Raw genomic sequence first — 1,153,433 nt, forward strand, 5'->3', positions numbered from 1 at the left:
TATAAAGCAGAAACTAACACACCATTGTAAAGCAATTATACGCCAATAAAGATGTTAAAAAATAAAAATTAAAAAAAGAAACTTCAAGTATTCATAAAAGCAGAATTTTAAAAAATGTAAACTTAAAAGTGTTTTGGGAAATACTCTCTGCTGCTTATAAACAACTGGTCTGTTATGAGGGCGGGAAGCAGCCATGGAAATTTTGCTTTTACTTTTAAAAAGAAGCTTTGGAACGTCTATGGATTTAGATACGTTGAAAGCACTGCAAGATTATGCAAACAGACTGAAGGAAAACAGAGATCAAAATTAGTCTTTCAAATACATCTCCTCATCATTCCTAATGTAAACTTTTCTTCTAATGATTCTTTACTTCTAATAAGGCATAAACTATGCATACATGACAATGTTTGCTAGTAAATGAATCTTAGAAAAGATTTTCAGGAAATAAAATATTCTTTACAATGTACCATTTGTTAAAACAAGGTAATGAACAATAAGATATATAAGTATAAACTGGCTATATATTTATTTAATTTTAAAGATATCAGAATTAAACCACTCATACTTAAAAGTAAGGCATAGTTATTTGCCACAATTATTTTGATATACTTCTAAGATTATTTTAAACTCAGGAAAGCAAGATTTGGAATGGGAAGAGTTAAAAAACACGAAGCAACAGTAACCTCATTTAGATAAGGGAATAGAGGGGTGGAGCAAGGGAACAATACACTAAAGTGCTTTTCTTTCACAGATCTTGGTTCAAATTAAGGTTAAATTCCACAGGAGGATGTGTTTTCCCCATATGGAGTCTTAAAGGACATGCCTTTGTTTCCAACTTCCCAGAGAAGATATATGTTAACACAAACAAAGCATTTCATAATAAATTTAACTTTTATAGAGTGACTAATGCCCTGTGGAGATAAGGTAGACTCTCAGTCACCTGTGTTTAATCCAGGCTGAAGAAATTATGCCAAGAGCACACTGACAAAACTTTATTCCTTTCGAGAGAATGGCAGTAACTTGGTAGGGAGCAGAAAGGGTCCTGGTTTTAAAAGTCTCATTAGAATGACTCTCTCTTCCTCACAGTGAACGCAGTTTAGCATTTATGTACTTTGGAAGGACAAAGAGGTGAGGTAAGCCTGCCAAAATTTGGACCTCGGTTTCTGGGAACCTGTTAGTAGGTCAACTGTTACAAATGTAAGAGAAGCTGCAAAGGAGCATTAAATACTAGAAATTTGGAAGTTGGACTACAACTTTATTAAAGCCTGCATACTTTTTCTTCTTCTAGATCTCAAGTGAGGTGACATAATGTTAAAAATGCCACAGAGGACCACTATTATTCAATCAAACCAGCCTTTGGTGAAGAATAGGCGAGGAGGTGGAACAGCATAGAGACAACTCTTTCTGTTAGAAATATTTACAGTTAACAGATAGAAAAATAAGTCTTTAAAGATTACTTGGGGTCTTATTAACAATAATTTATTAATCTATTTCTTCCTTCTAAGAAAGACAAATTACTTTTGTAAATAGTGCTTTTCTTTCCTCTTCCCCTTTCTTTTATCTGCACATTATTCTTTATTAACTAGATGCCTACTTCTTATGTCCTTATTCTTGCAAAATGCCTCCAAATTTGTGCCTAGGTAATTCACTCATTGACTATATCATCCTTTTTCCATGTGACTTCAATATTGACTTCAGTTGAAGATTGAAGATGTAAAAATTAGTCCTGCAGCATGTGAAAAAAATTCCTTTTTTCAGAGAGAGACAAAAACCTATTTGTGTCAAACGTACCAAAATACCTGATCATATAGTATACATTTAATTTATTTTGTATATTTATGAATTCATCCTTGATGAGAGGTTTAGGAAATCTATTTAAAATTTAAATAAAATAGAGTAACATTTTCCTCTCCCACTCACTAAAAAAGGAGACATTGACATAGAAAAAATTTGATTTTAAATTGCTTTATGAGAATCTTGGAAACATCTCTTTAGTTTATTAATCTGCAGGTCACTAATATCGATTCTAGACAAAATTATTATCATTTATTCCAAGCTACTAGTTTCTTTATAGTGCTCAATTTCCTTCTTGTGCTCTAAATTAAATTAAAAATATAAACTTTCATCTTTTTATGTTAGCCTTTGACTAACAGAAGAAAAATTTTCTGGTCTTAGACTGCTACACAAGAGTAAAGAGGTTTATTTTCTCAGGTTATGTAATACCAAATCCAAATTTCAGAAATCAATAAACTATTCAGAGAGGAATACCACAAGGGGGCAGGTGAATCCAGGCTAGGTCCTAGGTGAGAGGGTCTCAGTATTGGGAATTCTGGCCAAAGGAGGGGGAAAGGTGAAATGAAAATCAGAAACAACTCTAAAGAGAATATTTCTCCATGAACTTTCTCCAAGCATTATGTCTGGATTGTCCAAGTGAAATTTTATTTAAAATATATCCAAAGACATTTTTTACAATATACCAAGAAAATGAATAAAAGAAACCAAACCAATGTAGTCACACATTGAAAGTGCCTGCTATATTTACGAAGGTCAATAGTATAGTTTTATCAAGAAGAGAAGGCTGTACACAAACTGAGAAGAAATCCAAAATTTACTGCAGAGCAATTAGGGTATACTTTGAAAATAAATTACAAACAGATGAAAAAGTATCAAATAATTAAAAAGATATATCAAAAGATACCTTTGCTTCAAAGTGGTCTTAATAAGCAACAATTTCATAATAGAAGCATAAACTTTTCTTTTTTATAAACTTTGAATAATAGAGCTATACCAGTTTTTTTTTTCCCCACAGAAAAACTGAGAAATTAATTTCAGACATTTTAGGAAAGATGAAAGGTGCTGCTTAAAAGAATCTGCTTTGATTTTCATTAGAAATTAAACTTAGCCTAAAATTGATAAAAAATTACTTCTCCTAAACAAATACTTAAAATTGACACTAGACATCACCCATGAGAATGTCAATATCATCAGTCATATATATATATATATATATATATATATATATATGCCTTCTGTGCAAAGTAACAAGGATTAATTCTATTTGGTAAAACTGCAAACTATTGACAGCCTCCTTTTTATACTTCACTAAGGAAACACATTTAATTATTTGATGTGGGTAGATAGTGTATTATTTTATCTTTTACAGATTAGTAAAATGAAATGCATAGACCATTGTAGCATAAAATACAGTATAATATATAGTATAAAAGAGTATAGTATAATATATAATGTAGTATAATAAAGTACAAGTTTTGTCTCTTACTGGTGGATTTATTTAGTTTCTAATAAAAATTAGAATCTTTAAAATGCGCTTTTAAGTAGCTTCTCTTATTTATGATAAAATTAACTTATTTAGGCTTCTATCATAATTTTTTATAGTAACAGTGTAGAAGTCACTTCTTCTATTATAAATCTGTTGATTGATGAAGACATCTCTTAACAGACTTTAGGGAAAGCTAGGTTTTAGAATCTGGGGGACAAGTTGAGTAATCTGTTATACTATATTTGGTTTTTTAGTACCACAGAACTTAACACTGGCCAAAATATCATTAAGCCTATTTTTAAAAAAATTATTTATTTTTTTATACAGCAGGTTCTTATTAGTTATCTATTTTATACATATTACTGTATATATGTCAATCCCAATCTCCTAATTCATCCCACCCCATCCCCCTCCCTTGATATCCATACGTTTCTTCTCTACATCTGTATCTCTATTTCTGCCTTGCAAACCGGTTCATCTGTACCATTTTTCTAGATACTACATATATGCATTAATATACGATATTTGTTTTTCTCTTTCTGACTTACTTCACTCTGTATGACAGTCTCCAGGTCCATCCACGTCTCTACAAATGACCCAATTTCGTTCCTTTTTAAGACATTAAGCCATTTTTAAAGCAAAGCTCTGGACTCAAATATAAATGTCAATTCTTATGTCACCTTAACAAAGACTATGTTTTTCAAATTCACTCATTCTTCTCTTTGTGTGTATATGTGTATATAAATATACACACATATATAATATATGCTCATACACATACGCTCACACACACACACACACACACACACACACACACGATGCAATCTGCTGGTGATATTTTAGGTTATTCTTTCTTCTCTTTTCAGTCGTGAATTAGCGTTCTCTTCCTTGTCTTTATTTATCCTAAGTAATTGCAGGGTCCTCAGAGGCTTTGTCACCTAAAGGACATGGAAGCAGCTTCTGCAATACTTGAAAATAATGCTTTGATTTGTCAATGTGAAAAGTTGGATGGCTTTTTAAAAGCTGACCAGTCCAGGGCTATTTGCACATAGTAGACATTCAATAAATATTTGTTGATTTGATTTATTCTAGGGTAAAGACTGGGTTACAACTCTTTTTTTTTCTTCACTGATGTGCTATGATTTAGCCTGTGTACAAATGCATTTATGAGTAACTATCAATGGTCATGGTCATTAAAGATGTTTTAGAGAGAAAAAATATCTAGATCTGCAGTTTGTTAGGAATAGCAATGATTGGGAGTTAAAGTTTAATAAAATACTCTAAGTAGTTATAGATGACAGACACCATAAGACAGGGTCTAACTGAAGTGCATTCTGATAAATTATTTGGAAACAAAGTAGCTACTTCATAGTTTTTGAATCAATCACATGTTGAGGGCTTAAATTTTTGACTCCATATAATAAGGCAAAGGACATCTTCATTTTAAAAAATTAGGGATTATATTTTGGTGATGAAATTTAGTGAGCATATTAAAGCCACATGATTTCCTTTGGTATATTCTCCCTTGTGAGAGTCACAAAAGTGTTTATGTATGTTTTATTGACAATTGAGAGGTCGTGGACATAAAAAATGAGAATTTCTCTCAAATTTCAAGTCATGTGTAACTTTTAAAGAGTTAAACTCTCTACTCCTATCATTCAAAAGAGCATAATTGATTTATTTCCGTTTCTCGTGACTAACAGCAAAAACTGTTTCTGAGCTTACAACATGTTAAATTTTGGCTCAAGGCAAATTTACAACAGCAAGGTTTATGATAAAATCTGTCAAAACATTAACCATGGTGGCACAAGTTTCAGCTCTTAACAGAAACGGGGAAGCAGGAGCTTAGGAATGGACGCACATTTGTACTTCTAGCTCTGAAAATGCCTGTTTATGTCGTATATGAAAGTTACTCAATTCCTTTTTTTCTCATTTTACCCTAATGTGAAAGTTCTATAAGGTGATTATCTGTTTTAATTAACTGGTTTCAAAGAGATGGGAGATCCTAGGATTAAAGATATAAATCTAAGTAAAAAATTACTAGCTAAGAGAACTTCAGATGTTCAAGACGAAAGCTAAGAATCTATAGCATTTTCACTTATTGTCTGATGAATTCAAAGAAAATCAAGTCTTAACATAGGTAGTGTCTTATACTTTTTGCTACTTTAAGACAAAGATTATTCATTTGGCCATGTGCCAGCATTTGAGCACTATTCATTAAGATGATTTTAATCTTTCAACATGGGAAACAATGTTGGTTGTTTGGGTTTACTATTTCCTGATGAGGAAAGAAGATGTATGTCCTAGAAAATTACTAACAGAAATACTGTTATCAAAAGTGAGTCTTTCTGCTGGCAGCCAATTATAACCAAGATAGTTAACTTTGTGTGTGAGGCACATACTAGAAATAATTTCAGAAAAGGACATACTATCTTGAAAAACATAATTTGATTAGACACAGCTAGGAAAGATGTATAAGAAGAAAGTCTTCTTTAGGGAACTTAAAGGTTTTCAGTGTGTTAATGTCATGGTCACACAAGTAAAGTACAGTGAATATTCTATGCTTAAGTGTTTCAAAAAGCCTTTGATATTACTGACCTATTTATTGAAGAATGGTAGTCATTTTAAGCTTTAGAATCTTCCTTCAACAAGGTGCATGATGAAAATTGGTGGAGACTAAAATAGATAAAAATAAAATTAGTAACTAAATATTAATTTTTGAAGCTGTAGCTTGGTGGGTAATGTTCATGCACAATTTATTTTTGCTCTCAAATATCTTAGAATAGGGCTTAGGTATTGAAAGAATAATAAAGAACCAGAATATAAAATCTCAAGAAAGCTTATCAAAATAATCGGAATTCAGAAGACTTTAGTTACTTTTAGGAAATAAGGAATTACTGAATTTGAAATCATGATTTAAAGTGGATTGTAGCATTATCAGAAAGCATCCAAACATGCCCACTGGTTTATATATTGCTTGCCTTCTCCCTTTCTTTGAATTTTGACATACTTGGTTCCAGAAAGCAATTTAGTTATTACTGTTGTTCAATAAAGATTTAAATGACATCTCTTGTGGTCTGGAAATTTTGTGTAAACTTTCCAAGACAACAAAACCACATCTTCACTTCATCATGGAGTGAAATTTCAAACTATGGACTGTATGGGACAAAAATTTAACAGAAACACAAGAAATTCTGATTAAAATAACAAACCTAATCAAATCAAACATGTTACCCCCTCCCCCAATCCCAAAACTCTTCACTTTAACTTGATTACAATTAAAAGTTAAAGTCTTCAGGTAAACTCAATGTTTCACCTGGTAATGTGCCAGGTGCTAGATAATTTGCCATAATAGTATATTTTAATACCACTATTTTAAAAAAGATACTCAAATCTTAATCTTTCAGTGTCATATATTTTTTAGAAAGACAGATTACACAGATGTTTATAAAACAAAAATATAGTTTGAAAATTTAGGTTTCATCATTAACAAGAATGATTATTCATTAAGTATTTACCTGTGCAAAGAAATATGAACAAGACTGAATTTCTGAACTCCAGAAGCTGCATGCTAATGGGAGATAGTACAGGAATAATGAAACAACAGGGAACTTAATAACTGCCCTAATAGAGATGAAGGAAGGGCTATAAATCATACAGAGCAGAGATTAACTTCTACTTGGTGGTGGGGTGGAGGTGGGGAATTAGGGAAAGCTTCATGTTAGGAGGTGGTATAAAAGTGTTCTTGAAGGATGAATTGGATTTAAACTCATGAAGGTGAATATGACAGAGTAGAGGATTAAAAATGGTAAATGAATTAAATAATAGAAGTATAGAGTAGGAACTGAAATGGGGAGTAGCATAGGGTCTGAGGTATTAGTACGAATGAATCACTTTTATTAATATTCTTGCCATCCACAGAAAAACAAACTAACATATCAGAACCTCGATGTATGATTTGGGCAATTGGTTCTTTTAGAAAATTCCAAAATGGGCCCAGAAAACTTGGACACAGGCACTCTTCATTCTTTGATTCTAGAAATGATAAAGCCACTGTCTGTCTTATTGCAACTTAAAGACAATAATATCTGCAATATTTAAACTTACAGTCCACAAGGTAGCTATAATTCTTGAAAAAGTTGTTGCAATTTTTATAAAAGAAGAAATAAAGTGATTATATGACATGATTGAGGTCTTCATTGAAAGGAAACTGATTTCAAGGTTTTCTTATTTGACAAACGAGATTACATATTCACTTGCTCTATGTCACCTAAATAAAAGTATACAATTACTGTTAGTATGACCATAATTTAAGAAAATAAGATGCAAAAAGCAAATCTAATTTTGCAAAGTGGTAAGGCTATGATGTAAGACATTAGTAATCAGTGTACACATTCAAGTAAAGAGTAATTCTTCAAAGCAATAACACTGAGACATTTTATGTCAAATTATTATATCACTGTTCAAACTATGTTTGAATTTTCTCCTCCAGAATTATCTTCAGGACTTGTTTATAAGTTGGGGAAAAAAATTCAGTCTCCTCTCTTTTAGTCACCTGGTTTTTGTTTCAAAACAGTTATGTTCAGAAGCAAAATGAAGCTAAGAGATTTAAAATCAAATTTGTCTTTAAAAAGCCAATGTGTACATAATCTATATGGGTTTGAGAAACATTCTTTGTGACATTATCAGGAGGATCTCCCTAAGCAACAAAAACTGTTGGCATGGAAGAAAAGTCCACATGAGACAAAGTATATTTGACTGGTGCATTTGGCAGCTCTTACCTTTTCAAATATTACGTAATTTTGGTTTCTCTATTTTATGCAAAGCTCCTAAGTTTTAAAACAAGTATACATTTTGAAGTTTCTGTTACAGTAGGTGTGATTTTTTGAAATAAAAGCCACTTCTTAATTTAAGCTTTCTTAGGTGCTACCTTGGTTTATTTCTTTATTTTTCATACATGTTATGAACGCTACTATTGAGGGGATCAGTTGGAATAGACAGGCAGGAGCATCTTACTTTCCGAAAGACAAAATGGTTTTATTCATAAAGCCAGAAACGTTGATTGCTGCTGTTTTCTAAGTCTTACCTTACATGGAACCAGTGTTAAAAGTTCGTTAGTTAGAGCTTAACAACACAATGGCTGAAGGAATGGAGTTACCACACAAGTGTTTAAATTCCATGCTGGATCCCTAGCTACAACAGAGAAGAAAGTTCAAACAACAAAAACAGAGTTGCAAGGTCTGAACTTGTGTGTCACGGATACCTCTTACTCATCACCAGGCAGCTCTTATTCAGGGCAACCAGTCCCTCCCAAGCAACATGGTTAATTGAATAAGGATTCTGAACCTTTTGGCTGCAGATAAACCAAAGTGGCACATGGCTCATAACTCAAATATTTCATTTTAGGCAGCTGTTAGTTTTCTTGCCCAGACTAATTTGGATTATTCAATCATTTTCTTTTCTCTAATGAAAAACTGCTTGTAGTTCCTGGTGGGGACAAAGAACTGCAATTATGGATCCTGGAAGGTAAATTTATTACCTACTCATTTTAATCATGTATACAAGTGATACTAAATTCAGAACATTTTATTAGTAGTATAATTATACCTCTGCGTGTGTGTGTAAATTTAATAATATTCAGCCCTGACTAGAGTTTCCTACTATGATGGACCTGGAACCTCCCACAGTGAGCAACTAAAAATGTTGGACAGAAAATTACAAACATCTCGTCAAATGCATCATTATGTTGGCAAGTTGCTAAGGAATACTGAGAGGCCAAAACCTAAGTTAAACTGGGAACCCTTAACGGTATGTGAAGCATGAAGGGCAGTTTTTACCTTGAGAGCATTTGACTTATGATAGAGGTGAAGTTGAGCTTTGGTTTTCATGGCCTCCTAATGGAGTAGGGGATAGGGGACACAGTCCAGGGCCCACCCACAAAGAGAAATCTTAGACTATGAATGGAGGATAGAAAAAAATATTCCCCTTATGAATTTTATAAACACAAGCTAGCCCTCATGTGGATTTTCATCCCAGATTATTATTTAAGTGGCCCAATAAAATTCAAATTAGGATTTTAAAGTGTGCTAAGGCCTGTACATGTTCCCAGGCAGAAGCAAATGCAAAGCCTCTATGAAGGAACCCACCTTCAACTCAGGACTGAAAAGACCCCCAGAGACTAATCCTAAGACATACAAGCTCACATTCACGAACCAGTAAACATCTAAAGAAACAAGGCAAGATAAATGTAGCTAGCAGAAATAATCTCAAAACTGGAGCAGTAAATACTTGAGATTTTAAAATAATCAGAAGTATAGAATAAGCACATTTAAAATGTATACGAAAATTAAACAGGGGTTGAAAATATGAGATAGAAACGAGACAACAAAAATGATCAAATGGATTTGGGAATGAACAAAATATAACTTCCTGAAATGAAAAATATAATAACAGAAATTAAAAACTCACTGGAATTCTGCTCCCAGACAGAACAGAGTCGTTCATGGCAGACCAACGCTCCTGCCAAGGAACAACTAGTAAAGCTGGACAAAATACATACCATATTTGTTTAAAAGTATCAGAGAGGGGCTGAAACAAAGAAAACTAGAGGAACTAAGATTCCAGAGAAGAGAGAACTGAGAGGTAAACTGATGGTCTGCAGCCGCTCTTCCCCTGAAGGCATTTGCGGGCTCTGGGTTCGTCCCGGCAGAAGACTGCTGCTAGGGACAGGGAAACGAGCAGAGCTGTTGGCAATCTTTCAGGGCTGGAGCGACAGACCAGGAGAACCAAAGGGACCTGAAACACATGCCTAGTTTCCCCTTCGAAGTATTTCGCAAATTCTGGGCTGTCCTAAGTGGGAGGTTAAAAAAGCTCAGATGAGAATATCTAAAAGGACTGAAGATATTACCTTCACTGTTGAAAGCCTAGTGAGCTACCCCATAGGAAAAGAGGCAAACCAGAGAAAACAGTCTCACTCAAACTGCAACCCAGCTTCAACTCAGCATACCTGACTGGATTAAGGTGATTAGCTCCCACTCAATCTTTCCAATAGAGGAAAGGCTAAGCCCTCTCTGGTGGAAAACAAAATCACCTGGAGGATCAGGATGTCTTACAGTAAATCAACAATTGATAGGCCTGCCAAGAGACAGGACCATGCATCTAGACACCTAGAAACAAAACAGACAATAGAGAAAGACCCATGGGTGATTCAGATATTGGAGTTGGCAGACATGGATTTTTAAGTACTATTTTATAGTAACTAAGTTACTATAGTTTCTTATAGTTCTAAGCAAAGGGGAGACAATATATTTAGAAAGATGAGTATTTCACCAGAGAATTGAAATGTACCAAAAACATCAAGAGGAGACTGTAGAATTAAAAAATACAGAATCTGAAATTAAGAATTGAATAGCTGGCTTTAACAGCAGAAGACAGGATTAGTGAAATAAAAGACAGGTAATTTTGAAAATTCAAAACTAATGCACATAGAGAAAAAAAAGGAAAATACAGAAGAGATGCGGGAACACAGTGAAAAACAATATAAAATATATATAATTGGAGTCACAGAAGGAGGGGGAAAAAGATACTTAGCAAAGATTTTCTAAAACTGACAAATGATATGAAGTCAGAGATTTAACAGGTCTATGAACTCAAGCAAAGAATATCACACCTAGGCACAAAATAAAACTGCCAAACAAAACGAAACGAAACAAAACAACCCCCAAAACCCAACAACGAAAAAGATCTAAAAAGCAATCAGAGAAAACAGAGATTTTACTTTCAGGAGAAGAACATTAAGACTGACAGCTGATTTCTCAACAGGGGAGAGGGAAGCTAGACATTAAGAAGATGACATTTTAAAAGAGTTATAGGAGAAGTTATACTTTTGGCCATGATGGAATAACAGGGACCACATTTACCCTCCCCACCTTAAAAAAACAACCAACAAACCAACCAACCAACCAAACAAACAAAAAACAAAACCAAAACCCTAAAACAAAACAAAAGACCCACCAAAACCAAAGCAACAACAACAACAAAAACAACAGTGGGAATACATGAATCAATGTTTTTGTACTTTGGACAACAGGCAGCACAGGATAGTGTTCCCAGAGAGAAGGGAAAGAAATGGAGTCCTAAGATTACCCCAGTTTATCATATGGCAAGTTTACAGAGCAGAGTATAGAAGGGGGAACAAAACAGAGCCTGGCAGCTTCCCTGAGTCGAGAACATAAGAGTTGAGAATTTGGGGAGGCCAAGATGGTTAGAATTTGCAGTCAGAGTACTGGAGAGGGGAATTCTGGAACAAAAATTGCTGCACAGAAAGAGAGTGAAAGAGTGAGTGGGCTCTGGAGAGCTACAGAGCATTCCTTGAGTCTTCCTCTGAGTATGGACAAGCATACGTGTGTAAGTAAACTACCAAGGCTAAGGTAAGAACCGCCAGAAAGGTGCAGGCAGAACCATGACCAAAACTCACACGTGGTTAGGACCAGTCACAGCAGAGAAAACTCCTACTGCACAGGGCATCAGGTATTCAGAGGGCGATTTCCTGAGCTGGGGGGGGGAATCAGCCCTAGACTAAAGGCGCTCTGGTCCCACCTACTGAACCTCTCTCTCTCTGTGTCTTTCTGTGTGTGTGTGTGTGTGTGTGTGTGTGTGTCTCTCTCCCTCTCTCTGTGTCTCTCTGTCTCTCTCTCTCTGTGTCTCAAAACTGTTTCCAAATAATGTAACTGTGTCCCTGAAGAAAGTTTGAAAGCTTTCAACCAGAAACAAAAATATCTAACACCCAAAAAGTTAAAATTCACAATGACTGGCATCCAAAAAAAGTTACCAGGCATACAAAGCAGAAAAATACAAGTCATGATTGCACAGCACAGGGAAACAGTCATTATTTTGTAATAACCTTAAATGGAGTATGGTCTATAAAATATTGAACCACTATTATATACACCTGAAACTAATATAATATTATAACTCAACTATACTTCAACTAAAAAAATATAATTCATGATAAAGAAATCAATAGAAACAGACTTGGAAATAGAACAGATAATAGAATTAACGGACAAGGACATTAAAACAGTTCTTATGACTATATTTTTTATATTCCAGAAGATAAGGTAAAACATGAAAAAATTAAGGAGAGAGATGAAAGACATTAAAAAGCCCCAATTTTCACTTTTAGAGACGAAAAATGTGTCTGTGAAGAAAAAGGCTCTGGATGGGATTAAGAAGAGCACATTAGACACTGCAAAAGAAAAGTTTGGTAAATTTAAAGACAAAACAATAGAAACTATCCAAAATAAAACACCCAGAGGAAAAAGACACCCTCCCCAAAATGAACAAAGAATGAATGAGCTGTAGGACAATCTCAAGTGGCCTAATATGTATTAAATAGCAGTTCCAGAAGAGAGGAGAGAGGAAGTTTGAGGACAAAAAATATTGAAAAAAGTAATAGCCAAAATTTAAAAAAACTGATAAAGATTATAAACCCACAGTACAGGAAGTTCAACAAATCATAAGCACAGAAGCATGCAGAAATTTATAACCCATCACAATCAAATTGGCTAAAAAAAGTGATGAAGGGAAAACCCTTAAAGCAGCCAGAGGGTATATGTATAGAGAACAAAAATAAAAATGACAGCAGGAACAAAGCAAGCCAGAAACAGTAGAGCAACATCTGAAAATATTTTTCAAAAAGTTAACCTAGAATTCTATAGCCAGCAAAAAACTTCTTTTTCACAAAATGAAGGCACCAAAAAAAAAAAAAAAAAAAAAAAAAAAGAGAGAGATAGAGAGAGATTTTCAAACATACAAAAGCTGAAAGAATTCATTACTTACAGCCCTGCATTGTATAAAAGATAAATACTTCAGGAAGAAAGAAAATGGCAACAGGTGGAAACTTGGATCTACATAAAGAAGAGCACCAGAAATGGTAAATACGTGGGTCAATATAAAATAAGGTTGCTCTTACTTTTTAAATCACCTTAAAAAATAGTTGATTGTTTAAAGCAAAAACAATAACAAAATTATTATTGTATACCTATGTAGAAGTAAAATGTATGACAATATCCCAAAGGCCATACATGGTGAGACAATTCTTTTACACAGTAATATGACAGTTTAGATATTACCAGTTTATAGAAACTTTACCCCAACAATTCCTACTGCCCACCCCACCCTGGTCCTCTTTTAGCCATGTACCTTAAGCTTTAAATTCTAAGTTCACTACAGATGAGAGTGTTACATAGTCTGTTTATATTTACCTTATCTTGATTGAATAATCACAACAGAAGCAATGTTTTTAGATTTCAGCTATTGGTTACTGCAATATTCCACATACAAATTCCAAAAATTAGTAGAGGTGCTTTGTAGTAGATTTGAATCAGTCTACTATTTTTTTAATTAAGAGAATTTGATTTCCCTTCGTAGGTTCTTTTTAACCATGTTTACCAAAAATACTATTTCTCTTTAATATTTTACTACTGCAAGTAGTAAGGTACCTAATAAATTTGTTCATAATGAATTTTATCTTCATTAAACTTGTCAAGAAAGTCAGACACAGTTTGACAGTGAACTTAATCTGTTTCCTTACTGCAGTATATTTTATAGGCATATTTAGTACCGTGTCTTCAGGACTGAACACTTATAAGTTTGATTAAATGTATAATAATTGCATTGAAATGTGTAGGATTTGCAGTAGAGAGTTTATATGACTAAAAAGTAAATATATATTTCAGATATCTGAGTTTGTGCATTAAAATGAACCTTTGTTAATAATCTGATAGTCAAGAAACTGGTGGCTTCCAAAGTACAAGCATTCTCCAAAACTATATTCAGAAAACAATATACATTTGAAAACAATACACAATAAACATTAAAAATAAGTATATTAAGTATATTAAGATTTCTGCAAAGAAATATCAATAGGACACAATATTTTACTGATTCTTAAAAATATACATTTACCATTGTCCAATTCTATTTATGAAATCCTACATTAAAAATAACTTCATAGGGAGGGTGGGAGGGAGGGAGACACAAGAGGGAAGAGATATGGGAACATATGTATATATATAACTGATTCATTTTGTTGTAAAGCAGAAACTAACACACCATTGTAAAGCAATTATGCTCCAATAAAGATGTTAAAAAAAAAAATAAAAAAAAAAATAAAGAGAAATCCAAGAGAGAAAAAAAAAGCATACCCCAATAAGCATTCCAACTGTCTATGGAATAAAAATACATATATATGTAAATATTCATCCAATTAAAAAAATGACATTGAGCTTTCTATATGGAATACCAATATGAAAAGATGTCAGTGATGTATTATTAGGCACAAACAGAAAAATACATTTTAAATATATGTAATCTGATTTTTTCTATTAAAAATAATATGTATGTATGTGTAAATAAACTTATATATCAAAAAAAATAACTTCAACCTTTATAAATTTAACTTAAAGTACATAATAAAAAAGAAAAGAAAACCTTTCCAAAAAAAGTTATTCTAGTAAAAGGATTACAAAAAATTTGGTAACTTGAGATGCTATTCTGGAACGTATGCTACTAGTTCAAATGTGCAAGCTCCAACTTAACAAATGTTTAAAATATTTGAGTTTTTAAAACAGTGCCAAAATAAACCACATCTTTTCTAGAGATGACATATTTAGCTAAGCACGAGCAATATAAATCTTTCAACCATTTCATGTATTTATTTAAAAGCCTCAGAAACCACATGCATTTGTAATAAAAGATGAACAAAATGCTGAAATCACTGAAGCCTAACAATTGACTTATAAATCAATTTTTTAGAAAGACAAATGTATTTGTGTGTGTATGTGTCTGTGTATTTATATATTTATATATATCTCAATATGGATAGACAGGTTACCTGAAAATAGTAGTTATCAACAACACAATAATGTCTTGTTAAAAATTTGGGTTCTATACAAACCTTATGCCAGAAGACAAATGTATAGGCCATGGCTATTTTATCATTATAATGCCTCACTAGTCATGAGTATTTAAAGACAGACACTTCAATAATTATCTTTAAAAATACACTATCTATAAAATGGCTTTTTATGCAACTTTATTCAATATTAAAACTATAAATTTTTAATATTCTAACTTTTTTTGTGCAATAAACTAATTCTATTGGTAAGTGACCAGATAAGAAGATTCATCAGTTTATCTGCATACTGAAATATACAAAGGATCAACTTTCTCACTGAAAAAAGAAAAATATTTTAAATAATTTTAACATAATGGCTTATTTATAAAAGTAGAATGAAAATTTCTCACATAATAATTAACTAATAACTTTGCTATAACTGCTTAGGCTTTGCTTATAAGCAACTCAGGCTATTTTTTATCAACAACAAATTGTCACAATATTCCTAATTAGTGAAGGCTAAGGCTAATGCTGCCACTATAACACTATAGAGAGGTAGTAATAATGTGATGCTATTTGCATATGCAGCTCATATTATAGTACTTCATTGAAAGAAATGTGTAGAAAATTCACAAATGTATGTATAAAAGAAACGGTACAATAATAAAATAAATTGCAGGAGTTAAAATCTTTGATTTTTACTTTTTTTTAATGAAAGGTCTGGAGACCTATGGTTGCATGGAGTTTAGTCTTAAGACCTCAGCTGTAAGGCCTAGCCAGTCCTTGGCAAATTCCTAGCCCTGCTGAGAGTGTTTCCTTGCTTGCAAAATGTACTACTACTACTACTACTAAAATTACTATCATCATTATCATTATTACGTGGTTGATATATATAACATATTGTTATTATTATATGATTGTTGATAGGATCAAATAAAAATACAGATGGGAAAGGACTTTGTAAATCATCGAGTGCTACACATTTATATGATCTTTTCTGCTTTTCCTCTGAACTACTTATTTTTTACAAGGGAAAGTAAATTCTCACGTTACTATAGGAATCAGATTTGATGTTTAAAGTAAACTCAAAGCAACCTCTCTGGGCAGTGGTGGAATACTTCAGATGTTGCATTATAATTGAATATGTAAAGAACTGATCTTCAGTGGGTAAGCTTATTCCTTCATACAACCCTCCCCGCCCCCCCAAAAAAAGACTACTTGAAGCATTTGTAATTTTGTAGACAACTCATTTTCAAGGGGATGTGGTAATTGGGGGAGACTACCTACACTGAGCAACAGTAGATGTTAGAATTGTTTTGTAAATTTAACGTTATAATATCAAATTCTATAACAGTTCTGGATATTGATTATAGGAACTAGTTGTGCTAATCTGATTGTATAGTTATAGGAAGAGATGTTTGGAAATTATAAAATGTCTTTATTCTACACTTTGTGTTTTGTAAAACCTCAAGCAAAATAACTCAATAAAGGTTTGTCTGTTCTTCAGGAATAATCTGAAAATTCAAGTTTACTTGTGATTTATTTGAAGAGGATTCAGGAATGGACTATTTTGTGACAAGAACTGTTTCTTTTTACTTACCTGCATGACTTGAAAGGTGCTCTTCCTTCACATAGGGAGCTGTTACATGTTTCAGTTAGAGCTCAGAGAGAAGACTACATGCATGACTAAATTATTCCAAATTTGTATAGTTATATAGTCACTGGTTTGTGAGAGGCTATAATTCTCTTTAGGACTGTAGAGTAAATCCAGTTAGCTTATTTTTAACCCCTATCGTTCCTTATTTTCTAATTCTCATAGTTAAAAAAAAAATTTAAAGTAGGCAACATGAGTAAATTCTAAATTTGAACTCAGTGGGATGATTCTATCAGTTAATTCAATGGATTTAATATGAAAGAAATAGAGCTTGTTTGCATCATGATTCTTTTGTTACCCTATGATAAAGCACCTTTATCATAGAGTAGAAAAAGTTCAAAGGCATTCAAAGGCATAATCTCCAATGGTGTATGTAATAAAGTATTCTGTACTTGTCCTGAAAACAGGCAATGGTAGATTTAGTTCAATCTTAAAGATAAATTAAAAAATTGTATGGACTTCGAAAATTTTTCACTTGCCTACAAAATTTTCACTAATTCCACCTCTACTTGTCAATTTCATCCTGCTCCGCTCATATTTATTTTCTATCAGCTTCTCATCTATTCAATCTAAAAAAAAATTTTTTTTCCTCTGGTCAAATACATTCCTAAGCCAAAAAATCTTAGTTTTATTCATAATTTCATATGATTAGAAGTGACTGCCATGATGTAATTATTTTAAATTATCCCTTAAATTAAAAAAAAGTAGGTATCCTGAACCAAATCACAGGTTTACTTTTTTCCCCAAGGCTTTATATTTTTAATTATAATTCTTTTGTATATTATATATTAGATTCCCCTCCTCCATTACAAAAATTCAAATGATAATCTAAATAAAGATAATAGAAAAGAATACTTAATATGTTTGATGGGCTCTTGCCTTTTAGCATCATGCTGGCACATGCTAATTTTCAAGCCAAAAGTATCCCAGCCTATTAGACAGACTTGGCAATTTCTTTCTTTCTTTTTTTTTTTTTTTTTGTGGTACGCGGGCCTCTCACTGTTGTGGCCTCTCCTGTTGCGGAGCACAGGCTCCGGACGCGCAGGTTCAGTGGCCATGGCTCATGGGCCCAGCCGCTCCGCGGCATGTAGAATCTTCCCGGACCGGGGCACGAACCCGTGTCCCCTGCATCGGCAGGCGGACTCTCAACCACTTGCGCCACCAGGGAAGCCCAGACTTGGCAATTTCTACAGCTTAAATAGAGTTTAGATCATTATTCAGACCCAACATTTAAAAAATATTGACACCATGAATTTATAAGTACACATTAACAATACCCTCTTTTTATTGAAAACAGTGTGCATTATTTGTAGTGAAAGAAAAATCATGCCTTGATTAATGTAATTTTAATAAACCAAACTCTTATTAAGGCAAATTATACATTTGATTCTTGGTATCTATACTTAATATTCTTTAAAACTAACAAAGATTACATGCATGCATTGAAGGAAGACTATACACTCTTATGTATGTGCTTCTCTCATTGGTTAAGAAATAAACTCTACATTGAAAAATGTATGTATTTGAAGTTTTGACCTAACACAGTGGATTAAGGTTTAGGCAATATTTACTCTGCTGTATTTTGATTCAGAAAGGGCCATATGTGAAGATATGATCCTGACCAACTTTACTATGTTTCTATAATGGTCTTTCAGCAAAAATGTTTATATTAAATACAGTGAGATATAAAATAGTTACAAAATAAGCTGCAACTTTATAGCTACCCATTGGTAAAAGTCTGTAGTTAATACATTTGGATAAATAACTCAGGTCAGCAGCAAAGTGGTTAAACATTTGTGATTTGATTTTATCTCAACTTGGAATGTGGTTGGAGTGTCCCACTTCTAACAACTGTTTGCTAAGTTAAGGCTTTAGTGTTTACACAGTGTTGAATGAAGCAGCCTGGTCACCAGATGTGATTGCTTCCCCAGACTGTCGTTTTTTTCTCAGTCAGATCACTGTCCTCATGGTCCCTGTTCCAACCTTCTTCCTCAGGACGTCCACCAGCCTTTCCAACCTAAGTTGGGGGCAGGGGGGCAGGAGGGAAAAAAATGATTATAAAACATGCAATTATTGTCAGGAATATTTTGGCTGAAAAAGGACAGTATTTGCCTGTGACCAAGCATTCTTGGTAGTCATGTTAAGAAACAAAGCATTACTGTAAGTGAGAGACATGGGTGCAGAGTGCCAAGTATTTGAGGTTAAAAAAACAGCAAAAACACAAACTTTAATCCAGATCTTCAGATTATGTCAGCATTAGATGCTACATGAAAAATCTAAGATACTAATTTTAATACATTTACCTACTTGCATTACGGTTATAAATGAAATCATTACTATGCAATGACAAGATGGCATATTAAACATAGAGCAGTTTCAAACTGATTTTCACCAAGAGTACATATTTCAATACATAAATACTATCAGCCTTAGATCTGTTACCTAGCTAAATAAGTAACATATTGGTATACTGTACAACTGTTATGCATTAAATTTCTTCTGTTTAAAGCCAGGTATTAGGTAGCTAAGTTGGAAAAACTTGATATCTCAATGGTATGAATATAACTTAAATGTATAAAAATGATTTGATGCTAATAAAACCAGACTTTCTGTACTACATTTTAAAAGTTTCTATTCCTGAGTAATATAAATAGGCTAGCAATGACTATATATGCTTCTGAGTCAAAGATAAGTGATTTTTCAGTTGATTAAAAACTCACCAATTATACTGAAAATAGAGTCAAAAATTCAGAAGTCATTCTGTAGGTTCTTAGACTACTCTATGGGAGGGAAATCACATTCATTGAATGAGTGACAGTTTTGCTTGACAAAAGTTGATTTTTTTCCCTTATTATTTTCTTTCCCGCAAGCATAAAACCTCAACAAAAAATCTTGCTTGGTGTTAACACACACAGAAATCTTCTTTATAAGTGAAAATCACACCCAGCAGTTTTCATATACACAAAGCTTCCTCCTCAAAGACTGGTGAGTGACACAGTCTAGTCTGTTCCAGCTTACCTCATTTATATGGACCCATGCATGAGGGTCCTTTGCAAATAAACACAGCACAGAGCTAGACACTAAAGGAATGAGGGTATTCTTAGCGTCATACAGACTGGTTTAGATGGACTAATTGGATGCATGCAACACTGAAAACAGCTCAAGTTTATTGGATGATTCTGCATATATCAAGACTTCTGTTAATAGAAAACAGGAATATGAAACAAACAATTCAGTGCATAAAAGTATCTTTGCTTTGAGAAATATAGTAATGATCTTAGAGTAAAAATGCAAATCTTGCTTAAATTTATTACTACAAATTTCTCAAACGTAAATTTTACACAAGTAATATACAACCATTAAACCACGTTTAAGCTAGTGATGCAAATACCTGAACTAGAAGATTTACTGGACAATTCACTGTATTCACAGATAAGTCTGTATTAGTTGGACTTGCCCTAGTGATAAAAACTAGTGCTATTTTATACACTCTGAATATTATGATTCATAGGATTACATAGATCCTTTAAGACAAAGTTTCACTACGTTGAATTGTGGAGGAGGGGGAAGAAAAATGTCACTATGAAATTTTAACTGTACTGTAAAATATGATAATAACTTGAATTAACTGTTAACAAATGACTCCCAGGAGAAACCTTGATATGCCACTAATAGAATTTCTCAGGATGTACTGTAAAAAGTTAGAAAATATTACTTTCAAGATGGTTAAATATATCCCTCCCCCACAATATGATTTGCATTACTATTAAAAAAACTTCCTCGTAATGTAAAAGTAAGCTCTACTCTGCACAGTTATTATCACTATGAATTCTGAATCAACAGAATGCCAAATTACTGAGATGAACCTGTTTTGTGCTTCTTTTGCCTTCTCCTTTACAGATGGACTCATTTTACTTTAGTTTCTTTTTCACACAGTAGGATATCTTTCCATTTAGAACTCTTAATACATCTTGCTAAGGTAAGAGGTTAGGAGGAAATACTTAAATATCACATTTTGCAATGTATTTACTATATTTCAACAATTACTAGAACAACCACATTCTCAGTTTATTCAGGTTGAATGATTTATGAAAATTTGATCTCAGAAATGAGAAAAATGTCAATTACTTAGTTTTGTAAAAGCTTACTGACTTTGGAAACACAATGAAGCACCTATTCTTTCCTGTAAGGAATGGACTACACCTGCCAAACATGGACTGTGCTGACAGGAAGGTAGGTGTGTCTGTCTGTTGAACCATCTTGCAGGATCTGCCTGCAGGCTATTCTTTACTGTCCAAATCAATAATATTCTTTAAAAAATTACATACTTTAATAAAATAGGGCCCAATTGCTTTACATGTTGCTCAGCAATAGCTTCCCAAAAACTTCATGAATAGGAAAAGGGTTAGATCTAAGATTAGAATTTCTCTATTTTAAATGACGAACTGAAGCACAGACAAGGAAACCCTCATACAACGTCCTAAGATAAGACAGTAAGAAATATGGCCTGGTTTCCCTGTTCTTACTGCAAAGCTACTTCCACTAGAGTTTTGGCTACTAGAAAGCTACAGATTTCAGATTATAGGTTAATGTATTATTTGTCTTAATAGCTTCATTAAACTGTTTGCTCAAGTTACTACTTAAGTCAAATTGGGTATTTTTTTAACACCTCTATTACAGTATAATTGCTTTAAAATAGTGTGTTACTTTCTGCTTTAGAACAAAGTGAATGAGCTATACATAAACATATATCCCCATATCTCCTCCCTGTTACATCTCCCTCCCACCCTCCCTTTCCCATCCCTCTAGGTGGTCACAAAGCACCGAACTGATCTCCCTGTGCTATGTGGCTGCTACCCACTAGCTATCTATTTTACATTTGGTAGTGTATATTTGTCCATGCCACTCTCTCACTTTGTCCCAGCTTACCCTTCCCCCTCCCCGTGTCCTCAAGTCCACTCTCTACATCTGTCTTTATTCCTGTCCTGCCCCTATGTTCTTCAGAACCATTTTTTTCCTTTAGATTCCATATATATGTGTTAGCATACGGTATTTGTTTTTCTCTTTCTAACTTACTTCACTCTGTATGACAGACTCTAGGTCCATCCACCTCACTACAAATAACTCAATTTCATTTCTTTTTATGGCTGAGTAATATTCCATTGTATATATGCGCCACATCTTCTTTATCCATTCATCTGTCGATGGACACTTAGGTTGCTTCCATGTCTTGGCTACTGTAAATAGAGCTGCAATGAACATTGTGGTACATGACTCTTTTTGCATTATGGTTTTCTCAGGGTATATGCCCAGTAATGGGATTGCTGGGTCATATGGTAGTTCTTTTAAAATTTTTTAAGGAACCTCCACACTGTTCTCCATAGTGGCTGTATCAATTTACATTCCCACCAACAGTGCAAGAGGGTTCCCTTTTCTCGACATCCTCTCCAGCATTTATTGTTTGTAGATTTTTTTGATGATGGCCATTCTGACCTGTGTGAGGTGATACCTCATTGTAGTTTTGATTTGCATTTCTTTAATGATTAGTGATGTTGCGCATCCTTTCATGTGTTTGTTGGCAAACTGTATTTCTTCTTTGGAGAAATGTCTGTTTAGGTCTTCTGTCCATTTTTGGATTGGGTTGTTTGTTTTTTGGATATTGAGCTGCATGAGCTGATTGTAAATTTTGGAGATTAATTCTTTGTCAGTTGCTTCATTTGCAAATATTTTCTCCCATTCTGAGGGTTGTCTTTTCGTCTTGTTTATGTTTCCCTTTGCTGTGCAAAAGCTTTTAAGTTTCATTAGGTCCCATTTGTTTATTTTTGTTTTTATTTCCATTTCTCTAGGAGGTGGGTCAAAAAGGATCTTACGGTGATTTATGTCATAGAGTGTTCTGCCTATGTTTTCCTCTACGAGTTTTATAGTGTCTGGCCTTGCATTTAGGTCTTTAATCCATTTTGAGTTTATTTTTGTGTATGGTGTTAGGGAGTGTTCTAATTTTATTATTTTACATGTAGATGTCCACTTTTCCCAGCACACTTATTGAAGAGGCTGTCTTTTCTCCTCTGTATATTCTTGCCTCTTTTATCAAAGATAAGGTGTCCTTATGTGTGTGGGTTTATCTCTGGGCTTTCTATCCTGTTCCATTGATCTATATTTCTGTTTTTGTGCCAGTGCCATACTGTCTTGATTACTGTAGCTTTGTAGTATAGTCTGAAGTCTGGGAGCCTGATTGCTCCAGCTCCATTTTTCTTTCTCAAGATTGCTTTGGCTCTTCGGGGTCTTTTGTGTTTCCATAGAAATTGTGAAATTTTTTTGTTCTAGTTCTGTGAAAAATGCCACTGGTAGTTTGATAGGGATTGCATTGAATCTGTAGATTGCTTTGGGTACTATAGTCATTTTCACAATGTTGATTCTTGCAATCTAAGAACATGGTATATCTCTCCATCTGTTTGTGTCATCTTTAATTCCTTTTATCAGGTTATAGTTTTCTGCATACAGGTCTTTTATCTCCTTAGGTAAGTTTATTCCTAGGTATTTTATTCTTTTTGTTGCAGTGGTAAATGGGAGTGTTTCCTTCATTTCTCTTTCAGATTTTTCATCATTAGTGTATAGGAATGCAAGAGACTTTTGTGTGTTAATTTTGTATCCTCCTACTTTACCAAATTCATCAATTAGCTCTAGTAGTTTTCTGGTAGCATCTTTAGGATTCTCCATGAAGAGTATCGTGTCATCTGCAAAGTGACAGTTTTACTTCTTCTTTTCTGATTTGGATTCCTTTTACTTGTTTTTCTTCTCTGATTGCTGTGGTTAAAACTTCCAAAACTATGTTGAATAATAGCGGTGAGAGTGGACCACCCTGTCTTGTTCCTGATCTTAGAGGAAATGGTTTCAGTTTTTCAACATTGAGAATGATGTTGGCTGTGGGTTTGTCATATATGGCCTTTATTATGTTGAGGTAAGTTCCCTGTATGCTTACTTTCTGAAGGGTTTTTGTCATAAATGGGTGTGGAATTTTGTTGAAAGGTTTTTCTGCATCTATAGAGAAGATCATATGGTTTTTCTCCTTCAATTTGTTAAGATGGTTTATCACACTGACTGATTTGCATATACTGAAGAATCCTTGCGTTACTGGGATAAACCCCACTTGATCATGGTGTATGATCCTTTTAATGTGCTGCTGGATTCTGTTTGGTAGTATTTTGTTGAGGATTTTTGCATCTAGGTTCATCATTGATATTGGCCTGAAGTTTTCTTTCTTTGTGACATCTTTGTCTGGTTTTGGTATCAGGATGATGGTGGCCTCGTAGAATGAATTTGGGAGTGTTCCACCATCTGCTATATTTTGGAAGAGTTTGAGAAGGATAGGTGTTAGCTCTTCTCTAAAAGTTTGATAGAATTCGCCTGTGAAGCCATCTAGTCCTGGGCTTTTGTGTGTTGCAATATTTTTAATCACAGTCTCAATTTCAGTTCTTGTGATTGGTCTGTTTAAATTTTCTATTTCTTCCTGGTTCAGCCTTGGAAGGTTGTGTTTTTCTAAGAATTTGTCCATTTCTTCCAGGTTGTCCATTTTATTGGCATATAGCTGCTTGCGGTAATCTCTCATGATCCTCTGTATTTCTGCAGTGTCAGTTGTTACTTCTCCTTTTTCATTTCTAATTCTATGGATTTGAGTTTTCTCCCTTTTTGTTCTTGTTGAGTCTGCCTAATGGTTTATCAATTTTGTTTATCTTCTCAAAGAACCAGTTTTAGTTTTATTGATCTTTGCTATTGTTTCCTTCATTTCTTTTCATTTATTTCTGATCTGATTTTTATGATTTCCTTCCTTCTGCTAACTTTGGGTTTTTTTGTTCTTCTTTCTCTAATTGCTTTAGGTGTAAAGTTAGGTTGTTTATTTGAGATGTTTCTTGTTTCTTGAGGTAGGATTGTATTGCTATAAACTTTCCTTTTAGAACTGCTTTTGCTGCATCCCATAGGTTTTGGGTTGTCGTGTTGTCATTGTCATTGTTTCTAGGTATTTTTTTTTTTTTTTTTTTTTTTTGCGGTATGCGGGCCTCTCTCTGTTGTGGCCTCTCCCGTTGCGGAGCGCAGGCTCAGCGGCCATGGCTCACGGGCCCAGCTGCTCCGCGGCATGCGGGATCTTCCCGGACCGGGGCACGAACTCGTGTCCCCTGCATCGGCAGGCGGACTCTCAACCACTGCGCCACCAGGGAAGCCCTCTAGGTATTTTTTTTTTTTTATTTCTTCTTGGATTTCTTCAGTGATCTCCTGGTTACTTAGTAGTGTATTGTTTAGCCTCCATGTGTTTGTAGTTTTTACAGATTTTTTCCTGTAATTGAGATCTAGTCTCATAGTGTTGTGGTTGGAAAAGATACTTGATACAATTTAAATTTTCTTAAATTTACCAACGCTTGATTTGTGACCCAAGATATGATCTATCCTGGAGAATGTTTCATGAGCACTTGACAAGTGTATTCTGCTGTTCTTGGATAGAATGTCCTATAAATATCAATTAAGTCCATCTTGTTTAATGTATCATTTAAAGTTTGCATTTCTTATTTATTTTCATTTTGGATGATCTGTCCATTGGTGAAAGTGGGGTGTTAAAGTCCCCTACTATGATTGTGCTACTGTCGATTTTTCTTTTATGGCTGTTACCATTTGCCTTACATATTGAGGTGCTCCTATGTTGGGTGCATAAATATTTACAATTGTTATATCTTCTTCTTGGATTGATCCCTTGATCAATATGTGGTGTCCTTCTCTGTCTCTTGTAATAGTCTTTATTTTAAAGTCTATTTTTTCTGATATAAGAATTGCTACTCCAGGTTTCTTTTGATTTCCATTTGCATGGAATATCATTTTCCTTCCCCTCACTTTCAGTCTGTATGTGTCCCTATGTCTGAAGTGGGTCTCTTGTAGACAGCATATATATGGGTCTTGTTTTTGTATCCATTCAGCCAGTCTATGTCTTTTGTTTGGAGCATTTAATCCATTTACATTTAAGGTAGTTATTGATATGTATGTTCCTATTCCCATTTTCATAATTTTTTTCAGTGTATTATTGTAGGTCTTTTCCTTCTCTTGTGTTTCCTGCCTACAGAAGTTCCTTTAGCATTTGTTGTAAAGCTGGTTTGGTGGTGCTGAATTCTCTTAGCTTTTGCTTGTCTGTGAAGGTTTTGATTTCTCTGTCCAATCTGAATGAGATCCTTGCTGGGTAGAAAAATCTTGGTTGTAGGTTTTTCCCTTTCTTCACTTTAAATATGTCCTGCCACTCCCTTCTGGCTTGCAGAGTTTCTTCTGAAAGATCAACTGTTAAGCTTATGGGGATTCCCTTGTATGTTATTTGTTGATCTTCTCTTGTTGCTTTTAATATTTTTTCTTTGCATTTAATTTTTGATAGCTTGATTAATATGTGTCTTGGCATGTTTCTGCTTGGATTTATCCTGTATGGGACTGTCTGCACTTCCTGGACTTAACTATTTCCTTTCCCATATTAGGGAAGTTTTCAACTATAATCTCTTCAAATATTTTCTCAGTCCTTTTCTTTTTCTCTTCTTCTTCTGGGACCCCTATAATTCAAATGTTGGTGCATTTAATGTTGTCTCAGAGGTTTCTCAGACTGTCCTCAATTCTTTTCATTCTTTTTTTCTGTATTCTGCTCTGCAGTAGTTATATCCAATATTTTATCTTCCAGGTCACTTATCTGTTCCTCTGCCTCAGTTATGCTGCTACTGATTCCTTCTAGAGAATATTTAATTTCATTTATTGTGTTGTTCATCATTGTTTATTTGCTCTTTAGTTCTTCTAGGTCCTTGTTAAACATTTCTTGTATTTTCTCCATTCTATTTCCAAGATTTTGGATCATCTTTACTACCATTACTCTGAATTCTTTTTCAGGTAGACTGCCTATTTCCTCTTCATTTGTTTGGTCTGGTGGGTTTTTACCTTGCTCCTTCATCTGCTGTGTGTTTCTCTGTCTTCTGATTTTGCTTAGCTTACTGTGTTTGGGGTCTCCTTTTCGCAGGCTGCAGGTTTGTAGTTCCCTGTGTTTTTGGTGTCTGCCCCCAGTGGCTAAGGTTGGTTCAGTGGGTTGTGTAGGATTCCTGGTGAAGGGGACTGGTGCCCGTGTTCTGGTGGATGAGGCTGGATCTTGTATTTCTGGTGGGCAGGACCATGTCTGGTGGTGTGTTTTGGGGTGTCTGTGATCTTATTATGATTTTAGGCAGCCTCTCTGCTAATGGGTGGGGTTGTGTTCCTGTCTTGCTAGTTGTTTGGTCTAGGTTGTCCAGCACTGTAGCTTGCTGGTAGTTGAGTGGAGGTGGGTCTTAGTGTTGAGATGGAGATCTCTGGGACAGCTTTTGCCGTTTGATATTATGTGGAGCCGGGAGGTCTCTGGTGGACCAATGTCCTCAACTTGGCTCTCCCATATCAGAGGCACAGGCCTGACACCCGGCCGGAGCACCAAGACCCTGTCAGCCACACAGCTTAGAAGAAAGGGGAGAAAAAAAGAAAGAAGGAAAGAAACAAATAAAATAAAAGTTATTAAAATAAAAAAATTATTAAAAATTTAAAAAAGTGAAAAGCAATAAAAAAAAGAAAGAGGAGAGCAACTAAACCAAGAAACAAATCCACCAATAATAACAAGTGCCAAAAAACTATACCAAAAAAACCCCACAAAAAATCCGAAAACCTACAGACAGAACCCTAGGACAAACGGTAAAAGCAAAATATATAGACAAAATCACACAAAGTCCACCACGTCAATTTTGGGATGATTCGTTGTCTATTCAGGTACTCCAGAGATGCAGGGTACATCAACTTGACTGTGGAGATTTAATCTGCTGCTCCTGAGGCTGCTGGGAGAAATTTCCCCTTTTCTGTTCACACAGCTCCTGGAGTTTGGCTTTGGATTTGGCCCCGTCTCTGCGTGTAGGTCACCTGAGGGCATCTGTTCTTAGCTCAGACAGGACGGGGTTAGAGGAACAGCTGATTCGGGGGCTCTGGCTCACTGAGGCCGGGGGGAAGGAGGGGTGCAGAATGCGGGGTGAGCCTGTGGCGGCAGAGGCCTGAGTGACGTTGCACCAGCCTGAGGTGCACTGTGCGTTCTCCCAGGGAAGTTGTCCCTGGATCACGGGACCCTGGCAGTGGCGGGCTGCAGCCTCCCGGGAGGGGAGGTGTGGATAGAGACCTGTGCTTGCACAGAGGCTTCTTGTTGGCTGCAGCAGCTGCCTTAGTGTCTCATGCCCGTCTCTGGGGTCCACGCTGATAGCTGCGGCTCCTGCCTCTCAAGCTTGTTTAGGCAGTGCTCTGAATCCACTCTCCTCACGCACCCTGAAACAATTGTCTCTTGCCTCTTAGGCAGTTCCAGACTTTTTCCCGGACTCCCTTCCGGCTAGCTGTGGCATAGTAGCCCCCTTCAGGCCGCGTTCACGATGCCAACCCAAATTGGGTAAGTATTTACTGGTGTATTTCATCTGCTAGTTTAGTAACACATTATAAGAAAGTAAATTGATGACACTGTACATAAGTAGGAAATAATAGTTACAGTCTATTATTTTCTATAACATAAATTTTTTTGTAAACTTAAAAAATACATTTGCAGCTACACTTTAGAGAGAAATCCTAATTTTTTCCGTTAACATCACTTTTATACTTTCTTTGTGACTATGTAAGATGTATGTACTACAATGAAATACATAGTTTTCCATCAAGTAGATGAACCATAAGTTATTTACCAATTTTCTGAATTGGTTTACTTTCATTTTTCAATCTTAATGAATATTGTGATACATTTTAAAAGGCAAGTAATATGTAACGAATACTGACTATGTGCCAGGAACTATAAGAAGTAATTTATGCACATATTTAATTTTCATTACAACTCCATGGAGTAGATGTCATCATCAGATGACAAACCAAAGCATATAGAAGGTAATTTGATCAGAACCATACTGCTATTAAGTTTTGGAGTTGGAATACATCACAAGGTGTAATTACCACAACCCTGATCTCTCTGATGTGCTACATTGCTTCCAAAAGTACTGTGACTTTTGAGGTTTATTTTTGATTTTTTTATGGGGTTGGACTACTCTTATTGACTAGATAATATTTTTTGCAAAGTGAGAGAAAGAAGTGAAGACAGTGAAAAAGTGAAAAAGTGAAAAATTCCTTATCCTCAATTGAAAAATCTCTCTAGAGATTCCATTTTTGAGAGCAATTTTTTTATCTGTCAATGGAGAGGAGAATTCTTGTTGGCTGGACAATTTCCTCCATAGAAAAAACATTCCATTTCTACTATTTAGGCAACGAGATTGCCTGATCAAACATATTTGGCTTCTGAATTTCGTTTTTCTAGGAGAAAGAACCAGGGAAATCCAAGAGACATGGATAAAAATCATCCTTCCAGTAGAGGAGACAGAAAAGCCACGAGAAATGCTGTCCTTTGGATTGGCCATTAGTATCAAAGATCTTGCCCTCTTTTAATCATGGCAGCAGGGCATGAAAAAGATTTACATATAGTTTATTCTTTTACTATTATGGCTGTTCTTCCTCTGCTGGTCTCTTAGATGTTGTTTTACCTCCTTTTCATAACACTTTTCATACTTTCCTCAAAAGTTGTTATTTGTTCCCTTGATTCCACTTAAATGCTTATGGCTCCCAAATACAGACCATTAACCTAAAACTCTCCTCTGAGTTTCAGACTCAAATATCCAACTGCCTTCAAGATATTTCTTGTTATTCCACAGGATATGATAATGAGCATATCTAAAACAAAGCTTATTTTGCCTTCCATGCATATTTCAGTATTTCTTATTTTGATTAATGTTGCCATTCATTAACTACCCAACCTTTAAGTTGAAAAAATTTAGAAAACCTTGGTCCATTGATTTTTTTTTCTCTCACTGCAGCTTGGATCTGTGAAAACTTTGTGGTGAAACCACTAATGTAGACAGTGGGAAGCAATAAAAGGGTTTTAACTCATCTAGTAACATCATTTGCCTTTTAGAAGGATCACACTGGCAAGAATGTAGAGATGGGATGCATGCAAATTGGCCTATAGGTATGGAACCCAGATAGCTTCTAGTGAGCACAAAAATGTGAATGTACTTAAGGTCACAACACTGCATACTTTAAAAAGTTTATGATATAGATTTAAGTTCAATCAATAAAGATTTGTTCAGTAATTCTTATAAATGAGGTACTGTTCTAGGCATTGATTATTCAAAGACTAGAACATGATTCTTGGTCATAAGGAGCAGTACGGTGGGGAAGCAGATCTTTATATGGTAACTGCAATAAGTTACTGGTAAATGCTGTACTAAAAGGATAAGCATGGGTACTATACAGAACCTAGCTTGGGCAGGGAAAAAGAACAAGGGCCTGTAAAGGCTTTCTGATGATACCTGAGTTAAGTTTTGAAGGATAAGAAGGAAGCAGTCACCTCAAGAAGGGTGGGAACACAGACGGTGCAGGATGGGCATTTCAGATAAAGGAAATAATATATATACAGGCACTGAGGTATGAAAAGCATGATGTGTGTCAAGTCCTACCAGTTGTATGGTTTCTCAGGATCATGAAGTAGGGGGTGGAGGATGATGGGAAATGAAGCTGGAGAGGTTGGTCATGACTAGGTCTTGCTCTAGGTTGTAACTGAAGGCATGGGAGTAGATGGAAATGCCTAGAGAGGGACATAGGAAAGGAGAAGGGAGGTGAGAAGAGGATAGAACCAAGATGAAAACAAATAAAGAGACTGACAAAAGAATCTGAGAAAACAGGGAAGCAAAAGGTAAATCAAGAGTAGGTGCTGTTGGGCTTCCATGGTGGTTGGGAGTCCGCCTGCCGATGCAGGGGACACGGGTTCGTGCCCCGGTCCGGGAAGATCCCACATGCCGTGGAGCGGCTGGGCCCGTGAGCCATGGCCGCTGAGCCTGCGCGTCCGGAGCCTGTGTTCCGCAACGGGAGAGGCCACAACAGTGAGAGGCCCGTGTACCACAAAAAAAAAAAAAAAAAAAGTAGGTACTGTCACAGAATTCAGAGTAGAGAATTTCAAGAAAGGAGTGATCAACAGGGTTAAATACTTAAAACAAGATCAAGGTGAAAAATGACCATAAGATTTGGCAATTAGGAAATGACAACCTTTTCCGTGCAGCTTTAATGGCACAACAGAAGTGGGATGAAGCCTGAATGGAATGTGAAAAAGTGAAGACTAAGTATCAGCTTGGTTAGAAAGTATAAAAGCTTGGATATAAAGTAAAGAGGATTATAGTTACAGGGGAATATATGGCTGAGGAAGTTTTTAAAGAAATGGATGGCATGTGAATATGTTTATGGACTATGGAAGAGAAGATTGTAGGAAGAAGCTAAAGTAAAAGGGAAGAAGATGATACCGTTTTTTTTTTTTTTGCGGTATATGCGGGCCCGTCACCGCCGCGGCCCCTCCCGTTGCGGAGCACAGGCTCCGGACGCGCAGGCTCAGTGGCCATCGCTCACGGGCCCAGCCGCTCCGCGGCACGTGGGATCCTCCTGGACCGGAGCACGAACCCGCGCCCCCCGCATCGGCAGGCAGACCCCCAATCACCACGCCACCAGGAAACCCCAGATAATACCTTTTAAAGCAGGGTCTCAGAGGATGGAATCATACGCAGAACTTGCAGCAATATCATGCAAAATATGACTGGACAACTTTTCCTTGGAGATTAAAGGGAAAGAGGTGGGAGGAATACAGCTGTGGATAACTTTGTAGGTGTGGAGGAATTTAACTGACAGAACTCACCATTGGTAGATTCAATTTTCCCCAAGGAGTTAAGAGGCAGAGTTCTCCGCTGAAAGCACAGGGTAAAGAAAAAGGCTTGGAGGAGAATGGTAAAGGTTTAATGCGACAAGAAAGGGAGGTGATCTGGGACATGTAAAAGGAATGTTAGTGGGATTGATGGGCCATTGACATTGAAGTTTCTTAGCATGAACACAGAAGTTGGGGTAGAGAGGAAGACACTGAATCAGGTGCCTGAAACTCACATTAAAGGAATGGCACTGATCAGGAAGGAGATCAGTAGATATCACTGAAGAGGAGACAGAGAGAGAGAGTGATAGTAAAGCAGGGTGGTACAAACCTCAAAGAAGGGAGGATTTTTACGTGGATGCAGAAGGTATGAAAGTAGCAAAGGGGAACCAGAGAACTCTCCTTCCTAGTATATAGGGTATGGGGAAAAGACCAGGGTCCAGTGGGCTGCTAGGAAAGAAATGCCCTTGGTAAATTCAAGTTTCAGGTAGAATGTATGTGTGAAATATTCAGTGCAGAAGGTGTGGAAAGATGCAAGGTAGTAACAATGGAAAGAAGGTTCCAGAGGCAAAATGGAAAGAGTCGAGATCAGAGGATTATAGAGAAGGAAGAAAAGATGGGGAAGGGAACTTCCCTTGTGGTCCAGTGGTAAAGAATCCGCCTTATAATGCAGGGGACATGGGTTCGATCCCCAGTCAGGGAACTAAGATCCCACATGCGACGGGGCAACTAAGCCCGCATGCCACCACTACTGAGCTGTGCGCCTCAAATAGAGTCAGCGTGCCACAAACTACAGAGCCCATGCACTCTGGAACCTGTGCACCACAACTACAGAGCCCACGCACCATGGAGCCTGCACACCACAACTAGAGAGGAGCCCGTACGCCGCAATGAAAGATCCTGCATTCCTCAACGAAGATCCCACGTGCCGCAACTAAGACCCAACGCAGCCAAAAAAAAAAAAAAAAAAAAATCTCAAAAAAGAAAGAAAGAAAAGATGGGGAAGGAGGAAGCACATAGCTGCAAGAAAGAGGATAAATAATCGATATAGTGTACCCACTCTTCCATGCATAAACTATAACCAATGAAATAAAAAGTTCCTTTTCAGTTTTAGGCACACTATGTAACTGAAAGATACAGACTAAGATACACACAGATGCATAAAAAATGTACATATATACACGTATTTATAAATATGTAAAGACACGACCACATAAATATGAACATATATGTGCACAAAAGTACGGGTAAGAAGTAAGGGAATATCAATAGAAGACAGAATAAAATGGAGAAGAAAAAGAAGAAAGATTATTCACATTTGAAAGAGAATAGAGAAAATATTTGTAAGTGAAAAGGTGAATGTAGAAGCAGATGGGAGAGTGGGTTGAAAAGTCATGGTGAAGAAAGTGGAAACAATAATTGGTAGAAACTGGTTAGAATGGTGAACTGAATAATAACGTGGTCAACATTTTTCTTATATTAACAGGAAATCGGCCTCCTTGGATCTTCTACTTACTGCCTAGACCTAGCCTTTAAATCATTACCTTATTTGATTCCCTGTATGAGGTGCTGTCAAAATGTTAAGAGAATTGTCATGTCCTTACGGTGTTATTTTTTTCAAGGTTAATACTTCCAGCTGTCAATGGTTTTTCACATTAAAGTTAACAGACTGCTCACCATATTGATTATTCTTTGTGCAAGTTCTCCAGCATGTCTAGTGTTTTAAAAAATATTAAGCCTGATCTAATAATAATCCAGTCTAATCATTAGAAAGGAAAGTGGGACTGATATCTCTCTTGATCTGGACTTTTACTTCTATTTTGATGCTGCCATGTTTCACTACTGGCTTACACTGAGCTTTGGTGCAAATGAATCTACCCACTGGCCTGCTTTGCCTACCAAGCCAAGCCAAGTCTCTCCTAGTTTGGACATATACAATTAATATTTCTGTATCAGTTATTTATTGCCGTGTAATAAACCACCCAAACCTTGGTGGCTTAAAACAACAGCTATTTTATTTAATCATGTTAATTTGGGCTTGGTGCAGCTGCGCAGTTCTGCTGGCCTTGCCTTGAAGCACTCATGCAGCTGCAGGCAACTGGAGCTGGGTGTTCATATGCCTGACAGTTGGTGTTGACTTCTGGCTAGGACTCTCTCTTCTTATGGATCTCATTCCCAAGTAGACTAGCCCAGACTTATTTACATGGTGAGCATGAGTTAGCAAGAGGGGAACACAAGCAATACTCTTGAGGCCTTGTTCAGAAGTTGTACAACATCACTTGGTTTATTTTATTGGTCAAAGGGAGTCACAGGCCACCCCAGATTCAAAGGGTGGGGGAATAGATTCTACCATTTGACAGGAACAGCCACAAAAAAATTGTGGCTATATTGATCCTAAATGTTATGTAACTGAAAAAAAAAATAGGCTACCAAGTATACCTACATTTTACTATAAAACAAAGCTTTAACCCAAATCTGTGAATCTCTGATGGAGGAATTTCAGGTATCAATTGATGAGTGTAAAAAAAGGTACATTTTGGAATTTGCATTATCTCTTAAACAACAACTAGGATGTGACTATCATCTCTGTCAGTATGTAAGACTGTCCCTATTTGTTGTCAACTAGGTGCTTTTTGCTGGATCTACATTTATTTTGAAAAAAGAAAGAAAAACAAAAAATTTGGTACATGCAATCAATATTTAGTTTTAAAGCATTGTTACTATTTATGAATTAGTTTGTTGATTTCTACCATAATTTTCAATTTAATCAAACCTAATTCAATCCTTTCCCCAAAATCTTTTTGCTATATAAAACATATTTTGTTATTAGAATAAAAAATACAAGGAAATCATATAACAGCATATCATTCAGATATGTTGTTATATCAAGTACTATCATTCATTCATTCAGAAATATTTCTTGAGTATTTATTTTGTGAATGGCACCTTTTAAACAGTTGTGTTCTAAAATGTTTTTAATGTGTCTACTGTAGATGTATATGAAGTCTTTTTATAAATACAAAATCCTCTGTAAAGATGTGCCATGAAAGGAATTTTCAGCTATAGCAAGTTATGATATAGTGAGCTCAGGTTATACCTTTTGCAAATAGTCCTAAGGTTTTATATATTGTGGACAAGAGGGTGTATTCACAGGAAGATAATGAGAAAGTGGGAATAAGTTGTCCTCACACATCACAATTTTGGGTCATTTAATTTACTATACTTTGTTTAGCTTCACTTTTAGATTTATATTAACACTAAGAAATTGCTTCCCACCTTGAAATTAAGCAATAAACTTGGATTTATCTTTGAGATTAAATAGAATATAGAAAAAACTTAATACATGTATATTCAACTGTGCTTAGATTAGATATATGTCATTCCTTATTCAATGTCACTAATATCTAAGGCAGACAAGGCAATGAAAAGTTACCTATATTTTAAACATAGACTAACATTTGCTATCTTCTAAGTAACCTTGAAAAATTAGTCTCACCAATCAATCATAGTATCAATTAGTATCAATTTAGATGACTAGTAAACATAAAAGTTAGAAATAGAACAATCAAAACATGTGAAACTTGGCATTCTTTACTTTTATTTCGCCCTGCTTAAAAATTAGAACATGGAGAAGAATTAAAGCTGTATTTCCTTCTTTATAGGATCTCTAAAGTAATTCCACTTCAAGTTTTGGATTTTAATTTAATAACTTTGGTATAATTTTATCCAGGGCTTAATTAAGACTTTGTTAGTAAACTAGATGTCCAGATAGTCCACTGGATTCCAATTGTCTATGGCAGTACTAGTGCAGTGGGTGATACTATTAGGAAAGTACTTACAGAAGATAATGGAGTTATTTTGCTTAAACCCCTAACTTAACATAATAAAGTGACTGAGATAATATGATGAATTAAGATCAAGTGACAATTTTATTGGGCTCTTTGTCTATCAGAGGGTATTTAAGCCATTTGTAAGATTCCCCAGAAAACTCAACACCAGTAACAAGCTCATGAAGCTCCGTGAGGGCAGGGACAATATATATTTTGTTCATAACTGTATTCTTGTAACTAGCAGAATAGGCTCTCAAAAATCAATAGGATATTGTTCATTTGTTTGTGAATAAATATTACACACACATGCACATGTCAAGGGTCTCTGCAGAAGGCACATTAAATGATAAAACAGTTATTTGAAAAGAATAGGTTTCTCCCACTTTAAATGCAGGGAGTTTGGGGGCTTGGTGGGAAAGATGTTAAATGAAATTTCATTCTTAGTGAGAATTAAGTTAAGGTTATCCTTTTTGTATCAGGAGGAATTTTGTCAATGTGATAACAATAAATTACTAATTCTGAAAACCAGCATCTTCAGCCCTTCTTGTTGCTTTTGTATCTTATCAGGAGAAAAAAATGAAGCATACAAAGGAATAAAATTGCCACGGATGTACCTTCTATGCATCTTATGCATCTTCTATGTGAGAAGCCTCAGAGTCAAAAACAAGCAGGCACATAGCAATGTAGGAAAAACAAATTGAAAATAAGGTAAACCACTTTTAACTATTCCATTAAAAACTCTTGATTTCTAAGAATTGAAACAGTGGTATGTTAGTGGTATTTTTTAAAAAGGACACAGATTTGGGAAAGTTCCATTTTCCTTTTTTTTAAAAAAATATTTATTTATTTGGCTGCACAGGGTCTTAGCTGCAGCTCACAGGATCCTTGTTGTGGCATGTGGGATCTAGTTGTGGCATGCACATCTTTAGTTGTGGCTTGTGGGATCTAGTTCTCTCACTAGGGATCGAACTCGGGCCCCCTGCATTGGGAGTGTGGAGTCTTAGCCACTGGACCACCAGGGAAGTCCCAAGTTCTCTTTTTCTTATTCTGGTTTTTGTGTTTTGCCCCTGCTCTGCAGCTCCTAGGATAGTCGTATGAAGTACAATTTGCATAAATTACATCTTAAGGCACATAGAAGACCTTTATTTCTTTTAGACTGAAAGACTATTGATTATATCACTCTTCTATTTAAAATATCACAGTTTCACTATTTTTAGAGTGTATTTTGTTAACAATTAAGGGTGATAAATCATTTTCTTCTTAAATATTGTTTCAAGAACTGTTCAATTACATTCTCCTAAAAGTTCCTTTTTCCGATGAAGAAACTGATCCATGGTTTCAAGATAAGGATAGAGTAAACAAAAGTTGGAAGTTTAATCTCATTCATGATATCATTAGATGGCTAGGCAGTCACTGCTTCTTTCTGTCAGTTTAAAATTGTATGTTATTGATCTTAGATACTTTATATATCGTCAAATTTTTAATATGAACAAGAGAAATTAATCATTCTAAAATATCAAAATTTAGCTAAGTAATATAACTATGAAAAGGCAGATTTCTCTGAAAAGTTTATGATGCATACTGGTCATAAAACATACATTATTTAATTAGAATTGCCATCAGAACATATTAAAGGAAAATGTTTATAAAGATCTATACTATATATGTAAAAGAATGAAAGAGGTTTATATTTTCCTCTATCTCAAAAGAGCATCTATTCCAAACATACACACATTCTTTGGGTAACTTATTGATACAGAATTCTGGATGCCTTCAAAGAGAGCATTTCTGACTGTTTCATTTCCTCCTGATTTCTTATTTTTATATGCCCTTGTAAATGTAATTTCCATTCTTTAATATCAATTCACTTCACAGTTAATACTTTTCAAGCACCACAGAAGACTTGAAATTAAGTCAATGTATCTTTCTTTAAGTGTTAGTATTAAGGATGAAATGGGCTTTATTCTCGGTATCTAGATTATTCACTGGTAGTAAGTGAGTGATGTAGGGACATTAACTTTTTTGAGCTGACAGGACAGTAGTAAATTGCAACAGGGACTGAGCTACAAAGATCTGAAATGTGAATTGTACTTATGTTCAAATTTACTTACAGTGAGTAACTTATTCACTGACATGGATTTTTTACATGATTTCCTTTAGACTTACAGTATTTGTAGTGTTAACAATACATATAGGTTTTTATATTCTAGAAACTACCTTAAATTTGCCACAAGTAATAATACATAAGGCCTCATATATTTATAATGATTATGATTTACAGAGTATTAGAGGGAAATTTGTAAGGCCAATAAAACCTATTCTCTTATCTTAATTGGTAGAGCTATTTCCATCTGGATGTGAAGAGCTGAGCCTCAAACCTGCCTTCTGATAAAACTGATAAAATCCTAAAGGTTTTTCTCATATTCTATAAGGCATCATACATGAAAATTATAATTTGTTATTTTTCCTTAGACTAGGTTTGGGTAATACGGTAGTGTTTACATCTTCTGGTATGTGTTTCGTTACCTAAATTTGGTAGAACTCCTTCTTTTGAGTAAATAATCTAGGTGGTATTAATGAATAATTGCTATAAATCTTTGCTAGTAGGCTGTCATCATCATGTGTCTTTTTAAACAAAATAATTATAAAAATTTTATAATTTAAAAATTTTAAAAATTTAATTTTATAATTATTAAAATAATTATAAAAATATATGCAGCAGAAAGCAGCATACATCTGGACTTTTAAATATTCACCCACCAGCCTCGTTCAGACAATTCTTCCCAATGCTATCGCCGCAGGAACTGATCTGCTGCTTGCCCACTAGAGGAGTTACATATTGCCTTTTGAAGAATGACACCTCAAACCACAGCCTTGACATTTGGCCTATCTTTGAATGGCTTCAGATACAGCTCTTAAGAACAATCTTTATCATCCAGAATAACTTTGGACATTCTTTTAGCACTGAACTCCACAGAAAGAGTTTAATTATGTGGAAAAAAGGGTTATATAATCTAAACTGCTATCATTCTAAAGACATTCTCATGGGTATTTCTATTATTTCCAGAGAAGAATCCTTAGAAGCCCTTCCCTTCTCTTGCTCTTCAGTTTCTGGAAGCCAATTTTGATGAGTTTTATATCTGCCATCTGAGAGTACTGTTCTCAAACTCAACTTAATATTTTTTCTCATAAGTTTATAAGTTAGAGTTACACAAAAAGAAAATGAAATTAGTTCTTAGCACTGAACTAAAGACATTCTATTAATGGCACTGTGTTGTTCCTATCTCTTAGGCAGAAAATCTTAAAATACCGACTACTTCTTTACCCTTCACATCTCTTTAGTCACCAAATTATATTGTTTTTCTCTATAGTGTTTCTGCTATGAATTCCTTCCTCCCATTCTCACTGCTACCAGCCTATACCAGCATACCAGTTCTCTATATTATTAGACTATATTACTGATTTCTTCTTAGCTGGTATTCTTATTTTTAACACCAACCTGCTTCAATTAATTTTCCACAATACTAAGTGGGACTGATGTTCCTAAAATGCTATTTCCATCATGTAACCTTTGCTACTTTCAAAACTCTACAATGGCTTCTTATTTCCTATCACATGAAATCTAAATGCCTTTGCATACTTTTGAAGGCTCTCAGTAATTCAGCCAGCCTCGCCTACCTTATGTCATCCCACAGGAACCTCTGCTCCTGCCAGGCTGACCTCTGTACAGTCTCCTCTCATATATTATACTCACACCTGTACCTCTGCTTCATTTATGCTCTTTCTCTCCTCTCTTATCCTTTCTTCTTTCCTCTGTGCTTATTTGTATCCCACCCACTCTACAGGGCCGAGGTCAGTTTCCTTGAGGCCTTCCTTTTCTCTGTATTACCTGCACTGAACAATTAACAAGCTATTCAGTACCATTCTGTTACATAATTAAAAAGGGCAATACATATATAAATATGTTACCAGCACTACATACAGATGCAAGATGGCAGACACTCTAACAATCCCACTTCTAGGAATCTGTGCCCTCTCTAAACATTTAGCTACAAGTATGTTCACTGTAGCAGTATTTGGAAACAACTAAATACCAATTATCTAAATGTCTTGTGAGCAAGAGCTGTATAGCATACTTTTCACTTATTCCACCAATTTGAGTGCTACATACGTAAAACAATTTTTTGGTGAGGTTTCTTTCTCTGTACCTTGTAATCACAGTAACATAGATGAAAATAAAATCCAAATTCATTGATTCCTCCCCATTACTGGTCCATATTTCTCACTAAAATCCCATATCTTTCCAAGAGATAAAATATTTTAAATTCCATATAGTAGTCAGACTAACAAGAAACACAAGAAACTTTTTGCATTAATGCCTACAATGAAATGGCTAGGAGAAAAGGTACTGCCAGCTGTAAAGCAACAAGTTGCAAGAATTAATCATACTCATAATCGTTACCTTTTTGCCAAAAAGTTTCCACAGGCAGCGTGCTTCTACACTCAACAACTTAAATCATTCATATGAACCTGTCAAAAGTGCTGGTCCACTATTTTGACATGCTTACTGAGAACAAAGGATAACTTACAGTCGTCAAAGCAAGCTATTAACTCCTGTCTAAACTTTCTCTCTCAATCTGAACTACTGTACGATGGCTCTTTGATGGGAATCACACTCCGCCTTTTTCAGCTTCACATCATTCTGCTCGTAATATTACATGCCAGTGTCTTTGAAGGCTGCAAAAGAGCCATATTAACAAAGCATAGACATTTTGAATAAAAAGATTCTCAGTCCTTGTACCATAAGAAGTACATCTAAAATTCTAGCTATCACTATATATCCTTATATAGTGATATAACTTTTTAACAATTTAGGTCATCAGTTTAATAGAAAGTATTTATGATAATGTGTTCTATAATTACAGGGCAAGTTGAAGTATTATCTATCTACTATTAAAAAACCCAGCACCATATGTCTCCTTTCCATATGGCTGAAGAGACTTAAATCTGCTGTTCATCATGGCATCTCTACAAATGGCCTAACCGTACTCCTAATTAACAGAAACCTTTTCTAACAATTCTAAATACTTTTTAACTCAACAATTCCACTTCTAGGAATTTGTGTCCCCTGCAGTAATTGCAGATATGTGCAAATATTTAGATGCAAGAATGTTCATTGCAACAGTACTTTAAAACAACTAGTAACAATAAATGAATTAGTTAAATAATGGTATATCATACAATAGATTTAAAGCCATTTATTTAGTAAAACATTATGTATAATGATATAGAAAGTTATTCATAACATATCAAGTGAATCACGTTATAAAACTGTATGTACTATATGAAAACATTTTTCTAAATGTCAAGTTGCTTAGCAATATTTTAAAAATTTTCTAAAGTTAGTGTATATTGCTTTAGTAATTTGCATATATATATATATAGTGGTTAAAAAGCATTTAAAAATGTTTTGCTTATCAAAACAATATTATTTAATATTTCTCTTGATAAAGATGAACACATGTACTTAACTACTAAAGTGAACAAGAGGTCATTTAAAAGAAAAAAAATGCAACCTCTTTCTATTCCCATTCTCACTTATTTTTTGTTGAACTCTCCACAGGTTTGGGGATCCAATAAGGCTGACAGAGAGCATGAGGCTTAAAAGTTACCTGTGGCTATAAAGTGTTTTTATTCAGTGTGTATATTTTGCAGGTTTAAAAATTTTACTTCTTCCTAGCTAGAAATTTCCCAGAAAAATAAATGAAGGGGTCATAAGGTACACAAAGATGGAAGGACTATTTATTTCACTGGTTTTTTAACATCATAAATCAAGGCCGTACGATTTTCCAGTTAAGTTTTTACCATATTTAAAAACATTATTTGAACTGAAAGAGACTTCTTGTATAGTGAAGGCTACCTCAGGTACTTTCCTTTAATCTCCCACACCCAAATGAGGCCAATCCAGCTACTAAGAGCTCAAACCTCTCATTGTGTTTTGATCCTGTTTGTTTTATCCTTGCAGGATATTTGCTTTGGAAGAGGAGATTTATAGCTGAAGAACTATGACTAAATAGCTTATTTGCTAAGATAAACCAACCTGCATTAGTATTAAGGTAAAAAAACTATTACCTACTGGACTACTGATAAAAACAACCCTTTCTTTAAAAGAAAAAAGGTACACAAAAATCAAGTTTATAAATAGTTCTAATGCTTTTTCTAGACAGATAATCATGAGTAACAATAAAAAAAAAACCCTCAACTAAGCAACTTAACAAATAAACCTGACACTGTAACAGAAAAAGTCTCTGTTGAAAAAAAAAGTTTTAAACAAAAAAAATGTCCACTGTACATATAATAAAAAGCTAATTTATTTACTATCCAAAGAGTTCTTTCAAATCAACAAAAATTGATTAACAGTCCAATACAAAAATGGGAAAAGGTCATGAACAGGCAGTTCACATAAAAAGAAAAATATACTGCAATAAATATTAAAAATAGCTTAACTTTATTCATAATTAAGGGAATATATATTAAAATGAGATATAATTTTTCATCTTTCAGATTGGAACGTTAAAAACTTTGATAATACTAAATAGTGGTGAAGCTTAGGGAATAAGCATTCTCGCAGATTATTGTTGGTTGATACAACTTTTTTTTTTTGATACAACTTTTTAACAGAACAATTTGGCAATACTTAGAATTAAAGACACATACTTTTTTTAACCTTAAATTTTTCATTTCTAGAAATTTATCCTATAGATCTAGTGAAAGGACTACACAAAAATATGCTTAAGGAAGGCTGTTCACTTGTAGCATAGTTTGTAATAGCAAATTTAAAAAACCCAAATAAACAAACCCAAATTCTTTTCTCACAGAACTTGCACTCTAGTCTACAAAAGATATATGTATACAGTAATATGTTTTAAGATTCAAAGTATTATTTCACAATGTTTTGTATTGGCTGGGAATTAGCAATTAATGCTTATATTTTTGAAAATCTGTAAGGAAGCTGATAATATTTTAGAGACTGAAATTTCAAAGTTAATTTTTTTAGCACTATTAAGATACACACATTCGCCTTTATCTTTCTTGGACACATCAGTATACATTCTTATTCATGGGTAGGCAAAATGCTTTGCTTAAAACAGGGATCATATTCACAGAACTGTGAGGAGAGGTTTTTAGGGAGAAGGTCAAAACAACTTAAATATGGGCTCTAATGAGAACTTGATGCTCTAAAGTAATCTGAATTGTTTCTAGTTTCTCCTCTCTTTTAGTGGCCCATCCCTCAAAAGCTAGCTGGAGCCTGTAATAAAAGGACATCTTTTCCAGAGAAAACCACAGATCCCTGTTTCAAAAAAAATCCTTTAGGTGTGGCACTTGACTTTTTCTTTTTACTTAACGCAACTAATAGGTGGTTATGCATCTCAGTAAACATAAAACTTAATTGACTTGTAAGATTCCAGAAAAAAAAAATTAACAACAATGGAATAAAGTTTTGGGAAAATGTTGAAATAAAAAAAGTTTCCACTGTGACAAATCCCTCTCAATAAATTCAGCCTAGTCCATTAAGTTACTACATTATCTAATACTATAAAGCAGAATATATACAACTACCTTGACCAGAGACCTGACATAAATATTAGCCTGGAGAAGCTAACATTTAATAAAGTTATTAAAATTTCTATTTAAAAATATTTATCACACTTTTGTGGTTCTTATATCCCTAAAACTTAAACAACTTTTGCTATTCCATAATCTCTTAGAAATCCTAGTGGTAAAGAAGCCATTAGGAATATTCTCTACTTTTTCCCACTGATTCTCCTAAACATTGAGAGATAGTCAATATACCATCATAGAGGAATGAGTGAGATCTTTCCTTTAAATTTCAATGATTGATATTATAGGCACAAAAATAATGCAAAGTCTTCATTGGATATCCTTTTGTTAATTTATCAGGTTCCAATTACCTTTTTATGGAAAACGAGGCTCTATTCATAATCCTTTCAAAACTGAAAAAGCTCTGAAAAAGCAAAAGTATTTTTATAAGTTTGTTGCAAACTCATGTAACAGCAAAACCTGATCTAGGGTGGTAATTCATATATGTCACTGTGCTTCTCCACAACAAATGAAGATGTTAACTAATAAAGAGAATATACATCATATTACCTTTACAAAATTTGAAAAATTCTAAATTCTGAAACACTTATAGTCCTTAGGGCTTTAAATGAAGGATGCAGATCTGATTAGATTCTGTGTTGTTATTTCTTTAGTAGGTGAATATTGTACATATGCTATAGCATATGCAATATTTTAAAAATCAAAATTTGGGAGGGCTTGAATCTTAGACCTTTTTTCTATGGCATGCTGTAACAGGTAACCAAGACTACTAGCAACATAACCCACAGAATTAATGAAACATATATGCTTTTCACAACTATGAAACCTCCCCTGACTGATCCAAGTCTGATACAGGTATCCTCTTTAAGTGTTCCCATAGTAACACACACTTCCTCTTTATAATTGCTGTTTACTTGTCAGTATCCTTTGCTAGACTGTAAGCTCAGTGATGGCAAATGCTGCTGTCTTTAATTTTATCTACCAGTGATCTCCCGTGTCTACTTCAATGCTTGGTGAATAATACATACTTGGTTAAGATAATAATTGAATTGAAGAGCAGAAGAAATAAGTTTCAAAGAATTTTCTAAGTACCTTCACATAGTTCAAGGTATTTGGATATGGGCAGGCACTACTCTCATTCAACTTTTATCTTATCATTATTTAAAGCTCTTTTTCATCTTATTTTACAAAAATATTTTAATAGCTGTCCATTCACTAACATTGCTATTGTAACAATAATCATGTTTATTATTATTTCAACTTATTTTTTGGTAATCTTTCATGTTAATGATTATAATTATTTGTCCTTTTAAAATAAGCTTCAGTGTTTAAATACTTATATTTGGTAACAAATTTTTGCTGAACATCCATTGCTACTGATTTTTAAAAAACTGCGTATAATCATTAACAGCATCAATATCAACAATGAACAGATCTGAAATACCAATAACCCTGCTACACTTCAGCATATATTCAAATAATACTGACTGGTTTCCTACATTCACCACAGATGAGCACTCCCCCACCCCCGTTATTTTATTTTTCTCATTTTTACTAGTAGGACTGGCCTAAATCTTGACTCAGATTCTCTGCATTCATTTTTATTTGAAAGAGGCAAAATTCTAACCCCTTCCTCCTTGTTTCTTACACTAGCTAGTGGCACTTTGAATTTTTTTTTTTTTTTTAAATTTTTTTTTGCGGTATGCGGGCCTCTCACTGCTGTGGCCTCTCCCATTGTGGAGCACAGGCTCCGGACGCGCAGGCTCAGAGGCCATGGCTCACGGGCCTAGCCGCTCCGCGGCATGTGGGATCCTCCCGGACCGGGGCACGAACCCGTGTCCCCTGCATCGGCAGGCGGACTCTCAACCACTGCACCACCAGGGAAGCCCCGGCACTTTGAATTTTAAAATTGAAATTTATAAGTAGGAACTGACAGCACCAGAGACAGATTCTGCTAGCTACCCTGTTCGTGATCTATTAGTTTCTGAATATGCATGATTCCTGGTATTGGATTGGCCAAAAAGTTCCTTCGGTTTTGAAGTAAAAATAAAAGACACATTTTTCATGTTCACCAAGAATATTCACCCTTTTGTTCCACTACCTTCTGTCATTTTTCAGGCAACTTCATAATTCCATCTTCCCAAAACTTTATCTTTTTGAGAAAAGAACTGTTGCAGGTGCATTTCACAGTCTTCCAGGGAATTGAAATTTTTTCCATTAAGAGAATTTTGTAAGGACAGAAATTAATGGAAATCCGAAGGTGTAATGTCTGGTGAATACGGCGGATGAATCAGAACTTCCCAGCCAAGCTGTAACAGTTTTTGCCTGGTCATCAAAAAAACATGCAGTCTTGGGGTAATGTGACGGAAGATTATGCGTTTTCTGTTGACTACTTCCGGACGCTTTTCGTCGAGGGCTGCTTTCAGTTGGTCTAATTGGGAGCAGTACTTGCTGGAATTAACCGTTTGGTTTTCTGGAAGGAGCTCATAATAGAGGACTCCCTTCCAATCCCACCACAGACACAACATCACCTTCTTTGGATGAACACCGGCTTTTGGTGTGGTTGGTGGTGGTTCATTTCGCTTGCCCCACGATCTCTTCCGTTCCACATTATTGTACAGTATCCACTTTTCATCACCCGTCACAATTTTTTTTTATTTTTTCTATTTTAAAAATTTTTTATTGGAGTATAATTGCTTTACAATGTGTTAGTTTCTGCTGTAGAACAAAGTGAATCAGCTCTATATATACATATATCCCCTCCCTCTTGAGCCTCCCCCCATCCCATCCCTCTAGGTCATCACAGAGCACCGAGCTGAGCTCCCTATGCTATATAGCAGCTTCCCACTAGCTAGCTATTTTACAGATGATAGTGTATATATGTCAATGCTACTCTCTCAATTCGTCCCCCCCTCCCCGTCCCCCCCCCCACTGTGTCCACAAGTCCGTTCTCTACGTCTGCGTCTCTTTTCCTGCCCTGCAAATAGGTTCATCAGTATCAGTTTTCTAGATTCCATATATATGCATTAATATACGGTATTTTTTTCTCTTTCTGACAGAACATTTTTGTTACATTTAAATAGAGAATCGCATGCGGAAATATGATCAATGTTTTTTTCACTTAACTTATGTGGAACCCAAACATCAAAGTGATTAACATAACCAAGCCAGTGCAAATGATTTTCAATGCTTGATTTGGATATTTTGAGTATGTTGGCTGTCTCCTGAGTGATATATTGATTGTTCTCAATGTCTCGATTTGATCGCTATCAACTTCAACTGGTCTACCCAACTGTGGAGCATCATCCAGCGAGAAATCTCCAGCACAAAACTTCGCAAACCACTTTTGACACATCCTATCAGTCACAACGCCTTCTCCACATACTGCACAAATCTTTTACTGCATTTCATTTGTGTTTTTACCTTTCTGGAAATAATAAAGCATAATATGCTGAAAATGTTGCTGTTTTTCTTCAGTCTTCAATATTAAAATGGTTACACAAAAATTCACCAATTTTGATAATTTTTTTAAAAAATGCACGCTGATATGACAGCTGTCACAATACAATCTAACAAAACTGTTTCGAAATACATTGAAGAAAACTAAGCCATCTTACGGGAAAAACCGAACGAATATTTTGGCTAACCCAATACTTAATTTTGGCTCAGGCGTTGGTTTCTGTAGAAGTTTTGACCTTGCCATGACCTTTGGTTTCTAGATAGGATCTTGTAGATTTTCAGAGGATTGTGATGGCTTCTTCAGGTCAGATTGCGGTTGTGCATTTTACAACTATCACTGCTCCTGAAGCAATATGATCAACTGAATGTCTTACAGACCATCAATTTTTAGCTACCCAAGGCCCAATAAAAGTAACTTAACCTTCTGAAAACTTTGTGGGAGGCAGCTTCTTATATAGCTCTCAATGATGCCTGCCTTCTGGTATTCACACCATTGTGTAATCCCCTCCCCATCGGTGTGGACTGGACCCAAGGGCTTGTTTCTAATGAACAGAACATGGCATAAATGATGGAATGTCACTTCTGTGATTAGGCAACAAAAGGCTGTGACTTCCATTCTGCTAGCTTTCTCTCTCTCTCTCCTTGCTTGCATTCCAGTGAAGCCACCTGCCATGTTGTGAGATGCTACATGGAGAGACCCACATAGCATGGAACCAAAGAAGGCCTGAGGCCTTGAGTGTGAGAAGAACTGAGAAGCTTTGCTCTAACAGCCTGTGAGAACTGAATCCTGACAACAACCATGTGAGACATCTAGAAAATAGATCCTTCCTAGTCAGGTCTTGAGATTACTGCAGGCTTGTGAGACATGTGGAGCCAGAGGACCCAGCTAAGCTGAGATCCCTTATCCAAAGAAACTGAAATAGTAAGAGTTCTAAGCTGTGAAGTTTTGGAGTAATTTGTTATAGAGCAGAAGATAACTAGGCTACTATAAACCTCAAAAGTATATTTTTTGTCCTGAAACAAAATATAACTAAATTATGGTTTCAAATTATATACTTAGTTGGTTGATATGTATTCATTATATCTTTTGTATGATATGTATTCATTGTATCTTTTAATATGATACAAATTCATTATTAGTAGGAAATATATATAGCAAGGATGAATTCTGTCACAAAATATTGACACATATGTACGAATGACATAGTTTTAAAACCTAAACTGATTCTTGGCAAGATGGTTCTATGAAAACTTTTGTATAAAAATGTTCTGTTCTATTGGATGGAAAGATATACTAACTAAATAGTGTTCATAGGTTACTCCTGGCATTGTAGACATCAATTATATCACAGTATGTTATATGGCCTCCTCATATAGCCTAATGGTAAGGTTATCATGCAAGAGAATTGCAGGATATCTTCTTTTCATTAGAATTTTAAGCTCTAAATATAAGTGATCACTTTAAATATAAGTGACATAAATCTCAAGTATTTTCTTAAAGGACCTGTTAATAATTCTGAAGGTTTATTTGTTATAAATGTAAGCCCCTTCTTTGAGAAGCTAAGACACCAAGAAGGATAGCTATTTGGATGTCTTGCGTACTACTCAAATTAAACTCGTTAAAAATGTTCTTCCATTTCACATCTGTTCTTCCTCTAGTTTTCTCAGTCTCAATAAATGGTATTTCCATCTATCAGGTTGCTCAAGACAAAAATTTGGGAACTCCCCTTAACACCCCGCATCCTATCCGGGCAGTTTACTGCTTGGATGCCATCCATGTACATCTCAAGTCCCACTCCTCTCTATCTCCAATGATACTCCCCTGGTCCAAGTCATCACGATTTCTCACGACTACTATTCCTTCCTAGTGAGTCTCTCTACTTCTATTCTTATCTCATTCCAATCTATCCTCCACAGAGCATTCAGGGCTAATCTTTTAAAAATGCAAATCAGAACATGTACCCTCATTAAAATCTATCAACAACTTCCACTGCTTAAGCTAAAAAAAGGAAACTAACAGACAGAAACCTTGACAAGGGTTACAATGTTCTTCAAGATCTGACTCTGCATACTACTCCATCCTCCTTTTTTGTTCCAAGCTGCCTTCTGGCCAAAAAGATCTTCCTTCAGTTTCTCCCATTTGCCAAGCTCTTTGCTGTGGTTTCCACATGAAAGGTGTTTTTCCCCTGGCTAATTCCTATTTATACTTCTGGCCACAGCTTAGTAAAAACCTTATCCCTTTAACACAAATCTGAATTAGATCTGTTATATTCTCTTACAGTTTGTGGAGAATTTTCCCTCATCACGTTAATCACAAATTGTAGTTACATACTTATTTGTATGAATATTTAATACTTATCTCTCCTGAACGAAGGTTTGCTTCATGAAATCAAGGTAGAGTTTGATTTTGTTCACCTGTGCCTGACACTGTACATGTTTTAAAAATATTTGTTGGATAAAGTCATGAATACAATTGTTCAAGATCCTGCTTATTACAATTGGTAAAATATTTAAATTATAGACTTTCATCCATTAAGAAACTTTCTCTTTCATCTTTTTTATTTAGAATGAAATACATTCATTTTTGAGATCTGAAAAAATTCTAATATTTATATTGGCATGGCTATTTACTTCCTCAATCAACCCATCTGTAATGATTTATACTTACTTTTTCACTTTACAATAACTAATTAGGACATCTACAACAACCAATTATAAATACAAACAGCCACTTTCTAGTTGTCAAAACAGCTATTTCCAAAAGTGACAAAATCTATCAGGAAAAGAGTATCAAAGCTATGTTTTATCATGAAAGTATAGTTTCATTAAAGAATTAGGGGACCAGATAGGTTAGCTATTTAAGACTTGGCAAAATTTTAACAAGAAATGAAACATTACATTAAGCAGGAATTATTCTTAAATGAGCAAAACATAATTGTAAAGGAACTTCTTTGATGCATTCATTTTATTATCTTCTAAACACATTTACTTAATCAATGTAGAGTTTATTGTGTTAAATTGTTACTTAAATGTATTTGAAAGTTTTTAATGCATTTTTGCTGCTATTATAGTATGATATAGAAAATGTATGAAACCAATATAAAATTCAATGACTAAAGATAAAAATTTTATTAGCACGTTCCAGTTTCACTCCCTAAGCAAGAAATATGATTTATTAATTTGCTCAAAGATACCACTAACATGTAGCTCTTCAGAATAATTACTTAAAATGTATTCCCATGATATAAACATTTTTATTGTTTTAGTATTCACTGGATCTACTATTCAAAAGTTATGAACAGTACTACAACCAATTTATACCACACAATAAATGATGTATACTGTTAAAGTCAAATGTTCTCAGAGTCAATATAATCAAAACATACCTTTTTTGGACTCATGCATTCACTTATAGTTTGCTTATTATTGCTTCATAGAGATAGGAGTTTGTACATTACAGGATTTTATTGATTTATTAGTTATAGAATATACTAAGCATACTCAGTAGACTGAAAAAATTAGCTCTGGGGTTGGTATCATATAATAGCAAGTTGCAGAATACTTTAGAGCAAAATCAGAGTGTTGGCATAAATGATAAATACATAAAACTGGACTAGTAAAGACTAATATTTAGTAAGTCCCCTAATAAAGAAAATTAGGTCTTAGAGTTGTACACTTTGCTCATAATGAAAAGAATATTTATTAAGCATCTTAAAGCCTATAGTCAATTATTCTATAATAAACTATTAAATTTTTCTTTTCTTTTTTTTTTTTTTTCAGTACGCGGGCCTCTCTCTGTTGTGGCCTCTCCCGTTGCGGAGCACAGGCTCCTGACGCGCAGGCTCAGTGGCCATGGCTCACGGGCCCAGCCGCTCCGCGGCATGCGGGATCTTCCCGGACCGGGGCACGAACCCGTGTCCCCTGCATCGGCAGGCGAACTTCCAACCACTGCGCCACCAGGGAAGCCCTTAAATTTCCTTTTTTAAAAAATGTTTTTTTATTTGAAGATATGTAAAGAAACCATTAACATTTATTTATTTGTTTATTTATTTAACATCTTTATTGGAGTATAATTGCTTTACAATGTTGTGTTAGTTTCTGCTGTATAACGAAGTGAATCAGCTATATGCATACGTATATACCCATATACCCTCCGTCTTGCGTCTCCCTCCCACCCTCCTTATCCTACCCCTCTAGGTGGTCACAAAGTACCCAGCTGATGTCCCCGTGCGATGCAGCTGCTTCCCACTAGCTATCTATTTTACATTTGGTTGTGTGTATATGCCAATGCTACTCTCTCACTTCGTCCCAGTTTACCCTTCCCCCTCCCTGTGTCTTCATGTCCATTCTCTACGTCTGCGTCTTTATTCCTGTCCTGCCCCTAGGTTCATGAGAAACATTTTTTTTTTGATTCCATATATATGTGTTAGCATACGGTATTTGTCTTTCTCTTTCTGACTTACTTCACTCTGTATGACAGACTCTAGGTTCATCCATCTCACTACAAATAACTCAATTTCGTTTCCTTTTATGGCTGAGTAATATTCCATTGTGTATATGTGCCACATCTTCTTTATCCATTCATCTGTCGATGGACACTTAGGTTGCTTCTAAAAACCATTAACATTTATCTAATATGCTGTAATACATACGTTTTCCAGCAAATGATTCCTTTCAATAACTTACATCCTAATTTAACTAATTCATATAATTTATCAACTTTAATATGTACTTGTTGGGGGGGTTGTTTAATAAATGATGAAAGTATTTTAAAATATGCTTTTGAGGAAATAAATTTTTTTAAACAATATAAAAATGTGTTTAAATTGATGAAAGAGTAAAGTGGGTGTGTAAAACTTGTAATGAAATTCTCTAAAGGATCATTTTTAAAAATTTTGCACTTTAAAAATTCACAGATCATGTAGCTGAAGGTGATAATGTTGCTAATGAGTAGTGTTCTGAGTTCTATTTTTGAAGCCAAAGCAAAAATTATTATTAAATATTTTTGCCTTTAATTAAATTAATTTATATAGCCTTTTAAAATGGACTACTTTGAGGTCTTCTGAGTGCACATGAATGAGCAAAATGAAGGTTCAGCAAAGATTAGCACAGCATGTTCATGACTCAATCCCTCAGCTGATTTATCATATAGCTGAACATAGCTGGTCAACACGTGGTTGTGAGCATCTTTTTTTTCTTTTTAGCTGTAAATTGTTTAATTTCTACCTCTAACGGACCACTGAAATACTCAGAGGAAGCAGAAAGTAGACTGAATTTCAATTACAAATGAGGAGCATCAAAATAAATCCGTAAATTCACCTCAAGATTCTCTTCACCAGATCTCTATGTTGTGTTCATTTTATCAGACTACTCGTATTACTTGTTTAGTAGCTGTTACTTAAAAAACAAAGTTAGAGAGAGAAAACACTGGAATAGTAATAATATTAAATTTAGTTTTACATACATTGGAGTAAGCACCAAAAACACTCATAATGTGCTATTCATGGAAATATTCTAGCAAATGCAGGCTAAAAAACCACCATTATTTCATTTTAAAAGTAAAATGTTAAGAATTCCAAATATCATCTCACAAGCAGTTATTTAATGCCATAATACATTACTAAATTTTAATCTATTAATACTTCCTTATATATATTTCAAACAGCATATGATGTTACATATGAATACAAAAGACTGTACTTAAAATAAAACTTATAAAACAATCAATGCAAATTAACTTATCTTACACCAATGCAAGAAGGATACTTAAAACTCTGCCTAGAGAATATGTATTACTATTAAAGGGAATTAAGAGTCAAGAAAGGTTAGGAAACGTTGCTATAACATTGCTGAGGTTTTTGATCATTTTAAACCCAGAAAAGTTTCAATTAATGATGGAGGAAGTAAGTCACTGATTTTTATACTGCCAAGTGAAATGCAGCAAGCTAGAATAACTGGTTAGTTTTATTAAGGTATCTTATTAAGATGGCTTATTAAGCTACTCACTATTGTTTTCATAGGGCTTTAGGCTGATACTAAACTTTAAAATGTAGGATTCTTTTCTTCCTAACTTTCATAAAAGTCATATATAATTAGCACTGAATGAAATTTTCTAATGTCAACATTTCAAATTTTGATTAACAGGGAATACAAATCAACCTTATTCAAGTTTAATTCAAAAGACTGGCAACATCCTTTGGGAGACTAGTAGAGATAATATATCAAGGAACCTTCAAACTTTAGACTAAGCCAGGGGCCTACAAAGTAAAAGTAATATTCAACTTATTAAGCTGGAATCATCACAGTAATTTTCTCTATCTGATTTATCTTTGATTCATAAATACCATATATTCTCAAATTGAAATCAACACTTAGGGTCTAGAAGACAATTATGATCCTACTGTAGATAGATACAATAACCCAGCTACTCAGATGATTGAAATAAGGACAAAGCAACAATTGACAAAACTGGTGCAGGTAATGACTGTAAAGTAAGAAACAGAAATTCAGACAGTGGTAGATTTTCTGGACAGTATATAATTAAAAACCTGGTCAATTTCCATAGGGTGGGAAGAACCACAGTTGTTCAGCTCCATTATATGACTAATATTTCTGAACATGAAACACCATTCAGTATAAATCATACACACTAGGATAACTCAGTAAGTTGTTCTTACTTTTTTTTTTTTTTTTTGCGGTACGCGGGCCTCTCACTGTTGTGGCCTCTCCCGTTGCAGAGCACAGGCTCCGGATGCGCAGGCTCAGCGGCCATGGCTCACGGGCCCAGCCGCTCCGCCGCATGTGGGATCCTCCTGGACCGGGGCACAAACCCGTGTCCCCTGCATCGGCAGGCGGACTCTCAACCACTGCGCCACCAGGGAAGCCCTGTTCTTACTTTTGAATGAGGGTAAACTAGAAGTGCCCTCTTTTTCATATTCTATAGAGTATTCAGCACTACATCTAGGGTAGGTGAATGGGGCACTCAATTCAGATGAACAATTTAAAGAGGTGTAAAAAGTCTCATTATCAGGATAAATATTTAAATGCAATATTCAAAAAAAAATCAAAATTAACACAAAAACACCATGATAAACAAAATATCAAAATTTAAATAAAGGATCAGTACCCTAGTCTAATATTGATAAAATCTCTAAGGCAAAACTTCTTTACATTATAGTGAGTTTCTTTAAAAGATGAATTCTGATAAAAGGTTGAATGATTTAGGTCTATCTTCTATCATTTACATAAGCACAGAATATTTGAGTAAGAAAAATTTCTAAAGTAAATTTTAATAATAAATCCCTAAATATTGTTTGAAGGCACCTGACATCTTAAATCCCCATGTCTAAGCCCTCTCTGATTTTTAAGCTCTGAACTCTCTGGTATATGCTAAGCAAGTTTCCCCAAACTAGACTGACTGACTTTAGTGCCAAAGTAGCTTCTTTTAACTCATTACATGGCTGATGAATGGTCTTTGCTTGAATTAATTACAGTGGGGGTTACAAGGTGGTGATTTTCTAATTCTATTATTCTATCTGTACTTGTTAACTGCTGTTCTCCTTTACAAAAGAGATTCCTCCTTTCCATCTTCCATCTTTTTTTTTAAAAGTATCTTTATAAACCCTAGATGTAACAATTAAGGATTCTATAGTCAAATACAGTTCTTCTTTTGAAGCATACATTATCCCAAATTTGGTCTATGGGAACTTTGTCAAGTTGCTCCTGTGCCCTTTCTACATGACTCTATTAGTCTCTGAGTACTTTCTTCCTTTCTGGCACAAAATGATAATCCAGACTCACTGTAGTTTCCATGCTCCAAACCTAGGAGCTTTGGTACCCTTTAATAGGAAATGTATTCAGAAACTAAAATCTGGGTGTTAGGTGTATCCCTTCCTTCTAAGCCTTTTTCAATGAATAGAGCTAAGGAAAAATATACATTTTTAAAAGCATGAATTCATATTGATAGTTTCAATTCAAATTGAATATTACAGTTGCTTTTTTCTAATGTCATCTATTTTACAGTAAAAATCTTGGCTCCTAATAATATTTATTTACATATTTCCTCAATCCAACAATATATAGAAAATAGTTTCAAAATTTTAATAATCAGTAGTACAACTAAGTATGAATATACTGAGCAAAGTTTAAGATTACTTTGCATTTCTTTTTGTCCTTAGAATATATGCCACTAATGATGTATATTCAGTCTGATAGTCAAAAGATATTTGAGTTAATTATTTTCTCTCTATAAGAATCTAACCAATCTGATATAGTTAGGTACATTGATTTCTATTTGTATTCACTTTCAGGGTTTGCTTTTTTTATCTTTTTCATTTGATTTTTTTTTTTTCGGTACGCGGGCCTCTCACTGTTGTGGCCTCTCCCGTTGCGGAGCACAGGCTCCGGACGCGCAGGCTCAGCGGCCATGGCTCACAGGCCCAGCCACTTCGCGGCATGTGGGATCCTCCCAGACCGGGGCACGAACCCGCGTCCCCTGCATCGGCAGGCGGACTCTCAACCACTGAGCCACCAGGGAAGCCCCTTTCATTTGATTTTAATTTCTGAATATTTAAAATATATACATGGTTCAAAAGTCAAAACTATACAAAAAGGCAGAGTTAGAAAAGTTGCATTTCCATCCTATGCCTGGATCTATTTCCCATCTATCTCCAAAGGTAACTATTTTCATTAGTTTCTGGTTTATCCTTCCTGTTCCTTTTATTCTTATTTCTCACATAAAAGATAGCATATTATAAATAGTTGATTATTTTCAGTTAGCGATATGTCAATCAATATTAGTTTACAGACATCTTCCTTACTTTTTTCTTTTTTTTTAAAAGTTGCATCATATCACGCTATGTGAATATTTGCCATAGTTTATTCAGCTACTCTGCTATTTGGGTTGTTTCCATTTGCTATTAAAGTAATACTGTAATTCTTACATTGTTTCATATTCAGGAGGTATATATTCAGGAGGGATTCCTAAAAGTGATTTTCTTTAGTCAAAGGATAAATGTAATTTTGTTAGATACCATCAAATTCTCCTCCATAGGGATTTTTACCGTTTTGCATTCTCACTTGTAATGTGTGAGAATGCACAGAATCTTCTTTACTTCCAGTTTCCACGATCTATGTGCAGAATCACTTTTTCCAAAGTTACATGACATTTACATTATGTCTCTGAGGCTAAAATATTATTTTTCTAACTTACTATTTCTGGTTCCAAAGAGGTAATTATAACTTTTTATCTAAAATGTATATTACAAGTAGAAGATATTCTTCAGTCAATGGCTTGCATTTATAGAGTGTATTATGTTTTTCAAGGCACTTTTATGCACTTGCACCTTGTTTGATCTGCACAGCCATGCTTTGAAGTAGATAGGGCAAGTCTATCAGCTCCATCTTCTAGATGAGGAAACGGAGAAGGAACACAGTTTAATAACTTGTACACACCCAGTTAATGACAGGCAAGGGTCTGTTAGTTTACTGGTATTTCTATTAGATACTAAGTTGTCTCCTTTCTAACTATCAATTCTAGTATTTTATTACATGTTTGTGTCACTTATTAAAGTATTAGGAATACAGACTTATTCATTATACTTCACATATAGTAGAAATATGAAAGCTATTAATAAGTCATGTTCATATTTTAAGCTTATTTTGGAAAATAAAGCTTAATTTATTTGGGTTTAGCTCAAGAATTTTATAAAGTGCTATCCAAGTCTAATAATAAAATTTACTCTGGAAAAATACCCCATATTTTAATTTAAAGTAAGATTCAGTTATGTAAGCATAAGTAACAAGTTGAATATAATGAATTACTTTTGAATATATATACAATTAGTATGAATTTATAAAATCTCAGAAAATCAAATGCAAAGTACCAAAAATGTAATTTCAAGACTGCATTGAAGCTCAAAGGCTTCCTTTGTACTAAACAATGAGTCTTTGCATTTTCCAAAAAAGGCAAGAAAAAAATTCTATTCCAATTATAAAATATTTTGGCCTAAATTTTTAATTAGATTGATTCATCTTTGAGAATGGCAACATATATTTGTCCTATCAAGTGAGCTTCATGAAAACATTAACAGATGTTATAAACTGAGAGTCCTCAAACAAAACCTGTGAAATCAATTGAGTGTAAATATAAACTCTGATTTTGGTCTTTTTTTCATAATGTAAACTGTTTTCCATAAAACACAATCTGTACGTTTGTCATTTATTTTTGAAGTTGAAAAATAACAAAAAGACTTTAGACCCACATATAAAAGGTACTCTTTTTATCCTTTTCTGAGACACTGACCTGTATACTCATTTAAAAATGAACACCACATCTTTACGTTATTAAATCTTTGTTTTGATCTATTAGTATTCACCAAAGTGCCATTTTATAAAACCTCACACTGAATAGACAAGGCTGGAGGTGACCATCTGCAGCTTTAGAGTCTGTGTTTGAATTGATGAAAAGAGCTTTGTGTTTTCATTGCCAAGTTTGATTCTTTCAGTCATTAGGCATTCCCCTCAGATCGCATCAATGAAGCCGTACTCTCTTACACCCATGTGTTAAATTCTCTTCTCCTCATGGTTTCCTTTGCCAGCTCTACTCAAGAATGACTATTGGGCCTTAGCCACATTCTTCTCACAGCTGTGTTAAAAAGAGCATCAGAAAGTCTTCTTAAAACCCATATGTGTATCTGGTCAGTTCTCTGTCTTAGGGTCACCTCACATTGTGGTGTGATTATACAGAGATTCATTCTTGTTCTTGAACTGTGCTACTCCCATCATTCTGGGAAAGATTAGGCCCTATAGTCAGTAGAAGAGAACTTCTTGGAAGACTGATGTGAAATACACATAGTTCAGAAGGCAGATTATTTTAAATTAAGGAAGAAGATGTTTCAAGATTTTAAATATGTTTATATGTTATTTTTACCATTATTTAGCTTGTCAAATGGTAACATAAAGAGAAAGAACATATGCTTTCATTATGCTTTTAGGATACTGTTGTATTTGTGAAGGAAAAAGTCAAATGATGATGATGTTCCAAGAACTACTAGTTTGTATGCTATAAATGCCAGAGCAATTTTAAAAATTAAAATTACTTAAGTTTAGAAAGTTCCAAAATACTATTTACTATTTTTAATTTTCACTTTTAATTAGTTTTTCTATAGAAACACCTGATGAAGTAATAATCTGTAGTAGCAAAACTATTCTTTTCTTTATACTTAGGTTAAGAACTGAAGGAAAAAAACTGTTTCTGTTGAGTTGTTCAGGAATATATAACAATATAAGAAAGAAATAAGATGGATATAAGCTATATATGAATGGATTTAATCATTCATATTGCTATAGAATGATTTTTTTCTCTTTAAATGTAAATGATCAAGAATGAAGTTTATGTGTGGATATTGTTTATGATTTCACTAGCAGACAGAGTTACCCTGAAATAAACAAGATTCTTTCATTCTATATTTAGAGGGCCAAATGTGCATTTGGGAAAAATCCCTTAGTGGGGGGATACAGTCAAACATGGAATAATGGGGAGAAATAATCAAACATGGAGTCTTAGAATCCAAGTAAAATTTATATTTCTACTTGCTCTTGGGTTCAATTTAGATTTTTCAATTATATTTTGGGAATGAAACCTATATCTAGTAAGGAAGTGTACATCAGATTTTAGATGAGAATACTGACAATTCATTAAAAAAAACTCAGACCCTTATTTATATAAATATGCAGACATTTTCTATATCAACAGATAGATACATTATATCCATTCATCTGTGTGTTTAAGAATAGAGAAAGCAAAAGAGGATGTTCCCAGTGAGTTATCAATGAGGTTGAGCAAGATCCAGGCAGGAATGATGAAAACTTCTAAAAATCTAATTTCTACAATAGCTTCCTTTTTTCCTTTACTACAACAGCAGTATTCTAAAGTACACTAGTGGTTAGTGTTATTGTTACCTTTCCTAGGAAGTTCAAATCACTTTATATATCTCATTTTTATCAGTTCTAAAAGTATTCTCATGTAAGATAGTTCTCCTATCTTCACAGAAGTACCCTGGAAGCAAGGTTTAAACGGTTAAGAAGGCTTTTAACTGGAGCTAAGAACAGAATCAAGGAAAAGGGTACTGGTTAGAGCATATGACCACTCTAAGGAACTTACATTTCATACACATGCGTGAAAATCACATTAGAATATCTCTGCGGTATAAGAACTCCTGTTGTATTTTTTTCAGCCTGTCAAGTTTCAGTTAAAGTGTACTTGATCATCGTATAATTTCCCTAAAATAATAGGAATTCTTATCTCTGACTTTCAACTACTGTAACACTGGGACTAATGAAAAACAACAAAAATTCCTGCATTTTATTTAGTCTTAAACCAAAACTGTATGACTCTCTCCCTTATTTAACCCTTTTGCTCTTTTTCTCTCATTCTTCTCCATAGTGATCATCTGAAACATGTTTTATCTATCTTAGTAGGCTGAAATGTGTACTAGCCCAACTCTAGATCACCTATTGGAAGAAAGATTCTGAAATGAAGAAGCAAATCAAATGTAAGAAGCCATGTTGTAATTTAACTTTTTAGTCCCCACTTTCATGCTTTTTATGATTCACTCCATAAAGTTAACTATAAAAGGGAACTAATCAGGGACAGTGCAGATACTTAGGTTTAGAGAATCCCTTTTCTTCTTTAGCCTGGATCCTTCACTTTCCACTTCATTGGAATTTCTCAATTTTAATAATCCCACATTAATTCTTCCCTGGTAGAAAGAAATGAGCTAGACAATTAAAACTATGTTTTTTTTTTCATGTCAAAGTGAGACATTCCTTGAAGATCAAGGTATAAGCCTCAATTCTTTAGTTTTTATAAAGAAATGAATATGATTATATCACCTATCAAACATGGTAGGTATCTCTGTATATAATAAAAGCAGCTCTAAGAAAACCTACTTTATGTACTCAATGGATAAGAAAGGTGATCCACTATACAAATATATAATGGAATTAAATTTTTAATAAAATACATACTTGTTTGATAGAGTACAAGACTTGTATTTCATAAGTTAAATATGTATTTAATTTAAAAACATGTGTTATGATTAAAAACCCAGAACATTAAATTCTTAAAAAACATATCATGTTCAAGAATAAAAATTAAGCATGCTAGATGCTTTACATTTTACGACAATTGTTTAGGAGGAATCTGAGTCCATCTTCCATATATAAATGACAATAAAGCTGTATCTAATTAGATCTAGATTTAGAAGGTGCCTTCCAAAGCTGACTGGAGTGTTCAACTGTACATAAACTAGCACAAATAAATTAACTATTTGATTTATTATTTGCTGAGGTATGTATCATATTTCACAGAGCTTTTTGAATCTCAAACATAAAAAAGATTGAAGAAATTTCCAGAAAAATTTAAAATCCCCTCATTTACTACTAATACTAATAAATCCAAGTCAACTTTCAACATTATATTAAATATTGATTTAAACCTTGTGCTGAGAATTTATGAAATGCATTCCTTGATTCAATCAACAAGTATTTACAAAGTGTTCCGATACATCTAGTACTGCTTTGCAACTTGTAGTCCAACCAAGAATTTAGAGGAAAAATATCAAGATAAAGTTGGCAAGAAGCAGAACAATTTTAATGAAAACATAATGTAATTATATAAAAAATTCACTGATGCTTTTCATATTAAACTATGTAAGACTATTTTAGCACAATTATTTTACTAATTATTAACCATTATGGTTAATATCAGATTCTGGAAATAGCAACAAAACTACAAAGTTTAGTAAAGTCTTTTGATGAAAAATGTAGGCTTTAAAAAAAAAAAAGAATAGCAGGCTTTTTTTTTTTTTTTTAAGTCAAGAAACTGTGGAAATGCTCTGTTCCCCTTCCCAGCACCCAGAGTCGTCTACCCTGTTTTATAATTCAACCTGCAAACAGATTAAGCAGCTGAGTTTGTGGAAAGTATGTTTGCTCTACACTAAGGACCCTTGTGTGACACTATGGCGACTCCCCTGATACCTCGAAGAGAACTACAGACAGTTTTCACTCATCAGCAGGGAAACCAGGCTGAGAATTCACGATTTCTTTGTAACCTCAACTTCTTCATAGAAATCAGTATTTGGCCAACAGGCAGGAAAGACTTTTTATTAGCTTTACATGTTCTTTTCTTTTCTTTTCTTTCTGTCAATACCACTCAAAAGACACAGGATGCCGTATATTTCAAAAGGCAGTGTTTTATGCTGATTTTTGAAATTTTAATTATGCAATTAAAAATTAGAATGCGTGCAAATGTTAAGTAACTGATTTTTTTTAAAGCATAGAAAGAAAATTCTAAATAGTTGATGAATTTGTTTCTTGAAAATTTGTTAAAAGTTTACAATTTTTTCTTACATCTTTTAGTCCAATCTATTTATTATATAGTTATATTTTATGACGAAACTTGAACAGTATCAGTGTAAATCTGGCCCACGGTTAAGATGATATGTGATAAAAGTTATTTCATTGTAAAACCTAGATCTTTGAGAGGTCTTCTAACCATGTACGTCTGGTTGTAAATACTTTTATTTTAAGTAACTATGTGTAGCTTAAACATGTTAAATTTAGTAAAATACATTAAAAAATTCCTTTGGGAAACTTGCTCTAGGCCAGAAGCATATCTGTAGATGGAAAGACACATGGAAAATTATAGCACAAAGAATCAGATTTCATAACCTCTTATGATAAAAAACATCATTTAGTGGATTGGTGTGTCAGTTTTCTCTTTAATAAATGAGGATTATGGATGGTCTGGGCAAAACTATTAAAAAGTTTTTCTCACAAAGTTCTCGTGCTCTTAACCTGCTCTTTAGCCTCCACATAACTCTCTGAAACCAAGTGCATCCAGAATCGGCAAAAGAGTAATCTGAAAAGCTAAATCACTATGTGCTCTTCTTCCACAAACATACACATTTTTTAAAGAGATGTACCTAAGGAGAGTAATGCTTAACGTGACGGAATGGATTTCCATTGGTGAAATTTTAGGCTTTATGATACCTGGGCCAAGAAGCTATTTTGGGGCAGTGAGGTCTGGCATTTACCACATTTTACTTTATAAGTGACTATCTGCTATAAACATTGGCTTGTTTATGGATGGTAATTCTGTACAACTTTCCAAGTATACTCCTATAGGTTAAAAAATTCAAGAAAAATGTTAGACTCTCAAAGAAATAAAATATAAATTTAAAATTCTACAATTATTAGAAATAGTATATGATCTCTCTGTCCTATTACTGAAGATTTCAGGTCTTTTAAATGTAATTAAACTTGATGGAAGTTGGTGGTTAGAACAAGGGTTAAAAGCTGATCACTAACAAGTAAGAGATCCCAACTCTGAGGAGAGTGGAAGGAGTGGTGATGCCAGTGCCGTACTCTTCTATGAAACTTGTGAGCTCTAGGTACTTGGCTGGGATAAAAAACTTTATCTAGGGCTTTAAGCATATCAGAGCACACCTGGAGTTTTACTGTGTATTCCTGACCTGATCTGCTTTTATTTTATTCTGTCATTCTATTAAACTATTAAATTGTTCTAGTTCATATGTTCATAAGCATTCATGGAGCACCCACTTTACAGCAGGCATCTGTGCAAGTATTTGGAGGCAACGGGGATACAAAGAGGAGTAGAACACTGTCTATGGCTTGGAAAAGTTCGATGCGTAATTTTACAGGGATTAGAGTAGATATACAAAGCAATTATAACATCTAGATGATTGAGACCTCTAAGAAAGGTATGGACTAAGTATTATGAAAGAATTAAAGAATGAAAAAATAAAGAAGCATCACAGGGGTAACATTTAGACTGGAATTTAAGGAATAACAAAAATCTGGCCAGGTACTAAAAGGGAGGAATATGTTCTAAGAAGAAGAAAGAGCATGTGCAGAGATATTGTGGTAGGGGGCATGTGAGGAGATGCCACTAGAACAATGGCAGAAGGCCAGTGATAGGCCTCCTATATCATGCTAAGTTGTTTAAACTTTAACTTGTAGGGGTTGAAGGGCTCCTGAAAGATTTCAAATGGGGAAATAATATAACCTGATTTCTGTTTTAGAAAAATTAACTCTGGTGGTGGTGAGGAAGATAAACTTGAGAGAGCTAGAGGCAGGTAAACTAATTTTATGATTATTTCAATAGTCTAGAGGAATGATTATTTCAGTAGTCATGAAGAATGATTAAGGCCTGAATTAATGCAATTAACAAGGGAAGAGGCGGAGGGAATCAGGAGATACTTAGGCAGCAAACAACGGGGACTGATGGCAAAGTGAACGTGAATGATAAGAAACAGTGAGGGAACAAGGACAGTTCTGAAACTGCTGAGGACTAGGAAAGTCACATCAACTCTCCCTGTGAAGCCAATATAACTGTCCAAATTTTTTTTTTTTTTTTTTTGTGGTATGCGGGCCTCTCACTGCTGTGGCCTCTCCCATTGCGGAGCACAGGCTCTGGACGCGCAGGCTCAGCGGCCATGGCTCACAGGCCCAGCCGCTCCGCGGCACATGGGATCTTCCCAGAGAGGGACACGAACCCCTGTCCCCTGCATCGGCAGGCAGACTCTCAACCACTGTGCCACCAGGGGAGTCCTGTCCAAATTTTTTAACTGAAAAACTTTTGCTTCCAGGAGTTAAGCAATTTGCCCTAAATCTCACAGGTAATAGGTAGGAAACCAGGGACTCAACCACAGGTCTGTCTGACTTGACCACAAAGCTTGTCTCTATCTTTTATGCTGCACTGAATCTCATAGGATGAATATGTTTCTCATGAGGGAAAAGGGCAAAAGGCTCCAAGGAGAGAGGCCAACGTATATAAATGCATTAGTCCTGAAAAGGTAGTGCCCTTCTGAAGAATGAGATAGTGCAGTATGAGTGAAATGACAAGAGAAGGAGGGACTATGCAACACACATTGTTCTAAGAGCATCACACGTATTATCTCATCTAATTCTTACAACATTATGAAGTAGGTGTATTACTGTACACATACTATTGCCCACATCAAGGCAGTGTTTTAAAATGTCCTAGTTCACATAGCTATGCATTCTGAATCCAGAGCCTGAGCTTTTAAATTACCATGTTGAAGATATATGAGCATCTTTACTTATTTTACCATGCTCATATATAAATTACCATGCTCATATATAAATTTTATGATAAAGTATAATTAGGAATGGGCCATTGAATTCAATAATTAGGAAATTACTGGTAATCTTAAGAAGAACAATTTAGTATAAGAGCTAGCCATAGTGTATTGAGTAGTAGAAGAGCAAATGGGAATTGAAAAACTAGAGGTAGTGAATACAGATCAGTTATTTAAGGAATTTGGTTGTGAAGGGTAAAGGGGAAATGTGGACCTTTTAAATTTAAATTTTAATTATTGCCTGGAATACTGACATATTTTCAAAGGACCTTCAAAAATAATTGCTAGTAATAGTGATTTCAGATTATATGGAGAATACTAATACCTAACAGAATACCAATACCTGTTAATATCTAACAAAGTCTTATCAGTTGGCTTCCTGGAAGGTTATCATCTTATATCCAACAAAATAGGCTGATGCCCACATTAACTGTAATGAAGATACACTGCACACTTGAGGGCAATTAAAGATGAAATATAGTGGATTAAATATGAAGTGGAAAGCCTGATAATATTTCATCTAGGTCTGATTGCTAGAAATCAGAATAAAAGATTTAACATTTAAATTAAAATTTAACATTTAACTCTTGTAAATGACATAATTGTTGCACTTAAACTCTGTCGATGGATTGGTGCCATTTCCATTAAAAAGTCTTGATTTGTCTGTTGTTAAACGTGAAGAATAAGGACAATATAGTTAGTTTTTCAAAAGGTTAAACTTATTAAATTTAAAGCGTTATCTGAGAAATGTTATTTCTACTTCTTGGGGTACAAAGTTATTTCTTTTAAAAATAATAACAATAGCTGATGAGATCTAAAAAATAAAAGTTGACAACATTTCCAAATTTTTTTAGAAATCTAATTGCTCTCTGGGAAACACTGTTTTAGGGAATTTTAGTTATGTATAGAAATTAAAGGATTACAGGTAAAGAAAACTTTGAAATTTTTAAGTATTTGTATCCTTTAAGCAAATAGAGCTAAATCCGATCTTGACTGTCAAAAGTTAGTGATTTGTAATTTACAATGAAATGAGATCTACCTAAATATCTATCTTGGGGTTCTTAGAACGTTAATATACTTTGTGAATAATCGGATACGGTTTCTGACTGAATATAAACTTAATCTTTAAACCTATAAAATATAACACCATAAATCGTAAGTTTCAAGGTACATATACCTTAAAGATTAATTCCTAATCTGTTTTAAAACAGTTTTGACTACGAATTTACCTGATCTTGGGCTAGTAATCAAGATATAATTTCAGGGATGTTGAGGAAATGTTTCTGAAGACTTATTTTCAAACAAAAAGTATTGAGAAGTAAGAAACCTTGAAGTTAGCTCTACTTTTCCATACTGTAAAACTGAAAAAAAAAAATTGTTAAGGAAGAAGGTATGTCTTAGAAATTGAATTCAATTAGGTGTGTGAATGATGTAATGCTGTTAACAATACATAAAAAAGGGCTCAGTTAGAATGACAAGTTCTATTACATTAAAGCTGCTTTAGACTATTCTGCTACAGTGTTCAAGTCCCATAAATTAACAAGTGACTTCCTTGTCTGATAAGTTATTTGTTAATATTTTGCTATCTATCATTAAGGACTGACTGATTATGCAGCTTTATTTAAATTTTAATAAAAATGCAAAGATTATTGAAAATAAATGTGATCATGTACTGTGAAAAGCTGTATTGAATACTTCAGAAGAACAACACAAGAAAATTAATTTCACTGTACTGGATTCTATGTGCCTAGAGGTCTCAGATTGCAAGGTCATAGATGATTTCAGCTCAAGTAAGATTATTGTGAAGCTAAATGAGTAGGGTTGGTAACTTGACTGTCTCTTCCCCTTGCTAATTACCTATTACCTATGAACTGATTTTAATTGTATGGCCTCCATGAACCCCTGAAGATCAATTATTCAATAAAAATGGTTTGCCCTAAATAGTAACCATGATTCGCAAGTAAATGACTTTTTGACCCCAAATGTAGATATGACAGGCCGTCTAAAAAAGTTCATTTGGCTCAATCCACTTTTGTCTTAAACTATTAAGAGCATAAATAATAAATAATATATTATTTAGTTGCCAAAAGAATGTGCTTTTGTTTTGTTTTGTTTCATGCTTTTGAAATAATGCAAGGTCATTTTACTTACTTCTGAACTTTGTCATTGGCTGCTCGGGAGGCCTCGATGGTGTGCTGAAGCTCTAATTCCATGTTTGCTCGATCTGTCAGAGCTTGCTGCAGTTGGGTAGCTAATTCATCATTTTGTTGTTGAGTGATGGAAACAATGTTCTCTCTACTTTTTAAAGCTTCTTCATAGGTATTAAGGGTATGGTTAAACTGATCCTTCAGATTTTCTTCTTGGGATAAAGATTTGTGTAAACTGAGAAAATATAAAAATAAATAATTTAAACATAAATATGTAGGCTGACGGACCAATAATCTATTTAACGAAAATCTCCAGTTAGAAATACCCATTTCTAAAAATCAATAAAGATAACTTAAACGGGTAAATACAAATAATTTTTATATCACAATATTATACTTGATAATTATCCATTTCTCTGCTTCTAAGCTGAAAGCTACCCAGACAAATGATTATCTTTGCTACCAAAGCATACAAAAAGATGCTGCAGGATGTTAATTTAATTGTATCAGTGTAAATATTACATTCAATTTTCTTTAAAAGGAATAGCAAAGAATTGGAGAATAAAGTATCTCTAGGTAAGTAAAAGAATATAATAAGCTGACTGCAAAGAACTGAGAAGTAAGAGAATGGGCATCAGTTTAGGAGATCCAGGGTCTATTCGGCTGAACACGTAATGAGAATGAATGAGATTTGTACAAATACCGATCAGCCTTATACACAGCATTTTCTACTTGTCACAATTGAGATATAAATGAAGTTAAAATCACAAGTCAACCTGCACAGAAATAATATGTATTCAGATATATTTTCTTTTTGTTAATGAATCTTATGCCAAACACATCCACTCATTAAGTCATACAGAGAAACAGCATATAAATTAAGACTAAATTAATGCAGAAGAAAATGCAGACAAATAGAATCTTAAAATGCTAAAGGTCAGATCTTTGATATGTCATTACACCTACCACCTGAGGTTATTTTGAAATGGCACCAAGCACCTCACTCAATTAAATAAAGACATTTTGAAAATATAAATATTTAATAATGGGAAATTTAAAATCCACACAGGAGATGTTCTTTTTTTATTAAATAAGATCATTTCAGTATATGCATACAAAAGAAATGTCGATGGGAGACTTGAAGTAAAACACCCTAACTATATAATACAGATTGATAATGTTGAAAGAAAGTAATATAATTCTTAAAGCTGTAGAAAGCTGGTCAGGGAACTTTAACTCTGGCTGAATATCTAGTCTGGTACTTTATCTAAAACTTTTCAAACTGAAGTAATTATAAATTTCTTCTTTTTGCTTAAATAGCCTATACGCCTCTCCAGGGTGCTCACTTTGGACAAGGTGTCACACAGAAATAAGATGGACTTGAGACAGGGATAGTTAGCATACCAAAAGAAATCATGTCAGAATTCAGTTTAGTCCCTAAGAAGAGAGATGCTGCTAAACTGTGGTCAAGTGATTACTATATATGAAATAAGAATGGTGTATACTGCCAGATTTGCAGAGTGCAAAGAAAGTATCTTCCTTCATGGTTTTCATCTTGTTATGTATCTAACCCTTACTTCATTCTTCTTGGTTCTTTCTACCAATCCATATGCTTAAAGACTCCTGTCTCCTGCTCATTTTCCTAATTCTTTCTCTGTTCTCTCATACTGTCTGCATTGTTCCAACTTCCATTTTCTTTCAATCTACTCTCTTTGTTTACTTGAAACACCCAAGAAAGAAAGAAACTAAAAACAAACAAAACAAAAAAACCTTTAAAAAGTCTATGCTCTTTACCTTTAAATATCAATTTCATTTTTTTTTCTTTAATGTTTTGGCTGTGTCACACAGCATGTGGGAACTTAGTTCCCCGACCAGGGATCGAACCTGCGTCCCCCCGCACCGGAAGACCGGAGTCTTAACCACTGGACCGCCAGGGAAGTCCCTAATTACATTTTAAATTACGTAATTTGCACAAATCCAAAGTATTCAGCTTGACAAAATGTAAAGAATAAAATACAGAACAAATGCAGAACACTCCAGTCCTCCCAGTTGAACCCCTTTCCAAAGGTAATCACTAGTCCAACCTCTATCAAGATTAATATTGCCTGTTTTTGAACTTTTTGTCTGACTTAATATTTTGCTTAACATAAAGTTTCTGAGATTCATCCTGTTGTTGTATTTTATTCTATGAAGTATTCCATTACATAAATACATAGCAATTTATTTAACCATTCCACTGTTGCTGCTATGAATAATTCCTGTATGTGTCTTTTGATGGACCTAAGTACCCATTTCTTTTTGGCTTGTTTTTGTTCCCCAGCTTTATTGAGATATAACTGACATAAGTACTCATTTCTGGAGCAGAATTCCTCCATAGGGTGTATATATGTTCAGATTTAGTAGATACTGCAAAGTTTCCCAAAGTGGTCATACCAATTTATTCTCACATCAGCAAGAGTTCCAGTTGCTCTATATGCACCCGTAGAGTGGGATTCCGAGTCCTCTTAACTTCAGCCATTTTAATGGGGGTGCAGTGACATTTCATTCTCTTAATGTTGTCTTTTGATGAATGTAAGTTCTTAACTTTAATGAAATCTAATTTATTATTATTCCATTAATGGCAGTGCTTTTTTGTGTCGAGTTAAAAGAATCATAGCCTGCCCTGTTCTTTATATTTTTAATCTTAAATATATGCTCCTCATTTATTATTTATTTATTTAAAAAGGGATTTTTATTTATTTTTGGCTGCACTGGGTCTTCGTTGCTGCATGTGGGCTTTCTCTAGCTGCAGCGAGGAGGGGCTACTCTTCATTGCAGTGTGTGGGCTTCAGTAGTTGTGGCACGTGGGCTCAGCAGTTGTGGTTCGTGGGCTCCAGAGCGCAGGCTCAGCGGTTGTGGTGCATGGGCTTAGTTGCTCTGTGGCAGGTGGGATCTCTGGACCAGAGCTTGAACCTGTGTCCCCTGCACTGGCAGGCGGATTCTTAACCACTGTGCCACCAGGGAAGTCCTATGCTCTTCATTTAAAACTTGAAGTAGATCAGCATAGTTTGGGAATTCTGCATTTGTTTGTGATACCTACAACACTGTCTAGTATATTATAACCAATTAAATATTAAGAATCAATGACTCAATTTTTAAAATCACACCATTATTAAAATCAATATTATCCCCATTTAATCACCTAATCATTCATCATTTACTAGTTTTCTACCATTTAATTTAGTCTTTTCCTTCTTTTGGCAAATTTATACTACCTGACTTTAATTTTTCTCTCAGATGGACCTGTAACTGGGACCCTTTATTCTCAAGCTCAAAAAGCTACTATTCATTCAAAATACCTTGGAAACCTTTAAATCCCCATCAAGTCTTTCTCAAACTGAAGCAGTAGCTGGAGTGATCTCTTAAAAAGATAAATTAGATAACGTCACTCAAAATCCTGCAATAGCACCTCATCAAACTCAGAATAAATCTCTGAAGATAACAAATTACATATTTTAACTCACTAAACCTCACAACAACTTAGGAAGGGAGTCCTATTAATATTACTTTTTTACTAATGAAAAAACTGAAACAAAGAGGTAAGTAATTTAATTAATCTCATACCCCTACCCTAGCAGAGCCAGAACCTGGACACACATCATAGCCCCCTTCCTGGGCTGGAATCCTCCCCTATTTGCCATGGGCTACAAAGCCCTCTATCATCCGGTCTCTCTACCTACCACCTTTTAGCAGACATTCCATTTCTCAGGTACAGCAAGCTTTTCCTGCTTGAAGCATTTCTTTGAAATGCCTTTCCCTCCACGCTTCTATGTGACCGACTCCTACTCATTCACTAGGTCTCAGCATAAATACTACTTTCTCAGATAAACCTTTTATGTCTCTTCAGTCTAAATTTTGATGTTCCCTCCTTGTTATTCTGTCTCATAGAACCTCTTTTCCTTCTTAGAACTTACAATACTTCATAGTTTTTTTCAGTTTCATCATGTGATTTATTTCCCAATTCCAACATATTAAATTACATAGGGCAATTTTATTTATGGTAAGAATGCATTCATAAGTTTAATAAATTAAAATGTTCATAATTTAGGGAAATTTTCTTATAGGAATAAAAGTGAAGTAGAGAGGATATATTCCCAGCATGTATAAATCTATAACCACTGAAGTGCATTTTTGTTTTAGTGATGCTTTTTCCCTCAGAAAGCTCTTCCCTAAATTGACAAGAGGGCCACATTGTTTAGCTTTCTTCAGAGTCATATCACATTTAACCTCTGTTCAAAGTTGATTGAGATGCATTGATTTTCAGATGCATTTTTTTGTATAGCAGTGGCATTACAATTTAATGGCACTTAAATGACATTGTATGGGAAAATATTTTAAGTTATAGTAAGAATAAATTATAAAACAACAGAAAAGCTGTTAAATCACTCTCAGAAACAGTGTGGCTCACACAATACTAACATAGGATGGTAACCATCCCTATTTATCATGAAGATAATGAAGTAATATAAAAAATTCAATTAACTCTTCCAGTTTTGAAATTATATAATTCTTAATGAATTAATTTTTCTAATTTAGTATAGAAAGTGAGACTTTAAAAGTATTTTTACTTAGTAGTCTTTCATATAATCATAATTCGAATCCACACCAACTGTGACTATACATTATCTCCTAGGCTGCTCACCACATGAGTCCAACAGCAGGCCAAGGTAGGAGATGCCATTCAATGGGTATTAGACCATTAAGTAGCATGTAATAGATTCCTTTCTGTAGTGGTTTCTGTCTTCATTTCAGTGTCTCCTGGTCTGTTCCCTCACGACTGTGATCCTGACTATTTTCCTGATCCCTAACTCTCTGTACTGCCTCAGCCGAAAATATCTCGGAATTTTCAGGTTTATGACCCACTTTTACATTTTGCTTGTAGATATTTATGTTCCCCTCAACTTGTGTTTACCTGCTTGTTGAACTCTCAACTGTAATGTCAAACATGGATTCATCTTATTCTTGCAAACTAGTACTTTTCCATCTATACCAAGTTTTGATGCTACTTTTCTTGGCTTCTTGTTTCCGTGATCAACTATTTCTTAAGTCCTTTCATGAGATCACTTTATTCACCATCCCACTATATGCACTTACACTTCTATTTATGCTTCATTTATTTACAGTAATTGCTCAAGCATTCATGTGATCTATATATACTGTTTATTTTAATTGAATAAATATTCTTGGATTAAAAATTTAGAGATGAGGTGTCACAGTATAGGCCAATAGTTCTTTTTTTTTAAAAATTAATTAGTTAATTTTTGGCTGCATTGGGTTTTCTTTTCTGTGTGTGGGCTTTCTTTAGTTGTGGTGAGAGGGGGCTACTTTTCGGTGCCGTGCGCAGGCTTCTCATTGTGGTGGCTTCTCTTGTTGCAGAGCACGGCCTTTAGGCATGCGGGCTTCAGTAGCTGTGTCGCGCGGGCTCAGCAGTTGTGGCTCGCGGGCTCTAAAGTACAGGATTAGTAGTTGTGGCACACGAGATTAGCTGCTCTGAGGCATGTGGGATCTTCCCGGACCAGGGCTTGAACCCATGTCCCCTGCATTGGCAGGCGGATTCTTAACCACTGTGTCACCAGGGAAGTCCCAGGCCAATAGTTCTTAACGAGGAGTAATTTTGTCCCTCAGGGACATCTTGTAACATCTGGAGACATTTTTCACTGTTACAACTGGAGGGGGGGATGCTGCTAGCATTTAGTGAATAGAGGCCAGAGATGTTGCTCAACATCCTACATTGCAGAGGACAGACCCTCACAACAAAGAATTATCTAGTCTAATACGTCAAGAGTGCTAAATCTGGTAAATGAAAAGATGTCAGATTTGGACTTTAAAGAAGTAGATTTAAATTTCAGTCTTGCTGTTCACTCTGTCTGACCTTGGGAAAAATACTTTATAACTTTAAGTATTAATTTCCTCAACTCTAAAACAATGAGAAAAATCTCACTGAGTTCACATGAGAACAAAATAAGGTGATCTACTTATGTGAAAATATCTGGCACAATACCTGGCAAAAAACAAGCATTCATACATTGTATAATTTTTTAAGAAATAATTTATTTCTAATTAATTCTGTATAAGGTCTCATACAATATTTAGATATTTTATAAGTAGTTTGATGAAAAACAACTGTTGCTACAGGTTTTTCATGAATTGGGAGAACTAAACTAGTTTTCCTAACCTTTATCACTTACTGATAATATTATTAAATCATTCCGAAAAAAAAAAAAAGAGGCAGGTTTGGCTTGTTTCACTGAATAAAAATAAATAAAGACAAAGCGAGTATGGAAACCAGAAGTATGTGCTATGTTGTCCTCAGTATACATTTCCTGAAAGGACAGTGTCTGTTTTTACTTCCTGGTTTATTGCATGAATTAATTTGATCTGAGTTTCCGCCTTACTGTGATTGCCTTTTCTCAAAAGAACTTCTTTTAACATTTCTTTCAAGGCAGGTGTACTGGTGACAAATTCCCTCAGTCTTTGTCTAAGAAAGTCTTTATTTCTCCTTCACTTTTGGAGGACAATTTCACTGGATATAGAATTCTAGGTTTATGTCCCAAGTTTTAGTCTGACATTCAAGGTGCTCCAGAATTCTGTTCTAGTTTTCTTTCCAGACCTTTTCCTAACTATTCTATCAAAAACTTTTATTCTAGCCAAATGGAAATATAAACTGTTCTTTAAAACTGCCCTCACACTTTTCACTCTGGGATTATTGCTCACACTGTTGCCTCCACTTGGAATTCTATTTCCCTATCCCTCTAAGCGCCCGATCACTACACTTCAAGATCCAGATGAACTGCCACAACCGTCATGAAGTCACACTCCCATATCCTGCCCAAGGAGACACTACTTCCTCTAAGCTCCATACCCTTTCCATACCCCTTGTATTATATTCATCGCTTTCTACTATCCTTTATAGCTACTTTATACTCACTTTATCTTCCCTACTTTAGTCTAATGCTATTGAAGGAAGGGGCCATTTTTTACTCTTCTTTATTTCCTTAGAGGGCCTAGCACAGTGGCTTCTCTATAAGAGGCAGACAAAAAGTATTTATTGAACATTGTTGCTTAAATGCTCCATTCGAATAAGTGGGCTCTAGTATTATAGAAGAGTCACATCAGTTTTATTTCCCTTTCTTTTCTCCTTATCTTTATGTGCAGCCTCATATTCTCCATTGCTTCCCTCATCCACACTCCATTCCATTCCATTTTTGAGGAATATTTAAAGATTAACATTTTTGTTTTGAGATCATTACAAATTCACATGCAGTTGTAAGAAATAATACAGAAAGATCCCTCATGTCATTTACCACTTTCCCCCAAAAGTAACATTTTGTAAAATTATAGTAAATTTATGTAAAATTATAGTAAATTTTGTAAAATTATAGCAACATTTTGTAAAATTATTAGTATAAATTATTATTATTAGTATAAATTATTATTATTAGTATAAATAATTAGTATAATAGCACCACCAAGATATTGACATTGATACAGTCAAGATACAAAACAGTTATATCACCACGAAGTATATTTCCCTACTTCCTTACCACTCCATCCCCTCCTTAAATCCTAAGAACCACTAATCTGTTTCCTATTTCTGTAATGTCATTTCAAGAGTGTTATACAAATGGAAAGGTTTGGGGATTTTCTGTTGTCTCTCAGCATAGTTCTCTGGGGATTCATTCAGGTTATTGCATGTATCAGTAATGGAATAAGAGTTTTTTTAGGAAATGGTCTGTTACTTCTAAATTGCCATTTTTATGCATGTAGAGCTGTCCATAGTAATCTCTTATTGTTTTTATCTCTGCGAAGTCTAGAGTGATATCCTATCATTCCTGATATTCATAATGTGTTTTCTCTCTGCTCTTATGTGCTTCTTTCTGTTTTTTTTTTTTTTTTTTTTTTTTTGCGGTACGCGGGCCTCTCACTGTTGTGACCTCTCCCGTTGCGGAGCACAGGCTCCGGACGCGCAGGCTCAGCAGCCATGGTCCACGGGCCCAGCCGCTCTGTGGCATGTGGGATCTTCCCGGACCGGGGCATGAAACCGTGTCTCCTGCATCGGCAGGCAGACTCTCAACCACTGGGCCACCAGGGAAGCCCTTTTCTGTTCTTATTTTTAATATTTTCTTCCTTCTGCTTGCTTTGCATTTATTTTTTTGTTCTCTTTCCAGATTCTTGAGGTAGGACCTTAGATTGTTGATTTGATACACTTCCAATTTTCCTAATGTATGTATTTAGTGCTAAAAATTTCACTCTCAGCACTGCCTTAGCTATGTCCCAGAAATTTTGCTATGCAGTACTTTTATTTTCATTCACTTCCATATATATTTTTTAATTTCCCTTGAGAATTCTTATTTGACTCATGGATTATTTAGAAATGTGTTGTTAAATGTTCCCAAGTGTTTGGAGATTTGTTACATCTCCTTACCACATAAGGTAACAAAGGTTCCAGTTATATAATGCGGACATCTTTTGGGGGGGGCATTTTTGGCCTATTACAATTAATAAAATCAATAAACCTATAGCCAGGCTAACCAAGAAAAAAGAAAGAAGATAAAAATTACTAATATCAGAAATGAAAGAGAGGTCATCACTACTGATCCCAGGGACATTAACAGGATAATAAAGTAATGTTATTAACAACTCTATGTCCACAAATTTAATAACTTATATAAAATGGAACAAATTCCTTGCAAGATACAAATTACCAAAACTCACGCAAGGAGAAATAGACAATCTGAATAAGCCTTTACCTATTAAAGAAATTAAATCAATAGTCAATGCATTCCAAAAAAGAAAACCCGAGGCCCAGAGGAGTTAATCAAACATTTAAGGAAGAAATGATACCAATTTTTTTATACCAATTCTTTAAAATCTCTTCCAGAAAGTAGAAACAGAGGAAATATTTTCTAATTCAATCTATGAGTCCAGCATTACCCTAACACCAAAACCAGATAAAGACATTATTAGAAAAGAAAACCTACAGAATATTATCTCTCATGTATATAGACGCAAAAATCCTCAACAAAATATTAGCAAATCGAACCCAACAAAGTACATAAAGAATTATGCACTCCTATCCAGTAGGATTTATTCTCGGTATAAAACATTAGAAAATCAATTAATATAGTCCATTACAAAACAATCTAAAGAAGACAAATCATTTGATCATACCAATAAATGCAGAAGAAGCGCTGGAAAATCTAATATCCATTCATGATAAAAACTCTCAGCTAACTAGGAAGAGAGAAGAAATTTCTAAACTTGATATAGAGCATCTACAAAAAAACCCCTATAGCTAACATCATACTTATTGGTGAGAAATGAGATGCTTTCTCCCCCAAATCAGGGCCAAGACAAGGATATCTCCTCTCACCACTTCTGTTCAACACAGTACTGGATGTCCTAGCTAATGTAAAAGACAATAAAATAAAATAAAATGTATACAGATTAAGAAGGAAAAAATAAGACTGTCTTCGTTCACAGATAACATGATTGTCTATGTAGAAAATCTAAAAGACTCAACGAAAATAAAACAACAAAACTCCTGGAACTAATTAGTCACTTTAACAAGGCTGCAGGATGTAAGGTTAATATAAAGTCAATTGCTTTCTTATGTTGCAGCAGTGAACAATTCCAATTTAAAATTAAAACATAATACCACTTACATTACCACTCCCCCAAATGAAATATTTAGATATAAATCTAACAAAATATGTATAGGATCTATATGAGGAAAACTCAGATGAAAGATATCAAAGGCCTAAATAAATGGAGAGATATTCCATGAGCATGAATAAAAAGACTCAATATTGTTAAGATGTCAATTCTTCCTAACATGTTCTATAGATTCAATGCAATGCCAATCAAAAGCCCAGAAAATTATTTTGTACACATTGACAAACTGATTCTAAAGTTCATATGGTGAGGCAAAAGATCTAGGACAGCCAACTCAATATTGAGGGAGGACAAAGTCAGAAGACTGACACCATCCAACTTCAGGACTTAAAGCTATAGCAATCACGACAGCATTACACTGGCAAAAGAAGAGACAAACAGATCAGTTGAAGAGAACAGAGAGCCTTGAAATAGATCCATACAACAATGGTCAACTGATCTTGACAAAATAGCATAGGCAATTCAATGGACAAGGAATAGCCTTTTCTTTAACAAATTGTGCTGGAACAAATGGACATCCATACAAGAAAAAAAATAATCTATACCAAGAACTTACACCTTTCACAAAAAGTAACTAAAAATGTGTTACAGGCCTAAGGAGTAAAATGAAAAACTATACAACATCTAGAAGATAACATAAGAGAAAACTGAGGTGATCTTGGGTTTAATAATGAGTTTTTACATACAACACCAACACCATGGATTTTTCATAATCCATGAAAAAAACAGATGTTAGACCTTATTAAAATTAAAAACTTATATGCTGCAAGACATACTGTTAAAAGAATGAAAAGACAATCCACAGACGGAAGAAAATCTTTGAAAAATACATACCTGATAAAGGACTAGTATGCAAAATATACAAAGAACTCTTAAAATGCAACAATAAGAAAATAAGCCTCAATTAAAAAATAGACAAAAGAAGCAGATATATCACCAAAGAAGAAATACAGATGGCATATCAACATACAAAAAGAGGCTCAACATCATAGGCTACCAGGGAACTGCAAATTAAAACAGTGAGATACCACTATACCTATTGGAAGAGCTAAATCCAGAAAAGGAGTAACACGAAATTCTGGTGAGGATGTGGGGCAACAGGAACTCCGGCTTATTGGTAGTGGTAATGCAAAATAGTACAGGTACTCTGAAAGACAGTTTGGCAGTTTCTTACAAAGCTACATATAATCTTACCATATGATACACTGATCGTGCTCCTAAGTGTTTACCCAATAGTAATGAAAACCTATGTCTACGCAACAACCTGAACGTGAGCGTTTATAGCAGCTTTATTCGTAATTTCCCCAAACTGGAAGCAACCAAGATATCTTTCAATAGGCAAATATATAAACAAACTGTGGTACATCCATACAATGGGATATCATTTAATGATAAAAAGTGAGATATCAAGCCGTGAAAACACATGGAGGAAACTTAAATGCATGTTACTTAGTGAAAGAAGCCAGTCTGGAAGGCTATATACTGCATGATTCCAACTATATGACACTGTGGAAAAGGTGAAACTACAGACACAGTAAACAGGTCAGTAGTTGCCAAAGGTTCAGGGGGAGGCAGAGGCGGATAAAAAGGCAAAAGCACACGTTTTTTTTTTAAGTGCTGTGACACTATTCTGTATGAAACTGTAACAGTGAGTACATGATATTTTGCATTTTTCAAAACCCATAGAATGGTACAACACAAGGAGTGAACCTTAATGTAAACTGTGGACTTTAAGTAATGATAAGGTATCAATATGGTTTCACTAACTGTAACAAATGTGCCACACCAACACAAGATATTAATAATGGGGAAACTACCTGTGGGAGGAGGTATATGAGAACTCTGTATTATCTCAATTTTACTGTAAATGTAAACTGTTCTAATAAATAAAGTCTATTAAATCCCACCCTCCCAAGACACACACACACACACACACACACACACACACACACACACAGTATTAATGAAGGTTGACTAACCATAAGTCCAGTAGGAATCAAAAGTGACATCAGATAGAAAAGAGGGTAAGCATAGCCAGCCATGGCATAATAGCCAAATCAGACCTAATCACACCTGAATTTAGCTATGTCTGTTATAAGTTATAAACTGAAGCATCTCCACAGGAGGGCTTATCAGGTAGGGTAAACCCTACCTGTGATGAGGTGTCATATTTATGTAGACACTAGATAACAAGCTGTTAGAAATAGTGTAGAAGAAATCCCTGCACAGTCCAGAAGACTGGACTCAGTCATCTCTAGGTGTAAGTGAGCTCACAATGCTGAGGCCTAGTTAAATGCCAGATATCATAATTTGTCATCCTAATTCTACTGAAGTGGGTACTCCATCTAAGAACAGTCACACAAAGGAAGAGTGTCACCCGCATAAGGGTCAGTTCTAGACAAAAAGATTTTTGAGGAGCTTGGCACAAGCTCATTAGCCAATTTCTTAGCAGATGGCTGAGAAGTTTGCTCAACTACTGAAAACTATGTCCCATACCATCTGCATGAATAAATGATTTTACTAAAAACGTAAAAACCTCAAATAATCAACTGTTCGTTTTTTTAAAATTTATTTTTTAATTTTTGGCTGCACTGGGTCTTTGTTGCTGTGCGTGGGCTTTCTCTAGTTGCAGCGAGCAGGGGCTACTCTTCATTGCGGTGCGCAGGCTTCTTTTGTTGCAGAGCACGGGCTCTAGGCCTGCAGGCTCAGTAGTTGTGCCGCACAGGCTTAGTTGCTCCGTGACACGTGGGATCTTCCTGGACCAGGGCTCAAACCCGTGTCCCCTGAATTGGCAGGTGGATTCTTAACCACTGTGCCGCCGGAGAAGCCCTAACCAACTGTTCTTACATAGGGTAAATATTTTTCTATTTTATTAGTGATCCTAAGTGACTCCCTTAGGAAAAGTAAATAAAGTCCTATTAGATATATAGTTTTATTTCACATTATATAAAGCTTAGGATAAGCACTGATGCTGATCTCAGCTACAAGGTTTAAATAAATTCATTTTATGAGACCATTACAAACACACAGTGCTTGATACACAGCTGTTGCTGTACAGTTATTTGGTTAATTGAATTGCTGAATAGGGTTCAGTCAGTATGCATACTGGAAGCATGTGCTTTGTTTTACTTGGAATTGGGTGGCAGCATGGTGACACGTCAGGCCCTGCTTCCCTTCCTCATGTAAATGAATGACTACTGTGTTCTGGGCACTTTGCTAGAGCTAGAGCTAGAGTAGTGACTAAACACACATTTCAAATTATTTTAAGTGCTATAAAGGAAGGGATGTGACATTTGAGTTGAAATTTAAAGGTAAGAGTAGGTATTAACTAGAAGAGAGGTGAAGGAAGCATTTCAGGCACAGGGAAGAACATGTGCCAAGGCCTTATAATAAGAGAAAGGATGGCTGATGAGCTCAGTGAAGCCCAGTTACAACCAGTGCTCGTATCAGTGAACAAGTGGTTGGGTCTAGATCATAGAGGGCCTTTTGGAACATGAGGACCAAACAGGAATTTGGTCTTTTTCTTAAGGCAAATGAGAAGCTGCTGAAGGATTTTGAAGAGAGGGGAACAAGATTTGCCGTTTAAAACAATTGCTCTGCTCTGGCCAGGGGGTGTTTTGTGTCTCTTCATCACCTTACATGACAAACAGCCTCTAACCTTGCTCCGTTTCTGAGTGGAATTTCAAGAGAGCATGGAACTATATACTGAGGCTTAAATCTAGGAAATAAAATTCTAGAACTCACCTTTTATTTATTTTCTTGGGTCAGATATTCCACTTATGAAGATTTTTTGTTTTGTTTTGTTTTCTGCCAGGGATTCTGACTAAGTTCAAAGCTATGCTAGTCTGGTCTAAAAGATGGGATTTCTCTTGGATCTAGTTTGGGATCATCTCATTTAGAATCAAATTGTCTGTGCTTGCTGTCTTCACCTCAAATTCTATTCAAGGCTCTACCATCTGCTCTGTCCACAACTGCTCCAGAAAAGATCTTGTTGCTCAGTATAAAAGACATTTTCAATCTTTATGTTATAGGACCTATCAGAAGCCAATTCTTTCTGGAAATGCCTTCTTTCCTTGCTTTCTATGAAAATACACTTCTGGTTTTCTGCTTCATCAAAAGTATTTCTTGATGCTTCTTAATCTCCTTTGGAGGCATCCTTAACTGTTGGTTAACTGTTGGTCATTCTAGCCACTCTCCCTTGATTTCAACCCAGTCCCATGGCTTCACTCAATCATTTATTTCACTTGGAAGTCTTTCTCTCCCGATCAGATTTCTATCCTGAGCACCAGATCTACACAATTACCTAGGAGACATCTTCACTTGACCATCCTGCAAATATCTACAACTCAGTATGTCTAAAACTAAACTCATGATCTCATTTTATATCCTTCTACTAATCAGCCCTTTCTTTCCCTCCCTTCTCCCTGGGCATCACTTTCTACTCAGTGTTCACGCTCAAAACCTATGCATCATCCTTGACATCCATTTCTCACCTAAAAATCTAATCAATCCTTTTGATTGATCAATCTAATCAATCCCTTGCATCTTTCTAGTATTCTTTTCAGCTCCATTACCATTATCATAATTTAGAGTGCCTGCTACTATTTTCTTAAGTGGGTTACTTCAATAGTCTTCACTTGCTCTTTGCCTTGAGTGAGTTTTCTAAAGCACAAATATGAATGTATGACAACCTGGATTAAAACTCTTCAATGACTCCTCTCTGCTCTGAGGATAAAGTCCAAATTCCTTTAAGCATCCTTTACAAAGCTCTTCATGCCTCTCTATCCAGCTCACTTCTCTTTATTCACCTATTTACCTCTATACTCAAGCCAGGATGAACAAATTTCATATCCCCTAGAACACTGACCTTACCTTTTTTACTTAACTAGCCCCTACTCATCCTTTAGATCTCAGCATGGATATGAGTTTCTCTAAGAAATCTGACCTGTTGTTCAGATTAGGTGATCCTCTCATGTGTTCCTATAGTACTCTGACCTTCCAACTGGACAGATGTTAAGCGATTTTTTTTTTCACCATTTGATCTCTAGTGCCCAGAAAAGGATTTAATAAATATTTGTGGAATTGATTAATTAATTACTGGTTCCATAGGCTCGCTTCATGTGGTTCTTAATTTTTTTAATGTTTTAATGGTTGACTAGAATCTCTGTGATTGGTATGTGCCCTGCAGAATATAAACTATGGATATGTAGTACTGGTCTGTAGTTAACTGATGTGGCTTCCAGGTTTGATTGCTTTGTGAACACTAAGAGTAATAAAAAGCCTAAGATTTAAAAAGAAAATGAAAGAAAGAAAAGTAAGCAAAAATAACTCTGATGAGTTATTCTCTTCTGGAAGGAGATTTTACATTGACTCTCATTACTATGGCACCATTGTGGACTTCAGTTTTCCTGGAATACTAGAAACAAGTGCTACTGGACTCCCCCCTGGTGGATGAATGAACATTTGCTTGTAGTGAAATAATCCTTGAAAGGAGTCATTCATTCAATAAATATTTACTGAGCAACTAGACATATATAGTACCAAGTACAAATTAAATGCTTGAGGATACATCAGTAACCAAAGCAGATAAAAATGTTTGATCTTATAGAGGTTTTGCTCACTACGCTATCTTTAGTGCCTGGAAGAACTGCTTTATATTTGTAAATTGATTAATTAATGTTACTTAAGGCCTGCTTCTAATCTGAATCTTTCTTTACTTCCTTACATCTTGATAGTCTTCCATTCTAGATATGGGATTGCATGGCAGATGCATAGAGAAGGAAGAAGGAGAGCTGTAACACAATCCTCCTGGGGGTAACCTCTACATCTCTCCTATTTTCCTTTATATCTCTGATTTAAAATCATTTTTAGGGACTTCCCTGATGGTCCAGTGGCTAAGACTCCATGCTCCCAATGCAGGGGGCCCGGGTTTGATCCCTGGTCAGGGAACTAGATCCCACATGCCACAAGTGAAAGATCCTGTATGCTGCAACTAAAGATCCCGCAAGCCACAAGAAGATCCTGCATGCGGCAATGAAGATCCAGCATGCTGCAACTAAGACCCGACACAGCCAAATAAATAAATAATTAAAAAAAAAACCAAACATTTTTACCATAATTTAGTGTAATCAACAAACGCTAGCTTGTGAAATTTAAAGCAGTTCTCTTTATAGTGAATAGAGTTATAAGAAATTATCTTTTATCAGAATTTTGTTCATGATTTTGTCTATGGTAATTGTAGAGAAATGTTATTCACACACACCAGAATGATTCCTTATGTTTTAGGAAATTACACATGTGCTGTATACATCTTATTTAAAAGGAAATCAATCTGTTAATCATTTTGTTATATTTTTTAGCAGTTGCTCTTTATAATATGTGAAAATTGAAGACATGAATAAAATCAGTCCAAACTTCTATCAGAATACTTTATCTACATGTTTTAGGGATTATGAAGATAAAAGTAAGGTTATTGTTTCTTTGAGAGCTAAAGAACTCAGTAAAGCATTCATTCAGGTTTCTTCAGAAGGGAATACTTGGTTTATCAGCAGTCTGATAACACTAAAACATGCCTTATAGTACATTTATAGGCATCAGAATTCTTTCAAAAAAATGTAGCTAATAATCAGGATGAATGTCATTTACTTTTGTTTTGGTCTCCAGGAAATATTGTTTACTTTGCTTTAAAATTTATGTGAGTCATTTTGGTTATATGGCTTTTTTAATTAGGTTGAAGGAAGCAATCACTGGGGAGAAAGCGGAAATCAATTCTGATCTGATATTGATAGCTACTGTGCTGTAAACTGTGTGTCCTTTCTAATTAAATGTAAACATGTTCAGTTCTAAAGTCCAGCAGCAATGACAACAGTCACTAGGAAAGATTGCCTAAGTACTTACTGCTCAACTGATCTGCCTGGCCTTTATTTCTTTCATAGTTGTGCTTGTGCAATCATTGCTGGGGTGAATGCTGGTTGTAACTGACTTTTTTTAGGTCATCTTCAGAGAAAATATTTGACAAGAATGTAGAGTGCTCTGTAATACCTAAAGTTATTTATTAACTATGTCCTTCTGATAGCTAATCAATGGCATTGCACAGAGTCAAATTTGTTACGCCAAACTGCCCCCCTGCCCAAAGCCGAGTCTTGGTAAATATTTAATGGCAGTAGAGGTGTTTTGCTGGTTATCAAACTGATATGTTAAAGGACTCTTAAAAGCAACTTTATCTTGCCTTCCCTTCCATAAATGATTTGCTCAGCAATATAGTGTGTAGGTGTAAAAGCATCTGGCTTTCATTTTACTGAGTATCTTGCTCAGAAAAAGACCAAGTAAGAATAAACATGAAAAAATGCTCATTTTAATCAGTACTCTGTCACTTAAACATAAGAGGGGAAAACAAACCACCAACAAACTTCTCTCCTTGGTAAAATGCCAACTTAAAGCATAAAACAACCCAGCTCCTTTCACTGTACTAAACACTACACCAGACTTATTCAAAATCCATTGTGCAGCCGCTGTCATCAGGAAATGTTATAAAGTTTCTGTTGCTACAGAGTTGCTACGTGCTCTGTAAAGATCAGAAGACGTCTGGATTTTTGGTTTTTATTCAACACAGTAAAGGTTGGGTTTTACAACTTTACCTTTTAAATTACTGAATTTTAGGCCCTCTTGCTTCACTTATTCTAACTCCTGGCTGGGCAGGAAAAACTGGCAGTTTTTTTTTTTTTTTAATGTGGAAGAAATCTCTTCAGACTTAAGTTTTATTAGAATACTTGATAACTGTTTAGAATCTTTCTAGAAATTAGGCTGATTTAAAATTTTTTTCACTTATTTAATTCTTATAGATTTTCAAGGAAGTTAACACATTTTTTATTCTGGCCTTCCCCTCAGTCTAAAAAATTAACACTAAATTGACTACTCAATACTGTCTTATGAAGTATGAATTTTAATAGCCTAAATCTAGAAGGTCACAAAATTATTCTCCTAAATATCAAATAAGAATGGGTGACTCAAAGCACTGTACTGAATTAATGGCCCTTTACGATGCATCCTACATCAAAAGGGTTTTCTTTATCGAAAATAAAGAAAAAAGTGTGAAAGTAAAAAGTTTAAGTTCTCAGAATGGAAAAATATTACAAATGTGCTAGATCTGAGGTGGAAACACTGGATTTCACAATCCTTGGATGATCTGTTTATTTACTTTGTGGTGGTCTGAAAGGAACGTTTATACATTTTTTTGCCTGACATGGCTAGTGTATAGAAAAGAAATAGCCGCGCACTATCAGTGACATGAATTTTTAAGATATTACTGATGGGCCAATTGGTATGAAGGCAAGGTTTCTCAATTTTTCCTAAAATTCTTTCTAAGAGTTATTTAATAATATGGTGCTTTGAGAGAGCAAGGTACGATACTCCAACTTTAAAAGGAGTTTCATTTTGTACATTGCTGACCTCTGTATATTAAAGTTTGGAAAGATGGCATAGAATATGTATGTTTTTAAATAAGTATTTCTGGTTTATGTCTCTTGAAGACATGTCTATATTCATTTTGATATCTGATATTTTATGCGATATAATGGCATTTCCTTACTTCTCAAAATTTGGCCAGGGACCCAGGTCAGACCAGAACTAGGGGCAGGCTAGCAGGTACATGTCTGGGGCTTCAATTTTAAATGGTCACAAAAACCTCACCAGAATAAATTTAAAATATGGGGGTCAATAACTCATGTTGCACAGGTAACCAATTACTCATGTAAATGAAAAAACGTAAATTGGGTTACTGCTGCTAAATAGATGGGTACCTCAACTGGAAATTTAAAACAATTTTTTTTGCTGTCTCTGATACACAATTACATATTATAATGTATGACAAATCACATCAATTACACTTTACCAGCCAGCTAACTTCTGAAACCATATAATGTGGGGTGTGATGCCATAGGTGATTTAGTTCTAATATGCTTCTTCAGAAACTGTCTGGTTTGGGAAGTTGCAAAAGACATATAGAAGAAGCTATGGCAGTACATAGTAGGGGCACCTAGCCCAGACTGACTGAGGGGTAGAGAGGAGCTTCTTAGAAGACATGTCTAATCTGAGTTTTGAAAAAGGAATAGGAGTTGCTCAATCAAACAAAGGTATATAAAGGATGTTGTAGCTAAAGAAGGTCATGTGTATCAGCATGGTGGTATGAGAAAAGCTTTGATGAAAATATTTAACTCACTATAGACTTGCAAATATGTCCAGTCCTAAAGAGAAACCTTCAGATCTTTGTAAAGTAGGGGAGGGAGAGGGGATTATTTTCAGAGGGAAAGAGAGTGTTCTCTTACTTCCAAGTATTTTCTGAAACTAAGAGAGAGGATAACTGATGCTCTGAGTGCTGTAAGGTCAATGTGTGGCAACTCTTTGGTCTGGTTGAGGACATGCTCATTTTTACTGTCATCACTCATTCATTCAACAAATATTTATAGAACATCTACTTTGTGCTAGACGTAGTTCTAGGCATTATGGATAGAGTAATGAATGAAACAGATCAAGATCCCCACTCTTCTAAAATTTTTGAGAATGAAGTTTACTTGGCTTTATTTAGCAAAGACCCACCTGGCAGGTGAGGTCCCTTCCTGGAGACCTAACATACAGTCCTAGTCTGAGAGGCTCTCATCTGTTTTCCACTCTATCCTCTACATCAAGACTCCCAGATACCAATTCTTTGGTTTTTAAAACTAATGCTTTATTTCAAATCTTGTATATATTTTCATGGTGAGTCCTCTTTTTATATTATATGTATCTCTGGAATAGATTTTCTGTCAACAAAGTATATCTTGCTATAATATGTCCTTTTTAATAGTAAAGGTATATTTGAATATTATGCAAACACCAAAAAGAATATTAATTACAATTTTAAAGAACAATTCAATTGTAAAAACAATTCCCTGAAGGTAGCCTGTAAAGTGAGTTTTTATATATCCATGCTTATTTTCCAAAAGATTTGATATTTTTATAAGAAAAAACATTAGGATGAACTGAAATATTTTGATAATAAGAAAAGGTCTGAAATCATTAATACTAGATTTTGTAGTATCCAACATCCATCTATATTCTGGTAATCACTGCCCATAAGAGATTTACTTTGAGGAGAGACAAACATAACTTCTAGGTCTCTTAGAAGTAAATCATCAAAACAAACAAACCAACCAATCCAACAAACTGACAGTTAAATGATATAGCAGGGAAATCTTTACTGTCCTTACAGTCCAATATTTAGCTAGCTTTGGATTGAAATAGTGGATTAAGACAAGATGTACTGCTGCTGAGCTTATTGTAGCAAAGAATGTTAGGCTCCTTTCAATAAGCAAGGTTGTATTTCCTTTATCTGAAAAATTCATAGCTGCAACATGCTTGTTTTTCATTTAATAAGTTCCTATTGTGGGTATGTATAGAACTTATCTGTAATACAAATATAAACATGGGCCCAACTATAATTTGTTCTTCACTTGGGGAATATGTATCTGACCTTGTTCACTACTCAAGAAAATATCTGCTAATTGAAAGGTATTTTCAACTAGGAAAAAATATAAAAAAGACTGATTTGGATGGGTAAAGGACTGAAAGCTGGACTTCAGTTTATTTTATTCAGTTTGTTCCTGCTATGGGTGTAGTAAATTCATAAATAAAGAGCTACCAATATTAATATAATATAGAAGAAACCTATATTTTCATCTACATGAGACAGGGCTTCTGCAATAATATTGTCAGCATATATTACTTTTTTTGGTAACTTACTGAAACATATTGCAAAACAGAATATAATAAATGATTATTTTAACGAGAAAATTACATATATATGGATTAAATCTGATTTGGTAAACATGAATTTACCAAATTTGAGCTATTAAAGGGATCACTCACAACACAATGAAATAAATTTTAAAACTTAAAAACATGTAGTTTTCAAGAATAAGACATTTCTAAAAGTGTACCCGTTTCAAAAATGTCTGAGTGTCTATGATATACCAAATATACTACTAGCCCAAGTGTTACAAACTGAATAAGAGTATGTCTGCCCTTAAGAAATTAAGAGTGCAGTTGAGAAGACAGATAATTATACTACAAACAGAGCAGAAGCAGGCCTAATTTGGCTGGTGAATGGGAGGTGAGGATGGTAGTAGGTTATTTAGAAGAGAACAATTCCTAAAAAAAAAAAAAAAAAAAAATGTAAGCAAAAGCCTACTGGTGAATCAACTATACTCCAATAAAAACTTAAAAAAGAACAAAGCATACTGGTGAGAAAAAGAACAGCATGTGGGCAACTGTAAGCAGTTTGTTGTGGATGGGGTCTCAACTAGATGGCAGGAAGAGGGCAAAGATGACACTGAAGAGGCAGTCATGGGGGAGGTCATGAGGAGCCCTGAAAACTATGACATTATCCTGTGGGGATGGAGGACCATTACTGAAAGGCTTTAAGGAGGGAAATGGCAGCCAGGAGTGGGGAATGGACCCGAAGATAGCAAAACTGGCTGCAGAGAAATTATGTAGGGGGCTATGTCAGTAGTTCCAGTGAGATATAATGAGGGTCTGAATAGGGTATTGGTAACCATGATAGAAGAGAGACAACAGATTCAAGAAGTATTTAAGAAGGGAAATAGATGAATTTGTTGACTCAGGCATTTAGAAGGAAGAGCAGTTTTTTAAATAAAGTTGCTGCCTTCAGTTTCAGACATTCTGAGTTGGGGTGCCCATGAAGTATCATCTGGAAATGTCCAGCAGATAGTTTTCATACATAGACTGAAGCTAAAGAGAAAAGTCTGGGCTGTGTATCTGCATTTGGGAATCATTAGCATACAGGTGGGGGCTAAAAATCAGAAGAATAAGTAGAGGCAGTCCAGGGAAAAGATTTCTAAAATAATTATCACAAACAATGAAAAAAATTGCTGATAGACAGTTATAATAAAAATCATAGACATTTTTCCCCAGGAGAGACAGTGTCTTTTTTCTGATATTCTAAGTGAAATAATAATAAAAAATATTTATCAGCTACCTCCTATGTGCTCAGTATTGAGAGAAATAAGAGAAATGTAAGACTTATTCCCTAGTTAACACTGCCAATACTTTATTTCTCACATAGATTCATATATAGATGCTTCTTCCGCTAGCTTCCATATCACAACAGAGTACTTTACATTTTCATTCTGTTATTATCTTGGGACACTTTTGTTACCCTTTGCCAGCAACAGGATCAAAAGCAGTGATTAAGAGGTGAAAAGAGCATGGGGTTTGTGGTCAAAGGCCCTGGGCGCTTCCATTTACAATCGGTATGCTTTTGGGCAAATTACTTAACTGAATTTTAGATTCCTTAATTTTAAGACAGACAATTTGCTTACTTCACGCAGTTATTATGAGGATCAACTTAGATTATGATTATGAAAGAACTCTGTCAAAAGTAAAGCTCTATATAAGTATTAGCTAAAACCATCACTACACCTCTGCGGTAGACTACCTAGACAGCATGGGAAGTGAGGAGTGGAAGATCCACATCAAAGTTGGCAAAGAAAACTGGCCCTGTAGAAGGCCAAACCTGGGAAGCACCCTGAAGCCTCTAATCCAGGAGTGAGACCTGGAGCTATGAGCATTGTTCTGGTCAGAGAGCATGGAGTCATGAAGAGCCAGCAGACAAAACACAAGGTGCCTTGGACCAGCAGGTAGTTATACTGGGGCAACTGTAGGACCTAGTGTGGAAATATCTTATGTTACTTATCCTAGGTCATAGCTAACTAGAAACATTTTCCAGATTCTGACAACTGGCTGTTGAAACAACTCTCTTGATTATAACAGTGTTTGAAAGCATCTCTTTAAAAATAACAGAATTCTTCAAATCACACATACATGAAAAAAAAATATCTGGGATTCTGGCCTAAATGACAGACATTCAAACCTTGAATTTTGGGGAAAGGAAAAGAAAGTGATGATACTATTGAGTAACATCAGTATTCACCAGTGGAATAATTCTGACTAAAGACCCTAGACAATTTCAATAATTAAGAGGTAACACTGCATATGCAAAGAACACTGGATTTGGTTAGAATACCTTGGTTCTAAACTATCCTTGTCACTAACAAGCCATGATACCTTGGCTAATCCTGTTTAACTTTTCTAGGACTGATTCCAAATCTGTAAATAAATATGAAAATGATGCCTATTGTTTTACTGAGTGCTTTCAACATTTTAGGCACTCATTTGGGCATTTTACATACATTATACCTAATTTGTACAATAATGCTGAAAGCTAGTTATTATTTCCATTCAAAATGAGAAACTGGACGCTAAAGAGGCTAAGTAATTTACCCAAGCTAGTAAATGGCTGAGTCAGGGTTCCAATCACAATATATATTCTTCCAAAAATTATGTCATTTTTGTTTTTTAAAATATGATTTTCTCAGGACTCTTTCAGCCTTAATATTTTATAAGACCAATGTTTAATCAAGTAAAATGAGTGCAAGTACACATTCTAAGTTCTTTTATGTAGGATATCAAAGATTAGTTATGGGATCCAAAGAAAACTACCGAGCCTCTCCTTGTTTCACTTTTTAAACCATTTTTATAAAGATAGTAATTCATGAGCTTCCCTGGTGGCACAGTGGTTGAAAGTCCGCCTGCTGATGCAGGAAACATGGCTTTGTGCCGCGGTCCAGGAGGATCCCACATGCCGCGGAGCGGCTGGGCCCGTGAGCCATGGCCGCTGAGCCTGCGCGTCCGGAGTCTGTGCTCCGCAACGGGAGAGGCCACAACAGTGAGAGGCCCGTGTACCGCAAAAAAAAAAAGATAGTAATTCATGAAATTAATTATCTCACAAGAGGTAGGAAATAAAAAGTGCTTATGACCTTGATGTGGAAGACACAAAGAATAATAATATATAATTGCCTATCATACATCTAAGAAATCTTCTGAAGTTTTTTTAAATTAAAAAAATCAGTTTTAATGCTCTATGTATGACCTAATAATAAAGATTATCAGATGGGAATTGAAGGAAATTTCTTCCATTGGTAAGCAAAATGTACATGCTAACATCTTTCATTTTCCAATCCATTACTGCAGCTTTTTAATACTGCTGCCTGGTTTCTGAAATGCAATTCCTTAGAAGGCCATTTCACCAAAAATACCTAAGGAATAAAGCTTAAGGAAGAAAGAATGAACATCCTGCTACTTGACATTAATCCCATTAACTCAGAGATCCTAACAGACAGACATGGCATTACTCCTAACTGGAAGGTATTGAAATAAAAGCACAGGGCTTTAAAATTAATGGGAGTTGCACAACTGAAACACTGTATGTCAACTTGATAATATGCCCCTAAATTATTGTTCACGGAGAGTGCCATTCCTCTGTTTAATCAAGAGTTAAAGCATGTGCAGTAATTCCCTATTTTCATAATATTCTTTCTGACAATAAAGATAACAACTACAAGAGCAGTTTTTAGCTGGCTAAACCTGATGTACTGGTTTTGTTAATAAAAAATTCATGACAATTAATGAAATGGATCTATTAGGACAGTCCCCCAAAGTAGTACAGCTGCCCCACCTACAAATGAACTTCTCATGACCTATATTATTCAGAAAGAACTGTAGTAACTTGCTCTAAAAATTGTTACATACAAAAGGTTCACACCAAATCAAAGCATTATTCAGAATCTGGCAAGACAATTCAAGAGAAGAATGTTTGATATGGCCACCTTTAATCAAGTTTTAATTTGCCGTTCATATTCACGAGACTATTTCTCTAATTAATGCTTTTCTACTATATTAAATTATAATGAATGCAAATCTACATTTTAAACATCATTTTAAGATATTAACAACTAACACTTGGCTGAATTCCAGATTTCATACTTTGTTATTTCAACTGCACTGAAAAGATAGACTACTGAGTAGCCATATCACTTTCTTTTCATCTCAAGTCCTTAGTGGTCAAGTGCTAGGCAAAGAGAACAGACAAAAGAACTTTAAGATTAAAATGATTTGTTTGATATGCTTTGACAAATAAAACTCAGCAGAACATTTATTTCATACAGTTTCCCCCTTAAAAATAATCCTTTGCCTGAACTAAGTCATGCTTTGTGTTTAAAATCTATTGGATGTTAATGCTTTTTCTAACATATATATATATATATTTTTCTTTCATTAAACAATTTATGACTATCAGGGAGACAATTAACTCCATTTCCATATACAAAAGTCAGAGTCTACACAACAAAGTTCATTGTACAAGAACGACACTTGTACAAAAAGGCAGGTGATGTGTTGTGTTGCCCACGATGAAGATACGGAAAACTTATGATATACAATGTTTTCTAAACCAAAGAAGCCTTGCCATATTTAATTTATCTTTAATTTAGGAATTAAAATTATTTAAAATAATCTCTACTTACACAATAGCTAATGAAGTCCACATCAGATACTAAGCCTTTTTTTTACCTATGAAAAGACATATGATGAGAGCCACTGGATGAAGAAGAATAAAACAAGGTAAATAAACAGAAAGCCTGATCCCTCAAAAAACAGTTTAGATGACAAAAATAGGAAAAAAATTAATATAGACAGGAGAGATATGAGAAGACAATATGTTGAGTATAAAAGATCAGGATGCTATGAAAAAGGAATAAAACATAAGGCATTTTTAGAGAATAAAAATTTCATTGACTAAATTAAAAGCAAGTAGAAAGGGCTTCCCTGCTGGCGCAGTGGTTGAGAGTCCGCCTGCCGATGCAGGGGACACGGGTTTGTGCTCCGGTCCGGGAGGATCCCACATGCCGCGGAGCAGCTGGGCCCGTGAGCCATGGCCGCTGAGCCTGCGCTTCCGGAGCCTGTGCTCCGCAACGGGGGAGGCCGCAGCAGTGAGAGGCCCGCGTAGCGCAGGGAAAAAAAAAAGCAAGTAGAAGGACGTGACTGCACAATATGAATGCATAATGCCAATGAACTGCACAGTTAAAAATGATTAAAATGGTATACTTTGTTATATATATTTTACCACACTTAAAAAAAATGAATGTGTGAACTTCTATGCAATTTGCTAAATGGGAGAATATTTCCCAGAAAAATTCCTTTTAACCAATAGCTGTGGTGGAAATTTTGTATCTACAAACAACTTATTTTTATTCTTGGAAATGGAAACCTATTTAAAAGCAACAATGAGGAAGGAGACTGCATTATTTATACAAATAAATGTTTTCAACCCATTGACAAAAAAAAAAAAACTTGAAAAAAAGTTGAGGAAATTTCTAAAACCATGTATCAGAAAAAAAAAAAAGAAAAATATTAATCAGTCCAGAAAGTACAACATCTGGTAATTAGGAAACCAGAAAGAGACATAAGAAAGAAAGAAACAAAAAGAGGAGAGGAAACTCTCAAATAATCTTAAGGAGCATTTCTCAGGGATGAAAGACAAGACTCTTCCAATTGAAAACATCTGTAAGTACGGAGTACAATAAATGAAAGAAGATCCACTCTCAGACCCTCCCTATGAGATTTCATAACATCAAGGTGAAAAAAAAATCAATATCTTTCATGAAAAAAAGTCTACAAAGGAAGACTGATTTGAATCATTATGGAATCAGTTACTGGAAATAGAAAAAGAGAAGAGTAATACCTTGAAAGTTTTGAAGGGATGTAATTTTCAAATTTAACTTCTATATTCAGAGAACTTAACCATCTACCCTGTTTGGAAGTTACTTGAACAGGAAATAAAGCAAGAAAGCAGACATGGAATCCTAGAAACAGAGAAACCAACCCATTAGAGAAGTGAAGAGAATTCCTAGGATGACAGCTGTGAAGCAGCCTAGAGAGCAACCAACAGGTCCAATTACAGCAGGAGGATGGAGGGCTCTGCTGAAAAAGGGAACTACAGAAAACAGAAAGTAAGAGTGACAAGATGGAAAAAAGCTGAAATAATAAAGCACAAGATGCAAGAAAAAGAAAGGTAATTAGAAGTTTCAGACAAGATGAAACAACTGTAAAGAGAAAGTCATGGCTCAAGTAAGAAAAAGACACAAAATACGGTATGATTTTAAGTACTTGATGGAGTTTAAAAAATCCTTTTGTCTTGATCCAAAGAACATTCTTCTTTGGCACAGGGACTGACAAATTCAACCCAAAGGAAAGGAACTATAATTCTTGAACACCACATGGCCAACATAGTTAATAACATTGCTTTCTGTTTTTCAAATAGGAAAAATTTTAAAATCTTAACATCATCTGTATATAAAGCAATAAAGAATTTCATTACTAATTCCACTGAAGGACAGGTGGAGAAAATAAAATAAAATTCAAATTCTTCACCTTCATTCAACTTGTTGAACACTTTTTTAGGACAACTGGGACAATAAGAGTTCTTTACAGATCTATTTCAATGTTTTCTAGAAGTCTACATTTTGTCAGTGATTATACTGATAAACATAATTATTTAAAATACAATCTGAGTGAATGTTTGCCTTATTTTAATATTTTAACAATTGTTTGTGGATTATCTCTGACAAAGATTTCTTCCATTTTAAAAACTGATAATATCAGTGACAGAACCCATTAACAGGGAGATTAAAAGAAAGTGAAATAGAGCTATTGATTCTTAGAAATGACTTTGACATGGCAAAAATTTCATCCTGTCTGATCAAGTACCAATATATGAAATGAGAAAAATACTCCTCAGGTGACAAAAAAAAGAATGTGATCTCACTGCTATTCCCTTCTTTGCTGGCATAAACCAGATTTATTTTAAGGTAGTCTTTGAGAATGTCTGTGGAGCCATATATGAGTTAGAAAATAAATATGTAAAAATAAATACCTTGAGGACTACCTAAAGGAACATGTCTGTCATGGAATGTGAACATAGTATATATTAATTAATAAATATTGACAAATGCAAAAACTACAAGTGATCTTCATACACATGAAAGAGCCAGCAGCATACTGATTTTGATATCTGAGATCTTTTGGTTCTTTTAGTATAGTTAACAGTGTAAAAGAAGACTTTCAGTTCTCTAAGATCCCTTTAAGAAGTTTTCCACTCCTTGCACTCCTGATTAACCCCACCCCACTGATTTTAAAAGGCAACAGCATAGCAAACAAAATTAATTTCCTTGTAAAGATCTTAAGACTATTTAATATGTAAGGAATAAAATGAACTAATAAGACTGAAAACTGCTAATGATTTTTCTGGTTGTTATTATTTATTGGCAAATCAAACAATCTTTTTTTTTTTTTTTTTTTGCGGTACGCAGGCCTCTCACTGCTGTGGCTTCTCCCATTGTGGAGCACAGGCTCCGGACGCGCAGGCTCAGAGGCCATGGCTCATGGGCCCAGCCGCTCCACGGCATGTGGGATCCTCCCGGACCGGGGCACAAACCCGTGTCCCCTGCATCGGCAGGCGGACTCTCAACCACTGCACCACCAGGGAAGCCCTCAAACAATCTTTTAAGAAAAAATGGTCAATACAGTTTAATCAAAAAGAATTTTGCTATGTATTAGAACTTATTTATAATAATATCAACATCAATAATATCAAACAAAAATAACTTCCTGCTAGCAACACTGTGGGCAGTTTATAAATAAACTACTTCAACAGTAGAACTTAGACTAGTTTCAAACAAAGCAGCATATATAGGACACCTTGCTTCACATTCTTTTTTTTTTTTTTTTTTAACATCTTTATTGGGGTATAATTGCTTTACAATGGTGTGTTAGTTTCTGCTTTATAACAAAGTGAATCAATCATACATAAACATATGTTCCCATATATCTTCCCTGTTGCGTCTCCCTCCCTCCCACCCTCCCTATCCCACCCCTCCAGGCTGTCACAAAGCACCGAGACAATATCCCTGTGCCATGCGGCTGCTTCCCACTAGCTATCTACCTTACTACGTTTGTTAGTGTGTATATGTCCATGACTCTCTCTCGCCCTGTCACAGCTCACCCTTCCCCCTCCCCATAACCTCAAGTCCGTTCTCTAGGAGGTCTGCGTCTTTATTCCTGCTTTACCCCTAGGTTCTTCATGACATTTTTTTTCTTAAATTCCATATATATGTGTTAGCAGCCACTATGGAGAACAGTATGGAGGTTCCTTAAAAAACTACAAATAGAACTACCATATGACCCAGCAATCCCACTACTGGGCATATACCCTGAGAAAACCAAAATTCAAAAAGAGTCATGTACCAAAATGTTCATTGCAGCTCTATTTACAATAGCCCGGAGATGGAAACAACCTAAGTGCCCGTCATCGGATGAATGGATAAAGAAGATGTGGCACATATATACAATGGAATATTACTCAGCCATAAAAAGAAACGAAATTGAGCTATTTGTAATGAGGTGGGTAGACCTAGAGTCTGTCATACAGAGTGAAGTAAGCTTCACATTCTTGTTTCAGAATATGAGCTGCCTTCTGCAATGATACTTCTGTCCTACATCAGCCCACACTGGTTATTGCTGCTCTTGCTATAGTACAGAGAGGCTGTCCCCTTTAAAAGGAAGATTTGCCAGTCTTGAAGAGTTATAAAGGACTATTAGAAGCTAACTGGGGTTTTCTCTCTAGTGAGGGATTGAACTAGTATCCTGAAACACAGTTTTGAAGTATTTAATTTTCTGTGGCTCAGACTATTTTTTTGTTTTCTTTTTAATTTAAGAGCATACCCAGTTTGCAGCCAAGTGATGAGGGAGGTATTCTTTAATACAGCCTACTCCTTTAAGGATTGTTTTATAAAATCAGCCATCAGGAGTCCTGAACTTTACCTGCAATCTTGCTCTTCCGTGCCAATGGTCAAGTCATCTTACCTCTCTGGTTCATCTATCAACATTAATCGCTGACTATCTACCCATACATCGAAAAGACAGGTACCAATATCCTTTAACTTTTTTGAGCAAAATAATGTCACATTGTATCTCTCTCTATATATTTTTAAAAGGGAGCTCACTGGGATGAAATATTAGGGTAAATGAATATGTCATGTTGACTCTAGCTGCCAGTGGGAGTAAAATGCAAATCAGCGGCATCAACAAACAGTATTGAATTATCCACAGGCACATATCATTGTTCTGCTTCTTGTTACTCTATCTAAGTTTAACATGTTCTTATGCTTGCCACTTCTAATAAAATACAAATGCAATGACACAAAGAAATATCTGTAAAACTATTAAGCAATTCAGAGCCAGGTAAGTGTATCTGGAAGCTATGATTGTAAAGTTACCCAGATTGACTCAGTGAAATGAGGGAACTAGAATCTGTCTAATTAGGTTATATCTTATTGAAGCTAAAATATAAAGTTTGTGTAGCTTTCTAAAAGTGTGATAATCATCTCTCACTGAGAGTAGAGCTAGAAACCAAGAGAACTAGTCTAATCATTTGTTTATTACACAAATAATTATTTAGCACCTACTATCAGACAGACAGTATATTAGATGCTGGAATAAAAATGCAAACAAGACAAAGTCCCTGTCAAGGTAATTTTTGTGAACGATGTGAGGGTTAATGTTAATTTTTTACATATAGCTATCCAGTTGCACTATCACTATTTGTTGAATAGACTTTCCTTTTCCTGTAAACTGTCTTGTCTTCACCACTGAAAATAAATAGGCCATATATGTGTGGGACTCTATTCCAATGATCTACATGGTACTTCTATCCTTTCACCAGCACCAGTGTCTTCATATCTGTGACTTTATAGAATATATCTTTCAATCAGGTAGTATAATTCCTCCAATGGTTTGTTACATAAAATTGCTTTGGCAATCCTAAATCAATTGCATTTTCATATATATTTTGGAATTAGCTTGTCAATACCTATAATAGTGGTATAATTTTTATTAGGATAGTGTTAAATCTGCAGATTAATTTGGAGAGAATGAATATCTTAGCAATACTGAAGACTTAGAAAAGTCTTCCCATTTATGAACACTGTGTATTTCTCCATTTATTGTACTTAGGTCTTCCATAATTACTTTCTGCACTCTGCAGTTTTCAGGGCACAGTGTTAGATTCATCCTTAAATTTTTCATAATTTTGAATGTGATCATAAAAGAAACTAAAAACTTAACTTCATTTTCTAACAGTCCATTGCTAATAGATAAAAATACAATTGATTCTTATTTATACTGACCTGAATTCACTTATTCCAGTAGCTTTTTTGAAGATTCCTTAGGATTTCCTATGTATACAATCATATTGTCTATGAATAAAGGCAGCTTTATTTCTTTTCAATTTCCAATGATTATGGGCTTCCCTGGTGGCACAGTGGTTAAGAATCCACCTGCCAATGCAGGGGACACGGGCTCAAGCCCTGGTGCAGGAAGATCCCACATGCCATGGAGCAACTAAGCCCGTGAGCCACAACTACTGAGCTTGTACTCTAGAGTCCGTGAGCCACAACTACCGAGCCTGCGTGGTGCAACTACTGAAGCCCGCATGCCTAGAGCCCATGCTCCGCAACAAGAAGCCACCACAATGAGAAGCCTGTGCACCACAACGAAGAGTAGCCCCAGCTCACCACAACTAGAGAAAGCCTGTGCGCAGCAACAAAGACCCAACGCAGCCAAAAATAAATAAAAATTAAAAAGTTTCCAATGATTATGACTTTCTATGGGAAGTTATATTGAAGTGGTGAGTGAACTTCCCTGTCTTGTTCCTGATGTTACATAGAAAGCACTGAGTCTTATATCATTAAATATGTTAGCTGTAAGTTTTCCCCTAGATGTTCTTTATCAGTCTTTATGCTTTTATGAGCAACTGCATGGGTTTTAAATTTTATCACATGCTTTTCCTATATCCACTGAGATAACTGTTTTTTCTTTATGTCGTTAACATGGTGAATTACATTGCTTTTTAAATGTTAAACCAAACTTGCATTGCCACCTGGTCACAATGTAATGTCCTTTTTATATACTGTTGGATTTGAGTTCCTAATTTTTGTTGAGGATTTGGCCTGTGGTTTTGGTTTTTTGTAATGCCTTCACCTGGTTTTTACACTAATGTAAAATTTGCATAATCAACGAAGTTGGGATGTATTCCTATCTCTCCTATTTTCTGAGACTTTATGTTAAGATTGCTTATTGTTTTCTTTAAATGGTTGACAAAATTCACCACTAAAACACTTGGCCCTAGCATTCTTTTGTAAAATGTTTTAAACTATGAATGCAATGTCTTTAATAGACATAGGGCTGTTCAGTTTTCATTTCTTCCTATGTCAAGTATGGGTTTACTTCTAGACTCTCAACTCTATTGAATATATCTAGATATCTATCCTTATGCTAGTACCACACTGTTTTAATTACCATTGCTTTGCAGTAAGTTTTAAAAACAGGAAGTGTGAGTCTGCTTATTTTTTTATTTTTCAAGACCGTTTTTGCTATCCTGGGTCCCTTGCCATCCCATAAGCAATCTCTACAAATAAGACAGGATTCTGACAGGAATTACGTTGAATCTCTAAATCAATTTGGGGAGTGTTGCCATCTTAACAATATAGTCTTCTTATCCATGCACATGGGATGTTTTCCATTTATTTTCTTTAATTTCTTTTAACAATGTTTTATAGTTTTCAAGGTCTATGAAATGTATTCCTAAGTATTTTACTCTTTTTGATGTTATTATAAATGTTGTTTACTTGATTTCATTTTTGGATTGCTCATTGCAAATGTATAGAAATACAACTCATTTCTGCATATTGATTTTGTATTCTGCAACCTTACAAAACTTAGTTTTTAATGAATTTCATAGGATTTCCAAAAATATGATCATGTAGTCTGTGAACAGAGATAGTTTTACTTCTTCTTTTCCAATCTGGAAGCCTTTTATTACATTTTCTTGCCTAATTGCCCTTGCTACAACATACAGCACAATGTTAAGAAGTGGTGAGGGTGGACATCTTTGTCTCATTTGTGATCTTAGGGAGAAAACACCCACCCTTTCATCATCAAGGGTGTTACCTGTGGGCTTTTCAGAGATGCCCTTTTTCAGATTGAGAATATTCCTTTCTATTCCTATTTTGTTGGGTTTTTTGTTTTTAATCATGAAAGGTTGTTGGATATTGTCAAATGCTTTTTCTGCATCTCCTGAGGTGATCGTATGGGTTTGTTCTTTATTTTATACCGTTTATGTTTACTTTTATATTAATGCATATGCGATATGTATATGGATATGATGGTTAACTTTATATGTCAACTTGGCTGGGCCACAGTGCTCAAATAGTTGATTGGACATCCTAGATGTTTCTGTAAGGGTGGTTTTTGAATGAGATTAACATTTAAATTGATGAATTTTGAGGAAAGCAGACTGCCCTCAATAATGTGGGTGGGCCTCACACAATCAGTTGAAGGTCTTACTAGAACAAAGACTGACCTCCCATAAGCAATAAGGAATTCTAGCAGTAGATTACCCTTGGAACCAAACTGCTACCATGGCCCTTCCCTTGTTCTTCAGCCTGATGGCCTTTGTACTTGAACTGCAATATCAGCTCTTCCCTGGGTCTCCAGACTTCCAGGCTATCCTTAAGATTTTGGATTTGTCAGCCTCCATAATCACATAATCACACAGGCTGATTCCTTAAACTAAATCTCTCTATATATGTACACATCCTATTGGTTCTTTTTCTCTGGAGAACTCTAACTAATATAGATTTTGGTACCAGGAGTGGAGTTATATATATAACAAATATCTAAAAATGTGGACATGGCTTTGGAACTGGATAAAAGGTGGAGGTTGAACGAGTTTTGAGACGCATATTAGAAAAAGCCTATATTGCCTTGAGGAGGCCGTTGGAGAAAATATGGATGTTAAAGGTGATTCTGGTGAGGTCTCAGATGGATTCGAAGAACGTGTCTTTAGAAATTGGAAGAAAGTTGATCCTTGTTTTAAAGTGGCAAACAACTTGGCCGAATTGTGTTCTAGTGTTGTGGAAAGTAGAAATTGTAAGTGATGAACCTGGATATTTAATTGAAGAGATTTCTAATACTGAAGGTGTGACCTGGTTTCTCCTCACTGCTTAGGATAAAATGTAAGAGGAGAAAGATCAGTTGAAGGAATTGTTAAGTAGAAAGGAACCAGAACTTGAAGATTTGGAAAACTCTCAGCCTATCCATACTGCTAAAACTGAGAAAGTGTGTCCTGGAGAGAACACTAAAACAGGACATAAAGTGATTGCAGGTGTGACTCATGGATCTAATCAGCCATCTCAGCAGAAGCTAGGAATAGACATGGGATTATATCAGAAGAAACACTGCCAGTCTGAACTAAGGGGGACAGAGACAGGACAAAATGAAGGAAGGCTGTTGGACTTCTGAGATTCTTAAGACGAGACAATAGAGATATCCATCTTGCTGCACAACATGTGTCATCCTTCAAGAAAGAGAAGAACAACCCTAGAGGTGGTTCAGATATCAAGAGGGCTGCCACTATAAAAACAGAATTACCATATGACCCAGCAATCCCACTCCTGGGCATATACCCAGAGAAAACCATAATTCAAAAAGACACATGCACCCCAGTGTTCACTGCAGCACTATTTACAATAGCCAGGTCATGAAAGCAACCTAAATGCCCATTGACAGACGAATGGATAAAGAAGATGTGGTACATATATACAATGGAATATTACTCAGCCATAAAAAGGAATGAACTTGCGTCATTTGTAGAGACGTGGATGGACCTAGAGACTGTCATACAGAGTGAAGTAAGTCAGAAAGAGAAACAAATATTGTATATTAACGCATATGTGTGGAATCTAGAAAAATGGTACAGATGAACTGGTTTGCAGGGCAGAAATAGAGACACAGATGTAGAGAACAAACGTATGGACACCAAGGGGGGAAAAGTGGTGGGGTGGAGGGTGTGGTGTGATGAATTGGGAGATTGGGATTGACATATATACACTAATATGTATAAAACAGATAGCTAATAAGAATCTGTTGTATTAAATAAATAAATTAAATTAAATTAAAAAAAAATAGGGCTGGCACTCCCACTACAGGTCCAGGGGGAGAGGCTGTCTCCTCCTTAGTTTTAGGGGGCCAGGCTCCCACCAAGGGTGAAGTGGTAACACTGCCAACCTAGAGGGCCTGGAAGTGGGGCTGCTTCCTCACTGGGCCTGGAGAATAGAGCACTGAGCCAAAGAGGATGATTCTAGAGCCTTAAAGTCTAATGGATTCTGCCCCGATAGGTTTTGGACTTGACTGGGAACTGTGACCCCCTTTCTTCTTTCTGATTTCTCCCTTTGGAATGGAAATGTCTAACCCTATGTTTGTCCCACCACTGGATTTTGGAAGCAGATAACTTGTCTGGTTTCACAGCTGGAGAGGAATTTTGCCTCAGGATGAATCATACCTTAAGTTTTGCCCACAACTGATTTAGATGAGATTTGGGACTTAGAGTGATGTTGTAATGGGTTAAGACTTTTGTGCTATTGGAATGGGGATGAATGTGTTTTGAACGTGATAAGGATGTATATTTTGGAGTGTTATGACTGAACTGTATCCCCTCCAGATTCATATGCTTAAGCCCTAACTCCCACGTAACTCCCAGTGCCTCCGCATGTGCCTGTCTGGGGATACAGGGCTTTTAATGAGGTAGTTAAGATGAGGGCGTTCGGGTGGGCTCTAATACAACCTGACTGGCGACCTTATAAAAAGGGATCAGGTCATACAGAGATAGACATCAGGGATGTGTGCACACAGAGGAAGGGTCATGTGAGAGCGCAGCGAGGTGGCCACCTTCAAGTCAAGGAGAGAGACTGCAGGAGGAATCAGACTTCTGACACCTTGACCTTAAACTTCTAGTCTCCAAAACTGTGTGAAAACAAATTTTCATTGTTTAAGCTACCTAGCCTAAGGTATTTTGTTATGGCAGCCTTATTAGCAAAATAATAAAGTGTATTCCACTTATTGATTTTCAGGTGTTAAACCAACTTTGCTTGGTCCATGGTAAATAATTCTTTTTATACGTTGCTGGGTTCAGTCTGGGTTTTTCTTAGAATAAACATAACATGAAATATACTATTAGTGACATTTAGTATATTCACAATGTTGTACAATCACTATCACTATTTAGTTCCAGAACACCTTCATCATCCCCAAAGGAAATCCTGTATTCGTTAAGCAGTTACTTTCCATTCCTCACTATCTCCAGGCCCTAGAAACCACTAATCTGCTTTCTGTCTCCATGAATTTGCTGATTCTGGATAATCCATGTCTAAAAAATCATGCAATATGTACCTTTGTATGTGGCTTTTTTCACTTAGCATGTTCATTAACATTGTAGCATGTATCTGCATGCCATTCGTTTTCATGGCTGAAAAATATTCCATTGTATGTATATACCACACACTGTTTATCTATTCATTAGTTGATGGACATTTCAGTTTTTTCCACCTTTTGGCTATTGTGAACAAATCTGTTATGAACGTTCATGTACGAGTTTTTGTTTGAGTATCTGTTTTCAGTTCTTTTGGGTATATACCCAGGAATGCTGGGCAGTATGCTAATTCTATGTTTAACTTCTTAAGCAACCACCAAACTGTTTTCTACAGTGGCTGCACCATTTTACATTCCTACCAGCAAAGTGTGAGAGTTCTGGTTTTTCTGCATCCTTGCCAATATTTGTTATTTTCCATTAAAAAAATTATAGCCATTCTGGTGGCTATAAATGTTAACTTTAATGATAATTAGAACTTTGCTGGGGGACTTCCCTGGTGGTCCAGTGCTCAAGAATCCGCCTTCCAATGCAGGAGACGTGGGTTGGATGCCTGGTTGGGGAACTAAGATCCCACATGCCTCGGGGCAACCAAGTCCGTGTGCCACAACTACTGAGCTCGCGCGCCTCAAGGAGAGAGCCCGTGTGCCACAAACTACAGAGCCCACACGCCCTGGAGCCCGCAGGCCACAACGAGAGAGAGAAAACCCGCACGCCACAACTAGAGAGAAGCCCACGTGCTGCAACTGGAGAGAACCCGAGCAGACCGCGCACCGTAATGAAAAGATCCCGCATGCCTCAACAAAGATCCCGTGAGCTGCAACTAAGACCCGATGCAGCCAAAAAAAATAAGGAAAATAAATAAATAAAATAAATAAATATAAAAAGAAAACTCTACTGTATTTTGAGTTAGTTTATTATGAGACATAGCTCTGTGACTGTGTAAACCTGGAGGATCTTCTTTCTATCAGTATACTCCCATACTTGAAATGAATTCACTGTATTTCTATTTAAGGTTCATCTCAGAGACTATTTTATGACAGTTCCATGATTCCATATTATACAAAAATTCATGATAGTCTTCTGAATGGGTGCCAATACACCTCTTTTATGTGATTCCAAACTCTAGTTTCAGTTCATAGTGGGTCAAATTTTAAACAGGCATAGTATATTTATTTTAGTTTTTACCTTTTACCAGCTGTGAGGAATATGAAAGAAGCTAAGAATTAGTGTTAATATACAGATCAAGAACAATGAGAGAAGTAGTAGATAATGCAGGAATTAATAGTATAATATATAGTATAAGAAGCTGGCATAGAATTATTAAGTAAAATACTTTTGAAAAAAAAAGTACTGTATAGCTGGTCACAGGAAAAAAGTTTAGAATTATACATTCCAAAATATCATGAAAGTGGTAGCGGAACTAAAGCTCACTTCTATTTTTGTAATTTTGCATTTTCTACTATAAATGTTATAAATAAATTTTTCTCTTTCTTTGCACAAAATAGATAGCATGCACTTATTGCTTTTTTCTTTCATAGGTTGACTTAACAATCTGTTTCTAATTTCACAAAATTACTGATGAATATCATATAATAACCTGTAAAAAGGAACATGTGAAGACTGAAGTGAATGATGTATGTTCTAAAAAATTAGACATTCTCTCTCTCTATATACACACACACATACATACACGCATATTAGAAGTATAAAAAATGGTAACTTGAAAAGTTCATTCAATGCTAACTACCTCATGAGATGAAGATGCAATCAGCAAAATTCTCACTGTGGAAACTCTACAGAACTAAGAAACCAGTTTTTCAACAAATAAATTGTAACAAAAAAATATAAAGGTGTAGTGGAAACATACAGATTAAAAAATATGTATCAGGGCTTCCCTGGTGGCGCAATGGTTGAGAGTCCGCCTGCCGATGCAGGGGACACGGGTGTGCCCCGTCCTGGAGGTTCCCACATGCCGCAGAGCGGCTGGGCCCGTGGGCCATGGCTGCTGAGCCTGCGCGTCCGGAGCCTGTGCTCCGCAACGGGAGAGGCCACAACAGTGAGAGGCCCGCGTACCGCAAAAAAAAAAAAAAAAAAAAAAAGTATCAACCAACTGCAATGTGTGGACCTTATTTAAATCCTCATTAAAACAAATTAATTAATAAGACATTACAACATAATGAGACAACTGAAAGTTTGAACTCTGGATATTTGAGGATATTAAGAAATTACTGTTAAATTGTTTCTAAGTGTGTTGATGGATTATAGTTATTTTTTAGAGATATATACTGTAATATTTATAGATGAAATTAAATGGTATATGAGATTTACTTTAAAATAATGCCAGAGAGTGTGTGTATGTGCATGAAGGTGTGGATGGAACCAGGCTGACCAGGAGTTGATAGTTCTGGGGGCAAGTGATGGGAACGTGTGAAATTCATTCTTTCTTCTTTATATATATTCAAAATGGAAAAATTCATTTAAGCTTTCAAAATGCTTTAAACTTTATGTAAATTAGAAAGTATATTTCTTTTGAGTATAAATTTTATTTTTAATGTTTTTAAGAAAAAGTTCCAGAGTCCCAAGGCTCTGTTTCCCTAGGGAATACAGAATCAAAACTGAATGCAAGCAAGTTGCAGGGAAAAGTATGTAGCAAAATTCCATGTATGTGAAACACCAAATTTATGTATTTTATGTGTATACACATGCCTAGGAACAGGTAGAAGAATAAATTTTAAAATGCTAAAAAAAAAACCCAACAACTGGATGCACGTTAGCATTCAAATTTCTGAAACTTTCTCTCAATTCCATAGTGTAACACAGTATGTTCATTACAACTTCTTCATTTTTGCTTTTACTGTTCTAGGCTAGAATGCCCTTCTTCCTCCTCCTCTCTTTCTTTCAGAATCCTGTTTGTTCGTACCTCAATTCCCAAGCATTCCATAAAACTTTGTTTATTTCAGTCTGCAATAATTTCTCCCTTCTGTAACTTTCTATGGCAATGCCAAATTATTTTATTTAACAGCATATAATCTTATATGCTCATTTTGAGTATACTTTTTCTTTCTTTCTACTTAATTATAATTTATTTGAGGGTAATGATTGCACCTAACCCTTTGTTACTCTATTTTCTATAAAAGACTACACAATTCTTTGCATAGAGTAGGCTCTTAATAAATTCATATAGTACTGAAAATGGCTATTTGGTTAATGATTAGTTCTAAATATAGTTAATGTTATGTTAGTGATTGTGCTAGGGCACTGATAAAATAACAATACCACAACATATAAATAAAAATAAATGATTGTGGGGATAAGATTACTTTCAAGCATAGTATTCACCTTTGTTGTCTGATATATGATATAATGCTAGAGCTTAAAGGTTCTTAAAAAAAAATTCAGAGGTAGTCTGTAAATTCAGACACTGACTGCGGTTGTAATTCATATAGTTTGGCTGAACACAGACAAAGACTGTTGAACTCCAAAGCAGGTCAGGTTCTTTTACCATTTTAATATGTCTTTAATGTGGTCTCAGAGGTGTGTTTTATGTGATAAACATATCAAGCATATCCAAATCAGGAAAATAATGCTGAAGTACCAGTTTTGCCTTAGCATTATTTATGAGAGAGGCAGGGGTCGGGGAAGCTGTCTAGCAGATAGAGTAAAAGGCCCAAGTATAAGACGGGTTAAGCAGTATTTAGACTTCTGTTACTGGCCCTGATGTGACCTAGAGCACGTTAGTTCACAGCTCTGTGTTTCAGCTTCCTCATCTGTGAAAAGGGATAATACCTCGCAAGGATGTTGAAAAAGATAATGTTTGTACTGAACTACAAGATACAAGACAGAAAGAATAAGGAACATAGCTTTAAAATTACATCCTTATTATTTTCTGGGGTAGACTTTAAAACAGAAAACATGGTATATTTTGAATGTGTACTCCATGAAAAATATATTTTTCATAGAGTAGAAAAAATTGAAGAATTATTAAATTTCTAATTCTCAATAGATTTCTGAACATTGGAATTTTCCTGTGTGAAAAACAACACCTGAAAATAAACTGGTAATCAAAAAGGGCCAAATCTAAGTTGAAGCACATCACTTTCACTAAATATTTTTCTAAGTGTCCCGTAACAAGAAAAAAATTAACCCTCTAAGGGCTTCCCTGGTGGCGCAGTGGTTGAGAGTCCGCCTGCCGATGCAGGGGACACGGGTTCGTGCCCCGGTCCGGGAAGATCCCACATGCCGTGGAGGGGCTGGGCCTGTCAGCCATGGCCACTGAGACTGCGCGTCCAGAGCCTGTGCTCCGCAACGGGAGAGGCCACAACAGTGAGAGGCTCGCGTACCGCAAAAAAAAAAAAAAAAAAAAAAAAATTAACCCTCTAATTCCAGTAAGAACTTGTTCCCAAAGAAAAATCAAATGATTCTGTATTGCAGTCATGATATTGTATTTTGAGCCAAAAACACTAAAAATATTTGAAATGCATTAATAGAATCTCAAAGAAAAGCGAATGATAGATCAGTATAAACTCAGCATAGGCATTATAACAACAATGGTTCACACTTATTAAATACCTAAGTCTGTACTCTGGTATGGTACAAATCATTTGACACACATTATTTCATTTGATTTTCTCAAAAATAATATGATGCAGATATTAGTACAATTCCAATTTTACAGGTCAGGAAATTGAGGCTTAGAGAGGTAATTACCTATGAAAAGTCACCTCAGCTAGGAAGTCAGAATCTACACCATCTGTCTTACTACAGTGTTAGCTAGGAATTAAAACACTATGTTGTACCAAAAGAATGACTGCAAAACAAAAATTTTACTAATAAAAAGATAAAGACCCAATTAAGTCAGATTTAGAAATAAGTGAAGTTTTCTTTATATAAATTATAACTTAAGTCTGTTTATGTCACCTTTTAATCATGTTACTAATTATAAACCAAAACCAAATAATTATTAAAAATCAAGTCAGAGAATAACACTTGACTTCTTGGTTTCACTTAGTTTTCAGGTGACAGAGTACAATAAGTGGATGAGTGGTTATTTCAATTTTGAATCATATACAACAAAACAAAACAAATAAACAAAGAACAAATGAAACCAAACTAGTTAGAAAACGTATACATCTCAATTATGAGCCAACAGTGTGTCCAACTTTCCAGATCAAAATCTCAATTCTCACATCTTTTCGTATAATTGATGTTTTAGAAAATTTTTATGTTTTACAGTTCATATCAGTTAACCAAGCTTGACAAGACAGCTAAACTTTCTACGGATTAAAGCAAATTAAAATATTTATCAGCTCAGTAATGTCTAATAAAACTAAACTAAAAAAATACCTAGGCTTTTAAATTTCTTCATTGTTTCATGAAATAACAGAATATTGTTATTTCTGATCTAATCTGAACCAGTTATTTGGGGGAAAAAACTGGAACTATAATAGTAGAGTACTGACAATCACAAAACCCTTAAAAAACCCAACAGGAACAAGATATACTGCATAACAACATTTAAAACTTAACTAAAGAAAATAGTAAATTAAATCCTAATAAATTCTGAAGTTTCATAAATACCTGAGGTCTGAAATAGCAAGGGGAAAAAATATTTTAATATTGACCTGAGTTCATAAAACACATTTTTGTTTGTAAATACAAGAAAAACATTCAATTAAGTCTTTTTTGACCTTTGCAAACTTTTGGAACATCACCTTAAACTTCAAAGAACAACTACTTCATGATTTAAAGAGTGAAGACTCTAACTACTTCACTGATAATTGAGACTGGAATATTTACACATTTAAATGCTCAACTGCAGGTAAACATTTGTCCTTTTGGGAGAGGCCCAGGTGGAAGGGCCCCATGGCAAAAAGACAATGTTAAGTCCCGGATATCTGACCGTACTGCCAGTGCCCAGTCTTAAAAATACTGCTGGATCATCATTATCATCCTCAGTCAATATTTACTAAGATCTTTATGACAGCAGTTGCATTAGAAAGTTTATAAAAATCAAGAGTAGCTCAAAGATCTCAGTTTATTGTATCTTGGTCTGTAAGTTAACTTTGATATTTATTTTTTTTTGCAATTAATGAATCAATGTTTCTGAACAAAGGTCTTTATTATTAGCTATTATTTCCATTTATTTTAAATATTTTAAACTAGTTTAGATTCAATAAAACTTTAATACATTTAATAATGTATATATGCAGAAAGAGAAAACATTTATAATGCAAACATGCTAAATAAATCTAATTGTACTGATTGAAGTCTCTTGAAATATGAAGGAATTTTCTCCTTTCATTGTCATTTCTGGCCATAACTAATGTTCATAGGATTGAAGTTTTGGTTCTTTTTTCATACTATGTCATAATATTGACATTCAGTCCAGCAGTAGGGATTAAAGTTTTTAAAAAGGCACCCTTTTCCTCACTAACCTGTCATGGGCCCCCACTTCTACCAAGTGGCAGAAGAATGTTATGATTAACACTTCTTTTAAAGTTTCTAATATTTTTCTTAACATTTTATTTTTTAAAGTGCTTGAATTTCTGAAATGTAAAGTACTTTAAAAAGTAGTTTAAAATATTTGGCAAACTTAAAACATAAAATGAGGTTATCATTTATAGGCATCTATTTCATAAGGTAAGTGAATCTACTTTGGATTATCATTGCCTTATACATCTGATTGTGTTGTAAAGCACAACACTAATAAAATATATTAAAGAGATGAACTTCACTGATATAAATATATTATACACGCACATATGTAGACATTACAGACCTATTTTTCATAGAAGCTTATTTTCTTCTAGGCGTGAAATTTAATTTGTGCAGGTTATTATGAATAAAGGCATTAAAACTTGCAAACTCATTTTTATATAAAAGTAATATATACATATAAAAAATTCAAACACTTGATTAGGTTATGAACGCAAGTTAAAATTTCCTCTCCTCTCATTCACCACACATATAATAAACCTAACTTCTAGACATAGTTCCACTTCTCAGAACACCTGCTGTTGAGTTTCTGATGTATCAGAAAAAATTTTATTGACCATTAAGGATGCATCAAGCACGGATTCAGGTATAAGATGCAACGGTAAATAAACAAAATCCTGGTCCTTGCAGAATTTAATTTCTCGAGGACAATCCACAAATATAGTATAGTGTCATGTAGGCTTATTTCCATTATTAATGAATTATTAATTTCCATTATTAAGAAAAATAAAGGAGAGTAACAAATTGATGCAGTGAGGAGGTAGGTTATTTTAGACAGTGTGGTCAGGGACATTTAAGCAGAAAGTGGAGCAAAGTGAGAAGCTGACTTGTGACACCGGGGTGGGGGTGGGAGGTAGATCACTCCAAGCAGAGAAAAAAATGTCAAAGTCCTGTGATGGGAGCATTCTTAGAATGTTTGAGATAATAAGGGAGCTGGTGTGGCTGGAGTGAAGCAAGAGTAGACACATACATGTTAAGAAATGAGGTTAGAGAGGTAGCCAGGGGCCAGTGCATAGTTATATGTATACAAAGACTTCTTTTATAATTAAATAAGAACATAAGAACACAACACACATCAGGGGGTCACAAATGTAAATGCCTATATGATTAAGGCAGTTGATGTTAAATGCGTGAAGTAGGCAGGATGGAAAATGTGGTAAAATGGTAAATGCATGCCCCTTTTAGAGAAGGTAGCTTCTACGAAGCCTCAGCTAATTGCTGAAATACACAGGTGTGATGGTTAATTTCATTTTATGTGTCAACATGGCTAGGCTGTGGTGTCTGCATGTTTGTTCAAACACCAGTCTAGATGTGGCTGCAAATGTATTTTTTAGATGTGATTAATATTTAGATCAGTACGCTTTGAGGAAAGCAGATTACTGTCCATAATATGGATGGGACTCATCCAATCAGCTGAAGGCTTTAAGAGAAAGACTGAGATTTCCCGAGGAAGAAGGAATTCTGCATCTTGGAACTCACAACTTCAACATCAGCTCTTTCCTGGTTCTCCAGCCTGCTGGCTTGTCGTGCAGATTTTAGACTGACCAGCCCTCACAAATGCATGAGCCAATTCCTTAAACTAAATCTCTCTCCCTGTATATACACAGTGTATTGGTTCTGTTTCTCTGGAGAACCCTAACACACATGCCATGCTAAGGGTCCCCACAGTGGGCAGATCTTCCAGTGTTGTTTTTTTCACTATAAGAAACAATATTGCAAATGAACATGGGATAATGATACTGTTTCCTAAGCTTTTTTTTAATCCTAAATTTCAAGAAAGGTAAAATCCAAACAAATGTTTCTGATAATGATTTTCAAATCTGAACATTGTTGGCCTGAAAAGAAAAAAAGAAACTTTGTTGGCAGATGATACTTTCTTTATCATATGGAGACCTCATCTTGCCCCACACCCCTGCAACTGACTAACTGAAATGGTGAAGTACGTCCATGTTATCTCCAATCATTTACTCATCATTGTTCTTATTACGTGTATTACACAGACTACCATTCTGCAGAAGAAACTTTTAATCTGAAGAAACTTTCAATCTAGTGTTAAATTTGATTATTTATTTATAATCAAATAAATTTGATTATTTATTTGATTAATATTTGTTTGGCAAATATTTAATGAAGGCCTATTATATATAAAGAACAGAAGCCCTAGCAGGGAAATTAAGAGAAATATTCATACAACTATTACATAGGTAAGCATGAGGTATGTATTGTGAGAGAGCACTGTGAATAATTATGGTAGTTAATTTTAGGTAGAATGAGATCACTTCTGTTTGAGAAGATCAAAAAAAGATTACCATAATAGTACTTAAATTGTGTTCTAAAGGCTCAATAAGAATCTGATAGGTTAGAGATGGAGTATTCCAGGGGGAATAAGGTGACTAAAAGAAAGCACTGAAGTGGGAAATTTGGTGGGGGGGTGTGTGTCTAGGAAAGAGCGAACAGTTCATTTTGAGAGTGCAAGTAATAGTTGATTTAGTATAACGAATATTTGTTGAGTGCCTACTATGTGTAAGGCAGTGTACTAGCATCATTGACACAAATATGAATGAAACCAGAAGGTAAAAAGATGATTAGTGGAATACTAAATCAGAAAAAGAGGTGGCAAAACAACAACAAAAAAGAGTTGGTGGCAATATCTAGGGTTCATGAGTGTTAGGTTAAAGAGTTTGGAATTTACTGTATAGGTAAAGTGGTATTACTAAATACTGTTGATGGCTGATTGAGAGGTTGAAAATAACGTTTCAGGCATCTTAAGAGGAGTAAAGAATGGAGACAAGTAGATGAAGTAGCTAGAAAAGCCTGGGCATGAAAATATACAAGTCTGGTCTAAGGCAGGAACTTTGCAAAGGAGACATTGCAAGGAAAAATCTAGCAAAATTTGGTTACTAATTAAATTTGTAAAAAGGGACAAGTCAAAGATTACCTATGTAGAAGGCAACAGGCATCTGTGGAACTATAATAATAGTGCCAAGAACAAGGGAAACACTTTACTTTTTTGTTTAACAAATATAAAACTAAATTTTTCTCAAGCTGATAAAAATAATGTTAATAGATGGCAAACTCCAGGATCTATAATTGGCAAGCCCATTCTAACTTTGGACCTTTTGCTAACCACAATGATTAAATGGCAAAATATATTGTTCAATGTTTTTTTTTTTTAAATATTTGTGAAGGTATTAAACACATAACCTGAGACACTTTATTAATTAATTAATTTATTTTTGCTGTGTTGGGTCTTCGTTTCTGTGCGAGGGCTTTCTCTAGTTGTGGCAAGCGGGAGCCACTCTTCATCGCGGTGCGCGGACCTCTCAATATCGCAGCCTCTCTTGTTGCGGAGCACAGGCTCCAGATGCGCAGGCTCAGTGCTTGTGGCTCACGGGCCTAGCCGCTCCACGGCATGCGGGATCCTCCCAGACCAGGGCTAGAACCCGTGTCCCCTGCATTAGCAGGCAGGCTCTCAACCACTAGCGCCACCAGGGAAGCCCCCTGTTAAATGTTTTTAAAAGAGAAAGCTGGGCCATTTTATAGAATAAAAAAGAGCACCTGAGAGCTATACACGTTGAATTTTAGTCTTATTCTTATAACTTATTGTTAAAATAAGGCACAGAAAATAGTGAAACTCAGTAATGCAAAAAAAAATGTCCGTCTGGATACAAAGTCATAAAGACATAAAATATTTTGTTAGAAATAGCCTCTGTAGTAATTTAATTGTTGTCTTATATGTCAATAAAGCAAAAACTTTTAGAGTATTTTGATCAATGATACTATTAATATATTTCCTTTGCATAGTACTTTACAGTTTTCAAAAAGCATTCAACTAAATCACCTCCCTGATTTTCATAATAAGCAGCTCAGACATTATTTGTTCATAGGTGAAGTAACTAACATACAGGTGCAACTCATTGGTATAAGAAGATAGTTCTTGATCCTAAACATCACTAAACAAAAAATTAATCTGCCTCATATAAAAGGGCTATAAATTTCACAGAATGTTAGAAGCAGAGAAAGCCTCAAGTCCAAGTTAAAGAAATTGAAACCTAGAAAGCTCGCAGCTTGCCTACATTAAAAAAAATTTGATCAATGGGAAAGATGAAAGAATTCAGGTACTCTTTTGTTCTTTTTATTACTGCTTTGGCAGTATGGTACCTTGACACAGCTCCATGATAGTTAGTCCTTATAGAAAATATATATATGACAAAATGTTTATGTCTTTGGGCAGTCCAGTTAGCACAACTGATTAGAACATAGAACTAAGAGGTCAGGATCGAGTGTTCAACCCCTCTTGATGAGGGATTTGCATTGAGAAAAATGTTGCTTCATGGCTAGAGTTTGCATGCTATCATCACTGCTGATTGTCTAATTGATGTGTAGTTCTGACTAAAAGAACACATAGTTGAATGAAAAACTATCACCATCACACACACAAAAACAAACCCAACCAGTTCCTAGTGGCAGTCAGTAATATTTCTGATTGCTAAGGATAACATACATACAGACCAAAAAATGGACAAAAGAAGTAAAAAACACCCACACTAAATAAAATTTATAAGAAGAATGTAGAAAATAAGCACTTCACCCTCTTTTTGAGTATATTTTACATGGCTTCTATCTTTATGGCTTCTGTGACTTTGAAATGTAGTATACCATGAACCCAGTAAGTAGGATTTATTTTTAGTCCTGTATTCACTATGTCAAACACTTAACTATTCTATTTAATTATTTTAAAAAATACCATTACAATTATAGGAAACATATCACCTTAAAATATGAAGCACACTATTCAATATTTTTGGTCTAGAATGCAAAATTTACCACGTTCTGAAAGGCATCACAACTTCTCACTTGGAATTACACAAAACATAAAAAAAATTTAAAACATAATCTGCTACTATTACAAGTATATTAAATCCTAGTCTACTGGCACTAAACAACAGGATAATTCTTATCTACACAGTTGAATTTATACTTTCTTTAAGCAAAAGGAAATATAAGGAAGCACTATAAAATCAGCAAACATTGAAACTTAGGCTTTCTCTTGATTAGAAAAGAGTTTGTTATTATTATGCCTCCTGAGCTTAGGAATGCAGCACTACAGGTTTAAAGAACAGGAAAAGATCATTACTAAATACAAATCTAACTCTTAAAAGTTTAAGATTCTTCCCTCATGAAACTGTTTAGACTAATGAAGCTGTTGCAAATGAACTGAGCATTCGGCACAAAGGAGGTACTAAGACTGTACTAATAGCACTTTAGTAATATGTAAAATTTATTTTAAAGCTTCACATTGTTATTCCTCTCCTGCTATCCTTTCTGCTTTAATGTGAAACAGCCATCAGTTATAATGGTAAGTTTGGTATCCCTACCCATTCACCTCACTTGCCTCTGTCTCTAAGTGTGCCAAAGGACACAAAAGGCCAACATTTCCTTTTCTTAGTATTCAAAGTCTTCTAAAACTCAAAGGAAACAAACAGAATAGAGAAACCTCGTAATATCAACACATACTTCCATATTCCTTATTTCCATTCAGGGAAATGGAATGCTTATAATAACAGTAGCTCTTAGCATAACCCAGCAAAAGAAAATGATTTTTGGAAAAAAATTTAAAAAGAATAAGGTCAGTATCACCAATTGGTAGAAGTAAAGGCAAGGTAGAAAAAATGTCATCAGCATATTTTAATCTGCTCCTAACACTAATAACTGATCACACATCCTCTTCTGCTTTGGCTGCTGGAAAGTCTGAGAGCCAGACTTATTCTCGAGGCTTATTCTTTCCCTGTTTCATGGTATACATGCAAGCTGACTTACTCCTGGCTCTAGCTTACTGTCCTATTCCTAGATTTTTCTCAGTGTATTTTTTCTTAATCATTGATGAATAACTTTCTTTGACATGACAAAATACATGTATGTATGTATGTATATATATTTGCATGTAAAACTGATTTGCATAACTGAAAGTGTATTTTTTCTTAAACTTTATTTAAAAAATCCATTATCTATGATGACATACATACAAACATGCAAACACACATGAAAATTACGGAATTAGTCTTGGTTTTCTTCACAATAAATATGGAACTTTTCCCTTGTCCTCTATAACAGAGGAAACTTTGAAGAAAAAATGGTAATATCTCTATGAATTTGTTGTGTTTCACGTATGGATTTGTAATCACCATCTATTCAGGTGTGTAAGAAATATTGTTTACTTTCACTTAAAGCAGAATCTGAGATTCCAGGAAATTTAAACTTTGTTGTTTTGGGTAATTGCCTCTTCCTTCCTAGGATTCTACATCCCAGGGATCTTACTCCTGTTCCATTTAAAATAAATTTCTGTATATCCTCACAGTATGTTCTCTATACCTTAAAAAAAGGGAACTATTAATTGTGAGCTTAAATTTATTAACATTCACAGCTATTCTTATCTCCTTCGCTCCTGTCTATAAGCACAAGGTGATCATCTTCCTGTTCAAGGCAAACCCTTCTGCAGATTCTCAATTCCATCTCTTTCTAAATTTGGGGGAATTCTGTTCTCTCTGTTGGCTCCTTCCTATGTGCCATGAACATGCTCAAGTGTCTGCCATTTTTCAAAATCAAAAATCAAAATCCTTAACCCACATTCCTTTCTTCTCAACTATCATTAACATCTTTCTTATTCAAGTTTATTCAAGGATCACTTTATAGTCCAAATTTCTATGCTTCTTTCCCTCAAATCACTCTTGAACTTACAAAAAACTGGCTTCTACACTTAATACTCTATTAAAACTACTCTTGTAGAGGTCACTAATGACCACCTAATTTCAAACAAAATGGATACTTTTTGCCCTCATCTTACTTAACCATTCAGAAACATCTGACTTTTTAAAAAAAAATCTCCATCCTTGGCTTCAGTGATATCACAGTTTTTGATTCTACTCTTACCTCACTGACTTCTTGTCGTAAAAATAAGTTTATCTTAACATTAGTTGAGCACTAACAACAAGCCAAATACTGTGTTAAGAGCTGTACATACTTAAAATAACTCTGTAAGATACGTACTATAATTCTCATTTTACAAAAAAAAATGGTCTTGGAGAGGTTCATTTATATAAGGTCATGCAAGGGAGGGCTGTCAACTGCAAATCCCTGTAGCTTAACGACATCATTAGCAGATTTTTTTAAAAAAAAGTAGCAGTGAGAGGGGTCCTTGTGAAGCTTATCTTTGAGCCAATAATTGTTAACTCTTTATTTAGAAGCGGTTATTTAGCTCTGTTAGATTCATGTAGATTAAAAAAAGTCTTTGAAAGATAACTGTTTAAGCTTCATAATTTTCAAAAATCTTTCAATAATCTTCTGCAATTCAGCAAAGAGAAGGAGCATCAAGAACCGGTATCAAGGTTTGTTTTTCAGTAAGTAATGTCAATTTTTGCAAGGTTATCACATTGCTCTCAGCATTCTCAGACGCTGTCACTTTAACAACAGAGCACCTGCTGTCCTATCTCACAAGGATGGCAGGAGAGTTTTCCATAAAAACTCTTCCTATCAATGGGGTGAAACTACTACATACCATATTGCAATATCCAAGGTCTGGGCACAAATCACACATTATTCATAAGTCTTAATAAAGGGTTTAATAAATGCTTCTATTATTCTACCAAGAAGCAACCCTAATTTAATGCAGCTAACTGAAGTGTGAGTGTAAAATGGCAGCCTTCAAACTTGGCTGCACATGGGAATTTCTAAGGAGCTTGAAACACACTGATAGCTGTCTTATCCCAAGAGATTCTGAAGTAATTGGCCTGGGATGGGATGGGGATCAGGATTTTTAGAGGCTCCTCAAGTGATTCTAATGCAGTTACAGTTGAGAATTCACTGGTGTAAAATACAGATGAAAGACTGTTACATTTACCCTCTTAAAAAAAAAAAAAAAAAGGATGGGACGTCTTCAACCGCTATCAGGGTTCTGCTTGCCTACGTGCCTACTGATTCTAACTGCAAGCAAATGATTCCCCACAGGCAGTCATCCAACAAACATCCTTGGTATTTGATAACCGTATTAGTTTCCTAGGGCTGCTGTGACAAAGTACCCAAACTAGGGGGCTTAAAACAACAGAAATTGGGCTTCCCTGGTGGCGCAGTGGTTGAGAGTCCACCTGCCGATGCAGGGGACACAGGTTCGTGCCCCGGTCCGGGAAGATCCCACATGCCACGGAGCGGCTGGGCCCGTGAGCCATGGCTGCTGAGCCTGTGCGTCCGGAGCCTGTGCTCCACAACGGGAGAGGCCACAACAGTGAGAGGCCCGCGTACCGCAAAAAAAAAAAAAAAAAGAAAACAAAAACAACTGAAATTTATTGTCTCACAGTTCTGGAGGCTACAAGTCCAAAATAAAGGTTTCTGCTAGGTTGTGTCCTCTTTGACAGCTGTAAGGGAGAATCCTTCCATGCCTCTTCTAGCTTTTGGTGTTTGCTGACAATCCTTGGTATTCATGTGCTTGTAGATGCATCATTCCAGCCACAAGGCTGTCTTTGCCCTGGGTCTTCATATAGTCTTCCCTCTATGCTTGTGGCTCTGTGCCCAAATATCTACTTTCTATAAAAACTTCAGTCATGCTGGGTTAAAGCCCATGCTAATGACCTCATTTTAACTTGATTAGCTCTGTAAAGACCCTATTTCCAAATAAGATCACATTCTGAGGTACTAGGGGTTAAGATTTCAATATATTTTTTTGAAGGACACAATTCAACCCGTAACAATAACCAATTACTGTATATGCCAATAACATTGCTCCAAAACATGGGTTCTTCACATGAGGGTGGGAAAAAATTTTCATCTTTATTTTTCACTCTCATGTAAATACAGTATTTCCTACAATTATGAACACAGGCAACAAACTATACTAGTATTATTAGTGGCTCTTGAGAGTTTACGCCATAGAAACCACTGGTATTTTCATGTCACATTTCAGTGTTTGCAGTTATCCTCAAAATACCATTTACAGTCATTACTACTTTGAAATTACAGTTTTTTAATAGGCTTGCTGTTAGATCTAGTTATTTAATTATTAATATATTAATAATGGCACATGTATTTTATTTCAGTAAAACTGATTTTGATTTAATTACATTTTATGCACTTATATTTTAAGATGGGGACTAAATTTTAAAAAAATCTTTCAATAACCTACAGCCCCAGTTAGTGAATTCTTACATTTCAGATGAGGTTTTTAAAATCTTTGTGAGTATTAAAGAATATGCAGGGCATCGTACATCACTTTTCAAACCTTTTTTTTTTTTAAACTATGATCCACTGTGAGAATATATATTTTAAATATAGCCCAAGACACAATCTTATTTCTCTCTCACACAACACAAAACTGAAACAAAAATATCACAAAACAATATTTACCCTTTCTGCACTCTGACATTTTCTATTCTATTTCTTTTCATTTAAAAATGCCAGTGTGACCTACTGAATTAATTTCACAACTATTCTTGGAGCATAAATTAAATAAGTCTTAAAAATCCTTTAGTGGCCTTCCTTTAGAAACTTCTCATACTATGATAGGTGAAAGGCTATTATTAAGTGCTTTTCATGTACTATTTAAAAAATGTATGCCATCACTTTAGAGGTGCCATTTAGATGAGCAAATTGCTCAAGAGCTAAGCAGCTTCCATTTAGACAACTAGCTAAGAGTTATGTAAATTTTATAATTCCCATTTTATAATGGGAGTCTAAACTTATACTTTACCAAATACAGGAAGGAAAAAAGGTACAAGAATTAATATTTTAGGCCTGAATCATTCTGAAACTACAAAAATGTCTTAAGTGAATAATGTTTAATTTCATTGAGGTATTTCCTCATTCACCACTATAAAATTAGGTAGAAACATTTCCCAAACTAACATTTATTTATGCCTAGGATAAAAAGAATTTTACCTGTAGTAAACTCGAAGTGTCTGGATTTCTTCTTCCAGTTTTTTGTATTGTTGAACTGCAGTTTCTCTGGCTTGTTGCATAGCTAACAACTTTGCCTGCAATTAATATTTTAAGAAACTTAATATTAGTTTGATACATTAAAATACAGTGCTATAGTATGAATAGAAGTCTTTAATTTCTGGGAGTTTAAAACCTATCATATTTTTAGTACTGGTTCATAATTTCCCACAAAATAATCCAATTATATTAATAACAGAAATACTAAAGACATGAACATATTAAATTTATCAACTTTGCTCATTACTAAACTTCAACCTTATTCATCTGTATCATCAGATATATGCCTTTCTGCAATGTTTAACTTTATACACGGAATTCAGAAAGTGGAACGTGGGTTCAGAGCATTATCTAGAGATAAGCGCAGTGGGTGTTTCACATATAAATTTTATGTGGCTCCACTGCCTGATTGCTAGATTTTCTTTTAACTTTATTAATAGAAACTCAGAAAATTCTAAATATGTTAAGCCATCTTTGATATTTAACATGAAAAAAAATACACAAGACTACAACCTGATTCTTACAGATATGATTTAACCTCTTCAATTCCTTTTCTGCAGAAAAAAAAAAAATCTCTAAAGGGAGAATGGCAGCAATCTTGAATGTTAGAAATATTTTATTCAAGGGATGTTATTGTTCATCTCTGCCTATAATATTCCAATTTTAAAGAGTCTTAATCAGTTTTTCAATAGGGTTCAAACTAGTAATTTTAAAAGAATTGCTACCTTCCAACCATCATTCCCACTGAATTTCAGGCATAGCCAAAAAGAGTTATCAACCCAACTTTTAAAGTATGGTACTGGTAAGTCAGATTTCAGTTTTGTTTATTCAAAGTTTAATTTCCATGAAAAGGCTATCTTTCACTTTAAATGGTGTTTGATAGATAACACAAAGCAAATTGGTATCACATACCTCACAAACTACACTAATTGTAATAATTAAAAAGTAATCAAAAGTTGGGGGCAGAAATTCACTAATTTTGCTGAAATCATATGACTTCACTGAAATTATTTTCTTGCATAAGAATGAAGTCACAAGACAAATTGTGAAATCTGCACATAGGAAAATTAATGAGTGTAATATAAATGAACATTAGACAATGCCACTTTTCTATTTTAATAATGCAGAATTATAAAAGCATGCAGCAGTTTAGATCTTTGTATATAAAATTAGGCACTAAATTAATTAATTAGTTCTCTATCTGGGCTAGCAAATTTTAACAAAAAGTTACTTTTTAATTAAATTTAAGATGCTTGTATGCTTGCTTCAACATGTCACATTCTAGAATTATAGATGAAACAGTCTCAAAAATTATTAAAAAAGCATGTAAAGCTGGTTCTTGATGCCAATAATTAACAGCTTTGCCAGTTTTCAGTATACTATAATATGTGATTGAAATGGTAACTTGGAAGACCAGATACCCAATGTGACTAATAACAAATCAAAAAGAACTGCCCAAAAAAGGATATATCACATTCAACTTACAAAACATCAGACATCCTGTTGCATGTAATTTAAGAAATATCAAATATTTGACAGGTAATTGAGAATTTGCTAAATAAATATGTGACAATGTTAAATACCTTAGATGATTATTTTGAAGATTTTGTACCTGGTACTTCTGCAAAAAGCAAACCTAAAATCCCCCAAAAACCCAAACCAAGAAACAAAACCAACACTGTTCTAGCTGGAAAAAGTCATAACGAAGATTCTGCCTAAGAAATTTCTACAATGAAAATGAGATCATGAGAACTGTAAATTCCCGTGCTTTGGTAATAATGAATATTTCACTTCTCTTCCTATATTTAGTTGGCTACGAAGATTTGGTGTTGCTTCATAGAAATCCACTTAATTTATTACTTCCAAATGCCTAATCTTGTATCTAGGCCCTGGTGACTATGTTCAAAGTTATTATAAACTTTCTGGCATTACAAGCTCCTTCCGCTACTTTATCAGATATACGCTTACCTGGTCAACTTTGCTACAGTGATCCTGCTCAGTCTTGGTGGCTAAGATGAACTTCCTTCCCCACTACCTCAGGTATATCTGATCTAGATCGTTCAAACAGAGTAGTACATCCCGCTAGGCCCAGAAGAAAACTGAATCTTGATGAGGTCATTTGTATCCTGGATCCCAGTATACCAGACAGATCTAGATCCATTTCTTGGACTTCCTGGGTACATAAATCTTTTTTTTTTTTTTTTTTGGCCTAGGCTAGTTTGAGTTGGATTTACGGTATATATGCAATGTAAGAAAATTTAACTAACTTAAATGTTCCACTTACGTCTACTGCATTTCCTACTTCCATTATTAATATCATATAATTCCATCACATTACAAGTCAAAAATATATTTCATCTCAAAAACAAAAAATTAGCAAACAACATACTTTTCCTGTTTCTCTGTCATCATATTTCCCATATTTCTGGTAATTATTTGTAAATCTCCCACCCCCAATCTTCAGTACTACAAATCTCCTTCTGAAATTTCCAGTTACCTGTTTGTTATATATCCTTCCAGAAATAGCCTATACACATACAAGCATATATGTATATTTGCAACTAAATACATCTACTTACAATATTGATGGTACTCTTTACACACTGTTAAAAACCTTGTTTTAAATTTAAAGGAATTTTTGTTATTTTGCTTCCTATTAAAAAAGAAATCCTCCATCCCAACCCATGTGTTGCACTCACTAGCTACATTCCCTTCCTTCCCTCCAACCCCCAAAGTGAAACACTTCCATGATTTTGGGTTCCTCATTTTCAAGAATATTTTATACGTTTACTATGTAGTTATGTACTTACAGATAATATATCTGATTGTTTACACGTTTCTAAACTGTATATAAATGATACTCTACACATTCGCAGACAATTGCTTTTTTGGACAGTATTATGCTTTTGACTCTTATTTGTATTAATACGTGTATCTATTCTGATTATAGTTACCTTCACACGTTGTGAACATGTGCAGTACATTGGGATTACAGATATATTTGGACTTATTTTTACATGTTTTTCATATTTGGCATCCTTTTCCTTTGTTCCTTTTTCCCTCTACTTATACTGGACTAAAATATCTATATTCCCCTTTTTATTTACTATTTGGAATCTTTATATTTATATTCTACCTTGAAATTTTGGATAAACATACTTAAAAACATATTTTTGAGCAAAGCCTACAGTGAGTCAGAATTTCTACATACCATTAGCCCTCTGTATCTGTGGGTTCCACATCCACAGTTACTTGATGGCTGACTAAGGGACCTAAACATCCGCAGATTTTGGTATCTGTGGGGGTCCTAGAACCAATGCCCTCCAGATAACGAGGGACGACTGTATGGACAACTGTACGATAAACATTTTACAGAAGTATAGCACTTTTTAAACTTGAATTTTTAGGCAAAAATTTTATTGAAGCAAAACATGCATCACATATGGAAGTATACACATGGATGAATTTTTTTAGGCAGGCTTATTGAGTTACAATTTAGACAAAGTAAAAATTCACCCATTTTTGATGTACAGTTGTGTACATTTTGAAAAATGTATAGAGTCATATAATAACAATCACAGTCAAGATACAGAATATTTTCACTACCCCAAAGTGTTCCTTCATGCAACACTGAAGTCAATGTCCTTCCTTTACACGCAGCCCCTGGCAACCACTGATGTGATTTTCACCCCTATAGGTTTCTGTTTTCTAGAACGCCATATAAATATCATATAGTAGGCAGCCTTTTGAATTTGGCTTCTTTTACTTAATGCTTTTAACATTCATTCATATTATTACATGTATCCGTAGTTCATTCCTTTACATCACTGAGCAATATTCCATTGCATGGATGTACAATGTGTTTATTCATTCACCAGTTGATGAATATTTGGATTGTTTCCACCTTTTGGCAGTTTTAATAAAGCTGCTATAAACATCTGCATATTGATCATTTTGTGGAAATATGCTTTCATTTCTCTTGCTTACATAAACACCAAGGACTGGAATTGCTGGGTCACATGATAAGTGTGTGTGTTTATATACTTTAAAAGTTATATACTCTATTAAGTTATACACATTATAAAGAAACTGCCAAATGTGCTGGCTAAATTGATAAAACTTAAAAACATCTGTGCTTCAGCAAGGGGAACCATAAACAAAATGAAAAGACAACCTATGGAATGGGAGAAAAGATTTGCAAATGATGCAACCGACAAGGGATTAATTTCCAAAATATACAAACAGTTCATACAACTCAGGAACAGAAAAGAACAAACAATCCAGTCGAAAAATGGGCAGAAAAACTAAATAAGCATTTCTCCAAAGAAGACATACAGATGGCCAACAGGCACATGAAAAGATGCTCAACATCGCTAATTATTAGAGAAATGCAAATCAAAACTACAATGAGATACCACCTCACAACAGTCAGAATGGCCATCATTAAAAAGTCTACAAATAACAAATGCTGGAGAGGGTGTGGAAAAAAAGGAATCCTCCTAGACTGTTGGTGGGAATGTACGTTGGTGAAGCCACGATGGACGACAATACAAAGTTCCTCTGAAAACTAAAAACAGAGTTGCCATATGATCCAGTAATTACACTCCTGGGCATATACCCAGAAAAAACTATAATTCAAAAAGATACACGCACTCCTATGTTCATAGTAGCACTATTCACAATAGCCAAGACATGGAAACAACCTAAATGTCCACTGACAGATGAATGGGTAAAGAAGATACATATATACAATGGAATACTACTCAGTCATAAAAAAGAATGAAATAATGCCATTTTAGCATCATGGATGGAACTAGAGCTTATCATACTAAGTGAAGTAACTCAGGAAGAGAAAGACAAATACCATATGACATCATTTACATGTGGAATCTAAAATATGACACAAATGAACTTATCTGTGAAACAGAAACAGACTCACAGATATAAGAGAACAGACTTGTGGTTGCCAAGGGGGAGGTGGGTGGCGGAGGGATGGAGTGGGAGTTTGGGGTGAGCAGATGCAAACTATTATATATACAATGGATAAATAACAAGGTCTTACTGTATAGCACAGGGAACTATTTTCAAAGTCCTGTGATAAATCATAATCGAAAAGAATATAAAAAAGAATGTATATATACATATGTATAACTGAATCATTTTGCTGTACAGCAGAAATTAACACAACATTATAAATCAACTATACTTCAATAAAAAACAGAACAAGGGCTTCCGTGGTGGCGCAGTGGTTAAGAATCCGCCTGCCAATGCAGGGGACGTGGGTTCAAGCCCTGGTCCGGGAAGATCCCACATGCCGTGGAGCAACTAAGCCCATGCACCACAACTACTGAGCCTGCGCTCTAGAGCCCATGGGCCACAACTACTGAGCCTGCTGTGTGCCACAACTACTGAAGCCCGTGTGCCTAAAGCCTGTGCTCCACAATAAGAGAAGCCACTGCAATGAGAAGCCCCCGCTTGCCACAACTAGAGAAAGCCCGCGTGCAGCAACGAAGACCCAACGCAGCCAAAAATAAATAAATAAATTTATAAAAAACAAAACAAAACAAAAACCATTTGTGGTTAACTATCAATACAATAGCAATGCCATTTGTTGAATGCCTTCTATGGGTTGGACATTGTACCAAGTACTTGAAATCCATTACTATAGTCTATCCTGACAATCAATCTATGAGATAGCTCCTAGTATCCCTATTTTGCCGGTGATAAAACTGAGGTTCATGAACATTAAGCAACTTGTAAATATAACAGAGCTAGTGACTGACAGAACTCAAATACATATTCAAGCTTATTTGGTCCAAAATACATATTTCTCCCTTATACTTCAATATACAGCATTCTGGGATGTGTGTGTGTATGTGTGTGTGTTGTACCTTTTCTCTTTTTATATTTCCAGTTTTATTAAGATAAAATTGACATACAACATTGTATTAATTTTAGGTGTACAACGTAATGATTTGGTGTATATACATACTGCAAAAGAAATACTACAATAATTTTAGATAGCATCCGTCACCTCACATGATGACAAATTTTTTTTCTTGTGATGAAAAGTTTTAAGATTTACTCTCATAGTAACTTTCAAATATATGATTCAGTATTGTTACTATGCTGTATATTATCACTTCTCCAGAAATTATTTACCTTACATGACTGAAAAAAAACGTTGGTTAACTAATGTTAGGTTAACCTTATAATTAAGTATCTCATTATTCCTAAACTATATCTTTAGCAATGCCATCTAAATAGGACAACCATTCGTACTACTACTGGATTAGAAATGAACTACATCGTTTCCTTAGAATTTTACCTAGTAATGTGGAATGACAAAGAAAAGACTACACTATTCACATCACTGAACACTATTTGTTATGGATATTGTGGAGAAACCACTTTTATCTTACTTTAACATCTTGTTATGTTTGTTTTTGAATGTGTTTTTAATAGTAATAGTCTGATACAGTTAAGCCTTCCTTTGGAACCTGCAAGACCATTAACAGAAATCTGTTTTTATCAGAGAACAGAGGCATTTGATCTTTTTTTTTTTTTAACATCTTTATCGGAGTATAATTGCTTTACAATGGTGTGTTAGTTTCTGCTTTATAACAAAATGAATCAGTTATACATATACATATATCCCCGTATCTCCTCCCTCTTGCGTCTCCCTCCCACCCCTCCCTATCCCACCCCTCTAAGTGGTCACAAAGCACCCAGCTGATCTCCCGGTGCTACGCAACTGCTTCCCACTAGCTATGTATTTTACATTTGGTAGTATATATAAGTCCATAGGCATCTGATCTTATGTGTGATATCTGCTAAATAAAGAAACATACAGTACAAATTAAATCACGGAATCAAATAATGTTAGACCTGAAAAGGATCTCAGAAGTAATACATTCCCTTACTTTTTTTAGGTTAGGAAATTGTTGCTAATACAACACGTTTAGGGAAACATTTGGAAATTGTTCAAGGTTTCATAGCTGGTTAGAAGGAAAGTTGGAACTAGAATACAACTATCTGGAAAATATTGCTTATTATTAACATGCAATTAACATGTGTGTTAATTGTTTTGATAGAAGTGTTCTACAGAGTAACCACAAGTATATAGACTGTGCTACATTATTAAACACATCTGTAAGATACCTTATTAGATGTTTTCAAACAATATGTCTAATTATACAATTGCTCAAACAATATGACTATAGCCATTCTAGTATTTGACTTTTGAACCTCAGAAGCATGTTAAGAACCTAGTAAAGAAACACTGCAAAAGGATATCTAAAGAAATTAGAAGCTACTATATCAGAAAGATACAAATTACTGATTTCAATTACATTTCCCCTTCACAGGAAGACTGGGATTGTCCACCACAGTATATTACTACAGTGTATTGCTCTTCAAAGGTTATTCCTCAGAGGTTGTTAGGTTTTGTCCTCATGTCATGTCTCTCAGACCAAGGATGATCAGGTTCTAGACTTAAAAGCAGTCATATATGCACTGTCTAGTGATCTATCATCTGACGTGAGAGAGCAAAGAAATGCAAGCAGAAATAAAAACATTCATAGGCAGACAATGGCCTATGAGCAGTTAGCAGAAACCATGAAACAGAGAAAAGGAGAGTAGAGAGAAGTATGCAAGAAAGAGAGAACAGCACAGTGATTAAGAACAAACTTGGATTTGACTTCCAGCAATTAGTTCTTTGAATTATTCTATAAATAACTGAACAGGTTAGAGCCACTGAACCTCAATTTTCTCTTTGATAAAATGGGGGTGATAATCATCATGTCTCAGGATGATTATACAATGATAAAATGAGATAACTTACCATACTGTATAGCCATATCAAAGTGAACAAATATATAAGCTGTACAATAGATACGATTAAAACTTTGATGTGAAATTATTGTGGAAATAACTTTATGTCAGTAAGGAATAGCATTGTATCAAGTAACAGGTCAATAAGGTGAGAAGGAATTGGGCTTAAAGTGTAAGTTCAAGCCATGTGGTCATCTAAAGCATGGTTGTTAAGGACTAAGATCATAATAAATACTTTAGACTTGTGAGCCATAAAGATTCTGTTGTAACTACTCAACTATTGTTGTAAAGTGAAAGCAGCCATAGACAATATGTAAATGAACAAGCATGGCTGTATTCCAAAAAAACTTTATTTATAAAAACAGGCAGCCGGTCCAGAGGCCATAGTCTGCCGACTATGTATCTAGAGTGCCAGAGACTACAGGTTTACATAGAGCCTACTGAATATCTGTTGGTCTTTATAAGCTTTTGGTTAATGATACATGGGGAAATGAAGAAAGGAAATGTTTGATTTGTCTAGATGAACATGTTTCTGGGGGCGATGAAACAAAATACCTGAAATTCACACTGTTCTAGAACAGGTTTGCCAGGGCACATAATGATAGGAAGGAAAAAAAGGAGTTAATAGTGGTTGTATGGCAACCATGTGCTTGCATGGTAACACTGCATTGTGACAGGAAACCATCTTGTCAGTGAGCCATGATTTTACCTATTGTATATAAAGCAAAATAAATGAATTTAAAAACCTTGCAGCTTTAAATTCTATTTTCCCTGATATTAATAGAGTTTCAACAGCATTCTTTTTATTTGTGTTTGCATGGCGTATCTTTTTTATATCCTGTTAACGTCAATGTTCTTTACATGCCTAGGTTTAGACGTGACTACTGTAAACAGCGTAAAGGCAGACCTGAGATATTGCGAGTTCGGTTCCAGACCACCACAATAAAGTGAATATTGCAATAAACAAAGTGACATGAATTTTCTGGCTTCCCAGTGCATATGAATGTTATGTTTATACTATACTGTAGTCTATTAAGTGTGCAATAGCATTATGTCTAAAAAAATGTGCATACCTTAATTAAAAAATACTTTATTGCTAAAAAATGCTAACCATCATCTGAGCCTTCAGTGAGTTGTAATCCTTTTGCAATAGTAACATCAGAGATCCCTGATCACAGATAACCATAACAAATATAATGAAAAAGTCTGAAATAGTGAGAATTATTAAAATGTGACACACAGTGAACAAATGCTATTGGAAAAATGGTGCTGATAGACTTGCTTGACAAAGTGTTACCACAAACTTCCAATTTGTAAAAAACTCAGTATCTGTGAAGCGCAATAAAGCAAGGTGCAATAAAATGAGGTTTGCCTGTATTTTTTTCCAGTCTAAAAATCTTTGTCTTTTAACTGGGACATTTGATCATTTTATATTTAATGTAATTACCTCTAGATTTGGGCTTAAGTATACATTCTTATTTTGTGCTTTCTATTTGTCCTGCTAGTTGTTACATTTTTGTTTTAAAATTACCTTTTCTTGTTATATTTTGGGTTCTTTTATTATCACATTTCCTCTTCTTTATTTGAACATAATACTTCCTTCACATTCTTTTAACAGTTATCCCAGAAATTACAAGACTCAAGTTGACTTATCATAAATCTAATATTAATACCCCTGGACAATGGGAGGACCTAAAATCCTTTAACTCTATTTACTTTCCTCCCAATTTATTTGTTACTGTTCTTTAAATGTATTATAATTCATCTTATTTAGGTTTGAACCCAAAGGACATTATTAATATTATTTTCTTGAGTCAATGTGCATCTATACTTGTCACTTTTTTTGTGTTTCATTCCTTCCTGGCTGGAAGGTTCCTTATGGCAGCCATCCTCAACCTTTTTGGCACCAGGGACTGGTTTCGTGGAAGACAATTTTTCCAAGGACTGGGGGGTGGGGGGAATAGTTCAAGCGGTAATGCGAGTGATGGGGAGCGGCAGATGAAGCTTCGCTTGCTCACCCACTGCTCACCTCCTGCTGTGCGGCCTGGTTCCTAACAGGCTGTAGACTGGTACCAGTCCATGGCCCATGGGTTGGGGACCCCTGCCTTATGGAATCATGTTCCTTCTATTTAAAGAAAGTTTCTTTAATACAAAGCTGAAAATGACTAACTCAATTTTTAGTTGTCTGAAAATGTGTTATTTTCATGTTTTTTCCTTTTTTTGAAAATTGTATGTGATTCTTTTTCAGATTTGCCTGGTGTTTCCTAGAAAACACTGTGGTTTATTCACATAGTTGAGATTCATAATCTATTTATTTAAATACTCATTGAAGCATTTCGTACATAGCTATTCTATATTCTACAGATGACTTTATTGTGTTTGTGTGTTCTCTTTTTGGGTTTGTTTTGTCTGTTGACTACCATTTATAATGGTTTTCTTTCTCATGTGCTTGATTGACCTTTGCTGTGAATTCACATTTTCCAGATAATAATTTATGGGAATTGTGCTGGACTAAATTGGCGATGCCTTTCTCTCAGGAGAACTTGTGTCTATTTCATCAGGGAGCCAGTGGGGACAATTCCTAGATAAAGTTCAAGAAGTCTGGATTAATGCTGCAGTTTCTGGCTCAGACTGGGATCCCAAGTGAAGATCAAAGTACTTCTATAGATGTTTGCCCCTGGTGTAGCTGGGGTACACTGGTTTGCTTACCAGTGGGGGATGTTTCTGGTTCAACTCCCAATTTTTTGGTGAAGTAAAATCTTTGGAAGCTTTCCTCTATTTTTTGTGAGTCTAGCAATGCATGAATTAGATTTTGTCCAGGACCTGGCAGGTCAGCAGCACAACAGTCGCCACAGTATGTTCTTGCCACACTTCAGGAAGGAAAAGCCCATATTGAAATTTAACACATATTATGCAATCAAAAGTAGACCAAACTGTTTTTATAATTTAATGTTTGGAATTCTCACATTTGGTACATTAACTGGATTTAATTATTTTAATAATTTTCCTGAATTGCTTTTAAATAGAAAAGATACAAGAGAAGGTTTCAGATTGCCACTTGCAAGCCCTTCTCTGAGAACAACCCACTGTGTGGCTATCCAGTCTAAAATCCAAATATATGAAACGTAAAGCAAAATTTTGAACACAGTCACCCTAACGATATTTTCAATATCATAACTTTTAAGCTCTGTATTAACTAGTGTGACATGATTAGTATTTCTTTTGCTTCCTGTCTTTAAACAATAGCCTCTTTGTTCTACAATAAACACAATATAATATAATAATGAAAACTATTTAGAACAGTTTAATGGTCAGAATCACTACAGCAGCTAGCATGGTTCAGCTGAGTGATAAACTGTATCATAAGCTTGTTAGATGTCTGATTTCCAATAACTGCCACATAATCTAATTTAACAAATACTTAGAAGTTATCATAGTCTTGCTTATTTTAAAGGGGAAAAGTATATATAAGTAATTATTTAATTGATAAAATGTTGAAAAATAGAAATTGAAACATTCCCCATTAACTACCTTTAACACCGTGAATCCTTCAGGAAAAAAAATTCCTTGTGGTGGCAGAACCACTTCTTAGGAAATTATTTACTTAAACGTCTCAGGTTTTAAGGTTATAAATAAAAGTTAGTGTCAGAACCAGAATTTGAGTATAGAACTCTTAACTATCCATTAAATAAACAATCATGAGTCTGTACATTAACTACTTTGCCAACCTCTTCTCCAACTTTTAACAAGCTGTTATATCCTATTGTGATGACTCTAAAGGTAACATAGTTGACTCCAATTTGTAGCTCCTTTTCTGCTCACTGTCATTTATTTTAAAGTCTTATTTTTGTATTTTTATTTTTAGTGTATGATATCATTCGATTTTTAAGCCATAAGTAATTTAACATATTTACTTTGAACCATTTCTTTGTCCATTAATTCAGACTGTGGAGGCTCTATCTTTTCCACTGAATGAACTCTATCTCAGAAGATACTACCTTGATCTTAAATTTGTTGCTAGTTAGATCCCATTAGATGTCTGGCTCCCAGGACTTCTTGACTACACCCCTGAAAATCATTTATACCGATATGTACAAAACCACTGACCATCTCACTGGCTTCACTAATAATCTACCCATCATTTAATGAGATTTGCTTCTTTTAATGTCTAGAAAACGGGTTAATCATGCAGTATTCATAGTCTTCAGAGAATATCCATTAAATTATTGATTTTCTGTCTATCACACCACTTGTTCTTGAGGTTATTTCCTCTGGAAAAAAAAATTATATGCAAGAAAACACTTAAAGCATCAGCTGGAATGTGAGTTCCCCCCAAAAGTCCATTCTCCTTTCTCATGGCATGATACATTCCTTTCACCAAGCTTGCTCTCTCTGGTACTACCTAAGAACATGAGCACACAGAGAAAATTAAATTCTTATTTAAACTCAAGATGCAAACATTTCCCAAAATGACAATATTCCCCTCCTTTACAGGAGTTGTAAACGTTTCTCTACAGTCCGGTGCTCTTCTGTTTAGTTAGAATTTTAGTCAGTAGTATTTTGTTTATTTGTTCAGGATCTTGTATGTTTTTTCACTACATCTATAATATACTTCACCACCTGAACACCTGCTGAACTAAACTTAAACTTATCCTGCCAGCAAAAAATTTTGAAATTATGCAATCTGCAATTCAGTCCATGGCAAGCACTTGGGTAGAATTTCTTCTATACCTTTCAACATACCTAACAACAATTAAAGAACTGCCTGCGTAGAAATACTGCCAACTGAAAAGTTAGTGAAGCGAGTTTATTCAAGAGAACTTGAGTAACATTTTTGCTAAGGAATTTTCTAATACTCATATTAAATGAGTACCATAATCACCATCTATCAGATTAACCTTAACATTAATCTAAAATTTTATGAATGTATTAAAAGGAAAATCAGTATGATCATGTAATCTCTAATTAATAAAAATAAAAATTTCATTCATTGAAAAGTTTTTATATATATAGGCTATAAAGAAAATGTAAGACTATGGAAAAGGTTACTGAAAAATCAGCCATGATAACTGGAAAAATATATTCTTATACAAAGAAAAACAACATCTTAATAAGTTACATTCTACATGGAAATTTTTAAATAGTTCAACATTAATATGTAACTAGCAAAAATTACAATTATATAAAACATAAATATAAAGCTTTATAACCAAGGTTATATGAAAGATATTTTTACTGAAATAGTTCATAATTAAATAAGAGTACTAAGAAATTTCAAAGAAAAGAAATGTTAATTTATAAGTCTCTCATTTGTGAAACCATTTTACTCTGGTTTCTAACACTAAGCCAGTAAATTTCCTAGCCATCTTAAAAATCAACAAGAAATAACTGAAGTTATCTGAATTAAAGTCAAAGTTTTAAAAAAGACCAAAACACATTTTAAAGAAAAACAGAGGAAGCCAAGATTTCACATACAAATTAAAAATTTTCTTGAATACTTTAAGTTGACATAGAGGCATTAAACAAAGCAACTGAAGTATTTAAGAGATGACAAAACAAAGGAAGAGAAACTGCTAAACCTGACTTCATTTGTGTTAATCAATATAAACATTAATTTAAACGAAAATTCTGTACATGAACGTGGAATTATTTGGGAGTTGTGTTTAAGCATGTGAAAAGCATGAAAAAAAGAGAATTCCCTGTTTCCTTTTGGATGCTGCAGACAACAGCAACACAGCCTAGGGCACACTGCTGCGGATTTTAACTGTTGTATGGAACTACTCAAAATGCTTTTGATCCATTTTATCTTGCAAGTTAGCAAAGAAATGTTGCAATAAGAAACACCAACAAAGATCTGAAAAAGTTAAGCTCTGGATTACCATATTGTGTTCTCTTGCCATTCAATGCTTCATACAAAGGCAGTGGTGTTCAAAGTAAGGAAAAAAAAAGTGGAGGGAGAGAGAAAAAAGAGAAACTGGTTTCAGAGAGTGCAAAGCACAAAGTAAATAATATTCTTCTACATCCCTTCTTTTTCACAGATTGGATGTTAAAAGAGTTGCAGCAATTAGGCTTTTGTTAATTACCAGCTGTTGAAACAGATGTGTTGACTATCCTTATTAGCCAACAGTTGGGTGAGAAGAACAATTGATGCCCACTAAAACCAACAGCCAGCTGCTCTGCAGTAATTATCTCCAATTAATAATACAGGTGATAAAGGCAAAAAGCTCCTATCCGACTGTTTCAATAACTTTGGTAGTTTCAATAACTATGGCTTTATCATTACACAGTTATAGAGAATATATTTATTACAACAAGTAGGGTTGTGTATTTGACTCTCATTAACCCTATGGTAGTTTCCATTATGCAATTTCTGGAGAAGGAAATCAGACAAGTGCTAAGAGTAGAAGCAGACATTCGGTAGGCTTTTATTTATCATATTTCAAATGTCACTGCCAACTTACTTCTCTAGTACTAACAATAGCTAAGCATTAAGTTCTTTGAAAAAGAGAAGCATAACTAAAATCTGTTCTTTTTGATTTCCAGGTGTTTTCACTGATCATGTTTTATATTCAGTTCACTGAAGCAATATATTTCCTCTTGGTAGGACTAAATATCAGTGTCTTGTTCCCTAGTTTACATTTCCTCAGTGACTGGTAGAAGCAATTTTACCAAACCCAAAAAGAATTTACTTCATAGAAGTAAACATTATTTTATGTACACAAGGAGATCAGCAAAGCAAACGAGCAAGCAGGAAAACAAAACATAAAACCTTATTTTTATTTTGTAGACATCCTCTTATACAATATTCAAGTTTCCGATTATGATGATGTCAAAAAAGAAACATCACAATGGAGCATACTAATAAAATAGGAATAATTATATGTATAAAAATTACTTTTCCTATTTTCTATTGTCAAATGTTCATATTAAAATTTCCCTTAAAAGAAATGTAAAACAAAGATTTTAAACAAGCCAGGCATCCACCTCTATCCTACAAAAGAGGTATCTACAAGAATTTACAACCATATCTATTCACTAATTAGAGAACACTTAAAGACACTGTCTTTCTGAAAATAAGGATTAGAGCTGGATGAATACACCCCTTTCACAAACCTTCCTCATGTCTCTGTTGGGTCATCATAAGCAGCTTGTTCTTCCAGAGTTAAATACAAAAGCTACTGATTATCAGTTCTGAACGCCCTCAGTTAGGCATCAGGACAATTAAGAGGGACAGAAATATTAAAAAACATGTAAATAAGTCATTTCACCAAAAGAGGCTGTAATAAAAAAAAAATGAACAAAGGCAAACTTTCTATAGAAATATTATTTAGGTTGCCACTTGGGCACTCTGGCTTTCCAATATGAAAAATCTGAAGCTTGCCACATTCCATGTAATTACAGGACTTTCCATATTTATATAATTATATAATTACAAACAAGAGAGATAAGCACATTACAAAAAAAGAGAAAGATGGTCCATTTCTATGAAACCAATTTCCCATGAAAATTTGTAATATTTAAAACGATATAATTCATAAGGAAGCTCCTGATATATGGAAGCTAGCAAAATGTGCAAATAGAGGAGCAAACTGTTGGTTTTAATGTCTGGACATCTTTATTAGGCTGTAGAATTTATTCTGTGATTTCTCAGTTCTAAGACAAGACCTAATTTCTCACATAGTTCTGTTAAGAGCAAACATCTACCCTGACACTGGAGCAGTCCTCCTTTCCCTCTGCACTATGCAGGAATACTGGAAAAGTACACACGTGACACAGCAGCTGATCATGCTTTCTCTTCTCTGTGGAAAGGTACGTACAGGTTGTGGTTACCATCCAAGGCAGCCATAGCTACTACTGAAGCAAGAGGGCTGTCCTCTCATTATATCCTATGTGACCTAAATACAGGGAAGGCAGAAGTGAAACCGACTCCTAAACTCACTGCTGTTTAACAATAAGCCAGGAAATATATATCCGCTCTCTTCCACAAAAAGAAGAATGGCAATATGTAGTGAATATCTGATTGCTGTACACAATTCCTCTAAATGCTGCTTTTTTTGAAATTTGAAAATACCTAGGGATAACTCAGAACACTACTCCAGTATTCACAGCTAATTTCAACAGGGGGTGCTTCAGATATCTTATTTTCGCACCAATTTCAATGCATTTCAATTTAAGAATTTTACTGTATGATTTAATAACCTGGGATACACATCTGCATTTTCTCATCCACATTTCCACTGTTCAGCATGCCTTTCCCACCTTGCTCACTGGCACACTCATTAACTTGCTCTGCATTCTTTCAAATCTCCCCACAAAAACTATTCTTTGTCCTATGCTTCACTTCACCTTGTGTATATATCTATTATAGCATTCATCTAATTACATTTGCATTTTTTGTACATTTATCTACCCAATAGATGGCAAATTTCTTTTCCTTTTAGTATTTCCAGCATGTAGTATATACGATCTTATTATATTTTCAGTGAATATAAATATTGAAAAATAACAAAGATATCTTTGTCTACTTATTGTTCAAAAAGTAAATCATATCATAAAAAGATATGGTTTATTTAATTTAGGTTGACCCACCATGTATATCCCCATGAATAGAAAACTTTATCCTCTTAACTGAAATAATCAATTTGGCTTTACTGAATTTCATATTCCACATACTAATTCCAGTTTTACATCACCTCATAATTGATACACCTCATAAATAAGGTAAAACTTTAAAAGTAAAAATAAGGTTTTTTAAAACCTCTTCTATCCTAACTTACCACTCCTACAGTTTACTTGAAATAGTTTAAAACTGTAGTCCAGGGCTTCCCTGGTGGCGCAGTGGTTGAAAGTCCACCTGCCGATGCAGGGGACACGGGTTCGTGCCCTGGTCCGGGAAGATCCCACATGCCGCGGAGCGGCTAGGCCCGTGAGCCATGGCCGCTAAGCCTGCACGTCCGGAGCCTGTGCTCCGCAACGGGAGAGGCCACAACAGTGAGAGGGCCGCGTATCGCAAAAAACAAACAAACAAACTGTAGTCCATGCCATATTTTGGATTTTTCCTGTTGTATGTAACATATTTTGAGAATCCTTTCTCAACGCATATCACACTTAAAATCATCTTATCACTGCTTAAATTTATCTATAAATTTTAAGGCATATTGGCTACCACTGGTTCTTATACATTACCTTTCCTTCTTTTGAGATCTGTTTTACTTTTCTGTAGGCTATAATACTTCTTCAAGTAAGGATAAATAGGAACTTTCTTAGACTTACTTGTTATAAAACAAAAGCCTTTGCTTTGCCCACTTGTATAAATGATATTTTGGATATAGGATTCTTAGATTGCAGTACTTCCTGTAAGATTTATTAATATAGTTGCACTGTACTACTATCAGTTTTGCAGGTGGGAAATTTAATACAAGTATGATGCTCTTTCCTTTGCAAACCATTATTCCTATGCTGGAAAGGAAACATTTTCTTTTTACCAACAGAGTACAGATATCCTAGCCAGATATATCTATACATTTAACATATGTATATAAATTTACATATGAATAAAAAATTTATTCTACCCAGTCCTTGCGATGTACTTTCATTTTGATAACTTGAGTTTTTCTTTGGTTCAAGTGAATTTTCATCTATTATTTCTTTGAATATGGTTTCCCTTACATCTACTCCTTTCACTTCTAGAGTTACTCCTGTTTTCCACACACCAGGTTTTCTTTGTCTAGCATTTCACTCCAATTCTTTGTTTTCTCCCTTTGTTCCTCCAGATCACTAGATTTTTGTCCCTGATCATTCTGTTGTTCAAATCTCCTATGATATCTTTTTTTTAATGCTGGTCTATTTTGATCACTCCCTCAAAATATCTGACCCTCCATAAGAAGTTTTATTTTAATTTTTAAGTTTTCTTCTTGTACTAAAACAGCTTCAATTGGAGCCAACTGTGTGGTAGAATATGGTCTTTCTCCATGCAGCAATCAAATTCTCTGAATTACATGTGGACTCACAAGCCTATTCATATCAGCCCATATGGGTTCCCTCAGCACATTTGAAAACCACAGCAGTGTATTTGGAAGAGTGGTGATGAGCAAGATTTAGTAAGTAGTTTCTTCATTAGGCAGATTGGCAAGTTTCTCTTAGGGCATGATCATTAACTGGACAGAGATAGCTTCTTTCCAAGACAAGAGGGCCTACTGGAGCTCTGGTATTCAGGGCAAAAACAACTTTTATTCCACCATTTCTTTTCCTATCATTCATTCAAACTTTTAAAAGTTGTATTTGTTTTCCTTTTGTACAAATGGCAAATAGTCCTCCTTTTGGATCATAATATTGACTCCATAGGGAGTCAGTATTGATCCTGCAGGGTTCACTGAACTTTGTCCTATCCTTATCAATGACCTCCAGTCCCAGTAATTTGAACTTATGCACTTCATTCATGAAATACTCCAACAGCCTCCAAGCCAGTCTTTCCTACCTTCCTATACCTGCCCTAGTTAACTCTATTAAAACCTGTGAGATTACTTTCCTCCAACTCTGGTATTATCAAGTCATACATTTTGTCATTCCTCAGGGAAAAATCATCAAAACTGCCTTATTTCTATCATACCAAGTACAACCTCCTTTGCTTCACTTTCAAGAGTCCACTCTCTGACATCAGAGTTGTCCACAGGCTGACCAACCATTTTGGGAAACCCCTCCACGGGATGTAAAAAGTTCTGATCTTTGGCAATGGGTGTCAAAGTTTGGCAGGGGGGTAGTACAAACTCATATGGTAGTCCAAAAAATAGGGCTGAAAGCAATACTGGTTTTAGTATCTGACGGACACAGCAAAATTATCTGCCTTCTCCTCTGCAGTTGCTGTTTTTTTCTCTGGCCACTAATTTAGCAACCATGATTTGTGGTTCACAATCATGGATCATTCATCATTGCATCACTCCTAGTGATGCAACTTAAGTTCAACAAAAGTACATTGTCAATGTTAACAGTTCATCTCTGACTTCCTCTGTGCAGTAATTGTTGTGCTTTGTATCAAGATAGTGCTAGTTTAATGTTTAACACAGTGAATATTATGAACATGCTTTCTAAGAGTTCAGATAATGAAAATGAGAATGACAATCCCAATGCTGGCATGACCCAGACATCACCAAAAATGAAGGCTAAACGAGAGGACACATGCACAGGTAGATTAGGCAGATAAACAATCAAAACAGAACATACTGTAAGATATGCAGAGAGAATTTGGGGTTGGACATGCTGGAGAGGGAGATGTGAAAGAACATACGGAAACTGAATCTCCCAAGTCTGGGGTGAGACAGGCAAGTGTTTCTAAATCAATCAAAAGGGTTTTTTGTGTTTTTCTTCCTCCCCAAATCACACCAATAATAATAAATTACATCAGGCTGCATTAGCCTGGGCATACTACACAAAACAGACACAAACTATTGTTTTGTTTCCTTGACTGTTCTATGAAACTGAGTAAAATTACCTATTTTGGCTCAGAGGCGGCAACAACGGATAAACAAAAAAGGATTTTGATGAGTTGTGCTGGCCCCTTACAGTGTAGTGCTGACTTTGTCAGCACTTAATGGCAATCACGCTTTCTATACCATGTCAAGTGATGTGCCAAGTCAGAGAAACAAAAATCATCCCCCCTACTTACTAGGTACTTTCATTTGACAAAGGGAGTTTCAAATTGTCTTCTTGATTTCTATGAGGGTTTTAAACCGTGGAAAACATAAAACAAAAGATTGTTGATATCTTGTCCAAATATAAACTAGACTTTTCTCATTTATCTGGATATTAGGCAGACAGTGTAAATGCAAATTTCGGCAGTTTCTTTTCAGTCTATAAACTTCTTCCCAAAGAAAATGAAAAGATCTTACCTGCCAAATGTCCCGCACACCTTGTATGCAATACTTCTAAGACAGGGGTATGATCTGTTTACCCGTGATACTGAGGCTTTTATAACGAAAGTTTTTGTTCACTTTTGATTCTCCCAAAACATGCAATATTATTTAATGAGATTTTTTACTTTATAGAAATGGAGGTAGACAGCCTCCTTAGATATGTGCCTATGATGGCTATCACTGTTGCTGGCCATAGAAAAGATATTAAAAGGCTGGCCTGTAATAAAATCATATTTTCAAAGTACAGGACAAAAAGAATGCCCTTCTATGATTTGGAAACACAATGAGGATATTTATATGCTTTTCTCTAAAACTGTTTCATGACCACTGAAAAAGCTATAAGGAGCCTAAAGAAGGAAGAGTGGACCACCTGAGTTGATTGATGTTATGTGTAGGTTGTGAAAAATACTTATATGACCAAAAAACAAACAAACAAGACCATTTTTTGGAATAAAACCGTTTTAGAACTCAAAGTCACCAGGAAGCAGCATTATATTAGTTTCCTAGGACTACTGGAACCAATTACCAGAGATTAGGTGGGTTAAAACCACAAGAATTATTCTCTCACAGTTCTGAGGCCAGAAGTTCAAAATCAAGGTGTCAGTAGGATTGCTTTCTTCCAGACACTATGAGAGAGAATCTGTTTTCTGCCTTTTTCCTGGCTTCTGGTGGTGGCCAGCAATCCTTAGCATCCCTTGGCTTGTGTACACATCACTCCAATCTCTGCTTCTGTCATCACATGGTTTTCTTTCCAGTGTCTTCTGAGTCTGTGTCCAAATTTTCCTCTTATAAGGACACCAGTCATTAGATTAGGGTCCACCTTCATGCAGTATAACCCCATTTTTTTTTTTTTTTTTTTTTTTTTTTGCGGTATGCGGGCCTCTCACTGTTGTGGCCTCTCCCGTTGTGGAGCACAGGCTCCGGACGTGCAGGCTCAGCGGCCATGGCTCACGGGCCTAGCCGCTCTGCGGCATGTGGGATCTTCCCGGACTGGGGCATGAACCCGTGTCCCGTGCATTAGCAGGCGGACTCTCAACCACTGCACGACCAGGGAAGCCCTATAATCTCATTTTAACTTGATTACATTTGCAAAGATTTGATTTCCAAATAAGGTCACATTAATAGGTACCAGGGATTAGAATTTAAGGATTTTTTAGGAGGACACAATTCTACCCACTATAGGCAGACAAGTTAAACAGGACTTTCTCAATTTCTGTAGCAAACTGTAACTTATTTGGAATCCAATTTTGAATTCATGAGTTCAAACTACTTCTGTGTTCAACTGATGCTGAGAAAGCCTTTGAGAAAATTCAACATCCATTCATGATAAAAACTCTACAGAACGTCTTTGTTGTGATAAAGAGTATCTACAGAAAATTACAGCTAACAACATACTTAAAGATGAAAGACTGAATGCTTTTCCCCAAGATTGGGAACAAGGCAATGAAGTTCACTCTCACCACTCTTATTCAACACACTGCTGGGAGTTCCAGTCAGTGCAATAAAGAAAAAAGAGGAAAGAAGAGACATACACATGTGAAAGGAAGAAATTAAAAAGTCCCTATCTATAGATAAATGATTGCCTGTGTTGAAAATACCAAGGAATCTTAAAAAACACCCCAAAACCCCAAAAACCTAGAACTAATAAGTGGGTTCATCAAAGCTGCAGGAAACAAGATAAACAAACCAAAATCAATTTTATTTCTGTAGACTGGCAATATACAACTGGAAACACAAAATTAAAAACAATATTATTTACAATATTGATAATAAATATTTAAGTGTAAATCTAACAAAACTTGTACAAGATCTGTATGCTCAAAATGACAACTGCTATTAAAGAAATCAAAGAAGACATAAATGGAGACACATATCGTGTTCATGGACTGTAATATTCAAAATAGTAAAGATGTCAATTCTACTTGAATCGATCTATAGGTCAATTCCTAGCAAAATCTCAGCAGGATTTCTTGTAGATGTAGACAAGCTGACTTAAAAACTTACACAAGGTAAGGAAAGTAGAATAGCTAAAATAATTTTGAAAAGAAGAATAAAGTTGGAGTAATCACACTATTTAATTTTAAGACTTCCTATAAAGCCACAGAAATCAAAACAGCCTGGTATTGGTGAAGGGATAGACAGACAGATCAACAGAACAGATTGGCTAGTCCGGAAGTGAAGCCACACAAATACGGTTAATTGTTTTTTTGATAAAGGTGCAAAGCAATTCAACAGAGAGAGTCGAGTCCTTTAACAAATGGTGTTGGAACAATTAAACATCCATATGCAAAAAACAAGAAAAAAAAAAGACTTCAACCTGTCACATGTTACATGTCACAGAAAAGTTAACTCACATGTTACAGAAAAGTTAACTCAAAATGGATAAGTCTAAATGTAAAATGTAAAACTATGTAACTTCTAGAAGAAAATGTAGGAGAATATCTTTATGACCTAGGATTAGGCAAAGAGTTCTTAGGATGATGCCAAAAACACAGTCCATAGACAAAATAACTGATTAACTGGAATTCTTAAAAATCAAAAACATTTGTCCCACCAAAAGTACTAAAAAAATAGCTAATAGATCAAAATTCCATCCATCAGTGGTCCCCACAACCGGTTACATATGAGAATCACCTGGAGAACTTTTTAAAAACAGATTTTCAGGGCCTATCACAGACCTACTGAATCAGATCCTCTGAGGGAGGGCTTCAGAATCTGTATTTTTTAAAAACTCTACAGGTAATTTTGATACACAGCTGATCCACAGACTATCATTTAGAAACAGCTGTTATAACAAGAGAATACAGGATTGAGAGCACAGCAGATGGAATAGCTCTGAGTAGAAGGAGGGATGTCACCTCCTCTGAGACATTAGGAAAGCAAATAAGGATGAGGTTGAGAGATCATTCTTACTAGACCCATTTTCTCTGTGTAGTAAGATGCAAGTTTATCTTCTCAGACAAGAAAGAGGAAGAACACTGGAATTAAGACCTCTAAAAGAATAGTGGAAGTTAGAAACGGTTGTTGTAGAGATCATGCTAAAAGAATCGCTAAGGGGCACTGAGGACAAAATTAAGCTTGAAGATAAAGCCACAATCACAGCAATTGGCTCAACTGGGTAATTATTTTTTATAGCAGTTTAGGATTAAGAATGAAGAAATTGTACTGTATATACTTTGATTTCACCGCAATAACATAATGGTGACAAATTTGTGATGGATCTATAATTCAGACCACATTTGAACCTCGCTTATGCCACAATTTCCCAAACTGAGTGACAGGAAACTTGCAACCGATGTTAACTTGTGCTAAGGGAACAAAGGATCCCTTGGTCATATAAGTGCCCCTGCTGTACTTTAAATCTCTTTTAGAAATGAACAAAGAACATTAGAAAATTAAAGACTTTGAGAAATCCCACAAAGAAATTTGTTTAATCTTGTTTAATAAGTATGCAAACTTATTTTCTGGGGAAGACTGCTTTTCAACACACTTATTAACATTCCCTCACTACGTTACATGCAATTTTGGAAACTGGGAACAAAATATCGATTTATCACATTGTATTTGATCTATTTGATGCAAGATATTCAGGTAAAAAATTCCAAGATTCCAAGTTTCCAAACATTCACAAAATTCTATAATTAACTAAACATATTTTTATGTAGATTTTATTATATTTTTTAAAGATGTTTTTGATGTGGACCTTTTTTTTTTTTTTTTTTTTTTTTGCGGTACACGGGCCTCTCACTGCTGTGGCCTCTCCTGTTGTGGAGCACAGGCTGCGAACGCGCAGGCCCAGCGGCCACGGCTCACGGGTCCAGCCGCTCCGCAGCATGTGGGATCCTCCCGGACGGGAGCACGAACCCACGTCCCCTGCATTGGCAGGCGGACTCTCAACCACTGCGCCACCAGGGAAGCCCTGATGTGGACCATTTTTAAAGTCTTTATTGAATTTGTTACAGTACAGCTTCTGTTTTATTTTTTAAGTCTTTATTGACTTTGTTACAATATTGCTTCTGTTTTATATTTTGGGTTTTTTGGCCCCAGGCATGAGGGATATTAGCTCCCCGACCAGGGATCAAACCTGCACCGCCTGCATTGGAAACTGAAGTCTTAACCACTGGACCTCCAGGGAAGTCCCCTTCATGTAGATTTTAAATGTATTTCTAACGATAATGTTGGACAAAGCACTAGGACATCCTGGATACCTAAAAAGTCCTTTCTTAAATCACAAATTAATGGAACAAAACTAACATCAAACTCCTTAATTTATCACAAAGAATTACAGTCAAGGTCCAACCATTACTGCAGATTTTGGCATGAGGCAGGAGCATCTTAATCCACTTCCAATGATTTTTACTATTAAGTTGTTATAGATAATAAACAGTTAAAGAAAGGAAAAAGGTGAAGAAATTGAGATTGTACATTTTTCTTTTGGCAATGCATCTCTGGGGGAAATAAAGGTGAATGAGGTTAGTAATCCACAGCTCTATTTTACTCGAGAAATGAGGGTGAGACCTTAGTCCTCTGAGGCCTAAAGAGTTGGAAAGAAGTTTTGATAGGTTGTTAGGTTCTGACATAAGCTTACTGTGGGCAGAGCTAAGGATATGTACCTTATGTTTTAAAGTGAGAGGATGAAAAATAGCCCATGATATTATCTCTACTTTCTCACCTTTCATTCATTCATTCATTCAACCTCACAAACTGAGGTTTGCTTCCAACAAAATATGAAAAGTTAAGGTGAAAACAACATTCAAACTGGTTACGTGTATGAATACATATCCTTCCTACACTATTTTTTTTCTATATTTCAGATGTATCCTCCTTTGACAAAGGTCTCCCTTTAACTACCACTCCATCTGTTCAGTTATACAGCAAACTGATACTTGTTTACATTATCTTTACTTTCTCATTACACATTTTTTCTTCAGCTTACTCCCCCAGAGCATTTATACCCATTGCCCCACTGAAAATGCTCCTACTGAGGTCACCATATAAATCTCCGCACAGTCAAATCCAGCGAAAAGTATTTTTCTTCATTTCACTAGATGGACTATACAGCAATTGAAAGAGTTGACCATATCCCTCTCTGACTTGAAAATTTCCTTGATTTCCTAGCTGCTCCACTCTCCTGTGTTTCTTCCTACTCTCCTTTGCTCTTCCTTTTCTCTCCTCTCCTTCACCTCAAATATGTTAGAATGACACGGGGCTTCATCTTGTTCCTCTTCTCTATCTGTATTCTTCCCTTAATACTCTAATCTAGACCCATGGTCTATTAACCATGTATATAGATGATTCTAAAAATTTACATCCCCCACCCTGGCTTCCTCTCTGAGAACCCCAAATGTCTGTACCTAACTGCTACCGTGGTATATTCAAAGTGACTAAAGTGAAAACTAACATAGCCCAACGAAAACTTTGAGTTCTACCCTATCTCTTCTCATCTTTCCTACCTCAACTGCAATACTACTATTTGCCCAGCCTAAAATCAGAACACTGATCCTTGAATCTTCTCTTTCCTTTAAGTTACTCCCCCAAGCACCCCCCACCAATGAACACAATCACCGTCACTATGATATCCAAACACAGAATGCAAACATAAAAGTACTTTCAGCCGTTGTCTTGAACCCATCTACTCTTTCTACTTCTTAACACCCTAATTAAGCCACTATCATCTCTCATCTAAGCTAATATAATAGTATCCTAATGGTTCTCCCTGCTTCTATTCATACCCTTTACAAACGCTATTACACATAGTAGTAGCCAGCATGATCTTCTTAAACCTTAAATTATGTCTCTCATTTGCTATTAAACACCACGGATACACACTTATCATAAAATCCAAAGTCTTATCAATGTAGAAGTCACTTTAAAAACATAATAAAGTTCCAGCTTACCTTTTATTCCCCCAAGTTACCAAATGTGGTAAAATACACATAACAAAATTTATTGTCTTAACTATTTTAAGTGTACAGTTCAGTGGTATTAAACATATTCATAATGTTCTGCAATCATCACCACCATCCATATCCATAATTTTTTACATTATGTAAAACGGAAACTCTATGCCCATTAAATAATAACTCTCTATTTCCCTCCGCCCCCAAGCCCCTGGCAACCATTCTACTCCGTTATGATTTTGACTACTCTAAGTATCTCATCTAAGTGGAATCATAAAGTATTTGTCTTTTTGTGACTGGCTTATTTCATTTACCATAATGTCCTCAAGGTTCATTCATGTTGCAGCATGTGTCAGAATTTCCTTCCTTTTTAGGGGTGAATAATATTCAATTGCATGTATTCACCACATTTTGCTTATCCATGGACACTTGGGCTGCTTCCACATTTTACCTATTTTGAATAATGCTTCTATGAACATGGGTATAAAAATATCTCTTGAGACCCTGCTTTCAATTATTCTGGCTACATACCCTGAAGTGGAATTGCTTGATCATATGGTAGTTTTATTTGATTTTTTGAGGAATACCATACTGTTTTCCACAGCGACTGAACAATTTCACATTCCCACTAACAGTGCACAAGTGTTCCAATTTCTCCACATCCTCACCAACACTTATTATTTTGTCTTTTTTTTTTTTGATAGTAGCCATCCTAATGAGTGTGAGGGAGTGTATCATTGTCGTTTTGACTTGCATTTACCTAATGATTAGTGATGCTGAGTATCTTTTCATGTGCTTATTGGTTATTTGTATACCTTCTTTGGAGAAATGGTTATTCAAGTCCTTGCCCTTTTTTTAATTGGGTTGTTTTGGTTTTTTGCTGTTGAGTTTTAGAAGTTCTCTCTATATTCTGGATATTAATTCCTTATTAATCATCAATATATGATTTGCAAATATTTTCTCCCATTCTATGCACTGTCTTTTTACACTGTTGGTATTGTCTTTTGATGAACAATTAAATAAAATTTTAATGAAATCCAACTTATCAATTTTTTCTTTGGTACCTATGTTTTTTAGATTCATATCCAAGAAATTATCGCCAAATTCAATGACATGAAGCTTTTGCCCTATGTTTTCTTCTAAAAATTTTATGATTTTAGCTGTTATATTTAGGTCTTTGGTCCATTTTGACTTAATTTTTATAAGTGGTGTTAGGTAAGGGTCCAACTTCATTCTTTTGGGTGTGGATATTCAGTTTTCCCATAATCATTTATTGAAAATACTGTCCTTTCCCCACTGAATGGTCTTGGCACCGGTGTCCAAATTCATTTGATTATATATATATATGTGGTTTATTTCTGGGCTCTTTTATTCTACTCTATTGGTCTATATGTCTGTCTTTGTGCCAGTAACACAGTGTTTTGATTACTACAGCTCTGTAGTAAGTTTTGAAATCAGGAATTTTGAGTACTTTCTTTTTCAAGATTGTTTTGACTATAAGGGTCCCTTGAGATTCCATACGAATTTTAGGATGAGTTTTTCTATTCCTGCAACAAGTGTTATTGGGATTTTGATAGGGATTTTTCATTGACTCTGTAGGTTGTTCTGGGTAGTATTCTTTTTTTTTTTTTTTAACATCTTTATTGGGGTATAATTGCTTTACAATGGTGTGTTAGTTTCTGCTTTATAACAAAGTGAATCAGTTATACATATACATATGTTCCCATATCTCTTCCCTCTTGCGTCTCCCTCCCTCCCACCCTCCCTATCCCACCCCTCCAGGCGGTCACAAAGCACCGAGCCGATATCCCTGTGCCATGCGGCTGCTTCCCACTAGCTATCTACCCTACAGGGTAGTATTCTTTAACAATATTAAGTTTTCTAATCCATGAATATGGGATGTGTTTCCATTTATATATGTCTTCTTTAATGTCTTTCATCAGTTTTCTTTTGTAGCTTTCATTGTACAAGTCTTTCCTCTCCTTGGTTAAGTTAAATACTCAGTATTTTATTCTTTTTGATGCTATTATAAATGGAATTGTTTTCATAATTTCCTTTTGAGATTGCTCATCGTTAGAATTTTGTTACTCTGTTGACTTATTAGCTCTAATGGTGTTTTGGTGGACTCTTTAGGGTTTTCTATGTATAAGATCATGATCATCTGCAAAAAAGAGATCCAGCTTAAGTTTCAGATCTAATTTCATATATCTATTCCCCCCTCACTCACTGTGTTCCAGCCATTTTGAATTTCTTCCTATTTACTCACTATATCATGTATATTCCTGCCTCAGAATGTTTATTTTATCAACTCCCCTACCCCCAAATGCTCTTCCCATAAGTTCTTGACTGCCAGGTTCATTGCCATTCAGCTGTTCTTATTCTAGCTTCCTGAGGTAGAATCTTAGAATATTCACTTTCAGCCTTTTTGCTTTTCTAATAAATACATTTTAAGTATATCGCTTTCCCTCTATGGTCTGTTTGAGTTGCAAAGTTCTCTCTCTCTCTAACTCCCCCCTGCCCCCACTGTGTGTGTGTGTGTGTGTGTGTGTGTGTGTGTGTGTGTGTGTGTATCAGGTGGTTAACTATATTGTTGAAATCTTCTATATCCTTTCTGATTTTATTTATTCTATCAATTACTGAGAAAGATGTGTTAAAATCTACCACATGATTGTAAATCTGTCTATTTCTCCTTTCAGTTCCATCAATTTTCACCTTATATATTCTGAAACTACTACTGGGTTTATAGATTTAGAATTATTATATCTTCTTTATATTTATCAATGTTAGATATCCTTTATTTCTAATATAACGCTTCTTAAAGTCCACTTTGTTTGCTATGAATATAAATACCTCAGCTTTATTTTAACACCTGCATAATGTTTCTTTTGTCACTCTTGACTTTCAGCTTTTTGTACCATTATAATTTAAGGTGTATTTCTTATAAGCAGTACACAGCTGGGTTTTGTTTTATTACATAGTCTGACAATCTGTTTTTTTCTTTTAATTAATTAATTAATTAATTTATGGCTGTGTTGGGTCTTCATTTCTGTGTGAGGGCTTTCTCTAGTTGTGGCAAGTGGGGGCCACTCTTCATTGTGGTGCATGGGCCTCTCACTATCGCGGCCTCTCTTGTTGCGGAGCACAGGCTCCAGACGCGCAGGCTCAGTAATTGTGGCTCACGGGCCCAGTTCCTCCGCGGCATGTGGGATCTTCCCAGACCAGGGCTCGAACCCGTGTCCCCTGCATTGGCAGGCAGATTCTCAACCACTGCGCCACCAGGGAAGCCCCAATCTCTGTTTTTTAATTAGAATATTTGTCCTTTTCATTTAGCACATTACCCTTATTACAATTATGTTTACAATTTTAATCTTGGTTTCCATCTGATCCATTTTTTGCATTCTTTTTCTCTCCTTTATCATCTTTTGGATCATTCAATATATTCTATCATACCACCAACCTCCTTTAGTAGTTCCTAAGTATACCATGTTTCCTCTCTGATCATTATTATTTCCTTCCTTCAGCTGACTTTAGGTTTTGTTTGTTCTTCTTTTTCTAATTCTTTTAAGTGGTAGCTTAGGTTGTTCATTTGAGATTTTTCTTGTTTTTTAAGGAAGGTCTGTATTGCCATGAACTTTCCTCTAAGAACTGCTTTTGTTGCATCGCATAGATTTTGTATGGTTGTGTTTTCATTGTCATTTGTCTCAAGGTATTTTTAAATTTCTGCTTTGATTTCATTGTTGTTCCTAAGCATGCATTGTTTAACATCCTTTTTCATGGTTATCTTAGAGATTCTAACTTTTCTAACTTGTTTTCCTGAATTTTAACTAATATGAACAGTTACTTTTATCAGTGATGCTTAGACATTTTGAGTACATTACATGCCTCCTCGCATTAGGGTTATTTTTGCCATGCATTTTAGTTATAAATACATTTTAAACCTCAGAAGACATTATTGTTGTTGTTGTTGAATAGGCTACATTAAGTCAATATTTTAATGTTTCTCAGTACACTTATCCTTTTGGTTGCTCTTCATTCCTTCCTACATTTCTGTTTTTATGTTTGGTATTGTTTTCCATTTACCTGAAGAACTCCATTTACTATTTCTTTCAATGCAGACATGCAAGTGACGAATTCTCTAAGTTTTTGTCCTTTCACTTTGAAAGATATTAAACTGGGCATAGAATTCTACATTGGCAACTTTTTCCAGAGCTTTAATTATGTCATTCTACTCTCTTCTGGCTTCCATTATTTATATTGAGAAGGCAGCAGTCAGTCTTATTGTTGTTCTTTGAACAAACCATTTTCCTTAGTCTGCTTTTAAGATTTTTCTCCTTCTCTCTGAAGTTCATAACTTTTACTATGTTGTGTCTATGTGTGGTTTTCATTTATTTATCCTGCTGGAAATTCTTAGAACTTCATGAATTTGTGGTTTGAAAGTATTCCATCAGTTTTGGAAAAATCTTGGTTGTTATCTCTTCAACTATTGCTTCTGTGCCACTGTTTTCCTCATCTCCTTCATTGACTCCAATTACACATATACTGGGCTATTTAAATTTCACCTGTCTTCTCAGATACATTTTTTTCTCACCCAAATTTCTTTGTATCTCTGTGCTTCAATTAAAAAATTTATTGTCAATCTGTTATTTAGTTTACTAATCTTGTCTTCTGCACCTAAACCAATCTAATAAGCTTGCAATTTCAGATATTGTATTCTTCAGCTCTAGAATTTCCAATTGATCCTTTTACAGAGGTTCCAATTTTCTGGAGAAATACTTAATCTATCTGCTTTCTCTTTCATTTTCTCTATCTTTTGAATATTTTAATCATAGCTATTATATCTTTTTCCAATTTATCCCTCCCCCCCTTATCCCCTGGCAACCATAAGTTTGTTTTCTACACCTGTAACTCTATTTCTGTTTTGTAGATAAGTTCATTTATACCTTTTTTAGATTCCACATATAAGCAATATCATATGACATTTGCCTTTCTCTGTCTGACTTAACTTCACTCAGTATGACAATCTCTAGGTCCATCCATGTTGCTGCACATGCCATTATTTCATTCTTTTTTATGGCTGAGTAATATTCCATTGTATATATGTGCCACATCTTTATCCATTCTTCTGTTGATGGACATTTAGGATGCTCCCATGTCCTGGCTATTGTAACTAGTGCTGCAATGAACATTGGGGTGCATGTATCTTTTCAAATTATGGTTTTCTCCAGATACATGCCCAGGAGTAGGATTGCTGGATCATATGGTAGCTCTATTTTTAGTTTTTTAAGGAAACTCCATACTGTTCTCCATAGTGGCTGCACCAATTTACATTCCCTCCAATAGTGCAGAAGGGTTCCTTTTCTTCACACCCTCTCCAGCAGTTATTGTTTGTAGGTTTTTTTGATGATGACCATTCTGACTGGTGTGAAGTGATACCTAATTGTAGTTTTCATTTGCATTTCTCTAATAATTAGTGATGTTGAGCATCTTTTCATGTGCTTTTTTAGCCATCTGTACGTCTTCTTTGGAGAACTGTCTATTTAGATCTTCTGCCCATTTTTTGGATTGGATTGTTTTTTGATACTGAGCTGCATGAGCTGTTTGTACATTTTGGAGATTAATCCCTTGTCAGATGCTTCATCTGCAAATATTTTCTCCCATTCTGAGGGTTTTCTTTTCATTTTGTTTATGGCTTCTTTTGCTGTGCAAAAGGTTTTAAGTTTACTTAGGTTCCATTTGTTTATTTTTGTTTTTATTTCCTTTACTCTGGGAGGCGGACTGAAAAAGATTTTGCTGTGATTTATGTCAAAGAGTGTTCTATGTTTTCCTCTAAGAGTTTTATAGTATCCGGCCTTACACTTAGGTCTTTAATCCATTTTGAGTTTATTTTTGTGTATGGTGTTAGCGAATGTTCTAATTTCATTCTTTTACATGTAGCTGTCCAGTTTTCCCAGCACCAGGTGTTGAAGAGACTGTCTTTTCTCCATTGTGTGTGTGTGTATATATATATATATTTTTTTGTTTTTTTAATAAGAGAAAAACTTTTTTTCAAACAGCGTCAGTGGTATGTATGCTATAGCAAAGGCTGGTTATAACAGCAGTTTCATTTCAAACATGAATTGATGCACAAATGTAACACTGTTAATGATCAATTACTGCTAAAATGTGGATTAAATCCATCAATCTGCCAATTCTGACATTTATTATAGACCCTATTATTTACTTTAGTAGTAGAGGGTAATTTTCATCAGAAGAAAATGAAAACAACCTTACATTTCTACTAATGTAATGAACTGTATCCCCAGTATTGCTCTGAAATTATACCTCTAGGTTGTTAAGAGAAATTTTAACTTCATCCAAATGTATTATTTAACTGATAATCTTCAGTCATCATCTACTGTTGGCTTGATGTTACTTCTCTTCTTATCTGACCCCAACAATTAAATGCCAGTGTTTCTCAGCTCTTCAGCTAAGGGCTATTTTTTCTCCTACTTCTGTGCACACAGCATTAGTGAGAACTATTTTACCCAAATCAGCCTTGATTGCACTAATTCTTCCTCTTGTTGAAAGGGACCCTATGTTCAACATAAGCACTTCATTCTTAGACAGCTTTTGCACCTTTGCTGCTTTTTTGTCTCCTTCTGTGCATACACCAAGAAGTCATCTAAGTAGGAAATAGGAAATTTCCAATTCTGTGAAGATCTCAGGTAAAGCTCCAACTGCACCAAGCACCTGCTCCACCATTCTGTCAGCCTGGCACAAAGTGGGGTCAATTTTTGTTCCAGCTCCAATAAGATCCCCTGGAGCAGCATACTGAAGATCACTGTGTTCCATAAAAAGTGATACAATTTTGGAAAAGATTGGTTTACACATGAGTTTTCCTTTGCTATCTTTGGAAACAATACCAGGTCTGACTGCTATCTCCTGGCCCACCTGAAAAGTGTAAGTGAGTAATCAAAATATGTGGGACAACACAAAAAAATATGGAACGTTTCATGAATTTGTGTGTCATCCTTGCGCAGGGTCCATGCTAATCTTCTCTGTATCGTTCCAATTTTAGTATATGTGCTGCCAAAGCGAGCACTCTCCATTGTGTATTTTTGCCTTCTTTGTCATAGATTAGGTGACCATAGGGACATGGGTTTATCACCAGACTTTCTATCTGTTCTATTGATCTATATTTCTGTTTTTGTGCCAGTACCATACTGTTTTGATGACTGTAGCTTTGTAGTATAGTCTGAGGTCAGGGAGTCAGATTCCTCCAGTTCCATTTTTCTTTCTCAAGATTGCTTTGGCTATTTGTGGGCTTTAGTGTTTCCATACATATTGTAAAATGTTTTGTTCTAATTCTGTGAAAAATGCCATTGGTAATTTGATAGGGATTGCATTGCTATTATTAAGTCCTTGTCCATCTAACTCCATCTAATATCTGGATCAACTTTGAGGTGTTTTATATAATGTGCATTTCTCTTGGTTTTGGTCACGTAGTCTTATCTTTTTTTGTGCCTAGTAATTTTCAACTGAATGCCTGTAATTACTTGTAAAATAATGGTAGAGATTTCAGACATTATTTATTCTGGAGGTTCAGCCTTACTTATGCCAGGCAGATGGAGTAGGAGGTGATCACATTAATTCAAACAAGAATGGTACAGTTGTAAATGCCAGTCTGTAGCCTTTGGTTCTCGTAAAACAGCAGTGAAGTCCATCCTGATTCTCAGAGACCTTCTGTTTATGTTTTTAATCTCCTAACCTGTACAGCCTCAGATGTCCTGAAGGCACTACTAAATGTAGTGAAGGCACTTGAATTCCCCTTCCCTCAACATCACCACCAAAAAACTGCTGGTTTTTCTGTGTCCTAGCAGTGACCCTCCATGAGTATAAGGCTGGAATTTTCAGATTTCTATGTACAGATAATCAGTGAATGCCTACAGGGTAAAAGTGACTAAAGAAATCAGTTCTCCTTTCAGATTTTTTGCTACCACTGTCTGGAGCAATTTTGTTCTCATTGCCCCCAACAGCTCTCTGATCCCTTTAAATAAATTATTTTTCTCAGTTGTTCTTGAAAGGAGTGCTGGAATGTTGTAAACCACTTGATCCCACCCAGAAGCAGAAGCTAAAGCCTTTTATTTCAAAACACACTGAATTTTTGTGAATAAATGATTCTCAAGAATAAAAAATCAAGGGCCAGAAGACACAACATGGAATATATACCATAAAAATTGATGAAAAACAGAATAAAGACCTAGATTTCCAGACTGTCAAGGAATTCAACTTAAAAAACACGGATCTATTCCATGTAGACCATGTGATTAGTCACAATATGTATGTAAGAGTATGCATAAATATATGAATGTATATACACATATGCATATATGTGTATGCATATGCATATATGTTAAATTTGTGCTTATCTTCTTTTCTTTAAGAGTTGAAAAGGTAAGGAATAGAAACTGAATGCAGTTTTACTACATGCCTGCATAAATTTTTAGTCATGTTATTAAAGTAGAAATCTGTCTTTGGTTTGTTTTATTATGCTTCATTCTTTCTTAGTTCTTCTGGCAAAATAATATTTCAAATTTCTTTTGGAAACCCATCTGTATTAGTCAGGATTCTCCAGAAAAACTGAACCAATAGGGTTCTAAGAAGTCCCATGATCTGCCATCTGCAAATTGGACATCCAGGAAAACTTATGGTGTAGTTCAGTCTGAGTCTGAAGGCCTGAGGAACAGGGGAGTCAATGTTGTAAGTCCCAGCCTGAGTCTGAAGGCCTAAGAACTATGGTAGCTGATAATGCAAATCCTACTCCAAGTGTAGGAGAAGACTGATGTCCCAGCTCAAATAGGCAGAGAAGGAACAAATTCTCCTTTCTTCTGCCATTTGTTCTATTCAGGCCCTCAATGGATTGGATCATGCTCGCCCACATTGGGGAGGGCAATCTGCTTTACTGAGTTCAACAATTCATATGTTAATCTTATCTGGAGACATATCCAGAAATAATGCTTAGCTAAATACCTGGGCAAACTGACACATAAAATTAACCATCACACTCTCCTTCCCCACCCACAATCTAGCTTTAGGGATAGACCTGGATTGTCCTAAGGCAGTCAGTATATTTCATTCCTTTGGCCACAACAATCATTTCAGAGATAAGTAAATAAGCACATGATCCCTATTAGTCCAAGCCAAGTTAGCTAGCCCCAATTCCAGGATTTCTATTTTTGATAATTTGCTTTTCCCTTTTAGACTTCAACTGAGAAGCATAAAGGCTGAAGTTTCTAGCTCCATATAACCTGAAAATTAAGTTAGTATACAGAGGAAAACAAACAAAATCCAGAGATGGAATAAAACTTCAGAGAGCAAGACTTTCCTGAAGTTGAAAAAAGGAATGAACTACTGATACATGCAACATGGATGAATTTCAAAATCATCATGCTGAAAGAAGCCAGATACAAAAGAGTACATATTATACGATTCTATTAATATAACCTTCTAGAAAATGCAAATGAATTTATAGTGACAAAAAGCAGATCAGGGATTACTGGGGCCAGGGGTGGAGGGATGGATAGATTGGAAAGCAGAACCATCTTTTCGTTGGGATGACTGAAATGCTCTGTATCTTTATTATGATGGACACATATCTGTCAAAATTCACTTAACTGGGGGCTTCCCTGGTGGCTCAGTGGTTGAGAATCTGCCTGCCAATGCAGGGGACACGGGTTCGAGCCCTGGTCTGGGAAGATCCCGCATGCCGTGGAGCAACTGGGCCCATGAGCCACAATTACTGAGCCTGCGCGTCTGGAGCCTGTGCTCTGCAACAAGAGAGGCCGCGACAGTGAGAGGCGTGCGTACCGCGATGAACAGTGGCCCCCGCTCGCCGTAACTAGAGAAAGCCCTCGCACAGAAACGAAGACCCAACACAGCCAAAAAAAAATAAATTAATTTAAAAAAAGAAATGGCCATATTAAAAAAAAAATTCACTGAACTGTATACCCCTATGATGGATGCAATTTATTGTATTTAAATGATACCTCAATAAAGTTGACTAAAATTACAGTTAACAACTGAACAAAAAGTAATCTCTGGAAGTTAGCCATATCCTTGATCTTTCAGTTATTTGAAAAATAAGTTGTTTTTTTTTTTTTTTTAAATTTTGGGCATGATTTTCTGATCCTTGAAACAAGCAAGCCATATCTGATACAATTATATTAGGTTTACTATGGTAAGCAAATATATTAATATATTTTTGAAAGATAGTCAGTATTGGTTGAATTAAAGGACTTAAGGTGCTTAATGACTCAGCTTTCTTTTAAATAAAAAACATGGTTCTCCAATAATGCTGATTAACGCGTTTTATTTTTAATCCTGAGAGTCCAACAAAGTTTCTTAAGGTGTTACATTGTTTCAGAGTTGTTACTTAAAGATTTTCCTGATCACTGATTTAGTATTTTTTCTGTTCACACTTACTCAAAATTGGACATGAAATAATATGTAATTCTCCAAGTTACATTATCATACATTTGCACAGTTACAAGCCATATCTTTGGCTTTCTCTCTTGTTTCAATTATCTTATCTTGTCTCATTTAATTTTTAGAATATTTTTTGGATCTTAACGTTTTCCCATTTCCCCTTAAAGTTATATGGGAAAATATTAGTTTTAGAGAAATATGAATTTTAAAACACCCAATGCTTTATAATAAATACATTCCAAACATAGGACTGATAGCTCAAGACTCAGGAAAATGCTGCGTATGTATAGAGAATTATGGTCTTACAACTAAGGAAGTTGAAAGTGTGCTTGAGACAGATACACACATAAAATTTTTATTAAAGAATTATAAATCTTATAGAACACAAAAAGCGACTACACATGAATTACACTGAAACTTACGTCAGAGATATATACTACTATCTAACAAGAGCTGCCACCAGGACAAAATTGATACACCCAATGGAAATTCTGTATCAAGTTTCAAGAGTTAAGTTAAGCAATCTGACAGTTTCTGGGAACAAATGTACTCACCGCACTAAGAGAATCTTTTCTCCCTTTTACTTCCTCATTAGTAGTCACAGAAAAGAAAAAAATGGAAGATTTTAAATAAAATTATTCTTTATCTCAGCAGTTTCATTTGATCAAAATAGTTTTTCTGATTCAAGTTAAATCATATACAATAAAGTATTATTATAAATCCTTATTAAAATATTTTAGTTGTTATATAACTTATGCCACTTAATTCTGCTGCTTTTCCTCTGTTTCAAACATTTAAAATTGTCTTCTTCTGAATTCTTTCATATTTTAACAACTTAATTATCAGTTATTTTCCTCAAGTTTTCATTATCTTCCAGGTGATACACATTATTATTACACATAATTCCTTTAGGATACTGTCTGTAGCTGAGCATTATCCACCTAGATGGATGCCTACACCAAAATGATTCCATTTTTGAAGTAGAATATCATCTTTTTTGCAGCTTTTATGTAATAATATTAATTGCCTTTATCTTTCAATAATATAATAGGTATATTGTCAATTGCTTCTGTCTAGAAAAATGAGGTAATTATAATTTTTATTTCAAATTCCCTGAGGTGCTGAGATTAGCACACTGACAATGTGTAGCCATCATAGGATTTGAAGTATATTGTTAAAATACTATTTATATTTAAAGCTGGTAAAATCAATGTCTGCTTTATGTTTTTCAATTCCTAACATGGTGATTTGTACTAAGCACTTAATACTTTATTTGACTTGGTGATTCTCCGATATACTAGGTTAACAACTGTCTATACAACTATCTAAAGAATTAACAACTATCTAAAGAAAATAAGACCTAGAATAGGGTCTTACCCTGGGGCACATGGATGGGGTTGGGAGGGTAATAAACTCCTTGAAACTATAAACAAATTTCTGTGCATGTGTGTTTTTTAAGGGAAAAGCTTCAAAACCGGCATTTGCTTCTCAAAAGGGTTTAAATACATAAAATGTTAAAAACTAGTTATATGGAGAAATAAAGAGCACCTATCTCTTACCAAAAGATAGAATTATTTCTTTTATACACCAAGGAGGCTTGACATTAACTGTACTATCATGGAAATGTCTTGTTATATAATCAAGAATTTGAATATTACAGGAATGCATCACTGAGTATATGACATCTGGCTTCAGTCTATAAGAGGTCTGAAAACAAAAAAATACTGAAACAAATAAATCAATAAAAACTAAACTTTGTTAAACTGAACTGTCATAGGTAAGAATACCTCAATTTTGAGAATAATAAAGTTTATATAATATGTAAGTATCATTTGAATATTATAAAATAATAAAAAATGTACAAAATAATTATTTAAAAAGCACATGTCCCTAAATTGCAAACAATGACAAGCGAAGCAATGACAGGCAAGTTGAAACATCAACCTATATCCAAACCACTAAAGATAATAAATTAACAAAATAATGTAATACATGTTAGACCACATTCATTTCTCTCTGAAAAGGTATTGAATTTTCATTTTTTTCAGTAACTTCTTTATATTGTGAATGAAAATACATCTGTACAATATACTGAAGTTTCTCACCAGCCTTTTTCCAATCAGTGAACAAAAAGCAAAACATATCTATAAAAGTAATTATATATTATAATCTATAGATTATGTAAATAATGCATTATCTTATGTACACATGTAAGTATATGAAGAGATAAAATGTATAAACTAATTAAATGATTGCAACAGAAAACTGAAGTATAAAGTTTAGTTCTTTCTCTGTATTATAAAAAACCCCAGCCATCATGAAGGCCTGTGCCATTCTTAGGCCACTTTCAGGCAGACTCTGAAAAGCTGGAAAGTAAACACAGGTGTTTTAAAACTAGAGCTGCTGTCACGGACAACCACAAACACCCTTAACTCTGATGTGGCAACGCCTCTTTCCCGCCCTCTGTTTTTTAAAGCAATGCCCGAAAAGAAAATGTCAAATGTTTCACCTTTCAACACCTCAAAACAAGTAAGAGCTTAAAGTATTGTTTTGCAAACCTCTAGCAAATAGATCAGTTTTTCACTACTTTTAAATCTAGCCAATTAAACAGTACTTGCATAAAACAAAAGCAGAATTTCGTAAAGAATTACTACCACCCCCAACTTTACACCCCCCTCTACCACCATATTTTATAGTACTTTAGTTTCTGAGAGCAAAATCTTTTGTTTGACCACACTTAGATAGCTTGTTCTGTTGTATAATTTTTACAGAAAGTATCTGATCTTCTATAAGGTTTAACATACAAATCAGAAATAAATAAGAATCCTTTTTAGAAAAAGCAGTCAAGTACCTTTGGTTACAATGCAAGGAAAGATTTAGATTAAGAAAAATTCAAAGCTTGAAAATATGTAATTCTCCTTTAGAAAACTGTGCTAATGAATACCTAAATAGGGGTAGAAATTGTTTACAGAGAAAAATAGAAAGCAAAATAATTTCCAAACTGCTACAGAGATGGAACTCATATTCATAAAACAAACCAATTTCCTAATAGTGAAGTATCATTAGTATAAAAAGTCCCCAAATAATACTATAAAAGAGCCCCCCAAAGCAAAGATAACACTCATTAACAGTTGATGAGTTATTACATAACTACTGAATATAAAAACCAAGTGAATGAATTATGTACATTTTACTGTAATCATCAAGAAACAGGTGCTGTTAAAAGAATGGCCAACTTTCTATCAGTCCAAGTAAATCTTGGGGGATATTCTGAGAGGTTTAGCCGTACCCTCAGAATTCCACATATAATTCCTTTCTGCAATTCATATTATAACTGCTCTGTGAAATCATACTTGTGTATTTGAGTATTCATAATAAAACACTAGTAGTTTCTCATTGCCCGAAGTTATTTTGTAAAGAGAGATACTTGCCTTTCAAGACGACAAGAAAATGATAAAATAAAAAGTAATCAACAGGAATAAAAATTAAGAGTGAATAACGTTTTTAATTAGTACATACATTTTTCAAAAATTTCCTCAGATATGTTATAATTTTTTCTTGTATTACCTTTTTTCAAAATTTAAAGAACTACATCAGAGCTGCACGATATTGGCTAATCAGAGGCAATCAACTGTAAATGAGAGAAAAGCAAATAAACTTTTCCATCTTGTTCCAATTCACGCATGTATTGCTTCATCTCACATGTGAAGGACATTATACAGCATTAAGGGACAAAATAATAATATGAAGTTGTGACATAAACCAACAAAGTAAAGAAATTTAGAATTATGTTTGACAGTTCTGAACTAAGTCCGCTGTACTTTGGTATCACAACACATACATGATACCTACAAGCACAAAGGAGCAAGGAAAGGGCAGTGTGTCAGCCTTAGAAGTTAATTTCCTGCTTTTGTTGGTTTATATTATCATCTAATATTACGTAAACAATCTGTTTCTAGGCAATTTATTTTTTCCATGATGAGCTGAGCTCATTTGGATGCTACCTTTCAGCATATAAAAACCCAGTTTAACAGCAACAGCACAAAAGCCCACAATGGAATACTATTTAAAAATCAATTTACAAAAATGTAAGATATACAATATCCACTTAACTGGAAAGAACATTATTACTTATATTTTACAACCTCTCAAAAGGTAAAGGTAATTGACAACAGAATTTATTAAAAAAACACATGATTTACCTTAGAATACTTAGAGTTTATTAGTAATTATTTCTTGGTCTTTCTAAAGTAAAGTGATTACTTGAAAACTTATGGATCTAGATAAAAGTCAAAGTAAGTGACTACTAACACAAGTTAGATTCCAGAAACTTTTCAGAAGAATAAGTGAATTTTTTAAGAGGCAACTCAGAGTTAAAACCTGATCACCATATAATGCAACAAAAATACAGGGGACATATGTACTTTTTGATCAGTGATCATGACTTAATTTCATCATCCTCTTATTCTAGTAAAAACGAATAGTCATTCTACTATTTAAAATGAATAATTATGTATAAAAATTTAATTTTAAAAACTGGCCCTTTTAGAAAGGACAGAAAAGTTCATATATCTTCAAAGTAAAATGCACAAAAATGATTCTGGACTTAATATAGCAAGTATCAAAAGGAAGTGAAGATTTAATGAAATAGTCATAAACTGCAAATAATACAGTACTGGAAATAGAATATTGGAATATACTGGGAAGACTTCTATGGGGTATATAAAATCACACTGTATGATTTTGTGAAATTATTAAGGAAGCAGAAATACAAGAAAATATAAATGTCATTCAGATACAATTATGGTTGTGCAAGATTCAAAGTTAACGTTTTCTAAAGAAAGGGTTACAAGTTATCAGAACTCCTGAGGCTGCTATTTATCTAAAAATACTCGAGTTTTTTCAAGACTATGAAATATATTTTAAAACACATATTTAATATGAATATAAGATAATAAAAATGTTGGTGGTATATTTTGTATTGTATTGAACTTTAAATACTAAGCAATAAATTATAGGATCTTTTAAAATGTGTCTACGAGTCACTAGGCAAGAGTGATTTTTCAAGATGCCTTTTTTGTTTCAGTTAAAATTAAAATCCATGCTGTCTAATCCTTGGAGTCAATTTGTAATTAAGGGGATTTGATGAGAGACCAGGCACTGAATTAATGATAAAATTTAATATCTGCTTTAATGCATCAACATAACAGAAAAACTAACCAACACTGAACAACAGAATGAAGTCATTTTGATACAGAAGACATACTATAGCTATGACAATTTATGTCAAATGTTAGTTTTCTAAATAAATTAATTATGCCAAAGTTCTGTAGATGAATTACTAAAAACTATGTGTCTAAAAACCACTCAAGTCAAAAATGCTACTACAATAAGGATTTGCTTGGTACAGAAAACTACACTGTTAAATATAGTTACTTTTATTGAGAATTTTATGTAATCTCTAATGAAGGACTTGACTGCTTTCTATCATCATGTCTGAAATCAGAAATATTTTTACTTAGTAGTCAAAGTAAATTAATTGTATTTGATAATCTAAAGTTTTAAAAATATATATATTTTACTTTAGAAAGAACATGCAATATTAAAAAATCCATCAAATTAAATTTCATAGTATTTTAAATAACCATCTGGATTTTGCACTACACTTTTCACAGTATTACTACACTGGAGTTCACAAGAGATTTTAATATGTCATTTATTCCAAATCACTATGAGGTACAACCTTGTATAGAATTTGGTTGCTGGAAATGCTAAAAATGAAAGAGAAAATTTTCATTTGGCCAGCAATCTCTGTGTAGCCTCATCCAGCTTATCCCTAAAATACCAACAAAGAACTTTATAAAAGACATAAAACTGATGATACCACAAAAATACTGATATCAGCCCAATCCAGAAATCAATTAGAAAATTAAACAGAACTAAAATTAAAAAGCACAACTGGTAGAAAACAAATGTTATTATTTTCAGAAACAAAAATTCCATAGGCCTAAAGAAGGTTGGGGAAATATTTTGCCCCTATTTTATGTCTAAACACCAAGTCTACACCAGTAAGGTTCCAAATTCAGTGCAATATATTCCAATTCACTATGCTTTGGGTCAGGCCCAGATTTATTATTTTGTAAACATTCTTTTCATGATTCTGATACATGCCTCTGTTAAGAACCATTAACCTATACTCACTACCTAACAACCAATAGAGTGGACCTTTATTGTCTTTAAAGGTTCCCAGGGTACTATTTCCAACAATGTATCATGGACTCTGCTCTTTTATACCTTCTTGGCCACCATAATACCAAAGACCAATAGGTCAGGAAAAAAAGAGAGGAGATAATGAGGTGAGAGCATAAGACAAGGGGAAGGTAGGACTGCTGATGTGGGCAGACCTAGGAAAGACTTAGGAAGAAGTCCTGGGAGCACTGAGAGTTTCTCACATATTACATTTCTTTTCACATCAGTACTTATTTTGTTATTAAAACAATTTCATTCTAACACAAATCTCTCTCCAGTTTGGCCAGAGACAAGAGAGGACTCTGGCCAAACTGAAGGCAGGATGAGTAGATATTATCTGGACAAAGGAAGTAAGGCAACAGATGATGCAGAGCATTTCAGTCAGAGGAAATACTAGGTCCAAAGACCAGATGATACAAAGACTGGAGAAAAATTCCAGGATCTATCTAAAGTCAGCTCACATAATGGTGAATCTGCCTGGTGTGCCTAAAACTGTCTCCTATTGAAGGTGTATGTCTTCATTCAAGTAGTCATTTTGATTAATTTTTCATTTCTTTATTTTTATTTTTTTTTTGCAGTATGCGGGCCTCTCACCGCTGTGGCCTCTCCCGTTGCAGAGCACAGGCTCCGGACACGCAGGCTCAGCGGCCATGGCTCACGGGCCCAGCCACTCCGCGGCATGTGGGATCTTCCCGTTGATTAATTTTTTAGCATTATTACAAAATGTATAAAACAGGAGGAAAGCATGAAATGTAATTTTATATTTCTATCATTATTTATCAAAATAATATCTAAATTCCTAAAATAGTACTATGAAAGTCAAAATTAAAAAAATATTAGTAACCAATGTTAGGAGCAATTAAATGCAAGTATTCACAAGTATTACGTTTGGGGTTTGCCACTGATAATCTCCATAGAAGTTTCCCACGTGTAATTCAGTATTCCTTTTATGTAAGGGGTAATAGTTCACAGTTGTTTCATCTGAACCTCATCAGTTTTATTGTATCTTGGTGTACCTGATGAACTTACACAGGCTTCAATGATTTGGCTATACCTGGTGCAGTAATCCACAGAGCCACCCTTTAATGTAATTGTTCATTTCAGAGAGCCTATAATGAATGCTGTCACAGCAATTCCCCATTTGGTATGCAAAGACTGTAAACCTGGTCTAGCTGAGAGTCTTGCTTTTTATAAAGAAAGAAAAACTTTATCATGTGGAAAACAAAGCCTGGCACGGGAACAGAATGCTATTAGGAACCAGGATAGAATTTCTCTCCATCTCCCTTGTTCAGAATTTTGTGTTTTTTAATATATTGGCCCCAACTTTTCCAATTGGCTGATTCATAACTTCAGAGTACTCATGGCCTACAGCAGTCTACCTGGCCCTAAGCCTACCTTGGGATCGTTTGGTTCAGCATTCAAAGCTCACTGTCCTGTTCTCTCTCAGTTTCCCAATTCCAAATTATTAAATTATCATCAGACGTATCAATCTTTTTGACAGGCTAAACAGGTCATAACTAGATACCTTTGGACTAGAGAGGCACGCATCAGATTTCTTATAAAAGAAGAATGGTTAAGCATATGTTAGCTATTATTCTCTCCATCTTAAAATCTTCCTCCAGGTCACATTCACATTACACTGTAACCCTTACACTTTTTTTTTTTTTTTTTTTGCGGTGCACGGGCCTCTCACTGTTGTGGCCTCTCCCGTTGCGGAGCACAGGCTCCGGATGCGCAGGCTCAGCGGCCATGGCTCATGGGTCCAGACGTTCCGCGGCATGTGGGATCTTCCCAGACCAGGGCACGAACCCGCGTCCCCTGCATTGGCAGGCGGACTCTCAACCACTGCGCCACCAGGGGAGCCCCTAACCCTTACACTTTTACTTCACAGAAAAGCTCCTAAAAAATAATCTACCTCTCTCCCACTTTTAAACTTTTCATTACCTATACAATTTACTAGATTCAAGGTTACCACCGGAACCACTGAACTGAAACTGCAACTACAAAGCTACCACTGCCTTCCTAACTGTCAGATCAAATGGACACTTGTGATTTTATTTGACCTCTCTGTAGCATTTGACACTGTGAACTACCCCTGTCACAGAACTTTATTCTATTCTGAATCTACGATAACACAATCTCTTTGTAATCCTTTTATCGTTCTGACTATTCCTTCTTAGTCTCCTTTGTGAACCACTTATTTTTGTGCACGAACAGAGAAATGTTGGAATTTACTATTGTTTCATTTATTTCTTTTCTTGTAAGTCTGACCTCTGAAAACTCTCATACACTTCAGTGATGTGAACTGCAACCTGCACAAGATCTGGTATCATCCTCTCCCTTCTCAAGTAATTTCCTGCCACTATACTTCCCACTGTATGGTCACTTATGCTCTAAGACAAAGATGTACATGCAAGACTACTTTTCAAAGTTTTGCTTATGATATTGAACAGTTGGAATCAAAATATTCTAAATAGAAGACAGAAAATTACATGCTATGTATCAAGCACAGGGATCTACAGAGCCAACAAATGGATGATGCAGATTTGTATTTATATATAGAGAAAGATCTTTATGACATATTTGGTATTTGTTTACATTAAATCCATAACAATATAGAGAAAACAGGCCTGGAATCATTGGCTTCAAGTGGTACAGGTGCCTGTTTCTGGAGCCACTGCTGTGGCCAAGGGAATCTGACATTCTGATTTGTCAGACCTGAGGCCACAGAGGTATATCACCTCCAACAAAACCACATCTGAGAATGAGGGAAAGGCTGTTTCTTACAGGAGAACAAGGGTTATAAAAATCGGGTGAAGGATGAATAAACTCTGAGTAGCAAAATTACTGCTGAACAGCACCATTATACTAGGTAAGTGTAAAAACAAAACAAAACAGAGAAAAAAAAAGAAAGAAAAAGCAGTTGCTATCGTCTGAATTTTTTCATCACTCCAAAATTTCTATGTTGAAATCCTAACCCTCAAAGATGATGGTATTAGGAAGTACGAGCTTTGGTTTGGGAGGTGCTTAGGTCATGAGCATGGAGGCTTCATGGTACTGATGTTCTTTTAAAAGACACTCCACAGTGATCCCTTGCCCCTTCTACCGCATGAGGACACAGCGAGAAGGTGCCGGCTATTAAAAAGGGAGAGGGCCCTAACCAGATCATTATCATACTGCTGCCTTGATGTTGGACTTCCCAGCCTCCAAAATTGTAAGAAATAAATTTCTGCTACTTATAAGGTACTTAGTCTGTGATATTTTGTTATAGCAGTCTGAATGAACCAAGAGAGTAGTGCTAATACATGTATCAGAAATAGAAGACTTAAAGGTATGAAGCTGTAAGCAGTCTGAAGAGGAATATTATAAAATGACGGAATGTACATGTATAGCCTAAGAAGATACAGTAGTCATAAACACTATATAACAAAGAATAGAGCAGACAAATGTATAAAGCAAGAAATTCCTAGCAATATGAGAAAATTATAAAAATGCAACTATAGTGGAAGCTTAAATTGAGTTCAACTGAATATATATTGAATCTCATGCTCTGTGAACAGAGACTATTTTATTTATTTAGTTGATGATACCTTTCAAAGTGGACTATTTACTTGGTGAGAAATAAAACATTAATATGTTTTAAAATATAGGAATTTAAATTATATTCTCTAAATTACCCTGGATCAACCAAAAAAATCAAAACAGAACTAGTGAAAAAAAGTGAACATTTGATCCCTCCCAAAACTATAAGGCACAGTTGGAATAGTCAAGAGTAAAATATGTAGCCTTATAATTTTACTTAAAAAAAAAGACTGAGGTAAGCTAATTAACTTGTAAAAATTAGAACAAAAAAGAGAATAAAAAGATTGAAACGGTAAACAGAAATGGAAAATTTATCAAGTTGAAAGGATAAATAAAACCAACAACTAATTAAAAGAAAATAAAATGCATAAAGCCCAGGAAAGACTTTATAAGAAAAAAAGAGAGAGAAGAAGAGAAAGAGAAAGCAAATATATGCCACAATACAGACGAGACAGTGAATACAGAGAAATAGAAGAGATTCAAAAATTAAGAAAATTATCTATAGTTCTATCATACCAAATCTGGTAAGTTAAAGGGAATAGGGTGTTTCCTAGCAAAACATACAGACCAACAAAACTGACTTAAGAAACAGAAAAACTAGATAAACATATTGAAACAATTGAAAAGGCAATTAAATATTCTCTGTTATAAAAAGGCACCAAGAATACGTGGTTTTAAAAATGGATTCTATTTAATACTTAAGGCAAGATCATTCTAATGCAATTTTTTTAAACTTTTTTTTTTGGCCACTCCCCTCGGCATGTGGGATCTTAGTTCCCCAACGAGGGACTGAACCCGCACCCTCTGCATTGGAAGCGCAGAGTCTTAACCACTGGACGGCCAGAGAGTCCCCATTCTAACGCAATTTTAAACTTGTCAAGACCACAGCTGAAGGCAGAAATTTTGGTCATTCACTAAGCTAGTAACATTAACATCAAAATGGATACAGCCAAAACAAGCCAGAACAAAGCTGGAGGACTCAGGTCATGATGACATGCCTACTACAAAGCTACAGTGATCAATAGTGTGGTACCAGCATACAGATAGATATATTAGATCAATGGAACAGAACTGACAGTCCAGAGCTAAACCCTCATATTTATGACCAACTGACTTTTGAGATGGTATCAAGACAATTCTGTGGGGGAAAAATAGTCTTTCAACAAATGGTGCAGAGAAAACTGGATATCCACATGTAAAGAAAGTATTTGGACTCCTACCTTACACAGTATCTAAAAACTCACTAAAAATTTGTCAAACATCTACATGTTCAACCTAAACGTCCATCAGCTAATGAACTGATAAACAGAATACAGTATATCTATACAATGAATATTATGTATCAACCAAAAAGGAATGAGGTGCTGATATATGCTATAACATGAATAAACCTTGAAAATATTATGCTCAGTGAAAAAAGCCTGTCACAAAGGATCACATGTTCTATGATTTCATTTACACAAAATATCCAGAAAGGCAAATCTACAGAGACAGAAAGTAGTTCAGCGGTTGCTTGGGACTAGGGGAAGGATGTTAGCAGGAATGGGGAATGACAGCTAATGTGTACAGGATGTTTTAGGTGAGTGTTGAAAATGTTCTAAAATTAGACTGCGGTGATGGCTGAACAAATATGAGAATATACCAAAAAACACTGAATTGTAAACAGTAGATAAGTGAATTTTATGGTACATGAAACATTTATCAATAAAGCTGTAAAATGCAAAAAACAAAACCACTGATGGACAAAAGACCAAGAGAAAGCAAACAAAAACCAACAGAAAAAATGGGGAAAAAACATGAACAAATACATCTATTTATTTATATTCACAGACACAATCCCTTGAACATATGAAAAAAATTCAAACTTACTAATAATTAGAGAAATACTTTGGTAAAACAAAACAAAACCTGATACAGTAAAAAAAAAAAAAAACGCTCTAGGTAATTTTCATTTATATTTGAGATTGTGAACTTTGGAGATCAGTTGCCTTGGTTCAGATCTGAGGTCCACCAGTTACTATTACTCATAACATTGGTCACGTTAGTAAACACATGTTGCTCAGTTTCTTACCCTATAAAATTATAAACAGTTGTACCAACTATCTCAAAGAGTCACTTTGAGGTCTAAATACTACTTAAACACTATATGTAAAGCGTTAGTAACAGTTCCTGGTACTCAGTAAGTACTGTATGAGGGCAGACTATTATAAGTTTTAAAATTCTCAGGAAAACAATGACAAAACAAATCCAAAATTTATTCAAGGAATTGTTCAACATCAAGAACTCAATAAAATGTGTTACATCTACTAATAAAAACTTTTTAAAAATTCTAGAAAGAAACTACTTAAATATGACGAAACAGTATCAAAATCCAACAGTAGATGTAATGTTTATGCCTAGGTCTCAGAAAGCTGGAACAAGTTGTCATTCCACATTGACAATAGGAAAAGCTGAATAAGGCACAAAGTCATAACTTTTCTTGAGCTCATTAGACAGCTAAGCTCAGGAAGACAACCAGTCCTAATTTCAAGGAGGGACAAGCATCAAGGCAAATGGGGTACACAGACTAGCTCACCTAGAACAGAACATGAGAAGAAGGGTCAGCCACCACACAGAACCTTCAGAAATTCCTGACAAAAGGGGGTTTGCACCTACTGGTAGATTCTTCCCCACAGATCTCCACCAGGTGCTCATGAGAAATATCAAAGATAGGGTAGAAAACCAGAGATACCGTCCTACAGTGATAGACACTTGCAGGGGATATGGGGGAGGGAACTGGCTGCTGCTATAGAAAGGAGCAAACCACACCCCCCACCCCCATTCCAGTCCCAGTTCCTTCTGCGAACAGAACAAAAGCCATCTACAGCTAACAGAGGGGCATTAACCCTCAGGGCACAGAAAAAAAAAAAAAATCCTGCTTGGGAATGGTAGAAGAAAGAACTCTTTCTATCCCTGGGTGAGTGGCAGGAAATAGACCTGGGCACAGGATCCTATACCAATACCATTAGATAGCTTCTACACTGAGAGAGGGGAATGAAAGTCTCTCATACAATACCTGCCTCAGATAGAGGTCAGAGTTTGTCTGCCATGGAAAGGAATCCTGAGGAAGCCTGACCCCAAAGTCCAAGCACAAAGGGACTGCATAAGATTGAAGCAGAAAACCCTCAGTCCTCCAACACTAGATGATAAAAATCAGCATTCTAATGCTGGGAGAAGGGCAAGAGTGTACAGTGAGATACCCTCCAGGTGTAAGTATATAGTATCAACTGAAAACAAAACGGTGGAGTATGAACATTGAAAAAAGTCCTCCAGTACCTGAGCTTCCATCCTGAGCATAAGGCAACAGCAACCCATTCCAAGAGCAACTTGAAACTTAGGATGCACTAACAGTTACCATAGCAATAACAAAACCCAAATCCATATCAACTCCTGAGTGAATCAACTCAATACTCACACTACTGGCCTGATGGAAGAAGTATTGTTCTATTCACAAGGTCCAGCATTCAAAAAAAAAATTATGAGACACGTGAAAAGCAAAAGCAAAACAAACACACAACAAATATGTCCAAAGACAACGCAATCACAAAACCAGACTCAGAGATGATCCATATACTGGAACTATCCAACTGAGACTCTAAATTATGAAGGAAAATATAAAATCCCATGGTAAGTGTCAAAACTAATTGGTGTAATTTAGAATCCATTCTCACTAAAATTAGGTAAAAGTCAGGTAAAATAGAGTAACTGTTATAATTCCTAGTCAAGATTAATTTGGCAGGTCTAGAAACTATGAGAGGGGAGAGGGAATATTATTAAAATTTCCTTTATATATCTTAGCACTGTTTTCACTGGCTATGATGAATACGTAAATTTTTAAACAATGTATTATTTTGAAATAATTCAAGACCCACAAAAACTTGCAGAGTAAGAAGAGTTCCTGTGTAGACGTCATCTAACTTCTCCCAATGATACATATGTACCATAGTATATTATCAAAGCCAGGAAATTGACATTGGAACAATTCTATTAACTCGGATATAAACCTTATATGGATTTCACCTGTTTTTAAATCCTCCCTCCATTACTTTCTGGTATAATTCAATGACGCTTTAATATTATAAAATTATAACTGTTATCACTACAAAGAAACTCCCTGTTACCCTTTAAGAATCATAGCCTGCTCCACAACCCAACTCCCAGAAACCACTGATCTGTTCTCTATCACAATGATTTTGTTACTTTGAGACTGTTATATAAGTAGAGTCAAATGAACAGAACCGTTAGAGATTGGCTTTTCTCATTTAGCATAATACCCTTGAGACCCAACCAAGTTGTTATATGTATCAATAAACTGTTCCTTTTTATTGCTGAGTAATATAAGCATATCACAGAGATAATGTGGGTTCGGTTCCAGACCACTGCAATAAAATGAATATTGCAATAAAGTGAGTCACATGAATTTTTTGGTTTCCCAGTGCATATAAAAGTTATGCTTATACTATTAAGTGTGCAATAGCATTATGGCTAAAAAATGTACATATTTTAATTTAAAAATACTTTATTGCTAAAAAATGCTACCATCATCTGACAACACAGGGTTTCCACAATCTTCAATTTGTAAAAACATGTAATATCTGCAAAGCGCAATTAAGCAAAGCACAATAAACCAACATACGCTGGTACTTCACTATATAGTCATCTATGAATATTATAATAATACTGTAAATACTAAACACTGATCTAACAAAAAGATGAGAAAGGTAAATCCTTATCTTCATAGTAGAAAGTCAATTAATAATAACTAAAAAGGAAATATCAAGAAATAGTATAAGCTTTTCATATAGAAATATAGTATAGATACAGAATAAATTGCTAAGAGTTGAAAGTGATTTCTTTTCTGGAGCAGAAACCAGGAGAGGTAAGATGAGGATGCTGATTACAATGTTTTTATTAAAACCCTTATGTAATCATTCATTTTCAAAAATATGTGCTTTATCAAAAATAAAAATTTGAAAAATAATAAAATTTGTTTGCTAAATGGGATTGAATATTTACACGAAAATAGTTTTTCACAGCAGTGTTTATAAGAGTGCAAAATTGCGAGCAACCTAAATATTTAACATTAAGGGAAGATTTAAGAAAATCATGATACATTTGTGGATTGCAATTATGTAATATATTAAGGTGATATTTATAGAATAAGTGTACTGGATAATACTTATGAAGTGCTAAGCAGGGAAAGCAGGATACTAAATTGTACCTGTGGTATTAATTCACTCAACAGATATTTATTCAATGGCTGCTATAGGTATTTTCAGGAGATACATCCATAGCTAGTTTCAGCTGGTACACAAAGGTATAGCTATACAAATCGTTAACATTTGGCATCTGTTATGATTGGTCATATTTGTGACTTATTGACTGTCAAGTATTTATAATACCATCAGTAGATACAGAGGTATATGAAGTAAACAAAAATCCCTGACCTCATGGAGCATTTATTCCCATCAGGAAAAGAGACAACAAATATAAGATGCAAGATGGCTTCAGGCAATCACTTATTTCCCATGTTTTTATTTTTTTTTCTATTTCCACTTTATTTTAGTGGCCTTTTCAGATTCCTTATCTTCTCAATAATGTTGTAAAATATTCTTAAAATGATAGCCTCCTTTTTTATTGTTCTTATCAGGAAAGTCACGATATCTGTTTTCTTCCACTGCTGAAAATGTTAGACTTAGTAAAGGTTTTGGGGTAGAAAAGTGTCACCTGTGTTTTAGAATGACAGCTAATGGAAGTGTGACAACTGATTACAAAGGTGAGAAATTGAGGACAAAAATGTTAGTTGGGAGGGTACTATTATCATCTAGATCATGAACTTGACATAGGGTAGAGGTATGATAATACAAAGGAGACAAATCACTGTCGCAGAATTGACAGGACTGGATGCTCTATCACTTTGTAGTAGGTGAAAGTTTGAAAGGATATGAAGATTATGTCAATGATATTAGCCTACATGTCTAGGAGTATGGTAGTGCCATTAATTAATAGATGTTAACTGATCAATTTGGAAGTAAATAGAAAACTGCTAAGAATAATTTAAATTACAGGGCATTATGTCACCAGAAAAATGTCGGGGTATAGTTGCTTGAAGTTCTCAAAGTGGCTCACTGGCTAAAGGGCTCAATGATGTTAAAGGCCAGCTTCTGCTTCTCTTGGTGTTTGCTTCATAGCTATAAAATTGCTGCTGCTGTTCCAGGCAGCAAGTAAGTGTTCAAAGTAATAAGAAGGGAAGAAACAGTGCCTGCTGCACCTGTCATGTCAGGAAAACAAAAACCTATCCAGAGACACTCTTCCTTCTTCTCCCACCCCTGCTGCAGAATTCCTCTTATGTCTCATTAGCAAAAAAAAAAAGGCTCAGAAAGTGTTTAACTTTTCCAGCTTCTATAAAGCTGTAAAGGCAAACAAAGGAGACTATAACTAAGAATAAATGTTAAGTTATACAGTCAATAGTGTTTGGCTCAGGTCCTGACTTCCTCCTAGGTTGAAGAGAGGGCTTAGGAAGTCGAATTAGGGATTTGTTTTTAAGTTTATTGAGGTTAAGGAGTCACTAAGATATCCAAGTGGAAGGGCAGACAAAGCATCTGTTAGGATACAAATGATAGATGATATCACAGAACGGATGAAATTAGAAGAGACAACCCTGCAATAAACAAAATACCAAATGCTGGCAAGAATACGGAGTAACAGAAACTTGTCATTCATTACTGGTGGGAATGCAAAATGGCATAGCCATTTTGGAAGACAGTTTGGTGGTTCCTTACCAAACTCAACATACTCTTACCATACGATTCAGCAATCATAGTTCTTGGTATTTACCCCAGTGAGTTGAAAAACTTATGTCCACAGAAAAACCTGCATGTGGATGGTTACAGCAGCTTTACTCATAATTGCCAAAATTTGGAAGCAACCAAGAGGTCCTTCATTAGGGGGGTGAATAAATAAACTGTGGTACATTCAGACAATACTAAAAAGAGTGAAGTATAAAGCCATCAGAAGATATGGATGAACTTTAAATGCATATTACTAAGTGAAAGAAACCAATCTGAAAAGAACTACTACATGACATTCTGGAAAAGACAAAACTATGGACACAGTAAAAAGATCAATGGCTGGTATATGTTGGGGGGAAGGAGGGATATAAATAGGTGGAACACAAAGGATTTTTAGAGTGAAACTCTTCTGTATGATACTATAATGGTACATACTTGTCATTTATATTTCTCAAAACCCACAGAATATACAACACTAAGAGTGAACCCTAATGTAAACTATGGACTTTGGGTTACACTGATGTAGGTTCATGTATTGTAACAAATGTACAACTCTTGCACCGGATGCTAAAGGCATGTGGATGTATGGGGCATGGAATATGAGGGAGCTCTGTAGTTTGCTCGATTTTGCCGTGAAGCTAAAACTGCTCTAAAATAATAAAGTTTGGGGTTTTTTTCAGAAAGAAAAATTAAGGGAATAATCACATAACCCAGGGGAACATTTATACCTTAGGAATTGGTAGAAAACGAGGCACCAGCTAAAGAATAACGATCAAAGAAAAGAAAAATGATGAGGATAGAAATAAAGAACTACAAGAAAGAATTTCATGAAGGCAGGGACCAACAAGATTGAAATGTGTTCCTCTTAGGCTGACTGGGTTATTGAGAAGGATATGAAATGATAAGTTTTACAGGTTTAACCACCAGAGGTCACCTATAATTTAAGAAAGCATGTCTTTCAATGGAATTACAGTGTTGAAGGCCAATTGTAGGAGGTTAAAAATGTGTGATAAGGAAGGTAAATAAATAAAATAAAAGAGGAAAGAAAGGCACTTTATATGACATTTCTTATTAAATCTAATGCCTTCATATTTATGGTTAATCTAAATTTACTTTAAAATCATTAAATGTTCAAAATTGTGTTCACCAAGAAACAAATTTCTTAATATAAGTGGATAAAATTTATTTTAAAAGAGAAAATAATCTATCTTCTAATTTAAGTAACTCTCAGGGTATAGATTAGTATCAGTATAAATTCAGCCCCTCAACCTATATGTACCACTGTGTTCTACTTATTATTAGAGAAAATTGCAAATATTATAAAAGTACGGAAAGTGTCATGCTAGCAGATTTATCTAGTATATATTCCATGCTACTTCAAAAATAATGCATATAAGTGATCACCAAAAGTCTAATTTTATGCTCTTTCATAAAAATTAATTTAGAAAGAATTTCCTGGTTATTAGAATAAACAAAGACATTATTATTCAAATAGCACTAGATTACTAAAAAGTATATCCACGTATGATAATCATGTATCTGCAATAGTCATCACTTTGGAAAGTTCTGTGCAATGTATGACCATTAGCTTAGATTTTTTTTTTTTTTTTTTCGGTACGTGGGTCTCTCACCGCTATGGCCTCTCCTGCTGCGGAGCACAGGCTCTGGACGCGCAGGCCCAGCGGCCACGGCTCACGGGCCGGGCCGCTCCGCGGCATGTGGGATGCTCCCGTACTGGGGCACGAACCCGTGTCCCCTGCATCGGCAGGCGGACTCCCAACCACTGCGCCACCAGAGAAGCCCAAATTTTTTTCCATACCTATATCTAGGACTGTTTCCTTTAGGAATTATAGCATAATACAATGAAATAAAACGTAAAATTTTCAGCTCTCATCCTATTCAAATTTATTTATTTATTTATATTACTTTTATTACTGATACTAATAATAGTACTACTTATGTTAACTTCCAGGTTTCTTTTGGTCTACAGTTTGCCTTCTAATTTTAATAACCTCTTAGAAATATGCATCTTTTTCTCTTCATAAATAGCAGCTGCCACTTAATTCAAGTTAACGTAAATACACAACCAAAAATGCCAGAATAAAGACTATGCAATTATTACGTAACTTAACCTAGAATTTTTATTTTAGGTTCTATTTTAAATAGTAATAGCCATAACATATAGAGCACATAATATCTGTCCCCTAATGCTGGTAATAAATTAGCACTCATAATGTAAGCTGTCTTTAAAAGATTATGTTACCTTTGATTTGCAAATATACATCTAAATAATTATATACTTAATTTTACTCATACAATAGTAAATTCCTCAGGGTAACTGAAAAATAATTACAGCAATTCTTTTCTTTCCCATTTATTGTTCTGGTCTATATATAAATTCAGGAGAAATAAAGAGAAAGTGCATTAAAGAGTAATAGCAAAGTTATTACACACCCACCACTGAGAATTTCAAAATGAAGCTACATACATTTTGTAGAAAAATCTGACTTCAACCGTATCTCATACTTTATAAACAGGTTAAAATTATTTCCACATCAAAATGTCACCATTTTTCTCAACATTGGTAGATAATTCTGGCTTAATGACTTACCCTGCTAATGACATATTTTTTTCATAATCTGCAGCAAGAAATGAATTTAAGACAACAAAGTACAATACAATCCTCTTGATAGCACACCTTTTTTTAACTGTACAATAACAACAATGATGAATCGTTTATGTTTCCTGTGGATATGTTATGTTTTATTTTTAACCCATTAATGAGAGCATAAGCACCTTGAGGGCAGGGACCCCTACTATGTCATAGGCACTATGCTAGGAACTGGGGCAAAGACAAAAAAAGAGAATGAAAAGTATCTTAAGAAGAAAAGATAATTAGTAGAATTGAAATAATGTCCTTTTTCATAATTACAGGATCTATATTAAAATGAAACAGAACTTTTGTCATGATATGTACTCTTTACTTGTTACAAGTTCTAGTAGAATATATTTTCTTCCTCTTTTTTTGATGTAAGTAACATTTTAAGTACTCTTTCAATTCCCAAACATATTCACATACCTTTCAAGGAGCATCAGTTCTGTGCGTTACTAATATTACAAGTCATTTAGAAAATTATTGTAATAAATATTGATGCAAAGAAAAAGCCCATTATTTAATTTTTTTTTCTTTCAGGGTGGCCACTTTTTATTAACTACAGAAGGTAACAACATATTTTGAAATCAGAAACAGAATGAACATAAACCTAAAGTTATTATTATACCACCACTTGAAATTCAGAAAATATGTTGTTTTCATGTACACATACACGAGATAAAATAATACCATAACAGAAGGGTGCTGTATCTGTGTTTAAAGAACGGGTTGTTGGCAAACACCACAGCTCACTTCTGCTGAAATGTACACAACTGATATATGCAGCACAGAAAGCTGGCACCAGGGCTTACAACCTTAATTTGCCTGCAAGAAGGAATGGAGATTTACCTTCAGAGCACGTTCTTGATTGTTTTCAGCAGTCAGATGTCTCATGTTGTTTGCTGAAGTCTGGTTCTGCTCTTTCAGATGATGAAGCTCCTGCTCTAGCCGTTTGCACTGCCACAGGGGAAGAATCCCATTAAGTAAAGGAGTTATAGCATTTTTTTCACCAACCCACATGAATTAATGTAAATAATACCATTGTATTCTCTAAAAGACAGAGTATCCTTTGCAATAAGAATAGTAAGTTAAAAGTAATGTTGAATATGAACAAAATAATATTGTTTATAATACTCTGGCAAATTCAATTGCAATTTTCAGTTTGACTTTTATTAATCTAAATACTACCATATAAATTAGAAAAATACTTATTTCTTATACAATTAAGATCAAACTATATTTAAAATTATTTTCTTCATTAGCCAAATGGCTTTCACTATGTATCTGCTGGCTGAATAAAAGTATACTTCTAAAAATCACAATAGGTTCTAAATAAAGTACAATATGATATTTGTGATGACTTCTTATTAATTTTTTAAAATAAAAAAATATATGAGATTTTTCAGATTTTTAGAAATATCTAAATAAACAGTTGAGTAGAGAAAAAATAACAGCCAGAGTGCTACATGACTAGGAAACAACTAAGGAAACAAGTGTTTTTAATTCCTATTTTGACTAAACCTTACTTTTAAGTAAAACAAGGGATAACAAAGACATGAAATGACATTTTGACGTACTGGTAATATATAAAAATGTAAGTAAAAAAGAAATTATAAACAAAAGCCTAAATGGGCTAATAGTAGCATCTATGTTCAAAAAATCATTGAAATGTCATGCCACTTGAAAACAAAATCTTAATATAAATGTATCAAACATTTTACACAATAGTTGTACAGAATATAAACTGATATGCTGCATATCAGGACCATATGAAAATACAAGGGTTATTGGCAAAGGAATAAAGTACTAAATCTATCGTTCAGTAAAATATTAAAAAAACACTCCTTAATTTATCTATTTTTGAATTAGGATATTTAACAACCAATAAGTAAGTACACATACTGATTCAAGTCTAGACAAAGTTACTTCTACATTACCTGACAAATGGTTAACTGTCATAATGAATTAAAAATCATTATTATGATACAAAATCAAGATGCAGTCATAATCCAAACTGGCATTTTTTAGTGCTCTAATGATGATTTCTGCCTCTGACCTCAATATTACTCTGCAATCTGTATCAGTATTTCCCAACCTTAAGTAATATACAAATTCTTTTAAAAGAAAACGTCTTATCAAACTCCCGATATTCACTTAAATTATATACGTAATGATGTTTACATACTAATGACATTTTTAAAAATTATGTGCCTAAAACCTTTGTGAGATGACATCATTTGGACTTTATTTGGAGGGGACACATGATTTACATATTTGTATTTGTCCCTTTTTAGTTTGTAACAATTAAAATACCTGGTCACAAATGCAATCAAAATACAAATGTGTTTAGTGAAGACACAAATCATGAGGCATGAAAACGAATAAGACATAGAAGCATTACAATCTACTAGACATGTTCTCGATTAGAATAATCATCTACATTTTCAATTAATTTTAATACAAACGATTACATACTAAGTATTTAGAATGATTTAATATGACCTATAAGGTTACAAAGGTGGGGTAGATAATTTTGGCCGTGGGAGTAAAAAAATGTTTCATGGAGCAGATGACATCTGAGTTGGGCTTATTCTGGATACATAATTTTATAAGCTGAAAGAGGAGAAAGAGGAAGAATATAGGAGAGAAAAACTGAAGATAGAAATATCAGGGGTCAAGTGAGAAAGCAAGGTCACGAGTTTTCTGACCACCTATTTCTTAGTGTTTCCAAGTAAATCAGAAATGATCCAAAGATAGAAACTTCTTTCTTTCTACATGATACACACAGAAAAATTCACTCACTCTTGCTCAAGAAATAAATGTTGAGTTTATTTTCATTTCTTCATAAAGTCTAAATTTAACACTGACCTGGGAATCAAGCTGTGGCAAGCCAACAATAACTTTGAACTGAATAAAACCATACACAAATGCTCTTGTCAAATACACGTTTGTGACCTATACATATTCCCGAAATTGCATATTCTGTGTAATTTTTCCTAGTTTGTTTTTTTAACCAAACTCTTTAACTTTGAAATTTATTTTGAATATTTATTTATTTGGCTGTGCTGTGTCTTAGTTGCAGCACGTGGGATCTTTAGTTGCAGCATGCAGGCTCTTAGTTGCAGCATGCATGTGGGATCTAGTTCCCTGACCAGGGATCAAAACCAGGCACCCTGCATTGGGAGCATGGAGTCTTAACTGCTGGACAACCAGGGAAGTCCCTGAAATTTATTCTGAAGCAAAGAGATAAAACTATTTTTTCATTACCAAGTGCTACACTCTATTAACTATTGTCACATTATGATTTTACATAATATTTGTAAAGTAGATAAAGATCCTACCCTTTAATTTACATCTCAAATTTTCTTGACATTGTCACCAATTTAGTCTCTATACATCTTTATATTTAAAAATTTAATTGTCATTTAAATATAAAGAAAAGACAGGGAATAATACAACAGAAACTGTTGTCTGATCACTAGTATTTACTAAATGAAAAATAAATTTGCTATAATTCTTTCAGATTTTTAAAATATAAAACATTATAACTTTATCACAAATTTTTCCTCACCCAATCTCATTGCCATCGTTTTCTCCAAGGAACCCCTATTTTGAAGTGCATTTTCATTCAACCAATATTTGTTAATAAGCACTTACTCTGTGCTAGGCATAATTATATAAGTGGTGGTGGATACAGCATTTAACAAAATAGATAAAAATCTCTGTCCCCATGGAACTCATATTCTAGATGGGAAAAGAGACAATAAAATAAATAAGTGAAATACATAATATGATAGAAGGTGAAAATGTTATGGAGCAAAACAGATTAGAAACATATGGAGTACAAAGAGTAGGTACAGAAATTTTTGTAACTTTAAATACGAGAAATTTTAAGTTGAGAAAACAATATTTGAATAAAGACACTAAGAAGACAAAGCAGTAAGTCTTCAGCTCTTTGGAAGCAGTGGTTCAAGCAAAAGGAACAATACGGGAAAGGCTCTGAAGTGGAAGCTTGTCTGGTATGCTTGAGTATTAACAGGGGGAAGAATAGCAGGAATGAAGTAAGCAAGGGAAGAATACTGGGAGATGAGGTGAGAAGAGCCATGAGATCTTACAGATAACGGCTTTTACTCTGAGTGGGAAAGCTGCTGGAGGGTTTGGAATAAAGGTTACTGAGTAGTCCAGGAGAGAGATGAGATGGCTCAGACTAGGATGGTAGTGAGCAGCAGTCCGACTTTGGATGTATTTTAGAAGATGCAACTCCCCAAATTCCCTTTACGTGGTGGTCATTCTTCTCTTCTTGTTTCTGACTTTAAAAGGAATGCTTCTATCATATAATCATTTAGATGAATTTTGTTGGATGTCACTGGTTACATCCGTTTGAACATGTGTATATGTGTAGGAAAAACAGATACCTTAATTTGGTTTACAAATATTTTATATATCAGATTGCTGGTATGTTCCTAAGTGAGACAGACCTGTATTTTTCCTTTTTTGTGCTATCCTTTCCAGTTTTGTTATCAAGGTTGGATTAGCCTCATAAAAAGTATTTTATTTTTGGAAACAGTTTATATACAATTATCTATTCTTATAAGAATTGGTAGAAGTCCCCTATCAAACCATCTTAGCTTTCCTTCTGGGTTCAAGTTCCTCTTTTCAGAGCACAGCTTTTAAAAGATCTCTCAGTGAGACATTCTGCCTAAAAATGTGATTATCTTGTTCTTGAGACACTCTTTACTGGATATAACAGTTATGACAAAAGTTGTATCTTCAGCACTTTGAAGATACTGTTCCATTGCAGTCTGGCATCTATTGTTGCTAATGTGAAGTCACTATTAGTCTGATAACCATTCTTTTATAGGTTTGTCTTTTCTCAATGGTTGCTTTAAAATCTTCTGTAGTTTAACTTTGGAGTTCTTCAATTCTACAATATGTCAACAGGTGGATTTATTTTAATCTTCTGGATACTTTCTAGGCTTCCCAAACCTGGAAAACTCACAGCTATTATATTTTGAAATGTTACCTAGTTCCCATTTTGAAACCCTTATAGGTCATATATTAGATTTACTCATATTCCTTTCATATCTTTATTTTTTAATTTTTTTTTTATATTTATTTTTGGCTGTGTTGGGTCTTCATTGCTGCGCACGGGCTTTCTCTAGTTGCGGTGAGCGGGGGCTACTCTTCGTTGTAGTACGCAGCCTTCTCATTGCGGTGGCTTCTCTTGTTGCAGAACACAGGCTCTAGTTGTGTGGACTTCAGTAGTTGTGGCTCGGGCTCTAGAGTGCAGGCTCAGTAGTCGTGGCACATGGGCTTAGCTGCTCTGTGGCATGTGGGATCTTCCCGGATCAGGGCTCAAACCCGTGTCCCCTGCATTGGCAGGCGGATTCTTAACCACTGCGCCACCAGGGAAGTCCCTCCTTTCATATCTTTTAATCTCTATTTCATATTTTAAATCTCTCAGTATGTGTGTGAATTCTGAGCATCTATCATTAGTGAACTGAGATTCCTGATTCTATCTTCAGCTGTGTCTATCCCTTCCTCTGTTTACTTATCTTTTAATTTCAATGACTATAGTTTTCACTTCTAGATATTTCCTTGTATTTTTTCAATTCTGTCCATCTTTTTTTCACAGTGCTCTTTTTTACATGTATTACTTAATGATTTCTCTGTTTAAATACACATATTTTATACTCCTTCATATTTTCCTATTATCTCAAATTGTTAATGGTCTCTTTTAATTGTGTCTCACAGTGGACTGTTTTCTTATGTGGAGAATCCTGTTTTGGTAGAAGTTTTATATTAACCTGTGTGTGGAAGAATTGCCCAGACTGGTTTTGCATTTGCTTCTTGTGGGGGTGACCCAAAGTTTTTATTCATCTAGGACAGGTTTTTGCTTTTTTAAAAATAATTTATTTATTTTTGGCTGCATTTGGTCTTCGTTGCTGTGAGCGGGCACACACCCTAGTTGCAGCGAGTGGGGGCTACTCTTCGTTGCAGTGCGCAGGCTTCTCACTGCGGTGGCTTCTCTTATTGTGGAGCACGGGCTCTAGGTGAGCGGGCTTCAGCAGTTGTGGCTCACAGGCTCAGTAGTTGTGGCTCGTGGGCTCTAGAGCGCAGGCTCAGTAGTTGTGGAGCATAGGCTTAGTTGCTTTGCAGCATGTGGGATCTTCCTGGACTGGGCTCGAACCCATGTCTCCTGCATTGGCAGGTGGGTTCTTAACCACCAAGGAAGTCCCTGGACAGGTTTTTATGTTAATGTCTTAGTTTGTGAATCCTCACCATGATGGTTATTATATTTAGTGTCCAGCCCTTTGATTTCTCAGTATAATTGTCCCCCTTTGCTCAGTCATGACCAAAGACAAATTTCCTTGTCCCTTTCCTAAACCAGTAAGTTGTCTATTTTTCCTAGATTCCCTTATACTAAAGAGTTGTTCTTTATATGGTTCTGGATATACACGCAAGGGTCTCCATTCAGTTCCCACCTCAAGTCCCATCATCATTCCTTTTAAGGGCAATAAAATCCAAGTTCCTAGCCCTTGGGATCTATATCTGGTCTTATATTCCTAGTTAACTGATATGTTTGTAACTCTTTAGGTTTCCTTTTTTGTTTTTGGCTTCCTCTTCATTTTTAATCTTCACAGATTTTCTCTTTCATTCCTTCTGAAAAGATCGGGGGGAGGGTACTCGCAGGCCAATTTTTATACGAAATACGGTAACCAAAGAGATAAATATAGCTTAATAAATCTATTTTTGTGATGAGGACATTTATCTACATTGCATAGTTGGGCTCAGTTTCCATGGCCATGCAGTACAAGAGGGACAGAAGATAAGGCCCAGGGACCACTCAATGTGGCAAACTGTCCCAAAGTGCCACACTTTCAGGTGTTAAATGATTTTCCATAATTTAATGAATGAAAAGAAACAAGACAAATGCTATGGAAGAAGAATGTCCTTTAATAAAAATTTGCCATTAAATTTTGATATATTTTATGTGTTAGCTCACTCATATTGTAGAATTAATTTTGTTTGTTTGCAAGTAATACTTCCCTGAATAGAAAAGTAAGCCAAAACTAACTTATCATTTGTCCATTCAACCTACCCCTCTCTGATCTCTCTTGCCCAGTATCCTAATTCTCTGGCTGTGTATTCTAACTGGCTGTGTATAATGGCACATTGTTCTGGGAGTAAAAAAAGGGAAGAGTAGGCTGATAAATCCAAGGGAGTAATCTAAACATGTTGCCCAAAAAATGAAGAAGGGAGAAAAATAAAAGCCACCGAGTTCCTTGATTTCAGTAGTATCTGCTGTGCTGGAATGAGGCATCCCTCGCACCATACCTACAACTTCTCAGGATGTCAATCTGCTGGGGTAGCCTTCAGGTCTAATAAAAAGAAAATGGCAATCTAACACTGAGGCTATTATATCTCACATCTAATGTATGCATTGTTTATTATGTCAATAATTACTAATTATATGGATTCATAATTACTTAATACATTAAAGTTGAATTAGAAATGTGTTTATATAAAATTTAAGAAAAGTTGCTTTGTACTTTCCAGCTGTTTTAGGATGATCACCTAAAATCTTAAATAGATTTGAGATTACAATTCTAGTCATTAAACTAAAAGTTACAGGGACTTCCCTGGTGGCACAGTGGTTAAGAATCCACCTGTCAATGCAGGGGACACGGGTTCGAGCCCTGGTCCAGGAAGATCCCATATGCCATGGAGCAACTAAGCCCCTGCGCCACAACTACTGAGCCTGCGTTCTGGAGCCCGTGAGCCACAACTACAGAGCTCACCAGCCACAACTACTGAAGCCCGTGTGCCTAGAGCCCGTGCTCCGCAACAAGAGAAGCCACCATAATGAGAAGCCTGCTCACCGCAACAATGAGTAACCCCTGCTCACCGCAACTAGAGAAAGCCCACACCCAGCAACGAAGACCCAATGCAGCCAATAAATTAATTAACTTAAAAAGTTACAATTCAAAGTTAATAACACTTCCTCTTCAATTTCAATAATAAAAACTCTAGAACTGCTTTGAATTTTTGTTTTGTTATGAATTATATCAGAAAAGTACTGCATTTCTAGTTTAATAGGAATAACCAGAAATAATGAATAGTGTAACAATACTTTATAACTGAAATAATTAAAATAAAGATAACTATAAAATTACTACATAAAAGAGATCTAATCTAGCTTATGCAATTTCTATAATCTCTTCAGTGCTGCAAAGTCATTTATTTCTAACATGATGACTTTACTTCTCTGGCTAATGCCATGACTAGGATATGGTACTGTGATCCTTTTTGTACAGTTATAACCTTGTAATGCTGAACCTTGTAGTTAGCTAATGGTCAGGAAAACAAAATTCAGTAAATAATACCATTGTAATGAATTGGTTCTTAAGTAAACTTCAATGGATTTTCTCCAAATCCACAAACAAACAACAGTATAACCTAAATGTTAAGTTGGCAGTTATTGCACAAAATAATAGAGATGCTTCTTACACTATTGTAAAACACAAGGCAGAGTTCAGGAAATAGTATTAGTACACACCGGATGATAGCCTCAGTTTAATAGTTTATTAAGCTCTTTTTTCAGTTTTTGGATTCCTGGAATCACAGATGCCTCCTTCTCTTGGTTTGAAAACTTTGTCTGTTTGCTATTATAAATGTTGTAATCTCAATAGAACTGTCAATTACTTAAGTGCTCATTCTTAATTTTCTTCTTGTATAATGTGTGTTGTCCAAACGTTGTTAAATCCTAACAGAAGCCACTCCAACTTCTAAGATTACAACAGGATAAAAACTAAAAAATTGTGTGATAAAGCAAAGTATCAACAAGTTGAAAATTATATAAAAGTCATTCTCTTTGAGAGATAAGACTAATTATCTTTGAATATGTGAATATAACTAGTGTTCTCCATAGGAAACCAGTAAATACTTGTGGACTGGTTTAGTGACTACTGTAAGAAATGCTTTGGAGGGCTTCCCTGGTGGCGCAGCGGTTGAGAGTCCGCCTGCCGATGCAGGGGACACGGGTTCGTGCCCCGGTCTGGGAAGATCCCACATGCCGCGGAGCGGCTGGGCCCGTGAGCCATGGCCGCTGAGCCTGCGCGTCCGGAGCCTGTGTTCCGCAACGGGAGAGGCCACAATAGTGAGAGGCCCGCGTACCAGAAAAAAAAAAAAAAAAAAAAAAAAAAGAAATGCTTTGGAAACTTGGGACAATTCTCAGGACACTTCCTAGTTTTTCAATGGAGTCAATCATTTCACCTATTTTTATTTATTTATTTGGCCATACCAGGTGGCTTGCAGGATATTAGTTCCCCAACTAGGGATTAAACCCATGCCCCGTGCAGTGGAAGCACAGGGTCCTAAACATTGGATCACCAGGGAATTCCCCATTTCACCGATTTTAAAAAAAAATGTTTAAATGTTCTTGAAACTGTTTTATTAATATGCATATGCAAAGCCAGGAACATCATCCAAACTATTTAGCAGTGATTAACTTAAGAGCAATCTCAGTGAAAAATAAGTCTACATTATATTCAGCTCCCTAAAGTCAACTAAAACTTGAATTCTCTTCTGGCTTAGCTCTTTCTCTTACCTACCCTCCTTGTACTTTTGGCATTATGCAGCTTGGAAATACTTTTTTATTGCCAAGATACTTCCATACATTCTTAAGCTTAATCCCTTTATTTCCTCAGCTCAATATAAAACCACCTCACTTCCAGTGACACTTTTGTCTGCACCCTCTCTAGTACAGCGTACTCTTCTTTCATATACTGTTAGTTCAGAGGCAGAAAGAAAGTACATGTATTTTTCCTGGTTCCCAACTGTCATTTCCAGTCCACTAATCCTTCTTTAAACAACCTTTTCAATTTTGAAATTTCTGTTATCCATTCATAATGCGTGGTCCACAAGCTAGTAGTGGTCCGAAACTGATACTGCCATGAAGCTAGTACTAAAATTCAGAAGAAGAAATTAAACATTTTATAGGAATTTCACAGAGCAAACTTTATGGCTTTGAACCCATTAAAAGAATGCTTGCTTGAATCCTGCATGTCTATATATTTCTTCGTTTCATTTTTTGATGTCATTTTTATTACGTTATAAAGTAGTGGTCCATAACACATTGGAAAAACGTTTTTTTAAACTGGTTTTCACCACAGACAGTTTGAGAAGCACTGATTTGGATGACTTGCTTCTCATCTGTACCACTGTGATTTCACAACAAAGGTTACTTTCCCACATTAAAACTTTTTTTTTCTTGTCAATATTCTAGACAAAAAAGCAAGAATCACCAATACAACACTGTAGCCTCACAATTTCTTGACTCATCTATTCCAATAAAATTTACCTTCAAACAATAACCCCAGCCATATCCTCTCTTTAGTCCTCTTTAATCCTTAACTCTGAAACTCTGCTCTTGGATCACAAACTTTCATTCTCCTACCTTCTTACCAAAACTGCTCTTTACTGTTCTTACTGGAATAAACACTTTGTCCAGATATGGATTTGCTTCCCTGAATGCAATGCTTATTCAAAAACAGCCATCCATGGACTTACAGAATGCCGTACATATCACCATGAGACTCCACACAGCATTGTTCTGATCAAGGAACTCACTTCATAGCACGTGAAGTGTCGCAATGGGCTCATGCTCATGAACACTGATCTTACCAAGTTATGCATCATCCTGATGCAGCTAGCTTGATAAAACAGTGGAATGGATTTTTGAAGACTTGATTATAGTGCCAGATATGTGGCAATACCTGGTGGGGCTAGGACAAGGTTCTCCATGACAGTGTGTATGCTCTAAACTAGAATCCAATATATAGTACTTTTTCATCCACAGCCAATATTCACAGGTCCAGGAATCAAGGGGTTGAAATGGGAGTGGCTTCATTCATTATTACCCATAGTGGTCCAATAGCAATATTTTTGCTTCCCATCTCTGCAAACTGAGATTCTGTTAATCCAGGGGTCTTAGTTCCAAAGGGAGAAAAACTTCCACCTAGTGACATAACAAAAATTCCATTAAACTGCAAGTTGAAACTGTTACCTTGTCACTTAGGGCTCCTCATGCCTCTGAATCAATATGTAAGGAAGAAGGTTAATGTACTGGCTGAGGTAACTAATCCTGACTACCCACAGGAAACAGAGTTGCTACTATACAATGGAGGTAAGGAGGAATATATCTAGAATACAGGACACCGCTTGGGGCATCTCATAGCCATCTTATGTATTATATCCATCTATATCTAGTGACTATGTCCTTAAAAAATGAGGGTTAAATAAAGATACATTCAGATAAATGAGAACTGAACTAAACAAGAGCACATGTGTATTAGGGAAGAGAAAGAGAGAGAGAAAGAAAGGAAAAAGGAAGGAAGGAAGAAAGGAAGGAAGGAAGAAAGGAAGGAAGGAAAGAAGGAAGGAGGGAGGGAGGGAGGGAGGGGGAAAGAAGGGCTAAAAGATGTTATTCAAGTTAGGGAAAATAACAAAAAAACAAAATTCATTCCAACATGAAGAAACAGAGAGTATCTAAAATCAATGATGGATAAACATAGAAGAGTATATTTTTAATTCTCATAATTTCTTTAAAAGACAATTTATTATTTGAATCAAAATAAATATAAAAATATATGTCAATATATCAAAAGGATGAAGGCAAGTGAAATTTTACTGTTTTAAGATTCTTAAATTTAAACCATGTGGTGCATTATTAATATCAAGAAGATTGTGAGAAATACCATGGATTTAAAAAAAAAACTAAAAACTGTTAAGATGTCAATCCCCCTCCACTCCAATGATCTACTGATTCAACACAATCTAATCATAATCCCACCAGGCATTTTATAGAAATTGAAAATCTGATTTTAATATTTATAGGAAAATACAAAGAATCTATAATAATAAAAACAACCTTAAACAAGCACAAAGTTGGAGGACTTTCAATGCCTAACATCAAAATTTATAGCAATCAATGCAGTGTGGCATTGGCATAAGCATAGAAAAATAGATTATTAAAACAGAATAGTATGTCCATAAATAGATATATATGGCCAATTAATTTTCAAAAAATGACACCAAAGCCATTCAATGGGGTAAAAATCCACCTTTCAACAAGTAGTGCTGGAACAACTGAATATTAACTTGTTCAGAAAATGATCCTGAATCTTACACTATACACAACAGTTAACTCAAAGTAAGTCACTGATTAAAAACTAAAACAATAAAGCTTGTAGAGGAAAACACAGGACAATATCTTTGTGGTCTTGGGGTGAGGAAACATTTCTTAGACAAGATACATTAAAATACTGATATATCAGACTTCATCAAAATTGAAAACTTCTGTCCATTAGAATATAAAATTAAAATGAATAAGCAAGAAAAGACTAGGAGAAAATATTTTTACTACATATATCTGACAACTGACTTTATCTAGAATATACAAAGAACACCTACAAATCAATAAAAAGTCAAATCACCCTATTAAAAAATAGGCAAAAGACTTGAACGGATGTTCAAAAAGGAAAACATAAATGATTGATAAGCACATAAAAAGTGTTCAACATTATTAGTCATTGGGAGATGTGAATTAGAACCACAATGATATATATATTACTAGACACCGAATAAAATAATTATAATTAAAAATACTGACAACAATTTTTGGTGAGTATATGGATCAATCAGAACTTCCATAAATTGCTGCTGAGACTGTAAAATGATACAGCAACTTCAGTGAACAATTTGCGACCCAGCAATTCCACTTTTAGGTTTTTAACCAAGAGAATGAAAACTTACGTCCACGAAAAGACTTGTACAAGAATTCTCATAGTAGCCTTAGTCATAAGGGACAAAAATTGGACAAATTCAAGTTTCCTGTTCTATCAACAGGAAAATGAATAAGAAATGTAAGTTTATACACAATGGAATACTACTTATCAACAAAAAGGAAAGAACTACTGATACAAAGAAAAATGCGGGGCTTCCCTGGTGGCACAGTGGTTGAGAGTCTGCCTGCCGATGCAGGGGACGCAGGTTCGTGCCCTGGTCTGGGAGGGTCCCACATGCCGCGGAGCGGCTGGGCCCGTGAGCCACGGCCGCTGAGCCTGTGCGTCTGGAGCCTGTGCTCCGCAATGGGAGAGACCACAACAGTGAGAGGCCCAGGTACCGCAAAAAAATAAAAAAATAAAAAAAAATAAAAGAGCAACATGGATGAATATCATAAATATTTTGCTGTCATTGTATAATCCACTTGTATGAAGTTCTAGAATAAGCAAAATAAATCTGTGGTTAAAAACAGAAAAGTTGCTTGGGTGCGGCAGGCATGATTGGTAGGGAAGGGAAATAAATGAGGGGACATTCTTGGGATACGGAAATGTTCTATATCTTTATAGGGATGTGGTCGTGTGGATGTATTTGTCAAAACTTGTCAAATTGGTGATTTAATATTTATGTATTTCATTTGTGTGTAAATTTTATCTGAAATAAAAACTGTAAATAAAAAGTAAACATATTAATAGAGAAAAACTCTCAATTTCTAATGATCACTAAAGCAAAATAACACTCATGAAGATCTAGTAATACATTTATGATTTATAGATATATTTATTGAAAAAGTTTCCAGATAAATTATAATTTAAAAGTATATTTTATTATATATTTTCACCTACTAATAACATTATTATAATTTTTTACCACAAAGGTTAAATAATATTAACAATGAGTTAATATATAAATTTGGAATTGTTTTCAAGGGTTTCTAATACTGAAACAGGCTATTAGTAACAATGAAAACCATTACCCCCTGAATCATTGCAAAGTATCGACATTAGATATTTAAGTTAATTCTAGGAGGTGGTTTGGGAATCTGATCTTTTGTGATCCCAGAGCTTAGTACTATGATAGATGAGTCAAGTAGCAATTAATCAAACAAACCTTTAGGCAAATGTACAAGCACAGACACAGAGTCATTTTCAAAAGAGTGTAGGCCTTGATGTTGAGAATACAAGTTTTATTTTAAAGTGTCCTGATACTTTGGACTAAAGACATATATTTTGTGGTGAATGATATATTCAGATACCTTTATGTTCCTCCTGCAATACTTGTGTAAGCAAGTCAAATAATTTTACTAGATATTTGGTTGCATGTAATTGTGTTTTTGAAGATAAAATTTAGCAGAAATATAATCCACCAAGATGTTAACTGAAATCTTTCCTTATGAAATCAGAGAAGTACTAAAGAAACAAAACCACAGCAATTTGAATTTTTGTGCCCAAATGGCGGTTTATGAAACTATCAAGTAGTTTTCCAAGAATACTACTACAAAATTTGAGAATTTAAAAATGATAAATTTATAACTTACACAAAAAACTTCACAGTCTTTAGAATAAAGATGGCTTTCACGCCAAAAAGGTTACAATACAGGCTCCTCAATACTTAGAGACTCCTACTAATTATCAAACCTGTTCATGGTATAAATTCACACTCCTTGCAATCTTGCCCAACACTGCTTCTTCTGGAAAATAAGGATGGGTTTACTACTACACCGAGTAACAATATATCAAAGGAAATGGTATTGTGTACTTAATACAGTCTATTATACTTTTTAAAGTATTAGTTACAATGCTGGTGAAGACTAATTTTTAGGGAAATAATTTCAGATTTTGATATCTTAAGATGGCGAAACTATACGTAGATCTTTAGGATTGATATGCTGAAATGCATAGTCATCATTCTAACAGAATGACCCACAGGAATTAGCACAGAAAAAGAATAATAGAAATCCTACATCTACTTCAAAAAGATGAAGAAAATCTTAAGAAAAAAAAAAAATCGGTCCTTAACAGCAAGATGCAAGATTAGAAAAATATATATTTCTTACCTTCACAAGAATATAAGACACAAATAAATGTGATCATCTTAGGTATATTGAGATCTCGAGCATATAAACTTTCTAGAAAAAGTAAAACTAATTAATGATGTAAAAATATCAGATTAGTGATTGCTATTGGGGAATGGTAGGAACATGGATTAACTGGAAAGAGCATGAGGGAAAATTCTGGGGTGATAACTAATGATATGCTATGCTGAAGAATTCAGAGGCCAAAGTACTGATGCCTGCATTTAACTGAAATGCATTAAGTGAGTGAGATAAACTGACGGATAGAGGAAAGGATGGATAACACAGAGATAATGTAATAAATCAGGCTTAGCAAAATATTAACAATAGATTCCAGGTGGTAAGTAAATAGATATTCACTGTAAAATTCTTACAACTCTGCCGTATGTCAAAAATATTTCATAAGAAAATGTTGGGGGAAAAAGGTTGAAAGTAAGGATGGAAAAGGATATGACATTCATATACTTAAGTAGACTTTAAGGCAAGAAGTATTATAAAAAAGATAAAAATGGACATTTCATAATGATAAATCAGTCTAGTGAATAGGAAGATACAGTAATCCTAAAAATTTAAGAACCTAACAACATGGCTTCAAAATAAATAAGACAAAAGTTAACAGAATTAAAGGGAGAAAAATTCATCATAATTATTTGATACTTTAAACACCTCTCTCAGAAAGAGATACAACAAGCAAGAATAAATCTGTGAATACAGAACTGAAAAAAAAGATTAATCTACTTGGCGTAAATGACATATAGAGAAGAACACGATATTCAGCAACTGCAGAATACACAATATTTTAGAGTACACAGCTCATCTAACAAATAAAGCCTGCCTTGGGGTCACAGGAAAGTATCAACAAATTTCTAAGGACTGAAATCATATAGTTTGTTTTCTCGCCACCATGGAATTAAATTCTAACTCAATGACAGAAAGGTAACATCAAATCTCCTAATGCTTAAGTATTAAGCAACACACTTCTAAATGCTTCATGGATTAAAGAAGAAATCACATGCAGAAAATAACAAATATTTTAAGGTATATAATAATGAAATACAACATATCAAAAACTTGTGGCATGCAGCTAAAGCAGTATACAAAGAAAAATTAATAGTTTTCATGAAAATATCAATGGTTTGGACTCAGTATTGCTAAAAGGCCAATCTTCCTCTAATTGATCTTTAGAGTGCATGCAATTCCCATAAAAATACTAGCAGATTTTTTTTTTTAGTGGAAAATGACAAGCTGAACAAAGGACCAAGAATCCAGAAACAGATCCATACATATACAGCCACTTGATATACTATAATTCATTGGAGGCAGGAGGAAAGGAGATGATCTTTTTAATACATGATAGTGGGTCCAGTCAACTGGATATCCATAGGAAGAAAATGATGTACCTTGACCATATAAAAATTAATTTGGAACTGATGAAGACCTAAATGTGAAAGCTAAAATAATCAAGCTTCTAGAAGATAGCACAGCAGAATGTGTTCATCACTCTGGGAAAGCAAGGGTTTCTTAAATAGAACACAAAATGCATTAACTATAAGGAGAAAAAAAATTATAAAATTTACCTCATTAAAATTAAGAACTTTTGATGACAAAATTAGTCTTCACCAGCACTGTAACTAAGAGAATAAAAATGCAAGTTCCAAGCTATATAAGCATTTGTATCCAAATTATATAAATCAATAAGAAAAAAACAAATCTAATATTAGGCAAAAGCCTAATAGACATTTCACAAGGGATATCAAAATGGTCAATAAATATATGAAGAGGTGCTCAACATCATTAGTGATTAAGGAAATGCAAATTAAAGCCTAATGAAATACAACTATATCTCCATCAAAATGATGGAAATTAAAATAAATAATGATACCAAGTGTTAACTCTCACAACTAGAGACGCTCTTACACTGCTGGTGTAAACTGGTATAATAACTTCAGGAAAATGTCTGGCATTACCTACTAAAGCTAATAAATCTGTGACAGCTATTCTCCTGTGTGTATACCCGTATATATACCAAAAGTAGTGAATGCTTATGCCCACCAAAGGACATGAAAAGAACACCCATAGTACTCCATTCATAATAAATCAAAAATAGAAACAACCTACATTTCTAACACCTGGTTATTTTCATACAACAGAACATAACACCACAATGAAAAAGCTAAACCACTGATAACTGTAACAGTACACATCAACATACTGGCATAAATAACACTGGATGAATGAAATCAGACACAAAAGGGTACATAGCACGATTCCTTTTATATGAAGTTTAGAAACATGCAAAATGACCTATTATGGTAAGTAAGTAAGAGTAGTGACTACTCTTGGAAAGGAATCCTGACTAGGAAGAGACATGAAGGAGTTCCTCTGGAGTGCTGCTTCTGGGTTCTGCTTACAAGACTATATACATTGGTCAAAGTTCATCAAATTTTTCACTTAAGATATGCATTCCTTACTGTAAATTATACATCCATTAAATTGGTTTTTTTAAGAAAAAGTTTAGCTATTCATATCTATTCCTCTATCATTTTTCTTGTTTAGACCCGCATTTTCTCTTGCCTGCATTATTACAATAGGATCTCAACTATTTCTTTAGCCTTGGACGTGTATTACTCAATTCACTTTATGCAGTGCTGCCCAGAAATCTTCTTCAAGAATATACTTTCTATATTACCAGAAAACTAAAACATCTTAGGGGACCCCATTGCCTATAAAATAAAGTCTAAATTCCTTAGCAGTTTATTCCTCTAAAGTCCCCTTGAATGAAATCTCAAATAACATTTCTATGTACAATTTTTCTAGGAAGCAATTTGAAAATATATACTTATTTAAAATGTTTATATTCTTTGATCTAGTATTTCCACTTCTAGGAATTCCCCCTAAGGAAATAAACATGGATGTACATAAAAATTTAGCTACAAAAACGTTCCCACTACCAAAAGAAAAGAAAAAAACATAAACACCCTCCCAAATAGCACGAGTTCAATACATCTCAATATATCCATTTATAAAAATATAAGAATATCTGACAAAATATAAAATCAAAGTGAAAAATCAGGTTATCAAGTAGTATATATGATATAATATGCATTGAAAAAAAGACAAAGGATCTGTATATGATTGTTTTCCCTTCTTGCTTATCTGTACTTTTCCAAAGTTATAGTTTCAAAAAGTTGTAAAAATTTTATAAGAAAGGAAAGTTACCAGAATAGATCAAATAACAACAATATATTTCAGCAAGATGGACTGGAAAAAAACGCACAGGCAAATAACTGTATGATAGACACGAAAGACAGGGGAAAAAATTAATAAAAATTTATAGTCACTATAATAAAGAATGTTGAACACGTTTCCTACTTTTCTTGAAAAATGAAACTCTAAATGTTATGATTTATTTTCTTTTCAAGTATGAGTTTTTTGTCAAACTTCTAATAACTTAACAAATCATTATTTTGCATCTATTAGGTGCTAGCTACTATGTGAACTATAAAGGATACAAAGTGAAGGCAACACTAACAATGGAGAGATTTAGAAACTTGGTTTTGTTTTCCTCTGCTAAGGTTACCTTTGATCGTTACATCACTGCCCAACTCTACGGGTTTACTTGGAGAGATTTGTTATTTTTATGTTCATTTACGCACAAACCAAGACAACTACAGGCATCCTGGGGGTATTCACGGAGGATTGGTTCTAGGAGTTCCTGAGTATACCAAACCCCACAAATGCTCAAGTCCCTTATATAAAATAACGTAGTACAATGAATACAGTCGACCCTTGAAAAACACCAGTTTGAACTACACACGTCCATGTGGATTTTTTTTTCAATTAGTATACAGTTGGCCCTCCATATTCGGGATTTCCACATCTATGGATTCAAAACCTACAGATACAGAGGGCTGACTATATTTAAAACTATTGCCTCTTTATAAATCTCCACCACCATCCACTGACCTATCACACTGAGAAACTAAATAAACCTAACATTTTCATTAAGAAAAGGATGGCCACCCCACTTCCTAAATTGATCAACTTGCCAACATATGTATCCATCCAAGTTCTTGGTATTCCTCTGTTAACAACGAACATAGTTTCACTGTCCCTAGTAAAAGACAACTCTTCCACTTATGTTCTAGATCCTATCCCCTCTCAATTTACTTATCTACTCCAGGACTTTGCTACTGCAATACTCTCTTCTCTCCCTTAAAACCACCTTTCTTTTTTTTCTGGTTCACTTCCATCAACACAACATCATGCCTTAGAATCTCCCATTAAAAAAGAAAGAAAACTCACCAACGACTCACCCTAACCCTAACCATAAGCCCCCTCTCCATCTATTGCCAATTTCTCTATCTCCATTACAGGGGGATAAAAGTTGTATACATTCACTCGGTTCAGTTCCTCACCTTCCATTCTGTCCTCTACTCCAATGTGGCCTCTGTCCTGGACAAAACCCTTGTCAAGGCTCTCAACATCTCCCATGTGATCAAATCTGAAAACGATTCCATCTTCACCTTGCTTGACCTCTCAACACCATTCAAGGGAACTAATTATTCTCATCTTTTGCAAACACTTCCTTTTCTTGCCTTTTCTGACACCACAGTCTCTTCAGTTTCCTTCTACCTCATTTGCTATCATTCCTAGTCTCCCCTGTGCGCTCCTTCTACTTTGGCCAACTGCTAAATTATTGACAGACCACAGGGCTTGATCCTAAGCCCTTTCTTTCTCAATTATCTTTCCCTGGTTTGATCTAGACCCACAGCTTTAACTATCTATATGCTGATGACTGCAATAGCCAAGTGCCTGCTCAACACTTCCATATGGATTTTTAAGAATCATCTCAAATATACCACATCCAGAGAAAATGTAAATTCCCTTCCGAAATACATTCATATTCCCCCCAAAACTTGCCCATCACAAAAATGGAAGTGAATATCTTTACACTGTTCAAGCCCAAAATAGACTCAGCCTAATTCTTCCAGCTCCCTTATGCCCCAAACCAATCTGTCTTCAAGGTCTACTCACTATACTATTGAAATATTTCCCAAATCTGTCTACTTCTCTAAATCTACAATTGCCCCACTGAGCTACCATCAGTTTCATCTTTGACTTGGACTATTGCAACAGCCTTTCTCCCTCAATATCTCCTGCATTTATACACAATTTTTAGCCCTTACCATGGCATACAAGACCTTACAAATTTGTCTGCTGCCTATCTCTTCTACCTCGTCACTTGCTGCTATCTTCCTTGCTCACTGCACTTCAACCATATTTAAGCTTGGAGTATTTACATCAGAGCCTTAAACACACTAAGCTTGTTCCCTCTCACAGGGCATTGTTGATGTATTCTTTTCTGATGGAATGCTCTCTTCACAGATTTTGCATGGCTGGATCCTTCTCCTCTTTCAAGTCTCAATTCAACTATTCACCAAAATTCAACAATTAAGCAAAAGGACTGCCTTGATCACCCTATTTAAAGTGACAATCCTCCTACCAATTGCAGTCACTCTCCATTACCTTTTTATTTTTATTACATCCCTAACTGAAAACACTTTATTCATTTATTTGTTCACTATCTATATTTCCATACTAAAATGTAAGTTCCATAAGAGTAACAGCCTTCTATATTTGGATCATTGCTGAATTCCCCAACAGAGACATATAACAGGTCCTTAATAAAATGTGGATGAATGAATAATATTTCACTAACTTCTTCTAGTTCAATGTATCTTGAAATAGATCTAAAACAGCTAAGCTCATCAGTTCATTAATTCAACAAGCCTATATTTTGTGCCTACACTGTCCTAAGGACTAATAGACACAGATAAAGAACAGTTCTTACCTTCACGCTAGGTGGGAAGACAGGCATAAAGTCAATTAACTGTACTGCAGTGTGACAAGTACTGTAATAGGATGTAAAGTAAAATGTGGGCAAAAAGAAGATATCTATCAATATTGCTTCATGTGAGAGAACTTTATTGAAGAGGTGATATTTAAATTAGCTTTAAAGTAGTAGGTAGACAAGCAAGTAACAAGTGGATAGAAGCATGTGTCAGTGAGAGGGGAAAACATGCTTAAAGGTAGAAAGAGTTATAAAGCAACAGACCAACTGTACTTTTTGTACATTGTTCAGCTGTCTTCCTAGAATTTTCTTCATTGTATTATTGGACTGGATTCATGTCTTCCTCTTATTTGGTTTATCTTTCATTTTATTGCGCTTAGTGCATGGTATAGCTTGCGGCTATAGAGAAGGAGAAAATTGACTAGTGAAATGTTTAGCTGAATTTCTTTAATTAACCTGATGATTACCCCTTGGTCCTCCCTGCTTTTTGTATTTGTCAACTCTGGACTTGAAAGATCTCAGGATCTATAGTTTTCATTATAGCATTTGACAAAAATGAATTAACTATCAAAAAAAGATGTACTAATTATATTCTGGTTAAAAGAGGCACATAAATGTTTTAAAAATATTTTCAATGACAAACACAATTAAGAAAAGTGTACAAATTAAAAGGGTTAAGATGGAATTTGGAGTGACTTATTTCCAGAAAATAGTGGTGAGTTAAGATTCTTTGCATGGTGTTCAGGTAATAGAAATTTATGATCAATCATTCAGCCTTGATAGACCAAGAAGGGAAAATTAACAACTAAAAGACAACAAAAAAAAGGAAACTCAGGGAAGGGGTTGAAGTATGCTGAGATGCTTAGCCTAGGGAAAGAGAAAATAGTGCTAATTAAGGTGAAATTTCTGTGGTATTCTTTCCAAAAACCCAAAATCTCACTCAAATCATAAGAAAATGGTATAGTTCCGGCTTGAGTCCGAAGGCCTGAGAACCAGGAGAGCCAATGATGTAAGATTCAGATGTTAATCTCATACAGAAACACCCTCACAGACATACCCCGAAATAACATTTTACCAAATATCTGGACACCCTGTGGTCCAGTCAAGTTTTCACATAATTATCATACTATTCCTTGGGGTTCTGGCTAAATTAGGCTAGTTCTAGGCTAGTTTCGATTTCCAAGGACATTCATAGATGGTCAGAGCCTGGCAACAGGAGGCTTTGGGCCTCGCTGCTACTTGTAGTCGGTAGGATAATGTTATAGAGATTTTCAGTTATGGGACCTCAGCTGGTACCTGATGCAGTAGGTGAAGGGCCTAGCCTTTGAGCACTGAATAAGTTAGGCATGGGAATGGAGGTTGGGATGTGGACTTTTGCCAAAAGGGCCAGGGGGGATGGTATATAAAATATATACAAAACACGAAAGCAAAGGCCTTGTAATAAAGACTTGGAATATAGCAGGGATAAAGGAAGAAAGTGGTAAGTTCTCTATGTACATGGGTGTTTTAGTTAACAAAATAGATGATTTCTAAAAAAATCAAATGTTTGAGTTTATAATTGTTTCAAGCACAGAAAAATAGTTTTGGCTATCTCTTCAACAATATATTGAATGATCCAAGATTGAATACACTTGGGAGGGCACAAAATGCTAAAAACAGCTGCCCACTTTAAAAGTTTAAATTGAACTTTTCCCAATTTTAATCTGAAGATAAATGTCAGATTTCCACATTGAGATAGGATAGAATCATTTGTGGCACAACAATTCTCCAGCCAAGTACAAGAAAAACCAGATTAAATTTTTAAAAAATATCTGTTTAAGACATCAGAAGGTTGCTGCTCCAACAATAACTTGAGCAGCTGGGATTCTGAAGAGGGGTTAACTGGAGACAGGTGATTTGAAGATCTGAAGTCATTGTTTTCCCCCTGAGTTTTAAAGGTTCGGAGAATGGGCAAGAGGCTGAGAAATCCGGCTTTGACTATACAGAGGGCTCCTGCTGGAGGACAGAGAAATCATCTAAGCTTCTGGCAGTTATGCAGGGCTGAAGTGACAAAATTGGAGATTTGAGACTTGGTTCCATCTCAAATCATTTGCTAACTCTGAAAACTGTATAGGGCTTCAAGTTAAAAAGCTAAGCCTTAGGGCTTCCCTGGTGGCGCAGTGGTTGACAGTCCGCCTGTCGATGCAGGGGACGCGGGTTCGTGCCCCGGTCCGGGAGGATCCCACATGCCGCGGAGCGGCTGGGCCCGAGAGCCATGGCTGCTGAGCCTGCGCGTCCGGAGCCTGTGCTCCGCGGTGGGAGAGGCCGCAGCAGTGAGAGACCCGAGTACCGCAAAAAAAAAAAAAAAAAAAAAAAAAAAAAAAAGCTAAGCCTTAAGCCCTGTGAAAAGAATAATGGAGTTTCCCATTGTCTTACAATGCAAAAGAGACAAATACTAGAATAGAGGATTCTCCAGGAGTAGAGCCCTAGTGAATACTCTGCTCTCAGTGAACCACAAGCTGACCAAGACTTACTAAAACTTTCACCCAGCCTCCATGGGATATAGTAAAGAATCTCACACAGTGATAGAAATGAACTAATAAGGAAACATTTTATGAAGTAGGAGAGAAAAGGGACAATTGGTTAAGTGATAACCTTAAGCAGGCAAGGAAAGATGTAAACTAGTGTGAAACAGAGAAGTTGTCCTTAAACAGAAGCATGTAAAAAAGAAAGTAGAAAAGGCAGAGTATATGGGTGCAAATGCAGGTAGGCTGGTGAATGAAATGGTGGGGACAAGCAGAAATTCTTTTTTCTATTGGGAGGCAGACGTTGGATGCTTGAGGAGAAAGGAGAAAGATAAAATAGTCCTCCAGAGGGGGAGAGTGAGTGGAAGGTTGCCAGGCAACACCAAGGGTCTACTTGAAGACGGTGGTCATGAACACAAGGTAAGTTCAGTCAGCAAATTTGTGTGATAGTCTCCTGCCATATAAAGCTGTGAAGGTGTAGAACAGGCAGAAAGTTAAATTTATAAAACTTAGGTTTTGCTAGGTGAGCAGGATAAAGGAAGAGAGGGCCAAAACAACTGAGGTTATATTACATGCAGGTTATATTACATTACATGATAATTATGGTGAGCCATGGAATCCAAACTAGATGAAGAGGGAAGTGAGGACATGAGGGGATTAAGGGATAGGAAAAGAGGTGGTAAGATCAATATAATCAGGTGCCAGGAGAGTTGACAATTTGCAAGAGTTAGAGTTCTAGAGGGAGCTGGAAAGATAACAAATGGTGGTCATCAAGCGGGATGCTTGAAATTGAGACTGATAATGACCAAGAACAGGGTATGACCATAGGGTGGATGGCAGAAAGAGTATAGCGTACGTGGATTATTGGAGGAGAGAGATTCAAAGAGATGAGAGGGATATTGAAAGTATCACCTACATAGATATTTAAATCACCAAGAACTGTGACAGGAGTAGGCTGAAGAAAGAGACAGTGAAATAGATCCTAAAATCTTTAAGAAATGAGGGAAGCGACACGGGAATGTGTACATGACTGCAACAGGAGTGTGTAATGGGTGATACAATCTGATACATGGGCCTCAAAGCTGGAGGTGTTTAGAGAGAATAAAGGAACAATGATCTAAAAACACTAATGAGGAACAAGCCTCCAAGCCCAGTGGTCCAACTGCTGGGCGAGGGAATATATTCACATTTGAGAGGACTGCAGTGGAAGCGGTATCCTCAGGGCGGTAATCAGGTTTCAGTTAGAGCAGGAAGGTATAAGTAATGTTCAGAAAGGAATACCCTAATAATTTGATTCCTTTATCAATGTTTACTGAAAGGCACTGAATTAGGCACTAGGAATAAAACAGTAATAAAGACAATGTCAGCCCTCACAAAACTGTGACTCAAGTAAGAAGTCTCATATAAAAGTGATTACTTTAAAGAATATAACTAAAATTTTATAACAAGCTAACAGTTTTATTAGAATGCATATACTTGAAGAATGATATAACAAAATATGTGATTATTTTAATATAGCTAATCATTGTGGTATTAATTATAATCTAAAAACTAATTCGAATTAAGAATATGTGGGGAAAAGTCATTTTTTAATGTAAAGAAAGAGGGGAAAATGTTAAGTGTATGCTTTTTACAGATATTGTACATGCAGTTACCTGAGACAAAGCAGCATCCCGTTCTTCAATCACTGCATTCATTTCTTCTGCAGTTATTCTCTTTTTACATTCCTTGGTCTTGTAGATTCTATCCACAATTATAGCTCCATTCTTCTGAATAGCTATCCCTGTGTCTGCATTGTTTATTCTGTTCAGTAATTCCTGTAATGTCTACCAACACCATTATATGTTAGTCAGACATGAAGTTTTAATATATTTTATTTAATATAGGGTTTTAATTAATAGGCACATGTGAATTGTAAATTGACTGAGTAAAGTTATTGAATTTTCATATTGCAGCAAAGATGTACATTATTAGTGTGTCAATTCTTCTTTTTCCCACATCTTAGTTCTTGAAACCCACTCAATTGAACTTAAGCCTCTAAGATATAAGACTGACATCAAGAAATCTCCTCAGAGAATGGCTTACCATGTCATTTTCTTCAGGGTTAATATTTTCTAGCCTAGAAAAAAGGGACACAGAAAGCCTGATCAGTAGCATTTCCTTAGTGCAGCAAAATGAGTTCGCTTTTTAAATCTTTAGAACCTCAAGTAATTTCATTCGACTAGTCTTTAGAGTCAACCATGACATTGAACATATTAAAGTGCCACCTGCTCGACTCCATCTTTCAATAATGCTCCATATCTTCTGCACTGACTTCAGACTGTTAAGTTATTAATGTTTACTGCTATATATGACTACAAGGATCAATTGTTCATATGTGCTTAGATGAAGAAAGTTCCCCAGTGATAGAAGTACTCATTCTCATCATTATATTTATTTCTAGACTTTCAATTCTTACCAGAAACTGTATTTCCTATCCTTCTTGGACATTATCACAAATAAAACAAAGCAAGTATTTTTATTACAAAGTTTAACTATGTTCCCTCAAAAGCAATGACAAATAACTACCACTAAATTTGACCTGAAAATCTCCTGGTGCTACCTATTTGTTGAAACAAATACGCTATATAGAAAGGCTGACCAAAATTGGTCACATTTTTAAATGACTAATGTTATTTTCTTTTTTGCATAACATAGAATTATTCAATTTAAAGGCAAAAAAAGTAAACTTGTTCTCTTCATAAATGGACTTTTTGTCTTTTAAGAGTCATAGTGTTTATGTTTGTTGATGTTGGTAAATTGAAATGCAGTTAAAGTAAAGAAAGAAGTTCTAAATGACATATTTAGAAAATGTATATAATATAATTTAGGCAGTCATTAAATTGGGTAGATTAAATGAAAACCTGTAATGGGTACCAGTGAAATGATGGAGATTTTAGAAATGATTTCAATTATTTAAAAATTGTACTTAAAAGCTTAGATATCCAAATTCGTGTTTCAACTTTTCCCCCTCCATTCTGTGCTCCTGTGATTTAACATTTACCACAAAAAAAGGATACTAGGAAAAGATTACAGAAGACACTTAACAAATTTGTTACAAAATTGTTCCAAACTCCACAGTTCAATCAAACTGCTATAATCATGGAGAGAAAGTATAGATTTTAGAACATTACATTTGCACAGGAAAATATATGAACATATATCAAAAAAACTATTTCTACCCATATTTAAATGGTGTAAGTCAATAGGTAGGTGTAGTAATTTTGAATTATATCTATTTAATGTTTATCTCAAACTACTAATGTCCCCTTGGATTCACATTCCAATAAGGGCAAATATGTACTCTTATCTTTTTCTCCCAAAATAAATCAAGTTTTCAAATATCCTGCTTCATAAAAGCTTAGTCTACAAAAACTATGAGGATAATCACTTCCTTTTTTTTTTTTTTTTTTTGCAGTACGTGGGCCTCTCACTGTTGTGGCCTCTCCCATTGCGGAGCACAGGCTCCAGATGCGCAGGCTCAGCGGCCATGGCTCATGGGCCCAGCCGCTCCGCGGCATGTGGGATCTTCCCAGACTGGGGCACGAACCCATGTCCCCTGCATCGGCAGGCGGACTCTCAACCACTGCACCACCAAGGAAGCCCATCACTTCCTTTTTATTCAATTAAGAAACACAGTGGAAAAGTATAAGATAAAATTCTTCCACTTATTTATGATCATGTAAAAGTATTTGAAGAACATGAGTGGCATTTAACCATCAGTTATTGGTTGGCTAAATATGATTTTTAGGGAAGCCATATGTGGTAAGGAATATTTACCTTAATGTTGTTCTTTTTAGATGAAATCAAACTAAGGTCAACTAATGGCAGTTTCCAAAGAAGTTTCAATATTTATAAACTTCACAATTTATGAAACTTGATCATTTAAAATGTAAAAAGCTACATGGAAATTAAGCATTTAGATTCACAGATTACTGGGAACTTAAAAAAAAATTAGTTCTCAATATTATGCAACTCCCTTTTTTTGTTTCAAAGAGTTACATATGATCAAAAAGAAAATAACAGTGTAGGTAGGTTAAGTAATTCATATATTCCAAATAATCAACATAACAAAAAGTGCATGAAATTCCTATGTAATATTTATATGTTTTTTTCAGGCAATGCAAAATGAAGAACTATTACTTTAAGGAAAAGCAAATGAAGAGTTTAAATGTTTTAAATTCACAGCTTTCAATAGGAAATGGTTAAGATAACTGTATTTAGTCTAATATTAAATTCCCTGCTAACAACCAAAATTAAAAAAAAATTAAAATCAAATTTTCTTATCAGATGTTATATACTAGATCCTAGGCACATAAATTTAGCATTCTGACCATAAATAACTTATGTGGGGGCTTCCCTGGTGGCACAGTGGTTGAGAGTCCGCCTGCCGATGCAGGGGACATGGGTTCGTGCCCCAGTCTGGGAAGATCTCACATGCCGTGGAGCGGCTAGGCCCGTGAGCCATGGCCGTTGAGCCTGCGCGTCCGGAGCCTGTGCTCCGCAACGGGAGAGGCCACAACAGTGAGAGGCCCGCGTACCACAAAAAAATAAAAAACTTATGTGATTGCCCTTAAAAGTACATGATATATAGTGATTTATCATTTTGTGATAAATGAATGTGAATCATGTTTTGGTGAGTGAGTGTGTCAGGTATGACATGCAGGGCCTGAGTGAGCCACATCAACCACTTGGCATGTGAATCTCTATTTTGCTTTATTATTAGCCTTTATAATTGATATAAATATAGTGATAAATGGTCACTGAGAGGAAAATAAAACTTAAAACCTTTTATTATACAGCAGGTTCTTATCTGCTGTACACCTGCAACTAACACAGCATTGTAAATCAACTATACTCCAATAAAAATTTAAAAAATAATAAAAATGCCTATTTAAAAAAAATAAGAGGGACTTCCCTGGTGGCACAGTGGTTAAGAATCCATGCAAGGGACACGGGTTCGAGCCCTGGTCTGTGAAGATCCCACATCCCGTGGAGCAACTAAGCCCGTGTGCCACAACTACTGAGCCTGTGCTCTAGAGCCCGTGAGCCACAACTACTGAAGCGCATGTGCCTAGAGCCTGTGCTTGGCAACAAGAGAAGCCACCACAATGAGAAGCCCATGCACCGCAACAAGAGTAGCCCCTGCTTGCTCGCCACAACTAGAGAAAGCCTGCGTGCAGCAACGAGGACCCAACGCAACCAAAAATAAAATAAATAATTAAAAAGGAAAACTCTTGTACCTACTAAAGTCTGCCTTTGTAGTGCAAACTCATTCACAGACAATATGTAAATGAACAGGTATGGTTGTGTTTAAATTTGCATTTCTTTAAAAGTTTCAGGAAGTATTTGTCACAGATATCAAAGATCAACTACATAGTAATTTAGTCTCAATTAGATTATATAGAGTAGGGATGAGCAAACTTTTTTTGTAAAGGGTCAGATAATATTTTAGGCTTTACCATACGTTCTCTGTTGCAGCTACTAAATCCTGCCTTTGAAGAAGAAAATCTATTCATAGACAATATGTAAATGAACAGGTGTGGTTGTATTCACATAAAACTTTATTTACAAAACAAGTGGAAGGCTGGATTTGCACCATAGGTCCTTACTTTGCTGATCCCTGATACAGAGTATTGAAAAATGAGATCAGATCTTTGATGTTAATACACTGTAAGTGCCAATTCAGTATATTTGACACATTTTTCTGAGGTGGGTCATTTAATATCTAGTTAAAGATAAAAAATCAACAATAGTGGCTTCCAGAAAATTAAATTCAGTCCTACAATAAGGACATTACTTACTATATCACTTAAGAAAACAAAAATTAGACAACTTACCTTTAAGAAAAAGGAAGCAATTTGAAACAGTTATATAAGACACATAATTTTCTATGTAAAATGACTTTTTAGGTTTAAGGTTTACTAGCAGCATGTACAACACATAGTTTTACTAGCTTAATAAAGACAAAGTAATAGTTGGTATTATATGACATACAGCCAACAAACTATACATTATATATCATTAATATGAAGTTTACAATTAAACAAAAGAATTTCAACCTTTCATAATCTTTAAATTATGCCTACAACAGTCTAACTAGACAGTCATGATAATCAGTAAGAATATTGCTGAAGTAAATGTCCATAGGTTCAAGTTTCAATTGATTTCCTATACCATGCAAATTCTGACTGACAACCTTGCACTCTAAGTGAAAAGACTCATGCATGAAATGTCACATATCTTGATTTATTCCTAAATCAGTCAATATCACATCTTTCCTTTCTGAACCTAGAGTCCTTTACCTTGTTCAATGGGAAGAAGCAAAACTTTGACCCCCAAATGATAAAAAGAACAAGTGATCAGCTTATCAAAAAATTCTAAATTGTTTTTTTCTCTAAGTCTCCTTTCTTACACAGTGCCACCTTTAATATAAAAAATACACCAACAATAACAGATTGAAAAATAGATACCATGTTCTCAAAAGTTGGAATGTACCTATGCAAACATGTCTATATTGGCATGCATATGTAAGTCATTTTAACCTGAATCCTTTTTACTTTTTCCTAGTTTTGGATAAAAGCAAAAGAGACAAAGAAAAAAGCATTAACAATTCAAGAGGTAAGGGAAAGCAGAGAAGCGGCAGAATAATAAGACAAGACAAACATTATACAGAAAGATGAAAAGTAGATCGGAAGTGGAAAAGATGATGAGAGAAAAAAGAAGGAAGGAATTTCCAGATTATAGGAAGCAAGAAGTAAGGAATTAAAACAAAAAGATGTGAAATAATTTATACAATTTCATCTTATACTCAATGCCTCTAAATATGCCTTTCAGTCAAGCAAAGCTCAGTTATAAATTGGTTCTATCTTAACAAAGATTTAGTCTAAAATGCACTATTGAAGTTCAGAGCCTATAGACTTCAACTGAGTAGAAAAGAGCCTCCACAGTGCCATTTAGAACTGTACTGACATGCTATTTGTTGCTGTTGTTGTTCTTGCTTCTTCTGTATGATTTTTCCTGATCCCCTCACCTGAACCCCTAGACTGTAATACAGCTGTCTATAAACTTTTCTTAGGAACCAATAATTCTTCATATCACTTGATACTATTTTGAGTATTTATGTAATTATTCATATTTACTTAATGCTGATCTTAACTAAATTGAAACCATAATGCTGTGTTCCTGCAACTAGCACTGTACTTGACAGATAATAAATATTCAAAAAATATTTATTGAATGGACTAATTAACTAAAAGATAAGTCTTGGGACTGTTTTCCTTTTCTCCATTCCCCATTCCTCCCTCAATAGGAATGCTACCAAGAACAAAATGAAAAAGTCTCGCCTCAAGGAACCCTAATTTTCATGTATTGTAATAAAAACTATAACAAAACATAGGTACAGATTAAAGTAAATAGACAATGGAAGATTTAAAAGTTTAGGGAAGAAGGATAGGCTCAATTTAGATCCATCACTTAAAGAGACAGAATGAACAAAACTAAGAGACCAATTTAATAGGAGTTCTGAGGAAGAAGTTTTTGTTTGGATATGTGGGCAGGTGGTTGTGCTGCCGATAGTTACAGGGAATTAAGGACGATCAGGTTTTAAAAATAAATTAATAATTCCATTTTGGATATGCTAAGGTTGAGATGCCTGTATAGCTCTGAGGTAGATAAGTCCTGCAATGTATAAGTGACTGACTATGACTCTTTGGGCAGGTAGTCAACCACTCTAAGTTTCTTCACCTATAAAGCCTGAATATCACTCAATGAGTTGTGACATTGTATAAAAAACTGATTTGTTATCTTTTGGGGGTGAATTTTATTTCTAAAAACAGTAAAAACTGGGCTTCCCTGGTGGTGCAGTGGTTGACAGTCCGCCTGCCGATGCACGGAACACGGGTTCATGCCCCGGTCTGGGAAGATCCCACATGCTGCGGAGCGGCTGGGCCCGTGAGCCATGGCTGCTGAGCCTGTGCGTCCAGAGCCTGTGCTCTGCAACGGGAGAGGCCACAACAGTGAGAAGCCCACATACCGCAAAAACAAAAAAACAAAACAAAACAAAAAACAGTAAAAATATTTAGAAGCAAATTTTATGAATAAAATTGGTGATCAACCTACATAAAAGATTTATGGTCATAAATTACATGCTAAGTATAGTACTGTGCAGCAGTTGACAAATTGAAGGTAATAGTACTTGCAAATCTCTAAAGAAAAGTTCTAAAGTTTTTAATAGCTGCATTACTGAAAAAAAGAAAAAAAGGTATCTATTTTGAAGAGTATGTTTAAACACATTGGGTCCCAGCAACTGTTTTGTAGATAAAAACAAACTGATTCTTAAAGGTATATGGAAAGGCAAACGTACCAGAATAGTCAAAATAATTCTACAATAAAAGAGCAAAGTTTAGAGGGATGACATTATCCGATTTCAAGACGTAACATAAAGATTTAGTAATCAAGAATGTGTGGTACTGGCAAAAGGATAGAAACACAGATCAATGGACAGACAAGTAAGTCCTGAAATTAATACACATGAATAGTCAAATAACTTTTGGCAAAGGTGCAAAGGAAATTAGTGGAGAAATGAAACCATTTTCAACAAATGGTACTAGAATAAATAAATGTCTACATGCAAAAAAAAAAAGACCATTTACATTGTACCATGTATCACTTTACACAAAAATCAACTCAAAACAGATTGTAGGCCTAAATGTAAAACATGAAATTTATAACTCATAGAAGAAAACATAGGAGAAACTTGGTGCGACCTTACATATGACAATGAGTTTTAGATTCAATTCTAAAAGTACAAAACATGAAAGAAAAAACAATCAATAAACTGGATTTTATCAAAATTTAAAACTTATATCCTGCTAAGCACACTGTTAAGAGAAGAAAAATACAAAACATGAACTGGAAGAAAATATTTGAAAACCACATACCTGAAAAACGACTTACATCCAGAATATATAACAAACACTTAAAATTAACAAAAAGGAAACAAACAACCCAACTTAAAAAACTGGTCAAATATCTGAACAGACATTTTACCAAAGAAGATATACAGATGGTAAATAAACAGGAGCTCAATATCATCTGTCATTAGAGAATGGATAATGTTCAAAATAAGAAAAAAAGCAAAACAAGAATGACAATTCCAAATACTGGCAAAGATGGTGAGCAACAAGAACTCTGATTCATTGCTGGTGGGGTGGGCATATCCCCATAAAACATGACCCTGGAGCAGGCTGCAGTGCCAGAAAGTAAGAAATGGTTAAAAAAATCAAAAGGATGGGAACATGTCAAAGGCATGTAGGAGCCACCTAAAAGAGTTTCCAGTGGTCAAAGTTGAAATACTACACAATAGCGAAGATCAATAAAACTAAAAGCTGGTACTTTGAGAAGATAAACAAAACTGATAAACCATTAGCCAGACTCATCAAGAAAAAAAGGGAGAAGACTCAAATCAAGAGACTTAGAAATGCAAAAGGAGAAGTAACAACTGACACTGCAGAAATACAAAGGATCATGAGAAGTTACTACAAGCAACTATATGCCAATAAAATGGACAATGTGGAAGAAATGGACATATTCTTAGAACAGCACAACCTTCTGAGACTGAACCAGGAAGAAAGAGAAAACATAAACAGACCAATCACAAGCACTGAAATTGAGACTGTGATTAAAATCTTCCAACAAACAAAAGCCCAGGACCAGACGACTTCACAGGCGAATTCTATCAAACATTTAGAGAAGAGTCAACACCTAGCCTTCTCAAACTCTTCCAAAATATAGCAGAGAGAGGAATGCTCCCAAACATATTCTATGAGGCCAGCATCACCATGACACCAAAATCAGACAAAGATGTCACAAAGAAAGAAAACTACAGGCCAATATCACTGATGAACATAGATGCAAAAATCCTCAACAAAATACTAGCAAACAGAATCCAACAGCACAGTAAAAGGATCATACACCATGATCAAGTGGGATTTATCCCAGGGATGCAAGGATTCTTCAATATATGCAAATCAATCAATGTGATACACCATATTAACAAACTGAAGGAGAAAAACCAAATGATCATCTCAACAGATGCAGAAAAAGCTTTTGACAAAATTCAACACCCATTTACGATAAAAACCCTCCAGAAAGTAGGCATAGAGGGAACTTTCCTCAAGATAATAAAGGCCATATATGACAAAGCCACAGCCAACATCATTCCCAATGGTGAAAAACTGAAACCATTTCCACTAAGATCAGGAACAAGACAAGGTTGCCCACTCTCACCACTATTATTCAACATAGTTTTGGAAGTTTTAGCCACAGCAATCAGAGAAGAAAAAGAAATAAATGGAATCGAAATCAGAAAAGAAGAAGTAAAGCTGTCACTGTTTGCAGATGACATGATACTATACATAGAGAATCCTAAAGATGCTACCAGAAAACTACTAGAGCTAATCAATGAATGTGGTAAAGTAGCAGGACACAAAATTAATGCACAGAAATCTCTGGCATTCCTATACACTAATGATGAAAAATCTGAAAGAGAAATTAAGGAAACACTCCCATTTACCACTGCAACAAAAAGAATAAAATACCTAGGAATAAACCTACCTAAGGAGACAAAAGACCTATATGCAGAAAACTATAAGACACTGATGAAAGGAATTAAAGATGATACAAACAGATGGAGAGATATACCATGTTCTTGGATTGGAAGAATCAACAATATGAAAATGACTATACTACCCAAAGCAATCTACAGATTCAGTGCAGTCCCTATCAAACTATCAATGGCATTTTTCACAGAACTAGTACAAAAAATTTCACAATTTGTATGGAAACACAAAAGACCCTGAATAGCCAAAGCAATCTTGAGAATGGAAAACGGAGCTGGAGGAATCAGGCTCCCTGACTTCAGACTATACTACAAAGCTACAGTAATCAAGACAGTAAGGTACTGGCACAAAAACAGAAATATAGATCAATGGAACAGGATAGAAAGCCCAGAGATAAACCCACGCACATATGGTCACCTTATCTTTGATAAAGAGGCAAGAATATACAGTGGAGAAAACACAGCCTCTTCAATAAGTGGTGCTCGGAAAACCGGACAGCTACATGTAAAAGAATGAAATTAGAACACTCCCTAACACCATATGCAAAAATAAACTCAAAATGGATTAAAGACCTAAATGTAAGGCCAGAGACCATCAAACTCTTAGAGGAAAACATAGGCAGAACACTCTACGACATAAATCACAGCAAGATCTTTTTTGACCCACCTCCTAGAGAAATGGAAATAAAAACAAAAATAAACAAATGGGACCTAAAGAAACTTAAAACCTTTTGCACAGCAAAGGAAACCATAAACAAGATGAAAAGACAACCCTCAGAATGGGAGAAAATATTTGCAAATGAAGCAACTGACAAAGGATTAATCTCCAAAATTTACAAGCAGCTCATGCAGCTCAATATCAAAAAAACAAACAACCCAATCCAAAAATGGGCAAAAGACCTAAATAGACATTTCTCCAAAGTAGATATACAGATTGCCAACAAACACGTGAAAGGATGCTCAACATCACTAATTAGAGAAATGCAAATCAAAACTACAATGAGGTATCACCTCACATCTGTCAGAATGGCCATCATCAAAAAATCTACAAACAATAAATGCTGGAGAGGGTGTGGAGAAAAGGGAACCCATGAGAATGTAATGGGAATGTAAATTGATACAGCCACTATGGAGAACAGTATGGAGGGTCCTTAAAAAACTAAAAGTAGAACTACCATACGACTCAGCAATCCCACTACTGAGCATATACCCTGAGAAAACCATAATTCAAAAAGACTCATGTACCACAATGTTCATTGCAGCTCTATCTACAATAGCCAGGACATGGAAGCAACCTAAGTGTCCATCAACAGATGAATGGATAAAGAAAATGTGGCACATGCATACAATGGAATATTACTCAGCCATAAAAAGAAATGAAATTGAGTTATTTGTGGTGATTGGATTGACCTAGAGACTGTCATACAGAGTGAAGTAAGTCAGAAAGAGAAAAACAAATACCATATGCTAACACATATATGGAATCTTAAAAAAAATAAAAAGGTTCTGAAGAACCTAGGGGCAGAGCAGGAATAAAGACTCAGACGTAGACAATGTACTTGAGGACATGGGGAGGGGGAAGAGTAAGCTGGGACGAAATGAGAGAGTGGCGTGGACATATATACACTACCAAATGTAAAATAGATAGCTAGTGGGAAGCAGCCACAGCACAGGGAGATCAGCTCAGTGCTTTGTGACCATCTAGAGGGGTGGGATAGGGAGGGTAGGAGAGAGATGCAAGAGGGATGAGATATGGGGATATATGTATATATACAGCTGATTTACTTTGTTATAAAGGAGAAACACATCATTGTAAAGCAATTATACTCCAATAAAGGCATTAAAAAAAAAAGCTGGAATACTCCAATCAACAAAATAACATAGTATTAGATTATAATTCGAAGTATTAAATGAATATCAATGAGTCCATACAGATATAACTAAATAAAAAAATGAGGGATACAAATGTCCTGTACTGAAGAATTACAAATAATTTATGTAGATATTCTCTGCTGAGGAAGCTAGAACTCAATTAACCTCCTAGCCCACACTCCGCAGCCCATCATTGAGTACAGGCTGCACTTTAGTGATTTGCTTCAAAGAGCAGAGTATGAAAGAGGAATGTGGGTAACTTTACAGAAGAGAAACATGGCAAGTACTACCTTGGCCAGGTGACCAAGATTAACATCACTGGCTGTAAGTCATATTGATAGAAGATAACCTTGAAATGATGTGATGAAAATGGCATTTCACCCCTGTACTCTCTGTCCCATAAAACCAATACCTCAGTCTAATCATGAGAAAAACTTCAGAAAAACTGAAATTGAGAAACATTCTATAAAATACCTGACCAATATTCCAGAACTGTCATCAAAAACGGGGAAAGTCTGAGAAAATGTCACACAGCAGAGTAGGCAACGGAGACACAGTAACTAAATGTCTATGGAATCCTGGATAGGATCTTGGAAAATAAAAAGGACATCACGGAGAAGTAGTGAAATCTGAATAAAGTGTGGCCTTTAGTAAATAGTTGTATAACAATATTGATTTCTCCCCCGTGACATACGTACCATAGTAATATAAGATGTTAGCAATAAGGGAAACTGGGTGAGGGTTATAGGAACTCTGTACTATCTATCTTCACAACTTTTCTGTAAATCTGAAAGTATTCTAAAATAAAAAGTTTATTGAAAAAAAAAAGGCCAAGTAAAGATGGTGGAGTGAAATCTGAACACAGAAATTTATGTATCCCATCACATACCACTTGAATGGATGATAAAAATTAATCAAACAGCAAAGGAAGCAGGACATCATGTAGTAATTTTTAAAAGTAGGGATAAGGTGGAGAGTGGAAAAATGATTTTGAACAGGTTCAACCAACTTCTCTTTTTACACATGAAAATAGGTATTGAGAAAAGACAGTGACCTCACCAAATCCTGGAAAATTTTCACTAATACCACACAGCTTGGAAATAACCTGAGAGACCAATGAGTTGAGTAGACAGACCAGAGAAAAGTAAAGAAAATCTTCCTGCATTACTGAAGAATCTTTACAGAGGAAGCAAGAATCATCAGGGCTGGCCTTTTTTTTTTTTTTTTTTTTTACTACACTGGTGGAACAAATAAAAGCCCAAAAGAAATACTCCATGGAATCAGGATATCCACAAGACGAGACAGAGTGAGCCGTCAGAACAGTGCAAGACACCAAACAAAGTCCTACAAGCAGAGGACAGAACTTCAAACAGAATCAGTATCTAGCCCCAAGGAGGTCTTCCCAACTACCACTCCTACCCTACTGCCTTACAGCAATGAAGAAAAGTGGCCCAGAAGCAATACCTAGCCAAGAATCAGAAAAGGCAAATAGGTTTCAAATAATATGAAATGTTTATCAAGGAAAATTCACTTGCACTGTATCAAAACAAAGAAAAGTTCTTGACAATTTAAGCATGAGCAAGATGAAGAGAAATGAGATGCCAACTATGAATTCACCACAAACACATGACAAAATATCATGCAAATGAGGTAAAGATCATAATATAAAAGATAACATAAAGCAAGAGAAAGAAGAAAATTGTCCTATCGTGGTTGGCATTCTAGAAAAACATAAGACGAACATGAATTCAATAAAAGAAGTTCAAAGAGAAGATGCCAAAACAAAAGAGTAGATGAATAGGAAAATTGAAAACTTAAGGATAGACCTGAAACTTATATAATTAAAAAAAGAAAGAAAACTTAAGGGAACATTGAGAATAAATAAACAAAATATTTAATAAATGAACCAGAAAGAACAGGGAATGGGACAGTAACAATTGGAATTACTAACTAAAGGAAAGGCTTAAGAGTATCACAGTGAATGCAGAGAAAAAGACAGGAATTAAAATAATTATTGAAGAGATAATAGATAAGGATAAAAGTTCCCTATAAAAATAACTGAAGTCTCTAAAATAGAAAACCTAAAAAACAAATGTAAAATTTCCCTGAAATAAAGGAAGAATCATACAGTCTTTAGAAAGGCATGCTGTGGTTCTAAAAATATTACAGATCAACCCGAACATACTGATTAAGTTGTTCTATTTCAAGAATAAAGAATCATTCAAGTACCCAGGCAGAAAAAATTAAACCACCTATAAGTGAGGGAAAAAGCAATATGATTGACCTCAGACTTCTTTTCAGGCAAACTCAATGTCAGAAAAGTCAGTAACATTTTTACAGTGTTTAGAATGAAAAAATACTTGAGCCAAGAATTTTATTCATAACCAATTTGAATATAAGGATAACAAACAGCCAGTCTAGAGTACGTTAAAGTAGAGAATAAAGTATTTATAAACCCTTCCTTAAAAGGTTTCCCTGGTGGCGCAGTGGTTGAGAGTCCGCCTGCCGACGCAGGGGACACAGGTTCGTGCCCCGGTCCAGGAAGATCCCACATGCTGCGGAGCAGCTGGGCCCGTGAGCCATGGCCGCTGAGCCTGCGCGTCCGGAGCCTGTGCTCCGCAACGAGAGAGGCCACAGCAGTGAGAGGCCCGCGTACCGCAAAAAAAAAACAAAAAAAAACCTATTTGAAAACGAAATTTGGTTACCCAGGAACTCCCCACAATAAGGAACTCAGGTGTAAAAATGCCATGTATGATAAAAGTTCGAGTAATGATTACTCAACCCTTTTAAATATAAAATAAAGGTTAAACAAGGGGGGCACTTTGGCTATAGAATCCAATACAGCTTTTATAAATTTTTTAAAAGTAGAATTCATAAAGAAAAAGAAAAAAAGGAGTTTAAAACTGTTATTTATTTCATAGCTGAGAGTCAAATAATATTGCTTAACTAAAACACTGCACAAAAAAATATTGATGAGATTCCAACACCTTAATGTTTTTCCATCTCTTAAATTTAGATTGTTCTTTTGGGAATTAATATATCTTATTGAGAGAAAACACTGCCTGAAGTTCAAAAATTTCTTCAGTTTCACTTCAATTGATTACTACTCTTCAATTCAAGTAACATTTATATAGCATTTGCTACAAGTCAAGTATTTTTCAATACTTATTAAATCATTTAGTCCTCATAACAACCAATATAAAACAGCCACTATTTTCCTGTTTTGTAGAGAAAAAACAGAGTCCCAGAAACTCTGAATCTGTCCATGACTGTACAGCTAGGAAGCAAAAGAGTGAAGATTCAAAGACAGGTACCTGTGTCTGGAATCTGTGCTCTTCACCTCTACAATATAATGCCTCTCAAATAAAACAGAATGTAGAAAATGAATTAATTTTTATCAAATTAATTCTATGTATGCATCTATTCAACCACCAACCATCTATCCTTCCAGACAGTAGTGTTTATATAAACAAAGAGAAATGTTTGGAATATTTTTCCCTATTGATAGTTATTTGGGAGTAGGCAGTGTGGAATTTAGCTAAATTTTTAAATTTAATTTTAGTTGTCAACAAGTTAATGTTTTACAATGAGTCTCTCCATCTACTTTTTGAATGAGCCTTCAAAAAAAAAATGAAACCATTAATATAAACAAAAACCAAATCACGTTACCTAGTCACAACATGAATGCTACAGTATTAATTATTTAATGATTCTGTCTAATGAACCACCATGGGTATTTTTTGTCTTTTTTTTTTGTTTTTTGGCCACGCCCTGCGGCTTGTGGGATCTTAGTTCTCCAACCAGGGATCGAACCCGTGCCCCCTGCATAGGAAGCGCGGAGTCCACTGGACCGCCAGGGAGTTTCCCACCAAGTTTTTTTAAAAAATAAATTTATTTATTTATTTTTGGCTGTGTTGGGTCTTCGTTTCTGTGCGAGGGCTTTCTCTAGTTGTGGCAAGCGGGGGCCACTCTTCGTCGCGGTGCATGGGCCTCTCACTATCGCGGCCTCTCTTGTTGCGGAGCACAGGCTCCAGACGTGCAGGCTCAGTAGTTGTGGCTCACGGGCCCAGTTGCTCCGTGGCACGTGGGATCTTCCCAGACCAGGGCTCGAACCTATGACCCCTGCATTAGCCGGCAGATTCTCAACCACTGCGCCACCAGGGAAGCCCCCCACTACGTTTTAATTAGTATTTTATTGTGATCCCTCAGAGGCTAGCACAATATTGGGCACAGCAAACATTTGATAAATATATTGAGGGATCAACATAAAAATATTAGATTACTACATTCTATCTTGCAGGTAACATTTCTAGATGCTCTCGGGCCTTTCTACCCAACGTGGACACCTTAGATTAGCATCATTTGCATGACCTGGGAACTTGAAAAAAGGCAGAATCTCAGGCTCCACTCCAGACGTTATCTAACAAGAATCTGCATTTTAACAATATTCCCCAAGTGACTGGAGTGCACATTAAAACTGGAGAAGTAATTCTTTCCAGAGCATTGTTTCTCTAAGTGCAGTATGTTATTTACCTATACCAGAATCACCTGGTTCACTTGCTAAAAATGTAGATTCTCAGGCTCTACCCTATTTCAGGTGTCAGGTTTCAGTTTAGAACCCACAGCTAAAAGACTTAAAAAGTAGTGGAGAATAGGAATGAGCACAGTAAGCAGAGAGCAGTAAAAGAACCCAGAGCTGAAATAAATCAAGGAGGTGACAATAAGGAGAGGGAAGAAAAGAGGAGTCACAAAGGAAGGTAGAGTAAGGATATCAACAACAGAACTATGAAGAAATAAAGTAACTGTACTAAGAGTGTTGTGCATTTCTTTTTTTCTTTTCTTTTTTCTTTCTTTCTTTCTTTTTTTTTTAGTGACTGAAAACTACTAGCATGCCAAAAGTTTTAGAAAAAGACTGTGGGGATATGGAATTTACCACTGTAACATATAAGCATCAGTAACACTTTTAAACATGTAACCACCACATAATTCATGTACTTTGTAAATGCTCCTAACATCATATGTAGTTTTAAATGTGTACATACAGTTTTAGAGACATTTCCATATGCTTGGATCGTGCAATTGCTTCATCTCTCTCCTCATTGGCTAACTGCAGTCGAGACATAATAGCTTCATCACGTTCTCTCTGTGCAAAATACACCTCTTCAACCAGAGCTACCAAAATATATAATTCATAATTAGTGAAAATAAAAGAAAAATGCATACTTTTAGCAAAAATAAAAAGCAAAAAAAATATTTTATTCAGCTGAGTTAGCATCAATTCATTTGTTTACTTGAGAAAACATTATCTTTTTAAGCTACTGCAAAATTGAGATACTATTTCATACCCATAAAAGCAAAAATTACAAGGTCAAATAGTAAAAAAAATTGAGCACGTGAAATAAAGGAAACATTCAAATATACTGCAGATAGGTGTATATGTTTCGACAACCTCTGATGAGCAATTTGGCAATGCTGAAGTTGTGCCTAGTCCATAACCTGGCAAATCTCCTCTTTGGTATGAAGCCTAGAGAAATTCTTGCACATGTGCACAAGGAAACATGTATAAAAATGCTTAGGAACAATGTATAAAAATGTTTATTTCAGCATTATATAATAGCAAAAACTTACAAATAATCCAATTGTCCAATAACTGGAGCAGGAATAAAGAAATTATTGTACATTAAAAATGGAATACTATGCAGCATTTAAATGAATTAACTATGGACAAATGGACAAATCTCAAAAATGAAAATCTGACAAAAATAGCAAGTTGCAAAATAAAGCAAATCTATTATTCGTGGATAGACACAATTAGTAAAAAATATTAAAATAAACATGGAAATGATAAACACCAAATTCAGGACAGTAGTTACCTCAGTAAGATGATGGAAGGAGAGGAAAAAGGAGAGTCAATGGGGGCAGAGTTGTGTTGGTTTAGCACTGAACGTCTCCAGGGGCACCATTTATATCGATTATAATACAAATGACATCATGTAAATTTCTGCAGCACTATATAGGGAGCTTTTATGTTACCTGAAATTGTCACTTCTCAAACTTAATTTCTACTTGAAATCTTATATAATGCTTAAAATATCACTGCAATTTTAGACAGAAAGGGGCTCAAATACTTGGATCACTGAACCAAATTTATTTATACTGTCAAACCACAATATAAACTTAGGAAAGATATTTGAAATGTTCTTTTAGGTCATAAAACACTGGGTTTCTGCTAAGATTTGTCATAGATTAATATACTGTTAATCAAGATAGTTACTTTTATATTACTTAAATTATAAGTAGTGGAAAAGAAAAAAAACCCTGAGAAAAAAGCAACTGTATCTTTTCCATAATACAGTATAAAATGGAACATGCAATGGCAAAGCAAAAGTCAAAACTACTTCTAAGAAGCTAAGCCTGAGGGAAGATGAATAAATTAATTAATTCATCAAATATTTATCAAGCTCCTGTGGCAGTCATCAATCCAGTTTTAAGGAATATGAATATAGCAGGCTAAGAAGTCCTTGTCATCCTAGAGTATACATTCTACTACAGGGAAACAGACAGTAGAGAGAAAAACAGGCCAAAAATTAGGTAGGTAGGTAGGTAGGTATGTAGATAGATTGCTTTGAAGGAAAATACAGCTGTATCAGAGAAAAGAGTGATTTGGTAGATAGGGAATAGGGCAGACTATTTTAGAAAGGGTGGTCAGAAAAGACCTTTTTAAATAAGTGACATTTCAGCACGTTCAAATAAAGGAAGAGTAACCATATTCATATTTGAAAGTAGACTAAGCTGAAGAAAAACCAGGACAAAAGCCCTAGAAGTATTAGCGATATAACAGCAATACGGCTGGAGCACAGAGAGGGTGAGAGTTTTGGGAGATCACACTGTAAATCACAGCAAGGAATTAAGATCTCATCTAAATATGATGGTAGTCAATGGTGGTTTCTGAGCAAGGAAATGGCAACATCACATTTACGTTTAAAAAGGAAGTCTGGCTTCCAGGTGAGAAGTAGTTCATAGGTGGGACAAACATGGAAGCAAATTCCAGAAGGGAGACTATAGGAGTGGTTCAAGCAAGAGTTCACATCAATAACCCACAATAACCCTTTCCCTGAAACTTTAAGCTACCTAGAAATAAATATCAACTTCTAGAATAGGAACAATTTGAACAGATCTGTGTTTCAGAAGGAAACTCCCAGAGATTAGCATTCAGTGTGTGGAAGATGCAGGGATCACCTGTATCAACTTCCAAAAGTTGCAGGTTGGATTGTACATGCCCCTTAACCCAATATTAGATTATTATAAAAGTTCACATAAGAAACAATGAAACCCTGAATTAAGACAAGGGCAGCACAAGAGAAATAAAATAGATTCAATTCATAACAAAAAGTTAAGTATGTACCAAATTTCAGAGGAGAGAAAAATAGGACAGGTGACTTCACTAGGGCATCCCTCAACCTATCAAAAGGTAATCTCCATGAAACTCTGGGGTAAACAGGCTACTCTTCTTACTGCTGCCACATAGATTCCAAGGCAAAAAAAAACAAAACAAAACAGTCTTAGCCCAACATTCAAGGAAAACTGGAGTCTAGTTCTAGCCTACCTTCCAGCATCATCTACCACCATATTCCCTTTAGGACAGTATTTCACAAAATATAGGATGTGAAACACATTGTTTAATAGTTATGTCACTTTAATGTATATTAGAAAACCATAACTAGCACATCAGACCTATAATTTCTGAGTGGCATTTAACTTAATGTCCAATTAAAATGCAAATTTTATTAAATTACCCATATTGTTGAGGTAGATGCCAAAAAAGGGTAATTTTCCATTTTTTCATTTATTTAAAGTTCAAGAACAAAAAAGAATGGCCTGGCTATTAAACTTAGGATAATGGTTACTAACTTTTGGAGGTAGTACTAGAAGGGAGGATGAGGAACTTTTCGTGATATCTGGTGATATTCTATTGGTAATATTTGGTTTTTTTCTACATCTGGGTGCTGGTTATACAAGTGTGTTCATTTTCTGAGATTCATAAAACTGTACAGTTATTTGTGCACTTTTTGGGTACAGATGTTAAAACTAAAAAAAATTCCATTAAAATATATATATATATAGTTAAAAAGATGAGATTTTTAAAGAAAAGCATTAAGTGAATAACAGGAAAAAAGCATATATGATAAAATCTTTGAGAGTATATGTTAGGATTAAATTTTAAGCAACACAGCCTTGTCCTCCTGGTCAAGACAGGGTAACAGGATCCAAATTTGTATTCCCACTTAAAACAATTTTTTTTAATGGACAAAACATGCATGGGATGAGTTTTCAAGTTGATAAGGAAATAAAGAGAGTGACCTGAGAGAGGAAAACAAAAGAGTTGAGCCCTATGACTGGCCCAGCTTAATACACTGAAAGTTTTCTGGACACGGCACAGGAAAGGAAGAATCCAGGAGGAGGCCAGCAGACTCCACAATTTGAAGAGAGGAGTCTAAGGAAACCAAAGCAGCTAGAATTCACAAGACAATCAGAGGAAAAAACAGCTGCAAAGAGAGAAAGCTTTGGAGACATGCAGAGGGTATTCCTCAAGAAATCAGCTGAGGACTGAGCACACACATGTGAGTAAACTACCCATGCAGGGGAAAGAGCCATCTGAAAGTTTTAGAGGCATCAGTGCCCTGAGCTCCACAAAACCAAAAATAGTACGTGTTCCCACTAGCCAGATTGGAAAAACTCATGATTCATGAACTACTACACAGAATACACAGAAGGGTCTTGCTTCAGTAGTGGGAATTAATTAACCCTAGACTAAACACTGCTCTGGTAATAACCTACCTATCTTTAAAGCATGACCCAGAAGTAGTGACCTGTTTCCAAGAAACATAACTATATCTCAGAACAAAGCTCAAAAATATTTTATAAAAATACAAAAATACCAGCTCCCAAAATGGTAAAGTTCATCATGTCTGGTATCCATTATGAGGCATGCAATCAAGCAGCAAAATTAGGACCCATAAAGAAAATTTAATCAGCTAAAACTGATCAACATTTTGTCAACTAATACATAACCTTGTTTCATGTATGTTTCTTTTTAAAAACACCTTAGTTAATATATATTGTTGATTTATTAGCACTGAACTCATGGCCAACAGGACAATAACTCATGCCTGAACAAAGTTTATCCATAACACACACACAGCCTTCCATGCTTCGGGAACATTAGATTGCATTTCAGCACGCAGCTGTCTTAAACAGTGAAATCACCAATAGAAGGTACAAAAATGCAATAAATGTAGCACTAAATAAGCTGCAAAAAGGACACTTACTTACAATATACGAGCTGAAACATAAAAGCAGAGTGTGGCCTTAAGATGATCAGATTGTTTTTCTTTTCTTGGTGTGTTATTTTGGTAATATTGATAGATTTTTAAATGGTAAACCAACCTTGCATTCCACAAAATAAATCACAGTCCCAAATGCAAAACCTAAAATTATAAAAGTTCTGGAGGAAAACCTCTTTGACTTTAGGTAGGCAAAGCTTCTTAACTATAACAATAGCAAAGCATAAACCAATTTTTAAAAATTGGTAAGTAGGACTTCAATTTAATTCAATTACAAATTTCCACTCTTCAAAAGATGCTAAGAAAATGAAAAGACAGGCCACAGACTGGAAGAAAATAATTGCAAAGCATATATCTGACAAAAAGACTTGTATCTAGAACATAATTTTAAAAACTCTCAAAGCTCAATAACAAGGAAACAAAAAACCCAATTAAAAATTGGGCAAAAAACTTGAACACTTTTTTCAAAGTAGATATATTGATGGCAATAAGCACACAAAAAAGGTTCTCAACAGCTTTAGTCATTACAGAAATGCAAATTAAAACTATGAGATAGCCACCACACACAGCTGACCCTTGAACAACACCGGGGTTAAAGGTGGACACCCCCCCACACCTCCTGCAGTCAAAAATCCGTGTATAACTATACAGTTGGTTCTCTGTATCCACAGATGCAGAACCGTTGATCATGTAGTACAGTAGTATGTATTTATTGAAAAAAATGTGCATATAAGTGGACTTGGAGAGTTTAAATCGGTTTTGTTCAAGGGTTAACTATACACACCTATTACAATGACTTATATGAAAGGCTCATTAAAGATGTTGGCAAGGATGTAAAACAACCTGGAACTTTCATACACTACTGGTGGAATGTAAGATAGTATAATCACATTATGTCAGTTTCTTAAAAAAGTAAACATACACCCACAAGATTCAGCTATTCCACTCGTAAGTATTTCTCCAAGAGAAATTAAAGCATAGAAATTCAAGCATATGTCTAAATACAAAGACTTCAATACAAATATTCATAGCATCTTTATTTATAATAGCCAAAACCCAGAAACACCCCACATTTTTAGTAACAGATGAATGGTTAAACAAACTATATAACAAATTGTGCTAGAACAACTGGATTTCTCACGTATAAAACCAAATGCTTTTAATCAACAGTTTAGATAAAGTTAAGGAATTCTTGCTATGAACGCAGCTTTTGGAAGATCCAGTAGTTTCCAGTACAATTTTCATATATTTTTTAAGGCAGTATCATTACTCCTATGTGGTTGTCTGTGTCACATTATTCTGCTTCTATGTATCAATTTATCATGCTGTTTTGAAAGAAATTTCTGCCCATAATGTAGTACAGAGTAATGAGTTTTATTTTCCCCTTCTAGTTGCATACAATCTCCTAGGAAGGATATTCATAACAGCTTAGAGAAAACAACATGATGTATTATGAAGAATATGGGCTTTAATTCAGATCCAAGGTGTTGTCACAGTAAAGTTAGGCAACTTGTTTTTTTTTATACTTTTCTTAAATTATGTTAGTCACCATTCAGGTGTATAAAATGCACAGACTACCATCAGTTATGGTTATAAGGGGAAATTAAATGAGATGATATATAAAAGCTCTTAGTCAAATAAAGTAGATTCTCAACAAACGTTAGTTCCATGCCACCAATACCATCATCACCCTCAATCCACAGACTCACAATTTGGCTTCATTTCCACACACATTAAAAATGTGATTTTGATTAATTTGGACCATTTATATCTATAGCCATTTCAACATTTCTTGCTTTTTTCATTTTTACCTTTTTCATTGGCATGCAAAAACTACAAATGGGAACTGAAGGAGATATTATTCAGAACACATTCAGAACACTACAGTATAATGACACAGGTCTGTACAAAATATGATATTCTAAGATATTTTTACATTATAAAATACTTCTAATTTGTGGGTCAGATAGGATGCACAAAATGATGCTAAACAGTCACCTAGGTACAGATTAACATGTATGTTATATTGCCCTGTAATATTCTGGCATATTGAAAGGTTAAAACACTATTTACTAAACTTTAAATGCCGACAGGCTTCCTATCACTTCTGTATAGTGTGATGAGATCTTTATAAAGTGACATTTAATGTAAGCTGTGTTCTACTTTATATACAATAACACTTGATTGAAAAGGTAAGGCTGTTAATATCAAGGGCTTTAATAAGTCTTGTTAACTCTATGCCTAAAGACAAATGCTTTACATCAAGGGTATATTTGGTCCCGTGTGATGAAGAGAAAACAATTTTTCCTCTATAATGCTGTATCAACTCTAAATATATAAACAACGTGTGTATTTAAAGGAGCATTCTAAGGTTAAATTTTAAAATGCCATAAAACACACACACACAAAAATCTGATTATATATTTTATAAATGCTAAGAAAAGTTTTCCAAAAGTAAGGTATTACAAAATGATAATTTTTAACACCTATTAGGTTATATGTGAAATTTGTTGATTACGAAAAACCCGATTCCTTTTCTAGAATTCAGTACTTCTAAAGAATCAATGTGCAACTCTCAAATATTTTCAGTAAAGAAAGCTTAATTGTAAACACTGAGCTTTTCCAAGGTAGATGACTATTACAAAGTTCACTAGAAAATCAATATAGCATTTTAGTTGGAATTTGCTCATTAAACACCCACAGCTCTAATGCAAATTATGATGGAATGAATAAAGCAAATACATATGCTTCTTTCTTTTTATTAAATGTAAAATCTACTGTTAATTGCATCTCGTATGTCATACAAACTTTTCTCCTTAACTATTAAATAGCAGCTTTAACAAAAGTCATTAGAGATTCTCTTTCTTTGACTTGAATAAATTTCAATATTTGTTCAGTAAAGGTTCACAGCAGTTAAATTACATTAACAAATATTATTAGCTACTATGTAAGCCAACCCAGTAAAATACTTGTATTGTAGGTAGAACAAATCATTGGGTGTTTACAATAATATTTGGATATCTCCATTTTTAAACACGGTTATCAAATATCCTATAATTCTTAGTCAAATGAGAAAGATTCAGAGAGGATCACCCCCACTCCCCACCCACAAATACTCAAATTTGTTTAGTAAGCTAATTGTTTTCTAACATAGGCAAAAGTAAATATGAAGAAGCTGAACCATACTAAGTATGAGTTTATTGAATCAAGACAGAGTACATATTTCCTTAGTAGAACCCAAGTCTATTGACAAGCCCATATTCTACACTTCTCAAACTACTTTTAAAATACAGTAGCAGTGAGACAGTATATTGGAAAACATTCTAGTTTAAACACTGAACCATGATTCTCTAAATAACATAATTTGGAGGACAGACATTTCCCAGGTAAAAGAATCCATTTAACATCTTCAAGGTAGTTATGTAAACAGAAAAGGCTGAATTAAGGAGAGGGAAGAAGAAATCATTAGGATTTGAATTTGAAACATGTAAAATAATCACTGATTACAATTCAGCTTCCAAAATTCTAACCAACAAATATAATATAGATAATAGTTTGGTAAAAGACTTTATTATATATATAAGAATTTCAGATTGTCTGAGCATTTACTATTATTGCTTTACATGATGTGAAATGAATTCCTTGTAAACATAACATTTAGTGTTTTACAAAACCACCTCATATATATTCCAGAATCACAAACATTATGCTATGTCTTAATTTCCTTAAAATTTACAATTTCTCTTTCTTGGCATAAATTGTTTATTATAAATTTAAACACAGATGGTAAATGCCACACACCAGTAGAGAATTAACCAACCTATTCCAAGTAGTGTGATGGTTCTACTCTTGGCATTACATTGCTGGATTCAACTTATTTCTTCAGAACTTCTTTTACAAGCCAGAATATTGTATTTCTAAAACTGGATTTGAATGTTCACCATTTTACATGATTATTCTGTAAATAACCTTTTCTGATTAAAAATACAAGCTCATAAAAATGTGGCGACAGAAATGTGTTGCATAGTTTTGTAACATTCTGTGCATAATTAAAATAAACAGGATATGTTCTCATATTCTTCAGTATTCAAAATTATAAAATAGAATAGAATAGAATTCAATCATTTGGACATGACATATTTGATTGAACTAAGATGCTCCTAAAATCAGATAAACACTGTTTCCAATTATTCACTATATAAACAACACTGTAATGAACATCTTTGTACACAAATCTTTCTGTATATACACAGTTAATTACTAAGGAAAATTCCTAGAAGTATGATTATTACATTAAAAAAGTTTTTTAAGCTCTTTACATGTTTTAAAATTTTCCTCTGTAAAGCTGCTATAAATTTATACTTACCAACAGTATAGAAACCGCTAAAGCTTGATTAGAAAATTATAGAAAATTGTGACTTTAAGTAGCAAAAATATAAACCAGTAACTCTTTTTAGCAAAACTCGCAATCATTATATACATGTATTGAGTACAGATAACTCAAAGACTATATAAGAACACTTTCTAAAAATGTGCTTTTTACATTCATACCTCTAATATATCTGATATTAGAGCTATAATATTTTTTACAATTATTGGAGTATAACTGCTTTACAATGTTGTGTTACTTTCCGCTGTAAAACAGTGAATCAGCCCTATGTACTCATATATCCCCATACCCCCACCCTCTTGTGTCTCCCTTCCACCCTCCCTATCCCACCCCTCTAGGTGGTCACAAAGCACCGAGCTGATCTCCCTGTGCTATGTGGCTACTTCCCACTAGCTATCTATTTTACATTTGGTAGTGTATATATGCCAATGCTACTCTCTCACTTCATCCCAGCTTATCCTTCCCCCTCCCTGTGTCCTCAGGTCCATTCTCTACATCTGCGTCTTTATTCCTGTTCTGCCCCTAGGTTCTTCAGAACCATTTTTTTTTTTTTTAGATTCCATATATATGTATTCGCATACGGTATTTGTTTTTCTCTTTCTGACTGACTTCACTCCGTATGACAGACTCTAGGTCCATCCACCTCACTACAAATAACTCAATTTCCTTTCCTTTTATGGCTGAGTAATATTCTACCGTATATATGTGCCACATCTTCTTTATTCATTCATCTGTCGATGGACACTTAGGTTGCTTCCATGTCCTGGCTACTGTAAATAGTGCTGCAATGAACACTGTAGTACATGACTCTTTGAATCCTGGTTTTCTCAGGGTATATGCCCAGTAGTGGGATTGCTGGGTCGTATGGTAGCTCTATTTTTAGCTTTTTAAGGAACCTCCATACTGTTCTCCATAGTGGCTGTATCAATTTACATTCCCATTACATTCCCATGGGTTGCCTTTTCTCCACACCCTCTCCAGCATTTATTGCTTATAGATTTTTTATGATGGTCATTCTGACCGGTGTGAGGTGATACCTCATTGTAGTTTTGATTTGCATTTCTCTAATGATTAGTGATGTTGAGCATCCTTTCATGTGTTTGGTGGCAATCTGTATATCTTCTTTGGAGAAATGTCTATTTAGATCTTCTGCCCATTTTTGGATTGGGTTGTTTGTTTTTTTGATATTGAGTTGCATGAGCTGCTTGTAAATTTTGGAGATTAATCCTTTGTCAGTTGCTTCATTTGCAAATATTTTTTTCCCATTCTGAGGGTTGTCTTTCTTTTCGTCTTGTTTATGTTTTCCTTTGCTGTGCAAAAGCTTTTAAGTTTCATTAGGTCCCATTTGTTTATTTTTGTTTTTATTTCCATTACTCTAGGAGGTGGGTCAAAAAGGATCTTGCTTTTATTTATGTCATAGAGTGTTCTGCCTATGTTTTCCTCTAAGAGTTTGATAGTGTCTGGCCTTACATTTAGGTCTTTAATCCATTTTGGGTTTAGTTTTGTGTATGGTATTAGGGAGTGTTCTAATTTCATTCTTTTACAAGTAACTGTCCGGTTTTCCGAGCACCACTTATTGAAGAGGCTGTGTTTTCTCCACTGTATATTCTTGCCTCCTTTATCAAAGATAAGGTGACCATATGTGTGTGGGTTTATCTCTTGGCTTTCTATACTGTTCTATTGATCTATATTTCTGTTTTTGTGCCAGTACCATGCGGTCTTGATTACTGTAGCTTTGTAGTATAGTCTGAATTCTGGAAGCCTGATTCCTCCAGCTTCATTTTTCTTTCTCAAGATTGCTTTGGTTATTCGGGGTCTTTTGTGTTTCCATACAAATTGTGAAATTTTTTTGTTCTAGTTCTGTGAAAAATGCCATTGGTAGTTTGATAGGGACTGCATTGAATCTGTAGATTGCTTTGGGTAGTAGAGTCATTTTCACAATGTTGATTCTTCCCATCCAAGAACATGGTATATCTCTCCACCAGTTTGTATCATTTAATTCCTTTCATCAGTGTCTTAGTTTTCTGCATACAGGTCTTTTGTCTCCTTAGGTAGGTTTATTCCTAGGTATTTTATTCTTTTTGTTTCAGTGGTAAATGGGAGTGTTTCCTTAATTTCTCTTTCAGATTTTTCATCATTAGTGTATAGGAATGCCAGAGTTTTCTGTGCATTAATTTTGTATCCTGCTACTTTACCAAATTCATTTAGAGCTATAAATTTTAGTATAAAAGAGATAAGCTTATCCCTGAAGTGTTAAAATCAGTATCAATAATGTTATGCACTTTTGAAATATACTATGAAGGGGTATTTAACTTTTTTTCTGCACAGAGTTTCTACTTTAAATTTTAACAGATACCAATATGAAAATTCAGTGAAATATAACTGCTACCTAAACTTTTTCCAAGATCATTTCCTCTTTAGAATTGGTTATTGTTATTTATAATGGTTTCTCTCTTTTGCTCTGTGAGACAGACCGAAGCAATGGGAAGACTATAAGCCTTGGAATCAGATGCACTAAGGTTCAAGTCACAGTCTTGACACTTAGTACTGACCATGTGCCTTTGGGCAGGTTATTTATAAGTCTCTCCAGGTGTACTTCCTCCCATGTAAGATGTAAATATTAACTAATATACCAGATTATTTTAAGGATTAGAGACAATGTACAGAAGCACCTAGGATATAACTGGTACTCAGTGAATTGTAGCTAATATTAATATTTGATTATTTTTTATCTTTATGAAATTCTTAAATCTTTGATGTCAGAAGTCATGAAAAGATTTTTTTTTTTTTTTTTGCAGTACGTGGGCTTCTCACTGTTGTGGTCTCTCCCATTGAGAAGCACAGGCTCCGGACGTGCAGGCTCAGCGGCCATGGCTCACGGGCCCAACCGCTCTGCAGCATGTGGGATCTTCCCGGACTGGGGCACGAACCCGTGTCCCCTGCATCAGCAGGCGGACTCTCAACCACTGTGCCACCAGGGAAGCCCTTGAAAAGATTTTTGTTCTGTTTAGCTTTTAATTTAAATTCATAGTTCACTGTTAATAGATTTTAAAAGGGAAATAAACAGAAAAGTGAAACAAAAATGTTTGAAACGAAGGATTGGATGATGAGAAAAATTACCATTGAGAGAGATATATATACATTTATTAGCATTTATTACATTTTACTTAAACGTGAATCTGAAATAAAAGAAATGGGATGCACAGAATTTGGGTTTTAATCTAATATATACCTATGATAAACCATGTAGACCGTTACAACAGCATTTCCTTTGCTTCCCTGTTAGTTTTTACATAATGTGAATACTATCATTATAATGTGATCTCATGTTACAAAACTGGCCATACTCTACCTGTAAGCATTATTTGACCTGGCACTCATTATAATTTTCATACTCATAGGATTCTACAGCCAAAGATAATAATATAATCAGCATTCTACCTATCAATATTTGTAACTGCTGTATTTCACAGAGATGGGACTTTTTGTTTTTATCTGAAATGACTAGCTATATTCTTGAAATCCTTTTTCCTTCGAAATTAAAAAAATATATAGATAGATAGATACATGTAATGCTCCATTATATTAATACTGTTATGCCATTTAAGTGTTAAAGACTAACATATTTTATTAATGCCCATTTATATACAGAAAAATGGTATTCCATTGTGCATTATTTCTTAAAAGCAAGTATTACGTTATTTTCTGTTTTTCTGATGTATAGAACTGACTCTTGTTCTTCTTAATCATTATATGGTCAGCATCATTTGAGATATGATATATGGTAACAGATTTTTTTTTTTATAAGAGAACAATGTAAACATTTTCTATTACATAATAATTTTTATTTTTCCATGTTAATTAGTTGGGATGTCTTAATATATTTGCTATAAGAGTAGATTACATACCTATGCTTTTAACATTTACATGTTAACCTGAATAGAAAAACTTAAGTTATACGTTTCAGGGATTCTATGTTCTGATGCTTTGGACAATAACATTAAACTCATCTCGTCTCTACCAAAAATAAAAGAACATTCTCTGTAATAAGAAGGGCCTAACAATATTTTTTTTATTTACAAGTCAGTCTAAATATGGGTGCCCAGGGAAGAATCTATGTTTAAAGAGAAAAAGCAGATTAAACGCTTGCAGAATCAGTACAGTATGCTAACTAAGCAAATTATGTAACCACTGAATTATATGTAAAATGTAACTAAGATAAATAGATAGATAGATAGATTGATTGATTTATATAAATATAAGACTTAAAGAACTAAGGAGTTCTTTTGACTAAAACCCAATATTGGCCTTATTTCAGTTTAATTGGAAGAGGATCTCAAATTCATCTTCTCCATGAGATATCAGGAACGTGGATTTCTCTTTGTACCAAAGGTTAATAAGAAATGTGTCTGCAAAAGTCAAACAGCATTAAATACCAAAATCTGATTATTATTCTACAGGAGTTGTTCTGTCATTCATAATCTCTCCATGCTCCAAGCTTCCACAGCTAATCTTTAATGGATGACATGCAAGAAAGAAAAATAACTAACATATAGAGCAGAGACTCTAAAGTGAGCATTTAAGAAATAGAAATATAAAGCTTTTAAAGAAATATAAATATCACAAGATAACAAACTATTTAAATAAATACTCTTGTGTAAAAATTTACACATCTGTATACTGTAAATGCAATAGATTAATAAAAATTAAGAGACATTAAACACTAGACAATGCCCACTGAGACTGTTTCAGAAAAAAGAAAGGCTTAATTAAACAAATTATTTTTAAAAGTTATAACCACGTCACTCACCTAAGAGTGATTAAATTAAATGGATTCAGATCAGGTCATACAATACTATCTCTCACTGTCAAACTTAATTTAAATAAAAGAATTTTTGAAGTATTTATGGTTTAATCATTTTATTTAGATGAGAAAAGACATTTACCTAAAGAACAGAGACAATGTTTCAGTTGTGCTTCTCTAAAACATGCCCTAGTATCTGAAAGTCATACATGTCAATAATTTACAAATCATATTATCCACATATATAATTTAATGAGTTAAAACATAAGATCTACTTATCAAATTCCTTTATTTTCTTTTTTGTAGAGATGTATAATTTTTTTTCATATTTTCAAACTTTCTAAATAAGGTTAATTCTGAAAGTCAAGGAAAACTAAAACCTGTGTGGATAAGATGAAGTAAATAAAATATATTTTTAACAAGGAATACATATCAATTCTTTGTGAAACAAAACCATATATAAGTAGCTATGAGATAGTTATTTATGTTAGTTACACTTTGATATGCCCCCTATTAGATCAAGAAGTCTTGAGAAAACACGATGGTGACATCATCACCTTATCATCATAATTACCATTTACTGAGTGCTTTCTAATGGGTTAAGTACTTCACAAACATTATCTCACTTAAACGTCACCAAACCATAAGGTAGGTTTTAACCAAATCTTAGTGAGGCTGTCATTTACACATGATAAACAGTAGAAAGATTAGAACAAAGGTTTGAATCCAAAGTCTAAGAATTTAACCACTATCTACTACAATGCGTATTATGAATGAGAAGTGACTGCAAACAAAAAGACATGTTTGAAATACCAAATCTGTTTTATTTGCTGATGCATATTCAGTGCCTAGCACAGTGCCTAGTACATAAAAACCCCTCAATAAATATTTCTTTAATTTTTAAAGAAGTTAGCATAGTCCCTATTAAGCACCTAATAAAAACAGTATCGATGGTGGTGATGATGATGATGGTGATGTCAAAAAAGTAGGGGAAGGTAAAAAGGTCAACCATTTGAGATTTTATCATGATGTAGGACACAATGGAGTTTCCAACTCTCATGAGATCACACTATAATGATAGTATTCACATTACGTAAAACTAACAGAGAAACAAAGGAAATGCTGTTGTAATAGTCTACATGAAGGTTTATCATAGGTATATATTAGATTAAAACCCAAATTCTGTGCATCTCATTTCTTTTATTTCAGATTCATGTTTAAGGAAAATGTAATAAATGCTAATAAATATATATATCTCAATGGTAATTTTTCTCATCATCCAATCCTTTGTTTCAAACTTTTTTGTTTCACTTTTCTGTTTATTTCCCTTTTAAAATTAACAGTGAACTATGAACTTAAATTAAAAGTTAAACAGAACAAAAATTTTTTCATGACTTCTGAAATATATTAGCATAAATCTGAAAGATTTAAGAATTTCATAAAGATAAAAATAATCAAATATTAATATTAGCTATAATTCACTGAGTACCAGTTATATCCTAGGTGCCTCTATACCTTGTCTCTAATCCTTAAAATAATCTGGTAAATTAGTTAATATTTACATCTTACATGGGAGGAAGTAAACCTGGAGAGGCTAAGTAACTTGCCCAAAGGCACATGGTCGGTATTAAGTGTCAAGACTGACTTGAACCTTAGTCCATCTGATTCCAAGGCTTATAGTCTTCCCATTGTTTCAACCTGTCTCACAAAGTACTGGGAACATTTTGTTTTATGCGGTTTTGATTATACAAGATTCTTATTCTTATAAATTATACAATCAGCTGGGGAGACAAGTTGGACTAACATATACATAAGTTACATAATAAAGACATAAAAGTAAAAAAGGGAGAAATCTGAAGGACAAGAAAAGTGTCACAGGTAAAATGGCAAGATCTGATCAAAGCCATCACATGGATTTCATAAGATGTTGGTTTATGTAATCTTTATGTGTCGAACCTATCACAGGAATTATTTTAAGATTAGTGAGCAAGTAACTTAAAACAAAATCACATCTTTTAAAAGTAACATTACTTTTTCTAATACTAAATCACTGCAGAAAACCTGAAAAGGCAGAAAAAATCCTGTTAATTGAAGCATTTATACACCCATTAACACTATTAAAGTTTGACTCTCATTTTATATTATATACATGTGTATATAGTTTTTTAACAAAAATTATAAATACAGCTTCCCCCTACTTCTTTCACTTAACTTTAATTCATAAAGTTTTTTCATATCATTAAATATTCTTTAAAAACGTTTTTAAATTACTGAACAATGTCTCATACCATAAAGATACCTGAATTTATTTAACCATTGCCTTATTATTCGATTGATTCTAATTCTATTGCTATCATAACTTATACTGATATGAATATTCTTATATATATATATAAATCTTTACATTTAATATACTCAAAGAAAATGGCTATTTCCTTAGAATACCTCATATTTTAATTAACAGTTTATTTGAAAAACCTATAGACATACATTTTTGTATCCTATTTGCAATTTCCAATGTTCAGATGTTTTAGCATGTATTTCTTTTAATGTGGAATATTTTGACTTTTAAAACATTTTATATTCTGCTTAAGTATACTATAATACTTGTATGTGTATGCACATTTGTAATATACCTTAGCAAATACATGCTTATTTTGAATATAAAAATGAGCAGTGATAGAAACAAATATCCATGCTTGTGTGGATTCTTTGTTCTTTCATATGACTAAATAAAACATTTATCACATGTACTCGTAGTACCATAATGTTCCTCTTTCTATGAGGGTAGTAACATACTTTTTTTTGTTATTGTGTTTAGCTTTTTGATTGCACTTACTACTGATCAGGTAGGAGATAAGCTTTTTCAAGATTAGCTTTTCTAAGATAAACTTTAAAAAAATTCATGTATAATGAGAAAATATGAAAAAGTTCAAGCGTTACCAAGAGTCAGTTTATAAATTTCCTGTAGTTTCAAACCAATGGATTTCTTAAACAATCCAGCTTTTTTCTTTTGACGTATTATAATAATAATTCTAAGGTTAAAAGTAAAATATCTTCAAGTTTTTTAATAAGATAGAACTAAAACATTAAAAAGTAAAGATACATTTTGAAAATTTATACTTTAAAAAACTTAGGGGATTTAAATTTTGAGTCATTTTTTTCTTTTTTTTAAATTTATTTATTTTTGGCTGCATTGAGTCTTCGTTGCTGCACACAGGCTTTCTCTAGCTGCGGCGAGTGGGGGTTACTCTTCGTCGCGGTGCGCGGGCTTCTCATTGTGGTGGCTTCTCTTGTTGTGAAGCACAGGCTCTAGGCATGCGGGCTTCAGTAGCTGTGGCACATGGGCTCAGTAGTTGTGGCTCACGGGCTCTAGAGTGCAGGCTCAGTAGTTGTGGCACATGGGCCTCGTTGCTCCGCGGCATGTGGAATCTTCCCAGACTAGGGCTCAAACCCGTGTCCCCTGAATTGGCAGGTGGATTCTTAACCACTGCATCACCAGGGAAGTCCTTGAGCCATTTTTGTAACTAAATGGTTGGACATGTTTCTTTAGGATTGCTTAGCTCCAGAGAAACTATATAGCACTACTATTTTCATCAATTTAGGAAGCTATAAAAATATCCTAAACATCTTTCAAACATTCAACATTTATTGAAATAGTATTTTGTCATTAATGAGAAGAATTCGATGTTAACAAGAATCATAAAGCAATCAAATTCTTTCCATTTTATCCATGTGTGATTCATACTGTTTAGTAATAGGGAAACCCTTAAATATATACCAATAAGTTAATAGGTAAAGTATATGATTAGCTATATTACACAAAAGCTTAAAGAGTAAATATTAATGCTTAATGTTCTTTCCCCTCCAAGAGATAAATGAGCTACGCAGATATATGAATTCATGATTTACAATAAATCACAATGGCCTAAATCTTATTAAAATACATCTGTTAAGACACATACAAAGTTAAATTATAATGCAAACACCTTAAAACAAATGTACTTCTTGTAATACCATTTCAGCGATTAGTATACATATTTGATTATAAAAAGCCAAGAAACTTCTAAATTGTTCTAAATTTATATTTGAATTATTCATTTTTAACATACTGTTAATTTTCCTTAAAATATATTACTCTCATATTTCCCCACTAAAAAAGAAACAAAAAATTCATAGTAGTTTAACATAATAGAAAAACAACCATCTGGTATTTGGCTGGAGTTATTTATTTATGATCATCTTATTTATATAGTTATATTTTCATGGTGATGTTCTACTTTGTACAGTAATATTTTGAAGACAGACAGTATCTGTTAATCATTTCTCTGACCTAAAACACCAGAATTCTTTCATATGCAACCACGTTAAGTGGTTTATTATTTTTTTTAATTTTTTATGTATGTATGTATGGCCGCGTTGGGTCTTCCTTGCAGCAAGTGGGCTTTCTCTGGTTGAGGCGAGTGGGGGCTACTTTTCATTGGTGTGTGTGGGCTTCTCATTGCAGTGGCTTCTCTTGTTGAGGAGCACAGACTTCAGTGGTTGTGGCACACAGGCTTCAGTAGTTGTGGCTCGCGGGCTCAGTAGTTGTGGCTCGTGGGCTCTAGAGCACAGGCTCAGTAGTTGTGGCACACAGGCTTAGTTGCTCCCAGGCATGTGGGATCGTCCTGGACCAGGGCTTGAACCAGTGTCCTCTGCGTTGGCAGATGGATTTTTAACCATTGTGCCACCAGCAAAGTCCCAGGTTAAGTGATTTATAGAGTATGATTATAACTTCAAACTAATCACAAAATGCAATTACTTTTTAAAAGCATTCCAATTGATATAAAAATGTTAAAATAAGGGATCTATAAAATGCCTCTGAATGCTAATTTCTACTATTCTATGAAATATCTCTTTTCTTAACACACTAAAACAGTGTGAGGAAGAGAGTCACAGGGATAATATATAAACTGTAGAGAGGGAGAGACAGAGTCCATCAGAGACAACTGAGAATCACCTGATCATATCTGTAACACATCACAGATACATTTTACAAATTTTCTCCTTGCCATGACCTGTGAATGAAGACAGACTCCAAAACATTTCAGGCATTCATTTATAATCTTAAACTCTGGCAACCTTTTACCAGAAAACATTATCTTCAGGGAAAGATCTTTTCAGGGCAAACATTATCTTCATCATCATCCACGTCATCAGATGAAAATTAATGAACTGCACAAAACAGATTTTGGAATCAAATGTAGGTTTTCACTGGCAATGAATATATGACTATCTTCATACAAAGGAGAAGTATTTCCTCTCAACAAGCTAAAACAATAAGTGGTATGTGAACTGCTGGTTGAAAGGTAGAGGCACTGGTAATCATTATTTCCCCTTGTTTGTTCAGGCCCTTCCAACAAAACAAACAACCTTTTTGTGATTGGATTGACATGGTGTTAACAATGAATTTAATGCCCAAATCAGTATGAATACAGGTAAAGCTCTCACTAATACCAGTACCAGGATGTTAAAGCCACCTATTTTCTAAGCAGGCAAAAAAAAAAAGAAAGAAAGAAGACAGAGCTTTCCCTCCTTTGACAAATAAGCGAGTTTGCTACTATTCACCAAGCCACATCAGATAATAACCTTGTATATGATTTTGAATGCCGTATGTTAATACTGATCTACTATACCTGCTGTTTTTTCAGCAATTTGAGCTTCTGTTGCTTTTTCTTGGAGTTCCAGTTTAAGCTTTAGTTTTCTCTGTTCTTCATCTTCTTTAGTCAGTTTTTCTTGAAGCTAAAACACATTGAAATAAACATAGATTCTTACTAATAAATTTCTTGCACAAATATAATTAATCCCAAAGATAATTTTTGCTTTTCTCTAGACCCTTATAGAATAACTGTATTAACTTACTGAATACATAACTCCAGGGGAAAAAAAATTTAAGGTTTTAAGATATTTTATAAAATAATAATTACCTGAAATGACATAGAAATTATAAAAACATTTTAATATATACTTAATTTTATGTGTGTGTATAGGCAAATGAAATTAAAGAAGGAAGAACATTATTATTAAAAATAACTACTGCAGCAAAAAGCAATCTGATCCATTCTTTTGTCTTAAAGCAAAAGACTTGGAAGGGACTATCATAATAAAATAATGGGTAGCACAAATTATAGCTTCTCTTAGTAATTCTAATATTTTGAAACAAAATTAATTAAGATAATAATCTTAATATTTGATACAAATCTCCCTTTGAGAATGCTATGCCATCATATTCCATTTAAATTGGCATTGGCACCTGGCTCATAATTGGCATGTAATAAACAGCTGGTAAATGAAAATACAGAAAATATCTCAGACTTTCATACAGGATCCCTCCAAATGTTTTCTTTTTAATTTCTCCCTCCGTTTATGTCATTTATGCTGTTTTCCGTCAGACATGATCAACATTCTTAACATCATGCTTCAGTTTGATTAGGTCAAACAACTAGAATATTAGAATCAGAAAAGTATGTAGAGGTTAAAAAAAAAGAAGGCAGGCATAGAAAACGAACATTATTTAAAGCTCAAAGGAATGTAACTAGAAAAAGAGTCAGAAAAGATAAAACATGACATGACAAATTGGATTGGACAAAATGTAGCAGTATAAGATAACACAAGGTAAATGACAATATTTCCAAGCCTTGCTACTTTAAAGTTTACATATATTATTGAGATGAAATACAGGGCACAGATCCTACTAAAAAAAAAGAAAAAAAAGTTAAGAAAGTAACATGAAACCAATGAAGTAAAATTTGAATTTTTTAGGTACCACAGATCTATGAAAAAGGAAGTGATATTGCAAGCCACCAAGGCAGGAAACCAAAGAAATTGCTTTTCACAGCTCATGTCTCAACTCAATCATACCGTGAATGGCATGGTATGGCAACAGCATAAAGCTACTGTTAAAGGATTAAAGTACACAATAAAACTGAATTATGATGAGTGACAAAGCAAACTTAGAAGGTCAATAGCTAAAAGTATACTGTACAATCATCAGACTTCCTATATTGTACCTTTTTATTGCTTGCTTTGAGAATGTCCAATTCTTTGAGAAGCAATCCTATTGTCTCCTCTTTATTTAAGTCTGAAGTAACTTGACAAGGAATCATACATTTGTAATGCAAATCATTATTTCTATGTTCCATAATGCTGTAATAAAGAAAACTATTAAAACAATATACATATAATTTCAACTATATAGGATCTATACATTTTACACTTCAAATGGGGGAAACATTTAATTTTAACAGTAAGTATGTAAAGTTACTTAATTTAAATTTTTCCTTGTTATGCACTGTTAAGAAAATACTATGGATGAAAAAGACTAAACATTGCAATTTCACAGAGGTGCTAATATACAATACATCACAGAGGTGCTAATATATCAATTTCACAGGGAGAGCTGAATCTGTGAAAAGTATTTAGTAATGTCTAGAGATTCATGGTTCAGTATACTTAAAGAACGCAGTTTTTAAGGGCTTGTGAATATTAATTCAATTTGTACTTCTTGTCAGGACTCTAGATACATTTCTTACTTTTCTGAAAATAGGAACAATAAATATTTTTTCATTATAATTGACGGAATATCATATTTTCATTATTAAATTCGCAACATTAAAAATGAAAACCTATTCCTGTAACCTTTAAGCAAAAAAAATTTTTTTACAATGTGTATGCTATTTGAGAACAATGTTAACTTGTTAGCAAGTACTATAAAGGAAGGGAAGGGAAAAGAGATGACTTTAGCCTAATCTCTATTATTTACTTTTCCCACGTGGTTATAAAGTTTATCACCTCTTCATTCACCCCTACTCCCCAAAAATGTACTCCAAACTACACTTTGATAAGAATATAACTGATTGCCAAGAAAGTGGAACATATTAATATATCCACTTCATTATATATTAATATTCACTAATATAGTTATTTCATAATTTTTAAGTAAATAGAAATAGCTATTCCTATGTAAAACTCTGTTAAAAAGTATTCCATAAAATATGATTTTTGTCTGGACTGAAAACATAATATTTATATTTCAATATAGTTATAAATTATATTAGTCATTGAGAATCTTTAAATTTAGCAGTATTTTCATAGTACATGACTAATTACCAAAGTGCTTTTCTCCCATAGGTAAAAGTCACAGGTGTCAAAATTCAAATCCCTTCATGAAATAGGTAGCTACATAAAGTGAATGGGTAGAAACTACAGAATGTAAAATAATAAGGAAGGTAAATGGGAGAGTAGATAACCCTTCTAAAAGCATTCAAATTCATTTAAATGAAGAACAGTGCTGACCAAAATCAAATCATATCTTTGGGCTTATTTTGTCTTGGAGCTGCCAGGTTATAGCTCTGATGAATAATATCCCATCTAATATCAACTTAGTAGCTATTTCCAGATCCTTAATGAAAGGTCACTTAAAATAATATTCAACAAAACAATATAAAACCTCATGACCTTCATTCAAACTCACCTTGTGCTTTTTCACTCAGTGATTTAGACACATTATATTAATGTAATGAAAATAGTAGAAAACTCTAGTATTAGATTCCTCAAATTCTAATAAGTTAATGATATGTCAAATTTAGGCCACATAAAAAAGAAGAAAGGGAGGGACAGAGAGAGGGAGGAAGGAAGGAAGAGTTCTCCCAATTCTTACTTTCTAAATCTAAGGCTGCTAGCACTCACTTGGACTTTTCTGTAGTGCAGTAAGCTGTCTCATCACCTAGACGAGGACTGATGACTTGAAAATTCCTTGATCTCTGCTCTGGCGATTCTATGCCCTCACATGTAGCTTCATTAACTAATTCATTGGATTTCTGATGCATGCTTCCCTTAGAATTCACAGGCAGTTGCTCATCTGGCTGTGTACTTTTGTTTCTCCCCATGGTCTCTTGTTCAAGATAACCATGGGTTACGTCTGCATTTAAAACAAAACAAAAACATGAGATATGAAACACCATCGTTACATATTAAATCAATCAAATGAATATTTTTGTGGAAATAAGAGCTCTCACAGCTTTAAATATGCACTTACTAACCTTACTCCTATTGTTATCAGACAAACACGTACAGGGTGATTTTGCCACAAATATTTCCATTTCCACAGTCAGTGGGCATTTAGGACAGTGGTTTACAACCTTAAGTGCACAGCAGCTGAGGAGTTTTTAAAAATCCTCAAGCTCAGGCCACATCTTCTACTAATTAAACCAAAATCTCTGGGAGTGATCACATGATTCCAGTATACAATCAAGGGTGGGAACCACTGACTTAGAGATTATTATTTTCTACATTAACTTTTCTTTGCTAGATTTTGAAAAATAGGATGCAATAAGTTAACTGATTACAGTGAAATGATAATGTGCATGGAATTTGGGTATTGGACTGAGTTAAAATTCTGGTTTTGCCAAGCACATAACTTTGGGGAAATTACTTTACCCTTCCATACCTCAGATTCTGGTTTGCAAAATGGACACATAACAGTACTTACTTGAGTTGTTGTAAGGATTAACTGAATTAAGAATTAATGAATGCAAAGTGCCTGGCCTAGTGTTTGGCACATCAATTAAGTGTTAGCTATTATTTTTGTAATCATCATCATATAAAAATGGAAATAATATAAGGAGAATTATTTTTAACTTCCATTTTATCAGATATGTATTATACACTACAGTATATTTTGTAATGCCTGGCTATCTCATAAATATTAGTTATTTTAAGCAGTAACTAGTAAATAATAGCTATTTCAAAGGAAGAGTATATATCTGATGTTACAGTGAAATTCTGGGGAGAAAATGACACACAAGCAAGTACACAAAACAAACTCCTTTAACCAGTAAATCAGATCAACAGGCACAAGTACTGATTATAACTAGGACTTTTATTATTTCCAACAGAAATAATTCTTCAACTTTTAAAAGCAGGTGAATCTCATGAATCTCACCTACTTGTTGATGATGCCTTCTTTAACTTGACAAACTTAAAATCCCTTTGAGGCAGAAGAAGAGTAGTTTTAGAGTAAAAACAAATGGGAAACATAAATAAGGTACTCATTCTTTAAGAAGAAATTCTTTGCTTACATATATGCTGAAATTAGGTAGAGCCAGTCATAAACTCCAAGTCCTGGACATTATCTTATTGGTGGCTGAATGCTAGATCAGAAACCATTCATTTTTGGTCAATTACTCTCTATTTCCCCGTGTTTGTGGGAATAAACTGGGAGAAAGTGCTATCATAATTACATACTGTGATGTATCTATGAAATTTCATTATATTTTGTTTTAAACTTTAACAAATATAGGTATCTGAATATTATTTGTTGATTCTTGACATTTCAAAACACTTAATTTGGGCTTCCCTGGTGGTGCAGTGGTTGAGAGTCCGCCTGCCGATGCAGGGGACACGGGTTCGTGCCCCGGTCCGGGAAGATCCCACATGCCGCGGAGTGGCTGGGCCCCTGAGCCATGGCCGCTGAGCCTGCGCGTCCCGTGCTCCGCAACGGGAGAGGCCACAACAGTGAGAGGCCCGCGTACCGCAAAAAACAAAACAAAACAAAACAAACACTTAATTTGCTTTAGATATTCATCATGCTACTTTTCTAGAATAGGCTGGTATTAGTGCCCCCCAAATCTGAATGAGGTATTATAAAATTTTATAAATGGACACTAAGGAATACCACTATCATTAACAGGCCATGCTTTTTTAACACTAACATATAACTTTATAGGCAATTCAAAGAAAGAAAATTATAAATAGTTATGGAAAACAGTATCAAAATAACAAAAGTTGTCTCCAGGGGCATATCAGAAGATAACTATTAGGCTCTATGCTATTCTCCAGTTTATGAGGTACAAAGATTCTCCAAAAGGTAAAAGGATAAGCCAAGGAGCATTGCCAGCTAGAAAAAGCCCCCAGTTCCCCATGACAACACCTTATCAATTGCTTCAGAATCTTAAGTCTTGACTCTGTGACCTGTTTTTGAGACCAAACTTACCATTATCTGCAACTTGTCCCATGTTTTCAACTCTCTATTTCTGGGTCTAGTGCAGCATCTCTCTTCTTTCAGTTTTTTATTTCTAACCTGTGAGTGCTTACTTTACCCCATCCCTGATAACTATATTGTTATTTGGTTACTAGATTTACAGCTCTCTTTCTCACTTCAGCTTACCTAATGTCAAATTTCATGATCCCTGAACTCTTGGTAAATCACTGTCTTTTATCCTGTGACTGCAGTATATTCTCCAAACTGAGAGCAGACATGGAACCTTCCCAATAAGAGGGCTCTTTACTGATCCCTCCGGTATCCTACTAATTATAACCCCCTGAAGTATTATCAAAATAAACTCATCAAGTTCTAACACACTTCTGGATTTTAATGTTAAATGTTTAATATTTTTGAAGAATTCATACTGTATGATTTGGCTCCATTTCTGGATGTTTCTATCCTTGCTCTGTAGCAAAAGCTTTTAGATTCCTAACTGAAACTGTTCACCAGATATTTGGAACCTGCTCTACAACTATCCATACTCTTCCACTGAGAATTTAATTTTACTTTAGAGTAAACAAAGCTGATTTATAAAATTTTCCTTCCGGTCTGTTTTTTGGACGCTCTACTGGAAGACTACGGAAGATTTCACAAAGGCATTTGTTCCAAAACAGGACAAGCAGAAATATGCAAAGTAATGAACTGTCAAAGAGTTTGAGCTTGGTGAAGTAAAGAGAAAGTTGACAGACTATAAGAATAAGACAACAGGAAGAATGAGCACAGAAGAGAAGAAATAGCTTTAGGAAAAACACAAAGACATTTGTTGTTCTGGAAGGACAAGATGCTATAGTTGAGGAGTGAAAACTTGTAAAATGAGTAACACTGTAAAGACGAATTCCAAGATGTGGTAGACCTGGGAATGTGTTGATTAAATAGATTGATGATGAAGGTACTTGGAGAGGAGGAAATCAAGGTATCAGGGTACAGGGAGTGCCATCTTTCAAGAAACTGAAGTCATTCAGAAAAATGGCAAGAAATGGAGAGGAGAAATGAAAGACAAATGCAAAAGACTTCACTGACTGCATAAACATGCTAAAGAAGACAGAGCCAGATGAGAAAGCTGACTGATGTTAGTTAACAGTCATTTCTTTCTATCTTTTTACTTTGAAATAATTCCAGTCTTATAAAAAAGTTGCAAAAATAGTACAAAGAATTACTATACACCCTTCATCCAGATTCCTCAATGTTAACATTTTACCACGCTTGCTTTATTATTTATTCTATGTCTGTCTACCTACACATACATAATTTTTTCTGAAACATTTGAGTAAGTTGCTGGCATGAAACACTTCGACTTTTCAAGTCAAATTTTAAGATACTGCTGTATCACACTTCATTTTACCAAATTTTCTTTATCTTATTCACAGCTCAACTTAAATTCAATTTCTGAGTTAGTACCTCCTCCAACTAAGAGAATACAATAGTATTTAGTTACTCTAACTCAGTCTTCAATTATTTTTCCTAAACTCCAGTCCCAGAAGAAGGACTTTTGTCAAGTGATAACAGGATGATGCCACTAAAAGCTTTAGTTGAGATGTTGTATTACCCCATCACTTGAAAGAAAATTGCATTAGAAATATACCAATAAAATGCAACAAAAAGTGAAGTTATAGGTCTGTTTCATACACTATTCGAATAGAAAGATAAGATAAATGTTTTAAAGAACAATTCACTTCTGATTCAAATTCATCTCTAAGCAGATGAAAGTTTAAACTAAAACTATTCTATTGATTGTTCTCTATCTCTCTCATATGGTTTGAAATGGAAACTCTGTAACTTTCTTTAGTAATTTGCTTCAGTGTTGAATCAATGTCATTGTTAATTGTTCCATCATTATGACTAACAGAATTAATACTATTTAAATTCATTTCTCCATAGGAACTTATAGAATAAGTTATTAATCTCTTCTTCATAATTCAATGAAATCTAACTTTCTTTTCTCAAATAACAGGAAATTTTTTATGACAACTATCAATCCCTTTATTTATTTGCTCTTCTGCAGGCACACTGCATTATTTGGACATAAGAATTTTAACCACTTCAAACCAAATATATTCCCCAATTTTTGCTATTATTATTTAATGCTATCACTGCCATGTAAACCTATCCTGTGACCATTTGAAAATGATGTTATGGAAGATTATTACTCACTATTCCTCAAATGCCACCTACTGCTACTGTTAGAGACAGTTTATTCATCTGGGCAAAGTGGGTAAATTTAGTAAAGACTTTTTAGAATCCTAATACTTAATACATGTGCCTAGGCCAGCTGTATTATATGCTTTGAAGACCCTGTATCTCCCTAGTGACTTTCATACTGTTTCCAATGGATCATTTTCAAGATCTAACAAATTCTCCCTTTACTCCTGGAGGTATTACTATTGTCAACTATCCCAACGTTAGCGTTGCTACTAAATTCTCAGTTCCTTAGTCTAGAAAATTAACAGCATTATACTATTTCCTAACCTAGTAAAGAAAGCTTTAGGATCCCTTTTGAGTTCAATTCTCCAGATAATTATACATTAATGTCAGTTAAACTGACTGAATTGAATTAATTGAATATACTCAGTTAAATTGATGCTACCCAAGAAATCATAACTCATGGCCAAAAATAACTGTTATTTCACAACTACTATATAGAAGTGAGGAGGTGGCTAGAATCAAATAGGGATTCTTAGAGGCTGGGGAATTTTGTTCTGTCTGGCTTTGTAAATAGTTTGTGACAACTGGTATCTGTGTAAATGGATTTGATGGTCCCCTGTGGGGTCAATACTGTTTACAGAGCTGTTTCTTCAGAGTGGTTGAGCTAGAATTGTCTCTAGGGATCCTACAGGGGTTACTCAGAATAGCAACATCTCAGGTACCTGAGAGCTCAGTGGCAGAAAGAGAAAGAGGAATGGAGGTGCTATAGGCAGGTACATTTGAATAAATGGATCTCTCTCCTTCAGATGCAGGTGCTACTCAGGGGCACTTGTATCTAAAATGAACCATAAAGGAAGCAATTTGTTAATGTGCTGACACTTGCTAACATAATTGGTCACCACTTCTTTACACTCTATCTTTTCTTTTTTTGGAAAGGTTATTACTTATATCATAGCATCTGATTTTATAAATATAAAAAGAACAAAAACCTCATATTTATTGCTTCTTTTGTATATTGTCTATCACTACATTATGTAAAAACATCGAAATGATATGACACTTTTTGCTATTAAATAAGTGTAAATTTGATTTCATGATGGAAGTACTATAGTAGTCCCACATTTTAAACAAATGTCTTTTTTTCAATGGTGAAGAATTTTTCTAAACAAACATTAGTTTCAACACAGCATCAGCTAGTGGCTCCTAACCAATTCCTTAACTGAGTTACACATAGATTATCTATCTGTATGTGTGTATAAATATTCTTTTTTCCCTTTACTAAATATTTCCGACTATTTGCTTCCTTTATGTGTGTGGGACAGTTAGTTTTCCACACAGATGCATATATGGGCTTTTCTCTCCCCAAACATAAAAGGAGGACATCAGAAACTTCTGCCATATCATAGTGGTTCCACTTAATATGAGTCAGTACAAGAGCAAAGTTTAGACCTTCCAAGTAGAATACTGGTGTATTTAGAGTTTCCAAGCAGAACCACAGTGCATGGGCTCTGAAGACTGACTGCAGAGTTTCAATTCTGGCTCTACCACACAGCTGTATGACCTTTACCAAATTACTAAACCTCTCATCAATTTCCCTATCAGTAAAAAGCACATAATAAAAGCACCTACCTCAAAAGGTTATTATGAGTATTAAATTATTTAAATTATATAATCTCTTGGAAAAGTGTCAGTACACAATACCACTCAATAAATGTTAGCTATTATTATTTGCAAGAATCTACTTAGCTAAAAGTAAGATTTTCTTATTAAAATGTAATAAGAATAAATAAAATATAGTAAGAAAAAATTTTCTTATTAAAAGAACAGAAGACATGAACATGGAAAATAAATAAAATGCTACTTTGTTCAATGAAAAACATACAAAAAAGAGAAAATACTTAAGGTTAAAACTTGTAGTTAATACATAATGGTTTAATAAAGTTTGTATAAGATTATAAAACTAATAAGTTACAAAAGTAACAGAACTTCAAAATTCAGAAATCCTGACATTAGAGAAAGATCCTGAAAGAAAATTCAACCTCATAGAAAGAAAACTAAGAGTATATTTCTGTAAATTCAATCCCATGGCAGGAAAATAAGAAATTTAAATAACATGTTTCTGTAACATAATTTGAACACTACCATATTGGTACATGATATTAGATATGATCAGGATCATAGCTAGTAGATCACAGGTACTTATCCTACAGAGATTCTAATTTAGGAGTCACAAGAAATCAGGTAACTTTTGGATCCTTGGCTTAAAATATGCAAACTTGTTACCTGGATACTGTATACTCTCTCTCAGGGGGTTTTCAATTTATTTTTCGGCTTGACCAGCCATAAGAAGAAGAAAAAAAGTACTATAACTTTCATTTTCATTGTTCTGTATTCTCATTGCTCACATTTCAAGCATCCAAAACTACATGTAGCCGTTGGCTGTTACGTTGAAAAGCAAAGATACAGAGTTTTATGTGATTCTGATAAGGTGTATTATATATATTGAGGGGAAGTCAAAAACATGTGATGGGGGAGAGCCTGGATATAGCTATAAGATTTTGAAATAAGGCTTGATAAAGCTTTGTTAACCTGGAAAATCATGAAACCTGTGAATGTCAATAATTTATTCATTTGGACATGAATTCAAAATAAACTATATCCTTTACATTCCCATACATGGTTGTATCCCTAAACAAACATGTCAAAAAGAACTGGTGAGGTTATTTCATCTGTGATTAAGACAATTCAAAGGCTTAGTGTACCATGTTACAAATTATCCACTGACTAGTCATAGAAATCACTTTACTGGAATTTTGTTATTTGTTTTATTATTAAAAAAAACTAAAGTGGTAGTACTACACCAAATTTTTATAAGTTTTTGTTTCAAGTCTGAAATAGTCATGAACATATCAATATTCATTCAACACACTTCTGTGCAAGAACTGTTCTGCTGTAATGTTTCAGCTTCTAAATTTTAACGTCTTTCATCAAATGAAGGCCATGAACACAGTATAATAGTGTAATTGCCTAAACCTTACACTGCCTAACTTATGAACATATTGCATAAATTAATGTTTTGTAAAAATTATATCACCCTATTTAAACCATTGCAAATATCATTTAAGCTAAAATGATTGTGAAAACTATCTTAAAATTAGATTAACTAACACAACGGTACTCTTTATTCTCTTTTTTCCCCAGTGATATGAACTATTTGGCTACTTACTATATATTTCTAACCTTTTCAATTTTCCTGTTATAAGAATAATTTATATAAAGTAATTAAAAATATGAATCAACTAGGTAAGTCTTAAATTTCTACCACTGCAAGTAAAACAGGTTTCATAATTATATATTCTTTTGATTACTAAGTATGAACACATACTAATTATCTATGAATTCAACAATTCCATAAACCATTTATGGAAGGTAACTTTTCCAATAACAATTGTAAAGAGAGGAAAAAAACCTATTTCTTTATATGTGCCTTTCATTTTACTTAAGAACATTTTTAGATTTGGAAAACAAAACAGAAGAATCACCAGTCAGATACCAAGTGGAAATCACTGAAACACAATGTTAGTTCTAATGGATGGATGATTGTATTTGGTCTTTTGAAACTTTGAAGTATAGGTAAGTCTTGATCACACAAATTAATAAATCCTAAAGCTGGAGTTAACAATAACCATTACACCCAAATTCTGCGGCTTAGCCCAGCCAATTTTTCAAAAGGTCAGGTTGTGAACTGGAGAAGATCAGGGAGGTCCACCGCATAGCTTTGTTGCCAGGCATCTCTCGTCTGGATTGTTGCAGGCATTTATTAGTATTCGTCAGCAGACTCAACAGAGCAAACAAGAAATTCAAGCACGAATAATAAAATGAAATGCTGCTATATAACCCTTTGTCATTCAGCAAATATGGGACTTTTTAGCTACATTGTTCCTAAACCTGGGTTACTACTTTAATTTTTCTCCCCAGTGCTGACTGAATGAGTATGCATGTGTGTTAAATGCAGAGCTCCCCTAACAACTGCAGGACTGCCATTTAATCTGTTGGTAGATGGACCATTTCCTGTGGGAACCCTAGCTATGATTTCCAGATCCACCAAATAAATCTCAGATTAAGATTCCAAATGAAACCTGCCTTTGGCAGATAAAAAATGTCAAGATGGATATAAACAGTAAAATTATAAATTATCTAGGTGTTGCATGACAAACCAATGTTCAATTTTTTTTGTTGACATGTGCCTAGATATCAAAACTATATGAGACATTCATCAAATGTCACACTTTCATAATATTGGAGGCATCATTAAAACTGTTTGACTAAGGACCTCAAAGTGTTTAAGCAGTAGCTCAAAAGTATATTTGTGCAAAGTAGAAGAATAAATTTACATATCAGCAGCAGCTCATAAGGGATGGGTAAATATTCTGTTTATCTCTCATTGTAATTCAGGTTACTTTAAATACAAGGTTTTAGGAAATCATTATACTCTATATGGCATCATTACATAACTTTCTATGCAAATGATGTATGTTTTATTCAAATTCACCATTTGTTTTGGGGGGAGGGAACAAAAGGAAAAGGAAGGGACTCTCATTTTATTAATCAGCTGTGACTACTATACTAGTGTGCCTTGTTAGTTGCACCATAGCATCATCAGCTCCTTGTTAGTAGCATTTTTTAACTTTTAAAAACAGCATTGAAAACCTGAGACAAAAAAAGCCTAAGTAAAAAAAGAGAAAAAATTATAATGTTTTTGTTTCAAGTGACTCTGGGGAGAGGCAGAGATTTTTAAAAAAGAAAAAGGTAATGAAAGACCAATATAGAACCTAATAGAGACCAATGGCCTATTAAAAATGCAGAGGAAGCCTCTGATGCTAGTCTCTACTGCATTCTCAGGAGATCAAGGACTTCCTTTTTAATGAAAATTTTTGTTTTGTCTTTGCTCTTCTTACCTGGACTAATGCAGCACTATCCTGGTGTTAAAATATACGGGTTGATTATAAAATATAGGCAATGAACATTTCTGAAAGGAAAAAATCAGATTTGCTGAACTGAAATCATTATTTTTTTTTAACTTTGAACTCTTAAAAGCAATTGAATAAAAGGTTTCAGTGACTCCAAATTCTGCAACATTTGGTTTCTTGATGAAGATTCAGAAATCATCTAATCTACTTAAAATGGGAATTTTTTCAAATTGTAAATTCTCTACACTTATTTTAATCTGTGGAAGGGATACAGAATATTATACATTCCACATTCCAAATGTTAGAATTTATATACAACCCTGAATCCTTCAGGACGATGTATTTGTCCTGCTTTTCCTATCATATTTCCTCCAATGTGTGTTGCTGGTTCAAGGAAACTAAGGCTAAATAAACCCTACCCATCCTAATCTGTTAGGGATCAACATTAACCTGAAAATTCTGAACAGAAGGGGTAAAACTTTAAAAAACAGGATATTAATTAAGGAAGGAAATAAGGTATTTTGTGTTTAACTTTGATTATATTTCTATATTAGAAATGCTCAAAATCAAAGAATGTTACTATGTTTTACAGTACATCAAATTACCTTAAGTACAACCAGTGAAACTATTAAAAAGGACATGATTTTTAATTTAAAAAATATTTAATTAGCAAAAACTAACATATTCAGTAACTATACAAGTATAATTTTATCATTGTGAATTGATCACTTTTAACTTTTCATCCACTAGCACCCTGATTTTAAAGTACCAAAAAGTTTCAATATGTGAAGACAAAAATCACTCAAAAAATAAAGTCCAAATAGAATTTTCTAAAATAATTACTTTTACCTTACATCTTATCAGCACAATTATTCCATTTGACAAAAATTATCACTTTTACCCAAAAGCTATAGATTAGAATATTTTTAATTCAATCATTCATTCAGACTATGAAATAATCTATGTAACCAATTTCAAAATTTTATAGCCTGATTTGTTCTAAATTTGTTTTTCATTCCCCAAGAGAAAACAGAAAAGGCAAAACACAAAGAAAATTTGTATCCGAAACTTCTTCCCAAAAGATAATAATGTCTTATACGATAGGTTGTTTTGATTAAAACACACTTACATACATGTACTAAACCCCAAATTTTTAACTACCAGATTTATTTATAACCAAAAATAGTGAGTAAATGTAGTCACATCAGTCCTATTCTACAAACAGCCAGTCAGCCTGAATCAACTGTGTAAATGGTCATAAATTCAGTCTATACACCACTGTAAATTGATTCAGATCTACAAAATCAACAAAATGCCAATGCACACTCAGGACTTTACAGTAATCACGCTAAAGGTGACAAATGCAGCCACTATGGAGACCATAATAATCATCTTAAATATGATACACTGAAATTCAAATTTCTAGAAAATTTAAGATTCAATAATATTATTTTGAGATTTGTGTTGTAACTATGTGTTCCAGGAAGTGCTCTGGCATGAAAGGGCCATAACCAGAAATGGATGAGGACTTTTATCAGAGAGCTCAGAAACTTAAGAATGGAGAACTTAAAGCAAAAAACTTTTGAAAAATTCAAGCAACTTTTCTATTTCAAAAAAATATATTTATATTTTCATGGCCACAAACAAATTTAAAAGAGCTTATTAAAAGTAGAATTGAGTTTCCTTAAACCAAAGAAGTAGTCACAAGTTGTATAAAGAGAGGATCATAGCATAGAAATGGAGAAGTACTCCTATTAAAAAAAGAAATTTACCATTTTTCATGCTTATTCTTCTTAGTAATTGTCATTTTTATAAAATGAAGGACCAAAGGTGTAGTAAGAATTCCATGTAAGAGTGTAGCCTGAACTGACCTACCTAAAATACTCTAAATTTAGTAAAAACAAACAAAAAAAGAAATAAAGAAAGACTCCTATTACCTCCCAAACTTTTCCCTTATTAAGAATATATGGGCAGGTTCATCGACTGTAGCAAAGGTACCACTCCAGTGAGGGATGCTGACAGTGGGAGAAGCTGTGCTTGTGTGGGGTTAGGAAGTAGGGGTATAATGGGAACTCTGTACTTCATGTTCAATTTTGCCGTGAGCCTAAAACTGCTCTACAAAATAAAGTATTTTTTAAAAACTGTCAAAAAATAAAAGTAAAAAATATTTATGGCATAAATTCATAAATGTGAATTACTCATATCAGAAATGATGAGTCTCAAAACACAGTTTTTAAAAAACTTCATAACCAGCTAGAAAACTAAGTTGCCCTTATAAAAATTTTTTGGTTTTCCATTACATTTTCTTAATGAGGCCAAGAGTCAGGACAGAATCATTCACATGAAGCTTAAAAAACAGACACCCAGAATCTCATTTATTTTGTAAACTTATTTTAAAAAAGAGAAATTAATTTTTTCTAAAACAGTATAACCTCCATCATGCTTTTAAGGATAGCCTTAGCATTTCCTCTGGAAATGAATCAATCCTTGTTGGCTCACTTCCAGTAGTCCTAAAACTACTCTCTCAAATATTCTGGATGGTCATGTGTAAGAAACTACCAGTACTCTATTAAGTTAGGTCCTATGGAGATAAATAGTAAATTTAAGCAGACCTCTATATGCTCTTTTTTTAACCCTTCTATGGCAAAATGGAGATTAAAAATGTATTCTTAAATTCACACTTGCCAAAAGGGAAAGGAACATTGTGTGATATCACTAGTCTGAAGATTTTTATTGCAATTGGGATTTCAATACAGACAAAATTAGATTTTACACTAAAAGAATATTAATTGATTTTACATTCTATTCTACAAAACATAAATATAGTAAATACAAACTATACTACTTAAATCAAGTTTTTGATATTGAGAACATTATATCTGAAGAGAATAAGCTTCCTATAAAACTAATAATAACCGTTTCAAATACTAGTAATTATGTTTCTTAATAATTTTGAAACTTTTTTGTAGACCTACCTTTCACAGCTGGATGGAAGAACAACGACAACAACCACCACTTATCTAGGCCGTGTAAAAAACTTCAACAATCTATTTTTTTTATAAACATCTATAAAAACCATTATCACCACCACACTACTGAAAATAATTACTCTGGTATGTGAAACCCATATTAAATAAACTCATTTCCTGTTTCAGGTATTGTAGTAGGGCTTTTACATACACAATCTCTTATCTTCAAAATGTTCCTAAAGGAAGCATCTCCCTATTCCACACACAAGAAAACCACGGCTTAAAAATAATTACGAAACTTCTGCCCAGGTCCGGGTAGGTAGTAAATAGAAGATTGAAAACTTAAAACCCAGGTCTGTCTAGTTCCAAAACTATATTCTTTCTACTATAACATTTCACTGAAATTATTAAATGCATTAGTTCTCCAGTGCAATTTTCCTTTAAATTTAAACAAATAAAAATAAAATTAACAAACAAAAACAAATTGTGTTACTCATTCAGGGAAAATATACCATTACTTACTAGAAAGCCAATTATTAAATATAATTCAAATCTTATAATTCAATACAGAATGACTAATTATGTAGATATTTTCAAAATCTTGAATTTCAAGGAGGGTCTAATCATAATGTCTAGGGAATCATTTTTTTTCTACCAGCTATCTTACTGATAGAAATGGAGGCCCATTCTATGCAAGTTGCCATTTCCTTTCTGTCTGCTTTAAAATAAAATAGCTTATGAAGATGATATGAGATTCCATTATTTTTGTCATAATGACCAAAGACATTTAAAAGCATCCTACTTGTTTTCCCAGGGTGTTTCTATATATGTCTACTCTTACAAAATGCTTGCAAATCATGCAATAGTTTTAGATGTAATTCAATTATAGAACAATATATGGGTAAAAAGAACACATACTTTTTGAAAAGAGAGAAAGATAAATGAACCAATAATAAAAGAGGTTGATGGTGGCACACAGGTTCCAAATGCCAAGCAAAAATAAATAGTATTCTGACTCAAGAAGAAACTAACAAATCACTTGTAAGTTACCTTTTGCTACGTTTTAGTTCTAGTTATTCATTTTGTTTGACAGAAAAAACATAAAAATCATGGAAACAAAATCATATCATCTTTAGAAATAAAGAAGACAGTTGCTTTTTACTTAAATCAGCAAGATAAGATTTTTAAAAATATTTGCTAGCCTCCAATAAACTGCAACATGTAAGAAATCTATTGACATAAGCAGTTCTAGAAGGTTTTTCATCTCTCAAGTTTCAAATGAGTATGATGATTTAGAATCATGCTCACTTTTTAAGCTTAAAAGAAAATAGTTTAAAAATATATGATTCATATCTAAATTGAGATAATACATAAGTGAAAATACCTACTGTGTATAAAACACATTAAATATAATTTCCTAAAATAATAAACCTAAAAATAATATTAAAGAAACTCATAAAATTGAAAGGTTTTTGTCTAAAGCTTCTTCAAGCTGTATGATTCCTACCATTTCTTACCCTCAATTGGTAAGAAATATATAAAACATAGCAAACAATGTTTAATTTGGGTAGGCACAGGAACCTTCTTTAACCTTTCTTAGGGAACACTGACCCCTAAAGGTTCTAGATTTAAATAAGTTTCACAATATTCTAAATTTAACTGGCATCCAGACCTCATTTTTACCTATATTACTGTAGGTATGTATACTTATGGCAGACATGTTTATTCATAAATAATACTTAAACTATTTCCAATGGACTGTTGTGTACTATAAAACAATTAAACCATGTTTCTGCTAATTTAATAAAAATCACCCAAATTTAAGAGCTATCTAGAAATTTATCATACTATTCCAAATAATTATTCATAAGAGATTCCTGACCCCCGTGAGTTTTTTCTTACATAGTTAAGTAAATAAGTAAATGCTAAAAAAAGCTAAACAATCATATAATAACTGACTCTTTCTGAGGGTTAACTTTGCATATGTCCTTTGTGCCATTTCATTTTTTTTCTTAAAAAGCAGGGGAAAAAAAAGAATGCTGAAAAACAGAAAGCTTTCATGAAAGGACAAAACATCATTTACTTCTTAAAAGTCAGAAGATGTTACCAATGCTTGCTTGACAACACGTGTTCATTCACTCACCTATTGCTTCCATCAACCTAAAATTTCATTCATTCAGGATTTTTTTTTAACTACCTAAAGAAACCTAAACAGTTTGTAGATGTCTTCACTCATCCTACCTACCAACCTCAGCTTTACATTTTCTAAACTGAGAATAATGACAAAAACTGAGAAAAATGTAATCGCTTTACCTGTTAACATTATTTACCTCATACTCTTTGACATCAAATATTTCAGCAATGTTTCTAAAATAAAGCTAGGAAAAGAATAACCACTTCAGCACTCCTTATAATGAAACTTCTAAGATGATGCAAAGTGTAATAAAAGTTTTTAAGTACCTCCATTTCCTTAAAAAAATAAGATAACTTTAAATAAAAATAACTATTTACAAGAACAGCCTATGAATATTTGTAAGATAGAGCTTTGAAGTAATCTGTGCTTTATGAAAAATCCCATATCAAAGAAATAACCATGTGAGATTTTACTGTTTAAACATATCAGTTATCACAAAACTAAAAGATACTACATTTACCTGTTTAACTTTATTCGTTAATAATGTTTCATTAATAGGCCCTTTATATAAAGGAATGTCTTATTCCTATTTCCAATGTTCAAAAAAATGTCTGTAAAAATGCAAATTTTCTTAATGATGTTTCAGTCACGTCTGTACCTCCTGCAAACTATTTATGCATCTGTCTTTAGCCCTAAAACCTTCCTTTCCAAAACTGTCCTAGAGCTTCAGCAGCTCCGTTCCTTAACATCTTTCCTGGTTATTTTACATTTATGAGAAGTATTTCCTCTATAGCCCCTATTCTTTAGATATATTAAAAATAATTCCTTTGGCTCCTTAAAGATCCTTTTGTCTATAATGTGAACGACATGGCTTTCATAGCAATGTGGTCTCTGAATAGGGAACATAAGCTACAGGGGCATCATTATTTACTTCCTCTTTTCTTATTTTGTACATATATTGAGTAAGAACTGCTCTGAGCTCCTCAAAAGAAGAGTGTTTGCTTGCTTATTTGCATAAATGAGTAAAAACAACTACAACAAATCAGTTTTCGGCTTCACACCAATACATCCTTATCACAAACTTGAATATAAAGAGAGTAGACTAAAATTAAGTGCCACAAAATCCATTCACTAAAGCTATTAACTTTGCATTAAAAACCTTTAACTACGTTACTCAGGTATCACTTGCTATTCCTTTATACACAATGCAATCAGTTACCTGGATTCTAAACTCATAACAAGTAGCCTAGAATCACAAATAAGAGGAGAAATGCTGCTAATGGTAAGCATAAACGACAAGAAAATTTATAACAGCGTAGAAATCAAAAACAAATGCAGAAATCAAAAAAGGTATACTCAGTATAGCATCTTTCTATTCCTCAAAAGAATGTGTAGCTATTAACTGATTTAGTTTAATGATGATACAACAGTTCCCCAAAATGGCCTTTAATCTTCTGAAAAAGGTAACAGTGTGGTTGATAAATGGTAAAGAAAGAGCCCTGTTGAAGGAGGGGGAATCAAAAGAGAGAGATGTGTGCAATGTTTTGGTAATAATTCTTTTTTTTTAAAATTTAGAGGAAATAAAAACGATGAACATAAAGGCCAAAGTCTTCAATTATATGTAATACTATATTCAGAATGATTTGTTTTCCAAGTATTTCAGATTTGCAACTGTATCCAGATTTAGTGTAAAAGACTTCAATTAAAAACCTAACATTTTTTAAACCTCTGTCTTTATGGCCCTCTCTCTACCTTGCTCTATACGTAGATAGATGTGCTCTACTTACCTACCTACCTACCCATATATCCATCCATCCCTCCTTCCACCCAGCCACCATTTCTCCCTTTTTCAGGCCATCTCTCAGTCTGCCTGTCTTTCAAACTGTATTTCTGTCTGACTGTTCTCTCCCTCTGCCTGTGCATATCTGTGTGCATCCTTTTCTCTGTTTCTCTCCTTGTCTCTGACTCTGTTTTCATGTCTCTGTCTCTGTTTCGAAGTACCTTTTTCTGCCTCCCTCTGCACATCTCTGCAAGTCTCTGTGGCCCTGACTCTCCAGGGAGAGTCCCCCTCTGACTCCGTTTCTTTGTGGGTGTCTCCGGGTGTGTCTTTTGGTGTGCATGTGTCTCTACATGTGTCTCTGTGCCTGTATGTGTCTTGGTCTGTTTCTCTGTGTATGTGTCTCCCTCTCCATATGTTTGTCTCTCTCTGTATATGTGCGTACCTTCCATGTCTCTTTAACTTTGTGTCTCTTGTCTCTGTGTGTCTCTTTCTGAGTGTGTCTGCATGTACACCTGTGCCCCTCTCTCTCAGTGTGTCTCTTCCCCCTCTCCCTCTCCCTCCCTCTCTCTCTCTCTCACTCACTGTATGTCTCTGTCTCCTTCTCACCATGTTTCTCTCACTCTGGTATCTCTCCTTCTCTGTGAGTCTCAATATGTGTGTCTCTTTCTGTTTGTATCTATGCATGTGTGTCTTTCTGCTTTCCTTTTTTCTCTCAATATCTCTTGCTCTGTGCGTGTCCCTTTCTCTGTGTGTGCATGTCTCTTTCTCCATGTGTCTTTGTGTCCCTTTTGCAGAATGTGGGTCTCTTTGTGTGTGCCTCCTTCCTTGCATGTGTGCAGGCGTGTGCACTTGTGCTTGTCTGCCTCTAATATATTGGTTAGAACAAACACACTTCATTCAGTGCCTTAAACAAGCACAACACCTGGGGTTTGGTAATAATACCTTAAAAGTCCTTACCTTTTGACCAGTCGTCCATTTGTACTCCCGTTCCTGTTTGCTCTGGCAATGTCTCTGGTTTCTGCGCCAAGATTTGAAGCTAAAATAAAGCCAACTTTAGATAAATAAACTTAAAACAATATATCAGAACACACCTAAACCTTACCTTTGTTTAACAGAGAATTTACAGGATAAATGGTTTTCTAAAACATTTATAATAGGACAATTAACTGTGTATTTCAACACGTGAAATTAAATCTTTTTTCTCAGAAAAAAGTTCTTTCATTCACACCTATATTTTAGTAAATACAGTTCAGGTTAAGCTTCTAGACATTCTTGCTGCTTTGGTTAGGGAACCATTTAATTTATTTAACTTAAGTCTTTCCAACTACAATTTCAACAATTAAAAAAAATTAAAAATTTACTCTATTTGTCAAATTTCAGATTTATTGATTTGAATGCATATTTTCATATAAAACATTTCATACTTGTAAAAGTAATTTTAAATGCTATTCTAATTTTTTAAAAGATTATCATTAACTTGTGGAGTTACTGATTTTTCTCTCTTGCATTTGTTTTCATAATAAATATCATAAAAACTATGCAAGTTTTTTTTTTTTGCATGCTTTTAAGGAGAATAAAATTAGATTTACCTCACAGCTAGAACTCTGTGTTCTTTAAAAAGTCCTCAAATAAAGCTGTAGTAAGCTTCTCCTTTCCAATTTTCTCTAAATATGTTGATCTGGAGTTGGCAATCTTTTTCTAAGTTCCTCATTTACTTTTGGATTAGCTGAAAATATAGGAAGTTATTAATATCAAAGAAATATGTTCCAGTCAATGAAGCCACTTCCCTCCATATTGCCCAAAAAGGTTAATAATAATTGCGGTCTTTTAATAAGAGATTCATATAGCAAGACATGTAGAAAATACAGCCTTTAATAACCTCTGGAGTATTTTAAAACATGTCTTACAGGTCTTAATGTGCTTAGTAATATACTATTTAAAACCATAATTTTATCCCTCTTCAATATACAGTCACTCTTCCTCATCGTTTACCCAGCTAATGAATGCCAGCAATTAGTAAAATGTAATCCCATTGCACAATCATTTTAATGCTTTTAGCACTCAGAAAAGTAAACACCAAATTAATACTGCTCAAGCCATATCAGATCCTAGTTGGAAGCAAGCAATTATAGTTCATCTCCTCAGGTGTAATTAAATGATTGGAATGATTTAGTTCCATAAATGCAAGTTAATTCATAAGCAAGCAACAAATATACTGGGAGTAATTACAAGAAACATTGACAGTCTAAGCAGGGCTAATTCTTTTATGAGACTGATATAGTAAAATGCTGCCCTCTCCTGGGCATATAAGTGAATATTTCAGAGCCAAAACCAAAACATGTCCCCCTAACCCAAAACCTAACTTTTAAAAAGACACTAAAAAACAAACAAAAAAACCAATAAATCAATTTATCAATTTGATTTCATTCCTTATACAAAAAATTTTAATTTATGGCTTACTATGATAATTTCTACACACCCTAGTAATTAATGCTTTTTCCATTCAAGTTCTGAATATGAGTCCCAAAACATACCTGGCAATTATTATAAATCTAATGAAACTAAATCATTCATATATAGCACTGACTGCAAGTGAAACTTCTAGTACCCTCTTATACTGCAAGACCAATACCTATATTCTTTCACTGGTAAACCCTAACTGGCATGTTAGAGATAATAACTAAGCTATGCTTTTTGTAAGTACTAAAATTTGTAAGAAAAATAATCTCTGACGAATGTAAAACAAAATACTTGGTATTACTGTAATTATACAAAATGGTCTAAAACTAATTGTTTTTAAGGAACTCCAATAACAAAAATAAAAACTAGAGCACAGGTATAATATCATTACAAGCACGTTTTAAAACATAAAGGGGAGCAGGTAGTACACAAAATAAAACACACCCCAGTTTTAGTTAAGCCATTCCCCACTTTTTACTTTCTTAGGCTAACATTCAAAACAAATTTACTTGAACACTACTCGATGCTTATTAACTAAATTTATACAAACTTTCAGAAACATATTTATTATACATTTGAGTTATGCTATAATCAGTAAGTCTGTATTAACACATATGTATTTGTAGCACTAAACCTATTTAGAATCATCCCTTTAACTTTCTGCAAAATTGAACATATTCTCAAATATTACCAATAGCACAACAAATGTTTAATTCTCCAATAAATACAAAAGAGACTTGCAGAGGATAATGTTTAACATACCAATATTTTTTGGTGGGGGAGGGAACATTATTCTAAGTCATGGCCTATGCAAGCTATAAAAATAAAATAAAACAAAATATTAAACAGTCTTGCCACTAAGTTTAAAATGTACAGCACATTTGCTTTGCCCTTGATGTCACAGTCATATATTTCAATTCGTATCTTGTACACTGTAAGTTAATTGCTTTTGGAAAGTACTTATTATTCATGTAAAAATTAATGTGCCAATGTGTTTAAATCCTCTTAAATGACCATTCATGCATCTTTCTTCTTTAAGTACCAATGAAATCTGTCAAAAGACATCAATGCCATTTCTTAAAGAAAGTTCTAATAGAGATTTTTTTCTGCTAACACAAGATTTTCATATTCACCAACTTTACTTAAATTCCATTAATTATTTAAGCTACTTTTAATAAATTCACCAAGTAAAATTTTTAGGCCCCAAAGTCTGTCATTTGTGTTCCAGCTGACGTTATGAATATTAATAACAGTGTTATCCTGATTAAATAGGCTTCATATGAAATCCCTGTGAATCCTATAGCTCAGACATCTCATTTTTCCAACTCTTTATGAATTTGGATTCAGACATTAAACTGGAAAAATCTTTAAAAACAGATTTAATGGCACATTTGCATACTGTCAAGCAAAAATTAGATGTTCTAATGATTCAATTAATTACAACTTACATATCTATATATTGTAATAGGACTAGAAGATTTTTGTAAACATCAACATATTTTACACATCTACACATTATAGGACAAAGGATTAAGACTATTAAAATACTGATTCCTTTCTTTACACTCACCTTAAATATTTGATATCAAGAACTTTTCAATCAAAAATTATCTATTCACATTAAAACCAGTGGGATGATTTTTATAGTAGACATCAGATAAACTAGGCTTCTTAAAGTGCTAAATCATTGTATCACAGACAAAATATGTTAATTGCTTTATCATTATTAATGTCACCAGGTTCAAGCAGCAAAATAAAATCTAACTAAACTTCGTTTTTGTGTTAGAAAAAATAACCCATGTTAAAAAAGAAAAATAAAATCTTTACTATAACAGACAGAATATACCATATCACCATCTGTTAAACTAAAATCTTCTCCATCACAGATTCCTGACCTCATTCCTCCAAGTTGTTTTTAGTTCTCAGAAGAAGTGAAAAAAGGAGAAATTAATAGCCAGGGAAACCACATACCCACTTCTCTCTGTAAATATACTGGAATCTGAATATATCTACCTAAATTTCCTACTTTCACCCTATCGAAAAACAGAGATTGAAAAAAATTAAACAAACATCTCTATGCTCTCAAACGGGACTTGACTCTCCTTGTTTACTCAGCAGTAAAATACTTGATGGAACAAAATTTGTTCTTTGACTAGTCTACAATTTCTAATCTGCCTAAAAAGTTATAAGTAATTCTGACATTTATCCTTCAAAATTAAACAATCCTTCTTTGACAGAAAGGCACTTAAAGAAGGAATTTCATTCCCCAAAGTAACAACACCCAGGATTTTTTAAAACTTATTTTAAATAGGAGATACCCTTCTACCTTACTCCACAAAAGCCACACATGGGCAAGGTGATCGGCTGACTTTGTTTAATGGTGTTTTTTTCATAATGCCTCCTTAGTTAATCTCAAATTTGTGTGATGTGAATCCAAAGCGTCAAACTAGGAATCATTTATAATACTGCCTCATATCCAACTATATGTAACTCCAATTATATCTAACTATAACCATGCCAAATTTTGGATTTTCTAGATTGAGAAATGTTGATAATTTCTGCAATGGAATGGTTTCATTAAATGGCCAAAGGAGAGCACTGTATTTCTGAGAGCCAGATATTTTAACATATAACTCAACATATACATATTTTCTACTGCTGGATTTTCATCTTATGAGACAAAAGTCTTTCAAATAGCCACAGTTCTTGGCACATTCTCTCACAAAAAGAATTCCTTTCACATCACAGCCCACTCCCTACCAAGCTCCAGACAACCCAAGTTCCCCACAGCCTGGAAAAGCAAGAAAAGGTTTAGGGAGAAAGGATAAAAGTTGCCCCATGCAATAGCTATCAAAATTTTAAATACATATACTATTTGACCCCTCCACTACTAAAAGTCTTTTTAAAATATGTAGAACATAGTTGTATGTACAAAGATACACACTGAAGCAGTATTTATTTGTATGAGAAAATACTCATGCTTTAGTCATACTGAACTTCTTTCTGTTCTTGAACTCACCAAGCTTATTCTTGCCTCAGAACCTTTATACTTACTATTCCCTCTGCCTAGAATTCTTTTCTCTAGATCTCTAAACCATTTTTTCTTATCATTTAGGCCTTGCTCAAATTCACCTCTTCAAAAAGGTATTGCCTGGCCATCCTATCTAAAGTAGAAACTCCTCTCTCACTCTCATCACATTACCTGTGCTACCTTCATGAAACCCATTCGTTTAGGTTTTATTTCATTGTTTTTGGTATGTATCAGCCAACTATGCATAAGGAAATTACATTCAGACACAGCCCTTGCTTTTCTCTTTCATCTGTGTCCTTAGAAGGGTGTTTGGCATACAGTAAGTACTCAGTATGTATTTGATGGGCATACAGGTGGATAGACAGATGTGGAAGATTCTCTCAACAAGTACTTGTTAAGCACCTATATATTATGTGTCAGTCAACTGTTCTAGGAGTTAAATATAAAATAAATAGGTAAGACAAATAAATTTCCTACCCAAAATAAATCTTTAGCTAAAACAATACACGCACAGAACATGGATAAATTAAAGACAGAAAAAAATGTAAAATTACACTTACATATGTAAATATACATGCTTGAATAGGATATACATAGGAAACTATTACCAGTGGTTACTCTGAATAAAGGGCCTAAAAGAGCTGAGGCAGGGAAACTGAGAGACTGAGGGAAAGAAATATTTCTGTTTCATTTTGTATCTATCTATCTGTATAATTTTATTTTTTTACGAAGTACATGTATTATTTTTAACTTAATGATCAAACATTTATTAATAACCTTGGAATTTAACAAGAAACTTTGAAGGAAGCCACATTACATCTAAGAGATTCAAAATGAATAGAAAGAAAGTAATCTTTATGACTCCCTTGAAACTTTGAAAAAATAATTATTGCCTAATTAACTTTTATAATTATACTTTGTTATGGCTGTTTGCTTGCTTGCTTGGTTTCTGAAGAGTGAAAAGTTCTAATTTAATTAATATATGGCAGAAATTTTTTAGGACAGAAAAGTTTAAAATGAATGAGTTTCCTGAGAATTAAGCATACATTTCTTAAAACAATCACACTGCTTTGTTCAATTAGGGACTATTATAATAGTCTTAGTGTTCGGGATTCTGACATTTAAAAGTTTATAATAGAAATTACTATCAAAAAAGATGAACTACTTCCCATCATTTAAAATTATGGAAGGGCATCAGATTAAGAGGAAATAAATATTTAGTGTTTAAGATATATGGCTTTCAGATTTTCAAAACCTGGAACACTGCATATACCAGATGGAACACTGCAATAGCTTTCAGCGCCAGTTACAAATGACACTTTGAGAATGAATCTGGTATTGCATGGCCTACTGATAAAATTTTAGAAAGCAAAACTTTAAAACTAGCGTTATTTTCAGAGGGTTAATGGGATACAGGATTTTCTAAACTATCCTGAAACGTTTTGCCCTAGGCCAAACTAAACTAAATCACTTAATCTAGCACAGAACAGAATATAAAAACAAAGTCATCTTATAGAATAGTTTCTCTAGGGAACAAACAGCCTGTTTTCTTAAGATTCATGTGATTGCCAAGTTCTGATGCAAGGACACACTCCTTCACACAAAGGCTTACATTTCCACACAACCAACTGAAGTTCTTGGCAAATCAACGGTAAAAAAGTATTAAGAGTAACTTAAATCGATCTGTAATGACAACTGGTATGAGAAGCCACTTGAAATCAAATAAAAGAACAGTTGTCAGAAAACGTCTTTCTAAAATAATCATATAAGTTCTTAAATAATTCATCATATTTCATAATGCTTACTAACAGACTTTATCAAAAAAATGTTTAATAATTCTCTATAGTTTATATAGTTAAATAATAAGTAGTAACAGGGACATTAACAAATAACATCAACATACTCCAATAACAAGTTATACTTTTGCATTTTGAATACTTTTTTTAGTATTAATTCTTTTCTTTTTTTATTGAAGTATAGTTGATTTACAATGTTGTGTTAGTTTGCATTTTGAATACTTAATAGCAGTTCATACATTGTATAATAAATATAATGTTTATCTATGCAATTGGCTAAAATTACAGTACCTAATCATTCCCAATGGACAGTGTGCTGTATGCAAACTATGTGTTTCACTTTTTAAATTGTACTGTTAAAGGCAACTTCTAGGTTGCAAAATACAATTACTAGAAACAAAATCTTTAAAGAAAGTACAACAAATGTTATGCTTGCAGCTCTAATTTCTTGTTCAATATCAAGAAAGTCACAGCCATCAGCTTCATTTATCTGACGACCTACTAAAGCTCATGTAACTTCTTAAGTCATTCTTTTTTTTTTTTTTTTTTTTCACTGTTGTGGCCTCTCCCGTTGCGGAGCACAGGCTCCGAAGGCACAGGCTCAGCGGCCATGGCTCACAGGCCCAGCCGCTCCGCGGCATGTGGGATCTTCCCGGACTGGGGCACGAACCCGCGTCCCCTGCATCATCAGGCGGGCTCTCAACCACTGCGCCACCAGGGAAGCCCAGGAAAGTTATTTTTAAAAAGTCTCAAGATGGCAAATCAACTGAGTTAAAAATATTACTTACAAAATTAATAGTAATACAACTGTACAGTGTTCCAAAGTACTAAATTAAGCAATGTGTGCTGTTAATTTTTAAAGACGTTTTCCAAAAGACAATGCTCTTTCATTTTAAAAAATAAGAATTTTATTTAAGAAATTCCATCTCTACGATGTGTTGATTTATACTATATTCATGATTATTGCAAAATGGCTGTATGAATAACCTGACATTTTACACTACTAACTGTATAAGAAAACCTTTTATAAACTGTGTAGAAACTAAAGAGAAACCAAAAACTGAAACTTATCTAGTCATAAATATTAAAACTATTATAAAAGAGCAGTCAAACATTATAAGGCTTCTGGTGGAAGTAACACTAACTAATAATAACTAATAAAACATATTATCCTGGGGTAGGAGTTGTGGGTAGAGATTGGGGGAGGGAGGAGAGCAGGATTCACAGGTCAGGCAGAATATGGCGTGTAAATGAAACAAGATTAACTATCATGAACTATGAAGGATAACTGTTGAAGCTGGGTTATGAGTATGTAGGGGTTCATTATTCTGTTTCTCCACTCTTCTATGTTTGCAATTTTCCATAATAAATAGTTTAAAATACATATTATAAAAGAGTACATACACTATCATTTACTTTCACAGAACTAGCAATGAGTATTCCATTTTATAATAGAATGTTATCAAAATCTCATCAGTCTCATGTCTGATACATATATACGCACAACATATCACGCAACAAATATTGCACATCTTCCACGAATATATACACACACACCTCACACGGATTCTATATTGCATGTCATTTAGAGAAAAGCCTAAAAATTTCATCTTACTATGTAGGAACCGAAAAGAGAATATTATCCGCTGAGGGATATGTACTTTATTTATTAAAATGCTTTGGAATTACTCCCTGACCTTAAATTTAACAATTTCCTGAAAGTAAGACCTTATGTTACCAATGACCTAGTGCATATGGGAAACTGAATAGGTATACTCTATCACCTTTAGCAAACATTCTCTTCACCAAGCCACTTAGAGGCCATCTGCTGAACCCTGAAGCAACATCCTAGTTAGTTACTGCTAGATTTGCAATATAAGTAACCAAACTTATCATTTGTTGGAGCCATAACTATATGAATCTGAAATATTCCCTAATTTCATCTTAAAAGATATGTATTTCCATTGCTAGAGATGTTTTTCGTCTGTAGAACAGTCATAGTTCTTTGTATATGCACAATAATTACCTCTTAGTTAACAAAGATGGTGATTTAGAAGAATCATAAGCAGAAATAGTGACAATGACTATACTACCATGTCTCAAAATTTCAACACCTTTCACCATTTAATAGGTAAGTCTATACTTGCTTGGACCAACAAATTTAGGTAAATTTTATACTTCTTCACAACGTTTAAAAATTATTTTAATAAGTAACTCTTCATATCAGTGAAAGAAATAAGTATGTCTGTAATCTTTCACTAAGGTGAAATGATAGTTTGTCATAGGTCAGGTCCCACATTCATTTTCATTTTTATCTCTTCATTTTGAGGAACTGCAAATTCAAATCCCATTCCAGTTGAAATAATTAAGCATTTGCTGAAATGCCTCCTGAGAACTACCACTGCAAACTTTGAAATACTGACTAAAATATTTTAAAATATATTTTTAAAAACATAGATAAGCTCAAAAGGAAGAACAAGAAATATCCACATGTCAAAATCAAACCATAACAGAGAGTAGGACTTGAAGCCAAGTAGTCCACGAGAAGACTGAGACCAAATAGGCTTAAAGGTTAGGGTTCAACTACGCAGACTTTCCCCTTTTTCCAACCACCTGCTCAATATCTGAGCCAGACACAAGGCACCCACCAAATTAGGTGGAAAAGTTAACTACCTAAGATCAAAAACAAAAGCCTTTGCCATGGTGGGGCAAGGAATCCAAACTTGTACTTAAGCCAATCAATTAATGTAAAACTGGTTAGCAACCTGAGATCATATAGTACAGCCAGAAATTTAAAAGGGGGAGGGAGAAAAAAAAAAGAAAGGGAGAAGTAGGTCATGAGCTAGATTCGTTTATAAGATAATTTCTTTTGAAAATAAACTCATAGCCACAAAAAACTATAACATATATGAAAGAATTTAACATAAGGAAAAGTAGTACAGGCATACAAAAGAGAGAGGTGGAGACTCATACTTGAACAACTAGAGAAAACTAGGCAACCTGAAATCAATCTTCAAAATAGGTATAATTTTTAAATTGCCAGATTGATAAATCAACACAACCCATAAATAAGAGCAGGCAGTTTTTACAGAAGCATAGATTGATATAAAAATGAACCAAGTAGAAATTGTTTAGAAATAAGAAATGTTAATTGAGGTTGAAACTCTATAGATGAAGTAAAATCTAGAAAACAGTAGAGCACAGAATTAATGATTTGGAGGCAGAAGGGAAGAAATTCCTCAGAATGCTGCACAGAATAATAGAGTTTAAAAATATGAAAAAGTAGGGGCTTCCCTGGTGGCGCAGTGGTTGAGAGTCCGCCTGCCGATGCAGGGGACGCGGGTTCATGCCCTGGTCCAGGAGGATCCCACATGCCTTGGAGTGGCTAGGCCCGTGAGCCATGGCCGCTGAATCTGCGCGTCCGGAGCCTGTGCTCCGCAACGGGAGAAGCCACAACAGTGAGAGGCCCGTGTACCGCAAAAAAAAAAAGAAAAAAAGAAAAAAGTAGTTAAGCAACATGGAAGATAAAATAAGATGCTCCAACATATGCCTAATAAGGGTTAGAGAAGGGGAGAACCATAAAAATAAAGGAAAAGCAAAATAATTATATGTACCATAATTAGGACAGAAAATGTATCCCTGGAAAAGAGCAACTGAATCAGAGTAATACAGTATTAACATCACATAATTCCCATGGAGATGCAGTCCCAGCAACACATTCTGGCAATGATCTTTCATTTTCTTCAAATTTCCTGAAACTACTGCACATCTACATTGTTTTGTTAGCTACAAACCACAGTGATGCATATAATACCCTTCATAATACCAAGAGATGTTTGAAAATGCTAAACCTGTTGATCTTTATCCTCTGTTTCCTCAACCTTTCCATCAAGGCACAAGCAGTCACCAATATAACTGCATGTTAATATCCAGTGTGATACTATTTCTTCATTTTTTATAGTCCAGCACTATCACTTGCACATCTCTTGTCACCAAGTTGGTCAAAACCGTTTGCCAAAGATCAAAATAAATGGCAGAATGCAAAGCCATACTTAAAGGCTGAGAGCATATAGTACAGTCTGCAGTCTTAGTTCTCACAAGCTAAGATCATATTACAGCTCTTGGAGCATAGGAAAAATATGTATCAGCAATGTTCTACAAAGTTTTTCTTTATATACACAGAAATTAAAATAGGACTCAAAAAAAAAAAATCACCTGGACCCATATCTACATTCTTTCTCAGGAAGCTAGTAGAGAATGTGCTCCACCAAAACGTGGGAGTAAAGTATGAAAGAGGTGAAAAGAACACCCAAGGTCATGGTGAGAAAAATCACAGGATAATAGCTATACACCAGATATACAGAAAAACCATTCAAAGTTGACAGCATTAAGAAAACTCTAGGAGCAATTTGTTCAAGAAATAGGAGTTTGAAAAAAAAAAAAAAGAAATAGGAGTTTGAGAAGAGTTTCAAATAAATGATAAGAGAGTCTGGGGTTGAATCAATAATAAATACTCAGAAAACCAAGCAACAAGTAAATAAAATAGCAAAAAACTATGCAGGGGAGGGGGAAGGGAAAATAATCAAAATATACTACATGTATTAGTTGTGAATAGCATCTAAATGACCATAATAATGTAAATGCTATATATTTTTTCTATACAAAATTATAATATAACTGTATTATAACAGAAAGTGAACATGTGTACTGGGGCAGAGGTATCGAAGAGACCTATATCCTTGTCTTAGTTACCAGGATCAGCTCTCCCAACTTTCACTCTTCCTTTCTATTTGGAAGAGGTTAACAGCTAAAAATTATACTTCCCAGTCTCTTTGTAGCTCATGGTCTGAACATAAAAAAAAAAAGTTCTACCAAGCAGATGTTCTCTAGCAAGATATGGAAGCAGAAAGTAAAGCAAAGGTCATCTGTCTGCTTTCAGCATGTAAGGTCAGGCAGCTGTGATTGTTTCTGGTGGCAGAGACTCTGCAGTCTAATGTGGAGCATGAGCTTCCTAGATAAGACAGCCACCTGTGGTGTCAGCGACAGCAACAGCTTTCTGGCTTCTAGATTGCAACAATATCACAACCCTGAACGATGGTCTAGAGATAGTCCCTGACTTCTGTTCCAGCACTTGGAATAATTTTGTAAGCTGTTAATTCCCTACATAAAGGACCTTTTGCTCGAAATACCTAGAGTTGTTGTTTTGGGTTTTTTTTTTTTTGCTTTTTTTTTGTTTTTTGTTTCTTCTGTCCTATAATGCAGCGGTCCCCAACCTTTTTGGCACCAGGGACTGGTTTCGTGAAAGATGAGTTTTCCATGGACTGGGGGAGGTGTATGGTTCAGGCAGTAATGCGAGCGATGGGGAGTGACAGATGAAGCTTCGCTCACTCGCTTGCCTGCCGCTCACCTCCTGCTGTGGGGCCCAGTTCCTAACAGGCCAAGGACTGGTACCAGTCTGGGGCCTGGGGGTTGGGGACCCCTGCTATAATGTGACTGATATCCTCCCCATCTTCGAAAGCAGTAAGTCCATTAATTACTAGGATAATTAACCCAATAAAACTATAGGGTAAGGAAGATCAAGAAGCTGGCATATAAGCATGCTATACAGAAATATTTCAGGAGATCTGATTCAAGATGGTGACATAGGAAAATCCTGAACTCACTTCCTCCCATGGCCACAACAAAGCTACAAATACATGCGGAATAACTCTCCCTGAAAGGCAACTAAGAACTGGATGAACAGAGTCTCCATGACAAAGGGTAAAAGGACAATCTCGAGACAGGTAGGAGAGGCAGAGAGGGTCTCTCCAAGCAAAAAAACACACCCCAGCTTCAGCAATCCACAGACAGAGAAGACTACAAAGGTATGGTTATTTCCCCTGGGAGGGGAGGATTCGAGCTCCACATCAGGCACCCCAACCCCTAGATCCTGCACAAGAGAGAGAAGCCCCCAACAGGCCGGCTTTGAAATCCAATGCAGAATATGCCCAGGAAAACTACAGAACTGCAGGAAATGGAAAACCTGCTCTAAAGGGCTTGAGCACAGACTCATACCACCCAAAAACCAACATGAAAACACCTGGTCGAAAAGCACATGGAATGAAGATAAAGGTATTCCACGCACTAATCTTGTAACGTCTGCTGGTGAGGCAGGAACAGTTGGGACACTCCCTGGCGTCTGAGATACTGGTGAGAATCACTTTTGTGATCTCAGGGGCTGGGGCTGGGCCTGGGGGGTGCCATTTTGAAATTCTCCCTCTAGCTTGTTGGCACCAGAGAGCACACCCTTTTGAGAGCCTTGCCCACCCCTGTCTCTGCTGGGTCTCACAGCCAGAAGGGTGACAACTGCACCCATCAGCTCACTGCAGCAGCCACCATGAGGCCCTGAAGCCAGCTCCAACCACCAACACTCCATACCAGCAGTCACAGCCCCAACATAAAAGAATGCAGAAATACAAAGAATCATAAGAGACTACTGTGAATAATTATACACCAATAAATTGGACAACTTAGAAGAAATGGATAAATTCTTAGAAACATATAATCTTCCAAGACTGAATCATGAAGAATCAGAAAATCTGAATAGACCAATTACTAGTAAGGAGATTGAAACCATAATCAAAAATCTCCCAAAAAACAAAAGCCCAAAACCAGATGGCTTCACTGGCAAATTCTACAAAACATTCAAAGAAGATTTAATACTTAACCTTTTCAAGCTCTTCCATCTGAAGAGGGAAATCTTCCAAACACATTTTATGAAACCAGCATTACCCTGATACCAAAACCAGACAAGTACACCACAAAAAGAAAAAAATAAGAGGCTAACATCCTTGATGATCATCAGTGCAAAAATTCTCAACAAAATACTACCAAACTGAATCCAACGATACATTAAAATGATCATCCACTACAATCAAGTGGGATTTATTCCAGGGAATCAAGGATGATTCAACATCTGCAAATCAATCTACATGATACATCACATTTTAAAAAATGAAAAATAAAAATCATGATTATCTCAATGGATGCAGAAAATGTATTTGACAAAATTCAACATCCATTTATGATAAAAATTCCCAACAAAGCGTGTATAGAGGGAACATACCTCAACATAATGAAGGCTATATATGACAAACCCACAGCTGAATGGTTAAAAACTGAAAGCTTTTCTTCTAAGACCAGGCACAAGATAAGGATGCTCACTCTCACCACTTTCATTCAACGGAGTATTGAACATACCTATCCACAGCAAACAGGCAAGAAAAAGAAATAAAACGCATCCAAATCAGAAAGAAAGAAGTAAAACTGTCACTATTTGCAGATGACACGATACTATATAGAGAAATTCATAAAGATTCCACCAAAAAAAAAAAACCCAAAATGGTTAGAACTACTAAATGAATACAGTAAAGTTGCAGGATACAAAATCAATATACAGAAATCTGTGGAATTTCTATACACTAATAATAAACTATCAGAGAAGGCAAATTAAAAAAAATCTCATTTGCAACTGCATCAAAAAGCCTAAAATACCTAGAAATAAATTTAACCAAGGAGATGAAAACCTGTACACTAAAAACTATAAGATATTGATGAAAGAAATTGAAGAAGACACCAAAAAATGGAAAGATATTCTGTACTGATGGACTGGAAGAATTAATATTGTTTAAATGTCCATACTTCCCAAAGCAATCTACAGATTCAATGCAATCCCTATCAAAATTCCAATGACATATTTAACAGAACTTGAACATATAATTCTAAAATTTGTATGGAACCACAAAAGATCCTGAATAGCCAAAACAATCTTGAGGAAGAAGAACAAAACCGTAGGTATCACACTCTCTGACTTCAAACTACAGTTAATCCTTGAACAACTCAGGGGTTAGGAGTACTGATCCCCCATGAAGCTAAAACTAACATATAACCTACAGTCGGTCCTCCATATCTAAGGGTCTGCATCTTCAGATTCAACCAACTGTGGATACTGTAGTACTGTAGTATATTTTTATTGAAAAAACTCTGTGTATAATGGACACACTCAGTTCAAACCCGTGTTGTCCAAGGATCATCTGTATACTACAAAGTAATCAACAGTATGGTTTGGGTGAAAAAACAGTACACAGATGAATGGAAAGCAACAGAGAGCCCAGAAATAAAGCCATACATACATGGAAAATTAATCTACAACAAAGGAGCAAAGAACATACAGTGGAGAAAGGACAGTCTCCTAAATCAGTAGTTTGGGGAAACTGGACAGCCACATGTAAGAGTGAGACTAGAGCACTACCTTACACCATATACAAATATTAACTCAAAAGGAATTAGACTTGAATGTAATACCTGAAATCATAAAATTCCTAATAGAAAACATAGGCAGTAATCTTACTGACATTGGCCTGAGGCAATGTTTTTGTGGATCTAACCCCAAAGGCAAAGGGAAACAAAAGCAAAAATAAATAAATGGGACTACATCAAACTAAAAAGCTTCTACACAGCAAAGAAAACCATAATCAAAATGAGAAGGCAACCTACTGAATGGAAGAAGATATTTGTAAATTATATATCCAGTAAAGGGTTAGTATCCAAAATATATAAAAACAACAACAACAAAACAAACAACCTGATTTAAAAAGTGGGCAGTGGATCTGAGTAGACATTTTCCAGAGAAGGCATACAGATGGGAAAATAAACAGAAAAGATGTTAGAAATCAATATTTATGAGGGAAATGCAAATCAAAAGCAAAACGAGATATTATCTCACACCTGTTAGAATGGTTATTATTGAAAAGACAAGAAATAACAAAATGTTGGAGAAGATGTGGAGAAAAGGGAATCCTCATAATACTGCTGGTGGGACTGTAAATTGGTGCAGCCACTATGGAAAATAGTATGGAGATTCCTCAAAAAATTACAAATAGAACTACCGTATGACCCAGCTATTCTATTTTAGATAATTTAGATAGTAATCATGACTCTTTCAACTATCACTTTCTTTTCAGCTGCTTGGATAAAATCATACATAAAATCCACCTAACTTGACCAAACCCATACAGTTTCACATTTTGTATTTACACTACAGTCCTGTTCATAATATATAGTTGAAAATTTTGAGTTGCAGTAAGCACATTAGTATTTTCACCACTACACTTTGGATTCAACTAAAACTTTATTTTCTTTACTTTAAAAATCAACTTCGAGATAAAATTTACATCATGTAAAAATGCATCCATTTCAAGTGTATACTTGGTAAGTTTTGACAATTGTCTAAAATGGTTTAATAAAAAAAAAAACACCATTAAAAAGTTGCTCATTGGGCTTCCGTGGTGACGCAGGGGTTAAGAATCCGCCTGCCAATGCACGGGACGTGGGTTTGAGCCCTGGTCCGGGAAGATCCCACATGCCACGGAGCAACTAAGGCCAAGCATCACAACAACTGAGCCTGTGTTCTAGAGCCCGCGAGCCACAACGACTGAAGCCCGCGCAACTAGAGCCCATGCTCTGCACGCAACAGAGAAGCCACCGCAATGAGAAGCCTGCGCACTGCAACGAAGAGTAGCCCCTGCCCACCGCAACTAGAGAAAGCCCACGCACAGCAACGAAGACCCAATGCAGCCAAAAATAAATAAATAAATAAAAGTTGCTTATGCCCCTTTGCAATGAATCTAACCCACTTCCCAATCCTAGGCAACCATTAATATGTGTTCCTTTACTATATAAATTTGATGCTACTTCTAGAGTTCTGTATAAATGGGCTCAAACAATGAACACTTGAGTAGTCCAGCTACCTACTGTATGTGATTTTTCAAACTCAACCATAAGCAATTACAAAAGCTTAACCTGGCAGGTGTTACAGGAAGAAGCTGCCCTCCCCACATCAGACTTTGCACAACCTATGTATCTGCAGTCTCTGAAGTGAGTTGCAGTCAAAGACTCAGGCCCCCCACCCCCCCTGGCCAACTCTTACATATATCTGCATTCCTAGCCATTCCGAGGTCTCTTTATCTAGAGCTTCCTTCAGAAGCAGACCTCCTTAAGGCGGGGGGTGGGGGGGGTGGGGGGCTGGGGGGGTGGGTGGGGGGGGGTGGGGGAAGGACACTTTTCTAAACTTTGAGTCAGTAAACAGCACTTGCCCATTCCTAGTCCTTTTCTCTCTCCCTCCTCCCTGCACTTCCCCCAACCTAGGTCCAAAATAATGCAGCAACTTTTTGTTAAGAGTTCCCCAAGTAGTGAGATAACCCCCATGTTTGTGCTGATTCACCTGACCCTCAGGTTTCCCTGGTGGTCCAGTGGTTAAGACTCCAAGCTTCCACCGCAGGGGGTAAGGGTTTGATCTCTAGTCAGGAATTAAGATCCCACATGCTGCACGGCTCGGCCAAAAAAGAAGTACTAACACCTGACCCTCAACTAGGTGCATCCACACATCCATGGGGGAAAAATGGAACAGCAGGGAGGTAGTGCTTTCTCTGGTTTAGCCTCTTGCTTATGCTATCATAGTAAGTGATTAAAGTCTTGACTATTAATTTCATTTTGGCTTATTGTTTTAATCTTCAACTCTGACACCTGGCTGATCAGCTCTCTCCAGCTCAGCTGAGCCCTGACAATACTCTCCTGTATCTGAATTTTTTCATTGAGAATAAAGTTTATGAGATTCATGTATGTTGTTGTATAAAACAGTAGACTGTTCCTTTCTATTGCTCAGTAACATTCATTGTATTGTTTAAAGATACTGCAGTTTGTTTATCCATTCACCTGTTAATGAATATTTGTTTGTTCCCAGTTGTTATTCTGAATAAAACAGTAATGAATGTGTTGATACAAGCCTTTTTGCAGACATATGTTTTCGATTCTCTTGGATAAATATCCAGAGTGGAATTGCTGGGTCATATTAACTTTATAAGAAACTGCCAAATTGTTTCCTCAAGTAGCTGCACCATTTTACACATCTACCAGCCACGTGTGAGTTCCAGATGCTCCACAAAATAGATAGATAGATACATATGCACACATATGTATACATATATATTTTTATTATTTATTGTAGTTTTTATTAATCACTGTAGCTAATATTACAATATTACAGATTGTAATATTACAACCTAAAACAGACAAAACACAATATATTTTGCCTTATCAGGTTTTTTATATTGATATAATTGACATATGACATTAGTTTCAGGTGTACAATATGATTCAGTATTTGTATGTATTGCAACATCATCACCATAATAAGTCTAGTTAACATCCGTCACCATACATAGTTAACAAAAAATTTTTTTCTTGTGATGGTAACTTCTAAGATCTATTCTCTTAAGCAACTTTCAACTATGCAACACAGTATCACTAACTCGTTACCATGCTGTACATTACATCTCCATGATTTATTTCATTCTTTTTAATTTTAGTCATTTTCTTGTATATGCAGTTGTATCTCATGATTTTAATTTGCATAACCTGCTTAATGATAATATGCATTTTCAAATGCTTATTGGCCATTCACAGATTTTCTTGTGTGAAGTATCTGCTCAACTCTTTTGCCTTTTTTTTTTTTTTGAGTTGCTTGTCCTATTAGTAAGTGGTTGGAGTTCTTTATATATTCTGGAAACAAGTCCTCTGTCAGATATATGTACTGTAAATATTTTCTCTCAGTCTGTGGTCTGCCTGTTCAATTACTCAATGCTGTTATTTGAGGAAATATTTTTATTTTAATGAAGTACAATTTACCAATATTTTTTTCTTTTGAGCTTAATATTTTTTGTGTTCTAAGAGATATTTACCGATCCCAAGATCACAGCAATTTTCTTTTATGTTTTTTTCCCACAAGTTTTACAGTTTTAGGCTTCACATTTAGATCAATGTTTCATTTCAAATTTTGTATATGGTTATGAGGCAAGGGTCAATGTTTATTTTTTTCCCCCATACAGATATACAGTTATTCCAGCACCATTTGGTGAAAAGATTACCTTTTCTCCATTGAGTTACCTTGGCACCCATACTGAAGATGAGTTGACTATATATGTGTGGGTCTCATGTTTGGGCTCTTATTGTGTTCCATGTCTACCCTTTCAATAATACCAATCCGTCTTCATTACATGAGCTTTGCAGTAAGTCTTGAAATTAGGTAGTATAAGTCCTACAACTTTATTATTCTTTTAAAATATTACATTCTAGGCCCTGAGCATTTCCACATAAATACTGGCATGGGCTTGTATCAGTAAATTTCTTTTTAAAAAGCATGCTGGAATTTTGATGGAGATAGATGAATTAAGAAAGAATTAAAAGCTTAACCATCCAATCCATGAACATGGTACACCTCTTATTTTGTCTTCTTTAATTTCTCTCAATGTTTCATAGTTTTCAGTGTAAAGGTCTTGCACATACTTTATACAGGTTACTCCAAGTATTTAATGTTTTATAATCCTATTGTAAATGTAATTGTTTTGTTTTTCAACGTTCTTAGCTAAACACAGAAATACAGTTGATTCTTTTAATATGAACTTTGAATCTTAAAACCTCACTAAATTCACTTATAAGTTCTGCTCATTTTATTTTAGAGGCTTTAGGATTTTCTACATATAGAATCATGTCTTTTGCTAAGAAAGACATTTTTACTTCTTTGTTCACAGTCCATATGCCTTTATTTCTACGAAGCCAAGTAATTAAGACAGTGTGGTACTGGTGCAAGGATATAGAAATAGACTAATGGAATAAAGAGTTCACAAACAGACCCTCACACACACATGCATACACACCTGATTTATGCGAATGATCCACTGCAGTGAGGAAAAGTTGGTCTTTTCAATAAATGATGCAGCATCAACTGGATATCCATATAAAAAAAATTACTCTCCATTCCTACTTCGTACCATACTGAAAACTTAATCTGAGCTAGATGATAGATCTAAAAGTAGAACCTAAAGCCATCGAGCTTCTAGAAGAAAACTAAGGAAGAATATCTTATTGACCTTGGGATGGACAAAGATTTCTTTAAAGGGATACATTAAACACTAACTATAAAAGATTGACAAATTGGACTTTATAAAAATTAGGATTTTATGTTCATTAAAAAAATGCCATTATGAGAATGAAAAGGCAAGCAAGAGACTGGAAGAAGATATCTGCAACATGTTTAACTGATAAAAGACTCATATTCAAAAAATATTTTAAAAAGCTCCTACAAATCTATACAAGAAAGACAACACAACTTTTTTTAAATGGGAAAATAAACTTCCATTTGACAAAAGAGTTAAAAAAAAAAAGGCTAATAAACATGTAAGAGGATCCCCAGAATCATTGGTCATCAGAGAAGTATAATTAAAGACACATTACACATATACCAGTGTGGTTACAACTAAAAGTTCTGACAAGGCAAACTGGTGGAAAAGATGTGAAACAACAGAAATTCTTGCATTCTATCTTATTCATATGATATAAATTCTGGCTGAAAAAACCTAACTAAAACTCAAGCTCTGGTCCAATCTAGGAAACTCTGGAGAATGATGTGTGCCAGAAACATCTTAGTCTTTGAAAAATAATTTAGTATCCCTTATAACCTCTCCCTAGACAGACAACCCAGACTAGTGGGACTATTTGAGTTTTGGCAAAGCCACATCTTCCACCTAAGGATGCTGCTAGGCCTATTAATAAAGTCAAGACAAAGAAATCTGAATTTGAATAGGGCTAAAATAACCAAAAATAACCAATAAAAGCGAAAATAACCAATAAAAGATTTACAAAGGATTGTCTCCCAGGCAGTGCCTCTATGTCCTTTAGTCTAGGACATTATGACCTCAATGCTCAAATTATTTTAGAATATTCAATGCTGACACAAGAAGGAAGGCAAGAGTCTTGGGCAGAAATCGATTATTACACCTCAGTAGATTTCAGGAGATGAGTAGAGTTTGGAAAGCTTCCTCATGTGTTCAACACAGCCCTTTAGACTACAGCTAACTTGTAATTGGGTATTAGTAGAGACGGCACCTATCACTGAAGGTCATCAAAATAATCCTGAGGTAAGAAACACCCATCATGTGCTGGATGATGACAAAGAATCACTCAAATAAGAAGGCTGCTCGGGAGAGCTCACTGATAACACAGAAATGTCACATGCAAGAGGTGTTCTGCAGGGGTAAGTTCAGGAGGAGTTCATTGCATACACACACAGGTCCATTCACCACCTTTGAAGCCACTAATAGAAATACCCTCTCAGGACCTCCCAGTGTGAATTGCTGTATGTTGTGAACCCTATGATTCTCAGCCAAAGCAAAACATTTCATTTGTTTTAGCAATGGGAGTTCCCTAATTGTAATGGAGTGCTAAAGCCAGCCTGCCAAGGGGCATTTGTATCTTTTGCCAACTTCAAGATCAGTGGTGCCATGTTTTGAGCTTGAAATCGGCCACAGTGTATGTACACCACAAAAAACAACAAATGTGACAAATAAGAGCTTTTTTTTCCCTTTTTTTTTTTTTTTTTTGCCAGAGAGCCTATACTTTATCATTTACCGGCATACCACTGCCTATTTAAGAGTTGTGATGTTTTTGAAGATCAGTCATATATGGCTTACAGGCAGTAAAACCATGGTGGAAGGCAGGAAAGGAAAATCTGCACAATGGACCTTTGGGGAAAGATCTAGATATTCACAAAATCTTGGGTCACTCCTGTACTGTCTGGCAAAAAGGCCTTGGATGATTGGGCAATAAAAAAACAATCCCTTAAGAAGTGTCCAGCTATAGAAGTCCCTGTGAACATTTATTAAAAAAAACTAAAGTGCTGGTTCTGGGGGGTGGGGTTGGAATGCTGAGGCAAATGCCCTCGTTAGACTCTAGAACTAGACTCCCAAGGTCATGAAATGAGCAAGCACTGGGTCACACAAGCAATACAAAGATAGAACAAATGACGCGGTATTTCCTCTGCATTGAATAAAACTGTATTATAAGTCAATAGGAGGGGACTTCCCTGGCGGTCCAGAGGTTGGGACTCCAAGCTCCCAACACAGAGGGTGCAGGTTCAATCCCTGGTCAGGGAACTAGGATCCTGCAGGCCGTACCACGTGGCCAAAAAAAAAAAAAAAGTCAGTAAGAGGAATGTCAGAAAAATGGCAGGCTAGAAAGCGTCAAGCTCTCATTACTGCAGAGCAATTAAAAAAAAAACAAAAAACAAAAAAAGCAGCAGAAACAGCCGAAGCCAATTTTGTTGGAGCTCTGGAAAACAGTCAAAGTTAATAGCAGCCAAGCAAACATCAAATCAAGAAAAAGCCACCTTTAAAGTGGTAGGAGAGTTTTGCGGTGTTTCCCCTCACTGTTCCCCCACCCAATGCAATGATGCAATGCAATACAATGATGGTCTTGTTCCTGAAGCAACAGCAGCCCAGTTCCCAGTTTCCTCCTTCTACCAGAGGGAATCGAGAAGACTTGATATGGAAATTATTGAGCAAGTCTTTTCTAACCTGTCTGGGGGGTATCTGAAGGACTGCCACCTAATTTGGAAATCAGGTGGGTAAAAAGGCAGTCAGTGCTTGGAAAAGCTGCAAGAAAACTACACACCCACAGATACCCAGGGCAAGAAAAATGGAGACAGACACTAGACCATCTAAGGCCTGGAAGAGAAGCTAGGGGGAGAATCTGGGAAATTAACACACATAAAAGTAGCTAAGCATATGGAGAATTAAGAGTCAACTGCATGCTCAGAAAAGACCTGAGAAGACCTAAGCTTTTACCTCAGGCTGATCCCTAGGCTCAGAGCAAGCCTAGTTAAGGGTTGAAGGAGTGCTTTACCACAGGGGTAACCTGCAAAGACTGGAAGAGTTGGCATTCAAGGAAGTCTCTGTAAATATATTAGGTGAGCATGAACTAAAGGAACAGAGACTTCAGTGATCACACACAATGAGGAAGAGTCTGCAAAAATAATTTGGAAAAGTCTCAAAACAAACTACTACAGCCTTCAATAGTTAAAAAAAATAGGACAAAGAATTCGAACAGGTATTTCTTCAAAGCAGCTAAACAAATGGCCAAAAAATACATGAAAAGATGCTCGACACCACTAGCCATTAGGAAAATTCAAATCAAAACCACTTCGCACCCAATAGGATGGCTGGTATCAAAAAACTGAAAATACCAAAGTTGGCAAGGATGTGGGGGAAATGGAACCCTTGTGCACTGTTGGTAGAAATGTAAAAATGATGCAGCTGCTATAGATAACAGTTTGGCAGCTCCTCAAAAAGTTAAACATAGAATTACCCATGGTTCAGCAACCCCACTGCTAGGTATATACTCCAAAGAATTGACATCAGGGACTCAAACAAATACTTGTAAGTGAATGTTCATAGCGGCATTATTTACAATAGCCAAAAGATGGAAACAACCCAAGTGCCTATTGACAGATGAATGAATAAACGAAATGCGGCATATACATACAAAGGAGTAATTTTCAACCTTAAAAAGAAGAAAATTCTGACACATGCTACAATATGGATGAATCTGGAAGACATTATGCTACATAAAAGAAGCCAAACACCAAAGGACAAATACTTTATGATTCCACTTATATAAGGTACCTGAAATAGGCAAATTCAGAGACAAAAAGTAGAATAGAGGTTATCAGGGGTTGGAGAAGGAGAGAGTGGGGAGTTATTGTTTAATGGGTACAGAGTTTCTTTCTATTTGGGATGATGAAAGTTCTGGAAATGGGTAATGGCAATGGTTACACAACACTGTGAATATACTTAGTGTCACTGAAACATCTACTCAAAAATGGTTAAAATGTTAAATTTTATGTTATGTATATTTTAACATATACACATACAAAGTAGAATGGATGCTATCTATAATTAATAAACAGTCCTCTAAATATAATATGCACATACACAAAGTCAATGTTAATGGGTTAAAAATGGTCTAAGACCTATTATTCCCAAACTGTGCCAAGGTATCCCAAAACACTGCAGCAAACATAGTGGGGTTCCATGTATATTTTAAATTTTCAAAGGAAAGAGCAACATCTTTTGAACACCACATGAACTACTAGTTCAGGGAGGTTCATTGTTAGAACATTAAATCTCACTACATTCTTTCAATTATTTCATATCTTTGCATTGCTGGGATAAAGCGCAAGTATTGTGCACAAATCAATGTGGAGCAAGAGGAGGGCAGCTTAAAAGCACCATGAAAATATCACTAAGACACTAAGGGCATCATAAAAAAATGTTGAGGAACTTCTGCTTTAAGAATGCAGTAAGTGGACCATACTAGAGCTCTACCAGTACTGCAGAGACCTATAAATGAGTAGTGACTGGAATTGACACCTGTTTTATTCTAGAATTTGCTTACACTTTAATAAAAGTATTAAACCACCAAGATTCAATTAAAGGTCTGGAACAGAAAACTGCTTGTTAATTTGAACCACCTGAATATGTTTCCTCTGATTGTTACCTATGTACAAAAATAGGCAAAGAAATGAAACAGTACACGGACATACATTCCTTACCACTCTCAAAGTAATGATCTCAAAACTGGAATGGGCAATTAAAACATTTGTTACTTAAAATGATAGGAGATAGGGCATCGAGGGCTGGCTAACTCAACTGGGCCACTGAGTTAAAAAATTAAATATGAGAAGAAGTAAGAGGGGACCCCACCAGAAAGGTTTCTGGCAACTAAAGTGGCAGTTAAGGGGATGGTGGTAATGCAATTCACAATTTTCTATCTTTCCCACCTCACAGATTTTTCTTTCATCTTGTAAGACCCAGCTGCGCCAAGACCAGGATAGCAATGCCAGCAGAGGAAGATACTGCTGCACAGGACACATTATCCATAACACACAATCTGGTCATACATAGTCCTAAAGGAACTTTTGACTTCACTCCATGTAGCTAAATTAAGATTAACTGTAAGTGCTGCTTCATTACTAAGCAGGAGACAGTCATTTAATTCTTTACTTGTCAAATTGTACAAAATTTTCTTAGGAAGAAACAAAAGCAGAGGTTCTGGCAAGGCTGCTGTAACTGCCTACCATGTGGACAGGCAGTGTGGCCAAATCAGAGCGTTGCACCAGAGGAGGAAAAGTAGAGGTTAAAATGAATAATAAATGGAAACCAAAATAAATAGTGGCTAATAGTAAGGGAGCAGAGAAATGGGCTATGACACAAGAAAGAATGCTATTATTCTTTTTCCACAAGAACTTTTCAGAGCAAGAAAATAAGAATGACTGAGGCTGGGAAAAAGCAGTTAACCCATTATCTCTAGAAGAACTGAACTAATGCTGGCTTATGACAACTACCTCAACTGATTTGGAGAAAGGATACCAAAGAAAATCCCCTTAATGACTCACTTAAATGGGAATAAATTAGAATCATCATTTAAGTCATTTTTGTTGGTTATATTTATCACATTGGTTCCTTTGCAGTGCTTAATAAAAATTCTACCTTTCAATCAGGTGGGATGAATCATAATAGGTAGCAGACAATTGGTGTATTGTATTGCCACCAATCAAGATCACTCCCTCCTGAGAAAATTACTGGGGTATATGAGGGCAAAAGTATTGCTGCAGCTTAGTCACTGTGTGAAAAGCCTGTTGCTTTGTCCCTTTGGTTATAAAAGGCATGAATACAAATGAAATACCATTCACAGGATTAAAGTGGTCTCTAGAAGAGTGAATCTGATACAACATGATGGCTACTTATCACTCATAGATTTACCCCTGCAATTCAGTAAAGGGTTACTGTATTAAACCTTGTGGTTTACAAAGACTAAACTTTACCTGAAAGTGAAATACCCCTAACTGACTATTTCTTGGGGCACAAAATATATTTGGGTGTGTATATTATATTTAAATCACACTCAGGGCACAAGTACTCAATGCCAACAGGTTTTATGGTGGCTCTATCAACACTGGCCCCAACAATCAAGAGGCCACTGGGGAGCCTTAGGGATAAACTCGGATTATTGAACCAAGCCCAAAAAGGTGTTCCGAGAAGCACTTCATCAGGATAAAATATACTTGTTACCTCAAATAGGGACACTAGAGGGTGCTTTATTCCAGAAGACTGGTCAAGACTAGCAGTCAGTTTAGAAAGATGAAGCTATACATGAGTGAATCCGACGCCTCACTAAGCCAGTAAAACAGTATACAACTCAGCTATACTACAGAAGGCTTATACGCTTACCTAGGAAAGACTATTGAATATTTTAATCACCATGGAATCTGGCAGTTTTAAATCGGGCATCAGATTTTAATCTTTCTGCCATGGCAGTATAATGCAACAATGAGATTATAGGTTCATTAACAGAATTAAATGAAAATCAAACTTATTTGATCTCCAGGATAAAAAAAGAATTGAGGAGACTGATTTAAGGTCCTCATTTGATATGATACTTATGGAAAATGGACTAAAAAAAAAAAAAGGAATTTGACTTTAGAAAAATTACACATGCAAGTAAATGCCTCCATCAACAAATATAAAAAGGTACAAGTATCTGTTGATGGAGGAGGAAAAAGAATAGTCAAAATGGCAAGAGTATATTTAAGACTTGTGAAGGGATACAGCTGCGATTAATACATCTTGCAGAAGAAATTCTCATTTCCCATTGGATGGCTCTCCTGGCAATATCAGGATATTAGTATGTTTCCCCTTTTATATAAAAGATTGCATATTTTCAAAGCAAATTTTGAAAAGATGACTGAGAAATATGTGGCAAGGAGATACTGATAAGGGACAGGTAGTAGACGGAATGAAGGAGTTAAGCTGATACATGACTTGGTTCCTCCCTCCTAAGAAATGCCTGAGGTGGTTATGACCTTAACCAAACTTCTTAAAAACCATGATGGATGCAATTTATTAGCTGAAACATAAATCTCTAATCAGTAAGTAACTTTTTCTTTTAACTGCTTGACTTATTTTCTAAGTATTAACTGCATTCATGATGTATTACAAAAGCTACACGTTAGGTACATTGTACAAGGAAAGTGTAATTATACACCAATTATTACATATCCACTAATGAGTTCATCACGAATTATATAATTAGGTATAAGTATTTTAAATGTCATACCATAATAACATCTATATATGATTATATAGATGTGGAAGAGTGTTTCAGTGACACTTTAGATAATTTCTGGTTAGGGTCTGGGGATGGGCTCATAACACTTTATTACTTTTTCCATTTAACACAATGGAACACAGGTCCTCCCAGTATCAGAAAATTCACTATTTAATACATTTTCACGATGGGATTATATTTGCACAATAAATACTGCTATATTTATTAAACCCTAGGGAAAAAAAATCTATGTATCTCCTCTATTTTCTGGTCCATTTGCACATTTATTTTATACCTATTCTATGTCTATATTATATAGAGATAGATTGATAGACTGATTGATCTATATTTATCTATATTTATTCCAAATGCCTTTTAAAAACTTTATGTTACAAAGTTTCTCAAAACCTCAGAGCTGGAAAGGGCCTCAAAAATCATTTAGTGATATTCCATCTCACAGAGGAAGAAACTTAGGGTTTAGGAAGATAAAGCAATTTCCTCCACAGTCAAAGAAACAAAGTCAAAGGTACATTAGAACTCCTAAATTCAGTATTCTGAGTACTGTATCAGCTATTGGCCAACGTGGCCAACGTCTAATACTGATCTAAAGCAGTGGTCAGCAAACTTTTTCTGTAAAGAGTGAGAGAGATTGGGATTGACATATATACACTAATATGTATAAAATGGATAACTAATAAGAACCTGCTGTATAAAAAAATAAATAGGGCTTCCCTGGTGGCGCAGTGGTTGAGAGTCCGCCTGCCGATGCAGGGGACACGGGTTCGTGCCCCGGTCTGGGAAGATCCCACATGCCGCGGAGCAACAAGGCCCATGCGCCACAACTACTGGCCTACGCTCTGGAGCCCATGACCCAACTACTGAGCCCATGTGCCACAACTACTGAAGCCTGCACGCCTACAGCCCGTGCTCCGCAACAAGTGAAGCCACTGCAATGAGAAGCCCACGCACCACAACAAAGAGTAGCCCCTGCTCGCCAAAACTAGAGAAAGCCCGTACACAGCAATGAAGACCCAACGCAGCCAAAATGAAAGAAAAGAAAGAAAGGAAGGAAGGAAGGAAGGAAGTCAGAAAGAAAGAAAATTCCCCAATCTTCACAACTACCTCAACAGAACAATGATCACAGCTGGCTTAAGATGGCAGAGGACAGAGATCAGGACTAGAAGACCAACTGGAAATCTAAGGGTAAGACTGGCTACAAGAGAATCAGACAGTAAAAACCAAAATCTGAGTATAAACTCTGCTCAAATCTCTGATGGACCACAAAACTGGGCATGCTCAGGAAAAAACGCAGCATGTCCACCAAAAAAACAAAAAAAACATGACAGAAGAGGTCTACCCTTGAAAGACTCTGCTGTTTTATTCCTTAAATTTTGCTGAGTGTATTCCCCAAACAACAGGCAGCAAGGGCAACAGAGGTATTAGGGAACAAAGCCCAAGATAAGGAAAACAGTGGAAAATTAAGGGAACGATCCTCAGAAACAAGGAAAATACAAAAATTGTAAGCCTCCAAATCTGATAAGTGCTACTAAATCCTTGGTGGACCACCAAACTATACTGGCACACCAGAGAATGAGGCTAAGAGAAAAAAAGTAGCATGTGAAAGATTGAGAACTAAACAGATAGCAGTTAATGCAATGTTGAAATTCAGAGTTTGTAATTCGTGTTTAAACAACATAACTGCCTCCAAGGGAAAACCAACAAGAATACCAACCTTTAAAAGAATAAAACAGAATTTTTTGACATGCAAAGAAACAGTACCCAAAGTATATGAAAACTATAAACCCACAGATCCAGGAAGTTCAAGAAACTCCAAGCAGCAAAAACCAGAAGAAAACTACATGATAGCACATGATAATTAATTAAACTGTTCAAAACCAGTGTGAGGGACAAAACATTAAAAAGCAGTCAGAGAAAAAAGGACATGTTACATAGTGAGAACAAAGACAAAGATGACATCAGATTTCTTGCCAAAAACAATGCAAAGCAGAAGACAGTGGGGCACCGTCTTTAAAATACTGAAGGAAAAAACTGTGGATCTAGAATTCTACAGTTGGAAAAACATGTTTCAAAAACAAAAGCGAAATAAAGACTTTTCAAGTTAGTCCAATATTGAAAAATCAATCAATGTAATCCACCACAGTAAGAGTCTAAACAATAAAAACCACGGTCATATGAAAAGATGCAGAAAAAGTACATCCTAAAATATAGGAAAACTCTCAGCAAACTATGAATAAAAGAAACTTTCTCCACTTAACAAATGGCATCTACAAAAATCCTAAAGCTAACATCATACTTAATGGTGAGAGACTGGAACTTTTCCCCAAGCTCAGAAACAAAGCAAGGATGTCCACTCTCACCTCTCTTATTCATCAGAGTACTAGAAGTCTTAACCAGAGTTGTAGACAACATGATTATCCATGAAGAAAATCCCAGGAAGTCTACACACACACACACACACACACACACACACACACACACACACACTCTTAGAATACATGAGTTTTACCAGATTGCAAGATACAAGGTCAACACACAAAAATCAATCATATTTTTGTACACAAGCAAGGAACAATTTGAAAAGGAAATTAAAGAAATAATACCATATATAATAGCTAAAAGAAATTTAGGTAATACAGGATCTATGTGCTGAAAACAAACACTGATGAAAGAAATCAAGGTCTAAATAAATGGTGAGGCATATCACAATCGTGAAAGAAGATTCAACATAGTAAAGATACCAATTCTCCCCCAAAGTAATCAATACATGTTATGCAATACCAATCAAAATCACAGTAGGATATTTTACAGATACCAAGTGATTCCAAAAATTAAATGAAAACTCAAAGGAATGAGAATTGCTAAAACAATTTTTAAGAGAAAGAACAAAGCTCGAAAAAGCACACTACCCAACTTCAAGATTTACTATAAAGCTAAAGTAATGGTGATAGCATGGTATCAGCAAAGAGAAAGGTACCTAAATCGAAGGAACAAACTAGGGAGTCCAGAGATAAACCCAAATAAACATGACCACTTGATCTCTACCTACCAAAGGTGCAGAAACAATTCAAGAAAGGCTAATTTTCAATAAGCACTGTTGAAATGCCCAGATGTTTAAAAGAAAAGAAAATCATAAACTAAACTTTACATTATTTGCAGAGATTAATTAAAATGGGTCATAGATCTAAATGAAAGCAGTAGGGACTTCCCTGGTGATCCAGTGGTTAAGACTCTGTACTCCCAACGCAGGGGGAGCGGGCTCTATCCCTGGTCAGGGAGCTAAGATCTCACATGCCTCATGGCGTGGTCAAAAAAAAAAAAAAAAAAAAAAAAAGGCAGTAAATCTATAAAATTTTTAGAAGAAACATAAGACCAAATACACCAGAAATGAACAACTGTATTTGAAATTAGGCATAAATCTAACAAAGTATGGATAAGATCTATATGAGGAAAACTACAAAACTATGGTTAAAAAAAAATCAAAGATCTAAATAAATGGATAGATATTACATGCACGTGGAAAAGACTCAATATTGTCAAAATATCAGTTCTTCCCAACTTGATCTATAGATTCAATGTGATTCCAATCAAAACCTGAGCAAGTTTTGTTGTTGATACTAATAAACTAATTCTAAAATTTAGAGACAAAAGATCCAGAAGAGCCAACACAATACTGAAGGAGAAGAACGAAGTCAGAATATTGACACTACACAATTTCAAGACTCAATATAAAGCTATTGTAATCAAGACAGTGTGGTATTAATAAAAGCAGAGACAAACAAGTCAATGAAAATGGGCCCAGAAATAGACCCACGTAAACAGAGTCAACTGATCTCTGACAAAGGACTAAAGACAATTCAATGGAGAAAGAACAGTCTTTTCAACAAGTGGTACTGCAACAACTGGACATCCACATGCAAAAACTGAGTCTAGACTATATCTTTCACAAAAATTAACTCAAAACAGATCACAGACTTAAATGTAAAACACAATATGATCAAAACTGCTAGACTATAACATTGATACACGAGAATATTATTCAGTCTTAAAAAGGAATGAAATCCTGATACAGGCTACAACATGGTTGAATCTTGAAAATATTATGCTAAGTGAAATAAGCCAGACACAAAAGGACAAATACTGTATGGTTCCACTTATACAAGATACCTAGAATATTCAAATTCATAGAGAAAGAAAGTAGAACAGTGATTACCAGGGGCTGGGGGACGGAAAAATAACGAATTACTGTTCAGTGAGTATAAAGGTTCTGTTTGGAACAAGGAAAAAGTTATAGAGATGGATAGTGGTAAAGGGGAACACTGTGAATGCAGTCCATGCCACTATATTGTCCACTTAAAAATGGTTAAAATGATAAAATCTTATGTTATGCACACTTTTTTTTTTGGTCGCATGTCTTGTGGGATCTTAGTTCCCTGACCGGGGATTGAACCCGGGGCCTCGGCAGTGAAACCATCGAATCCTAACCACTGGACCGCCAGGGAATCCCTACACTTCACCACAATAAAAAAAATTCATAGGAACAGACACCAAATGAAAAAGAAGTCATTACATAATAATTTAAAATGTAAAGTTAAATAGAAATTGTCAGACTTGATTTTTTATAATCTATCTTTATGTTTACAACAGACTCACCCAAAATGAAAGGGATCAGAAAAGTTGAACAACAACAAAATGATGTAAAAAGATATACCATATAAAATTAAGCAAAAGACCTTAAGCTGCTATAATATGAGGCAAAATTGATTTTAAGGCAGAAAGGGGGTCCCTTCATAATAAGTTTCAATTTGCAAGGAAATAAAAATTCTAAATGTATACAAGCCTAACAACATAGCCTCTACATATGTAACACAGAAACTAACAGAACTTTCAGGAGAAAGTGGATAAATCCACAATGATGGAACAAGACCAAAAACTCAGCAAGAATATGGAAGATTTACAAATGTCACTAACAAACTTGACCTAACAAATCTGAACATAAATTAATACTCTACCTAACATCCAGAATACACACTCTTGTTAAGTACATATAATACTGACGATATTCCGGGAGCAAGTAGAATCAAATTTCAGAGAATTAAAGCTTGATAGAGGGACTTCCCTGCTGGTCCAGTGGGTAAGACTCCATGCTCCCAATGCAAGGGGCCCGGGTTCTAACCCTGGTCGGGGAACTAGATCCCACATGCATGCCACAACTAAGAGTTCACAAGCCACAACTAAGAAGTCCGCATGCCACAACTAAGACCTGGTGCAGCCTAAATAAATAAATAAATATTTTTAAAAAATAGTACAAGAAAAAAACTTGATACAGCATCTTCTTTAATCACAATATAAGGTTAGATACAGATAACAAAAAGAAAATCCTATGTTTAGAAATTTAAATTCTCACATATTCAGAAATCAATAAAGTTCCCATATGTTCAGAAATTAATAAATAAGTCAACGAAAAAATCATGATTACATTTATAAAATATTTTGAACCCTACAATAACAAATTCCACAAAGCAAAACTTGTGAGATACAACTTAAGTACTACTTGGAGGCAACTTTATATCTTAAAATACACATATTAGGAAAGGAGACTGAAAATTAATGAGTTTGACCTAAGAATCTATCAATAGGAATTAGCACTAAAGCACAATATGCTCAAAGACATTAGAAGGAAAGAATTAAGAGCAGAAATTAAATAGGAAATAAACATATCACTGAGAGAATTAACAAAGCCAAAAGTTGGTTCTTTGAAGAGAGTAAAAAACTTGACAACTCCTGTAAAACTGATCAAGAAGAAAGGAGAAAATACAAAAACAATCAATATCAGGATTAATAATATATATGTATAACACAACATTGTAAATCAGCTATGCTTCAAAAAAAAGAAGAATATTATTAACATCTTTATGGCAACATATTTGAAAATTTAGATGCAGCAAATACCCAGAAAAAAATAATTTCCAAAACCGACTCAGTAGATATAAAATACCTGACTAATTCTATAATTTTCAAAGAAATTAATCAAGAGTGGAAAATATTCCTGGGAAGTAACGTATTTCAGAAATTATTATGATTCCAATCTTATGTGGAATTATTTCAATCTTACTTTAAAATTATCAGCAAGTAAAAGACAGCAAAATCTTACAAGGACAGCAGAAATCTTGATACCAAACCCATCCAAGAATAGTATAAGAAAGAGGCAAACCTCGTTAGTGAACACAGATGTAAAAATTATAAACAAAATATTAGTAAGCAGAAACCAACAATATAGGAAAAGCAATCATGTACTGTGACTAAGTTGTGTTTATCTCATTATAGATTTATTCAATATTTGAAAAGAAATTAATGCATTCATTACTAACATCAAAGGATAGATAAACATCTATAGATGAAGCATCTGGTAAAATTCAACACGAATTTTTTAAAAAAAAACTCTTTGCATTCTAAAAATATAATAATCTGATAACAGGTGTCTTAAACAACAAGCAAGAAAAAAATCCTCTAAGAATGGTGAAACATTAAAAATTGTTCCCTTTATACTGGAACAAATCAAGAATCTTGGCTATTCACACTTCTTTCAACGTCTACTTAAGGTCCCTGCCATTACAACAATGCAAAACCCCGAGGGAGAAAATAATACAACGTTATTGAGAGATATAAAGGAAATCTAAGTAAATGGAGATATTTACTATGGTCATGGACTGGAAAACTTAAAATTATGAAGTGCCAATTCTATTCAAACTGAATGCAGGCAAGCCAGCTAGGATTGAAGGGCAGAGTGAATGGCTATGAAGGCCACTAAAACCTCATTGGAATGAATGAGAAGTATGTTGTCAGTTAATTAAGGTTTCTGTATGTCACTCTTCTCTGGAAATTTTATAACATTCCTTGACAAGACCTACTATATATGCAGTTGTACTGAGTTAAAATTCAAATGGCACTTTTCTGGTGACCTACCTTATCCAATTTTGAAACTCATAAATATGCTTCCCAAGAAACTGTTGGTTCAGAAGTGAAAAGAAGAGCTACAGAACACTGAAAAATATTTTGCAAAATCTTTTTCAGAAATGTTTTCTTCAACTAGTAAAAGTTAATGTTTTACTGTTCTGTATAATAATTTCAAGATAATAAAATCAGTTTTCCCTACCCCCACTAAGTAAATGTCCAAACAATATCTACAGGTTTAAAGGGGCTATCCACTTGCCTCTGTCCAGTTCTATCTATACATAACTTCATCAAAGCACTTGTCAAAGTGCATATCATTTACTTATGTGTTCCTCTCAATTAAGCAATCTGATTGAAAGGAGGCTTACATTTCTCATTGTTGTGCCTCACTCATAACACTGAAGAAGTGTGTGTTGAATTAATAAAATCACGTTTTATAGATAAGGTTCTAAGAGAAGTTAATTGACCAGGTTAGAGTCTCACAACTAATATGGAGCAAAGCTACTCATTCATTTCTGTACTGAGCAAATATTTATTGTTCTAGGGCCGAAATTCTAGGACTAAAACCTTCTGACTCCTAGTCAGACCTTCTGACTCCTAGTCAAAAAATCTTCTACCTTTCCTTAGTAATGAAATTGCTCTCAGAGGATTACAGTGGGGAAGAGAAACTCCTATTAGAGAGGAACTAACTCACTACTGAACAAAAATTGCCCGTCTTGTATATGTGGAGGAAGACAATCCCTTGCTAGTTAAACATGAAGAGGCCAGAGAACCTAGGGACCAAAATTCAAACTTTTGGCTAAAAAAAAAATTCAGCAACAAATCATAAAATCTGGAATCATAAAAAGATAAAAATCATTTCATTTACTCAACAACAAGACTGAAAAAGGCTATGTTATTTGCTAAACTATCTTTCTGGAGCCTTTGATAAAGTATTAATTTTCTTCTATCTAAATACATTTTGTTTTCTACTAATAATTGTTATTTAGATTTCCTCTAAGTATAATCAGTTAAAACAAGCATATGAACTATAGCAAGAAAGTAATATTAAGAGAGAAACAAACTTCAAATTACTAAGCACTTAAGTAAATGCTTTAACTTTAAATAACTTTCATCCAGGACATTCAGCATCTTCAACAAAAATTTTGTGGAGTTATCTCTCAGTTATAAGCATCAAAATGTGAAACTTGTACATGTGTAATCGCTCTGTTAAATAAAAGCACCTTTTGTACAGAATTTACAGAATTCCAAGCATTTTTCTGCCTCATAAACAAGTGCATAATCTAGGTTTTCTCCACAGCTTTCTCACACCTACTTTGATAGCAAATTTTTTTAGCCATTCACCTGACTGTTGCTAAACATCACCTTAGCTTTCACAGGAAGAACACTTTTTATAAAGATATTTCCATTAGCTCATCTAGATTGATTTAAATTATATGACACAGATACAACTGGTATAAACAGGTTTGGGGACAAACACAAGTCATTCTTGGTATGTAAATAAATCTACTGAACTAGTAGGAGCAGAAACATCTACAAGAGATCAATACTAGCCTGAACATTAAGCATACCACAGGCATCAGTCGGTATGTTTATATCAAAGGAAATGCAGAACTTCAGTTATTCTGGAAAATCATTAAGTGGAAGCCATTTAAGATAATTTCTGCATTCTGAATTTTTAAAATATTTTTGGCCATTAAGAGACCATCAGAATTAGCAATCCTACCAAAAAAATCAAAATTACACATTCTCCACAGATGACTGGCAAATAACATTTTTATATATAAGGAATAAAGTTATATTTTACCTTTAGTTATTTACTATTTATTTCTATTAATATACGGGTTACTGAAGTTTAACCTTAGTATTACCTCATCAGATAAATGGCCTTGTTTGCTAGAGAAATAACAAGTATACGTCGCCACCTAGTGGAAAAATAGACAAACATTTCCAGCACCTCTGTTTCAGTCCTTTGAACTACTTTCACAGCAAACCTAACAAAACTGACTTTTAAAAAGCCCACCTTTCACTCATAACAAGTAATTACAAGTTTTTTCCTAATCAATATTCTAGCCAACATTTTGCATTTGATCAGTGATATTTATGAATATTCGGGATTTCCTCAATATCTTCTAATGAACTTTTCTGTAGGAAAAAAGAACAGTAACAATTGATTTTGCAAAGGAAAAACTTAGAACTCACTGTTCCTTTAAAGAAGAGAATAAGATACACAAAAGTGTATTGTGACAAAAGTCACTACACAAACATACAAGTATGGAGTAATATTCTGTAGGCAAATACTAATGTAAAATGCTCTTCAAAGTTCCTAAGGTCAAAACACAAGCAAGGTTTCTAAACACTTTTTTGACCTTTCCCCACTATTAAATAACATAATAAAAAATTTTTATATTTTTAAAATTTTGATGCAAAACTTACATGTTACAGCAGCCTTTAAAGACTATGAAAAATTCCCCCTTTAATAACTACTTTAAATACACATATTTTAAAAGTATAAAAACATTCTAATCATTAATGTGACTAAACTCAAATCAAACTCAATTATTTCTGAATCATGATGCAATGTATATAAATTTAACTTAATATAAAGCTGATTAAAAACAGCCACCAGGCATGAAGAGGTATACAACCAGTAGTAATTACAAATCTAATACTCATTTCCACATCTCTGTATAAACTCATTATAGAATTTAAGTGTATTTCTCTTTATGTTGTCAATTTAATTAAAATTGTTGCTTAGTCCACTACTCTGTGATGTTAATTCATATGAATAATAGGGTTGGCAAACCTTAATCTTTTAATAATGTCTAAGGATTTAATACTACACTAATTCATATCTCTGGTGCCTATTGAGCACAGCACCTAGCAGAAGAGTACATATATTTTAAATGAACAATCCAACATAAAGACTTTTTTATGAGACTGTTGGCTTATTTGGGGGAATTTTAACAACATTTTCAATCTTATAACTTTTCTTTATTGGTCAGGGTGCTTATTTTATCAAATCAAATTGCTTTAAATTTTTCTACCTTTTGGATATCATAAGAGACTAAAAATTTGAAGCAATGAACTTGCTTTGATAAACAGGCTTTTAAATTATTATTTCAGATCTTCAACCTGACCTGAGTGGGTGGGCAAGGATAGTATCAACAGTTGGAAGAAAGAGAATCCACTTGCTAAAACAAGAATCATATCCACAAATAACCCAACACAAAGTTTTCTGCTATCCTTGGTCACTATCATCTGATAAGCTTTTCCACAGGAAAAGTTACTGGTTTATCAAAATTACCCTCTTGCCTAGATGCAAGGAATAAATTGTTTACTCTATTTATAAGGACAAGAAATGAAACTGTTTCCTTCTCAGTTAAGACAAGGTTGGAGCTTTTTCCTAAGGATGATTTTTTATAAATTTATTTATTTTTGGCTGCGTTGCTGTGCGTGGGCTTTCTCTAGTTGCGGCGAGCGGGGGCTACTCTTCGTTGTGGTGCGCAGGCTTCTCATTGCGATGTCTTCTCTTGTTGTGGAACACAGGCTCTAGGCGCACAGGCTTCAGTAGTTGTGGCTCGTGGGCTCTAGAGTGCAGGCTCAGTAGTTGTGATGCATGGGCTCAGTAGTTGTGGCGCGCAGGCTCAGTAGTTGTGGCCCATGGGCTTAGTTGCTCCGTGGTATGTGGGATCTTCCTGGACCAGGGCTCAAACCCGTGTCCCCTGCATTGGCAGGTGGATTCTTAACCACTGTGCCACGAGGGAAGTCCCTCCTAAGGATGTTTTATTCAGAAATTAGGAAGGCTTCCAGTTATTCAGAAACTAGAAAGGGTCAAGACAGCAAACTATAAAGATTGCTGGCTCTCTCCCCCAAAATCAACCTTGAAAAACTTGAAAAGTGAGAGGGAATCATGGATCTGAGGAACCAACCAAAAACGTCAAGAAATCCAGGTGTCAGCTGCTTTGAAAGAGGACTGGGGAAGAGGAGGACTATAGCCTTGGGTGAACAGCAGACACTGATGATGCAGAAAGGAGAGGTGAGAGAAAAATGTGCCTGGCTCTAACCTCCCCCATGTTGCATTAGAACAATTCTTGTCTGTCCCACCAACACAGAAATCAGGAGCAATAACCCAAGCTGCAAGTCCCATGGGGTATAAGGCAGGACAAAAATCCTACTGGGTCAGGAAAAGAGATGAGATCTGTCTTAGTCCATTTGGGCTGCTCTAACAAAAATACCACAGACTGGATGGCTCACAAACAACAGAAATTTACTTCTCACAGTTCTAGAGGCTGGAAGTCTGGGATAACAGTGCCAGCATGGTCGAGTTCTGGTGAGAGTCCTCTTTTGGGTTGCAGACTACCAACTTCTCATTGTACTCTCACATGGCAGAGAACAGAGCTGGGAAGCAAACTCTCTAGTGACTTTTTTTTTTTTAACGTCAGCTCATTTGGAGGATTTAAGCTGAAACTTTTTAAAAAATTAATTACTCATTTGGCTGTGTTGCATCTTAGTTGCGGTACGCGTGTGGGGTCTTCATTGCGGCGTGTGGGCTCCAGAGCATGCAGACTCAGCAGTTGTGGCGCGGGCTCAGTAGCTGTGGCACACGGGCTCTCTAGCTGTGGCATGGGGGCTCTAGAGCGTGTGGGCTCAGTAGTTGTGGCAGGTGGGCTTGGCTGCCCTGCAGAATGTGGGATCTTAGTCCCGTGACCAGGGATTGAACCCATGTCGCCTGTTCTGGAAGACAAATTCCTAACCACTGGACCACCAGGGAAGTCTCTCTAGTGACTCCTGTAAGGGAACTAATCCCATTCATGGGGGTTCTGCCCTCATGACCTATTGAATCCTAATTACCTCCTAAGTCCCCACCTGGCACACCAAAGGTTTCAACATATGAATTTGAAGGAGACATAAACATTCAGTTCATAACAAGATCTAACCATCATTTAATTTTTTATCTTCTCCCCTTGCAAACCCCAGACTGGTTGGATTATAAACCATAGCAATTCCTGTTCCTGAATGTACAGGAAAACTGCATTTCTTAGCCGCCTTTTTTTTTTAAATTTATTTATTTTATTTATTTATTCTTCGCTCCGTTGGGTATTCATTGCCACGCGTAGGCTTCCTCTAATCGCAGCGAGTGGGGGCTACTCTTGGTTGTGGTGCACGGACTTCTCATTGCGGTGGCTTCTCTTGTGGTGGAGCATGGGCTCCAGGACGTGTGGGCTCAGTAGTTGCAGTGCACAGACTTAGTTCCTCCACAGCATGTGGGATGTTCCTGGACCAGGGATTGAACCCGTGTCCCCTGCAATGGCAGGCAGATTCTTTACCACTGTACCACCAGAAAAGTCCCTTCCTAGTCTTCTTTACATTTGAGTCATGTAACTGAGTTGTAGCCAAAGCAGTGTAGGCAGAAGAGATACAAGCCAATTTCACAACTCATCCTTAAAGATATTCTATGAGATCCCCTAGCCTTCTCTTCCCCTCCTGCAACAACCTTGAAAACCACATTTGAGATGGTGGCCTCACAATATAGAAGGAACCTCAATCTCTAAGCCAAACTCTGTATGGGTGAGAAATAAACTTGTATTAGGTACCAACAAATGTCAACAGTGATTCTATGGTAACTGAAACACTTTAACTGCAAGCTCACCCCATCCCCTCTTCTGAAAATACACTCACTCTCCCTCTCACACACATTTCATTTTTTTAGACCTTGGATATACCTGTTCAGCTCCATTTCCAAACCCCAGATATGGGGAGACATAGTAGACAGTGACTGTGTGCTGGTTAAATGAAATAAACTGTACTAAATAAGTTCAAAGAACCAAAAACATGAACAGACTATAAAATGTTAACTGATCACCTCCTTGGGGAAATGTACCATAAAGTTGAAAAGCAGACTGCCTCTAAAGCAGGAAAAGACAAGAAAAGAGAACCTCCCTTAGAGAGTCTACAAAGGAACACAGTCCTACTAACATCACTTTAGCACAGTGGGAATCATTTCAGATTTCTAATCTCCAGAACTGTAAGATAATAAATTTGTGTTGTTTGAAGCCACTAGATTTGTGGTGATTTGTTACAGCTGTTGCAGCAGCAATAGGAAACTAATACATGTGTCTTGTGAGTTTTCCAGCTCTCATACCACCTATGTTCAGAGACATTTTTAGCCTCTCTTAGAGAACAAATTTAAAATAAAAGAGGGATCACAGTCATGAATCAACTGGATATTGTGTTCCTGATGATCAGGAGTCTGCCAAAAGGCATACCTCCACTCTCCCTAGAAGAGTTATTTCTCATACTATTCAGAAGAGTATCCTAACTCAGCATAGCCACATATTAGCTGAAGGATAAAACACTTTCTAAACAGAGTTCACTTTCACTCAGTCACTTCCTATAACTAGTTTAAGGCTGATTATTGCAGAGTCATAAAATGAATATTTAGACACTGATGCTGTCACTTATTAATGCTGTAGCCTTTGGCAAGTCACTTATTTTTTCTGTTCTAGGGAACTAAGGAAATAAGTAGTCACTAAAAATTCTACATTTCACAAACTAGTAAAATTTCCAAAACAAAAATTGTTGCTAGGCTATTATTTTATAAAATAAAGAACATTTTAGCAGAATATATCTTCAAAAAAGACAACCGTTTAGGGGCTTCCCTGGTGGCGCAGTCGTTGGGAGCCCGCCTGCCGATGCAGGGCACACGGGTTCGTGCCCCGATCCGGGAGGATCCCACGTGCCGCGGAGCGGCTGGGGCCGTGAGCCATGGCCGCTGAGCCCGCGCGTCTGGAGCCTGTGCTCCACAACTGGAGAGGCCACAACAGTGAGAGGCCCGCGTACCGAAAAAAAAAAAAAAAAAAAAAAAGACAACCGTTTAAACTGAATAAATTTAACTGTGCAAAAGCCAAGAACATTCTGGGAAGACCATGGTAGAAGCTGCATAATTTTCGAATGTTCCCAAATATCTCCACAAAAACAGAGAGACCAGGATAGCAAAAACAAACCCATAAACAAAATATCAAACACAAAACTAGGTAAACACAAAAATACAACAGCAACAACTATAAGACCTGCATGATATCCAACATCTGTGCAGGAAAGAGGAGAGGGGAACAACAGGGAGGAAAGAGGAGAGGGGAACAACAGGGAGCAAAGAGGTATCTAAGAGCTACAAGAATCTCTATAAGCAGCAGGTATGTTCACAGCAAGCAAAGGTCCTCAACAAGGCCTAAAGTGAAGGGGCTGGAGAAGTCAAAGCCTTATGAACTCTCAAAACATTTGGACAAAGTTTCTTGTACATTGAGGAGAAACTGAAAACAGTCGAAAGTAGGGAAGACACAATATGGACAAAATAAAAACAAAGTCCCGGATATTCCCTGGCGGTCCAGTGGTTAGGACTCTGCACTCTCACTTCCAGGGCCCAGGTTCCATCCCTGTTGGGGAACTAAAAGCCCACAAGACATGCCGCATGGCCAAAAATATTTTTTTTTAATTAAAAAAATAAAGTAAAATAAACTAAAGAGAATATGGACAACACACAAAAATCAGCTAAAAAAATAAAGTCCAGACAAATGCTAGAGAAGGGAATAAATAATTACTTCTAATTACTAAATAATTACTTCTAAATAATTACTTACTTTTAAAAATAATTAAATAATTACTTTTCTAAAATAATTACTTTTAAAATTTTTCACAACTCATTTAGAAAATTTCAAAGGGCTTAAAAATCTTTATATTCTTAAAACAAATACACTCGTTACAATCAACTATAATCAGTAGAACTCAGAGCAAATCCAATAGTAATGTCAAATGATGATGGATTCTTGATTTGGTAGAAATCACTGATAGAAAAAAAAATTAGAGATAGAAATTCTAGGCAGTGCCCAAATGACCATATCCCATAGAAAATAATCCAGAATACACTAAAACAAAAGTAGGAAGAAAGAAAAAAAGATCATCGCTTACATTCACCACCAAAATATGAAATACTCTTAAAATCTTAGTGTGTTTTCTTTACCACTTTTGTTTTACATATTTATATATGTGCAACCAATGTCTACACATACTTGACCTTTTTCACAATATTATATCATAAGCATTTTTCTTCAGACCACTTCAATGGTTGTTTAATATTCCATTGGATGGCAATATCATTGTTTCCTGTTATGAATATCACTAGAAGGAAAATCATTTTGGCAGCTTTTAAAAATCTCATTAATATTAAATGTGGCAATGTTAAAGAGTAGTCTAAATTTTTATCCGCTGACAGGCAAATATACAGTCTTTTGTTTTTCATAAAGTAATTCCTAAAATTAAGAGCATGTTTTAGAAGAAAAATGATTCCAAAAAACTTCAGTGAAGAAAATAATTAATTTCTCTAATTTTTAAGGTATATTTACATGTAGACCAAAAGCTTCCAGAACCAGCTATTAATCATATGACAAAATATTTTAAATGAGATTTTACTTCTAAAATGGCTAACAAACAAAAATATAGGCATTTTAAAGATGGGTATGAAGTTTTAATTTAAACTAAAATGAAAATTAATCACCTGCAAGAAATAAAGGCAATAGAAACTAAGCCACTGAAATCCTAAACTGAGTTTCTTAACCAGTAAAGAATCACAAGGAAACTCAGACAGTGAGTTTTTGTATATGAACTTCCTAAGTTACAGTTCACCTACCCAAATGAATTAGAATAATCTTGCCCACTGTGCCAGCTCATGCCACTGAATAAAATGTTCTACTTTGGGAGATCTTAAGCTATATCCCACAATATCTGCAGCTTCCATGCTGGTAACAAGCTGTTTGACATGAATTAAGGAAATAGCTTCAATTTACATTAAATTTAAAAGATAATAAGAGTATTAGTTTCAAGACATGCTGCTTAAAGAAGAGGTCTGCCATACTTCAGAAAATGCCATTTTAAAAAATGAATTTAAATGTTTTTAAAAACTTTAGGTTTTATGTATATGATTGAGACAATGCAAAACAGCATTTCAACACCCAAATACAAATAGTATCTGTAAGAAATTACCATTCAAATTCCTTCCAAGAAGTAGAGCAATAATGCAATTTTTTTCTAATTATGTTATGAACACTTATATCCTTGTATCTTAACATAAAATTACATGCTCTTAGGTCATACTTGGTAAGACATTACTTCCTAAAATCAAAACATTATTTAAAATAAATACATAAATAACAAAATGCACACTGTAGAGGTGAAAAACTTTTCCTTGATCCTCTTGGGATCCCTGGCTGGGCCTGAATAGTAAACTGACAAAGACAGATTAACAAGAGAAAAGCAGACAAGTTTATTTAATATAAGTTTTACATGACATGGGAGCCTTCAAAAGGAGATGAAGATGTGAAGAAAACAAGCCCAAGCATTTTTACACTAGGTTTATGATGAAGAGTGGAAAGTCATGGAAAAACGTTATAGGACAAAAGGGTATGAGCCAAGGGTAGTAAACTGGTGAAAACTCAGCAAGGCCTGTTCGTTCAGATTCCTTTTGGTATCCTCCATCTTTGAAGATAAGAATGCTCCTTTCCTCCAGATAGAGGGAGGGCACCTCTCACATGAGGGTCTTATGACCTGCTTCAGTGAGGAAAGGGGAGGTCTGAGAGTCCTTCCTGCACCTGCCATTTCTCAAAATCCTTCAGCTTTAAAATATTCAATATGACAAGGTATCATATTTTGGGGTAGTGTGTTCTGAACCCTGTCAACACAAAATGAAAATATCCTACAAATTACCCTTTCCTAACTATATATTATTTAGGATCATAGAGCACAGTGAAAAAAACAAGCAAATACTAATCAAAAGAAAGCCAAGTGGCTATATTAATATTAGACAAAGTGAAACAAGAAACATTACCAGGACTAAGGACATTGAAGGGTTTAAATCACTTACAAGACATAAATAATCCTAAATATGTAAGCACTTCACAACAAAATGTCAAAATACAAGAGGCGAAAATTGATGAAAGGAACAACAGGCAAATCTGTGATTACAGCTGGAAACTTCACCATACCTCTCTTAGTAATTCAGAGAATAAGTACTCAGAAAATCAGCAAAGATAGAGAGGACTCAGCATTATCAACCAACTTGACCTATTTGATATTTATAGACAGCTCCACCCAGCATAGGAGAATACACAATCTTTTCAAGTACACATGGCACATTTACCAAAAAAAGACCCTATTCTGGTCCATAAAAAAAGACCTCAACACATGGATAAGAACTGAAATCATACAAATGATGTTATCTTACCACAAAATAAACTAGAAATCATTAACAAAAAGGTATCTCAAGAATCCCCAAACACTTCTAAATAACACATGGTTCAAAAGGAAGAGTAAAGGGAAATTTTTAAATATTTCAAACTGTATAAAAATGGAAACACAACATAACGAAAATCTGTGGGATACGGCTAGATCAGTGCTTAGAAGGAATTTATAATATTAAACACATGTATTAAAAAAGAGAGGAGGGTTCCCTTCTCTCCACATCCTCTTCAGCATTTATTGTTTATAGATTTTTTGATGATGGCCATTCTGACCAGTGTGACGTGATCCCTCACTGTAGTTTTCACTTGCATTTCTCTAATACTTAGTGATGTTGAGCATCTTTTCATGTGCTTTTTGGTCATATATATGTCTTTTGCGGAGAAATGTCTACTTAGATCTTCCGCCCATTTTCTGACTGGGTTATTTGTTTTTTTGATATTGAGCTGCATGAGTTGTTTGTATATTTTGGAGATTAATCCCTTGTCAGTTGCTTCATTTGCAAATGTTGGTGGGAATGTAAATTGGTGCAGTCACTATGCAGAAGAGTATGTAGGTTCCTAAAAAACTAAAAATAGAACTATCATATGACCCAGCAATCCCACTTCTTGGCGTATACAGGGAGAAAACCATAATTCGAAAAGATGCATGTACCCCACTGTTCACTGCAGCACTATTTACAACAGCCAGGACATGGAAGCAACCTAAATATCCATTAACAGAGGAATGGATACAGAAGATGTGGCACGTATATACAATGGAATATTACTCAGCCATAAAAAAAAGAACAAAATAATGTCATTTGCAGCAACATGGACGGACCTAGAGATTATCATACTGAGTGAAGTAAGTCAGACACAGAAAGACAAGTATCATATGATATCGCTTACACGTGGAATCTAAAAAAGAAGGGTACAGGGACTTCCCTGGTGGTCCAGTGGCTAAGACTCCACACTTCCAATGCAGGCGGCCCAGGTTCGATCCCTGGGCAGGGAACTAGATCCCACGTGCCACAACTGAGAGTTCCCATGCCACAACTAAAAAGATCCCACATGCCATGCAACTAAAGACCCCACATGTCACAACTGAAGAACCTGCATGCAGTGACGAAGATCCCACGTGCTGCAAGTAAGACCTGGTGCAGCCAAATAAATAAATATATTTTTTAAAAAGTACAAATGAACTTATTTACAAAACAGAAGCAGAGTCATGGATGTAGAAAACAAACTTATGGTTACGGGGGGATAAGTGGGGGTAGGGATAAACCGGGAGATTGGAACTGACATATACACACTACTATATATAAAATAGATAACTAATAAGAACCTGCTGTATAGCACAGGGAACTCTATTCAATACTCTGTAACGGCCTATATGGAAAAAGAATCTAAAAAAAAAAAGAGTGGATATATGTATATGGATAATTGATTTACTTTGCTGTACGCCTAAAACTAATACAACATTGTAAGTCAACTGTATTCTCATAAAAATTTTTTTAAAACGGGGGGGGAGGAGAGCCTCTCATTAGTACTTAAGCTTCTGCCTTTAAAAAAAATGAAAAATTAAGAGAAAATTAAACTCGGAGTAAACAGAAGGATAGAAATGGTAAAGAGCAAAAATCAATGGAACTGAAAATGTGAAATCAACATAGAAAAATCAATGAAACCAAAAGCTGGTTCTTTGAAAAGAGCAATGAAATTGATACCCTCTTGGCCAGACTGATCAAGATAAAAATAAAGATGACATATATTGCCAATATCAGGAAGAAGAGGAGGATATTAAAACAATCCCATAGACATTAAAAAGATAAAAAGGGAATATTACAAATAACTTCACACCTATAAATTTGACAAACTCCTTGAAAGATACAATCTACCAAAGCTAACTCAGTAAGAATAGATAACCAGAATAGCCCTACATCTATTAAAGAAATTGAATTCATAGATTTAAAAACCTTCCACAGAGAAAACTCCAGCCCCAGAGGATATAAGATCTCTTAATCCTCTCTTTCCTGGAAACCTCCTTCCTGAGGAGGCTTCTCTCAAATCTGGACCATCTGCTCTCTAGGCCTGCTATATAGCTGTCCTTCCTAGGACATCATTTCACTGTTTTCCTGGGTTGAATTTACTATTTCCTACACTCCAGGTCTTTCTTTCACTTCTTTATTTTGCTAGAGCACAACTTCTGAGGCTTTTCAGGTGTGAAAACATCTTTGTTATAACTCCCATACTTCACTGATTGTTAACTAGCCATACTGCTGGTCAAGAAGACTGACGCTGATACAGTCAATTCTTTTTTCTTTTTAGGTTTTCTCTCTGGAAATCTTCCGATTTCTTTCTTTTTTTATTTTTATTCTTGGTGCTGTGAAATTTCACAAACATGTGCCTATGGCTAGGCTTTTTTATTTTTTTTAATTGAGTATTCTTAGGAAAAGAAACATAGAATGCTGTACACCTGGTTTTTAATGAAGGCTATTTTTGTTGGGGTGATAGAATTTGGGGCAATGTTTTGCTGTTAACTTTTTATTTATTTATGTTGCTTGAAAGAGTGTATAATGGTTATGCATTTATTATTTTCTTAATAAGTGAAAAGAGGTAGTTGTAAAATAATACAGTATGACCACTGTTATATTAAGAAAATAAAAAAGGAAGCAAACCAAAACCGTGTGTTTGGATACATATATACACATGAGGAAATGCATAAAGAAAGGTCTGAAAGCATTCATTCCAGGATTCTACAGTTTCTACAATAGCCACTAAAAGAATTACAAAGCATGTATAATTTCTGAAATAAAAGAGGGTAAAAAATGGAATAATACAAAATATGAATGGATGAAATGATCCAACTACCAAATGCTCCAATTTTAAGATAAAGATGTCCCACTGGATTTTTTAAAATCCAATTCTATGTACACATTAATCAAAAGAAGGCTGATACAGCTAAACCAAAATCAGAAATAGTTCACAGATTGGAGAAGACTCAGGAAACATGACAACTAAATACAATGTGGGATCTGGATTGAGTCCTAGAACAGAAAAAGAACACTACTGTAACGGGAAAACTATTGATAAAATGTATAGCGACTAGTATTGTAACAGTATTAATTTCTTGGTTTTGATAATTGTACTACGATTATACATTGTGTTAACATTAGAAGCAGGGTGAAAGGTTTACAGGAACTATCTGTACTATTTTTGCAACTTTTCAGGAAGTCTAAAATTATTTCAAAATAGTTTTTAAAAAATCAGGTTAGACATTAAAACAAACAGCATTACTAGAGATTAAAAAGGAACACTTCTTCATGGAACAAAGGTTCAATTCACAGGAAGATAGACTAATTAGAAAGTTGACTATGCTTCTAATAACATGACTTCAAAATAAATAAGTCGAAAATTGACAGAAAACTCCTAGGGAGAAATAGAATCCAAAATTACACAGCGAGATTTAACACATAGTAAATTGTCAGTAACTGACAATTAAGCACAGGTGTGCGCACGTACACACACACACACACACACACACACACACACACACACACACACGAATCAGTAAGGAAAGAGAAGATTTTAACAACAGCATTAACAAACTTCACCTACTAGTCACATATAAAGCACTGTACCCATCAATTGCAGAAGTTACATCACACATACACACACACAGAGTCATACTCATACAACATTTTTTAAAAAGCCAGATACAAAAGCCAGATACAATCATTTCAATGATTACTCAATTGAAAATATCTGATGGTAGTTACATGGGTATTAACTTTTTATTTATTCATTGAACTGTCCACGTATATTTATATACTTCTTTTTTACATGTATTGAATTTCACAATAAAGATATTTAAAAGTTAACTGATCTATATTATTTATTTATATACTCACTTATTTATTTTTTCAGTTTTTCAAAACTTGTTCCACAGTAGCAAAAACCTCAAGATAAAACTATGAAGATGAGAAGCTGGTAAGCTCCAACGAAAAATAAAACAAGATTCAGGATCAAGGGTTCCAGTAAAATCATCCCTGTTGTACTCTAGTAGCTTCCAAAACTTATAAATCAAGGGATACTAAAGGCAATTCTCAAAATAATATGTATACATACTCAAATCACCCTAATGCAAAACTGCAGATAAATAAGAGCAGACTACCTGGCTATCTACATCCCAAGCAGTATAAAATCTAAATTAAAAAGACCTTCAATACAGACAATATCTGAATCAGAGGTGCTCGTACCAATTGCCAAAAGCAGTTCTGTGGTAAGTTTGTCCCATGATTACCCAATTTAATGAAACGCCAAACCAAACCAACCTTCAAAGTAATCATCTCTTTATGTTGCCATTTTTGAGAAAAACAAATGCCTAGAAATTAAGTTAAAACAAACAGAATAGATAATGGTTAATATTTCTCTTTGCACAAAGGTAAAAATAATATCCTCAAATATGTTTAAGATGATAAAAACATATTGAAGCTATGTTTATAAAAAACTTCAAGGAGAATTATTCCTTCTACTAAAAATTTTCTGAAATTAGTAAGAGCACTTTATTGGTTAGCTATTGCTACCTAATAAACCACCCCAAAACTTAGCAGCTTAAAACAATGCACATCTCACAGTTTCTGAGGAATTGGGTGCTGCTCAGTTAGGTTCTCAGTTCAGAGTCTCTCACAAGGTTGCGGCCACAGTGTCAGCGAGGGCGACAGTCATCTCAAAGCTTAACTCGGACACTATCTCCCAACTTCTGTCAGTGGTCGTTGGCAGGATTCAGTTCCTAGGGGGTTGTTGGTCTGCACAGGCTACTGGCCAAAGGCTCCCCTCAATTCCTTGATGGGTGAGGCTATCTATAGGTCAACTCATGATATGGCAGCTGGCTTCATCAAAGTGAGCAACAAGAGTGCGCCAGAAAAAAGGAAATTATAGTCTTTTATAATCTAATCTCATAAGTGATATCCCACCACTTTCGCCATATTCTAATACAAGGTCTAGTCTGCAGTCAAGGGAACGGGATTACACAAGACTATGACTACACAGATACAGGGTTATCTTAGAAGGCCGCCTATCATAAGCAGCATAATGGAAAAAGCAACTGGAATAAAAAGTTATAACTAGATTCTAGTAACTATGGGACTATACACAATCTCTCAAGGCCTTAATATTTTCGCTGGAAAAAACTGAGAGGGCAGCCTAAACGACCTCAAGCGTTGCTTAAATTCTAAATCCTGTATTTCTCTACTGTGTCTTTTGGAAAGGATTACCAAGGATTAGAAATACTTGGTCAAAATGCCTCATTTTACAAAAGAGAGCTGACTTGCAGGAAGGGTTAACACAGACAGGTAGTAAACCACCCACATTCTTTTATGCTCAGTGCTCTTTGCACTGTAACGTATACCTTTTGCAATTAATGCCCTAAAACAACACTATCCTTTCTTTATAACAGTCTCAAAATCCAATAAATCCAATAAATTCAAAAGGAAGAGAGAATAATAGTACTAACAAGAGCAGCCAGAATTGGATAATGTTGTGCAAGATATCTTTTTCTCTCATCAAACCCTAAAGCTATCTCTGTAGGTGGCATGTGAGATGAAACTGAACTATACTCTGCCCATCCCCAGTCCCAGGTATCTGGACATATTAGTAATAAGGGTATTTGCTGGAAAAAAAGTATGAAAGCAACAGATAATAGATCATAGCAGAGAAATATAGTCTCACCTTAAACAAAGTAAACAAGATTAAGTATAACTTAAATGAAGTATCTAAAAATAGAAACTGCAACCAGAAAGGGCAAGGTTTGTCCCCACTGGAATCCTGGAATATGGACAGTCCCAGAGGTCAACAATGGCAATGCACGCAATGAAGGCAACGTCCATGGGAGCAGGTACTCGAGGAAGCTAATGACAACAACTGAACTGACAGATATATCCTGATGAACACAGAAGCATCAATCAGGATCTAGTATCATTACACATTTCTACTACATAAATACCCTACTTGCTCCTATATCAGGTAGGGGTGGGAGGCGGTTTTCACTTGTCGGAGAATCCCCTCCACCAGTATAAACCCTTTACTAGCCATAATAATTTGTAATGACTCAAACTCTGGTGCAAATAGTGCAGTGAAAACATTGCATATAAGTACAACTGTTGTGTGTGGCAATTATAAAGCAGAAAGGCATTTGTATTAGTCAAAATACGTGTGTGTATATATGCACACATAAATCAATGCACAACTGGATCCAAAATTTCTATATAAGAAAGGTTGAAGGACCCTAGTGGGCTGGTGGTGGAAACTGGGGCCCAGTGGTTATCTTAAATCTGTGTCTGCATAACAATCAAGCAAGATCATCCATCTTAAAGAAAACATCACATTGATGGAGACTGCCCCAAGCCTCTCATTAGTATTAGCATATATCTAAGTATATACCTAAATTCATTTCTATAAGCCATCTAAAAAAAAGAAAGTGTTAGCTAAAAATGTTAACATATTTTCAAATTTTTTTTTGGTACTTTTGGTGCTGAGTGAAAGGCGGGGAACAAAAGTAAGAGAAGATGAACTGGACAGCCCAATGGGGCATTTAAGGAAGAGAGTATCTCCAACTTGGGCAGGGGTGCCACAGTTGAGTTTCCTGGCCCAAGCCACTGACTCTTACTTCCTATATTATGAGCATACTCAATAGGGTAGATATAAATTTCAACCAAGCCATCTCATGATGGAACCGCTCAAAAGACAATATCCAACTCAAAGTATTGCAAAAAGTAGGTATGCTTTTTTATACTTTTACTCAGTGTCGACAACTGCCTGCATATTCATCTCTTTCTTAGCCTTTTATGCAAATCAACAAAGGGTTGTATTTCCTTTCTTTTCTTGCTTCTTAACCTCTTTTTTGTTTGTCAGCTTTAAAGGGATGGGAGATAGTAGGAGCGCTAGAACAATTTAGAGAAGTCTCAAATAGGTCTCTAATTATTCTCAAGGTAAAACTGATAAAAAGCAAAGGAAGTATGTTTAGAGATTTGAAGTTTAACACCAAGACACTACAGCACACATTACTTAGTACTATTATGTATTTATACTTTTCCAATATAGCCCCATCTAATGAGGTCACCAACAATGAGCAGAAGATCAAATGGTCATTTATGAACAGTTATTTTTCAACATAGTAGTGGTTAGCAAAGGATGAAATGAAGGAAGGAAGGAAGGAAGGAAGTTAAAGAAAACAGAAAGGGAGGGAGGATGGGAGGGAGGGAGGGAGGGAGGGAGGGAGGAAAGGAGGGAAGGTAGGCAGGGAAGCAAGCAAACAGGAAGGCAAAAAAAAGGAAAGAAGGAAGAAAGAAAATACAACAGAGACTGTATATGGCCTGCAAAGCCTAAAATACAGGCAGTCCTAGCTAGGACTGCTTTAACTGAAACTCTTCAAAGCAAGACTGCCTATATTAACTATCCAGCCCTTTACAGAAAATTTGATAACCCCTGCCAATGGAGATATCCAAATGGCCAATACGTAGACATATGAAGAGGTGTTAAATATCATTAGTCATTATGGGAATTAGGGAAAAACCCCAATGTGATATCACTACCCATCAGAATGGGTAAAATGAAAAGGACAATGCTAAATGTTTCAACCATGTGCAGGAGCCAAAATTCTCAAACACTGATAACAGGAGTGTTAACTGACAACTAACTTGAACAACTTTTTGGTAGTGTATACCAGAAATACATATTTGCGTATCCTATAATATAGACATTTCACCAGTAGGTATACATCCAACAGAAATGTATACGTATGTTCACCAAAGTACTTACAAAAAATGTTCATAGCAGCCCTACTGGTAATACCCCAAAAATGGATGGAATACTGCTACGTAACTTGTATAAATCTCATGAATATAATATTGAGCAAAAGTGAGACACAAAGGACTATAAACTGTATGATTCTATTTATATAAAGTCAATAATAAGTAAATTCATTGATGTTGTCAGAAATTGAGATAATGGTTACCTTTGGAAAGGGGACACAAAGTGAGGCTTCTAGGATGCAAGTAATGTTTTTTCTTGGATATGCACACTTTGTGAAAATTCAATGAGCTGTACACTTATGATTCATGCACTTTTCTGTGTGTCTATTATGCTTTAATAATTAACACACTAGAAACATATCTACAAACTCTATGCGTTTGAAGGAAAATTGTGTACATCTCTCGTTCACTTTTCGGATTTGCCATCATTACCTCTCCCCAATGAGATATCTTAATTCCTGTTACCTTATATAGAAAGGAGCTTTGTTTTAATTAATTCTCTTGGTATACTATTGCACAGGATACCCACGTTTATGTAACTGTCATTTTAGGTTAGTTCCACACTAGATCCCAAGGAGAAACTTTGAAAAGCCAGTAACTTGTTATCGTGAAAGTTACCTGGGGAAGGAAAAAAAAAAAGAAAAACCTCCTTAAAATGTTGTTTCGTTTGGCCCTTTGTTTTGGCTCACCTTTGTCTACTACCACTGTGATTTAATCTGCATAAAATGTTCAAAGGAGCTTTTCAAAAAGTCTGTTCTTGTGGAAAGTTTTTTCTTTCTACGACATCCTGTCTAATAATGCTGTTATCTTGTGCTTATCCAGTTCCTTTCATCCATGGAGCTTAAAGTACTTCACAAATGACTGTCGGGTGGTGTCACCTTCCAGTCAGCGAAATGTGGGCCCAGAGACATTGTGAACCCCCCAAAATTCTAACAGTACCTTTGTACAGCATGGCTCAGCGTGCCTAAAGAAGCACACATTCTTTGCCAAAACTTACAAGTGTGAGACCTGAAATACAAAGCGAATGAGTGACTCTCAAGGGCAGAGTCAATCATAGCTTGAGCCAGGACCTGAACCCTCCAATTCACTGCCTCTTAAGGGAAAAGCAAACAAACAAAAACCTACACCCTTTAATATATGCTCAGCTGCAGAACTCTTGTAACAGGAAACCGGGAAAGATGCCGAAATCACGCTCAAAAAGAAGACCGGAGGACCCCACGATGCTGACCTTCGAGGGAGCCCCATCACTCCCGGCCGCACGGGGCCAACCTTCACCGGGTGCAGTTTCTGCGCGGCCCCTTCTCCAAGGAGGCTACGGCCGGAAATTCCAGGTCTGGCCTCAACCCACTCCTTTTCTCCGGTCGCCCAAACCTCCCACCCTGCCCGTTTACCTGAGATACGCCCCGCACCGCCACAGGAGCCGACTCTGCGCGCTCGCCCAGACTTTCTCAGGCCCGACGCGCAGGCACCACGTCAACCAATCGACGCTCACTCGGATCCTCCCAGCCGGGGCTCTTCCGTGCGGGAAGGTGCGCTCGCCTGCGAACGTCCCCACGGGCCGCGACCGGGGAGGGAGCCAGCCGCCAGCCGCGCGAGGGGGCCCAACGGGAGCAGAAGCCGGAGCAGGCGCCGGGCGGGGGCAGGCGACGCGCACCGGGCATGCGCGTGCCGCACCACTAGGGACGTGGGGCGGGGCGGGGCCTCTGGCCAACTGAGCGAGCTTGGGAAGTCTTCGCTGGAGTTTCAGGAAGTAAGAAGGCGGTGTTAGTAGTCTCCCCTCGGCTGCTCCGCAGGGCGCTACGGTTGTCAGGTCTGAGACGACGGACGCATTCTGTGAGAGTAAAATATTCTCTAGACAAAACCTAATGTGGTTAGAGGAGGGAAACGGCGTGCTTAAAAACGTGTCATGTGGCCTTAACTTGAGCGTTGTCGAGTCTCCACAGGAGCAGGCGGAATTGTGGTTTCCGGTGTTGTTTATGTGTGTTTTGGGGTGAGAGGGACAGTGGGGATGGGACCCCAGGGAGAGAAGAGGGCCGTGCTGGGAAGGGATGGTTGAATGAAAAAGGCCGCAGTTGGACTCCAGTTGGATGAGCAAAAAGCAATACCTAGCTCCTAGACAAAGAATGCTTCAGACTAAAACTTGGAGATGGTTAACTTTTGATTTAAGTACTTAAGAAAGAGATATGGATACTTAACGTTCAATATATGGATTCTTTAAGACAAAATGTTGAGCCTTCCAGAATTAAAAAATTAAGTCCTCAATTCATGTACCTCCCTGTTGAAACAAGAAAGGACTATAGCTGATAGTAATTCAAATGTGGTTTTCTTGCACTACAGATCAGTATTTCTTTTACGAATGTCACGTTAACTCCTTAAGACACCACATAGTTATTGAGCACATACTATGTGCCAGGGACTCTCTGGGTTTGCATAATAAGCAATAATGATGATTTCTTACACATCCCCGAAGAACAGGCATAATATGAAGTGTTGACAGTTTCCCAAGTTACTGGTTAAAGTTAATGAAAGGAACTTACACTTTAGTAAAAAAAAGTAGTGAAAAAAAAAAGAAAACATGAAAGAACTGGATGTAAATTAGTTGGAAGAAAATAGGTTATAATATTCACAAACTCTTGGTTATTATATTGTAATGAATGAACAGTGCTCTGAAGAGGTTTTTTGTTTTTAGATTCATGCATTTTTCTTTACTTCAGTAGAGAAATGCATTTTTCTTTACTTCAGTCAAAGTCTGAATCAGATATTTATGGACAATGCATTTTTCTTTACTTTGAAATGAATTTTTCTTTACTTCAGTCAAGGTCTGAAATTTGAAATGCATTTTTCTTTACTTCAGTCAAGGTCTGAATCAGATATTTATGGACAAAAAGTACCATAAAAATATATGAGGCAGAAGAGGAGTGATATAGATTGTCAGAATAGATGGCAAGGGTACCCTAATAAGAAAAAATGATTTGTGAAAAGGTTTAAGGCCAACTCAAATTTATGTAAAAGAAAGGAGGGAAAGTTGCTTTTTCTAGCTAAGGAATAACAAGAAATAAGGGGGGATAGTGACCACAATACTGAGAAAAGTCAAATAATGAATTTATAGGTTAAATTTAGAGAACATGCATATACTATTTTTTGGGGGGGGGGGTAAAGGTTCATTAACCCTAGTTTATTAAAACTCATTATCTGGATGCCAGAAGTCTCCAGGGTAAGGAGAAAATCCATGTTTTCTTTCCTTTTAGTAACATGTTTTTTCTTCCATTGTTTTTATTCAGTGAGTGCAAACATTATGCCTTTTCTCCTTAGTCCTTCCTCCAACTTACCTGAGGTTACTCCTTAATATTCTTTTCCTGAACTTTTCATACCAAAAGAGCTAATTTTTTCTCAACCGCCTTCCACCACCACCATCACTCACATGTACATTTTTCATTCTCTATATGCTAACAGTTGCCAGTCTACAAGGAATGAAAGGCACCAATTAGAGCTTCTCTTCTCAAGCTAATTATCAAAGATGTTGTCTATGTCCTTATCCCTCCTATAAGTTGGATAAGTATGAGAGGGTAAAGAAAATGAAACTCTTTTTCATTACAGAGAGCAAAAGAATGTCAGATTATGAATACCGTCAAGTTCACAAATATCATCAGCCTCCCACAATGTGCCAGCCACCACCAATCAGTTGTGGAAATGAAATAATGAATAAAAACTATGCACAGAAGTAGCTGAGAATGTCATGTGTATTAGTCAGGGTTCTCTAGGGAAACAGAAACTATAAGATTAGTTAGATAGATAGATAGATAGATTTTTATTGTAAAGGGTATCTTGTTTTAATTTGCAGTTCTGAGCTTAATCCTCTCCTGATCTCAGTATCTATTTATCTTCCACCATTCCCTTTCTTATGTACCTAATAACAGAACTTCAAAATACATAAAGCAAAATATGCTAGCACCACAGAGAGAAATTCACAATTAATATAAAATTATAGTCAGAGATTTCACACTCATCTCTCAAAAACTGATAGAACAAGCAGACAGAAAATCAGTAAGTATATATAAGACTTGAACAACACTATCAACCACAACTCTATTAACCAACTTATCTAACTGACATTTATAGAACACCTATTAACAGCAGGATACACTTTCTTTTCAGGTCTGCATAAAATATTCCAAGACAGACCATAATCTATATCATAAATACAAATTCATTTAAAGGGATTCAAATCAAGAGTGACATTAAGAAGATGGCAGAATATGCAACTCCATACCCTCCTTCTCCCATGGAAACACAAACTTAACAATAATACATGGGCCAATTGTCTTTGTGAGAAATCCAGAAACCAGTAAAGTGGGTCCTGCACCCAAGGTTAGTGTGAAACCAACTGCATCAATGCCTAGTGGGAAATCTTGTGGCACTCACTTGCAAGTGTTCCACCCCCAATATAACATGATTGGGAGGAAATGCTCAACTCCCATCTTCTCACTGAGGAGAGAAAGGAGTAGAACACATGTCCAGTGATCTGAATTTTCTAGAAAGTGCCTGAGTGACTGGTTTCTATCTTGCCTGAATCTAAGTATTGACAGGAATGGGTGGTCAGTTTGGGGCTGCTGAGAACAAAAGCAATCAATGTGCCCCGGAGTCCACCATACTACAGACAGAAGCTAGGTGGAAGTCCAGTACTACAGCTTACTACTGCACCACAGAGGCCACAGTATTGGACAGATGCGAGAGGGAGATCCTGAGTAGAAACTGGCAAAGCTCTTCAATTATTAGATTACATGCATAAGCCCAAAGTGGTCACATCTCCAGATAAGGCTTTAAGAGGTCTCCAGGATCTCTAGCTGGATTGATTGTAGAAAGTCCTCCCTGTATGAAACCAGACCACAAAAACTGGAGAGGTGGCTGATTTTTCAAATGCTAAAGTCCCAACAGAGGATGACAAGCCATATAAAGAAACAGGGAAACATGACCCATTGAAAGAAATAAATTAAGTTTGATACCTACCCTAAAGAAATGGAGATATATGAGTTACCAAAGAATTCAGAATAACCAGCATATGGATGCTCAGTGAATTAAAAGAGAGCACAGATCAATAACTGATGAAGTCAGGAAAGCAATACATTAACGAATGAGAACATTAACAAAGAGGTAGAAACTATGGAGAGGACACAAACAAATTCTGAAACTGAATTCTTCACCAGAGAGAGAAAGAATCAGTGAAATCGAATACAGGACTTTCAAAATCACTTAGGCAGAGGAACAAGAAGAAAAAAGAATGAAGAGAAATAAAGAGAGGCTAAGGGACTTGTGGGACACCATCATGTAGAATAACATAAGCATAATGAGAGTCCCAGAAGGAGAATAAAAAGAGAGGACAGAGAGCCTATTTGAAGAAATAATGACTGCAGACTCACCAAATCTGAGAGAAATGCACATACAAATTCAGGAGGCTCAAAAACTCCAACTAGATAAATGTAAAGACCTTCACTGAGATACATTATAATCAAACTATCAAAAATCAGAGACAAAGAGTGAATCTTGAAAATGGCAAGAGAAAAACAACTTGTCCTGTACAAAGGAGCTTCTATTAGATTATAAGCAGATTTCTAAGCTGAAACTTTTCAGGCTAGAAGGGAGTGGAATGATGAATTCAAAGTGCTGAAGGAAAAAAAAAACCCTGCCAATTAAGAATACTATATTCTGCAAAAAGGTCTTTGAATAACAGAGGAGAAAAAGACTTTCCCAGATAAATAAAATCTGAAGGAGTCCATCACCACTAGTCCTGCCCTACAAGAAATGCTGACGGAAACCATTCAAGTTGAAGTGAAAGAATGATAACACAAAACCGTATGAAAATATAAAACTCCCTGGTAAAGGTAAATTTATAGACAAATATAGAATCCTACAGTATTGTAATGTAGATGCATCAATCACTTTTAAATGTGGTATAGAATTTAAAACATGAAAGCATGAGAAGTAATTACAGATCTGTGTTAATGGATATGCAACATAAAAAGAAGTCATCTTCTTCTGTGTGTGTCAACATAAAGGGTGGGACAGAGATGTAAAGGAATAGAGTTTTATATGCAATTGAAATTAATTTTTTATCAGGTTAAAGTAGATTGTTACAACTTTAAGATGTTATAGGTAATTGCAATGGTAACCACAAGGAAAATACATAGAATATGCATGATGGGGAAGGAGAAGGGAATCAAAACATGTCACTATAAAAAAAAATCAATGAGACATTTAAAAATGACAAGAATAAACAAAGGGATAGGAAAAAACCCACAAGACATACAAAAAGCAATTAAAATGGTGGGACTTCCCTGGTGGCACAGTGGATAAGAATCCACTTGCCAATGCAGGGGACATGGGTCCAGAAAGATCCCCCATGCTGTGGAGCAACTAAGCCCATGCGTCACAACTACGGAGCCTGCTCTCTAGAGCCCATGAGCCACAACTACTGAGCCTATATGCTGCAACTACTGAAGCCCACGTGCCTAGAGCCTGTGCTCTGCAACAAGAGAAGCCACTGCAATGAGAAGCCCGCGCACCACAAGGAAGAGTAGCCCCCACTCACCACAACTAGAGAAAGCCCGCATGAAGCAACAAAGACCCAATGCAGCCAAAAAAATAAAAATTAAATTAAATCTTTAAAAAAAAAAAGGAAACGACAATAGGAAGTCCTTCCCTATTAGTAATTACTTTAAATGTAAATGTATTAAACGCCCCAATTCAAATATGTACATTGGCTAAATGGATGAGGAAACAAGATCAACTATGTGTTGCCTACAAGAGACTCCCTTTAGATCTAAGGAAACACAGGTTAAAAGTGAAAGGAAGAAAAAAGATATTCCATACAATCAGAACTTGCAGAGAGCAGGAATGGCCATACTTGAATCAGATAAAATAGACTTTTTATTTATTTTTATTTTTAAAATTTTTGGCTGTGTTGGGTCTTCGTGCTGCACGTGGGCTTTCTCTAGTTGTGGCAAGCGGGGGCTACTCTTTATTGCGGTGTGCGGGCTTCTCATTGTGGTGGCTTCTCTTGTTGTGAAGCACGGGCTCTAGGCACACGGGCTTCAGTAGTTGTGGCTCATGGGCTCTAGAGTGCAGGCTCAGTAGTTGTTGCACATGGGCTTAGTTGCTCCATGGCATGTGGGACCTTCCGGGACCAGGGCTCGAACCCATGTGCCCTGCATTGGCAGGCAGATTCTTAACCACTGTGCCACCAGGGAAGTCCCAGGTAAAATAGACTTTAAGATAGAAACTGTCACAAGAGACAAAGATGGACATTATATAATGATAAAAGTGTCAATTCACCAGCAAGATGTTACAATTTATAAATATACATGCACCTAACATTAGAATTTCTAAATATATGAAGCAAACATTGACAGAAGTGAAGGGAGAAATAGATTACAATATAATAATAGGAGACTTTAAGACCCAACTTTCAATTAGAGGTAGAACAGCAAAACAGAAGATCAAATAAGGAAACAGAAAACTTGAACAACACTATAGACCAGTTCAACCTAACAGACATATAAACAACACTACACCCAACAATAGCAGAATACATATTCTTAAGCACACATGGAACATTACCAACATATGTTAGGCCAGAAAACAAGTCTTAACAAATTTAAGAAGTTTGAAATAATATAAAGTACCTTCTCCAATCACAGTGAAATGAAACTAGAAATCAACAACAAGGAAAACAGAAAAGTCCACAAATATATGGAAATTAAATAACTCACTATTAAATAACCAATAGGTCAAAGAAGAAATCACAAGAGAATTTAGCAACTATCTGGAGACAAATGAAAATAAAACTACAACATACCAAAACTAGGGGATGAAGCAAAAGGAATACTAATTGGGAGGTTTACAGTAGTAAATGCTTACATTAAAAAAAAAAGATCTCAAGTCAACAACCTAACTTTAGACCTCAAGGAACTAGGAAAAGGAGACCAAAGGAAACCCAAAATTGAAAGAAGGGCAGAAATAATAAAGATTAGAGCAGAGATAAATAAAATAGAATACAAAAACAATTTAAAAAATCAACGAAGCCAAAGTTGATTTTTTTAAAGATCAACAAAATTGATAAGCCCTTACGTAGGCTAAGAAAAAAAAAAGACTCACAATTAAATTAGAAATGAAATAGGAGACATTATCATTGATGTCACAGAATTTAAAAGGACCACAAGAGACAACCAGAAACGATTATATGCCAACAAAATGTATAACCTAGAAGAAGTTGACAAATTCCTAGAAACACACAACCTACCCAGACTGAATTATGAAGAAATAAAAAAATCTGAACAGACCTATAACTAGTAAGAAGATTGAAGCAGTAATCAAAAACCTCCCAACAAAGAAAAGTTCTAGACCAGATGGCTTCACTGGAGAATTCTACTAAACATTTAAGAATTAACACCAATCCTCCTCAGACTTCCAAAGAATTGAAGAGGAAAGCACACTTTCAAACTCATCCTATGAGGCCAGCATACTTTGATACCAAAACCAGACAAAGACACAAAAAGAGAAAACTACAGACCAACATCCCTGATGAACAATGATGAAAAAATCCTCAACAGAATACTCCCAAATTGAATCCAACAGCACATTAAAATGATTATCTACCATCACCAAGTGGTATTTTTACCTGGAATGCAAGGATTCTTCAACATACAGAAATCAATCAATATAATATACTACATTAACAAAACAAAGGACAAAAACCACATAACCATCTCAATTGAAACAGAAAGAATTTGACAAAACTCAACACTCTTTCATGAAACAGGGACTTTCCTCATGTTCCAGAGGGTAAAACTCCATGCTCCCAATGCAGGGGGCCCAGGTTTGATCCCTGGTCAGCGAACTAGATCCCACATGCATGCCACAACTAAGAGTCCGCATGCCACAACTAAGAATTCCACATGCTGCAACTAAGAAGCCCACATGCCCCAACTAAGAAGCCCACATGCCCCAAAAAAGAAGCCTGCATGCTGCCACTAAGAAGTCCGCATGCCACAACTAAAGATCCCACATGCTGTAACGAAGATCCCGCATGCCACAACTAAGACCCAGCACAGCCAAAATTAATTAATTAGTATTTTTTTTAAAAAAAGACTCAACAAAACTAAGAATAGAAGGAAACTATCTCAACATAATAAAAAGCCTATAGCAAACATCATGCTCAGTGGTGAAAGTCTGAAAGCTTTTCCCCTAATATCAGGAACAAGGCAAGGATGCCCACTCTCACCATTACTATTCAACATAAAACAGGATTCCTAGTCAGATCAATCAGGCAAGAAAAACTAATAAAAGGCATCCAAATTGGAAATAAAGAAGTAAAATTAGCGCTCTTTGCAGATGATATTATTTTATACTTTGAAAATCCTAAAGGTTCCACAATGAAGCTACTACAGCTAATAAACAATTTCAGCAAGGTTTTAGGATATAAAAAGCAATGCACAGAAATCAGTTATGTTTCTATACACTAACAATGACCAACCTGAAAAGGAAATTAAGAAAATGATTGCACTTACTATAGCATGAAAAAGGATAAAATAATTAGCAATAAACTTAGGTAAGGAAGTGAAAGACTTGTACACTGAAAACTATAAAACATTTTTAAAAGAAATCAAAGAAGGTACAAATAAATGGAAAGACATTTATGCTTGTAAATTGGAAGACAATATTTTTAAAATGTCCATACTACCCAAAGTGATCTACAGATTCAGTGCAATCCCTATCAGAATCTCAATGGCATTTTGTACAGAAGTAGAAAAAAAATCCTAAAATTCATATGGAGCCACAAAACCCTCTGAATAGCTGAAGCAGTATTGAGAAAGAAGAACAAAGTGGAGGCCTCACACTTCCTGAATTCAAAACATACTACAGACAGCTGTAATTAAGTGGCATTTTCCATGTCTCTTCACATAGTCTTCCCTCTGTGCATGTCCGCCTGTGTCTAAATTTCCCCTTTTTATAAGGATACATCATATTGGACTAGGGTCACCCTAATGACCTCATTTTAATTTGATTACTCTGTAAATACCCTATTTCCAAATAGGTCATATTCTGAGGTACTGGGGATTAGAACTTCAACTCATCTTTTTTAGAGGACACAATTCAACCCATATCAATAACTTGAGAAACATGAAAATGAAAACACAACATACCAAGGTTATGGGATGCAACAAAAGCAGTGCTCAGAGAGAAATTCATAGCTGTAGATGACTATGTTAAAAAAGAAGACATCTCAAATCAATAGCTTAACTTTTACACTTTAAGGAATTACAAAATGGAGAAAACAACCAGCAGAAGGAAAGAAATAAGATTACAGCTGAGATGAATGAAATAGAGAATAGGGGAAAAAATAAAATTAGCTAAACCAAAAGTTGGTTCTTCAAAAATGTTTTAAAATTTTCAAAACTTTAGCTATATTGACTAAGAAAAAAGAGAGAAGATGTTAATAAAATGAGAACTGAAAGTGGGGACATTACTACTGGCCTTACAGGAGTTGAAAGAATTATAAGAGAATATTATGTACAGTTGTGTGCCAACAAATTAAATAATTTAGATGAAATGGAGACATTCCTCAAAATACACACTACCCAAACTTACTCTAGAATAGAAAATCTCAACAGACCTACAAGTAAAGAGATTGAATCAGTAATTAAAACCATTCCAATAAAAACAAGTTCAAGACCAGATGGCTTCACAGATGAATTCTACCAAACATTTAAAGAATTAACATTGATTCTCCTCAAACTTTTTCAAAAAATAGGAGGAAATACTTCCTAATACATTCTATGAGACCAGCATTTCCCTGCTACCAAAGCTAGAAAAAGATATCACAAGAAAACTACAGACCAATATCCCTTACAATGCAAATATACTAGCAAACCAAATTCAAAAGCACATTAAAAGGATTACACTCCATGAACAAGTGAGATTTATCTCACTTTTGAGGAATAAAAAGGTGTTTGACATAATAGAATCAATCCATGTAGTACATCATATTAATGTAACAAAGGAAAAATACCTACATGATTATCTCAATAGATGTAGAAAAAGCATTTGACAAAATTCAACCTCCTTTCATGTTAAAACACTGAGCAAAATAGGAATAGAAGGAAACTTCCTTAATATGATAAAAAGCATTTATGAAATATCCACAGGTAACATCATGTTTAATGTCAGGAACAAGACAAGAACACCTAATTTCATCACTGCTATTCAGCATTGTACTGGAAGTCCTAGAGAGAGCAATTATTCAAGAAAGAAATAAAAGGCCTCCAAACTGGAAGAGAAGTAAAACTATCCCTATTTGCAAAGGAAATGATTCTATGTAGAAAAAAATCACAAAGAATCCACAAAAAAATTAATACATAAATTCAGCAGAGTTACAGGTTACAAGATCAATATACAAAAATCAGTTGTGTTTCCATATACCAGCAATGAATTATCCAAAAGGAAATTTTTAAAAATTCACTTACTACAGCATCCAAAGTAATAAAATACCTAGTAATAAATTTAACCAAGGAAGTGAAAGGTTTGTGTACTAAAAACTACAAAGCAAGTTGAAAGAAATTAAAGATAATAAAATGGAAAGGCAGTCCATATTCATAGATTAGAAGACTTAATATTGTTAATATTGTTAAGATGGTACTACTGTGCAAAGTGACCTGCAGCTTCAGTCCAATCCCTATCAAAATTCCAGTGGCCTTTCTTGCATAAATCAACAAGCTGATCCTCAAGTTCATATGGAATTGCAAGGGCCCCCAAATAGTCAAGACAATATTGAAAAAGAAAAGCTGGAAAACTTACATGTTCTGATTTCAAAGTTTTCAAAGCTATATTAAACAAAATAGTGAGGTACAGGCTTAAGGATAGACATATTGATCAATGAGAGAGCCCAGAAAGAAACTCAAGTATCTATGGCCAATTGATCTTCGACAAGAGTCCCAGGGCCATTCAGTGGGAAAAGAATAGACTATTCAGCTTTTGGATTTCATGAAAATTAAAAACTTGTGCATCAAAGGACATTATCAAGAAAATAAAGAATGGAAGAAACATTTGCAAATCATATATCTGATAGAGTTTAATATCCAGAATGTACAAAGAACTCTTACAGCTCAATAGCAAAAAGACAAACAACCCAGTTAAAAAATGAGCAATGAATGGGCTTTAATAGGCATTTTTCCAAAGAAGATATACAAATGGCCAAAAAGCACGTGAAAAAGATGGCTAACTTCATTGGTCATTGAGGAAATGCAAATCAAAGCCACGATGTGATACCACTTCACATCCTCAAACCAACAGTGATGGCTATAATTTTCTTTTAAATGGAAAATAACAAGTTTGAGGAGGAATGCAGAGGCACAGGAAGCTTTGTAAATTGCTGTGGAAGTGTAAAATGGTAAAGCCACTGTGGAAAACAGTTGGTAGTTCCAGTAATTCCACTTCTAAGTATATACCTAAGAGAAATGAGACTTGTACACAAATGTTTATAGCAGCATTATTCATAATAGCCTAAAGGTGGAAACAATCCAAATGTCTATCAACAAATAAATGGATAAACAAAATAAGCAACATACAATGGAATATTATTCAGTCATAAAAAGGAATAGAGTACTGATACATCCTACAACTTGGATGCATTTCTAAAATATGGTGCTAAGTGAAAGAAGTCAGACATGAATGTTTACATATTGTATGATTTTTATATGAAACTTTTATATGAAACATTCAGAATAGGCCAATCCATAGAGACAGAAAGTATATCAGTGGTTGCCAGAAGCTGGGAAAGGGGTAAATGAGGAGTGATTACTTAAAGGGTGTGAGGTGTTCTTCTGGCATGACTATGATTCATACAATGAATTAATATTTATTACATGCCTACTATGTGCCAGGCAGTATTACAGTCACTTTTTCATGGACTTTACATTCAGAAGGAGGAAAAGACTAAGAATAAACAAAAAATACAGAATATATCTAGGTGCTGAAAATTGTAATGAAGAAAAATAAATCAGGCTAGATAAAGTGTGAAAAGATTAAGGAGAAGTACAATTTTACACAGGTAAAGCCTGCCTGTCAAAGTAATATTTGTGTTGATGGCCTGAAAGAAGTGAAGAAGCAAGTCATGGGAATGTCTAGGAAAAGAACCTTCCTGGCATAAGGAAAAGCAAAATGCAAAGAGGGGGAGCATGCTTGGGAATGTTCAAAGGAATGCCCCCCAAAATCAGTGTGACAAGAGCAGGGTGAAAGAGAAAAGGATTAGGAAAAGAGTCTGAGGACGTAGCCCTAAGCCAAATTACATAGGATCTTTTGGGCTATGGCTAAGACATTGGATTCTATTCTAAGGATGACAGGAAACCACTGGATGGTTTAGAACAGGTGACTAATATCTGAAATATGCTTTAAAAGGATCACTCTGGCTACTGTAACCACAATATTCAATTCAATTTATGGGAAATATCCCAGACATCAATGCCTAGATTATCAGTTCTGAAGTCAGGAAATGTCAGGCTTTCCCACCCAACTCTTCCCCTAAATAGTTTGGTATTAGCCAAGGCCCTCAATCTCTTCACATCTCAATCTCCTGAAATGTCAAATAAGAAATCGATTAAAGTCTCTTCCAGATCTGTCATTCCATGATTGTCAAAAGTTAAAATAGGCTTCACTATTATATTAGTTCTTTTACTTAAACCAGTGATTCTCAACTAAGGGCATTTTTGCCCTGCAGGGGACATCTGGCTATGTCTGGAGACATTTTTGGTTGTCACAAATGGGGAAGGAGTTGCTACTGGCAGCTAGTGGGTAGAGACTAGGGATGCTGCTAAATATCCTGCATTAAACAGGACACCCTCCTATAACAGAATTATCTGGCCCACAATGTCAATGGTGCTGTTGTCTAGAAACCCTGACTTGATAAATAGAAAATTCACACTATTTACACATAATAAAATTTATGGCACTGAAGTTAGTATTTTTCTAACTTCAGGTGTATAAAGTTCCTGATACATATTATCAAGTCATTGTTTATGAAAGTCCTTTGACTTTACCACAAGCTATTTACTCTGAATAATTGTACATCTTTTCTGTATGGGTAGAAAAGCTGAAATAAAGATTAGACCATAAAAACAATATAGCTAGTGATTCAGAAATAGGCCTCCTAAATTATATATACTTAGGTTCAAATAATATCTCAAATATTCAGTGTGACTTCAGGCAAAAGTTACTTAACCTCTGTGCCAGAATTTCCTCATTTGTAAGATGAGAATAAGAATATCTCTATGATATTATGAATGAGATAATGGGTAATGAAATTCTTAGCCCAGTGCCTTGCATAAGTAAGCATTACATGAATATTGTAGTTATTACAATTTGCAAGGCAGGCTGAATGTGGCCTGAATGTTGCAGATTGCTCTTCACTTTTCTATAATCTCTGATTTCCCTCTGCCCTATTCTCTTTTTAAAATATTTATTTATTTTATTTATTTGGTTGCACCGGGTCTTGGTTGTGGCAGGCGTGCTTCTTAGTTGTGGCAAGTGTGCTCCTTAGTTGCGGCAGATGGGCTCCTTAGTTGCGGCTCACTGGCTCCTTAGTTGTGGCATGCATGTGGGATCTAACTCCCTGACTGGGGATCGAACCTGGGCCCCTGCATTGGGAGCGCGGAGTCTTAACCACTTTGCCACCAGGAAGGTCCCTGCCCTATTCTCTTAGTTTGGTTTTTCTAATCTGCTGTGAACCAAGATATTAGATATCCACCCTATCAACCTTTTTAGAATTGGGTCTAAAATTAGTTCCAAGTGAACCTGGGAAGCTCCTAGGAGGAAAGTGCATGGATTTCTGCATGTTGACAGCTCAGAGGTCTTAACTCCTAGATTCACAGTTACATCTCAAATAACAGAACTCTGTAATATAAATGGCCTCTAAGTGTTGTTCTTATATCACAATAATATATTGAAAAAAGCTTCCCAAGTAATTATTTTGTCCATACTGCCCAGTTAAAGTCCCTTGAAACTTAGAAGTGCTCTGTTAGGTGATAGGATAATCTAATGCATCAGAACCTAAGACCTGTCCTAAATGATATGATGCCTTGGTATCTGTAAGTTATAAATCACTGAGAGCTTAGAGCAGTGATACTCAGACCCACAGATTTTAAAGCACATAAGAGTCTTTCATTTGCAAACAGCATTTCTTTAATACCTCTAATACTTCTGCATAAGAATATTCTAGAATAATAGGTCTTTTGAATAGTTCAAGAGTTATAATCTCTTCTATTGGTCAAGATTTCTTAATCTGGTATCCACAGGCAACTCTTCCCAACTTCCCACCATATTCCATGGATGGGCTCCATGTATGCTAAATTCTGCATTTGTGTGTCTGTGTGTATACAGATAGTGTTTTTTTAAAAATGTTTTAGTGAATAATCTTTTTTTAAAAAAATTATTTATTTATTTTTGGCTGTGTTGTGTCTTCGTTGCTGCATGCGGGCTTTCTCTAGTTGTGGCGAGTGGGGGCCCCTCTTCGATGTGGTGCGCGGGCTTCTCATTGTGGTGGCTTCTCTTGTTGTGAAGCATGGACTCTAGGCACGTGGGCTTCAGTAGTTGTGGCACGTGGGCTCAGTAGTTGTGGCTCGCAGGCTCTAGAGCACAGGCTTAGTAGTTGTGGTGCACGGGCTTAGTTGCTCTGCGGCATGGGGGATCTTCCTGGTCCAGGGCTCAAACCCATGTCCGCTGCATTGGCAGGCAGATTCTTAACCACTGCACCACCAGGGAAGCCCTAGAGAGTGCGTTTTGACTTCTAAAGAAGAGAGTCTCTAGCCTACAATGGCTATGTATCTTTCAGGGAATGGTATTTTAAAATGTGACTCCCAGTTATAGTACATTGAGTACCATGGGATTATATAGCATTTTCCAGTTAGAAACTGATGAAGATAAACTTTAGACTTGAGGAAAACAAAATCTTTGAAAATGAGCAAATACTATAATTTAAAGGTACAGCTCTTTGTTCCTAAACCTTTTCCCAAACCGTGGTTGACACTGCTAGTTGTTTCCCAATATGTTTTTCCCTTTTTCCATAATGGTATATATATTTTTTATGGACACATTGTCACCCGGCAAAATACTACCTTTCCCACCTCCCTTGTACCTAGGTTTAGCCCTAGTGGCCAAGTTCTAACCAATGAGATTTATGTAATTTCCAGGGCTTTCTTTACCCTTCTTACCTTCCTTCCTCTCTGCTGGCCCGAGCTTTATTTGTGGCTTACAATTGTGTCATTACATGAGGGGGAAATAAAGTTCTATCTTGTTTAAGTCACTATTATTTTGGTCTTGAACAGTAGCTGATCCAGTGGCCCAATACAAAAACTTTATTCCAAAAAGACATTAAAGAAATTGTCAGATACTTAAGTTCAGTAAGTATTTTAAGGTTCCCAAAGGTTTAGTTTCTAGTCACTTTGCAAACTGATAAATCAATAATTTAATTATGTAGTTCTCAACCAAGATCAGCTAAATACAGTAAATCAATAATTAAAAAATATCAGCTTGATACTTTAGCAGTTTTGCTCTAATATCAGGACATTATAGCATTATGTAAAATAATAATAGAAAGAGTAATGTGATGGATTGTGTCTAAGGAATCTGAACTAGTAGCTCAAGTAAATTTTACTTCTCCCAGTGCTAAACCTCCCAGCACTCCAATACTGGCCATGGGCAAATTTGGCTGCAGGTAAGAGCTATGCCCCATAATCAGAGCTCTTAGCACAGTGTGTACTTGTTGACTGTGGATTGACAATGGCTGACTCCCAAGCTCCAGAATGTTCTTATACCTAGGCCCTATCTCCTCAGCTAATCTGGAGATTGAGGACTAGACTATCTGTAATATCAGGCCTTGCTTTTTTTAACTCAAAGAAATCTGTTCTAGTGCAGAGAGGTTAAAAAGAGGTAGCAATTTTCTAACAGCGTATTTGGAAAGATGTCTGGGAGAGACTTCTGACTGAATCTGTAGGGATCCTGAGAGATTGAGGTCTTAGTGAGACCACAAACTTGCACCCACCTCCTCAGGTTAAGATATTCAGAGATTGGGGGCTTCCCTGGTGGCTCAGTGGTTGAGAGTCCGCCTGCCGATGCAGGGGACACAGGTTCGTGCCCCGGTCCGGGAGGATCCCACATGCCGCGGAGCGGCTGGGCCCGTGAGCCATGGCCACTGAGCCTGCGCGTCTGGAGGCTGTGCTCTGCAACAGGAGAGGCCACAACAGTGAGAGGCCCGCATACCAGAAAAAAAAAAAAAATTCAGAGATTAAGATATTTATGAAAAAAAAAGATATTCATGGAAATAATGGATGATGTCAAAAGGCTGTCTTTAAATCTTGACCTGGAAGTATTATTGTATTTCCTGAAATAATCTAGGGAAGGCAAAAATTTACGGACATTGCAACATGGTATGATCTCTTCCATTAGATTATATGCTCCAAGGGGGGATTTTAACTGTTACATTGCCAGCTGTTAATGCTGACACTCAGTAAACTCTCAATGAATGAATGTAGAATTTGGTTCAGTGTGTGCCTTGGGGTTTAATAGTATTTAATAATCCAACAAATTTCTTTAACTTTAAAAAATTCTCTACTTACATATGAGTAAATGAAGTTAATTTTGGTAGCATTTAATTATTTTAGGTTTCAGTGTGACTGAATGTAATTTGGCCTGTGGTTAATATTTAAATCTATAATCCCACGGCTATTAGAAGAGGGAATCCTGGCTATACCATTAACTTATGGTGTGATCTTTGGAAACTTAGTTTCTTCGGTGGAAAATTAGGGAAACATTTTCTATGAGCTCTGAAATTCTGATTTTAGTGCTTAGTATATAATAGGTTCTAGTATTTTTTGAATGAATAAGTGATTTTATATTGTACTCAAGACCTCATATTTAATTAGTAAAAGACTGAAACATAGCTCAAAAGCTTTTACTATATCTAAATAGCAAAAATTTCTTGAAACTATTTCTTGGTAAACATTTCAAACTTAGTAATTTTAATCAAATATGAGAAAATTTGTTTTTGTGTACCTGATCACATAAGTAGCAAGTCTCTCCAATTCCTCACTTTAAATAATTTTGCCAGTCACATTATCATTACCAGCTTTTAATAGCTCAGCCTAAGAAATTAAAACAAAGTATAAAACCAATTATTGTATTTTGTACATTTAATTGGAAATCATATATATTAAGTTGAACCTTATTACATATTGCTGATATAATTGCCTTCAAAAATGGCAATTTTATATGGTTCACACTGAATATGTTTAGTATTAAATACTGTGTTTAAGAAATATGACAATAAGGGTTCCAAAGCGTCTCATTCTCCCTTTTACTCCTATCATTTCCTGCCTGTTAGGGGTGTGGCAGGTATTTTTCTAAAATTTGAGAACCTTGTGTCCCTCCTACAGAGTTTTTGCAACTTGTGGTTTAAAAATAGTATAAACTAGTATTTTTGTTTTGCTAACTATCCTAAAGGGCTAGTATGAATAAGTAAACGTTTTACAGAGAATATATTAGTAGTTACTTAATGTTCCTTGATTATTTGGGTCAGTGGTTCGCAAACTTTAACATTCATAACAACCACTGGAGAACTTATTAAAACACAGGTTTCTGAGCCCTATATCCAGAGATTATGATTCAGTAGGTCAGGGCTGGAACATGAATTTACTTTTCTTACAAACGCACACATTACGCTGATGCCCACGGACGTGGGGAATAGATAGAAGAGACTTATTTGTAATAAGGCCTTCCTTTTTTTGGTCTTTCAGTAAATAAAACTCAAGTTGATGAGGTATGAGATATATTGCCTTAAGCCAAAACCATTTCTTAGAAAAGTACTATATACAGTAGCTCAATTGTAAGATACCTGTAAATTGGATTTATTTTGACTTAGTTGCTATAGCCCACAATTTCGGGACAGCTAACTCCAAGGAATTTATTCACCTGTCCCTTCTTTAGAACTGCACTGTGCTCTGGCTTTCCAGAGGGCAAGGGTCGCCTGGACCCTGACGCTGGAGTTCTAGACCAGGATCACTTTTTTACTTGCGTTATCAGAGGCAGAGCAGCCAGCTGGACAAACTCTGCAGAAGGCTCCTGATAGGGAAACCCGTGGGCGCCAATCTAGGAGACCAAACCGACCTGCGGCGGTCGACCAACCCAATTCCATCCGCGGGTCTTTTCTCCTTCAGGGTCCCTCCCGGAGCCCAGGGAGCAAAGCGGGGTCGAGAAGGAGCACCTGAAGCAGCGCAACAAGCAGGTCCCGACCCGCCGGAGATCACGCGTTGAGTCTGTGGCCCAAACCGCCCGCCGCCTCCGAGCAGTCGCCGGATTGCCGCCCCACAGGGAGCCACTTGGCCCAAGGACTAACCCAGCCCCGGCACTCTCGCTCAGGAGAGGCTCTGCAGGCCGGCATTCAGGCTGGCGAGCTCGCCCACGCATCTCAGCCCAAGCAGTGGTCGTCTGGCTTGCGAAGATGTCGGCCAAGCCCGCTGTCGGCTTCGTGAACGAGGCTTCTCAGCAGATCCTGGCCGGTGGTTCCGCTGGTAAGGCCGCCCCGCCGGGGGCTAGTCGTTTTTCCCTTCGCGTGTTCCGAAAACGTTTCTCAGACAAGTCTCCCCACCGACGTTTTGCCTTTTTCCTCTGCCTTCCGCGCTCCCGGGGCAGAGCCTGCTGAGCCCGAGCCCGCGGAGCGCGCGAGCAAAGGAGGCCGGGAGCGGGCAGCGGGCGGCGGGCGGCGGGTGTCGGGTGTCCCGTGTCCCAGGTCAAGTCGCCGCGGCGCCCGCGCTGGCCGCTCTCGGGTTCCCCACCTTCTGTGTTCCTAGCCTGTAAGGCAAGGCAGGCAGCCCCAAGACCTGCGACTTGGAGGAGGCCTTTTTGCCTGGCTGGCTATTTTATTTGAAATGATCCAGTTGGCGTCAGACTTAGTTGACTTAGTTGTGCTATCAGTTGTAGCCTCTTCTTTCCCCGGCTAACTCAGATCTTATGTAATTCCTACCTCCCTCGTTAAAGTATGTTACCTCAGGACTCCACAGGTTTTCTTATTGCATGCAGTGCTAGCTTGCTTGCAGCTATTCGTGCCTTAGTAAGCATATTAAAATTAAATGAATATATTAACACATGTAAACACCTTTGATATGATAGGTTCACATTAATTTATGGAGAGTTATGCTGTGGGGGAAAAAACCTTTAGGAAGAAATCTGTTATAACTAATCATGGAAATAATGACCAAGTGGCTAGAGAAAGTTACCCACGGGATTATGTTATGTGAACGTATTTTAAAGATATTTTAAAATATAAATTATGAGTTGATTGAAAATTTAATCTTACATACTGTGATGCATTTTTTATTATGAATATATAAAATAATTACTATAATTCACTCATCACCATAAAACATTTTTATAAATGTAACTATTCTCTTAATAAATTATTATGGTAACACTAGTAAATCATATTAAGATGACTAGATGTCTAATGTTTAACTTTGACTAGTAAATTTTATTCTCAAACAAATTTGGACAAATTATGACTAGTTATCATCATGTCACAAACTCCTTGCTTCTAGGAGTACCACAAGCAGCCAGATATATCACTTAACAATCTCTACACTTTCCTAAAGATGACATCTCATTAATACGGCAATCAAGGCATTCATTTCTTATATGTAATTGTGCTATGTCTATTTGTTGTTATGATGTCAGTGACGCCACTTTCTACTTTTTTAGTTGTTTCCCAGTAGTGATGATGAATTTGCACCAATTTATACACCATTTTGGTCAAATTTCCACAATGTCCAAGACTCTGCCAGCTGTCCCTGACTTGGCTTGATTCAGAGTCCATGACCCTGATCAAATAAAACTCAGCTGGCCCAGTAGGGAAATGAAGCTAATTGATGAACATCCTAACCTATGACTAGTGATTCATAAGTATCTGTATATTGGCTTGGATGATCATTCTGGGTATTAGACACAGCTAAACTCAAGGGATGTTAAAAGTAGATCAAACTCTAATCCTACTTACACTGTTTTGTTGGATGATACATATTTGGCATAAATATAATGTGTTTTTCCATCATGTTCTTACAATTGTAACTAATATGAATGAAAATCAGTACATTTATAAGATAAATTAAACATAGCATAGTTGACTTACATATTTAGTACTATGAAGTTACAATTGATAAATGATGAGAGTAATTTATACTTTCATCATAGTGAAAAAGAGTCATTTTTTTCCCCACTTGGCCAATAACATTTCATAAAACTTTATATTTATTGGGCTTTTATAAGACAGGCTAATCATGTTACATATACTACGTCAAGGGCCAAAAATAAATTAATATACGAGAGGCAGAATTTTAATAAAAACAAAATACACTTGAATTGCTAACACTGAAGTTCTGATTACTGATATTGTCATCAAATGCAGCACCAGTGTGTGTATGTATTATATGACCTTTCAATGGTAAAGGTTAGAAATACTTTCTATGACTGTACAGCAGAAGCTAACACAACATTGTAAAGCAACTATACTCCAATAAAAAGTAGTAAAAAATACATTCTAGCTTTCTTAAGGGTAAAAAAAAAAAAAGAAGCTGGAGAGGTTTACTGGAGAAATACTAGGGTATCTCATGGAATTCAAAGTCTGAAATGCATTCCTGAGAACTGACTATAATCAGGAGCCGGAGCACTGAGGGGATCTCAGGAAGTGAACTCTTGCCATTTCTTACTTCTTCCCTTGGCCAAATGGTTAAGCATTTCCAAGGCAGCAAGGTGGTGGCTAATAACTGGGTCCCAAGTAATACTTCTGTAGCCATTAGGATGGCTTGTCATACTTCTATAGATTTGCCCAGTGAGGAGTAAACATGACCAAATGGATTCAGACAGTTAATTACTTACACAGACAGCAAAAGCAAGTCATTGTGGTGTCGGTTCCCTGTGCCCCTTGTTCTGTAGACAACACAGAACTGAAGAAGCCAGATGACAGATGGTAAGAGTGATGGGTCATTCTGTTGTTGAGGAGTTTTATAGACTTACGATGAAGTCTGCAGCTTTACCCTAAGTGGGAATGAGGTGGAAAGTCTTGTGCTGAACTGAAACTAGGGAGATGGATGAGAAATGGCCTTGTGTCAGTCTTCCACAGGATAACGGGAGAAACAGCCTCCCAACAGCTCCTCACTAGGCTGTTTATCTTCCCTTATGTTAGAAGAAATCACAGGGCATTCTGCTAAGACTAAGGTCAGACTGTGGTCAAGCCTTGCCTACATGGTCTCTGTGGAGATGAGCAAGGATGTCAGGGTGCCAAGCTTTGGAGACATTTCCCTGTTCCTTCCTGGTATCTTCATCAGTTTTCTTTCTCACAGATGACTGCTGTTTTCTGCTCTTCAGTTCATGTGTCAGAATATTGTCCCTAATAGCTCCTGAGCTTACATGCTCTTGACTTCTGTAAAGAAAACAAGAGACTAACTTGCTTTTTTTTCAGTCCCAGTGTAAAATGCTGAGGAAGGACTCAAAATAACCCAGTATTGGTCAGGAGCCCACCTCTGCACCAATCAGTTGTAACCAGTGCCCACAGGGAGGGGTGAGGGTCTCGGGGGAGATTATTTTCCAAAGAAGATGGGCAGTTGGTGTCTTTTATAGTGATATACATGTGTCTTTTTTTAAAAGGTGGTTTGTAATATTTGCATTTAAGAGACCAAATGATTCACTGATAGTTGCTTGGACAATATACATCTAAAGACTGACCTTGAGTTTGTAGCTATAGCTATTATATATAGATATTGTTATCAATGGCAGCTTTGTTTTATATGATGAAAGCTGTGCTCAAGAGAAGACAATATGTACTGGAGTTTTATAGAGCAGCCTCCTAGTCTGCATTCTTAGCTTCAAGTAATAGCATAAAATTCAGGTGAGTAAGTAGAAGCCAATGATGAGAGCATCAGGAAGATCAACAAGGCCTAATACTGCAGAGGGGGTAAGGATGAGATGGAGAAGAGGCCATTGGATTAGTACTCAAAGTTGGTCCATGGATGAGCAGCAGGGAGGGGCATGGTAGCGCCTGGAAGCTTGTTAAGAATATAGGATCTCAGGCTAAGCTTACTCCAGACCTTCCATATCAGAACCTGCATTTTAGGAAGGTCCCCAAGTCACTGGTTTGTACTTTCAAGTTTTAGAAGCACTGAATTAGAAGACCTTTGAGAAAAGAGATTCCATAGAGTGGGAGCCAGATTGCAGAAGGTTGCAAGTTAAATCTTTCTTGGCTTTCATTGCTGACCAGAGAGAGAAGAATGAATTCTGTACTCCTTAATTGCATGCCCTCAATTTAGCTTTCAGACTTATTTTCCTGTCCTCTGCCATACATTCCATTCGGTTGCTGCTCAATAGATCTGCTCACTACACTCGAATGTTGCCTGTGCCTTTCCACCTTTATTCCCAATGCCTAGACTGTCTTCCCCTAATTTTCTCTACCTTTTGAAACCATGCCCATTTTCAAGGCCTGACTTGAAAACCATTTTCTGCATAAATGCTCCCAGATCGCCTCTACAGACACACCAGCTTTAACATTCTCATTAACACTGAATGATACAAGTAATAAAAATAACTAACATTTATGGAGTAAGTACTAAGTTCCATACCCAGTTCTAAGCTTTACATGTATCAACATTTTAAATCCTCATCACACCTCCAGGATGAAGAAACTGATACCCAGAGGGTCTAATGAACTTGCCTGTGGTTGCACAAGCATGCAATCATTTCTATAGGAACAGGCTACAGGAGGGACTAGGAAAATATTATTCCCATTGGCAGATATTTTTAGAAGTTGGAGAGATCAAGTCTACTATCCTTTACCATCTCTCTATCTTTTATTAGTTTACATCCCTTAAAACAACTTTTATCTACAAATACAATCCTTACGGTCTTTTTGCATAATAGTATCTTGCTGTCTCCAAATAATTCCATGTGTGGGCACAAGGTTTGCATTTAGTGAAAAGGAAATTCTCAATCCATTTAGCACCTCTATGTACATTTGGGCAGATTGTGGACTGAAAAAGGGCTCTGGCCACTTGAGCAAGTGGGAGCTGAAATCTAGTCCATGCACTGATTCATAATCTATGTATCCTAGAGCAGAGATGAGTCCACCTTGGGGAGAAGGGAAACCTTTTTCTACTTCTTGAAAAGACACTAAATGGATTGGCAGCAAACCTAACAGCAACACTGACAGAATTCCCCCAAGCTTGCTAGAGCTCCCAAGGTCCCTGGGCCTTAGCATCCCCCAGGTCCCACATCATTCTGTTATCTGCTCTCAGTGGGGCTCTGGCTCTGGCTCTCAGAAGTTTCTCTTTTATGCACATCTCTTCCTTTAGCCAGGAGCATGGCTCCACCTCAGACCCTCCCATTCTCCCTAATGACCAATTTGGGCTCTTCCATGTGTTTCCAAAGCTCATGGGGTTCTTATTTCCCATGTCGTGTAGGAGCCTCTTAGGCCTGCACAAATGGGTATTCTCCCCAAGTTCTCATAGGGTTCTGGCACTCAACTTCAGAAATCTCCCTGGGTCTCTGACGAAGTCCCCTTGACCCCCTGAGAGACCCTGCTTTTGCCCAGGCCTGTCAGGCTCCCTCCCAAGGGCACACCTAGGCCCTGTCCACGCTAAATTTTCTCCACAGTGGCATCACTAGGACCCTCCTCCTCCTGCCTCCCAAAATCTTGCACTCATATTCCTTGACGTCTGCAAGTTCCACTCAGAATTCTTCTTAGGGAATTTCTTTTCCATCTGTCTTATACATGATCACCATGCTGGCAGAACACTGATTTATTTCCCAAAATTTCCAGGCCGTTGTTTCTTCCTCTCCAGCCCCATCCTAATCCCCCGTATCTTGTAGGCAAACACCCTACCACATCTTCAATCACTGTTTTTATTTTGTCCATCTGGCTGGAGATGTCTTAGTCAAATTGTTTAGTCAAAGTATCCTGAAAACAAGTTTTCCAGTTTTGCACTAAACGCAGTTCAATTACTTTGTATAGTTTATCTCATTAATCATCTTCAAGGGATCAAATGAGAAAGTGAAGTAACTTTCTGGAGGAGGAAAACCTGGGATTAATGGATAGGCTGCTGGGAGATTAACTATTGAGAGTACATGTAAAATGTATATTATATTGATGGGAGAGAGTCCAAGGCTTTCAACCTAAGAAGGTCACTAAAAAGGTATAGGATAATTTTTTTTTTTTTTTTTTTTTTGCGGTACGCGGGCCTCTCACTGTTGTGGCCTCTCCCGCTGCGGAGCACAGGCTCCGGACGCGCAGGCCCAGCGGCCATGGCTCACGGGCCCAGCCGCTCCGCGGCATGTGGGATCTTCCCAGACGGGGGCACGAAGCCGTGTCCCCTGCATCGGCAGGGGGACTCTCAACCACTGCGCCACCAGGGAGGCCCAAGGAAAATTCTTTTTCAGAATGCGTGCAAAGGGGACACGCACGTGATTTAGATAAATGGCACCTTTGGAAATTCAGGATTTGGCAAACTGCATTTGTTTGATAATAAATAGCAGGTTGTAGTGAAACAGGTGAGCCTTTATGACACATCAGAGGGAGGCTGGAACCCATCATCTGGGTAATTAGGGAGGAAAAATTCCCCTTATTTCAACCCCATTGGAGGAAGCAACTCTATTGATCAAATTAATTATGAAATACCTTTAAAGGATGTGTTTTAATTGAAATATAGTCTTATCTCTCTCAAAGAAAATCTAGTTCTCAAAAATATGAATTTAAGAACAAATAAACTATGAATTAAATAAGTACATGTCAAAGGATTTATTTTACTGTCCTTCACTGAAACATGTTTTAAAAGTGTAAGTATAGTATGTGGGCACATGATTCAACTGATATAAGAACATAAAACAACTTTTACACATTTTAGGAACACCTTGTTAAATCAGCCCTTCCTCACTTCCCTACTCTCTGGCCCTGTGCCCCACCACTGTCTTGACTACAACATCTCAGACCATTGAGAATCTGGTGTTTTAGGTATAGTACAACAAGTGCTCAGAAATGTTTGTTGACTGTACTAATGAATAAATATCAGAAGCCCAACCCACAGAATATTATTCTTAGGGTCCTAGGGGTTCTAGTCATCAGACAACGGATACTTGCAACAATATTTTCCTTCAACAGTGTTTTATTTTATTGTAATCATTTAAGAAATGACATGAAAACATTCAAGTCTGTAATCTCTGCCACCTTCTGAGTGAGAGGCCCATGATCACTTTTAAGATTTATGTATCATCTTTCGTTCCAGGACCCCAAACTGAAAAGAGATGCACCAATCATTTTCAAACATCTTTATGATTTACATATGTGGTATCTTAAAATGACAATGAATGAAACCAGGTTAAGGGACTTCTACAGGATTCTTTATAATTGTTCCAGACTTTTAACTATTTTTCTTACCAGTTTTCTTTTCCTTTTGCTTTTAAATTATTATGTTTGTGTCAATTATTTCCATACTTTGACGTGATCATGGTTTATACACCTTGTAAATATTATTTTTTTAAAAAAATTTTATTCGAGTATAGTTCCTTTACAATGTTGTGTTAATTTCTACTGTACAGCAAAGTGAATCAGCTATACGTATACATATATCTCCTCTTTTTTGGATTTCCTTCCCAGTTAGTCACCACAGAGCATTGAGTAGAGTTCCCTGTGCTATACAGTAAGTTCTCATTAGTTATCTATTTTATATATAGTATCAATAGTGTATATATGTCAATCCCAGTCTCCCAATTCATCCCACCCCCACCTTTCCCCCTTGGTATCCATATGTTTGTTCTCTATGTCTGTGTCTCTATTTCTGCTTTGCCTATAAGGTCATCTATACTATTTTTCTAGATTCCACATATATGCATTAATATACGATAATTTGTTTTTCTCTTTCTGACTTACTTCACTCTGTAGTACAGTCTCTAGATCCATCCATGTCTCTACAAATGACCCAGTTTTGTTCCTTTTTATGGCTGAGTAATATTCCATTGCATATATGTATCACATCTTCTTTATCCATTCCTCTGTTGATGGACATTTAGATTGCTTCCATGTCCTGGCTGTTTTAAATAGTGCTACAATGAACATTGCAGTGCGTGTGTCTTTTTGAATGCTGGATTTCTCTGGGTATATGCCCAGGAGTGGAATTGCTGGGTCATATGGTAGTTCTGTCACCTTGTAAATATTCTAATAGGTCTGTATCTTTTGAATGTTATTGACAGTCCCTGTTTATTAGTTTGTTAGGGCTGTCTGAACAATGTACCACAAACTGGGTGGCATAAAACAACAGGAATTCATTGTCTCACAGTTCTGGAAGTTAGAAGTCTGAAATCAAAGTGTGGGCAGGGCTGGTTCCTTCCAAATCTGTTGTATGCTTCTCACCTAGCTCTGGCAGTTGCCCACAATCCTTGTGTTCTTTGGCTGTTATCACATGGCTTTCTCTACCTATTTGCCTCTGTGTCTGTATCCAAATTTCCCTCTTCTTATAAGAACACTGCTCATTGGATTAGGGCCCACTCCAGTCTGGTATGACCTCATCTTAAATTGATTATGTTTGCAAAGACCCTATTTCCAAATAAGGTCACATTCTCAGGTACCAGGGGTTAGGACTTGTACATATATTTTGTGGGGGATACAATTCAACCCACAACAGGCACTTCATTTTATTTTTCTCTTCATATTGTGTTTCTCAAATTCACAGTCCCTATCTCAAGCTATGGTCCTGTGTTTCTCTTCCTTTCATTGTCAACCTTTGTGAAAAGTTCCTCACTCAGTTTTCAACCTACTCTAATTGGCATATCTGCCTTTACCTTTTTGCTGAAACTGTTAACTACTGGTTTTCATTCCTAATTTTACCTAATCTTGGTGGAATTTCACATCTGTAACCAATTTTTCTATTTAAAGTTGTCTCTGCTGTTGATTTTCACCCCCTTCTCCATGTATGATCACTCTTTTACTATCTTCTTTGCTGGTTCTTCTTCTTTCCCTTTCCTTAAAAATTGATGTTCTGCAGGGTTCCAAGTTCTCTACCCATCCCCACTCTGCTATCTCTGTGCTCTCTGGCTTCAGTATTATCCACGTGCAGGTAACTCCCTGATCTATATTTCCAACTTTTCTGTGCCCTGAAGACTTGAATTTCTAAATTATACAGTAAAAATTATGTGGAAATCAAGAGTCATGTGGACTCTAATGATTTTAAAAAATATTTCGGAGGTAAATTTTGAAACTGATGTTAGATCCTCAGATACCAGTTTCTCTTTGTTACATAGCTGTGCTCATCCCTATTTTGAGTTCAGTTTTTCTCATTCATTCTTTTTGTTATCTTAAGAAGTTGCAAATGAACTTCTCTGGGTGTTTGTTTGGGTTGGGTGGATCCTACCTAATTATTTAGTCAATAATTACAATAAGACAACAGGAAATGATAAGATAAATTCTTAAGTGCTAACACTTATTGAATGACTACTATGTGTAAAGCACCTTACTTTGCTTATATCATCAATATTAATTTGTAATTTCTTGAGGATGAAGAAAGGGAAGCTTAGAGAAATTAAGTAACTTGCTTGAGGCCAGTGACAGAGCATGGGCTCAAACTCTGTTCTCTTTGCTTTCAAAGCTTTACTCTTACCCACTACCCCACCTTGCCTTGTATGCAGAATGATGTATCAGGTTAGCAGCCCTCATACAGAGTACCGCCCTTGTAAGACCTCTTTTTTTTCTGGTTGAGTTAAATATTGTAGCTGCTCTGGGAACTTGAGTACTGATGAACAAACAGGGTCTACCCTTGATGCAACTGGCCATTTCTTGTTTTTGCCAGATCTTTAAGTGCCAGCCACAGCACTGGTATGAAATTCTCCATATTACCCAGCAGGGCGCTCTGTCAGCATCTACAGGGCTACATCTTTTCTGCCAGCCCCTACAGGCAATTAATTATGAACAAGCTGAGCCTCAGTCCTCAGGTGATTGTTCATCGAACCCTTATACAATTAGGTAAGGCACTGGAATGACTCAGCCGACTGGACAAGCTAATCTGTGACAAAGGAGGACATTTAAGTTGCATAAAAAATTGATTTGTCTTGAGCCTTTTAATTTGTATGAGTCTGGTAGCTTTAGGTTAGACGCAAGGGTGAATTTAGTTGAATGTCTGTAAAAACTAAAATGGACTATTGTAGGGAGAAGATATAACTTTGGAGAAAGAATAATGAAATATATGTTTCAATAGGATTGAATGACACCTAAAATAGAATTGTGACCAAAAAGTTTTACATTGTGTGTGTATGTGAGAGAGAGAGAAGACATGCCAATGTCCTAATATTTCTTGAAAAGTGACCTATATTTATGAATCATCAAGTCTACCCAAATCAGAATAATGCAATTATGTGAAACTTTGGTTTTAGTTCTTGTTCCTGTGGCTGTTGTTGTTATTATTACAATCATTATTTTGGAGAATGGTTGTAGAGATAGAGTAAAATGCTTTGGAGAGATTTCAGAATGAACAGGGTTATTCTGGAACTTTCTTCTAGGGTAGTACATTTGGTTAGCTACTGTATCACAGTGGGCAGTAACATCTAAGAACTTCATTCTGTACTTGGGCAGACCTATAGATGGTGCTGTCTTCCTATAATTTTGGTGATTTGCTCAAAAAAAAAAAAAAAAGGAAAAGCTTTCTGATGACAGAGTTAGATGTAAAAGTGTCTAGACTTTTAATTAGATTCCACCATTGTAAAACATTTCGAACAGGTGCCTTACATAGATTATAGAGGATTACACACTTGAAAAATGTAGAGGACTGTACTTTCAGAGTTAATTTTTCCATTTAATTATAGTTCTTAGCTGTATATGGAAAAGTAGGTTGCTATATATAAGAGGGGTGGAAGAAAGTAGTGCTTCCATCTATTGCCATAATGTGGTGCTTTTGAATTTAGGGTCCTCGATCAAATAACAGTTGTTGATAAGCTTAACGTAAATGTCATATTAGTTGCTTGTAGGTCTTGGAGATTACCTTGTGAAAACAGAACTCCTAGATTCCATAATTTTGTTTCTTTAAATTCTCAGGGTTAGAGTGTGTGTTACACTAAAAGTAAATGATAAGCTTCTGTGAACAGGATCTAGAGTGCCAAATGCATAGTTCTTTTTATTTATCTATCTGAGGCTGCCACTCAAAACGCCGTTTCTTGTTTTAATCTAGTGGCATTTAACATGAGAAAGTGAGAGAGATGTATGAAGAATATAGTTTTTTTTTTTTAATTTAAAACTTTTATTTATTTATTTTTGGCTGCACTGGTTCTTCATTGCTGTGTGCGGACTTTCTCTAGCTGTGGTGAGCGGGGGCTACTCTTTGTTGCGGTGCACGGGCTTCTCATTGCGGTGGCTTCTCTTGTTGCGAAGCACAGGCTCTAGGCACACAGGCTCAGTACTTGTGGCTCGCAGACTCTAGAGCACAGGCTCAGTAGTTATGACACGTGGGTTTAGCTGCTCCGCGGCATGTGGGATCTTTCCAGACCAGGGCTTTAACCCGTGTCCCCTGCATTGGCAGGCGGATTCTTAACTACTGCGCCACCAGGGAAGCCCCTATATTTTTCTTAAACATAACTTCCAAACAGGAAATTATCTTTCTTTAGATTAATTTTGTACAGTGTGTTGTGGAGTTAATGGGAAATACCAGTAAGTCCTTTTTGCTGTAAATGAACCTTTAACCACGAGATGGCAGTATAACTTTCCCATATCTTTTAAGCTATTTCTAAAATGATTACTAAATTAAACAAATTATTTTTTAATGAGAAATGTATACAGTTATGAAATTTTAGGAAAAAAATAAAGAAGATGAATATTAGAAGTACCAAAGATTCTAGCGATTTTTTTTGATTGAGCAGTTTTCATTGCACTAAACATGTTTATACTGGATCTATCTCTTGTTTTTTATTTTTTAATTTAATTTAATTTTATTTTATTTTTGCGGTACGCGGGCCTCTCACTGTTGTGGCCTCTCCCGTTGCGGAGCACAGGCTCCGGACGCGCAGGCTCAGCGGCCATGGCTCAATCACCTGAGAATCTGCTCCTTGGCATGTGGGATCTTCCCGGACCGGGGCATGTGGGATCTTCCCGGACCGGGGCATGTGGGATCTTCCTGGACCGGGGCACGAACCTGCGTCCCCTGCATCAGCAGGCGGACTCTCAACCACTGCGCCACCAGGGAAGACCCTATTTCTTGTTTTTTAAATCTTGCGAAGAGTGAGCCCCTTTTAGGTGGAGAACAAGTCTTATTTATTTTGTATCTCTAGGCCCAGCACAGTGCTTAGAATGTAGTAGCCACTCAGTAAGTCTATTTTTGTTTAAATTGCATTTACCACAAAGCAATATAGTTCTGCTGAGACCTATTTTGCTTTTGTGCCCCTGCCTAACCAGCCCTCAGTGTGGCAGAGGTAAAGAAAAGACCTTTTAGTTTAGAAGCCAAGTACTTTGAATTTTTTCGTAGCACCTTGTTTTGCCAGTGGTGAGGGAAGGTTCCTTGTAGGAGTGATAGTTTCTCAGAACAGCACTGAAAATAAGACTTTTATTTTTTGATCAAAGATGTCTAAATGAAAATGGTCCTATGCTAAACAGTATGATTTGCTTTCTATAATGGGATATTTGACATCTAATCAATGTAAGATGCACAGTTGCTGCTTATGTGCAGCTATACACAGAAATATTTTATATTGTAAACTCAAAAGGGAAGTCTGTTACTTTCCATTATTTACATAAGTTATAAATGGATGACAAGTTTTTTTTGTGGGCAAGTTAAAATTTTAATAAAAGACAGTTACCATGTATAGAAGAACATATAAGACAGATATATAAGAAAAAAAGAGGAATGCAGTTATCATGTTTGAGAAAATATAGAGTTTCATGTAATACCTTAAATGTGTAGCTCCTGTTCCAAAAATTTGTAGTTTTAGGTTAAGTTTTTGCAATCAGGGTGCATTTCCTTCTAGAACAATGTTATGAAATTTGTAGGTGAGCCGCAAAAATCGTTTTCTTAACCTGTATTAAGTGTGAAATATCACTAATAGGAGCCCTGAACTTCCAGGACATTTAGGACTCTTAAGACCAAGTATAGGATCCTGTGCCCTTCTGAGGTTAGCTTCCCTGGAGGGTTCAAGGGCTGTAAGCAATGGTGAGACATTTATATGTGGAGATAGCCTGGTGGCATCTCCTTAGCAATGAGACGGAAATGTGCCAGCAGCCAAGAGGGAAAGGGTGCCAGCAGGATAAGGAGGGCCCTTTGAATGCGGCTTCGCATTCACAGATGACCTTGTAAATTTAAACTTGTGGCACTTCTTTCAAATAAAGCTAGACATAAAGTCATAGCTTTTGTCATTGCAACTGTGTGTTTTAAAAGCATTACTATGTGAAATTTAGGCATTTAAAATAAGCTACATGTTAATAACTCTGTTAGTTGGCATTTCTTTACTTTTTAATAGAGGAAATTGAGAGTCTCAAAAAAAACAGAAGATCCCAGGTCTCTTTGAACCTCTGAGAAACTCTGGTCTTAAGGGACAAGGGCAAATGGGTTCTAGAGGTTCTCACTCCAGTTGTTTCTGGACATATTTGTGCAATGAATAAATGGATGGATGGATGGATTTTGAATAGTCAGACAGCAGAGGAGGACCAAAGGGGAAGTACAAACCAAAGAACTGTAATATAGGAAGCATCAAGATTGGAGAAAATGAGGGTTGTGGTGGTCATTAGTATGTATAGGTTGTTAGGAAATTAATTATTTCTGCATTGGAAAATGTCTGCATTTTTGTTATGATTTGTACAGTCTATATGAACTTATGTATTCTTGCATTTGAATGAACATGAGGGAAGTCATACTTTTAATATATACTTTATTAACATTGTATAGCTGGAAAAATAGCCATATATTAAATTAAAAGAAAAATCCTAGTTTTTATATTTTATTGATCTGTAACATTGACGTGTTTATTTAAATGTAAGAATTCATAATACTAATCGTTAAATAAGCTTGATGTAGAACAATGACAGATACTAAAACATGTTCTTATTTCTCTCAGTAGACAAAAAGTTCCCTGAGGATAAGAATCTTGGACTGTTTGGTATCCTGCTATATCCCTAGGGCCTAAAACAAAATTTGGTACAGGATAGGTACTCAATAAACATTTGTTGAATGAATAGATGACTGAATGAATGAATGTCACATTTATTTTGATTTTCAATTTTGAATGTTAATTAATTTGAAATATTCTAAACCTTTCATGGAGACACTAGAGCATATATTGCCTCCTAAATGATGTGAAGGAGTTGGTCCAGTTCCTGCCAGGCCCAGTACATGTCATTGATGCTGAGGAGAATCATTGCTGCTCTCCTGCCACCAAAGTGAGACATTACCCCAGGAACCACGTACTGCTTAAGTTGCACTATTCCATTTTATTCCTAACAGCTGCAAAGGAAGAAAAAGAAAATCTAAAGAAGCTTATTTTTCCTGCCCTGATTGTTCTAAGTAGCAGTCAATCTTGGAGGGATTTTAATCCTAAATACTGTAAGTCCGATTGATTCTGCGAATGGATGTGTGTCTGGATCTTGACTGTGTGTGGGTGTAGACCTGTTTCTTCCCAATACCTGGTTTCTCAGGAATGATTATAACAAGGGTAGACTGATTGTTGAGTTGTTTACTATTTGCATGTTGGTTTATTTTCTCAAACTCAAAGCCCTGTGTGTTAGTTGTGTTTTCTTCCAGTCAGTCTTTCTGCTTGTCCCATGTTCCCTCAAGAACTGCCAAGTCACCCCCACCATCATTGCAGACACAGAGAGACGCATGTAGTTACATGACAGGGGACTTCTTTAGTGGGGTCAGAGCAACCTAATCTTTATTTTCTCTTCTGGTCTATTAAGTTTCTACTCTGGTATCCCAGAGTTATTTAACACATTCATGTGTGTGTGTGTGTGTGTATGTGTGTGTGTGTGTGTGTGTGTCTGTATATGAAATATATTTATATATATGAAAACATTGATCTACCTCACTTTTGTTATTGGATCTTTGTTTTGGAATTACATTGTTTTCCAAAGATAGTTACACAGATGGCAAACTTTTGAGTACACCTTGGGAGCTAAGCAATGAAACAGGTACAACTGAGATCAACAAAGAAGAAAATAGGACATCCTGTCAAGAGGCATCCATGTTTTAATAGTGAACTTTACCTTACAAAGAGAGTAGAGGTAGTACCAGGAGGTGGTGTCCTGTGAGGATTCTGATGCTTTACCACCTGGCATTAGATCCCAACTCGGATACTCGCTAGATGTGTTACCATGGGCAGGCAGTTTAACATGTCTGTGCTTCCTCCATAAAATATGGAGACATTGCAATCTGCTTCATAGGGCTGTTGGAAAGGTCAGATGGGTTGATATGTATAAAGTGCTTGCAAATGTGCCTAGTAAGTGTAGTTGTTATTGATGGAGAGGGAACACATAGAAGTATTTGGGCATATTGCAGGCATTTTAGAAAATCTTCATAGATGAGTGACACATTATATGAATATAAGGTAACTGTAATTCTGTTCTACAATTTATAATGTAAACTCTATTTTTCTGTTTACCTTTTTGAAACCTAATCTTATTTTTGCTTAACTTGACTGATTTGGGGTGGTAGAGTCTTGTTTTGTTCTCAAACCTGGATATCATTAATATAATCCTATTTTTCATCAGATGAAGTGGTCTTTTTATTCCCCAAATGGAGTCATTAGGTTGCTTCTGGAAATCTTCTTTCCAGTATTCCACAGTGAGCCTAGAGGAGTGATTCTCAATTCACAGCCCAGTGGTCACCCTGTCAAATAACTTGGGGTATGCCCTTATCCCAAGGCTTACTTTTTTACAGGAGAAGGGCATTTATATTTTTGTAGTTATTCTATTATATTTATCATTCGTAATAACTTTTAGTATCTTAAAATTGTATAGTAACATTTGGAGTAAATTTTATCAAGCATCATTAATCAAGACAAGTAATAAAGACCTTGTCTTTAATGTAGTTATTTCTATATCCCACCCAGAGATAAAGAGACCACCTGGTCAACAGCTACTGATTTATAGGTTAACTAGGTTCTGTTAGTCTTTTCCCCAGGCAAAATTATTACCCAAGTTTGTGATTGTTTGTCCTCTTCTCATTAGTTTCTGTATCTTTTTCCAGTCACTCAACTCCAAGGTTCAGTGCTCTCATTCAGGGCCTGTCCAGGGCTTCCCACCAAAGGCCTCCCATGTTTTTTGACTCTCATCAATAGTGGCTTAATCTGACTTTTTAAAACCCTGATTTTATTCTAGGAAAATTTTATTCTAGTAGCTAAATTGATAAATTTAATTAATTGTACTTTGTTCCATGGGATAGTCTCCAAACTGCGCCTTTTACCCCGAAAACATTTAACTTACAGTAGGCTAAGCAGGAAAAAGGTTTTGAACCACCTATAAAATAAACCCACCCCATCTGCATTGTCACCCCAAATGTTGGAGAAAACATAGAAGGTGCCTTTCATGGAACCCCAAGTATCTGATCCTTGATACTAATGGTTATGAAATTATCAGTCAAATGCCTTCTCTTTTCAACTTGGTTTCTTCCAAAAAGCAACACACACACACACACACACACACACGCAAATGAACATGCACATCAAAATACTTTTTAGCTGGGCTTTAAGCAGTTGTTCTATTATTTACATACTGACATTATCATTATTTACTGTGTATACAGTCTGCTTTTCAAAAATATTTTTTGAATTAGTTCTCCCCAATGTTCATGAATTCATTCAGAAAATATTTCTTATATATACCAGGCCCTGTGATAACAGGTACATGTGGCTGATCTGATTTTAACTATGAGGAATGTGCAGCATAGAAAGGGTGGTAACAGTTAACTGAGTCCATTTGCCAAAAGGCTGGTGCTTAGTTCACCAAGCTTCACTAAAATTTGATATTTTGCTTTCGCAAGCTGGTTAGAAGAATTGCATAAAAATACTGCCAAATTTTGTCCCTTTTTATCCAAACTTTTTCAACTTGAAAAAGGAATTTCAGTGTGTAAAACTTTCCATTATAAGGCCACCTGTAAACTTAAAATAGTCAAACTGTTTTTTCAGCTGCCTTCAGCTCTGTTTCTCAACTGACTGATACTGACAGATAAAGATGGCTTTCCCCTGAGAAGGATTGTTTTGTTTGTGGTTATTCTGTCACTACCAGGAGGGACAGCTCCCCTGATCTGTAGGGAATGCAGAGATGCAGTTTACAGACGGAATCATATGCTGACTAGCAACTGAAAAATAATGGTCAAATAATGATTTCATTGTTCCTTCCTGTGTCCATGACAACTGAGAGATGTGCAGCTAGATCAGGACACTGCCTGGGAGTGTTTTTGTTTGTTTGTTTTTGCCTCAAATACTACAATTTTGAGAAAGTTTGCAATTTATTCTGACAATCAGGCTAAGGAGAAAAATGGGTATTTTCAATATCTTGTTAAGTTTAGTGTTTTTATATCCCTGCAGGTAATTCTTCAGTTATTTCTATTCACTAGCACTCTCACTTGCCCCTTTAAAAGATCTGGTTTATGGTGTGGTTTCTACCATGAGGGTAGTTCCCTCTCTGGACTTGGAGGTGGAGAGAGCTGTCTTTGAGTCCTCTCTCAGCCAATTAGCAGTGGTAGAACCTTGGGAGAGCTTCTTAATCTTTTTAATCTTCATGTCCTTATTCATAAAGTAGGAATTATTAACAGAATCTTTCCCCATAAGGTTTTTGTGAGTTAAACGAGATAATGCACATAAAGGCTTCGCCTGCTACTTGGCACAAGGAAGCACCCCATAATTTGGTGTTGGTTGCTGTTATTAGTAATCTCCCCTACAAGACTATAAACTTCCAAAGCAGTGATTCTCAGCCTTGAGTGCACATTAGAGTCACCTGCGTAACTTTAAAATCTCTGATGCCAGGGCCACACCCAAGATCGACTAAATTAGCATCTTTGGGGGTTGGGTCCAGGACTTAGCAGTTTAAAACTTGCTTCAGCTGATTCCAGTGTGCAGCCAAAATTGAGAAATACTGTCCCTGAAGGTGGGGACTGTGTCATATTAAAGCACTCAGACGAATATATATGAAAATCTTGCTTATGTGGATATTTTGAAAGATAAAAATCAGTATGATCTAGAAAATAAAAGGGACACATAGTACTTTGCATATTTTGAGTAACTGAATAGGGAAAAGCCAAATCAAATGATTTTTCAAGGAGCCACTTACTATCAACATCATAGTAGAGCAAATCTACAAAGAAAGAAATGGAAACTTATATGTTGGAACCCAAAGTTTGAATGTGAGAAGGTTATACAAATGGAAACTATAGTAAAGCAAAATTATTTTTATGTTTCAGTGTTTTTTAAAAAATGGAATTAACTGACAGCAATGATCATAAAGATAAATCTGTGCTATTTTAACACAAAGATCAGTATAAATTCCCACTTAGGTCATATCTGTGTTTGTTTAAATTTTGGGGAAAACCACTGGCAATAGAAGAATCATACTTTTATCATTGCTTATGCTGAATCAACATCTTTAGGCATCTATTATAGTATCAAACCTTTCGGAATGGGAAGGCTAATATCCAGGATAAACTCATTTGTATTAACTATATAAGAAGCCTGAGTTTTTTCCCGGTAATTCAAAAGACATTAATAAGTTTTCAACATCTTATAAAGTTAAACAAAATGATACAAGACAAATTTTCCCAAGGGATTTCTTAGCCCCCAGTTTTTAAACTGTACTTCCAAAGTGAATTTCTCTTTATTTTGACATATCACATTATTTTGGTAAACAAATTATCTTAATTTTAACCTTCTTCAAAAGAATGTCTTTTAATAGATACTTTGTCTCACATTCAGTAGCTGTTTCTCTGTGTATACAGTTTTAACCTACATATATTGTTGAGAATCATCATAATAATTACACTTGTTTACTACTGTTAGTTTCTGGGATATTTTTTAATGTATGTTCTCGTTCAGTTTTCTCAATACTTCAGTGAGGGTGCAGGTTAAGAATTATCCTCATTTTATAGGTGGGAAAACTAAGGCAGTTTATTAGTAGGCTGTTTCAATTGAACCAGGGTACAAATTCTTGGTTTTTTAGATGTTCCTTTCATTAACTAATTCATGCATTGACTAAGCATTATCAAGCTGTAGGTATGTGTTTTGTGCAGCTCTAGGCAGTGGGCATCCAAGATGAGTAAGACATACTTCTTGCTTTTAAGGAGTTCCATACACAGTGTCACAAATGCATTTTAAATTTCTTAGCCTGTAGCTATCAAGGCAGAATACATGACCTGAAATTACCATGGCCAAAGCTATCAGTTCTTCTGAGATGTAGGCAGGAAGAAGAAAAGAATTGTGGGAGTTCTAAAATCCATAACTACCACCTTCTACAGTTAGATTTTGTCACAGCTTATTAGATGCAAGATCAGCCTGGACATTAATATCCCTTATAACCCTTGTGCCTGAATTTTCTGGTGATTTCTGCTGCATTAGGGAATGCTACAGTGTTTTTCTAAGGATGTATTATTCAGTGATGCTTTAATTTGCCTTCTCCAGCTTTTCGACTCCTAATGTTCATTTTAGTTTTGGCAGAAACTGTTTAGAAAATGAAGCATTTTGGTTTATTTTTAATGCTAATTCATCTCAAGTATTTAGCTGGTTTTTGAAGTAATCCTGTTGCTGAATTAAAATACTCTTACTAGAAACAAATTCTGCAGTAAGGTATAGAGTTTGTTTTAATTAAACTTTCTTTAAAATACATCAATTTTTTGCTAATTATAAAGTCTTGAAGGGAAATTATTGCCTTAACTGTCTTTTGTAATTAGCCATGTTCATTTTATTTTAAGGCATAAAGCATGAGTCAATTAAATGGATAGAGCTATTTTAGTCCTTGTGGAGGATTCATAGTTGCCCTAAAGGAAGAAAAGCTCAGAAGAATATTAGTTTTTCAGTTACTGAGTGGAAACATTTTGTCTTGAAAGTTTTCCTTGAATATTTTGCAATTAAAAATACATGAAGAGATAAAGGAATAGTGTATAATGTTGAAAAGTTAAAATATAAGTATTGTTAAACAGCAAATAAATGAAATACACCTCTTACTCTTGTAAGAAACTATTTTAACTTAATGTCAATAAAGTTTAAATTAGTTCAGACTTTTCTTATTAGAATAAATGTTTCCTTTTAAAATGCATGATAATCATAATCAAGACAAAATTTGTCCTGTTATTTATTTTCAAAATGATTGTACATGTTTAGCAGACTTTTGATTTAAATCCCCAGTGATATATTGGAGACAGATGTTTAGATGACCTCATGTTTAAAGTAATGTTATATTTGGACACAAGATTAAATTTTCCTTAAAATCTTTCCTTATAAGTTAAACTGTGTGGTAGTATACAAAAACTAATCAATGATTTGCAATGGATTAATGCAGTTCCTGTATTTTAAATAAAATTTTCTATCTTTTATGGAATTCCACATAGTACAAAAGAGCTGATTATGAAACAGCTGTTTACAAATGAAAATACTGTTTTTGGCTGGTCAGCTAAATGGGAAACAGATTTGAAAAGTTCCATGAATTTGAATGCAAATTTACCATATCATTTATGCTGAACCAAGGAACATTGGTAAAAGACTGCAACAATAGTTTACCAAAAAAAATTCAGTTGAAGACTGTTTCGTAGAATATTATATAAACATTTAAAATAGTTTTTCCTTTTTCAAAATCAAAATTATATTGAATACTTATGAAAATCAATATACCTATAATATGTAGCTAGTATTTTGGGAAGGTTTTGAAGGAACTCATAAACAATATTTAACATTTCAATGAAGAGAGATTAGCAGAGGGAGCTATTAGAAATGTATAGGCTATTGAGTAGAGTGAAATAGATAAAAGATAAGAGATATTGTTGAAAGGCAATAAATTAATGTGTGTGACAAATATGTTTAAGGCCGAGCTGTTTAGGTAAAAGCATATTGTCATTTTCATCAGCAGCTAGCGTGTTATCCTGGAAATCACATTGCTGTGGAAATTATAATTTAAAAAACATGGTCTGCAGTGAAAACCTTTACATTTCCCCTCAAATTTTAAACAGTCATTAAGAATTATTTATTTTGGAAATTATTTTACATACAGTTAAATAAGATTTAAAGGTCTTATCATATGAATTTTGAATATGACTCCTTTGAATGCCAAAGTACATAATTTACTTGAGGTAGTTCATGAGTTAAAACTTCTAGGAGAACTATTGTTTGTTTCTTTTTCTTTTTCTTTATCTCTTCTATTCGTTTTATACTTGTCTCAGTTTTCTGTCATTGAGATCATGTTTCTTCAGTAGCTTTTTAAAAATCACATGGGGAATAAATGCCTTTTTGTGGGGGTGGCGGATATTACATCTGGTTCTGTTGTCACTATAACAGAGTGGCTGTTAATTCCCTAAATGGTTGATAATCACTCGAGAGAGAGCAAGTGGAATATGTGCAAACTATTTTATACACTTATTTATTTATTTATTTACTTATTTATTTATGGCTGCATTGGGTCTTTGTTGCTGCGCACGGGCTTTCTCTAGTTGCAGTGAGTGGGGGCTACTCTTCGTTGCGGTGTGCGGGCTTCTCATTGCGGTGGCTTCTCTTGCTGCGGAGCACGGGCTCCAGGCATGAGGGCTTCAGTAGTTGTGGTGCACGGGCTTAGTTGCTCCACGGCATGTGGGATCTTCTCTGACCAGGACTCGAACCCATGTCCCCTGCATTGGCAGGCAGATTCTTAACCACTGGACCACCAGGGAAGTCCTTGTGCAAACTATTTTAAGAAACAAGTTTTTGGGCGAAATGAAGGCAAGAAGAATCTAGGAGTGCAAGCAACATAAGTAAAAGCACTTAAAAATAAAAGACTATTATATTGACATTGATGAATAATGTCAATGGAAAAATAATGGAGGATTCATCTTTATCGTACTTGAATTGTTTTCTACATATTCTATTGAGTGTCAGTAGTTAATGAATACCTGTACAACGAATTCATTTGCATACAGACATGCTAAATGGTAGTAGACTATAAGTTTTAAAGAAGGGTCAATGCCTGTGGACCCTTTAATGATGTATCCTTTGCTTTTGAGAAGAGCAGATATCATTGCCACTTCCTAGATAAGGCAGACTACATGGTAGTGCTGGCTTATATCACATCATCCCATTCTTTTTGGCTTTATTTGTGATTCTGTAATGTAGTGATGTATAAGAATCAGGCAGCTGGCGTCTCAAATGAAGATGCATTTGAGAGCCATTAAAAGAGGTTTTCTTATTTACTTATATTTCAGCCTAATGTCTTCACACACTTGACATAAATAGTAATAACGTTTTAAAGAAAATCAGCTGATATCTATGCCTGTAACAAGAAACTAAAATTGGGATTTTTTTTGTCTATGGGCAAAATTTAATTTTGGAAAGAAATGTAAATGGTACAGATAAATGAATAGTAATACTTAAACATAAATGTAACATTTTAATACTGGTATTTAAAAATTCATGCCATATTGATTTTTGCCAAATGCATAATGTCATGTATCCACCATTACAGAATTATACAGATAGTTTCACTGCCCTAAAAATCCCTTGTGTTCCACCACAGCACCTGACAACCATGACCTTTTTACTGTCTCTATAGTTTTTCCTTTTCCAGAATGTCATGTAGTTGGAATCATACAGTATGTAGACTTTTCAGACTGGCTTCTTTCACTAAGCAATATACATTTAAGGTTTCCCATGTCTTTTCATGGCTGGATACCATTCCATTGTATGGGATGTACTCAGTACCATAATTTGTCAGTTTACCTATTGAAGGACATCTTGGTTGCTTTCAAGTTTTAACAATCATGAATAAAGCTGCTTTAAATATTTTTATTTTTTATTAAAATATGGTTGATGTACGTAGCCACTGTTTTATTTATTTATTTATTTTTTGGCTCTACCGTGTGGCATGAGGGATCTTAGTTCCCCAGTCAGGGATGGAACCCATGCCCCCTGCATTGGGAGCGTGGAGTCTTAACCACTAGACCACCAGGGAAGTCCCAAAGCTGCTGTAAATAATTGTGTGCAGATTTCTGTGGATAAAAGTTTTCAACTCATTTGGGTTAAATACCTAGGAGTGTGATTTCTGAATCATTGAAATATTTTTAAATGAACTTAGCTGTAACAATGTCTCTGGTATATAAGAATATCCATATCTTTATTTTTTAATTAAATTAAGTAATTAATTTTTTAAAAATTATTTTTTATTGAAATATAGTTGATTTACAATGTTTCAGGTGTATAGCAAAGTGATTCAGTTATACATATATATATTCTTTTTTAAAAATTCTTTTCCATTATAGGTCATTACAAGATATTGAATATAGTCTCCTGTGCTATACAGTAGGTCCTTGTTGTTTATCTATTTTATATATAGTAGTATGTATCTGTTAATCCCAAATTCCCAATTTATCCCCTACCCTTGGTAATCATAAGTTTGTTTTCTGTGTCTGTGAGTGTATTTCTGTTTTGTAAATAAGTTCCTTTGTATCATTTTTTTTAGATTCTACATATAAGTGATATCATATGATATTTGTCTTTCCCTGTCTTCACTTAGCATGATAATCTCTAGGTGCATTCATGTTGCTGCAAATAGCATTATTTCATTCTTTTTTTATGGTTGAGTAATATTCCATTGTGGTACACACACATATATATATATACACATCTTCTTTATCCATTCATCTGTTGATGGGCACTTGGGTTGCTTCTATGAGTTGACTATTGTCAATATGCTGCTTTGAACATTGAGGAAGGATATATATATCTTTAGATAATAGTAGGAGAGGCAAAAATATGTTTCCTGGATTCATACAGTTAAATTCTAGATAAATAAATATTCACTTTCTGTTTCTTCCTATATAGCATACATAGGCATGAAAAGGTATTCATATCCGTGTTTATTTTTGATGAGATTTCAAGGTGAGATAAACTCATAATTTGATAAGACCATTACAGTTAATACTTGAGGATGGGTCATCTCAAAGACAGTAGAAAACATAGCATGTAAAAGATGACTACTAGAATATAGTCAGGAGATTGCAGTGTCTCCCTAGGTTTGTTTGAAGGTCTGTTTCTAAGTTAGTTGTACTAGAATTTGGTTCTGTGCTAGGTATCATTTAAAACCTTTGGTTAGATATATATCCTTCTACTTCCCCTGAACAACCAAGGACTTTTTCAGCTATGGCAGATAATATCAATACAGATATTCAAGATGGACTAGTCATTGGACTATCACAACTATATAAATGATATAACAATAGTTATTATCATAGTGCCTAACATTTAGTGAGCACTTACTATGTGCCAGGTACTGTTCTGAGACTAGAGCAGAACCAGGTTTTGTGGGATCTGTCAACAACTTCATTTTACAAATAAGGAAACTGAGGAAGAGAGAAAGTTAAGTAACACTTGCTCATGTTGTAAGTGGCAGCACTGGAATGCAAACCCAGATGGTCTGGTTCCAGGGCTCTCACTCAAAAGCATAAAACAGTACTATTTTACCTATTAAACTAAATTGTTAAATTATGTGCAGAAAGAGTTAAGTATACTTTTTGGATCAGTGAAGAGGGTGCTATAAGATTCAAACTTGGAGAAGACTTTCAACTGGGATAGAGGAGATCCAATAAAAATGATGTTGAGTAAATTTGCCAAGGGACAAAAGGACAGTAATTATGGAAGAGAAATCTGTCTCTTCCATAATATAAAACTTGATTATGAATCTCCCTTTCAAGGGAATTATTTGGTAACTCCCTGTACTTAGATATTTTTTCTGGACTATTCAGTTTTCAAGCTCAGAACATAAAGGCTAATCTAAAGAGTCAGTGTACTACAGTGGAAGAAGTTCTGAATGTCAGGATGCTTGATTTTTAGTAATAATTCTGCCATTGAGGACCTCAGGAAAATTATTTTACCTAAGGGCCCTCTTAATTCTAGGACTGAAATTTGAAAAAATTAAAACTTGAACATTTTTTTCACATACTTTTCACATAAATTAAAGTTGGATTTGGTGTGAAACCCATTACAGGGAATAAAGTTTATTTCATCTTTTTTTTTTTTTTGCGGTACGCGGGCCTGTCACTGTTGTGGCCTCTCCCGTTGTGGAGCACAGGCTCCGGATGCGCAGGCTCAGCGGCCATGGCTCACGGGCCCAGCCACTCTGCGGCATGTGGGATCTTCCTGGACCGGGGCACGAACCCGTGTCCCCTGCATCGGCAGGGGGACTCTCAACCACTGTGCCACCAAGGAAGCCCTATTTCATCTTTTAATTTTTCTAGTACTACCTATGAAACATCAATCTTCAAATCTCCCAAGCACAAAAACATTGGGTTATTTTGATCTTTATTCTGCTTTGTGTACCCCTCATCAAAACTGTCACTCATCTCTCTGGCCTACCTCCGTCTCTCTATTTTGACCACCATTGTTTTGGTTTCTTATAGTTTCTTGGCTAGATGACCTCAATAATTATTTAGCTTCCTGGGTCAAATTTCTCAGGTCTTAGTTTAATAAACATTGAGTGTATTGAGTATCTGACTGGTGCCAGGTGCTAAGCTTGGACATGAGAAGACAACACGGAACAAGGTGGGTCCTGGGCCTGGAGGAGTCCACCTGTACTGTGAGACCCAAAAGAGGGAGCCAGGAACAATTTTACTGACGAAGTAAATAATTGTGTTGGGTATTGAAAGGTGAGTAGGAGTTTTCTGAGTGAACAAGGATGTTCTGGGCAGAGGATGTATCAGTTGCAGTGGCATGGAAGCTTGAAGAATCAAATGGACTTAGTGGTGGATTGGAATGGGAAGTCGAGTGAGAAAAAGCCTCATGGTTATAGACTGGGTGAAGCTGATGTCTGATGCCATTGAGCATGATAGGGAGTATCAGAAGAGGAGCTCAGCAATAGTGAGCTATGTTTTATGTATGTGAGGTTTGAATTATTCAGTAAGTGGTTGGAAAATAGATGGGCTGTCTATGAAGTTTTGAGAGTCATCAGCATATTTATTAGTGATTCTTACATTGTGTGTATGTTGGGATAGATTATGTGTATCAGGACCACCCGAGGCTGTTAAAAAGTACATCTCTACCTGAGATACTTAACATTCCCCTCTCCACACCCTCTGCAGCCCTATTAAGAATTACAGCTACTAGAGAAGTCAGAAGGGCAGAAGAGCAGTACATTCAGAAATCAAAGTAGACGAGGAGAGGAGAAGAGGCAGCAGCTGCATTAAACGAGTCTAAAAAATGAATCACCTGAGAGATGGATAGAGAACCAGAAAAGAGTGCCCTGAAAGCTAAAGCCCTTTTCAAGGAAGTCAATAGTGTCAAGGGACTTCCCTGGTGGTGCAGTGGTTAAGAATCCGCCTGCCAATGCAGGGGACACGGGTTCAAACCCTGGTCTGGGAAGATCCCACGTGCCGCGGAGCAAGTAAGCCCATGCGCCACAAGTACTGAGCCTGCACTCTAGAGCCCGTGAGCCACAGGTACTGAGCCCGCGTGCCTAGAGCCAGTGCTCTGCAACAAGGGAAGCCACTGCAATGAGAAGCCTGCGCACTGCAACAAAGAGTAGCCCCCGCTCACTGCAACTAGAGAAAGCCAACGCACAGCTACAAAGACCTAACACAGCCAAAAAAAAAAAAAAAAAGTAGTGTCAGATGCTCTTCCAATCCGTCCAAAAATAGTTGCCTGAAAAACCTTTCTTCTACATTTCGCCCCATGTGCATCTATCACCAGCAAGTTAAAATTCTGTGCCCTGGTGTTTAAAATTTCCACCTTTAAATTTGTACCTCCTACCCATGCTGTTCTCTCCCAACTTACCTGTGAGTATAGTGGAATGGAAGACAATCAGACTGTCTGGCTTTGAATCCCAGCTTCTCCATTTATTAACAGGTGACCTTGCCAAGTTCTACTTCACCATGTTTCAGTTTTTGCATTTTGGGATTAATAAAACTTATCAGTCTCATAGGGTTGCTGTGAAGGTTACATGGGTTAATGCAAGTAATGTGCCTGACTCAATTATTTTTATGTGTTGAACCTAAAAACATTGGTAGTACAGTATTGTCCTAAGTACCCTTAGCATGTTTCAAAGTACTTCACTCGCAATATAATATCTCCATCATTCAAGGTGGGGAAGAGAATATAAGGGCCATTCTGGACTAAAATTGTGATTTTCCTCCTCAGAAATCACAGATCATAGATACAGATAGCTATGACCAGGATGAATGATGCTGGTCTTCCTAAGCCTAAATGGAGACCAAAAGAAACAAAAATGAATTCTTGTTTTTTGTTACCCTGGGGTGGAAACTGCCCGAGACTTTGTGATCCACTGATCTAACCTGATCTTTCAATATGAACCTTTGCCTCTGGTTAAGCTTGCTAGCTGTTCCTAAGCATAAGACCTTCCTACTCATTCTCATGTTTCTCTAGGTGATGTTACTCTTACCTGAAATGGCTTTGCAATAGGCTATCAACCTAAGTCCCAGCCTAAGCAGTAGTTTTCATCCTTGGCTTCACATTAGAATCATCTGGAGAGTTAAAATAAAACAAAACCAAACCCATGGCCAGGTCACTCCCAAGACTAATTAAATCAGAATCTCTGGAGGTGGAACTGAAGCGTCAGTGCTTTTAAAAATTCCCCAGGTGATTCCATTGAGCAGCCAAGGTTAAGATCATTGCTCTAAACTAGTTATTCTTGGAGATCTTTGATTAATCTAAATGATTAGTCATTCTCCCTTTAACTCTTAAAATCTTAGTGTGAATCAGCAACTTGCTGATATGTTACTTACAGGAAAAAAAGGTCAGTCATTTTTATTTCACTGTGGGCATAATACTTCTCTTACCAGTGTAGGCAGTGCTATGCATCTATGAGGTCTTCTGCATATATCTGCTGGCTGACAACTGCATTGGTTAGTACCAAACAGTCAAACATGAAACATCTTGTTGAGTATGCACCAATGAGCTTGGACTGATGCCACACCGGAATGTTCACAAAGGGACCTCATAAGATGAAATGTCATCACAACATGTGTCTGACTCAATGACATGCCCTAGTGTTACATTAAACAAATTCCTTTTGTTGCTGCTTTCTTAGAAACCCACGAAGATTCTGAGGTTAGTCTGTAATGACTCTGTTGAGGAGGGGGCATGTTTTAACTTCTTTACATTTAAAAAAAATTTTGTGTAACACACATAAATGTATACCAGTTTTAACTATAGAGCTTGATGAATCATTCAAAGTGTACAAACTTGTGTAGCCACCACCCTAGTCAAGAAATAGAATATTACCAGCAACCTAGAAGCTCCCCTTACTCCTCCCTCCAATTATTACCTTCTTCCTCCCCAGCAATGGTAGGGCATTTAACTTTGGCTTTTCCTTTTTAGTGGCTAGATCCCCTCAGACTTCTTTCTCAATGAGGTGTATTTTGCTTGACCATTAGGAGAACCTTTTTACAGTCTGGCCAAAGCCAGCAGCTTTTTTTCTATGATTATTTTCCCCATCTGTTTAGAATTCACATCCACATTGTATTGTTGCCTCATCTAATCAAGTGAGGGAATGTCTAAAGAGTATGTGCTCCATAAACTACTTAATTTTCTGAAATACTCACTGCCAGGGGCTTAATGAGAAACCACCAAATCTTCTTTGGCTATAAGTCTCTTTCAGGACCCGTGCTTTTCAAAAGAGCCATGCCGTGCACATGAACTGCTGTGAATTAAAAAATTTTTTTTCTTTAATTTTTGCTTAGGTCATAGTTCCTATCATATTTGTAGTTGTAGTAATGCACTTTATTATTTTTCTCTAGATTTATGCTTTAAGCAACATAACATACTGCATTTTCTTGTTATAAGTAGAAAAGTTAAAAGTAATCGGAAGATAGATCCAGTTTACATGTTAATGCAGAGCAAACGTCTTGCTGCTATCTCAGGATCTGTATCATGATATCTCTGCGGACGCACACCAGCCATGGCTTTCTCTTAGTGGGAACAATCTGTTACAAAATGGATCTAGGCTGCCTTAATAGCAGGACTCAGCTTTATTTTTATTCTTTGTCATTCTAATAGGACACTGTGGTTATTGAGTCCTTGTTTTAAAAAAAAGACTTTTAAAAGTTTTGGATAATGCCAAAGACACTGGTCTTGAGAAAAATTATTGAGATAATTTTCAACTGTATTTGGAGACTTTAATTCAGGCAAGAAATAAGTATAGATTCCATAATTATATTTATTAGAACTTTGAAACCGTATAATATAATTAGAAAAGACTGTAAACTTATTTTGAAAGCTACGTGTGAGCACACTATGGAATATTGATTGTCTGCCTTCTGAGTGGACTGTTTTGAGCACTCTTATGTAAAATGTATTTAATACAGTGTTTCTATCTCAATGATAGAATATGGGACCTGGGGAAATGCACAGCTTTCCTCTCTCCAAGATCAATCCTTTTATTATCTTGAGGGCTTATTATGGTTTTTGAAAAGTACAGGATTGTTGCTGATGTAAATGTACGTGATAGTCACTTAGGAACAATACTGAAAAGAACACTGTGTGGGTCTGGGTCATTGTTGAAGGGGGAGCATCATGTTTTCCATGTTCTCACCCAACTGTGTTCTAATCCAGACATGTGGAACTGCACAGATAACTCTTGCTAGTAGAAAGGTCAGGACAATAGCATCTCCAAACTAGATGTTGACCTGCCACTGTGCATAATAAAGTGCCAGTTGTTGGGTTTCTCTAGGATGTAAATCCAAGAAGGTGATATTTATGGGACTGTGGGGTATAGCTGTCGTTGTATGAGTGCTATGAAATCAGTGTTGGATCAGAAGCCAGAAATTTCTTGAATAGAAGCCGCGGCTGTAGCAGTAGTTCTCTACTCTCTATTGCGTCCTTCTTGACCGGCACGTTCAAGTAGATCTTTCTGCATTGAGGAAATGTTCTATTTCTGTGCTGTCCAATACAGTAGCTACTAGCCACAGGTGACTGTTGAGCACTTGAAATTTGGCCAGTGGGATTGGAGAAATTAATTTTTAATTTTATTTAATTATAATTAATTTATGTTTAAATGGTTATATATGGCTGGTAGCTACTGTATTGGACAGCACCATTTAGATTATGGATTTGTGCAAACCAAGCTATAATGTTTAAAATGTAAAAGAATGGACCATATTGACCTGTGTATTTACATTGAAGTGGGGAGATTCTTTTGTGTTAATACATCAGAATAACATAATTCAATCTAACTTCTGCTTCACTTTAAGAGATAAAATTCTTCCTAAACAATATAATGTTATTGGGCTTAAAATAACAGATACTTACTGTCTTATAGTTCTAGAGGCTAGAAGTCCAAAATCAATGTGTCAGCAGGGTTGGTTCCTTCTGCAGGCAGTGAGGGAGAATCTAGCCTCTCTCTCCTAGCTTCTCATGGTTACTGATAGTGCTAGGCATTCCTTGGCTCAAATAACATAATGTTTTTTAAACCACTGTAGTGTGGGCATTTCTTAGAGATGAATGCCTGTTCACATGAAAATAAGGAGATGTGGAATGGGCATTTCTGTTTTTATAGGAATGGCTGTGTTTAGCATGCAACAGACAAGAAAACTAGCTTCCAACTGTTAAATATAGATTGTAACATAATTTTTTCTTGGTAAGTTTGCTTTTTGAATTCATAGGTCCCTTATCTTAGAGTCACATTCTCATAGCTTTTTGATTGATAGCAAAATATTTGGTTTCTCCTCGTTCTTAAAAATTTTAACAGTCTCGGGCTTCCCTGGTGGCGCAGTGGTTGGGAGTCCGCCTGCCGATGCAGGGGACTCAGGTTCGTGCCCCGGTTCCGGAAGATCCCACATGCCGCGGAGTGGCTGGGCCGTGAGCCATGGCCGCTGAGCCTGCACGTCCGGAGCCTGTGCTCCGCAACAGGAGAGGCCACAACGGTGAGAGGCCCGCGTACCGCAAAAAAAAAAAAAAAAAAATTTAACAGTCTCTTTTTTGACAGCTTGTCATTGCCTTTACCAAGTGTCAATCTGTCCCATCTTTACCAGAATAATTCCACCACCATTTAAAACTGGTATAAGAAATTATGTTGGTTTTAGTCCACTTCCAGCTTCCTAACCAGGTCTCTAGTTTTGAGTTTTCCATATGCCATTGTGTATTATTTGAGACAAGACGATTGAATGTAGTAGCTAGAGAACTGACCTTTTTGCTCTTGAAACTTTACTTTGCATTTGATCAATGAAGATATTGGATTTTAGGTTTATACAAGTAAAAAAGAACAATTTGTGACCCATTCTGACTCTGTGCCAAGTTAGTAATTGCCACACCCTCTTTCAAGCTTTCTTTATTGAAAGAAAAAAAGGCAGAAAAGCACTAGAAGTCAAAGATCTAGCTGCAGAGGAGGTCAAAACTGAGAGGGTGCTGGAAATGCATTGTGTAGTATTTTTTTTTAACATCTTTATTGGGGTATAATTGCTTTACAATGGTATGTTAGTTTCTGCTTTATAACAAAGTGAATCAGCTATACGTATACATATATCCCCATATCCCCTCCCTCTTGCATCTCCCTCCCACCCTCCCTATCCCACGCCTGTAGGTGGTCACAAAGCACTGAGCTGATCTCCCTGTGATATGTGGCTGCTTCCCACTAGCTATCTATTTTACATTCGGTAGTGTATATATGTCCATGCCACTCTCTCACTTCATCCTAGCTTACCCTTCCCCCTCCCCGTGTCCTCAAGTCCATTCTCTACATTTACATCTTTATTCCTGTCCTGCCTCTAGGTTCATCAGAACCATTTTTTATTTTTTAGATTCCATATATATGTGTTAGCAAACAGTATTTGTTTTTCTCTTTCTGACTTCACTCTGTATGACAGACTCTAGGTCCATCCAACTCACTACAAATAACTCAATTTCGTTTCTTTTTATGGCTGAGTAATATTCCATTGTATATGTGTGCCCCATCTTCTTTATCCATTCAACTGTCGATGGACACTTAGGTTGCTTCCATGTCCTGGCTATTGTAAATAGAGCTGCAATGAACATTTTGGTACATGACTCTTTTTGAATTATGGTTTTCTCAGGGTATATTCCCCATAGTGGGATTGCCGGGTTGTATGGTAGTTCTATTTTTAGATTTTTAAGGAACCTGCATACTGTTCTCCATAGTGGCTGTATCAATTTACATTCCCCCCAACAGTGCAAGAGGGTTCCCTTTTCTCCACACCCTCCCCAGCATTTATTGTTTGTAGATTTTTTTGATGATGGCCATTCTGACTGGTGTGAGGTGATACCTCATGTGCAACATTTAATTAAAGTTCAAGTCAAAGAAATTTGTTTTGGCCAAATGGTAGGTATCCATGTAGGGTATCTATACAGGTATCCCTCTGTAGAGGCAGCTGATGAGTGGAAATTCCTGGTGTTTGGAGTGAGACATTCCTGGCTTAGAATCCTGGTCCTGCTACTCCTAGCTGTGTGACCTCAGGCAAATTTCCTAAGCCCTTTGAGCCTCAGTTTCTCCATTTGTAAAACAAAGGTAAAAGTGCCCACTTTGCAAGGTTAATAGGATAATGTGTGCAATATGCTTGGGGCTTGGTTGGCACTTAATAAATGGTAGTTATTATTAATCCTGCCTAACCCAGGGCTGTATTATTATAAAAGTGCTACCCCATCACTCTATTGTTTTGTTTTTTTAGTTTTTAAATTTATTATTATTTTTTGGCTGTGCTGCACAACATGTGGGATCTTAATTCCCTGACTAGGGATTGAACCCACAACCCCTGCAGTGGAAGCCCAGAGTCTTAACCACTGGACCACCAGGGAAGTCCTCACTCTCCTGTTTTCCTTTTCAGTTTTACCTTAGTGGAACCTGGTGTTTTCAGAACAAGGGTGGGCAAGCAGTATCTCTTTAATATTAGTATTGTAGAAACATGTGTTTCAGGAATTTCCAGTAGACCTTGCTATTTTCTTTCAAGTCATATCAGTTGCATCTTCCCAAGCACAGGCCTGTAGCAAAAATATAATTCATTAACTTCCATGAAAACCTCTTCCTGGGAACTCTATTAAAGAAGAAAAAGAACCATTGATTTTCTAGGACTTTCTTTATAAGGGAGACTAAAATGTCCTTGTAAGCTCCTTGAAGGTAGGGAGGTGATGAACACATCTTGAATGTCCCTTTGTGCCCTGAATCTAGCAGCCACTTTGTACATGCTTGTTAAATTGAATCAGATGGACATGTTCATGTAAACTTTTTGCTGTAATTGAACTATCATGTTGAGTTTATGGAAATCAGTGTGGTGACAAATAGCCTCTTATTTTTTTATGTTTCATTACATGTGTCGTATAATTTTGCCAAAAACATAAAATTATACACATATACATTCTTCCTTGCTAAACCTTCTTTTTTGTAGTCTCAATAACTTGTATGTGAAATGTACATTTACAGTAGTAATCTGGCATCACAAATAGGAAGTGAAGGATAAATACTATAGGTAGTATTAAATAAATTCTACAAATGAGTTTTCCTTCCTTAATTTAGATATACAATGATAAGGGCATTGATATTGGTCAAATTCCATTTCAGTGGTTCCAGTAAAGCACCAGTGCTGCCAAACTTTGGCTGATGGTTTTGTAATGGTGTCTTGTTGAGCCAGTGTTAGTGAACTAACAGTTCTGTGACAGTCAGCACAACTAGTGCTCAGTTCAGTCCTTACTGATGACAAAGCTGTATAACTCCTGACTGTAGTATACACACAGCAGGTGTGTAGGGAAGAAAGCCATCAGCCAGTCCATAGTGGAGCAATGCCCTGACTTATGATTAAAATAAAAATATAGATAGTATTTTTAACCTAAGTTGTGTTTGATAAAAAGAGATGCGATGAAAGACTTAGGACCACATCTTTATATATTATCCATTTTGTTGAAAATTATGATATCATGTGTCACATTATAGGTTGAAAAATGTAACTGCTCCTTATTTGTATGAAGAAAGAATATTTCTTTTTTGTTTGTTTGTTTGTTTTTGCGGTATGCGGGCCTCTCACTGTTGTGGCCTCTCCCGTTGCGGAGCAAAGGCTCCGGATGTGCAGGCTCAGCGGCCATGGCTCACAGGCCCAGCCGCTCCACGGCACGTGGGATCTTCCCAGACCAGGGCACGAACCTGCGTCCCCTGCATCGGCAGGTGGACTCTCAACCACTGCGCCACCAGGGAAGCCCAAAAGAATATTTCTTTTCAATTGTTAGGTACCTTGCATTCCTTTTGACACTTACTCGATACAATGAGATCTTGCTGCAATATTTGGACAGCCTTCAAAGTAACTGAAATACTGTATATCTCAGTTGACTTCTCACTGTGCTAGACCATAAGCACATAATGGATATTTAATGGGTCCAAAGACTTTGGAGTCTTTTGAAACAGAAAGTAAAGGGATTTCTAAACACTAAACCCTCCATTGAAGACTGCCTGTTTCTAGTCTATCTTCACTGAAATAGAACAATAGTAATTGTAACTCATAAGGTAGATATTTATAAAGTACTTTCTAGTCGCTAAAAAGTGCTAGATCGTCCTGCCTTCTGAAGCTAATTATTATATGTGAAGTAATAAGTTAGCATTTGGGTAACTGATTTTCTGCCTATTAATCTAATCATAATTGTTATGTTTTGTTTTTTAAAATAATTGCTCTCTTACCATCAACTAGAATGTATGTTACTCCCACTTATCCTTTCACCAAATAACAGAATTAAAGAAAATCTAAGCCAGTGTAGAAACAAGGAAGTTAGAGACTTTCAATCCTTTTTTACCTTGTTTCTCTTTGTTCTCTCTAGATGCATATTTGAAATCCAAATGATAGATTTTAGAAGTAGAATGGAACTTAGAGATCATCTAGTCCACTCACCTTTGTTTTATAGTGGCCTAAAGAGATCATATGATTTTCAGAAAATCATACAGCTAACTAGTGGCAGACCAGGGGCTTGTAGATTATAGATTCTGGACCCTTGGAGAATCTTCTCATAGCTGTTTACATTGACCTAAGTATCACCCCATTCCATATGTGACTCTCCAGTGTTTAGGCATTTGAAGCCCTCTTTTTAGCAGAGTCCTTCCTTGAACAAGTAAATTGTCTAATTCCCCAATTTTACACATGTGGAAACTGACACTTAAAGAAGTTGTAATTTGTCCAAGGTCACACAGCTTTTTAGTAGCATAACCAGGCCAAGAACCTTGGTGTCCTGACTTTTACCTAGTGCACAGCTCTTTCTGTTGGGTGGCCATCTGTCCAGGTCCCATTCACAGTTTACCCTATATTTGCATATAAGTGACATCTATAACCAAAAGAAGTCTTACTGATAATTGTAGCCTTGGAAATCAAACCCTGCAGCTTAAGAAAAGAATCATTATAACATGGGCATATGTTCAGGAATCAATTTTTATCTTTGCTACAGGTAACAATAATATACTGGGACAATCTGCTTAGTGTTGTATATGCCCTATGATGTAACCCTAGGTATTAATCGCAGGTCTGCAGTCTTTAAACTGGATACTTTATTTACAGGGTTGTTGACAGATGTCCTTGGGCAAAGGTGATAAGAAATAGAAAATTCTGTTATTATTCAAGGTCCTAAATCAGTGCCCCTGAAGGAAAAATAAAATAAGAAGGAAGTACCTTAAAGAGGATATTACTTTTTTCTCTCTTTTAAAACCAACACAACTTAATTTGGGGAATTTGGAAAATATAGAAAAGCATAATGAAGAAAGTGAAAATCACTAATAACTCTCCCACCCAGTGATAATCATGGTTATTTTGATATATTTCTTTCTGGTCTTTATGTGTTTATAAACGTATATATAGGATCCTCATGATTCATTTTATAAAGTTTCATATTTTTAATTACATTGTAAGAATATTTCTGTCATTTTGTGAGTATAAACACCACTTTTTAATGTAGGTATTCCACAATTTATTTAATCAATTCCCTGTTGTTGACTACATGTTCTTTCCAGTTTTTCACTATTTAAAAAACACATTATTGTATTAAATAGGAAAATTTAAAAGCCTAGTCAGAGGGAGTGTCTGGTGGGGCAACAGAATTAAGTGGAATGTTGATTTGCAGAGTTTGTTTTGTTCTGTTTTTCTTTTAGTTTTTAAAAATTGCTCCATAACAAGGAAAATCACATTCTTTACTTTCTGTACACCTGAACATTCTCATCTTGTTTGTTATATGTGCTTGTTTTCATTTAGTTGTTGATGATTGAAAGTGAGGAATTGGAAGGGCAATTTGTCCAAAGCTGGCTCGCTCAGCCTGGGTGCATTTATCTACCTTAAAGGATTATTGTGAAGATGAAATGACCTAATACATAAAAAGTGCATGGACAATGCCATCTACATGCTATATGCTCAAGTAATGTTAACTGTTATTTGTTTACTATTTGCTATACACTTTGGAAAACAGTGACTCACAGATAGGTGTTTGAGGGGATGATATAGGATTCTCTGACCTTGGTTTGGTCTTATTCAGTTGTTTTACTGATTATTAATTGATGACTTCTCAGATGATTGTTTCTTCCACTGTGCTTCTATAGTATTTTATTTCATACATTTGTCCTCATATTAATTTTCTCGTATATATCTTTTTGGCTTATTTCTGATGGGAAGATTTTAAGGATATTGATGAAATGGAAAATACTTTTAAATGGATGATGAAGGTGATGAAGGGTCTAGAAGTCATTTCTTATTGGGGGGGAGTGTTTAGTCCAGAAAACAAAACATAATGAAGGATTATACTATTAAAGTTAGATTAGGCTTCTGCATAACTCTAGAATGTATAATTTGGATTTATGAGTAAGAGTTACAAAGTGGTTTAGCATAAGGAAGGGCTTGTAAACAATTAGAGGAATTCAACAAGAAAAAAATAATTATTCCTTGTCACAAGAGACATTCTCAGAAACGCTAGGAAGGAGTTTGAAGACCTATTAGGGCAAGGCATCATCCTAGTTGTCCTGGAGATAACGAAGATGGTTAAGTTCCTCAAGAAAGAAAAATGTTCTCACAAGGAAAAAAGTGTTCTCATCATGAGAAAAAAAATTGCTTACTATGAGGTGATGGTTGTTAACTAAACTTATTGTGGCAATCATTTTATGATATATACATATATCAAATCATTATGTTGTACACCTTAAACTAATACAGTGTTACCTGTCAACTGTACCTCAATAAAACGGGAGAAAAAAGGAAAGAAAAATGTAACATAATAGAGCATGATAAGGGGGATAGAGAGACTATTGTCAGTAGAGATCAGAAGAGTTTACTGCTGTCTCTGGGCATTAGGGAACATGATGAAGGACATGACTTTCGAGCTGGTTTTTGAAAGAGAGAAAGATTGGAGCATGAGAGGAGATGGGGTATAAGGAAGGGTGTCAGCTTCTCCAGCATGAATTCCCCACTCATGGTGTTTAATGAAGTCAGCACTTTTTTAGTTAAAACAGATTGCGTGCTTGTATCCATATATTGCTAAATTATTATGTGCCTCTCACTCTTTTTTACACTTCCCTCCCCTCATTTGCATTTATATGCTATTTTATTCCCACCCAAAATGTCAGTGAAATTAAGAACATTGAATTAATTGAGCTCACATTCACACAACTTAACCTCAAGGTCAAAATCACGCCTCATCAGGTAATCAGCCAAAACAAAGGACCAAATAACTGAAGACATGATTACTCCAGTAAGGATATTGTGAAAATCGAGATTAGTCTTCAATAATTTTCTCGAGCTTTATCTAAGAGCAAGTGGGGTTATTAAACTTTTTGCTCAGCACAAGTGGTCTGGAGTTCTGAAAAAGTTTGAAAATTACTTTTAAAGGGTGCGTGGCCACCTGCTATGCCCTTGGGGTGTTTACTGAAGTCACCAAGGTTAAAAGACCTTGGCCATGATACTTTTTGCAAAAAAATGTTTATTTGGCCCTTTTATTAGCTTCAGACTGTCCTGACCTCCTTTAATGAGTGACCTCAGCTCTGTAACACCCAGCACAGCTCTCTCAATTTTCCCCTTATAAGAGGAAATAATAAAAGGATGAGGCTGGTAGTGAGTATACCAATTAGGACATTTTCACTCCTCAAGGTGTCGAATATATTTTTTCTACTTATATAAAATATATGGAAAACTTCTGCATAGTGTTCTCTCGTTGCTGGGCCTGCTGGAAATGCTGCCACTTATTAACGCCAAGAAGAGGACCTTAGAAAAAAACATCCCAGGTCTTTTCCTTGACAATTTTTTTTTATCCCCCAAATTGAGCCAACGTGCCTGGTAATGAAACTTGAAGGATGGCAGACCTACTGTAGTGTGCAGCATCTTTTTATTCAATGGACCAAGGTGAAGTGGTCAGTGATGGTTTCCCTTGTGCTGCATCAGTGGCCTCACCTACGTCCTCTGCAGTACAGAGTTGGCAGCTATGCTTGGTGGCCTTTGTTTCTAACTCTGGATGAAAGTCAGAGAGGACTTAAAATTGGCATTGCATTCTCAGAGAACTGAAGGCAGTATTGATGAACATGAAATCCCTTTTGGTCATTTAAAAACATTTGTGATTTTTACTTTCTGTAACACATTTTATAATAACTTTTCAAGACATTTTCTTTCATTAAATGCATGTAAAATATATGCCTATTATCAAAAGGTCTAAAGCCTGGGACTTCCCTGGTGGCACAGTGGTTAAGACTCCATGCTCCCAAAGCAGGGGGCCAGGGTTCGATCCCTGGTCAGGGAACTAGATCCCACATGCATGCCACAACTAAGAGTTCATATGCCACAACTAAGGAGCCTGTGAGCCGCAACTAAGGAGCACACCTGCTGCAACTAAGACCCAGTGCAACCAAATTTAAAAAAAAAAAGTCTAAAGCCCAATTGTTTAAAACACAGATCGATTGAACTTGGAGGTGGTGGATGAAGAGATAATTTGCTCCACTAACTTTTATATAAAACTTCGAAGTTATTAGAGGAAGGGGAAAAGTCTCTTAATTCTGATTCATTTCATAGTCAGTTTACTTAAAGAACAACTTTCTTGAAGTTTTGAGTTATTAAATTTACAAGGTGTAAAAATGTCTATTATTATATTTTTGTAGTTAAATTTTAATATAATTCTCATAGCTTATACGAAGTGTGTTCTTCATTGGGTAGATTCACAAAAATGTTTCTATCTTATTTTCTACTTTCTAATATTTTCTTTTTTTTTGGCCACACCGTGCAGCTTGCGGGATCTTAGTTCCCCAACCAGGGATTGGACTCACGCCCTCAGCAGTGAAGGTGCAGGGTCCTAACCACTGGACCGCCAGGGAATTCCCCTTATTTTCTACTTTCTATTTCTAAAGTCTGAACACTGAATCACTTTCTACCACTCATGTTGTTAGAGCACTGGTCCTTTATGACTACTTCTGTAAGAATGAGCACATCTTCTTTTTCCCCCTTGGGTCAATGGCCCTTCTTGAGCTTGAACCCCACCTTTAAGGATGTGGACTTTTGGTGTGTCAGCCAGGGCAGCAGAGGTGTTTTGTCAGTGAGTAGCCTGTCTAACAGCTAACAAGACGGTAAATTTACCTTGTTCCTTCTAGACATCTTTCATAGATCTAATATACCGGGGGAAAAAAGGTGTTTCGCTAAACAGGGTAGGAGTACATGTGATGGAACTGTGCCTCCTCCGAGCCGCTGATTCTCTCAGGCTGATTCTGTTGTATTCCTCTTTGCTTTGGATCTGAGACATGGCTGCAGTCATAAGTAATCTATTCAGTTTAGGAGTGAGAGATTCTAAATTAGCATTTTTATTCTTTTGGAAAAGATAAATTGCTCAAGAAGTTAGTGATAAAACAAACTGGTGCTTTAACATTTATTTTAGCTAAATAATTCTTTACTGTTGTTAATTAAGAATGTGTTGCATTTCATAGTACATGGATTTTGCCTCTTAAGTCCTATAAATGTAATACCTAAATAATTCCCCCAGAAGCCCTCTTACCCTGAACCTTCCCATTCTACTTACTCTCCACCCACTCACTTTGGTAGTGGCCCCCCATTTGCCACAGTGGCCTCCTCTCTTCTGATAAATCCTGCCCTCAAGAAGGACCTAAGACTAGGATAATCATATAATTTATCAAGATTGATAAATCAGAGTTTTAAATAATTATTCTAGGACAAGAGGTATCAACTGGCACTGTCCAGGAACTTACTGTCACCCTGTGGGATCATGCACAATAAGATCTACGTACTTGATAATACATTTCAAACGTACCTCTCAGTGAGCTCTTTGCATTTTAATAGAGCTCAAATCTTTAAGTTAAAAAAAAAAAGCATGCTAATGATGGATTTTCAGATATCATTTTCTAGGTAAGGAGACTATTAGAGTCAAAGAATAAGTAGAAAAGCCCTAAAATATAGTTCAGTGAATTACTCTGCCTAAATTTGAGGCTGGCTTTATTGACTCATTAGTAGTTGTCTCAATCCTTATCTTCAAAATAAGAAAAATAAGTTGTATTGTCATCAATAATAGGATGAATAAATTAATTGTATATATTGCCTTTTTGGGAGGGGGGAATCCACAAAAAAATTAGTCATTTTGTAGTTAAAAATATTTGTTAATTTAGTAAAGCATATATACTATATTTAGTAATTGAACCTTTCCTCCGAAATGACAAACATAAAAATTATGTGTTTGGTGAATTTTATGTGTCCAGTAGCTACTTCCTTTTGCTTTGTTATCCTGTATTTTTATCCTAAGATTGCTCCTTGTATTTCAGCATTTAAGAAGGAGATGGCAGTATTGAGCCTTGGCTCTCACTTGACACTATCTGAAGGAGTTTAAAATTCTTCATAAGAAGTATCACTTTAGCTAAATTCAGTTTCATCTCTTGGGATTTCATTTTCTACCCTCACTCCGCTTTGTAATTCCATATGGAGAATGAAAGAGTGCTCTAATATATGTTATATTAGATCTGTCATACAAAGATACTATCAAATTACTTATTCTCATTTCTGCACATCTAAGAACGCCGATTTATGGGACACATAGAAATAACCCTCTTCCGAAATAAAATGAGGGCCAGCTCTTAAGTGCAAAAATATGTTTACAATGTGCCTGTTTTCCTAAGGCTTTGACAGGAAGAATTAACTTTACATTTCCAAAACACAAAACCTTTGCTGAGCCATGTCTTATGGTAAATAAACTGCTCTCTGCGAATAAATTTTTCTTTTCTTTAGGGCAGTAGGCTACTGCTAAGAAAATGACTTTTTCCAGGGCTGATGCCCTGAAAAAAAGTTTAGATGATGAGAGGAATTATTTACTTAGTCTCCATTCACATCCACTGTTTTGCCTGCATTCCAAGTTTCAAAAGGATGATTCATATACCTTTTAGCTCTATGTTGAAAAATAAAATGAGTAACAGTGCCCTTTGTCAATACCAAAAGCAATTTAACAGTGCATTTTTAGGTTATAAACTTTGAGAAAGATAGAATGCTACCATGTAAAGTTGTAATATGTTGTTTTTAAAAGTGTAAGCCAATATTAGCAAACTAAGCTGCCATGTCAAACGATATGAAACAGCCGTTGGAATGGCACCCAATACTACAAGTTATATTTTGAAAAGCTGTCCTACCATGCTTAAAATATGTAAAAGCAATATTTTAACACGTGAGATTATGTGGGTTTCTTTGAAATCTGGGCAATTAAACCACATGCAAAAAGATGTGTAATTGTTTAGTTTGATTATCATTGATAGTGGGATTTTCTTTTGTGCCTTAATTTTTATATGTTTAAAATTATTGTTGAAATGTTACGTGACGAATAATTTATGGATTTAACTAAGACAGCAAGCCTATTTGGTTTCCATTATAAGTGAAGGACCCAACAACAACATCTTCATTTCATATTGTTCCGATAAATTTAATGACATTATTATTTTTTTGAACCAAAAGGAAATTTCTTCTCAGCTGGATTCTTTCACTGTAGGTTTTAATCGCAAACTTTGAAAATGAGAACATAGCTATTATTTTTTATTAAAAGGATATGTTCTGGTTAGTTTGGAAAGGTCTGCTTAGTAAAGGCTTCCAATAGCATGTCTAAGGACTTAAAATGTAATGCTGAAGTTAGAGGATATAACATATGCCTTTGGTACCAGTGTGTCTTGTGTGTTGTAAGATGCACACACGGCCAATGCACAGGCCTGGTAAGAAAGGTTATACCACTCTCAGAACTCCAATTAAGAGTAGCCTACTGGGCTTCCCTGGTGGCGCAGTGGTTGAGAGTCCGCCTACCGACGCAGCGGACACGGGTTCGTGCCCCGGTCTGGGAAGATCCCACATGCCGTGGAGCGGCTAGGCCCATGAGCCATGGCCGCTGGGCCTGCGCGTCCGGAGCCTGTGCTCCACAATGGGAGAGGCCACAACAGTGAGAGGCCCACGTACCGCCAAAAAAAAAAAAAAAAAAAAAAAAAAAAGGAGTAGCCTACTTACAGATTCATTACTTTGGGTGGGACAAAGGTATATACATTCAGTACCAAGCCCATCCTGTGAGGTGGGTAGAAGTGAGAGATTGTATATTGTGTGCCATGATGCTTGAAACACAGTGTCTTATGCATAACATGTGTTCGCTTAATATATTCTGGCTGATTTAAATATTTTGACTATCCTTGCTCAATAATTTCAAGTCTGTTTTTAAAAAAACAGCTCATCCTTTAAAAAATCATTTTGAACTTTCTTAGCCTTCGTGTTAGAGTAGGATTGTTTTTCTGGACAAGTTCTATTTTAAATAAATAAGTCTATGATGTGAATTTCTTTAAAATGTATTTCTACTACATGTATTTTTGTATTTTATTTTATTTTTTTGGCCACACTGCATGGCTTGGGGGACCTTAGTTCCCGTGACCAGGGATTGAACCCGGGCCCTCAGCAGTGAGAGCACGGAGTCCTAACTACTGGACCACCAGGGAATTCCCTTTATATTTTCATTCTTAATGTAGTCGTTAAGTAGAAGAAACACTTGAAATAGTTAAATATTTTAGTTGAAGTGCTGAATAGTTAGAATCATAGTATCTGAAGCATTCATTGGTTTTTACCTCAATTAGAATGTGCTTTACACTTGCTAGATATGATATCTTATGCTGGTATAGAATGAAGCAATTCACTGGACATGATGTTTCAGTCATGCTTTAGTTGTCTCACCAGTATTTTAACCTTTTAGATATCTTTGAGGCTGAATGCTGTTATCAGCAGAATTCCCTTAACTTTTCTCAGCAACCTGAATAGGTGCAATGTCAAAGTTAAATACACTCTCCTAACCCTAGATGGATTTCTAGGAGGAACAAGTGTTAGGAAAATGCTGGGCACTAGAATTGTTAGTGTTTCTACATAAAGTGAAGAAGCCCTGAGGAGAGCCTTTCAGTACTTCGGAGTTATGTAGTAATGCGGTGAAGAAATTGGTGCGTGTTCTCCCTTTCCCACCAGTCCTTCCTGTGTTTTCTACGCAGGGGCAGGCCTTATATTCTTTTGCTAGTGATGTGTGATCCTTATTAAAAAAATCCTCTTGATGTTTATTCATTCAAATGTTCATCAGACTCTTCCATAAACTAGTGATACAGAGGAGGAGAACTAAAAATGGCCCTGTCCTGTTTTCAATACTCTGTAGCATCAATTCCTGGCAAACTTCAGTGGGGCCTTGGCAGTGCTGCCCTCCCCGACGTGTGCTTCATTATGGTGTGTAAAGAGCCACCTCTCTTAGCCAGGCTTGTCAGGATATAGCCCAAGGGAGAAGACGCCAGAGAGTCTAGGATACTTGTTCTTAAAGAAACTCCTTGATTGAGTGGTCAGGGCACATATATTAGCCAAAGGCTTGATGATATGCTGGTATCTGGCCATCCCGCATTTGGAGCAGGATATTATTCTGGATAGAAACGTCATTATTTCAATCTCTTTGGAGCCAGAACAATTGTTATCTTCAGCTGAAGTGCCTATTGTGTCTAGATATGTACCCAAAAAAACTCACTTGACATAATTTTACCAGAATACCATAGAAACTTGATTTGAATACAAAAGAGAAAGCATCAAGATTCAGCTTTTCTGAAAAACAAAAGTGGAAACCAGCAATACCCTCCTTGCCCCAATAAAATGACATTCTGTTTAAGTTGTCCCACACTTCCTCACATCTACTTCCTTCCATGTGCTGCTAATTAGAATGAAGCTCTGCGATATATTGATAATGTGAAATTAAACAGATTGTTTACTCACTCTTAAAAATAGCATGTTTTATTAGAACAACCTCAGAGGGCCATTAAAGAAAATGATTTAAGTATTGCGCAGCAACAAATAATAGTGTCTAGTAAAATTGGATTTTTTTAACCTTCTAATATACTTGGTCTGTTTAGAAAACAAATACATTTAATTGTTTCCATCTCTTAAATATGTCTAGTGAGTTCAGTTTTTAGTTGCTGTACAAATAAATTGGTCCTAGTTGCATTGCTTTCTTTTAAACATCATTTCAAATTAGGGCTTAATGTGGTTTGAGCATTTTGCCAGAACAGTCATCCTACTTTTGTCTGAGGGTGGTTGATTACATCTATCTTTTCCCGCTTACAAATGCCAATATATTTAGAGGAATGCAAACCCAATCCTGAGACCATTTGTCATCACACGTTGATTGTAACTCTATGTTTTATTATCGTACATAGGAGGAAAAGCAAACAATAAAGAGTCTGAGGAAAAATGGAATGTCAAGACATGCTAAACATTTTTATTATATCACCATGTTCAACCTATTTTTCTCTACCACTTTTAATGCTTAATTACCTGGATTATTAAAAAATATATAAATACCTTCTCATGTTGGACTCAAAAATAGCTTTCATATATCTTAGTAGCAAATATTCAAGCAGGTATAAAATATATTGAATGGAAGAGAGAAGTTTAGCATTATTATTTCAAAGCAAAAGTTTCAGTAATTATATATGGTATTCTCCAAGTAATTAAAGAAAAGGCTCTGAGGAAAGAAGGCAATGTCAGCGATAAAATAACATATAATTGGTTTTGTGCCTGCATATATTCTGGGTGTTGTGTCTGTATTTGCCCAGTTTGTGTACACTCTCTATCACTCTCTATTTTATTGTCACGAGGAATGAAATTAACGAATTAAGAGACTAGAAATATTTAGTCAGTTCCACCCAAAATCCATCCCTCAAAACAAAATGGAAAGGTAGAGATGTTTGTGTGATAGGAAAAAAAAGGTGTATTTTTAAGCTCCATGTAATAGGAAACTAGTAGACAGCCATAGTGAACATAGGAGCATGGTGAATGATTTCAGCCTCCTGCTGAAAGTTCTTTTGGTCTGTTGAAATCTGAACCTAGCTGAAGTGTCTATGGAAACCCTCAGAGTCACTTTATGAAGCTTTCTTAGTGTGACTTGACACTGTAGGAACTGAGCTAAGTTAAGACTCCCTGGTGATTTTAGCCCTCATAACATCGAGGCAGAGCTGCTTATTGGGTGTTGTCTCTGCATCTATCCCTATATTTTTGTTTCCATTTTTTAATCATAGTAAGGTAGAAGGAACTTATGTTATTTAGAATATAATCTAAGATGCCGTAATAAAGAGATCTTAAAATACAGAGACTGAAAAAAGGAAGAAGGCATACAGGAGTTTCTGTTCCGTAAGGTCAAGGAATATAGGTTACTTCTATTTTTCCCTGATTTCCCTAGAGTATGATCCCCTTCTGCATAGTAAAAGCTGGATTACCAGCACTATGTCTTCATCCCAGCCTGAAATGGTGGTGGTGTGGTCATTAGTAAGGAGGAGAAGCAACTTCCTTAATAAAGATATGACCTGAAATTGCTTACATCACTTTCTTTAACATCCCATTGGCTGGAACTTAGTCATATGGCCACTCCTAGCTGCAAAGGATTCTGGGAAGTGTAGTTAGGAATAGGCAATTATGTGTTCAGCTAAAAGTAAGTGGTAATGGTGGGGTTTTCTATTACCAAAAGGAAAGAAGAGTGGAATGAGTATTGGAGTGGTCTCTGCCAGAATGGTCTCTAACAGTTGTGATCTTCTCTAATTCAAATTCTTGATTTTCTTTATTTCTCTTCCCTTTACTCTCCTTTCTCCCTCTTTATTCTTACTCTTCTTTGCTTATTGCTTCCTTTCCCTTATTTTATACTGTAGTAACGACAATGCTAATATTCAGCGTAAATAGCTAATGTTCATCAGTGGCCTGTGCTGTGTAGGAAGTAGATAGAAAAAGAAAGAAACAAAAGAGCGAAAGTGAGAGAGAGAAAAGAGGAAAAGAGGAAGAAAGAAAGAAAGAAAGAAGGAAGGAAAGAAAGAACGAGAGAAAAAGGAAGAAAGAAAATGAAGGAAATGAAATAAGACTATAAGCCTTAGGAAGGCAGGGATTTTTGTCTGTTTTGTTCACAGCTGTATCTCCACTATCTAGAATATTGCCCAGCTCATTGTTGGTACCCAAATAATATTTGTTAAATGAATGAATGAATAGATTTATTTTTCCATCTCACTATTTGTCTTCAAGTTTGTTTCAAACTTTCAGCTCATCCAACATATGTACTAGTTCTCCATTAGAAAAATCTTTCCTGAGTGCAAAGTAGTAGGAATTTGCTATCTACAAATTCTCAAACTGCCTCATAATAACAGACTTAACTTTTTTGTTTTGTTTTGTTTTTATTTGTTTTATTTATTTATTTTTGGCTACATTGGATCTTCATTGCAGTGCATGGGCTTCTCATTGCAGTAGCTTCTCTTGTTGCAGAGCGTGGGCTGTAGGCATGCGGGCCTCAGTTGTTGTGGCACGAGGGCTCAGTAGTTGTGGCTCGCGGGCTCTAGAGCGCAGGCTCTGTAGTCGTGGTGCACGGGCTTAGTTGCTCCGCGGTACGTGGGATCTTCCTGGACCAGGGCACGAACCTGTGTCCCTTGCATTGGCAGGCGGATTCTTAACCACTGCGCCACCAGGGAAGACCCAACAGACTTAACTTTGTTTTTAGTTTGGATTTCATCTTTGAATAACATTATAATTAGTTGTTTCTCTAAGGGATGGTTGGCATGGAATTATTATGTAAAAGAGCAAATGCACAGGAGGCAACCTATACCTTAAACATAATTTGGCTCTCCTTTCACAGGAACGTGATTGGCGAAACTCTGGTTTCCTGCCCTCCTTTCAACCAGAGCAGGTTCACTCTTATCATTTTAACAGGTTGGATTCATTAGTAAATTTTGTTGAAAAAAAAAGGGGTTCTTATTCTAACAAAAGTTTAGAATCCTTCCATTGAACTCAACTTCCTTAATTTATAGTTGAAAACACTGAGGTCTAGAGAGATGTAATTTTTCAAAGATTTCAAAGGCAGAGCCTGGTCCAGAGTTTGTATCTCCGTATCCCTGGGCTGGATATCTTCCCGCTACACTGTGCATGCACTGGTTCCCAAGCATCCGCATATCAGTGATTTAGCATTGTTGTTAAAAAAATGAGTACTTATCTTTTTAGGGATTGTCTAGTGAGGTTTGGCATAAAATAGGAAACCAAGTTCTTCCAATAGATTATAGTCTCTTAAAAACCAAATAACATGTATGATAAGTATTGATTCAAACAGGTTGTTCCCCCATTGTGAGTATTATATTATCAATTATTATTATTGATAAATAGTTTGGGAATGAAATATTTTCATTGCCATGGCTTTAACTGAGGGTTATTGAGTGCAGTATGGTGGGGTCCCTTACATAACTGAATCATGGTGCTGGGGAGGTTTTTGTGGGTGGGGATGATCCAGGCCCAGCACAGAGACTGGCCTGAAGAGAAACAAGTGACCCCATCACCTTCTCTTCTGCATTCTTCAACCCAAGCAGCAGGTACCTTCCTTGTATCTTTATCATAAAAAATTAAGTCTGTACATCCTGTGTTTTCGGTTCTGAGAAATAAAAGTTGAAGATTCCTTCATGCTTAGAAGGGCCTGTGTATGCCATATTTCAAATGGATGTTCTTAATAGTTCAGAACTGAATGATACTCACCTGTCCTCTGTAAGCCTATTAGGTGATTTTGGTAAATGTGAAAGTTGCCTTCATGCTGCTATTTACTATCTTATTTTGCATTTAATAATGAAGCAAGTTCTCTAGGGACTAGTTTTCTGGCTAAGAAATGCCTTTGCAAACCAATACAAACTCTTAACATAAAACAAAAGTAATAGAAGTTCAGACGGAATGAGCTTATGGATACCCTAAAGCATGGTTAGAAAGTCTGAAGTAGTGTTCATAAACTATTGTTTTATAGCAATTATACATTTTTTTTCACAAGTATGAAAATGTTCTTCATGGAAAGCATGGGTCAACTTAAAGTCAGAAGTGCTGGTTCTTGGAATACTATGATGTTATAAAGAATACTCATAAAATATTTTAATAATATGTATTAGTTTCATTATATATGTTTAAGCTGTTTTGGTTTTAGACATGCAGTGTTAATAATTTTCACATCTCTGTGAGAAATCTAACTGGCAAAATATTATTTATTAAATTTCTGTTTTTATTTTCTTTCATAAAGACCTCAGATTATCTGTAAAAAAGAATTAGTCAACTATATGGCAGTTTTGCAATGTGAAAAATGTTGTGAAGCACTGAAGGTATAATCCCTACCATTATTTTCCATTCTGAGAAATGCCTCCGGAACCATGACAGAATCCAGGCCTATGAAAACCAAGTGACTTGCTTGCTCTTGGGCAGTTAGTTAGAAGTAGAGCTAAGGCTAGCATATGAGTCTCCTGACTGCATGATATCGTTTACTTTCACAACCACTCTTTATGACAGGTAAAGACAAAACGATTTTTCAAAAAGCCAAAATTGCATTTATGTATCTTGGCTTCGTATTTTACATTCTAATGACTAACAGATCAGATTTCACTGGAGCAAAAAATTAAGGGAATGCCACAAATTTGACCCATGTTTTTATGTACCAAAAGGTTTTTTCCTTCCCTCCTTCCCTCTCTCCTATCCTCTCTTCCTTCCTCCTTTCCTTCTTTCCTACTTTTCCTTCCTTGATCCTTTCTTCTTCTATTTGACCAGAGATTTATTGCTTAATTGAAGCAGAGTTAGTTGTTATGGCAATTTTTTTTCCCAAAGGAAGATAGAATAATTCACACCATCATAATTCCTAGCCTTGTCTCAGTTTGAAGCATTTATTAAAAGCTCCCCCCCACTCACACAATATATTGTGATCTACAAAGCTGTGAATTTCATGGTGATCAACTGAATGAAACTTCTTAATTTATAGGGAAGGAAACTTTAACCTAAGCTCTGCTTTTGCAAAGAAGGACAAAATGTAAGAAAAAAATGCAAGGAATATACTTAGATTTCTTCCCTTATTTTCAAAGAGATGAGTGCATTTGGTGAGATAGTAAATCAAAGAGGACGCAAAGGAAGTGATAGACTGTGATATAATGGCCAATATATCAGAAAGTAGAGTGTGGCAAAGTGAATGGATAGAAATCAGGGAAAAAAAACTTGAAAGTGGAGGAGAGATACAAAAAGATAAAAAGGATATAATACCTTTATCCATTTTAGATGATCTTCTTCTTTCTGTATTTGTGAATTTCCATACCAAAAAGCCAGAACACAAAGGAATAGTCCCTCTCTCTCTCTCTTCTCTCTCACACACACATACACACACACACAGTTACACCCCATGACAGAACTCACACCTAATTCCTATTATGTACGTTATTTTCCTGAATTTCAACTCATTTCTATAGCAGCAAGGTCTCATTATACTTTTTCTTTTTAAAAAAACTATAGCTTTTCTTTCTGATGAATTACTTAGCAGTACTAGCCTTTTAAACTGTATTTTTAAATAACAAAACAGTTTATTCTTTTCATTCTGCTCATTTTTCTTGCCTATATGGAAATAATGAGCCAACCATAAAGTGGATATTATATAATGAAATTAGCAAAGCTTCCTTTTCAAGTTTCTTGACATAGTTTCTGGTTCAGTAATAATGGTTAAGAGTGACTTAATGATTTGTTTGTACTCTATCCTGACACCAAGGTTTCTATCACAAATGTTTGTTTTGTAAGAATAAAAAAGGCATTACAGGGGCTTCCCTGTGGTTGAGAATCTGCCTGCCAATGCAGGGGACACGGGTTCGAGCCCTGGTCTGGGAAGATCCCACATGCCGTGGAGCAACTAGGCCCGTGAGCCACAACTACTGAGCCTGCGCATCTGGAGCTTGTGCTCCGCAGCGAGAAGCCGCGATAGTGAGAGGCCCACGCACCACGATGAAGAGTGGCCCCCTCTTGCCGCAGGTAGAGAAAGCCCTCGCACGGAAACGAAGACCCAACACAGCCAAAAATAAATAGATAAATTAAAAAAAAAAAAAAGGCATTATATACTCAAGGGCAATGAGTCTGCTAACAAACGTAAAGCATCCACCTTCATGCATTGTGCATGATGGGAGATCAGCAGTTATAGAAGCTTCCTATGCAGCTCTCTGACATTTGTAACATTGCAAAATATCTTACATTTATACTCTTTTTTTTTTTTTTTTTTTTGCGGTACGTGGGCCTCTCACTCTTGTGGCCTCTCCCATTGCGGAGCACAGGCTCCGGACGCGCAGGCCCAACGGCCATGGCTCACGGGCCCAGCCGCTCTGCGGCATGTGGGATCTTCCCGGACCGGGGCATGAACCCGTGTCCCCTGCATCGGCAGGCAGACTCTCAACCACTGCGCCACCAAGGAAGCCCTATATTCTTCTTTATAATGCCACAATAATATCATCTTGGGAGGTAGAAAGAGAACAAACATTAGCATTCCCATTTTGCAGATGGGGAAATTATGGGTAGCAAAGCTTAAGAGCCTTGCCCATGGTAGCAGAATAGGGCTTTCCTAAAAGGTTGACCCTGTAATTTATTGGCCAAACTTGGACAGTATTGAGAGTGAAAGGGCTACTATTAATAATTATTGGGACAATAGTTATGATTTTGGACTGTCTCAGGGAAACTGAGACCTATTGTCACTTTTACTAGGATCCACAACTGATTCTTACATATCTCCATTTCTCAATGGTTCTCAGACTTCCCCTCTGTTCTTGCTAAGTATGTACAGATAAATATAATATATTATGACAGGGAATGGCTGGGTTTGAACTTCACTTATTAGCTGTGGGCTCTGGGCACACCTCGAGCACCTTAACCTTTCTCTACTTCAGTTTCTCAATGAAATGGGGGTGATAATAATAATAATACATTATAGGGATGTTATACGGCTTGAATGAGTAAAATTCTTGGCATAGTGACTAGCACTTAGTAAGCACTATGTACTTGATAAATAAATATTTGAATATTGACCCTGATAACTATTTTTTAAAGGAAAAGTTAGAAGCTCTTTAGCTAAGAACATTATTTTTTATCCCAGAGCACATTTTCTGAATAAATTCTTGGAATATTGTCTACTTTTGGTGTACTTTGAATATCTATACCTGAAATTACTAATGTCTATACTAAGGCTTTCAAGGGACATGATCTTACTATCGTGTTAGTATGTAGCACTATTAACATGTACATGGTAAGACAGCATTAGCAAGCTAATTCTCATCTTGGAGCATTTTGGATTTGTAATGAAATGAGATTTAATAATAATCTACCATTTCTTGAATTTTGCTAGTAGAATTCTATTCTATTCTACTAATAAACCTTTATGTCTTTCTTTAAGCGAAGTAATCTGTTATAGTTGAGATCACTCGGTTTCTTCATTTTACTAACTCAGGATATCTGTTTTTTTTCCCTTTTGGAATGGATAGCCTTGATTTATCCCCACACTGACTCTCCTCTTTCTTTCTTAAAATTGAAAATAAAATTAAAAAGCACAGTTTAAGATAGGAAACGCACAGAAAGGCATTTCCCCTGCAGTTTTGCATTGTGGTGATTTGGCCCTGAGGAAAAAGACCCACACCTCCAGCACCCCAGGACCTGGTGGGCTTCTGATTTGGATTCAGGATTGGACACCTCATTTTCCTTTAACCCTTTAGACTTGCACCTTTTCAGTCAGACCACCTCTGACTAAAGCCATCACTGATTTGATGTCCACAACACTGAGATATTCACTATCTGTTTTATTTGGTGCGTGAGTGAGTCCAAATCTAACTTTTTCGTGTGCTTCAAAATTTGGCTTTATTCTCCATTATTTGGGAAGAATGGTGGCATCCAGTTCTGAATTTTTTATTTGATCCCTTTTCTATCTCCTCCCTTAAACTACCACCCTTCTTAATATTTTTTCTGCCTTCCCAGTGATAACAATGCCATAGCTAGGGGAGGTAAAGGAGCAGGAAATCCTAGGTAGCTGGACAAAGTCCCAGAAAAAAGAGCTGCACATACATTACTTTTTTTTTTTTTTTTTTTTGACTGCGTGGCACAGCATGCAGGATCTTAGTTTCCTGACCAGGGATCTAACCCATGCCCCCTGAAGTGGAAGCATGGAGTCTTAACCACTGGACCGCTAGGGAAGTCCCATACATTACATTTTTTAAAACATTTTTTAAAGAAAGTAAAATTTCCAGTCCTAACTGCTGTAATTCATACATATAATAAAGTTATATTGTTTTCCAATGATTTAATATTTAATCATTACTTTTAAAATTTGTCAATTATTTTTATGTCTGTTATCTCATCTGCTGCATTATAATATTTGTGAAACAGATATTCTCGTTATCCTCTTCTTACCGATGAAGAAACTGAAATGTGAGGGAACTCACATAAGACATTTAACACAGTCTATAAAAGTCAAAACTGGAATTATTAATGATAAAGAAGAAAATAAAAGCACGCATAGTTCATCTCATTACCCAAATAAAACCACTGTTAACATTTTAGTGCATTGTCTTTCTTTTGCTTTTTCTATACATATATGGGTATTTGTACAAACATATTTAAATGTGTAATTTAACATAATTAACTGAATTTCTGTATTCTGCTTTTTAAAGTTATTCTTATATTATAATGTCACTTAAAAATCTTGGCAAATCTTTTTTTGCCACGCCACACAGCTTTAGGGATCTTAGTTCCCCCACCAGGAATTGAACCCAGGCCACAGCAGTGAAAGCTCCAAGTCCTAACCACTGGACCACCAGGGAATCCCCTTGGCAAATCATAATTTAAGATCCATTGTATGACTATAAAGTTTGTTAGACCATTCTTCTATTATTGAACATTTACTTTTTTCAAATTTTTAACAATTAAAAATATGATAACAGGCTTCCCTGGTGGCGCAGTGGTTGAGAGTCTGCCTGCCGATGCAGGGGACACAGGTTCGTGCCCCTGTCCGGGAAGATCCCACATGCTGCAGAGTGGCTAGGCCCGTGGGCCATGGCCACTGAGCCTGCGCGTCCGGAGCCTGTGCTCCGCAACGGGAGAGGCCACAATAGTAAGAGACCTGCATACCGCAAAAAAAAAAAAAAAAAAGATAACATTATAATGAATGTCTTTGCATGTGAGTAGTTTTCATGTACCTAGTTATTACATTTTAATAGATAGTTGAGGTTTTTAAAGCATAGGGTGGTATCCTTACCCACTGGCATCTCTTGTGATAAATGATTTTCATCAGTAACATTGGCTAATATTCAGGGTAGATTCTATAGCCATCAAAAAAGGAACAATCTGATTTACAAAAGGAGTGAGTTTATGACCTTGACCACATGAGCATTTGTGTGTTCACACAGGGTCAGACAAGCAGACTTAGAGGAAGTAAGAAAGAAGAAAAATAAACATAGAAATGTAGAGTTTAAGTAGTGGAAATTTTAGAGGTGGAAAACAGGAGGTATATCTGTGTTGGGAGAAATTGTACAAGTGAGAGAATGTCTGGTCAGTTAATAATTGTGCTTTGTTTAAAAATCCTCACAGCTATTTGGTGTAGGCATTTTTAGATAAGATTAATACATTACTTTGCAATACATGATAAAGGCCTTTCACGAGGCTTCTTTGTGAAATAATTATATTAGATCATTTTATTTAATTTCTTAATTTTTAATGGCTAATTAAGTTGGCTAACAGTGAAAGAGGAACAAATGAGCTGGATGACCCAGGGAATGATAGTAATAGCTAATATTTATTGAACTCTATGTTTTAGGCAGTATTCTAAGTTTACATATAATGTCTACAATATAAATTGTGTTCTGCAGCCACCCAACCTGGTAGGTTATTTTCCTCATTTCATTAATGTGGAAACTGAAGTTACATAAATTGCCCAAAGTCAGGTGTGCTGACTCCAGAGTCCATTCACTTGACCACTGTATTATACTGTCTCCATTGTACAGCTCTACTCTACTGATTGTGTGCCACCGGGTATATCTGGATACAGTCAATAGGGAGTGGAGAAGTAGGCTCCCAACCTGAGTGGTGTTGGGAGGAGGAGGTCATCTGCTTGTTTTTTTTTGTTGTTGTTTTTTTTTTTTTTTTTGCGGTACGCGGGCCTTTCACTGTTGTGGCCTCTCCCATTACGGAGCACAGGCTCCGGATGCGCAGCCTCAGCGGCCATGGCTCACGGGCCCAGCCGCTCCGCGGCATGTGGGATCTTCCCGGACCGGGTTACGTGAACCCGTGTCCCCTGCATTGCAGGCGAACTCTCAACCATATCTCCAGTGCCTAGAATGAATAATGAATCAATGGATGCCATTTCCACCTCAGTCTTAAGTAAGAGATATATCGAATTTGACGGACATCTATTAAGTATCTACCCTGGGTTGGGCCCTGGGAAGACAAAGATGAATAAGACATGATCCTGAACTAAAGAAGCTCATAGTCTAAAAGGAAAATGGACATGAAAAATATGATTAGATTACAGTGTGGTATGACAAAGAGGGATGTATAAGACAGCGAAGAAGAGTGAAACCTTCAGGGAGGAAGTGACATTTGAACTGGGAGGAATAAAGATTGCCGGGGAGACAGGGGTGAGAGGGTCTGCTAGCAGAGCCTCCAGCTATGGAAGTTGGAGCACCACCTGTTGTTCGTTTTTAAATTAATTAAGAAGGAGTGCCATGCAGCATTTGGAGTTAGTCACACCTAGGTTCTTACCAACTATATGGTTTTACGCAAATTAGTCTTTCAGAGTTTAGGATTCTGAATCTGGAAAAGTAGGAAAAAATATGCTTACCTCAACACGAAGGTTAAAGAAGGTATAGAGTTCCTAGTATAGAGCCTGTCATTGCTGATGCCTAGCAAATACTAATTATTAACACCTCAATTATGTAACTAAAAGAATGTGAAAAGCATCTTAGAACAAAGACTTTCTTACCTAAGGGGAGGAAGAAGAAGCCTGGCAAGGTCTACCAAATAAGTGCAGAATAATAAGGATAAAACAGTGTCCTTCTGGAGTTCAAATTCCATTTATGACTGCTAAATGGAGCCTGCTAAGAATAAAAGGCCTTAAAAAGACTCGAGAGGATTCTTGGGACACAAATGACTGTTACATCAGAATATTTTGAGGTGTTAAGTGTAAATTACTCAGAAGCATATTGATTAAATTTCCTTTCAGCAATGCACGGGTTTCAACGTTAACAAGAAAGAGATGCGAGAACAGAGCCCCTCCTGGGTTAGGAACTCTCTGATGTTTGCCTCAGGAGGGTTTTAGGTGGACTCACAGAGCAAAGGCTGAGAAATGCTCCCTGGGGAAGGTCAGGAGGAGAAGGAGCAGGGAAGGACATCATACCCTCGGCCCCAACTTTGGTGAAGTCCAGATGATTACAAATCAGTGTGGCCTCAACTCCAAAGGCTTGAAAAACATTCTAAGTCCTATTGGGAGTTTAGGTAATAGCCATCGCCCCACAAAATGGTAGATCATCTTTTCTTCATGTGAATGGTAAAATTCAGAACTCTTCCTGTAAAAGAAGATAGAGGATTCGCCAGACACCCAAAAGCAGAGAGTTCCTATGAAACCTTTCATAAGTGGTGTGAAGTGAAAGAAGCAGTTACCTTAGGACACATCTTGCTAACGGATGCACAAAAAAAATTGAGATAAGGCTCAGATGCTCACAGACACAACAGTTCAAAGCTGTGATGGCTTGATGCTGAGATGCTGAGTGTAGTTTTCCGGGAAGGAGCTTGGCGGTGACATTCTTGCCGCCATTCTCGCCACTCGGGAGTGCTGTTACACTCCCTGCAAACACATGATGAACGCTGTTTTCACTTTTCACCTTTTTTGCCTAAAAGCAAAAATCTTTGGATTTCTTTCAGTTAGCGAAAACAGGTACTAAAGTAGGTCTTTGATAACAGTGAAGACAAATATAGAGAACTTTTGAAAAGCGTGGGTTGACTGTAATATCCTGGAAAACCAAACCTCCTTTGTAGCAGAAATGGACTTGAAAAGAAATATGGTTGTTCTCTCCTTTTATAAACAAGAGACTCGAGGCCCAAGTAGGTGAAATGACCTGCCTAACACTCCCCAATGAGTTAGTGACAGAGCTGCAACAAGAAACAAGGTCATCGAAGGAATTTCACACTCAAGAAAATTACTTGACTTCATCAAGGCCACACCCTAGGTAAAGTGGGCACTGAGGAAATTTCAACCAAGATCTGTCTAGCTCCAGAGGCCACATACTTTCTACGCCTCCACACTGCTGCTTTAGATTAATGAGGCATCCTTTTGGCAAAGGTAGCATATGTTCATATTACATTATGACAGTAGAGAAGGATATTAAATGAAAACTGAGTCCTCCTCCCTCTCAATGATCCTATCCCCTCTGCCCCCCACCAAAGCCCTTTATTTTCATTTCCTAGAGGTAAATACTGTAAACAATTTTTAGTATTTACTTTCAGAAACTGTGTGTGTCTTTTTAAAAAGTTTTTATTTGGAGAAAAGCTCAAACTTGCAAAAAAGTTGCAAGAATGATAGAAAGAGACTTTTATCCAGATTCAGTGCTGTTCACATTTTGGCCCAGTTGCTTTATCATTTATTCTCTATAGCTGCCTCTCTGTCTGTATATCTGTCTACCTATCTATCTATCCATCCATCCATACATCGATATTATTTTTGTCTGAACCAGTTGAGAGTAAATAGTTAACACTGTGGCCCTTTAATTTCTGTCTTAGTCCATTGGGCTGTTATAACAGAATACTGTACACTGAATGGCTTATAGATAACAGAAATTTATTTCTCACAACTCTGGAGCTGGGAAGTCCAAAATCAAGGCATCTGCTGACTCAATGTCTTGGTGAGGGCCTGATTCCTGATTCTCAAATGGCTGTCTGTCTTCTCGCTCTGTCCTCACAGAGCAGAAGGGGTGAGGGAGTCCTCTGGTCTCTTTTGTAAGGGCACTAATCCCATTCATGAGAGCTCCATCCTCATGACCTAATCATCTCCCAGAGGCCCATCTCTAAATACCATCATATCAGGCATTAGGATTCAACATATGAATTTTGGGGGGACATAATCGTTCAGTCTGTAGTAACCCCTAAATATTTCATTGTGTATTTCCTAAGAATTAGGATATTCATAAGCATAATGCAGTCATCAACTTCAATAAATTTGTCACTGATATAACACTTCTATCAGATTGATCCAACAATATATATTATAGTGTTTTTCCCCCATCAGGTCTAGTTTAGGATCTTGCATTGCACTTAGTTGTTATATCTCATGAGTCCCTGTCAATCTGGAATAATTCTTCAGCTGTTCTTTTTTATCTATAACATTGACATTTTTGAAGAATTTAATAGATTTTCATTTTGGGTTTGTCTGATGTTTCTTCATGGTTAGTTACTGGCTATACCTTCTTGGGTGGAATACTATATAAGAGATATGGTGTTCTTTTAGGATATCAGAGGCAAACATATTCATATGCGCCTCATTTGTGATGCCAATTAAGGTATTGTTTATAGATATCTTTTTTATTCATGCCCTTTCTTCCATATGTTTTTATTGAATAATATAGTTATTTCAATTCAACAATATTTATGGAGTGCATATGTGCCAAACACTGTTCTAGACCCTGGTGATATAGCAGAGGTCAAAACAGGCAAAATTCCTGCTCTTAACAGAGCTTACATGTTATTTTGGACATGTATTTTGTATTCCCATATATAGAGCTATTTCAGTTTTTAAAAAACTGGATACTAGTTTTCTACTTTATTGTATTTATGTACCATAGTTTACTCAGCCAGTCACCACTGATGACATTTAACTTGTTTCCACCTTTTTTTTTTTTTTTGCTGTTACCAGCCATGCTACCATAAGCATCCTGCAATGTGGTATATTCCTCTAGATGCATGTGTGTAGGTATGTATATCTGTGTGTATGTATGAATGTTTGTGTGTATTTGTGGATATGTGTGAATGTTTCAGCAAGTATGTATGTGTGTGTATAAACTTGTTTATCTGTGGAATAATTCCCTTAAAAAAGAATTTATGAATCAAACAAATTTGGTTTTTACATTCTGATAGATGCTACCATTTCCCTCTAGTTTTTGTTTTCAGTACAGTGTATTTTGTCCTCAGCACAGTGCTTATTTCTCCCAATCCTCACTGGGCATTGTCAAAGGTTTTCATCTTTTCCATACTAACTGGGATCATTTTAGCTGGATAGTCCAGCTTCTTCCAGGTCTGGCATGTAAAGTGCCCGGTTTTATTTGATTGTTGCAGTGCTACTTGTCTTGTCTTCCCCAAGACCCACCTCTGGTGAATGGAGAGACTGATCACAGGGTGGCTACTTATATCTTTAGGAAAAAATGCCTGATTATTTTCTTCTTCCAGCTTTACTGAAGTATAATTGACAAAAATCATATGTATTTAAGATATACGATGTAATGTTTTGGTGTATGTCAATGGTTACCAGTCAAGCTAATGACCACATCCATCACCTCACATAGTTTCCTTATTTGTGTGTGAGAACAATTGAGATCTACTCTCTTAGCACATTCCAAGTATACAGTACAATATTGTTAACTGTAGTCACCATGTTGTACATTAGAACTCCCAAACTTCTTTATCTTGTATATCTGAAGCGTTGTACCCCCATCCTGCACTCCCTGGAAATCACCATTCTACTCTAAGAGTTGGATTTTTTTAGATTCCACCTATAATTGAGAACATGCAGTATTTGTCTTTCTGAATCTGGCTTATTTCACTTAGTATAATGTCCTCCAGGTTCATACATGTTGTCACAAATGACGAGATTTCTTCTTTTTTTAAGGCTGAATATTATTCCATTGTGTATATATGTATGTATATATATATATATACACATACATACACACACACACACACACACACACACACACACACAGGGTTGGCCGAAGGGTTCGTTTGGTTTTTTTCCATAAGATGGCTCTAGTAGCACTTAGTTGTCTTTAACTTCATTCGATACAATTTTGTTAGATTGTATTGTGACAGTTGTCATATATCAGCGTGCATTTAAAAAAAAAAACTTATCAAAATCGGTGAATTTTTGTGTAGCCATTTTAATATTGAAGATGTAAAAAAAAAAGCAACATTTTCAGCATACTGTGCTTTATTATTTCAAGAAAGGTAAAAACACAACTGAAACGCAAAAAAAGATTTGTGCAGTGTATGGAGAAGGTGCTGTGACTGATCGAACGTGTCAAAAGTGGTTTGCAAAGTTTCGTGCTGGAGATTTCTCACTGGACGTTGCTCCACAGTCGGGTAGACCAGTTGAAGTTGATAGTGATCAGATCGAGACATTAGTTGAGAACAATCAACGTTATACCTCGTGGGAGATAGCCAACATACTCAAAATGTCCAAATCAAGCATTGAAAATCATTTGCACCAGCTTGGTTATGTTAATTGCTTTGGTATTTGGGTTCCACATAAGTTAAGCGAAAAAAAACTTCTTGACCATATTTCCGCATGCGATTCTCTACTTAAACATAACGAAAACTTTCCATTTTTAAAACAAATTGTGATAGGCGATGAAAAGTGGATACTGTGTGATAATGTGGAACAGAAGAGATTGTGGAGCAAGCGAAATGAACCACCACCAACCACACCAAAGGCCGGTCTTCATCAAAAGAAGGTGATGTTGTGTATATGGTGGGATTGGAAGGGCATCATCTATTATGAGCTTCTTCCGGAAAACCAAACGATTAATTCCAACAAGTACTGCTCCCAGTTAGACCACATGAAAGCAGCACTCAACGAAAAGCATCCGGAATTAGTCAACAGAAAATGCATAATCTTCCATCAGGATAAAGCAAGATCACATGTTTCTTTGATGACCAGGCAAAAAAACTGTTACAGCTTGGCTGGGAAGTTCTGATTCATTTGCTGTATTCACCAGACATTGCACCTTTGTATTTCCATTTATTTCAGTCCTTACAAAATTTTCTTAATGGAAAAAATTTCAATTCCCTGGAAGACTGTAAAAGGCACCTGGAACAGTTCTTTGCGCAAAAAGATAAAAAGTTTTGGGAAGATGGAATTATGAAGTTGCCTGAAAAATGGCAGAAGATATTGGAACAAAAGAGTGAATATGTTGTTCAATAAAGTTCTTGGTGAACATGAAAAATGTGTCTTTTATTTTTACTTAAAAACTGAAGAAACTTTTTGGCCAACCATATATATATATATATATATATATATATATATATATATATATATATGTATGTATGTATATATCACATCTTCTTTATCCATTCATCCATTGATGGATGCTTAGATTGTTTCCTTTTCTTGGCTGTTTGAATGATGCTGCAGTGAACATGGGTTTGCAGATATCTCTTCAAGATACTGATTTCCTTTCCTTTGGATATATACCCAGTAGTGGGATTGCTGGACCATATGGTAGTTCTGTTTTTAATTTTTTGAGGAACCACCATACTGTTTTCCATAGCAGCATCATTTTACATTCCCACCAACAGTGTACAAGGGTTATAGTTTCTCTACAACCTTACAAACACTTGTTACCTTTTGTTTTTTTGATAATAGCCATTCTAACAGGTGTGAAGTGATATCTCATTGTGGTTTTGATTTGCACTCCTCTGATGACTAGTGATGTTGAGCATCTTTTCATATACCTGTATATCTTCTTTTGAGAAATGTCTATTCAGGTCCTTTGCCCATTTTTGTTTTTACTTTATTTACTTTTTTATACAGTAGGTTCTTATTAGTCATCAATTTAATACACATCAGTGTATACATGTCAAACCCAATCGCCCAATACATCACACCAACACCCCCCACCCACCCGCAGCTTTTCCCCCTTGGTGTCCATACATTTGTTCTCTACATCTGTGTCTCAACTTCTGCCCTGCAAACCGGTTCATCTGTATCATTTTTCTAGGTTGCACATACATGCGTTAATATACGATATTGGTTTTTCTCTTGCTGACTTACTTCACTCTGTATGATAGTCTCTAGATCCATCCATGTCTCAACAAGTGACCCAATTTCGTTCCTTTTTATGGCTGAGTAATATTCCATTGTATATATGTACCACATCTTCTTTATCCAGTCATCTGTCTATGGGGATTTACGTTGCTTACATGACCTGGCTATTGTAAATAGTGCTGCAATGAACATTAGGGTGCATGTGTCTTTTTGAATTAAGATTTTCTCTGGGTATATGCCCAGTAGTGGGATTGCTGGATCATATGGTAATTCTATTTTTAGTGTTTTAAGGAACCTCCATACTGTTCTCCATAGTGGCTGTATCAATTCACATTCCCACCAACAATGCAAAAGGGTTCCCTTTTCTCCACACCCTCTCCAGCATTTGTTGTTTGTAGATTTTCCGATGATGCCCATTCTAACTGGTGTGAGGTGATACCTCATTGTAGTTTTGATTTGCATTTCTCTAATAATTAGTGATGTTGAGCAGCTTTTCACGTGCTTCTTGGCCATCTATATGTCTTCTTTCGAGAAATGTCTATTTAGGCCTTCTGCCCATTTTTAGATTGGGTTGTTTGTTTCCTTAATATTGAGCTGCATGAGCTGTTTATATATTTTAGAGATTAATCCTTTGTCTGTTGATTCGTTTGCAAATATTTTCTCCCATTCAGAGGGTTGTCTTTTTGTCTTGTTTATGGTTTCCTTTGCTGTGCAAAAGCTTTGAAGTTTCATTAGGTCCCATTTGTTTACTTTTGTTTTTATTTGCATTACTCTAGGAGGTGGATCAAAAAACATCTTGCTGTGATTTATGCGAAAGAGTGTTCTTCCTATGTTTTCCTCTAAGAGTTTTATAATGTCCGGTCTTACATTTAGGTCTCTAAACCATTTTGAGTTTATTTTTGTGTATGGTGTTAGAGAGTGTTCTAATTTCAATCTTTTACATGTAGCTGTCCAGTTTTCCCAGCACCACTTATTGAAGAGACTGTCTTTTCTCCATTGTATATTCTTGCTTCCTTTGTCATAGATTAGTTGACCATAGGTGCGTGGGTTTATCCCTGGGCTTTCTATCTTGTTCCATTGATCTATGTTTCTGTTTTTGTGCCAGAACCATACTGTCTTGATTACTGTAGCATTGTAGTATAGTCTGAAGTCAGGGAGTCTGATTCCTCCAGCTCCGTTTTTTTCCCTCAAGACTGCTTTGGCTATTCGGGGTCTTTTGTGTCTTCATACAAATTTTAAGATTTTTTGTTCTAGTTCTGTAAAAAATGCAATTGGTAATTTGATAGGGATTGCATTGACTATGTAGATTGCTTTGGGTAGTATAGTCATTTTCACAATGTTGATTCTTCCAATCCAAGCACATGGTATATCTCTCCATCTGTTGGTATCATCTTTAATTTCTTTCATCAGTGTCTTATAGTTTTCTGCATACAGGTCTTTTGTCTCCCTAGGTAGTTTTATTCTTGGATATTTTATTCTTTTTGTTTCAGTGGTAAATGGGAGTGTTTCCTTAATTTCTCTTTCATATTTTTCATCATTAGTGTATAGGAATGCAAGAGATTTCTGTGCCTTAATTTTGTATCCTGCAACTTTACCAGATTCATTGATTAGCTCTAGTAGTTTTCTGGTGGAATTTTTGGGATTCTCTATGTATAGTATCATGTCATCTGCAAACAGTGACAGGTTTACTTCTTTTCCAATTTGTATTCCTTTTATTTCTTTTTCTTTTCTGATTGCCATGGCTAGGACTTCCAAAACTATGTTGAATAATGGTGGCGACAGTGGACATCCTTGTCTTGTTCCTGATCTTAGAGGAAATGCTTTCAGTTTTTCACCATTGAGAATGATGTTTGCTGTGGGTTTGTCATATATGGCCATTATTATGTTGAGGTAGGTTCCCTCTATGCCCACTTTCTGGAAAGTTTTTATCATAATTAGTGTTGAATTTTGTCATAAGCTTTTTCTGCATCTATTGAGATGATCATATGGTTTTTCTCCTTCACTTTGTTAATATGGTGTATCACATTGATTGACTTGCGTATATTGAAGAATCCTTGTATCCCTGGGATAAATCTCACTTGATCATGGTGTATAATCCTTTTAATATGCTGTTGGTTTCTGTTTGCTAGTATTTTGTTGAGGAATGTTGCATCTGTACATCAGTGATATTGGTCTGTAATTTTCTTTTTCTGTAGTATCTTTGTCTGGTTTTGGTATCAGGGTGTTGGTGGCCTCATAGAATGAGTTTGGGAGTGTTTCTTCTTCTGCAATTTTTTGGAAGAGTTTAAGAAGAATTGGTGTTAGCTCTTCTCTAAATGTTTGATAGAATTCACCTGTGAAGCCATCTGGTCCTGGACTTTTGTTTGCTGGAAGATTTTTAATCACAGTTTCACTTTCATTACTTGTGATTGGTCTGTTCATATTTTCTATTTCTTCCTGGTTCAGTCTTGAAAGGTTATACCTTTCTAAGAGTTTGCCCATTTCTTCCAGGTTTTCCATTTTATTGGCATAGAGCTGCTTGTAGTAGTCTCTTAGGATGCTTTGTATTTCTGCAGTGTCTGTTGTACCTTCTCCTTTTTAATCTCTAATTTTATTGATTTGAGTCCTCTCCCTCTTTTTCTTGATGAGTCTGGCTAATGGTTTATCAATTTTGTTTATCTTTTCAAAGTACCAGCTTTTAGTTTTATTGATCTTTGCTATTGTTTTCTTTGTTTCTGTTTCATTTATTTCTGATCTGATCTTTATGATTTCTTTCCTTCTGCTAACTTTGGGTTTTGTTTGTTCTTCTTTCTCTAGTTCTTTTAGGTGTAAGGTTACATTGTTTATTTGAGATTTTTCTTGTTTCTTGAGGTAGGCTTGTATAGCTATAAACTTCCCTCTTAGAACTGCTTTTGCTGCATCCCACAGATTTTGGATTGTCGTGTTTTCATTGTCATTTGTCTCTAAGTATTTTTTGATTTCCTCTTTGATTTCTTCAGCGATCTCTTGGTTATTTAGTAATGTATTGTTTAGCCTCCATGTGTTTGTGTTTTTTACATTTTTTCCCTGTAATTCATTTCTAATCTCATAGTGCTGTGGTCAGAAAAGATGCTTGATATGATTTCAATTTTCTTAAATTTACTGAGGCTTGATCTGTGTCTCAAGATGTGATCTATCCTGGAGAATGCTCCGTGCGCACTTGAGAAGAAAGTCTAATCTGCTGTTTTTGGATGCACTGTCCTATAAATATCAATTAAATCTATCTGGTGTATTGTGTCATTTAAAGCTTCTGTTTCCTTATTTATTTTCATTTTGGATGATCTGTCCATTGGTGTAAGTGAGGTGTTAAAGTCCCCCACTATTATTGTGTTACTGTCGATTTCCTCTTTTATAGCTGTTGACAGTTGCCTTATGTATTGAGGTGCTCCTTTGTTGGGTGCATATATATTTATAATTGTTATATCTTCTTCTTGGATTGATCCCTTCATCATTATGTAGGGTTCTTCCTTGTCTCTTGTAACATTATTTATTTTAAAGTCTATTATGAGTATTGCTACTCCAGCTTTCTTTTGATTTGCATTTGCATGGAATATCTTTTTCCATCCCCTCACTTTCAGTCTGTATGTTTCCCTAGGTCTGAAGTGGGTCTCTTGTAGACAGCATATATATGGGTCTTGTTTTTGTATCCATTCAGCAAGCCTGTGTCTTTTGGTTGGAGCATTTAATCCATTCATGTTTAAGGTAATTATCGATATGTTTGTTCCTATGACCATTTTCTTAACTGTTTTGGGTTTGTTTTTGTAGGTCCTTTTCTTCTCTTGTGTTCCCCACTTAGAGAAGTTCCTTTAGCGTTTGTTGTAGAGCTAGTATGGTGGTGCTGAGTTCTCTTAGCTTTTGCTTGTCTGTAAAGCTTTTGATTTCTCCATCGAATCTGAATGAGATCCTTGCCGGGTAGAATAATCTTGGTTGTAGATTCTTCCGTTTCATCACTTTAAGTATATCATGCCACTCCCTTCTGGCTTGTAGAGTTTCTGTTGAGAAATCATCTGTTAATCTTATGGGAGTTCCCTTGTATGTTATTAGTCGTTTTTCCCTTGTTGTTTTCAATAATTTTTCTTTGTCTTTAATTTTTGCCAGTTTGATTACTATGTTTCTCAGTGTGTTTCTCCTTGAGTTTATCCTATGTGGGACTTGCTGCGCTTCCTGGACTTGGGTGGCTATTTCCTTTCCCATGTTAGGGAAGTTTTCGACTATAATCTCTTCAAATATTTTCTCGGGTCCTTTCTCTCTCTCTTCTCCTTCTGGGACCCCTATAATGCGAATGTTGTTGCATTTAATGTTGTCCCAGTGGTCTCTTAGTCTGTCTTCATTTCTTTTCTTTTTTTTTCTTTATTCTGTTCTGCAGCAGTGAATTCCAGCATTCTGTCTTCCAGGTCACTTATCAGTTCTTCTGCCTCAGTTAGTCTGCTATTGATTCCTTGTAGTGTAGTTTTCATTTCAGTTAATGTATTCTTCAACTCTGTTTGTTCTTTATTTCTTCTCAGTGTTTGTTAAACATTTCCTGCATCTTCTCGATCTTTGCCTCCATTCTTTTTCCGAGGCCCTGGATCGTCTTCACTATCATTATTCTGAGTTCTTTTTCTGGAAGGTTGCCTATCTCCACTTCATTTAGTTGTTTTTCTGGGGTTTTATCTTGTTTCTTCATCTGGTACATAGCCCTCTGCCTTTTCATTTTGTCTGTCTTTCTGTGAATGTGGTTTTTGTTCCACAGGCTGCAGGATTGTAGTTCTTCTTGTTTCTGCTCTGCACATTTTTTAAATTGGGTTGTTTTCTTGTTATTGAGTTACTTGAGGTCCTAGTATATTTTGGATATTAATCCCTTATCAGATAGTTTGCAGATATTTTGTTCCATTCTGGAGGTTGTTTTTTCACTCTGTTGATTGTTTCCTGTGCTATGCAAAGCCTTTTAGTTTGATGCAGTCCCATGTTTTATTTTTGCTTTTGTTGCCTGTGCTTAGGGGTTCATATCCAAAAAATCATTGTCCAGAGCTATGTCAAGAAGCTTTTTCCTATATTTTCTTCTAGTAGTTTTACGGTTTCAGGTTTTACAGTTAAATCTTTTTTTTTTTTTTTTTTTTTTTTGTGGTATGTGGTCTTTTCACTGTTGTGGCCTCTCCCATTGCAGAGCACAGGCTCCGGACGCGCAGGCTCAGCGGCATGGCTCACGGGCCCAGCTGCTCCGTGACATGTGGGATCCTCCCGGACCGGGGCACAAACCCATGTCCCCTGCATCAGCAGGCGGACTCTCAACCACTGCGCCACCAGGGAAGCCCCACATTTAAATCTTTAATCCATTTTGAAATGATTTTTGTAAATGATATGAGATCAGGGTCCAATTTCATTCTTTTGCATGTGGGTATCCAGTTTTCTCAACACCATTTATTGAAGAGACTGTCCTTTCCTTTTTGTCTGTTCTTGGCACTTTTGTCAAAGATCAGGTAATTATAAATGTGTAGATTTATTTCTAGGCTCTCTATTCTGTTCCACTGATGTACATATCTATTTTTATGTTGGTAGCATACTGTTTTGATTACTATACCTTTGTAGTATAGTTTGAAATCAGGCAGAAGAACAATGCCTCCAGCTTTGTTCTTGCTCAAGATTACCTTGGCTAGTCATCGTCTTTTGTGGTACCATATGAATTTTAGGATTGATTTTTCTAGTTTTGTAAAGAATGATATTGGAATTTTGATAGGGATTGCATTGAATCTGTAGATTGCTTTGGGTAGTATGAACATTTTAAACAGCTAATTCTAGATTGAAATCTGTTAGGAAAGAAATCTTTAAAATCTAAATTCCATTCTTGACTGCAATGCTGTGATGTAGGAATGTTATCTAGGACTTAGAGACATTTTAGTAGGAAGCTAATGAAATAGTTATAATCACAGATATATAACTGAGAAAAATGTACATTTAGACCCCAATTTTTTATGTTATCTGCTATATTCTATGAAGAATGGGCTGTAACAGTCTCCAAAATTGCTAGAGTATCACACAAACATTTTTGAGACATATAGTAAACTGAAGAAGAAATATTTGTTCATGGCAGATGGCCTTAGAATTATTTTGAATGTGTAGCTAGGTGTCCTGATTTCTCTTTAAGATTATTACTGAGGTTATTTTGGTGGGGGTGGTTAGGTAGAATTTCAACACCTTGGGAGAAAAATTCAGATTAAATGGGTTTTTGTTGTTGTTAAAGAAACCATTAATTTTTCCATTTATCCCTTATCCCTTCATCCCCTACCCCCCTGTTTTTTCCTGTAAGTCCTCTCCCCTCCATTCATCTTCCAAAAAGTAGGTGTGGATATTTTGAAAAGGAAGCCTCTTTCTTACATGCAATGAATTTTGCCCACAATGGGCTAATTGCCAAAGCAGTTGGCCACCTGTGGGAGTAATTAGTCACTTGTCAGTCATTCTGAAGTTAGTCAATTGCAGTTGCAATTTATTATATGCACAGTTTTGCATCCACAAATAACCGTAGCTGTTAAAACCACCCATGGAGAAAGAAAAGGTGGACAGAAAATTTAAAAAGTTAGCATATTGCTTTACATTTATGAACGAGGCTCGGGTAACATTCAGCCCTATTCATTTTATCCCAATCCACAGAAACTGAAATTAGGGATAGTGAAGAAAATGTATTCCAAAGTTGTCTTACTTGGAGGGGTGGGCTGGAGATATGATCATGTTTTCTTTGTAATTTTACTTGATAAAGTAAAAAAATAATTCTTGATCAGTTATATTAAGATTTTAGCCTTCTATCGTACAGATGTATGTAATGTAAAATGAATCACTTTATGTTTAAGGTAAGTATAACAAGAACTGTGTTCTCACGGGTGAGCAGCAATGTGATAGCAGCCATTTTGGTTAACCATTGTGTGGTTAACTTGGTTTACTGTTATGATTACATCCATAGAAGGTATTCTCCATTCTGCTGATTAAATTGTATATATTTATCAATGGCTGCTATTATCAGTCATGATGCCAGGAAGTAAAGAGTATATAAAAAGATGAACAAAAGATAAATCAGGTAATTAATGTCTCCGTGTGTGTGTGTGTGTGTGTGTGTGTGTGTGTGTGTGTATGTTAGGAGGAGGAGAGTAAAAACCAGCATGTAAATATATCAGGATTCTCTTGGGTACAGGAAAAACAGAATCTCACCCAAGTTGCCTTAAACAATGAAGGATATTAGTATTTATTAGTTATTGAATTGAAATATTAAAAAACAGAGTGGGATAAATGTGAGACTTTTTTCCAGGAGCACAACACTATCACCAAGGACCCAGATTCTTTGCATTTCTCTGCTCTGCTTTCCGTAGTGCCTGCTTCATCCTGAGGCTGGTTCCCACCATGGCTCTTACAGAGAGGAACTGTTTTTCCCAGATGAACTGAGCAAATATCTCCTGGTGTGTCATTAACCCAGACTGAGTCATGTACTTGTTCCTAAATGAATCGGTGTGGCCAAGGGGATGGATGCACTAATTGACTTAAAGGCCAGTAGCCTAGTCCTAGAGACAACTCCATTTAAACAGCATTAGTGGAAAATCTGAGACCTAGGTAGGTAGGGGGAGGAGGGAGATGGATGCTAGTAACAAAAACTGTCCACTACAGCAAATAACAATAATTCAGGTGCTGCAATAAGGTAGGGGCACAGTACAGAGTACTGTGTAAGGTGAGCTGGGTGTTGGTTGGCACTATTACTGCAGTAGTTATAGGTGTCATCAATGTTCATGTTCCTAGGATGCTAAAGAACAGAGCATATTTGAAGGACTTTGTAGCTTACCATGTTATTAGGAATTCTGTGGCCATCTACTTTATCAGTTAGCTCATGGAGGCTTTGCTTGACTTTTAGGCTATGACCCTTGTTTATGGAGAGAAAAAACTCTGAGACCTTCAGTGAGAAATCTGAAGGGAGAAAGAAATGTATGAATGTATACACAGTTGATCCTCATTATTTGCAGATTTAGTATTTGTGAATTTGTCTACTTGTTAAAATTTATTTGGAACCTCAAAATCAGTACTCGTGGTGCTTTCATGGTCATTTGCAGACATGTGCAGAGTGGTGAAAAATTTGAGTCATCTGAAGCCCATGTTCCCAGCTGGGGTCAAATGAGACGATGCTCTGCCTTCCTGTTTCAGCTCTCATGCTATAAACATGTGTCCCTTTCACAGTCTATTTAGTGCCACGTTCTTCACATTTTCGTGCCTTTTGTTGGTGATTTCACTGTTTAAAATGGCCCCAAGCATAGTGTTGAAGTGCTGTCCGGTGTATCTAAATGCAGGAAGGCTGTGATGTGCCTTATGAGAAAATACATCTGTTAGGTAAGCTGTGTTCAGGACTGAGCTATAATGCTGTTGGTTGTGAGTTCAATATTAATAAATCAACTATGTATTAAAATAAGGTGTCTTTAAACTGAGACACACATAAAATAAAGTTAGGTACTGATTGGTTGATGAAAAGGATGTGACCAGAGGCTCTCAGGAACTCAGCCTTCTTATTTCCCTAGGAGCAATGGGTTTGGTATTCACTAATTCGGTGTTCACAGTGACTTTATAGAATATAACTTCTGCAAGTAATGAGAATCGACTGTATACGTGTGACTGCATTCAAACAAATGAAGAAAATATCTTGGTGCTATATCCGGGCAAGGATTCAACCACAGAATTCTAGTATGTAAAGGGATAAATGCTTTATTTTTAATTCCTGTTAGTTAAAAGGAAAGAGTTCAGAGTTTCTAAATAGTCCATTTGAGGAGACATATCCAATCTATCTGCATTTCTCTCCACCTGGACTCTTCCACCTACCTCTTCTCTACCTTCTCTGAAATGATAGGCCATGACTTACAGGCTTCAGCTGACTATAGCTTCAGCCTCATTCACAGGATGTAATAAACAATAACACATGATGAAATCTGCTGTCTTGTCAAAGACCACATTTATTATCTTCCTCTCCCTAATGCCCCAAAAACAAATGTCACAAAACTTTGAGCTGCCCCAGGAGATCATGAGTTGAGACCCACTAAATAAATCGTGATGGGTAGGGTGAGGAGGTGTCTTCTGCATCTAGGGCTCTGCTTGCATCATTCCATTTGACTTTTGTTTCGCTCAAGCTTGGGGCTGTGTTGCCAGCAGCAAGTATGCTGACTGAAAACTGTCACAACAGCGATCATTACAATCTGGGAGTTGAGTTTGACTAGAACATATGTCTTCAATTTTAATAGCTCAGCTTCCCAGATGCCCTAAAGGAGAATATTGCCTGAGAAGGAGCTTTTCATGTAAGAATAATTTGTGTTAAGTAGCTCAGTGATCTGTTTGTTAGGTTAGAGCTGACAGTTTGTTTATATTTCTAAAGGGGTATGATGAATGGGGGAGAAGTTGATGCTAATTAGCCTAAATTGTTCCTAAGAATGTAGAGGGCTTTGCCAGTTTCATTGTTTCTGTTTCTTTGCACATTTTAAATAATTGAATGGAGCTCAGACCATTCATCATAATTTCAGGCAAGATGGAAATAAATGAATTTAGCACGGGTCTGCATGTGTAATGGAAGATGTCACTTTAAAGGGCAATTAGATAAGACATCAACTTGGGGCTAATGCAGACTAGTCTAATCCATTTGCATAAAAATATCAAACATGAACGTTTTCATTTACTCCATTAATTATCTCTGTCATCATAGGAGGATATAGTCCTTCTTTTTGAAAATCCATCTATGTCCATTAAAGAAGTAGTGCTGTGGTATAAAATTTGTGCTCAGGCTTCTGGACAAAAGATCTGTGGCCATCTCGCTAAGAAAGTCCCCCCCCCCCCCGCGATGTCATTAAATGCCTCTAAGAAACCTGTTTGATGGTAGACTCAGTGCCTGGCCAGGTAGATAATGAAAAAGGCAGCAGAGAAACATTTTTGAAACTTGGGATTCATATAATGGTATGAATTCCCCAGTAAGAGCTAATGTACAAGTGGGGGAATATTTTCATTATTTCTCAAGAGTTCTCATATATTTATTTCTCATGTATGCTGGGTTACATAGTGATATGATGCTAAGCCTATGATGTAACTTCCTATCTGAGTCGATCCAGCATTTCCTCTGGGTAATAAGGTTAACATAAATGGATTATTTTGTAAGAGTGTAGGAAAATATATATGTTTTGTTAACACACATTTTGAGAGTTAAAATAAGAAAAAATGAAACTAAATTTAGAAAAGCCTATGATTTTTTTCAACCTTTTAATCCTCATTGGAGGCCATTCTTTTTTAATTTATGCACATAAAATACCACAGGAAGAGATGGTATAAATTTGTGGACTGTGGAGAATGAGTGAACATTTTTGAATCAGGATCTTTAAGAGGGGTGAAATTTGAGTATGATTAAGTTAGGAAAAAGCCTCGCTTACGGCGGAAGTCGGAGACTCTGTATACATTATGGGCATGTCATGGCTTTTAAAAAGTTATGTTAGACTTCTATACAAATTGTGAAGGAATTTGTATAACCCCAAACAAAATTCTGTGTGGTTCTGAACTTTACAAAGTTGAAAAAAGAGAGAGAAATAATGCTGGTTATTATTCTGATCAGGAGCAAACCTTACTGTCGGTGGGCTAGTTGCTTGTACTGCCTGGGTGTTTTCTTGGTCACTAGTTTTCTTGGAAGGAAATGATCCTAGGGCTATGCTAGCCATGTTTGTGCATATATGCCCTGTAATTGGCATTTATTAAGGAGGCCTTCAGTTTGATGGATGACTGTCAGAGCCGACCCTGCTGGCTTTGAAGAGAGTTGACTTTGCTGAGTTTTGTTACATTAACTCATTAGAACTCTGCACTGCTTCAACCCGCTCTTTGTTTACTTTCTTATAATTAAGCTTTTTGAACAATTGATTTTCAGAGACTTGGCAGGGACCCATTCCCAACTCGGAGACTTTGCCTGACAGAAAAGTATGCAAGAGAACAAATATTCAAAATAAGAACCCGTGACTATTAAAAGTAAGGTTTTTGTCCTCTCTTTAGTTCGCTGCGCAGTTAATGAATTGCTTTTAAACGTAAAATGGTTTATTAATTATCTTTATTTCGTTAACTGCATTATTCCTCTACTTAAAAAATAAGTGAGTCCTACAAAAGCAACAGCTGTAGAAATATTTTCAAACCAGGGTATTTAAAATTAGAGCTTGTATGTATTATGATATTTTAGCAACAATGTAAGCAAATAATTAGGAAATAATTAGGAAAACAAAAGGCCACCTGAATTTAAAGGTACATTTTCAAGAAAAAAAATGCATTATACATGCATTTAAACATTTGATTGTGAATAACCAATACGTCCAATTGTGTTTTAACTTTTACAATATGAAAATCCCCAAAGCTGTGATGACACGTTTAAAGTTAAAACTGATATTTCACTTTCTCTTTTGAAACTCCAAAGAAAGTACACATGAAAATGCTGAAAACGAGGATCTTTTCCAATATGCGTTGGTGAGACGAACCGTATTTCCTCTAGGCTTGATGTCCCTCTCACACACTATCTGGAGAGGCACAGAATGGTGATGTGGTGTTTGGTGTGTGCATTTTGAAATATTTTCAGTTGATAACTATAAAAACTAAACACTTGAGGAGAAAGGATGTGCTTTTACGAAAAGCAAACATGGTTGGAGAATGTTTGCACTAGGATTTCAGACTCACTCATGGTTGTCTTTTTTCGGACTTGTTGTAACTAGTTGATGAGGTGATTATCTGTGAGGTCTGTTTACCAAAGATGGAGGCTTGATGAGTAGATGCATTCATCACGTTGTCCCAATATCTAGATGAGTGAGAAAGGAAAATAAAGAATGAATGAGGAAGGAAAAATAAACAGCATCTATTTATGAAAATGAAGACCATGCTGGGTCATAATTTACAGGCAGCTCTCTAAGTAATGGGCTCTTAAAGTAATTTTATGGGGAGTGCTACTGTAAAACTGTACTAGGTCACTTGACTGGTGTTCACAGAGGGAGAGGGAAAATGAAACTTGGTTGTTTTCAGGTCACAGATAATTCAACTTTCCTTATTCTCTACAAGGAACTTGAGTTAGCAGAAAATAGTTAGACTTCTTTGCCAATAAAGACAGCCTTTTAAGTTTAGTGATGAAGTTGATTCATTTGTATTTCATTCAGATGATGGAAGATACAAGTAATTGGCTCCCTTTTTGGTCCACGATGTTCAGTTAGTGTATTCACAGTTATTACTAGATTAAAAAAATGAATTCACAGGTCAAAACTTCTTTTATTGTGAAGGAAACTGGCAGTCATCAAAAGAACCATTTAAAACAGTTTAATGAGGAAATATGTGACTGTTTAAGAAAAGCGTCTAGTCTAAACTTAGCAGGAGGGCCATGGATTCTTTTCCTACGAGGCTGCAACAGTATAAGAAAATAGTCTTGCATCTTTTAGGCTTCTGCATAAATTTTCACTTCAGAAAGCCATTACTTTATCTGCACAAATAAAATATAATTTTACATGGAAAGCCTGAAGCTAAAGTAAAGTCTTCCTGCTAATTATATATTAAAATGTGTGAAATTATGTTTTAAACTTTTACTTGATATATAAGTGGTAACTAAGACTAATTTTAAGTGCTTTTTCCTTTCAGCCTAAAAACAATAACTAGCACTTATTGATGGTTCCTATGTAACAAGCCCAGTTGTAAGTACCCCACATGGTTAATATTTAGTCGTCACAGCCCCTTGAGTTGGGTGCTATTATTATCTTCACTTTAAAGGTTATTAAACTGAGGTATAGAGAGGATAAGTAACTTGGACAGTGTCACACAGCTAGTAAATGGTAGATTGGGGATTTGAACAGAGGCATCCTGACTCCAGATTCAAGGCTCTTAACCACTCTGCAATGCAGTCCTTAGTTTGTTTAAGTAGTTGAAATCTATACATAAACGTCTAAATTCACCAAATTTATTATTCAAAAGACTTTTGGAATGGTATTCCAAAGAATATTTCATTATATTTAGAAACCTTTTCTAGAAGGAATAGTATGTTAATATACCTATGCACATAGTAATATCCTTTTTTCTTAACTTTCGTATCCTGGCACATGACTAACAAAAGGGTTATAGGCTTAACAGTGTGGTCAAGTTTATACCACGTGTGGTGGTCACATTTTGGGAGGGACAGGATTTGACCTGTGGCCTACCCAAGCAGTTGTAATATTGAGCCATATCATAACAGTGTTCTGCATTGTTTTAAAACACAACCATTATTTTGAAAAGGAGATAAAGAAACAACAGTAAAAAAAAAAAAAAAAAAAAAGAAAATCTAGGCTCCAAGAAGTAGTTTCTATAAAAATTTGTCAAGTTTTCAGAAGTAAGTGTTTTGAAGTCTGTTTAACAAAGTCCAGCAATATTTAGGTTCAATAAAGGAGGCTGGTTTTTATCACTAGAGTGGAGTAATGAATTCTGGGATAATCTAAGCTGATTAAGTGTTAAAAAATTATGGGGTTTTTTTTTTTTGTACCTTTAAGAAAGCGACATTGCAAAGTTGAGTGAATTACAGCTCATAAACCTCGTTGAAGAGAATTCAAAGGTATAAAATGCAGTACATAATTTTTTGGGGGATTTCAAACTCCTAGACAAAGAGATTTTGATCGTCCAGACATCTCTGAATTATCTAGCAGAATACAATGTCCATATAGGAAATACTCTGATGAGGAAACGGGTGAGAATCAACGTTTTCATCTCAAAGTAAAAAAACAGAAAGTGTGCACAAAGATAAAACTTATTAAAGAAATTTAAGCAGTAGATAAAATTTTTAGTGTTTATTTATTCACCCAAACTGATTGAATGTGTTCTGTGGATTGAGTATACAGGAGTGAGCAAGACAGAGGGGCACTAACGTTCTAGCAAAGGAGACAGGAATAAACAAGTAATATAATGTCAGATAATCATAAGAGTTATAAAGAATGTAAAGCTGAATAAGGGGATAAGAAAGTTATGTCATTTGGGGACATGGAGTGGTTTCTATTTTAAACAGAGTGGTTAGGGAAGGCTTCCCTGAGATTCGTTTTGAACAAAAATCTAAACAATAATACAGAGCAACAGTGGCATTTCTAGTATATTTGTCACCTGGGATAAATAATTTAACATTTCTCTCCTCTTTAGACAAAATTGTTTTTAGTAATATTCATGCAATGAAAGAATGATAATAATGGCCAGAAAAAAACAACAATGAAAAAAAGCTACTGAACTTCATGTATTATCATGCCAGTAACAAAATTATTTTAAAAAATAGAATAAACATACTGTACAAAAAAGGGGGTGGAAGTAATGGATTAGCACTTTTTATCATCATTTTTTTTATAAAAAGGGAAAAATAACATACATCATATGCGGTTTGCACTGTTTCACTATTTTAAATCTTTTTTTTTGAACAGCTTTATTGAGATACACATGCTGTAAAATTTGCCTATTTAAATTGTATAATTCAGTGGTTTTTAGTAAACATATAGAGTTGTGCAGTTATCATCACAATCAATTTTAGAACATTTTCATCACCCCAAAAGAAAAACTCCATACTCTTTATCAATCACCTCTTGCTTCCCCATACCACCACTCCTTCCCCCCAGTGCTAGGAAATGACGAATCCACTTTCTGGGTCTATAGATTTACTTGTTTTGGACATTTCATATAAATGGAATCATAAATATGTTCTCATTTATGCCCAGTTTCTTTTATTTTGCATCATGTTTTTAATGTTCATCTGTGTCATAGCATTTATCAGTACTTCATTTCTTTATTGCTGAATAATATTCCATTGCATGGATATACCATATTTTATTTATCTATTCATCAGTTGGTGGACATTTGGGTTGTTTCTACAGTTTTTCTATTATGAATAATGCTGTTATGAACACTTATGTGCAAGATTTTATTTGAACATATGTTTATATTTTGGGGGGTATATTCCTAGCAGTGCAATTACCAGGTCATATGGCAATTTTATGTTAAATCTTCTGAAGAACCTTCAGACTGTTTTCCAAAGTGGCTGCATCATTTTACATCCCCAGCAGTAATGTATGAAGGGTCTAACTTCTACAACACTCCTTGCCAATGCATGTTATTATCTAAAATTTTGATTCTGTCCATCTTTGTGGGTGTGAGGTGGTAGTTTATGGTGATTTTGATTTGCATTTCCCTGATGGCTAATGATGCTAAACATCTTTTCATTTTCTTATTGGCTATGTGTATGTTTTCTTTGCCCATTAAAATTTTTTTTAATTTATTTTTAAAAATTTTGATATAATTTTAAAGGTTACTTTCCATTTATAGTTATTACAGAATATTAGCTATATTCCCCATGTTGTGCAACACATCCTAGAGCCTATCTTACACCCAATAGTTTGTACCTTTTACTTCCCACTCCTATATTGCCCCCTCCCCACACTGGTAACCACTAGTTTGTTTTCTATATCTGTGAGTCTGCTTCTTTTTTATTATATTCACTAGTTTGTTGTATTTTTTAGATTCCACACATAAGTGATATCATATAGTATTTGTTTTTCTCTGTCTGACTTATTTCACTTAGCATAATAGCCTCCAAGTCTATCCATGTTGCTATGAATGGCTAAATTTTGTTCCTTTTTATGGCTGAGTAGTATTCCATTGCATATGTATACTGCATCTTTATCCATTCATCTGTTGATGGACACTTAGGTTGCTTCCATATCTTGGCAATTGTAAATAATGCTACTATGAGCATTTGAGATGCATGTATCTTTTTGAATTGGTGTTTTTTGCTTTTTTCGGATATATACCCAGGAGTGGAATTGCTGGGTCATATGGTAGTTATATTTTTAGTTTTTTGAGAAACCTCCGTAGAAGAAGAACTGTTTTCCACAGTCCTTTGCCCATTTTTAGTTGCTTTGTCTTTTTATTATTTAGTTGTAAGAATTCTTTATATATTCTAGATATGTCCTTTATTAGATTTATGATTTGTGAATATTTTCTCACATGCTATGGGTTATCTTTTTCTTTTCTTTTTTTTCTTTTTCTTTTTGGCTGTTTTGGGTCTTAGTTGTGGCACGTGGGATCTTTCGTTGTGGCACATGGGCTTCTCTCTAGTTGTGGTGCGTGGGTTCCAGAGTGCATGGACTCAGTAGTTGTGGGGTGTGGGCTCTCTAGTTGTGGCGCACAGGCTCCAGAGTGTGCGGGCTCAGTAGTTGTGGCGCATGGGCTCTCTAGTTGTGGCATGCAGGCTCAGTAGTTGTGGCACGCGGGCTTAGCTGCCCCCTAGCATGTGGTATTTTAGTTCACTGACCAGGGATGGAATCTGTGTCCCCTGCATTGGAAGGTGGATTCTTAACTACTGGACCAGCAGGGAAGTCCCACCTTTTCATTTTCTTGATGGTTTCCTTTGAAGCACAAAAGTTTTTAATTGTGATAAAGTCCAATTTCTATTTTTCTTTTGTTGTTTGTGCTGTTGGTATTATCTAAAAACTATGGCCTAATCCAAGATCACAAAGATTTACATCTATTTCTTTTTCTAAAAGTCTTATAGTTTCAGGTCTTACATTTGGGTCTTTGGTACATTTTGAGTTGATATGAGATGGGGGTCCAACTTTATTCTTTTGCATGTGGATATCCAGTTGTCCTAACACCATGTGTTGAAAAGACTTTTTCCCCCATTGAATTGTTTTGGCAATTTTGTTGAAAATTAATTGATTGTAAACGTGAGCATTTATTTCTGGACTCTCAATTGTATTCCACTGACATATGTGACTGTCTTTATGCCAGTACCACACTGCCTTGATTACTGTATCTTTGCAGTGAGTTTTTAAGTTGAGAAATGTGATCTTCCAACTGTTCTTCTTTTTGAAGACTGTTTTGGCTGCTCTGGCCCCCTTGAATTTCCCTATGTTTAAAATCTTAACTACAAATCAAAATTCCAAGAAGTCAAATAAGATGACAGAATTGAAGTAAGTCAAGTTCTATGTCTTCATCTTTACAGTCACTTCCACAATTTATTTCAAATCTACTGTTTAAATTAAGAAAAATGTAGCACAAACAAACATTTGTAGTAACAAACATTAAAAATATGTAGTTACTACAAATATGTAGTAACATACAAAGGGGTTGTGTAGTAACACATAGTTTATCCCAAATAAACTATGACTATTCTGAAACTGTTGGGAATTTACTTCAGATGAGTGCAAGCTGAATATCTGTGTTTGTGTCTGTTGGGGGCCACCTATATACCTGAGAGTTCTCCTTATTAACTTCTCTACAGAATACAATGTTTATTAAAGGACAAGTAACAAAATATTTTGGGTGGGAGCAGTATTTTATCACTAACATTGTTTAAAATCGCTGGTGCATGGTGATAAATAAAAAGTAGACTGACTTTTAGTTGGCTTTACTGTTGTTTTAAAATTCTCAAAATTGCCTGTATGCTGTGCTCCACCAGCCCACACTTGAGATGCTACTGAGGGGGAGCAAATCATTCTGAGATCTAGAGGAAGAGCTGCCCTGGAAGGGGGAACAGAAATGTTAAGGCCTTGAATGAGTTTGAGATCTTTAAGGAAATGAAAGAAGGCCATTATTGTAGCTAAAGAATAGAAGTGAGGGGTGAGTGGTAGGGCATGTGAGGTTGGAGAGACTGGCAGCCAGGGAAAGTAGTATCTTATTGCTGGGACTACCATGTGACTTGTGGTCCGACCTGTAGCACTTCTGAGGGTGAAAGAGGCCACTGTTAATTATATCATGACTACTGTTAATTAATGTGATTTTCGACTTGGTTTGAATTTCAGATTTCTTGGCTACCAACAGGGTGAGCTTGACAAGTTAAATATTCTTTCCATAGCTCTTTTCTTCATCTGGTAAAATAAGGATTATAATAATCCCTGCTTCATATGAGTGTTGTGAAGAGTTAATGGGATAAAGCACTTGCATTGTGTCTAGCAGTATGATAAGCACTTAGCATATGTTATTATTATAGTTAGGAAGAAGATAATTCTCATTAGATAAAACTATGAACGTGTTTTAGGTGCTGCATTGTGAATCAGTTCTAGAAGTATATACCTACAACTGTATACCCTAGAACAGTGTATCAGTGCCTGGCATGTAGCAGGCTCTTAATACGTGTTGACTGAATAAGCGAATTTTGAACCCACTTAATAGTACTGTGTGGACTGAAAGAATGATTTCCATCCTATTACACCTCTTTTACCCTTGGAGCCTACCTTACCTGCTGATAAGTGTAAGAATAAGAAACATAAGCATAAGAAAATAAGAAAACATAAGCATAAGAAAAATCCTGCCTCACAGCTGCAAACAATTTGATGTATTAAGTCAGTTAGGATAGATTTAAACTTGAAATCGATGAGACAGTTACATTGGGAGTTTCCTGGTGTTTGGATATACAATGAACTTTAAACTTATTATACTATCTTCAAATAGAGGTAGTTGTAGAATTATATAGGTTAAAATTAGTTTTATTTAGGTGGTTGTGCCGAATTATTGCTGAGTTAAACACAGAGTTACAAAATGCACTTTATTCACTACCACGGAAGAGATACTTCAAAAAATGACAACCCTAATTTCTATAGGAAAAATAATAGACCAAATTACTGTAAAGGGAGGCCTACAGAACGGGACCTACTATATCAGATATGAATGGTTTCTGTTTTGTCCAGTGGCTGTGTGATTGCCACAGAACGAAGTAAGTACTTGAGTGTGGGTGGGGAAAGGAAGAAGGAAGGGAACTAAAATTTTTGAATACCTATTATGGGCTAGGTACTTATGTGCTAGGAGATATGCATGTACTAATTCGTGGCTCAGAACCATCATGCGAGGTAGGTATCATCAATCTCTTTTCATTTCTGAGGACTGAAGCTTTAAAAAGACAAAAAAGAGAAATAAGTGGGCCAGATTTCTTGTCCAGGTGTCCCTATAAAACCCATTCTCTTTTTTACCACTACCTTTGGAAAGGGCAGTTATATAGAAAGTCGCTATGTGGTTTTCCAGAAAAGTTGCTGCATTGTCGTAGTTTCCTGGCTCGTTACTAACAACCTTAGATACTGAAGAGATCCTAGTATGGTAATTGAATAGGATTATTCTTGCTAACCCTTTATGTTTAGCCAGAGTTGATCTAATTCATTCCATAGTTTTCTATACAGTATCTTACTTTATATAATTTACAATGCTGGGATTTGAAGCATCTGTAGTTGAAGTTCAGAATTAAGGAGACCACTGAAAATGTTTTAATTTTTAATTGTTACTATATTTCATCACATAAGCAATATAGTTACAAAACTGTTAAGCCAGTAATGATTTTGGCTTCATAATGTAGTCTTCTATCAGTAAGTCTTAAGAATAAATAAGACAATAAGAAATTCCTGTTTGATGTAACACTTGGGAGACAGGGACCATTTATTTGGAGATGGTCATATTGATAGACAGCAGCAAGGAGCAGAACATTATAAGTGGACTGAGTGCTGGTCGTGAGGCAAGACCACTGCAGGTGGCATGCCTTTTGTTTGGATCATGTCTTCTGACCCAACTTTGGCACAATTGTGTCATTTTCCACGCTGTATCACTAACATTGCATCTTCTGTCAGTTAAACTATCGTAAGAGGTTATAGCTGATGTTTTATCTAACATCAGGAGGAAGCATACCCAAGGGTTAGAGAGAGTTAAAATGGCCCTTAAAAAAACTCTTCTAATTTAGGTATCATTGTAATGCCTGTATAAACCCATGATTTTTCTCATGTTCTCAAGGTTGAAAAAGTTCACAAAAGCACCTTACTGGCAACATGGTCAGGGTCTCAGTGTGTCATTGGTAGTTACTATCAGTCAGACTCTGGGGATGGGTAAAATATTCCTCCAGCTTAATAGCATCTTGAATAACCCCCCACCTTTCTCTAAACTAAGTGATAGGATGAAGGAGAATAAATGGGGGTAGTAAATAACCATTTAACAAGTTTATCTGTTTATTTTTACTCACAACTTTTGGATTAGCCAAAGGCAAGCATATCTTTGGGTCTGGCTAAGCTTAGATGACCCTGCTACTATCCTGTTAACTAGGCAAAATGTGGGGCAAGTGATGCCTATAAATTCTATGAGATGTCTTGACTATGGAGCATCCTGAATCTTAATTTCTATCTGGGATGGCTCATACTTCCTCTGTGGTGAATGAACCAGTCACTGATAAGTATATAGCAGGTCATGTGGCCTGTTGTGCCAGTAAAGAAAGAAATATGTACATAAGTACATTCATTTGTTCAAAGAGTATTTATTAAATACCTCCCAAGTACCAGGTGCTGAGTAGTAGTAATTAATAAGACAAACGTGGTCCCTGTCCGCATGGAGAGCACAGTAATGTGGAGGAGACACGCACACAATTAAATAGTATGTGATGAGTATTGCACTAGAAGTTTGGGTGTTTTACAAGCACAGCTGGGACCTTAATCTATTTTAGATCAAAGAAGTGTGTCCCTAAGAAACTGACCTTTGGGTTAAGGATAGGCAGTGAGAACTGCATGTTCCAACTGAAAGCATGGCAGGTTCTAGGGACTAAAAGATGCCCAGTGTGACTGGAAGGGGAAGTGAAACCTCATCAGTGGAGAAGTAGGCGTAGGCTAGACAGTAAGAGTCTTTCAAGTTAAGATGTTTAGACTTGACTGGAAGGATAATGAGAAATTATTGATGGATTTTACATCTGGCGTGTCATGACCAGATTTGTGTTTGATGAGGATCATTTCAAGAAGGATTACTCTGAGGGCTGTGTGGAGGGTAAATGAATCAGATAGGAGTAAGATTAGTGGGAAGGAGACCAGTTAGGATGCTGTTTCAGGAAAATTCGTCAGAGATAACAATGACTTAGGATGACGGTGGAGATGGAGATAAAGGATATTAAAGTGATATTGGGGAGACAGATTGACGGGATGTGATCATTAGTTAGATGAGATAGAAGAGTCAAAGAGATCCTTGGATTAATTATTTGGGCTACCTGGGTAGACACTAAAGACAAGGAATGCAGAGGAAAACTTAGAGAAGAAAGAAGGGCAGTCAGTTCACTTCTGACCGTGATGCACTGGAGGGCTTATGAGATACCAAGTAGGCTGTTGTTCATTAGGCAGTTAGATAAGCGGGTCCAAAGAGCAGCAGATCTGGACTGAGACAAAATATGAGGGTGACCAGTACATGGATGCTAACTGAGGCTCTGCAAGTCAATTCAGTTACTCAAAGTGCCTGGAATGAGAACAACAGAGGGCTTGTAACTGAGCCCTCAGAGAAACACTGACATTGAAAGGATCTTTTTCAAAGTGCTGATTTAAAGATAATATTAGATGAAAACATCTTAAAAATGTTTTTAAAGAAAAGAGGAAGGCTTGCAAGCCTGAGAGTTGCCTTTCTTTTTCAGAACTGATTTCCCGTTTACTTGCACCTCAAGTGAAGTCATACAAATTCCAAATCAGAGTCTCTTCTGTTGTGGTTAAATTGATTCTTGAACACAAACCATTTTAAAACATGCAATGAAAAAAATGGGGAATAAAGGAAAACCAAAGCATCAAATTATCCATGGCTAAAACTTTTGAATTTAACGCATAATCAAAGCAACCATAAAAAGCAGTGTTGCCAATATTCAGTGAGGGCCAAAGAAGGACCTTGCTTCCTTCCCCTTTTTTCACTGCTGACATGCAGTATCTTTCCATTTTTAAAATCCTTTAGAGATTTGGATCTCTTTGTATTCTCTCCGATCTTGATCTCACAGGTGTGTGGCAGAAACCAAGAATAATGGCTCCCAACTTGCTCTTTAACTGCTTGTAAAGGACCTTTGAGTAATTGGCAAAGCCACTCTTTTTTTTATGTGGACAAACCCATGTCCACAAAACTTTGATTTTTGGTAAGATTGTAGTGGAACTCTTCCTCCTTCTTAAACACATGGTGGACCTATTCCTTATCCTGACATATCATCCAACTTTGTTTCTGTTTCCCCCCCTGGGGAAGATAATGTGGTTTACATTCTTTCAGAACTCTTGGACACCAAGAATGTTGAGGTCAGCCCAACTGGGGAAGTGAAGGAAAGAATGTCAGCTAACCCAGCGGTGAAACCTCAGGAGTGTGCTCCATAAAGCCCATTTCTCCCTGTTTTTCTTTTTTCCCTTTTGTATATTAACCACAAATAACCCATAGCCTTTAAATCAGCTTCACAAGAAGCCACCAATAAATGTTTAAGCCATCTCAACAAGGTTTCCAAATAAGTCTTGAATGAAATTGTGTTTGTATGATGAGCAATGTATCAGCTTTCTTTTTTTTTTTTTACCCATGGTCTCCTGTTGATGCAAAATTTTCTGAAAGCTCAAATTTTAAGAAATCAGGAAATGTAGCAGAAGGAATGGTTGTATCTCTCTAAAGTAACTACTTTTAAATGAAATAAATGAATGCTTAGTTGGACAGGGAAAGGTCAAGGAATGAGAGACTTAACACGCCCTCCAAAATAATTGGATATTAGTGTGTTTTATGGGCAACTCTCACTGAGTACAGAGAAATATCTTTCTTTAAAAAATTTAGAAAAAATTTCTAAAATGTCTTTGGATTTAAGTTCTTTTAATTTGGGAAGAAGGAAAGCAAAGCCCGATGGAGTAGATTAACATTGAGGGTGTTGTTCCCGGCAGATTTTAGTGGCTTTTTTTTTTTGGTCAAAACCTGTATATTTAACTGAATATTACGTTAATACTTTCATTTAGATTTGGGCAAAACATACAAACATACTCAAATATACACACATATGTAAAAGTACTTTCTTTTCCTTTAGGAAATATTTTTAATACTGTCCAGCAAAGATTATGAATGGCATGTAAATAACCAGTGTTGGATGGTATGAGAAAGAATAATACCAGGTTTTGAGTATTTTTATAGAGGGATCTGCTCCTTATACACCTGGTCTTTCTTCTGAGGCATATTTCCATGTACTGTGTTACATGTTCTAAAATTCCTTTATTCATTCCACAGAAATTTCCACGGGTTCATAGTTGTGCCTGGGTGTGTAATGTAGTGTGAAGATAGTCAAGTAAAGGAATAGACAAAGGGAAAGCAAAGTAATTCACTTGAAATCCACAGACCTTTACAATGCTGAAAAGTAAGTAAAAGCAGATGTTGTAAAGTTTAGAAAATCAAGACATTATTTTCCTGTTTCCATTGAATTTTTTCTAAACACATTATAAATAAGCTTTGAAGTAATACAAAGTCCTCTGTTTGTTTTGCTGATAGCATCTTTTGTAAAAAACTTTATCAATGCTTGTTTAAGTTATAGACTAAATGATATCTCAGTTGGTGAAAGAACTGACTGTATCTCCTGGCAAATACAATGCTGCAATGCTGAAATTACTTACAATGTCTGAGTCGCTTAGATATATTGTTGATTAGATCTTTGAGGTTTAATGTTAAACAGCTCAGATATGTTGCTATCAGAGTACAAACATGGAACCCCAATATTTCATTATTCATACAATTTACATTTAATTTTATATTTTATGGAGACTTTATTTTACTCTGTAATAGAGAGAACCTACTCTATGAATCTTTGGAATTATTCTGAAGAAGGTGGGCTAGGAATTTGAAAATAAGGCTATTTATGCCACTATCCTCCCTTTTACTATTCTCTAATGCAGACTCTTATTCAACTTTTACAAGTCTTACAATGTGGTCTCTAGATAGGAAGGCCATTTCAAATGAACTGTCATTTTTCAGATTTGCTTCTAAAACTTAATACCTAAAAGAGCCCAGGGGAGAACTCATTGCCAGAGCAAGGTGTTTGCCAGATCAGGGAAGTTCCAGGACAGGTGCCCATCTTCACACACTCCTGCTGGCCCTCATCATTTGGAGTCACTGAATGTCTTCCAGCTGTTAGAGAATGTCCCAGGCTCAAAACAGCATCCCTGCTGAGGATATTTTCAGGGTCTAAGCCAATTCTGGAACTGACTGGCTGCTAAAATATGGAACGAGGGAAATCAGTTTCTATCAACGACATAAACTGTCATCTGTCTGTTATTACCCATTCAGCTGGGTCACATATGACTCAATAATCAAATTACCACCCTATATATCTTAAATCTGTACGTTCATTTGACCACCATATGGACATGGGAAAACAAAAATAATTTAGGCTGTTCTCTTTATTTTGTTTCTTTTAAATGTGTTTTCTCTGTATATATAAGTAAAATGCCTGTAAAATTTTGAAAATTATATAATATAAAAAGCTAAAATCTCCAGTGGTGGCCTCCCCTCCTCCCCATCACTTGACATGTATTATTAACAGGTTGGTATGTATCAACCACTTAATCATTAATGGAACTTTCTATTGTTAATACTTTACTAATGCAATTTTGGCCTTTTAAAATTAATTTAAGTGGGAAATTAGCTGGATCAAGCAATAAAAAAACTTCAAAGGTAGATAAAATTTAAGGGGGAAAAATAAAGCAATTTTTGTTTTGTTTTGTTTTGTTATTTATGCTTCAACTTTTTTCAAGAAGCATTTGAAACAGCTTACAATACAAACTAGGGCAAAGGAAAATACAACCAAGAACCATTCATAAAGTGTGAATTAGAGAAAGAAAGGAGAAATATTCAGAGAAGAGGGGAATGTTAAGTCAAGAAGTTGGAGTGGTAGAAAGCTGTACTGTTTGATAAAAAACATTGCACAAGGTTTCAAAGTGGCCTTCCCAGTTCTTACCGGGATGCAAAAGGAAACCAGTTCCTTTGAGAAGAATTTGCATAGGAATCCATCTATGGTCAAAACATGATCCTCACAGGGTCTATGTGATTAACAATGCTGCCTTCAGGTAGAGACAATGCCTCACAGAACTTTGTGTTTCTAGGACCTAGCACCATGCTGTCCAATAGCAGACCCTGAACACATTTTACACAGCAATAAATGAATGAGGCAGTGAATGAAGCAATGAGAGAGTGACCACAGTACTTGTTAGCAGTTTATTTATAATGCATATGTGTTCCACCTATGATTGTTCTTTGTTATTGTCTCATCACCCATTAAATTCAAAAGCATAATGTTCAGTGCATTCTTTTTTTTTTTAAACAAGTATTATCGAGTGCCTAGTGGCACAGTTTTAGGAGTTGTAAATACTGTTTAAGACAGTTTGTGCTCTCACAGAGCTTGTAATCAAGTGGGGCACATAGATAAGTAAAATAAAAAAAACAGCTACAATGTAGATAATCAAATAGATAAGTTCAGGATGCTGTGAGAGCCCATAAGAAGAATTGCTAATGCAGACCAAGGAAGTGGGAGAGTCAAAGTCCTTTACAGGCAAAACAGTGCTGCAGGATGTGTACAGAGAGACATGGTTGAGGTATAGCTTCCTTGTGATCTGGCCTAAAATAAGGATAACACTTGGGTGCTTGAGTGGTTAACATATACCATCCTCTTGACTACCAGATGTTTCAGGCAGCATTTGACAGTAACAGAATGGTTAAAGTTCTTTTAATTCTTCAAAATTGAGATTATTAGCAAGTATCTGAGGAAGAGATATCCTTCGCTTTAGACTGAAGGACAGAGCCACATGAGGCATTAGGTAACATGTATTGTTGTAAACTCTGATGTCTCCATTAGGTCTCAGCAGGAAATGGCACACTTAAAAGGCATAATTGAAGAGAGATTAACAGAAGAACTATTGAAAAAGTTGGATACATTTAAGGAACCAACAGGGGAGAGTGCAGCACCAGGGCCTGGCAACAGTGGGAAACCATTACCAGCCCTCGCCATGGCTGAAGCAAGAGGAGAAGGCTGCCTTAGAGGATCTGTGGCCTTAACCAACAGAAACAATTCTAAGCCAGGTTTGGAGAGGAGAGAGCTGGGGAAAGAAAGATTCAACCCTCTCTCCCCTCTTGCCTTTGAATTCTTGTAGGTACCTCCCTTTAGTCGAATTTAACTGGACGCCAGAAGGCAAAAAGGGAGTGCAGTTGATGCAGTCCTTAGAAATTAGCCTCCTGGGAAAAAAGTGGAGAAGAGAGGATGTAGAGGGGCAAATGAAAACTATCTAGCATAACTGAGGATCCTGATTTCTAATTCCACAATGGAGAGCTGTCCAATTTCATTCAATAATGGATATAAAGTATCTGTTAGGAAATATAGAAAACATTGATTTCAATCCTACAAAAGAGTACCAGGTCATTAGAAACAACCGTCTTTGTTGTAGAAAACACTTTTTCTTTTTGATGCGTTTGAGATATTTTATTGTTGGCAATGCTACAGAAAATATTAAAGGTTGATACATTAAGTATTAAGTTGTCTTTGGAGTAATATTTCTTTCTTCTTTCCTTTGTTTCTAAAGTAAGATGCTGCCTGACTGATTTGGACAGAGGTGAACTTTTCTTATTTTCTAAAGTAAGATGCTGCCTGACTGATTTGGACAGAGATGAACTGGGGAGATAAGGAGACTGGTTCTCAAGAGAATTGAAGAGTAGATTTCTGAGCCTCTTTCTAGAGCTTTCTGGGGATTTTGTATCTCAGATCCACAAAGGTTTTTTTTTTTTTTTTTTTTTTCTGTAGAAGAAAGGCAAGAGGTGATTTGGACACTACAGATGTTTTTCAAGAGTATATAAGTCTAGAGAAATGGTTAAGTTCCATGGTCAACCAATGACTGATGTGTTCCCGGGAGGCCACCCTGGGTTATGCTCAAATCAGACAGGTCAGCACTTTATCTTGAACTGATGCCAGAGTGCACAGTAACAGAGCATTTAACCTGGACACTAAGAGATCCTGTTGGCTTCAGGAACAATGCCAGGAGAGAGCCTGGGTAGCAGGGGCAGGCTGTACAGAATCAACCTGGGAACCAAGCTCAAGGGTAATGCCTTGTCCCAGGACAAGTTGTCACATATGTATATGTTTTTTATTATTATTGTTATTATTTTTGGTATTGAAAGACAATATATCTGATGGTGACTGTGCTTTCTACACATGCCTGTGTGACTGAAAGGACTACTTCATAAGCAGTGGTTCTTTTAAGCCTGCTAGACAGTCTCCTGACTTCTTATTTTAAGTGATATTTCCAGAAACTGTTTTCCTTATGACTCTTGCTCTTTGGTTTGCAGTCAACCAGAAGCCTTACCTCAAATAAAACCCTGCTTGTCCCCTACTTCTGACTGAGTGTGGGAGGCTGCTGACAGTGATGCAATTTCCCAAAATTCACTAATTTACAGCTGCCTTTAGGACAGCCTGTGGAAATCAGAGCATGGGGCCTGGATGAAGAGTGTTCTCAGAATTTGGGATTGGTCTGAGAAAAATTTGAAAATGAAAATACTATATTTCACAGATTTCAACATACATTCCCCCCTACACTTTAACATCTCTGAAACCCGGGTGTATTTTATAATTGCGTTTTCCTGCTGCTGCGTAAAACAATGGTGCATTCGATGATTGATGGACTCTTAGAGTCTTTGAAAAACTGAACCTTGAAAGGATGTTTGTAAAAATAATTTGGGTATTTCTCTATCTTGAGTGACTGGACTGTATCTCTGGCACTAGAATATAACCCAAAAAGACAGAAACCTAGTTAATTACTAGTAACCTAGTAATAATTTTGCAATGATTACCAAAAATACTGAATTAAGAAACATTCTGAAGCTGCATTCTGACTCAGAGTCTGTTCCGTTTATAAGGCCTTTAATGGGTAGGAGATAGAAAGATGGCTGCATGTGAGCCAGGCATTTATCTTCTTTCGTATAAAGTAATTGGAAAGGAATTGTCTACCTGGAGTTTATATTTAAAAGGGAATTGGAAATTGCTAACTTATAACTGTTTGTTTGGCATTGTCCAGGTCTCTGAAAAATAGTATCTGATGGACACAAGTTGTCTGTATCACTGTAATGATAGTGATATATTCTGCAGTAGTATTAATTTAGCATACTTTTACGTTTTCATCAAGACCATGTAAACATCTTTGCTTTTATTCTATACTTGCCAAGAAACCTTCTGAATTAGCTTTCCAGGGGATTTATGCCCTTGAAGATCTATTGGATGTTTTATAAATGGGTAATCACTTTGGAATGTGGCTTAATATGAGCACAAATGGGCAAATATCCTAGTATCTTTCTTCTTTCTCTTTTGTATGGTCACTGTACTTTAGCTTGTCTTATAAAATTATTTGAAAATTGTGCTTTCAAGGAAACTCTTGCTGTTTCAGAGCCTTGTATGAAGAGGCTTTGTCCTGGAAAAATTGATGTGACAGCTTGTCCAGTGAGGAAGGCAGCCCAGAATTAAGAGGAGGTGAACCTGACAAGGGCAACTTGCTTCTCACCTCTGCACCCTATCTTCACTGACAAACACCATTTCACCCAAATCCCTTCTTGATTCCAGTGTAGTGGTAGGCGGTGATTCCACAAGTGTCTTAATCATTTCCAGGCGTGCTTATAAATTGTTTCAGAATAAACAATCTCTCTTTGTACCTCATTATGCACTGTACCAGGAACATGGTGTGCAGTTTTGGTCAGCAACCCTCAACGAAGACATGATTAAAGTGAGCGGGTCCAGAGAAAGTTAACTAACATGGGCGAAAGAGTAGGCTTCTATATTGATTAATTAGCTTAAATTGGTGAATTCATTCACTAAATATTTTTCTGCATGTAGCATAAAAGGAGGAGGGCTCTATTTACAAAGGAAGAAGGTTGAGATAGAGGATATGATTAAAATCTATAAAATTATGAAAGCTATGCTTTCTCATTTATTGAATTCTGGTATACTAGAACTCAGAGCACTCTCAGAAACTTAAAAGAGGTCTACAATGAGTAGAAACTTGTGGAAAGCATTATCTGAGGATGTGGTGCAGATTGAAAATATAAACAGATTTATTAAAAGTTTAGATAAGCTCATGAATAACAGATTGGGGAAACAATGACACTTTGGGATATGTCCACAACTCTTGAAGGAGATCAGACATACTCTTCTATTATATGTCCCTTGGTATGCCCATCAGGGAAGGAATATCATGCTGAATGAGCTGTGGGGAAGATATATATTACAGTTGGATTAGGCAGGTAAGACAACTGCAAAAACGTGGGAAAAACTGGACTCATTAAATTATCCAGGTTCCAAAGACATGTAAATAAAATAATTGCATGTGAATTCTAGGGCATTAGTGGTGGAAAGCCTCTGTGAAAGAGTGTACTTTGTACACTAGGAGCGTCTGATCTTTGTTATCAGAGGAGCGAACAATAATGTGCATATGTTGGACACAGGCAGAATTAGGAATCATGTAACCTTCTGTTTCATAGACCACCATGTTGCTTGTGTCAAGCCTCTTTCTGCAGCGAACCAAGGTTTTGTCTGCAATTAATGCATAATAAATGAGACCCAGCCATATATAGAAAAAAAGAAATGAAAATTTCCTTTAAGCTATATCCTTTTAAAATGTTCCTGGAAGGGGGCCTCTATTCTTTTATTTAAAACAAAACTGGAAATGTGGTAGAAATATTTTTGTAGTAATTTTTTTGCAAATAAATTTTATTGGCCTTCTTTGTTGTCTCTCCCAGTATGAATTAGTTCCTTACATGATTTACTTCTGTTTTCAACAAAGAAGGCTGAAACAAATTGAAATTAAAACAGCCTGCAGTTCTATTAGGATGCATGTGGTACTGTTTCTCACCTTCTATCTTCAGTGATGATAATAATGTATTTCTTCTTTCACCAATTTTCTGGCATGTTTTAAAAGAACATCTCCACATGTGTTCATAAGCACATATTTGTAGACGCATGAGGGACAAAGGCATATAAAAATTATGAGGGCATAATCTATTATTGCCACTGATACTCACAACCAAGTTATGCTCTCAGCACTTTATCTTATGAGATGATGGATAAATATAGATGCTCTTGAAAACCATATCCTTGAGTCTCAAAAATGATCAACTAATATGATCATACAGTTAAGTATTATAAAAAGTTATAAGAGAAATACCTTAAGTTTTGTTTTAAAGACTTGAATTGCTTGATTTAGCTCCTAGTGTTTTGGTAGTCTCAAAAATTATAGGAAAATGTAAGACTGTGTTTATAGCTCTTTTTCTGCTGTACTATTTCGTTATGGCCTTTTTATGTCTTTTACATGGGGTATACCTATTAGGTGTCAATAAGAAGTCAATGCCTATCCAATATATTTTTCAACTGAGGACCATCATTTGTAACTGAACAGGCAAATAAATTACACTGATATTAGCATCTGGAAGCATTTTTCCAGGCAAGTGACTAATGAGTTTAAATCAATTAACACAGTTAAATCACATCTAAAATTTGATAGTACTAAATGATTTCAGTATAGCTATGTGATACAAATATACAAGATATATTAATATCAAAGAATGCAACCAAAACTGAAAGAGCAAAACATATATAACTCTTTCTGACACATTCATTTAATGAAAATCTACTGCAGGTAAAATCATCATATCTTAATTTGTTATAGTGCTTTTACAGTTTAAGACACACTTTATTACACATTATTTTATTTGGCCCACAAAGAACTCCGTGTGAATTATCACTCCCACTTTATAGACAAGGAAACTGGTCTCAGAGAAAGCACTTTAATCAACATCACAAAAAAAATCTCCTAATGTCTGATCTCCTCTATTCCTTTTACCACATGGCAGCTAGAGTGACCTTTCTCCTGCTTAAAATCCTTTGAAGACTTTGCATTGTCTGTATGTTTCTGTCCACAGTGTAGTGACTTATGAGCCTGTGCCTCTCCTGTGCCTGCCCATGTTCAAGCCAAAGGTTTGGAAACTTTTTCTGTAAAGCACCAGGTAGCAAACGTTTTAGACTTCATGGGCTATACAACTATTGTTGTAGCATGAAATCAGTCATAGGTTATATGCAAACAAATGCCCTCTAAGATTACTTTCCTTGAAGTATATTCTTTTAAAATTCCTTTATCTTCGGTCTACTGGAGGAAAAAATCTCTTCATTTGCCTGAAAACATCTTTATAATAAAGATACTTTTGCTGTATATAGAATTCTAGGTTGGGGGTTTTCTCTTAGCACATTGAAGTTGTATTGTAATTCCACTGTCTTTTGGATTTCAGTTTTGTTTTTGTGAAGTCAGCTGTCAAATTGCTGCTCTTTTGGAAAGTAATCTGTTCTTGTCCTCTGTCTACTTTCACTTTTTTGGTGTAATGCAGTTTTACTATGATGTTCCTTTAGGTGTATTTTATTTTATTTTATTCATTGTGATTCATGAATTTGGATTGGTGGCTATTATCACTTCTAAAAAAATGTTAGTCATTACTTCTTCAATTTTGCCCCTGTTTCTGCCTCATTATTTTTCTCCTCCCTTTCTGGAACTCCAGTTAAACATATGTTTGCCCTTATTCCTTAGCCCATGTATCCTAACCTCTCTTATAGTTCCATTTTTTCCCACTATGATGCATTCTGAAAAATTTCCGTTTCCCTACTTTCTAGTGTACTAATTTTCCCCTTATCTATGTCTAGATTGCAGTTGTATCCATTCATTGAGATTCGTTTTTAACCTTTTTATTTAGAAATAACCTTCAAACATTTAAAACATATGGATAAGTTGAAAGAATAAAAACAGTACAAAGAACATCTGTAAACTCTTTGCCCAGATAGGCTTATTATCAAGATTTTACTCCATTTGTTTCATCATTTGTGCTCTGTTTATGTATAATTTTATATATTATATAAATTATAGGTAATAATTTTTATACAGTTATACATATATACATATATATATATGTGTATATATGTAAATAATTTTTTTCTGAAGCATTTGTGGGTAAGTTACATTCGTCATGGGCCTTTACCCCAATTACTTCACTGTTTATTTATGAAGAATAAGAGTATTTTCATGTAACTATAGTAAAGTTATCAATTTCAATAAATTTTTACATGGTAAATTTAAATTCAACAATTAGAAAGTATTGGTACAGGGCTTTTGTCTAATCTCCTGCTATATTCCATTTTTCAGTTGACTCTAGAGTGTTTTTTATAGCATTTTTTCCCCTCCACTTTAGTGTTCAGTCTAGAGTCAGGTATTGTATTCACTTGTCATGTCTGTTAAGCCTCCTTTAACCTGGAACATTTCCTTAGCCTTTCTTTGTCTTTTATGATATTTATATTTTGGAAGACTATAGCCCCATGCCCACCTTTTATAAATAGAGTATTCCTAACTTGGGGTTTGTCTGATGTTCCCCCATGATTATGCATTCTTGGCAAGAATACTACATCTGTGATGCTGTGTCTTTCTCAGGGTATCATATCTGTAGGTGGTGATAGTAATTTTGATCAATCAGTTAATTTATCTGATTTCTCCACTGTATAATTCTTTTTCCCCTCCCTTGCAACTAATAAGTAGTTTGTGGGGTAACACTTGAAGATCATACAAATATCCTCCCTCTGGGAGGGGAAAATGGGAAGTTGCTGTTCAGTGGGTATAAGATTTAAGTTATGCAGGATTAATAAGTTCTAGAGATCTGCTGTACAACATTGTGCCTACAGCTAATTATTTCATATTGTAGACTTAAAAATTAAGAGGGTAAATCTCATGTTAAGTGTTCTAACATCAATTAAAAAATAAACCCTATGTCTGGAGAAGATAATAAAATCAAGTAAATAAGTTAGCTGTGCATGCAAAAACAGACTAAAACAACAAACCCAAATAGATTGCTTTTTATCAACATCTCCCCCTAGATTTAGCAATCACTAATGATTCTTGCCTGATCTAATCTTTACTGCAATTGTTGCGAAAACATTTTAAATTAATTTTATTTTTCAATTGCAAAAGATCTATTCTTTTCAAATTTTCTAAGGGTACATTTTGATATTTTCCTTTCCCTTTTAAACTTTATTCTACATTTTCCTTATTTCTTTCAATATACTAGTAGGAATAACTGTTTTATAATATATGTCCAATGATTTGCTGTCTAAAGTCTTTGAAAATCTATTTCTGCACTTTACTGTTTCTGCTGGTTCTTGCTCATGGTACCTTTCTTTAAGTGATGTGAATTTGGTCTTCACATTTACTCAAGGGTCATCTTATGGTTGCAACTTCTCAAGGACTTTTCCCCCAGTCTGCTCAGCAAAGACATGTTTCTTTATAGTCCTCTGGGGTTGGGGATGGGATAGGGTACATTTACTTCTAGTTCACCCTTTCCTTTGAGGTTATAGCCATTTGGGGAAACAGCAGAATGTAGGCATTTCTTTGATTTGTCTCCCCACCTTAAAGGACCTGAGCTTTGACTTCATTTCTCCTCACCCCAAGAGGTCTACAAATAAAAACTCAAAGTTACCTAATTGACAAATGTCCTGGAGAAAAAGCAACTCCAGAGCTCTGCTCACCTCTCTGAGTTCCTGCTTCACTTAGATTTTAGCCTGGTTATTGTATACTCATCAGCTTTTTAATGGGTTTAAGATGTTTTTCTGCATTATCTAATATTGTTTTCAGTGGGAAGACTGGTTTGAATAACCTAAGCTGCAATATTCCCCCATGCTATAATCTCTACATTGAGTGTTTTTCTTCATCATTTCAAGTGTCACCTCCTTCATAAAGACTTCCCTGAACAAATCCCTCTCCCAAGGTACAATAGATTATTCTCTTACTCCAGTTTGCCTTCCTGTCTGTCTTTCCCAAAGAGACTATGAGTTCTTTGGGAGCAGGTACCATATCTTGTTCATTTTTGTATCCCCAGGACCTAGTATTGTGACTGGCAGATGATAGGCCCATAATAGATGTTTGTCAAATGAATGAATGAAAGCAGATCCAACTTTCCTCTGAACCGTACTCTTTGAGAACTGGTGTGTCTTATTTGTCTTTGTGTTCCCAGTGCTTAGTATAGTGTCTGTCACATAGTAGGTGTCTAATAACTATTTGTTGACAGAACTTTTTAGTCACCCTGGAATTGAGATAGGCTATGGGACAGAATGACCAGTGCAGTATACTAGTATACTAGGCCAGGGGACCCAAGCAGGTTAATTCATAGAATGGGGTGTTGGTGATGGTGGTAACAATGGTGGTAGAAATACTGTGAGTCCTGAAAGATTACAATCTGGTTTATCTAGCCAAACAGAAGCAAATTTGGAATGTTTGGGGATTTATAATTCACAGTTGTTCAGAGATACAGGCTAGGGAAGAAGATCCAGATAGAAGTCATAGTTCAAACAACTCCAGTACTAGAAAGTTAGGTGGTGACTCTTAATGGCACAAGTGGAGGTGGTTTCAGGAAAGGTTTTCTTTGGCTTGCATTCTGGTCTTGAGACTTGATTGTTGTATGCGACTGTTGTGTGTATTGAGCAACACATGGGCTGCTCTTTAGGGTAAGGCAAACTTCTTTTGGGTTAGCTATTGCATCGAGGACTAAATTCTCTGGAGAAAGATTTTACTTTCACCAGGCCTGCTTTTAAGACCTCAAAATTTGGCTCCTTCTAGCCTGATTCATCTGTTACCTTTCCAATAAGTGCCAGTAGAGCTGAAGTGTCCCCAAATCCTAGGAGTAATTGCTGCTCCTAGCCCTCCCTCCATAACAAATTCCCCAGTTTGTGCCTTTGCACAAATATTTTCCCATTCCAGTATGCCTCTCTTTGTATCTACTCAGGGTTCAAGGCCCAACTAAAATTCCACCTCTGGTTAGATACCCTATCTATTATCCAGCCCATTGACCAGACTCCTTTAAACTTATCTGAACCCTCAACATTCTCCATTTAATTATATTCAATTTTGTCATGCTTCTTAACTATTTCACAAGGGTTACTCCTCTTTCCCAATCTTGATTGTTGACTCCTTAAAGACTATTGTATTCACCCTGGTGGGCCATTCATTGCTCAAGAAATACCTTTTGACCTGTTGAGTATAGACAGGGAGCATCCCCATACCTCTCAAATCTACTGTCCTGTATGTGATAACATCCCAGAAAATTCTAGGAGTTGGATTGAATAGAGGGTCCTTTTTGTTTTGTTTTATAATCTTTGTTTTACAAATATATGAGAGTAGATTATGTGGTTTGCTCAGCTTCAGGCGTTTAGAGATATAAGTCTGGGAGTGGCACAGCTGGAATTATAGTCTAAGCATGATGACTGCCGTTTAGGACCTATTCTCCTGAATTTTCTGTGAGAACACAGGCGTAGCATCATTTACCCTATAATAGGTAGTGTGCCATGGGGCTGTGGTATTGTTTTCCTTTCCTGACTTTCAGTGTCTATAGAATTTGGTTTAAATCAACACATTGGTGAAAGTTATACCAATTGGATTTGTTTAATCCATATGTAGTTAAAATTAAAGAATCACCAAAACAAAGTATTTCATTACTTCCGTTCTGTTTACAGGTTCTTTTCAGTGTTTTATTTAGACTGTCACAGCTACTCTGTACATGGCAAGAGCTATCAGTGGATTATTGTACATGGGGTTTCTACAGGGGGGCCATGGTGTTTGGACCGTTTTCCCATGGAAGGCCCTTCCAGCCCTTATTGTGCCCTGGTGCTTTAAGTCTTCTTGTGGAGGTGGCCTCCCCTTAGGCGGTCATTCTGAAGAGCCTTTCAAGAACCTGAAATGTTGCCATTGGAGCGTTTCCCAGAAGGAAATTGAACCACAATTTTTTTGAAGTTCAGGGAACTCTCTACCAGGAGTATGTCATGTGTCTAGACATATTCTGATGTGTTTTTCATTACAATAATGCAATAACATGGGCTGCACCAAATGATAGGGTAAATTCATTAAGACTGTTTTCTTGTCCATTTCTTTCAAAACACTCAGCAAAAAGGACACTATGAACTGTGAACTACCTATATGTAGCATCTCCCTTCTTTGTTTCTTTTCCCTTCTAATCTCTTTGTACTTAATTTTTTCTCTCCCTTTTCTTTTTTTTTTTTTTTTGCTTCTCACTTTTCTCTGAATAGAAAAGTAAGAGTTTATCACTTCTATATTTCTCAGATGATTAGAGATTTAAAAAATCGTCCTGAACTAATAGAGAGCCAGGGAATTACAAATAAGTCAGCAGTTGCATAAGGGAGGGAATGAAATTTAACTAAGGAAATTGGGATCTCTGCTGCCATGAAGAAAATAAATGAGACAATGTAGAATCATTATAAGAAGACTGGGTGGTCTACAAGAAAGAGGGCAGATTGTGCAAACTGACATTTGAGGAATCGGCCTGAATGTTGTTGCTTGGGACCAGCGCTGTTCATTGGTGTCATAGCGAAATGTGCTTTATTTGTTGAACACTCAAGGAGCCCTGGCAGACAAGGGAGACTCTGAAATACAGGAGGGCTTAACCTTCTCGTCTCTGAGGTGTGCTTCCTATTTAGAATGGAAAGTTCAGGGACCCTTACCCGAAGAATCTTCCTGGAATCCCAACCGGACTGTCCCTGTTCCAGAAGCATCAGAGCACACCTGCAGGGAGAGGGCTTCTCTTCCAGCCGCCTGCATTCACTTCCTTGTGCGAACTGTGGTCCCAGAGATGGTAACCACCCTCTCCCAGCTTCAGCTTACAGCAAGAAATAGGCTCTCTATTGGGCAAAACATCCCCTGGCTCAGGTTGCTCTTTGTGGTTTGGATTTCTGGTACCATTGTCTTAACCCACTGAACTTCCTAGCATCTGGGCTCTCTCCCTCTTTCATGTCCAGGATTCCTTTGCTTCTCCTTACCTTGTCTAACTTGCTGAATTCTATTCTCTGTTTTTATTTCTGATCACAAGTAACCATATTTGCCCATGTAGTTGTTTCCTGTTTTCTAAATGTTGGGGAACTCAGAGCCTCTATTCCAAGGTTGCAAACTGGTGGGCCATGGGCCAAGTCTGACCTGCATTTATGTTTTGTTTGCCACATCTAGAGTTTACTGGCATCGTGTGTGTGTTTTATTTGAATCAGTTGCTAATATTTTCAAAATTGAAAGCTTTCATGTTAAAATCTGGATTTCTGCTGTCCCATGAAAAATTGAAAGATTTGGCAACTAATGCCTGGAACGGTGTATGTTTCTCCCATTAGTTCCCCATAGTTCCCACCGTTTCCTCTTTTTCTCATGGTTATTATTTTTATTTTTTTTAATGTAGTGGAGTTAAGAGAGAAATGAAGTATTTTCTTTTATCCCAGTGTTTTTAAATATTTTCCTAACAAGATATCCTTCAATCTTGTTAGCTTCCCGATCCCCTTAAAAGCATTGACTTTGTGACCACTCCTTAGGCCTTGCTGGAGTGGAGCTTCCTAGGGGTTGGCCCCAAGTTTGGATCCAGAACTGTTGCTTGGTGCTCCTCTAGTTTTGACTGGGACTCTGCCAGTGCCCTTACCTGGACATCCCAGACTAGTTAATGGCTATACCTTGGGGTGGCAGTATTGGAAGATGTCAGGTTCCATCCACACAGGACCCTGTTTATGTTTGTCAACTCTGTGAAGACTTCCATTATAGAAGATGATGCTTGCAGGTTCTGCCTTTGTGGTCATTTTCTCCCAGTGGCAAGCACCAAAAAATCTATTCCTCGTGCTTTGTCTTTTTGCTTTTTTGCTGTTTTGTTTGTTTCAGTTAACCTATCCCAAATGGAGTTGTAGCTATTTTTAAGAATACAGTTCTGGGAATTCCCTGGTGGTCCAGGGGTTAAGACTCTCTGCTTTCACTGCCTAGGGGCCTAGGGCCCGGGTTCAATCCCTGGTCAGGGAACTAAGATCCTACAAGCTGTGCAGTGCAGCCGAAAAAAAAAAATGTAATTCTACTTCATATAATTCTATATGTAACTGCCTATATCATCTGGAGGCCCAGCCTAGAAACAATAAGCTTTGTCTTAGAAGGAGGGGAAGAATAATTTGAGTGATAATATATATCACAGTAACATACTGAAAGGTACTATCATGTAATAATTAACCACTACATAATAGTTAATAGCACAGACTTTGGAGCCAGACTCTTTGGATTCATATTCATATCTGTCACTGTCTAGCTGTGTGTAGCTGTGGACAAGTTACTTAACCTTTTGACTCAGTTTCTTCATCTGTAATGTAGTGATGATAGTAACAGTATATACTTCATAGGGTTGCTGTCCTAGGTCAAAAGCTGTTATTTATAAAATGTCTGCCACTTAATAAATACTCTATAAATGTTGGCTGTTACTGTTATTTGAACATCTCCTGTGTGATAGGCTCTTGTGTCAGATACAAAGATAAATAAGACATGATCCTTACCCTGAAGAAGCTGATGGTTTGATATATGAGAAGATAATAAATAATGGTAATACAGTATGAACGTAACCACAGATACATTGAAGTTAGAATAGTGATCAGGGGGCTTCCCTGGTGGTGCAGTGCTTGAGAGTCCGCCTGCCGATGCAGGGGACACGGGTTTGTGCCCTGGTCTGGGAAGATCCCACATACCACGGAGCGGCTGGGCCTGTGAGCCGTGGCCGCTGAGCCTGCGCGTCCGGAGCCTGTGCTCCGTAACGGGAGAGGCCACAACAGTGAGGGGCCCGTGTACCGGAAAAAAAAAAAAAAAAGAATAGTGATCAGGGAGGGAGGGACCCCTATCTGAAGAGGTCACGGAAGGCTTCATGGAGATATTTAACCTTTCTTGAGAGAAGAATTTTAGGGACAGGGAAGGAGTTGCCACCAGTTCAGATACCATGTACATTCGTCTGATCCAAGAGTGCAAGGCCAAACAAGGCTCTCAGGAGCAGACTGACAACTGGTGCCAGTCTGTACATTCCTCTGAGTGGAAAAGGATCAGTCTCCCAGATCAACTATCAGCTTTAGCAAAACTTGACCACAAATGTGACAGGCCCTCAAAAGATCTTGCTATGGCCTTTAAACTCTAATGTCCCCCAAATCCAATCAGTATTTCAGATATTGTTACAATGCACAGAGCGTCTGTCTAGTCCAGGTAACGCTTCTTCTTACCAGACAAACAGAATCCAAGTACCCTAAAACTGGAAGTGGTCTTAGACATCATCTGGTCCAATCCCTTCATCTTACAGCTGAGAATATTAAAACCCATGAAGAAAAAGTAACTTTTATAAAATGATTGATTACCATATCTGACATGCCTGGACCCAAAGTAAATATTGAGATGCCTTTATTATTTCATATTATTTCACAGAAGTGATATAAAACAAAGATTGCCACTGAAGGTCTGCTTTAACAGTTGCATACACAAGTTGGTCAAATGAGTTATATCTTTACCAATTGAAAGTCTACTGAAAGAGTGGGGGTCACCCTAATGGTGGTAAAGATATAAGGGCTTCGTTAGGTACTAAGGATTGTGTTTTTCATCATTAAATTTCTGGCATTTAATATTTACTTGCTGAATTGATTTTAACAGATTTAATTGAACAGTAAGTATGGAGAATAATTTGCCATTTATATGCTTTAATCATTTTTCAAATTATTTAATAACATTTTGAAAGTTTTATATGAATAGACTGTAGTTCTACTGTGCTTTGAATATGGGAAAGTTCTGGCTATAGGATCTCATGAACACATTCCAAATTCAAAATTGCATGGATATGATCATTGCTGTGTGGGTAGAAAGCTGTTCATATGCCAAACATAAAAATGAAACCATTCCAGGCACTATGACGGTTAGGCTGAAGGTTCATCTGTGCAATCTGTGTGGGTATCTGGGTCCTCAATGTTAATTTGTTAAGATATCAATGTTCTAGATCTTAATATGCATATGTTGTTAAAATGGAAAATGCACTCAAAATACTGAAGGAAGCATCCATCAACAAGATAGAACTAAAAATCCAGGAATAAAATATTTTACCAAAGGAAAGCTTTTACTTGTATGAAAACTCAAGTTTACAGAAAAAGTGACAACAATGTAATCATCATTAGAAAGAAAAAAGGAGAGTAAGATTGGGTTTACTTCCAATTATCCGTAAGTATTCAGTAGAATCAGTCAATGCTGTAAGCCTTTTATTTTTAAAGGATTATTATATTTTATCTTATTGTTGCTAATGTCTATTGATTTAACTGGGAGAATTTAACAAGATTTTCAGATCCAGTAACTTTTTGGCTGAGGATATGAAAAGGGAGCTAGAAAAATCAAAGGAAATTGCACAGTTTGTATGAATATCCTCCATTTATAACAATTTGTCCTTTTTCTAGCTGAACTTGCTGAAACTTTCCTAACTTAAATTTACCATAAAATTGACTGGCCAGAAAAAAAAAATACTTTATAAAGGGCAACTAACTCAGGACACACCTGGAATACTGCTTTAGGTTCCAACTGTCGTTGTATCACAAATGAAAGTGAAACAAATTTTTTTTTAAAAAAATGAGCTGGGCTGAAGAATGTCAAGACTGAAAAAGCTAAAAATAGTTAGGGAGCCCATGACTAAAGAGAGGTTATTGTAGCCACGTATACATATTTGAAAGTTCTAAATCCAAAGGGAAGAAAATGGTATTGTGTTACTTTAGATATAATGGTAACAATTTAGAGGAGTATTTACATTAAATCTCAATTAAAAAAATAATGAATTTGTGAAATCTGTCTTAAATGGTCTTTTACTTTCTCTTGAGATATGGTTAAAAAATCCAACTCTTAGTGTGTGGAAATTTATTTAAATGCTTCCACGGAGGGGAATGAGAAGATTTTGAAGTGTTTCTAGTCTTTATGGATTGAGGTTAAAATCAATACCATGTCTAGGTAAAGATTTTTGGAAGTTCGTATGTGAGAAAGAAAAGCCTGATGGTTTGCAAAGGTGTGATGGATGTGGATGAATGCTTGCCCCTTGTATGTAAAAATAAATTACCTTTCAGTGTTGACTTGGCTATAGACTCCAAGTCTGTAGTTGGAGGTCAGTGCACAGCAGGGTGGCCAGAATGTAAGGAAGAAAACTGTGGCAGGTCCATCGTGTGTGGACTTGGTGGAAAAGGGTGCGAGTTATTCATAGACTTGGAGAATGTGTAGATTACAGAGATGTGTGTTTGTCACTTTATGGTTGTACAGATTGGGTATTCTACTTTATAGAATTTATAGTACTTGTAAAGTTTCATAGTGTCTTCACTTAGCCTGTTACCTAATCTTTTAAAGAACAGAGTGAGATAGGAATCTTTGTCTCCAGTCTACAGCTCTGGACAGTCATTCCTGTGTCTGATGCATTGATGGGGATGGTTGCAAGACTAGGCTCAGCTAGGACTGTCATCTGGAGAGCCTACCTTTTGCCTCTCTAGCAGAAAGATCTCAGAGTAGTTGGATTTCCATGTATGACAGGACAGGTCTACCAGCAAAATGTTTCAAAAGGACCAGGTGGAAGGCTTAAGGCTTCTAAGTCATAAGAAATCCTAAGAAGTCAATTTTACTGCATTCTTTGACCAAGCAAGCTACTAAAGCGAGCCCAGATTCACGAGGAAGGACATGAGATGCCACCTTTCAATGCGAGAGGCAGTGAAGAGTTTGTGGCTACACATAATTTACTTCAGGCTACATTCCTACATTTCTACTAGGTGCAAAAGAGAGCTATCTTCTTCCCAGTTCCCCCAAACTCTCATCTCATTGTGGCCTCTTCTTTGAATCCTAATACTCATTGTCTGTTATGGACTGAATGTTTGTGTTCCCTCTGAAATTCTTATGTTGAAATCCTATCCCCCAATGTGATGGTATTAGGATGTGGGCCTTTGGGGGGTAATTAGGTCATGAGGGTGGAACCCTCATGAATGGGATTCATGCCCTTATAAGAAGAGTCACTAGAGAGCTTGCTTTTTCTCTCTCTGCTCTCTGCCATGTTATGAAACAGCTAGAAGATGGTCATCTACAAACCAGAAAGTGGGTTCTTATGAGAACCAAATCTGCCAGCATCTTGATCTTAGACTTCGTAGCCTCCAGAACTGTACGAAATAAATGTTTGTTGTTTAAGCCACCCAGTCTATGGTAATTTGCTATAACAGCCTGAACTAAGACATTATCTAAATCAGATCCAGATGCTAATGAAGTTACTTGCATGTGATTTCTCAGGTGTAGCATAGTTCCTTTCGATCTGAAGTTCTGTGAATTAGAGACAAGTTTATCTAACCTTCCCCCACCCTTAACCCCTCCCCTATACCTAACATATGATGATGGCAAAGGTATAAGATACCTACAATATACATTTCCATTCACAAAGGGGTAAAACAGGAAGTGCATAGCCAAGAAGGTCTATGGCAATTCTGAATTCCAGCTGGGCAGATGTCACCAGTTCAGTGATCAGGGCCCAGTCTTTTTCCCTAGAAATGATTCTCTGTAGTTCTTGGCATGGACCTCTGGGCTTTTGTTTTCACACTGAGTCATTCTTTCTTTTCCTTTTTATTTGCAAAGTAACAACCTTCCCAGTCTGATTCCTGCTAGTAGAAGTTTGGGAATCAAATTCCTCTTTTTCTTTTGGATTGTCTTTGCACCTTTTATTTGAAGCTGATACACTTTCTTAAAGCAATTTGTGGACTTCCTGTGTATCAAATTACAATCCACTTAATTAGACAAAAGAAATGACCCCATTTTATTCCAAAAATTTGCCCTTCTCAATGTTGAGCTGAATGTCTGGGTGCTGTGGGACAGTGACTTTAAAATAGAAGCCTATTATTTAGCTGAAAAGTGCTTTGAGGCACACCCTTAAGATTCCTGGAGGTCAGATTGTCTAGCAGAGAGGGTCTAAGAGGCATACCTGTATGATTCCTAGAGACTCTACTAGGCATACCCTTAAATGTTTTGGAGGTCTCACCAAAGAATTTTGGAGCCACAATTGACATCTTTATTCTGAGGCCATGCTTTACTTATAGGGCTCCAGATCTGATTTTTGCCCTGAAGCCATTTCTAACTTGAGAATATTTTGCTGGGAGAGATTAGAGATGAGAAACAGTTTTATTTAAACATAGAAAGTCCTAGATCTTTTTTTCCCCTCTAAATTCTTCTTAAAAACCAAACAATTCTTCTTTTAGTTCCTTTTTCTTCTATATTCCAAATTCCCGAAGGCTGTAATATTGTCAAACTTTCTGCCATCATATAAGGGTCCCCCCTTTTCCAAACTCCATTAGCGATTTTCTCACTCTCCTTTAAGTCCTCACCAACAGTCTCCCTAGACCCTTTAGCTGTCACTGCTAGTGTCCTTGAAGCTCTTCCAGCTTCTTCCCACCACCTAATCCCAAAACCAATGTTTTTACATATTTTAGGTTTTTGTTACTGCAGAACTCTACTTTCCAGGTGTAAAAATATGTTCCAGTTATGCATAACAAGCTATTTTATTATATCACATGATTTTGTAGGTCAGGAATTTGAGCAGGTTTTGGCTGTGTGATTCTTTTGCTCCATGTGGCATCAACTAAGGTCACTTGGTGGTATTCAGCTGTAGATGAGATGGTTTGAGAGATCCAAGGTGCTGTGTATGTGAGTACATGTCTGATGATAGTCAGGATGGCTGGGAGGCTAGGCTCAGCTAGGACTGTCAACTAGAACTGTCTTGTTAGTGACAACTCAGGGCTCCCAGAGAATGTTGTAAGAGAATGTTCTAATGTTCTGCAAATCTTATTTTGACCTAGGCTTTGAAGTCCCAAAATGTAATTTCCACTGCATTCTGTCTCACAGGCAAGTTGCTAAAGCCAGCCCATACCAAGGGAAGAGAATTAGATTTCACTTCTAACTGGGAAGAATAACAAAGAATTTGTGGTCATCATAATCTACCACACTTACTATTCTAAGATTAACTTCTTAAAAAATGGATCATTCACTCTGTATGACAGACTCTAGGTCCATCCACCTCACTACAAATAACTCAATTTCGTTTCTTTTTATGGCTGAGTAATATTCCATTGTATATATGTGCCATATCTTCTTTATCCATTCATCTGTCGATGGACACTTAGGTTGCTTCCATGTCCTGGCTGTTGTAAATAGTGCTGCAGTGAACATTGTGGTACATGACTCTTTTTGAATTATGGTTTTCTCAGGGTATATGCCCAGCAGTGGGATTGCTGGGTCATATGGTTCTATTGAGGAGCACCTCAATACATAAGGCAACTGTTAATAGCTATAAAAGAGGAAATCGACAGTAACACAATAATAGTGGGGGACTTTAACACCTCACTTACACCAATGGACAGATCATCCAAAATGAAAATAAATAAGGAAACAGAAGCTTTAAATGACACAATACACCAGATAGATTTAATTGATATTTATAGGACATTGCATCCAAAAACAGCAGATTACACTTTCTTCTCAAGTGTGCATGGAACATTTTCCAGGATAGATCACATCTTGGGTCACAAATCAAGCCTCAGTAAATTTAAGAAAATTGAAATCATATCAAGCATCTTTTCTGACCACAACACTATGAGAATAGAAATGAATTACAGGGAAAAAAACGTAAAAGACACAAACACATGGAGGCTAAACAATACGTTACTAAATAACCAAGAAATCACTGAAGAAATCAAAGAGGAAATCAAAAAATACTTAGAGACAAATGACAATGGAAACACGATGATCCAAAACCCATGGGATGCAGCAAAAGCAGTTCTAAGACAGAAGTTGATAACTATACAAACCTACCTCAAGAAACAAGAAAAATCTCAAATAAACAATCTAATCTTACACGTGAAGGAAGTAGAGAAAGAACAAACAAAACCCAAAGATAGCAGAAGGAAAGAAATCATAAAGATCAGATCAGAAATGAATGAAACAGAAACAAAGAAAACAATAGCAAATATCAATAAAACTGAAAGCTGGTTCTTTGAGGAGTTAAGCAAAATTGATAAAAAAAATTAGCCAGATTTATCAAGAAAAAGAGGGAAGGGCTCAAATCAATAAAATTAGAAATTAAAAAGGAGAAGTTACAACAGACACTGCAGAGGTACAAAGCATCCTAAGAGACTACTACAAGCAACTCTATGCCAATAAAATGGACAACCTGGAAGAAATGGACAAATTCTTAGAAAGGTAAAACCTTCCCAGACTGAATCAGGAAGAAATAGAAAATATGAACAGACCAATCACAAGTAATGAAAGTGAAACTGTGATTAAAAATCTTCCAGCAAACAAAAGTCCAGGACCAGATGGCTTCAAAGGTGAATTCTATCAAACATTTAGAGAAGAGTTAACACCCATCCTTCTCAAACTCTTCCAAAAAATTGCAGAGGAGGGAACACTTCCAAACTCATTCTATGAGGCCACCATCACCCTGATACCAAAACCAGACAAAGATACTGCAAAAAAAGAAAATTACAGACCAATATCACTGATGAATATAGATGCAAAAATCCTCAACAAAATACTAGCAAACAGAATCCAACAGCATATTAAAAGGATCATACACCATGATCAAGTGTGAATTATCCCAGGGATGCCAGGATTCTTCAATATACGCAAATCAATCAATGTGACACGCCATATTAACAAATTGAAGAACAACCATATGATCATCTCAATAGATGCAGAAAAAGCTTTTGTCAAAATTCAACACCGATTTATGATAAAAACTCTCCAGAAAGTGGACATAGAGGGAACCTACCTCAAGATAATAAATGCCATTTACGACAACCCCCCCCCCCCCCAGCGAACATCATTCCCAATGGTGAAAAGCTGAAAGCATTTCCTCTAAGATCAGGAACAAGACAAGGATGTCCACTGTCGCCACCTTATTCAACATAGTTTCGGAAGTCCTAGCCATGGTAATCAGAGAAGAAAAAGAAATAAAAGGAATATAAATTGGAAAAGAAGAAGTAAAAGTGTCACTCTTTGAAGATGACATCATACTATACATAGAGAATCCTAAAGATGCCACTAGATAACTACTAGAGCTAATCAATGAATTTGGTAAAGTTGCAGGATACAAAATTAAGGCACAGAAATCACTTGCATTCCTATATATTAATGATGGAAAATCTGAAAGGGAAATTAAGGAAACACTCCCATTTACAATTGCAACAAAAAGAATAAAATACCCAAGAATAAAACTACCTAGGGAGCAAAAGACCTGTATGCAGAAAACTGTTAAGACACTAATGAAAGAAATTAACGATGATACCAACAGATGGAGAGATATACCATGTTCTTGGATTGGAAGACTCAATATTGTGAAAATGACTATACTACCCAAAGCAATCTACAGATTCAATGAAATCCCTATCAAATTACCAATGGCCTTTTTTACAGAACTAGAGCTAAAAATCTTAAAATTTGTATGAAGACAGTAAAGACCCCGAATAGCCAAAGTAGTCTTGAGGGAAAAAAGCGGAGCTGGAGGAATCAGACTCCCTGACTTCAGACTATACTACAAAGCTATAGTCATCAAGACAATATGGTACTGGCACAAAAACAGAAATATAGATCAATGGAACAAGATAGAAAGCCCAGACATAAACCCACGCACCTATAGTCAACTAGTCTATGACAAAGGAGGCAAGGATATACAATGGAGAAAAGACAGTCTCTTCAGTAAGTGGTGCTGGCAAAACTGGACAGCTACATGTAAAAGAATGAAATTAGAACACTCCCTAACACTATACATAAAAATAAACTCAAAATGGTTTAGAGACCTAAATGTAAGACCAGACACTATCAAACTCTTAGAGGAAAACATAGGAAGAACAGTCTTTGACATAAATCACAGCAAGATCTTTTTTGACCCACCTCCTAGAGTAATGGAAATAAAAACAAAAATAAACAAATGGAACCTAATGAGACATAAATGCTTTTGCACAGCAAAGGAAACCATAAACAAGACGAAAAGACAATCCTCTGAATGGGAGAAAATATTTGCAAATGAATCAACGGACAAAGGATTAATCTCCAAAGAATATAAACAGCTCATGCAGCCTAATATTAAAGAAACAAACAACCCAATCCAAAAATGGGCAGAAGACCTACATAGACATTTCTCCAAATAAGACATACAGATGACCAAGAAGCACATGAAAAGCTGCTCAACATCACTAATTATTAGAGAAATGCAAATCAAAACTACAATGAGGTATTACCTCACACCAGTTAGAATGGGCATCATCAGAAAATATACAAACCACAGATGCTGGAGAGGGTGTGGAGAAAAGGGAACCCTCTTGCACTGTTGGTGGGAATGTAAATTGATAGAGCCAATACGGAGAACAGTATGGAGTTTCCTTAAAAAACTAAAAATAGAACTACCATATGACCCAGCAATCCCACTACTGGGCATATACCCAGAGAAAACCATAATTCAAAAAGACACATGCAACCCAATGTTCATCACAGCACTATTTACAATAGCCAGGTCATGTAAGCAACCTAAATGCCCATATCAACAGACGACTGGATAAAGAAGATGTGGTACATATATACAATGAAATATTACTCAGTGGTAAAAAGGAACGAAATTGGGTCATTTGTAGAGGCGTGGATGGATCTAGAGACTGTCATACAGAGTGGAATAACTCAGAAAGAGAAGAACCAATATCGTTTATTAACGCATGTATGTGGAACCTAGGAAAATGGTACAGATGAACCAGTTTGCAGGGGAGAAATTGAGACACAGATGTAGAGAACAAACGTATGGACACCAAGGGGAGAAAGCAGCAGGGGTTGTTGTTGGTGTGATGAATTGGGAGATGGGGATTGACATGTATACACTGATGTGTATAAAATGGATGACTAATAAGAACCTGCTGTATAAAAAACTAAATTAAATTAAATTAAAAAATTTAAAAAGAAACACATCTCTTTAGTTCTTCCATTAAATGCTTTAACAGAACTATACTTTAATGCTGTTAATTAGACTTTTATCATATTAAGGGAAACATGTTAAGTATATAACTTGACTTTTTAGATGCAGTGACAACAATTTTATGTTTAAATAATCCAAATAATTGTTTTAACCTAATAGTGATACATGAAGTGATGTAGAACAAATCTCCCTTTCAGGTTGCATTTCACAGGGTCTCCTGGGTACCCTTCACATCCACTCTTCACTCCTCTCCAACATGCTCTAAAACTGGTGGGCTGGCCTCTGGACCGCTCAGTGGGCTCCCTTGTCCTCTGGCTTCTTGTTGAATTTAGCTAATGGGAGGCCCTCGTGGGAGACCAGGCAGGATAAAGTGAGAATGAGGTTAGAGTATTTATCCACTATCTCCCTCGCTACCTGGTTGGGCTGTGTCCCCAGGACAGAGACTGCAGCTCCTATCAGCTGTGGATAGCCCTTTCCATGCAGCTATCTTCTCAGGGTCTGGCCCCCCTAGTCCTTTTAGGTTCCGGGGTGGGAATGGTTTCATTTATCCCAGGGTACTGAAGTACCTATTGTTCGTTTCCTTAAACCCTGATTTGCCTTATGCTCAGAGAGTGGGCCATTCAAACTTCTTACTAGTACAGGCTGCAGGTTAATATTTTCATAGGAAGCTACCTTGGATCTCAGAGCTACTACTTGGTTGCCACTTCAGCTTTGCATTATTGAGTTTTAGCAAGGAAGAGATGACTTTGGCTTGGAAGGGTAGAAGATGGGCCAGATTTGTCATCTACTTCTACCCAAATGAATTAATTCTAATAAAGCTCCTGGTGCTTCCAAGACTTAGGACAACCACTAGAATATATGGTTCTGTTTCGCTGTTAGAAAAAAGGTGTGCCCCTCTAGGCTGATGAAGTAGAATCCAAGGCACCTCTGCCATTGGTAAACAGAGGGAGAGCTGGCTTTCAATTTCTACTTGCCCTCCTTGTTTTGAATCTTTGTGCAGTGTAGAAACTGCTCAACTCTATGTGCTGCATCGCCGGATAATTACATGGAGTTACTTCATATATCCATGAGTATACATGAAAGATGTCTGATTTCCTAGGAGGAGCAATGCTTCTAAAGGACATTATTTTTGAAAAACTTCATTCGAGGTACACTTTATGTTTTACCCTTCTTATTATATATTTTTTCACTAATATTATAAATTATTTTGAACACACTTCTCACTATAGGTAAAGCAATCCTGCCCAGTAGCTACTGGAAATAGTCATCGACTTTATTACTTCCTATGACAGCCGATCCGCATTGCTGTCATACAGGTGTGAAAACTAGTGTAGTGTTTTTATGCGTTGTGAAAGGAATTATATCAGTTTACAGTCACAGACGTATGTATTAGTCTAGAGCTGTGTTGTCCAGTACAGCAGCCACTAGCCACATGTGGCTCTTGAGCACTGGAAATGTTGCTTATCTGAATAAGCTGTGCTCTCAGTGTAAAGCAAACACAAGATTTGAAAGACCTTATGGGGGTGGGGAGTGATGGTGGTGGGATGAATTGGGAGATTGGGATTGACATATATACACTAATATGTATGAAATAGATAACTAATAAGAACCTGCTGTATAAAAAATTTTAAAAAAGACTTTGTACCAAAAAATGAAATATTTTATTAATAATTTTTATGTTGATTACTTGCTGAAATGATAGTATTTGGGGTATATGGTGTTAAATAAATATGAGATTAGAATTAATTTCATTTATTTTCAATGCGGCTACTAGAAAATTAGAAAGTACACATATGACTCACAATCGTGGCTCATTACCTATCTATTGCACAACATTGGTCTAAAGTGTGTACCTTTTAATTCTTATTTTAATAGTTCGTGGATTCTTTGAAAGATGTGATGGCTCTCGATCTTTTTTCCATTCATGATTTTTTTTTTTTTGGCAAGACTTAGTGACCGATTTATTCAGTTACTATTGTCGAAACTTTGGAAATTCAAGAACATTTGGCAGTTGTTAGTGGTTTTTAACTCTGCTTGCTTTATAACCTGTATGGAGATTAAAAACAAGTAAATAAAGATTACCTTAACCCTACCCCTGCAGTTTCTGATTCATAAGGTTTTTTTGGGGGGTGGGAGGAGGAGTGGTGCAGCATATGTTTTAAAAAACAAAAATTAAAACAAACCCCCCTAGAGTGAGAGTTGAGAATAGTTTATGAGGCTATGACAAGATACAGTATTTGAAGTCAAGGCTGCCAGGGTAAAACTGGAAGGTGTAGCTGCGCTACTTACATGTCTGAGTGGCTCAGCCCAAGGTTCCCACTGAGATTCAAGCCTGTAAAGGTTTGAGTGCTCACCATACATTAGCTCCCTTGATCCTCTGAAGAACTCTGAGTGTGAGGCACATATGCCCAACCTGTGTTTCACAGATGTGAAGCTGAGACTCAGAGAGGTTAGACAAGTACTTTCTCATTCAAATTCCAGAGTGAAGTTTTAGACTTTTCAATGGAGATTTATAGTAGGTGCCTCTCACCTGTCAGATGTCACAGGCAAGTAGTCAATGACATCTCTGGTTACAGACAAACTTTGCATTTTTGAGTCTGTTGAACAATGAAGATCTATTTAGGCTGTGGCACCTTCTTGTTTAAATGCAGAGGTACACTTTTTACTTACTGCAAAACCAGGAAGATACAGAAATTTAGTTCTGCCTCTTCCCTTCTCCCGATCCCGTAACTTGCCTTAGGTAGTAGTTGCTTGAGATATATGACCCAGGTTATGATGACAGTAGTTTCCTACCTGTATGTTCTTAGAAAGTGGTGGTTTAGCATGTGAAAAATGACATGGCCACTGGGAGAATTTGTATGGTCTACGCTTTTTTTTTTTAACATTTTTATTGGAGTATAATTGCTTTACAATGGTATGTTAGTTTCTGCTTTATAACAAAGTGAATCAGTTATACTTATACATATATCCCCATATCTCTTCCCCCTTACGTCTCCCTCCCTCCCACCCTCCCTATCCCACCCTTCTAGCTGGTCACAAAGCACCGAGCTGATCTCCCTGTGCTATGCGACTGCTTCCCACTAGCTATCTATTTTAAATTTGGTAGTGTATATATATCCATATATATACACTACCACTCTCTCACCTTGTCCCAGCTTACCCTTCCCCCTCCCCGTGTCCTCAAGTCCATTCTCTAGTAGGTTTGCATCTTAACTACCATCTTGCCCCTAGGTTCTTCATGACTTTTTTTTTTTTAAGATTCCATATATATGTGTTAGCATACGGTATTTGTTTTTCTCTTTCTGACTTACTTCACTCTGTATGACAGACTCTAGGTCCATCCACCTCACTACAAATAACTCAATTTTGTTTCTTTTTATGGCTGAGTAATATTCCATTGTATATATGTGCCACATCTTCTTTATCCACTCATCTGTTGATGGACACTTAGGTTGCTTCCAAGTCCTGGCTATTGTAAATAGTGCTGCAGTGAACATTGTGGTACATGACTCTTTTTGAACTATGGTTTTCTCAGGGTATATGCCCAGTAGTGGGATTGCTGGGTCATATGGTAGTGCTATTTTTAGTTTTTTAAGGAACCTCCATACTGTTCTCCATAGTGGCTGTATCAATTTACATTCCCACCGACAGTGTAAGAGGGTTCCCTTTTCTCCACACCCTCTCCAGCATTTATTGTTTGTAGATTTTTTGATGATGGCCTTTCTGACTGGTGTGAGATGATACCGCTTCATAGTTTTGATTTGCATTTCTCTAGTGATTAATGATGTTGAGCATTCGTTCATGTGTTTGTTGGCAATCTGTATATCTTCTTTGGAAAATGTGTATTTAGATCTTCTGCCCATTTTTGGATTGGGTTATTTCTCTTTTTGATATTGACCTGCATGAGCTGCTTGTAAATTTTGGAGTTTAATCCTTTGTCAGTTGCTTCATTTGCAAATATTTTCTCCCATTCTGAGGGTTGTCTTTTCGTCTTGTTTATGGTTTCTTTTACTGTGCAAAAGCTTTTAGGTTTCATTAGGTCCCACTTGTTTATTTTTGTTTTTATTTCCATTTCTCTAGGAGGTGGGTTAAAAAGGATCTTGCTGTGATTTATGTCATAGAGTGTTCTGCCTGTTTTTCTCTAAGAGTTTGATAGTGTCTGGCCTTACATTTAGGTCTTTAATCCATTTCGCGTTTATTTTTGTGTATGGTGTTAGGGAATGTTCTAATATCATTCTTTTACATGTACCTGTCCAGTTTTCCCAGCACCACTTATTGAAGAGGCTGTCTTTTCTCCACTGTATATTCTTGCCTCCTTTATCAAAGATAAGGTGACCATATGTGCGTGGGTTTATCTCTGGGCTTTCTATCCTGTTCCATTGATCTATATTTCTGTTTTTGTGCCAGTACCATACTGTCTTGATTACTGTAGCTTTGTAGTATAGTCTGAAGTCGGGTAGCCTGATTCCTTCAGCTCCGTTTTTCTTTCTCAAGATTGCTTTGGCTATTCAGGGTCTTTTGTGTTTCCATACAAATTGTGACAGTTTTTGTCCTAGTTCTGCGAAAAATGCCAGTGGTAGTTTGATAGGGATTGCATTGAAATGTAGATTGCTTTGGGTAGTATAGTCATTTTCACAATGTTGATTTTTCCAATCCAAGAACATGGTATTTCTCTCCATCTATTTGTATCATCTTTAATTTCTTTCATCAGTGTCTTATAATTTTCTGCATACAGGTCTTTTGTCTCCTTAGGTAGGTTTATTCCTAGGTATTTTATTGTTTTTGTTGCAGTGGTAAATGGGAATGTTTTCTTAATTACACTTTCAGATTTTTCATCTTTAGTGTATAGGAATGCCAGAGATTTCTGTGCATTAATTTTGTATCTTGTTACTGTACCAAATTCATTGATTAGCTCTAGTAATTTTTTGGTAGCATCTTGAGGATTCTCTATGTATAGTATCATGTCATATGCAAACAGTGACAGCTTTACTTCTTTTCTGATTTGGATTCCTTTTATTTCTTTTTCTTCTCTGACTGCTGTGGCTAAAACTTCCAAAACTATGTTGAGTATTAAAGGTGAGAGTGGACAACCTTGTATTGTTCCTGATCTTAGTGGAAATGGTTTCAGTTTTTCACCATTGAAAACGAGGTTGACTGTCGGTTTGTCATATATGGCCTTTATTATGTTGAGGTAAGTTCCCACTCTGCCTACTTTCTGGAGGGTTTTTATCATAAATGGTGTTGACTTTTGTCAAAAGCTTTCTCTGCATCTATTGAGATGATCATATGGTTTTTCTCCTTCAATTTGTTAATATGGTGTATCATCTTGATTGATTTGTGTATATTGAAGAATCGTTGCACTCCTGGGATAAACCCCACTTGATCATGGTTTATGATCCTTTTAATGTGCTGTGGGATTCTGTTTGCTAGTATTTTGTTGAGGATTTTTGCATCTATGTTCATCAGTGATATTGGTCTGTAGTTTTCTTTTCTTGTGACATCTTTGTCTGGTCTTGGTATTAGGGTGATGGTGGCCTCGTAGAATGAGTTTGGGAGTGTTCTTCCCTCTGCTGTATTTTGGAAGAGTTTGAGAAGGATAGATGTTAGCTCTTCTCTAAATGTTTGATAGAATTCGCCTGTGAAGCCATGTGGTCCTGGGCTTTTGTTTCTTGGAAAATTTTTAATCACAGTTTCAATTTCAGTGCTTGTGATCAGTCTGTTCATATTTTCTATTTCTTCCTGGTTCAGTCTCGGAAGGTTGTGCTTTTCTAAGAATTTGTCCATTTCTTCCAGGTTGTCCATTTTACTGGCATGTAGTTGCTTGTAGTAATCTCTCATAATCCTTTGTACTTCTTCAGTGTCAGTTGTTACTTCCCCTTTTTCACTTCTAATTCTATTGATTTGAGTCTTCTCCCTTTGTTTCTTGATGAGTCTGGCTAACGGTTTATCAATTTTGTTTATCTTCTCAAAGAAACAGCTTTTAGTCTTACTGATCTTTGCTATTGTTTCCTTCATTTCTTTTTCATTTTTTTCTGATATGATCTTTATGATTTCTTTCCTTCTGCTAACTTTGGGGTTTTTTTGTTCTTCTTTCTCTAATTGCTTTAGGTGTAAGTTTAGGTTCTTTACTTGAGATGTTTCTTGTTTCTTAAGGTAAGAATGTATTGTTATAAACTTCACTCTTACAACTGTTTTTGCTGCATCCCATAGCTTTTGGGTCGTCGTGTTTTCATTGTCATTTGTCTCTAAGTATTTTTTGATTTCCTCTTTGATTTCTTCAGTGATCTCTTGGTTATTAAGTGGTGTATTGTTTAGCCTCCACGTGTTTGTATTTTTTACTGTAATTGATATCTAGTCTCATAGTGTTGTGGTTAGAAAACATACTAGATACGATTTCAATTTTCTTAAATTTACCAAGGCTTGATTTGTGACCCAAGATATGATCTATCCTGGAGGATGTTCCATGAGCACTTGAGAAGAAAGTGTATTCTGTTGCGTTTGGATGGAATGTCCTGTAAATATAAATTAAATCTATCTGGTCTGTTGTGTCATTTAAAGCTTGTGTTTCCTTATTTATTTTCATTTTTGTTGATCAGTCCATTGGTGAAAGTGGGGTGTTAAAGTCCCCTACTATGATTGTGTTACTGTCGATTTCCCCTTTTATGGCTGTTAGTATCTGCCTTATGTATTCAGGTGCTCCTATGTTGGGTGCATAAATATTTACAATTGTTATATCTTCTTATTGGATTGATCCTTTGATCATTATATAGTATCCTTCCTTGTCTCTTGTAATAGTCTTTGTTTTAAAGTCTATTTTGTCTGATATGAGAATTGCTACTCCAGCTTTCTGTTGATTTGCATTTGCATGGAATATCTTTTTCCATCCCCTCACTTTCAGTCTGTATGTGTCCCTAGGTCTGAAGTGAGTCTCTTGTTGACAGCATATATACGGGTCTTGTTTTTGTATGCATTCAGCCAGTCTATGTCTTTTGGTGGGAGCATTTAATCCATTTACATTTAAGGTAGTTATCGATATGTATGTTCCTGTTACCATTTTCTTAATTGTTTTGGGTTTGTTATTGTAGGTCTTTTCCTTCTCTTGTGTTTCCTGCCTAGAGAAGTTCCTTTAGCATTTGTTGTAAAGCTGGTTTGGTTGTGCTGAATTTTCTTAGCTTTTGCTTGTCTGTAAAGTTTATAATTTCTCCGTCAAATCTGAATGAGATCCTTGCTAGATTGAGTAATCTTGGTTGTAGGTTTTTCCCTTTCATCACTTTAAAGATGTCCTGCCATTCCCTTCTGGCTTGCAGAGTTTCTACTGAAAGATCAGCTGTTAACCTCATGGGGATTCCCTTGTATGTTATTTTTCCCTTGCTGCTTTTAATATTTTTTCTTTATTTAATTTTTGAATTTTGATAGTTTGATTAATATGTGTCTTGGCATGTTTCTCCTCTGATTTATCCTGCATGGGACTCTCTGTGCTTCCTGGACTTGGTTAACTGTTTACTTTCCCATATTAGGGAAGTTTTCAGATATAATCTCTTCAAATATTTTCTCAGTCCCTTTCTTTTTCTCTTCTTATTCTGGGTCCCTATAATTCGAATGTCAGTGCGTTTAATATTGTCCCAGAGGTCTCTGAGACTGTCCTCAATTCTTCTTATTGTGTTTTCTTTATTCTGTCCTGCAGTAGTTATTTCCACTATTTTATCTTCCAGGTCACTTTTCTGCTCTTCTGCCTCAGTTATTCTGCTATTGATCCCTTCTAGAGAATTTTTAATTTTATTTATTGTGTTGTTCATGATTGTTTGTTTGCTCTTTATTTCTTCTAGGTCCTTGTTAAACGTTTCTTGTATTTCCTCCATTATATTTCCAAGATTTTGGATCATCTTTACTATCATTATTCTGGATCCTTTTTCAGGTATACTGCCTGTGTCCTCTTCATTTGTTACGTCTGGTGGGTTTTTACCTTGCTCCTTCATCTGCTGTGTATTTCTGTGTCTTCTTATTTTGCTTAACTTACTGTGTTTGGGGTCCCCTTTCTGCAGGCTGCGGGTTCGTAGTTCCTGTTGTTTTTGGTGTCTGCCCCCAGTGGCTAAGGTTTGTTCAGTGGGTTGTGTAGGCTTCCTGGTGAAGGGGACTAGTGCCCGTGTTCTGGTCAATGAGGCTGGATCTTGTATTTCTGGTGGGGAGGTCCACGTCTGGTGGTGTGTTTTGGGGTGTCTGTGACCTTATTATGATTTTAGGCAGCCTCTTGGCTAATGGGTGCGGTTGTGTTCCTGTCTTGCTAGTTGTTTGGCGTGGGGTGTCCAGCACTGTAGCTTGCTGGTCATTGAGTGAAGCTGGGTGCTGGCGTTGAGATGGAGATCTCTGGCAGATTTTCGCCGTTTGATATTATGTGGACCTGGGAGGTCTCTGATGGATCAGTGTCCTGAAGTTGGCTATGCCACCTCAGAGGCACAGCCCTGACACCTGGCTGGAGCCTCAAGAGCCTGTCATCCACGTGGCTCAGAATAAAAGGGAGAAAAGAAAGAAAGGAAAGAAAGGAAAAGAAAGAAAGAAAGAAAGAAAGAAAAAAGGAGGAAAGGAGGAAGGAAGGAAGGAAGGAAAGGATAGTAAGAAAAAAATTTTTAAAAAGTTATTAAAATAAAAAACAAAAAATAATTATTAAAAAAAATTTTAAAGTAATTATCAAAGAAAGAAAAAAAGAAGAGAACAACCAAACCAAAAACAAATTCACCAAAGAAAGAAAGAAAGAAAGAAAGAAGAGAACAACCAAACCAAAAAACAAATTTACCAATGATAACAAGCGCTGAAAACCATACTAAAAAAAAAGAAAAAAAGGAGGACAGAAAGAACCCTAGGACAAATGGTAAAAGCAAAACTATACATACAAAATAACACAGAAGCATACACATACACACTCAAAAAGAGAAAAAGGAAAAAAAAAAAAAAACATATATCATTGCTCCCAAAGTCCACCTCCTCAATTTGGCATGATTTGTTGTCTATTCAGGTATTGCACAGATGCAGGGTACATCAAGTTGATTGTAGAGATTTAATCTGCTGCTTCTGAGGCTGCTGGGAGAGATTTCCCTTTCTCTTCTTTGTTTGCACAGCTCCTGGGGTTCAGCTTTGGATTTCGTCCGGCCTCTGCGTGTAGGTTGCCTGAGGGCGTCTGTTCTTTGCTCAGACAGGACAGGGTTAAAGGAGCAGCTGATTTGAGGGCTCTGGCACACTCAGGCCGGGGGGAGGGAGGGGTACGGATGCTGGGCGAGCCTGCGGCGGCAGAGACCAGCGTGACATTGCACCAGCCTGAGGCGCCCGTGCGTTTTCCCGGAGTTGTCCGTGGATCACGGGACCCTGGCAGTGGCGGGCTCCCAGGACGGGACGTGTGGACAGTGACCTGTGCTCGCATACTGGCTTCTTGGTGGCTGCAGCAGCAGCCTTAGTGTCTCATGCCCGCCTCTGGGGTCTGCGCTGATAGCCGCGGCTCTTGCCCGTCTCTGGAGCTTCTTTAAGTGGCGCTCTTAATCCTCTCTCCTCGTGCACCAGGAAACAAAGAGGGAAGAAAAAGTCTCTTGTCTCTTCGGCAGTTCCAGACCTTTTCCCGTACTCTCTCTCTGCTAACCGTGGCGCACTAGCCCCCTTCAGGCTGTGTTCACGGCGCCAACCCCAGTCCTCTCCCTGGGATCCGACCGAAGCCCGAGCCTCAGTTCCCAATCCCCGCCCGCCCCGGCAGGTGAGCAGACAAGCCTCTTGGGCTGACGAGTGCTGGTTGGCACCGATCCTCTGTGCAGGAATCTCTCCACTTTGCCCTCCGCACCCCTGTTGCCGCGCTCTCCTCCGCGGCTCCAAAGCTTCTCCCGTCCGCCACCCACAGTCTCCGCCAGCGAAGGGGCTTCCTAGTGTGTGGAAACCTTTCCTCCTTCACAGCTCCCTCCCACTGATGCAGGTCCCGTCCCTATTCTTTTGTCACTGTTTTTTCTTTTTTCTTTTGCCCTACCCAGGTACGTGAGGAGTTTCTTGCCTTTTGGAAGGTCTAAGGTCTTCTGCCAGCGTTCAATAGGTGTTCTGTAGGAGTTGTTCCACGTGTAGATGTATATCTGATGTATTTGTGGGGAGGAAGGTGATCTCCACGTCTTAACCCTTCCACCATCTTGAAGCTCCTCCCTATGGTCTACCTTAATCTTTCAAAATCAGAATGTGTTACTGTTCTCATGAGTTCTTAGGAGACAGCAGTTTTTCCTGCAGGTTTTCCTTGGCTTCCTTTGAGATATTATGTTGAGGAAGGAATGGAAGTAGTGGTCATTTTTCAAATCAGCCTAAATAGGTACACAAACATTGTAAACAATGGAAGAACTTTGTGAATGGACCTGGAAAGAAGTTTTTAAAGAATAATTTTCTGTCTAAAAAAGGCATCTTCTTTGAGTGATTGTGGTCAGTTCCACATTAATTTTAAAATTTGCTTTTTTTTTTACCCAAAGAAAGGACGAACATATATATACATTTCTTTCAGGAGTGGTATGAAATCCAGCACCTACAATTCTGTGCTATTAATATATGCTTATTGTTTTTCCTGATAAGCCTGATAAAGGTAATTGAAAGCCTGACATGGAGTGGGTGAAACATTGAAAACCACATCTACTTTGCATGAAATTCAAGAAAGGTTTTGCTTTCTGTCACCACATATGGATATCAATAAACCACTTTTATTTTCTAAGATCAAAGCAAGTTAAAAGCACAAGATTGTATTTTGGTTTTTAATCAATGTGAACTTCTTTACTGCCCCATTTCAAAACTCTGCTGGGACTGATTTAATAGTTCTTGTTATGTTACACATTTTCTGTGTTTCTAGAATGATCGTGCTGTTTTATAAATAATTACTCAGCATTCATTCATTTGTTTTTGCATTGCCATCTGGGTTTGGTGAGATCCAGAGCCTCCTGCTTTTGCCTCTTAGCAAAGTTCCAGCAATGGACCATGGTCTGCTCTTTGCTACATCGCCACTTAAGGTCATGTTTTGCTTGTTGATCCCATACTTCTGACTTTGTTCTGGTTTCACAGCTGTTGATTAGTATTGGTTATCCTTGTGTTAGTGCACAAAATGTACACTTCAAAATATGTCTCAGTTACCTAGACAAAGTTTCTTAGTTACATGTTCCAAGGGTCTGGACTTGACACCCAGGCTTCATTTCCTTTAGCTTGCAGTGTGCTCTTCTTAGTCTCACATGAATCGATTTCCAGATTGGTTTAGGGTTAATACAGCCCCACCAGTATGCGTTTCCTTAGCCTCAATGCCTTTCCAAATCCTTTGACTCATTGTGACTTTTAGAAGTTATTGAAGTCTTGGAAGGAAGACTCTAGTTAAATTATTTCATAGTTCCTGTACGAGAGATTTCTTTGTGATTAGTAGTTACTAATCAGTAGTTACTTAGAGGCTTTTGAACTGTAATGTCTTAAAACAAACTACAGTAAGGCCAAATGTTCCAGATACCATTGTCCTGTTTGGCTTCTACTGAAGACAGACCCAAGGAATCTTGGGGGAGTAGGAACCAGGGGCATTCCATGGGGCAGAAATAGTTCAACATTTGCAGCTGTGTTCATCAGCCCAATACACTTCCAGTTGTTTTCTCATTTCTGCTGGGACCTAAGAATCCCCTATCCTGTACAATCTGATGATAGAAGTTCTAATGGTGGGGGGCAGGCAGTAAAGGCAGAACACAATCATGAATGTATACAGACTTTACAAAGTCCATCTAACATCTGCTTCATGGAAACTTGATCTGTAACAGTCTTCACTTTACAAGCTGTTATCTTGTTTGTACTTTGATATTAATTGCAAAGTGTCTCTAACAGAAAGTTCAGGATTTGCCATTATTATTAAAGTGACTGTAGGGAGTAATATTTAACAAAATTTTCAAATCCTTTTTTCTAAATACATACATATTGAGAGATAGTCCAATTCAGTTAAAATGCCATTTTGAAGTTATTTAACCCTCCCCCTCCCCCAAATGCCTGCATCCTGCAAAGCAATAAAATCCTTCTGTAGGGAAAAAACAGTATAAGGCCAATGTATGTCATAGACTATGATTGTGTGAGAGAAAACCTAGTTAATCTGATTAGACAGGCAATTAAGAGATGAGATATGCTCTAGCCTTCCTGTTCATAGCAACAGGTCTGGGAAAACCCAGCAGCTTCTTTGGAGAAGAGGTGGTGCAGCGCGAAGAGCAAGGACCCTAGAGCCAGCCTGCCTATATTAGAGTTCTGGCCCTGACACTTACTAGCTGTGTGACTTTAGGCAAGTTACTCAAGTTCTTTATAATTTTGCTGTCTCATTTGCAAAATGAGGATTATGGTATACCTAACTAATAGGGTTGTTGTGCGAATTAAGTGAGTTAATTTATGTAAAGAATTTAGAACAGGTCCTGGCACAGAATAATCCCTCAGAAAGGTGCTAACTGGTGTTTTTAGTATTGAAATGAAAAACATTGGTAATAAAGTATCAGCATAACCTTGTTTAGCATATTTCCAAGGGCTAGGAGACAATATAATCTCTATCATTCCTCCTTCATCCAGAGGGGAAAGATTATTTCACAGATACTCTAGAGGGGAGAAACTGTGACTCTTCAAAAACCCTGGGGGTGAGTCAATCACAGAATCAGATAGAGAACCCAGGTTTCCTAATTCCTAGTCAGGTGCTGGACCAGGATCAGGATGAATGATATTGAACAATGGCTCCTCTGTTCAGAGCCTGACCTTCCAGGTCCAAATGGAGACTCCAAAACAAACAAACATGAGGTCTTGTTTTTGTTACCCTGGGGTGAAACTGCTTTCGACTTTGGGGAATTAAACTCATTACTTTGAGTCTCTGGATGTCTTGGGGTTTCTTCAAACTGAGTTCCTGTCATTATTTTGTGGTTCCCGATGATGAAACCCACTCTTTTCACTTTCCAATTTTGAAATATTAGTGAAGGTTTTTTTCTCCAGCAGTTTGTCTTTTCATTCAAGTGTACATGTCCTCACAGACTCCTTTAAATGATGGAAAGTATTAGATTAAAAAAATAATTACAGAAACATTATAGAATTCATTAATTCTATGATAATGATTTCCACAGAGCTTTCCTTCATAATTGTAGTAATTTAAGTTACACCTATATTTCGTATTCCCTAGAAAGTCCCAGTATAGAGATTTGATTATTTAGTCTCTCTTCTCTAGATAACTGCATACACAGAAATGTTTGTAAACTTTTGAATCATGTGACTTCAGATTTGAAAGGGGTCTTTGGGGATCTCACAGACAGTGGCTTTAAAGCTGTGCTCCATTTAACTCTTGGCACTTTAGAAGCATCACGCTATGGGGCAGAGGGGGTAGGGAGCACGAGTGTCTCATGTTTTTATTTCCCCCAACTAAATTTTGTAAATGTTTTATGTATTGATCATCTCCATAATATTTATTTTAAAGAAAGAAAAGATTTCTCAGTTGGAGTCATGTTTGGGAAACATTGATCTAGACCAGTTTTCTCATTTTGCCCAGGAGGAAACAAATGGCAAGTAAATACCTTAATCTTCAGGTTTGAGGATTTTGCCACAGATTTAAAAACAGCAAAAAAAAATTGCAGGTCAGTCCTTAATTTAAGTCAAGACAAGGTTAGGAGAGCGTTATTCATTATGTAATTTCAAGATTTACTTTTCCTTTTTTCACAAGCCTGAAGCCTTTCTTGGTGTTTAGTGCTTCACAACTGTACCTTACCTTAAGAAAACCCAATACTGTATATAGAAATTCAAGTTTCTAAAACTAAAGAGAATGATTCGTCACATTACACAAAGCCAGTGTTCCTGTAATAACAATGCAAAAGTTCCAATGGTACATTCAAAACTGATACTATTTCTAAAACTTGTTTACCGGTAATCTTTCAAGATCTCCTTTATGTTATATATCAAAGTATACTTGCATTGAAATTTCTGTAGAATAGACGAGTGTACCTTTAATTTAAAATAATAGTCTACTATTTGTTTTCAGAAGAAACATGCTCAACTTTGCATTTAAATAAATAAGACAAAGTAAAATTTTGTATTTTTGTTTTCATTTTTTATATATTGTGAAACTAAGAGCATATGGTTAAAAAAAAGGAAAGCTAAACACATTAAGAGTTAAAATATCATTAATTACAAAATGGGAAAGATGTTTTTAGTCCTCAGCTTATGTTTCTTTACATACTTTTATTCATTCCTCTCTCTGCTTAGTGTCTACTATGTGCTAGACTTTGTTTTTAGCACCGGGGGTGGAAAGTAAGGCATAGTCCCTGCCCTCAAGACGCTTACAGTCTAGAAGAGAAGACAGGCAAGTGAACAAGCAGTTACAATAAAGAGTGATAAGTGCTTAAGTCTGGGTAAGTACAGGGAACTTCCAGAACATATAGGAGGGGCACTGTCTTCTATATGTTAAGGGGTGAAGACTGGTCAGGGGAAGCTTCCTGGGAAGATAATATCCTGAAATGAGATGTTAAAGGCAAGTAAACAAAGGCAATTCGGAAAGAGTTTAAGAGGGTTGCAAACTCACGTTAGGCAGAACAAATGAAGTGCCAGTGAGGGGGCACACAGGGGACTGCAGGTAGCTGTGGAGGTTTGGAGTTCGGACCAGAACGTGGGGAGGAATGGAAAGAGGTATATCTTGAATGGTCGTTTATGCCATGCTAAGGAGTTAGGCCTTATCTTGGGAAATTATTTAAGCAGGAGTGATTTACTTAGATTTGTAGTTTTAAAAGATAATTGACTGTGATATGAGGAATGGATTAGAGTAGGGTCCCACTAGACGGCTGTCTGTGCATTTGTGTAAGGGGAGTGGAGTTGGTCTGAACCAAGGTGAAAAGTGGAGAGGGAGAGAAATGAATGCATATAGGTGATATTAAGAAGGTGGAAACCAATGGACTTGAGTTGAATCTGTCATTAAATGTGGGGAAGATTTGAGAATGTCCGCGGGGTCCTGGCTAGGCCTCCAGGTGGCTGGTTCAGCAGTTACCTGAAATAAGGAATTAGAAGGGAATCAGGAAGATGGAGAGATGCTGTCAGTCCTAAATGCATTGGATTTGGATTTGCATGGGTTAAACAAGTGGAGATGTCTCATAAGGAGTTTAACCTATGTGTCTGGAGTGCAGGAAAAGTAGTTAACCTGGTGGTACAGGGTTGGTAAATTCTGGCATGTTAGGGGGAAATTGAATACGTAAAGGGAAACAGAAGAGAATAATAGCCTGAGTATCATAGACCTATTGTTATAAAAAAAATTCACACATGCCTTGGATTACACAATAAATGTGTTTCCCCAAAGTCTGTGTGAACAAAACTTTTATAAATTAATTTTTAAGTTCTCTGAAAAGATTAATATATTAACAAATCTTGAAATGTGAAGAATGCTTTTTAATACAATTAATATCCTCCTAATTTATCTTCTTCATAAATTTTCTTAAATCAAGTTATATCTAAACAATCATTCTGTAAAGAGTTAGGAAATGTACCTAGAACTCAAACCAATGTTGTTTTCTACTTTCAAAAAAGAAACTTCAGAAAAATGAGAGTCTGAGAAATTCCTTTGAAAATTGTTAGACATCTTTTGGAGATGGTAAAATTAAGTTTGTTGTTTTTATTTCATTTGTAAAGTTTTCCACCTAGAAGAAATTGGAGGGTATTTTGGAAGTAAGTTTGATAATATCAAGAATAAGAATTTTTCTCCCTCAACATAACATAATATTTTTGCTGTTCTTGGAAATCAGAATAGACACTTTGCTAATGTCCTGAACTCGGCTTCCAGCTAGCCATGTGGCAGTTGAAGCAAAAAAATTTCACATTCTGCACTCTATTTGCTCGCCAGCTTTAAAAACATGTCAACAAACTCAGAGTATCAAATTCACATGTCTGTTTTTCTATGGCAAGTAAAGGTTACTCCTTATTGTATTATGGGGAAGAGATCATGGAGGAAAAAAGTTACAGGGGAAGCACTTTCCCTAGCAGAATTTGCCTAAATCACAGCTTCTCCACTTGATGTGGTGAGAAAAATGAGGACTGATTTGCTGAAGTTTTCCTGACCTCCTTACACTCATTGAGTGTAACCTTGAGTTGATCTAGTTTAAAGGTACAATAATATTTACAATCTTTAGATTTAATTTGGATTAGGAAGACTTTCCCAGTTTTGATGAGGGTGTTGTTGAGAGAATTGGTATTCTTAATCATTTATGCAAAAATATATCCAACTTGTCACCTGCTAAGTACTGCATGATGTGAAAAACATGGCAAAAGCGATGTTCATTGTGTTGTCTGAATTTTTTTTTAGCTATATGTGTAAGCCCACAGCTGGACCTGACTGTCATGGTTTGGCTAAAGTCACATGACTAGATCTGAACCTGGAAGCACTTTATCCTTTTACATATTTGGTTAAATATCAGAAAATTCTGTAAGTACAATTTCTGTTCCTACTCTACAGAAATAGATTACATCTATGTGGTGGTGATAGCTCCTGCCCTGGCACCATTAAACGGTTGTTTTAGCATTTTAGTATGCCACATGGATTGATTTCTCAGAGACAGCTAGTTATAGACCCAGACTGACCATATTTCCAATTTACAAATATGCAAATAATGAGTGAGTTTTGAACCCCTTCTTGGTCACAGGCACTGAGTTACTGAAAAGTTTAAGGCCAAGCCTGTTCCTTTAGGAATTTCCAAACTAATTAAGGAGCAAAAATAAATATATGAGATACATGAGCTACTTTTTCCCCACAAAGACGGTGTTTCCAAGAGCTGCATTTTAAGCCTTTTGCTCTTTCATCCTTTATCCCCTTCCTCCTTCAAGCCTGTAAATATGAGGAAATGTATCTCCATCTCCAAACTCCTGCACAGTCTAAACCCATATTTATATCCATCTAAGTTTTGGACTTCTCCCTTTGAATTTTATCATCCTCCCAAACCCTACTTTCACTTCTTAATCCCTTGTCTATTTACCTAGTTGCTCAAGCCTTAAATATGGGAATCTACTTAACTCTTCCCTATGCATTTAATCAATCAACAAGTACTTAGACTTCTACTTCCTTTGTCTCTTTCAGTTTCTTTGTGGTCTTTCCACTTCCTCCAGTCTCTGCATCCACCATATGAGCCTACACCTCTATCCCCTCTCATCTGGGGACTACTTTGATACTCTCTTAATTGGTCTTCCTATCTCTGGTCTTGTTTTCTTCCAGTTCATTCTACACAGTAAGAAGTATATTTAATTATGTCATTCAATTGCTATTTAAATGTTTTTAATAAATCTCGATATTAATTTAAGCTTCTTACCCAGCATAAAAAGGTCCTTCTAACTAGCTTCCTCTGCCCCCATCATGCCAGGCATATAGAACTACTTGTAACTCTTTGACCTCACTCTGTAACAAATTTCTGCATATCCACCAAAACCCACCTCAAACACTAGTTCCTCCAGGAGGCTTTGCTGAACCTCTCCTCCCCAAGTCTAATTTACAGGGTCTTTGCTGAGGCTTCAAAAGCCCTGTATTTACCTCCCTTGCAGCATAGATCAAAAGTTTTTTATCTGTCTCTATATTAGACACCAAATTAGATCCTTAAAGGCTGAGACCTAGCCTTTAGTGACTATATATTCCAGTGTCTAGCACACTACCTGCCACAAAGAAGAGGCTCAATAAATGCCTTCAGATAGGCATATCCTTACAATGCAAGGCTACTCAGCAATTAAAATAAACATACTAATGATACATATGACAACATGGATGAATCGCCAAATAATCATGCTGAGTGAAAGAAGCCAGACAAAAAGGAGCACATACTATATGGTTCCACTTAAGTAAAATTCTAGAAAATGCAAATTAATCTATAGTGACAAAACAGATCAGTGGTTAGAGAGGCAGGAATGGGAGGGAGGGATAACAAAGGAGCATGAGGACACTCTTGGGGGTGATGAATATATTCATTAATATCTTGAATTATGGTAATAGTTTCACAGTTTATACAAATGTCAAAAATTATCAAATTGTACATTTTCAATATATACAATTTATTGCATGTCAACTATACCTTAGTTAAAAGCAACACCAGCAAGACAGAGGAATGAACGTGTCAATGCCTGCCTTTAAACTTTATTGGGATATGCAGTCAGGGACTTGACAAAGAGGCAGGATCATGTCTGCTGATAAGAATGGTGCTCTGGCGGTGGCACCCCACAGTGTGCTTGGGCGGTTGGGTCCCACCCACACCTTACTGTCATTGCACCTCACCTGATGACTGCTTAGTAAATGTTCCCTACTTCTAAGGCAGTGTCATACTCAATTGTTTGGGGGTATTGGAAGTAACTAAAGCTTTGGATCATGGGATTATGGATTATATTCTAGAAGAAGCACAGCGGGGGCTGGGGAAAGGCATATCCCTTGTCCCTGTGGTGGTGGGCTGGGGGAGGTGTGTGAATGGCAGTGATGCTGGAAAACCCAGGCCAGGTTGAGGGCATAAGACCGCCAGCATTTGTACATCTTAAGGCACAGGAATTTGTGTATTAAGGAAAATGGAAAGGCAAATACTCTGCTAGTCTCTCACTAAGCCTAGAATTAAATGCAGCACAGATTTTAGGGCCAAGGAGAAGACTGTTCTACACCCTTCTCCCCCTATATCATTCTTCTCACTTCCTGAATGTTCTCTAAACTCCTCTCTCAGGAGATACTTTTATTGCATAACAGGAAATGAGGCTTAAAATTGAAAATTCTTAAAAGAGTGAATATATTTGTGATAATCAATTATAGGTAAGGTATCAAAAATATTACATCTTGCTGTTTTTATTTGGAGAAGTTAGAAATTAAGAAGGCACTTAATACCTGAGGTTGGTAAAGGAGAGAGGACTCTCAAAGATACTGAAGGGGAGACTAGAGGCAAAAGACACATTTTTCAGATGTTATTACTTTGCCAGGTCTATTATTCTTCAATTTTGTACCGACAAATAGAAGGTGGCTATATGCTGTGTAACCTCAGAAATCTTGAGTCCAGAGGATGTTATTAATAAGCCTACATGATAACAAAGGACAGTGAGTGAATGGTCATTTAAGATATGCTTCGCTCTCACAGACCAAAAAGCACGACTGCCAGAAAAGCAATTTCAGACTTCAGTTCAGTCAGGTAACCATATTTTTTGATTTTCCTCCATTGTAATACAGTGAGCACTGAGCAGAGAACTTTAGAAACACACAAAAAGTACTTGGTTATGAGATCATTCCGTACTTACAAGGAGCTTTAGGTTTCAATAAGGATGAGAAGATATATGCAAATGAAAGAACAAAAGAACAGAAGCAGAAGAATCATAGGAAAAATATAAACATCTGCAGAATATAGAAACACCTTTCTAAGCGACTTCTGTCATTGTGCAGACAGGATTGTTGAAGTGAATTGGTTGAGCAGAGCCCTACCAGGTTAGTTTAAGGGATGATTCCTGGCAGCATTCTGAAGGAGGAGGGACGTGCATTGGCAAAGATGATCTGTGAAGACTTTTGGGCTGGGGGAATGTAGAGGTAGGAGCAAGAGGCTAAAATTCTCTTGAAATGTGAAAAATGACGAGAATCAGATACTGTTAAAATGTAAGCTAGAAATGTGTCAGGGGGACAGGGTTGAACATAAGCAAGAAAGAAGGGAAGGAATCACCAAAATCACCTCTGAAGTTTGGTGAAAAAAATTGTTAAGTAATGGGGCAAAAGAAAAAGATGAAGTAGCATGAAAAGGGAGAAAAAAAGAGGTGGAACTCTAGCCTTAGTTGATAAATTGTCAGGTAATGGCTTCTTCCATATGGAAGCAATGCTGGCAATTTTAGGCTTCCCTTGTGTAGAGGATTCAGATAAAATTCAAAATCAAGTTAACTGCTTATTTTAAAAAAAGACTGATCATTAGTAGCAAAAGTAAGATCATGGTGTGACAGTTCAGGGAACTCAGTACTGTGTACTAAAGGGGATCTTCTGAAAAATCCAAGTCTGTTACATTGCAAGAATGGTTAGAACTTAGAAATCCTGCCAAAGAAGGGGACTAGGAAAGGAAGGTGTGCCAGGTTAAAGAGCAAAATGACTTATCTGTAAGCAAAACATTTGACAATTTTTAAATAGTTTTGTTTCACCAAGAACTCCGAAGCCAAGCCCCTCACAGTTTCCCCACAACCAACACTCAGCTCCCCGTCCCGCTTTCCCCCTTCTTCCTCCCCTTTTGAGATTATCTTTGGCTTCTAACCTGTCATGATGCATGTACCAGGGCACATTGTAAAATAATTTGATGTTCCTTTATGGAAAGAGAAAACATTTCCTAAATCTTCTTTCCAGGCCACCTGTAAACCAGTAACAGGGCTAGCTAAGTAAACAGGAAAGCCAGCAACCTCTGCTTCAGAAACCAAACACACACAAGGACTGATTCTCTGGATAGGTGGGTTAGTCATATCTGAACATCTGCTTTTCTTAGCCTTCCTCTCCTTTTGCCTCCCTTGATGTAGAAAGTCTTTGACTTTCTCTACTCATGTGAAAAAAAAAGTTCCCCTTATTAATAATGCAATGGAAGCAGATTTAGATGACTTGAGCTTTAAAATTTTGGAAAGTCTGGGAAGGGGTAGAAAAAGAAACCAACCAGATCCATTGATTAAAGAGCATGCAAAAGAATACATTATAAAGAGATAGGCATTTTGGATTTTTTTTTTAACTAAGAAAAGATTTCATCTTGTTGGTAAATGTTGGGTATGTATGATAACAGAGCAGGTGTATTTTAAAACTGCCTGCAGCAAACAGAAAGGCAGGTAGAAATTCACATATTGCATGGGAAGAGTCGGCTTAAGCCTCTGGATTTCACTCCATGTTCCTGATCTGCAGTTACTTTTTGATTATAGCACAGCCTTGGCATAAGAATTCAACTTGCTAAAAGTGTTCCAAAAAAAGAAAATCTCTGGCATTTCCTGTTGGTTAGAAGCTGTTTGGCTTTCTGCATTACTATTTAGTGTTATCATTGGCCAAGCACCTTTGCTGGGTAGAAAAATACTGGTGCAAATTTTACTGGCGATGTGGGAATAGAAGCCATAAAAATTCTCAATTTCCCTTTTAAAAACTTAACTCATTTGTCCAGGAGGAATGAATACAGAAAGACAAGAGATTTTAAACTTCCCGTACATCTGGGTACAGCAGTGTATTTTGACTCCAAGTACAATAAAACAACCTTACTTGCTGGTGGTATATGACATAATGACCCAAATATGTTTTTAAAAAATCATTTATTGCTGTACATAAACAGCGAAGTTAGCGCAAGGGATGATAAAATAACATGGGCAATTCTTCCTTTAGCTGGGAACCATTGGCGGCCCATTAGGATTCCAGATGTAGCTGTGTGTGCTTTTCCATTTGTTTTCCAACGTCTAGTGCTTATGCCCTTGGTACCTTGACGGTGCTTGTCAGGCATGTTGGCTTTTCAGCTTGAGGTCTTCCTTGGAGAAACACACTGATCGGTCTCTGGGCTATAAAGCACACTATTGTCTTGGGCCCAGTTTGTTGAGAATATAAGACCCAGGGCAGCCTCTTGCCAAAGGTCAAATACCAGCTTGACCAAAGTTCCTCAAGTCAACACTGGACCTCCCCAGACAAGAGACACTTCAACTCTTCCTGAAGAAAAAATGTTTTTATGTTTTTATCACTCTGTAATAACAGAGATTGTTAGAGTTCAAGTAAGCTGAAATGCATTTTGATAAATTATTTATTGTAGTTACTCTCATAAAAAACAGCTCACAGGGCCAGAAGCTTATAGATCAAATAAAAACTAAAATTTATTCCCATGTTTTGGGTATTTAAAAAAAGAAGCAATCTCCCAGTCCAAGAGACAGTCTTAATAAGCAGTAGAGGAGGGTATAGCTGTAAAACTGTACAGATAGAATCATTGTATTTTAGGCAGAGAAAGAAAGCAGCTAAAAATAGAACCATAGCTAATTTAGCCAGCGCCCTGACTGCCAAAAATGCATGTCTGAAATCAGGTGGGTGTTTCTTTATGAGTGACTTAGCCAAATGTAAAATTTATAGCCCTGTCTTGTATATACTCTAGCAAAGATTCAGTGCATCAGTTTATTACAAGGCTACTATTAAGGATGCTTAAAATTCCCCAGCTTTACACTCCTCACTCCAAGGGTCTAGCCTTAGCTAGTTATGATTGGGCCTGGCCCAGATGCTCTTATTGGAGAGGGATTTCAGTATTCAACAATACAGTTAGGCCTTTTCTGGGGAGCTGAATTCTCTTCCTCCAGGGGAGCTCAATTCACCCCTCCTGTGTCCAACAACAGCAACTTCCCTTTGCTTCTTACCACTTTTCACCTGTGCCCTAGCTTAGCCAATCGAGGGGAATAATGCTTAAAGAAAACAAAATAAATAGCAGATGGTCTAGTGTACTCTGGGATGAATAAATTACAGCTGCAAAGGGGAAGAGTGACTTAGTGGATGCACACTGCTGTATTTGTCGCTGACATACAGGATGCTCAGCACCCTGACCTCAACATGTATCAGGCCCACCACCATTAATCACTCCACATAATCCAAGCCAGAAATTTATTGAGCCCAAGGGATCCATGACCCCTTGGAGTGGGAACTGAGAAAGTGAACTAGAGGCAAAATATAAAATACAAAAGTGGCTCCACATAAGATGGCAGTGGGTTTTCAGTGCCCCAGAAATTCAAGTGATCTTGGATGGACTTTATCCTTGTGGAATCAGATGGAGTACAATCATCTGAAGAGCTATGTCCTGTATGGTAGGTTCATTTTTTCTAATAGATAATAAAATAATTATCCCCCCCATGATACCACAGTGTCATTCTGGAAACTTTTCTAAGTTGCTAAATGGAACACAGTGCTCAGCCTTTTAGACGTCAAATGGTTTATCAAATTCATCATCAAAATAAACCATGGAATACCTGTAACACAAATTTTCTTTGAAAAATTCAGGATTTAAATGTAATTTTTATTAATCAGAAGAAGTTTTAATCTGAAAAATTTGGCACTCTCCCAGTCTTCATCCATCCATTTGTGGTACTTTTTTCTCAGTTGAGCTACATCTCTTACAGCTATATCCCTAGACTAAGGGACTAAAAATATATTTATATCCATCAGCATCCCCTGAATAGTTCCATCAAGAAAGAATACCAAACTAAGAGGGGAGTAGAAAACAAAAGTAGATAAATAATAAATTTAGTTTCTTATAGACCCACTGAGTAATTTCCATCAAGTGTGCCCAGTTTCTTATAGTCCCTGGAGCGATGAATATCAAGTGGCTAGACTTTGTTCCAGTAATTGAATATCCATTCTTTCTCCTTGTTGCTTAGTTGAGTTTTTCTCACAGCATATTTTATTTCAGTTTCCTCAGAAAATATATTAAGATGAAGACTTTGAGGTGGAAGTAACCCAAATGTCCATCGACAGGTGAATGGACAAGAAATAAAATGTAGCATATACATACAATGGAATATCATTCAGCTTTAAAGAGGAAGAAAATCCTGTCACATGCTATAACATGGATGAACCTTGAGGACATTATGCTAAGTGAAATAAGCCAGTCACAAAGAGACAAATACTGTATGATTCCACTTACTCTAGATATCTAAAGTAGTCAAATTCATAGAAATAGAAAGTAGTGGTTTTCAAGGGCTGAGGGAAGGGGAAATGGGGAGCTGCTGTTTAGTGGGTATAGAGTTCAGTTTTGCAAGATGAAAAAGTTCTGGAGATCCATTGTTCAACAATGTCAATATACTTAACACTATTAAAGGTCACTTAAAAATGGTTAAGATGTTTAACTTCATGTTATTATTATTTTTTAAACACAATTAAAAGAAAAGAGGAAGACACTGGTTTTATTCTCCTTTACCTTTTTACTGTTTTTTTTTAAATTAATTAATTTATTTATTTTTGGCTATATTGGGTCTTCGCTGCTGTGCGCAGGATTTCTCTAGTTGCGGCGAGCGGGGGCTACTCTTTGTTGCAGTGAGAGGTCTTCTCATTGTCGTGGCTTCTCTTGTTGCGGAGCACGGGCTCTAGGCGCACATGCTTCAGTAGTTGTGGCACGTGGGCTCAGTAGTTGTGGCTTGTGGGCTCTAGAGCTCAGGCTCAGTAGTTGTGACGCACGGGCTTAGTTGCTCTGCGGCATGTGCGATCTTCCCAGGCCAGGGCTCGAACCCGTGTCCCTTGCATTGGCAGGCAGATTCTTAACCACTGCGCCACCAGGGAAGCCCCCCTTTTTACTGTTGATTACAGCAGTCCACTGGTATACATTGGGACTTGGTAATTGTTTAAGTTCTCTCAAAGGGCAGTATGTGGATTAATTTTTAAAATAAATAATATATTATGAAAAATTTCAAATATTCACTGAATAGAATAGTATAATCAACCACATATATCTATTACCAATGGTAATTTTACAACAATTATAATTAAATTATAATTACAACTGTGATTTTGCCGATCTTGTTTCATCTATTTTTCCACCTTTTTTTCCACTGGAATATTTTGAAACAATGAATAGATTAATTTTTACTTACAGACTTGGCACTTATTTCAGAAACTCAGAGTGTATTGTTTAAGATTTTGTCACATAAAAATAATATTTGTGATTTAGATGTAATATTTTTTGTATTGTACCTTAATTTCTCAAATATAAAATTCAGATAGCTGTATAGGAAAGACTGTGGGGACAGTCTGTGATTACAGGAATAGGAATGTTGAATGGGAATGATCAAACCCTCGTGACTGAATTTGGTCCTGCTTTGGAAGTGCTAAAGAGTAGAGGACTAAAATGTTTAATTTTAGGAATTGGGAATTCTTTAAAAAGAACATCTTTGTTTCTCCTGAATATAATATGAGCTAAAATCTTTTTTTTTTTTTTTAATGTGTTGTTTTACTATTCCTGCCCAGAGAAGAAGAAAGAGCTAGTCTGGGTTCATCCACCCACCAGCCATGTGACCTTGGGTGATTTGCTTCATCTTTCAGGGACCTTAACACCTTCAATATGTAAAACGATGGCTTTGGAAAGAATAGTTCCTAAGGTCTTTTCTAATTTAAGAATCCTATGATTTGAGAGTAGGAGTGAATATTTTACTACAGAATATTTCAGTTGATTAAATTCATGGCTGAATTTACTCTAGTAAAGGCCCTAGCTTTTGATGTGGTTGCCACTATTCACAGGCTATGTAAGTTGGGGTATCATCTCATATCTCAGCCAAAAATCAAGTGAAAAAAATACCTGTGATTCAAGGTAACCTGTAAGTTAGTGTGGAGTAGTTGCCAAAACATCTTTGTAAGATCTATGAAAGTTTTATGGAAGTTGATATGATAAATAGTATTTTATATTCTATACCCATTTTATATTCTAAATATTTAAAACTTAAAATGAAAATAATCTATAATGAAATAATTTGAACTAAGGGGCTACTTGGTTACTTTGAACCAAGGAATTTTTTAAAAGAGGAATTTTTTCATTAGGGAATCTAAGAGGAAAAGGAAGAATCTGTGGGAAACATGCTTTGAAATGGTTGGCTGGAAGGGTGTAAGCTGTGTGATTGTAAGAAATACTGTTCACCATTCAAGTGTGCATGTTCTTTAGGGTAGTTTTTTTTAACAAGCATGCCCAGAAAGGCTTGCTGTCTTGGAAGGCTCTGGGTTGTTGTGAAGAGGCTCTTGTTAGAGTCCTGAGGAAAAAGAAGGCAAAGGGAGGAGCTTAGAGAATGCCAATCTTTGCAAAATCCATTTCCTTTGAACAGTGGTGTCCTGCTCATCTTCAGAGTAAATGTGAGTGACCAAAGAAGCAAAGGAAGTAGAAAAGAATATCAGGAGTAACTAAGAGCTAGGGAAAGATCAGGGACTCAAAAGAAGTATTTGAGCGTAAGATAAGTGATTTTCAGGGAGGGAGATTCTCTTTTCAGCATAAGGATTCTATCTGGAGGTACTGCTCTGACACTGCTTGTGGAAACCTGTATAAGGAAAACTGAATAGAGTTTGACCTTATACTTGACTTAGCAGTGCAGTTAAAGATATACTGTTTAAGTAGCTCTGACTATGCCCCATTTTCTTTATAAATTTGAGTTAATGACATTTGCCTATTCACTAGGATTTACGCAGTAACAAGAGCAGGCTTTGTGTTTCTTGAAAAGAAAACACTGACTATGAAAAGTGGTGGGACCATTCCTCCATGTTACCCTCCTCAGATTGCAGACAGCTAAGAATGTAGACTGGCTTCTTGTGCCCTATCATTTTTGAAGATCTCAGTTAGTAGAATTTACATTAACTGTCTGAAAGGGAAAAATTTAACCTTCCTTTTAAATATTGCTTTTCACTGAGTTCCTCTCTAATCCTTAGGTAAATTGTACACTGTTGATCTAGTTCCACAGCACATTTTCTGAATGGAAACCCCAAACATGATATATTCTCTTATTTAAGGAATATTGACCCCAAAGAAGGATCAGAATGTGGAAACATTTTCGAGAAATAACACATGTAACTCTGTTGTTTCTGTTGTTCTGATGTGCTGGCAAGCACTAGTTAGAATAATTGGCAAGGGCTAGCAAGAAATACTGTTTAGCCTTAGGAAAGTTATAAAACTAGCCCACTGGACAGGTAAATATGTCATGTTTTGAGTCTAGCAATAATAATTATAACAAGAACATCTGAGACTTTTCCCTGGGCTTTACACCACTTAAGTAATTTTCTTCAAAATATTAATTTTCTGATGCAATCTTTTCTCTTTCCCTCTCTCTGTCTTTTTTGTTGGCAACCAAATTAAATGTATCTAAATGAATTTCAGTGCTCTAAAGATGTCACTTTATTGAAGAAATAATTTAAATAGTTGCTAGTATTAGAAAATATATTTATGTTATTGTTTATTCATACATTTAAGTATCCATTCAGTGATATAATGGAGGTTGACTTAAAAATTAATAGCTGCCAAGACTTCAGTCCTTGTTTTCTTCAAGAACTTAACGTCTTGCGTTAGACACTATTTAAAATTTTTTTAACCATTTAAAAATAATTACTGGAGCATCATTTAAAAAACTACCAACAACCTACCAGTGATTTGTCCTTTGTTATCATAGACAAGCTGAAGCAGAAATAAAGCATTTAAATAAGAGAGGAATAGCATTGGTGATGGTGATAGATGAAGGAAAAGCAAAAGTCCACAAGCAAGAAACGGAATTTGAAATGACTTGAGTAATTTATCTTACTCTGAATAATGTTAAACCCAAAAGCCTCTTCTTCAAGAATCTTCCTTTGTTGTGATTCTTCATTATAATTGTTTTTCTTCCCAACCACTGTTGGTATGCCAAGGTTGAATTAAAAAAATAGAAAGATTTACACTATTAAAATAGACTTGTTTGGGGGCTCAAGAAGTAGCTATTCATTGGTTACTCTTCATAAAAATCTCTATACAAAAATGATCTTTACAGTTATTTGAGAATGGGGATATATCACTTCAGTAAAACTTGAAAAACTTAGTGTTTTAAGGTTAAAATATTAAAATATTTTCTCAGCATAGATACTGAAAGTTATTACTGTAATGTAATTATGTATTGTGTAATTATGTCTTGGAAGATTTAATCAATTGGTATTTGAAAAGGTTTATAGGTAAAGTTTTTAGAAGATTACGTTTCTGGAATTTTTTTATACAGTGGAATTTCTGATGCTACAGTAAATTAAAAAGTTGGATGATTTTCATGTGATATCCTATTTCACTAATACAGAACAACCTTGAACCACACTAGAGCAATAATTACTTAACCTAAATCAGAGACCAAGCCAGGCCAAACAGCTGTTTTCATTTTGTTAGGAGATCCATTTGATTTACTCTTAGTCAGCTTTCATTACTGTAGAAGACAAAACTTCCCTTGAGTTTTTAACCCTGAATTCTCTGCCTTGTTTGCTGCCTGCTGTAAAATTGCATGGTTGAGCTGCCACAGCCGCTGAACACGCTCCGGAGCTACTGTAGTGCTGTGGGGAGGCTGCACTTCAGCCTGGGGAAAGAAGAGCTTCACGAAAAGAGATAACATCTAGGTGCTTCCCGCTGCCCTTTAAAAAAACGAAACAAAACAAAACTGGTCATCATTATTCTGACTATAAGAGAAGCCTTTCGGAATGAATATCTGATTTGAGTTCCTGTAGTAACTGTGTCATAGCTCATCTGTCTTGGAAACTAGGGAAAGGAATGTTCCAGACACAGAGATAAGATATTTGAATTCAAATGAATTACTTAGAGCTAGATTCAGTTGTATTAGGTATTAAGTCATTACCCCTAAAATTGATCTCTTATGTGCTGTAGTATGTCTTCCTTTAAATTGTGAAACCAGTTTTCCTATAATTTCTAAACACGAGGATGCACCAATATCTTGTGGTTTGTATCTTGGTGTTTGTAATTCCATAAATGTGTTGTCCCCACGCTCTCCAGTGAAAATAAGGTGAAACAGTATTGGGACCTTGTGACTTCATGGAAAAGGTAGCTTAAACCATTTTTTAAGATTGCTGTCACTTGGGGGAACAAAAAATCCTTGGAATTGTTGGTGCTGATTAAATCTGTTTTTCCCTTTCCTCAAAGCAAATCTGTATCTACTTCTTAAATAAACAAGAACCTGGCAAGACAATAGATTCTCTGTGGCTACACAGATTGGCATAGAGTCAACCACACAAAGACAACTATCTGATAGTTGTGATGAACTCATTGACATATTTCTGCCATATTACAGACCTGCATTTCTTAACCATGTCTATTCCAGATTTTTAGAGTTCCCTGAAAAAGACTTTCATGGTCAAATAAATTTTGTAAACACTTCCTTAGAATATCACAATACATGATAGCATATTGTAGCTCTGAGAAATCCAGCAGAGAAAAATATCTTTTAAACCTAGTTTAATTCAGTGTTTCCCAAACTTACTTGAGTATGAAAGACTTTTTTTTTCACATGACACCATAATATCCCACAAAATAGTTTTACTTTGGACACTAGTTTGCCAAGGGGCATATGGTATATAGATATTATCTAATACAATTATTCCTTCAAATGCAAAAATATGTGGAATTTAAAGTTGGTGGAGACAAGGAGCTCTTTTTGGTGCTTATTTTTTTAATAACAACATAATTTGGAGGTCTTGCTGCTGCTAGCTAAGAAAGACCCTTGGGAGATTACTAGCTTGGTCAAGGCTCTTCATAAGTACCTTTATTAAAGGGTAATCATTTTGACAAAACCCAGAGAACTACAGTGATGCCTCAACCTTTTTCTAGCCAAGTCATAATAGTTAGTGTTGGGGAAGAGTCTTATTGAAAATAATTGAGAACTGATGATATGTAGAAAAACAAAGATTATTTCCTGTGGTGCAACAGAATCTTTACAAAGAGCCATGGATTGCATCTTAGATGTTAGTACTTCACAAAGAGGAAAAGCTAGTTGAAGATTGCTTCTTTATTTAGGAAGTCTAGTCTTTAGGAAGAGGGCTGGTATCCTCTGATGCTTTCCTGTTATCTAAGACAGAGGATTATGTCTGGGATAGCTCCTGACTCCCATGGTGAAATGTAAACGACCACATGCTCGCTAGGGCTTCTTTCCTTCACTGCAGGTTCTGATATTTACCACCCAGTTTTGTCCACACCAGTTTAAATTTATGCACTAGTCTCTTTATCTCATTTCTTTTTTCCCTCTTTTTCTTTCTTTCTCCTTTTTCTTTTCTTTCTTATTTTTTTAAAGAAGCTTGTACAGGAGTTGCTGAAATTGCATTTGCAACAAGCAAATTAAGGAAGCCGAGGGCTACAAATCTCCATCTGAAGTTTACTCTTTTCACAGTCAATTTAATAAAATATGATTGATATGTGCTAACAAGTTTGTTCTACAAGAGTGAGGAGGAAGCCACATAAGAAAAGGACTCTTCAGTTTGAAGAAACATGAACTATAGTCTTTTTCTAACAGAGCTATATAGTATGTGTGTTTGTTTATTGCTCTCTATTTAAACTATTATAAGTTGTTTTCACTTGGTGTTGAAACAGATATTTCAGCCTTGCAGATGGCTGAATCTGAACAAAATTAATTTGCTGTCATGATAATTACATAACTAACACCAGAGCATTAGCGATACATCTGATGGCAAATGTCAGGCTATTTCGACCATCACCACCATCAATAGCCACATGCCAAAATAATAAAAATGATGTCTTTATATTGTATAGCTTTCCATAGTTTTAAAATTACTTCCATTTATGTTATGTTCTCAAAACAACCTGAAGAATTAGATAAGGGTGGAACTATTATTTCTATTTTAGAAATGAATAAAGTGAGGTTCAGAAAGTTTCGGTGACTTGCCCAATGTCATGAAGTTTATGACTGGCAAAATGAGATTCAAACTAGGATTTTTCTGACATCCAGTTCTTTCTACTTCTCTATACTGCCTAAAGTAGTGTAGTTCTGTCTTATTGTAGTTTTCATTAAATATTTTGTTTGCCACTAATTTAAAAAAGTACTCATCCTGCTTTTAAATCTTTAGGGTATAAAAAAATAGTCCTGTAAGTTTGACAGTGTTGATGTCAAATATAGTTATGTTTTCAGTGTAGTTTTTTTCAGCTATTTGCAAAGTAAATAACTGCTTATAAATTGAAAGATTTACATTTACCAATGCAAAGTGTTTTCTGAAAATTATGCTTCCTCATGAAACACATAAAAGCTTTTTCCCCATTTCTGAAGCTAGACATGTGTACATAAGGAAATTAATTACAGGCACAGAATGACAAAAGATGAAGTGTTTCAGTTTCAATCTGTTGCTTAGTTGTTTGAGTAACTTTGCTTTTCCTGCTTAGATCAAATACAAACTATCTGGGAAAGGAAAGATGCCAACAAATATATACAGTATAAGTAACAAAGCTGTTGGTCTGTTTAAAAAGCTACATTATTTTCTTCCTCTAACAATCCTTCAAATCCAGTAAAGATTTATCTTCATCCCCAAAGTTAAACGTGTTGAGAGACCCACCTTACTTTTTGTCTAGAGGATTATGCAGACTTCATTTGGAGAATCCATGTGCTAAAAGTTGAATTAGTTATATAACTTGCTAACTTTGATATATAAAGTAGGTACCAGTGACTCATTATATTAGTGGGATGTGGCCTTTAAAGTGTGGGTTCAGTCGTGGGTTTCACGGAACTATCTACACTCTGCCCTCAACTGACCCTGCTTGGAACCAATGACACTCCCATGAGACATTGACAGGGATTAGGATGTTATTTTTGTCCTGTGCACAAGAAGTGTAGGGTATGTTCAGCATCAATATAAAACAGGTGACTCAGTTATAACACAAAGCACAGGAGAGAATCGGACTGCCCCACAGAGGTCAGATTTCCATTAGCAAAGCTAAGCATTGGAATGAAATGATGGATTAGATCAGTTAGGCAAAATCTTGCTTACTTACTTTGCCCAAATTAGCACATTTTTTGTCCTCAGTGATCTGGATAATTACTTCATTTCACTGCTGTCCTCTGTTTGTGGAAGCCTGGCCTTAACCAGTAATTAACATGGCCTGAATTACAATTTGTCAATCCAGTTCAATTCGGCAAATAAATTTATGGAGCACCTAGTATATGTTAATTACTATGCTGTGTTTTGAAATTCAGAGGTGGCTAAAACGTGGTCCTGTCTCTCAGGAGTTCACAGACTATGCTAGCAGGGAGGAAGGAAACCCACATCACCATTGTAACATAACGTAGTAAGTGCTGTGTTAGTGATGCAGGTGGGGAGAGACTTTTCTGTGAGAGCATACGTAGGAGAATCGTTAATCACAAGTCGAGGAAGTACTGTTTGGAGTAAGTGTAAGCAGGAGTACAGAGTATTTGGAAGAACATTCTTATTATTTACATTTGAGATTGTAAATGCCAAATAAGCAGAGAATTAAAGTTCTTGCACACAAAGGCAAAGATAGTTTTAGAAGAAAGTTAATTTACTGATCAAGCAATAGATGGAGAAAAGGGAATCCATTGGTTTTCCATTTCTTTGCTATTGTTAAGGTAAGTTAGTGCTCCTTCTAACAGAGGAAGTAATTATGAACTCTTGACCAAAGGTGCAGGGAAATTGGCTCGTTTTAAACAGATTTTTTAAGGTCCCTCTTGAACTTTAGAGATGGAGCACCAATTTAAAACAAACACACCATTCTTAAAGCAGCACATGGGTGCCCAACTGTGTGCCCTAAGGCTTTTACTTCCATTTAAAAGTTCAGTCTGCAGTTTCCTGGCAGCACAGAAAAGTCCCTAGATAATAATCCATGTTAAGGGAAAGGTTGACTTTTGGAACACTTCTGGAATAAAGATTGACAGAGAGATCCCTTCCAAAAAGCCAACAGAAGCAAAGATTGTTATAGAATGTCACTCAGGTTTTCACCGGAGGAGCAAAACCATGCTGGAGGTGTGTTCAGCCTGTTGGTGATCACAGCAATCAGAGGCAGTGTTTGAGAGCTGGGATGGTGACCTGGAGAAGTGATACTGGAAAAGGAAAAGGACCCTGTAGGAAATTACCTTAAGTTGATAATCATGCCTGCACCAAGGGTTCCATTACATTATCTTTTAAAACCTCTTCCAGGGAATTCCCTGGTGGTCCAGTGATTAGGACTCCGTACTTTCACTGCCGAGGGTGCAGGTTCAATCCCTGGTTAGGGAACTAAGATCCCACAAGCCGTGTGGTGCAGCCAAAAAATAAAAAATAAAAATAAAATAACTTAAAAAAATAACCTCTTCCGCTTTAGTAATTATATGCTATAGTTTTTATGCTAGGATGGAAATGTTGACTAACAAAGGCATTTGCTTGGAGTAGTTTGTCTAGAAGTGATTTGTCCCAATCCAATTATTTTCTTATTCCTTTAGAGATGACATTAAATTTCAGCATAATTGGGCATAATCAAAGGTTGTTGCCTGCCACCACAGAACTAAGTTAGGCAAGTATCTCAGGTTCCAGATTTTATTAACTCATGATTAGAGTAACGTTTTAGAAGGATTAATTGGAAATGTGTGCAGAAGCTGAAGATCTGATAAAAACTCAAAGCAAAAAAGTTTGGACAGAATGAGATAGTAGTAATCTAGGGTAGAGGTGATGAGATCTGGTACTAGGATGATGGTGGTAGAAAAAACAGTAAAAAACAAAATACGAGAAATACAAAAGGAAGGACGGACAAGATTAAGTAACAATGGAATGTAAGTGGAATAAGGTGTAGAGATGGAATGCTGGTCACAGAAATGGCCAAGTGGAAAAGGTAAAAAGTGAAAACAATTTGAGGAGAAAAGGGGAGAAGTGTTGGTTAGGGCCAATTGGGAAAAGATTTGCTGAGAGATTAAATGAGAGAGTAAGAGAGAGAGAGAGAAAGAGAGAGAGAGAGAGAAGAGAGAGAGAGTGGGGCAGAGAGGGAGAGATCTATCTTATGTGTTGATAACAATAAAAGAGTCTGTTAAACTGAAGTGATGGGGTCTTGTATGGCGTTGACCTTCAGAAACAATTTGGTTTGGAATACTGAACTGCCTTCCTTGTCCCTATTCTCACTGTTGTTCTATTTCAATAAACACTTGGTTCAACTTGAATGTAGTGTGTTTTTTTTTTAATAGGAACGTTTAAAACCACATCATGTTGGATTTTTAATGAAAATATCCTAGAGTCTATTTCCTAATGTGATCATTGTTGGTATAATATGTGTAAAATATTCTTATTATGAAGTAAGTTTTTATATAATTCGCTATGCTTTACACCCTAGTTGTTATAGTTATTAACCATTATTTTAAGTGAGACCTACACTATACAAAAAATAATGGCAGTCTCTCGAGTGTCTTCCACCTCATCAATGGATTTCTAGAGGATTTTTGAGTAATAAAGGCAACTGAAGGCTTATAGGAAAATAAATTCCCTATGAGCTATCTAATTCTCAGAGGTTTATTTTAGAAATAATCCTCCACCATCACCTTTGTCATACAACTTCACTCTATCTTTTTAAGGTGCTCTATTCCATTTAGAAATCTTAACTCCAAGGAGGCGTTAGTCCAGCTTACGTTATGCTTTCTGATACACTCTGTTGGGCTTGTAAGAATCCCCTGAGAAAGTTCTGGGGAGAGAATCTCCTTTGGATATTCTTTTTCAATCCCTAGTATTTCTGGACCACCTGTGTTCTATATCAAGGCACAGTAGTTACCAGAGAAATGCACAATAGTTACCAGAGAAATTAACAAAAGTACAAGTTGTGTTATAAGCTCTTTTCCTGGAACTTATTCTAGTACCAAACTCTCCTTCCTCCCGCTACTTCCGGCCCCACCAATTTGCAAGTTGTCCCAGCCTAACTCAAGCAGGGATTTAAAATCTGTTAGAGAGCTCAGCCTTTGATTTACAGAGCTGAAGTCTGCACAGAGGAATCATCTGTAATGGGATTCTTTACTCCCTGGAGAGACATTACACAGCAGAGCTGTAAATTACTGAAGAAATAGAGGAGGAGGAAGGGGAGGGAGGAGGAGTATGCTCAGTAAAAATAGGTTATACTATTGATCAGAGCAGTTGTCTTTAACTTTTTCTTTTTCACCATAAAATTAAGTGGTTGTCGTGAGGAAAGGAAGAGTGGATATTTAAGAAATTGAGTGTGCTGTATTTGTTGTCCCGTTTACTTAGTATAAGGTGTTTTGATTTGTTTGGTTTACCAGTGATCTCTTAGTAAATTCTCTTTTTTTCCTCCTGGAATTTATTTTTAAGGCATTCATTTTCTTTAAGTCTATGTGACTGTGTGTATGTGAATCTGATTTACAGCCAGAAGTCATCACAATCAGCCCTTTGCCCTCTCTGCATTATCCCTGAATCAAACTATAATACGGGTTTGATCAGGGTAATGTAGAAGGTGTAGCGATATAAAGTTCTAAGTGAAAATGTCCTAAACACATTGCCAGTGCAGTGACACTAACCAACAGAGAAATAGATGACCTCAGGAAATGTCTGGCTTAACAAATGTATATCTTTAAATTGGAAATCTAATTATTTGCCTTAGATTTGCACTGCTGGGAACCTAATGCAAGACCATGTTAAATAAACTTATTATTTCCGTTTTTCATTTAACCTGTGGGTTGTAGTATGACCAATCTGTTTTATATCCTCAATCAACAGATGATTGTATTTGGTAATAATTTATCAAGAATAAAAATCTGTTTTTGAAACTAATCACCTCATGTTAGGTCTGCCCTTTTTCAAAACCACCATCTGATATTCATTTTGTCTGCAAAACAAACATACTGATGAAAATGCATATACCACAGGATACAGCCAGTGGAATGAAGCGTTTCCACTCTTTGTATATATTTAGAACATTTTCTGTCCTCCCAACAGATGGACCAAATTTTAGTATTAAAGAAAAAAATCAATTTTACATAGTACAAACAAATCGAACAAGTACATTTTGTATTTCTAATTACTTTGTAGCAGAATGTCCAGTGGAATTTGGGGTCAAATCAGGTCATAGCTAAACTCTGTGATTTGACTTTTTTCATATTTACTAGGTTTTTTCCCCCTAGATTACTGGGTGAATCTCTAAATGGAAACTACTGTTTCATGTATTTTCCAATTAAATTGTTTTTAGTTTAATGACTTTTCGTTTATGTACAAATATTTGACATTGTTTGTTTTTCTGTAAGTCCAGCAACCTTACCATATAAGGTTTACCAAAGTGATACATGGATTATAATCCTCAAAAATTTTTTTCTTTTTAAATTAGGGCAAATTACTTTGCTCCTGTTCTTATAAACTAGCTACATTGACTGACTTTTATCCAGCACAGTTTTGGCACTGGCTCCTTTGGAAAATTAGCTGACCTTCCCCAAACTGCATTACTTTTAAAAAGTTAACTTTTTAAAATATATTTGAATTTATACCAAAAATTTACATTTAATTTTTCTTATATATTCAACTTTAATTTAAAACTATACTTATTTCATCTCTCATGTTTTAGATTTGTAACAGATCTTAATTTTGTTAATGAGGAGAGTTGGGGCTATAGATTTGGGTTTTTTTTCTTTTTTTTTTTCTTTTTTTTTTTCTTTTTTTTTTTTTTTTGTGGTATGCGGGCCTCTCACTGTTGTGGCCTCTCCCGTTGCGGAGCACAGGCTCTGGACGTGCAGGCCCAGCGGCCATGGCTCACAGGCCCAGCCGCTCCGCGGCATGTGGGATCTTCCCAGACTGGGGCACGAACCCGTGTCCCCTGCATCGGCAGGTGGACTCTCAACCACCGCGCCACCAGGGAAGCCCTATAGATTTGTTTTTTAGAGGATAGTCTCTAGTCTTTTATCCGTATACTGCATCTAAATCATAAATCTAATATTTCACTCTCTTTCTTTTAAGCTTCCTGTGGCTCCCCAGTGTGTATAGGACAAAAAGAGTCTCCTTAGTCCTTCAGCATCTGGTTGCACCTATCTTTTCAGCCTCAATGCCATATTCCTCACTTTCCTCCTTAGGCCCCAAATATAGTCTTTAGGAATTTACATGCTTTTGCCCTGCTTCACCAATTGTCCCCTTGACCTGGAATAACCTTCCTCATTTCCTTTCTTAGCACATTCCCTTAAGTTCAGGACTTAATGTCATATTCTAAGAGGTCTTCCATGACTCACAGCTCCCCCCTACCAATGCCTCTATCATGGCTGTGTTGCACAGAACGTCCAGAGTGTTGGGAAGACAGCTGACAGACAAGTGAACAAACAATTTCAGTTTGTGTCAAGTGATATAAAGGGAATGAATATGGTAATATGAGAAATAAAAGTAGGAGTAGGCTAATTACTGGTCAAGGAAAGACTCTCTGAAAAAGTGATATTTAAGCTGAGACTGAAAATATAAGAAGGAGCCAGCTGTATAAAATGTGGAAGGAAAAATGTTTCAGGCAGAGAGGCACATACAAAACTCCAAGATGAAGAGATTGGTTTATTTGAGCAACTGAGACGAGGCCATTTGCCTCAAGTGTAGTAATCAAGGGGATGATGGCATGGGATAAGATTGGAGAGCTAAATGGGGGCTAGATCAGGTCGGTCTACAGCATTGGAGGCTTTTTTTTTTTTTACATCTTTACTGGAGTATAATTGCTTTACAATGGTGTGTTAGTTTCTGCTTTATAACAAAGTGAATCAGTTATACATATGTTCCCATATCTCTTCCCTCTTGCGTCTCCCTCCCTTCCATCCTCCCTATCCCACCCCTCCAGGCAGTCACAAAGCACCGAGCTGATCTCCCTGTGTTAAAGAATGTCATGAATATATTACCTCTTTTGATGCTGTATGTAGAATAGATTGGAGGGGAGCAAGCATCTCAGGGAAACCAGTAAGGAGACAATTGCACAGGTCTGGGCAAGAGGTAACTTTCAAAAGGTTGATCCTGAGATGAACCCACTGCTATCTTCAGAGTAGTTACTGATAGTTACAGTTGACCCTTGAACAACATGGGTTTCAGCTATGTGGGTCCACTTACACTCGGATTATTTTCAGTTATTATGTACTGCATTACTACATGATCTGCTGTTGGTTGAATTTGCGGACGCAGAACCACGGATATGGAGGGCTGAATGTAAAGATACGTGGATTTTTGACTGTTCAGGGGTCAACTATATATTTCTTAAAAGTTCTTTTGAAACCTAAGTGAGGAATTTGACAATATCATTATTGCTCTTGCAATAATAATGCCATTCGCTGGAGAAGTAGTCAGTGTTGAGATAATGCAGTTGGTGTAGGCCAAGGAAAAGAGAGTAGATTTTCTCTAAGTGCAGAATGACTCCATGGAATGTTTTAGGCATGGAGTGACATGCTCCAAAATTTTTAAAAGGGTATAAAAAGTGGATTAGAAAATTGCAAAAGTAGGAGACAACAAATAAGATAGAGGCTATTGTAAAAATCCGGGGAAGTATGATGGAGGTATAGGGTAATGGCAACGGAGATAGCAGGGAGTAGACAGATTTGAAGTGTTTAAGACTGGATTGGAGATGGGAAATACGAAAGAGGAAGATGTCCCTGGTTTCTTGAATGAACAAGTGGTTAGAGGTATCATTTAGTAAGATAGGGGACAGTGTTGGGGTAAAGATCAGTAGTCCAATTTTGGAGACATTAAATTTGAGACATGTGTGCCTAAATAGAGATTTTTTTTTTTCTTTTTGCGGTTCGCAGGCCACTCACTGTTGTGGTCTCTCCTGTTGCGGAGCACAGGCTCCAGACGCGCATGCCCAGTGGCCATGGCTCACGGGCCCAGCCGCTCCGCGGCATGCGGGATCCTCCCGTACCAGGGCACGAACCCGCGTCCCGTGCATCGACAGGCGGACCCTCAACCACTGCGCCACCAGGGAAGCCCCCTAAATAGAGATTTTTTAAGTAGACAGCTAGATATAGGGATCTGAAAGTAATATACATGTAAGTATTTATAAATTAAAGGAATATCATACTATAAATATTCTGTTTGGTTTTTTTCATTAAAACCAAATTATGGGAATTTTTCCATATCTAATATAGAATTATGTTACTATTTTTTAAAGTTGCATGATAGTATAGCTATACTATAATCAAAATTTACATATATGGTCGTTATTATGTATATCATTACATAATTTTACAAGTATTTCTATAGGATAGATTTCAAAAAGTAGAATTTGTGGATCAAAAGGTGTGCACATTTTGAATCCAGATAGAAACTGCCACCCTTGAAAGGAACGGCACCATTAACCATGTACTAGAGTGCCAATTTCCCTAACTTTGGACTCTGTCAATTTATATTATGCTTTACAATCTGAAAGGGGAAAATGCAATCTCAGTGTTATTTTACCTTCTTGTGATCCATGTTGCTGAACATCTTTTGTTATGTTTATTAGCTATTCCATTTTTTGGTTTTATGTAAAAATATGAAACGATTCTAGAAATGGAAAAGCAAAATAAAATTCAGATATTTAAGAGAAAGAAAATGAGAAGTTAAAAAATGAAGGAAGAAAAGAAGGAAGGAAGGTAATAGGAAAACATAAAGGAAAGAAGTGGAGACCTAATTACTATTTGCTTATTTGTTTGTTATTGGATGACTTATGAGAATTTTTAAGAGTGGTTGGTGGGGGGAGGGTTAAATACTTTACAAAAATCACCAGTTATGCTTTTGTGTATAAAAGTTGTACATTAACAAAATATTAAAGGTAGGTTTTGGAAGGCATTTTAGAAATCAATGTTTTAATGTCTGTTTTAGTTACCTATATATTAAGAGACTTGAAAACAAATCTGCAAATGCTCAAGAAACTTTGATGGTTAAAATAGAGAAAGTTAACAAGGAGCCTGGTGAAGTATTTTTTCCCTTGGAGTAGCCAAGTGTACTTCATAGAGTAGCTGTTCTTTGCAGGCTGCTACAACAGTCATAGCAAAACCAGCAAGAGGTCGCCCACAGCCACGTGTATCCTGTTCTATTAATAAAGGAAATGTCGACTAGGACACTGGGGATTAGACACAACTAATTTTCTAAAATGCCATTGAATTGATCTTTATCTGTAAAGCCAACACACACATACAAATAGTTAAAATGAGCTCCTTGCCTCTCAGATTTCAGTGGGATAAAGTCTGGTGTTTTATTTCACACCCATAGAACAGCAGCTCTGAATGGCAAGAAGTCTTTAAAAATCATATCTGTTAAACTATTATTTTCAAATACTACTCCAATTATTAGGGCTCTTGGAGTATATATTTTTAATTACAAAGCAATTTAACTGTTGTTTAACTAGACTCTAAGCCCTACATTCTACCACCATCTCCCCAAGAAGTCTGATACTGTGCTCTCAAGAGTTCCAGTTTCATGGTGGTTGGACCAAGTTGGCATGTCCCCAGAGTACACTGGCCTTCTTTGGAGACTATTTATGATCAAATCAGTTTTGTCATTTCAATAGTAGGAATGACAAGTTAAACATAGTCCAGCACTGTGGATTTTTTGTGGTGACCCCTAACTTCAAGAGCAGTTATTTTACACTGAATGTCCTAAGTGGTTGGTCTATTATGAAAATTGAGTCCTTTAAGCCAAATAACTATTATTAAAATTGGGAAATTTGGCTACCACACACATGTAGACATTGTTCTAAAAACAGTGTATTAAATGATGGAATCATGAAATAAATGAGTCAGAATTTGACTAATATTTATCAAAAGTAAAGAAAATATTAAACTTCTGTTAATGCCTTGAAACTGAGGTTAACTTTTCAGTGACAATTGAGAGTTATTTACTACTTTCTGCATGTACAGTTTATACTATTTGTGGGCATAATATTACTGAGACATATAATTTTAGCTTCTAATTTCCTAATCTCACTTTAAGGGTGGTAGAGGTAGAAGTCACAGTACTAAAGTTGCTTTTTTTTTTTTTTTTTTTTTGCGGTACGCGGGCCTCTCACTGTTGTGGCCTCTCCCATTGCGGAGCACAGGCTCCGGACGCGTAGGCTCAGTGGCCATGGCTCACGGGCCCAGCAGCTCCGCAGCACGTGGGATCTTCCCAGACCGGGACACGAACCTGTGTCCCCTGCATTGGCAGGCGGACTCTCAACTACTGCGTCACCAGGGAAGCCTCTCCCTTGCTGTTTTCAATATTTTTCTTTGTATTTAATTTTTGATAGTTTGATTAATATGTGTCTTGGTGTGTTTCTCCTCGGATTTATCCTGTATGGGCCTCTCTGCGTTTCCTGGACTTGATTGACTATTTCCTTTCCCATATTAGGGAACTTTTCAACTATAATCTCTTCAGATATTTTCTCAGTCCCTTTCTTTCTCTCTTCTTCTTCTGAGACCTCTATGATTTGAATGTTGGTGCATTTAATGTTGTCCCAGAGGTCTCTGAGTCTGTCCTCAATTCTTTTCATTCTTTTTTCTTTAATCTGCTCTGTGGTAGTTATTTCCACTATTTTATCTTCCAGGTCACTTATCTGTTCTTCTGCCTCAGTTTTTCTGCTATTGATTCCTTCTAGAGAATCTTTCATTTCATTTATTGTGCTGTTCATCATTTTTTGTTTGCTCTTTAGTTCTTCTAGGTCCTTGTTAAACGTTTCTTGTATTTTCTCCATTCTATTTCTAAGATTTTGGATCATCTTTACTATCATTACTCTGAATTCTTTTTCAGGTAGACTGCCTACTTCCTCTTCATTTGTTTGGGCTGGTGGGTTTTTACCTTGCTCCTTCATCTGCTGTGTGAGCAGGCTCCGGACGCGCAGGTTCAGCGGCCATGGCTCACGGGCCCAGCCGCTACGCGGCATGTGGGATCTTCCCGGACCGGGGCACAAACCCGTGTCCCCTGCATTGGCAGGCGGACTCTCAACCACTGCGCCACCAGGGAAGCCCTAAAGTTTTCTTTTAGTAGGTTAATTGCAAGTGCGATGAAATATATGAATTACATGTAAAAAGTACACAGCAAGATAACATAAAAAAGACATTTGATAGCAGCAGCTTTTAAACTTTATTCCTAAATATTACAGCTGTGTTCTCATTATGTAGTCTATACATCATGCTGTCTCCTAACTTCAGCGATCATACACAATAATAGGCCTTTGGATTTAATATTCTTGATTTCACTCTTCATGCATGGTCCCAAAGTCCTGACAGGGTACTAACTTGTCACCTTGCTGAAGCATGGCTTGAATTGCTTGTACTGGGTAGGAGCAAATCATTGTGGTTACAGAGTAAGCCCGGCCGACTACTCTGCAAGAACTTCTCAGAGCAACTTAGTTGTTCCGATTTGGTCATTGCTATATTGTAGTTCTTGTGAAGAGTAATGATTTGGTTTATTTGTGAAAAGTAGTCCAGAGGAAAAAAAGCTAAGAGCTAAGTGGTGAGTATGATATGAAGTGAGAAGGTAAAAACCTATGAAAAATGATGTTTATTTATTTCACCATGATTCAGGTGTATGAATTGAGCTTATTATATGCTCCACAGAGAAATAAGAAATGATTTATAAATCTGTTCTGGGAATGCTGTAGCCAGTGTAAGAATTGCTCATCAAATAAGAATTTTTTAGCAAAATTGAAAAGGCCATTGACTTTTGGTATGATAACATGCTCACCATTTGCAGGAATAAATGGGTTCCTATCTGTCAAGTACTTGAGACAGTATTTAGCACATAGAAGCCATGCAAGTATTAGCTGCTATTATGATGATGATGTAATTCTGGATCAGACTGTGATTTGAGAGAAAACCAAGGACCTCTATAGGCATTTCCATACATCAGATATCAAGGGTCTGCTGTGTTATCTCCCAGTTAATAACAAGCATGTAAAAGTAGAATGTTTGGTGTGGTTTTATCAGTTTATTCCCATCACTGTTTATTCCTTTAGAAGTTCTCATGAATTTCAAAAACATAACTATCTATATTACTTTTAAAATTATCTCAATTAGAGTCACTGGGGAAAAATGGGTACAATTATGAATGGTTTAATATGGACACATAACCCATGAAAATTTAGAATTTAGGCATCTTCAAAAGGAGCATTTTTTTTTTTTTTTTTGCAGTATGCGGGCCTCTCACTGCTGTGGCCTCTCCCGCTGCGGAGCACAGGCTCCGGACGCGCAGGCTCAGCGGCCATGGCTCACGGGCCCAGCCGCTCCGCGGCATGTGGGATCTTCCCGGACCGGGGCACGAACCCATGTCCCCTGCATGGGCAGGCGGACTCTCAACCACTGCGCCACCAGGGAAGCCCCAAAAGGAGCATTTTAAACATTTAAAAATATTTTAGAGTTTGGATATCTTTCTTTAGGTTCTGTCTGGAAGACTTCCCCACTCTCTCGGATGCTTGGCAGATTCCTTTCCTGATCCCTAAGCCTGAGTCCAAGTCCTGCTTCCTGCCGAAGCCTCCCAAGCTCCCCTCAGGCTCCTGGACTCCTCTTTTCCCCCGATGCTGCCAGTGAACCACCATCTGCCTTGTTGTGGCAGTTACACCTTGGGTTGTAATAATTTGCATTTCTCTCTTACTGCAAGCTTGTTGAGGAAGAAAATAGGTCCTCACTAAATATATGAATGAACATCAAATCATTTCACATATGACAAAAGGAGATAAGAGAGACCTAGTATTTCAAGCAATGCAGATGCCAGGCAGTGACCATATCAGGAATAATATAAGTTTCTCCCTATCCCCCAGAAAAAGGTTTTAAGTTATGAATTGATAGCACACAAGCTGCGGTGAAGGAAAGTTGTTTTTGTAAAATGTTTATTGAGTATCTACTGCATTTCAAGTACTATGCTATGGATTCTCATGTTTCATCATGTTAAATCCTCCTGACAATCCTATCCTGTATGTAGTTGTATTTTCCCAATTTTCAGATAAGTAAATTAAGGCTAAGAGAGGTGGTGTCTCTAAAGTCACAGGTACTAAATGGCAGAGTAAAATTTGAACCAGATGTTCTGACTCTAAGTGGAGTTTTCTCCCCACCATTCTATTCAAACCAAGTTTTACTTCTTATTCACGTAGACTAGGCAATTATTTGAGCTCTAGAGATATTCTTCACACTATGTCAAAATATCTTAAGTTGTTAAAGTTTACAAAGTTATGATATATTTCCTGAGCCCTGCCTCTCCCTCCTATCTATGATGTGAATTTATCCTTGATTTTGCCTGTCCTATCCTGTCTTGTAAGCATTAACACCTGAACTAGTAGGACCACTGAGAGGATAATGTCAAGACATCAATCTATCCATAACTTTCATTGAGCATTCTATAGCTAGGTTGTTGCTCTTATTGGGGGAAAAAGTTGCTTAGAGGGTGACAAATGAGTCAGGATTTTCATTATGTTTAGACACCAACACTAATTCAGAGATGTTACCAGTGATGCTAAGGTAACATTTAGGGACAAATGGAAGCCTCCTTTTGTTTCTTCTCCTCTCCAGATTTTTCTGAATTAAGATTTTCCTTTTAAAACTAAACTAAGTTCTTTTTTCCCTAGTATTCCTTAGTTCCAAGGAAAAGCACTAAGCCTGTCACTGAGGTAAATCAATATATATTGGCTCTGATGGAGTGAGATTAAGAAAGGAAAGAGAGAAGGAAGAACAGGTATGGGAGGGGAGAAAAGAGCTAAGAGAAGGCTTATGTTTGCCTTGCTGCACTCATGCCTTCACCTGGGCCCTGGGTTCCTCCCACACATTTTACCTCCATGCACCTCTGTCTATAAAGAATTATTCTCCCAGACTAAGATTGTCTTCCATTTGAACTTGTTTGCTGTATTCCTTTGGTTACACGGATGTTGTATTAGAAGCAGGAAAATATATTTGCAGCCTCTTGATATAAAATTGTTTTTTGTTGTAAACAGTCCTTTAACTTGACCATAAAATAATTGAGACATAAAACTCTGAGGGAAAAACTTTAAAGAAGGGATAAAACATTAGCATTTAATGAAAGCCTCTCTTCCTTCTCCAGCATCATCTCCTAATTGGTGATGAGCTGTACCTCTTTGTCAGGCCATCTCTGCATTACACCAGCTAGTTAAAATTATGGGGTGCTGCTCTAGCAGGTAGAGTGGGTGGATGTGATGAGTTATCATAAAATATAGTTTAAAACTCAATGGCAGAACAGAAAAATCAGGTTTATATGTAAAAGGTTCAAGCTTGATTTCCATTGCTTTGCTTTCAGCTCTTCTATTTTTAATTTATACACACTAGAAACACCAATTTGGGTAAAACTATAGCAGATTGCTCCTTTTCAAATGTTACCTTTCTATACAAATATCTTTCAATTATATAAAATGAAAAAAAAAAACACAGCAATGGCAGAGGAGGTGCCTTTATATTGATGTGGTTCCAGTTGCTGCAGGAGACTGTGTGAGCTTTTGGGCACCGCATGTATTGCAATGGCTGAAACTCCCCCACTGCGCCCCATCCCAACCTCCTTTATCAGGTTCTATAAGGACAGAGCAGCATCATAACTATATATCTAACCTGTAACATTTTCACACAAATATGGATAAAGATAGTTGATGCAAGTGTCTAGAATTCTATTCAGTCATTAAGCAGAATAAGCTCTTGTTTTGGAGCAAAGAATACATGCAATGATATTTGGAGCAATGAGTAGCGTGGCAGTTGGTTTGATAGTCTCTTCCAGCAATCAGCTTTGGGCAGTCTGAAAATCTGTACAATCCTTTCAGCCTAATGGTTTACTTGCACGTGCTGAATGAGAAATGATGTTGGGAGTTTGAGTAGCAATCATATAGACACGTTCTTTAAAATAATCAGAGGGCTTCCTTGGTGGCGCAGTGGTTGAGAGTCTGCCTGCCGATGCAGGGGACATGGGTTCGTGCCCTGGTCCGGGAAGATCCCACATGCCGCGGAGCGGCTAGGGCCGTGAGTCATGGCTGCTGAGCCTGCGCGTCCGGAGCCTGTGCTCCGCAATGGGAGAGGCCACAACAGTGAGAAGCCCGCGTACCGCAAAAAAAAAAAAAAAAAAAAAAAAAAATCAGAAGTAAATGCAGAAATTTTGAGATGGTAGAGGTTTTAAATGGAATTTGGTATATTTTAAAATGTGCCTATCATACTTTGGTTGAAAAGATGAATGAATGTACAAATGAATTAACTATTGCTAATCTTTCCCTTAAAGTGTGCCAGTAAAGTCAAGATAGATGAACGAGCTTTTTTTTTTTCTTTCTTACCAAGAGAAACAGATTTCTTGGGCAAGTTATAGTGAGTGGTCTGAAAATTCTGGCCTTTTAATACCAAAATAAGTTCCAGACCATCAGAGGTAATTTTTAGCCAAGGCTTTTGCATGAGTAGTTCTTGGAAGTACTGCATGTAGTCTGGCCAAGCTAGTGTAATGGCCTAGTTCTTGGAATAACAACGTGTCATCTCATAAGAGAGTCCCTCTACAACAGATAATTCATACTGGCAATTTGGCAACTAACCTTATTATTTTTCAGTAAGTTTTGGTCTCTATTATCTATTTTTCTAATCTCTAAATCACTCTCTGGTGTCTTCACTTTGGTAAGTGATAAAATGGCTTGGCGTTAGTTGCCATTGTAGAAAAAAAATATGTTAAAAAAAATTGATTGGTTCCAGGATTATGCCATTTCTTTGTTTCAGGAGATTGTGAGGGCTCCACTTTGGGTAGGGTGAGTTGTAACTTTAGCAAGTATTACTGGAAGAAATGGCAAATTAAAAAGTACTTAACTTAGAGTTACCTTTGGTGAGTAATACTATATTTACTATATTTCTGTGATTCTGAATCTCTCTCTCTTATCATGTCTGACATCAAGTTAGTATAGTTCTTTCTTTTTTAAAAGGAGAACTAATATAAAATGTATATGTTCTTTGTAAGATAATCCCAATTTTAGAAACATTAAAATATAGGGAAAAATAGGAATTAAGGAAATTAAGGAAATAATGTTGGCTAAGATTTCTCTGAGATTCTGGCACAGTGTTTTAGGAAATTAACTGTTGATAAACTTGGACGGTATGGAATTTTGCAGGCTCTCTTCTTTTTCCAGCCAATATAACAAATTGTTGAAAGGCTGTGCTAGAGATTCCCTTCTTGTCAATCCTGCTTTTGCACAATTTTGGTAAATCTTTTCACAGGGATCTTATTTTAGCAAGTTGTTTAATAAATATATGAATATGCATGCCATTCTACATATATATAATATTTTAAGATTGGGGTATGATTTGTGGTAAGGAGAGAAAAATAGAGATATTATACTTCAAAATAAAATGCTAAAACTAATACAGGAAATTTTTCATGAACATTTGAAAATACTACAAAAATTTAGAAACGGAGGCCAATGACTGTTCTTTATCATTAGTGAGACAACAATGGGAAAAGCTCACACTTTGCAAATGTGATACTATGTATGTTATTCAGTTATTTAAACATAAACATGTTAATCCAAACAGTTTACATTGTATTTCATGTAATGGTATTTTAAAAAATTAAATATCTTTGGAATAATTGGTGGGCTAAAGTCAAGATCACAGTACATTTACCATTACCTAGCAGTATTTTTTAAAAAGAAAACTGCATTGTTATTTACTCAACAAGTGGATAATGGGCTTTAATATTTATTTATTTATTTATTTATTTATTTGCGATACGCGGGCCTCTCACTCTTGTGGCCTCACCCGTTGCGGAGCACAGGCTCCGGATGCGCAGGCTCAGTGGCCATGGCTCACAGGCCCTGACGCTCCGCGGCATGTGGGATCTTCCCGGACCGGGGCACGAACCCGTGTCCCCTGCATCGGCAGGCGGACTCTCAACCACTGCGCCACGAGGGAAGCCCCCTGGGCTTTATTTTTTAAGAAAAAAAAAAAAAAAGGAAAAAGTACTCCAGGGAAACAATGGCCATATACTTTATTTTATATAGGCAAGGAACGTGCTATCCGTGTTTTATGCTATAGTTCTTTTCATTTTGTGTGTAATGTGCTTTAATTCCACATGTACTGATTTTGTATGTATAGCTTTGAAAAGTCTTAACTTTTGAATCACATGCAGATATATATATATATATATATGAAAGGTATACAGTATATTGATTTATAAGGGAAAGTAAATTACAAAATATACATAAAACAAATCTAATCCATAAGTGCCGTATTTAAAAACTAAAATGTATGATCACTAGGTAAGTGAACTCAATTCTTTTTTTTTTTTTTGAACTCAATTTTTAACAGATGCTGTATTATGTTTCATAGTTTGTAACAAAGTTTTTTTTTAACTTTTGTGTATCATTCTACTATCCAATCATGGCTCTTTAATAAAATATAATGGATGGATATTGACATAGTTCTTAGAGTACAAATAAGAGAAACCAAACAAGATACCATGTTGGCTACAGATGGGAACTGAGAACCAAAAACAAGAGGTTACTTTTGAAGAGCTTCCTGAGCTTCCTGTGGAAGTCAGTCAAAATGAGATTGAACGTGAAGACTTGCTTCTCTGACCTCTGCTGTCTCCAGAGCTCTTTTTGTCATGACCTGTTTGTGCGCATGCGCACACATGTGCGTGAGGTGCAGATGTATAAAGGATGGCTACTTAGATGGAATAATTTGGAATGTAGTATTCCAGAGAGCAGTATCCTTAGGGGATTTGGTGATTCCACATAAGTATGTGTCACATGGAGCACTGCCTCCCAGCAAATGGCTGGTTGAAACCCAGAGCAGGGATCTGAAGGGGTGGGTATGGATCGTAATTATTCCTTGGCCTGGCCTCTGTTCTTATTCCACTTGCTAGAATGAGGGCAAAAGGAGGTAGGAGGTGCTCTAAAATGAGGAAGCAGTATAGCATAATAGTTATGAAATTGGGCCTGGGAAGCAGCAGATTTGGTGTGAGCCCTGGCTCTGCCCCACACCAGTTTTCCATAGCAGGTGCCTCTGACTAATGAGCTATTTACTGGGCTCTGAAGGGAGGGAGGGAGGATGTGACCTCCCAGGGCTCAGCAGCTGGTCCCTCTTCTGAAGGAGCCCTCAGCAGGCTGATGGCTGCTCACGCCGAGGCAAGAGGTGGTCAGAGAATGGCTGGAACAATTCTGGATCTTGTTTTTCTCAGAGGTGTTTACCTGATCATTAGCCATTTGGTGGCACAGAAAACGTTCAGTCCATCCATCTTCCTGTCTAGTGGCTTTTTCAGTTACCCCGTGAATTACACATTTTCACTGACTTAACACGTAACCTTGGCCCAGGTGCCCTCAAATGCAGCACTAACATGAAATGCATGTGTTGACTCTGCGGTCAGGTTTCACGTTAGTAGATAAAACACTCTTGACATCTTTAATACCCTTTATAGGGTCTTGTGTAAATAATAGTTGTCAGTCGATAGTTTTTTCTCCAGGCATTGATGACATTTCGAAATAGAATTTGGTGGGCGGCTGCAGGTTGTTTTGGGGAAATAAAGACAAGCTATTTACTTACTTTACCATCAAATGACTCTTTCATTATTTTGCCATTTTAAAAAGGTTTTAATGCCCCATAGAACATGTGGCACCAGTGAGCTAATCATAGTCAAAGAAAACATTGATTCTAAGAGTGGTTTGCAGGAATACTCTCTACTCCCATTATGCTTACAGAGGGAAAGATTATTAACGCTTAGATTGGGTGGGTTCTCAGAGCGTCTCGCCTTTGGTAGAGTGACACACAAAGCTAAGAAACACGTGGCCTGGGCGTTGGGACAGTGAGGGGAAGATAACGTTTTGTGGGGGTGTTTTGTTGAAAAATAACATATATTAAGAAAAGTACATTTGATAAATTCTTACCAACTCCCTAGGACCACCTGACTAGGATCAAGAAACAGATGTTACAAGAACATTAAAAGCCCCCCTTGTAACTCCTTCCAGTTGCTATACTCCTAAGAAACCATTGTCCTAACTTCTAATATCATAGATTAGTTTTGCTGTTTTTGAACTTGATTTTGATTCAAAGAGCATGTTTACTTTTGTGTCTGGCTGTTTTGTTCAACATTGTATCTGTGAAATTCATCCGTGTTGTTGCCTTCCATTGTGATTTGTTCATTATAACTGCTGTCTAGTGTTGAATACTACAGTTTATGTTGATGAGTATGTGGGTAGTTTCCAGTTTTTACTGGCTATAAATGGTGCCATTGTGAATATGCTTCTAAATGTGTTTTGGTGGACATATGAGCATTTCTGTTGGGTATATAATGATGAGGGGGTATTACTAAGAATCATAGAAATGTTTAGTAGGTACTCCCAGTTTTTCATCATATCTATTACCATTTTAAAATGCAAATAATCACTGAAGCTTTCTCGCTACACCATGGTTTCTGAACTGTAGACTTGATGGAAGGACTGCACCAGCAGATTATGGACTAGCCTTATCTCTAATACATACACATGTTTGTACATAGACATATACTATATTCACTTTATGCACTATACTTACTAGTGCTATTATGTACAGTTTGTAATAGTTCTACCTGAATATTACTGCATTTTATCTAACTAACTGCTCTCAGTTTTCTTCTTGCTTTTTACCATGTTTGTACCAGCACTGTGTTGTAGATAGTCCTATTAATCTCACTTTACAGATGAGGTACAGACAAGCAGCTTTCTCAAAGTTACATAGTAGGAAGTAGGGAAGAATGTGTGCTCCTTCTTTACATGTAAGATCTTTTAAAACAAGATCTTTAAAAGTCTGAGCAGGTATAATTCTGAAGACCAGACCTATATGCAGAGAAAGCTTATAGGGTCAGCAGAGCCCTTAATAATTCTACAGAAGACAAAGCGTTTGGATAATTTATGTTAAAATGTCTGAGATGAAAATTGTCTACCTTATAATGTTTACCAGTGCTAAACCCATATCAACCTCAGTGACCACAGTAGAGAGCCATGGTTAAGAATACAGGCCCTGGAACTGAGCTCTCTGCATTTAAATCCTCAAAAGCCTGCCCAGAGAATCTAGTTCTCTGCAGAAAACACATGGGACCCTGCACTTTCCTTGTGATGCTTTCTGCTGGAGTCTTGCACTGCAGTTATTTCTTCTGTGTCCCTCTGCCTGACCGTGAACTCACTGAGGAGCAGGTGCCATGTCATATTTAATCCCTCAGGGTGCCTAATGCTGTGCCTTGATGATAAGTATCAATAAGTAATTGTTTAAGGAACAATGAAGTACTTAACATTTTACGTCATTTCCTATTTATACTGAATCTACTTTCCAAAGAACGAGAAACAACTTGCAAGGGGAAAAAAATACAAAACATGGTCTTTACATATTTTATGGCAATTGAGATAAGCAGATTACGACATTTAGGCAATGACTGACTAAAATTTCTTGCAGTTTAATGCAAAGTGTACAGTATGTTGCGTAAAATGATTCCTGTTTTCTGAGGGAAAATAAATACACATCTTGGAATTATTTGTTTATATGTCTGCCTTCCCTCTAGATAGGGCAGCTGTTTGTGAATGGGGAACATGTCTCATTTAAATTTGTATCCCCAGAGCCAATCACAGTGCTTAACATGTGGGCACATTAAAGAAAGAATGAAAGAACAATAGGACAAAAGGAGGAAAAAGAGGAAGAAAGGAAGAGAGGAAATACATATCTGGGAACTGTTATGAAAATAAGAATATTGGAATGACTGATACATGTTCACCATAGCAATGTAAGCAGAATATAGAGCATAGAGGTTCAGAGCCAGAGCTGTCCTCCTTGGGTTTAAATCTTGACTTCTTTACTGGCTAGATGTATGCCCTTGAGCAAGTTACTTAACTTCTCTGGGCATCAACTGCTTCATCTGTAAAGTGAATTAATAATATTAACTGACTCTTTTTATTTATTTATTTAGGCTACGCCAGGTCTTAGTTGCAGCATGCGAGATCTTCGTTGTGGCATGTGGGATCTTTTAGTTGAGGCATTTGGGCTCATAGTTGTGGCATGTGAACTGTTAGTTGCGGCATGCATGTGGGATCTAGTTCCCTGACCAGGAATTGAACCCAGGCACCCTGCATTGGGAGCACAGAGTCTTACCCACTGGACCACCAGGGAAGTCCCTAACTGACTCTTAAGGATCATGAAATAGTACATTTAAAGGTCTTAGTGTATAATAAGCACTTGACAAACATCAACAATTAATTTATTTAGCACATTTTTATCAGGGCTACAATGTGCCAGGTACTATTCTGTGTGCTGAAGCTACAGAATTTAGCAAAACAAAGTCTCTAGTTTTATGGAGCTTGCATTCTAGTAGGGTACAGAGACAGAGAACAAATAGCCATACAAAATCAGAGAGTGGCAAGCTACGAAAAAAATAAGGATAAAAGCATGGAGAGAATCATGGTGGTGAGGCTGCTCTTTTAGGTTTCTCGGGTGAGGTGGCCTCCAAGAGAGACCTGAAGGAAGCAGGAATGGAGGAACGAGGGAAGATCCCCAGGTGGAGAAGCAGTGAGTGTAAGGCCTTGCAGTGTGGTGTGTGCTGGAGGTAACCAGGGACAGCAAGGGGTCCAGTGGGCCTCGAACAGCAATGAGTGAGACGGAGATGGGGCTAGATCATGGCCTTGGAAGGTCTTGGGCATGGGAGCAATGGAACCTGATTTATAATTGCAAGGGACAATTCTGGCTGCTATGTGGAGAAGAGATGCTAGCAGGGTATTAGAGGAAACAGGGAGAACAATTAGGAGGCTATTAAAATAGGCCAGACAAGAGTTGATGATGGCTTAGACTAGGGTGATAGTAGTGGAAATGGGAAGAAGAGATCAGAATTGGGATACGGATAAATGTAGACTTGATTTGGTTTGCTATTTGATTGTAGGAGGGTGAGAGGGAAAGAGGAATGAAAGTAAATTCCAAGATTTTTGGACCAAGGAACTAGGTCAACTGGAGTTGTCATTAACTAAGATGGAAAAGATGAGGAAGATTTCTTCTGGGTGCTGGGAGTGGGTGGAGGAGAGATCAAAGAGTCTGATTTGACTGTAAGTTTCTTTTATTCATTTATTTATTCACTGTTATTGATCTCTGACTGGGTGCCATTGCCAGGAACTGTTCTAGACACTTGGGGTAGATCAGTGGGAAAAAAGTGAAAAAAAAAAACTCTGCTCGTTAGAAGTTTTCATTCAAGTAGGGGAAGATAATAATAAATATGTAAGTATTATAAATAATACATAAGTGAATTTACCATTACTACCTCAGTCACCTGGTGAGCTCTCAGTTTGCTTCTAAAGGTGTTGGACCACAACCTTTTCTGTTGTGTCTGATGATGCTTTCTTCCCATCAGATTTTTCTCCTCATCCCTGTTCAGATGCAATAAATAGGTTCTTTTTTTGGTCACACAATTCATACCAATTGCTGTCTCTAACATTATTTATATCTGAATTCTCCATAATGAAATACACACATGCACACTCATCCAGACTTAGCATTGCCTAGATATTTATGGATGTGTGGTGGTCTAGTTTAGGGACACCAGCTCCTTTCTGCTTAATGGTAAGTTGTTCCAAGTAGATAATGTATTCCAGAATCATCTTGTCAGAATTATTCTACATCAAATTTACATTTCTCTGCTCACACTCAAAACCTGTCTAGCTTCTTGCTCATGTCAGTCCACATTGGTGCAGCATTTTTCAGTGTGTTCCATATTGCTCTAAGTCCAAGAGATAGACCATGAGAAAAGTGTTCTGTGATCAAATAATTTTAATAAAAGCCACATTCTACATCACCTATTTGGAAACTCACATTGTACATGATCATTTTTAAGGCTCTGAGAAGTCTCACAGTAAGAAATTATTTAACTGTTCACTCAGCATGTCCGACACTTACTTTACTATAAAATAGAAACTTGCTCACATTCTATAGAAGTAGTGTTTCAGAGCTCGACTTTGGGAAAATGCTGAGTGGTCGACAGCATCACAGGCAAGAAATCCAGAGAAATGTGTTCCAGTGTTGAGGCTGGCTTTGTTTGCGTAACCTTAGACAGGCAGTTAACCTCTCTGTTCCTTAGATTTCCCATTTGTAAAATGGTGATAATAACAGGCTCTCCTAGGCTTGCTTTAGGTTTCACTCAGTAGCTCTAAGTGTATAAAACATGAATGAAAGCACCTTCTACAAGTTTAAATAAAACAGTTTTAAATCTTACTTTTTGTGTGTCTTCAAGCATTTAACTTCCATCTCATGCATATTCTGAAGTAATATTTATTCTTAACTTACATAGTAATTTTATTGCCAACTTAAGTTTCTTTTACCAACGGTCTAATTTGTATTTGTGATCCCACAGCTAAGTGTTAACTGTCTCCTCCTACACGAAGTCATCCTCAATTCGGCCTCCTCTCATTTCTCCCCTTTACTCCTTTGTTCATTCATTGAGAAAGTCTGCCTCTCCTCTGGTATGTATCTCTGCAAGGGCACAGACCATATCTTCAGTACCTGGCCCAGAGCAGGGGTTCAATTAATATTGAGCTGAATCCTAGATTGCTCCATTTTTAAGAATTATATCATCCTGTTTTCAATTATGGTACCCACAAAATTGGGGGAGGGGTGCTCTCTTTCCTTCATCTTGAGTGTGTTTATCATCAGGATTCCCACAACATAATCCTTCACTGACTTTGCTTTGGTTCTAGTTCTGAGAACAAATTGTCCTGTGGTTCAGGGCACTCCCTGCTTCCCTACCAGGATTTGGGCTGTTTCTTCTCTCATTCCTTCTTTTCCTTTAGTGAAGTCAAACACTAATCAGTAGAAGTAGGAACAACTCCAAGGCTTCCTTCTTTCTTTTGAATTAATAGCTCTTCATTTTGAACCTCTTTATTTTGTCTGCATTTCATATACTCTATATTGGTCACCACGTTTCTGTTTGAAGACACTTGGAGGAGACAGAGCCCATGGCTTTGTCATTTCACCTGAGTCTTAAGAAAATGTTGACTTCCTGGGTAATTCCTGACATCATTCTCCCTCTTTATCCCACTGTTTTCTCCTTTATTTCTTCACCTAATTGTTTTGGTTTTATTGCTTTTAAGTTTTCTATTATGCCATTTCCTCATACAGGCAGCAGACTGTGGGAAATTAAGGAGAGGAGAGCAAACATTCAAACAGTATAAAGGAGAATGAATAGGATGTACATAGCCAATGTGATGAATCAACAACTTCTGTTCACTGCTCACAACAATGTATTATTATCCCCATTTGGATGATGAGCAGATGAAGTCACAAAAAGGTTAAGTAACTTGCCCAAGCCAGAAAGTAGAGAATCCAGGCTTTGAAACCTGGACATCTGGCTCCAGAGGCCCTTCTTTTTTTTTAGATGTTGGGAGTAGGAGTTTATTAATTAGTTAATTTATTTTTGCTGTGTTGGGTCTTCATTTCTATGCGAGGGCTTTCTCTAGTTGTGGCAAGCGGGGGCCACTTTTTTTTTTTTTGCTGTACGCGGGCCTCTCACCGTTGTGGCCTCTCCCGCTGCGGAGCACAGGCTCCGGACGCACAGGCTCAGTGGCCATGGCTCACGGGCCCAGCCGCTCCGTGGCATGTGGGATCTTCCCGGACCGGGGCACGAACCCGTGCCCCCTGCATTGGCAGGCAGACTCTCAACCACTGCGCCACCAGGGAAGCCCAGGGGGCCACTCTTCATCGTGGTGCGCGGGCCTCTCACTATCGCGGCCTCTCATTGCGGAGCACAAGCTCCAGACGCGCAGGCTCAGTAGTTGTGGCTCATGGGCCTAGTTGCACCGCGGCATGTGGGATCCTCCCAGACCAGGGCTCGAACCTGTGTCCCCTGCATTAGCAGGCAGATTCTCAACCACTGCGCCACCAGGGAAGCCCCAGAGGGCCTTCTTTTAACCACTGTATTATACTATTACCATATACAGTAGGAAGTCATTAATATCTGATGCTGAGCATCTGTGAGGACCTGATTGAGGCTGGCTAGTGTGGCTTCGATATTATGATCAAGTGAAGCACAGAGAACTAAGATGATGAAGATTTGGTGGACGAGTAAGTGGAAGTTAGCTGAACAAGAATGCTAGGTACAAAAATTTCTGACGTTAATGAAGACATTAACCAAGGGATGACACAAGGGATGTGATAGACTATGAGGGCAGGGAGAGTGGAAGCCAGCTATGGCAATGACAGAAACAACGAGTAGTCAGCGAGATGGTACAGCAGAAAGGTTAAGAACTTTTGAGGCATAAGTTGGAAACCAGGCTTTGCCAGTTTTAGCTGACTTTGTAGGTGGCCTACCTACCATAATGCTCAAAATGCAGTGGTTGACTGTTCCAAGATCTGAACAACATGTTGACTCTATAGCATATATTGCTTTCTTAAAGAATCTTCCAAGTGTTTAGAGTCTCTATACAATTTTCTGACATACTTGGCAAGTTTGGGACAGGATCATAAGCAAATAAAGCATCTTAGTTCCCGATGAGGAAGAAAGAGGTTTGGCACAGTTTGTAGTGGCTGGCATGGACCCTACATAAAATGAAGTGTCCTGTGTTCCTGCTAGTATTCTTGTTCCAGGCAATACCAAATAGTCTCAAAATCTGATATTTAAGACATATTCTTTCTGTAGGCTTCAACTCAATAAATAGAAGTCTTTCAATACTGTATATGGCTCTGGTTTGCCTTTGGCCTGAGATTTTTTTGCTCACAGAGATGTATGAGTTCTCTCCATATCTAAACCTCTGAGATAACAAATTACATGGATAAAGAGTAAAAGCTGAAATAGAGGTTTTCAAATTTCACAGTGGACTTATGATGTAGGAGCCATCATTTCATCCCTACTTCTTGACTCAAATTATAAAAATGAACTGGACTTGAAGGAAAAATTGTTTAAAATGTCAAAGCTGGATTAAGAGCAGGGGCAGTTAGTTATTCAGGGCATCAACACATTACTGTATGTAGTAATGTGGTCACCTCTATGAATGAGTTGCTTAGGTGGGGGACCACAAAAGGTATACAACAATAGTGACAGACGGTTGCCATATGGCTTCCAAGTTCAGTGGATCCTGTTATCTGGGCCTTGGTGTACAAATAGGGATATGGTGGTCCTCCCCCCCCCCACTTCCTCTCCCCTCACTCCCTCACAGTTAGTTCACAACAGTGTTAGGTGAATAAATAACATCAGCTCGAAGCAGCCAAATTATTAGTCTGCCTTGGGAATCCAGTGTCTTGGTCAGAGCTGTGCACTATCTAAGGGAATATATTAAACAGAAAAATGTTCATCTATTGATATTGCAAAAATGTAAAATCTAACAGCTTGGCTCTTCATTATGACAAATTATGAGAAGGAAGTCTCACAAAGACAAGAAAACAGGATGAATAGTCAAGAGACTCAGGTGCCAGTCCAGAGCGTATCCCTAACCAACACTGGGCATTTGGGCTAATCATCTAAACATTTCATCAACTGCATTTTTTCATTTCAGTTTCTTTATCTTTCTTATAATGCCTTAAGTCCTAATGACAGGAGTACTAAGCAAATCAGTTTCTTTGAAAAAAACCCTGAAAAGACATACACTTCCAGGTAGAATATATACTGAGGAAAAATATAATGTTACAAAAACTCACAGACTTAACTAAAGCAGATGTTTTTCACAAATTCAAAGAATTTTATTGCTGAAAAGAATATCTGAGTTCACTTTGCTTAGTACAGTGAGGCCTAGAGAAGTTGCTAAAGGCCACAGAGCTTTGCCCTGATAAAATTTAAAATTGCTGAATGTTTGGAAAACACTTTCTCAAAAAAAAAAAACACAAAAAAACAGTTGGAATTGCAGATGGGAGAAGGAGAGAGTTTTATTCCTTTCCCCTAAGTAGCCCTTTAGTTGTTTCCAGCTCCTTTTCTTTAAATACGAAATGAAAGAATGTGTTTCTGACTTTTACTGCCTGCATTTTGCCGTGGTGTTTATTTCAAGTAAAATGTTGCAATCACAACTATAATTCTCACTACATATTTTTTCCCCAATGAGCTTGGCTCAAAACCCCACACTACTTCTTAAACATTATATGTTATTTTTTGGAGAAAAGGGAAACCTCAACACTAAGAAAAAAAAACTAGCTTGAACCCATATAATTAATTTAAAAACCATATCAGAGGCTTGGAAGGGCAGGGTGAAACTCTGTGACTTCCACTCACTTGATCGTAGCCAGGTTTGATGCCCAAAGGAACTAATTTTAGGGGAATTGCACTAGAATGTCCTCTTAGTCAGCGTCCTCTGAGCAGACACCAAACTGGGATTATATATGCAAGGATTTTCCTGGAAGATACCAGGGCCAGCCTTAGGGGTGAGCTACCTGTGCAGTTGCACAAGGCCCTGCGTTTAGAACAACTGGTTTAACGCTCTGCTCTCCTGGTCTTAAAATTCTTAATGATTTTTGAACAGAGGGCCCCACATTTTAGTTTTGTACTCAGATTATGTGTTTGGTCGTGGAGGAAACTCCCGTGAAAGGAAATGGGAAGGCAGGAGAGGCAGAGCAGTTTTGTCTGGCCTCTCTTGAGATCTGACCCTGAGTGGAGGTAGGAAGGGAAGGTGGTTGGAAGTGTCCTAGCCTGCAGTGCAGTCTAAGGAATGTTCCGCAAGGCTATCATGAAATGGGGCCTCGAGATAGGCAGTCAGAAGAGCTTGGTGTCTCCTGGGACCCGCCTGTCTCAGCATGGCCGCTGGCTCAGTCCTGAGCTGGGAGCAGCTGTGGGACACACGGTCTCTGCACAGACACCCAAGGTGGAGTGCAGAGCAGCAGCTGGGGCCCGAGGTCGTTTATGCTTCTGGGAGTTGGAGGGTCTGTGAGGTGCATCTCTTGACTCTGCATAATATTCCTTGTCCCCCTTCCTCTGACTGATGACTGAAGATTCAAAATCAGCACCGGTACCTGTGCTAGTCTCCTATTGCTCTTGTAAGAAACTGCAACCAACATGGTGGTTTAAAACAACACAAGTGTTTACCTTACAGTTCTGTAGGTCAGAAGTCCAGCATGGGTGTCACTGGGCCAAACTAAAGGTGTCAGCAGGGTTGTATCCCTTTCTGGTAGCTCTGGGGAAGAATATGTTTCCTTGCCTTTTTCATAAGCCCTGCCTTCCCTGGCTCTTAGCCTCGTTCTCCCATCTTCAAAGGCACCAATGTTGCATCTCTCTGTGCCTTTATTCAGTAGTCAGGACTTCCTCTGACCACAGCTGGGAAATGTTCTTTCTGATTTTTTTAAATTAATTAATTTATTTTTGGCCGTGTTGGGTCTTCATTTCTGTGCAAGGGCTTTCTCTAGTTGTGGCAAGTGGGGGCCACTCTTCATCGCAATGTGCGGGCCTCTCACTATCGCGGCCTCTCTTGTTGCGGAGCACAGGCTCCAGACGCGCAGGCTCAGTAGTTGTGGCTTACGGGCTTAGTTGCTCCGCAGCATGTGGGATCCTCCCAGACCAGGGCTCGAACCTGTGTCCCCTGCATTAGCAGGCAGATTCTCAACCACTGCGCCACCAGGGAAGCCCATTCTCGCTGATTTTAAGGATCCTTGTGATTAGATTGGGCCCACCTGGATAATCCAGGCTACTGTCTCCATCTCAAGGTCCTTAATTTAGTTCCTTTTGCCATGTAAAGAAATATATTAGGCTTCAGGGGTTAGGATGGCACATCTTTGGGGGCCATTATTTTGCCTACTGTACTATTTTTCCCTCCAAACTAGCTTTTCTTCCTAAATTTCTCTCTCTTTTTTTTTTTTTTTTTGCAAGAGGGTGTTTTGTTTGTTTTTGTGACCAGGTAGGTGATGAAAGAGGTGGCATTTTGTGGTCTATACAGTGTTCACTGTAAATGATATTGATGTCAAACGAGTGAATCAATGACGAGGAGGCTCTCTCTCACTTCAAACTAATGGTAGGACACTTAAAAGAAAAATTACAACTTCATTAACTATGCATGTGTGTGTTTGTACACTTTCATTCTAAAGCAGTGGTTCTCAACTTTGGACTTGACATTAGAATCACCTGGAGCGTGTTTTCAAGTACGGATACCCAGGCACAGCACATACCAATTAAATCAGAATCGCTGGGGCTGGGACCCATCAGTGGTTTTGAAAAGCTTCCAGGTGATTCCAACATGTAGCCAGGGTTGTGATGTTTTATAAGCCTTAAACTGTGTGGCTTAATTTTAACTTGGGCAATGACAAGTGAAAAGCTTTTAATATTAGACTTTTCTGTAGTAGGTGCTCTTTGTCTTTAAAAACTTTGATTTGTAAGATCCTAATAAACTGATGAAAAGCATTATAGTTTCATTTATCAGCAGCAACCCATGACCTATAGTCAAAGTCTTAAAGGCGCCAATGATTAATTTGCATTTTTAGAAAAATAGTGGGTAAATAATGATTTTGTTCATATTCTCTTTGCCAAAGCCTTTAGTATTATAAAAACCTGAAAAGCTTAACATTATAGGCCTTAAAAGCAAAATAACTAACAGAACAATTAGATATTTAAATTGCACAAATAAAAAAATAATTGACAAATGGAAAACTTAGAATTAACATATTCATAATCCACAATTACAACTAAGAAATTGTGGGATATTTAATTTTTAGTAAAAGTTGGTGTTAAATTTCTATGATCTTAAGATTTGCTAGCCAGTATGACTTTAAGTTGAATAAAACAGCACCACTTCAACACACTTTGGGAAGTATAATGAGACATCAAAAAAAAAAAAAAATCCCAACAGAAGACTCAGGACAGACCTTCGAGGGTATCATTTCAGACAAACTTGAGTAGCCATTTGACCCAGCATCAGGAAAAACGGAAAGAGAACTTCAGTCATTTGCTTATTTAACTATTTTTAAAGACATAATTAGTTCTATTGAATTATTGCAGTGGAGGAAGGATAGAAATATGAGAACTGGTACAAAGTAAGAGGGGAAATAAAGGCAATGGTGACTCAACTTGAAATTTTCAAGAGCTAAATAATGTTGAACACAAGGACCACTTGGTTTAATGGCTTGTTTCCTTTTGTTTATCACTGGGCACTAAGCAGGAGGTCCATGGGCCTGTTTATGGAAGAGGTGCTGTAGGTTCAGTGTACCTGCCTTCACTGACCTGGTACTGCTCAGGGTCAGCTGCAGGCAGATCTAGACAGATGGGCGATAGTGCTGGTCTTTGTGTTTGTTCTCAGATGATGCTAGGTTCACCTTATACCCCAGACTCACATTCTGCCTGTTGTAAAATGGATTTACACCCCTGTGTAGAGTGTGTAAAGCTGCTTGGACAGAGAACAGTGAGATTGAATCAACTGCAGACAGAATGTGGAAACTTGTCCTCTTCAGAGAACATTCACATGAAGGAACAAAATCCATTTTCCAGCCATTTTATTGAATACTTCACAAAGTTCCAAGTTCCTAAATAAGGATTAGTGAAAGGGAAATATCTGATTACTTTATTTTCCCTCTTCTCCAAAGAAATTGATTCCTCCCCTGTTCTGTACCTTTTGTGCTTCCCTCCTCTCCTGAAGGAAGTAAACAGAACAGGATGTAAGAATCTTTGGGACCACCTTTAAGATATTATGCATTTTCGTTTTCTAGACTTCTTTCCAACCTGAGAAGCAGGTAACATACCGTGGTTTGGACAACAACATCTCCCCCACCCCCATTGTCTGACCACTCAGGTTTAATTTATTAATCAGTCATCACTCAGGTTATACCTGAGAGAAATCAGTTATTAGAAAGTTAATTGCCTCCTTTTACAGAGCTTGTTATCTCTGAGGTTACTAATATTGTGTATAGCTCATTCATCATTATGTGTAAGTGAAAAGAAGCTCTTCTCTTTACCCAGTGCAATGTAAAAACTCTCATCTCCTTCCAGTAAATGGAACGCTTTCCTTGTAGACTTATTTTGTTGTTGTTATTCTCATGGAATGTAGTCATTTTCTGGGTTTACAGTAAACTTAGGTGAAAGATTGTCAAGTGGCCACATTTGGGGGATTGATGAAGTGTTCCATTCCTTCCTTACAAATTCACCCCAAGGTACACAAGTTTTCTAGGGATTTTTTTCCATGAAGAGAGCTGTATTAGCCCCATATTAGTTAATATTTATGATGAAAATGATAAAATTTATTGTCTGGAAATGAAAATATCAATCTCTCATACCCAGTTTGTCCATTGTGCTTTGATATAACCTCAGTCAAAATGGAGTTAATCAGGAATGACCTCAGAGGGTCACTAACTCTAAAATTAATTCTGGTTTTAATGATATATATCTCTAATTTATACCTAAAAAGTGTGGACCACCTGTGTTGTTGACTGGTTGTTATCATCTTGAGACCTAAGGGATTTGTATCAAGAGAAAATCCAGACATGCAGGATACATGTTTCTTTAAAGTGATGCTATAAAAATTATTTTCTCAATTGAATCTAAGTGATTCACTTTTATTTTGTAAAGCCATAAAACTCGTGGCTTTGAATATATGTTTGTAATTTGTTTTCACTAGCCTCTTTCCTTATTACCCTTCTCCAATGACACCATTCATGTAGTGTAACCACAAGTCTTTTAAAGCACATTTCATAGCCAGGGCCACATTTGGCACTGGGCTGTAGCTTTCAGTGATACAATTTTATAGAAAATAGCAGTATTAATTAGATATATTCTGGTGAGCTAGAAGTAAATGATTCTGATTGTTGTCTAAAGCCAAACAAGAAAATGTAAAAGCAATAATAAGTATGTTCTCCCTCATTCTGATATACCAGCATAGGCAAATTTTTGGCTGGAAAAGCATAAGTGAGTAATTAGATAATTGCTGCCTTGATTGAGCTTAATAGGAAACATTTCAATTAGGCTAAAACTACATAGAAAGGAAGTGGGTTTTTTACAAAGGGAAACATTCCTTGTCATGCAACTGTCAGCTTGTGCCCACACTAAGAGATGGGATTAAGTGGATCTCTGCAAAGGAAACAAAAAAGAAATGATTGCAGTAATTAGACCTATACTTAAACATTGTGTCTTCTGATAGAATTTCTTGATGATTCTAGCTTCGATAACGCAGCCCCTAGAAATGTCTTGCCTGTAACAAATTACTGCCTTAAATCTGTGGCAAAACAAGTTCCTGGAAAAAAAAGTTATGATTTTCTCATACCACAAAAACTAACATTCTAGAATTGCAGTCCTCTTCTCCAAGCCACCTGCATGCTAGCAAATAATCAGAAAAGCCGTTTGGGGCTTGTTTGCATGGTTAATTGTTTCTCCTTAGCATACCTTGAGCTTATGTAGCCGGTTGCTGACTCAGGACTTGAACCAGATGTAAAAAGTCTCCTTTCTCAGAGTAAGTGACCAAGGAACAGAGCTATTCTTAATATCCTGGGAATTGAGGTAGTGATATGACCTCTCCAGCCCATCAACATAGGGGTTTTATCCATGGGAAGGGCAAATGGTTCCACCCACACGTGGTTAATTTTGTGGGGATCATGTAATTACTGATGCCATTTCATGGCCCCCAGCCTAAGGCCTCACACATACAGAGACTTAATAAATCATCAGTGTTGTTTTCATATTGCTTTATGTGAAAAAGAGAATCACTTGAGCTCTTGCTAAATGAGAAATGGAGAAGCCACTGATAGAACACCCAACTACTATGCTACCTCTATAGAAATGTGATATGTTCCCCAGATCTTAAGGATCTTATCAAGTCAAGCATAGGTCCCACTTAAGGTATGCTGATGCCTTAACATCCTAGGTACTGATGTTCCCTGAAACAACCCCCAAAGCAGTTGATCCTTTCTGTCTCTCCTGAGTGGGCATCCTTCTCCCTCAGTGTTTCTGCTCTATGAGGGAAGAGCCCAGGTTAGGAGACAACAGCTTGAAGAGATCATTAATTTCCTTGTACTGTGTGGTGGTGAGGAACACGGACTTTGGAATCAGGTAGGCCCAGTTTTAAATTTGGGCCTACTGGCTGGGGGATCCTGGGCATGTTACTTAACGTTTTCAAACCTTAGTTTCTTCCTCTGTAAAACGGGAATAATAGTATTACCTCCCTCCTAGGGTGTTGTGAGGAATTAATGAGGTCATGCTGGTAAGGCCTTGGCACAATTAAGTACTCAAAAATTCTTGGCTCTTCTTATTACTAGAGGGTGAAAATTCTCATAATGGAGCATAGTGCTTAAACGCTTTTTGAAGTCAGTGTTGCCAAGGGGTTGCTTCCACGTACCCTTCTCTAAACCAGCAGCCAAGTTCATAAGTTTTAATGCCTTGTATCACGGCCACCTCTTGCCTGCTTCAGTCTGGCAGAGTGTAAGACTGGTGTGAAGCTGAGGAGACAGACCAAGATGAGCTGAAGCATTGCGTCAAGTGGTCCCCATTAACAGTCCTTCCACTTCTGGTCAGTGTTATTCAGCTGTCTGACAGATGACCCATCTCCCACTGTGATCAACTGCTCTGTACAGAAAGCAGCCCTCCTTGCTCATACCCAGGTAAAGCTGGAGGGTGTGTGATGTTCTTTCAGTGCTAATGACTAAAAATGCTCCATTTGACTATTTACATTATTAGGACTTTTACATAAAACAGGCTTCAGATGGAGTCAACTTTTTAAGAGTCCATTTGAAGGGAAAACTGTATGCTGTTGAATAGAGTAATTTGCACTGATTTGTTTCCCAGCACATGGGGATAGGAACTCCAATCCTACTGCCTGGGACATGGCTGATTTTAGAGTCTTAGAATTAGATTCTTGCAAATCTGTACTTTGCAGTTTGTATACTGGCCATGGTAGGGAAGATTTCTTTGGGGGATGAATTTGTAAGTATATCATGCACCACATACAGAATTCTTTCTATTTCTTTTTTTCTCTTTCCTCAAAACCAACTGTGATAGGTTAAACAGAAAAAAAATTTCTGGCTCTCATTTAGTGTGTAAGACCTTAATTTGTTTTTCTTTCTTTGGGAAGGTGGCCTACTAAATGAGTAAGTGGAAGAGGATCCACAGATTAGTTCCATGGAGAGAGCTGGGATCAGTTCCATGAAGGGAGCTGGGATCAGTCCCATGGAGGGAGCTGAGATCAGTTCCATGGAGGGAGCTGAGGGCAGTTCCATGGAGGGAGCTGGGGGCAGTTCCATGGAGGGAGCTGGGATCAGTCCCATGGAGGGAGCTGGGATCAGTCCCATGGAGGGAGCTGAGATCAGTTCCATGGAGGGAGCTGGGGGCAGTTCCATGGAGGGAGATGGGGGCAGTTCCATGGAGGGAGCTGGGATCAGTCCCATGGAGGGAGCTGGGATCAGTCCCATGGAGGGAGCTGAGATCAGTCCCATGGAGGGAGCTGGGGGCAGTTCCATGGAGGGAGATGGGGGCAGTTCCATGGAGGGAGATGGGGGCAGTTCCATGGAGGGAGCTGGGATCAGTCCCATGGAGGGAGCTGGGATCAGTCCCATGGAGGGAGCTGGGGGCAGCTCCATGGAGGGAGCTGGGATCAGTCCCATGGAGGGAGCTGGGATCAGTCCCATGGAGGGAGCTGGGGGCAGTCCCATGGAGGGACCTGGGATCAGTCCCATGGAGGGACCTGGGATCAGTCCCATGGAGGGAGGCAGCTCCATGGAGGGAGCTGGGATCAGTCCCATGGAGGGAGCTGGGGGCAGCTTCATGCAGGGGGCTTGGGGCAGTTCCATGCAGAGAGCTGGGAACAGTGCAGTTGGAGCTGGGGACAGCTTGTGTAGGTTGATAGGCCTTTGCTTCTCTTGAAGAGCTGATAGAGATTTTCAGTGTCCTTAGACTGTTTATGAACAATTTTCCTGTGGGGAAGTGCCAGCCTGGAATCTCAGGTAGCAGATCCCACTTCTGTGGTAAGACTCAGAGGCTGTGTGTGCCCTAACAGACAGAAACTGCTTGTCTTTTCTATTATACTTTCTCCTATGTGGTTCTGTGTTCAGTACTGTGTCCTTTAAGAACCCCTTTCACTGAGAGTTCTATTTTATGACAGCAGCTTGACTTGCTGCCAGAGAAGCTGGAAATGAAGGAAGTTTAAGATAAATATCAATGGTGATTTTTTTTTCTTGGTCACTCTCTCTTGGTCTTTTTTTTTTTTAAAGGAGAGTCATATGCTCATATCCTAACTTGTCCCAGTAGGGGGTCAATTACAACCAGTTGGCTGTAAATCCAATCCAAGAAAAACACTGAGAGAAGGAACTGTAGCACTAGATACCAAGGGTCTCTAGAATCACTATAAATGTTAAGAACGTGTCAGCTGTGAACTCAGGGCCTTTAAGCGATATTTTAGGACACAGCTCTTCCCAACATGGCCCCAGATGAATAAAAATTAGCAAGGCATTTTTGTATGGTTAGATATTTTGCTCTGGAAACTGTTTAAAGTTAAAACAAAGCTGTAGTTAAGACTTCATAAAAGACGTGATTAAAAGTTCATTAGCAGGCTGTCCAGAGTGAAAATTAAACTGTTAAAAACTGGTTTGTTTAAGGCCTTTTACCACCGAAGGTCCTTAAGATCATCATACCTCTGCTATTGCTGACCTAAGCAACATTCAACATTCACCCCTTCCCCAATATCTAAAGAAGAAACAGTATATGTTAAGAGAGGGGGTCTTCACAAATGTTCATGGCAATAATAATAATTACATTTTAGAAATTTAAAAGAGTTTTGGGAATGGCAGCCCATGGAGAACCTTTCTGACAACATCTACACCTCAACCATTGCACTTTTAAACAGTTTTTGAAAACCAAGAGTTAAGAGAACTTAATGTACTGAGGAGAACTAACAAAGATTCTGCATTGCAGCAACAGTTGCTCACTTCCCCGGGGGAGAGCAAATGGCAAAGCAAGCATTTTTGGGCTCTTCATCCAGGTGAGAACTGAGATCTAATTTCTTCATCCTGCACAATACATACAATATGAAATATGATAATTTAAAAATGAGGGCAGTAATGACCCCTTGCCAAATGGCAGTAATTGCTTTCAAAAGATTGATTTTTGCAGTTTATGAGATGTTTGTCTTCTATCTAATAAGTTTCTTTAAGACATTCTGGCAGTGTGCTAGAATTCTAGGTTTTCATCCTGTTATTACCAAACTATGTGATATTTAGCAAGTAATTGAACCTCTGTAGGCTTTATTTCCTAATCTATAAATAAAAGGTGTTTAATTAAAGGTTTAGGTGACCATTTCCAGTTCTTTCATTCCAGAATCTATGAACCACATTATTCATTAAACCTCAAATTTGGCAGTGAATCAGAATCAGCTAGGGAGCTTTAAAAAATACAGATACCTGGGCCCCATCTCACAGAAGTTCCAATTTGGTACGACTGGGTGAAGCTTTTAAAAGCATCAAAAAAGTAGATGTACAACTAGGGGTGAGATTGCAATAAATAGTTAACTCCTTGCCAGGTCCTCCTGTGTTCCTAGATAGAGCAACCCGATCTGATCAATTGAAACATGATGAAATATCTTATGCATCCTTTTCATTTTGGCTTCTATATCCTAGATGCCCTTTCCCCTAGGCCAGTCCTTTGAAAGTCCCATGCTTTCATGCTGCCACATTACAAAATATAAGCATCCAATATATGAACTCACCTGTCATGTATATGGTAGAATGGTGTATATACTAACTGATGTGTGTATACTAACTGTGACCTGTGTAAGAAGCATGTTCTGTTTTATCTAGCTCATGAAATTGTCTTAAGGGTAGATATTCAAATCTGATGGGGAGGCATAATTAGGGGATAAAGAAGTATCAGGCAATTTTACATTTAATCTTCGTAATCAGATAGGCATTGGCAGTTCATTCTACAGATAAGGAAAATAAGTCTCAGTGAGGTCTTACCTCTCTTACTCAAGATTACACAGGTAATAGGTGGTAGGACTGGGACAGGTATGTCTAACTCCAGAGGCTGTGATCTTCCCACAAGGCCATGTTGCTGCTAAGAAGGGAAGAAGTCCATTCTGCATAAACAGGGCTTTACAGGTGTTCCTATGATCATTCTTACACAGGTATGTCTAATTGGAGGGATATCCATGGTATCCCTCAGGCTCCAGTCCATAATTCAAGAGTCCTTTAACTTGGAACTTTAGAAGAATAATGAAAAGGAATACTTGAGAATGGTCCAGCCCATATGGAAGAACCATGGTAAGGACACGGCAAGACCAGCTTTCATAAACCCATAATTTGTAGCACAAATTGTTACTATCTTTTTGGAAAGTAATTTGCAGTATATATCAGGAATCTTAATTACATTCACATCCTTTGACCTAGAACGTCTGCTTCTAGGAATCTGTTTTTAGGGAATAATTATTGGTGTGAACTAATATTGAATAAAAATAATGTTCTTTAGAACATTATGTATAATAGGAAAAAAGTGGACAATCTAAATATTTAGTGAAGGTGAATAGTTCACTATACTTAAGTACATCCATATGATGAAATATTATGTAGCATCAAAAATAATGCTTATGAAGAGATTTTAATGAGGTGAGGAAATTTTAATGATATTATGTGAAAAAAAGATGCAAAACTATATGGTATGATCTCAGCTATGAAAACAAAGGATGTAAGCATTAAAACCCCAAAATGTTAACAGTAGTTATCTCCAGGTAGTAGGATTATAAATAAGGTTTATTTTTAAATACTTTTTATGCATTTAATTATTTTCTAAAATGATCATGTATTATTTTAATAACTGGGAAACACATTAAAATATACTTATAAAAATAATCATAGAGTTTGGTTAAAAAAAGATTGGACAGAAATAAATTAAGGATAGTAGACCAGAGACCTGAGTTCCAAATAAATCTAAGCAAACTCACCAAAATGCCATTTATTTTGGTAGAAATCCTTCCTCTCTATTTGGGCTACATTTTCTCCTTGTGTCAAATTAGGAGAATGGCTCAAAGTAACGTTAATGATCTTTAATATTTAAAAAAGACTTTATCTTATCACAACCTTGTTATAAAGAATCTCTATTTTCTGATAAGAACAAAATAGAAGTGTTACCCAATAATTTCTCTAGTCTCACTTTTTTTTCTGCCTTGAAACAGTAATCAGGCTGTAGCAGAGATTCCCATGGTGTTTCAAGGGCACCAAGTTTTGTGACATAGGAAAGATCAATCCAGATAAGCATATAGACACATAAAGACAAATTATGGCTGGTTAGAAACTCTGAAGGGCTCCACTGCTTAGTACAACTGAATCTGGATAAATTAGAAGGCTAACTTTCACAGCATTCCTGGGATTGCAAGAAGCCAGTGGAAGTCTTTAAGGGCAAAAACAAAAAATAGAAACAAAGAATAAACAAATAACACAATAACAAAACAAAAAATAACAAAACAAAACAAGAAAGAGTACCCTACCCTCCAAAAAAATTCTTCCCCCAAACACTCAGAGAACTGAAATTGGAAAGGAGAGCAGTAAATGGTGGGATAAGGGGACTTTGAGGCTTGCTGTAATATGAGATTGCTAACCCAAAACTTCTGAATTCGCTAGGATTCTCTGTAGGGGAGTTTACATGATCTCACACTGATTGTGCCTTAGCCTCCTGATAGAAGCAAACCCAAATCCTCTTTGTAGGAAAGCAACCTCACTGTAGACCTTTAGGATTCCCACAGACTAAGTCCAGTTAGCTATGAGATTATAAGGATCAACCAAGCAGATAAGTGGGGGTGGAGGCCCAGCAGGGTCAGGACATTGGCTACATAAGAGGGAATGAGCACACAAGTGGATGGATTGAGAATAATGGGAATAAAATTTCTTACTTTTGAAGATGGATGTTACTAATATGAAAAGGGAGAATACAGAGTAAAACCTTGTGATATTGAATTGGAATTGCAAGTATTGGTGTGAACTCATGAATTTCAATATATGTTGATAGACATAGAAATAAATACAAATCTAAAAAATGTGTGTACATAGGTATGTGTGTGCATGCATGTATTTTGTTGCTCTGTCCATTTGAGAGTGTCTGAGAGATCTCAGTATTAAAGAGCACACCTAATACCTAAATCTTGGTTTCTAAGCACCACTCTCCACTAAAAGGAGAGGGTTCTTTGGAGAAATGGTGGATTTCAGGCCTGGGGCAGGGATAGTATAAGATAAGATTAGAATGTCTTATATCAGAAAGTAAGGACATACTCAAAGAATGATGGGGATGTGAAAAGGACATATAAAACAGTTTGAAGGGGCTCTCACTGGCCAAATCTGGGACAATTTGAGCATTAAAATAATGACACTAATGAATTCTATCACATTGAATAGAATAGGAAGCCAGAGTCTTCACTGATATAAATAAATGAATGAATAAATACATGGAGATAAGAGAAAGTTCCTTTTTTATAATAGAATGCTGACTATTAAATGTAGAGGAAGTAAATGGGATCATTTCCACTGGACAAGTTGCAATTGGGTACAGGCAAGCATGGCTTCTTTGAGTATATAAGGACATTCATCCATGTGTTAACTCCATATTCATCACTTGTCGGTGTAGGTGTTAAAATGTCTGGGTAGCCCCAATGAGAACCCAGAAAGGAAAGGAAATTCTAAAATGTTACAATACCCTCCTTTTTGGGGTACATTATTTCATACTCTTCCGTTAGTCTCTTTCAAACAATATCTAAGCAGTTTCACATGATACCAGAGTAATTGCGGTTCTTTGTTTACAACATTGTCCCTTAAATAGCCTTGATGGGGCAAATGAAGAAGAGACAATACATTCTACAGAATCCAATTAATTTTGCCACTCACTATTCTGAGGTTACTTGGAATGTATTACCCTTAAATACATGGGGTAAGAAAGGCAGAGGTAATATAAACCTATGAGGATAGGGTTATTTGTCTGTTTTGTTTACTGCTATATATTAGCACCTATGCCAATGCCTGGTATATAGTAGGCACCCCAAAATGGCCTACTTGGCCTATTTTGAAGAAAATTCAAAAGAAATTAGTGTCTTTAATGTAGGCTCAGAAAAGGAAATGAGTATATTTCCTTAAATAAGGGTGATGTTATTTAGTAAAGTATATCTACATTAGCCAATTAAAAATATCAATCTCCTAAAAAATATACTAGAATCTTTGATGGTTAAGAATGCTATTATTCATGTATTCCTGTGCTTTTTTTTTGTATGTGTGGTTAGTTTTTTTCCCTCCGTGCTTATTTTATTTACTTATTTATTTAATTTTTGCTCTTTTTTCGTGTGTGCAAGCCCAAAAGAATGAAAATAAGGTTACTGTGTTTTGATTTTTGAATAATATTTTACTATTTTGGGACACTACAAGGTTATTCATTAAGGAGTGTTCACACTAAGAATGATACTATGAATAATACACAATGAACAATTTAAATTCTTAAATGAGTCACACTTTCTGTGGTGGTACATTTTCTTTTCTCTTTTCTTTCTTTTTTCTTTTTTTTTTGGCCATGTTGTGTGGCATGTGGCATCTTAGTTCCCAACCAGGGATCAAACATGTGCCCCCTGCACTGGAAGCATGGAGTCTCAAACACTGGACCACCGAGGAAGTCCCTGTAATGGTGTATTTTAAAAGATCTTCCTATATGACATACATTCTTTAAAAATGAGTTTAGAAGATTCCAAAATCAGTTCTACATTCAGTTGGTGCTGAACTTATAAGTTATAAGCACTTATAAGTGCTGCCTATAAGCACTAGGATCACATAATGTTGACAGTAACAGACATTCTCCATGTTTTACAAGCGCTTCCCAGAATATTTGACTATATTACACCAAAAGACATAAAATTATAAGGGATGGCCAATAGAAAACTCAGAGTATTGTTTGCATGACACCAAAACAATCATTCACTTAAGTAAAAGTGCAAAGAGTGAATTCAATTAATAAACAAGCCTATTGGGTATCAAGTGAAGCAAACAGTGGTTGTTTTTTTTTTTAAGTAGTTGTCACCGTATATACCCAGCCTAGACTTTAGGAAATAAATAAAAGGTAAGGAACAGCCCCTTCTTCTGTGATGGTCTCATCCTGCAAGCCAGAAAAAAATGTCAGTGACCTTAAGGTTGCCCTGTAGATAACGCTGTTGAGTTAAAGCATTGGACTAGGTCTGGGGGGAATATAATCAGAGGATACACTGTCTCTGCTCTCCAGGATTTTATAGGGGCTATTTTTGAAAAGGAAATCTCATTGTTTAGTGGAGAAAGAGCTTCCAGACAACAGATTAGGAATTTTTGTTCTCTATTTGAATCTCTGTGGCCTTAGAGCTTGCTGGATTATGGGTCTGCAGATCCTTTGCCCTACACAAGATTCTCCTCTCTCTGTACAGAGAGTCAAAAATGAAGATGTTAGCACTGTATCTAATTTACACACAAAAACTTTTCAATTAGATTTTGAGAGCTTGGCCTTTTCTCTATGATCTGTTATTTATTTAACCAATGAAAAGATTATTTTTAGACAGCATAAGCAAGTTTTAAAACATACTACCTCAGCTGGTTGTTTAGATTACCTCACAATCTTCTATATTAATTTTCACTGAAATTTTTGGCTGACTTGTTTTCCAAAATAGTAATATAAGCTCTAAGGTAAAAGACTCCATATTCTACTTAGTTCGAATACCTCAAAGGACCAGGTACTTGGCAAATACTTGGGTTTGAAAGTACCAGCATCATGGTTTCTCACCGGTTACAGCATATTGTCCTCTTATGGGAAACTGTCTTTTAAAGACTAAGAATAGGTGCTTAATAGCAGTGATCAGTCAGTTAGCTAACAAAGCAATGATCCTAGCAACGTTGATGAATGGCTTAGGCACTGACATCATCTGACTCTCTGCGGAAAGGACATTCACTTCCAATCTAGTTGAGAATAACTAAGTCTAAATAGAAAATGATGTACAATACGCAAAACTCAATCTTCCAAGCCAAATAATTGTAGTATTCTAGAGCATACTGAAAGTATGTGGGTATTATATTTTATACTTTTATATTACATTAGATTTTGTACTCTACTTTGAGGCATGAGTTATCACCATGAAATAGAATTTACTTATTTATTTATTTATGTGGATGAAAAAAGCCTCCTGCCATATCAGTAAACAAAGGATGCTGTGGCCGTCAAGCCATCAGCCACTGTAGCCACCCCCAACTGTGTACCCTGAGGGGATTCAGTATGAAGAAATGCAGGATACTGGTCCTAGATAGTTAAGGTGCATACCAAAGGAATGATTTTGATGAGCCCAGACTATTGCATCTTCCCATACAGAGAAAAGCACTAAATTCATGAACTTGAGATGTCTGGTTTTCTTAAATTAATAGTAATCTTTTGATGTTCTGACTACCTGACTTTTGTTGCAAAGCCCCTATATATCCTGGCTCCCCCCTTACCTCTTCAGAGCAGCCCCTCAGAGCCATCTGAGAAGCTGTCTTCCAGGCTTAAGTCCTCAGTTTTGTCCGCCGAATAAAACATAATTCTCAACTTTTAGGTTGTGCATAAATACAGATACATGTATTTATTCATATACATGTATATACAGTTATTTATACGTAGATAAGTATTATCCATCAAAATTGTCATCTTAGAATTGTTGCTGCAGTTCTGCCACTGCTCAAAAGTTTTTGTCTTAGAGCTGGGTTGAATTGCGGAAAAAAACAACTAATCACTCATATAGTACTTTACAATCATACCTTGATTTTAACCAAATGGTATCCAGCTTGATCATGTTATTGCGATGGTTGCCTCCAAATTTGGATATTTACAAAATTCAAATTAATTCCGAAAAGAAAACTTCATGACCACTGAGGGGAATATGCAAACTAAAAAAGGAGAAGGAGAGAAAATCTCTGAGGACATTTCCAAACGAATTCCTAAAGTGTCTTGTGCAAAGAGAATGTTCCTGATATGCATTTGCCTTAACAAGACCACAACTTTGAAGGAGACAAAACCTGTTTCAGTTTTGAAAATTAAGTAATATCTTTTATCTTTTAAGTAATATCTTCTTTCCCTCTTTGGGAATGATGTGTGGTATAAATAATACTGCCATAGATTATACTACATAATTGATAGTATCTAAGAAAACAAACTTTATTAAAAGATCCCACTTGCATTAGAACATATAGAAAATTGTGTGGTAACATTTTCCTCCAAAGGCCGTCTCGCTGTAAGAGAGAAGTATCAACAAACATTCTGTTTTCTCAAGAATTTGGGAGAATTTTTTATTTATTAAAACACTCACACATTTACTATGTGCCAGTGGGTCTGCAAAGCAAAGAAAATAAGACAGTCCTCCCTCTCTGATCAATCAAAATGCCTTATTTATATCAAGAAAAAGAGAGAAAGTGTTCATTTAAAAATGAGCTAAATCTCCTCCTCCCCAAATTACAAACCCCAAATCTAAACTGTTGAGGACAGATTAGGCAATTGATTTTACTAGGTCAGAAAAATAAACTAAGGAAAGAGGATGGAACAAATAATTAAATGAAGGTAGAAAAAAATTAGTGCCTTGAAAGCAAAGTCCTAAATAGAGAAGTGTAACATGTTTAAGAGGAAATACAGGTCATGTGAACATTTTGTCCTCCATGTGCACAAAGGGAAAACAATGATTTTGAAAAATTCTGAATAACATTTACTCCGGAGTACATGTGATCTGGCTGAGAAAAAGATTTGAGAGGCTGTGGTGATGATTAGCTGGTGGGAAATGGGGCCCAAGGCCTTCCTTGCATCCAGCAGGGAGGCTGGAAGAGATGACTAGTGCTTTTCACACAAGGCTCTCAAAAAAAGAAGATTAACTCGCATAGGTAGCAGGTGTGGCAACAAAGCAAGGAGAGCACACCTGAGGTGCAAATCCTAATTGAAACTTGGTTCCTTCTGAAGCTGACCCTCTGCTGTCCCACCTGTTGCCTGGTGAGCGACTCGGCAATTTCCAAGAACCCTGGTTTGAATCAGCCTCAGCCGGAGGGTGAGGTCCTTCTGGAGCTTGGGATAGCAGGAGAGGTGAGATGCAAATCCTCTCACCATATCCTGACCCCCCTTTTCACAGGAACTTCGCATTTGAGTTTTTTTCATCTACAGACCATGGCTTGTTCTTAAGGAACCGCTAGTCATTTAATTTCAGTGATGCCTAAAATGTGGGCTAAACAAAATCAAATGATATTATAGGCAACAACAGAGAGAAGTCTGAGAGGTAACTGTGTAGTTTGAGCCTTGGGAAGATACTCGAAATAGGTTAGGGTTTGCCCACTGAAGTTTCTCAGGTCCCTGGGGGACATTCCAACCACTCCTTGCCCAATACTGATCTCACGTTTATATGTTCTCGTGTGACATTTACACAAGGGGGCCCACACCACTTGTTGGGGACCTGCCTACAATCATTTCATGGGCTCCTTGCACGTTCCTTCTCTCATATGCTGCATGATTGGTGGTCTGCTGAACACTGTGCAGATGTTCTCCTGTGCTATTTCATGATTATTTTTCAAGTGGCCTCTTAGTCAAGGGATGGCAGGTCAGCACATGGAAACATCTGCTCTTACCATTTTTCTAAGCAAACAGCAGATGGCATTGCTGCTGTCCTTTTGATCTGGAGCAAAAATTCCCATGGCTAAGGTGTTGGTTTACATTGACGCTGCCTGGTAAGGGACTGCCTGAGGGTCTGCTTCCCCCAACAGTAGCACTGCTTACAGATGTTTTCTCTGCAACTCTCATTTTTAGTTTGTTTCTTCCTGGGACTCTGCTTCTGCAGGGTGTCTTGAACTTTGACTCTTCTTTCTGTGATTGTTGCCTGATCACCTCACTGATATCAGTCATAGTTCCCAGGTTTCTTCCCATTTGTCACCTGTTGGGGTTCTACTCCTGTTGCCAAAGAGGAGACAGAACTGTCAGTCTGGGTCACCTCAGGATTTGGACACCGGATATGTATGTGCCATGGACTAAACAAGGTTATCTGGGAAATAGCTGAACCACCAAGCCTTTTCTAGGTGCTTGTTAAGCCAAACAAGACCATCTTTTTTTTTTTTTTTTAACATCTTTATTGGGGTATAATTGTTTTACAATGGCGTGTTAGTTTCTGCTGTATAACAAAGTGAATCAGCTATATGTATACATATATCCCCTCCCTCTTGCGTCTCCCTCCCACCCTCCCTATCCCACCCCTCTAGGTGGTCACAAAGCACAGAGCTGATCTCCCTGTGCTATGTGGCTGCTTCCCACTAGCTATCTATTTCACATTTGGTAGTGTATATATGTCCATGCCACTCTCTTACTTCGTCCCAGCTTCCCCTTCCCCCGCTGTGTCCTCAAGTCCATTCTCTACGTCTGCATCTTTATTCCTGCCCTGCCACTAGGTTCATCAGTACCGGTTTTACTTCCCTCTGTATGACAGACTCTAGGTCCATCCACCTCACTACAAATAACTCAATTTCGTTCCTTTTTATGGCTGAGTAATATTTCATTGTATATATGTGCCACATCTTTATCCATTCATCTGTCAATGGACACTTAGGTTGCTTCCGTTTCCTGGGTATTGTAAATAGTGCTGCAGTGAACATTGTGGTACATGTATCTTTTTGAATTATGGTTTTCTCAGAGTATATGCCCAGTAGCGGGATTGCTGGGTCATATAGTAGTTCACAAGACCATCTTAAAATTACCTTTTTAACAGTTGGATTTGCAAAGCTTTAATGTTTGTGTTCCTTTAAGTCTATTACCCATTGAACAACTGTTATCTTTACAAACGTTGCAAATATACAAAGAAGTTTCTTCAACTTTGTTTTCTAGTTGGAGTGTTAGTGTGTTGGAAGAAAAAAAATCTTACATTTTTTCCTAGTTATATTGGATTTTCAATGGATATTTCATTGTAATATAACCTTTAGTCATCTGTTGTGCTTCTTCATTCTCTAGCAACTTTCTTTGGTAGGGGTGTTTCTTCTTTGATGTCATCAGTCAAGACCTTTATGTATGTCTTTACTTCTTCTTCCTAGTCTTATATATCCTGACAAGAGTTCTAGGAAGCTTCAATTTCCTCATCTGTTAAATGGAGATAATTATTTTCCTTATAGAATTGTTGTGAGGATTAAATGAGATAACGTGTGCCTAGGGAGTGCTTTCAAAGTGGCAGTCATCATCATCTTATTCCTCATCATCATTCCATCATTAGTAGGTCAAGGAGTCAGAAGACACAGCTTGATCATTTCCCTGCTGAAATGTTGGGCACTATTATTATTTCTTCTTTCTCACTGTAGGTCCAAGTTTGATTGCCTTTTAGTACACCACTTGATTTCTTGTTTTATGTATTCCAGCTCTGCATTAATTTTTTTATATCCCTAGAGAACTATACTCAGATACAGTTCTTGAAATGTTTTTGGTCTTACTTGATATAAATATTATAGCTTTCTGGTTCAAGAATCCCCAGGTTCATACTTATGACTTTAACATAATATAGTAATTATCACATTTAAAGATTTATTCTAATCTTTGCCTTTGGTTTTTAGCAAAAGAAAAAAACTACAGCCATACAGTTAAACCCTCACAGAGAGATTGAAATACATTGAAACATGCTGCAGAGAGAGTCCATGCCTTTCCATGTATTCTCAGTTTGCTACTCTCTCCTCAGAGTTCCAGCCCTTCTGATCTGCACAGCCTGTGATGATTCAAAATGGCAGGCGTGGGACTTCCCTGGTGGTCCAGTGGGTAAGACTCTGTGCTCCTAATGCAGAGGTTTGAACCCTGGTCGGGGAACTAGATCCCACATGCATGCTGCAACTAAGAGTCTGCATGCTGCAACTAAGAAGCCCATGTGCCGCAACTAAGACCAGGCACAGCCAAAATAAATAAATAAATACATATTTCTTTTAAAAATGGCAGGCATGTACACACGTTGATTGCTTCTTGTGTATCAGGTGGCCTGGCTATGGTAGCTCCATTCAATTTAAGTTTTATGCAGCTACTAATGTCTGTTATATTCTTGCAAATCAGACTTCAAAATGGCCCAGTTTTTAGGGTATGTAATTTTTCATAGCAAAGTATTTGGAGGCTTAGGAAATATAAACTTTTAGAATATTTGGCAGCTGCCTGAAGTGATTAGAAAAAAAATAATATGTGCGCCTACTGTTTTTTAAGACAAGTTCTCAAATGTAGAAGAGTTGTCAAAATGAAGGTCTTGGTACATGCCACTCTTTCAGAATTATATTAGCAAATAAAAAGGGAGGAGTAGAGGGGATATTTAAGAGAAAGTATGAGTCATAATTCTAACAAGAAAAGGCAGTCACCAACTTTGTGTGGAAACAATGTAGGAGCACGTCTAAGTCATTCTAGAAGTTGGGATTACCAAGAGTCAGTAAACTTTAAATACTGGTGATTAGTTTACATAACACTGGAAAAACAAATCTCCTTCTATCTTTCAAACAAATATTTCTGGTGAGCCCATCCTAGTGTTCTTTTATTTCACTTCCACTCAACTCTTTTGGAATTTGTCAAATCTTATTCAAATGTTGCTCTTTTTTTCCCCTCATGTGTAGCCTTAGGAATAAGGCTGTCCCCGAAAGAGGTTTACCCATTCTTAGCTAACTTCTTTCTTAATTTAATACCACATTTGACTTTGTCCTTGAAAATTTTGATTTGAAAATTCGATTTGCCACACTTCCTTCTCCTGCCCCAGTTAGGCCTGATCTTTATCCTTTAAATGAATGCTCTTGTGCTGTTTCCTTTCCCCTTTCCCCTGAGAGCTTTCAGTTCATTTCTCCATTTACTTTGTTTCCTTCAATCTTTACAACTATTTTGCAATCCAATTGGATCAATTTAACTGATTAATATTAACGTGTTATAACTTATTGTACTTTCAGTTTAATTCTCACGGTAAAAACCGTTCCTCTTCCTAGTTATGTAGTCTTTCCTGAATCAGTAAATTGGTCAGTTTTCCACTCGAGGTTAACTCCAGAATTGGCCCTGCCTCTCTCCTGAACTCGAATCTGCCTTCCTCATCTGCTACTGAACATCAGTTACATTGGTATCCCTCCAATGCTATAAACTCATCATGTCCCCGTGTTTGGTAATGGAACCACTCAGTTATCCTAGCCAGCAGATTTGGTGTTTTCTCCCCCTTATGCTTCCTCTTCTTGTTCCACATTCAACTGGTCACCACATCCTGTAAGTCAGCTTCCGGTGTGTTTCTCTCACTGATGTGCTCAGTTCCACGCTTATGTCACTGAATTCATTCAACCCCTCACCACTTTTATCCTCCTCCATTGTTCCCGACTTACAACTCATCCCCCTGCCATTACCACCACCCCACACATGTCCCATCCTCAGCTTCCCTGCCTCCTGCCACCGCCAATCCAAGATACACACAGCCACCAGATTTTTCTCCCTAAAATGTGGCTCTAATAGTTGTTTATTTCTGCCCCAAATCCTTCAGTACCTCTCTGCTGCCTACTACCTCCCTCCGCAATCACTACCTGCAAGGACACTGGTCATTCTTCAAGACCTGCTCCAGGAAGCCATCCTTGGTTCTGCCATATTGCTTCCAAAGCCTGCTGGCCATCTGACTTTACTTGTTCCTCTTTCTTAGTCCATCAACCTCTATCTCCTGTTATAGCTTATTGTATTGCTTGCTTTCTTTTTGGCTAGAATTTAAGATCCATGAAGGTGACAACCATTGCCTTAAATATTCCTGTATTCTTCATGGTGCCCAGCATAAAGCCTAATACATGCTTGGTACTTGATAAATATGTATATGTTGAAAAATATATATATATAATATATATATATATTTACATATATAATATGTATATAATTAAATATTAATCTCCAATATCTTCACTTATTTGTTACTTTTTTTTAACATAATACTCACACCTAGTGTTTCTTTACTTTTGCAACACTCCAAGACTCAGAACCTCCCCTTCCCAACCAGTTCTTATACTTTGCACAAGAAAGTGGGAAAGAATCCTTCAAAAGCCTGTTATTATCACATTTGGATTAATGAGGAAATGCTCAGAAAGGAACTCAGAAAGTTCATTTCAGTTTGCCTTTCCTGGTGAGCCTACATATTTACCTGAACTTTAAAAATCTTGAAGAGCTTTATTTGCTTATATATTTATCTCCTCTGCCAAAAAGTCTTTGAATCCCCACAGGCAGGGACTGATTGAATATATTCAATGTGTAAATGTTGAATATACAAATGAATGTATAAATATAGACTGTATAAATGTAAAGGAAGCTGGACGTTTTAACATAACTTCTTTTAAGAGCTCTTTGAAGAGCAAGAGATTAGTCATATGACTAATCTGTAGTAATTTGTTACCTTTACTTTTAGTTCAGCACAACGATACCTGCATGAAAATATTAGGTTAAACTATATGAAACTGATGATGTTTGAGCATTTTAACAAAAACAGCAATTTCACATGGCTCAATCTATGGAGGCATGGAGTGGGATCAGTCTTGAATCTCTAGAACCTAGTGTTTGTACTTTGGATCTGTGTACATCTGGTTCTTTCTTCTCCCTAAACTGGTTTGTTATTTTACTTTTGACTCAGCCTATAGAGACAAAATGCTAGTTAGTAATGCTACTTGTTAGTCATTACTGATAATTATTGGCTTAATTCCCTGCAGTTATAGGTTCATATTAGTTCATAATTAGTTGGTTTTATTATACCAGTAATTAAAATAGAAAATTAATTGAGTATTTCCTTTTCTTTGATGTTGGCCTAAAGGTATATACATGCCATGTCATGACTCTGACTCAGTAACTTTCATGCATGTTGGTGAATTATGCTCTTAAGCTCATCCATTCATTGACGATTCCATCAGCAAGTGTTTCTTGAGCACCTACTCTGGGCATACCACCTCAAACAACATAGGGCTCCTGGCCTTAAGGAGAGATGGTATGAAAAGTGCCTGGCCTACGATCTTTGCTCAACTGACAGTCGCTGTGATAATCGTTATTGTGATGGTGGTCACAAACCCAACTGATAGTTAGCTATATTTTAAGAATTACTCTTCATAATAAAAAGATTATTTTATTCTTTTTTTTTTCCTTCTGACATTTTCATGACTAAGGAGAGTGAGAAGAATCTAGAGGGGGCATCGTTAAGTAAATGCTCAATTGTGACAACTTTATAGGAATTCATTTGGATCTTTGCTCAAGGTGTGCAGAGACAATGGGATCTGGAGCCTCTTCCCTCTTTCTGCTCTTCCCCTGCTGGGCACTAAAGCACCTGAGAAGTATTTCCCCTGTGAGAGCAAGGCTCAAAACCTGTACCACCAAAACGGTCCTGCTTGCATCTGCCTCTGTCGCCTGCTTGGGATAGAAGATTTGAAGTACAGAAGTGAGTGTCTAGGGCTTCTTTGGACTCTAATACTGAGCTTGGTTGGTGGTAATAAAAACTAGAGTGTGATTTCAGGCCCCCAAGTGTCCAGTAGATTCACTGTGGTCCAGCCCCTCATTTCACAAAGGTCTTGCATAGCCCACAGGGGAAACCAGATTGTGAGACAAGATAGCAAAAGCTAAACAAACCTATTCCCGTGCCTGGAAAAGCAGCTTAGCCCGCAAGCTCTAGAGCAGGACCCTGGAACACCAACCTTGGGCATGAAAGACCACATATTTATTTATTTAATTAATTAGTTTCTGCTTTGTACATAAGTCATGTTTCCCAAAATTTAATTGTGATTGTTATGAGATTATTCAGAAGAGGAAAAAGCTAAATTTTCCAATATACTTTCATAATTTTTATACTTTTTCTGATGCCATCCTTTGATTTTTACATCTCTGCAACTTCGTAATTTAAAAAAATTCAAGGCTGAATGAACTCTAAAGGCCTTTGTTCTTATTAGATTTATTAATCCTGCTTTACTGAGAAGACTTGACCCTGTGGTTGCATTATCTTGGGATCAGGATATATTTCACTATATTTTCTTTGATATATGTACAGTAAAATACCAGACCCTAAAATAAAATCCCTTGCTGGGCTTCTTCTCCCTGGGAAAGAATACACTTTATGGCCAGATGGAATGGCATCATGTCTCACTGCTGGGGTAGCACAGAAAGGACAACATCACTGAACGCTATCCATTCTCATTCAGCGGAGCCTCCTTAGTTTTGTCAGGTGCTGTAACTTGGACCCAACACTGAGCTGCAGCTCAGGAGACAAAACAGTTGGAAAACTTGGGGAAAGGCTCTAAGGGTCAGTGAAATTTACTGTGGGCAGCTGCTGCTTCAAAGCCACTCTCTGTGCAGAAGCCTATTAAGAAGTAGTAGGTTACGTTCCTGCCGTTTCCCCCAGCATGATGGATGATGCTCTGAAAAGAGAAAAGACTTCCTGTTCCACAGAGGTGGCTTTCCTCTAAGGCTGCCTCACTGTGTTTCTCAGGCTCTCTCCGTTCCGTTTCTAACCATTGAATTCACTGCTCCACTACATTTAATAATAACCTGGATTTGTCAGGAATGACTGACTGTGACTCACCAGTGACTGCTTGTCAATCAACAGGACCTCCCACTCTCAGACAAGGGGCTTAGCTGTGCTGTCCGTGCAGGGGAGAAGCTCTGTGAGGGAAAAGAATCAGGTTGCATATGGTCAAATAACAGAAGAAGAAGTGGCTTCAGCATTTGCTTGACCTCCTTTGCCTTCAGAAGCATTTTCACTTTACCTCATGTAAAGAAATTATTCCTCCCTGGCCTTCTCTCAGGCCCTGGTAATTGCCAAGCTTACTCCTACCACAAAGATTTTGTACAGGCTGTTCCCTTGACTATGCATGCTTTTCCCTCCTTGCTTTGCTTTCTTAACTGCTACTCATCTTTCCATTCTCAGATTATGAGAGAATCACCCCCCCACCCACTTCTTGCTTAGGTCAGAGCTCCCAGCTCAAGATGTCCATAGGACAATGTCCCTTCCTTGGCCGCAGATTTTCAGTGACCATTCAATGGATGTCTTTCTCACTCTCTATGTTATTAAGTACTATGTGTCTGTCTGTCTGTCTGTCTCTCTCTCTCCCCCCCCCGCCCCCCCCACACCATTGCACAATGCCTGTCCTCCCTGCCCCAACTTCAGGTTCCTCAAGGACAGGGATGGTGGCTGCCAGTCTCCATCATTTTTACTTCCATTGTCCACTACTCGATGCATGTTTGTTGTGGCTGGATACAGTGAAATTATATAGATAATTTCTCTGTCATTAGGAAAGCAGAAACTTGTCATTATATCCTTTCCACAGGCATAAACAGATACACAACATTCATGGTATGAGGTACATATTTAAAATAAAGTTCTCTCTTACTGACCCTATCAAATAACGGTTACCAAGTGCTGTTTATTGTTTAGGACAGTCCTTTGCTGTTGTACGGAGACGACTAACATAGATAAAATCCCTGCCCTCCTGAGGCTTATCATCTAAATAGGAAACATCAGATAAAGACCAGAGACGAAAGTGTTCACTTGTGGGAATGTGAGAGAATCACAAACATGAAGGAGAGGAAAGTTTAATTCTTGCTCCTTCTACAGGGTCAGATCTGTGGACTCAAGAAAGCTAAAAACGTAACTGACCCTTGGTTAGTGGTGATTTATATAGACCTACAACCCATAAATCTTGTGATTTCATTCTAAAATTAACCCAATATTCAAAAGGAAAAGAAGTCAAGATTCCTTACAAGATTTTGGGGGTGGCAGCAGGTGCATTTTGTTGACATTTGTAGTTAGCCAGAGCTAAGGAGTTAAGTATTTAGGGAAATGAAAATTCACACAGAGGTTTCCTCTTGCTGTATGATTTAGAGGCTTTTCATTCCCTGTGAAATCCCTGCAGGAGCTTCTAAAGAAGAGGTCAGGAAAGGAGGAACGCAAGGGATAAAGGTCTGGTCCCCCCAGTCCTCCAACCAGAAGGGCTTTGTGCTGAAACCTTCATTTTAGAATTTTAGAATCCCATTAGAAGAAAGAGTTCTGCTGCCATGATTCGCTAACTTTTGTTTAAACTGCAGAATTCAAGAATTCTTGCGCAGGGCAAATGACAGTAGTCAGTGAATTTGAATGTTGGAGGACAAGAATGTTAGTAAGCTGGGAGGTGTGAGTATAATATGTAGACAAAGAGAGACGTAGTCACATTTCCTATAAGAAAAGCAAGGAATTGGTGAGATCGTAACACTAATCCACTGATCAATGAGGACTTTAGGTCAGGCTGTGCTGAATCTACTCCAGCACACACAAGGGCTCTTCTTTGAGGTATCTGAATTGAGTAGAAAGAGACTCTTGAGCAATTCCTTTGATCAACTCAGGAATTTCCTCTAACATGCCTTCGCGTTGCTTAGAGGTTCATTCTCTATGGTGGAAATGGGAGTTGTTGGAATGTCTGGGAAGTCATAGATCGCTGTGCTGATGGGAAACTCCCCCTCTTCCCTTTTTTGGATACTTTCTTGAAATGTTTCTTTAGAGATAGCAAATGAGGCAGAAGAGCAGAGGAAAGAGAGAAGTCACCTTGAAAATGGAGATTCAGCTGTTTCTCATGACTGTGACACCTCTGAGCCATCCACTTTCTTATGTTCTATGTAGTTCCTATCCCAAACCAAACGTATGTTTACAAATTGTTGTCAGACAGTTAGGGCTCTCTTAGAGGCTATGATTTATTTTTATGTTTAAGTATCATATTCAAATGTTATATTAACTAAAATAAATTATATTAAACTAAATGAAAATATTATATTAAAATACAGTATTTCATAAGAATATGAAAATTATTTGTCATAATTTAATGAGAATCTGTTAGCGTAAGAGAGTGGGGAATAAACTCAGAAGGAAAATATTTCTGGTCTAGTGTACTCTAAAAAATATTGGACTTGCTCCAGAATATTTTACTTCTATTTTTGATAGGAATAAATAGGAATGCTGTAGTCCTTACTTGGAAAGTATGTCTATATATAGTGTGTGTGTATTTATATACCAAAACCAAGTGAGATTATTCAAACATTGGAATGTTAGAGATTATAAAATTCTCTGTAAATTTCACTGTCTCATGAGGTCTTTGTTCTTTGTTAAAAATTAAGAAATTTAAAGGTCTATTGACAATCCTCAAAAATAATAAACATTTGAATCTTAAATTATCAAAAATCATAACCAAAATTCACTGATCTGGTTGAGGGGAGATTCATTTTTAAAAGAATATAGCCTAAGATTTTAAATTTAGTGGAATGGAAAAGATGGATAATAACTGTAGAATTGTGAATTTATTATGTTTATATGGAAAGTCACGATGATTGTGATATGAAATAATGATGTCATTTGATTAAAGCATAAATCTGTTCCATAGGTCAGGATCAAAAGGCAGCATTTTCACCCTCAATTTGATCAATTCTGAGGATTCCAAAAGAGAAACAAAGCTAGCAAATATTAAAAAAAAAAATCAAATTAGCACATCTGCTAGCCAATTGATCCCTATCCTTCGAAAGGAACCACAAACATTTAAAACTGACTGAACACGAAGTAGGTAATTGGAAGACAAAGTCAGATCCCAACCACAACCATTCCCTTAACTTAGAAAAGCCTTTTCTCAATCTTAGAAACATCCACATGGGTAGAAAAAACAAACTCATCTAGTCACACAAATCAGAACTGAACTGATAAGACAGATAGAAGGAAATTGTTACCTTCCCCATCACAAGCAAGTCTGTAATTCTGATATTAGAATAGATATGTCCATGTTAAATAGTTTATCTTCTTGAAATGCATAATCAAATTATAGTTCTGGGTGAGCACACTGGGTGGGATTGTGTGATTATACTGCAGGCACTGATTCTACTTACATTTATATTCACTTTTGCTTAATACCTAAGCGTATTGTTTGAGTGTTGACAAGGTACCAAAAATGTTACTTTGTCCTTTTACTGCACCTCTCATGAGAGGATCTTTAAGAGCTTTACTCACATTAGTGTGTTATTCCCAGGATTATTCTTCCTGTTTTATAACTGAGGAAACTGCTTCCCATGGATATAAGTAACTTGTTCAAAGGCTGCAAACCAAGTCTCTAATGTGGCTACAAAGCCGCTGCTGATTCCAGAGCTTGACTGTTCCACCCTCGAGATTAACACTTGAAGGAGGCATTCTGTGATGGCTTTCACCCAGAGAATGGTCATGTGGACCCCATTAAATTAAGAATTTGTGAACATGCATGAGGGATCCACTTTGTAGAGTCCATACAGAAAAGGGTTGCTGAGCAAACAAAGTAATAGAAATACAGGGAAAAAATGGTTAACTTGCTGCATCGAAAGATTGCCAAGCATTTCATCTGTACTGACTTAGACTCAATATGTTGATTATAAACAAGCTATTGATTCATAAATTAAGATGCATATACTTAGAAACATTTTATTGGTATTTGGTTTGAGTCCATGATAATTAGTGTTTATGAGAAGGTAGTAAAACTATATTAAGTTAAAAATATATTTACTCATTTTGGCTTTTCATGGATTTAGACTAGGAAATTGTATATGTACAAAAGAAGTCTTGGAAAATGAAAGCACTAAATAGCCTTTGCAAATATAGCAAAAGTGCAATTTCTAAAAGAGGTTTCAAGGGAGAGATGGAGAAGAGTATTGTGGAATTGTGAATGTAGCAATCCTGGTAGACAGGAAAAGCGATTTTTCACTGAGACTTTTGAGTGTCCCTCCGCTTCAGTTAACAACTTTCTTCACAAACAAAAAGCAGTGATGTTCTATCTGTGATTCTTTTGGATTTTGCCATGTAATGAGAGGTCACCAGGTGCTCCTGGCACTCTTTGAGCAGGCTTGCAAGGTTGGAGCAAGACTGGCCTGGCTTGGAACGAGGGTAGATGCACTTCTGTGCATGTACCTTTGGCAGCTCATTTTGCAGACAGGGATAAAGGTTGTAGCAACTCCATTTTCCATTGGTGAAGAGTCAAAACATGGCTTCTACAAGCGGGTGCAGGATACCAGCAAGAATAGCCTGCTTGGTCATGCACATTGATTCAACTGTTTATTTTGATCACAACCCCATGCATGGTCTTGTATCTCTCTGTGCTGAAGGCGGATAGAGCTATTATTATTATGGTCCCTGCATGAATAATCTATTATTTTCAAATATAAATTTTCCCTTTACTCTGTCAGCCATAAATACCTTCTTTGCTAACATGCTGTTCAGGATCACCATAATCTGGGGAAGGGCCATTTTTATATCCTCTGTTCACATGATCTAAGCAGCATTTTTGCATGGCTTTGGGGAATAAAACAGGAAAAAGGGGGAAATTTTAAAAATAGAATAAGCTTAAGGGCTTTTTCACTTATCTTTCCTTTAACCACTTTAATATACTATGGGGGGATATGTACTAACCTTTGGTAGAAAGGGGGGCCTATTTTGTAACCAAAAGAAAGTGGAAAATATTTCTGGAACATTTTGACTTTCTTTCAACCTCTTAAATGACTCAAAAGAAATATGGAATAATAAAATAAAAGCTTGAAGGCTGCCAACTCAGGTCTCACAATAACTTTTCTGCCAAAAACTAAAATTACTGCTATTCATATTAATAGTTCTACCCCACTACCAAAAAGAAAATTTCTGGCTCAACCAAAACTACATATCGACTACCTCCACCTCAAATTCTAGAATCAAGGAAAGCAGTAAAATTATAAATTTTTAGAAGTGAATTTCATTGTGTTTATATGTCTAACCCCTAAATGAGACTGTTATCCTTCGAGGCAAGAAAGGCTGGATGGTTACATGGCATTCTATGACCTTTAATTCAACTTTTGAAAAATTTCTTGATTCCTTTCTGGATGAAACATACATTATTAATACGCTTTGCAGTTGTTTTCCAGATATTTCAGCTATTTACTTAAATTTGATGCTATTTGATTGTGTTTTAAAAACATTACACCAAGGAATAGCATGGAGCCTAATAGACAGAGGCAAGAATATTAACACTAATAACGATTTATGTGAGAAAAATAACTTCGGTAGAAGAATAGAGAAAGGACAAGTGGTAGAAGAGAGTGGAGGCAGTGAGCCACCTTGAAGGTAGCTGCGATTATCCAAAGGTGAGGAGATCTCACACCGGGACTGTGGAGCTGCAGTTGAAATACTTCCAAGGGGTGGCATTGTTCATAGGCTGGCCTGGGGCTCTAATTCTCCTCCTTTCTTGTTTGTACGGGAAATTATGTCTTAAGACATACAGGAAAGAGGGAACATGTCTGTCCTGGAGGGAGCTCTCGCAACTGCTTCAGCATCTAGTGGACTCAAGGAGTTTAGAGTAGGGGTTCAGGGAATACTGCTTATCTCCCCAACTCCAGAGAGGAGATGTGCCTCTCTACTTCTGATGCAACATTTGTGTGCTAAGGGCATTTGTAAGGCACTTTTTCATCACTCTGGAAGGGCCTGTATTTCCTTTGCTCTTCCCCTGCATAGCCTGTAGCTTTGGGAGTCAACTGGAGAGCCCAGCTGCCTTCTGCTTCTCACCAGCAATGGAGCAGGGATGGCAGGAAGAGGAATGGCCCCTGGGCTTGTGGGTCAAGACTGAGGCTAAGGATAGTAAGGGGTAAACACCAGGCCTGGTGCCAAAGTGACCCTCTTGGGACCATGCCCTCTTAGAAGATTTTCAGGCCTTGTATAACAGTGGCCACTTTCTCAGCAAAACCTTAGAGCAATGTTTCTCAAAGTGTGGCCCTTGGATGTTCTTTATCAGAATGCCTGGGCAAGGCTTGCTAAAGCTATAGATTCCCAGGTCTTAACCCCAAAGCTGCAGAATCAGACTCTCAGGGGGTGGGTTTTTACAAGCTCACTCAGTTCCACACATGAAAGTTTGAGAACCATTGTCTTAAACCTCCTCACCTTAACAGATTGCGATTAGTTTAAAAACTAGTACAGTAATGACAGCGTTATTGCTGTCAGAATTCCATCTGAGCAGTTAGGCTGTTGTGTTCTATATTGTGTGAACCTTCCTTTTTCTGATTATTGGCAAAAAGCAAGAGTTACATATAATGAGAGTGGCTCCATTACTTGGAGTGGCTTGGAGAGCGGAATCACCACTGCTGTTTAGATAGGTGTTCCCACGAACTTTCTTGCTTGTTTTGGCTGTAACTGTGTTTGGTGCTGCTGAGCAGGGCTGTGCATAGAACTACAGCCCATAGCTTTACATTTCTCACTCAGGAGGGATTTGCTGGAAAGATACAGTCCAGCAAAGAAACCAGAGAATAATGGTGAGGCCATATTCAGGGAGAGTGGATCAGAGAAGGGAGGGAAGGAAAGGACTGAGGTGGCAGGTTGCGGCAAGGAGGAAAAAAGAACAAAAGAAAAGAGATGGCAAGAGCATGACACCAGCACAGAGTCTGCATTGTAAGGTAGGAAATTTACATGGAAAAGGCATTCTTGAGAATAGAAATAATTATTGATATTTTTATGATTTGAAAAACATAATAGATTAATATTATCTTTACCTATCCTCATCACATGAAAATCCGAACATGAAAATCTAGTTCTGTTTTGTGAAAGCAAATTTTCTCAACCCTGGCTTATTCACTATTGTTATCCTAGAAATTCCACATAGCTTTCTCAGTCACAAACATATGTCTGTGTGTGGTTAAGTGGTCAAACTACTGAAATGAAAAAGGTGGAATTAGATAGGAGTAGGATTCACAAGACTAGAAATAGGGATGACATAAATGGGCCAGTGAAAATAGATTATGATCGTATAAACACCTTGGTGTATTTTGGTGTATTTTGGATTAAATGATTAGATTCCCATTTTCCCTTCTAAATTAAAAAAAAGACACTTGTGGAGCTCTGCACATTAGGCTTTTGTGGGTTTCACACCCACCTCATCTCATTTGATGCTCTGAACAGTCTGCAGAGAAACAGGAAGTAAATTCTTGCCCTAATTGGACAGATGGAGAACCTAACAGCTAGAGAGCTTATGTGAGCTGTTGGACATTTTATGATCAGCAAGTAACATAAGGAGGACTCAAGTCCATTTCTTTTGGCTCCGAGTTCAATGATCTTTCCAGTGTGCTGCCTTTTCTCTTAATATTCCAGGAAAAGATAGATGTTCAGACTGCTTATTGGTCACTGATTAAATTATTACTAAATAGGTACTGGAACATCCATCATGTGTTGGTCTGTTTACTGGGATCAGACAGAGGAATTGTGGTCTAAATCGTGCAGTCTAGATTTAGGAAATTCAAACAAAGATGTGAAGGTGGAAATGAGCCAAAACTTGGGTTGCCCTTCCTTACTTTCATTTTTTTCTATGGGTGTCTCAGGTCAGTTGGTGGCCTGAACCCTTTCTTCTCCAACTCTTTGGCTTTGTGGAGAGCTCCCTTTCTAAGGGCCCTTAGAAACATGGGCAAAACTGGACATGCTTGGGTTTGGAGACCTTATTTGTCAGGTTGTAAAAGCAGGTGAAGCCTCACCTCCTCCACCTGCAGTCAGTGGGGGATTATGGGGGATTAGAATATTTAAAGACATTTCTTGGGGTTTGCTTTTAGAGACAGTAGGGAGAAGAATGTCCTGGTTTGAGTGAGTAGGATCAGATACAAAGGGCTTGGGATCTAGCAATCAAACCAGTCAGCTCCACTTGCCCTCACTCCATCATAGGATTCCTGATGGAGGGGAGAAAGGGAGGAGAGTGGGGCAGTTGGAGGAGGAAGCAGTGAGTCAGCTGCCCTCAGGCTGTGTGCCCTGGAAGAGTGGGGCACATTTGTTGTGGCAGCAACACCCACTGAAAACAGAACTGAGCCTTGAATTCATGCCACACACTCTGAACACCCTCATAAGACATTTTCAACTTATAGTCAAAGCAACCACAAGAAGCACATGACAGGACTTCCCTGGCAGTCCAGTGGTTAAGGTTCCTCGCCTCCACTGAAGGGGGTGCAGGTTTGATCCCTGGTCAGGGAACTAAGATCCCACATGCCACATAGCACGGCCAAAAAGAGAGGCTGTGTAGAAAAGAGAACCCTCCTACGCTGTTGGTGGGAATGTAAATTGATATAGCCACTATGGAGAACAGTATGGAGGTTCCTTAAAAAACTAAAAATAGAACTACCATATGACCCAGCAATCCCACTCCTGGGCATATACTCTGAGAAAACCATAATTCAAAAAGAGTCATGCGCCCCAATGTTCATTGCAGCACTGGACTATTTACAATAGCCAGGACATGGAAGCAACCTAAATGTCCATCAACAGGGGAATGGATAAAGAAGATGTGGTACATTCATACAATGGAATATTACTCAGCCATAAAAAGGAATGAAACAGTGCCATTTGCAGAGATGTGGATGGACCTAGAGGCTGTCATACTGAGTGAAGTCAGAAAGAGAAAAACAAATATCGTATAATATCGCTTATATGTGGAAAAATGGTACAGATGAACTTATTTGCAAAGCAGAAATAGAGACACAGATGTAGAGAACAAACTTGTGGATACCATGGGGGGAAGGGTGGGTGGGATGAATTGGGAGATTGGGATTGACATATATACACTACTATATATAAAATAGATAACTAATAAGGACCTACTGTATAGCACAGGGAACTCTACACAATACTCTGTAATGACCTATATGGGAAAAGAATCTAAAGAAGAGTTGATATGAAAAAAAAAACAAGAAGTACATGACATACCCCTCCATGGTTGTGTATGGCAGATTCATTTATTTACTGGGCAACTAAAGGGCTAAGTGTTTGTGGAGTCAATATGCACAATCTAGCAATAAAGTTTAAACAAAGAAGCCTGAAGCAGTATATTGTCAAATCTACCAAGAAGCTGGTTGCAGAAGACAGATTTGGAGCATGGTCTTGTTTCTGGAGGCATCCTTTGGTGAGTTTCGCTCTTTCCACTCCGTTCTGATTCATTTGTGTGGCAGCCCCGTGTAAACTCTTGAAAACCAAGTGGCTTCACTCAGTGTCCTCTTCCCTCTGGCTCCTTTGCACTCGTGTGTGTGCATATGTGTCCATGCACATGCATGTATGAGCTTGACAGTGTTATGTGGGCGGAGACTGCCAGTCTCCCATATCTGGGTAAGACCTTAATACCTGGTGACAAGGCCAATTTCCACAGGGCACAGTTAATAACTCAATATCTCTGATGTCAGGAACCTTGCTTCTGAACTAGTGCTGGGTGTTCATTTCATAAAGGACCATAATGAAACATACCTACAGGAAGACTTCAAAGGAGTTTAATCTTGGAGATTCCTAAAAGGTTGAATGGTTTCTTAATTATGAAACTTTGTTCAGACTCATTTTATATTTCATTATGTGGAATAAATGTGTGCGCTGATTAAGTGAGACAAAATATAAAATTGAATGTTGCCAGAGCTGTAGTTGTCTGTGCTTCTGAGAGTTGTCTGTCTTAAGCAGGAGGGCCCAGGGAGGTGGGTGTGGTTACTTGCTTGTACCTATGGCACACAGGCAGTTAGGCAAAGTAGGACAATGGAGGCGTTTTGACAGGCTGTTCTGGGCAAACACATCTGGAAATGCCTAGTTGTATTATCCTCAGTAGCTGTTTATGTGTATGATAATGGCCTAATGCCTGAGTGAAAAAATGAGACTTCAAGAGTAATTTCTTGTTTTGTTTTGTTTTTTGCGGTACGCGGGCCGCTCACTGCTGTGGCCTCTCCCGTTGCAGAGCACAGGCTCCGGACGCGCAGGCTCAGTGGCCATGACTCACGGGCCTAGCCGCTCCGCGACATGTGGGACCTTCCCGGACCGGGGCACAAACCCGTGTCCCCTGCAACGGCAGGCGGACTCTCGACCACTGCGCCACCAGGGAAGCCCTTAAAGAGTAATTTCTGAAGACATTCTTCGTTTATTCTCTGCTAACATGTAACCCAGTCATGCCCTATGTTATATATGTTCAAGTTAGTCAACATTATAATTTATCACTTCCTGTGGAAAGATTAGACTCTTACCTAGAGTTACCCAGAAAAGAGAAATATATTAGCAATGAAACCTAAGCAAAATTGAATATAAATGAGTATCATTAAAGAACAAGTTCTGTATAATAAAACCATTTTCCTGACCTGGCCAGAAGTCTCCACTAACGCTGATTGTTAAGGTAGACATAATGCATTACATTGAAAGAGAAATAATTTAGCAGGCACATTTTTCTCAATAGAAATATTGCTGTTTCAGTTGGTATTTATACTGGCAGCTGCATTTGCAATCCTAATCAAAGTTAAATTTTGTTCAGGCAATGTGATTGGTTTCTCAGATTTATACCATTTTAGTTGTGGCTGTTGCAAGATGCTTTCTGATCTTTGGTGGTTGTCTGGGAGTGGGTCATAAGACTGTAAAAGCAGGAAGGATCTATAGAGATTACCTGTGGTACCCCCATCCCCACACCCAACCACCTTATCTTGTAAGTGAGGAAATTAAAATCCACTGAGTTGGGTTCCCTTATTAAAGTAGCATGTTGGTGAGTGGACCAGGACGGGAACTCAGGGTTCCAGCCACGGTCAGCCTGGTGCATCGGCTTTGAATGCTTCCCATAGGCATCCTGGTGAACACTGAGGAAGGCGCCTCTTACTCCCTAGCCTCACCAAGTTGCTGCCCTTCTTTGAGTCTCTGGATCTCTGCCACCAGCAGCACCAGGCCCAGGAATGAGGAGGAAGCAAGAAGTAAGAGGAGAAAAGAAGAAAGGGGGTGATGACCATGGAAGAGTGTCCTGGTTTCTAAATTAATAAGATAGACTTTCTTTGGTGACCGCAAAGCGTCTCTGATGGCCAAATTCAAGACAAGGGCCAAAAATGCTTTGAGCAGCCGATAGCATCATTTGAATATGCATCCAGCCTTTCAGTGTGGTGCCTTTCAAAAACAATAGAAATTTGGATGAAAAACTCTGATTCCATTTCTGTTTGTATGCATGCAGAGACATGAACTTAGGAGTACCTAAGAACTTTTTTGCACTATTTGTACATTCTCCTTACATCCATGACCAAACCATGTGACATCATATGTAAATGAAGGTGTCTATTTTTGTCACTCTAAAAATAATTGTTAGATGATAAGGCATTTAGCACAGAAATTTTATAAATTTCAGGGTTTTTCCTTTCAGCTTTGATGGATATCCCTGTGATTAGTGAGTTACTTCTGCTGAGACCCTTAGGGGAACACATAAATATTGATAAAAATGGTTTGAGGTTCCATATATATAAAAAATAACATAATTCCCCTCCAGCTACATAAAGTAGGTATGTGATAAATATTCTCTTTGTTGAAAGAATGAATGAATGAATGCTAGGGAGCTAAAAGTGGCTGGCTAAATTAACACAGATTGGGCTGCTTTAAAAAAAAAACATTTGACAACTGATGTTATTTAGTAGACACAGTAAGGTACAGTATGCATTACTAACCTCATTAAGTTCCAAATAAAACTCTATACTTTATACCATTTCTACAAGAAGTTTTATTAGATTTCCTTAACTGGTGTCATATTTTTTGGCCAGGGCATTTTTAACCAGCTTCACATAAATAAAGTTCTATTTTGTCACCATGTCATAGTAAAATAAACTGCTTGTACTATGCATCCCTGCCAAAGCCAGAGCAGACGGGGAAAGGATATAAATGTGTCAGTATTCAGGGAGAGAAAACACATAAATGCACATGGCAACTCTCTTAACTCCAAGGCTCAGCGTGATACTAATTCATTTGGGTGACATTTAGAAAGCTACTCCCAACATAAATAATATGTATATGGTGGGGGGTATCTCTGACAGACACAAAGTTGAAAAAAAATGGCCTGAAAGAATGTACATCGGATTTTACAGGTGCTCAGAACATTAATGTACAGTGATGGATGACCTTTTTGCTGAAGGTTGACATAATGTTGAATGGAATGTTTTGTTTATATCTGGTACCGGGTTTATTGACCAGCACCAAAGGGTAGGACCAAGCTGGGATTTGAACAGTGTCTACTTTTTTCTTTTTGTGGAAACTGTTTTCTGTGTCCCACCCCCTCACAGGCAACAGCTCTTAAGTTGTTTCACAGATATAACTCCACAAGATGGATTACTCTTTTTAAAAATATATCTTAGGCCTAAGTATTCATTACCAAAGGTGCAATTTTTGATGGGTAAATATGAAAAATTAATCACAGAAGGTTTTTAACACATTTATCATACATCTTGAATCTCGGTTTGTCATCTCTAATGTGTCTCTGGTTAAAATTCCCATGGTTAATGGTGAATTGCTACTGAGAATGCCTGTAGATAAAATCACGAAGTCTACAAATATAAGAGACGGGCAAGTCAACCAAGCCATTTCAATGACAGCATAGACTTGTCCCCATGGTGCCCTTTCCCATGTGGATGGACACAAAGTTAGAATAAAAAATAGGAAAAACTTTTCGTATCAGTCCAAGTGATAATTTCCTTTCACCACTAAGTAGGAAATTATCACTATACAAAAATAATTCCTTTGGGAAAATTTTCCAAGTACTTAGCATAAATTATTTCTTTCATAATGTCAGCCATCATACCTAGTTATTATAACCTCTTGAGCAATGCTGTACTTTCTTTTTTCTCGATGGTTACACCTTTCAAGTTAAGTTTACCATGACCGTCTTTAGTCACTTTTAGTTTGTTTGCTCATTTGTTCATTCTTTCACTTATTCATTTTATTCAATAAATATTTCTAAAGGCTACACTGTGCCAGGTTTTTAGGAGGAGGCAAAAATGCCTCAGACAAGGAACTTTCAGTGGTTTAAAAAGTAGTAGAGTAGGGCTTCCCTGGTGGCGCAATGCAGGGGACCGGGTTCGAGCCCTGGTCCGGGAAGATCCCACATGCGGCGGAGCAACTAATCCCGTGCGCCACAACTACTGAGGACGTGCTCTAGAGCCCGTGAGCCACAACTAACGAAGCCTGCAAGCGTAGGGCCCGTGCTCCACAGCAAGAGAAGACACCTCGATAAGAAGCCTGCGCACCACAACGAAGAGTAGACCCCTCTCGCTGCAACTAGAGAAAGCCCACGCGCAGTAACAAAGACACAACTCAGCCAAAAATAAATAAGATAAAATAAATAAATTTATATATATATATATATATATATAAATAGTAAAGTAAATAAAACAGGTGCAGAAATGCCCCAAATATGAGGTAGAATGTGATACATGTCCTTAGAAAGTTACAGATAGCATTGGGAGGTGAAGATGCAGGGATGACCATTAGTTCTTTTCCTTTAATTTTTTAGATTTTTAAATTAAATTTATTTTTTTATTTTTATTTTTGGCTGCCTTGGGTCTTCATAGCTGCGCACGGGCTTTCTCTAGTTGTGGCGAGTGGGGGCTACTCTTCGTTGCGGTGTGCGGGCTTCTCACTGCAGTGGCTTCTCGTGGAGCGCAGGCTCTAGGCACGTGGGCTTCAGTAGTTGCAGCATGCAGGCTCAGTAGTTGTGGCATGCGGGCCCTAGAGCTCGTGGGCTTCAGTAGTTGTGGTGTGTGGGCTCAGTAGTTGTGGCCCACGGGCTAGTAGTTGTGGCTCGTGGGCTCTAGAGCACAGGTTCAGTAGTTGTGGTGCATGGACTTTGTTCCTCCACAGCATGACCATTAGTTCTTGCTGGAGGGCTCTGGAAAGACTTCCTAGAAGTGATAGTATTTGAGGTGGGCTTTAAAGGATGCCTAGAATTTGCACCTCCAGAGAACAGGATGAAGTAGAGGAAAGCCATTGAAGGCACAAGGAAAATGAATAAAGGCACAGAGGAAGGGAAGGAAGGGAGAAGTGGATTAACCAAAGAATAATGGAAACAGAAGATGGAGCCAGATCACCAGGGACCTTGAGAGGCGAACCTAAGGATTTCAGGCCTTCTTCCCTGGTCAGGAGGGAGAACTGAAAGTCTAGCAGAAACAGACTTGATTAGCACTGTGCTTAGGAAAGTGTTCTCTAGAATGGGGTGGAGGATAAGGAGACCAAAGGTGAGGAGGCAAGTTTGATGAGAGGGAGAGAATTCCTGTAAAAGAATATGGAGAGAAAGAGGCAGGCAGTGGAGTGGAAACATGAGGCAGAGGTCACATCAGAGGGTCAGAGACATGTTTGGGGGGCTGATGCATCAAGGTTTCAGCTGAGTGACTGGGAAAGTCAGTAAAAATGGGGCAGGTTTAGAAGGGATGGAATGCCAAGTTCATTTCTGGACACCAGTATGATAGCCTGGTTCTACAGAATCATATTATATACATATATATCTTTGAATTCCCAATTTCTAACCAAGTGTGGATGCTGAATAAAGTTGGAATGTTACTTGACAAACAAATTACCTCATATGAAGATGTCCAGTAGACAGCTGGAAAATCAGGCAAGTCACAATTTATTTTCTGTCTTCACAGTGCCTGGTATGTAGAATACACTTAAGCATGTGTTAAATATGTAATAAGTTTTATTTCTTAGCCATAAGAGTGGTTAAAATGCATAAAATGCATAAATAGTAAATAAATATTTTTGAATAATTTTCTTTCTTACTGTGAAAATTTACAAAATGATAGATTTATGCCTTCTTTTCCCAGTTAATACAAATCACAATATTTGAAATATGTGGCCTTATGCTGAGAAAAATGTTATGCCAAAAGACTTGGTGCCAATATTAGTTTCTTCCAGTAAAAGACACTTCCAGGCATTTGCTTGCAATACAAATAAAGAAAATTATCCAAAAGTTTTTACCTCTTTCAGTTTTGCCATCTATTGAATCTTAATTTTAGTAGGCATGGATTTACATCTTTCAGTTTGGAGCTAACCACTTATAAATTTTTATATCCTATTTTGTTCTGTTTTGATTTTTCCTTGGTATTCCATATCCCTGACTTTATATATGCTTTAAGATTTCTGATTTGATTTTTCCAGCTGTTTATGCTACTTTCATGTTATGAACAATGTAAATCTTATGCGTTACAAAATAGAAATATTAATGCAATCTTTGTTATTTAGCCCAGCCTGCCATTTACACAAAGTAGCCCAAAAGTATCCCACTGTATTTACATTAAATTCAAAAGCTGATGATTAAGAAACATCTTAAAGTTCAAGCACATTGCTGATTAGTAATAGTTTATATGTAGTATGTCATGTTATCATTAACCAAATATTTTCTGACATTCAACCCCTTATAACCGAAAGCAGTGTTTAGACATGGACCATAATGCAGGCAATTGATACTTCAAAACTAAATAAGTAGAGGTGGAGATAGAATAGCAGAATGATAAAAATCAAATTCCACAACACCGCTGAAGGATTCAGAGAACACTGGGTGGCCACAGCTTGATGATAGATGAGTAACCAGATCTAAATGTTCTGTAAATACCCAGTCATTTGAGAGAAGTCTTCTTGAATATCCCGTTCTTAATACCTGAAACATGACAACTTGGAGACTGAGCCCAAATTCTAGAAGGTGTAGTCTTTTTGCCCAAGACCATAGTCTTGTGGACTGGATAAAAATGGGATTTATTTGTATTATACTTTGGGGACTTGTCTTTTTAGGATTTATTGTTATACTGTTAAGGCATCACTGTTTTTTTGTTTTGTTTTATTTTTACCCTTAATTATTATAACACAGAATTCCCAAGAATTGTCCGTTTGAACTCCAAATATCAGGAAAATGGTGGGACCTTTTGAGTCTAGACTTCTTTGGTCTATGATTTGCTTCTAATCCTGATGTCACTTCTGGTACTGAGTATTTATTTAGTGAACATTTATTCAGTGAACTATTTATTTAGTGAACATTGGCATGTGATAATATAGTAATAAAGTTAAGAAAAGAGTTCCACTTTTTAAGAAACGTATCCACAGAGACAATAATAGTCATAGAGATATGTAAATATAGGAATCTTTAAGAACATCATATAATAGACCACCCCCCACCAAAAAGAACTGACACTCTATTTCCTGCTTCAATACCAGTACTGCCAAGAACTGAAAGGAAGAAAATTGTTCATTCCACTGTGATCCCCTTTCTTTTGGTTCAAGTTTACCCTGCATTCATTGTACCTGAAGCATGAGCAAAAATGAAGCCATTTCAGGACTCCCCTGCCTAGGGTGTGTGTAACCAGTGAATCATTCTTTGGGGTTCCAGAATGCAGAGTCTTAGCTGGTGAAATCTCTAGATAACACGCAAAACTTTGTAATCAGAAGCTCTGAATTGATTTTATGTATGTGGATAGAACTGTACTGTACATCCATGATGGCAGATCAAGACTGATCTCTTAGCGATGCACTTTCTTTAGGAAATGTCAGGATCCCTCAGCCATCTATTTTCCCAGTAGGGAAAAACAGGCTAACCAGTGGAATTGAGTAAGCGTTTTTGGAGTGCCTGGATTTCATTCATTCATTTGGTTATTCTTTCAGTGGTTTATTCTCTTATTCATTCTCTCATTCATTCATTCATTCATTCATAAAAAGATATTCAGAATTTATTAGATTAGGCATTGAAGTCAGAAGATGAATAAAATAATCCTTAACCTCGTCTAGTGGGACACACACAAATGAACAACTATATGATACAATGTGATTACTTCTATAATGGAACTAATATAGCAGATTCTTAAGGGAAATGGAGAGAGAAAATACCCTGATGGGGTAGGATTAAGGAAAGGCTTTATAGTATAAATCAGTGATTCCCAAATATTGTTCCCTAATTCATGCCTGTTCATAATAGAGTCTTCGCTGGTTTGTGAAAGAAGAAAAGTAAAGAATACATCTTCATAAAATTAATTTTAATCAATTTAAGGAACTGTCATTTTAAAGATTCTGTTCTTTCTACTTCTGTGCTATTAAAATGTCCTTTTTTTGTGAAACAATGGTGAGAGTAGATGATAGTAATCTAAAAAATTTTATTACTTGGCAAAATAAAAATTGGCAACTCTGTTATTACTCGAGATTTTAAAAAGAAATTTTACTGGTCTGTGAAATCTGGTAATTTAAGAACCATGTAGACAGTATTTGAAGTCAGCATTTGCTTAGGTTTACCAATTTTCCAAATCCTGACAATAGTAACTCGTAAATCCAGGAATATTATTTTTTTGAAGAGTAAGACAATCTGAAAAGATAATTAGTTTTAAAGAACATAAAGTGTCCTCACGGACAGTTCTTAAGAGGCAAAGTCATCAGTGAATAAGCTTCTGGCATGCGTTCCTTTTCTCGTCCTCTTTGTGAACTCATGGTGGTCAGCTATGCGTTACCACAAAATTGACCCTGGTTCAACATCAGAGACAGAAAATTCTGTAGCATGGACCAGTGTCTGCTTCAGTGAGATATAGTCCTGTGATAAGTGGACATGTTTGTGCTTCCACTATAATTATAAAAAACTCCAAATTCATCTGCTTCATTGATAAGGAACCACTGAATTGAATGAGATTTCCTAACATCTACCACTTATCTGAAAAGTCAAAGAGTTTTCCTCACTGTGATCTGCACCCCTGGCAGAACTCTGGAGACACAACCAAATGCTTACGAGTCTCACATCCACAGCCCTGGTTTGTACAGATAGTAAATGCCCGAACAGAAGGGCCAGGCCCCAGAGCCCCACTTCCTCTGGGTCCTGAGCATGTCCAGTAAAGAACAGGGATTAAGAGCAATAAATATGTCCTGAAGGGAATGGTTTTACTCTGTCTGCATTGATACTAAATTGCCAATTGTTACTCGATCACAAGGCAGAGTATTTAAAACAATGTGAGTGGGTACAATGATACACAAAAATATACTAACTGTTTTTATACAAGCACACACGTAATTAATTTGTACAAATCTCATACTCATTCCTTCCAGGAGATTGGCCTTGTCTCTATTTCTAGACAAAAAAATAGTATCACACAGTTGGCATTGTTTTGCTTTTTCTTGCTATTTAAATAAAAACCACATCTCAACTGTAGTTTTGCAATGGTGAAAAGTTAAATAGAACTAGCCTATTTTCTTAGTGGATCATGAGTTGACTAAAATTTAGAATTGCAAATTATAAAAGGAATGGAGTTTTAAAGATAGCTCTGCAGTTAATTTTTTTCAAGGAATCATTTTTTATTCAATAATGGCATTTAGGGATATTTTAGAGATCAAATAAACTTTTCCCTTCATTTTGAGTTTGAGGAAGCAGGTTCAGAGAGGGTAAGTGACTTTTTCAAGATGGGATAGCCAGATCTAAACTAGATCATCTTAATACCACTGGAATTGTTTGAATGTTACTACATTTTAATTGTTTGTTTATACTTTTGCAAAACAATTCTTTGGAAAAAAACCTATTTCTTGAACAAATATTTAGACAAAATAATTAACTCTGTCTAATGGACAGGTCTGTGACTAAGGAAAGCCCCATTTCTTTTATTTGCTCCAGTGACATAGCTAGAGGAATTGACAAGGTCTGTGTATTGCTTAGTAGGGAGTTTGGCATTTGAGATACAGAGAGTTGCAATGATTCAGAGACAGCACAGTGGAAGAAGTAGTAGAAATAATGTAACTAATCAGCAGTCCCCAAATTCCCTAAGTTATTTATTTTTAAACGTTATTACTATTTTAAGTTATTATATTGTTTACACCATGTTTCTGAACACAATTATTGATTGCTTAAAAATAGAGTATTTGTCTTGGTAATAACTAGGTTTGTTTTCTGTTTGTTTTTGTATATAATGGCAAGAGATAAGTCAAATTATTGCTCTTTTTGTGTAATTTTAAAGGAGAGGCATATAGTTCATGGTGTGTGGCTTGGTTACCAAAACCTTGTCCCTGAGACACATAGAGGAGGCTGCATCTGTAAGGTACGGTGGATGGGGCTGGCTTCAGATTGCCACCTTTTCTCTTTTGTAGATTCAGGGCAGAGGGTGTCCACAGTGTGGTTTCAGCACCATAGCAGAGGAAATCTTGGGGTTAAGATATGGAGCCTAGCGTTTGGGCTCCTGTAGAGCTGTTGGGGTGTGGGGTGGGGCACATGGAATGTATATTGCTGGCTGGTTGGAATATCCTTCCACACTCTAAAACAAGGGTGAAGGGACTCAGGCTTTGATTCTTGGGATTCCAGGTTTTTCCTGAAAATGAGAGGGAGGCAAGAGGTCCAATCGGCCCATTTCTCCTTCAAGTAAGAACTTAGAAAACAAATCATTTGATTATCCCTTGAAATGAGAATGTAAGTTGGAGGTTGAGCTGTGGGGCAAGTTGTTGCTGACCCCAAGTCAAGTAATTGACTAGTGTGACACCAGAAGGTCACTCGATGTTTCCCACACTGCCCTTGAAATAGAATGCAGACTCCTAGTGGCCAGGGACTATTTCTGTTTATTCACCATGTGCCTCCTCTAAAACATGATAGTAGCTATGATTAGTCTGCTAAGGTGGCAGTAACAAAATACCACAGACTGGGTGGCTTAAACAATAGAAATTTATTTTCTACAGTTCTGGAGGCCAGAAGTTCCTGAACAAGGTGCAGCAGAGTTGGTTTCTGGTGGGACGTCTCTTCCCTCCTTGTAGACAGCTGTCTCCTTGCTGTGTCCTCACATGACCTTTGGAAGGAGAAAGATCTCTGGTATCTCTTATTCTTTTTATAAGGACAATAGTTGCATCAGATTAGGGACCCCCCCTATGACCTCGTTTAACCTTAACTACTCCTTAAAAGCCCTGTCTCCAAATACAATCACACTGGGGGTTAGGCTTCAACATATGAATTTGGGCGGGAGCAGGTGTGTGTATGTGTGTGTGTGTGTGTGTGTGTGTGTGTGTGTAATTCAATCCATAACAAGCTAATAAAAGGTTATTGGATAAATGAATTGATAAAATAAATGTTAGTTATTCAGCAATAATACAAAGATTAAGGGTGATATGTAATTTTATAAAGTATCTTGCAGCAAATTCCATGGTCCAGGGTTTCCCCAAATGTGTTCTATGGGATACTAGTCTCTCAAGATGCTCTCTGAAAATAGGATTTACATGGTTTAAATACGTTTGGAGAACTCTGTAGCTATATCCCTCTCTTGGAGAGTCAGATGACACATTAGCATAGCAAAGTGTGTGATGCGTACTTCAGAAAAGAAACTGTTTAACTGTATTTAGCCCAGGGTTTCCTCCCACATGTTGGATACAGAACCTTCCCTCCATTTTTTTTTTGAAACCTGTTGCTATTTATTGCCCACTTTGAAAAATGCTTCAAACCATGCTGAAGGGTAATATCCTTAGGCTCAGAGTTGGGAGGGGAGAGGCAAATGGAGATAGATCTCTAGTCCATCCTGTTTTCTATTTACCATTTCACCTCAACCCCAAACTCTCAGGAAATTGGAATCTAGAAATGGACATTAATATATAAACTTCAATTTGGTATCATGGCAAGAACAATAAAAATAAAAGTTGTTTTACTGAGATTAAAAAAAAAATTATCTCGGGACTTCCCCACTGGTCCAGTGATTGAGAATCCTCCTTCCAATGCAGGGGATGTGGGTTCGATCTCTGGTTGGGGAACTAAGATTCCCACCTGCCGTGGGGCGACTAAGCCCGGGCGCTGCAACTACAGAGCCCACATGCTCTGGAGCCTCTGTGCCGCAGCAAAGAGCCCATGCGCCACAAGGAAAGATCCCGCATGCTGCAACTAAGAACCGATGCAGCCAAAAATAAATAACTTAAAAAATATATCTTAGATATGGAAATAATTGTGGAAAGGAGAAACCCTTTGTATGGGCGTGAGGCATGGAGGGAGCGAGGGATGGTAGAGAGAGAGGGGGAGAGGGTGGAAAATTCCTTAGATAGAAAATGGAGCTCATGTGACTTAGCCTTTCTTGTGCTTTAAAGACAAGTTGAAAGCATATTTTAAATTATTTTAAATTGGTTTGGTTTACAAACTTGTTCACCTTCTAATTAATTTATCTTAGTTTATGACATGAATTAAAAATCTTCAGTGAAATACATACAAATAATGTTAATGGTACATAAAAGACACATCTTGGGGTAAGTGTCCACCACCAGAGGCAAGCAGAGAATGAAGACAATTGCATAGATGACTGCAAGTCAAGATCAAAGTTTCTTACATTACAGCTCAAAAGATGAGAGAAGGGTTTTGAAACTTCCTGAAAGTAGAGTACCTTTGATCAAGAGATGAATCGTTATCTCTCCTTCACGATACTCTCATAGAAAGAAAGGTGGATTGATAGACACTGGCCTCTGAAAGAATCTATAGCTCATTCTGGGCTTAACCAGAACCCATCACTTTATCTAAGCCTTGGTTTTCTTGTTTGTAAAATGGGGGGCGGGGGGGTTGAACAATATGATTTGTAAGTTCTCAGCCAGTTTTCACATTCTGTAACTTTATCCTTTAGATCAAGGGTTGCAAACCCCACATGTAAGTTCAAATTTTTGCGTAGCCACATTTTAAAAAAAGTAGAAACTGGTGAAATTGATTATATTATTTTAATATAATTAATTGAAATATTAACCTATCAACATGGAATCCATTAAATATGTTAATGGGATTTTACATTCTGTTTTTAATACTGAGTCTTTGAAGTCGATGTGTATTTTACACCTACAGCACATCTCAGTTCAGACTAGCCATATATCACGTGCTCAGTTGCCACTTAGGCCTCGTGGCTTTCGTATTTGGCTGTGCAGCTTTAGACTCAGAGCATTAGAAAGACAAACTTTTCATCAGTATTTGGTAAAGAAAGTAACATTATTCTGCCTTTCAATGTTGGTTATTTTATTATATACTACTAGATGTCTAGTTACTTCCATTATCTTCAAGCAGATTTTCATTAAATGATTCCTTATTAGTTTTTTCCTGGCTCTTTTTTGTTTTTCACGATGGAACAGTTTTCTTTGCGTGCAGACTTGTCATTTATGCCAAACTGTGATGGATTTCTAACTCTTCCCTGCTGAGGATAACAAGCTTAACTGAATCCATTCATATTCTAATTTAGCATCTGAACTCATGCTTCCATGTATATCTAAGGAAAGTATGTAAATCTATATACCAGCTAACTTTAAAAATGTATCGTTTTCTGACTTGTGTTATTATACCAGCTAACTAGGGTGGCAATTTTTAAAAACTGGAGCCTTTGACTTACATATTCTGCATACCTATGTATGTCATACATAAGGCAGTACTTAATAGCTGTGTCTATAGTTGAATGTATGCATGATGTAGATGTAAAGTCACAGTTGCACACTTAGGAACGCATTTCTAAACTGATGTGTCCAAACTTCCATCAGCACTAAAGCTACTTCTTATTAATACTATATATTTTTCTGTGTTCTTATAAAATATTCATACTTTGGAGTAATGATGGTCCCTTCTTAGAAGAAAAATAAATATCTAGTTACTAATCCGACATTCCCTGAGAAGCTTTTGCTATTTATTTCCACATACACATCATTTAAAATAGAGTAATGCCTAAAATGTGTTTTGGGTGCAGTACTTCTAAGTCTTAAAAATAGTCCCTTCTAAGAGGAAAAATGAATCTCAGGTTACTAACCCAATAAAACCTGAGATGCTTTTGCTATATATGTTCAGATATATATCGTTTAAAATAAAGTACACCCTAAAATTTGTTTTGAGTGTCACGTTTGAGAGGGAAAATGTGTGCAGGTGACCAAAACTCTCTGGTTTTAGTGGCATAAAAGTAAATCAGACCTGAAGTATCATCAGATGTGTGTGTCTGTATATGAGAGAGACCTTTTTGAACAGTCTGTGTCATGGATTTCAGAGCAGACATGGTAAATCATCATAAGCTGAGGACCACCACTGTGTTTGTGGAGCAAAAACCCAGCCTTTCTTTGCTGGATAATAAATGATTGCAGGGCTGGAAAGGAGTCATATGTTTCAGACTGGCCAAAGACAAACTATCTTTGAGTCCAGTCTTCTTAATTCACCTGTACACATCCCACATTATTACTCAGGTGCTAAGCAGAAGTGCTTTTTGTCTTCGAGGCTGAAAAGACCCTTTAGTTTAAACTATGAACCTTCTCTGGTTTTCTTTGAGAAAGTAAAATAAATGCTGTAGTGGTTACTAGTTGTAAAAAGTTGTTAAAATACACAAGTTCTGCCCCATTTCCAGTGAAATGCTGTGACTTAAGAATGCCTGTTTATTGTTACTTCGTGTGCAGCTGAGCTATGCAGGTAGATGTAATTGGATTCTCTTTCTCATTCCTTTATGCATTTCATTATCACTTATGGGCTGTTTCAAAAGGCCAGAGTTGAAACAGCCTAAGAGTAAGAAACTAAATAACTTTTAACTTTTGCTGAGCATGTGGGGTGGGGCAAGAAGGGTCGGAGGATACAGATTTAAGAAATTTCTCAGCATTAAAAAAAAAATTGTTACAAAAGAGAAATCGTTTCCAGAATGGGGTTACTATAAGACAGACTAAAGAAAAGTTGTAATGTTATGCCAAATAAACACATATAAAATACTCAAACGTGGTCTGAGCACAGGTTGGTTTGTGTTAATAGCTCATTTCCATTATCTGTCAAGTTAGATTTCATGCTCAGGCCATGACAGGCTGACAGCCTGGAGGTATTAGTAAGATTATAGGGGTGGCCATCTTTCATAGGACTGCTAGGCTGGACAGTTGTTGAGCAAAACCAACTGTTACTTGGATTTTAATTAATTGGACTTTTGAGAATTGTGACAACACTTTTGAAGTAATGATTTATGGAAGAAAAATTTCACCTACTCAGTATTTAGCAGGTCTTTTTCTTAATGCTGATTATATCAGGCAGGCAGACACAGTATAAAATTGAAGTTTAAGGGGGCACATGTTCATGTTATTGAAAGATTTAAAAACACAGACACTAAGCTTTTGTTGGAATTGCTATTATTTACCAATGGGGTTATATATTTACTGGCATTAATAGCTGATAAAATAGGAGTTTATTTATGATATGCTTGGTTAAACTCAATGAATTACATTTAAAGTAACCACACACACTTCTTTCTCCTGCTTTGATAATGGCTAGTGGCTAGTAAATACAGAAATTATTTAGAAGCAAGAGGACTTAATCCTTGAATGCACCTATAGTTTGTGAGATCCCAAACCCTGTTTAAAGCTTTTAACATTGTATTTTAATAATGAACTTTTACTATATTAGTACAATGCAAAACAAGGAAGTAAATTGGCACTTGCAAACTTGTTTCATGTATTATTCATAATTGATATCATCATTCTGCTGGTTTCTTGTTCTGAATCTAATATTATTTTTATATTCACAACATTCTTAGGGTATTCACTAATTTATCGGATGCCTTTATCTTGTACTAACAGAAGCATGAGCGTCATTCACATCATAGGTGCATCATAGGATTAGAGAGTATGTTGCTAGCTTGCTTACATTCATATGTTCAAACTCCTGGAGTTTGAACGGCGAGATATTTTTTTTCCAGCTTTTTTCTTTACTGAATAATATTAAGTATGTTCTTTATTCTGATAAAATACATATATCATAAAATTTACCCTCTTAACCGTGCTTAAGTGTACAGTTCAGCAGCATTAAGTATATTTGCATTGTTGTGCAATCATCACCACCATTCATCTCTAGAATTCTTCTCATCTTGCAAAACTGAAACTCTGTACCCATTAAACAATTATTCTTCATTTCCCCTCCTCCCAGCCCTGGGCAACCACCGTTCTGCTTTCTATCTCTATGACTACTCTAGGTACCTCATATAAGTGGAATCATATATTATTTGTCCTTTTGTGCCTGGCTTGTTTCATTTAGCACAGTGTCCTCAAGGTGCGTCTATGTTGTAACGTGTCAAAATTTCCTTCCTCTTTAAGGCTGAATAATATGCCATTGTATGTATATATGACATTTTGTTTATCCATTCATCTGTTAATGAACACTTGGGTTGCTTCCACCTTTTGGCTATTGTGAATAGTGCTGCTATGAACATGGGTGTACAAATATTTCTTCTACTCCCTACTTTCAGTTTTTCTGGGCCAATGCCCAGAGGTGTATTAACTGGGTCATATGGTTGAAATTTGTTTTAAATAGGCTAAAAATGAGATATATCATTTGGGTGCATGGTTTCTACTTCCGTTTGTAGCAATGTTCTTAACTTCAATGTCTCACTTTCTTCATTAAATGAAGATAACTTTGCTCATTGCCCGATAGTTTTGAGATGATTATGGGAACATTTTAAAGGCAGAATGAATAATTACCTCCTCTTACACTCACAGGTAGTCAGTCCTTAATAATTAAAAATAATAATCTGGATCAGAGGAAAGAAGGTTTATTGTTTGGTTTGAGTTTGGCTGTCCTGAGAACTTTGGCTGGTAAGGGCACTCCTGGAGAAAGAAACATGATTTGACATGTCCTTAGCAACTATTCCAGGGCTTTTATGAAAAGGACAAAATGATGACAAAGAGGATATATTTCAATTCAAAAATTAGAATTGATTCACACAACAAAAATGAACTACGATGGGATAATCAGCTGCAGGCTGTGGACCTAATTTTGGGCACTCAGTCTTGGTTCTCTGTTTTGTTGGTGTGGTTTCTGATGTAATGCTCATTATACTTAAAAAATGACAGGAGATGGAATGGGCTGGGAGAAAGAGAGAAAGGTGGAATTTATCGTTGCTGTTGAGGCCATGGGTAAACTCAGTGGGCTTAGAAATACTCCACAAATGTGCAGTGGTTTTCTTGTGGACTAACTAGGGCAGTCGTAGTCACTTGTTCATGCCTATGCCCAGGCTGCTGCTGGGACCTCCACCCTTCTGACGCTGGAGCAGATGGCTTTCTCCTCAGGTTGTCTGGCTGAGGGGGAGAGGAGGTCCTGTCACCATCTGCAGTGTATCCTCGTACACAGTGTGATGGTTTCCCAAGTCCTAACCGTGTCTCCTGTCTTTGCCACCTCCTTTGGGAAATCTTCTTTGATCCCATCATCCCCAAATCCCCTCCCTGAGCTGCAGGCAGGTCCCTTCCTCTGAATTCCCATAACAGTCTATCTGAGCCCACTGTGGCTATCGCTTTTTTCTGCCACATGTCCTTCCCTCCCACTCATGTCAGGCTCTAGCTCTTTCATCTTATCCTTGTCCCACAGCTGAGTCAAGGTCCCAAACGCAGACAGGCTTCAGGACATGATCCTAACAACTGGCCTTCTGGGGACAGAATTGTTTGCCTCTGGTCACTCTTAGGCAAGGTCATCTGAAAAAATAGACATGGCCAGAAGACCATTGTTCTGTGATGTGATTGGAGTGGGGTTAGGGAAGAGGTTATATTTGTGTGAATTTGGGGTTTCAAAGGGAATTGGGGTGTCTTTGCAGGGAGCTTTCTCTTGCCAGTGAACTAGGACCATCCATGTGTCCATTTGGGGTCTGTCTGTCCATCACTCTGTTGGCGCTGTGCCCTTGGCTATCCCAGAGAGAGGGAGGGCTCCGCTGCAGCTCTGCCGATAAACTTTTGTCTACCTGCAAAAGAAATTCTTTTCTCTTATAAATTTCTTATTTTTTCTCATAAATTTAGTGTGATAATATCAAACTTCATATAAAAAGTCAGTTGCTGTATATTTTCTCAGTCAGTTACTCATACTTGTCACGAGGAGGTTTCCTAGCCAGCCAAGGGATACTTGCCAACTGGAAGGCATAGCCAGGTGGCCTAGGACACGAGTCCTGTTCTAAGTTTTGAGAAATAATTCTGACCTGACCTGGCAGAGCTTTGAGGTTAGGTACGATATCAGCTGTATGGAGCCAAAGGAGTTACGCTGCTGTGAATGTGGGCTGTCCGACAGTTCCCTGCAATTTCAGGAGAACCAAAGTCACAAGGGACAGTTGATCTTGTTGTCTCATGTTGCAGCAAAGCAGTGGCCGCGAGGGCAGAACCAGCCCTGGGAATGGTGTGGTACTCGGAGTAGTTCCTCCACGTCAGCGGTCCCCAACCTTTTTGGCACCAGGGGCCGGTTTCGTGGAAGACAGCTTTTCCACAAACAGTGGGCGGCAGGGGGAGTTTCAGGCGGTAATACGAGTGATGGGGAGCGGCACATGAAGCTTCCCTCGCTCGCCGCCACTCACCTCCTGCTGTGCGGCCCGGTTCCTAACAGGCTGCGGGCCGGTACTGGCGGGGGTTGGGAACCCGTGATCCATGTGCTCTGAAATGAACTTCTAGATGTCTAAAACATTACTTGAAACAAACCAATTATATTAGCTAAAATATCAGTTTTTAAAGTCAAGCATCAGTAACGTACATAGGATAAAGCCTTAGGCACATGATTAGGTATATCAGGTTAACACAACAGGATGAAAACAGGTTGCTCTCCATGATTAAAAATGAGGAAAAGGTTATTAATAGGAAAGACTGTGTATGGAAACTTCTCCCATCATGTATATATTAGTTAAAAATTAAACTAGCTTCCTAAAACAATGTAACTGCTTGATACAGCAAAGGAGACTTGGAGTCAATAATGGGGTACTTGTATTTTAGTAACCTAAGTTAGGCAGTTATGGAAAACTTGACTCCTAACCTACCATAAGACAGTCTTGGTTTGACTTTAGTATGATTTGATTCTTCTGTGTCTCCATCATAAAATAATTACCAGCCATTCCAAGAATAACAAGAAATAAGGAGATAGATGCAGTCCTCGGGACACTAATAGGGACAGTGAACTAAAATCCATTTCCTAGTGTAGAAAAATATAAGTAAATGTTTTCTTTTGGAAATCATAGAATCTCCCAATTGGAAGAGATTGTAGAGGCACTTGAGGAACTAAATTCAAGTTTAGTTGTATGATTCCCCCTGGCAAGTTGTAGTAATTCTGCCTGTACTTGCTCTCGTTGGATTGGGGACTACATTGCCTTCTGAGGCAGAAGCTCTCTACCAGAAACATACCTGTCCCCAGTCCCAAAAGACAGAGGAGGCAGGGCTCAACTTAAAATTTGTCCTTCTAAAAATGCTGTGAAGGAAAAATAACTATACCTCTGCATGTAATACTGACATTTGAAAATTCCAAATTTAATGTTAAGAGGTGTGTGTTAAGTAGCGTTTGGTGACGTATGTCCCCAGTACAGACAGATCTTCACAAACAGCCTGTCAGTTGATTTCATAAAAATTCTTTGCTTGACGGAAAATAGACTAGTGTGACCAGGTTTGGCAGAATTTATCAAGGGAAAAGAAAATTGCACAAGTTTTTCTTTTACTATGTTTTCTTTTTCTTTTTTTTTTTTTACATTAGATAATTTATTTTTTTGAATTTTATTTTATTTTTTTTAATATAGCAGGTCCTTATTAGCTATCTACTTTATATGTATTAGTGTATACATTGTCAATCCCAATCTCCCAATTCATCCCACCAGCCCCCACCCCACCGCTTTCCCCCCTTGGTGTCCGTATGTTTGTTCTCTACATCTGTGTCTCTATTTCTGCCTTGGAAACCGGTTCATCTGTACCATTTTTCTAGATTCCACATATATGCGTTAATATACAATATTTGTTTTTCTCTTTCTGACTCACTTCACCCTGACAGTCTCTACTATGTTTTATTTTTCACCATAGCTAGTCATGTTCCTCTCTACCACCCTCACCCCTCCAATTTTTCTTTTTGTCTTTACAGAAAATTAAAATCATAACATTTGGTTGCATACTTAAGGTGAATTACCCCAGATACTTTTCATTTGTCTTCTTTTCAGATGTGTGTGATAGAAAGCATAGATTTTTCATAATTAAAATGTGTCCTTTTCCCAGCATGACTCTGAGACCCAAGGTAATGACTCTTCTACTGCCTTGTCCACTAGGTGCCAGCACAGCACTGCTCCCTGCTTTTGTTCATTTCTGCAGATGGTTATTTCAGACTCCTTAAAAACATGGACTTTGCATGTATGGTGTATTTTTGTTAGGTTGGTTTGGTTTGGTAATTTTGGCTAAATTTAACCAAAAAGTGTTTCATTAGATTGGTTTTATAATCGCTAAGAATTTCATTTTCAAAAACTATTCAAACTATGATGAATGTAGGTCGATACAAGCAGCAATATCTTTTTTTAGTCTGAACTCTTGCCTTCAAGCTCAGTATTAATTGTGAAAGAATAACTAATAGTCAAAATAATTGAAAACTAAACAATTGTGTAATATAAATAATTCTGAAGCGGTGCGGTGTATTTCTAAAGTAATAAGAACAAAATTTTAGATGTTTACCAGTTTTGTTATTCAAGAATTAGTTTTTCAACTTGATATAATTATTCCTCTTTCAGTGTTGTATATGTAATTTGATGTATCATTTGTTTTGCTTCATTCAATTACATGTTTTAGATTTATTTGAAAGAATTCTTATACATTTCAAAATGAAGACAACACTACCATATTTGCACTCAGTCTTTTACTTGTTATAGTATTCTATGTATGTAACAAGCTCTCAAATTATGTATTTAAGCATTTCATTGTTCACCTACTCTCACAGGTTTCATTATTTTTAAACTAATTTTTAAAAAATAAAAACCTTGAATTTTTCAATAATTAGAAGTTAATATTTTGACTACAAATGAATAATAGCATGTAAAATTATTCTCTGAAAGCATAGGTATATTTAATTTTGTATGCCCTAAGCTATATAAGAAAGCACAATACAAAAGTCCATGCCATAACTAAGTATATACTGCAGATCTTCTACCTAGAAAATACGATCAAAAATGCAAATTTTAAAAAATTTTATCTTTTTTTAAATTGAAGTATAGTTAACTTACAATGTTGTGTTAGTTTTAGGTGTACAGCAAAATGATTCAGTTATATATGTAGATAAATATATGTATATCATAATATGTGTATTCTTTTTCAGATTCTTTTCCCTTATAGGTTATTACAAAACATTGCGTATAGTTCCTTGTGCTATACAGTAGGTCCTTGTTGGTTATCTACAAAACGCAAATTAATGTGGTAAAAATATTTACTTAAATGGTAGGAACTGTAAAATTCAAGATATATATCAAAATTATATGATTTCAAATTTATTTGATGTAGTTATTTTAATAATGTAAGTTAAAGCTATAGTCAGTACTATTGTTGCCATCATTCCTATTTTTTTTTAAATGTCAAATATATAGTTAAAACATTCTCTGTACAATTTTGTGCAACATAATGTTTGAAAATGATGAAAGCCATAAAATGTTGACTGCTTACACTGTATATTTAGGCTAATAGGGCAGTTTCATTTCTAAAAATGTGAGACGATTTCTTTCCCTTGTTTTATGGTATATTATGGGATAGGTCGCTGCTGTTACTGATCACACACACTGTAGAAAAGACCACTGTGTGCTCCCAGAGTTTGGTTTGATACTACTTAGTGTCAATATTTTGAGTAAAGCTTGGCTTATTAAAATTTCAGGAACCTTCTGGACCTATGTAGGTATAATACATCCTGCATAATTCTGTTACTCCATTCTGATTGTTTCTTTTAATCTGTAGAAGTAATTTTGTGTTAAGAAAAAAAGAAAAAGGAAAGCAATGAAGTACTGTTTAATCTGAAACAGAGGTTTTTAAGTTCAGTCTCAGAAGCAAGATCAAATGACCTATCCAGTCATTCTATATCTGTAATTCTTTCACAGTACTTTTCTTGAGTTTCTTAGATCAGCCCAAATCCTGGTTGGAATACTGTATTCTGTACTTTGTCCACTTTTAGTATCAGGCCATCATAGTATGGTCAACATTCTCTCCAACTTCAAAATGGTCATCTGTAAGTTTGAAATTCTTTGTTGCTGTGAAGTTCAATAAAAGATTTCGGTGTTGGATTCAACCCAGACCACAGAATGATTAAATTCATTGTTTTTGATATGTTGCATGGGAAGATATTATGCGTTGCTTCCATCTTTGCAATTTATTTTCTTAAAAAAAAATGTCAGGCTATTAACTGTATATGGCAATTAAAGGAAAGTGCACTGAATGTCCTGGCAACACATCACTTTTTTTCTGTGTTTGATTTAGGCGTCTGTAAAAGGACACCACTCATGCCTTTATAGTTAAAATGCTGTCATTTCCACCATAAACTCCTGTTTTTAGGAGTTTGGGTTCATAACTCAACCGTTAAACAAACGAACAAAAAACCTACACTCAGATTAGTATATTTCTTTTTTTAATCTGAGAGAAAATTTTACTAAAAACTTGAAATCTATGTAGTTTCATCATTTTAAATTTGGAAGAAACCAAATGAAAAAACTGTCAGTGGTTTTGAATGCATTTTTGTTCTTTTTCAACTCCAAACTAGCTTAGTTGTGTGGGAAAATACGTTTTAACATATTCAATCGAGAGACTGTCGATAGTAGTTTTTTAAAGTTGGCTGAATTTAAGTATAATTATGAAACTTTTGCAATAAGCATTTTAGAGTATACATTTTAAAATTTCTTCTTAGATTCCCTTTCTATAAAACCATGTGGGAAAGTAGGTATGTACAGAGAGAGCTAAGGTGATTTTTAAAGTCTACTTCTGTACCCTGCGGATAGCTATTGGTGACCCAGATCTCTTTAGGAAAGTCTGAAGTGAAAAAGAACGCTGAGCATAAAAAAGAGAAGCACAATAATCAGAAACTAGATTTCCTTATTTCTTACAGTTCACATTCTTAGTCACTAAAAGTGTCCATGTTTTCTGTTCATTCATTTACGATTCTAGCCAAGTGTTGCTAATGGTGCTGATCCTTTAAATTTCCCCGTGTCTTCTGAATCTGTTTTTCCCCTTTTGTAAGATTAATAAAATGTAAGCAAAACTGTACGTATACAACTTATTTACATATGTATGTACGTATTGAATACTTTCCCCTCAAAGAACCCATTGATCTATTTGGTATAAAATACATTTTCTTAAAAAGGTTTCTTCGCATAGGACAACAGGAGGCAGATGATTGTGAAAGTGAGAGAAAGCAGAGAGACTGGGTTGTGGGAGATTTGAGAAAACTCAGGTAACCTGGAGATGGTATGTCAGGAAGGTTTAGGTGGACAACAAGAAGATTATGGGTATGAGAAACAGGGGCATAAGTTATGTTTACCTGACAGAACCATTTAACAAAAATGCTATCTTAACAAGCAATGCATGTGAATATATTCTTTTCAATCACATTGCAGTGAAACCCCTCACAGAAGGAAATATGCATGATAGAGAATTCATATTTACATTTCCCCCCTCTGGTTCCAACTTACTGGATTAGGAAAAAACAAGCTATCCCCACCCTCACTTCTTTGAAACAGAGAAACATGACTTTCTTGTATTTTTCCATAAATGAGTCTGACCATAAATTTAGATTTACTAAAAATTGTTACAAGTTATCTGGGAAACACAGAATTTTGCAACAAAACTCACTAGTAAGCAAAATCTGTCATATGAAATTCCAGCTCTACACAAGAGACGTGTTTGAGGGAACTTCATTGATTATACACAGATTCATAATTTAAGTAGTAAATTCTGTTAATGTATTTAAAGCATGATTAGATTTGCAAAAATTTGGTTTACATAAAACTTTTCAGAAATGCAAGCTGAAAGAAGTGAACAAATCTGTTATTATCTAAGCACAAGAGCATTAAATCTGAATGTAATACAGGTTAATCTATTTCCATGACGCAATGAAATAAATAATTTATTATTTAAATAAATTTATGTTTTACTCATCACATAAGCCATACACACACACACACACACACACACACACACACACACATCCCAACTTGGCTGTTTTTCATCAGGTTCTTGTTTAGAAGTTTATGAGATTAACTGATTGCTTAAACAGCCAAAATTTCTTCATGGTTGATCCTATTTGGTCATTAAAATGAGTAAAATAACCAGATGTGATCTTGGTGATAAAACTGGATTGGCTGTGCAATGATCCCATTGATTGTTTGGCAATCGTTTATTATTATGTATTAAAAAATAAAAATCCATCGAGCAGAAGAAAGCCTTTTTGATCCTGCATTTAGACAAAAGCCGAGTGGGATGCAGAATAGAAGGGGCTGACACAGAGGTGCCAAGGATCGCAACCTTCCTGCTCCTCTAACACCGTCCAGAGCCTGATAGTCTCCAACAGTACTTTGCCCCAACGTACAAACAAGGTGGTCTTGGCCTTGTGAAGAGCTGTGTCATCAGGCATCGAGTAAACTTGACTAATGAGAGTCCTACATCAGTAGACTCCTGTGGAGTCTTGGTCAAAGCCCAGGGCACCATCCACCCTGTGCCATGGGGACCAGATTTGTTGCCATCCATCATTCAGTTTAAATAAACTTCTAGGTATTGCCAGGAGAAGGCTTCTCTGAGAAAGATAAAGTAAAAAAACAAACAAAAAAATTCAACAGTGGGACCTGTATTTACAGCTTAACAACATGTTTTCAGGGGTATTTGAGAAAATAATCTAAATCAAGAGTAGAAATATAGATTGCTCAGGCCTTATCACAGTATCTTCCTGGGCTCTCAAAGGAAAAAACAAGCCAAACATATTTAGTCCCTGGAAAAAAAATAAGTAAAATAATAATAATAACAACAACAACAATAATAATAATAAAGTGTTCTCTCCAGAAAATGTCTGAAATAATAGATTAATTTTAAAAGTAAACATATTTAGTTAATCCATGCTTGTTTATTATATACTTTTGTTTATTTCTTAGCTATCCATTAGAAACTCAATCATCAAAAGAACAACAAAAAAACCTTTTTTCCTCTGTACCATGAGTTTTTTCTATTCTTTCTTACCTCGTGGACTTTGTATTTGCTTTATTCTGTGCCTGGATTGCTCTTCTGGCTCATTGCATGGCTAAGTCTTTTTCCATTTGATAAGAGTATTTTATCTATAATAGTCCGTCCTCTCGTTGCCCCATTACTCTATCCTGTCATTTTTTTGTTTGTTTCCTTCATGATCCAAAATTATATTGACGTGGTTTCCTTTATTTTTTCCTACTCTCCACATCTGTCCACTCCAAATTAGCCCAAGTGGGAATCCCACTTCTGGGGGGTGTTCGGTGGCCCTGTTCTTCCTAGGGCCCCCAGACACTGTGGGACGATGTGGGGCAATGTGGGACAACATGCCTTCAGCATCGCTCCAGTTTAGTCAGACAGCAGTTTCTACAATGCAACTTCAGGTTTTTGTTCAGCGACAGGCATTCAATCAACTAGCAAAAAAATACTTAGCAGTGCTCTGAGAAGGAAGCAAATATTTAGTAAACTCTCCTGCCCTTTTTTTTTGTCTCTCAAGCTGAAATGTAGTATCTATCTGTCCTCATCGTACCATAGAAAGAGTTCTGGCTGTGTCCTTGTACCTCCAGTTACACCATTGGTCCCCAACCTTTCTGGCATCAGGGACCGGTTTTGTGGAAGGAAAATTTTCCACGGGCGGCAGGGGGAGGTTCAGGCGGTAATGCGAGTGATGCGGAGCCGCAGATGAAGCTTTGCTTGCTTGCCCACCGCTCACCTCCTGCTGTGCGGCCCGGTTCCTAACAGGCTGTGGACCGGTACCAGTCCGTGACCTGGGGGTTGGGGACCCCTGAGTTACACTATTATTGAACCTCGGGCGAAGGGGAAGCGTTATGCTTTGATCTCCCTTCATTTAAGCATTTATTATGTTTCTAAATGAAAATCAAAGTTTGTAGTTCTTCTAGGGTATCAGATTGAGAAATTGTATGATTTTCTTCTGGATAATCTAAAAGGAGAAAGTGGAAAAAATAAAAGCAATTTAAAAACTGTTATATTGACCCCCACCAAAAAAAAACCCAGTATGTATACCTTTATTACTATTCCTGCCGATTAAACAGCAATGAAAGTAGATCTTGCCTTCCACATGTGCCTTGAACAGATCTGTGGGTGAAATCCTTAGGAAAAGATTTCCAGAGAGCCTTTGGGTGATTTCCATTTATTCTGAGAAGTTCTGGTGTGTGATTGAGTTATCGCTTTACATTGTCAACACTTCTATCACAAATCAGTTACCAAACATGGAAAAATTGTCAGAGGCTTTGAAAGCTAATGCAGGGTGGTAGTAATCATTTAAAGGGCTTATCTGTCTGCCTTGAGCAGCACAGAAACTGAGAAAAGGCAAACAGGACAAACGGTGGCCAGGGTATGGGAAATGGAGACGGGATGTGGGAGGGGGGCTCCTGAAAAGCATTCCAGTCTGTTTGGGTTCTTCACAAATCCTAATGAGATAATAGCTCATCCAGTCAAGCCCATTCCTTACTTTCAGGAAGTGCCACACAGGTAAATGAAGAAATTATTTGAAGAGGGATCATGATGGGTGTGGACTGTTTGTGATTCAGCTTGGAAGAAATGTAGGTGCTAAAGATTTCTTTAGCCTGACTAGGATTGATTTCCCCTGATGGGGTTCTCTCAACTTCTGTTGACTGTTGGCCTGAGGTTTGCAAAACTGATGGTATTGACAGATAAAAACCCAGTACCAGTAGCTGAAGGAAATGTGGAATAATTTACCCTAGAGTAACTATCCCATCATTTAGAGACAAACTGTTTCTTTCTTGACATCCACACCGTGCAGAATTCTACTCATTAAACTCTTAGGACTCTCTAAGGTGGCCTTTTTAAAAATAGAGGATCCAGATATATTCGTCTTTTAAAAGAAAAGCTTAAAAATGTTATTTTACAGACACTGAAATTTAAAATGGAGAAGATGAAAAATCTATCACCTTTTTGGGGGAGGTGGGTGGCAGAATCTCAAAATAGATACAAACAACATTTATCCTGATGGTACTTGAAGGGTGCCCACCTCCACTTCCAGGTTTCTTTGCTAGCTTTGCAAACAGTGTTTTATTCTGTATCAAATATACTATAATCTGATATATTCAAGGAGATGGCAGTGAGGAAAACTTGGAGTTAAATCATCTAATCAGTGTTAAAGAATGACAATAATGAAATAATGTGCGTCTATTCTACTAAGATGTGATGAATGTAGATGCTAGGTGGCTCCCGTATGATCCTGTTTGCTTCTACAAAATAATTTAGTTCTCAGAAAGAGAATTATAATGTGCACAGTGACATCATCTTTCACATAGTCCAGGTGAGAGAATACCTTGAAAACAGTTAACCGTATTAGAGTTGGGGCTGGGGAATAGGGGGACCACTTAAGTCAAGCTCTGGGTCAACCCTCTGTTTGTCAACAGCTTGCTCCATGCCAGGACAAGTTGAAATGGAAAGATGTGGAACGAAGAAATTTAACTATGATTCTGAATTATCCTGTTAGGAGATCCCTGTGGAACATTAAGGGACTTAGCTAGAACAGCATTCTGCATACTGTGTAGGCAGCTAGAAAGTCTACACTAGCTCAAGGCTTTAGGATCCTGAAGAGTTCTTTGTAGGTGTCAGTGGTAAAATAGGGAATTTAGACTGGATTTCCCTATTTAAAATATGCTCACAGATTACTGAGAGTCCTGGTGATGGCCCTCAGGAGAAAGGGGAGGAACCGTGAGGTTTTAGCTGCTGGATATTGATTCATTAAGTAATTCATTCATTTGTCAGGGGTAGTGCTGGGTAGGTTGTTTGAAGTATCTTGTGGAGTGAAACTCATAAAAGTGAAAAAGTGAGGCTACTAAGATGGAGATAGTGCCTAGAAAACATAGTAGGTGCTTAATAAATGTTAATAAATAAATCTTAAAGTTTTGGGAATAAAAGACACTAAGCATATAAAAAGTTTCAAAATCTCAGCTCCTCTACTGTGTGTGTGTGTAAAATCTAATTAGAGACCAAGAGTGAGAATTTTCACAATTGTATTTTGTAAACTAAAAGCAGAGTGTTCTATTACCTTCTTTTCACCCTGTAAGTCCTGGAGAATTAGAAGTTAAGTGGAAATGGCATAAGAACTAGTATCATTAATTTCAGTCAGTGGTTGGTGGCTGGTGATTTATAGCTTTAATATAGATGAAGAGTTAATTCCCAAGGGATTTTATATTTTTAATTTTTTTATCTCCCAAGATAAAACAGATACAGATTTGGTGTAAGGGAGAATTTGAGTCTGAGAATTTTAAGACTCTGGAATGTGTTGCTCAGAAAGTTGTGGAACTCAAGAATTTGTGGGCTTGCTTTTGCTTAGATACTTTAATTATTAGAGATTCACCTTTCGTAAGGGATTTATTCACCTTTCAGAAAAAGTGTGTGAGGTTCCCTGGATTATAATGAATAGAAAAGGCATAGTTTTGCCTGAGATTTAGACAGTAGTTCTTAACTCATGTCCTAAAAGATTAATAATAATGTAATTTCCACTTGTCCAAATAAGCCTCTTTTTAAAACAATTTGGGTTTAAACAAATATGAATTTTAAAAACACTATTTTGAAGTTTAAAGAATCTAGTTAAAGTTTTGTGTTTTTCTAACTAATCTTTTCCCTTTATTTAATACTTTTCCTGAATGCTAGCTTGTAGTCAAAAGCCATTTCTGAAGATTTGCTTTAATCCTTCAGCCATGCTTAGCATCAGAGAACTTTATGCTGCTAAAATCTTAGGTTCCAAATGTCTCATCGCCCATCTCTTCTATTCATTTCCTCTTTTGGTAACTAAAAGAAGAATTGTGAGTTAGATTAAAAAAAAAAAAAGAAACCCCACTCTGTTCTTTTTTATCCTCCTAGTTACAGCACAGAAGCAAAAAGAGAAAGAGATACCATGATACTGCTAAGTCCGTTGTTTCCCTAATCAGTAAGCTTTCCATCCCGGGATGGACTTGAGGAGGGCACTGAATAGCTTTATGATTACTCTTACTGAGCTTAGAGATAGGTCTAATGTGGAGGTGCGTGGAGGTTTTATTAGTTTATCTTCTCTGTTTGGTGTTAGTGTCTGCCTTAGCTCTGGATATATTAGCCAGAAAAATTTCATGAGAAATTGTCTTCTTCTGGAGCCTGGATATTTTATAATAGAACTTTTGAACAAAACCTAAGTAAAGTTTTTGAGCAAAGACCATTGATTTCTATTACAGTCAACCTCTCAAGGTTAACAAATGATTCGGCTATTGAAGTTGACATACATCAAATACCCTGGTTTGGAGGTGTCCCTGTTTTGGCACTGGAGAGCTGGTAGCATAATATTCAATGGAGGCATGATCCCCACCAACTGAGCTTCTCTGTGAAAGCTGCAACCAGATGAAGATTCATTTTTAAAATCCAAGAGTGGTCAACCCAGGTGGGGCTCATGCTTGCCTTCCCAACTTTATAGACACAAACTAGACATCTTGTAAGTTCTGTCCTATGTGAGGAACCATCTTTTAGTCATGCAGTGAATTCCAGTTTTAATTTTAGTTTTTAACTAGATCTGATTGGGGTGTGTCCTGATTTTAGTTATTCAACTAACCATGCTTTCATCTTGGGATATAAACTTCCATTAGAATAGCTACAGTAGGCTTTTAACTTTAATGTAATTTATGTAATGCTACCAAATAACAATACCTAATATTTATTTAGTGTTTTTTCTTAAGGCTTGAAGTAGTTAATGTGCTTTTACTTATTTAATCCTTATAATATCCTGTGAGGAATATTAGAAGTAGGCCTTATTATCTCTATTTTATAGGTAAAGAAATGGAGTCACAAAGTAGTAAGGGAGTTTGCGAATGTTCTATGAGTTCCTAGTGCACTCATGATGATTTTTCAGTTTTCCTGCCTTCCCTTCTCAGGGGACCTTGTTGCCTTGCTATATACTATAAATACATTATACAGTGTATAGTTTTACTATTCTCAGGCCCATCAAGTTTAATGGGGTAGCCTGGCATGGTTCCTAGAGCAGGATCATGTACATGATAAATATTACTTTATAAGATGATGGATTTTGGCTTGAACATGGTTTACAGTTTAAAAATGTAACGAAAGGGAGCATGTCTCATTTAGTTTTGTTTCTCTAGCAACTAATGTGGTGCCTGGCACATAGTAGGCACTCAATAAATATTTGTTAAACAAATGAAAACATCTCATTGAAAAGTAGCACGACAAAGAGCTAGACTATTAAGACAAATAAAAGGAAGTACTACTTCACTCAGCAGGAAGTGCTTAAATAGGACAACCTACCTCCACCATAAATCCCTTGGTTCTTGTTGAGGATCAGCCGCTGATCTGGGTAGAATGTAGCTCCAACCAAGTGTTTTGACTTATGGAGTTATTGATCTTAGAGCTGAAGGGGCCATTTGAAATCATTTAAGCCTTCTCTTCAAAAAAAATTTTTTAATAGAGGAGGAAATTGAGATTGTATTTCATTTTGCCTTTTGGAAACAGAAATTACCACACAGGCAAATTTCCTTTTAAATTGTTTCATTGAATTATCTGGGAGGCATATATTTTTTCTTACTTATATGGAAAAATTTGCAAGATTGAGGTGTGGAAAGTTTCATGACTCTTTGGGATCACACAGAGAATCCATGGCATAATCCCAAAGAATTCTATTTCATGACTGTTTCATAGCAAATGGGCACTAGTGTCAGAAACAGCCCTTTCAAAACATCATGCTTCATATTACAGAACATCTCTAATTAGCTCAAAATACATGATTAAATTCTCAAAAATCCTTGAAAATTAACTTTATTTTAATTTGACATCACCAACCACAAAATGACACAGAGCAAAATTCTGAGAAGACTTATAGTTGCCCCTCCCTTATATACAGTTAACAAATCTTGTGAATTCTAATTCCATGTCTTTTAAATTTACCTGAATTACTGAATTAGACTCTTAACCACACCTCTCTGCTCTCTATATCCCTCCTTGAATCAATTTTCCACAACTAAGCTTTCTAACCTGTAACCCCAATGTTTCTCTTCTGGTTTAAATCTTGTACTGGCTCCCCCTTGCCAACATAATAATGTACAATGTCCTTCTAAGAGCACCTCCCCCCCCAACCCCCCCCCCCATCTTCTGGCTTCTGCCCATCATACCAGCCTCACAAGCATTCGCCACACTGATCTATTTATGCTTCCTGAACTCTGTTAATCTACTTCTACATTTTTGTGAAGGCTTCTCCTTCTGCTAGGACACTTTTGCTCTCCACTCTATCTGGCAAGTTATCCTCATCCTTGCTACAGTGACCTCCGAGAAGCTTCTCATTTACCTCTAGTTCGAATTGTGTGCCCCTCCTCAGAGAAACGATTTTATACTCACAGTTGGAAGTAATATTTATGATTTTCACTGTGTAAATGAAAATATCATGGCTTTCAATAGTCCATTTATTCCCTCAAGGAATGTTTATTGAGGCCTGATATGTGTCAGGTATGATCGCAGTCTCCCATACTTTAAATAAGGGACTCAGGAAACTATCTTAGGGTGCACTGAATTTAACAAGCGGAGAAGCAAATGAGTCCATGGGAGTCTGAATGAGAGGTGTCAAAATTAGATAGATCAATTCAGGGAAACCTTCCTAAAAGAGGTGATTTTTGAGCTGAATTTTGAACAAGTAGGAGTTAGATTAAAAAGCAGAGGGATGGGTGTCGTCAGCAGAATGCAGAGCATTTGGGTAAATCATTGCAGAGGTACCTAACTCCCTCAGATGGCTACAAGGAGTTTGATATGGTAGGATGCGCGTATGGGGAGGAGATGGTAGGAGACAAGACTTGAGAGGCAGGGGGATGCCCGATCATGAAGGCCCTCATGTGTTAGATTGAGGAATTTAAAACTCATTGTAACCGTTATTGAGAGCCATTGAAGGATTTTAGGTAGAAAGGTGAGAGGAGTTTGCTGTGAAAAGATTATTAGGGTAGTAATGTGAAGGATAGATAGATATGGGGTTGTGTTATGAATGGTAGAGCAGGAGTTTGAAGAGGGTTTAGATGGTCTGAAGGAAGGAATATTAGTTGTGTAATTTAAACGAGACGTTCAAATGTTATACAAGGCAATGGCAATACGGATGAGGAAGAGTACAGAAAAATCAAGTGATATTAACAAGGTTAACTGGAGAACTTGGTGATTAGAGGAGGGGACTGAATGAAAGGGAAGAGTTTATCATGACTCTCAGTCTTCTGATTTTAGCAAGTTGTAGAATGGTGAACATTAGTTTGGTTTCTACTTTATATTATTCTAAAATCTCACTTTTGTTTTTTAATGTTCAGCAATAGAATAATGTTAAATGTTATTCTGAAAAACCTGACTGATGGTGGTTTTTTGTGGTGTTCTTTAGCTTGCCAAAACTTAATGGCTTAAGGCAACAATTTATTAATATGTCTCTTGTTTTGGGGGGTTGATAAACTCAGCAAGGTGGTTCTCACTTGGAGTGCAGCTAGATGCAGGTAGGGCTACAGTCATCCGAAGGTTTCTTAACTCACATTCCAGGCTATAAGGACTGATTGGACATTTCTCTCTTAAGAGGCCTCTGCATGTGGCTGTCTTGGGTTTTCTCAAGACATGGTACTCTTAGAGTAGTTGGACTTCTTACATAGTGGTTGCTTCCCCCAGAAGTGAGTGTTCCAAGAAGCCAGGTGGAAGCTACAAGTGTTCTTATAACCTAATCTGGGAAGTTATACGGTGTCATATTCTATTGATCATGGTAGTTCTAGACCAGCCTAGATTCACAAGCGTAGAATAGATTCTAGCTTTCAAAGGAGGAATGATTGCACATACATGGAAGGAAAGAATTAATGGTAGGCATCTTGGAGAAAAGCTATATTATAACCTCTTGTCATAATTCTTTTTAAGTCAGTGAAGGTGACTTTCATCCTTTCCCCTTAAATACTTTTTTCTCTATCCTAATGGTAAAAGAATTACAGAACCACTTTTTATTTAGAAACTCAAGATGTTTTCCAACATCCAATGTTTACAAGATGTTTATTCTATTTAACGTTACAGCCAAGCCTTCTAATTCTAACCCATACAATTCCTATCACTTTTCCTTGGTCATACCCCCCAAATCTTCTCTTATCTAACAGTCTCTAATTGGAAACAGACTTATCTTTTAAGAAGAAAAAAATAATTGCAATGTCTACTTTTCCCATTCTTCTCCAAGACAGGGATAGTCAATGAACTAAAGCAATGAAAAACACATTTAAAACATAATAGAGTATCTCTATAAAAGCCCCTGTGAAAAACTACTTAAGATGGGAATCTAATTCTCTACCATTTTGATAGAACAAAAGTCCCATGAACTGTGAGTGAGATATTTCAGTATTCATTTGACACATATTTATTATAGAGGACTGTGTCCAAGCATCTTGCTTGCTAGAGTTGTTTAGTTTTACAAGAATATGCTTGCTTGTTTAGAGCAGATTTTATTTTTTATGGAGGCCTTACATGCTGTTAGGTACTAAGTTACCATTACTTTGAACTTTTTATAAAATATCATGCTATTAATGTAGCTATTCCTTATATGTCAATGGAGTCATATGAGATTATTTTATAGTGACTTCAAGTTTTCAAAAAATGCTCCAAAATAATAAATTCCATTTCCATTTTCTCTGTATAGTTATTTCTAACAAGCCCGCCATTATGCAGGATGAGGGAGTTCTTTCTTCACTTCCATTTAAGTGCTGTTGATATTTATAGTGTTAGTTTTTCCTGCAAATAAACTCCTTGAACAACTGGGCAAACTGTTCACATTTCTCCAGAATGATTCTTAGACAGGAAAATGGAAAATGAGGTACATTTTAGGAAGAGGATTTTCTTTGCAGGGATTTTGTTCTGATTGAATAACCAGATGGAGAGTCACGGATTTGAAAATGTTTAGCTGAGTAGTTCGGCATTCTCAACTGGGTTCCACAGTAGGATGCCAAATAAAAATCACAATGTAAGCTGTTATGAATTAATGAGAGCCTGCAATACACATACCTACTCATTCTAACCGAGACCTAAATGTGCATGCATTGTGGGTAAATACGTCAGAGGATTAACATGGATCCGTAATGTACAACATTGACCTCCCATTAGTTAACCATGGTCAAGTTTGGAAAAGTGCTTCCATTATTTTTTTAAAAACACAGCACTCTACTTAGAAGCTTAATCCTACCATAAAAATTGATTGAAATCCGGCAAAAAATAAAATAAATAGTAATCAAATTAACCACATTTTATTTAAAAGCAAAACTATCACGTTTAATGTTTCTGGCATTATTCCTTAAGTAAATTAGTCCTCTTTGGAGTACCTGTTTATTTTTCACGTGTGACTATTATAAATTCTTATGCTGTGACTATTGCCAGGACTTATGAATTATTCTGAGTTGTTTTAAAGATAAGGGTATCAACTCCATGTTGTCATAATGAGGCAAACTATACCAGGAGGCAAAACCACTCCCTGGGAAAGATTAGATGCTTTAGGAAGTCAGCATTAATGCTTCTGGGCCTCTGAGGTATCATTAAAAGAGTCAGTGTTTTAGGGCCCTAGCTTCCATTGCCTCAGGTTTTATTCTAGGTCCCAAAAATTCCTAATGAAGGCTGGTTTCTACACAGAAAAGGGAATAGGAAGATTTTCTTTTTCCCCCAAATAGTTGCTTATAGTCTACTGCTGAGGCTATTAGCTGTTGAATCTGTGATTTCAGACACCACAGAGTTCATTATTCATATTTTGGGGGACATGTACAAAGCTGGATTCAAGTCAGTTTGGGTTGCTATTTCCATGCTTGGATAAGGCAAGGGCACTGTGGATATAATGAATTTGCTATAAAAGATAAAGTTTTTCCCCACACAAACTGTATACTGGGCTGGTTCTCCATACTACTAGAGTTGCTTATTTCCTGGTCATCTAGCTAGAGGTAGCATCAGAATCTATATCGAGTAAAATAGGGACACAGTCAAACATTTCAAATGCATGGTGTTGCTACAGACTCCCATGGGAAATTCCTAGCCCTGCTGCAGAGCTGTCAATTTCCTTAGCGTTGTCCAGGAAAATGAAATAGAAAGAAGCCCCTCTGTCACTTCACCTTTCAATCTTTAGAACTCCAAACATAGAGATGACTCTTGGAAGAGAGAATAAGTGGTAAAGAATAGGTTCAGGCTATTTCTGGGTTGAGTTACCTAAAGATATATTGAAAACGTTCTGATTTATTCAAATGTCTAAAATATCATTTTATGAATTCAATAATTTTTCATGCTTTAAAGGAAAAGTCATTAGTGGCATCAGTACAACCTAGAAATTTCTTTAATGTGCCAAAATGAAGAAATGAGACATATTCTACAAGGGCTTGGTTATTATAACTTTTCAGTGTTACGGAATTAGTACACGATGCCCTCTTTAGAGTTAGTTGGAAACAGCAGATAGTCTTTACAATTCTTTTTTTTGTGTGTGGATGGGGCACCATACAAACATTATGAACGTATTCCAAAATATTTAATATATGAGTACCAGTGTAGTTAAACATCCAGACTACTGTAGGAGCCAGTGTTCTAAGCCATGATCTCTTCTAAATCCACCGAGCTGATCCTCACCCAGGTGCTCTTTCATGTACTAATCCTAATGTGTTTCATTACCTATGTTGCCCTCTCTGCTTTCTTTTACCTGACTTCTTGGTTTTGTTATTTGGCATCTTAAGATAAATGTCATTCCACCTGTATCCTTACATAGTTCTGAGAAGTTCCCTACTGCAACTGACTTATCTTTCTTCTCCCTCTTCCAAGGGTCTTCTTCTGTTCTCCCTCAAATGTCTTTGTTTAAATTTATTACTTTTGTTTTCTTTTATGATTAATGCTTTTTGTGCCCTGCTAAAAAATTGTTGCCTACCCCAAGGGCAAGTTTTGATACACTGTGTTTTTGTTATCATTCAGCTAAAAATATTTCTAATTTCTGTTATTTCTTCTTTGTGACATGAGTTATTTTGAATTGTGTTCTTTAATTTCAAATAATTAGGGATTTTCTGGATATTTGTCAATTATCGATTTTTAATTTAATTCAGTCATGGTCAGAAAATATACTCTTTTTGATTTCAATTTCATGACATTTATTGAAACAAGTTTTATGGCCCAGCATATAGTCTGTTTTGGTAATGTTTCTCATACACTTGAAAGACTATATATCCTGCAGTTCTTGAATGGAGGGGTTTATAAATGTCAGTATGGTCAAGTTGGTTGATGATATTCACCTCTTCTTTATACTAACTGATGTTCTGTCTTCAGCTAATAACTACATTTGCGAATTTGTCTATTTCTTTTTTCAGTTTTGTCTGTCATTGCTTTATGTATTTTGAAGCTCTGTTATTAGGTGAATGCATATTTAGGATTATTGTGGGGTTTTTTGATGACGTTAACCGTTTTATCATCATAAAATGTCTTGCTTTATTCTGATAATATTCTTATTCTTAAGTCTACATTGTCTAATATTAACATAGTCATTTCTGTTTTTTTAATAATTAGTGTTTGCACAATATATCTTTTTTGTTTTTTTTAGCCTATCAGTGTTATTATATTTAAAGTGGATATCTACTAGATAGCATGTAATTGGAACTTATGTTTTAATTTAATCTAACTGGATAAAATCTGCCATGTAATGGTTTACACCTTTCACATTTAATATAATTATTGATATAGCTGGGTTGAAGATTACTATTCTGCTCATTGTTTTCTTTTTGTTCCACTTTAATTTGTTCCCTTATCTCTCTATCCTTGCTTTCATTAGGATCATTATTTTTTTTAATTAATTAATTTGTTTATTTATTTTTGGCTGCATTGGGTCTTTGTTGCTGCACATGGGTTTTCTCTAGTTGTGACGAGCAGGGACTACTCTTTGTTGGGGTGCACGGGCTTTCTCATTGCAGTGGCTTCTCAATTGTTGAGGAGCACGGGCTCTAGGTATGTGGGCTTCAGTAGTTGTGGCTCACAGGCTCTAGAGCACAGGCTCAGTAGTTGTGGCACATGGGCTTAGTCGCTCCTTGGCATGTGGGATCTTCTGGGACCAGGGATCAAACCCATGTCCCTTGCATTGGTAGGCGGATTCTTAACCACTGTGCCACCAGGGAAGTCCCAGGATTATTTTTTACTGTTGTATTTTACCATCTTTATCGCCTCATTAGCTTTACATTTTTACTTTTTATAGCTTTATTTGGTTTTAATTGATATACAGAAACCACATATTTAATGTATACAATTTGATGGGTTTGGACATATACATACACCCATGGTAGCATCATCACAGTCAAGGTAATAAACATATCCAACACCTCCAAAAGTTTCCTTGTGTGTGTGTAGTAGGAACACTTAACATGAGATCTACACTATGAACAAATTTCTAAGTGCACAATACCACATTGTTAACTATAGGCACTAGGTTATACAGCACATATCTAGAACTTATATCTACCATAACTGTAACTTTATACCCATTGAACAACTCCCCACTTCCCCCTCCCCCCATTCCCTGGCAACCACTAATCTATTTTCTGTTTCTATAAGGAAAAGAGACTTTTTAGATATTTTAGATACTTTGAATATTTTAGTGGATCATGCATTATTTGTCCTTCTGTGACTGACTTGTTTCACTTAGCATAATGTCTTCCAGTTCCATGCATGTTCTCACAAATGGTAGGTTTTCTTCTTTTTGAAGGCAGAATAATATCCCATTGTATGTATATACTGCATTTTCTTTATTCATTTGTCTGTTGATGGATCTTTGTGTTGTTTGCATATCTTGGCTATTGTGAATAATGGTAGAATGAATATGCAAGTGCAGGTAATCTCTTTGAGGTCCTGATTTCAGTTCTTGTGGATATGTACTCAGAAGTGCGATTGCTGGATCATATGATAGTGCTATTTTTAATTTTTTGAGGAAACTCCATACCATTTTCCATAGCTGCTGCACCATTTTACATTCCCACCAACAGTGTATAAAGGATCCAATTTCTCTACAACCTCGGCAACACTTGTTATCTTTTGTTTTTTTTGATAATAGCCATTCTAACAGGTGGGAAGTGATATCTCATTATGGTTTTGATTTGCATTCCCTCATGATTAGTGATTTTGAGCACCTTTTCATATACCTATTGGTCATTTGCATGTCTTCTTTGGAGAAATGTCTATTCAAAGTCCTTTGCTCATTTTTATTTTATTATTTTTGCCTGCATCGGGTCTTAGTTGCAGCACACAGGCTCTTTGTTCCAGCACGTGGGCTTCTCTCTAGTTGTGGTACGTGGGCTTCTCTCTAGTTGTGGTGTATAGGTTTTCTTTCTCTAGTTGTGGCGTGCGGGCTTAGTTGCCCCACAGCATGTGGATCGTAGTTCCTCGACCAGGGATTGTATCCGCATCCCCTGCATTGGAAGGCAGATTCTTTACCACTGGACCACCAGGGGAGTCCCCTCCTTTGCTCATTTTTAAATTGGGTTATTTGTTTTTTTGGCTCATGAATTGTAGGAGTTCCTTATATATTTTGGAAATTAACCCCTTATCAGATAAATGGTTTACAAATACTTTCTCCCATTCTATAGGTTGTCTTACACTATGTTGATGGTTCTTGGTTGTGCAGAATCTTTTCAGTTTGATATAGTCCCACTTGACTATTTTTGCCTTTTGTTGCTGTGCTTTTTGTGTCATATACATGAAATCATTGCCAACACCAATGTGATAAAGATTTTCCACTATGTTTTCTTTTAGGAGTTTTACAATTTCAAGTCTTTTATTTAAGTCTTTAATCCATTTTTAGTTGATTTTTGTGTATGGTGTAAGATAATTGTTCCATTTCATCCTTTTGCATTTGGATATCCAGTTTTTCCAACACTATTTGTTGAAGAAACTGTCTTTTCCTCATTGTGTATTCTTGATATCTTTGTTGAAGTTTAGTTGACATGTATGAATAAGTTTATTTCTCAGCTCTCTGTTCTGTTCCATTGGTCAGTATATCTGTCTTTATGCCAATACCATAATTTTTAATGACTATAACTTTGTAATATAGTTTGAAATTAGGATGTGTGGTGCTTCCAGTTTTGGTCTTCTTTCTAAAGACCACTGGGTCTTTTGTTGTTCCATATGAATTTCAGGATTTTTTTTTGGCTATTTCTGTAAAAAATGTCATTGGGATTTTGATGGGAATAGCACTGAATTTGTAGATTGTTTCAAGCAGTATGGACATTTTAACAGTATTAAGTCTTCCAATTCATGAACATCGGATGTCTTTCCATTTATTTGTGTCTTCTTTAATTTCTTTCATCAATCCAAAGCTAGATAAGGACAGTACAAAAAAAGAAAATTACAAGCCAATATTCCTGATGAACACAGATGCAAAAATCCTCACCAAAATATTAGCAAACCAAATTCAACAATACATTAAAAGCAGCATACATCATGATCAAGAAGGCTTTAGTCCTGGGATGCTAGAATGGTTTAAGATACACAAATCAAAAAGTGTGATATATCACATTAACAGAATGAAGGATAAAAATCATATAATTATTTCAATAGATGCAGAAGATGCATCTGACAAAATTTAATACCTTTCTTGATAAAAATGGTGAACAAATTAGCTATAGAAGGAATGTCCCTCAACATAATAAAGGTAATATATGACAAGCCTACAGCTAAAATGGTGAAAAACTGAAGGATTTTTCTCTAAATCAGGAACAAAAAAGGATGCTCACTTTTGTCCCTTTTATTACACATAGTACTGGCAGTAATAGCCAGAGCAATTAGGCAAGAAAAAGAAAAGCCATCCAGATCTGAAAGATAGAAGTAAACTATCTGTTTGCACTTGACATGATCTTTTACAAGCAAACTCTAAAGACTCCACCAAAAAACTGTTAGAACTAATAAACAAATTCAGCAAAGCTTCAGGATACAAAATCAACATATAAACATCAGTTGCATTTCTATACATTAATAATGAACTATATGAAAAGGAAATTGAGAAAACAATCCCATTTACAATAGCATCAAAAAGAATAAAATACTTAGGAATAAACTTAACAAAAAAGGTGAAAGACTTGCACACTGAAAACTACAATACATTGATGAAAGAAATTAACATATAATAACATATATAAGTGCTTGCTTAAGGGTTTACAATACGTATTCTTACTTTAATTTAGTCTACCTTAAACTAATATTGTACCACATTCCATATTATGTAATAACTTCATCACAGAATGTTTCCACTTTTTGCATCCTGTTCTTTGTGTTATTGCTGTCATGCATCTTACTTCTGCATATATTATAAACCCCACAATACATTGTTACTCTTTTCTTGCTTTAAGCAATCTACTGTTGGTTAAATAAATTTAAAAATAAGAAAAATTATTTTACATTTACTCACACATTTATCATTTCTGATGTTCTTCGTTTCCTTGTGTCAATCCAAATTTCCATCTGGTATCATTTTCCTTCTGCCTATAAGACTTCCTTTAATATTTCTTATAGTAAAAGGAGGTGCAGGCAATGAATGCTCTCAAATTTTGTGTGGAAAAAAATATTTATTTTACTGTTGCTTTTTAAAGATATTTTTTTCTGGATATAGAAAGCTACATTGTCATTTTTTTCTTTTTTTAATATTTAAATTTTAATTTTTTAATATTGGAGTATAATTGCTTCACAATACTGTGTTAGTTTCTGTTGTACAACAAAGTGAATCAGCCATATGCATACATATATCCCGATACCCTCCCTCTTGAGACTCTCTCCCACCCTCCGTATCCCACCCCTCTAGGTCATCGCAAAGCACTGAGCTGATCTCCCTGAGCTATGCAGCTGCTTCCCACTAGCTATCTATTTTACATTTGGTAGTATATATATGTCCATGCCACTGTCTCACTTTGTCCCAGTTTACCTTTCCCCCTCCCTGTATCCTCAAGTCCATTCTCTAGTAGGTCTGTGTCTTTATTCCCATCTTGCCCCTAGGTTCTTCATGACCATTCTTTTTTTTTTTTTTTTAATTCCGTATATATGTGTTAGCGTACAGTATTTGCTTTTCTCTTTCTGACTTACTTCCCTGTGTATGACAGTCACTAGGTCCATCCACCTCACTACAAATAAATCAATTTCATTTCTTTTTATGGCTGAGTAATATTCCATTGTATATATGTGCCACATCTTCTTTATCCATTCATCTGTTGATGGACATGTAGGTTGCTTCCATGTCCTGGCTATTGTAAATAGTGCTGCAATGAACATTGTGGTACATGACTCTTTTTGAATTATGGTTTTCTCAGGGTATGCCCAGTACTGGGATTGTTGGGTTATATGGTACTTCTATTTTTAGGGGTTTTTTTTGTTTTTTGTTTTTTGTTTTTTTGCAGTACGCAGGCCTCTCACTACTGCAGCCTCTCCCATTGCGGAGCACAGGCTCCGGACATGCAGGCTCAGCAGCCATGGCTCACAGACCCAGCCGCTCTGTGGCACGAGGGATCCTCCCGGACTGGGGCACGAACCTGTGTCCCCTGCATCGGCAGGCGGACTCTCAACCACTGCACCACCAGGGAAGCCCCTATTTTTAGGTTTTTGAGGAACCTCCATACCATTCTCCATAGTGGTTGTACCAATTTACATTCCCACCAGCTGTGCAGAAGGGCTCCCTTTTCACCATACCCTTTGCAGCATTTATTGTTTCTAGATTTTTTGATAATGGCCATTCTGACCACTGTGAGGTGATAGCTAATTGTAGTTTTGATTTGCATTTCTCTAACAATTAGTGATGTTGACCATCTTTTCATGGCCATCTGTATGTCTCCCTTGGTGAAATGTCTATTTAGCTCTTCTGCCCAGTTTTTAATTAGGTTATTTGTTTTTTTGATATTGAGCTCCATGAGCTGTTTGCATATTTTGGAGATTAATCCTTTGTCCGTTTTTTCATTTGCAAATATTTTCTCCCATTCTGAGGGTTGTCTTTTCGTCTTGTTTATGTTTTGTTTATGTTTATGTTTTGCAGTGCAAAAGCTTTTAAGTTTCACTAGGTCCCACTTGTTTGTTTTTGTTTTTATTTTCATTATTCTAGGAGGTGGGTCAAAAAATATCTTGCTGTGGTTTATGTCAAAGAGTGTTTTTCCTATGTTTTCCTCTAAGAGTTTTATAGTGTCTGGTCTTATATTTAGGTCTTTAATCCATTTGGAGTTTATTTTTGTATATGGTGTTAGGGAGTGTTCTAATTTCAGTCTTTTATATGTAGCTGTCCAGTTTTACCAACACCACTTATTGAAGAGGCTGTCTTTTCTCCATTGTATGTTCTTGCCTCCTTTTTCATAAATTAGGTGACTATATGTGTGTGGGTTTATCTCTGGGCTTTCGATCCTGTACCATTGATCTATATTTCTGTTTTTCTTTCAGTACAATACTGTCTTGATTACTGTAGCTTTGTAGTATAGTTTGAGGTCGGGAACCTGATTCCTCCAGCTCCGTTTTTCTTTCTCCAGGTAGCTTTGGCTATTTGGGGTCTTTTTTGTTTCCATACGAATTGTAAAAGTTTCTGTTCTAATTCTGTGAAGAATGCCATTCGTAGTTTGATAGGGATTGCATTGAATCTGTAGATTGCTTTGGGTAGTATAGTCATTTTCACAAGATTGATTCTTCCACCCCAAGAACATGGTATATATCTTCATCTGTTTATGTCATCTTTGATTTCTTTGATCAGTGTTTTATAGTTTTCTGAGTTCAAGTCTTTCATCTCCTTAGGTAGGTTTATTCCTAGGTATTTTATTCTTTTTGTTGTGATGGTAAATGGGATTGTTTCCTTAATTTCTCTTTCTGATTTTTCATCATTAGTGTACAGGAATGAAAGAGATTTCTGTGCATTAATTTTTTGTCATGCAGCCTTAACAAATTCATTGATTAGTTCTAGGAGTTTTCTGTGGGCAACTTTAGGATTTTCTATGTATAGTATCATCTCATCTGAAAACAGTGGCAGTTTTACTTCTTTTCCAATTTGGATTCCTTTTATTTCTTTTTCTTCTCTGATTGCCATGCTAGGATTTCCAACACTATGTTGAATAGGAGTGGCAGGAGTGGACATCCTTGTCTTGTTCCTGGTCTTAGAGGAAATGCTTTCAGTTTTTCACCATTGAGTATGATGTTTGATGTGGGTTTGTCATATATGGCCTTTATTGTTTTGAGGTAGGTTGCCTCTATGCCCATTTTCTGGAGAGCTTTTGTCATAAATGGGTGTTGAATTTTGTCAAGAGCTTTTCTGCATCTATTGAGATGGTCATATGGTTTTATTCCTTAATTTGTTAATGTGGTGTATCACATTGATTGATTTGCATATATTGAAGAATCCTTGCATCCCTGGGATAAATCCCACTTGATCATCGTGTATGACCCTTTAATATGTTGTTGGATTCTGTTTGCTAATATTTTGTTGAGGATTTTTGCATCTATGTTCATCAGTGATATTGGCCTGTAGTTTTCTTTCTTTGTGACATCTTTGTCTGGTTTTCATGTCAGGGTGATGGTGGCTTCATAGAATGAATTTGGGAGTGTTCCTCCCTCTGCTATATTTTGGAATAGTTTGAGAAGGATTGATGTTAGCTCTTCTCTAAATGTTTAATAGAATTCACCTGTGAAGCCATCTGGTCCTGGACTTTTGTTTGTTGGATGATTTTTAATCACAGTTTCAGTTTCAGTGCTTGTGATTGGTCTGTTCATATTTTCTGTTTATTCCTGGTTCAGCCTTAGCAGGTTGTGCATTTCTAAGAATTTGTCCATTTCTTCTAGGTTGTCCATTTTATTGGCATAGAGTTGCTTGTAGTAATCTCTCATGATCCTTTGTATTTCTGCAGTGTCAGTTGTGACTTCCCCTTTTTCATTTCTAATTCTATTGATTTGAGTCTTCTCCCTTTTTTTCTTGATGAGTCTGGCTAATGGTTTATCAATTTTGTTTATCTTCTCAAGGAACCAGCTTTTAGTTTTATTGATCTTTGCTATCGTTTCCTTCATTTGTTTTTCATTTATTTCTGATCTGATTTTTATGATTTCTTTCCTTCTGCTAACTTTGGCGTTTTTTTGTTCTTCTTTCTCTAATTGCTTTAGGTGCAAGGTTAGGTTGTTTATTCGTGATGTTTCCTGTTTCTTAAGGTAGGATTGTATTGCTATAAACTTCCCTCTTAGAACTGATTTTGCTGCATCCCATAGGTCTTGGGTCATCGTGTCTCCATTGTCATTTGTTTCTAGGTATTTTTTGATTTCCTCTTTGATTTCTTGAGTGATCACTTCATTATTAAGTAGTGTATTGTTTAGCCTCCATGTGTTTGTATTTTTTACAGATCTTTTCCTGTAATTGATATCTAGTCTCATAGCATTGTGGTCAGAAAAGATGCTTCATACGATTTCAATTTTCTTAAATTTACCAAGGCTTGATTTGTGACCCAAGATATGATCTATCCTGGAGAATGTTCCATGAGCACTTGAGAAAAATGTGTATTCTTTTGTTTTCGGATGGAATGTCCTATAAATATCAATTAAGTCCATCTTGTTTAATGTATCATTTAAAGCTTGTGTTTCCTTATTTATTTTCATTTTATGATCTGTCCGTTGGTGAAAGTGCAGTGTTAAAGTCCCCTACTATGAATGTGTTACTGTCGATTTCCCCGTTTATGGCTGTTATTTGCCTTATGTATTGAGGTTCTCCTATGTTGGGTGCATAAATATTTACAATTGTTATATCTTCTTCTTGGATCAATCCCTTGATCATTATGTAGTGTCCTTCTTTGTCTCTTCTAATAGTCTTTATTTTAAAGTCTGTTTTGTCTGATATGAAAATTGCTACTCCAGCTTTCTTTTGATTTCTATTTGCATGGAATATCTTTTTCCATCCCCTCACTTTCAGTCTGTATGTGTCCCTAGGTCTGAAGTGGGTCTCTTGTAGATAGCATATATATGGGTCTTGTTTTTGTATCCATTCAGCCAGTCTGTGTCTTTTGGTGGGAGCATTTAATCCATTTACATTTAAGGTAATTATCAATATGTATGTTCCTATTCCCATTTTCCTAACTGTTTTAGGTTTGTTGTTGTAGGTCTTTTCCTTCTCTTGTGTTTCTTGCCTAGAGAAGTTCCTTTAGCATTTGTTGTAAAGCTGGTTTGGTGGTGCTGAACTCTCTCAGCTTTTGCTTGTCTGTAAAGATTTTAATTTCTCCATCAAATCTGAATGAGATCCTTGCTGGGTAGAGTAATCTTGGTTGTAGGTTTTTCTCCTTCATTACTTTAAATATGTCCTGCCACTCCCTTCTAGCTTGCAGTGTTTCTGGTGAAAGATCAGCTGTTAACCTTATGGGGATTCCCTTGTGTGTTATTTGTTGTTTTTCCCTAGCTGCTTTTAATATGTTTTCTTTGTATTTAATTTTTGATAGTTTGATTAATATGTGTCTTGGTGTGTTTCTCCTTGGATTTATCCTGTATGGGACTCTCTGTGCTTCCTGGACTTGATTAACTATTTCCTTTCCCATATTAGGGAAGTTTTCAACTATAATCTCTTCAAATATTTTCACAGTCCCTTTCTTTTTCTCTTCTTCTTCTGTGACCCCTATAACTCGAATGTTGGTGCATTTAATGTTGTCCCAGAGGTCTCTGACACTGTCCTCAGTTCTTTTCATTCTTTTTTCTTTATTCTGCTCTGTGGTAGTTATTTCCACTATTTTATCTTCCAGGTCACTTATCCATTCTTCTGCCTCAGTTATTCTGCTATTGATCCCATCTAGAGTATTTTTAATTTCATTTATTGTGTTGTTCATCATTGCTTGCTTCCTCTTTAGTTCTTCTAGGTCCTTGTTAAATGTTTCTTGTATTTTGTCTATTCTATTTCCAAGATTTTGGATCATCTTTACTATCATTATTCTGAATTCTTTTTCAGGTAGACTGCCTATTTCCTCTTCATTTGTTAGGTCTGGTGGGTTTTTACCTTGCTCCTTCATCTGCTGTGTGTTTTTCTGTCTTCCCATTTTGCTTATCTTACTGTGTTTGGGATCTCCTTTTTGCAGGCTGCAGGTTCGTAGTTCCCGTTGTTTTTGGTGTCTGTCCCCAGTGGCCAAAGTTGGTTCAGTGGGTTGTGTAGGCTTCCTGGTGGAGGGGACTAGTGCCTGTGTTCTGGTGGATGAGGCTGGATCTTGTCTTTCTGATGGGCAGGTCCTCGTCTGGTGGTGTGTTTTGGGGTGTCTGTGGCCTTATTATGATTTTAGGCAGCCTCTCTGCTAATGGGTGGTGTTGTGTTCCTGTGTTGCTAGTTGTTTGGCACAGGGTGTCCAGCACTGTAGCTTGCTGGTCATTGAGTGAAGCTGGGGCTTGGTGTTGAGATGGAGGTCTCTGGGAGATTTTCACCATTTGATATCACGTGGAGCTGGGAGGTCTCCTGTGGACCAGTGTCCTGGAGTGGGCTCTCCCACCCCAGAGGCACAGCACTGTCTCCTGGCTGGAGCAGTAAGAGCCTTTCATCCACACAGCTTTTGGGAGGTCTGAGGTCTTCTGCCAGCATTCAGTGGGTGTTCTATAGGAGCAGTTCCACATGTAGATGTATTTCTTATGTATCTGTGGGGAGGAAGGTGATCTCTGAGTCTTACTCTTCTGCCATCTTCCTCAACTCCTCTTAAAAAGTATTTATTGATATCTCTCCAGCCCGTGGTCCCCAGTACTGTCGCAGCTTTGGCCACCATGGCCCCTCCAGAGCTGGCAGCCTCAGTGAGGCGGCCCTCCCTCAGGCTTGTGAGCAGTTCCATGTTGGCGGAGGGAAGAAACCCCGAGCTGGGAGTTCCAGCTCTGTGGAAAAACCAGAAAATTGTTTGATATGATTTCAATTTTCTTAAGTTTGCCACATCTTGATTTGTGAACCAAGATGTGATCTATCCTGGAGAATATTCCATGTGCACTTGAGAAGAAAGTGTATGCTGCCACTTTCGGGTGGAATGTTCTATAAATATCAATTAAATCTATCTGGTCTATTGTGTCATTTAAAGCTTGTGTTTCCTTATTTATTTTCTGTTTTGATGATCTGTCCATTGATGTAAGTGGGATGTTAAAGTCCCCTACTATTATTGTGTTACTATCTATTTCCCCTATCATGGTTGTTAGCATTTGCATTATGTATTGTGGTGCTCCTATGTTGGTTGCACAGACATTTATAATTGTTATATTTTCTGCTTGGATTGCTCCCTTGATCATTATGTAGTGTCCTTCTTTGTCTCTTGTAATAGTCTTTTTTTCAAAGTCTATTTCATCTGATACGAGTATTGCTACTCCAGGTTTCTTTTGATTTCCATCTGCATGAATATCTTTTTCCATCCCTTAACTTTTAGTCTGTATATGTCCCTGCGTCTGAAGTGGGTGTTTGTAGAAAGAATATATATGGGTCTTGTTTTTGTATCCATTCAGCCAGTCTGTGTCTTTTGGTTGGGGCATTTAATCCATTTACATTCAAGGTTATTATCAACATGCATGTTCCTAATACCATTTTCTTAATTGTTTTGTGTTTGTTTTTGTAGGTCTTTTCCTTCTCTTGTGTTTCCCACCTAGATAAGTTTCTTTAACATTTATTTTAAAGCTGGCTGAATTCTCTTAGCTTTTGCTTGTCTGTAAAGCTTTTGATTTCTCCAATCAATCTGAATGAGATCCATGCTGGGTAGAGTAATCTTGGTTGTAGGTTTTTCTCTTTCATCACTTTAAGTATATCCTGCCACTCCCTTCTGGCCTGAAGGTTCTGCTGAAAAATCTGCTGATAACCTTATGGGAATTCCTTTGTATGTTATTTTTTGTTTTTCCCTTGCTGCTTTTAATATTTTTTCCTTGAATTTGGTTTTTGTTAGTTTGATTTGTATGTGTCTTAGTGGTTTTCTCCTAGGGTTTATCCTGTATAGCACTCTCTGCATTTACTTGACTTGGGTGACTATTTCCTTTCCCATGTTAGAAAGTTTTCAACTATAATCTCTTCAAATATTTTCTCAGACCCATTCTTTTCCTCTTCTTCCTCTGGGACCCCTATAATTTGAATATTGGTGCGTTTAGTGTTGTCCCAGAGGTCTCTTGATATTGTCTTCAAATTTTTCATTCTTTTTTCTTTATTCTGCTCCTTGGCAGTTATTTCCACCAGTTTGTCTTCCAGCTCATTTATTCGTTCTTCTGCCTTAGTTATTCTGTTATTGATTCCTTCTAGTGTATTTTTCATTTCAGTTATTCTGTTCTTCATCTCTGTTTGTTCTTTAGTTCTTCCAGATCTTTGTTAAATATTTGTTGTATTTTCTCAATCTGTGCCTCCATTCTATTTCCGAGATTCTGGATCATCTTTACTATCATTACTCTGAATTCTTTTTCAGGTAGATTGCCTATTTCTTGTTCATTTATTTGGTCTTGTAGGTTTTTACCTTGCTTTTTCATCTGTGACATATTTTTTTACCATCTCATTTTTTTTTTTTTTTTTGGATGGGTGGGATTGAGTTCCTGTCTTACTGGTTGTTTGGCCTGAGGCTTCCAACACTGGAGTTTGTAGGCTGTTGGGTAGAGCTGGGTCTTGGTGCCAAAATGAAGAACTCTGGGAGACCTCACTCTGATGAATATTCCTTGGGGTCTGAGGTTCTCTGTTAGTCCAGTGGTTCGGACTTGGAGCTCCCATTGCAGGAGCTTCCGCCCACCCCCTGACTCATGAATCAAGATCCTGCAAGCCATGTGGGGCAGCCAAAAAAAAAAAAAAAAGGAGAATAATAGCAAAGAGTAAAAAATAAAATTACATTAGGAAACTAACAGATATGTTAGAAAAAGTATAAAAGTAAAAATATAGATGAAACAAGAACCGGAAGGTAAAAGAGAACCACAGTAGTACAAAAGAGAAGAAGAAGAAAAAAAAAAAAAAGATGGGAAAGGCCTTGGCTGTGGAGGGCGGAGCCTATTCTTAGGACCCACAAGGCTGGAAAAGGCCCTGGTGGCGGGGGGGGGGGCATGGAGGGTTGGGCTTAGGCTCAACAGGAACAGAAGGGGCCCAGCTGTGCCTTGTGTCTCTGGTCTCACAGGGTGGGGGACCCCACCTGGGAGCCCATCAGGCTTCCTGGGCCCAAGTGGGTGGGGAAAACACCCTCTGCTTCTCTCCCACTCCCCTGGTCCTGGAGGACCCCTCCCGCCTGCCTCTCTTGCTCTCCACAGGCCTCCCTCCTACACCCCCAGGATCCATGGGCTGGAGGGGGCTTTTGCAGGTGCGGGTCCTGATATGGGAGCCTAGTAGGATTCCCTGCCGAAGTCTATTTTCTTCTGTCATTACTTTAAAAATGTTTGTCTAATAATTTTCAGATAATAATTCCACTGTCATTTTTTATCTTTGTTCTGTACATAATATCTTTTTATGGTTGCTGAAATTAAGATTTTCTCTTTATCATTACTTTACAGCAATTTGAGTATAATTTGGCTTTGAGTGGTTTTCTTTTTCTTTATTCTACTTGAGATTTTTTGTGCTTATTAAATATACAATTTATAGTTTTCCTTTAAACTCTTGATATATTTGCTATAGCTGCTTTAAAATCTTTGCTAATTTCATTATCTCTGTCATTTCTGTGTCTGTTTCTGTGGATTGATTTTTCTCCTGGATATGGGTCATGTTTTCCAGCATCTTTGTTATTTTTGATGGGACATTGGACATTGTAAATGTTACATTGTTGAATGTCTGTATTTCACTGTTCCACTTTAAAGTGTTTTTAGTTTCTCTTTCAAGTAGTTAAGTTACTTTTGGATCACGGTGATTCTTTCAAAGCTTGTTTTTAAGTTATTTAGGATGGATCTAGAGTATCTCTTATTTTACCACTACTTTAGCCCTGCTACAAAGTTGTGACCGTTCTGGAGTCTCTACTGAATGTTCCATGTTTTCAATGGTATCTCTCTACTCTGGCTGTTTAAAACGTGTGAATGTCTTCCAGCCCTATGTGAGCTCTGAGAATATTTTAGCTCCAATTCCCTCATAGTTGTTCACTTGGTCTTGTAGAATTTTATTATACACATGTGCATCCTACATTTAGCAAAAAACCAAGACACCCTCATGAAGATTTCTGGAGCTCCTTCTCTGCATAGCTGATTCTTCTCTGTATTCTGTCTTCCAAATTAGAGTGCCTTGGCCTTCCTGAGTTCTAATCTGTCTCCTAATTGAACAGACCACTGTACTTTGGTTGGACTGCCCTTTCCTGCACTGCAGTCTAGAAATTATTTCCAGGAGGAATGCAGAGGCGATCACAGAGATAATTTCATTTGTTTCCCTTCTTTTAGGGAAAACAGCCCTGCACTGCTGCTTATCCATTTTCTGAAAATAGCTGCTTCGTATTTTGTCCAGTTTTCTTGTTGTTTTTTGGTGGGAGAGCAAGTTCCTTTGTTTACAGTGGGAGACAAAATCACGGCCAGAATTGAAAGTTTTCATACTGCAATTTTGAAAGTGACTTTTAAAGTATAGCATACATACAAAAAGTGCACAAATCAATAAATGTTCAACCTAACAGAATTTTCACAAAGTGAGCACACCTATCTAAACTAACATCACAGAACATAATCAGCACCCAAGACGTCCCCTTTTTTCCCCTTCAAGATATTACTTTCTTCCAAGGAAGGGTAACCACTATTCCCGAAAAATACCACCCTAGATTAGTTTTGCCTTCTTTTGAACTTTACTGAAGTGGAATCATACAGTATGTGTGTGTCTGTATTCTTTAATTGAATATATTTAGAAGATTTATCCATTTTGTTTTATGTAGCTATAGTTCATTCACTTTAACTGCAGTATAGTATTACAGTAAAATAATTTATTTGTTTTACTCCTAATGATCTAATTTGAAGATACTATTGATATATTTATGAACATTCTTATATATATCTTGTGGTGAATATATATCTTTCTGTTGGAAATATTCCTAGAATGGAACTGTTGTGTCATAAGGTATGTGCATATTTGGCTATAGCAGATCCTGTCAGTTTTCCAAACTAATTTTACCAATTTATAGTCCAGTAATATATGGGAGTTTCAGTTGTTCCACATCCTCAATGACACTTGGTAATGTTTGTGTGTGTGTATAAGTGTGTGTGTGTGTTTGTGTGTTCATTCATTTTAGCCATTCTTTTTTTATTATTCATTTTTATTGGAGTATAGTTGCTTTACAATATTGTGTTAGTTTCTACTGTACAGCAAAGTGAATCAGCTATACATATACATATATCCCCTCTTTTTTGGATTTCCTTCCCATTTAGGTCACCACAGAGCACTGAGTACAGTTCCCTGTGCTATACAGTAGGTTCTTATTAGTTATCTATTTTATATATAGTAGTGTATATATGTCAATCCCAGTATCCCAATTCATCCCACCCCCGCTTTCCCACTTTGGTATCCATATGTTTGTTCTCTGCATCTGTGTCTCTATTTCTGCTTTGTGAATAAGTTCATCTATACCATTTTTCTAGATTCCACATATAAGCAATATTATATGACATTTGTTTTTCTCTTTCTGACTTACTTCACTCTGATAGTCTCTAGGTCCATCCACATCTCTGCAAATGGCACTATTTCGTTCCTTTTTATGGATGAGTAATATTCCATTGTATGTATGTACCACATCTTCTTTATCCATTCCTCTGTTGATGGACATTTAGGTTGCTTCCATGTCCTGGCTATTGTAAATAGTGCTGCAATGAACATTGGGGTGCATCTTTTTGAATTATGGTTTTCTCAGGGTATATGCCCAGTAGTGGGATTGCTGGGTCATATGGCAGTTCTATTTTTAGTTTTTTAAGGAACCTCCATACCATTCTCCAGTATGGCTGTACCAATTTACATTCCCACCAACAGTGCAGTAGGGTTCCCTTTTCTCCACACCCTCTCCAGCATTTATTGGTTGTAGATTTTTTTTGGTGATGAGAATCCTGACTGGTAGGAGGTGATACCTCATTGTAGTTTTGATTTGCATTTCTCTAATAATTAGTGATGTTGACCATCTTTTCATATGATTTTTGGCCATCTGTATGTCTTCTTTAGAGAAATGTCTATTTAGGTCTTCCACCCATTTTTTTGATTGGGTTGTTTGAATTTTTAATATTGAGCTCCATGAGCTGTTTGTATATTTTGGAGATTAATCCCTCATCAGTTGCTTCATTTGTAAATATTTTCTCTCATTCTGAGGATTGTCTTTTCATCTTGTTTCTGGTTTCCTTTGTTGTGCAAAAACTTTTAAGTTTAATTAGGTCCCATTTGTTTATTTTTGTTTTTATTTTCATTATTCTAGGAGATGGGTCAAAAAAGATCTTCCTGTGATTTATGTCAGAGTGTTCTGCCTATGTTTTCCTCTGAGAGTTTTATAGTGTCTGGCCTAAATTTAAGTCTTTAGTCCATTTTGAATTTATTCTTGTGTATGGTGTTAGGGAGTGTTCTAATTTCATTCTTTTACATGTAGCTGTCCGCTTTTCCCAGCACCACACATCGAATAGACTGTCTTTTCTCCATGGTATAGTCCTGCCTCCTTTGTCATAGATTTGGTGACCTTATGAGCATAGGTTTATCTCTGGCTTTCTATCCTGTTCCACTGATCTATATTTCTGTTTTTGTGCCAGTACCATACTGTCTTGATTACTGTAGCTTTGTAGTATAGTCTGAAGTCATCTAGCCCGATTCCTCCAGCTCCGTTTTTCTTTCTTAACATTGCTGTGGCTATTTATGGTCTTTTGTGTTTCCATACAAATTGTAAATTTTTTTTTTCTAATTCTGTGAAAAATGCCATTGGTAGTTGGATAGGGATTGCATTCAATCTGTAGATTGCTTTGGGTAGTATAGTCATTTTCACAATATTGATTCTTGTAGTCCTAGGACATGGTATATCTCTCCATCTGTGTTTGTTGTCTTTGATTTCTTTCATCAGTATCTTATAGTTTTCTGAGTATGGGTCTTTTGCCTCCTTAGGTAGGTTTATTCCTAGGTATTTTAGTCTTTTTGTTGCAGTGGTAAATGGGATTGTTTCCTTAATTTCTCTTTCTGATCTTTCCTTGTTAGTGTATAGGAATGCAAGAGATTTCTGTGTATTACTTTTATATCCTACAACTTTACCAAATTCATTGATGAGTTCTCATTTTCTGGTGGCATCGATTTTCTATGTATAGTATCATGTCATCTGCAAACTGGCAGTTGTACTTCTTTTCCAATTTGGATTCCTTTTATTTATTTTTCTTCCTTGATTGCTGTGGCTAGGACTTCCAAAACTATGTTGAATAATAGTGGCAAGAGTGGACTATAGGAGATCCTGTAAGTTTTCCAAACTAATTTTATCACTTTATAATCTAGCAATATATGGGAGTTTAGTTGTTCCACATTCTCAATGACACTTAGTAATGTGTGTGTGTGTGTGTGTGTGTGTGTTTGTTCATTTCAGCCATTCTGATGGGTGTACTGTGATATTGCATTGTGGGTCTAATTTGCATTTTCATGATAGCTAATTCATTGGAGAACTTTTTCTTATATTTACTTATATGAAATGACTTTAATACTTGTACCCCTTTTCTCTTATTGATTTGTGAGAGTCATTTACATGTTCAGGATAAAAGTCATTTGTTGATATACGTATTGCAAATATCTTCCCCCACCCTGTGGCTTTCCTTTTCACTCTTGTAATTATTCTTTGGTGAAAATTTATTTTTAATTAATGTAACCTAATTTATTTTTTCTTTTATATAGCACTTTCTGTAACCTATTTAATAAATCTTTGTCCAACCCAAATATCTGAAAATTATATGCTATGTTTTTTCTTTAAAGTTTTATTGTTTTACTTTTGATGTTTAGATGTACAATCCATCTGGTCTTGATTTTTGTATATAATGTGGTATAAGAGTCAAGATTTCTTTTTTTTCCTATATGGATATCCAGTTGTGCTAGTACCATTTATTGAAAAGACCTTCCTTTCCTTATAGTTCTTCAGTGGTGCATTATCTATAAATCCTGTGATCCTATATGCATAGATTTACGTGTGGATTTTAAAATTCTATTCCATTGATATATTTGTTTTTTGTATGCCAATATCACATTATCTTACTATAGCTTTATCATGCATCTTGATATGTGGTAGTGTAAGCCCTCTAACTTTGTGCCTTATCACGATAGACTTAACTAATCTTAGCTTTTGCATTGCCTTGTAAATTTTGCATTTTAATGAGAAGAATTAGCTTGTCAATTTCCATAAGCATACTGTAATTTTTTCTATTATATTGTCATTTCACTGAGCGTAAAGGACTCCATTTTTGTATCTTTAGAACCCAGTATATGCCTTGCATGTAAAAAGTGCTCAATGTATGTTCATTGAATGAACAAATGAAATATCATCCTCTTTAATGGAAAAATCATTGGTACCACTGTTATCTCCTTTGAGTATGGTACAGATATGGTACAAATTCACCAGTTATGACTTGGTGAATTTCACATAGAAACAAGGACAATTCACTGTCAGTCTAGGGCAAAGTTTACTGGGCTAAAATTTCTAGCTTGTTTGTTAGTATCTAAACAATCTTAAAGGAGGACTCAATTTTTAAGAATGCATTAGACCTAAAAATCTAAAAGTTGTTTTATGCAACAGTTGAAAGCAAACAGATCCACTTTCCCATATGATTGATTGTAAATCATGAATCAGTAATTATCAATGTAATTTGTTTTCCTAATACACAGGTAGTATGTGACCAATATTTATTGAACAAAAATGAGTGAATTAACTTTGGTTAATTTTAGAATTCCTTTTTGGTTAAGTGCCATAACATTTCCCATGAGATCTATGGAATCGCTAGGGCTTTTCCTTTTCTGTTTTTGTAACTTTAATCTACTATAATTATCTGTGAAACCTAGACTGCAAAAATGGAAGTAAAAATATTAAAATTTTCATTCAGTGTAGCATTACTACATAAAACACGTTTGTCTTCTTTCTCTCGTGACACTTCTTCCAGGGGCACTTAAAGGAGGTATGATGGAAAGTCTCTACTTGGGAATGGCCCAATTTTTTTTAAGACGCATGATACCTTCTCAGCATGTGGAGCCTCTCAAATAATATTTACATTAGTTTGTTTAGAGATTCTGTTAGGGTAGCTGTCCTGATTATAAAGAATATTTAACCTGCCATGATTTTAAAATGATGTAAATATAAACATAGTTAAACTCACTTAAATCCATATTTTAAAAAATTATATTACATTCCTACCACCTGTGTGTGAACACAGAATTTTAACAGGAGCCTGTTTTATAATTCTAAATTTTCTATGGAAATAAAACTGTAATTAATACCAAGAATTATTTTACCTGAATCAATAGTTTTTTCACACATGTGTCTCTGTAAGAGGATAGATATATTGTTTAAAGAACATTTTGCCCTTCCATAAATGTAAGTAGGAGAAAAAGTTCTTAAGATTAACACAGTTTCTAGAAGAAAGGTTAACTGGTTTACTTGCCCAATGCAGAAAAACTTCAAAACTTGCCTCTTCAGCTACATTTTGTGTGTTTGTTTTTATTTATTTGACTGATTTCCAGAGTTGAAATTAGTAATCAGAAAAGAAAAGGTTGGAGAACTGACAAAACAAAATATCTTCAGGACATCTATACAGAATAAGAGCTTTTTATGGTTGTGTAATTTCACTTACAGAGAATGAAATTCATTGGCAAGATCTTTACTTTCATTCATCACCATTATTTGTCTTCGTGTTTAAGTATGTGATATAATAATGTGGTCTGCGGTCTTTATTAAGGAAACATTTTGATTGCAAATCAAGTGAGTGTATATCTCTGATTCAATCAAAATTCCTACTATCTGTTCTCCTGAATAATTACCAAAAATTCAGCCCTTGGACATTTCAAGTCTTTGGGCTGATATATATACATACACATACACACACATATTTCTCCCATTCCATGAAAGGAATATCAAGGAGAAACTTTTTCATTTCAGGAGATAGAGAAATTTCTTTGGACATAGGAAATGCCATTATGAAGTCCTAATTCTAGAGTCATATGTTATACCAACATCAATTTGCTATACCTCTTAGCAAGTATTCATACAAAGATTAAACTGTACTTAGAAATAATTCAGTGCTTTTAAAGATGGATTAGGAGTTTTTACCCAAAAAGATGATTCCATAAACAAATCATGTTCAAACATGGATAAACAAACCTAATGAAGATATAACCTAATAAGCAATTTCCTAATTCCCAGCATGGAAATAGCTGTTTAAATCTCATTGTGAAGCAGTTTAAAATAAAGTATCATATCTGATGCTAAAGTGGATTTGGTAAAGAATTTTGGTTTCAGAAGATTTAGAGAGGACTTTAGCATCTGAGGTTATAAGAATAAATTTATCTTATTTATCTTTTTGAGGTGAATATTTCTAGGAGTGATGGGAAGAACATGAACTCTGTTTTGGTCTCCAAGGTTGGACCTAACTCTTTCTGGTGTCTGTTTCTCTCTGTTTTAGTTACTATCTAGAAGTTCTGACTGATCACATAAAACGTTTTTTTTTTTGTTCCCACAGAGGAGGGCTGTTAAAAAAAAGAGAGAAAGAAAAATTTATGTGCCTTACACTTAAAAGGATCTTTTGGGCTTTTCCTTTTACAGCTTCTCTCTTTTTCCCCCCATTTGATTTTTGTGTGTGTGTGTGTGTGTGAATGTTTTTCATTAGTTATTTTTAAAGGTAATAAAGATGTGTGACAAAGTTATAGCTTCTGCATTTTTTTCTACATTTACAGTTGTGTTGGTTTCTGATCATTTACAATGAGAAAACATGAAATTTACATTAAATTGAAGGCAACTTCTAAAAATGGCTCTAGATTTACAGTTATTGTGGACAGTATTTCCCTGCCCTTGGTGAAATCCCTTTAAAGCCCTCTGTGTTGGACTTTCTCATCCTGCAATTCTGAGAACAGTTCTGATTCAAGTCCAGCCAATTCCCTAGGTCCAGATCGGGAGTCTGTAGTAAATTTTGTTTTTCAGGAAAGATTTAAATCAACTTGAGGATGATAGCTTTTCAATAAGTTATTTAGGAAACTGAGGATGTTTGAGAAATACTTGCTTATCATGTTGAGTTTGGCATTTTGGTGGAAAATCATGGCATCCCACAATCATCCCTTGATCTCTATAAAGACATGTGATTCTGGGATGGGTGACCCATGGGTCTGACTCAGTGTAGCAAGGCTATTTGTGGACATCTGGAGCTCAAAGTATGTCTAACATCTGCTATACTGATGTTAAGATTTTTTGCAACTTTTCAGCTCAATCTTTATAGTAAATCTTATGCAATAAGAAAGCTGGCCTGAGCTAAGGAACTTATGGGGCTTTCCATTTAATATTCCTTTTTAGAGAGTGTACTTCTGCATCACAGTCACTTAAGAAGTCTTTGTCTCTTCCCCAAGGTCTAGTGCCTTGATCACTGTAGATATTCATACAAAAAAAGTGATGCTAAACCACACACCTCAGACTCTGATAACACTGTATAATCATGAACTGGTAAAAAGGAATAGGATTATGATGTCATTTTTGGTTTTTCAGATGAGAACATTTAATTTGCCCTTAGGTTGTAACTGACTGAAAATAAAATTCAGATTTTCTGAAATTTCACCTTTATCTGTAAGTGTTTTTACTCTTTTCTACTAATGTTATAATACAAATGCAAGGCACCTCCTGGATTTTTATATAATTAGCATTATGTTTCTCAGGGACTTAACTTTCTTCCTTATAAATAATATTTCACTAATGTTTGATTAGGAACTATTCAAACTGTAGATGCCATCAGTTTGTCTCTATATTTTCTGCCTTATTTATGTAGCTTTGAATCTAAGAGTTGAAGCATCTTTCAGTGCTTGACTGGTTCATTTATTTATCTACTCAACATTATTAAGTTTCCTCCTGTGCACCATGCATTGTGATAGATGCTAAGACAGAAATATGGACAGCACATGGATTCTGTTTTTTGAGGAGCTTACAGTTTGGTGGGAAAGGGAATAGATATGTATAAAATTATAAGAAACAAGGTATAAACATGGAACGGTGGAAAAGGGACTTCACTCTGTTTGGAGGTGCCCAAGTGGCATTCAGAAGGCAGACAAGGAACTCAGGGCATTCCAACCCCTGGTGTCCAGAGGGCCAGGGTCAAACAGGACCTGCAGTTACTTTTCTAGGGCCAGAAAACAGCAGGCCCACCGAGGAGAGAGAATTGAAGGTTATAGGTGAAGTCCTGGATGAAGAGATGGCGTTTGGATGAGTCTTTGTCCTGTGGGGGTGGTGGGTAACCACTGAGGTAATGGAGTAGTAATATTAGAGATGCATGAAGAGTGAAGAGAAACTTGAAGCAGAAAGAACCATAGTAGAGGATATTGTTAAAGTCCAGTCAAGAGACTTCCCTGGTGGCAGAGTGGTTAAGAATCTGCCTGCCAATGCAGGGGACACGGGTTTGAGCTCTGGTCCAGGAAGATCCCACATGCCACAGAGCAACTAAGCCTGTGCACCACAACTACTGAACTGGCACTCTAGAGCCCATGAGCCACAACTACTGAGCCCACACGCCACAACTGCTGAAGCCCTCATGCCCTAGAGCCTGCACACTGCAACAAGAGAAGCCACCATAATGAGAAGCCCACGCACCTCAACGAAGTGTAGCCCCCACCTGCCGCAACTAGAGAAAGCCCACGTGCAGCAACGAAGACCCAATGCAGCCAAAAAAACAAAAACAAAAAAGTCCAGTCAAGGAATAATGAAGGCCTGACATTTGATAAGGATAGTAGAAATGGAGAGAGGGGAAGAGATTTGAGAGAAGTCAAGGCGTTATAAATACCAGGATTTAGAGACTGCTTGGAAGTGAGGGGTAAAGGCATCTAGGATGAAGTCCAGTTTCTGATTTGAGTTATTGCATGTAGAGTGTGTGGAAAAAGCCAAAGGAGGAGCAGGTTGATGGTGGGCTGGGAAGAGAGCTGAGAGATGTGTTCTGGTCACATGGAGATTCAGGGACTCCTGAGACATCTAGGTGGAGCTGCCCAGGAAACAATTCAAAAGTCGGGTCTGGGCCTTAGAGAGATCCAATCTAGATAATACAGATCTGAAAGTCAACAGTTCGAAGGCAGTAGTTATAAGCTAATTACTTTAATAATTCCTATAATTCTGTCAGGGACCGTGTCCATTTTTTCTAAATTAATTTAACTTTAAATCTGTACTATTGAAACAAAATCAACAATTTACACCCTGTGGCCTACAATTAGATAGCATCTTTTTTGACGTTTCAGTAGACCCCACCAGCATATTCACATTATCCACAGTTGTTAAAAAGTGGATTTAAATGAAACCTCAATCAAAACTAGGTTGGAAATACATTGTGTTTTGTTTTGTTTTGTGCTGGAACAGTATGAGTAGCTCTGGACTATATATGCGCAAGAGAGAATGAGAAATATTTATATTTATTCTCCTTGACAGTGTGGTATAAAACAAATTAATTTTTGAGGGAACACAGGATAAATAGCCCAAATGAGAAGTGAGCTCCTCAACAGACAACATCTGAGCTCTTTTTCATGTCATTTTATGATCCCCAGGATGCTATTAGCATGGTCAGAGGCCACTTGTATTGAAGACAGTCCAGATCTTTAGATCTCTGTTCTTTTCTCAGTGAAATTTTCTCATATTGTTGAGAATCCAAGAAATGCTTTAATCAATTTTTTTTTAAATCTGAAAATCAACTTTTACTTCTTTGTTTTCTCAAATCTTACCAAAAGTTTTGAACATTTCTTTTTTGTTTCCATGGTCTTTCCACATAAATCCTTATGGATCCACTTATCTGAGAAAGGTTTCAGGTATGTGGGCAGCAATGTCCCTCCAGTGTATGCCTCTCAACTTGACTCTGACAAATTATTTAGAGATGCTGATTAGGTTACATGGGGGCCATGACCTTCAGGGGCTTGGCCGATTTGTCCTGTGGTTGCTGGTCATTTTTCAAGGTCAACAGGCATGGAGCAGTGCTAAGAGAAGCCATCAGATAGTGCGTAACTTGGCTGAGGATAGAATGTTGACCTCTTGTCATTAAAGGGGACATGGGGCAGATCACGGCCAAGGCTGATGCCTCAAAGTGTGATGATGCCTCTAGGATGTCACAGCAGGAACCTCAATAGCTGTTCAATTAGAGTCAGATGTTCCACAGAGGAAGGGACGTGGCATGCATCACAATAAGCTGAAGGGCATGATCCTTTCACTTTGGAGGGATCGTGACTCTCACTCAGATGGCCATGTGGTTCTTAATTAGAAGAGTTTGTTCCCTGACAAGACAAACAGTATTGTTTTCCAGTTCCATAGTTAAATGTTCATGGTGGATTTTGCATGATTATTTTACCTTTTGGTTGTAGAGTTGTCTCTAGCCTCTCTCCACTCCTTTTTGCTGTACTTCTGCTGTAATTAAGTTTTGAGAGAGAAGAAAGTATGTGGGAGTTTGCCCCTGTTAAAGACAGGTTAATTCTAGACATGGCTTTACATGTTGACATTTCCCAGTTAGCTTACAGCTCAGAGTAGAATTCTGTTGAAACTGTGCCGTGATATACTGCCAGCGAGTGGGAGTGGTGAAAAATACTAGGAAGGCTAGTGACGGCTAAAATAACACAAAATAGTACTGCTGTCATCACCTGTTTCGACAACACAGATCTTACCAAAAATGCAACAAGAAGACCCCTACATATTTGATAATATTTTAAGGAGGAATACTTAGCTTGCATCATCCTGATCTTTTTATCGAGTGCAAAAATAGTAAGATTTTTTTTAAAAAGGAAACGAAATCATCTTGTATGAAACAAGCTGGCCATCGGATGGTTTACTTACCCCCCCTTTATTTATTTTTATTTAAAATGCTTTGTCTCTATTACTCCTTGCAGTTTGAAATCAACTTTCAGTTTCTTTCCTTCAGGGAAAAGACAATCATTTAGTCCTTTAAAGTTCTTGCTTTGTATAATAGCCAAATTTTAGGGAAATATAAATTAAAACCACTTGCTGTGATTAAATCTGAAACTAACAAATACTCCATGCATGCAACATAACCACTTTTTTTTACTGACATGATTATTTGGTGCAAGATACCCTATTTGTAAAATGTTTGCATTTGGCTCATCATAAAAGGTGTCTTCTTTTTTTCTCTGAAAAGTACCAATTAGCCCTGATTATGTGTTGTCACTCACTTTATGTTCTTTTTCCAATGCAAAGAAAAAATAAACAAAACACAGAAGTTGGTCTTAAATATCAAAGATCAAACAAGATGAAGAAAAAAAAATCCATTACCCTATGGACTCTTGGAAATTAAAATATAAAAGTCTCCTGAAATAGCACTGCTTTATGTAATGTTGCTGTGAAGCATGGGCAAAAACCTGTTTATATTAATCATCCTTTCCTGTAGCTTCCACTGGCAATCAACTGCTGCATTTCAGCTGTAAGAGCTTACCTTACCAATGTTTTCTGTCACTGGGTAGTGCTGGAAAATGTTTTCACAAGCCTTGGGTATACCAGATGGAGACTATACTGTCTCCTAAAGCACTGACAAATCATTTATTAATTTTCATTGTGGTGATTAAAACCACTCAGGTATAAGGGAATCTGGAAGCAAATTAAATGCATATTTATTCTAAGTTGGATGATTTCCTTAAACTCTTCCTGATTTTTATGTTTCTGTTCATTTGTTCTTGTTCACCTTGTATTTAGCTTATAGGTAGAAGATCTGCCTTGGAAAAGTTGCTTGTTAAGGGCAATCCTTATATAATTGCAATTGGACCATATTATTATGACTTGTTATTACACAACTTAGTAACATTCTGCATAATCACGTTGTAAAAGCCTAATATTTCTCGGAGTCTTTTTTTTTTTTTGCGGTACATGGGCCTCTCACTGCTGTGGCCTCTCCCGTTGCGGAGCACAGGCTCCGGATGTGCAGGCTCAGCGGCCATGGCTCACGGACCCAGCCGCTCCGCGGCATGTGGGATCTTCCCGGATCGGGGCACGAACCCGTGTCCCCTGCATCGGCAGGCGGACTCTCAACCACTGTGCCACCAGGGAAACCCCTCTTGGAGTCTTTTGATCCTTCTTAGAAGACTCCTCAAGCCTTGCTTTATTGTGATAATTCAGAGTATTCTGATTTACCTGATTCCAAATTTCCATGTTTATCAAAGACATACTCATGTGGCACCTTCCATTTATGTTTGAATATTTAACTTGGTATTTAAGAAAATTAATGTTTAACATTTGCTGTGATTAGTTTACTCTGATGACAATGAAATGATCCTTAAAAGGTTCTTTTGACAATATATGATTTGCCATAGACAAGAAATCTCTTCACTTAGACTTCTTAACCCTTGTTCTTCTACCATTAATGGTGGAAGGACTTGTAAACATCTACTCATACAATTAACTCATTCTTGTCCTTCAAAATTCAGTTCAGACATCACTATTTCTACCTCTACCTTAAGATGTTTTCCTTCCCAGGATATGTTTTGGATTTTAATTATCTAAATAATACAGAGGATCATACAGTAGCCCTTGTGTTAGGAATTTTCCTTTCTTTTTATATCATTTTCTGAGTCTTAAACCCATACCATGTAAGTTAAAAGTCTTTCGAAATGGAAAGAAAAAAATGACTTAAAATAATGAAAACTTTGTTCATTATAACTTAAAGTTATGTTATTACTGTTATTTCTCAGTAGGGTGAACAGATTTTCTCAGCCACTGGCCAGTGGAAGGGCAGCCCAAGTGGGTGGCTGCTGGGAGAAGAAGGAGAAAAGTTGGAGGGAGGCCTCCTTCTACCCTAGGATTTATTCTTTTGCCAAAGATGCTGCAACAACATAGATTTAAAAACATATATTTCTTGTTCTCAAAGTCTTCTCAGTCCAGTATGAGTGGGAGAGAATTAGGAAGTAGATTGGTGACTAGAACATTAGAATTCACTGTGATACATTGCATGACAGTTAAGATTGCATCTAACTAGACTGGGGTAGTCCAGGTTGGTCAGTTACCTAAAGAGTAGAAGATTGAGCTAATAATTTAAGCACTGACTTTAGCTAAGCAAAGTCTTAAAATCTTTGTAAATTAACGTGTGGGTAAACTGTTATCCATGAAAAAGTGTTTTATGCATCAAACACTAATTTGTGTTTGTATATTAATTTGAAAATAATCTATAGACATCTTAAATTGTAGACTATATCAGTTTAAGTGAAAACTAGGAATAGGCACTTGGAATGCTTTTTTTTTTTTTCCCCTTGGCCATGCTGCGTGGCATGCGGGATCTTCCCCAACCAGGGATGGAACCTGTGAGCCCCCTGCAATGGAAGCATGGAGTCTTAACCGTTGGACTGCCAGAGAAGTCCTGAATGCTTTTTAATGAGACTAGGTATTCAGTGATGCTTTCAGTCAGATTCTTAGCTGTCATAATTTACAATGCCTTTATGGCAGCATCGAGTGCAGCAGCATGTGAGGGAAAAGCTTGGACTCTAAAGTTAGACGGACTTGAGTCTTGACCCAGGCTCTGCCACTTACCAGCTGTGACCTCAGGCATAGTTCCTGGTACATCCCCAGTTCTTGGACAACCTCGTGGCTGTGAGGAGCAAATGTATGTAGACTGCTTAGCGTGGTTACCAGCAGATAGTATTTGTGCAATAAATGTTAACTATTTGTTGAATGATTGAGTAAGTGAATGAATATTATTGTTATAAATTCTTAGCAGAGTTAGTGAAAGAGATGTAATCCTTTCTGCAGATTGGTTCTTGTGGTTAAACTGAATGTGCTTGGCAGTGGATAGGAAGTTTGTTAGTTTTAATTCCCAGGTTACATTTTGGATTTACAGTAGAAATTTATAATAAGTAATATAGTATACCACACAGAAAAGACAAAATTTTTAAATATAAATTTAAAATAAGTAGTTATGATAAGTATACAGTAAATAAATACTAATTAAGTTATTTACATATAATATATATGTATTTTATATATATTTAAATATATATTTATATATTTTAAGTGATTATTTATATATATTTGTATATTTTAAATGATTATTTAGGAAGGTAACTTCAGCTCAGGATAGCAGAGTGGTTAAGAGCACAGATTTGGAGCCAAACTTGATTGGGTTTTGTTTTGTTTTTCTATTTCTGTATAATAAGTCACCCTAAAATTTAGTAGCTTAAAACAACAACCATTTTTATTATCTCTCACGATTCCGTGGGTTGCTTGGACTCACATGGGCAGTTCTGCTGGTCTTGATTGGAGTCTTTCCTGTAGTTACAGTCAGATGGTGGCTGGGACTGTGGTGGCTGGGACTCTAGTGGCTGGGATGACTCCCTCACATGGCTGGCAGTTGGTTCAGGCTGTTGGCTGGGACTGGAGGGCCTCTAGCGTCCTCCAAGTGGCTGGGTTTTTCAGCACATGGCAGCTGGGTCCCCAAAGGAAGTGTACCAGCTGAGCAAACACCAATGTGCAAGCAACTTATAAGACCTTGCTTGCTAACACATGCTAATGCCTCATTGTTGAGAGCAAGTCATGTGACCAAGCTTGGCCTCAGTGCTAGAGGGCATTCCACCAGGGCAGGAATCCCCGGAGGTGTGGTTTATTGGTGACCACCTAAGCAATAGTCTCCAACAGGGTTGCCCCTTAATAACTATGTGACCTTGGGCTAGTTATTTCTCTACCCTGTGCCTCAATCTTCTTATTAATCAAATAGGGGAAATAGCGATACTCTCCTCAGAGTGCTGTTGTGAATATTAGTAAGTCAGCTTACTAATTAAGCTGACTTACTAATGAATTAATACACGGAAAAGACATGGAACAGTTTCTGGTACATAAAAGCTGTTAAAGTAAGCCAGTTTTAGTAGTGGTGGTGATGATAGCAGTAGTTATGATAAGAGTAATAGTAGCATTATTAGTAGTAGTAGCAGTAATAGTAGTATAGAAGAAATATCATCTTCTATGCTACTATATAGTATATACTTCTATACTTCTATACAAGAATAGAGTCTTCATGACAGCTGATGATTTAGTTTTACTAGAGCTTTAAATGTCTATGGTATGTTGATGCTTAGAAAACCAACAGGTTGAGTTTCCATTTGATAATATTAAAGACTAATGAAATTTTCCTCACAGTTCAGGGAATAGAAAACACACACTGAAAGATAGGTACAATTCATTTAGAGAAGCAAATCAGAATATAGAAAATCCAATAAAAGGATCTTTGATTTAAAGAATTAATTTAAAGACCTCTTCCCGGTTCAGTTAAGAGTTTTACAGATCATTAACTTCTTGACAGGGCTGTTCAATGAAGAAATAGCTAAAATTCCAAAATAAGCCACTAATGAGGGCTTAGCACTTCCATGGTATTTCTAGGGGAGTACCACAAATAGAGGCTGAGAAATAATTAATATCTTTAGAGACATCTCCTGAGATCAAAAATGTCTACCCAATCCTCCCAGATAATAACCTCGGAATTATTTCTCAATTTCCAAATTGACTTCTAAATATCTTTCCAATTAATCCCTTTCTCTCCATCCCCACTACCGCTTTCCAATTTCAGGCACTAATCTTTTCTCATCCAAGTTAACGTAAAAGCCCCCATTTAGGAGGCTCATGAGGCCAGTCTCTGCGCTAATTCTGCTCCCAGTGTTCTCTCTTTGAAGACATAGATGAGATCCTGTCACTACCACACTATGTCTCATCTCCCAGCACTCTGATGCCTTCTTTTCTCATACCTATGAAGTCCAAACTGCTCAACATAATGCTCAAATCCTCTATAATTTGATACTTAGTAAATGCTTAATAAGAGGTTGTGAAATGAAATAGCCCAACATAGGGTCTATCATGATCTATTTATGTGTCAGTTGGGTTCTTGAAATAAGAATGACCCATTAATAGTCCCTAGATTTATATTTGCATTGCTTGATAGTTTTTATGAATATTTGAGGTACAATAAATAATGTCTCAGTTAATGCATTAGCTGTGCTTCCCCAAATAAGAGCATTTGACAGTCTGATCCACCTACATAATTGAAAGTAGTACTTACATACCTTTACCCTGCATGATTTTTTTTTAAGATTTTTTTTTTGATGTGGACCATTTTTAAAGTCTTTATTGAATTTGTTACGATATTGCTTCTGTTTTATGTTTTGGTGTTTTGGCCTCGAGGCATGTGGGATCCTAGCTCCCCGACCAGGGATTGAACCAGCACGCCCTGCACTGGAAAGCAAAGTCCCAACCACTGGACCATGAGGGAAGTCCCCTACCCTGCATGATTACAAGTTTTATGTAGGAGAAGTGGCACCCTCTCTTAAGGCTCTTATCTGCATAATAAAAACTGTTGATAAAGCAAAGCAAAGTATAGTTGTCTGTAATGGTATCATTGTTGTTTGTATTTATTTAGGAGAGTTTGTATTATGCTTCTACTTTTACTTTTTTTTAGTTTTATTTACTTATTTTTAGCCATGTCAATTTTTCTTTCTGCTTTAACATACTCATTATAGCTATCAAACATTTTGGGGGCTATTTTTAAATTGTGGTAAATATACATAGCATAAAAGTTATCATTTTAACTATTAAGTGTACAATTCAGTGGCATTAAGTATATTCACAGTGCTGTGCAACCACTTGAAAAGAATGTACACTCTGGTTTTTTTGGATGTACTGTCCTGAAAATATCAATTAAGTCTAACTGTTCTATTGTGTCATTTAGGATCTCTGTTGCCTTATTGATTTTCTGTCTGGAAGATCCCTTCATTGGTGTCAGTGGGGTGTTAAAGTCTCCTACTAATATTGTATTCCTGTCAATTTCTCCCTTTATGTCTGTTAGTATTTGTTTTATGTATTTAGGTGCTCCTATATTGGGTGCATATATGTTAATGGGTATAATATTTTCATCTCATATTGATCCTTTTATCATTTTTATAGTGGCCTTCTTATCTTTATGGGTTTTGTTTTAAAGTATATTTTGTCTGATACGAGTATTGCTACCCTCGCTTTTTTGTCATTTCCATTTGCATGAAATATCTCTTTCCATCCCCTCACTTTTAATCTGTGTCCTTCACCCTGAAGTGGATCTCTTGTAGGAGCATATTGTAGGCTCTTGTTTTATTATTTAACTACCACTCTCTGTCTTTTGATTAGAGCATTTAATCCATTAACACTTAAGGTGATTATTGATAGATATTTATTGCCATTTTAAACCTTGTTTTCCAGTTGATTTTGTATTTCTTCCTTGTTCCTTACTTTTTCTTATTGTTTTTTTCTTTTGTGGTTTGATGATTTTCTTTTGTCTTGTGCTTGTGTTCTCTTCTTTTTGGTTTTTGTGAATCTATTGTATGTTTTTGATTTGTGGTTACCCTACTTTTCAAGTATGTTAACCCATTACTATATCTACTTGCTTTAGACTGGTAGTCATATAGGCATAAACACATTCTAAAAAAAAAAAAATCTACATTTTCTTACTCTCCTCCCCGACATTTTATGATTTTGATGTCCTCTTTTACATCTTCATGTTTATCCTTTTGCTGTTCATTGTAGTTATCATCACTTTCACAAGAAATTTTTATATTACTATTATCTGTGTACTGGCTTATTTAAGTGATTTACTTTCCAGTTGTGGTTTTTCTCTTTGCTATAGATTCTTGCTTCTTTTCTATTTAGAGAAGACCTTTCAATATTTCTTTTAGGATAGGTTTAGTATTGTTGTGTTCTTTTGGTTTTTCCTTGTCTGAGAAATTCTTTATGTCTTTTTGTATTCTAAGTGATCATCTTGCTGGGTAGAGTATCCTAGGTTGCAGGCTTTTACCTTTTAGGTAAAAGCCTTTTACCTTTTACCTTTGAATATATCTTGCCACTCACTTCTGGCCTGCAACGTTTCTGTAGAGCAATTAGCTGATAACCTTATGGGGGTTCCCTGGTAACTAACTCTTTGTTTTTGTCTTGCTGCCTTTAGAATCCTCTCTTTAACTTTTACCATTTTAATTATAATATGTCTTGGTATAGGTCTGTTTGGGTTCATCTTGTTTGGGACCCTCTGTGCTTCCTTTACCTGGATATCTGTTTCTTTCTTTAGGTTTGGGAAGTATTCAGCCATAATTTCTTTAAATACATTTTTGATACCCTTTTCTTTCTTCTCCTTCTGGGATCCCTATTATGTGTAGATTGGCGTGCTTTATATTATCCCATTGGTCTCATATATTGTTTTCATTTTTTTCATTTGTCTTTCTGTCTGCTGTTCTATTTGGGTGATTTCCATTATTCTATCTTCCAGATCACTTATTCATTCTTCTGCATTTTTCAGTTTGCTAACTATTGCCTTTAGCTCAGCTTTCATCTTGACAAATGAGTTTTCTAATTTTAATTGGCTCCCCTTTGTAGTTTCTAGTTCCTTTTTACAGTAATCTGCATTTCTACCAATAGCCTTTTTTTTCCCCATAAATTTATTTATTTATTTATTTTTGGCTGCGTTGGGTTGTCATTGCTGTGTGCAGGCTTTCTCTAGTTGCGATAAGCAGGGCTGTTCTTCGTTATGGTGCACGGCCTTCTCATTGTGGTGGCCTCTCTTGTTGCGGAGCTTGGGCTCTAGGTGCATGGGCTTCAGTAGTTATGGCACCTGGGCTCAGTAGTTGTGGCTCGCGGGCTCTAGAGTGCAGGCTCAGTAGTTGTGGCACATGGACTTAGTTGCTCCACGGCATGTGGGATCTTCCCAGACCAGGGCTCAAACCTGTGTCCCCTGCATTGACAGGTGGATTCTTAACCACTGTGCCGCCAGGGAAGCCCTCAATAGCCTTTCTTAATTCCATCAGTATTTTCATTACCTCCTTTTTGAACTCAGGATCTGGCAGACTGGAGAGGTCTGTTTCACTGCTTATTCTTTCAAGGGAATTCTCTTGATCTTTCAGTTTGGAGTGGTTCCTCTGCTTCTTCATTTTACTTAGATTTCTCTGACTCTGTGAGTTTAGGAGAAATAGGTATCTACTGTGGTTGTGAAGCACTGTTTTTATGTGGGAACATCCCTGTGTAGCACGTGTGAGTCTAATATTTTTGGTGTGAGGGCTGTCTTTAGTATGGATGCCTGTCATGTCTTTCCTCAGTGTGCGCTGGCCATCATCCCCTTGATAGGGGGTGTTACTGGTGTTGCGGTGACCAGAGCCTGCACTAGAGGTTGAGCAGGGCCTCCTCTTTGCTCTGTGGCTGTCACAGCCCTGTTGGGGGCAGGGTCTGCTCCCCGGTTGTTGGAGTAGAAGCCCCCAGATCTGTCTCTGAGTTGCAGTGTAAGGGAGGCAGGACTCGAGCGCTCCCGCTGGGAGAGGAGCCACTGAATGTTCCTCCACAGGCACTGTCCATCCAGAGTTGCACTCTGTGGTGTCACCTGCCACCCGTTGTGTGGGCTCACTGTTGTTGGCACTGCCCCCAGCCCCTCTTCAACCATAGGAATGCAAGCAATCAGCCTGGGTGTCCCTCGGGTGCTGTGCTTGCAGTGCCACCAGCACAGATTCATTGGTACAGATCTGCTGAAGTCAGGCACTGGGACAGCCAGAGCTGAGCACCTGGACCCCGGCCCTGCCTCTGAGTGTGGCAAAGCCCAAAGCCACTAATGCCAGACCCGTCCCAGCCACAGGAGCACCAGTAGTAATCTGCTCAGATGTCCCACAGGCAGACACTGAGCTTACAAAGCCACAGGAGGCATGTAAATCTGGGGCTAGCACAGCTGCTGGAAGATGGCTCATCGGCTCAGATTTCAGCCCCACCTCAGCACGTGGGCAACCCTGTCAGCGCTTGTGCACTCCCAGAGTTCATATAGGCAGAGCCCTGACTGCTGTGAACACACCAGGAATGAGGCTGCTGTGGTGGGGTCCCACCTGTCCCTTTGCAGTGCATGTCTCCTCCTGCGTACACCCCCAGTTGCAGCTTGGTATGCTTTCACTTTTAAAAACCAGTATATTCCCTTGTTTTGCAGTTAGTTATTGGTGGTTTATTTGATGGCTTGCCAGTTGTAGGAAGGGCACTGGACATTTGTTTGTTAATAAATTTACAGGAGAGAGAAACAGTTGTGGATATTATTTTGTTTCATTTAAATTTTTTTATTTTTTAAATTTAAAAAATATTTATTTATTTATTTGGTTGTGCCCGGTCTTAGTTGAGCAGGTGGGCTCCTTAGTTGCGCCTCTCTGGCTTCTTAGTTGTGGCTCACCGGCTCCTTAGTTGTGGCATGCGGGCGCCTTAGTTGTGGCATGCGAACTCTTAGTTGCAGCATGCATGTGGGATCTAGTTCCCTGACCAGGGGTTGAACCCCAGCCCCCTGCATTGGGAACGCTGAGTCTTAACCACTGCACCACGAGGGAAGTTGCTTATTTTTGTTTTTTAAATAAAATTTTAATTTTGGAATAATTTTAGGTTTATAGAAAACTTTCAAAGATAGTACAGAGAGTTCCCATATACCCCTCACCTATTGCCCATAAAGTTAACATCTTACATTACCAGAGTACAACTAAGAAGTCAACGCTGGTGCATCACTCTTAACTAAATTCCAAATTTTATTCATATTTCACTAGTTTTTTGTGGATTTTATTTTTGATGACTGTGCTATTAACTTCTTTTACAGCACACTTAACTATTAAGAATATAGTCTCTGTTACCAGTAATTTTTTTTTCTTTTTGTATTAATGCTTACTTTATCTGAAATTGTGTCCTGAATGAAAAAAAATGAATTTAGAATAAACATGGGGGTTGTGGGGAGAGAGAATCTCAACTACCCACCTGTTGAGAGAGAGCTGTGGGGTGCTGAGACTGTGAGCTTGGGGTTTTTATTTAAAAGACTCACAAGTGCAGATTAATAGGGTTCACTACAGTACGTAGGAATGAATACGCAACTGACTTAAAAGCAAAAGAATCATGTCAGGGTATTGGTATTCTTGGGGTTTTGTCCTAGGCCTGCTTCTTCTCACTTTCAGACTCACTTTGGATGGTCGTATTCCCTCCCGTGGCTTCCATCTGCACGTACATGCCTCCAAAATGTGTATCATCCCATTTGCATGCCTAGCAGGCCCCTTACGCTCAACATGTCTCTAACTGGACTTGTCTGCAAACCATGGCACCACCATCTACCATTCTTAAGCCTCGTATGTCCATTCCTCTACCTCCCTCATTCCTAACATCCAATCCATCCTTTCTTCCACCTCCCAAACGTCCCTCAAGTCCCTCTATTTCTACCCTTTTGGGTCATGACATCTCTTGCTTAGATTATCCAATAGCCTTTTCCCTGGTGCCCCTGCCTCCTAGGTAAACCATCATCCCAACCCTAATCCATTCTTTTCAGTGTAGCTTGAGGTCAAAAAGCAAATAAATTGATCATGTTAGTTGCCACCCATCTTAAATCTTTGCATTGGCTTCTCATGTTCCTTAGGATAAATTTAATCCTTCTTAACATAGCTGGAAGATACTCTGGTATCTAGCAATCTCCTATATAATTCCTGTATATCTCCTATATAACTCTCCTCTATATCTTCCATATAATTCTCCATCCCTGTGTCACAGGACCACCACTCCACGCTCTATCCTACACTATTCAATATGGTATCTGTTACCCACATATGGCTATTTAGATTTAAATTAATTAAAAACAAATAAAAACAAAATATCATTTCTTCAGTCATACTAGCCACGTTTCATGTGCTCAGTAGCTACATGAGGCTAGTGGCTACCATATTCGACTGCCCAGATTATAAAATATTTGCATCATTGCAGAAAGTTCTGTTGGACAGTACTATGCCTACTGAAATCCTTTTGTTTCCTGGAACTTTGCCTTCTTTTCTCATTTATAGTCTTTTATCCTTTTCCTGGAATGCTTTCTAATTCTTCTTTCCTCACATTCCCCATTAATGCCTTGTGCTTTCCCACCATCATTTTCTTAAGTAGACTTTTTTTTAGAGTATAAATGAGGAGAAAGTACATAGGATTCCCATAGGCCTTCTGCCCCTGCACACACACAACATCTCGCACTTATCAATATCCCCCACCAGGGTGGTGTATTTGTTATGACTGGTGAACCTATATTGATACATTATCATCATCCAAAGTCCATATTTATATTAGGTGGTATACATCTGTGGGTTTTGACAAATGTATAAGGACATGTATCCATCACTGAAGTATTATAAGGAATAGTTTCACTGCCACAAAAATCCTCTGTGCTCCACCACTGATTTTTTTTTTAACACCTTTATTGGAGTATAATTGCTTTACAATGGTGTGTTAGTTTCTGCTGTATAACATAGTGAATCAGCTATACATATACATATGTTCCCATTTCTCCTCCCTCTTGCGTCTCCCTCCCACCCTCCCTATCCCACCTCTCTAGGTGGTCACAAAGTCCACCATTGATTTTTACACACCATTCCACCTCCCTGAAATCCACTCTTTGTCTGCTCTCCCAACCCTATCTTGTCTATCTTTCAGTAACATCAAACCCAAATTAAACTGTAAAGCTTTCCCATATCTCCCTCCTCTAAAGTCCTGTGTAATTACAGAGTATGAATATAAAGTAACCAGTTCTTTTTTAAATGAAGAAGAAATTAGAATTTATTCACTCCATTTAATATTGTCCTTCTAACCAATAGCTTATTTTAAGGCACTGCCTTAATCAAAATATTTTTGAGACACCCACTGTTGGAGAATACTCTTCAGAAATAATATGTCTTATGTACAGTGATGAATTTCATTATTCTGTGGCCACATGGTTTTGCTCTCTAAGGTAGTATGATCCAGTCCGATTAGGCTCTGCATTCACCACTCTTGGTTCCATCTGATGCTTGGTTCTTTCCAGAAACTGAATCTATCTTCAAAATTAGCACTTTAGGTTTTTAAAAACTATATACCATAGGCTCAGGGAATCCCATAAATTTCAAAAATGGCAATACCTTTTTTTTCTTTATAAATTTATTTATTTAATTTATTTTATTTTTGGCTGCATTGAGTCTTCATTGCTGCACGAGGGCTTTCTCTAGTTGCAGCGAGCAGGTGCTACTCATCGTTGTGGTGCACAGACTTCTCATTGCGGTGGCTTCTCTTGTTGCAGAGCACAGGCTCTAGGGTGCAGGCTCAGTAGTTGTGGCACACAGGCTTAGTTGCTCCACGGCATGTGAGATCTTCCTGGAGCAGGGCTCGAACCCAGGTCCCCTGCATTGCCAGGCAGATTCTTAGCCACTGCGCCACCAGGGAAGCCCCAGCAATACCTTTTTAGTATGCTTGTGGATGGCGAAGGTGATGACTTCGAAAATGGTGACATTCATTTTTGTTGGTTAGTTCTGATATGTGCGTTTAGGAACAAATAAAAACCTATACTTCACCATCCCTTCTCAAATTTTTACAGTTCATTTGATGGTTATCTGGCACACTGCTTGCATTGTAATTTGAACCTATGTTCAAATTTTAATTAATATTTTATTTGTTTATATATTGTACCTGTAAGTACATGATAAAAACTCCTTGAAGGTAAGTTCTTATTCATTTTTAGTGTCTTCCACAGCACCTCAATTACTGCTAATAATAGTTAATTAATTAATTAATACTTTGCAGTTTCCAAAGCATTCCCAGAGATACGATGTCCTATTTCTTTCAAAAGTCCTGTGAAGTAGACTTTTTCCCTATGATCTTTAATCTCCAGTCAAGAGAAAGTGGAAGTCAGGGTATGGAGCTTGCCATTCTGGGCCTATAACAAGTAAGCTAACAGGCAGACCTAAGAGCTATCCAATCGCTTTGGGGATTATACAGTGGCTTTTCTTTTATCCATGCTGGAGATATACTTTTGAGAGATCAGTGCAGACCCTGACAGCCATTTTTCTGGTGTTGATAGAGGTTAAAGACTTGCCAAAAACCAGACTTTTGGCTCCATCATCCATGCTTTGTAGCCATCTTGGCCATCTACAAACATAGGTACTGTGCAATTTCACTGGGGTGTTAGTAGTACTCAAATTTTTTCTCTTGATTTAAATATAAACCTTAACGAGATTCTTCCAGAGGCTGTGTTTTGGGAGAATTTCATTTTCTTTCTTCCATGTCTCTGGGATTTTTCAAGTATTTAGAATGAGTATGCATTGCTTTTAAAATTGTAAGAAGTTATTGTTTCACTTGAGAGATTTAGATTTAATAACAATAAAAAAAAATCAGAACAATTGTAAATTTTTAAAAATATAAATACTACATAAGAGTATTCTTAGTTCATTTTCTTTCAAATCATAGCGGAATAACTATCACCTCTCAAATGTTACCTTTTATAATCTGATTATCTACCACTACCTCTTTATAACAAACCATTGTATTTTTAATGTGGCTAAAGACTCACTGCTTTCCAATGGAAACTCCAGGTGACTTCTACGTATTCCAGTTAACTTCAGTGTCATTTGCATTCTTCTTCCACTGCACTTCCTCTTTCTTAAGCCACACCCTGAACATTCCTCCCTTTTTTCCATTTGTATATAATTTGAGACGTATCCATTTCTCAGGTTTGGCGACAGTTCAGGACCAAGGGACAAGGTCACAGAGATTATAGACTGTTGAATGTGTGACAAGGCGGCTCATAAAGAATCTGGTCAGATGTCCTTCATTTGCCCTTAATTAACTACAGCTGCTTTTTATGTTGCAAGCTGATCTTTGATCTGCTTTCCCCTTCAGACCTCTGTGCACAAGGTAGTTAAAAACAAACTAGGAGGCCATTTTAAAGACAAAAAAAAAGGAAGAAAAAGAAAAAGAAAAGAAAATCCCTCTGGGGTAATCAAGTGACAGTTGAAGCAGCCATAAGCTGTTAGCTTTATTCATCAGAGAATTTTAAACATGTCAAGAAATAGAATAATGTTCCTGCTGTTAGATCAGCCTCAACAATGAAGATTACAACAGCTTTGGGACGCATGAGTGGGCAAACTTCTTGTGAAAACAAGTTTATTGAAGAGCATTTTACTACAGTGGCACAGAATCTAGCTTACACAGTTTCATAGCAGGAATATTGGTTCAATATGCATTGAGAAAGTTGGCCCTCTAAGAATGGCAGATTTACAGTGCAACCTTGCTCTAACCCAAATGGCCCCTGCTATTAGGTTTAAAAAAACTTCCTGTGGTCTATACTGCTGGAATGGATGGCCTGTTTTACACCATCTCGCTTTTGCTGAAGCATCTACTATGTAGTACATGATCCAACATAAATTTTACTTTGGTAATGACTGTATAAATCTTGAAATCTTTCACAAGTCAAGCTAACTGATATAATCTTCATTTGAATTAAAATTCCAATGCCAGTATCACCAATTTTTAAAACATAGAGTGTTTCTTAGAGCAAATAATCTTGAACTAGAGCTTTAGAACTGTTTTGGAAAGGAGTCCATTCTAACCATATCTAAGTGGGTTTCCTGTTGTCACTTTTTCTTCTTTATTATAACCCATAGCATCATTATTTGGGGACCCTTAATAACGTGAGAGAACATTTGATTTGAAAAGGAAGAGCTGGGGCTTCCCTGGTGGTGCAGTGGTTGAGAGTCCGCCTACCAATGCAGGGGACACGGGTTCGTGCCCCGGTCCGGGAAGATCCCACATGCCGTGGAGCGGCTGGGCCCGTGAGCCATGGCCGCTGAGCCTGTGTGTCTGGAGCCTGTGCTCTGCAACGGGAGAGGCCACAACAGTGAGAGGCCCGCATACCACAAAAAAAAAAAAAAAAAAAAAAATGTAAAGGAAGATCGGGTACTTCCTAATCCTTCATTTTTCACTGTGCATGTTCAGTTTTTATAGTGGCTCTTCCTCCTCCTAAGTTCCAGAGAAAAGTCAGTCTTATGCAATCTCTTGTAACCTATGAAATTTAAGAGAAAGGAACACCATCCTATATTTCAAAATTTTCTTATCCTTGAAAGTAACATTTTTGCTGAGGATAAAACTAGGAGGCCTTTGAGTTGCTAATTCACTTCGAGTTCTCCCAAATGATATGTCAGCAGTCTGCCTATTTCTCTGTACCTATTGACTTGTGCATGGTCAAATTATGAGTCATGGTCAGAACTTCCCCTAAAGCTAAAATGGCTTTTCCTCAATCGCATCACATGCCTCTTTTTTGGATCTTTTAATCACATCATGGGTCTTGCTCTTCAATATTCCTGTTAGAGGACGTTCTTTCAAAGGACAAGAATTCACTAATAGAAAAAGCAATGTACATGGAAAATATAGACACTTTGTCCTCAATTGCCTAAATGTCTATGCTGACTATTCTATGTTTGCAGCTTGAAAGAACTTTCTAAGAACAAAAAAGGGGGAGGTGGCACCTTATATATTTTCAAAGCAGAATGATTATACTCAGGTAAGATTAGAATTGACATCTTTAGGATAGGGACCCTTATGTGTCTAGTTAGTCAAAGGAGAGGAACGGGAGAGCTAGATTCAACTGTGGGGGGTGAGAGGGGTGGTGGCACATGTCCCTGTACTCAGCGCTGGCTGCAGGAAGATGACTCAGGGCTGCCAGATATTTCAGTTTTCAAATAACCTGGAAATCTGGTTTTTTTAATATGAAAACTTCTGATTGCTAAATGTTGACAACCAATTCATTTTAAAAAGAATGCTATGTGAACTGAACAAAACACATCTATAGACTATTTTCTGGAGGTAGTGCCTCAATCTTCTTTTCAATGCTTACTGCTTGGGCAAGCTATGACATGCTTGCAAAAAGTAGATGGAAGATTTTGAGGTCCTTGTGGGTGACACTGAGTAATCGGAAATGTTCATAGAAACTGATAAAAGAAATACTGACAGCAAAGTTAGGAATAACAAACGCTTGTACGGTGATGACTTACAGTGTGCTTTCATATTCTGTTTAAAGGAGTCCTAAGGACAAGTCTGTGGGACCAGTAGGACTATTATTTTATTCCTGTTTTACAGAGGAGGAAATTGAAGCTCAATGAGCGGTTCTTGATCATTTTAAGGATGCAGAATCTGTGGAGAAATTGTTGAAAGTCACAGACTACTCTTGCCATAAAATTGGACATTAAAATCAAAATTTAACGTATAATTTCTGGGAGTTCGTGGACACCTTCCTCGTTCCAAAGTCCAACTACAGGCTAAGAACCTTGGAATAAGTGATCTGTGAAACTTCATACAGAACTCAAACTGAGGTTTTCAAAGCCCTGTGTGTGTGTGTGTTTGTGTGTGTGTGTGTCTTTTTCTACTACCTGATTCTTCCCTCCTTAGAGAAGGGTATAGTTGAGACAGCAGCCACCAGAGTAGAGCCTTCCCAGGCTGAAGAATCATTTGCAGTCCCACTAGTGCCACCACCGCTGAATGTCTGGACTCCGCGATGAGGCTGGGACTGGGGAGGATGACATCAGCAGTGCAGCTGGAACCCTCATCACTGTAGTCCCTGGAAAGCTTCTTAGGGTTGTCTAAGAAGTCTCAGAGTTACAAATAGTAGTAGCATCAGTAAAAGTAGCCACTATTTATCCCATGCTTTTAATATGCCAGGCATGGTGCTGAGTGCTAAAGTCAGTACAGTTTTTACCTCCATCACACAGAGAAGAAACTGCTAAACCAAGATTATCATCCTGACTCTATCTGACACCAATAACCACTCTGCTATACTGTTTTTCATTGTAGAGTGAGCATATGAGGGAGAGGAAGGTGCAGGGGAAGGTCCTTTATTCTGTCATCATTCTTAAGATATATGATAGTACAAAAATTCCTGAAAAGTTGTTTTTCCCTTTAAGACACAGTGATTTTTTTTTTCAGATAGCATGGGTTTAAAAAAAAATACCGTGCATTTAAGAACGTAAAGGAAAAACTTTCATTGTACCTAGTCTGGTGGGAATTTTCATGTATATATATCCGGCATTGCTAAACCCTTGTCAAGCTGACAAAATCAGTGATAATCTATGTAATCTTCAGTGTCCCTTAAAGGCCAGTGATACCATATTCATTTACAACCCAACTGAGTATCCAGTATTTCTAAACATTTGGGGAAATAATACATTATGGATTTAATTTCTTCACTTTTCATGTATAGTGTTATATGAGTCATGTAAAATGGGATACTTGCCAAATTAAAACGAGCAGATGCCAAACATGAATAACTAACACAAGATACAGAATTAATCATATTTTTATGTGGAAAACTTTAGTACCCAAGAGTATATCCCTTAAAAGAAGTGCATAACTTTTAATGAGTTCTATAAACCCCTTGATAAATGGATAATCTTGGAGTTTATGGAACTAGAATAATATTTGTTATGCACACAGTGTATAGAAGATTAATTTGCTATGTGGATAATACTCAAAATAGAAACTTAAGCTTCAAGTGAACATCTAAAATGGAGAATTTGAATTTTAAAAAATATTTTACTGTTATTTATATGATGGGAAATGTAAATAGTCAAATTTTTTGGTCGCTCTATATTCTTGGGAGTAATTTCCACTTAAAAAGTTATTTAGGTTTAAAAACAAGATTTTATATTGGGAATCCAGTTTAAGTAAAGCAAACTCTTTGTTGTCAGTTGTTAAATACAATTCCCCATTAACTGGTACTCTAGGACTCAAAAATAAAATAAAAATGGATATTTTATGGTTTCTTAAAACCAGGTGAGATTCTAAAAGTATGTTTTCTATTTGGTTTGTCTTAGTATTATTGTATTAGTAATATTTTATAAAACTCTATTTATTTTAAATGCACAATTATGTATGATGCTTATGCTTATGAAATTAGTTTTCACAGTACATCTCATCCCCTAACCTTTCTAGATAGTAGTTTACCGTAATTCAAGTTAGCTCAAAATACGTCATTGTATTGCCTTTATCCCATATTAGTTGAGATTACTAATCTTGTATAATTATACCACTACTCTGAAAGTTTGTCAGCCCTCACTTCTTACTTTTTATGTTTATTTAACTTCTGCTACTACTCCTTTGGATCATATAAAATATTGTCTCACTCTCAACTTTTTCTGGGGAAAAAATTGTGTGATGTGTCTTTAGCTTATTACAGATCCATTTCTAAAACTTGCAAATTAACCTGTTTCCTTCCTCATCATTCTTTCCTCTTCTCCCTCCTTCCTGCCCTAGTGGTCCATGCCTCCTACGTTTTTCTTTGGATTTCTATCTCATGACCTAATGCCTTGGGTTTTTTCTTTTTTTCCATGAGGCAATGTTTGCACACAGCTGCTCTGTAATATATAGCATATATTGGCTTGAGAATGGAAATTTCACTTCTGTAAAGTGGTTTGGGATACACTTTCGTGCAAGATGCTATGCCAAACTGAATTGTGGATTGTAACATGCAGCCATAGTTACCTCTGTTGCCCCTCCAGGAAGCAGTGTACAGTTTTAATAACCATGATACCCTATTGCAATGGCTTCCAGAGTTATTATGGAAGCCGTTGCAAGCAGGGATTGCCACCTTTCAAGCAACGATTATGTCTTCCCTGTTTCTGCACACCTTTCCTGATACAATAAATACTTTATACATGACAAGTTTAGGTGAGCCGGGCCTTATCCATAAGTGAACATAACATCTTATGCAATATATGTATATTTAAAACCTGAGACATTTCATTTTCTTTCCAAGTTTGCTCATCTCACAGGAATATAGAATAACCAAACCATAAACTAGAGCTCTTAGTAGAAAAGTGTTTTTTGAAATGAAGTGCAATAAATTAATCCCAGTACCATTGTCATTGGATGGTTAGCAGTGTGGAAAAGAGGTCAGTTAATTAGGATGAAAACTTAATTATTTAGATAAGGAAGCAGCTAGAGTGTTGTTTAAGTATTCCAAACCCAGTCTTATTTTCCAAAGTACAAAGAAAAAGATGTTACAAAGAGATTTTAAAACTCTGAAATTTTATTTTCTATAGCCTTTCATCCAGGGGTACACATGTGACCAAATCCCCACCAATCAGATGTCCACAACCTCCTTCCCACAGTGATTGGCCCAAGGATTCACATGTGACCAAAGTGAGATCTATCAAAGCCCTCCCAGGATTCTTCTGTTGGAGCCCTCAGAGAAGAGTCCTGCTTGTCTCTTGCACCTGAAAGATGACAGGATGGGAATCAGGGGTTCTCAGAGGCAGTTTACCTCTCTGTGTTAGGAAGCCTCTGTAGCAGGAGTGAATAAAGACAAGCAGAGACAAGCAGATGAGGGAAGGGGAGAGAAGGTCTTGGAGCCAAGCGTCACTGCCAATTCCATCATTTCAATTATGAGCCAACAAATTCCCTTTTTGTGTTTAAGCTGATTTGTGTTGAATTTTGAGTTAAACAACCAAAAGAGCCCTGACAAATGATTTTTGTTGGAATTGACTACCTGCATGAATAAGAAAGCATTGTTTCTCTCATACCAACTCCTCCAGCTTTTCATTGGTAAGGTAAAACAGAAAACGTGGAATATGTGTTCATTCTGGAAAACACCATTTTAAAATACAAACAGCTCCTTGTAGGAATATCTTTCAAGCTGTGTGAAGCAAATACTGAATAAATTAAACTCTGCAATGGAAAAAACAGTATTGTTTCATTTTTTAGACAATGACATGTTAGACTCTTTGCTCATTTTAATAATTGTATTATGGTCCAACTTGAGCCATATCTTTCATATCAACTTTAAATCTCACGTTCTTAAATTCAGTTTCAATTACTAGTGCTCCAAAGCCCATTCCAAGGCAAGAGAAAGCCGTAGGTGCAGCTTGAGTGAACCCACTGTAATTTCACAGCCCTGGTCTCAGCACACTTCATAATGTCACTCTTCTTCTTGGGAGACAGGGGAATCCTCTCTCCTCCATGGTCGTAAGTTGAATTTAGTTCAGAAAAGGTGCCATTTATGAATTCATAATACAGCTAGCAACTGTGTGATGGTGCTAATTGATTTGGCATTTGTAACTGCTGTATCAAAGAGACCCAACCATACAGTGGCTTAAAGAAAAAAAGTTTATTTTTCTTTCATGTGACACTACTTTAAAAAAATTTTTTTTATATAAATTTATTTATTTTTGGCTGCATTGGGTCTTTGTTGCTGTGCACGGGCTTCCTCTAGTTGCGGGGAGCAGGGTCTACTCTTCGTTGCGGTGCACGGGCTTCTCATTGTGGTGGCTTCTCTTGTTGTGGAGCACGGGCTCTAGGTGCGCGGGTTTCAGTAGTTGTGACACGTGGGCTCAGTAGTTGTGGCTCGCAGGCTCTAGAGCGCAGGCTCAGTAGTTGTGGCGCATGGGCTTTGTTGCTAGGCGGCATGTGGGATTCTCCCAGACCAGGGCTTGAACCCGTGTCCCCTGCACTGGCAGGCACATTCTTAACCACTGCGCCAGCAGGGAAGTCCCCATGTGACAGTTCTGATGGTGATAGTTCAGTTCATCACGAAATCTCTGCTCCTCATAGTCACTCTGGGACATGGGTCCCTTCCAGTTGTTGCTCCACCATCCCCTAGGGCACTGTTTTGTCATCTGTAAGGCATAACCTGAGTTACTACCGTGCTGAAGTTCCAGTTAGTGGGAAGGGGAAAGTGGGTAGTAAAGAGACATACTCATGGTCTTAAGCTCTATGCCACTCACATTCTGTGGGTGAGAATTTAGTCACATGGTCACACTCAAGATATGCTGGGAAATGCCATCCTTCTGAGATATCTTGGATCATGGAAGAAACAGAAAATGGATTTTGGTGGAGCTCTGGTGTTGCTTCCAGAATTATAGTACCTTTTCGTTTCTGCCATTGTTTCACGTGTCCCCTATATTACTTTAGTGCATAGGAAAAAAATGAAGACATTGGTCCTTGGAGCATCAAAGTAGCACATGAAGAAATTTTCTTTGTCTATATTTTCAGACTTTGTAGGCAACCTGTAGATTTCCAGGGTAGACTGTCATAGTTTTAAAATTTATCCATCAAGAGATTCTCCTAGTGAGGATGCGTTTTAAGTTGCTTGACAAAAAGTTAGGGCTGCCTTCCCTAGAAAAGATGATTAATTCATTTACAATGTTTCATTTATTACTATCTAAACTTGCTTCAGAATATAAATATGAATGTGTCCTTTTACTTTTTTATTTTTAACATCTTTATTGGAGTATAATTGCTTTACAATGGTGTGTTAGTTTCTGCTTTGTAACAAAGTGAATCAGTTATACATATACATATGTTCCCATATCTTTTCCCTCTTGCGTCTCCCTCCCTCCCACCCTCCCTATCCCACCCCTCCAGGCGGTCACAAAGCACCTAGCTGATCTTCCTGTGCTATGTGGCTGCTTCCCACTAGCTATCTACCTTACGTTTGGTAGTGTGTATATGCCCATGCCACTCTCTCTCTTTGTCACAGCTTATCCTTCCCCCTCCCCCTATCCTCAGGTCCATTCTCTAGTAGGTCTGTGTCTTTTTCCTGTCTTACCCCTAGGTTCTTCATGACATTTTTTTTTTCTTAAATTCCATATATATATGTTAGCATATGGTATTTGTCTTTCTCTTTCAAACCTACTTCACTCTGTATGACAGACTCTAGGTCTATCCACCTGATTAGAAATAACTCAGTTTCGTTCCTTTTTATGGCTGAGTAATATTCCATTGTATATATGTGCCACATCTTCTTTATCCATTCATCCGATGATGGACACTTAGGTTGTTTCCACCTCTGGGCTATTGTAAATAAAGCTGCAATGAACATTTTGGTACATGACTCTTTTTGAATTATGGTTTTCTCAGGGTATTTGCCCAGTAGTGGGATTGCTGGGTCATATGGTAGTGCTATTTTTAGTTTTTTAAGGAACCTCCATACTGTTCTCCATAGTGGCTGTACCAATTCACATTCCCACCAGCAGTGCAAGAGTGTTCCCTTTTCTCCAATCCCTCTCCAGCATTTATTGTTTCTACAATTTTTGATAATGGCCATTATGACTGGTGTGACATGATATCCAATTGTAGTTTTGATTTGCATTTCTCTAATGATTAATGATGTTGAGCATTCTTTCATGTGTTTGTTGGCAATCTGTATATCTTCTTTGGAGAAATGTCTGTTTAGGTCTTCTGCCCATTTTTGGATTGGGTTGTTTGTTTTTTTGTTACTGAGCTGCATGAGCTGCTTATAAATTTTGGAGATTAATCCATTGTCAGTTGCTTCATTTGCAAATATTTTCTCCCATTCTGAGGGTTATCTTTTGGTCTTGTTTATAGTTTCCTTTGCTGTGCAAAAGCTTTGAAGTTTCATTAGGTCCCATTTGTTTATTTTTGGTTTTATTTCCATTTCTCTAGGAGGTGGGTCAAAAAGCATCTTGCTGTGATTTATGTCACAGAGTGTTCTGCCTATGTTTTCCTCTAAGAGTTTGATAGTTTCTGGCCTTACATTTAGGTCTTTAATCCATTTTGAGCTAATTTTTGTGCATGGTGTTAGGGAGTGATCTAATCTCATACTTTTACATGTACCTGTCCAGTTTTCCCAGCACCACTTATTGAAGAGGCTGTCCTTTCTCCACTGTACATTCCTGCCTCCTTTATCAAAGATAAGGTGACCAAATGTGTGTGGGTTTATCTCTGGGCTTTCTATCCTGTTCCACTGATCTATCTTTCTGTTTTTGTGCCAGTACCATACTGTCTTGATTACTGTAGCGTTGTAGTATAGTCTGAAGTCAGGGAGCCTGATTCCTCCAGCTCCATTTTCGTTCTCAAGATTGCTTTGGCTATACGGGGTCTTTTGTGTTTCCATACAAATTGTGAAATTTTTTGTTCTAGTTCTGTGAAAAATGCCAGTGGTAGTTTGATAGGGATTGCATTGAATCTGTAGATTGCTTTGGGTAGTACAGTCATTTTCACAATGTTGATTCTTCCAATCCAAGAACATGGTATATCTCTCCATCTATTTGTATCATCTTTAATTTCTTTCATCAGTGTCTTATAATTTTCTGCATACAGGTCTTTTGTCTCCTTAGGTAGGTTTATTCCTAGATATTTTATTCTTTTTGTTGCAATGGTAAATGCGAGTGTTTTCTTGATTTCACTTTCAGATTTTTCATCATTAGTGTATAGGAATGCCAGAGATTTCTGTGCATTAATTGTGTATACTGCTACTTTACCAAATTCATTGATTACCTCTAGTAGTTTTCTGGTAGCATCTTTAGGATTCTCTACGTATAGTATCATGTCGTCTGCAAACAGTGACGGCTTTACTTCTTTTCTGATTTGGATTCCTTTTATTTCCTTTTCTTCTCTGATTGCTGTGGCTAAAACTTCCAAAACTATGTTGAATAAGAGTGGTGAGAGTGGGCAACCTTGTCTTGTTCCTGATCTTAGTGGAAATGCTTTCCGTTTTTCACCATTGAGGACGATGTTGGCTGTGGGCTTGTCATATATGGCCTTTATTGTGTGGAGGAAAGTTCCCTCTATGCCTACTTTCTGCAGGGTTTTTATCATAAATGGGTGTTGAATTTTGTTGAAAGCTTTCTCTGCAACTATTGAGATGATCATATGGTTTTTCTCCTTCAATTTGTTAATATGGTGTATCACGTTGATTGATTTGTGTATATTGAAGAATCCTTGCATTCCTGGAATAAACCCCACTTGATCATGGTGTATGATCCTTTTAATGTGCTGTTGGATTCTGTTTGCTAGTATTTTGTTGAGGATTTTTGCATCTATGTTCATCAGTGATATTGGCCTGTAGTTTTCTTTCTTTGTGACATCCTTGTCTGGTTTTGGTATCAGGGTGATGGTGGCCTTGTAGAATGAGTTTGGGAGTGTTCCTTCCTCTGCTATATTTTGGAAGAGTTTGAGAAGGATAGGTGTTAGCTCTTCTCTAAATGTTTGATAGAATTGTCCTGTGAAGCCATGTGGTCCTGGGCTTTTGTTTGTTGGAAGATTTGTAATCACAGTTTCAATTTCAGTGCTTGTGATTGGTCTGTTCATATTTTCTATTTCTTCCTGATTCAGTCTTGGCAGGTTGTGCACTTCTAAGAATTTGTCCATTTCTTCCAGGTTGTCCATTTTATTGGCATAGAGTTGCTTGTAGTAATGTCTCATGATCTTTTGTATTTCTGCAGTGTCAGTTGTTACTTCTCCTTTTTCACTTCTAATTCTATTGATTTGAGTCTTCTCCCTTTTTTTCTTGATGAGTCTGGCTAATGGTTTATCAATTTTGTTTATCTTCTCAAAGAACCAGCTTTTAGTTTTATTGATCTTTGCTATCGTTTCCTTCATTTCTTTTTCATTTATTTCTGATCTGATTTTTATGATTTCTTTCCTTCTGCTAACTTTGGGGGTTTTTTGTTCTTCTTTCTCTAATTGCTTTAGGTGCAAGGTTAGGTTGTTTACTTGAGATGTTTCCTGTTTCTTAAGGTAGGATTGTATTGCTATAAACTTCCCTCTTAGAACTGATTTTGCTGAATCCCATAGGTTTTGGGTCATCGTGTCTCCATTGTCATTTGTTTCTAGGTATTTTTTGATTTCCTCTTTGATTTCTTGAGTGATCACTTCATTATTAAGTAGTGTATTGTTTAGCCTCCATGTGTTTGTATTTTTTACAGATATTTTCCTGTTATTGATATCTAGTCTCATAGCATTGTGGTCGGAAAAGATACTTGATACAATTTCAATTTTCTTAAATTTACCAAGGCTTGATTTGTGGCCCAAGATATGATCTATCCCGGAGAACGTTCCATGAGCACTTGAGAAAAATGTGTTCTGTTGTTTTTGGATGGACTGTCCTATAAATATCAATTAAGTCCATCTTGTTTAATGTATCATTTAAAGCTTGTGTTTCCTTATTTATTTTCATATTGGATGATCTGTCCATTGGTGAAAGTGGGTGTAAAAGTTCCCTACTATGAATGTGTTACTGTCGATTTCCCCTTTTATGGTTGTTGGTATTTGCCTTATGTATTGAGGTTCTCCTATGTTGGGTGCATAAATATTTACAATTGTTATATCTCCTTCTTGGATCAATCCCTTGATCATTATGTAGTGTCCTTCTTTGTCTCTTCTAATAGTCTTTATTTTAAAGTCTATTTTGTCTGATATGAGAATTGCTACTCCAGCTTTCTTTTGATTTCTATTTGCATGGAATATCTTTTTCCATCCCCTTACTTTCAGTCTGTATGTGTCTCTAGGTCTGAAGTGTGTCTCTTGTAGACAGCATATATATGGGTCTTGTTTTTGTATCCATTCAGCCAATCTGTGTCTTTTGGTGGGAGCATTTAGTCTATTTACATTTAAGGTAATTATCGATATGTATGTTCCTATTCCCATTGTCTTAATTGTTTTGGGTTTGTTATTGTCGGTCTTTTCCTTCTCTTGTGTTTCTTGCCAGAGAAGTTCCTTTAGCATTTGTTGTAAAGCTGGTTTGGTGGTGGTGAACTCTCTCAGCTTTTGCTTGTTTGTAAAGGTTTTAATTTCTCCATCAAATCTGAATGAGATCCTTGCTGGGTAGAGTAATCTTGGTTGCAGGTTTTTCTCCTTCATCAGTTTAAATATGCCTTGCCAGTCCCTTCTGGCTTGCAGAGTTTCTGCTGAAAGATCAGCTGTTTTAACCTCATGAGGATTCCCTTGTGTGTTATTTGTTGTTTTTCCCTTGATGCTTTTAATGTGTTTTCTTTGTATTTAATTTTTGACAGTTTGATTAATATGTGTCTTGGCATATTTCTCCTTGGATTTATCCTGTATGGGACTCTCTGTGCTTCCTGGACTTGATTAACTATTTCCTTTCCCATATTAGGGAAGTTTTCAACTATAATCTCTTCAAATATTTTCACAGTCCCTTTCTTTTTCTCTTCTTCTTCTGGAACCCCTATAATTCGAATGTTGGTGCGTTTAATGTCCCAGAGGTCTCTGAGACTATCCTCAGTTCTTTTCATTCTTTTTTCTTTATTCTGCTCTGCAGTAGTTATTTCCACTATTTTATCTTCCAGGTCACTTATCCGTTCTTCTGCCTCAGTTATTCTGCTATTGATCCCATCTAGAGTATTTTTAATTTCATTTATTGTGTTGTTCATCATTGTTTGTTTCATCTTTAGTTCTTCTAGGTCCTTGTTAAATGTTTCTTGCATTTTGTCTATTCTATTTCCAAGATTTTGGATCATCTTTACTATCATTATTCTGAATTCTTTTTCAGGTAGACTGCCATTTCCTCTTCATTTGTTAGGTCTGGTGGGTTTTTATCTTGCTCCTTCATCTGCTGTGTGTTTTTCTGTCTTCTCATTTTGCTTATCTTACTGTGTTTGGGGTCTCCTTTTTGCAGGCTGCAGGTTCGTAGTTCCCGTTGTTTTTAGTGTCTGTCCCCAGTGGCTAAGGTGGGTTCAGTGGGTTGTGTAGGCTTCCTGGTAGAGGGGACTAGTGCCTGTGTTCTGGTGGATGAGGCTGGATCTTGTCTTTCTAGTGGGCAGGTCCACGTCTGGTGGTGTGTTTTGGGGTGTCTGTGGACTTATTATGATTTTAGGCAGCCTCTCTGCTAATGGGTGGTGTTGTGTTCCTGTGTTGCTAGTTGTTTGGCATAGGGTATCCAGCACTGTAGCTTGCTGGTCGTTGAGTGAAGCTGCGTGCTGGTGTTGAGATGGATATCTCTGGCAGATTTTCGCCGTTTGATATTATGTGGAGCTGGGATGTCTCTTGTGGACCAGTGTCCTGAAGTTGGCTCTCCCACCTCAGAGGCACAGCACTGACTCCTGGCTGCAGCACCAAGAGCCTTTCATCCACACGGCTCAGAATAAAAGGGAGAAAAAGTAGAAAGAAAGAATTAGTAGAAGTAGAAAGAAAGAAAGAAAGAAGGAAAGAAAGACAGAAAGGAGGGAGGGAGGAAGGAAGGAGGGAAAGAAGGAAAAAAAGAAAGAAAGAAGATAAAGTAAGATAAAATATAATAAAGTTATTAAAATAAAAAATAATTATTATGAAAAAAATTTAAAAACAAAAACAGACGGATAGAACCCTAGGACAAATGGTGGAAGCAAGGCTATACAGACAAAATCTCACACAGGAGCATACCCATACACACTCACAAAAAGAGGAAAAGGGGAAAAAGTCATAAATCTTGCTCTCAAAGTTCACTTCCTCAATTTGGAATGATTCGTTTCCTATTCATGTATTCCACAGCTGCAGGGTACATCAAGTTGATTGTGGAGCTTTAATCCGCTGCTCCTGCGGCTGCTGGGAGAGATTTCCCTTTCTCTTCTCTGTTCTCACAGCTCCCAGGGGCTCAGCTTTGGATTTGGCCCCGCCTCTGCGTGTAGGTCGCCAGAGGGCGTCTGTTCTTCGCTCAGACAGGATGGGGTTAAAGGAGCACCTGACTCGGGGGCTCTGGCTCACTCAGGCCGGGGCGGGGGCGGGGGCGGGGGGGGGAGGGGCACGGAGTGCGGGGCGGGCCTGCGGAGGCAGAGGCCGACGTGACGTTGCACCAGCCTGAGGCGCGCCGTGCGTTCTCCCGGGGAAGTTGTCCCTGTATTCTGGGACCGTGGCAGTGGCGGGCTGGACATGCTCCCCGGAAGGAGGGTGTGGATAGTAACCTGTGCTCGCACACAGGCTTCTTGGTGGCGGCAGCAGCAGCCTTAGCGTCTCGTGCCCGTCTCTGGGGTCCGCGCTTTTAGCCGCGGCTCGCAGCCGTCTCTGGAGCTCCTTTAAGCAGCGCTCTTAATCCCCTCCAGGTACGTGGGGAGCTTCTTGCCTCTTGGGAGGTCTGAGGTCTTCTGCCAGCGTTCGGTAGGTGTTCTGTAGGAGTTGTTCCACGTGTAGATGTATTTCTGTTGTATCTGTGGGGAGGAAGGTGATCTCCGCGTCTTACTCTTCCGCCATGTTCCCCTCGTCCCCGTCCTTTTACTTTTGAGGACTTAATCCTGTAGATTCAAAATCTCTTAAAGTGGGCTTCCCTGGTGGCGCAGTTGTTGAGAGTCCGTCTGCTGTTGCAGGGGACACGGGCTCGTGCCCCGGTCCGGGAGGATCCCACATGCCGCGGAGCGGCTGGGCCCGTGAGCCATGGCCGCTGAGCCTGCGCGTCCGGAGTCTGTGCTCCGCAACGGGAGAGGCCACAACAGTGAGCAGCCCACGTACCGCAAAAAAAAAAAAAAAAAAAAAATCTCTTAAAGTAGTTTTGTTTGGGTTCTTGACCCATCTTTAGAGGCCTATGTTTATTTGTATAATTATTTTAGTTGATGTTTCAAATTTTCTACATTTCTGTATGATGTACATTGGCTATTAAGCATATTAACTGCTTAAGGTGTACACATTCTGGTCATTATAAGGATCTTAGTTAAATATTTGTCAAACCATAAACTTAAAGAAACCTTGAAGATCAAAACAAAACAAAGAGAATATCTGCTGAATCTAGTTCAGGGAATGGTGAATGTCCATCAGTGTGTTTGTTCTTCACATACCTGGTATTACTCAATAATAGGATCAACATTTTGTTCATTCAACACTTTCATTCAGTATATAGATGATGTACCATACCTTGTGCTAGATACTGGAGATAAAGAGAAAAAAAAAACAAGCTTTAATTACTATGTATTAATAAAAATGGAACTTAATAGTCATCTCAATGTTACCTCCACCTCTTAGCTTTCCAGCTCTCTCCTCTAGTATCTTGTCTCCAACAGGACCAGCAAGCCTCTGCTCTTACCACCATGTCCTCATGCCCATTTGTCCTCACTTCCCTCCTTCCTAGCTTCCGTAGTCAACCATTATAATCACTTTCTGGCACACGTTCTTTTCGTTGCCTTCTGTCACTTCTTCACATTCATTTGGCAAAACCTCATCCTGGTTAAATATTATCCTGCCTACTCTGCATGCACGCACACAGCTGAATGTGGCTACAGAAAATGATGCTATATTCATGACTGCTGGCCTCAAGTGGACTCTCAGTGCACCTACTAATCATACTGCGTTTCCCTGATCCATTGCCTCCCTCACTCCTACTGACAGCTGTTTCATACTTTCTCTCTGCTCTCTGTAACACCCTCTTCCTCATCATCACTCTCAATTGATGACCTTGCTTTCTGAGAAAATGGAAAACAGAAGCAAGCAGAAGAGAACCAACATCTAGAAATATGCTGGAATAACTAGGTACACAGTAGGCACTCAAAAGAATTTGGTGAATGAAAACTCTTCTGGACATGTACTTGTTCAACACCTAGAAAACTGAGATTAAGTACATTTAATGTTATACAGTAGCAAAGACACATACCACGGTGCTCGTTGGGATGGAAGCCATGGAGGCAAATATTGTTTCTAGTGAGTTAGTAATTTAAGAATATTAACTGAAATCAAACATTGATTAATATTTAGATAATGTTTCCGTGAGTAGTAATATATTCAATGCTATTACACATAAATATTTGTGTTATGAAATCTACCTGCCGTTGTGTTTATGTAATGTCTCACACTTTAGTATCCAAATATTGTTTTTCAGCAGGTACTTATTTTACTTGAAGTGCAGTTTCATTTTTGCAAGCTTTTCATGTGGAAATAAAGATTAGCTTAATCCATACTTAGTAGTAATTCTTCGTGATTAAACGGTATGGCTGAAAATGAATCAGCTTTCTTCTTTTTTTTCCCCATAAGCCAGACCTTGATAAAGCATATGGTGTATTGGGATTTACCTAGAATACTTGACTCGGTAAGCTGGATTTCCTGGGAGCATGGTACGGAGGCTGGTGTGGAATAACAGTTCAAAAATAAGAATTTGTGTAACTATGGCTCTAGGTCATGGCAAATAAAAAATTAAGAGCTATCACCTAAAGGCAAGTAGTAAAGCAGTGTGATTAAGTGCAGAAAACTTGGCTATATATTAATTAAGGCAATGGTGGCAAATATTTTAAAAGTTCTAAATTTTTAACTCTTTCAAGATGAACAATATGATTGCAAGAAGTAGTACTATTTAGAATAGGGAGAAAAACATTATAATTCCATCCTTCTTTTTCTTTGATGGTAATTGGTACTAGTGACTTTATTTTCTAAGGAAGAACTGGCTACTTGTGACCTAAAAACCTGAATTCTTCATTTAGCACGATGCTGTGTTATTTGCCCAAGGCCTTCTTCCTGTTTCTGGACTTCCGTCTGGTGACTAAGGCGAAGCTGGCTTCGTAGCCACATTTCCTCTCCTCTCTTTTAAGGTGCTCACGCTCTTGGAGGAGGGCAGGGGCAAGAAGCTGTTTTCCTGAGAAGTGGAAGACTGTTGCGCTCATTACCAAATCTCTATGTGGTCTAGAGAATAGAAGCATCTGCACAACAGTATAGCAAATCATAGGTGTGGTCGGTAGTTTGGTGGGTAGGTTGGTTTTCTTGGGTATCAGTTCCTAAGGATCTCTTTAAAATTCTGGGGTAGGATCATAATTCTTTTTTTTTTGTGGTACGTGGGCCTCTCACTGTTGTGGCCTCTCCTGTTGCAGAGCACAGGCTCCGGATGTGCAGGCTCAGCGGCCATGGCTCACGGGCCCAGCCGCTCTGCGGCATATGGGATCTTCCCGGACCGGGGCACGAACCCATGTCCCCTGCATCGGCAGGCAGACTCTCAACCACTGCAGCACCAGAAAAGCCCAGGATCATAATTCTTATTGTTAAATTGTCGTAAACAGGGAATATAAGCTAAAGATTAACTTACAGCACCTTTGGAAATTTGCGACAAGCAGAGTTAAAGAACTACTGGAAATTTAAAACTCTCCATGTACTATACTTTTAAAATTATTTGAACCTAATAGAATAGGCAACAGAATTTGTGGTTAGATTTGGGCAGCGTTGTGCTGGTAAATGTTTAATTTGGCTGTCTGGAAAACAAACAAATAAACAAAATCTCTGATTTGTAGCCTTTGCCATTTTCCTTAGTGTAAATACTCCCAGCGTGGCCAATTTCAAGCTACGAACATGATGCTGCTGAATGCATCATTGGGAAGAGAAGCATAGTGTCTGGCCTGTGAGAGCCAGCTTCTGCGCAGGGCTGGAGAGGTGGGCAGGGAGGGACTGGGTTCTGTTCCTGAGTCTTGAGACAAATAGAGGGATCCTTCTTTCCAGGCAATTCAAAAAAAGAAGAAAGGATGACCAATCCTGTGAAAAGTTATCAAACTTTTGAAGAGACTGGAATTTAATTATTCCAGCCACTAAAAAGAACAGATAATTATGTGATGTGATAGAAGTGCTAATTATTGCTACAGTGGAGATCATATTACAATACATAAATGTATTAAATCATGTTGACACCTTAAGTTTACATAATGTTATATGTCAAATATATTTCAATTAAAAAAAAAAAATCCTGAGGCAGAGCAAATGTCTTTTCCTTTCTGGTTGATAGACAGGTCCCCAGAACTGGGCAAGTCTTCTGTTGAATTGGAAAGAGAGGTCCTGGTACTTGGCACATATACCATAGATTCCTAATCCCTTCTTCAGCTGCCCTTCTGCATTTTGATAAACTTCCAATGCTGAAATGCTGGTCAGCTTGAACATTTTTTTCACTCAAGATAAACAAAATGCAATGCAAACTTTTTGTGAATGTATATATATTATACACACATATAATCTGTAAAACAAGTGATAAGTCTCTTTCTCTTCACATTTCCTTCTCTTTAAAGCATTTTATACATTTCTAAAGGTATTTTACCACCTGCCAACCTAATCCACAGCTTATTTTTCCCCTGGTGTTTCTCATTGCATTACTGATTGTGTTAAGGTCCATATACAACAGTTAACTTTCCATTAAAGACCAACATATCTGAAAATCGGACCATTTACCTAAGTGCACTTGGAGCTTACTTGGGGTCTAATATAAAGTTTAATAACAAAAAAGGAAACTAAAAGGATAACTTCCATTGAATTAAAATAGCAAACAACAGTTTTAAAATACATTGCATTGGGACTTACCTGGCAGTCCAGTGGTTAAGATTCTGTGCTCCCAATGCAGGGGGCACGGGTTCGATCCCTGGTCAGGGACTTAAGATCCTGCATGCCACATGGCACGGCCAAAAAAAAAATATGTGTGTGTGTATTACACTGAGCTGAAATTGAGTTTAAAAAATATATGCAAACTTTGCTTACAAGTGAGATTTTCATCAGTTTAATAATTTTCAAACTTTCTGTTTCTGCATTCAAAGTATGATTTTAAAAACTCACTGATTTTAAAACTCTGCCTGAACTTTTCTTCCTCCCTTGTACATGCTCTATCTACCATGATTTCTGGACCATAATGTATGCATATGTTTATAACTGAAATGTATTTTCCTAAATTCTTAAATCAATGAGATAATAAACTCTATGAGAGCAAGAAGTATGCACCAGGAAAATTACTGCACTCCCTTTAGATTCATGCTAGCGGCCATGGCTTAGGGTTAGTTTCTTTACAAAAATACATGCTAACAGTAAACTTCCATGAAAATATTTGCTTCAGAATTTTCAAGGAAGGCTGTGGCTTGCCCAAAAGCATAACATTTAACAACATCTTTCAAGCCTGCCAAATCACATTGCCTATTTAGCCAATTCAGTGTGCATAATATTAATTTGCTGTGCCGCAAAGGTAGTGCACTTTAACTATTATTAGGGGAAAGTATAATATATTTGATTTCCATTTATGAGTCTCACATTGCTTGTAATTCAGTAGGGCTACCACATTTTCTGGGCAGGCTATCAAATAGGATGTTGTAATGATTTGCTTGACTAGTAGAGTAGATGAAAAAATATCAGTTCTGTCTGTAGCTGTTCTATTTTTGAATTTCAGATTTACACAGTTTGAAACCATTTATTCCCTCTGTGGTTCTCTTTAAAAACTAAAAAGATTCTTTTGTATTGTAAAGAGTCATAGTTTTAAAGAGTTAAACACGTCACACGAAATCAGTTAAGGTAATAGGATAGTGTGAATTTCAGAGAACAAATGAGAAGTCTTAGGTTTAATTTGAAAATGCCAAGGAAGGGGCTATAGTACAATGCAAAAATTTTTGCTTTGATAAAAGGAAAACATAGGTCTTACTTGTAACTGATATCTTGGGGATGCTTGAATGCCTCAATTCTCTGTCTGCACTGCTATTCCTTTGTGTCTTCACGGAGATGTTAAGATGTTCTCTGATTCGTAAAATGTTACTTAATGAAATTATCTTTGGAATAATCCATTCTTTCTACAAACGAACTCATAACATTTCAGTAGACTTACTCCCTATATTAGACATTATCATGGATTCCTTGAATGACTGGGTGAATTCTCTTTGTGTACACTAAATTCTTAAAACTTCATCTTATACGTACCACTGTAAAGGAATCCCATTATTGTGTCAGGTTCATTATTTTATATCATTCCATTTCTTTTTTCAACAAATATTTATTGAGCAACTATTAGGTGTCAGGAATATTCTGGGTACTTAGTGCATATCAGTGGACAATACAGACAAAGATCTCTGCCCTGGTGAAGCTTATATTCTACTGGGAGAGACAGGAAACAATAAACATAGAAAAGAAGTAAATAATGTAGTATGTTAGAAGTTGATAAGTACCATGGAAAAAGGAAAAAGCAGAGCAGCATGAGGATTTTTTTTGGTGCTGGGGTGGGGAGGACCGGACCTCTGTGTTAGACTGGTCAGATTACTCGTTGACCATGTGAAGGAAGTTGGCCAAGTAGAATCTGGGGCAGGGGCATTCCAGACAGAGGAAATGGCTAGCACTAAGGCCAAAAGCTGAGATAGTCCTGGCATGTTTGGGAGACAGCAGAGGCCACTGTGGCCAGAGTAGAATCAGTGAGGGGGAGAATAGTAAGAAAGTTAATTGGTGAGAGAAGTAATGCAGGCCCGGATTATGTATGGCTTTTCTCTGAGTGAGATGGGGAGTCATTACTGACCAGAGGAATGACATGAAATAACTTACATCTTAAACAGGATCACTTGAGTTGTTGGGTGAGAATAGATGGAAGGAGTCAAAGGTGTATGACGGGAGACGTGTTACTGAGGTGCTGCAGTTAATCAGCTGAGAAACGGTGACCATGACTTAACCAGAAAGGGGGCGAAGGCACAGGCAGTAAAGGAAGTCAGAGATGGTAGAAGTCTGGTTATATTTTGAAGTAGAGCCAATAGATTGGAAGAGGATTTTGAGAGAAAGGAGTCTAGGTTGACTCTAAGGTTGAACAGGTTGGCCTTTGTTTTGGATTTTTTTGTTTGCACCCTCCCTATCCCACCCCTCCAGGCGGTCACAAAGCACCGAGCTGATCTCCCTGTGCTATGCGACTGCTTCCCACTAGCTATCTACCTTATGTTTGGTAGTGTGTATGTGTCCATGCCTCTTTCTCGCTCCGTCACAGCCTACCCTTCCCCCTCCCCATATCCTCAAGTCCATTCTCTAATAGGTCTGTGTCTTTATTCCTGTCTTACCGCTAGGTTCTTCATGATATTTTTTCTTCTTAAATTCCATATATGTGTGTTAGCATACGGTATTTGTCTTTCTCTTTCTGACTTACTTCACTCTGTATGACAGACTCTAGGTCTATCCACCTCATTACAAATAGCTCAATTTCATTTCTTTTTATGGCTGAGTAATATTCCATTGTATATATGTGCCATATCTTCTTCATCCATTCATCCAATGATGGACACTTAGGTTGTTTCCATCACCTGGCTATTGTAAATAGAGCTGCAATGAACATTTTGGTACATGACTCTTTTTGAATTATGGTTTTCTCAAGGTATGCCCAGTAGTGGGATTGCTGGGTCATATGGTAGTTCTATTTGTAGTTTTATTTATTTATTTTGCGGTACACGGGCCTCTCACTGTTGTGGCCTCTCCCGTTGCAGAGCACAGGCCCCGGATGCGCAGGCTCAGCGGCCATGGCTCACGGGCCCGGACCCGGGCACGATCCCGTGTCCCCTGCACCGGCAGGTGGACTCCCAACCACTGCGCCACCAGGCAAGCCCTATTTGTAGTTTTTTAAGGAACCTCCATACTGTTCTTCATAGTGGCTGTACCAATTCACATTCCCACCAGCAGTGCAAGAGTGTTCCCTTTTCTCCACACCCTCTCCAACATTTATTGTTTCTAGATTTTTTGATGATGGCCATTCTGACTGGTGTGAGAGATGATATCTCATTGTAGTTTTGAATTGCATTTCTCTAATGATTAATGATGTTGAGCATTCTTTCATGTGTTTGTTGGCAGTCTGTATATCTTCTTTGGAGAAATGTCTATTTAGGTCTTCTGCCCATTTTTGGATTGGGTTGTTTGTTTTTTTGTTATTGAGTTGCATGAGCTGCTTGTAAATTTTGGAGCTTAATCCTTTGTCAGTTGCTTCATTTGCAAATATTTTCTCCCATTCTGAGGGTTGTCTTTTGGTCTTGTGTATGGTTTCCTTTGCTGTGCAAAAGCTTTGAAGTTTCATTAGGTCCCATTTGTTTATTTTTGTTTTTTGAGTAGGGGTGTTGGTTAAGGCACTCAGGAGTCCCATTTTGAACATGTGGATTTTTTTTTTTTTTTGGCGTTACGCAGGCCTCTCACTGTTGTGGCCTCTCCCGTTGTGGGGCACAGGCTCCAGACGTGCAGGCTCAGTGGCCATGGCTCACGGGCCCAGCTGTTCCCCGGCATGTGGGATCTTCCTGGACTGGGGCACGAACCCATGTCCCCTGCATCGGCAGGCGGACTCTCAACCACTGCACCACCAGGGAAGCCCCAAACATGTGAATTTTGAGATGGCTGTTAGATATCCAAGCAGAGATGTCAAATAGGCAATCAGATATTTGTCTAGACTTTGAAAGGGAAGTCTGGACTGGAAATGTAAATTGGCAAGTTGTTGGCATATAGATGGTAATTAAAACCATGGGTTGGAATGAGATCACCAAGGGAGTGAGTGTAGATAGAGACCTTCCTGAGTGAATTTCATGTATTTAGCGTTATTTACTCAGTGGGCCAATAAAGTTAAATACTCCCTCTTCTCTAAGAACTCATGGTTTGTATTTGACTACACATTTTCACAAGTGCAGGAGATGCCATTCACATAGACTACAGTGTCTGGAGATGAATATTGCATTTGCCAGTATGGGGATGGGGGGAATGGTGTGGAGAGACAGTTATATATTTCTCTATATTATTGGCCATAGTATGGTGTGATAAATGCTATCCTTGATATATGTAATGGAATTGTAATATAATATTGGTAATGTAAAATGTAATATAACTGGTATATGTCATGGAATTGTAGAGAGAGGAAATGTGAATTGACTCAGTGATAAGAAGTCAGAGTAAATTTAGAAAACGCTGTTCTCAAGTAATTTATCTTAGAACAGATAATGTATAATAGCATTGTGTATAGTTAAAATCAAAATTAAGACCTGAATTGGGGGCTTCCCTGGTGGCGCGGTGGTTGAGAGTCCGCCTGCCGATGCAGGGGACACGGGTTCGTGCCCCGGTCCGGGAAGATCCCACATGCCGCGGAGCGGCTGGGCCCGTGAGTCATGGCCACTGGGCTTGTGTGTCCGGAGCCTGTGCTCCGCAACGGGAGAGGCCACAGTGGTGAGAGGCCCGCGTATAGCAAAAAAAAAAAAAAAGACCTGAACTGAAGGATCACTTGACATTGTCCTTTAATAATCTATATTCAAGTCTACCTTTGGGCACCTAGTTTGTCTTCTGCATTCCCCCATTTTATTGTTAAAAAGGTTACTGAAGACATTGCAGCACTGTTCATAGGTGAAGGCAGAGGTGGACCAGGAAGGAAGGCACAGGAATGACAACAGCATTCTAGGTCTCTGTACTTGAGGATTCTGTTAGGAGTTAGCAGGGGTGGGGTGTCCCTTGGTCAGTCCATCAATGTGGTCCTGTACCTTCCATTGTCTCTTTTCTGTGGCTTAGTTTGGAAAAAAAGGGTCTTCTGCTTTACGTTGTAAGCATTCTAAATCTCCAAAGTAAAAAAACAACCATCCCATCCACCACCCATTCTGTGAAGTGTGATGCCTTTATTGTGACTTTCTATTCCCAGCTTTAAGGATACCCTTGAGTCCTCCACCAGTGGTTATAGGCAAAGTAGGTAAAAATTGTAGAAAATGCTTCCTGGTGAAATAGATATATTCTCTCTCTCTCTCTCTCTCTCAAAATTTTTTTGCAAGGTCTTTACCTTACAGAAATCAGCCTTGTGTCCTAGGATGAATAATCTCAAATATAAAGCACACCCAGGCCACAGCTGAATTAAAATTTTACTTAAAAACTGTAAATATTTGTATTTTCTGTCATTCATTTTATGAGAACCATGGCATAGTTCCTTGAAGACAGTTGACAATTTGACAATAAAAGTAAACTGTTATGCAAGACTAGAATTGGAACAGAACATAAATAGCAACATTTCACACTGTAAATAGCAACACTAAATCACTGGGCCTAAAACTTAGTTTTATGCATATTGCTGTTCTCTGTTCATTGTTTTCCCTTTACATGTAAGGTTGTTCTCAGTGTGTCACTCTTGTGCCCACTTTTGAAATTCTTCATTCTTTCAGGCACTCTTGATGCTGCATCAGGCTATGTCCCAGCACTGAGCACAATACCCTGCATGCACACCCTTCTCAAGAATCATTTGTCAGTCTATTAGGTGTTGAATCATTGGTCACTTTCTCACATTTACATAGCTGCTGAACATCTGGATATGTGATCAACAACATTGCAATTCTACATTCAAGTACTTCCTGTGCTTTATTTCATATCATATTTGTCAGTATTTCTCCATCCTTGCTTGCTTATTTGGGTTATGTTCAAACTAATGAATAAATGTAGAATAAATTGCTGCCAGTTCAGTTCATCTAGAGAATTAGCTGACATAGTGGCATGTGCAGTAACCCTAAGCAGCATTAATTTATTTATTCCACAAATTTTTATTGAGCTGACTGCCAACTATTGTGCAAAGTGATGGGGATATAAAGGTGAATAAGGCAGGTGGAATCTCTGTCCTTGTGGAGCTTTTAGACAAGAAAACAGTTACAGTGCAATGTAATAACACAAGTCCAGGGTACTGTGGGAGCACATCAAAGGGTACCTGTATCAGAATTAGGTTCAGGTACGAGTGGCAGAAAACCCAAATAGCAGTAGTTTAAAGGAAATGAAAATTTTCTTCAACGTGAATGTCTGGAGGTAGACCAGAACTCCATGATGTCACGGACTACTTCTGTCTTGTTGCTGTGCTACGTGTGACCTCCGTGCCCAAAATCACTTCATTGTGCAAAATGGCTTCTCCTGCCCTAGATCAGCATTCCACCAGAAGGAAGTAGGAAAAGGAAAGAGAAGAGCAGCCTCCTTAACTTTAAAAGACTTCCTAGAAATTGCTCAAACCACTTGCACTTACCTCCCATTGGCCAGAACTTGGTCACATGTGACCTAGCAGCAAGGAAGGCTGAGAAATATAGTATTTATTCTGAGCAACCAGAAAGAAAAGGGGATGAATACTAGGGGACAACTAACAGTCTCTGCTCCAGGATTTCTGGGAAAATAGTTGCCCAAATTGAAATCTGAAGGTAAGTAGGATTCTCAGAAGAAGTGTATGTGTGTGTATCCTCCCAGGAGGACAACATTCCAAAGAGAAGGAAAAGCTCAGGGAATTGAACACTGAAAAGAAACTGTTCTCCTTGGATGATAGTATTTGTGCTCTTCTTCTAGTTGGGCATTGACTCTTTCAGACTTAGAGGTGCTTGTGACACCGGTACATCCATGCTGTGATGAGAGATGGTGAATCTACCAAAGGGGAGAGGGTTGGAGCATCACTGCTTATGTGTTTGCATGTTAATAAATGTGACTGGGAGCAGTGGGAGGGTTAATGGACAGATGATTAGATTGTTGGGAGAACATATTAATAGAAGTGAATATCACTCCTCTGTTTAAAATCTCCGTTTGTGCCAGAGCACTTACAAAGAAGTAATCACTCATGTGTCTTGCTCCCATAGAAATAAAATCATGTTATTCATTAGTCTTTTGCTCCTAGCTTCTATCACCTGTCATGTCCAAAGTCCCGAGTTTTTAATTTGAAGATTCATACTTGAGAAACCAATAGGGTCAAGGAAATAAGAACCAGTGTTTACATGAGTGTTTACTGGACTTTTCTTTATCATCTTTCAGGTCTTGTAGAAATTTGCCTGATGCACCCTCTCGATGTGGTGAAAACCAGGTAAGGTTCTGCTTGAACAAGTTTTATTGACTTTGGCTGATATCCAGATTAAGATCTGTCAGAACACTAAATGCTAGAACTTGTCCTAGGCCGGTAGCTTCTCCCAAAAATGGCATTTATATTTACTTCTTAAAGAAAATACGATTTGACAGATAAAATGTAAGCAGTGAAAAGCATTTCTGGATAGGGGTCCTCTTAAAGTATATAATATTTTACTGCCTTCACCTGACAACCATAAGGTATAATTTGTGACTAAACTGGTAAGCGAGGGAAATTTATCAAAATGATGTAAAAACTAAACTCTATTTAGTGAATTATGACAGCCGACTTTCATTTGGCATTGCATATAACATATATGTTATATAGTATATAACAGATTGCTATTTAATAGTGAGCATTTTGATGTGAAACTCCAAAATTTCAAGTAAACTTCTTAAATGGTGCTTAAAGAATTTATTCCTACAACTGTTTGCCAATACAAAGTGCCATATTTCCTGGAAAATGCCTTCGCTCTTAAATGCCTTAAAATCAGGGCAATGTATTCAATCTGTTTACCAAGAGAAGAAAACATCTTGTGGGTTTTAATATGATCTAGAGCAGTTTTTTAAAAGTTAAATCCATGGCTAAATTACTGAACTCTATTTTTTCATATTAAAAGCTCTGAAAGTATAGTGAAAGTTTCCATTTATTTGCATTGTGTAAAACCCAACAGCATACCTAGGCTGGAGCTGAACAGCAAAAAGTGCCACGCAACAGTGATGGTCAAAACAAACCCTTACTGCCACAATTAGGAAATACTTGATGAGTCAGGCTGGTCGTTGAAGGGACATGTTGCTTACTTTACCTACAGAGGCAACAGAATCTTAGTTAGGCTGGTTGCTGAAAGCAAGGGAAGGTGTCTGTGACATGCAAATAATATTACATTTCTGATAGAGATAGAGAAGATGAGAATTTGGCTTCTTTCTTAGCTTGGGAAGCTATAACAAAATTTCATAGACTGGGTGGCTTAAGCAACAGACATTTATTACAGTTCTGGAGGCTGGGAAGTCCAAGATCAAGGTGCCAGTCAACTTGGTTCTTGTTGAGAGCCCTCTTCCTGACTGGTAGACAGTCACCTTCTTGCTGTATCCTCATGTGGTGATGGAGAGAGGAAGCTCTGTTGTCTCTCTTTCCTCTTATAAAGAACACTAATCCCGTCATGGGGCTCTACCCTCATGACCTCATCTAAACCTAATCACCCCACCGCCACCAAAGGCCATCATATTGGGGGTTAGGGCTTCAATATATGAATTTGGGGGGCCGCAAACATTCAGTCCATAGCAGCCTCAAGTCACCAAACCCGAACAGAGAAAGAAAGAAATCCAAAGTTATATTCAAATGTAAGGTGGGTGTACTTCCTGGAGCATCTTTTATAGAGAGTTCAGAAACAGAAAGCAAAACTCACTGGCCTTTCCTTCTTAGTTTCCAAATTAACCTTCTTTGAAAAGCCAGATTATTGTTAATCTCTCTGAGGAATAAATTGTCTTTTACATTTAATGGTAATTTCCTAAATTAGTGCAGTGTTCAAATGAGCAAGGAGAAATAAGAATGATTTAAACAAGACCATATTGACATTACGGTTACTCATTCATTCCCTCAATCCTTCATTCATTCATTTAGCAACATGTATTGAGCACCTAGTGCTTGTGGGTTCTAGGTTATCTCTGCCCTCAGAGAGCTCACGATCTGATGAGTTAATAGGAATCTCATCACAATGAATTTCAAAAACGATATCATTTCATGGTACTGGATATGAATCAGATATTTCTTGAAATGGATGTGCCAGGTTACTGGGGCTTTATGTCTTCTTTGTTATATAGATATTTTTATGAAAAGGGCATTCATTGATTAGAATTAGTCACACACCCTTACCTAACTTCAAGGGAGAGGGAAAAGTACAATCCTTCCAGGGACCCTGAAGGAGAAGGGAACTGGATGGTGGATGGTATTTGACCTGCATAACAATAAAAACTGTGTTGAATAAAGACTCACAATCATAGAATAAACTGAAAGCCCCAAACTTTTGCAGTTGGCTGAATCAGAAGTAGAATATGCAAGATTGGTAGCATTTATCACTGGGCACTAACACACAGGTGGTAGCAAGAGGACAGGACAGACTAAATTATTGCCGAAATCTTCACTGTTATAGTACTGGAGATGACCACGTTTCTAAATAAGAAAAACTGTAAACCATAAAGGATAATTCATGAAACCATGTAGCATTAGTGCTGTAGCATTAGTGATTTTAGCAGGTTACTTTCCTTAATGACATCCAAGGGCCTTGGATTCTAAATTGTAGCAGGCATTGTCAAAGTGGGGCATGGGATACACCAGGCCAAACCTCACTTGCTTCAGTTTTCTGTGGGCTGTTTTAGCCTCTTCTCGGATATTTTCCTTGAAGAATGGGCCAATGAATTAATCTGAGCATGGAAATGGCTTATTTCCCACAACATCTCATGTGCTGGAGTATGGCAAAATCAATCAGTCTAGTCTTTTGGGGTTCTATTTGTACCTAATCCTTTTCTCTGTGGAAGGAAAGAGAATAGATTCTAAAAGTGTACTTCCAGATTCTTTCTTCACAGGAATTTTTCTTTCATCATTTTTTTTGCACTCTTTAAATTACCGATTCTGTTACACCTGGCTCGAGGGAGAGAAGAGGTGGTGGTGTTACCTAAGCCCAGGCACCAGGACTACCTGGTGAAAGCCAGAACTGCCGTAGATCTGTCGAGTGGTAGCTGGTCTCAGAGGAACCCCAGCCACCACCAGATTTCCTGCCTGAGGCAGACAGGGAGAGGGGAAATCCTCTAGTTTCTCTCTTCTCTCTACCCTTTAGTCACCGATCAGTGCTCCTATATGCTGAATCCAAGGAAGACTGGGAGGCCCAGCCTGGCAGAGGGCTGTCCCTCTGCGTAACAGAACAGAGCAGGACAAGGGAAGAGTGAGAAATGGTCTGAAGACAAACAAACAGAACTGACACACTGTTATTTTAGTGGGATTTGGAGAAAGAGCTGACATAAACATGCATTTTCTTTTTTTAAATTGAGACATAATTGACATATAACATTATATTAGTTTCAGGTATACAACATAATGATGCAACGTTTGTATATATTGCAAAATGACCACCACAATAAGTCTAGTTAACATCCATCACAGCGCATAGCCACAATTTTCTTTTTCTTGTGATGAAAACTTTTAAGATCTACTCTCTTAGCATCTTTCAAATATACAATATAGTATTATTAACCATACATTACATCCCCAGGACTTACTTATTTTATAACTGGAAGTTTGTACCTTTTGACCATCTTCATCCATTTTCCCCATCCCCATCCCCTGGCAACTACCAATTTGTACTCAGCATCTATGAGTTTGATTTTTTTTTAGATTCCACATATAAGTGAGATCATACGGGTATTTGTCTATCTCTGCCTGATTTATGTCACTTAACCTAATGCCCTCAAATTCCGTCCATGTTGTTGCAAATTTCCTTCTTTTTATGTCTGAATAGCATTCTACTGTATATACATGATACATCACATTTTCTCTATTTATTCATCATCCATTGATGGACACTTAGGTTACAAGCATGCATTTTCAATTCAGCATGTTTAACAGGAACTCACTTTGCATTTTAAAAGATGATTAGAAGTTGTAACTGATAAGAAGTAGCTTATTCTCCTCCATGTTAAGTGTGGCTCTAGGGATAGACCCAATGTGAGCATAGGCTAACCACATGACAACAGCCTTGTTCTAAATGTCCCCACCTGATTTTGCAGAGGAGATGTGGCTAAGATGCCGTAAACATGGTAGTTAGGTAGAATCAAGGTCTCCTTTGAGATTCTCCCCAGAGACATGCATATACACTGTTTTATAGTTCTGTTTATACACCAAGAACTTTGTGTACAGTTATGGTTGGACCCCCAGTTAAGAACCTATACCTACAAATGACAAGACTATTCACCTGTATAACTACGAAGACCAAAGGTAGTTTAGTTTCTCACTTTATATCCTCCAGAGATTCATATTAAATAATCAGTAATATCTCATACATCTCTCATATTGTCTCTGTCTCTTTCCCTGTCTCTCTGTCTCTCCCCCTTTCCCTTCAGCTTTCCTTTCCCTACATGGGCTTCATTTTTGGCATGGCTTCTCTCACTTGGCAGCAGGTGGCCTTAGCAGCTTCAAGCTTACATGGTCCTTGGTGTTTGTATTCTCTCTGAGACAGGATTACCTAGTATTTAAGAACCCTGGCTCTAGAGTTAGGCTGCCTGGGTTCAAATTCTGCTTCTTTATCATTCGTGTTACAGCAGCTACAGGGAAGTTACTTAACTTCCCTGTGCCTCCGTTTATCTCATCTTCAAATGGGAATAATGTGGTACCTACATTATTGTAGGAAATAAATAACTATACATAGATATATAGTTATATGTATATAGTTATATATATATAGTTACATATATATAGTTTTATATATATATATATACACACACACATACATACCTATATATGTATATATATTTATATGAAAGCATGGTGTTTAATACTGTGTCAGCAAAGGAAATGGGAACTACAAAGACAAATGGGGTTTATAAGGTAGTCAGGGAAACATGAGGGAAAATACAAAGTGTGAGAAAGGGGAAGTGTTTAATGTGGAGTCAGAAGGTTTCAACTTTCCAAGCCGGAAGACTTGTGTTATGTGAGCACTGCATTTAAATCCTTCCTCAGAAGGGTGTTTGCAACTAGAGAGTCCTTTTGGCTCTGAGGGCAGGACAGCATCAGTTTCATCTATGTGTTCCTGTTGACATCATTCCACACATCATTTTAGGCCTGTGTGCTGACGTTTTTAGGTAACCCCCGTGGCAAGCACAGTGTCTGGCCTCCAGGAGGTGCCCAGTGAATGCTGTTGAACAAATGAATAAATGAGTATTGGGAAACAATCAGAAATAATAGCCCTATGAGTTCTATGGCCAAATTGGAATGTCTAGAAAATGAGTAATATGCAGCTGTGTTGTCTTCATTGAAAAACTTAAGATTTCATGAAAGAGATGGGAAGTGAGAATCTGTTGAAATAAAAAGGGAGAAATGACTTGATAGGATGGTGGGCAAAAACATTTCAAACTTTTGGTGGAGTTTTGGAGACTGGACTGGGGAAGAGTGAGATGAGAGGGTTTCCAGTAGGCGTGTCAAGATGAAAGTTGGGTGGAACGAACCTGCATATGGCATTGAAGGTACGGAGGCAGCACGAGTGACAAGCTTTGAGATGAAAAGCAAAATGCTGGACTTCATCTAGGACAGCACTGGCTAATTGAAATACAATGCATGACACATACATAAATTTAGGTTTTCTAATAGCCACAGTTTTTAAAGTAAAAAGAAACTTTTTATACAATTACTTTTAACAATATATCTCATTTGACTATATCTTATTTGAGCTCATTTATCTAAAGCATTGTCATAGCAACATGTTAATCAATATAAAAATTATTGAGATATTTTGCATTCTTTTTTTTCATACTCAGTCCTTGAAATCTGGTGCCTATTTTACACTTAGAGCACATCTACATACTGATAGTCACATTTCAAACGCTCAATAGCCACATGTGGTTGGTGGTTATGAGATTCGACAACACAAGCCTAGAGTGCAATGGGGAAAGGACTTCTTTAAGGGGAAAGAGAGGTGGTCCAGTGGTTCCTTAGTAAGAAAAATACTCTTGCTTAAAATGGGTTGACAGTTGCAAATAAGCAAGGTCCTAGGTGGGAGGGAATTTTACTACATATGCATTTAATGGTCTGTACTGGTGTGTAGAGAGTAGTATTCAAAACCCCACAGATTTATGAAAGGCACAGTCCAAGGGGGTTTTAGCTTACATCCCCTGCACACTTATTCCCAGGAAGGGAAATGGCTCATTGTGCTTCAGGAAGACGGAATTACTAAATTACTAAGGTGTTCATTCTCTTTGGCCCGGAGTCATTTTTCATAATTTTTTTTTTTTTTTTTTTGCGGTACGCGGGCCTCTCACTGTTGTGGCCTCTCCCGCTGTGGAGCACAGGCTCCGGACGCGCAGGCTTAGAGGCCATGGCTCACGGACCCAGCCGCTCCGCGGCATGTGGGATCCTCCGGACCGGGGCATGAACCCGTGTCCCCTGCATCGGCAGGTGGACTCTCAACCACTGCGCCACCAGGGAAGCCCCATCATTTTTGTTTCGTTTCATTTTTGAATGGGGCATAAATCAGGTACAAATGAACTAAGTTACCCATCCTGTAAAGACTGAACTTCTAAAAGCCTGTCCTGTCAAAGAGCTGTGAGGCACTCTTTTTGGTGGTTGCTGGAGAAGGCGGGGAGAGGTCGGGGTGCGGAGTGTCCTCACAGCTCCTTACAGATGCAATTATAGGCTGCTGGTGAGTGGACAGGCCAATACATACCTTGGCTTTCATCCTTCCTCACATTAGGACTTAATTTGCACCGAGAAGTCTTATTATACTTCTCTCCAAACATGTGAATTACTGTGTGAATTCTAAAGACTCACATGGTTTGAAGAGTTGGTATCCACATGTCATTATATAAGTGCTTATCGGGCTTTTACTGAAGCTGTTGAGATTGATTTACGCACTCTCTCTCAGTGGCTCCCAAACCCCAGACCTGCTGAATCTGAAACTCTGGGGGTGGGGCCTATGGATATTTACGTGTAACAACCTCCTGGGTGAATCTTAAGCCTGACTGGTCACTGGGTCAGCCTTTGGGAACCATGGCTGAATACCCCATGGGCAGTTCTGTAAAACGTCTTCATGTAAAGAATTCTTTTGTGTGTGTGTGTTAAACATCTCATTAACCTGTGGTTCTCATTGGGTTTTTTTTTCTGTATACCGCTTTGTTAGCAGTGATGGGAAGTGGAAGGGCAGAGGTTTCCCTGCGGAGGTCATTCTGTGGTTTGTGAGAGTGATATGGGAATATATTATCTACAGCCAGAGAAAACACATTCTGTCATACTGAGTGAGGTTACAGGGGCAAAAAATCAGTGCCAGGCGATGGGAGAGGAGTGAGCGTTGGTTGTTACAGAGGGAACGTAAATGGCTCTGATGGGTAAAAATGATTTAGAGGCATAAGCCCACCACAAACTTTATTAAAAAGAGAGAAATCTGAGGACAGGTTATGGTGAGAGGCTGCTTTGTGGGGAGCCCAGCAGAGAGCGAGGACCTGGGGCTGGGGAGCATCCACAGACTCCCTTTACAGGGGGAGGGGAGCACAGCAGTGAACTTGAAAACGAACACTTAATTTAGAGGTTGGAGAGGGGACATTGAGCAGCCATTGGGGCCAACAGAACAGCAGGGTGGAAACAAGGAACGAAACTTTTTTTTTCCCCCCAGTAGATCCTTTAAAAAGAAAAGAAAAGGAAAAAAATCCTTTTATAATGGGGAGAGAACAGTGGGAAAAGTTCAGGATGGAGTATAAAGTCAAGGCAGTAGAGTCTATAGGATTAAAAACATTACAGAGCAGCTGAGAGGGTTATTTCCATATGTTAACGATTTGTCCGTGGTATAAAACATTGAGATCACATTCAGGGTTAGACCATGGTTATGCCTGATTTCTCACCGTGCATAGAAATCCAGGGCTGGACCACTGTCATGGCTTGTTTCTAACCATGGAGAGAATGTGACTGAAGTAAAGCAAGCAAGGAGTAGAACCACATTTTTATAAACTATATTTTTGTTGCGTCTTTGTCATTTAGCTAAATCAATCAGTGGCAACTCATAATAGTATGAAATGGTTACAGAATCCCAAAAAACGTTGGTGTAACTTCAACTTTGCTTTTGAAGTTGCATGACCATATCTGGGTTTCTCTGGGATTTGTTTTATTTAATTGAAATGTCTTTCTGTACTTACTGAGCCAAAGCAAGGAAGTCCTGGGTGGTGGGCACACTGCAGCTCTGCATTGATTGAGTATGTCATTCTTTCCATGTAGTCATCATTAAAGATTTTATTTATTAACATAATCAAATAAAAATGGTGCACAGGATGGATAATATATTTGGAAGGGGTAGAGGTGACAATTAACTATGCTCTCCTTGGCATGTTGTAGGGCTGCAGTGAATATGTGTTAAGTCAATAAATGTGTGCTTTAAAATGCCATTTGCTCCCACCTAAGTTCTTTATTACAAATTATAAATTCGTCATTGCCAATGAGTTCATGCAAACTTTAAAAGGTCCCACATTTGTATAGTGATTTAATTAAAAAGACTAATATAATCTAAGCTTGACCCTAAAACAAGATAAAATAATCCTATTTTGTGCATTGTTAAGAATGCTGCATGACGTTGTAGATACGTGTGACTTTCTGGGGAAAGACAGAAGGTTTGGGGATGAGAGACCATAACCCCATGAAGAGATTTCATTAATATTACTCCTGGGATTCTTACTTTGACAATGTTCTGCCTCTTTGGGAAACAAGGGTTGTATCTACACTGTGGAAAACTCAGAAGGGCCCACAGTAGACAGCCCACTGAACATAAAACCCAGGCCATTGGTGGGGCTGGTTGCAAAAGCTTCCTGATCCATAGGAAACACTCCATGTACGTGGGCCTTTGCTGCTACCGAACAGTTTTAATCATTTCTCCAGTGGCCCAATAATAATGAGGAGGAGATAGAAAGAGAGGACATCTAAGGACCTGTTGCTCTGAGGCACTGGAGAAAAAATTGGTCCCAAAGATCTTATGCAGAATCTTGCTACCATAGACTAAAATAATTTTTCAAATTTCTTAATAAGGAAAAAAAACTTTTCTTTTAAAAAAATCCAGCCAGTTCTCCCTACATAAAATAACATAGTTCTATTAGGTTAAATCAACTGTAATTCACTTTATAATCTTGAAATATTTCTAATCTTTCTTTCTTTGTCTTCCTTTTTCTCTCTTTCTTTCTTTCTTTCTTTCTTTCTTTCTTTCTTTCTTTCTTTCTTTCTTTTTCTTTCCTCCCTTCCTTCCTTCCTTCTTTCTTTCTTCCTTTTATTTTCGCTTTTTTGTAAATGGAGTTCTTTTTAAAATTACTTCCGAGAGGAGCATACTATTTTTATGACTCACATTATGGAACCTTTGTAAAATGTTTCATCTCTCCTTAATTTGTGTTTTTGTCTAAATTTTTAAAATACAGATTTGGTGTTTGTTTAAAGGACAGTAGCTATTATTCCTCAACTAATGAAATGGGCTTAGAAGATTCTCCCTTAGCTAATAAGTAAGGCGTGTTCTATTTTGACACTTCTGTCTTCCTTCTGCTTAACTGCAAAGGCTTCTTCTTCTAGAGGAGCCCAGCCTGGAGGATGAGGCAAAGTATCTGTCCACTCTTCATGCCTGCCAGTGGGCTTCTCCAGACGTCCTTTTTTTTTTTTAAGCTGAAAGGTAAATAATTCTTAAATGGCTTTCTTATCTTTGTCATGGGAAAGTGAATTACTTCTAAAGTGAGTGTCAGCATGAAGACTACTTCCTCTGTTCCCCCCGCCCCCCACCCCCCCCACCCCATCCCCATCCAAGGTTTTATCCCAATTGCTTTAAAAATTGCAGCAACTTCATTTAGTGAATGCCCATCACAGGTTCCCCTATAATGAGATATTTTGCCTTAACCACGGCTTAGATTCCAATTTTGGATTATTAGAATAGAATATGCCTATAAAATATAGGAATAAAATAAACTGATTTGGGATTATTTTGAATTAAAAAACAAATGGGATATTTTTAAGTGTTTTTTAATGCAGTTATAAACTTTTCTCAGATAATCATCTATTTTAAGTACAGGTTTTGGGGGAAAGAGAGAATCTGAAACTAATAACCATGTCTATTTTGAGATAAGCTCTAGCTCTAAATTCAAGAAGTAAAGTAAAAGTTCAAAATGTTTGCTGTTTATCTGGCTATAGTGCTTATTTTATTTTAAATGATTTCTAGTTAAACTCTAAGCAGTGTCACCAGTGAAAATAAAATTGTCTTATCAGAGGTGTTTGCTCCCCACCTGCATGTATAAAGAGCCTGTCTCAGAGAGCTGGAATATTCCTCAAAAGTCATGTGCCATGCAGGAAACGCTTTAGGTTACTTACTTGGGTGCTTCCTGTATCACCAGAGAACCAAAAGTGTTGAGAAAGGAGCTGCTTGAGAAGAGAAAGCACAACTGTGAGCTGACCCTTGGAACCTCGGGCCCTGCCCATGGGAGAGCTGCTTTTGAGTTGAGCATATAGTGGGAATGATGCCGAATGAAATCGGAATTGCTGGGATTGTAGCACAGCTGAAAACTATGGTTATCATGGGCATGCTAGAAGATTGTTTTTCCTTTTTGTGAAGCAAGAATAAAAATCATAAATTTCTTTAGACAAACATAAATCCAAGGCTGATAATGTAATACCATAACTGTGAACCTTGACCAAAATTGATAAAAGTTGTTTGAACATTCCTGGAAAATCGATTAATTCTCAAAATATTCTTGTTGAGATGGCTTAAATTGCCTGTATTGCTTTTGCTTTGCAGTCAGGGCACAGCTGAGATTTAGTTTTGACATAATGAAGAAGTTTGCAAGATGATAAATAGAGCTGTATATTCTCTGGATGCAACTCTACGTGCTCTGGGCCAAATTCCTACAGAATAAAATTTTCCCATTTGGGGCTTATTGAATAATATTTTCTCCAGTGAAACTTTTGCAAGTACTGAATAGGTTACATACTTTCATAGCAAAAACAATCCAAAATTAAACCGACTATCCTCAATTTTTGGTAATCAAACTCTATCTGGGATATGCATTTCTCTTTTTTATGAAGAAACACAACATATGGCAAATGTCTATCAGATCTAATTGAGTACTGTTAAATTCTCAAGAAAAAAAAGCCTTTAGAATTTAAATTATCTCTGTGTTTGTGTCCTTTTAAATTCTGAAAAGTAACCAGTAACCAGTATACTTAAAAAAAATTTTTTTCCAGATGTTCTCAAGTGGGAACTGGTTAGAATTCTGACCTGTTTTCCTTCCAAAAGAACAGGTTAGCAGAAATGATCCCTTTGTAGACAGGCTTTAAGTGTCAAGCGAGAATGTGATTAACACATTAACTCCGAGAGACATCTAATCAAGCAGGAAGATGAACGCAGGAGCCCAGCATTCTGGTTCAATGCTGTCGGCTCCGGTGATGGGAGTCAATGGAACGCTCTGGGACTTGATTCTTCACCTGGAAATGAAGGCTGTTCTCCTAAATGATCTCAGAGTCTTCTTCCAGTTTGATATTCTATGTTTCCAAAGCCACGTTTTCATTGCTCAAAAATAACGTGATCTTAGTACATGTCCAGCAGTGGGATTTCTCTGTTGAACATGCCAAGCTTTCTCCTGTCTCAGAACCTGTGTGCTTGGTATCCCTTCTTCTGGAATGACTGGCTCCTTCTCAACCGTCAGACCTCAGCTCACTTGTCATCTCCTCTGAGAGTCTTACCTGGCCGCCTCATCCAAAGTGGCCTCTTGTGTTTCTCTCTTTCTCATTACCGTGTTGATCTTTTTGCTCTAGTCTTCTGATCTTGTCACATTGATTTCTATGTGTACTCATTAACTGTTTGTCCACCTCCCCTGGAATGTAGGCTGGGACCTTCTTTCTCTTGTTCACTGATGTATGTATGTAGTGTCTAGAAGAGTGTTGGCACAAAGTAGGTGCTCGATAAGTACTTATTGAATGAAGGTAGTTTAAAAATTGATGCATGTATATTTTAAAATTATATATTTGGAAAAATAAAACAAACAAAAACACTAAGGTTGTCTTTTGCTCCAGTCATGAGCCAAGCTTCACACAAGGGCAATTCACATACTTTATGCAATTCACATATTTCTTTTGGCTTCATAGCCTGGGCATTTTATACAGCACATGTTGTATTTTCTTCAGTGCTCAACTTGTGGTTTATAACTTTATACCACAGAGAATTAAAAATGATATTCATATATTCGCTCTGTGTCAGTGAATTTTCCAGGACCTCTGCACCAGACGCTCCTTTACTACTCCTGACACTGCGAAATTTTCATCTAGATGCAGGATAGTTGTGTCTCTCTCAGTCCTGTCCATTCTTCTCTGCCAAGGTTCAAGGCTCTTTTTTCCAGTGCAGTGCAGGGACGACCCCTACCCACTACAGTGGAAAGAGAAGGACTCACTCTTGTGGGTGATGCGAGGACTGGTGGGCATGATTCTAGGGACCGGTGGGCTTCCTGAGGCCAGCCTGGACACTCCTTAAGGAAGTGTTTTTAGTGCACACAGTTATCTTATTTTTACTTGCACAACTTATGAGGCTAGTTTTTTTGTTTGCTTGTTTGCTTATTTCTAATGAATAATGCCAGATGGAGTAGCGAGAGACTATTGCACTGCTCAGTAGATTGGCCTTACCACTTATTGAATTAAAAAGTATAGAAATCTCTTTTTGATCAGGATTTGCTAGGGATCTTAAGCTTTTTCTTTTTCAAAGCAACCAGGATTAATAGAGTAGTAGTGTCAAGCAGGGCTCTAGCTCCATTTCAAAACAAAAATAATGCATGACTTCCAAAAGTAATATTTTCTAGTCTCTTCTCCTGGAATCTGAGAGAGGCAGAGGCGGGGGATGGGGGGTGGAGGAAGAGGGAGAGGGAGAGATTTATTAAGAAAATGTTAATCGTTGCTTGTGAAGTAATAATCTTGGAATAATTTTTGGCTTTTTGCTATGCTTGGTCCTAAAGAATCTCAAATTAGCATTTCTGTTTCCTTGTTACATACTGAAAACTTAAGTAGATTATTTATTTGATTTCCTTTCAGTACAAAAACAGAGAAACTTTTAGGTTAAATAGGAAAAAAAGAAAAAGAAATGACCTCGAAATTTATCCTCAGGTTGAAGAATTGGAAAAGAACTATTGTTTTACATTTTGATTTCCCAGAGTGTGAGAAAACTGTCCTTGTCCAGATGCTTGCCAAGTTCTCAGAGAACACTTAAGAGTGTTTTGGGGGAGCACAGGGAGATAGTCAGGGTCTTGTATGCGGGTGTTCCAGGTTTCAAACTGTAACAAGGGAACAGGAGAAAAGAGGGAAGCATTCCCAAATCAAACATAACTCTCAGGAAATGAGCCAGAACACCTGTGAGAGGTCGGGGGTCAGAAAAGACAAACTCAGGGTTTGCTATTTTGATCACATTACACAAAAGAAAATGGTCATAGATAGTGGACAGAAGAAAATCTGGAATTTTATGGAGAAGTTAGGAACTAAGGACTCTGCCGTTCTAAAACTCCTTTCTCCCATGACTCTATGATGTTTCAAAAAATATTTTCAGAATTGACACTGAAACTTTCTGGTGGTCTCCTGTTGCTTAAGCATCAGGTTGAGGAATTATTTATCTCTTTCTCGTAACTCCCAGAGGTTCACTTCTGGGAACCTTCTGAGGCGATTCTTTGGCCAGTGCTTACAAGGCTCTTGGCGGGGCGGGGGTCCAACAATCAGAGATGGAGAGACATCACAGCCCTGAATCCTGGGCAATTCACTTCTATGGAGAGAAAAGAGGTTTGCAAACGTACTTCATGGGACCTCCTAGGGAAAAAGAGGGTGTTGTTTCCATCTCATTTCCCAGCTCCAAATTCTCTGAAATCTGCTTGATTTTTGCCAGGTGTCAAATTATAACCCTCCTTGTCAACCACAAATGACTAATGATTAGCCTAATGACTATGCAAAGTTTGAAACTCATATGTACGTTGTAACTTACTGGCTACATTGTGTTTTCATAAATAGTGAAAAAAATTTTTTTTGTCCCCAAAAGCCAATAAAAACAAAGTTTTAGAATCTAATTGCAATATTCATTTGCAGTTGTTGACCCTGCAGGTGCTCAATGAGAAACAAAATGGGAGCTGCAGCGGCCCATCTTCAGGCCTGCAGCCGGCCAGCTCAGCAAGTGATGCCCGTGCCCTTCTCCTGGGGAGAGTTAAGAGATGTCAGCACCGCTGGGCACAATATTTGACCCTTAAACTCCCTCATATACAAGCAGCTGTTTTCCCCTTTTCACCATTCCCTGAAGGAAGCAGGAGGGCTGAAATAACTGATACTCTTTTTTTTTCTTTAATCCCCCTTGCATAACGTAAATTTAAAACTTTAATTGAACGATGACCAGTTTGCTCGCTGGCCGTTTACTGGTAGGCTGTTGTGCTCAAAAAAAGCCTTTGCATAATTTTCCTTTCTTTACATTGTGTGCAAAAGGAGCAAGAGCTCAGCAAGTTTCCTCCGTATTTACTCCTGGCCCCCAGTGTGTGCCTTGAGAGCTCATAAAAACAAATCTGCCTCTCAGCCAGCAAGTCGGTAATGGGATCTGGAGCCTCTCTCCGCAAGGTCACCTGTTTAAATAGACTCCCAGAGAGCTGCCTGAAAGGTGTTTCCATCCTCGGGCCTCTCGCTGCCTCACTAGCTGTCTTTTAGGAAGTGAGCCTTCCAGTATGGGTCCTGCCTCCCGAGGAGTCTTCGTACTGCCCATCTGCACTGCAGTTGATGATAAGAAATCTGGAGACCCAACCCAGGCAGATTCAGACCCCAGGTCTAAGATAAAGCACGCTTTAGACTCTAAATACAAAGAATTGCCTTTAAAATTAAAATAGAACTGTATCCCATTTGCTACTGGAGTGCATTATAGAGTCGTCAAACAGTAATAAACGTGAAAAGACCCCGTGGCAATGTGAGGGCTGTAAAAATCATTGTGAAAAAAGAAGCCAAGAGTTGTTCACAGGAATTTAATGGCCTTTTGCACCAGGGGCAAGCTTCCTTGGACCGCACAGCAGACAAGCCTCCCCCAGATTACATGAAAAACCAAGCCAAGTATTTGTGATGATCGTCTGATTCCACATTTTTTGTGTGGGACATGCTTCCAGTGTCCAGCTTTCAGTCTCCACAGATCTGTCTCCTTCCTGCCCCTCTGTCCCACAATTAAGCGCAATTCCTGCCTCGTTCAGATTCTAGCCAGATTCACTCAGTAAGTGACCCTGTGTGCCCTCCTCTGTTGTACCGGCCATGCGCCAAGGTGTGGGGACCCCAGGACTTCTTCCACGTATGGATCACCCCCTGTGTCTGGCACAGCCATAGCCAGCTCCAGATCTCTCCAAAATGGTGCTAGTGACCCCCTTTCCTCTGGCTTCTCCTGACTTAAGAAGGGAGGGAGTCTTGGCGTCAGCAATTCAGTGAGGTTGTCCCCCCAGCACCCACTACCGGAACTGCCAGTCTCCAGAATCCCCCCCTCTCTTTTTACAAGCCATGTCTGAGCAGCCAGGACTCAAGGCTGAGATCCAGATCAGGACTGGCCTGACGGCTTTGGAATCAAAGAATGAAGTCAGGGTAGAAACAATATACAGAAGGACAAGCTCAAGAGAGGGAGAGCAAACAAAGCCGGCAGTTCCTGGTTAGGGTCATAAAGCTCCTACTTCCTTTACAGACCAACAATAAACAGAGTCAGTCACCAATCAGTAAACATTCCTCACACACGAGTGGGGATTTGTGTTCAAAGACACCAGATTGGACGCCGACTTCCCCACCTTGCTTTTCCCTTCCCCCAACGTAATAGGGATCCTAAATAAACTTCTTTCTTTGTAAGGTTAACCTGGGTTTCTCAATCTCAGCTCTTCTGACACTGTGGGCTGGTTAATTCTTTGTAGTAGGGGTCTCTGCCCTGGGCATTGGTAGAATGTTTTAGTAGCATCCACAGCCTCTACTCACTAGATGCAGGAAGCACCTTCCTCCCAGTCTGAAAACCAAAAATGTCTTCAGACATTGCCAAATACCCCTTGGGGGGCAAAAATCACCCTCTACCCCCTTTGAGAGCCACTGGGTTAAACAAAGGATCGAGTCCATTGGTCTCATGCGTGATAGGCTTAAATATCGATATGTGACAAATGTGACAAATACCAGTGAGGCATCAGAATACGTACGATGTTATAACCCGGAACATGCAGTACTGTACTTCGGGAGTTGCTCGGCAGACGGGAAGAGCAGTGATTCTCAAACTTCAGTATGTGTCAGAGTCACCTGGAGGGCTGGTGAAAACACAGACGCCTTAACCCCACCCCAGCGTTACTGATTCAGCCGGTCCGAGTGGGAGCCAGTAATTTACCTTCCTGACAAGGATGCTGATGTTGGTGCTCCTGAAGACCACGGGGCTGGACCTTTCTGGATTGGCACTTGACCTATCAACGGTGAGGTAGCTACAGACGAGGAAGCTACATTGTTTGCAGCCTTCTGTGTGTCTGTATCTTCCTCTTCGTCGCCCACCGTCCGGTATCACATGACTTCTTTCTCCCAGGGTCTACTTGATGGTGCCTGCCCGTTTGACCATTTTTCGTTGGAAGATGCCCCCAATTTTTCCCAACTACTTGGCTAGCTAGAACTTTCAGTTTGGCTGTTTGTTCCTCAGGTCTACTTCCTGCTCTTGAATTAACCCATACTTAACATGTCAGGAAGTACTGATGGACACTTCTGGGTTCTTGTTAATCCTCCTCAGATTTCACAAAACAAACTACCAAGCCATGGCATACCAAGAAGGTGGCTTGCCCAGCAGGGAAGAACGTATTTTATCGCTGACGTTGTTCATAATTGCCAGGGCATGGTGATAATAAAAAGCAAACCAAAATTTATTGTTTTTTCAAAATTCTGTACAGACAGTGCACCTCCTTATTGTCTGCACCTCAGGCAGACTGCTGTCATCACTTCCCCTTGGTAGTTTCCAAGGACAGCAAAATACCTCCCCAGCCTCATGCCCTAGAAAACTATAAAAGACACCAATTACTCTTCCTGCACTAGAGGTTTCTGTACGCTGTAGGTTTCTTAGCAGGTGCTTTACTGAACTCTGTGACCATTCATTGTTCCCCTTTGTTGATGAGATCAAATCCAGACTCCTTAGCATGACATATGAGGCCTTTTGTGGAAGACCCAACTTACCTTTTTCAGAATCCACTGTATTCACTGACTGATCCATATACCTACTATCTGCACCAGACTATCATTTATTATTCCCCAAATATGGCCTGTAACTACACATAATAGTGAGAACAGTAGTAAAAATAATTAGCAGCTACTTATTGAACATTTCCTGTGTGCTATGTACCGTTCTTTACCATGTTGTCTATTTTAATCCTTCCAGCAAGCCTGTGCATTATTATACCCATTTTACCGATAGGAACCTGGAACTTAGGTCAAGAAATGAGTAAAGAAGGGAGTCAGGATTTGAACCCAGGCAATCTGACTCTATACATTGGACCTTTCTGGACTGGTACTTTACCTACCAATGGTGAGGTAGCTACAAGATGAGGACAGTGTACTGTTTTAAGCCTTCTTTCTCTCATCTTTAATTTTCTGTGTTAAGCACTATACGCACTATTTATATTTGCAATGATTACTCTCACCCAGCTTCTCCTTGGGCAAATTCTGTCATCTTTCAAAACTCGACTCAAATATAACTACTTCCATGAATCCTCTTCTACATCTCCAAATGGAATGAACCGTTCCTTTCTCTGACACTGAATAAAGCTCTGTATGTGTGCATGTGTATGTATGAGGGCACGTGTGCCATGTGCATGTGTGTCTACATTATATATAATATGTACGTTTCATATCATAGCGTTAATAGATTTTTGTAGTCCCCTCTGTTAAAGTATGAGATCATGTCACATTTATATTTGTAGTTCTAGCATCTAACATTGTGCCTGGTACCGTATAGATATGATATATGTGCTAACTGAAGGAGTGAATGAGTAAGTAAAGGAATGATATATCCCAACTTTAAATACTGCTTTCAATGTACACAGTCCACATCAATCTACCCGTTGTCAAACATGAGTTGAAGTGAAGACTGAAACATATACTTCTGGTTTCTGTAGTTTAAAAGATTTCACCCTACGCAGTCTTGTATAAAAGAGGGAAAAAATAAGACAATATATGAACTGTGCTCTCTAATCCAAGGGGAACAAAAGCACTGGATGCATAATGCAGCAGTGTTTGTTGGAGGGTCTCAGAGGACACCTAAGACCTCTGAAAAATAGGGTGTTGGCTGATGAAAGTCCCAGGGATCAGACCATTAAAAAGCTGTGGCAAGCTGTGACAAAGTGAGAGAGTGGCATGGACATATATACACTACCAAACGTAAAATAGATAGCTAGTGGGAAGCAGCCGCATAGCACAGGGAGATCAGCTCGGTGCTTTGTGACCACCTAGAGGGGTGGGATAGGGAGGGTGGGGGGGTGGAAGACGCAAGAGGGAAGAGATATGGGAACATATGTATATGTATAACTGATTCACTTTGTTATAAAGCAGAAACTAACACACCATTGAAAAGCAATTATACTCCAATAAAGATGTAAAAAAATAAAAATAAAATAAAAAGCTGTGGCATTCGTCACTGGTCCAGCAGAACCAGGAGTAGCCAAGCTGGAGCAACTTCAGCCGTCAATGCACGTCTCCCCGTTATAACCAGTTATTTATTGGAGTAAGTGCTAGTTTGCATGTCCACATGGGCAAAGGAAGGGCTTCGGAGGAGTGAGATAGCAGGCAGGCCCTGCCTAGGAACTGGGTGCTGATGACTTGGGCTGCAAGCAGGAGTCTTGGGAGGTGAGGAATTAAGCTGGTCCTGGCACTGCCTGGCATATTAGGAAATGATTTCTAGAAGTTAGAAATAAATGCTTAGATATAAAAAACTGTGTGCCGTAGCCACACCGCACTCCAGAGAGGGCTGTTTGTTTATAAGAGATTAATAAATTGAAGTATGGAGTTTATGCTGAGAAGTGTTCAGACAATCTGCTGTGAAATGCTTTGCTTGAGTACAACATTCACTTGGTTGGATCTCAGATTTTGCAGTTTTGGAGTTGTCCTTGGGAGATTTTAATGGAAGCAGAGCCCTGCCAAAACATTTATATCGAATATATGATTCATATCTTATCATTACCATTTTCAAAAGAACAATTTAATTATACTGTTTCCCCCTGAACAACTGTTGTTTTGTGCCAAATTCCTTTGTAATATTCTATTTTATTTTGGCTACTGAAACAATCATACAGTATAAGTACTTTGCTGCACTCCTGGTTTTCACAATAGGAATGTCACAATTTATTACCAGGGATATATGTTCTAACAGATTTACAATTTTCCTTTTTCAGTGCATGGAAGCAATTTGATCCTATTTCATGTTTATGATATTCGTTATATTCAAATTTGGTATATTTGGTTTCCATGTAAGATTTTAGTAGTGTTTCTTGTATGGTTTTTTAATATATGTATTTAAAGCTGAATATGGTTAGCTGTGTGTTTGTCTTGGAAATATTCGAATGACAATTTTCTTATCCAGAATTTCCTGTATTATGCCTAACACATGATGGTAGACTCCCAAAGAATGCTATTACCATGCTCTAAATGCACAAACAAAAAAGCCAGTAGGAATTTATAAATTTATGTGAAGGTAGACTTCAACTTCTCTAGGTTTTTATAATTTTGTGAAAATTACATATTTCACATAATATATGAATTTTTGGCACTCCAAAAGGGTCAAGTTCAGTTACGTAATGCTAGGAGCTCTAACTGTACTTTCAGCAGGAATTGCATTGACATTTTAATATGCTGTCACTTTAAGATACACTGTGAAGTGTGAACAGAGCACAGGATACCTTAACCAGGTGTGTCTAATTGTTTTGTTTTTTCCCAAATAGCAATTGTATATTTAAGAAAAGATTAGAATCCAAGAAGAGTATTTCAACACTAAAGCAAACTAACCAGGTTCACTTTTGCTGGCTAGTGGTAACAGATTGGACCTTATCTTTGTTGTTGTTCTGGATGTAGGTGGTTTTGCTTGGTAGGTTCTTCCCGCTCCATGCGGTAGAGGAAAGGGTCCACAGCATGCTCATTTGGATAGCAACAAGTGTGTTTCCAGTACTTTTTGGCTTTGAGTTAAAGTCTGCAACTGCAAAAATAATCATAAGGTTGAGGGGAGGTAAATCTATTTTATTATTAAAAAAATATGTAACTGTTTTTGCTAACTCTTCCAAATGTTTAACGTCCTTGGTATCCTTCCAGAATACCATGTTCATTATTTAGGAATTAGGGAAACCTCCTTAAAGTAGCTGATCTGTCCCAGGAAAAGACTTTGTTTTTAGATGTGGTCATCATATTGGCGAACAAGCGAGCAAGCAAACGTTAGTATATATAAAACAACACTTCGTGAGGTTCTGGGGATTAACAACTCAGAGAAGACTCTTAGCTGCTCAGGAGAACATACATTAAAATGTAAGTCTCTCTCTCTCTTTTTTGTAATAGGAGACACAGCATTTTGAATACCCAGATATTATGCCATTGAGAGTAATAATTTCCATTTTTTTTCTAGTCCCCATTTTTTGTCTAGTTCACCAGTTTATTTTATAATCAGCCACTATCAACTGATTAATTCTCCTGACACCCAGAGTGAGCATGTTGTTACCCAGAAAATGCTATTATTCATGAAAAATAGTCTGCCTTATCCCAAGCTAACAGGTGTCCCAGCTCCTTGAAGTGACATGGCTTAGAGCTATTGACTATTCCGAGGTGACTTGCCTTTCTGGGTTCTTAAATTCTTGCTGCTTGATTGTAGAAACTCAGGGGTATCAACTTGTTAGTCAGGCTCTAGTTAAGGTAAAGGAATTCTGATCAATTTGCTCAGAATTGTCTCCAGCTGTGCAGGTTTCCGTCCTTGGTTGAACAGAAGCTGACCAAACTCTCCCTTAATTGCTTACCTCTTTTTCTTCAGCCACTGAAATTAGGTGTGATTGGGCCCTAACAAATCATGTGACGCATATGGCTCCCAGGTTATCACGCACACTTTACTTTGTGCATAGTGAAGAGTACGTTTAATAAACTAATAATGACTCCAGCGTCTGTGAGCTTTTTCATAATTAGAATATTTTGCTTTAAATAGAGATATCAGGCAATTCTCTGTACTGAACATACGTTATCCTTTAAAATCTTAAACTGTATCTCTTATTTAAAGAGGACTATAGAATGTCAAAATCTTTAATCACCATTTTTACCACTAACATGTTTAGTAGAGGGAAGGAATAGGTAGAAAACACGATTCTCTGTCATCTGCTGTGGTTGCCCTGTGAACTGCCTGTATTATGCATTAAATCTGAATTTCTAGTAGTGAATGAAGGAGTCCCATGGAGCATAATCAAGACCAAAATATTGCTTCCTAAATAGATGCTAAATCCCCACTCTCCTTTTTCACTGAATGGTGCTGAAATCCATTCAGAGTCTTTAGTAGGCTTTTGTGCCCTGTGCTACGGCTCTATTAGATGCCTGGAAATTACAGGTGATACGGAGAAAGTAATATGTTATAACAAAGCAATGAACTATCAGCGAATTTTCCAAGGTGGTTACAAAGTACTCTGGTGAACGTCATTTTTGAGAGATTGAAAAAAAAAAGGTAGTCAGGTCTGAGTTCTGATTAAATAGCTTTCTGTAATCATGAGCCTTTGTCTTAACAGAGACTGCAGGTGGGACCTTTTCATCTTCTACTGCTTTTTGTAGCTGGCAAGCTAAGGTATGGAAAGAATTTGAGTTTTAGAGCAAGACAGGCCTGGGTTTGAATCCTGACTACAGCTTACTAACAGTGTGACTTGGCCGATTACTTAACTGATCCCCAGTTTTCTAATCTGCAAAATAGAAATCATGATACCCATCTAATGAGACGGTTGTATTAGATGCTATGAAGTATGTAAAATGCCGTGCAATTTCTGCTAAAGAGTCAGTCACTGGTAGCAGTCATTACTTCTCTGCAAACACGGATCGGTGTGATTGGAAGCCTGCATGAATATCTTGTTTGCTTTGTAAGCAGGGAGTCAGGATAACTCTGTTTAGATAAAGTTCAGGCTCCTCTCTGATCTTTGGGGCTCTGATCCCCCTTACCCTCAGATAAAGCCCACACTCCTCAGCCCTACTTACAGGGCTGTCAAATCTAGCCCCTGTGGCTTTTTCCTCTTCCTCTCCTGCCATTCTCCCATCCTGAACTCTTTGCTCCGAACACCACACTCTTGTTTCGCTCCCCCGTTGCCGATGCTGGTTCCTCTGTCTCGAACACTCTTCTCCCACCACTGCATTCCTTCCCCTCCCCCTGGATAAATGCCTCGTCCTTTAGGTCTCTGTTTACACATCACTTCCACTTGAAGGCCTTCTCACCCTGACATGTTAGGGTCAGGTACCCACCTGCTACTATCCCCACGCCCCCATCACCACACTTCATATGCAAAGTATTGCCAATTACCTGGTCACTTACCTGTATCCACCTGAGACTGAAAGTTCTGTGGCTGTGGGAGCTGTACATCATCAACTGATCCCCAGAGATTGGCACATTGCTGGAGAACAAACAAGGTTTGAAATAATGAGTAGATGAATTAATTAATTAACCAGTCAATTAACAAATAATTCGAAGTAAAATAAGTGCAACTTTTAAAAAGTCTGGGACTTCCTTGGTGGCACAGTGGTTAAGAATCTGCCTGCCAATGCAGGGGACACGGGTTCGAGCCCTGGTCCGGGAAGATCCCACATGCCGCGGAGCAACTAAGCCCGTGCGCCACAACTACTGAGCCTGCGCTCTAGAGTCCATGAGCCCCAACTGCTGAGCCCGCGTGCTGCAGCTACTGAAGCCTGTGCACCTAGAGCCCATGCTCCGCAACAGGAGAAGCCCGCACACCACAGCGAAGGGTAGCCCCCGCTCGCCGCAACTAGAGAAAGCCCGTGCACAGCAGTGAAGACCCAACACTACCAAAAATAAATAAATAAATAAATTTATATATTAAAAAAAAAAGCTTAAGCCTTTGATTCTGAAAAATTAACTGAGCATGATAACAGATCCTAATGAATCCATTACAGTTCTGGCATGAATTTTAGCAGGAAATAAGCTCTGGGTAACTGATTTTCAAGATCCACCAGAGATAGACTTTCCCAAATATTAGCATAGCCCAAAGCTTTAGAAATTCCATCTCCAGTTTATTGCATTTTGTATCACTTAGAGTTATTTGTACACAATAGGCAATACAGAAATTTTTATTTCATTGAATTGATATGAAAAGAACCACCTTCTTACTTCTCCCCTTAGAATGGTATTGGTAAAATAATTTATGTCAACTGGAGTTAGATTGTTTTGAATTATTCTGAGACTGGTAGTAATAGTTTTTGCTTATTATGAAACATATAAGCCCTTTACATCACCGTTATTTCCTTAACGTCAGATTTGCTGAACTGGGGAGTCGTTTCAAAAATGTAATTTATCCTCCTGTTATCCAGAAGAGCCATACTTTAAAATAAAAGTACTTATTATGGCAGTATCTCATAAAATTATTCCCCAAATTCCTCTCCATATCAAATGAAAGGGGAAGAGATACAGATGGGCAGATAGGGACAGGAGGAATAAGAGAACTGTCTAGGAATGTACCTGAGTAGTACACAGCAAACTCAAATTCCCATATTTTATCTTTAAAACTTATTTTAATGTTGGGCTTCCCTGGTGGCACAGTGGTTGAGAGTCCGCCTGCCGATGCAGGGGACACGGGTTCGTGCCCCGGTCCGGGAGAATCCCACATGCCGCGGAGCGGCTGGGCCCGTGAGCCATGGCTGCTGGGCCTGCACGTCCGGAGCCTGTGCTCCGCAACGGGAGAGGCCACAGCAGTGAGAGGCCCGCATAACTTATTTTAATGTTACATTGCACTTCACAGTATATCAATTTTGGTATTTATCCCAAATCTTAGAATAAATTAGAAGCTCCAAGCGTATTCACTATGTTGATTTTATGACTTTGCAAATCCCCTGCCTTCCTTAGTTGGAAAAGCACAGAATTATGAGAATATTTTAGGGGGTTTACTATGATCAGCTGGGCCTGAGCTAACAGGAAGAGAGATGAAAAGCTAGGATTTGATTGGGTTGCAAAAGTGACCCCTCAAAAAATCCAAACTTAGATGAAAAAACAGTGGGTTTGAGCACGTGAGATTCCAAACAGCCTGATTCAGTTCAATTCCACAGTTGTTTATTGATCTCTTTGATGTGTGAAAAAGAAATGAGGTTCCACCTGAACCCACCATGTCCTGATCAACTATTAAGGAAGTCATTTCCAAAATAAGAAATGTAATTTGAAATATATAATATAACTGATTTTCTTAGGCAAAGGACTGGTATTGATTCCATTCACAGGTATTTTTTTGTAAGAAAGGAAATCTGTTTGACCATTTGGGGATAAGAATGCATTTCTGCTGTGCTTCTACTAAGCGTAGATGAGACCCTGTTTGGGCCAAGTTCCATTTTGGGGAATTGCGTTCCACAAACCTAAATGCGGCGGGGAGGCCCATGGAGACTGTGCCTTTTCTCTCTTGTTCTGTCCCCGTGGCAGAGTGCTGCTGACAGCTGTTGGGCAGCTGAGGCAATTCACCTCCAGAGTTGCATAATTTGGAAAGTGCTTTGGGATCCATTCGGTTGAAAGGTTGTTAATTATGATGATTTATGACACTGGAAATGAATCTGGGCCTTGACAGTATGGAGAATATACTTAATGTCTCATTCTTCTGCTTGTCCCACTATAAAGTCCCCAAGTACAAGAAAAAAATTTTCATCTTATTGTGCCTTATGAATAGGACCCACAGTGGTGTAAAACAGAATATAATTGACCTTTCAAGATAGGGTGATAAAAAGGACAACATCTGGGTATTGATGGATAATGCATAGCAAGCCCTTAAGAGCATCTTAATTTATGCTGTTTTTCTCACTAGTATTCCAGGTTAAACACCCTGACTCTTCCCTCTCCCTCCCTGCACACATCTGTTGGTCACTGCACCCTTTTGGGTCTGCCTTGGAAATGTCTCTTACATCTACCCTCCTGCCCTCACTGCCCTTGTCTTGGTTCAGCCTTTATCACCTCTTCCCCAGGACCTGCCTTCCAGTATTGGTCCCTATCAAACCTAACCTTCATACTGCTCACAGAGTGATCTTCCTGAAACAATAAATGAAACAAAGCAAAAAGCTGAGCGTTTTACTTACCTCCATGCCTGTAAAATATCCTGTAAAAAAACATCTATGCCCCTTTGCAAAGCCCCAGACAGGCCTTCCTCCAGTCTTTTCCACCTTGGAGCTGTCTACCCTGTGCACCCTCTGCTACCACCACAGTGACCTTCTCACCTTTTCCTCAAGCATGCCTTATCCTTCTCGAATTCTGTGAGCCTTTGAACATAGAAATCCACCTCCTGGAGGGTCCTCTCTCACCTCTGCCTGGAAAACAGCAAAACAGCTACTCATCTTTCAACGCTCCTTAGATGTCACCTCCTCTGTCCAGTCCTCCCAGGCAAAATAAGGTGATTGTGGCATTTATCACAGTGTGTGACATTCTTCTGTTTTTATATCTATTTCCCTTACTGGATTATAGTTCACAAAGACAAAGACTATGCCTCATTCATTTTAGTCTCCTCAGCAAACCAAGTAGGTGTAATAACTGAACCAGTAAAATTAGGGCCAGTAAATACCAAATAACCTGGGTTTAGGTTGTAGACATTGCAAAATGTATAAATCTGCTGATGCCTAAGTATTTTAATTGTATTATCAGATTCACCTGAAAAAAATAATTCTAAACATCTATTTATTCATCCATTCCTCCATGCATCTATTCATTCACTTCCAGACGTTGTGGTATACAGATCTAAATTTCTTAACAAATTCCTTAACCAAAACTCTTGCACACTGTTGGTGGAAATGTAAAATGGTGGAGCCACTATGGAAAACAGTATGGAGGCTCATCAAAAATTAAAAATAGAACTACCATATGATCCACCAATCGCATTTCTGAGTAAATATCCAAGAGAATTGAAATCAGGATCTTGATGAGATACGGGCACTCCCATGTTCTTTGCAGCAGTATTCACAATAGCTAAGATACAGAAACAGCCCAGATGTCTACCAGCAGATGAATGGCTAAAGAAAATGTGGTATATACATACAGCGGACTATTACCAGCATTGAAAAAGAAGGAAATCCTGCCATTTGCAAAAACATGGATGGACCTGAAGGGTATTATGCTAAGGGAAATAAGCCAGTCACAGAAGAACAAATACTGCATGATTCCATCTATATGAGGTATCTAAAATAGTCAAGTGCAGGATCAAAGACTACAATAGTGGTTGCCAGGGGTTACGGGGTGGGGGCAGTGTGGAGTTGTCCAATAAGAATAAAGCTTCAGTTTGTTAGATGAATAAATTCTAGAGATCTGCTGTACAACATGATGCCTGTAGTTAACAACACAATTGTTGTTACCTGTAGGTAACAACAATTGTTACGTGTAGGTAACAATTTTGCATTTCAAAATTCAAGAGGGTAGATCTCATGTTGTGTTCTTATATCACAAAAACAAAGGTACCCAAGGAAACTCTCAGAGGTGTTGTCTACATCTGTTACCTTGATTGTGCTGATGATATCACAGGTTTACATATGTCCAAATTTATCAAGCTGTATACATTAAATATGTGCAGTTCTTTGTAGCTCAATTATACCTCAATAAAACGGTCTTTAAAAAAACTCTTGGAGGGGCTTCCCTGGTGGCGCAGTGGTTGAGCGTCTGCCTGCCGATGAAGGGGACACGGGTTCGTGCCCCGGTCCGGGAGGATCCCACATGCCGCGGAGCGGCTGGGCCTGTGAGCCATGGCCGCTGAGCCTGCGCGTCCGGAGCCTGTGCTCTGCAACGGGAGAGGCCACAGCAGTGAGGGGCCTGTGTACCGCAAAAAAAAAAAAAAAAAAACTCTTGGGGACACATATGTTTTGGAACTCAAAAATTTTTGTATTTTATAAAAGTAATATGGTGCACTTACTTATCATGTGTCCTACAAATGCCCCGGTAGGGTCTGGGGCAGCACTCCATAATCAAATACAATAATTCTGCAGCTTACCATATAACTGTTCATACCGAATGGCAGAAAAACTACAGATAGCCTCACTTCTTTTCAGGTGAGGTTTTGCCGCTAAATGAGTTTGCCACAAACTCAGGGGAAAACCGTGTTTTTTTAAAATGTTTTGAGCATTTGGATTTGGGAATAGTGGAAGGGATTAGGACCTGTTTACGAATTTGCCTATTTGTTTATTGTTCATCTCCTTCCCTGGATCATAAACGCATTGGGGCCACAGACTTTGTCTTGTTTACTCCTGTATCTCTAGTTCTAGGACTGTTTCTCATGTCTAGTATGTGCTCAGTAAATTTTTGTTGAATGAATGGATGAGTAGATGAATATATGAATTAGACAAAAGCCTAGCTTAATATAGATATAATCCAAAAAATGGAAACTATTGTGTCTTTCTAAGCATTATTTTTTCATGGACTGTGAGTTCTTATGGGTCAGGGTACTTCATTTTGATCACATCTTGTTCTCTGTTGCTTTGTATAGATTTAGTTAGTGTTGCCTACGTATAAGGAATTATAAATTCCTTTCACAACTAGAAAGTGGTAGTTTGGATTTTTTGAGAAAATTAAAATTCCTTCTAGAAAGTTCACTAAGTTGCAAAGCAGAGTAATGAGGTTTAGGGGTTTTAAAGTAAACACTATCAGTCACTCTTCACTGGAGCCCTGGGTATAAAGAAGCAAATAAATATCCTAATCACCATGTTTTAGAAATATATTGCCTTACTCTCCAGTTTACTATCCATGTCCAGTGCTGAACTATAAACTTTTATTTCCCTCAAACAAACCCCCAAACGTTTATCACATTAAAAATGAATCATCTGTTATGCTCCAACCATAAACTGAATAATAAACAGAGGCAGGAATTATGATCTCTGGAAAACTGGAGAAGCGCTGGTGTGCGATCACAATATCCCACCCCATAAATCTTCAAATTCATTATTTACATTGAATTCCCAGACTTGCCTGGCAAGAGAATGCCTAAAATCCTGGCTAATTGTTTTTCAAGAATAGGTGGAAACTAATAGCAAGACCTATTTCTTGAAAGAGGCGTTTGAGGCAAATACAATAATTTGGCCATCAATTGAATCATATACTTCTACGGAAGTTTTACTTGAAATAGTTCAATTTGAGGCTCTTTAAAATGTGTAAACGTTCTCTGCATTCCTGAAAATCCCACTGCCTCATACATGGCTTGGCACGTTTTAGGCTTCTGCTGTGTGTAAGCAAGAACATTTTTAGAATATGATTTGACTTATGGCATATCTAAGTCCATGTACTAGGTAACTGGAATATAAGTTCTATTATATTTTAAAATAAATCTAAAGGATATAAGGTTTGCATCCATCCACATGAAAGTGGCATTTGATCTTTACATTTTTCTCTAAGGCTTTTTCTTGCACTCTGAAAATGATACATGCTTTCTTTCAGAAAGCCAGTCATTTCTATGTTGCAATTCTAAGCAATTAAGACAGATTTTAAAAATAATGTAAAACGAATCCATGCTTGATTCTCTGGGAGATGTGAATTTTTCTAGGATCAGTTTTAGTGAAATTGTTAATTTGCCTTATGTGCTTATGCCCCTAGAAAGATGGAGTAGCTAATTTGGAGGCTGGCTTTCTACAATGCTGCATGATTGCAGTAGGTCAAATCTGACATGGCGTTGAAAGAAAGTTCCTTTTGCAGATAATTAATGAAATGCAGCACAAAGCATGCCATCACCTAATAAAAACATCAGCTTGTGAGAAATGTTTACTGCCCTTTTCAGAAACTTCCCCTTGGACTTGGGCATACGGAATATTACCTTTCATGTTCGGCTCTGTCTTCCCATGCATTTTTTGAGTACTTGCTGTATCCCATCTAAAGCAGAGATTCTATAAGGAAACTGTTAGCCTTTGGCCAGTCTCTCAGGCTCATGATTCAAAATGACCAGCGTTCATTAAACTTTATTGCTGAGCTGCATGAAGTTTCTCTGGATTGGGAGACGGCATGACCCTCTGTCCAGAGTTTTGAATGGTGCTGAAGCTTTTCATTAACCTGGAAGCCTTCTATTTACATGGTTCACAGCCTGGTCTCAGCTCACTTGGAGGTAACAAAGAGTGTCGGGACAGGAGGGCAGTGGGAAGCCCACTCCTCTAAGGCTTCCATCTGACTCTGATCAGGCCAGCATTTAAACTCCTGCCTCTTTAGGTAAAATAAAGTGAAAATGAATACTCAGGGATCGTATTTCAGATTTGGCTTTGTCTCTTCCTCACGCCTTCTCTGGGCGACACAGTTTTACGTGATCTGGTTTGCTGGGCTCTCCCCCTGTATGCTGCTGACGTTACTGGTACTCGTCTTTCGGCAGCTACTAGCAAGGGTACATGGAAGGGAAACAGTGAGTGCCGCAGTGTGCACAGGAGCAGGACACAATTCTCCTTGACAGAGCGCTTGTCAGAAATAGGAAAACACTCCTGTCTCTAATGAAAGGGGGGTTGTAAATTAGGAAGGACGTGTTCTTAAGGTGTGACGAGAAAATGAGTGCTGAGTAAATTGTTAGTAACCTGGTTAATGCTGGATTAGCATCCTAGTAAGTTTGATGCCTTTGAAATAGCTGACTTCTTTAGTATTGTACAGCATTAAAATCTGTAGCTTTGCCCACTTCTAATGGAACAAACCGGTATTGTGTGCCTCCTTATGTGACATATGAAAAGGACAGAACATCACCTAATTTGTATTTTTATCAAAAATGATTATGTTAAAAAAAAAAAAAGATTATGTTTAACCTAAAAATCTGTAAGGAACCAGTCGGTCAAATTCAAATTATGGGACATTTTACAAATAGCTGGACTATATTCTAAAAGGTCTGTGTCTTGAAAGACCGAATAAAAGGTCAGGGAACTTTCTTAGATTAAGGAGTATTAAAGAGACATGACAATTGAATATAATTTGTGATACTGGATGCAACAGGCAAACAAACTAAAAGTGATGTTATTGGGACAATTTGGAAATTTGAATGTTGATTGAATATTAGATAATATTGTACCAATGCTAAATTTTGTGAATGAAATGATAGCATTTGGTTACGTTGGAGAATGTCCTTGTTCTTAGGAGATACGTTATGAAGTATTTAGGGGTGAAGTGGCATGATATCTTCAGGTTAATATCAAGTGATTCAGCAAAATATTCATGTTATAAGCCTGTATCTATTGATACACACACATATGGAGAGAGAGGGAGAGAAACAAATGTGTGGCAAGACGTTGAAAACGGATAAATCTAGATGAGTTTTACAAATGAGGTATATAATATTTACCTCATAGGACTGTTTTAATAATTAAATAAAAATTATGTAAGCAAGGTGATTAGCACACTGATTAGCAAGATGAGTGGTCTCTGCTGCTATTTCTAGTGGTGTTAACAGTAAAGTCTTGATAGCCTCACCTTCCTTATGTCAGCCGTTGAGTTTCTATCATGCAATATCCTACCTGATTAGAATTCTCAGACTGATTGACAGCTATTGTGAATGTCTTACTTGACATATGAATTTTTAACCAAGGTTCTTTATAATATTAGCCAGGCTCCAACCCTTATGGTACCAAACATGTCCCCTGGCAATTTCTTTCCTTTTAATACCGCGGGGTCAGCCCTCTTAGAATAATGGACCCTGGTGCATTGGTCCCTTAGCCCCCTTTGGCTGCCTTCCTCAGCCCAGGTCTCCACTTCCGTAGCATCGGGATGGAGTGCCATGTGGGTGGACCTCTTGATACGCCATGTCTTTCTACCCAGTTTTTAAACCTTTTCTGCTTTATTCTTTTCCTGCTAATACCAAGGATTGTGATTTTCTCCTCACTTTATAATACCTTACACCCAAGCCTCTTTCTCCTTTATTGGCCCCAAATAAGTTAGGAGTTGTACTTAGCTGTAAGTAATAGGAAGCCCTCTTTCCCAAATAAATCAGGACTGTAGTCCTACAATATCATCTGGGACCCAAGCTCCTTCTGTCTATGGCTCCTCTCTTTTTTGTACCTTCCATCTTTTTTGCAAAGTCACTTCATAGTACAAAATAGCTGCCAGAACTCCACCTGTATGTCCAGCTTCCAGGCAAAAAGAACATGCTTCCCAGCTGAGTCAGCCCCGTTCAAAGTAGTTTCCTGGGAGTCTTACCTAATAATTTCTGCCAGCACTTTGCCAAGTAGCACAGAAGGTTGAGAAATGTAGTCTTTCCCCTGGGCACATTGCTGCCCCAAATAAAATCAGAAAATCTATTGGAAAGAAGAGGAGAAAGAACACTGGCTAGGCAGCTAGCAACCTGGTGTTCCAGCATCTGTTAGGGTATCATTCATTGAGTCAGACGTTTGAGTATAGACTTTGGGCTGAGGGGGGATGCATAAAAAATAGAAGACATCTCCCATACCACCTAATCCCTTGGAAGCTTACAGTTATTAGAGGAGGCAAAAGGTGTGGAAAAATTAGAAGAAAATTTGGTGCTAATCTAAATGGAACTCAGAGAAAAGAGAGCCAAAGTCTTCAGGCAAAGTTTCTGAATTTGCATAAGATTTAGATGAGAGATTTGGTAAGAGAATTTCCAAGGGAAAGCAAGAACACAGAAGCAAAGCACAGAAGAAGAAATGGTCAGACTAGTCGGAGTTCAGTGCCTTGGCCTCATTACTGGACGGAGGGGATGGTTTGGAGAAAAGCAGAAACTAAAATGACAGGCGGAATGGGGATGGATTATGGAGGTGATTGAACCCAAGACATGTGTTTGGCCCTGATGGACTAGGCACTAGGGAGCCATTGTAGGTTCTTGAGCAGGATATTAATGAAGTGAAAGTGGTATTTTTAGGAAGACTGCTAGTTGCAAATAAAAGTAGGTAGAGGCTGGGGTTAATAAATGAGTACAGTTGTGATTTAATATAGACCTTGTGTGAAGAAATCAATGGAAATGGAGAGGAAAAGACAAACCTGCAAGATGTTTGAAAGAAAAATTGAGGTAGAATGATGCTCAAGGAATGGAGGAAAGGAAAAAAATACAAGATGATTCTGAGATTCCTAGCCTGGGAGATTAGTGGAGCCTTTGGCCAAAGGGGATAGTTGTACATTTGAGGAAGAACTGTAAAGGGTGGATAGAAGAGATATAACAAAGGTCATTAAGTAATTCTTATACGGTTGAAAGTCCCAAATGTATTTCTGTTGAGTTAATTGAGACCTGAACTATGCTCTTGTGTTTACCTATGTGTATTTCTAGTTAGAACATATCCAGTAGTTTGTGTGTGTGTGTTTTTTTTTAAGGGTAAAGTCTTCATGAGAGAGACCACTACCATTTTTGAAGTCCTTATGTACTCCATATAGTAGGCAAACTAAGATTGTGTTGACACTTTGGATATGCTTCAAAAAATGCAAGGCTTACTATGTTAATTCTTCACAAAAAGGAAATCTCATTAATTTGTGCTATAATAATAATAAACTAAAATATAAATTAACATTTAATACTTTGCCAGACATAATTTCATTTCAACCTCCAACACACTTATTTTTAGACTCAGAGCAGGTCAGTGCTGTCCTCGGTTGCACAGCTAAGTGGTGGAACTAGCATTCAAACCCCAAAATACTAATGTCAAAGCTGCCACTCACTCTTTTCCATACTGTCCTGCTTGTCTTCTTAGTTACTCCTTCCTTCTTTCTGGCGCATCAGATTGCAGATCTATTGAAAAATTACTCATCTACGATTTCTGGAAGTCACAGCTTATTAAAATTTAGAAAGATTGTGAATACGTTATGTGTTACACAATTCATTTTATAATATTCAGTGGAAGAACTTTCAAATAGCAACATTTATTTGTTCAGAGCCTAAGCTAAGGAGATCAATGCTATCAAGCCATGTGAAAGACAATACATTTCAAGAAAGTTTATCTGGGTAAAATCTGTCCAAAACAAATGGATTCTTTTGTTGTTGTTAGAGAGGCTGGTAAGGAATTTGCTCAAGTTACTCATTTGGAGACCTTATTTTTTTAATGTTGTTGAGAACACAGAAATATTTGGTAGATAAAAGATAATTTTAAGTAGGGATAGCATAACAGTTCTTTTGCTTGAGAAATTCAAAAGATAAAGACAAACAAATATATTTGTGGTTGAAATAAACTCTTCCTTTCATTGTCCATTAGAAAAGTTTCTTACCTCTAATCACTGAGGATTGACTCTCCTGAGTTTTCCCCAGTGACTTCTTGGATAATAATTTTTCTTTAAAAACTCTTGTTTTGACTCTGTAAATTCAGTTTTACTCTGACGTGTGGCAGTGAAGCCTATCAAAGAATGCTCTTGTGGAGTTAGCTCTGTGAACCCCAGTTTCCCTCCTGGAAGCTCACCTCTGTGGTGCTGCAGGACAGTTAGGGCATGAGTCACCTCTTTCCCCTCAAGTCACAATCCATTTCTCACCCGCTTTTGACCATCTCCCAGAAGTGAGCTAGATCCTCGAAATCTCTTTTGCTTAGGAGCTTTCTTTTGCTTAGGAGCTTTGTGTCCCAGTTATAATTGGCAGCGTTTGACTGGATTTGAGCAGATAGGGAATTTTGTTTCAGATATGTCACATTAATTTTTCAGAGCAATTTAGACTTACACTGTGGCCTTTCACTAAACTGAGCTATAGGAAAGTTAATTTAGTTCCCTTTGGTCAGTTCCATTTAAGCAATGGGGATGATTTACCTGCCAGTTGCTATTTAAACGAAACTGGTTGTTTTCATTCCCAGTTTTGTGTTCCCTGGGAAAAACACCCACATCATAGTAAATACCCAATGAAAGTTTATTAAATTTCCCTTAGTAGATACAAATGCAAATGCTATCTGTTTCTAGAATTTGGTTTGAGAAATGGGTTAATGTGTTAAGACCATGGGGATTTATAGTAAAATTTGTCAATATAATTTGAAGGAGGGGAAAAGACAGACCTGAGAGTCTCACAGTTGACTGTAAATGCATTTTAATTAACGTTTAATAACCTTCAGAAAATGGAAAATTACTATAAGTAATTTTGGTTTGATCTTGGATCCAAGTTTGATCTTGGATAAACTCCAGTGACTCCTTTAAAGGGAACATCAAATAAAAATATAGCAAATATATTTTATGTAGCAATTATGTAGATTAAAGAACCTCATTCATGCTTTTTGGCAGATTGTAGGATGCACACTCCCTAGCAAGTGAGATGTTGAAGAAGGTACCAGCCTTGTAACAACTTGAAGTTTCCATTCAGAGACTAGTAGATGTACTGGGTATAATGTACTTAGCCAATTAAAATGCTTATTAAAAGGGAAAGGTGTGTTTCTTCTGGCAACTACTGACTCCTCACAAATGAATAAGGCTTCCCACTCAAGTCTAGAGGTAAGCAACATTGTTTCACGCTACCATGAACAAAAACGCTGGCTAATGTGTCAAATAATATCTCCCTAACACTAGCCTAGAATATCAGTCCAAGTAATGTAAATGCTTCTGACAATGATCTTTCCCCATCTTCCAGCCCTCCTGAAACTTACTTTTTCCCGTCTCTAAAATTGATTTTCTGAAGACTAGGCCATCTTTCTGGGATGTCAGGTTTCTGATGTCATGTCCTGTTCTTTACACCCCATCTGCATTACCTCAAGTAGGCTGTAGCTTGTCAGGAAGAGACATGCAGTCATGCTCTGTGAGTCTGTATTACAGTCCTGATTTATTGAGAAAAGCTACATGATCTGGTAGAAGCTAGGTAGCCAGCCAGAGCAGGTGCAGCGTGTCCCAGTGTAGCTGCCCAAAGACCTCAATGGGGCTGTGCAGCTGCCAGTACCAGTGTTTGAGAAGGTACCAGTATGCTGTACTACAGCTCTCTTATAATTTGCACTTATTTCACTCTTTCTGAAGCAGGTAGGACGTCTTTACAGTCATCTGGGCCCCTCTGTTTTCCATCTGAACTCCACATCAGCAAGCCCAAATCCTCACCCATAGGAGAAAGCTGATTGAGAGCCCTGGCAGCCATGAGCACTTTGCCTATCTCTGGCTGTCTCAGTTTCTTCACAGTCCCGCCTCTTGACTCTGACTTAATTCCCTGCATGAGTAACCTTGGTGTTTGTGGTACCAGTTTAGTTTGAGGACCATGATCATAAACCCGCTTGCCTATGTCAGCCTTCCATGGGGAAAGCTGAGGCACACCTGGATCTCTAATCCCTTCATTGACTCTGGGGTGATGACTTGGTTCCTGGTGCTCGTTGCTGGTGCAAACCTGGAGCCCATGTGCAGGCCCTGCTGCCCAGGGATGGGGTGGGGGAGATAGTAACAGGCACCGGGTCCCGGGAATGAAGAGCTCATTCCCCAGAAAAATCGGAAGGACAAGACAGCAACAAGTCGATGTCTGAGATCCTGGTAGTGGAAAGTCTCCCAGTGTGATGAGGTCAAGCTTTAGCTATATGGTTGTGGGCGGGGGGGGGGGGGGGGGGGGGGGCGGTCACGGGAGTGACATGAGGAGACAGAGGGCACTGGAGCTGAGAAAACCAAGGAACTGCGAAGCCAGGGCATCCTCATGCTCTTGGATCCCAGGCTAGGCCAGCCCTAGGTCACCCTGAACTTGCTCCACCTCTAGCTGCTGCTTCCTACCCCCTCTTTCTACCTCTTGGCCTGATTCTCTCTAATGCTCCTCCCAACTCTCCAGAAGAGGCTCCTTCTCTCCTCAGTTCACACAAGGGGCTGGCATGTTCCTCATCTGCCATTGTTCTTGACCCTCATTCAACATCTCTTTGATTCCCTGGTCATTTACCAGATGCCTGGACATGGCTCCACAACCGTCCGGGACTCCCTGGTAGCATCAACTTCAGTGCTGCCGAGCATTGAACCTCAGTCCTCACAGTTCCTGCACCAGCCCTTGCCTTACTCTCCATGCAAGGTGGTGACAGAAAACTCACCTCCCTAATGTCAAATCTGAAATATTCCCTCTTCTTGCTCTTCCACTGCTCTCCTCTCCTGCGTGTGCTGCACCTCCTCTTCATCCTGTTCAGGATGCCCATAACTCCTTCTTCTTCCCCGTATCTTCCATTCCCTTCTGACTTCACTTGGCTGTCAATCTGGATGCCCATAGCTGGCCTTTTCAGCCAGATGTAACCCCAGCTCCATGTTTTCTGTTCCTACTGCAACTTGGCAAGCTTTAGCTATATGGGGGAGTCACTAGTCACTTTTGACTAGTTTCTTTCTGAGTCCCCATCTCATCCCCACAGCAGCCTCTCCATGCCCCCTCCCACTGCACAAGCGTCCAGTCGTTCCCCATCACTCTCTGCAGATGAACTTGCCTTCCTTTCTCCTGAGGAAACTGGGAACATCTGACATGATTTCCTTCTAAATTCCTCTACTTGGCCTTTCACCTGGGTTGTTTCTCTTTATTCTTATTTCTAAAGAGGAAGTATCTGGCCTCTTTTCTAAGATCAGTTTCTCCTGATTCTACTCCTCCTCTAGAATTTACTTTATTCCTCTTTCTTTTGCTTCTTCAGTTTTCCCCTCCAACTACAAATATGCTCATCTCCCCCATCCTTTTAAAAAAAAAATTCCTATTGATTCCTTTTGCTGTTATCCTCTCTCTCTTTTTCTAAGTTACCAAACTTTGTGACGAAGAATATTGTCTGTATCTGTTTTTCTCTGCCACCTGCTCATTTCCTTACTCAGTTACTCTGATGCCCACCTCCACCATTCTACAGAAGCTGCCTTCTCAAACGTGGCTCTTGTAGCGTTTCACTCCAGCAGAGCTCAAGGGTCAAAGCTTAGATCCCTCCATCTCCATTATATAGTGCTTCCGTGTTGGCCCTCAACACACCTGTGTTTAAGAGGTACCTACCCTACTGGTCTGAGAATACACATGAAATGCAACAGGATCATTATGGGCCCAATTCTAAAGCCTTCAAACTGGCAAATAAGAATGTGAATGTATAGAAACATTATCTACTGTTCACAAGACAGTATTGTGAACAGAGGCATACTGATACATCATAAGAAGACTATATTGTGCTTTCCCATAAGATTCATGGTTTGAACCAAGTTGAGTTGTAGCAAATACCGATGGATGTCCTAAGCATTCCACATTTTCTCCTCCTGCTGTTTATTAGCAAGTTACAGAAGTAGCCAGTCTCACTTTGGCAGAAGTTGGTCCATTAAATAACAGAACAGCTTCTTAACAAAAGCACTCTTAATTTATGCTAAACACTCCTAAATTTTAACTTCATAGATAACAGGAACCACATGTTCTGCAGATCCATTATATTTTCTTTTCTCCAAACATTGTACAATGGAATCGGGATATGGTCAAATGTAGAGACTGGTTAGATTCGATTTCGCCAAAAGAAGCTGAGTGTCTACTCTGTGAAGATATTTGGTCAGACTCTGGAGGGAGAGGATGCAAAGGTAAATTAAGATGAACTCCCCACCCTCAGGGAGCTTACAGTCGAGTAGTAGAAACAGGACAAGTACCTGGAGACCACAACTGAAGAGAGGCAATAATAGTGAGTGCTGTTCAGAGGAGGCAGGGACCACTCCAAAGGAGGGGGGCCCCACTCTAACCCCCAGCAGGAGAAGATGGTCCTCTGCGAATGAAGACTGAGAAAAAGCCAACAGATTTGATGTCTATGAACAAACCATACCTGTTATTTAAGAAAGGCTCCGTTGAGAAAAGGATGCTTTTATCTGAAAAATCAAATCTCTCTGAACATGTATTTTCACAAATGCTAACCTATTAAATTTGTATTTAGAAGATAATAGGTCCTTGTGAGTTTGTCGGAATTGAATTGTGTCATTTGTGTTTTCTGGCGAGTGCCTTTCTTGTGGGCTCCTACCTCATGACACTGTGTCCATTTAGAGGCTTTATGACCACAGAAAGGCTTCTGCAGGGAGTCAGGGGCCCTATGGAGATAAAATGCCTTATGTTTCCCTGCAGGAGGTCTGGCTCTCTCAGGCAAGTGTAATAGCCATTCATGCACTGAGAAGATCTTATCTTGTGTCCTATTGGTTCAGGGTCACTTGCTGGCTCACATTATATTGAAATGTGGACAGAGAGAGGGAGTAATTTGTTAATGTCATGTAGGATGAACTTGGTTAGAAAGGGAAGTGTACCCTCTTTATAATAACACAAGTGTTTCCTTACTAATCCCTTGGCAGGTTCGTTATCTGTGCAGCCCCGGGCAATGGTTAGCCTATGGTGAAAGTGAAATTTAACCCTCAGCATGAAATTAATCCTCAAAGACTTAATGCCTGCTCAGTCTAAGACTAATGCATTCTAAGTGATTTTATAATCCCTGACTCTCTCTTTATTGCATAGGTGCTAAATTGTTATCAAGATGTTATAGAGCACGCTAGGAAGTTGATTTTTGTTTACTTGAGAAAACTGGACAAATCTATAAGAACAGGGAGACTGATTTCCCAGTTCAAGGTTGCAGTTGTAAACCTGACATGGTGGGATGGCTGTATTTTAAGCACTAATAGAGTTACCATTTGTTGGTGATCATACTCACGTTTGCTCTATGTTTTCCCTAATATGTACAGGAATAAAGAATTAAAAAAATAAAAATCACTTGACAAGGAGACTTTCGTTCAGCTTATTGACGTTTGACATGGAAAAACTGGGAAACACCGGGAGAATGCCAAATAAGTGTGAATGGTTCCTTGTGGGGTCAGGAAACCTTTAACAAGTGTTTAAGAGTAAAAGGAAGTAAGGCTGTGTCCCTTTTCCTGTTTCACAAGACAGGGCTTTATTCTTAGCCTTTTCGTGTATCTTTCTTTCCAAGGTGTATGTACAGTTAGGGAGAGAGAGGAAGGAAAGATTAGGACTGAGAAGTGGTGGAAGGGAGCCAATATTTACTGAGAAATATACATACCAAGCATTTTACACACATTGTCTTACTTAATCCTCACTGCAAATGGCAAAGTAGGTATCACTTTTTCAGATAAAGAAACAAAGTTTTAAATTCCCTGCTGAGGTTTGTACAGTAGTGGGTAAGTGACATAGTCAGAATTTGAATACAGGTCTGTACAACTCCAAAGCCTTTTCTATTTCCACTGTATCACAGAACCTAAGAAAAGATCAAAGATTTGGAAAATCAATGAAAAGATCAAAGATTTGGAAAATCAATGAAAAGATCAAAGATTTGGAAAATCAATGAAACCTTGCCTGATTGAAATTCAATCTTTTTCCCCCCAAAATGCAAGAGATCCTTGAAATTTACCTAGTTGCAGTGTAGAATATTAATGTTCCTCTGTGCTAATTTGTGTTTTCTTTTAATGCAACATGATGACTTATTTTTACCATATTTATAGGTTGCTCGTAGTTCCATATACTGCATTATTACAAATAAAGTTCATACCTTCCATATACTGCATTATTACAAATAAAGTTCATACCTTCACTCCTAACACTTTAAAAGGTGGTTGTGAGATAAATGCCCAAAAGGCTCAAGGGCGTGGGATAAGTGTACCCTAGAATTCACAGAATTCTTTATTCCTAGATATTTCAAAGAAATCGAGGGTCTCCTGAAATTAGGAACTACATCTGACATGCTATTTTAATCCAGGAAATGCACATTTATTAGAAATCTACTGTTGCTTCATTATCTACCTCCACAATTTTAAATGATTTTTACATAGGGAAGGTGGACTTTTAAAAGAATTACAGCTGTCCCTGTGTGTATCCTTACTTTGCCAAACCCTTATCAAATTAGTGTTCCAGATATTGGTTCTCTCGTGCCTGGCCTGTTTTAACATCCTTTTTTGCTGTTGCTTCCTGTCGGTTGACATTGCCTATCACTCTGCTGTGGAAGGAAATTAAATTGGTCTGGCACAATTTTCCCTTCATAGAGCCAAGTTCAGTGGAAGCCAATGCCCTTTCCTGAGTAGACACAAATCAACTCTTTGATTTACTAATTTACTCCCATTTCAGCTTATTGCTTAGGTACTTCTTTCTGACTCTAAATGTACCTTTTTGTAAACTTCTAGAACATTCCTTGTAAGCTTTCAAAGATCATAAGCTTAGTTCTTAGGAAAAAGTTATGAGCCCTTTCCGATGTACCCATACCTCCCTTTAAAACTCTCTGCCAGGCTCTTTTCTGTGCTGGTTTAACTTCCCATTTACCCAGGAAAACACTGTGCTCACTGCCCCAGAACTGTCCTTCCTGGCTTCACAAGTTAACTGCTTCAAATAAGTTTTCTCCATTTAACCCCATATTTTCTCCAATCCATCAACTCAATTTGTATAACCTATCTCCTTTAAGTGTTTATTTATATTCTATGTGTGTGTATAAAATTTATTTTAATAGTGCTGTATATTTACTTTAAATTCCCTTCTCACTGACTCTGATTTTCAAACTTCCTTGCATCTCACCTTTGTGTTCTTATGGCTGGTATAGTTTGCTACACACTTTATAGATGGACTGAAAAATTAACTTTGATGGACTTATATGGAAGTTTTACATTTTAGTGAAATTAGTATTTTTTTCTAATTTTAAGCAAAGCAAAATTATTCAAACTCTGGTAAATGAGTATTTAGTAAAGTTTATAGATTCTGATAAAATGTTCTTTGTTGTTTAATCACACAAAAAGGGTGGCATCTGCTTTGTTTTCTGAAATTTGTTTCATCATTGTAGAGTACCACAAGATGTTCCTTTGAAGTGATGATTTTCTTAAGGGTAGAAACAGTCATTTATAGTATTAAAAAAAAAAACTTAAAAAGGCATAAAGCTGAAAATAGGCAGTAAAAATTTGTTATAGATAGATTCTTTTGAGTACCCAAGAATGCCTTCCTGTTGGCATTTGTTTATAACTTTGTTTGTTTTTCTAAAATTACTTCCAAACTGTCAGCCTGCAGAAAAGCATGAAAAGTTGTAATAATCACACTTCATATCCGTTAAGTTAATACAGAATATTATGGAAAATTGTTTTAACTCTTGAAAATCCCTCTACAACTATAAAAGTGCAAATGAGATTGTCCCTGCTGTTTCAGCCAGGCCTGTGAGCCTCAAAGCAATAGGATATTTATAAGAAAATTCCAGACATAGCAGTGCTGCCATGATCCATATGACCCAAACTTTCCAGTTTTCGTCTCTTGTCCTGCCTGAGGAAAAACAAAGAGGCATAAAATTTAACTTGGAAGATCTCAAATCATTGTTATGACTCGTAATGAAGATAAGTGCATTATTTTATAGAGTCAGTCGGTTGATTTGGAAGAAAAAAGCACTTTTAATTTTCATTATACTCTGGTGATTTTCAAGTCACTGTCTCTCCATAAATAGCTCAATAGCTCCAACTTCTCTCCAGCACTGTCCTGAGAAACTGGCTATTTCTGTTTTTGAGTGAGGGATTTGGTTTTGTTTAAGACTATACTGACAATCCCTTAAATTTAAAAGAGTCTTTTTATCAAACTAGCAAAGACACAGCATGAAAATTACTTGAGCATATCTATGTATTGATCTTTCTCAAATTTTATACTTGGAAAAGACTACACTGGTATCTTTAGCTAGGACTCAAATAGCTTGAAGGAAAAGTACATTGTGTATTTAAGAGTCTTTTCAATGTTTCTAATTTGGTTTGGAATTTAATTCAGCAGATTCCAGTTTGGATTTCTCAGAAAACATTTTTGCCAGCCTTATGGGCACCGTGGCTTCATTCTAAGGGTTGATGCATCTCATGAAAGGTTGTTCGAGAAATACCAAAGAGGCATCTTTAATCAGTTCAAAACTGGCATAATAAAATTATCTTGTGGTGGAAACTCATTTTACTTTAAACCTAGATAAACAACTGAAGTAAGGAGGGGCTATATACAACAAGTAATACTAAGCTTATAAGAGGAGAGTTGAATTTAAAATTCAGGATTTTTTCCTAATTTTATACCTACTGTATGTACTAGAGATGTTCCCCCACGAACTCTGATGCTGCTACATATATTTGGGTGCCGCTGTGCGCAAAAGATAAACTAGCATTTTAGCCTTAAATCTTAGCTTTTCAGCCAAAGCTTTCTAATAGAAATATAATGTGAGCCATACATATAATTCAAAATTTGCTATTAACCACATTTTAAAAAGGAAAAAGTACATTCTTACTACAGTATATCTTATGGGATCCAATGGTTAAAGTGTAGTCCTAGCAAATGATGAAGTTATGATTAATGGGAAAATATTTAATACTTCTTGAGCTCTTAAATTTGAATCTAAATTAATTAAAATAAAATAAACTCATTTCCTGAGCTGCACTAGCCACATTTCAGCTGCTCAGTAGCTACATGTGACTAGTGACTACCATATTGGACAATGCAGTTTTAAGCCAAAATTCTAGTGCTATTTTAATGGTCTTTTTTTATGTAGTTACTGTTTAGAAGAAACATGATAAAACAAAGATAACCTGCTTTCTATAGATCCACTAGAAATCAGCGTAAATAAAATTCTTTTGTGCTGGACTGACTTCTAAGCACACTTATTTCCCATTATTTTAGTTATACACGGCACGTGTGTACTGGGAGGTTTGTGGGGATGGAGGGATAGAAATTGTGGCCATGTTAGCAATCCATGACTTTTAAAATCAGATAACCATCTCCCACTTCGAAACCCATCATGAAATTCTGGTAAATCTAAGCTTTCACTTACATCCCAAGTCATGAAATTGATGACGTAGGATACTGAGGAGGGAATGGTGTGGGTTTTCATATGTATGGTGAGGGGCAGTGGTAATATTCCTTAAGAATATATTAACTTGGAAAAATAGCTATCTTGCAATATTAACCTTTTCTCGCCTTATATAAGACATGCTACTTTAAAACTAAGTAGAGTGAAAATACATATTTTCTCCCATTTTGTCTTCTCCCAGAGGAGGAATGTGAGTGCTCTCTAGTTCCCTATGTCCTGAAATAAGAAAAAGGATACAACTGTTATCACCAAAGTCTTACTAGTATCCTAGGATAAAATATTTAGAGAAAAATAAGCCCTTAAAAGGGAATGTATGGATTCTGTGCCTGGATATTCACACAATTTTCATAATGCCTCAGGTTACATACTTCACTGAAACTACCTGTCCCCCCGCCCCACATGTGAGGCACTTTTCACAGTGAATGGAAGCGATGAGACGTTTGGTTTAATAATATTAATAATTTCCCATTCGATTTGGTGCTTGTGTAGCATCTTTTGCTGGGAACTAATGGGAGTAAAAGAATGTGAATGATACCAGAAGAATGTGAAAGCGAAAATTGTGATTCGTTCCTCGGATGCAAATTCTGTATGACATATTCATAGCATATCCAGGTTGTTAACAAAGATTTTTTTTTTTTGCCCTAAGAAATAACATGGCAATGCATGATTCTGTGGTGATTTCTACTTGTTTCTCCCTTTTAGTTTTTACGAACATTTGCATTTTTAAATGTGAAGACTTAGATTCTAAATTGTGTACTAGGAATATGCACTATTCACAGTGCACTATCCTATGAAAAGCAATAATGTGTCCTCTCAGCAGTGAAGCAATCCACAGGGGGGAAAAATGCAACAATATGTGATGGTAATCGTATAGCTGAAGAGGAGTGAAAAGAAAGGAAGCTGTTACTGGAAGAATTTGGTAGACATGTTTTGAGGTACCTGCAAGTTCCTGCTCGGCAAGTTGCCATCACTCAAGGGCTTTGCTGAAAGGGTTGGCTTTCCGTCCACGTTTGCACAATAACTCCATTCCCTGGACGTGGCTAAGTGAGCCAGGGGTAGATAGCTGACTCCCTAGAGAATTTCAATTGTGATGTGATTTTGCAGTGAGAAAACCAACAGGAGACAGAAAGCACTCTCAAATTAGGATAATTTGAAGAGGGTTTATAAATGGATTCACTATAAGAGTATGGGCAGGGTGTAAGGAAATTACAAGGAAGAACTCAGGATCCTGGGGCTACCAGCAAAAGGAAGTAAAGCTGCTCCTATGCCTAAGCTCAAAGGTGTGTGTGAAGGGCAAGGTTAGCAAAACTTGAAAGATGAAAGTCACAAAGAAAGGGCTCCTTGAGAGGAGCAGTGAACTTTTGTTGATAGAGACAAGCCTGAGGAAGCCTCACGGGAAGGAACCAGACAGATAAATATCCCCAATGCATTTTCCTCCCTTCTTCTTGTCACCTCATGGCTTCTCATTGACCAAATCCAACTGGAAGGCAGAGAACATAGCAGTCTTTTGATGTAATCAGTTCAGATCGCCTCTCGGGGCAGCAAACAGGGTGGAGAAGAGTAGAGAGTGGATCTGCAGGAGCAAATGAAAGGTATTTGGCACATGTAGTGGCAGAAAGGAATAAGTGGTGAGCACTGGTTTTGTGTCATATTACACCAGGGCTGGGGTTGCCCTGTCAAGGTCAGTGCTGTGGAGGAGCAGGAAGCATGAACTGGTGTACAGAGAGGACATGGAGAGAGACAGAGACACAGTACAGTGTTGAGCCTTGGTCAGTTAAGGCAAATCTTGCTGCAGTAACAGGTAAACCCCTAAATTTCAGTGGTTTACCCCCAATCAAATATACTCATATAATAGTACAATGTGAGTATTACCAGGTGGTAGGAGGTTCTCCTCAGTGTGTGATTTAGTGATCCGGGCTCCTTCCATCTAGTGGCTCTGCACCCGCTAGAGCTTTGGAGTCCTCTGCTTTCTCCTTGCAGGTGATACAGATTTGATGTAAGATGTAGCTAGTCTCTGCTATAAAGGTATCTTGCAAAGTACCTCTCGCAGGAGCAACAAGAGAGAGAATGGAGGAGCCCCACTCACTTCTTTAAAACCTCAGACTGATATACACTACCAAATGTAAAATAGATGGCTGGTGGGAAGCAGCCGCATCGCACAGGGAGATCAGCTCGGTGCTTTGTGACCACCTAGAGGGAGGGTGGGAGGGAGATGCAAGAGGGAGGGGATATGGGGATATATGTATACTTATAGCTGATTCACTTTGTTATGCAGCAGAAACTAACACACCATTGTAAAGCAATTATACTCCAATAAAGATGTATAAAAAACAAACAAAAACAAAGCAAAGAAAAACAACCTTAGTCTGGAAGTAACATACATTACTTTGCTTAGATTCCATGGAAAAGAACTAGTCACATGACCTACACCTGGACAGGGGGCTGGGGATGCACTTACTATCTGGCTGTGTAGGTATCTCCCAGCATCAACTTTACACAAGGAATCACTTCCGCACCAGTCCCTGGTTGATTCCCATGTCCCAGTCCCAGTTCCCGGGAGACCAGGAGACCTCATTACACCTACTTGTCACACATGGTCTCTGTAATAACCCCCCTCCGATATGACACATGTCACTTGGCAGTGCTAACAACCAAAGCCCTCGGTGAAGCCAACATAAAAAAAGGCATCTGTTTATGCCTTCAAATTTCTAGAATGTTTAAACTTGGGATTTTAAAGAAAATTTTGTTTATCTTATTTATATATAAAAGTGTGGTATCTTGAATTGTGTACTTGTTTATCTGTATACATAAAACTTCCAGAAATTGTACAGCTTTTTAATTCTCATGATAGCTGAAACTCAACCTGACACAAGTAATATTAATATATACATATATATATATATATATTTGAACCAATCTTCATTGCAGAAAGTTCTCTTGGCATCATATATTTAAAGTTGTGAATTTACTCACTTCATCATTGAAAATACTCATTTCTCTCCTTCCTTTATTTCAAAAGTTGTCTATGTTCAAGGGAATGAAAAAAACAGGGAATACCTTCCAACTCTTCTATAAATTATATCAAGATTTCTTTTAATAGACATTTCAAAGTATGGAATTGCAGCTGTCCTGCGATTTCTGCCAGAATTTGACCTAACACACATGAGTAAGAGTTCCAAAAGTATTTGTACTGGGAAGTAGAGTGTTTTACAGTGGTTCTTCCCTTTCTTTCTTTCTTTCTTTCTTTCTTTCCTCCCCCCTTCCCTCCCTCCCTGCCTCCCTTCCTTCCTTTCTTTGTTTCCTCCTCCAAAAGGGCTAGTGTAGTACCACCAGAGCCAACAGAAAGCCACAGTGATTTGGCCAGATTTCTGAAAATATATACATTTTTCAAAAGAAATTTTCATATTTTCTCAAAGTTTTCAAACTAAACATGCATCTATGAGAATCTAAATAACAGACACTTATCACTAGTCCATAATGCAGAAGTGGAAATCAAACACAAAAAAACAAGAAGGGCATTTTATTTCAAGAAACAAACAGAAACTAAATCCACAAAATAAATAGGGGAACAGAATGAAGAAGGGATCATTATGGCTGGGGTCAGCTGTGCTATGTGTCCTCATCATCCTCATCATGTTATATTAGTTCTTGTTTGGCTTCCAGGAGCAATAGGACTCCTTATTAAGCCCTCAAAGTGAAGGAATCCCAGAGAGATAGGCACATGGCAGCAGGGCCATCCTCCCACCAGGAGGAGAGACTGTACCTGCCTGAGGTGCTCTACCTCACCGTGACCACGGTACCAGGGGAGAGAATACCAAAGGACATTGGAGACTACCTGCCCCTTCCTCCTCTCAGGACGACCCATTTTCAAGGAAAGTTCAAACTCAGCCAGAGGCCACTTATCTCAGAAGCTCAGCTCTAGCGCAGAGCTGAGAAACAAAACACATGCAGAAATGGTCTCTGGACAGCCAAATTGCATGATGTGCAGGGAAGACTCTGATGTTCATGGACCTGACTCATAGTCTGGCCCCTCCAGTCCCTACTAAGGGTCATGACCAAGCTGGGTTATCTGGTCCTTAGTTCACTGCTGGGTGTTAAGTGATGAATTAAAGGTCATGGGAGGAACGCAGGAGAGAAAAATGGGAGAAGGAGAGAAAAGCAGGGAGAGTGCTTAGGGGCAGACACGCTGATGGGCAAGAAATGATAGCTCATTGCCTAGCAAGAAAAGATCGAACAAAACCATGTTGGGAAAACCAAGAACTAGAAAAGCACTATGGGGACATTAGGGCGGGGACTGGCCTGCCCATGCCTTGCAAGGCCTAATGAGATCACTGTGTAACAGCACAGGAGGGTAGTTCCTAGTCAAAGGGTCCCCACCAACCCCAGGCACTTCAAAAATGCTGTGTCGCATTCCCTGTGTACTGTTCAAGGAAGCAAGCAAGAATACCACAAATTTGGGAAGACTTGCCTGTCATTAATGTTTTAATGCTACATGTCTGTCTCCTATTAGAATGCAAACTTCTGTAAGAGGGTCAGTGTCTAAGTTAAGCAGTCTCACACCCAAGTACCCCATACAGAGTAGGCATTCCATAAATGCTAGTTAGCTTGAATTCTCTGTGAATTTCACCATTTCAGAACACTTTAGCTCTTTTATACTCAATGTTAACATATTACTTGTGAAGGGAGGGACTAAAACTCCAAATGTTTAAGTCTAATCTTCACGCTTAGAATTCATGATGATTAAATGAATGAGAGTGATTGGAGTTTCATTGGAGTCTACCAGAACTCACCGTAGCAGAAATTTGAAGGAGGGTTTTTTTTTTTTTGCGGTACGCGGACCTCTCACTGTTGTGGCCTCTTCCGTTGCGGAGCACAGGCTCCGGACGCGCTGGCTCAGCGGCCATGGCTCACGGGCCGAGCCGCTCTGCGGCATGTGGGATCTTCCTGGACTGGGGCACGAACCCTTGTCCCCTGCATCGGCAAGCGGACCCTCAACCACTGCACCACCAGGGAAGCCCTGAAGGAGGGGTTTTAAACTCATGTATTTACTATAGGTTTCTCGCTTGGGTGTCATTTTATATGAATGTCATGTTTAGTCTTTAAGATTTTTGGAGCCTAGGTTAACCAAGATATCCGATTTTCTGTATCTTAAATTGTAGAACAGAGAGCTATTATTTAAAAAACTAATTGTTTTAAAATGCAAAGGTACATTTATGTGAAAGCTGCTAGTTGGAATTAGATGAGCATTTTATAAAATTAAATGACTTGAACTGTCTTGAAGTGCTTTGTTACCTGCCAAAGTACCCATCTATAATTCAGCCCGAAACATTGTCTTTTATTAAACATTTGGTTAATAAGTGGAGCATAGATTCCTATACAAGTTCTGTGGACAAGTTAGGCCTGCTCCTGGGTGGGAATAATTCACACATCTTTTCTGTTGCCAGTGTTCTAAGTGATTTTAAATTATTTTTAGCATGTTATTTGATGATAATAATGAAACCACACCCTTCCACTGAGGCTGTCTCGAGTGTGGGTTCATGACATTGTCATCATTAAAAGTATTTAGTTGAGAGAGAGCGAGCAAAAGAATTTACAGAGTTATTAGATGGTGGCCTTGACAATATTCCCCAGGCATACAGTAGGCACTTAAAACACTTGAAATATGGAATAACGCAGATGTAGAGAACGGACTTGAGGGCACGGGGTTGGGGGCGGGAGGGAGGGGAAGCTGGGATGAAGTGAGAGAGTAACACTGACATATATACACTACCAAATGTACAATGGATGGCTGGTGGGAAGCTGCTGCATAGCACAGGGTGCTTTGTGACGACCTAAAGGGATGAGATAGGGAGGGTGGGAGCGAGGCTCAAGAGGGAGGGGATACAGGGATATATGTATACATATAGCTGATTCACATTGTTGTACAGCAGAAAGTAACACAACATTGTAAAGCATTTATACTCCAATAAAGATGTGAAAAAAAAAAAACTCTCGGAAAGAAATCCCACAGAATAGATGCTAGGTAAATATAGAAATGTGGTTTTTTGGTCCAGAATGTATCAACCCAACTGTCTACAGTGAGAGGGCTGAAAGGAATCACATGATGTCTTTTGCTCTTCAAAAAACATTGCATCTAAATTCTTCTACCAAAGATGTCCTGCCCACCTTCCCCATGCAGAGATCTCTCTCCATCCATAGTGTATACCCCGACAGGGAGAGATCAAATTAAATGAACACAATTGCCGTTCATTTGGCGATGTGTAAGTAACATTATTCCCTTGTTAACAAATGAAAAAGCTTGGCTTCAGAATAGTGATTTTACTGGTCCTTCACTGAACTCGACAGACAAATTTCTAGTACAACTGGGAGACTTCAGGGAAACCTACTCCCTCCAGTCTGCTGCCTTTCTAGCTCCAGGCTGCTACTTTTTCTTTTTTAAGTGATTTTAACCCTACAAATAGAAGGAACTGTTAAACTAAGGGGTACCCTGAGATGAGATGAAAAATGTAAAAATGCAATCTAAGTTAAAAGTGATTTACAAATCAGCAGGATTATTACCATTTTGGGGTCATTTTCAGGTCCTGTCCACCTATGAAATGCTTTTGAAAACTGTGTTCTCATTTCGATCCAATAACTCACCCAAATCTTGGTAACATATGAGGTCAATCTTAGAATAAAAAAATAAACTTCCCTTGAAATTTTCCTCAACTCTGATAAGCATAAGCATGTTTACTTCCTTAATAGCCAAGTTTATTATCTCCATTCTTCAAATTTCTTTCTAGAATAAGCTTATGAATACAAAGAAACCACCCACTTCTTTCATCTTTCTTTCTTTGACATTATTGAAAAGCGTCCTTTCTTATCAGTACTAAATAAACTATAAAATAGGCACATTTGATCAGTTAAAATAAGATGGATTGTGTGTATTAGGTCTCCAGAGACTCTGTCTTGCCTGACATTCCCCCTCACTGGGACCCAGGCTTATGGTCTCTGGTGCATAATTAATTTTTGTCAAGTGGCTCAGTTCCCAGGGCAAGTAAGATTCGGGTAGATTTGACTGCTTTTGAATCCCCTGTTCTGGAAATCTTTTATGGAGACAAGAAACCAAGAATCTGAGTCTCATCCAGAGCAATGAGCAGAGGTTCAACAGGTAAGAATGATGCCATATGGTCCTCTGCCATGAGATAGTAGGTGCTATTGGTGAACGTTAGGGAAAGTTGTGAACCCAAGTTGGTGGGGGCAGGAAAGGGAGAATCAGAGAGAGAAAGAACATAGCTAACTTTTTTTTAGGGGGGTTAAATTTTGAAAAACTGACGTTATTTTGGGAATATGGGAAAACTATGATACTTGTCATGACTCTGTTTTTTTTGTTTTTTGTTTTTTTTTCCTTTTTGCGGTACGCGGGCCTCTCACTGTTGTGGCCTCTTCCGCTGCGGAGCACAGGCTCCGGACGCGCAGGCTCCGGACGCGCAGGCTCAGCAGCCATGGCTCACGGGCCCAGCCGCTCCGCGGCATGTGGGATCTTCCCGGACCAGGGCACGAACCCGCGTCGCCTGCATCGGTAGGCGGACTCTCAACCACTGCGCCACCAGGGGAGCCCGACTGTGGTTATTTTAATATTTGATTGCTGAAGTTGATTTAGCCCTCTCTATTTTCATCACCTTGGTAATGGGTTTTATTTCCAATCTGTGATCCATCCTTCCCTCATTTCCCAAGTATGAGTTGGATTCATGCTAATCAACCAGTCTAATGGCCAGCCTAGGTTAATGTACTTGGGAAAATGTAGATGGATGTATCGGGGTGTGAGGTCATTTGTTGGCATTAAATGTGAATTTTAATTAAATGTAGGCACATATACACACATATGTATTTTCAAAGAGTGGCAGCACTATAATCTGATATTAAGCTTAGTTTTATAACGTGATTGGTATTTTACAAAGCAAAGTGACTGAAAGACATGCTAGTCAAGCTTTTGTTTAATTGAGACCAGTTTATGCTTGGAACATTTTAATCGTACAGCTCTGTCAATTAACCTGTTTTATTGCTTGTGGTTTAACATTATTAGATTTAGGTTGTTATATCTACTGATCATTTGTCTCTGACTTGTTAACTAGCATATCGTCATTAAAATAAATTGTAGAATTATATTGTCAGTGTACTTAGTTATTATCCCTTAAGTAATATAAACAACTGGAAGAACTTGTGCCAGATGGTAGCATAAACTCTCTTATCATGATTCATTTTACAATGTCAAATTTTACCCAGGTTCTAAATTGTAGGAATACTATATGTCTTATAATTGTGTTAAGATGTACAAAACTAGATCTATTTCATCACACTATTCTGGACAAGTAGGTAAATGTTTATTGTAACAAAATTTGTGGTTAGCAAAATGATGAACCATTTACAGGATATTTAAGTGTACTGTTAAAGTGTGAACTGTAAAATGTACAGTCACAGACTATCAGGTTTTAAATCTTCTTGGCTTGTGAAATGAGACTGCAATTAGATGTGTCTAGGATCACAGGAAATTACCAAAAGTATAATCAGGCTATCTGGGTTGATCTGATAGTTCAGAGAGATAATATTTTTGAGGCTCTGTTCAAAAATGTGTTCGAAATTACACGGCACAGAAGATTTCCCTTGCTTTTGTGGCCTTGCCAAGATGTTATTACCTTATCTGTAGTAATTATCTTGGCTGACTGAGCACTCCAGGTTACATATTTCTTCAAATTATAAACTGTTCTATAATAACATAGAGAAATTTATTGGTCTTCTTTACAACATCATAAACACTAAGCCAAAGCATAGCCCAGCCCACCTACTCCTAGTAAAGACATTCAGACTTTTAAACAGACAAAGGGCCTCTTTTCTTAATTTTTACCAGGTAAAGGTACCTATTTCTTTTATAAAGAGATTCTCTCCTAGGGAAATGACTGAGCAACAATCAGGAAAAGTATATTTCTTTTCCATGAATTTTCAGAATAATTTGATGAGTAGCCAAATATGTGAGTACAGCTTCTGAACTTCAGTCAGTGATCACTGCTGAGGCAGAGCCAAACTCATGACCCTTGTGGATTTGTTAACATTATTTTAGGGTGTTAATTGATGCCAGGCCTAGACTGTGAACCCAACAAGCAAAGGCAATGCTTAAATTGCAGATAAACTAAATTCCTAGAATCTCTATTTAATACTTGTGTTCTGCCTTATTTTATAATTAATTACTAACATTTCCCTGCCCCCCACCTGTTCGTTCCATTCGTGGTCTGTTCATTGTTGGGTCTCCAGAACTCTTAACCTTGCCCCTTGTGCAGATGGGTATCTCAGGAAATGTTGAGACAGAAATCTGCATCTAGAACTGTAAACCACACCCTTCCAACATGATTAAAGGACTCTTGTGCTTATCATGGCTAAGGCAACGTTATATGGATTTTTGTTATATTTAATCTGGAGTAAAACAAAATACCCATAGCTAAGATTTTTTTTTTTTAATTACCACTCACAATCACCAGGGACTTAAAATTAGAACAAGAAAGCTATGGATATAGAGAAATGTTAGGAGAAAACCTTTCTCCCCAGCACTTGCTGAAGAAAACTGATAGAATCATCTCCCAAATCAGCAGTGTCAACTCCCCACCATCCAATGCTCTTTCTACAAGGATGACAAATGCAAAGCCTCCTTCCCCCTTCAGTTCAGTGGTTAGCCTTTTATGGGAAGGGGGTGATTCTTCTCTTGGGGCAGCCTCAGTATAAGGTGATTTTTCAGAGTACAAGAAACAAATATACATGATGGGAATTTTTCTAAAGATGTGCTTTCTAGGGCCTTTTTCCAAAGTTCGTAACATAGGCGTGTACACCTAAATTTCAAAGGCTCAAACGTGTCTTTGCGTGTTCAGTGACTTTGCCCATGCTCAACGAACCAGTAAGCATGCAAAAATACTCTAGGAGCAACATCTTATTTCAGTAAGATAGGCTAATTACAGTGAATTAAAATCTTTATTTAATCTTCCTACAGTTATCCTTTTAATGTGTTCTGTAATTGCAAACCTTTAGTCTGTTAATCTCTGATTCACTGGTGGGTTTCTTAAGTGTTTATTAAGGCGCACATGTAACATTCTGGTAATTACTAATAATCTTTGTTCATATCACATTTACAAAGATCTCTGCAGGGAGTTTCATTAGGCTCATCACCACTTATTGTCAGTGTACAATTTTTATTAACAGTCTCCCACCCTTATAAAATATGGAATTTGGAGCTTTACAAAACACAATGAAATGTCTCTTCGAGAGAAGAGACATTTGTTATGGCTAACAAGCTCAAATATTAAGTCAGTGTGTCACCGTCCCTTCAAAATCAAAGTGTCCTCTAATGTCTGTGGTGCCATTTTACCACTGAGGAGAAAGGCAAAGAGGAGTTAAATTACATTTCTCACCAGTTTACACTATTCATCGGTGACAGCACTGGAGCTGAAACTGGTGGCTCCTAGTCAATGTCTCAGTTTCCCAAGTGCCTCACCTCCTTTGACACAAAGGTGTAATTTTTATGTAGCAGTGCATTATGGTAGCATAAAATTCCACTCAGGAAAAAAACAACCACTGAGGGCTATCTCTGGTGGTAAAGGTACCCCTGCATCCCCACCCTAAACAAAACCAGACCTTCGCGCCAGAGCTGAAATCCCTTTAACAAGGGACAAGTTCTGGAAGACGGCATATCAAATTAAAAGCCACGATAAGGATAAATGATTGGTATGAATGCTTTTCTGAGAGCAGGGTTGAATAGGGGAAGGTAAGAGAGAGCATGAGAATACTCTTGGACTGGAAAATGATCTGGAGGTGATGCTAGAAATAAAACCCACCTATCTCACTGCTTTGCTTAGGATTGGTGGCAATGCCAAAGGGATGGGTTAGGATGGCTTTTGCCCCCATTCCCAAATCTCCATCAGTTCCCAACCCTAAAGTACCGCAAATAATCATATGATCTAACTAAAAAGCAGAGCATGTGCTATGCAAATATAGCTTCAGGACAAATCTTATCACCTACCCCAATCGGACTCTGCAACTCAATTGCTGCCCTTCATGTAAATATATAGATTACATATACATATACGTGTATATATACATATATATATATATGTGCATGTGTGTGTGTGTGTGTGCGCGCGCCCTAAAGCCTCCACTTCCCAGTATAGACTCCATCAGCCAACAGTAGATGAAGATGATAGATGTAAAGTTTACTTTGGAAAATAAAGGCATTGCATAAATGTGAGATTTAGGAATTTTCAAACAACCTCATTCTACAGCTTTTAAGGCAGTAATAAAGTCATTGTATTTCTCAACACGTATCATTCTTATGATATCTTAGGAAGTGCTCAGACAAGCTGAATGCCTAAAGTGACATTTCTAACAGTGCTAAGAGTCAACAACAGACTTTGGTATCACTGACCAAGCACACAATCAAGTCGGAGGAAATAGTGCAGTAATGGTTCTTGACCAGTTTAAAGAAAAATATTTCAGTGAGTGAGAACATTCTTTTGCTTCTAAAAATATGCTTGTACATTTGCTCATGAACATTGAGCAGCTCTTCCTTGCCCTGTCGTAACCGCAATAACTTGCTTCATATTTATGGTGTGGTGGATGGTAGGGCTGTTCCCTCCCAGTTTTGAGAGTGTGTAGCACCAGGCTCCCTGGCTCCATGGCAGATGGGACCACTGGCTGCTGGGCAATGGAGCGTAGGGTTTGAGCCGCACTCCTTTCCCTGTGTTTCTTTCTGACCTGATATTAGGCACTGAATATTTCTTAAGTATTACTCCATTGTCCAATTTGCCCATTTGGCAGCAAGTTTTCATTCTAATAAAAGAAGTTCCTCAGATGGAGATTCCAGATGTGGCCAAACTGCTTTTATTAGGACAATGGGAAAGTCCAGTCTTTTCTTCTAGATATCTTGATTGTATTTAGAGTAGTGTGGCTTTGCCTTTGTAATTTTACAAAGAGTTCTATTACGTAACTGGGAAATTGTCTCCTCGAGCATAGAGAGAATTTGTTAGCACAGAACGCAGCTTGGAAAATGCTGATGTAAAGCCTCAATTCGAGAGAAACCTTTTAAGTTGCTGAAATGTAAGAGACGAAGAAGGAAATTGCTGTTTTACATGATTGACCAAAATGCACTGTAATTATATCAACTTGAAACAGATTCCTTAGAAGAACTGATAACTCTGTGATCAGAATAAGTCATGTGTAGTGGAACTAAATACAGCATGGACTTTCTCTGCAGAGTGCAGACACGCCGTAAGTGAGATGTGCAGTAGAAGTGACAGCTGTACTTGCCTTTGCCTGTTTAATGGGACCTCTAGCTACTTTAGGATAGTAAGGAATGGTGGGAGGCTTTACAGAGGAATTAGTATGTACCATGCCTGACCATCCTTTTGCATTGCTCTGCAACACGGCTTGTGGACTCTCCTCGTGTGATGCTGTTTGATGTTGCCGCTCCTGTTTGTAATGAACACAGCATCACTCATCAGACAGTCAGCTTCTAAATGGAACACTCCTCTAAGATTCCGCTGACTGTCCTTGCTGCCTGTTTTAAAGTGGGAGGGTAAGGTTTAATCACAGATATTTAGCCCAAATATATCCTTCCCGTTTTCCCTCTTCCCTCTAATGTCACTGCATAATATTGATACTATTTTCTGTCAGCCATAGATAAGATCATCTCCAGTAAAAGTAATACTAGTGTTTATTCAGTGCCAGTAAAACTAATTGTCTGACATTGATACTCTGAAATACTATTCCTAAACATTATTCCTTGCATATGGTAATCATCTATTTGTACATCTCCTTCACATAACTATAAACTTCTAAAGGGCAGGATTATTTCTTATTTCTTCATAATGCCCCAAATAGTGGAGTACCTAATACATAGTAAGTATTCAAGAACTCATTAACTGAGAATAGTGGATTGGAAATATTATCATCTGTTGGATTCTGAAAAAAGAAAGAAATTGCAACTAATGAGTGAAGTGCCTAGACTTCCAATAGCCAAATTAGATAACTAGTTAATTAAGAAGTAATTGTACTCTGTATTCATTTTTGTGTAAGCTGACAGAGGACCCACCTTGGTATTACTGGTACATGCAGACATCATAGACAAAGCTGATGTCTCTAACCCCATCAATAAAAGAGGAGCTAAGGTCAATTTTCTTGCCATTAGGATTCACTTGCTTTGGTCCCTCTGGTGACTCACAGTTCCTTCTAGGACCAGGTCACATGACTGTGAGATGGCCACAGAGTTATCTGAAATGCTCCGCTGAGGAGCAGGAAAAGGCCAAACGCTCTATATTGGTCATTGACTTTATCTCATAAACACCCTCCTCTAACCCGCTCAGGTCTCCATCCACCCTGAGCAGCTGAATGCCACCAGCAGGATGCTGTAACATCCATCCTGAACGAAACACTGGAGGTTGTCATGGTGGGAGATCTTTTCTTTCACTTCTATTAAAAGGACATCTTTCCCTCTCTCAATTCCCCACCTGAAATGCTTCCTCCTGGCTTACTCTTTTTGCCTCTCTGAATCCTATAGGACCAGCTTAAATCCCTTCTCCCTCCTGAGATCCTTCCTGATCCTCTGCAGAAAGCAGTAATTGCTCCCTCTGATGAATACCTGGGCAACTTGTGCTGATGCTACTTGACATTTTGGATATTTTCCCTTTTATTGTAAAAATTTTTTTCTCATTTATTTATTGGGTTTCTTGAGAGTGGGGATAATGCCCTGGGTTTTCGTAAAACCTATAACATCTTATTTCATATGGCAAATATTTAAAAAATACTTGGTAATTTGGGAGAAAAGTATCCAGAAAGGAATTTGACAGGGGGAAATGAAAATTATTACAGATATTATGAGAAAAATCTATAAGCATGTAATGTTTTTATAATACATAAAACTATTTTAAGTTATTCTCTTGAAAGTTAGACATAAGAAATTTTTCATACCCAACAATGAACGTAGGTTACAAATATACAAATGCAAAGATGGAGATTCTTTTCTGAATTAGGATCAAAGTCGTATTTTGGAAATCGCTCTCTATGTTCCAAGATTATTTGTTGTATAAACTTACCTGTAGTTATTCCATTGTACTGTTTTGTGTTTAGCATTAGTTAATTCATTTGCATCCCAAGTCCCAGATTATCTCATCTACATACAGTAGTCCAGAAATACCAAACGTGGTCCACCTACCTGACCATCAAATCATGTTCTCGATTCTAGACAGAACCGCTTACTGAGTCTTCTAGGCCAGTGGTTATACACACACCAAATGCACCTCTGGATCCAGAACAGTTTAAATGAGTTAGTCGTAATGCTTCATGATTTTCTGATAAGCTCCATGCAATTTAAATTTTAGGGATACAGTTCTTGCCTAGAAACTAACCTCCTAAAAATGATCATACTAATAGAGATGTAAGTTTGACAAGCAAAAACATTACGAATATTTATGACATTTTAAACTTTGGCAATAGTAAGTCTAGGGCAGTGGAATATTACTTGCTGGGTTGATGAGGATCAAGAGAGGATCATGTTGAATGTATCATTTAAAAAACCCATTGATTTAAAGAAAAAAACAATCACCCAGCAAGCACACCTCTTTTATTACATTTGTTTCCTCCATTCATATTCTGGCATCATTATCTTCACCCAGACTATCATAATTGCCTTCATCATCATTCTGTCCTCCATACTCCCATTCTAATCCACCCAATCAGACAATAAATATTTTATTAGGAATTTGTATATTTCAAGTACTCTACTGGAAGAATCAACTCCTTCATCTCAGGACGGCTACTCTCCGCACAATCACGTTCAGCACCTCTCCACTTCACAAACTCAAATGTAATCCAGCCTCACTTTCCAGTCTTATCGTCTACTTATTCTGTTCATATGCCCAATCACTTCAGTCAAAGCAAAATATTCACACTTCTCTGTGATATATGTGTTAGTTTTCAGCATAATTCCCTGGGGCCTAGAACTATAAAATAAATCATTCTCAGAATTAGAAGTTGTGTTCATGTCATAAATCTAACAATCTGAGAAAAGCATCTTAGAGTAGACAGTATTAGGGGTGTTTCTGAGAATTTCTATTTTAAAAGGCTTGCTAAAACCGTGGAGGGAAGTACAGAAGGAAGAAGGGGCTTAACTTAGAATTGGGACAAGAAGGTTAAACACAAGGAGCAGGCAGCCTAAAGAAAAGCGAAACTGGAGAACTGGGGTGTAGGGAAATGACAATACTTGTCATAAATCTCATTAGCAACAGACCCCAGGGAAAGACACAAAATACGTAAGACCCTCACACCGGGAACTTCCACATTTTGAAGGCTAGAGTTCTGAGATGCATGATCATACCAAAAACGAAGACGAAAAAAAGAATTTGGCTTTCTAAAATGGGATACATCTTTATTGCGCACAAACTACATGCAGAGCACTGTGCTTCTGTGAAGGTCCAGGTAACCGGAACTACCCCTAGTGACCACTCTGCTCTATCATGAAGTACTGATAATAAATTGTATCACGGTGTGACCCGAATTCTTGCTCTAAACGCAGGCTCCTGTCTGCCAGAATGAATTCCAAATTCATAATCAGGATCAAAGTTAGGCCATATTAGCTGCTCTGTATTTTTAAACTTTGTATTAAATTACCATCAAAGAGCACTAATTAAGATAAGAAATAGAGCTACTTATTTGTTTCATATGCATCTTCAGATTTCTGAATTATGCATTAAAACAATCTATGACATCTGTGTGTGCTTTTCGCAAAAGAAAAAAGCATAAATGCCTCAGGGTGCATCTGCCTAGCTAAGAAACAGATGAAAACAACTCTTTCTGCAGTTCTATTAAAGTACAGAGAAATATCATAATTTTAAAGGCTACAAAAATAAGGTAAAGATTATACAAGACAAATAAATCAGTAAAATCTGTAGCAAAACCCAGAATATTTTAGATTAATCTGAAAAGGCTGAGTCTCCTAAGACTTTGAAAAATGAGAAAAGCCATTTGGCAAAATCCTTAACTTGGATTTTTTTTGTTTGTTTGATTTTGTTTCTAGGTTCCAGATTCAGAGATGTGCAACTGATCCAAACAGTTACAAAAGCTTAGGAGACAGCTTTCGAATGATTTTCCGCACAGAAGGGTATGTATGGTTCTTTATATATAGTCTCTATGTTGATGTGGGCATTTTAATATATTACTGCACAACGTGTTTTCTCATTTTGAATGATTTCTTTTCCTAGTCTTAGTAGGGAAAAATATTTAAAAGGGTGTCTTCCTATTTTTGTATGTGTTTTTCTGGATAATACGGTTGAAAATTAAATATGTATATGATAGAAACTACCACAAAAAGGATGTTAATAATATCCTTTATGAATAATAGTTTGATGACTAGAGGACAATTTTTATTTTGTGCTATTGAGGCTTTTTAAAGTTCTTATAACTGGGAATATCTAAATGTGATAGTTCTTTATTTTGATTCTTAAATATAGCGCCCAAATGTGTTCCTTGTTTGCATTCTGGTTTATGAATATTCAATCAAAACATATCTTTATCAAAAATTGATGTGTCAGGTTCATCATCCTATCTATTAGATGATCAGATAAATAGAATATTTTTGTTACATAAACTAAAATTGTCTTTGATGTATAGATTCAGTTAAAGTCTCTATTGAGCATAATTTTCCAAAGGATATTAGATGTGCTTTTTGAAGTTGTTTTCATAAGAGAATTGGTTGAAAATAATCATTATACCAAAAAGATAACAGTAATAATAACAACTAGTACATGTTTAGCCTCTACTATGTACTAGGAATTCTCCATATAACTCTTAGAGTAGGTTCTGTTAGGAGCCATTCCAGTTGGACAGATGAAGAAACCAAGACTCAGAAAAGTTAGTAATTTTCACATATCTGGTAAATCTTGAAGCTGGGACTCAAATCCAGTGAGCTTGACCCCAAAGCCCATGCTCCTAACTCTGTAGTTCACTACCTCTCTTAGCAGATTATACTGGGGCTACTCTTTTGCTAATTAAACATATGTCATTTATGTTGTCTCATGCCAATAGATTCTTTTTAACAACAGCATAGTAATTTATTTACCTACATACTGCAGTTTATTAAATTAATCCCTTTGGTGGCCCATTAGGTTGTTTCCATATTTTCACTATTATAAACAATAGTACAGTATATATTCTCATACTGTTTTTTCGCATTTATGTGTGTATGTGTGTGTATATATATATATATATTTCTATTTTTAAAAATTGCTATCAATGGACTTATAAGATCAAATGATATGCACATTTTATATCATAGATGTTGCCAAATTATCTTCCAAAAAGTATGTACTGACTTTTATATCCTTAGTATTTGAGAGTTCTCACTTCTCCACACCCTCTCAAACACTGGACATTATCAGTCATTATTTGATATATCTGTCACTAATATGCATCTCCTGTTTATAATCTAATAAGTGAAAAATAAAAGTGTCTTAATAGTATTCCTTTGATTGTAACTGGGGTTGAGCATACTTTTATATCATTAGGTATTCTTTCTTTCATGAATTGCTTATTTTGTGTCTCTCGCCCATTTCTCTTAGGTTATATTTTTTAATTAATTTGTAGGAGTTCTGTATATATTATAGGTACTAATCCTTCAACTATTACATAAATTACAAATATTTTCCCCAACTTGTCAGTTGTCTTACAACTATAGTGTCTTACACCTTTCAGAAGTTTGTGAGTTTTGAAGATTGTGATTTTGTGCTTATATCTATCTTTTCCTTTGTGATATCTGACCTTGATGACACATTAAAAAAGAAGGACATCCTCTAACCCCAAGATTACAAACATCTACGTCTGAATCTTTAATCCATCTGTGATTTCTTTTTTTAATGTGCAGTATGGCATATAGGAATTAAATTTTATTTTCAAATGGTTATTCAGTTGTCCAAACACCACTGCTGAAAAAATCCATTCCTTACTCACTAATTGGAAATGCTAGCTTTTTTGTATATTAAACTTGCACATATATATCAGCTAAATTTTCTATTCTGTTTCTCTGTTTCCTATTCTGTTTCATTAATTTATCTATCTCTATGCCAGTATCATACTGTTTTAATTGTTTTATCTTTTGAGTGTTTCAGGAATATGTAAAAATATGGCCTGCAGTGTAAAGTCTAAATTCCTTATCAGGTGTACAGAGCCCTTCCTAGGACAGCCCTTGCTTCTTCCAGGCTCATTCCTCGTGCGCAGATCTGTTATATAGCGTGCACCACCCTGATTTATTGAGCTTGTTTTCTGTCTGTCTCCCGTCTCCCACCCCAAGAATACATTTCCCTGAGGCGCACGTCTCATTTCCCTCTGTTTTCCCTATCCGTGTGTTTGGCACTGAGTAGAGATACTCAGTAAATGCATGTTGAACAAGTGAATGAAAGTCATCACACCAACATCATGATGATGCAAAATGAAAAAGAAAGATGATAATTCTTGCTATAGACCACTCCCTCTGAAGCTATGATAATGATCCTGAAGGCTGATTAAATATTTTGAGGTCATCTAGTGACACAGAATCAGCAAATTCTTGCTATTCCTCTGGTGATGTGGTACCTAAGTGTCATTGATAATATGCCCGCATTTATGGCGGTTGGGATCAAAATCATGTTCATTTTACCTAGTACATATATATATAATTAAAGAAACCATAGTTTATTATATAGTCAATAAATTATCTCTTTCCAGTAAAACAATAGTGTCAGCATTGCCAAGTTCTGTAAACTGTAACAGATATCTCTGAATTGGATGTGGGAGTTCCTTAGCCAGACTCTTCATTTCAAGTGTGTTTTAGGAAGAATTTGATGTTTCTGCTTTGATATCAAGTAATGTAACAAACATACAGTATGTGTGGTCCCTGCATAGTAAAATTGGCCTTTTCCTCGACTGTATGTTTAATTGCTTCTAAAGCAAATTGACATTCTTTCTGTAATGCCTTTAGATCTGGACATGTTGTTAGCAAAAGTCAGAAAGCTCCAGTCTTAAAGATGGAAATATTTGTAAAAATACCAAAGAGAAAGCTGCCTGTTATTTTTGATACAGAGCAAGAGCATTTCATAGCCTTAAGTTTAAAAAAAAAAAAAGAGGAAGAAAAAAGAAAAAAAAAATCCTTTTAACACATGCTGTGTTGAATTTTTTTCCTAGCAAAACAGTTCCTTTTGATTTTCTTAGTTAGCTTTTACAGTATACTCTGCTTTCAAAGATGGTTTTTCACTCAGGTGCGTAGAGGCCAGTTTGCTCTGTGGCCTGCAGGGAGGATAGTGCTAGTCAGTTTGACTATTAACAATTAAGAGAGCTCATCTGTTCTGGTTCTTCTTTTTTTTGTTTGTTTTTGTTTCTGTTTTTGTTTTAGGAAGAACGCAAGGGCCGCGAGCGCCCGGGTACCCCCGGCCCATCTCCTGATTCTTCTTATCTAATTCCCCCAGCCCCTCAAGTTAAAGGTTTTGAAAGCTAGTCCTTTTCTGTTGTTTAAAAACATTAAAGTCTGTTAACACACTTAGAATCTGCACGGAGCTCCCATTTCCCCACTGTAAGAAAGTGAAGTGGTATTGTCACCATTCTTAGAGATGCAATTCCCCACCTCTCAGCCCAGAATTCACATTTCTAAGAGACAAGAGCTCAGTCACATGGTTCTGAATCCCTTTACTGCTTCTAAGATTTTTTTTCTTCTTAGAAGCATAGATACATTGTGCTGTTATTAAGGACATAGTTTTTCAACCCAGCTTTACAGAGGTGAAATTAACTTAAGTTTTTAAAACTAGGCCTTCCAAATTGTGAGTAAGGATTTCTGTTATGTGGAATTGTCATATTTACTTAGCTTTTACCAAAAAGGTCGTCATTGCAGAAAACTGACAGGGAAGGAATTTGTCACTGTTGAGAGTACCTCCATCGTCACCATGATTCTTCATCTTTCTCTGGTTTGACAGAATACACTAACAGGTCCGTCTAGTATAATCATGAGCCCAGAAGACATGAAGATTTAGCCTAGTTGACTAGGTGCCTTCAAAACCAGTAAGCTTCATTTTGTAAACTCCCCTGGCAAATAGCAGCTGGTATCTCTGTTTACCATGCGTTCCTGCATCACACCTAATTTCCTTTTGCTTCAGAGTATCTCATGAGAGTTCTTCTAGTCTATTTTTGTACTTAGCATTCCTTTAAAGAGAGTGATTGAGATGTTCACAGATGGGTGAGGGTATTATAAGTTATGCTAAAATAAAACCAGGACTGCCCACCTCCTCACTCTGCGTTCTCTGAAAATATCTAGTGGCCATTCTTTCTGAAATGAAGAGAAAAAAAAGAGTTAAACAGAACTTAAGATATTCTGGTGACATAGGTAAAGAAAGATATGAAACTAATATTTATTTTCTTCAGTGTACCAGGCACTGTGCCAGGGACTTTTTCATTTCAGCACAGCACTAGTCTCAACACAGCTCAGCATCATTATGTATGTCTGTATTTTGTGTGAGGTAACAGATGATCAGAGAAGTTAAACAACTTCCCCAAAGTCAAACAGGTATTAGTGACATACCATGGTTTTTCCATTACACTGTATCACCTTTCATTAAACACCAAATTTTGTTGTTTATTAAGTGAAAAGAAGACAATGTGGAAGTAGTGGCTGTAAACCTCTAATTTTTAAATAGCTATTCTAAAACCTTTGGTATTCCTACCCTCAAATCACATACTAATTTAAAGCAGCTTTTATCTCTTCCTTCAAGTAAAGTATGGGAGACCAGTATATGGTCAGTCAACCAAATCCTGTCGATTCTGAGGCAGCACCACAAACCTCTGACAACTCCAGACTCTTAATCCAACCATTGTTCCATCTCTTGCAGAGAGCTCCATATCTCTGATGAATTCATGGTTTTCCATCAGTCTGCTCTCATCCTGCTTGTTCCTTAGTTTTCTTATGAGGAAAATTCTTGGGCACTGGTTTGCCCAAGGCAAATAACTAGGAAACAGGAGGTCAGATTAAACTTAGTTTCAGATGAGAAACATGTCGATTGCTGGTGCCTTCAGAAATATGGTATTCTTCAGAAAGTATTACTGTAGAAAATATGTGGTTGCATTTGGGGGGCATTCGAACTGTGTTTTGTTTCACGATTTGTTTTCTGTAACCACTGATGCTGCCCCAAGTATCATCTTACAATCAGACCACTTGGTGATTATAATATTTTCTAGTTAAATGACATTTAAGGCCTCGTTTTATGAGCTCCAGCGTAATTGGCTAATTTGGTAAACTCCAGATGTGTGAGATAATGCGCCACTCGTTTAAGTGCCTTTCAGACGGCATAAATGGCACAGCCCCAGGAGGTATAATCACTCCCTCTTGTTTTCATTAAGAAGGGGAATGAGTGGCTTGTGACACAGACAAATGAAGTGGGGCATCTACGACTCGAAAATCAACAACTTGGTAAGATTTGGACATTTTTCTTTTTACAGGTGGACTCACTCCAAGATCTTTAGCTTAATTTGGTGTCTAGGTGGGTCTGCCTTTTAAAAAGTGGTTCACCTAGTCTAACAGGGCCAGGTAATTTTAAAGCAACCTCTGTAAATAGAAAGACCTGCTCTTATAGAAAACCCCCCTAAGTAAAGCAGTGTCTGGAAACTCTCTCACTCTCACATGGAAGTGAGGGCAAGCATTGGATTTGAAGAGACAGTGGAGGAGATAACTCTCCCCACTACCAGGAATTGTTATTTGAGCAATCAGCAGCCTCACCACCTAAATCAAGTTCCAACTTCACAAGGCCCAGTAGTTGCTGCTACTTTTTCTCTCTGCTTTCGACCCGACTTCTCATCCAACAGAAACCCACTCATCTACCCAGTACTGGCAAGTTGGAGTGGAGCAGGTGATTCTCGGCATCACCGATCCCTGGATCCTCGGGCTGGTCCCTCTTATCTGACAACAGATCCAGTGGAGGACTCACTGCCACTTAACGAATGCAGAATTTTTACTCAGATGCATAATTACAGACCGTACCCCAGAACCCTAAGCAGATAATCCACAGTATAAATCAGTTATGTATAGATCACTGGGGATTGACTGGGTTTGCAAGCTTGGTTTACCCAAATGAATTTGATCTTTGGTGGGTGCCAGATGTGCAGTGTGCCTTCTGTGATGAGTTTCCTGGTGCCTTGAGTACCTTCTCTCCTCTCCTTTTTACTTTTCCAAAGAGGCCCTTCCTGGTACCTACTGGACCTCCCTTGAGTGCTCCCTTGTTTTGTTTTCTTTTGTTTCCAGCTTTATTGAGGTGTAATTGGCATATAACGTTATGTAAGTTTAAAGTGCACAACATGATGGTGTGATACATGCATCTATTGCAAAATAATCACCACAGTAGGGCTAGTTAACACACCCATCACCTCACGTAATTACCACTTTCGTGAGAACGTTAAGGTCTACTCTCCTAGCAACTTTCAAGGGTACAGTACAGTCTTGTTAGCTGTAGTCGCCATGCTGTACATTACATCCCTGCTCCCACACTGAGGAGTTCAGCCCTGGCCTGCCTGGGCTTCTTAACGATGGTAGAACAAACATCCTCTTTAGTTGGGACAAAAGGAAAACAAGAAAAAAAAAAACATAGCAGGTGAGAGTTTGGAGAATGAAACTATAGCAAATCCATCTGGCAAATCTTATAAGTGATGGAGCCAGGTCCAGAATACGGTGTTCAATAGACTGAAGCCAGTCTTCTCCCAAGCTTTCTCCAGTTTTAGAAAGACAGAAAAGACATGATCTCAATCCAGGCATGGGTCTACTATTGCTATTCTCTGATGATCTGTGCTCCTTTTAAAAATCATTTATCAATACTTTAGTATATTATACTCCCAAAATTTTAGTCATAAAGTATATGTAACGGCTTTTCACGGAAAGCTATGCTAAGAATTTTAAACTCTATTTAGCAATTCAAGGTTGAAAATTTTTAAAAAATGAAGGGTAAGGAGAAAAAAAGTACTAAAGAAGAACATTTTTTTTAAATAAAGATGTGAGATATATATATATATATATATATATATATTCAATGGGATACTACTCAGTCATTTAAAAAGATGAATTATTGCCATTTGCAACAACACAGATGGACCTTGAAGGTATTACGCTAAGTGAAGTAAGTCAGACAGAAAAAGACAAATACTGTGTGATCTCACTCATATGTGGAATATAAAAATAAAACAGAGAAAATAAATGAACAAACCAATCCAAACAAAAACAAACATGTAGACACAGACAACAGAATAGTGGTTACCAGAAGGGAAGGGATGGAGGGAAGATGAAATGGGTAGAGGGGATCAGCTGTATGGTGACGGATGGGAAATAAATTTTTGGTGGTGGGCATGCTATAGTGTATACAGAAGTGAAATATAATGTACCCAGGACACTTACATAATTATCATTAACATCAATGTTACCTCAATAAAAAATAAATTTAAAAAACTGGCAGTTGAACCCACTAGTACATTACTTAGCATTTCTATTTTACCAAATTATCTTACACTGCTGCTAAAGCAAATAGTTGTTGGTTTAAGCTGTATTGGGTTGTAAAGTGGTCTTTACAGTCAGGGAGTGGATAATGAATTTTCAGAGTGCTCAGATAGCAGCATCCTGGTGCTTCCATGTCCCAGAGTTCTGTTTCCTTTTCTAAATTAGAGGTCTTTTGTTCTGCCCACAGAGTGACCTTTAAAATGGTTTCAGCTCCTAGATTTCCCTCCTGTCATCACCACAGATTGCTAGCTGACCGTCACACTCCCACTCCCCCAGCCTCGCACTAACAATGCTTTCTGACTTAACTGACTGGCCTTTGGCAAGGATTTAAGTGTTGCCAGAGAGTAAGTGAAAACGTTTGCAGTGATGTCAGCCCGTCAGCAAGGTCTGATTAAGAGACCAAACACGGCCTCTCTCAGCGAGCAGTGCTGACAAGAAGGAAGGGAGGACCAGTTGTTTGGGTGGAAGTAGTTGTCTTTTGGGAAGGTTGGTGTCTCGATTCAGAGCCTGAGCAGATATTCTTCATGTTTTTATAGACTGTTAGTGGGGGGTGAGGGGATTTCACATCTCAGTGGGAGATGTCCATTTGAAAATATTTCCAGGCCTTTATTTTAACTTATTCTGGATTTCTGATGGGCTGGATGCATAGTCATCTTGGGGGGAAAAATGTGTTTACAAAAACCAGAATCCTTTTTCTAGGTTGTTGAACTGAACATTTTCAGATGAGAATGAGAAAGAAAATCTCCAAAAACTCTTCTACCTTTGTCTGATTCTCTTATTATAGAAAATAACTTAGGGATGATTTGACATTACAAGGTTAAAGGAGTTAATATTTTATCTTCATCATTGATTTCAGCTACTGTCTCTGACTTTGTAGAATTACGGCTTCCAATATACTATCTTTTTTGGTAGGAAGTCTTCTATTCCTGGCCATATGCATATTTGATCTTGTTTTATTTTCCTCAGAAAGAAAAAGGTCACATGGATTTTTAATATTCTTGAACACTGTTAAGAAGTAAAAGCATTGGCAAGATACATACATACATATGCACACATACATGCATTTAAACTAAATTTAATTGCTTATGGTTTAGATTGCTACGTTTTCTCTGTAAATCCCATGAGTCAAGTGCCATTGGAGCATCCATGAGTGTGAATTATGATAAGCTTCTACTCAGTTCCTGCTTAGGAATCTGTTTAGTTACCCAGTTACAATGCTCTCATCAGCAGCCCGTGAATTTTTTGTCTAGTCTCATGACTCTAGCTTTACCTCTCCTCCAGCTCTTTCAAGTGGTTTGAAACTGGAAGAAAGGAGAAGGTTCAGATGCTGTTTTTATAATAGTGATTATGTTCCAATCAATGTTTGGCATTTTGGCCCTTTTGCGAAATGTGTCCACGTATCTTACTTCACTTGATGCTCACAAGAACCCTGGCAGGTAGAAAGGTGGGGAGTATGATCTTTAGTTTTCTGGTCAGTAAACTGATAAGAGATGTTAAAGGCCTTGCCCAACACCTCATAGCTGGTGTTTGTTGGGGCAGGCATTCATCCAGGGTCTTCTGCATCCTATATCATGCTCCCCATTCTGTCAGTAACTTAATAGTAGTATTGGTAATAATAGAAGCAACATCTCAGATTTACACTGTTCCCATTGTGGGTTCAAAGCATTGCCACAGATCTCATCTCACTTGGCTGAATAGCATCTGGGAGAGGTAGAGAAGAGATGGTATGGTTGGTTACATTCTACAAATCAGAAAATTTCAGCAGAAAGTAATCTATTGAGATTGCCAGAATAAGAGATTGGATCCTAAGATCAGCACGCAAAGAATACAAAGGTTTAATTTTTTTAATGGCATCTTAGGCAAATGAAATTAGAAAAAATATATATTCTAAAATGTGGCACCATCATCTCATGAAACCAAGGTAGAGGCTTTTGATCCTTAGAGCCCTCTCCAAAAGGAAGTTACAGGATGCAGTTTAAGGTCAAGGCTCACTGCATGAACTAACTCAGTTATTTGACCTGTTGACGCCTTTACCTAACTCAACTTGAATATTGGGTAATAACCAGGAAAACCTCATGAAACATGAGATAAGGCACGTAACCAGAGTTCCTCAGATGACTTGTCAGATGGGGTGGAAATCATCATATGATTGCAATATATGTGGAAATATGTGGTCACCAAAACCTAGAGCAGATGACAGCCATATGCAGTGGCCTAGTTCTCCTGCTGATAAACACTATGTTCATAATTCTTCTCTGGCCACAGAGAACTCATAGGAAAACAAAGCCATAGGTACCAGGAATTCTAATGTAGACACAGCCTCAGTAGTAACAAAAAATGAGATAAAGTGTGGGATGAGTTTTGGAAACTGTTAAAGAGAGTTTGTAAGTTTGTGTTAAGTGAATGAGTTCTTTGATTTCCTTACATAAAGCTTTTCCTAAATTAGAAGAATCAAGAAGCACAGTAAGAGATAAGGCCATGCTCTGCTGTCATTACCATTTTGTATCCTTTAAGTTTTCAGTGAACAGGTCAACATGAATTTCAAAATTCAAATAAAATTCCCAGAAGTTGGCACTATTTATAAAGGAACCTAAATTAAAAGTGTATTGCAATGTAATCCACTAAGCAATAAGACATATCAGTTACTAAAGTTCTGGCTTCATGTGTAAAATAGAATATGTGTTAGATTACAGAATGTTTCTTAACCACTTGTTCACGCCTTAATCCTCATGATCTGGCTTCTGTCTACACCCATGTTTACAAACTGCTCTCTCAGAAGCCACCACGGGACCCGTATCCTCTTCCAGAGAATCTGAGACACTAATGATCGTTAGATGTGCTATTATTTTACATACCATTAGAAAGAAAAAATGCTGACCATTAAACTCCTTGGAGTGATATGACAAGGGATATGGGTGTTGAATGAGAAGGAGAAATTTTGAATGACTTCCTAATTTTGAGCATGGATGACTGGTGATAGCCAAGTTATGTCATTGGCACATTCAGAAATCTTTGATGATTTCCCGTTGATCCATGTGGTAGGCCATCACTAAGATGGCCCCAATGACCCTGCCTCCTTGTGTTTATGTCCTTGTATAATACCCTCCTTTTGAGCATGGACTGGGCTTGTTGACTCTCTTTCAATGAAGTGAATATGGCAGAAGTGATGAGATGTCACCTTTGAGATTAGCATATAAAAAAACTGGCATCCATCATGGTAGCCCTTTCTTATTCTTCCTGCCCTTTTGGTTTCTTGCTTTTCTGTTGCCTTGAGGTCACTGCCCTATGGAGGAGCCCATGTGTCAAGGAATTAAAGGTATCTCTGGCCAATAGCCAGTGAGGAACTGAGGCCCTCAGTTCAACAACAACCTGGAAGGAACTGAGTCCTACCAAGGACATGAGTGAGCTTGGAAATGAATCTCTCACCAGTGAAGTCTTCAGATAAAACCTCCAGCCCAGCTGACAGTGTGTCTGCAACCCCTTAAGAGACCTTGAGTCAGAGGCACATGTTCCTGACCCACAGAAAGTGTGTGATAATAAATTTTACCACGAAGTTCTGGAGAAATTTGTTACACAGAAAAAGTTAACGCAATACACAAAAGCAAATCCAAAACACTTGATATGATTTTTATTTGGGGCCCTCCTTTCAGACTTTATCTTATCTAGTGTCATCACATGCATCTTATCTTCAAGCCCTGTGGACCAAATATAACTGCTGAAACGATTTTCTGTGTTTTGCTCATGCACATTTATCAGCCAGAATGGCATTTCGCCTTTTGTCCGGCTATGGATATTCTGCTCATCCATAAATGCCCAGCTCATATGCTACTTTCTCTTTGATTCTTTTTCTCATCATCCAAAATGGTAACAGTTTTCTCCATCTGTTCTCTTATGGCAGTTTTTTTCTACTGTAACAGTTCCCTTCAGAGTCAGAGAAACCTGGATTCAAATCCTATATATAAGTTTTGGGACCTCAGGCAGATTACAGTCTCATTGTACTCCTATTTCTTTATTTGTAACATGGAGATAGTAACATCTACTTTACTATGTTGCCAGCACTAAGTATAGGTATATAAATATGCACACAATCATTGTTTGCTAGTTCCATTATTAGTTCCTTATATTATAGCTAATTATTTGTAACTATTCACAATTATTTAAATGTGTGGAACTCTGATGAAATCATCTTGGGGGCTTCTAAAATATACCACACAGTTCTTTGTATATAATCATCATCCAGCTTATGTTTGCTGAATTTAATTGAATGATTGCTATTTCCTTATACTCTTCTGGCCACATTAATATAGAAAATAAATATGGTCAAATCAAAGCAAATGCCAAGAAAAATTTATGGCTCTGGTAATATCATTAAGACCAAGATTCTAAAGATTATAATTTGTATAATTATAATTCTAAAGATTATAATCTATCTCCAGATTAACCTCTTTTAACAGCCTTGGGAAGATAGTAGAATATTTTTAATGGCCATGTGGTGGCTGAAGGTAGGGGGTTGGATTTTGGCATGTGGGTTTTAGATTCAGGGGACTCAGCATTCACAAGTGTTTCTGGGTGGTATTGGGGGATTTAGTTAGGGAAATTGGAAGGGCTGATGACCCAAGTCAGGAACAAACAATTTACTCCCATTGCTTGGAACGTGTTCCATCTTCACCACTGAACTTATGACACTGCCTGACTGGAGTTTAATAAGCCCAGGAAGCTAAAACAGTACAAATAAAAACCAAATACTCAGGTCAATAAAAAGATGAATTAAAATGAAAGCAAAAGAGTGTTTAAAACAGAATGAGAGGCAAATCAAGTGTTAGAATTTTAAAAGACAATATTAACAGACTTTCGGTTCCAACAACCATAGTAGCTTGCATCAGAGCAGCTCTCCTGCTGAAAACAATTATAAACATTGGACAAAATATACAAACTACTTTTTTAAGGCAATAGAGAGCCACCAAACCAGGCAGAACTTGTGAGGGGCTACAAGACCTGAGGGAAAGAAGCCCATCTCAGTGAGCTCTACATTCACTCTGGCTTTTTCTGTAAAGGCTTTGCTAAGTCTTACAGGAAGGGTTGGGAGAGGAAGATGAGATCAAGTCTTAGTTGAGGAGAGAGATGAGTTGGAGGCTGGCGTTCAGGGCTGGCAAACGGCTGAGACCTAAGAAGCAAAAATCGCAGAGAAGAGAGAAACTGCAGAGGAGTGAACCCAAAGATCTATAAGCAATTTCCCCTTGAGGCATTTGCGAACTCCTAAGCTTCATGGGAACAGGAAGAAACTCCAAGAAACCCAGAAATAACAAACCAACAACAGACTAACAAAAAAGAAAACCCAAAAACAACAACAAAAAAAAAACCCCAGAAGTTGAGAAGCTTAGAGATGAGCAGAGATTTAAGCAGCCCTGTGATGCTGGGGAGACAAGGTTTGGCGTTCAAGCCCAACCAGGTGGAAGAGTTCTGGTAAACACTCTGAGTTTGCAGTTGAGACCCAGAATGTCCACTCTTCAGATAAGGGCTATGCCTTAGAAGTAAAGCACAAACTCATTGTCCCTATAAAGCCTAAATCCAACCTCAGCAAGATGAAGGTGATCTACTAGACTCCATCTGTTTACTAAGAGAAAATTATTCCTCTTTGGGCGGAGATAGCACCATCCAGAGACTCTTTGATTTTTTTTTTATGCACACTGTCCTGTATTCAATTAAAAAATTACAGGATCTTAGGGGGAAAAAGACCAAATAACCACAGTAAGTGACTCAAATTTTGGAATTATCAGACAGGAATTTTAAAATTTAATCTAATTTTTACTGTCGTAAAATATACATAACGTAAAACTTGCCATGCACAACCTGCCAAGACTGAATCAGGAGGAAATAGAAAATATGAACAGACAAATCACAAACACTGAAATTGAAACTGTGATTACAAATCTTCCAACAAACAAAAGCCCAGGAACAGATGGCTTCACAGGTGAATTCTGTCAAACATTTAGAGAAGAGCTAACATCTATCCTTCTCAAACTCTTCCAAAATATAGCAGAGGGAGGAACACTCCCAAACTCATTCTACGAGGCCACCATCACCCTGATACCAAAACCAGACAAGGATGTCACAAAGAAAGAAAACTACAGGCCAATATCACTGATGAACATAGATGTGAAAATCCTCAACAAAATACTAGCAAACAGAATCCAACAGCACATTAAAAGGATCATACACCATGATCAAGTGGGGTTTATTCCAGGAATGCAAGGATTCTTCAATATATGCAAATCAGTCAACGTGACACACCATATTACCAAATTGAAGGAGAAAAACCATATGATCATCTCAATAGATGCAGAGAAAGGTTTCGACAAAATTCGACACTGATTTATGATAAAAACCCTGCAGAAAGTAGGCATAGAGGGAACTTTCCTCAACATAATAAAGGCCATATATGACAAAGCCACAGCCAACATCGTCCTCAATGGTGAAAAACGGAAAGCATTTCCACTAAGATCAGGAACAAGACAAGGTTGCCCACTCTCACCACTCTTATTCAACATAGTTTTGGAAGTTTTAGCCACAGCAATCAGAGAAGAAAAGGAAATAAAAGGGATCCAAATAGGAAAAGAAGAAGTAAAGCTGTCACTGTTTGCAGATGACATGATACTATACGTAGAGAATCCTAAAGATGCTACCAGAAAACTACTAGAGCTAATCAATGAATTTGGTAAAGTAGCAGGATACACAATTAATGCACAGAAATCTCTGGCATTCCTATACACTAATGATGAAAAATCTGAAAGTGAAATCAAGAAAACACTCGCATTTACCATTGCAACAAAAAGAATAAAATATCTAGGAATAAACCTACCTAAGGAGACAAAAGACCTGTATGCAGAAAATTATAAGACACTGATGAAAGAAATTAAAGATGATACAAATAGATGGAGAGATATACCATGTTCTTGGATTGGAAGAATCAACATTGTGAAAATGACTGTACTACCCAAAGCAGTCTACAGATTCAATGCAATCCCTATCAAACTACCACTGGCATTTTTCACAGAACTAGAACAAAAAAATTCACAATTTGTATGGAAACACAAAAGACCCCGAATAGCCAAAACAATCTTGAGAATGAAAAACAGAGCTGGAGGAATCAGGCTCCCTGACTTCAGACTATACTACAAAGCTACAGTAATCAAGACAGTATGGTACTGGCACAAAAACAGAAAGATAGATCAGTGGAACAGGATAGAAAGCCCAGAGATAAACCCATGCACATATGGTCACCTTATCTTTGATAAAGGAGGCAGGAATGTACAGTGGAGAAAGGACAGCCTCTTCAATAAGTGGTGCTGGGAAAACTGGACAGGTACATGTAAAAGTATGAGATTAGATCACTCCCTAACACCATACACAAAAATAAGCTCAAAATGGATTAAAGGCCTAAATGTAAGGCCAGAAACTATCAAACTCTTAGAGGAAAACATAGGCAGAACACTCTGTGACATAAACCACAGCAAGATCCTTTTTGACCCATCTCCTAGAGAAATGGAAATAAAACCAAAAATAAACGGGACCTAATGAAACTTCAAAGCTTTTGCACAGCAAAGGAAACCATAAACAAGACCAAAAGACAACCCTCAGAATGAGAGAAAATATTTGCAAATGAAGCAACTGACAAAGGATTAATCTCCAAAATTTATAAGCAGCTCATGCAGCTCAATAACAAAAAAACAAACAACCCAATCCAAAAATGGGCAGAAGACCTAAGTAGACATTTCTCCACGAAAGATATACAGACTGCCAACAAACACATGAAAGAATGCTCAACATCATTAATCATTAGAGAAATGCAAATCAAAACTACAATGAGATATCATCTCACACCAGTCAGAATGGCCATCATCAAAAAATCTACAAACAATAAATGCTGGAGAGGGTGTGGAGAAAAGGGAACACTCTTGCACTGCTGGTGGGAATGTGAATTGGTTACAGTACGAGAACAGTACGGAGGTTCCTTAAAAAACTACAAATAGAACTACCATATGACCCAGCAATCCCACTACTGGGCATATACCCTGAGAAAACCATAATTCAAAAAGAGTCATGTACCAAAATGTTCATTGCAGCTCTATTTACAATAGCCAGGAGATGGAAACAACCTAAATGTCCATCACCGGATGAATGGATAAAGAAGATGTGGCACATATGTACAATGAAATATTACTCAGCCATAAAAAGAAACGAAATTGAGCTATTTTTAATGAGGTGGATGGACCTAGAGTCTGTCATACAGAGTGAAGTAAGTCAGAAAGAGAAAGACAAACACCGTGTGCTAACACATATATATGGAATTTAAGAAAAAAAAATGTCATGAAGAACCTAGGGGTAAGACAGGAATAAAGACACAGACCTACTAGAGAATGGACTTGAGGATATGGGGAGGGGGAAGGGTAAGCTGTGACAAAGCGAGAGAGTGGCATGGACATATATATACTACCAAACATAAAATAGATAGCTAGTGGGAAGCAGCCGCATAGCACAGGGAGGTCAGCTCTGTGCTTTGTGACCACCTAGTGGGGTGGGATAGGGAGGGTGGGAGGGAGGGAGACGCAAGAGGGAAGAGATATGGGAACATATGAATAACTGATTTCACTTTGTTATAAAGCAGAAACTAACACACCATTGTAAAGCAATTATACTCCAATAAAGAAGAAAAAAATTGCCATTTTAACCATGTTTAAGTATACAGTTCAGTACATTCACATTGGTGTTGAAACCATTGCCCCTATCCATATCTAGAATGTTTTCATCTTCCCAAATTGAACTCTGTAACCATTAAACAATAACTCCTCCTTTTTCCCTCCCCCCAGGCCCTGGCAAGCACCATTTTATTCTCTGTGTCTATGAATGTGACTACTCTAGGTATTTCATATAAGTGGAATCATACATTTGATTCATATCACATTTGCCTTTTGTGTGATTGGCTTATTTCACTTAGCATGAAGTCTTTAAGATTCGACCATGGAAGCATGTGTCAGAATTTCCTTCCTTTCTATGTCTGAATAATATCCCATTGTATGTACAGATCCCATTTTATTTATCCATTCATATGTCAGTGGACACTGGGTTGTTTTCACCTTTTGACTATTGTCAAAGATTTGAAGAAATATTTGTATACCCATGTTCATAGCAACATCCTTGCTTTCAGTTCTTTTGGGTATATATGCAGAAGTGAAATTGCTGGATCATATGGTAGTTCTATGTTTAATAGAGACTTTTAAAGATGTAATAAATATGTTCAGAAAAGTAAAAGAAAAGATGGAGAATTTCACCAGAGATTTGAAATCTGTTTTTAAAAAAAGACAAATGGAAATGTTGAAAAATATTGTAACAGAAAATAAGAATTCAATAGGTGGGTTTTCAACCCATATGTTATATTGTCAGCATGTAACTTGTTAACTGTTTTATAAGTTCTTAAATATTAGGGACTGTGTTTTATCTTACCAGTGTGCCGTGGTAGGTACTCATTATTACAATTACTTGATTGAATAAGTACAGGAGTAAAAATAATGATAATAATGATTATTATACATATATTTTTGATGAGGGAAATCACAAAATTTTTTAAAAACTCATTTTAAGCAACCAAAAAAAAATTAAAATTTACCAGAGGCCAGTCACTTTGCTAAGTGACTAACTTAGCATGCACTAACTCGGTTAGTTCTCACAACCTATAGGGAGGAACTATCACTCTTCCCATTTTATCGATGAGTCAACCAAGGCCCAAAAGTTTATGTAACTTGTCTAATGTTTCATAGGTTGAAGAAATTTGAACCCACATGATCTGGATCCAGATCTTTACATCTACATTATTTAAAAAGAATTCTTTTTGAAGAAACATAGATTGTTCTGCTTTGGCTGAGTAGCTAGGTGCAAATTTTAGAAAATAAATGGAAAATTGAGACACCAAATTGCATAGTGACATCTGCTAGGGTACTAAACTCTTTTTGTAATATGACCTTTACATTTTTTCAGATGTTCCTTCTGGACAACAGGGCACTACTTAATGTATTTTGGCATGGGCTCTGTTATGCATGTTTGACATATAAGAAACACCACGATAATGAACAGAATGTCCCTTCTTTCTCCTGAAACTCCAAATTGCTCAGGGCCATAAGATACAAACTGGGGGTTTAAAGTTGACACTCTCAATTTCCTCCTTTCATGTTTGTGGATCTCATTTGCAGGATGCTGACATTTTACCTTTTCTACATCCCTGTCTTCACTCCTCTCTCTACCCCATCATCTGTCTTAAATGTTTAATCTTTTGGCTGTACCACCTCAGAGCATGTTGGCTTTTGATGGCAGATGTCTTCTCCAATGATGGGACATTCCTTGGGGAAATCCATTTTCTTTCAGCCTTGGCAGGGAAGATCATACACTTAGTACACAGAACAAAGGGAGTATTCATCAGGACCTTAAGATTCCCGATATATTTGCCTTCAGCTCTCTTTTCTTCAAACTCTTTGTTCATCCGGGTTACAGTTCTAAGTGTCCTGCATCCTATTTGGATCTCTTCTTTTGGACCCTCCAATATAACAGATCTTTTCTTTATCTCTCTCCCTTTCTTTTTTCCTTTTTTCCTCCCTTTCTTTCTTCCTCTCTTCCCTCCTTCCTTCCTTCCTTTCTTTCTTTCTTGAAAAAAGAACTACTCATTTCAGACAGAATTAAAGTAAATAAAATTTTTAAAACAACTCTTTTTTGTGATATTAGACAATCGTATTGTTAAGTATCCCTTATTCCTCTCTGGTGTGAGGGCCAATTCCCTAAAGTTTATAAAGCTTTTTTATATAGGCAATGAACATTATGCAAGCTAAGAACAGATATCTACATCTTTTCTATATTTATGCTCTTTCTTTGCCAGCTTAGAGGAACACTTGTAACCCACCAAGCAAATAGTATTTAGTGGCTGCCCATGTATACACAGCCCTCTGTTAGGCAGCACACAGAGTATGTAAAAGAGACACAGCTTTGGCCTTCTAAAAGCTTAATTCTGCAATGCAGTGACTGTAATGAGCAAAAATTCTTATTTCAGTCACATGACTATTAACCTTTGTGATAAAAGTTTTCCGAAAGCAACAGGTAGAGATTTCACCAGTTGGAAAATAGATTTGCATTTTCAATACCTCCGTATCTCTTAACACTCTTACAAAACCATTCTCAATCACAGGGAAAAGACACACGAAAACTGCATAGGGACTTTCCAGACAGAAGTAAACTGTCCCAATAGGAAATAAAAATCTTCAAAGTGTCCCTTTCATTGGACTTGTTTCTTTTCTTACAACAAATGGACACATCAGACATAAAATTTAATTGAGACACACTAAAGTAAGACGTGGCTTACCTGAATAGGAGAGGTCACAGCATTCCATTAAGGAGACAGCAAGGCGCTAACAACGCATTGACTACTTTATATCACAGTATATTGAACTTGTAGTCACCACCAACTATTTAGGATTTCAACAGCCTCCCGTTAAACTCTGCTGCGTGATTCTGTTTTACATTTCTCTTCCTGTGTGTTTGTTTTAATTTAAGAGCCAGTATGCATATTGACAATTCTTTGACAGCAAAGGTAAAACCACCAGGAGTGTATCTGTTTATTGAGGACTGACAGCTTTATAGCTAACATAAAAATAATCTAATGTTTATTGGGGCAAATGTTTGGACGGAGGATTAAGTGAAACTACCGAATAGAGAAAACCTTTTCATCCTATTCAGACTTTTCAAATAAGGTTTGGGATCAACTACATAAAAACTTTTTGTGTTGATTTCTTTAATGCTCTTCCCTTAATTTGTCCCGCTACTCACTCCCCTCCACTTCGCTACCTCAAATGATGTTTTACGACAGGGGTTTTGAATTGAGTAAAACTTTGAAAGAGAAGATGCTACCGTTCATAGATTCTTTGCTGTAGAATTTACATGAGCCATGCAAACCTGCTAGATAGCAGTAAAGCAAAATCTAAACCACATTGCTCATAATATAAACTGTCTTTTCCTACTGTTTCCTATAGCTTATAGTAAGAGTTCCTACATTTTTTTGTTTTTGTTTTTTGGGTTTTTTTTTTTTTGCGGTACGCGGGCCTCTCACTGTTGTGGTCTCTCCCGCTGCGGAGCACAGGCTCCGGATGCGCAGGCTCAGCGGCCATGGCTCACGGGCCCAGTCCCTCCGCGGCATGTGGGATCTTCCCGGACTGGGGCACGAACCCGCGTCCCCTGCATCGGCAGGCGAACTCTCAACCACTGCGCCACCAGGGCAGCCCTGTTTTTGTTATTTTTAATACTTGTAGGTGGGGAAGGGAAACAGAAATAGCTTTTAAACTGTTTCAAAACTGGTTTTAAACTGTTAAGGAGTTGTTTGTTTTCAGTTTTGCCTTTAGCCGAGTATCAGCAGCATTAGATTGTTATCTTTATTTTAAATGAGCTTTTTGAAATGTTTTAAAAATAAATTATTCTTTCTGTTAGTGGAAATATTACCCATTTGGAAATAATTTATTTAATTTAAAGTAGTTCATCAAGCTATTATTAGATTAACAATGCTTGGCTTTAGTTTTTTTTAATTTGATGTTAATTATAATTACCATTAATATCTCTTTTCCTAACATCTTTCCTTCGAAAATTAAGAATTTTATACTCATCTAACTCCCCTAGCAGTGTTCAGGTCAGCTCTTACTACTCCTCTCTTCACTGTGCTCCCCGACCCTTACCCTCTCCTGATCCCATTTTACGTTGAGGAAAATAAAAGGGAGAGAAAAATTAGGCAGCTTGTTAAAGGTCACTTGCTAAGGGGTGGCTGCAGAGCTAGAAATGGAAACCAGGTTTACTAGCCGAGTCCAGAGCCCCAGGGTAATTAAAGCGCTTCAGCTTTTTCCCTTTGAAAAATCTACTTATCTCCTGACAAGGCCGATATGTGAGCATTCAAATAGCTCAGTTTTCAACTTTATCACTGGAACTAAACGTCCCCACAGATATGGGTAGGTTTGGGGGCAAGTGTGCTGTGTGTCATACATGGGAATAGACCAAAGAGATTCTGGGAATGTCAGAATCTTCCAGCAGTTGAGACGTAGTTTTTTCAAGGAATCTTATACCAAGTATGCGTCTAAAGCTAATTAGCACATCACCTCTAGGCAGTATGAGGTGTTCAAGGGTCAGGATCGTATCGAACTATCTTGATGTCCCTGGGACCGGAATCAGAGATGGAGTTCAACCAATGTTTGTTTAACTCAACTAAACCGTATTAAATTTTTAGGTCTGTTTAAAGATAGATTTGGCCCTTTTTTAAAAACAAAAGAAAATAACCTACTATTTTTTAAAATTTACTAAGTGGGGGACTTCCCTGTTGGCGCAGTGGTTAAGAATCTGCCTGCCAATTCAGGGGACACAGGTTCGATCCCTGGTCCGGGAAGTTCCCAGATGCTGTGGAACAGCTAAGCCCGTGAGCCACAACTTCTGAGCCCGTGAGCCACAACTACTGAAGCCCACATGCCTAGGGCCCGTGCTCCGCAGCAAGAGAAGACACCACAGTAAGAAGCCTGCCCACTGCAACAAAGTGTAGCCCCCGTTCGCCGCAAGTAGAGAAAAGCCCACGTGCAGCAACGAACACCCAGTGCAGCCAGAAATAAAATAAATAAATTAAAAACAAAAGTGGAAAAAATCTTTTAAAAAAATAAATAAAAATAAAATTTACTAAGTGGAACACATAATTTATTCCTCAATAGGTTTAATTTATTCTTAATTCCTTTCTGCCTCATCTCCATGGTGGTGATGATTGCCTGCATTTTAAAGCATTATAATGTCTTGTCATGTAGAAGTTGTAAGTTGCTAGTTATGGTGTCTATGGAATTTTCATTTCATTTCCAGAGCATCAACATAAGGCTTAGAAGCTTGTGGGCACTTCTTTTGATTTACACTGTGCAACATTTCACTTTCTTAATAAATGAGGGAGGGCATCTCCTCCCTTGATCAGACACACTGTTGTCCTTTGTCACATTTCCCATGACTCTGATGCACTGGAACAACTCCTTGGTGTTTAGCTTGTGCTTGATCTGAGGAGGTTATGTACATGCTATGTTGCATGTATTGAATTCTGTTCCTCTTCCCCACGCCCTCCGGATCAGTCTGCATGAACTGCCTATTACTTTTCAGGCTCTGCTTATGGTACCGCCATGGTTCTCTAACCCATTCTGTGAGCTTGGTTCCTCCTCTGGGTTGGTGACAGGAATCTTAGCTTGGCAAAGAGTCAGCTACTACGTGTCGTCCCAAGAAGGACTGATGGGCTTCATTAGGGCATGTGAGTCACACTGCACAGATGCTTCACACACCCACACTCAGTCTTATATCCACACTAGCCCCAGTTTTAGAAATAACTTCTTCCTCAGTCTTGGGCTTCTATGATTAGAGACCTAGAGGTTACTATAACCACTTGTAAATCCATTCTTCCTTTAAAACCCAAACCAAAAACCTCTAGCAACATGCTACGTCTAAGTGATTTGCGTTTTATTTTACACTTTCTTGAAGATACCTGGACCCTTGTTAGAATCTTCCAGGCAAACAGAATTGTGGTGCCAGGTGTGCTATACTCTCACCTCAAGAAGCTGGACTTCAGAAATCAACCTAAGGAACCATGGAGCACAACAAAATCCTGCTCTGAACAAAGTTGCGCTCAGAATGGATCAGTTTGCCTGTAACAAATTGACCAAACTGACCACTTTATTTATGATCCTTAGGACTTAATAACAAAGTTAAAATCATTTCCAAGCTGTATATCACTGAGCAGCGTTTTTAAATCATGTTCTAGTTTTGTTTTTTTTAAAAGCAGTTTCCCCAAAAGCCCCCGTAACAAAAAGGGCAATTTAAATGGATTATTTTGTTATTGTATCTTTAAGGTTATTATAATAAGTTATAGTCATATAGGGTGACCTGGGAATTCCCTCTTTTCCCTTTGATTCACAAAGTTGTAATAAATAAAGTCTTCACCATAATGGTCTAGTGGCCTCCAATAATATAAGCATGGTATATGGTAAAAACAAATATAGTGAATGCATAAATTCATGCTGCAAGTAAAACTTAGATTATTTGTAATTTATGAGATTTTTATATTGTTGATTTTTGAGTCAATTTTATGCACTGAGCTACTGACATAAACATACCTTTAGTTTTTAGTACTTGGTCAAGACTCTTATTTTACTAGTATGTTTATAATACATCATCCATAAACAGGTCTACAGTTAGATTTTTGATTCATTCCATAATCATATTTTCTAACCCTGTTTCAGTCTGAAGCAAGCATATTAGATACTGGCGTTGTGTGTCTGTTAAAAGAGTCATTGCAATTTATTTTATTATTTTATTAAAGGTGAGGTTAATTGTTTTCTTCTTTAGAGGACATAAAACCATTCTTGTGGAGAAATTAAAAAGTGAACATCACTAACTAGGAAACGCTTCTTACTCTGTCCTACACCGCTGTTAACACTCCACGCACCTGCCCCTGGTTGTACGTGATCATTACCGCGTGGTATTTTATCTCCACTAGCCTTAGCTGAAGACCTTTATTTTTACGCATTTGCCTAGATGCTTGATGCTTGCTGATTGACACCTTCATCTCTATTAACTATTTATTTGCCTTTGAGGTTATATCATATTCACTTTCCAAGTCTGTATGTTTTTCATAGCCCAATAAGATAAATGTGTTTCATGAACTTCTTTGATTTGCTTCTTCTTGCCAAGTTTTTTCTGCTTCTTTACTGAACTTCACAATGAGTATTTTACTCTGGTTCTCTTGAAGGTGTGTGTGAGTTGATGAAGTCCCATTGTATAAATAAAACCAAGCCAAAACTTGCCACTCACAAGATAAAGCCAGAAGAGAATAAAGGCCACATGTCAATACAGAGAAAGAGACTGACTGCGGCTCTTTTCCCCTGCTTGATGTTTATACTTATTTCTATGGAAACTGCACGTGGCCTTTTGAGGGTTGAATTTGACCCTGGGGTACAGGAGTAACTCTGAAAACAATTGGTCCCTGAACTTTGGGTTTGTCGCATACGTATGCTTGTCCTTCTCCTTAACTCCTATAGCATGATGTGGATGAGACCATCAAGGTATTCATGCTGGGGGATTTTTGTGTGTGTCTTTCGGGGCAGAGGAGGCAGCAGAGGGTAAAGCAATGTGGGAAGAGGCTTCTTCTCCTTCAGGATGACTGAGAGGTACAGAATAATGTATTAGCTTCCTTGTTGCTTAGAAGTAAGAACCCGAGGTTCCCCACTTGTTCGATTTGTTCAGATTTTCCAATTAGTAACTTTGCCAGAATCAAAAACAATTTGCCTACCTACCTCTTCTATCCCCATTCCCACCTCCCACCCTACCTCTATTTTCTCTCAGTAAATAGCTGTTAGGAGGTTTTAAATTATGAGGAATTTCTCTTTTTGCATTCCCCACACAGTGTAGAGAGGCAATCAGACCACAGTATCTTTGCCTATACATTACCTATTTGCATCCACATCTTGTGTACATGCAGGTATGCTTAAAGACGACATTTTTATTTTACTCAGATTTGAAAAAAAACGCAAAAGTCAAGCCAGTTATAAGACCCCATTTCAGAGGGTAAGAGCACTACAGGAAGACAAGGATTAGCAAATAAAAACATGAAAGAGGAGTTTTAGGAAGAGAGAACCAGAGAGGCCTGACTTTAGGATGTGGGGTGTAAGATGGAGTAGGCTCTCTGATAGGGGTAAAAATATTTCTCCTTCAGAGAAGTCCTGGCTGTGTTGGGCAACTGGGCACTATTTCAGCATGCACAATACCAAAAATCAATCCTACACGTTGTTTTTCATTTTTTAATCAGAGAAGAAATATTACGTTGAAAAAAATGGAAGTAGTAAATATGTTTATGCTGATGGACTAAACCTTAGAGTCTTAAATACCAAAATTCACAATAGAGCAAATGTGCAAATTAAGCTTTTGCTACATGAAAGTATCTACTTAATGTGTCCAGTTCTAGGGTTTCTCAGGGGATCATCAGCTGGATGGTGTTCTTTACTTGCCCTGCAGTTGCCTAAACTTTGGACATTTCACAGTTTATTAGCAACTCAAACACAGACCAATTTTTCTATTTATGTAATACTTGGGCCCCTAGTTGGATGGGGGAGGGGGATATTCCAGCCCTTGACTGTGGGTTTTCAATTACCCATGTGGTCTGCCTCCCATTAACAAGAATAATTGGAAACTGGATGTACAGAATACAGATTCACAACCATAGAAAAATTCTGCTAGAAATATGAATTTTATAAGCCTCTGTTAAAGTTTTTTCAAAAAGATCATGTTTTTGTGGAGATTTCATATATGAGACCTCTGATACACGCCCTTTCTCTCTCACACATATTTTTCTCTCCTAAAATGTAAAATATTACCCTATTCTCTGCTTCTTTAGGGCTAGCATCGTACACATCACATAAGCCACTGGCATAATTTTTAGTTCTAGTAACACAGTTTTGTGGCGGAAGAGTTGATGGTCCAACTATACCTCAGAATACAAAAAAAGAGTACTTATCTAGTTACACTAAATTTTTTTCATACTATCATTAAAACAGAAAGTATGCAATCTCTTTTTAAAACTTTTCATTGAAGTATAGTGTAATACAGCAAGTATATGTAAGTGTCTGGTTTCAGTGAATTCTCACAAGCTAGATACCCACGTATCCAGCGTTCAGATCAAAAAACAGAATATTTTCAGCTCCCAGAAGCCTCCTGGGTGTCTCCCTCTGTTCACTGTTGCACCCCACCCCCAAAAGGTAAGGACCATCCCGATGTTGACTCTTTTCAATTTTCAAATATCACATCGTTTTCTCACCAGGTTTATTGGCTGATTTTTGCGGGAGAGCAAAGGGGGGTGGTTAATCCCCTATAGCTGACTTCTTTGCATTGTGGGATTTTCCTAGCTGTTAATTATTAACTTTTCCTTAAAATAAAACTCCCATTGTGTAAGGAGAAAAACTCCATGAGCACAGTACATGTGATATAAATCACTTTTATGTCTGTGAAACAGCTGAGTTTACATTTTTATTACATTGTTTGAAAAAGTATCTTTTCATCTGGAAAGAATCAGTTTAAAATGTGATTGTCAACACAACTAAACCAGTTTCTGCTTAAAATGGCTGCTCGTGGAGCTAACTATAATTAAGCCAGGTTTTTCTCCATAGACATTAGTTGCTAAAACCTAGAGGTTTTCACTGAGATTTGTCAAAGAAATTTCTAGACTTTAAAAGACAGGTAAACTGTTTTTGTTTAGAGGGAGGAAGTAATAATTAATGAATAAGAATATTATTGTAAAGGGCAGAACGTTTCCCCGTGAAAGGTGATTCAGTGGTGTAGTTTTAAGTTAAATTCAAAATAACGCATGCATTTATAAAATGTTGCCTCACAGGAATACTTCAGTTTGAAAAAAGATGCGTACTTATTAATTAGCAACTTCTAGCATAATTTTCTCTTTAAAATTTTTTAGATATAAATAATTCTGAGAGGATCCTTTTAGAAATATACTATAGTTTAATTACATTAACCATTCTACTATAAGCATAAACAGTAGTTTTGAAGCCTGTAGTCATTTGCTTATTTTCACTAACTTCTTGCTATTTATTTTGAAATTTTCAAAAAGGAAGGACAAATCTTTTGGTGGTTTTTTTTTTTTTTTTTTGCTGCATTTAATTTTGAACTCTATTATTAAATGAAAATTGATATATAGCATGTTCCTTTTATTGCTGAAATACTTTATTTGGAAGATGTGATATAGATTTTGGTTATACACATCCCCTTGTTTCCAGTACTGTGATGCCACTATATGTGTAATTTTATAATAGCCCAACCTTCCCAAATTCCTGCTTTCAAAAGTTTATTTTTCAAAACGTAAGGCAGTCATCACCATGCAATTGTGTGTGCTCACTAACCTTTCATCTCAAACCAGAAATCCCAAATCCCATTATTTTGTGGCTTTTCTAACACAGGACTTATTTTTACACCCTCAAAAGTGTTGCAGGCTTTTTTAGAGAACAGCATTTCTCAATAATCCATAATTTTGTGATCTTTTTAAATATGAGCCGAGCAGAGACCATCTTGCATATACAATATAGGTTCATCAACAATAGAATTTTATGAATTTGCAACACTAAGTACATAGTTCTTTTTTTTTAATGAGCTAAAGTAGAATAAATTCAGCACTGTACTTGGCAAGAACAGATGTGGTAAAGCTTCAGAGGCAGGAGGAGAGATATAGACAATTTATAGATTTAAACAGAATATGGCACCAACCCTCAAAAATTAGGTTTAGAAATAATTGAAATTTTTGCACAGATCAGAAACTTTGATGATTTATTTTAGATTAGAAATTTCCTTTGAGATAGTTAATAATTATTATTCTACTTATTACCTTTGAATTATCACTGTAAATATATTTCTATCCTAAGATGCCGCCACACTTTAGAAAGAAAAATTAACCTTAACAAAAACACTTCTAGATCCTGGGGCCAACGGATGTTAAATGCCACCCCATGAAGCCGTGGATCTCACCTTGAATGCTCCTAAACAGTACTTTGTACCTATCTTTCTCTTTTTATCAATTATTAATTTAGGTGGACTGCTTTTCTCTACTAGAAAAAATATGTATATAAACCTAACTCTAGTAAGAAGATGAATTCTTATATGAACAAGATGAACATTTTTTTTCCTGCTTACATTTTAGTTTTCTATATATTTTCTTAAACGTTGTACTTTTCTCTGATCCTGCCTCATATGTGTTTGTGCCAAATGACAGACGCAGGGTACAGTGAGTGTTGCCTGGTTTCCTTGATGAAGATTGAAAGAATTAAATTTTTTCAGGAAGGAAAGGTGTTAGTAAAACAAAAGCGCAGCATAGGTATATCAAACTCCCAGTGGTTTTCTCAAAACAAAATGGCAGGTTCTTTCTTCACTCTAATACTCGTCCTTTCTTCCCTGAAGATAACTTGCTTCCTTCTCCTCCCGCCACCATCCCCCCCAAAAAATATAAAATACTTTAAGGAAAACAGATTGCCGGTAGCAGAAATTCAAAGGACTTCTACTCATTTCACTGAATTTAATTATTTTTGAGAGATTATCATAGTAACGCAATGTCAGTTTTAACTCCAAATAATTCAACTTCCTATAGAGTTTTTAAAACTTCTCTTATAAAGTTAGTACTTTTTATTTCTATCATAAAGTTAATGTTTGCATGTATTATACTTATCAGCTCATAAATGAAATTTATTGAAAATAACCGAAGAAGTCAAATGTTAATGTATGATTGAAATAAAATACACGTACAAAAGCAACAAAGAAACATTAGGTAAATACCTTTTTCTGGGAAATCTGTAGATATTTTGTTTGGTTGCAGGAGCAGTAAAATGCGTAAAATCAAATCTACAAAAATCCTATTTTCACCTGAAATTTATAAATTTGACAAGTCCATTAAACCATAAACCCTTATGGTTGGAAAATTGATCTTTTCTAAGTAAGTAAAATAACTAGAGAGAAAGCAGTGACTTACTTTTTCTTGAGGGCCAAACCAGTAAGACAAGTTTAGTTCTAAGGAATATGAGGTCCTCTTAGGAAAGGAGAAGAATGATAGATGACAGCAAAGCACATACTTTCAATATTGATAGAATCCAAAGATTTCCATCAGAATTTTAAACATATGCACAGACTCATTCCTTAGTTGGTTGTGAAATTAAAGATGCAGTTAAAACACTAAATATTTTATAGTATTACAAGAGAATGTTTGGAGCCTTTTTGTTTTTCAACACGTACAGATGTGGGATGCCTGTCCTCAATTGCTGTGGTCATCCACAATTAAAGCGTGGTGCCGTGCTTGGGCTCAAGTGATCCATAAAGGGGGTGGGCTATGGGGAGGCAGTGTCCCTGGGCCCCTGCCTCGGTGGCTCAGCCTTCCATGACCGCCACTCTTTGTTGAGAATTGTTGGCAATGGCAGCAGTTTGCAGCTTCAGATAAGAGCCGCTATTCTCAGGTAATGCCCTCGATCCGGGCCCCTGATGACAGACTGTGGAGTGCAAGTTTTTTCAGGTGTTCTGTTTGCTCAGTAATCCTTCAGTGCCAATCTCCTGCAAAGAGTGAGCGGGACCCATCAGTAATGGACATCAGCCATTAAGCTCGTAATATTTGTCATATATCAGGTTTCTGCTTTGTTACTCTCAAGTGATGAATGGATGCTGTTATGCTTTAAGAAAATAAAGCAATGTTGTAAATATGTCCAAACTTATAAAAATGGCTGCTCTATTTCTTCCATTTCTTGAGAAATACAGGCTGAGTACCCCAGAACTGCTAGTCTTTTCCTTTCAAAGTACAGAGAGCAATGCACTTTAAGTTAGCGTTTGTAGTTACCTAGGGTCCACATCAAACAAATTACTCTCAGAGTGTCTGCACGGTGTTTCACCTTGATTTGATACAGCTAAGTTTATGCGTTGTACAGCATTCTGATTAAAACAGGCATGCTTGCAAAGAACTAGTCAAAGAAACCATTTGTTCCTGCATGAAAAATCCCAAACAGGGAACTTAGGTGTTAAAAAGAGCGTGAGGCCAAAGCAGTTCTCCGTCTTAGTTATTCCTCTGTTAGGCAGACATGTTTCTGCATCACAGAAAGAATAATTTTTTAAACCTTCTTGATATATTTCAAGAAGAAAAACTTTCTAGAAAATGATATTCGTATTTAATATTATTTTGTATACAACATTTCCATCTGTCTTGTTAATATATGTATACAGTTATTTGGAATGACGTGACTTCTGTTTAGTATGAAATGGGCTGTGTTTTCGCTCTTTTCATCTTTTCTAAATTAGTGTCAATTTCACCATTAATTTTTGAGATTCTTCAAGAAAGTTTGTCCTTTTTGAAAATATCCAGAAATTAAATTCTAGAACTGGCATGCTAAGTATGCTTTAAAAACCTTTGTGTTTTTATCTATCGTTTCTGTAAAGTTTTTGGAAAATGCCATTGGCAACTTTGTAAAGAAAAGGAAAGTTATTGCTGACAGTCCTGAGGTAATGCTATAATAAATGAGGACCCAGGCAGGATTAGAATCCATGACTCTCTCCCACCCCACCATGGTATTCATGTCATCTCAGGCTATTCTCAGCAGAGTGTATTTGGAGGGCTATTTCCTTGACTCTGTTTTGATGGCCACCCTCCTCCCCACTGCTTTTTCCAACTTACGCAAAACTCCTTCCCCTCACTGAGAGAAGGTGCCTGGAGTTATGTGTGAATCCCTCTCATCAGGGCCACTGAGTAAATGTTAAAGAACACCGCCCCAGCCCCAGCCCTGACATCTTTCATTATCAAGACTCTCCGTGTTGATTCTGCAACCCTCGAGCAAGAAAACTTATAGAGGACAGTGGCTGCGTGTGTTTATTTTATTACCACAGGCTCATAATTGTCAGAGAGGTGAGGGGCCTCACCTCCGACAGCTGTAATTGCTGTGAGAGCCTGGGGGCCTCTCGCCCACGGCATGGCCCAGGGCGATATGCCGTACTCTTTCAAGGTTTCCCCACCCTACCCTCATTTTCAGGACATTTTTTCCCTGCTTTTCTAGATGGCCCTTAAAAGGCATTTTAAAGTGCAGGGCCATCTAGTAGGATGAAGGGAGCAAAAATTGTACAGAACCTCTGTGGTCCAAGAGAATAGAATTGGAGTCATCTCAGGACTCAGAGGAAGAACTTTGCACAGACGTTGTTGGAGGGATTAAACTGCCTAAGAATTTAGGCTCTGCCTGCAGAAGGATGTCTCTGGCAATTTAGACACGAATTAGGAATCTCCTGGAATTCATTTAGTGGCAGTTCTCCTGATTACTTTTCAAATGGGTCTGTTCTAATCAGCCTGTTCTGAATGGGCCTGTCCTAATTGCAGAAATACTGCAGAACATCTCTTTTAATGAGTTATCCATAGAAAAGAAAAGCACCTCTGGGTTGCTCAGCATTTAGATTCAGGTATTCAAAACTAGGTATTTTTTACATACCAGTATATCGATTATATTTGAAGAGCAATATAGATGCTTGAAATGTGCCAAACAGCAGAGAACAGGAATAATCTTTAACGAGCGTCTACTGTGGTGCTGGGTTCTTTATACACATTACAATATGTGATCTTTGAGGTAGATTTATTGTCCCCATTTTATAGGTGGAAACCAAGGTGCCTGAGGTCCCACAGCTAATAAATAAATCCAGGCGCGTCTGATTCCAGAGCCCATGCTCTTGCCTGTACACCAGGGTGCCTCCCAAGGATCAAACCAATGGGCAGGGTCTTAAATGACTAGAAAACTCACATTTGTCCCCAAGATGAATGTTCTGTGATACCACATCTTTAGTTTCTATCAGAATTCTTCACTTATCAAAGCAAAATTTCAGTATCTGTTTCCAGCTGTTCTCAGGTCACATAATCTGTACATTAAGCACTTAATAAAGACTTGTAAGAGTCTCCCAATTTCACTGCGGTGGGACTTTGTAATATAAACATGCATTAAAGACATGAGAGTTCAAACATCCATTTTGCACAGGTGTTACCTGTGCATGTCTGTTCTTGCATCTTCATTATTCATCTTGCAGGGTGACTACATCTGGTCCCTTAAATGTACTTTCATCAAAAGAATGCTTTAATATGCGACCTGAGCGTGCAAAGACAACCAACTTCAAATTGAACTTAAATTATGCAGGATGCTGACACACTGATCTAAAAACATTGCTTTTCATATTGTAGTTTTAAACCACATAACAATGGTAATGCTAATAATAATTTGTATTCCAGTAGCACCTTTTGGTAAGAAGCTCAAATGGCTTTATGGTTATTGTCTCAGTAAACCTCTCACCATCCCTGGGGTGGATGAGGGAAAATGTATACATCTCCACTTTCCACATGGAGAAAGTCTAACACAGCAAGGTTACTCTCTAGATGACAGGCAGAGGGACATGTCGGACTATTAACTGCGTGTTGATGAATCCAACAGACATGTTTTTGTTTGTTTGTTTGTTTGCAAGTTGATTTGGTTTGGTTTGGTTTGGTGGGCAAATGGAATAAATTTCACAGGCAAGAACAATGCAGCCCAAGAGCATGTGGTTGGCTCTGCTCCATTCATGAGCACCCACCTTCATGCCAGAGAGGAATGGTCAGGTCTTAAATGACTTTCCCTGATCCATTCCTGTAAGAGGACTGACCACATATTCTTGAGTCAATTTTGCCTCCCTTGAGGGAACAGAAACTCATTGAGACACTGTGTTGGACCATCTTTCCTTGGCTACCACCCTTTCTGAGAGCCGCTCAGGCCAAGGAATGGTAACGCTAGAGGTCACTTCCAAAACATCCAAGAGTTCATTTTAGCTTTCTATTCCAATGTCACACCCCTTTGCTTCCAATATAAAACATCTTTTACAAGCAAACTGCCAAACATAGGTAGCATAGTAAGCGTATTCTATATACTGGAACTCAGTTTTCTTATCTGTAAAATGGGAATGGAGATAGCCAGCTCTTAGGGTAAGATAGCAAGTGACACCTGTAAGTACTCAGTGATGTTTCCATCCCCACCTCTCTTCTGCTCTTGTGCAGGAGAGAGACACAGAGCTGAACTCATACAGTTCAGCCCCTTATTCTGCTACTCTTGCTCTTGTCTCCAGATGTTGTCTGGCTGGCCTTAGTTTATAGGTCTGTTTCCAAAACGAAGGGATGTGCTCCTATCTGGGGATACCTGAGGTTACTAACCCAGTCTAGCTCACTCCAACCCTGAAAGAGATTATGGTTGGCCCTAAAGCTGACTGGGGAGGGTGAGGTTAGTTCTAGAAAAGACAGCTTTCTTCTTAGGGGAGGTCCCAGACCTCTCTCACATAGAACTATTGCCACCGATGAGCTAACTCTTAAGAACTCTCCAACCCAGACAATAGGAAAAACCAGGGCCAATGTTCTGGTAGCACGTGGATCGTCCAGACTGCCTGAAAGTAATACGTTTCTATTGGGAACTATTGACTTCCTTGCATAACAAGCCTAATTTAAAACACTATCTCTTGTGCTAATAGTTTTGGAGATCAAATCTGTCTCCTGAATTCTGTGCTGGAAAATGCCCCACAGCTTGACTTAAACATTCAAATCTGTCATTAAGAGCACATCTGTGGTGCCTGGGCTCCTCTGCTAAGGACTAGTAACTTTCATCAACAAAATATCTGGCAACCTGAGTGATCATTTTGGGTGGTGCAGGGAGACTTTCCACCAAAAAACAGTGAAAAGAAGGTCTGAGCCCTTAAACTTTCTTTCATATTTTGAGTTAAAAAAGTTTTTTTTAATTTACTCATCCCAGGAGCACAATACAGATTTGGGCAGTGTGCCTCACTGACGGGTGAATGCTCTTGGGGTGGGAGGTGGAGAGCAGAACCCAGGAGGTAGTTCCTGCTTTGTGTTAATTCCTCCCTCAGTCTGGGACTAGTTCTGTGCTCCCTTGAGCCTCCATTCTAATGGTAAGGCTGCACCCGCCCCTCCAACCATGCTTTGTATGCGTCTTTATTGAATCTGGTCTTCTCTGAACAATTAGAACTCATTATTTCACAGCCATGGTGAATTGATATCCCCACCCACCTCCTGCCCCCAATTTAAGTTCATGCTCAATTTAACTTAAAATGATTGAGTACAATGGAGAATGATTTAGACACTGAAATAGTTTGCATCATCCTAGAGTCAATAAAGTTACCTAATCACTTAATTTCTACTTTTAACTGTTATCAATCACTCACACATACACACACACACACACACACACACACACACACAGCTTGGCCCTGGAGAGCAGTTTTGATGTGTGTGGGGAAAACAGATGAGCAGTGCTACTGCTTAAACACACTTTTGTGCCTATACAAAGGCTTGTGACAAGTGACTGTCTGCTGTGAGAGCATCTTTAGATGATGCCAAGATCAGAAACCCTCGGAGCTCTGCAAGGCCAATAGAAATGCCAGTGGGCATTATTAATGCTGCTGTTGTTGAGAATGCTTTAGGGAGCAGAATGAAAATATGACTAATGATGAGATGTTGTTGCATTAAAAGCACATTCCATACAGGACCATGTGCTAAAAAGAGATGGTTCTCAGATGTTTTCAATGTGGGCATTTTGATGTACATCCTGGAAACATTACCCATGTATTTATTTCACTTAATAAAATTTGGTAGAACTGACTGCAAGTTTTCTGGGAAGCCTGTTGGATCCATACATTGGATTCTGGTTTAGACTCTAAGTTGGTAAAGGGAACAACTGTGCTGGTTTTAGTTCGGTGCACCCACACTCTCCTGGGAGGAAGATATCACCGATGGTTTTGCCCCCTGCTCCACTGGTCCTCCCATCTTCCAGTCTCTTTCCAACTCTAGATTCCTTAATCCATCCCTTGCCAAATCCTGGCTGTGCTTCTGAAATGATTCCTCTCTGCCTCTCCATTCCCACTGCTACCATTGTAGCCACTTTTGCCAGCCTTTCTGCTTCCTGTCCCCCTTGCTCTTCTCTTCTGTGTCCACTTTCTGAACATCACTAGCATCACGTTTCCTCTGCTCGGAAATTTATACAGGCTCCTCATTGCCTTCTCTGCGCCAAGTCAGATTTGATGCTACCTTATCCTCTTACGTCCTTTGCTCTGCTCAAGCTTGCTCTAACATCTCCTCAAGTGGGTCATCTTGATGTCCTCCACATCATGCCTTTATTCATGCCTTTCCCCCTGCCTTGAATACCCTTTTCCCTCTGCTTACTCAATCCTAACCATACCTGAAAATCTAGATCAAGCCCCACCTTAACTGAGCCTTGCCAAATGACTTCTTCCCTCACTAACCTTCATACACAAAGTAGCTTTTCAGTTACATTCACCGGGGTTGAGAGCGGGAAGTGGAGTGCACACGTGCTGACTGACCAGCCTGGCGATCAATGTTCACTGAGCAGGGATTTTTTAACCTAGGGTTCATAGACCTCAACAGGTGTGATGCTGTCAGCCAATTTTTGTGTGTACACGTGTTTTTCTGGGGAGAGTCCATTGTCTTCATTTCTCAAGGAAGAATCTCAAAATAGTCCTTATAGGATGGAAAAAAAAATAATGTTAGAAGCACTGCTGCTGTTAGGAGGTATGAAGGAAATGGTCGGGTGCAGCCACTGCCCTCGGTGCTGTTGGAGTCTTAATGAAAGCTAAACATAACCCCACATGGAACAGTTAAATAGAGTTATAATTTAGTGCTTGACTGGGTGGAGCTAAAGGCAGAGCTACATTTTGGAGGCTTTTGCAGTGACTCAGGAGAGAGGTCATGTGGGCCGAGTGGATGTGGGTGCTGGGAGAGTGGAGGAGAGGGACCCGATGAAGGAACATCAGGAAGGAAGAAATTCTGGGGCTTGTAGGGGGACAATTAACAGGGGTGAAGTGAGAAAAGACAGAAATGAATCAGCTTTGTGATCCCAACAGCCTCTACTGGTGCAATAAAGAAAGATATGGTGTCATTAAAGAGCAAAGAAAACTTTTGGGAGAGAGCAGTGTTAGACTGAGCTGGGAGGAAAGGAGACATTAAAAGTGGACATGTCCTCTGGGTCATGAGAAGCACAGAACAGGAAATTAAGGGAGAGATTTGGGCATTGCCCATATCGTCTTGCTCAGGTGGTTTAGGTATGCCCTAAAGCTAATTTTTTAAGGTCTTGATGAACAGACTCTTTTACTTTTCTTGTTCCTTAGCGTTGGGCTCAGGGAATCCAAATCATGGCTGTACGACTGTGTGCGATAAAAGTATGTTATTCTCTCTAAGGCTCTGTTTCTCTCTCTGAAGGGTGGGGTACCTATCTTATCAGGTGACTGTAAACATCAGATTGAACAGTATGTGTGTGTTTGTCTGCTTGGGTTGCCAAACAAAATACACAGATTGGGTGGCTGAAATTGTTACTGCTCGCTGCACGACAGGCCAATAATCGAGAGACAGATTGTTGGGGCCAGGAATAGTGACTTTATTCAGAAAGCCAGCTAACCTGGAAAATGGTGGGATCGTGCCCTAAAGAACCATCTTGCCTGAGTTAGAATTCAGGCTCCTTTTACACTAAAAGGGGAGGGAGTAAAGTCAAACACTTCCTGGTTCCCATCAGCCTCTGGAGGGGATGTGTTAATTTCTTCCTCCCTGCAGTCATTCACAGGTGGCCCTGGTCAGGATGTTTCCTGTGACCTAAACAAAGGTATTTTAGCTTAATGCTCATTACCTGGGAAGCAGGGTTCCCAGAGATGGGCCATTATGTATAATTTAAGCTTATAGGCAACATCCCTTTAGTGATTAACTTGTAATAGAATACAAAATGTTCTTCCCTATTACAAAACAACTAAAGTTAATTTCCTTGCATTTCTGGAATCTGGAAGTCCAAGATCGAGGTGCCAGTATGATTGGTTTCTTGTGAGAGCTCTCTTCCAGGTTTGCAGACAGCTGCCTTCTCTCTGTGTGCTCACATGGGCTTTCCTCTGTGCACAGGCAGACAGAGAGCTCCCTGGTCTTGCCTCCTCTTAAAAGGACACTAATCCCATCAGATTAGGTCCCACCCTTATGATTTCATTAACCTTAATTACTTACCTAAAGGCCCTGTCTTCAAATATCATCACATTGGGGGCTAGAGCTTCAACATATGGATATGGGGCAGGGGAGTGGGGGCATAAACATTCAGTCCATAACAGTATGTAAAAAGCTTAGCTCAGTTCCTGGCACAAAGTGCTCAAAATATGGTACATCCCTCACTGCCCCCATTCATCCGCTCAACAGTGTTTTAATGAGAGTCATCTATGTGTCTGCTACTATGTTAAGTGCTGAGATAAAAATGTAAATCTGACAGTGTTCACCTCTAAGTCATTCCCAGTCTAATCAGGGAAATGATACATATCTTAATGATGTATGTTATGATAGCTGTGTCCACAGGAAAGTTGGGTGAACTATGAAGGAGTAGATTACACCTGAGCTGAGTCTTGACCAAATGGTTGAAATAGCCAGGTGAGAAGAGGAGAAAGAGTGTTCTAGGCAGAGAGAAGACCACGTGCAAAGGCATGACATATGAGAATACATGGCATGTTCCGGGACAGTAAGTGATATGGTGTATCCAGAGTACAGGGTGTATGCAGAGGAAACCAAGGCTGGGGAGGGAGGCAGGGGCAGATGATGAAATAGCTCACACTCTAATCCTGAAAGTCCTGGGGAGCCGCTGAGGGATTTAAGGCAGGAGAGTGACACATTCAGATTTATGTTCAAACCCTACTTCTTGGATTCAAATCCTGGCTCCATCACTCACTATCTGTGGGACTCACGAAAGTTACTTAATCTCTTTGTGTCTCATTTTCCCATCTGTTAAATGGAGAAAATAGATAATAATAATACCTACCTTCAGAGGGTTGCTGTGATGTGATTAAATTGTTCGCTATGTGTAAGGCACTCAGTGTCTGATATATTTGATATGTTCCATAAGGTTATCTATTATTACTATTTTTAAAAGATCACTCTGGCAACAATAGGAAGGATTCAAAGTGGGAAGAGACTCACAGGGACAGCTCCTTTCAGAAGCGATTGCAATCATCCAGGTGAGAGACTGTAGCCTTTCCCCACTCACTATTCTCCAGACGCTGTGGCCTCCTTCCTCTTCTCAACCCCACCAAGCTCATTCATACCTTATTCCTTTGTACTTGAAGTTCCTTCTACCCAGAATGTTCCTTCTCCCAGCTCTTTGCAAGGCTGGCCTCTCGTCACTCAGCATTCAGCTCAAACGTAGCCTTTCAGAGAGATACTCCCTGACCACCCTAGCTAAAATACCCCCCTTCCTGGTCATTCTCTAATATATCAGTCTGGTTTTCTTTATCCTTCATAGAAGTCATTACTATCTGAAATGTTCCTTTGCATTTATTTGTTCATTTTCTTTTTCTTCCACTAGTATGTAAGTTACCTTGTCTGTCTAGTAACAGAACAGGCCTGTTCATGGTAGTGCTCAGTAAGTATTTCTGGAGTGAATGAATTAGTGAATGAACTTGAGCTAAGGAGATGGACAGGGGAAGGAGCTAATCTATGTTGAGTAATCACTTGTACTACATACTTTTCATGTCTTGGGTGCAGCTGTACAAGTTGGTGGCCTCATCATAATATAAAGGAGGAAACTGAAGCTCAGAGAGATTTGTGCATATGAATCTTTCTGCACACCATCCTCTTCTGACCGTAGAAAGATTAAATGTGAAGTATGTGTAGGAGATGGAGCCAGAATGCTCTGGAGAGTGAGAAGAAGGCCAAGGAAGAAGCTGAAATCTAAGACAAAAAACAAGTGCACTGAAGGGACCTTGAAGGAACAACCAAAAAGTAGGAAGTACTCCAGGGGTAGGAGGTATCATGGAAGGCTTGGGAGAAGTGAGTTGTGAAGAATGAAGGAGAGGACCACAAACAGTATGGGATGCACCAGAGAGCTCAGTGAGGGAAGGACTGGGAGTTCCCATTAGATGCGGGTGGTGGAAGATAATGCCTTTGGGGAGCACGCTTCCTGTGTCACAGGCAGGGTAAGAGACAGAGTATAATAAGTATAGACTCTTCTCTTAGAAGTGAATAAAGATAATGAAATCATTGATAAGTAGCAGGGCTTGTAGAATGGAGGATATATTTGTTTCCTAGGGCTGCTGTAAAAATTACCATAAGCTGCCTGCATGGCTTAAAACAACAGACATTTATTCTCTCACACTCTGGGAGCCAGAAGGCCCAAATCAAGGTATCTGCAGAGTCGGTTCCTTCTGGAGGCTCTGTGGGAGAATCCATTCTGTGCCGCTCCCGTGGCTACTGGCAGCTGCTGGCAGTCCTTGGCTTGTGGCTGCATAACTCCACTCTCTGCTTCCTCTTCACATGGCTTTCTCCTCTGTGCGTCTTCTCCTCTTCTGTCTTTTCTAAGAACATCCATCATTGGATTTAGGACCCACTGTAACCCAGGATGATGTCATCTCAAGATCCTTAAGTTAAGTGTATCTGCAAAGACCCTATTTCCAAATAAGGTCACATTCACAGGTACTGGGAATTAAGATTTGGACATACCTCTTGGGACCACTATTCAATCCACTACAGAGGTCATTATTTTAAGATGAGAGGGATTTATTCTAGGTTTTATGCGAGAATGAGGTAATTTCCAGATCTGAATCTCTAAGGAGGCAGGAGTTGATGATGCTGGTAGAGAAATACACTCTAACAGGATGAGCTGTCTCCAATTCTCCGAGACAGGATGTGTGAAGGTAAATAGAGTTAAAGGTGGGGAGCTGGATGTTGACAGATATCCTCCCTGATAACCACTATTTACTCTGTGAAATGGAAGGCAAGATTATCTGCTGATAGTGAAGAGGGAACTTGAGAAAAGTGGTGTGAAGGTTAGAAATAGCACCTGTGAGAATAGAAAAGAGAAAAGACCAGGAACTCATAGCAAAATTGAGCCATTGAGTTCCCAGTTGACCTGGGGCACCATACATTTGGGGTGGCACCAATTTTCAGATCATGTGATATTCTCCAGTGATGCTAGAACCTGAGGATAGGGGCAAAGAAAGCACTTGGTGGAAGTTTTTAAGAAATGATAGATTGAGTGTGATTGAAAAAAGGAAAAGAACATACCAAGAATAAGGAAAGAGGAGAACACAAGAGAAGTTCCATTAGACTGGGATGAGTGGGAGAGATGAAAGGAGCAAGTCCGGATGAGGTTGAAAGGCAGGTATTACTGAACCAAGGCAGTGAGAGGGGCAGAGTAAGGATAGAAAAACGGGCTGGTGGCACTTAGTGTCTCAGAATATCTCCATTCCAGGTGATGTAATGATATCTCCATTCCAGGCCTTGGGAACAGGTTGCTAGAATGAGGTGGTGGTAAAAAAAAAAATTTTGAAATGAGGAAGCCAAGGAAATATTAGGCTAGGGCGTTTGGGTAGGGGTGAGGGAACTGTTCAATGCGATGGCTAGTATCAATGAGTGCAAAGGAAAAGAACTTCAATCCTCACTAAATGTGGGCCCCTGGAACAAAGGTCACTTCCAGCCCTCAACAATGGGAGAAAGCAGAATGAGCACCCCTCTGCTTGGGGACAGTCAAGAAACAGTTATTTATTGGTTGCTTGATTATGGAGTATAGAAGGTTCTTTCTCTTTCAGTGGGTTTTATACACATCCAGTCTTCCAAACCTTGCTTTCAGTGTCTATGCTGCGACTTCAGCAGTGCAGAACCCCTTGCTTAGCTAAATATTCTGCCCTCCCTGCAACCCAACACTGAAACCAATATTTCTTTTTCCACAACCAGAGTTGACTGTTTTTGACTTGCAAAGCCCTTAAATATTTGACAATTTGTAAAATTATACAAATTAGCTGGGAATAGATCTTTTCCAGAGCTCTGTACAAACTTCACATCCCTGGTTCCTTTCAATCATTCTTATGTGTAGCTTCTAAGAGTAAATCTATCTAAGTATTCTGGGAACCAAACTGAAAGGTGGCACTGAGTTTCTACTCTTCCCCTCTTCTGCTGATGATTTCCTCAATGGCAATCGTTTACCTTTCACTAAAGCTGACATACTTCTTCTTACAAGTCCTATGGGAATTAATTTCTACTCAAACAGTTAGTTGGAAATGAGCAATTACAGAATACTCCATAGGCAACTCTTGAGTGAGGGGAGTAAAATCTTATGAATGATTAGAATGAAGTATGTGATTACTGTGGTTATATTTATTAGTATAGCAAAGGTGATTAAAATAATAGTGCACATCAGTACCATTGGGATCAATTTTAAATTATTTAAATTTTTATGAAAATATTTTAAGTGGTGGTGATTTCTGAAATAGAAACATCAGCTTTTCCCTTTAATTTGCAACAATTTGCAAGATGACAGGATAGTTGAGGAAATTTATACTATTAAGGAAAGAAAGGTTTCTAGAGTTAGTCAACGTCCTCGAAGACCAACAGATAATGTGAGTTCTTACTGTACCTTTTTATTTTCCATTTAAAACTAGGCTTTTAAAAAACTCAACTTTTGTTAGTAAGATGGATATAGATCCTTCTGTTCATCTTAGAACTTGGAATCCAGAATATATTGTTATCAAAATCTATCTAGCAAGCTATCAGTTCTTTTCCTTTTACCTGCTTTACCTGAAGTAATCTCAAGAAAAGAAAAATACTGAAAAAACATTTTATTTTTGTTTTCTTTTAAAGTATTTTTCCAGTGTCACTTGGAATAACATCTGCTAACGTGCAAGCTAAAGCACTTTGTAGAAACTAACAATATAAGCAATGGAGAGCATATAGAGGTGACTGTTCCCTATACCTGCTGAGTAATTGATGAAACTGTTAGAATTTACAAATGTCAAGTTCCTACCATATATAAAACACTTGCTACCTGTTAAGAAGGCAACCAAATCCTTTTTATTCAAGAGCTTACAGTCTAGTACAGAATTATAATAAATACATAAATCACTACAGTAAATGGCAAAAGAGTGGCATGCATTATTAAGAGAGGATGAGCAAAGACTTCTAGAAGGTCTCCCACAGAGGAAAGGAGGAACTTAAGCTGGTATTTAGGCGTTCCCCTCACCTGCTCAGCAGAGGTAGGCATATTAATCCAAGACATCTACCAATGTCCATCAGATGGACATTTAATATAGTTCATGTTTATTCATTACACAAACAATCAGTGAATACCACTGACTCTTCACCTTGTAACAACAATTCTATTTTTCCCCACTGGTGTGTGTGTGTGTGTGTGTGTGTGTGTGTGTGTGTGTGTGTGTGTGTGTGTGTGTGTGTGTGTGTGTGTGTGTGTGTGTGTGTGTGTGTGTGTGTGTGTGTGTGTGTGTAAGTATGTATGCATGTGCAAATCATGTAATGGTTAAAAGCATGTGCTTTGGAGTCAGAGAGACCTGATTGGGTAAATCATTTAACTTCTCTAAGCCTCAGTTTTCTCATCTACATCCTGTGGACAAACTTAGAACTTTCCACATAGGACTATCATGACAATGAAATGAAATTGCACAGCAGCAGCCATCTGGTAAGCGTTCAGTAAATGGCACTATTATATTTGCTCTTAGTATGCTGTTTCTTATCAACACAATGAGATTTGGAGCTCCTTTAGGACAGGGACTGTTAATTTTTCTTCTTTTATAAGTTATTCAAAACAGCTCTAGATTTTGAATAAATACTTAATAGATGTATGTTGCTTGGACTTTTAAACTTTTGAACATAATCCCTCTGAGACTGATGAAATCTGAGGACGAGCCAAGCAGGGAGTCTTTTTCCATCACATATTCTATTTCTGACTTATCACTTATATGCCGATAAGGGGCCTTTCCAGATGAACGTGAATTGATATGGCCTTTGGTGACATGGGCGCCTTAGGTGGTGAGCCCTATATCACAGGAGTGTCTGGGAGGACTAACTCATCACTCACAGCTGAAAAGACATAAACATACCACACTGTTGTTTAGCCATCCAGTGGCTGGTAGGTGACTTTTTTTCTTCTCAGAATCTGTCATCATGCATGCAACCAGGCAAAGTATTTTAAGTTTATTTTGAAAGAACATGAAATCCTCAAGAATGCTGGTAAATGTGAGATATTTTTTCTTTAACATAGTACCTCGGCGCTAAAGAAACCTTTAACCAGCTTTTCCTCCTGAACAATGTTATCTCCCAGTTTCTTAATTCATAATACCCATTTACCGCCATGCCAGTGCATAGTGAAAACAAGAGAAGCTCATGTCGGCAATTGGCGTGTTAGTTTTTAAAAATATATTTTGCTTGTATTCTATTGTGCTTTGAATTGCAACAAAAGATGATGTCGTTAGTGATCGTTACCATTCCAACAGCAGCCTGGGTTTCTCACCCCAAATTATATAACACTGAACTGCCAGAGAACTATGCAGGAGACCCTTGGAATCCACAGATTTAACACTCTAGGTTTTGAATATTTGCAATGGACCATGAAGGTTTGTGATGTGTTAATTGGCAGTTTTGCTGAGGTTCAAATTCGAATCACATGTACTTTGAAGCTAGTGTTGTGGGTGATTGAGGAGCTAGTAAGTAAGCCTCGTCTCAGCCACTCAGCAGTCCTCTCCAATCAGACTTTTTTCTTCTCCACTCCTGACCTAGGCAGTAACTCTTGGGTGATAAAAAACTTGGTTTCAGTGAAAAAGAGAAATAGTCATCTTATGAAAGATAAGGTGAGTAAATCTTTCAAAAACATTTGCCTGGTTTCAGAAGATGATATGCTTTGGGAATACATATGTCTCCAAAAAAAAACCCCAAACTAATTCTTTAAAGCATGAGGAGCCTGTGCAAATATCTCCATATTCACAGATTTGGAGATTTTTTGTGTGTCTCGGGATTTATCCCTTGCAAATATCAAGGATTTCCAAACATGTAGCTTGGAGGATCTAGATGAGATTTTAAAATAATAAAAGATCTCCCTTGCTTTGCTTCTGGTAAAGCTGAAATATGAGTACCTAGTGCCAGGCTACAAGAGTTCTCTTTTCACTGCCCACAAAGGCTATCAGTGGTATGACTTGCTCCTGAAGGAGCCCAGGCAGCATGAGAGCAGTACTTTGTGGCCAAAGTGTGGCCTTGAGGTGGCACATTCTGGGAATTGGAAATCTTAAGGTTGACAAGCTCTCCCATCACCTGGCCCTGAGGAAAGTGCTGCCCCACCTGATGGTGCTTGTGGAGTCAGACATCTGAGCATCAGTAATCAGCACTTATCAGACAGGGGCGAGACCACTGTGCCCAAATACCATGCTGTGCGTAACAAAACTGTTCTCTCACACCTCGCAGAATAAGAAGACAGGCTTTTCTGGTAAAGCTTAAATGTATTCAATTTTAAAAGGCCATTCTTTATTTTTATGTTAAAATGTCCTTTTTAATAAGATGATAGAGATGGTAGATGGTAGGGCTTTTCGTCTGTTTCTCACTCAGCATGATTAAAAGTTGGCAATTTTATGGAAGTCCCCCAATGTTTTTTGAAATTTTACTTATCTGGGAAATCCAAAAAGCTCTATCTAGTTCTAAGGTCCTAAGGTTTAGCAAGGAGGAAACTTCTGTAGAGAGCACAGGTTTTTCCTCTCAATCAGGAATAGACACAGTATGTATGGCCTCTGGGCTTTTTGCACAAGAGCATCTGAGTCCTCGGGTCACACCTGAACCCAGGTCTTCTGTGGCAGTGTGTTTCATTGCCACTCAAGCTATTAGACCAGCTGTGTTTACATATCTTGAGCCATTCAAAGTAAGTGATCTTTGTTCTGATAACAAAGGAAAGAGTTTGACTTCATAAGCCGCATCAAAAAAAAATCCATCCTTGGCTATCATCCAAAAATGACAGTTGCAAAAGGTAAGATTGAATCAATGATTTATTTTTGTATCTTTTTTTTTCTTTTGGTTATAGTTTTTCTGTTTTTGTAGTACTGTTTCATACAGTACTTGAGGAATGGTGAGATTTACAAATTAAGCAAAATTTTAGGCAGTAATTTTTTAAAAAGCATATTAAAGATTTAAATTTAGCAGCAGACTGAAGACCAGATGGGCTGTCAGATAACAAAACTCGAGCTAACAAGAGATTATTCTTGAAGACCTACAACTTCACCTGTTGTTTATCATAGTGGAATGTTGACATATCAGTTACTGCTCTGTGGAGTCAGAATTCTGCACCTTAGACCTGATCCCCAGGAAGGGCCTTTAAATTTAGACTTGAGTGTAAGGTGGACAGCAGAGCATAAGTTAAACAACATCTAAGTGAAACAGATATGCAGAAAGTCAAGAGGGTTACAAGAGAAATAGAATATAGCCAACAAATTTTTAAGACTGATTATATATATAACGTAATTACATACAGCAAAATGAAGTACAGGCAGTCTCCAAATCTACATACACTCCCAGTAAAGGGAACGTAAGTAAAAAAAGACATAAGTCAAATCTGATTTCCTCATAGAAACTGTTATAATAGGGGATTATATGCCTCACCAAGAGCATGATGTCTAAAGTTTTCTAGAAATCACCAGAAATCATAAATAATCAACAACAAATGCTATGTGTACATAGTGTAATGCTTTCTGAAATAGATATAAACCAAGCTGGGCAATCCTTCAGGTTCCAGTCTTAGAGACAAGCTCTGTCTAGACTGGAGCCCCTTAACTTGGATGAGGATGAATTCTAGACAGCTCTCTGAACACATGTAGCTGCTGTGTTCAAAGATGCCAGTTTCCGACCTGCCAGGAAATGTGGATTCTTCATTCTTCAAACAAGGCACCATGCCACGCCCTGTGAGGATGCAATACTAAATAAGGTAGAAGACAATGGTGGCCCCAGTAAGAAGTCTCCATTAAAGAAATGTAAACATGGAGATGACACAGCAATTTAAGTAGTTCTGTGCCACTTGAGGTTTCCTATTGAGAGATGTGTTCGGTTTCTTTGTTATGAATTAATATTTTTGTAGGAAAAACATGGGTCTACATATTTTAAAAAGAATTTTAAGCAACTAAGGAAAGTTTAAAAAATCTTAATACACCCTTGGGAGAAGAAATATGTAAACATGGGTCATCCAAAGATAAATTGCCGTCCTTGTTAAGCATTTAGATAATATGGAAATAATGTGATGAGAGTAGTTCTCCTTGGGATTTTTAGAAATTTAGCTCTGTTTTGTAATCACTGGTATTTTTTTTTAAAATACGCTTCCCATGTTGATAGATGAAAACTTTCCAAATTATGAATGACCTTCAAAATGTATATAGTTTCTAAAAACAGTAATACTTGAAGGGCTATGGAAAACTCCTTTAAAAATAATAATAAAGAGAGCAGGAGGAAACTTTTGGAGGTGATGGATATGTTTATGGCATAGATAGTAGAGATGGTTTCATGGGTGTGTACTTATCTCCAAACTCGTCAAATATGTACAGCTTTCTGTATGTCAATCATACCTCAATAAAGGGTTTTAAAAAAAGAAATGAGAAAAGAAAACTCCTTCAAAAACAAGCTCTTCCATTCATGAGGATATTGAAGAGAGAGGGAGAATGTATGCCTGCCTGACAATTCCCAGAGAGAGGAAAAATTTGTAATTGTTGGAAGTGTGATAGAAATGTTAACTAGAACCAAGATAGAAAACAAAGACAGAGGAAACTTGAGAAGAGCCCCATTATTACACTTCCAGATAAATCTGTTTTATCCAAAGACATTTAGTAATGACCCATCATCATGTTCCCCTTATCTTTGGCTGCAACAATACCAGGTGACATTGCATTAAGTGATATCATATTGCTGTGTGAAGGAGTATAAAGAATATCTAGCACATGGATTTTTATCACCTTCAGCAATTATAATAGTAGCTACTATTTATTGGGTATGTCCCCAGGCATGGTGCTAGGCTTGAACATGCATTACTATTTTATCTTCTAAACAACCCTAAAATATGGCTTCTACTACTATCCCATTTTATAGACATGGAAGCTAAGATTTAGAGCAGTTAAGTAACCTTCCCATTGTCATAGAATCTGGACAGATTTAAACCCAGGTCTGTGTGAAAGCAACTTTTGGTCAGCTGAAAGCAATTTGTGTCTTATTGCCTCAACCAGAGGGATTAGGGATGTCATAAGGATGCTATAGCCGCAACTAGAAAGCCTGGGTAAGTCAGAAGCAGTGTCAGAATAAGAGAGACATGCAGTGCTACTCTTAAAAAAAAGGGATGGACACTAAAATAATTTTAACCATTAATTTATTAAAAATAAATTAATTGGTAGTTAAGCCCCAGTCATTGTCAGTTTACTGATTTGGGTTTTCTCTCTGTGTTTTAAGGCTGTCAGCACTAATAGAAAGTGACACAATTGCTTCTCTCCTTGATCATTTTGCCCCTGACACTGATGTTAGGTGCATCTCTCTGGCTGGTTCTCAGACTGTAGCTGGCTCCCTTCCACCACCTTCTCTAGGTCAGTAACTTATTGGGCCCCTCCTTCTCTGATACTTACAATACCAAGCCCATCCCAAATGCACTGAAGCCATTAAACAAAGGCTGTTGCTAGTGGGTGATTCCAGGGCCACAGAAATGTGAAGAGTCAGTTGGAATCCTGAAAATTCTTAGAGTGCAGCTCTGTGGGCCGCTACACGTTTTTCCACACTGCAAATTTCAGTGAAACAGTGCCGCCGGAGTGGGCCCAGATGTGTGTCAGGATTACAGCAGCCTCGTCACAGCAGTATTTGCAGCACCAGATGTCCAGTAAAAAAGGGTTAAAACTTCAGATCTGAAGCCTGTTTTGCCACCTCCTCACAAAGTGCCCTGGTGAGACAATCCTTTGTGATTACCTCATTATTCATCACCTCCCAGCAGATACCAGTGGGCTTGATTTGCTGGGCTAGAAATCCTTTTGGGTGTCATGTGTCAGCTAAACAGGCTTAGTTACAATAGAGCCTGATTAGTTTTCACCTTGGCCTCATAAAATGTGGCATATGTATTAGCATAATGGATTAGGAGGAAAAGAGCATTCACTACAAGAAGTGAGTAAGTGCAGTCCTGGGATTTACACATTTGATCTTTGGTGTGTTTGACTCACTCCAACTTTTCAAGATTTGATGGCTCCTTTTTCTCCTTAAAAAAATAGTTTCAGATTCTCACAGTTTTTACTTTTATACAGACTTTCCCGAAGTCCCACACAGAATTTATAGGCTTGATCATCATAGCCTCTCTCTAAGGCAAAACGTAATACCACAATCTATTCTTTACTGTAAGAAGAGGTCATCATAGATATAGACTTTAAGTTTTATATGTATGCAACCATCCTGTGAGTTCAGAACAAAATCAGAATAAGGAGTCAGGATTCACTCTCGGTTCGTTTATACAGGGCCCACAGATGTAGAACTTTTCTCTGGCTAGAATACAGCATGGTAGCTTTTCTGTTTCTAATTCCATTCCATTTTTTTTTAACACTACTTATATAAAAGCCATTTTACTAAGCACTATGAGATACAGCAGATAGTTTCTTTTTAAATCCCTAATCTAGGAGTATTAAGTCCACTGAAGGATTAACAAGCACGAGAATCACTGAATTTAAAACAGAATAAAATTAGGAAGAACGCTTGGAGTGAAACAAACAAACAAAAAAAGAACTAATAGTTGAGTGTCTCCAATATGCCTGATATTTTGTTATATTTGTTTACACGTATAGCAATGTAAGTGGTAGCTATATTTCATTAGAAGCATAAATATCATCACACAGTATTGGCATGTTGGAGACATTCATAGATACCTACCAGCTGCTACACACTGTGCTGAATGCGTTGTGTGCTTTATCTCATGTAATCCTCATGCCAATCCTACAAGGTCCCTCTTAGAGATGAGGAAATCTGGTCTCAAGATTATATAACCTGTCCACAGAGTAAGTGACAGAGCCTGGAATCAACTTCTGGTTGGTGTGACTCCAAGGCCTGTCCCTTTCCATCAGACACCACTGAAATGTGGACCCACTGAAATGTAGTCAACATGTGGAGATGTCGGAGAGACCAGAGCAGGCAAAGGGAGCAGCAGAAGCAAAGACTCAGAGGACAGAAAGCCTGGAGTATATTCAGGGAACAGATCACAGCCCACTCTGGGATGGAACTTATGAAGACAAGTAGTAGGAGATAAGCTACTCCTACAAGTAGTAGGAGATAAGGGGCTTAGGCCAAGTCGGGAAGGTTGTGGAACCCAGAGTGAGAGTGGCACTTCCTTTGGTCAGCAATAGTTAGCCATCAAAGGCGTTTGAGCAGGAGAGCAATATGACCAGAGCTGTACTTCAGGAACATTAGTCTGAAAGGAATATACAGTTCAGACCAGTGTTTTCTCACTTTTATTTGATCACAACCCACGATAAGAAATACACTTTGCATTGCAACCTAGTGCATGCATATTTAAAACATGTTCTTAATTGAAACAAAAATTGTGTAAGATACTTCTACTGTATACAAAATACTGATACTTTCTATTCTGTTGTATTATATTCTATTTCTGTTTCGTTTTTTTTTAATAGTACTAGTTGTAATTGATTTTCATAACTCAGCCACGGGTTTCAACCCACAGTAAGAAAAACAGTGGTTTAGATCATAGTTGGGAGAGATGGAACGAGGTGGGGAAACCAATTCTAGATTCTGGCAGGAGTGGAGGCTAGGTCCAGGGAAACGGGAGGGGCACATAAAAAAGATATTTCAGAAGGGAATGACTTGGCAGTTCAAGGGTCTCCAGGCTGACGGCCATTAACAGAAGTTGGAAAGATGGATGGAGGAACTGGCTTTGTGTGGGATGAGAGTTTGATTTTGGATGTGCTGAGTTTCGGGTTCCAAGAAGACAGTTTCAGGTTCCAGGAGGTATCAAGCAGGCAGTTGAGTAAGAACCTGTAGGCCAGAAGAGACTTTGGGACTAGAGTATTCTGTACTGAGTGTTCTGTATTGAGTAGTGTGTACTGAGTATTGTGTATGGCCATCTGTACAGAGGAGTAGTTGAAGTTGAAGAGGGTAAATAATATCCAAGTGAGAGAAGGGAGAAGTCCAAGGACAGATCCTTTTGAACACATATGTTTGGGGTGTAGTATAGTAGAGGAAAAGGATACACAGGAGGAGCCAGAAAAACCAAAACGCAGGAAGAAAACCCAGACACTGCAGTGGGTAACTTCTTCCTGTTTTAATTTTTCATCTTTTCTAGTACAATTTGAGTTTTGACAGGCCACAGCAGACTGGCCCCAAACAGTAAAAATTGATGAACAAAGTTGGCTTCTACTCTCTCACATCTGACAGCAAAATCATTGGTATTTGTACTTTTCCTTCAGCCCTCAGGTTCTAGTCATCTTCTGCTGTGTAACAGACTACCCCCAAAACACTGGGGCTTAAAACAACCACAGTATTTACTTCAGCCTTTTGTGAGTCAGGAATTTGGGAAGGGTCCACTTGGTCAGCTGGGGCCGTGGGAGCAAAATGATCCCTTCCAAGGTGGAAGAAACCTTCACTGACAGGTCTGGTGCCTCAGGCTCCTTGGCATTTAGCTCTCTCCATGTGGGATCTCATCCTCCAGGGCCTCTTCTTGGAGCATGGCAGCCTCAAGGTAGTCAGACTTATGATGCGGCAGCTCAGGGCACCAAGAGCAACCATTTCAAAACGCAAGAAGTGGGGCTTCCCTGGTGGCGCAGTGGTTGAGAGTCCGCCTGCCGATGCAGGGGACCCGGGTTCGTGCCCCGGTCTGGGAAGATCCCACATGCCGCGGAGCGGCTAGGACCGTGAGCCATAGCCGCTGGGCCTGCATGTCCGGCCACAACAGTGAGAGGCCCGCCTACCACAAAAAAAAAAAAACAAAAAACAAAAAACACAAGAAGTGGAAGCTTCTGGATAAGGCCTGAGCTCCAGAATTGGTCCAACATCACTTCTACCATGTTCTATCGGTCAAAGTAGTCACAGAGCCCACCCAGATTTAAATAGAAGGGACACAGATTCTCCTACTCAACTAGTTCCTGAAGTCTGTATAAAGGGTCTCAAATGTGCTCAAGAGCAAGCTGGCCGGTTACCTTGTGGTCCATTGTGTTCTTCCTCTGGGTTCAGGTCCCCTGTGTAGAAGGGCTCCTGCAACATGTGAAGCCATGTGGAATGGCTTGTCACGGACCCTGCTAGGGGGCCTGCCATCAAAACAACACTTTAGCGGTGTTGTCTCCAATTACTGAGACAGCTCCGGTCACTGCTTCCCCTGCTGGTGGAGTGCTTCACGTTGGGCCACTGCATCAACCATTGGAGCTTCAGATACATCAAAGCCATGCTGGGTCCTGTGCCAGGAGAGTGTGTGTGCGTGCGCACACACACCCGCATGTAAAATCACTTTTGGTTCTATTACCTTGGTCTCCAAGCAATGCAGCGTGTGCTTTAAAGTCTCACGGACATTGTATATGAAAAACACTCTTCTTGGACTAACTTTTTTCTCCATTGTTTCCGTTTTTAATAGGAGTCCCCAGGACTCAGCCCTAGTTCCTGCTGGGGGCTGGACCTGCGGAGCAATCTCAGTGAAACACAGCACTGACTCAGGGCTGGGGCATTGTTATTGGATCAAGTGAAGGTTCCTAGATGGCTCCTCACTTGGGATGCATTTAGTCCTGAGAGGCTATGCAGTGTCTCTTGTAGTGAACCTGATGTGGCTTCTTTTTCTGATCTTCTCAATGTGCTCCACTGTCTGACGCCTGTGTGAGTACCACTCTGAATCAAGCAGGCACCACACCCCAACAGTGAAAATATGCTATTTCAAGCTCACCACTCCTACCCAAATACCTGAGGTAGTCTAGCAAGCATTTCTTATCCAGCACAAGCAGCTCAAATTTCTTCCTGGTCATTCAGTGGGGAATGACTAAGAGACGTATAGTTCTCATTGAAAGCATTCATCAACTTTCTAATAAATCAGTTATTTGTTAATGAGAATATCCTCTCCCTCCCAATGGACTACAAACCCTGCAAGGACAGGGGAAAAGCCCCTGTGATTCACCCCAGTATTTCCAGCACCACCCAAGCACAGCTTAGTAACACTCAATAAATATTTGTCACGTGAACAAAAGAATGACTGAATGAATGAGCAAAAAAAAAACAAATGAATGGTCTCTTCTGTCCTAAATCCTTCCAGAGAAAAACCCAGGTCTGGGCCTCTGCAGTACTAATTCAATCCCACCCTAGAATCAGTATGTCCATTTTTTTATTTGGTGTTTGGAAGCCTACATGGAATATAATTTAATTAGCATGTCTCACTTGTTTTGTAAAATTACAGTGTTACTTTTTGAAATTTCAAGATCTAATCTCTTTGCTTTGCATGGTTTAATGCCGGCTCTTTAAACTTAGATGAAGATAATTATCACATGATGTTCACCTTACAGTAAGTTATAAGCTCATGCGTTCACATAACTACCAGGGTCTGTGTAATTTAGGTAATGGGTTTATTTTGGCTAAATTGTCTAAGTACGTTGGATTAATTCAATGACATATTCTTAAACTCTACTTTATGCTACAGAGATACAATAATACTAACATTTATTAAGGGCTTACTATGCACCAGGCAAAGGTGTAAGCTCTTTACAGACATTATCTCAATCACCATACCAACTCAAAGAGACCTGCATAATGTCTCATTCTACAGATGAAGAAACTAAAGCTTAGAGAGGTCCATGTCAAGGTTACACAGCTGCGAAGTGTCAGAGCTAGGATTTGAACTAGGATCCAATTCCAGATTTTAAATGCTTGATAACCACATGTTACACTAGAATTGATTATGGTTTACATTTTCAAACTCAGATGTTTGCAACATTCAGGGAAGTCTGAGCTTCCTAAACACCCCATGATTCTGGTGTGACACACGTAGTTTCACATTCTTGCTATCTATGTGACTCTGGACAAGCCTCAGAGCTGCCCTTCCCAGAATGAAGACAGTTTCCATTGAGGGCGGGGCCAGGCGAGCAGTGAAAGGCAGCATGCTGACCCAGGCTCCCCTGCGCCCACCCACATCCCCCGCTGCTGGCACTGTTAGCTCAGTTTCCTCAGCTGGAAAAAATGGAATTAAGAAAATCTAGGGCTTCCCTGGTGGCGCAGTGGTTAAGAGTCCACCTGCCAATGCAGGGGACACGGGTTCGTGCCCCGGTCCGGGAAGATCCCACATGCCACGGAGCGACTGGGCCCGTGAGCCATGGCCGCTGAGCCTGCGCGTCCGGAGCCTGTGCTCCGCAACAGGAGAGGCCACAACAGTGAGAGGCCCATGTACCGCAAAAAAAAAAAAAAAAGAAAATCTAATCTCTTATCATGAGAATTAGATGACATAATATGTATAAAATAACTAACTCAGTGCCTGATAGGTAATCAGCCCCCCAACATGAATTGGTATTGATATGATCATTTTTACTGTTGAGATCAAAGTTTTCTGAATACATAACGGATTTCTTCTGAACCATCACTGGCGGAGAGAGCACCTCTGTTCTGTAAGAGGTCTAACTAGCATTGGTGGTGTTGCCTTTGCTAAGTGTCACTCATGATACCATCTTACACATGCAAATATAGTTTGTGTTATTCACATCTACCTATAATCCCTTATGGTACCTACATTTTGAAAGATTTCGACAATAAAAGTGAGCAGAGTTGAGCTATACAATTTCTCCTCTCTTGTCTATACCCCATTTTTAAGTGAGAGTTTAAACAGAAATCTGGCAGCAGGAAAGATACAAAGGACAAAAACTAAAAATGGACCCCAGATATTATCTATACAAGATGAATAATTAGCATCTAATAACCAGAATTCACCATGTCCTTGAATCCCAATCTATTATGTATCAATTTGCATATCTTTGTGGTTGACTTGATAATCTGATCAAACTACTAAATGCTATATAATAGTCCGCATTTTCATGTATCAATTTTTGTTGCTATAGATCAACCCCATTTTAATTCTTAAGTTGCTTCTATGCAGATATATCCTAATGTCAGTAGACTGGAAGAGTGATTCACACACTGAGCTTTTAAGCCGGCTCTTTTCCAACTGGCTGTGTGACCTCTGAGAAGTCAGTTAAGATTATTGGTTTGTTACTTTATTTACAAAATACGGCTTATGATCCTCTATGAAAAATTGTGCAGATTAAATGACTTTCAGTAATTGTTGCAAATCATTTTAAAATGCTCATTAGCAGGCTCTGCAACTTGATTGGGTCAGTTTTAAAATGAGCCAACTCTATAAAGATAGTAGCAGATATTTTCCTGATCTGCATCTTTTAAGAGAGAGGCACGTGGTTGCTGCCCCTCAAGGAAGCTGTCTGAAGTGAATGCTGTCATGAGGACATGTCTGGCACAGGGCAGGACACTAATGTGATGTGTGCTCAAGAGGAGAACAAAAAAAGGGCGAGGGAGAGTAGCAAAGTCACACCCCGCGGCCTGGCCGTGCCAACCTAAGCAAGAGAAAAATGCTTCAAGTCTTCTATCTGGATACACAAGCTGAATGGTGACATGGCACGTATAACCTTTTGGGAGATAACGGCAAGGGCCAGAGCCGAGCCCCAGAAAGGCCTGAGATGAAAGGGAAGAGGAACATGTCTGTGGCTGTAATTAAAGAGGTGCCTTTAAGCCTGGTCTATACATCCAGTTGGTTTTCAAGGAACAAGCTCTGCAGTCTCTAAGAATCTGCCAGCAACTTTGGCAGCAGTGAGAAATAATGAGGCAGAAACCATTTGATACCCTTTTCTTTCTTTTCCTTTCTTTCCATTCTCTTCTTTCCTTCTTTTTTCTTATTCCTTCTTTCTCTTATCTTGTGATCATCTTTTCTCCCTTCCTCTTTCCCTCTCTCTTTGGGAAGGAGCCAAGTATTCTCCTGCAGAATATTCTCCTCAACACACACTCTGGCAGTCCATGTCATTAGTAGGTATGGAAATCAGTGAGGGAGTTAGACAGGAGGTGAAACCATTTTCAAAAATTAATAAGGTTTAAGTGGGTTGGTAACATAGCTTCAAAATACATAAAGCATAAATTGACAGACCTTAAAGGAGAAATAGATAAATCCACAAGCATAGATATTTTAACAATTTTAAAACACTATTCTAAATAACTGGTGTAATTAGATGCAAAAGGTTTAGATAAAATATTAGCCAACTGAACCAGTGACTTATAAATAAGATCACACATCATGAACCTAATAAAAGGTTAATTTAGCGTGAAATAAATCAGTGCTGGATATAAAGTCGATATGTTAAAAATTCAGGGCTTCCCTGGTGGTGCAGTGGTTAAGAATCCGCCTGCCAATACAGGGGACACGAGTTCGAGCCCTGGTCTGGGAAGATCCCACATGCCGCGGAGCAACTAAGTCCGTGTGCCACAACTACTGAGCCTGCGCGCTAGAGCCCATGCTCCACAAGAGAAGCCACCGCAATGAAAAGCCCGCGCACCGCAACGAAGAGTAGCCCCTACTCGCCGCAACTAGAGAAAGCCGGTGCGCAGCAAGGAAGACCCAATGCAGCCAAAAATAAAATAAATAAATTTATTTTAAAAAATTCAATTGTATCTCTATGTAACAGCAATAATCAGAAAATTAAGCTTTAAAATTATAGCATTTATAATAACATCAAAGAAAACATTAAATTTCTAGTAAAAAAACTAAAGAAAGATGTGCAAGATTTCTACACTGAAAACTACAAGGTATTAAGAGAAATTAAAGACGACTTAGATAAATAAAGACAATTCTGGGAAGATATCAGCTGTACCAGAATTAATCTATAAATTCTATAAATTTCCCAGACGGTTAAAAAAATCAATGAAGTAGCTTTTTGCTCTCAGACATCTCTGGCTAAGCCGTTCCCTTTAGCACAGAAAAGTCGTGGATGCTTAGACAAACTGTGGGTGTGCTGGTGTGGAGCTGACAGTTCCTTCCCTGTGACAGGCAGGGAATGTGCTTAGTTTTGTGTTTAATTTTAATTTTTCACTCCCAGCAAATTTGAGAGGATTTCATTGGGACCAAGCTTCTCCTTGCCTTCATAAGACAATGCAAGAAAAAAAATTGTAGAGTTTCTTCTCCAGATATTATCCCCTACAAGGTCTTTTTTTCCCCCTAGCATGGTAATAATGTCACAGTAATTATTTAGTCACACCTAGTAAAATGTGACTTGGGCTGACTCTGCCATGGCTTGTGATGGTGCAGAACAAAGCACTGCGAAGTGTCCATCACAGGGGAGGCAGACCTTGCTGCCCCTGGATTATAGTGTCCACATCTCTTGGGTACATCCCAGGAGCATGAGTCCTCCGTAAGCTGCCAGTGAACAACCAGGTTCTCTCCTCACTCATCCAGATTGAACACATGCCCGGGAAGATGTCAAGTAATTGTTTACTGAAATAACGTAAGGAAAAAATTGCCCAGGGACTTAGTAGTTTACTTTTGTAACTGCTTTAGTCATTATTATCTGGAGATGAGAGCTATATGCTGTGAGGGAGAGATGGGCGATCTTTTTCTACCCATATTAACCGAGTTACTCTTTGATCCTTGCCTTTCCCCCTTTGGGACGTGGTTTTCTCCTCTGTAAGACATAAACGAGGTCATCTTAGGCCAAACAGCAGTGAGAGAACATGAGGGCTATGAGGGCTCACTTGTAGCCAAGGGATTATGTCAGCAACGCAAAACATTTAGAGCCTATCTGCGGAGAGTTTTGGACAATGAGGGAGTTTGAAGACAAGAATAAGCATTTCCATGTCAGCACAACAAAATGTCCCTCTTAGAACTTTGAAATGGAGATGATGTTTACAGAGAAAGTGTCTTCTGGCTTTCTGAGAAGAAAACTAGATACACATTTAAAAAATTCTTCCCCTGGATTTAGATGGCAACCTCACTTTCATATAAAAGAGGCTGAGAGCAGGAAGGCTGCCCACTCAAAAGAGCATATTCAGAGGAAAAAGAAAACATTTCTTAAGGGATGTGTAAAGCAGGCCTGCTGGGGCAGGTTTCCATTCAAAGGGATCTTTGCAGGGTTTTAAAACAATCCTACAGGAGCTGCATTAGGGGCTGGCAGGTCACTGATGAAATGCCAAGCCCTGAGTCCTCTCCCAGTGCAGGCAATGCCTGGGACTCAGGGTGCCATGTCAGAGCCCAGACTGAGCAGGAGATTCATAATGAAAACGCTCCCTCATCTCTGGGTTGTTACCAAACCTCTCTTCAGCCTCCTTTGACGTGGGTAATGCTCGCTCCAGAAGTGAAGCTGAATCAGCCTTTGGTGAAACGCATCCATTCTCCATGTAACTTAAACTTGGTTGTTAGCCTGGACGCTTTCACTCAGGGCTGCTCTCTTCAGGACCACTTGAGGTTTTAGCAAGACCAAAGAATTAGTTCCCCTCACTGCCTCTCAGTATGCGTTTAGTTCTCATGCAAGAGAATTTCAGGTCTTGTGAGCCTTCGGGGTATCCAAAATTATTTTGCTTCTCGATTGTAAATGCAGAGGGAAGTTATTGCTGGATTTCCCCCATCTGGGTTAACCAAACCCAAGTTGATGAACTTCATGGTACAAACCTAGAACCTCCTTTTCCTTTTGACCTGGCTAACCCAGGAGAAAGGAGAACTCATCTTTCTGCCTGAGCAGTTTTGCCTTCAACACAAAATCCTTTCCAGGATCTCCATAGGTGCCTGGAGACCTAACATAATTGGCTGTGTTGGAGACATCCAGAATATAAACATAAGAAACACTACACCCCTCCCTGGGTCGTGCCCTGTGCCTGGAGTGAGAGTATTGGAGCCAAATGCTCAGGTTCATCTTGACTAGACCTGCCTGCCTGGGAGTGTGGTTTACCCACACAAAGCTGACTGATCCCTCAATGGGCCACTTGAAGCCTGAGCAGTAATGTGAAAACTCACGCAGGTAATCATGTAGAGCCCCAAATTCAGCAAAAAGACTGCCAGAGAGGAACTGGGCGCTAGCCTGAGATTAGTCACCAGGCAGACCTCCCCTTCCTGCAGGCTGTCTGGTAGAGTCTGAGCCACCAAGTTAAGAGCTGAGCATTGGCTGAGTGGCGGTGGCGTGCGGGACCCCCGAGCAGCCTGCATTCCGGTTGCGTATTCACTTTTCTGCTACTCAATGGAAAAGGCAAAGCCTGTCCATTAAAGTATTCATCCCCGCCTCCTTCAGTCTTGCAGCCTCTGAAGGAGGAGGTGCCTTATGCCATGCGTGGTGACAAATGTTTATTCCAGTCATTTCACCACCATTGTGACTCTGAGAGCTCAACAAACTGGTTCGAAGGAAAAGAACCTTTGGACTGCAAGACATTTTGCTTTTGCTCACAAAGTCTAAGTTCTAACAAGTGCTTATGGTGACTTTGGCATCACAAGGCGTATGGAATTAATACTACTCCATTTCTAGAGGTCATGCCATCAAATTTGGGCTATAAACAAAATCTAGATACCATCTGCATGTCCATAAATATTGAGACTAGCTAAAAATAATTGTAGTATATTCATAATGTTGAATACCTGGCAGCCAGAAGAAAAGAATGAGGTGGATTTTTAAGAACTAATGTGAAAGATGTAAGAATATATTAAGTACAAAAGGCAAGTTATAGACCAATACGTATACTGTGATTCCTCTTATGTTTAAAAAAATGTATCTGTATGTACATATGTTTGATATGTGTATAAATTTTTTAAAAATCTCCAGTGGAAAACGAGTAGTCAATGGGTGGCCCACAATAAGTACAGAAATTGGGAGTGTTTAGAAATGTTACAGCAATTTGATATTTTCACTGCATCCAAGTGTGTGATCTGTTGAACTTAAACTTTTTTTGGATGGGTTTGTATGCCTTTGGGTGCTTTTTTGTAATTGTTCTAGTAATTCATTTTTATTGTATTTTACAAAAGTACTGGTCCATGAGGATTGGAGATAAGGAAAATTTATTCCTTACCTCAGAACATCTGGGGAGCACTGTTCTAGGAATGTGAGCAAGAAATCCTACTTACACTTTTGCTTCACACTTTCCATAGTTATGTATCGTTTGAGTAAAAAATTCAAACCTTGAATTACTTTTATGATTAAACATTTGGAAATGTTTAAATTTGGGTCTAAGAAATTACACCAGGTCCATGGTCTTATCTAGCAGAACCTTCCTTGACATATTTGTCCTAAAGCCTCAATCATAGCATCTCTCGAGCCTTCCTTATGTTCAGAAATTGCCCAAGCTTCAAAAGAAGCATTTCTTTGGCAGAAAGGCCAAAGGGTTCCAGGAGAAATGGGCAGGCAGTGACCAATCAAGACAGACTGCCTGTATTTTGCAAAAGAAGTTTTCCACATCTATGAACACAGCTGGAGTGAGATCCTCTCTCACAGATGAAAGCACTAGGCTCATGTCTCATTAAAATCTCCTCACGGGATTACAGATCCAAAATCCTCCGCGGAGCCTTGTGAACCACGTAATGTTTCTCGATTTGCATCTTCAATTATGCATCTTTGATTTAGCTGACAGATGTGAAGCAGCGTGCATAGCCAGGCAATCCCCTGGTGGCCACACATGTGCAGAGGAAGGCGGCAAAGAGCCATCTTCCAGCTCCATCTGGCACCGACTTCCAATCACTCAGAACTTTACTTCATCCACCTTCCCAGCCCCCGCCCTCCCCTCCTCTGCCCAGCCCCTGGCATGGATTGGGTGGACACACCCACTTTTTTTCCAGCACCTCTTCCTTTTGGAGAGACTCCCAAAGCAAATGGGAATGGTGTGGCAATCTGAAGGACCACCCCTTTTATTATGGGATGGCACCACCCCAGCATTCCAAAAAGCTTTTCAGTGTAGAAATCAGGCCAAATTCTGGCTCTGTCCCAAGCCATGGCTGCCAGGACCATATAGACAAACATCTGGCTGGACGGTTGGAAGCTCTTGGCTCAGCTGTGCAGGAAATCCACTTTCAGCCCTGAGTCCCAGGCTCTCATTTGCTGTCCTGGTAGAGAAGCCAGGCCTCTAGATGGAATCCACTTGGTCTCCAGGGAGAGAGGGACAGCTCTGAGGCTGTTACCAGGAACATCAACTGGTAACTCTGTAGCATAGATGTGTTGCCAGCCTACGTGGGAGTGGGACACGTAGCGTTCAGTGATCATCACAACAGGGTACTGATAGAGATGGAGAGAAAAGCCCCCCACGTATGTGAGTGTGCCTGTGTGTGCACACATGTGACTCATGGTATTGTTCTATGTGCAAAATGCCCACTTTCTGAATACGGTTTTGGTTTTTCATGATGGGTGGTAACTGAATTCTTCTCAGGTATTACACTGTTGCTTCCTTCAGCGAATAGGAAACTTCCATGCCTATGGCTGGATGAAAACTGTTCAGTGTCAGATTTTCCTAAAAGGGAGTCAGATAGCAGATTTGTCCCCATTCATTATTACTTAATATAAATGGGGTATGTTTTGGAGTGTAATTTTCAAGGGTCAAGACTAAATGACATTCTCTATTTTATTTCCTTTTTTTCTCTTTATTTTAGAAATGTAGATAGGAGTTTGTATTATTTTAATTTAAAACTTTTATTTTCCTACACTGTTGTTCTGCCAGCACTTATAGTTTCCATCATAAATACCAGTTTTAAAGTTAACAGTCATGATTATTGAGTGCGTATTTTTAAATTCCATTTCCTCACCCCTTAGCTCACCTGAAAAACATATAATTATTCCTCCTTTGCCACATATTCTGCTACTGGTGATAAGAATTTTTCTGTGAAAATTCTTGAATTCTGTAGGGAGGTATACAAAGAACTAATAGATGGATTAATAATACCTTTGCTATTAAATTTAATTTTTCCTTGCATTTTTCTTGTCTTCCTTTTTCCTGTTTTGGGCACTGTCTTTCTCTCAAATTTTCATACCATCACCTTATGTTACTCTGGAAATTATTTTAAGTGCCCACAGTGTGCATGATGTATGGTGTGGGGCAGTGGACAGACCATGGGTTTCAGGATCAGAAAGCCCTGGACTTCAATCCCATCTTAATTACTTCCTAACTATGAGGATGTGGATAAGTTACTTAGGCTCTAAGAGTCTTTTTTTTCCTGCACCTGTAAATAAAGAGAAAATAAGATTATGTATGTCAAGCAACTCTTGTTAAATCTTATTTCCCTCCCCTTTGATGTACTTAGAACATATTTATCCTTACTCATCCCCCTTTCTTTCTATCGTGGCCTTAAAGAAGTGGAAGAGGGGTAAGTTTACAGCAGCAGGTTGTACATGTGTGTGTGTGTGTGTGTGTGTGTGTGTGTTACACATATACACAACAGAATGGCATGGATGAAATCAAGCTCAATTGGTCTTTGGTCGCATGAATATAACATGTAGAACAAGGAGGTAACGGTCTCGCTCTCCTATGCCCAGGTCAGCCCACATTAAATGTGGATTTTGGTCCAGGGAATCCGAGGTGGATTGATGAGAGGTCAGGGACCCTGTTATATAAAGAGCTGAAGTGTTTTACTTATGGAAGAGAGGCATCAGGATGCTCCATAACCACGTTCAAATATTCTGCAGTTTCTCAAGAGGACTGGCCTTAAACTTATTTTGTGCGGCCTAGTATGTTAGTCAGGGTTCTCCAGAAAAACAGAATCAGTAGGATGGATGGATGGATGGATAGACAGATGGATAGACAGATAGATAGTTAGATAGATTTATTATAAGGAATTGGCTCACAAGATTATAGAGGCTGGAAAGTCCAAAACTGCAGAGCTGATGTCCCACTTTGAGTCCAAAGGCTGGAACCAGGAAGCGCTGATGTCTCAGTTTAAAGGCCATCAAGCAGAAGAACTCTCTCTTACTTGGGAAGGGGTCAGCCTTTTGTTCTCTTTAGTCCTTCAACTGATTGAATGAGGCCCGCCCATATAATGGAGGGCAATCTGCTTTACTCAATCTATTCCTGGCCCAGTCAAGTTACACATAAAATTAACCATCTCACCTGCTGAGTAGAAGCAGCTGAAGGTCACCTGAAAATAGAACTGGGCCCAAAGCAGGAGGGTCTCTCTTTCCAACTACAAAATCATCCCAGGATCAGATGGACACTCTGAAAGGATATAGGATCCTGGCATCTAGAGGTGCCTAATCAGAAGCTGGGTGATAACTTGGCAGGGACATTGTAGAGAGAACTCAAACTTCAGAAGAGAGGACTAATGAGTTAAGTTCCCTATAGGGATAAGACTGAATCTAAAGCGCAGGAACTATTTTTAAAATTAGTTTTTAGAACATCCCAAGAGACTACCTTGGAAATCATGGTTTCTTCCATGATTACATGAAGAGTAAAGCAAAAGCTTATAAACTGCCGCCTTAGATTCTCCCAGGATATAGTGATTTTTTTCCCCAAAGCTCTCCATTTCTAAACATTTCTCTCCCCTTCCAGTAGATTGTACCTCTGCTAAATAGAAACCCTCTTAGCTCAGCAGGTGTCTTCTCAATGAGGCCTTCCCTGGAGAACCGATCAGAATCTGTAGCCTCCTTCCTTTCCATGTAGCAACCAGGTATCCTCCTGTTTTATTTTTTTTATTGTGGTAAAATACCCACAATATAAAGTTTACCATTTTAACCATATTTAAGTGTACAGTTCAGTGACATTAAGTACATTCACATTGTTGGGCAACCATCACCACCGTCCATCTCCAGAACTCTTTTTATCTTGCAAAACTAAAACTCTGTGCCCATTAAATACTAACTCTCCATTCCCCCCTTCCCCCAACCCCTCTACTTTCTGTCTCTGTGAATTTGTCTTTCTGTCTTTATGAATTTTTCTATTCTACGTACTTCATTTAAGTGGAATCATAGCAATACTTGTCCTTTTGTGTCTGGCTTACTTCGCTTAGCATAATAATGTCTTCAAGATTCATCCATGTTGTCTCATGTATCAGAATTTCCTTCCTTTATAAGGTTGAATTGTATTCCATTGTGTGTATATACTACATTTCGTTTATCCATTCATTTGCTGATGGATATTTGGGCCATTGTAAATAACGCCGCTGTGAACATTGGTATACAGATAGCTGCGCCTCTGCTTGCAGTTCAAGTGGAATTGCTGGCTCATAAGACAAATCTATGGTTAGCTTTTATGAAGAACCACCATACCATTTTCTGCAGCTTCACCGTTTTACATTCCCATCAGCAATGCACAAAAGTTCCAGTTACTACGCATCCTCCCTAACACTTGTTATTTTCCGGCCTTTTTCATAATAGCCATCCTAATGGGTGTGAAGTGGTATCTCACTGTGGTTTTGATTTGCATTTCTCTAATGATTAGTGGTGTTGATCGGACATCATTTTATTCATCTGTTTTTTGCCTGTTCATTGTCTGGCTCCCTCAACAGGACACAGGCTCTGTGAGTCTGAGAATTGTGCCTGACCTGTTCACTGCCTTATCTCTAACCCAGAGAGCCGTGACTGGAATGTAACAGACACTCAGTTATTTGTTGAATGAATGAAGAGATAGATTTACTAGAGAGAAATATTCAAACTCCATATATGGAATCCAGATTAATCTTCAAGCATTCAACTTTTTGCCCGAGATGATAAGTAAATATAACCTTTCCATGACTCAGTGTTCCTTGAAAAATGGGAGAAAAATATACTTGTGCCTTTCCTGCCTCATGGACAAACTACACAGGTTAATAGAATACTGTGGCTGGATCTCTCTAGCTCATGGACTTGATACTTGACAAAATTATAGCATGTTTGCTATTTCAATGACCAAATTAAATGTACTGTTGATAATTAGTACTAGGTATATAGTAGGTGCTCAAGAAATACTTGCTGATAAGTAAATGTTCTTGAAAACGGTAACCAAATGGTAACTAAAAATACAGACTGTATGTAAGAAATGTGGAACTCCTTGGAACAAAAGAGCCCCAGACACTTAGTGGCTTTGGTGGGAAGTCTAAGCATCAAGATTAGTGGGTAATTCAGAGGTCATTTTTCTTCAAATAAGTAATTATCTTAGAAGCTAAATCTGTAGCCACACTCCCCATTCAAGACCGCCTCTCTAAAAATCGTTCCCCTGCAGAACCCTAGAGAAGCCTGACTTCTTTGTTGGTTCACTCCCTAAAGCATAAGGAAAGCATTTTCCTATTCTTCAGCTCAGACAGCCATAGGTGTGGTCCTGCTTGCTTTACACCAGGGGCTACTTCCTGTTGTACCTGTTCTGCAAAATGCACGACTATTTAGGAATGAAAGAAAAGTACCCTCATTTGAATTTTGTTCTCATATTCAAACAGTGAAAATGTGCTTCATGCCAACCAGGATTTCTGCTACTCTTGTGGGAGGTGGAATGAAATATTAACCTCTTCTGAAAAGATGTGGGTAAGATAATAATCTGTTTTTTGCATGTCTCAGTGTTGTTCCTAAATAAACCAAAGAGGAAACCAAGAGGTAGGAACAAAGTACCTCTACCCAGCATGTCTTGGGGGCATGCAATCTGGTCCCCTATTTAGCAGTGACTGATGGTAAGAATACCTGTACCTTCCTGGTCTTGGAGGCCAGGATGGAGCACACCTTCAATTAGCAGTCTTTGGCTCAAAGGGTGAGTACATTCTAGACTAGAAAGTGGAGGAAAGTGAGAATAATTTCATGACCTTCCTGGAGGAATTACCTGATAATGGCACTGAGTATTTGGCCTGCTTCCTAACAGATAGACATCTGGGTAAGAGCAGCCCCAGGTCACTAACCTTATAGGGAAGTTGTTTTTTTTTTTTTTCTTTCTATTTTTCGATATGCAGTTCCTGGACTTTCCGCATCAGAATTGGGGGTGGTATTAAAAATGCAAATTCCTGAACCTCCACTCAGACCTACCAAATCCAAATTTCTAGAGGTGAGGCACAAGAATCCTATTTTTTTAGGAGGAGGAAAAGTCCTCTCTCAAAAGCCCCCTCAAGTTTTATTGGCTAGAATTAAGTTGCATGCTCATGTCTCATTCTATTACGAGCCAGAAGAATAAGACCAGATGATTTACTCCATCACGCCAGGGCTGGAGAGAGTTCCCTTTCCAGAGCACATGGCGTCAAAGGTGTGAACACTATTAGAATTAGGTTCTGCCAGCAGGGAGAAGGGATGAGTGGGTTTGGTGGGTAAAAATGCCGTTTGCTATCGTGGCTTGCCAGCTGATGGGGGATAATAACTCACACAAAGTCGAGGCTTCCTCAGTTGCTATTTCTTGAATTCCACTCCTGTGCACTAGATCAAATGCCCAAAACTTTCCTCTTTGATAGCCATTTTGGTGACGTCTAGGTGATTCCAAAGAAACCAGGAAGAATTGACATTTGGTAGGAAAGTGTAAGAGATTGATCTTGGAATAGTTCAAAATGCTAGGTACAACTTTCTATTCACAACACCATCACACTGGATCAGTGGGAATATAATGCATCTATTCTTTCATTCAACAAAAATTTAGCAAACACCTATTATATGTCAGTTCCCATATTTAGCCAGGGGAATACATCAGTAAATAAAATGGACAAGAACTCCTACCCTGTCCTCATGGATCTGGCAACAGGCAATAGAAAGCAAGCAGGTAAACTACAAACATGTTTGAAGGGGATAAGTTCTATAAAGAAAAATGAAACAGGCAGAAAGGATAGGTAGTACTCAGGTGAGGATGTTGCAATTTTAAGTAGAAGAGAGGTGAGGTCAGGCCTCACTGAGAAGGTAACGTTTGTGCAGTTTAAGGAGGTGAGGAGTGAGACAATGGGGACAAGTGGCAGAGAGGATCCCAGGCAAGATGCCTTAAGTGTCAAGGCCCTGGGGTGGGAGCGTCCCTGCTCCAAAGAACGAGAACAAGGTCAGTGGACGGGAGGGCTGTGAACCAAGGAAGGCATCATAGGAGATGAGGGGGAAGGTATGATGCAGTGTGTGGAAGCAGATTGCCTGGGGCTTTTGAAGGGGTTTTGGTTTTGTTCTGAGGGAGATGGGAGGACGATGGCAGGTTGGGAGCAAAGGAGCGATATGATCTGCCTTTCATCTTAACGGGAGTATTCTGTCACTGCTTTGGGAATAGAGCATAGAGAAACTAGTTAGGAGACTAGCACAAAGGTTCAAGTGCAATACGATTAGGGCTTGGGCCAGGGTAATAGAGATGAATACAAGAAAGACAAAACTCAAGTATGCTTTCAAAGTTTCTGGCCTGCGTGCCTGGAAAGATGGACTTACCGTTAAGAGGTTTGGAGAATATTGTGGGTGGAGCAAGTTTGTGGTGGAAGAATCAGGAGTTTCTTTTGAACATGCTAATTATGAGATGCCTCCTAAATATGCAAGTGGAGGTGTTGAGTAGATGACTGGGTGAACTGGAGATGGATGACAGTTAACAGCGTAAGGATGATAATTAAAGTCATATGACTGGATGAAATCACCAGGGAGAGATAGATGAGGTCCAGAAACTGAGCCCTAGGGTTGGCTTCTGCATTGTTTTTCAGATGTCTTGAATTCTATGTAGTTTATCCAACTTGTAGTTTTCTAGAACACTGACTGAAAGAGTTCGTTAGGAAAACAGTTAACCCTTAATTATTCATTGATAATAATGTGGTGTGAAGGAAACAATTTTTCAGAGTGATCTGGAAGACTGTACGCATCCAGAAATCCATAAAGTACAGATAGACTTTGATTTATTAAATCCAGAAAGCTCGGTGACTACCCGTTTATCTTGTGTTTAAATCAATTAACTAAGAACTCAGGTGCTTAAAAAACTGGTGCAGAGGACTTGGATGACAAGAGGGGCTACAAACCCTGGCTCAGCTGTTCTTCCGTTCAAAACCCAGCATTTTAGCCCCTCCCAGAAACCAGGCAGAACCTGGGCCCCAAGCACTGGAGACACAGGCACAGAAGGAGCACTAGAGCCAGGAGGTGGAATGACATTTCTCAGTGACCTGATTCTCTCTCCCTGAGGACACAGGAGTCAAGCACAGCGTTCAAGGGTAGAAGTTTTAGAGTCATGTAGACTTTCGTTCTTATCACAACTACACCACTTACAAGCTGTTTGACCAGTAGGAAAGTTGCTTAACTTCATGGAGTCTCTTGTCCTTGTCTATGAAATGGAAAGAGTACACTCTATTTCATGTAAAAGTTGAATGAGATAATAGTTGTAAAGCATTAAGCACAATGATTGATGGTTTTCTTTCTAAACTTTCTCTCAGTAATCTCAATTCCAGTAGAAGTCCAAGCTGTTATAATACTGTTCCTTTGGAGCCTAATTTAGTGAATTGAAAGTCTGCTAAATCAGACTGTAATCTGTAACCTACAAAATGCCCTGGTCCAAAGCTTTGTTCTTTGGCAGGGTTGCGACAGTTGTTGAGTTGCATTTAACTCTGGTACCACTAGGGGGCACTTCAAGAAATTAATTTGGAGCCTACTGTAACAACTGGTGGTCATAAAAAGTTAATACATTTCCAAATGTGACTTATACTTTGGGAGTAGCCTACTTAGTGCACAGCATCTTTGGTCTCAAACATGTATGACTTGGTTGTGGCAGAATTCCACAACGGGGTGTGAATTCCTAAGGCACTGGGTCACACACTTAGGTAAGGTTCCATTTGTAAAGGACATCTCTGAATACTGAGGCTTTCTGCGCCAGCTGTGGTCACATACAGCCCTGCAGCTAGGTCAAGCTATAAAATCAGGCAACTTACAGCAATGTACTAACTCATTTCCATAAGCACTTGTAGAGAGGGCTGGCATAAAAAACATCTCTATTCTGGCAGTAATCTTTTGGAATTAATTTGCTCACCTTTTGTGCCAACAGTTTTTCATGCTAGGTAAACAGCTAACACACGATTGAGCTAGAATTCCAACCCAAGGAGGGTTGCTCCAGAGCACACATTCCACTACATCATATTGCCTTTACTGACAGGTAGAATCAAATGAATATTAAATGCTAGAGGGTGGTGATAAAGAACAGGAGTGGCCATTGTCAAGCAATTTATAGGGACTTCCCTGGTGGTCCAGTGGTTAAGACTCCAATGGTTAAGACTCCATGCTCCCAATACAGGGGGCCCGGGTTCAATCCCTGGTCAGGGAACTAGATCCCGCATCCCGCATGCTGCAACTAAGACCCAGCGCAGCCAAATAAATACATATTTTAAAAAAAAGCAATTTATAATCTGGATTAAATATGGTAATCACGTGAATAATACATACTCTACTCAGTTAAAAATATACAAGTCATTCAGACTGTTAATATGGATACCAAGTCATATCTATGTATATGGACTATATACATACGTATGCATATGTATAGACATATATGCATAAGTATATACATTTCTTATTTGAATATCAGTGTATTCAATATAATATCTGAGTGTTACCAAGTGCCAAGCACATAGTGTAACATGAAAGGCAACATCTTGGTCAAATATTGCAAGCAGGAGCAATATCAAGATATTTGTCTACATCCCAGAGAAAGCTTCCTGGAGAAAATTAAGGTCTTAGTTGATTTGGGGGACAACAGAACTACTCTATCAACATTTGACCCTAGAAAAAGGTGTTTAGCTTAGTGCTTGGAACAAAATATACTGAAAGAATAAGTGAGTGAATAAATGAATGATGACTTCACAAATGGGGAGGACAGAAATTGGAAACAGAGGAAATACAAAAAAGGGGATTGGTGAGAGGATGGGGGTGACTAGAATGGAGCAAGGAATTTCTTCAGCAGGACTTATTTAGCAGAGAGCTGGGAGCTGGCTGGCAAAGGACCTTCTGACTCCACAGTCAGGTCCTTTTTTCCTGGTTTTCGGTCCCAGTCCAAGAAATAGAGTTGTTTTGGTTGCTTTTTTTTTTTTTTTTTTGCGTCTTTTTCCTCAGAGTTACCATCCACATGAGTGAAAGACTTCCCTTACATGATTCTTATTCCCTAATGGAAACATGTTCATCTTTATAAGCAAGGTAATCTGCTGTAACTGAAAATTACTACACTTTTTGCATGGTCAGTTCTAAATGTGTCTCTTCACTTATAGATTCATGGAGCAATTAACACCACATTCTACCCATATTATTTACCATGTGAGTTGCTTCTCAAATATCCCTTTTGCTTTTTCTTTCCTTAGCGTTTTCCGTCAGGGTTCTGGTTCTTATATCATGCTAATGCCTTCTTTGGGCTGAGCTGTGCAACATCTTTGGTGCGTTGAGCATCCTGCCAACTTTCCAGGGAATGGAGCCATGGACCTACCTCCTAAATGATACTGACAGCTAAACTAATTTTTTGTATCTTAGAAAATCAAAGTTGTATTTTATTTTAGACACATCAACAAAGTTTAATTGTGGTGGTAAAAGCATACTGAAAGTTCAGTTAAAAAGTATGTTGAGGAAAACTTTAAAGAATTCCTCCGTACAGCATGTAATGAAAGTGGTAGGGTTTGGAGTAACAAATATATCCAAGGTCCATATGCAGAAACTCAATTCAATTAATTCTCTGTAATGAAAAGTAATAACTGTATTGTTTGTTCCTGGAGACCTGATATGAGTTGAAGCAGGGAGAACTTTTGTTAGTTTTATGTTAGAATCTTAGCTGAAATTTTCTTTATGTTGCCCTTTCTTGAAGTTCAGTCGCTGCTTTTAAAAGAAGAACCTGTGTCACTTACTCTCCGTAAGCTGTTTTTCCTCTCCTTTGAAGGATATCTAGTTTTCCCTCTCTCCTTTGCCTGAATGAAAATGGCCCCAAGATGTGTGCAATTTTGAGAACTTCAGATTGCAGATTCTACATAATTCAAATAATAGAACCATGGAACTGCACTCTTTCATTTGGATTCTGTGAGCCGCTAAGACTTGTGGAGTGTAAATGATGTCAGAATTATGCCCTAAAGTTGTAGTGTCAAGGCCAGAATTCTGCCCTGGGATACAGGACCCATCGAGCAACGGGAGCCATACACTCATAACCCAGGGCTGAGTGCCACCCTCATTGTTTTAATTACAGAGCTACAGCATGTGGGTAAGAAACTTGGATTTGACAACGGCAGAAGAAAGAGGATATTGTATGCCTTCAATCAGCTTTGTATTAGGAGATCCTTAAAGGGAAAATTATGTGAAAGAAAGAAGGAGGAAGAAAACAAACTAGCAAGATCCCTATTTCAATATAATTTGGAGAAAATGACTGATTTGGGTTGGTCATGTTGCCAGAACAGATGACTCAAGGCTTCCAAACAAGAAATGGAAATCAGGAGGATGCCTGAAGCCTGAAAGAAGAACAAATTGTGAAGATATGATTGACTATAAGGATTCAAAATCAACTGTACCAAAGATGAGCTTGGATCATTGCCCAGAACAGAACTGAATGGTGATGTTCATTTAGGTCCTGACTGTTGAAACAAAATAAAATGTAGTAATTGTGCTCTGTTAGGTACACAGACATGTTAATGTTTTCCAATTTCCCCAACTGGGGATCTGGTGTCACTTTCCCTGTTGCTCCTATTTCATGCTTCAGTGATGAGAGTTATTGCTGCTCTGGACTTTTACTGAATGCCAGGTTTTTGGCAAAGAAGTGGGATCCAGGTGAAAACATCCATCTCATGTGAGTGTGCTGCAGGTGGCTTTGAAAATGGCTTTTCAACTTGGAAATCATTTCTTTAATTGGCCTTTTTATGCTTGGATGATGTGCACCTCCATCCTGGTGTGTGATGGTTGCTGGACCCAGGTTATGAATCTCAGCAGTTTGGGCCCCAGAACCCTTCATCTCCAGCAACCAGGGAAAACCTGGGTTTCCACAGGTAGCAGATGTGTACATTGATCTTTTCCTCCCTTAAGAGGGAAATAATTTATTCACAGTTTCCTCACACTCATTTCTCAGGAATCTATCAGTTGAGTTTTATGATAACCTTTCTGATGGACAACAGGTATGACTCCCCCTAAAGGTCACGTGTGAAGCAGCTGCAGTTTCCCTTTCTCCTTGGGAGCTGTAAAGAAGAATAGATTCCATGTTGTGGCTCCTAAGGCCAAAACCTTGCTTACCAGCCTAGCAACTTCAGAAATTTCCCGGCCCACCTGTAGGAGCAGTCCAACGCTACAGTACAAATGACTTCCAAACAAACATTTTCTACATACTAAATTAGAAAAATAACAGCAAAACCAACAAGGAGGTGACTCACAGGGAAAAAAGAGGGGCAGATGGGATTTATCTACTCCTTTTTGGTTTCTTTACCTGAGTCCAATTTTGAGAATGTTAAGCCCTCTCCTTTCTACCCACTGTTTACCACAGAGTCTTCAGATTTCAGTAGCTGACTTAAAGCAGGTAACTTTTTTTCAGCCTTCCAAATGGACTAAAGATGTTGTCAGGTACAAGATATTTCATTAAGGATCTGTCTGGTTTCTTGAGGGGGTCTAAAGTTTGGACCTTAGACAAGGTAACCTACAATTGGTCCCTACTAATGAGAGACAACAGGAAGCCTTCTTCCAGGGTTTGTAAATGAACCACCAACTGGAACGCAAAGAAAATTCCACATCTCCTTGCTTTGTACAATCAACATTTTTCTACTAGTTGGTGTATGACCTTGGAGCCACCCAACACGTTAAATAGCTTCACACTTTAAAAAGGGGGGTGGGGGGAAATGAGGGGTAAAATTATTTTGCGGGGTTTGGCATAAATCTGTATTTCAAATAAGCTATGTGTGAGCTGCGTCTTTGAGAAGAACACGTGCAATGCAGTTTTGATCTTCATTTTATAGATGTACATAAGTAATACAAGGCCTGTTTTGATCATACAATTAAAAACAAATGTGATCCAGTATTGTAATACTCTTTGTCACCAATATTCCTGAATAACAACTCTCAATCAGTATGGGAACCATCGTGATCGAATGGCTTTGGAGACCTGGAGCTCCGTCCTCATTTTTGCCTGTGAACTTCTCCACATTCCATCTGCAGGGTGGGGGCTCTTTCACAAGTAATCATCCTAATGGGATAGCGTTTTAATGCGTGATAGGCTCCTGAAAGAAATAATCTAAAAACATTTTCAAAATGGTTTTCACAGTCTCCTTCTAAGTGCTTTGCTTAACATTTAACAACTATCTGCACTATGATTATGATTTAAGAATTACAATTTAAGACTTTTTCAGAAATGGTGGTGTTAAAGCTGTTTGTATCAGAATGCTTTTAGCTGTAGGTTAGCAGAAGATCTAACTGGAAGCAGCTCAAATAGTAAAGGTTTATTTTTAATTTCACATAACCAGCAATCTGGAGGTAGGATGCCAAGATTGGTTCATTGAGCAGCCCAGGTCATCAAGGTCCAGGTCCTATTTGCCTTTGATGGCCATGCTCAACTTGTGGGCAATGATATCTCACTTGGCCATGGTACACAGGGATCTCATGCAGTGAGGACAACATCTAGTGGAAAAGAGGGGCTTTTCTTCCTATGTGCTCTTTTCCTTAGGCTAGAAATCCAAGACTTGCAGCATGCATCCCTCCCTCTTTGCTGGTACAATGGGCTAGGCTTGGGTCGTATGTCCATGCTCAACCCACTCAAGGGGTTGGGACCACCATGATAGGTTTGAAGAACTCTGCTTCACCCCCTGGACTGGAGAAGGGGACAGTGAATACCTGCACCTCAAGGAACAAGGAGGGGTGAGGAGGGTATCTGTTAAGTCAACAGCCAAAGGTGCTCCCCGCTGACTTTTTGGATAACAACAGTTTTTATTTTATTAATATTTCTGTGTTTTATTATATTACTGAACTATGCATTGACTTTTCCCCACACTGACAGAATTATCCTGGTGTCTCTCTTAAGGGAAAAACTTTATCCTGTGGGGAAAAAAAGTTGATCCTAGGGCCTACTTTTTTTTTCTCATCTGATCCACCTAGAAAATATTTAATAAACAACCCAAAAGTTTTCCCAGGAAATGATCCTGTTCATCTCAGCCCAGATCTATCAGTTGTGCAGGTAGTGTGGTATATTACTTTAAAAGAGAATTGAATGGAAATGGACTAGAAACCTGAGTTTTAATTGCTGCTGCTTCTTCCTCTTAAAATAAGAAATGACAAAATATTTTTGCAACAGAAATAACTTGACTTTTCAAAGGTGTTTGTAAAAATGATTTTATTTTAAGAAAAACTACAATACCTTTACAGCTCAGTGGTCAAGGAAAGAGACTGTGAGGACAGTGGAACTTGATTTGAGTCGCCTGTTCGGTAGTGATAGGCTCACAGGCTTCACCTGCAAAATGAAGAAAATAATTATTGCAACTTCAAAGGATTGTTGTGAGAGTTGGATGAGATTAAATATGTCCATATGCCTTCATATATTTATTCTTAACAGAGTGGCTAGTCCATATTAAGCATTCAACAAATTTGACTATTTTTACTTATAACAATGTCAACAAAAGTCTATACACATCCAAGTTAACATTTTCCTACACAGGATAGTTAAAATCGAACTCACAACTTTTAGAAGAAACAACTCTGAGAAACGATATATGAGGGCTTCCATACAGTTATACAACAGTTTTATGGGAGGTCTTGCGGTTGGTTCTTGTGTCTCTTCCAAAGAGTTCGCCAGTTGGCTTGATGTGGATCAAAACTTAAAACCACTGTGGTGGGGCTTCCCTGGTGGCGCAGTGGTTGGGAGTCCGCCTGCCGATGCAGGGGACACGGGTTCGTGCCCTGGTCCAGGAAGATCCCACATGCCGCGGAGCGGCAGGGCGCGTGAGCCATGGCCACTGAGCCTGCGCGTCCGGAGCCTGTGCTCCGCAACAAGAGAGGCCACAGCAGTGAGAGGCCCGTGTACTGCAAAAAAAAAAACCCCAAAAAACAAGAAAAAACAAACCACTGTGGTGGTTTTACTGTCTTTCCAGTAGACATTAGAATCTCACTTTCCATTCATTCAGGGAGTCGACTGAATGTCCTGGGAAGTAAGCGGGATAAAGCATGTTGATATGGGTGTCACAAATCTCTTAACTTCCCTGCTTATTGTCCTGGTAAGCTATATGCTCTGTATTTCAAGCCAAAATTACATGAACACAGAAAAAATTGGCAGAATGAACAGTGCATGTGAGTACAAACATCAGTTCTTTAGCCAAAAAGAAAGGATCTTCTTCATAAAACATTACAAGTCCTTTTGGTTTTTTAGAATCTGTATATCATACTTTACATTAGGAAAGCTTCCAGTAATTATCTAATCAAGTCAGAAAAATATGTCATCAGCTTGAGGCCTTACCCACGTTCTCTTGCTCACATTTTTAAAAAAATTTTGTTGAAGTATAGTTGATTTACATTTACAATGTTGTATTAATTTCTGCCGTACAGCATAGCGATTCAGTTATGCATATATCAATATATATTTGTTTTCATATTCTTTTCCTTTCTGGTTTATCACAGGATATTGAATATAGTTCCCTTTGCTATACAGTAGCCCCTTGTTGTTTATCCGTCCTATAAATAGTAGTTTGCTAATCGCAAGCTCCCAGTTCTTCTCTCCCTCACCCCCTCTCCCCCTTGGCAACCACAAGTCCATTCTCTGCCTATGAGTCTGTTTCTGTTTCATAGATATGTTCATGTCATATTTTAGATTCCACATATGAGTGATATATGGTATTTGTCTTTCTCCTTCTGACTTACTTCGCTTAGTATGATAATCTCTAGGTCCATACATGTAGCTGCAAACAGCATTATTTCATTCTTTTTTATAGCTGAGTAGTACTCCATTGTACATATGTACCACATCTTCTTTATCCATTCATCTGTCGATGGACATTTAGGTTATTTCCATGCCTTGGCTATTATAAATAGTGCTTCTACGAACATAGGGGTGCATGTATCTTTTCGAATTATAGCTTTGTCTGGGCATATGCCCAGGAGTGGGATTGCTGGATCATACGGCAACTCTATTTTTAGTTGTTTGAGGAACCTCCATACTGTTTTCCATAATAACTCCACCAATTTACATTCCCACCAACAGTGTAAGAGGGTTCCCTTTTCTTCACACCCTCTCTAACACTTATTATTTGTAGACTTCTTAATTATGTCCATTCTGACTGGTGTGAGGTGGTACCTCATTGTAGTTTAGATTTGCATTCTTGATCACATTTTGGGTGTGACTCTTTGGATTGGCCCAAGTGCTACTCTTACCTGACCGAACGCTTTTCATGGGAGAGGGCGTGGTACGGAGGTACAGCAGCAGCCACTTTGGCTGTAGGGACCAATTTCCTGATCCGGGACTTTGGGTTGTAAGTACATAAAGGAATTTATTATAAATGTTACTGGGTATCTCAAAGGATCAAAAGCAAAGGGAAATGTCAGTATTTAAGAAGGGTCACGGTGTAACTAGGCTTAAAGAAATCCTGTCAGCGGGATCACACTCACAGTACCAGAACTTCTCTATCTTTCTTCTTTGTTTCCCTGAACGATGGCTTCCTTCTTTCTTATCACTGCAGATTGACAGAAAACATGACTGCTGTTGATATTCTAGCTTTATATCTTAGAGCTTCAGCCACACAGAGTGAGGCTGACCTTTTCAATTCCAATTCCAAAATCCTGGAGAAAAGCACTGCTTGGGTCAGATTAGCTGGGGCACAGAGGCAGAAAACCACTTGGATCCATGTAGCGAGATGCCCAGTCAACCACTGCCTACAAGCAGTATCATATTGTACTAATACGTTGGTTCCAGTGGTTTAAAAAAAATTGGGTGGGGCAATTCTCAGCAGAAGACGTGCCAGCCTGGCTATTCCATAGTTGCCCGATATTGCATGGATATACTGTAAAAATAATGCAAGGAAGTACATAGTTCTAGCTTCCCATTTGCCAGCAAATGCTGCCCATGGTCCTTGAGAATCTCCCTTTAAAGCTCTTCATTCCTCATTAGAGAGTTCAGGTTGGTGGGATGGCTGGAGCTGGTGGGGGAGGGGAAGATGATTGCACATGAAAGGAGCAGAGCAGAGAGTGGAGAAAGAGGACGTATCAAGGAAGCATCGCCAACATGAAGCAGAGGGCTCTGGACCTCCCAGCTCTTTTCAGATTAAATCCTTATGGCTCTCCCAGCTGCCTTTCTTCCCTCCTGCCTTACACCTCTTTTTAATATTTTCTCTCATCATTTTTAAAATGAAGACCTTCTGTGTTGCTTATAAGACTTCTTGTCCTCCTCCAGAGAAGCAGTGCTCCACGTTAGGCAAAAGTTCAAAGTAATGCAGAGTTTGTCTCTTCAGAAAAGTGCTTTCCCATGTCTTCTTGTTCTTTTTCTTAGAATAACAAAATCTGAGGATTGGAGTAAACCAAGCTTGAGGTCCCTCAAATCCTTCCATTGCCGTGTACGTCCATTTCTGGCATCCATGATGAGTGGCCATCCAGACCGCTTGACCACATACCAAAAGGAACTCACACTCTTCAAGAGAGTCCATTCTATCTTCAGATAGTTCAGATTATTAGAAGTACTTCCTCGTATTAAGCTCCCACTGAGCCAAAAATGTGTCTTTCCTTGTTGCTTGAACCTGTTGGTCCTAGTTCTACCACCTGGAAACAAACAGAAAAGTCTAATCTCTTTCCTACATGCTCATTTTTCAAAAGATCCATCATGTTCCTCATGTTTGTCCCTAAGCTCTTTCTTCTCCAGGCTGAGCAACTGTTCGTCCTATATCTGTTCTCCGTTGTATGGGATTTCAAGTACCTCTATTAATCAGGACACTCTGTCCTAAAAGCTTTACTTACTTAAATGTTCTTCTTTGTTTCCCCCCTATACCCAGACATACTCTTCCAGATGTGAAAAAATCAGCCCAAGAAAAACAGAACTAATAATGTCTTTTATTATAAATATAGAACTTCTATTCAGGAAAATCACATTTATCTTTTAGGAAGACCAAACCTATGCTTAGTCACTCTCATGCTGAAAATTATATAATAATTAATTTATAATGAAATTTAAATGACAAAGAGTATTTAAGTTTTACAAGTGAATTTCAGGCATCAGTAGTTGGAATGGAAAGGAGGTGGGGGGGGAATTCATGAATTCCCATAGTTCTTCAAAGCAGATTCTGCTTTACTTCCTATATACAAATGCTAGTACTATTCATTAGGTCGAAAATAGTGGGCAAAATAAGACCACATCAGGGGATCATTTAATTCCTTTCTTCCTCTTCATAAAATCCATAATCTTAACAAATATTTGTGTCCTGGTTACATACACATGTGTGCACACCCACATGCTGCGGAGCGGCTGGGCCCTTGAGCCATGGCCGCTGAGCCTGCGCGTCCGGAGCCTGTGCTCCGCAACGGGAGAGGCCACAGCTGTGGGAGGCCCGCGTGCTGCAAAAAAAAAAAAAAAAAAAAAGAGGTCACCATGTTGGATTGGGTGGCACAGTGGGTTAATCTGAATAAATTCTTAACGTTATTGTTCCAGAAGCTCAGCTAGAAGCAGAACCCAAATAAGGGAGATGGAGTGAAGTTTGATGGGTCAATCAGAGAAGCTCCAGCTTTCTCTAGGATATTAAATGTATATCCTAAAATAGGAACACATTGAGTCCTGCCTTTATCTGTAGCCACTTATGGGTTCACCAGGGAAACTGATTATCTCAGAAAATGATGCAGAATATTCTCTTCTGTTGAAATATTTTCAGGTTTAAATGAGGGTATAGCATATATATATGTAAAGATTCCAGGACAGACAAATATAAAATTTTGAATCTTAAATTTTAATGAGAAGTAAGTGGTGACTTTTTATAAAACTTATCATAAGCATATGGCACTCATTCCTTTTTTTCCTAAAAGTGTCTGAATATGTAACCATGAGTCCCTCAATATTGGCAACAATAGCTGTCCCATGCCCTGTGAGATTGCATATCAGCAGGGGAGTTTGACATTTCTTCTGTCAGCAGCGTATGTCCCTGTAATTAGCCCTCCCTGACCTCCTTCCATCTCCACCAAGGAAGTTAAAAAAATTATGACTAATTCAGGACAGAGCTGGGAGCCCTAGTTCCACAGCCATAGAGTTTGTTAGTTCCCCTGTGTTAGTAAACCTAAAATTGAGGTTTTCACCTCCTGGTTAGCCTCAGAAGTTTCAGTCTAGTGGGCTTAGGTATAGCACTAACCTCATTTGGTGATCACAGGGAGGAAATGCAAGACGGTAGACAACTTGAGGCTACTACCAACCACACAACTGGAAAACTAAATTCAAGATTCCTTAGATTAAGGAGGGCTGACTTTAGCTTTAAGGTACAACTCATGATTATGTTTAGCAACTTACCTAAGGGGTTCCAGTCTCAGTATCATTTATTCCTCTTCTGAATGTCATAGTAGATATCATAATCTCTTCACTTTAGAATTAAAACAAAGGAAGATTTCACGACTGATGTGCTACATTGAAATTGGGAATACTTTAAGATTAGTTGCTTCATCCATAAACAACAGCACAATCACCTGTTTCCTAATTCCCTTACTTATATAAATCTTTTTATTTCTCCAATAGGTTGTTCGGTTTTTACAAGGGAATTCTGCCACCCATCTTGGCTGAAACACCAAAAAGAGCAGTGAAGGTAAACATTGTATGCCTTCCCACCAACTGAAAATAGACTGTAGTAAGAGCTTCAGCATCAACACATCCCACCATAAATGATGGGACATTAATGGAAATTAAACATAAAATACTAAAACTTCTAAAATTTTTAAAAATCTTAAATTTTTTAAATTGTAACAATTTTTATCATAATTAGACTTGGTCAGTCTCTCAAATATTGCTATGTTGATTTGTGGATTATTTTTTTCCAGGTAAAGGCATTCCCTTCTAATGGGGAAATTATACAAAAAGCACAGTGGTGAATGAAATTCATGTAATCAAACCACAGCAGCCACAAAAGAGCTTGGACTTTTTCTCAAGGCAATTCATAACTTTGCCTTTGGAGCAATAATTATTAAAGAAAGAGAGAGGGAGAGGAGAGGAGAGAGGCGAGGTAGAAAAGCCTTTCTCCTTAAATCATTCTCATTTTATGAACAGAGCACACTAAGACATTATATTTCTTTGTGTATGATTCTCATATAGCACATTTATTTGGTGTGCTAACTTCATTTTTCCCCCTGGTCTCCTCTGTTAAAATTCTCTATTCTGGTTTTCACAAAATCATTACTTCCACTACACTCATTTCCATTCTTTTTTTTTTTAACATCTTTATTGGAGTATAATTGCTTTACAATGGTGTGTTAGTTTCTGCTGTATAACAAAGTGATTCAGCAATATGTACACATATTATCTCCTCCCTCTTGCGTCTCCCTCCTACCCTCCCTATCCCGCCCCTCTAGGTGGTCACCGAGCTGATCTCCCTGTGCTATGCGGCTTCTGCATAATCTTATAACTATGGACATTTATGTACTACCTGCTGGTTCAGTATCTGGATAAGAACATGGAGATCTAGCAGGACCTCTGGGGAGAAAGAACTAAATCTGATCGTGCTTTTGTAAGTTCTTTCAGACAAAAGTCCTGATCCCAGTGGCTCTGACTGGCATTGCCCCTCCCCCCACACCACTGACATCACCAAATATGGCTTTGTCTTTCCATAATAAGGATAACATAAACTTAGACTGAAAGACTTCCTTTCCAGCTAATGACATAAAGTTTTTTTCACATACATTACTCAATTTGTGTTCCCAACATTCCTGAAAGGTAAGAAAAACAGCTTATATACTTATATCAGTTAATTAAGAGGGTGACTGAGTTAAAAATTATGATTAAAAAAACCCAACATATATACACAGACACCAGACTTTTACATCCTGTGAAAATGGTGATTTAATAGGATTTAATTCAGGTCTAGAATTCAGAAAGCAAAGCTTTAAAACATGCTTTCTCTGTAAATTCATCCTCTTCGTTGCCATAGTTTTTGTGATTTTATATTATTACTTCAATACAAATTTCATTATAAGGATCTGAATCAAAAAAAAAAAAAGAAAGAAAAGGATCTGAATCGCAATAGAGAATCTGGAAAAAGTTCACCAAAGTACACAAGAGGGCTGAGTTGAATTATGAAATGGCTTCACTTGATAAAAGATTGCCCAAGTAAACAAACAGAGCATAGTTCCTGTTCAAAAGGAAAGTCACTTTGTCTCCATGGAATTATATATTCATTTGTTCAGAGTTTTACGTGTATAAATAAAGTAAACTATAATTAGTTTTTCATGGAATATTTTTTCTTAATACTGTATGTTGGAGACAATTTAAACTTTAAGAAGATTAAGGTTTATCAATGTTGAACAGTCTTTTACGGAAGAAAAAAAAACTTGAGCTTTACAAAACTGAATTAGTCTCCACTTAAAAAAAAGCAATGCTCCCTGCCAGAACAATGGTTAACAGATGAACTTCTGGGCAACTGGATATGGTGTATGTGTCCCAGACATGTTGTTTCAAGTAGATTTTACCTTAAAATTATTGAGACATATGGTAAGTACGTTGGCTTTTTAAGTATAACTTCGAGTTTAGTGTATCTTTGCCAGATGGATAGCACTTGTTTTTCAGCACAATTTATGAAAACACTCATTTTATAGATACTTTATCTTAGTATTTGTGAGGAAAATGATCATCTGATTGCAACAGTTTCATACATCATAAACTGCTTCATTGTATGTCATCAAAGTTTACTTTGAAAAAATATTCAGAGACCATAGATATATACACACACATACATACGTATATATGCTCTCTGAATATTATGTGTGTGTGTGTATATAAACAGACAATGTCTAGAAACAGATAATGTTGTTTTTTCTGTACTTTATTCTTTGAAATGAGATTCATCATTAAAATAATGAGATTCATTTATGCTAAATAAATGAAACTTCCCTTTTCACAAATGAAGACAGAATTAGTATTGTAGTTAGCAAAAAGAAATGAAGACCTCAGAAAGAGACCAGCTGTTTACTCAGGGATGGCAGGAACAACGTGCCAGGTTCCAGGATCTAGTCTTGAGCTTCACAGGTCCAGAAACACCATTATTCCATGGTCAGATTCTCAAGGACTGCTTAATGCTAACCAAACTCATGAAAGATTATATTGATATACTGTGAAGTCTATTTGTTCACCACTGTATTTCCAGCCAAGATGAAGTCACAGGGACCAGATTTTCTCTCCTGCCTGAAACAGCAAGAACAGAAAATGAACAACATATATGAAACCACAATTTTTAAGACACTGGACATAAGACAAGGAGGGAGAGTCATACCTGAGATGGAAAACAAATGAGATGAGCCCTATGGATTGCCCCAGGTCACTGGCTTGAGAGAGTTTCCAGGGACACACAGGAGAAATCCAGTTGACTCCCTCAACCAGTGGACTCCCTGGGTTGAGAAGGAGCTGAGAGGCCAGGGAGGGCAAGGCACCTAGAGCTCCCAGGCCATAGCACCAGAGAAGGAGAGAGCTGCACAGAGAGAGACACCTAAGGTCTGCAGAGGGATGTCTCAAGTATTCAGCTGACCTGAGCACATATGAGGAAACAAGCAAGGCCTGGAAACAGCTGTCCGAAGGATTCAAGGGATCAGTGCTGGACAGTCATGCGGAGCTGGGAACAGTGTCTGTTCCCAGCAGCCAAACTGGGAGGCCTCAAAATGCACAGGGTGGAAGAGACCTTCAAGATGGCGGAAGAGTAAGACATGGAATTGACCTTCCTCCCCACAAATACATCAGAAATACATCTACACGTGGAACAAGTCCTACAGAACACCTACTGAACGCTGGCAGAAGACCTCAGACTTCCCAAAAGGCAAGAAACTCCCCACATACCTTGGTAGGGCAAAAGAAAAAAGAATAAACAGAGACAAAAGGATAGGGACGGGACCTGCACCAGTGGGAGGGAGCTGTGAAGGAGGAAAGGTTTCCACACACTAGGAAGCCCCTTCGCTGGCGGAGACAGGGAGTGGCGAGGGGGGAGCTTCGGAGCCACGGAGGAGATCGCAGCAACAGGGGTGTGGAGGGCAAAGCGGAGAGATTCCCGCACAGAGGATTGGTGCCGACCAGCACTCACCAGCCCGAGAGGCTTGTTTGCTCAACCGCCAGGATGGCTGGGGGCTGGGAGCTCAGACTCGGGCTTCGGAGGTCGGATCCCAGGGAGAGGACTGGGGTTGGCTGCATGAGCACATTGTGAAGGGGACTAGTGCACCACAGCTAGCCAGGAGGGAGTCTGGGAAAAGTCTAGACTTGCCTAAGAGGCAAGAGACCATTGTTTCAGGGTGCGCGAGGAGAGGGGAATCAAAACACCGCCTAAACGAGCTCCAGAGATGGGCGCGGGCTGTGGCTATCAGCGCGGACCCCAGAGACGGGCATGAGATGCTAAGGCTGCTGCTGCAGCCACCAAGAAGCCTGTGTACAAGCACAGGTCACTGTCCACACCTCCCCTCCCGGGAGCCTGTGTAGCCCTCCACTGCCAGGGTCCCGTGATCCAGGGACAACTTCCCCAGGAGAACACACGGCACGCCTCAGGCTGCTGCAACGTCATGCCAGCCTCTACCGCTGCAGGCTCGCCCCACATTCCATACCCCTCCCTCCCCCTAGCCTGAGTGACCAAATCCCCCTAATCAGCTGCTACTTAACCCCATCCTGTCTAGGCAGGAACAGACGCCCTCAGGCGACCTACACACAGAGGTGGGGCCAATGCAAAGCTGAACCCCAGGAGCTGTGCAAATAAAGAAGAGAAAGGGAAATCTCTCCCAGCAGCCTCAGGAGCAGCAGATTAAATCTCCACAATCAACTTGATGTACCCTGAATCTGTGGAATACCTGAATAGACAACGAATCATCCCAAAATTGAGGCAGTGGACTTTGGGAGCAACGATATATATGTTTTTTTCCTTTTTGTCTTTTTGTGCGTGTGTATGTGTATGCTTCATTGTGTGGTTTTGTCTGTATAGCTTTGCTTTTACCATTTGTCCTACGGTTCTGTCTGTCCGTGTTTTTTTGTTTTTGTTTTTTTTTTACTAAGTTTTTAGTGCTTGTTATCATTGGTGGATTTGTTTTTGGTTTGGTTGCTCTCTTCTTTCTTTTTTTTTCTTTTTTTATTGCTTTTTAATTTTTAATAATTATTTTTTATTTTAATAACTTTATTTTATTTTTTATTTCTTTCTTTCTTTTTTTCTCCCTTTTCTTCTGAGCCGTGTGGCTGACAGGGTCTTGATGCTCCAGCTGGGTGTCAGGTCTGTGCCTCTGAGGTGGGGGAGCCGAGTTCAGGACATCGGTTCACCAGAGACCACCCGGCTCCACATAATATCAAACAGCGAAAGCTCTCCCAGAGATCTCCATCTCAGCGCTAAGACCCAGCTCCACTCAATGACCAGCAAGCGACAGTGCAGGACACCATATGACAAACAACTAGCAACACAGGAACACAACCCCACAAATTAGCAGAGAGGCTGCCTAAAATAATAATAAGGTCACAGGCATCCCAAAACACACCACTGGGCACAGTCCTGCCCACCAGAAAGACAAGATCCAGCCTCATCCACCAGAACACAGGCACTAGTCCCCACCACCAGAAAGCCTACACAACCCACTGAACCAACCTAAGCCACTGGGGACAGACACCAAAAACAACGGGAACTACAAACCTGCAGAAAAGGAGACCCCAAACACAGTAAGATAAGCAAAATGAGAAGACAGAGAGACACAGAGCAGATGAAGGAGCAAGGTAAAAACCCACCAGACCAAACAAACGAAGAGGAAATGGGCAGTATACCTGAAAAAGAATTCAGAGTAATCATAGTAAAGATGATCCAAAATCTTGGAAATAGAATGGAGAAAGTATAAGAAACATTTACCAAGGACCTAGAAGAACTAAAGAGCAAACAAACAGTGATGAACAACACAATAAATGAAATTAAAAATTCTCTAGAAGGAATCAATAGCAGAATAACTGAGTCAGAAGAAGGGGTCAGTGACCTGGAAGATAAAATAGTGGAAATAATTACCACAGAGCAAAATAAAGAAAAAAGAATGAAAATAATTGAGGACAGTCTCAGAGACCTCTGGGACAATATTAAATGCACCAACATTCGCATTATAGGTGTCCCAGAAGAATAAGAGAAAAAGAAAGGGACTGAGAAAATATTTGAAGAGATTATAGTTGAAAACTTCCCTAATATGGGAAAGGAAATAGTTAATCAAGTCCAGGGAGTGCAGAGAGTCCCGTACAGGATAAATCCAAGGAGAAACATGCCAATACACATATTAATCAAACTATCAAAAATTAAATACAAAGGAAAAATATTAAAAGCAGCAAGGGAAAAGCAACAAATAACATACAAGGGAATCCCCATAAGGTTAACAGATGATCTTTCACCAGAAACTCTGCAAGCCAGAAGGGAGTGGCAGGACATGTTTAAAGTGATGAAAGGGAAAAACCTACAACCAAGATTACTCTACCCAGCAAGGATCTCATTCAGATTTGATGGAGAAATTAAAACCTTTACAGACAAGCAAAAGCTAAGAGAATTCAGCACCACCAAACCAGCTTTACAACAAATGCTAAAGTAACTTCTCTATGCAGAAAACACAAGAGAAGGAAAAGACCTACAATAGCAAACCCAAAACAATTAAGAAAATGGTAATAGGAACATACATATTGATAATTACCTTAAATGTAAATGGATTAAATGCTCCAGCCAAAAGACATAGGGTGGCTGAATGGGTAAAAAAACAAGACCCGTACATATGTTGTCTACAGAGACCGACTTCAGACCTAGGGACACATACAGACTGAAAGTGAGGGGATGGAAAAAGATATTCCATGCAAATGGAAATCAAAAGAAAGCTGGAGTAGCAATTCTCATATAAGACAAAATAGACTTTAAAATAAAGACTATTACAAGAGAGAAAGAAGGACACTACATAATGATCAAGGTATCAATCCAAGAAGAAGATATAACAATTGTAAATATTTATACACCCAACATAGGAACACCTCAATATATAAGGCAAATGCTAACAGCCGTAAAAGGGGAAATTGACATTAACACAATCATAGTAGGGGACTTTAACACCCCACTTTCACCAATGGACAGATCATCCACAATGAAAATAAATAAGGAAACACAAGCTTTAAATGATACATTAACAAGATGCACTTAATTGATATATATAAGACATTCCATCCAAAAACAACAGAATACACTTTCTTCTCAAGTGCTCATGGAACATTCTTCACGATAGATCATATCTTGGGTCATAAATTAAGCCTTGGTAAATTTTGGAAAATTGAAATTGTATCAAGTATCTTTTCTGACCACAGTGCTATGAGACTAGATAGCAATTACAGGAAAAAAATCTGTAAAAAATAAAAACAGATTTAGGCTAAACAATACACTACTTTATAACCAAGAGATCACTGAAGAAATCAAAGAGGAAATCAAAAAATACCTAGAAACAAATGACAATAAAACACGACAACCCAAAACCTATGGGATGCAGCAAAAGCAGTTCTAAGAGGGAAGTTTATAGCAATACAATCCTACCTCAAGAAACATCTCAGATAAACAACCTAACATTACACCTAAAGCAATTAAAGAAAGAAGAACAAAACCCCCAAAGTCAGCAGAAGGAAAGAAATCATAAATATCAGATCAGAAATAAATGAAAAAGAAATGAAGGAAACAATAGCAAAGATCAGTAAAACTAAAAGCTGGTTCTTTGAGAAAATAATCAAAATTGATAAACCATTAGCCAGACTCATCAAGAAAAAAACGGAGAAGACTCAAATCAGTAGAATTAGAAACGAAAAAGAAGAAATAACAACTGACACTGCAGAAATACAAAGGATCATGAGAGATTACTACAAGCAACTATATGCCAGTAAAATGGACAACCTGGAAGAAATGGACACATTCTTAGAAAAGCACAACGTTCTGAGACTGAAGCAGGAAGAAATAGAAAATATAAACAGACCAATCACAAGCACTGAAATTGAGACTGTGATTTAAAAATCTTACAACAAACAAAAGCCCAGGACCACATGGCTTCACAGGCGAATTCTATCAAACATTCAGAGAAGAGCTAACACCTGTCCTTCTCAAACTCTTCCAAAATATAGGAGAGGGAGGAACACTCCCAAACTCATTCTACGAGGCCGCTGTCACCCTGATACCAAAACCAGACGAAGATGTCACAAAGAAAGAAAACTACAGGCCAATATCACTGATGAACATAGATGTGAAAATCCTCAACAAAATACTAGCAAACAGAATCCAACAGCACATTAAAAGGATCACATAACCACGATCAAGTGGGATTTATCCCAGGAATGCAAGGATTCTTCAATATATGCAAATCAAGCAATGTGATAAACCATATTAACAACTTAAAGGATTAAAAACCATATGATCATCTCAATAGATGCAGAGAAAGCTTTTGACAAAATTCAACACCCATTTATGATAAAAACCCTCCAGAAAGTAGGCATAGAGGGAACTTACCTCAACAAAATAAAGGCCATATATGACAAAGCCACAGCCAACATCATTCTCAATGGTGAAAAACTGAAACCATTTCCACTAAGTTCAGGAACAAGACAAGGTTGCCCACTCTCACCATTATTATTCAACGTAGTTTTGGAAGTTTTAGCCACAGCAATCAGAGAAGAAAAAGAAATAAAAGGAATCCTAATTGGAAAAGAGGAAGTAAAGCTGTCACTGTTTGCAGATGACATGATACTATACATAGAGAATCCTAAAGATGCTGCCAGAAAATTTGTAGAGCTAATCAATGAATTTGGTAATGTAGCAGGATACAAAATTAATGCACAGAGATCTCTTGCATTCCTATACACTAATGATGAAAAATTTGAAAGAGAAATTAAGGAAACACTCCCATTCACCATTGCAAGAAAAAGCATAAAATATATGGGAATAAACCTACCTAAGGAGACAAAAGACTTGCATGCAGAAAACTATGACACTGATGAAAGATATTAAAGATGATACAAACAGATGGAGAGATATACCATGTTCTTGGATTGGAAGAATCAACATTGTGCAAATGACTGTACTATCCAAGGCAATCTACAGATTCAGTGCAATCCCTATCAAACTACCAATGGCATTTTTCACAGAACTAGAACAAAAAATTTCACAATTTGTATGGAAACACAAAAGATCCCGAATAGCCAAAGCAATCTTGAGAAAGAAAAATGGAGCTGGAGGAATCAGGCTCCCTAACTTCAGACTACACTACAAAGCTTCAGTAATCAAGACAATATGGTACTGGCACAAAAACAGAAATATATATCAATGGAACAGGATAGAAAGCCCAGAGATAATCCCACATACATATGGTCACCTTAATTTTGATAAAGGAGGCAAGAATATACAATGGAGAAAAGACAGCCTCTTCAATAAGTGATGCTGCGAAAACTGGACAGCTACATGTAAAAGAATGAAATTAGAACACTCCCTAACACCATAAACAAAAATAAACTCAAAATGGATTAAAGACCTAAATATAAGGCTAGACAGTATAAAACTCTTAGAGGAAAACATAGGCAGAACTCTCTGTGACGTAAATCACAGCAAGATCCTTTTTGACCCACCACCTATAGAAATGGAAATAAAAAGAAAAATAAACAAATGGGACCTAATGAAACTTAAAAGCTTTTGCACAGCAAAGGAAACCATAAATAAGACAAAAAGACATTCCTCAGAATGGGAGAAAATATTTACAAATGAAGCAACTGACAAAGGATTAATCTCCAAAATTTACAAGCAGCTCATGCACCTCAATATCAAAAATACAAACAACCCAATCTAAAAATGGGCAGAAGACCTAAATACACATTTCTCCAAAGAAGATATACAGCTTGCCAAGTAACACATGAAAGAATGCTCAACATCACTAATCATTAGAGAAATGCAAATCAAAACTACAATGAGGTATCACCTCACACCAGTCAGAATGGCCATCATGAAAAAATCTACAAACAATAAATACTGGAGAGGGTGTAGAGAAAAGGGAACCCTCTTGTACTCTTGGTGGGAATGTAAATTAATAAAGCCATTATGGGGAACAGTATGGAGGATCCTTAAAAAACTAAAAATAGGACTACCATATGACCCAACAATCCCACTACTGGGCATATACCCTGAGAAAACCATAATTCAAAAAGAGTCATGTACCAGAATGTTCATTGCAGCTCTATTTACAATAGCCAGGACATGGAAGCAACCAAGTGTCCATCAACAGATGAATGGATAAAGAAGATGTGGCACATATATACAATGGAATATTACTCAGCCATAAAAAGAAACGAAATTGAGTTATTTCTAGTGAGATGGATGGATCTAGAGTCTGTCATACAGAGTGAAGTAAGTCAGAAAGAGAAAAACAAATACCGTTTGCTAATATATATATATGGAATCTCAAAGAAAAAAAAGGGTTATGAAGAATCTAGGGGCAGGACAGGGATAAAGATGCAGACGTAGAGAATGGACTTGAGGACACGGGGAAGAGGAAGGGGAAGCTGGGATGAAGTGAGAGAGTTGCATGGACTTATATATACTACCAAGTGTAAACTAGATAGCTAGTGGGAAGCAGCCACATAGCACAGGGAGATCAGCTCAGTTCTTTGTGACCACCTATAGGGATGGGATAGGGAGAGTGGGAAGGAGACGCAAGAGGGAGGGGATATGGGGATATATATATATACGTATAGCTGATTCACTTTGTTATAAAGCTGAAACTAACACCCCGTTGTAAAGCAATTATACTCCAATAAAGATATTTTAAAAAATTGTAATGCAAAAAAAAAAAAAAAAGAAAAGAAATGCACAGGGTATTGAGAGGTGTACCCAGAAGGTGTTTGCCTCTGTATTGCGGAATAGTTAACCCTAGTCTGAGCACTGCTCAGGTCCCACTTGTTAAAAGTAAGACCCAAATGGATCAAACTGTTTCCACGTAATTTAACTGCCTCCCAGAATAGACGATCTGGGAGGTCAGCTTAGTGATCAGACTGCTTAGTGAGCGTGATGAAAGCAAAGGGGAAAGTGCCGTCCGGAGGGCTGGGTCACCCAGGCAAACTGTACCCACCTCCCCTGCCGAAGCACAACTTGACACTTCTCCAGGGACCACACGGCCTGTCCCCGAGGTCCAGCCCCTTTCCTGGGATAAATCCAACCAGACTACCAATTTCAAGGTTCCACTTTATAGGTTATATATAACATATTAATTTGGATTCAAGATTTTATATTCAAGGTTCCCAAAGCCTTGACTGACTACGAATGTTTTCAAACCTCTTAGGTCACACATTTGCATGACTCTGGGTAGGTGACATTATTACACGTTGACCCTCCTAATTTCATCCTTAGAGTGTAACCTCATGTCTTATGTGATAGGGTACCTTTATCACATCTCTGCACTAACTAGTGTTGTGGATGAGAAATATTAAGAAATATCATGAAGGAAGTAAAAGAGTAGTGCTCTATAGAAAGGAATTAAAGTAACAACTAATCTACTAGTTCTTAAGAATATAGTTGTAGTACAATGTCTTCTAAGCTTTGCACATGGGAGGCATCCAGTAAATATTTGTTGAATGAATGAATATTTTTATTTAATATTGGTTTCAAACTATGACATTATGTTATTTACTATTATTGAAAATCCATTTTAAAAGATTTTAATATTTCCTTTCTTGAGATAATATTTTATTTTATATTCAGTAAATTAGACTTTGGTTGCAAAGGTAGAAATTAAAACAAGGTTTTTTATTTTTAGTTTGAAGCACTATTTGCTTATTAGAATATGTAATATATATTGTTCACTACTTTTCTTTAATATTTATTTATTTATTTGGTTGCGCTGGGTGTTAGTTTCAGCAGGCGGGCTCCTTAGTTGCACCTCACGGGCTCCTCAGTTGTGGCATGTGAACTCCTAGTTGTAGCATGCATGTGGGATCTAGCTCCCAGACCAGGGATGGAACCCAGGCCCCCTGCATTGGGAGCGCAGAGTCTTATCCACTGCGCCACCAGGGGAGTCCCTGTTCATTACTTTTGAATTTAATACATTAGCAACTTATCTCTGATCTGTGAGGCTTCTTTATTTGTAGGAACCTGAATCACTTCATCCTAGCCATTCACCAGAATCTTCCAGCCAGACTGCTGATGAGTACCAACCAGCTGGTGGTAGTTTTTTTAAAACAGTTTTAGAGATGGGGAAATGAAAAGCCTAGAATTGCCCCAAAGTGTAGACTTGGAATTGCCTGTGAGAATTGCTTAGAGTGACAGGTCAAGTCAATGTCCCCACACTTCTCCTTTGAGATCTCAGTTTGTTCCTTAATTCTTTGTCATGACAGAAAGTCAGAAGGAAAAAAAAATGCATCCTCACACTGGAAGGGAGCAAGGTAGTGAGGCATTCTGTGAGGTCCATCATCTCCCAGAACTTTCCCGAACCCACATAGACCCCTTAGAGCAGTGTTTCCAAAGTATGGGTCATGACCTGTGAGTCCTGAAATCAATTTGATGGGTCACTAGATGTAGTGGTTTACCGGAAAATTTTTTGATGAAATAGAGTAGAAACAGAATGCATTACACATAGTGAAGAGCTAAACATTGTTTTACAGCAATGTTTTGTTTCAGTTATAAATATGAGTGTGTACTACATGTGCATGTGCACCTGTGCTGGGTAAATAGATTATGATAAATATGGTAAATAGTAGATTGTGGTCAAAAAAGTTTGAAATCTTCTGCCTTAAGGGACTCAGCTTCCAAGGTCAGGGAAGGCAAGAAGACCTCAGCAGAAAGAAAACTCTATCACAGAGAACCTCTTTCCAAACCACTAAAAAATCATGGCTCAGCAGTGAGCAGTACAGTGTAGTGTAGTGGTTAAGAGCATACCCAGGCTTTGGAGTTAGACTTAGGGAGAAATCTCAATCCTTCCATTCACTAGCGGCAGGACAGGTATCTACAAGTGGGAATCATGGTTGTACTCTAACCTGTTACCTGGTGATGTTGTATGGATTAAATGCAGTAGCACATCCAAAGGCCTTAGCATGTTTCCTAGACCACAGCAAGCTCTCATGAATGATACATGTACATAAGGGATCGATGGTTCCTTTAGTATCCAAAGTGAAGAAAGGAAATGGAAACTAAGATTTTCTGAAAGTCTCCTATGTGCCAGGAATGTCAAGAAATCTTACTCAAGTTCTCTTATTTAAGGACTACTCTAGAAGTTTTGTGTTCTTCAGGGTTAGAAAGGTCAAGCTATGCCTCCATAGCTAATTCCGGATTCAAACCTAGGACTGCTTATGTCAAAATCCACGCAGGGTGGTTATCAAAGAATAGTTACGATGATGACCATGAAAAGGAAGAAAAAATAAATTATTTTTTAAACCCAAGATCATAACCCTTTTCCTTTTAATCGTTTCTAGTGCATCGCTCATCAAACCTGTTGTGGCTCCTGGTGGTATTATTTGAACACTAGGATAGTTTCAGGGTTATCACCATCCACTGGAATGTTAGACCAAGAAGACAGGGGTTTCTCTTTGTTTACTGCTGCATCCCCAGTGCGTAGAACCAAGAAATATTTGTTGAATGAGTGAATGAATGAATTCCTGTTCTACAGAAATCTACATCCAGAGTTGGTTTAAAGGAACATAGCACAAAAATAGTCACTGAGTCTTTAAGAGAATCCATCTATCTGGTGATGGCAATGACTCTGGAACTGCCCAAAGACACATGAGAGCCATGTTTACATGGAACTACCTCTTTGTAACAACAGAATATTATTTGGCTCTCAAATCTATATTTATTTCTTGCCCCATAGTACTGGGTTATAAAGTAATAGAGTAGAAGACATATTAAGACCATAAAATACCCAGGCCATTTCTGAGGTCTTGAGAATCAGACCCCAGCAGGACCTAAGAGTGTGTTTTATCAGTGATGTTGGCAGCTACCTAACAGAGTACCCCAGGAGCAAACCATCATGTTCAAGCAGATCGTTGTCCAAAATATATAATATAAAAAGAGAGGAGAGAACTTTATTTGGAACATATTATACAAAGTGATTGATTAGATTTGCCTCCATTGAAATCCATTTACAGAGAAAATTATATTAAACATCATCTACTGAAGGAACCAACAAAATCTTCATCATCGCCAGATTTTTAAGGAAGGAATAAGCAGCTCTCTTTCTTCACTGAGGTTGAGGACAGTCTTACTTTCAGGCAGGGGATGGACTAGATGTCCTTGTTGGGTCCTTCCCTAGTTTATCATGGCATCTTCGTCATCACTGAGTGTTTAGAAATCCCATGGAACAGTAGAGATACACAGCAGTATAAATGCGAGTTAAAGCTGAGAAGTGGATGTCTTTTACAAATGGGTTAGAAAATTGAGCATTCACTGGGAAAGCAGGCCATAGAGAAAACATAGGAGACCAAAGATTTCAGGTCTCTATGCCTATAATTTTGAATCACTGCCATAAAAAAGGAGTCTATTGATGTCTGGGGAAACTGAAAATGGTCATGGTAAATGGAAGCTGTATGGTTCATTTACCGCTATAAAAGATTCCATCAGCTCTTCTGTAGGCTATTATAGCTGCATTTGAAAATGTGAATGTTCAAGTAAGATTCAATAGCAACTACCCAAGACTGGATTAAAAACTGTGTTTGATGGTTTATCATTTTTTAGAATGCTGGTGAATATAATGATTTACTAAAGAAATTTGAGTCAATTAAAAGGTTTGTTGCAGGAAATCGTTATAAATCTCTGGGTTTGGTTTTGTTTCACAGTTTTTCACCTTTGAGCAGTACAAGAAATTGCTAGGATATGTGTCACTGTCACCAGCATTGGTAAGTGAGAGTATTTATTATACTTAAGTGTGTGTGTTATTTCATACAGCAAAATCTGGAAACAAAAACCCTTTTGATTCCCCAAGCTCAGCTACTAAAATATGAATTCGAGTTATTCAATGTTCAGCTACTTGTTGAAAGCCATCTTCCTAATAACTCACAATTTGGCCATTTTATAGCTCCCAGTGATGAATTTATGATAATAATGATACGTGTGGAAAGGCCCATATGAGATATGGTCAAGAATATAAAGAGTACATTTGTCAAAGACTCTTTTGAAGCCAAAACATGTGTATGTTTACATACATACTGCACATATCTATTTATGTGAAAGTCACTGTACCTAAAATTATTTCCTAACAGGTCACTTTTGCAGCTTTTGCTCAAGCTGTATTAACTATAGGACTTCAGGTCACTCTGTGGTCAGATGCAGGCTGAGGGGCCTTTTATAGTTGGGGAGAACAGTGATCTTACAATGACACATCTCAACTATTACATGAAAGTCATTTGGTGATTTGAACATGTGCCGATGCCACTCCTTTCCTTCTTCGTGATTTCGCTGCTTTTCACAAAACAAGTTAAATAATATTGACCAAATAGGTTCTATCAATATGCATGCAGCGAGAGCCCCAGAGAGAGCCAATGCACTAATTTCTCCCCCAAACCTGCAAAGCAAAACAAAACTAAACTAAACTAAACTAAATCTGCATTGGCCCTCCAATTGGCAATGTGTCTTCCAACGTCCAGGAAAATACCCCAGTTTACCTGCTGGAATGCACCTTAGAACTCAGCCAGAGGGGCAGAGTTCTGAGCTTCAACTCTTTCATTACTTTATTTCTAAAGATTCATTAAGAAGAAGTAGCTGCTATTTAAAAAATCATACATACTCCCTTTCTAGGAAGAATCCAGTTAAGAAACCTAATAGTGTCACTTTGTTTTATGACAAAGAAACCTCTGGTCCAGCCTCCTGCTTAAACAAGGGGGCTGTGAAGCGGCCTCTCATGGAAGGAGAAGTGGTAGCATGAGTCCTGAAATAAGCTGAGATTTTTTTTTAATTCCTCAGTGTCTTCCCTGACTGGCTCCCTTTACTTTGAAAACATCTTGTTAAAAAGAGGATTAAAAACTCCCTAGCGGGGCTTCCCCGGTGGTGCAGTGGTTAAGAATCCGCCTGCCAATGCAGGGGACACGGGTTCAAGCCCTGGTCCTGGAAGATCCCACAAGCTGCGGAGCAACTAAGCACGTGCGCCATAACTACTGAGCCTGTGCTCTAGAGCCTGCGAACCACAACTACTTAAGCCTGCGCGCCTAGAGCCCATGCTCTGCAACAAGAGAAGCCACCACAATGAGAAGCCCATGCACAGCAGTGAAGAGTAGCCCCTCTCTGCAACTAGAGAAAGCCCGTGCGTAGCAACGGAGACCCAACACAGCCAAAAATAAATAAATAAATAAATTTTAAAAAAGAAGAAGAAGCCAATTCTAAAAAAAAAAAAAAAATCTTCCTAGCAAAGGACAGTAAAATGCAGTTTCCAGAGGGCCATGGCTGATCCTGTGTCAAGCATTGGTACCGTGTGAGAGACTGCACTTCTGTCTTGAGAATTCAAACAGAAAAGCATTTGGCTACCTCAGCTCCTCTCACCGAATTCATGCAAACTGTATACAGTTTTTCTCTTTTCTTGAACTCATTTATTACAGTTTCTTTTTGATACAGCTAGACACTTAAACAGCCATTAAATGTCCCCTAGTGCTCTTACATGAAAAGCCTGGGAGGCTGGGAACCCAACAGTTACCGCTGGTCTCTGGAACAATCTGAGTAACATGATCCGCTGATAGCTGATCAATTCTTTTGACGAGGGACTGCTGAACACTAGTTCTGACAGCAAATGTAGCTGAGTTTTATAGAAGAAAAAAAAGTGAATTACTTGGAAGATTGCGTATAGTAATAAAAACTTGAACATCTGGATTTTAGCTTTTTCAGTCAGAAGAGTTTGGGACTAGTATTTTTTTTTTTCTGCCTTTGGATTCCATGATGGAAGTCTGAGGTAAATGAATAAAATATTTTGTCTGTTACCCTATACAAATATGTTTAAAATTGTAATAAAGGGGCATGAAAGGAAACATTAGTTATCCCCTCTCTCCTAGAATCTGTATACAATCCCATTCTTCCTCGTCATGCAACAGTAACAGTGGTTTTGTACAGCACTTTACAAAAGGCCTTCACACATTATTTTGACCCTCAGAATAACCGTATTAAATCAAAGATTAGATATTGTTGTCTCCATTTTACAGATGAGAAAACAGTGGCTTATAAAAGACTCAGTGATTTTTTTTTCATGGAAAGGCATTTTATTTTAAATATAGCAGTGTGTACATGTCAATCCCAAACTCCCAATCTATCCCCCTCCCCTAACCTTCCCCCCGACCATAACCATAAATTCGTTCTCTAAGTCTGTGAGTCTGTTTTGTAAATAGGTTCATTTGTATCATTTTTTTAAGATTCTGTGTGTAAGTGATATCATGTGATATTTGTCTTTCTCTATCTGACTTACTTCACTTAGTATGATAATCTCCATGTCCATCCATGTTGCCGCAAATGACATTATTTCATTCTTTTTAATGTCTGAGTAATATTCCATTGCATATATGTACCACATCTTCTTTAAAAGACTCAGTGATTTAAACACAGAGCTGCAGCTAACACACACGGTGTTTTTGTGTGGATTATGAAAAGGTGCCCCTTTCTCCTGACTGATGCCTTTCTGGCTTGGCAAGTAGGCTGCAGGCTGATTTCAGCCTCCACATGTAACTTTGTGCCCAAACTACTGTACATGGCATCTCTGGTCACACAGCCAATAAAGTGGCAAAACCAGAACCTAAACCCAGACCTCCTGGCTCTGGATCCTGCCCTGGTTCCACCTTGCCTCCCCTTCTAAGGTTATAGAACATTCCTTTCTCCCTTTTCTCTTTTAGTCTCCTACTTTGAAGAAATTAGAGACTCCGAATACAAGCGTCTCTTCTTTACTCTTCACTGACTTTTTTTTTTCTCCTAGTTGTATACAGTATTACCTTTTCCCCTGAAATTAGAGCTTCAGCACCAAAGAATTTTTTTTTTCAGCATCTCTTTTGAAGGTTTGAGGCTTTGTTTCATTTTGTTTTCCTGCTGTGTGTGTTTGTGTGTGTGTGTGTGTTTTAATAGTTGTGGTTATTTTTGATACAAAGTTTTTGAAAATCCTTTAAGCATTCTACTCAGTGGAAAATTCTAGAAAGTTGTTCTTTCCTACTGCAGAAGTTCTTAACAGATAACAAATAAGAACCTGATACACAGCCACCTTTTTTTTTTTTTTTTTTTTGCAATACGTGGGCCTCTCACTGTTGTGGCCTCTCCCGTTGCGGAGCACAGGCTCCGGACGCGCAGGCTCAGCGGCCATGGCTCACGGGCCTAGCCACTCCGCGGCACATGGGATCTTCCCGGACCAGGGCACGAACCCATGTCCCCCACATCGGCAGGTGGACTCTCAACCACTGCGCCACCAGGGAAGCCCCACAGCCACCTTTTGATAAATGTTCTAGATTTTATCTGAGCCCTTCAAGACAACCTATTTATCTCTGACCTCAACTTTTATTCCTCAGCTTCTAGGTCTAGAAGAATAGGGCAATTATCAGTTTAAAAAGTCAGATAAAGGATTAATTTTAAACTGTTTTCTTTTGTTTCTTAATTTCCTAGAATAATGACTCTAAGAATATGGCTATACATTTAAATATTTTTGGCTATACTGTTTGGTTACCTGAAATTTAGCTTTTTATAAGCATTTTATTTGTGGTTCTCCTCCTTGAATTTCTTATATGCTCAATAAATGTATTTAAGTAGGTGTTTAAAAGTGAAGTTCTCCTTTTCTGAGTCAAACTCTCTTTTAGTTGTTACATGTGCAGATGTTTTAGCATCCACCTTAAATAAGTAAAACAACCTTTCTTTTCATTAAAGGACAAAGTCATTGTTGATGGGGCTTTGACATTTTATTTTGAATTGTTAGGATGTGGTTTGTGGCTTCTGTAATTTCTTCTTCATGAATTGTCAGCATCTAATCAAGATCTAAAGCTGTTTAGTAATGGTATATGGTGCATTTATGTGAGTTTCTCCATTCTCATTATAACATTCAGCTGCATAGTGTAATGAGTAGGATGTTTAACCCCATACACATGATGACTTGTTTTAAAGTATTGATTGACTTAATTTTTCTAGACCTTTGCCATTGCTGGATTGGGATCTGGACTAACAGAAGCCATTGTGGTCAACCCTTTTGAGGTAGTAAAAGTTGGCTTGCAAGCCAATCGGAACAAATTTACAGAGGTAATCATTTAATGTTTTCCTGTTGTTGATGGAATGTAAAAATTATTTTTCAGAATATAACATCAAATTATGAACCCAGCCCATAGCCACTTGTTAAAGCCATAGTAACTTATTGTTAAGGAAGTAGCATAAGAAAAAGTCAAATTTCTTCCACAAGGAAAGCGTTAACAAAAATGCACTAAATTCTGATGGACGCCATAAAGCAACCATACTCCAATAAAAATTAATTTTAAAAAAAAGTCTAATGGACAAACACATGTTTAGACATTTTTATTATAGAGTTGTAATGTAATCTATAATGACTTGTTTGGAAATGTTTTCTGTACTTTTGGCAGAACTTCTATTTCACATTTTACTAGAATAGACTATAGCAAAAACCACTAGGATGATAATATTGCTGTGCTTTTAAAAAAAAATTATGAAGTCATTTGTAAAATTACCTCACACTTTTCCTGACTCCACACACTGCCCTCCCCCAAAGATTCTGATAATCTGTCAAGCTTGTCTTTTGGTTAAATCTGAATGAGCATACTACTAAACCTGTGTAGACGTTACCACTTGGAAATGATGGGTCTTGACATTTAGTCACTGGTACATGACGTTCCATGAAGACAGCTTGCCTTGGTCTGTGCTGCCTTCACTTCCTCGAAGTTGCCGAATAATTCCCTTTAAACCACCAAGTCCAACTGTTCTTGTTTTATTCTTTTGGGTGCCAAGCCCAAGGTAGGGAAAAAATAAGGGGATTGGCAGTCCAGGTCCTTTCTTAGCATTTGAATTTACTTCCACAACTGGGTAGCACGTGGTATAAATTGGTTTGGAGTATCTGCTGACCTGAATTTCTCCATAGAAAAGTTCCCCTGCCTACTACTTAAGCATCTCCTAATGGGTGGAGACCCCCTCTCACTCCCACCCCACTTCCTGCCTGCTGCTACTGCCTGAGAGCTCCCTGGCAGCTTCTTGAGCAGGGGTGTGTGAACGGAGAGGGGGCCCCTACTCACCTGTAACTGCCAAGAGCTGCGGAGGACAGGGTTGGCCTACTACAGCAGATGGTATCTACTCAGAGGATGTCAATCCTAATTAAGGAAGATATTTTGTTTTAAGTTTCAAAAGATTGTCTTAATTGCAGAGACATATAGCACTTCAGAAAAGGTTGGAAAATCCTGTATTGCCCTAGTCTCTGTTTCTGTTTTGCTTTTTCTCTATTCTTCCTTTAATGATGGGAAAAGATGGCAAGGACCAGGAACAAATAAAAAGAAACACTTTTAAATGTCCTGTCAATATGGAGCATTAAAGACAACCCCCATGGAATCTGCTCAAGGAAAATTTGGCTGGGAGAATTACCAGGTAGAAGAAAACTTGGGGCTCCCCATTCAGTGTCCCATTTTTACCCATTTGGAAGCTTGTCTTGGGGCAGCAAGGAGTGAGCAAAAGAATACACAGGCCTGGGCTTCCCTGGTGGTGCAGTGGTTGAGAGTCCGCCTGCCGATGCGGGGGACACGGGTTCGTGCCCCGGTCCGGGAAGATCCCACATGCCGCGGAGCGGCTGGGCCCGTGAGCCATGGCCGCTGAGCCTGTGTGTCTGGAGCCCGTGCTCCGCAACGGGAGAGGCCACAACAGTGAGAGGCCTGCGTACCGCAAAAAAAAAAAAAAAAATACACAGGCCTTCAAACTGCAGTCCTTTATCAAGACAGCATGCAAGCAGAGGAACACAAATGGGACAGAGCACCAAGAAGCACTCACAGGAATGAAAATAACGAAGTATCACAGCACCCCTGCTCATGCCTAATGTTCTTTTTCTCTCCTCTGCCCTCAGGAAGGTTCTACACTGAGGCCATGTAAGAGCTGCTAATGTTTTGCACATGCTGAGGCCTTGCTAGAACATGGTAAACACCCTTCCAGCCCAACACAAGAATGCTACATGCGCACATGCTCCTATAGTTCATTGACACGAGTGTGGTCTGTGTAAATAGTTTATGTATATACAGCCATTTTTCTAAGTGGGGGAGGATGGGGAACTTGTTTGAGGTCGTTTCTTTTGCAGAATCCACTGAACTGGATTCATTGTCAGGTATTTACTTAGACAAAATAAAATCTATTAGGTACCCTATAAAATATTTGTCGTATTACTTCAACTAGTCAGAACTTGGTAAAACAGAGATCACATAGGTCACACATGTCAGCATTTTGTTTCCAGCAACTGTCAGGATTCAGTAGCTGATCAGAGGTGGCACTTTATTGGTCAAAGGTGCCAATATTGATCAAATTGAAAAGTAGTTAGTGCATAGTCAGTCACCCAACATAAGGTCATGGGACTATGCCTATTACAAAAAAAAATCTGAGTGAAAGGAATGACGTGATAAGAATAGCAAATTTCAAACTGACAAAGGATTAATCTCTAAAATATACAAGCAGCTCATGCAGCTCAATATCAAAAAAACAAACAACGCAATCCAAAAATGGGCAGAAGACCTAAATAGACATTTCTCCAGAGAAGATATACAATGAGGTATCACCTCACACCAGTCAGAATGGTCATCATCAAAAAATCTACAAACAATAAATGCTGGAGAGGGTGTGGAGAAAAAGGAACCCTCTTGCACTGTTGGTGGGAATGTAAATTGATGCAGCCACTATGGAGAACAGTATGGAGGTTCCTCAAAAAACTAAAATTAGAACTACCATATGACCCAGGAATCCCATTACTGGACGTATACCCTGAAAATACCCTGACAAATAATTCAAAAAGAGTCATGTGCCACAATGTTCATTGCAGCTCTATTTACAATAGCCAGGACGTGGAAGCAACCTAAGTGTCCATCAGCAGATGAATGGATAAAGATGTGGCACATATATACAATGGAATATTACTCAGCCATAAAAAGAAATGAAATTGAGTTATTTGTAGTGAGGTGGATGGACCTAGAGACTGCCATACAGAGTGAAGTAAGTCAGAAAGAGAAAAACAAATACCATATGCTAACACATATATATGGAATCTAAAAAAAAAAAAAAGTTTCTGAAGAACCTAGGGGCAGGACATGAATAAAGACATAGACATAGAGAATGGACTTGAGGACATGGGGAGGGGGAAGGGTAAGCTGGGACAAAGTGAGAGAGTGGCATGGACATATATACACTACCAAACATAAAATAGATAGCTAGTGGGAAGCATCTGCGTAGCACAGGGAGATCAGCTTTGTGACCACCTAGAGGGGTGGGATAGGGAGGGTGGGAGGGAGATGCAAGAAGGAGGAGATATGGGGATATATGTATATGTATAGCTGATTCACTTTGTTATAAAGCAGAAACTAACACACCATTGTAAAGCAATTATACTCCAATAAAGATGTTTAAAAAAGAATAGCAAATTTCAGATCTAGACATTTAAAAATACCTACCAGTCATTTGGGGCAAGTGCAGCTGTTTTCTCTGTCTTTTGTCGAGAACTCATTAACTCCAAAGCCTACGTCTATTGACTAGCACGTCCTTTTATCCAACAAGTGATACCCTTTTGTTAATCTGTACCTGTGTTGAATTAATCCAAAACAATGTTAGGTGCGCTCACTTCAGCATCTGTATGGCAAAGAATAATTAATACTTTCTTCATTCTCAGGCTTTGTAGGTTGTCAAGAATTATGGGGTGGGTGGGCGGGGAGAGGAAGAGAAAGGGAGGAAGAAAGGAATTAAATTTTTTTTTTTAGGAATTAATTTAATGCCTAAAGCATTTAAAGATTATGCTTCCTTTTTTAAGAAAAAAAGTTTTAATTCTGGTATAAAGTTTTAATTATGTATAGATAATGCATATTTATGTTAGGAGACACCAAAAAAACTACATATTTCTGTATGTACATATAAGTGTACAGATGTACTAAAAATGGTCTAGACTCTCAAGCAGTGCTGTCCAAAAATAGAAATATAACATGTGCCACCTATATGTAAAAAGATAAAAAGAAACAGATGAAATTAAATTATATATTATTTAACCCAGTATATCCAAAATATTATCATTTCAAAATGTAATCAATAAACAAATTATATGAGATATTTTACACTCTTTTTTCATACTGGATATTCAAATCTAGTGTGTATTTTATGCTTACAAGCACGTTCCAGTTTAAACTAGGACATTTCAAGCACTCAGTAGCCTCATGTGGATGGTGATGTCCTTAGAAGACAGTGCAGGTCTGGAGGAATTCATACAAACTTCTCACTTTGGCTGCCTCTGGAAAGGAGACTGGAAGGGGGGAGAGGAAGATAAGAGTTTTAAGGGAAGAGCTTGGTGCGTTTGAATGTTTAACATGAGAATGTATCCAGTATTATCTGTAAACATTTACATTAGAAGGTAACACTTGCTCACTGTAAAAATTTAGAAAATACAGAACCGTATAAAGAAAAGTAAATAATCCAAAAGAAATGTTCTAATGGCTCTGCCGGGTTAAACCCACCTCAGGGAGAATCTTTTCAGCTAATTCAGGTGGGAATGACTTGCTGACCCATCTTAGGACACAACCTTGCATAATTCTGGTTCTAGTACTTCATTTATAGTAGCAGGAACCCCCATTTTTCCTGCTCTGTAATTTCTTAAAGAGCTTAAACCTTATGTGCAAATTATCAAAGAACATATATAAACAAAGCTGTCTAGAACAGAAAGGCAATTGGTTTGGGGAGCAAAAAGCCATAAGGGTTTGCGGAGAGATGTACCCATCAAGCTCTTTACCATTTCCTAACAGTATGGCCTTGAACAAGTTACTTGCAGTTCCCTCTGTGGTAAAATGATGGTGATCAGTCCAACTACATTACAACAAGGTATTTCTATAAGGAGATAGAAACACAAGTCCCGCAGGGCCATCTAAGTTACTGACTTTGTGACAGCCCCCTGCTTCCTACTCTGACCATAGCCCAGTTTCCTCTTTTGTTAGGGAAAAATAATAGTAATGGCCACATCAAATGGTGTAATAGGGTTAGTTGAGACATGTATATAAAGCTGTCAATACAGTCTGTCATGTAGTGGTGGTTTAATAAGTGTTAGTAGTTATTATTACGACCTGCTTTTTATGAGAAATTAAATGTGATAGTATACCCAAAGGTCTTAACACAGAGCCTGGGACATGATAGGCACTCAACCAATGGTAACTATTTCTAGATGCAAATTGATCTTATAAATCCTTAAGGTTGACTAGAGACAGATCTATCTTGAGATAATTGCTGCAATGAACAGTCACACCTGACGGTTGTGGGCTCAAAAACAGCTTACTGAACAATGGTTCACCTTAGGTCATTCCCAACTGCCAATGCAATCCATTCAGCCTGAATTCTTTATCAGGGCTTAAGGGCTGGCAGCCTAGTTACAGTGCCTATTGACAAGATCTTTAAACTTAGATGCAGGTCTGTTATCATAAACAATAGTAGTTGGGTACCTGTTTGCTCTAAATAACTTGCATATAGCAGCAGAAGTTCAAGAGGAAACTAAAAACATTTGAAGCCACTTTGGAAAGAGTTCTACCACAATCAAGATATTCTTCCTCAAGTATAGTCATATAAATTGAACGTGGATTCTTGATCAAGCCTTCGCGGCCGCTTCACCTGGAGGCTGTGAACTAAGCTCATTTTCAGCCTTTTCAGTCAATTACAGCTGCCAGCTGTGGTGAAACACTAAATAGATGGGCTGCATGGAGAATGGCCAGATGGCTTGACAACACCTTTACAAAAAGCAGAGCAGTTTCCCCAGAGGCTTATTTTGCAGGGAGATAACTCTTGCTGCTCCGCCAATAGTATGAGTTTCTCAGGCCACAGGTCTGTGGCTCAGCCTTTCTACCTTCCTGCCTTAGATTTGAACCACCATGGATTCGTACACAGTAATTGTGGATTTTCCTATTTCGTCAGCCTGAGGAGGTGAGTCTGCGTGGTCCTTTAAACATGAAAAGTTCCCAAGAAGTTATCTGTAGTGGAAGATAGCCTAGGGTAACAGTAGTCAACATGACTCTTAATATTACACTTAAAGTCTTGGAGGCGATGGTAGAGTGATAAAGATGGAACAAAAGGACTGCCGTGGTCCCAGGTGCACAGAGCGTGGTCTAGAAGGAGGTTGTGGAATGTAGGTAGATGTCCATTTGGCCCTGTGGGGAGGGAATAGTTGGCAAAGGGCCAGAATGGGGCCCTCTGAATCATGGGGTCCAGGAAAGGCGCCCCTCTAGCTGGGATCCACGGGCAATACTGGCTGAGAGCAGAGGCTGTGTGTGCTGTGTTCTTGGGGCCCTCAGTGAAATTCCTGACAGGATTTCCCAGGAATGGCAGGTACGCCGCTGGCTCCAGCTGCCTGTGTTCACCCCTCTGTGCTCTAGGACTGATTTTCTAGGCAGTCAGAGGTATGTTATCCATAAAATATGCCGTCCCTCCCAGTAAGCCCTAAACTATGCTAGAAATGTAAAGGAAATTGTGGTTAATTTGCTTATTGATACTTCCCTTATATCCTTCCAGCTTCTGTATAAAGTATTTCAATAGGTGTACTTGTCTCGCCTCCACTTTTAGAATTACCACCGTATCAGTCAAAGACTGTAATCCCTGCCACACTTCCTTCAATTCCAATACCAGAATCTTGGCCAGCATCTTAAAATTCACAGTGAATAAAGTAAACCGGTCTCTAAATACGCTTGACCTTCTGTGGGGAGCAAAGTAATCACAGCTTTGTCATGCTCTGGTTTGGTTCAGTGGGTATAAAAACATGTTCAGATAAAATCAGGATAGATCCAAATTTCCCCCCATCCTTCAAACTAAACCCAAGCAAAGTGTCGTTCTGGTCTGTAGTCTTTTTGGCTTAGGACTAGGCTTGCCCAGGGATTTCTCCATTGGAGATGGTGTGTATCCCCAGTCTTGCCAAAAGTGTGACTTTGTAGCTTGTTGTCCTGCTCCCTCCTAACTAGGTGCATCGTTTTTTCCTGTACACTTATAAGAATGAGAAGTCCCCTATCAATTATGCTAAGCCAAGTGGTGTTTTGCTGGCATGCTCTCTGCTAGCCTGGAAAATGTGAATTTCTCTCCAGGAGCAAAATCTTGTATGAATTGTTTCCCAGTTTTTCTCTCCACTTTGAAATCTACTTCAAAGTTATTATTTGGCTAACGGGTTATGTTTTCCTTCCCTTGAGGTCTATAGGATTTGCCTCTGATGTGTGGATGGGGCACAGGTTATCCTTCTACTCTGTCATTTTTATCGGCGTTACATATGAACATAATCATTCTCACCCCCAAATAGGAAACTAAACCTTTAGGAAATTGTAAAAGCCTGTTTCATCTCTATTTAGTCTTTAAAGATGTTCAGCCTAAGAAGGGAATAGTCTTCCACCTATGCTCTATGATTAAAACTTAAGGATCAATGAACTGATAGCAAATGTATCATCGATGGTAGAATCTTTAAAGATAAGGATTTTTTAAAAATTAGTTCAGGATTTGATTCTTGTTTTGGATAACACCACTAAATATAGCTCTACACACTCTATCCTGGGAGCTTAATAATCTAATAGAGACCAGTTAGATCACGTACAGTATCACAAAGCTTAGTGATTATTTTCTCCATAGGCAATTAACAAATGCTTAAACTTAGTCATATTATGTAGAGACAACACAAAGTGAATAGGACTGTACTTTGCAATCCTCTCTTTCCAGAAGGAGAGAAGTTGAGTTATATAGAGAGTGAATGTGTGGCTCTTTTTTCAGAACGCGTGAGAAGCTAGCTTCAAGGGCATGTCAACATTCATGATGACGTATTGAGTTAAGTTCAAATTTTTCCTGCATTACCATGTGAAATCCTGCCTGGAAGCTGTTCAGTACCTAAATTATTTCTTTCCAGTCTATGATTCTTGTAGGCAGAAAAGTGAATTATGTGTATGAATCCATTCCTATAGTTATCTTTCAACAGTGCCTAAGGCAGCAGCCAAGTTGCCTCTCTATTATCATTTACAGAAAATAGACTTCAGTCTTCCACTCAGCTGTGCCAGAAACCCTAGATTTTTGCTTTCAGAATTGAGACTTTGAAGTAATGATAATAGCTACCATTTACAGAACATCCACTATAGGCCAGATACTGTGCAAGATGCCTTACATGTTTTTTCCTTTATTTGATTTTTTAAAGTTGTATCGTTTTTGTAAATTACAAAAGTAATTGTTTTCACAAAACAGGTAATACAGGGCTATGTAAAGAAAAAATAATTGGTGATTGCTGCCACTACCGCCCTGCAATCGCATCGCTCTGGTAACTGCTCTGTCTCCTTCCACCTTTTACAGTGCTCACACGCACCTGATACCTAATCCTCCCATTATCCCTATAAGGTCAGTGGCTCTATCTCTATGTTACGGATAGGGGAAATAAAACCTAATGCAGTTATTAGCTCTAAGGAACTGAGCATTAACATAGAGGTCTCTTTCTAGAAACCACACTGTTTTCACTGGGATAAAGAAAAGTGGGTAATGAAGACGCTTAAGGGAAAATCGTTGTGTTTCTGGAACCATGAAGAATCAAAGGCTCCTTCCATGTTGCCAGTCCCCTCTGAGTAGTCACCCCTGGGTCCACAGCGCAGTCACCTTCCCTCCTGCTCTGCCAGCAGGCAAAGCACAGGGTCAGCGTCTCGTCCCGTCACCCCGAGGCCCCGTGTTCCTCCAGGCGGTTATTGGACAGCAACTTGGTGTTGACATAGCTTTGTGGCTCAGCATCTGGAAGAGTTTGTTTAAAGCAAATTATTTTCCACTCACAGATTGTTTAAAAATAGGCCTGCTCATCAAATGTAAATTGTAGAAAGAATATAATTATATTTTGGATGTCTTTTTGTCCCTAATCATGCCTTAGTAAAATAAACTGCAACGACAAATTAGTGAAATACCTAAGCTAAAAGAGATGTGTAACTGTGGAATTTTGAGCCCGATTCCTCTTCTTTCACTTACATTTTGTTCTCAAATAAAAGGAAGAGTTTTCTTCTTTTTTCAAATTTATGAAAATGCTTCAAGACTTCGAGGAATGGAGAGCTTAAGTGATCTGTCTCCTAATGAGCAAGGGTATTTTCCCACCTAAGTGTAGCAACTGGATATCCTCTTTAAAAAGCAGTATTTTTCTTAAGGCCCAGATATGGACACTCACTTCACTGTATAAAGGTCTCATCCGGTTTGCTTTCCAGTCATGTGAGGAAATCCAGTGCAACACCTTATTCCATTGGCTCTAAAATGCACCCGAGTTCCCCTTGCCATGGGAAGCAAGTAAAGGGATGCGTGTGGAGCGTGCTGTCTTTGGACATGATGTGCCTAGAGCTCTTCTCTCACTTTAGAGAGGGAGGAAATCCACTGACACACACCCCACGCTTGTGCCTACTGGCCATGCTCTGATAGCTATTTACCCAAGGAACAATGCCTAAAACCTCTGTCCATGATCTCACAAGGTAATCAGAGCCAGCTATGGTCAGTAGTTGGATGGAAGAACTCCAGAAAAAACAGCTGAGGCTGCCATAAGTCATCTCGGTGATTTGTTGGTAATTCTGGGCTCTCAGAGAGTAAGGAATCAGTGTTCCAGAGTGGTGCCTGGGAGCATTGTGTAGGCAATGGATCTTCTCTTTTATTTACGCCTCTTAAGGACTTTTAATTTTGAAAAGAATTGTTTATTGAAGTGTGTTGATTTATAATATTATGTTTTAGGTAGGCAGCATAGAGATTTAGTATTTTTACAGTTTATATTCCATTAAGAGTTATTACAAGATAATGGCTATAATTCTCTGTACTGTACAATATATCCTTGCTGCTTATGTATTTTATACACAGTAGTTTGTATCTCTTAATCCCATACTCCTAACGCACCCCTCCCCCTTCCCTCTCCCCACTGGTACCCACTTGTTTGTTCCCTATATCTGTGAATCTGTTTCTGTTTTGTTATACACATGCATTTGTATTATTTTTTAAATTCCACATACAAGTAATATCATACAGTATTTGTCTTTCTCTGTCTGGCTTATTTCACTAAGCATGATAATTTCTAGGTCCATCCACATGGCTGCAAATAGCAGAATGTCATTCTTTTTATGGCTGAGTAATATTCCATTGTGTATATATAACACATCATTTTTTTTAATTGAGGTATAGTTGATGTACAATATAAAGTACAGGTATACAACATAGTGATTCACAATTTTTAAAGGTTATACTCCATTTATAATTATCATAAAATGTTGACTATATTCCCTGTGTTGTACAGTATATCCTTGTAGCTTATTTACTTTATACATAATAGCTTGTACTTCTCAATCCCCTACCTCTATCTTGCCCCTCCCCGCTTCCCTCTCCCCACTGGTAACCACTAGATTGTTCTCTGTACAAGTCTGTTTCTTTTTTGCTATATTCACTATTTTGCTTTATTTTTTAGATTTCACATATAAGTGATATCAGTTTTCATTCTTTTTTATGGATGAGTATTATTCCATTGTGTATATACACCACATCTTCTTTATGCATTCATCTGTTGATGGACACTTAGGTTGCTTCCATATCTTGGCAATTCTAAGTAATGCTGCTAAGTACATGGGGTGCATGTATCTGTTCGAATTAGTGTTTTTGTTTTTCTCAGATATATACCCAGCTGTGGAATTGCTAGGTCATATGGTAGTTCAATTTTTAGTTTTTTGAGAAACATCCATATTGTTTTCCATAGTGGCTGCACCAATTTATATTCCCACCAACAGTTTATGAGTGTTCCTTTTTCTCCACATCCTCTCCAACATTTGTTATTTGTGGGGTTTTTTTGATGTTAGCCATCCTGACAGGCGTGAGGTGATTTCTCATTGTATACCACATCTTCTTTATCCATTAGTCTGTTGATGGACGCGGATTGCTTCCATATCTTGGCTATTATAAATAGTGCTGCTATGAACATTAGAGTGCATGTATCTTTTAAATTTTTTTTTCATGTTTTTTGGATATATGCCCAGGAGTAGAATTGCTGGGTCATATGGTAGTTCTATTTTTAGTTTTTTGAGGAACGTCCATACTGTTTTCCATAGTGGCTTCATCAATTACAGAAATTCGATTTCATGTTTCATAATCATTATAGAATATTCTCATGGGTAGATATAAAATTTTTCAGTATATCTCTCCAAATAAAAAGCAAAGCAAAAATATTTTTATGTTTCTCGAATATGAACAAAGTACCGTACTAGATAGTTAACACAGTGCATGGCACCTAGTAGGGCTCAGTAGGTGTTTGTTGAATAAATTAATGCATAAAAGAACATGGAGTTCCCAGAATTAACAATTGGCAATAGCTGACATCAGAGTTAAAGTAGACTTTGAGTTCCTTCCAATGGAAATACTTCTGGCAGGTACCAGTGAACTGAAGATTTTTCTAAATCAACGTGGAGAGCAGTGTGATATTGCAACATTAGCTCCGTTCTGACCCACTTATTCTTCCATGCTTGCAGCTCTGGTGCAGTCAATGAAAGGTATATCTAGGAAAGTTAGAATGCAATTTGGCCCACAGCTGGTAACTAAATATGAAAATTGGAGTGAATCTAAATATTGAAAGGAAACTGAATTTGTGGGTGACGTGCTGGGTTGGATAGGATTGGAATCATTTGCCTGATGATGCTAATCAGTTACCATTTCATTTTGAAATGGAAGCCCAGTAATCAAATAAGTTTAGTAAAACTTGTGTTTACAGAGATCTAGTCAAAATGATTCTGTATTTTCCTAGTGGAAGTCATGTTTTGCCTTTCTAATTAAATATTTGCTTACATGTGTGTGATACAGTGTCTCTGAATGAAGCAAAAAGGACACCTCTAATTCTTACGGGAATTAGAGTTTAGGTTTTTCTTGGTCTCAAGGCCCCAAGCTGCCAGAAAAATATATTTGTATTTATCTGTTACCTGTATCAGTTGGATTATCAAACTCTGAAAATCTTACAGCATGTGTATAACAAGAATGAGTCAACAAGCATGAGAGCACCACTGGATGAGATGTAGAATTCTGCTTAAGCCATTTTCCAGTACTTTCCCCTTAGGAATATTACTTAATCCTTGGTTTCCTCACCTGTAAAATGAGAATAATATACCTGCTGTCCACATTACAGGTTGTGGAGAGAGGCAATCGTATATGATAGGATGGCAGAACCATGCAGAGTATAAAAGTATGAACTTGGAGCCTGAGGGGCCTCAGTTGGAGCTCTGGATCTTCCACTAACTCTGTGATATTGAGCAAGTAACTTAACTTTAGTTTCCTCACCTGTCAAATGGGGATAAAGATAATACCCATCCCACACACTTGTTCAGAGGATTAAGTAAGATGATATATGTAAAGTACCAAGTATCTATGATAATGACGAACATTGATGAGCACTTCCTGTGTTCCAGGTACCTGGTAACATGCATGTATATGCTCTCTAAGGTATAAATAAACTGTGTCAGGTGGAGGCCTGGTTAGTGTGCTTTTCCTTTCCCAACCTTTGCTCCCGCATGGTGGCCTTGCTTCTACAGTGCATAGACCTGTCAAGTGAAGAGTTCTTACCGAGGATGTTTACCAAGCAGTAGGGAAGAGACCATTTTACAGGATCTGCTGCTCCTGAGAGGAAAGCCCTGGGGTGATGACCTAGGAGATCTCTAGCCCAGGAGCTGGATATGGGTGGCTCCCAGAAAAAGCAGACCTATGATCTTGCACTCTGAATGCATTTCTGTAGGAAGGATCATGTCACAAGGGTCCAGGGCTCTGGGAAAAGGAAACCACAGCCAAAAGGAATGAGCAGGAAGAGGCTAGTTATTCATGTCCTTCCTCCCCCTCAAATCAGCCTCCACTTTTTGGTTGTCATTGCCTTCAACTACCAAAGAAATTACCTGTTATTTTACTATTATAACTAGTTTTATTATCTTCATAATTGCCATTATTATTAACAGCTAATGTATAGTAAATGCTTACATAGGGCAAAGTTCATTGACTTATTTATCATCACAACAACAATCCTATGAGGAAGATTCTATTATTATCCTTATTTTACAGATGAATGAAGTGAGGATAAATCAAAGGATAAAATACCTGCTTAAGCTAGCAAGTGATATTTCTGGGATTCAAAGCTTGGGACTGTCTGGCTCTGACCCCCTATTTCTAACTACTGTACTACCCCCTGATTTGCTTAATTATTCACAGCTGAGTTCAAACTCAACAAGGCACTTGAGTCAAAATCCATGTGTTACATTTCTTCGTACCTACCTAACATCCAAGCTGGTAGAAATCAGGCAATGGACCATCAGTAAATGCTATTTGGATTGACATATACACACTACTATATATAAAATAGATAAATAATAAGAACCTACTGTATAGCACAGGGAACTCTACTCAATACTCTGTAATGACCTATATGGGAAAAGCTAAAAAAGAGGGGATATATGTATATGTATAACTGATTCACGTTGCTGTACAGCAGCAACTAACACGACATTGTAAATCAACTGTACTCCAATAAAAATTAATTTAAAAAAAGATCTAATAGAAGTCCTCTCTTTAAATTTTGATGATTTAGCACACTAGATTTTTAAATGATAGACACATCTTTATACCTGTTTTATTTAGGGAAAGCCATGTTAATCTGCACTTTCATTCAAAGTCATTGGTTCCTCTGTTGCTGAAGAATCTAGATGGCCTCTGACCTCCCCATCTCTCCTGCCCTCGGGGCTTCAGAGTGGGTGAGGATGGAGAGAAAGCTTGGGCTAGAAGCAGGGAGGACTGGTGTTGGTCAGTCTGGACCCAGGCAGCCTCACTTCTGCCTAGTTTCTTTCATCCCCAGGAGAGCTGCCTCCTTTCCTTGCCTTTGCCCTCTAGGCTGCCTTCCTCACAACAAGAGAGCAGTGCCTGGGAGTTTGCTCAGCACTTTCAGAGTCTTTCCAACAGAAATGAACTTCTGCTCAACTTGTCCTCAAGTCTCTTTTGAAAACCAAAATAAATAACTGGGGTTGATAGTCAATGTGCCATAACACAAACAAAAAAATCCCATTTTGTAGCAGAGAGAGTGAACTTTAACCTTCTGAGAATTTTTGGTTTTCCGATATGAAATGTCTTTTATTGTTTTAAGTTACGTTCTCATGTGTTTTTCTCATGTCACAAAAAAAGGGTTTTCTTGGGATTAATGTAATTTATTGTAATTAATCCTCTTAAATGAAAAGATGAATTTGAGTGTAGAATTGTAGCTAGAGTTTTTAAAACATTTATCAGTAAAAGCTATAGGGTTTACTCTCTAAACAAACTCATTTAAATGTATCAGGTTAATTACATAGCTACAAAGTTGGATGAAAAGCCTTGATTGGATTTGTTCTGTTCTGCTGACACAGCCTTAATTGCACATGATAAGAAAACATGTGAGTTTTAGTCAGTGAGTGCATCAGACTGCCATGATCACTCCAGCAACCTGCTCCAGTGAAATTTCAAATACGCGTCATCTCAGTGCTTGCCTCATGGGAAAAAAATTAAATGCTGAACGTTTCCCCTTATTTACTATTCGGTATTCAAAATTTAAAAGGGAGAGAGATCCTTTGTGCTGTACCTCCAAAAAGGAAACAGTCACTCAACCTTATTTAAAAACCCACATGAATTGTTGTAATTGTACTGTAATGAATTGTAAAACTCAGGGCAAACTACAGTGATTTCTTTAGCAAGTTCCAAAAGTAGCACTGACTGGGTTCCAGCAGTCAAGGTATTTCAACCTTAGGTAATCAATCAAAGGGCTGGAAAGAAGTAAATTAAAGGTAACCCAGTACTCTCAACACCATTGATTTATCATTTATCACAGCAAGTGTTACACACACTGATTGCCCACTTTCTTGAGGAAGTCTACAATCAACTGCTATTTATCCACAGCTGATTTCTAACCTAACGCCAGTTTAAACTATTGAGGGAATGGAATCAGGACTAATTGTAACATTCGCTTTAGAAAAACATAATTAGAAAGGTAAATATTCAGGAGCCAAAAATACATTCCTTTTGGATTATGCACAGTTGTGGATTACCAGTATGGATTACTAGTTTATCTATATGGTTAATCCCCTCTTTTAGTGTGGATGATCCAGAATTGGATGCAACTATTGACATGTTGAAAATGATGTTAGTTTATTATATGACATTAGTTTCACTAATTCCATCAAAGATATTTTTTCTTGGTCAACAATCTTCCCTTTAAGGCCTGTTGTTATGCATGCAATTTTGTTTACTTTTGGGGTTTCCTAATTTTAAAAAGCATGAATCTAGGCATGATTATTCATCTTTGGGGAAAAATAAGTCCCTAATAATTTTGGGCTTGAAGGGAAGTTAAAACTGTAATTTATTCTGTTTCACAGTCCCAAAGATGACCTTTCTCCTCTCTCGTGCAGCAACCATCCACCATGAGTTACGCAAGACACATCATTAAGAAGGAAGGCTTGGGACTCCAGGGCCTCAACAAAGGATTTACAGCAACTTTGGGACGTCACGCAGTTTTCAACATGGTTTATTTCGGCTTCTACTACAATGTCAAGAACATTATTCCTGTCAATAAGGTAACTGTTTAATAGATTAAAATCCTGGAGGAAAAATCCTATCAATGATGATAGCTGCATTTGTAGAGTATTTATCCTTCCAAGTCACTGTGCTGAACTCTTATGTCTGTTATGTAAGTTGATCCCCACATCAGCCTTGTTTATTGAGTGTTGTGATCCCTATTTTGAATTCAGAAACAAAGGCTCAGAAAGATCAAGTAAATTGCTCAGAGTCACGTAATAAAGAGCAAGGCAGAGCCTTGAACCCAAGTCTGACACCAAAACTCATCTTCTTGAAGAATAAACCATTATACCTGAATGCTTCACATTTATCACTAATAGGAATTTCTAGAAACTGTCATTACTTAATTTTTATCTCAGAAGCATAACTTGCTCAAGGAAGTTGAAATTTTCATAGTGTAAATAAATTTTGAGTTCATGAGGGGAAATTATCAGCCTAAAATTTAAATTTTACCTAGATAGTAATTTTTAAATTCACCTAAGTTAATTAGGATAAGTAGTAAATCAACTCTTCTAGGATCATGCACTTTTGATATAAAATAATAATAATAATTTTTAATGGTAACTTACAAATGTCAGCAGCCTTTCAACTTTGATAAGATAAAAGTAACACATGATGTGTTTTAAAATGAGCATCTTTGGGGCTTCCCTGGTGGTGCAGTGGTTTAGAGTCCGCCTGCCAATGCAGGGGACATGGGTTCGAGCCCCGGTCCGGGAAGATCCCACATGCTGGGCCTGTGAGCCATGGCCGCTAAGCTGGCGCGTCCGGAGCCTGTGCTCCGCAACGGGAGAGGCCACAACAGTGAGAGGCCCGCGTACCGCAAAAAAAAAAAAAAAAAAGTATTGAAGAACTTTATAAAGAATAAAAATATTTCTAATATGGCTATCACCTGATTCTATAAGGTAATGTTGGTTACAGTTGCCTTTTTCCAGCTATCCCCTGTAATCTAGGCCAGTACTTACCTCAAGTAACAGCTAAATCCAAGGCATGTTCCCCATTAACTATCTGTTGACATTGCCTCATTCGCCAAAATTGTTAACCAGGTTTCACTCTATTTAGAAACCTCATTTTTTGAGTATAACCTCATGTTTTGTTGGTCTGAAATCTATGAATGGCCACAGAATATATAGATCCCCCCACTGACTGACAATTCTGACTCTGGTGGTCCTCAGAGCTCTTCTCCTGTTGAGTTCTTGAAATACAGAAGTAGAGTACAATAAACACTTAGGTCGTGGATGACATGAGAGAGTTCAACTCTACATACATTAAAAAAATGTTTTTAGCAGGAACAGATTAATAATCTTTGGAGCCCTGGGTGAAATGAAAATGTGCAAAAATTAAGAATTTCAAGACAGCAACTGTAGAGCAATAAACCAAGCATGGGGCTCCTCTAAGTGCAGGCTCTGGGCAACTGCACAAGTCACACAGCCATGAAGCTGATGTTTTTTAAACTCTGAGATGAGTGATTCATACAACGTGGGAGAAATGTCCATGCCTCTATTTCTCCAGCTATCCAAAGGCTTGCAGCAGATAGAAATTACACACAATGAAATGAATGATATAATTTACGAATGTTATATAAATAATATATATTTTATTATATATATTTGTGCATGTATTTTAATGCATATGTTATTACAATAATATGAACTTGGATATATTTAAAGAAGAATTTCAGAAGGATCAATAAGATTTATATATGATTGTGTTACTAATGCTTAAAAAAATCCACGAATGCAAACTTCATTCTACAATTAATCAATACACTTAAGTTTTAAATGTTATGCATTATGAAAAAAACAGAAGCTTAAATATTTATTTATTACTTAAAAGACATCATAGTATTCTGAAATTATGGAAAGAGCTCACTTATCTTGCCAGCTTACAAGGGTCAGATTATATTAGCCCTTATAGGCCGCACTAAGGATTCTTCTGTTTATCTGAAGAGCACTGGGAAGCCAACAAAAGATTTTAAGCCGAGAAATTACCTGATCACTCTGGCTGCAGCGTGGAGAATGGGTGGAATGGGGGTAGTGTGCAAAAGACAGAGTGTAACATGGAAATGATTGTTATGTGCAATGCTGGGGTCTTGGACTACAGTATTCATGGTGAAGACAAGGGGAAGTGGACAGATTTGAGAAAAGTTTAGAAGGCAAAATCTAAAGGATGTGGTGATCGAGTCTACGTGCATGTTGATAAAAGGGGTAGTGGGGAGGGATGGTTCCTAGGTTTGGGGTTTGAACAACTGAAAGGATAATGGTGCCATTCGTTGAGAATGAACAAGTTTGGGGGAGAATATTATGGGCTGAGCCTGGAAAACTGAGTTTAACCACATTTGGACTCTGAAGTGCAGATGTTGGATCAGTGATTGCACGTGGGATCTTGAGAGGAGAGCTCTGAAATGGAGATAGACATCTAGACAGCAGTAGTATACCTGGGCGAACATACTTTTACTGGGGAATGATCATGGGCCAATCACTTTACTGCTCTGAGCTTCAGTGTTTTTAATGGGTAAATTGAAAAGCTAAGATTGTCCTTTCTACCTGACAAAATGGTTTTGAGGATTAAGATAAATAATACATGAAGTTGTTTGTGCATTTAAGGTGCCGTGGAAGTGTTAAGTGTGGAGGTGCTGATGACAGGTATGGGAAGAGGAGTAGAGACGGAGGGTGGTGGCAGCAGTTAACGTCTAGAACTGTGTGAAGAACTTTTCCCCAGGACTGTTCCTTCTGCACTTAAATGAACGCTGTGGGGTTAGTTGTGGGTTTTGCTTTCAGGGGTGTTTTGCCTAGAAGAAAGTCATTGATCTTATGTGTTCTGTAATCTAAGCCTGATTCAAAACTGGGAAACCAGTATTCTTTAAATTTAAACCATAATAAATCAGTCCTTTGTGAAGAGGAAGATACGATAATCATTAAAACATGTTGAAGAACGTCATCAAGTTGTTAACCACGAGGAGGAGGTGGTGTTTCTTGAAGGCTTTTTTCCATCTTTGCTCTAGGCTGGCTCTAGCCATACACTCCAGACAGTTTGTTTACAGGGTTATTGTTTCAGTTCCCTCACCCAGCAATTGGTCATTCTGTTGTCCCAAGGGAATTTGAGATTTCACCAATTCTGACTTGTATGGGATAATTCTAGATTTTTCTTTAATTTAACATTTTTTAAATTGATAAATTGTCTACCAACTTTTTCCATTTTCAGAGTATTTAATTTTACAAGAAACTGTCCATAATGATCATGTCTGAGGAGTGGAAATGGAGAGTCCTATGCGTGTGTGTTTGTGTGGAGCGGTGGGGAGAGCAGGAAAAAGCAGGGAGCAGTGGAGGGAAAGTACTTTTTCTTTACAGAATTCTGAGCTGTTGGAAGCTTCTACAAGAAGCATGTATTAATTTTATAATAGGAAATAAATCCGTGAAAATTTTAATAGAATCTTATAAAACAGAGTACCTAGTTAACTTTTTAACACTTTACTCAACTCTAAGACTATGTCTACAGAGGTAACATAAGAACTTGAAACAGTAAGTTCAGATACCTCAGGTCAGATACCCACCCTGAAGTTTTTAATTTTAACTCTTCAGATTGGTGATCTCTGGTAGATACATTTTTCAAGCTTCACAGAAATATCCTGACCTTCTGTGCCATTTTGTACTATTAAAACCATTTTTGTAGACTTCATGATTTTGCCTGATCCTTCTCAGAATAACTGTCATTTTCAGATAAGGAAAGAAAAACAGGAAGTAAAGGCCCAGAACTGAAAGTTACTGACATAATTTATCTGAAGGTATACAGCAGTGGGAAGGAAAGAACCAGAGGCCAGAACTCTTTCTGCTATACCATGTAATGCTTTAACCCTACATCTTACCTTGTCTTTTGTCACACATAAATTGTCACTTTAAAATGATTACTAAAATTTAAATAAGTGAACTGGCTACAATATTCAGACAGTGTAACCAGATTCTGCTTTTGCCTCATTCAGACCTGGAACCTGGTCTTCCCTTTTCACATCCTTAGTCTCTGATCCATAGAAACAAAGAATTATGAGACATGACCCTGGAAGAGCTGGGCATTACCAGTTTGAAACTGGTGCTGTGTTATATTCTTGCAGACTTATTTTTAGAATCTAAATATTCCTATAGAATGGTGACTAAGTGGTTACAATAGAAAAGTTTGCTTTGAATATTAACTGACCATGGAATTCATTTAATGGTGGCATTCATTTTCATCTTGCAGTAAATGGAATGGAATGTCAGTATAAAGAATTATCCCTTCTCCCCAGAAAGAGGCCATCACTTCTTAAAGTAAAGCCTTCTAGAAATAGATATTAACTTAAATGCTGACATCTTTTTCAAATATCAGTGAAGGTAAGCTTTGATTGCAAAACTGACTTCTTTCATTTCCATTCCAAGGTAGGGTGTTCAGAGCATTTTATTTGTGATGTTGACACACAAATGAGAATGGTAAGATTTAACTGTTACATCTCGTTGATAACTTTGTCTTCTAATTCCATATTTACTGCTTTTCCTATATTTCCATAAGTAAAATAATAATAATAATAATAGTAGAAATTGATGTCTAAAGTTCATGGCTGTCAACAGTATTAAACTGTGCTTTCACTTTGCATCCTAATTAAGCATGTTTGCAGGTTATTTTGCCAAAAACAATAGACCTTTTGTGTTGAATTCTGCCATGATATAAATCACATGTGTGGGTTAGAAATATTCTAGGAGAGAACAATTTTTCATAGGTTCAATCCTTCTTACTTAATAAACCATTTAGACCTGTCCCTGTGGTCATTTCACTACAGATGGTATTAAGTCAAACGTTTTATTTTCTCCTAAGGTAATATCCATAAGAGATTGCCTTTTAGAAACACAAATGTTTTTCTTTTACTTTTGATTTTTAATATTATCTTTGTTTTGTAAATTCTGTAGAAAGTCTGAGGGTGGTGCCAGATGCACTTCAGTTTATCAGAAGAAATGTGGAAATATGTTAGTTTCATGATTTAGAGCTCTGTCCTTCCCTAAGGTGTGCACTGGGCTGAATGAAAAATGCACCTTTGGGTTCCAGTGGAGAACTTAGACAGAGCTGTTTATATTTTGAAAAGAAGAATCTCAGTAGAATTAGATCATAGTAGGATTTAATTTATGACCATTTATTTTTCTGATTCTCTCTTACTTGATCATTAGTCTTACCAATCATCCGGTAATGGGAAGGGCAAGAGCATTAAAGTTTCATTAAGAACAAGTCTCCTTTCTGGTAACCACTGGGGTAAAACAACAAGTATATATTATCTATAAAATTCCGGGACGTGTGACAAGATTCTGCGGAAAAAAGTGGTATCTTTCATTGGCAGTTTTCACAGACTCCCTGGGGTGTGTGTGTGTGTTTCAGGAGAGGAGGGCATGGGGGAGGGCAGAGGGAAGCGGGACAGGGGTTCAGGCACTTTCTTAAATAAACTTCAGGCCAAAAGTTTCCAGTCAGGTACCACCCAAGTGGATGGAAATGAGGTGCAAGTGGCTTTAGATTCTTAGTGGGTGCCTTCTATTTATTCATTCCAGAAGTGTTCATGGCACATCTATCATAGGTCGGGCACCATCTCGCTAAGTGTCAGCACTGCTCCTGCCTTAATGGGGTTTACAGTCTAGTGGAGGAGACAGACAATAAACAAGTCATTACACAGGGAACTGAATCATGGCAATTGTGATAAGTGCCATGAAAGAAAACTGTGAAGCTGTGGGAAGTTTTAACCAAAGACCCTAATTAGACCCACAGCAGGGCATGGTGGGGATATAGGAAAGGCTTTCCTTTAAAAAAGATGTTTAGGCTGGAGCTCAAGGTTGAGGCTTAGCCAGGCCAAGATGAAGAGGATGAGCAGACAGCAGAGAGAACAGGATGTGTGAGTGCACAGAAGCAGAAGCGGGCTTGGGGAACCTCGGAGAAGATAAAGAACGAGGGTAGCTGGTGTATGGTGAACAAGGGTGGGGGGTGGGGACAGGAGGCAGTGGAGGCTGCAGGGGGTAGCTGGGCCAGAATGTTTCAGCCATGTTTAAGGCAGTTGATTCCCCTTAAATGATTTAACTGAGGGGCATCTCCAACAAACTTATCATATAAGTGGAACTAAACGGGCATGGGAAAGTTTCATTTATAGAAGTCCAGAGGTGGAGGCTCATGAAATAAACATGGTTCAAAGACTTCTTGATCATCCGCCGACCCCCACATCAAAGCACCTCAGTGTGTCCTTGTCCTGACTTCTCAACATTTAGGATTTTGTTCTGGGATCCTGGTTTGTTAGTTTTCCTTGGGGTCAGTGCCTTTATTAAGGCAAGGAATAGAGTACACAAAAACAGAAAAATCCTACTGGGTTCCCAAGAAAATATATTAATACTTTCCTGCATCTTGTCTGATAACACTCAGTGATATAAGTGACTCTCAGAAGGTAGTATCTACCTATCTATCTATATTTATTTATTTATTTGTAGAGAGATACTTACAAATAATAGATATAGAGAGGGGTGTGTGTGTATATATATATATATATATATATATATGAAATAATCAAGTGATAACTGTTATGCTTAAACCCTAGCCCATTTTGACATTGTATGTATTTTATAATTTGAGCTAAGTGGGTAAGGCCTTTAAAATTATTTTATATTTCACAACCCTTTAAAGAACAGATATCTTAGAAGGGGAAAGGAATTTTCATGCCTATTTTCTGATGGCTACATTTAGATGCTGAGCTTTTAACAAGACTTTGATTTCATTCCAGAGCCCAGAGCCCTACAAGGATAGGATCTTGGGAACACTCCACATTCCTTAAAGAATGCTTATCAACTAAACCATCTCATTTTAGTTAGTGACCTTCGGTGGAGTGAGGAGCTAGCATTTCCCCAAATTATCTCACATGAAGAAAAAACAAACACTGTAATAGATTCTTCTGATAGCTGTGAAGTGGAAACAATTTAATTAAGCTCCAATAGTAGGTATTTTCATTGGAGAACAAGACAGCATGATACCATAACGTCAGGGGAAAAAATGTTTTTGTCCAAGTTTATGATCAAAACAACAAAAGAGAGCCAAGATTAGAGAAAATGAAAGGTGCACACTGAGAGCTGAATTTACTCCTAGTTGACTTGGATCCACTAAAAGTAACAATATCTAAAATGCAAATTTCTTCTTTTAAAAAAAAAAGTTCACTCTCACCTCAAGCTGCCTCCTTGTTCAGTTACCAGGAGGCAACTGTAATTTCAACACACCACATCATTTTCATGACAAGCATGGTCAGCTGTGGGGAAGGCAATGCTAAGCTGCATTATTTGCCTTGTGGTTGCCACCAGGTGCTTAACCAGCGTGTGTATTTACCTCTTTTGCAATTTGCTTCTTAGACCTTGGTTCCTTATGTATTATGTCTTTATAAAGGAGAGATACAGCATTTATTAAACACCTGTGATGTGTCAGGACCGGTATACCTACAAAGATGAATGTGACATGGCGCAGCCCCTTCCTTTAAGAGGCTCTGGGCTTTGGAGTGACATTTATTACTAGACTGGGTTTTCTGCAATTTCATCTAATAGCCCAAACTGACCATTTGTAAAATTATGGAAATAACTGTGATAGATCCTATTAAAATTGGTTTGACCACATGTTTATATATCTACTAATTAATTGATTTGTTAAAATGTTCGATTCTTTTTTAGTCACCCTTGTTATGGTCATAACATTCTCATTATCAAACAATTTACTTACCCGCTGGGCAGGGGAGGGAGCTGAAAAGAAGAGTTCTGCAAAGAAATACTTTGCAATACCCTGAAAATCATGTGACTCCTTGTACGACCACCATATTGTCTTTAATTTTCTTATCCGAAGCATTTTATGGCAGTCTCTTTTAGTCACTTCTAAACAATAATTTTAGTTCTTCAAATGGCAAACCCATTTTAGCAATTTTTTTTGTGTGTGTGTGATACGCGGGCCGCTCACTGTTGTGGCCTCCCCCGTTGCGGAGCATAGGCTCCGGACGCGCAGGCTCAGTGGCCATGGCTCACGGGCCTAGCCGCTCCGCGGCATGTGGGATCTTCCCGGACCGGGGCACGAACCCGTGTCCCCCACATCGGCAGGCGGACTCTCAACCAATGCACCACCAGGGAAGCCCCCCATTTTAGCAATTTTTGACAAGGAACATGAAATCCACTCTAGAATCATCCAAGGCCAATCCTGAACAGAGATTGAACAATCCTGAACAGTCATCTCAGTGTGCTCATTTTAATGTTGTCTGAGGAAGCAGGATATACTGACCTCAAGTTGGGTCATTAGGAACTCTGTTAAAATGACTCAAAGCTAAAATCGGAGAGGATCTCAGATTTGGTGTGGTACCAAGAGGAATTAAAGGATGAGTGAATTGCAGCAAAAGAAATGTGATTTGGGTTGACATGAGGTAGGAAGATTCTAAGAGTAGACTTTATACATTCATGCTGAGCTCCCTTAAATGAGAAGCCCATCACTGCAATTTGCTCAGCCTAACCTTGTGAGAAGCAGCAGGCTTCCTGGCCAGTCTCCCTCACCACCCCTACCTCTCACTAGCTAACAAATCCTGCTTTCCCCATCTTCCTTAGCCCCCTCCTTCTGGCATACCTCTGTGTGGAATGTCTTCTTAAAGATGCCAGACCCTAATCACAAAGGCCTGTGCGATGGGCGAAGGTTCTCTGTTTATCAAGCTAGCAGCCAGCTGGCCAGTCACTAACCAAGACATCAAAGTCCATGCCAGGGAAGGTAAAAAAGGGAGGCACATGCTTCTTTTGATGAAGATATTTTGCCTCTCTGCATATTAACTCCTTAAGTGCCATTGCTTTAAATTATTGGTGCAGTCTTTAGCTGCTGTATAATGTTTGGATTGGATGCTTAAATTAGTTACAAATATGTAGTGTGTTGATTGTTAACTACTTTAAGTCATATGTTCCCACTTCTGAGGACTCGGTGCCTTTTGTTGAATTTTTAGAGGTTGTGGAACATCACTGCCGCCAGTGTTTTAGGATCACTTATTAGTGTTTCTTGTTAAGCTGTAGAGTCTATAAACAATATGTCCTGTCAGGGAAATTCATTGATCTTCCCAAAGAAGGGCTGGTAAACACATCTCTTTAGCTCTGCACTCACACAAAGATTGCAGTGTGATAGAAACAGCCAGAGAGTTCTAGTAAGAGACCTGATGTTAAATCTCAATTCTGATACTTACTAGTTAGCCATGTCTCTTTGACAAATTATACCTGTCTCTCTGTCTCAGTTTTCTTATTTGTGAAATGAAAATGCTAACATCATCCTTAAAATGTTTGCAGGAAAATTGAATAATTTTAAAAATTATGAACGTTGGACTTCGAATTGCTATTGCAATATAAGGTCAATTCATGTAATAGCCTCTAACACTTAAAGCTACTCAGCTCCAGTTTAAAGTCCCGTATTTTATGAGAAAAATTAGAAAATATTTAGGGGACAAGAAGAAAACTCATCTGTAGATAGGGAGATAATACACACTACTACTCAAAATAAATATCTAAAAGGAACTGTGGTTTTTAAGCACGAGGAAGAAAAGATTATTGCAATAATGGTTTTTAAATCATGATGAATGGTGACAGTTGATTACCCTTGCAAGTGAGCAAAAAACTGGAGTAAAATAGTTCAGGCATATGCATGAGGAATGTGGGTCAGGAACAAAGGAAGTTCCCTGATTGATGACAGTTGGAGCAAATTATGAAAGTTAGTTGGAAGTGTTTAATAACAGAATAGATTTTTTATCAACATTAATATCTATTTACATAATTAAGGTGTGATCCACCAAAAATATTTTACTTAGGCTGGGTGACCTTTTTTTTACCAATCAATTTTTTTAATTTTTATTTTATTGTGGTAAAAACATATAACATGAGATCTACACACAACAAATTTTTAAGTGCACAATACATCATTATTGTCCTTAGGTACAGTGTTGTACATCAGATTTCTAGAGATTATTCATCTTGCTTAGCTGAATCGTTATGCCTGTTGATTAGTAACTCATTTCCCCCTCCCCCAACCCTTGGCAACCACTGTTCCACTCTTTGATTCTATGAATTTGAGTATTTTATATACCTCAATATAAGTGGAATCATGCAGTATTTATCCTTCTGTGACTGGCTTATTTCATTTTACATGTGTCCTCAAGGTTCATCCATGTTGTTACATATTGCAGAATTTCCTTCTTTGTAAAGATGAATGGTATTCCATTGTATGTGTATACCACGTTTCTTATCCATTCATCTGTCAATGTACATTTAGGTTGTTTCCATATATTGGCTGTTGTGAATAGTGCTGTGATGAATGTAGGAGTGCTAATATCACTTTGAGATTCTGGTTTCATGGCTTTTGGAGAACTACTAAGAAGTGGGATTGCTAGATTATATAATAGTTCTATTTTTAATCTTTAAGAAACCTCTATACTATTTCCCATAAAGTCTACACCATTTTGCATTCCTATCAACAGTGTACAAGGGTTCCAATTTCTCCACATCCTTGCCAACACTTGTCTTTTGTTTCTTTTAATAATAGTCATCCTTACAGATACGAAGTGATATTTCTCTGTGGTTTTGATTTACACATCCCAGGTTATTAATGACATTGAGCATTTTTTCATATACCTGTTGGCCGTTTGTAAGTCTTCTTTGGAGAATGTCTATTCAAGTCCTTTGCCCATTTTTAAATCAGTTTATTAGTTTTCTTGGTATTGAATTGTAGGAGATCTTTATATACTTTAATATTAACTCCTCATCAGATATATGGTTTGCAAATACTTTCTCCCACTCCATAAGTTTCCTTTTTACACTTTTGTTTCCTTTGCTGTTCAGAAGTTTTTAGTTTGACATAGTCCCACATGTTTACTTTCATTTTTATTGCCTGTGCTTTTGGTGTCATATCCATGAAATCAATGCTAAGACCAATAACATAAAACTTTTCCCATATGTTTTCTTCTAGGAGGTTTATGGTTTCAGGTCTTATTTTAAGTCTTAAATCCATTTTGAGTTGATTTTTGTGTATGGTATAAGGGTTAATTTTCATTCCTTTGGAAGTGGATACCTAGTTTTCCCAGCACTATTTGTTGAAGACTGTCCTTTCCCAAGTGTGTGTTTTTCGTACCTTTGTTGAAGATTGGTTGACCATATATGCTTGGATTTATTTCTGGGCTTACTATTCTGTTCCATTGGTCTGTATGTCTGGCTTTATGTCAGTACCATACTGTTTTAATTACTGTAGCTTTGTAATATATTTTGCAATATATTTTGAAATCAGGAAGTGTGATGCCTCCAACTTTATTCATCTTTCTCAGGGTTAATTTGGCTACTTGTGGTCTTTTGTGATTCCATATGAATTATATATTTTTTAAATTTCTATAAAAAATGTTATTGAAATTTTTACAAGGATTGCATTGAATCTGAAGATCATTTGGGGTAGTACGGAAATTTCAACAATACTAAGTCTTCCAATACATGAACATGGGATGTCTTTGTGTTTGCTTCTCTTTTAAAATTTTTTCACTGGTATTTTGGAGTTTTCAGTATACAAGTCTTTCACCTCCTTAGTTCAGTTTATTACTAAGTATTTTTATTTTTGTTGGTGCTATTGTAAATGGGATTGTTCTCCTAATTTCCTTTTCAGATAGTTCACTGTTACTGTGTAGAAACACGAGTGATTTTCATATGATGATTTTGTACCCAGCAGCTTTACTAAAGTAATTTATTAGTTCTAAATGGTTTGGTATGGAGTCTTTAGGTTTTTCTACATATAAGACCATGTCATATGTAACAGGGACAATTTTATTTCTTCTGACTTTTTTTAAAAATATATTTATTAGAGTATCATTGCTTTACACTGGTGTGTTAGTTTCTGCTTTATAACAAAGTGAATCAGCTATCCATATATCCCCATATATCCTCCCTCTTGCATCTCCCTCCCACCCTCCCTATCCCACCCCTCTAGGTGGTCACAAAGCACCAAGCTGATCTCCCTGTGTAATGAGGCTGCTTCCCACTAGCTATCTATTTTACATTTGGTAGTATATATAAGTCCATGCCACTCTCTCACTTTGTCCCAGCTTACCCTTCCCCCTCCCCATGTCCTCAAGTCCATTCTCTACGTCTGTGTCTTTATTCTTGTCCTGCCCCTAGGTTCTTCAGAACGATTTTTTTTTCTTTCTTAGATTCCATATATATGTGTTAGCATACAGTATTTGTATTTCTCTTTCTGACTTACTTCACTCTCTGTGACAGTCGCTAGGTCCATCCAATCACTACAAATAACTCAATTTCATTTCTTTTTATGGCTGAGTAATATTCCATTATATATATGTGCTACATATTCTTTATCCATTCATCTGTCAATGGACACTTAGGTTGCTTCCATTTCCTAGGTATTATAAATAGAGCTGTAATGAACTTTGTGGTACATGAATTTTTGAATTATGCTTTTCTCAGGGTATATGCCCAGTAGTGGGATTGCTGGGTCATATGGTAGTTCTATTTTTAGTTTTTTGAGGAACTTCCATACTGTTCTCCATAGTGGCTGTATCAATTTACATTCCCACGAATGGTGCAAAAGGGTTCTCTTTTCTCCACACCCACCCCAGCATTTATTGTTTGTAGATTTTTTGATGATGACCATTCTGACTGCTGTGAGGTGATACCTCATTGTAGTTTTGGGGTTTTTTTTTTTTTAGCCTTTTTAAAAATATTTTTTAACATCTTAATTGGAGTATAATTGCTTTACAATGGTGTGTTAGTTTCTGCTTTATAACAAAGTGAATCAGTTATACATATACATATGTTCCCATATCTCTTCTCTCTTGCATCTCCCTCACACCCTCCCTATCCGAACCCACTAGGTGCTCACAAAGCACCGAGCTGATCTCCCTGTGCTATGCGGCTGCTTCCCACTAGCTATCTATTTTATGTTTTGTAGTGTATATATGTCCATGCCACTCTCTCACTTTGTCACAGGTTACCCTTCCTCCTCCCAATATCCTCAAGTACATTCTATAGTAGGTCTGTGTCTTTATTCCTGTCTTGCCCCTAGTTTCTTCATGACTTTTTTTTTTCTTTTTTTCTTCTTTTTTTCAGATTCCATACATATGTGTTAGCATACAGTATTTGTTTTTCTCTTTCTGACTTACTTCCCTCTGTATGACAGACTCTAGGTCCATCCACCTCACTACAAATAACTCCATTTCGTTTCTTTTTATGGCTAATATTCCATTGTATATATGTGCCACATCTTCTTTATCTATTCATCTGTTCATGGACACTTACGTTGCTTCCATGTCCTGGCTATTGTAAATAGTGCTGCAGTGAACATTTTGGTACGTGACTCTTTTTGAATTATGGTTTTCTTAGGGTATATGCCCAGTAGTGGGATTGATGGGTCGTATGGTAGTTCTATTTTTAGTTTTTTAAGGAAACTCCATACTGTTCTCCATAGTGGCTGTATCAATTTACATTCCCCCAGCAGTGCAAGAGGCTTCCCTTTTCTCCACACCCTCTCCAGCATTTATTGTTTGTAGAATTTTTTGATGATGGCCATTCTGACCAGAGTGAAATGATATCTCATTGTAGTTTTGATTTGCATTTCTCTAATGATTAATGATGTTGAGCATTCTTTCATGTGTTTGTTGGCAATCTGTATATCTTCTTTGGAGAAATGTCTATTTAGGTGGTCTGCCCATTTTGGGATTGAGTTGTTTGTTTTTTTGATATTGAGCTGCATGAGCTGCTTGTAAATTTTGGAGATTAGTCCTTTGTCAGTTGATTCATTTCCAAATATTTTCTCCCATTCTGAGGGCTGACTTCATCTTATTTAAAGTTTCCTTTGCTGTGCAAAAGCTTTTAAGTTTCATTAGGTCCCATTTGTTTATTTTTGTTTTTATTTCCATTTCTGTAGGTGGTGGGTCAAAAAGGATTTTGCTGTGATTTATGTCATAGAGAGTTCTGCCTATGTTTTCCTCTAAGAGTTTTATAGTGTCTAGCCTTACATTGAGGTCTTTAATCCATTTTGAGTTTATTTTTGTGTATGGTGTTAGGGAGTGTTCTAATTTCATTCTTTACATATAGCTGTCCAGCATCACTTATTGAAGAGGCTGTCTTTTCTCCATTGTATATTCTTGCCTCCTTTATCAAAAATAAGGTAACCATATGAGCGTGGGTTTATCTCTGGGCTTTCTGTCCTGTTCCATTGATCTATATTTCTGTTTTTGTACCACTACCATACTGTCTTCATTACTGTAGCTTTGTAGTATAGTCTGAAGTTAGGGAGCCTGATTCCTCCAGCTCCATCTTTCTTTCTTAAGATTGCTTTGGCTATTCGGGGTGTTTTGTGTTTCTATACAAATTGTGAATTTTTTTGTTCTAGTTCTGTGAAAAATGCCATTGGTAGTTTGATAGGGATTGCATTGAATCTGTAGATTGCTTTGGGTAGTATAGTCATTTGCACAATGTTGATTCTTCCAGTCCAAGAACATGTTATATCTCTCCATCTGTTGATATCATCTTTAATTTCTTTCATCATTTTCTTATAGTTTTCTGCATGGAGGTCTTTTGTATCCTTAGGTAGGTTTATTCCTAGGTATTTTATTCTTTTTGTTGCAGTGGTAAATGGGTGTGTTTCCTTACTTTCTCTTTCAGATTTTTCATCATTAGTGTATAGGTATGCAAGAGACCTCTGTGCATTAATTTTGTATCTTGCTACTTTACCAAATTCATTAACTAGCTCTAGTAGTTTTCTGGTAGCATCTTTAGGATTCTCTATGTATAGTATCATGTCATCTGCAAACAGTGACACCTTTACATCTTCTTTACTGATTTTGATTCCTTTTATTTCTTTTTCTTCTCTGATTGCTGTGGCTAAAACTTCCATTCGTATGTTGAATAATAGTGGTGAGAGTGGAAAACCTTGTCTTTTTCCTGATCTTAGTGGAAATGGTTGCAATTTTTCACCATTGAGGACAATGTTGGCTGTGGATTTGTCATATGTGGCCTTTATTATGTTGAGGTAAGTTCCCTCTATTCCTCTTTCTGGAGGGTTTTTATCATAAATGGGTGTTGAATTTTGTTGAAAGCTTTTTCTGCATCTATTGAGATGATCATATGGTTTTTATTCTTCAGTTTATTAATATGGTGTATCACATTGCTTGATTTGCATATATTGAAGAATCCTTGCATTCCTGGGATAAACCCCACTTGATCATGGTGTATGATCCTTTTAATGTGCTGTTGGATTCTGTTTGCTAGTATTTTGTTGAGGATTTTCACATCTATGTTCATCAGTGATATTGGCCTATAGTTTTCTTTCTTTGTGACATATTTGTCTGGTTTTGGTATCAGGATGATGGTGGCCTCGTAGAATGAGTTTGGGAGTGTTCCTCCCTCTGCTATATTTTGGAAGAGTTTGAGAAGGATAGGTGTTAGCTCTTCTCTGAATGTTTGATAGAATTCGCCTGTGAAGCCATCTGGTCCTGGGCTTTTGTTTGTTGAAAGATTTTTAATCACAGTCTCAATTTCAGGTCTTGTGATTGGTCTGTTTATATTTCCTATTTCTTCCTGCTTCAGTCTCGGAAGGTTGTGCTTTTCTAAGAATTTGTCTATTTCTTCCAGGTTGTCCATTTTATTGGCATATAGTTGCTTGTAGTAATCTCTCATGATCCTTTGTATTTCTGCAGTGTCAGTTGTTATTTCTCCTTTTTCATTTCTAATTGTATTAATTTGAGTCTTCTCCCTGTTTTTCTTGATGAGTCTGGCTAATGGTTTATCAATTTTGTTTATCTTCTCAAAGAGCCAACTTTTAGTTTTATTCATCTTTGCTATTGTTTTCTTCATTTCTTTTTCACTTGTTTCCGATCTGATCTTTTTTATTTCTTTCCTTCTGCTAACTTTGTGGGGGGTTTTGTCTTCTTTCTCTAATTGTTTTAGGTGTAAGGTTATGTTGTTTATTTGAGATGTTTCTTGTTTCGTGAGGTAAACAATAATAAACTTCCCTCTCAGAACTGCCTTTGCTGCATCCCATAGGTTTGGGTTCAGCATGTTTTCACTGTCATTTGTTTCTAGTTATTTTTTTATTTCTTTGATTTCTTCAGTGATTTCTTGGTTATAAAGTAGTGTATTATTTAGCCTCCATGTGTTAGCATTTTTTACAGATTTTTTCCTGTAATTGACATCTACTCTGATAGCATTGTGTTTGGAAAAGATACTTGATATGATTTTAATTTTCTTAAATTTACCAAGGCTTGATTTGTGACCCAAGATATGATGTATCCCGGAGAATGTTCCATGTGCACTTGAGAAGAAAGTGTATTCTGTTTTTTTTTGGGTGGAATGTCCTATAAATATCAATTAAGTCCATCTTGTTTAATATATCATTTAAAACTTGTGTTTCCCTATTTATTTTCATTTTGGAAGATCTTTCTTTTGGTGAAAGTGGGGTGTTAAAGTCTCCTACTATAATTGTGTTACTGTCGATTTCCCCTTTTATGGCTGTTAGCATTTGCCTTATGTATTGAGGTGCTATTTCTTCTGACTTTGTTGCCTTTTATTTTTTTTTCTTGCATAATTGCTCTGACTAGGACTCCTCTTACTATGTTATTATGGTGAGAGTAGGCATCTTTGACAAGTTATTTGTTACTTGTTTGTTAGATATTCATGAAAAAGCTTTCAGTTTTTCACCAGTGAGTATGTTAGCTGTGGAGTATGTTTTCTTATATGGACTTTATTTTGTTGAGGTAGTTTCTTTCTGAGTGTTTATCATGAAAACATGTTGAATTTTGTCAAATGCATTTTCTACAAATATTGAGATATTCATGTGATTTTTCTTTTTATCCTTCATTCTCTTAATGTGCTCTAACACATTAATTGTCATATGTCGAACCATCCTCTTATCCCAGGGATAAATCCCACTTTGTCATAATTTATGATCTTTTTAATGTGCTGTTGGATTTGATTTGCTAGAATTTTTTGAGAAATTTTACATCCATATTCATCAGGGATCTTTTCCTGTAGTCTTCTTTTCCTGGGGTATCTTTGTCAGGCTTTGGTATCAAGGTAATGCTGGCCTCATAAAACGAGTTGGATGTGTTCTCTCGTCTTCAATTTTTTGTAAGAATTTAAGAAGCATTGGTGTTAATTCTTCTTTAAATATTTGGTAGAATTCACCAGTGAAACTATCTGGTCCTGGGCTTTCCTTTGTTGGGAGGTTTTTGATTTTTGATTTAATCTCTATACTAGTTATAGGTCTGTTGACACTTTCTATTTCTTTGGATTTAGTCTTGGTAGGTTATTTCTAGGAATTTATCCATTTCTTCTAGATTATCCAGTGTGTTTGTACATAATTGTTCATAATATCCCCTTATGATCCTTTTTAGTTTAGTGGCATCAGTTATAATGTCAGTTATAATGTCTCTTCTTTCATTTCTGACTTTGAGTCTTCTCTCTTTTTTTTCTTAATGAGTCTTGCTAAGGGTTTGTCAGTTTTATCTTTTTAAAAACCCCACTCAGTTTCGTTTTTTTTCCATTGTTTTTCTCGTCTGTTTTATTTATTTCTGCTCTAATCTTAGTATTTCCTTCCTCCTGCTAACTTTGGGCTTAGTTTGCTCTTCTTTTTCTAGCTCCTTGAGCTGTAAAGTTAAATTGTTTATTTGAGATCTTTCTTCTTTTTAGTATAGATGTTTATCACTATGAACCTCCCTCTTAGTACTCCTTGTGCTGCATCCCATAAGTTTGGGTATGTTGTGTTTTCTTTTCCTTTCGCTTGAGTTATTTTCTTTTTTTTTTTACTTATTTATTTTTTATACAGCAGGTCCTTATTAGTTATCCATTTTATACATATTAGTGTATATGTGTTGAGGTATTTTCTAATTTCCTTTTTTATTTCTTCTTTGACTCAATGGTAATTCAAGAGTGTGTTGTTTAATTTCCACATATTTGTGAATTTTTCCATTTTCCTTCTGCTATTAATTTCTAGTTTAATTCAATTGTAGTTTAGAAAGATACTTGGAATGATTTCAGTCATCTTAAACTTAAGACTTGTTTTGTGACCTAAATGTGATCTATCCCAGAGAAAAATCAATGTGTGCTTGAGAAGAATATGTAATCTGATGCTTTGGGGTGGACTGTTCTGTATATCTTTTAGGTTCATTTGGTCTATAGTGTTGTTCAGGTCCTCTCTATCCCTGTTGGCTCTGTCTGGCTGTTCTATCCATTACTGAAAGTAGGGTATTAAATTCTCCTATGATTGTATTGCTCCCTTTAGTTCTGTCAATCTTTGCATTGTATATTTAGGTGCTCTGATGTTGAAAGCATATATAATTGTTACCTTGGTTGATTGACCCTTTTATCATTATATAATGTCCTTCTTTGTCCCTTGTGACAGTTTTTGACTTAAAGTCTGTTTTGTCTGAAATAGGTATAGCTGCCTCTGCTGTCTTTTGGTTACCATTTGCATGGAATATCTTTTTCCATCCCTTCACTTTCAACCTACGTATGTCCTTAAATCTAATGTGAGTTTCTTGTAGACAATGTATAGTTGAGTCTTTTTTTTTCTTTTGTTCAGCCACTGTATGTCTTTTTTTTTTTTTTTTTTTTTTTTGCGTACATGGGCCTCTCCCGTTGTGGAGCACAGGCTCAGTGGCCATGGCTCACGGGCCCAGCCGCTCCATGGCATGTGGGATCTTCCCGGACCGGGGCATGAACCCATGTCCCCTGCATCGGCAGGCGGACTCTCAACCACTGCGCCACCGGGGAAGCCCCACTGTATGTCTTTTGATTGGCAAATTGAGTCAATTTATACTTACAGTAATTAATTAGGGAAGAATTTACTATTGCCATTTTGTTAATTGTTCTTTGTTAGGCCTGAAGGTCTTTTTTTCTGTTTTTTTCTCTCTTGCTATCTTCCTTTGTATTTTGTTGATTTTTTTTTGTACTGATATACTTTGATTCCTGTATTTTTTTCTTTTGTATAACTTCTATAGGTATTTTTGTTGGAGGGAGGCTTACATAAAATATCTTATAACAGTCTATTTTAAGCTGATAAAAACTTAAGTTTAATTGCATACAAAAAGTGTACACATTAACTTCTCTCCCCCCATACTTAATGTTATTGTTGTTACAGTTTACATATATTCATATTGTATATCTTTTAACCTCTTTTTTAGTTATACTTTTAATATTTTTGTTTTTTAACTTTTATCCTAGATTTAAAAGTGATTTACCCACCACATTGCAGTAATACAGTATTCTGATTTGTCTATATGTTTATCTTTACCAGTGAATTTCATACTTTCTTATGCTATCATGTTGCTGTCAACAAACATCCTTTTAAGTTGAAGAACTCCTTTCAGCATTTCTTGTAACACAGGTCCAGTGGTGATGAACCCCCTCAGCTTTTGTTTATCTCGGAAGCCTTTATCTCACCTTCATTTTTGAAGGAACATTTTGCTGGGGATAGTATTATTGGTTAACTTTTTTTTTTCTTTCAGCACTTTAAATATATTATTCCATTTCCTTCCAACCTGCAAGATTTCTGCTGAAAAAGTTGCTGATAGTTTTCGGGATTTCCCATGTGTATGACAGTCAGTTTTCTCTTGATGCTTTCAAAATCCTCTCCTTAACTTTAGGCAATTTGATTGTAATGTGTCTCAGTGTGGATTTCCTTGAGTTCATCTTACATTGTTTCTCTTGGGCTTCTTGGATCTGGATGTCCATTTTCTTCACCAGATCTAGGAAGTTATTGGCCATTATTTCTTTGAATAAGCTTTCTGGTCCTTTCTCTCTCTCTTCTCCTTATGGGACTCACATAATGCTTATTTGGAGCTTTGTAGTATCTGATAATCTCGTAGGCTAGCTTCACTTTTTTTCCTTCCTTTTTCTTTTTGCTCCTCTGACTGAATTATTTCCAATGATCTGTCTTTGGGTATGCTGACCCCTTCTGTTTGATCTAGTCTGCTGCTGAATTCCTCTAGTGAATTTTTTGGTTCAATTATTGTGTTCTTCAGCTCCATGATTTTTGTCTGGTAATTTTTTACATTTTCTATCTCTTCATTAAAATTCTCTTCATTGAAATTCTCACTTTGTTCATGCATTGTTCCCTTGACCTCAGTGAGGATCTTTATGAGAGTTATTTTGAATTCTGTATCAGGTAAATCATGTAATTCTCTTTCATTATAGTCAGTTTCTGGAGCTGCATTTTGTTCCTTTGTTTGGAACATCTTTGCCTGATTCTTCATTTTCCTTGACTCTCTGTGTTGGTGTCTGTACATTAGACAAGGCAGTCTTCATGGACTGGCCTTATGCAGGAGAAGACGCCCATGATTCAGTATGACTAGAGATTCTGGGGACCTCTACCAACTCTTTCCCTCCTCAGGGAAAAGTAGGCAGCTGTCATTTTTTTCTGCTCACTCTGTACTGAGCAAGAGGAGAGATATGGCTTCTACCAGTCCATACCTCCATCTCAGTTCTCCCCCAGGTGGCTAGACTCTGCAGGACCCATCAGAAATCCAAGACTGGCAAGGAATATACCAGTTCCTTGGGCAGTCCCAGACAAGTTGGACATGCAAACCAATTCCTTCCCTCCACCCAACCCTGGGAGAAGATGGAAGCTAGGGAGTCTTCCTGATTATATGGTGAAACACTCGGGGCAGGGACTCTGGTGGGAGGTTGTGCTGAATCTCCCCACTGAATTCTGTAAGTCTGTTAATGTTCACCCAGGGTGCAGAAGACTTTCAACCAATTTCTAGGTTTCTCATGCAGAGAATTTGTCCATGAATTGTTGTATTTGTGGGAGAAAGGAGGATCCAAGGCTTCCAACTCTGCCACCTTGCTGATGTCACTCTTTAGGTTAGAGGACATTCTGAGTTCACTTCCAGTCTTGTGATTCTAAGATTTCATTCTCTACCATTTAAGTCTTTGCTTGGACTGAGAGGTGATCTCCTTGAATGTTGAATTGGAGTACAGTCCTGAGAGGCAAGTGTATATCTCTAATTCTGCTGGTGACACCTGACAGTCTCAGAGCTTCTCAGTATTTTGGCATCTTCACTTCCAGATAATAGAATCTTGGCTCTCTTTTGGCTAATTTAAAATTATAGGAGATTGGTTCAAGATGGGGAGATTGGTTCAAGGTGGCAAGTAGAAAGATGTGCGCTCACTTCCTCTTGCGAGAGCGCCAGAATCACAACTAACTGCTGAACAGTCATCGACAGGAAGACACTGGAACTCACGAAAAAAGATACTCCACATCCAAAGACAAAGGAGAAGCCATGATGAGACGGTAGGAGGGGCGCAATCACATAAAATCAAATCCCATAACCACTGGCTGGGTGACTTACAAACTGGAGAACAATTATACCACAGAAGTCCACCCACTGGAGTGAAGGTTCTGAGCCCCATGTCAGGTTTCCAAACCTGGGGGTCCAGCAATGGGAGGAGGGATTCCCAGAAAATCAGACTTTGAAGCCTAGCAGAATTTGACTGTAGAACTTCTACAGGACTGGGGAAAACAGAGACTCCACTCTTAGAGGGCTCACACAAAATAGTGTGCACATCAAGACCCGGGGGAAGGAGCAGTGACCCCACAGGAGACTGAACCAAACCTACCTTCTAGTGTTGGAGGGTCTCTTGCAGAGGTGGGGAGTGGCTGTGGCTCACCATAGGGACAAGGACACTGGCAGCAGTAGTTCTTGGTAGTATTCCTTGGCATGAGCTCTCCTGGAGTCACCATTAGACCCACCAAAGAGCCTGTAGCCTCCAATGTTGGGTCATCTCAGGCCAAACAACCAACAGGGAGGGAACTCAGCCCCACCCATCAGCAGACAAGCAGATTAAAGTTTTATTGAGCTCTGCCCACCAGAGCAACACCCAGCTCTACACACCACCAGTGTCTCCCATCAGGAAGCTCGCACAAGACTCTTAGATAGCTTCATCCATCAGAGGTCAGACAGTAGAAGCAAGAAGAACTACAGTCCTGCAGCCTGTGGAACGAAAACCACATTCACAGAAAGATAGACAAGATGAAAAGGCAGAGGGCTATGTACCAGACGAAGGAACAAGATAAAACCCCAGAAAAACAATTAAATGAAATGGAGATAGGCAAACTTCCAGAAAAAGAAATCAGAATAATGATAGTGAAGATGAGCCAGGACCTTGGGAAGAAAATGGAGGCAAAGATCGAGAAGATGCAAGAAATGTTTAACAATGACCTAGAAGAATTAAAGAACAAATACCTAGAAGAATTAAAGAACAAACAGAGATGAACAATACAATAATTGAAATTAAAAATACACTAGTAGGAATCTATAGCAGAATAACTGAGGCAGGAGAATGCATAAGTGACCTGGAAGACAGAATGGTGGAATTCACTGCTGCAGAACAGAATAAAGAACAAAGAATGAAAACAAATGAAGCCTAGGAGACCTCTGGGACAACATTAAACACACCAACATTCACATTATAGAGGTCCTAGAAGGAGAAGAGAGAGATAAGAGTCAAGAAGATATTTGAAGAGATTATAGTCAAAAACTTCCCTAACATGGGAAAGGAAATAGCCACCCAAGTCCAGGAAGTGCAGAGAGTCCCAGGCAGGATAAACCCAAGAGAAACACACCAAGACACATAGTAATCAAATTGACAAAAAATTAAAGACAAAGAAAAATTATTAAAACCAACAAGGGAAAAATGACAAATAACATACAAGGGAACTCCCATAAGGTTAACAGCTGATTTCTCAGCAGAAACTCTACAATCCAGGAGGGAGTGGCACAATATATTTAAAGTGATGAAAGGGAAGAACTTACAACCAAGATTACTCTACCCAGCAAGGATCTCATTCAGATTCTACGGAGAAATCAAAAGCTTTACAGACAAGTAAAAGCTAAGGGAATTCAGCACCACCAAACCAGCTCTACAACAAATACTAAAGAAACTTCTCTAAGTGGGAAACAAGAAGAGAAAAGGACCTACAAAAACAAACCCAAAACAATTAAGAAAATCTTAATAGGAACATACATACCGATAATTACCTTAAAAGTGAATGGATTAAATGCTCCAACCAAAAGACACGGGTTCACTGAATGGATACAAAAGCAAGACCCATATATATGCTGTCTACAAGAGACCCACTTCAGACCTAGGGACACTTACAGACTGACAGTGAGGGGATAGAAAAAGAAATTCCATGCAAATGGAAATCAAAAGAAAGCTGGAGTAGCAATACTCATAACAGATAAAATGGACTTTAATGTAAAGAATATTACAAGAGACAAGGAAGGACACTACATAATTATCAAGGGATCAATCCAAGAAGAAGATATAACATTAGAAATATATATGTACCCAACATAGGAGCACCTCAATACATAAGGCAACTGCTAACAGCTATAAAAGAGGAAATCGACAGTAACACAATAATAGTGGGGGAATTTAACACCTCACTTACACCAGTGGACAGATCATCCAGAGAGAAAATTAATAAGGCAACACAAGCTTTAAATAACACAATAGACCAGATAGATTTAATTGATATTTATAGGACATTCCATCCAAAAACAGCAGATTACACTTTCTTCTCAAGTGCACATGGAACATTTTTCAGGATAGATCATATCTTGGGTCACAAATCAAGCTTCAGTAAATTTAAGAAAATTGAAATCGCATCAAGCATCTTTTCTGACCACAATGAGATTAGAAATCAATTACAGGGAAAAAAATGTAAAAAGCAGAAACACATGGAGGCTAAACAATACGTTACTAAATAACCAAAAGATCACTGAAAAAATGAAAGAGGAAATCAAAAAAACCTAGCGAACAAGTGACAATGAAAACACGATGATCCAAAGCCTATAGGATGCAGAAAAGCAGTTCTAAGAGGGAATTTTATAGCAATAAAATCCGACCTCAAGAAACAAGAAAAATCTCAAATAAAGAATCTAACCTTACACGAAAAGAAACTAGAGAAAGAAGAACAAACAAAACCCAATGTTAGTAGAAGGAAAGAAATCATAAAGATCAGAGGAGAAATAAATGAAATACAAACAAAGAAAACAATAGCAAAGATCAAAAAAACTAAAAACTGGTTCTTTGAGAGGATAAACAAAATTGATAAACATTTAGCCAGACTCATTAAGAAAAAGAGGGGGGCTTCCCCGGTGGCACAGTGGTTGAAAGTCCGCCTGCCGATGAAGGGGACACGGGTTCATGCCCCGGTCCAGGAAGATCCCACATGACGCGGAGCAGCTAGGCTTGTGAGCCATGGCCGCTGAGCCTGCACGTCCGGAGCCTGTGCTCCGCAACGGGAAAGGCCACAACAGTGAGAGGCCCGCGTATTGCAAAAAAAAAGAAAAAGAAAAAGAGGGAGAGGCCTCAAATCAATAAAATTAGAAATGAAAAATGACAAGCTACAACGGACACCACAGAAATACAAAGCATCATAAGAGACTACTACAAGCAGCGTTATGCCAATAAAATGGACAACGTGGAAGAAATGGAAAAATTCTTAGAAAGGTATAACCTTCCAAGACTGAACCATGAAGAAATAGAAAATATGAGCAGACCAATCACAAGTAATGAAATTGAAATTGTGATTAGAAGTCTTCCAACAGGGCTTCCCTGGTGGCGCAGTGGTTGAGAGTCCGCCTGCCGATGCAGGGGACACGGGTTCGTGCCCTAGTCCAGGAAGATCCTACATGCCGCGGAGAGGCTGGGCCTGTGAGCCATGGCCGCTGAGCCTGCGCGTCCGGAGCCTGTGCTCCGCAACGGGAGAGGCCACAACAGTGAGAGGCCCGTGTACCGCAAAAAAAAAAAAAAAAAATCTTCCAACAAACAAAAGTCCAGGACCACATAGCTTCACAGGTGAATTCTATGAAACATTTAGAGAAGAGTTAACACCCATCTTTCTCAAACTCTTCCAAAAAATTACAGAGGAAGGAACACTCCCAAACTCATTCTATAAGGCCACCATCACCCTGATACCAAAACCAGACAAAGATACTACAAAAAAAGAATATTATAGACCAATATCACTGATGAATATAGATGCAAAAATCCTCAACAAAATACTAGCAAACAGAATCCAACAACACATTAAAAGGATCATACACCATGATCAAGTGGGATTTATCCCAGGGATGCCAGGATTCTTCAGTGCACACAAATCAATCAATTTGATACACCATATTAACAAATTGAAGAACAAAAACCATATGATCATCTCAATAGATGCAGAAAAAGCTTTTGGCAAAATTCAATACCAATTTATGATAAAATAACTCTCCAGAAAGTGGGCATAGAGGGAACTTACCTCAACACAATAAAGGCCATGTATGACAAAACCACAGCAAACATCATTATCAGTGGTGAAAATCAAAGCATTTCCTCAGATCAGGAACAGGACAAGGATGTCTACTCTCGCCACTGTTATTCAACATAGTTTTGGAAGTCCTAGCCACTGCAATCAGAGAAGAAAAAGAAATAAAAGGAATCCAAATCGGAAAAGAAGAAGTAAAACTGTCACTGTTTGCAGATGACATGATACTATACATAAATAATCCTAAAGATGCCACCAGAAAACTCCTAGAGCTAATCAATGAATTTGGTAAAGTTGCAGGATACAAAATTAATGCACAGAAATCTCTTGCATTCCTATACACTAGCAATGAAAAATCAGAAAGAGAAATTAAGGAAACAATCCCATTCACCACTGTAACAAGAAGAATAAAATACCTAGGAATAAACCTACCTAAGGAGGTTAAAGACCTGTACTCAGAAAACTATAAGACACTGATGAAAGAAATCAAAGATGACACAAACAGTTGGAGAGAAAAACCATGTTCTTGGATTGGAAGAATCAATATTGTGAAAATGACTATACTACCCAAAGCAATCTACAGATTCAATGCAACCCCTATCAAATTACCAATGGCATTTTTTACAGAACTAGAACAAAAAATCTTAAAATTTGTAGGGAGACACAAAAGACCCCACATATACAAAGCAATCTTGAGGGGAAAAAATGGAGCTGGAGGTATCAGACTCCCTGACTTCAGACTATATTACAAAGCTACAGTAATCAAGACAATATGGTACTGGCACAAAAACAGAAATATAGATCAATGGAACAGGATAGAAAGCGCAGAGATAAACCCATGCACCTATAGTCAACCAACCTATGACAAAGGAGGCAGGGATATACAATGGAGAAAAGAAAGCCTCTTCATTAAGTGGTGCTGGGAAAACTGGACAGCTAAATGTAAAAGAATGAAATCAGAATACTTCCTAACACCATACACAAAAATAAACTCAAAATGGATTAAAGACCTAAATGTAAGACCACACATTATAAAACTCTTAGAGGAAAACATAGGAAGAACAGTCTTTGACATAAATCACAGCAAGATCTTTTTTGACCCACCTCCTAGAGTAATGGAAATAAAAACAAAAATAAACAAATGGGACCTAATGAAACTTAAAAACTTTTGCACAGCAAAGGAAACTATAAACAAAACAATAAGACAACCCGCAGAATGTGAGATATTTGCAAACCAATCAATGGACAAAGGATTAATCTCCAAAATATACAAACAACTCATGCAGCTCAGTATTAAGAAAACAACCCAATCAAAAAATGGGCAGAAGACCTAAATAGGCATTTCTCCAAAGACACACAGATGGCCAAGAGGCATATGAAAAGCTGCTCAACATCACTAATTATTAGAGAAATGCAAATCACAACCACAGTGAGGTATTACCTCATCCTGGTTAGAATAGGCATCATCAGAAAATCTACAAACAACAAATTCTGGAGAGGGTGTGGAGAAAAGGGAACCCTCTTGCAGTATTGATCTGAATGTAAATTGATACAGCCACTATGGAGAACAGTATGGAGTTTCCTTAAAAAACTAAAAATAGAACTACCATATGACCCAGCAATCCCACTACTGGGCATATACCCTGAGAAAACCAAAATTCAAAAAGAGTCATGTACCAAAATGTTCATTGCAGCTCTATTTACAATAGCCCGGAGATGGAAACAACCTAAATGTCCATCACCGGATGAATGGATAAAGAAGATGTGGCACATATGTACAATGAAATATTACTCAGCCATAAAAAGAAACGAAATTGAGCTATTTGTAATGAGGTGGATAGACCTAGAGTCTGTCATACAGAGTGAAGTAAGTCAGAAAGAAAAAGACAAATACCGTATGCTAACACATATATATGGAATTTAAGAAAAAAAATGTCATGAAGAACCTAGGGGTAAAGCAGGAATAAAGACGCAGACCTCCTAGAGAACGGACTTGAGGTTATGGGGAGGGGGAAGGGTGAGCTGTGACAGGGCGAGAGAGAGTCATGGGCATATACACACTAACAAACGTAGTAAGGTAGATAGCTAGTGGGAAGCAGCCGCATGGCACAGGGATATTGGCTCGGTGCTTTGTGACAGCCTGGAGGGGTGGGATGGGGGGGGGGGGAGATGCAAGAGGGAAGACATATGGGAACATATGTTTATGTATGACTGATCAATTATACCCCAATAAAGATGTTAAAAAAAAAAAAAAAGAACTACTATATGACCCAGCGACCCCACTACTGGGCATATACCCAGAGAAAACCATAGTTCAAAAAGACACATGCACACCAATGTTCATTGCAGCACTATTTACAATAGCCAGTTCATGGAAGCAACCTAAATGCCCATCGACAGATGAATGGATAAAGAAGATGTGGTACATATATAAAATGGAATATTACTCAGCCATAAAAAGGAGTGAAACTGGGTCATTTGTAGAGACGTGGATGGATCTAGAGACCGTCATACAGAGTGAAGTAAGTCAGAAAGAGAAAAACAAATATCGTATATTAACGCATATATGTGGAATCTAGAAAAATGGCACAGATGAACCGGTTTGCAAGGCAGAAATAGAGACACAGATGTAGAGGACAAACGTATGGACACCAAGGGGAGAAGCATGGGGTGGGGTGGTGGTGGTGGGATGAATTGAGAGATTGAGGTTGACATATATGCACTAATATGTATAAAATAGATAACTAATAAGAACCTGCAGTATAAAAAAATAAAATAAAATTTGAAAAAAACCTTTTATACTTATAAGACTTTAAATAAATAAATAAATAAAATTATATTTCTTTGTAAGGTAGACAATTTCTGTAAGCTTCAGATACCTCATCTGCTCAGCAATATTGTGAGGCTTAAATATACAGAAAGTGCTTAACACAGTGCCTAGCACATCGTGTCTTATCATCATCATCTTTGTCCAGTTTTTAAAATAAACTAATGGAAAGGGCAAAATGACATTTCAAGTAATATGATAATCAAGCCAGAAGGCTAACCATTTAGCTAATGCATGGTGACTTGTAATAATGAGATGTCTTCCGTTGAGTTCATAAAGACGAACAAGTGACTAAGTTTTTAAGAGGCAGAAGTTAGGTACTGTCTCATCGAACTTTGATAGTGAAAGTCCAGAAGTAACTCCCTTCTCTTTACTGCATGTTTACCCCTGCATTTTGTTCACACTCCCATTTCAGTACTCATCACATTGTACTATGATACTTCATTATAAAGCCACCCTATCCCCTCTCTGGACCATTTACCTTCACACTCAATTCTAGCACCCACTGTAGGACCAGGCATTTGTAGACATACAATAAATGTATGTTGGATGAATATACAACAAATGAATGGTGAATGAGAAGGAATATAACATAATGAATGGGATATAATATAACAATGGTTGGAAGTCTGAAGAACTTGAGTTCAAATCCAAGCTCCACCTCCTATAAGCAGTGTGATCTTGATCAAGTGACTTAACTCTTTAAGTTTCATGTCCTTATCTGTAAAATGGTGTTATGTACTTAATTCATAGGGTTCTTATATGATATATAGGTTTTGTAAATGTTTTTTGCATATAAAATTATCTATCAATAAGTAACTATTATTAACAGTACCATTAACTTTCTTAATGAAAATTATGAAAAATACCACAAATATCATACCATGTACATTATTTTATTACTTCTCTTTACTTTTATTGTTATTTGTCATTATGATTATTGACAGAAATGCTGGCATGATTCACTGATTGCCAGTACAGCATGACCCATTCAAACTGTGTGATAGGTTTCACTCGGACCCAACAACCTCACAGATGTGCATTCTTGCTTTGGATGGACCTGGGGTAGGAAAAGGTGAACAGAGTTAATAGCATTGTGTTCAGTTCTGCAGCCTTAAAAAACAAAGCTCTGCTTCCACCAAAGAAGGCTTTAAAATGCTTCCCAGCACATCCAGACCCTTTTAGAGCATCATTTATCCAGTCCAAGGATCCAAAAAGATGAACCATAAGGTTCAGTTTAGCAGTGGTTCTCAGACAAGCATCCATCAGGATAATTTGGAAGACTTGTTTAGACAGATTGTTGTGCTCCATCCCGAGTTTGGGGTGCTGTAGGCCTGGGGTAAAACCCCAATTTTCATTTCTACTAAGTTCTCACATGATACTGATGATGGTGGTTCAGGGACCACACTTTGAGAACCATTGAGTTCATAGATATGGTTGAGGTATGAGTAACCTGAGTCCAGAGTGGAAATATTTGCAGAAATCTTTTCACTAAGGTGAATTGCCTGATAACGCCCATGAAAATGAGGGCTTTCTGTTTTCAGCCCCAATGTTTTCAACACTGCACTGTCCTTTTTTTACTTTATAAATTTATTGGTAGGGGAAATGATTTGATGAAGATGTTTTTAAGCTTCTGTGAGCCTGATAAAATCTATAGACATTTTCTCCTGAAAAGCCCATCTGCACATACCCAGAACCATTGCTTATAATTTCAGGAGGTTCTCAGGCACCTCCCACAACAACCCACCCACCAACCCTTAGGCATACCAGTAGAAAAACTATCCCCTAAGGCAAAGTCTTGGGTTCACTTGGATGTAACAAAAATTCCCTTCTTACACCTAAGCTTTCAGTTCACTCATTTGTAAAATAGAAATAAAAATAATAGTTCTTACCTCAAAGACTGTGAAGATTAACTGATGTAATACACTGAAGAGCCTAATTTGAAAACCAGAAACACTAAATATTACCTTTTGCTCTCTCTTTATAGTCCTGCTACAACAATCCTCATTCTTGAGGCAAGTGGATGCCTCTCCCTACTAGGGGAAAGATCAGGAAGTGTAAGAAAGAAGAGCCAGCCCAAAGAGTAATATTTCAAGACTTTACTCTGTGCCCACTGCATTCTTTTGCTAAAATCTGGTCACAGGATGCCATATCATGTTTTTTTCTGTGAGTCCCTGAGTAATGGGGTCTGGCAAGCCCAGGCCTGGCTCTATGACCTGAGAGTCTCAATTCATTTGCCTGGAAATACTCCACTTTGCAAATGTCCTATGCCTTGTCATGTCCCCATGTTAACGCCTCCTGGCAGAAAGACAGAAACATAAAGTTCTAATAGGGGTTCATTTACAGGGTAGAAGATACTGAGTTTTGAGAAATAGTGATTAAGGTCAAAGCTTGATTCTCATTGTTTCTACAAAGATAAACTACAGTGATAGGCTAATCCGCAGACATTTATTTAGCACTTACTGTGCACACTGTGTAGTAGGTGACACAAAGAGGAATAACACATGCTCCTGTTCTGTGCCAGCTCACATTCCAGCAGGGAAGATCGATACACACAAAAATAAACCAGACACAAAGAGAGCCAGAGCAAGGACGATCGAGGATCAGGCAGTGTTTCAGGAGTGCCCAAGAGGGAGAAATCAATTTTGATGGGGATCCACGGAAGTCTCTTGGGCAAGGTGGGATTTAAGCTGGACCATAAAGAGTGGGGCTGCTATCTGTGAATATGATGGAGAATGACATTCTAGGTTGTGGGAGTTGTTTGAAGAAAAACATGGACTTAGAAAAGTGTTCGGTAGAAATGGGCATGATTATGATTTAACCAGCATGAGTGTAGTTTGGCTTGGGGGTAGAGTTGTAGAATTTGAGGCTAGAAAGGTAGGTTGAAAGCATATCATGGGAAACAAACCAAAGGCCAATGAGGAGCTTTGGCTTTACTCTCTGTGCTGTGGGGAAGGGTTGAGGGTCTTTGAGTAGGGAGGCATCAGAAGCAGATACGTTTTTATTAAAAAAAAAAAAAATCCCTGGTGCCACTGTGAAGAACAGATGATAGAAGCAAGAAGAAAGCAAGACTTGGTGAAAGTAATGGGAACCTGAGCTAAAGCCAAAGAAGTAGCAAGAGCAGCCGGAGGGGGATGAAGGGGAGGGGCATTTGAGGGACTGTGTTCTTCCGAGGATGGTTGATGACATGCAGCAAAGAAAGCAGAGGTGAGCTGGCAGGGCTCTCCTTGGCGCATCCGATCCCAGTCTGGGTTGCTGCCTAGAGCAGACCATGGACTCAGAGGAAGAGGCTGGAAAGGGGCCCAGAGGCCGGGTGGTGAGGGATAGCTCTTGGCCATCCCCAAAAGACTTTTCTCCTCCCTAGAATGCCCAGAGGGGTAGCAATTGACCATCTGCTTTGTCTGCCTGGAATATCAAAATCAGTGATTCCCAGACATGGGCCCTCAGCCTGGCAATGTCAGAAGTCCTGAAGTTCTTTTTTTTTTAACATCTTTATTGGAGTATAATTGCTTTACAATGGTGCGTCAGTTTCTGCTTTATAACAAAGTGAATCAGTTATACATATACATATGTTCCCATATCTCTTCCCTCTTGTGTCTCCCTCCCCCCCACCCTCCCTATCCCACCCCTCTAGGTGGTCACAAAGCACTGAGCTGATCTCCCTGTGCTATGCGGCTGCTTCCCACTAGCTATCTATTTTACGTTTCATAGTGTACATATGTCCATGCCTCTCTCTCACTTTGTCACAGCTTACTCTTCCCCCTCCCTGTGTCCTCAAGTCCATTCTCTAGTAGGTCTGTGTCTTTATTCCCATCTTGCCCCTAGTTTCTTCATGACCTTTTTTTTTTCTTTTTTTCAGATTCCACACATATGTGTTAGCATACGGTATTTGTTTTTCTCCTTCTGACTCACTTCACTCTGTATGACAGACTCTAGGTCCATCCACCTCACTACAAATAACAACATTTCGTTTCCTTTTATGGCTGAGTAATATTCCATTGTATATATGTGCCACATCTTCTTTATCCATTCATCTGTTCATGGACACTAACGTTGCTTCCATGTCCTGGCTATTGTAAATAGTGCTGCAATGAACATTTTGGTACATGACTCTTTTTGAATTATGGTTTTCTCAGGGTATATGCCCAGTAGTGGGATTGCTGGGTCATATGGTAGTTCTATTTTTAGTTTTTTAAGGAAACTCCATACTGTTCTCCATAGTGGCTGTATCAATTTACATTCCCAGTGATGTTGAGCATCCTTTCATGTGTTTGTTGGCAATCTGTATGTCTTCTTTGGAGAAATGTCTATATAGGTCTTCTGCCCATTTTTGGATTGGGTTGTTTGTTTTTTTGATATTGAGCTGCATGAGCTGCTTGTAAATTTTGGAGATTAATCCTTTGTCAGTTGCTTCATTTGCAAATATCTTCTCCCATTCTGACGGTTGTGTTTTCATCTTGTTTATGGTTTCCTTTGCTGTGCAAAAAGTAAGTTTCATTAGGTCACATTTGTTCATTTTTGTTTTCATTTCGATTTCTCTAGGAGGTGGGTCAAAAAGGATCTTGCTGTGATTTATGTCATAGAGTGTTCTGCCTATGTTTTCCTCTAAGAGTTTGATAGTGTCTGGCCTTACATTTAGGTCTTTAATCCATTTTGAGTTTATTTTTTTGTATGGTGTTAGAGAGTGTTCTAATTTCATACTTTTATATGTACCTGTCCAGTTTTCCCAGCACCACTTATTGAAGAGGCTCTCTTTTCTCCACTGTATATTCTTGCCTCCTTTATCAAAGATAAGGTGACCATATGTGCATGGGCTTATTTTAAAGCAACTTCTAGGTACTTTCCCAGGTGATTCTGGGAACCTAAGGTGGGTCTGAGGTGGGTCTGGGTATCCGTATGTTGTAAAGCTCCCAGGTAACTCTGATGCACAACTGGATTTGGGAACTACTGTGGGATCTTACTGTTGAGCTGGGAAATTAATAGAAAACATGGGTTCAATGTACGCTTGTGCTAGTGAACACTATGATGGCTTGAAGACCTTAGGATTTGGTCCCCAACAGCATTTCAAACATAATGACCTTCATTAAGTGTCTTAGCCTCTCCTCCCTCCCCAACTCCAATCCTCAGCGAACACATCAGGAGGTGGGAGACGCTGTGTGATTGACAGGGTCCCTTGAACTTCCCAAAAGGTCACTGTGCATATACAAGTCATCACTTTCACCCTTGTCCTTGGCTGTGTCGCAGGAGCACCACGAGAGGGTCTCATCATAGGTGTTTTGAGACTTTAGAAAACAGGTTACATAAAAATACTATCCATTTTCTGCCAGGCTTGTACAATATTCATAGCACTTTTACTACTATTATTGTTTTTATTTCTCAGAAAAACCATGCAGTACAAAGTTAAGGTGGGTGTTAAAAACATCCCTTCTACACACTGGGCTCCATGGGATTCAGTGACTCGTGCAAGGTCAGACAACCAGAGCTGGCCCTGAATCCGCCATCCTCCCGAGCTCCAGTTCTGCTTCTGTGCCAGAATGGAGAAGGGTAACATAAAGGCATTTTTCTCTCCTTGTAAAAGGGAAAAGAATGGGGGGAGGGGAAATTATTTAAACACACCTCACTCATACTGCAATCACTGCATTGTTTTTCCTGTTGAAAGACCCTGTTGGTTTTTAAATCCCTTTAAACCTACCCGACACCTGTATGGCCCAGATCCAAGAATTATTACCGAACCCCTCACTTTTTATATTTAACCACATAGGAGTTTCTGTGATGGTATCTGGCTCTTGTTTCAGTTGAAAATTTCAGAGCTTCCAGAATTTTTCTTCTTCCATCAAAGCTATAAGCATGCAATGCTCAGACCTGATTTTTTTTTTTTTATTAAGCAGAGAATGGTTCCCACGTTTACTTCTCCTGCTGGATAAAAATAGCATCATGGCACTACCCTGTATTGTTCCTCTGTGAAGATTCCCTCCGAAGTATTGACCAAAAGAGAGGCCAGGGGAAGGATAGGGGAGGTCTCCGTCAGCAACTTACAGTTTGTGAGATGACCTCTCTTCAGGGCAAGAACTGAGGCTGACAGCAAAATGAGAACTTTCCAGCAAATTCATTGTAACAAAGCATAATGTGAGCTCACTAGGCACAAAAATAGGCAAAAAGAAAGTGACTTCCACATAAGACCTAATTAAATACTTTGATGTCAGGAGCAGAGCAGGGAGGGGTGGAAAATCAAATCAGACCAAAGTGAAGGACCCAAATTCAAATGGAAAGAAGAAATATTTTTCTCTCTCTTTCTTCCTCCCTTTCTGTGTGCGTGTATGTCTCTCTCCCTGTCTCTTTTCTGTCTCTGTCTCTCACCTTTTCTTCCTTTGCCATTGAAGGAAGAATAAGATTCAGGAACAATGGGTTGAAAATTCTTCAGCCAATAGTCCAGTGACTTACTACTGTTTATAACGCACAGAATGTCACAGGCTGTTTTGCAGCCTTCCCAAGTTGGTTTGTTAATAACAGGAAGCTAGCACTTCTCAGTACAGTGGATCAGCTACACGTGAAAATAAATGCAAAAAACCTGGAGGGGAATAGCAGCAGACCGAGAGTAGCCTTGATTTAATTTAACATTTGGGGGTCCACACACAAATGAGCATTTTAGTAGGCTTCATGGTGGAAGTTGCTGTCATTTGTAAAATATTCTGGCCAATTAGCTAATAGTGTGCTTGGATTTCTCCTGTTTTGATACAGTAATACTAAGTACATTGTGAAGCCCAATTATACAAATCATCCCCATATGCCATACCAGTCTTTCTTTATGAACTGTGTTTATAAATCCTGTGTGAGGAAATGTGTACTTCAGCAATTTAGACCATGTGTAAAAACATAGCCAATGGGATTGTCAAGAAAACAAGTTCCAGCCTAGGAAATCCTAATGTGTTCCGCTGGAATAACAGGAGGGTGCCGGGGAGTGCAACGCTCTGCTTAAATACATATTGCTTTATAGTGTTTAACCGACTTAGGGGCTTACGCTTCCCTTTCTGTTATTTTATTCTTCTTTTCTTTTAGGATCCAACCTTGGAGTTTCTGAGAAAATTTGGGGTTGGTCTTCTCTCGGGCACAATAGCCTCAGTCATTAACATCCCTTTTGATGTTGCCAAAAGTAGGATTCAAGGGCCTCAGCCAGTTCCTGGAGAGATCAAGTACAGAACCTGTTTTAAAACAATGGCCACGGTCTATCAGGAAGAAGGGTAACACATTCTTATTTTAATAAATGTGCAAGACTGAAGCATTGCTAAAACCATATTGTACTTCCATTTTGATGAGAGCCATTAAGCCCTCCTGAATTGGGTGTGTGTCTGAGAAGCTCTAGGGAATAGATGAGAAACTTTGTGAGATAACACAGTAATGAGATGTTGGCAAAACCTTCTTACGCCATCAAGAAACATAAGCCACGATCATTCAATATACTGTATGTTTGTCCTAGATTGCCAAGGTGAACTTTTTTTTTTTTTCCCAAGGTGAACTCTTTGCTTGTCGGTTTGCACAGTATGCTATTGCATATAATATGCCCTGTTCCCACGTGGGCAGGAGAGTAATTGTCTTCTGACTATACATCTAATCAAAATGTCACCTAATTATATTCTCCTGAGAGAATTAAACATGAGAGTTCTGTGAAGGTAGTTTTCTTTTAAGAATTTAAAGTATGTGCCTTTTTCTACTGTTTTTTTTTTTTTTAAGTCTTACTTTCGTCTCTTCATCCCTCCTCAGCAGGTCTTATTCTCAAGTAAGCAAGTAGTATTTTATTATTTTGATCTAAACTGCATCGTATTTCCTTCTGTGAGGACTGCATTTATGGTCTTTTAAACTCAATTCCAAGAGTCATTTTGTCCATATACACAGCTGTCTTGAAAGTAAGGCCTGTCTGGATAACAAAAACCATCTCGCTGATGAAAGTCCTATTTGCGATGGGACAAGATCAGCATAGCTTGGGTATTAAAGGATTAATTCTTTCCTCTCATCCAATTTGCTGCAGAGAATACTTAGCCCGATACTGTCTGTTTTGGGATTTGAAAATTTTTCTCAAATGACTTTTCTGGGTAAATGCTGGGTCAGCATCTCAGTAAAGCTGAGGTACAACTGCATTTTGTTTTCAGAATAAGAATGTTGCTCTTTCCCTTCCGGTTCTAGCATTTTAGCTTTGTATAAAGGCCTGCTTCCCAAGATTATGAGGCTTGGACCAGGTAATAATGTTTTCATTAATTATATCCTTCCTTCCTTATTTCTCTAGTATCCCTTTTATCTTATTTTTGTCTATCTGTAACACAACTAAAGTTTGTCACACTGTGAAACATGGAAACCTTAAGGATAAAAAGTTGTCTGGGAGTATTCAAGACACTAAAGGCGTCCATTAGAAACGTTCTGCTTTTGTTTATAAGGTACTATTTGTGGCCTTACTGGAGGCTAATAGAAGCCAAAGCCCACCTTAAGTCAATCGGAAAGGATGCACAGCCAGTCGGAGTTTGAGTCGCTTCTGGCTGAAAGGGAGGATTTTTTACTGAGTGAGGGGCCAGCCCAATAAAACTTTCCCTGTGCTTCTAGTTCATTCTTGCTCCTGCCTCAGCTTCGCTTCAGAAGGAGAAAAGGAGGACAGCTAGTCTCCATGAACAGCCAGTGCAACTCTCCCCACTGTCGCCTCTGGGAAGCAAGAATGGAGAAGCTGCAGCCTGGCGCTCACCTTCCTAGCTCCTGTCAGCATGATGGTGGAGGCTCCTGGCTCGGGGCCTTACCTCAGGATGCCAGCCCACAAAAAGCCGGCTGTCATTCCCACAGGGAGAGTCAGCTGCCTCTGTGTAAATAGATAAGAAAGCAACTGCTGCAGACTCAACCACCTGGGCAAATAGTCTTGGATTATAAGCAACCTTGTGAATAAGTACAGAAGTATGCACTAGACCACACGTATTATTTTACCAGGCTACACTCACCTTCTTAGACATCCTGGAAATCTTCCCCAGAACTGGCCCCTACTCCTCCCCTTTCTCCCTTTCCCAATCCTCCCTTTGAACACTGATGTCCCCTTCCCCTGCCACACTCACACACATGCACATTTACCTTTAAATCTCAGCCCAGTGGACGAGCATTTCTGCCAACGTGAGATATAGAACAGCAGTCTGTAAATTGAAGCTCGTGAACAGTTCATACTTTTGTATATTTTGAAAACACTTCCACAGTTCCCAATCCATCTGTCCCAGCCTTTCTAGGCATTTAAGCATGGATTTTTGCTTCACATTTGAGATTCAGACCTGCCTTCTATTATTGGCCCGTGTGTCAACACGACCCCAATGACAAAGAATATTGATTTTGTGCCACTCTCTCTTCAAGAATGTGGTATTTTTCCTTCACCACACAGTATAAACCTGCTAGTAGACCTAGTATTAGAGAAAATCATAGGACTGGCCCTAATCCAGCTTTCTCAGGACGGGATGGGCCTGAAAAGGGAGAGCGATCAGGGAGAGTTTAGCTAAAACGGTAATTGACTGGAACCTTAATCCAAAACTCTTAAATAATATGACCCCAGGTTTTGTTAGAGGCTTGCAAATGTTTGGTTGGCTTTTTAAGTGTTTTTTGCATGAGGTGTCCTGAGTTGCTGTGGTGTTAAATCCAATGAAAGGTGTTCTTGTGAACATGCTGTCCAGGCTAAACAAAATTGTGAATAACTGGAAATCTCATTCAAGGACATGGCCTCCACTCTCATCCCAAACATACAGGTCCTAGCAACCTCAAAGGAAAGAAAGGTGTAGAGAGAAAGGTAAGACTTTTGAGTTAAGGATAAGATTTTTTCGAGAGAGAGAAAGAGGCAGAGCGAGAGACAGTAAAAAAGAAAAGAAGGGTGAACCTGGCATTTTCATCCTTCGTTCTAGAGAAGCATCCCATCTTCTTTTTTTTTTTTTTTTTTTTTTGCGGTACGCGGGCCTCTCACCGCTGTGGCCTCTCCCGTTGCAGAGCACAGGCTCCAGACATGCAGGCTTAGCAGCCATGGCTCACGGGCCCAACCGCTCCGCGGCATGTGGGATCTTCCCGGACCGGGGCACGAACCCGCGTCCCCTGCATCGGCAGGCAGACTCTCAACCACTGCTCCACCAGGGAAGCCCCCATCTTATTTTTATAACAGCCTTAGCAGCTCTATGTGTCTAATGATCAGGACCTCCCATGAAAGAAGAATCTTGAAGTCTGTGGTTTAAACTCCAAATATCACTAGGCTGCAAACCCGATTCTGCGTGTTCTTGTCTTATATGGTGAACAGTTAATAAGAGTAAACAGAGCAATTACATACATATTAACAACCCTCCGTAGTGCATCCCTTTTTGTTTGCCAGAGCCAATAGGGCTACAGCAGCTGAGAGGGGGCTATTAGAGTATCTTCAGGGGTTAAAAATGAAAATTACAGGCAGATAATTATCTTTGGTATAAGGTTACACAAACAAGTGCGGCCTGTAGATTAAAAAATATATATATATGGTAGTGTGTACAAAATAAGATCAAAATCAAGTTCTGTTTCTTTCTGTCAGAAGCCAGTCTTCTGTTCATGCAGCCAAGTCTTCTCTAAGTTGTACTCTGGATATCTGTCCACATTTTTTTAAATTGGGCTTTACAATGTTGTGTTAGTTTCTGCCGTTTGTCCACACTTTGATTTTGTAATATTGTTCACATAGACATGAAAGCATTGAGAATATCTTAAAGGGCACAGGATATGTGCTATTTACTGCATCAGACAGAACACAGAATCATCCACATGCAAATGCTTCTCCCGACGTCTAAGTATTCAGCAGCCTCAGTGCTTGTTTTCCATATCATAGTCCTATTGACATATTACATAGCAAGCCCTTTTGCAGCCAGTTATATAACTCTTCTCTTCCAAGATAAATGATGGTCTTATGACACTCAACCCCGACTACCAAATTTTCAAGTGCAATCCGTATATATCTGAGGCAGATGAAAGGAATGAAGGCAACAAAAATCTGAGGCAACAAAAGGAGGTTGAAAGCTAGCTAAGTTTTGAAATACAGATTTTCAAAGTACTCAGAAGCTATTTTTCACATTGTAATCCAGTCTGAAAGCTGTAAGAGAAAACCAGGCTCTTCTATCCAGCACCATCTTAGAGATTTCCTTCTTGAATGCAACGACAACAATGCTAATTATAAACTGAAAAAGATAAATCCTTTGCCTACATATGACAAATCTGAAGGTTTCAGTTTGCGGGAAAGCCACATGCCCTTACATGACTAAATGTGTCTGTATTTACTTACTTTTAAAAATTAAAAGTGCCTGAAAAAGAATCTGATGAGAAATGATGAAAGTTACAGAAACTCATGGGGAAAAAATGTAGTTAGAGACTCAAGATGGTCTTGATTTCGCTCTGAGAATTTTCCACAGTAGTTTTCTGTGTGTTGGAGCTCGAGAACTGATGATTCTGAATGGCTTCTGCCTGATAGGCTGCATCGGACTCCAGGGATTCAGAAACCCAGTGGGAAAGACAGCACGATTTCACAGGACTTGGGATAAAAACCAGCTCTTTTCTTTTCTAGGTGGTGCAGTGATGCTGCTGGTTTATGAATACACCTATTCATGGCTTCAGGAGAACTGGTGATTGCCTACAGAGTATTTTTTCCCCCTTGTGATAATGGATATTCATTATACAGCACCATGAGAAGAAGAGAATATCGATCAGCTGAGCTGATACAATGATAAATTATAATTATACAACTATACACAATTATAGAGGGCAAAACAGTTTGTTCAAGAACAAAACCTATTTTGATACTTCAGAAATTATCTCTAGACAATTAGAAACTGTCGTTTTGGTCAAATCCATAAAACTGTGAGAAGAAAATTACTACTATGAAGCAATGAGGTATATAAACTGAATATAGAAAAACAGCATGAAATCGGATCTATTTCATAAAAGCAATATAAATTTTGTGACCTATGTTCCTCTTACAAGGCTTCACAAGGAAAATTCATTGTGTTGATGATTATTTTCTCCCAAAAGGTTAAGAAGTGCTTAAAAGGGAAAAAAAATTAAGCCAAAATGTAAACAGTTTTTATAAGGAATTAAATTCTTCCATAAGTGGTATTTAATGATATACAAGGAAGATATTTCTAAAGTGTATCAAAATGACCTTTTAAAATTTTATGTTAAAATGTGAGTTTGTTGGTTTCTTTTAGTAATAATACTCATCTCAGCTATATTTTCCTAAATCTACTTTATATTTTTCACTGTTGGTTAATATTTTGAAATCATGATATTTGAAGTCTTTTATGACAAATATAAAACATGAAATTATATTAAACTACTTTCCCTTTGAAAACAAGTTTTAATGCTGAAATATTTTCATGCTAAATCACAAATTCGAACCACTCCTTGGGCCCGTTTGTGCTATCTGTATTTGCATCAAATACCTTTGTTCAGAACTCTTACCTATGCCATTCTTAAAAATGATGTTGAGAATAAAACTAAATTTCTAGATTATTAGTTTTAAGTGACGGCTTCAGGTGTGAAGTTGACTAACTGCAGTGTTAGAATAGGTATTATGAAGGGGAAAATGTTTCAAAGGAGAAGTACATTCTTAGCATTTCCAAAGATTCCTGTACTAACATGCACTCGAAAAATTATCTCCTTGGCGTTGATATAACCAAACTTAATTTTATATACGCATCCTGAAACGATGCTGCTTCGGTAGCTCGAGTCAACAAAAATATCTGCATGTTCTAGATGGCACCCGCTCTTAACCACTACAAGATATTCCTACCATGAAGTTGTGTCACTAAAACATTTTGAAAATAAAAAATGAAAGATAACATAGTAATTATTACTCTTTATTAATTTAGAGCATTTAAAGTATAAAAATAAAGGCTTTTTGACATACTGTATATACATACACAGCCTTCGGTTGTACATCCTTTCCAACGTGTTTTTTTAATTTATATTTCAGCCCAGTATTTAATGAGGGTCGTTAAAAGTAGGACAAAACAAGAGAAATAAGAATGTGTCTGTTGTCCAACTGCATTCTGTCCTTCAGGTAATACTCTTGCCTTCTGTGAAAGAGAGCACTGCCTGCATAGAGGCCATGAAATTGAACCTTTAACCTCTCCATGTGGATGGGATGGAAAAGGATCTCTGAAGAGTGCATTTGCCAGGTTAAAAACAACACTTTTACCCCCTAAGAATCAGAGGAAATATGTCGACAGTAACCAATAATGTTTTAAAAATCAAACCACCCCATATCCCATCCCACTTTCCTTCTCTCGTTTTTAAAAGTAGCTTTAAATCATAATGTGCTTTAAATAGCCAATTGTATTTGGGCTTTCTCTTTTTCAATTTACTCCATGTGAATTCACTGTTGCTAAGAAAAAACCTAGGGAAAAAAAGAAAAGGAAAACTTTCATACTATTAATATTAGATTTTTAACGATACAAGAACCAGAAAAATATATAAATAGCATAATAACAAGAGATTTCTTAATTTAGATAAAGAAAATAACATTTAGTTATGTTTCCATACAAACAATTGATATTTTTTAAAGACTCCTAATAGCCGCCTAAAAACATCTGATAAGGAATAATTCTGTACCTTATGTCAGTTTTTCTGCATGGCAGGAGAGTCCCTGTACAGTGTGGTTTTAAAGTCTCCACCAAAATATTGGACTGGTATTTTGTTCCATTCGGTTTATAGTCTATTTTCTCACCAGACTGGGAACTCCAGATGTCAATAGGAGCTTTACAAGATCAAAGGAAGACTACGGCCCTGAGAGTTCATCTGCTTCTTCTGCTTATTCTTCTCCTGAAGTTATAATCCTGTTTGCAGCACTGAATTTCGGTTGCTTTAGAAATAAATGCAGTTCAAAGCTCTCTATGAGATATCTGCTGCTTGAAAAAAGCAGTTCCTCGAACATAGCTTGTGTGTCAGAAATCTGCTTACTGTTTATATCCTGGTGATTTGAAAACCTAGCTAATCTAGCCATCTGAGTTTTAGATGAGGCCATGAAACCGATGTGACAGAACTGGATTGCCATGTGGGCTGTGCACAGCACAGACCAGAAGAAATCAAAATCACCTAACGAATGCATCTTTAACATCCATATCTAGTGATGTGCCCTGTTAGTTATTGCACAGAATTAATACCAAAAAACACGCAATATATTAATTTTCCAATAGATGAATTGTACCAATGTTTTAAAAACGTATTTTCAAGCCTATATTGCCAAGCAGGAAGAACTTTCTAAACAGAAGCAATTAAAACTGTAGAATTTTGCCCAAGAAAATCAACTGTTTTAAAATACAACACATAATCACATGCGCGCACACACACACACACACACACACACACACACACACACACACACACACACACACACACACACACACACACACACACACACACACACACACACACACACACACACACACACACACACCCTCAGCTCTATGATTAACACTAAAGTGAAAAACAACTTGGTTTAGAAAGATCTATCAGTTAAACTGTGTCCTGTAACTCCAGAAATGAATAAAGGAAATTTTTAAAAATTAAATAGCATTTGTATTTCTAATACCACCACCAGTTTACCTACATGTGAAACATGCTTCTGTACAACAATGTAAACTTCACAGCAAGCCATTTTTACATTCATTAGAGCAGAATTTTCCATTGTCTTTAAATTACAACGTAATTTTGGGCTGAGACTGCTGAACACACAGGTAAGCCAACAATAACAGTACAATTTAGTTTCACAGTGGTTTTCTTAACATAAAGTTCATTTTAAGTGTCTTTGCAAAGCATTTCACATTAAACTTAAGTTTCTAAGTGACTTCCTGTAGAGCCTTGTTCAGATATTTTCCACCCTCTTGTCTTTATATGCTTGGCATGTGTGTTGTTTGATTGGGATACAAAATGGGAGACTGGCTTGTTTTATCTGTGTTTTGAGTCCTCTGTTGTAGAAAGAAAATGTCCTTCATGAGATGTCGAAGCCTTCACTGCACACACAAAATCTGGGGCAAGTCCAGGTCCAGGAGCCTGAGCAGCCCACCACCAAACAGAGACAAAGACATTGCCGGAAAGTCACCTTTGCAAAAAGAAAGGAAAAAAATAGAGAGGGGTGGGGGCAGGGGAGGGGCCTATCCCATGGAATGAAAACACAAATGCACCAGAGTCCATATTTACAAACTAATAGAAAGTATAAACATTATTGTATTTGGAACCAAGTCAAAACACCAGGAGGAGCTAAATTCAGATATTGCTTAAGTTATACATATATTTTCCAACAAAATATGCCATCTGTTAAAAATAAACAACGGATCACTCAAGTCAATTATTGATTGGTTTCCTAATGATGAATTAAGGATTATTTTGTTACCTTATTTGATTAGAGGGTGTAGCATAACTTTTTCTATACCTATTTTATTGATTTTGCAAAATCTCAACAATTGCACGTTTCAGAAGTTCAGGTTGATTTAGAATAAATATACACATGTGGTTTTACCAAAGACTAGTTTTAAAAGTTCCTTAAGCCCTTTGAGGGGTGCAGGTTTCTTCACTATGTTAAAACAGTGTGTGGCCAACACAAACGTCTCGTTCAGTCCTTAACATTGCTTTTGTTTTTAACTCCTACAGTCATGTCAGGTGTTCTGTGAGAGAGAAGTTATGGTAAGAGATATTTAAGTGTCATCAGCACAGAGGATGTGAGTCCGTAAAGCCAGCTTTCGAGGCAGGAGGGTTGGAGGGCAGAGGGGTGGGATCCGAGACCAGGGAAGAAGGGGAGGGTGTGCTGGGGGGGGGGGGAACGGGACTCGGGTGAAGCTGCGGCAGACGGAATCTCCCATCAGAGTGCGGAAGCCGTGACAGAGTGGCTACCTTCTCGGGCTGCCTGCATTCCCTTGAACGCCAGCGACGCGGGAATGTCACAGTTGTGGGGGGAAAGTGGGGTGCCACTGGCATGTTGCCACCCGTGTCCAGCAACATAACCAGAAGGAGCAGCGCTGTAGGTCATGTAAGGCGACACTTGGGCTGGGGTAGGATAAGGAGCCATGCTGGATGCTGACACAAAACTGCTTACAGCTGGGAGACCATTTGGTGCCTAAGAGGAGTAGGAAAAGAGAAGAGGTGAAAATAATCACATTAGAGCGGTTGACATTTCACGAGTTCTTAGAAAGAAGCAGAATGTCAGTTCTGAGTAGTAACAATATTCTGACCCTACTTTCTGATTTTTTGTTGTTGTTGTTTAGACTTGACTCTTTTTATATTCTAAATGCATTCACAGTCTTGCTACTTAAACATATTCTTTCCACAAAGATTTTGAGGAGGCTACAACCAGAAAATTCACAGTATTTGCTTTTGCTACTTGGAATTACAGGAAGGAAATGCAGGGTGAGAAAAGAATTAATTGTGATTAAGTACTCTCAGAATCCATTCAGCTCTCTATCTGCCTTTGTCAACCCTCCCCATACTTCAGTTTTGTTTGACTCTTTTGTTGAGGCATTTGTGAAGGGCCTGGTTGGTATAGCTTTCATTTCCATTAAAGAAGGGCAGAGTATGGGCTGTCACTTTAGAAACTCAAAATGAGCATGACCTTTGTTAAATAAAACGTGGGCCATATTTTAAAACCATGTTGAAAATGCTTGTTGGACGAAGGGCATGCAAAATCAGGCAGTTTGTCTAGAAGCGTTCTTTAATGACAATTGGGAGTATATTTTCCAGAGCTATTTTATCAAAAAGGAAACTGTCAGAATATAAAAGAATCGCATATGCATGGTTTTGAAATTGGAAAATTTGCTTGCTAAGTTTTAGGGCCCTGTGATCTGAATTTTTAGAAGCCACATGGATAAATCTCTTGAAATGAATTTAAATGTAAAATGTTAGTTTGCAAACAAAATGCAGCAACGCTGGCAGGCAAGTCTGCCTAGAAGCCAGTGTTCTCTTGGCAACCAATAAATTATTGTTGGTATCGTTACTATTAACAACACCAAGAACACCCTGATTTCTAATCCTCATTCTGGCATGAATACTCGGCATCCTTCTTCAACTAACTTCATTTTTCCCCCTGAATTTCTACATTGTTGGGGCTTCCCTGGTGACGCAGTGGTTAAGAATCTGCCTGCCAATGCAGGGGACACAGGTTTGAGCCCTGGTCCGGGAAGATCCCACACCCGGCAAAGCAACTAAGCCCATGCGCCACAACTACTGAGCCTGTGCTATAGAGCCCATGGGCCACAACTACTGAGCCCGCGTGCCACAACTACTGAAGCCCACGTGCCTAGAGTCCATGCTCCACAACAAGAGAAGCCACCGCAAGGAGAAGCCCGCGCACCACAAGGAAGAGTAGTCCCCCGCTCGCCGCAAGTAGAGAAAGCCCGCACAGCAGCGAAGGCCCAATGCAGCCAAAAATTAATTAATTAAATTTTTAAAAACATTTCTACATTGTTTAGAAATAAAGAAAATCCTGTTTCCTGGTAGTGATGTGAATAAATAAACATATCACCATATTTCCTAATGAAATTATATGTAAATAATAGAAATATTATTCATAAAACCAATTTAAGCCTTAGAGGTAAGAAAAGCGGACATATGTTGGATACTTTTTCCAATTTAATTGCAACACAGAAATTGTTTTCTAATTTAATTCATTTGGTTATTATTTTCACTTCCACATCTATGAGAATGCAACAGTGAGGTCTCAAAAATGATTTTCTCAATTTAGAGTAATGCATGGAGTAGAATATATACATGAATGTGATTTAACACTACTTGTGGATTTCTGACAAAATAAGAATAAAAGTAGAGGAGTTAGCTTTGCGTAGTTCTATAAGAAGACACACCTCATGTTCTTTTTGTCAGAGTGCTTGTTCTTTGAAAAATGGGGAAGAGGAAAGGAAACTGAGGTTTCCTGAATCTGTCCTATGTCCCAAGCACTAAGAAATATCCAACATATTTTATCGAATAATTGGAACTGACAAATTGTATCTCATTTTAACCTATTGAGTTTATAATAATTACAAGATAATTTATAATGAGTACAATGCGATGTTCAATTGAAATTAAAATGTGTTACAAAAGATGATGCTTTGTTTTTTAACAAAGAAGCCATTGCACATCAATGTTGAATACAAATGAAATATTATCCTCTTTTTATACAAAAGAATATAGATTAAGGAGTTTAGCCATTTACCCTATAGGCCAATCAGCAAGTCCATGGCCATGTGTTAAAAGAAATTATCATCCCTGTCTGCTGCAGGACCCTCTGTAGCAAATCATGCTACTCTTCCAGACAATTAAAAGATAGATACAATTTAATTTCAAACTAGAGCATCTTTTCTGGTAAAAGATTCTTTCCTCTTCTAGAACCTGATTCTCATTCTTAGATCCTAATTCTGTTCCTTAACTTCTAAAAGAAACTCTTTTTCCTTCTTTCTGAAAATGGCTCATTAGAAAATGGCTCAGAAAAGCTACACTTTAAGACTCTCAACAGATGAGTATGAAGATAGACAACTGTCAAATTGCAGAAGAAATTTAGCATTGCATAGAGATTTTATTTCTGATCATTATTATCTAGAATTTTCCCAATAACCTAAGAGAAATTAGTTTGGAAAGGGATTGTTCCACTTCAGTTATGGAAAGGTGTTTGCATCTACATTTGGCCTCTTCCATTCTAGCATTAATTAATATTTTATACTATTTGTGCCAATGTGCACCAAGAATCATAAAATAAGAATGTTAAGGTTGAAATTACTTTTAAAATAATGAAAACCTTTGCTCAACACTTTCCAAGTACATAGGTTAGATTATTCACTATAATACAGAAACAGCATATTGTTTAGTAATACATTAGCAGAAAAAAATGTATTGGTGAGTTCTATTTTTCATCACAGCTAAGTTTTTCCTACTCATTCTGTTTTCTTTATATTTTTTCTATCATTCAACATTACATTTCTCTCTGAAATGCTTGCTTTGTTATTGTCCCTTTCCCTTCCTTACACCCTTGCCCTTGGAACCACTGCTCTCTGATATGACCCCTTTATTTGGGGCTCTTCAGCCATTCTGATGTAATGTCCACAATCTCTTACATGGGTCCACTTCTTTTTGCCCAGAGATATTCTCCCTGAGAAGCCAGGCTGGACTAGACTCTCATTTTAGGTAATGCTCCTAGGATTTGGGGGGAGGGAAAATGTTGGATTTAGGCCCCTGTTACCTTCAGATGCCTTACTTACTCCATAACTACATTTGTTTGTCAGGTGTAAAAAACACTAAGAGTTCTTTCCAGATTTGTCCATTTTCTATTAAGGCAAACTTGTTTTTCATGCTATTAGTCCTATTAGTATGAAATATTTCAAAGTTCTCTAAAATCTGCAATATATTTAGAGTCATTTTAGTGATGTGGGCCCCTCTGTACTGCAGAAAGGAAAGTTGGGAAGGGAAGCTCAGAGAGGTTTGACATCCTCGTCTTGTAGAAAAAGGCAAGGGGAGGCTAATAAAGTGTTTGCTTAAAAGAAAAAAAGAAATCTTTAAACAGTTTAAAAATAGCTCTTAGCTTTCCCTCAGGTTTAATTATGACCTAGATTTGGGGTGGAAAAGTTTTGTCTTAATTTCCCTTTTTACTTTTAAAGTTCAGATTTAGAAATTTTTAAAAAATGGCTTGAGCAAGATAAGAGAACAAGCATGCTTTAACTGAAACGTACCTGCCACCTTCACTATTCATTCATTCTAGTAACTCAATAAACACATCAATTTTCTCACTATTAATTTTGAAACATGACATTAGTAAAAGATATAAATCTCTACCAGGTAAAGTAATTGTTATTTATGATGCAATCACTGAAAGAGTAAAATTTTCCACCACAAAGGAAAACAACTACAGGTAGCATTGATGTTTGTTTATTCTTTCCAATAAAAGAGTACATGACTTAAAGTTCCCAAATCTGTTTAATGTTTTCAGTGAAGGGCATGTAATTAATCTGAAAAGCTAGTTAGGCTGAGTAGAGACTACCAAATATACACCATAAATATAGTGGGAGCAAACATGCTAAATTACTCTATTTAATTGGATTGTAAATATGATTTATAAATTGACCAACATATGGAATCCCCAGGGAAGAGTAAACAAATTTTCCAAATGAAACCCCAGCAATGGGCATGTAATGGAAATCTCATTTTTGAAAATGACTTTACCTAAAGATTCCATAAATAAAACCTCAATCCATCAACCCCTTTTTCATGTGGATCTTCCATGAAAGCCCTGAGAATCCTTTCCTCTAAAGAACTGTACAAGGGTCCTCCCTAAGGCAAACTATCTTCTACCTAATGTTGAGAACGAGATTTATTAATACAAAATAAAATAGACCAAATTGTATACCCTGGAAAAAGTAAGTTCCTTGCTCTGTTGAATGTTTCTAGAAAAAGATGTATTTTTATCCCACTGACATTAAACGAAAGAGTCCAGAAAAAATACATAAGATGCAATGCAGTCTAGTTAAGGCCATCACAAGAGAGAATGAAAGTATGAGTTTTCATTGCATTTGTTCTAAAATGTTAGAAATACAGATTTGCCAGTTTTCAAAAATATTCCTAAGTGAGTATGTCGAGAAGCTATAGTGGCAGAGAGCTAGACTGTAAACAATTTGAGGACAGGGACTTGTCTTTAATCATCTCACATCCCCACAAAATGGGACACATTATAGGCGTTTCATAATCATTTGTATACTTAAGTTAGTGCAGCCTTTTGAAAGCAAAAGATGTGTTGCTCTTGCTTTTAAAAAACAACAGAAAAAAAAAACAAAACTGGGCACCCTTTATCACCGAACAAGCATTACACTTTAAGTAAAGCAAAATGAGTAAAGCTGTTGAAAAGGTCAATAAAAGTTGTAACCTAGCTATTTCATTATTTGATTTATGGTCATTCCATTTATTCCCCACCCCCACCCCCAGAGAAAATGGAAATGCATTAGTATCCAAACACTTGTGACCGTGAAAAACTGGTATGACAACTGTCTGGCAATTAGATGTTATAGACTATTCTTCAGATGCTGGTAGTTGTCTACTCAACATTTTTTCTCCTGAAGAAAATGCAAATAGCAGTGCCAAGTCTTCTATCTACAGTCTTTCATCCACTCATCAGTTCTACCTGGTTCTTCCCTTACGACAAAATCAGTTTACCTTGGCCTTATAATAAAGTAGGTTCAGCCACAAATAGAGATGTGCTTCACCTAGAATTTCAACCTCGATATCATAAGCAAGAAAAAGCTTCAGATCTGAAAATAAACAAGATTCTCTCTCTTTTTTGGTGAAAATCATTTTTCTGACTGCTGTTCTACCCTTCTTAATTCGTTATGCAATAACCTAGTAGAATAAATCTGACGAAATGATGGTTGTAAATATGGTTTCAACATTCATCCAAAAGGATCTTAATTATGGGTAATTGCAGATCTAAATGTCTCTAGGTAATGGAAAGCTGCTATTTAAAATGTTTTTCTAAACTTTATTTTTCCAAAATGTTATTAAAATTGATGCAGCCTTGAAAAAAATTTAAATTGCTTTTTTTTGTATTTTATATGACACATTTTAGCGATACATAATCATTAATTTTGTTTTAAAACATAGTTAAAAGTTAATCAGGTCAAAGAATATTTTTCATAATAAATAACATGAATTTCAAAGACTATTGGCATTTGCCTAAAATTGCATTCTCTACAAAATTATAAATTATTTAACACAAAGTTAACTTTGTTTGATATGAAGAAAAATCCATGGCAACTTCATTTATATTTTCACAAGAACAGTGTGTCTGCAAGGACAGCCAGTCTGTTAAATAATGCACTAGAAAATTATATTCAGTATGCTGAAATACTATCTTTATTTCAAATACAATGTATAAATGAATGTTTCATAAGAATTTCAGATTAATTTGTCTCCAAATTAAACTCTTTTCACATCTCATTTAACTCTGAACTTTTTCATAAATTCAAGTGTTTATAGACTATTCTCCATTCCTGAGATCTCAATTTGTAGCTAATTTTATATTAAACTTGCTGTCTGAGTTGACGTATACTACCCCAAAATGAAGATACTCAAAGATTATAAATCTGCCATTCAGATGACTTTAATTAGAGTACCAGATATTCATTTTTTTCTGAGAAAGCATGCCCAATTATACAAAGAAAATTTCAAGAACTATACAACTGTTTATAAACTGTTAGAATGAGGCATTAATTCACTAAGTACCACGTATAAGGGTAGATCTATTCCAACCTCATATTTCTCTGTATGTTTTTGTTTTTGTTTTGTTTTGCCATGCAGTTGCATTCAAGAGAGGTTTTACAGTTTCCACAGAAAAGGACCAGCGATTAGGAACCAGAGAACATTATTGTCATTCAGAGTTAGATGAGATTAAAGAGTTCTAGCCCAATATTAAATGTGGGTGAAAAAAGCCAAAATAAATATCCTTTTTCTCCTATCCTCAAAGATAGACAATAAGGACTTCAGAATGGCACTATAAAATATCAATTGCAGTGTAATATTAAAGTGTACAGTTTGAATATTCTAAACTAATGTTTTAAAAACAAGATAGATGTGTGCATAAGGTTCTAATTACTAGCAATCGGGCATCTTTCTTTGCAGTTTAAGCTGAAAATAGAAACTCTAGATTACAGTAATCAATAGAACCTATGATCAGTTGTCAAGTCAGCCCCTCTGGTAATTTTACAGGTATATTCTGACAAAGGATTATGCTCTAAATCCTATAATCCTGAACCCTTGATTTCCTCCTTTATATACTAAAATGAAACTGAGATTATATAATACTACACTATTTAATAACAACCATAAATGCACTAAAAGTATTATGTGCAAAAATTTTGAGAATTTTTTTTTTGCCAAAGACTTTCAATTTTTGTTTATAATACAAATAGAGAAAAGTTTTACCTAAGTTTACACTAGGGTTGTGGAAATGGACATATGCTGATAACATTTTGAAATATAACTTAAAAAAAATAAAACTACCCTTTGAATATTTGTAGGAGAAATGCATATATGTATGGAATACACACACACAACACACATTTGCATCTTTGTTTATGAGCAAGTTTTAATGTATAATTTTACCCTCAAGGAAAGCAACATCTAAATTCCAAAACTGCTCACAAAATGACACAGTCTAAGTGTATGTGTCTACTTAGCACACCTTCAGCATTAAGCACTATTTTGATAATCATAATAGAGTAGCTACTGATTTAATTATGCACAGAAATTTTTCAAGTTTTGATATTTTACATCATTTGTATTATCTTGCTACATGGCAATGCAGAAGATTAGCATATTGCCATTAAGAACTTTCCAAACGAAAGTTTGATACAAATGTCTTTTTCTTCTGCAAAAAAATTTTGACTTGTCCTCAAGCATTTAGAGCAATACTTATTTGGCCACTTATTTAAGTTACTTACTCTTATAAATCTGATAATTAAGTGACTTGATATTCACTGTATAAAATGTAATGGATTTTTAATGTTCAGAATATGCAGGATAGATTACTTGACACAGTGTTTTATTTTAAATTGATTAGTTTCATTTTGAAGTGTATGTATTAACTAACCATTTCTAAACAAGATAATACACTAGGTCTATAATTCAAAGGAGTAAAAATAAAAGTAATCATAAAGATTTTTGGATTATGATGCTGCTTTATATATAAACTGGGTTCATCAACTACATGTGGGAATTAGAGACCTTTATTTTCAACTCTGTACTTCACAATGTTATTCCAGGAAATGAAGACCTAATAAACATTACTGAGCACCAATTAAATGCTTACTACTCTGTATACTAGGTGCTTTATAGATGCTCTTTTGTTTGTAACAAAATACCTTGACACTTTTTGACTATGAGCTGGCTGACCAAAGTATATTCTGACAAAAGAAAAAATTTCTTGTTTTTTGAGGCAATCTCTAACGCCATTTCTATCAGGGTAATATTTAATGAATGCCTACTATGTGCCCTATAGTTGCATTATCTCATTGAAATTTCACATCTCTTGAGGTTGACCCTATTATTTCCCTGTTTTATAGATGAAAAAAATGGAGTCTCTAAAAGGTTAATAACTTGAGTAAGTGGCAATGGTGCCATTGTACGTAATGCCTCTTCTTTATGAACTACCTGCTCTTTTGTGGAAGGTAGTGACAAACTTTCTTACAATTTCTCTTTGGCATTCTTTACGGTAGAAGGAGATTCAGGAAAGGGACCCTCCTTCCTTGCTGCTATTTTCTGTGATATTTGTCATGGGAGAGCTACTAATATATATGGGATTCTGTTTTAACAAAATAAGGGAGGGAAGAGGAACTGAAAATGGGGTTTGTTAGGGAAAATAAAGACTAGGATTTTTTTTCCCAATTGAATAAACGTTGCAAGTCCTATTGTGCTTAAAAAGTTTATTTTAACAGATAAGAAAACATTAAAAGTTTTAAGATTTCAAAATAATAAAATGAAAACTGGGTATTTTGAGGCTTTGGAATTGGAGTTTGGTATGAAGAAATCTGCAAACCTACACAGGTCTGCTCAAATAAACCTTACGCTGCTTTAAGGTCCAGGTTTGTTTTTGTTGTTGTTTGCTTTTTTGAGAGCTTTGAACTCCTGACTCCACCGTGGTGATGAATATAGACTCAAAACTCCTGGGCTTTTGTTGTGGTGTTGCTTAGTTTTTCTCAAAGGAAGAAAAAAAACACGGGTGTTTTAATTTTTCTTATGGAGAGTCGGGGGAGGGCGAGAGGGAAAGAAAAATTAAACGGTCCACAGCCGGTCCGTATAATTTGAGGTTTTCTCACTAACCTCCCTGGGGAGATTACGACGTGACCTTTAATCGGGAAATGGTAACTACGCAGTTTATCTGCTTGCCCTCTCCTCGCCGTCGCAGGACCAGCCACGCGCGCCCGTTCTCTGGGAGCCGCGGACCGCCCGCGCGGGAGGAGCCGCAGCGGCGCGCCCTGGGGCGTGCAGACCGCTCGTCCCGCGCGCAGCTGGGAACCCACGGCCGCTCTCCCGGCCCCTCGGAGGCGCCTTCCCGGGTAAGTGTACCCCGACGCGAGCCGCGTTAAAGGCTTCAGGCGCGACCTCCCCGCGCCTCCAGCGGCCGAGCAGGCCCGGAGGCGCTTCCAGGGCCGCGGGGGTCGAGGCCTCACTACGCCCTCGCGGGTCCGGGCCTCTGTCCCGCCCCCATTGCCCCGGCTTGGAGCTCGTGGCCGCCACGGGGAGTGGACCTGGGCCTCTCCTCGGTCGAGGTTCCGAGAGGGGCCCGGGGCCTCCGTCGCCCGAACCCCCGCGGCCCACCCGGCGGGGCCCTCGCGTCCTCACCTGAGCGTACTTGGCTTCCTGCTCCAAGGCCCCCTTCTCCAGCCCGTTCACCGCGTGCGGGGCGGCGGCGGGGAAGTTGCTGCGGCCCAGGCTGCTCCACTCCTCCACCTTGGGGCTGTGGTAGGGGGAGCTGTCGCTCACTCCTGGGGAGGAGGAGAGGGCGTCAGGCTGGAGGGCTAACCGCGCGCCCCCTTCTGAGACCGGCTGCGAACCCGCGACCCGCGAGCGCGAGGGCTGCGACCTCTGCCGTCCCCCTGCCCTCCGCCTCCCAGGGGTGCGGGAATGGCCCCTCCGGCCGGGAGCCCAGGGCTCGGCCAAGGTGACTTGCCTCGCAGTAGGCCTCTCCCCGCCCTCTCCCCCACGCCCGCGGGAAGATACGTTTTTCTTTTTCATCCGGCCTTTGATTACCTCCTCCTGTCCTCGCTCCCCCGGGGAAACGAGTGGAAGGAATCTGAGAATTTTCCCCCAGTTTTCCCAAATCGGGGAAAGAACCCGTGAAACTGGATGCGCCGTTCTCCCCATTCCTAAGCCACGGTCCCAGTCCTGACCCGGGGTCGACTGGGGTTCGACAAAAATCAGAGACTGGTGCTAACTGAAAAGGGAGAGAGGGTCTCCCAGGCCTAACCGCGCCTATGCTGGCTCTCAGAGACATCCAGAAAAGTGCTCACTGTGCTGTGGAGATCTAGTACTTCTGTCAACAGATGGAACAAAAAACCTGCAAAGTCCTTTGCAAACAAATAACTAAAGGATGCCCACAATATACATGCAAAACATAGGTGCACAGGTTTCTGCCTTCCGTATGTGCCTACCTTGTGTGAGACTACCCTTGATGCTCTATCTCTACACGTTAAATACATGAGGTTATGTGCATATGACTTAAAAAATAAATACTACAGTTACCACTGTAAATGCCACCAGTGTCAGAGGTAAGGTTATAGGTTTTCTTTTTCAATGAAACAAAAGGTTAGGATAATTAAAGTATAAGTATTTTGGAAAAGAAGTAAAGCCGTCAGCTATCCTTTATGTTTTTAATAGAGATGCAAAGAAAATTATACGGGCGTAAACTGATTACCACGATACCTAGAGGTGTACATATTGAATCACTGGCATCTTTAAGTGAGCAAGTAGAATTTTAAAGAGAAGATATTTGAAAACTATGAGCAGTTGGTCTTTGGGACCCATGGGTAGAGGACTGAATGAAGTTTGACAAAACTACTACAACTTGATTTTAAATACTTCCATCTGATACAGTGCTTCAAAGGGGCAATCATTTTGTAGAAACGATCATTGGTAGAACTAATCATTTTATATTCACAGACTTGTCAGAAAACAGGTTGTTTAAAGCTGGTATCCAGAATCAACAACATGTAGAATGAAGAGTTGCTCCTCTCCATAATCTAATACTTTTTCAACTGACATTTGGTCTGATTGTAGGCTCCCTAGGGAAGAAAAGTTTTCTTTTCAACTCTGTCAGTCTTTTTTCACTATGCCTCCCCCTCTCCAAAGAATTAGATTGTGTTCCAATTTGCACCAGGAAACTGTATTTTGGCCCAGAACTGCCAGTCTCTTCTTGCCTTCCCAGACAAAAGGCAATCGGTGGGCACAAGCCTGAAGTTATCTTAAGAAATTGAGATCCCCCTGCGCGCCCCCATTTCTGCTGATCTCACACTTTCCCATGAACCGGGGCTTCCTTTAAGTGTCAGTGAGGTCAGTTTATCCTATAAATCAAGGGCAAACTCTCTTCAAATAAAGCTCCAACCAGCTCCGAACAAGACAAAACCAGGCTCTTAGAAGGATCTTGTAAAGTCACAGTCAGAAAGCAAGAAGATGAGAAATCAGGGCTATGCTTTAATTATTTAAAAAGATAATTGTGCCAATGTGGTGGCAACCGAGAAAGGCAGGAAACAATTAAAGGAACTATTTCCCCTTTTCCTATTTAATTTTTCCTCTGCTCTTTTTAAACTTCTGGCTGAGAAATTAAGAAGGTAGGCTCTTTATCTCTGCATTATTTAAATTCTGCGTCTAGGGCATTTTTTACTTTCTTTTCTCCCTACCGAGGAAGAAGTTAACGCTGTTTTTGTTTTGTTTTGTCCCGTTTTAACAACGCAGTAAAAGAAAACAACCTCGGGTCTCCTGCGGAAGCCCGACTAAGCACAGGGGCTCGAGGAATCGTTCTTAGCGAGCAGAAAAGACACACCACACGCAAGGTCAAGGGTGAGAAAGGAAAGGCACCACTGAAAACGTTCAGGGACTAGATGTCCACTCACATTCCCGGGGACTGGGGGACCCTAAAGGGAAGCGGCAGGCGCGGGAAAAACGGGAAAGAACAGAAAAGAGGACAGCATGAAATCGCGTGAATTTTCTCTTCATCACAGCAGTAGTTGGTGCCACTTCCTAAGACATATATGTAGTGAAATCTGTTAAGGTAAAAAGTGTCGGGGGGGGAGGAGGAGGGGGAGGACAAAGAGAGAAATAAAGCAGAAAATTAGTCCCAGAATGAGCAATGCTGTAACACGCAAGTTACTAGTAGTAACTTCAGGACCTCCGTTTCCGAGGAAAATGAAGTGAAGCATAAGAATGAAACCAATTAGGTGACATTTGAACTTCCTGCCTGAGCAAATTTGGTCTGATTGCCAGAATGCAAGAAGAACACTGCAGTTTCCACAGGGTGCCCGACTCCTCGCGGCCGCATCTGATCCCCAAACAAGCTGCCCGCAGCAGTGTCTGCAGCCGGCAGCCCCACGCCTGCTCGGGCCTCTCCGGCTGCGCCCCAAGTCCGGCCCCGGCGGCGCTCTCCAAGTGAGCGAGCTGGTCTGAGGCTGCGGCGGCGCGCGAGGCGGGGGAGGGTGGAAAATGCGAACCATGTGTCGGGGATGGGGGGATGCTGTGGGTCTGGTCGTTTGAGATGAGGCAGTAGACTGCGTGTGGCAAGGAAACGAAGGGCATGAATTTCACGTTAATGAGATCAGGACACCCCATGGGAGGGCCCCTTACGTTCCCAAAGGAAGAAGCCTCAGGCGGTGGGATAGACGCGGGCCCCCCCGGAGGCCGCAGATACAGAGACCCCAGAGAGGCTGCGGCGGGAAGCTCTGCACATACACACATCCGGTCCCCGAGCCCTTACCTTGGTCGGTGATGGAGCGAATGCCCAGGATGTCGGTGACGGAGTGGGAGGAGGGCCAGGTGCGCGGCATGGCCACTGAGCCGGGGATGGCGGGCACGCCGGGCGGCGTGGGCACCTTAGCCGCGGCCGCCGTGATGGGGCTGGGGTACGAGTAGATGTGGTTATAGGGCAGCGCCGGCTGCGGCGCCGGTTGGTGCTGCTTGTATGAGTCGTAATGGCCCTGTTGGGCCAAGTTGCCGATCTTGTTGCGCAGGATGCGGCTGATAGAGCTCACCGAGGGCACGTTGTACTTGTCACACACGCCGTCCGCCAGTAGGCGGTCCCGTATCTCCCAGGCGAAGATGCCGGGGTCCCTCTGCTTGTAGGTCCGGATGTGCTTAACCACAGTGGGGGTGGTGACCCGAGGCTTGCTGCCCCCAATGGCCCCTGGCAAGATCGAACCTGTCTCATTGTAGCGCGCCAGGATCTTGCTGACGCAGCCGTGCGAGACCCGTAGCTGGCGGCTGATGTCACACGGTCGGATGCCCAGTTGGGCCAGCTCCACTATGCGAAGCCGAATGGCGTTGGGCAGCGGCCTCCCGTTCACGAATACTCCTCCCAGCTGGTTCACCTCCCCGAAGGCTGGCTCTGCAAAACGAACACATGGCGCGCGGGGACGCGCATCCGCAGTTTGGGACAAGCGCTTGCCACTCGGCCTCCGCGCGCGTCATGGGACAAGGCGGATACACCCGCCTCGGACTAAGGACCCGGGCTTTCACCAAACCGTAAGGTCCCCGAGCCTTGAGGAACGGCTGCAAATCACCGCGGTCGAGTCAGACCCTCCTCCCTCATTCTGGCAGTGCCTGAGGCCGCTACAGACAAATGTAGTGGTGAGACGCAGGGCCTCTCCGAGTGCTCAAAAGTCTCCGAAGCAGGCGGGGAAATCGGTCTCGACGCCTGCAAGCGGCTCCTTCTCGCCTACTCGGCGCTAAAGTCCTTGTGCCGCTCCCCCTTGATCCCCAGCGCCCCGCCTTGGGACCTGCGCAATTAGACAAAGTCTAGTCTTTTTTTCTGGTTGGCGTTTTTTACCCCCCGCCCCGTGTCTGCGTGTATGTGAAACAAAATTTGGTCCGCAACTGGGACCGCGGGGCTTGCTGATGCAACCTCTCCCTACTCTTGAAATCAGAAAATGGCATCAACAGCAGCAACCCAGTAGCCTGCGTTCAGACTGAGCTGCTGTGCGTCGCTGACCCTTAGCGTGTTCCTACAAGTTGTAGGAACACGAGCAAAGTCAATAAGGAGAGTGTAAGCGCTCAGTGGTGCGCGCCCTCGCGCGCCCTCCCTCCCTCCCTCGCCCGCTCGCTCCCTCCCTCCCTTCCCGGTTCTGACAGCGTCCCCCGCCGCCACTCACCCATTGCTCCGAGCAGTACACCAACCGGGCCCCAGCTCCGCACTCCCAGAAAGAAGCTTTTCGCGTGGCCTCAGTGGCCCGGTGTGTCGCTCCCCCGGGCCGCTGGTGCCTCCGCTTCTCCCCGGGAGGAGGCGGCGAGAGTGCAAAAGGAAGGAGTAAAAGGAAGTCTGTGCCCCGATGAAAGAGGCTTGAGTTCTGCATTTCAATCTAAGCAGCAACGTGGGCTGGGCTGAGCGGGGCCGGGCGGCTCCGTCTATCACTCACTAGGGACACGCCCCCAAAGAGGAGGGCCCGAAGGCAAGCTGCATGCTGATTGGTTTGGTCCGTTGAGCGACAGCACAGTCCGGGAAAGTCCTTCCGCTGTCTCTTTCAATCTTGCTCAGCACCTGGGTGACTAAATACAATGAAAAGAGGTGTTTGACACCTTCCCAGGGGCAGCGCAAACAGACAGCAAAGTCAGGCTGTTAAAAATGCTGAATAAGCAAATGAAAGCGTTTGGTCTGAATATGAAAGACTCGAAGGGAGAAGGGGCTGAGAATACTTCTTTGGGGGAAAGACGGACATCTCAGAATTTAACTTCAAACTCTAGGTGGGAGGTGAGCGCCACCGTCTTTGATGGTGGTGATGGTGAGCGTTCTTAGAATAGCCTGTCCTGTAAGCCTCGAGGGGATATCAGGAGAGGATGGCTGTTACCGGCGGGTCCTACCGCGCTCCAGCCTACGCCAGGTGGCCAGAGCCCAGGTGTGAGAAGGTAGGCCCGTCGGAGAGACGAGGAGAATTAGGCGAGACCAAGCCAGAAATGGAGGCCTTTGTTTCCACCAGGTGGAGACCTCTCCCCCGGCCTCATGACTAACGCCCCGCAACAGTCTCTAGGGAGTTCATCCAGGAGCACGGGGTAAAACCCTAGCCTAGACTCCAAGCAGGAAAGTAGCCACACGCGGCTAAAGCAAGCGCACAACGTCGACCAGTTGCCAGCGCATGGGGCACTCTCTGCGGAAGCCAGCGCGCCGCAGGGCTCAACCGTGTTGCTGGTCCACTGGCCCTTGGTGCCGGCCGAGGTTCTCCGGTTTTCCCCCACCAGTGAACCACTGCAAAGGGCTTTTGTTTAAATATGAGAAAGACTTGGTTCCAAGAAGGTAACACTGAGCCTGCACATGTATGTGACTCTCACGTCTTCTGACTAGCTGCCAGAGGCCCTGCAGTTCAGCCTGCCTTCTGAATTTTCACTTTCATTCACGCTAAGGCTAATCCAAAGTGTACAGTATTCTTTTTGGCAGTCAAAGTTATTCACAGTTTGAGTACCGGTTATGGAGAATGCTAATCAAAATCAAAAGCAAGATGGGGAACATTTTTAATGAACTTGGGAGTTTGTACTGCTTCTGGTCGAGGATACCGATACTGCTACTTGACAGTCAAACGTTAGCTCTTTCTTGTGCACACAGGTTTCGGGGCTGATTGTCCCACAATCCCGAGGGATGGGCTCTGGTTTACACATAGGGAAGCTGACTGGGCCCCCATCCGGGCCAGTAAGTGACAAGAGCCCAGGAAAAACTCATGATCAGCTGCGCTTTTTGAAACGAACAGTAATCTCCAGATCCTCAGGTTTCTATGGCGGGGGTGCCCTCTAAGTTGAAATTTACAGGTAGGAAAGATTTGAAAGATAAAGGAACTATGATGTCAAACATCCTTAATGCTTTACAATCAGGTTCTTGTGGAAAGTGCCACAACTAGAAATACTTGAACTTATCTGCCTTTTTGGTTGTTGTTTCAATTGTTTAAAATCTCGAAGTTTGACTTGACAGCGATTTCACCCCGGTCTGACCCGCAGTACCTGTTGTGTGGCACCCCCTGCTGCTCTAGAACTCGGAGGTCCTTTGTGGGTCCCAGATTTTAAAAGCAACAGCTCCTTCTTGGGGCAATTTAGTTGAGTCTGTGGTATCCGAGGGGAGTATACGATTTTGCCTGAGGCTTGTGCGAAGGAATGAACATGCTGGGCATCTTGATCAAGAGTCCCCCTGACCCCTCTTCCCCCTCGCCGACACACACTGAGTAGCGACCCCTGCGCGGACTCTGTGCCCAGCTGTTGGGTGCCCAGTGATCGCTTCTCGGAGTCTGCAGGGCTGCGAAGTTGATAAAAGGCTCTTTGCCTTCTGACTGGCAAGACCCAGTGCTGTGATGTGTTTCTATGTGCTCTGTGAGGGCTTTAGCACCAGCACCAGCCTGGAGTGATCCAGAGACTCATATTGTTTGGAGCTCTGGCCAGGAGGACCTAACACGCACCTCCCTCTCGTTTGCCCCCAACTCCCTCAGTTGCCTCATACTCCCCGCACAGGCTTGCTGATGCCTCTCTATTTCCACCTGTGGTAGCACGCGGTCTTGTCTGCAGTGGATCCCCTGCTCCGCGCCCCTCAGGGCCCAGCAGGCCCTCTTTACGCCGGCGAGTGCGGACGTTTGGCACTCTCAGCTCAGCGCATTCCCGAGAGCAGGCGAAGGATCTTGTTTGGGGACACTGAGTATCCGCAGCAACCTGAGGCCCGGGCTCCAGGGGCAAAAGGAGTCATAGCTTCAGGGGACAGACAGAGGCGCCCAACCCTAGAGGAAGGGGCTGATGCAGAACCCTCCCAGGATGCACACTGAGTGCTGTGGCCAGGTAGCCCGGCTGGCAACCCGATGAGAGACAAGTGACCTGAAGGGGGAGGAAGAGGGATTGGTAGAGGAGGAAGAGGGATTGGTAGGGGGGGAAAGAGGGATTGGTAGTGGGGGAAGAGGGATTGGTGGGGGGGGGGGATGGGGGGTAGGGAGAGAGAGAGAAACAGTAAGGGACAGTAAGCCTCGACCGACGATGGGCGTAGGGATGCAGAGAAAAAGCAAGGGTCAGTTGAGGTCAGCGTCCCCTGGTTACTGCCTGCTCTGAACCCGGGAGATCACACAGAGATCGGAAGAATTTCGACTAAAGAAATTTAAGACCAAAACCAAAACACAACCAGTAAGGTCTGCAGCTGACACAGGCCGGGGAGAAGCCAAAAGCCCTTCCCAGGGCGCTGTCTAGGCCTCCTCTGAGGAGCGACCCGTTCTCCGGGTAAATATTTACTCAGTGGGAGACTGGAAGCTGGCAGGGTGGGAGGGTGTGAAGGAGGGGGCTACACGAGGTGGAGAGAATCCGTACGCTCGACACTGGCGGGGACAGACGTGTACACCGGTCCGAGGGGACACGGGGCCCGGGACCCCAGAGGCGGCCGGGTTCGGGGTCTCGGCTGGGGAACTTTAGCCTGCCTTGCGCTGTAAAGTCTTCATAAATCTGTCAGCGGTCCCAGTGCTGCGGGCGGTCACCTGCGCCCCCGCCCTCCCCTCCCGGCAGCAGCGGGGTCTGAGGAGAGGTGCGGAGAAGGAACAGGAGTCTAGCTCCTTCCGAGGCCGCCCCAGCGCGACCCGGCAGACGGCGCCCGGGGGCTGCCGAGGTCGGACCCGGGAGCAACAGGCTGTGCAGGGAGTGGGGAGCCTCCGCCCTCCAGCGCTGAGCGATGTCCTGGGCTGCTCCGCCGGGCGCCTGCTTCCCGCGTCCTGCAGGTCAGCTACGACTGCAGACGGGACGGGGGGCGGGGGGCGGGGGGTGGTATAGCGAGAGAGGGGCGTGTGTATGCGCGGGAGAGGGGTCCTGCTGTTTCCAGTCGCTTTTAGGAAGACTAGAGTTGGCCGAGGAGAATATTAAGGGGCAGATTCCTCCAGCTTGCCTCCTCTGTCGGAAAAAGACAGGACCCAGGGTGAGGCCCAGGCGACGGCGGCCGCCTCTCGCTCTGCCCGGGGAGTTCCGGGGATCGAAAGCAGCCAGAGTCTGAGCTCCCGGACGGGTTTTCAGAGCACAGTTCCTTCTTCCAGTCGTCTGAGGGAGAATATAGTAGAGGCAAGACCTCCGATCCTGTTCCCCCACGGGAGTGCCTCTTCCAGGGTAAGTGAAGGATTGCGCGCCGCGTAGAAGGGAAAAAGAGGCCAGGCTTCTCCAGTCCTCGCCAAACCGCGCTGCCAACGCCCGGGCCGCGGGTTCCAACCCGGATCGGCCCAATGCTAAGTCCCGGCCCGGTAGGGTCAGCGGCAGCCCCCTGCCCACTGGACCTCCCAGCGTCTGCTGTAGCACGTGGCAGCCGGAGGCGCACCCGGTGCCTAAAGAGAGGGAAGGTCCACCCTGAGCTGCGGGCTGGACTCCATCTGCGCGTGGAGCCGCGGGCGAGGTCGGAGGCGGCGGCTACAGGGAAGAGCCAGGCGGTGTGGGAGAAACAGCCCGCACGGGCCCTCAGCCTCAGCCAGGCCGGGGGGCGGGGGGGGGTGATGGGGGGGAGGGAGTGTCCAGACACTGACCTGCCAGCCTGTACTTCGCTGGGCTGCAGACGCAGCGGGACCCACCAGCCCAAGTAGAGGCCGCTGGGGCCCCCAAGAGGAGCCTGGAAATTTCTCCGAAAGCCTCTAAGGCCTCTCCGCGTCCTCTCTGCCTTCCGGCTAGTGGTGCTCACGATTCAAGACCCTTTCCCCAGAAGGCAGAAGCTCGCGGGGTCCTGCCAGAGCGCGGAAATCTCGCTGCTGGCCGTGGGATCCGCCCTGGGGGTGCGAGCGCTCCTCACCCTCTTTCTCCTTCCGAGGGCAGGGGAGGGGCTTGTTGCCGCCTGAAACCCGCTTTTAATTCTCCGCCTGCCTGTTTCCGATCACCCAGGGTTGGTTTTTCCGTTTGCACACTCCTTCTGTTACAATAAAAACAATCCACATTTCTTTTCAGTTTCCCCATATTAGCGTTACTCAGTAATTGTTCTCCACCCCTCCCCCTCCCCCCCCCCCCCCGCTTTGAAGGCAAGCGGGATTATTGGTACCCTCGCAGTGGAAGGTTCCCGAGTATATAAGCAAATCTTCCCTAAAGACTTTAAAGTAAAAATAAATAACGGCCCGGGAAATTGCTGTGACCCTAACATCACTTTCTGAACGCAAATTACACCCATTTTTCAGTTTTCAACAGCGGAATTGCTTTCAGAAGGACGGCGTGGTGCCCCATGTGATATGGTTATATTTGTTTATTAAAGACACAAATGAAAGAGACCACATTTTGGGGGCAAGGGGCAAAACTCTAGGCTGCAGAACGGCAAGTGCGATCAAGGATCGGATCCCGGCTGGGGGCAGGGGCAGGGAGGACCCGGGCAGGGAGGAGCCCTGCAGGGACGCCAGGCTGAGCGTCCAGCCAAAGGGAGGGGGGACTTCGACCTGCCCAGTTCGAAGCATTTGTGGAAGGCACATAGCTAGGTGACGAGAGGAGGACACTGTCCGCGGTCACTTTACAGCCCTGAGCTGCGGTGGCTCAAGAGAATTGCTGCTGCATGTGGGAAAAGCAGGCTTTGGGATTCTTAAAGATCCTGCCCTCAGGGTCCATGTGCGGGCTGTGGGGCTGCTTCCTACTGAAGACCCAGTTGGCCTAAAGGCTCCCAGAAGAGAAACGAGAGCCACGTCTTGCCTGTAAGACTAGGTTTCGGGTCTCAAGCAAACACAAACCCTTCGGGTCCCCCACCATGGTCCAGGTTCTGTTGAACACAGCGTGATTGGGGTTGCCTGCAGGCTTCAAGGGGCTGGAATCAACGTGCGGGCTGGAGTCTTGGTGCTAAGCATCGGCGTTCCCCTCGTTTTCAGTGAGGCCGAGAACCGGGATTCGCTCACTTCGCAGTCCCCTCGGATTGCAGCTGGCACAGTGTCCCCACGAATCGCCTCGGGTCCTGCGCAGCTCTGTGAGTCCTCGCACCCGGGCAATGGACATGGTGGTGGGACCGCCTGGCGCGCTGCCATCGAGGTGCAGGATTTCCAACCTGTCGCCTTCTCCGGCCTAATTCCACCAACCAGCCCCACGCTGACCCCAAGGACGGAGACTCGTGATGCACTGTCCTCCGCTGTCTCTCCGAAAACAGGACTCCGGGTTTGGGAGCAGATAGTTAGGGTCGGATTCACGGAAATTTTCCCGCGGTCTTTGAGTCCCTGGCTACCTCTCTCCCGGCAGTCACCTCGTCATAGCGCCACCTACAGGTTCAGGTTTGATCGCGCTCCCATAGTAATTTTTGCCAAGGTTGGGGAAGATTGAAAATCCGCACAACTTCTATAGCCCGAAATTTTTAGTTCTCCCTTCCAATTCCTTCTCCAGCCTCAACTCTCCACTGGGTTCCAAACCTCCGTACCTTTTCCACTATGCTCCAAGGTGAACCTGAGCAGTCTTTTCATGATTCACCAAAAGTCCGTCTTCCAAGGGATGCAGCGCTGGATCCTCTCGCGGTCCCCAGGAGGTACTCAGAGCCCTGGGCTGTGAACGGTTCCTGTGCTGGGGGGAAAGCCTGAAACTGCAAAAGGCTCCGCGCCTGGAAGGGGAGTGATGGGCCCACCCTTCACCAGCTCATCCTACCATTTGCTGAGGGCTCCCAACGTCCAAGCATTCACAACAAACTTTCAAAGGAGGGTATTGTCTTCCCCGTTTCAAACAACAGATAAATCAGAGACTTAGATTAAATAAGAGCACACAAGACACTTAGATTAAGTAAGATCACACTGTGTATGAACCCAACTGTGTCCCCAGTGTCGCTCTCCGAATTTCCCTATTCTACAGGGACAGCTCACGTTGAAGCCCCAGGAGAAGCCCCTTTACCGTAGGTGTCTGCGCGTATAGTGGACATTCCCCTTCCCCCCTCCACTACCTAGAGGAGACAAACCCGCCTAAGGCCGCACTGAGGGCCTGCGGCAAAGAGGACCCGCACGCGATGTCTCCTCACTGTGGGTACAGACTCCACGCCCGCCGAGGAGGTCGAGACTGACGGGGCGAGGGCGGGAGACCTGGATCAGGCTCCGCTGCGTGCACTGTTCTTCACCCCCCCACCGGCCCGGGCTACCCCAGGGTATGGAAGCGGGAGCTGCAGCGACCGTGGGGATCCGCAGCGTCCCCCTGGAACGCCGCGGCGGAACCGCAGGGAGAGGGGCACCGCAAGGACCAGGAAGAATGGGAAGCTGCTCTTCGCTGAGATTTGTTCCCCTGCTGCCAGGACATGCCCATCTGGCTCCCCGTGCGCTTTCAAATCAGTCTACAGGCAGAGAAATCCACGTTTGCCTTTCTTGGGAATTCATTCTGGTGTGTGCCTGTGGGTGTTTCTTTTTAAGACCACTATAGTGGGGACAAACCGGGAGGAGCCGAGATGCAATAAAATTAGAACTCGTAATGATCGCAGCTAGTTGGGCCCAAGTGCGTCGGAAATACAGGTGGTAGCTAGACTGGCTTTCTCGCCGGAGTCTGGGTTACAATTAGGTTTCCTTTACTTTGGAGTGCATCTTGAAGTCCGGCTCAACTGTTTTCGTCATCTTAGGTACAGCGGAGAAATCAATAATTTCATTTAAAAAACCATAGTGATAAAGGGATTTCAGCGCACCCTGGGAGAGGTGGTAACCAGAAGAGAAAGCTGCCAGGTTGTTATGGGCAGGGGTCATTTTTACTAGCTTGGGGAAATGCTCTCTAGCCGTGGCCCACACAGAATTCGCTCCGTCTTTGTCCACTGAGTAGGGATTGGGCACGGCGGAAAGGAGGTTGGGGGGCGGTGTGCTAGGCGGACGGCTCCCAGTCAAGGACCTGGACTTTGAAATCCCAAGCTGGTGCTTTCAGGTTTTGGAAAGAAACTGCAGGATCTGTCTTTGCTAGGGTCACCAGAGCCCTGCAGGCCAGAAGGAGCCTGACTCTATTCTTGCAGCAAGAGCCGGTATTCCAGGAATCTTCAGCGTGGGGCGCGAAGGTCCTACGCCACAAATCTTCCTGGCTGTGCCCGTCCTCCCCACTGGATAGGCTCAGGTAGACTCCTCGGCTCTCTCTTCCTCCGTCTGCCAGCATAGCGTCCCGTCAGTCTAAAAACTCTACCCTCCCCGCGGCCAGCGAAAGAGCTGGCCTCCCACCTCCTCTGCAGTGGCATTTGAGACAAGTTTTGTGCCGAGCCAGTGGGAACACAGAGGGTAACCACTTCGCAGACACGACTGGAAAATAGTTCTGGGGAAATCGAGGAGGGACGTAACAATGTGGTTTTCAGTGAGCACATAGAGACTAAGGAAGAGAAATGTAAGAAAGAAATAAACCTAACCTCTCAAAAGCATCTCTTTTCTAAGCCAAGAGAGATAAAACATGGTACATCTTTGCAGAGTAAACGAATTTCAATTTTTTTTTCTAAGAAGACAAGGAGGGGGCAAAAATCACTGCCTTTATATGACTGACTTTCTTTTTCATTCAAATGAAACGTTTTAAAATTCATATAAATTAGTCCAATTCTTTTTTCAGGAAAAGCCAAGTAAGTGCTATTGTACACGTATATCCTTTGTGCAAATGTGAAAAAAATTTAAGGTTTTTTTTATGCTGTAAGGAATTTGCACATTTAAAAGCTACTCACACATTTTAAAATGTGTGCAAAGATGTTTAAGTGCATATCTTAATTATGTAGATTTATTTTGCTAGTGCAGTTAATAAAAAATCTTTTTTTTTGGTAGAGCTCTTAACAAAAATCATTATGATTAGTAAGGATGGGCATAGGAAAAACAAAGGAGAAAGAAACTTCTTGAGGGGAGAATTTAGGAAAATAAAAAAGGGTTTTTAGACAATACCAACCCATTGTATTTTATCGCACTTCCTATGATTTTGTGTTATTTCTGTTCTTACATATAAAGGCATTACAATTTTGGTTTTGTTGCTAAATCACATCCAGAGTCTAGGTTTAATGTCTGTAGGGGGTGGGGGGCAGGGGAGAGGATTGCACCAACCAGAGATTAGCACCAGAAATGCTGGACCAGGGTCTCGTGTATAACGTGGAGGTTACAACAGTGCAGCTGCCATTCTTGATGTACTCCCAGGGCGTAGAGGATTGGGAGAACAGGCTGGTTCCATTTTCTGCAGGGTCAAGATGGGAGCCTATGACACTGGCTGGCCTGGGAGCCACTTCTTAGAAGGATGGAAAGCCAAGGTCACGGCAAGAGGGGACCTTTAAAAAGCCCCCTAGCACCTTCTTGCAGGACCAGAGGTGTGAATCTGACGTTCTGGTGAGCTGACAGCACAAATTCCCTTAGCAGTTTTTATTGCCTGAGCGATTCCTCTACAGTTCCCTTTGGGATTGCATTCTGCCCAGCCGCATGGTTCTGTTCTTGGATACATCCCTTTCAGTGGGGGGAGAAATAATGATCCCATTACTCAGTGTAAAAAACCTTCAAAAATGACAGTATAAGGCTAAAAATTTAAACCCCTGAAAGTCAGGAAATAGAAAAGTTAAAATTCTTTTAGTTAGATTAAATCACCCTTGCTGCGCAGGCTGTATAACACAGGGTACTCTTACAAGCCTCCCCAGCAAGGTCAACCAGGCGCTGCCACTGCTGTGTTTAAAGGGAGAGTGCTGTACTTGACTGGGGTAGATTTTCCTTTTGCAGTTTTAATGTTTCACGCCAGTAGATTTCAGTGGTTACTTGGTAGGTGGAAGTACTGCACTGTATGTATTGGTAAATGGGTTTAAAGACTAAAGAAAGCAAATCAACTTGTAGGTAACAAAAAGCCAACTCAAAACAAGAGAGAGACAGGCTTTAAATGTTTACACACCTCTCAGATCTCCCAGATACTAAATCCAGAGAGTTTTATCATTCAAAACCAGCCTGCATTTCTCCAACTCTGACATAAAATGAAGTCCTCAAATGGGAACTGATGTGAGTACGTTGTATCTTCCTCATCATTTCCTCAATTTTTATTTTAGAACTAAATGTGTGTATCCATCTACATTTTTCCCCAAGAGAATATACGGTAGAAAGATGTGTTATTTAAGTTCTGTGCTGGAATTTCAGACATTGCTAAGTTATGTATGAATTATGACTTCCAGAGTCTCCTCCAAATTGTCCTCTTTCAGTGAAGGGTGAACAAAAAGTGTGCCTGAGTTTTCCTTTGGAATCAGACTTTTTTGTATTTTAGCCGTGAAACAAAAAAGACTTTCTCTTTCTCAAGGGCTCCCTATGTCAAAGAGGACAAAAAAAAGGCAAACAGAAACTAGAGGGTTAACTTTGTACAGTTCTGTGTAAGATGAACCACAGCTTCTGGCCACACGTGCACATGATCTATGTGTTTCATCATGGAACTGCTAAGTCACATGAGGGTTTTTTTGGATAAAGGTATTAGGTACTTGGAGGCATTATTATTCCTATTAGAGCAAATTAGTCTCATTGGGGAAAATATACCCTTGGGGTAAAAGGTATATATTGAATTATATAAGAGGAATGAATAACATAAATTTGGATGATGCTACATAAAAGCTGCATTTTTTTTTCCTCATGAAGGAAAGTTTCTTGTGTCAACAGAAGTGATGAGGGCAAAGCTATGCAGTCTGTACATGTCATCTGTACAGAACTCAAGGCGTAATCTGGGATTTCACAATCCTATCACCCAGCTGTCCAAAAAACTTCAAACAAATATATTTATAAACCCCCCACACCATTGAAGACATATTTCTCATTATGTAGCTAAGCCTTAATAAACCAGATCACCTAGGAAAACAAGTGTGGGTGAAATTTGAAGGAGCACATAGCGTCTTGGGAACATTTTCTAATGACCTGCACATCTCTAAACAGAGGAGAATATAAGAAAAAGAAGTGTGTGCATGATGTGCTGTCCTTTTACATTTTTTTGACATGAAAACTATTTAAAAATCCACTTGGGTAATTCCCATGCCTTTCCCAGAATATGGTATAAGGGAGAGCTGAGAAAGGTGAATCCAAATGGATGCTTCCTTGGTAACCAAGCCCCCCTGGTAAATATGCTTAAATAGAGCTGAGTGGAGATCATTTGTGTGAATGTGAAGATAGTGAACATCACTATAGAAAGTCTAAATGACCTTTTCTTGGGTGAAGAATAGTTATTTTGAGAAGGAAGATAGAATAAGAGTGAAATATTTTTATAGCTGATTAAAATAGATACTTTTCTCCTTTATATCACCCTTTTAAGGTTTCTAGGAAAAACACAATGAATAATGGGATTAATACAATAGCAGAGAGATACAAACATTATTGATTAAAGTCATTGCTATTGTTGTTGCTACAACACATATTGATAATACATTTGTGTATGTGTGTGTATCTCAACAAATAAATTTAATGAGCTCAATTATAAGAACAATTTGCCAACTTATCTCCGAATAAATTGTCTCTTATAACTGCATGAGCTTTTTGAAAATGTCCTAACCTCAAAGATCTGAATTTAGATCTCTTATTTGCTTCTAAAGTCCAATAAAGACATTGTGTTCAGCCTATCGGCCGCTTTGCAGATCCACAGCCCATTTTCTCCTATCCTTCCTGGAAGTCAGTGCTAAAGTGGGGAAACAGAATCTTTGTTTTGGTGCATGGCATCACTGTGCCTGGGAGTATGAAATGGTAACTCAAATTACTGGAACTCGTACTCACCAACTAAGGAAAGCTATGGACACCAGGAGAGTTTGCCCTTTAATTAGTACTGTATCTTGTACTTCTCTTTCCCTGAGCTCAATCTCTTTCTCTTTCTCTGATATACTACTTTTCTCTCTCTCAAACACACACACACACACACACACACACACACACACCCCGATACACTCTCTAGAAGAAAGCAGCATTTTACATAAGATTTTGATTTTTAAAATGTTCTTTTCTAGTTAAAATTCCATGAAATCCCTGAAATATTTTAAGGCACACCAGGAAACTAAGCATAACATTACCAAGATGAGTTTCAGTGAGGTCATAAAGCACTTAGCGTTTTACATATTGGATTCCTAAACCACCATAAATGCATGTATGCCTGGACCTATCTTGAAGCTTATATTTTAAACAATCCGTGAAAAGTATATCCAGACTTTTACATGTTTGGGGAAAATTAGCACACAGCTAACACAAGGCCAACCTTTGCCATCTGTACTTGCTCACAAATCTCTTTGCCCTAAAAGCTGGTAGATTGACCTTAGTTATACAGCATTAAGAGAATATGGGCTTCAGTCTATCCAAAGTGGAGTTTGGGCAGATGAGAAGCTATTCAGAATTATCACTGTTTTGTGGCTGGTTCTTTCTCTGATCAGTGGTTATAAGTTCACATATACAGTTGTACCAGAAACAATGATGACAGAGCTCGGGCTAGTTATCTCCAGGAGCTTTCTTGCAACACCAGTTTGGGTTCTTTTCTGCAGCACAATTCTAAGTGCTGATCTCAATTAAGGCAGCTGCGTTTTTTTAAGCTCATGATTTTGTGGCGGGGGATTAATTATTCACCTGGCCTCTCAATAACTCTAAATACAAATTGATTATTTCACACAATGCACTCCTCAGGTCACATGCCAAATAAAGTGTGGTTCTTTGCCGCTTCTCTTCCCTCCCGCGCCCCCCCCATCCTCCTCTTCCCTCGTCTTCTTCAGCTACTCCTCCTTGTGTCTCTAGAATGCTATTTGTAAAACAGCAACAGCAGCCTGATCTGTGCCCTCAGTGTGGAACTATCTTGGGGAAAACACAAATTGTTTTTTTTAATTGAATTTTAACTAACTTACAATGTTATATTAGTTTTAGGTATACAACGTAGTGATTCGATATTTTGTACATTACCAATTCGTCACCATGATAAGTAAAGTTACCTTGTGTCACCATAGAAAGTTATTACAATTTTATTGACTGTGTTCCCCATGCTGCACATTACATCCCTGTGACTTATTGATTTCATGACTGGAATTTTGCACATCTTAATCTCCTTCACCAGTTTTGCCTATCCCCCCACCCAGCCCGGCCACCCTCTGGCAACCACCAATTTGTTTCTGTATCAAAGAGTCTACTTCTGTGTTTTGTTTGTTCATTTGGGTTTTTTATTTTTTTGGTTCCACATATGAGTCAAAGCATACAGTATTTGTCTTTCTCTGTCTGACTTAGCATAATACCCTCTAGGTCTGTCCATGTTGTTGCAGATGGCAAGATTTCCTTCTTTTTTATGGCTGAGTAATATGCCATTATATATATACATATATATAATGGAATATTTTAGATAAACAAGATGAGAGATATGTATATCTCTCATCTTGTTTAATCTATCAATGGGCATTTATGTTGCTTCCATATGGCTGTTGGCTGTTGTGAATAATGCTGCAATGAACACAGTGGCCCATATATCTTTTCAAATAGTGTTTTTGGGTTTCTTGGGGAAAAATAGCCAGACATAGAATAGCTGGAAGGTATGGTAGTTCTGTTTTTAATTTTTTTGAGGACCTCCATATTGTTTTCCATAAGGGCTGCCCTTCTTAGTCTTCTTGTGCATAGGGTAGGGAGCAAATACACTTTAACAACTGTTAAAGGTATCTCACAAGATCTTCCAAAGAGGAACAACACTCCATTCTAACTTGAACCTGGATATGTGCTAAAAATGGATGATTGAACAAAAACATTGCTATTATCATCTTTTCTACAATAATATTTACAGGAAAGAACAGAATGTGAATTTCACTGCTCTATTTGCACGGATGAAGGTCAGAGAGTGTCAAACTGCAGATCTTGGGTCCTCAGTAACGCGCCACTGTATCTTGCCTCAACTTCTTTTCCCCACATATAGGAAGGAACAAAATAAAATGTTTTGTGGAAGTTTATATTGAAATGAGGTCAGGTAAACTAATGACTGCTTGGTATTTTATGACAAGTTTTATAACCTTGGAGTTGCCATAACTTTCAAACGATCATCAATAAAGTTTTATTGTGAAAGGGTCTCCATGTGTCTGAATGCTTTTTGCACACCGTAAAGGCCGGCTGCCCCATTGGCTCAGCTCCCCAGCCCCTTTTCACCCCAGATATAATGTCCTCCTTTTATCAAAGGTTGAAAAGTCCTCAAGTCTGTTCTCCCCCATCAGTTGGCAATTCAAGGACTACATGGAAATTATTTATTCATGATTAAATGATGTATGGGACTAAACTTGCAAGAATATATAATAAGACTTCTAAAAATTAGATTTTAAACTAGACTTGATAAAATAAATGACAGTGGTGTGTGTGTGTGGGGGGTGTCTGACAATAGTTTATTCCAGAAACATGTCTTTGAATGCTAGGTTATGGATATCTGCATACCCCAGAGAGCAGACATTAAATAGGTGATTAGGGATGGATAATCGTTCTCAAAGACAAAGTAACCAGTGACTTAAGACTCCTCTAGCAGACCAGAGAATCTTAGCGATTAGGAGACCTCACATTTCATCCTACCCTGAACTGTGCCAAAGGAGGGAAAGGATTGAACCGGGACTCTTGCTTGCGGGACCGTCCCCAAACACATTCCCAGAAACGCTCCTGAGGGTCGAACCAAGAACTCCAAATGTCTAATTAACAGCGTCACCTCTCAGGTTCAGGTTCAAGTTCACCTACACCAGTGCTTCCTTGTCTGCTGTCAACTATTATGTGGAAATGAAGCCAAGAATAATGGCCTGCGATTTGGATGAAGAGAGCTGTAACGAAAAGTTGAGCAAAACGAAGCCTCTGCTGTAATGCGCTCTTCAGACAGCTATACTCCTTTAGACGAGGGTGAGGGTTGTGACCCTGGGAGAGAGTGGCAGGAGTTTTGTCAGAATGGTGACAGGAGAAGGAGGGGCAATACGAAACCTGGAAAAAAGTGGCCGCACGCACTTGTCGCATTCCCGACCTGTGTCTAGCAGGCCCCCGGGTGGGAAGGCCCTCGGCTCCTGACTTTCGTTACCGACATGTGCAGATCCTCCACCCCGAGCCATCCCCATTTTGCACGGTTGATCTGGGGGGAAGGGATTGGTGAATATCGCCCTCTCCCGGCTCTCCGGAAACTCTCTCCAGCGCGCTGAATCCGCTCCTCTTTAGGCTCGGCGTCCCGCAGGCGCAGCGGCGGGGGACCTCCAGCCCAATGCGACCGCGCGGGCTGCGAGTCCTCTTCGGATCCCGGACCCGGGCCTTGAGCCAGATCTGCGAGGCTAAGAGGGCTCGAGCTCCTGCTGGAACCCATAGCTTGGCCGCGGAGAGATCGCTGCCACACGCGACTTTCCTTCCTGTGCAACGCGCCGCGAACCCTGCTCTGCTTTTCGAGCACCGCTGTCGCGGCCGGGCCAGACGGCTGAGTGCGCCGCAAGCGGGAAACTTCGTAGACATTTTAGGACTTAAGAACTGCCCAATCCGAACCTCTAAAGAAAAGGGTTTCTTTATGTTGTTCGGTGGCCACCGCGAGCGGACTTGGGGCTCCCCACGGCAGAGGGATGTCGCGGGAGAATTGGTTCCTCGTCACCAGCCGAGGTCCTCCCCTGGGCGCTCCCACTAAGGCACCAAGAGCAGCCGTGGCCTAACAAATGGCTCCTGGGTCATCACGGCGGAGCTGGCCCAAGTCGAGGGCTCCCAGGTCCCGCGCCCCTGCGCGCCCTCTGTGCCTTGGAGAGCCGCGGGGTGGGGTTCCGATCGCCACGCGCCAAAGCTCAGAGAGCCGGAGAAGCCGCGCTGCTGGGGTCCGGCCGCGGCTCAGGCTGGGGCCACCGACTCGCTCCAGCTGGTGTTTGCGCTGCCAAGAGTTCCGCTGGGGAAAGGCTTGCTGCTGCGGCGCAGCGACGGGCTGTGGCGCCACCTCCCGAGGAAACGTCGCAGGAAGTGCGGCTCCCCGGGTGGCCCGCGCCACTGCTGCTGGCGGTGGCGCGAGTGTCCCCGGCTCCCAGTTCGCGAGATTTCCCCCAATAACGGCCCGAAATGCCTCCAGAAACGCCTGCGGAAACAATTACTAAGCCGTCGGTGGATGTCCTCCGCAAGCGGTGAAAGGAAGGTCCTAGCTCCCGGGCATGATCTGAACACTCCCACGCAGGCGCCCCGGCTCCTATGCCCCTGCCTGGGGAAGGCACAGAAGCCTGCAGCCCTCCCGGGATGCGACGGCCTTGTATCAGCTACTACGGGATAGAGGATCCTCCTCACTTGCATGAGAGCCAAGTCCTCAAGACTCCAGCAAGAAGAAGTAGGAGGAGATGACTGGAGGTTGGGGGTGTTTGTGGCCCCGCAAGGCAGGCTCCAGGTTGCAGTGGGGTCCAGCCATCTGGAAGGGATCCAGCTCTGCTCAGCGGACTTGAGCAGAGCCAGCCTGTCTGCGGTCACTTCCACACCCTCCCCGGAGACGTACCCAGCCTCTCCTGCACCACCACGGGAAGAAAGCCTTTCCCTTCCCTTTCTACAAACTCGGTTAGAAATTTTTGAAAGTAACGTTTTAAAAAAGAGATTAAGTCAGAAGTTGGGAACAGAACGTTGAGAAATACAGAAAACATTTTTCAGAGTTACGTTTCTGACGTCAATTACAGTCCCCCCTCCCTACACCCCGCCCCGCCCCTCCCCGCCTCGCCCCGCCTCGCCTCGCCTCGCCTCGCCTCGCCTCGCCTCGCCAGGCCTCGCCCTTCAGGGGCACACTATTCCTGAGTTCCTTTCTCTGGCTGCATCCTTGCCTCATTTTAAAAACGTGGGCTTCTCTGTCCGTGAGCACTGGTCACTTGAGCAGAACTACAGCAGAGCAGTGGTCATTTCTCTTTACACATTAGCAATTAGCTACTGTAAGCTCACCTTATTAAAATTAACCAAGGATGGCTGTGAAGGGAGAATCTCAAGGCGGAATCCAGGAGCTGAATCCTCCTGTCCGAGTTCTCTCTGGTGAACTGCTCTGGGTCACGTTCTTGCTGTAATGATCTTGCCATCTTAACACTGGCCTGAGGAGGTGTTGCTGTCCTTTTAAAGCTCTGGCCAAGGGGCCACAGGTACCTATCCTCATTAATGTAGAATGGCACACATATATTCAACACATTTATTGAGCAGCTGCTATATGCCAGGCACTGTGCTAGGTGCCAGGGGTACAATGACAAAGAAGAAAGACAAGGCCTCATAGCTGGACCATTTGGCTGATAAAGTACTGCTCTCAGTTTGGGATTTTCCATAGGGCTGGCTCTTTTCTCCTGGCAAAGGCAATTTTTTTTTCCATCTTCAAGTGTCCTCAAATACAATTTTCCTCTTTGTAAGTCAAGGAGAGGGAGGCCACAAGACAAGTGGATTCTCCAGCCAAGCTGAAGCCTAGCTTCCAAATTCCAGAACCCAGGTGGCTGAGGACCTACCCCTTATTTGAATGATTCACCCAACACGATGTGGTCTTTTTTCTAGCTTAGGTAAGACAATAATATCAAAGGCAGTGAAATGCCCAGACAGAAAAAGAGATACCCCAAAACAGTGGCACACAGCTGTTTCCTCACGATATCCTGTTGTAACAGAGAAAAACCTGCACGTGCTGGTATCCACTCAGCAAAGCAGGAGCACATCCCTGCTCATCTCCCAGCTTTTCTCCCTCCCTTCCTTGCTAGGGCAAAGGGCCATTCCCCCACTCAGCAAAGCAGGAGCACATCCCTGCTCATCTCCCAGCTTTTCTCCCTTCCTTCCTTGCTAGGGCAAAGGGCCATTCCCCCATTCACATGGTGTAAACTTTGATAGCTTACTAAAGATTTTTCACAGGCCCACGCAAACAAAGATCTGCAGGAGACCTTCTCTGGACCCTTCAACATGGAATCTGGACAACCCCCTAAGACCTGCCAAGAGGGAAGGCTTTGGACAAGAGGCATCAGCTTTCTCTCAGAGCCCTCCTCCACAGGGAACCAGAGGGCTGTGGTGAATTTGACTCCAGGCTTCATCCTTTGAACCTTTCCCTGCCAGTCTTTTAAGAGGCCTCACTTCCTGCCCCTAAATGGAAGCCACAAGCCCTTGCAAGGTCAATAAACATAATTTCCTTTTTTGATAAGGCTGCTAGAATGAGGGAATGCTTACATCTGACATTTGCACATTTTGTAGTTTTGTAAAGCACTTTTACACATAATATTTCATTTATTAATCTTGATAAGCTTTGATAGTCTACACATGGGGAATCTGAGGCTCAGAGAAACACAGTGACTTTTATCCAAAATGGAAGGTAGCAGAATTGGTATGGCTATAGATTTGTATTTCCATAAGGCACTTGACAAAGTTCTTTATGGCAGCCCTGGGGCTAAGTTAGAGAAATGTGACCTTGGTGATGTAATTGGTTGAATGTATCATTCACTCATTCATCCTTCAAAACCAAGAGTTTTTCTTTTAAGCATATTCTGTATGTCAGGAGCTGGATCTATATGTCAGGAGCTGGACTCAGTACTGGAAATATAAAGACAGAGAAGACACTGTCCCTTGGGAGCTCACAGTTAAGTGAGGAAAGAGACATGTCAAAATATAATAGGCAATAATATAATGTTGTAGTGGAGTTAGACATAAAATGCTATGGGAATGCAAGAAGGCACCAAAGCTGATCTTCAGGCCTGTTGGCCTGCTGTCATATTTGTGGAAAATCATGACACTTATAAAGGATAAGAAATTTGAAAGGGGACACAATCAGTATACAAAAATACCGTATGTAGATAGGAATAATTGACCATAACTAAGACTAATAAATGTAAGGTAAGTATAAAATTCTAGGTTCAGATACAAAATAATTGCATGAATGTATGAAGGGATGGTCATGGATGGCAGCATAGTTAAACTCAAGGCCTATATTAATTGTTAGTTGCAAGCTTGACATGAGCCTAGAATGTTAATGTTCTTGGTTTGTGCTAAAGAAGTAGAGTATCCAGCATAAGGGTGATCATTCAGCTCCAGTGAGGTTGGAACATGTCTCAGTTCTGGGCTCCACACATTTAAGAGGGAGGTTGACGATGGGAGTGTATGTGTAGGGGATGCCACTGGAATGGAGAAAGACCCTAAGCCAAGTCTAGCAATGGCTTGTGGAACTGGGATTGTTGATAGAGACCAGAAGACTCAGGAAGGACGGCATAGCTGTCCTCAAATACCAGAAAGACCCTCATACAGAAAAGATGTTGAACTTATTCTGTCAAAGGAATGCAGTCAGGGTTTCCTCAGTTGGTAATCCAGAAGTTGATGGAGCAAGCCGTCCTCTATGAGCTTGACAGACCTTTCCTGGTAGATACTCCATGAATAGGGACCATGCCTGTCTTGTTCACTTGATAACTCCAATCCCTTGCTCTAGAGGGCAGCCAAAGAAATTTTGTTGTAGGAACAAATAAATGAATTATTCCATGTGGCTCCAAAGGACACAGCTGAGACTCAAGGGCCAAAGTGTAAAGTTGGGTGACAAATGAAGTCAACTAATTTGGCTATTAATTAGGATCATCAATGTGAGTACAGATGCATGATTCAGATTTTTAATTTCAACCAGCACTCACCTGTTTGGAAAGGAAGTTCAGTTTGGGTGGAATGAACTTCTAGCTCTTATCAAACCCCAAATGCTGATTTTTTTACTCATCAGCTTATATGTTGCTGCTTTCTCTCTACTGGTCTTTATTCAGAGTTTTAGCAAATAGCATCTCCCTTAAACTAGATATGTTGCAGTTGGTCAGCATATCTTGGAGGCTTGCTAGTACTTAACGCTCATGAAGTCAGAGGAGAGGTGATGAGGAATGTTCCTCATTTGTCAAGGGATGCCAAATCCCAGGCTTTAGAATGCTCACTTAATTTCTCCATCCTACCAGGGTCAAGAAATGTGTCAGACATCAGCTCCTCCACTGTCTGCCCCCTGAAGCACTAACATTTACTTTTTATGGAGCAACTTAAAATGTTTGAGGATTAACATTAGAATTGAGGGAGAGCAGGAAAAGACATCATTAGCTCACTTTGCCGAGAGTGAAATATTTTGTTATTCTCTCCTTCCCGTCTCCCCCAATGCACAGAATTAGTTATCAGAACAATTGCTTAAATGCCGTGTAACTATCTCAGTGAGAAGACACACAGGTAATAATTGTAATAAAAGCGAATATAATTAGGGTGTCCTCTGTGCCAGGCATTGTACTAAGCACATAACATTTATTCTTAAATCCTCAAAACAAAGCCATGAGGGACAGGCTATTATGACCCTCATTCTACAGGTGAGGAAACTCAGATGCAGGAAAGCTAAGTAACTTGTTTGAGGTCACATAGGTGTTATGTGGTGAACTAATAATTCAACCAAAGGAGTGCAACTTGGCTTTTAGCCATTATTTTATTTAAAAATTTATTGTTGTTAAAAGATACTTTTGCATAGTAGAGTTCATATTTTATTTCAGTTGGTTCCAGTTACTCAGACTTCTTGGTGATCCAGCTCCCTCGAGAAGATACAATTCCGTAATATGTAATTCTGGTCAGAAAGTGTTAGATGTGGTGAAGTAATATCCAGGCGCATCACATTTTGTCTCTGTTTTTCTGTCTGGGCCATCATCACAGAATGTCAGTGGTCTTAAGACAGCCAAACTGCCCTTAGTCTTCTGAATCCTAAAAGCTGTACCTTTGGCTTATTACTGATAAGAATAATAGCAGTAATAGATAGCACTTATGCAGTGCTTACCTTATGCCAGGCACAATTCTGAGCACTTTATGTATTTAATCCTCACAAAACCCCTACAAAGTAGGTATTATTAGTCCCATTTTACAAGTGAAGAAACAGAGGCAAGAAAGATCAAATAGCTTATCCAAGTTCACACACGACAGATTTTGGCTTTGGGCGTAGACCTAATTATGTGCTAATTGTGTGCTATAGGCTTAGGAGAGACAGTTATTACATTTTTAGGAATCTAATGAGGCAGTTGTTAAACTCAGCCATTATTTACCACCAAATTATATAAATTTAAAATTAAGTAAATTGTTTCAAAACAAGGTAATAAATATTTAAAATTCATTACTTCCTAATCATATTTCTACATTTTACTGTTATCACTGTTTGGGCAGTTATCTGTGTCTCCTATGCGCATATGGTAGAAATACCATAAAAATAACTTATATTAATGTAATGGCGTGCTACTATTTATCTCTCTCCAGTTCTGTGTTCAGTGACATCACATTGGTAGCTTTAAATTTGCTATAGTGGAATATTGACACCGCAGAAACCAGCAGTTGCTCTAAACAGGGCCTTTCCCCCACAGACAGCCAGTTGTTAACATTGACCAGCACACCACTGCATAGACTTCTAGGCCCAATGCTATAAGCACAGAACCTGAGGAACCTAAGGAAAGATGAAGTGAAAAAATATTTTATAAGTGTGGCTTCTGGCAACAGACAACCTGATTGGGATCATGGCTTGATTACTTATTGGCTATAAAAAAAGCTAATGTGTTACCTCCCCATTTTGAACTCCTACTCTTTGCTAGAAGCCAGGCAGAGTAAAAGTTAAATTCAGGTGGTTTAAAAAACATTTTACAATCCACAAGATAGGAAGGACTTGCAGTTGACAAGTAATTACATCCTCTATTTTTTAATGCCAGGAGTAGCAAGATCTCTACTAAATCTCACCTATTTTAGAAATATTTAGTGGCAAAAACTTAAGGTTCTAAATCAGAGTTGTGTATAACATAATGTCTTGATGACTACAATAGATTGTCTTCTTGAAAGGGAAAGAAGAGCCACCCAAAAGATGTGACTGTGCCAGTTTACTCATTGATCTAATTCGTACACTCTTTCTCCTATGTGCAGGGTGTAGGAGGGCAAAGAGATGAATTTGAGAGATGCCTGTTATTCGAGGTCTTACAACACATGGAAAGAATAGTCATGCAAACAACTAATTAGAAATAATGCAATGATGAGTGCAAACCTTTAGGATAATACAGAATGCAGTGATTATCTTGAAGAGACAAGCAATATGCTAAATGTTTATGTGAGAGGGTATAGGACATGATTAATTCTGACAGGCTAAGGTAAAAGGAATCTGTACATAAATCTAAGGATATTCTCAGGTTTAAGTATTTGTTGGTTACAGATAATTGTGGCAGAGTCTTAGGGCTGTTCTTAAGGGAAGGGTTTGCAGGGGAGGTTCTTGGGATTTTTTTGTTCATTTTTGTTTTGCTTTGCATTGCTTTACTGAAAAGAGGACTAAATTAAGCACAGTGTAAGATGTCCTATCTGTAAGTGGTCATGAAGTGTGTGGGGTTCATTGTAAATAGCTCTGGACTTGGGATTTAAGAGATCTGGATACAGGTCTGGGTTTTGTTACCAGTTACCTTGGGAAGCCATTTTCCCTCTCTGGATCATCTATAAAATCTGAGGCTTAAATAAATGATCCGTAAGCATCCTCTAAGCTCCAATGCTGTGAGATTATCTTGAGAGAAAGATGTGGGAAAAGGAAGGTTTAAATTGAGAGACATTTTTATCCTGTAAGTTCCCTAGATTTAACTACTCATGTTGAGAATGGAGGAAAATTTGGAGATGTTGGAGATCATGCTCTCCATGCTATTGCTTAGCTGTTCTATCAAAAATCTTTTTTGGTTCTAGCTGTAATACCCTGAATCAGGATATGCCTGAATCATGGTAAGACAAGGGATGCTATAACCATGGTTACCTGTATTTCAGCTCGGTCTTAATTCTTTGGAATTGTACATTCCCTTTGCAGAGGAGGGCTATGCTGTAGGAGTTCTTTAAGTGTGAGGATTCGGAAAACCTGTCTATTAAGTGTTTTTCTCTTACTATTATTTTTCTCATATGGAATGCCTATTTTCACTTAGACCTAAATTTTCTTAAAATTCTTTCATCGTTCTTACCCTTTCTGTCCCTCCCAGCCTCCCCACCATCCAGCACACATCTTCCAGGATTTATTTTGTGTTGCTGCTTTCAGCTATGGGAGTTCACTTACACATATTCCCAGAAAACCAAACATTTGTGTGCATGATATAAAAGGTTTCTGATTAATTCTGTGACTTCCCCCCTTTTTCTCCCCATGTGGAACTCTCATTGGTTTCAAAGAGTTATAAATACACCATTGTTCTTTCTGTCTTTTGTGAATACCTGGGAAAGAGCTGTTTCAGAAAAGCATACCCTTAAGATCGCTGGTGTTGGAAATGCTTAGGGGTCAGAGTCGAGTGTGGGTGCACATGTGCAGCTCACACTGTGAGATGAGAAGGACCTCTTGCTAAGTCTCACGTGCCATTCAGAACTAGTGTTACTTTCTCCTAAAGAGGAAGCCTTCAGGTTTCGATCAGCTGTTTGTCAGCAATACCACAGAAATGTTAAAGTCCATCTTAACCTGGGTGCATTGTTGTAATCCGAGGGATGAATGTGCTGTGTCTTGACCCTCAGATATTTGTTCATCTCCCATGGTGAGGCTGAGAAATTAAAAACACAAGGTGTGCACATCTGAGTCTACCCAGACCAGGGTGAATTTCGGGACTCCCAGTGGTGTGACTCACCAGCCTTAATTACCCAGGTTACTTACCTATACCGCCTCTGTATTTCCAAGAGTAAATTGTTAATGGAGAGAAGGGAAAATATTGACGGAGGGGAGGAGCCATTCTGTTGTTCAAGGGTTAGATGTTGATAGAAAAGGAAGGGATCCAAGATCTAGGCAAAGGAAATAGAGACTAGAGTTTCTAAAATCAAGTCTCATTATTATAATACAAAAGCGGTACATATGGTAGCAAATTAGAAAATGAAAACAAACATACATTTAAAAAATTAAAATACTATACCCAAAATAGGTAAGCAACACCGATTTACTGTATAGCACAGGGAACTATATTCGATATCTAATAATAACCTATGATGAAAATAATCTGAAATATATATATATATAACTGAATCACTTTGCTGTACACTTGAAAGTAACACAATATTGTAAATCAACTATATTTCAATTAACAAATACTAAAACATATTCCTACTAACCAGAGACAACCACTGTTAATTTTCAGTGTATATTCTTCAAGATCTCTCTCTGTATATGTATGTGAGTGTGTGTGTTTGTTAAATGAGATCACAGTGTACTTGCTGTTTTAGTCAATAATCTCTGCTTTTCCATGTTAGGGTGTTTTCAGTTTTCCTCTCATAAAATAACTAGATCTAATTCAAATTTCCCAGTGACTCCAAATGTTCTTTTGCTTTTTTTTTTTTTTTTCTTTTTTTTTGCGGTGCGCGGGCCTTTCACTGTTGTGGCCTCTCCCGTTGCCGAGCACAGGCTCCGGACGCGCAGGCTCAGCGGCCATGGCTCACGGGCCCAGCCGCTTCGCGGCATGTGGGATCCTCCCGGACCGGGGCACGAACCCGTGTCCGCTGCATTGGCAGGCGGACTCTCAACCACTGCGCCACCAGGGAAGCCCTCCAAACGTTCTTTACTGGAGGTATCCCCAGTACCCCTCTAGCATCTGGCTGTGTCCCTTAAGCCTCAATTTGAATGCAGCAGAGCTACAATACAGACTGATTACAGAGGCTAAGCCAGTGGTCCTGCAAACTGTTGGACTTACTGGTTGTGTTTGGCTGTTTCCTCATGAAGTTGTTTAGCCTGTTCCTCTACCTCTATGTCTCCTCTAAGTTGGAAGTTTGATTTTGATTTGAAGGTTTGGAATGGGAGACAACAAATACCTGAGATTTTGTGAAGATCAGGAAAACACTGTCATTAAGAATATGTCCAGGATATATCAAGTGCCAAGAACAGGAGAGAAAGCACACAATAAAGGGATTGTGATGACTGGAGCTGAAAGATTTTACTCTGGTCATGTGAGAGGTATCCTTTTGGAAGTTCCCAGAAATAATAGGGAGATACTAAGTAGGAGCTAACTTCCCAAACGGGCAAATGGAGACTTAGGACCATTACAATTTGAGCATAAATATAAATGTGATCTCAGTTATATCCACAGGCTGGTAACATTTGGGTTACACCTGGAAAGATTTCAAGATATACAACTATAAAGGTAATGCATGCACATGGTTTTTTATTTATTTTTATTTTTATTTATTTATTTATTTATTTATTTTCCCTGCGGTACGCGGGCCCCTCACTGCTGAGACCTCTCCCGCCGCGGAGCACAGGCTCCGGACGCGCAGGCTCAGCGGCCATGGCTCACGGGCCCAGCCGCTCCGCGGCATGTGGGATCCTCCTGGACCGGGGCGCAAACCCGTGTCCCCTGCATCGGCAGGCGGACTCTCAACCACTGCGCCACCAGGGAAGCCCTATTTTTATTTTTTAAAAATTTATTTATTCATTTATTTAATTTTTGGCTGCATTGGGTCTTTGCTGTTGCACGCGGGTTTTCTCTAGTTGCTGAGAGCAGGGGCTACTCTGTTGCAGTGCGCGGGCTTCTCATTGTGGAGGCTTCTCTTGTTGGGGAGCACAGGCTCTAGGCGCGAGGGCTTCAGTAGCTGTGGCTCACGGGCTCTAGAGCACAGGCTCAGTAGTTGTGGCGCACGGGCTTAATTGCTACGTGGCATGTGGGATCTTCCCAGACCAGGGCTCAAACCCGTGGCTTCTGCACTGGCAGGTGGATTCTTAACCACTGCGCCACCAGGGAAGTCCCCAGGTTCCTGTTTTAATGTTAGACAACCTCCCTGGCTGATCTCCTTCCCACCTGTGGCTTTAGGCAGATTCTTAACCACTCTGCCACCAGGGAAGCCCCACATGGTTTTTAAAAATATGACGCCGTATAGGCATATTTAAAATAAAAAGTAAAATCTCCCTTTCCTTAATCCCCGGTGTCCTTCCATCCTGCTAACAATGTCTGTTTCTGCTTCTAACAGTTATCACTGTAATTTTAAAATATATAATTATTCGTATATTTCTTATTTTTATCAAATTCAGGCATTATACACTGGCCTCTAGGTACAAAGTGTGAGGAATTTGGAACTTGAATGTCTTCTCATCTCTCCTGTTTAACTCCTATTTTAAAATTGCATTAGTATTTATAGTGATTACAAGATTCTTAAACCATAACTTAGTCTTCTATCCTTTGTCTAAAGGTTGATTATAATAATTAAAAACCAATGTGAAAAAATAAACTCAATGCATTAAAGACCTACGTGTAAGGCCAGACACTATAAAACTCTTAGAGGAAAACATAGGCAGAACACTCTATGACATAAACCACAGCAAGATCCTTTTTGACCCACCTCCTAGAGTAATGGAAATAAAAACAAAAATAAACAAATGGAACCTCATGAAACTTAAAAGCTTTTGCACAACAAAGGAAACCATAAACAAGATGAAAAGACAACCCTCAGAATGGGAGAAAGTATTTGCAAACAAAGCAACTGACAAAGGATTAATCTCCAAAATATACAAGCAGCTCATGCAGCTCAATAACAAAAAACAAACAACTCAATCCAAAAATGGGCAGAAGACCTAAATAGACATTTCTCCAAAGAAGATATACAGATTGCCAACAAACACATGAAAGGATGCTCAACATCACTAATCATTAGAGAAATGCAAATCAAAACTACAATGAGGTATCACCTCACACCAGTCAGAATGGCCATCATCAAAAACTCTAGAAACAATAAATGCTGGAGAGGGTGTGGAGAAAAGGGAACCCTCTTGCACTGTTGGTGGGAATGTAAATTGATACAGCCACTATGGAGAACAGTATGGAGGTTCCTTAAAAAACTAAAAATAGTACTACCATACGACACAGCAATCCCACTACTGGACATACACCCTGAGAAAACCATAATTCAAAAAGAGTCATGTACCACAGTGTTCACTGCAGCTCTGTTTACAATAGCGAGGACATGGAAGCAACCTAAATGTCCATCAACAGATGAATGGATAAAGATGTGACACATACATACAATGGAATATTACTCAGCCATAAAAAGGAACGAAACTGAGTTATTTGTAGTGAGGTGGATGGACCTAGAGTCTGCCATACAGAGTGAAGTAAGAAAGAGAAAAACAAATACCATATGCTAATGCATATATTTGGAATCTAAAAAAATGGTACTGGTGAACCTAGTTGCAGGGCAGGAATAAAGACACAGACAGAGAGAATGGACTTGAGGACACAGGGCAGGAAGGGGAAGCCGGGATGAAGTGAGAGAGTAGCATTGACATATATACACTACCAAATGTAAACTGGATGGCTAGTGGGAAGCTGCTGCATAACACAGGGAGATCAGTTTGATGCTTTATGATGATCTTATCACAAAGGGGTGGGATAGGGAGGGTGGGAGGGAGGCTCAAGAGGGAAGGGATATGGGGATATATGTATACATATAGCTGATTCACTTTGTTGTACAGCAGAAACTAACACAACATTGTAAAGCAATTATATTCCAATAAAGATATAAAAACACCAATGTGAAACATTTGTAAAATGTGTACACGAATACAAACCTCTCTAGAGAATAAAATGTAATCCTCAGTTTTGAACATTTTTGTCACTCAAACAAGAATCTTCTACACACCCTTGTCTAAAGGATTGCCTTTAATTTTCTTTTTCACATCTATAAATCTTCTTGGATCATATCAGGTAGCTGTGGCTTCTTATATCTCATGTCTTCTTCTTTCTTGGCTTATGTTTAGATTTTGCTGGGTTGCTTCAGAAGTAACTTTTTCCCTCCTGGCTGTGTGATTACTAAATGTACTGAATCCTTACGTACCTGCAAGTGCCTTTCTTTAGCCTTCACACTTGACATTTGGCTGAGTGTAGAAAAGTAGGTTCAAAATAGTTTCCCCTGAGAACTTTGGAGACACTGCTCCATAGCTGTCCGGAGCTCCATGAGGCGAGCGCGAGTCTGCTGTTGGGCTGCGGTTCCTTGACAATTGCCAAAGGGCAGGTGGGCTTTTCTCCAGGGTGAAGGTCTTCAGCGTTATCTACTCCTTGGTGGCTCTGCCTCTTTTACTGAGCTGTTATGGGGGTACAGATTTATCTCCAACATCGTGTTGCTCTTCTTAGCCCCCAACTCGTTCACCAGTAGCCCTTCCAGACATATTCCCAAGTCCTCTGGAAGGCAAAAGCAGTCTCATTAGCCGTTCTATTTAGAGGGGGAGAGAGAGCAAGCCCCATGCATCCCAGCTGTCCCAAATGCAGTTCTTTAACATCCCAGACTAACCTGTCAATTCGGAGCTAGAATCACCTGAGGGACTGCCCTGCAAAAGTCAGCTTTTGTCCCTGGAGTTTGGGCTTTTATTGCCTCTACTGTAACTCCTGCACTTACCATTTGCCTTTTCTTTTCTATTGATTAGAATCCTTCAAACTTTCTGGCTAATTGAAGACTCTTGGTCTTGTTTTCTTGTTTTTCATTGCTGTAATGGTTTAAATTTTAAAAATAACCTTTTTACCATTTCAATGGGTTCTTCAGGGATAGAAGGGTAGATGTGCACAGAAATGCAAGACACATTGTAGACCAAAAAGTACAGAAGAGTGTGTACATATATGCACACACATACAGAAAAATATTGGAACAATAGTGTGGTTAAAACTTAACGATGGTTGTTCGGTCATAGGAAAATGCTTATTTATTTGTATTAAGTTTTGTAACAGTGAGCATGATTTACTTTTGTAATGATAAAGAAAACAAGGTGTGTGTGTGTGTGCGTGTGTGTGTGTGTGTGTGAAGAAGGAAGTGATGGCTTTGTCACATACAGATAGAGCGCAAGGGTATAAACCTACACAGGAATGGAGGTTTTCAGCTGGTGTGTAAGTGTCCTTCTCCTCCCCTGCAATGTGGTCCGAGCTATTTACATGCACACTAACTTTATGTCAGCCCCTCAGCAAAATCAAATCAAGAATATGAGCTATTTACTGCGCACTTTGTCCAATGCTAGGCAATGCAACCTAACGGGGCTGCTTCAGATGAGGGTGGACCTCAGAAGACAGTAGCAAAAGGCCGGCTCCGAGTTAGATCCATCCAACAAGGTCCAGTCCGCTTTGTACTAGAGGATCCCCCAAGAGACCGGGTAAATTCCGGGCGTCCTTCCAGGTGTTCTAATTTCTGAGACCATAAATGTCATGTTACCCATTTAATAGGATTCCAAAAGGACTTCTTGGCAGAAGAATATGGGAACTACTGTGGCAGATCAATTACAAAGACAAACCAGTTTATTGGTTCAGGCTTCAGAAGAAACACTAGATGAAACTAAAATTTGCTGTAAGAAAAATGTGATAAATCTAGTATTACTTAAAAGCTTCTAAAGCAATGGCGAATAATGATAATAATAAGTTGCATACCTCTTCCACGTGCACAACTTCTGCCCTGTGACTTCAAAGAAAGCTCTCGGAGTCCAGCGGGAGATGCACAGCTCTGCTGAGGAGATATTTATGGGGCTGTTATGGCGCCTAGGATGTTCCTGTTATACTCACCATTCAAACCTCCAGATTTCCAGGACCACAGAAAACAAAGGCTTGTGGTATTTTAAAAGGGGGGTGTGCTTTTCCCTATAACACGAATGATCAGGTTTGCATTGTTGTCAGTCAGTTTTGAACTCTTGGCATTAGGCCTACTTGTAGTATGCTTCACCCATTTTAATATGGAGAGACAGAACTGGAGAAGGCCTTAAGTGGAGTAGGGGGCTGGTAGCTATATGGTTCACTTAATAAATGTCACCAGACAAAGAATAACATGTAGAGCTTGCACGTTGGGGCGTAGCAGGGTACGTGAGATCTGATAAGCTGGCGTGGTGCAGAGAGGACCCTCCCTTCAGGGCATCAGGTCTGGGGGATTGTCACAGCTACACCCTTTGGAAGGTCAGGGAGGGGCTGTAGGCGGAGGGGAGAAATATACAAAATGCCCAGAGGTGGTGGGTGAAGGAGAAAGTGGCGACGGTGTTGAGGTGGAGGCATCATTGCTGAGCGCATGGCAATAGCAGCCGCTTCTCACTCACAGGCTCTCAGGATGCAATAGTGCAGAAAAAAATCCATAAGGAACACAACTTCAGTCACTGAAAAGGTTGAATAAATCAAGATCAGGATATTTTAAGAACACTTCTGGGGGAAATTCTAAGTTTACAAAGAGATGAGGCTTTGAGAGACTGTGGGTGCTCGTGCCTTTAAATTCTCAGAGGAGTCGGTGATTTCAGACATTAAAAAGAAAGAAAGACACCTGGGGTGGAAGTAATGAATGCTGAAGTAGTGTGGTATTCATCGGGCAGGGAGACCACAGACAGCAGCTACATCCATAAATATGGGTGGATGATTTTATGAAACTGCATATACGGTAAACTCTTTCGCTATGTCACTGTTTCAAAACCAAAAGCTATTTTGAAATGATTCTGTTGAAAGCTGTTTCATTTCTCCTTACTTTCACACAAATAACAATAATGACATGGTTCTTTGTCTTTTTTCTGATAATTTTCTAAGCCTTAGATTCTAAGACAAAGCTTCTCAAACTTTAATTACCATATAAGTCAACTGGATATCTTGTTGAAATGTAGATTCTTTTTTTAAAAAATTGAGGTATGGGCTTCCCTGGTGGCGCAGTGGTTGAGAGTCCACCTGCCGATGCAGGGGACGTGGGTTCGTGCCCCGGTCCGGGAAGATCCCACATGCCGCGGAGCGGCTGGGCCCGTGAGCCATGGCCGCTGAGCCTGTGCGTCCGGAGCCTGTACTCCGCAACGGGAAAGGCCGCAACAGTGAGAGGCCCGCGTACCGCAAAAAAAAAAAAAAAAAAAAATTGAGGTATGGTTGATTTATAACATTATATTAGTTTCAGGTATACAACATAGTGATTCAAAAATTTTAAAGATTATACTCCATTTAAAGTTATAAAATATTGGCTATATTCCCTGTGCTGTATACTATATCGTTGTGACTTATTTATTTTATACATAGTTGTTTGTACCTTTTAATCTTCTACCCCTATCTTGCCCCTGCCCACTTCCCTCTCCCCACTGGTAACCACTAGTTTGTTCCCTATATCTGTGAGTCTGCTTCTGTTTTGTTATATTCATTCATTTGTTTTAGTTTTTAGGTTCCACATATAACTGATAACATATACTATTTGTCTTTCTCTGTCTGACTTATTCCACTAAGCATAGTACCCTCTAGATCCATCCATGTTGCAAATGGCAAAATTTTCATTCTTTTTTATGGCTGAGTAATATTCCATTGTATATGTACCACATCTTCTTTACTCATTCATCTGTTGGTGGACATTTAGGTTGCTTCCATATCTTGGCTACTGTAAATAATGCTGCTATGAATGTTGGGGTGCATGTATCTTTTCAAATTAGTGTTTTTGCTTTCTTGAGATATATGCCCAGGAGTGGGATTGCTGGATCATATATCAATTCAGTTTTTTTTTAAGTTTTATTTATTTTTTGGCTGTGTTGGGTCTTTGGTGCTGCACGTGGGTTTTCTCTAGTTGCGGAGAGCAGGGGGCTGCTCTTCATTGTGGTGCGCAGGCTTCTCCTTGCGGTGGCTTCTCTTGTTGTGGAGCACAGGCTCTAGGTACGTGGGCTTCAGTAGCTGTGGCATGCAGGCTCAGTAGTTGTGGCTTACAGGCTTAGTTGCTCCACAGCATGTGGTATCCTCCCAGACCAGGGATCCAAACCAGTGTCTCCTTCATTGGCAGGTGGATTCTCAACCACTGTGCCACCAGTGAAGTCCCCAAGTTTTGTTTTTTTGAGGAATCTCCATACTGTTTTCCACAGTGGCTACACCAATTTACATTCCCACCAACAGCGCAGGAGGGTTCCATTTTCTCCACATCCTTGTCAACATTTGTTATTTGTAGTCTTTTGATGATAGTCATTCTGACAGGTGTGAGGTGATATCTCCTTGTGGTTTTGATTTGCATTTCTCTATGATTAGTGATGTTGAGCATCTTTCCATGTGCCTGTTGTCCATCTGTATGTCTTCTTTGGAAAACAGTCTATTCAGCTCTTCTGCCCATTTTTTTAATTGAGTTGTTTTTTTGATATAAAATGTAGATTCTGATTCAATAAGTCTGGGGTGGAGTCAGACATACTGCAGTTCTAACAAGCTCCCAGGTGATGCCAATATTGCTGGTGAGAGGACAATACTTTGAGTAGTGAAGGTCTAAGACATTGCAAATTACTCTATTTCAGCAGCCAGTTGGCCCTAGATAAACCAAGACATACAAACGCCTGGCTTAAATAAACAAACTAAAAAAATGCCTTACTGATTTAGATCTACTGAGTCAGAAGAACATTTGTGGAAGAATTTGACTACCTTTATCCCTCTCCACCCACTTATTCTCCCCTCCCACAGCTTTGCAACCATATCAAAGCCAGGTGCAGTGCTAGAAGCACCCAAGTTTCTCAGTTACTGAGTTCAAGTCTAGCATCCATGAATTTAATGAAATCTTGTTGCAAAGAAATAAGTTTGAAAACTTTCCTTCCTATGTTCTTTCCCCACTCCAAAATTAACTCAAATAATTAGGAAAATGTTTCCACCTCAGTGAGTTTTATAATATATTTTGTGTATCAGATGAGAGGGGAAAAAATGAGTAATGCTGGCTTTAAGATATGGCTGTAAGATGTGCCTATATACACACATGTTTGTGGAAGACTTCAATTTCTTTTCTTTTGCTATATAATTAACCTTTCGAGTATTTAGTATTTTATAGCAGTCCAGGCATTAAGCCATTTCATTCTTACACATGCCAAAAATCATAGGACATTTCTTATAAACGCATACTGCTGTTATCATATCTAACAAAAATCACTGATATTTCTGTTGTATCATCCAAAACTCAGGCAATGTTCACATTTTCACAATTATTTCAAAAATATCTGTTACAGGTGGCTGTTTAAAATTTACACATTAGTTGGTTGTTATATCTCTCAAGTATCTTTTGATACCCTTTCTCTTTTTTCTTCATGCCACTGACTTGGTAAAGAAATTCGATAAATTGTCCAGTAGTCTATCTTGCAATAGTTTTTTAATCTATCAGATTTGGAATAAGGGCACCTACCCACTTAAGAGAATGCCTTTGAAGCACATAGAACCTGTACTAGCCCAATACTATTGATGGAAAAACGGGGGTGCAAAGACTTTGAGTGATGTACCTTTGAAGATCTGAAACCAAATCCTCATCTCCTAATTTCTTGTCTAGTTATTTTTCTACTAAACGTTCTTGACTCTGTGTTTTTGTGTTTAAGGGTACGTGTGGTGGAATATTGTAAATATTTGTGGTTTCAAAAAGTGGGCTTAGGGGCTTCCCTGGTGGCGCAGCGGTTGAGAGTCCGCCTGCTGATGCAGGGGACACGGGTTCGTGCCCCGGTCCGGAAAGATCCCATATGCCGCAGAGCAGCTGGGCCCGTGAGCCATGGCTGCTGAGCCTGCGCGTCCGGAGCCTGTGCTCCGCAACGGGAGAGGCCACAACAGTGAGAGGCCCGCATACCGCAAAAAAAAAAAATCTACAAACAATAAATGCTGGAGAGGGTGTGGAGAAAAGGGAACTCTCTTGCACTGTTGGTGGGAATGTAAATTGATACAGCAACTCACTATGGAGGACAGTATGGAGGTTCCTTAAAAACTAAAAATAGAATTACCATATGACCCAGCAATCCCACTGCTGGGCATATACCCAGAGAAAACCATAATTCAAAAAGACACATGCACCCCAATGTTCAGTGCAGCACTATTTACAATAACCAGGTCATGGAAGCAACCTAAATGCCCATCGACAGATGAATGAATAAAGAAGATGTGGTACATATATACAATGGAATATTACTCAGCCATAAAAGGGAACAAAATTGGGTCACTTGTAGAGACATGGATGGATCTAGAGACTGTCATGAGTGAAGTCAGTCAGAAAGAGAAAAACAAATATGCTAACACATATATATGGAATCTAAAAAAAAAAATGGTTCTGAAGAACCTAGGGGCAGGACAGGAATAAAGATGCAGATGTAGAAAATGGACTTGAGGACACGGGGAGGGGCGAGGGTAAGCTGGGATGAAGTGAGAGAGTGGCATGGACATATATACACTACCAATTGAAAATAGATAGCTAGTGGGAAGCAGCTTCATAGCACGGGGTTATCAGCTCGGTGCTTTGTGTCCACTTAGAGGGGTGGGACAGGGAGGGTGGGAGGGAGATGCAAGAGGGAGGAGATACGGGGATGTATGTATACGTATAGCTGATTCACTTTGTTATACCACAGAAACTAACAGACCACGGTAAAGCAATTATACTCCAATAAAGATGTTAAAAAAGAAGAAAGAGGGCTTCCTTGGTGGTGCAGTGGTTGGGAGTCCGCCTGCCAATGCGGGGGACACGGGTTCGTGCCCCGATCCGGGAAGATCCCACATGCCGCGGAGTGGCTGGGCCCGTGAGCCATGGCCGCTGAGCCTGCGCGTCCGGAGCCTGTGCTCCGCAACGGGAGAGGCCACAGCAGTGAGAGGCCCGCATACCACAAAAAAAAAAAAAAAAAAAAAAAAAAAAAAAGAATGTCTGTTGAATAAATGAATGAATGAATGAGAATGTATTGTGTTTCACCAAAATGCAACAAAGCCTTGAGTTTGAGTAGCGCCTCACCCTCTACAGATCTCCAATGGCTCTCATTTAACCATGCAACCACCACATAAGACAAATATTGCAATTCCCATTAACAGATAAAGCAGTGAGATGGGCAGCATCTTGCTAGGTACATGTTAGGTATAAATAAAAGTAAGACTCAGGTCGAGGGTGTGTTTATTTCATCAGCTGCCTCTTTATACAACGTCACCCGCTCTGTAAGGCTGACAGGCAGGATACTTTACAACTCGCAGAGCCTCTTAGCTCCCTTGGTCTCTTCAGCAACCATCCAAAGCAGGAGCAATTATCTCAAGATTATAGGTGAGAACACTAAGCCTCAGCCACATGACTACTGGGAGGAAAAGCCTAACGAGCCCAGGTTTTCTGACATTAAATACAGTTTGGTTTCTACTTCACGGCGGATTACACCCCTCCTGTCTGTCCACTGCCTTGTTCCACTGTCAGACACAAGTGCTTCGTCTTTCTTACCTCCCTGAGTACATTACTATTCATACCTTTCTGAGTGGCCATGGTATGTCATGGCCTTGTTCATATATTAGAGCTTCCTCCCGTTTATATCATTCTAACCAGTTTCCTGTCATTGCCTATTACCTCCCTTGATGGAGAAGCAGAGTTTTTTCCTTTATGTACCTAGTTCCATCCTCTTAAGTAGATGAAGCCCAACAGATGATGTCAACCAACTAGACATCTAACTGGTCAGTTTTTGAATGCCCGTTATTTCTAACAAAAATCCAGAAATGAATGAACTAGGGTATTTTGCTATTTGTCTAGCATAAATTATGCTTGAGAGACTGATACAAAGTAATTAATATTTCCAAAACAAAATAAAGGAAAAAATAGCATCAGCAAATGGTTTTCTTTTGTTATATAATTAACCCTTCAGTTGCATAGATGTTAACAAGATGTTGAAAACCTGGCCATTTGGAGAATACATTCATCACTTTGGGCATACACTTATACACACACACACCTTTTTTTTGGAGGGGGGTGGTTCGCGGGCCTCTCACTGTTGTGGCCTCTCCCGTTGCGGAGCACAGGCTCCGGACGCGCAGGCTCAGCGGCCATGGCTCACGAGCCCAGCCGCTCCACGGCACGTGGGATCTTCCCGGACCGGGGCACGAACCCGTGTCCCCTGCATCGGCAGGCGGACTCTCAACCACTGCGCCACCAGGGAAGCCCCAGGGTTCATTTTTAAGAGATTCTTTCTAAAGGGGTTGAGTACATGTACTTATTCAATTTGATCTTGAACTCAGGTCTCAGTTATATGAGAATATTGGATTTGGGGGGTCCACTTCCACTACACCTTTGGAAAATTACTTTGAAACATTTGGAAATTTTGCATTGGAGGGAGGATGGGGGCGGTGGGAGAAGTTTTATTATGCACGTTCTTTTATGAGTTGTGGTCAGATATTTTCTATGTGCTATTATCCTAGTTTTATGGAGTTCTTGGACCCTGTTGGTATAAACATCTGGGAATAAGTGGTTGAGTGCGAGCTATATACTGTTTTTCCTGGGAAGAAATACATTTGTGTTACATTTTAAATTTAATGAATTATTCATAAGGGAAGTAATAACTTAAGTATACTAACTACACATAAGCCAAAATAAGAGACTGAAAAAAAAAAAACCCTCTTCTACTGGCTGTATACAAATGTTTCATTTGTGTTTTATCTACATGCATATAATCAAATCATACAGATTCTTGTTTGCATAAATGGCCAGGTCTACCTGGAGCATGAGAGTGATTAGTGAATGAAGGTAAGATTCTGCCACTTAAGTCCTTTCAGTGGGTAGACTGAGATGGAACTTGAAATTGGATTCAATGATACTCACTTTTTGAGGGGAGAAAGTCAATACAATATGTCCCCTACATACAAACCTTCAAGTTGTGAACTTTCAAAGATGAGAACATGTTACTAATAAAGACCTGATGGAATTGGAGGCCCAGAGAAAGGATGAAGAGAGACAAGAGGTAGAAGAAGTAACTGAAGAACTGAAGAGATTCACGACGTAGGAAATGGCAAGGGGATCTTCTTTATTTGAGGAGGCACTGTGAGTTTTTGAGGCACAGGACCCGAACGTAGAACAGTAGCTGATTGTGGTAGTTGGGTACCTAGGCGAACTTTGTTGGACTTAGGAACAAGTTGGACTTATGAACATGCTCTCAGAATGAAACTCGTTCACATGTAGGGGACTTACTGTATGTCTATGATGAGTTCGTCTTTTGAAAGTCTTCTTCATTCTATTTTCTCAGACTTCAGTACTTTAATTATGTAACTCTAAAAATGTTCTGTTAGTACTAAGTCCTTTTCTTCCTTTAGCCTTGCTTTCTCCCTCTCTCCTTCTCTACCTTTTTTCTTTTCTAAAACTCTCTGTGGGAAGCTTTCATATATCTCAGCATGTCGGGATCGAAATCACAGTCTCCCAAGTCACTGCTGAAACCTGCGTATTCTACTAGTGTGAGTTCCAGCTCTGTCAGCCAGTCTCATTTCTGTGCCAATTCTGAGTTGCGTATGGGCAGTAATCTTTTTTCTGGAGGTAGGATAATCCCTCTGGTACCAACTTTACCAACTGCCCAAGGAGCAATATTCTCCATATTTGCGCCCTGCCTGGGATAGGCTTTCTAGAATCCTGCGAGGACGGGGCTGGAGGAAAGAGCCACTCATCTCTCTGGTGGCTGCAGCTCTAACAGGGAGCTATCATCACCTAACAGATCCCAGGGTAACAACAGTTCAGATGCTCTTGGCAGAATTGAGACTGGGTTATATCTGGCTTTGATTTTGCTCTTCAGATTAAAATTGATCCATGTTGAGGAAAGCAAGGAATGGTAGAGAAGGAGAAAAGAGGGAGCGAGGGGAGGGAAAGAAAAGGAGGAGGAGAACACATGTGCATGTTCAAAACCCTAACAGGATTGGGTGAGAGCCACTGAGTACCTGGTCCATGCAATTGTAAAGTCTGCTTTCACCATCAGGAGTGGGGTTTGGCATCTGGAAGTGATTTCAGGCTGTGATTACCTTTGGACTGCAACGCTTGTTGGTTCTTTACTAACAAGCAAGCACAGACCCAGAGTAAGCCTTTCATGCTAACAAGCAAACAAGCCATCAGGCTGCAGATTTCAAAACCAGAGGCAGGAGGCAGATGTGAAGTGGGTCAAAATTCTGTGGCTTCTCAGAGAAAAAAAAAGTTGAGAGAGAAAGGGAAAAAAGTGCCTTTGTCTTCCTTAGCCCCTCCCCAAAGTACATGGAAAAGTCAACAGTTATTTCATAGATCATGTGTCTACCCATGTATTTCTAAACTTTTGGAATGCAACTGACATTGCCTCAGGCAAGCAGTAAAAGACAGTCTACTGTGTTCAACTCCAGAATATAACTTCGGTAAGCAGGGTGCCTGTGGGCCATCTTCCTTCTGAAACACTTGGGGCTTTCGACCCCAGCCACGAGATATGAGACCATAGTTCCCTTCTCTGTGGAGGTTCACCCAGAAATCACCCATTCAAAATATGTGAGATCAAAGAGGTGAAATGTGAAGATTCAGCCCCGCTTCTCCCAATCTATAATGTTTGGTTTCCTGCAAACTTCTGCAATAACGTGTTCTAATTTTGAGATGCTTTATTTTGATGCCGACTACCAGCATCAGATATCCAAAGATTGTGATTATAACTTACACATATTGCTGTCATAAAAAACTGTCCATGTGGGGCTTCCCTGGTGGCGCAGTGGTTGAGAGTCCGCCTGCCGAAGCAGGGAACACGGGTTCGTGCCCCGGTCCGGGAAGATCCCACATGCCGCGGAGCGGCTGGGCCCGTGAGCCATGGCCGCTGAGCCTGCGCGTCCGGAGCCTGTGCTCCGCAGCGGGAGAGGCCACAACAGTGAGAGGCCCGCTTACAGCAAAACAAACAAACAAAAAAACTGTCCATGAGTTTTTAGCATTGACTAGTTTTATCACTCCTAAGGGGAGGCAAGCCAGGCTTTAAGAGCAGAAAGTTTGAAACAAAATACATTAGATAAAAGAATAGTAATGGAATAATAATTCCATTACTGCATCATAAGCCTCATGATTTCTTTGGTACCTATAATGTGCCAGGCACAATGCTAGGTCTTTATATATGTAATTGTTTTTATTTAATCCCACCCCAAACCCAGTGGCATGAATTCTATTATTACCCCTCAGTTTAGGGATGAAGAAATGGAGCTTCAGGGAAGTTTCTCGCCCAGAGTCACACAGCTAGTAAAAGGTAGAACCAGAACTCAAACCCAGGGGTCACAGGGGAATGTGGAAAAAGTATGCTGTATTTATGTTTCAGGCTCACTCTCCTCAACAAACTACAGTATAACAACTCTCCCCAGGCTCTGTATATGGCCTATGTCCATGGTGCATGTGCGTAACTACATCAGTGCTTGACTTTCTTAGGAAGATTGGTTGATGTAGACAATTATGTGTATTTCCCAGCTTATTCAAAGAGATGAACAGAGTTACGTCTGAGGGATATGACCATTACATCACTGCTTGTACCCATTGTGGACCCTGAATAACAAGGCTGGATTAAAACTTCCAAGGATCCCTACTTTCTGGCATTCAAGCCCTGTGGATTCCCTTCCCCTTGAGTGTGGGATGAACTTGGTGATTTTTTCTAATAAATAGAATAGAGCAAAATTGATGGGCTGTCACTACTGAGATTAGGTCACAAAAGACTCGTTCTCTCACTGGTTGGCTGTGAAGGAAGCCTCCTGCCATGCTGTGAGCTGCCCTATGGAGAGACCCACTTGGCCAGGAAGTGATGTTTCTGGCCAACAGCCAGGAAGGCCAGCTTGGAAGTGGATCCTCCCCAAGTTGAGCATCGAGACGGCTGCAGCCCCAGCTGACACCTTGACTACAGCCTTGTGAGAGAACTTAAGTCAGAGGTACCCAGCTAAGCTGCTCCTGGATTCCTGACAATTAGAAACTCAGATAATAACTGTTTGTAGCTTTAGATCACTAAGCTTTGGAGTAGTTTTTTAACACAGCACAGATAACTAATACAATTCCTAAGGGTAAAGGGAGGAGAGTAAAGCCTGCCCTCTGTGAGTAACCTCTGGGAGAGCTGACAGAGAACACTGGTCCAAGGAGTGGGGCACAAAATGTTTTCTTCAGGCCATTTCCTGTCACTGGAACACCAGCCCAGCTGGAGCCAGGAGGCAGCTTCAGGAGCAGTCCACTCTATCTTTGCTAATGGGTGAATGGCTCAGCTTTCTCCCAGCCTGCTTATTATATCAGGATTTGATCATGCTGATTGGCCCAGGGGAAAGTGAAAGTGAGTTTGAACTAAATTTGTACCTCTTGAAAAAAGAACCAGGTCTAAGGCCTGGAGAGGAGTTCACTCAGCAAACTGTGAGAAGCTTAACAGACCCTCATCCTGCCCTCAGGTGGCTCACAGTGTGATGGCGGCCACAGCCCCAAATACGCAGGTGTGAGTTATCCTTAGGGAAGGCCTACAGCCATGTGACCCTGCATGATGTAGAGTCAGCTCAACACAACACAGTCTGCCAACCAAAGAATAACCTCGAAGAATTAAAATCTTTATTCAGTCTCTCGAGGTAACATCCAAGTGGGGAGTCCATTCTTTTTTTTTTTTTTTAAGGATTCAAATAATTTTATCATATTTGAAATTCACAACTCCAAGGTATTTAAAGCAGATATTATTAGGAGTCCCATTTTATAGGCAACTTACGGTCATCTAGATGACTAGCCCAAGGTTTCAGTTTTATTTTAAATTTACTGAAGTATAGTTGATTTATAGTGTGTCTTAGTTTCTGGCATACAGCGAAGTGATTCCGTTATACATATATATAATAGTTTTCATCTGCTAATCCCAAACTCCCAATCCATCCCTCTCCCTTGACAACCACAAGTCTGTTCTCTATATCCGCGAGTCTGTTTCTGTTTCGTAGATAAGTTCATTTGTGCCATATTTTAAATTCCACATATAAGTGATATCATATGCTATTTGTCTTTCTCTTTCTGGCTTACTTAGTATGATAATCTCTAGGTCCATCCATATTGCAGCAAATGGCATTATTTCATTCTTTTCATGGCTGAGTAATATTCCATCGTATTTATGTACCACATCTTCTTTATCCATCCGTCAATGGACATGACATGGTTGTTTCCATGTCTTAGCTATTGTAAATAGTCCTTCTGTGAACATAGGGGTGCATGTATCTTTTTGAGTTGTAGTTTTTTTCCAGATACATGCCCAGTAGTGGGACTGCTGGATCATGTGTCAATTCAGTTTTTCATTTTTTTGAGGAACCTCCATACTGTTTTCATAGTGGCTGTGTGAGTCCATTCTTAATGCCTAGCAAAACATCTTTGAAATCACCTCTCTCAATTTCAGCCACTCTCAAATTCCTCCTCACTACTGGCAGCTGCCCCTCCTAATTCCCTCTCAACTCCTGATTTAGGACCCTTTAAAACCAGCTTTTTACCCCACCCCCTGCCCCTCATTCCTGCTCCTTTCTGATGGACATCTTCTTGTCCAGGAGTCACACACTGGCAGGCATGTAGGGCCACACCGCCTGTGGGTTGTCTTGTTTGGCTTCTACAACAGTCAAGAAATTTTACACAAAAATCCAAATTTGGTTTGACTTGAGAAAGGGTTAGATCTGACCACAAGGGGGCTCCCTTCTGGCCTGGCAGCAGCTGGCCAGCACCTGGCAGCGCCTCACCTGCTTTTGCTTCACAGGCCCCAATTCTGCTGCTTCTACACAGCCCCTCTCACCCACTGCATCCCTGCCCTGACAGCGTTTCACTCTGTGTCTCCTGTTCTAGCTTCACGCCCAGCTCCCTGCACTGATCCCAGGATGGAAGAGAAAGGAGTATGCCAAGTGGACAAGGCCATGATTTTCTTTAGGAGGCAGAGTGGAGGGAGAGAAAGAGGCAGAGAATACACACAGGACAAAAATGTTTGTCAGCGTTATATGTAAAATTACAAACTTTGATAAATGCCGTGAAGGAAAAGTGTAGGTTCTTTTGCTCAGTTCCTGCCAACACCATGACAGTGATCGCAAAGCCTGTGTCCCTCACCACCAGGCAGCACGGCCTTCGTGGAAGGTGTCCTGCGGGTCTGGGCTGAGGCCAGGGGCTGAAGGACACTTGGGGTCGGCTGCACCCATGTCAACACTGTGAAGGGGCCCTGGAATCTGCTCCGGTGACACGGGGAGCCTGGAGAGAGCAGTCCAAGAGCATTTGCTCTGTGGAGTGTCATGGCTCTGCTCTGTTTTAAGAAGGAAACCAGGAATGAGCTTATGGGTTTGCTCTGGCAGCAAGATGCAGAGCTTGCTTAGGAAAGGAAGACCAAGGTTTATTATCATTGGGTAAAGCCCTTAATTGCCACTTTGGATGAAGTGTAGTTTTAAAATTCATATTCTGTAGCCAAAGGGCCTCTCCTCATACAGAAGTACTGTGGCTAATTAGTGGCTGGGCATCTTGTAAGAAACGGCTATTTACTTTATTTTTAGTAAAAGCTTCTTGGAATTTTCCTGACTTCTGCCTCCTTTCAGTGCCCCTGGCTGCCAGAGGATAACAGGAATGAGTAGCGTTGAACTTTGCTCACAGCCAGTTAGCCTTTTCTGGGGGCCTGATTCTTCTCTTTGGGGGAGGGAATGGGCACGGCTCTCACCCCTTCCAGTCTGCCCCACCTGGTGGCCCAGTGGCAAGAGCCAGATCCCAGTGCTAGGCCCCTGGTTCCACTCCAAAGACGGTGAAGCTTTTCTTCCCAGGGCTGAGACGTCAAGTGGGGCGTGGAGAAGTACATCGGCCCCGTGATAAGGGGCTGAGAATACAGGAAAGGCTCTGAGGTACACAGATACTCCCTGGATGTCTCCGTGTCCATGTGGATTCACTCTTTACCCTCCTCCTCCCTGCTCTGGACCCGACGAGGCTCATCTGTGTGGACCACAGCAACCTGCTCCCTGGCTCTCTGCTTTCCCTTGTGGAACAGCAGTAGGAGACTGAGGTGAGGGTATCATTCCCTGGCCTGCATCCCCTGGGGTTGCAGCTCTTTTCAGGAGACCCTCTTCATACAGCTTGCTCCATTCAGTTTCTGGCAACCGGGTCCTCCTCTCTTCCCTTCAGACATGGAGCAATAACGGAGCCCTGCCATTACTAGTCCATTACTGCCCACACCTTTGCAAAGAGTGTGCTTATTAAACTCTCAGTTATCCTCATTTGAGGGTGCCAGCTGTTTCCCACAAGAACCTTGACTGATACGGCTATCCTTCCCTAACCAGAGCTCCAAGAACAGGGCTGCCTTTCCCGGGGAGCAGTGAGGAAATCGGCCAGGATTGGGACCTAGACTGCTGTGTGCAGAGGGGAGCCCCACTCACCATGCCAGAGGGAACGGATGGGCCCAGACCCTCCAGGAGTCCCCTCTCCACCAGGCGAGAAAGGCTGGAAGATGAAAGAGGGAATATCACAGGCTTGCACGAGGCCCTTTCTTCTTCCGTCCTCTTCAATGTCTTTCTGTCACTTGTCAACCTTCTGGCAGATTATGAGACATTAGCAAAAACATAGGGATTCTCAAAGAACTGGCCTGTGTGTTTAACCCATGTTCAAAAGTAGGTTTGTTCTAGGCCTGAAGGGTTTGGGCTCACTGGAAGGTTTTGGATTTCAAGGCAGAAGGCTCTGGAGGGTAATATGAGTGGAGGGAACCACACTTAGAGAGAAGGTTTTTGCTTTGGCATTGTTCACCCTCGCTTGCTTGAAGGAGTGGATTTTGATATAATGTCCTTCCCCTCTGATTAGTAGCCATTGTCCATGTGAGGCTGTGACACATGGGCCTTATGTTAGTTTCCTCGAGGTTTAAAACACTCTTCCCTATTTTTCTCTCATGTTGTACAATAATTCTTGGGAAGAAGCGTAGGAACACATACACACTTGGCCTTTTCAGGGCCTTTGAACCTCTCCTGTGTGTAGAAAATCCTTGTCTTCTTAGTTCAATAAAGACAGCTTTAAAGTACTTCAAATAATCATGTACAAAGACCCTGAGGTGAGGATAGAGGGTCAGGGGTAAAATGAATAGAAACAGATGAGTTTAACAATGCAGGTTTCCGGCTTCCCTGGTGGCGCAGCGGTTGAGAGTCCGCCTGCCGATGCAGGGGACACGGGTTCGTGCCCCGGTCCGGGAAGATCCCACATACCGCGGAGCGGCTGGGCCCGTGAGCCATGGCCGCTGAGCCTGCGCGTCCGGAGCCTGTGCTCCGCAACGGGAGAGGCCACAACAGTGAGAGGCCCGCGTACCGCAAAAAAAAAAAAAAGCGGGTTTCACACACTCTTCCAGAAAATAGAAGAGGAACAAATACTTTCCAACCCATTTTATTAAGCCAGTATTACCCTGATTCCTAAACTAGACAAGAACATTACAAGAAAACTACTGAACAATAATCCTCATAAATGTATATGTAAAATCCTTAACAAAATACTGGTAAATCAAATTCAGTCATATATAAAAATAATAATCAGGACCATCAATAAAGGGAGATTTATCACAGAAGTACAAGATTGCTTCAACATTTGAAAATCATTCAATGTAATTCACAATATCAATAAGCTCAAAAGAAAAATCATATTATCACCTGAAACAATGCAGGGGGAAAAAGCATTTTATAAAGTCCAAAATCCATTCATAGTAGAAACTTTATATAAACTAGCAATAGAAGGAAAGATCCAAACCTGAAAAAGGGAATCAACAAAAGCCTGCAGTTAACATGATACTTAATGGTGAAAGACTGAATGCTTTACCCTGAAGGTTGGGGACACAGTGGGGATGTCTAATCTCACCACTTTTAGTTAAAGTCATCCTGGCGGTCCTAGCCAGTAATAAGGCAAGAAAAGTAAATGAGTCATATATCTTGGAAAGGAAAAAGTAAAACTGTCTTTATTAGCAAGTAATATGATTATCTACATAAAAAATCTCAAGGAATCATAACAATTACTGAACTGCTATGTGAGTTTAGTGAGTTGAGATGACACAAAGTCAATATAAAAGATGAATTATATTTCTCTGTATTATCAATGAGTTATTGGAAGCTGAAGTAAAAAATACAATTTATGATAGCACGAAAATGAAATGTTCAGAGATAAATTTTAAAACTATGTACAATACCTGTGCCTTGCTGAGAAAAATCAGAGAAGATCTATATAAATAGACCTATACACTGTGCTTTTGGATTGGAATTCTCAATATTGTTGAGATATTAGTTCTTCCCCAAATTGATCAACAGATTGAACAAATCCCAGTGAATATCCCAGGAAGCTGCTGTTTTTTAGAAATTGAAAAGCAGATTCTAAAGTTTGTATGGAAATGCAAAAGATCTAGAATAGTCAGAATAATTTTGAAAAAGAGGAACAAAGATGCGGGGTTCATAATATTTGAGTTCAAGACTTAATATAAAGTTATGGTAATAAAGACAGGATGGTATTGGTGTAAGAAGGGATACACATCAATAGAGAGTTAGAAATAGATCCACACATATGTAGTGAGTTGAATTTTGACAAAGGTGCTAAGGTAATTGAATGAAAAAAGGACTGACATTTTAGAAAATGATGCAGGACAACTGGAACAATTGGGCATCCACATGTAAAAAACACAAACGCATCTCAACCCTTACCTTGTAGCATATACAAAAACCAACTTGAAATGGATGATAGCCCTAAATTTAAGGGCAAAAATTATGACTTCATTAAAATTAGAAACCCCCTTTTAAAAGACACCACTAAAGAAAAGGAAAACTACAAACTAGGAGGAAGTATTTTCAAAAACTTATCTTTTGAAGAACTTGTATCCCAAAAGTATAGAGCACTTACAAGTCAATAATTAAAAGATGAACTACCCATAAAAATGCGAAAGATTTTAACACACACTTTACCAAAGGAAGAGATATGAATAGCAAATAAGTACATGAAGAGGTGCTCAACATCACTAGTGTTTAGGGAAACAAATTAAAATCACAATAAGATACTACTTCATACCCACTAGAATGCCTAAAATTTAAAAGATTGACAGTAGCAAGTGTACACAGAATGTGGTACAATTAAAAATCTCATCCATTGCTGGTGTAAATGCAAAATGGTATAACCACTTTGAAAAACAGTTTGGTAGTTTCTTATACAGTCAAACTTCTACTTACCATACAATCCAATAATCCCATTCCTGGGTATTTTCCCACAAACACTTGCAGGCAAATGTTCATAGCAGCTTTATTCATAAAAGCCACAAACCAAATGTTCATAAACTGGTGAGTGGGTAAATGAGTTTTGGTACCTCATCCACTTACGTGACTTCCATTCACAATGGAATGCTACTCAACAAAAAGAAGGAATGAGCTATTGATACATGCAACAACATAGATGAATTCCAAAAGCATTGTGCTAAGTAAAAGAAGATGATACAAAAGACTACATATGAAAAATTCCATTTATATGATATTCCAGAAAAGGCAATACTATGTAGTTGCCAGCAGTTAAGGAGTCATAAGGAAGAGACTGACTGCAAAGGAGCAGGAGGAAAATTTTGGGGGGTGATGGAAATATTCTGCATCTTCATCATGATGGTGGCTGCATGACTGTACACATTTATCAGAACTCATCCAACTATACACTTAAAAGCATACATTTTATTGTATATAAATTATTCCTCAATAAACCTAACTTTATAAAAATAATAAAATACAGGTTTCTGCTTGTTACTCAACTAAAATCTAGCCAAATTGGCTAGTCTAACAAGCTAATGAAAACACAACCCCCAGTTCCTTTCTCCTTCTTTAGTCCATGTTGGAAATCCAGTAAAACATTTCTCTTTAGCTCTTGTCTCTTCCTTCTTCCACTTCCATCTCCACCTCTGGTCTAAGCTCTAGCCTCCACTTCCTTCAAAGGGTAGAGAAGATGATGGTGGAGCTCTGCTCACTGACTTAGCTAGGCAGGACAATAATGTTAAATGGCTAAGAGATCACACCCACCCTCACTTTCCCATCCCCATTGGAGAAATGAACCATTGATTTTTTTGTTTGTTTGTTTTTTCGGTACCTGTCATTGTATCAGCTCAAACCCAAAGTATGATGACTCATGAAAAGTAAAGCATCATCCCACAGAGTGGGCAGACTAGCACAGAGAAAAGAATAGCGGCTTTGGAGTATTCCAGTCCTCGATCTGTCACTTACTGATCTTAGCTTTGAGCAAATACTTTAAACCTCCTGAGTCTTGGTTTCCTTTTCTGTAAAATAGGGACATAAAACCCTCCTTGGGAGGTGGCTGTAAACATTAAATGAGACCTTTATTAACATGTCAAGAATCTAGTATATAGAATTTCTCATCCAACAGTTGTTATCATCATTATTAATTATTTAATTAGGCTTGATAAAGAGTGCTGTAAAAAAATCAAATGAAATATGTGGTTGGGCAAGGAAGAGGTCAAACTGAAGTTGAGATGGCTATTTCATTTTATTTATAACCAAGCCTTGTTCCATGAAGGATTTAAGGCAAATTATATACAAATAAAAGGATAAAAATAAATAATTGAAGGAGCCTAGGACAAGGAAATGTCAGAAAAATAGTAATATCAATACCAAGAAATGCATATCTGAAGATCTTGATAATTGCTATGGGTGAGTCACACAATTTGGCTTTGAAATTTTTGATAATTCAATGTAAGAAGGAAGATATGCTTAGCTTCAAGATTCAGACTTTCCACTAGCTACGAACGAGCTAGGTCATGAGGAGAAATACATATTTTTCTTACACCCAAGAGACCTCATACAGAGGAAGCACAGTCATGAAGTGCATGGTTTCTCAACCACAGCCCCCATAAATTCAGAAGTGAGTTTCTTATAAAATCCCTCAGTGTAGGCCAAAGCACAGATCTACACCTCTACAAAAAGCATGAGACTCACATGGTTGGTTATAATCCTAAGGTAAAAATTTTAACTATCTAAAGGAATGTTTGCGTGTCTTTTCAAGCCAGGCCCCATAAATAGTTCTTGAAATTTTTGATAAGTGTTGGAGAGCAGAGAGTTCAAAATTGTAATTTCTGGCAAGAATTTGAAGGGTGAATATTTTGAATTGTTAATTAAAGGAAAAGACAGTCACTGGCTAAGAGTAGAGTTAAGATCCTTTGAAAATTAAAGAGTCTAACCGAAATCCACCTCTGCATGGCAGTGGGATGAGGGACAAACTATGGGCAGGGTAAAAAATACTCCTAAGAAACAGTCCCGGAGCCTGTTCTGACGCAATGAGAACGGGCAATCGAGATCCAAAGTTCTAAGCTATAGTGTAAGGCCATAATGATTTTAGTCTGGAAAAATTTCAAAGCAGATGTTAGCAATCACCCACCACGGGCACTGAAAAAAATCTCAATAAAATACACGTAGCATTTCTAATTTTAAGCAGTGTAGGTTCTGGTCAAACACTTCAAGATGAATTAGTTGCAAATCATATTCTTAGATAGTGAAATGATTTGACCAGTTGTAGGGAATTGTTGGATACAAGCCACACGAAACACAGAGCACATCTGCCAAGGATAATGAATTTGGTTTGGAAAAGTTGATCTTTCCTTCTGGTAACATTTAGATAGCAAGATCAAAAAAATTTTTTTGAGACCACTTCTAGAATATGCTAGGAAAGTCTCTGCAAGGGAGCTGGACTGGGTCACTTGAGAGGGGCCCAGCCCAAGAAGGCTACCTGGAGGGCTGAGGAGACCCCAACAGAGACGCGCACCTGAAACTGGGAGCTGAAAGGAAAGTTGTCAGGCAACTTTAGCTGGAGGAAGTATCACCCAAGTGGAAATTCCCAGTGATGATCAAGAATCAAGAAGCCCCAGGCAAGAGAAACAAATAGCATTTGGAATCTCCCACACCCAGCTGGTGCTAATGTCCTATTGCAACTGTAACAATTGTTGTGGATGTGGGTGTGCACTCTCAGATCCCTCTTTCAGGACCAAGGCACTCATTCCCCAGCTCACATTTGAGTCCTTCTCCCGAAATTGCTCTTGGCAGAAGATTTTGTCCTCTCCCTGGAAGCAGCCTGGGCCCAACTTCCTTTCTAAGCACTCCTGGACCCTGTGGTATACCTGAGGACCATCCCAGCTTCACAACTCCCAGTGGGACTGGCTGAGACCTCTGTGGCAACTGCATTGCCGTTCACCTTCTCCCTTCACACGTGGACACCAAATTTCATATAGAGTTTTGAGGCGTCCTTTGACCCCCTGAAGGTGAACTAAAGGTTAAGAACCGCTGTCCTACAAGGTAGAAGGATGACTGAGATAAAATGACCCTAACTAATTCTACCAGCAAGTGGGAATCACCAGCAGGGCAGAAGTTAGAGAAACCTTGGCATAAGACCATGCTTTGAAATATATGTATACACATATACATATATGTATGTAATTGAGACATATAAGGTAAAATTCATGTAACATAAAATTAACCATAAGCCATTTCAAAGTGTACAATTCAGTGGCAATTAATACGCTCATGGTATTGTATAACCATCACCTCTATCTAGTTACAAGGAATTTTTATTACCCCAGAAGTAAACCCTGTATCCATAAAGCAGTCACTCCCTAGTCCTTCTTCCTCAGCCCCTGGCAACCACTGGACTGCTTTGTGTCTTTATAGATATAGCTGTTCTGGATATTTCCTATAAATGGAATCATACAATATGTGACCTTTTGTGTCTGGCTTATTTCATATAACATGATGTTTCCAAGATTCATATATATCGTATCATGTATCAGTACTTCATTCCTTTCTGTGTCTGAATAATATGCCACTGTGTGGATATACCACATTTGTTTATCCATTCATCAGTTGATGGACATTTGCATTGTTTATGGCTTTTGTGAATATTATGTGAATAGTACTACTATGAATATTTGTGTACAAGTATTTGTTCAAATACGTATTTTCTTTTGCATATATATCTAGGAGTAGAATTATTGGATCACTTGGTAACTCTATGTTTAACTTGTTGAGGGACTGCTTAACTGTTTTCCATCATGGCTGCATATTTTAAATGCCTACCAGCAATGAACAAGGGTTCCAATTTCTCCATATCTTTGCCAAAACTTGTTATTTTCTGTTTTTCATTATGGCTAACCTGTGGGTGTGAAGTGGTATTTCACTGGGTTTTGATTTGAATTTTCCTAATGACTAATGATATTGAGCATCTTTTCATGTGCTTGTGGGCTACTTGTATATTTTGGGGGAAATGTCTGATTAAGTCCTCTGACCATTTTTAAATTGGGTTGTTTGTCTTTTTGTTGCTGAGTAGTAGGAACTCTTTATATATTCTGGATACCAGACCTTATCAGATATATGGTTTGCAAATATTCTCTCTCATTCTGTGGGTTGTCTTTTCACTATCTTGATAGTGTCCTTTAATGCACAAAATTTTGACAAAGTCCAACTTATCTTTTTTTTTTTTTGCTTGTGCTTTTGGTGTCATATCTAACAAACCATTTCTAAATCTAAGGTCATGAAGATTTACCATTACATTTTCTTCAGAGAGTTTTATAGTTTTAGCTCTCAATTTTAGGTCTTTGATCCATTTTGAGTTAATGTTTGTGAGGTAATGGTCCAGCATCATTCTTTTTCATGTGAATATCCAGTTATCCCAGCACCATTTGTTGAAGAAAATGGACCATGTCTTTTCGAGGCTGTAACAAGATGTTGAGTATGGTTGTGTGTGTTCCTAGGCCAGAGGTTCCCACATTTTCTCAGTTCATCATGCCCTCGATGTCTCAGTAATTTTTTCATGGTGCCCTTAGGCCAAAAGAAATATGTAACAGTTTAACGTATTAGAAATGGTTAGGGCCAAAACCTTCAGAAGTATTTCTGTTCTAACAACTTAGTAGCTGTTTGCAAACATATTACACATCAAGTGAAAGAAAAGACAATATTTTTATTTCATTCTTAAATAACCGACAATTACTAAATGCTTTGGCACTGAACAACTTTTCAAACTCTGGAATCAGATAGGACACTACCACCTTCCTTTCCTGTTCTATATTGATTATTTTTTTTCATAGTACTTGCCTTTTGATTACAGTATCCACTGAAAATCCAACTTTGCAAAAAAATGATGTCCACAAAGGAATGTGATGCAATATAATGGTGAAATTATAAACAATCTTGAGCTAGTAGTTCATACGATGTCTGATAGATGTTGGGTATCCTTGTGTTTTCCTCAGAAGTTGAAAATGTTTTGCAGCAAGCCTGTAAGTTTGCTGCAGTGTCCAGGGCACCCCAGCACACAGGTGGGGAACCATGATCTTAGACTTGTGGAAACCTGATTTTAAAGCACAAGGCAAAAGAGACACAGTTCCATCACAAGAAGCTCTAGAGGGGAAGTCCACTTAAGACTGCTGAGAACTCTCAAAAATGCAGTTTTACATGATCCTGGTGTGGAAGGATAAAGGGAAGTTCACAAAGAAACCCAACTACGTCCAGACTGAAAAACAACATGCACCAATGATGGAAAGTATGTGTGTGGGCGGGGTAAGGGGGGAGACATAATATTAAGTACAAACAACTTAGAAGAGTGGCACAGATGTGCAATGACAGGGCTAGAAAAGTTGATGTCCCAAGTGAGGCAAGTCTTGCAAAAAGTACTAAAGGTAGCTAAAAGGGAAATTAATGTTTAGAGTAAGGAAATTAGTTTTAGAGCAAGAAAGAGTAAGGCGGGGTAGGCCAAATATATAGCTTGTTGTTGTCATGTTTATGGGGATCAGAGAGAAATATGAACTGCTGATTGCGTCTGTCTCCCTCGTTAAGGAGAATGACATGCAGACTGAAAAGACTGAATTTACAGTAGCACAGAGGCATGTACCAGCAGGAGAGCCTGGATATGCTGCACTAACAAACAACGCCAAAAAAATCAGTGGCTGAAACAACAAAGGTTCAGTTCTCACTCACGTAAAGTCCTTTGTAGGTTCAGTCAATTCCCTAGGCAGCTGCTCTCTGTGTGTTGGTTCAACATGCCAGGTGACTTTGGTCTTGTGGCATTGTGACATTGACATGTGCTTCCATGCAGGGGATGGGGGGCATGGGGATTTTCACATGACTCAAATGTTTCCACATGGAAGTGATACTAGTCTTCACTTCCTCTCACATTTCACTGGCCAAAGCAAGTCACAGGGTCTCTTACTTCGAGGGAGTCAGAAGGGGCAGTCCTCCTGAGCATGCGGAAGAAGAGGGGCTTAGAAAACTGAGTGAGCAGCATTAACGCCCATCGTAAGGTATCTCTACCTCCTTTCTCAATTCTGCTACAAACCTACACTTCCTGACACCTGGGAGGACAAGTTTTTAGGTCGTGTACAATGAGAAGATATAGTAAACAGAGGGTTCTCATTTGACCCTTTATTTCTGAGTGTGTGGAACCTCTTCTGGAGCCTCTGTGGTTTGATTACTCCTCCACTCGGTCCTCCCCAGTCATCATGGTCTATGTGGGTAGAATGAAGGATGCCCCATGGACCATGCCAGGGCAAAGGGGGCAGGTCTTTGGTGGGGGCGGGGCTGGGCTCCAGGAGCTTAAAAGCAGAACACATGGCCAGCAACAGAGAGCGGGTTCTTTTGAACAGACTAGGTTATTTACTATTCTCTGCTCCCTGAGAATTTAAGAATGCTGCGCCTTGGCTAAACAATGGAAACTGCTATGTTGCTAGGTTGTCCCAGTAGCTGCTTTACGGGTAACTAGAAAAGCCAAATTTATGGGCAGTCCCTTTAGAGTTATAACAAATACTAATAATCCCGTAAGATTAACCACTGGGAATTCCTTTACGACTATGAACAGTGAAGAACATTTGCCTCTCTGCAAATCTCTCTCCAATGCTTCATCCACTTCCTGATACAGTAGTGCCTAAAAAGCTTTGTGGAGTCCCTACTGTGCCTCACTTCACACCCTGCAGAGGTCTGGACTCTGGAGTGGATTAGACTTTGAACAGGCTGTAGATCAAGTGAGGAGGAGTCTTGGGTCTCCTCTGCAGCAGTAACCCTGAAAAGGCCATTGAATAACCTCTAGGTTCCTAGAACTGGCTTCATGGAGTATTTGAGTTTATAATAGGTCACTATCAACACTTCAACTTCTGGCATAAATTTTGAAATATATCTTTCCTGTTCTATCAACAGCGGGAGTCCCACTCAGGGTAAAAATCTCAACTGAACTGGAATGTTCTTGCCTTTAATGGAGATTTTGCTGATGTTAAGATACAGCTGGTAAGAGGCATTGTTTCCACTTTTCTCTAAGCTGTCCTTTATGCACAGCCCACCAACTAGCAGATTGCAAGGATCAAAGATTGGCGGTAGTTCTGGAAAGATTCAGAACTGAATTATAATTCCAAACAAGACTGAAAATGGGGGTCCTCTGCTGACTTGGCTGCAGACTGTCCACTCAGTAGCCCTGTGTTTCCTTGGCAGTTTGGTAGCAGGATTCTCATGTTGTCAGCTCAGTGGAGGTCTTGGTGCACAGGTTTCTTGGAAGTGACACAAGAAAAGAGCCTGAGATTATTTTTAGAAGCACTGACTCCAGAAACTAGAACAGATAATCCTCCCTGGTGCCACTGTACAACCTACTCAGAGGAGACACACTTAACGGAGCGGAGAATCCTTTCGAAAAATTGGCCCCTTCTTCCAAATAAATAATGTGGGTTTCACTTCCAACAGCCAAAAGCCATAAATAGGAAGAGTTGGAAAAGAATTCTGGAATAAACGGTTGAATGGAACTGAATTGTGTCAGAAGATGTATGAAACAAGAATGGAAAGAATGAATAATATGTTGCAAAAAAGAGAAAAAAAAGTGCTTGGGACTGTAGGGATCTGCCAGGTTCTAAATCTCAAGCAGGCCCTGCCCCCATTTGGTGGGATTTTTGCATTAAATTCATGGAAATTTCAGGCAGAGCTGTAGAGGACAGTAGAGGTATAGTTTCCTTGATGAAGAAGGTCACATTCAAAAATGGAGGGTACTGGGCTTCTCTGGTGGCACAGTGGTTGAGAGTCCGCCTGCCGATGCAGGGGACACGGGTTCGTGCCCCGGTCCGGGAAGATCCCACATGCCGCAGAGCGGCTGGGCCCGTGAACCATAGCCGCTGAGCCTGCGCGTCTGGAGCCTGTGCTCCGCAACGGGAGAGGCCACAACAGTGAGAGGCCCGCGTACCGCAAAAAAAAAAAAAAAAAAAAAAATGGAGGGTACGACGTTTTTTGCATATGATGGCCAATTTTTTTTTAACATCTTTATTGGAGTATAATTGCTTTACATTGCTGTGTTATTTTCTGCTGTATAACAAAATGAATCAGCTATACGTATACATATATCCCCATATCCCCTCCCTCTTGCATCTCCCTCCCACCTTCCCTATCCCACCCCTCTAGGTGGTCACAAAGCACTGAGCTGATCTCCCTGTGCAATGAGGCTGCTTCCCACTAGCTATCTATTTTACATTTGGTAGTGTGTATATGTCAATGCCACTCTCTCGCTTCTTGCCAGCTTATCCTTCCCTCTCCCCGTGTCCTCAAGTCCGTTCTCTATGTGTGTGTCTTTATTCCTGTCCTGCCGCTAGGTTCTTCAGAACCATTTTCCTTTTTTAGATTCCATATATATGTGTTAGCATACAGTATTTGTTCTTCTCTTTCTGACTTACTTCACTCTGTATGACAGGCTCTAGGTTCATCCACCTCACTACAAATAACTCAATTTCGTTTCTTTTTACGGCTGAGTAATATTCCATTGTATATATGTGCCACATCTTCTTTATCCATTCATCTGTCGATGGACACTTATGTTGCTTCCATGTCCTAGCTATTGTAAATAGTGCTGCAGTGAACACTGGGGCACATGACTCTTTGAATTGTGGTTTTCTCAGGGTATATGCCCAGTAGTGGGATTGCTGTGTCATATGGTAGTTCTAGTTTTCGTTTTTTAAGGAACCTCCATACTGTTCTCCATAGCAGCTGTATCAATTTACATTCCCACCAACAGTGCAAGAGGGTACCCTTTTCTCCACACGCTCTCCAGCATTTATTGTTTGTAGACCTTTTGATGATGGCCATTCTGACCAGTGTGAGGTGATACCTCATTGTAGTTTTGATTTGCATTTCTCTAATGATTAGTGATGTTGAGCATCCTTTCATGTGTATTTTAGCAATCTGTATATCTTCTTTGGGGAAATGTCTATTTAGGTCTTCTGCCCATTTTTGGATTGAGTTGTTTGTTTTTTGATATTGAGCTCCATGACCTGCTTGTATATTTTGGAGATTAATCCTTGGTCAGTTGCTTCATTTGCAAATATTTTCTCCCATTCCGAGGGTTGTCTTTTTGTCTTGTTTATGGTTCCCTTTGCTGTGAAAAAGCTTTTAAGTTTCATTAGGTCCCATTTGTTCATTTTTGTTTTTATTTCCATTTCTATAGGTCAAAAAGGACCTTGCTGTGATTTATGTCATAGAGTGTTCTGCCTATGTTTTCCTCTAAGAGCTTCATAGTGTATTGCCTTACATTTAGATCTTTAATCCATTTTGAGTTTATTTTTGTGTATGGCGTTAGGGAGTGTTCTAATTTCATTCTTTTACATGTAGCTGTCCAGTTTTCCCAGCACCACTTATTGAAGAGGCTTTCTTTTCTCCATTGTATATTCTTGCCTCTTCTATCAAAGATAAGGTGGCCAGTTGTGCATGGGTTTATCTTTGGGCTTTCTATCCTGTTCCATTGATCTATATTTCTGTTTTTGTGCCAGTACCATACTGTCTTGATCACTGTAGCTTTGCAGTATAGTCTGAAGTCAGGGAGCCTGATTCCTCCAGTTCCTTTTTTCATTCTCAAAATTGCTTTGGCTCTTCGGGGTCTTTTGTGTTTCCATACAAATTGTGAAATTTTTTGTTCTAGTTCTGTGAAAAATGCCACTGGTATTTGTTTTTTAATTTATTTAGTTATTTATTTTTGGCTGTGTTGGCTCTTCGTTTCTGTGCAAGGGTTTTCTCTAGTTGCAGCGAGCGGGGGCCACTCTTCATTGCGGTGCATGGGCCTCTCACTGTCGCAGCCTCCCTTGTTGTGGAGCACAGGCTCCAGACGCACAGGCTCAGTAGTTGTGGTTCATGGGCCTAGTTGCTCCGCGGCATGTGGGATCTTCCCAGACCAGGGCTCGAACCCATGTCCCCTGCATTGGCAGGCAGATTCTCAACCACTGCGCCACCAGGGAAGCCCTCACTGGTAGTTTGATAGGGGTTGCATTGAATCTGTAGATTGCTTTGGGTAGTATAGTCATTTTCACAATGTTGATTCCTCCAATCCAAGAACATGCTATATCTCTCCACCTGTTTGTATCATCTTTAATTTCTTTCAACAGTATCACAGTTTTCTGCATGCAGGTCTTTTGTCTCCTTAGGTAGGTTTCTTCCTATATATTTTATTCTTTTTCTTTTCAGATTTTTCATCATGATTGTATAGCAATGCAAGAGATTTCTGTGCATTAATTTTGTACCCTGCTACTTTACCAAATTCATTGATTAGCTCTAGTAGTTTTCTGGCAGCATCTTTGGGATTCTCTATGTATAGTGTCATGTCATCTGCAAACAGTGACAGTTTTACTTCTTCTTTTCCGATTTGGATTCCTTTTATTTCTTTTTCTTCTCTGATTGCTGTAGCTAAAACTTCCAAAACTATGTTGAGTAATAGTGGTGAGAGTGGGTAACCTTGTCTTGTTCCTGATCTTAGTGGAAGTGGTTTGTTTTTCACCACTGAGAGCGATGTTGGCTGTGGGTTTGTCAATATATAGCCTTTATTATGTTGAGGTAAGTTCCCTCTATGCCTACTTTCTGGAGGTTTTTTTTTTTTTTCCGCGGTATGTGGGCCTCTCACTGTTGTGGCCTCTCCCGTTGCGGAGCACAGGCTCCGGACGTGCAGGCTCAACAGCCATGGCTCACGGGCCCAGCTGCTTCACGGCATGTGGGATCTTCCCGGACCGGGGAATGAACCCGTGTTCCCTGCATCGGCAGGCGGACTCTCAACTACTGCGCCACCAGGGAAGACCTCTGGAGGGTTTTTATCATAAATCGTTGTTAAATTTATCATAAATCGTTGTTGAAAGCTTTTTCTGCATCTATTGAGATGATCATATGGTTTTGATTCTTCAATTTGTTAATATGGTGTATCACATTGATTGATTTGCAGACATTGATGAATCCTTGCATTCCTGGATAAACCCCACTTGATCATGGTGTATGATCCTTTTAATGTGCTGTTGGATTCTGTTTGCTAGTATTTTGTTGAGGATTTTCACATCTATGTTCATCAGTGATATTGGCCTGTAGTTTTCTTTTTTTTGTGACGTCTTTGTCTGGTTTTGGTATCAGAGTGATGGTGGCCTTGTAGAATGAGGGAGTGTCCCTCCCTCTGCTATATTTTGGAAGAGTTTGAGAAGGATAGGTGTTAGCTCTTCTCTAAATGTTTGATAGAATTCGCCTGTGAATCCATCTGGTCCTGGGCTTTCGTTTGTTGGAAGATTTTTAAATCACAGTCTCAATTTCAGTGCTTGTGATTGGTCTGTTTATATTTTCTATTTCTTCCTGCTTCAGTCTCGGAAGGTTGTGCTTTTCTAAGAATGTGTCCATTTCTTCCAGGTTGTCCATTTTATTGGCATATAGTTGCTTGTAGTAATCTCTCATGATCCTTTGCATTTCTGCAGTGTCAGTTGTTATTTCTCCTTTTTCGTTCCTAATTCTACTGATTTGACTCTTCTCCGTTTTTTTCTTGATGAGTCTGGCTAATGGTTTATCAGTTTTGATTATCTTCTCAAAGAACCAGCTTGTAGTTTTACTTATCTTTGCTATCGTTTCCTTCATTTCTTTTAAATTTATTTCTGATCTGATATTTATGATTTCTTTTCTTCTGCTAACTTTGGGGTTTTTGTTCTTCTTTCTTTAATTGCTTTAGGTGTAATGTTAGGTTGTTTATCTGAGATGTTTCTTGTTTCTTGAGGTAGGATTGTATTGCTATAAACTTCCCTCTTAGAACTGCTTTTGCTGCATCCCATAGGTTTTGGGTTGTCGTGTTTTCATTGTCATTTGTTTCTAGGTGTTTTTTGATTTCCTATTTGATTTCTTCAGTGATCTCTTGGTTATAAAGTAGTGTATTGTTTGGCCTAAATATGTTTGTGTTTTTTACAGATTTTTTCCTGTAATTGGTATCTAGTCTCATAGCATTGTGGTCAGAAAAGATACTTGATACAATTTCAATTTTCCAAAATTTACCAAGGCTTAATTTATGACCCAAGATATGATCTATCCTGGAGAATGTTCCATGAGCACTTGAGAAGAAAGTGTATTCTGTTGTTTTTGGATGGAATATCTTATATATATCAATTAAGTCCATCTTGTTAATGTATCATTTAAAGCTTGTGTTTCCTTATTTATTTTCATTTTGGATGATCTGTCCATTGGTGAAAGTGGGGTGTTAAAGTCCCCTACTATGATTGTGTTACTGTCGATTTCCCCTTTTATGGCTGTTAGCATTTGCCTTACATATTGAGGTGTTCCTATGTTGGGTGTATAAATATTTACAATTGTTATATATTCTTCTTGGATTGATACCCTGATCATTACATAGTGTCCTTCTTTCTCTCTTGTAATAGTCTTTATTTTAAAGTCTATTTTGTCTGATATGAGAATTGCTACTCCAGCTTTCTTTTGATTTCCATTTGCATGGAATATCTTTTTCCATCCCCTCACTTTCAGTCAGTATGTGTCCCTAGGTCTTAAGTGGGTCTCTTGTAGACAGCATATGTATGGGTCTTGTTTTTGTATCCATTCAGCCACTCTGTGTCTTTTGGTTGGAGCATTTAATCCATTTACATTTAAAGTAATTATCAATATGTATGTTCCTATTACCATTTTCTTAATTGTTTTGGGTTTGCTATTGTAGGTCTTTTCCTTCTCTTGTGTTTTCTGCATAGAGAAGTTACTTTAGCATTTGTTGTAAAACTGGTTTGGTGGTGCTGAATTTTCTTAGCTTCTGCTTGTCTGTAAAGGTTTTAATTTCTCCATCAAATCTGAATGAGATCCTTGCTGGGTAGAGTAATCTTGGTTGTAGGTTTTTCCCTTTCATCACTTTAAACACGTCCTGCCACTCCCTTCTGGCTTGCAGAGTTTCTGGTGAAAGATCAGCTGTTAACCTTATGGAGATTCCCTTGTATGTTATTTGTTGCTTTTCCCTTGCTGCTTTTAATGTTTTTCCTTTGTATTTAATTTTTGATAGTTTGATTAATATGTGTCTTGGCATGTTTCTCCTTGGATTTATCCTGTATGGGACTCTCTGTGTTTCCTGGACTTGATTAACTATTTCCTTTCCCATATTAGAGAAGTTTTCAACTATAATCTCTTCTAATATTTTCTCAGTCCCTTTCTTTTTCTCTTCTTCTTGTGGGACCCCTATAATTCGAATGTTCGTGCATTTAATGTTGTCCCAGAGGTCTCTGAGACTGTCCTCAATTCTTTTCATTCTTTTTTCTTTATTCTGCTCTGTGGTAATTATTTCCAGTATTTTATCTTCCAGGTCACTTATCCGTTCTTCTGCCTTCATTATTCTGCTATTGATTCCTTCTAGAGAATTTTTAATTTCATTTATTGTGTTGTTCATCATTGTTTGTTTGCTCTTTAGTTCTTCTAGGTCCTTGTTAAACGTTTCTTGTATTTTCTCCATTCTTTTTCCAAGATTTTGGATCATCTTTACTATCATTACTCTGAATTCTTTTTCAGGTAGACTGACTGTTTCCTCTTCATTTGTTTGGTCTGGTGGGTTTTTACCTTGCTCCTTCATCTGCTACTATTTCTCTGTCTTCTCATTTTGCTTAACTTTACTGTGTTTGAGGTCTCCTTTTCACAGGTTGCAGGTTCATAGTTTCCGTTGTTTTTGGTGTCTGCCCCTATTGGGTAAAGTTGGTTCAGTTGGTTTTGTATGCTTCCTGGTGGAGGGGACTGGTGCCTGTGTTCTGGTGGATGAGGTTGTATCTTGTCTTTCTGGTGGGCAGGACCGTGTCCAGTGGTGTGTTTTGGGGTGTCTGTGAGCTTAGTATGATTTTAGGCAGCTTCTCTGCTAATGGGTGGGGTTGAGGTCCTTTCTTGCTAGTTGTTTAGCATGGAGTGTCCAGCACTGAAACTTGCTGGTTGTTGAGTGGAGCTTGGTCTTAGCGTTGAGATGGAGATCTCTGGGAGAGCTCTCGCCGACTGATATTATGTGGAGTCAGGAGGTCTCTGGTGGTCCAGTGTCCTGAACTCAGCTCTGCCACCTCCGAGGCTCAGGCCTGACACCCGGCCGGAGCACCAAGACAGTTCCAGCCCCACGGCTCTTTATCCACAACACAACAACCCAGCTCAGGGATGGCTGGCTGGATGAAGTCTAGGATGGGTAGAAGTGTGGACTCATCCTGAGAGAATGAGTCTGGCAGGTAGAACAATGGACCCTTCCAATGCAGCACACTAAGAGACACCTCCAAGCTCTCTTTGATCTCTAGAGCAGAATGCTGGCTAAATCCAGGAGATCAACATGAGTAAAACTCTGCCTGTCCCCAGACAGATTCCTGGAGTCTTTGTCTCTGAAGCATTCGGAAGTGCTACTAAAGGAGATGGGGGTGGCAGGATGTAATTTTTGGTTTGACTGAAGTCTGGGTTTAAATACAGTCTAGACTTTTTTTTTTTTTTTTTTTAGTTTGGGCTGTGTTGGGTCTTTGTTTCTGTGCGAGGGCTTTCTCTAGTTGTGGCAAGCGGGGGCCACTCTTCATCGCGGTGTGCGGGCCTCTCACTATTGGGGCCTCTCTTTTTGTGGAGCACAGGCTCCAGACGCGCAGGCTCAGTAGTTGTGGCTCACGGGCCCAGTTGCTCCGCGGTATGTGGGATCTTCCCAGACTAGGACTTGAACCCGTGTCCCCTGCATTAGCAGGCAGATTCTCAACCACTGCGCCACCAGGGAAGCCCGAGTCTAGAGTTTTAAAGAAATATGGAAATTCAGGCCTTAAAAGGCTTGCAGTATTGTGAAGTGTGTTCAGTCCTCTTATTTTACCTAAGAGGAACTTGGCCCCGAGGGGTAAAGTGATTTTCCCCAGGCCGTCTAGTTAGACCGTGGCAGTTAAGCCTGTTCCCCCACCCTCGCACACTCACAAGCATGCTCTCTCTAACATTTAATTAAGGTTCTAGAAATCCATTCTGAAATTTTTTTGTCATTTGGAGGCTTGAGTTCAAACACATATTCAAGTCCTGTTAAAAAAAGGACTGATGGGCATTCCTAAGTCTGAAGCTGGTGGTAATTAAACATGGACAGAGATTTCTCCGAAGAACCAGATCAATTCAAATTTCCTCAGCCCATACTTCTAGGCTTTGGACTCTAGGTGGCAACATAGGACTTTTGTTTTGCTTTCCAGGAGCGGCAGCAATCAGGACAAATCTTTGAGGAAGAAACCTTATTATCGTGGCCCTTCTTGACCCTGGTGGACTAATGGCATTTTCTCTTGGCTAAGCTGATGATCGGGGCTCGGATGCTCACTTCTTAGATGCTATAATTACTTTCATTATAATCCTCTGACAATGAGTTATTTAACAGGTCATACTCTATTATGTTGTCTGTTTGGCAGGGTCATATCTAGAGATTAGAGCATTTTATTGATTTGTAAACTTCATAGCATTCGGCAGGGTCATATCTAGAGATTAGAGCATTTTATAGATTTGTAAACTACATTGCATTCATGTGCCTGCTGCCCCTCCTCTTCACTAAGCAACCACTGCCCCCTCCCCATTCTCCTCAGCCCAGCCACACCTACCCCCTCCCTTCACCCTGGTGCCCTACCCAATATTTTAACTCAGTGGAATCAGCTTTAAATGGGCATAAGGGACTGTTCTGAAAGAAAAAAGGATTCAGAGGATGGTCTAAGTTGGGAATGGACAGAGTGGCACTTCATGCATTTGTTTTCTGGATCTATAACATCTCTAGAGTAGGGTTTCTCAAGAAATGGTCTAAGAACCACGTTCGATACTTGGGAAGATGCAGAATTCCTGGGCCACACTCGGGACCTGCTAGGTCACAATTTCTGGGGATGGATCCTGGAACTTGTCTGTTAGCTCCTAAGTAGACTGTGCTGTGAACCACAGCTGCAAGGAATCTGTAGTTTGTTTGGTTTTTGTGGGGTTTGGTGATCAGCTGGTGGCGCCATTTCCATCTCTTTTGCTGCCTCTGGTTTACTGGCCTGGTGCCTGATTCTCACTGCTGAACTTGGAGTCTTAAAGTTCAAGAATAAAGGTAGCCCCCCACTTCCCAGTGCCTGCTCATCCCTTCTTTTCCCCTAACAGTAACCTGACTCAGTAGCACCTAAGGACACATAACTGGAAAGGTGTTGTGGAATGAAAAGAACATGAACTTTGGAGTCACAGAGAACCAAGATTGAATCTTGGATCAGTTGTTGAGTGATTTATCCTGCAAGGGCTTCAGTTTCATCAATTAGCTACAATCACACCGTTTGGAGATAGCCAACTATTAATATTTAAGGAATATTTTCTTCCAGTACTTTTTCTCATTTTCTTCCCCCACTTTAAATTTCAAAAATATGATTTTAAATTTCATAATAAATAAATGTACTCTCGTTACAGATATTCAAATGATACGGATGAGATTAAAGTCCCCTTTAACCTTCCTAATTCAAAATCCCTCCCAAGTAAGATTGTGCTCTACATTGTTTTGAAATGTGCTTTCATGATGTGATGTCAGATTTTAGGAATCTTTCCATATTAGTAAATTTAGATCCATTTTGTCCTTTTGAACTGCTGCAGGGCATAGTCTTTTCTCTAGGACTAGGGATTCTCAAAAAATTGTACATACAATTTTGCATACTGCTTTTTCCATCTCACATAGGTGGTAAATATTTTTCCGTCTCATTATTCGTTCTTCAGAAAACATGATTTTAATCATTTCATAGCATTGCAGCATTAAATATACTAAAACTAATAGTTCTCCAATTGTTGGCTATTTAGGTTGTTTTCGATTTTTGATCATTGTTCCTTTTTAATGATCATCTCAATGGCTGCTTACACTTATCATTCCCACTGCTCCCTTCCTTAGGGATTTTTGTTCTTGTTGTTGTCAAAACCAAATAATTGAGGTCCTTGAAAAGTGCCTGATGGGATCAAGGTCATTTTGTAGTTTCTGCACTCACCTTAGGCACAAATTGCTTGGTGAGTGAGGATGGGTGTTGAATTTTAACTTCTTAAATTTCTGTTGAAACTCCACTCTCCTCAGCCCACTAACTGAAGCAAAATGAAGGTACCTTTCCAGAACTGTTTACTTGGAGCAGGTGAGCATTTTCACAATTAGAAGGGAAGTTTGCAATCAGTTTCTTTAATGGAAAAGGTGCTCTTGTAGAATTAATCCATGCAGGGCTCAGAGGAAGTAAGGCTCTCTGAAAGTGATTGGATTAGAGGGCTCCTTAAAATCAGAAACACTGGGGCACTCATCTCCTCTGCTGGGTGACTGACGGAGGTCTTCCTTCATGGGAGGTACTTGGCACAGCATCAATGTGATTTCAGAGCCTCTGGATTAGAAGCTTTATGTATCAATCAAATACATAAATAGAAATGAGCTGCCATTATTAATCCTAAAATGATACACCAACACCTTCACCTGGCCGACTCCTGGGTCATGCGGAGTGACAGACAGGCTTGCTGCACTGGAAGGGGCACAGCTAAATGCAGATGCTGGGAGTAATGGTCATGGGAAGGGAAGCACTGGGTTTCAGGTGAAACATGAACTTGAATATCTGTTTTGCCCTTCTAAAAACACAAGGGGAGCAGACGACATAGCCTCTACCCTTGAGGCCATGTTAATCAAATATGACTGCGGTACAACAACGTTTAAAGCACTAAACTAGAAGGCTTTATAGGCAAAACAAAATGCAACAGTGACTAATAGCAATTGCAGATAAAAATAGCATTAGAAGGAAATAAATAGCATTACTATTTGCCACACGTAGAAGTCATGTGACTATTCCAAGTATTCGGTGTTTCTCCTAGAATTTCAATGCTCTTTGACTCAGAAGAACTTAGATAATTTGGGGCACAATTTAGGTTGTAGGATTTCCATTATATAACATCTGCTGTTTTTTAAGCAGCAATTAGAGGGATGCTCCCTTAGGCTGAGAGGAGACTGATCCTCTCCTCTCTGTCTCTTTGTCTCTGTCTCTTCCCCTGTACTCCCTGACAGATTCACTTGGTCCAAGGAGAAAGAAAAACAGGACTTTGGACACTGTATTTACACAGCACCATCACTCTTGGCATCTGTGATTCTCCTAACATCCTCCATGATGCTGGGAACAGGGCTTGCCGGCTCCATTTTCTGAGAGAAAGTGAGGCAGGAAAGGGTGAATGGCTTACTGGCCACCCAGCAAGACCACAGCAAAGCCAGGATTAGGACACAGGCCTTTTGAATTCCACAGTAGTCCTCCTTTCTCTTTACCCCTCTTTTACATTTTGGGCCAATGCTTGCTTTCTTTCTGGTTAAAAGCATGTCTTTCACTAGTTTTTAACCACAAGTCAAAAACCTACCCTCTGTCCATCTCCTGGGTGGAACTTTGTTTTCAGTCATTCACTTCTAACTCCACAGGGTGATAAGACACTGGGTCTCCCAGGGAATTTGTGCTGGGAAACTGAGGGTGAAAGGTCATCCCCTTCTCCAGCCCCTGTTCTTCCTTTGGTGAGTTGTCAGGCAGCCCCTCAACCATTGATCAATCAACCCAGACGGCAGACTGCCTACCATGCAGCCCTCGCTGACTCTGTCAAAACAGGAATCTTCCTCCTCAACCCATCTGGCCTCTCCCAGCACCTCCATGCCTTTCCCACCATTCTTTCTGTATCGTGTTTTCCTCCTTTTTACTCCCTGGTCCTTACGACCACACTGACTCTAATCTCAGGAATTAGTCACCAACTTTCTGCTGACAAGGGGAGGTTTCCATGGATTTGCACTCAGCACCTCATCTAGTGCAGTCAAATCACCCATAAATGTGGATTTTTGTACATATGAGATAAACAGTGGATCAATCAATGGATAAAGGTCATAGGCTTTTTAGAGCCAGGAGGGAACGTGGAAATCATCTGATTCAAACAATTCATTTTTACAAATGAAGAAACTTAAGAGGTTAAATGACTCTCCTGGGTTATACAATTTCTGACACAAATACTATTAACCAGACCTTCTGACATCCAAAGTACTTTTTCTCCCCATGAAACCATTCAGCTTCTACTTATTACAACTCCATTTTAATGATATTTGTCTAGTTCCAAACATTTTTTTAAATTTTAGAGATAAAGGCATATTTGTCATTTAATTAAGAAATTATATATTATCTCCCAACTTTATTTATAAAACATGTTATATCTCACACAGTGTTTTAAAAAAAACCTAATTTTCCCCCCTAAATATTAAAGTAATACATGCTCAAAGTGTAAAACTTGGGAAGTAAAGGAACCTATAAAGAAAAAAAAAATTACCCAATTTCACCAATTGGAGATAAATCATTGCTAATGTTTTAGTATATTTCCTTCTAGCTTTCATATACTTCTTACATTGTTGAAATCATGCTGTTTACAGAGTTTTGTATTCTAAGATTTCTTGTTTGCTTGTTTAACATATCATAAGCCTTTACCTTGTCATTACAAATTCTTTGTACACGATATGAGCAGCTCCTTGTGGCCCACCTTTGATGGTAACACGGTGCTCTTAACCATGCCCCTAACCCTGGGCATCTAGGTTCCATCCCAACTTTCCACTTTTTAAGGCAATGTTGCAATAATACCTATGCGTACATATTTCTATATATATTTCTGATCTTTCCTTGAAAAAAATTGCTAGAAGTGGATCAAAACCTATTTACATTTTTAAGGCCCTTGATACATTTTATCCAATTGCTTTTCAGGTAGGTTATGCCAACTGACACACCTACCAACAGGCTTCACAGTACTTTTTAGAGTATTTTTCTAAAAACGTATCTCATTTTTTCCATCAGTTCAGTCTCGGCTAGTCCATGGTCTAAAGTAGCTGCTGCCGAACACCAGTTCTAAATTAAAATTGCAAACTGGACTCCCAGCCCCTCTGTGACTATGTTTCTTTAGATTGTTGGTGCTCCATGTGGGTCAGCCACATGCCCACCCAGGCACTGCAAAGGGAAGTCAGCCGCTTCCTGACTCTGTATATTTTACTGTGTTAAATGTATTTGAAAGTCTACTAAGTGACAGACAGTGGGCCATGTGCTCGAGAGCAGAGGTAAAAGACCGAGTTTCTAGCCTCAATTTGTTCTCCGTGTAGAGGGGGAGACAGTCACGGAAGCCAACAGGGGAGACAGAGTGTTGGATGCTGCTGCAGTAGATGTCTGCACAGGCTGTGTGCAGCCCAGCCCAGGCACATGGAACTCAGCCTCTGCAGACACAGGCAGCTTTTAAGAAGACATGGCACTTAAACTGTATCTTCAAGGGCGAAGAGGGTGCCAGACGGAAGACCTGAGATGTCAACAGTCTACACAGAGGAAAGATCCTGAAGCGAACTGCACGTGGTAGAGTCACCTTTGGAGACTTGTGGCCTTGGGACAGTTACTTAACTTCTCTGTACCTCAGATTCCTCATCTATAAAAATACTGCTGATAGAAACTGCTTCAAAGGGCTGCAAAGAACAACTGAGATAACACAGGTAAAGTGCTAAGAAAACTGCTCAGTGCATTGTTAGAGCTCCAGAGATGTCAGATATCATCACCACCATCATCATCACAGCAGAGGCACTGAGTCCAGATGAGGAAGTGGTGGGAAATGTCGGACTGGCAGAAGGGTCAGTGCACGAAAGCCCTTTATAACGTTCTGAATAGGACGTACTTTACCCTGACAGCCATAATTCCCTTGGAGGTGTTCGGAGTTAACTGTCCGGAAGCAGGAGGCTGAATGGATAATCTCCTCGGGTTCCTTCCAGCTCTGAGACATGATTCCTACCTGAGAACCAACAAATTCAGTCTCAATCCTAGGCACACAGTCTCAAATAACACAACCCCTTCCACTTAGCTATGTGTCAGTAACCAAAGGAAGGTATCTTTCCAGCCTTTTGGGGCTTTTAATGATTAACATCCACCCAGTGGGAACAATTCTTTTAATAACATCGAACTATTTAGTTAGAGAATAAATTCCTGGGAGTGGGAGTATTAAAAAAAAAAAAACCCAGACAATTTTTTTTTTTTTTTTCTGTAAAAGATCTTGCGAATTTTCACCCACTATGTGGCTTGGCTTTACCGGAAGGGAATGTGAAACAAGATGGACTAATTTTGTCCAGAGAATAGAGACTCTCTGCTCACTTTCCCTCTTTTCTCTTGCAGCTTAAAATAAAGCAGCAATGAGATAGCCACGGTCCAGCTGCCTGCCCCATCGGCAGCCCTGCCTCCCAAGTTGGGTTCATCTCTGACTACCTGGTTGGAACATGAAGTCAGCCTAGATACTGTTCCCTGCCCACCTCACTCCTGTCTGTCCCTCCTTCACACTCCTCAGCTATGCCAGCTTCTGTAAGGGCAAATATGTCTCCAGAGATGCACTGTTTTCTCCTTGGACAGACAGGCTGCGAGAAAGGGAATACCACCGCTCCCAGTTTGCACCTGTTGTCCTGTCATTATTATCACAGTGCCTCTTTTTCCTCTCAAACATGTCCTGTTTGGATACTAAATTATATGCAAATTCTACGGTCACATGTATATTAAACATTTAGCTTCTCAAAGCCAGGGACTGGGTCATTTTCTATTATGAAATCTCCAGCACAGTGCCCAGGAGAGGCATCTGATAGTCTTCTGTACTCTCCCTACTTTTAACTCGGATGATTGTCCTGCCCTTGTAAAGGCCCTAGAATCTGAACCTCAGTTTTTTAATGATCTGTAAAGTGGAGATAACACTACTTAACTTCTAGAACTGCAGACAAATAAAAGGAAATAGTGATTTTACATTCTGGAAATTGTAAAACATTATGCAAGTGTAATTTTCTAGAAATTAACACAGCTTTTGTCACATAGTCAGCATTTCTAAGTGCTTGTTAGTTGAAGGAACAGAATGAATAAACCTGTGGTAATACGTTAGCAAACCTCAAACCTCAGTGGGGAAAGGATCGATTCTCCTTAAACTGGAATGCTACACCAACTAGAGGGGTGGGATAGGGAGGGTGAGATAGGGAGGGTGGGATAGGGAGGGTGGGAGGGAGACACAAGAGGGAGGAGATATGGGGATATATGTATATGTATAGCTGATTCACTTTGTTATAAAGCAGAAACTAACACACCATTGTAAAGCAATTATACTCCAATAAAGATGTTAAAAAAAAATTGGAGTGCTACACTTAGCAATCAAAACTGATTTACAATCCTGCCTTGAAGGTGATCTATAGATAAGATAGCAAAACGAACGTCTCCCACAGGCTTGGTATGAGAACTAGCAAGGAAATAAATAATTGAAACATATTAGGGTGAGTGGTAAATGAGACTGAAGCGTGGCTGAAGGTGACACAAGGAAACAGGTCCGTACAAGCTGGCCCTTTCTGTAACTTCAGGACTGACCGGTGATTAGAGAGAGGCAGGACCTACTATACCTGGTTTTCTGGTAAAGGTCATAACTTTTACACAGTACTGAGCTAGGCTGGTGATTCCAACTGAATTTCTTGATTCTTGTTTAACTTCGGAGCAGTTTAGGACCCAAGGAAGTTGATTGTTTATGCCAGTGTGGAAATTCCTCTGCCTGGGTGCACTTTTATGACCTAACTTTTTCACCAGTAATAGGCACCATGAAATGGGAATTGATCATTTTTTCTGACTGGAAATAGAAAGTACGATTAGAAAACAAAGCATTGAAGTGAATTTGTTTTCAGCCTGTGTGTGTATGTATGATTTTGGAAGCAGAGAGGTCCGACTTCCGTCATCAGGTTTGATTTTCAGTAACCGGAACTAAAAAGAAAAAAAAAAGTAGATTCTGACAAAAAGGCAGGAATCTCAAATAAATAGCACTAAATAATGATTCTGCATATTTCTCCTAACACTGGAATTGGTCCTGAACAAGTCACCTAGCATTTTGTGGCAGCTGAGCCACCACATAAATTTTAAAGGCTACGGGATCTTTCATTGAGTGATGGGATATTCGGCGTGAGCAAAAGCATGCCTTTCCTTTTAGAAGCAAAATTTTTAACTTGGAAGAATTAAAACTCAGCCAGCTTGTCAATGACTCGATTTCCCATTTATTTATGTTTATCAGACATGTTCCTCTCTGAATGTCAAGAACTGGAGATTGGATGAGGTTACTGTTGGTAACACAAGGATGGCAAGAGAGGAAGACTCTTTCCTCAGTAAGCTTGCTGTCTAATTGGGCTGACAGGACACAGATGTAAGAAGAGAGGTAGTGACATAAGGTGGAGATGACAACCATTCCATTGCTCTTACCCAAACAAGCAAGAGAAGATGTAATGCTTTGGGGACATGATAGTTGCAAATTTAAGCATGAGGTATTTTCAGTAGTCCTTTCCTACCGGATGAGTATCATTAGACACCCCCTGGGCCGGGACAGGCCCCTTGCCTGCCACTTCATCTCAGCTCTGATTATCTCATTCAAATTTTTGGTCTTGTTCAAGTAAGTCTATAACCAACTTCTGTGCCTGTGCTTGGATTCTAGGGCTTGTTTTCTCACACCTGAACTGCTGTGGTGCCCTGATTTCTCTTGCTTTGATTTTCTCAGGGGGCCCATTGATAAGGGTCTTTTAAGAGATGATCTATTCTTCCCTCTCCTGATCAATGTAAGTTTCCAAGTTCTTTTTTTAAAAAAATAAGAAACCTTATTGTCCACTTTATTTATTTATCTAATTTTGGCTGCGTTGGGTCTTCGTTGCTGCGCGCGGGCTTTCTCTATTTGCAGTGAGCGGGGGCTACTCTTCGTTGCATTGCACGGGCTTCTCATTGCGGTGGCTTCTCTTGTTGCAGAGCATGGGCTCTAGGGTGCGCGGGCTTCAGTAGTTGTGGTGCGCGGGCTCAGTAGTTGTGGCTCGTGGGCTCTATAGTGCAGGCTCAGTAGTTGTGGCTTGTGGGCTGTAGAGTGCAGGCTTGGTAGTTGTGGCGCACAGGCTTAGTTGCCTCATGGCATGTGGGATCTTCCCAGACCAGGGATCGAACTCGTGTCCCCTGCATTGGCAGGCAGATTCTTAACCACTGCACTACCAGGGAAGTCCCCAGTTTCCAAGTTCTTAACCCAGCCACTTGGGCAATGCATCCTCCTAGGAATGAGAAGTCACTTATTAGAGTTGTAGAAACATGGCAACACCAGCAGAGCTGAAGCAGCACAAAAAGCATTCCTGGACAGGTCTGGGAGTATGAGAGAGCCAAGCAAGTGACAGCGTGCAGCCAGGCACACTGTGACATCCTCCAAAGATCTACAGCAAAGGTACAAGCATTAGAGACAGTAATGTTCAGATTTGCATCCTGGTTCTGTCACTTAACGGCTGTTTGATCTTGGACCCCATCAGAGTATCAATATTGATATCTGTAATATGGGAATGTCATGAAACATAACTCCCAGGACTATGAGACCTGAATGAGCTGCCTTTTATAAAACGTTTAGCACTATGCTTGGCACACTTCCTTCCTGGAAGCATGAAAAGAATTGCATAAAGGAGGCAGGGATTGACCCCTCAACTTGAAGGAGAGTTGCAGAGAGAGACTTAATCCATCTGGGGAGATTTGTCCACAATTAGTGGTACAATAATAGCAATAAGGTCCTTGAAAAGAAGCTTAACATCAAGGAAAGATCATGAGATTTTCCTTGTCAAAAATAGTGGAAGAATGCGGTGTTCTGGTTAACTGGGTAATCTGGTTAAGAGAGTTCTCACCACATTGTTCTTCACATAATGGAAACTCAATAAATATTCCTTGAATATACTATATTATAATATAGTATATGTCACATATGATTTCCCAGTGTTTCACATAATATACTGTCTATAATGTCAAAACCATGCAACATACAAATCACTCTTAAAGGAAGGATAATTCAGATAATATTAGGATCTTTAGTGCTGAGAGACATTACTTTGCATATTAGTTTTCTCTGAGTGTAGTGGGGAGACAAAAAATTTTGTTGTTATAAACCGCTGAGTTTGTGGTAATTGGTTATGGCAGCTCTAGAAAACTAAAATATCAGGCAATACCTGAGCAGAAGTTCTGATGTCCACATTTTATTACTTGTACTCATAAAAGTAGAAGTTATATTTTAAGGAGAAATGAACCTTAGTCCACTTGGAAGCATACTCATTAAATAATCCTACACTTAAAAAAATAATGATATATTCCTGAAAAATTATGTGTATATCAAACTGTAGTACATAAAATAATATGCTAAATACCATGAAAGAATTCACCATTAAACATTCATGTTCAGTGAAAACAGTTGTAAGGCAATTCATCATCCCTACATAGTACATTTTCAGGAGTAAAAATAGCAGAGTAGTGTGACTTCTCTCATTATTTCTCAGCCACTCACCTTTACTTTAAAACTCTTGCTCTTTTCTTACTAAATTAGCTATTATCTGGACCTGCTAGAATTAACAAACTTAAGTACCATTTTGAACAAAATGCTTTTGTCTCCTGTAAGGTAAAAACTTAGCATAAAACTCTAAGCATGAGAAAGTTCAGGTTGCCTTTTATTTACAGTCTTTATGGAGCAAATAATATTCATATTTTGAATTATGCAAATAAGCATTTACATGATAAATCGTAATTGCTCTCAGACAGCTGTTTATAACTGGGTAAATGAGACACACTTTTAAATTGTCTAAATACATACTTACCCATGTTTACATATTTATACACTAGAGTATAACTGTTTTGAATCAGCTGTTATCTATTGTGTCTTATACAGACCAAGGAAAGAGAACTTTTCATACAAACAGTAAAATCCCTTTTAATCAGTTCTGAGATCAGAAGCATTACCAGTTCTCTCAAATAAGGGTGACCTCTCTCGACATACGCCTGGCCTGTGGCATTCCACAATACCTCAGGCAGGAAATGATTTTATATCGCTTTGGTTGGGTGGGAAGTTAATCATGACTCAGATTATTATCTGATTAGATACACCTTTGGCAAAGAAGAAACACGTTCCTTCTAATGAAATGTTTTTAAACCTAAAAAGTCCAGTTGTCTCATAGTTAGCAATGTATTCTTACGTCGATCAAAAAAATCAAGTATTTCTTTTGAAAATACAGAAGAACTACAGAGTTCAGTGCCTGTCCTGAAGAGGCTGACCATCAAATTAAGAAGATGAAATGAGCACATCTGAAATGTTCAGAAAGCAATTAAGAGGAAAAGCAGATGGTGTTGACTGTAAGAGCTAAAGGAGCTTAGAAAAGAAGGCAGGAGGACATACAGCTTGGGGTGGGGTGGCCTGGGTTTTGAGGACTTTGGGGGCTAGCTCACTCCTCTCTGCAGAGTGAGGACTGTCCCACCTCTGTAAGGCCGCCAGAGATGAGGAAGGCAGGACCTGCAGAGTCCAACACACAACTTTGTCTTCCCACCATGTTTGTTCACAGGCCCACAGGGAAATCCAAGGGCCTGATGTGAGAGACATAGCCTTGTGAAGCACCATTCTCTCCTCTGTTTTTCCCAGTAGGAGAAGAATTCTACACCCACTCCCTTTTTAAAAATCTTAATGCATTTCCCTTTGCTTTCTTAAAGCAGTCAACATTTGCCCTGTTTCTGGTCCTCTCCCGGCAAATGCATTTGTTTCTGATTCATCTGATTCTCTTACATGGTGTTTCACATGTGCTGAGAGAGTGAACTTTTACTACAAGATGCTCTGGCTGAATTGAGAGGACTCAAATGCTACTTCAGGGATTCACACACTGGGAAGAATGAAGCAAAGAGACTGGGGGAAAAACACCTGAGGCAGCTATAGAATGCCTCAGCATTGACAACCCAGGAATGACAACATTAGGACTTGGGAGGCTGAGCCTCTATCCTTCCATTAAGTGCAATGAGAGCCTTTGCAGCTCCAGCGGAGATGTGAAAGCCATAGCAGCAAGTAGGCCTGAGGCCAAAAATCTGAAACTGGAGGGTCTGGGTAATGCTGCGGAGCTTAAGGAAATCTCTTCTATAGGTAGTTTTTTCCTAACTGTTAGGAAGAAAAGCTACTTCAGGGACTAGTAATGCAGGATGCGCTGAAGTAGAAAGAACCCTAGATGAGGAAAATCTGGGCTCCAAGCCAGACTCTGTGAGACACTGGGCAAGTCACTCAGTCTCTCTCTGTGCCTCAGTTTCTTCTTCTGTGAACTAGATAAAGTCCACTTCAGTTCTGTGACTGATGATCCTAAACTTATAGGACTGCTCCCATTGGCTATATGAGGTTAAAACCCAGCCTCTCCACGTGTATCTCACCTCCCCAAGATGTATTATCATCACAGCAACGACTGCCACTATTAATTGAGCATCTACTAACTGTGGGTAAGCACTGTGCTGGGCGCTTCACACAAAGTATTTGTCATCACAACACACAGAGAAATTGTCACTTCCATTTTACTGATGAGGAAACGGAAGTTCCAAGAAATTTTACTTGACCTGGGTCACTCAGGTCTTACTGGGAGAGCCAGACTTCAAACCCAGGTCTGGTCCCGTCTCTCTAACCCCCAAATCTGGTGCATGTTGGAAAGGAAAATCAGGTTGCTTCTCCTGCACTAGGGCTTCTGCTTGCCCAGATCAGCCTCAGCACTAGCTCAGGGCCTGGTGCTCATGACATAGACCACTGTATATTTGTGGATTACAACTTTCACAATATTTCTGCCTCCTGGGGGCCTTGCATGCTAATAAAGCTGACTGCGTGGGCAGCCTTTCGGTAGGGAACGGGAGGGGTTATATATTTGTGTGATTCAACTGACTCTAGTTAGTGCTCACTTGAATTAACGGCCTCTAGACCACCAGGAGCGTGGCTGCTGACCACAGCTGCCGGAGTGCCTACCTCCTGCCTTTGGGTTATATCTGGAGGAAGAAAACTGGCTGTGGGTAAGCGTGGGGCATGGAACAGGAATAAGACAATTCCGGACACCTCAGCTCCCTCCTGAGCAGGACTCTGGGTGGCTGGCCTGGCCTCTGGCTCCAGGTCTCTGTCTGTCTCCGGAAGTGACTCGGATCCCCTTGGGTGGTCGCTCCCATGGCCATTATGCACGTGCGGCTTTCTCCCTGTTGACATTAGGGGATGTGTCCCCACCTTCCCTTTGTTCCATCCTCGATTTAAGACCCATGTGTTCTCACTGGCTTTTAACTGGTTTTCAATCTATGTTCTTTGCTAGGGTGGAGTTATCTTTTTCAAAAAATGCAACTTGCAAAGAGTGTCCGTGCCCCCAGTTACCATGGTTAAGCGGTTTGGAAACAAATTACAACTTAGACAAGATGAAATCACACTCCGCTAGTCACTGAGATGCTGCTAAAAAACAAATCACAGAGGATTCCTAGAAATTAGTCTCTGTTCCCTACAAGGACTTTTGAAATGCTGCAGGCCTTTGGGTCCCTTAATTGGCATCTGAACAAAACCACCCTTTCTCCTCTACAGGTCCCCGTGTGCTGCTCCAGAGTTGATAAAACCCACTCCCTCCCACTGGCCTGCCCTTTACCAACCTCCAGCTGGTAGAAGCCAGGGCTGGTTGGAGATGGGTGATCACCAAGCTGACACAGGCTCTCACTCTCACTTTCTCCTCCCTTTGCCCAGCTGCTTCCACCTCCATTCACAGCAAACATGTCGATTCACTTTTAGACTCTAGCAGTTTCTCCTCTATGCTGCCTGCCCTTTGGGAATGTTCTTGTGACCAATCAGCTGATGGGGGAATCAGGAACCTACTAGGACTGGAATAATAGAAAATCTCTAGGATTTGGCTTCTTCAGGATTTGCATAATAGAAAATGTCAATAATGGAAAAATGAGTGTACGTGATAAAAAGAGATATTCATGTACTTTTCCTAGTGGTTCTATAAAAGAAATGATTAAGATGATAATTCCTGAAACCTGGGTGGCTTTTATTTTTACTATAGAAGAAACCAGAGGGCTAAATTCAGCAGAGGTGACCTGCCAATTGTATTGTATAACCCCCTGCACTCTGGCATCTGAGGTTTCACAAAGTTCATCACTTTTAATAGTCATTTTAATAATATGTAAGAAATAGAATGTCTAACTTTAGGCATACATATTATTTCTCTGATTTCCTCCCTCTAAATTTGTTTTACAGCCCAATCCTTTTGCTTAAGGAAAAAAGGTTTGTTTTTTTTTCCTTCTTTCTTTTTTTAAAAGTAGCCAAAGCCAAAGAAGTAACTAAAATCCAATGTGTAGCCATCCATTTCTTTTTTTTCCCTCCGGTGGTCCTATCCAGTCTTTTTTTTCTCAAAGTTAACTTTATTTTTTTAAACTTTTAATTTTATATTGGAGTATAGTTGATTAACAGTGTTGTGTTAGTTTCAGTTGTACGACAGAGTGATTCCGTTATTTCAGTTATACATATACATGTATCTATTCTTTTTCAAATTCTTTTCCCAATTTGGTTGTTACAGAGTATTGAGCAGAGTTCCCTGTGCTCTACATCCATTTCTTTCTCACACCACAAACCACCCAAACACACACCTGCTCCATTGCCTAAGGCAAGAACTGAATTCCAATTACATATCCAAAGAAATGTGCAGCTCCTGATGCCACAGCCATCCAGGAATATATATCAAGCTAGTTTTTGTGAACTGCCTTGATTTAATGTGAAAAGCTGGTAAAGAAAACAAGCAATGGAAACACACCGTCAGCCACAGATGGTCTTTACAATTGGTTCACGTGGACCATGGACTGAGGGAAGCTGGAAACAGACTTGATGGAAACTCTAAGGGAATGACCTGGGATTGGTTCTAAATTAAATGAGAACTTGACAAGCAGATGGAATTTTAAAAAATACAATACAATTTTTGTGAAGCACTGTTTTAAAAAATTTCTTCAGGTCCACGTTACAAAGCAAAATGTTATATTTTCGGGATCAATCAACAACAGTTCAGGATAGATCTTGTTAAACAACCAAACAAAAAACTTGTTCAGTAGAAGAAATTTTTTCCTTTCAGTTAATTATAGGTCATAAGCAATTAAAAAATATAAACATATATTAAAGATGAAGTTCCTATCTTGGGGATACTCAAGCTGTCATTAAATAATCATCTAAATAAGTGCAGCTTTACTATACATAGTTATGTTAAATATACAGCATACATATTTTAGTATCAGAATCTCTTAGATAAAGTCATTTCTTCGTTGTTTCCTAACTTGAATAAGTCCAATTTATGGGTTTTAAGATTCAGAGAAAGACAAATCGAACAATAAATTTCTCAAGAAATTCTAAGCACCCTTCCTCATATCCTGTTGTTGAGATAAAGCCAAACCTAAAATGCCCCGCGTTGAGCTTTGTCATTTGTATATTTGTCTGATGGCTCCAGAGGTAGTTTCCATGGTAAGCTCCCTGTGTACAAGAAGCAGGGTGAGTGGAATGTCTCCTTCCAGTGAAGAACTTTTCACTGACAGTGATAAAGGCCAGGAACCTCCTTCACACAAATGATTGAAAAACAGAACACGAAGGACATTTTTATTTTGCTTTGTTTCCTTTGTGTGGTATGTGACTTCAGTGCAAATACCCATTTAATCAAGAATACAAAGACAGCCACCTTTGCTAGCTAAGGGATTTCCAGAGACTGCAGTAAACATATATAGCTCTTTTCCTTTTCTCATGAGGAAATTCCTGTGAGGTTGCCATTTCATGCTCCTGTTGTGCACGTTTGCCTCCTCTTAGAAGAGGAAAAAGATGTTTTCCAAAGGAACATTTCAGAGTGAACTAAATCGAATCTGGAAAAACTTGAAATGCTTTAAAAGCTGACATTTATCTATTGTCATTTAAAAATATATATAATTGACATATAACATTGTATTAGTTTTAGGTGTATAACATAATGATTTGATATATGTATATATTGCAAAATGACTACCAGAATAAGTTTAGTTAACAACCATCACCACACTTACAGATTTTTTTTCTTGAGGTAAGAACTTTTAAGAGCTATTCTCTTAGCAACTCTCAAATATACAAAACAGTACCGTTAACTGTAGTCTCCACGTTGTACATTACATTCTCAGGATTCATTCATCTTAAACTGGAAGCTATTGTCATTAATTTTTAGAAATATAAAGACTTTTGGGAAGAATATATAAGCCACTATTGATTGGGACTTTCTGGTTCAGGCATTTTTTTCTCTTTGAGCTGATGAGATCAAATTGAACCCGTAGCTCTAAGCTAGCACAGGCTCTTTCTCTTTCACCTTTTAATCATTCTTTTCTAACACCTTCTATTACAATAGACTCTCTTGCTCCTCTTTAGGCCCTCTTCATTCTCCTCTCTAATTTCTTCAATTCTAGGGATATCACAGTCTGTCTGCCTTCAAGTTTCTCCTTAAGCTTTGCTTCTTCTAGGTAATCTGTCCTGACTCAGGATGTGATAACAAGGGTGAGTGCACACTGTAAACATTCTCAAATGTATAAAACATAAAGCGATATTTTATTACTAATGTATCATTATCACTGATAAGAAAATGGAGTATTTGATTCTTTAGCCCTCTGAGAAACTGTGGTCCTTGTTTTCAGCAAATATTAAGATACTCCTCCAGAATAATAATTGGTTTAGTGTTCAAACTGCTGTCACATAAAACAAATAGTATCTCATCTTAATAATGCAACCCTTTTAAAATCCCAAAGCTAATCTCAGACAAAGTAAAGGTATATTAAAAAAGAGACCTCATTATAATGCTTGGATAATGTAAGGAAAAATAATAACAACTGGCTTGAACTGAAGTGCTGCTGGTTATAAGTATGCCCTGCAGGCAGGCCTCTGTGAGGTCCTGGGGCAAGTATCAGAAAATATGTTCCTGGGGTTAGTCTACTTTGTCAGTGTCTGGGTATGACATTGAATGTGACTTAGGGCCTGGACCCTTAAACACAGTAAGGGTTCTGTATTATATAAATTATAACTATATCAGTCAAGCAAAGGGGAGTATAAGTCGTTACCTTTTTAAAAAGAAAAGAGTAGATAAAAATGAGAAGTTCAGCTCTGGACAAATAAAGACTTGGCACCCTCCCCAAAGTGTATTATTATTTTTATTCTGACAATTTACACTCCATGCTACTCTTATACCATGGAAAGGCATGGGAAAGACCAGACATATTTAATAACCTAATAAACTAGCTGAAAAATAAAAAAGTTATTTGCTAGCTCTTTAAGAAATGGCGACTATAGATATTTAATTAAATACATTTATTTTTTAATTCATTGAACATTTTACCCCCTACATTTTTTTTAATGTATATAACTAAACAACTAGATAAACATTTGGACAGAAAAACTTTTCTCCTAGAGATCAAGCACAACAAAAAAAAGTCCATGTAAAGTCAATATTTTAAGGAATTTAAGGTGGGATCTTTCAAATCTTGTCATTTGACATTAAACAATAAAATCTAAAGCCCATTTCAAAGATGTACTAAATTCCTAGTCTGAAAGTAACTGCTGTTCCCTGTCCCATGTATATATATCATCAGTACAACTAAGAAAGAATTGCAGCCAGGCCTGGACCACCGCCAAGCAATTGATTATTAACCATTAAAAGGGAAATGTTTACTTATTCACGGCAAGTAGTTTTCAGGAGGAAAGGCAAAGAGGTCTGATTTTAAATGCTGCCTTTTCTTTCCATCCTAAGGCCAATGAAGATCATTCACTTCTTCTTGGAAATGTCAAAAGCACATTTTTATTTTCCTTTTGCTATTTTAACCAGAATACTGATAAAAAGGGGAGAGCAGTTGCTGTGAGGCAAAGAAAAATGTCCTGGCAGTTGAGGGCCCTCCATCTATCAAGGGGAATTTGCAATGTTTCCTCTCTTCAAGACTGTATAGATTTGCAGGATTTTGTGAAACACTTAACCAAAATGGAAGGATTTAAAAGCAGAATGCAAGATACAGATGCAATCATTTTTTAAAAATCAAGATACTTTAGTTTTATTTCAGAATTTTCTAGTCTTAAATTCTCAAGCACGCAGCAGTGATGATTATCTTGGATAATACTTTTGAAAGGGTGATTAGTGCAGACTGCTTAAATATATTCACTATGGCACAGATGCCTTAAGATTAAAAACTCTTACTGGGATTGAGATGCACTACATCCAATTACAGGGAAACAAATACTTATCTAATTAAATAATAATATTCACAAGCTATGTTTCAAAATAAGTTCAAGTGTCCAGAGCACCAAACAATATTTTAAAACCTGGAAAGAATATCCAGTCAGATGTTTACCTGTGATTTGGAGGCAATTCATAGGCATATTTCTAATGTGTATAAAACTTAACATCTTGACTACCTTTTTTCTATTGACTCAATATCAAAATAATTTTCTCCTCCTATGTCTTTGAGCTTATTCAATGTGAAGAAGCAATTTTTAAAAAAAGCACCTTTGTCTAATAATTCTGGCTCTCCCCCCTTCTTTCCTGCATTTCTTCAGAAGGCATGGTTTAAATGGAACTAGCTCCTGGAGTCCCCAGGCTCTGGCTCTTGGAGATAATTTAGGTACAGTCACAGAGCAGAGTTGAGAGGACGACTGGACGAGTGTAGAGTCCACGATGAAGCAGGGAAGTTGCAGTGCTTTCCAGAACCAGAAGGTACAGAGTTTCCCTGGGACATTCAAAACACAGACTGGGGCCCAGGAACACTGTTCCCAGATTGGGGAAGGTGAGGCCAGAAGTAATATTTGGAGCTAATCCCAGACACAGGTCCTTCCTAGAGCACAACTGCTAGATGGGGGATGTATCTCCTCTTTGGTAGCCAAATACTAAGAGTAAAAGCAAATATTTGACGCTGAAGAGCTCTGCAAATATTTGATGCTGAAGAACTGAAGAGTGCCATTTACTTACTTCTACACATCAGTGTGGGCTTAGGATGTTAAATAGATTAAAAGGCTAAGAGAGGTCAGTCATTCCAGGAAAGACACTTCTTTTGCTTCTCCTGACTTGGTTCTCTTTCCAAAATTATCTACCCCTCACCAATCTTGTGGAGGGTCCTTCGGAAACTCAAAAGATGTCAGTCACATCCTCTTCTAGAACATTCTGGAGAGTGTGGAGCCAGATTCCTGGGGATGAGAGGTCTAGAAGGGGAGGAGAGGGAGACCAAACTCTGCTGGTTAATACAATGAAGATGGTTTTAGAAAAATTCCAGAGAGATGTAATCATAAAACTGGTAGGGTCCTTAGAAGTTAGTAAATCTATTCTCTTCTGTTTCAGATGAAAAAAAGAGCCCCAGAGTGATGAGGTGATTAGAGCTAGTTAGGGACCGAGCGGGGATGCCAAGTGACTCCCAGGCCAGAGCTCCTTCTAACCTGAGCCAGCCTCGAAGTTCAGTCCCGAATTTGGGAGTCTGTCCTAATACTCGCCTAGGACAGTCTCTGTCGGTGCCTTCCTTCCACCTCTCTCAGGAGACGGGCTGGCAGAGGTTGCCAGGCATCGGGCACCATCCAGAGAGAAGTCCACGAGGCCCTGCGCCGGTCTGTGACCTGCCCAACCTCTAGGACGCTGGAGCTTGGGTGCTGGGCACTGTGGGCACCGGGCTTCTGGCTTCTGGCGTCCCCCATCTACCCCCTGCTCCCTCCTCCGCCCCATATCAGAGAGGACAACCAAGTCATTTCAATTTAATCTTCTTTAAAAAGACATAACTAATAAATCTATTCCCGAGACCGCGGAGAGACGGCCAGCAGAGTCGATCGTGCTCCCAATCCCATTGAACCCCATTGAAAACCATGACAACACAGGACAAGCTCCGATTTATTCCGGAGCGCTAAAGCGCATTGTGAGCAGGCGTCAATCACGCATTATTTCGCACTGAACAAATGCAAAATCTTGACTGGAACAAATGCTTCCAACAGGTCCGGGACGTCGAGCTCCATTTCCCCTTTGTCCGCGGCCTAGCAGTTGGCCCGTATTGGGGTTGCCTCCGCCCGACCACCCAGCGCGCAGCACAGCCCCGGGCGCCTCGGGCACGCTTGACAGGGAGGCTGCTGGGGAGGTGCGCCGGGTCGGGCGGGGCAGCAGCAACTGCACGGGAGCCAGGTCCGAGTTCAGCTCAGGTGGAGCCAGGATTGCAGGGGCGGCCACCCAAGTGACGCGGCCCTCACCGAAATTCAACAACCTACTACCCGAACCACTGGCTGCAGGAGGAGAGGCCTCTGGAAGCGCGCTCTCTCAGCCCTCGTCTGAGGCGTGGCCACCACGAAGCCACGGGCCAACAAAACGTATCCATGCCCTGACAGGCTCCTGGCACCTTCTACCCGGATCATTTCTTAGGGTGGGGAACTATAAGATGGGAAACCCCGGGCAGGCAGTCTTTTCTGCCCGGCGGGCGCAGTCCTAATTCCCACAATCGGTCCCTTACCAGACCAGGCCGGGCAGCTTTGGCGGAGCAGAGAGCCCAAGTCACCCGAGGCCTGTATCTCCAGCCCCCAGCCTAACGCTGAGGCTACGGAACCCAGGCGCACAAGGGGCGCCAGGGGACCTGGCGACGCCAAGGAGGCAGCGACGCCCTCGTAGGTCGCCCTTGGAAACGCCGTCGCCCATGGGGCCTAGAGGGGGGGCCTGGCCCCGCAAAAGCCAGCCACCTGGCGGGAGGAGGAAAACGAGGCTAGCACTTGGGGAGAGAACAGTCTGGCCTAATTCCGCCTCCATTTTGCTGGTCTGGAGCAACCGGCGCCGAGCTGGGGCCCCCCGGATGCTGCCAGCCCTTCCCCACCACCCCTGAAGTTGTGGGAGACGTTTGGGGTGTGGGAGGTTCCTAGCGGCCTTCAAAACCCTCGGCACAGACGCCGGCGGGGCCAAGCCACTCCTCTGTGCCCGCCTGAAACTTCTCGCCTCTGAATCCTCAGACGGGCCCCACCAAAAAGAAAAAGAGAGCCCGCCAGAGTTTAACGCCGCCGTCTTGTAAATCACTTTCCGGATAATTGCGGGAAACGAACGCTCCAGCAAACAAGCGCGAGGAATAAAGCAAACAGGGAATAAATTCCTGGGTGCTCATAAACCCACCCATGCCGCCCCCACCCTTCCCAGCGCCCCCGCGGGGCCAGGCCCGACGTCAGCCCTGGAGGAGGAGGAAGCTGGGACCGGCGGTCGGTGGCCACTGCTCGCCACCCAAGATGTTATTCTTTGGCAACAATCCCCATTATCTGTCCCCACTTTGGGCTAATCAGACAGAATCGCTAATGCGGAGGGCTGCTTCCTGCCGCCTCTGGGAGGTAACGGGGCGCCCGAGGGGCGGGGGACGGGGCGGGGCGGGGGGCGGAGGTGGCACCTTCCGGGCTCGCCGGGGCTTTGGTCCCGCACGCATTCAAGTACTTGACACTCGGGAGTCCCGGACCTCGCCCGGGTGGGAAGAGCTGTTTATATAAACAGGGATTCCACGGTAGATGCCCTAATATCTCGGCAGCCAGTGCATGGCGTGCGCCTCTCACGCCCACCCATAGGAGCGGCGTCCCCGGCCGCCCCTCGGTTCCCAGCCTGCCCTGCCCCCGCCTCCTTCCCCTCCTCGGCCATGGCTACCTCTGGACGCCTCGGCTTCACCGTGCGCAGTCTCCTGGACTTACCGGAGCAGGACGCGCAGCACCTACGGAGGCGGGAGCCCGAGCTACGCGCCCCCGGCCCCTACGCCACCTGGCTGGAATCGGAGCGCGGCCACTACCCCTGTGAGTGAGCGGTGGACGGCGGCAGGGGTGGAGGCGAGGGAAGTGGGGAGCGCAGAGCCAAGCCCCCGGCCCTCGCAGGGCTGGGAAGCGGAAACCCCAGCCCAGGGTCTGGGTTTCCTCAGTGTCGGTCGGTCCCAGAGGCTCTGTCCTCTTCAAACCCCTATGCCAGTTGGCACATCTTGAGATCAGATCCCTGCGCCTGACACTAACGCCCGGGATTTGGGTTTCTGTTTCTAGGGGTCAGAATATTTAAATATTTAAGACACCGCCCTTAAGTGCCTGAAACAGTGGCCACGTTCTCCCGGCCTCGGTTTGGGATGGGCAGTACTGGCGAGCCTGGATTCAGGGCTTTGTAAACCTCGGCAAACCGCAGTGCAGTCGACCTGGAAGTGGCCCGTTTTGGTGAGGCAGCTTGCAGTGAATTCGTCTGCCAGCGCAGCGACCAGGGCCGACTTGTTTTAACGCGGGGTGGGTTTCTTTGGGGGCGCGATCCCAGGTTGTGGTGTAAAAGGTTATCGTATTCGGAGAGGTGGGTGTTCAGATATGGGCCCAGGGAAGGAAACGGCCTCATCCCAAAAGCCGCGGGCGAGTGGGTCGGCGCCCGCACGCGAGAGGCGGCCGGCCCGCAGAGGGGCCGGCGTCTCACCAGGCCGTGTCTCCTTTGCGTCCCTAGCCTCGGACGAGAGCAGCCCAGAGGCCAGCCCGCGGGACTCGTCGCAGCGGCCGTCCGCTCGGCCTGCGTCTCCGGGCTCGGACGCCGAGAAGAGGAAGAAGCGGCGGGTGCTGTTCTCCAAGGCGCAGACGCTGGAGTTGGAGCGGCGCTTCCGGCAGCAGCGCTACCTGTCAGCGCCAGAGCGCGAGCAGCTGGCGCGCCTGCTGCGCCTCACGCCCACGCAGGTCAAAATCTGGTTCCAGAACCATCGCTACAAGCTGAAGCGCGCGCGCGCGCCGGGAGCCGCGGAGGCGCCCGACTTGGCAGCGGCAGCCGAGGTTCGCGCCGCGCCCGGCCTGCTGCGCCGCGTGGTGGTGCCCGTGCTGGTGCGCGACGGGCAAGCGTGCGGCGGCAGTGGCGAGGTGGGCACGGCCGCCGCCCGGGACAAGAGCGGCGCGACCCCGGCAGCCGCCTGCCCTCTGCCAGGCTACACGGCCTTCGGTCCCGGCTCGGCGTTCGGCCTCTTCCCCGCCTACCAGCACTTAGCGCCCCCCGCCCTGGTCTCCTGGAACTGGTGAGGCAGCCGCGGGGCGCGGGCACCTGGGGCTACGCCGGACTTGGGGTGCGCTCTGCGGCCGGAGCAGGGATAGAGCCGGAGACCTGGAGCGCGTCCTGGGCCCCTCCTCCTTCGACGCGGGGGTCCCCTGCCCCGCCCTCATCAAACAGCGCACCCGGAACTCTCGCCAAGATACCCCCTCTCCTCTTCCCTCGACCGCCAGACCCAGAGCTAGATTTTATTGCTTGAACCTTATTTGTACATTTTAAAATAGCTATTTGTATGGGGAGCGACGTATTTTAAAAGAAATAGAGTATTTTTCCTCTTTGTGGTGCGAGAATAAAATGTGTAGGGTTGGGTCCCCCTGTGTGCCTGCCGGGAACGAAGGTGGGAGCTGTGCTCTCCCGACCAGAGTTCGGGGCGCCGGCCCACTCCTTGACCGGCCAAGTTAAGGCCCACCCCGAGCTGGGCCGAAGGGCAGATGGCAGTCCCCACACGGCTTTAGGAAGATACGGGGGGAAGGGGGGAAGGGAAAGCAGAGGCACCCCTGGGGTACCTATTAGCGGGAGGTGGCTGTGCCCCCGAAGCGAGACGGAGGCCCCTCTGGGCTCCCGGAGCTGCTGGAGCTTCTAACACCAAAGGTCAACCGAGTCGGCCACGACAGGGCATAACGACGAGAGGGCGTAATGAGCTTCTCCCTTAGGATTGTCCGGAGAAGTGCCAGCGGGGCCCGGGCTGAGCGTGCGGCGCCGGGGAGCAGCCCAGGCCTGACTGCTAGCCACTCGTTTCCGGAGTGTGGCAGTGAGGTCTCAGGGATCCGAGGAGTATGCGGGCATCTTGTAACCCCCAGCTGAGCCTGCGCGTGCCTCACTTGGCTGGCAGCTGTGATTTTCTGCCTCTTCTTGGTGTAACACCCGGCCAGGGTGGGATGGGGAGTGGATGACGCGGTGAAGAAATTAAAAGGTGGCGGGGAATGACCCAGTTCAGGGGCTGCCAGCGGAGGGAGGACAGCCCTGGGGGCCTGACATAGGTGTGAGATCCGCTGGTCGGGCTCATTTCACCCAGGGTCCCAGTGTACACCCGGGTGGGGGACCTAGTGTTCTACTCTTCGGGCTTGTAACTGCTCTTCGCTTGGGTATCCCCTCGGTATCAGTAGCCGCAGGGCCTCCCATGCAGTGCAGTGGTCACTCTCTCAGAGAAGTGAGGACCTTCCTCTCTGCCAGCCACTGAAGGGAGAGTCGAGTGAAAAGAGCAGTCTTGGGTATCAGATCCAGGGGAGAGAGTAAGGGCTCGATGAGGTCTATGAGGAGTAGGCATTGGGTCTTTTTTTGGGCTTTAGCTTTCTGGTCCCAGGAGGAAATGGAGGAGGAGGTAGGGGGTGGGTAGCTGAGGCAGTGTTATCACCTGGGATTTTGGGGGGGTGGAGAGAGAAAGGAGGGCAGAGGGGGAAGGGAGAGGGGTGTTTGGCTCTCAGCTGCTGGCCACCTTGCCTTCCATATGGATGCGGTTATCTTAGAAGAATCTCGATCCTTAAACCTCCTTTTGTCTTGGGAACTGAAAAGGGCATTGTCAGGCCTGAAAAGGACCTAGACAAAATCCGCACTGTTCCGATTCAGGACTCTGTTTAATCAGTCCCTGGTGACAATGTAGTGGGTGTTAGGGTGGACAATAGTATCTTTTTAAACCTTGTGGCCTTCAGGAAGACAAAGGGCTTGAATTTCATGGGCTTACAACTTCAATTAGAACAGTGCCAGTGTGCCTGGGAGATTATCAAATTTGTATCATAAAACCTCTTTCTAATAAATGATTGCTGGTGTGGGAGCCTGGAGGTTGTAAGACATATATTGGAAACTGCCCTGGGGACTTCCCAGTTAGCCCTGGCAGAACAGATGGGAAAGAAAAGGAGGGAAAGATTTCTGAAGAAGGCCAGGCTCAGCATGTGTCCCTGCCGTTAGCTGGCTGAGTGCTTGCCTCTTCCTTGCTCTCCCTCCTGAAGGGGTGTTTCTCCAAGAATGAAGGTAAAGATTTGTAGCTCGTTTTCTGCTATTGGTGGTGACAAAGACCTGAATATTATTGGAGAGAAAGTGCAAAATCACCACCTGTTCAGTTTCTGGCCTTTTCTTTCCTGGAGCTCCAGAGAAAGTAGGACTTGGGGTATGCAAAGCAGGGAGAGTCTATTAAACATGAGGCCCATAGGACTAAGGGATCTGGACTATGGAGAGACTCTTCCCAGGAGGCTCTTTGGGAGAGCATGTCCTCAACCAGATTCACCCAGAGGTCTAACCAATATGAAAGACCATTTTTTTGCTTTCCAGAGAGGTGGTCACAGCCATGGCAATCCAGCCTGTGTCCTGGGCAGGAGAAGGGCAGACATTTCTTATGGCATTAGCATCAGGATCCCTCATGTCTACACTGTTACCCACTTCCTTCTGCTCCTTTTCCTTTAAGCCCCTTCCTTTAGAGAGGAAAAGCCATAGGGGAGAGTTATTAATGTACTGCCATCACCACCCACCCGTTTTTGAGACTCAGGCTGTCCTTTATCTTCTGTTCACACCTGTGATAAGCTGGAAATAATAAATGTCAATTTCCTTTCTGATGTAAAAGATCAGTTCCTCCAGGGCTCTGATGAGAGCAGCTAAACCCAAGGCCTCTCCCAGCAGCTGTGAGAACTGTGAGAATCTCCCTCCCCAGATGAGACTATTTCATACCTGTCACCCATCACCAATATCACAAGGCAGATTCACACTCGGCAAACTTTTATTGAAACATACTGTGTTCCAGGCATTGTCCTAGGCACTTTCACAGCTGATCTCGCAGAAACCTTATGCATGGCATATATAACACACCCATTTTGCAGATAAGAAACTGAGGCTCAATGTGTAGGAGTGACTTGTGCAAAGCAGTTGTAAACCTCACAGAATGTTATCGTTGTCCTCGGCTGCCCACATTTAAGCCACCCTGTAAACTGCCATTAAAGCGGGCAATTGGAATCTTGATGTGGCGACAGCATGTACTACCCAGCCATCATAAACTTGTCTTGTGGATGGTCTGGAAGGATGGGAAAGCATGCTAAAAGTACCGTACATGGCTTAAGGCCACTCACAGAAACGGGATATCACAGTAGTTGCTAACATTATTGATGTTCCTGTGTATGAGGCAATATTCTAAATTTTTTAATTATATTAACTCATTCGATCTTCACAACAACCCCATAAGATGGTACTACTGTTACCACTTTACAGATGAGGAAACTGAAGGCCAGAGAGGTTATAAGTAGCTTGTCCAGGATCACACAGCTAGTAAGTGACAGAGGAGATCTGAACCCAAGCAGTCTAGCTCTAGATCTCATGCCTTTAACCACATGGTGGGAATTATTTCCCATTTTTTGTTTTATTTCTCCCAGTTGACAGTCTTGGTTACCTTATAGACACTTCTGTAAGAGACATGTTTGTTGTTTTGTTTTTGAGCAGTGTTATTAAAGGATTATATAAATTTAGATTTTTAAAAATATCTTCTGGGGACGTCCCTGGCGATCCAGTGGTTAAAACTTCACCTTCCAATGCAGGGGGTGCAGGTTCAATCCCTGGTTGGGGAGCTAAGATCCCACATGCCTTGGGGCCAAAAAACCAAAACAGAAAACAGAAGCAATATTGTAACAAATTCAATAAAAACTTTAAAAATGGTCCACATCAAAAAAACATCTTAAAAGAATATCTTCTGGATAAATTGACCCTTTATTCTTATGAAATATTTCCCTTTATTTCTAGGAATCCTTCCTAACTTTATGTTCATAGTGGTATAGATAGATACTCCAGCTTTCTTTTTTTTATATATATCTTTACTGGAGTATAATTGCTTTACAATGTTGTGTTAGTTTCTGCTGTACAACAAACAAAGTGAATCAGCTATATGTATACATATATCCCCATATCTCCTCCCTCTTGAGCCTCCCTCCCTATCCCACCCCTCTGTCACAAAGCATTGAGCTGATCTCCTTGTGCTATGCAGCAGCTTCCCACTAGCCATCCATTTTACATTTGGTAATGTATATATGTCAATGGTACTCTCTCACTTGGTCCCAGCTTCCCGTTCCCCCGCTGTGTCCTCAAGTCCATTGTCTACGTCTATGTCTTTATTCCTGCCCTGCCACTAGGTTCATCAGTATTGTTTTTTTAGATTTCATATATGTGTGTTAGCATACGGTATTTGTTTTTCTTTTTCTGACTTACTTCACTCTGTATGGCAGAGTCTAGGTCCATCCACCTCATTACAAATAACTCAATTTCGTTCCTTTTTATGGCTAATATTCCATTGTATATATGTGCCACATCTTTATCCATTCACCTGTTGATGGACAGGTTGCTTTAGGTTGCTTTCATGTCCTGGCTATTGTAAATAATGCTGCAATGAACATTGTGGTACATGACTCTTTTTGAGTTATGGTTTTCTCAGGGTATATGCCCAGTAGTGGGATTGTTGGGTCATACGGTAGTTCTCTTCTTAGTTTTTTAAGGAACCTCCATACTGTTCTCCATAGTGGCTGTATCAATTTACATTCCCACCAGCAGTGCAAGAGTGTTCCCTTTTCTCCACACCCTCTCCAGCATTTATTGTTTCTAGATTTTTTGATGATGGCCATTCTGACTGGTGTGAGATGATATCTCGTTGTAGTTTTGATTTGCATTTCTCTAATGATTAGAGATGTTGAGCATCTTTTCATGTGTTTGTTGGCAGAGAGACATGTTTTTAGCATCTTTGTGTCTCTCGGTCTGTCTCTACCCTTCTCTCCTCCCTCCCTCCTTCTCCATCTACCTACCATACCTCCAGCTTTTGGACACAGCCTCTGTGTTTCCCCTATGTCTGTTTGTGTGCATTCTTGTTCAGCTCTCAATGAAACACACTTCTGCAGGTCACAATATTTTCCTGTGACTATCATTCCACCATTCTTCTTCCAGAAAAGCATCTGCTGGCACTTCGTTGACACCAATTGTCCACTGAGCGTTTGGTTGCTGCTGACTCTGATAAGCTCCTCTAAGCTTTCCCAACCCCCAGGCCCAGATCCCTGGGGAAAAGCCCAGATCCCTGGGGAACTTTATGACTTTGGCTTCCCTAGCCCTTTCCCCAGTCATCTTTTTCCTTCCTATGTCTCTAGTGTTATCTTTATTATTAAATATCATCCTCTTCATATTTTCTCTCTCTTCTCTTATAAACATTTTTACTTCATCTCACTTAAGTCTCTTGTGGTTGGAGATAGCAATTTTCACTTCAATTTTCTTTCCTCATTGTTCAGAGGATCTTACATCTTAACACATCTCTTATCTGACCAATTTAGCACTTTAGAATCTTAGATAATGTGCTACTGATGGGTTGGAAGTTACTTGAGCTCAGCTTAACCTATACCTTCCCTTCTAACAATGGTGTTTAGTTGTTTATTATTCTCTTGCATTAACACAATTAATTGTTGCCTCTTCAACCCACATGCACTTCACTACCTTTAAAACATTTTAGACTTAGGAATAGAATGCCCAGGCAGGATAACTATGGAGTCGGCATGGTTAAATTGTTTGTTAACCATGTTTACCTGTTCTGGGAGTTTCAGTTAACCAGTCTAGGCAGGTTATCTGTTCAATGAATAACAGACAGTCAGAAGAGCTTTTGGAAGGCTAAGGAAGTACTGTCCTTACCACAGGGCATGATCATTTCTATGGATATGATTGTATCACTTAGTATTCAAAATTTGCATGAGAAATTGTATCCCTCCAGGTCACTCATCATCATTTCTGGGAGTGGATTTATTTTCAGAAGTCCAATTCTGCCCCTAACTCCCCTCCAATGCCCGTGCCCAGACTAATAACCGAAGGTATGTGACATTCCCCTTTCTCCTGTATTCCCACCATTCGTGTTACTCAGTCTCTAAGCTCACTGAAGATGTGAACAGTATTCCCTTCAATGCTGATCCACAGAGCGGTGTTTTAACCAGGAAGAATCAGTTAGGCTATTAAACAGTCACACATCCTCCCCCAAATTTTAAGCATAGGGGTTCTTAGTTTTCCCAAGTATGTCCAGCAGAGAGTTCCTGTTGTTTATCCAGAAAAGTAACATCAGATTTAGAGGCAGAAGATCATATTCTCTTCAATACCCTGCCCTATGGACCAATTAAAATCCCTAGGTCTTTATTTTGGTCATGTAATTTCAAAAGCTGCCATAGTTTCAGTATAGTTTCTGTGAGTAGGGTGTTATGGAAAGAACATGTCAAGGGGACCTTGGTCATGCTTCATGTCCCCTTGCATTCTGACTGGGTGGTCCTTTATGAGTCAGCAGGTTTGCAAATGCATTTCCCCAGCTACAAGCTCTGAATTGGACTGTCTCTCTTCTCTTCTTGCAGTACCATCTACCCCCTCCTTCTCCTTTCCTAGGGGCTGGACAGGACACTTGGCAGAATGCACTAGGAAGAGGAGTGGAAGCTGCTTGCAAATTAAACCAGAGACTAAAGTGCCCAACAATCCATTCAAAGGGCCCTTGAATCTCTCACCTGAGATGTCTGTTATACCCTTCTTCTCCAGCTTTGTTCAAGGCTAGTGTTTCAAGCAGTGCTTCCTCCTAAAGAAGTTATCTGTTTAGGTTTAAATTACCTCTTGGGGGGGTAAATTTCAACCAGAGGCAACCCTGAGTCATTGTAACGTATCAGGGTCTGACAGTCAAACAAGTATCAGTGAAATGACAGGAAACATTGGTTTTTTTAACCACAAAACTGAAATTCAGAGCAGGAGACACAAAACACCAGGAAAAGACAAAAGAAACCTGGTTTAGTTTCTGCTTTTCTGAGAAAGTGACTGCTTTTCTGAGAAACTGTTTTTCCTGCCTAATCACACTGATGGATTCAGTCATCCATCTGGCCAAGTGTTCAACGGCGCTCCTAGTTCACTGTAGGGAACGTTTTGTATTTAACTCAAGTCAAAACGTAGAGATAGAGTAGGATTTTCTTATTTTCCATATTTGGGGATGAAATATTATCTTAGATAAGGTTAATCATTTTATCAGTTTGGGGGTGTGTGGGAGCAGAGGCAACCAATAGAATGAAATGGAGCTCCCAGGATTTTGTTTTCCGGAAAACGTTACAAGAATCTTCTTCACCTAACTTGTCACTGATTGAGAGGAAAGTGAACATGTGCTCAGATTTCTTCAGGTATGCTTAACAGTTGAGCGACCTGATTCCACAACAGTCCCTTTAACTTTAAATATGTAAATATTCTATACATGCATATAATACACATATAAGTGGGATGGAAGCAGATTTTGGAAATGTTCAGTTCTTTTAATGAGAAAGAGAACCTCTAATTTATAGTCTTACTTGTCAGACCCAGGTAGGATGGATAGTTCGTTATTCTCAATCTAAAAATATTTTCTTTGTAAAATAATTTGGAAAATACAGGAATGTATATAAGCTATGGTCTTAAGGATACTTATTTTCATATGACATTTGGTTTCTCATGATTATAGTAGTGATACGATGAATAGGAGATTGAGGTGAGCTATTGAAAGTGCAGGGATACATCTCATTTGTATCACTGTAAATTACAACCACAAAGAGAACCCAGATCATATTGGCTTGGAAAGAACAATCGTCCTCTATCCTTTAGTTTCCTCTTCTTTGCAGCCTCAGATTGTCTCCTGCACCAAGAGTCATGCACTGGGAATCATACCATTTCTGCCTTTAACAAGGTAAAAACCAGACTGTGAAGTGATTCAAAAGGACATAGACAGGAGGAGCTGGCTGTTTCTTACTTGATATGAGTTCAAACAGGGCAATACGGTTTCCAGGGGAGATGTAATTCACCAGCTTCTGGTAAATCGTGGACTTCCGAAAACTCCACTACCCAAAACCCATGTCTGTGAAGCCTTAGAAGGTAGAGGAATTATCAATTGATTTTAGAATTTTTAGTTGCCTCCAATCCCTCTGAAAAGGCACTTTTGCAGTTTAACATGAACTTTCTTCCTTCATTGCCACTATATGATGCCTCAGCCAGCTAATTTTCAGACAACAGAGGGAGGCTGCGAAACTTGTCTAATCTTAGCCATCTAGGTGTAGGGATTCCCAGGATGGTGAGAACTCTAACTTCTTAACAACTAAGGACTCCATGGGGACTCTGGGGCCCAATTCTGCACAGATGTGGTAACAGCACATCATTGCATATAAAGAAGACAAAAGCCAAAATATCTACCAAAAGTCCAAATTGGTTCTCTTTAAATTGACCCTTACCCCTATGAACATAGGTATCTATGGCTGCTTTAACAAGGCTCTTCTTTCCCATAACCTCATGACTTATTGAAGACTTTCCTTCATCCTCTTTCTAGGAGGTCTTCAGCAAGACCTCCTCGCTTCCCACGTCTCTTTGCACACTAAGGCTTTGAGCCCTCTTATTGTCTCAGGGAAGTCCACTGTGCTTCATCATCCAGCCATCGTCCTCCTGCCTTAGAACTTTTTTTAGACTAATGTTTTGCTCAGAAATGCCCTAGTCTATAAGTCACTACCTCTTTTTCTTTCTGCACATGGTTACAGTTGCAGAACTCCTTCCTTGTCTGTAAAGCTTTCCCTAACTGATTGGAACATAAGTCACCTGGGTCCATCCTATGTACAGCTGCAACAAACTCAGGACTCCTTCATTCTGAGTGCAGTAGGATAGAGTGGAAAGAACATGGACTTGAGAATTGAGCAATCCTTGATGTGGAAAGAGAGAACTGAATGTTGGTTGTCACATTGATTGTGTAAAATTATTTTTCACCTCAGTCCCTTAGACCATCATGTAGAGCTAATACCACCTACCACACTTGATTAATATGAGTGTTAAATGCATGAATAACACCTGCTAGTTGGCAGTGCATAAACGTAGTCCCTACTCCATTCTACAGACATGCATCCAATGTTATGTTCACTTTGTTTTAGTTAATCATAGCAGTCAGCTAGGACTAAGTTTTGTTTACAAAACACACAAGCCCAACATCTCAGTGTCTAAGCTACAAAGGTTTGTTTCTTATTTATGTGCCATGTCCCTGCAGCCTGCACCATTTCATTTTCATCCTGAGTCCTAGGCAGAAGGAACAATCCCCTATATAGGACATTTCAGAGGAGAAAGAGAACACACCATGGCTGTTAAAGCTTCTGATTGAAAAAGATCTATATCACTTCTTGCATTTAATTGGCTAAAGCAAAGTCACATGATCAAGCTTAATACCAACTGGGCAGGAAGGAAGGTGGATATTTTGAATAATAATACAATCTACTACATTTGTGTCCTTCTTAAATGTTTAATTTATGACCACATATTATACATGCTTACAATGTTAATTATTCCTTTAAACTTTCAGAAGAAATATCACAATGTGATATTTGATACCATAAAGTATATTTTATACCATAGTCTTCAGAAGAGTAAGAACTATGCCTGTTCCCATTACTTTGAACCGTACCCGTGCCACATGCTCTTGGTGACATTTGGGAGAATGGTCAACATCCAAATTTACAGGAAGGTAGGAGGGCATCTGAAGACGCCATAAGCAGTGATCATCAGGGCACAGTGTTTAGCTGCTTAGTGTGAGGTTATTCCTATGGAGACTCTTCTGCTGTGACTCATCTGTAGGTGATAAAAAACCTCTGCAAGGACCAATTGCATTTTCATTTACCTTATTACTGATTATTCCAGGAAGTCCACTTATTTGGATATCAGAATAATGGAAGGACAAACAACAGTTATTTGAAGTGTCAGATTATAACTTTCTCAGTCCAACTTCCAGATAAATCCACAGCATAGCCTCACATATTACCTGACAGGTAAACACACCATCACACAAAACCTGTTTTTAACTTAGGACCATAATTTATTTAACCAATTCTCAATATTTATATAATTGTATTATACATAGTATAATTTTTACTGTTATGTAAAATACTGAAATGAACATTCTTTCAGGCATTGTGCATCTCCCTCAGTATTTCTCAAGAGTAAATTCCTAGTACGGATCACTTACCGAAGTGGTATGCACATCTTTAAGGCTTTTTATTCCAAGCCATTGGTCCTACCACCCTTCACTATCGCCCAGTTCCTTGATGTCCTCCCTTCCCTCCTTACCCTACCATGAACAATCATTATAATCATTCCTTTGAACATACCCTCAACCTCTTGACCTTCTCCCATTTCATTGTACACAAGGCAAAACTATAACTCTTGTTAAATCTAACTCTCCTTCTGGTCTGCACCTGTACCCAGGCAGCATAGCATGGCTGTAGAAAAACACACAACCACATTGACTGGTCTGACTTTAAATTTATGACCATTAACCTCAAATGAGCCCTTAATGTTGCCAGGCCATCATGCTAGATGTCTCTAGACCATTCATCCTCCCATTATCCTCCTTGACTGTTTCATACCATTTTGTTTCTCTTCAACTTCCCACCTCCTCCCTCATCCTTACGCTCAGGTTCCTGCTTCACTGTGAAAACTGAAGTAACCTGAAGAGAGATCATCCACAGACGTCTGCCACCACATCATTGCCTTGAAGGCAAGTGCTCTCTTACGCTTTGTCTTCCCTACTGTTACCATAGATGAGCGGCCCCTGCTTTGATCTTCTCAAGAATATCACGCCAGTGATTTTGCTCTCTTGCTTCTACATTATCAATTTTTTTCTCTCTCCTGCATCATTCCCATCAGCATACAAACATGCTGCTATCTCCTCGATGTTAACAATGAAAGTATTTTCTCTTGACCCTCCTTCCCTTGCCAACTATTATCCGTTTTAGCAAAACTCTTAGGATACTTGCCTAGACTCACAATCTTCAGTTTCTCTCCTTCCATTCTCTCTTGTTATAATCATCATTGAGATAGAATTTGCATACAATAACATTTATCTATTTGACATCAAGTTTTGACAGATGTAAGCAATCATGTAACAACCACCACAATTAAGATAGAGAACATTTCCATCGCTCCAAAAGTGTTCTCACTGCCTCTTTGTAGTCAGTTCCCCACCCTCACCTCCAGCCTCTGGGAACCACTGATCAGCTTTCTGTAACGATTATTTTGCTTTTCTATAATTTTATATAAACGTAATCCTAAAGTATGCAGCCTTTTTTTAAGACTTCATTCAATTAGCATAATACTTTGTGATTGATCTATGTATTTTTTTTCTTTTAATTGCTGAGTATTATTCCACTATATTGATATATCACACTATTTGTTTACCAATTTACCAGTTGATGGGCACACGATTCGCCACCAATTTTTTACTATTACAAATAAAACTGTTATGACCATTCATGAACAAGTCCTTTTAAGGCTCTATTTATTTAAAAAATGGCTTTTTAAAAATATATTTTATTGAAGTATAGTTGATTTACAATGTTATGTTAATTTCTGCTGTACAGCGAAGTGATTCAGTTATACATATATGTATTCTCTTTCATATTCTTTTCCGTTATGGTTTATCACAGGATATTGAATATAGTTCCCTGTGCTACACAGTAGGACCTTGTTGTTCAGGAACAAGTCTTTGATTTTACATTTACAAGTCTTCATTTCCCTTGGGAAAATACTTACAAATTCAGTTGTTGAGTCATATAAAAGTATATATTGAACCATAAAAGAAACTGCCAAACTATTTTCCAAACGGGCTGTAGCACTTTGCATTCTCAGTAACAACTAGAATGAGGGTTCTAATTGCTCCACATGTTCAACAGCACCGGGTTTGTCAGTCTTTTTACATTTTAGTCATTCTAGTGTGCTGTGGAGGTATCTCATGATGCTTTTATTTGCATTCACTTAATGACTCGTGGTGTTGAACATCTTTTCATGTGCTTATTTGCCATCATAAATATCTTCTTTGGTGAAGTGCCTCTTCAGATCCTTTGCCCACTTAAAAAAATAAACCAGGTTGTTTGTATTCTTGTTGTGTTATAAGAGTTCTTTATGTATTCTGGACAGAAGTCTGTATTCTATCAGATATGGGTTTTGCAAATGTTTTCTTTTGGTCAGTGACTTGCACTTTTATTTTTTAATGATATTTTTTGAAGAATGAAAGTTTAGACTTGATGAAGTCCAATCTATTGATTCTTTTTTTTGATTCAAGCTTATTTGCTCTAAGAAATCTTTATTAACCCAAGGTCATGAAGATTTTTTTTCTAGAAGCTTTTCTTCTAGAAGCTTCATACTTTTAGCTCTTAAGTGTAAATCTGTGATTCATTTAAAGTTAATTTTTGTTGAGAGGTAAGAGTTGAGGTTGATTTTTTTTCATCTAGATGTTTAGTTGCTTTATCAGTATAAGTGTTTCCTTATACTCTGTATTCCCAACTGTTACCATAGATGAATGGTCCTAGCACCATTGTTAAAAACTATCCTTTCCTTCTGAATTACTTTGATACCTTTGTTAAACATCAGTTGATTTATATCTATATTAGATCAATACCACACTCTTTTGATTACTGTAGTTTTATAGTAAGTCATGAAGTCTGGTAGTGTGAATCCTAAAACTTTGCTTTTTTTGTTTGCTCAAAATTGTTTTGGCTATTCTAGGTAATTTGCATTATCAAGTACATTTTAGAATCACCTTATCAACTTGTATTTTTTTTTAAAAGCCTGCTAGGATTTTGGTTGGGATTACTTTGAATTTATAGATCACCTTTTTGTTTGGAAGATATTGTCACTGGATATAGGGTTCTGGGTTGAAGGTTTTTTTCTTTCAGCACTTTAAAGATGTTGTTATGTTGTCTTCTGGCCTATGTGGTTTCTGATAATAAGTCTGCTGTCATTCTTTGTCTTTATTCCTCTTTATGTAATGCCTCTCTCCCTTGGCTGCTTTAAAGATTTTTCTCCTTATCACTGGATTTCAACAATTTGATTATGATGTGCCTACAGTGGTTTAAACAGGTTTATTCTTTTGGGGTTTCTTGATCTTTTTTGGTTATATGGGTTTATAATTTTTAACAAATTTGGATTTTTTTGGTTCTTATTTCTTCAATTATATTTTATGTCCCCTTCTCTTCGCTAAGTCTCCTCTCCTGGGACTCCAGTTACAGATATATTAGATACTTTGATTAGTCCCACAGCTCATTAAGATTGTGTTTCTCTTTTTTTCAATGTTCTTTTTTTTTTTTCTCTCTGTGCTTCATGTTGGTTTGTTTCTTTTGCAGTGTCTTCAAATTCACTTATCTTTCCTACTATTATATTTTTTAATCTCTAGAAGTTTTATTTGGGTCTTTAAAACATATATGTATATATCTTCCTTCTTTCCTCATCAAGTTTATACTTCTCTTGAAATCCTTGAGCATATTTGTGAGATTTGTAATACTTGTTTTAAGGTCCTTGTTTATGAATTCCATGATCTCTGTCATTTTTGGTTCCATCTCTATTAATTGCTTTTTATTCTGCTTATGGGTCATATTGATTTGCTTCTTTGAAGTCCTGGTAATTTTTAATTGGATTCAGAATTGTGAATTTGTTTTATTTGCTACTGGATTTTGTTGTATTCCTTTAAAGATTATTAATTTTTTTCCTGCCATCCAGTTAAGGTACTTGTAGATCATTTTGATCCTTTTGAGGCTTGATTTTAAGCTTTGTTAGGTTGAGTCCAGAACAGCCTTTTTTTGGTGGAGGGAACTAATTTAGTTCCATCACTAAGGCATGATCCTTCTGAGAACTCTAAGCAGTGTGTTATGGGATCTCTCCATTTTGGTTCAGGACAAGAACTCTTTCTAGCATTGTGTCATCTCTGGGAATTGTTCTGGCTACTCTTCCCAGCCTTGGGGAATTTTCTCTCATTTATGTGCAAATCAGTACTCAGCCAAAGACTCAAGAGGACTCCTCTAATGATCTTCAGAGCTTTTTCTCTGTGAAGCACTCTTCTTTTCAGTACTTTGCCTTATAAATTCTAGCCATCTTGGTATCCTCAAACTTTGATTTTATTCTCTTCAGTTCAGTAGGAGTGTTAGGTTCTTTGGGCTCCCCTCCCCTGCAGTGTGGCCTGACACTGGCTCTAAACGGTAAGCTAGGAAATCCTAAAGCTCATCTCATTTGTTTCCCTTCTCTCAGTGAACACAGTCCTACACTGCCTACTGTCCAATGTCTGAAAACTATTGTTTCATCTATTTTATCAAGTTTATAGGTGTTTACAGTTGAAAGGTAATTCCTATTGCCGCTAATTCTTCATGGCCAAAGGAGAGAAATCCCCCAGTTTCCTGTAAACTTAATCTAATAAGCTTTTGGTGCACCATTCTGCCGAAACTCTTTGCATTAAGGCCTCCAATGGTTTCCAGGTTGCTAAATCTAATATTTACTTGTATTTAAGATTCACAAAAGACTGTTAACTCTCCTCCAGAACTTACGAAACTACCGTAGATGACGTAAGTAGGGTGACATTTAAGAACACTAAGTAAAACTAAGTATAGCACTTTAGGTCTAAAGAAAATTAGTCATAGATTCTTAAGACTTTCTTAGCAAGGGGCTCACCTAGGTGAAATGCAACTTGTTTTAAAATGTACCTGAGATTTTGTTTTTATTCAGGTTTGATGAGGACAACAGAACAGGAGACAATCGCTATTGAAAATATAGTTTGTTAATTACTGTTTCCAAGGAGGCGGGGCATGCCACACCACACAGGGTCACATGGGGAATCACCAGGGTCAGTCAGGAGGCAGAAGGAGTGAGGGGAAAGCATGAGCAAAGGCCTTTATTTATTATTTATTTATTTTTTTTGCGGTACACGGGCCTCTCACTGTTGTGGCCTCTCCCGTTGCGGAGCACAGGCTCCGGATGCGCAGACTCAGCGGCCATGGCCCACGGGCCCAGCCACTCTGCGGCATGTGGGATCTTCCCGGACCGGGGCACGAACCCATGTCCCCTGCATCGGCAGGCGGACTCTCAACCACTGCGCCACCAGGGAAGCCCGCCTTTATTTTTTACTTTTATTTTTTGTGGGAAGAAATGAGCAAGGTAGGGTAGGCAGCTGATCATAGGGCTGCATAGTTTGAATAATTTCAGTGGGCTCTGGGCTATAGGGGTGGTCCCTAGTCATCCAGTACCTGGCTGTGGGGTGATTAGAGCAGAGGAATATTACCTCCTAGAGTGTAAAAGTCAGATAGGGAAGGCGGCTTGGAGTATGGGCACCGGATTGGTTAGTTTGCATATGGAAGGCATGCTCATAGGCAAGTTGCTTGCTATCTCCAGGAATTCGCCAACCCTGGGAGGGACTGTCCTTCCTCTGTCTACAAGGCCCCAAGATATCAAAGCATCATAAAATACAAATCATAAAAGATGTTATTAATACACAACAGTAACAAACCAACCTGCCTCACAGTGATTTTTCTTCATCAGGGAATGTGAAAGGGGAGATACAGTGATTCATGGAGACTCTGGTCCAGTCCTGGGTCCAGGGGCCAGGCAGCAGAGCCACTGAAATGTATGGACCACCATCTTCTCTCACCTGAGTTCTTGCAGTCTCCTCCTTGCATCTTGCTTTACTTTTTTTTCCTCCACACTGTATTCACAGTGATGTTTATGTGATGCATGTGTGATCATGTTTGCTCATCTGCTTAACACCCTGCAGTGGCTACCCACTACTTGTGGAATCAAGCCTGAACTTCTTAACATGGGATATAGCTATTATTAAGTCTCATTTCTTGCTGTGAACCACTCCTGCCTTCTAGTGCCCTGTACTCACTCACCAAATCCTCCCACCTCACCTCACGCCACACACAGTGTAGGCAATTATACTTAATTCATCCAGTTCTTTAAAGACATCAAGCTCTTCTTTCTTGTTCTTCACACTTATTCCTTCTTGTTCTGTCATCAGAGGACCCTTCCAACTTTGATTCAAGCGTACCCTCCTCAGAGAGCTTTTTCCTATCTGTCCTCCAATATAGGTCAGCTTCGGGGACCTGCTCCGTCTTCACGTGGCACTCTCTGCTTTCCCATCACAGCCCTAGCCACACTTCTATAACTGCCTATTTACTTCTTCACTTGGCATGAAGACGGGGACCATATAAATTGTGTTCACCTCTGTAGTACCAGCACTTAGTATGGTGCTTGGTACATGATGGTCTTTCAGGAAATCCATGTAAATGTATATGGATGAACGAATCAGCAGCGCTCTAGGACCAGGCCTGGGTGGGGCAAGGAGGAGCTCTAAGTATTGAGGTCCTCCTCAGTTGAGGCGTCTGAGCTGAGACATTGGTTTGAGAAGTGCCCCCAGGCTTTCTAACACTTTTTCTGCTGAGATGACCGTTTGGGGAGATTGGAAACCTTCATTCCTGACCCTGAATTGGCACCAAACTGGTCTCCAGGAGAAGAAGAAAGAGGAAGTACAGCATTTTCTTGGGAAATTTCTTCTCAGTAAGTTCACTCTGGGTCACTTAGTTCTTTTTGCCCAAACAAGTTAATCCATCCATCAGTAACAGTGAGTGCTGTGATCTTAAGCTGGTTTAAAATGAGGACAGGAATGATTATACTTGACAGAAGAAGGTGAGTCATGAGCAACCCATTATTGTTAAGAAACAATAAAAAGTGTAAACTTTGTGAGAGTCCTCTTTAATTTCAGCATTAGAGAGAGGTGATGAATATTACATCTCTATTTTTCTGAACCTATAACTTAAGCCACGTTTTCCAGAGAATGATAATTAAGCTCATAAAAGGTTTGAGAAAGAAATCCCCAAAGGCTAAAGAAACCTTTCTATAGAAAAAGAAGTTACTCAAATGCCTACCAAGGAAAAAGAGATGAGAAGGAGGGTGGGGAGGTGTTGAGTAGCTGTGGTCCATTTGATTGAGGTCTGGACTAGAGGAACTGGCTGCAATTGTAGCAGGATACATTAAGTTAGACAGCAGGGAAAGTGAGCAATTGAGTCTGTCTCTTTCTCTACACACACACACACACACACACACACACACACACACGCAGATCAATTTATACCTAGTTTGCTTAAAGAAGCTCCTTTTAAAAAAGAAAAGGTTATGGCAGACTGCTTTCTAAGGCAACTTCAAGCATTAAACAACACATTTTTTCCCCTCCCTCTGTAGTAGTTCCTTTTGTGAAAGAAGAGGACCGTACACAGTTTGATTTCTTTTGTTTAGAGCCTTGTCAGCGTTGTTTTCTTCCACTTCAAGGAGTCATTTTCAGAAGTTATGAAAAAAAGAGTGAAAATCACTGATAACATCAACACCATCCTTAGAAAAGCAACCACGCTGGTATGTATGCACTCTGTACAATATATTAGGAATAGAGAGTGGGAATGGGGCAGGGTGTGGTCACCAAGGGTGGGAGTGGGGTGGGGTTCTTCCTTGCTATTATGTATACTGAGCCAGAATTTTGGAAAGATGTAACTGACTGTAAATATTTGCTATCAAATTCACCAGCACCACCAGAGCTAGGACTAGTGGATTTCAAGATGAAGGCAGATTTAAATGAATGTAATTTAAAAGGACCTGCTAAAACTTAGAGGATTAGTAGGGAAGCTCAGATGAGGATTTGTGCATTTTAGGTAATTGGGTTAGAAAACCAATTGGTAAAGTCCTTTTCAAATTTATGATGTGATGCTATTATTTATTCGTGTGTGTGTGTGTGTGTGTGTGTGTGTGTGTGTGTGTGTACAGGGCATACTGTGTGTAAAGTACCATCTGCAGCTGTTTATAACTCTGAGAATTACCCTTCTCCGTGCTGTGGCTTTCCACTCCACAAACTCACCCTCCACTAACACAGAATCTGTAGCAGCAAGAACGGTTTTACAGCCTGCCCTGACCTTTTTGTTGGTGGTGGTGTTTAGTGTGGGAGGGGTGGTGAGGCAGGGGAAAGGGAGAGAAGTGTCCAGTTGGGAGCAACCCCCAGAGAGGGGGTGCATATCCCACCTGGAAAGGCCTGGGATTCTCTGAGTGGTCCTCCTGTGATGTATGAAGCACCCCAGCTATAGGAGGTCAGAATTCTACTGTTCAACTATTTTATGCCATTTTTCTTATCATTTACCCTGTGCCTCTAGTTTTGTTTTCTATTGTTATTTTAAGTTTTTCTGGCCCACTCCCTAAGTGTTTAGGACCTGCCTTTCTCTCTGGCCCCTGGCCTATATCACAATACTAATTTTCATATTTGGTTTTCTGTCTAGGCTATGTTAGCAACACTGAGGTTTTGGATGAATGTATTGCCAAATGATAAAATGTATGGTTGTCACGTATTTACTCACCTATCTGTAAATCCTTTCATTTAAAACAAAAGCCATGATTATTGTACAAGATCAGAGAAGCATAAAGAGAAAAGTGTCAAATTACAAATAGTTTAAAAGTTAAGCAATGGCCAGTTATATTTTTTTCTGGTGGCAAAATGAGAAATGCACTGATTTTGGAATAAGAAAACTTGGGTTCAAATAGCGTTTCTGCTGTCTTGACTTCTGGCCATTAACGACTCAGTAAAATTGAAGTCTGCGTTTAATGTGGCTGCACGTGGAAGGCCCTACTGAGAGGAGCCACCTATAAAGGCTAAGAGACTCTTGCACTGAATAATCAGGAATTGGAGTATGATGGTTTTAAAATGCCTATACATTTTCTCTTTGTCCCCACGTACCCCACATCATGGCAAATACCGACTCTTGAAAAAAGAGAAAGTACTATATTGAATCTAATACTGCTTTATTTAGAAGAGCCTTTAGAATAGGTGATACTTTCTGTGAAATAAAATATTTCTAGAGGTTAAATACAATTGGATGAAAAGGGTGAATCACTTTTATCAAAACTCTAGGAAAGCACTTCATTCCCTCAAACAAATACGGCTCTTAAAACTCTGAAACCCTCCTCTATGCCAAGTGCTTCAACCCCTAGAGGGCAGCATGCACTCAAAGAAACTCACCCAGGGCCCAATTAGAAGCCCTGGAAATGGCCAATTGCCTTCTTGAATTGTTTCTTATCAACCTTAAAAGAGACCCTTGAAAATCTCATTAGAAACCCTATCAAGAACTTAGGAGAATATTATCAGTTTCCAATAACTACCACAGAAACATGATCCATTGACACCATCACAATACAGACCCTGGGAAATTAAGAAATGTGGTTGAATCCCCGCCACATTTACTGAAGGAACTCTGCTCGGGAGGAAGCACCTCCCGTTTCTAAGACGGGGTTGCTTCTTAGGAAGTGATTTCCTGTAATAACCTCTCCGCTGCCTTCTCTCTTCAAAGTGTCTCAGAGGGACAAGGGAAGAGTAAGGGGTCTCTGCCCTCCCTCATCCCACCCACCTAGCCTCTTTGCTTTCCTTCATTCTTGGCCCATGCAGCGTTAAGGGCGCTTCAAGCACTTGAGACGCGGTTCTTAGCCGCCCTTCCGAGGATTCTAGGATTAACTTTCGCCTTCCCTCACTGATAGCTTCATCCCTGCCTCAGACACAGTGGGAAGACGCAGGCCCCGCCCACACCCAGACCACAACCCCCCAGCGATACAACCAGGCCCACGGCCCACACCCTTCACACTCCCGGCGGCTCCGCCCCGGCTAATCGAACTGGGGCTGTGCGTCTTGGGCTCCACGCGGCCTCCTCGGGCGCGCCCTCTTCAGAAGCCCTGGTTTGTAATCCAGGCCCATCCTCTAATAAGGGTCCTCAGGCTTCCAATGTGCAGAGTGGAGATTGATGCCAAGCACCTTCACCTGCATTCTGGAGAGGCAGATGGGGATTAGCCGCCACTTTGATGCCAAAATCATCTTGGAGAACAGGTAACGCAATTTCTCCTATTCATAAAGACACATCAGTGAGGTTTCTATACTGATTCTGGTTAGACTTTGGATTTTGGGTGACTCTTCCCGTTTATTTCTCAATGTCTGGTTTTGGGTGGATAAAACAGTTTTCATCTATGTATGGGATGTTGTCAAAACAGGACACTAGAATTGTTGTGTTTTTTTTAATTAAAAATAACCCTTCCAGTATTAAAAGGCAGTATCCATTAATTCAATCGACCATTATTTTCATAAGCAAATATGTTTGAAAAAATTAGCAAGTAAATGCATAAATAAAGTACCTACATTGAAAGCTGTTACTGGCAGGTATGATAACATGTTTCTTGTTAACTAGTTTACATTTCTTTTGAAGTGAATTTCTGGCTGACAGTGTTTATGTCACAGATGGTATCCTCACCTGCTTCATTAAGGCCTGTTTAGAATACAGTTCTAATGTAGGTTTTATTCCATGTAAAGCCACCTAGAGATAATTTTAAATGATCATATCGACTAACAAACACGTAATCAAGAAGCTCTTAAAATTTTATTAAAATTCAGGTCTTTCACCATTAGCAAACCTGCTTCATTAACATATTAATAGATAATGTTCCTGCTCATAATTAGCGTGTATTTTCTTTGCATCATTGTAGTTAAAAGAATTCAGGTGGAGTTTGATAGAAAAGTTTTTTTTTTTAATTTCTGGCAACAAAGCACCTGGAGAAAACAACTGACGCTCCTGACCACCATTTCCATTTTAATCACTGCTTCCTCCTGCCCACAATTTTCTCTCCTTAAACTCCATTTTATCACTGATTTTCCCCATATTCAACCCACTATGAATTATAGACATGATAAGCAATGAACTACATACAAACGGGTGAGGGTTTGGCCCACGCACTGAAGGCTGAATGCTACCTGCAAGAGAAACTCCAGGGACGAACATATTTTCATCTTGAGTTTGAGAGAAGTGGCAACATTAAACCTGAAAAGAAGCTCATGTTTTTCTTTAAAATAAAAAATTTTTTAAACCGCTTGTTCAAAAAGTGTATAGAACAAAGAATAGAGCCCATGTATATGTTTCTATTAAAAGAGTGATACCTCTTTATCTATTAAAAGAGTGGCATCTTACAGAGAGGAATAATTCAGGGAGCCACCTAGGAAGGATTATTTCTTTAATGACCACAACATTAGATTAAGTCTGTCATTGAGATCCTTGGAATAAAGTACATGATTATTTTGAAATACTGTATTCTCACTGACTAGCGATGTACTCGTGATACATTCACAATAAAGAATGGAATAAGCGTTATCTCTTGAGGTCACAGTTATCTTAAAGTCACAATCTCATCTTAAATAGGAAAAATGATATTTGTACTAAAAGTAATAGTTATCCTTCTATGGTCTAAACATTTAGCCAATGCTATTTACCAAAACGGTTCTGAAGCCACACCATTCTGTGACTTTAAAACTCATCTGTGACATGTGGCAGAAGCTGCTCACACAGTCTAAGCATATTGGAATCTCTTGTATGGGCCAGAGATTAGTTTTACACATTATAATCCTGCTGCACTTGAGTGTCTTAGGTCTTAGAGAACATCTGGTCGCCCCACTCATTTTATGCAGGAGCGTATGCAGGCCCAGAGAAGTTCAGCAACTCTGTTTAGCTGTTAAGGGCAGAGGTGGGGACTCTTCTTTTTTTTTTTCTTTTTTTTTTTAACCACAACTGTTTCTTGCAATTTGCTGGCCCTGATATTCTCCGTAAGAGAAAAAAGTGGAGTGATATCTATGAATTATTAAAGAGATAGAATATGCTGTCTGTGCAGGGAGAGTAAGTTGAGTGTGATCATGAAGAATGTTTTCATCATCCCACCCAGGACCCCACTTGGATAAAGGGACGATTCAAACACGATACTGAAGACTTAGCTGGGGCGGTCAGGAGAGGTGCGGCCTCTTTGTCCTTTTAACAGTGTGATCCTGAACTTGTATTTCTACATTGATGAATTATACGTACAGGATTACGTACAGTACTGTCCACTAGAACTTTCTGCAGTGTTAGCTATCTGTATTGTCCCATATGGAAATCACTAGCCACGTGTGCACATTGAGCACTAAAAATGTCGTTAGTGCAACTGAGGAGCTGAATTTTAAAGTTAATATTTTATTTATTCATTATTTATTCTTGGCTATAGTATTGGACAGCACGGGTTTAGTATTGTAGTATTGTACATCCCGAAGAAGAGTTAGATTCAGGTAATGTCAGTGAGCTAGAGACCCCTGGTGGAGGGGGCTGTCATGTGCAGGACACAGAGCACAACTTATTAGTAAGGTGGGTGCTTTTTTTTTTCCCCCTATGGTGTAGCTATTTCAGGATTCTACACATACTTTGATGCTAACACGACCACTTAAAGTAACATGAAAATTCTCTAGGTGTTACAGGATGGAATAATGTAGAATTCAGGGACTAATTATTATATTGATTGATGTTCACAGTTCACCGATATCAAGTGTTTTATGTTATTTAGCAGGACACTGACAGGACGGTGAAAGTGGCTTAAAGCACTACACTTTTGTTGTCTGACATGAGTAACGGAATATCCTAGGTCCCTAGGCAGGCCAGAAAGCATTCTTCAGGAAGGATGATGGTCTCAAGTTGTATTATATCAATTAAGAGATGAAACAGATTGGCCGAAATCTGCACTAAAGTCAAGACAAGTCTTTTCTTGACTAGAAGAGAAATGCTGATTCTCCCTCCACCCCTTTGCTGACACACAACCACACACAGCTGACTCCATAAAGTTTAGGTAACCTGGCATCTTTACATTAGATTAAAAAGGAGAGATGTTGGCCTTTTTAACCTCTCTTAGATCGTGCTCCCTAAAATGGAGTTTACTGTTATATTTGGTTCCTTTCTGATCCCACTGCCTTTATACTGCTTGTTTTCCTCTTTAGCCATCAAAAGCCATAATTACCCAAACCACAGTCCTTATCTGTTCACTCTGCAGGGAATTGAGGGCTCCCTTTCCTTTTTCTGGCCATTCTTACCTCTTCCCACATTCCATCTTTGCTTGGCTTCAATCCTAAGACTCCTGCTTTCTTGAATAAAAACAGTATAATAATGACGCATAGCTAGAATAGGCAAAGAACTCATTAGAAAGTTAACCATGGATCTAAGTTCATATGATAAATGTGTCATTTCAATTCAGTGAGAAAAGAGTAGTCTAATATATGGTCCCAGCAAAAATCATCTCCCATGTAAAAGAAAATGAAGTTAGGTCTTTATCACACACCCTGCAAAAATTTTTCAAATTTGTCTAGGGTTATTTTTACTAATTCTCAGTAATCACTGGAAATCATCAATTTCAGTGTTTCGCTTTTTAATGTATAGATTGTATCAAGAGAGGTCAGGGCTAGGAGAATCTTCTGTATAAGGTTGCTAGTTGAAACCTCTCTTTCTCTTAAAAATATATATTTATATCTTATAAAAAAAGATATAAAAGATAGACACTAATATTCTCATTTTTTAGGTGAACTGTTAAATTACTTTATTCTAACTAACATGGATAATTGGGGACAAAAATGAGTTTAGAGCTCCAGATTTTAAAAATTCAGTACTCAATTATGCAACACTTTATTGTTTTAAAATTTCCTCCTGCCTGTTTTTAGCACTGAAAGTCCTGAATGTCAGGGAAACCCTTAGTCCTGGGCAACGGGACAGTTGGTCATCCTGCAAAAGATCTTCTCTTTTATAAGCTATCACAAACTATAGCAGTAATAGTAAAAAAAAAAAAAAGGTAAAATTATTGAGCCATAACTTTGAAGAGGCCTTTAATGTGAAGAAGCATTATCATCTTGAGGAATTTCTAATACTTTTAATTATAGGCAGCACTGTGTGAAATATTGAGTCTGGGTCCCTGTAGAGAAAAATCAGTAAAGTATATGCATGAAATTGCCATCTTAACTGACAGGGATATGTGACAGGCGAAGATATAAAACAAATGATAATTACCTGATCAATAACCAAGTTTAGTATATTTGTTCATTGATTTTCCCATCTCTGTGCACATTAGCTGTCAACTAGCTAGAAGCTAACTAGCTAACTAGCTAGTTGAGTGATAGATCAATCTATGCCAAATCTTTACCTTGAGTTTAAAAAAAATTCCATTTTCTGTCTCTACTGTTTTTATCTACTTAATTTTTGATAACTTATATTAAATAGTATTCATGTAAGTAAAAAATTATGAGAAGATTTGTTCTTAAAAATCTGAAAAATTCATATACATGATCATAGACTTTAAAACAGATTCCTTCTCCCTTTGAATCATCAAATTGAAGCCCAGCTGTGGTGGAGTAAAAAGAGTTTGTACTTTGAAGTCAGACAGAGTCACTGGTTGTGTGATCTTGGGTAAATTATTTAGCTTTTCTGATTCTAGTTTCTTCCTTTATAAAATGTGTATAAAACCAACCATCTGAACGAATTGCCTGAGAGTCAAATGACATCGTAGGCAAACCACCTGGCAAGTGGAAGATTATCAGGAACTAATAATGTTACACGTCATGATTAACAGTGGCAAACAAAATGGATGGTGCTAAGAGGCAGTTAGAAATACCACTGAATCAGGCATCAATATTTGGATTAAGACCAAACTTGCCACTTTCTAACCTTGACCTTGAAATACATACTTAATAACTGTGACTTTCAGTTTCCTCATCTGTAAAATGGGAATAATTTTTTCTTTATCTTTTAGTTGCAAAAAGTAAAGTGAAATAAAATACACCCTCAAAGTAAAGAAAGGACTCCCCACCCATGTGATGCTGTGTTCCCAGGAATATTAACCCTCCTGTAAGTTCATGTCCACACATCAGCTCACCTCCCACAAGTTTTGCTTCCTACATGCATCATTTAGGCATCATGACCTCCAAGCCTGGCCTTTATTTAGCTTTTTGTTCCCTTCCAACCAAGATATGGCTCCTAGCCACCAGCCCAGTTCCTTGCCCCTTAAGTGAGTTCCTGGCAGGGCAGCTACGTAATTTGCAGGGCCCAGTGCGAAAATGCTGGACACTTCATTCCAAAGGCAGGAAAACAGTGCCACTAAAGGTACTAAATGTAAAATATGACAAAATTAAATCGTTTTACCGTATGATTCAGCAATCAAGCTTCTTGGTGTTTACCCAAAGGAGCTGAAAACTTATGTTCACACAAAACCTGCATGTAGATGTTGATAGCAGCTTTATTCATAATTGCCCAAACTGGGAAGCCATCAAGATGTCTGTCCTTCAGTAGGTCAGTGGATAAACTGTGGTACGCCCAGACAATGGAATAAAATTCAGTGTTAAAAAGAAATGAGCTATCAAGCCATGAAAAGATATGGAGAAAAATTAAATGCATATTACAAAGTGAAAGAAGCCGATCTGAAAAGGCTACCTACAGTATGGTTCCAACTCTGTGACCTTCTGGAAAAGGTAAAACTCTGGAGATACTAAAAAGATTAGTGGTTGCCAGATGTTGGGGGGGTGGAAAGGATGAATAGGCAGAGTATAGATGAATTTGGGCGCAATAAAACTACTGTGTATGATAGAATAATGGTAGATATATGTCATAATAAATTTGTTCAAACACATAGAATGGGTGGGCACAAACTGTGAACCCTAATATAAGCTATGGACTCTGGGTGCTAATGATGTGTCAGTGTAGGTTTTTGAGTTCTAACAAATGTACCACTCATATGGGGGATGTTGATAATGGGGAAGGCTAAGCACTAAGTGTAGAGGCAGGGTATGTATGGGAAATCTCTGGATCTTCCCCTCAATTTTTCTGTGAATCTAAAACTGCTCTAAAAGGTAAAGTTTATTTTTTTTTAAAGGAACATGGGGTTGTCCCCTTGACAAATTTGCCCATCATTCTTCCTTGGGTAGATTGTAGCTACATCTTATATTAGTTGTTGATTCATCGTATTTCTTTCAAGAGTCCTTGGAAACTCTCAGCATTGATTTCACTATGTAGCACCCACAAGGAGGACTTCGTTTCCCTAAGCTCTGTTTTAACTGTCCAATGAAAGATTCTCTGTCCTCTACCTTTTCTGATTCCTCTCTCCAGGGTATTTTTTCTCAACTAATGTTAGTGCCAAACAACCCTATTTACCCTTTAATGGTCAATTCTACTGTCAGTTTGAAACTATTTCTCCTTTTTATGCAAGTCACTAGGGCTTGATTGAAATGCACTAGTGTGCAGATTTTATAAGTTATTCTTTTATAAGTAACTATCTTATGTCTTACATTTCTCAGCAGAGACTAAAATCAGAAGTTTCACCTGAAAATAAAATAAAATTATAAACTGTTCTTTTAAAAAATCAATGATACATGTTCCAACATGGACAAAGGTCAATAACATTATGATAAATGAAAGAAGCTAGATACAAAAGATCACATATTGTATGGTTCAATTCATATGAAATGTCCAGAATAGACAAATCTATAGAGACAGAAAGTAGATTAATGATTGATGAGGATGAGTGGGGTGTTACTACTAATGGACAGGAGGTTTCTTTCTGAGCTGATGAAAATGTTCTAAATTGCATTGTTGTGATGGCTGTACAACTCTGTAAATATTCTAAAATTATTGAGTTATAATTTACAATGAGAAATTTACGGTATGAAAATTATATCTCAAGTGGTTTTACAAAATAAAATAAACGGATATGATCCTTTGTTGAAAATATACATCTAATTCCAGTTTTCTGTCTTTTCACATCTCTTTTTGTCACTTTCTATTTTTTTAATTTTATTTTTTTATTACTCACTTTCTATTTTTATTCATTCTAGAGTAGCCTTCTAAAACATATCCTGTTACTTTAGAACCAAGAACATCTCAAATTTTCTTTTAAAAGAAATACATTAAATACATTTAAAAATCTGAGCAGAGACAATTATTAAAGTATAAAATTTTGATTTGTTTTATGAAATCTTCCCTAGTTTCTTTAAATTGGCAAATTTGCCTAATACATTTTAAATATGCCTATATGTATGAAATGTTTATTTAAGCTCGTATGAAAGTTTACTTGTTTTATGGAAAATACCTAGGCAGGGTGAGAGAAGGAGCTGTCCCAAAATAGGGCTGCTGTTGTGGACTGAATGTGTCCTCCCTAAATTTATATGTTGAATCCTAATCCCTAACGTGATAGTATTAGGGGGTGGGGCCTTTGGGAGGTAATTAGGTCATGAGGGTGGAGCATTCATGAATGGGATTAGTGCCCTTATAGATGAGTCACAAGAGAACTTGCTTCCTCTCTCTCTGCCATGTGAGGATATGATGCTAAGATGACTATCTGCAGACCAGGAAGCAGACCTCACTGGACACCAGATCTGTCAGCACTTTGATGTTGGACACTGCAGCCTCCAGAACTGAGGCTGAGAAACGAATACTTGTTGTTTAAGCCACCCAGCCTATGGTTTATTGGTTATAGCAGCCTGAACTCAGACAGCTGCTGAGTGGGAGTACTACTAGGGTCAGCAGAGCCAGAGTTCCCCAAGGTTCACAGCCACTGGGACAAAGTTGCTGCCAATATCAAAATTTTGGCTACATAAGCAGTCCTTAAACATATATTATTTGTCTGCCTGCAGGATCTGAAGTGAAAGAAGCAGTAGAGGAAAGCCAAATGTAAATTAATAATAACAACTGCCGTTATTGGCCATCACTATGCACCAGGCACTGTGCTAAGTGCTTTACACCCATTCAATTAATCCACACAACAATCCTATTTCTAAAGTACAAATAGAGAAACTGAGACTCAGAGAAGTTAAATAACCTGCCCAAGGTCTCAGAGCTATAAACTAATCACCATATACGTAATGTTAAGAAGATATCAGACCTTTCATGGAGTAAAGAACCCCAGAAAATTACTTGTCCATTTTGGAAGCCACTAGTTGTATGGTATAGAATTGAGACTGGTTTTATCATCAATGAGGTAGTTGTTTTCTTCATATTTGCCTGTTCTGTTCTAAATTGCTGAGTCTCTTCCCCAAAGTATAAAAATGCACGTTAGAGGTTTAACCCATAACAAAGGGAAGTGTGTCATATTACAACTTAGTTTAAACTAACCCCTGGAGTGCTGCGATGTGTCCATGTTGGATCAAAGGTTCTTCCCAAGCAGCCTGATTTTATGAATTTTCCTGAGCTGTGTTAAATAGCATCCCATTAGCATCATCATGAATGAGGAGTGAGGGGTGGGCTCAGCACAAAAGCATGACCTCTTATTAGTTGCTATTCTGATACTTTATTTGTCAGCACTGATTCAATGGCAGGGAGAGAAGCCTCACAGGAGATTATGTAGAAAGACTATGCTACACTTTTCAGCCTTTCTCAAGCCATCAGGGTAAAGAATTGACTGCTACTTATATCCATAATTATATGTGGCAGTCTGGCTCTGTAATTAAATTCAAAATAAATCACATGCAGCAATTTGTTAAATTTAAATAATGTTACAAAAAAATAAAAAGATCAGTGAATGAAATGAGCTTCTGAACTTAGGGATATGATTTGAGGAAAGACTGTCATTCAAACTAACAGGGTTTTTGGCTGCAAAAATAAACTCAGTAACACTTAACTCTGCTGAATCTAGGATGTGATGAGGCCATTAAAATCTGTGCCATTGGACTGGATTGTAAAGGAAACGACTGCAATAATCCTTCATGTACAGGAAATTCAAAACAAGTAATGTTCATAGACTGGTTTCAATTTATTTTCCAAATGATGAAGAATTACACATAATATTAAAATCTAGTCGGATTTTCCCAGTCCTTCAGCAGAGGCTGAGGTACAAAGAAGAGATTTATCCAAATCAGTATCAGAACTAGGATTAATTAAAATAACTATGTATAACAACAAAAACAGCACTATGTGCTTGCTGAATTTTTTTTTTAATTAAAAAGCACTCTCATATACGTTAAATAGGTAGAAGTATCCCAAGAGAGTCCAGAAAAAGACTTGATCTGTGGTCATTTTAAGCTGCTCACTGTCAGCTGGGGGAGACAGACAGGGTGGGACAGGGTGAATGGGGTGGCCTAGGGCTAGATTTGCCCAACAGACTTGATGGACAGAAGAACAAGCATTAATAATGGGATTGCCCCCAGTGTCCTCGTAAAAAGAACTTCAAGGCCTGGAACTTAGACATGAGGCATGGAGGATGCAGCTGAGCTATCACTCTATGTGGTGGAAAACAGTGTGCTGGTGTGGCCAGAGGTGTAAAGGTCCTCGCTTCTCCAGCGGGGGTGTGGTGGGTGGAATACCTGTCTCTGGGCAGGCTGACAAGATGCATTACGCTTGAGCGCCCCCCGCTGAGATGTGAGGGAGACAGTGGGAAGCCACATCTATCTACTTGCATCTCTATCATGTGCATAAACTTCGTATGCTTATCGACTGCTTTAGGAGTAAATTAAAGTAGAAGCAAACCTGAACCAAGTCTAAGTTACTGTTCTTGCCCATCCTTAAACCTGAACCAAACTTTGTGGTCTGACGAATACAGTGTAGTCAGGCTTCCATGGCTAAAACCAGGCCTCCAGTAATTTGAATTATGAGTTAGTCTATTTTAAATTTTTACTTAGAACACAAGCAAATAATTCTCCAGCTTGTCAAGGGAGCAATCCACCAAAGGTAGGCAGGTTCTGCGGTCAGACTTTTAAAAAACTCAGTTTTATCTAAGAAAATTTGGTAAAAAATTTAATTTATATATTTTTTGATACAAAAGGGCTGATTCTAATTTTCCTGAGCTGAAAGAAGCCTGTTCTATGGTAGATATCTACCTCATCGTATCTGCCATATTCTCTCATTAGACTAAGTAAGTCAGTAAGTCCAGCCAACACTCATGAGGAGGAGCTTATACAAGGGAATGAGTACTATCAGAAGGTGGAGATCATTGGGGACCACCTTACAGGCTGCCTACCACAATATCCAACGTCACTAATAATCAAAGAAACACAAATTGAAATAACAAAGTATCATTTAAATTGTTTATATTATTTAAGTTTTAAAATTATAACATCCAGCAATTGCCAAGGTATGATGAAGCACGCTTTATTGGGAGCAAATGTAAATTGATACATTTTGGAAAGCAATCTATAAATATGCATTAGAATCCACTAAAATATTAAAAATCCTTTAAAGCCAGTAGTCCTGCCTCTAAGAATCTATCCTAAGGAAAAAATATTATAAAAAACAAAACCCAAAATCTGTAGGCATGGATGTGATTACTACAACACTCTTTATAATAGTAAAAAATTGAGGGGAATGGGAAAATAATATCCAGAAAGGAGTGGTTAAATAGAGGTTTATTTCCTTTACGGAATATTATACAGTCATTGTTTTTATTTATTTTTTTTAATTAATTAATTTTATGCTGCATTGGGTCATTGTTGCTGCGCACAGGCTTTCTCAAGTTGTGGCGAGCGGGGGCTGCTCTTCATTGCGGTGTGAGGGCTTCTCATTGCGGCGGCTTCTCTTGTTGCGGAGCACGGGCTCTAGGTGCACGGGGTTCAGTAGTTGTGGTGCGTGGGCTCTAGAGCACAGGCTCAGTAGTTGTGGCGCACGGGCTTAGTTGCTCCACGGCTTGTGGGTTCTTCCTGGACCAGGGCTCGAACCCGTGTCCCCAGCATTGACAGTCAGATTCTTAACCACTGTGCCACCAGGGAAGTCCCAGTAATTGTTTTTAATGTCATGAAATAACATTGTGAAATGCTTATGATTTAATGTAAATTGGAAAGATAAAGACATAAAATTCTTTGTCAGTTATAGTTACTATCAAGTAAAAATATTTATAAGAATAAAAGACTAAGAAATTTACTCTCAAGTGCTATCAATAATTGAATTTGAGTGATGGAATTATAGATGATTTTTATCTTCTACTGACTACTTTTAACCTTTTTTTGGATTGTAATTATTAAAATTAGAAAATTATGTAGGAATTGATTCATATATGTATATATTCATCCAATTACCTTAAAAATATCACCATACATCTATACATATTTATATAGTGCTTTTTTAAAAATTGAGGTATTGTTGTTTTACAGTGTTGTGTTAGTTTCTACTGTACAGCAAAGTAGAGTTCTCTGTGTTATACATCAGGTTCTTATTAGTTATCTATTTTATAAATATTAGTGTATATATATGAATCCCAATCTCTCAATTCATCCCACACTCGCCCCCCTTTTCCCTTGGTGTCCATACGTTTGTTCTCTACATCTGTGTCTCTATTTTTGCCTTGCAAACCAGTTCATCTGTACCATTTTTCTAGATTCCACATATATAGTGCTTTTATAAGTTTCAAAACATTTTACCACTACTCTTCACTTTTTAAAAAATAAATTTATTTATTTATTTTTGGCTGCGTTGGGTCTTCATTGCTGCACGTGGGCTTTCTCTAGTTGTGGCGAGCAGGGGCTACTGTTTGTTGCGGTGTGCGGGCTTCTCACTGTGGTGGCTTCTCTTGTTGCAGATCACAGGCTCTAGGCGTGTGGGCTTCAGTAGTGGCACACGGGCTCAGTAGTTGTGTCTCACAGGCTCTAGAGCGCAAGCTCAGTAGTTGTGGGGCACAGGCTTAGTTGCTCCGTGGCATGTGGAAACTTCCTGGACTAGGGCTCGAACCCTTGTGCCCTGTATTGGCAGATGGATTCTTAACCACTGTGCCACCAGGGAAGTCCCACTACTCTTCACTTTTATTGTCACTATATTCTTTTATTTATTCTTCCCATTGCAAAGATTAGAAACTGAGGTTTGGAGAGTTGCTGGCAAGGTTACAGAGCAAATGGAACTCTCACATGCTGATGGTGGGAATCCAAGATGGTACAGGCGCTGTGGAAAACAACTTGGCAATTTCTTATGGAGTTAAACATAAACCTATCATGATTCAGCATGCAATCCCACACCTAGAGATTTACCTGAGAGAAATGAACACATGTTCATACACAAAAAATCTATTTGCATGCATTTAGTAGCTTTATTCCTAATTGCAAAAACAAAAACAAAAGCCCCCAGACATGGAACAACATGCTTTTCAACTGGTGAATGAATAAACAAATCATGGTGCATGCATACAGTGGACTGCTCCTCAACAATAGAAAGGAACTACTGATACATGCAACGAACTTGATAAATTTCAAACACACTATGCTGAGTAAATGAAGCCACACTCAAAAGGCTATGTATGGGCTTCCCTGGTGGCGCAGTGGTTGAGAGTCCGCCTGCCGATGCAGGGGATGCGGGTTCGTGCCCCGGTCCAGGAAGATCCCACATGCCGCGGAGCGGCTGGGCCCGTGAGCCGTGGCCGCTGAGCCTGCGCATCCGGAGCCTGTGCTCCACGGTGGGAGGGGCCACAGCAGTGAGAGGCCCGCGTACCGCAAAAAAAAATAAAAATAAGGCTATATATTATATGATTCCATTTATATGGAATTCTGGAAAAGGTAAAGTTATAGGGACAGAAAACAGATCCTTTGTTGCCAGAGGCCAGGGGTGACAAGGGTTGACTGCAGAAGAGCAGCACAAGGGAGTCTTTGAGACAACAAAACTGTACCACATCTTGGTGGTTACATGACTATACATACTTTGTCAAAACTTATAGAACTGTGTGCCAAAAAGAGTGGGTTTTACTCTACATAAAAGAAAAGAATAAGTGACTTGCTCAAGGTCATTAGACTAGTCTGGCATTGTTTCCAATATTGAGTAGTTCTATCTCTACATCTTTCTACCTTCACCCTGCTACTGGTAAAACAGATATCTCTTGTTAAAGATATTTCAGGCAATAGCAAACCACCTGGATACATTCTGTCGAGTCATGGTTCCCACAAGGATGACCCTGAAAAACAACCACTTTAAGGGGTTTAGAGTGCCTGGAGGAATCGGTTTGGAGGTCATTTAAGTGGTGTCTCCTCCCTCTTGCATCCTTAGGAATGCAAGGATCTCTTGCATTCCTAAAGACAATGGGTCCAGCTGCTGTAGCGTTAGCATTAGGGCTTCTCCTCTGGGAAAAGAAGAAAGGAAAAACTAACATTTTATTGAATTCTTATCATGGTGCCTGAAGGATATGAAGTTAAGAAGTTTCACACATATTATCTCATTTTATCATCACAGCAGCTTTCCAAACCAAGATATTATTATTCCCATTTTACACATATGGAAACTGAGGCTCAAAGTGATTAAGTAATCCACTGAGAATGAACTCAGACAACTCTGTGCTTAACTGTATTCCACCTTATTTGAACACAGAGAGTTGACTCATAGACTTGTTATTAACCCTTTCTTTCCCATTGCAGAGTCACAAGAATTTTCTGTACCTTGAATATGAAGCTACATCTATTCTGGAAGAAGGAGGAAGTAAGTGTCTTTTTCCAATTTGTACAAAAGTGCTATACAGGCAAATAATGGACCTGGAGTCTTTTATTGGCCCTGACTGCCCTCCCATGTAAATGGTCATGGTGCCTCTCTCTACAGACCACCCTCATCCCCTGTAGCCTACTTTCCTTCTGGCTTCACGGATGAGAGTTTTAGCTGGTATATCGGGGAGAAGGAGAAATTCTCTGGAGTCTGGGGAGGCAGGATGGCAGAAGCAAAGGATAAAAAACTTAAGGAAGTGAGATGGATAAGGGCAATGAAATAAAACAATGAACCATCAGGAAACTCTCATTGCTTTGTCTTCTGCATTCATTATGTTAAGCTTTCAGAGTCTGCTTACCATCGAAAAGCTAGGTCTCTGGTTAATCAATCTGGTGAATTAACATCCAGGCCAAAGTCTTTAAAGCTCATCCTCTATAGCCTTAAGTTTTATCCCCATTTTTATTCCAGGAGAAAAGTAGGAGTCAAAGTGATGAGTAAGCTTTGTGACTGAATGTTTTGTCTGCCATGTACAGATCTGAGTTGCTTTTGGCTACATTCTTCCAGGCAACTCTGTTGGGGTTCCGCAGTCTCTACTATTCATCTGCCCCTGATGGAGTAGAACTGGGCCTGAATGAAATAAGAGCTGTGTTTTTAAGTTGAAGTTCTATCCCAAGCCTACAGGAAAGAATGTCTGTTGTACTCGTTAATGCTGTTCATCAAATATTTCCACATTTCTTGAAGTATGTTAGGAATGTCCATCCTGGCCCCTTTCTGGTTTGGTGTGGTCGTGTGTCTAGTTCTGGCCTGTGAAATGTGAGCTGAAATGAATTGTGGTACTTCTCAGCCCAGTACTTAATTGTCCTCTGGCATGGGGATGGGCTATGTCATGGCTGCTCATAGCCTGGATCCCTGAGTGATTACAATGAGCAGAGCCCCCTGCTGACCATGAGGGGGATGCTGTTTTAAGCCCCTGAGATATGGGGGTTGCTTGTTGCCACTGCATAATGTATTTTGACTGATACAATACCTTTATGGTTTTGTATAATGTTTTCAGTTTTTGATACTTTTGCCGGCTAAGAATTAATAATTGATGGGCTATATTTCTGGTTCAAACAAGGAATGTTCTCACAGAGCTGTGTACCAGTATGATATAAAATTTCTCAAAACAAAAATAGGGCACCGTGTTTGAGACTGTCTAAAAATAAACTGTCAAGAATTACCTTAATAAAATACTATTAAAGTAGGAAGATAATAAAATTAATTGTTTATCTCAAAACCATCAGGTTAATTAAGCTTTTATTATATGTCTCTAATACAATGTTCCTTTAAGAAAAACTCAGTGGGTTTACAAATAAGCCTTTCATATTGAGTAAAACAAGTTTTCTTAACTTTATTAATCTTGATATTAACTATTACTTTATCACTTATAATCTGTTTGATGTGTTGGAGGCATTTAAAAAATGAAAACAGAAACATTCTTAAATGTCCAAAAAAGAAAAGCAAAATATTAAAACCATTAGAACTGTTAGATTTCGTTGCCATCTTTTAAAAATATCACTAGCTTTTAGAATATTATATACTGTATAGAGCATGTAGGAAGAATATATTCACAATGAAACTTCCTTTTTTATTTTCTTTAACTTTAAATCTTGCCAGCATGCACAATACTGCTTTGAAGCAGTTCATCATCCTTAAAGAATACATTTTTATTTTTTATCTTATATGTCCCTAAGTTAACAGGGGTATTGTATGTTTCTCTTAGACAACAAGAATATCCTGATATTCAAATTACAAGACCCCAGGGACAAAGTCCTTAAACATTTACTTCTTATATTCTCAGAGCTGAGTGGATCCTGCTTTTCACAGACTTGCTGTATTTCATTGATTCTAAGATACATTCTTAAAATTTTTTATATTTTATATTTTAACATTTACTATTTTCCACTAAACTGTGGAGCTATCACTCTGATATTTTATATCTGGGAATAACATGATTTTTATTTCTTTAAAGACAACTTAATTATTCTATCTAGATACTTCTAGAATTTTTGTTTATGTTTTATATTTAGCAAATATTTTATATTTAGCTTAAAGATGCAACCAATTATTATTGGTTAAATATAGTAGCTTAAAGATGCAACCAACTATTATTTGTCATGATTCTACAAGGGGAGCTAGGCAGTTTCTCTGCTGGTTTCATGTGGCACTGTTGTACAACTGCATTCATCTGGATGGGCAGCTGGACTAAAAGATGCACAATGACGTTACTCCTGTGTCTGGCAGTTGGTCCTGGCTGTCAGTTGTGGAGTCTCAGTTTTCCTCCATGTGGCCTCTCATTCCCCCATTAGATTAGACTGGATTCTTTTCATGGCTGGGTTCCCTCTTAAGGCCTAGGCTCCAGAACTCACAGAGCATCACTTCCATCATGTTCTATTGATCATTGTAAGACACACCCAGATTGAAGGAGTAGGGAAATAGACTACACTTCTTGATAGAAGATGCTTCCAAGAATTTGTGGCTATATTTACCCTCTAGCCACATAATTATTTACATTCCTCCCCCATGCATAAGACACTTATCTCCTCCTAAGACCTCCAAAAATTTGATAGAACTATAGCATCAGATGCAATATTTCATTATCTGCATCTAGTTCAGATATGAATAAGGTTCCTCCCATATGGTGACCCATGATCTAAAGATTAGTGAACTAAAACAGAAATCCAAAAACGATTTCTGTAAAGATCCCCTTAGTAAATATTTTTGGCTTTGTGGGCCATTTAGCCTCTGTTGTAACTATTCAGTTCTGTCGTTGTAGTGTAAAAGTAGCCATAGATAACATGTATATGATGAGTGTGGCTGTGTTCCAATAAGTGTGGTATTTACAAAAACAGGCTATGGAATGGCTTTAGCCCATGGGTCACAGTTTGCCCACCCCTGAATTAGAGGATGAGAGGCCCCACAGAGGAAAACTGGGGTACCCTAGCCAACAGTCTAAACCAACTGTCTGACATAAGAGTGAGATGATTTGTGCCCTTTCAGTCCGGCCAGCCACCAGCGAGGAACTTCCCAGCCAACCCACAAAATCATGATAAATAATTAATTGCTGTTTTTTAATCCATTAAGTTTTGGGCATTTCATTACACAGTAATATATTTTTTTTACATTCCAATAAATCTGGAATATACATATATATATATATATATATATATATATATATACTTTTTCAGATTCTTTTCCATTATAGGTATTACAAGGTATTAAATATTGTTCCCTGTGATCTACAGTAGGTCCTTGTTGTTTATCTATTTCATATATAATAGTGTGTATCTGTTAATTCCAAATCCCTAATTTATCCCTCCCCCTCCTTTACCCTTTGGTAACTATAAGTTTGTTTTCTATGTCTGTGAGTCTATTTCTGTTTTGTAAATAAGTTCCTTTGTATCATTTTTTTAAATTCCACATATAAATGATATCATATGATATTTTTCTTTCTCTGTCTGACTTACTTCACGTAGTATGATAATCTCTAGGTCCATTCATGTTGCTGCAAATGGCATTATTTCATTCTTTTTTATGGCTGAGTAATATTCATATATATATATATATATATATATCATATCTTCTTTTTTCATATGTTGATGGGCATTTGGGTTGCTTCCATATCTTGGCTATTGTAAATAGTGCTGCTATGAATATTGGGGTACATGTATCCTTTTGAATTATAGTTTTTGTCTCTTCTGGATATATGGCCAGGAGTGGGATTGCTGGGTCATATGGTAGTTCTATTTTTAGTTTTTTAAGTAACCTCCATACTGTCTCCATAGTGGCTGCACCAATTTACATTCCCACCAACAGGGTAAGAGGGTTCCTTTTTCTCCACCTCCTCTCCAGCATTTGTTATTTGTAGACTAGACTTTTTGATGATGGCCATTCTGGTTGGTATGAAGTGATACCTCCTTGTAGTTTTGGTTTCCATTTCTCTAATAATTCACAGTGTTGAGCATCTTTTCATGTGCCTTTTGGCCATCTGGATGTCTTCCTTGGAGAAATGTCTATTTAGGTCTTCTGCCCATTTTTTGGTTGGGTTGTTTGGTTTTTTGATATTGAGCTGTATAAGCTGTTTGTATATTTTGGGAAATTAATCCCTGGTAGGTCACATCGTTTGCAAATATTTTCTCCCATTCTGTAGGTTGTCTTTTTGTTTTGTTTATGGTTTCCTTTGCTGTGCAAAAGCTTTTAAGTTTAATTAGGTCCCATTTGTTTATTTTTGCTTTTGTTCGCATTACTTTAGGAGTCGGATCCAAGAAAATATTGCTATGATTTACGTCAAAGAGTGTTTTGCCTAAGTTTTCCTCTAGGAGTTTTATAATATCCAGTCTTACTATTTAGGTCTTTAATCCATTTTGAATTTATTTTTGTATATGGTGTTAGAGGATGTTCTAATTTCATTCGTTTACATGTAGCTGTCCAGTTTTCCCAGTACCACTTATTGAAGAGACTATCTTTTCTCCATTGTATACTCTTGCCTCCTTTGTTGTAGTTTAATTGACCATAAGTGCACGGGTTTATTTCTGGACTTTCTATCCTGTTCCATTGATCTATGTGTCTGTTTTTGTGCCAGTACCATTCTGTTTTAATTACTGTAGCTTTGTAGTATAGTCTGAGATCGGGGAACATGATTCCTCCAGCTCCATTCTTCTTTCTCAAGATTGTTTTGGCTGTTCAGGGCCTTTTGTGTTTCCTTATAAATCTTAAAAAATTTTGTTCAGTTCTTATACAGTGATATTTAACTAAAAGAAAAATTGATACCTGGAAGTGGGGTGCTGTTGTAACAAAATCATATGGCATTTGGTAAATAGTAAATATATGTACAGTTTCCTTGGGAGAGAATGAATAATTTTAATTAAATCCTTATAAGGCCTACAAAAAAGATTAAGAACCCCTGATCTTAATATATCCCAATAAAATTTTTAGTGTCAAGATGTGGTAGATTAGGGCTTCCCTGGTGGCGCAGTGGTTGAGAGTCCACCTACCAATGCAGGGGACGCGGGTTCTTGTCCCGGTCAGGGAAGATCCCACATGCTGCGGAGCGGCTGGGCCTGTGAGCCATGGCCGCTGAGCCTGAGCGTCCGGAGCCTGTGCTCCACAACGGGAGAGGCCACAACAGTGAGAGGCCCATGTACCGCAAAAAAAAAAAAAAAAAAAAGATGTGGTAGATTAAATATGATCACACATTTTTTTGCTCTAATTTAAAAATTTCATTAACAACCAGAAACTCATCCATGGAGAACGTCAAGTTAAGAATCCCTGGCTTGAGTATTGGTATATTTTCATTAACTTTCAGTTTACCCTCTCCATCTGCAGATACAGTTCTTTATTTAGCTTATTAAAATTATTTTTCATTGTTATAGCTTTATTGCCTCCATTCCAAGTGCACCATCCATATGTAGGCTCTCTCTGCTCTGTCTTCCACTATTACTACTTCTTGCTTGTCATTTTCATCTCTAAATCCTTTTCTTTGTAATTTTAGCAAGCTTCTCAAATATTTTCTCCATATTACTAATTTGGTTTCCTTTGGGGTTGGTTCAGTTCATTATGGACATATTACTTAAAGGCAATGTGTGGATCTGGTTTGGTTTCTGATTAGATAAGACAAGTACTTGAAGAAATAATTGTTGAGACAATTGAGGAAATCTGAATATGGTCTGAATATTAGATGTACTAAGGAGGTATTAGTCTTATTAGGTGTGCTGATGGAATTGTGGTCACCTTTTTTAAACAAAGGAAAAAAAAAGACTATGTATCTGATAAACTCACTCAAGTAGGAGACTTCTCATTAAAATTAATGCAAGGCAAAAGACAATGGCATAACATCTTTTAAATGCTGAAAGGAAAGAAATTGTTTCATTAAATGGTATACATGAAATATGTACAGTTTTTTGTAATGACAATTATAACTCAATAAAATGTTTTAAAAAGAGATTATCAACATATAATTCCATATCAAAAAATTCTTCAAAAAAGAAAGCAAAATAAAACATTTTCAGACCAATAAAAAAATGACAGACTCATTGCCAGCAGACTTAACACTACAAAAAAATGTTAAAGGAAGTTCTTCACATTGAAGGAAAATAATACTAGATGGAAAATAGGACCTACACAAAAGAATAGAGAGTTCCAGAAATGGTAATCATGTGAGTATATGTAAAAGATAATTTCTCTGGTTTTAAATTTTATATTTTAAATAATACACTGTTTACAATATATGGAAGTAAAATGTATGACAATAGCAGAAATAACATAAAGAAAAAATTGAATTATGTTGCTGTAAGTTCTTTACACTATGTATGACGTGTTGTAATATTTGAAAGTAAACTGGTAAATTAAAGATGCATTATAACTTATTTATAAGTTATGAACTCTAGGGAAACAATTTTTTAAAGAATTAAAATAGATAAAACAATTGTGATTTTAAAATGAAATACTAAAACATGCTCAACTACCAAAAGAAGGCTGAAAAAAGAGGGGGGCAAAAGAACAAAGAATAGAGAGAACAAGTATTAGACTAATAGCAGTATGGTAAAATTAAACCAAACATATTAAAAATTACTTCAGCTAGATGTGGTCTAAACATACCAATAAAAAGGCAGAAATCAGGGCTTCCCTGGTGGCGCAGTGGTTGAGAGTCCGCCTGCCAATGCTGGGGACACGGGTTCGTGCCCCAGTCCGGGAAGATCCCACATGCCGCAGAGCGGCTAGGCCCGTGAGCCATGGCCGCTGAGTCTGCGCGTCCGGAGCCTGTGCTCCGCAATGGGAGAGGCCACAACAGTGAGAGGCCTGCGTACCACAAAAAAAAAAAGGCAGAAATCATCAGTCTGGATAAAAAAGCAAGATCCAACTACATGCTGTCTACAAGAAAAAGAGTTATATAAAGTCACAAATAGATCAAAAGTAAAAATAATGGGGCTCTGCTTCTTGTAATGGCAACGTAGCTTCTATTTAACCAAATGTTCAACAGATAACTATAAATTCTAGATAAAATATAAAAACAACTACCTAAAAGTCCCAGAGAGTAACAAAAGCAGGCAGAATCTAGAAGGGAGTCAACATTTGGATGAAGAGGACATCGTTGGAGGAGTTTCAGCCTTTTATGGCTTTTTTCTTAGAGAGAGGCCACAGTGGAAAATAAAACTCGTTACAAGCCCACGGAGCCTCTACAATGAATCATTCGCAGTGGACGAAATCCAACATTACTATGAAGAAAAAAGAAAATGAGACTTATACACAAAAGATAATCAGTGGGGGCTTCCCTGGTGGCGCAGTGGTTGAGAGTCCGCCTGCTGAGGCAGGGGATACGGGTTCTTGCCCCGGTCTGGGAGGATCCCACATGCCGCGGAGTGGCTGGGCCCGTGAGCCATGGCTGCTGAGCCTGCGCGTCCGGAGCCTGTGCTCCGCAATGGGAGAGGCCACAGCAGTGAGAGGCCCGTGTACCGCAAAAAAAAAAAAAAAAAAAAAGATAATCAGTGGATACCAACCCTAGGATGACCCAAATGTTGAAATTAGCAGGCAAGGATTTTAAAGCAACTATTATAGCTATGCTCAAGGACATATGCTTGTAATAAATGAATATGCTTGTAATAAATGAACAAATAGAAACTATAAATAAGAGCCATAAGACAAGGCAGCATCTTGAGCACATGGTAAGGTTGTGGGCTCATGGACAAAGTGAGCTGGAAAGCGCTAGAGCAGAGAAAGTCCAGGCCAAATATTAAGTTTGGCTTGTGATGCTTATAATTAGAATCAATAATTTGCAATTGCAAGTTCACCTGATGTAGTCCTGTCCTCTTCATCCAATTTCTTAAGGTTCCTCTCAGTTTATGAACCTCTTAAAAGTATTAATATTCTAAGATCTGATAATTAAACCCTGTGGGATAAATCAAAGCATTATTACAGAATTGTCAAGTTAACGTTGCTGCTGTTTCAAGGTCCAACAATGGGTCTCTTTTTCACCAAAAGGTGTAATGATGACTAGAATACCAAGATCTGGTATAGCCAAACTATGCTTCTAAAGCTTGGGCCTTTAACCCTTACATGTAGTCACACTGATTGTGACAAAAGAAAGATCTATGAGCTTGGCTATAAAATGTATGAGAGGTATTTTCTACTGCTACATGCACCATGATGATAAAGTTCAGCAGTTTAAACAAGACTCAGCCCATGCCTAGTGAAGTTAAGCAACTTCTGTTGGATGTTTTGCAGCCTCAATGGCGTGGAAGACGTTGACTAAGCAGGCATCAGATCAATGAGTCTTTGAATAGAACTTCAACTGGGTTCTCTGACCAAGCATTGCAGACCCTGCAAAAGACACTGAATGGTATCATTGCACCTAAGAGGCATTTACCATTGCAACCAATCTGTCAGACATGATCATGTATGAGAGGAATTTCTTTCTCCTTCTTGAAGACGTATTGGAAAAGAGCAACTAGCCAAAGAACAGAGAGATCATCGTGGAGTTATTAATGGCTGTACCCATCGTACTCGAAAGAAATCTTCAGCCAGACTTTCAAGACAAAAAGTAGATCTAGACAAACTAGTAAAAGAAGTATTTCATTAATTTCAAAAATATGAGATTCAACTAAAGGAAGTTGAAAAAAAAAGACAATATGGTTTTCTTTTACAACACTCTCTCCAATCCCCTGGAAAAAAGAGGAACATACAGCTATTTAACAAAGGCTCTGATAAATATTTTGCTGGAGGGAGAAGTCAAGCCAAGCAATAATGACCTGTGTTTGGTTAGCTGGTGAGACAGGTAGAAGAAACTCTGTTGAGACACTTTGTCCAGAAGTGTGTTGTTTTGTTGAAGCTTAATCAAGGCATCCATAAATTAATGGACTGATTATGCTGGTGAGGTGCTTGCCATACTGTTGGCAGAGTTATTGGACCTCTTGAATGCTACAACCAATCTAATGGTAAGAAATATCTTTATTCAAGAGTAAAAAATTTGATGATCATGCCCATAGCAATAATAATCTTCACTGAATGATAGAATACTTTTAAAATGGAAACTTGACCTCTGCTTGTTTAATGATCTAATAGAGCATGAAAATGAATCTGTGCTTTATGTTTTTTTATCACTTGATATTGTCTTACAGGTCACTGAAGCTCTGCTTTTTTAAAAAATCTTTTTTCCCTCTGCTTTTCAGATTGGATAATTTTTATCGATCTGTGTTCAAGTTCTTTGTCCCTTTCTTCTTCTGTCTCCAATCTTCTCTTTAGCTCATCCAGTGACTGTTTTTCCCATTTCATATGTTGTAGCTCTTTAGTTTCAGAATTTCCATTTGATTTATAAAATAGCATTTATTTCCCTAAAGTTCCCCATTTTGTTTAGCTATTATCAATATAATATTTTAATTTGTCTTTGAATATATACATATATATTATTATATATATTTACCACTTTAAATGTACTTTTCTGCTAATTCCAACATTTTGGTCATTTCCCCAAGCTTTGTTCTCAAAAGACCCAGGCAAATTCATTTCTGATGATTGGTTTGGATTCAATCTATCTTCTCCCAATACCTTGTTTGTTTTTGTTTGTTTGTTTGTTTTTTGTTTTGCGGTACATGGGCTCTGTTGTGGCCTCTCCCATTGCGGAGCACGGCCTCCAGACGCACAGGCTTAGCAGCCACGGCTCACGGGCCCAGCCGCTCTGCGGCATGTGGGATCCTCCCGGACCGGGGCACGAACCCGTGTCCTCTGCATCGGCAGGCGGACTCTCATTCACTGCGCCACCAGGGAAGCCCAATACCTTGTTTTTAAGGGGGGCAAGGCTTCAATGAACAACTTCAACTTACACACAAATGAACCTTTTGAAAACTTATAGTTTCCTGCTCATTTTCTCAAAAGAATGCAACTTGATGGATAATTTATAAGAGGCTTAGTCAAGAGAAGAATAACCATGATAATGACGATTACATCCCAGAAAGGGCTTACTCTAATGATTATAGAATGTCTAACTCTGATATCTCCATTTATAAATATACTGCCTGCTGTTCTGGGAGCAATCAGTGGTAGTTCTATAATTTTCATATAGGATACGGTGAGAGGTGACAATCTTGTGTGCCTTCAGGCAGATGGTAGGCAGGGCCATGAAACTGTACTTACACAAGGTAATAAAAATAAACTTTCCATATCAGAGGCTGGAGGGAATTTTTAGAGTTTGTTGGGGAAGAAGTGAAGCCCTCTCAATGCTTCTCACTTTGTGCTGTCCCTGGAAACAATGTAAGCCAGAAGACAGTGGAACATCTTTAAAATATTGCAAGAAAAAAAAATACTGAACACCTATAATTCTGTACCCAATGAAACTATCTTTGGAAAATGGAGATTAAAATAAAGACACTTTCAGATATGCAAAAGCTGAAAGAATTTATCACCATCAGATCTGCACTACAAAAAATATTTAAAAGAAATTCTTTAGGCAGAAGGAAAGTAATACCAGGTGGAAATATGGATCTACTGAGGAGCAGTGGAAATAGTAACTATGTGTGAAATAGAAAAGTCTTTTTTCCCTTAGTATTTAAATCTCATTAAAAGATAACTGACTGTGTAAAACAAAGGTAATAAACATTTACTGTGGAGGTTATAATATATTTAGAAATAAAATGTATGACAACAGTAGCACAAAGGACAGAAGGCAAAGAGTTGGAAGTAGTCATTTGTGAGGTTCTTATACTACATATAAAGGGTACATCATTTGAAGGTAAACTGCAATAAGTTAAATTAAATCTTAAAGCAGCTACTGAAAAAACACAGCAAAAAATATAGCTAATAAGCCAAAGGAAGGAGATAAAATGGAATCATAGAGAATACTCATTGAATACAAAAGAAGACCAAAAAAGAGGGAAAGGGGAACAACGGAACAGCCTCAAATAGAATGCAGATAGTAAGGTGGTCAATTTAGCCCCAACAACAGCAATAATCACATTAAATGCAACTGCTCTAAATATCCCAATTAAAGGCAAAAATACAGAGTTGGACTAAAAGCAAGACCCAACTATATGCTGCTTACAAGAAACCACATTAACTCTAAAGACACAAATAGGCTAAAAATAAAAGAAAGAAAATAGATATATGATGCTAATACTAATCAAAGTAAAGCCATATTAATATCAGAAAAAGAAGAGATCAGAACATGGAATAATACCAGAAATAAAAGGAGTCATTTCATAAGGGTAAAGTGTTGAATTCAAGAGGACATAACAATCCAAAATGTTTATGAACCTAGTAACAGAGCTTCAAAATACATGAAGCAAGAGCTGATATACCTGTAAGAAGAAATAGAGAAACCTACAATTATAGTTGAAGATTTCAGTATCTCTCTCTTAACAATTGATAGAACAAGTAGACAGGATAACAATAAGAGCACAGAAGACTTGAATAACACTATGAAGAAAGTTGCCCTAATTGACATTCATAGAACACTCCACTCAGCTTTAGCAGAGTAAAAATTCTTTGCAAATGTACTCATAGATTTACAAAGAGAAACCATATTCTGAGCTATTAAACAAGTCTCAATAAAAATATTTGAGTCACACAAAGTAAGTACAGTAAGTACTCTGATCACGGTAGAATCAAGAGTACAACAGAATCACAATACATCACAAGAGAAATCAATAACAGCAAGATGTCTGGGAAATCCCCAAACTTTTGGAAATTAAAAAACATAAATCTATGTAACCCAAGAGTCAGAGAAGAATTCAAAACAAATTAGAAAATATTTTAACTGATTTGCAAATGAAAGTGAAAACACAACCTATCAAAATGTACAGGATACAGCTAAAGCAGTGCTTATAAGGGAAATTTGTAGCACTAAATGCCTATTTAGAAAAGAAGCTCTCTATAGTGGGCTGAATTGTGACTTCCAGAAAGATATGTCCACATCCTAGCCCTGAGACCATGTGAATGTTACCTTATTTGGAAAAAGAGTCTTTGCAGTTATAATTAAGAATCTTGAGATGAGGAGATCGTCATTATCCAGGTAAGCCGTACATGCCATCACAAGCATCTTTATAAGAGAGTGGCAAAGAGAAACACACACAGAAGGAAAGACCATGTGAAACGGAGACAGAGATTGGAGTAATGTATTCACAAGCCAAGGAATGCCAACAGCCATCAGAAGCTGGAAGAGGCAAGGAAGGGAATCTCCCCTAGAGACCCGGAAAGAATGCAAACCTGCTGACACCTTGATTTCTGACTTCGGGCCTCCAGAACCGTGAGAGTATAAATTTCTGTGTTAAGCCTCCAAGTTTGTCGTGCTTTGTTACAGCAATCACAGGAAACTCATACAGTCTCAAATCAGTGACCTCATTTTCCATGTTAAAAAACTAGAAAAAGAAAAAAAAAAACTAGAAAAAGTGCAAATTAAGCACACACTGTTAGCAGAATAAAAGAAATAATAAAGATGGGAACAGAAATCATTGAAGTGGAAAACATAAAATCAATACAAGAAAATCAATGAAACCAAAAGTGGAGTCTTTGAAGAGATCAATAAAATTGATAAATCTCTAGCTAGACTTCTCAAAAAAGAGAGACAGAGGGAAGATACAAGTTACTGATATCAACAATAGAAGAGGTGATGACATAACTCTAGACCCTACAGGTATTAAAAGGATAATAAGGAAATAGCTTATATGAATAATTTTATTTCAACAACTTAGATGAAATGGACAAATTCATTGAAAGACACAAACTACCAAAGCTCACTCAGGAAGAAATAGATAGTCTGAGTATCTATTTTCATAATATACATATATAATTTTCCCACAAAGGAAACTCCAGGCCAGATGGCTTCACTGGCAAAGTCTACCAGACATTCAAGCATTTGCCGAAGACATACAAATTTTTCACAAACTCTTCCAGAAAACTGAAGAGGTAGGAATATTTCTCAACTCATTCTGTATAGCCAGCCTCTGATACCAGAATTAGACAAAGCCATTACAAGAAAAGAAAATTACAGATTAACGTGCTCATGAACATAGATGCAAAAGTTCTTAAGTAACCTTTAACAAATTAAATACAACAATGTATAAAATGAGTAACAAATGATGACCAAGTAGAGTTTATCTCAGAAAGGCCAGATTGGCCTTTTTTGAATGTTAATTTTTGAATTAACATTCAAAAATCAATTAATGTGGGCTTCCCTGGTGGCACAGTGGTTGTGAATCCGCCTGCCAATGCAGGAGACATGGGTTCGAGCCCTGGTCCGGGAAGATCCTACATGCCACGGAGCAACTAAGCCCGTGTGCCACAACAACTGAGCCTGTGCTCTAGATCCCGCGAGCCACAACTACTGAGCCCGTATGCCACAACTACTGAAGCCCACGTGCCTAGAGCCCGTGCTCTGCAACAAGAGAAGCCACTGCAGTGAGAAGCCCGTGCACCGCAACGAAGAGTAGACCCCGCTCGCCGCAACTAGAGAAAAGCCTGAGTGCAACAGCGAAGACCCAACACAGCCAAAAATAAATAATAAATAAAATAAATAAATTTTTAAAAATCAATTAATGTAATTCAACAAATTAACAGACCAAAACTGAAAAATCAAGTGGTCATATCTCAAGAGATGCAGTAAAAGCACTGGACAAAATCCAACATCCATTCCTGACATAAACTCTCCAGTAAAGAGGAATAGAAGGGAACTCCTTCAAACTGTTAAATGGCCATCTACATAAAGCCTATGGCTAACGTCATGATTAAGACAAAAGATTGAATGCTTTCATAGCCATACATGTAACATCTCACCCAGCTATTCTGCTCCTAGGTATTTACCCAAGACAAATGAAAGCATTTGTTCATAGCATAAACAAATGTTTATAGCATCTTTATTTGTAATAGCCCCAAACTGAAAATAAGCCAAGTGTTCATCCACAGGTGAATGGATAAAGCACATTTGGTATATCCATATGATTGAGTACTATTCAGCAATGATAACAACAACAGTAATAATAAACCAACCTATAGATGCATGTGACAACATTGATGAATCTCAAAATAATTATGCTAAGTACAAAAAGCCAGATAAAATAGAGTGCATACTGTTTGATTCCATTTATGTGTAATTCTAGAGAATGATAACTAATCTATAGGGACTGAAAGCCACTAGTCTGATTGCCTAGTAATCAGGATGGGTCCAGAGAGGAATAAGAGAGAGGGCTTACTCTAAGCGTCATGAGAAACTTTTGGGGTGTTATACATGTTTATTATCTCGATTGTGATTATGGTTTCATGGGTGTATACATGCATCAGAACATTTAATTTAATGCTGAATACATGTACAGTTTATTGGATGTCAGTTATACTTCAATAAATCTATATAAAATGAATAAAATTGTGAGAAGTTTAGGGAGGCTAGAGTGTAAAGGGGTAGGTAGGAAGGCAGGGAGAAATTAGTTTGAAGAGATAGGTGGGAATCTGTCCTGTGGGCAGGATCATGGACTAGACTAGAGAAAGCCTAATGGTAGAAACAAGAACGAAGTGATTAGGCAATAGATATACCGCATTGACGAAGGCAGTGAAAGGAGAGAAGAACTGGTTATGAAGAAGTGGGGCTGGATCTGGGAGACATCTAAGATGTGGAATTGATATGGCTTTATGACCAGTTGGTCTTATCAGATACTCAGATATCTGGCTAGGAAGCTGCTTTAGACTGAATTTTGCTCCCCCAAATTCATATGTAGAACCCCTAACCTTCAATGTGACTGTATCTGGAGATAGGGTATTCAGGAGGTAATTGATGTTAAGTATGTTAATGAGGTTGTACAGGTGGGCCCTAACCCAATAGGACTGTAGCCTTATGAGATGAGGAAGAAATAGAAATCTTTCTTTATCATGTGAAGACACGGTGAGGAGGAACTGTGTGCAAGCCAGAAAGCGTCTTCTCCTGAAACTGAACCCTGCTGGACCTTGATCTTGGACTTTCCAGCTTCCAGAACTGTGAGAAAATTAATTTCTGTTGTTTAAGCCACTCAGTCTATGGTATTTGTTATGGCAGCCTAAGAAGACTAACACAAGCTTTTGCGGGGTAGCTTGGTTGGGGGGGTGTGGATATGTTCATGCCGCTCACCTAGATCAAGAACACAGGTGAAGCAAGTTGCAGCAGTGCTTTGAGTTCAGACTAGGATATGTTACGTTTGGTGGACATTCACATGAGGACATAAACATTGGAAACAGGTCTGAAGCTCTGGAGAGACATTAGCTGGAGGCACATATTTGGGAACCGTCAGCAATCAGTGGCAGTTGAAACCATGTAGATGGGTACACAGTTGGGGGGGAAAGTCCAGCAATGGAGCAGAAATGGCCAGAGACAGAGGATAAGAACCATTACTGAGTGGTGATTCTGAAGCCAATGAGAGAATTTTGAAAAGAGTTGATTAACAGTATCAAATGGTGCAGCACACGGGGACATGTTTCTAGGGACATGTTAAGTGTTTGGCATCAAGGACCCTACAGTCTAGCTGAAAAGAGAATACAAATGCATATGAAACAATCAGGAAATCATGCAGCTAGGGTAAATTGTCTTATTAGTGTGACAGAGAAGTGCAATAAAGATTTGTCCATTCATTCTACAAATGTGTTGAGCTCCTACTGTGTGTCTGATGTTTAGTTGCTGGATGAGGCACTTGGGCTTTTTATTTTTATTTTTTTAACATCTTTTTTGGAGTGTAATTGCTTTACAATGGTGTGTTATTTTCTGCTTTATAACAAAGTGAATCAGTTATACATATACATATGTTCCCATATCTCTTCCCTCTTGCGTCTCCCTCCCTCCCACCCTCCCTATCCCACCCCTCTAGGTGGACACAAAGCACCGAGCTGATCTCCCTGTGCTATGCGGCTGCTTCCCACTAGCTATCTATTTTACGTTTGGTAGTGTATATGTGTCCATGCCACTCTCTCACTTTGTCACAGCTTACTCTTCCCCCTCCCCATATCCTCAAGTCCATTCTCTAGTAGGTCTGTGTCTTTATTCCTGTCTTACCCCTAGGTTCTTCATGACATTTTTTTTTCTTAGATTCCTTATATATGTGTTAGCATACGGTATTTGTCTTTCTCCTTCTGACTTACTTCACTCTGTATGACAGACTCTAGGTCCATCCACCTCACTACAAATAACTCAATTTCGTTTCTTTTTATGGCTGAGTAATATTCCACTTGGGCTTTTTAAAAAGAAGGGTGTGACTGAATTACGGGGATGCAAATAATGATATTCTGGTGAAGTGGAAAAGAACAAAAGCAGAGTAATTTAGGTAATATGGGACGAGATGGAGAGGATCCAGCCTTGACAGGAATCCAAGGAGGGGAGAATAATTGGGGAGAAAGCCTGGATGGGTGAGTTGGTGCCAGAGATGAGAAGACTGTGGGGTGCCCACCCTAGTATAGCTAGTCTCAGAAGTATTCTTGCTCCAGTATTTTCTAGGCACTAAGCACCTACAGCTGCAACAGCGAGTAGAGCCTTCTCATGTCGAGCAAGTAGGGCCACTGCTTTCTGCAGGTTTCGGATATGCAGAAAGTACAAGCTGCTTCACTGGCTACCAAATACGTGTACAATTGCCGTCACGCATGGAGGGAGAACTTTCATAACGAGATTCCAACGCAAAGCATGATTAGAAGAGGGCTTTAGGTATCACAGCACCTTCCGTGGCCCTTTCAAATAGTGTGTGTGTGAGGCTGGGTGATCCCAAGAGTCCATTATAACCTATATTGCAGTGGGTTTGGCAAGTAGATATGTGGCCGGATGGATAATACGGTGAATAGTTAGATGGACAAATTCATGGCGGACGAACCACTACGGACAGGACCAGTCGCCCGGAGAACTAATTAAAGCTTCTCCAGGACCGCCCTGAGGGTGCAGTTCTCCTGATGGCCGGGAGAGGGCGCTGCGGATAGTCTCGCTCTGCAGCTGTCAGCGACAGAGTCCTGGGCCGCGAAGGGGAAGCTAGCCGTGGTCACGTCCCGGAAACCCCAGAGCTGCAGACATCTCCCAGAGAGCTCCTGGGGTTGGTACTGCGGCTACCTGAGACTGCCCGGGCCAAGTGTTGGGGGCGGGGGAATGGTGGGAGGTTGGAGAGGAGAGAGGAGCAGAGGAAGAAAGCCCAGCGCTGTTGATGACTCCGCGGGAAACGCGAATGCTGAAAACCCATGGGAGCACACTGCTGGGGCTGTGGTTTGCTGAGAGAGAGAAGTTAGAAAGAGCTGCGGGTTTCGGCGGTCTAAAGCTGAATGCGGCCGCGTACGGACCCTGGGGCGAAACAGCGGTGCCGCCACAAGGATCTTTACCGAATCTGTCTTTTAGGCCTCAGGACTCAGCAGCAGCTACAAAACTTTCCTGCGAGCTGCCCGCGCCCCAGGGCGCCTGCACGGGTGCCCCTACTCCTTAGCATGGGGGCTTCCCGTATCTGTCCTGAGCATGGTGGAATCACCACTATCCACTCTCTCGCCTGTTTAGAGGCTCTTAATTTTAACAGTAATGAAGAACTGGGAAGAAACAGAAGCCGATTCGCTGTGAAGCTCAGGCTCGGATCCTGCATCTGTCTCCTGCGTCGCCCCACATCGGCCTTGCTGAGTCTCCGAGCAGCTGCAGGCCCGCATCCCCCGCTTCCCACCCACGAAATCTCGGTTTTCCCCATTTCAAAGGGTGCTGCTAGCGCTGAGTCCCCCTCCTCTCTGCTTTGTAACCCAGTCCCCAAATTCTCTCCTTACCCTAAGCCCCTTCCTGCCAGGGGGCGCCTCTGGAGTTAGTGGAGAGGGTAAGGGCTCTGACTATAACTTAGGATGAGTTGAATCTAGGCTTGAACTGTGTGACATGAAAATAGGAGGGTTTCAAGACCACAGGTATCGACTTCTGGAGGGCTTGACCTGACAGGACACGTTTCTTTGACACCAGAGAGCTGAGGGTGGGAGTCTCCTCTTTTCCTGGAGGATGCTGGCCTTCACATGCGCAATCTCGCCTCTTATTCCAACCCCAGAGTCCCGAGTGGAGTGCAGGTAGAGGGCTGCACAGGAGCCGCGCTGGGATGTCCTAGTGTCATCCCCCTCCTCGGTCCTGCTCCCAGGACCTGCCCAGAGGCCACGATTTGAGGACAGCATCCCCCAAAGAAAGGCCACCCTCAAAGACCCTAGATGGTCAAGGTGAGACGGAGAGCAGTTAGAGGAATCTCCAAATCTCTTCTTCGCCCCGCGTCTGCGAAATCCTCCGGAAAGCTGCCGGACTGTACTCCCTGGGGCTTCGCTTCTCGAGAGGTTCTCAATTTTGGTGCCTGGGAAAAGGGCACAGAGGGGTCCTGTGAGATCCTTCAGGGAGAGGAAGACGCCCTCCAGAGGGGGCTCCGGATACTCTCTCAGTTCCTTGCATCTCGGGGTTGGAGACCAGCGACCCCCAGAGCCCAGCTGCGTTCCTGCTTTCTGCTCCCTGGGCGGGGTTGCCTCGAAGGCACCCGGAAACCCAGCCCATCCTGGCTCTGGAGTCTGCGCCTGGCTGAGGAAGACTTGCCTTCCTCTGGCCTGGGCACGGGAGCAGCGAGGGGGCAGAGAGCTTCATGCAGAGTAAGAGGCCTGGATTCACAGTTTCTATACACCCAAGATACAGAGCCAGAAGTAATAACCCCTTCCATGTGCTAGCGAATTTTATGATTTACAAACTCATGTACATCCCTAGCACAACCTGGGAGGTACACCGGACAGGTTAGGATCATTTTTGCAGCCCAGGAAACAGGTGCTAAGAGACTTTGTTTCCTTAATTCAACATTTCTTGAGGCAATGGAGGATTCGAGGATAAATAAAGCAAGGACTAGCTCTTGGAGGAGGGGGGGGGGGCTGAAAATAGCACCCTAGTTTACTCTGGCCGTAAGGGTAGTGGCTCCAGACTGTGACAGGCGTCCACAAGAGCTATACCACATGGCTGAAAAGTGGCAAAGCTGGGGCTGGAACCGGGAGTTCTGACTTACATTCAAGAGCCTTGCCCACAACCCCTGACCTTTTGAAGATCAGGAAATGGTGCATAAACACACACACACACAAACCTTCATTACGACTCTCTCTATCTCGGTTGAAGCCTGAAGTTAACATTTCTCACAAGCTACATATTATCTGAAAGATTTGTTGTTAATTTGTAAGCTCCATGTAGGTAGGAGCCTCATCTAGCTTATTTAAGGCTGAATTTTCAAACCTAGCTCGGCGCCTGGCACAGATCCCACACTTAATATTTGTTGAATGAATCACAAATTGCAATAACTCAGAGCAAGATAACACCACCAGGAAACAGGTCGCTCCCTTCCCTAGGGAGTGTGAAGGACCATAAAGGGAATTAGAAAAATGGGGGGAGGGGAGAAGATAGGCTTTGCCATCTCATCATCCCCCACCTGGTCCGCGCTATAGCCCCGAATTAGCCTTCTGTATGAGCCTTCTAAGTTCTCAAAGAAGAGGTCCAGAAGGGAAAGAAGGTCATTTCCCTCTGGCCAGGAGGGTGGTGAGCGAAGGCTGATGGCAGCTCCGCGTGTCTCGGACCTGGCCTGGGCCTGCACCTCCTGGGCTCCTAGATTCCGTGCCAAGCCGCAGCCAGCCAAGCAGAGCGTGGCCGAGATTGAGGCGGGTGTGGGAGACCGCGCCTGGGAAAACTCCTTGAGAGGCCTTAGCTGGGCCTCGCTCTGCGGCCACCCCACCGCGCCACCTCGCCCGGGAGCGAGCTGGCTGAAGGCTAAGGGAAGATGCGCGGGCCCCATAGGGTGGACTCGGGCTTCCCAAGTATCCCCTGCAATCATGGAGAAACTACCGGTTTAACTGGGGTCCGCCCCATTTAAGACGAGTCGGTGGGTGGGGAGAGGGGCTAGAGGAAAGGACACTCTGGTCCGGAAGAGGTGTTGGGCTCAGGAGAGGGACTCTCAAAGCCTTTGCTTGGACCAGCCCGGAGATACGGGTAGCCACCTTTTCCCCACACGGCGCCTTGGTCTTCGGGCTTATTCTTGGCAGTGCAGCCCATCTAGGAAAAGTTGCGGAGCGGCGCATGTGTGAAGGGGCAGAAGCAGAAGAGGCGCAGGGGCAGGTGCCTCAAGGTGCAGCAGTGGCCCAGACGAGGTCCAGAGGAGAGCAGGTGCTGGCGCGTGCCGTGCTGGGGGAGCATGGAGCACAATCTCGGTTGCGGAGGGGAGGGGGCGTGCAGCAGGAGCCCTTGCCCTCCACCCCCCTACTTTGAGCTCCCGCTGCTGCTCAGGGCCCCAACCCAACGCCTGCCAGCTGCCTGCGTGGCTCCGGGTCCTCGTCGCGTCCGCGAGCCTGGGCTGGGGGCGGGGAGCTGCCAGCCACGTGCCTGCTTCGGAGCTGAAAGCTTCCGAGGGACCAAGGCCGAGGAGGCATGGCTCAAGGACTGCGGAAGATTCACCCAACTCTTCCGTTCACTCAGATTCAGGGCTTTAACGCGAGGAAGAGGGGTATGCTAATAATAACAATACAGAAATCTCGAGCGCTGGCACCGAACTTTAAGTATTTCCAGAGCTTTCAAAGCACTTTCATGTGCCCGATTTTATTTGAATCTTACAAAAACCGTGTGAAGAATTACCGCTATTTCTAAATGGCACTGAGACTGGGAGAGACGTACAACGTTCTACACTGTTTCTTACGTTTACTAATAATATAAAATAATGGAGAGGGAGAGAGAGAAAGAAGACAGGAGATTGGGAGACCCATCCCGCCTTGGCATTAAGACCCCAGATGAGACGCAGGCCCAGGGCTGGGGGCCCAATTGCAAACAAGATCTGTATTCAGTTTTGTCCGCTCTCCTCAGTTTTGTCCTTTGTCCGTTCACTTGAGCCCAGTGTCGTCCTCTTCCCTCCTCGCTCCCAGGACTTAGGCATCGCATTGACCAAGGCGCAGTTGATGGGGGTCTGAGTCCTTCCTGAGAGCGCCCCCCAGAGAAGTCCCTTGGAAGGAAGGGCAATGAGCGACCTGGCGCCCGTCTTTCGAAGCACGACCGACGAGTGCACCTCGGCACTCACACACAGGTTTGCCTGCCCCAAAGCCAACAAGCGGGCCCAGAAACATGGGCCCGTGCGGTACGCAGGAGATGGGCGTGCCCTGAGCGTTCTCTCCCCTCTTAAGGGGCATAGGTGGTGAGGAAACTGAATGTAGTATGTAAGTTGGCTTTGTATTGAGGGAGCGCAGAGCACTTCTCAAGGGGAGGATTGAAATCTTGAAATAAAAAGCCAATAAACAAAACAACTTTCCCTACAACGATTGCTATTAATGGAAAAGGCGTCTAACCTGCTGAATTAAATCGTTCAAAAGAGCCTGTTCATCTTCGGGAGCTCCTCTACAAGGAGGGGAAAGAAAATGTGAAAACAAAACCCAAATCGAGAAGCCTCCTTAACCGGCCCCCGCAGTGTCTTGGAGGCCCCTGCCCGACCTGAGAGCACTCCACCCTCCCAGACCCCGGCGCGGAGAGGAGGCTAAAACAGCTAAAGAGAAAACAAAACAACAACAAAACGTTTAATATCCAAGGGGAAAAGTCGGAGTGGGTCTCCGGATCTGCACCGCACAGGGTTCGGCTCCGTAGTCCACTCTGCTTGGAGGCCCGGGCCTGGCCAGAGCGGCGCGGCGGATGCCTCCGGCCGGGCTGGGGAGCGCAGCCCACAGTTTCTCCTCTCCAGGCGCCCAAGGACCCTCAAGGCGCGGGGCGCACACTTGAAGCCTGAGAACGCGCAGACAGGAAACCCACTTCCTCCTAAGCAGTTTCTTGCTACCCGGATGAGAGGCGCCCAACTGAAGCAGAATGATCCTCATCTACTAATATCCAGAGTGGCCACAAAGCGACTGGCCATTTATGCCGGCGCTTTGAACAAAGATATTTGGTTACTGCCGGGGGAGCAAGTGCGCTTTTGCATGGCTGAGCTCCGGGTGGAGGCAAGCCTCAACCCAGCCTCCCGCCCGCTCAGCTGCTCACGCCCGGGGACTCGCCCCCTCCCGGCCAGCTCGTCCCGCCGGGGTTCAGGCTCAGTTCCACCCGGCAACAGGCGGGCGGGCACTCACGACGCTCCCTGCCCGAGCCCTCTCTGAAGCATCAGGGGGGAAAACAGCGTGACCCTGGGCTCGGGTGCTGGGGCTGTGATGTCCTCGGAAAGTCAGCTCCAGTCCCAGAACCCCGCGTGTCCGGGCGATGGGCGAGGGTCGGGGACACCAGGTTTGTTCGAGGTGGAGCAACTTCAGCGATGGCCCTTCGCGTTAATCCCCCCAGCTTCTCAGCTCGGGCGGCCAGTGGTGTCCTTGCCTTAGCAGGGGATGGGGGTGGGGAAGGGTAGCCGAGTGTGGGTTGGAGGAGGCGTGAAGCAGGGGGCCCTAGCCCTCTGGGAAGACCCTGAGCTGGGGGGAGGGCGGCGCGGGGATCTGGGACAGCCTCTCGGCGGCAGCCGATCCCCTGCTCGGCGCCTCCTCCGCCCGCTGGGATTCTCTCTCGGGTAGGGGGAAAGGGGGCGGGGAGCAGAGGTGTCCTTCTGACGGCGGCAGAAGAGGCAGACAGACTGACAGACACGCAGACCAACAGTGGAGCCCCAGGGTTCGTCCCCTGACTCCCGAGCTCCTTTGGTGGCGACTGGGGCTCGGCGCTGCGAAGCCAGATGTGGTCCGGAGGCGGTGGGAAGGCGCGGGGCTGGGAGGCCGCGGCGGGAGGGAGGACCAGCCCCGGCAGGCTCAGGTGAAAACCCACCCGCCCCTGGCCCACTCCCCGTCCCCGCCCGGGGAACCCCGACCCAACTGGAAAGTGGTTCACTTTGTAACTCCGCAAGTTGGTTGCAAAGCGGCGTTCACCTTCCTTCCTCCCCAACATCCCTCCTCCTCGGCTACTCCCCATCCCACCTCTTGCCCTCCCCTCTCTCGGTTCCCTCCTCCTTTCCCTCCCCCCCCGCCTCCCCCCCTCCTGCGCGCCACCGCACCCCACAAAAATGGGGGTAGGGGTTCCGGGGGAGGGGGAAAGAAATGCTTTGGGTCGCGTCTCTGCCTCTCTCTCTCTCTGTCTCTCTCTCTTGTCTCTCTCTCTCTCCCTCTTTGAGACCTAAAAATCCTGACAAGTGAAACTTAAAGGTGTTTACCTTGTCATCAGCATGTAAGCTAATTATCTCGGGCAAGATGTAGGCTTCTATTGTCTTGTTGCTTTAGCGCTTACGCCCCGCCTCTGGTGGCTGCCTAAAACCTGGCGCCGGGCTAAAACAAACGCGAGGCAGCCCCCGAGCCTCCACTCAAGCCAATTAAGGCGGACTCGGTCCACTCGGTTACGTGTACATCCAACAAGATCGGCGTTAAGGTAACACCAGAATATTTGGCAAAGGGAGAAAAAAAAAAGCAGCTAGGCTTCGCCTTCCCCCTCTCCCTTTTTTTTCCTCCTCTTCCTTCCTCCTCCAGCCGCCGCCGAATCATGTCGATGAGTCCAAAGCACACGACTCCGTTCTCAGTGTCTGACATCTTGAGTCCCCTGGAGGAAAGCTACAAGAAAGTGGGCATGGAGGGCGGCGGCCTCGGGGCTCCGCTGGCGGCTTACAGGCAGGGCCAGGCGGCACCGCCGGCCGCCGCCATGCAACAGCACGCCGTGGGGCACCACGGTGCCGTCACCGCCGCCTACCACATGACGGCTGCGGGGGTGCCCCAGCTCTCGCACTCCGCCGTGGGGGGCTACTGCAACGGCAACCTGGGCAACATGAGCGAGCTGCCGCCGTACCAGGACACCATGCGGAACAGCACCTCGGGCCCCGGATGGTACGGCGCCAACCCGGACCCGCGCTTCCCCGCCAGTAAGTGAGGCCGCCCCACTGCAGGGCCGCGGGTTGAGCGCCGGAGGCGCGGGGAGAGCCGCCGGGAAGGCGCGGCGCCTGCCGGCTGCGTGCTGGGCATCATCAGGGTGGGCGGCCGGGCAGTGGCGCCAACGAGTCGGGCGCAGGATCTCGGGAGTCTTCCCTTGTTGAGCTGAGGGGTCCAAGAAGAGGCACTTGGTAGCTCTGGGGTCCTGAGGGCAGGAGCTGGTATTTGGCGTCTGCCAGATGCGGCCAAGTGGCCGCTCTGCTCCGCGCGGGAGACCTCGGAATGCGGAGGGAGGTGGCCCCCTAACTAAGAGAGCCGAGACGAGCAGGGCGCGGAGAGGCGCGGCCTGGCCGGGAGGGAGGTTACCCTGCTGGGACGATGCGCTCAGGCCCCTGGCCTGGCCCACTCTCCAGTCTAGGCTTGAGGGAGGGCTTGTGGCTCCAGAGGGGGTTCTAAATGGGCCGAACAAATGCCCTCATTGGGGCTGACCGGAGAGAGCGGCCAAGAGGCAAAGAGTCTGGGGTCTCGGGGTCTCTAGCTTTTCGAAAGCGAACACCTCCCTCTCCTAAGCTCCCAAAGCTGGAGCCTACAGCTAGACCCCAGTTCCTGGCCTGGGCCCAGTTTGCTGCCCGTGGCCCACTAACCGCACGAATCTGGTGGGCTGGGCACGAAAGGAACAGGAGGAACAGTCTTTCTCCACTCTGCTTTTTGGGTGAAGCACCGAGACTGAGGGAGGTAGCCGGGGTTGAGGCGGGGAGCTCTGCAGTAAACTCCTCGACGGCACGGCCTGGGGCAGGCGCTGGCGATCCCGCGGCTGGGCCTCTCAGGGTGGAGGCGACCTAGGTGAGGAGTGCGCCGTCGGGGCAGGGGCCGGGCCGGCCAAACGCGCAGAAGGCAGAGGTGGTTTGGCCCGGCCCGGCCCCTGCCGACGCTGTGCGTTTGTCGCTTACAGTCTCCCGCTTCATGGGCCCGGCGAGCGGCATGAACATGAGCGGCATGGGCGGCCTGGGCTCTCTGGGGGACGTGAGCAAGAACATGGCCCCACTCCCAAGCGCACCGCGCCGGAAGCGCCGGGTGCTCTTCTCCCAGGCGCAGGTGTACGAGCTGGAGCGACGCTTCAAACAACAGAAGTACCTGTCCGCGCCCGAGCGCGAGCACCTGGCCAGCATGATCCACCTGACGCCCACGCAGGTCAAGATCTGGTTCCAGAACCACCGCTACAAGATGAAGCGCCAAGCCAAGGACAAGGCGGCACAGCAGCAACTGCAGCAGGATAGCGGCGGCGGGGGCGCCGGGTGCCAGCAGCAGCAAGCGCAGCAGCAGTCACCGCGCCGCGTGGCTGTGCCGGTCCTGGTGAAAGACGGCAAACCCTGCCAGGCGGGCGCCCCTGCGCCGGGCGCCGCCAGCCTGCAAGGCCACGCGCAGCAGCAGGCGCAGCAGCAGGCGCAGGCCGCTCAGGCGGCGGCAGCAGCTATCTCAGTGGGCAGCGGCGGCCCCGGCCTCGGCGCGCACCCGGGCCACCAGCCGGGCAGCGCGGGCCAGTCTCCGGACCTGGCGCACCACGCCACCAGCCCCGCGGCGCTGCAGGGCCAGGTCTCCAGCCTGTCCCACCTGAACTCCTCGGGCTCGGACTACGGCACCATGTCCTGCTCCACCTTGCTATATGGTCGGACCTGGTGAGAGGACGCCGGGCCGGGCCTAGCCCAGCGCTCTGCCTCATCGCTTCCCCTACTGCCCGCCACACACCACCAACCACCCACTACACTGTGCGCTTCGACTTTTCTAAAGAACCTGTCCCGATAAGACCAAGGGGAAAAACACAACGACCAAACTGCTGGACGTATTTCTTTTCTTTTCTTTTCTTTTTCTAAAATTTGCAGGATTTTTTTTTTAAAAAAGAAAATAAAACAACCAAGCGATCCAGTTCTTTAAGGAGTCTTAAACAGAGAAGGACATAACAAGAACCGCTTTGGGGGTGTCTGTTGGGTGATTCCGATGGGTTTCCCACGCTCGGGTGGGGCGCAGTTTGGAGAGGGCTCTACGCTGACATGCCTCCGGACTCTAAAGATGGAAAACTTCACTCTGGGTACACTGTGCCAGCAAAGTGGACTTGCCTGTAAATACCAGGATTTCTTTGAAGGGGCGACGGGGGGGGGCTGGGGAGAGGAAAAGACTCCTCGACAGATCCCGCTTGCCACTGACACAAAGGAAATGCCCCCTCCTGGCCCCCTCTGGCCACCCAGGCTCAGCTGAGACCGGCCCTGGTTAAAATTGTTTTATGTTTGATGTGAACTTGTAGCTGTAAAACGCTGTCAAAAGTTGGACTAAATGCTTAGTTTTAGTAATCTGTACATTTTGTTGTAAAAAACAAAAACAAAAAACCAGTCCCCGTCCCCAGCCCATCATATTTTTTATGGGCCTCGACAAATCTGTGTATATTATTTGCCAGTTTGGTATTTGCAGCGTCAGTCTTTTTCTGTTGTAACTTATGTAGATATCTGGCTTAAGTATAGTTCCTAAGAAGCTTCTAATAAATTATACAAATTAAAAAGATTCTTTTTCTGATTAAAAACCCCATCTTTTGTTTGGCTTTGATTTGGCTTTTTTGGGGGTAGGGGGTGTGGCTCAACATGGGCCTGATGAGATTCGAATTGTTTGGGGGCTCAAAGGATCCTGAACCAGCTAAGGAGGCCGGGCGCAGAGTCTTTGCCCCACGGGAAGAGGGAGTTTTGTTCTGCCTCTGAATTAAGTAGAACCAAACCTTGAGCAGTCCTGGGACTTGGCAATAGAGAGTAGAAAAGCTAGACTCCTTCCACCAGGAGGAAAAGGGAGAAAAGAGACCAAAGGACTAGTTTTCAAAGCCAGGCTTCTGTTTCTTAAAACCTCAGAAGTATCTACCGTGATCTTATGCAGCTGAGCCAGTGTTTTAAAGCAGCCGGCCTCGGATTTTCGTTTTCAATAACCCTGAATGAACGATTATTTTTACTAGACGGATTATGCCTGTAGATTTCAACATTAATTCTTTATTTTGAATCCTCAGCGGAGCCTCCTTGGGACTAGAATTCGGTGGGAGGCTGTTTTCGAAAGCGAGGAAGTTGTTAGGGGTTTCGTTTCTGCTCTAAAACAGTTATCCCCGCACAGGCTGGCCGACGGCTTCTCGTGGCCTCTCCGGCCTTGGGAGGTGTCCGACTGGGCTGCTGGCCTTGGGGACACCCCTGGCAGGACTTTGGGAGCTGGCCTTTCTGCTCTTTGTTCCAAGGTTTCCATCTCTGGGCTCCTGGTCTCCTAAATCTTTGTAGTAAGGAATCTTTCTCCTGTCTCCAACTCTCCACCTCTCCCCGCGCTCCCCCGCCCCCATCCCAGCAAAAACAGAAAACAAAACAAACAAACAAACAAAAAACTTTGACCTCTCTCGCTACCTTTAATTTCTTGATCTCTTTGGTACCCAGATATAGCTGTTGGGGAAGTCTTAATTGCCCCGGGGAGGCGAGGAAGAAGGAGTGGTTGTGGACAGAGAAATTGTCGTCCCTTGATGGGCTGTTGCCCCTTGCGTGTCACCTCTGACAAACCTACAGGAAAAGTGGCTGGGTGGGCTGTGGACAGATGCCCCTCCCAGCACTTTTCTCTAGGCCTGAAAGTGTTTGATTGTGGAGGATTGATTCATATTTGGCATGTGCTCATTTATCGCCTGGAATTTCAACTTTCTTTTTTCCCTTCTTGCCTGTCACCACCTTTTCTTCCTCTCTTTGCAGCTCATTCTGACTCCATCTCTCTCTTCCCAGACCCCCACCCTCACCCCCCAGAAATGTGTAAGGAAAATGAGGGGGGGTGCGGAGGGGGGGTGTGCTGGCACCAGCGGTCCTCTCTGTTGACTTCCTGGGGGCTCTTCTCTGTGGCGCCCTGACTGGGGACTAGGACGGACTTCCTTCCTCGGGTTTGGCTGCTGAGATACTGTTTTCAGTATCTAAAAGAGACTTGGAGATTTCGAGAGGGCAGTTGGTTAGATCTAGAGTGTGTCCTAGCTGGGGGAAGTCTCAGCAGGCCTCACGTTTTGGAAAACAAGAAAAAACCCGGGAAGTCTGAACACTTGTATTGGAATGGGCAGCAGTGGTCCTGGGACAGTGTGTGTAGGTAGTTGAGTCACCCAGCTCAGGCCCGGCTTGGCAGGGAGATGTTAATGCTAAGGTCTGAATTCTGTGGGGTGGGAGCTACCGCTCCACCTGCCCCCATGCCCGACACAAGGGGGGCTGTCTCCCCAACCCATCTCGCCCAGAGCGCCCCGGCCCCGGAGAGTAACAATTTTAGTGAGCTGTGGTACCCTCAGTCTTTGCACTGGTTGGAGTTTCTACCAAATACATTCTTCTCCCTGCCGTCTAGAGTTGGCTTAATTTTGAAGTCTGTTTACTGGTCCCGAGAAGAGGTGAATTCAGCCGGGTCTGCAGATGGAACCGAGACAAACAGGGCCTTGGCCCCTTCTCTCCATCCATCACACGGGGTCCACCAGCTCCGGTCCCTGGCCGCACATCGCTGTAGCTGCAGGAAGCGGCCCTGGAAGGCAACCTGAAGCGTCCTGGTAGGGAAAAGGGTGCGTGCTGGGTGCAGCGAAAGACCAAAGACGGAGACACACTTCATCCCCACATTCCGGTCAGCCTCTGCGATCTTTGTCTTCTCCAGCAGTGGACCTCCCCTAAGTCTCCAGCATCTCTGGCCCAGGGAGGTTCTGGTCTCCTCTGATGGAGAATGACTTCTGGTGATGTGTCTGACGCTGAAGTGCCTGGAAGAGCCAGAAGCTTCTCCACGCGCGGGGGCAGCGCAGTTCGCCCCGAGGTCCAGGAGCAGCTGAACGCCACCACCTAAGCACCCCATCCATCCCTAGGCCCCGATGGCTTCGGGAAGTGGGGGAGATTTTGCAGACAGCATCCCCCCCCCCTTCCTCCTCTTCCCCACCTCCAACCCCGCCATGTAAACACGAGGACTTTCTCGAGAGCCTTGGAGAGCGGCTCTAGTGGCTTCAGGGCCTGAAACCCCAGGCTTGGCTTGTTTGATGTTTAGCATCCCAAAGCGGCTCCCCACCCCCGCCCCAACCTGGGAACTCGGAGCTGTGGGTCGGAGAGGCAGGAAAGCTGCCCTCTCAGCTGGCCGGGCCAGGGACTGGGCCGGGCTTAGGGGAGGCGACAAGATCGGGAAAGAGATGCTCCGAGCCGGAAAGAAGGGAGCCCGGGCCGCCGCCGCCCCCAGCAGGAACAGAAGCGGGTACAGCTGGAGTCCTCAAGCCCAGGAGGTGGGTGGGGGCAGGGGATGCGTCACCAGCCAGGGCACCGGCTCTGGGACTGGGCCGGCACGGTGGGAAGTAGCTCGGGGCCCACGAGCGAAATCAGAGGCAGGCCGGAGCCGGCTCGGCGAGAAGCGCTCAGGGCACTTACTCCTGGAGTCGGGGGCGTCCCCGCGCGCTCCAGTCCAAGGGCCTCGCAGGAGGCAGCTCTTCTTCCCACGGCTTAGGGCTTGGCCTTTCTAAGGGCAAGACTGTCTCGGGAGCCTTCCAGGGGGTTTTAATCGTCCTGGGGCAGGGGTAGGCCTAGGTCTGGGCTTGAGGTCCCCGATTTTGAGACCTCAGGGAAGAATTCTCATACTTCAGAGGCCGCACACTCTCCGAGCGCGCTCGCGGGCGTTTGGGCGCCGGTGAGGGGCTTTCTCCTGGCGCGAGTGCACAAAAGGTAGCGCGAGTCTCTTCTCAGGCGACCCGGGATAAGAGGAAAGGAGAGCGGGGTTTTCTGACTTCCAACTCATTAGGGACCAGGTAAGGTCAATGCTTTCTCTATTATGGCTTTATCTTAAAAGCGGGTCAATTTAAGATAAGGGGGGGAAAAATCCAGGATCTGTGTGAACCATGCTGATAAAGACTGACCCCTTTCCTGAACTAAAAGCAAGCCAGGCAGACATTCATTTTCTTTAAACAAGAGAGCTGTGAGAAGCTGCCTTGACTTCTGATCTAACGTCCCCAGTCTCTCTAGACATCGCTTTCCCTCCCCCCCCCCCAATTATTGGTGTGTGTGTGGAGTGGGGAGCCAGGTGATCGAGGATATTGTTTGCGGAGAACTAGAAAGCCGGTTGGGAAATGTGAATCTAAGATGCTATGGCTCTTAGGCATGGTTTGCTGGCTTGTTTGTTTCAAATGCTGCTGTCTTTTAGAATGGATGGAAAGCAACAGACTTGAGTATTGGGAGGGATGAGCTGAATGTGTTCCTTGATCGGTTCCCTATTAGGAGATGCTGGGTACCACCTTCCTCTGGCCCTCCCTGCCTTCCTGACTGGTGTGCTTGTGATTGTGCAGTTGTGTTCTGTGGCTTCAGGCCACCCTCTGTGGGGCCCAATTTGGGCTTATGCCTCAACTTGGAGCACAGAAAGTTTCCTGGTGCCTCTTTGGCCAGTAACTTCAGGAAAAAGCGTCCTATCCCCCAATCACCCTCTGCGGTAAGCTTGTCCATCCAAGTGGCTGAAGGAATTGGGTGTTGTTGGGAGTAGAGGAAAGAGTTTTTTATTGAAGGGGAGAGCCAAGGTCTGAATGTCACCTCCCCTCCATGTAGTTGTATTTCTAAACTTTCCTTGATGCTTCTCAAAGAAACGGAGGAGGAAGAGGCTCAGCATCTCGAGAGCACAGCTTCTGCCTCATCTGAAGCCACAGCTGAAGTGGCAGGCTGTACTTCTCTCTGATAGTGACCTAATGCCCTACTTGGAGGGCATCTAGGCACAGCCCCAGGATCCTCATTTGATAATGTTTCCCATTTTGTCTCCGCTTCCTCAACATGTATGGTGTTTGTTATTAGTTGAGTTGTAACAAAGTATCGGAAAGGGTGAGATTTAAATTGACTTTCCCGTTTTATTTCTTTTTTAGTTATTTGCAGGACACTGCAGGGTAAATTAGTCACCGTTAATGTTCTGCTTGAAATGAGAACCAACATAAAAAAAATCACAGGCAATAACAGGCTTTGTTATAGAGGGCTCTTTTTTCCAATACAATATTCACATCTGATTCTGCCCACTCTGTATGTAGGTGTAAGAGGTTGCATACAGACACCTGTCTGTGTGTGTATTATAGAAATATATGCACATATGTATCTAATATATCTATTTCATTAAGATATTCAAAAAGAAAAAATGAATATAGGATTCTCTTAGTAGGGGATCTTACAGAACCTGTTAGATGCAAGAAAGTTGAATGCAGTTACTACCTCAAGTAAGCTGTCACATGAAACTGAGTTTTCCTTAAGAAAATCAAGTAAACGAAAACCTTTAGTTTTTCCCACTTTAAATTGGAATATTAATTTATTTTCATATGAAACTCTAGAGAACTGATTATGTTTGGGGAAAATATTAAAATTTGTCCTTAAAGAAAATGAACTTGTTGCCTGAGACACACAACTGTACATGAGACTTCTTGAAGCAATCTACAACAAAAATTGTGGTCATGTGCTGCACCTACATTACCCACTAGTAGAACTCGTTAGTATGAACACCGTTTCCAGCTAACAAAAACAAACGGAAGTGTTGCTGCCCCTTGTTTGTAGCAAGTGTCCCCCCTCTTCTGGCCTTCACAGAGTAGTGGAAATAAAAGGGCAGGTCTGAGTGTAGTCTGACAAGAAGAAAAAGACAAACTTTCCCTCTTCCTTCCCCCCATTTTGTACATTTCCCGGAATCCTGTCTTTGATTGCTACATGAAATTGTCAGTAACGCCAGGCTGTTGGTGGAGTGTTAAACATTGCATTTCTAGGGTTTCTGGTGATTGTTGACAATGTCATTTCTACAAAAGATGTCGGGGCCTGAAAAGTGTACTTGGATACCCTTTTCCAGTTGCTATGCCCTGGAGCAATTCTGTGGAAAATCACCCAGAACGGCCTGGCCTCCACCTTACCTAGCATTCTCCCTCCCAATGTTGCTCTGTGAAGGTGTCCAAAGCTCTAGGAAAACAAGGGTTTATTTGGTCTGAGTGTGACCGATTTACCTGATCTCTCAGGCACACACAAGGCTGAGTGCGGGCCTCACAGATGTAAACCTGGGAATTACCTTAATGACGCGAAGACGACTAAGAGCTGGCTCCTCTAACCTAGGAGACCAGGTCAACGGTTTAACAAATCTGGCTATGTGTATAGAGGGAACACCACAAGTTAGGGTCCCTTCAGGTGCCCGCAGAGCACCAGGTTTCTAAACAGACTTTTTCAGACAGGCTTTTTCGGAGGAGACTCTGAAGCCTAGAGGATTAAACCTCTCTCTCCCCTCCTGGCCACTCAATGGTGCCTTGAGGTCTGCAAGGCACTGTTTTCTGGGTGGAGTCTAAGGGGTTCGGTGGTTCTGGCCAGTGATGGCGTCTTCCTTCCCTTGTGAGTGTGCTTCAGATAGAATTGCAACTCTTGCACCACGGGTGTGCCCAGAGCACACATCCCTGCCTCTGGCCAGGGCAAACAGAAGTTGTAGGCAGTTCATTACTACTCGCCAACCTGCAATAGTCACCGAAATGTTGGTTACTGCTCCCTGGCAGGACTGCTGAGGCTGGCGCCAGAGTGTTGTAAATTTTGGAAGTGCTGCAGTGTATCATACCTACAACTCACGCAGTTGGTAAAACTCAGATAGCTGTCTGCATGTCACTCTGGCTTCATGTTGAAATCAAATGGGAGAGCCGATGGAAATATTTAACAAAAGCCAACTCACCCACAGCCATAATGTAGCACAGGATGGGGGTAAAGAGCAACTCACCCACAGCCATAATGTAGCACAGGATGGGGGGTAAAGAGCAAATCTTGGACAAAGATGGTGCCATACAAGGACCATCATATGCATCCGTAAGAGCTGACATTGACCTTCCGGTGTGAACTGTTTTCTAGCAACTACAATGCCACGCCAACCCAGAATTAGTTGTTGAAAATTCTCGACATGGCTAAATACTTAGATTCTGTTGGTTGGGTGTCTGTGGAAGCTGGGGGTTTGTGTGTTTGTGGTTCCGTTCACTGGTAAGACAAGAGAGGAAAAGAGAGGAGAGTGGAAAAGAGGAGAGGGGAGGGGAGAGGAACAACTGTGCCCAGTGGAAGTGTGTGAGGTTCTGTTGTTGTTTGTGACAGCTGAGTCTCCCCGGTTAGAGCTAGCTGGTCTTTAGGTCGAAGCGTTGGGGCCGGGCGGATGAGTGAGTGTATGGTGTCTGGTGTTTAGGGGTGATGCTAGTAAGGAGGGCTGGGGGGGCAGAATGGGAGGAAGCGTGTGTACCATGTCTTTTCGTTGGGCCAGTAACACAGTGGCAACGTAATTATCCAGCTTAAACATGCTCAAATGGCAAAAAGTTGCAAAATAGATGACCTCCCTGAGAAGAGAGGGAGCTGGTTACAGAGGTCTGCAGCCATCATCCTTTTTTCAATACATTTTAAACAAGAGGATCTAGCAAGTGATTCCGATTCAATACACATAATCAGTTTGCAAGTCTTATTTCCATTTGAAAACAGGGCCATTTGCAATCATAAGAGCTGGACACGCTGAAAGATCCAGAGCGCTTTCCGAGCAGATGATGGGTGACAGAATCGGCAGGCAAGCACTAAATATTTTCTTCTAGCCTCAGACCTTACGCATCAGCCTTCAGTCCCGATGTATTTTAAATCGAATATTCCCGTTGAATATATAACTTAATTGCTTAGAAAATCGAGACTCAATGATTGGAGGGGGAAAAAGCCGGCAAGAAAGGTGAGAGAAACCGTGTTAGTTCTTTTCCCAGGTGCTGGTTAACAGTTATTTAGTGAAGAGTACACGGATAAAAGATTTGATGAAAAATTCAAGCTTGTTTTTAAAGTTAGGGCTGCCAGAAGAGGTTGTCTGGGGCTAAAATTCGAGGGTTAGAGCCGCGAAGCCCTGCGCGGGTGCGGCGGGGGCCAGCGGGGCGTCTGCGGGGCGGGGGCGGTGAGCTGCCACCGAAGCCCAGGGGGCTGCTCTGCGGCCTCCAGCCTCACCGCCAGAGGCCTGAGACCCTCTCCCGGCCTCGCGGTTTCATATTGGCTGCCAGGGGTCTCAGCTAGACGTGTGGGCACTTAAAATCTCGATCTATTTTAAGGTCTCTCGTAGAAAGTTTTGGTTTCCAGGATCAAGAGAAGCTACTGTCCGCGACCTCCCCATTCCCGCCGGCGGCCTCAGCTCTCCCCACCCCCTCGGCCTCCCCTCCAACCCGGGTCCGAGGCCTCCCCCCCCCCTGCGGCCCCCCCATCCCCCAGCGCCCAGCCCGAGGCCTCAGTTTCTCCTCCCACCCAGCCTCGTCCCCCACCACCCCCAAACCAGCGGTGACTCTCCACCCGGTTCCTAGCTGGGGAGAGGAGCAACCTCCGCTCCGCGCTGCCTGCCCACCCGGCCCCCAGCCCCTTCTGGAAACCTCCCCAAGAAGTCTGGTGTGTGGCTGAGTAGAAATTTCCCCTGAATTTTGACCCCAGATTATATAGTGAATATATTAGTTCACCGGGTCACGACGATGATCCAAACCCTAATCTGAAGGGATTTTTTAAACGATCTTAAAACACCACCTTTCTTTGAACAAATAAAATCAAACAAAGCCAGCGAACTGCCGCTGTTTTCCCTGATGGGTGTTCCTAAGGAAAAGAGAGATTCCGTCTCTGCCCAGATACCAACATCTAACGAACTTTCTAGTAGGCTGAAACTCAATCTAATAATAGCACGTGCGTAATGTCGATTCCATTTTTATTTCGAAAGGAGATAATTTATGAACCTCCTCAAGTTGGGGTGCCTCTTAGGCAGGTGTTGTGGTTTTAGACGTCCTTGCAAAGCATTTTCATCTCTGGGAAGATCTCAGGAGAACCAATAGACGGAGCGGGGGCAAGTGGGGAGATTCTGCACAGGTCCTGCTGGCTTACTCAGTTTTCTGCAAAACTCATCCTAAAAGCCCTGGTGTTCTTTTTAACAGATGTCAAATTACAGGGACCACAAAGATCTAAAGACATCCTTCACACATACACACACCAGCTGTAACCTCTCTAGTTTGTTTGTTTGTTTTCCTCTCTAGGACCCATTTTGTGGATAAGCTAGAGTGGTCCTGAGGCACAGGTCCACCTTCAGCCAAGGGGTGGGAGCAGGTCAGGCCTCCTACAACGGGGAGCCTCCACACTCCCTATTTCTGCAAAGCGGGAGGACAGAACTCCAACAACTGACAGGAGGTGAGGGTGAGGCTGGACCAGTAGGACCCAATCTGCTAGGGTGTAGGGGAGCTAGCTCGTCCACCTGAGGGCAGGGCCCCAGGCTAGGCTCGTCTGGGTGGTCAGAGGGGGTGCACAGGAATGTGTCCCGCAAAGAATCAGAGAGCCAGAGCAGGCTCCCCGGGAAGGAAGTTTCAGCCACCTAACAGCCCCATAGCGATATGGTGACTGCATAACCATTTCTAGGAGTGCCGGTTGAATTGTGTTGATTCCTTCCCACCCTCGTGGACCTCCCTGGGGACCAAGCATACACAGGCTTAGGATTGCTGGCCCGCCTTCAGCAGCAATCCTAGTCTGGAGGAAGAAACTTCAACCTGCCTTACTCAGGAAGTTCTGTCCCTGACTCCCAAGGCTGATGTGGGAGACCCTCATTAGGACCCAAAGATCACCTGCAGAAGCATCATATTCTTGTATTTATAGCCCAAAGTGACTTCACTATCTACTTTTCATTTGTTTCCTCATCCTCCTCGTTTTCTAGTTTTTCATTTCAATGCCTACATTTTACTTGCTTACTTGTCCAATTCCAGCCTCACAGCTGCAGTATTACTTCGTAGGCAATTCGGTATCATTTTCCTAATGTCAGAACTAAAAGGAAAAGCAGATAAAGTGGATGCGCTAAGCCATAGAGAATGAAAGCCAGCAAGGCCCATATGCGAGGCCAGTTGGGGGGTAAGAAGACCAGAGAACCGCCAAGGTCAGCCTATCAGAGGACTAGTGAGAAAAATGAGGAAAGCAAAGAGAGGCAGCAGCGCAGAGAAATTCAATTAATGTCAGTAGATGGGAAGGAAGGAATACAGCGCCGACCTAAGGCGTACGCCTGGCCTGGGCAGGCAGAGAATGGGCTGAAGAGGAAACATGTCTGTGTGTGCTGGTCCGTCTTTGAGCTGAGGGGCGAATCTAGCCACCCCTTCCTTCCCTCCTGCCAGACCTTAAGAAAAGGGACTTTATGCTAGAGCCAATTAAAGGGCTATGAAGCTGAGGGACCAGGGACTGGAGTTCGCCTCCCAAATTCCAGCCTGGCCAGCTCCGGGCTCTTTACCCCGGGGAGGAGCGAATTCCTGGGAACCTGATGGCGGCGGGGGGGAGGACGGTGGTAGAGGGCGGAACCACCCGGTGAGGAAATAGTGGTTTCTGGAAACTTCCGTGGAAACATACAAAAACCCGTTCCTTCACACAAGTGCCCCAACCCTCCTCTCTGCAGTTGGAGAAGGGACTTTAGAAAAATTGGTCTTTGCCGACCCTGACTGTTGGACAGCGCCCCCTTTCGTCCCTATCGGCGCGGCCTCGAAGGAGGCGCCACGTGGAGGGAGTCCCAGCCGCCTGGGAAAAAGGCAGGGCGATTCCGCTGCGACTCGGAGCCGAGCCCGCCCCGCAGCCCTCACCTTCGGGTCCTGAGCCGCTTCCTCTGGTGGAAGGCGGGTCCCCAGGGGGCGACCGGTTCCCCGCGACCCTGGAGGACGCGCTGCGGACAGAACCGCGTCGGTGCTGGAGATCCCTTCGCAGAGCCGGGCGCGCTCCCCACGCCCTCCCCGGGCCCGCCCGGCTCTGCGGGGTGCCCGCAGCCTCTGAGCCGCGGCCCGGGAGGAGGCCAGGGCTTGCCCCGCCGCCGGGGTCTCTGCCCCTGGGAGGAGGGGGAGGAAATCCCCACCCCCCAACTTTCAACGACCGACCAGTCATCCCCTCCTACCCTCGCCCAGCCTGCTTGCAGCCTTCTCCCAGGGGTCTGAATCCTCGGGGCCCTTCCTTTTTGAAGGGTCTCGCGCACACTGTGATATATTTTAGCTGCAACATATTAACCCTTTTAATACCCTAGCATGACACTGTTAGTGAGGACCTCATGTGGTTGGTGACCGCGGAAGGGCACATTTGAGACTCTTCCCCGCCATTGAGGCATAGGCTCCCCTCCCCACCCGTGAGGCCGGGGAGAGGGACCCAGGCCGAGCGGCGGCCCGTCGGGGCGGAGGGCGGCCGCCCAGCCTTCCCGCCGTCGGCACCCACCGCTCGGCCCCAGCGGCCAGAGGCGTCCCGCATCTCTGTCCCCTCGGCGACTCCGCCGTCGGGGCTTTTTCCGGAAAGGATGAGGCACCGCAGAGCGAAGGCAGGCAAGCCGGCTCCAGACTCCCAGGTCCTCCCTCCTGGACCCGCGCGCTCGGCCTCCCTCCCCCGTTAATGTTCTTCATTAATTTCGGAGGCAAAGATGTCCAAGTTTGGGGGGAATTCGTTTCATCTCTCCTAAATTCAGAAACGGAGTCTTCAAAAGTCTTAATGTACGTGTTTAGTTTTTTTCTAGCATTCAGATGAATGCGAAGCCACGGATCGAATCCCGTCACTCATTTGGGGTTAGCTTCTCCCGATATTTCACACGGAAAACAAAACTGGGTCCCTCTTATTTGTACTTGTCCTTAACCTTTGCAGCAACTGCTGTAGATGCGGCTCTATCCATTCTCTAATAGATTTTTACCAGGGGCTGGTGACAGAGAACTGATTTCTTTTCTATTAGGGTTTAGCACATCTTTGTTGAAGGCCTGTAGAATGACCAGGGATTAGATTTGCATCTCTTAGACGCCCTGTGTGGTCTTTGTGCGAAGCTTGTAACTGTTAAAAATGACTTGTTAGGAAGCGTGTGGGCTCTCATCGCTCTCCTTTTGACAGAATGATTGTGAAATTCAGATTGGCCCTGTAGGATTTAGCCCGCAGATTCCACCTGAACTCTAAGCAATTAGACCCTAATCTCACTGCAATCATATTTGAGTTAGGATTTGTTGCACATTGTTTACTTCAGTTAAAAGTAGTGGAATATATATATATATATATATTTTTTTTTTTCTCCAGCTTTTAAAGTGAAATCTCCAGGCGTAAAACCTCAGGACTTCTTAGAAACGGTTTTGGTGGAGAGGGGGATTTCTTTTCGGTACGGTTTCCTCCCAGTCTTCCCGCCCGCCCCTCCCCCATTTAAATAACTCTTCTTTCTTCCCCTGTGGCCACGCTCATGCCCGGAGTATCTTCTCAGGGGCTGAATTCAGGTCTCCTGGGAAGAAACGCTTGGAGATGACTCTCTGCTTCGAGGGGCGCCCAAACTCCGGCGTCCCCAAGTCCCCGACTGGGCTCCGCCGTCCCGCTGGAGCGCGGAGCTTGCCCACCCTCGCTGGCTGGCGGGCTAGTCCCCGAGTGAGCTCCGTGCAGCGGGCGCTGGTCGGGTCGGGGGTCCGGCTTCGCGCGGCTGAGCAGACGCTTCTAAGGCGCCCGGCGCCCGCTCGGCCGCACGGCGACTGCGAGGCGGCGCGCGTACTGCGACCGCCGCGTGGGTCCGGAGCTGCCCCCGGGACCCACTGCGGCCCCTCGGCGCCAGGACGTGGGGGGAGGGAGGGTGGTCTCCTCCGCGCCTCTACCGGCCCGGCGGGCGTGGGGCCTCGCGGCCTGGCTGCGGCCAACGTCTAGGCCCGAAGCGCCCGGGGCGGCCTCCAGCCTCTCCTCGCCGGGCCCCGGCCCAGAGCGCGGGGCTCCGGGCGTCCCCCTGCCGGGCCGTCAGGCTCTCAGCGATTCTCAGGGCATTTCACCCCGCCGCGGTTCCCAAAGGGTCACCTGCTGTTACTGACTGTCAAATCAGGTCACCTTCGTAGCATTTCTTGATCTGTGGTGACTTTATCGCCTTCGTTTATTTATCCAATGCGACGTTGTCACTTTATTTCCTCAGAACATCTCATTTGGGAGACACATGACAATGACTCCGGGTTATCGGGATTTTTCTACTTTGATTCACAACCACTTATTTGCTCCCAGTGAGTCTGATTCGGTTCCCTGACTGCTTCACCTTTCTTAGCACTATCGAGCGAGCCAACGATGTAAACAAAAATTTTCTAGCCTGGAGGACCTCAATGCCATATATTTGCGGGGGGGAAGAGGGAGATACCACTTTTGAAACTTCCCAATAAACTTTTTAATAGCAAGTGCTCTCGTTGTCACTTGTCTCAGGAAAAAAAAAATTAAAATGTTCTTTGTACTTGATTCCACAGCAAGGAAGGAAAGCCAGCCTACAACCTAATTCTGCCTTTGTAACTAAAACATTTTAAATGAAGAGAAAGTACTTTGCTGACACTACTTATATAAATGTGAGCAGTGCTAGCTGCTTTAAGCAAGTGGTGTTCTCTTCCAGTATTTTCTGCGGTGGAGTCTATTTTAAAGAGGCTCATCTCTTTGGATAATTCTTATAGCTCATTATTCTTAACTTTATTAAGAATTCTTAAGGGTTCAAAGGAATAAAGGAGGTTCTGTCTTGGATGGGGGGAGGTGGGAATGTGGTCTTGGGGGTGGGGAGGAAGGGGGGCAACACTGTGATAATCTCTTTGAGATCTACCAGAAGTCTTGATCTATTGATTGAGGATCGCTGCTCTAAATGAGTCCTGTGTGCAGTTTAGTGCAGTTTTTCATTTGTGAATAGGGACTGTATCAAAATCCTAGTGCAACCATGACAATTGGGTAATCACACACAAGGCATCTTTGCTAATGGAGAGATTCTGTAAATATGTTTCTAGTGAATACACAGATAACAGTCACAGTGGAAGGGTCAGGTGCCACAAATCATAGATTACTCTGCCAAGGGTTGCCCGCCATCTGAGGCTTAGGAAGGACGTTAACTGCCTTTGCACTCTCAGAATACGCTCCTCGGTTTGTGATTTCACTTACTTGACCCTACTTCTGTTATTAAAAAGCTGGCAGGCTCAATCAAGGGCAAGCAGGTTGGCTACCTACCCTTCTGGCAGCTCTCCAATATTCCCATTTAGCTGCCAGGAGACAAGGAGAGGGGTGAATCAGTCCTGTAAGCCTGCAGTAGCTAGAAGGTACCAGGAAAACTTTAGTGGCAGCAGGCGGATCCACCTATCAGCCCTGTTTCTAAATTCTTCACTTCATATATGTAATACATTACTCTGGGGAATTCACTCATAGGAAGGTCAGGGAGGGGAATGATAAGAAGTGACTTAGGTAGGGGAACTCTCAAGCAGTTTCTTTGGATAGTAAGTTGTAAGTGCATTACTTGACAGCTCCAGTTTTGAAAACTGCCACAAACAGAAATACGATTTTCATTGCTAACAGGGAGCAACAATCAGGAAAAATGTCCCTTATCAGATAGGAGTAGGGAAAAATTAAGAGCTTTTAATGAAATTTGGAGGATGATCACTTCCTGTCCATAGAACAAACCTCTGGCCTTTCACATTTGCTTTAATAGAGAGATTGGTGCTAATTTGTTAAGATTTAGGTACTCAACTTTCAGGGAAATGTGGGATTGAAATATATAAAAGTAAGTTTTTCCTATCTTAAACTGAAACAAGCAGGTATTTGGCATACAAGAACATTGCAAAAGCAAAATACATCTCTCGCTAGTATTAGCATTCTTTCCTTGGAGATGTAAAATCTAGGAGTATATAACATGAAAGAATCATAAGCGTGAAACAAGACTTTCGAAGTTCCCTTTGTCAGCAGGATAGGCCCTTTTCTCATACTCTTACATTGGAAGTGGCTCTGGGATCTAGAATGAACTATCATGACTGACGATAAAGCCATCACTTTTGCCAGTGGGTACCATGAGAAGTAAACTGACTTCATTGATGAAGTCTTCTCCAGGGGATTTGTTTGTGTGAGAGGACTTATAGCACTTTTTGAACAGGAAAGAAAAGTACAATTCACTGAAGTATGAGTGTTCAGGATGGCTAGAAAAGTGTATTTTTGGAAGAATATTATATTTCTAATATGTCAGGTGGTCTCTAGATGTAAGATATTTAAAAAACTAATTTTTTTCAAAATTAGACTATCATTACATTAGCGTATTCTTAAAGAATGGAGATAGACATTACTCATCTACATTACCAAAGGGGAAAAATATTTAAAAACCAGATGACAGACCAGCCTTATAATTTAAACAATACTGAATGGTGAACAATCTTCCAAGTTCATTTAAGCAGGAATAGGGAGAGAATCTCTATAAAAGTGAATAAAAAAGATCTTATTGTACCGATATGCCTAATCCCCCATTTTATTAGCTTATAATGCAAATCATTACTTGCTCTCGCTACTAAGAGCCATTTTAATGTAATGGATTCATTTCAGACCCTCAAGAAAACCAAAGACTATGTCTTTTTGTAAGTTTATGAGGAACTTTCAACTGGCCCCACCCAAGTTGAAGACGTAGGTATATTTTTTTCTTGCTTTTTAAGTTAAAAGTTGGAATTTATGCTGATGAACATTTTCCATCTTGACTAACACTTGCTGCCAGAGAAGTTCTTCTCTCAAGAAAACAGATATCAAGTGGACAAGAGGAGATTTCAAGCCTCTGTGATTTGATAGTAGTCACATTTCACATTCTTAAATTTAGAGCTGTAAACAACCATATTGGTTTTTTTCCTTTTGTATATCTGCTGTTAGTCAATACCTGGGTACTGACTGGCACATAATAGTTGTTTAGTAAGTTTGCTGAATGAATACATTTATGAAACTCACTATTTCCCTGACTGTAATCTTTTTCTGATATATGAAAATGTAAAGATAAAGGAGTATTATTAACGTGTTTCTTCTCTTTTTAAAAATGTGAACAAAATATCGTTAAGATTCTATGTGGGTTTGACTCAGAATGACAGAAGAGTGTCCCCATTCTATGTCAGTTAGCAAGAGAGGAATCTCTGACTCACATTTCTCTGCCTATTCAAATGAAAACTGTTTTAGGTAATGCTGTAATGTTTAAAACAAACAAAAAACCCCCAAAGCTTAGATGTAGCACAAAATGAACCCTAAAAATTAATGACTTGGAAAATCCACAGAGTTCATCTCTTTTTTACGTTCCAGATTTAAACTTTCTATGGCACACCCACCATTCAAGACCTTTAAAATTCTAAAGGGTAGCCATCTTCTGAAGTGGTGAGGGGACCAGGAGGTCACAAATCCTATCATTCGTTAAAGCATGGGGATAGGAAATTGCCAGCGTGGTCTCACCTACTAGAAATCGTGCTGATTGTTAATAATAATGCCGCAGAGGGCTGCTCTATGGAAGGTCGCTGATGGCCAAGGGGAATCCATGATGCAGGTGCAATGGCTACTCTTGCTGTATTCCTCACTTCTTTCTTTAGTGAGCACCCCTCACATTTGTGTAGGGACTGTAGCTTTGGGGCAAAATGGAACCTTGGAGTGATGTCATTGGGGGAGGGATAATCAAAAGATTGGAAGTAGCTTCAGAGTTGGGAGGCCCTGTGACTTTTATTGGCCCGAACAGCTACTAGAGCTTCTCTTCATTGATTTGGGGCCTGCTCAAGATGATATACATATTAAGGGAACACTGTACTGGCAAATTCTTCTCTATTTTGAATATGGAGCCCTTCATCAATGACTGTGAGGGTATTATTTCAAGAGGAAAACGTGTGTTTATGTACCAAGGACATGCCCCGCTTCAGCTGAGCTGTCCTAGAAGACATTTGCATGTCGGCAGCATTTTCTCAGCAAGATGAGGAAAACTGGAAGGAGTTAAACCATAATAGAACCCCAAATAAGCTGACCCTTAAATCTAAATTCCATTTGTTTCAGACTAAAAATCTTTTAAAGCACTCACTTGGCACGAAGATACTGATATTACTTCCAGTTTATATCCAAACAAGCATTTACATTTTTAGTGGGTTACAGGTTATCCTTCAACTTGTGTTTCTAATGAGAAATGGAGTCACAAAAGGAACCGTTCTTTACCAACTGTTCTATGCCATGTCTGGAATAATGGTGACCCACTCTTGACCCAAGAATTCTCCTCTTGATTCCCAGTTAGATAGGAGTTGGAATTTCGTCACCACCTTCATACCAAAGTGAACTTTCTATGGTGAGAGGGTGATTATAAAATTGTGCTTAGAGCAAACAGTTGATAGAAACCAAAAACAGAGGTTGACACAAATATCCTGTTGTCAGTGTACATCCAGTTTAGACATTATATAGAAGAACTAGGGGATATCACCCTAAGACTTAAAGATTTTGTGATAAGAAAAAGAATATGGTGGCCTATTTATTGATTTTTTTTCATTCAGTCAGTAAACATTCACTGAGTGCTTACACCAGGCAAAGTACTAGGCATGGAGAAAGAGCGGTGCCTCTGACCTCAAAAACAATGTGTTTGGGGAAACAGTCATGTATATAGGCAGAGTTCAATGCAATGAGTGGAGTAAGGTGAGCTCTGTGCAAAATGCAGCAGTATTCCATGGGAAGAAGCATGTATATTTGGCAGGAGGAGAAAAGGTAATGCGCTGACTTCTGAAGGAAGAGCAGAGCTTGTCACGCATTCCAGGTGGAGGAAACAGCATGTGCAAAGGTCTGGAGGCGAGGAGGAGCATACTGTGTTGAGGGAGTCATACTCAGTTTGTATTCTCGAAGCAGAAAGTGTGAAGAGAGGGTTAGGAGTAAAACTGAAGGGGTGGTACTGGCGAAATGTTTTGAAGACCCTTGAAGGCCAGACTAAGAACTGTAGATTTATCTTGTAGCACATGGAAAGCCGTAGAAGAAATTCAAACATAATCAGATGTGCATTTTAGAAAGACCATGTTGTCAGCAGACTGGGCAATGGATTGGAAGTGGGGACAAATTAGCGACAGTGAGACTATATGGTGGTTGTTTTTACCTGCCTGCTTGGTATGAGAGTGCTAAAGAGAACTACCTTTCACTAAATAGATACAAATCCTCAAACCCTGGCAAGAATAAAGGCATAAAGATAGCTTCCAAAGAGGCATCTTTTAAAGAAAAATGGCTATTGACACTGGGTAAAGGTCGTTGGTTAATTTTGTATGCCCTGTGTATACCTTTTAGGGTCAAGGATACGTTGCTCATTGTTTTACTTAATTGTATGATTGGCATTCACCTGAGCTGCCGTTTCTGTTACTGTGTTGGAAGACAGGGTGGGGTTGTAGAAATTGTGCTACCAATTGTGTCTCTAGTTTAGCTTTACCTCCTAGTCTTTGTAAGACCTTGGGGGTGTCACATTACCTCTTTGGGCTTCAGTTTTCTTAGTCATAAAGTGAGGGGCACAGCATAAGTTGTTTGTAATGCCACTGTATTTATATTGTTCTATGACTTGTGACTCTGTTTGCACTTACTAACCTCTCCTAATGTTTATTTCTTACTTCATCTGAATGATTTTTCACAATTTTAAGAGGGACAGAAATGTTTGGAAGATAATTCCAGATGTGTTATTTAGGGCAAAATTCTGTTTTTTGGGGTTTTTTTTTTGCCGTACGCGGGCCTCTCACTGTTGTGGCCTCTCCTGTTGCGGAGCACAGGCTCAGCGACCATGGCTCACGGGCCCAGCCGCTCCGCGGCATGTGGGATCCTCCTGGACCGGGGCACGAACCCATGTCCCCTGCATCGGCAGGCGGACTCTCAACCACCGCGCCACCAGGGAAGCCGCAAAATTCTGTTTTTATTGTACTACTTTTAACACAATTAGCCTTCCTCCTGGAAGTAGCAGGATATTGGTAGCCGTTTTGAAACTGTGGCCTTTCTGCTCAAATGAGTCACTTTTTATCCTCATATGAACAAAAAGATGACTGTTTAATCACTTTCAAAGTCTACTAGGTTAAGTTGATAATTTAGCTCTGATTTTTAGGTTGTGGATTTTCCTTTCCAAAATGATTTGTTTCTCGGGTCAGATAATTGTATATTCATTCTCAGAAAGCTAACATACGGATAAAATCGTGGCCCTGAAAATTATAGAAAATGTACTGCTTCTAATAATACTTTCCTTATTTTAAATTCCTCATTTCCTTGGAAACTTTCTGTTATTTAATGCTCTTTCTTTTCACTTAAGGGCCTGTTTACATTAGTAATACATCTTCCAGAGCTCTGGGAGTTCATAGGGTTTGTACCTACAAAACAGCACAGCACTGTTTCTGTGCTTCAGAGACGTGCAGGGGTCCCAGGGCAAATCAAAATGTTTTTAAATGTATGACATGTGTGAAGTTGATGAAAATTCATGACTTCTCTCTGTCAGGGCTGCTTGAGCTTAAGTCATCAGAGAAAGGTGAGTGTAAAGAATTTTATTTAATACTTTTAATTCTGGAATCGTTCCCATTCCTTGTGATTCCACGTTTTAGTTCTGTTCTATTTAGTAGACTGATTACGAAAATAAAAAAAAAATTAAAAATTAGCAGCATGCTCTAAATTGGTTTTCAGAATTTCCTGCTTAAACCATCACTCAGATGTATAACTTTTAAAGAGGAATTGAAATGTGGTTTGAGAATGTAATCACGTACTATAGAACATGCAAAATACATGTGAAAGACCACACGAGTGCTGTTAATTTAACTGATTATACTTTATGCTTTAGAAATATTTTCAAATTTATCTTTTAAAATTGAAAAGAAAATATTGCAAGAAAATTTTAAGAGATAAAAAAAATCCAAAATGCTTTTGATATTGAGATCAGCTGTTTTTAAGTAAAAATCCATTCAAAGCAAAATAAAAGGCATTGTGTAGTGTGTGCTGGCTAAAACTGAGAACACAAGAGCATTGCAGTTAATTAGAACCAATCAACAGGATGCTTTGCAACATTTCTCACATCAGTGCACCATCTGATCTTCATAATACAAATTTCCCACAGCCTTGATGCAAAAAGGACTAGAAATAAATATTTGAGTCATTAAAATATATGATGTATTTCAATTGCTTTTTTCAATAGTTATTTTTAGGTCATTGTTATGAAAATAAGATTTTGAAAATCCCCACATGTTTTTCTATATGTGTTTTAGGGGGATAATCTTAGTTACATTTTTTTGGTTTTAATTTTATACGTGTTTGAACATGAGAAAAAAATATCAAATTTTGAAAATAAAACTTAAAGCATGAATTTGAGTTTTTATATGATTTATGTATGATTACTGTACTTTTGAAAGATAACCGGGCTTTTCCTGGACTGTTGAGCCATTATATTTTGAGTGATTAATTACAAATAATGAAGTACTACATCATTAACAGGATACTGAACTAAGTTAATTGCATTAACATTTATATCATATATGTCTTAAAAGAATACACAATACTTAACACTATTATATTTCTACAGTTTATTCAATGCTTGGTTCTACTCAGAAGTTTTACTTTAGTTTCCTTTATTATACATCAGGAATTGTTCTACGAGGACAAAAATATGGCTTTTGCCATATTTTCATGAAGTTCATAGTTTGTTCATTATAAACAGCATTTGTTTTCCTTTTCTTTGCCCCCTGCATCCTATATTTTATTTTATTTTATAATTTTAGTGTGTGTGTGTGTGTGTGTGTGTGTGTGTGTGTGTGTGACAGATGCTTTGTTGTCTTCTCACATTAAAGGTAGAGCTCCCTCTGGGCCACTGAGGTGCTTCAAAACAGATTCATAAGACGGCTTGTTAAAAATGTTTAACTTGAATCAGAAATATATACATCTCGACAATAACTTATAAGTTTTTCTCCCTTATAAAAGTTAATTTGTGAACGTCTAGCAGGTGCCTTTTTTAGAGGCAAAAATAGCTCTGAAACTGGTGCTATTAATAAGAGAATTGTCTTCCAAACGAGTAGATGATCCGGTCTCCTATATTTATAAAGTACAACTCGCTGACGGCAGTAATTTACTCTTCAGACTGCAGTCACCTCTTGCAGAAAGGAGACGTGCTTTAGAAGAAAACAAATACAGCCCGCTTTTGACCATTTTTGGGTTTTGTTTGTTTGTTTTGTTTTAATCTCTATGTTTTCTCCTATCGCGTCACACAAGATGTTTTTTTCTCTCTCCGCTCCCAAAAGGAGGTTTCTGCTGAATATTTTCTTTGTTGAGCACTCATTGTATATTTCTGTAGAAAGAAAAAAATCATAGTTTCAAAGAACTATCTTCTCTTCAGAACCAAACTTTTTTCTTTGTACTCTTCTTGTCACAGATTTGATCTACTTCATTGCAGGAGGGTGTCTCTTAGCTGGGTTCTCTCTAGTAAATTTACTCTTTCTATTGCTTTACGGAGACAAATAGCTTTGATGGCAAATACTTTAGAACGCTCATCTTACAAGTACAGAAAAGACTATGTTAGGATGTAAACTTTTTTTCTGACTATAGAGCCTGTTAAATGCATAGTAATATTTGTAACATTTAAAGAGTCTGATCCATTTGCCTGTCAGGATTGGAGCAGTTGCTACAAATGTTCACTGCTCCATGAAAAGCAGTTTCAATAAATAACAGCCTGAAATGGGCTGTGTTGCAGTTAGTTTGGTTTATAGGAATTAGAGTAATAATGCTCTAAAATTCATATTAAAATAACTCTGTGTATCTCTAACATCACTATTTTTTAAAGCAAACAATTTAAATAGAAAAGTCATTTGATAAAAATAATTGGTTCGCGTAAAATGGGACTCACATTCTTCTGCCAGATAATGATTCAGCAGCTACTCTAACTTCACTGGTACTTCATTAGATGCAATTCTCATTCATCTTGAAGTCTTAAGAAAAAAGCCACGTTCTTTATTTTTAAAAATTATTTTTAAAGTAGTAAACAAATGCAGGAGAATAGAATCAAATCTCTTTACTTGCTGTTATTCAATTCTTTAAACATTTTCCTAGGGGACAGGAATGTCATATGTTTAGTTTCAGGACAAAGACACCTTTTTAAACGAAGAGCTTAAAGAAAATCTATAAAGAAGTTCATTTAATAGAAAGTAGGCTAACTAAGCTTTTGGTTATAAAAATTATCTACGTTACAGATTAGAAAATAACTAACATCTAATGAACTTTAGAACTAATATAAAGTTAATCTTTAATAGAGAACATTCTTAAAAAAAATAAAAGCAATTACAAGCAACTTCTGGAGTTCATTTTGGGTAACATGTCCAGGGGGCACATTTACTGTTTTTCTATGGTTTTCTATGGTAGAGCTGATTTAATTTGGGAGTTAAGAAAACCTATGTAACTTCAGAATGTTTTCAGGTAGTCGTTTTATGCTGGACTGGTTTTATGAAGGACTAGTTTTATGCAATTAACAAAAACAAAAACCTTAGAGTCATATAACATTAATTAACTCATTTATCAATTATGGATTATTATTACTGCTATTATTATTTTGCTTGAAAAATGACCAAGCTATACAAGCCAGGAATTTCACGTTCCTAGCAATGGTTTAAAGTTCTTTTGATAGGTTAGCAGTTAATGAAAAGCCCCTTACATATGCTTCATTAATATTCCTATTTATATTTTGAGACTCAAATGAATTTAAAAATTTAAGATCATTAAATGATTTTAGCTGCATGTTGTGTTAAGGCAAAAAAAATCTATTGTAAACTGATTGAGTTCATTTAAGAGAATGTTTGCACTTATGTTGCTTTTTAATGGAAAGTTGCTAAATGTAAAAACATTTGTTAAAATGTTTTATTTGTTAATGAAAACAATTCCATAGATATGAATAAATCTTCCCTTTCTTGACTTTCTATCAATTTTTAATTTATTTTAAAATAAAATTATTTATCTTCAAAGGAATGAGTAAATATATTTAGAGTTCAAATTCACTTTAATGAAAGAGAGTTTAAAATCTCCAACAGGATAGTGAACTGTTTACTTGGCTTCAGTTTGTCTGTCATGTACATGATTTGACAGAACTAACTAGTGAAAACTAACTAACCAAAACCAGAGATCAACTGAGAGGATAGTCAAGAAGGAAAAAGGAAGACTTGCAGGAAATGATATTTTCCCATCAGTGGATAGGCATGCATACATTAAAGGCATAAAAGGCAGCAGGGGGAGAAACAAAAGCTGTATACCGAGGATTCTGCAAGTCTGAATTAACCAAATGGAAAAAAAAATGAAATCATTCTGCTTAAACTTGTTCACTAATAAAAGGAGAATCGCTTTTGTTAAATATGCTTGGTGTGATTATCAAGCAAAATTTTTTTCTCCCAGACATCTATGAATAAAACATGTGTTTGAGCATTAGGTAAACAAACAATAAATGGATGAGTTCAGTTGCAACATAATAACATTTTATTTAGAAAACATATATAATCATATTTGTATTGGCAATCCAAATTTAATGACTTCTTTCAGTAAAATTAAAGTGCCTCACAAATAGCATCTTATGCATAAGGATTGCTTATTCTTTGCCCATTTTTCTCTATTTTTCCAAAGAAACAGATTTTTAAGGTCTCTGCTGAACCATACATAAACTAGATGAAGCACGATTTCTCAGAAAAAAAATTTCCTTTGGATCATCTTAATTTTAGGTTACAGATGTTGTAAAAATAAATTTTAAAATACATTTCTAGGGCTGAGAGAGAAAATGTTCTCAAGTCTAGTGTGGTTTGGGCTGATTTGAACAAGGCTCTGTGTATAGCTGAACCACAGTCTTTGGCTTATTAGCCATTTCATTAACACAACATCTTCTGTAAACTATGAATGAGAAGAAACCATTTACAATAAGGAAAGCAAACAACAGAATGAATTTCCTGTGTTGGTGTTTTATAAGACTGTTAAACAGAAAATGGAGGGAAGAACTCTCTTTAGACGATATCACTTAATTAAGTAAAGCATCCTAATCAGAGTCCCCTCCAATTGTAATGACTGTAGGGTGTCAAGTACATTTCTCTCTATATTAGAGTATCTAACTGCAATGATTTATTGATATTTATTTTAGAAGTACAACACAAAAGCAATAAAACAGGAAAAGCAGGGAGAAGGGAACATGCTATTTCTTACTGCAGGTACAATCAGAGCACTTCAACAAAATTCCTGATTTTCTTGTGGAAGGTTTTCCTTTCGAAAATAAGAGCACATTTTTAGATGAGAATATTCCTTTCCCTCATTTGACTCTTTCAAATATTCGCTGTGACGTTTCTTTGTCCATTGGGTGAATCATTGATTAACTTTCTTCACTGCAAGAATCACCACAAATGAGTGGATGAGCACCTGCTGTTTTCTGCAGTGACATTACTGGATTGCATTTTACATTGATTTTAGTCTTAAAATACAGCTTCTCTGTATGGGAGAGAGATTTGAGACAGGAGAGTCAACACACTGTATAGTCAGACAGACATTGGCTGCCCTCCAAGCTGCACACAGCATAAACCTGTTTATCTGCCACATTTCACAAATCTCAAAAACATAGGAATAATCAGGCAAGCAACTGGATAAGTGATTCACACTAGGGAATCTAACCAATATTCTGATGAGAGGGCTCTATGATGCTAAGACTTTGGGGCAAATAGACTTGTATTATAGAAACTGCACATAATAAACGTGATTAGTGGTTCAAAGGAGAAAACACTGTATACCAAAACGAATTTGGAGAGGTATTCCCAACTCTGTGGACCTTGGTTGGATATTTATGTGGAAGTTATCTGGCTAACTGAGCTCAAAAATATACTTTTACCCATATCATTTCAAAAACTGGGGCAATGTGCATTTGGACTTAATATTAGTTGACAAGATAATTCATTTCTAGATTCCTGGGTCTAAATATTGGAGGCCAGTGCCTTAAAACCACAAAATACAACAACATATATTTAAAATTACCAAACATGCTTAGAACCTATTTACTTTGTGGAAGCAAACATTTCTTAAACAGTTACACTCATTTTTGTAATTGAGGATTAATTGCTTGGTAATAAGTGAATTAGGCAAATAAAGGTACGATTATTCATACATTTACTGCTTTCTTTATTTTTCTCTTAATTTCTGTTATTTCTTCCTCAATTGCTGATCTTTTAACCTCTCTTTTCCTTATCTCAACGGTTATTGTGCTTTAGCATTCAGTCGTAAAATGGAAGTTCTCGAAAGTTTGGGGGCTAACCTCAAAAGTATGCTTTGGTTCTGAAGATCTCTTAAGATTGTTTATGAATTTCAGGCTTGGATTACTTCCATAAACAAGACCCGGTTATAATTACAGCAAGATGAATTGTCTATTTGCTTGGTATGTTTGTCTATTAGCTTCTAGTATAGACCTACCATCTTAGTACCAAGAGAATGTAGGTTTCTCTACATTTGCAAACACAAAATAGTATTCCAGAGAGAAGAGGAATCATATAAGGCATTAAAATTAATGTTGTACACCCCACAACTTTTTTTTTTCTGTGTTGCAGAGACAAAGGCATTGCTAAAACTTTTGACACTGGAAAACTTGGTTAGATTAGTAACCAAAGATATCATCATTTTAGCAACAGGAAATCTCGGAAAAGGTAGGTGACTCTGAAATTGATGTTCCAAATGAAATTTTGCTACTTTCAAACTTCTTGATTAAAGCCTTGCCTCAAGGGAACCTGTACTTGGGTCTACTGCCAATTGTATTGCCAATTTTTTTTTTCTTGCTTTGACATTTTCTCTTTTTCTTGCTTCTTGTCTCAAGTTTTCTTTCTTCAGGATCAGACACAGTAACTGAGTGGCTCTGCTGATCAGGATTCGAAAACCTAAAATCAGAATCTACCACTTAGTTTAAGTCTGCCCTGAGCAATCTATTCTTTAGCAACAGGACACTTGGGTAATATGGGAGCATCTTTTCTTCTTCACTTCTCCCTGATCTTGTAAAATGTGATAAAATTTTTTTCATAATTTTTAAAGTCTACTTCATGGGAAATCTTGCTGCAAATACAGTATAAAAACTAAAATGCATTCCTTGAAAGATGTGTGCAGGTAAGTGTCAAGTGTAAGTTTGGAGGTGGTCAAGAGTGATATTAAAATGATCGATAACCTCATCAACAGTCTGAAGGCTCAACACACTGATTTTTGTAATCACAGGAAACTTTGTTAACCTCTCTGCATGAGGTGGGTTTTGAGTGTATGTCCATAAAGTTGCAGTAGGGTTTGTGATCCACGAGATCAATCATAGCTCTTCCCTCAGCCATAACGAACTCTTCTGGAGGATCTTTAAAGGGGTGGTTATTCACTATAACCAAAATGTCAAAAATAATCACTAAACCCCATATAATCTATACACCATAGAAACCTAAGAAATAATAGATTGGCTGTGAGTGAACTTTTTAATTATAAAAGCAATACAAACAGGATATAAAGTTAAAAAAAACTTCTTTTCTTTTCCCCTAGCCCCCTCAATCCCATATATATATATATATATATATATATTTTTTTTTTTTTTTTGGCCAAGCTGGCATCTTGTGGGATCTTAATTCCGCGACCAGGGATTGAACCCGGCCCCAGGAGTGAAAGCGCTGATTCCTAACCACTGGACCACTAGGGAACTCCACTCATATATTTTATTTTATGTTATTTTTTAAATTATTATTATTATTTTTTGTGGTACGCGGGCCTCTCACTGCTGTGGCCCCTCCCTTTGCGGAGCACAGGCTCCGGACGCGCAGGCTCAGCTGCCATGGCTCACGGGCCCAGCCGCTCCACGGCATGTGGGATCTTCCCGGACTGGGGCACGAACCCGTGTTCCCTGCATGGGCAGGCGGACTCTCAACCACTGCGCCACCAGGGAAGCCCTATCTGCTTAGATTCTTATCCAGGTGTGTGGTTAACCTTTTTTTCCCAACTTGGGCCAGGCTTCTAAGGAAGTGCTGTTCTCAGTCACTCGCGGCTGGTCTTCATCAGGTAGGAGTCCTCCAGACTTCCTCTCCATTTTACTATTCAGCTTCTCTGTGTTCAAAAAACCCAGAACATTTACATGACATGTCCCAGTCACCGGATTTGAAGAGATATCCTCATCCTTGAAACTTCTACTCCTTATTCAATATTTTCATTTGGCCTGGTATCTTATGAGTCCCATTTTTAACCTTAAATAGAAACTTGGAAGTGCCTCTTAATTTCCACCCTAGATTTCAGCCTTTTAAGTTGAGGGTTACTTTAATCTTCTCAAGGTTATAGTCACACAAGGAAGTTTAGTTTGTATTCAGCATTAACATGCTAGGTGCTATGTAGGGGCTGTGGATGCAAAGATGAATGAAACAGAGTTCATGCCTTCCAGAAGCTCATAAAATAGTGAAGAGACAGCACAAACTAAAGTACAGGCTACTCTTTGATAAGTGTTAAGACTGAGGTATTTAATAAAAGTTCTATGAAGTCCCACTTCTGGAAATGTATCCTACAGATATATCTGTATATGTACAAAAGGACACGTAGACCAATTGTTCACTGCAGTGTTGTTTGTGATGTTAAGGAACATTTTGAGTGTCTGTCGACAAGGACACTTTACGTGGTTTTAATAAACGCTCTCTATGTATTGATAGGAAGTGATCTCCAGGATATATTTCTCTATGAAAGAAGCAAGCTGCAGAACATGTATAGCATATGTTGCCTTTTGTATATGAAATATAGGAAAATGAGATAGGAAACATAGGGAAATTAATGTTTGCTTGTATATGCATGAAAACATTGTAAGACCCAAAGAGAAACGAATGCAAGTGCTCACCTCTAGGGGGCATCAGGGATTAGTGGGGTGGCTGGGAAAAGGGGGTGAAGCACAGCTTCTCAATGCATGCCTTTTTATGTCATTTTAGTTTTTGAACAATGTGAATGTATTGTCTATTCAAAAATTATATTAAGTAAATTTACACTGTAAGATAAAACTCCCCCTTCTCAAAGCTCTGTATTCTCTGAGGTATTTGGGAGTGCTTAGCTGCATTGATTTGGGATAAAGATCATTACATGGGATTGGACAAGGAGACTGAACAAGAGAAAGAAGCCTTTTTAGAGACCACGGAGTTTTTCATACCATATTCTGAGACCCGCTATCTTACTGAAATTATTTTCAGCAGAGCTAGGAGGAAGGATCTCTGCAAAGTTCTCAGAGATGAAATTTCTTATAAACAGGACATATGTAAGACATGGAGTAGATTTCATTCTTTAAACATCCTGTAGACCAGGCGGTTCAGAGTGGCCACCTCAGGTTTCCCGTGATGGCTTTGTAGGAAAGGCATGATTTGCCCATATCTTGAGTTGACCTGCTTAAGTCATGAAATTGAGCAATGTGGAAATGTTCTTCTTTAACTTTTAAATAAAGGTCTTATGCAGAAATGCTACTTTTCTTTGACAAGGATGTGTTCCCTAAATTTCCCAGAACACCACATGAAGGTGATTTGGGGAAAAAATAATAGGATAGAATTAGATCTTGAGAATTCTTTGGTCACTTCCATGAACTGAGATTATGAGGTTATGAAAAAGGGAGGTAGAGAATAAATAGCTTGTGAGAAAAAAAAGTTGATGATAATTTCATAATAATAAAAGATAGTGTTAGGAGATTGTTGAAGAGTGATATAAGCATCACACAAACCACACAGGGACAGAAAAGACTGCTGGTGGGTGAGGGGATTTCACTTCCTTGTACGTTTCTGCACCGAATCTCCTCACTATTACTTCTACTACTACTACAGCTGCTACTGCTGCTGTGCTCCTACATTTTCGGCTCATTTTAGCCATTTTTGTCCATAAGACTACACCCAAGTGATAAGCCCTGGTTACCCAGGGAGCTAGTGGCAAGGCTGGAAACATGGAGGCAGGTGAGCATGAAGGTAGGTGACTCAGCAACTTCCATTCACCAGTTTATTTAATCGCTCCCCCGCCCCCTGCCCCGACCCATATCATTTAGTCTCTCAGCTGGTCTCAAATCAGTCCTGTGGTAAAGGATCTGAATAATCCTGGTGACTTGGGAACAAGGCTTCCAGATATGATAAGGTGACCATAATAACGTATTCAGCCTAAACCTAGTATCAGGTACTTTTTCAAAGTACTCGTGACTCACCATTTTTATGCGATTCCCACACAAATGGGAACACGTGAAGCAGCTATTGCCAGCAATCAGGGCTACTTGGCATCAGTAAGAGGGACTCAGGTGAGAAACAACTTTGATTATAGGTATTTAGCCCAAATGTACATCAGTTGTAACTCCGTAAATGTATTTCTTTTAGCAGCTAATTGAAATACTTTATCAGTGAAAGTCTTGACACGACAGTTATACAAACACACATGTAAGAACATGGGGAAATTAAATAAGACTTACAATATACATTTTAACAAAACGATGCTTAATTTGTACTCCCTTTGTAATTTTCACTAAATATTGTGGTGAGTGTTTCTTACTTGAAATCCTAAGTATATGGGCATTTATTACACACAATATGGAAGTACTTCAGGAGGTTTGTGATTAACGCCACGGTATTCAGGCACAGTTTGCAGAGACTTCCAATCAAAGACAAAGGGCCCAAGAGGATGATGAAACACACAAAATAGATGTATATATACAACCAAGGACTTAATTCAGATGTCTCGTATCAGATCAGCTCTAGCTCTTGGCGTATCAGGAATGTCTCCAAACAAGCATTCTCTGCACCTGGCCCAAGGCTGCCCTAGGGATCAGCGCCTGGGTAGGGTGGCTAGATAAATACGAGATGCCCAGTTACATTTAATTTCAGGTAAACGATGAATAATTTTTAGTATAAATATGTCCCAAACATTGCACGCAACATACTTAGGCAGACATATGCTGTAGTTCTGATGTGCTTACTCTCTGAGGCAAGATGCCCCACAGGTTTGAAACCCCCAAATCCAGAACTTCAGTCTAGCACCATAGTCTTGGTTCTCTTATTGTGTACTGCCCTCACCCTCTATTGCCTAACCTTGCATCTTCCTTATAGAACATTTTGTTCATACTGCATATTTTCAAAGAATTTTTTAAACATTAGTGATTGGAGAGAGACATCGTTGCCTTCCCACCAACTGTAATACAGAGAGAACACTAAAACCTACTTTCTTTTCTCTCTCTCTCTGCCAATTTTGATTTTTCAAAGGCAAGTCCTTAAGGTTTAGTGCTAGATTTAAAAGGGTGGGCAGATATGGAATAAGATAGGAGGGTGCCTTTCAGACTAAGTTTGTACACCTGGGTTGGTTTCCAGGGGTTGTGGTAAAGGTAGCTACTCAAAGGCTTAATTTTAAAATTTCTAGGTCAAGCCAAATTCCACCACTATTAAAATCCAGCAACTAAGGAGATGAACAGCAGTGTGGTAGAATAAAGAACAACGGATGTAGAGCTGTCAGATTTGAGATTGAGGCCTGGCTCTGTACCTGAGCCAGCTGTGAGATCCTAAGCAAGTCCTTCAGCCTCCATGAACCTCAGTTTCCTTCTCGATAAAAATGAGGATAGTGGAGAGATGAAGTGACCATAATCATTGTTCCCAAGCCACCAGGATTTTTCAGATCCTTTACCACAGGACTGATCTGAGACCAACTGAGAGATTAAATGATATGGGTCGGGGCCGGGGGCGGGGGAGCAATTAAATAAACCGATGAATGGAAGGAGAGATGGTGAACTATGGAGAGAGATACTGTGTATAGCAATGATTTGTAAACTTCAAGTCCAGTCTAGATGTTTGTAGCGATGATGATGAAGATGACGGCCAAGACATAAAGAGACATTACAGGAAGTCATTTATTAAAGAGATATTTTAATTCAGACCCTAAAAATGTTAATACCTACTCGGTTCACAGGATTTATATGCACAAGAGTATTGTTCTTATATGGTTTGGGAAAGAAAAAAAAAACAAACCCAACTCCATGTGCTTTTAGAAGAAAGCTTACTAAAATCTTTTGTGTCTAAAAATGGGATTTTAAAAAATTGAAGTATAGTTGATTTAAAATATGTTAGTTTCAGATGTATAGCATAGTGATTCAGTATTTTAAAATTATACTCCATTAAAAGTTATTACAAGATAATAGGTGTAATCCCCTGTGCTATACAATATATCCTTGTTGCTTATCTATTTTATACATACTAGTTTGTATATCTTAATCCCATACCTCTAATTTATCCCTCCCCCTTCCCTCTCCTCTTTGGTAAACATTAGCTTGTTTTCTATATCTGTGTGTCTGTTTCTGTTTTGTATATACATTCATTTGTATTATTTTTTAGATTCCACATATATGTGATATCAAACAGTATTTGTTTTTCTCTATCTAACTTATTTCACTAAGCATAATATTCTCTAGGTCCCTCCATGTTGTTGCAAATGGCAGAATTTCATTCTTTTTATGGCAGAGTAATAGTCTATTGCAAGTACATATACCACATCTTCTTTATCCATTCATCTGTTGATGAGAATTTGGGTTGCTTCTATATCTTGGCTATTGTAAATAGTGCTGCTATGAATATTGGGGTGCATGTATCTTTTCAAATTAGAGTTTTCATTTTTTCCAGATATATACCCAGGAGTAGAATTGCTGGATCATATGGTAGCTCTTTTTTGTGTTTTGAGGAACCTCCATACTGTTCTCCATAGTGGCTGTGCCAATTTATATCCCCACCAACAGTGTAGGAGGGTTCCCTTTTCTTCACATCCTCTCTGACATTTGTTATCTGTAGATTTTTTGATGATAGCCATTCTTACAGGTGTTAGGTGATATTTTTGTTCTGATTTGCATTTCTCTAATAATTAGCAATGTTGAGCATCTTTTCATGTGCCTATTGGCCATCTGTATGTCTTCTTGAAAAATGTTTCAAGAAAAATGAAAAATGTTTCAAAAAATGAAAAAACCTGAAAAATGTTTATTCAGGTCTTCTGCCCATTTAAAAAAATTTTTTTAACACTGAGTTCTATGAGCCGTTTATGTATTTTGTATATTAACCCCTTGTTAGTCATATCATTTACAAATGTTTTCTCCCATTCTGTAGGCTGTCTTTTTGTTCTGTCAATGATTCCCTTTGCTGTGCAAAAGCTTTTAGGTTTAATTAGGTCCCATTTGTTTATTTTTGCTTTTCTGTCCCTTGACTGAGGAGACACAGCCAAAAAAATATTACTACGATTTATGTCAAAGAGTGTTCCACTTATGTTCTCTTCTAGGAGCTTTATGGTTTCAGGTCTTACATTTAGGTATTTAATCCATTTTTAGTTTATTTTTGTATATGGTGACAAGTGGGGTTTTTAGAGTATAATTTATTTATGTGGCATCACATTGAAAAATGGATAATGGAAACATTTTGTTTAAAGCCTTCTATTTTGTGTCAATACTCATTCAACAACCAACCTATTTATTTTGTACAAGCCTCAGACGCATTATTATTGTTGTTGTTGCTGTTGTTATTGTTATTACTATTTAACATTACAGGTTGGAGTCTTTGATGCACAGAGGAATCTTTCATGAGGTGTTGAGTGTATCCATCTGCTGAGAGATAAAGCAGGGAGAGCAAAAGAACAGATGGGACCAGAGGTCTCCTTGTTCCCTTTTAGCACTTCCATCCTATGCTCAAGAAGGGTGACCATTTCAGGAGGACTGAGCCATCAGGGCACTGGGTACCAACTCTGATTGAAGAATATTTATCCTTGCTTAATTTTACTTCATTTTTAACTACATGACCAATATATATGTGTTACAGAAAACTAGAGAATATGGATAAGCAAAAAGGAGACAATCATCCCTAATTCTATCCTCCAGTGTACAGTAGATGTGACTGTACCTGCAAGATGCAGTGGTGCCCAACAGAGCAAAAAGCATAAAAGTGGCATCTTCCACAAGAGTTATTTAACCAAGCACATGTGAGACACAACCCAAGACCTGTGCATGTATGTGTGTGTGTGTGTGAGTGTATATGTGTGTGTGAGGGCAAACTCTAGAGAAGGCTCCATCTCACCTAACTTCTTCTTCCCTAAAACCAGTCCTAAAACTTGTTACTAAAGTGATAAAATGATGGTCGTTTCCTAGCATTTGACTAAACTACTCCTGTACTCACAAGCGTCCTCTAGTTTTCTGTGATTCTTGGATTGGGCTTAGGCCTCTCTGTCTCCCACTCCAGAATTTCTGGGCTAATGGTACTATTTATCTTGTAGGGTTGTTGGAGAATTAGACAATGTAATACCTGGAAAGGGTTTAGAACAACACTGGGCACATGGTAAGCCCTCCTCAGTATCAGCTCTAGCATGATTGCTGTCTAAATTCACCTCCCAAACAGGCCCCGTTTTCTGCTTGGTGCTCTGTGAGAGACTTAGGCTTAAATTGTGACTCACCATGTACCAGCTATATGTTCTTGGACAAATTAAGTAACTTCTTGGTAATGTGAATTAGCCCCACACATCTGGAGTACGTATTGTGCCAGACATTGTGTCAGGTGCTGCAGACCCATGGAGAACAGCTCAAACGTGGATACCGCCTGCCAAGCACTCAGTGCCTGGGGAGTGGGGACAGTAAATACTAATACGGAACTGTAAGGAAAGCACATTTGTCCACCTTGAGTTGGATCAATAGTTAATAGATGAATCCAACAAATCAGGAAAGTAGAGAATTATAAAAAATATTATCTACGTGCATTAAATGTTCTATTTCAACTTAAGCAGATTAGAGGTTGCCAGGGGACAGGAGAGGGGGATCAGGGAGTGATTACTGAAAGGGTACAGGGTTTTTCTGGGGTGATGAGAAAGTTTTGAAACGAGAGAGAGGTGGTGGTTGTACAGCATTGTGAATGCACTGTCACTGAATTGCACACTTTAAAATGGTTAATCATACATTATGTGGATTTCACCTCAATTTTAAAAAAGCACGTAAATGTACCTTATTTTTGCCAACCTTTTGAAATAGGGCTAAGGACTTTTCTTTAGGTATATGTCCAATAACTGAAGTCCCAGCTCATCTTCCTGGCATAAACTACTCCCATAACATATATATTTTGATTTCCAGTTTTAGTTTCTTTAAATTGGGACAAGAACTTAAATACCTGACAACGTTGTTAACCAACTATACTCCAATATAAAATAAAAATAAAAAAAGAACTTAAATATCTGAAAATCTATCTGAGAGTCCGTTTAGATTTATGATTTTTCTCATTTACAGCTTTTACATGCACATATAAAGTGACAGCAGTTTTTAGCATCTCACATTTGTGTCTTTCTACATTATTTTTCATAGAAAAACAACTTTCCTTCTGTACTCATATTTTATGAATTTACATAATATTTTGTTGAATAATATAACAACAAATAAAACAGATATAAGTTTGGAACAAACACATCTGGCTCTTGTTAGGCATACAATTCAATTCAACTAGTGGCAGCAGAGTTAGATGGGTGTACTAGAGAGTAGTTTACCATGTTGCATCAGTGGTGAGGCCAGGGCTATAGTCACTATGTTTTACAGGGGAAATGATGTGTATCAAGTGAGTTGGTTACGTGGAGGTCAGTTCTGAGAGCATTTACAATACATGGATGCCCGTAAGAAGGATGTTAACCTGAACTTGGGGAAGTGATTATAAGATGAGATCTAAAGGTTTGGAATGATCTAACCAGAAAGCTAGGAGATGGTGTTTCAAGCACTGCAAACACCCAGAGAGAAAAGAGAGCACCTACAGTAGAGGAAGAGCAGGAAGTATGGCTAGGCTGTGGTGTGCAGAAGGGGACGTGTTGAAAGTGAAGCTTGAAGAGGATCTTACAAGCCACATTAAGAAGTTTAGACCTTATTTTAGGGACAGTAGAAATCCATGGACAAGTCTTAAGGAGGACTGACATAACTAGACTTGCATATTGGAAAGATTCCTTGGACTGCATTCCAAAGGATAGGTTAGAGATGGTGGTGGGGCAGCAGAGGGATGGGGATAGAGGTGAGCGATGGTAGCATCTCAACTGAATGTAGTGCTATAGGGGGCAAGGGAGAGTGCTTTGGGGGTGAGGGAGAGAGGAAAGACCTGGTTCAGATGTTTCTGGCTTTGGTGGTGGTGCCGTTTACCAACATAGAGCACATGAAACTAGAGTAGTTTGGGGGGAAGATGAGTACGTCTTTGAACATATTGAATTTGAGGTTCAAAGAAGCTGTGGGATGTCCATTGAGTGGCAAGACATGTGACTCTAAAGCTGGATCAGCACAGAGTAGGTGTTAAAAAATTCAGTTTCCCTTTACCTAGTATCTGTTTCCTCACTGCTTGCCTTCAAGGCATTCCTCTGCTGTCACCTCCTTTCCTCTCAGTCTCCTACTTTTTTTTTTTTGGCTGCGCCAGGTGGCTTGTGGGATCTTAGTCCCCCAACCAGAGATGGAAGCCAGGTCCCGGCAGTGAACGTGCCATGTCCTAACTACTGGACTGCCAAGGAATTCTCTACTTTTTCTTTTCTTTTTTTTTTTTTAGCATTTTGGTGTATTTCTCTCCAATATTTCTATGCTTTAGAAAAACACAGTTGAAAACATACTGTATGTACTCTTTTCACTTGCTATTTTAATGTGAGCATTTTTCTGTTATTATTACTAACTATGATTTTTGATGACTGCTAGATATTCCCATCTTACAGATGTACCAAGCTTCACTTGGCCATTTTTCTATAGTTAGCATCTAGGTGCTCATGTGTTTACAAACAAATCTTTGTTCATATTGCTGACTGTTTCTCTACACTAGGTGTCTAGAAGTGGGATTACAACAGTGAACATTTTAAGGGGAATAGAAACTAGTTTCATATTAAGGATTGGAAGTGATACTGCTGTTTTCTCACGGGACTATCTTTTTAGTACTTGAAAAGTACTATCTTTTCAAGTCCTGTTGATATTATCACCAGAAAAAGGGGGCTTTATGAATCTCATTTATCTTTTATATTTTGTTAGTAGCATCATCTTCTTTCATCTTAAAAATATTAATCATCTATTTGTCTATAGTGTTACACACTGTTCAGAGGGGATTGTATAGATTTGATCCCTACATTCTAAAAGTTTACAGTCTAAGCGAGAAATACCCATGCAGGCAGGCATTCTTAAGATTCACCAGAATCAGACAGAAACTGTTAAAACTACATCATGGATGGACCTCCAAGTGTGTCTAGGGCAATCACATTTAAAGGATCAGGACCAAAGGACATTTATTACATAGACTTAGGGGGAAGAGATCAGTGGGGACTGGCTGGGACACCCAGCGCTCACCTGGACCACATGTGTAGCCTGCTCATTCCCTCTAAAAGTCTCTGTTGTAACCTACTTCTCTCTTCCAGTGCATAATACCAAGTGGCTGCTGTCAGAAATGTACTGTAACCACCACCTGCTTGACCTTTAACTTCCTCTCCCCTTTCTCTCTTGACCTACCTTTCCCATGTCACCTTTCTGTCTCCCAGCCTCAGGCCCCAGACTACTCCTGCCCTTTATAGCAGGGGTGACCGGTGGCACTGGTTTGAAGAGCTTACCGGTTCTCCTGTCAGCCTGGAGTTGTGTTTGGAAAGCACAGGCCCCGACCGTGGCTGTCAGCCCTCCCAGACACCATCTGCTGCCTGTCTGTCATCATCAGCTTCAGGTACTGTGCTCATGGGTCTGGGCCTCCTCTTACCACCCTCTGCTGCAGGTGTCCTATGAGTGCCGCCCTCCCTGACATGAGAGAGCCCATTCTAGATTCTAGGAACAAATCCTCCCTTGTCTGCCTCATTCCCAGCGAAGATAAAAATAACACTAATAGCAACAAAAAACATTTAGTGAGTGCTTATTATTATTCCTTTAATTGTGTTGGTCCTTCCATTCCTGGCCATGACAAGAGACATGATATGAGTTACTCCTGAAGAGATCTGGTGACACATGTGGACAAAATCCCTACCTGTCCGCTGCTTCTGTGCCAAGTCCAGGAATGGTGCTTGCCTGCTGCTTCCAGTGACTAGTCACAACGAAGGAGGTCGTCAGAAGCCAAGGTGCTGTTAGGAAGAAGATTCACTAAAAGAAAGGCACTGACTTCATTCTTGGGCAGATGCTCTTCCTGTGAAGCAACTGATCCCTTTACCTAGTTTTCTTGTTCTTCCTGAGTCTAATCTGTTTTTATTGTGTTTCAGCTACGAGTATAGTAGAAGTAAATTAGAAAGAACTTTAAAAAGCTTTCCCCCCGCCATGTTGGCTTCATGCTAATATGAACTTATGGTCTGGAAATAAGTTTTTTGATTATCTGGGTATGCAGTCATCCTTACCACTGAGTAACTAAGAGGTAATTATCACCAAATATTCATCCGCTGAGGGGGAGTTACAAGTTATGGCAGGTGTTCGGTGAATAATAGTAATGCAATTTATTTTACTGTTTACTCGCAGAATGATCAGCTAGTAAGACACAAATTATAGCAACAAGGATATATTGTACAGCGCAGGGAATTATAGCCATTATCTTGTAATAACTTTTAATAGAGTATAATCTATAAAAATACTGAATCACTATGCAGTACATCTGAAACTAATATTGTAAATGAAGTATATTTCAGTAAAAAGAAAAAAGAAATTAGACATCAAAAAACCCCACAAATTATGGATTGGTACTTAAAATTATTTGGTTTGTAAGTCCTCTGTCCATCCATATTAGATCTAAACTTTTTTCAACTTTATTTTACTAATTATGTTTCCTGTGCATGAATCACATAATCATGAATATACTGTGACGCTAACTACCATGCATGTACTCTCTCAGTGCTTGAAGTAACCCCATGAGGCTGATATTAATATTATTCCCATTTTATTGATGAGGAAACTGAGGCTCAGAAATTGAACTCCAGAACATTCTGCTCTCAGCCACTGTACTGTGATGGCATTTTTCATTTTAATATATTTTATTATTTCATGGATTCAAGTTTATCATGATCTAAAACTTATCTCCTGAACATACCAACTATTTTTAGGAAAAGTCTTACTAGGCACACCTGGTATATAAAGTAGATATTTTAAAAAATTCAACATTACAGGAAACTTTCCTAAAACTCTTTTGTGCTGCATAATTACCATATATCTCATAGATATAATATTAGATTCATGAATACAAAAGTTTCTCTTTTGTGTTAAAGTAATGATGAATTATAAACTATTTAGAAGGGTGAACAATTATGGCTGGTATGAGCCCCAAATCCTTGGGAATTTGTCTGCAATTAGAATGCTCAAGTAAACATTAGTTGGACCGTTCTAAATCTTGGATTCTGTCTTTAACTTTGCTGCAAAATTAAAACATATCATCTTGTGTCCTAATTTCTGATCAGGCATAGGGAAATATTAGGAAGTGGAGAGATGTTGAAATGCCACACCTAAAGTCCTGTTTGGTTCAGTGTTCGGAGGAGCTGAGATGGGATTATGAACCGACTACTGTGTCTTCTAATGAGAGCTCTTTCTATTCCGCATTTATCAGATGTTAATTATTCATACTGCATGACTGAGGATTTTGGAGTCAGAGATTCACCTGCAATATTTGGAATACCAGTGGAGGTCTACATCAATACAGAATTTATACAGCAGCTGGTGCTAGTCGAAGCTAATGATGGAATTTCAGTTTAATAAAAAGACCCCCAACTGAGCACACCATCTTGAAAAAAGTATACTTATCAAACAGCTTTCAATCAGTTCAAGAGAGACACCTTAATTGGGAAGGAGAATATTTGAGAGTAGTTTGTCATTGTGCCAATTCCAGATCAATAACTTCACGTCTGTGCTTTGGTAGACATTGCTTTTGCTTTATGTTAAGGAACCATATCTACATCCTCTCCATTTGGATAAGGGGATCTTTGTTTCATTTGACAATGTTAATTCTTTTCATTCTCTGTATCTTCATAATAAACATGAGACAAATTTAGACTTGTGATTATAATGGTCAATATTATTTTTTATTTTAAAACAAATTTTATATTTTTGTAACAGGAAAGCAGTGTGTATGAGGTTTTTATATTTTCAAAAATTGTTTCATTGAACTAAAAATTATATGAGTAAAATTAAATTATGGTGGTTTAAGTAAAGGAAGAACATGCTGAGCAATGATGATCTCGAGTCATTTAAAATTATCTTGGAGAAAACTATACAGAGTAACCTACTAACAAACAAAAAAATGGGTTTACTTTTAGAAGGAAGGATCTGGAACACTAAAGAGGAATGTGACTTGGTCATCAAGTCTTAGTTTCCTTATTTGTTAAAAGGAGATGTTCGTTCAAACTGGTGACTTTCAAACTATTTGTAACGTCTGGTCTTAATGGTACCTAAGGGTCACTATGGACCAGCAGGGCAGGTGGAGAGGGCAGAGAGGGTCGTGGAACAGCAGCCCAAACGTGAAGGTGGAGGCAAAGCTGCAGGGGAGGGCTCTGCAGTTCCCTCTCTCACTTCAACCTGGACAGAGCATTTTTTTCCCTTCCTTCCTCTTTTCCTTCCTTCCTTTCTCTCTCTCTCTTTCTTTCTCTCTCTCTCTCTTCCTTCATTCCAAAATGCATATCTATTTACATAGATATAAATTAACACATAGAAATACTGAGTTTCTGTAGACAATTTCTTTTTGAAAAATAGGGTCTCACTGCTAAAATGTAGTTTGAAAATCACCAAACTAGACAATTCTAAGTCCTCTTCCTTCTATGAATTCCTTCCTTCTAGTAATTCTTTGATTACTGTTAGGATTTTAAGATCCAGAAACAAAATAGCAAGGGAGGCTGAAGATTTTTTAGGACACACAACAAATATCTATCTTGTATGAATTGTAGTTCTGCTAAGATGCAAAGCTGTGGATAAAATGGCATCTTGCAGACCCCGACAGAGATTCGGTCTATGGTGAATAGGTCTAATTTTTTCTTTTTTTTCAGAGCAACTGTGCAGGACAGAGCCAAGCTCACTTAGGCACTTAATCTACTAGGTGATGTTTGGACAGAATGACAGAGTTATGGCCTAATTTTAAAAATCAAAGTCTCTTGCATTTAGAGGATCATACACTATAAAAGTTGGGGAGATACCTTGAGATCACTTTCCTCATTTTATGTGTTCACTCAACAATTAAATCAGTAAATTTTTATGAAATGTGTCAGCTACTATGCTGGGTGTTGGGGTAATATATATTGTCCTATCTGTATAGAGATTGTTTTAGTGGAGGACACAGTCAATTAAACAAATAATCAAACATGTAAGAATATAACTACAAATTTTTAGAAGTGCTATTAAGTACAAGAATATGCTTTTCTGAGGTCATATATTAGAGAATACATGAGAACACCAGGCTGTAGGGAGAGAAAGTGGCCTCAGGTCACTAAGCTATGCTTGAGGAGCTGACACTAGTCTCAGTCATGTGTTCCCTCCATCTCACCACTTGGGCTGTGGAAGTTTAGGCCAATAGTAAGGGCTAAGTGATGGAAATCAGAAATCTCTGAGTTCCTTTTCTGGCATCTACACTACTTTGAAATGTTGGGCAACCTTGAGAGACACCTAAATATCTGCACTTAAGAATGGAAGCTTCAAATTTTTGAAAATAGTTTTTTAACAATTTTTAAAAATAACTGTTTTAAGGTATCTCTGTTTCCAATATGGTTGACAAGAGGCTGAAAATGGTCTGCAGAGGTAACAAAGTCTGCAATTAAAGAAAAGCAGTCACTTAGTAGCTACAGCAAGATTCCTGTATTATTACTAAAATTTCTAGGCTGCAACCAGGTTCAGCAGCTTCCTTGAGTCTCCTTTTGCAAACTTCCTCCCTCCTCATCTCTTTTCCTTCTACCCCCACCTGTACCACAATCCTTGTAATCAAACTAGCTTCTATCTTTGCATATTTTTAATCTATGTTCATATAATCCTGTGTAAGCATATATATGTACACAATAATATATATAAATTCCCATGAATGGGTTTTGGGGGCCATGTTTTTTGAAAAATAGATCATATTATATACCCCTTTCACTGGGAAATGCCTCAGGAAGATGTCTCCAAGTTAACTGGTATAGTTCTACTTCTTCTACTACTTCTATAGTATCGATGGGTATTTATAGTGAATGAAAATTTGATTATTTCTTGAGCAGTAGGGCGGAGTGAACTCTGGGTACAAAGAAGATAAAACACTACAATGAAAGGAAAAATGAGGTACAGATGCCTAAACCATTTGGTATCTTTTTGATAGAACTGATTAGTGGAGGAAGAGACATTTCTCTTCCTGAAGAAAAAAATAAAAATAGATCTTCAATACCTCAGCAGCAATCTTCATCATCAAATCAGTTCCAGACCACATGGGATGATTAATTCTTTCAGCCCCCTCAGAAGGTGAGAATTTCAGAAATACCATTAGTCAGAAATGAACTTAGGAAAACATTTGTAAAATCTCTTGTCATCTCAGAAGAATCTTAATACAACAAACTACTGAATTGTCAGTAAAACAAACTGAACCTCCCAGTCTTGTTCACTTAGGAAGGGGGATCTAACACAGAAGATGGGCTGGATAGAAAGGTCTAGAATCTAGATTGTTCGGTGTATAATTGCTATGCAATTGCTTGAGCATTATCATATCCCTTAAAACTCCTCTTATGTTAATCACATTCATCATTTCGGTTCCATTTTCATTAAAAGAGAAAACATCTTCATACCAGTACTACCTTAGAATCTGCTGACTGACCCAGCTTTCAAAGGCAGTATCTTCTAGTAAAAATATGTCTCTTGTTACATGTACAACCAATAAAGCAAAACTAGCTAGTACAATTTAATGTCACCTTACTGCAGACTTCCACAACACCTATCACTATTTTATTAATGTCTTAATTTAATTCAAAGCATTAGAAACCAAGGTGAGTATCAGATATTGCTCCAGTATCCACTACTGTGTCTTCTGAATTATCTGGGACTGACAGTGGGTTTGGGAGGGGGAGGTATCCTTGAATTTCTAATGAGACACCTCTTTTCTGTTTGCTGATTTTTTAAAGGTCATGAAGAGCTGGTTGAGAAAGAAGAGAACATGGAATATCTAGTTTTAGATCATCCCAAACTTATCTCATCAATAAAATGTCACTTCAGGTCTGCTTATTTGTTGGACGGGAAAGAGGTGGAACTTCAAAAAGGCCTGGAGTAACTTCGTGGATTGAAGAGAGACCCTCTCAAATCAGAGATGAGGACTTTTTCACTTGTATTTTTCAAACGCAAACTTAAAAAAATAATAAATTAACTTTTCATTTCAACACCTTGAAACCTTAGAAAATTGCATTATCACTGATAAATTATTAAAATAACTTTTTTCTTTTTCAGACATAATAAAGACCATTTTCAGAGACCTGTTGTATAGCTTCAAATGGAATAAATAGATAAGTGAGCTGCTTTCTATTTTCATTCTAGTTACAGGGGAGGAATTTTTTTGGATTCCGGATGTTAGCAGTTCCCTTTAAAAATTACTCTGGAACCCACTATAAATGAAAGAAATATGTATAGGATGCAAGTTCAGTGTGCTGTCCTCATTTACCCAGTGGAATTCAGAATAAGCCCCAGCTTGTGAACATATTAAAGCAGATTGAAATGGATATTAGTGGGATTTGTAAGGAGAAGCACTCCAGTCAGTCAAACATGCTATGCACGAGAACTTTGATAATGTTGTTTTACTGATAATTACCTGCCGGCTGTCACCTCAAAGTGGGATTTCATGCAGGTTCCTGTATTTAAACATTACATTTGGAGCCAAGCCTGCCAAGACACTTATACCAATCTGGCCATGTCCGTTTTATTTCACAATTATCTGTGACTTTCTTCGTGAAAAGCAATGCGGTTAACTCCCTTTTAATTGTGTTTGATCTGTGTGGGCAAGAGACCATCAATACCGTGTTTCCACTTCCCTGGCCCAGAGCGGGTTTTGCCTCTCTCCCTCGCAGGCATCGGCAAGACACCAGAATTACTGGAAAGCAGCACTTCCTGATGACCAGCATGAATATTCATCGGACCTCAGAAACTGGTCGCTGGGGCAAAGCAAAGACCTTCTACTTACAAACGAAAGGTGTTTTAAATAGGAAAGACCATCTTCCGTGGTCCTCCTGTGTGTCTAGCGTGTTCGGGTCCTCCAGCTCTGCATCAAACTTCCTTTTCTCTGTACCATGCCCCCACTTTTTTCCCCCCATACTGAACTCCTAATTAAATTTAACAGTTTCAAGAGTTTAAACTGTATACCTTTTTAATTGTGTCCTACTTTGTATTGGCTGATGCACAAGTCTGAAAATGGATATTACAGCTTTTTATGATATAATATCACCCTAATTGGTGCTTCATAGGCCGTGGCTGAATTCTTTTCAATTAAGCGTTAACATACAGTAACTGTTTCTCTCTGCAAATGCTGGAAAGCCATTCACAAGAGAGGACTGGTACTGCACAATTCCAAAGTACCTTAATGTGTCAAAAATGTTTTGTGAAGAAAGCTACACTGTAAATGCAATCACCTACATTGGTGTTCCCATTGTTAACCGGGAGTGAAAGTATTGCTAATTGTCCTGCGTTTTAGCTGGGTTTTTAAAGCATTATGTAGTAAGTACACCGGAGGGTCAATTTGTGAAGTGAAATACTTAGCATGCAAAGCGTAATACAAGATGCTGTGTAATACTTGACCTCTCAGCATAATAAATGTAGCAGTGAAACGCTGTGCATTCAGTATTCACTGAATAGAGCCTTCGCAGTGGAACAAAACCAGAAAATGTTCTCTTCATTCCTTTTTTTTTTTCACTAAGCGAAAATTATTCTTTATAATGGCCATTGCAGCAATTAGCTGGCATTTGGTAGAATAAATGTGCAGAAATAGCAATTTCTTATTTTAAATGAGATTTTGTATGGAGCCTGCAAATTACTTGAGGTATATGAATAATTGTGCCTTAGCTTTATGCTACAGAATAGGGTGTGGGTGGGTATAAAGATTTCCTATTTGCAGTTAAATGTTTAGACATTTTATTATTTTAATTTCACTCACAGTCTGCCTGGACTGACCCTGCTTTCCCATTGATCATTTCATGTGCGCCTGGAAGCAGTGTGCAGATGGCGGGAGACTCCCAATTAGTGCATCATGTTTTTTATGAATGTGACATATAAGTGCAATCAGGTCTCCTCTGGAGGCAATGGCGTTTTTGCGACTTTGAGTTTCTAAATCAATACAATTTAATAATCTGCATGGAATGAATGTTTATCAATGTTCTCTGTGGTCAAATGCAATCGGAAACTTCATTAAATTTTTATCCAAAGTTTTTCACCTTATTGAAATGCATTCTTCCAGGCATTCATGATTCATCCAATTAGCCTTAACTAGGGTATTTTTTTTCTTCTCTCAAAGTGATTCAGTTAATTATGTCCATATATTCATAATTATAAGGTGGATGAGTTGGGTAAAACTGAAATTATGAAGTCTGCAGAGAGATTCTATGAGGTTTAGAATGTAGAATATAAGAAAGGAATGAGTAAAAGTCAGAGCAATGAAGTGCTTTGTTTTAATCTCCCTCAGCACTCCCCATCCCAACTGCTTTCGCATGGGGTTTTATGTATTTATTTTTTTCGCTTATTTGTAATCCAACAACATGAAAAAATTGATTTGCGGTAAGCTCAGAGTGAATAATAATAATAATAATAAAGCAAACACTACAGATACTAAGAATGCTTGATTAACATGTTGAAAGTTATTTTTTAAAATATTTTAAGGTACTATATAGTCGTTTAAAGGCTAACTATTCAAACAGTCAAAAAAGAAATTTCCTTTCACCCACTGACCACCATACAAAGTTCTCTGACCAGAGGTAACTACTTTAGCAGGTCTCTTACATGTTCTCTTCCCACACTTTTAAGTCCTTTCTTCTCATTACCGTCCTTCACACATTTTACTGGCATACTCTAATTATACGTATTCTACATAATATCTTGTTGCAAGCATTTTATTTTTTCCTAGGCAACTTTTCTAGCTCAAGAACTTTTTTTAGGCTTTAAAATTATGTTTTAGGATTATTTTTTAGCGAAATGAAAGAACAGTCTATCCTAATTATTTTTTTACCTAAGACCTAAGCGCATGCAACTTTTTATTCAGACCATCGAGTGACACCCAAAATTCCTCTGCCAAACGCTCTAATGAAGGCAACTCATTAGCAAATGACACAGCTCATCTGTTAAATCCAGCCTGTGACACTGCAGAGTTGGAAACAGCCCCAATTCGTTACTGTTAGTCTAATCTGGGTAAATGATGTTCTCGCATAGCAAGCAGATAGCAGTCCTCTGTCACTCTACAAACAAGGCTTGTTTGCTACACTCCCCCACAACAAGCCCCAGGGAGGGTGCCGGGTCATTGTATTACTGCCTTTGCCCAATGCTCATGCCTAAGAACTTTAACAAACTGCATAGCCACTGCCCAGAAAGAATTGTACATGATTTCTGTCCTATTTTAGCTCATGATTTTTTTTTAACCGATGGAACAATAAGAAGTCACAATTAGAGTTTTACCATTTGAAATGATTCATAGTAAACCCAAGAATGTGAGTTATAACATTTTTCTAATTATTCCTTCCTGAAATGTTCCTCCTGAGACTTTCCAAAGAAGGAGAATGCGGTAGACTAAGGGTAAGATTTCATTCCTATCTTTGTGTGGTACAGGCAAGTGTTATATAAATAACTGTGTAAGTAAAGATATTGGTATGTTAGAACAGAGAGAGAGAAATGTCAACTGCTTTTTCATATTAACTGTCATTAAAAATGCTCTGGTCATGGGGATCACCTGGATAATTTTTCTTTTTTTTTCTGCAAAAAGCTTAATTGTTTCCATTTGCTCCAAGACTTGGGCGAGGGCCCCAGGGTGGTTAAAAAGCTGCCTGGTGGCTGAGGAGCGGGGCTTCAGGGAGAAGCCCTGACACCAGAGGGGCTCCTCAAAGGCGACTAGGCCTCGCAGGCTCCTAGTCGTGCTTGAGGGTGAGCCTTTCGAAGAGATACTCGACCAGCCCCGCCTGGGCACCAGCCAGCCTGCGGAGGTTGATCACGTGGTCGCTCATCTTCTTGATGAGTTTCACCTGCTCTTCTAGGAAGCGGCTCTCCAGGAAGTCATAGAGTTGGGGCTCTGCGTGGACAGAGCCCAGGGCATGCAGATCCAAAGGGGCGGGTTCAGGTTCTTCTCCCTGAGAATGCCGGCTTCCACAGCGTCCTGGGTTTTACCCCACTCTTCTTGAGGTGGCTTCTGCACCTCCGCAGCCCTGGTTTTGCATTTTCAAGAGACGCTTGGCGCCCTTGCGCTTCTCCTTGGCCAATTCGTGGAAACGATGGCCCACGCCCTCCAGGGCCACATCGTCGAGGTGGAAATAGATGCCCAGAGAGAGGTAGGTGTGGGAGGCCCCACAGGTGCATGTTAACCGGGTGGTTGACTTTCGCCTCCACATCGGTGGAATAATTCTGATGATCTGGGAGCTTATGGTTGATCAGTAATAAGGAGCTAAACTCAAAAAACAGTGTTGTCTGGTCCCGGTGGCCTAGGATAGCTGATGGCTGATTCCGAAGGTTGCAACTGGAAAAAAGGTTGGAGGGTGGTCAGAGTCTGGAGCAAGGGGCACACCTAGGTCTGTTTTGTCCAAACACTGTTAAAGCAAGAGCCAGATCTGGGAGACCGCTGAGCGCACTGCTGGATAATTCTTTTCATAAGCTATTTCCTGTCATTGTGATCAACTAACAAATCTTCACCGCATCCTGAGAGGTAAACAGGGGTCTTTATAGTTAGTTTAAAAAAGAAAGAAAAAAAAGGATGGCACAAATAGTGAAAATCTGTTGAATGTTGAACTGTTAGTCTCTGCATCATTGGAGGTTTTATATCATTGCCATAAAAATCTAATGACAATATTTTCACCTGGAATATTTACCAAGAAATAACCTTTCTCTTTCAAAAATTGAGTAGAATACCTATGTAGGGGATGCTTCCTGTTTTAAGTGTCTACATTAAGAAAGCAAGTTTCTTTTCCTGTTTCCCAAGGAAACTCCTAGTTTCCTTGGGAAACTTCAACAAAGAGGGCCTCATTGTAGTTCACTCAAACTAGATGACTCCCCGTTTTCCATATCTGTTCTCCTACATCCCGCTTTTACTGGGGGTGGGCCTTCTCTTTGGGGATCTCCTCACTCCTGAATCTGGTTGTCCAATTCCTTTTCCTCGTTCAAGGCCTAGGTCGAATGCTCTCTCCTCCATGAAGCTTTCTCTGCTGTCCTACTGAGAAGGAATCTCTCCCTCTACTGAACTATGAAAGCAATTTGTCTTTCTACCTCTCAGTTGTTTATATACATTTCATCACCCCTGCTTGACTGTAGGCATCTTGAAAGTAGGATCCAGTCTGAACCGATTCTAGTGCCTTACGCGTTGTGAGTATTCAATAAATATCTCGAGTGAATAACTTTTACCAAGAGGATTCTGGTCATTGATCCATCATGATGGCAAAGAGTTCCAAACGTAGAGTCCAAAACCTTTCAGGTACACACACAGAAAGTCCATTGTGCTTCTGTAGTGCCTCATTCCTTGAGAAATGACCAGATTCCAACAAAATGGCAAAAAAGTTGTGTGCAGTGTGGGTGACATCATGGGATTTCTCACTTTGTCCCCTTGTCTGGTTAAAGATAAACTCTAATCAACCCTGGCCTCTTTCCTAGATGCCTATTTGCCGTTCAGGTTATCAAGCAGAAATAGTTTATTTTAAAAAATTATAAAAGCTGACATTTTTTGAGGGTTGTATGCCAGGAGATGTACTGAGGATTTTATAAATGTTGTCTCATTTGAGCCTCACAACCAGACATGAGGGAGAAGCTATTATTACCCACACATCACTGGGAGGGAACTGCGCTGAGCGGTTAGATGTCTTTCCCAGTTATACTACGATTCTGGGAAAGAGCAGAAGCAGGACTCAGGTCTGTTTACATCCATAATCTGAGGTCTTAATCCTTCTCCTTCCTTTTTTCCAGCTTCACAGTTTTCTTCACCCCCTCTCCTCAGTGAACTTCCCATGGAACAGTTGAACTCAGGGGATATTTGTACACTTTTGTGGGAACTTACCCAGAGCAAACCTTACTCTAGGGCCTCTAGACAATGATGCTCTGTGTGTCCAGCAAAAACACCCATCTTCAACCGAAAATAATTTACTGAAAATCCCATTTCTACCTAATTCTATATGGTATGGGCGGTTTGGGGCGCAGTTAGGAAATGAAAGGAGGCCGAGTAAAGACACAAACGTTTCTCTCCACTTGTAGGGAAGGTGCTGTCACACAGCTGAGCATGGAAATGGGTTTACACCAGGGAGGTGGGCTTAGGTGTGAAAGAGATGATCCCCTAGCCCCCCCGGGAGCTGTGGCTGTCAGCCTGGGATACACCAAGGCCCAGATACCCCAAGCCCCAGTGTTTGCAAGGCAAATCCATGCTGATACATGGAGCGATCACAGAGCTCCTGGAGAAACCTTCTGCTTGGCATTAGGGTAGAAAGAACAGCGATGCCCTTCATCCAATACAAAATTTCCAACACAAAGGTGAGAGAAAAACCGAACATTTACTCAAAGAAAAAGGTAAAAACCCATCTGATAAACCCTGCCACAATATTTTCCTCAAGTTTTATTTATTCAGCATTTATACTAGTGGTTCGCAAATTTTAGGATGTAAAATTACCTGGGTGGGTGGGAGGTGGTGTTAAAATGAATAGGCCCAGATCCTTTCCCCTAAAATTCTGATTCTGTGGGTTTAGGGTGAGTTCCTGGGCTCTGAATTTTAGACCACAACCAAAGAGATTCTCGTGTTCCTCATCAGAGAAGTAAATTCTAAGAAAACAAGTCTGAAATGTAGGCAAGTGCTCTGAGAGCTGAAGTTCTGTGGGCTTATTTAGGATGAAGCTTATTAATAACATTCTCCAGGAATGCTGTCTTCGGAGAGCTGGTGACGGCTGACAATGCCTTCAGCTACTGCCAGAAAGTTTCCTGTTCTCCTTCAACAAGGAAAACTTGTTCTAGGAAAACTTTGAGACAGGACCGAGGGTGGGACAGGGGCAGAGGAGCTGTCCCTGTGTGGGTGAGAGGAAGCACCTGTCCCTCTGCTGGTCTTAGCTGGGCAGGCCTCCCAGGCACTCTGCAGGAGGCAGGTCAAGGGACCCCTAGGCTTCAAGGAGGATCGTTTTCTGAGGGAGGGCTCAGCGAATCTGAAGTCCCGAACAACAGATCTTTCATTCATTCGACAGTTGTAGGGGCCTCTTATGTATCCACGCGGTAGGCCTGGGCCTTGCACGTGCTTTTCTCTCTTCCGGGAAGGCCGATATCCCCCAGCTTCGCCTAGTTAATTTTCTCCTTCCAGACCTGGCCTGCCTAATGAGGCCAGTTCCCCAGGATATGCCCTCATGTTATCATTAACCTGGGAAATGGGATTCCTTGATTCATGCCTGTCTCTCTCATTTGTAAGCTCCATGAGGGCAGGGGCCATGTTATTTTATGTTTTAATATTTTTATCTCTGAGTCACTGGATTTCAGCAAAAATAATTTGCCGAAACCCAGTTTTCAGAGTGACTGCTGCATTTAGCAATGTACCAGTTTAACAGAGTGGATTATTTTTCTGTTATAAATTATACAGCAAATTGTATTAGAATGTTTTAACAGCTTGTGATGATTTCTATGAAGTTCATTGGTTTTAATTTTGTCTTCATAAAGCATTTTAAGGAAAGTTTGATTGTTAACAGCTAAGGATCATAGAATGGTTTAGCCTTTTAGAGTATATATTAAATATTCAGGAAAGGGTATTTAGTAACCAGTAACCAAAACTTAAAGATTAGTACCCTAATTCTTTTTTTTTTTAATATATAAATTTATTTATTTATAGCTGTGTTGGGTCTTCGTTTCTGTGCGAGGGCTTTCTCTAGTTGCGGCGAGCGGGGGCCGCTCTTCATTGCAGTGCGCGGGCCTCTCACTATCGCGGCCTCTCTTGCTGCGGAGCACAGGCTCCAGACGCGCAGGCTCAGTAGTTGTGGCTCATGGGCCTAGCTGCTCCGCGGCATGCGGGATCCTCCCAGACCAGGGCTCGAACCCGTGTCCCCCTGCATTGGCAGGCAGATTCTCAACCACTGTGCCACCAGGGAAGCCCAATACCCTAATTCTGACATTCATTCCCTTAAGTATGAAATTGCTAAAGAGGGATTCAGAGTAACTAAATTAACATGAAACACAGGGATTTTAGATACTAACTGCTAGTCATATAAAATCAAGGCTGATATGCCATTTGAGGCATTGGTGAAAGAATGTAAAAATGCTTAAAGAGAAATCCAAAGTGGCGTTCAGAAAGATGGGGAAACTAAGTCAGTTGAAACAATCTCATTCCATGTATAATGCTGTAATTTAAAAATTTAATTGCCAGAAACAAAAGTTAAGTCCACCATGCCACCAAGCAATTGTAAAAAGAATATTAATTAATCATAGTTATAATTTGAAAATATTAGACAGTTACAGAAATTAGAAGTAGCTGAAGATTCCATTTCTATTTTCTAGCAAGGAGAAATTGAGGTACTTTTACATGATTGTAGTGCACCAAAAATTTTGAAATAAAAGGGCAAATGTGTTCAATGATACATAAAGGAAGTAAGGAGGCTCATGAGGGGTTGGCATGATTAAATGAATGACAAAAGTTTAAATTTGACTTACATATTACCATAAAACTAAAATTTACAAAAAAGAATTTAAAAGATTAGTTAAAAATTCTAAAAATGCTAAAAAGATAGGTAAAATAAAAAATGAAGGAAATGTAATAATTATTATAAGGAAATATAATAATAGGAAATGATGAAGCAACAACATCATATACTGAGGCCATTATTCCTCTTAGAAAAATGGCAAAAATAATCCTTGAAGTGCTAAAGAGTTGACAAAACTGTAAATGACTTAAAAAAAGAAATCTGTTTCAGACTGTATATTTCTAAGAAAAATAACTAAAATTTTGGGTAACTTACTCTTTATCCGTAAGAAGAGTAAACTATCCATAGCTTTTGACAAATTACAGTTCTACAAAATGCTGCTATAAAAAGCAAATAAAAACTAAGACCATCCTATAAAAATTGTAAATTGTACAGTTAAACTTGTTTTTGATAGATAGTTACATTTGGTAAATCTGACAAATTAGTGATTCAGTAATCGACCATTTGATGCATTCATTTTGCAGGGTTGATTTTTGGCCAATTAGCCAGTTTCTTTCTTCAGAGTTTCTTTTATTTACCATCTCCAAAACCTGTTGCAGTGCCTGGTATGCAGAAGATGCTTGATAAACAGTGGATGAATAAATGAATGGATGAACTGTGCTGGGGCAGGGGAATATAAGGGCAAATAAGACCGTCAGGGTTCTTGGCTTCGTGAAGCTTACATTCTCCACTGAGTGGTAGTTCAACTCCTTTCGGTTACAATCTTTATATAACCGTAGAGCGACTTCATCTTCGTGTTGTGCTGGTTCTTGATTCATAGGAGCAGGTTTACTGTACCGTTACACTACATTTGGTATTTAAATGGAAATAGAACTTCATTCCATAGAAAGGTGGAAAACTTTTTCAAATAGGCCAGAGTGAGGCAATATTACACAGGCTTGTTTGGCAGTAAAATTTCTGATAAAATGATTGAAACTCTAAAGGTAAATTCCGTCTACGTGACATTCGCACAACACTTCATTCTGAAGTGATTGTCAAACAGATGCAAGAGAGAGAGAGAGAGGGAGAGAAAAGCAAGCAGAGAGGAAGGAAGAGCCAGCCAGTCCTCTTCCCCCCACCCCGCACCCCCCATTCATCATGGAGGAAGTGCTCACACAAATCCCATCCCAGGAAGTCACAGCTGGGCTGAAGTCTTTTTTTCTTTTCTTTTTTTCTTCTACCCCTTCAACTCGTCTCCTTGTCCATGATCAGAAACGAAGGGAAATGAGGTAAATGTAAACCCATCCCAAGCTTCACAAAGTCGACAGATGACAGGTAGGACGTGCAAACGGAGAGCCCGGCCCCTTGCGCACTGCCCGCGGTATCCTGAGCTCTTGGGGAACTGGTACAGTAAGAGCCAGAGGCTTTTCCTGTGCAGTGAGTTGGAATTAAACATGCTAATTTGAGGTCTCTTTCAAGTATTTTGTTTAACTCCATTGGCCTTTAATTCCTTTATATTGCATCATTTAATGTAATGTTATTTATATATGAAACATGTTATGCTTATTAACCAACGTGCAAAAATCCAAAGTACAGATTTTCTGTAATGGGCTAATTACAGGACTTTAAAGCCACCTACTGAGTTTTGCTGAGCTTCACAACAGGTTCACTGAACTGGATAAATTTATTCAAACGTGTGGAAATGAACCCCATTCTATGTGCAACGGTACTGGGAAAACACACAAATTATACCTCAATACCAGTTTAATGGGTCAAACAGTGAACCTGAATACTGAACTTATCTACATCTTAAACTAGTGGGGAGGCTTGTGGGAAGAAAGGGAGTTTCTCCCTGTTTGTAAACAGCAGTAATAAAACAATAAGCCTGGCAATTAGGAGCCAGTTCTCCACACTCAGAAGACAGAAGGGGCTTGCCTTCCAGTGACCTTTGAAAATACACAACTTTCATAACCCAACCTGAGTGGAATGGAGTGACGAAAGCTCAGCAAACACACATCTCAAGCACAGCCCTTTAATCTTTGCTGTGGAGAACAAGAGGTGCCTTTTCTTGTGTCATGGTTTAGGAAGACTTCAGCACAGAGTGTTCAGAGTTAGACACACAAGTAAGGTATAAATATGTGGTGGAATTAAACACTGTCTTCAAACCAGCTTTTTACCCCTGAGCTGGATCAAAACAACAGAGATATGTTGATCATGTTAGTATTAATTCTTCATTAATCCACTCTTAAATGGATTTTTTTTGCATTTGAGAGTTCCAGAGGATTTTACACTCCAACTCCACAGCACCATATTTAGAACTATTATCCCATTATAAGAATACAAAGACTGGGCGGGGGCGGGGTGGGAGAAGAAAATGGAGGCTATAGACAGAGGTTTGAGAACCTTGTCAGGGACAAAGTTGAAAGAAAAGACCCTATTTGCTATGTTGCATCATTGCCAATGGAAGTACTGTTTTCCAGTAGAGAAACACACACACACATGCACATATACACGCGCACACACACATATATGATCATTTCTATCCGTTAGATGAAGATGGACATGACTGATTCTTTGATAGGTTTCCGTAGTAGATCTATCAATTTTGTCATGAAAGAGAAAAGAAGGTCATTTCCAAGCCTGAAAGAGCTCCAGTCTTGTCCTCAGGGCACCTTCTTTACAATGTACAATCCACCCCGTGACTGACAGACAGTTGGGTGTTGATAACCTAATTCATGCCTGTCTCTTCAGTGAACGCTGGTGTGCCCAGCTCTCAAAGCAATGAGCCTGGATTTTCAGAGCGCTCTCCGAAAGTGCCACGTATACCAATAAAAAGAGAGATCTGCAGGAAATGAGGTGTGACGCAGGCCAGCTTCACCAAGACTCTCGGACCAAGAAATAAGAATTTAAATATGAAATACTAAAATTTAACACATGACTGAAACAAAATAAATGGTGTACCAGTGAAAGCATTTGAGGTAATTAATCAATGCTGTGTTTGTACATATCATTAAATATATTATACTCAGTTTAGATTTGATTTCTATGCTCCTTTTATAAAGAGTTAAAAGAAAAATACATTTGAATTCACGCTGATACCGAAAACATGCTCCTAGCTTCTAGTTTTTTGGATTTCAAATCATTTCCATTAACAAACAGCTATTTGCCCTCTAATAAAATATGTCATTATGCTTTATTCACATCGCACAAAAGAATCACTGAAAAATCGCCCCAATGATGGCCAATAATTACACATTTTGCTCCTGTGCTAGCGATGAAGAAATCTGTTCATTGGAGAAAGCAGGTGCTGGGGCATCAAGCTAATAGTCAATGTGAGCCGTGGTAATTAGCCACAGCGATTGCTAAAATTAACAATTAGCTAACATGCAATTCTCTTTTTTGCAGGCTGCAGTTTACTTTGTATAATCCTTGCATGTTCTTAGTAATTATTCTGACAGCTTATTATTTTTATTTTTTCTGGTTTGAACACAGCTTTAACATTTGCATCAGGCGACCCAAATGTTCAACAGGCAGGGGCGAAACAACTGCTTGACTAGGCATTTTTCTGAGGCCACATTTGGTGGTTGATCTTAACTTTTCATGGTTGGGGAGGGGATGGTTATAGGGATAAGATCTCTGAGTCTTTCACGGCTATTGTCTTCTCCCCTCGGGCCTTCACTTGGTCATCCCGAAGCTTTTACAGGGAAAACTGCCCAGTCAGCGGCAATTTAGACTCGAGGGAACACTCCAGGGCTGAACACAGTCAGCCGGTCAAAACATCTTCTTTTCATTCTTCTTCCCTGGAGTGTGTCTTTGGTTAATGCATTCACTGTCCTCACACAATACCCTCCACACCCCCCCTCCCCTTACTGAGGGAGAAAATGCAGCGTACTGTGTGGACTGTTCTGGTCAGGGACTCTACGCTGGGATAATATCGCTAGAGCCTTCCAGTGGAATAAGCCTGGTGAAGCCTCAGCCTATGTGTGAAAGAAAAAAGAAAAAGAAAAATTAAATGGCAAGGGAGTAATTTGTTTCCGGAAAACCTCTGGGAGGGAGAGATGTGATGAAAGCTCTTAAAGCATTTAAGTAAGATAAACTGTGGCAACAACTTTAGCAAACTGCTATTCCAGATTGTATTCATTTCCTGTGCTGGCCAACAAATCGCCACAGACATAGGGATATAAACGGTACAATTTTATTTTCATACAGTTCTGGAGGTCAGAAGTCTGAAATGGGTCTCACTGGGCTAAAATCAAGGTGTCACTAGGGCTGCGTTCCTTTCCTTACCTTTTCCAGCTTCTAGAGTCTGCCCACACTCCTTGGCTTGTGGCCCTTCAGAGCCAGCAATATTTCCTCCTCTCACTGTCCAGCCTTAGTCATGTCTCCCTTTGACCACAGCTGGGAGAGATTCTCCAATTTTAAGGACCTATGCGACGCCATTGGGCCCACCTGGATAATCCAGGCTACTCTCCCCATCGCAAATCCTTGACTTAATCACAACATCTCTTTTGCCGTGTAAGGTAACATATCCACAGGTTCCAGGGGTTAGGACACGGACATCTTTGGAAGGCCGTTATTCTGCCTATCACACACACCAACGACATATGTACATATGGTAAATTTGTGTTTCTCTACAGTTGTGAGTCATCACACATTTAGTGTCAGGGAATTGGATATTGAGGACTGGTGGAGATTGGGGGCCGGAGGCAGTGGATGTCTGTGGCTTCCATAGACAGTAACTCTGTATTGGCCCTTCCATGCTAGGTGTCTCAACTAATGCACAGAGCCCGTGTAGGCCAGGCTTCGTCCTGTCCCTCCCTCCCAGGCTCCTGAGTTTGGAGGGCCTTTTCAGCCTCTTAGTAAGAGGGCTGCCTCTTAGAGTACAGGCTTGGCCTGGCTAAGAGCTATCATCACGTGTCCTGTGCTTTATTATGGCGTTGAGCTGTAGCATGCTGGTTTACTGTGTGAATGAGTGAAACAGATTGCTGTCCACAGAAACTCTGAATTACATCAAGAAACACCACCCACTGTAGCCCTGAATTATAAAATGCAGTGATGGGAGAGGCAAAGTGCTGGTGTATGGTCAGGCCACCCAAGATGGCTGTTCCCTTGCTCTCTGTACATCCCCCCACCCCCCGGCTTAACCAGCGCCTGCTTCACCTACACCCTACTCACCTGACTGACCTTCCTACCTGCTTGCCCCTGCCCCAGCTGGTGATTGTTCTAGCTTCAGATCAGAGCTCTCCATTATGTTTATCAAGGGGTGGTGAGGGGCGTGCCACTCTGCTGGTTTCCCTGGTAACCGATGAGCCAACCTGATATCAATCCCCTACCTGGTAACCTCCCCCTGCCCTGGGAGCAAGCACAGCCGCCATGTCCTGCCTGCCGCCTGATGCGCATAGTGGGGTGTTGCTCCAGGACCTGCTTCTGACATGTAAGCCCCTGCTGCCCGTTAAACCCCAGATGTCCCTGTCGCTGACTCTATGTGCTTTCTTTGGTCTTGGAGCTGGGCAAGTACGGGCCTTGTAGGCCTGAGGGGTGCAGCCCGGCAGCTAGATTCCTGAGAGGTGCTGAGACCTTGTCTGTGTAGGGTGCGAGGTGATTGTCAGGGCTCAGAAAGGCTTCTGCAGACATGAGGATAAGCCTGGGGAACTGGGCCTTCGGACAGGCTGTGGGCTGCAGAGGCTGAGGAGGGCCTGGCTTAGAAGGAGAGGTCAAGGAGGTGAGCCATGGCAGAGGCCGGGGCCAGACTTGGCGGTGGTAAAACGTTGCAACGTATTGTTTGTTTAAGTGGGAGGAAACTGGAATGAGCAGAGCCTGCCCAGAAGAGTTGAGCAGGCAGGAGTCAAACATCCAGAGAACAAATTGCTACCAAGTTGAACTAAGGTGAGACCTCACATAGTCGCAGGTGTTCCTGGTCAGGCAGCAGAAGAGATGGGCGTATTGAGGTGTGCCTTGTCTTAAGAAACTCTGCTCTTCAAATAGAAATGCGTTGGATTTTTTGCTTTACAAAATAATTCATCCAATTGGTTTGTTGATATAGTGAGCTCCTCGCATGTATCTAAAACAGGATCCTAGCCACAAAAAAATGTACTGTCCACCCCCAACGGTATATCTGTTGTATAAAGTGAGCCAAGCACACAAGCTAAGGCTCTTGCAAAACAGTGGACCAGGGGAAATTTGGAGCCAAAGCATAAAAATGCTTTGCTAAAAAATTCAAGGTGTTTGCCTCAACTCAAGAGGCCAGTCAAGATATAGGGATGACGTTTTCAGTGGTGCGGCAAGGTCATCAGAATGATGGCAATATGTTTAAGGGGAAATGTGTTCTAAGAAGGAGGCACCTCACCAGAGGATTGTCTTTATCTCATGTAAGAACAGCTGTAGGTTCCATGGAGGAAGTATGCTGGCTTAGAGCATGAGTACCACCTTCTTTGTCTATGGCCTGTACTTTTTCTTCACTTCTGGTTCCCAAAACAGTATTTAGTATTTAGGTCATTATCTTTTTGATTTACAGATGCCAAGACACACGGTGTTAGAAAATAGTTTAAGTTCCTAGAGGCAGGGCTGGTAGAGTTGGGAATAGAACCTAGAATCCCTGAATCGTGCTGTTGATGCTATTGTTTTGGGGCTGTGTGTGCACAGTGTGGGCGAGAGAGTGGAGTGCGGAAGGTAGGGGTGTGTGGACATGGAAGGTGCGGGGGTGGGCAGGCAGGAGCGGCGAGGGAGAGGGTGAGGCTGATATTGAGAAAACTATGAGTCATATATGCTTCTTCAGGGGCAAGGGCCCATGCAACCTCAGGTGTTGGGCATCACGGAAGATTCTCAAAGACAGGCTTCAGTGAATAAAAATGACTGAACCAGATGCTACGTTGTGGTCAGGGATGGCTGAGGAAAGGGAAACTGTAAAAAGCCACTACAAAGAAAATGGAGGAGCAGGGGGCTGAGTAGCCAGGAATGAGACCACTCTTCTCAATCTAGATAGTTTTTGTAAGTGGAGCAAAGAGTCCAGAGTGTTTTTGCTAAACTTACTTAACGTGCCTACTCGTCAAGTGCAGCACAGGACACGAAGCATAATTCCTAAAGTTCTCCAGCATAAGAGACTTCAGACCCAGCCTAGAGCATTTAACTGGGTAATGCCACGCCTCACAGATATGCAACGAGAACTAACCCCACCTTTGCCCCCCACCTCCAAACTGCTCTGCTATCACCCTTCAGTCTCATTCTCGCACCCTCTGCACCAGGAGATAGTTCACTATTACAACACCCAGAGAGGCCTTGGAAGCTGGGTAGGTCACCTTGGGGAAAGATGGCAGTATGAATGTATAATGGGTCTATTCAGATCAACGGTATTCAGTCCAGGGCAAAATATCAAGTGGAAAGAATAATAACGCAGAAGAGGCTGTAGTGAGGTGTGTCTGTGTTTTCTAGGGACCCTCGGAAATGCTTGCTCTTGGTTCTTTTTCATTTGGTGTCGTTCCCAGTTTTTATTGGCGCTTAGTTTCCTGTGCTTCCGTTTAGAACAGAGTTTGGTAAGATTGCATTTGCTCCTTTGTTGAAGCCGGGATGACAGAACAATGTCTTGTGTATGGATTCCACTTTTCCAACACACTTTGGCACTTTCTTCTCTTCCTCCCAATTACTGCTCTCAGATCAAGATATCCAGCATTGTGCCGTATCCTTAGGAAGGCTCTCCACATCTTGAGGTTACCAGGGCGTGGAGGTCATTGGTTTCTTATCTGACCCGTGACTTGTCAGTCTGTGACTAGTGGGCTGTTTCTAGTGTATAGACTGTCCAAATAGTGCTCAGGATCCCGGGTTCAAAGGAAGATACATTCACTTCACAATAAAGCCATATCAGAAGGGACATCCCTGCAAAACTTTACCACTGTGGAAACAGGAAATGGTACTTATGTTAGATCAGGAAAAGAAGAACTTGGCATCAAAAATGGACTCTTGGGTGCACTAAGTCCATATGTCCTAATTTAAGTACTATATGGGCAGCGTTGATTGCAGGCTATCTAACCTAATCACTGCAATAGCTCAGTGAGAAGCAGAGTCCTGTCATACAATAAAATGCTATTAATTTTATGTTTCTCATTAAAAACTTTAGGCAGTCTGGGTATTTTATTGCGACTTCTAAATGTTGAAATCTAATTTAAAATTTTACCCATTAAATGTCTCCACACTGGTGTTTTGGATGATCTAATGAGTGGCACCATTTATAGGCCACAAGGTTATAATCTGAATTTATGAACTGTAAAGAAAATACCAGTACGCTGACTAACTAATGAGCTTTTTAATGATGAGAAATAGATAAAGCTTAAAATGCAGAATGTTTATCAAGGACCTCAGACAATAGCAAAGTGGAGCAATTTAGAAGTACTTAGCAGTGCTACTGCTGTGACAGAGAGAAGTGAACTATTTTCTTTCATTTGAAAGCACTGCTTTTCATACATGGGAGTCATTTCTATATTTTCTTAACTAAAATCAAATGTCCTGGTATAATCCTCTTTTTAGCAGAGTTCAAAATATAAATGATCTATTGATACCACTTTGATAAAGCACGAGAAAACGCCTTTACGAAAGGGGGGGATATCTGAATATCGACATGGGATAGTGGGATCCTGGGTTTCAAGGGGGTGATGGTTGAGACTTAGGGAAGCGGAGCAGCTTTAAACACAGTCATGCTGCCTGGAGAGAGTGGCAGGGCCCTGGCTGGGCTGACATGGCATCCCCATCTCAGGTGATTTATAGCAAGTCTGGACTTCCAAAGAGAGTGTCTGAAGTTTGCCTGTGGCTGCCTTTGCCCTTGCGCTCTGCAGCATAAAAAGAATTAATAAAATTACACCTTGTCGTTTAAAGGCTCTTTATCTCGGCCCTCTAGAATGTGGCACCCCAGACATTTCCGGGATGTAGGACCGGCCTGGGAGAGATGAGTCATTTCAGAGCACTTGGGTCCCCAGGCAGCTATTGGGGTCTGAATGTGCCCTCCTCAATTTAAAAACTCCAAGTCTAAATTCCCATGACCGGGGAGGAAAGGAAAGGCTGGGATATGCTGTCATGCTGGGGCTCTGCTTGTTGTTGCTGCCATTGCTGTTGTTAATAAGGAACTAGACTGAGCTTGTCTTTTCCTTCTCAGGAAGTGCGCTTTCTAGCTGGTTCATTTAACTGTTCTTGCTTGGACAATGGAAAGGCCCCCAGAGAGTGGGGCTTTCATGGTTTTTGACATACAACACAAACCTACTGGCCCTGACAGTTTCAGTCCTCTGTAGGAAACAGGAGAGGTGGCGATGGAAGGAGCAGGGAGAAGCAAATCCTGGGGTATTAATGGCTAGAGGTGGTGGGCTCTGGTGGCAAGCCTGAGGTCTTTGGTGTGTCAGCCCTGGATTTGAGCCACAGCTGTCAGCAAGCTGCTTAACCTCCCTGAGCTTTGGTTCGTTTATGCCTTATGAGGATGAGGCCCGAGCCCAAGCAGTGTTGGCTTCATCCATTTCAAAGGAGTCAGAACAGAGAGGGGAAGAAGTCCCTGAGTAAGGTCCTGCCAGAAGCCCACTGGCCCTGGATTCTCAGCCAGGATAACTCTGAACTGCCTCCTGCCTTCTACTCATCTCACTCCTCCCTGTCACCTCTTAACTTCTTCTCTTCTCTTTTATTTTTTTTTTAAATTATTTTTGGCTGCACCGCTCAGCTCGAGAGATCTTAGTTCCCCCACCCAGGCCCCGGCAGTGAAAGGGTTAAGTCCTAACCACTGGACCGCCACGGAATTCCTTCCTTCTCTTCTCTTTACTCCCCTTTCAATCCTGAAAATCCTCTTTGATTTGAAAACAAATCACCCCAAACTTGCCACATCTGAGTTTAGTTCACATTACTTGGCCAGTCAAAGCAGAAGTTCTTTCCCATGACTTAATTATAATCTACATTTGGATTTATTTGCCTTAGACAAGACCTTGATTCAGGATTTCCAGCTAAAATACAGAACCAGCTAAATCTGAATTTCAGATAAACAAGAAATAAGTTTTTAGTCTAAATTCGTTCTACGTAATATTTGTATTTTCGTTTGCTAAATCTGGCAACCCTAGTTAACTAACTGTGAGCTACGTTCTCCTCGATAATATCTTGACTTTGTAGCTTTCACAGTTTACCAATCCCCAGATTTTATTTCTTGAATAGTACGTCTCATAAACGTATCTGTCTATAATCAGCCTCGTATAACGCAAAGAGCATTTGCATGCTTGTTCTGCTTTGCTTTTGCCAGGCTCTCCGCTTTCCATGTGTCCCAGGTGTATGGCCTTGACCGATACAGACATGAGTTTTGTAGATGGGCCATGGGGAGGAGCCAGAATTGAGGAAGGCATGGAGGACATCTGTGCTCCACGAAATTCAGTGTGGTCCTATGTGTGGTGGGGTCAGATCCGGGCACCACCAACTGGGCCCATTCCTCCTCTCTTTCCCCTGCTTAGGGCTGCAGTGCCAGGCTGCTGGGCACCTGATGGGGCACTGGGGAGGCCACTACTGCAGGAAGCAGGGGTCCTATAGGGGTTCATGAATTTGGATGGGAAAAAATACATCTTTATGTTTATAACCCCTTTCAGGGCTGCAGGCAGTCAAAACAATGACTGTCAGTACCTGGGATTGTGCCGCCAAGGAAGATCACAGGGTTCTTTGTCTTTAATAACACATTAAGGTTATTACGGATAGTCAAAATTTAATTACTCTGTAAGACTTCAAAACTGCAGGAGCTGCCAGATTTGTCCATAGATCTTATTATTTAAAGTATTAAATTCACTAACAATAAATCATCATAAAATTGCGTATATATAAATTTGCTTTTTAAATGTTTTGATAACTTTATTTCAGTATAGTTGGTTTTCTTTGTCATCCTGAGTATTTTCTTTTATGCATTTAAAGACATTCTGAGGGCTTCCCTGGTGGCGCAGTGGTTGAGAGTCCGCCTGCCGATGCAGGGGACACGGGTTCGTGCCCCGGTCCGGGAGGATCCCACATGCTGCGGAGTGGCTGGGCCCGTGAGCCATGGACGCTGAGCCTGCGCGTCCGGAACCTGTGCTTCGCAACGGGAGAGGCCACAACAGTGAGAGGCCCGCGTACCGCAAAAAACAAAAACAAAACCAAAAAAAAAAAAACAACAACAACAAAAAAATAAAGACATTCTGAGAAGAGGTCCACAGACTTCATCAGACTGCCAGAGGGCACACACAAAAGAAAAAGTTATGAATTTGGACTAAAGGAAGATCTGAGCTCATGTAGATATAATTTACTTTCCCAAATCCATTGTCTCCAAAGCAAAATGGGCCAAACTCTCCTCATTTTCTCTTCCAAGTGCGTACTACCAACTGAAGACCGCCCTGTTATGAATTCCAAGTTGCTTTTAATATTCCTCTTAACCTGAATTTTACCTGCTTAGAATGTTTTCAAGGGAGTGTGATTTCTGTAGGAGAAGTACCAAGTCTTCCAGGGGATTGTAAATGGTAAAAGAAAAAGAATTAAGATCAGAGCCTAAGTTTGCCTTCACCTCTTGGCTCCATTTTCAAACGCGTTGTAATGAGGATCACTATAAAAGCCAATATGGCACAAAAACTATAGTCCATAAAAATATTAAATATAGAAATATGTTGGGTAGGAGAGCAAAATTGCATTTATTTGTTACATTTAGATGCAATCCCTGGGCATTTGCTCCCTTGAATACAACTCCTCTCTACCTCCTTGTTGGTGAGCTTGCGAGCTCAGGAAAAGAAGGGCTCCGGCTTAGGAAAGAGGGAACCAATGCAGAGAAAAGGGAGCCTTTGCTGCCCACACCTCTTTGTTATTTGTGAGCTTCCGTCCGAGGGCTCTGGAGGAGGCGAGGGGCCTAGAGATGGGGGAGTGCGTGCTGGAAAATGGGTGGCTTGCTGGGTGGGAAGCGGGGGTGCCTGATCGTGGCTTGGAGGGGCAGCGGGGCGGGGTGGGGGGACACGAATGAATGCCTGAGGGTTGAACTGGGAGAATAAAGCCACGAAGGAACCAGTCTCATTAAAGAATCCATTTCCCATTTTCAGCAGTTTGCTACATTAACAAGCTGAGCTGTGAAAGGATTAGATCCGCTAAGTGAGAGCCTGTTCTGTGCACCACTGCTAAACACGTTTCAGAAAGCAGTGGATTCGCCTTAAATGAGTATCTGCTGGAGGAGCAAAGCCCTAGGAAAACAAAGGGGCACGCCAGGGTAAGCTAATAATTCCCGCTGTGCTTTGAGGGCAATGAAATGACTGCAGCCCTGAGAACTTTTTCTCCCTCCCCTGCAGTTGGTATAAACATAAGAGCCATTTTGATGATCATATCGACACTTCGGCAACAAGTTGCTTCCCAGGTGCCAACTAAATGTCACTCTGCAAAGGGTTAAATGGACTCAAAGGTCTCAACCTCAAATCTTCTTCTTCTGCGTCCATTTAGTATACATACCTATTAAAGAAAACCATGGGCATAGATTCATCTCCTGTCTACAGATAATCGAATGATACAAGAACAAATCTACCACCAGCTGCTTTGTCCCATGCTATGCTTTGACTGGAAGGGGAAAGCCAAGTTTCGAGCTGGGTCTAGCCTGACTCAGGCCCTAACTTGTGAGTCCTGCTATTCTAACCCTTTCTCTTGATCTGCTTTTCAGCCTGTCTCGGAGCACACAGCTCAGCGCAGCAGGGAAGTTGCTTAGCAAAGGGCCACCCACTTGCCTATTATTCCTTCCTAGCCTGTGACATGACACAAGAACAAAGTAGACATTAACCGCTACATTAAACCCAGAAAGAAAGTAATCAGCAACCTGTTATTCCCTTAATAAAGGGAAACACATGCAGTGTGAAATCCAGAAGACTAATCAATAGCGGCAGACAATGCAATGTGCCAAACAAATTGCAAATCAATTAGAATCCTTGTTTTCTTTGAAATGGTTCACTATATCTAAAGCAATTACTCCTTCATTAGACCTAATTTAACAGCATGACTGCCCTGGCTACAACTGGCAGCGTCTGGCTATCAAATGGAAGAAGGGCAGTTTATTTCTGTCTGTCTGTGAGTCTAGCACCAATCAAAAAAAAAATTGAATTCCTTTATATGACAGAAACTTTTAATGAATGGGTGGTGTCTTAATCAAAATATCAATACCAAAATGACAATACCTCCCCCCAAGGGAAATTAAAAGAGAAAAGAACTACAAGAATTACTGAATAAGAATTTGTGGTTACAAAATGTATTTCTTCTTTTTATCCTAGCCTAAAGTAGATAAAAATGACATTTAAATATGTAAAGTCTTTTTAGCTTTTCAACTTAAAACTTGATACTAGTTCTAGGACTTTTGAAAAGAGAAACCTCCTGAAACCTTCCAGGAATTTGGAATATTCATGTAAATGATCACATAAAAAAGTACTAGTTCACTTTATTTGTAAAGCTGTTTTAAAAATAGCTTTATTGAGGTATGTCTTACATACAATAAAATTCACCCATTTAAAATGTACATTTGATGACTTTTGACAAATGTATACAATCGTGTAACCACCACCTCAATCAAGATATAGAACATTTCGGGACTTCCCTGGTGGTGCAATGGTTAAGAATCCTCCTGCCAATGCAGGGGACACGAGTTCGATCCCACATGCTGTGGAGCAACTAAGCCCATGCGCCACAACTACTGAGCCTGTGCTCTAGAGCCCGCGAGCCACAACTACTGAGTCCACGCGCCGCAACTACTGAAGCCCGCGCACCTAGAGCCCGTGCTCCGCAACAAGAGGAGCCACCGCAGTGAGAAGCCCGCACACCGCAACGAAGGTCCCCCTCCAAAAAAAGATATAGAGCATTTCTATCACCCCAATAAGTTCCCAGGTTCCCTTTTGCAGGAGGTCCCCGCTCTTCATCCCTGGCCCCAGGCAACATGGATCTGCATTCTGTCAGCCCATTTCACTTTTAAAAAGTTTCCCGTCCTGTAGAAGTACGGGACTGGAAAAATCATTGAAATAAGTACAGGAAAAAATGGTTTTATACGACTGGGACTGCAAGTACAGGAAAAAATGGTTTTATACGACTGGGACTGCAAGTAACAATCTCTGAGAACTGAAAAATAAGATGACAACTTTTTGGAAAGTAGATATGCTTAAGGAGATCAAACCATTTCTGGAAGCTGAGGTAAATATTCTTAAATGAACTGAAAAAAACTTAAGAGTCATAACTTGTTATTAAATCACTAAACCTCATAGGCTGATCTTTTCTTCTCTTTGAAAATAGTCACAGCTCCAAGAATTGTTTTTTCATTTTATGTTTCTGAATTATTTTTTTCTGACTATAAAATCAATCCATTTTGATTACATGAAATTCCAACATTACAGAAGTAAAAAAAGTAGGAAGGAAGGTCCTTGTATTTCCGTTCCTCCCAATAATTTTCCAAAGGATGTTCTTTATAGCATTGTGGTAGTAGCGAAAACTTGAAAGCTCTGGGAGTTTGAGCCTTAAATTAAGTCACACATGTTCCTGCTTCCCTTCATCCTTCCTTTGCTTCCCTTATAACAGCTTTTACCCCCCTCCCCTCCTCCTATCCTCCCTCTTCGCCTCACATCGAATGGCTTTTCATTCTCTGCATCCTTTGGCTTTCTTCTTTTTTTCTTCTTCAGAGTTCAGGCAGGAAAATTCTTGCCCTGAGAGCACCCATATCTTTTGCAAGCCAACCAACCCATTTCCCATCTCCTACTCCTCAAAAGAAAATAGCCTGTCAAAGCTTTCACATTCTGAAGGTAAATTTGTGCTACCCCACAGGACACCCCATCTTGCCCCCTTTAACCTTGCACTATTAACACTGTCATTCAGTCAAATTATTTTTTGTTTCTGTTGGGTAGACTAACACTCATAATTTACTCTAGTCAGTCAATCAATTAATCAACGAGCATTCATTGAAGGCCTGCTTCCCAGCCAAACCTGATTGGCTGGTTCTGGGAGTTGATTTGTAACTCTCATGAAAAGCATTTATGATGGTGGGGGATGGGATGAGGAAGTTATGAGGTTGGATCATCTTCCAAAGGTGATTTCGTTTGGTGCTTAGGCTAAGCAAAAGCTGAGGTGAAAGTAAACAAGAAAGAGTAGTTCCTCCTCTTCAGCTCTCTCCGCTGACCTTAGAGTGGCAAAGGCTTTGTGATGGACACGGCAGCTGCTTCAGTCCCAGGGCTTGGCTAAAACTGGAGTGGCCTCGGGAAGGAAGATGTTATAACTACCTGAAGAGTATTTTTAATTATTTAGATTAAATCTTCCTTAACCCATGGCTATTTATGCTCTCGGAATTTGCAACTCTTCATGTGCACCGCCCCCTGCTTGCTTTGCCGTAACTTCAAGACCATTGTCAGCTGGCCGGTAGGTGAATACTTAGGCCAGGCCCACAGGGCTTCAGCTGGCAGTGGCAGCTAAGGAAGAGACAAGGGTTGGTCTCTGACCAACAAGATGGTGACCACCACATAATTAGATACTGAATAAATCAATGTGAGCTCTTCTAAGAAGAGAAATGGCAACTTTTATCCTTTGTTAGGCAAAGAGACAAGGATTTTGGGGGTTTTCAGTTTCCTAAGAAAGATAAAAATCAGTTAGATATAGAAGTCCCCACTAGAGAGTCTTGACAGAAAACCCTTCACTCATAATTTTACATCCTGCCATATCCACTGGCTAAGTCACTGCTGGGAATTTTTGAATTGTTACCAGTTATTTAAATGTTTTTTCAAAGCAATGTCCAACCAAAATGAACTATCTGATGGCTCTGGTTCATAGGCTTTACATCATTCCTGCACATGGCATGGAGACCTGATTCTTGCTAGTGCACAGATAAAAGCCATAACGGAATGGTGACAGAACAAATGAAGCCTGTCCTTCAAAGCAAGTACGGCCCTTTGTTTGTTCTGCTATAGAAAAAGTGAATAAACGGGTCTTTTGCAAACTTTCAGGGTACCAAATTTTTATCTCCTTCCCCCACTCCTTGGAATAATCATTTTGGTTATTGAATCTTTTTCCTTGAATGTCTTATTGACCATTAATATGAGAATTTTATCCACCATGGATGAATGTTTGCTAATACAGTTTTTCATACAAATGCAAACATCCTTTTTACCCGCCTCTGGTGACTCCGCGTCTTGCACCAGCATGGTATCATTCAGCTTCAGTTGCTATAGCATTTTCAAGAACCTCTCTGTTCTTGTCATAAATTACCTTTAAGTGAAAAAAGCTCAAAGGAGGTCTGCAGCAAACTGTATCAAATAATGAATTTCTAAGCGGTGGAAGAAAACACTTATCTTACTTATGCTCTTCTCCCATCGATTGTTCAGTGACCCTTCTTTGGGATACAGATGAGCATAACCCTGAAAAATGTTTGTGTTGTCTTTCTTTAACTGGCAGCCTGCGGGCTGCATGATCTAATAAATATTGGCAGGGCCAAATGAAATAATATAGAAGAGCTTCTCTTCTTTAAAGTCCACAGACCAAGAGACTCTTGTCACTTGTTAATATCTCCATCAAACACTGAAGTGTTAACATATGTGATACGACCACGCAATCAAGTAAGGACCGATTTGTTGACTAATTAAACCAACACAACAAGCTCTTTAGCACCTACAAGTGACAAGTTTAGAGCAGGCAAGTGGAAACTCTCAATTGAGCCTCCTTTTATGAGACTATCATGCCAAATTCAATTCTGACTGAGTAGTATTTGAATGTACTTGACTTCCACCATGTGCTGACATGCTTACAATAATTCATCATGGGTGACAATAGCCCAATATTAGAGATTTATGATATATACAAAACAGTTACAAATGAAATATAGCCCTAACGTGGGTCTGCTTTCCTTACCCACTGCCTATTGATATTATAATTAATGGTCAATTACTTAGGGAAAAGAAAACAGAAAATAGTCATTACTGGTTTCAGTCATCATTGGATTTTTTTTTTTTTTCGGGCAAATTCTGGAGGTAAATGAAATCATTTTCACAGTGGTTGCTTCAAAATAATAAATGGACATAGATGCCTGATGTTCATGACTCATTTTAGCAGTGAGAATGAGCTAATAATAATATTTTAAAGGAAACTGAATTAAATTAAGCCCGAGAAGTACAAAAGAATTCCAAGGTGTATCTCTGTGTGTGTAGATAACACATGCATGTTATGTCTGTGTGAGTATATGCACCTCCCTCCACCTACCACCCAGAGGCTTTATATTCAGTTTTCTTGTTTGTAAATTGAAGCAGTTCCACAAACTTATTTCTAATGTCATTCTGAGCCCTAAAATTTCATGGCCTCTGATTGACCTCTCCATATCCAGGTTAGTGAAAAGAGAGGCAGAACACTTCCTATTGTTTTTGGCACTCTTCCTCTCTCCTTTCTCTGTATACTCACTTTTTGTCCTTTGTGTGCACATATCCAAATTTTCTGTACCCAGCCCCAGCCTTCTGCCTGAGCCCGTCCTTGCCAGCTGGACAGTTCCACTTGTGGATAATCAAGAATTGAGTGTATCCATAACCCATATACCTACAGATATATGAGTCATATTTTCCAATCCCGTTATGCCTATAAATGCATTAGTACATAAGACACATTAGTAGTAGTAGGTCCCCCAGGGGCTGTTGAATTAGCAGGGAAAGCCACAGGTCATGGCCACTTAATATAGAACTGTTCTCTGGGCCCAGCTACAGATGCTCTGCTTTAGCCAGGCCCCAGGTTCTATGCATCCCAGAGCTGCAGATCAGTAGACTGTATCCCAGGTGCTAAATGTCTTCTCTAGTCTCAAATGCCTGGCTGGGAACAAGGGTCAGCATCTGGTAAGATACCAAATATGTTCTCATCAAATTTTGAGGTTGACCTCCAGACCCTAAGTGACCACATCCTGTCCATCAAATTAGCTGTCTGATAATTCCCTCACCTTGTGATGAAATGACTGATACTGCGCCACCTGCAAGTCCTCCTGCCTCCTGTCCCCCATCCCCCTCAAAGAGACAATCTTCTTATTTTTCTCTTAATCTCTGGCTGGTGATTTTGAGTAGACAGTATAGTCATATAGTTCAAAAATCAAAATTATATAAAAATATATTCCTTGAGAGGACTTGCTCATAGCTTCATCTCTGTCCACCCTGGAGAAGCAGGAAAGCTGGTGGTATAACTCAGTCTGAGGCCAAAAACCTGAGAAGCAGGGGGCTGCTAGTATAAGTCCTAGTCTGAAAGCCTAGAACTGGGAGCTCTGATGTCTAACATCTGAGAGCAGGAGAAGACGGTTGTCCCAGCTCAAGAAAAGAAAGAGAATTTACCTTTCCTCCATCTTTTTGTTCTATTTGGGTCCCCAGTGGATTGGATGACGCCTACCTGCCTTGGTAAGCGAGATCTTCTTTACTTTGCCTAAACACTCTCACAGATATACTCAGAAATGGTGTTTTACTAGTAATCTGGGCATCCCTTAGCCCAGTCAAGTTGACATATACAATCAACTATCAAAGAGAGATTGTAATAACTTCTTGATGCCAATATCCCCAAACTAGGATATGTTTCCACTGGTCTTTGAGGGTATGTGCATAAAGATATTTATTTCAATGGCTATAACTTTATTTTGTATCAGAAAAATTAATGATCAATATATTAAACATGAATATTGTTTCTTAGGATGAGTCTTAAGATAAAAAACAATAACTAATGTAATTTAATTTAACGTCCTTTTAAAGAGAACCATAAAGTAAATAATGAACATTTGATGTGCAGATAAGGCAAAAAATGTGGTACACAAAAGACCAAGATTTGGGAAATGTTGCTCCATACAATATATGTATTTCTAAAAAGTACAAAATGTTTTCAAAATAAATTGCTTTAAAACGTTTAGAGAAAGTCACTAATTTAAAAAACCCTAAAATGAATCTTTTCATAACTTGAATCATCGCCGTAATATAATTATTCTTTACTGTAAAGATCTCAAAATTTCATGTTTTGGCTTCAAGTTGCTTCAAGAGAAAGACATATGTATTCCAGTTGAGAAGCGTAACACAGTATTGGAGAGAGAGCTAATGAGTTTCTGCTCATAAACATGGGAAGCACATTACAATTCCTTTTTTAAAAACTATGCACATTTTAAAACAGTGTATGCAGTCTGGAGAACTTTGGGTTTATGGGTTGGTGAGATAGTTCACAGAAAATTTTAGCATGTTTGAAAATATGGTAATTCTCTTTAGTAAATAGAGAAATCAAAAAGTTCACAAGAATGGAGTACTAGGTTTTTTTATATGTACAGACACACACAATTTCATTTTTGTTTTTAGATGCAAATTACTGGGAGAAGGAATCTTCATGCTCAAAAAACTGAGAGCTTAGATTTTTTAAAAGTCCATTAATTTTAGTTTCTTTCAAGGTCCAGAGGGTTTTTTACAGACTGCTTTTGAGATCAGATGCTCTCTAAAGAAATCAATCCAATTTCAATAGAAGAGCTATGCTGTGTTGGGATTTTTCATATAATCCAACTGCTAAATGATATCAGGGCTACTTTTATTTAAAAGAAGAAACACAGACAACTCAGTGTTCTCAAATCTCTACATTCTCACGAGATCAGCTGACCAAAAATCCTTCCCTAAAGAGAAAGAATGCATTTTCCATGATCAAAGAAAATTGACATTAATGAAATAACATCTGTACTGATATAGAATGTTATTTATTTGATAGTATCAGAAATAGTGCTAATGCTCTAAGTGAAAGCCACGAGAGTAAGGATGAAGCATATGAAACTTATTTCTGCATTGTTCCTGAAATGCAACTCAACTCCTCAGGCCTACAGGAGCTTCTTCAGCCTCTTGACTCAGAGGAACCCATAACTATGCTCTCCAGATTTGGCAGATAGCAAGAGAACAGGGTCATGAATAAAGAGGGTCGTCAGTAAGTCTAAATCTAAGAATGTGATTCTATTGTAAAGGGAGAGAGAAGTAAATTCTTTTTTTTTTTTAAAACCCCACACATTTATTTATTTATTTTGGCTGCGCCGGATCTTTAGCTGCAGCATGCATGTGGGATCTAGTTCCCTGACCAGGGATCGAACCTGCATCCCCTGCATTGGGAGTGCGGAGTCTTACCCACTGGACCACCAGGGAAGTCCCAGAAGTAAATTCTTATTTTATTTTTATTGAAGTATAGTTGATTTACAATATCGTGTTAGTTTCAGGTGTACAGCAGTGATTCAGTTATACATATATATATTCTTTTAAAATTCTTTTCAATTATAGGTTATTACAAGATACTGACTATAGTTCCCTGTGCTATACAGTAAATCCTTGTTGTTTATCTTTTGTATATAAGGTAGTGTGTATCTGTTAATCCCATACTTCTAATTTATCCCTCCCACCCTTCCCCTTTGGTAACTGTAAGTTTGTTTTCTGTGTCTGTGAGTTTGTTTCTGTTTTGTAAATAAGTTCATTTGTACTATTTTTTTAGATTCTATGTATAAGTGATATCACATATTTGTCTTTCTTTGTCTGACTTACTTCACTTAGTATGGTAATCTCTAGGTCCATCCATGTTGCTGCAAATAGCATTATTTCATTATTTTTTATGGCTGAGTAATATTCCATTGTGTGTGTGTGTGTGTGTGTGTGTGTGTGTGTGTATGTATGTGTATATACATGCCACATCTTTATCCATTCCTTTTGGACACTTATGTTGCTTCCACATCTTGGCTATTGTAAATAGTGCTGCTGTGAACATTGGTGTTCATGTATCTTTTAGAATTAGAGTTTTCTCCAGATATATGCCCAGGAGTGGGATTGCTGGATCATATGGTAACTCTATTTTAAGTTTTTAAAGGAATCTCCGTACTGTTCTCCATAGTGGCTGTACCAATTTACATTCCCACCAACAGCGTAGAAGTGTTCCCTTTTCTCCGCACCCTCTCCAGCATTTATTATTTGTAGACTTTTTAATGATAGCCACTCTGACCGGTGTGAGCTGGTACCTCATTGTAGTTTTGATTTACATTTCTCTAATAAAGTGATGTTGAGCATCTTTTCATGTGCCTATTGGCCATCTGGATGTCTTCTCTGGAGAAATGTCTATTTAGGTCTTCTGCCCAGTTTTTGATTGGGTTGTTTGGTGTTTTGTTATAGAGTTGTAGGGGCTGTTTTTGTGTTTTGGAAATTAATCCCTTGTTGGTCACATCGTTTGCAAATATTTTCTCCCAGTCCAGAAGTTATCTTTTTAGTTTTGTAGATGATTTCCTTTGCTGCGCAAAAACTTATAAGTTTGATTAGGTCCCATTTGTTTATTTTTGCTTTTATTTCTATTGACTTGGGAGACTGACTTAAGAAAACACTGGTACAATTTATGTCAGAGACTGTTTTGCCTATGATCTCTTCTAGGAGTTTTATAGTGTCATGTCTTATATTTAAGTCTTTAAGCCATTTTGAGTTTATTTTGGTATATGGTGTGAAGGAGTGTTCTAACTTCATTGGTTTACATGCAGCTGTCCAGCTTTCCCAACACCACTTGCTGAAGAGACTGTCTTTTCTCCATTATATATTCTTGCCTCCTTTGTCAAAGATTAATTGAGCATAGGTGTGTGGGTTTATTTCTGGTACTTTATCCTGTTCAACTGATCTATATGTCTGGGTTTGTGCCAATACCACGCTGTTTTGATTACTGTAGCTTTGTAGTATTTTCTGAAGTCTGGGAGGGTTATGCCTCCAGCTTTGTTCTTTTTCCTCAGGATTGCTTTGGAAATTCTGGGTCTTTTGTGATTCCATATAACTTTTAGGATTATTTGTTTTAGTTCTGTGAAAAATGTCATGGGTAATTTAATAGAGATTGCATTAAGTCTGTAGATTGCTTTGGGTAGTATGGCCATTTTAACTATATTAATTCTTCCAATCCAAAAGCATGGGATATAAGTGAATTCTTATTATTAAAAGTCCTCCCAAATAAAAGTTTTGAAGAGTTCAATCTAACAGATGCAACCAAATCTTTTTATTGACATGTTGTTTCATTGGTTTACAAGATATAAGATCAGACACAAAAAAGAAAAGGGTTTCTATTTCTCAAGTTGCTCATTTATAATTTCCATTAACAATTCCTCATCTCCTTCACCTCTGTCAGTCCTTCCCTGCCCACTCCAATGTTTTGAATTAGTCATTGTGAAAAAGACACTTTCTAGAAGGCTCTTAATGATGGCCGTGATTTGTAATTTTGAAAACGTCTAGATCAGGTTTCACAAATTGGATTTCTTGGAACCTCAGTCCTTGATGATGTTAATTGGTGTTCCATGAAAAAGGGTTCAATGTGAGACCCAGTATGACCAAAAGATATCCCTCAAACACCCAACAGAAAGAGTTATTCAAGGAAACTCTTGGATGGGTCTCAGACTGCCTTTTGCAAAAACCCATCTTGTCTGATGAGCCAAAGTTAGTATGTCTGGTATAAAAAGTAACTTTGCCTTTTTTTTTTTTTTTTTTGCGGTACATGGGCCTCTCACTGCTGTGGCCTCTCCCATTGCGGAGTACAGGCTCCGGACGTGCAGGCTTATCGGCCATGGCCCACGGGCCCAGCCGCTCCGTGGCACATGGGATCCTCCCAGACCGGGGCATGAACCCGCATCCCCTGCATCAGCAGGGGGACTCTCAACCACTGCGCCACCAGAGAAGCCCAACTTTGCCATATTTATGTATCCTTTAATTCTTGTATAAAGCAGTAAAAGTCATGCAAACAATTGCATACTAATTATATAAAATATAGATGCACTTTTAGAATACAGACCCTATGTTTCACCACACTGAAATAACTTAAAAGATTTTGTCTGTGTTCTTGTTTTTTACTAAGCACATATGTGTATATGCACACACACACACACACATATTTTTAAAAATGTAATCATGTCGTGTCCATAGTTTTACAGTTTAAATTTGTTCACTCAATAAATGTTTTATAATATCATTTTTAATGGCTATATAATATTCCCTTTACAGATGTTCCATAATATATCAACTAATCTCTGTTGAATATTTATGACCTTTGAAAATTTCAGTTGCTTGAAAAATAATTCCAGATTAATGACTCTAAGAAATAGGTCATAGCAAAGTTCAAAATTAAAAATCAGGAAAACTTTTTTCTCCCTTTTTTTCCCCCTGTGATACCAAAACTACATATCAACTAAAAAAAAATCAAAATATAGGACATTATTATTTATAACTTGCGCCCAATCCATGTCCAAAAAGAATTACAATAAAAGGCCTATATCTTTCATTAGTACTTTTAAACTGAAAGCAATCAACATACACCCTGCCTATGGAAAGCATGTTTTGAAAGCACCTGTGTACCAAACAAATAGCATTTTGTAAGTGTTAGCATAATTTCCACTTCAATATTGAGTTTTCATCAGTAATCAATGGTTATAAAGGTTGCACAATAATATTTCAAGATCAATAATTTACAGTGTGAAAAAGGAATGAAGTTAAGAAAGTATAGTTAAGTGTACTGTTTGTTCGTAGGTATCCCATAATTGTGGTTGCCACACAATCACATGTCTTTGTGAAATGGTCTCTGTGCAGTGCCTGCCTGGACTATAGGTCTGAAAACAGAGCCAGGTATCCTAACCACATCCCAGAAATGCCTATGATACCAGCGACAGTCAAGCCAAGTTTCTTATCAGTATGGTCTAACCAAGGTTTCCCTAAGGAAGAGGGTATGTGCTTCTAAACAAAAGCAAAGAAGCTTAATGTTTTAGTTAAACTTTCTGGAACAGTGAATATAGTTCACAGGCTGAAACTAGTCCCCATTTCCTTTCCTCCTTTACTTTCTCTGTGGATGATAAGAAATCCTGGGTACCCATCTGGAGGAACCCACTGCTACCCCAACCCACTGTTTGGCATTCTAGGTCTTTCACAGACTATCTTCTGAGCTCATTTCTTACTCACCTCCCTTCTACTCTTGACCCTTTAGTCTTTTCAAAACTCAGCAATTAGCGTGATCCTGATCTAGTCTGTCAGTGAAATTATGTCACTCCTCTGCTCAAGCTGCCCCACCTCCCAGTGGCCCCTCCTTTGACTCGGGGGTAAAAGCCAGAGGCCTTAAAACCCTCTCCAAGGCCCAGCTGCCCATGATGGCTTTGAGCTCACCGGCTCCTGCTCTCCACACGCTCATTCCACTTCAGCCACAAGGGCCCCTTCCTTCTGCTCCCTGAGTTTCCTCCTTCTGCCACCTCAGGGTCTTTACCCTTATTCCCTCTGTTTGGAATGTTCTTCGCCCAGATACATACATGACTTGTTCCCTCAGGCCCTCAGGTCTTTACATAAAGATCATCTTTTCAATGGGGCCTTCTCTGGCCACCCTACCTATAATAGATTGAAAAATATGGCCAGTATTCTGGTACATCACAATATTGGGACAACACAATCATGTGGTACGAGCCCAGGGATACATCTACTTTCAGACATGGCTGGATCCAGGGGCTCAAATGACATCTTTGAAGCTCTGTCACTCTCTCTCCATTTCTTGGACACTGTATCCACTACCAGGTTAATATCTCCAGAGAACAGAGATAGTCTCTTCTGACAGCAATTCCAGACAACTCCTGGGGTTGTGTCCAGTGACCATTCCTGAACCGATTGCTGGACAAGGGACACGGTTATCCCACATTGTGGGCCTATCCCTTTGGATAGAGTTGGGAGCAGGGTTAACCCCATCATCATATGGGATGGGTTCCCCTGGGAAAGGAGAGTTCTGTTACCAGGAGAGCAGAGGTAATGTGTTCCAGATAGGCTTATACCCGACATGTCCAATTACGTTCTGTTAGTAGCACTGTGTACCTGACTGTGGACAAACCCTCCCAGGTAGTAGAAAAGGCACAGATACCATTGATTTTTCCCTTATGAAGAAGGATCAGTAACAAATGAGAAGACATGTCATGTCGGATGGAAAAGCAGACAGAATGATTGCCAAACTTTTTGATTCTCTTGCCTAGCTCCAACTGGCTTTCCACATGTCAGTTTTAGAATTTAAAGATGGGGGTGGGAAGGGTCCACGGTGTCTGTAGTGCATGTTAAATAAGCCTCCACAGCAACACCCACAACCTGAAATAAAAGTGGTGTTTCAGAAAGCCCTGCCTTGAGGAGAGAGTCGGGGGTAGGGGCTGCGGAGTGGGGAGAGACTACATTTTATTGGGAAAAAAATCATCGTGTTTAACAAAGATTTTGAGAACAAGGTAGAATGAGAATATACAATGTCCATTATAGGGCAGAACTGAGATGAGAGAAGGGAATCAATATGCCTCAGCAATACTTAAGAGATGTTTTTCATCTGGAAAATGATCTTAGGACCACTTTTGCTATTTTGAAATCCAGCCCAAGCACTTGTGAGAAGATGACCTTTTGTATATTGCATTTTGCAGAGAACTATATATTGTTTGATACAATATCTTGACCTACAGGGGGAAAAATGAAATAGAGAGAAAAGTGGTATTTCCGGGTTTTCAACCAAAAAGCAGTCAGTCCATGGCAGAAGAGAGAGTGCAGAGGCTGCAAACTTGGCCCAGTAGAGCGCGCTGGCTGAAATGTCATTATCTGAAGGATTCTAGACATCTGCATTATTTTGCATGAGCCTCCATCAGCAAGTGACGTAGAGCGGGGAGGAAAAAGCATTGTTTTTTCTCATTTCTTAAAAACATCTTGTCCCGATTCTTGGCTTCACTTGCTTTGGGGTGGGGGGGGGTGGTGATCGGAGGAGGTGCTCCTGAGGAGAAAAGGTCACTGATTTCCAAAAGGTTAGAGAATCTTTTTTATTCTTTCAAAGAATAACATTTCAGCTTGATATTATTTTAGTATTTACCACTCTGTATTGTCTTAGACCTCATCTTGGCAAAGGGCTCCTAAACAACTGCCACTTCTAGCATTGCTGCCAAAAGGCGCCTTTTCACAATAAAGCATGCTGTGCTTTGGCAGGAAATCAATAAAGTGAAAATCTGTTCTCATCATCCATACATTTACCATCACAATCAACAATCAAAGGCAAGACCTGGGTTCTTTATCCACAGGCTCCAGCCTCCCAATTTTCTGCTATGAAAGGCAGCATAAATTAGAACCCTCGGTTCCTGTTAGCTGGGCTTAATGGGTATGATTTATGAACCATTAAATGAGGTTATGTAAATTGATCCTCAGCAGAATGCTAGCGCCCAGGTGACAGGTGCAGCGTGCTCGTCCACAAGGGTTCTGCACAAATCAGATTTCAGTGACATTCAGTTTGAGGAAAGAGAAATATGTTGTCAACAAGGAAGTGATTTAAATAGTGCCCTGGGTTTGTCAGCAATTATGCCTTTCTTCTTAATTGCTGAAAACTATATAAATTCTAATAGGAAATAAATTAGTAATTTACCAGTTAATGACAAGGGGTATAAAGGAGAAGGGCTTATATTTTAAAAGCCATATTACCAGTGAGGCCATACACTTGGGTGATTTCACTTATGCCGTTCAAGTTGAAGAGATGCTTTAAAGCAAGAGTATAAACTTTGACACACTACCACTAAAATTACACTCATTGGCAACAGAAGAGAAAACTGGATCCACGGAGAAAATGCCCTTGTGGAATTGCTTCAAGTGTTCCATAGAAATGGAGATGCCGCCAGGGTGTCTATTTGTCACCACCATTAACATCCTAAGCGTAAAACAAATACTCTTTTTTTAACCAGGGTGCAAAAAATTTGAAATCTGCTTTATCTTTCAAAAACTTTTTGGAAACCTGGGATCTGATCACTCAAGTCAAAAACACAGGGCTTTTAGCTTGCCTGCCTCGTTTAGACAATACAGAGCAAGAACACTTTCTGCTATATTCTTTGCGGTGAAAGGAACAGGCTGTGTACGTAATGATGATCCCCTCACTTTGCGTCTCCAAATTAAAGGCCCAGTTTAACCAAACAAAACAAGAGCCCCGGGGGAGTGTATACAAATTATTTTCACTAGTTTTAAAAATGGAAAAAAAATCTCAAATCTATTCCTCCCCTTAGGCTTGCTGTCCGTAATCAAGAATGTGGTGGCCTTCTGAGAAAGGCTTCTCTTGGGAAAGTGAGTTCAATATCATCCCCGGCTTTTGTCTGAAGCTGTTATTGTGCCTGTTACCATGCAGCTGACCCCGTAAGAGGACACATATGGATGGGATAGGAATGTTCCCTCGTCCCTGGCTGAGCCTATTAGAGCTCTCAACAGGGGGTCTCTACTACTCTTTTTAGTAGTCATTTCTGCCTCACGAGTGCAGTTGTTTATGGACAGCCGAGAGGATTTGAACCGCTGTGGTGCTATACGAAAGAGTGACGACAGGGCAGAGGTCATATGTTTAAAGAGGGCTGTCGCTGTGGCTCCCTAGGAGAGGTTCTCCCTGCAGAGGAAAATACTAAGATGTCGTTTGTGAACTTAGAAAAGAGGCCTGAAAGGCCACAAGTGAAGAATTACATAACCATTGACATCTATAGATGACTTCAGTGCTGGTGGGTAAAAATCCTTTGAAGGTAGGGAAGGGTTATGAAAAGTAGTTTTATAATTGGTGTAGGAAAAAATGCTTGGGGACCCATGCAGCAGTAAAGGCACACCAGCTGTTTCACTTACTAGCACCATGATTTAAAAAGCGTATGGCTGTGAGCAAGTTATTTTACCTTCTGGATAACAGCCCTGTCTCATAGGATGTTATTGTGGAGATTAAATAAGGTAATGCATGAAAGTGTGTGTGTGTGTGTGTGTGTGTGTGTGTGTGTGTATGTGTATGCAATAGCCCAAACTTTACATATGTATATGTATATATAGAGATCTCTCTCCCTCTCTCCCTCTTTATATATAAAGAGGGAGAGAGACCTCAGTTTCTTGCTCTAGCACCTTGAGATACCTTCTCCTAGATATCTCTGTCCATGTAAACACACCCCATAATGCCAGATCTTCATGGTCCTCTTACCCAAACCAACCAACCCCTCCCATATCCCTCCACTCTAGCCCTCCCTTGCCTCCTATCCTGTGCAGTAATGGTATGTTGATTAAGAGCATGATTCTGAATCATGTCATCGGGATTTACACCCCAACTTCCCTACTTGTTAGCTTTGCGACCTTGAACAGCTTATTTCACCCATCTGTGCCTTCGATTCCTTCCCTGTAAAATGGGGATAAAACACAGCCCCTCCTGCATGGGGTTATTCTGAGGATTAAATGAGTTAACCTATGTGATGTGCCAAGTATGGAATGTGGCAAATAGTAAGTGCTAGGCACCATGATTATTATTATTATTCTGATAGTGCCCTCTACGTCTCTTGTCTCTGTATTCAAATATTCGATTGCTTGCCTGAAAGAGGGCACTAACATATACTGAGCCCAAGACACATACCAGGCACTTTCCGTACATTGCCAAGATCTAAAATGTGCATTTTATCCCCACTTGGTAAGGGAAGCGGAAGCTCAGTGAAATTAAGTAGTCTGCCAAGAATACAAGGCAAATAAGTGTAGAGCCAGCGTTCAGACCCAGGTCTGTCTGACGTCCAGTCCCACGCTCTTTCACTGTACATCACGGGCCCGGAACAAAACATTCACAGGCATGGAAAAGAAATGGACAGGAACACCTCTTAGTAGGACCTCACCTCGGTGTGGAAAAAGCACTGGGCTCTGACTCCCACACACTTTGAGTTTCCTCACCTGTAAAAACAGAGGTGCTAGACTGGAGGCTTCCAAACCGTGCACCCCAAGCCCTTGGGTTTCTTCAAGATTGCTCAGGGGCCACTACAGAGGAAGGGCCTAGCAACAGAACCCAGACTCTCCACGAGCTGCTCATCCCATCTAAATAGAGTAATACTGGGACTCTGGATAAGATGTTTGACAATATCAAGATCAAAGCATCAACTCTAATATTCTGAGTATCTTTTTTAAATTCGAGAGAGTGAAAATATGACCCCAATCTATACTAAAATAATGTTCTATCCAGTAAACATTTCTCTGGTGCTATTACATGCAAGACACCACATTGGAGATTGAATACATAACCTCCCCTTCCCCCCCAAATTGTCTTAGACGAACTCCCTGTTCTACGCTGAGTGCGCTCTCAAGATGCATTTCTTTCAAGAACTGTGTTTTCAATTCACTTAAAAGTCAGAACGTGAAATGTTCCCCCGAAGCTCTTTTGTACTTTAGACCCCCATTTCCCTGAAGAATATTTTTATCGCTTCCCTTTCTCCATGTTTTATCAGTGTACTTTATCTTGTGAACACAACTCTGTGTCCTAAAGAGCCTAACACTTTGTTACTTTTTCAATAAGTAATTCTCAAGTGAACAGCCATTGTCCCTTGGGTGGCAGGCTCCAAGCATTGCCAATATTTTCGCTGTTGGCAGTCTGGGCACCAGTCCTTAAGGGTCCCCCCGCCCTTTCTAGTCCAAGAAGTTTATTCTAGGACAAGGCATCACTTGCTAATTGAATTAGCCTCCCTCTTTGTGTTTTGATTCAATGGAGATTACCTCAGGGAATTCAGGGGCTCTTCTGTGACTTTGTTCCTGGGAGGCTAATTCTTCCCCATGGGTTCCAGAAATGATTCCCTTCCCCCCTTCTTATTTCTTGGAAGAGGGATCAATGAGGAATGTGGATCTCAGTGAATACTGCTGGGCGGAGGACGGAACACAAATGAAGGGGTTGGCTTTAAAATGAGGACTGCAAGGGAAAGAGTTTCCAGCTGTCCCACAGGGTGGTGAGTGAGGGCTCATCTCCACTTAGGAAAACTGCTTTTTAAGAATGCCATGGTAGTTGGGAAAGTACTACAATGCAATAGTACCAGATTTAAGAAAACCCTGGAGACTGATGGAAGAATTTAGAGATTCTGAGACCCCAATAAGCCCAGAATATCTGTGAATATTCTTATACCTCTGTCTGAAAGAAAAAATGGGCAAGCTTGACTATCACAGAAGTGTGTGTGTGTGTGTGTGTGTGTGTGTGTGTGTGTGTGTGTGTGTGTGTGTGTTTTGTGTGAGACCATTTCAGCTTCAAGATCTAAACCAGTGGCTCACAACTGGAGTATCTGAGAAGTATCTGGACTATCCAGGGAACCTAAGAAAAAAGTGATATAGATACAAATAAATGTAGGCTCCATCTTTTGAGATTCAGATTCTGGTGAGAGCCTTGCATCCTTCCTCTTTGAAAAGCTCCCCAGGAGATTAGGATGCCCAGCGAGGCTGAGAATCACTATTCTAAGCAAAAACAGGCACTGGAGGCCCTCATCATAATATCTTTGGCTTTTGTGGTTTTTGTGCCCTGCTGAGTGTCAGTCAGCTGCATGCCGCACTGTAGTGACAAGGTGTCCGACAGGTTCATGCATATATAGAGTCTACTCCTCACTTTCTTGGGTCTGTAAATTCTCTGCTCAGAGTTTATTCCTAAAATAGTGCTACTTTTGACCAAAATACTGCTAACACCAGCAAAGGTAGAACTCTGTCTTAATGCATTTAATCTCTTTGTGAGGTCGTTTATCCCCTCTGGATAGCTCGGGCCCTATAAAAACATTTCATTTGACATAATGGGTAACACTGAGAGGCCACAATTTCAGTGATTTTTGTTGTTTGATCGTGAACTATTTCTTGAGACAAGAACTTAATAGACTGCATCAATTTTTTTTTTAAACTTGAAAAGTTGATGCCTACTATAATAGACCAGGAAGATTAAGCCTGTGGTTTAGTCCCACATCAGCCAACTTGCTTTAGCATCACACAGACACAGCCCAGTTGGTAGCTACTGGTGTCCCCTTTGCCCAGTCCCACACGCACATAGTCTCTCCTCTTCAATTCACCGGACAGTCTTCAGAATTGGCTTCTTTGAACCCCTTTGCATCATGTCACTTCTCTCTCAGGAACTTCCAGGGGCCTCCTGCTGTCAATCATTTTATTTGTTTTTTGTTTGTTTGTTTTTGTTTTTTTTTGCAGTACCTGGGCCTCTCACTGCTGTGGCCTCTCCCGTTGCGGAGCACAGGCTCCGGACGCGCAGGCTCAGCGGCCATGGCTCACGGGCCCAGCCGCTCCGCGGCATGTGGGATCTTCCTGGACCGGGGCACGAACCTGTGTCCCCTGCATGGGTAGGCGGACTCTCAACCACTGCGCCACCAGGGAAGCCCTGTCAATCATTTTAAATCTAAATTCATCTAGCCAGGCCTGCCTTCTAACCCTCACGGTGACCACCATTTTTTTTTTGCTCCTTGACATAGACGTCTCTCCTTCCTCACCAGGCCAAGCACTCTTATTTATGCTTAATGCAGGACGCTACTCACTCTGCCTAGACTGCGGTACCCTTCCCACTTCTGCCTTGAACTTGCACGGCTGTGGTCAACAGGGCTGGAGCTTTGTTTCTAGGGTCCATTTTGACTCCACCCCAGAAACAGTTGCTCTGTGCCATGGCAGGATGAACCCCCGCCCCCCACCATCACCTTTCCTCTATTTCATGCTGGCAATGTCCATTTGGGCCCCAAGAAGTTCCTTGCTCCCATCTAAGTCCTCCTCCAAAGCATAGCTCAGACTCACACCTTCAAAGAAACTTTCCTGTGATTGACTTCATGTCATGTTTGCATGTATGGACTAGCCTGCCTGCACTGTTCGCACTAACTTTACAGGGTCCTACACTGTGGTCTCTGCCATCCTCTGCATCACTAGCTGGATTGTAACTCCTACAGAGCCAGCATTTTGCCTTAGGCTACCTCTGTGTCCCTCTAAAGTTTGGTGAACGTAAGCTGATGCTCTCGTGAGGACAGTGGCCTGCAGGCCCTGACTAGAGTGAGCTCTTGGGTGCTTTCGGTTAGCTTTTGAATGCCCCCCGCTTCCCCCGGCCTGTGAGAACATAGGAGCCCTGTACCCCTCCGAGGTGAAGCGGAGAAAGACAGAGCACACCAGCCAGAGGCAGGTAGTGGTGGGAAAGCCTGCAGCAGCAGCACAGTTTGAGCTGTTCCCTGCACAGGCCTCACTGCAGGGGAGGCTGCCATCCACTCTCCCCCCTCCTCCACTTCCTTCCTGTTTCTTAGCCAAATCCACTTCCCATACTTGGAAGGAGAAGGAGAAAGAAAGGAGATCGTTTTCTGCTATCCACAGGACATTCATACAAAGCGAGCCTCATCAGACTTGGTGTCTGAGCTCATTTGGTTTGTCACAGCCCTGAGTTCGACGGGACTCAGGATCCTCTGATCCAGTAAGGGCTTTGGGGCAGCTTTCTACGTAGTATCAGACTTTTGGATAAGCCTCAGCCCCCGGTCTGTCTGGTTGGCTAGGGTGCTCGGTTCACACCGGCCACAATTTTAATCCTCTCTACTGCCTTCCCTGGAGAAAGAAGTGGACTTCTTCCTACCCCAGCCCTTCATGTTGGTCTTTCAGGACTTTGGGGTCTTAGTAATGATAACACCACCTTTCTCCAAGGAACCAGCTCAGGCTGCTACTTACTAGTGTTCCAAAGCCAATAAAACTTCACAGTACTGTGTAAGGTAGGCACATGGTTCCCTTATTTTACAGAAATGGAAGGGAGGCAGGGAGTTGTTGTCAGGACACTTGTTGGGGCCATAGAGGGGAATAATAATACGCCCTTTGTCTCTCATACCTTGTCTTAATTTTTAAAACTAAATTATTCTATGAAATCATCTCAAACTGATCTTCAAGTACCCTGCTAGATGCACTCAGCTTGTCAAATGTTAAAAAGAAGAGTTTGTTCTCTATTTTTATGACGTGACTTAACATGGACTTATATACACTACCAAATGTAAAATAGATAGCTAGTGGGAAGCAGCCGCATAGCACAGGGAGATCAGCTCGGTGCTTTGTGACCACCTAGAGGGGTGGGATAGGGAGGGTGGGAGGGAGGGAGACGCAAGAGGGAGGAGATATGGGGATATGTGTATATGTATAGCTGATTCATTTTGATGTAAAGCAGAAACTAACACACCATTCTAAAGCAATTATACTCTAATAAAGATGTTAATAAATAAATAATTTAAAAAAGAATAACAGAAGTCCACTACCCAGTCATTTCTGATTCAGTCAGGTAAACTGAGAGGCTGTGAATTTTTTTTTTTTTTTTGGTGATACGCAGGCCTCTCACTGCTGTGGCCTCTCCCGCTGCGGAGCACAGGCACCGGACGCGCAGGCCCAGCAGCCATGGCTCACGGGCCCAGCCGCTCCGTGGCATGTGGGATCCTCCTGGACCGGGGCACGAACCCGTGTCCCCTGCATCGGCAGGCAGACTCTCAACCACTGCGCCACCAGGGAAGCCCCTCATCCCCCTTTTTTTTAAAGCGGTAGGTTGACCACCGTTAATGTAAAAAGTAAGGATGTAGAGCAGGACTTTGGGGAAAAGGCCTGTATTCTGAACCAGTTAGGTGAAGCTTCCTTAGACTGGGGGTTAAACACTGAACCAAATGATGCAATGCAAGACAGTTACCCTAAAGCCTAGCTGCTGCCTCAGGGTTCTTAACGTTGGTGGGGAAGGGCGCACGAGGGATGGGCAACAGCTTTCTTTTCGCCTTTCCTGCCCTGAAGAATAACTACTTTTGTTACTTGCTCTTGCTTTGTCCTCATATTGCTAGTTAATACTACTCACGTCAGTGTTCTTGAACACACTGGTAATAAATACTCTGAAGCAATTTCCCACTGTTTCTAGGATACTGCTTCCTGGTTCCATGGCCATGAGGATGCCACCTTCTCCAGGTCACACATACACACCTGCTTGCTTGTCTTTAACCCAACAGACCCTCCTGACCACAGCTCCAACACGTGAGAAACAGATCTGAATAATTACCCCTTCTCATTTCAAATATAACGTTTGCACTTTCAGGTAACTGGGGAGAATGTGACGATGTGCCCTTTAAAATAAGTCTCTTTGTAAGAGAAAACAACAACAAACTTACCTGGAAGATGCAGCGACAAAAAATGAAGACAAATAATTTAAAATGCTTGTCCACCTGGGGTATAGTTTTGATTGAGAAAACAAAGGTTTTGTGAAATAAGAAAAAAAAAATCCCTTCCACCTAGTGGCTTCCTAGGATATTGCCATTACGGTGCCTTAAACCTGGCCACAATTTTGAGCCATGGTGGGTTAGGAAAGTTAGCCTGGGAAGCTACACTGTGGGCAGCACAGAGGCGTTTGCTCCGCAGCGGGCCATACCCACATGGCAGGATTTGTGAGCTGTGGAGATCTGTCGGGAGAATCACTCTGTTTGGCTGACAGGGTCACATTTTTTTCTACCCTTACCAGGGAATGTCATTCAGGTGACTGAGACTATTATCAGTGTTAAATTCATTAACTGTATTTATTAAATATAGAAGAATTTAAAAGAATATCTACTCCTAATGACCCAGATACTGACAGTAGAATCAGCTAGGGTCCACTTTTAGGACCTTAGAAAGAAAATTAGGGAAAAAATATGGATACATTCTAGAGTTTTTTTTTTTTTGTGTGTGGTATGCGGGCCTCTCACTGTTGTGGCCTCTCCTGTGGCAGAGCACAGGCTCCGGACACGCAGGCTCAGCGGCCATGGTTCACGGGCCCAGCCGCTCCGCGGCATGTGGGATCTTCCCGGACCGGGGCATGAACCCGTGTCCCCTGTATCGGCAGGCGGACTCTCAACCACTGCGCCACCAGGGAAGCCCTAGAGTTATTTTTTTTTAAATGAGGGTATGCATAGTGTAGACATAATAACAAGTCTCCCTAATACACATATAAAAATTGCATTCTGCCCAACAGCAGTGAAACTGAAGACATTGGAAACAACGTAATCGCTCACTCGCAGCTTCATCTTATTTTTCTACCCTGTTATCCTTTTGCTTCTACTTCCTTATTTATTTTACTTTTGATCTTGTGGCATACATATGTCTGTCACCTCAAATTATTTCTTAGAACAAGTAAGGTGTACTTAAACAGGGCTAATGCTGCCGATGACTTTAGAACTAATGTGAGAAGCTTGACGTTTCAGTAGGAATGTCTCTTACAGTACACCTCTGGAATTTACCACTGAAGTGGTTTCCTACCAGAGTGAAGGCAAGCAGACTTCTCAGATCATGTGAGTAACCTAAGACAGCTGCTGTATCGTGCTCTTGTGTCTTTCTTTATACACTATACAGCAAAGTGTCAGGTGTGACGTACTTGTTGACAATAACTCATTAATTTGCATTCATATCACTTCATGGCATTTCTGCTCAGAACCGTAACATTTGTTATTATTTTATGGTTGGGTCTCAAGGAATCTAAATCCAAAGCGTGGTGATATACTTTATTCTGAAATGGTTTACAAAACGTGTCCAGCAGATTTTGTAGTTCCCCTAATGCTTGCTGTACTCAAATTCTGAATAAGTTCCTAGAGAACAGAAAAAAAGGTGTGGTGATAGAAGGCAAGTGATAAATGGTTTTTAGAAGGACAGCAATCCCTTATTTGATTGAGATTACTGAACTTAAGTAAGCTTCAGTTACAAAATAGTGTAAAAGGGGGTTTAAGATTTAAGTGAGTAGAATTGAGTAAGATTTTAGAATAATGCCAATGAATATATCTATATGTATAATTATAAATACCAATAAAATGTCTTCTGTGATACTTGCAAGGCTTGGAAAAAGGAAATAATAATAATAACCATATATAAGTGGCAGTTATCAGTTTACAAGATACTTTCTGCATTTATTATCTTCTTTGATTATCGTGTCCTCTTTGTGAAATAGGTTTTATTTTATTTTATTATTATTATTTTTTTAAATTTCTTTTATTTATTTATTTATTGGCTGCGTTAGGTCTTCGTTGCTGTGCGCAGGTTTTCTCTAGTTGTGGCGAGCGGGTGCTACTCTTCGTTGCAGTGCACGGGCTTCTTATTGCAGCGGCTTCTCTTGTTGCAGTGCACGGGCTCTAGGTTCATGGGCTTCAGTAGTTGTGGCTCACTGGCTCTAGAGCACAGGCTCAGTAGTTGTGGTGCATGGGCTTGTTGCTGTGCGGCATGTGGGATCTTCCTGGACCAGGCATCGAACCTGTGTCCCTTGCATTGGCAGGCGGATTCTTAACCACTGCGCCACCAGGGAAGCCCTGTGAAATAGGTTTTATTGACTTTGTTTTAAAATTGGGAGAACTGGGCTCGGAGAGGCCGAACGACTTGCCCAAGGTCATACAGTTAATTAAGCATTGAGCAGGATCTCAGACAGGGCAGATACTAAAATATCCATCATACAGATGAGAAAAAGTGCTCCAGAAGCACTTGCCCGAGGCCGTGGGGATTGTGATCAGTGGAGGCAGATCTAAGAAACAGCCTTTCCCTTTGGGCTGCTTTTCCCTTTTGGTCAGTGTGGTGCCAAAAAAAAAAAAAAAAAAAAGACCTGTCACATTTGGGTTTGTGAGGCTCTTTGGAGGCAGATCAGCGACACGCATTGCCTCTGCCGTAGGGCTCACTTTGTTGCTCAGCTCTCCTGGTGCCCTGCTTTCTCTCTGTGCTTCTTCTTGAGGTTCCCCAGTGCTATTGCCTGTGCTTCCAGGACTGGTGGGTTGATGGTGGAGAGGAGCCCAGGCCACATGCCACCTCTGTGACTCTGCTGTTCTCACCGTCCCTCTCATGGTCCACACAGACTTTACTCTGACCTTTTCCTCAGGTCATCTCTCCCCTGTGCCTTTTCAGTGATATCAGCTCCTGACAATACAAAACAGCTCATTCTATTTGTATTTCTTACTATAAGTTTGAGAGAGAGAGAAAGAGAATCTACTGAGCCTAGTTCGTCTTTTTTTTATTGAAGTATAGTTGACTTATCAATACAATGTTGTGTTAACTTCTGCTATACAGCAAAGTGATTCAGTTATACATATATATATATTTTTCATATTCTTTTCTATTATAGTTTATTATAAGATATCGAATATAGTTCCCTGTGCTGTACAGTAGGACCTTGGTGATCTATTTTATACCTAGTAGCATGTATCTGCTAATCCCAAACACCTAATTTATTGCCCCCCCGCAAATCTTTCCCCTTTGGTAACCATGTTTGTTTTCTATGTCTGTGAGTCTATTTCTCTATGTAAATAAGTTCATTTGTATAATTTTTTAAAGATTCCACATGTAAATGATATATGATATTTGTCTTTCTCTGTCTGACTTACTTCACTTAGTATGATAATCTCTAGGTCCATCCATGTTGCTGCAAGTGACATTACTTCATTCTTTTTTATGGCTGAGTAATATTCCTGTGTGTGTGTGTGTCTGTGTGTGTGTGTATACATCTCCTGTATTCATTCATCTGTCGATGGACACTTAGGTTGGACCATGTCTTGCCTGTTGTAAATAGTGCTGCTATGTAGTTTGTCTTTTTTTAACGGGAACATATCATGGATTATTGGTATGAGTGCACTGCCTTGGACCAGGTGCCACTGCTGGTCCATCAGTTGTGAGATAATCATAGGATCTATGAAGAGCCAATCTCCCTAGGGCAGGGCTATGGGGAGGGCAGCTTGTCTCAAAGTGGGATGTAGGTATGGCAGGTATTTTGAGATGTGGTCTGTCTAGACCTGTCCAAAGGAGAGAGACTTATAGTAATTACCACTAAGCTTACAGGGATGAGGGGTCATTCTGGTTGAAGTGGGGCTGGGAGACTTCACAAGGACAAAGGAGTTTGGATTGGATCTTTTTTAAAGTTTCGGTTGTGTTGGGTCTTTGTTGCTGCACACGGGCTTTCTCTAGTTGCGGCAAGTGGGGGCTACTCTTTGTTCTCATTGTGGTGGCTTCTCTTGTTGTGGAGCACGGGCTCTAGGTGTGCAGGCTTCAGTAGTTGTGGCACATGGGCTCAGTAGTTGTGGCTCGCAGGCTCTAGAGCGCAGGCTCAGTAGTTGTGGTGCATGGGCTTCGTTGCTCCACGGCATGTGGGACCTTCTGGGAACAGGTCTGGAGCCCGTGTCCCCTGCGTTGGCAGGCGGATTCTTAACCACTGCACCACCAGGGAATTCCCTGGATTGGGTCTTGAAGTATAGATATTAGCAGGCCTAGGAAGGAGAAGGCTGAAAGGGGGGTGTTATAGACAGAGGAAACAGTGCATGCGAAGGCACAGAGACTTGGCTTGAGAAAGCACAGCATTCTGGGGAAGAGCAAATCGTCCTGTGTGGCTGAAATGCCAGGTCTGTGGAGAAGCATAGTGAGAGATGAGGCTGGAAAGTTAGGGAGGGTGAGATTTGTGATTCTCGGCTCAAGGCAGTGTTACCCCACAGGGAGCATTAGGAAATCTTTTTTGTTTTTAATGGTTATTAGGGATTGTTACTGGCATTTAGTAAGTGGGACTAGGAATAAGAAGGACATTGTGCACAAAGAAGAAAAATGTTTTGTCCCAATGCCAATAGGGCCTTCACTGAGAAACACTAGGCTAGACCGTGAAGGCCCTTCAAAGTCATGCCAAGGAATCTGGATTTTAGTCCCAAGAAAGATGGTGATGAGAATAAGGAGTCTGGAGTGGCTTCCAGATTTTGGGTTGGACAGTTGGGTGGAACGTAGTTCCAATCACTGACGTTGGGATGATGGGGAGGAGGGAGCAGAGGTGACAGATGGTAGGAAAGAAGAGGAACTCATGTTGCACATGTCACAGACCTGTGTTGCTCAGGAGACAGTGGGATTCAGTGCATAGCGAGGTTGGAGGGGAGATGTTGACTTGGAAGCCCTCAAAGCATCAGAGACATGTAAATTCATGGCATGAATGAGGTCATCCCTGGTGAGTGTGAATTTTGGATTGTTCAAGGTCAATTTTTAATCTCAGGAAGATTTTCCTGCTTCCTATTCAGTGTGTTCACAGAGAATGCCGTTTAAAATTAATTTCAACCTAAGTAAAATATAATTAGGAAGAAAAACTTGCTGCCAAAAATAAAATGAACTCCAGAATGAAGTGTGAAATTGATATTAGCTCACTTATCTGATAGGTTTATATGATGCTTTATCTTTCTTGATTCTACAAAACCTGGTAAGTTAGGGTGGGAAATATTTTAGGGATTTCTTTTTTAGTAACAGAAAAAGAAACAAAAGTTATGTCTTCTTCTTCCTTCTTAGGACTCTCTCTCAGTTAGCCTGGGTGATTTGGACTCTGAGTGTCTCTAGTCCCTCATGTAGTTAATATTTTTCTGACATACTACAAAGGGAAGTCTTCATTTGGTTAGAAGGAATATACCAGGACACAAACTTCTTTTATGCTCCCTCTTGGCACAGAAATTACATTTACCCACTATTGTTAGGCTGAAGCATGCCTACCCAGATAGAATGTGCATTGTATGATTTTTTTATTATCTGGTGATTTAAATCTTAAATTTCAGTGGAGAAAATCAAGCAGCCAGAATTATTGGCATGTTAACCTATAGAGAGTAGCGTCATTGGGAAGATAATCTATAGATGTTATTTTCAATAACAATAGCATTCTGTTCCTCACCACTTCTACAATCACCTAGAAGTTCTTGGGAAGAATCCCATTACTACAGTTCACACTAACTTTGATTTTTCAGATTGCTTTACACTAAGTTGATTCAAATTGTTTCACTGGGTTCAAATAGACTGAAGTCATGACTGTTTCCAAGGACAATATTTGTCCTGCCTCTGTGTCCTCCCTGGGGAGGGTGTGGGCACAGAGATTGATTAGGAGCTTTTAATGAGATGACCTGACCTGCCATTCAGTTCACTGTCAAAGCAAAAGGTGTATTTGTATTTGACAGAATGGAATATCTTTACTCCAAGTTCTTGCTAAAGGAAGTAAATTGGAACACTCAGTGGACAGATTCTTATTAAGAACTTAAACTTTATTGTTTGTGAAAACAATGTTCATAACAAAAAAAACAAACAACGCAATCGAAAATGGGCAGAAGACCTAAGTAGACATTTCTCCAAAAAAAGACATACAAGATGGCCAACGGGAACATGAAAAGATGCTCAGCATCACTAATTATTAGAGAAATGCAAATAAAAACTACAGTGAGGTATCACCTCACACAAGTCAGAATTGCCATCATTAAAAAATCTACAAATAACAAATGCTGGAGGGGGTGTGGAAAAAAGGGAACCCTCCTAGCTATTGGTGGAAGTGTAAATTGATACAGCCACTATGGAGAACAGTATGGAGGTTCCTTAAAAAACTAAAAGTAGAACTACCATACGACCCAGCAATCCCACTCCTGGGCATATATCCAGAGAAAACTCTAATTCAAAAAGATACACACACCCCTATATTCACAACAGCACTATTCACAATAGCCAAGACATGGAAACAACCTAAATGTCCATCGACAGATGAATGGGTAAAGAAGGTGTGGTATATATACAAAATGGAATACTACTCAGCCACAAAAAACAATGAAATAATGTCATTTGCAGCAACATGGATCAACCTAGAGATTTTCATACTAAGTGAAGTAAGTCAGAAAGGGAAAGACAAATACCATATGATATCACTTACATGTGGAATCTAAAATACGACGCAAATGAACTTATCTATGAAACAGACTCACAGACATAGAGAAAGTCGTGGTTGCCGAGGGTGAGGGGGCTTGGGAGAGGGATGGCTTGGGAGTTTGGGATTAGCAGATGCAAACTAGTATATATAGAATGGATAAACAACAAGGTCCTACTATATAGCACAGGGAACTATATTCAATATCCTGTGATAAACCATAATGGAAAAGAATACATATGTATATGTATAACTGAATCCTTTTGCTGTACGGAAGAAATTAACATTGTAAATCAACTATACTTCAATAAAATAAATTTAAAAAAATTTTTAATGAAAAACAATATTCATATAGAGTTGCCTGAAGATATACAGTACATAGTTTCCCTAGATGATTGTTTCCCAAAGTGTCATCTTTAAATTTCCCTTAAATGTAAACAGTTATTATATGATGAAAAGATCAAATTATTATTTTGGTAAAATTCTGGGTTACAAGTTCTTTACTGAAGGACTTCTTAGAGCACTTAGTATATGTTAATGTATATATAAATGGCCAAAAAAGATAGGTCTAATATGAGTATGCAATATTTCCCAAATGTTGACCACAGAGATCTTTGTTTTAGATCATATCACAGGAGTAATCATGTTCCTCAGAACACACCTTATTCTAGATATTCTAAATTTTATCCTTGGATCCAACCAGTTCATCAGAATTCTGGGTACTTGGCTAACTTATTCTGGTCTCCCTGTCACAGAATTACTTTAAATTTACTGTATGTGATTAGCCTATATTGAAGGACATTATAAAAAATAGACCTACAGAATCTACTGTTATATCTATTACAGGGAAATCCTGGAACATGTTGTCTGTAGCCCAGCCAAGAACTCTTTGTGAGACTTCATAGAGACATTTCTTTTAAGTCAACACAGGGATGGTTGTGCTTCATCTGAGCAACTTTTCTTTTTAAATCCTATAGGCACTATCAATTTTGTAACTGAGTTTTTTCCTTTGCTTTGACTGCTAGGAAGTTCAGAGTGAAATTTGCAGCCCACCTCGAACAATGCTACATGACTATATGGTATGTACCTTGTACAGATTTTATCTTGGTTTACATATGATTTCTTCCCCATAATTTCCACTTACTTGATTTCCAAATTGAAAAATTCAGTTCATTCACTTTTTCAACAAATATTTATTTAGCCCCTTTTATGGGACAAGCCCTGGTCTTGGTGTTAGAAATACAATGGTAAAAATGATATCTATGGTCTTTGCTCTTGAGTTAGAAATACAATGGTAAAAATGATATCTATGGTCTTTGCTCTTGAGATCTTACAGTCTACGGGTGGATATAGACTAGTAAATATACAACACACCATATCCAATGTGATAAGGACTTGATGGGAAGTATAAGAGGGATATCTAACCCCCGTGGAGAGATCAGAAACACCGTTAAAGATACCATATACAACCATCAGAAATAAGCTTCTTCAAGCATGCTGGCCTACAAACTGCTTTGAACCCTTCCTTTATCCTGTGGTCAAACACCTTGGTGCCCATCCCCTATCCTACCTTGCATGCAAGTGTGGAACCCTAGTGCTTCATTGCTAAGCTGGTCCCTCCTGTTTTGGTGCTTGGGCTAATGCCTGCTCTCATTCCCTGGTGGGAGATTCTGCAAAGTCTCATCGCTAAACATACCTAGCCTTGGATATTCTGTTTCCAACAACCCACTGTCTGGAGGCCCTTCCATATCCAATGAACTAGACATAGCCAAAGAGAGGGTAAAGGAGGGAGAAGAAGACACACATTTTGGACATACCTGCATTTAGGGGGAAGAAGGAAGATTAAAGAAGGATCCAGAGGAGTAGCCATCACAGAGACAGGAAGCCCAGAGTGGCTCAGGGTCATGGAAGCCTTGGGAGGAGAAAATTCTTAAATGTATCCAATGCTACAGAGAATCCAGGAAGGTTAAAAGTTGTTATGCAGCCATTGGATTTGGTGATGTGAAAGGCAATGACAACCTCCAAAGAGCAATTTTAACTGAGTGGTGAGGAGGCAAAGAGCTAAGTATTATACAATCCAATGTGATTTGGGTGGTGAAGCAGTAGAAACAAGTATGGGCTAGCTTCTTAACAATTTGGGGAGTAGAGGGAAAGCAAGAGGTAGGGTGGTTCCTTAAAGGAATAGCAGGGTCAGGAGAAGGTTGTTGCTGTTTTGAATGACCAAACGCTTCACCCATATACATCTTTCATCACTAAAGACTGACGAAATGTAGTTATGCCACGGTTGCTGGGCACTGGGATAATGCATACAGTCAACATTCTGAAAGACTTCTTGAAACAGCACTTGAATCATAACCTAAATTTTTAGGAGGGGCAGTGATTTTTTATCTACCATATCTTGATCAAACTTCAGATAGCCTTAACCTAATATTTGAAAAGTGAATAGTTTAAACTCATTTGTTGAGTTGTTCTTTTGCAGTGGGGTAATAGCCAAACAGTGACAACCAAACAGAGAATTTTGCAAGCAGAGCACCTCTGCTGGCAGCAGCAGCCCAGGGTGGCCGCTGTTCTGGATGAAAGACATGGACTTGACACTGAGAAACCAGAGGGGAAGCTTGAAGGGTGAGGGTGAGGATGGTCCCCAAAGTCTTCTTAGACTGTATGTTTAGAATATAGTGCAGTAGTTTAGGGAATAGTGCAGTGGAGCCAAGAACTTCCTGGTGACTTCTACACACACACACACACCCCCACCCACCCACCCACCCACCCGCTACACCTGTACTACTGGTCTACCTCCCTGTGTGCCTGCTGAGGCTCAAGCTTGCCCACATTCTGAAATCATTCTGCTTCCAGGGAGGATGCAGACAAAAGGCCCTGAAATATTTCTCCAGATCCTTTGCTTGACTGCCTCTACGGGTGTGCTTCCCAGATAATTCCTGACCCCTTGGTGCCCTCTCATCTCCCCCTTTATTGATGAATCCTGGCTTCCTCCCATCCCCACTGTAGATGTTTTCCCTTCAGGGGCTTGTTTCCTCCATTGCTTGTCCCTGGAGCCCAGTTCCCAGTCTGTCAGTTCACCCATCACGCTTGCCTTGCCTGACTCTCCAAGAATCAGGACTAGCTCATTGTGCCAGGGAAATGCTAATAATAATGGCAGCTAACTTTTGTGAACGTTTACTATGTGCCACGCACTGTTCTAAGTGCTTTACATGAATTATTTCATGTTATCATCTTAACAGCTCTTTGAGTGATGGGTTTATAGATAAGGAAACAGGCACACACAGTTTAAGCAGCTTGTCCAGGAGACACATCTAAGTTTCAGAGCTGAGAGTCTGGCTTCAGAGTCTGTGTTCTTAACCCTTATATAATATTGCCTCATCTACTAATTTAGATGAAAAGGACCAGGAGCACAGACGATTTGTCTACGCTCCTAGGGATCGGAAGCCCAAGCAGATTCTGGGTATTAGAAGCACTGAAATCCAGACCTAGAATCTGAGTAACAGGCCCAAGACCTCAGCAGACAGAGGAAATCTCCTCTCCATCCTAGACCAATAGGGCTAGGCTTTCCAAAAGAAAGCCCAGCCAGGGGAGGGTTAGGCAGGGCTGGAGAATGAAGAAGCACCCAGTGGGGTAGGAAAGCAGGGGAGAGATTAGTGCTATATCTGCCCAATACAATGCTGGGATCTACATTAGAAGCCCTATCGTGAGTGGAATTGTATCTCTCCCCAAAGATGTTAAAGTCCTGGTCCTCAGTACCTGTGAATGTGACCTTATTTGAAAATAGGGTCTTTGCATATAATCAAGTAAGAATGAGGTCATTAGAGTAAGCCCCAATCCAGTATGACTTTGTGATTTACAAAGGGGAAATTTAGACCCAGAGACAGACACATACAAAGAGAACTCCACACGAAGATGAAAGCAGAGATTGGGGTGATGTACCTACAAACCAGGGAAAGCCAAAGATGGCCAGCCACCCAGCAGAAGCTGGGAGAGAACCATGGAACAGTTTCTCCCTCACATCCCTCAGACGGAACCAATCCTGCCGACAAGAACTGTGAAACAATTAATTTCTGTTGTTTAAGCCACCTAGCATGTGGTACTTTGTCACAATAGGCATAGATAACTAATACAAAGCCTAATGCCAAGATCCCGACTCCGTCCCCAACTTAGGAATGGCTGAAAGGTCTGGGGCTGTGAATCACACTTCCAAGTCATAAAACTCTCTCAGGGACCCCTCTTTTCCATGATGGAGACCCATCATGAAGAATATCTCTAAGCAAGAAGGGAAGGGAAAAGAAAGGATATTTGTGAGGGTCTACAGCCTTTCAGAAAGGAGGTGCACGTGAAGGCAGTATTTTCAGACTTAACATGAATTCAACTGGTATTGTGCCAGCCATCAGCTGGTAGGTCCTGGCATCTGTCTCCAGCAACACAGATCTGCACCACTCTCATTTAAAGAAATAAACACGTTGCTTACAGGTCAGCACATATCAATATCCTGCATTGGACTAGTTAGGATGGGCTGTGTGTCATTCTAGAGGAGAGATCTGACCTTCATGCACACCTCCATCGCCCAAACTGAAATTTTCAAGACATGTAGAGAATTGGGAAATAGATTCCCATCCCCAGGAATTAGCAATCATGGAAAAGCCTGGTGAAATAAAAGTAAGAAAGGTTGGTGCTTTATTTTGAAAATCTCTATACCACTTGCAAGGCTACATTATAAAGATTGGAGCTTTTTCACACAAGTGACTTGCCTTCTGACCTCTGTAGCTGCTTTTTCCACTCTTCTAAGACCTTGGAGTATGTAGGGCCAGACATGTAGGGTTAGTCTTAGCAGAACACAATGATTCAGCTCTTCTTTGTAGGAGAATGTCTCCAAGCCATCGATTTGTGAATGTGTGCCATTATGTGGGAATCTGAACAAAATGGGACACTGGAATCCACAGGTGTATCAGTATCTATTAAGTGTTTTAGAAATCTCACTGGGTACTGCTGTCATACCACCCTCTAAGGTCTGCACGTGTTCTGGGCACAGTGATATTAAAGCTCAAAATGCTGAAACTCCCAGCCTGGGTGATTATATGCCAACAAGCTTCATAAGCTGTTAAGTAATCAGCTCAAATCAAGTTGGGGTTCACAGTATCAAATCTAGTTTTCTCCGGGACATAGGAAACAATCTTGAATCTGGTCTAGTCAAAAGACATCTAGGCCTTCCTTTTCTTTTAGTCAATAAAAATTTGCCACTAACATATACATGTAATAGTAACCAGAGCATATATTTCTTCTAGTGGAAAGAAGACTGCCAGAGATTCAGGAGACCTGGATCTTTGTTCCGAAGGTAAGACCCTGGGCAATTCTGTCTCTCTGGGCCTCTTTCCTCATTTGTAAAAGTTGGACTTGTACCCATTAACCTCAGGGGTAACCTCTAATTCTACAGTTTTGTCTCTAATACCAAAATATTCATATGATTGAACAAATAATATGTGATTTTTTAGCATATTCTCAAGTAATTATTTTTGAAATCAGAAAGATCAAAATTATTGCTATTGTAATGGAAAACATTCACTCCACTTTTATTATCAGTTTGTGACTTAATTTAGATTATGAGCATCTTGTTATAAATTATCTGAGTGACTATTAATAGTGAATAAAAATTCTAATAATAGTAATATAATGATGCAGTATGGTTCAATACCCATAATCATCAAATCAACATGTGTGTGGCAGCTGTCAGTGGATGTGAATTGGGAGTGGAGAGAGAGGGGAGGGCATAATCACCCAGGTTGGGGCCAATCCCTTGTCTCAGTTGTTTTTGTAATTTCAGTGGAGCTTTTGCAATATTCCTGCCCAGAGCTGTGCTGTCATTTTCGTAGGTATTGCCAAAAGGGCTGCCGTGCTCCATCCCAGAAGAGAAAATGTTTCACCAAAGATCAAAATACCAATTTTTATCTACAAAGTCCACGGCAACATTTTCTCTATTATTATTATTAATATTATTATTATTGAAAATTAAAGGTGCAATATCAAATGTTTTCAGCGGTGGAAGCGATAGAACTTTCACCTTTTTACAAAGGGAGGGACACAATATGGCTCTGATTCCCTGCCAACTGCGTAGGACAGCCAAGGCTTTCAATGAATGGACCTTCCGCTAACAAGCTCTTGAAAGGTTGTATGCTTAGCCCTTAGCCTTTAAGCATGGTGAACATTTGCCATGGATAGCAGCCTTGAAAACCCTGCAGCCCATAACAAAAGGGTATTTTCCCCCTTTTACAGGGTCAAACCTATGCTGCATACTTCCCCGTCAGCCCTGGCACCACAGACAAGTTCCTTTCATAGTGCAGCATACATAAAGCCTATAATTATCAGCTGCAGGTAGTGGCCACCTGCTCAGGGAATACACAGAAATGGAAAAAATGTGGAAGAATCTGTAGTAAGAATTCTCCGTTTGAATTGGCCCTGAGAGGCCCTGCCTCTGAGGGTTTTAGAAAGCGTATGACTTTTAATCAGCCTCCTTTTGCTTACTAAACTGGCAATTTCAGAGTCAGAAGGTAATCATACACAGACAGTTATGGCTTCAAGAACTTTCCTAACGAATTCAGCCGGGACACGGCTCCGTCAAATTTTATAGTACCCTATTCCCTGGGCTCACTGCATGCTACTTTCAGAGCTGTGATGTATTTGTTTGGTATTAATTTTGGTGTTTGATTATGTAGTAGGTGCTACTGTGCACTGCCCAGGTCCCCCTTGAGGTCCGAGGTAGTTATTCTCTCAGCTGCCAGGACTGTTCCCTGCTGAAGGTCTGTAGCTGAGTCCCTCCCCAGGAGTTGCCTTCAGCCTAAGGAAGGTACCTCAGACAGGTCACAGCCCTTCCCTCTGGTGGTCCTTATCCAGTGATTGGTCTGTGCAGGGATAGAAGGCCCACCCTCTATCTCAGTTCTGGAATGCTTGGAATAGCCACTCCAGGTTCAAAGCTCCCCAGGGGATCAGCTGAAGTCTGTGGTGACTGAATTAAGTTCAAGCTCTCCTGCCCTATCCGGTCTCCATCACTCCCTTACAGGTTTTCTTACTGATCATTCTCCAAATAAACTACCTGCATGCAACCTAAGGTGGATTTAGAAGATTTTTTTTTAATGTTTAAAGTCTGTCTTAAAAGAAAAACATACAAATTCAGATTACCGAACAGACATTATAATGACTAGCTCAGATTCAGGCTCCTGGAATGAAAGGGCCTAGCTATCCATTGGCAGCTGCCATGTGATCCGTCTGGAATAACTTGGGACTCAGCGAATCCACTGGACTTTGTCTACAGCTCTTAGAACTGGCGAAAGCTGAAAGTTAAGTTTCACATTGCTCTTATCATTTTTAGCCACTTTAAGATTTCTAAAATCAGGCTTAAAATATTATCTAGATGAAATCCCATCTGCTATAAGAGCTGCCATTTACCCAGCTCCCAGGATGCCAAGTAAATGGATCTGAATGCCTAGAAGGCCTGAAGTCATGTCCAATCCATTCTGATCTCAGGGTGGGGGACAGGGAGTGTCAACCCTTGGTCATCTCCAAGCCAAAGACAACTGAGAAGGCAGGCCACTTCTAGGGATGCCCTTGGGGATTTATTCTACCCTAGGATGTGCTTAAGGTGACAAAGCTAGCAAAGTTCTTAGATTCCCTGAGAACTGGTCCTAGCTTCCTCAAGTCACTTGTGTTGGGAGCTCTGTGGGGCTGGGTTGGGGCAGGTTATCTGTTCTCCAAGACTAGGGTTAGGAATGTGGACAGCCTGAGTTAAGAGCAAGGCAGTCGACCGGGGTGTAGTGGTCTGTAGGGCAAGAGTAAGGTTAAGGCCTCTGAGTAACCTGAGGTCAACACAAGAGAGCAAGGGAGAAGGGGATGTTCAGATTGCCCCAATCACAAGGAGGTAACGCTGGATCCGTAATTAGATTATCTTTTTTTTTTTTTTTTTTGTGGTACGCGGGCCTCTCACTGTTGTGGCCTCTCCCACCGCGGAGCACAGGCTTCGGACGCGCAGGCCCAGCGGCCACGACTCAGGGGCCCAGCCGCTCCGCGGCATGTGGGATCTTCCCGGACGGGGGCACGAACCCGCGTCCCCTGCATCGGCAGGCGGACTCCCAACCACTGCGCCACCAGGAAAGCCCTGGATCCATAATTAGAGAGCGTGGGAACAAAGCTGATGTATAGACTTTAGAATCAGAGTTGCATTCAAACCCCATGTGAGTTCAGCACCTTTAGACAAATGACTTAATTTCCCTTAACCTAAGTTTTCTTATCTGTGAAATGAAAATACTATAATAACCACTTATAGGGTGGTCCTAGAGATTAAATGAGGTAACAGGCAAAAAAGTGCTTCCCACAGCTCCTGGCACATAGTAGTGGATCAATAAATTTGCAGTTGCATTATAATCATTAAGGTTAGTAAGGGAGAAGGTTTCCTAGAGACCACAGAGTGGGGAGACACCAGCTGTCAGGTGAGAAAAGTTTCTGCCTCAGCTGGAGTGATGACCTCAGGGCCTTGGGTGAGGAAGCCCCTTTTCCAAGGACTAGGAACCGTGAAGCACCAAGAGGTGATGGGGTGAGTACAGCCTGAGGGCCAAGCAGGAAGGACCTTACTTGAACCATGAGATGGAAGTCAGCAACAAGAAACGAGTTCCTTGGGATGGCGAGGTAGAGGACAACTTTAAAAATGGTTTGTTTGGAAGAGGCATGATTTTTGCTTATGTTAGATTGCTTAAAACTGTTTGAAAATCAAATTTAAATACTAACAACTGCAAACGCTGATGTAAGAGGAAAATGTTATTTTTAACACACACACTCACCCACCATCTTTGAAAGGCTTGTGTCCACTATGGGCCCTGATAGGTGTGAGCATGGATGTTTGGAGAAATAAGCCGGGGAATGGCTAAATTGTTCTGTGTGATATAGGGAAGAAGCTTGTGAGGTTGAAGCACACTGGGGAAGAAAGAATCTCAGGGAATAAATGTATCTGATCAGGAATGCTAAGTAGTCTGCCCTTCCCTAATATTGCTACAAAATCTTTGTGGAAATCAACATTGCCCACTAATGCCTGTGTTGTGAATGAATCTCTAGGGGGAATGTAAAGTGCTGAGCTCTTTGTTAATATTGGTGAAAGGTGAAAACGGAGACTGCATCTGGGGAACCTGCCTTTGAGTTTCCTGAGATTCTCTGTTGTGACTGTACATCCATGCCTTAAATCAGGCCACCTTGAGAATCTGCTTCTTTGACTGAAGGTGCATCAGGTAGAAGGTTTAGGGGAAGCAATGCCCTTGAGGCTATTCATTCAAGCAACAGATATTTACTGAGCACTTACATGTGCTGGGTGCTATGCACAGTGTTAACAGAAATGTGGTCTTTGTTATCAAAAAACTCTCAGTCTAATCAGGAAGAAGGATAAGAAACAATGTGACAAGTGATGTGATGGGAGTATGCAGAATGTGTGTGGGAGTACAGAAGAATGGTGCCAGAAAAGACTCTAGGACAAAAGTCAAACTCATTTGCTGATGAGCAAATCATTTATGAGTAAAACATTGGGGTTGGAAAACATAAGTATTGCCTTATGGTGAGTTGACCATCCAAAAAGAAGCAACTGAGACACAACCATTCAGGGAAGAGGTAGAAGTACCTGAATATTATTCTTTTGGCCTCCTGGTTTCACTTTTTTCCCCACACATCTTGTCTCATGGTTTCTGTATTTTGTTTCCAGAGGAAACTGGCCCAGCAAAAAAGCCTTTAAAATAGTATAGAATTGGTGGGTTTTCAAAAGCAGGTTAAAAGGAAAGAGGTGGTTAATTGATTAAGCTAGGAATAGACTCTTTAGAGTACAATGAGGCCTGCAGACAAATAGGCTTCATAATGAGCTTGCTTCCTTACTATTATTTTAAACAATAGAATTTGCATAAACCCAGAGCAGAAGTATTTATGAACGAAGAAATGTATGTATTTTGGATGCATTCTTTTTATACAGAGCTCTGTTATTCAGTAAGAAAAGGGAGGAGACTAAATTAATGAGACATTTTATAATTAACATAGTAAAATTTGTATATTTCAGATGAATAGTGTCTTTGATACATAAGTTTGAGAAGGTATATATTTATTTTAGCATTTCTGAAACTGCTCAAAATGTTTTTGAGATTTTCTTTAGAGTCCGTTGGAGTTTAAACCAAGAAACCAGCAATGTGATTTTATACTACTTAAGAGGCAGTGGTATAGTAGAAAGAATCAGAAAGACCCAAGTTCCAATCCTGGCTCTGCCATTTGCTAAGTGTGTAACCTTGGAAAAGTTTAGCCTCTCTACTGCACCTTTCTCATCTCTAAAATGGGAATAATAATGTCAAAATATTCAGAATTTCTAGGAGTAATGAGATAATGCAAGTTTTTATCACTGTGATTGGCACATGGTTGGCAGCTGCTCAATAAATCTTCCTTCTCCTCCTCACTTATTGTTAAGGTTTTATTCTGACCAAAAATATTTTCAGGCGACTTATTTATTATTCTTAAATGTTAAATCTTTGCCTTTTTGAGGATCTGTAAAGAATATGCTATCAATTCCACTTTCTAGAAATACTCAAACAATGTACAAATTAATATTTATAAGGATATCAATTATGCATTGCTCATAAGACTGAAAAATTATAAAAACAACCCAATGTTTGTCAGTAGAAGGTAGCTTAAATAAATTACGGTGCGTCTATACAGTGAATGGCTATGCAGTCATAGATGAACGCTAAGTCTATGCCGACATGGAAAGATATCTAAGAGAGCTATTTCTCAAGCAAGTTGTTGAATACTGTGTATAATAGGGTCCCATTCCTGTGAAAATATGTATGTAAACACATATATTTTAAAAACCTTGGAAGGATATGCCTCAAAGTAACAGTATTTGGGGGTTGGTGGTTGTGGGAGACTTTCAATTTTTAATTGCATATTTGTGTAATATTGAATTGTTTACCATGAGTATGTACAGGTATTACTTTTGTAATTAGAAAATAAGAGAAAAAGAGGGGTGAGGGGGATATTACCTCCAGATTCTGAAGAAAAGGCCAGTAAAAGGGAATTATAAAAGATTTTAAGCAATGGCAACATTCAGAAGTTACTGCTTGCCTTTGGGGGTCTAATGCTCGTTTGGAGAGCACATGGATCCTGGTATATCGTGAAAGAATCAAGCCTGCCCACATCAATCCATACCTAATGTTATGACTACTACACTACTCTAGTTTCATACTATCACTACATATACAATACGTATTACATGTGTACTATAGTTATACCTTCTAGGTAAGAGAGCCAGTGCTGTGCGATTCGGGGGTCCTTGGGTAGGCCTCTCTGCCAATACCTCCCTTAATGCCTTGTTAGGATGCCAGAAATTCCATTATTAAGTGGTTTAATTTCTTCTGATTAAGGGATTATCTGATATTAAAATTCTGCACTAAGGACCCTTCTTATGTGTTCCCACAGCATGCTGTATACCTGTGTCAGATGGTTTATATTGATTTTAATTGTCTATTTCCTATTTGCCTCAAAGATTCAGCTCCTCCTAGAAGGAACCATGTATTGACAGCTCTGTTCCCCAGTGCATTCCACAATGCTGCACACAGAGGGGTCTCAGTGTGTTCATCAGTTGAATGAACGCTCCTAGGAAAGACATCACATAAAGGCTGAACCTGTTGTTTCTACTGCAACTATTGTGAAGTTGAATTGAGGAAATATATGTAAAGGCATTTGTAAAGGCATTTTGTAAACTATTAATTACTACACAAATGCACATGATTATTGTTACTGGCAAATTATTTTTCTCAGATAATTTTCGTAAATGATTTTTATTAGGTTCCTCTTGTCGTTCTAACATTTTCATAATACATGCCCTTTTATTTATTTATTTTAACATCTTTATTGGAGTATAATTGCTTTACAGTGGTGTGTTAGTTTCTGCTGTATAACAAAGTGAATCAGCTGTATGTATACATATATCCCCATATCTCCTCCCTCTTGCATCTCCCTCCCACCCTCCCTGTCCCACCCCTCTAGGCGGTCACAAAGCACCGAGCTGATCTCCCTGTGCTATGCAGCTGCTTCCCACTAGCTATCTATTTTACATTTGGTAGTGTATATATGTCCATGCCACTCTCTCACTTTGTCCCAGCTTACCCTTCCCCCTCCCCGTGTCCTCAAGTCCATTTTCTTATGTCTGCGTCTTTATTCCTGTCCAGCCCCTAGGTTCATCAGAACCTTTTTTTTTTTAGAGTCCATATATATGTGTTAGCATACGGTATTTGTTTTTCTCTTTCTGACTTACTTCACTCTGTATGACAGACTCTAGGTCCATCCACTTGAGGGGTATATTTTAATGGGTGCGGGTATGATATCGGGTCTTCTCTCCCTGACAGTGGCAAAAATGTCTGACCCATCCTCTATCCGCTTGCATTCTAAAGAGTTCAACTTCTTGCAAGGAGGACTGCTGGGAAAAGAAATTAACAAGGAAGTGTTTCAGTTCAGTGAAAACAGGCATGAGTGAATGGTAGGCAAAGATTATATGGGAGCAAGGTATAGGAAAATACATAAAGCATGTCCTGACAGCCTCAAATAGCACTTTTCATCTATTCCAGAGTCTTTGGTCAATGACACTTCTTTATAGGAGATGGAGTTCTTTGGCTCAGGGCTTTTGTCCTCGTGAAAGGCATGGCTTTGCTCTCTAGGTTGCAAAGAAAGTGTTTTAAAACTGGGATTTTTGTCATTAGTTTCCCAGGAAACCATTTTGGTTCTGATGCTAATTTGCGTACCTGACTGTTTTAATTGAAAATGGGGCCTAGGGGAGGGGGAGCTGAGGGAAAGACTGCTTTGGGTTACTGCCCGCTAAGAGGGTGCCAGGCTGAGGGTGCCAAGTCGACTTGGCTTCACCCTGTACTCGGTGCCAGCTGGCGCCAGGCTGCTCAACTGAGGTCACCAGAGTACGGGGCCAGGAGAAAGAGACTCGTTTTCTTTTCTTATTTCTGACCCAAGAGAGTAGAGGTTGGGCCCAGCAAACACTCACTGCTGTCTGAGTTAGAGGAAGCCAGCAGACAGGCCTAAGCAAGACAAACAGCTCATGTCTTGGAAGTGTTCTAAGTTTCCTGCTTAAGGCATTTTTAAAACATCTCCTCCCTCAGATGGAATGATGTCCCTAGAGGGTGTGGATATCTGGAACTTACCTTTACCAAAGCGTCTACAAATGAGCTGTATTTACTCTTCTGTGGCTTTTTCTTTTGGTGACCGGAGCCTCCATGATGATGGCATGGAAGGCGTGGCTTTGCATGCCAAAGAATGCAGCATTCTCACTTAAGACCTGTAATGTTCCCTAGGGAGGTGGCAGCACATCTGTGCATTTCAGCTCCAAACGCCTGGTAGCGAAGGTTAGCTGCCGACAGTCTTGAAGCCTCCTTGCTGGACGGGCACAGCTCACAGGCAGGACCCTCACAGCCAGACCTGGCCTCACAGCTCTGTGCAGAGCACAGGGAGACCAAGGGTAACAAGGTCTTGGTAAAAGCCATTCCAGGGCCATGTAACCATGAAGGATGAACCCTGGACTAGACTGTAGCTTTCTTCATGTGCAAAGGTTCCCATGTAGACCTGGATAAGCGTCCTCTCTAGTCTAGAACCGTGCTACCCGATATGGTAACCGCTGGCCACGTGTGCTGTGGAATGCTTGAAATGTGGCTAGACTGGTTTGAGACGTGTAAGTGTAAAATACACACTGACGTTTCAAAGACACAGTATGAGAAACAAGTGTAAACTATCGCAATAGTTTTTTTATATGGATTACATGTTAACATGGTAATCTTTTAAATAGATTGAGTTAAATGAAAATATCATTAGAATTAATTTCACTTGCTTCTTTTAAATCTTTTTTTTACTATGGTTACTAGGAAATTAAAAATTATATACATGCCCACACGTATATTTCGATTGGACAGCACTGGACTGGAGTGAGTACCATCCTACTCCGTGAGCAGCTAACGTGCTGAAATAGATAAGACCCAGACTCTGCTCTCAGACACTCCCAGTCTAGGGGAGAGGCAGGTATTTATAGAGTTATAGCCTGGGGTGAGTGCTGGAAGAGGAGAGTATGCACAGTGCTGTGGGAACCCCAAGGAAAGAAAGACACCCAGGTGGAGAGCATCATCAGGGAAGGCTTCACGGAGGAGGGAGTGGGATACACAGGGCTTTTAGCAATCAGAGGAAAAGAAGGCAGTGATGTGAAGAGGCACAGATGGGGGGCATGCCTGCCCTGTTTCAACACAACACATAAGATTCAGTTGTGTGTAGCTGTAACAAAAAATGGGTGAGTGGAGGAGAGGAAGCTGTGAAGACAGGCCAAGCCGTCAGGTTCTGATAGGTCTCTCCTGCCCTGAGAAGTCTACACTTAGACCGTGGCTCAGGAATTCTCTCATCATGATGCGCTGAAGAATTACTTGGGGAGTTTTGAAAATGTCACACACACAGAGACTTTGATTCTGCTGGGTTAGACCTTGGAATCAGCATTTAAAAATCAGCACCCCCTGATGACTAATGCAGACCCCACTCTGGAAAATGCTACTGCAGGTAAGTGGGGAGGTGTTTGTTAAGTGGTGATGTGATCATGCCTTCATTGAAGGAAGATACTCAGAGAACACAAGGCAGGTGGACAGGGAGAGTTCTCCTAAGCCTGTAGAGTATTGGCTGTTCGACTATTAAGGTGAGAAGTGAGGAGGGTCTGAAGTAGAGGGTGGAAATTCAAATGGGAAGCGGAGATGATTGCCAGAGATATTTAGAGAGTCAAACTATCAGGCCTTGCTGACTGACTTGGTCCTTCCATGTGCCCTTGTTTCTTGCACCAGTATCACATCTGAGCACTGGTTTTGTTGTTTGCTTATTATCCCTCACTTTAGAACACAAAAGTCTTCTTAGTGAGAACTTCCAAAAAGGAGTTGATAGAGGGTTCAGTTTCTGAGAGGCTTCAGTTTCCTATTACAAAGGCATTTTTAGGGGATCTAAAGCATACCTACCTCTAACACCTTTTCTAAGTTCCCTCTTGTACTCCTGACCACAGCTGCATAAAATGGACAGAACTAAGTGGAGGTGTCCCAGCCTTCCCAGAGCTTCCTGGCTGCCTTGACGCCTCACCAAGGGAAGAAAAGACCAGGCTGGCTTACATTTTTTTTAAAATTGGAGTATAGTTGATTTACAATGTTGTGTTTTAGGTGTACAGCAAAATGAATCAGTTATACATACAGTAAGTCCCCTACATATGAACCTTCAAGTTGCGAACTTTTAAAGATGCAAGTGTGCGTTCACATGTCCAATCAAGTAAGTTAGTTCACGTATCTGGTGTACATTGTTACATGCGTGCATCCTCTACAAGTGGTTGTGCTTTTGTGCACTTTACTGTACAGTACTGTATAGAGTACAGTAGTACAGTATCTTTATTTCAAGCCCAGGATATGCGGAAGCAAGCGTAAAAGCAGCAGTGACGTAGCTGGTACTGCTAAGAAGCGGCAGGAATTGGAGGCCCAGAGAAAGGATGAAGAGAGACAAGGGGAAGAAGAAGTAACTAAAGAACTGAAGAGATTCACGATGCAGGAAATGGCAAGGGGATTTTCTTTATTTGAGAAGGCACTGTGAGTTTTTGAGGCACAGGACCCGAGTGTAGAACTGTACAGGAAGGTTGCAGCAGCCTTTCAGAATGCAATCCAGTGCTTCTGTGTCATCTGTGACAAGAAAAAAAGAGCTACAACCCAGACATCCCTGGATCGTTTTTTCAAGAGGGTAGATAGAATTGAATCCAGCAAGGAGCCAGAACCTGTGCCATCACCATCAGGCGTGAGTGAGATTGCAGCTTGCCCTCCGTCTCCTATTGCTGACCATCCTTCAGCTCTACCATCTCCCACCTCCTCTCCCTCCTCCGGTCAGTAACTCTTCTTGCCTGTTCACTCGATGCCAGCCCCTGTATGCCAGCTGCTGTACTGTACTACTGTACTTTTCAAGGTACTGTACTGTAAGGTTAAAAATGTTTATTTTTTGTGTTTGTTTTTTATGTATTATTTATGTGAAAAGTATTATAAACCTATTATAGTACAGTACTGTGTAGCCGATTGTTAGTTGGGTACCTAGGCTAATTTTGTTGGACTTAAGAACAAATTGGACTTACGAATGTGCTCTCAGAATGGAACTCGTTCTTATGTAGGGGACTTACTGTATACATATATCCATTCTTTTTTAGATTCTTTTCCCATACGGGTTATTACAGAATATTGAGTAGAGTTCCTTGTGCTATACAGTAGGTTCTTATTAGTTATCTATTTTATACATAGTAGTGTGTATATGTTAATACCAGTCTCCTAATTTATCCCTCACACCCCCTCGCCTTTGGTAACCATGAGTTTGTTTTCTACATCTGTGACTTGATTTCTATTTTGTAAATAACTTCGTTTGTACTATTTTTTTTTAGATTCCTCATATAAGTGGTATCATATGATATTTGTCTTTCTGACTTACTTCACTTAGTATGGTAATCTTTAGGTCCATCCATGTTGCTGCAGATGACATTATTTTGTTCTTTTTTATGGCTGAGTAATAGTCCATTGTATATATGTACCACATCTTCTTTATCCATTCCTCTGTTGATGGACATTTAGGTTGCTTTCATGTTTTGGCTATTGTAAATAGTGCTGCAATGAACATTGAGTGCATGCATCTTTTCGAATTATGGTTTTCTCTGGATATATGCCCAGGAGTGGGATTGCTGGGTCACATGGTAGTTCTATTTTTAGTTTTTTAAGGAACTTCCATACTGTTCTCCATAATGGTTGTACCAATTTACATTCCCATCAACAGAGTAGGAGTGTTCCTTTTTCTCCACACCCTCGCCAGCATTTATTATTTGTAGATTTTTTGATGATGGCCATTCTGACTGGTGTGAGGGGATACCTCATTGTAGTTTTGATTTGCATTTCTCTAATGATTAGTGATGTTGAGCATCTTTTCACATGCCTATTGGCTATCTGTATGTCTTCTTTGGAGAAATGTCTATTTAGATCTTTCACCAATTTTTTAATTGGGTTGTGTTTTTTTTTGATATTGAGCTGCATGAGCTATTTGTATATTTTGGAGATTAATCCCTGTTGGTCACTTTGTTTGCAAATGTTTTCTCCCATTCTGTGGGTTGTCTTTTCATCTTGTTTATGGTTTCCTTTGCTGTGCCAAAGCTTTTAAGTTTAATTAGGTCCCATTTTTTGGTTTGTTTTTATTTTCATTACTCTAAGAGGTAGATCAAAAAAGATATTGCTGAGATTGGTTCAAGATGGCGGAGTAGAAGGACGTGCTCTCACTCCCTCTTGTGAGAACACCAGAATCACAACTAACTGCTGAACATTCATCGACAGGAAGACACTGGAACTCACCAAAAAAGATACCCCATATCCAAAGACAAAGGAGAAGCCACAATGAGATGGTAGGATGGGCGCAATCACAAAAAAATCAAATCCTGTAACTGCTGAATGGGTGACTCACAAACTGTAGAACACTTATACCACAGAAGTCCACCCACTGGAGTGAAGTTTCTGAGCCCCATGTTAGGCTTCCCAACCTGGGGATCTGGCAAAGAGAGGAGGAATTCCTAGAGAATCAGACTTTGGAGGCTAGCAGGATTTGACTGCAGGACTTCGACAGGACTGGGGAAAACAGAGACTCCACTCCTGGTGGGCACACACAAAGTAGTGAGCACACTGGACCTAGGGGAAGGAGCAGTGACCCCATAGGAGACTGAACCTGACCTACCTGCTAGTGTCGGAGGGTCTCCTGCAGAGGTGGGGGTGGCTCTGTCTCACCGTGAAGACAGGGACACTGGCAGCAGAAGTTCTGGGAAGTACTCCTTGGCCTGAGCCCTCCCAGAGTCCATCATTAGCCCCACAAAAGAGCCCAGGTAGGCTCCAGTGTTGGGTCACCTCAGGCCAAACAACCAACAGAGAGGGAACCCAGCCCCACCCATCAGCAAACAAGTGGATTAAAGTTTTACTGAGGCCTGCCCACCAGAGCAACATCCAGCTCTACCCACCACCAGTCCCTCCCATCAGGAAACTTGCACAAGCCTCTTATATAGCCTCATCCACCAGAGGGCAGACAGCAGAAGCAAGAAGAAATACAGCCCTGCAGCCTGTGGAACAAAAACCACATTCACAGAAAGACAAGATGAAAAGGCAGAGGGCTATGTACCAGATGAAGGAACAAGATAAAACCCCAGAAAAACAACTAAATGAAGTGGAGATAGGCAACCTTCCAGAAAAAGAATTCAGAATAATGATAGTGAAGATGATCCAGGACCTCGGAAAAGAATGGAGGCAAAGGTCGAGAAGATGCAAGAAATGTTTAATAAAGAGCTAGAAGAATTAAAGAACAAACAAACAGAGATGAACAATACAATAACTGAAATGAAAACTACACTAGAAGGAATCAGTAGCAGAATAACTGAGGCAGAAGAACGGATAAGTGACCTGGAAGACAGAATGGTGGAATTCACTGCTGCAGAACATAATAAAGAAAAAAGAATGAAAAGAAATGAAGACAGCCTAAGAGACCTCTGGGACAACATTAAATGCAACAACATTCGCATTATAGGGGTCCCAGAAGGAGAAGAGAGAGAGAAAGGACCTGAGAAAATATTGAAGAGATTATAGTTGAAAACTTCCCTAACATGGGAAAGGAAAGAGCCACCCAAGTCCAGGAAGCGAAGAGAGTCCCATACAGGATAAACCCAAGGAGAAACATGCTGAGACACATAGTAATCAAATTGGCAAAAATTAAAGACAAAGAAAAATTATTGAAAGCAGTAAGGGAAAAATGACAAATAACATACAAGGGAACTCCCATAGGTTAACAGCTGATTTTTCAGCAGAATCTCTACAAGCCAGAAGGGAGTGGCATGATATACTTAAAGTGATGAAAGGAAAGAACCTACAACCAAGATTACTCTATCCAGCAAGGATGTCATTCAGATTCGATGGAGAAATCAATAGCTCTACAGCCAAGCAAAACCTAAGAGAATTCAGCACCACCAAATCAGCTCTACAACAAATGCTAAAGGAACTTCTCTAAGTGGGAAACACAAGAGAAGAAAAAGACCTACAAAACCAGACCCAAAACAATTAATGGTAATAGGAACATACATATCGATAATTCCCTTAAACGTGAAGGGATTGAATGCTCCAACCAGAAGACACAGCCTTGCTGAATGGATACAAAAACTAGACCCATATATATGCTGTCTACAAGAGACCCACTTAAGACCTAGGGATACATACAGAATGAAAGTGAGGGGATGGAAAAAGATATTCCATGCAAATGGAAATCAAAAGAAAGCTGGAGTAGCAATACTCATATCAGATAAAAGACTTTAAAATAAAGAATGTTACAAGAGACAAGGAAGGACACTACATAATGATCAAGGGATCAATCCAAAAAGAGATATAACAATTATAAATATATATGCACCCAACATAGGAGCATGTCTATACATAAGGCAACTGCTAACAGCTATAAAAGAGGAAATTGACAGTAACACAATAATAGTGGGGGACTTTAACACCTCACTTACACCAACGGACAGATCATCCAAACAGAAAATTAATAAGGAAACACAAGCTTTAAATGACACAATAGACCAGATAGACTTAATTGATATTTGTAGGACATTCCATCCAAAAAGAGCAGATTACACTTTCTTCTCAAGTGCGCATGGATCATTCTCCAGGATAGATCACATCTTGGGTCACAAATCAAGCCTCAGTAAATTTAAGAAAATTGAAATCATATCAAGCATCTTTTCTGACCACAATGCTATGAGATTAGAAATGAATTACAAGGAAAAAGTGTAAAAAACAGAAACACATGGAGGGTAAACAATACGTTACTAAATAACCAAGAGATCACTGAAGAAATCAAAGAGGAAAGCAAAAAATACCTAGAGACAAATGACAAGGAAAACACGATGATCCAGAACCTATGGGATGCAGCCAAAGCAGTTCTAAGAGGGAAGCTTATAGCTATACAAACCTACCTCAAGAAACAAGAAAAATCTCAAATAAACAATCTAACCTTACACCTAAAGGAACTAGAGAAAGAAGAACAAACAAAACCCAAAGTTAACAGGAGAGAAATCGTAAAGATCAGAGCAGAAATAAATGAAATAGAAACAAAGAAAACAATAGCAAAGATCAATAAAACTAAAAGCTGGTTCTTTGAGAAGATAAACAAATTGATAAACCATTAGCCAGACTCACCAAGAAAAAGAGGGAGAGGAGTCAAATCAATAAAATTAGAAATGAAAAAGGAGAAGTTACAACAGACACTGCAGAAATACAAAGCATCCTAAGAGACTACTACAGGCAACTCTATGCCAATAAAATGGACAACCTGGAAGAAATGGACAAATTTGTAGAGCGGTATAACCTTCCAAGACTGAACCAGGAAGAAATAGAAAATATGAACAGACCAATCACAAGTAATGAAATTGAAACTGTCATTAAAAACCTTCCAACAAACAAAAGTCCAGGACCAGATGGCTTCACAGGTGAATTCTATCAAACATTTAGAGAAGAGCTAACACCCATCCTTCTCAAATGCTTCCAAAAAATTGCAGAGGAGGGAACACTCCCAAACTCATTCTATGAGGCCACCATCACCCTGATACCAAAACCAGACAAAGATACTACAAAACACGAATATTATAGACCAGTATCACTGATGAATATAGATGCAAAAATCCTCACCAAAATGCTAGCAAACAGAATCCAACAACACATTAAGAGGATCATACAGCATGATCAAGTGGGATTTATCCCAGGGATGCAAGGATTCTTCAGTATACGTGAATCAATCAATGTGATATACTATATTAACAAATTGAAGAAGAAAAACCATATGATCATCTCAATAGATGCAGGAAAAGCTTTTGACAAAATTCAACACCTATTTATGATAAAAACTCTACAGAAAGTGGGCATAAAGGGAAACTACCTCAACATAATAAAGGCCATATACGACAAACCCGCAGCAAATATCATTGTCAATTGTGAAAACCTGAAAGCATTTCCTCTAAGATCAGGAACAAGACAAGATTGTCCACTCTCACCACTATTATTCTACATAGTATTGGAAGTTTTAGCCACAGCAATCAGAGAAGAAAAACAAATAAAAGGAATACAAATTGGAAAAGAAGAAGTAAAACCGTCACTGTTTGCAGATGATATGATACTATACGTAGAGAATCCTAAAGATGCCACCAGAAAACTATTAGAGCTAATCAATGAATTCGGTAAAGTTGCAGGATACACAATTAATGCACAGAAATCTCTTGCATTCCTATACACTAATGATGAAAAATCTGAAAGAGAAATTAAGGAAACACTCCCACTTACCATTGCAACAAAAAGAATAAAATACCTAGGAATAAACCTACCTAGGGAGAAAAAAGATCTCTATGTAGAAAACTATAAGACACTGATGAAAGAAATTAAAGATGATACAAAGAGACAGAGAGATATACCATGTTCTTGGATTGGAAGAATCAATATTGTGAAAATGACTATACTACCCAAAGCAATCTACAGATTCAGTGCAATCCCTATCAAATTACCAATGGCATTTTTTACAGACCTAGAACAAAAAATCTTAAAATTTGTATGGAGAAAAAAAAGACCCTGAATAGCCAAAGCAGTCTTGAGGGAAAAACACGGAGCTGGAGGAGTCAGACTCCCTGACTTCAGACTATACTTCAAAACTACAGTAATCAAGACAATATGGTACTGGCACAAAAACAAGATAGAAAGCAGAGATAAACCCACGCACCTATGGTCAACTAATCTATGACAAAGGAGGCAAGGATATACAATGGAGAAAAGACAGTCTCTTCAATAAGTGGTGCTGGGAAAACTGGATAGCTACATGTAGAAGAATAAAATTAGAACATTCCCTAACACCATACAGGAAAATAAACTCAAAATGGATTAGAGACCTAAATGTAAGACTGGACACTATAAAACTCTTAGAGGAAAACAGAGGAAGAACATTCTGACATAAATCACAGGAAGGTCTTTTTTCTTTTTGTGGTACGTGGGCCTCTCACTGTTGTGGCCTCTCCCGTTGCAGAGCACAGGCTCCAGATGCACAGGCTCTGCAGCCATGGCTCACGGGCCCAGTCGCTCCGTGGCATGTGGGATCTTCCTGGACCAGGGCACAAACCTGTGTCCCCTGCATCGGCAGGCGGACTCTCAACCACTGCGCCACCAGGGAAGCCCAGCAAGGTCTTTTTTGATCCACCTCCTAGAGTAATGGAAATAAAAACAAAAATAAACAAATGGGACCTAATGAAACTTAAAAGCTTTTGCACAGCAAAGGAAACCATAAACAAGGTGAAAAGACAACCTTTAGAATTGAGAAAATATTTGCAAACAAATCAACGGACAAAGAATTAATGTCCAAAATATATAAACAGCTCAATATTAAAAAAAAGAAACAACCCAATCCAAAAATGGGAAGACCTAAATAGGCTTTTCTCCAAAGAAGACATACAGATGGCCAAGAAGCACATGAAAAGCTGTTCAGCATCACTAATTATCAGAGAAATGCAAATCAAAATACAATGAGGTATCACCTCACACCAGTCAGAATGGGCATCATCAGAAAATCTACAGACAACAAATGCTGGAGAGGGTGTGGAGAAAAGGGAACCCTCTTGCATTGTTGGTGGGAATGTAAATTGATAGAGCCACTATGGAGAACAGTATGGAGGTTCCTTAAGAAACTAAAAATAGAATTGCCATATGGCCCAGCCAACCCACCGCTGGGCATATACCCAGAGAAAACCATAATTCAAAAAGACACATGCACTCCAATGTTCATTGCAGCACTATTTACAATTGCCAGGTCATGGAAGCAACCTAAATGCCCATCGACAGACAAATGGATAAAGATGATATGGATAAAGAAGATATATGCAGTGGAATATTACTCAGCTATAAAAAGGAACGAAATTGGGTCATTTGTAGAGACTTGGATGGATCTAGAGACTGTCATACAGAGTGAAGTAAGTCAGAAAGAGAAAAACAAATATCGTATATTAACGCATATATGTGGAACCTAGAAAAATGGTACAGATGAACCAGTTTGCAGGGCAGAAATTGAGACACAGATGTAGAGAACAAATGTATGGACACCAAGGGGGGAAAGCGGTGGGGTGGTGGGGGTGGTCGTGTGATGAATTGGGAGATTGAGATTGATATGTATACACTGATGTGTATAAAATTGATGACTAATTAGAACCTGCCACATAAAAAAATAAATAAAAGAAAAAGTAACATGACTGCTTAAAAAAAAAGATATTGCTGTGATTTATGTCAGAGTGTTTTCCCTATGTTTTTCTCTAAGAGTTTTATAGTATCTGGCCTTACACTTAGGTCTTTAATCCATTTTGAGTTTACTTTTGTGTATGGTGTTAGGGAGTGTTCTAATTTCATTCTTTTACATGTAGCTGTCCAGTTTTCCCAGCACCACTTATTGAAGATACTTTTATTCTCCACTGTATATTCTCGCCTCCTTTGTCATAGATTAGGTGACCATAGGTGTGGGTTTATCTCTGGGCTTTCAATCCTGTTCCATTGATCTACATTTTGTTTCTGTACCAGTATCCTATCATTTTGATTACTGTAGCTTTGTAGTATAATCTGAAGTCAGGGAGCTTGATTCCTCCAACTCTGGTTTTCTTTCTCAAGATTACTTTGGCTATTCAGGGTCTTTTGTGTTTGCATACGAATTGTAACTTTTTGTTCTAATGTTGTGAAAAATGCCACTGGTAATTTAATGGGGGTTGCACTGAATCTGTAGACTGCTTTGGGTAGTATAGGGCTTATATATTTAATAGAAGAGGGAATAAAGTTATTTGCTCACTCTGCACACATAACAGCTTTTATTTATTTATTTAGTGGAAATTCATATGACTGCATAGCCTAGTCATAGAAGGATACAAACTTATTAAGTACTGACACATGATATAAACAGTAAATGGAAATGTTAGCAAGATAATAAAGACCTGAGTTTCAAATGGACTTCAACCAAGAATACTTTAATCATGCCCACATATATTTTATTTACTTTGTTTTCTTGAAAGTTCACTTTCTATTTGCTATTTCCTTGGGAGGGGTGTCTTTGATTTCAGTTTCTAAGTTTGTTTTTTCCAGGCAGTGGACTCTGAGACTAAGGAGGGGAACTGAAGTTTTGAAACTTACCAGTTATTTGGGGACTTGCTCTGTATGTTGCTGCCATGGTTACATCTAATACCATGATAAATGCACACAGGTTCTCTCCCCACTAGTCCCAGAGCCCTTTCTCTGGCCAGGCACCCAGTGTACTTGCAAAAGAATATTCTTGCAACTTGGCCCTTTTTCTTCATCTTGGGCTGCTGCCATTGTTGCCTGTACCTCTTGGGGTTCCTTTGCCCTCAGACAGGGCTGTGGTTGCACAGTGGATTTTCTCCAACCTTCCCAAGTGTGTTCCTTAAAAGTTTGTTCCCACTAGCATTCAAGTTGGAGTACATGTCCTTTCATATTTGGGGGTTTATATCTGGTAGGCATTTGAGAAAGACAGAGATAATTCCTTTCCCAATGCAATGCTCAGTATACTTCTTCCCCCAGATGAGTGGCACTCTGCCAGCCACCTTCTAGGTTAATAATGAATTTTTTCATATCCCAATGGCAATTGATCAAATTTAACATGCATTTTAATTAAAACCCCTAATAAACTAGAAAGAGAAGAAAATGTTGATCAAATGATGCAGCGTATTTATCAGAAAGGGACTACAAACATCAAACTTAACGATAGAAAACATGAGAGGCCTTCCTTTTAAAGTCAGGAAGGTGGCGCTCTTCCGGAGAGTCCAGGCAACACACAAGAAAAAAAATTTTTAAAGATGCATAAAGTTTGCAAAGGGAAGGATGATATTTTTATTTAGTCTAAAAGAATCATCTAAAAGTAATTAAACTAATAAATTCAGTAAGAGGAGAAAACAATAAAAGCATAAAAATCAATCATTTTCTGGTAAAACATCAAAAATGTCAAAATGTCCAAAAATACGTGGGGGGCTATTGTACATGAGAGAAAAACTCACACACAATAGCCCCCATACATGTGCAAAAATGGACTTCAGAATCTGTACTGAAGAAACAACTACAGAACTTTACTAAAGTACATAAAATAAAAATTGAATAATTGGAGAGAAATACCAGGTTCCTAGAAGGAAAAACTTCATATTGTGAATATATCAACGCTCTCTGAAATAGTCTGTAAATGTAACATAATTTTAATAAACATCCAAATCATTGTTTTTGGAGATTAGGGGATTTATTAGTTAATGTTAAGTTTTATCTGTAAGAGTAAATGGGTGATAACAGTCAGGAAATTCTGAGGAAGAAAAATACATTGAAAAGAAAAATAACTTCAAAATTTCAGAATAGCAGGGTATTGGTATCCAAATAGATACATGGATCTTCAGAACTGAATGAGAAGTCCAAAAACAGACCCATGTGTATATTGGAAATTACAGTATGATGAGAGGCATTTCATACTATCAAGGAAACAATATTTAATTAAAAATATTACACAATGAATTGTAATTTTTGATAAAAATGAAATTAGTGTCCTACCTCACATCACACCTAAAATAAATTCCAAAAGGATTAAAAATTTAAGTATTAAAGTATTGAAACCTTACATTATTTGAAATATATATTTTCCTCTTACATTTATTGATTGATTGACTTAGCTTGGGGCATGTAGTGGATGCCAGGATGCAGGCACTGTTCCTCCGGCTTCCGGGGCTGTTGACTGCTAATGGCTCACAGCTGCATTCCTTGTGTGAAATGCCCTCAGCTCAGTGGCTCTCAACTGGGGGCAGTTATACTCCCAGGAGCCATTGGCAATATCTGGAGGCATTTTGATTAGCTGGTGGTGAGGAGGGGAGTGCTACTGGCATTTAGTAAGTGGAGGCCAGAGATCTTGCTAACCATCCTATAATGCACAGGACAGCTCTTTGCCCCAACAAGAAATTATCTGGTCCAAAATGACAATAGTGCCACTATGGAGAAATCCTGACCTAGCCAAGGGAAGCTGTCTTGCCTAATGTTATACCCCCTGCCCAGTGCCAGTCCACATCCAGTGCAGTGCTACAAAACCCTGGCCCCTTTGCCTCACTTTGGGATAACTGTGGACTGAAGTCTCTGTGGCACCTGCATTGCAGTTCAATTTTTCTTCTGCCCAATCCTGCTTCCCTCACTTTCTTACAGGTGTTGTTTCAATAAATTCCCCAATAAACATCCTGCAAGCAAATCTCTATCTCAGGGTTTATTTCTTAGGAACCTAAGACAGTTGGTACCAGGAATGGTCCAGGAAACTGTCCAATAGGATTTTGAGGCTGGTTTATGCAGTGTCCAGCTGGTAATTAGGACCCCATGACTGGTGCTAAGTGAAGGACTGATAAGCCTGGCATGCTATATCAGTGCAATTGTTCGAACTTTTACCGGAAGTGAACTGGAGAAGGTGCCAGTAGAAGGGAATGTACTGACAGGTACAAACTCTCAGGTGTTTGCGAGGAACAGGAAAAGTACTCCTTTAAGGACTGTGGAATCTGTTGACTATTGCTGGCTGTTATCAATATTTTTGAGAAAGACAATGAAAGGTAGAGGGATAATTAATCACCAGTTAAGGGCGAAATGTGAACGTCGGAGGGCCTCCTTGGCTGTTCCTACAGCTGCAGGGCAGACAGTGCTGAGGGTTAAAAAAAAAAGATATTGCTGTGATTTATGTCAGAGTGTTTTCCCTATGTCTTTCTCTAAGAGTTTGATAGTGTCTGGCCTTACACTTAGGTCTTTAATCCATTTTGAGTTTACTTTTGTGTATGGTGTTAGGGAGTGTTCTGATTTCATTCTTTTACATGTAGCTGTCCAGTTTTCCCAGCACCACTTATTGAAGAGACTGTTTTTCTCCACTGTATATTCTTGCCTCCTTTGTCATAGATTAGGTGACCATAGGTGTGTGGGTTTATCTCTGGGCTTTCAATCCTGTTCCTTTTACAGTTAATTTTAAGTGTAAAAGATGAAGGCTGACTTCTCAACCCCAGCAAGTCTCCTACACCAAGATCAGGGCCCTGATTGAGAAGGAGAGGGATCCTGGGACTTGAGATGGGGACACCTGGGTCACTGCACTCAAGAACTTTCAAAACACAAATCTGAACCCTTTAGACCTGCATAAGAGAGCCACTCCTCCCTGCTAAAGGCTAGTGTCCCTTCCCACCCCCCAAAGATGACTCAGAGGTCTCTGCTCAGTAGATCACACAGGTCCTGCTCAGGATCTATGCTCACCTTCCCTCCTGGCCATCAGACCAATCACTAGGATCAAGTCACGAACATAACCCAGCTGGGGAAGTAAGTGCTGGGCCTATAAGGGAGGAAAGGAATTAGATGCAGAAGGATCTTTGGGACCTAGCCAAAATGTATTGACAGAAGCCAGTATGGTATTATGAGACTGGAGCCTAAAGATTCTGGATAAAATGGGGGTGGAATGTAAAGTTGGATAAAGAAGAGTTTCTCAGTAGAAGAACACTTGCCTGGGGCACAGATTATTTTCTTCCTGGCAAGGACCCCAGGAGACAGTGTTAGTGGGCTCTAGGAAGCTTGGAAAAAGCAAGAGCCCACATTTAAATGAGAAGTCCAGGACAGGTGGAAACAAAACACACAGAGAAATGGGCATTCCAGAACAGATATGCTCTGTAAGACTGGAAATAAGCACTGATGGATAGGGTCTGGAGGACACTCTATTTACCAAAATGATAAGGAATGTGCTGGTGGGGAGGCCATTAGCATTACTGAGAAGCTCAGGGATGACCGTCCTCTGTAGGCCACAGCTCACAGTAGAAAATTTCTTACAAAACCGGTCATAGTAGAATGCAGCTGATAGTATCCTGCCAACGTAGAGGCAAGATGTTGGCACTTAACTGTCAGAAGCAAGATGAACACAGTTCTTGTAATGAGCAGGCAGGTTGGAGTGGCAGCCAGCATGGTCTGACATTCAGAGAGTGATAGAGGTGGTTCATAGAACGTGGTGGTCCCAGGGGCTGGCTGGCTGGACAGCTGACAAAGATACTTCTTAATTTATACACTCAAAAGAAATCAAGGATAAATAATCAAGATGGTAAGAGCAGCCACCCCAATAAAAAAAACAAAAGACAGTGGTTCTCTGCCTATTTTCTGGACCTGAGCCGGTTCTCAGATCCTGAATCCATTCACTGAATTCGAGGTGATGATCCTGTATCATCATGGCTAGTGTATAGAGTAATGATCCCCCTAGACCTTCCCCAGTGGGACCTGTGGCCATTTATGAAGGTAAATGTAGTGTGGATAATGCAGGACACCCAGACATTTTGATGACAGTTGGACACAGGGTTTCAATTGATACCAATACCTGGAGACCTGAAGTGTTTGAATAACCCTCTTATTAGTGGGGAATGTGTAAAAACCAGACGAAGAATGGGGTCCTGAGCAGGAACTGAGATCTAACCAGTGGTCATTTTGCTAGTCACTGAATGTTTATTTGTAATGAACATCTCTGGGAGTTGGAAGAACCTTCTTTTTGGTTCATTCTTCTGTGGAATAAGATATATCATAGTTGGAAAGGCCAAGTGGAAGCCTCTGAACCTGCTTCCTCCCTTACCAAGCTATTAATCAACAGCATTATCACATCCTGGGGTGAATGGCAGAGATTAATGTCACCCTTAGAGATGTAAAGGATGCAGGGGCAGTGGCCCTCATCATTTCTCCATTTAATTCCCAAGTCTGGCTCAATACAAAAAGTAGGTGAATTCTATGGCAAACTCAATCAAATAGTAGTATCAACTGCAGCTGCTCTGTCTGGTATAGTATCCTTGCTAGGGGAAATTAGCACAGCCTTGTACATGGTATGAAGCCAGTGATCTGGCGAGTGGGATCAAAGTGGTGTGCATTTGCGTGGGACAGATAATGGCATACATTTACCTTCTTGGCCAAGACTTATGCTAACTCTCCCACCCTCTGTCATAATATAATCCGAAGGTACCTAGGAAATGAGGATATTCCACAGAACATCATAGGGATTCACTGTATTGATGGCCTCATATTAACCAGGCAATTTGAGAAAAAATTAGCAAATTGTTGGAGGATTAGTTAAGACAAACGCAAATTTGACAGGCATATCCCTCCAAAATTTATTTCGATCTGTAATCAAGCCCATAATTAAGTTTCCTTACAGACATGGTCTTGTGCTGAGGGTTATACTAAAGGCGTCAAGCAAGTGTGAATGTAGTTACGGTGAAATCCGAAGGGGAAAAGTGCAGTCAATGAAAATACCTGCCTTCCTATTGGCTCAGACCAGACCTGCCTCTAGGCTAGAGTCTGGACAAGCATCTCATACTGGCCCTGCCAAACACCAGTGGCTGGCCCTACCGAATCTGCAAATAAGCAACCCTCACCGAATCTGCAAATCACCGAATCTGCAAATAAGCAACAGGTGATCTCCACAGGGTTCCAACAGGCTATCAGGTCACACACAGTACTTTGCTTGGAAAAACTCACTTATGTGTCTCATCACTGATCAAATTCAAGTACTTCATATTTACAGTTTAAAAGCTTGAAATGGGTTAAGTTATCATAGCCCAGCTTCATGACACTGATGCATGTGCTTGTAGCGAGTGGCTATGAGCCTGGTGCTCTTTGATTTAAGTGCAGGAAGCTTTTATTTTTGAATTTCTACTTACTCATGGCAATACATGAAACAATCAGTTTTAATATCTTTAGGGTTAAGTGCACTCATGTCATTTAGAATTAAATGATTTTTATTAAGCACTTTTAAAAACTATCTACATGCCATACAACTCCACTGATTAAGGATCATGGTGACTGGTAAAACAGCAGCCCCCATGAATTAGGGAAGCATTAGTGAAAAGCATTCTCTGAGTACATCACAGAATGCATTCAGTACTAAGTAACTCAAATGTCACAAGAGAGCCCGAATGAAAATTTCTCTCCACAAAGCAAATACAAAGCAAAGATAACCCTGTGGGCTATATTGGATTCTAATAGTGACATATCCCTGGTGTGTGGTCTTTCTGCTTCTCCTGGCCTATATCATCCCCCACTCCACTCTCACCTCAGTCCCGCCCTCCTCATCTTCTAAGGTTAGCAGGTTATTTCTCTTGGAGGCTGCTGGGAAATGGGGCTGGGAATGGGGCAGTAGTCAGCCTACCCAGGCCCTGTTCCCCTGTAAAAGCTTTGCAGTAGAGCTGCTCACCAGCAGAGGGCAGCATAAATCTGTTGCCTTGCACATGCTCAGAGAGGCTTTGGGTTTCCCCCACCTCTAAAGACAGACTGGGGCTTCTGGGTGTGGCTCTCCCCACCTACCCAGGCAGGTATCACTGTGACAACACATGATTCTGTGTGCTGTGAAAACTGATCATATCTCCAGTTTGTACTACTTGATCAAAACGAGTGACAGTCTCTCTTGTTTCAGCTGGGCATGGTTATAGACGTCAGGCGGAGACCCCTGAGCTTACTCTAGGATTCCCTGGAGAGTCACAGTTTCATTTTTGGCTCAGAGGTGGGTTTTTTTGTTTATTTGTTTACTTTTTATCTTTGGTGTGTGTGTGTTTGACTTTCCCTCAAAGGAAAAAAAAAAGCAAAGGCAAACCAAAATTAAATTCTTGAAAGAGATATCATTCAACTTGTGGCTGTGTGAACTGGCAAACCTTTCGCTTTACCTCCATCAGAAAGATATCTAGAGTCAAAAGGATCTTATTGGCTTTTATTGGAACTAGCATCCATACTTCCAACTAGTTCAAGTGGTTGCTTTCGTACAGCTGTCAGGCCTCAGTTGTAAGAATATGTTTCTCAGCATAATGATAGCCGGGGTTGACTGTAGTGGTGGTCCTTGAAGATCAAAGCCAAAACCTGGCTGATAGGAGAAATATTATTTCCTTTATGGAGAATTAGCCTAAGAAAGTGAGTGATTGTTATCACAAGCTGCACCTGACTTCATCGATGACACATCTCGCACCAGTGGGGAGACTACACTGTCATTCCGTTTTCTTCAGGGAACAAAAATACTCCTCTAAATGCTACGGACTGAGTGGTGAACTTCAGCTCACACCTGGGTCACGCCTGAGGACTTGCTTGATGAGTTTCAAGTGCCGTAAGGAGCCAGAGGAAGAAGCTTCTTCCTGAAAGGTAAGGGAGGATTGGCCCCAGAGGAAGCAGTGGGGATCACGCAGCTGAAAGACTTGAAGAGAGGTTGGAGATGGGGTTGTGGTGGGGTAACCAGAGTGGGGAGAGAGAACTCAGGTGGGGTGCGCACCTCTGGCAGGGGCGGCCACTGGGAAGGGTGGGAGGCACTACCCTTTGGCACTCTTAATTCTGGAAGGCAGTGTCCCTTGGTGGTGACAAGGGAAGCTCTAAATTAAGCTTTTATTTCTTCCTGCGGCACCATTTGGAGAACTGCCTGATTCTTCAGTTAAGGACTTAATTTTTCTGTATTGTGGTCTGGAGGGCTTGGTTTCGTGGAGGCTGGTAGGCTTGGGGCAGCAGGAGGACTATTTACTTGAGAGTTCAGGGCTAAGGGCAGAGAGGAACACTGTCTCCAGTCTGTGGATTGTTTTTGATTACCAAAAGCATAGAGACCAATGACCCAAGACGGTCACAGACATGAGCGGTGCCAAGACTAATCTTTCTAAATTCTCTGCTCCTCCCTGCTTATAACTTCTTTTGGGTCGCTCAAAGTTAAAAGAAGATTTTGTTTCCGACTTTCCTTCCAACTCAACTCTTTCTTTCCCGAGGATTTGTCTTTCTTGGATAGGTACCCCTCCTCTGTACTTTCACACCCTGTGCCATAGCATCTATCAAGAGTGGAAATTTCCCTTCTAGACTGTGAGCTTCACGAGGGCAGAGGTATTGTCAGTTTTTTCCTGGTTCTAACCCTAAAGCATATCACAGCACCTGCACAAAATAGGTGATCAAGAACCAGATGTTGGATGAATGCATGAGTAGATTTACTTGTCTTATCACATTTAATCCTTACAGTTTCTGTGGTTACCTTCCATTTAACAGATGTGAAAACCGAGGCTTAAGCAGTTACATAAATTTCTCAAGATTATACAGCTATTATATAATTCAGGAGGAGGCAGTATTTGAATTGGGCCTTGAAGGGTAAGTAGAATTTCAACAAGTGCACAAGGGAACTTCAAAGAGGAGGTAAGCACATGAATTTAAGTATGGAAATAGCAAAGCATGGGGCATATTTGGGGGTTGGTTATTGTCGACTTTGGTATTGTAAAAAGGTACGTGCCATGGTGTAGTGGAAGGCCTGAAATGGAGGCTGGAGTAACAGTGAAGTAACAATAATAAGAGTAGATAACATTTATTGAGCATTCAGTACATGCCAACACAGTTCTAAACACTTAAATGTGAAAAATACATCTATAAATAGCTAGTACATGCCCATGGTAACAAAGTTTAAAGAAACAGAAGGGTATACAGTGAAGAGTAGGACTCCTTCCCCTGCCTGTATTTTCCTCTACCTCGTTTCCCTCTCCTGAAGCAACCATTGCTACTGGTTTTTTGTGTATCCTTCTAGAGAGTCCTATTCTATGTATATGGAAGTATATATATATATATGTTATATATACTTATTTTACACCAATGGTCATGTACTAATATACTGTTCTACTCCTGGATTTTTTTTTCCATTTTCAATGTGTTAGAGACCAACTCATATTCTGGAGCTGCCTCATTCTTTTAAACTGCTTCTTAGTATTCCATTATATGGATGTGCTATAATCTATTTAACCAGTTCCTTCCCAATAGACATTTAGGGTGTTGTAAATCTTTTGCCATTACAGTCACCTATATTTAATATCCTTACATGTTTGCTTTCAACTCATGTGTGAATGTATCTGTAAGCTAATTTCTAGAAGTAGAATTGATGGATTAAATGGAATGTGCATTTTAACTTTTCACAGATTTTGTAAAATTGCTCTCCAAAGAAGTTATTCTACTTTATATTTTTACCCACAATGTATTATCAAACTTTCTGACCTTTGCCAATTTGATAGGTCAAAAATGGATTTTCACTGTTGTTTTAATTTATAATTCTCCTATTATGAGTAAAATGAGCATTACTTGATATATTTTAAATATAATCAAATTTTATTTCATAAAATATAAATAAAATGTATAATATTTAAATTGGTTAAAATTTAAAGTTTAAATATAGTTTAAAATAAATAATATAAAATATTTTATAAAGATAAAATAATATATTTTATATATTATTATTATATATAGTTTTCCTTTTTTCTATAATTGTGCTTATTTGCTGTTCTGGTTCTATTTCTATGTTGGTTTTTCTTGACTTTTTAAATCAATTTGTTTGACCTCTTTATATATTAGGGGAATTAGCCCCTTAGTATTATATGTCTTACAAACATTTTTCCCTTAATTCATCATCATTTTTCTGATATGGTATTTTTATGTTTTTATTTTTTTAATGTTTTATCTCAGAAAATTTCAAACATATACAAAAATAGAATAGATTAACAAATTTTTATGGGTCAAATACCCAGCATTATCAATATATAGACAAACAATTCATTTACTATCACCCCTCCCTGCATTACTTCTATCCCTGTGCCCTGCTGGATTATTATTTTTAAATTTATTTATTTATTTATTTTTGGCTGTGTTGGGTCTTCGTTTCTGTGCGAGGGCTTTCTCTAGTTGCGGCGAGCGGGGGCCACTCTTCATCGCCGTGCGCGGGCCTCTCACTGTCGCGGCCTCTCTTGTTGCGGAGCACAGGCTCCAGACGCGCAGGCTCAGTAATTGTGGCTCATCGGCCCAGTTGCTCCACGGCATGTGGGATCTTCCCAGACCAGGGCTCGAACCCCTGTCCCCTGCATTGGCAGGTGGATTCTCAACCCCTGTGCCACCAGGGAAGCCCCTTGATGGATTATTTTTAAATAAATATGTCATTTTATGTTATTTTTGGTTTTGATAATTTAGTCCTGCAGTGACTTTAATGTTTGCATAGGCAAATTTATTAGTCTTTCATTTTATGGCTTCTGTTGTGTAGATCACCAGAAACTCCCTGAGAATATATATAATCACAGCAAACTTTTGAGGTGAGTAATATTTTAAAGATGAGCAAAATTGAGCCACAGAGAAGTTCGGGTACTTTATCTAAGGGGATACAGCTTGTAAAGGGTAGGACTTGGGACCAAACCCTGGCAACCTAATCCAGGGCCCCCTCTCCTGACCATTACACCATACCCCTGCCCAGCGGAACTACACTGTGTAACGGCCATGCTGATCAAGGCTGAGGCCCCACGTCGGCACTCAGGTTCATTCATGGCTGCTAAACAGTGCAGTCGTGCACAACTCCTCTGCTCCACAGTGACTGCACATGAGCCTTCCAACGCCGTGCACTTTGGAGGGGGAGGGGGAGGGGGTTCTGTCGCAGATGGCCTGAGAATCTCATGAAAGTACCTGGACCCTGGTCATAGGAAGCATGCATATTCACACACATGGATACACACACACACGCACACGTACATGGGATCCAGGGACTTGCTTATCTTCATTCTGTCATCTCTGTATTAGTCAAGGAAACAGGCTCTCAGTTATCATGAATCTGGATTGGATATTTATCAGGGATTTTTACCATTCGGTTCCCTAGAGAACAGTACAGTTGGATTATATTTGTATTTGTAGGCAGGTGAGGATGACCCATTTAATCAATACATCTGAAGGCTAAGAGGTAAGTTACATTATTCAGGCTCAGTAACAAAGCTTATGTTAATTTAACCTGACGTGGAGCGTGTTAGGTTAATATGATTTGGATTACATGTACCATTTTTAGAAATTGATGTTTTTGTTGCTGGTTTCTCCCGACATTTTTGAACTATAATATGGAATGCAATACTTCTTCAACAAAGAAGGTAATTCTCACTAGTGAAGGTAATTAATGGTTATTTGATCATATTACAGCCTAGACATGATGTTTTTGCTACACAATAGGTTTCCTAATTGGTGATCCAAGGATGACCATGTTCATTTTCTGCCGATAGAGATTTCCTACTGTGCATGGCATTATCTCTTAATACTGTGATAGCAGCAAATGATGGTCATAGCCAGTAAGAAAATTAATTTACAGTGCTTCGACAATCATTATAAAAGACCTAATAATGCTAATTTAGGTGTAGTCATTTAATTAGTTAATTAAATAGGACCTTGCTGCCAATCTCCTACAGTGGAGCATACTGTGTGGTAGGTGTTTGCTAAAGCTGAACAATGCCAAGGGAAGGTAGATGAGTACACGCTGACCCCCCACTAATGCATGTGATGTTTATAGTTATGAAAGCACAAGCAGAAGCAATTGCTTTCCTCAAAATCGGAAACAAACAACCAAATTTCTTTTAAAATTGTTATTTTCCTCCTATTTTATGAGGAAAAAACTTTGCCGGCTTGTTAGCTAGTTTTACAAACTCCCCCCAAAATGTCATTAAATTTTGATTTGATTTCTGAAGTTCAAAACATTCTCCCAAGTTTATTACCCCTTGGTTTTTCTTAAAGAAAATAATAAAATCACTGCCATCTGGTTGAAAACTCCCAAATCTCCATCTATTAAATGACTCTTAGTTGCAGCACTTGTATCTAACTTATAAAACTTGTATACACACGTAGGCCATAAACAAAAATGGGGTTTCTAATTTTAATTAGCTCATCAAGCCGGTGGTCCCGCATAGCTGGGAATTCAGCAGAGGTCCCAGTTACTTCTCTCCTTTCAGCTTTTGTTATTTCACACTAATAGGTTTTTGTATTTTTAGTCTGTCTGCATGTGAGAAGTACCCTGTCCCTTCAGTGAGTTTAGCTGCTTTTCCTTGGGCTTTGCCAGATGTCCTAATTCTTTTTTTTTTTTTTTTTGACCTGTGGCGGGGTGCAGAGGGCAAGCTTTCGGACATCCAGAACATCACGTATTTCTCATTTGAATGCAATGTAATTCCTCAGAAAGATCTATCTTTACCAATAAGGTGAAATACTCCTTTTCTGTCAGCCTGAAATAAGTAATTTAAAATGTTTTTGTATTATAAAGTAGGAAATGGTTTCTTTCCTTAAAAAAAAAAGTGGTATTGAACATGATTACAATAAAAACTATCTGACTGGATGGAAGTTCACATCGTCTTCGAGTTTACAAAACAACAATAGATTTTCTTTCTGTTAATTCAGATATTCATAGGTTGTCTGATCTGGCCTTCTGCCACAGTACACCTATAATTCCTATTTTAAAATATTAATTAACTTTTAAACATAAGTCCTTTAGCTCTGGATACAGTACTGTCTATGTGAAGGAAATAACATGACTGAGGTGAAGAATGGTGTTTCTTGGAATAGGTATTGTTTGCCAAGCTGTATCCAAGAGCCCTACAGAAAGTAGAAAAAGACATTTTAGAAGAGTGAGCAGACATTTTCACAAGGTCACTTCATTCAGACTGGAAAGTGGCCAGCACAATGTCATTATTTACAACAGGATCTGGGAACACTTGAGGAAATTACAGACCATTTAGTTTTGATTCCATTGTAGGGGACAAAGTCTTAGGAAGTATTTTAGGAGATTAAATGGGGAACACTGAGAAAAGCACAGCTTGATTAAGGATAGCCAATAGAGTCTCTGGAATGAAAAAGTCATGCTTCAATAATTTCTTGACTTCTTTAAGGAAGTAAATGCCAAGAAAAGCAAATGAATGCCTCAAAATTGTGTTCTAAATTTCCAGGAGACGTTTGTTACAGTTTTGCTTGACAAATTAGCACACACAAAGTTCTTAAAATTGGAGAAATGCAGAGACAAAGATTGTGCATTAAATTGTTTTTAAAGTGAAAAGGAATCAGGCAAATATACTTTAGGATCAAGAGAATTTACTGAGACAAAGACAATATCATAGTCTAAGTCAACTCCAACTCCATGTCTCCAACATCAGATCATATTTTTTGTGCATTTAATATGCAGCTGTGTGGCATTTTTCCATAAGACAATGTGAAAAAATGAAAATCCCTGACTTCCAGGAATATACAGTCTAATAGAGACAACATTGATTTAGACGAATAGACAGAAAACTAGGCAAACATATAACAAAAGTTTATTGACGTTGACTCTCACATTACCAGTAATGAGGAAAATGTGTTGGTTTAAAGTTCAGGACACGTGTCTTTTTGGGCAGGGGAGGCAAAGCTACCATGAAAAGATGTTAGTGGAGGGGCAAACCCTATAACCATAAAAGGAACAAGCAGATCGAGACATTTTCTGGGTGTGGAGGTCACCCAGGTCTCCCAGTCTAAGTGGAAGGTAGGCGGGAGATGTCCCTAGGAGGGTAATTTACAGCAACACATAAATAGGCAGTTCACTGAAAATGATTAAGGAATGGATGAGAAATAAGCAAATGATATTAGGGTATAAGATAGTACATCTCTAAGTCCTTTCCAATTCTAAAATACCATGGTCTCCTAGGAGAGACACTGCAGGTTTAGTAAGGATGGAACTTGACAGAGTATCTTCTAATTAGACAGGAAAGATTTCCTGGATAAAGTGACCTAGGGATGTACAACATCCTCTCGAAAGCAAGATTGCCTATAATAAGAATGGAATATTATTAAACCATGAAAAGAAGGAAATCCAGCTATTTGCAACAACATGAGTGAACCTCGAGGACATTATGCTAAGTGAAATAAATCACGTAGAGAAAGACAATACTGTACAATCTCATTTATATGTGAAAACTAAAAAACAAACAAAATTCATAGGAAAAGTAATAAGATTTGTGGTTACAATAGGCAGGGAATGAGGGGGAGGGGAAATTGCATGAATATGGTCAAAAGGTATCTTCCAGTTATAAGATAGATAGGTACTAGAGATTTCATGTACAACATGATGAAATATAATTAGCAATGCTGTATGAAATATTTGAAAATTGTTGAGAGTAGATCCTAACAGTTCTCATCATAAGGAAAAAAATTAAAAAAAAATTTGTGTGTGTCTATATGAGATGATGGGTGTAAACTAAAGTTATTTTGGTAATTATTTCACAATATACTTAAGTCATTATGCTGTACACCATAAACTTGTACAGTGTTGTATGTCAGTCATATGTCAATAAAACTGGAAAAATGAAAAAAAAAGATTGCCTATAATAAAAGGGGAGAAAGGTTTACTACATAGCTGACATTTATTGGGTACTTACTATGTCCCAGATACTATGCTAAGCCTTTAACATACATTATCATTTATTTTAATCCTCTCTAATAATAGGTAGATACTATAATTATCCCCATTTTACAGTTGAGGAAACCAAATCAGAGAGGAAGAGTATCTTCCTTAAGAGTCACATAGCCAGTAAGTGAAAGCTACTAGAGCCAGTTATTTTCAGTCACTACATGAAAGTGTCCCAATGTGCTTGATCACAAGATTAAATCTGAGGTATTTGGTTAAAAAACAGATATTCCAGGCTCCTCCTCTGAAGCTTCTAGGAAGTAGATTGGAGGATGGAGCCTGAGAATGCAATTTTTTACAAGCACTCTTAAGTCAGTCTTCTGATCAGCCTTGTTTGAGAAACAGTGCCCTAACACCACAATGCCTTTTAGGAAACCAGTTTTACTGTATCCCAAAGCCTAGAAAATTCTGGCAGCTGGAAGGCCATATGATGGAAGGTACAGAAGATCTGCCCTTAAAGAGGGCTGGGAGCCTAGAGCCCGAACAGCAACATCAGTCCATGAGGCTGCAGCTGCACTATTGTCTGCAAGACACACTCCCCCTCCTGGCTCCATCCCACATAAATAAACTCTCCTTGGCTTAAAACAGATCTTCTCGATAAAACCATGGTCCAGAGAATCAGACCCAAGCATTAAAAAAAAATTCTTACACAAAATATAAGCAACAAAAAAAATAGAATCATGTGGAATTACCTAGGAAGGGATCCTTTCTGACCAAAAGGGGGGAAAAAGGGAATATGAAATAGATCAGAGAAGATCTTAAAATATCTAATTTTAGGGAGACTGGAATTGGTTAATACTTTGAAGCTCAGTTATTTCTCATCTTTATTGTCTTTGTTAACTGAATACTTAAATAAATGCACGGGTCTTTTTTGGAATGAACAGTGAATACATTATAATATACAATCTATCTTCTTGGTATAAGGGCTCTAAAAATATTACACATTTAATTAAATGCACCAGAACTTCAAAGAGCTGCTAGGTATCAACATGCTCTTGAAGGGATCCATGGGGAAGCTACCAATTACACATTCAAATAAACATACCCATAGCAGACAAGGCCTGATTAGTGTTCATACTTCAATCAATTCAACAAACATTTATTGAGCATCCTACTATGTGTCAGACACTAGGACTATGCTCTACGGGGAATACAGAGATGAAGACAATAGCCTCTATCTTAAAGAAACTTATGATCTAAAAAATGAGATCAAACATGTACACAAATGAATCTAATACAAACTCTAAATATCATGAAAGACTCTAAACAAGTGTTTTGGAGTTCAGATTGCTTCTCAGCTCTGAAAAGTCCTCAGGGAGAGAGGACATTCAAGCTAAGACTGGAAGGATGGACAGGATTCGTAAAATTCTCATTTTGTGCCTTTATGTTCTCGTCTGTGAAACAGGGATAATAATACTTCTCACAGGCAACTCTGCAGTAATGGTTACAGGGTCAATCTAACTTCATGGATAGTTCAGAAGTAGTAGTTACTTCTCAAGGAATGTGTACACGTGCCACTATCTATTATTAACTCACTGTTTATGTTTCTGGGTCACCTTTCAAAGCACTTCAGAATGATAAAGGATCAGCCTTATAGTGGAAAGGTGACCTTTTGCAAACCCCACAAAAGTGTACCATAGGGATAAATGTACTGCATAGCTGTGTACAAATCTCTGGTTATTTGTATATTGGTTGCTATGTGTTGAGGTGATTCAGGTAAGTAAGCTCTTTCCTACGAGTAAAAGGTAAAGGACACCTAACCCTCTTGTTCCACAAAGTGCCTCTCACATCTGTCTTGACTTTTCTGGTTCCACTGCTCTGCTTTGATTCAGGCCCTTACCACTTCACTACTGGAGTACCGCACTTTTCTTCCCAATGATGTCTTGGTATCTAAGCCTGCTCACTGTTGTTCTTTTACACAAAGCACCACCAAATTAATTTCCCTAACGTGGTGCTCTGTTCACATCACTTTTCTCAGAAGTCCTTCAGTGGCTCTCTCCAGAGAGAATCCAGACCCTAGGGCCTGCCATCCTGGACTCTTCACAACCTGAACCCAACACGTTAGTCTAGCCTTAAATCCCACGACACTCCCACATCTGTGGCTTTGCTTATATACCTCTCACTGACTAAAACACTCAGCCCCCCATCTCATATACCAAGATAGTAACCACCCCTCAATGCCCGCCCAGTTCAACTCTAGCCCTCCACCAACATTCTATACATACTGTTTGGTATCGTGCATATCTGAGTACATGGCTGTATTCATCAGGATATGTAACATTAGCTGCTTATAATACAGTAACACAATATTGTTTCCTGTGCAGAGCTTTGCTTATTTTAGACACTTAGTAACTCGTTTAATTATACAAGTATCTAGTAATAACAATACTAATATTTAACATTTATTAACTACTGTGATTCAGGTGCTGCTTTAATTCTTTACATTGCGTCACCTCATTTTATCTTCTCAAGAACCCTCTGGAGTAGGTATTGTTATTATCCCCATTAAGAGATGAGTAATCTGAGGCGCAAAGAGTCATTTGCACAAACTTACACAGCTAGTAAGTTGGACTCAGGTAGTTTTACTCCTATTACTCTTAATGAATATACTATGCCAGCTTCAGTGTTTTCTTTTTTTTTTAAGTCTTTTACAATCTATAAAGCACTTTTACTTACATGACGTTCATCTTGTCTTTAAATAAATTAATGAGGTTGGAATTATTATCCTCTCTTGCCAGATGTGGAAACTGAGGCTTCGTGGCAGGTCCAAAGTTATCTAGTGAGTCACAGACTGAGGATTTGAGCACTAGAGGTCATTCCTCCTTAGTACTGTAAGGGGTCATAGCCGTGTGTCCACACAATAAAAACAGAGGCAAGTAGGTGCCAATAAGTGGAAATGTAGCCAGGGAGCTTTTCAAGATCAGTGTGTGAAATTAGTGAATTCTCGGTGCCAACTGGCCATCTGGTAACGTGACCCAAGTAACAAAATAGGGGAGTCGCACCCACTGAGCTCTAATCTTGCCCTTCTAATCTCCCCTGCCATATGCAAACTCATACTGGTTTGGGGGAGGAGTATTTGATCCTTAGTTTCTGGGAAATGCCTTTGTTTTAGTTTGGGTTCCCCTCAGATAAGACAAGAATTTTGGTGCAGGTAGTTTACTTGGGAGATGATTCTAGGAAAGAGTAAAGGAATGGTGAGAGTGGGACTGAGGAGAAGATGGTAGTAAAAGGTGTGTTATCAAGATGGTTGCTGGGCAAAGGTAGATCCATTACATCTGGATACTTGAGAAATATACAGAATGCTTTCCAGAATTTTCCATCCCAAAGACAGAAGGCTAGAGCATTTATCCACTCTCCTTGCCCCCATTGGTTGAGAGTGCCCTGGAGGAATTAGCTCCCCCCACTTCTGGACTGCCTTTGCAGATCAGTCCAGGAACCTCCTGTATTTTTGGAGAAGACAATGGGGCAGAAAGATGAAACACAGTGCATGCTGAAATGAGAAATATGAGTCTGAACTTGCATCTATTGTCCGCCATAGCCATGGTTATAACCAGAGGTAGGCTGAGGGTATGCAACACAGGGCACCAGAGGCTTCTCTTCTACCTATTGAAATTTACCTGAAGAATTTTTAAATCCCCACAGACCACCTGAAGGTTTAATTCTTTGAGTCATAACTCTTTGGCACTATCCTAAAATATCTTAACTAATCTAAATATATATCCTAATCATAATATACTTTCAACAGTATAGATTCTAATCATTTAAAAACTTCCCATTTAAGAATTGTGACCAATATAGTCTATACCAAGATAGCTCAGTCCTAAAGTTATCACTTTAGATATATCAAGTTTATTCGACTTTGTGACAAATACCCATGGACACTATTAAAAGATGATGGTTAAAAAGTATACATTTGTAATGTAGGAAGCAAAAATAAGTTTATGAAGACACTTTGAAAAGATTTCAATTAACACTAGTAGGTTGTTTTTTTCCCCCCACAAATATATTATTAGTTGAGTTGTAGTAATATAGTAAGTAATAAAGAGGATAGGTTTTAGAATCAGACAAACCCATTAACTGAGAGTTTGAATTTGAGCCGGTGTGTCAGTCAGCTATTGCTGCAATAGTGTTATGTAACAAATAGCCCCCAAATTTCAATGGTTTACACATATATTTCTTGTTCACAAAGTCTTTGGACAGATTATGATTCTACTGGGCTCAACCAGGATTGGCTTGGTTTGGCTTCAGACTTCAAGTTAGGTTCAGGTCTACTTTAGTTTCTCCTTATTTTCCTTGTAATAGTAGCAGGTTCTTTTCATGGTGAATAGCAGAAGCACAAGAAAGAAACCAACTCACACAAAGCACATGTAATCCTTGGTTCACTTCTGCCCACATATCCTTGGTCAAAGTAAGTTGCATCAACTAATCTTCATGTGAATGGGGTGAGGAAATATACCCTGCCTACTTTTGTGGGAGGTCTTGAAAAGTCACATGGCAGAGGGAGGCAGTGAAGAATTAAGAATGATAATCCAATCTACCTGTTATATAAAGTAGGGATAATGATATTTACTGATATTTAATGTCATAAGGATTAAATTAGAGAATTTGTGTGAAGTGAATATTACCCTTGTGGTACCTAGTAATTGATCACCAAATATTAATTCCCTCTATTTTATCCCCTTCCCTAACCATTGGGAGAAACGTAGAAGGACACAATCCTTCCTTTCTTTAATTAAGGAGAAAAAATGGTCAATCTTGTTAGGCAAAGTGAAGAAAAAACACCTTCATTAACTAATTTTTTTCACACTTCAGTACTTTAATGTTTATTTCCTACCATGTTTCCTCCTACTTAACTGCAAAATAGCCATCAAAATCAGGAAAATAACATTGATATACCACTACTGTCTAATTCTCAGTTGCCTTTAAAGTTTTCCCAATTGTCTGAAGAGTCCAGGTCAGAATCATGCAATGCTTTTAGTTGTCTATTACCTTAGTCCCCCTTAATCTGGAACAGTTTCTCAGTCTTTAATTGACTTTCATAACTATATTAGTTTTCTACACTGTGTAGCAATTGCCACAAACTTAGCAGCTTGAAACTCTACACATTTAAAATTTCAAAGTTATGTGGATCCCGTCCAGTTTAACTGAGTTCTATGCTTAAGGGTCTCACCAGGCTGGATTCTATGTGTCAGCCAGTGCTATGGTCCGATCAGAGAAATATCTGCTTCCAAGCTCCCTCAGGTTGTTAGCAGAATTCGTTTCCTTGCTGCTTCAGGATTGAGGCTTTAGTTTCTTTCTGGAAGCCACTCTTAGCTCCTAGAGGCTGTCCACATTTCCAGCCATGTGAGCTTCTCCAACATGGCCACTTGCTTCACAGCAACTTACTTCAGGGACAATAAGAGGAAATGTCTCCAGCACCTCTGCTAATAAGATGGAATCTTATATACATCATATGTAATTGTGGAGTGACATCCATTACCTTTGCCATATCCTATTGGTTAAAAGCAAGTCATAGCCCTTTCAAACTGAAAGGGAGGAGATTACACAAAAGTGTGAACACCAAAGGAGGGGGATCATGGAGGGGGGGGTCACCTTAGGTTGTGTCCATGACAATGACCTTGACACTTTTGAAAATTACTTTATGGAATATTCCTCAGGTTGGGTTTTTATAAAATATTCCTCAGTTTGGATTTGTCCTATGTTCCCTTATGATTCAATCATGATCAGGTAAGGAATCTTCTTCCAGAATAATAGAGATGTTGAACTCTTCACATTGCTTGGTGTCTCATGATTTCTGTTTGCCCTATTATTGATATTCACATTGATCACTTGAATTAAGTAATATCTGCCAGGGCTTCTTCACTGTAAAGTTACTCTTTTCCGTTGTGGAATTAATAAGTGTTTTGTAGAGAGATGCTTTAAAACTATGTAAATATCCCATTCCTCATCTCACTTTCAATCAACTTATTTAATAACTAAATTTAATAATTTAGTTATTTAATCACTATGGACTCATGGTTTACTATTTAATTCAATATGTTATAAATAATTACTAAAATTATTTGTTCTGGTACTCAAATTGCCCCAGATTTATCCAGTGGAATTTCCTTCAAGTTGGCTTGTGTGTTCTTTTAATATGTCTCCATCATTCTTTGAGCACTTTCTTCCTTTCTGACACAATAAGATATCAAGACTCATGTACTTTCTTTGGCACAAATGCTGAAATCAGCCATTACTCCAAGGAGTCCTTTACCAATGCTCTCTGTGTGGATTCAAATAACTGTCTGGGGTCACTTGCTCTCAACCTGAAGAACTTCCTTTAGTATTTCTTGTAAGGTGGGTCTGCTGGCAGCAAATTCTCTCAGTTTTTATTTGAGAAAGTCTTTATTTTACCTTCATTTTTGAAAGGTAGCATTGCTAGATATAGGCATCTTGGTTAATATATATATATATTTTTAATCTTTTAGTACTTTACCTATTTATCTCACTTGCTTCTGGCCTCCTTTGTTTCTGCTGAGAAGTTAGGAATAATGTTATTGATGTTCCCTTAAAACTGACTCATCTCTTTTATCTTGCTGCTTTCAAGATTTTCTCCTTGTCTTTGACTTTAAGCATTTTTACTGTACTGTATCTGTGGGTCTCTTTGAGTTTATCCTACTGGGAGTTTGTTAAGCTTCCTGGATGTGTAGGTTATTGTTTTCCAATAAATTTGGGAAGTTTTCGGTCATTATTTTTTGAATTTTTTTCTTCTCTTTTCTCTCCTCTCGTTCTGATAATCCCATTACTTGTATGTTGGCACATCTAATGGTGTCCCACATCTTGGAGGTTCTATTCATTTCTCTTCATGCATTTTTCTCTCTGTTCTTCAGCTTCCATAATCTCTATCAGTCTATCCTCAAGGTCACTAATTCTTACTTCTGCCAATTCAATTCTTTACAGCCCCTTTAGTGAATATTTTATTTCATTTATTTTAGTTTTCAACTTCAGAATTTCCATTTGGTTCTTGTTTTATAATTTCGCTTATTGCTATTTCATATTTGATACCATATTGGTATCAAATATGAAATATTTGGTATCAAATATGAAATAGCAATAAGCACTGTCATCATACCTTCCTTTACTTCTTTAGTCATTCTTTCCTTTAGTTCTGTGAACGTATATGTAATGGCTACTTTGAAATATTTTTCTATTAAGTCTGATATCTAGTCACTTTTACACATGGTTTATGGCTCCTGCTTCTTTTTCCTGGTGTATGAGTTATATTTTCCTGTATCTCTGCCTGCCTCACAATTTTTTGTTGGAAACTGTAAATTTTAGATAACATATTGCAGCAACTCTGGGTACTGTTCGTCCCCCCTTCCCCCACCCAGTGGGCTTGTTATTTGCTTATTTCTTTGTTTATTGGTAGGCTGATTATTTTAGTGAAATCTGTTTTTATCCCACGGTGTTAAGCTGCTGATGTTGCTTCTCAAGGAAGTACAACTTTGGGGATGCTCACAGCCCCTCTTTCTCTGAGTACACCCAGCTGTTATACTTCACTAATTGCTGGCTGATTACTCTATTGTTTTCAACAATGCCCTGGGGAATTAATTCCTGTACAAATGAATACAATCAAATTGTGGCTCCTTTGAAGGAGTAGTTTCTGATGTCAGTGTTTGATATTTGTTCTGACTCCAGGAGGGCTCCTTCCAGCTGTTTTATTCTCCTTTCTCCCCTGCACACTAGCCAGCCTCAGTCTTGGCTGTATCTTCATTAGATTCATAAATCAGATCTCCTCGCAATTGCCTTCCATTACCCCTCTACTATTCCTAAGAGCACCCTTAGGCTTAACTTTTCCACTTTCTGTGGCAAATGAATTCTGTTCCTTTGGGAAGAGATTAGGAGCTATCTGGTTCATGGCCTGCCTCTCCCCCTCCACCCCCTGAGGCAAACTCTCTGAGCCAGGGCTCTGGACCTGGGCATAGGGACAATGAGGTCCTCTTAACTTGCTTCTTCTGGTATGGAACCATCACCTCAGGAACTGGGGGAAGAGTTATGAGGACCCTAGTATTTCCAGCGTGCCACTCTGAAGGTAGAGTCTGTGTTCCACAGCTGCGGTTTGGGCAGAAGGGATCCCTCACCTCTTGACTGCACAGACTCAGGACTTAGCCTCAGCAACAGGCAGTTAGGGGCAGAGTGAAAAATGCTGAAGTCCTGCTAGTCCCAGGAAGAAAGTCCTCCATCTGGGAGCTGGGGGGAGAGGAAGCCCTGTCCTCTGGGCTGGAGTGGAGTCTTTGCCTCACTGATTTGGGAGGAGAGAGGAAGGGTGTGGTCTCCTTCAAATACTGCAGACTTGTCTTTCTTATCTAATTTTTTTTAACCTAGATTTTCTTGAATAGATGATTTCTTCATTTGCCATTTGCCCTTAAGACCATTTCCAGAGGCTTTGAATGGTCTATTTTTGTTTGTTTCTTTGTTGTTTGTAATTTTGACCAGTTTTAAATAATAATTTTGACCAGTGTTGACCATTTTACTGGGGAGCAAGTCAACAGAGCTTCTCATGTTGTCACGCCAGAAATTAATCTCACAAAATTTTAAACTAAAATTTTAACTTCTTAACTGCTTAGCTGCATTGTTTTTGTATAAGCATGACCCATAGCCCATATACATTTCTGAGTTTCTACATATCAGAGTTCTTTTACATTATCCATAATTGCAACTTTTCCCAGGACCTTTGTACTATCTGTTCCCTCTGCCTAGAAAGAACTCCCTTTCCCCAGATATTTGCATGGTTTACTCCCTCTCCTCATTCAGATGATTGCTCAAGAATCATCTTTTTAGCAAGGCTTTCTTTCACACCCTATTTAACACTGACTTCTCCACCCCCAAACTTATCCACCTTTTGCATTATTTTTTTTGATCAGCGACTTTAAAAAAAAATCTTTGTTCACTGCTGAATCCTCAGCACCTTAAGTGTCCTGCACTAAAAAATTTTGTTAAAATAATATTCTTGGCACCTTACCTGTGTTAAATCATCTAATGTAGATCTATGATCAAAAATAGTAATAATAATTAATAACTAGTAACAATGCTTCCTACTCTCTAGACATGGAAACTAGGTAGAGAAGTTGAATGCAATCAGGATAGTAGAGGCTGAATTTGAACCCAAGCCACTTGACTGTTAGATTAAATTTCCATTCTTCTCACTGCCAGATACTGGTTTCCTTTCCAGAGCACTAACTCAACTAATTCCAGTTAACATGTTAAAAAGACATTTGTTGACACTAGGTAGGATTATTAAGATTTTGTAATACTCACGTTTTAATAATGAAATCTTAAAAATCAAATGCCTTCAGGCTTTTAAAAAAGTAATATTTCTAACAAGAGGTAGAGGGAATTATTTCTCAAAGAAATTTGGTGCTTCTCAAATAAGGAGTGGCCTATTTGCCTTGCTTATGGGCAACATGCACTGAATTAAATGAGGTATAATAGCTGTGAAATGTACAGTTAGTGCACACTCTTAATTTCTAGGAATTATGTTAATGCAGCTGGGTGTTACATCAACCAATCTCAATGCAAATTATCAAAAAAACGTATACTGAAAAGCATCCCTTTAAAGCCAACTTGGAATAGAAACTTCATGATATGTATTAGAACCAACATTCTCATACTTGGTGAAATAGGGAAATAGCACTCACTAGTATTACTGTCCTACCTAACAGAAATAAAAATTATAAGATTATACCATGAACTAAATAATAAATGTTATCATTGGGTATATATTGGTGGTGAAATTCTGGGTGATTTTTAAGATTTTCTGTATTTTCTATATATTTAAAATAAATGCATCCTTTTTGGAATCAGAAGAAAAGTGGTTAAATGTTAGAAAACACTAGAGAAGCTTGTGTTCATAAGGAGAAGCTTTAATTGCTAAACATGTAAATAAAGCTGTTTATCTACATGTTATGGATGTTGCTGCATATGTAAACACTTTAACTTATACATTCATTTTATACCAGCACAATTAAGATCTGCTGCAGCTGAAACTTACTATATAAAGAATATGACTGGATGACTCGACCTTACTTTCTTATGTAAAGACTTCTTGTTATAAAGTTTTAGTCTTTACTACTGGAAGAGGTGGCAGAGTAGAGATTAAGAGCTTGGGCTCAGGCCGCACAGCTCAGGTTCAAACCCCAGCTCTATCACTTAGTAGCTGTGAGACAGTGGACAAGCTACTCATAGCCTCTGTGATTCAGCCTCCTTATCCATAAAACCGAGGCAATAATAACTCCTGTTTCATAGGGTTACGGTGTGGATTAAATGTGTCAACCCCTTAGAACAATTCCCAGTTATGTAAGTATTTGCTATCATGATTATTACCAAGTTGGAAGCTTCTTCAAGGTAGGGGAGCTACAGTACTTATGACTACCTTGTGCACATAGAAAAACATCAATAAGTGATTATAGAATGAATAACAGGATGAATTAATCTGAGAACTAAAATTTAAATGAGGACTGTATAGTGACTAAAACAAAAACTAGAAGGTTTTGTGGACTGTCAAGTGTAAACTTTTTGTCAATATTTCTCTTCAGTTCCTTACTAAGAGTTCTGGGGAGAGGAATCCACTTCTAATTTTTCATTGTAAACTCTAGAGATTTTACTGAGGGTACACAAGTAAGAAACAAATTTAGAATGTGTATTAGCGAGGACTCGGTATCAAAGTGTTATGGACTTAGGTTAAGCTGCTTGCCGCTGGAAAGCCGATACTCAAGAGAGAAGTGTTGGTAGGAAAGGAAAGGTGGTTTTATTCAGGAGGCCGGGAACCTGGGGAGAAGGCAGACTCATGTCCAAAAGCCAACTCCCCACTGCCGGCCAGCAGACCAGAGCTTTTAGGGACATATAGGCAGATGGAGGGGGCCACATGTAGAATGGCACAGTCAGCTCTGACAGTCATCTTGAAATTGGTCATGCAGTGGTCTGATCAGTGTCATCTTGATTTTTTTTAGTACAATTAATCTTCATTTCCAGGCTTGGTGTGTTCCTATGTCTTTGAGGACAGTTCTTGGAATTGTGTAAGATGGAGCAGCTTAGGTCATAGCTACAATCTGGTCATCATGTAGTTAAACTCTTCCACCTTGTGAGGGTTTCAGTATCTGCAAAACTGCTCAACAGATATGCTCAGAATACCCTTGAGGAGGAACTAAAGGTCCTTGATTTTGTTTAATGGCTAAACTATTATTATTTTGTCTTGTTTGACTGCTTTTCTTTGCTTCTGCATTTTCTCACTTCTCTGATTAAATTTATTCTTTAGCTAAAGTTTTTCTACAGACAGGAGGCAGGCAGAGGACATGGGGAGGGTGTTTCTGCCCTGGGAAGGCCCCATAGGGTCCTGCTCTGTTACAAAAGCAATAGAACCCCAATTCTAACTAGTTCATGTAAAAGAAAAAAAAAGGAGACGTTAAGTGCTTATATAACTATACCACAAGAGGAGAGGCACTAAAGCTGGCCTTCAGAATACCTCGAATCAGGTGAGTCAGTCTGTCTGCCCAGCTGTTTCTCATATGCATTCTCTCTCTTGATCTTACCCCTTACTCTTTGCCTCTTGTTCTCTTTCTCTCTTCCATGTTGGCTTTGTTCTCTCCCATTGCAGGCAGTTTCTGTGTAGGATAGGGGGCATGGCTGCCAGCAGCCTAAGGTCACATCTTCAAATCTTCACAGAGAGGAGAGAAATCTTATCCAATATCTCCCATTATAAAACATACAAGGGATGGCTTTCTGGGGTCCTGCTTGGGTATTTTCCCCTGAATCAATCGTGATGTCTGGGAAGGAGGATTACATAATACAGGTAATGGTCTCCCTCTCTGGAGTCTGTTATTGTTATTTGCTTGTTTATTTGGACTGGCTGGATTATTTTAGTAAACTTTATATTCCCTGACAGTGTGAAGCCTCTGATGCTACTCCTTAGGGAGCGTATCTCAGGGTATGCCCACAGTTACTCTTTCCATGACTATACCCAGCTATTAAAATCCACTAATGTCTAGGAGTGGAAGAGAACTGGTCCCCCCAAAGCAGGTGGACAGGTAGCCCAGACAGACTGCTGTAGCAATGCCAAATATTAGGCAACTATACCAATTGTGTCTACCATGTGAAAACACTTAAGGGACTTAAGAGACTATTAAATTACGGAATGCACCACTAAGGTAGGACATAGACACTTAACAAAATATTCCAAAGCAGGAATACTCTCAGCTCTCAGTGAGGATTAGATGAAGGATTAATATGATCGTCTAACTTCTCTCACTTCTTTAGGTTCAATGATTACAGTTACAGTACTCTACTTGGAAAACAGTTAAAGCCTAACAGTGTTTCCAAGATCACTAACTGTCCATAATTTTCTATTAAAGTAAAATATACATTATTTTGCTATCAATGCAAAACATACAATTTAGTGCCTTTAGTCTTTCTCTGGTTCTTCTGAGTTTTCTTGGATTAGCCTGGGGGAGAATGAAGGCTTGGAATAATCATTATGTGAAGCATGGTAAACATTGATGTACCAAAAGATTTCTAAGCCACTGTGAAGGCCAATTAAAATTGGATGGCTTAAATTGGAAGCAGTGCAAGAGTAATGGCCTTTTAACTCCTTATTTAAATTCATGATATCATAGCCACACTACCAATTAATGTATATATACATAATATTTCAGTGTGCACCAAAACTCACTTTCTATGTATATATAATGTTTAAATATATAGCAGACCTCTTTCCACATAAAAGTTTAAGTAATGGCCCCAGTACCTTGGCTATTCACACTGTGCTGCCAGGCGCTGCGTATTTGTAGTTCATTGTATAGATCCTGTGTATACTGAAAATCTCATGGCTTACAGAAGCTACCCATGGCTACCTGTTTCTTAATCAGATAATAGCTGATCAATTTCCTAGTTAGGTGGAAATATCTTGTTTTATTCACAGTTTAGTGTTTTAAACTAAGCTCTTGCTTTTTTTTACTTTAAATTCTCTCAATTAAAATCTCATACCTAGATGGAAAGCAATAAAGAATTTCCTATGAAATATATTTTTCGTTTTTATGACAAGTGTCTTAAAATCTATATCTTTAATTAAAGCTGCACTTGATCCAGCATTTCCACTACCAGGAGTAAGCAAATTATCATGGATTTAGAAAAAAAATCTGGCTATAAGAGTGTTCATTAGAGCATGGTTTATACCAGCAAAAAATTGGAAATAAGCTAAAGGTACAATAATAGAAAATTTAAAAATAAAGTATGGCATATCCATGTACTAGACTATTATATAATCAGTAAAAATTATGTTTTGGAAGAATATATTATAATACAAAAAGATATTCTAAATATATCATAAGGTTTGCTTTAAAAGATATCTACCAAATAGTATAATCCTGTAATTTAAAATGGACATATACATTTTACATGTATATAAATGAAGAATGAAGAATAAACTTTATACACACCAAAATATTAATAATGTTGTCTAGGAGGCAGTGGAATTGTGGATTCTTTTCTTTTTTGTATCTTATATGTGTTTCCTAAATTTTCTGTAATAAAAAACCACTACATTTATTGTAAGAAAAAAAAGAAATTAATTGAGACTTTATTGAGTACTATAAGAAAACAATTGTCATTAGCAGATTACTTGTGTTCCTTTTAGTGATTTCTGTGTGACTTTTCACACTACTTCACAATTTTGTCCTGGACTGTATCAAAATCCATGGACATATCTGATCTAAACAGAAATTAGCAGAAATCTTCAAAAGAGCCTGGAGAGATGTTGTTTCTGTGAGTAGATGGTCAACACTCTGGGGACAGACTCTGTGTCCTCTTTCCCATTGTAGATTTCAATGCTGGGCTTAACAGTGCTTTGCTCACACCAGTGCTCAATTTTTGATTGAATCAATGTTGAATGAATGTTAAACTCCCTGAAGTCCTGCCTAATTGCCGACAGCACCCTACAGGGTTTGCTATGAGATGTACATAAACCGTAACATGCCAAAATGAGAACCCAGAGCTGATTTGGGGGATTATAATTAAGGACACTGCCTTTGCTTTGTTAGCTCTGAATTAGATTTAAAGTAAACACTGTCGATTCCGGAGTGGAATGCATGTAAAGAGTTCACATTTGTCATATTCTACTTGGTATTTCATAATAAGATTTTAATAGGTCCTCCATTTTGATCTCATTTGCTCTGATCCAATATGACAACAAAAGGTTGGATGAACTCTAAATCTCCTAGAAGAATGGAAAAGTGCAGGACAATTGTCATGATTTTAAAGTGACATCCCTTTGGCCTATCCTATTGTCCAATTATATTTCAAAGGTGGACATATTTTCTAAATTAAAATTATTTTTTATCTGTTGGATATGTACAGGAGTCCTTATCCTCAGGCATGCTCTTGCCCTCTCTATCACTTCAGTAATTTGAATCACCCACATGAATTCAAGGAAAGTACTGTGAACATAACAAGTCCTTATCCAAGCCCAGTGTATTTTGTTCACCTAGTTTACTGCCTTACCATCTGCCCTTCACTTCTGGAGGACTTGCAATAAAGCAGGAGCCAAAGTAAATGCAGATACCCCACTGCTATCTATTTAACTTTCATTAAGTGAGTTGGTGCGGTGCTCTGGCGCTTTCTCAAAACCAGCCCATCATCTGAGAGTATTTACATAAGACTCTTTGCATTATATTCCGACCTCTGCAACATAAGTATTAACTACTGACATCTGCCAAGTCTGACTGGTAAGTGCTTTACAATATCAATTCATCCCAAGCAAAGAGCATTTCTGAGTGCTGCAGTGCTCTTATTAATGCCAAGAAGTATCAAGGCTCATATGACACCTAGCAGAAATTAGTACCCACATTCAAAGAAAAGTCTTTGTTCTTTCCCAGAGTATTATGTGGACTTTATTGAGATGACTGCATCTGACACCTGCTGTAATATAAAATGCAGCTATAATTAGCCAACTGATGCTCACTGCAGTTTAGGTCGAATCCCTTCTGTGGGAATTATGCTTTAAAATATTCAGAACTCCAAGTGGCTCTCATTACATTTAATTTTAACTTAGAATTAGGTGGTCTAGAAAAAAAATTTAGGATTGTAATAGCCCCCTGCTGAATGCCACACAGCAACGTGAAAACCCATAGGGTTTTCTCCCCCTCTAAAAAAAAAAAAAAAAAAAAAAAGAAAAAGAAAAAAACGAGAACAGCAGACTACACTAGAGCCTTCAATTGAAGTCTGGCTTTGCTTAATTGTACTTTTTGCACTCATCAGTCTCTCCTCTTCAGAGCAAGCGACAAAAATTGCCTGAATAGCCAAAGAAAAGTTTCCCACAGTCACTGGCCACAGAAAAACACTATTGTCCTTCCTCACAGTTTGATGGACAACATTTCTATAAATGGGTAGCCAGGCTGTCAATGGTACCCTGGCTGAAAAGGCAAAAGAAGAGAACAGATTCTGCCAATATCTGACAAAGCATGTTAACACAGAATCAGGCATTCACTAGTCAGGCAGCTGCCCCTGGGACCTTCATCACACAGGTGCCTTTAAGCCATTTCCTATTCATAGATAAAGGAAACAAGCAGGAGATACCTGGGAAAGGAGCAGTCTATTATGGCTTGCCAAATGTCCATCTTCTGGGCTGTGTAATAAAAGTAGAAAGAAGAAAAAGGAAACTGTAGTTTCAACTGAAAAATATAAAACAGCAGAACATTTACAAAACCTGTCATTTAAGCTGTGGTGTTTGTTCCCTTTCCTTTCCTCTTGATTTGTTTTTGGGGGGAGAAGTAGATTTTTTTGTTTGTATGGCATAGCAGCACTCATGTCTAATTACAAAGGTCTTTTTGCATCAGTGGCTTATCATATATATTTGTGCGAAAACCCCTTCACACTTTAACATTGAAATACTTACCTGGTACAACCGAGTCACAAAGAATTTACTTTGTCACTGTAAGCAGATTTTTTTCTACACACACACACACACACACACACACACACACACATTCCATTTCAAGATTTGTGATCAATAATGTGAAAATTGTTATTGGGTGATGATTCTCCAGTAAAGCAGAAACTCTAGACCATCTCCTGAGAAACCACTAAGATAAATACTTCAGGAGAATGATTACCATTGTTCATTTCTTCATAATTGCTTAGACTAAGAACATTAATTTCACACTCTGCTGATCTACCCAGTCAGAGGAAGTATCAGACCTCAGTGTTCCAATAGCGCCATTAGCATATATATAGGACATTTAAAAATTAAGTTAAAATTTAGTAAGACATTTTCAAATTAAAATTTTATGATTACTACATTAAAGTTGTTAACTATGAATTTCTATTTTATTTTCTCATTTCATTTTACTTATTTTCATACTCTCAGATCTCCTATACTCAAAGTATGGAGCAGATATGAGGAAAGAACCAGGAACACAATTTGGCAAAGTAATTAAATCCTCAGGGACCTAAGATTGACTAAATAAGGTCCTTGGGATACAATTTGAAGATTGACACACTCATAGCCATAACTTTTCAGCCAAAAGGCCAGGTACTATAAAACTACTGGGAAACAACAGGATCTATAAAGAAAATGCCTTGAGTTAAAGTACTAATTTTTCAACTAACTTCTTGAGTGCTACTTCATTTTGTATAGCTTCCTCATCTGTAAAATAGAGTGCATTGCTCACCCTAGTTTAGGGAAGTAGTCATTGTTGAAAGTTTCTGCCCTTAAGGTAGGAAGAGAGAACATCTGCTAAGTGGAATAAAACCAACCAAGGATAATGAACACTTTAGAAATATAACACTGCATTCTCTGAATTAAAATTTATTTTCTTCTTTATTTCTTCTTTTTATTTCTAGAATAAAAATAAAATTATGAGGTTGACTTTAGTTAATAGTTAATGTATTGATTTATTAATTTTATAATCCTTACAATGTAAAGACAGGAAACTTTCCTTAAATTTAATTCAGTTCAGTATTTAGTAATTGCTTATATGTAATCACTGCCATTATTGCTATCATGCCTATAATGTGCTAGGGGCATTATATATGTTTTATTATTTAATTGTTTAATTTTCATAACAACTCTCGCTACAATAATTTTCACCATTTTACAGGTGAGGAAACTGAGGCTGCAAATACAATAGTTTACCTTCTGTACTTCTCTAAAAGTTGTAGAGCTGGAATTTGAACACAGATCTGTCTCTTTCTAAAGACCATGCTTTTCCTATGAAACCCTGATTCATGTTTTTAACTAATAGAACACAATACATTTTTATTTATTCATGATTTGAAAACACAATATTCTCTTTTATTCGGTAGTATATATACATATTTTTATTTTATTATATATGTATGTATGTGTTTAATCATTGTAATGTAAGTTAAATCAACCTCTTGTCTCCAGGTAGAAACACCAAAAGTTTTTTGGATAGTTGAATTAGAGTTTTATTTATTGTATTACTTAGGGAAAGAGTTTCCATCAGTGACCAAATTTATACTTGAAAAATTTAACCAAAGACTACTTTTACCGCATAGGCACAGTCTGTCTCCCCAACCAGATGGAAATTCCTTAAGGTCTAAGAGGAACTCTGTCGATTATCAGCTTTCTCAAGATTTCTTTGTGACAAAACGTAACCTCTTAGGAATTTCTTCTTTAGCTGTATCCTAAAAATTCCAACAACATAAAGCACTCTTTTATTCTTCGGTTGAAGCCACAGTTTCTCACTGCTGCCCATCAGGTCAAATATAAATGTTTTAGCTTGGTGTTCAAGTTCATAGAAGACTGATCCTAACTGCTTCTTCAACCCCTAATCTCACCCTTCACTCCAGCTGAGCAAATCTCACCTCTCCTTCTTCCTTGCTCATTCCCATATCTGGCCTCTTAGTTGCTCTGTTTCTTACTAGACATACCCTCTTTCCTTCTTTCTGTCAATCTAAACCTAACATTGTATGTCCATCTAATGTTAGACATTCTCCAAAGAAATTTTCTTAACTCACTGCACTCAACACTGATTTTTAAGTTAATTTCATCTGCCCCTATTAATTTATTATGTGGACTATCACCATTCACTTGAATGATATGATAGTTTGCCTCATCCTCGAGTTGTTTCATGGAGCCTAAACCTATAATTTTTTCCTTTTTCTACCAAATGATAGCCTCCTTGGGGGCAAAAGAAGACCATGAATCCATAGACAAATGAATGAAGAGTAAAACAGTTTATCCTAATGCTCCATATAATATTCTCTCACATTTGGTCCTGGAAGAGTTATCATCCATTGATATCTTTCTACTTCTACAACTAGAAAAGGAATCCACACTCCAATCTGGCTTGAACAGAGAATGAGTTAGAAGAGTTACCATCTCCAATCTTTTCTCAGTAGCTGTGCACTAAATATTTTTGGCTTTTCTCCTACTGGGCACGTGAGAGGATTACCCATGACCCCATTTGAGGTTAGCATGACCATATGATTTGCTTTAGTCAACAAATGTGATCAGAAGTGACAAATATCACTTCTAAGGAGAAGCTTTAATAGTTTGTGCTATTTGCCATTTTACTTTTTCTTTTCTGCAGTAATTGTGGAAGAATGGAGGTGGAGCCCTTTGCTCAGCCAAGGTCCCTAAATGAGGATAATATACAGCAGAGTCCCCAGCCAGCTCATGCTGTACATGTAACAAGAGACATAAACACACTTGTTTTAACCAACTAAGTTTTATTACTGCAGCATAGCCTATCCTATGCTGCCTGGTATAATAGCTTACTAAGGTCAAGATGGGGCTCAGAATGTCAAGTTATAAGAAGAAGACTGAAAGAACAGAATGAGTGGCTAAATTAAAGCATCTTCAAATAGGAACCAGAAGTATGTAAGATTAGTTATTTCATGTCTTAAACTGATGGGTGAAGAATCAAGCTCAATAGATCCTTCAAACATCTTGTTGTTGAGATGTTTACAGTTTCTTTCCTTTCTCCTCTTTGGCATCCATTTCACCTTCAAACTCTGCACATTGTTTGAAATTTTGTAGCGATCACAGACTCCACTAAAATTTTAATCACCACAAAGTTTAGTGGTAGATTTCTATAATGTTTATGTATGTAATATTTCTGATTGAATATTAAAATATCATTTGTGTCCTTGTAGGTCCAGCTGCAAAATGATATGCATATTTTGGCATTATTTTGCTGTTGGTCCTGTCCAGGGAGTCAAAATAAGAAATCACAGATCTGGCTTTACTAATCTACTTAAGAGTTGCTTTCACCTAGTTATGGCATAAATACACATTTTAAAATATTTATTGTTTTCTTATATTTGTTTCAAAAAGGAAATATATAAAGTTTCAAATATGAAATATGAGAACCTACTAAGTCTGCTTATTATTATTTTTTTTTAATTTTATTTATTTATTTATTTATTTTTGGTTGTGTTGGGTCCTAATTGCTGCGTGTGGTCTTTCTTTAGTTGCGATGAGTGGGGGCTACTCTTTGTTGCAGTGTGCGGGCTTATCATTGCGGTGGCTTCTCTTGCTGCGGAGCACAGGCTCCAGGTGCGTGGGCTTCGGTAGTTGGGGCACGCGGGCTCTAGAGCACAGGCTCAGTAGACGTGGCACACGGGCCTAGTTGCTCCGCGGCATGTGGGACCTTCCCAGACCAGGGCTCGAACCCGTGTCCCCTGCATTGGCAGGTGGACTCTCAAGCACTGCGCCACCAGGGAAGCCCAAGTCTGCTTATTTTGTTTTCACTTTTATTCTTTTTTATATACCAGTATGCTGACAGATACATTCCCCTATGAATACATTCTTCACCACACATAAGGACTGTATAGTTATGAATAATGAAATGATTAAAAAGTATAATGAAAGAAGAGCACAACTGTGTTTTATTTCTCACTCTCGAGGACTCATTGCAATATTTCCTGCTCCATATTAAGTTTGAGAGCCTCTGAGAAGTATTCTTAGAATTCCGATCTTTTGGAAAGAATAATGATTCAATTAGAGTTTTTTTTAATCATGATGATTACTTTATGATAATGATCTTATATGGCTAAGATGTTGCACTTAGATGCAGCATTTCATTTTAGCAAGTTCCAAGAACCATCCATGACTTTATTATATACCTGACTTTTACAAATTCTTTATCTAAAAACTTCTTCATTCTCAGTTGAAATGGGGATGCTATTTGATAAAGTACAGTGATAACCAGTACCAGCTGAAAAACATGCAAAATGAAAAATATCAGAACCATTTAAAAGCAAACCAGAAATCCCCATTTGTAGTCTAAGTTATCTGCCTTGGAATTGGCTTAGAAACCAGTCTTTCAGAGGTGGTTTGCAATTCCTTTGATGTTTCATTGGAGAAATCGAGACTTTAGTAACACATATGATATTAAGGCATTACTTTCCGCCCATAGTAGAGGAAGGGATCTAAGGCTATATCACCATCACCATTTCTAACAATATCCTGCTAGCTAAATATTGAAGCTAGCCAAATTGCTGATCATTTCATTCACTTGAGTAGCAAGACATGAATAGAAACAGCATTTGAAATGAATTGTTTATTAAAATGATTATAGAAAAAGTTTCTTCTGTAAAAAGACAACTTTAACCATTTTTTTTCTTTTGCCATCTCCCTTTTAAGGTATTCTATTTATCAATGCTCATTCAACCAATATTTATTGAACCCAGACTGTGTTAGGGAAATGAAACCCATGGCATTGCACAGAAATGGGGGGCAGGTTAGGATATATGTCATAGGATCAGCACAGACAATGCTGGCTTGCTCAAAGAAGCTACCAGTTACAGGGGCCAGAGAAGGTTTGATGGGAGAGGTGAGTCTTAAGCTGAGTCTTGAAAAGTAGGTGAGATTTCAGTTGGTATAGATAAAAGTAGTAAAACAGACAAAATGAATGCAAGAGAGCAATCAATATGGGTGGCAAGGAAATGAGTATACTGTAGTAATTTCAGACCACTTCATTAAGTATGAAAATAGGATGTTTGTAGTCAGCAGAGTCAGAATTTAGTTTTTGTTAATGATGGTGATGAAGGTTTCGGCAGGGAGAGGTGTGTTTAGGTATAGTGAAGTTGTCTTCCTCTGAGAGAGTCGAATCAAGTTCACAGAGGAAGCAGAAAGCAATGGTGTGAGGAATTTAGACTTGGAAATAAAAAACACCTCTTCCTTTGAGATAGGAATCATCCTTCTTTACTAAGAAAGAATATCTAAGGTCATAATATCTATTCCGTACTTTCCCCCTCTTCTTGAATGGTATTTTCTTTAGGAAATACCTTCTAAAGTATCTTAGCCTTTAGACCTATCTTTTCATCAGTGCATACATTCATTTCAACATTTATTGAGCACCTACTGTGTGCCAGGAACTGTGCTGGGCATGGTGCATACAAAGATCCGCCAGCTACATCATTTTTGGCATACCATTGCCCAAGCACTGTGCCTGGCACATGGTTGATACTCAATAAAATTTTCCTGCTTTAAGGTAGAAATAAGGAAAAATGAGAAGGCACAACCAGTTATCTGTGAATTTCTCTGTAAAGTAGGATGGTTATTATCTGGTGATAATGGAAAGGGTAAGTAGTGAATTAGATGTGTGAGCAGAGAGATCTGAAGCACCTGCTATAAGGGAAGTGTGCTGGGGAATAAATGGGAGATCAATATAAAGACTGTCAAGCAGCAATGAGAACCCAGTTGGAGTAGGACAGATTGATTTTGCAGTGGGCCAGGGGTACACGTAGTGGTATGACTTTCTCCAAGAATACTATTTTAACAAAATTCTCTATAGTACAGGAAAAGGATCAGGGAAACACATAGAGGTAGGGTGGTGACTGAAGGTGAGGATTGGTGAGGCAGAGAGATAGAGGTTTAATGAACACAAAGTAGAGTTTCTCATTTCGCTAAAGGCAAGCCCTCTGTCCCCCAAACAACTTGATTTGGTGTTGAGTTGGTATTTCCCTTATGTTCTTAACCCATAAAAATTAATTACTTTATTCTAAACTGACTATTCTAAAATTGCATTCCAACATGACTTCTGAAGTAGTTATACCATCAATAAACGTGTTTTAGAATTGTTTTATTTGTATCAGAATGTCCACAGAAGTGTCCTCTTATGATAGACTCCTATCTTAAAGTTTCATAAAACTTTACAAATGTTGAATGCAAGATGTTATAAAATTAATATTAAATATTTACTTTTCCATTGTGAGATTTTGGAAATCCCATACTATAAATCCTGTAAAATCTTTTTTTGAATAAATAGGAGACCCTTTCAGAGGACATTAAATCTGCACAAATTAAAGAACAGCCTCTACTGATTTAGCTACTATCATGTTCATTTATGCTGCTTGTCGTCTAGTCAAATTTACATATCCCATGTGTCTGCATATTTGAAACGACTATAAGAAAATATGACAGAATACCATTAGCTTATTCAAAACTGATATGATTGAATACATCACTGTTCTAAACTCCATGGCAGAATTAGTATCTTGTATTTTAAACCAATTTTCTGACACCTGGATTTTCCTCAGTTTAGATGGGTTCCTAGTCTTAGATGGAAAGAAGCTGACTGACTCTGGTTGTTCTCAATTCCTCTCCTTAGAAAGCCAGGTAGGTGGTCAATATAAACTGTTAAGCAGTGGTCAAGAACATAACATTCAAGAGGATAAGAACTCAAGAACTCTTCAGGTATATGGAGTATCCTTCCATTGGGAACCCTCAAATTCTCAGGATAGGACTGGATTCATACCAGGCACTCAAATATTGTGTGACTAGGCTCCATGCAACCCAAGGATGGGTCTGTATCTGGCTTGTTCACAGCTGCATCTCCATTACCTACCAAAGTATCTGACATAATTGGTGTTGAGAAGGAAGGAAGCCAGGAGATCCAGAAATAGTTACCTTCAATGTTAAGTAATAACATTCTCTTAGGCAGTATCTTAATGGATCAGGCAGTGAACAAAACATCTGCACTTTAACAACTGTCTTAATAATAGCACATGTTATTAAACACCAAAGAACTTCTGGAACTACTCACATTAAAAAAATTTAGAAAATTGCATTCAAATTATAGGTAATCTACATATGAAATCACTTGCGGTTAATGTGTTGCTTAATAGGCATATATTTCTTCGTGTAAATTTTGGTATTTTCTTTGCCCATGATTTAACTAACTCATATTTCAGAGAAAGCTGTTGTAAAATTATATGTTAAATCTTAATAGTTTTAGCTTTTCTTTTTAGGGGGATAATGCTGCTGCCTGAGTGTAAGAACAGGAGGTAAAACCAGGTTAAAGGGTTTTGTTTATTATCATCACTGTAATAGTTTAAAGCAATAACTAAACAGGTAATACCATTTTTATTATCCTCAGGGAGATTTTCCAAGTGTTTTGGAACCCAATTTGTGTTGATAAAAATAAATTAGATGAAATTGACTGAAAAGAGAGCTCTCCATATGAGAGTTCAAAAGATGAATTATATTACCCTTCAGTTATTGATAATAACAATAATTTACCTTACTACTTTAGTATTTAGTTTACAACATACTTTCACATACTCTATTTCAACTGATTTGAGCGACTTAAGTCATGCAGCTAGTACTAGCCCATTGATTTTTTTCTATTTCCTTGATTATTCAAGCAATTCATAGTCATTGTAGAGAATTTAAATACAGGAAAATATATAGAAAAAGATCACTCTAAACAAATCACAGTCAATATTTTGGTGAATTTCCTTTCAGTCTTTTTTTCTATGTACTATTCCAGTATTTAAGCTAACACTCTATATAGTTTATTACACCATCTTTTTCTTTTGACATTATAACAGGCATTTTCCCATTTTGTTTGAGTCTTTAAATATCATTTGAATAACTGCATAAGATAATTCTAATTTTTAAACATGTATAAATAGAAATATATTTTGGATATCTTTATGCTCAGAACATTTTTTGTGTTTCAGAATACTTTCTTAGGGTAGATTACAAGATTATATTTACCGAATACTAGAAGCAGCCATAGGATCAGAAGGGATTTGATTTTACGTAGTTAATCTTATTGCCTTTGAGAACAATTCTATTTATTTTTATAATCCTTAAAAATCTGTAGAAATTTTTCTTTGCATCTCTCTTAAGTGTTAGAGACAGAAACCCTCAAATCACTCTTCTCATTATGTTCTCTGGCGAAGAAAGAAAGCATCTAGTTGTTATCTTAGTAGAATAAGATATTTAAAGAATATTGTTAATTTTAATGATCATTCTCTTTAAAAAGATAAAGATGTTAATAATGAGAGCAGCCAACTTTACTGAGAACTCACGATGTGCATGGCACCATGTTCTAGCATTTTACATGCATTAACTCAATAAAGATAATTGCATGATTGAGAAAGAAGGTGAAGAGTAATTCACCTCAACAACTAGGCGTGGTGAGCCAATTTATCAACACAGGAAGTAGGTTTAGATTTCCCTTAAATAAATGTAGAATATAAGAAAAACTGCTACTAGTCAACCAGTAGATATAACAATAGACACTTCCTCGTCTTGAGGAATGTTGTAGAATCTCTCAGAGGCCATTAAAAATGGGAGAGGAAAACAATTGGGAGAAGGAATGAGTGGCATGTGTACTTTTCATTTCTTTATAAAGTAATAGATGGCTGAAAAATAGAAGGGTTAGGATGGGAATACCAGTGAGAATCAAAGGAATATAGTCAAATAACTTGAGAAAAGTGTTTAAAAGAACATAGTAACCCGATTGTATGTGCTAGCCACTGATCTGAGAAAATTTTTATATTACCTAATTTTATGCTCACAACTCTATAAAGTGGGTGAAATTATCCCCACACAATCTAAGGGAGAAACTGACCAGCAAATGCTTGACAGAGTATAGAAGTCTGGGTTAGAAATATTAAATAAATACATTTAATATTTTCAAAGAGAAAAAGGAGAAAATCAACAAAAACTAAAATAGGTGATGAGACACACACATTAACCTAGTAGTTAAGAAAAGTAAACAATTAGACATCTTAGAAATAAAGACTATATTTGAAATTTAAAAACCTCAGCTGATGGGCTAAATAGCAGACAAAATACAGATGAAAAGCAAATTAATGAACAGGAAGATGGAACTGAGGAAAACTCCCAGAACCAAGCTATTAAAAGACATAAAATATAAAAGAAATTTTAAGAGACACTTGGGATACATATTTTCAGGAGGAAAAAATAAGAGAGAATGGTGGATGGGCAATATCTTAAGAGAAAGTGACTAACAATTTGGCAGAAAAAAAATTTTAAAGACCCATGTCTTCAGATTTTAAAAGCTTATCAAATGCTAATCAACATTAATTTTTTAAAACTCATGTCTAAACCCATGATGAAACTTGTGAAAAATAAAATAAATCATTAAGCTTCTATAAAGAAGACACAGAACACTGTAAGGAATGAGAAAATATTGTCATTAGATTTCTCATCAGTAACAATAGTTCTAGAAAAAAAGTCAGAAAAATACTTTCAAAGTACTGCGGGAAAAAAACCAAAAAACAACCTTAGAACCTGACAAGGGTCTAAGAAAAAAGCTAACAAGTCAAACTATCAGTGAAGAGTGATGACAAACACATTTTCAGATACATAAGAACATAGAAACTTTAATACCCACAGATCCTTGCTTTAAGATATTTGGAGAAGTGGATTTGCAATTGTAGTTCTTGAAGCAAACTTGCTTCAAAGTCAGGGAATGAACTTTTCAGAACAGTAGAAAATTAGAGGTAGAGTCGTTGTCTGGGACATCTGTGCTTTGCCCAACACCCTCTTCCTGCCCTTGTGAAAATGTAGCCTGGCTGGTACTATTGGCTTAGCAGGAATTTAGCTTTCTCAGTTCTGGAGAATGTTACTTTGGAGAGTGTCACAACTACTGCATGACCCCTAAGAGAACCAAAAGGTCAATAAAAGCAGTGATAGATCTCTACTTCTGACCAAGATGGAGTAACAGGATTCAGATGTATCCTGCCAAGTAAACAACTAGAAAAAATAAAATAAAAACCAGATAAAATAAGCAAATGCTTTCAGACGTTGGACAATAGGAATCATAAGACTGTGATCCCTGAAAGGAAGCAAACAAGTTGAGCCCTACAATTGTGCCAGTTTACTAGCAGCTCAGGGAGGTGGAATGCGAATAAAGTCTGTTTGTCTCACTGTGTTGAAGAGACAGTGATCAAGAGTTTGGGGAGGCAAGGCAACTAGAGTTTGTGGGACAGAGAACCAGAGAAAAGGGAGCTCTGCAGAGAAGGAGAGTTCTGCAGATCTGCAGATCTTTGGCTGAGTATTGATCCAGGTACATGTGAAAGAAAACTAAAGTAACAGGCAGTTTCTAAAGTAACAGGCAGTACAATTACCACTGCTCACACAGGAGTGTAAATAGTTTGTGTTCTCACCAACACGAGTGGAAAGCTCTTGCAATATAAGGGGCATTGATTAGAATACTCAGGATGGGTATCACCTTAGTTGTGGGGCTAAATTAGCCCTGGCCTACGGCTGCTCTGGACATGCCAAGACAGAGCTTAAAGACAAGCCCCAAAAACATAAAACTTATTATATGTAACTTAACTGCATATCAAAATAAAACCCTAATTAATGAACGCTTCAAAATCCAGAAACCAGCAATGTAAAATTTAGTGTCTGGCAATCAAAAAATCAGGAAAATATGACCCATAAACATAACAAAAATCATTCAGTAGGAACAGACCCAGAAATAAGAGATGATGTAACTAACAGACAAAGATATTAAGATAATGTCAACCTTTAAAACAAAAAGGTAAGTGGTTTAGCTAGCAAAATCAACTTTATTTGGGAGTAACAGAGGAATTGCTATTTGGGACATGCAAACCATGCCAGTTCATAGGCAAGTCCAGAGAACAAAGAAAAGGAGTGCTCTTTTATATAGGAAAGGAGGAAGATGGGAGGGGCTGTTTGAGTTAAAGTTCATTGGAGGAGAATGAGAGTTCAGGGTTGTGGCAGCTTCTTATTTGTTGAGTTGCAGGGGATTTTATTGGCTGGCTGTTGCTGGGCAAGGAGAATATCTTCCTTCTTTCTGCTAGGGTATGTAAAGTAAGCTTCCTGTTGAGGTATGCTGCAATGAGTGGTATGTGAGAGGTCCCCTTCAGGACCTCCTGACTCAATTTTGAATGAGGTTTCCCTTTATTCATTTTCACATTTCACCCTTTTGATCAAGATTTTTCCTCTAAAGCATCACCGATCAAGAGTCAGTTTTCCCATATTTAGTGGTTTTATCCCTTTGATGCCAGGAAGAACCTTTCCTGGTTGTCATGTCCCACACTGGAGGGAAAGTATACAGATTGGACACCATTGAAGCCACACTTGAGTAACAAGGAAGGGTAGGAGAGAGAACTGTCAGGCATTTCTCATCTAAAGTCTGTATCTTATCAAGGTCATAAGGGTTGGAGATCATCTTGAGGCATTGAGCTAGCATCACTTTATCAGTACATTGTTTCTACAAGGGTTTGACAGGCAATAGGTACAAAACTTAAAAATAATTATGCAAAGCAAAATTTAAAGTTGTATGACAAATCCAGATTGTATGATGGTTCTAAACCAGGACTCTAGACTTGAAGGTAGCCAATTGAAAAAATCAAAGGACCATGGAGAGTCGGGTTATATTTGTGTTAACCAGTGCACTGTTCCCTGATCTTACATAATTGAGTTTCTGCCTCTCCAGGGGCATCTATACATGTGCAACGAATGTGTCCTTGTTCACAAAGCAGGTAATCCAGAGCTGTGTGACTGTCCAAAAATACTTTCGCCAACAAGTCAAGTAATTTTTGTTGGGTCACTACTGCCTTGGCTGGGGAATTGGATAGCCCTCCTAATGGTAGGGAAAGATTTCTGATAATGTATTCACTGGCACATACTCCAACCCAAGGGAGAAATGCTCTCCCTATGGAGGCAAACCTGGAGTCATGTATGCCTCCTAGAAGTTTCCATTTAAGGCAGCCACAGAAGCTTAATGGGGCGGGCCAATGGGAGACTTCTGGTTTGTTATGTATGTTAACAGGAACAATTAAATGTCCCAATAAGCATTGACTTCCAATTCGCCAGCTATCTAAACATTCATATCCCCATGGGAAATGCTGTTCACTGAAGACAAAAATGAAAGCAGGTGGAGTGCAGAGAACTCTAGCTGAGATCTAGTTATTGATAGATCCATTAGCTGGAATTTCCTGATTGACCTTTTTAAGCCAAAGATCAGAGGAATTGTGATGACATTCTGTAACGTGTCATTCCATCCTAAAAGGGTCCTTTCTGAAAGCCTTGCAAATAGGAGTTAGCCTGTTTGTATTTCCCTTGGATGCAGGGGACATATCATGTTTAGATAAGGAAAAGAATGTGGGGGAGTGATGGTCATATAATTAATGAGGATGGAGGTACTTAGTTGAACTAGTACGGTTTTGACTGGGGAAAGATTGAAACAAGGTATGGTCATAACAGTCTAACCCAATAGCTAACATTCATAGGCTCACAGCAGTGGCATTTGGGACTAAAGAAAAATTGGCTACAGGTAAGACCAAGCAGTCTATGACATAGTGAACAGATTGGAGTTTCTGGTGACAGGTCTAACATTCAGAAAGTTTTCCCCCTTTTGCAGTAGATTGGGAAATGCGGATAAGAGCATTGCCTTTCCAAGAAAGAACGGGAGAAAATAAGCTAAGAAGCAACAGTGAGAAAAAGGTATACAGGTCTGGTCCAGTCATCTTGGAAAAGCCATCTCCTTCAGCTGTTGTCTGCTTTAATTTCTGGAAATCTTTATTTTCAGGTCAGCAGTTGGTGTACAGGCTCAGTCAGGGTTTGGTGCTTTCTTTAGATGTGACACATGAATCCAAGAG

General features: G+C 38.5%; 5 protein-coding genes, 1 long non-coding RNA gene and 1 pseudogene across 11 annotated transcripts; 4 read left to right on the forward strand and 3 right to left on the reverse strand.

The window, feature by feature from the left end:
* Nucleotides 1-18,120: 18,120 nt before the first annotated feature.
* On the reverse strand, nt 18,121-323,628 carry MIPOL1 (mirror-image polydactyly 1). 3 transcript variants are annotated; one of them, XM_082681377.1, is made up of 13 exons: nt 306,875-307,094; nt 254,698-254,834; nt 254,066-254,144; nt 236,758-236,989; nt 235,080-235,215; nt 233,706-233,811; nt 214,535-214,664; nt 199,046-199,079; nt 198,616-198,786; nt 174,535-174,642; nt 118,209-118,303; nt 65,865-66,095; nt 18,121-18,850 (listed from the first exon to the last, which is right to left on the reverse strand). In XM_082681377.1, exons 3-13 carry the CDS (start codon nt 254,082-254,084, stop codon nt 18,784-18,786), a joined length of 1,329 nt encoding a protein of 442 aa, XP_082537503.1. In that variant the 5' UTR covers nt 254,085-254,144; nt 254,698-254,834; nt 306,875-307,094; the 3' UTR covers nt 18,121-18,783. The 3 variants fall into 3 exon arrangements, with proteins under 3 accessions (XP_082537503.1, XP_082537505.1, XP_082537504.1); XM_082681378.1 differs by lacking the exon at nt 18,121-18,850 and adding an exon at nt 57,079-57,172; XM_082681379.1 differs by lacking the exons at nt 254,066-254,144; nt 254,698-254,834; nt 306,875-307,094 and adding an exon at nt 323,580-323,628.
* Nucleotides 150,288-152,815, reverse strand: LOC309818487 (eukaryotic translation initiation factor 2 subunit 3-like; annotated as a pseudogene). The gene is made up of 2 exons: nt 152,708-152,815; nt 150,288-150,837 (listed from the first exon to the last, which is right to left on the reverse strand). The product of its transcript is annotated as a eukaryotic translation initiation factor 2 subunit 3-like (transcript).
* Nucleotides 323,629-324,995: 1,367 nt separating the features above from the next.
* SLC25A21 (solute carrier family 25 member 21) lies at nt 324,996-835,371 on the forward strand. The gene is made up of 10 exons (XM_082681409.1): nt 324,996-325,093; nt 624,553-624,601; nt 683,286-683,369; nt 760,699-760,765; nt 774,970-775,029; nt 779,267-779,374; nt 794,749-794,913; nt 830,145-830,326; nt 831,267-831,319; nt 834,661-835,371. Exons 1-10 carry the CDS (start codon nt 325,024-325,026, stop codon nt 834,720-834,722), a joined length of 900 nt encoding a protein of 299 aa, XP_082537535.1. The 5' UTR covers nt 324,996-325,023; the 3' UTR covers nt 834,723-835,371.
* Nucleotides 835,372-838,102: 2,731 nt separating this feature from the next.
* PAX9 (paired box 9) lies at nt 838,103-852,974 on the reverse strand (the record flags this gene model as incomplete). The annotated part of the gene is made up of 5 exons (XM_082649377.1): nt 838,103-838,194; nt 838,983-839,205; nt 848,457-848,599; nt 851,581-852,207; nt 852,971-852,974. The coding sequence occupies 5 exons, from the start codon at nt 852,972-852,974 to the stop codon at nt 838,103-838,105; spliced, it is 1,089 nt and encodes a 362-aa protein (XP_082505503.1).
* An 81,981-nt stretch (nt 852,975-934,955) lies between these two features.
* Nucleotides 934,956-936,336, forward strand: NKX2-8 (NK2 homeobox 8; the record flags this gene model as incomplete). The annotated part of the gene is made up of 2 exons (XM_082648053.1): nt 934,956-935,106; nt 935,780-936,336. 2 exons carry the CDS (start codon nt 934,956-934,958, stop codon nt 936,334-936,336), a joined length of 708 nt encoding a protein of 235 aa, XP_082504179.1.
* A 55,121-nt stretch (nt 936,337-991,457) lies between these two features.
* NKX2-1 (NK2 homeobox 1) lies at nt 991,458-995,798 on the forward strand. 2 transcript variants are annotated; one of them, XM_082648136.1, is made up of 3 exons: nt 991,458-991,621; nt 992,836-993,221; nt 994,181-995,798. In XM_082648136.1, the coding sequence occupies exons 2-3, from the start codon at nt 992,849-992,851 to the stop codon at nt 994,906-994,908; spliced, it is 1,101 nt and encodes a 366-aa protein (XP_082504262.1). In that variant the 5' UTR covers nt 991,458-991,621; nt 992,836-992,848; the 3' UTR covers nt 994,909-995,798. The 2 variants fall into 2 exon arrangements, with proteins under 2 accessions (XP_082504262.1, XP_082504263.1); XM_082648137.1 differs by lacking the exon at nt 991,458-991,621 and adding an exon at nt 992,016-992,131.
* Nucleotides 995,799-998,351: 2,553 nt separating this feature from the next.
* LOC309818576 lies at nt 998,352-1,038,356 on the forward strand. Of its 2 annotated transcripts, XR_014296357.1 has the most exons (5): nt 998,352-998,509; nt 1,020,554-1,020,649; nt 1,031,490-1,031,665; nt 1,037,350-1,037,409; nt 1,037,964-1,038,356. It is a non-coding gene; the product is annotated as an uncharacterized lncRNA (long non-coding RNA). The 2 variants fall into 2 exon arrangements; XR_014296358.1 differs by lacking the exon at nt 1,031,490-1,031,665 and having other exon boundaries at nt 1,037,031-1,037,409.
* Nucleotides 1,038,357-1,153,433: the final 115,077 nt, after the last annotated feature.

This window comes from Grampus griseus (assembly GCF_964374135.1).
Source record: "Grampus griseus genome assembly, chromosome: 2".
Taxonomy (NCBI): Eukaryota; Metazoa; Chordata; class Mammalia; order Artiodactyla; family Delphinidae; genus Grampus; species Grampus griseus.

Coding starts and splice junctions, on each gene's coding strand:
- MIPOL1 (XM_082681377.1), bottom strand. Junction 233,812..235,079: donor TCAAAGCAAGCAATAAAAAG/GTACAATATAGG, acceptor AATGTGTTTTAG/CTTCAAGAAAAACTGACTAA. Junction 174,643..198,615: donor GGGATGCTGCTTTGTCTCAG/GTAACTGCATGT, acceptor CCCCTGTGGCAG/TGCAAACGGCTAGAGCAGGA.
- NKX2-1 (XM_082648137.1), top strand. CDS start 992,055: ATGTGGTCCGGAGGCGGTGGGAAGGCGCGGGGCTGGGAGGCCGCGGCG. Junction 992,132..992,835: donor ACCAGCCCCGGCAGGCTCAG/GTGAAAACCCAC, acceptor TTCCTCCTCCAG/CCGCCGCCGAATCATGTCGA. Junction 993,222..994,180: donor GGACCCGCGCTTCCCCGCCA/GTAAGTGAGGCC, acceptor TGTCGCTTACAG/TCTCCCGCTTCATGGGCCCG.
- SLC25A21 (XM_082681409.1), top strand. CDS start 325,024: ATGTCGGCCAAGCCCGCTGTCGGCTTCGTGAACGAGGCTTCTCAGCAG. Junction 775,030..779,266: donor TGTCACTGTCACCAGCATTG/GTAAGTGAGAGT, acceptor TAATTTTTCTAG/ACCTTTGCCATTGCTGGATT. Junction 831,320..834,660: donor GATTATGAGGCTTGGACCAG/GTAATAATGTTT, acceptor TTTCTTTTCTAG/GTGGTGCAGTGATGCTGCTG.